At 46.6% G+C, this 859,883-nt stretch overlaps 316 protein-coding genes and 1 non-coding gene across 331 annotated transcripts; 156 read left to right on the top strand and 161 right to left on the bottom strand.

Moving 5' to 3' along the window:
• Positions 1-14,058: 14,058 nt before the first annotated feature.
• Positions 14,059-15,054, top strand: ONS95_007373 (uncharacterized protein; the record flags this gene model as incomplete). The annotated part of the gene is made up of 5 exons (XM_058500878.1): positions 14,059-14,240; positions 14,304-14,425; positions 14,548-14,710; positions 14,761-14,838; positions 14,904-15,054. 5 exons carry the CDS (start codon positions 14,059-14,061, stop codon positions 15,052-15,054), a joined length of 696 nt encoding a protein of 231 aa, XP_058349695.1.
• A 1,528-nt stretch (positions 15,055-16,582) lies between these two features.
• On the bottom strand, positions 16,583-18,283 carry SET5_3 (SET domain-containing protein 5; the record flags this gene model as incomplete). Its single annotated transcript, XM_058500877.1, has 5 exons — positions 16,583-16,696; positions 16,765-16,773; positions 16,877-17,305; positions 17,398-17,837; positions 17,953-18,283. 5 exons carry the CDS (start codon positions 18,281-18,283, stop codon positions 16,583-16,585), a joined length of 1,323 nt encoding a protein of 440 aa, XP_058349694.1.
• A 623-nt stretch (positions 18,284-18,906) lies between these two features.
• On the bottom strand, positions 18,907-21,705 carry ONS95_007371 (uncharacterized protein; the record flags this gene model as incomplete). The annotated part of the gene is made up of 3 exons (XM_058500876.1): positions 21,657-21,705; positions 20,897-21,575; positions 18,907-20,846 (listed from the first exon to the last, which is right to left on the bottom strand). Exons 2-3 carry the CDS (start codon positions 21,426-21,428, stop codon positions 18,907-18,909), a joined length of 2,472 nt encoding a protein of 823 aa, XP_058349693.1. The 5' UTR covers positions 21,429-21,575; positions 21,657-21,705.
• A 387-nt stretch (positions 21,706-22,092) lies between these two features.
• Positions 22,093-23,734, top strand: MOB1 (Mitotic exit network component). Its single transcript, XM_058500875.1, has 6 exons — positions 22,093-22,141; positions 22,198-22,261; positions 22,477-22,640; positions 22,691-22,784; positions 22,834-22,967; positions 23,014-23,734. The coding sequence occupies exons 2-6, from the start codon at positions 22,239-22,241 to the stop codon at positions 23,253-23,255; spliced, it is 657 nt and encodes a 218-aa protein (XP_058349692.1). The 5' UTR covers positions 22,093-22,141; positions 22,198-22,238; the 3' UTR covers positions 23,256-23,734.
• A 3,177-nt stretch (positions 23,735-26,911) lies between these two features.
• On the top strand, positions 26,912-28,103 carry ATP5 (ATP synthase F0 subcomplex subunit OSCP atp5). Its single transcript, XM_058500874.1, has 4 exons — positions 26,912-27,225; positions 27,312-27,632; positions 27,689-27,781; positions 27,829-28,103. The coding sequence occupies exons 1-4, from the start codon at positions 27,046-27,048 to the stop codon at positions 27,940-27,942; spliced, it is 708 nt and encodes a 235-aa protein (XP_058349691.1). The 5' UTR covers positions 26,912-27,045; the 3' UTR covers positions 27,943-28,103.
• Positions 28,104-28,272: 169 nt separating this feature from the next.
• ONS95_007368 (uncharacterized protein) lies at positions 28,273-32,236 on the bottom strand (the record flags this gene model as incomplete). The annotated part of the gene is made up of 6 exons (XM_058500873.1): positions 31,490-32,236; positions 31,398-31,436; positions 31,222-31,339; positions 31,068-31,167; positions 28,681-31,010; positions 28,273-28,630 (listed from the first exon to the last, which is right to left on the bottom strand). The coding sequence occupies exons 1-6, from the start codon at positions 31,611-31,613 to the stop codon at positions 28,273-28,275; spliced, it is 3,069 nt and encodes a 1,022-aa protein (XP_058349690.1). The 5' UTR covers positions 31,614-32,236.
• Positions 32,237-33,040: 804 nt separating this feature from the next.
• Positions 33,041-35,184, bottom strand: ONS95_007367 (uncharacterized protein). Its single transcript, XM_058500872.1, has 4 exons — positions 34,632-35,184; positions 33,948-34,580; positions 33,861-33,899; positions 33,041-33,812 (listed from the first exon to the last, which is right to left on the bottom strand). Exons 2-4 carry the CDS (start codon positions 34,146-34,148, stop codon positions 33,168-33,170), a joined length of 885 nt encoding a protein of 294 aa, XP_058349689.1. The 5' UTR covers positions 34,149-34,580; positions 34,632-35,184; the 3' UTR covers positions 33,041-33,167.
• Positions 35,185-37,776: 2,592 nt separating this feature from the next.
• Positions 37,777-39,463, top strand: ONS95_007366 (uncharacterized protein; the record flags this gene model as incomplete). Its single annotated transcript, XM_058500871.1, has 4 exons — positions 37,777-38,220; positions 38,337-38,424; positions 38,473-38,704; positions 38,752-39,463. The coding sequence occupies 4 exons, from the start codon at positions 37,777-37,779 to the stop codon at positions 39,461-39,463; spliced, it is 1,476 nt and encodes a 491-aa protein (XP_058349688.1).
• A 289-nt stretch (positions 39,464-39,752) lies between these two features.
• ONS95_007365 (uncharacterized protein) lies at positions 39,753-41,010 on the bottom strand (the record flags this gene model as incomplete). Its single annotated transcript, XM_058500870.1, has 3 exons — positions 39,753-40,291; positions 40,385-40,724; positions 40,864-41,010. The coding sequence occupies 3 exons, from the start codon at positions 41,008-41,010 to the stop codon at positions 39,753-39,755; spliced, it is 1,026 nt and encodes a 341-aa protein (XP_058349687.1).
• A 1,284-nt stretch (positions 41,011-42,294) lies between these two features.
• Positions 42,295-43,326, top strand: ONS95_007364 (uncharacterized protein; the record flags this gene model as incomplete). The annotated part of the gene is made up of 2 exons (XM_058500869.1): positions 42,295-42,746; positions 42,795-43,326. The coding sequence occupies 2 exons, from the start codon at positions 42,295-42,297 to the stop codon at positions 43,324-43,326; spliced, it is 984 nt and encodes a 327-aa protein (XP_058349686.1).
• A 2,516-nt stretch (positions 43,327-45,842) lies between these two features.
• ONS95_007363 (uncharacterized protein) lies at positions 45,843-47,463 on the bottom strand (the record flags this gene model as incomplete). Its single annotated transcript, XM_058500868.1, has 6 exons — positions 45,843-45,967; positions 46,025-46,101; positions 46,153-46,321; positions 46,375-46,756; positions 46,806-47,263; positions 47,310-47,463. 6 exons carry the CDS (start codon positions 47,461-47,463, stop codon positions 45,843-45,845), a joined length of 1,365 nt encoding a protein of 454 aa, XP_058349685.1.
• A 176-nt stretch (positions 47,464-47,639) lies between these two features.
• On the bottom strand, positions 47,640-50,652 carry ONS95_007362 (uncharacterized protein; the record flags this gene model as incomplete). Its single annotated transcript, XM_058500867.1, has 4 exons — positions 47,640-47,962; positions 48,013-49,951; positions 50,005-50,460; positions 50,506-50,652. The coding sequence occupies 4 exons, from the start codon at positions 50,650-50,652 to the stop codon at positions 47,640-47,642; spliced, it is 2,865 nt and encodes a 954-aa protein (XP_058349684.1).
• An 822-nt stretch (positions 50,653-51,474) lies between these two features.
• On the top strand, positions 51,475-53,122 carry ONS95_007361 (uncharacterized protein). The gene is made up of 2 exons (XM_058500866.1): positions 51,475-52,417; positions 52,469-53,122. Exons 1-2 carry the CDS (start codon positions 52,051-52,053, stop codon positions 52,987-52,989), a joined length of 888 nt encoding a protein of 295 aa, XP_058349683.1. The 5' UTR covers positions 51,475-52,050; the 3' UTR covers positions 52,990-53,122.
• Positions 53,123-53,153: 31 nt separating this feature from the next.
• On the bottom strand, positions 53,154-57,494 carry ONS95_007360 (uncharacterized protein; the record flags this gene model as incomplete). The annotated part of the gene is made up of 9 exons (XM_058500865.1): positions 53,154-53,807; positions 53,862-54,275; positions 54,324-54,662; positions 54,715-55,209; positions 55,256-55,506; positions 55,616-56,415; positions 56,478-57,003; positions 57,075-57,318; positions 57,368-57,494. The coding sequence occupies 9 exons, from the start codon at positions 57,492-57,494 to the stop codon at positions 53,170-53,172; spliced, it is 3,834 nt and encodes a 1,277-aa protein (XP_058349682.1). The 3' UTR covers positions 53,154-53,169.
• A 446-nt stretch (positions 57,495-57,940) lies between these two features.
• Positions 57,941-65,078, top strand: ONS95_007359 (uncharacterized protein; the record flags this gene model as incomplete). The annotated part of the gene is made up of 19 exons (XM_058500864.1): positions 57,941-58,706; positions 58,762-59,088; positions 59,194-59,440; positions 59,500-59,645; positions 59,749-59,992; positions 60,057-60,220; positions 60,310-60,481; positions 60,573-61,366; positions 61,445-61,953; positions 62,007-62,514; positions 62,561-62,732; positions 62,793-62,855; positions 62,905-63,140; positions 63,197-63,294; positions 63,348-63,436; positions 63,490-63,506; positions 63,561-63,635; positions 63,691-63,896; positions 63,955-65,078. Exons 3-19 carry the CDS (start codon positions 59,252-59,254, stop codon positions 65,076-65,078), a joined length of 4,806 nt encoding a protein of 1,601 aa, XP_058349681.1. The 5' UTR covers positions 57,941-58,706; positions 58,762-59,088; positions 59,194-59,251.
• Positions 65,079-65,406: 328 nt separating this feature from the next.
• On the bottom strand, positions 65,407-65,957 carry ONS95_007358 (uncharacterized protein; the record flags this gene model as incomplete). Its single annotated transcript, XM_058500863.1, has 2 exons — positions 65,407-65,733; positions 65,793-65,957. The coding sequence occupies 2 exons, from the start codon at positions 65,955-65,957 to the stop codon at positions 65,407-65,409; spliced, it is 492 nt and encodes a 163-aa protein (XP_058349680.1).
• A 1,390-nt stretch (positions 65,958-67,347) lies between these two features.
• ONS95_007357 (uncharacterized protein) lies at positions 67,348-69,156 on the top strand (the record flags this gene model as incomplete). Its single annotated transcript, XM_058500862.1, has 5 exons — positions 67,348-67,466; positions 67,527-67,552; positions 67,605-67,890; positions 67,943-68,534; positions 68,584-69,156. 5 exons carry the CDS (start codon positions 67,348-67,350, stop codon positions 69,154-69,156), a joined length of 1,596 nt encoding a protein of 531 aa, XP_058349679.1.
• Positions 69,157-70,101: 945 nt separating this feature from the next.
• MAF1 (RNA polymerase III-inhibiting protein maf1) lies at positions 70,102-71,130 on the bottom strand (the record flags this gene model as incomplete). The annotated part of the gene is made up of 1 exon (XM_058500861.1): positions 70,102-71,130. The coding sequence occupies one exon, from the start codon at positions 71,128-71,130 to the stop codon at positions 70,102-70,104; it is 1,029 nt and encodes a 342-aa protein (XP_058349678.1).
• A 1,697-nt stretch (positions 71,131-72,827) lies between these two features.
• VAS2 (AP-1 adaptor complex sigma subunit Aps1) lies at positions 72,828-73,644 on the bottom strand (the record flags this gene model as incomplete). Its single annotated transcript, XM_058500860.1, has 7 exons — positions 72,828-72,857; positions 72,959-73,084; positions 73,133-73,141; positions 73,190-73,329; positions 73,384-73,501; positions 73,553-73,586; positions 73,634-73,644. 7 exons carry the CDS (start codon positions 73,642-73,644, stop codon positions 72,828-72,830), a joined length of 468 nt encoding a protein of 155 aa, XP_058349677.1.
• A 523-nt stretch (positions 73,645-74,167) lies between these two features.
• Positions 74,168-75,182, top strand: ONS95_007354 (uncharacterized protein; the record flags this gene model as incomplete). The annotated part of the gene is made up of 2 exons (XM_058500859.1): positions 74,168-74,193; positions 74,258-75,182. The coding sequence occupies 2 exons, from the start codon at positions 74,168-74,170 to the stop codon at positions 75,180-75,182; spliced, it is 951 nt and encodes a 316-aa protein (XP_058349676.1).
• Positions 75,183-75,361: 179 nt separating this feature from the next.
• BUD32 (serine/threonine-protein kinase bud32) lies at positions 75,362-76,186 on the bottom strand (the record flags this gene model as incomplete). Its single annotated transcript, XM_058500858.1, has 1 exon — positions 75,362-76,186. The coding sequence occupies one exon, from the start codon at positions 76,184-76,186 to the stop codon at positions 75,362-75,364; it is 825 nt and encodes a 274-aa protein (XP_058349675.1).
• A 672-nt stretch (positions 76,187-76,858) lies between these two features.
• On the top strand, positions 76,859-77,569 carry ONS95_007352 (uncharacterized protein; the record flags this gene model as incomplete). The annotated part of the gene is made up of 1 exon (XM_058500857.1): positions 76,859-77,569. The coding sequence occupies one exon, from the start codon at positions 76,859-76,861 to the stop codon at positions 77,567-77,569; it is 711 nt and encodes a 236-aa protein (XP_058349674.1).
• A 1,098-nt stretch (positions 77,570-78,667) lies between these two features.
• Positions 78,668-81,722, bottom strand: ONS95_007351 (uncharacterized protein; the record flags this gene model as incomplete). Its single annotated transcript, XM_058500856.1, has 11 exons — positions 78,668-78,994; positions 79,068-79,438; positions 79,500-79,548; positions 79,607-79,717; positions 79,772-80,689; positions 80,750-81,008; positions 81,061-81,146; positions 81,221-81,257; positions 81,321-81,384; positions 81,471-81,505; positions 81,637-81,722. The coding sequence occupies 11 exons, from the start codon at positions 81,720-81,722 to the stop codon at positions 78,668-78,670; spliced, it is 2,343 nt and encodes a 780-aa protein (XP_058349673.1).
• A 412-nt stretch (positions 81,723-82,134) lies between these two features.
• ONS95_007350 (uncharacterized protein) lies at positions 82,135-88,332 on the bottom strand. Of its 3 annotated transcripts, XM_058500855.1 has the most exons (3): positions 84,143-88,332; positions 83,813-84,095; positions 82,135-83,759 (listed from the first exon to the last, which is right to left on the bottom strand). In XM_058500855.1, the coding sequence occupies exons 1-3, from the start codon at positions 86,744-86,746 to the stop codon at positions 82,630-82,632; spliced, it is 4,017 nt and encodes a 1,338-aa protein (XP_058349672.1). In that variant the 5' UTR covers positions 86,747-88,332; the 3' UTR covers positions 82,135-82,629. The 3 variants fall into 3 exon arrangements, with proteins under 3 accessions (XP_058349672.1, XP_058349671.1, XP_058349670.1); XM_058500854.1 differs by having other exon boundaries at positions 83,813-87,870; XM_058500853.1 differs by having other exon boundaries at positions 82,135-84,095; positions 84,143-87,870.
• Positions 88,333-93,455: 5,123 nt separating this feature from the next.
• On the bottom strand, positions 93,456-94,516 carry ONS95_007349 (uncharacterized protein). The gene has a single exon (XM_058500852.1). It carries the CDS (start codon positions 94,357-94,359, stop codon positions 93,568-93,570), a length of 792 nt encoding a protein of 263 aa, XP_058349669.1. The 5' UTR covers positions 94,360-94,516; the 3' UTR covers positions 93,456-93,567.
• A 1,628-nt stretch (positions 94,517-96,144) lies between these two features.
• Positions 96,145-97,057, bottom strand: ONS95_007348 (uncharacterized protein). The gene is made up of 2 exons (XM_058500851.1): positions 96,547-97,057; positions 96,145-96,492 (listed from the first exon to the last, which is right to left on the bottom strand). The coding sequence occupies exons 1-2, from the start codon at positions 96,784-96,786 to the stop codon at positions 96,277-96,279; spliced, it is 456 nt and encodes a 151-aa protein (XP_058349668.1). The 5' UTR covers positions 96,787-97,057; the 3' UTR covers positions 96,145-96,276.
• Positions 97,058-98,030: 973 nt separating this feature from the next.
• On the bottom strand, positions 98,031-98,757 carry ONS95_007347 (uncharacterized protein; the record flags this gene model as incomplete). The annotated part of the gene is made up of 4 exons (XM_058500850.1): positions 98,031-98,151; positions 98,203-98,274; positions 98,327-98,559; positions 98,632-98,757. 4 exons carry the CDS (start codon positions 98,755-98,757, stop codon positions 98,031-98,033), a joined length of 552 nt encoding a protein of 183 aa, XP_058349667.1.
• A 558-nt stretch (positions 98,758-99,315) lies between these two features.
• ONS95_007346 (uncharacterized protein) lies at positions 99,316-100,018 on the bottom strand (the record flags this gene model as incomplete). Its single annotated transcript, XM_058500849.1, has 3 exons — positions 99,316-99,366; positions 99,417-99,775; positions 99,886-100,018. 3 exons carry the CDS (start codon positions 100,016-100,018, stop codon positions 99,316-99,318), a joined length of 543 nt encoding a protein of 180 aa, XP_058349666.1.
• A 1,053-nt stretch (positions 100,019-101,071) lies between these two features.
• On the top strand, positions 101,072-104,206 carry ONS95_007345 (uncharacterized protein; the record flags this gene model as incomplete). Its single annotated transcript, XM_058500848.1, has 2 exons — positions 101,072-101,927; positions 102,066-104,206. 2 exons carry the CDS (start codon positions 101,072-101,074, stop codon positions 104,204-104,206), a joined length of 2,997 nt encoding a protein of 998 aa, XP_058349665.1.
• A 689-nt stretch (positions 104,207-104,895) lies between these two features.
• ONS95_007344 (uncharacterized protein) lies at positions 104,896-106,090 on the top strand (the record flags this gene model as incomplete). The annotated part of the gene is made up of 6 exons (XM_058500847.1): positions 104,896-104,903; positions 105,004-105,143; positions 105,212-105,397; positions 105,485-105,740; positions 105,822-105,879; positions 105,995-106,090. 6 exons carry the CDS (start codon positions 104,896-104,898, stop codon positions 106,088-106,090), a joined length of 744 nt encoding a protein of 247 aa, XP_058349664.1.
• Positions 106,091-106,961: 871 nt separating this feature from the next.
• RFC5 (Replication factor C (RF-C) subunit) lies at positions 106,962-108,122 on the top strand (the record flags this gene model as incomplete). Its single annotated transcript, XM_058500846.1, has 3 exons — positions 106,962-107,048; positions 107,093-107,715; positions 107,771-108,122. 3 exons carry the CDS (start codon positions 106,962-106,964, stop codon positions 108,120-108,122), a joined length of 1,062 nt encoding a protein of 353 aa, XP_058349663.1.
• A 373-nt stretch (positions 108,123-108,495) lies between these two features.
• Positions 108,496-110,484, bottom strand: REX3 (RNA exonuclease 3; the record flags this gene model as incomplete). The annotated part of the gene is made up of 1 exon (XM_058500845.1): positions 108,496-110,484. One exon carries the CDS (start codon positions 110,482-110,484, stop codon positions 108,496-108,498), a length of 1,989 nt encoding a protein of 662 aa, XP_058349662.1.
• Positions 110,485-111,921: 1,437 nt separating this feature from the next.
• On the top strand, positions 111,922-114,013 carry ONS95_007341 (uncharacterized protein). The gene is made up of 3 exons (XM_058500844.1): positions 111,922-112,357; positions 112,469-112,524; positions 112,574-114,013. Exons 1-3 carry the CDS (start codon positions 112,088-112,090, stop codon positions 113,517-113,519), a joined length of 1,272 nt encoding a protein of 423 aa, XP_058349661.1. The 5' UTR covers positions 111,922-112,087; the 3' UTR covers positions 113,520-114,013.
• On the bottom strand, positions 114,014-116,613 carry ONS95_007340 (uncharacterized protein). Its single transcript, XM_058500843.1, has one exon. The coding sequence runs from the start codon at positions 115,735-115,737 to the stop codon at positions 114,064-114,066; it is 1,674 nt and encodes a 557-aa protein (XP_058349660.1). The 5' UTR covers positions 115,738-116,613; the 3' UTR covers positions 114,014-114,063.
• A 444-nt stretch (positions 116,614-117,057) lies between these two features.
• On the bottom strand, positions 117,058-119,493 carry ONS95_007339 (uncharacterized protein; the record flags this gene model as incomplete). The annotated part of the gene is made up of 1 exon (XM_058500842.1): positions 117,058-119,493. One exon carries the CDS (start codon positions 119,491-119,493, stop codon positions 117,058-117,060), a length of 2,436 nt encoding a protein of 811 aa, XP_058349659.1.
• Positions 119,494-120,807: 1,314 nt separating this feature from the next.
• On the bottom strand, positions 120,808-122,469 carry RRG9 (Required for respiratory growth protein 9 mitochondrial). The gene has a single exon (XM_058500841.1). It carries the CDS (start codon positions 122,447-122,449, stop codon positions 121,334-121,336), a length of 1,116 nt encoding a protein of 371 aa, XP_058349658.1. The 5' UTR covers positions 122,450-122,469; the 3' UTR covers positions 120,808-121,333.
• A 568-nt stretch (positions 122,470-123,037) lies between these two features.
• Positions 123,038-124,599, top strand: ONS95_007337 (uncharacterized protein; the record flags this gene model as incomplete). Its single annotated transcript, XM_058500840.1, has 4 exons — positions 123,038-123,089; positions 123,227-123,474; positions 123,524-124,279; positions 124,324-124,599. 4 exons carry the CDS (start codon positions 123,038-123,040, stop codon positions 124,597-124,599), a joined length of 1,332 nt encoding a protein of 443 aa, XP_058349657.1.
• Positions 124,600-124,796: 197 nt separating this feature from the next.
• Positions 124,797-125,585, bottom strand: ONS95_007336 (uncharacterized protein; the record flags this gene model as incomplete). The annotated part of the gene is made up of 1 exon (XM_058500839.1): positions 124,797-125,585. One exon carries the CDS (start codon positions 125,583-125,585, stop codon positions 124,797-124,799), a length of 789 nt encoding a protein of 262 aa, XP_058349656.1.
• Positions 125,586-126,933: 1,348 nt separating this feature from the next.
• Positions 126,934-128,067, top strand: RPB3 (45 kDa subunit of RNA polymerase II; the record flags this gene model as incomplete). The annotated part of the gene is made up of 3 exons (XM_058500838.1): positions 126,934-126,996; positions 127,044-127,609; positions 127,659-128,067. The coding sequence occupies 3 exons, from the start codon at positions 126,934-126,936 to the stop codon at positions 128,065-128,067; spliced, it is 1,038 nt and encodes a 345-aa protein (XP_058349655.1).
• A 306-nt stretch (positions 128,068-128,373) lies between these two features.
• Positions 128,374-129,400, bottom strand: DIC1 (Mitochondrial dicarboxylate transporter; the record flags this gene model as incomplete). The annotated part of the gene is made up of 3 exons (XM_058500837.1): positions 128,374-129,156; positions 129,204-129,208; positions 129,259-129,400. The coding sequence occupies 3 exons, from the start codon at positions 129,398-129,400 to the stop codon at positions 128,374-128,376; spliced, it is 930 nt and encodes a 309-aa protein (XP_058349654.1).
• Positions 129,401-129,892: 492 nt separating this feature from the next.
• On the top strand, positions 129,893-131,383 carry ONS95_007333 (uncharacterized protein; the record flags this gene model as incomplete). The annotated part of the gene is made up of 2 exons (XM_058500836.1): positions 129,893-130,019; positions 130,062-131,383. 2 exons carry the CDS (start codon positions 129,893-129,895, stop codon positions 131,381-131,383), a joined length of 1,449 nt encoding a protein of 482 aa, XP_058349653.1.
• A 129-nt stretch (positions 131,384-131,512) lies between these two features.
• Positions 131,513-132,695, top strand: ONS95_007332 (uncharacterized protein). Its single transcript, XM_058500835.1, has 3 exons — positions 131,513-131,773; positions 131,838-131,896; positions 131,992-132,695. Exons 1-3 carry the CDS (start codon positions 131,715-131,717, stop codon positions 132,306-132,308), a joined length of 435 nt encoding a protein of 144 aa, XP_058349652.1. The 5' UTR covers positions 131,513-131,714; the 3' UTR covers positions 132,309-132,695.
• ONS95_007331 (uncharacterized protein) lies at positions 132,696-133,866 on the bottom strand. The gene is made up of 4 exons (XM_058500834.1): positions 133,757-133,866; positions 133,591-133,616; positions 133,010-133,187; positions 132,696-132,962 (listed from the first exon to the last, which is right to left on the bottom strand). Exons 1-4 carry the CDS (start codon positions 133,813-133,815, stop codon positions 132,908-132,910), a joined length of 318 nt encoding a protein of 105 aa, XP_058349651.1. The 5' UTR covers positions 133,816-133,866; the 3' UTR covers positions 132,696-132,907.
• A 193-nt stretch (positions 133,867-134,059) lies between these two features.
• PHB1 (Prohibitin-1, subunit of the prohibitin complex (Phb1p-Phb2p)) lies at positions 134,060-134,943 on the top strand (the record flags this gene model as incomplete). The annotated part of the gene is made up of 2 exons (XM_058500833.1): positions 134,060-134,380; positions 134,428-134,943. 2 exons carry the CDS (start codon positions 134,060-134,062, stop codon positions 134,941-134,943), a joined length of 837 nt encoding a protein of 278 aa, XP_058349650.1.
• Positions 134,944-135,813: 870 nt separating this feature from the next.
• On the top strand, positions 135,814-137,838 carry ONS95_007329 (uncharacterized protein; the record flags this gene model as incomplete). Its single annotated transcript, XM_058500832.1, has 2 exons — positions 135,814-137,373; positions 137,419-137,838. 2 exons carry the CDS (start codon positions 135,814-135,816, stop codon positions 137,836-137,838), a joined length of 1,980 nt encoding a protein of 659 aa, XP_058349649.1.
• An 872-nt stretch (positions 137,839-138,710) lies between these two features.
• ONS95_007328 (uncharacterized protein) lies at positions 138,711-140,807 on the top strand. Its single transcript, XM_058500831.1, has 3 exons — positions 138,711-139,836; positions 139,915-140,373; positions 140,423-140,807. The coding sequence occupies exons 1-3, from the start codon at positions 138,801-138,803 to the stop codon at positions 140,554-140,556; spliced, it is 1,629 nt and encodes a 542-aa protein (XP_058349648.1). The 5' UTR covers positions 138,711-138,800; the 3' UTR covers positions 140,557-140,807.
• Positions 140,808-140,863: 56 nt separating this feature from the next.
• Positions 140,864-141,594, bottom strand: NHP2 (snoRNA-binding protein; the record flags this gene model as incomplete). Its single annotated transcript, XM_058500830.1, has 2 exons — positions 140,864-141,234; positions 141,285-141,594. The coding sequence occupies 2 exons, from the start codon at positions 141,592-141,594 to the stop codon at positions 140,864-140,866; spliced, it is 681 nt and encodes a 226-aa protein (XP_058349647.1).
• A 182-nt stretch (positions 141,595-141,776) lies between these two features.
• ONS95_007326 (uncharacterized protein) lies at positions 141,777-143,697 on the bottom strand. Of its 2 annotated transcripts, XM_058500829.1 has the most exons (4): positions 143,160-143,697; positions 142,672-143,054; positions 142,403-142,614; positions 141,777-142,354 (listed from the first exon to the last, which is right to left on the bottom strand). In XM_058500829.1, the coding sequence occupies exons 1-4, from the start codon at positions 143,534-143,536 to the stop codon at positions 142,316-142,318; spliced, it is 1,011 nt and encodes a 336-aa protein (XP_058349646.1). In that variant the 5' UTR covers positions 143,537-143,697; the 3' UTR covers positions 141,777-142,315. The 2 variants fall into 2 exon arrangements, with proteins under 2 accessions (XP_058349646.1, XP_058349645.1); XM_058500828.1 differs by having other exon boundaries at positions 141,777-142,614.
• Positions 143,698-143,889: 192 nt separating this feature from the next.
• On the bottom strand, positions 143,890-146,131 carry ONS95_007325 (uncharacterized protein). Its single transcript, XM_058500827.1, has 4 exons — positions 145,830-146,131; positions 144,967-145,784; positions 144,398-144,921; positions 143,890-144,351 (listed from the first exon to the last, which is right to left on the bottom strand). The coding sequence occupies exons 1-4, from the start codon at positions 145,954-145,956 to the stop codon at positions 144,162-144,164; spliced, it is 1,659 nt and encodes a 552-aa protein (XP_058349644.1). The 5' UTR covers positions 145,957-146,131; the 3' UTR covers positions 143,890-144,161.
• Positions 146,132-146,743: 612 nt separating this feature from the next.
• On the bottom strand, positions 146,744-148,635 carry ONS95_007324 (uncharacterized protein; the record flags this gene model as incomplete). Its single annotated transcript, XM_058500826.1, has 2 exons — positions 146,744-148,250; positions 148,296-148,635. 2 exons carry the CDS (start codon positions 148,633-148,635, stop codon positions 147,007-147,009), a joined length of 1,584 nt encoding a protein of 527 aa, XP_058349643.1. The 3' UTR covers positions 146,744-147,006.
• A 6,017-nt stretch (positions 148,636-154,652) lies between these two features.
• On the top strand, positions 154,653-154,972 carry ONS95_007323 (uncharacterized protein; the record flags this gene model as incomplete). The annotated part of the gene is made up of 2 exons (XM_058500825.1): positions 154,653-154,741; positions 154,807-154,972. The coding sequence occupies 2 exons, from the start codon at positions 154,653-154,655 to the stop codon at positions 154,970-154,972; spliced, it is 255 nt and encodes an 84-aa protein (XP_058349642.1).
• Positions 154,973-156,263: 1,291 nt separating this feature from the next.
• On the top strand, positions 156,264-157,993 carry ONS95_007322 (uncharacterized protein). Its single transcript, XM_058500824.1, has 4 exons — positions 156,264-156,533; positions 156,578-157,111; positions 157,156-157,731; positions 157,777-157,993. Exons 1-4 carry the CDS (start codon positions 156,346-156,348, stop codon positions 157,985-157,987), a joined length of 1,509 nt encoding a protein of 502 aa, XP_058349641.1. The 5' UTR covers positions 156,264-156,345; the 3' UTR covers positions 157,988-157,993.
• Positions 157,994-158,564: 571 nt separating this feature from the next.
• On the bottom strand, positions 158,565-162,776 carry ONS95_007321 (uncharacterized protein). Its single transcript, XM_058500823.1, has 3 exons — positions 162,445-162,776; positions 161,561-162,072; positions 158,565-161,512 (listed from the first exon to the last, which is right to left on the bottom strand). Exons 2-3 carry the CDS (start codon positions 161,952-161,954, stop codon positions 159,867-159,869), a joined length of 2,040 nt encoding a protein of 679 aa, XP_058349640.1. The 5' UTR covers positions 161,955-162,072; positions 162,445-162,776; the 3' UTR covers positions 158,565-159,866.
• Positions 162,777-162,792: 16 nt separating this feature from the next.
• Positions 162,793-165,541, bottom strand: ACS1 (acetyl-CoA synthetase). Of its 2 annotated transcripts, none has more exons than XM_058500821.1 (6): positions 165,272-165,541; positions 165,201-165,224; positions 165,128-165,154; positions 163,922-165,084; positions 163,168-163,877; positions 162,793-163,119 (listed from the first exon to the last, which is right to left on the bottom strand). In XM_058500821.1, exons 1-5 carry the CDS (start codon positions 165,339-165,341, stop codon positions 163,581-163,583), a joined length of 1,581 nt encoding a protein of 526 aa, XP_058349638.1. In that variant the 5' UTR covers positions 165,342-165,541; the 3' UTR covers positions 162,793-163,119; positions 163,168-163,580. The 2 variants fall into 2 exon arrangements, with proteins under 2 accessions (XP_058349638.1, XP_058349639.1); XM_058500822.1 differs by having other exon boundaries at positions 162,793-163,572; positions 163,617-163,877.
• Positions 165,542-168,762: 3,221 nt separating this feature from the next.
• On the bottom strand, positions 168,763-171,275 carry ONS95_007319 (uncharacterized protein; the record flags this gene model as incomplete). Its single annotated transcript, XM_058500820.1, has 3 exons — positions 168,763-169,355; positions 169,400-171,163; positions 171,212-171,275. 3 exons carry the CDS (start codon positions 171,273-171,275, stop codon positions 168,763-168,765), a joined length of 2,421 nt encoding a protein of 806 aa, XP_058349637.1.
• Positions 171,276-173,509: 2,234 nt separating this feature from the next.
• ONS95_007318 (uncharacterized protein) lies at positions 173,510-174,339 on the bottom strand (the record flags this gene model as incomplete). Its single annotated transcript, XM_058500819.1, has 3 exons — positions 173,510-173,683; positions 173,769-173,871; positions 174,044-174,339. The coding sequence occupies 3 exons, from the start codon at positions 174,337-174,339 to the stop codon at positions 173,510-173,512; spliced, it is 573 nt and encodes a 190-aa protein (XP_058349636.1).
• Positions 174,340-175,400: 1,061 nt separating this feature from the next.
• Positions 175,401-177,276, top strand: ONS95_007317 (uncharacterized protein). Of its 2 annotated transcripts, XM_058500817.1 has the most exons (4): positions 175,401-176,442; positions 176,489-176,636; positions 176,680-176,822; positions 176,866-177,276. In XM_058500817.1, the coding sequence occupies exons 1-4, from the start codon at positions 175,996-175,998 to the stop codon at positions 177,211-177,213; spliced, it is 1,086 nt and encodes a 361-aa protein (XP_058349634.1). In that variant the 5' UTR covers positions 175,401-175,995; the 3' UTR covers positions 177,214-177,276. The 2 variants fall into 2 exon arrangements, with proteins under 2 accessions (XP_058349634.1, XP_058349635.1); XM_058500818.1 differs by having other exon boundaries at positions 176,489-177,276.
• A 485-nt stretch (positions 177,277-177,761) lies between these two features.
• On the bottom strand, positions 177,762-178,985 carry MGE1 (Mitochondrial matrix cochaperone). Its single transcript, XM_058500816.1, has 2 exons — positions 178,663-178,985; positions 177,762-178,554 (listed from the first exon to the last, which is right to left on the bottom strand). The coding sequence occupies exons 1-2, from the start codon at positions 178,924-178,926 to the stop codon at positions 178,105-178,107; spliced, it is 714 nt and encodes a 237-aa protein (XP_058349633.1). The 5' UTR covers positions 178,927-178,985; the 3' UTR covers positions 177,762-178,104.
• Positions 178,986-180,168: 1,183 nt separating this feature from the next.
• On the top strand, positions 180,169-180,835 carry ONS95_007315 (uncharacterized protein; the record flags this gene model as incomplete). The annotated part of the gene is made up of 3 exons (XM_058500815.1): positions 180,169-180,262; positions 180,340-180,446; positions 180,524-180,835. 3 exons carry the CDS (start codon positions 180,169-180,171, stop codon positions 180,833-180,835), a joined length of 513 nt encoding a protein of 170 aa, XP_058349632.1.
• Positions 180,836-181,309: 474 nt separating this feature from the next.
• ONS95_007314 (uncharacterized protein) lies at positions 181,310-187,758 on the bottom strand. The gene is made up of 7 exons (XM_058500814.1): positions 187,511-187,758; positions 186,976-187,346; positions 186,414-186,912; positions 186,214-186,367; positions 184,754-186,168; positions 182,189-184,702; positions 181,310-182,143 (listed from the first exon to the last, which is right to left on the bottom strand). Exons 1-7 carry the CDS (start codon positions 187,511-187,513, stop codon positions 181,760-181,762), a joined length of 5,340 nt encoding a protein of 1,779 aa, XP_058349631.1. The 5' UTR covers positions 187,514-187,758; the 3' UTR covers positions 181,310-181,759.
• A 1,214-nt stretch (positions 187,759-188,972) lies between these two features.
• ONS95_007313 (uncharacterized protein) lies at positions 188,973-191,898 on the top strand. The gene is made up of 4 exons (XM_058500813.1): positions 188,973-189,167; positions 189,217-190,577; positions 190,625-190,787; positions 190,838-191,898. Exons 1-4 carry the CDS (start codon positions 189,122-189,124, stop codon positions 190,936-190,938), a joined length of 1,671 nt encoding a protein of 556 aa, XP_058349630.1. The 5' UTR covers positions 188,973-189,121; the 3' UTR covers positions 190,939-191,898.
• A 13,256-nt stretch (positions 191,899-205,154) lies between these two features.
• RVB1 (RuvB ATP-dependent DNA helicase pontin) lies at positions 205,155-206,619 on the top strand (the record flags this gene model as incomplete). The annotated part of the gene is made up of 3 exons (XM_058500812.1): positions 205,155-205,298; positions 205,342-206,109; positions 206,155-206,619. 3 exons carry the CDS (start codon positions 205,155-205,157, stop codon positions 206,617-206,619), a joined length of 1,377 nt encoding a protein of 458 aa, XP_058349629.1.
• Positions 206,620-207,239: 620 nt separating this feature from the next.
• ONS95_007311 (uncharacterized protein) lies at positions 207,240-209,380 on the top strand (the record flags this gene model as incomplete). Its single annotated transcript, XM_058500811.1, has 3 exons — positions 207,240-207,546; positions 207,677-207,822; positions 207,869-209,380. 3 exons carry the CDS (start codon positions 207,240-207,242, stop codon positions 209,378-209,380), a joined length of 1,965 nt encoding a protein of 654 aa, XP_058349628.1.
• Positions 209,381-210,271: 891 nt separating this feature from the next.
• On the top strand, positions 210,272-210,764 carry ONS95_007310 (uncharacterized protein; the record flags this gene model as incomplete). Its single annotated transcript, XM_058500810.1, has 2 exons — positions 210,272-210,337; positions 210,399-210,764. The coding sequence occupies 2 exons, from the start codon at positions 210,272-210,274 to the stop codon at positions 210,762-210,764; spliced, it is 432 nt and encodes a 143-aa protein (XP_058349627.1).
• Positions 210,765-212,047: 1,283 nt separating this feature from the next.
• On the top strand, positions 212,048-214,474 carry ONS95_007309 (uncharacterized protein; the record flags this gene model as incomplete). The annotated part of the gene is made up of 4 exons (XM_058500809.1): positions 212,048-212,427; positions 212,472-212,984; positions 213,031-213,631; positions 213,677-214,474. The coding sequence occupies 4 exons, from the start codon at positions 212,048-212,050 to the stop codon at positions 214,472-214,474; spliced, it is 2,292 nt and encodes a 763-aa protein (XP_058349626.1).
• A 359-nt stretch (positions 214,475-214,833) lies between these two features.
• Positions 214,834-217,767, top strand: ONS95_007308 (uncharacterized protein; the record flags this gene model as incomplete). The annotated part of the gene is made up of 1 exon (XM_058500808.1): positions 214,834-217,767. The coding sequence occupies one exon, from the start codon at positions 214,834-214,836 to the stop codon at positions 217,765-217,767; it is 2,934 nt and encodes a 977-aa protein (XP_058349625.1).
• Positions 217,768-218,039: 272 nt separating this feature from the next.
• Positions 218,040-218,761, top strand: ONS95_007307 (uncharacterized protein; the record flags this gene model as incomplete). Its single annotated transcript, XM_058500807.1, has 2 exons — positions 218,040-218,108; positions 218,162-218,761. The coding sequence occupies 2 exons, from the start codon at positions 218,040-218,042 to the stop codon at positions 218,759-218,761; spliced, it is 669 nt and encodes a 222-aa protein (XP_058349624.1).
• A 748-nt stretch (positions 218,762-219,509) lies between these two features.
• On the bottom strand, positions 219,510-220,463 carry ONS95_007306 (uncharacterized protein; the record flags this gene model as incomplete). The annotated part of the gene is made up of 1 exon (XM_058500806.1): positions 219,510-220,463. The coding sequence occupies one exon, from the start codon at positions 220,461-220,463 to the stop codon at positions 219,510-219,512; it is 954 nt and encodes a 317-aa protein (XP_058349623.1).
• A 593-nt stretch (positions 220,464-221,056) lies between these two features.
• ONS95_007305 (uncharacterized protein) lies at positions 221,057-222,031 on the bottom strand (the record flags this gene model as incomplete). Its single annotated transcript, XM_058500805.1, has 4 exons — positions 221,057-221,169; positions 221,216-221,359; positions 221,444-221,750; positions 221,813-222,031. 4 exons carry the CDS (start codon positions 222,029-222,031, stop codon positions 221,057-221,059), a joined length of 783 nt encoding a protein of 260 aa, XP_058349622.1.
• Positions 222,032-222,126: 95 nt separating this feature from the next.
• ONS95_007304 (uncharacterized protein) lies at positions 222,127-222,678 on the bottom strand (the record flags this gene model as incomplete). The annotated part of the gene is made up of 2 exons (XM_058500804.1): positions 222,127-222,540; positions 222,592-222,678. 2 exons carry the CDS (start codon positions 222,676-222,678, stop codon positions 222,127-222,129), a joined length of 501 nt encoding a protein of 166 aa, XP_058349621.1.
• A 1,544-nt stretch (positions 222,679-224,222) lies between these two features.
• ONS95_007303 (uncharacterized protein) lies at positions 224,223-224,825 on the bottom strand (the record flags this gene model as incomplete). Its single annotated transcript, XM_058500803.1, has 1 exon — positions 224,223-224,825. The coding sequence occupies one exon, from the start codon at positions 224,823-224,825 to the stop codon at positions 224,223-224,225; it is 603 nt and encodes a 200-aa protein (XP_058349620.1).
• Positions 224,826-225,143: 318 nt separating this feature from the next.
• Positions 225,144-226,580, top strand: SEC17_1 (vesicular-fusion protein S17). Its single transcript, XM_058500802.1, has 4 exons — positions 225,144-225,289; positions 225,351-225,474; positions 225,640-225,946; positions 226,003-226,580. The coding sequence occupies exons 1-4, from the start codon at positions 225,257-225,259 to the stop codon at positions 226,415-226,417; spliced, it is 879 nt and encodes a 292-aa protein (XP_058349619.1). The 5' UTR covers positions 225,144-225,256; the 3' UTR covers positions 226,418-226,580.
• Positions 226,581-226,667: 87 nt separating this feature from the next.
• Positions 226,668-228,772, bottom strand: ONS95_007301 (uncharacterized protein; the record flags this gene model as incomplete). The annotated part of the gene is made up of 2 exons (XM_058500801.1): positions 226,668-228,247; positions 228,295-228,772. 2 exons carry the CDS (start codon positions 228,770-228,772, stop codon positions 226,668-226,670), a joined length of 2,058 nt encoding a protein of 685 aa, XP_058349618.1.
• Positions 228,773-229,662: 890 nt separating this feature from the next.
• On the bottom strand, positions 229,663-230,122 carry ONS95_007300 (uncharacterized protein; the record flags this gene model as incomplete). Its single annotated transcript, XM_058500800.1, has 3 exons — positions 229,663-229,897; positions 229,950-230,010; positions 230,062-230,122. The coding sequence occupies 3 exons, from the start codon at positions 230,120-230,122 to the stop codon at positions 229,663-229,665; spliced, it is 357 nt and encodes a 118-aa protein (XP_058349617.1).
• A 56-nt stretch (positions 230,123-230,178) lies between these two features.
• ONS95_007299 (uncharacterized protein) lies at positions 230,179-237,273 on the top strand. The gene is made up of 6 exons (XM_058500799.1): positions 230,179-235,066; positions 235,117-235,334; positions 235,381-235,527; positions 235,581-235,715; positions 235,765-235,927; positions 235,976-237,273. The coding sequence occupies exons 1-6, from the start codon at positions 230,335-230,337 to the stop codon at positions 237,142-237,144; spliced, it is 6,564 nt and encodes a 2,187-aa protein (XP_058349616.1). The 5' UTR covers positions 230,179-230,334; the 3' UTR covers positions 237,145-237,273.
• Positions 237,274-237,674: 401 nt separating this feature from the next.
• On the top strand, positions 237,675-239,337 carry ONS95_007298 (uncharacterized protein). Its single transcript, XM_058500798.1, has 3 exons — positions 237,675-238,217; positions 238,292-238,489; positions 238,542-239,337. The coding sequence occupies exons 1-3, from the start codon at positions 237,932-237,934 to the stop codon at positions 239,237-239,239; spliced, it is 1,182 nt and encodes a 393-aa protein (XP_058349615.1). The 5' UTR covers positions 237,675-237,931; the 3' UTR covers positions 239,240-239,337.
• Positions 239,338-240,184: 847 nt separating this feature from the next.
• On the bottom strand, positions 240,185-241,828 carry ONS95_007297 (uncharacterized protein). The gene is made up of 2 exons (XM_058500797.1): positions 241,302-241,828; positions 240,185-241,250 (listed from the first exon to the last, which is right to left on the bottom strand). Exons 1-2 carry the CDS (start codon positions 241,337-241,339, stop codon positions 240,353-240,355), a joined length of 936 nt encoding a protein of 311 aa, XP_058349614.1. The 5' UTR covers positions 241,340-241,828; the 3' UTR covers positions 240,185-240,352.
• Positions 241,829-242,213: 385 nt separating this feature from the next.
• Positions 242,214-243,780, top strand: ONS95_007296 (uncharacterized protein). Its single transcript, XM_058500796.1, has 2 exons — positions 242,214-242,453; positions 242,582-243,780. The coding sequence occupies exons 1-2, from the start codon at positions 242,337-242,339 to the stop codon at positions 243,665-243,667; spliced, it is 1,203 nt and encodes a 400-aa protein (XP_058349613.1). The 5' UTR covers positions 242,214-242,336; the 3' UTR covers positions 243,668-243,780.
• A 172-nt stretch (positions 243,781-243,952) lies between these two features.
• Positions 243,953-244,435, bottom strand: ONS95_007295 (uncharacterized protein; the record flags this gene model as incomplete). The annotated part of the gene is made up of 1 exon (XM_058500795.1): positions 243,953-244,435. One exon carries the CDS (start codon positions 244,433-244,435, stop codon positions 243,953-243,955), a length of 483 nt encoding a protein of 160 aa, XP_058349612.1.
• A 522-nt stretch (positions 244,436-244,957) lies between these two features.
• On the bottom strand, positions 244,958-248,393 carry ONS95_007294 (uncharacterized protein). The gene is made up of 4 exons (XM_058500794.1): positions 247,690-248,393; positions 247,246-247,574; positions 246,750-247,011; positions 244,958-246,691 (listed from the first exon to the last, which is right to left on the bottom strand). The coding sequence occupies exons 1-4, from the start codon at positions 248,239-248,241 to the stop codon at positions 245,375-245,377; spliced, it is 2,460 nt and encodes an 819-aa protein (XP_058349611.1). The 5' UTR covers positions 248,242-248,393; the 3' UTR covers positions 244,958-245,374.
• Positions 248,394-248,659: 266 nt separating this feature from the next.
• On the bottom strand, positions 248,660-250,237 carry SET5_2 (SET domain-containing protein 5; the record flags this gene model as incomplete). The annotated part of the gene is made up of 4 exons (XM_058500793.1): positions 248,660-249,090; positions 249,140-249,228; positions 249,279-249,304; positions 249,359-250,237. 4 exons carry the CDS (start codon positions 250,235-250,237, stop codon positions 248,660-248,662), a joined length of 1,425 nt encoding a protein of 474 aa, XP_058349610.1.
• A 506-nt stretch (positions 250,238-250,743) lies between these two features.
• ONS95_007292 (uncharacterized protein) lies at positions 250,744-251,190 on the bottom strand (the record flags this gene model as incomplete). The annotated part of the gene is made up of 2 exons (XM_058500792.1): positions 250,744-251,098; positions 251,156-251,190. 2 exons carry the CDS (start codon positions 251,188-251,190, stop codon positions 250,744-250,746), a joined length of 390 nt encoding a protein of 129 aa, XP_058349609.1.
• Positions 251,191-252,916: 1,726 nt separating this feature from the next.
• On the top strand, positions 252,917-255,365 carry ONS95_007291 (uncharacterized protein; the record flags this gene model as incomplete). The annotated part of the gene is made up of 4 exons (XM_058500791.1): positions 252,917-253,050; positions 253,106-254,473; positions 254,530-255,116; positions 255,166-255,365. The coding sequence occupies 4 exons, from the start codon at positions 252,917-252,919 to the stop codon at positions 255,363-255,365; spliced, it is 2,289 nt and encodes a 762-aa protein (XP_058349608.1).
• A 729-nt stretch (positions 255,366-256,094) lies between these two features.
• On the top strand, positions 256,095-256,856 carry ONS95_007290 (uncharacterized protein; the record flags this gene model as incomplete). Its single annotated transcript, XM_058500790.1, has 1 exon — positions 256,095-256,856. One exon carries the CDS (start codon positions 256,095-256,097, stop codon positions 256,854-256,856), a length of 762 nt encoding a protein of 253 aa, XP_058349607.1.
• A 10,539-nt stretch (positions 256,857-267,395) lies between these two features.
• ONS95_007289 (uncharacterized protein) lies at positions 267,396-268,704 on the top strand. Its single transcript, XM_058500789.1, has 2 exons — positions 267,396-268,442; positions 268,513-268,704. Exons 1-2 carry the CDS (start codon positions 267,741-267,743, stop codon positions 268,672-268,674), a joined length of 864 nt encoding a protein of 287 aa, XP_058349606.1. The 5' UTR covers positions 267,396-267,740; the 3' UTR covers positions 268,675-268,704.
• ONS95_007288 (uncharacterized protein) lies at positions 267,718-272,344 on the bottom strand. The gene is made up of 11 exons (XM_058500788.1): positions 271,843-272,344; positions 271,547-271,795; positions 271,366-271,488; positions 271,073-271,268; positions 270,998-271,021; positions 270,396-270,943; positions 270,094-270,335; positions 269,939-269,996; positions 269,187-269,866; positions 269,102-269,129; positions 267,718-268,987 (listed from the first exon to the last, which is right to left on the bottom strand). Exons 1-11 carry the CDS (start codon positions 271,989-271,991, stop codon positions 268,903-268,905), a joined length of 2,382 nt encoding a protein of 793 aa, XP_058349605.1. The 5' UTR covers positions 271,992-272,344; the 3' UTR covers positions 267,718-268,902.
• ONS95_007287 (uncharacterized protein) lies at positions 272,323-277,188 on the top strand. Its single transcript, XM_058500787.1, has 13 exons — positions 272,323-272,492; positions 272,722-273,301; positions 273,374-273,530; positions 273,586-273,903; positions 273,960-274,135; positions 274,185-274,350; positions 274,403-274,654; positions 274,700-274,944; positions 275,010-275,131; positions 275,184-275,453; positions 275,507-275,873; positions 275,997-276,116; positions 276,175-277,188. The coding sequence occupies exons 2-13, from the start codon at positions 272,988-272,990 to the stop codon at positions 277,040-277,042; spliced, it is 3,375 nt and encodes a 1,124-aa protein (XP_058349604.1). The 5' UTR covers positions 272,323-272,492; positions 272,722-272,987; the 3' UTR covers positions 277,043-277,188.
• A 379-nt stretch (positions 277,189-277,567) lies between these two features.
• On the top strand, positions 277,568-278,964 carry ONS95_007286 (uncharacterized protein; the record flags this gene model as incomplete). Its single annotated transcript, XM_058500786.1, has 1 exon — positions 277,568-278,964. The coding sequence occupies exon 1, from the start codon at positions 277,684-277,686 to the stop codon at positions 278,962-278,964; it is 1,281 nt and encodes a 426-aa protein (XP_058349603.1). The 5' UTR covers positions 277,568-277,683.
• ONS95_007285 (uncharacterized protein) lies at positions 277,568-281,689 on the bottom strand. The gene is made up of 3 exons (XM_058500785.1): positions 280,903-281,689; positions 280,139-280,852; positions 277,568-280,086 (listed from the first exon to the last, which is right to left on the bottom strand). The coding sequence occupies exons 1-3, from the start codon at positions 281,583-281,585 to the stop codon at positions 279,213-279,215; spliced, it is 2,271 nt and encodes a 756-aa protein (XP_058349602.1). The 5' UTR covers positions 281,586-281,689; the 3' UTR covers positions 277,568-279,212.
• An 854-nt stretch (positions 281,690-282,543) lies between these two features.
• ONS95_007284 (uncharacterized protein) lies at positions 282,544-283,026 on the bottom strand (the record flags this gene model as incomplete). The annotated part of the gene is made up of 1 exon (XM_058500784.1): positions 282,544-283,026. One exon carries the CDS (start codon positions 283,024-283,026, stop codon positions 282,544-282,546), a length of 483 nt encoding a protein of 160 aa, XP_058349601.1.
• ONS95_007283 (uncharacterized protein) lies at positions 282,921-283,981 on the top strand. The gene is made up of 2 exons (XM_058500783.1): positions 282,921-282,963; positions 283,057-283,981. The coding sequence occupies exon 2, from the start codon at positions 283,160-283,162 to the stop codon at positions 283,928-283,930; it is 771 nt and encodes a 256-aa protein (XP_058349600.1). The 5' UTR covers positions 282,921-282,963; positions 283,057-283,159; the 3' UTR covers positions 283,931-283,981.
• A 692-nt stretch (positions 283,982-284,673) lies between these two features.
• Positions 284,674-285,480, bottom strand: ONS95_007282 (uncharacterized protein; the record flags this gene model as incomplete). The annotated part of the gene is made up of 1 exon (XM_058500782.1): positions 284,674-285,480. The coding sequence occupies one exon, from the start codon at positions 285,478-285,480 to the stop codon at positions 284,674-284,676; it is 807 nt and encodes a 268-aa protein (XP_058349599.1).
• A 170-nt stretch (positions 285,481-285,650) lies between these two features.
• On the bottom strand, positions 285,651-286,549 carry ONS95_007281 (uncharacterized protein; the record flags this gene model as incomplete). The annotated part of the gene is made up of 2 exons (XM_058500781.1): positions 285,651-286,396; positions 286,456-286,549. The coding sequence occupies 2 exons, from the start codon at positions 286,547-286,549 to the stop codon at positions 285,651-285,653; spliced, it is 840 nt and encodes a 279-aa protein (XP_058349598.1).
• Positions 286,550-287,174: 625 nt separating this feature from the next.
• On the bottom strand, positions 287,175-287,858 carry MRPL24 (39S ribosomal protein L24, mitochondrial; the record flags this gene model as incomplete). Its single annotated transcript, XM_058500780.1, has 1 exon — positions 287,175-287,858. The coding sequence occupies one exon, from the start codon at positions 287,856-287,858 to the stop codon at positions 287,175-287,177; it is 684 nt and encodes a 227-aa protein (XP_058349597.1).
• An 837-nt stretch (positions 287,859-288,695) lies between these two features.
• ONS95_007279 (uncharacterized protein) lies at positions 288,696-289,475 on the bottom strand (the record flags this gene model as incomplete). The annotated part of the gene is made up of 1 exon (XM_058500779.1): positions 288,696-289,475. The coding sequence occupies one exon, from the start codon at positions 289,473-289,475 to the stop codon at positions 288,696-288,698; it is 780 nt and encodes a 259-aa protein (XP_058349596.1).
• A 1,063-nt stretch (positions 289,476-290,538) lies between these two features.
• Positions 290,539-291,393, top strand: ONS95_007278 (uncharacterized protein; the record flags this gene model as incomplete). Its single annotated transcript, XM_058500778.1, has 1 exon — positions 290,539-291,393. One exon carries the CDS (start codon positions 290,539-290,541, stop codon positions 291,391-291,393), a length of 855 nt encoding a protein of 284 aa, XP_058349595.1.
• Positions 291,394-292,302: 909 nt separating this feature from the next.
• On the top strand, positions 292,303-294,373 carry ONS95_007277 (uncharacterized protein). Of its 2 annotated transcripts, XM_058500777.1 has the most exons (4): positions 292,303-292,799; positions 292,867-293,685; positions 293,733-293,805; positions 293,873-294,373. In XM_058500777.1, the coding sequence occupies exons 1-4, from the start codon at positions 292,657-292,659 to the stop codon at positions 294,113-294,115; spliced, it is 1,278 nt and encodes a 425-aa protein (XP_058349594.1). In that variant the 5' UTR covers positions 292,303-292,656; the 3' UTR covers positions 294,116-294,373. The 2 variants fall into 2 exon arrangements, with proteins under 2 accessions (XP_058349594.1, XP_058349593.1); XM_058500776.1 differs by having other exon boundaries at positions 293,733-294,373.
• Positions 294,374-294,619: 246 nt separating this feature from the next.
• ONS95_007276 (uncharacterized protein) lies at positions 294,620-295,278 on the top strand (the record flags this gene model as incomplete). The annotated part of the gene is made up of 1 exon (XM_058500775.1): positions 294,620-295,278. The coding sequence occupies exon 1, from the start codon at positions 294,757-294,759 to the stop codon at positions 295,276-295,278; it is 522 nt and encodes a 173-aa protein (XP_058349592.1). The 5' UTR covers positions 294,620-294,756.
• A 285-nt stretch (positions 295,279-295,563) lies between these two features.
• On the top strand, positions 295,564-296,518 carry ONS95_007275 (uncharacterized protein; the record flags this gene model as incomplete). The annotated part of the gene is made up of 2 exons (XM_058500774.1): positions 295,564-296,003; positions 296,056-296,518. 2 exons carry the CDS (start codon positions 295,564-295,566, stop codon positions 296,516-296,518), a joined length of 903 nt encoding a protein of 300 aa, XP_058349591.1.
• A 676-nt stretch (positions 296,519-297,194) lies between these two features.
• On the top strand, positions 297,195-298,785 carry ONS95_007274 (uncharacterized protein). Its single transcript, XM_058500773.1, has 3 exons — positions 297,195-297,663; positions 297,716-297,894; positions 297,952-298,785. The coding sequence occupies exons 1-3, from the start codon at positions 297,583-297,585 to the stop codon at positions 298,649-298,651; spliced, it is 960 nt and encodes a 319-aa protein (XP_058349590.1). The 5' UTR covers positions 297,195-297,582; the 3' UTR covers positions 298,652-298,785.
• A 1,081-nt stretch (positions 298,786-299,866) lies between these two features.
• On the top strand, positions 299,867-300,981 carry ONS95_007273 (uncharacterized protein; the record flags this gene model as incomplete). The annotated part of the gene is made up of 3 exons (XM_058500772.1): positions 299,867-300,010; positions 300,062-300,231; positions 300,285-300,981. 3 exons carry the CDS (start codon positions 299,867-299,869, stop codon positions 300,979-300,981), a joined length of 1,011 nt encoding a protein of 336 aa, XP_058349589.1.
• A 276-nt stretch (positions 300,982-301,257) lies between these two features.
• Positions 301,258-302,240, bottom strand: ONS95_007272 (uncharacterized protein). The gene has a single exon (XM_058500771.1). It carries the CDS (start codon positions 301,858-301,860, stop codon positions 301,381-301,383), a length of 480 nt encoding a protein of 159 aa, XP_058349588.1. The 5' UTR covers positions 301,861-302,240; the 3' UTR covers positions 301,258-301,380.
• A 395-nt stretch (positions 302,241-302,635) lies between these two features.
• Positions 302,636-304,658, bottom strand: ONS95_007271 (uncharacterized protein; the record flags this gene model as incomplete). The annotated part of the gene is made up of 8 exons (XM_058500770.1): positions 302,636-302,863; positions 302,918-302,940; positions 302,997-303,349; positions 303,396-303,956; positions 304,011-304,170; positions 304,231-304,364; positions 304,416-304,497; positions 304,550-304,658. 8 exons carry the CDS (start codon positions 304,656-304,658, stop codon positions 302,636-302,638), a joined length of 1,650 nt encoding a protein of 549 aa, XP_058349587.1.
• A 662-nt stretch (positions 304,659-305,320) lies between these two features.
• ONS95_007270 (uncharacterized protein) lies at positions 305,321-305,932 on the bottom strand (the record flags this gene model as incomplete). The annotated part of the gene is made up of 1 exon (XM_058500769.1): positions 305,321-305,932. One exon carries the CDS (start codon positions 305,930-305,932, stop codon positions 305,321-305,323), a length of 612 nt encoding a protein of 203 aa, XP_058349586.1.
• A 330-nt stretch (positions 305,933-306,262) lies between these two features.
• Positions 306,263-307,511, bottom strand: ONS95_007269 (uncharacterized protein). Its single transcript, XM_058500768.1, has 3 exons — positions 307,295-307,511; positions 306,989-307,238; positions 306,263-306,933 (listed from the first exon to the last, which is right to left on the bottom strand). The coding sequence occupies exons 1-3, from the start codon at positions 307,376-307,378 to the stop codon at positions 306,470-306,472; spliced, it is 798 nt and encodes a 265-aa protein (XP_058349585.1). The 5' UTR covers positions 307,379-307,511; the 3' UTR covers positions 306,263-306,469.
• A 368-nt stretch (positions 307,512-307,879) lies between these two features.
• Positions 307,880-310,118, bottom strand: ONS95_007268 (uncharacterized protein). The gene has a single exon (XM_058500767.1). The coding sequence runs from the start codon at positions 309,241-309,243 to the stop codon at positions 307,951-307,953; it is 1,293 nt and encodes a 430-aa protein (XP_058349584.1). The 5' UTR covers positions 309,244-310,118; the 3' UTR covers positions 307,880-307,950.
• A 473-nt stretch (positions 310,119-310,591) lies between these two features.
• ONS95_007267 (uncharacterized protein) lies at positions 310,592-312,495 on the bottom strand (the record flags this gene model as incomplete). Its single annotated transcript, XM_058500766.1, has 3 exons — positions 310,592-311,400; positions 311,448-312,307; positions 312,365-312,495. The coding sequence occupies 3 exons, from the start codon at positions 312,493-312,495 to the stop codon at positions 310,592-310,594; spliced, it is 1,800 nt and encodes a 599-aa protein (XP_058349583.1).
• Positions 312,496-313,926: 1,431 nt separating this feature from the next.
• On the bottom strand, positions 313,927-314,438 carry ONS95_007266 (uncharacterized protein; the record flags this gene model as incomplete). The annotated part of the gene is made up of 3 exons (XM_058500765.1): positions 313,927-314,189; positions 314,273-314,380; positions 314,435-314,438. 3 exons carry the CDS (start codon positions 314,436-314,438, stop codon positions 313,927-313,929), a joined length of 375 nt encoding a protein of 124 aa, XP_058349582.1.
• Positions 314,439-315,186: 748 nt separating this feature from the next.
• On the top strand, positions 315,187-318,563 carry ONS95_007265 (uncharacterized protein; the record flags this gene model as incomplete). Its single annotated transcript, XM_058500764.1, has 3 exons — positions 315,187-315,675; positions 315,735-315,970; positions 316,033-318,563. Exons 1-3 carry the CDS (start codon positions 315,410-315,412, stop codon positions 318,561-318,563), a joined length of 3,033 nt encoding a protein of 1,010 aa, XP_058349581.1. The 5' UTR covers positions 315,187-315,409.
• Positions 318,564-318,642: 79 nt separating this feature from the next.
• ONS95_007264 (uncharacterized protein) lies at positions 318,643-319,067 on the bottom strand (the record flags this gene model as incomplete). Its single annotated transcript, XM_058500763.1, has 2 exons — positions 318,643-318,723; positions 318,777-319,067. The coding sequence occupies 2 exons, from the start codon at positions 319,065-319,067 to the stop codon at positions 318,643-318,645; spliced, it is 372 nt and encodes a 123-aa protein (XP_058349580.1).
• Positions 319,068-319,404: 337 nt separating this feature from the next.
• Positions 319,405-320,192, bottom strand: ONS95_007263 (uncharacterized protein; the record flags this gene model as incomplete). Its single annotated transcript, XM_058500762.1, has 2 exons — positions 319,405-319,712; positions 319,766-320,192. 2 exons carry the CDS (start codon positions 320,190-320,192, stop codon positions 319,405-319,407), a joined length of 735 nt encoding a protein of 244 aa, XP_058349579.1.
• A 1,158-nt stretch (positions 320,193-321,350) lies between these two features.
• ONS95_007262 (uncharacterized protein) lies at positions 321,351-321,934 on the top strand (the record flags this gene model as incomplete). The annotated part of the gene is made up of 3 exons (XM_058500761.1): positions 321,351-321,485; positions 321,548-321,759; positions 321,826-321,934. The coding sequence occupies 3 exons, from the start codon at positions 321,351-321,353 to the stop codon at positions 321,932-321,934; spliced, it is 456 nt and encodes a 151-aa protein (XP_058349578.1).
• Positions 321,935-323,284: 1,350 nt separating this feature from the next.
• ONS95_007261 (uncharacterized protein) lies at positions 323,285-324,384 on the top strand (the record flags this gene model as incomplete). The annotated part of the gene is made up of 2 exons (XM_058500760.1): positions 323,285-323,321; positions 323,375-324,384. The coding sequence occupies 2 exons, from the start codon at positions 323,285-323,287 to the stop codon at positions 324,382-324,384; spliced, it is 1,047 nt and encodes a 348-aa protein (XP_058349577.1).
• Positions 324,385-325,209: 825 nt separating this feature from the next.
• On the bottom strand, positions 325,210-326,977 carry UTP7 (Small subunit (SSU) processome component; the record flags this gene model as incomplete). The annotated part of the gene is made up of 3 exons (XM_058500759.1): positions 325,210-326,187; positions 326,235-326,758; positions 326,809-326,977. The coding sequence occupies 3 exons, from the start codon at positions 326,975-326,977 to the stop codon at positions 325,210-325,212; spliced, it is 1,671 nt and encodes a 556-aa protein (XP_058349576.1).
• A 221-nt stretch (positions 326,978-327,198) lies between these two features.
• ONS95_007259 (uncharacterized protein) lies at positions 327,199-330,383 on the top strand. The gene is made up of 2 exons (XM_058500758.1): positions 327,199-327,386; positions 327,438-330,383. The coding sequence occupies exons 1-2, from the start codon at positions 327,278-327,280 to the stop codon at positions 329,762-329,764; spliced, it is 2,436 nt and encodes an 811-aa protein (XP_058349575.1). The 5' UTR covers positions 327,199-327,277; the 3' UTR covers positions 329,765-330,383.
• A 426-nt stretch (positions 330,384-330,809) lies between these two features.
• Positions 330,810-332,599, bottom strand: ONS95_007257 (uncharacterized protein). The gene is made up of 3 exons (XM_058500757.1): positions 331,685-332,599; positions 331,400-331,635; positions 330,810-331,352 (listed from the first exon to the last, which is right to left on the bottom strand). Exons 1-3 carry the CDS (start codon positions 332,266-332,268, stop codon positions 331,255-331,257), a joined length of 918 nt encoding a protein of 305 aa, XP_058349574.1. The 5' UTR covers positions 332,269-332,599; the 3' UTR covers positions 330,810-331,254.
• A 1,010-nt stretch (positions 332,600-333,609) lies between these two features.
• ONS95_007256 (uncharacterized protein) lies at positions 333,610-337,659 on the top strand (the record flags this gene model as incomplete). Its single annotated transcript, XM_058500756.1, has 15 exons — positions 333,610-333,806; positions 333,854-333,927; positions 333,973-334,196; positions 334,243-334,441; positions 334,490-334,577; positions 334,637-335,088; positions 335,140-335,172; positions 335,222-335,710; positions 335,762-336,182; positions 336,291-336,436; positions 336,584-336,700; positions 336,749-336,777; positions 336,861-337,090; positions 337,139-337,318; positions 337,371-337,659. 15 exons carry the CDS (start codon positions 333,610-333,612, stop codon positions 337,657-337,659), a joined length of 3,168 nt encoding a protein of 1,055 aa, XP_058349573.1.
• Positions 337,660-338,966: 1,307 nt separating this feature from the next.
• Positions 338,967-340,285, top strand: ONS95_007255 (uncharacterized protein; the record flags this gene model as incomplete). The annotated part of the gene is made up of 2 exons (XM_058500755.1): positions 338,967-339,578; positions 339,626-340,285. 2 exons carry the CDS (start codon positions 338,967-338,969, stop codon positions 340,283-340,285), a joined length of 1,272 nt encoding a protein of 423 aa, XP_058349572.1.
• A 261-nt stretch (positions 340,286-340,546) lies between these two features.
• ONS95_007254 (uncharacterized protein) lies at positions 340,547-343,023 on the bottom strand. The gene is made up of 6 exons (XM_058500754.1): positions 342,706-343,023; positions 342,562-342,656; positions 342,426-342,507; positions 341,980-342,366; positions 341,503-341,929; positions 340,547-341,452 (listed from the first exon to the last, which is right to left on the bottom strand). The coding sequence occupies exons 2-6, from the start codon at positions 342,625-342,627 to the stop codon at positions 340,981-340,983; spliced, it is 1,434 nt and encodes a 477-aa protein (XP_058349571.1). The 5' UTR covers positions 342,628-342,656; positions 342,706-343,023; the 3' UTR covers positions 340,547-340,980.
• A 390-nt stretch (positions 343,024-343,413) lies between these two features.
• ONS95_007253 (uncharacterized protein) lies at positions 343,414-345,551 on the bottom strand (the record flags this gene model as incomplete). Its single annotated transcript, XM_058500753.1, has 4 exons — positions 344,253-345,551; positions 343,941-344,082; positions 343,617-343,887; positions 343,414-343,439 (listed from the first exon to the last, which is right to left on the bottom strand). The coding sequence occupies exons 2-4, from the start codon at positions 344,034-344,036 to the stop codon at positions 343,414-343,416; spliced, it is 393 nt and encodes a 130-aa protein (XP_058349570.1). The 5' UTR covers positions 344,037-344,082; positions 344,253-345,551.
• Positions 345,552-345,695: 144 nt separating this feature from the next.
• On the top strand, positions 345,696-347,918 carry ONS95_007252 (uncharacterized protein; the record flags this gene model as incomplete). Its single annotated transcript, XM_058500752.1, has 3 exons — positions 345,696-346,680; positions 346,734-347,146; positions 347,200-347,918. Exons 1-3 carry the CDS (start codon positions 346,484-346,486, stop codon positions 347,916-347,918), a joined length of 1,329 nt encoding a protein of 442 aa, XP_058349569.1. The 5' UTR covers positions 345,696-346,483.
• Positions 347,919-348,139: 221 nt separating this feature from the next.
• On the bottom strand, positions 348,140-352,961 carry ONS95_007251 (uncharacterized protein). The gene is made up of 7 exons (XM_058500751.1): positions 352,101-352,961; positions 351,988-352,055; positions 351,763-351,933; positions 351,685-351,709; positions 351,065-351,631; positions 349,027-350,990; positions 348,140-348,950 (listed from the first exon to the last, which is right to left on the bottom strand). Exons 1-7 carry the CDS (start codon positions 352,508-352,510, stop codon positions 348,571-348,573), a joined length of 3,585 nt encoding a protein of 1,194 aa, XP_058349568.1. The 5' UTR covers positions 352,511-352,961; the 3' UTR covers positions 348,140-348,570.
• Positions 352,962-364,102: 11,141 nt separating this feature from the next.
• ONS95_007250 (uncharacterized protein) lies at positions 364,103-368,952 on the bottom strand. Its single transcript, XM_058500750.1, has 4 exons — positions 366,555-368,952; positions 366,141-366,507; positions 365,781-366,089; positions 364,103-365,731 (listed from the first exon to the last, which is right to left on the bottom strand). The coding sequence occupies exons 1-4, from the start codon at positions 366,889-366,891 to the stop codon at positions 364,708-364,710; spliced, it is 2,037 nt and encodes a 678-aa protein (XP_058349567.1). The 5' UTR covers positions 366,892-368,952; the 3' UTR covers positions 364,103-364,707.
• A 65-nt stretch (positions 368,953-369,017) lies between these two features.
• On the top strand, positions 369,018-372,069 carry ONS95_007249 (uncharacterized protein). The gene is made up of 2 exons (XM_058500749.1): positions 369,018-369,960; positions 370,013-372,069. The coding sequence occupies exons 1-2, from the start codon at positions 369,171-369,173 to the stop codon at positions 371,185-371,187; spliced, it is 1,965 nt and encodes a 654-aa protein (XP_058349566.1). The 5' UTR covers positions 369,018-369,170; the 3' UTR covers positions 371,188-372,069.
• Positions 372,070-372,366: 297 nt separating this feature from the next.
• Positions 372,367-374,351, top strand: GNT1_2 (N-acetylglucosaminyltransferase). Of its 2 annotated transcripts, none has more exons than XM_058500748.1 (3): positions 372,367-372,542; positions 372,593-373,283; positions 373,381-374,351. In XM_058500748.1, the coding sequence occupies exons 2-3, from the start codon at positions 372,728-372,730 to the stop codon at positions 374,040-374,042; spliced, it is 1,218 nt and encodes a 405-aa protein (XP_058349565.1). In that variant the 5' UTR covers positions 372,367-372,542; positions 372,593-372,727; the 3' UTR covers positions 374,043-374,351. The 2 variants fall into 2 exon arrangements, with proteins under 2 accessions (XP_058349565.1, XP_058349564.1); XM_058500747.1 differs by having other exon boundaries at positions 372,367-373,283; positions 373,381-374,003; positions 374,054-374,351.
• Positions 374,352-374,571: 220 nt separating this feature from the next.
• Positions 374,572-375,336, top strand: ONS95_007247 (uncharacterized protein; the record flags this gene model as incomplete). Its single annotated transcript, XM_058500746.1, has 2 exons — positions 374,572-374,988; positions 375,043-375,336. 2 exons carry the CDS (start codon positions 374,572-374,574, stop codon positions 375,334-375,336), a joined length of 711 nt encoding a protein of 236 aa, XP_058349563.1.
• An 819-nt stretch (positions 375,337-376,155) lies between these two features.
• Positions 376,156-379,418, top strand: ONS95_007246 (uncharacterized protein; the record flags this gene model as incomplete). The annotated part of the gene is made up of 2 exons (XM_058500745.1): positions 376,156-376,238; positions 376,289-379,418. 2 exons carry the CDS (start codon positions 376,156-376,158, stop codon positions 379,416-379,418), a joined length of 3,213 nt encoding a protein of 1,070 aa, XP_058349562.1.
• Positions 379,419-379,538: 120 nt separating this feature from the next.
• Positions 379,539-379,715, top strand: ONS95_007245 (uncharacterized protein; the record flags this gene model as incomplete). The annotated part of the gene is made up of 1 exon (XM_058500744.1): positions 379,539-379,715. The coding sequence occupies one exon, from the start codon at positions 379,539-379,541 to the stop codon at positions 379,713-379,715; it is 177 nt and encodes a 58-aa protein (XP_058349561.1).
• A 447-nt stretch (positions 379,716-380,162) lies between these two features.
• On the top strand, positions 380,163-382,945 carry ONS95_007244 (uncharacterized protein). The gene is made up of 3 exons (XM_058500743.1): positions 380,163-380,433; positions 380,484-380,667; positions 380,715-382,945. The coding sequence occupies exons 1-3, from the start codon at positions 380,230-380,232 to the stop codon at positions 382,853-382,855; spliced, it is 2,529 nt and encodes an 842-aa protein (XP_058349560.1). The 5' UTR covers positions 380,163-380,229; the 3' UTR covers positions 382,856-382,945.
• Positions 382,946-383,000: 55 nt separating this feature from the next.
• On the top strand, positions 383,001-385,509 carry ONS95_007243 (uncharacterized protein). Its single transcript, XM_058500742.1, has 4 exons — positions 383,001-383,772; positions 383,832-384,713; positions 384,764-385,007; positions 385,055-385,509. The coding sequence occupies exons 2-4, from the start codon at positions 383,909-383,911 to the stop codon at positions 385,308-385,310; spliced, it is 1,305 nt and encodes a 434-aa protein (XP_058349559.1). The 5' UTR covers positions 383,001-383,772; positions 383,832-383,908; the 3' UTR covers positions 385,311-385,509.
• Positions 385,510-386,164: 655 nt separating this feature from the next.
• On the top strand, positions 386,165-386,971 carry ONS95_007242 (uncharacterized protein; the record flags this gene model as incomplete). The annotated part of the gene is made up of 2 exons (XM_058500741.1): positions 386,165-386,450; positions 386,526-386,971. 2 exons carry the CDS (start codon positions 386,165-386,167, stop codon positions 386,969-386,971), a joined length of 732 nt encoding a protein of 243 aa, XP_058349558.1.
• An 18-nt stretch (positions 386,972-386,989) lies between these two features.
• On the top strand, positions 386,990-388,213 carry ONS95_007241 (uncharacterized protein; the record flags this gene model as incomplete). Its single annotated transcript, XM_058500740.1, has 1 exon — positions 386,990-388,213. One exon carries the CDS (start codon positions 386,990-386,992, stop codon positions 388,211-388,213), a length of 1,224 nt encoding a protein of 407 aa, XP_058349557.1.
• A 260-nt stretch (positions 388,214-388,473) lies between these two features.
• Positions 388,474-388,785, top strand: ONS95_007240 (uncharacterized protein; the record flags this gene model as incomplete). Its single annotated transcript, XM_058500739.1, has 1 exon — positions 388,474-388,785. The coding sequence occupies one exon, from the start codon at positions 388,474-388,476 to the stop codon at positions 388,783-388,785; it is 312 nt and encodes a 103-aa protein (XP_058349556.1).
• Positions 388,786-388,871: 86 nt separating this feature from the next.
• On the top strand, positions 388,872-389,203 carry ONS95_007239 (uncharacterized protein; the record flags this gene model as incomplete). Its single annotated transcript, XM_058500738.1, has 2 exons — positions 388,872-388,913; positions 388,985-389,203. The coding sequence occupies 2 exons, from the start codon at positions 388,872-388,874 to the stop codon at positions 389,201-389,203; spliced, it is 261 nt and encodes an 86-aa protein (XP_058349555.1).
• Positions 389,204-389,315: 112 nt separating this feature from the next.
• ONS95_007238 (uncharacterized protein) lies at positions 389,316-390,740 on the top strand (the record flags this gene model as incomplete). Its single annotated transcript, XM_058500737.1, has 5 exons — positions 389,316-389,507; positions 389,596-389,658; positions 389,709-389,812; positions 389,873-390,336; positions 390,436-390,740. 5 exons carry the CDS (start codon positions 389,316-389,318, stop codon positions 390,738-390,740), a joined length of 1,128 nt encoding a protein of 375 aa, XP_058349554.1.
• Positions 390,741-390,778: 38 nt separating this feature from the next.
• Positions 390,779-391,483, top strand: ONS95_007237 (uncharacterized protein; the record flags this gene model as incomplete). Its single annotated transcript, XM_058500736.1, has 4 exons — positions 390,779-390,854; positions 390,910-391,065; positions 391,134-391,402; positions 391,466-391,483. The coding sequence occupies 4 exons, from the start codon at positions 390,779-390,781 to the stop codon at positions 391,481-391,483; spliced, it is 519 nt and encodes a 172-aa protein (XP_058349553.1).
• Positions 391,484-392,508: 1,025 nt separating this feature from the next.
• Positions 392,509-394,648, top strand: ONS95_007236 (uncharacterized protein). Its single transcript, XM_058500735.1, has 2 exons — positions 392,509-393,880; positions 393,936-394,648. The coding sequence occupies exons 1-2, from the start codon at positions 393,389-393,391 to the stop codon at positions 394,572-394,574; spliced, it is 1,131 nt and encodes a 376-aa protein (XP_058349552.1). The 5' UTR covers positions 392,509-393,388; the 3' UTR covers positions 394,575-394,648.
• A 932-nt stretch (positions 394,649-395,580) lies between these two features.
• ONS95_007235 (uncharacterized protein) lies at positions 395,581-396,114 on the top strand (the record flags this gene model as incomplete). Its single annotated transcript, XM_058500734.1, has 2 exons — positions 395,581-396,043; positions 396,110-396,114. The coding sequence occupies 2 exons, from the start codon at positions 395,581-395,583 to the stop codon at positions 396,112-396,114; spliced, it is 468 nt and encodes a 155-aa protein (XP_058349551.1).
• Positions 396,115-396,246: 132 nt separating this feature from the next.
• On the top strand, positions 396,247-397,970 carry ONS95_007234 (uncharacterized protein; the record flags this gene model as incomplete). Its single annotated transcript, XM_058500733.1, has 2 exons — positions 396,247-396,830; positions 396,878-397,970. The coding sequence occupies 2 exons, from the start codon at positions 396,247-396,249 to the stop codon at positions 397,968-397,970; spliced, it is 1,677 nt and encodes a 558-aa protein (XP_058349550.1).
• A 388-nt stretch (positions 397,971-398,358) lies between these two features.
• On the top strand, positions 398,359-400,100 carry NRK1 (ribosylnicotinamide kinase). The gene is made up of 3 exons (XM_058500732.1): positions 398,359-398,568; positions 398,772-399,827; positions 399,989-400,100. The coding sequence occupies exons 1-2, from the start codon at positions 398,426-398,428 to the stop codon at positions 399,514-399,516; spliced, it is 888 nt and encodes a 295-aa protein (XP_058349549.1). The 5' UTR covers positions 398,359-398,425; the 3' UTR covers positions 399,517-399,827; positions 399,989-400,100.
• Positions 400,101-400,947: 847 nt separating this feature from the next.
• ONS95_007232 (uncharacterized protein) lies at positions 400,948-402,114 on the top strand (the record flags this gene model as incomplete). The annotated part of the gene is made up of 4 exons (XM_058500731.1): positions 400,948-401,373; positions 401,435-401,595; positions 401,644-402,032; positions 402,083-402,114. The coding sequence occupies 4 exons, from the start codon at positions 400,948-400,950 to the stop codon at positions 402,112-402,114; spliced, it is 1,008 nt and encodes a 335-aa protein (XP_058349548.1).
• Positions 402,115-403,093: 979 nt separating this feature from the next.
• ONS95_007231 (uncharacterized protein) lies at positions 403,094-404,867 on the bottom strand. 2 transcript variants are annotated; one of them, XM_058500729.1, is made up of 3 exons: positions 403,604-404,867; positions 403,492-403,542; positions 403,094-403,425 (listed from the first exon to the last, which is right to left on the bottom strand). In XM_058500729.1, exons 1-3 carry the CDS (start codon positions 404,328-404,330, stop codon positions 403,253-403,255), a joined length of 951 nt encoding a protein of 316 aa, XP_058349546.1. In that variant the 5' UTR covers positions 404,331-404,867; the 3' UTR covers positions 403,094-403,252. The 2 variants fall into 2 exon arrangements, with proteins under 2 accessions (XP_058349546.1, XP_058349547.1); XM_058500730.1 differs by having other exon boundaries at positions 403,094-404,366; positions 404,447-404,867.
• Positions 404,868-405,069: 202 nt separating this feature from the next.
• Positions 405,070-406,444, bottom strand: ONS95_007230 (uncharacterized protein; the record flags this gene model as incomplete). Its single annotated transcript, XM_058500728.1, has 5 exons — positions 405,070-405,268; positions 405,367-405,530; positions 405,583-405,624; positions 405,677-405,785; positions 405,921-406,444. The coding sequence occupies 5 exons, from the start codon at positions 406,442-406,444 to the stop codon at positions 405,070-405,072; spliced, it is 1,038 nt and encodes a 345-aa protein (XP_058349545.1).
• Positions 406,445-406,913: 469 nt separating this feature from the next.
• ONS95_007229 (uncharacterized protein) lies at positions 406,914-408,032 on the bottom strand (the record flags this gene model as incomplete). Its single annotated transcript, XM_058500727.1, has 4 exons — positions 406,914-407,498; positions 407,557-407,655; positions 407,704-407,853; positions 407,904-408,032. 4 exons carry the CDS (start codon positions 408,030-408,032, stop codon positions 406,914-406,916), a joined length of 963 nt encoding a protein of 320 aa, XP_058349544.1.
• A 423-nt stretch (positions 408,033-408,455) lies between these two features.
• ONS95_007228 (uncharacterized protein) lies at positions 408,456-410,635 on the bottom strand (the record flags this gene model as incomplete). Its single annotated transcript, XM_058500726.1, has 1 exon — positions 408,456-410,635. One exon carries the CDS (start codon positions 410,633-410,635, stop codon positions 409,373-409,375), a length of 1,263 nt encoding a protein of 420 aa, XP_058349543.1. The 3' UTR covers positions 408,456-409,372.
• Positions 410,636-410,806: 171 nt separating this feature from the next.
• MCM2_2 (MCM DNA helicase complex subunit) lies at positions 410,807-411,315 on the bottom strand (the record flags this gene model as incomplete). Its single annotated transcript, XM_058500725.1, has 2 exons — positions 410,807-411,161; positions 411,224-411,315. 2 exons carry the CDS (start codon positions 411,313-411,315, stop codon positions 410,807-410,809), a joined length of 447 nt encoding a protein of 148 aa, XP_058349542.1.
• A 278-nt stretch (positions 411,316-411,593) lies between these two features.
• On the bottom strand, positions 411,594-412,020 carry ONS95_007226 (uncharacterized protein; the record flags this gene model as incomplete). The annotated part of the gene is made up of 2 exons (XM_058500724.1): positions 411,594-411,835; positions 411,906-412,020. The coding sequence occupies 2 exons, from the start codon at positions 412,018-412,020 to the stop codon at positions 411,594-411,596; spliced, it is 357 nt and encodes a 118-aa protein (XP_058349541.1).
• A 648-nt stretch (positions 412,021-412,668) lies between these two features.
• On the bottom strand, positions 412,669-415,809 carry ONS95_007225 (uncharacterized protein). Its single transcript, XM_058500723.1, has one exon. It carries the CDS (start codon positions 415,549-415,551, stop codon positions 413,209-413,211), a length of 2,343 nt encoding a protein of 780 aa, XP_058349540.1. The 5' UTR covers positions 415,552-415,809; the 3' UTR covers positions 412,669-413,208.
• On the top strand, positions 415,810-418,301 carry ONS95_007224 (uncharacterized protein). Its single transcript, XM_058500722.1, has 2 exons — positions 415,810-416,209; positions 416,273-418,301. Exon 2 carries the CDS (start codon positions 416,557-416,559, stop codon positions 417,976-417,978), a length of 1,422 nt encoding a protein of 473 aa, XP_058349539.1. The 5' UTR covers positions 415,810-416,209; positions 416,273-416,556; the 3' UTR covers positions 417,979-418,301.
• A 1,423-nt stretch (positions 418,302-419,724) lies between these two features.
• Positions 419,725-420,732, top strand: ONS95_007223 (uncharacterized protein; the record flags this gene model as incomplete). Its single annotated transcript, XM_058500721.1, has 3 exons — positions 419,725-419,988; positions 420,148-420,347; positions 420,498-420,732. The coding sequence occupies 3 exons, from the start codon at positions 419,725-419,727 to the stop codon at positions 420,730-420,732; spliced, it is 699 nt and encodes a 232-aa protein (XP_058349538.1).
• A 587-nt stretch (positions 420,733-421,319) lies between these two features.
• Positions 421,320-423,757, bottom strand: ONS95_007222 (uncharacterized protein). The gene has a single exon (XM_058500720.1). The coding sequence runs from the start codon at positions 423,422-423,424 to the stop codon at positions 421,568-421,570; it is 1,857 nt and encodes a 618-aa protein (XP_058349537.1). The 5' UTR covers positions 423,425-423,757; the 3' UTR covers positions 421,320-421,567.
• A 125-nt stretch (positions 423,758-423,882) lies between these two features.
• LYS2 (large subunit of alpha-aminoadipate reductase) lies at positions 423,883-428,372 on the top strand. The gene is made up of 3 exons (XM_058500719.1): positions 423,883-427,367; positions 427,439-427,751; positions 427,805-428,372. The coding sequence occupies exons 1-2, from the start codon at positions 424,162-424,164 to the stop codon at positions 427,734-427,736; spliced, it is 3,504 nt and encodes a 1,167-aa protein (XP_058349536.1). The 5' UTR covers positions 423,883-424,161; the 3' UTR covers positions 427,737-427,751; positions 427,805-428,372.
• Positions 428,373-428,617: 245 nt separating this feature from the next.
• ONS95_007220 (uncharacterized protein) lies at positions 428,618-429,364 on the top strand (the record flags this gene model as incomplete). The annotated part of the gene is made up of 1 exon (XM_058500718.1): positions 428,618-429,364. One exon carries the CDS (start codon positions 428,618-428,620, stop codon positions 429,362-429,364), a length of 747 nt encoding a protein of 248 aa, XP_058349535.1.
• A 963-nt stretch (positions 429,365-430,327) lies between these two features.
• On the top strand, positions 430,328-430,912 carry ONS95_007219 (uncharacterized protein; the record flags this gene model as incomplete). Its single annotated transcript, XM_058500717.1, has 1 exon — positions 430,328-430,912. The coding sequence occupies one exon, from the start codon at positions 430,328-430,330 to the stop codon at positions 430,910-430,912; it is 585 nt and encodes a 194-aa protein (XP_058349534.1).
• Positions 430,913-431,489: 577 nt separating this feature from the next.
• Positions 431,490-432,707, top strand: ONS95_007218 (uncharacterized protein; the record flags this gene model as incomplete). Its single annotated transcript, XM_058500716.1, has 1 exon — positions 431,490-432,707. One exon carries the CDS (start codon positions 431,490-431,492, stop codon positions 432,705-432,707), a length of 1,218 nt encoding a protein of 405 aa, XP_058349533.1.
• A 940-nt stretch (positions 432,708-433,647) lies between these two features.
• On the bottom strand, positions 433,648-438,170 carry ONS95_007217 (uncharacterized protein). The gene is made up of 6 exons (XM_058500715.1): positions 436,720-438,170; positions 436,345-436,631; positions 435,852-436,277; positions 435,501-435,791; positions 435,138-435,452; positions 433,648-435,092 (listed from the first exon to the last, which is right to left on the bottom strand). The coding sequence occupies exons 1-6, from the start codon at positions 437,018-437,020 to the stop codon at positions 434,625-434,627; spliced, it is 2,088 nt and encodes a 695-aa protein (XP_058349532.1). The 5' UTR covers positions 437,021-438,170; the 3' UTR covers positions 433,648-434,624.
• A 933-nt stretch (positions 438,171-439,103) lies between these two features.
• Positions 439,104-443,546, bottom strand: ONS95_007216 (uncharacterized protein). The gene is made up of 2 exons (XM_058500714.1): positions 441,724-443,546; positions 439,104-441,677 (listed from the first exon to the last, which is right to left on the bottom strand). Exons 1-2 carry the CDS (start codon positions 443,310-443,312, stop codon positions 440,654-440,656), a joined length of 2,613 nt encoding a protein of 870 aa, XP_058349531.1. The 5' UTR covers positions 443,313-443,546; the 3' UTR covers positions 439,104-440,653.
• Positions 443,547-444,306: 760 nt separating this feature from the next.
• ONS95_007215 (uncharacterized protein) lies at positions 444,307-445,158 on the top strand (the record flags this gene model as incomplete). The annotated part of the gene is made up of 1 exon (XM_058500713.1): positions 444,307-445,158. The coding sequence occupies one exon, from the start codon at positions 444,307-444,309 to the stop codon at positions 445,156-445,158; it is 852 nt and encodes a 283-aa protein (XP_058349530.1).
• Positions 445,159-447,403: 2,245 nt separating this feature from the next.
• On the top strand, positions 447,404-447,904 carry ONS95_007214 (uncharacterized protein; the record flags this gene model as incomplete). The annotated part of the gene is made up of 1 exon (XM_058500712.1): positions 447,404-447,904. The coding sequence occupies one exon, from the start codon at positions 447,404-447,406 to the stop codon at positions 447,902-447,904; it is 501 nt and encodes a 166-aa protein (XP_058349529.1).
• A 650-nt stretch (positions 447,905-448,554) lies between these two features.
• Positions 448,555-451,761, bottom strand: ONS95_007213 (uncharacterized protein). Its single transcript, XM_058500711.1, has 2 exons — positions 450,774-451,761; positions 448,555-450,694 (listed from the first exon to the last, which is right to left on the bottom strand). Exons 1-2 carry the CDS (start codon positions 451,156-451,158, stop codon positions 449,412-449,414), a joined length of 1,668 nt encoding a protein of 555 aa, XP_058349528.1. The 5' UTR covers positions 451,159-451,761; the 3' UTR covers positions 448,555-449,411.
• A 1,853-nt stretch (positions 451,762-453,614) lies between these two features.
• On the top strand, positions 453,615-458,238 carry VAM6 (Vacuolar morphogenesis protein 6). The gene is made up of 4 exons (XM_058500710.1): positions 453,615-453,856; positions 453,905-456,319; positions 456,368-456,476; positions 456,528-458,238. The coding sequence occupies exons 1-4, from the start codon at positions 453,775-453,777 to the stop codon at positions 457,123-457,125; spliced, it is 3,204 nt and encodes a 1,067-aa protein (XP_058349526.1). The 5' UTR covers positions 453,615-453,774; the 3' UTR covers positions 457,126-458,238.
• Positions 457,509-457,871, bottom strand: ONS95_007211 (uncharacterized protein; the record flags this gene model as incomplete). Its single annotated transcript, XM_058500709.1, has 1 exon — positions 457,509-457,871. One exon carries the CDS (start codon positions 457,869-457,871, stop codon positions 457,509-457,511), a length of 363 nt encoding a protein of 120 aa, XP_058349527.1.
• Positions 458,239-458,306: 68 nt separating the features above from the next.
• On the bottom strand, positions 458,307-460,075 carry ONS95_007210 (uncharacterized protein). Of its 2 annotated transcripts, XM_058500707.1 has the most exons (4): positions 459,820-460,075; positions 459,369-459,769; positions 459,202-459,315; positions 458,307-459,146 (listed from the first exon to the last, which is right to left on the bottom strand). In XM_058500707.1, exons 2-4 carry the CDS (start codon positions 459,757-459,759, stop codon positions 458,452-458,454), a joined length of 1,200 nt encoding a protein of 399 aa, XP_058349524.1. In that variant the 5' UTR covers positions 459,760-459,769; positions 459,820-460,075; the 3' UTR covers positions 458,307-458,451. The 2 variants fall into 2 exon arrangements, with proteins under 2 accessions (XP_058349524.1, XP_058349525.1); XM_058500708.1 differs by having other exon boundaries at positions 459,369-460,075.
• A 111-nt stretch (positions 460,076-460,186) lies between these two features.
• ONS95_007209 (uncharacterized protein) lies at positions 460,187-463,488 on the bottom strand. Its single transcript, XM_058500706.1, has 3 exons — positions 463,178-463,488; positions 460,640-463,125; positions 460,187-460,588 (listed from the first exon to the last, which is right to left on the bottom strand). Exons 1-3 carry the CDS (start codon positions 463,378-463,380, stop codon positions 460,455-460,457), a joined length of 2,823 nt encoding a protein of 940 aa, XP_058349523.1. The 5' UTR covers positions 463,381-463,488; the 3' UTR covers positions 460,187-460,454.
• A 739-nt stretch (positions 463,489-464,227) lies between these two features.
• On the top strand, positions 464,228-465,531 carry ONS95_007208 (uncharacterized protein; the record flags this gene model as incomplete). The annotated part of the gene is made up of 2 exons (XM_058500705.1): positions 464,228-464,301; positions 464,352-465,531. The coding sequence occupies 2 exons, from the start codon at positions 464,228-464,230 to the stop codon at positions 465,529-465,531; spliced, it is 1,254 nt and encodes a 417-aa protein (XP_058349522.1).
• A 619-nt stretch (positions 465,532-466,150) lies between these two features.
• Positions 466,151-467,510, top strand: ONS95_007207 (uncharacterized protein; the record flags this gene model as incomplete). Its single annotated transcript, XM_058500704.1, has 2 exons — positions 466,151-466,865; positions 466,918-467,510. 2 exons carry the CDS (start codon positions 466,151-466,153, stop codon positions 467,508-467,510), a joined length of 1,308 nt encoding a protein of 435 aa, XP_058349521.1.
• A 612-nt stretch (positions 467,511-468,122) lies between these two features.
• On the top strand, positions 468,123-469,652 carry ONS95_007206 (uncharacterized protein; the record flags this gene model as incomplete). The annotated part of the gene is made up of 3 exons (XM_058500703.1): positions 468,123-468,886; positions 469,025-469,359; positions 469,438-469,652. 3 exons carry the CDS (start codon positions 468,123-468,125, stop codon positions 469,650-469,652), a joined length of 1,314 nt encoding a protein of 437 aa, XP_058349520.1.
• Positions 469,653-470,406: 754 nt separating this feature from the next.
• On the bottom strand, positions 470,407-471,502 carry ONS95_007205 (uncharacterized protein; the record flags this gene model as incomplete). The annotated part of the gene is made up of 4 exons (XM_058500702.1): positions 471,117-471,502; positions 470,994-471,065; positions 470,694-470,864; positions 470,407-470,547 (listed from the first exon to the last, which is right to left on the bottom strand). Exons 1-4 carry the CDS (start codon positions 471,294-471,296, stop codon positions 470,407-470,409), a joined length of 564 nt encoding a protein of 187 aa, XP_058349519.1. The 5' UTR covers positions 471,297-471,502.
• A 129-nt stretch (positions 471,503-471,631) lies between these two features.
• ONS95_007204 (uncharacterized protein) lies at positions 471,632-472,208 on the bottom strand (the record flags this gene model as incomplete). The annotated part of the gene is made up of 1 exon (XM_058500701.1): positions 471,632-472,208. The coding sequence occupies one exon, from the start codon at positions 472,206-472,208 to the stop codon at positions 471,846-471,848; it is 363 nt and encodes a 120-aa protein (XP_058349518.1). The 3' UTR covers positions 471,632-471,845.
• Positions 472,209-473,802: 1,594 nt separating this feature from the next.
• ONS95_007203 (uncharacterized protein) lies at positions 473,803-475,103 on the bottom strand. Its single transcript, XM_058500700.1, has one exon. The coding sequence runs from the start codon at positions 474,822-474,824 to the stop codon at positions 473,958-473,960; it is 867 nt and encodes a 288-aa protein (XP_058349517.1). The 5' UTR covers positions 474,825-475,103; the 3' UTR covers positions 473,803-473,957.
• Positions 475,104-475,585: 482 nt separating this feature from the next.
• Positions 475,586-477,622, bottom strand: ONS95_007202 (uncharacterized protein; the record flags this gene model as incomplete). The annotated part of the gene is made up of 4 exons (XM_058500699.1): positions 475,586-476,483; positions 476,558-477,149; positions 477,202-477,318; positions 477,376-477,622. 4 exons carry the CDS (start codon positions 477,620-477,622, stop codon positions 475,586-475,588), a joined length of 1,854 nt encoding a protein of 617 aa, XP_058349516.1.
• A 1,681-nt stretch (positions 477,623-479,303) lies between these two features.
• Positions 479,304-481,310, bottom strand: ONS95_007201 (uncharacterized protein). The gene is made up of 10 exons (XM_058500698.1): positions 481,229-481,310; positions 480,986-481,179; positions 480,911-480,930; positions 480,822-480,858; positions 480,744-480,773; positions 480,604-480,641; positions 480,547-480,553; positions 480,224-480,415; positions 479,836-480,106; positions 479,304-479,772 (listed from the first exon to the last, which is right to left on the bottom strand). The coding sequence occupies exons 1-10, from the start codon at positions 481,306-481,308 to the stop codon at positions 479,376-479,378; spliced, it is 1,266 nt and encodes a 421-aa protein (XP_058349515.1). The 5' UTR covers positions 481,309-481,310; the 3' UTR covers positions 479,304-479,375.
• A 2,432-nt stretch (positions 481,311-483,742) lies between these two features.
• PHO91 (low-affinity phosphate transporter) lies at positions 483,743-487,500 on the top strand. Its single transcript, XM_058500697.1, has 5 exons — positions 483,743-484,440; positions 484,509-485,724; positions 485,774-486,118; positions 486,166-486,943; positions 486,998-487,500. Exons 1-5 carry the CDS (start codon positions 484,358-484,360, stop codon positions 487,141-487,143), a joined length of 2,568 nt encoding a protein of 855 aa, XP_058349514.1. The 5' UTR covers positions 483,743-484,357; the 3' UTR covers positions 487,144-487,500.
• Positions 487,501-487,771: 271 nt separating this feature from the next.
• Positions 487,772-490,044, bottom strand: ONS95_007199 (uncharacterized protein; the record flags this gene model as incomplete). The annotated part of the gene is made up of 3 exons (XM_058500696.1): positions 487,772-488,945; positions 489,058-489,736; positions 489,807-490,044. The coding sequence occupies 3 exons, from the start codon at positions 490,042-490,044 to the stop codon at positions 487,772-487,774; spliced, it is 2,091 nt and encodes a 696-aa protein (XP_058349513.1).
• Positions 490,045-490,719: 675 nt separating this feature from the next.
• ONS95_007198 (uncharacterized protein) lies at positions 490,720-493,113 on the top strand. The gene is made up of 5 exons (XM_058500695.1): positions 490,720-491,097; positions 491,175-491,459; positions 491,509-491,666; positions 491,727-491,932; positions 491,987-493,113. Exons 1-5 carry the CDS (start codon positions 490,781-490,783, stop codon positions 492,965-492,967), a joined length of 1,947 nt encoding a protein of 648 aa, XP_058349512.1. The 5' UTR covers positions 490,720-490,780; the 3' UTR covers positions 492,968-493,113.
• A 33-nt stretch (positions 493,114-493,146) lies between these two features.
• Positions 493,147-494,923, bottom strand: ONS95_007197 (uncharacterized protein). Its single transcript, XM_058500694.1, has 2 exons — positions 493,580-494,923; positions 493,147-493,519 (listed from the first exon to the last, which is right to left on the bottom strand). Exon 1 carries the CDS (start codon positions 494,765-494,767, stop codon positions 493,835-493,837), a length of 933 nt encoding a protein of 310 aa, XP_058349511.1. The 5' UTR covers positions 494,768-494,923; the 3' UTR covers positions 493,147-493,519; positions 493,580-493,834.
• Positions 494,924-495,262: 339 nt separating this feature from the next.
• Positions 495,263-498,960, bottom strand: ONS95_007196 (uncharacterized protein). The gene is made up of 7 exons (XM_058500693.1): positions 497,735-498,960; positions 497,563-497,685; positions 497,401-497,514; positions 496,594-497,355; positions 496,046-496,524; positions 495,541-495,950; positions 495,263-495,477 (listed from the first exon to the last, which is right to left on the bottom strand). The coding sequence occupies exons 1-7, from the start codon at positions 498,463-498,465 to the stop codon at positions 495,424-495,426; spliced, it is 2,673 nt and encodes an 890-aa protein (XP_058349510.1). The 5' UTR covers positions 498,466-498,960; the 3' UTR covers positions 495,263-495,423.
• Positions 498,961-499,453: 493 nt separating this feature from the next.
• ONS95_007195 (uncharacterized protein) lies at positions 499,454-499,840 on the top strand (the record flags this gene model as incomplete). The annotated part of the gene is made up of 1 exon (XM_058500692.1): positions 499,454-499,840. The coding sequence occupies one exon, from the start codon at positions 499,454-499,456 to the stop codon at positions 499,838-499,840; it is 387 nt and encodes a 128-aa protein (XP_058349509.1).
• Positions 499,841-500,413: 573 nt separating this feature from the next.
• DPH1 (Diphthamide biosynthesis protein 1) lies at positions 500,414-503,349 on the bottom strand. Its single transcript, XM_058500691.1, has 2 exons — positions 503,150-503,349; positions 500,414-503,102 (listed from the first exon to the last, which is right to left on the bottom strand). Exons 1-2 carry the CDS (start codon positions 503,328-503,330, stop codon positions 501,937-501,939), a joined length of 1,347 nt encoding a protein of 448 aa, XP_058349508.1. The 5' UTR covers positions 503,331-503,349; the 3' UTR covers positions 500,414-501,936.
• Positions 503,350-504,364: 1,015 nt separating this feature from the next.
• Positions 504,365-504,562, top strand: ONS95_007193 (uncharacterized protein; the record flags this gene model as incomplete). The annotated part of the gene is made up of 1 exon (XM_058500690.1): positions 504,365-504,562. The coding sequence occupies one exon, from the start codon at positions 504,365-504,367 to the stop codon at positions 504,560-504,562; it is 198 nt and encodes a 65-aa protein (XP_058349507.1).
• Positions 504,563-504,590: 28 nt separating this feature from the next.
• Positions 504,591-504,986, top strand: ONS95_007192 (uncharacterized protein; the record flags this gene model as incomplete). The annotated part of the gene is made up of 1 exon (XM_058500689.1): positions 504,591-504,986. The coding sequence occupies one exon, from the start codon at positions 504,591-504,593 to the stop codon at positions 504,984-504,986; it is 396 nt and encodes a 131-aa protein (XP_058349506.1).
• A 686-nt stretch (positions 504,987-505,672) lies between these two features.
• ONS95_007191 (uncharacterized protein) lies at positions 505,673-506,185 on the top strand (the record flags this gene model as incomplete). The annotated part of the gene is made up of 1 exon (XM_058500688.1): positions 505,673-506,185. One exon carries the CDS (start codon positions 505,673-505,675, stop codon positions 506,183-506,185), a length of 513 nt encoding a protein of 170 aa, XP_058349505.1.
• A 1,241-nt stretch (positions 506,186-507,426) lies between these two features.
• On the top strand, positions 507,427-509,570 carry VMA2 (Vacuolar ATP synthase subunit B). The gene is made up of 5 exons (XM_058500687.1): positions 507,427-507,639; positions 507,699-507,783; positions 507,842-508,160; positions 508,208-508,533; positions 508,582-509,570. Exons 3-5 carry the CDS (start codon positions 508,050-508,052, stop codon positions 509,405-509,407), a joined length of 1,263 nt encoding a protein of 420 aa, XP_058349504.1. The 5' UTR covers positions 507,427-507,639; positions 507,699-507,783; positions 507,842-508,049; the 3' UTR covers positions 509,408-509,570.
• A 1,233-nt stretch (positions 509,571-510,803) lies between these two features.
• On the top strand, positions 510,804-511,867 carry ONS95_007189 (uncharacterized protein; the record flags this gene model as incomplete). Its single annotated transcript, XM_058500686.1, has 2 exons — positions 510,804-511,406; positions 511,529-511,867. The coding sequence occupies 2 exons, from the start codon at positions 510,804-510,806 to the stop codon at positions 511,865-511,867; spliced, it is 942 nt and encodes a 313-aa protein (XP_058349503.1).
• A 136-nt stretch (positions 511,868-512,003) lies between these two features.
• ONS95_007188 (uncharacterized protein) lies at positions 512,004-512,240 on the top strand (the record flags this gene model as incomplete). The annotated part of the gene is made up of 1 exon (XM_058500685.1): positions 512,004-512,240. One exon carries the CDS (start codon positions 512,004-512,006, stop codon positions 512,238-512,240), a length of 237 nt encoding a protein of 78 aa, XP_058349502.1.
• Positions 512,241-513,094: 854 nt separating this feature from the next.
• ONS95_007187 (uncharacterized protein) lies at positions 513,095-513,759 on the bottom strand (the record flags this gene model as incomplete). The annotated part of the gene is made up of 2 exons (XM_058500684.1): positions 513,095-513,502; positions 513,624-513,759. The coding sequence occupies 2 exons, from the start codon at positions 513,757-513,759 to the stop codon at positions 513,378-513,380; spliced, it is 261 nt and encodes an 86-aa protein (XP_058349501.1). The 3' UTR covers positions 513,095-513,377.
• A 1,191-nt stretch (positions 513,760-514,950) lies between these two features.
• ONS95_007186 (uncharacterized protein) lies at positions 514,951-515,454 on the top strand (the record flags this gene model as incomplete). The annotated part of the gene is made up of 1 exon (XM_058500683.1): positions 514,951-515,454. One exon carries the CDS (start codon positions 514,951-514,953, stop codon positions 515,452-515,454), a length of 504 nt encoding a protein of 167 aa, XP_058349500.1.
• Positions 515,455-516,962: 1,508 nt separating this feature from the next.
• On the bottom strand, positions 516,963-519,205 carry ONS95_007185 (uncharacterized protein). Its single transcript, XM_058500682.1, has one exon. It carries the CDS (start codon positions 518,676-518,678, stop codon positions 517,236-517,238), a length of 1,443 nt encoding a protein of 480 aa, XP_058349499.1. The 5' UTR covers positions 518,679-519,205; the 3' UTR covers positions 516,963-517,235.
• A 199-nt stretch (positions 519,206-519,404) lies between these two features.
• Positions 519,405-521,209, top strand: ONS95_007184 (uncharacterized protein). Its single transcript, XM_058500681.1, has 3 exons — positions 519,405-519,871; positions 519,920-520,837; positions 520,884-521,209. The coding sequence occupies exons 1-3, from the start codon at positions 519,763-519,765 to the stop codon at positions 521,195-521,197; spliced, it is 1,341 nt and encodes a 446-aa protein (XP_058349498.1). The 5' UTR covers positions 519,405-519,762; the 3' UTR covers positions 521,198-521,209.
• An 11,706-nt stretch (positions 521,210-532,915) lies between these two features.
• ONS95_007183 (uncharacterized protein) lies at positions 532,916-535,472 on the bottom strand. Its single transcript, XM_058500680.1, has 2 exons — positions 535,175-535,472; positions 532,916-535,121 (listed from the first exon to the last, which is right to left on the bottom strand). The coding sequence occupies exons 1-2, from the start codon at positions 535,275-535,277 to the stop codon at positions 533,533-533,535; spliced, it is 1,692 nt and encodes a 563-aa protein (XP_058349497.1). The 5' UTR covers positions 535,278-535,472; the 3' UTR covers positions 532,916-533,532.
• A 2,929-nt stretch (positions 535,473-538,401) lies between these two features.
• On the top strand, positions 538,402-540,000 carry ONS95_007182 (uncharacterized protein; the record flags this gene model as incomplete). The annotated part of the gene is made up of 1 exon (XM_058500679.1): positions 538,402-540,000. One exon carries the CDS (start codon positions 538,402-538,404, stop codon positions 539,998-540,000), a length of 1,599 nt encoding a protein of 532 aa, XP_058349496.1.
• Positions 540,001-540,535: 535 nt separating this feature from the next.
• On the top strand, positions 540,536-542,826 carry ARG8 (acetylornithine aminotransferase). 2 transcript variants are annotated; one of them, XM_058500677.1, is made up of 3 exons: positions 540,536-540,945; positions 540,997-541,236; positions 541,300-542,826. In XM_058500677.1, exons 1-3 carry the CDS (start codon positions 540,796-540,798, stop codon positions 542,377-542,379), a joined length of 1,470 nt encoding a protein of 489 aa, XP_058349494.1. In that variant the 5' UTR covers positions 540,536-540,795; the 3' UTR covers positions 542,380-542,826. The 2 variants fall into 2 exon arrangements, with proteins under 2 accessions (XP_058349494.1, XP_058349495.1); XM_058500678.1 differs by having other exon boundaries at positions 540,536-541,236.
• ONS95_007180 (uncharacterized protein) lies at positions 542,827-544,767 on the bottom strand. The gene is made up of 2 exons (XM_058500676.1): positions 543,646-544,767; positions 542,827-543,597 (listed from the first exon to the last, which is right to left on the bottom strand). Exons 1-2 carry the CDS (start codon positions 544,115-544,117, stop codon positions 542,900-542,902), a joined length of 1,170 nt encoding a protein of 389 aa, XP_058349493.1. The 5' UTR covers positions 544,118-544,767; the 3' UTR covers positions 542,827-542,899.
• A 1,779-nt stretch (positions 544,768-546,546) lies between these two features.
• Positions 546,547-547,779, top strand: ONS95_007179 (uncharacterized protein; the record flags this gene model as incomplete). The annotated part of the gene is made up of 1 exon (XM_058500675.1): positions 546,547-547,779. The coding sequence occupies one exon, from the start codon at positions 546,547-546,549 to the stop codon at positions 547,777-547,779; it is 1,233 nt and encodes a 410-aa protein (XP_058349492.1).
• A 348-nt stretch (positions 547,780-548,127) lies between these two features.
• On the bottom strand, positions 548,128-549,354 carry ONS95_007178 (uncharacterized protein; the record flags this gene model as incomplete). The annotated part of the gene is made up of 1 exon (XM_058500674.1): positions 548,128-549,354. The coding sequence occupies one exon, from the start codon at positions 549,352-549,354 to the stop codon at positions 548,128-548,130; it is 1,227 nt and encodes a 408-aa protein (XP_058349491.1).
• Positions 549,355-549,810: 456 nt separating this feature from the next.
• On the bottom strand, positions 549,811-551,346 carry ONS95_007177 (uncharacterized protein; the record flags this gene model as incomplete). The annotated part of the gene is made up of 2 exons (XM_058500673.1): positions 549,811-550,125; positions 550,276-551,346. 2 exons carry the CDS (start codon positions 551,344-551,346, stop codon positions 549,811-549,813), a joined length of 1,386 nt encoding a protein of 461 aa, XP_058349490.1.
• Positions 551,347-552,176: 830 nt separating this feature from the next.
• Positions 552,177-554,350, bottom strand: ONS95_007176 (uncharacterized protein; the record flags this gene model as incomplete). The annotated part of the gene is made up of 2 exons (XM_058500672.1): positions 553,599-554,350; positions 552,177-553,501 (listed from the first exon to the last, which is right to left on the bottom strand). The coding sequence occupies exon 2, from the start codon at positions 552,846-552,848 to the stop codon at positions 552,177-552,179; it is 672 nt and encodes a 223-aa protein (XP_058349489.1). The 5' UTR covers positions 552,849-553,501; positions 553,599-554,350.
• Positions 554,351-554,386: 36 nt separating this feature from the next.
• ONS95_007175 (uncharacterized protein) lies at positions 554,387-558,982 on the bottom strand. Its single transcript, XM_058500671.1, has 3 exons — positions 557,709-558,982; positions 557,570-557,654; positions 554,387-557,522 (listed from the first exon to the last, which is right to left on the bottom strand). Exons 1-3 carry the CDS (start codon positions 557,713-557,715, stop codon positions 555,407-555,409), a joined length of 2,208 nt encoding a protein of 735 aa, XP_058349488.1. The 5' UTR covers positions 557,716-558,982; the 3' UTR covers positions 554,387-555,406.
• Positions 558,983-560,366: 1,384 nt separating this feature from the next.
• ONS95_007174 (uncharacterized protein) lies at positions 560,367-562,532 on the top strand. Its single transcript, XM_058500670.1, has 3 exons — positions 560,367-560,711; positions 560,762-560,909; positions 560,962-562,532. The coding sequence occupies exons 1-3, from the start codon at positions 560,484-560,486 to the stop codon at positions 562,026-562,028; spliced, it is 1,443 nt and encodes a 480-aa protein (XP_058349487.1). The 5' UTR covers positions 560,367-560,483; the 3' UTR covers positions 562,029-562,532.
• On the bottom strand, positions 562,509-564,697 carry ONS95_007173 (uncharacterized protein). The gene is made up of 2 exons (XM_058500669.1): positions 564,197-564,697; positions 562,509-564,058 (listed from the first exon to the last, which is right to left on the bottom strand). The coding sequence occupies exon 2, from the start codon at positions 563,985-563,987 to the stop codon at positions 562,677-562,679; it is 1,311 nt and encodes a 436-aa protein (XP_058349486.1). The 5' UTR covers positions 563,988-564,058; positions 564,197-564,697; the 3' UTR covers positions 562,509-562,676.
• Positions 564,698-565,651: 954 nt separating this feature from the next.
• Positions 565,652-568,539, top strand: ONS95_007172 (uncharacterized protein; the record flags this gene model as incomplete). Its single annotated transcript, XM_058500668.1, has 3 exons — positions 565,652-567,068; positions 567,134-568,349; positions 568,533-568,539. The coding sequence occupies 3 exons, from the start codon at positions 565,652-565,654 to the stop codon at positions 568,537-568,539; spliced, it is 2,640 nt and encodes an 879-aa protein (XP_058349485.1).
• Positions 568,540-568,800: 261 nt separating this feature from the next.
• Positions 568,801-569,484, top strand: ONS95_007171 (uncharacterized protein; the record flags this gene model as incomplete). Its single annotated transcript, XM_058500667.1, has 1 exon — positions 568,801-569,484. The coding sequence occupies one exon, from the start codon at positions 568,801-568,803 to the stop codon at positions 569,482-569,484; it is 684 nt and encodes a 227-aa protein (XP_058349484.1).
• A 339-nt stretch (positions 569,485-569,823) lies between these two features.
• ONS95_007170 (uncharacterized protein) lies at positions 569,824-570,560 on the top strand. Its single transcript, XM_058500666.1, has one exon. The coding sequence runs from the start codon at positions 569,837-569,839 to the stop codon at positions 570,407-570,409; it is 573 nt and encodes a 190-aa protein (XP_058349483.1). The 5' UTR covers positions 569,824-569,836; the 3' UTR covers positions 570,410-570,560.
• A 198-nt stretch (positions 570,561-570,758) lies between these two features.
• Positions 570,759-571,366, top strand: ONS95_007169 (uncharacterized protein; the record flags this gene model as incomplete). The annotated part of the gene is made up of 2 exons (XM_058500665.1): positions 570,759-571,231; positions 571,297-571,366. The coding sequence occupies 2 exons, from the start codon at positions 570,759-570,761 to the stop codon at positions 571,364-571,366; spliced, it is 543 nt and encodes a 180-aa protein (XP_058349482.1).
• A 381-nt stretch (positions 571,367-571,747) lies between these two features.
• Positions 571,748-572,317, top strand: ONS95_007168 (uncharacterized protein; the record flags this gene model as incomplete). The annotated part of the gene is made up of 1 exon (XM_058500664.1): positions 571,748-572,317. One exon carries the CDS (start codon positions 571,748-571,750, stop codon positions 572,315-572,317), a length of 570 nt encoding a protein of 189 aa, XP_058349481.1.
• Positions 572,318-573,305: 988 nt separating this feature from the next.
• On the top strand, positions 573,306-573,831 carry ONS95_007167 (uncharacterized protein; the record flags this gene model as incomplete). Its single annotated transcript, XM_058500663.1, has 1 exon — positions 573,306-573,831. One exon carries the CDS (start codon positions 573,306-573,308, stop codon positions 573,786-573,788), a length of 483 nt encoding a protein of 160 aa, XP_058349480.1. The 3' UTR covers positions 573,789-573,831.
• A 323-nt stretch (positions 573,832-574,154) lies between these two features.
• ONS95_007166 (uncharacterized protein) lies at positions 574,155-575,043 on the top strand (the record flags this gene model as incomplete). The annotated part of the gene is made up of 2 exons (XM_058500662.1): positions 574,155-574,587; positions 574,673-575,043. Exons 1-2 carry the CDS (start codon positions 574,314-574,316, stop codon positions 575,041-575,043), a joined length of 645 nt encoding a protein of 214 aa, XP_058349479.1. The 5' UTR covers positions 574,155-574,313.
• Positions 575,044-575,308: 265 nt separating this feature from the next.
• ONS95_007165 (uncharacterized protein) lies at positions 575,309-578,586 on the bottom strand. The gene is made up of 3 exons (XM_058500661.1): positions 578,512-578,586; positions 577,730-578,462; positions 575,309-577,572 (listed from the first exon to the last, which is right to left on the bottom strand). Exons 2-3 carry the CDS (start codon positions 578,300-578,302, stop codon positions 576,754-576,756), a joined length of 1,392 nt encoding a protein of 463 aa, XP_058349478.1. The 5' UTR covers positions 578,303-578,462; positions 578,512-578,586; the 3' UTR covers positions 575,309-576,753.
• An 823-nt stretch (positions 578,587-579,409) lies between these two features.
• On the bottom strand, positions 579,410-580,939 carry ONS95_007164 (uncharacterized protein; the record flags this gene model as incomplete). The annotated part of the gene is made up of 5 exons (XM_058500660.1): positions 579,410-579,601; positions 579,690-579,840; positions 579,891-580,568; positions 580,623-580,862; positions 580,916-580,939. 4 exons carry the CDS (start codon positions 580,937-580,939, stop codon positions 579,814-579,816), a joined length of 969 nt encoding a protein of 322 aa, XP_058349477.1. The 3' UTR covers positions 579,410-579,601; positions 579,690-579,813.
• A 1,136-nt stretch (positions 580,940-582,075) lies between these two features.
• On the bottom strand, positions 582,076-582,833 carry ONS95_007163 (uncharacterized protein). The gene is made up of 3 exons (XM_058500659.1): positions 582,656-582,833; positions 582,497-582,596; positions 582,076-582,430 (listed from the first exon to the last, which is right to left on the bottom strand). The coding sequence occupies exons 1-3, from the start codon at positions 582,747-582,749 to the stop codon at positions 582,205-582,207; spliced, it is 420 nt and encodes a 139-aa protein (XP_058349476.1). The 5' UTR covers positions 582,750-582,833; the 3' UTR covers positions 582,076-582,204.
• A 536-nt stretch (positions 582,834-583,369) lies between these two features.
• Positions 583,370-585,075, bottom strand: ONS95_007162 (uncharacterized protein). The gene is made up of 2 exons (XM_058500658.1): positions 583,820-585,075; positions 583,370-583,768 (listed from the first exon to the last, which is right to left on the bottom strand). Exons 1-2 carry the CDS (start codon positions 584,489-584,491, stop codon positions 583,664-583,666), a joined length of 777 nt encoding a protein of 258 aa, XP_058349475.1. The 5' UTR covers positions 584,492-585,075; the 3' UTR covers positions 583,370-583,663.
• Positions 585,076-585,527: 452 nt separating this feature from the next.
• ONS95_007161 (uncharacterized protein) lies at positions 585,528-586,257 on the bottom strand (the record flags this gene model as incomplete). The annotated part of the gene is made up of 2 exons (XM_058500657.1): positions 585,528-585,576; positions 585,623-586,257. The coding sequence occupies 2 exons, from the start codon at positions 586,255-586,257 to the stop codon at positions 585,528-585,530; spliced, it is 684 nt and encodes a 227-aa protein (XP_058349474.1).
• A 935-nt stretch (positions 586,258-587,192) lies between these two features.
• ONS95_007160 (uncharacterized protein) lies at positions 587,193-587,955 on the top strand (the record flags this gene model as incomplete). Its single annotated transcript, XM_058500656.1, has 3 exons — positions 587,193-587,636; positions 587,690-587,779; positions 587,869-587,955. 3 exons carry the CDS (start codon positions 587,193-587,195, stop codon positions 587,953-587,955), a joined length of 621 nt encoding a protein of 206 aa, XP_058349473.1.
• Positions 587,956-588,845: 890 nt separating this feature from the next.
• On the top strand, positions 588,846-589,928 carry ONS95_007159 (uncharacterized protein; the record flags this gene model as incomplete). Its single annotated transcript, XM_058500655.1, has 2 exons — positions 588,846-589,712; positions 589,767-589,928. 2 exons carry the CDS (start codon positions 588,846-588,848, stop codon positions 589,926-589,928), a joined length of 1,029 nt encoding a protein of 342 aa, XP_058349472.1.
• A 1,535-nt stretch (positions 589,929-591,463) lies between these two features.
• Positions 591,464-592,296, top strand: ONS95_007158 (uncharacterized protein; the record flags this gene model as incomplete). The annotated part of the gene is made up of 2 exons (XM_058500654.1): positions 591,464-591,770; positions 591,881-592,296. 2 exons carry the CDS (start codon positions 591,464-591,466, stop codon positions 592,294-592,296), a joined length of 723 nt encoding a protein of 240 aa, XP_058349471.1.
• Positions 592,297-593,158: 862 nt separating this feature from the next.
• Positions 593,159-594,498, top strand: ONS95_007157 (uncharacterized protein). The gene is made up of 3 exons (XM_058500653.1): positions 593,159-593,256; positions 593,320-594,084; positions 594,132-594,498. Exons 1-3 carry the CDS (start codon positions 593,227-593,229, stop codon positions 594,186-594,188), a joined length of 852 nt encoding a protein of 283 aa, XP_058349470.1. The 5' UTR covers positions 593,159-593,226; the 3' UTR covers positions 594,189-594,498.
• Positions 594,499-595,012: 514 nt separating this feature from the next.
• ONS95_007156 (uncharacterized protein) lies at positions 595,013-595,177 on the top strand (the record flags this gene model as incomplete). Its single annotated transcript, XM_058500652.1, has 1 exon — positions 595,013-595,177. The coding sequence occupies one exon, from the start codon at positions 595,013-595,015 to the stop codon at positions 595,175-595,177; it is 165 nt and encodes a 54-aa protein (XP_058349469.1).
• Positions 595,178-595,186: 9 nt separating this feature from the next.
• ONS95_007155 (uncharacterized protein) lies at positions 595,187-595,816 on the top strand (the record flags this gene model as incomplete). Its single annotated transcript, XM_058500651.1, has 1 exon — positions 595,187-595,816. One exon carries the CDS (start codon positions 595,187-595,189, stop codon positions 595,814-595,816), a length of 630 nt encoding a protein of 209 aa, XP_058349468.1.
• Positions 595,817-595,973: 157 nt separating this feature from the next.
• ONS95_007154 (uncharacterized protein) lies at positions 595,974-597,378 on the bottom strand. Of its 2 annotated transcripts, XM_058500649.1 has the most exons (4): positions 597,326-597,378; positions 596,982-597,279; positions 596,548-596,899; positions 595,974-596,458 (listed from the first exon to the last, which is right to left on the bottom strand). In XM_058500649.1, exons 2-4 carry the CDS (start codon positions 597,275-597,277, stop codon positions 596,168-596,170), a joined length of 939 nt encoding a protein of 312 aa, XP_058349466.1. In that variant the 5' UTR covers positions 597,278-597,279; positions 597,326-597,378; the 3' UTR covers positions 595,974-596,167. The 2 variants fall into 2 exon arrangements, with proteins under 2 accessions (XP_058349466.1, XP_058349467.1); XM_058500650.1 differs by having other exon boundaries at positions 595,974-596,899.
• Positions 597,379-598,071: 693 nt separating this feature from the next.
• Positions 598,072-598,867, bottom strand: ONS95_007153 (uncharacterized protein; the record flags this gene model as incomplete). Its single annotated transcript, XM_058500648.1, has 2 exons — positions 598,072-598,083; positions 598,142-598,867. The coding sequence occupies 2 exons, from the start codon at positions 598,865-598,867 to the stop codon at positions 598,072-598,074; spliced, it is 738 nt and encodes a 245-aa protein (XP_058349465.1).
• A 2,381-nt stretch (positions 598,868-601,248) lies between these two features.
• Positions 601,249-601,725, top strand: ONS95_007152 (uncharacterized protein; the record flags this gene model as incomplete). Its single annotated transcript, XM_058500647.1, has 2 exons — positions 601,249-601,373; positions 601,450-601,725. The coding sequence occupies exons 1-2, from the start codon at positions 601,302-601,304 to the stop codon at positions 601,723-601,725; spliced, it is 348 nt and encodes a 115-aa protein (XP_058349464.1). The 5' UTR covers positions 601,249-601,301.
• Positions 601,726-603,301: 1,576 nt separating this feature from the next.
• Positions 603,302-604,280, top strand: ONS95_007151 (uncharacterized protein; the record flags this gene model as incomplete). Its single annotated transcript, XM_058500646.1, has 2 exons — positions 603,302-604,171; positions 604,227-604,280. 2 exons carry the CDS (start codon positions 603,302-603,304, stop codon positions 604,278-604,280), a joined length of 924 nt encoding a protein of 307 aa, XP_058349463.1.
• A 1,185-nt stretch (positions 604,281-605,465) lies between these two features.
• On the top strand, positions 605,466-606,563 carry ONS95_007150 (uncharacterized protein; the record flags this gene model as incomplete). The annotated part of the gene is made up of 2 exons (XM_058500645.1): positions 605,466-605,569; positions 605,648-606,563. The coding sequence occupies 2 exons, from the start codon at positions 605,466-605,468 to the stop codon at positions 606,561-606,563; spliced, it is 1,020 nt and encodes a 339-aa protein (XP_058349462.1).
• A 1,605-nt stretch (positions 606,564-608,168) lies between these two features.
• ONS95_007149 (uncharacterized protein) lies at positions 608,169-609,378 on the top strand. The gene is made up of 3 exons (XM_058500644.1): positions 608,169-608,539; positions 608,590-608,732; positions 608,783-609,378. Exons 1-3 carry the CDS (start codon positions 608,270-608,272, stop codon positions 609,327-609,329), a joined length of 960 nt encoding a protein of 319 aa, XP_058349461.1. The 5' UTR covers positions 608,169-608,269; the 3' UTR covers positions 609,330-609,378.
• A 394-nt stretch (positions 609,379-609,772) lies between these two features.
• ONS95_007148 (uncharacterized protein) lies at positions 609,773-611,683 on the bottom strand (the record flags this gene model as incomplete). The annotated part of the gene is made up of 5 exons (XM_058500643.1): positions 609,773-610,548; positions 610,613-611,019; positions 611,115-611,267; positions 611,319-611,389; positions 611,438-611,683. The coding sequence occupies 5 exons, from the start codon at positions 611,681-611,683 to the stop codon at positions 609,773-609,775; spliced, it is 1,653 nt and encodes a 550-aa protein (XP_058349460.1).
• Positions 611,684-612,812: 1,129 nt separating this feature from the next.
• On the bottom strand, positions 612,813-614,671 carry ONS95_007147 (uncharacterized protein). The gene is made up of 5 exons (XM_058500642.1): positions 614,249-614,671; positions 614,129-614,185; positions 614,001-614,068; positions 613,449-613,927; positions 612,813-613,381 (listed from the first exon to the last, which is right to left on the bottom strand). Exons 1-5 carry the CDS (start codon positions 614,433-614,435, stop codon positions 613,228-613,230), a joined length of 945 nt encoding a protein of 314 aa, XP_058349459.1. The 5' UTR covers positions 614,436-614,671; the 3' UTR covers positions 612,813-613,227.
• A 73-nt stretch (positions 614,672-614,744) lies between these two features.
• On the bottom strand, positions 614,745-616,719 carry ONS95_007146 (uncharacterized protein). Its single transcript, XM_058500641.1, has 2 exons — positions 616,301-616,719; positions 614,745-616,230 (listed from the first exon to the last, which is right to left on the bottom strand). Exons 1-2 carry the CDS (start codon positions 616,637-616,639, stop codon positions 615,283-615,285), a joined length of 1,287 nt encoding a protein of 428 aa, XP_058349458.1. The 5' UTR covers positions 616,640-616,719; the 3' UTR covers positions 614,745-615,282.
• A 1,029-nt stretch (positions 616,720-617,748) lies between these two features.
• ONS95_007145 (uncharacterized protein) lies at positions 617,749-618,416 on the top strand (the record flags this gene model as incomplete). The annotated part of the gene is made up of 2 exons (XM_058500640.1): positions 617,749-618,278; positions 618,362-618,416. 2 exons carry the CDS (start codon positions 617,749-617,751, stop codon positions 618,414-618,416), a joined length of 585 nt encoding a protein of 194 aa, XP_058349457.1.
• Positions 618,417-619,235: 819 nt separating this feature from the next.
• Positions 619,236-620,252, top strand: ONS95_007144 (uncharacterized protein; the record flags this gene model as incomplete). The annotated part of the gene is made up of 1 exon (XM_058500639.1): positions 619,236-620,252. The coding sequence occupies one exon, from the start codon at positions 619,236-619,238 to the stop codon at positions 620,250-620,252; it is 1,017 nt and encodes a 338-aa protein (XP_058349456.1).
• Positions 619,506-621,007, bottom strand: FMP21 (putative mitochondrial protein, conserved). Its single transcript, XM_058500638.1, has 2 exons — positions 619,877-621,007; positions 619,506-619,793 (listed from the first exon to the last, which is right to left on the bottom strand). The coding sequence occupies exon 1, from the start codon at positions 620,989-620,991 to the stop codon at positions 620,503-620,505; it is 489 nt and encodes a 162-aa protein (XP_058349455.1). The 5' UTR covers positions 620,992-621,007; the 3' UTR covers positions 619,506-619,793; positions 619,877-620,502.
• A 200-nt stretch (positions 621,008-621,207) lies between these two features.
• On the top strand, positions 621,208-624,023 carry TRP5 (tryptophan synthetase). Its single transcript, XM_058500637.1, has 6 exons — positions 621,208-621,330; positions 621,398-621,485; positions 621,532-621,602; positions 621,653-621,885; positions 621,953-622,877; positions 622,927-624,023. The coding sequence occupies exons 1-6, from the start codon at positions 621,283-621,285 to the stop codon at positions 623,728-623,730; spliced, it is 2,169 nt and encodes a 722-aa protein (XP_058349454.1). The 5' UTR covers positions 621,208-621,282; the 3' UTR covers positions 623,731-624,023.
• Positions 624,024-624,280: 257 nt separating this feature from the next.
• ONS95_007141 (uncharacterized protein) lies at positions 624,281-625,045 on the top strand (the record flags this gene model as incomplete). The annotated part of the gene is made up of 1 exon (XM_058500636.1): positions 624,281-625,045. One exon carries the CDS (start codon positions 624,281-624,283, stop codon positions 625,043-625,045), a length of 765 nt encoding a protein of 254 aa, XP_058349453.1.
• A 600-nt stretch (positions 625,046-625,645) lies between these two features.
• ONS95_007140 (uncharacterized protein) lies at positions 625,646-626,512 on the bottom strand (the record flags this gene model as incomplete). The annotated part of the gene is made up of 1 exon (XM_058500635.1): positions 625,646-626,512. One exon carries the CDS (start codon positions 626,510-626,512, stop codon positions 625,646-625,648), a length of 867 nt encoding a protein of 288 aa, XP_058349452.1.
• Positions 626,513-627,631: 1,119 nt separating this feature from the next.
• On the bottom strand, positions 627,632-628,906 carry ONS95_007139 (uncharacterized protein; the record flags this gene model as incomplete). The annotated part of the gene is made up of 4 exons (XM_058500634.1): positions 627,632-628,074; positions 628,139-628,246; positions 628,278-628,518; positions 628,601-628,906. 4 exons carry the CDS (start codon positions 628,904-628,906, stop codon positions 627,632-627,634), a joined length of 1,098 nt encoding a protein of 365 aa, XP_058349451.1.
• A 997-nt stretch (positions 628,907-629,903) lies between these two features.
• ONS95_007138 (uncharacterized protein) lies at positions 629,904-633,508 on the bottom strand (the record flags this gene model as incomplete). The annotated part of the gene is made up of 2 exons (XM_058500633.1): positions 629,904-631,401; positions 631,455-633,508. 2 exons carry the CDS (start codon positions 633,506-633,508, stop codon positions 629,904-629,906), a joined length of 3,552 nt encoding a protein of 1,183 aa, XP_058349450.1.
• A 1,088-nt stretch (positions 633,509-634,596) lies between these two features.
• Positions 634,597-636,273, top strand: BTN1 (battenin CLN3 protein; the record flags this gene model as incomplete). Its single annotated transcript, XM_058500632.1, has 2 exons — positions 634,597-634,951; positions 634,997-636,273. The coding sequence occupies exons 1-2, from the start codon at positions 634,795-634,797 to the stop codon at positions 636,271-636,273; spliced, it is 1,434 nt and encodes a 477-aa protein (XP_058349449.1). The 5' UTR covers positions 634,597-634,794.
• Positions 636,274-637,428: 1,155 nt separating this feature from the next.
• ONS95_007136 (uncharacterized protein) lies at positions 637,429-639,304 on the bottom strand. Its single transcript, XM_058500631.1, has 4 exons — positions 638,987-639,304; positions 638,851-638,934; positions 638,419-638,728; positions 637,429-638,349 (listed from the first exon to the last, which is right to left on the bottom strand). The coding sequence occupies exons 3-4, from the start codon at positions 638,561-638,563 to the stop codon at positions 637,667-637,669; spliced, it is 828 nt and encodes a 275-aa protein (XP_058349448.1). The 5' UTR covers positions 638,564-638,728; positions 638,851-638,934; positions 638,987-639,304; the 3' UTR covers positions 637,429-637,666.
• A 13-nt stretch (positions 639,305-639,317) lies between these two features.
• ONS95_007135 lies at positions 639,318-639,436 on the top strand. The gene has a single exon. It is a non-coding gene; the product is annotated as a tRNA-Val (tRNA).
• A 4,230-nt stretch (positions 639,437-643,666) lies between these two features.
• ONS95_007134 (uncharacterized protein) lies at positions 643,667-647,177 on the bottom strand. The gene is made up of 3 exons (XM_058500630.1): positions 646,872-647,177; positions 643,881-646,805; positions 643,667-643,825 (listed from the first exon to the last, which is right to left on the bottom strand). Exon 2 carries the CDS (start codon positions 646,670-646,672, stop codon positions 644,048-644,050), a length of 2,625 nt encoding a protein of 874 aa, XP_058349447.1. The 5' UTR covers positions 646,673-646,805; positions 646,872-647,177; the 3' UTR covers positions 643,667-643,825; positions 643,881-644,047.
• Positions 647,178-648,181: 1,004 nt separating this feature from the next.
• Positions 648,182-649,906, top strand: ONS95_007133 (uncharacterized protein; the record flags this gene model as incomplete). The annotated part of the gene is made up of 2 exons (XM_058500629.1): positions 648,182-648,354; positions 648,436-649,906. The coding sequence occupies 2 exons, from the start codon at positions 648,182-648,184 to the stop codon at positions 649,904-649,906; spliced, it is 1,644 nt and encodes a 547-aa protein (XP_058349446.1).
• A 908-nt stretch (positions 649,907-650,814) lies between these two features.
• ONS95_007132 (uncharacterized protein) lies at positions 650,815-653,685 on the bottom strand. The gene has a single exon (XM_058500628.1). It carries the CDS (start codon positions 652,702-652,704, stop codon positions 650,935-650,937), a length of 1,770 nt encoding a protein of 589 aa, XP_058349445.1. The 5' UTR covers positions 652,705-653,685; the 3' UTR covers positions 650,815-650,934.
• A 124-nt stretch (positions 653,686-653,809) lies between these two features.
• BET4 (Rab geranylgeranyltransferase) lies at positions 653,810-655,462 on the top strand. Its single transcript, XM_058500627.1, has 4 exons — positions 653,810-653,875; positions 653,926-654,036; positions 654,084-654,798; positions 654,845-655,462. The coding sequence occupies exons 1-4, from the start codon at positions 653,867-653,869 to the stop codon at positions 655,228-655,230; spliced, it is 1,221 nt and encodes a 406-aa protein (XP_058349444.1). The 5' UTR covers positions 653,810-653,866; the 3' UTR covers positions 655,231-655,462.
• Positions 655,463-655,931: 469 nt separating this feature from the next.
• ONS95_015042 (uncharacterized protein) lies at positions 655,932-656,887 on the bottom strand. The gene is made up of 3 exons (XM_058508727.1): positions 656,483-656,887; positions 656,179-656,414; positions 655,932-656,107 (listed from the first exon to the last, which is right to left on the bottom strand). Exons 1-3 carry the CDS (start codon positions 656,627-656,629, stop codon positions 656,002-656,004), a joined length of 489 nt encoding a protein of 162 aa, XP_058349443.1. The 5' UTR covers positions 656,630-656,887; the 3' UTR covers positions 655,932-656,001.
• A 428-nt stretch (positions 656,888-657,315) lies between these two features.
• On the top strand, positions 657,316-658,811 carry ONS95_007130 (uncharacterized protein; the record flags this gene model as incomplete). The annotated part of the gene is made up of 4 exons (XM_058500626.1): positions 657,316-657,626; positions 657,756-657,772; positions 657,967-658,410; positions 658,534-658,811. 4 exons carry the CDS (start codon positions 657,316-657,318, stop codon positions 658,809-658,811), a joined length of 1,050 nt encoding a protein of 349 aa, XP_058349442.1.
• Positions 658,812-658,951: 140 nt separating this feature from the next.
• ONS95_007129 (uncharacterized protein) lies at positions 658,952-659,425 on the top strand (the record flags this gene model as incomplete). Its single annotated transcript, XM_058500625.1, has 1 exon — positions 658,952-659,425. One exon carries the CDS (start codon positions 658,952-658,954, stop codon positions 659,423-659,425), a length of 474 nt encoding a protein of 157 aa, XP_058349441.1.
• A 623-nt stretch (positions 659,426-660,048) lies between these two features.
• Positions 660,049-661,354, top strand: ONS95_007128 (uncharacterized protein; the record flags this gene model as incomplete). The annotated part of the gene is made up of 4 exons (XM_058500624.1): positions 660,049-660,079; positions 660,215-660,594; positions 660,658-660,995; positions 661,141-661,354. 4 exons carry the CDS (start codon positions 660,049-660,051, stop codon positions 661,352-661,354), a joined length of 963 nt encoding a protein of 320 aa, XP_058349440.1.
• Positions 661,355-661,984: 630 nt separating this feature from the next.
• On the bottom strand, positions 661,985-662,920 carry ONS95_007127 (uncharacterized protein; the record flags this gene model as incomplete). The annotated part of the gene is made up of 1 exon (XM_058500623.1): positions 661,985-662,920. The coding sequence occupies one exon, from the start codon at positions 662,918-662,920 to the stop codon at positions 661,985-661,987; it is 936 nt and encodes a 311-aa protein (XP_058349439.1).
• Positions 662,921-664,953: 2,033 nt separating this feature from the next.
• Positions 664,954-665,839, top strand: DHG2_2 (L-rhamnose-1-dehydrogenase; the record flags this gene model as incomplete). The annotated part of the gene is made up of 2 exons (XM_058500622.1): positions 664,954-665,318; positions 665,377-665,839. 2 exons carry the CDS (start codon positions 664,954-664,956, stop codon positions 665,837-665,839), a joined length of 828 nt encoding a protein of 275 aa, XP_058349438.1.
• Positions 665,840-666,052: 213 nt separating this feature from the next.
• ONS95_007125 (uncharacterized protein) lies at positions 666,053-668,610 on the top strand (the record flags this gene model as incomplete). The annotated part of the gene is made up of 7 exons (XM_058500621.1): positions 666,053-666,132; positions 666,251-666,409; positions 666,480-667,338; positions 667,398-667,451; positions 667,514-668,171; positions 668,223-668,411; positions 668,462-668,610. The coding sequence occupies 7 exons, from the start codon at positions 666,053-666,055 to the stop codon at positions 668,608-668,610; spliced, it is 2,148 nt and encodes a 715-aa protein (XP_058349437.1).
• A 450-nt stretch (positions 668,611-669,060) lies between these two features.
• On the bottom strand, positions 669,061-669,998 carry ONS95_007124 (uncharacterized protein; the record flags this gene model as incomplete). Its single annotated transcript, XM_058500620.1, has 2 exons — positions 669,061-669,331; positions 669,391-669,998. 2 exons carry the CDS (start codon positions 669,996-669,998, stop codon positions 669,061-669,063), a joined length of 879 nt encoding a protein of 292 aa, XP_058349436.1.
• Positions 669,999-670,849: 851 nt separating this feature from the next.
• ONS95_007123 (uncharacterized protein) lies at positions 670,850-672,953 on the top strand (the record flags this gene model as incomplete). Its single annotated transcript, XM_058500619.1, has 5 exons — positions 670,850-670,968; positions 671,095-671,418; positions 671,484-672,019; positions 672,070-672,330; positions 672,380-672,953. 5 exons carry the CDS (start codon positions 670,850-670,852, stop codon positions 672,835-672,837), a joined length of 1,698 nt encoding a protein of 565 aa, XP_058349435.1. The 3' UTR covers positions 672,838-672,953.
• A 281-nt stretch (positions 672,954-673,234) lies between these two features.
• On the top strand, positions 673,235-674,400 carry ONS95_007122 (uncharacterized protein). The gene is made up of 2 exons (XM_058500618.1): positions 673,235-674,003; positions 674,087-674,400. Exons 1-2 carry the CDS (start codon positions 673,306-673,308, stop codon positions 674,391-674,393), a joined length of 1,005 nt encoding a protein of 334 aa, XP_058349434.1. The 5' UTR covers positions 673,235-673,305; the 3' UTR covers positions 674,394-674,400.
• A 473-nt stretch (positions 674,401-674,873) lies between these two features.
• On the top strand, positions 674,874-677,111 carry ONS95_007121 (uncharacterized protein). Its single transcript, XM_058500617.1, has 6 exons — positions 674,874-675,079; positions 675,157-675,686; positions 675,753-676,063; positions 676,118-676,228; positions 676,292-676,592; positions 676,662-677,111. The coding sequence occupies exons 2-6, from the start codon at positions 675,401-675,403 to the stop codon at positions 676,667-676,669; spliced, it is 1,017 nt and encodes a 338-aa protein (XP_058349433.1). The 5' UTR covers positions 674,874-675,079; positions 675,157-675,400; the 3' UTR covers positions 676,670-677,111.
• ONS95_007120 (uncharacterized protein) lies at positions 676,890-677,819 on the bottom strand (the record flags this gene model as incomplete). Its single annotated transcript, XM_058500616.1, has 1 exon — positions 676,890-677,819. One exon carries the CDS (start codon positions 677,817-677,819, stop codon positions 676,890-676,892), a length of 930 nt encoding a protein of 309 aa, XP_058349432.1.
• A 597-nt stretch (positions 677,820-678,416) lies between these two features.
• On the bottom strand, positions 678,417-679,106 carry ONS95_007119 (uncharacterized protein; the record flags this gene model as incomplete). Its single annotated transcript, XM_058500615.1, has 2 exons — positions 678,417-678,909; positions 678,964-679,106. The coding sequence occupies 2 exons, from the start codon at positions 679,104-679,106 to the stop codon at positions 678,417-678,419; spliced, it is 636 nt and encodes a 211-aa protein (XP_058349431.1).
• A 1,178-nt stretch (positions 679,107-680,284) lies between these two features.
• Positions 680,285-682,160, bottom strand: ONS95_007118 (uncharacterized protein; the record flags this gene model as incomplete). The annotated part of the gene is made up of 2 exons (XM_058500614.1): positions 680,285-681,703; positions 681,759-682,160. 2 exons carry the CDS (start codon positions 682,158-682,160, stop codon positions 680,285-680,287), a joined length of 1,821 nt encoding a protein of 606 aa, XP_058349430.1.
• Positions 682,161-682,820: 660 nt separating this feature from the next.
• ONS95_007117 (uncharacterized protein) lies at positions 682,821-683,790 on the bottom strand (the record flags this gene model as incomplete). Its single annotated transcript, XM_058500613.1, has 2 exons — positions 682,821-683,063; positions 683,116-683,790. 2 exons carry the CDS (start codon positions 683,788-683,790, stop codon positions 682,821-682,823), a joined length of 918 nt encoding a protein of 305 aa, XP_058349429.1.
• A 1,540-nt stretch (positions 683,791-685,330) lies between these two features.
• On the top strand, positions 685,331-686,050 carry ONS95_007116 (uncharacterized protein; the record flags this gene model as incomplete). The annotated part of the gene is made up of 2 exons (XM_058500612.1): positions 685,331-685,474; positions 685,577-686,050. 2 exons carry the CDS (start codon positions 685,331-685,333, stop codon positions 686,048-686,050), a joined length of 618 nt encoding a protein of 205 aa, XP_058349428.1.
• Positions 686,051-686,896: 846 nt separating this feature from the next.
• On the bottom strand, positions 686,897-688,289 carry ONS95_007115 (uncharacterized protein; the record flags this gene model as incomplete). Its single annotated transcript, XM_058500611.1, has 4 exons — positions 686,897-687,125; positions 687,196-687,569; positions 687,640-688,040; positions 688,178-688,289. The coding sequence occupies 4 exons, from the start codon at positions 688,287-688,289 to the stop codon at positions 686,897-686,899; spliced, it is 1,116 nt and encodes a 371-aa protein (XP_058349427.1).
• Positions 688,290-690,361: 2,072 nt separating this feature from the next.
• Positions 690,362-693,316, bottom strand: GYP5 (GTPase-activating protein; the record flags this gene model as incomplete). The annotated part of the gene is made up of 6 exons (XM_058500610.1): positions 690,362-690,427; positions 690,479-691,420; positions 691,467-692,221; positions 692,276-692,728; positions 692,790-693,114; positions 693,221-693,316. The coding sequence occupies 6 exons, from the start codon at positions 693,314-693,316 to the stop codon at positions 690,362-690,364; spliced, it is 2,637 nt and encodes an 878-aa protein (XP_058349426.1).
• Positions 693,317-695,389: 2,073 nt separating this feature from the next.
• Positions 695,390-709,205, top strand: ONS95_007113 (uncharacterized protein). The gene is made up of 9 exons (XM_058500609.1): positions 695,390-695,964; positions 696,021-700,020; positions 700,075-703,902; positions 703,952-704,008; positions 704,057-704,191; positions 704,309-704,521; positions 704,585-708,115; positions 708,163-708,507; positions 708,576-709,205. Exons 1-9 carry the CDS (start codon positions 695,917-695,919, stop codon positions 708,668-708,670), a joined length of 12,252 nt encoding a protein of 4,083 aa, XP_058349425.1. The 5' UTR covers positions 695,390-695,916; the 3' UTR covers positions 708,671-709,205.
• A 345-nt stretch (positions 709,206-709,550) lies between these two features.
• Positions 709,551-711,892, top strand: ONS95_007112 (uncharacterized protein). Its single transcript, XM_058500608.1, has 4 exons — positions 709,551-710,072; positions 710,252-710,343; positions 710,469-710,841; positions 710,932-711,892. The coding sequence occupies exons 1-4, from the start codon at positions 710,002-710,004 to the stop codon at positions 711,359-711,361; spliced, it is 966 nt and encodes a 321-aa protein (XP_058349424.1). The 5' UTR covers positions 709,551-710,001; the 3' UTR covers positions 711,362-711,892.
• A 122-nt stretch (positions 711,893-712,014) lies between these two features.
• On the bottom strand, positions 712,015-713,570 carry RPS6 (40S ribosomal protein S6). Of its 2 annotated transcripts, none has more exons than XM_058500606.1 (6): positions 713,563-713,570; positions 713,381-713,448; positions 713,304-713,315; positions 713,143-713,213; positions 712,407-713,071; positions 712,015-712,355 (listed from the first exon to the last, which is right to left on the bottom strand). In XM_058500606.1, the coding sequence occupies exons 2-5, from the start codon at positions 713,387-713,389 to the stop codon at positions 712,549-712,551; spliced, it is 615 nt and encodes a 204-aa protein (XP_058349422.1). In that variant the 5' UTR covers positions 713,390-713,448; positions 713,563-713,570; the 3' UTR covers positions 712,015-712,355; positions 712,407-712,548. The 2 variants fall into 2 exon arrangements, with proteins under 2 accessions (XP_058349422.1, XP_058349423.1); XM_058500607.1 differs by having other exon boundaries at positions 712,015-712,574; positions 712,708-713,071.
• Positions 713,571-715,664: 2,094 nt separating this feature from the next.
• ONS95_007110 (uncharacterized protein) lies at positions 715,665-716,049 on the top strand (the record flags this gene model as incomplete). Its single annotated transcript, XM_058500605.1, has 2 exons — positions 715,665-715,797; positions 715,895-716,049. The coding sequence occupies 2 exons, from the start codon at positions 715,665-715,667 to the stop codon at positions 716,047-716,049; spliced, it is 288 nt and encodes a 95-aa protein (XP_058349421.1).
• Positions 716,050-717,080: 1,031 nt separating this feature from the next.
• On the bottom strand, positions 717,081-717,738 carry ONS95_007109 (uncharacterized protein; the record flags this gene model as incomplete). Its single annotated transcript, XM_058500604.1, has 2 exons — positions 717,081-717,292; positions 717,387-717,738. 2 exons carry the CDS (start codon positions 717,736-717,738, stop codon positions 717,081-717,083), a joined length of 564 nt encoding a protein of 187 aa, XP_058349420.1.
• A 154-nt stretch (positions 717,739-717,892) lies between these two features.
• ONS95_007108 (uncharacterized protein) lies at positions 717,893-718,399 on the bottom strand (the record flags this gene model as incomplete). Its single annotated transcript, XM_058500603.1, has 1 exon — positions 717,893-718,399. One exon carries the CDS (start codon positions 718,397-718,399, stop codon positions 717,893-717,895), a length of 507 nt encoding a protein of 168 aa, XP_058349419.1.
• Positions 718,400-719,233: 834 nt separating this feature from the next.
• ONS95_007107 (uncharacterized protein) lies at positions 719,234-722,607 on the bottom strand (the record flags this gene model as incomplete). The annotated part of the gene is made up of 6 exons (XM_058500602.1): positions 719,234-720,018; positions 720,149-720,269; positions 720,410-720,573; positions 720,743-721,404; positions 721,478-721,927; positions 722,072-722,607. The coding sequence occupies 6 exons, from the start codon at positions 722,605-722,607 to the stop codon at positions 719,234-719,236; spliced, it is 2,718 nt and encodes a 905-aa protein (XP_058349418.1).
• A 3,195-nt stretch (positions 722,608-725,802) lies between these two features.
• ONS95_007106 (uncharacterized protein) lies at positions 725,803-727,484 on the bottom strand (the record flags this gene model as incomplete). Its single annotated transcript, XM_058500601.1, has 3 exons — positions 725,803-726,135; positions 726,184-727,305; positions 727,365-727,484. 3 exons carry the CDS (start codon positions 727,482-727,484, stop codon positions 725,803-725,805), a joined length of 1,575 nt encoding a protein of 524 aa, XP_058349417.1.
• A 325-nt stretch (positions 727,485-727,809) lies between these two features.
• On the top strand, positions 727,810-731,938 carry ONS95_007105 (uncharacterized protein; the record flags this gene model as incomplete). The annotated part of the gene is made up of 3 exons (XM_058500600.1): positions 727,810-727,825; positions 727,915-728,312; positions 728,360-731,938. 3 exons carry the CDS (start codon positions 727,810-727,812, stop codon positions 731,936-731,938), a joined length of 3,993 nt encoding a protein of 1,330 aa, XP_058349416.1.
• A 432-nt stretch (positions 731,939-732,370) lies between these two features.
• Positions 732,371-733,770, top strand: ONS95_007104 (uncharacterized protein; the record flags this gene model as incomplete). Its single annotated transcript, XM_058500599.1, has 3 exons — positions 732,371-732,472; positions 732,530-732,840; positions 732,912-733,770. The coding sequence occupies 3 exons, from the start codon at positions 732,371-732,373 to the stop codon at positions 733,768-733,770; spliced, it is 1,272 nt and encodes a 423-aa protein (XP_058349415.1).
• A 417-nt stretch (positions 733,771-734,187) lies between these two features.
• ONS95_007103 (uncharacterized protein) lies at positions 734,188-734,992 on the bottom strand (the record flags this gene model as incomplete). Its single annotated transcript, XM_058500598.1, has 2 exons — positions 734,188-734,701; positions 734,760-734,992. The coding sequence occupies 2 exons, from the start codon at positions 734,990-734,992 to the stop codon at positions 734,188-734,190; spliced, it is 747 nt and encodes a 248-aa protein (XP_058349414.1).
• A 44-nt stretch (positions 734,993-735,036) lies between these two features.
• Positions 735,037-737,704, bottom strand: ONS95_007102 (uncharacterized protein). Its single transcript, XM_058500597.1, has 11 exons — positions 737,488-737,704; positions 737,411-737,431; positions 737,313-737,361; positions 737,027-737,259; positions 736,904-736,937; positions 736,816-736,850; positions 736,642-736,762; positions 736,250-736,593; positions 736,075-736,197; positions 735,622-736,027; positions 735,037-735,567 (listed from the first exon to the last, which is right to left on the bottom strand). Exons 1-11 carry the CDS (start codon positions 737,617-737,619, stop codon positions 735,401-735,403), a joined length of 1,665 nt encoding a protein of 554 aa, XP_058349413.1. The 5' UTR covers positions 737,620-737,704; the 3' UTR covers positions 735,037-735,400.
• Positions 737,705-738,533: 829 nt separating this feature from the next.
• On the bottom strand, positions 738,534-743,474 carry ONS95_007101 (uncharacterized protein; the record flags this gene model as incomplete). Its single annotated transcript, XM_058500596.1, has 12 exons — positions 738,534-738,854; positions 738,906-739,037; positions 739,088-739,228; positions 739,289-739,456; positions 739,513-739,930; positions 740,042-740,197; positions 740,268-740,299; positions 740,348-740,767; positions 740,820-741,112; positions 741,167-742,233; positions 742,284-743,367; positions 743,426-743,474. The coding sequence occupies 12 exons, from the start codon at positions 743,472-743,474 to the stop codon at positions 738,534-738,536; spliced, it is 4,281 nt and encodes a 1,426-aa protein (XP_058349412.1).
• Positions 743,475-744,010: 536 nt separating this feature from the next.
• Positions 744,011-745,393, bottom strand: ONS95_007100 (uncharacterized protein; the record flags this gene model as incomplete). The annotated part of the gene is made up of 4 exons (XM_058500595.1): positions 744,011-744,064; positions 744,124-744,798; positions 744,878-744,885; positions 744,967-745,393. The coding sequence occupies 4 exons, from the start codon at positions 745,391-745,393 to the stop codon at positions 744,011-744,013; spliced, it is 1,164 nt and encodes a 387-aa protein (XP_058349411.1).
• A 1,443-nt stretch (positions 745,394-746,836) lies between these two features.
• Positions 746,837-747,721, bottom strand: ONS95_007099 (uncharacterized protein; the record flags this gene model as incomplete). The annotated part of the gene is made up of 1 exon (XM_058500594.1): positions 746,837-747,721. The coding sequence occupies one exon, from the start codon at positions 747,719-747,721 to the stop codon at positions 746,837-746,839; it is 885 nt and encodes a 294-aa protein (XP_058349410.1).
• Positions 747,722-748,097: 376 nt separating this feature from the next.
• Positions 748,098-748,783, bottom strand: RPS8A (ribosomal protein S8A; the record flags this gene model as incomplete). The annotated part of the gene is made up of 2 exons (XM_058500593.1): positions 748,098-748,648; positions 748,720-748,783. 2 exons carry the CDS (start codon positions 748,781-748,783, stop codon positions 748,098-748,100), a joined length of 615 nt encoding a protein of 204 aa, XP_058349409.1.
• A 1,374-nt stretch (positions 748,784-750,157) lies between these two features.
• ONS95_007097 (uncharacterized protein) lies at positions 750,158-750,850 on the bottom strand (the record flags this gene model as incomplete). The annotated part of the gene is made up of 2 exons (XM_058500592.1): positions 750,158-750,166; positions 750,224-750,850. The coding sequence occupies 2 exons, from the start codon at positions 750,848-750,850 to the stop codon at positions 750,158-750,160; spliced, it is 636 nt and encodes a 211-aa protein (XP_058349408.1).
• Positions 750,851-751,483: 633 nt separating this feature from the next.
• ONS95_007096 (uncharacterized protein) lies at positions 751,484-752,032 on the bottom strand (the record flags this gene model as incomplete). Its single annotated transcript, XM_058500591.1, has 1 exon — positions 751,484-752,032. The coding sequence occupies one exon, from the start codon at positions 752,030-752,032 to the stop codon at positions 751,484-751,486; it is 549 nt and encodes a 182-aa protein (XP_058349407.1).
• Positions 752,033-753,710: 1,678 nt separating this feature from the next.
• On the bottom strand, positions 753,711-755,104 carry ONS95_007095 (uncharacterized protein). Its single transcript, XM_058500590.1, has one exon. The coding sequence runs from the start codon at positions 754,860-754,862 to the stop codon at positions 753,852-753,854; it is 1,011 nt and encodes a 336-aa protein (XP_058349406.1). The 5' UTR covers positions 754,863-755,104; the 3' UTR covers positions 753,711-753,851.
• Positions 755,105-756,153: 1,049 nt separating this feature from the next.
• On the bottom strand, positions 756,154-757,242 carry ONS95_007094 (uncharacterized protein). Its single transcript, XM_058500589.1, has one exon. The coding sequence runs from the start codon at positions 757,210-757,212 to the stop codon at positions 756,334-756,336; it is 879 nt and encodes a 292-aa protein (XP_058349405.1). The 5' UTR covers positions 757,213-757,242; the 3' UTR covers positions 756,154-756,333.
• Positions 757,243-758,031: 789 nt separating this feature from the next.
• Positions 758,032-761,020, top strand: ONS95_007093 (uncharacterized protein). 2 transcript variants are annotated; one of them, XM_058500587.1, is made up of 6 exons: positions 758,032-759,166; positions 759,223-759,272; positions 759,328-759,992; positions 760,046-760,242; positions 760,294-760,506; positions 760,559-761,020. In XM_058500587.1, the coding sequence occupies exons 1-6, from the start codon at positions 759,045-759,047 to the stop codon at positions 760,872-760,874; spliced, it is 1,563 nt and encodes a 520-aa protein (XP_058349403.1). In that variant the 5' UTR covers positions 758,032-759,044; the 3' UTR covers positions 760,875-761,020. The 2 variants fall into 2 exon arrangements, with proteins under 2 accessions (XP_058349403.1, XP_058349404.1); XM_058500588.1 differs by having other exon boundaries at positions 760,294-761,020.
• Positions 761,021-762,981, bottom strand: ONS95_007092 (uncharacterized protein). Its single transcript, XM_058500586.1, has 3 exons — positions 762,343-762,981; positions 762,030-762,290; positions 761,021-761,979 (listed from the first exon to the last, which is right to left on the bottom strand). Exons 1-3 carry the CDS (start codon positions 762,810-762,812, stop codon positions 761,163-761,165), a joined length of 1,548 nt encoding a protein of 515 aa, XP_058349402.1. The 5' UTR covers positions 762,813-762,981; the 3' UTR covers positions 761,021-761,162.
• A 1,282-nt stretch (positions 762,982-764,263) lies between these two features.
• On the top strand, positions 764,264-767,799 carry ONS95_007091 (uncharacterized protein). 2 transcript variants are annotated; one of them, XM_058500585.1, is made up of 4 exons: positions 764,264-764,719; positions 764,772-764,988; positions 765,059-767,231; positions 767,284-767,799. In XM_058500585.1, exon 3 carries the CDS (start codon positions 765,274-765,276, stop codon positions 766,999-767,001), a length of 1,728 nt encoding a protein of 575 aa, XP_058349401.1. In that variant the 5' UTR covers positions 764,264-764,719; positions 764,772-764,988; positions 765,059-765,273; the 3' UTR covers positions 767,002-767,231; positions 767,284-767,799. The 2 variants fall into 2 exon arrangements, with proteins under 2 accessions (XP_058349401.1, XP_058349400.1); XM_058500584.1 differs by having other exon boundaries at positions 764,264-764,988; positions 765,059-765,342; positions 765,416-767,231.
• Positions 767,800-768,350: 551 nt separating this feature from the next.
• On the top strand, positions 768,351-769,331 carry ONS95_007090 (uncharacterized protein; the record flags this gene model as incomplete). Its single annotated transcript, XM_058500583.1, has 3 exons — positions 768,351-768,360; positions 768,410-768,470; positions 768,518-769,331. The coding sequence occupies 3 exons, from the start codon at positions 768,351-768,353 to the stop codon at positions 769,329-769,331; spliced, it is 885 nt and encodes a 294-aa protein (XP_058349399.1).
• A 43-nt stretch (positions 769,332-769,374) lies between these two features.
• On the top strand, positions 769,375-770,222 carry ONS95_007089 (uncharacterized protein; the record flags this gene model as incomplete). The annotated part of the gene is made up of 3 exons (XM_058500582.1): positions 769,375-769,399; positions 769,457-769,777; positions 769,837-770,222. The coding sequence occupies 3 exons, from the start codon at positions 769,375-769,377 to the stop codon at positions 770,220-770,222; spliced, it is 732 nt and encodes a 243-aa protein (XP_058349398.1).
• A 965-nt stretch (positions 770,223-771,187) lies between these two features.
• Positions 771,188-771,853, bottom strand: ONS95_007088 (uncharacterized protein; the record flags this gene model as incomplete). The annotated part of the gene is made up of 2 exons (XM_058500581.1): positions 771,188-771,489; positions 771,847-771,853. The coding sequence occupies 2 exons, from the start codon at positions 771,851-771,853 to the stop codon at positions 771,188-771,190; spliced, it is 309 nt and encodes a 102-aa protein (XP_058349397.1).
• A 374-nt stretch (positions 771,854-772,227) lies between these two features.
• On the top strand, positions 772,228-772,536 carry ONS95_007087 (uncharacterized protein; the record flags this gene model as incomplete). The annotated part of the gene is made up of 1 exon (XM_058500580.1): positions 772,228-772,536. One exon carries the CDS (start codon positions 772,228-772,230, stop codon positions 772,534-772,536), a length of 309 nt encoding a protein of 102 aa, XP_058349396.1.
• A 1,001-nt stretch (positions 772,537-773,537) lies between these two features.
• On the top strand, positions 773,538-775,844 carry ONS95_007086 (uncharacterized protein; the record flags this gene model as incomplete). The annotated part of the gene is made up of 5 exons (XM_058500579.1): positions 773,538-774,044; positions 774,092-774,350; positions 774,397-774,624; positions 774,670-775,072; positions 775,118-775,844. 5 exons carry the CDS (start codon positions 773,538-773,540, stop codon positions 775,842-775,844), a joined length of 2,124 nt encoding a protein of 707 aa, XP_058349395.1.
• A 260-nt stretch (positions 775,845-776,104) lies between these two features.
• ONS95_007085 (uncharacterized protein) lies at positions 776,105-776,926 on the bottom strand (the record flags this gene model as incomplete). Its single annotated transcript, XM_058500578.1, has 1 exon — positions 776,105-776,926. One exon carries the CDS (start codon positions 776,924-776,926, stop codon positions 776,105-776,107), a length of 822 nt encoding a protein of 273 aa, XP_058349394.1.
• A 606-nt stretch (positions 776,927-777,532) lies between these two features.
• ONS95_007084 (uncharacterized protein) lies at positions 777,533-778,686 on the bottom strand. The gene is made up of 2 exons (XM_058500577.1): positions 778,146-778,686; positions 777,533-778,029 (listed from the first exon to the last, which is right to left on the bottom strand). Exons 1-2 carry the CDS (start codon positions 778,352-778,354, stop codon positions 777,789-777,791), a joined length of 450 nt encoding a protein of 149 aa, XP_058349393.1. The 5' UTR covers positions 778,355-778,686; the 3' UTR covers positions 777,533-777,788.
• A 1,770-nt stretch (positions 778,687-780,456) lies between these two features.
• ONS95_007083 (uncharacterized protein) lies at positions 780,457-781,740 on the bottom strand (the record flags this gene model as incomplete). Its single annotated transcript, XM_058500576.1, has 1 exon — positions 780,457-781,740. The coding sequence occupies one exon, from the start codon at positions 781,738-781,740 to the stop codon at positions 780,457-780,459; it is 1,284 nt and encodes a 427-aa protein (XP_058349392.1).
• A 379-nt stretch (positions 781,741-782,119) lies between these two features.
• Positions 782,120-782,436, bottom strand: ONS95_007082 (uncharacterized protein; the record flags this gene model as incomplete). The annotated part of the gene is made up of 3 exons (XM_058500575.1): positions 782,120-782,128; positions 782,178-782,210; positions 782,308-782,436. The coding sequence occupies 3 exons, from the start codon at positions 782,434-782,436 to the stop codon at positions 782,120-782,122; spliced, it is 171 nt and encodes a 56-aa protein (XP_058349391.1).
• A 2,989-nt stretch (positions 782,437-785,425) lies between these two features.
• ONS95_007081 (uncharacterized protein) lies at positions 785,426-787,893 on the bottom strand (the record flags this gene model as incomplete). The annotated part of the gene is made up of 3 exons (XM_058500574.1): positions 785,426-785,709; positions 785,779-786,375; positions 786,444-787,893. 3 exons carry the CDS (start codon positions 787,891-787,893, stop codon positions 785,426-785,428), a joined length of 2,331 nt encoding a protein of 776 aa, XP_058349390.1.
• Positions 787,894-790,501: 2,608 nt separating this feature from the next.
• On the bottom strand, positions 790,502-792,360 carry ONS95_007080 (uncharacterized protein; the record flags this gene model as incomplete). Its single annotated transcript, XM_058500573.1, has 3 exons — positions 790,502-790,854; positions 791,034-792,220; positions 792,275-792,360. 3 exons carry the CDS (start codon positions 792,358-792,360, stop codon positions 790,502-790,504), a joined length of 1,626 nt encoding a protein of 541 aa, XP_058349389.1.
• A 965-nt stretch (positions 792,361-793,325) lies between these two features.
• DPH3 (Diphthamide biosynthesis protein 3) lies at positions 793,326-797,091 on the top strand. Its single transcript, XM_058500572.1, has 2 exons — positions 793,326-793,612; positions 793,815-797,091. Exons 1-2 carry the CDS (start codon positions 793,427-793,429, stop codon positions 793,884-793,886), a joined length of 258 nt encoding a protein of 85 aa, XP_058349388.1. The 5' UTR covers positions 793,326-793,426; the 3' UTR covers positions 793,887-797,091.
• ONS95_007078 (uncharacterized protein) lies at positions 797,092-798,286 on the top strand (the record flags this gene model as incomplete). The annotated part of the gene is made up of 1 exon (XM_058500571.1): positions 797,092-798,286. Exon 1 carries the CDS (start codon positions 797,984-797,986, stop codon positions 798,284-798,286), a length of 303 nt encoding a protein of 100 aa, XP_058349387.1. The 5' UTR covers positions 797,092-797,983.
• Positions 798,287-798,485: 199 nt separating this feature from the next.
• On the bottom strand, positions 798,486-799,287 carry FRR4 (Mitochondrial chaperone Frataxin; the record flags this gene model as incomplete). Its single annotated transcript, XM_058500570.1, has 2 exons — positions 798,486-798,752; positions 798,898-799,287. 2 exons carry the CDS (start codon positions 799,285-799,287, stop codon positions 798,486-798,488), a joined length of 657 nt encoding a protein of 218 aa, XP_058349386.1.
• Positions 799,288-800,559: 1,272 nt separating this feature from the next.
• Positions 800,560-801,644, bottom strand: ONS95_007076 (uncharacterized protein). Its single transcript, XM_058500569.1, has 3 exons — positions 801,270-801,644; positions 801,070-801,143; positions 800,560-801,013 (listed from the first exon to the last, which is right to left on the bottom strand). Exons 1-3 carry the CDS (start codon positions 801,544-801,546, stop codon positions 800,903-800,905), a joined length of 462 nt encoding a protein of 153 aa, XP_058349385.1. The 5' UTR covers positions 801,547-801,644; the 3' UTR covers positions 800,560-800,902.
• A 137-nt stretch (positions 801,645-801,781) lies between these two features.
• CDC60 (cytosolic leucyl tRNA synthetase) lies at positions 801,782-805,232 on the top strand (the record flags this gene model as incomplete). The annotated part of the gene is made up of 2 exons (XM_058500568.1): positions 801,782-801,856; positions 801,933-805,232. 2 exons carry the CDS (start codon positions 801,782-801,784, stop codon positions 805,230-805,232), a joined length of 3,375 nt encoding a protein of 1,124 aa, XP_058349384.1.
• A 1,888-nt stretch (positions 805,233-807,120) lies between these two features.
• On the top strand, positions 807,121-807,867 carry ONS95_007074 (uncharacterized protein; the record flags this gene model as incomplete). Its single annotated transcript, XM_058500567.1, has 1 exon — positions 807,121-807,867. One exon carries the CDS (start codon positions 807,121-807,123, stop codon positions 807,865-807,867), a length of 747 nt encoding a protein of 248 aa, XP_058349383.1.
• Positions 807,868-808,181: 314 nt separating this feature from the next.
• On the bottom strand, positions 808,182-809,707 carry ONS95_007073 (uncharacterized protein). The gene is made up of 3 exons (XM_058500566.1): positions 809,585-809,707; positions 808,612-809,539; positions 808,182-808,526 (listed from the first exon to the last, which is right to left on the bottom strand). The coding sequence occupies exons 1-2, from the start codon at positions 809,638-809,640 to the stop codon at positions 808,663-808,665; spliced, it is 933 nt and encodes a 310-aa protein (XP_058349382.1). The 5' UTR covers positions 809,641-809,707; the 3' UTR covers positions 808,182-808,526; positions 808,612-808,662.
• Positions 809,708-809,824: 117 nt separating this feature from the next.
• Positions 809,825-815,692, top strand: ONS95_007072 (uncharacterized protein). Its single transcript, XM_058500565.1, has 4 exons — positions 809,825-810,482; positions 812,313-813,078; positions 813,123-813,850; positions 813,977-815,692. The coding sequence occupies exons 1-4, from the start codon at positions 810,464-810,466 to the stop codon at positions 815,407-815,409; spliced, it is 2,946 nt and encodes a 981-aa protein (XP_058349381.1). The 5' UTR covers positions 809,825-810,463; the 3' UTR covers positions 815,410-815,692.
• A 607-nt stretch (positions 815,693-816,299) lies between these two features.
• Positions 816,300-816,762, bottom strand: ONS95_007071 (uncharacterized protein). The gene is made up of 2 exons (XM_058500564.1): positions 816,596-816,762; positions 816,300-816,541 (listed from the first exon to the last, which is right to left on the bottom strand). Exons 1-2 carry the CDS (start codon positions 816,676-816,678, stop codon positions 816,304-816,306), a joined length of 321 nt encoding a protein of 106 aa, XP_058349380.1. The 5' UTR covers positions 816,679-816,762; the 3' UTR covers positions 816,300-816,303.
• ONS95_007070 (uncharacterized protein) lies at positions 816,703-816,949 on the bottom strand (the record flags this gene model as incomplete). Its single annotated transcript, XM_058500563.1, has 2 exons — positions 816,703-816,781; positions 816,828-816,949. 2 exons carry the CDS (start codon positions 816,947-816,949, stop codon positions 816,703-816,705), a joined length of 201 nt encoding a protein of 66 aa, XP_058349379.1.
• A 1,563-nt stretch (positions 816,950-818,512) lies between these two features.
• Positions 818,513-819,339, bottom strand: ONS95_007069 (uncharacterized protein; the record flags this gene model as incomplete). The annotated part of the gene is made up of 3 exons (XM_058500562.1): positions 818,513-818,907; positions 818,965-819,175; positions 819,226-819,339. 3 exons carry the CDS (start codon positions 819,337-819,339, stop codon positions 818,513-818,515), a joined length of 720 nt encoding a protein of 239 aa, XP_058349378.1.
• Positions 819,340-821,267: 1,928 nt separating this feature from the next.
• Positions 821,268-823,351, top strand: ONS95_007068 (uncharacterized protein; the record flags this gene model as incomplete). The annotated part of the gene is made up of 5 exons (XM_058500561.1): positions 821,268-821,283; positions 821,531-821,722; positions 822,230-822,277; positions 822,384-822,425; positions 822,510-823,351. 5 exons carry the CDS (start codon positions 821,268-821,270, stop codon positions 823,349-823,351), a joined length of 1,140 nt encoding a protein of 379 aa, XP_058349377.1.
• Positions 823,352-823,378: 27 nt separating this feature from the next.
• On the top strand, positions 823,379-824,161 carry ONS95_007067 (uncharacterized protein; the record flags this gene model as incomplete). The annotated part of the gene is made up of 1 exon (XM_058500560.1): positions 823,379-824,161. The coding sequence occupies one exon, from the start codon at positions 823,379-823,381 to the stop codon at positions 824,159-824,161; it is 783 nt and encodes a 260-aa protein (XP_058349376.1).
• A 3,340-nt stretch (positions 824,162-827,501) lies between these two features.
• On the top strand, positions 827,502-830,226 carry FBP26 (Fructose-2,6-bisphosphatase). The gene is made up of 4 exons (XM_058500559.1): positions 827,502-827,958; positions 828,159-828,742; positions 828,788-828,901; positions 828,946-830,226. Exons 1-4 carry the CDS (start codon positions 827,838-827,840, stop codon positions 829,258-829,260), a joined length of 1,134 nt encoding a protein of 377 aa, XP_058349375.1. The 5' UTR covers positions 827,502-827,837; the 3' UTR covers positions 829,261-830,226.
• A 557-nt stretch (positions 830,227-830,783) lies between these two features.
• ONS95_007065 (uncharacterized protein) lies at positions 830,784-831,819 on the bottom strand. The gene is made up of 2 exons (XM_058500558.1): positions 831,498-831,819; positions 830,784-831,433 (listed from the first exon to the last, which is right to left on the bottom strand). Coding segments are annotated over exons 1-2 (282 nt in total). The 5' UTR covers positions 831,778-831,819; the 3' UTR covers positions 830,784-831,431.
• A 2,432-nt stretch (positions 831,820-834,251) lies between these two features.
• ONS95_007064 (uncharacterized protein) lies at positions 834,252-836,420 on the top strand. The gene is made up of 4 exons (XM_058500557.1): positions 834,252-834,488; positions 834,562-835,109; positions 835,164-836,032; positions 836,084-836,420. The coding sequence occupies exons 1-4, from the start codon at positions 834,281-834,283 to the stop codon at positions 836,244-836,246; spliced, it is 1,788 nt and encodes a 595-aa protein (XP_058349373.1). The 5' UTR covers positions 834,252-834,280; the 3' UTR covers positions 836,247-836,420.
• A 425-nt stretch (positions 836,421-836,845) lies between these two features.
• ONS95_007063 (uncharacterized protein) lies at positions 836,846-844,330 on the bottom strand. The gene has a single exon (XM_058500556.1). It carries the CDS (start codon positions 843,899-843,901, stop codon positions 838,370-838,372), a length of 5,532 nt encoding a protein of 1,843 aa, XP_058349372.1. The 5' UTR covers positions 843,902-844,330; the 3' UTR covers positions 836,846-838,369.
• Positions 844,331-845,447: 1,117 nt separating this feature from the next.
• Positions 845,448-847,070, bottom strand: ONS95_007062 (uncharacterized protein; the record flags this gene model as incomplete). Its single annotated transcript, XM_058500555.1, has 4 exons — positions 845,448-845,698; positions 845,865-845,955; positions 846,043-846,310; positions 846,436-847,070. The coding sequence occupies 4 exons, from the start codon at positions 847,068-847,070 to the stop codon at positions 845,448-845,450; spliced, it is 1,245 nt and encodes a 414-aa protein (XP_058349371.1).
• Positions 847,071-848,391: 1,321 nt separating this feature from the next.
• Positions 848,392-849,442, bottom strand: TSC13 (3-oxo-5a-steroid 4- dehydrogenase; the record flags this gene model as incomplete). Its single annotated transcript, XM_058500554.1, has 2 exons — positions 848,392-849,359; positions 849,406-849,442. The coding sequence occupies 2 exons, from the start codon at positions 849,440-849,442 to the stop codon at positions 848,392-848,394; spliced, it is 1,005 nt and encodes a 334-aa protein (XP_058349370.1).
• A 462-nt stretch (positions 849,443-849,904) lies between these two features.
• On the bottom strand, positions 849,905-852,878 carry ONS95_007060 (uncharacterized protein). The gene is made up of 3 exons (XM_058500553.1): positions 852,784-852,878; positions 850,969-852,733; positions 849,905-850,921 (listed from the first exon to the last, which is right to left on the bottom strand). The coding sequence occupies exons 1-3, from the start codon at positions 852,792-852,794 to the stop codon at positions 850,055-850,057; spliced, it is 2,643 nt and encodes an 880-aa protein (XP_058349369.1). The 5' UTR covers positions 852,795-852,878; the 3' UTR covers positions 849,905-850,054.
• Positions 852,879-854,006: 1,128 nt separating this feature from the next.
• On the top strand, positions 854,007-854,791 carry ONS95_007059 (uncharacterized protein; the record flags this gene model as incomplete). The annotated part of the gene is made up of 2 exons (XM_058500552.1): positions 854,007-854,123; positions 854,171-854,791. 2 exons carry the CDS (start codon positions 854,007-854,009, stop codon positions 854,789-854,791), a joined length of 738 nt encoding a protein of 245 aa, XP_058349368.1.
• A 153-nt stretch (positions 854,792-854,944) lies between these two features.
• On the top strand, positions 854,945-856,551 carry ONS95_007058 (uncharacterized protein; the record flags this gene model as incomplete). The annotated part of the gene is made up of 3 exons (XM_058500551.1): positions 854,945-855,479; positions 855,535-856,012; positions 856,065-856,551. The coding sequence occupies 3 exons, from the start codon at positions 854,945-854,947 to the stop codon at positions 856,549-856,551; spliced, it is 1,500 nt and encodes a 499-aa protein (XP_058349367.1).
• Positions 856,552-857,261: 710 nt separating this feature from the next.
• Positions 857,262-858,117, bottom strand: ONS95_007057 (uncharacterized protein). The gene has a single exon (XM_058500550.1). It carries the CDS (start codon positions 858,025-858,027, stop codon positions 857,467-857,469), a length of 561 nt encoding a protein of 186 aa, XP_058349366.1. The 5' UTR covers positions 858,028-858,117; the 3' UTR covers positions 857,262-857,466.
• Positions 858,118-859,883: the final 1,766 nt, after the last annotated feature.

Raw genomic sequence — 859,883 nt, 5'->3', positions numbered from 1 at the left:
ATATTAAGGATTTATATTTAGAATATATAAACCTCTGTTTCTTATACTTATAAAGGCTAGTTTACTATTCTAATATCTATTTACTAATATATTAGTTAGTTTTTTATATTAATTCCTTTATCTAAGAGTTAATATATTAATACTAGCTTTATAGCGCTGAAGTTAAGTATATATTATACGTCTTTAAGAGTTAGTCTATTAATAGTAATATCTTTATAACTTTTAGCTATCGAATATAAATTAGTTATTATTTTAATATATTTAGTATTACGCTAGCGCTTAAGTTACTTAAACTTAGCTAGAACTTTATTAAAGTAGTAAGTAGCGCTAAAGTTGATTTTTTAGATAGATTCTATAATAGAGATTATTAATAAAGTATATTCTATATTTTTAATATAATAAATCTCTTCCGAAAGAAATACAAGATAAGTATTATTATCTTTAATTTCTTCTACTTTATTAGTATTATCTCTTATATAAGTATTCTTAGCTTTCGTATAGTTTATATACTAGTAGCTATAGCTTTTATATTAAGTATACTAATTTCGGCTTAGTTTAGTATAATTTTCTCTCTTTTCTACGCGCTTTTTATATTTCTATTAGCTACTACCTCTATTATTATTATTCTATTATTCTTATTCTTTTTTATTCTTATATATATTACCTCTCTTATATAAGTAGCTTTTACTCTTCTAGCTTCTATTATCTTTACTACTTCTTTTTCTATTATAGCTTTTATTCGTATAGTTTATAGTATTATTAGCAATTATAAGTCGAAGCTATTTCTTTTATTAAATCTGATATTTATTAAGCTTTTATATAATATCTCTAAGATTTAAGTCTTACGATTCTAAAGTAAGTGTTATAATAATCTAAGCTTCGAATATTAATAGAGACTATAATAGCTTAAGATATATATCTTTATTAGTAAGAGGCTTATTATTACTACTAAGCTTTACTTTAAAGAGTAAGAGTCTTATAATATAGTTCTAAAGTATTTTTTCCCTTAAGATAAACCTTATCTTAAAGAAATCGTTTCTTATATTAGTAAAAGTAAAGCTCCCTTAAACTACTTTACTTTTATTAGTATAAATAGCTTCTTAGAGAGACTTAGTATTATTTAATTTAATAATATCTCTATACTTAAGAAAGAGAAGCTTTAAGATTAAGTTAATAACTATTTTAAAAGCTTTCTTCTTTTCTTTAGTATAAGTATTCTATTAATTAATATTATTTAGTACGTTAACTATAGTAAGAAAATAAATAAAGAACTCTAGCTCTAGTTAGCTCTTATTTAATCTTAAGCGCTTATTTAAAGAAGTTATTAAACTCTAGTAGAGTTTTACCTTTAGAGGCTTTAGTAATAATAAGAATTAGTACTTTTAATTAAAATAATATTATAGTATAATAGTAGATATACTAAGAGTTAATAAAGTAAAGATCTTAATAAAAATAAAGTTTTAAAGTCTTATATAATCGATTTAAATTATTATTATATTAAAATTATAGTTATATAAGGAGCTACTATAGAGAGAGAAAATCTCTTATATAAAAAGGTAGTATACTTAGTAGTATGGCCTATAGTACTAAATCTACGCCTATAATCCCTATATTTCTAATAAAACTAACTCTTTAGTACAACTAGTACAGAAAACCTAACGAAGTAGTCGTATATTAGCTTAAGTAAGAACAAGTATTAGAAAAAGTTCTAGAGAGAAAGTTTAAGAAGCCTATAGCTAGTCTATCGGAATAGTTCTCACTAGAGAAATACCGTAGCATTCTACTTACAAAGTCTATAGATTACTTAATAAGTACCTATAAAGCACCTATAAAGTACTTATAATTATATTTATTTAAATAGAGCAGTAGGACTACGTACCTAAAGTGGGCTCGCTCTTTCACGATATTACTATTCTTGGAGCTAGTGCTTTTATAAGATTTTTATACTTCGTATAGCTATGTTTCCTAAGTAAAATAATCTGCCTTTTATAGTTACGAGGTCTTTTTTATAGCGGCCCTCTATAAGCTCCGGGGCCAAGGGACCTCGCTTCGCTATAGTCTAGTAATTAAGTCGAATTATTACTCGCAGGCTTATACTAATCTGATATATCTAATTAGAACCTTACACGTGATAGTATTTTTTAAAATCAGATCTATAAAACATATAATATAAGATAGATTAAATATTAGTTCTACTAAATTCTCGCGCTTATATATAAGACAGATTAAATTTCGGATTTAAAGTAGCAGAGAAGATTAAATTTTTAACTTTTACTAAGCGTTTTCCCTAGCTCTCTAATTAGCTAATAATATTTTCTAGACTATATAAGCTAAAAGATCGTATATTCTTATTAACTAACTCTTCTACCTTATAGCCTAAGGTAGTACTAAGGCTAGATCTACTTTACGTCCGATATAAATATTATAATAGCTGCCTTATATTAAGTATAATAATAATAATAATAATAATAATAATAATAATAATAATAATAATAATAATAATAATAATAATAATAATAATAATAATAATAATAATAATAATAATAATAATAATAATAATAATAATAATAATAATAATAATAATAATAATAATAATAATAATAATAATAATAATAATAATAATAATAATAATAATAATAATAATAATAATAATAATAATAATAATAATAATAATAATAATAATAATAATAATAATAATAATAATAATAATAATAATAATAATAATAATAATAATAATAATAATAATAATAATAATAAATTTAGAATCAATACTATTTATCTTAGAGATTCTTATTAACTATAAGATTTCTTTAAAAGATATTAAATAAATTAAGTAATTTAAAAGTAAATATATCTTATTTTAAGATATAATATAGTAGTAAAGCTTTTTACTAATATAAATTAGTACTAATTCTCTACTCTCTTAGTACTCTCTTAGTTATATTTTATATATAGTATTATAAATATATTAATTATTAAAAAAAGTTAGTAAGAGACTATATAAATTTAAGAGTTTTAATAGCTCGAAGTATTAATATTATATTAAGAATAAGAATAAATATAAACTTATAAGTATCTCTTATTTAAATCTTATTTATAACCCCTTTAATTATAACTCTTAGTTACTAATAGAAGTAAATCTTAATATATATAGCTAACAAATATTATACTTTTATTAATATTTTTATTAATAAAGACTAAGTTATCCTTAAGGAAGCTATTATTACTCTTTAAAACGTTATAATTATTATTAAAGCTCTTATACTAAAGGACGTACTATTAGTTATATTAATTATATTAGTAAAGATATAAATCTTTATAAAGCTTAAGTTTATAAGAATATACTATAAGCCTCTTCTTTAGTTCTTTATTTACTACTTAAGATATAAGTTTAAGGCTTTAATATTATTAAAAGTTAAGTTTTAATATTATACTATTACTAATAAGTTAAATATAACTTCCGGTTAATAAATTATTATAAAGTAAACTGCATAAGCTTATTATTCTATATAAGCTTTCTTATAATCTCCTTTAGTAATACTAACTTACTTAAGCTTTATATTTTAACTCTTTTAAGATATATAAAAGTTACTCTCTTTTATACTAATAATATACTTATTAAATATTAATAATCTAGATTAATTTAAAACTTATATTAGTTAAGTTATAAAGCTAGTTTAATTAATTATTTTTTATTCTTTTATTAAGAATATCTTATCTCTTAAAATAAAAGTATTATTTATTTATATTCTTATAATTCTAAACTCGTTAGTTCCTTTAGTACTTATTAAAAGGTATAAGTTATAAGTTAATATCTTTATTTAAAAGCTCTTTATATAGTACTTATAATATATATTAAACTAATAGTTTTTAGACTTAAGTATATTATATAATAAAAGTATTACTATAAATATTATATTAAGTGAAAACTTATTAATAATCTCTTCTAAGAATTATATAAATATCTTATAAAGAAGCTTTATTACTACTTAAGTATAAGCCTAAGTAATATCTTATATTATTAGCTTTAATTTAAAGCTATTCTAAATATACTTTAAATAGCTAAGTATTATAACTAAGTATATAATAAGCCTCTAATTAATCTATTAAATTATTAATAATTAAGTTAAGATCTTTTATTAACTCTTATTATTAAAGTATTAAATAATAAGCTTAGATTTCTTATATAAGCTTACTATCTCTTTACTCTTAACTTTATTTACTATTCTAGACTTAAAGATATATTAATCTTTTACTCTAAGGTTATCTTTATAAATAAGGATAAAAATACCTCTTTTAATAAGAGCTTTATATTCTACTTAATAGGATCTTTAAAATAATAATCCTAAGGTTATTATAATCTTACTCTCTAATTATAACTTAATAAAAAGCTCTTAATCTCTTATTTTTTTCTTTATTAAGAATACTTTAATATTATATATTATATATATCTTAGTATTATAATTATTATTAATTATTAATAGTCTACTAATCTATTTTATAAATAAGATCTTAATATAAATAAGTTTTAGTACTAATTTAAATATCTTCTAAGTTAGCTATTCTTAATATTAAGTATTATCTAGTAACATTTCTTTATATAGCTTAATACTAAAGCTATCTATAGTAAATAATTAAATAAAAGTAGAATGAAATATATATATCTTATTATTTATTATATTAATCTTATAATCCTTATTATTTATTCCTAAGAAATTATAAAGTCTCTCTTACTTCTTAGATTTCTCCTTTTAAATAAAAACCTTATTATTAATCTAAAGATTATAAATATAAGTAATTCTAAAGCTATTTTAAGTAACTAATATATTATTAACTTTATATATAATATAAAGCTTATATATAACCTCTATAGCTTTCTTAATAATAGCTACTTATTATTTAACTAATAGATTAAAAAGATCTAATTCTATTATCTTAAAGTATATATTAAAAACTAGTAATATAAGGATTAAGCTATTAAGTCTAATTATATTATTTATAGCTTTAATAGCTATTTATAAGTATTCCTTAGTATTAAGATCTTTATACTTTTTTATAATAATTTTATAAATATAATAGAGTAAATAATAATATCTCTTTATTTTACTAATAGAATAATATATCTCTATTAGAATAAGTTTAAAGATAGTTCTAACTAACTTAAGTAAGCTCTAAAACTCTTTAGAGTTAAAGTTTATTCTATAATTATAAACTATAAAGTTAAGTAGTCTTAAATATATATTAATTTATATAGCTTTAAATATATTAAATATAGATTAAGTAAATACTAAACTAAACTCTTTTTAGAGTTATCTTACTACTCTAAATCCTATTACTTTATTAATTATATAAAAAGTATACTAATTACTAAAGATTATAATATTAATATAAACTATATAATTAAAGTTAATATTATTATAGAGTTTAAATTAAAACTAATATAAAGTATTTATATATTTCTAGTAATACTTATATATCTCTTTTACTTATTATATAATATTAGAATCTAATATATAACTTATTTAGTCTAAAAGATAATATAAATATTATACTAATAAGTACTTAAATCGCTTATAGAGTCTATAAATCTTTATTTCTATAAAGTAATAAGCTAATATATCTTTATCTAAATACTCTAATAATTAGTAATATTAATCTAAAAGAAGCTATATATATCTACTTTTCTAAATAATTAAGTACTTAATATTCCTTTAAACTAAGGTATTAGTAAGATTATTATAGTAAATCCCTAGCTAGTCGAGCTATTAAAGGTATATTAAGAATAGTATATTAGTATCTATAATTATAAATTCTATCTATCTAATAGATATATTAATTATAATAATTCCTAATATAACTCTTATACTAGCTCTGAATTAGATCTAATAATATTTTATCTCTCTTTTATTAAATATAACTTTCTGAATTTATTATAAAGCTTATAATTAATTAAAACTACTTATATTTCTCTTTAATACTTTAGTATTAATTAAAAGACTTTAAAAAACTATCTTAGACTATTAAGTAATAAAAGCTTCTATTATTATCTTAAGCTTAAGTTACTTAATTATACTCTAAAGAATATAAATAATCTTATACTTCTTAAAGTACTAGAGAACTTACTTTATATTATACTTTATTTCTAATATATAGAATATAATAATAAAGTATATTACTTTATTTCTATTCTTTATATTAGCTGTAATATTATTAGAATAGTTATTATTACTTTCTATTAAAGTATTAGAATTATCTTTTTTATTATTTTTACTAAGTCCTCTAAACTAGTCTTAATTAAGCTCCGAATCTAATTTCTCTCTTTTAAAGTATATTATATATACTTTATAAGATATTTCTATAAGCTTAATACTTTTAGCTTTTTATTTTATAAAATACTTTACTTTTAAAACTACTTATTCTTAGTTAAAGTAATAATTACTATAGTAGTTTATCTTTTTATAAATAATATAACTTATATATCCTAAGAAAGCTTTAAATCTATCTTTTTATTTATTTCTTAAAAAGAACTTTATCTTTTAGTTTAAATAGTAAGTATTATTATTTATAATATATACTTAAGACTAATTTAAATTATTCTTAGAGTATCTCTTAGATCTAGATCCGGAATCTTATATAATCTTTATACTTATAGCTATATAAAAGCTATCTATTAATATAAGGAATATTAGAGATAATTTAAATAAAGCTATTTTAAATAAAAGATTCCTTAAAACTTCTTATACTAGCTTATTATATAATATCTTATTATTCCGTATACTATTATTCTTAAGACTTAATTAGATACTTTATAGCTCTATTATAAAGCTTTCTAATTATATTAGAGCTAATTTACTTTTCTAAAGTAGCTTATTCTAAAATATAGAAAAAATTATACTAAACTATTAACTTAAGTATTAATTAGCTCTTTTCTTTATCTTATAGTTATTATAAGTAGCTTATACTAGCTTATTAAATAAGTACCTCTTATTCTAAAGGTATTAGTAGTAATATAATAAAGCTTTATCTTAGAGTATAAATAGAAATACTTTATATTATAATATAAACTCTACTAATACTTATTAATAAAGATTAGTAAAGATATAAAACTTCTTATTAAGATAATCTCTAGCTTTATTATATTAAAGCTTCTTAGTATATATCTTACTAAGACTTATAAGTAATTTTACTTATTCCGAAGAGATTAGCTTTATAATATACTAACTTAGCTAAATAAGCTCTAAATATTATTTCAGCTAAGTACTTTAAAAAGAAGATAATATCTTATCCCTTAAGTATATTATAAGAGCTAGAGTAAAGTCTAGTAAACTATTATCTCTTAATCTCTATACTAGAAGCTAATTAGTATATTATCTCTCTAGTCTTATTAGAAATAATTTATCTCTTTTAATATTAATAAGAAAAGAGACTTTATAAAGAGTTTAATATATAAAAATCCTTAAAGGCTCGGATACTAAAATAAAACTTAGCTCTTTAAAGAATTACTTATTTATATTCTCTTTTAGCTATTTTAATACTTTATTTCTATATTATTAGAAGTTATAATCTCTATAGATAAAAATAATATATTAAGTAAGTTCTAATAAAGTATTTATTATATTTAGTTTCTTTCTTAATTACAATTCTAAATCTTATTTAAAAAAGAGCTAAATAATAAGTCTAGTAATAGCTTAATTTCTTATTTATCTAGCTAAGTATTCTCTTATACTTAAACTACTATCACTAAAGTATTAGTAATATATAATCTTTTCTAATATTAAATATAGACTTAGTTCTTTAAGAAGTAGTTCTATAGTTCTTATTATTAATTAATTATTAACTTCTTAAAATTTTCTATTATTTAATCTAGAAAGTACTTCTAAAAGTCTTAGAATAATATCTCTCTTTAAATACTTTTTCTTATAGAATAATCTATAAATCCTTAAACTAGATTATTAATATTAGCTTTTATAAAACTTACTAAAGATACTTTAAGAGCTAGTATTTTATTTCATATTCAAGTTCTACTATTTCTAACTTCTACTCTAGATTATTTTATAACTTAATCTATTAGAATCGTTATTATATTAAAAGCGATTTATAAGTATTCTAGAAGTATTTTTTATATTTCGGAAATATCTAATTAAATAGCTTTAAAGATATCTTAATAACTATTATAAAATAACTATTATTCTTTAGTAATATAGAACTTACTCTACTTATTAATAAGAGTTTACTAGTTATTTTATAAGGCTTACTCTACTTATTAATAAGAGCTTACTAATATAGATTTAGTGTTTTATTCTAAGAGTTAACTCTATTATATTTAACTTATCTATTTTATAATATAAAGTAACTACTAATTAATATTAATATTATACTAGTAAATAAATAATAAGTATATATTAATATATATTAAAATTTAAAGTTTAATTTAAAAGTATTTAAAAAGTATATATTATAAAGAGTATCTAAGAGTTAAAATATATACTACCTCCTAAATAACCCCCGGTTCGTATCCGAAAGAGGTCTACCTCTTAACTAAGATTACTTATACCCTCTAATTACTTCTTATATTTCTATAGTATAAGTCTATAGACTAATAAAAAGCTTATACTTTTATATTAATTATTAGAAGCTATATAAAATCACTTAAAAAGATAAGTATCTTTTACTCTTAATTTATAAAGTATTCGCTTAGTTAAATTAAGTTAAAATCTTTATAAAAATAAATATCTAAAGTATATTTTACTAGATTTATATAAATCTTAGTTTTAAAGAATATATTACTTTTTATACTTAGTATAAAAGCTATAAGTATAAAGCAATATTATTTAAGTTAATAAATAGCCTAGTTATATTCTAGTGATATATAAATAATAACTACTTAGATAAATTTCTATACTACTTACTTAAATAATATTATTATTTATTTAAATAACTCTACTAGTATATGTCAGAATTCTTTATACACTTCTAAATTAACTAAGGAACGCTCGAACTGAATAAAGAGGATAATAATTTATTATTATTATAATATAATAATACTACTATTTTATAGTCTTCTTTCTCTTACTACTATTTTTTATAAGCTATCTGTATTAATAAAGTATATTAGTAATATATAAACGAATCTTCTTTAATATAAGCTTATCTTATTTCTCTTATAACGCTTTTTTAATATCCTTATCAGAAAAGAAGTGTTTTTAATAAATCCTCTACTTAATTATATTTTAAATACCTTTAATTAGGTTCAGATCTAGAGACTACGTAAGGTATTTAAGGTTTACTACCTAATTAAGCGTTTTAAACTATATGGTAAGACCTTCTTTCCTTATTCTATAAGAAGAGTTACTATTCTCTTATAAATACATTTGATTTTACGTATAAAAGCGTTTAGTTTAGACTAGATTAATATAGATAAGAAAGAGCCTTTTAATATAGTATTTTTAGGTTATATAATTACTTTTTACTCTCTTTTTAATCTTATATAGCTTTTCAGCTTCCTAAACACGTAATTATTCTTCGTACTTCTCTTAAGTCTTAGTCTTTAGTTAATAATAAGGTTTCAAAGGTATAAGAGGTTATTCTTTAGAATCTTCCTTATTATTATAGAACTTCAGTTTAAGTGCCTTCCCTTACTAATTTATTTATATAATAATATAAAACGTAGTTTCTTTTATCTCTAGCTTTTTCTAAATATTCTTATTAGCGTATCTTCGATTCCCTTTTTCTTATTGAAATATATAGCTTATAAGCTACGCTTTTAAGTCGTAGTAAGCTTTATTTGTAAAAGTAATATAGCTTTAGAAGTTTTTAATTATCTTTCTTATATGTTCTTCCTTATAAGTAATATATTCCTTCTTATTTTTTCTAAAGACCTGCTTTTTAATAAAGGCTATTTTAAATTAATAAGTATTAATAAGTTCTTTAAGCTTTCACTAGAGCTATTATTACTTTATAAGTAAGTTATAATACTTGATTTAAGCTTCGTAGTATTAATCTTATATAGGGTTCTAGGTAAGATCTATAAGTATTTAATATATAGCTTTTATAACCTTAGACTTTCTTCCTAACTTCTTTAAGACCTTCTAAGTACTTTGAAAAGGTTTAACTTTAAATATATCACGCTACTGCTTTTAGTATTAACTCTTACTCTCTCTGATATTCTATTATTAGTATAACTCTCTAAATAAAAGCTTTAGAAAGTCTTAGTTATACGCGTCGAAGAATCGCTAGCGCTTTCAAGTAATAGCTTCCCTATTTAGTCTAAGTGAAAAAAGAGGCGTATACCTCGGATTTATACGTGTTCTTAGTACTATAAGTACTATATTCGTTAAGTTATAATTAAGTAAAGGTAAAAGAAGTTAAAATCGTATTTTAGAGTTAACGCGCCAAGAGGCACGTGCGCCAAGAATTCTAATACATACTAGTGCCCTTTAAAACATAAGAAATATATTAAAAAAGTACTTTAGCGCTTATAATAATATAGACTTTTTATAAATATCTAAAAGAGTAAGTTTTATATTAAGAATATTATATTTTTTTTAGCTTTTATATTATTATTAAAAGTATTAAGATTAACTTTAAACTAATAATATATATAAATAACTAAGAACTTCTTAAGATAATTTAAAGTATTTAGTTATTTTTAGGATTTTATAACTTTTACTAGAAATTTATCTTTAATTATAATAAAATTATTAAACTACTAATAAGACTTATTAAAGCCTTAGTTCTATTTAAGATAATACTAACTTAGCTAGTTATATTTTAAGCTTTAAAAAAAGCTATTTTATCTCTTATCTATTTTAAATACTATATTATATTATAAGAAATATAAATTAAGATTAATACTTTTAATAAAGTAATCTTAGAAGTATTATTATAGAAGTATAATAATAATTAATACTTAATTATATTCTTATCTAAGATTATAAACTTTATTAAACTTAATTATAATATCGATAATTAAGAAATATTAGTAATTATATATCCCTTTACTTATTAAAGAGTAGAGCTAGTATTAGAAATAGGATATTAATAGTTCTAAGTATTCTTAGATTATAAAGTACTTAAATACTTTATAACTTCTAAAAAGCTTATAAAATAATAAGCTTATTAGTTAAAGATTCTAGTAGATTTCTATTTTATTATTATATATTACCTTAGAAACTAAAATATAATAATAAATATATTATTATAAAGAGTATAAGATATTAATAGATAAATTAAGATAAAAGATAAATTATATAATTAAACTTTAATCCACTTAAGCTAATTAGACTTATATATCTTAAAAGAACTAAAGAAGTATTAAACACCGACGTTATATAAGCTTATTCTAGGTTTAGTATATACTTAGTAAGTATATTATATATATAGTATACTCTTATCTCTTAATTCTAAGAGGTAATATTCTTTTAAATATATATTTTAATACTATAACTTCTACTTAATTAAGTAAGCCCTTTATTATATAAAAGCCTACTCTACTATTATATAATAAGAAGCTTCTAGATATATACTACTTAGCCTTAGTTAAGTTTAAGCTAAATAATAAAACTAATCTAGTTATAGAGCTTATTTATATTAACTAAACTTATAAAGTTTTAATAGTTTAATAAGAAGAATTAAAGGAACTTACTTATAGTATACTCTTTAAGAAGATAGCCTACTCTTATTTAAAAGTCGATTATAAGTCTTAAATATAAATAGCTTATATACGTAACTTATCTAGTATATTTATAACTAAATCTTTATTACTTACCTTAGAAAGTCTAAGATATTTAGCTTATTTTATATTAAGTACTATTAATAACTTACTTTTTAAATAAGTACTTTAAGAATAAGAATCTATTTAAATAAATATAAAGTAAGAGTAAAAAGTCTAAGGTATCTTAAAAGTATATCTTAAGTAAGATAAGACTTTATAATATTAAATTAAATAAAAAAAGCTTACTTTTAACTCTAAATTCTATCTTACTAAAGACTTTATAACTTATTTATATAAGCTTTAGGATTTTTATTAAGCTAACCTTATAGAACTAGTACTACTTAAACTACTTCTTAAGTAGCTAACTATATAAGAAGCAGAGAATAATAATATATATAATAAACTAGTACATAATACTATAATATTTAAGATAAATCATAAAAAGTTTTTCTATAGCTTAGAGATAAGCCTTCCTTAAAGAGAGAAGTAATATAATAAACTGATTATAATAGGCTAGTTATATAAGTAAAGCTAATATTATAAGGCTAACGTTATAAGGCTATGAAGCTAAAGTTATATAATAAACTTAGAACTAACTTAGTTTACTAGTAGTTATATCTCTCTTATTTATTTTTAAAGCTCCTTAAGAATCTCTTTCTCTTATTATCTTTTTTATTTTATATTATAGCTACTAATAAATATTTATTATATTATTATACTAGTATTTAATAAATTATTTATCTTTTTAGTTATTTAATCTATAATTTCTAAAGTGAAATATATAGTAAAAAATAATATAAGATTATTAATATTAATATCTTTAGGTATCCGGATCTTAGTAAAGTAATCTAGTAAATTTATTAAGTAATAGGTATTATTATAGGTTTTAAAGGTATAATATCTGATCTTTAAGTACTTATATTTATAAGATTAGCCTTTATATCCTCTAATATTATAATAATAATAAAAACAATGATTTTAAGTAAGAAATAGAGCTTTATTTATATATTAATAATACGCTAGGTTTTAGTGTTTCTTTAGAATAACTATTATTTCGCTTCGGGACCTATATTAATTCTAATGGCAGCGTAACAAATAAAACAGAATATATATTATATAATAATAAAACATCGTTAATTAAGAAGTCTTTAAACATATTATTATTATAATATAAGTTCTTATAAAAGTATAATAATAATATATCTATTTATAATATATATATTAGTAAAATAGAGGCTTTAAGTTACTCTTTATTTTATAACTACTTATAAACGATTACTTAAACTCTAAAAGCTAACTACTTATAATATTAATCTCTAGTTTTATTATTACTCCTAGACTTATTTATATAGATGATTTAATTAACTATAGTTTATTAATATTAATACGCTTATTTGAGCTAAAGCTTTTAATTTGTCTAATCAGCTATTACTCTTAATATCTTTCGTATAAACATAATTTTTTATAAGATATTATAAACTATAGTTCTAATAATATCTATATTAAATATATTCTTTAAAAACTCTATAATCTTATCTTAATATATTTAAAGCCTCTTATCTTAAAGTAGCTTAATTAACTTTTTTTATTTCTCTTATAATAACTTTTATTAGCTTCTTAGAACAAGGTAAAGTATAGAGATCTTATTTAACTCTCTTTTTATAGTAATATATTATTTATTCTATAGTTTTATAAGTGTTAATAACTGATTACAAGTAAAGTCAGTTAAAAACTACTCTTATATTATAAGGTACCTAGAACGCGGGGAGTAAAGAGATAATATTATATTAACTAAAACTTAGAGAGAGTTTTAGAGCTTAAGAGACGTATAGCCTTTAAGAGCTGTAGCCCGAAATAGCAAGAGCCTCTAACACCTTAGAATATAAAGTGTATCTTTAATTCGTACTATAATATTAATATATAAATAAGAAACTATTTATATAACTTAAATATTATATTATTAAAAAGATTAATAGTTAAGCTTTAATTTAAGTTACTTATAGTATATTTTAAAGGTAATTTAATAGTATAGTATTAAAAGGCGCAAATATAATAAATAATAGAGATAACGCGATTTCGCGATTTTATTAAGGCTCGGTAAAGTCACGTTTAAAGCTAGTTACTAACATTACTATATAGGTCACGTGTGCTGGCTTTAGCGACTGACCCGCGGATTCTAACTAGTTAGTGGAACAGCTGTAACTAAGACTTAGTTAGCCCGCCCGACACTTGCTAAAAACTTCACCGAGAAGTGTCCTTACAGAACTATACCAAATCTACCAATTGACACCTGGAATAACGAATAATAGATGGCTTCGTCAAGGCTGCACGAAACAGATGCAGATATGTTTCTTGATACTGTTGTGACTTTTCCAGACGGCTCACGCTATGAGCGGCTCGAGCCGATCACAAACTTCAGGAAAGACGATGACACCGCGAGGATTTTGTATCGTTGTCGAAGAAGAGCAGACGGGTTACTACAAAGCGAAGGATGCGATGATATATATGTTATGAAAGTCAAGTTTCAGTATGCCAATTGTCATCACGCATATATAAAACTAGACATTCATAGCAACTTACTATTGAATAGGGTTCCTAGTGTAGAGTTCAAAGAAGCCGTAGAAGGTCCAAATCCAGAGACATTGGCAGAGTTACACGCATTAGAAGCTTTTGCTACAAGAAAACAGGGTTCGGTACCGCATCTGGTAGCATGTAAGTGTGCCTAAAACATGAAATGTTCCAACTTGGGATGTGTCGGGATCTTGGAGAGACGCACGTCCATTCGCCTCCTAAAACCCCACATCTGGCTGCTGGCTAATGTACTTGTCATTCAGGGAAGGAAACGACCCAGGGAACTGGCGGTCTCTTTCCGGGGGGCTATTTGGTGATTACTGTCATGACTCTTATGCCCGGAAAGACACTTCTCGAGCTCGGTTTCTGGAGCCTGAAATCAGATGAACAAGACACGATCCGGAATGCGTTTTTAACAACGCTAAAGTAAGATCTATACTGTTCCATACGACCAAACGGCTGATCGACACTTAAAGTGACATCTGGCGTTGTGGCTTTGTGCCCTATGATCGCGCGCTCCGGAATATATTGTGGGAAAAGGAGACGAAGCAGTGGTAAGCTACGAGAGCAATAAGACAGCCGCGCAGTATTTTGTCTAACTCAGTACTATTTGGTATAGCTCGATCGTGGATTTCGAGCATTACCATGTGAGAATTGATCCGATATGCATGGACGAGAAGGATGAGATGGCGCAGTGGGGTATTTTACAGCGACCCGCGCTGAATTGGTACCAAGAATGGGCTCGCTCGGCTCCCAAGAAGCCTCGCTGATACCCGTCCTTGAACGCTGTGTGCGAGTGGCACCTATTGTGGCAGGACTACGTACCTGTAAGTTCTGCTGCTATGTGTTCAAGTATGGCGAAGACTGTAGTACCCACCCGTAAAGGGAGGCGAACGAAAATAACACAGAGGGTACCGTTTACTATTGGGCCATACTGTTAAAGTCTTAGGAACCCGCAGATACGAGTTTGACATTCTCCTCTGGGTCAGACCTTGTTCATTCATTTCATGTGCCACCACTGGCAACGGTAGAACGAAAGCTATACGAATCGTAGAGCAATAGCTCAACGACACAATCTTCTGCGCTAGTGTGTAGAACCCCGTCTGTATGCTTCACTTTGAACAACCCGCCATGACAACGTCATTTGATCGAGTGGTGCCTTCCCTTCCCTATCCGTCACAATTGATATCGAGGATCGACTTCCGGAAATTTGGGTCCTAGAAAAGGTCGCTAACATACCCAAGGTTGGAAAAAGTCCGTAGTCACTGCTCAATCTGCAATATTGTTGCTGAAAAAATGTAAGAACTGTCTGAGTCCCCTCCTTCTTACTACTTTGCTTGCACCTATTGTCGTGTTTACAGCAACTCGACACAACATACTTTCAAGTAGAGGAACCAGAGTATATGATTCGACCCAGGGATGAACACCGACAGCATTCAGGAATTCAAAAGTAAACCACATGATGTCCAAAACATCACAGCTCTATACGCAGTCAGACAAGGGTCCAAGGGGTATTTTGGATTTCTGTGTCCGTCCATCCAGGGCTGATGCCAAAGCAAGTATAGAGAAACCAGCTTTGGATACGCCACAGTGTCGTTGCCCCCAGAAAGGGGCAGTCTATGTCTTGTCTTCCATACTGATCCCCAGTAGTATGCGTGCCAGGATACTAACGCATCAAATATAAATACGACTATTGAGGGGTCAGTGCTGCGCGTCCGGTTTTCGTATGTTTGCGGTGCTTGGGATTGTGTTTGAATAAAACAATCTGCAGTGAATATAGTTGAAAATTGGGAAAAACTATACTGTATTTCGGAATGCTGGTCAGTGGCAACACGATTAGACGTAGTCTTGTCGCATGACAGTGCCGCGATGTTTTATTCAATGTAGAATAATACAAAGGTAAAAACAACATCCAGAACACAAAGAACGCTACTCATATTGCGACATTCAGACAAGCCACTCTCCTTGACCCCAAAGCACCTAACGATAGAAGAAGCTGAATTGCAATGAGCATTGGCAGCTCTATGATACGGTACTAGAAGAGTGACTTGTCTCCTCTAGCTTAGACTGGCTGTCCATTCAGGAACGTAGAGCATCAACGGGGTATTTTCTATTCAAGAGAGTGTTTGCTCCGAGCGAGAGGCTGCTCGTCAAGTGAGGACGAAGCTACATGCTGTTATAGGTATCGCTGTACTGTGACATTGACATTCGTTTGGTCCAACACCAATGATCTGTCATACTATATCAGCATTGTAGGAGTCAATTGGTCGTTGTTAACCAGTCAGGTCATCTCTTGGATTATGTGACGTGGGCCCACAAAGGTGGTCGTTGAGATGATGGAATAAACCAACCTTCGACTTGCTGGGTCAGATTTCTCATCCCTTCCAGATTTGTCTCGCCTCCTGCTTCCCACTAGACAGATAATCAAGCATTCAGTACCAATTACCAAGCTCGCTCAATACATGCCGGGATCTGCTTACCACTAACCACTAATTGGATGAACAGTTAGTACATGTCTTTACCCAAGCGTGACATCAAGGAAACAAACATTGTAACAAGATACAAACCTATAAGACCTCAGTTATCACTTACGTTTCCAACTGCCAAAGCAGCGTACTTCTTCGTCCTGTGAACGTTTCCCCAAATACAGTACCACAAAGCCGTTACCATGTATGCCTCTGCCAGAGCTCCGTTCAGACCTTCTTCCTCGTACAGTGAAATGAGCTCAAGAGCCATATCTGGGGTAACATTTCGATAGTTTTCAGCAGTAAACAGAAACAAATATTTTCGTAACACTGCAATACGCTGAAGGCGAGTATCAGATATGTTCCTAAGCTGCTCAGGGGAGGAACACAGTCTGCACTGGCAGTCAAATCCCCAGTGCTCTTTAATGTGATGCTGTCGTGCTGCATATATCTGCTTCTCGTCGATATACGAGAATGTGAGTTCTTCACCCGGCTCAATGGTGCGGGTCGCGTGGACTTTGTGCACGAAAGTACGTGAATCGAACGCAAAGCGTGCCTAGGGAATGCGGCATGCCGAAGTCAGTTATCGAAATAAGCGGTGTTGAAGTACTCCTTATCCCAAGGTAAAGAAAGCAGTCTCCTACATACGTTTGGTCGGCAGTCATGATTTAATCGGGCTGCTTCTGGAACTACGATACCAAAGCTCTCTTGTGAAACACCGAACGTGGCACTGAATCCGTTCGTTAGAAGAATATCCTCGGTTTGGTCTCCACCGAAGTGACCAGCAAGATCGTAAAAACGCCCTCTCGATCGTATTGGTAGGGCTGAGATGGACAAACGTTGCAACAGCAGCCTATCCGCCCTGTTCATATCAATCATTGCTCGTTCTTGGATCATGAAAACAGGTGTTGACGACAAGATCAAATCACCCTTCTTGAATGTATAGTTGCTAATGAGCCCCTTCCCTCTTCCTGGTAAAGCCTTCTCAAAGAAGTGGTCTCGCCTTTCAAGCTCATGAAGGGGATCTAAAGCCGATAGTGCACTGCGAACATTGGAAGCAACCGAAGGAGATGCAATAATGGCCAGACCTATAGAATGATGATCAGCGGACGTTCGTATCAGGTTTTACTGCAATGCAAAGTCTGCAATGGGAGACTGGCGGGCAAGGTGAAATTTGTTCCGAAGGAGCAGAACAGTTCTTACCACGACCACGTGCAAACCCGGAAAACACGTAGAGACAGTAGACCGAGGAAGAGCCTCCGGATTTTATGCAGTCTCGCTGGTAGCTGGGCATACCAATGGAGAAATCTCCGTCCACCTTTAATTCTTTTGGGCATATTTTGCTCTCTTTAGATTCGGATATCCAGAGTAGATCGAGATGGAAAACAGTCTGTAGCGGTGCTGGGCACCATGTGTCAAAGGATGGTCTCGGTGCTGACTCTGAGCTTTGAGGCAGAAGAGGTACTTCATGCCTATCGGCAAACACTTGCGCTAATAAAAGAGATGCTCCAACAAGAAAACGTAGGGCACTCATTTTGATTGTCTTAAATGTTGTCGGCGACTAATTGCCGGTTATGTGGGCGGCAAGGCGAATGCTTATAAACACAGCGGATGGGGATCTGTGCATGCCTAGCCCGTGTTTCACGACGGCACACGGAAACAAAACTGCAACAGAAAGGGAGCGCTGCTCGCTGGAGAAACAAAGTACTCAGACAGCCAGAGTCCGTTGATGCCCCCAATCTCGAGATATGCAGACAGCTATTGCCGCCGCTGCTCGGGCTTACTAAATGTGGAATTTCCGTCGAGGAGTGCTGATATTGGCAGTTGATTGAAGAATACATTTGTCCACCGAGAACCACGACTGCGACTGTTAATGGTTTCCACCTAACAGTCAACTAAATTTGCAGAGCGGTGGTCGTGCTACTCGTCATGAATCTTGGACAGGTTGCACACAGCAAGCGACAACGGGAAAACCCAAGACTCACATACAGGAGGGAAGATAGCAGTCCCAGGAATCCTTTCAGATTCCTCCGTAAGCCCACAAACCCATAAAGCGTTTGAGTCGGTGGAGATGATCAAGCATCGATTTGAAAATAATTCAAAGCTAATGTGATTGATTGTAAACCCAAACGAAACCGACAGACTACCTCCCAACTGCTATACAACAAGCCCTATCTTTGGACTCTCACCAAGTTCTGTACTCGCCGCCAAAGCGCCATATATCCTGAGAGGAACTGCTATTTCAAAACTTTCGCATTCCAGGGCCTCCACAGCAGCGAGAACAAGGCCTCTGTCATCTCTTGTCACCTCCTCTACAAGGTCCACATATCCTAGCTCTGCGTTATGCTCTCGGAGCACCCTTGGAGTCACAAATTCGATACGCAGTCGCCACTCCAAACTCACGCTACTAGTGATGAATTCAGGAGTAGCCGAGGAGGGAATAGTAGGCGAGAAAACAACTCTGCGAGCAAACAAGGCGGATTCGGAATGAGCAGCGTGGACTTTGCGTGTGACCCGAAGAATGCTCGCCTCAGATCGTAGGGAGATTGTACTATCTACCTTCTCGGATGTCTCCAATGATGCATGTATCGCATAGCAGGGTATTTCGGCATCCGAGAAATCAATCGCAGCCGAAATAGTCTCTCCAAGTCGATATGCGGGTCGTGCGAGCATGACAACCGCGACACGCCTGCCACTTCGAGCGATCTCGAACCTATTGGCGCTTTGTCTAGTGTCAGTCACGATATTACTCCGTAGAATGGCCATGTCTATAGCCTCCTTCGCTGTTGCACCCCCTGGAATGGAAGATTGGCGACCCGGTATTCGTACTTCAGTCGGAGAAAGCAAACCAGCGCTAGAATTTTGTCGTGGCGCCATCAGCAATTCATCAACATAGCCGAGAAACTCATCCAATGATGACTCTGGCGCTTTCAAAATAGCTTTCAACTCTGAACCCTTAAAAGATTCCGGATTCGTCTCCACTGGAATTTCGACAGTATCAACGCGTGCCTGGTCACGAAGTATGATATACGGAGACATAAGGTCGTGACCGAGAAGTTCTCCGTGACTATTGACACTCCCCAATATGCGAAACGGAACCTCGACAGATTTCACTTGTTGTTCCTTGGCCCCACCAGGGCGCTGAGTTCCTATCACCAACTTGTAGGATATCTTGATCGCTTTACCCCGATGGCTTGGTGGCAAACCACGAGGAAGCTTGAAAGAGTACTTATAGCTTCTGCTCTCCCCAGGAGCAAGTCGAAGGTCGACAAAGAGGATAGACTGTGGGGTAGAGAGAAGAGGAATTGATCGAGAGCTCGCAAGTCCTCTCATGTCCTTGATACTGCTGAGCTCACCGCCTCCGAGAAGTCCGCCAAGTGACTCGCCAAAATTACTCCACCCAAAGCCCCTAAGGAGGCCGCTGTCTCGCTTATTATTTTCAACTCCAATGACCCCTCCACCCTGACCACCGACTGCTCCCTTTCTTTTCACTTCCTCAAAAGGTGCCTGACTTACCAGAGAGGCATCCAGGGTAAATGATCCGTGTATCTGTGCATAGCCCATCATTAAAGTTTCTGGAGGCCGATGGCTGTTCACTAGCATTAAATTCGATGGCCGCCTTGCGTGCCCGGTAGATGGGGGAACACGGCCAGACTGCTGTGGCAGGTACTCAGAAGCAAGAGTTTCTGTCGAGTTGTTACTGAGAGAATAGAATTCTCCACTGCTGCGAGGCGTTCCAGCCATACTGGCTGGTGATAGTACCCGGGGCATTGATGGTATTTTCTCTGCATTTGCTGATATATTTTCTCGAGAGCGAGGAGATAAGAGGCGTGCGCTCTCTTGATACACAGGCAGCGTAGGTTGATCACTTGACTTTCCTTCAGAAGATGGTGACGAAACAGCAGGGAACCTGAAGGCCTGTGGTAAGGAGCCTGACCCCTTTCGTCTCGCGAATGAAGAGGCTGGTATTTTTGGCGTGCTCGGAGCAGTAGCAACACCAGGTTGGCGTCTCAAAGGCCTGTCTGGATCGGCAATGGTGGGAGAAAACAAAGAGTTGAGAGGAGATGGCTGCGTTGCCGAACGCTGGTTCGTTGGAGCTGGAAACGTTAGAGAAGGTCTCGGAAACTATTCAATTTGCCGCCATTACCTGATGGAAGGCCCCCATTGACCATATGCCTACGAGGAATTATCTGCAGACTCGCAGACCGGCCATGGCCTTTCCCTCCTCCTCGAGGTCTTTCAGAGACGCTACCATGACTGTTGAAATCATCCCCACCGCCTTCACTGGCTCCTATAGATATGATCGAAACAGAGCGCTTATGTGAATTGCCATCTTTGGAGACTCGAGACGAGGCGCCGGTGAGAAGTCCAGACGCAGCTTGAGTTCCAACGGGGACAGTCGGAACACTGAGGGACAATGTTGTACGGTGACCCTTGCTTGACGATGAAGGGCGAGGAGAGAGGCTTCCGTTGTCCTTGATCTGGGACACTGCCGTCTTCCGCTGTCTATCTGCCAGTGCAGTGCTATTTGTGCTGGAAGTATTCAGGGAGGTTATCGGTGGTGTTGGCGCGTTGGCTATATTCTTGAATGTAATTTGGCATTCGACGTCCTCGCCGGCAAAGACCGTTTGTTGAGTCCATCGGACGAAAACTCGTATGTTTGTCGATGGAGCTGACATCTCGTGGCTGACTGTGGGATGCCGAGTGGAGGGATATGATTACTCGTGAATGAATATACGGAGGAGCTTAGAGCTCCATCTGCTCGAGAGAGAACAATGCTGCCAGTCATGGATGCAGTAAGTCGATGGCAAGTTTGGGAACGGCGACTGGCATGGTAAGTGTATGGAATGCAGATGAAGATCGGGTTGCAGGCGGTATTTGGAAGGATAGAATCCCCTGCTACATACTTTTAAGCCCGCCTAGGCATCGGGTCGAGCTGCAGTGGATGAATAGGCCAGGAACCGAGTGGTGAAGATGGAGATTTGGATGAACGTGGAAGTGTAGGTACCTCTGTATGGCTTACGGTGTCTCGGTTCAGCGTGGCTGGAACATGGCGAGGTAATTAGTTTTGCCGGTCCGATCAGGTATGCTCGCTGGCTCGGTATGGTAGCTTATCGGTGATGCTGACGGAACTTATCCCCGCAATTGGCTTGGCTCTGGCTCTGCTCTGCCAACCAAAGTCAACAAATAACACTCAAAGCAGCCACGATACAGGTACCTGGGTACGTTTGATCTGTGTTCCTTTCGCGAACACCCAACGACGACGTCACGCAAATTCTGCGATACTACCTACGAAGCCAGCCAGTCGCCTCGTACCGCGCTTTCGTCGCTCTCTTTCCGAATCCTTGTCTAAAGCTTTGTTGAGCTTTTGACTGTGGTTGCGATCGTTTTGGTACAGCCTCTCTTCTTACTAAAGTCCTATCACCCTGCTAACATGTGGCATTCCAGACCTATACTTACCTGCTCGATCACCTCTCAGTTCAAGTCCGATGGCTTCTTTCATCACCACCGTGTTAGTCTCCCACACCCTTTCTTCATGGCTACCATATCTGTCGCTGCTGCTATCCTTCGATATCTAAGCCCTCCAGATATCTTGCCTCTCATTCGCACACATCCTCACTCTGTATCCTCAACGACAATATCCATGACACCCAAACATGAAGGATCGGTTGAAGGAGATTTTGACTGTACGCAAGGGACTACATGCTTACCTATGGACTTGTATAGCAACCAACGAACGAGAAACCAGTTTAGACCCCGCAATGCAACCAAAGGCACCACGAGTTACCAGTTGAGACAGTATGCGGAGGCTACACTTGGAGGAGGCAGTCTGCGGAAGATTGTGAAGCTTCCAGAGGGTGAAGATGAGAATGAATGGTTGGCTGTCAACAGTATGCCGTCTCCAATGATTGCTTGATGCACTAGTACTGAGGCAAAATAGTGGTCGACTTTTACAATCACATTAACCTTCTATACGGTTCGATTACCGAATTCTGCTCCCCACAATCATGTCCCGAAATGAAGGCAACAGATGAGTCCGTATCAACATCAATTTGTTGGAGACACCCTTACGTTGTGTATTAGATTTGAGTATCTCTGGCAGGATTCCGAAACCTATAAGCGGCCCACCAAGATGCCAGCTCCAACTTATATCGAACATTTGATGGGATGGGTCCAGAGTAACATTGACAACGAAGCAGTTTTCCCAAGCAGAATCGGTATGCCAGTACCCGGTTTTGGGAAGTTTTGGCTAACTATTATGAGGTGTTCCATTTCCAAAGTCCTTTCCCAGCATGATTCGTCAAGTCTTCAAGAGAATGTATCGTGTCTACGCCCACATCTATTGTCACCATTACCCAGTCATCCGGGAACTTGGTCTTGAAGCCCATCTTAACACCAGCTTCAAGCATTATGTTCTGTTCATTGATGAACACGCTTTGGCTAGTGGGAAGGATTTCTGGGGACCACTGGGAGATTTAGTTGAGAGCATGCTTCGAAGTGACTAGGCGGGAGAGGAGACTATAAATTGGCGATAGCCGACGCATAGCATGTTCAAGGCGTTAACTGGGGTATGGGATGGAGTCTTTGGGCAGTCATCGGACTTAGTTGGTTGTATCTCGTTTTGGGCTGCGGATCGTTAGCGTGGAGCAGACTGTATTGTAGTCAAGGCACCTTACCTATTGGTAGCAATTACAATTCCCCGTGTGACGCGAAAACGAACCTATCATTACCTTGCAGACGACGGAGACGTGTGGCTCGTTTATGCCATGAAGAATATTCACCTAGCAGGACAGCAGTGGTTGAGATGATTGATGGCCGTAGAAACATATTTTTGAGAGCCGAATCGCTGCCAGCAAGAAATGTAAACGTAGCTAGACTACTTCATGACTTATAGCGTGTGGATGGGGGCAAGGCTTACAGTTATTCTTCAGTTTAGCGTGATTCTTCGGTAAATAACGCCGACTCACCGACTTTTACTGTAGACCCTACTAAAAGATAGTAACCTAGAATTATAACTTCTATAACTCTATTAAATCTCTATAGATTTTCTTTAAATTAGGTTATTTTAAAGCTCTTAAACTCCTCTCTCTATTTTTACTTAATATTCTCGAATATACTTCTAAAGAAAGCTTAAAATAGTTAAAAGAAAGCTTCTAAAAAGAAAGCTCTATATACTTTACTTCCCTTACTACTAGTAGCACCTAAAATAACCCTTAAACTTAGTACGAGTTAAGCTAGTAGTTCTTCTATTAGTTCTATTATTAATACTTCGGCTTTTATACTTAATTTAAGTATAAGAGTAGTTATACTAGTCGTAAGATTAGTAGAGCCTTTATCGCTACCTCTCCCTTTACTTTCCAAGCCTTTATCGATTCTATAAGCTCTCCCTTTACTAGAACCTCTTATTATATAGTCTCTTATACCTTTATAGATTAAAATATAAGCTATAAACTTTAAGATTTAGTAGTACTTTAATAATAAGTAAATAATTAATATAATAAAGAAGGTAATAAATGAACTAAGAGTTAAAGTTACTTATAAATCTATTAAGGAAGCTATAAAGATATTAGTAGATACTATAATTAAGTTAAGAGGTATTTCTTTACTACAGAGAGATTATACTTACTAGTATAATACTTATAGAACCGTTTAAAACCCTATAGAATATAATATTATTAATAAGGCTAATTTTAACTATTTTATTAAATAAGCTTAAATTATAAGGAAGTTAAAGTAAGAGAAGCTTTAAATATACTTTAGTATTATATAAATACCTTAGAATATAGTTTAATTACTTTAAAAAGACTCTCCTACTCTAAAAGCTCTAGTTATTACTATTCCGAAGCGTATATATTAAGAGAAGAAAAGCTCGATAGTAAAGAAGCTATATACTATAATAACTCGTCTTTTAAAGGAAGTTAGAAAGAATTAAGAAGCTAAAAAAGGAACTATACACAAGATTATAACTATTATTTAAGTATAATAGGCCTATAATATCAGTTCCTATTATTATACCTCTTGATTTTACTTTATTAATAATAGTAAATACTACTACTTTTCCTTAGATAATTTAAGGTATTAGAAATATAATATTAAAGATAAATTAACTACAATCGATAAACCTTATATTCTCTATCGAGTTAATCTCTCTAAAGAGCTTATAGCTTATTTAGAGCTTTTATTATTAAAAGTATAAGGAAAAAAGAAGTAACAGAAGATATACTATAATAAATCGTTATCTCTAGAATAATATTAATTAGCTTAATACCTCTTATAGACGCTATATTAGCTTCTAAATACCTTCCTATATTAATATCCGTTAATACTACTTCTTCTAACGTAGTCTCTATACACTAGTAACCCTCTAAGTAGCTATTTATTAGCCTCTTACTCTTAGCTTAATATAACTCCTCTAGTATATAAATATACGACTTTAGAGCCTTAATTACTATATATTTAATTATAAGAATAAGTTAAAAGTAAGTTTATATTAATAGTAGATCTACGGGAGTTAAGTCTATTCTGTAATAGTAGTTTAAAGGTAGAAAAGGTATTATTTACTTTAAAATCGTTCTTTTGTTAAGTTATACCTCTAATTATAGCTTTAGTAGCCTTTTACTTCGATTTTACTATTAGAACCTTTATAAAATAAGAATATAATATTAATATAGTTAAAGATATATTAATTTCGGAGGTAATAAAGCTTAGAATAAAAAGTAGTATTTTAAAGACGATTTAAGAGTAATTAAAGCTATTTAAGAAGTAGTATAATTAATAAGCTTTTATTCAGGAAAATAACGAACTTAATAAAAGCGAAGATAAGAGTAATAATAGAGAATATAAGGAGTAAGTTTTAGTAGCATTTATAACTATAGTTTCTATATAGTTTCTGTTTAATTAACTCTTATTCTATATTAACTTTATTACCTTCTTTAATTAGTACGCCTTAATAGCTTAAATAGCGAAAGTAGCCTCTAGCTCTATATTTAGCTTTAGCTCCTACTCCTAACTAACTTTATAGCTATTATTAAAAAGCCTTTAAATTCCTCCTAAGTATACTTACTTTAACACTAGTATCTCTTAATCTATAATTTTAAGTCTACGAAGCTCTCTTCAATAGAGTTAAAAAAGAAGTAATATAAAGGGAGATATTTAAGTTAAAAATCGAAAGTTATATAAAGAGCTAATACTTAAGGGTTACTATAGATTAACGCGTTATCTATTATTACTACTTTAATTCTAAGCTCTATATATTTAGGTAAGATACTCTTTTCTAGCTATTTAGTGAAGATTTCAGCTATAATCGAGCCTTAGTATATTAATAGCTAATAATAACTATAAAGTGAGTATATAAGGAGAATCGACTACCTTATTAATTATTTAAATACTCTCTAAACCTCTATAAGAGCTTTCCTAGGAGCTTATTCTTTACGCTTATCTATTATACGCTTATTATAAGCTGATTTATTAATAAAGTATAAGTCCTAGGCCTCTTAAAATACTATCTTTCGCCTTTAAGCCGCGATTAATTCGTTATTCTTTTAACTTATAGAGACCTTAAGTACTTTCTTAGTATAATTAAGCCTTTAAAGAGTCTTAGAGACTTAGTTAACTAATATATTAACTTCGTAGGCCTCTTATAAATATACTATGATTTTATCCTAATATAAATCCGACTTCCTCTTAAGTAACGCCTTAATATATTCACTTATATTATTAGTAATAATAAGTAGAGGGCTATAGTAATAATATTCTAAAGGTAGTATTTAACGCTTAAGAGTCTATTTCCGCTTATATATTATCTTATATATCGTTCTATACTCTCTAGTAAGAGCTTATAAGTTAATATTAACTTTATAAGATAATATTCGATTGATATTCGCTACTTTCTAAGCTAATAGGTTTAGAGCTATAACGTTAGATAGCTCGTAAGCTCAGGTTCGAATATTTAAAGCGAGAGCTTTAAAATAACCTAATTTAGAAGAAAATCGATAGAGATTTAATAGAGTTATAAAGGTTATAATTCTAGGTTATTATATTTTAGTAAAGTCTATAGTAAAAGTCGGTAAGTCGGCGTTATTTACCGAAGAATCACGCTAAACTGAAGAATAGCTTATATTTCTATTCTTTCAAAGTCTGTTCTCCCAAGAATTCCAGTTTCCAGACACTAAAATCGACATCACGTGAGCTGCAAGTGTGGAGAATGGACACCCGGTTTTTGACGACGATGCTCTCAAACTAAGCTCAAGCTCAAGGTCTCATCTCCTACTCCAACGTCAATTGAACACCTCCATCATGCTTTCGAGTCGAGCAATCCTCCGCGTCGCGCGGACCTCAGCTCCCCAACGGGTCGCCACCCCAAGAGTTCTCGCCGCCAGCCAAATCCGATCGTACGCTGCTCCTGCGGCTGCAAGCCCCGACTCGAAACCTCCCATCGCCCTCTACGGCCTTGATGGCACCTATGCCACTGCGTTGGTATGTCATTCAGTACCATTTCAATGAGAAGGAGGCTGGAGAATCGACCGGGCGCTGGTAGGAGGGAGGCTAATCCGAATCAATAGTACACGGCTGCCGTGAAGAACTCGACTCTGGAAAGCACCGCCAAAGCCATTGCTGCTCTCAACGACGTCTACCACAAAGATGATAAGCTTGCCACGATCATGCAAGCACCAACGCTTAGCGCTGAGGACAAGTCAGCCATCGTTGCTGAGCTGCAGAAACACACTGGAGCAGCGGGAGACAAGGGGGATACTGTGAAGAACTTTCTCAATACCTTGGCCTTTTACAACCGATTGGGTCTCTTGAAGGGTGTCTGTGAGAAATTTGGAGAGTTGATGAGCGCGGCAAAGGGCGAGGTTGAGTTGACAGTCACAAGCGCCTCAGTATGTCCCAACATGATGGAAGGCGAGTAGAGCATGCGATGCTGATGTTATTCTAGCAATTGGATGGCAAGATTTTGTCTCGACTTGAGACTGCCGTCTCAAAGTCGCAGTACGTGGGTTCGGGAAAGAAGCTCAAGGTCACGAACAAGGTATGTGGCCCAGGACTCCATTTGCAATCTAGACTCATTGGTTCCAGGTCAACCCAGATATCCTTGGGGGACTTGTGGTGGAGATCGGAGACCGAACTATCGATCTCAGCGTCTCAGCACGCATTGCGAAGATGAACAAACTTCTTACTGACACCTTGTAAAATACTATCAGCTCCTGTTTTTGTCGGTGAAGGATGGCAGTTTGGGTGAAGACGGCGGAACACGATGTGTATGTATCAGAGTTGAGAATGAGAGAATTCCCATTCTAGTCTACCAACCGCGATTCGACATTTGCAAGCTGTTAAATTCATAAAGAAATAATACTGGATACTTTCGACATGAATCTGCTGATCTATTTTCTAACTCTATCTATAACATAGCAGGTTCTGTTTTTGTCTTGTACCGTTAAAGCCTGATGAATGCTTTCTTGTTCGATTGATGGCAAAGCACGTCTAATGGTAATCGAGGTGACGCTCCGTCACATAGGCAAATCACTGACCATCAAGCTGAGCCTCGTACTCATCACCATTCTCTTCAAAGTCTGCTGATTGGTGGCTACGGACTCTCTCAAGCTGCTCAGAAACATAGTTGGCCGTGTGGATGTCGGCCTCTCTGCGTTCTCTCTCCCTTTCGGGGTTGTCAGTTTCAACTGAGTTGCCGATCGAACGAACATCGTCCAAGTCGAAGTCGCTTCGTGCGGCAATCGATCGGGCAGTCGAAGACCGTCGCATGTTCGGACGGCCGGACTTTTCGGTTTTGTGCATGACATGGCGGGTGAAAACATCATCGAAGTAGTGGTTCATACCTGTGGATGGTGTTCGGGGGGTTTGAGGGAGACGGCAACTCAGACTACCGGATTGTTAGTATTAAAAGCAGCCAATTTAGCGTTCTTGACTTACCCAGTGTCATGAATCATTCTTGCCAGCAGTCCAGTCCATCCACATTGATGTGTAGCACCTAAGCCACGGCCAGTATCGCCGTCGAAGAACTCGTAGAACCACAGATTGTCCTTCCAATTTGGATCGAAATCAAGCATATCATTGCCATCATTGATGGCACGACGCCCATCATCTCCACGGGCCATGAGATGTTGAAGTCGATGTTGAATCTCCTCGGATACACGGCCAAGATGCATCATGTCACCTGATCCAGTTGGGCACTCGACCTCGAAAGATGGACCGTAAAACATATAGAATCGCTGAAGAGACTCGACAAGCAAGAAATTGACACAGATCCAGATGGGGCCTCTCCAGTTACTATTGCCTCCAAACAGGCCACTGTCCGAGTCTCCCGGAACATAGCTGACCTTGAATTCTTGGCCGTTGACATCCATGGCGTAGGGGTGCTCCTTGTGAAACTTTGAAAGCGATCGAATTCCATGATCGCTAAAGAACTCATCCTCGTCCAGCATTCGCTTTAAGATTTTCTCAAGGCGGTCCTTGCTAACAAGGGACAGCAGGATCCGGTTGTCTTTGCCCCTCTTTCGTATGCTAGCCATGTTACGCTCAGCAACATCATGTCTATTCTCAATGAACCAATCAACGCGCTTCTTGAAGGCTGGCAGCTTATTGACGAGCTCCGGCTCCAATGTTAAAGTTGCGTAAAGTGGAATTAAACCAACAAGCGATCTGACTGGAAGTTGCTGGGTCCAAGGGCCACCATATGATATCGCATCGTAGTAGAAGCCGTCCTCTTCGTTCCACAGAGACTTTTCGTTCTCTCCAGCTTTGTAGGTCATTGCATCGCTGATCAACATGAAGTGCTCGAAAAACTTCGATGCAATATCTTCGTAGATTCGTCGATGTTTGGCCAGCTCTAGCGAGATGTTCAACATGCATAGACAGTAAAATGCCATCCATCCAGTGCTGTCGGCTTGTTCGAGAACTCCTCCGGTAGGTAAAGGCTCGGAGCGGTTGAAGAGACCGATGTTGTCGAGACCGAGGAAACCTCCTTCAAATACGTTCTTTCCGTCAAAATCCTTGCGATTTACCCACCAAGTGAAATTCAGCAAAAGCTTCTGGAATACCCGTTCTAGGAAATCAAGATCTTGACGGCCGTATAACTTCCTCTCGATCTTGAAGGTTCTGAAAGTGGCCCACGCATGCACTGGAGGGTTGACATCTCCGAAATTCCACTCGTAGGCTGGCAGCTGTCCATTTGGGTGCATATACCATTCTCTGGTGAATAAATCCAACTGCTTCTTAGCGAAATCCGGATCGATCATAGCCAATGGGATACAGTGGAATGCGGAGTCCCATGCAGCGAAGAAGGGATATTCCCACGAATCTGGCATGGACAGAATATCATCGAGATGCATATGTTTCCAGTTTGTATTTCTGACGGCTTTGCGCTCAGGAGGAGGTGGAGGCTGGCTCGGATCACCATTTGCCCACTGGTCCCATATGAAGTGATAGAACTGCTTGGTCCACATCATTCCCGCGAATGCCTGTCGTTGGATGTTACGCAAGTCTTCGGACATGGGGAGAGGACTGATGCGGTGGTAGAACTCATCGGCCTCCTCCTTCCGCTTCTCCATTATGTCGTCAAACAACTCCTCATCGACGTAGTCTTCATATTTCTTCGAGATTCGGAATCTCACCACGGCACACTCGCCAGGAGCGACTCCCCCCGCCTCGTCGAAACTGAACCAAGCTGCAGATTTCGTGCCGGTCCGCTTAGGGTTGACTGCCTTCTTCTCACCATCCACAATGTATCTGTGAAAGGCATCCTTGACAAACGGTTGTTCGTTCTTGCCGTCGTACAATTTCTCATAGTTGGTATCATTCTCTGTAAAAATGAGTTTTGGAAGAACATCTTGTCCACTGGGTCCAACTCCTGGAGACGGAGAGAGTGAGAAATACCGGTCTCCCAATTTGTGGTGCTTGCTCTGCGCAGTTGTCTCGCTAACCTGGTGGATATTAGGCTTCTTATCTGCAGACTCGTAACCCCAGGCCCATGTGTTTCTGAACCAAACATGTGGTATAATGTGCAATGGTGCTGGCTCGGGACCTCGATTCCATGCTGTGACTCGGAACAGCAACTCATCTGGGTCGTCGGTCTCCTTTGCAGTTTCAATAACGATATCCCAGTATCTGTCGTCATCAAAGATACCCGTGTCAACAATTTGATACTCTCGTTCTTCCTTGCCTCGCTTTCCATTTTCCTTGATCAGATCTTCGTAGGGAAACTTCTTTTGTGGATATTTGTAAAGGAGCTTCATATACGAGTGCTGGAGATGAGTTAGTCAATGAAACACAGCCATCTGATGCGGGAGGGCACGACGTACAGTAGGAGTGTTATCAACATGAAAATGTGCTTCTTTGATGCTTTCGCCATGGTTGCCCTGCGGATTGGAGAGGCCGAAAAGACGTTCCTTCAAGAAATCACTGTTATATAATCAGCAACAAAGCTCCGGCCAAGTACCCCGCGATGGCACCCACTCTTCCTCATTCCAAAAGGCAAAGGCAATATTCTGCAAGCCATGGGTATCCGACACACCAGCAATGCCATCCTCACCCCACCGAAATGTTCTTGATCGAGCATGATCGTGCGGGAAATCTAGAAGTGATCAGGTAGGCAAGCTCGAAGGTGGCAGGAATCTGCAGGGAGAACTCACGACTCCAGGCATCACCATCGGCGCTGTAATCTTCACGGACTTCATTATTGTTAGAAAGCAAATATGCAGGCATAATAAAGTCAAGCCAGTACCTGTTGCCCATTGTCTCTCGGCCACATAGGGACCCCACTTTTTCCAATACTTCGTGCGCTCTCGGTCTTCTTTCAGACGCTTCTCCTCCTCACTCAAATATTCATGATGGTTAATCTGGACCATGTTGTTGACGGATCGAAGTGACGCTTTGCACTGGGACTTGGGCGGCAATGGTTCAGGATCGGTTGGGAGCAGAGGGCTGTCAACAAATCCAACGGACTAGGAAAGCTCAGCACAAGCTTGATGCCGGAAGAAGGCCGCAGTGGATGTTGGCAGCGCCAAGGAGAGTGTTCCTGTCCACGAACGTGTAGGTAGGGAATGGAAGAGGAGAGGAGAGGAGAGGAGAGGAGAGGAGAGGAGAAATGGTTTGAAGGCAAGGCCTACCTCAGGATGGAGCTCTCCAAAAAGGAAATAGAAGGAGAAGGTGTGTGTGCTGCAGCTTAGCTTGCAACTTGCAGGCAGGCAGGCAGGTAGCACGGGGCAAGACAAGACAGGACAAGGCACGAGAAAAGCATGCAGGCAGGGCAGGGCATGCATGCATGGGCAAAATAATGGGCATTACTTATACCTTAGAAAGCGCACGTCAGAGGCGGGAGTGGGAGGCTAATCAGGTACCAACCCAGCTGAGCTCGCTGAGGTAAATTTACTTCACTTCCGTAGGTACAGTAAGGTACTGTAGGTGGCTGGTGGTACCTTACTGTAGTGTATTGTAGTGTAGTGTAGTGTAGTGTAGTGTAGTGTACCTAGGTCCAAGTACAGTACGGAGGTAGAGGTAGAGGTAGGCGGGAAACAGCTGAGCAGCCAGCCGTCAGCAGCCATACCTAGCCGTGAATGCCCCGCCCCGCAGGATATTGATTCAAGGCGAGGTACGAGTAAGGTATGTACGTCTTGTGCCCTGAAGCCGAAAGTCTCCTGCGTAGGTAGGTACTCTACCTCCTGCCCTAAGGTTACCTAAGGTAAGGTATTTCATGAGTTCCGGCCTGCAGACACAGGTGTGAGTACCTGCTACTTACCTTACTGTACTGTGCGGTACCTCTACAGTACCTTCCATTCCATTCGTAGGCAGGAAGCTCATGGTTCAAGATCGATGCACTGCACTGCCATACCTTACACCGACTTTAGTGTACGAACGATAGAGTACGGAGTACCGTGTCTCTATCTCTACCGTATCTCTATCTCTATCTCTATCTCTATCTCTACGGCATCTCCTACTGTACAGTAGGTAGGCATCTTTTTCGTTATCTCTATGGCGAGATGGGCAAATTCCACAATGACATCATTGCTTTTGCTCTGTCCCTGCACGACAAGGTAAATTTACTGTACGGAGAGCTGGGAGGTACAGGTACAGGTACAGGTAGGTGGCTGGGAGAGTCGGAGCCGGAGCCGGAGCCGGAGTCGGACTTGGACCTTGGGCTTGGTCTTGGTCTTGGGCCAGTCACTGGGCTGGGTCTGGCTGGCACGGGCACGGGCATGGGCTCGGGCAGGGGCAGGGGCAGGGGCAGGGGCAGGGCAGGTGAAACGAAACACTCCCAGGACTACCTTAAGTACCACCAGTAGTAGCGAGGTAAACACCGCAAACAAACCTCGCAAGACAGAAACAGATTGTATGTAGACTCAGCCCAACGCAGCTTCAATAATGTCATGAGCGAAATACAAATCAGGTCGTTCCATCTAACATCAGGAGACTCTCTCAACCTCGAAAACCAACCTCCTTGTCTCCGGGCTATCCCACACTCGCTTCCCATCCCCAACACCAAGTCCTTCATCCAACTTCGCCCGAACAAGCCACTCCGTACCAGTCGCCTTCCCGACCTCGTCCCACAACCTATCAAAGCTCACCAAATCATGCCGAGTAACCTTCCTTTCTCCCTCAAACTTCACATCACAAGCCATCAGACATCCAACCTGCTGCCCCAGGATCAGAACTCCCTTCTCCGGCTTCAGCAACCCCACGATCCGCTCACATGCCTTTCGCTGGCCCTCCCATCCAAACAAATGTAAGAACAGGCCGACATGAACTACATCCAGCTGACCATCGAGTTCCTTCAATGAGGAGTCGGGGTCAAAGACATCGGCTCTGAGGAAGTTGACTCCAATTTTGTCTTTGTCAAGGAAGAGCTCATAGCCCAATTCAATAAACTCCTCTCGCAGCTCAGCGCCGAAGAGAGATGAAGCTGGTGCACCGTCGTGGACAAGTTTCCTGAGGTCTTGCCCGAAACAGCAACCAAGATCGAGCAACCTGCCGCCTGCTTTCAGCAAATTGACAACATGGGAGTACGATGGTAACCGGGATAGGCTGAGGTCGATGAATCGGAACTGGCCCTATGCATTGTTCAGTATCCGCACGTCCAAGTGGTCATTGCGACTTACGATACATGGCAGTGAATGGATGTCCCAAGCTCTATCTCGCTGGAGCATCGTTAGCATTGCTTTTCTTGTGAGCTTTTGAAATCTTACGATAGCTACTATATGGGGAGCGATGACTTCGGGCTTGTGGTAGCTGTAATTCGCGAGGAGATCTTCCTGGTCTTTAGTGAGACCTGGGAATGTAGGATTGTACCAAGGAACATCTTTGTCTCCACTTCCCATCAGCAGACGTGGATCCACAACCCCAAGATATGGAGCATCCCCAAATTGAGAAGAAGGAGAAGACGTCATGATTGCTCGAGTGAGATTTGGTTTAGGTTGAACTTTGAACAGATACTGAACGACTAGTACTGCTGAAGCAGAAACCTTTCCATTTAAACAGGTCGATGGCAGCTCTTAGGGTACACACTGTTGATGAGTAGCACTGCTGCCGAGGTAGAGTGAATTGTGGTATATTGGAGACATTTTGAGTTGCCTGCTTCACTTTTCATTTGCAAACACGAACATTTCTTGGATATCCCACTGCTAATACCGTCAGATCAAGGTCACCACTGGGTTTCCTTAAGAGTAGCTGCACAGCTTCGTCTCAATACGTGAACCGAGGTGGCATATTCTCCGAGAAGAATGCTTGCATACAGCGAATATGAATAATGAAGGATCTCTTTTTCGAGGAATTTATCTGAAGTGTTCAGAAAAAACAGTGCTTGCTCTACATTAGACTTCCTGTTACGGACTTAGTATGGCTCAACTCAGCAGTCACGGGACTATGCTCGCCGCTGTCGCAAGTTGTAGGGTCTGACATTCTCCCAGTCTCTTTCCGGTTTGGTCATCTGATGTTAGAAGATTCTCATCGTGGGAGCGCGAATAGTCAGACTGGAGCCCCAGCCGAATACAACCCTCTCAGTGGTTACGTTGGCGATACCTTCTTTAGTTGGAAAGCTGGAGAAAGAGACGGATACGTGAATAGCGTACCCCTGGTAACCTATTTGTGGGATCAAAGTCGACTGAGTCCCTTACAGGTGCACTGTGGATAAATTTTTTCCATGAAGCAACTTTGCAAAACTTGTAGGTAATACCTCTATGCAGGCTGGTGGATTGTACAGAATTCGGGAGGTAGTTCGTATGTTCCCATTGCTAGGAACTTGGTTGGCGCCGTTCACGATCTGAATACCTGCCATTCTCAGGCCCTACCGAGTTGCAACATCGCAAGTGAGGCGACAAGGGGCGACTTAAGATGAAACCTAAGTCATGCACAGAAATAGAAAAGGATAGCAAATGCCTCACCGGTCTGGTCTGATCGAGGCGATCGGGATTGAGTCATCTTGGCAGGTTATCTCCCAAGTGAATATTACCCCGTCCTTGACCTCTATCAAACCTCGCAGAAAACCGAACAGCGAGTCAGAAAGCAACAACCTAGTTATTCCTGTGTCTCTCACGAACAATGCCAAAGGCTGAATGTGGCACCATTATTGATGTCTTCCTATTCTCACCGCATGGCCACATGTTCTAAAGCTCATGTGAAGGCGATGCATAATTGCGTCATATCAGGCATTCGGCGAGATGTGCGGCTATTCTAAAGCACTTGCGGTAAGACCCATAAATTGAACGGTTGTGGCGTTCTGACTATTCCAATTAAGGTACAGCTTAGGAAGCCAAGGCTTTCAATTGTTTGTCTACCTACCTTAAGGTCGGTAGGTAGGTACCAACGCTGGCACGGCGGAGGGCTCTTGATGGTTGGGAGAGACTTAACAGACGTCCAGCACTCACTCACTCGGTGCTGAAGTATCCTACCGTCAAGGGAAGGTGCGAGGCCCCCTGTCAATCAGATGTCAAAAGGAGATATCTTCAAGCCGCAAGCTGAAACCCAGCTTCGACGTGGATGCTTGTCTAACGACATAGGCACGATTCCGATATTCCGGCGCAGATATCCGCCCAGACGCCAGACAGGTGGTCATGCCTAGCTAAGCTAGCTATCTTACAGCATCGACTGACCTCCGTAACTTAATATTGAGAACGTATAATTTCATTAAATTAGTCCCGGTGAAGCCCTAAATACATTAGGCATTAGCTGGACAACCCCGTTTGAGACGCCAAGGGCCAAGAACAAATAAGTCGGGAAACCGGAGTGCGTTTTAAGAAAAGTCTGGCAAACTGGCTAGACTGGTAGACTGACTACAAGGAGGCTTCTTAGGCAGAAGCCGACAGGAAGCTTTGTTGCACCGAAGGTATGTGGGAATGCTCATTGACGACCCTCCTTATCCGAGACGACTTCAAAATCAGCTAGTAATGTTGCACGGTGTTGGGTCCAGTGTGACAGATACCAGAGACTTCATGTTACTGACGCATGCACTTCGGATTCAGTAGTGATGAGCAAGGGTTAGTAGTCGCGGGAAGGTGCGTTTGCAACTCACGGTGACGGAGACGTGACGATATTTAGCCTCATTGACTAACCTCATGTTTGGCGCGACATCAGTTCGGATACCCGTGTCTGTAGTTTACTTACAGTACCTAAGTGTCTCCTGCGAAGCACTCGTACCGATTGAGTACGTATAAACTGCAAGGCCACGGAGACTTACGACGTGCATTAACGAGTGAGAGAACGGGATGTTGTTGGATTTTGAACGCTGCCGATGGTAGGTAGACAGAGCAGCCACTTAAATATTCCAACGTGCAACTGAGCAGCGTGATGCATGCCGTATGTTACGTGCGCTGCGTCTACGTCATCGATGGGGGAAATAAGGGTCTGTAAGAGAAATAGACATATACACAAGATTGGTTTCAGAGCACTGTAGCAGCGACGAAAGCCGTCAAGGCCGACGTCAAAAATTCGAAAAATTCCAGAACGAATGAGGTGCTGACAAGGGCAAGCTCTAATCCTTATCGATACCAGGTACCTATCGATACCTTACATTAATCTAGGACTGTCGGGTCGCAGCAAGCGAAGTAAACAGTGGGGCCGAGAAAAAAAGCCGGGCATATCTCGACGTCAATCCTTTTTTTTTTTTCATGACTCTCGTTTTTATTCGCTCCGCGCTCCCAACACTCGATGGCACTGGTCAGTCCGATCCGACGCTATGGAAAAACACTGCATCTTAGTGAAAGCCAATGACTCTCAAGGGACTCGATTTGTCGTTCCAATGTTGGGATCAATGCGTTGGATATTTCTAAACGCTGGTAAAGTGCGGCAGGCCATGAGAAAGCTCAAAAGTCCTTTCGCCATGACCAAGCGCCTCCACAAACCCCCGGCGTCCTGCAAACGCGCGTCATCCCTTAGATAGAATAGTTCCCTTAGGTTCCTATCAGCAATTATCCTGGGGAGATATACCCACTCCCTCCACTCGGTTGCAGTACGAGACCACATGTGACGCCCGATTCTGTGCCCGATTGCACTTGGGCAGGGCCTTTTCTCATGCGGGACGATCATCGGGGCGGAAAGCTGAGAAGGTCTCTCTCATTCTGATACCACTAAGACGGCCTGCACAACCGTATCCTACAAGAGATCTTCATCACCGACCGCTACTTATCGCAAGAATGCCTGTTGTTAGAGCCCTGTCCAGGAACCGGACTTCTCTGTGGAAGCACGTTCAGAGGGCTGGCTGAGGTAACTAGCCCCACTCCCTCATAGCAAGGCACTACCCATTATAGACTAAGACAAACGGCCGTTTGCACTCTTGCCATCATTTTTTAAGACCGCTCTATATATGATCCGTCTCCGCCCAGAACATCTTTTCTGTTTCATCTTCCTTCCTCTACCTCTAGTCTTACCATACATCAGGTCTTCCTTTGTGACGAATAACTCATCTACACTTTGTTACTTCTGGAAGCCCCACTGCTACTCCACCACTCTCCAGAACCTCCGCGTCTCTAACCCATAGCCAAGTCAATTCAAGAAGTGGGTTATACCGAGTATATATCCATCATGGCGCCGTCAGCTACTCCCGCACTTTTGAGTCCGCCCAAAAGCAGGCCAGGACTTCGACGACTTTCCTCTATGACAGTCACCGAACGAGAGATCAAAGAGGGTAGCGGACCTGTTGTCGTCGTACCCGATAGGATGATGAAGCAAAGATCCATGTCTCACAGCGGCGGCTTTGCTGCGTCATTAGAGACGGCTCGAAATGAGCTTTCTACCATAAACTTGGAGGAGGAGGCCTTAGCTTCTCCGACCTCTAGCACACCAGACACACCAGGCTCACCTGTAACTCCAGCAGACATTCCTACGGCCGACTCGTTTGCGTTCGCATTCGACATCGACGGTGTATTGATTCGAGGTGGTCGCCCAATTCCGGAAGCCATTGAAGCTATGAAGATGCTAAATGGCGAGAATGATTATGGTATCAAGGTGCCGTACATCTTTCTGACAGTAAGTCGCTACTTAAACGTCATTAACTTGATGAGTCAAATAGGTCCAGAACCTGTCTCACCTATCGTCCTGTCCCGTTTATTCTTTTTGTCTGTTGATACTGATTGATCTCCTAGAATGGTGGCGGAAAGACTGAAGCAGAACGCTGCATCGATCTGTCGCGACAACTCGACATCGAAGTTTCTCCTGCTCAATTCATTTGTGGTAAGTTCTGGGATCTAATTGCATGAAACAATACTCACATTCTCACAGGACATACTCCTATGAGAGAGATGGTCGCCAAGTACAATACTGTTCTTGTAATCGGTGGAGAGGGAGAGAAGTGTCGACAAGTCGCTGAGGGCTACGGTTTCCGTGATGTCGTCACTCCCGGGGACATTATCAGAGACAACGCAGCCACCACGCCATTTCGCAAATTGACTCCTGAAGAGCACAAAAACTCCAGACCACGAAACCACGGTGAGACGAAAATAGAAGCCATCTTGTAAGTAATCGTTGTTGTCTTATTCGACGATCATCTAACATCTGCAGTGTTTTTGCCGACAGCCGAGAATGGGCAGGCGATATTCAGATCATGCTCGATCTTGCCATGTCCAAAGGTGGATACATTGGCACTCTCTCGGAAACGTTTGACGAAGGACCGCCAATCTACTTCTCCCACAACGATATTGTTTGGTCCGCGGCTCACGACAATGTTCGCCTTGGCATGGGTGCCCTCCGAAAGATGGTCGAAATGCTATTCAAGGACCTGACGAAGGGCAAAGAGCTTGAGACCATTGCCTTTGGAAAGCCACAGATTGGCACATTTGAGTTTGCCACCCGCTTGTTGCAGCAATGGCGAAAGGATGAGCACCGTATCAACAGACCACCCGAGACAGTCTACTTTGTCGGCGACACTCCTGAGAGCGATATCCGAGGAACAAACATGTTTAATAAAAATGCCAAGAATGACTGGTATTCCATCCTTGTCAAGACTGGCGTCTATCAAGATGGCACCGAGCCCGCCTATAAGCCAAGGGCAACTGTTGAGAACGTCTTGGATGCTGTCAAGCATGGAATTGAGCGTGAAATGGCCAAGAAAGGAAAGCCCCTGGGGGGTACACTACCCTTGAGCCCCATGGCCTTCAAGAATTTGTCGCTTAATGGCGAGAAATTTGGCAACAAGACACCAATCATGGAGGTTACTGAGCCAAATACACCAAAAACACACACACCAGAGGCAGTTACCCCGGCTGCAACATGAATGAATGCATAGCAAAATGGAGTTGGATTGATTGATTCACTGGGAACGGTTTGGATTACTGGCGTTGACTATTATACCCTGAAACATACAAGAGATATGTGTTTCGGGACATTGCAAGCCTAGACGATAGATCTTAGGTCATACACCATATCGCAGCACTCCTTGACACGCGTTGCAGCAATACATATTTATTTTGCCACATACAATTCGTTCGATAGCTTTGTGACTGCTCATATTGATTTGTGATTCCAAGATTCACAAGTTTCCAACCTTCTTTATGTCAGCAATATCACGTATCCATCAAGAAGGTCCCAATAGTCTCGTTCATCCACTTATAATCCTCCTCATTTACTCCGCCCCCAGCAATGTGTCCCCAAATCGTCGGAATTGGTGCAAAAATGCCTTGTTTCAGATACTTCACCTCATTCTCCCCATCCTCCGGAGGAAAATACTGGTCGGTCTGACTCGGCATAACCAAGACCCTTACATGTATACCCTCTAGAGCTTTCTTATAATCGCCACTGCCTCCAACCATGGCAATATCGCCCGCTTGCCACATACGTGCCAAGACGAGCATATCTTCCGCATCCCAGCTCTCGTACGCAGCTTCTCCTATGGGAGGGTGGAGATATGCCTGGAGGGACGGATATCCCGATTTCCTCCACAGCTCTTGTCTGAACCATTCTGCACTGGTCAGCCATGCTGCGTAGGCTCTCCCGAAAGCTCGCAACCCTTGTGTTGGTTTGATGTTGTTCTTCTTATAGTTACCGTTGTCATAGTCGTAAGAGGTGGTCAAGGCTGCGATTGGGCCTTCAAGGAAAGCGTAGTCTGGTAGGACTGTAAGCGAAAACGCCGACAGTAATTTTGGGAAAGCTGGTAAGTGCTGGCTGTTAGAGCTTGCCTGACAAAGACCGTACTTACTATGACCAGATGTTTTGGCGCTTCCACATATAACAACCACATTTTTCACAAACGGATTATCCACAGATCCATGCATCACTGCCCAGTGGTAGGCTTGTTGTCCACCCATACTAAAGCCTATCACAACATCTAGATGCTTTATCCCAAGGTGCTCAGTAAGCAGCTTGTACTGTGCATTAACACAATCCGAATATCTCAGCGAATAATCCTTTGGAAAGTCCTCGTCATTAGAAGGACTGGAGGACTCGCCATTCCCTAATGTTGCAACAACTATTACATGGTAGTCTTTCAAGGCCCCGGTCGTGAAATTTTGGGTGGTGTTTATACGTCCGCCATAACACTTCAACAGTGTCAGCGCCGGTCGTAGGAGTCAAAATCGATCAATCAGGCTCTCGGGACATATAAGACACAAATGCCAAGAAGAGACGCCGATTCGAGAACTCGGATTTTGGAGAGAAAAGGCGAGGAGATTTACATACTGTTGGTATGAGAGCTGTTTTGGTAGCAGTGGGATTGAAAGATCTATAGGCGACTTTGATGTCTTTCGTCACCCCGCTGATGAACTCGAATGATGGGATTGAAAATGCCTGGACTCCTGTTGGATCATACGGAGGCTTTGGAGGCATGGTGAGGTCTGATTAATACAGGTCGGGAATCAAAGAGGTGGAGTGGAGTGGTTTGGGGCGACGGGAGCTCCAGACTCTAGGTACCTACGAGCCTACCTAGGTAAACCTCAAACCTCAAACCTCAAACCTCAAACCTCAAACCTCACCTGGGCAAGCTCGATTCGTCCCGTCTCGCCTTGTCTCTTTGCCTAAGGTAAATTTACCCCACCGAGCGCACGTGGAGCTTGACGGGGCTTATCTAATCTTATCGATAAGAAGCGTGGCTTGATCCACTAATAGTAATTTACTTGTAGTAGCCACGAGCAGGAACAAGAAGGCATCGGCATCGGCATCGGCATCGGCATCGGCATCGGCATAAAAGTTCACCGAAAGTTCGTTTCGACCCGACCTGACCTTCATCTCATCACCACCTCAGTCTCATACCACTCCACTCCACTTTGCTCGTAAGCCTGTCGTGTCCCTTCTGGTGCTTGTCTTGAACAAATGGAAATGAGCTTGACACTGCCTAGGGGGACCACAGCAATACTCTTCTCGGCCGTGGATTCTGGGCCATCTCTTGCCATAGCCATTGCCATTGCCATTTGCATGGGTTCATAGTCCGTCGTCCTCAGAAGGCTGAAACCCGCCGAGAAGGAGTCCTTTGATTGGCCCCCTCGTGAAGGATTTCCACTCCATTTGATCTGATTCCCTGTAAATTTACCTCAGCGATCGAGGGTATTGAAGCCGTGAAGAAGAGGATCAGAGTCACGGTAATAAAACGAGGCTACGAGTATTCATAAACTTGAATTGTGATTTACCTATTAGTAAGGAAAACCGAGGGAAGAACAGGATTCGCGTCACGGCCGAGTGAATAATCACCGACCCTGTAATTTACCTAGGTATTGCTCTGCGGAGTGAGTATAATATGAGATCACTCAACCATTGCCATTTTCTTTTGCATCTTCAATTTTCACGATCGATAATCTTTCGAAACACCCGACTGGTCAGTACCACCAGTACTCCGTTCGTATTGTAGAGTACCTATACCTATACCTATACTGACTGCCCAACCCTCCAGCTATCCACTTGTCTGGTCGCCACTAACCATAACACCACTCAGTGGAGTTTCCTCGCGATATATTGCCCCGAACCATGCCGTCGCGGCCACGATTCCAACTTGGTGCCGCTGGCTATCGAGTCGCAACATCCAGCAGTTAGATTCTTATATATTCCGTCAAATCTTCGAATCTCTCAGTTCACCCCCTACAGCCCCAACCTTTCCAACATCATCCACGGTAGTACAGCATGGCAACCCCTCCACCAGCAGGAGTATACGTCCCGGTTCCAACCTTCTTTGTGTCCAAGAAAGCCGCGAACTACAACGCAACTGCTGCACCTTTGGATCTCGAAACACAAGCTGCACATTCCCTACATCTCGCAAAGTCGGGGATCACAGGCCTCGTGGTACTAGGTAGCACAGGTGAAGCCGTCCATCTTACAAACAAGGAGCGTTTCGAGGTGCTCTCTTCGGTTCGGAATGCATACGACAATGCGGGGTATAAAAACTACCCCATTATTGCCGGAACGGCAGCCCAAAATATTGAAGAGGTCGTTGATCAACTGAAGAGTGCAAAAGAAGCTGGCTGCCAGTGGGGATTGTGCCTTGTGCCGGGCTACTTTGCTGGGGCGAGCACTCAAGATGGAATTATCCAGTGGTTTACAGCTGTTGCCGACCAGAGTCCTATTCCAGTTATGATGTATGAATAACCCCCCATTTGCCAAATCCACGCTGACAAGTCCTATAGCTATCACTACCCAGGAGTGTCCAACAATGTCAGAGTTGTCCCTTCTACCTACGCCACACTCTCGCAGCACCCAAATATCGTCGGATGCAAGCTATCTCACGGTGACGTTTCATACCACGCCCAAATCGGAGCAAGTCCCAAGATCGACCACGAAAAATTCCACACATTTACTGGCCTAGGTCAGCAACTTCTACCGGTCATTGCATTGGGTTGTGCGGGTACTATTGATGGAGCTGCTGGTTTCTTCCCCAAATCGGTCGTCCATCTGTACGAGCTTTCGGTGAAGAACCAACCCACAGATGAAGAGGTTAAGGAGAGGAGACTTCTGCAGTATAAGGTTAGCTGTGTTGAAGAGCTCGTGGTAAAATTCGGTACAGTTGGCATCAAGGAAGCTGTCAGCAGGATACTTGGGATGGGCGATCGGGATGGGACAAGACTCCCTCTCGCAGGAGGGATTCGAGGAGGTGATAAAGAATGGGAGAGCTGGAAAGAGGTTATTGGAGATCTACATGCGGTCGAGAAGAGCTTGTAGTATGGCCTGAGAACTGCACGTGCAATGCACAAGTTCTCTGCAGCGAGGCTGAAAGCTTGCAACCTTCACTCTGTGTCACTTCTTAGTCCCTTCTCGGCAGTTTCCTCTCAATTGCTTCATTTCTTCGTTTGTGTCTCACTGTGTCAGATTAGACGTATGACCTACCGTTTACGACGACTGGGCTAGACAGGTGGGCCATTTGCTGGATTCGCCTTAGTTCCCCTGCTTCGTTTTTCATCTCTCAACTGTCAGATGCTACTTGGGCGTTGTTATCGGGCCAGCGAAAGTAGTGATTGCTGGCGTTGATAAATAACATTGCCAGCCAGTGCTCCGTCATTCAGTCATTTTGTTCGTTGGATAGCACAGCTGCACAGCACATTCTTGGTATCAAGTATTAAGACGACCAAGCGATAAATTTTGGACTATTTTGTTCCTCCAATTCGTCTCTCTGTGTCTCTTTTCCCAGCTATGAGGAGGACATCTCCGACGCCAACACCCGCTTGGTCCTGCTCAAGGACCCTGACGGCGCATTTGACTTCATCTCACCACCAACCACTCCTGCTGTCGAAGTCAAGGGCAAGGTGGATTCTCTGTCAGTGCCCAAGGACTCGGCATTCCGGCTCTTGTTGTAAATGGCCTGTCGTTGTGAGTCGCTTTCACGAAGCCATTTACGTTGCCAGCCTCACAGGGCTATACGAACAGAGTGACTTAGATTGATTCTACTAGTCGCTCCAATACTGCGCATACGCATTTCTCTGTCACGAAGCTTGGCTTGGTGGTGAAGGGACGAACAACCACGAAATTCGTTCTTGGCACACTTTCACCACCAACGCCATCCTCACCCCTGGCTCTCTAGGTTAAAATTGCCTAGAGGTCCGTAGAATCCACCACTAGAAGGGTTAATGTGGATGGTTCATGGCTCAGTTCCAAAAGCAGTTCATACCTCCAACTTCGACTTTCAATTGAGATCCCTTAGCCGTGGTCCGTAGCTCTACGTCATTTTCATGTTGAGAATTATGATTGTGAGATATTCGCGGGTGAAAAGTCTTCTTCTCGTCCAGTCGGCCCGGGAAAGTAATCGAGCTGACTGTTCGAGATGGCCGTGAGCAACGTGGTTTTTTGATTGTGATGTGAAGCCTAGAAAGGATGGCATCTTTCAGTGACCGTATTTTGATCTCGCAGCTTGGTTCGTTGTTTGTATCAGAGGCGGCCAACACTCGCTTGTGGCGGCTGAGTTGTTGTGATTCGTACTGTAGCGGCATGGTTTGAAAGCCTTCTGACACTCACAGATATGTTCTGTCGATACATATACCACTCAAATATCTTGTAGGGGAGTGCCGAAGTACTGGTCGTAGCAAGCCAACGTGCTTTCTATTGCTTTCTGTTATGCGGAGTCATTACTGGACACATGGCGAGTATGATCTCTAGGGTAAAGGTCTATGCTCAGTTTGTTAAGCGTAGCGTAAGTCATTGGAAGCGTCGCGACCACAATGGACATCATGGAGGTGTTCACCAATTAGCACGTCGTGCTAGTCAATTCTGCTATTTGGTAAGCAAGGACGCAGCCACATGGTAGGGAAGAATGGATCTGGTCAGGCGAATTTCCGGCGAACCCTGTAGTATTTTGGTCGCCCAGCTGTTAGTCGTAGTCGTAGTCAAAGCCGGGCTGGCAGACTGTACCTGTTCCGGGTCCTATGTCGTCCCGAGACTGCAATTGTAGCTGCAGCAATCAGGAAATGGGAAGTACTGTCGCTAGAAATGGAGAAGTATAAGTCAAGATTTTTCTCTCGCTAGTTTCTGTCTGCTGGTGACAATAGTCTTGATCGGAGAGTAGGATGCCTTTACTTCTCTTTACTCGGTCGCTCTTCTGTTGTACTTAGGTTCCTATAATTATTTTACCATCGGTTCACACAACGCTTTATCTGACGGATGGGCATTCATTTAGTCAACCTAAGGTCCCAAAAGCTCTGCATGTCTGCCGTTCTCAAAATGTCTGTCTTTACCATCCCAAGATGTCCAAAATACCCTGCCGAATGCTAATTATCACGTCAATATCGGTTGTTCCCGATGGGGGCGGTTTGGAACGACTGAGTGGTTTCTCTCAAACTTATTCTCTTGGATGTAGAACAAACACAACCATAGATACGAGGATGAGTACAAGCAAATCGCTCTGACTTTCTGGGAAATGGCTTCCCCTCCGTAGTTGCTTCTCGTTGGCTAGGACTGCTGTTTCCTTTGCCGACACTTTTTTTAAACCTCTTGCACGGACGAAGCCTTCCGGGATAAAAGTTCATACTCTTTGACCACATACTGTTATAGTTCCCTCATCTTTTGACAGGTCACCAGAAGAAATAGTTGTGTACAAGGGGTGGGGTATTGTAAGCCGTGGCAATTTTTGATATTCCTCGCTGAGTCCACAGTGCATAATTACGAAGGATGCATGCTCGTGTGAAGATTGGTGGTGTACTTTGATTGAAGAGCGAGCTTGTTAGATGAGAGTTGTAAGCATACATACTTCAACCTGACATGTTTACCTGATTTCGATCTATCAGTGGCCGAGCGAGTTGCAAAAAACCTTCAATAAACGTATACGGCGCGGGGTCATCTCGCAAAGTCCCACTCTCCTGGCCCACCTCAAGTGCTGCAATGACTAGTCAGCCATACACGATTATATGTTAGATTCCGGGAACGCTTTTACCATTGTATCGCGGTCTGATGGGATCTCCATTACCTGGTTGACTCGAATCAACATATGGCTGGAGCCAGTTCCACATACTGAAACATGATGTTAGCAACTGGTAGAAAAGATAACCCGAAGAAGCGTACCCTTTTCCTCCAGCAATAGGTAGCTTGATAGGAAATGCTTCTTCTGTGGCCATTGGGTCAAACGCTTCCTGCATTGTGAGCCACGAGTCTGCTCTGAGAGGTCTCGATGTATCATAAAATTTTGGGACATCTTTCGTGACGAGAAGTGGACCGAGGACGAAAAAGGTAGCTGCAATTGATTGTCAATGATGCTACATCTGGGTTCTAGCATGTCGGACTTACTCATATTTTTCATCGCAGCCTCTAAAGACCAGCCAGGGAGTTTGATAGTCTTGATTGGCAACACGGCACTGTAGAGGTGCAGTGAAGTGTATGGATCTATCAATAAGGTTTTCACCATAAGTCTCTCTGCCTTTGCTTTGAGAAGACCTTTCTTCTCGTCCACGGAGGTGGGATCAATGAAGTATGGGGTAAGTGTTGGGAAAGTTGATGGTTCAATCATCACCCGAGGATCCGTAGCTGAGGATTCTGCTCTTGGTTCGGTAATAGAGGAGGGGAATGGATAGGTAAACACCTTGGTAAAGTCTGTTCTCCCAGCACTCTTAACGCTGTTGTCCAATGGATTGTCCCAGTAGCATATCACACCATCAAATGGGCGTTCCATCTGCAGAAACGTTAACAAGTCGATTTCTTGTTTTGCTATCGGAACATACGTCTCCAATCTTGACGGGAAACTTATATGAATCCATCATTCTCTGCTCATATCCAGTATCGGGAATTTGTCCCAGAGTATGCTGAGCTGTTTTCACGGGCTCAGCAAGTTCAAGTGACCAACCTGCGTTGACTAGAGCTAGAGGCTTCCCCACAATGGCATTCGCATAGGCGGAGTACTGTGACGGAGGAAAGGGCATGTTTCCGATTGCACCATTGATCATGCCCCAGATCGCTCGAAGATATTCTTGTGCCTTCGCAATGTCGTCTCCCTGCATCTGGTTTATCAAATCTACCAGCTGCTGCGAGACAAGTTTATCTGGCTCAGCTGGCTGTGCGAAAGGTGCCCATTGAAGGCCAGTCACCGTACCGGTAGGGCCACCAAAACGAAGCGAGGTATAGAAAATACCGTCTCCCGTAAAGAATTGTAAGGAGGAGTCCGGGTAGTTTACGACAATCCCTGAGTGGTGTAAGCGATAACCAGATGAGGAAACAGTCACACCTACAGCCGAAGATTGGATTGTCCCAATCGTTGCACACTCGCCAGGGTGGCGCCATCGCCTTGCCTGTTCGATCAAAATCTTTGATTAGGAAGCTGGCATTGATCCTAGCACTCTGGTTTATTGCTGGTGTGATTTGAACGAACGGGCTAAGAACCATATTAGAAGCTGTTCGAGCATCCGTGGTCTTGAATACCCTAGACAGCAAAGAAGAGCTCTAATTAGCGACCATTTGTAAAGCCATGAGTATGGCTGTGGAGCTAGGACTGAAAGCACCAGAGAAAAGCTGCAGCGAACTCCCATACAGCACGGGAGTATGAAGTACTCTTGACTGACTCACGTATTCAATGTCCCATCCTCAAGGACAGTTGCGCAGAGTTGATCAGCGACGCAGGGGTTGATGGGGAAGTCGGGAATATTAGGTTTGATCTTCTGAGCCTTGCGTGGGAGGGGACAACTGATAGCTTGACCAAATTTATCCACAATGGTCAGCTTCGTGATAGCTAGCTGTCCATGTTGAACGCCTTTGAAAGGCTGGAATTTACTGCCTTCAAAGTTGTGCATTGTGCCAAATGGGGTCTTCGAGGTCTGGCTATCCATCATACTGACCATCTCCTCCATGAGTTTGGGTCGATTCGCTGGAAGGCCAATTTTCGGCCCTTCACGAAATTAGCAATGGAGATGTCAATGGAATACATTCTTAGCTTACTTAAGTCGATGGCCTCTTGTAGGGCTACCACACCCTTCCCCTGCTCTCGGACATTGGGTTTGACATGAGAGCCTGTGCCCAAAGTCAATAAAGAGTCTGTAAATCCAGTCAAGTCGCCGCTGATGAATTTCAGCTGCTCGATCTTCCGAATAAATGCCTGAAATCTCGCCTGATCTAGTCTCCCACTAAGAACCTTTTCGCCTTCTTGGTCCAAGACAGGTTTCCCGTCCTTGCCAAGAACCTCCTCTTGTAGGGTCGTCGGAACATCGACGCCGGCAATATCCAGGACCTGTTTGACGACAGCGGCAAGGGCAAATGATGGCTGAGGGAGAACCAAAATTCGACCAGACACGGCTCTTGTATCCTGGTCGCTGAGGTTGAAAGGTTGGTGTAAAGGTTTCGGATTGATATATCGGACCTGGCTTTGGTTATTTGGACTCATGGGTGAACTGCTGAGCCCTACGGCCCATTGAGAGGCATCAACATTGTAGAACATTGCCTCCCACTCGATGAAAATAGGACAAAATGGCTGGCCTGACCAACTCTTATGACCTGTCTGAGATCTTTTCGTGCCGTCGCTTGCTTCACATAGTAGTTTAAAGATTGTTGGTACAATGTCTCCAGAGAGTACGGGTAAATTGAGATTGGAGAGGAGCGTGGTTATTTCCGGATTTGATGGAGGCTGGAAGGTATTGGTATCGAAACGAATCTGAACAGCATCTAGAAACTCAGCGGGCCAACCAGAGTCAATCCCGGCAACACAAATAGTGGGATCTGTCCTCATTTTGAAGGTGTCACAACCTATCTTCTTCACAGGAATTTGCGGTGTTCCAGAGTCAGGCACGATGTTCTTAATTGCAGATGTTAGTCGGGCCTTTGTGTCCAATAGCGACTTTAAGACGCTCTTTGGGATTTTCGGGTCGCTGGTCGTCTGCTCTCTGCCATAGAGGTCCAGCATTCTGTTAAGATATTGGCTTCTTCGGGCTTCAATCCCATTGTTCACATCGGTGCAGTACTTGAACCATTCTGCAAACAGAGCCCATCTACTGACTGCTAGTTTTCGCTCAGTGATGTCTAACTGTTGTTGAAGCTCGTTCAATCGGTTGAGGATGTCAAGCTCGGACAGCCCAGTGACCGGGTCTTCCTCTCTGGACGGAGACTGAGGCGGTCCGTTCTTTGCCTTCCTCTTGTCGTAATGCCATGCATACCCCCCGAGTGTTGTTTTGAAGCTTTGTCCAGATATCAAATCAGCAGCCTTGACACGCGAATCGTAGTCAGTCCCGGCCTCGTACAGCAATTCTGCCATTTCAAGAATCGTCGTTGCTGTTGCATTGATCCCTTCACCAAGCAATTGCTCTTGCGATGCATCGTCCCTATGGGCATGCAGGAACGTGATCACGGAGTCCAGGGGTGTAACACCAATCGAGACAGGTTCCATGGCAACATCCTTCGTAAAGTTTTCAGCGTACTTGTCAGCCGAAGTCTTTGGCCTCTGCTTTGAGTCGTAAAGGACATCAGATATCATGCCATGTGAGATGACTGCTGTTTTTTCTCGATTATTTTCGAGCTCTGCCGTAGCATCAACAGTGAGTTTACAAAAGAACTCTTCGAGTCTGGCCTTGAGATTGCCTCTATTTCCGTTCTTTCCCAATGGACCATCATCCATGGAGCTGTGCCAACCGACCACAACGTAATCACATAGCGCATGCTGAAGGTATTTGCCTTTCTCATACTCGAAGTTGTCTTTCATAGAGAAGACATTGGGGTTGTGGATGGTGTAATCCGCGAAAACCGGGTTAGATGAATTCATGATACTTAAAGAGACTCGTGGTACATCGGACTCCGTATACTTTGTTGTCAGCAAACTTGGGGATCTGTATCCGATATATTTTTCGGCCTGACTGTAAAGAAGATTTCCTTTCGGAGCTTTGTTATCATACTGATCAGGCTGTCAGTGCTGGTAAGATACGTGTACGAGCATTTGTCACTCACCATCACGAAAGGCGTAACTTCTGTCTCCAGATCAACATCGCCGGCAAGATCTTCGATCGTTTGCAAACGGTCTGACTCCACTACCCACGCATCTACCTTGGGAATTCTAGCATCTGCTGGGAGGAACTCCTTGAGAATTCGAACAACAAGCCATCTGTTTGGAACGAGACGAAATGTTGGATTTGGCGAGGTAGATGCTTCCGTACCATTATCTGGATTATGTCTCTCGGTCTCTGGAGCAGCACTCGCTCCAGTCCTGTAGCCCCGAGACAGGCTCCAGTGAAGATAGACACCAAGACGAGATTCAATGACTGAACCCTCTGGGTTGACTTCAAAGTTCGGAGCAGGATCTTGGATCACGACAGGTTTGGGCTCGCTAGAATATGCCTTTGAAATCCTAGGGTTCAATATAGCGGGCCGAGAAGCATGAAGATCAATAGGTGGGAGGACGTCATGCTGTCAAAGATCAGTTCTGATCAGCCGACGGTTTATGAGCTTTACCTTAATGACTGAACTATCAAGTCGTAGCCCGACATAATCTGGCTGCGTAATAGGAGCCACGAGCACTGTAGATCCTTGGGTATCGCAAGACGGCTTGTTTAGCACGAAGGCATCAAGATTGATCGGTATGCAGACATTGTCCAACATCTTTCCTGATAACCAAGAGACCAGCACATGCACGACAGCCAGAATATCTTTGGAAGCTATATCGGGGGTTCGAGGACGCTGGAGCTACCGTGGTTCTAGTCTCTTGACCACACACGGTACAGGTGCGACCTCTCCCAGTAAAGAGAGCTGCACAGCTCTGGACAATCAGTGTCATTCCAGCAGAAGCAACGGCGAGGTCGTCTGCTTTCGAGCGGTGCCAAGGGTTTCGTCTTCGGTGTTACAAGCAAGGAAGCAAGCAAGCAAGTGGCCATTGCAAAAGAGCAAGCTGACGATGGAGCTCTGCAAGGTGCCGTTGCAAGCACGTCCATTCGTGTTGGTCTGCCTGCAAGTGATCTGTCTGGAGGGCTGCATCGTGGAGAAATCTGGGGCTGGCTGAGCTCGTTGCATTGCATTGCATTGCATTCATAATTCATACGGAGGTAGGGTACAGACAGCCACAAAGCCTTACATGAGCTGAGCTGAGCTGATTTTGTTCTGGCTCGGAGCCGGAGCTGCAGCTCAACGACGAGACCAAGCTCAAGCTCAAGCTTCGAGAATCCGGCGTCGATGTCGATGTCGATGTCGATGTCGTGGAGCTGGAGCTGGAGCTGGAGCTGGAGCTGGAGCTGTTAACTCTGCTCCGGCAATTTACATCTGCGTCTGGGTGATATCGAGCCACAGTTTGGTCTGGGGCAGCAGGGGCAGGGGCAGGGGCAGGGGCAGGGGCAGGGCAATTTCCGTGGCAGTGGAAGTCTGGAAGGGGCACTGCGGGGCACTGCGGGGTGCGGGTGCGGGTGGGGTGGGGTGGACCGTGACCGTGGACATCAGCTCCCTTGTCAGTGGAAGTGTGCAGAATCTAGAGCACATAGGGAAAATTACCTACTCGTAGGTACACATATCTATCCCGCAGCTGGCATGCTAGAGCATCGCATCCAGTCGCAACGATAGATTTTTATATTTTGCTTTCGTTACAACATGCACGAGATTGATAGACTAACACCCTTCTTAGAGCAGCGAGCCAAATGCCAATCTACCTCACTGCATTTCAGCTCAGCCTTCCACTTGTACTTGTGGCTTGCAGTGAGACGAGATAAGATTCATCCAGATGAGTTACGGTTTACCTCAAAACTTTCCTTTGGCGATGCGATGCTCTGGATGCAAAGAGCGTTTTTTAGAGGAAACCCTGTGCCTCCAATTGGCATCTATTTGAGCGGTGAAACCAGCCAGCAAGCCACTGACTGCTCAGACACGTCGTCGCCCTGCTCTAGATCTTAGAGAGTCTGCAGCCCTTGGGGACTTAGTCTGAGACGTTCTGGCTCCATTTACCTACCTACCTTCTTGGTACCCGTCAACCACCGTCAACCAAATCCCTTCTTTTCAAAAACAACAACGTCAAACATGCGGCGAAGCGCAGCTGCGACGTCTCTCCTAATATTCGCCCTCTCAATCATCTCGACGACCTACGTTCTCCTTTCTCTGACATCCAAACGATGGTCTATCCAGAAGTACTACCTCAACAAAGAAGGAGACTTGGGATTTGGAGCAGGATGGGTGGATCCCATATGCAATGCTAGCAAATCTCCATTCTATCGTTGCGAACCACCAGTTCTCACCATCAAGAACAATATTGCTAGCTGCAACGTCCCGAATTGCCATTTCTATCGGCCGTATGGCAGGAATAAAACAAGTTGTAGGGTGGCTGTAGAGACAAAAGATGCGGAGCCGAACAGTGTGACAAACGCCGGCGAGCAAGAGTGTCAGGATGGTACGTGACCTCTCCACAAACTCTTTGTACACCTTCAACTAAGCAATGCAGTCCATTATACAGGAAACCTTCAAATCGCAGCATCAGTTTTCATTACTCTCAGCCTAATACTTCTTATCCCTCTCACTATCGCCAACTTCCTCCTCGGGGTCAAAGGTCCCAGATATGCAACACACACCCCAGCAGCTGCCACAATCTCGACCGAAGAAGCGGGCACTGAGCCAAAAGCCGCCACTCATACAATGGGACCACTAAATGGTCACAAAACCCCCATTAGGAAGAAACCGGCAACCTGGACTCCGTATTTGGTCTTTGTGCTCCTCGTATCTCTTTACATTGGTGCAATCCTCCAGATCCTGGCACAGTTTTTTGGAGTGATATCAATGACGATCATCGCAACCCCGACACAGGACCAAGCCATTCAGAGTAATGTTGACAACCTGGGAGCCACACCATGGATCATTGACAAGGCTTTGAGCGCGTATGCTACTGTTGCTTGGACAAGTGCGCTTGCTTGTGCCGGCTTGGTCAGCTTAGTGTATCGAACACCGAAGTTCACGAAACTTATATAGAGGAAGATCGTAGTTCTGAAAGAGCATTGACGTTGGATATGTTTGATTCAGAACGGACGCTGTGTATGTTTGTAGCTCATGCGTGATTAATGGCTTCGCATATGGACTGCTTTAATGATATGGTCATCTACTTCAACCTTGATAAATGTGCGACAAGTCATAGATATATTTCGAGTACAGTCAAACCTCCTGATTATAGAAATCCGTATCACCTTCCGCCTTCTTCAGAACCAAAAGCGGAACCGGAGCGCCTTTCTCACCGGGCCTTGCCTTCCTCGGCTCACCGTCTGTCACCCATGTGACTTTACTCCCATCTGCCATCACATATGTTTCTCGTAATACCAACTTCACAACTCCTCGAGGCTGTAATATGACCTTGTTCAGCCCGTTGCCTTTGTCATCAATCTGAGCGATGTTCTTCAGTTGCGGCTTAGCAATTCTTGCAATAGGTAGCTCCGCAAGCCTGATACTGGCATCGGTTGTCTTTTGGTCATTCCGAAGCTCGATAGTGGCGTCTGGTCTGCCAGACCTTGGAATCAGCTTGACACCGAGGATGGGCTTGCCAGCTGCATCTGTAGAGTTATACAACGTCGGAACAAAGCGCTGGTTCCTTACCATGCGAGCCCCTGGGCCGGTATACCCTCCCATCGGAATTAGGGGTTCGCGGGTGATGTTTTTGTTGTCGGGCAAGTCCTTGTCATCTGGGGAAATGGGCATCTCGATTCGAAGTTCTAGCAATCTGTAGCCAGGATTCTCTTGGGGACGTCTGCGTCTAATCGCGAAAATGACATCGTAAAGATACTTGGTGTCGGTTGGCACTGGTGAGATTGGCACGTTAGGCGGTTATCAATAGGGTTAAGCGAGCTGCTTACAAAAGTCGAGTGGCGCATAGCAGAACTGGCCATTGCCCGTTATCAACGGGGCTGGGGGGGGAGTGCGATAATCAACATGCACGAGTAACGTGAATTGAGGTTCTGGGATAGTTCCTGGCCCAGGCGTGCCAGTGGTTGTGAACGGAATAACCACAATAGAAGACAAATTTGGACGTGGCTGGCCTGGCAGTTTTGGTACACTGCTGCTTGGTGGTGAAGTTGGCGGCAGCTTGATGTCTTTCGGATCAGTACTTGTAGACCGTATCAAAGGCTCCGAAGGAAGATTTTGAGTGGAAAGGCGGCCCCTGGGCTCATGCGCAGGTGCAGCACGATTGAGCCCAGTCCAAAGCTGACGCCGAAAATTTGGGAAGGGAGACTCTCGAGTTGGTATTGGCTGCCTTATAATGAGTGAATCTAAAATTGTCAGCGGAGAGCGCCGTGATTGATGGTGTTTTAGCTCACAAGATGGATCGCTGAGTTCCAACCCGAGAACACATGCGTTGGCAACCTTATCCGTGTACATTCCCTTGTACTTTTGGGACCTCAAGAGAATCGAGTTCACAGAATCGGCAATAGTGATCGGCTTTATCAACCTGGTATTCTCATCGTAGTAATTCTTTTGGACTTCATCGAGAGGTTGTTCATTGGCGGCAGTCCCAGGACCTGGAAGTAAAGGCCACACTGCTTTCTCTCCAGTTCCTTCAGGAGCATTGTTGGTGTAAAGCATCCTAACCTGAAGTTCGGAAATGATCGGCTTCCCATCTTCAGCTTTCAATGAATAGCCCATCGCATAGCGTTGCTCTGTGTAATTACCAAGTCAGTGAGGGCGTCAGAACATAGGAAGGATACTCACGATGCGGTGGTTGGGCGATCTTAATCTGGTGTATCTCCTCAGGTAGGCAGTCCATCAGACACATAATTGTGAAATCATCCATCTTGGTTAATCTTACGACCGGGTTCCTTGGAGGTTGGTCAAGATCCTCGCCGAAACTTTTGGTGACAGGATCAAAGTTCCAACAGAGTACAGTGATCTTGAGATCTGGTATAGCTTTTACGACAGACGAACGGAAAATAAATCCAAACCTAGGTACCGGAGGTGAAACGTTTTTCAAATGCTGGATGTGACTGTCTAGATAGAAGTTGTAAACATCTTTAATTCGCAGGCGAGTGGAATCGTAGTCTGGTTCCAAATGGTTTGCGCAACTCAGGGCACCATCGATGAAACAATCGAGCCATGAATGATCAACAAAGAAAAAGCGAAGAGCCTCAGGTGGAAGATTTGGAGCAATTGGTTTTCCAGTTTCTGGCCTCGCACGAATATGAGAAGGTTCGGGGAAGAGATAATGCGCTAAATATGTTATTAGATCATCCAAGAGCATTTCAAGAGCTCTCACCTGGGATATGGGCCAAGTAGAGGCAATCACTGATCCATGAATGAATCAGCTCCCAGTCAGAATTTGCAGCCTCGTCCAAATTGAAGTCGTTGTAGAGAGAATTGCCACCGACCGTGCCAGCATATCGATCAATTGTGAGCTGAACGGCCTTTGCGAATATTGGAGCGACAGCAGGATCGGACAGTGGTGGAGCGACGGAATTGGTGGAGGGTGGACTGATACGTGAAACATCCCCAGAGAATGTTTCTGGCCTGTCTCGTGAGATTAGTATGCTTTCTCAATCCGCGGTTCTTGTCGTGCAGTGTCCAAATGCCTGGACTTTTTGAAAGTATTTAAATCGTGAAAAGTAGAGGTGCTCACCTGAAGCCACGGACAGTGCTTACCATCGCTGTTGATCTTTCCATCACCTCTCTCGGCTTTGGGATATTATTGGTCAGTAGGCGTGTGTTTGATGCAGCTTTTGTCCAAACCATAGATCGGAATCGAAGGAGGGCGGCATTGAAGGGCGAGTCTGAGATAGCAGTAACCTTACCCAGTGACCATGCTGATGAATAGGTCAAATCCATGATGCCGATGTCTCGATCGAAAACTTGGTAATCCTTCCCCGTCATGGAAATTTTGGGCCAGTTGTGTGTAACAGCGGCAGGCACAGTTGGGGTGGAGGCACCAACAAGAGGGCCTCTATTGAACGCCACAGTTTCTTCACCTGTGGCGGTTCTCCATCTCGAAAGAGTGTAAGACTTCTCAAGTCGGTCATGAAGAACTTTTGCTGCATGCTGCAACGCAGCCGTTGGATATTTCACGTCAAGCATAGCCTTTAGGGAGAGCGTTGGTGGCTTCAGCGGCTGCATGTCAGTGGCTATGGCTGCCATAGTGTCGACAAAGTCAACCGCTTGCGGGATACAGGTGTAGACCCAAGAATGCAGTGATATAAGTCCAATTCTTTTCTCGTCATCCTTGAGTTTTGGAAAGGGGGACTTTTCGTCCATGAGTGTTGAGTCGTAATGTTCTATAGAGATCAGGTGAACAACCTGGGCGCGAGGATTGTCACACCTGACTCTTCCAGTTCGTGAAGATATGACGACCGAAAAAAAGCCTTCTTCTTCGATACCAGCGTCAGGAAAGCCCATGGTATTCACCTGCCTCACATGAGACAATAACTGGGATCTTCATTAGCAAGTTCACCTGATCTCAACCCGGAGAATAGGGGCCAGGTAGGTACCTTCTGACCTTCGAATATTCGGTCTTCGTCCTGGCCATTCGGGATATTTGCAGTCACCCTGGACCCGAGGATTTTCTTTACCAATGACATCTTTGGGAATATTACAGATGTCATCTCGGCGGACACCTTCAGGTCATCAAAGTCTTGCTTTCCACTTCCTTCATACCCTGCTTCAAAATAGACCCTGTGCTTGGGAATTTTCGTGAAGTATTCCCCTACAGTCATTTGATAGGCGCCATTGGCTGGAAGTTTCTCTGGATCATAAGATGCTATCACTGTGACAGGCATAGGTGGGTCTATTGTTTCTGGAGTACGCGATCCAGCAAGAGATGTGGCTTCGGGGGAAGGAAGGACATGGAAACCAATGTCAATGGCATCAACTGGAGTCACCAAAAGTTCCTCCGGATCAAAGGTCACTAATGCCATCCAAGGAACGAGATTTCGCCCTTTGCCGTCAGAGCCCAAGTCAATCGGATCCGACAAGAATTTGTATGCCACACCAGCTTCACGGAGCCATGGCACATGACTACAGTAACGAAAGACAAAGATCAGCAAGCAAATCACTTGAATAGCTGATGTCCACCTCCAGCCACTTACGGATCATTGAAAACAATGTGGGGAAGGATTCGACCTTCATCATGATGCCCATCCGGGGGGTAAAAAGTATTAACGAGCTTTGGGTCAAGACTGAACTGCGGAGCTTGCACTTGGAATTTCTGTCTCAAGACTGGCTTGGGGTTGATTTTCAAATTCACTTCAGCTCCCTCGTAATTCCAGATAGGTAAGGAATCCGAGCCAACGGTGACTGCTTGCTGTGCTTCAATTCCGTACAGTCCAGCCTCTGAGATTCCAAGTTAGCTACATGCGGGAATCAGGAAACAGAAGATTACTTAGAGATGGCTTGTAGTAGCTAAAGAGACGCATGTGTCCAGGCGCAAGCTGGTCTTGAGGAGGTTCCTCGCCAATGGCCAGTTTGACAGCGGTCGCGACATTCTTCTTCACAAGGACCCGAGCCATGATCGAAGGCCGCCTGTACTCGAACACGGTGAAAATACGAAAGCGTAGAAAACATCCGAAACGACAATGATAGCATTTTGGTATCTTCACACACACAGCATCTGTGGAGCATTTCAACAGGAGATTTTCTTCGCCGTCTAGAGCAAGCCACAACTTGCTGCTCTAGGGCGCCTGCAGGAAGAAATCCCAAGCCAAGTTTTACGAACAAGTTGCTCAGCTCACTTAATAATTTATCAGAAGGATGTCGCACAAGAAGGCTACACGCACGCTCGAGAGAATAGGGCAGGCAGGCAGGGAGTCGGGACCTGTCGTTCCAATTGCAGCGGCTGGGCACGCTGTAGCCAAAGTAGGTAAGTTTACCTAGTTTACGATGTTTCCTCCAGTAAGGTTAGGTAAATTTACCAACCTGATGTACCTAGGTAAAATAACCTTTACATACTCAGCTCCTGCACCACAAGCCACCAACCTCCAACTCTTCCCTACCTACCTACATTACGTCCGCAAGTTGCTTCCACTCTCATGCAGTCATGCAGGCATGCAGGCATGCAGTGATATCGTGCAGTAAAGTTGCATTCAGCGCGGGCGGGTTGAATTAATGCTGCATCAGGTGCTCCAACCCGCATTTGGTTGATCGGGAGATGCAACCTCCCAGCCTGTGCCAGGACGCCTCATTCTTGAGCTTGGTGCGCATCCTATCTCACCATCAAACGATGGTTCCCCTGATCATCTGTGAAGCGGCGAGACACCGTGACGGTGTATTGCCAGCCACCGTTGCCCAAACGATGCAAGCTCTGGGGGTGCCATCGTCCAATCAGTGATTTGTTCCTCCAGCGAGGACTTTACTGCTTTGATTGTCCGCCTGAAGAGTGAGAGAACAAGGCGTGCCAAGCATCACGAAGGTGACAGAGAGACTTATATGCAGATCGTGCCCCAAGACTGCGGGTGTCTGGAGAGACTTGGAACCTCCCAAGATGGCCTCGAGTACCTTCCTCAAAGATGGCAAGCTTGCTTCAGATGGTGATTGGCCCGAGATATTGAGAAGAGCGAACCTGGAAGACCTCAACCCCCAATCGACAGGCAGCCCCGATGATGTAACAGTGACTGGTGAGCAGGTCTGGGAGCTTGAATTTTCATCAAAGGCGAATGCTACATACTTCAAAACTCCACTTGTAGCCGAGAAAGGTTCGGCATGGGTAGGAGACGAATTCGATTGTTCGTACTCTTTCAGTACATACGTTGGCTTCGAATATCGCTAATAGTCGAACAGCTGGGGTGATGCTACTCGCCTCAAATCAGGTTGAGAAATTTCACTCTGGTGGGCTCGGTGGGGTTGGAGATTCCAAAGATTCCCACCCAATCTCGTTGTTAGACGACGATGTGTTCTCTCGCCCAATTCCATTGCGAGGGGATATCGAGAATGGCGATGCTAGCATTTGGAAGACCTTCGAGATCTCAGATTCAAACAAGCAGCTCAATAGCTTCATAGCAGTTCTGGACCCCGTCAGGAACACCACCGTCAAGCTTCTCAAACCGGCAGAACCAGATTCCTCTCGAAGTCCCAGTGCTCTTTGGTGTATGACCACCCCCGAGGGCTGTAGGTAAAATCCATTATTTCTGCTTTTTGATGTCGTTCAAAGGTCTAGATGCATGGCTGATTCCCCTTTCCAAATATCTATGACTGACCCAACCGTTACTCCAGACGCTACCATTGTGAAATTGACCTTTGGGCTCACCATCTCGGACATTCCAATTCTCGCATGGGTCAACGAGAAGCTAGGCTTGAATATAGAGAGTCTGGATATCCCCGATATCTTCCTCTCTGCCACGAAAACAGTTCTTTACTCTCTGGAAGACCAAACTCCTTCAGACCCCATGTGGACGTGAGTATTCACTCCTACAGTTCTACAACTATTAACACTAGGCCCGAAACCAGATTTTCCGTTCAGGTGAGCATATTAGACTAAGTTTTGATCACCCTCGTAAGGATCATGCTCATTCAAAACAGTTCTCTATTCTGAACTTCGATGTTGCCATTGATTTCTCTGAGATCGACACCACATTCTATATCATGCCTACGAGGTCGATCAATAAGATAGTGACAGATCTGGGATCTGCTTTCGGGAACACAGACGGACTAGATGCCGACCAAGTGTGAGAACCTTCTTTTGTTCCTAGTATGCCGCTCAAGCCGCGAAATTATCCTGCACTGAAATGTCTTCGAGCTTGTCGTTTGTCATTATCTAACATATCGTAGTCCTTCAGACGATCCTAGTGATCCTTTTTCTCGGATCGCAAATCAGTTCAATCTTTGGTACGTCCATCTAGATAAGGATCTAGAGCTGGAGGAAGCAACAGAAGGGCCAGAGCCTGAGCTTGAGCCAGAAAAAGATGCAAGCGGAGTGGTAGATCATGGATTGATTGCAGCAAATGCAGTCAACGCAATGGAAGTGGCGACGTCATCTGAAGAGCCAAAAGGGAAAGGCTCTGCTCCTTTGCAAGTACGTAGACTTTACCAATATTCCATTCCGTACGATGCATCAATCAAGTCTGACTTTCGTGGAGTGGGGCATCAAGCTACTTATGAGCTGGAAAACAGGAGAAAATAATGATATCCCAGTTATCATCGGACTTGGCTACGAGTCGCGAATGAAGATATTTCACGGTGAGCTCATTCTCGCCAATAACCCGATTGTCCTGAATTCTCGCCTTCCCGACTATGATCACAGGTGAGTAGCCCAACTTGCTATCGTTGTGATTGTCACCAAAATTACGAAGTTCTTGATATCATTGCACATATTGACCCGACCTAAACTAGGCTCGCGCTACCCTACAAAATACTGGAATCCCAAGGTACCAAAATCGATACCTTTCATCCAATACCTGCATCAATCAGTCTGTGGGATCTCTTCTACAGTGATTGTGGACATCCTCCCAAGGAGCTTCATAGCATTCCCTTCAATATAAGCCTGGCCGAATTGTCCTACCAGGTTGGTTGATCCAGCTACGCACGAATCTCGTGTGATTCAGTGATGCAAGATCCAGCATTATCACGCGGAGCATCGCTGACATGTAGGGTAGACCATCCCTGGGGCCACGCCCGCAGACAAGACTTCATCAATAACTTTCGCCATGACTATCCAGAGAGATGGAGAGCAAGCGCCATTATCCGGAGAAGAGGCCCCTACCGGAGGACTTGTCTGGGAGGAGATCTCCGTCTTTGCTTCTAGAATGGCAGGAAAGGATCCCAAAACCAAATCTGCTTTGAAGTTGACCTCCATCCAGATTGCGTCTCAAGTAAAATTGACACCAAAGACCTTAACGGAACCCCCCATCAAGGAGGCCATCCTAGATGTAGCTCTGTCATACGACAATCTCGCAGGCGCGACCGATTGGACGCTAGAGGGATCAGTCCAAAACCTCTCGGTCGCACTACTGGCTGATTGTTATTTCGATGAGACTTGCAAGTCCGGAGCAATAGAAGTCCTTGGCAAGCTAAACCTGAGCTCGCTTAAGGTTCTGTATGTTTATTCCGCAGGTCAAGCCTCGTCTCTCCTGATCACCGGGACACTCACCCTTGGGGGCCTGGAGCTCGATTTGAGTTACCAATATGTTAGTACCAAGATCAAGCCAACCGCCAGATCTGCAGCTCAGGTTAGATGGGGAGGTAACCCCCCGAATGCCGAATTAAAACCAGTTTCGGCGACATCGGAGACAAATTGGTCATTCGAAGCTTATCTGAGAGTTACAGACCAAGAATCAACGATTGCTAGCATTGCAGACAGTATAATTCCTGGGAGTGGGCAGGATCTACCTGATTTCGTCGGTGGCATCAGAATTTCAGCTAGGGGCGACCCTCTGAACGCTCCAATTAAGTGAGTTGGCTCTCGAGACTGTTGCCCAATCCGCTTTGGAATCTAGCGAGCGCTGAAATACACTGACACACATCAAAGGCTGATCTACACTGGCAATAACACTGATGGTTCTCTTTTGGCTGTCTGGGTGAACTTAGGGCCCTTTAATATGACTTTCATACAGTACAGGTCAATGGCCACTGCTACGAAGATTGCGACAACGAAATCTATTTTGAGGGTTTCAGCAGACCAAATCCCTCTGCTTGATAAGGTTCCTCTGGTAAATGAGATGCCGCAGCCATTCGACAATCTAGTATACCTGTGGGTCGGGGATCCGGGGCAAACAACCCCTAATCCCAAGGGCTTCACCAGAGAAATGATTGAGATTGAGGCAGGAGGCAAGAGACCGATCAACAAAGCCCTGGAGCAAGCAGGTAACCCTCCAATATTGCTCAAAAAGAGCAAGAGTCAATTGACCGCAGCACATTCCGCCTCAACGAGTCCGGCTTTGGAGGCTGGGCATCATTTTATTGTTGTCACAAATGGTAAAGTGGTACTCGATCATGTCTTCGAGCCCGGAGAGAAAGATAAGCAGCCACCTATGGCCGGTAAGATCCAGAAATAAGTGTTCATGAATTGGCTGTGTTGACAAGCACCCTAGGAGCTTCCCCTACCCCACCAGTCCCTCCACGTCCTCCGAACCCACCATCCGTAACGACAGTCTCGGAAAAGCCACCAGCGAAGGGGGATACCAATACCAGAGCAGGTCCCTTAAGTATCTCCGGACTCACACTACAGTACAAGAATGGATCGCTCTTCATCGGCGTAGATGCTACCCTTGTCCTGGGACCTCTGACTTTCAGTGTTATTGATTTCACAATAGAGATCGAATTGAGTAAAGTGAAACTTGACAGTCTTGCTGACATCATCAAAGAAAAGCTAGTCAGAGTTAGCATCCACGGACTGGCAGTAGGTGTAGACAAGCCCCCACTTACCTTGAATGGCGTCTTCATCCATGATACGGCGGTAGCCGGCACAGCTGGAGGTTCTATCGAGAGTTATCGTGGAGGTATCGCTGTGGGCTTCAAGGCTTGGAAAATCCTTGCAGTGGGTGAGTATGCTATAGTCACAATGGTCAAAGACGGGCCCCAGTTCAAATCAGTATTTGTGTAAGTCAACCTCTGCGACAAGTGAACTTTCACTGATGCTTTATAGGTATGGTAAACTCGATGGACCTCTCGTCACACTTGAATTTGCTACGATATCTGGCGTTCGTCTTGGTTTTGGTTTCAACTCTCTTGTGCGTCTACCCAAGGCGGAGCAATTATACCAGTTCCCATTCATATGTGATACTGTGACTGGAGATGATCCTTTGAAGATTCTCAATGTAAGGGGGCCCAACTCCACTCTCTTGCGACTCGACCCCTGGTGACTAAATTATTTCTAGGCTCTGAAAGAAGGACCGAATCCCTTTGTCTACACCAAAGAAGGGGGTTGTTGGTTCTTGGCCGTAAGTAGTCACTCTTGAGACACAAGGAAGTGCTAATACCAATCTGAAGGGAATGACCATTACTTGCTTTGACTGCATCACTTTGACGGCTGTGCTGATGTTCGAGGTTGAGACAAAGTCAACTCATAACGGAGTTATCATTGCTCTTCTTGCCGATGGAGTATTCCAAATGCCCCCTCTCGCACAACCGGAAGTCTCGTTATTCTATATCGAGCTTTTGATCAAGGTCGAGCTCAATTTCATCGAAGGGTATATTGCTGCTGACGCAGCATTGGCTCCTGCTTCGTGAGTCCAAATTCCCTTTTTCAACATGGATTCGCTAACTCTTCTCTCTCTGAAAGGCACGTGTACGTCCCACAGGCAAAGTTGACAGGAACTGGTTCATTCTACTCGTGGTTTCCACCGAACGCGCATGCGGGAGACTGGGTAGTGACAATTGGTGCGTCACTATAGCCTTCATAATTACTTGGCAGAATGCCTGACAATGTCTAGGTGGTTATCATCGAGCTTATAAAGAGCCAGACCATTATCCCCATAATCTTACCCGTCTAGGGCTAAACTTTGTGGTAGGGAATGGAATCGTAAGTTATTCCCGTACCAATATGAACTGTACACTCGCTCACATGAAGTGTAGCATGTCATTGGGGGAGCGTAAGTAATCTACCTTGTGAATTGATGGGTGAATGTAAACTCAGAATAAATTAGCTACGTCGCTGTTACACCGAAGTGTGCTATGGCAGGTGGAGCTCTACATATCTCATTAGACGTGGGACCCGTGAGGTGAGCAGGAGATTCCTCACTTCTTACATTGTTGTGGTCCTAACATGTGCATCAGCGCTCATGCAGATATTGCATTGGATGTCTTCGTCAACTTCAAACCCTTCTACTTCATTGCTGAAATGCGCTTGTCGGTCGGCATTGAATGTGAAGTGGATCTTTTGTTTGTTTCATTCCATGTTTCAATGTCGTTGGGGGCAGATTTGGTTCTGTGGGGACCGGACCAATTTGGAGGAGTTGCTCACGTACATTTTTGGTTCTTCGGTAGGCATTTCCTCTTATCCTAGACTTTGTATGGACAGTGTACTGATCTTGATTCTAGGCTTTAGTATTGACTTCGGGAGTGGACTTAAAGATGTCCCAGGTGTGTCGTTGCTCGAATTCTTTGAAATAGTGAAGACGGCAGGCCCAGATAGCGAACCTCCACCAGGAGACCATACCTCGAATGTAAATCCCTGCCAAGCACTCCATAAATACACCATCGAGGAGGGACTCTTCCCACACAAGCCAATATCCGAAGATGAAACAACTTTTCCCAACACCGGTGCAAACACCGAATGGAAAGTGTTGGCTGGCCCTCTCCGGATCCGAATAGATGCCGATTTTGCTCTGAAATCCGCTTCTCTAGTCAATGCGGCAAAGGATCCCAGGAACTTCAATCACATTACCACCGCGCCACCGCAAGATCTGGATGATTTCTATGCATTTCCAATGCATCTGACCAGCCCTGTGGAAGCTTCGCACATGAACATAACGATCTACTTCCTAGGTGGTAAAGAAGAGGACAAAGAGCTCATGACAGACTTCCGAGCCGAGCTTGTGCTCAAGAATGCACCCAGAGCTGTCTGGGACAAGTACACAGCGGACAAGAACCCCCTATCCAGAATTAGTGGCCAGAAATCTAAAGCACTGGAAAATGGAAGCGACCCAACGATGGAACTTTGCCAAGGAGTGAGGATTCTACCGCCTCTTCCATACCTGGATCAATGTCCTGTTCTTGACTTCGATGCTACTGCTGCAATGATGGTGTATAACGACAACGAACCATTTCCTAGCTTTGACCCTGAGCAGAGCACTTATCTTGCAGAGCCATTCGAACCCGATTCCTCCCCAATCGTGCAGTGGGCCAACTTCGAGAAGCTGTGGAAGGGTGAAAACGAGCCTCTTGTAACTGGTCCATCTGGAGAGCAAGTTCTGAAGTCCGATATCCGAGGAGACAATGCCATTGGAGCCGGTATACTTGGCTTGATTGTGAACACCCTTGGTTGGAATGAGCGACGACCAGCTGAGAAAGAGCAGGGCACGGCTCCTGATGTGCTAAGCTCAGACGGCAAGGTTCAAAGGAAAGAGTGGCAGCTGGTCAGCATACCACCAACTGTTCTCGCGGAGGAATTGAAGTACTACTATCCATACTTGCCAATGGCTACAGGTCTGGTCGCAGCGTAGGCAAGTATCTACCTTGCCTAAGTTTTGATTGGTATCTCAATTTAGGGAGCAGATGATCCTGCGAGGGGTTGTGTCAATGGTGTTCACTCATTTCATTATCTTATTCCTGAGTTCTACAACGACAATTGCTGGATGGCCAGCTAAGTTTTAGTCATGATCGATGCTGTCGTTAATTCTCAACCGAACCCCAACAGTATTATAACCTAAAAGACCTTCATCCAAGGATTTCTTGAGAAAAAGTACAACACTGAGGATATCTCCAAATAATGGCTGAGAAGATCATAAGTTTCAACAGTCTTTCCCGAGGACAGGATTTTGGGGGCCACTCCTACTCCCCCCAGATGACTGGTAGAATCCCGGGTGACTTGCCATCCCAGTAGAAGAACCAACACAACCTCCCCTTTGCGCCAACTGCCCAGCATGGCCTGTCTGCACCGATCTTTGCATTGACAAACCACGTATTGACTTGGGCTGCGATATCGTTCAGACCATCTCGTGAGGTAGCACCTTTCCCTTCGAATTGAAGCACAGGGTAGAGCTCACCGGTGGACTTCCCCTTGATGTCGTGCACAAGCCTGGTGATTAATATGTCTGCTCGTAGCTTCTTGCTGCCATCTGGGGCTTGCCCTTCCGGCCCGAGAAGGTATGCGTTGCCCTAGTCAACGGAAACAGATAAGTCATACGGAATTTGAAATTCAGATGTGAATGACGTACAAAGGTGCCAAAATCTTGAACGTGGAAATACTCGTTGAAAAGACCATTCCACACTCTGTTCGCATTTGCTTCTGAATCTAGGAAGGAGTCGTCATGAGCCATTATGAGCTTGAGGCTGACCGGATGAATGGCGTTGACAGCAGGGGGCCATTTTGGCATCGCCATATTCGAAACAGTAACTTTCCAAGAGCTATTTATGTCAACCTTCTCAATCTGATAGAGCTGAAATGATACAACCCCTCGAACTAAGCAGTTCTTCGAGGGAAATATGAGGTTGACGAAGATCCGCTGGTTCTCCGGGAGCCACTACCATGGAGGCACACTCTTTAAATCCCCCTTGCAGTTGTAGGAAGAGTAATGTAACCTACCTACGTAGTCAATCGTTCTCACCGTGCTTCTCCTCTCCTGGCCACTAGGCCAAGATATACCCGATAGAGCAGCGACGCGCTAATGTACATGGACAATTTGATGTTGACTTCAGCCGTGTGGCTTCAGCTGAAACCTTGTACGCACATGCAAAAGACAAGGGTCTTTCCAAGTTGTACTTGAATGGGTACTGCCCTGCCTCCATCGCTTAAGAGCAATTGACCTTTTTCGAAGCTTCCAAAATCCAGGCAGGAAGATAATCGGGAGGACGACAAATGTTAGACAAACGAAGAATTTTGGCAAGATAAATAGATTACCTAGGTGGAATAAGTAACATTTGAGGAGCTAAGGGCAAAATTAAGCTAGCAGGCAGCCTCGGGCCTTCGCTATCGATGTCGATATTAAGTGGCCGAGTAAGGCACGGCAGAACACCAAAGTCAAGGCACCAGAGGATGATTTTCACGACGCATAATTATAGAAATCGTATTCTGTCTTCGGAATCATTCTGAAGATAGCTGGTCACTCTTCCCTACCTTGGCTTTTTTATTCATATTTCATTAAAGTGCCGTGGTTTAAAACACGATAATGCCAAATCTACGTCTCGCTAAAATCGGCCTCTTAACATCGATATCGATACCTTAGCCTCGATACCTTACCTAAGGTACTTTGGTTGAGGTACTTTGGTTGAGGTACTTTGGGTGAGGTACACAAATGTCCTAAGTAGAAGGGCTGCATCTCTCTGCTCTGCTCTGCTCTGCTCTGCTCTTAAATGCTCTTGACTTCAGTCTTGCAGATATGGGACGTGTAGTGCATCCTGGTACACTACAGTAACTACCTACCGACCTAGCGTATCTACCCTCGCTACCCTACTTATACCCGAGCCACCTACCAGGTCGAGGTCGAGGTCGAGCCGGTCCAGTCTTTGGCGTACAGTATTGCAGGGATCTAAGCGATTTCGGCCTCAACCGTAAAATCCCAATTCCAATCCCAATCCCTATCCCAACTTCTTCTCTCCTCATCTCCTCTCCTCCTCCCCTCCTCCCCTCCTCCCTCATCTTCACCATCGTGGCTCCTGCGATCCACATACTTGATATCCGACCATAAGCCCCCCCTCAAGATATACATAGGTTCTGTGAGGCTGGTAGCACGCACTTCCATTGCTCCTCAGTCTCACTCACACCTGAATGCCATGGCAGAGCTTGAAGGGGACGACAAAATAGGGGGGTTGCGTCAGGGCCCCGACGACGCTCAGGCTATAGGTGCTGTCCAGGATGAGGTTGATATCGCCAGGATTGAAAAGGTCTACAGGTACTTGGAATGAAGCAAACACAAACAGGCCGGGGGACTCTTGCTAACCGAAGCCGCCAGGAAAATTGATCGCCGCATTATTCCAGGTACAATCTACTAATCCCATGGCACTTAGTACTCTCATTTTAACTGATCCAGCTTTCTGGACGCTCTACTTCCTTTGCTCGGCAATCCGTTCCAACATCGGCCTTGCTCAGACTATGAACACGGCTTCAGGCCACAATCTCATGCAACGCTTGAACCTGACTGCAAAGCAGACTTCCACAGCTCTAGCACTCTTCTACGTTGCCTATGTTGTTTTCAATCTCCCATCAAGCTTGGTTATGACCAGACTAAGTCCACGAGTTTGGATGGCTAGAATTGTTTTTGCTGTAGGGTTGATTGGAGCTTGTTTCGCTGCAGTAGGAGCTGCTTGGAGTCTTCTGTCAGCGTTCCCGAAATCCAATGCACTGAAACTTTCGCTAATAACCACCCAGTCTCCTCCGCTTCCTCTTGGGAGTCGTGATTGCAGGTCTTTGGCCAGGCATGTCATACTACCTTACTCTCTTCTATCCGCCATCTCGCACAGGTCAGCGAATCGGGTACTACTTCACGGCATCTCAAGTATCCGCTGCAGTAGTAGGTCTTGTCTCAGCTGGTTTCCAGAAGATGGACGGCTCAGGCGGTCTTGTTGGATTCCAATGGATGTTCCTCCTTTGGGGCCTTTGTGCCGTCATCTTAGGCGTCGTTCTTCTCTGGTGGTTGCCAGATAGGCCTCTTCCTCCAGGAGAGACTAGAGTTCGAAGCGGGTTCTTGAAATGGCTCCCAGCTGTACCTCCCATCCTCAAAGGCGAGGATGCAGAGATCCACTACAGGGACCTGACAAGGGTCTACCACCCAAGACCATGGAACCTTAAGGATCTCCTCCACGTCCTGATTGACTGGCGTCTCTGGCCTCTCGTGATCATGTATTTCGGTGTCGTGGGCGTAGGTTTTGGAGTCCAATTGTATGGAACAGTTATCATCTCAGGTATCAATCCTTCATTCTCCGGTATTACACTGAGTTTGCTCTTTGCTCCAATCTGGATTGTGAGTTGTCCTTACCTCAACCAAAGAGTTCTCCATTGACGTCCTACAGATGGATCTCATAGCCATTCTCTTGGTAACCCCCATCTCCGACCGCTTCCACCATCACCGTGCCCTGTTCTTCTCCCTCGCAGTGTGCGTCCAAATCACTGGCCTCTTAACCACCACCTTCGCACCTCGCTCTCAACCCTGGGCACGCTACGGCGGTCTCCTCATGGTCGGCTTCGGACTCGGCCCAACTGTTCCCATCTGCATGACCTGGAGCAACGAGATCTTTCAGCGCCGCCACGGCGAAGTTGGCGTCGCCGCTGCTGCAGCCCTCATTTCCGGGCTGGGAAATCTTGGGACGGTAGTCACTACGTACGCCCTGTACACGGGCTGGCCAGAGGATGCGAAACCAGGACCGCATCGGTACCGCAAGAGTAACTTGGTTATGATCGGGATTCTCTGCTTGAGTATTCTGAGCAGTGTGGTCATGACTGTAGGACTGAAAATTGCAGGAAATAAACCTAGCAAAAAGATTACTGGCTGCTCAGATACTGATGATGAGTTCCTGGATGGTGCCGCGAGAAGGGAGCACCACCAAAGGGGCTTTGGAAAGATGAGGTGGAATAAGAGCCACTAGGCTCTTACTGTCACCACTCGAGCTGGGGATCTTCAACAGATGAACTTAGCGCTGGAAGTCTGGGGACATTACGGTGATTGAGCTGTGCTGGGGTTAGTACATTAAAAGGGGCGAGAAGCTCAACCTTCGGATGTGGTTGTTGCGTTGTTGTATTGTTTCCTGGGTTGATTTGGTCCAGATTTTGTTTTCCTACCAGCGAAGATACCCATTTGCGTTTGAATATGCTATCATTCGGGTTTGGCCACGGCCACCTGACAGTGAAAATGCTTTGAACGCTATCACTGGGACGGCGTATAGGACAGAGACGGTACCGGCGACAATGTTTTGCGCTATCGCTTAGGACCATCTCGTGGGATTTGTTTTTTTGATTATTTTGTAGTTTGCAATTTGTTTGAGATGTAGGCATTGCCTTTGCCAACCACTCGCTAAGTAGGAATGAATCGCCTTCCGACAGGCCTTTGATCAAAGACTATCAGACAGCTGCTGCATTGTAGAGGTGTGAGATTGCAAACATGAGATTATACACGGTTCAGCTTTCTGCCTTGACGAAATCCTCGCAGCATGGCCTGCTTTCTTTGACTTAACCTCAGAAGCCATGTCGCCGATCAGTCCATCTCAGTACATAGAACATGCGAGCTGGAACCAGACCCATTCGATTCTCGACACCCTTCTTCATTTGTGTGATGTTTGGAAACTAGAAATGTTTTACCCAAAGACGAATGTCCTCGGGTGACGCATAGCCTAAATTCCATGCCCCGAACGCCATCCCAAATCGCTCTCACCGAAAGGGGTTGAACGCCTGACATAAGAGTACTCCCCATAATCCTACAAAACAATCTCAGAAGCTCGTACAGATAGAAGTGCGGTATTATATGCAAATAAGCCGCGCTGTGAAACCGATGCCAGCGACCTAAACGCCTGACGCCTGAAAGGAAAATATGCAACTCAATATTCAATGTCCATAGAAGCACCAATCTCCTCGCTCACTCCTCGTACTGGACCTTTGAAGTCCTGCTCATCTGATTCGTCGTCAGCATCGGCCTCGTCGTCATAGTCGTCGCAGAAATCGTCTCCATCAAAGAGGACGTCGTTATCATCCGCATCGACTTCATCCTCGTTAGCCCACATTGTTACATCTCCATCCTCTTCTAAGTCTTCCTCGTTAGTGACGTTAGCAGCTTGGTCCCCAAGCCAATACTTCGCTCGCTTGTTCGCTCCCGAATCATATCCGCTGGCACTTCTTTTGGGTATGCTGCTACGTTGTCGAGGGCTGTGGGTCATTACTGGCACACCGCGAACATAAAGGTACGCTACTCGCTTCTTCTCTTTATTGAAGAAGAAATAGTTCAGACTCCAGATGGAAGCTTCCTCACCATCAAATGGCTCATCAGGTGGGGCCCAGCAGTAGACTGTACACTCTTTGAGGTTCATCTCCTTGTCGACCAATGACCACATCTGCGGGCCCCATGCCTGGCTTGTTGGCGATGGCGATGAGGCTGTTGTGTAGCTAATCTGTGACGGGACTTGGAGTGTCATCATACCTGAACTTGGCCTCAAGTTGTAGAGGGTAGAGTCGATCGTGTTGATGACAGCTTTCAGGCTTCGTTCCCTTCGAAAGTCCGCAGGTCTGAGGATGTGTGAGAAATCATAATCCGGGTGGCTCGCATTGAGCGTTGCAATGAGGTATGCAAAAGTACGGCGGCTAGAAACCTGGCTCAACGGGCCAAAAGGGCTAGAACGAGAGAGGTTGAGGGGCGATGGACCAGAGCCCTCGGGTGAGACCGAAGCCGACAATCGGAGGAGGGATTCGTATTGCGATTCCAACGACTTATCAATGTTGCGGTAGAGCTTCTTGTCTGAGCCGGCAGCTTTCGTAGTGTACAGATCGCAACCGCCAATGACGTGGCAATCGGGCGTGTCGAAATTCAACGCGCTTGTCACATCGTCGAAGTCGCGAAGGGGAAGGAACTTCATCTTTGCGTTTGACGGGGCCAGAAACTAGATTTGTTCTTATCAACGCGGATCTGGATGATGTGGGTGTTTGGGGATTGATGTGCGGAATTGAAGGAGGTAGAAGCGTGTGGCAACGGAGCCCGAGTGTTCTGTAGGAGAAGACGACCTTGCGGAGGACTCTGCAGACTCGGAGAACTGACAACCAGGAACTTGATCCCTCAGGTATCGCGATATGGACAGAACCTATCTGGCAGAGAGGTTTACTGCAGAGGCAGCAACGGAATTGTAGAGTTGATGATTTGGTTGACCTGCTGAGGCTGAGAAGCAGTGATGGACCCTTCCTCGCGCTGGCTGCGGAGGGCGAATCTATGTGATCTCGAGCTAGACTTGCGTCTAGCAGGTAGAAGGCATTGCGAGAGTTGGGAAATGTTTGGTTTGTGTTGCGGTGCTGGATGGCGTTGAGTTGAGGACGAGTTGTATTGTGTAGTTGTGTTGTGTTGTGCGGAAGGGAGTGAGGTGAGATCAGGTCATGGATGGACGTGGACGTGAGTCGGAGAAGTGGAGATGGGTGGGCCGTGGAGGCGATTGCGACTTCCCAGGTTGGCTTGGCCCGGGGAGCAACTGGAGCAGCAGCAGGCAGGTTTCCGCTAGTCCAGGAAAGGTTAGAAGGGCTTCCCCCACTATCGCTCCCTAACCAATTATGGGGCTGGAACTATCACGATGGAAAGAGCTCAGCAGTTGTTGGATGTTTTTGTTTTGGTTTGCTTTGTTTCGGACTGGAAACAGGACGGGCAGGGCAGGGCAGGGCAGGGCAGATTGATCGATTGCAGAAGGATGGAGGAGGTGTCTATAGGACGAAGTCAGCAGCAGCAGTTGCTTGCCTTGCCTTGCCTTGCCACATGTCCAAATCTGAAATGCCGAATGGTGCAGCTGCTGCTTTGTCTGAAACCTGGTTTTCGAAGTCTTTGTTCGTCAGCAACTGCGTGAGAAATGGCATGTGATGGAAGGGGGAATGTCTAGCGTTCAGCCAGACACACTTCTACTATTGCGTATAAATCCAGTGGGATATTGACAGGCCAGGGTCCCTTTGAAGTGAACCGGGTCTCCCTGTAGGTAGCACAAACATGAAATGGCGATACTTCCTGAACGTGAATGTACTAGATGGGAATCGGTCCTGGGGAAATGAGAACACGTCGAGTTGCCCGGGTCCGAGCAACCTAGGAGAGAGCTTGGGGAATAGTGAAAAGACGGCAGTAACAATTCCAGGCACGTAGGGCGAGCTGAGGGCAAAGCAGGCCATTAGCGAGTCGCAGTAAACTAAAGCGTTATCCATAGAAGTGCCCCCAAGGCCGTACTTATCACAAATCCACTCAGTCATTCTTGTAGTGGAACGAGAACCCAACGCCAAATACCTCCATGCATTCAGCAGCCTCAGTCTATCCTGACACCAAGTACAAAGCATCGCTATGCCAAAGGGGATACTGTTCTTCTCTCCTAGTTCGGAGAAGCAATCAACAGTCCGAAGACCAGGAAAATATCGAATCAAATGATGCCAAGCTCTTTCAGATTGTCCGCAACTCCTTCTTCATCCTAAGTCAAGCGGATTCTTGTTAGCATGAAGAATATATTGCAGAAGATGTATTCGTGTTGTTCATTCTCAAGCGCCAGACTCCAGCCACCAGTAGCATAGTTTTGTATACATGCATAAAGACCGCACTTCACATGATCTTCGTGACCTCTTCGTCGACCTGATACAGAGGAGAGATGTGTCAGTGTTTGAGAGAATGTGGGATAATTGGAACGCGTCCAGGGCAAGTGTAAATCATAATCCAAGCAATGCTCGACTCACCTCCGTGTCCTCTATTGAGTCTTGAGCTGAGATAACTCGCAAAACATTCTTCTTGCTGCTCTCCTGCATTTCCCCTGCTAATAACAGCTCGTCTAGAATGAAGTATGCTTTTTGGAAGTTGAAGATCTGGCTAACATTAGGACCCGCTTGTGCTTTCCGGGGATTGATACATACGATATCCAACTAGGTAGATGTCAGTATGCAGACGCCGATGATAGTAATAAGACTTACCTCGCAGACATTGCCATAGTATTTGTCCATCTGCTCGACGTACCTATGTACGATTTCGAGAGTGATCAGTTCGTTATCGGTTGAATTGCACCCGGCAATGAAAAATAGAGAGGCGTAACGGCGGTAGACTATCTTCGAATCTGCAGAACAGTTCAGCCCGCACTCTTAATGGCCGCCGCTGGAAGATGGCTGACCCTTGTATTCCAGAAAATTGCACATCCTCGTCCGCCGTGCCAGCACGAGCTGGGAAACATCTTTAATGATCTTGGCCTTCTCCTTGGGTGAGAGTGTCGTGAACCACTTCGCAAGCCTCTATTGACCGCTTAGCTTGGAGGGGTTGGATGTCTTGTGGAGGGTACGTACGACTTTGCCCTGCCGCGAAAGCAGAATCAGGTAGCTGTAGCATGTTAGCAGAGGTTGAACATAGCGGCAGCGCAGACTTACTTGATAGGCATCTTTGCAGATGGAAATGGGCCTCTGCAGAAGTTTTGTTTGACAGAAGGGTTCTGCGTGAGGATGGCAGGATAGTCATGGTAATCCATGCAAGGATGGCAATGCTTTGCATATGGCTTGGCAAGCGTGCAGGGGTGTATTTTGGAGCGAGGAGTTGATTCCGCGTCCAGTCCCCGATAGCCCTCGCCGAAGAAAAAGCGCCTTAGTAATGATGAGTTCTAATTATTTTCGACTGGATGGATGGATACACATTGAGCACCCACTTCTTTGCCTGTATATTATCCTCCTTGTCCTGTCTATACTCTCTTTCGCGACTTGTACTAGACTGGTTTGGTCCTCACTGTGCCTCTTATCCCGTAGATAAGACGTCAATTGCATCCCGCTTTGCAAATATACCCCCACCACTCAATCCCCGATTACAATATTCCTCCCGACCGACCACTACTCCTCGACGGCTTTCGGAATTTCCACTTTGTTGCCCATCTGCTCCTGGCTGTCAGCCTTGCTTCGAAAAGAAATCCCACCATGACGCGACTGATACTTTCCACCTCGTACGTTGATCCAATTCGCTCCTGAAAAAGTATGCGCCTCCTGCTAACTAGTGTGACGAATCAGCAATATCATGACCGGAGGCCCTTCGATCATAAGGAAGCCTGGCGCAGATCGGTCAAACCTTGAGCTGACAAATTCCCTCCGAAGCAACTTTCTTGCTGCCCAGCAAGACTATTCTCCTCCCTTATCCGCGACGAATGGCAGCGGCAGTCCTAGAAGCAGTTCTGATGAAGACCTCCCTTCTCGCCGACCGCAGTCCTCAATATGGACTACACGAGATGGCTCTGACTACTATGTTCCAACAATAGACTGGTCTCTTTCAGGCCTCTGTGAAGAGAGGAGTCAGTATGATATCACAGTCAAACTGTTCTACTTGCACGGCGCACATGTCAAGGATCGGGCAAGGCACACCAAGGATGCCATAAGTCTGGTATTGAAGGAACTGGGAGTGGAGTCTATCGATTTGCTCATTGTATCTTTTCCTGGAATGTCGTTTGACGGAGACTGTGAATGGGAAGCCGACAAAAAGAACTCGGCGCAAGGCAACGATGAAGAAGAAATAGCATCTTGGCCAGCAATCGAGGAACTTTACAACCAAGGAATTGTCAAGAGGTTAGGCCTATCGGAATTTGGTAGTGAGAAGCTAGCTAGATTCCTTGCGCGCGTACAGGTACGCCCACAGGTGGATCAGGTCAACATCAAAGATTGCTGCAACGTCCCTCCACCTCTCCTGAAGTTGGCCAAGATGGAGCAGATCGAACTTCTTACGCACAATGACTGCACGGATATATTGCCCAGTGGAACGTTGAGAGAACTGCTGGGCCAAGGAATTAGAGGAGCTGGCGTGCTGTCTGAATCCAAGAGAGGCATGGACGGGATGAGAGGAGACCTTAACCCAGAGTGGGTTGTCAAATACACAGCTGTTGTTCGCGACAGAGGCGTTATCGAGAACAAGGGGTACTTTGCAGTTGCAGAGTTGAACGAATGATTTGTGATTGCTAATTCATGGAGACGCTTGCATATGGGATTTGGTAGCGCTGGGGGTTTGGCGTTCAGGATTTTGTTTGTTATGGTGTCATATTTGTCTGGATCATACAGACCTGTGGTCCCTGCCCTGGTATCTCCTTGCTAAACTAGATGATTGGTTTAGCATTCCCAATTGAGCAATCAGCCGATCATGCTCCTCTTCCTTCCTCTCATCCTGACCTCCTCCAGTTTCTTAAGGACGACATTACCACCTTTGAAGCTCTTCCCATACGCACTTAGAAACTCCTTGAACAAGCTCTCTGCCTTTGGATGTGTACTCCCAAAAGCTCTTTCCAGCACGTACAAATCTACAGCTCGGTCCTCGTCCTGAGTGCTTTGACTTGCCAGGCCAAAATCTATCAGCACAATCTCACCGTCCAGCACCTTATTCTCGACCGTGTCTCCATTTACAGCCTCCTTGGCTCTCGGCCTGAGCATCAAATTACTTGTCGTCAAATCCCCATGCACAACTCCCACTGCATGCATTCTGCCCACAGCATCTCCCACCCTTCCCATCAACCCTACCAACTCCTCATCATCAACACCCTCTTGCACGCCAGCATCCTTCCTCCGCTTCAGCCATTCATTCAGTCGTATTCTAACCACCTCTCCCTCAATCCACTCTATCATCAGCCATCCCTTCAATTCATCCAGCGCATATACCGCAGGAACCGGCACACCCTCTTTCCTACATTTGACCAGCACTCTGGCCTCGGACAGGATACGATGTTTCGTTAAGCGTTGATCGAGAATGGGATGCCGGTAGGGTTTTGAAGGTCGGTATTTGAGCGCGCAGGGCAGATCGGTGACGAGGTAGGTGCTGCGGAAGAGGAGAGCTTCTGCGCCTTGTGTGATGAGTTGGGGAGGGGTCGAGGAGGGGTAGAGAAAGGTCGCAGGCAGTGAGGGTCGGTCGGAGATAGGAAGATCTAAAGATGGCGTGCCTTGGACTTGGACTTGGACTGCCATCTTGCTGAGTATTGGCCTGCACGTAGGCTGTACTGCGTTGAGTCTGCAAGTTCGTGTTGTGGAGGTGGTCTGCGCGATGTTGGACCCTTGACAAGGCCGCAGAAATTTGGAGGGGTTCCTGTGTTTGGCCTGTCAGCCTTGGAGGGGTGCGGGTGCGCGGTGCGGGTGTGCCTTGACAAGTCAGAGCGACAGTCTTCATTTCAGACTTCACATATAGTATCCTATCGTACCAACAAGCCATGGACCGCTCAACAGCCACTTCACCTCTTGCTGATTTGTTGTTTGCTCGAGAATATATACCGCGAATATCCTCAGGATACGCCCAGAATGCCTCCCGCCACGCGCTTTTATTGGCCGCATGTGACTCTCCTGCAAGTGCAAGGATCGAGACAAGCTCAATTGGCCACGAAATACGGATACTCATACTGTTCGCCCACACCGACATCGACTCCAACCACAGAAGGTTGCACCCGTCTATCTGTCTGCCCGTCTCGCCCGTACCGGACAATACTCGTACAGCCTACAGGAAACACGTCCAGTCCGGTGCAGTACATACATGAAGTCATCTTGCCTTCCCTTCCCTCTCCCTCGTCCGACTCTCCGAACCACCGTCTTGACAGCATGCCCCGATAGCGTCAACTCTCCACTTCCCACTCTACTTCCTCTTCTCCAATGGCAGACACAGCTGATCTGCCCTTATTGACTATCCTCCTCCTCCTGACCGCTTGTCTAGTGAGCGTTTTCGTGCTGGCGACTTTCGGAACTACATACATCACTGCGTACCTCGCCGCCCCCAATGAAATCACCACCTTCGTAGACGCCGTCGACTTCTCCATCCAGGAGAACGAGTCATACGATCGCGATGTCGCCAAGGTGCAGCGGTTAGAGGACAAGCTGAGGATGGGGAAGTTGTTGAGGGAGATACAGAAATGTGGTGATGATTTGAGGGAGGATCTGAATGGGCTGCTGATCGATGAAGGGGGAACGAGGTTACGATCGAGTACGCGATTGCTATGGGCGACCAAGAGGAAGAGGTTGGAGGAGCAAGTCAGGAGATTGGACCTCTTGCGGATGCGCTTCCTGGTGGTGTACATGGGCTTGGTAGCTGCAAAAGGAACATCGGAGCAGACCCATACAAGAGATCCAGAGAAGCATTTCACACCCAAGATGACAGTACGGCCTGCATTGCCACATGCATTAACCGAAGGAATCACCAGGAAACCCCCGCTCCGAAGACTCACAACGCAGGCTATGGGTCATAATGATCATGTCGGGAGTCCTCAAAAGCAAGGATGGATGGGAGTTGTCGCGGAATTGCAGAACTCACCTCTCATGCATAAGCGGCATGCTTCCATTGAAAGGAATATGGCCAGTCCTGGATGAAGGCGCACTGTTGGACCACGTCTCTTCTGATTTCTTTGGATGACATGCCTAATCTCTACCCAGCAAAATTGGAGCCAGACAGGAGGGATCATATATGGCTTTGTAAAGCTGATACCGGTCATTCAACATCACGCCACGGGTCTTGCTTCTCAATTCATCCTCCTATTATCCTCCACCAAATATTCTACCCTAATCACCACACAACCTTCTTATCCTCACCCAGTTCACGATTATCAACGACGACCATGTTTTGACGCCACTCTACGAGACCACATTCGAGACCCCTTCACGAGTCCATATTTACCGCTCACGCCCATCTACGAATAACGTCTCATTATGACCTTCATCTCACGACCGCACTTTACAATATTACAGCATAGCATTCGAGGGAGCACGGTTGGCAGCCACTATAGAGGTCCCATATTGTCAACCCATCAACATCAGACGAGCTCTAGACGTTGTATGCGACTAGGAAGTATTTGTATGCTGGATTTGGCGTGGCGTGGCGTTCGCATTTGCAGGAAGTCACTATTTGCTTGCTTGATTGCTTACTTCTTCGCTTCAAGATACCCCCTGTTTTAGATTAGCTACCATTTTCTGCTATATGCATGCATTTTCAAAAAACACATCGATCCTCAATAAACCTTTAAATTTAACCTTTAAATTGATATTGGGAACGGAGCTGGGAAGTGGGGTGCTTTGATGCTAGCTCGATAGCGAAATCCGCTTTTGATTTACTGTCGCCGCCACGCCAACAGGATCATCTAAACCAGTTCTGTGAAGACGTCCTAAAGCCTCAAGTTCATCACATGCCATTGTGATAAATGCCTAGGTCCCATCTGATCAGTCTCATATTCGCGCTCGCTGAATTAAGCAGCCCCTCCGTTCAACCAAATAAATAAGCGTGAGGTGTTGAATTTTTGTTGGTGTTATTTGTTATTGTTTTAGTATCCCGTGTGCTAAGCGAGGAACGCCTGACGCATCACTATCCTTTCGAAGCTCCCGAATGACATTTTCATACCTTCGGAATGTTCGATCTACTTAGTCATCCTCGAAATCTCCTTTAGACCCACCTGAACATCCGCAACAACCTGTCACTCACCACCACCGTCCCGCAAACTCTATATAATCCTCCTCCCCCGCCACTGCAAGCGCCTCACTCCGCTGCGCCAATGACCTCGCATTCTCGAAGCCCGGTGGACTCCACGCATGATCATCTTGTACACCTTGAACCTCCTGCCCTACGTCTCCATCATTCCTACCCGACAAAATCGAAATAGTGGTGCATTCCTTGCGATCGACGCTATATCCCCAGCTGGCATAGAGACCGGCAACGAAGTGGGTGCTAGGTGGCGGTTCGAAGATGGTGTGAGCGTTCTTTTGGTTAGTGCCGAAGAAACAAATGCGGTTTCTGGAGGTGGTGAGCTGTTCATGTGTGAGTATCGTCATGCCTTTTCCCTCCGCTTCATACTAGAGAAGGGAAAGAGCTGCTACATACCTTAACAGCCATTGGCAGGTGATTCATGCCAACTTCCACCTTCTTCACCACCTCTCCTCCCCTTCCATCAATACTAAAAACTTTCCTTTCTCTCTCAATCCCATCTCTTGGCCCAATTGATCTTTCACTCCCATCCGCAAATTGCACAGCAAACGATCTCAATTTCGCATCGGATGAAATGCCCGTTATGCTTGCGAGTTCAGATGGTGTGGTACCGAAGAGGAGGAAAGACATGGGTATTGTGTCAAAAGATCTTTCGGGTGTCCAGTACCCAGTCTTGTAGGTTGATACTTGGAGGTTTGGGGGTGGAATATCCCTTTTCCAGAGGTGGCGTTGGAGGGTTGCAGGGTTCAGCACAGCCGGTGACAAAGCTGTGGTAAATTAGTAGATATACACTCGAGGCGTAAATATGAGCTGTTCAGGCAAACTCACTGATTTCTCTTGGACATTCAAGGAGGCCGAAACGTTGGATAACGCCGTTCTGGGTAAATATTTAGTTACTTGATTACAAAACTTTGGTGCATGAGAAGTTGACTTACGACGAGCTCACCAACCAGCCCAGTAAGAACCCTACCTTCGCTCACCTTAACAAGGCGTTTGTCCCCTTCATGGGATCCAACTTGAATCTCACTCCCGTCATGGAATAGGACCTATCATACCATCAAAAAATTACACGTGTAATCACAATGGAGCCATGCACTTACCTTGACACCAGTAACACCCACCCTAGCACCCTTTCCCAGCTCCCCCGCCCCACTCACATTCAAGACAAAGCCATCAACCATCACCGTCTCTCGCACAATAATACTCACTTCCTCACCCCTTCTCACCCCAAATATCCTCCCCCCAATCCTCTCCACTCCACATAATCTCCCCTGTCTCTCTTGCTCACCATTTTCGACCCCCTCAAAATAGAACTTCAGCTCCCACTCTTTCTGCAAATCAAGCCACTTCTCCAGCAAATACACGCTCAAAGGTTTCGCATCCAAACTCACAGGCGCTGACACAATCGGCATGGCCACACTCATACTCCCATTAACAATCTCCTCATCTACCTCTGCAGCATCCTGCTCCCCTTTATTCCCCCTAATGTCTTTCTCATACAACTCAGCAAGCTGCAGACAAGCCTTCCAAACCCTCCTCCTGTTCGCCAGTCCCAAAACGAGAGTTGCGTCTCGCTCACCAAGCAGTTGATGAACATTACCTTGCTCATCTACCTGGGAATCTCCTAATTCGGGCGTCGTAGCGAAACACTGCCGTCTCATCTCCCGATACCACGCGAATCCATTGCCAGGGGGGCTTGACATGACAGGTAGGTCCCAGAGGAACGGCATATCTAGCAGGAGTTTGCGTTTCCAGAATGATGATATGGAGGGGAGGTGGAAGGGGAGGAGGCCTGACAGTGTAAAGTCCTGGAGGGAATTGTATGGGAGATGGAGGAGGATCTCGCAGATTATTTCTTTGGCAAGAGTGGTAAACCGGTTGCATGCTTGTAAAGCTGCCCGGGCTGGGGATACGAGCTCTTCTGTAGTGGGTGCGGAATTATTGCTTTTGTTTTGATCCTGAATGGCTGAGAGGAATGATGTAATCTGGGGACGTGTGAGAGGATTCGAAACCCATGCCTATTCCTCAGCATCAATATCCATCTGACCTCAAACAACAAGGTGTGGGGATAGACACACCTCATTCCCAGGCTGACAAGCCCAGTACTGCTCAGTTGCCGAGTCTGCCAACTCACCATAATCCAAGCTAAGAGCATTGTGATACTCCTCGGTCAACTTGCTCATCGTAGCATAAAGCACATCTTTATTCAGTACAGACAGGTCTGGCTCGACTCCACACTTGCCGTGCATTTGAAATGTCACTACTTGAGAGAAGAGCTTGAGGCAGTCTGTGTGAAACGGGAAACACATTGGCTCATCAGGGTCATAGGTTGAGTATCTTTTGAAGCTCAGTCCGAGTCCATACCTAGCTAGAGATGGATATTACTTACGCAGTGAGTGTTATCTTTGGTGGAGATCCTTGATCAGTTGATGGTGGTATATTCGCATCATCGCCAATTTCGCAGTCGAAGGATCCCTTCCCACTAAGTCAGCTTGATGACATGGATAAAGAAATTTACTGAAAGACATTAATCTCCCGGGATCACCTACATAGTTCGAACTCGACGCAGGTCCCGTAATGTAGCACCTGAGCATGGCTTAGTACTAACAACACTCCGACCTCGTGGCCCTGATCGAAAGAAATACCCACTTGCTAACACCAGGAGCATTTGGATTGAACCCCAGAAGCATCAACTTCTCCAACCAAGCCATATCTGTTCCAATTAGCACTGCCCATAGATCGGAGTGTATAATAGAAGACAATACAAGGCAGAGTGAAAAGCGGAAAGCATGAACGTACCTTCTACACTTATAATCTCCGGATCAAATGCATCCCTAGGCCATTTTCCCTCATCAGCTAATGCTCTCTCCCCCTAACAGTAAATGTGTGCTTCTGGAACTCGGAATATCAAAGAAGAAGAAAGACACCTCAGAGGAGACAGCCGCAGAGACGAGAAGACACATACCCTCGTTGCCCAAACTCCTCATTGAATGGATCAAAACAATGAAACGGCGCAGCGCAGAGCGCACAGTAGCAATCCCAATCTCCCATCTTACGTTCTCGTTACTCCACCGCCAGCTCCCTATTAAATGCCGTGGAATATGGTGCTTTCTGAATCTATCACGAGGCCGCAGGGCTTCGACGGGAATTTCCAATTGACAATAAATGAACAACAAGATGGAGGGAGGATATTCTTTTTGCTCGAGCGAGGGATTGGGTGTCACACGAAGATGTGCTTAGCTTGAGCTTGGATGTATGTATGTAGTCACGAGAAATGCAGGCAGAGCAGGCTACAGCGTCAGATAGTGGGACCTCTGGAAGGGTTCAGTGGCGATGAATACCTGGACATCCGGCTAACACTACCCTTCGTACTTAGGCGAGACTTGGCCTTGTCATCTCCTCACGTACCCTCTAGTGGTCGTAAACATCACCCATTGCTTCTCTTTCGCGCAGGCAGCAAAGACGAGTCATCATAAGTTTGAAATTGACATGACCATACAGTATAAAGTTATCGATTTTGGCTATATTATCTCATCTCTCCGCACCGAAGAGAAGAATAAAGTAGGCCCTATCTTATCGTAATCCCCTTTCGTCCCATCCTAGTGGCCCATCCAGTCATCGAACGAAAAAAACCTAGGAGATGTAATCCATGAAAAAGTCTCGAGAGGCTAGGTATCCTCAACCCTATACAAACACAAACATACAAACAGAGGATGGGTTGTCCTACGAAGTCATCAAGAAATGAAATGCGTAAAGCATTATCATCTGGTATCTAAATATCAAAGATGCAATAAAAACGGATACATAATCAAACATCTGACAGCGGCCGGTTGCATGAAGAGGATAATTTTTGCAGCAGCGTCAAGAAGTGTAGGTGGTATAAACAAGATAATATCCTCCCAATTTTGGAAAATGAAGTGAAAGCATTGAGAAAAGGTCGTGAAGAGGTGAGAGTGCTTTAATGCGCCTTCTTGCGACCAAACATCCGCTGGAAAGCATTTGCTTCGTCTTTTGGAAGGGCTGGTGCGAAGGTTTGAGGCTGGGTTTGCATGCTGCTGGGAGGTTCGCTGCTGAGGAGGAAGTCGGCAAGATCGCTGGTTCGAGTTGAAGCATAGACTGCCTCTCGTGGTTGGTAGCTCTTTTGAACAACTCTTCTTCGGCCGGCATCATTATTTCGGGCAGTATCGAGTTGTGAGACGTAGTTGGCATTTCGAGGCTGCTCATATGACGGAGTGGTCGTACTGTATTTTGCCGCGATCGGAGTGTAGAGAGGAGTCTTACGAGGTCCCGGAACGGAAGAATCAATGCCGTTAGATTGTGTTTTTGGGGGAAGGGATGGGCCGGAAGTGGAGCCATTACGACCAAATCGTGACATGAGGCTACCTGAGCTGGGCTTCTTCTTCATCTTCTTGCTTCCGGGTCTAGGTACATCATCAAGCGCGGAATTTGTACGGACTGGATCAGGAGGTGGCGGCGGGGCGTTTCTCAAGAACTCTGCCAAACTCTCCTCCTTGATCGGTGGTGGTCTGGACGGAAACAGGTCGTCGTCTTCCTCGTCAGAAAAGTCGATGGCGTAAGGATCACGAACTCGGCGAGTCTTGCGCTTGGGCATCATATCCTCTTCTTCAAAATCATTCCGAGTCTGAGTTGGCAGTGGTTTGTTCCTGGATCCGTTAAGTAAGGCGCTCTGCGATGTCACAGAGCTGGTGACCGAAGCAGTATTGCTGAATCGGACGTCTGGGATGTTAGCATCGACAGCTTTGCCCCCTACAGCACCAGTCATTTGATCCGAATCCATTGTACTGCGAAATGGCGCGACGGTACGCGGAATTCGGTGATCTTGCTTTTCCAATTGGGGACCAGATCTGACAAAGTCGATTAGATCACTGACGCTGTCACCACGTGGTACAACAGCATCACGAGCTTGGAGCCTGCTGCGACCTGCCGAGGATTGGGAACGCTTTGGCACTGAAGTTGCAGTACCAACTCGTGGAGGTCCTCCTGAGCTGAAGTTTCGCGGAGCGCCATTTGTACTGCGATTCGTAGAAGCGCTTCTGATTGGTACAGGCTCGTAAGAGTTGGCAGGGCCTGAAAGCAGTTAGCAATACACTCTGAATGGATATGGAAAGGGCCAAACTTGCCTGTGCTTCTGATAAATTCGGCGAAATCACCAATTGAATCTCGGTCAATCCGAGCGTCACGAGCCTGTGGAGCATTCGGCCGCAGTCTTGCTCCCGTATTGTTTGTTTGAGGTCTTGCGACAGGTTTGAATGACTTCGCCGATTTGACAGATCTTGCCACCTCCATGGGTGGATTGGAGTTCAGTCCATTTTGCTTACTGACAGAGGATGAATGGGATCGGCCCGTCATAGGTCTTGCGTCAGGAATCGTGGGTGGAGTAATGTAGCGTGGTGAATCGGGAGACTGGGGAAAGTTAGCAAGCCCGGGCATATAATACGGGAGTTGCATACCTCAATATCACGCATGTTCTGTGGAGTCAGGGTATACTGAATGGTTTGATCACTTCGAATGAGCTGCTCAAAACTCTGTCCTTTACGTTCCACAGTTCTTGTGCCACTATCTTCGGAAGTACGAACTGGCTTCAATTTGTAAGAGCCTGAGGATGACCCAGATCCTGAGGTATGGATTGATCGCTGGCCCTTCGCGATATGTTCCGCTGCGATTGAACGAGGTGGGGACGACCGTGTAGCTTGAGCACGAGTTTGAGATTGTGGTTCCACAGCTGGCTGGGAGTAAGTGTCGGCGGCACTGTAGGCACTAGGTGCAATCGAGCTGTACTCATCGGAAGTACCCCGAGCTCCATCCATCATTTCCCGCAATGGGGTCAGTGGAGGGGCTCCATTCTCAACATCGACAGCCGAGTTGAAAGCCGGATTCTCCTTCGGCGAATCAACGCGTGGATAGCTGGTAACTTCTCGTGCTGTTCGAGAGATAGGTGCAGCATCGAGGATGAACGGTGCTGGCTGTGATGGCTCATAAGTGGTCACAAATGGAGCCGAATGAGATTCTATGAGCGACTCGACTGGAATCGGCATTGAAGGGTTGAGTTCGATATCTCTCTCCTCGACTTCTGAGATTGAATCTCCAGCACTGTTCCTGGCACGTCTTACACTGTGAGATGATCCATGACGGTCGATTGGACTGGCAGTATGACCTCGTGAGACTGGGCTGGTCATTCGAGGAGTTTGAATTGCAGAGTAAACACTGTTTGGTCGAGAAACAACAGTGGGTCGACCCATATCTGCTGCACCGAGAGAACCTTCTCGTGATCTAGTAGGACTTCTTGGCGAAGTGACATCGATCAGGCGGAGAGAATGCACGCTGGGAGATCGGACGCTCGAGTGTTTCGAGGAATACTCCTTGCTCTCATCTGGAGAAGCACGGCCACCAATGGAAACACGAGAAGATGTCAAGATCTGAGGTTCTTCAGTGAAGTCTTCCTCGAACTCGGGTTCGTCAGTAACGAGGAAGGTCTGTGGTGCTTCGCCCTTCGCAGCAGCCACGATTCCTGCGACAGCTGTAGCCCCTGCAGCAGCAGCACCTGCAACTAGTCCGACAATCTTCCCAGTTCCCGAGTTTGATTCGGCCTTGACAGGCTCTTCCAAGTTCTCCTTTTCGACTGTGGAGTTGTTTGGTTCTGTAGAATCTACTGCAGCGGTTTCTGCGTCAACTGAGGGCTGTTCTACTTCAACTTCTTCGACGGACGGCTTCTGGCGCTTCGAATACCTGAACGGCAATGGAGTAGACGAAGGTAAAGAGTTCGAACGTTTCCTTGACCCGGAAATCGAGGATAGTGGTCGCTCGGTTTTCGGAGAAGTGGGCGAAGTGGGCGAAGGCAAGGAGCCAACAAAGATCATCATGCTCCTAGGCCGTGGTGGAAGCTGAAGCTCTTCCTCGTCATTAGACGATTCTTCGTCCTCGTCGTCACTCTGGCGAGCAAGTCCAGGAATCTCAATTTCTCTAATATCATTGGCGTTGATAGGAAGGGGAATTGAAGCAGCATGTTCATGTTCAGCCAATACTGCAGCTAGTGATGGACGTCGTAGGTCCTCGGGGATCGGATCCTCAGGCCCAACGCTTGCAGCCCTGCTACTTTGGAGTTGAGACTTCAATGACTCTCGTGAAAACGAGTGAGACATCGAAACTGAGGTCGTAGGGGATCGTATTCGCTTCTTCCAGCCTCGCCATAATCGGCCCAAAGTTCTGTCCAGTGCAACGCGCTCCATGTCATTTTCTTCGACCACAACGCGCTCAGCGATGTCTGCCGGCGTTTGCGTGCCGTCTCTCTCTTCTTTCTCAAGCTTGACTTTCAGTCTGTAGTATGCAGCTTGTCCAGCGACAACCAAGACTTGCTCTCCCATGAACTCCAAGATGGAAGTGAGGAAGATGGCAACTGCAGGCGAAACAACGCCAGGATTGTTTGAGAATCGGTTGTTGGATCCTGGAGGACCATCCAACTGGTCTTGCTCGGTATAGAAATCCTCGTCCTCTTCCTCCATGTCTCCAAGAGACGAGTATACCATACATCGTAGTCGAGTGCGCTTCCAGACCAACTCCAAATCCCAGTCTCCGCTCGGTTCGAGTCCATTGTGAAACGCAAGAAGTTCTTCTTCTTCGCCACCACCGAGATATTCGTGCAACTCCTGGTCGGCACCAGCAATCGCCTCTTTGGCGAGTTTTGGCTTCAGCACCTCTGCAACAGCCGGTCGAAGTGATGCGAGAGACGTTGATCGAGAAATAGATAGGAAATTGAATAGAAGCTGGTCCAAAAATCTGTTCACAAGTCTCAAGGCAGGTGGTGCAACCAGTGCCGTCTCTCCAGAAGGCTCAATGCCATGTTGGTCGAACCAAGTATCGGCATGGCTGTCGTGGTCGTTCGTGACAATTTGGGACGCTGCGGATGCCGCAATAAAAGCTGGATCTGGCGAAACGGTTGATGGAGGTGAGAGCAAGCCGCCGAAGCCACCAAGAGATGGGCGGTCACTCGAAATACTTTGTGACCGTCTCGACCTGGTGGAAGCGTCGGTAAGAATTGAGAGTTCGGCAGGGGCCATCGTGACGATTTCACAGCACAAAGAGCCTTCGTTCCTCTGCTATCATCCAATTTCCGTTGATTCGTATCAGCGACAGGTCGAAATCATTTGTCCTGACGATAGAAATCTTCCCGAATTAATGCGATGGTTGTGGGAGGCTGGTTTAGATGGGAAAATAATTGGAGATCAGATTGAACTCCGGTCGAGTCTGTGCAATTGGATATGATTAGCCTCTAAGGAGATCGGGAAAGGCAGAGCGACGAAACAGGGCGAGGGAGAAGGGGGAGTCCGTGTTGCAGGATCGCCGCTGTCGTCAATGCATGTACAATGGGGGATGGAGAGGACTCGGCTTGTGTGGGCTCGTTGCGACGGGTCGCACTGCACGCTGTGTTCACGACAGATTGTGCGACGGAATGCGCATGGTGAACTCGTGGTCGTGAAGTATTCGAGTTCAGCGAGTCCGACTGCTTCTTGTCTGCTCCTCCAGTGTCCGTCCCCATTTACCGCTGTTGTGAGGGCAGTGCTTGATGTGGTAGGTAAGAAAGATGAAACATACCCAGAATGCCGGTCCACTCAGAAGCAGCTATGTCCCAGCCAGAAGGTCCGGAGAAAAGGCGAGCGAGCGAGCAATGGCAGAAGATGAAAGCAATGGAAGGTAAAGTTGCCGCTGATGTGAGAGGATATGAAAACCCCCGGCGCAGCTCGTGTCAGACTCCAGTCGAGTGAAAGAAAATTTTGTATGTAGTGGTTTACAAAGAGCACAGGAGGTGAGGTGCAGGTGGGTGAACAAACGACGGGAGTAACCAGACCAGACCAGACCAGACCAGACCAAACCAGACGAGGCGAATTGAGCGAGGGGGGGAGGAGGAGGAGGTGGGCCAGTAGTACTGTAGTAGTGACCGGGGGAAAACAGTAGACCAGAGTCAGGCGTTCTCGAAGCGAGCTGCCATCCGGATTCAGGGGATAGATACCAGGACCAGGACCGGGACCAGGACCTCCACTACCTTACCAACCGGACCTTGCCTGGGTGGGGTGGGGTTGGAGACTTGGAGTGCGAGTGGAGTGGGACTTTTGCTTGCTTAGGTTGTCTTCCAGCTCAATTTCAGGGACCACCCCAATAATACTGTACTGTACTGTACTGTACTGTACTGTACGGTGCACTGTGGATTCTGTGGCGTTGGATGCGGAGAATATCAGCGAAACAGCGCTCTCTCCGTCCTTGCGTGCTGGGTCGGAGGAGAGGTTGGATTAAGGGCGAGGTCCGCAATCGTAAGTCTTATTTCCTGCTTGACATGGGAGGAGGGGGAGGAAGAGGGAGAAGGAGAGGGGCTGGGAGGCTGGGAGACTGAGGAAGAGGAGAGGAGAGGAGAGGAGAGGAGAGGAAATAAGTGAAAGAGGTGAAACTCGGATGCAGGAGCTGGTGGTTATCAACAAAACTGAAGTGGGTATCTAAGTTAGCTACAGTAGGGGATCTGGAGCAGGGGTTAAAGTTAAAGGAACAGTCCGCAGAGATGATATGATATGCAGCAGATAATGTAGATTTAGATTTACTTACCTACGGAGTACAGGTGCGCTTGCGACTAGACACTCCGTTTCTGGTACTCGAGTAGGTAAATTTACATTGCATTCCATTATTCTTGCCTGTGGAGGCAGAACGCTTTAGCTTTCAAGGGACTAATTCACATTACTCCAGTACTCACTACAGAGTGATAGGCTCGATAGGGTAGGTAAGAGGTAAGGTACTAGGTAGTAGTAGGAGGCACTTCCAACCTGCTACTGTAGATGTCTGCTGTACTGTACTGTGCTACTGCTACTGCTACTGCACCTGCACCTGCACCTGCACCTGCACCTGCACCTGCAGGAGCCAGGCCGGGTTTGTTCAGTTCTCGAACCTTGTTGTTGCTTTGACATGTTCATCATGTTCATGTCCATGTACTTCCAGCTTCAACTTCAGCTAATAGATTAACTTTGACCAAGCAACTCCAGCCTTTTCTTCGTCCACTACTGCTTTCCGTGCTTCTCCTCTCCTCGTATCGCATCGCATCGCACAAACCACAGAACCTTCCTGCCTCCTCATTACTTAGAATGATCAGATGCCACGGCCACGGCCACGGCCTTCCAAGCCCAGGGCCGTGCGACTGGTAAACTCTACCTCCGTGGCACCAAAACTAACATCGACACTAGAATGTTTGAGGAAGCCGATGGCAGACCAGAGTCACCAGACGGGAAAAGACTCTGCATCAGCTCTGTCGGCCCCATTATTATTGTTATTTGACATCCCACCGCTTGAAATAAATCCTCAGCTCCCACTCTGCCACTTCACGCCCTCGCCCTCGCCCTCGTCGTCCATGGTGTTCTCGCTTGACTCGCCCAGCTTCCGTTTATTGAATTATTGGTGGCTGCGAACGCAACAACGATGACCCCTACGCAAGCTTTCCACAATGATCTTCGGATTGTCACCTTTCGCGTTTGCTTCTTTGGAAAGGGGTGCGGCATGGCGCGGTATGGCGCGGGAGGGCATGGCCTGCTACTGCTTTTCATTTGCAGACCTTTGCGCTTCATGGCTTGACTGCAGGTGCTTTGCCGAGAGAGCGACGAGGAGACGGTGCTGCTCCCGGCAAAGTGACCGAAACCAATAGGGTGGCTGCGGCTCCCTTGAAGAAAGCCCGGCGTCTTTACTGAGTTTACTCTCATCCTACCCATACAGAGGCCAGCATTCCAAGGTTAGGTAATTTACCTACTGATGAATTATATCAACATCAACACCCTCCGAAGCTGGAGTCGCAGTCATGTTTAATGTTTAATCTCGATTCAGGTACAGTACTGGACGGAAACGGCTGATACGGGGTTTAGCTTCCATGGAGCCAACAAGACACGCGAAGACGGGAATCTTGGGATATCGGAATGTTGCTTTTTGAAGTTCCAGCCATGACCCCTCCACATATTTCTCTTTGCACCCCACGCACATACCTATGGTTCATGGGATCGGTATTTGTTTCTTTGGTAAGGATTGATCGATCATCGATAATCGATCGAGGGGGATGCTTTAAATTACAGCCTCAGCTACGGCCTCCAAATCCCCAGGTTTTTGCACTCTTGTGGATGTAATGTAGACTATCTCGTGTACTCCTCGTAGACTAACACTTGGCTCTTCACGGCCAATACATGACAAGTCAAATCCCAAATTTGCGAAGCTAAACATGTCTCGGCTCTCGATAAAAATTCTCCTCCCGGGGTGAGACAGCCCTTCGTCATGGGAACGGATAAAAATCGATCGTCTGAAATTTGATGGCGTCGGCGAACAACTTTTGCGTTTGACGGCGGCAACCCCTAGTTCTTTGGATCAGTGAAGGCTGTGAATTCGTCCTGTGTTTTGACTTCAGACTCGCAACCATGTCATAACGCAGTGAAGGGACGTACTGTATAGGTAATTTCTACCCTCTCCCGCTTGTGCAGGTGCAATGGCAGGCCACAGCCAACATTTACAGTGCACAGGGTGGTTCTCTTTGGATAACTCGAGGCTGCAATTGGACCCGGTGGCCGTCTTTGCCTTTCAGGCACATTATTCTTATTGAGTTGCTGCAATTTGCTGCAGGATGCTGCCCATGCTGCAGGATGCGTCGCACCCCTCACTCCTCCACACCAACGCCTGGAGCACCTTGTCCTTTGTCCTCCCAGAACCCAGGACTATCTCGACAGCATCACATCACGTCCAACTAGTCCTTTCATCGTTCACCCCAGCCTCGATGAAGGAAATGCAAGCGGCCCCGATCCCATAACATGGAAACTATGTAATTTAGGATATGGCACAACCTGCACCTCACACATCATGCCTGGTGCCTGGTGCCTCATGCCTCATGCCTCACAGTCGATTTGTGCCTTCCCCATCATGCTTTCGTCCAGCACCCGTTTTCTGGATTCCCTCGATACTTTGCGTGGCCTTTCATGATTTCATCCCAACAATTACGCTTCTGGTCCCAATTGTCTGTTTGACTTCGCCCAGCCCTCTCCGCACCTCTCCCGGCTACCGAAAATCTGGGGCTAATCCGTTCTACTGTCGGCCTTTAGCACGCTACTGCGTTCGAGCCGTGTTACCAACAGAACTACCAACATGTACAAAGCGGAGGCGTTCTTGGCTGGTCCCGTTTGATGTCTTCGTGGCATTGGCTGGACCATTTTCAGAGCAGTTTCAGAGTTAATTTACATTACCAACGACTCTTAACTTCCTAGCCAAACTCCAGTCCCTCAGGCCAAAGCTGAGGACTTTGACGCCGACAGTAAGCAGTGCATTGCGGTGCGGTGAAGTGCGTGCAGAATACCTTCGCACGCCGCACGTCTGTGCCACACCTGCTGATGATTGCTCGGGACGGGAGGGATCAACAAGGGTGCACCCACGGCCCGGATAATCACCACACTCTCTTTGTTAGTTAGGACATCGACTTGACTGCTTCTGTGTCCAACAGTGCTAAAACAACAATGCGAGTCAAAACGGCGGAGACCGTCTACAAACGTGCTGCGCCGCTGTCCTTCCATGGAAAGTATCTGCTCTCACGGTCTCACCACGTAAATTTACCAAACACTGTTGATACCCTTGGACTGTAACCGAGAGTGGGGTACGTACCTGTCAACAACCAGCACCCCTGGCCACCTCATCTGACTTCCTCACGGTGCCTCGCATATCATTGCCAACCTTTTCAAGATCTCGTCCAACGCTCGGCTTCCTGCACGAGAAGGATGCAGGAGCAACGTCTTCGTCCCGAATTGGACACACACATACCTCCCGTCTACCAATCATCTCGCAGGCAAGAAAGCACTCATCCGAATCCGATCTGGACAACTGACGAGATGGATCCGAGGCCAACCAAGCAAGGGCTGTAGCAAGCCGTTCTGCAGGTGTCCAATCACCTGGCACGTACCCAGCAATCTCAAGTGTCCGACTCGCGTTTGTTATTTGTTATAATTTTACCTTCCTGCTCCCATGTTCTATTTGCGTCCCGTGATTAAGTTCAGTCCTGGCGTTGACTTTTGCTGCCAATGCAAGTACTTTTGTTCCCTTTCCCGGGACTAATACCCGGTAATTCTATCCGTAACCTACATTCTGTTACTCTACCTACCTCTGCGTCAAAGCCAATTTCATACCCCTTGCCATATCCTCGTCATTCCCTAAGTGCGTACAATTATTCTCCATCCTCCGCTGGGATTGCAGCCCTTACGTTCTCCCCTCCACATACTTCCAATGAATCTTTCTTGATACAGCAAATTGCGGATTATCGATATTACTTCTCGAGAGCGTGTTGGTGAGTTCGTCCACGGTGTTGAACTGCCCACTTAAGTCTTGCATAAGCGAGTTGGCGAGGGCGTTCATCAGAGGATCTTGGCGGTCGTTGGTGATGGCGCCTATATGTTCCTTGCGTCAGTCATATCTCCGTACTTCAATTTCGTTCGTTTTAACCTAGAAGGTAGCCATGCCTCAAAATTACGCTGTCAGCAATTATGACGGGAAGAAGGACAACTAACCCCCGACCCCATCCTACGGATTCGGATCGCTCAAAAGTGTCTCCAGAATCCCAGTCCGATCCTACTTGAAATCCATCATCAGATCAATCTCCGCCAGAACCCTGCCATCCCTACAACCTTTCGCATATGCCAGCTCCTCACTCTGAGTATAACCTCCCTGTTGGCATACTTCTGTCAATCGCCGCAGCCGGTTCGGTCGATATGTGAGGCAGTTGAAGCAGAAGCGCGAGTGTAGGACTTGGACGTTGGGTGCGTACGGGTCAGGTGAGGGGTCTTGCACGCGGAGGCATGCTGCAAAGAAGGTGCAAATCGGAGTAGGTTTGGATTTTGAAACAGTGTATATTGGGAACGGGGGGGGGGAGGGGGGGGGGTATGAGACCAGGGCAGATGCCTGGGATGTAAGCATGTTTGCAGACGCTGTGGATCCGCTATAAGGTAGCCAATTAGCTTGGTACTTGTAGAAACCTTCATGAGAAATGGGATAAACATACGGGTTTATCCTGTACAGCAGCACCGCCAAAGGTGCAAGCTGAGCAAAGGAGAGCTATTGTTTAAGTATTTTTGTCAACTAATCACATCTCTCCTACTGCTCTTGTCGTCTCAAAGCACGTCAAGAAAACGAACGGAATGCATAATCCAAACGACTTACGGTCCAAAATCTATCTCGTATCAGGACTGTTCCCCGGCATCGTCTGCCACGGCGCAGGCCGATCTCTGAAATGTCCTAACCACTCGTGCTCACAGTTCTGATATAGGTACATGCTATCTTCTTGGTCTGGTCGGTCGCGTTAGTCGGCCATCTTATGTACGCTTGAATAAGATTGGACGAAAAGAATCCTTGTATAAATATTCAATTTCGTTTGAATTCGGCTAAGGTGGATTATAATACGGAATTATTTAGTGGTTTGTGACGAGGCGTTGTGCCGGGCTCGAGGGATAAAGAAGGTTTCCAAAAAACGGGTCCGGACTTTGTGGGTTTCAGAAGACAGGGAGACACATCTTTATCTTTGCTCTGCTTCTTGGACAAAAATTTGCTGTCAAATCACTTTGATAGAGGCTTGTAATTTGACTTGGTCGTCCTTGACAGGGGTGAGATTCTGTTGTTTAGATCGACATAGGTTAAGCGAGGGCGCTGATTCATGAGATGTTGCCCCACATTGTTCGACAAAGTTCGGTGTTAAAAATCCAAGTGGAATCTCTTTATCAAGAAACTATCTTACACGCATTTATCTTCCATCGCATCGCATCGTCAGATCAAAACTATGGTAGAGTCCCAGCCTCTGAACAATATAATAATCTTACAAAAGTTTCACTCAAGTTCCCCACTAAAACTTCCTCTTCGCCAACCTTCTCCCCTCCTTCCGCCCCTGCACACCTACGCCATCCGCAATCCCGTTCTCTCTCAATTCTCCCAACTCGATCTCTCTCATCAGATCATACTCCAAAACATCATACTCGACCTCCATCCCCTGAATCCCCGCCACCAACTCCTCCTCAATCGCCTCATCCGACTTCACATTGAGCCTCTCCATCAAATTCGCCATTTCCCTCGTTACTTTCCCACCTTTCCGGCTCCCATAAATCTCACTCCAATCGAGCGATAAATCCAACGCCATAATTCTCCCATCGCGAACTCCTTCCTCATAGGCTATCATTCGATTCTTGATTTCTTCGGAGATCGGCTTGGCGGAAATCGCTTCGCAACGCGCTTTCGCCGTGTAGTAGATGCGTTGCGATTCAGCCCAGCTACACATTTTGCAGTGCAAAGAATGAATGATCCAGAGCTTTGCTGGTATCGTCTGGTCTTGTGAGCATGCTTGAGATAGAAAGGATCTGCTGCTTTCTGGTGGCTCCCAGAGTTGCATGGGGCTGTTTGGAAACGTTTCTGGTTTGACTTTGCAGAGACATCCGACGTGGCGGTATTCGTAAAAGGCGGCGAGTGGAAAGTCCTGTGTAGGTGGTGCGAAATGGGAAGCGTTGCTCAGGGAGCTGGACGCTAGTGACTGGGGTTGAGACTGAGCGAGCAGGACTGGATCGATGCTAGCATTGCTGGAAGAATTCAGGAAGGTGTCCTCGTCAATGACCATCTCGTCTTCACGGTGAGGCATGAAATCCATGCTTGCTGTTGTTCGATGCCTCGTTCTGAGACGTGATTGGATGATGAGTGGTATCTACGGTGCAGATCGAACTGCTCCCGCATGCAAGGTTGTTGCAATTTTATTTTATTTTATTTTTTGTGGAAGATTAGAGGAGGTGAGAAGTGTTATTTCGTGGAAAATATAAACAAAACAGTGTGACTCGTTGTTCCAAAAGCGCTAGCTTACTGAAAATGAGGCAGAAAGCGGAAAAGACGCTACGTGTGCTGAGGTTTCAGCGTAGAGTAGTGACTTGACGCCTGGACTTAAAGCTATAGAATGCCTGACATCAACATCATCAACATCGGCTGAATTAAGCGACTGTTGCATTCACCTTCCCCCTAACTCATTCACTGTTGAGCAGATCAAAAATTGATCCGCTGGCTAAGAAGGCTTGTCTGGTAGGAACATGGACTCTGTGGCTATGAAGTCCCGGAGATAATTTGCTTTTCTGAGAAGAATTGGTATGTACCGCTCCTATCTGAAGCTTGACTTACTTCCTTCTACTGTAAAAACATAGTTCATCTACCCACACTCTCCAGAACTCTAGGGAGGGCCTAGTCATTGACGATATATCTCCCCCTTTAAGGGATTTGCTAATGAAACAATTTCAAGAGTAACAAATGGTCTTACGTACAGTCGAGAGTCTTAGATGGAGACTCATAGAAACTGTTCAGCCACTTCAGTGAAACAATTACTCTTGAAAGCGAGCAGATTGGGATGTCGTTCATTGCTCTTAGGTTACCTGTTCCTGACACCACCTAGACAGGCCTGACAAATGAACCCCTCCTTAGTGAATATACCACTGGGCCGGATTGATAGCCATCGTCAAACATTGTCCCTGCATGGTAAGTAACCGTCGTGGGTGCCAAGAACCCCTAATAGCTTCCTCGCTTAAAATCCAACCAAAACAACATACCTCGGTATGTTCGAATTATAAAAACGAAAACACGCACTGATCACATTAGGCTCAAAACAGTCCAACAGATAAAATTGAACAGGACTCGAAAGTAAAAGAAGGGCTCCACTTTGCCATCAGAAAGGCGCTGGGCCCGAAGCTCGTTAGCTGGCAACCTAAGTCGCACAGAAAAACCCTCACCTTGATACGCGCGGGGCTGCGACGTCATTGGCTGGTAAAGAGTATGTGCAAATATACGCGGTGAGCTTTAAAGTCATTGACTGGCAAAGTAGTGGTACAGTGGGAGAAAACTGCATACTTGGTTCTCGTTGATAAGTCTTTATAGCGGGTGGCGAGAATGATCGAATTGAGTGGGGGAGGTCACTTCTTGGAGCTGGAGGCCTCGTCAACCAGCTAAGAGAGCGCAGATTACTGAGTGATCGGCTCATGTCGTGCGTAAAGAACACAAGTTCACGTTAGAGCAGTCTGTATAGCGATATCTAGACTGCATTGCATCTGGTCCGAATAGCTGTAAGAGTTTTCTGACGCTGTTGGAGGAAAGCAAATCGATATTGTAGTCTCAATCTCTATCGCTCTTGTCATAGGAGTTATGGCAACAATACTGTGCGAGTCCTAGTGAGAATATCACTTGCGAATGCCAGCATTATTGCCTCAAGTCATGTCAGTTCGCTGTTAGAGTTGTGACATATCCTGTATTGTTAGAATCAAACCTGATAGAGGCTACGTCTTGTAATCCCGAGGAGTTTGACAATGATTGGATTATACCAGCTGTGGTAATGGATCTCTTAGGGTCAGGGAAAGCGGAAAATGAACAAGTAACATCCATCCGAGAAGCCTCACATGAGCCTGGCTAAGTGAATCGTGTTTCTAAGCTTCTGGAGAGCTTCCACCACAACTTGAAAAATGTCTGTGCAAGGGTATCTATTGCTCCCGCCCAAAAAGTCTCGCTTGATCACCATCCTCTCGAACGAACTATCATCTCAACTCCTCAACAATTCAGCAGTACTCTTATGATACCTCCAAGCACACCATTTCCCGTGTCTCGAATTCTTTGTCTTATGCTTATGCTTCGCCTCCTCTTCCGTCCTCACTGCTTCCTTTGTCTCAATCCAATTAGCCTCCCACCTTACCTCCAAATCCTCCACCCACTCTGTCTCGCTTCCCTCTGAACTTCTCCTCTCTTTATTGGCAGCAGGCTTGTCCAGTGTTAGTGGCTTGATCTTCAAACTCTCGCGGGACAGTTCTCTTACCTCAAATTCACCTTCTGATGAACTGCTATCATGAAGCACATGGGAGACTTGGAAAGTTATCTCCATTTCAGCACGATATATACAGCTCGGACAAGCCAATGGTTGTTTGGCGACGCCGAGGATGATATTATCCCAGCAACCGGTCACCGATTTGGAGGATTCGCCTCGCGCGCAAGCTGTGTGTACTTTGCGAGGTCCCCAGTGAGAACAGATGTGGTAGCTTTCCGTTAGCCAGCACATATTGTGGTTTCACTCATCGCCACCAGTGGCTATGAGTTGAGATATGGTCGAGGAGGTGCTTGAGTTGCAGTCGAAGATGATGAAGCTGGAGTAATTAAGAACTGCTTTGGATACCAGCGGAACAGATATAGTTTCCCATATCCTAGATCATTTTTCAATTCTCGTCTGAATGAACCCACTCACAATGAACCGACTGTGCTGTAACCTGTGAGTGGCCGAGTTCTTCACTATGATCAAAGAAAGTCATTGTAGTGAGAGTCGCGAAACAAAGGCATTATCAGTGGATTCCCGTTCTTTTGATAGACAGAAAATAGAGCTGTTCTTTGACACCGGGAAGGAAGAGACAAGAGAGAAGCCAAGCCATTGTTTGACGTTTCGTTATATATGTTTCTTTGTCTGTTGTTAGATGATAGGAACTGTGCTGGCGGGTCGTGCACGTGTTCTGAGTGTTTGGCTTCGTGCATTGTGCTGAGAGAGGCATGATCTGTCTAGTTCAATGTGCGGGTACCGTTTGTAGAGGAAGTAGCCTGGACTGCCTGGTGTGACTTTGTGGACCTGCGAAACAAATAGTGCTGGGAACATGCGTTCACTTGAATAAAAGGAGTAAAAGGCACGTGATGGATACACTACCTCCTGGGCAAACTTGGTACACTACTTTATCTGAACAAATCAAAGTGCTCAATCGATGGTCCATTCCTTAAACTAAAGAAAAACCTTTTGTTAGAGGATTTCCGATGACATAACGTTGTTAAGCTACCTCGGAAACCCGATTATAATCTGGTAGCAGGTGACTGATGGCGCAACTCTCACGAGAACGTATTGTATATCGAATGCTACACATCGATGAAAATTGGCCATAGACACTTGTCTTGCAAGAAACTTAGAGAAGAAGATCGTAGCGAAGATATACGCAATAAACAAAAGGAGCACTCCTCATATTCAGCAACAAATCCCTAATTAGTACCAAATATTACATGAGCCCTATCAAAAACACTAACGCCTAGCTTCCACACACTAAACAACCACCAAAAGAATGGAAGGATCTTTCATTGTTGAGGACGAGGAAAGGGTAAGAGCCAGCTATCAAAAAAAACTTCGAGTACATATCGAAGCAAAAAAGACAACCGCCTATCACCCCCACATGTCTATACATCGTCGCTCCTGTGGCGTGGAGAGCTTTTTATTGAGAGGAGCGAGAGTCCATGCAATTATACCTCCTAGGGATGTAGCTACTGTGAGGTTGTTTACAACATGTAAACGGCGACAGCAGCGAGGCCAAGGAGAGCTCCAGACGAGATAGTGCTGGCAGTGCTAGCTGAAACAAGGGTGTTGTCATCATTGCTACCGCCGTTGGAGCCTGGGGTGCTAAGGTATTGTAAGTATGGTGAAGTTTTAATGGGGACAGGCGAGACCTACTTTTCAGAGGGATTGTTGCCAGAAGTGCCTGGAGTACCTGGGCTACCTGGGGTACCATTACCACCTGGAGTACTACATATTGTTAATCACTGTCAAGTCAGAAAGCTTGGGTGAGCAAACTTACGTGCCGTTGGTCCCTGGGCTGGCACATGGGCAATCCTTCTTACCCTTGGGGCAAGGGCAAGCAGGGATAGTGCCGTTATTGTACTTTGGCTTCTCACCAACGGGGACAACGGTTGGATTGGATGGGTTGTAGGTGATGGTGCACTTCATGGGGCAGTGCTTGACGGTAACCCACTCATCCTTGGTGGCAGTGTAGGTCTTGGTGCCCTCAGTGAAGGTGGTTGGCTTAGGGCACTGTCTCAAAGTCAGAAATATTCAGATGTAGTGACTTGTTGTATCTTATTTTCAAGTCACTCAGGCACATACGTAGGTCTCGTAGGCGGTAACAGTACGAGTGATGACGGAAGTTGTGTTGTCGTAAGGGCCAGCAGTATTACCGAGGACAGGTGCAGCCGCAGCAATGGCAAAGATGAGAGTGGAGGTGAGTTGCATTTTGAAAGAGTTAGCGACTGACTTGGGCAAGTTGAAGATGCAAGAGTATTCAAATGAGAACCGAGAAATGCGAGAAAAGTTGGAAGGAAAGTGCTTCGACGGAAGGGGAGAGATTCTCTTTAAACACTCTGCCTGAGGAGCCAGCTAACCTAGTGGGAAGATGGCTGCAGATGCAGAGTGTGATACTAAGGGTACGCGAAACAGATAGATGATGAAATGCCACTGAATTTTCAGCCTGGACCTTGTCCGGCGAAGATATTGCAAAGCTGTCGAGAACTAAAGTAGTGCCCGAACCAGAATTCCCCCAATGCTTGCCCACACGTTACCTTGGATAAAGCCAACCTTGAGGTCCTTTCCCCACAAAAGTTGGCCATGACCCTGCAAAAAGTGCTTCCAAAAACCGCTGTAATTCAAGTAGCCAAGACCGACTCCTCTTACGTCTCTCTAGATACACCTCTGGCTGCCCAATCACCCCCCAAGTGGGTTTCTCGTAGTCATTCGGAATAGTCGAAGCCTCAAAATATCGTACAAACGCTATGCAATGATCCACCCACCATGCTACCTATCTTCCGGTGCGCCAGAGAACAACCCCACTCTAGTTCGGTGACTCTAGAAGAGGAATCAGTATTTGATCAACAAGGACAAATTTCGTAACATACGTATGGTAATTTTGGTATCACAACCCCCAGCACCGCCAGAAAGTTGATCGTGAAATATGTGAGGTCGTAATGGGTATAATGTGTGCTCAAAAGGAACAGCACTATCGGAACACTCAGAAGGAACTTTTTCGCTGGTGTGTATTGAGCCCCGTTGTCGATTTGCTCCCACATGTTCAGATTATCGTATGCTCCTGCGTTGAATTCGAAAGGAACTCCCCGAACCCAATGAAACATGAGAAAGGAGCCAAACATGTATGAAATGTTGGTCAAGGTCCAAGATGTCTCCTGTGACACGCCAGGAATTATATCGAACAGGACCTTGAGGCAAGCAATGAGAACCAAGTGTATTGTCCAGGCACCTGCCTGAAGTCAGCAAAGCTGGTCTGTGGAATTCGCCGAATATTGCAGAACAACAGGTAGCTGTAAGATCCTTGGCATATTCACAACGGTGTTTGGGGGATTAACTGACCCTTCGCATTTACCCAATTGGCATTCAGATTTGGCAAGGCAGCTTGATCACTCATATGCTCTATCGTCTCCGGGGGTTCTTGATATAACAGACTACTGGATCGCCGCCTCCTGCCCTGCTTTTGTTCGCTCATGGTTCTGTACGGGCCACTCGGACGTGGGGGCTTCGAGGTCGCGTCGTAGGAGACGGTACGAGGGAGGAGTATTGGGGAAGACACTTTGGCGGTAGTCGAAGGAGGAATGGTGAAGGCTGGGGCGCTCAAAGGAGCGTATTTTTGAGAGTATGTTTCTTGTTGTCTCCTGTAGTCAGCACCGCAGGAGAAGAGTCGGATGGGAGGAAGCTTCGTGTCCTAGATGTACAAATATCGTTAGACTCTTATTCCAAGCAGGACACCGTAAAAGAGACAAAGCACGTGTGTCTCGGAATGTGCGGCCGGTGGATAAGGCTCGTGTCCCTGGAAGAGGGAGCTCACCTCTTTGACCAGTACTGGCTGGGGTGCGGCGTAATATTGAGGTGGAAAAGAGCACAGGAATGGGCCTGCCGCGCTGTGATCTGCAGAGGAGGTTCAAGTTGGACGGCGTTGAGAAGCTGCAAGATACGCACGAGGAGGGACGTCAAAGGAAGAAGCAGATGAGATCGAACGGGGAATGGGAATGGGAATGGGAATGGAAACGGAAATGGGATGGAATTGGGATCTGATTCTGGGATGCGGTCGTTCCTTGGAGTTCTGGCCTTGACTGGAAGGTGTGGTTAGTGGTCAGTGGTCAGTGGTCAGTGGTCACTGGCAGGGCACCACAGCGCAGCTTGCAGGGATTGCTAGCGTCTTGGTCGAGGAGGGTGGTGGGAGTGACGAGGTATCGGGCAAAATAATTCAACGCCGACAAGAAGAGAAGAGAAGAGATGAGACGAGACGAGACCAAAGTTACCACTGACCTCACGCATTCCTCCACATCTACGGCCTCAACTTGACGGCAAACCCATCATAGAAGCTGTGTGGACGTGCCGCACTGAATTGCGCACAATATCATACATCCTCTCCAGCAAGGAAAAGATCTGATTCGATCACTTGAAGCTGTCAATTGAAGGTTTTCAAGCAGTTCAAGGCTAATGTCTAGGCCGTCCTGATTTTAGTCCTTACACTCTCACCCTCGCCTGTCGATATTCACCTATGGAAAGATAAGGAAGCATGGCTGATCCGCAAGAACCTGCGGAGCTTGCAGGAGAAGGTGATCTTCGGGAGGACAAAGGCATGCGTCAAGAAGACTCCACCCGTGCCCCCATGGCAGAAGCAGAGCAAGCTACGGCAATTGTCAACGAAGACATGGACTCGAGAACCTCCCTCGCTGGTCGCAAGAGAAACCTGCAGGGGTTGGGCCACGGTGACAAGGAAAACGGCGAGGAGGTGGATGATGAGAGACTGCGAAAGCGTGTCAAGGACCATCAAGATCCTCCACTCGAAGGAGGATTGGTGGCCGGTATCACTTCACCACCTCTGGAGGTCTTATCAGTTGCACAGGCTGAAGCTGATACTGGACACCAATCTTCTGCTAGTGAGCCGTCCGTGTTCAAACTTCTGCAGGAGGAATCGCAGAAGAGCCAAGGCCCTGGGGCAGAGTCACACTCGATCTTTAATCTTATGGGTAAGGGTCCTAGAGACTCCGCGCCAAACGGAAGCACAAAGTCGGCAGCTGTGCCTTCTGCCTCATGGAATGGAGGTATTTCGACCGGACTACGGACTTCTTTTGCAGGCAAAGCACGATCATCATTTGGCCTCAAAAGTACTACAACACCTGCGCTTGTATTTCAAGATACTGTCACGTCAGCAGATCCTGTTGGTGGAGTTTCTGGTACTTCTTCAGTGCTCTCTACATATGCCGAATCTCCTATTGTTCCTTCGTCTAGCGAGCTCAACAAAGAAGAACAGGACAATCTCGATAGTGAGGAGAAGAAACTCCATCTGAAGGCTATCTTTGCTCAGTTCAGAGAACCGGCAGCCAGCAAGGTTGTAATGCCGCCTGTCAATAATGACAAAAATGCTACAGGTAAGTACATCTCGCAGAACCCTGCCACCATCTCGTCAGAACGTGGAGGAAACAGTTCTCTGTAACAACTTCAGTATTGTGTTTCTCAAGTTGCACAACGTTCTAGATTACAAACTAACTTTACATTCCCATTCTTAGGTGCAACTTCCAGATACACTGCGAAAGTAGATGACGACCGAGCCCAGTCATCTACTGCTGGCCAGGATCAACACGTACCGTTTCGGAAGCTGAAAAAGGCCGCGAGAGATAATCTGAGTCCTGTAGACCGGTTGCAATACAACGCTGCCCTAAAGGCACATAATGTCGCGAAGCGGGAGAAACGGGAGCGAAAACGAGGTCTAAAATCTAAAGAACAACCAGCCTCGTCCCTCGAGGAATCCGAAGTGTCAACAGGTTCCCAGAGTCTTGAGGGCAAGTCGCCTAATCCAATCCTTATCACCTCTGATAGCGAAGGACACCAGGACGAGGAGAATGCCACCAAATTGGATATCAGTCAGACTGGACTGAAACAGCCAGCGCCATTTGTGAAGCTAACCAAAAATCAAATCAAATTGCTGAATGAGGAGCAGCTTGAGGAGTATAATCGTTCTGTCAATACTCAGCTGGCCCAAAAGAGGCTTGAGAAAAAAGCCATGAAAGCCCAATCAAGAATTGAGGAGCTTCAACAAGCTAGCGAGAAGGTATCGGTTGCATTCACAAAAACATCTTCTCCATCCTACACCTTTCCAACCAGCCTTACGAAGATGATTGAATCGGGAAAGACATTTTACGCTCGCAAACTGCCTGCAGTGCCCGAATATGGGAACAAGAATGGTAGCTGGAAGCTGTACGAAATACTAAGCACAGATGCCAAACCTCTGCAAATCCATGACGTATCGTTCAACAGGTTTGCTCCGTACTTCTTGAGCTGTTGGAAGGCTGATTGGAGCTCCATGACCCAGAAGGTTCTTACTGCAGCATTTAGTATATATGTCACAAATTACTATGGCCATCTGATCGGTGTCGGCTCTGCACTTGAGAGTTGTCGCACAACAGCCTCAGCTTCCGATGCCATCACTCTCAAAGATGCTAAAGTGTTGGCAAATCAGCTCCTGCAACATTCAGGTCCTCCGCAAACATTACAGACAGTTCCCCTAACCATCCAGCCGGAGTCTGTCAACATATCTGATCCTGGCATCTCTAAGCCATATGTCAACAACGACACTGACACGATGATGGAAGATGCGGCAGATACTGTTGCCTCGAACGCTGGTCATGAGGTGGCTTTCGCGAACCCCCCAGATGCCGACGAAGAGCCAATCGATTTTGACCTGCGTCAAGCAGAATTGTATCTCCAACAGAGATATTACCCATCATCGGATCTGAACATCATGCATTGTCTTGCATGCTCAAAGACTGGCCACAAGACTCTGGAGTGCCCTTTGATGAAGTGTAGTATCTGTCAAACCAGGGGTATCCATTCGGAAGCCATGTGCCCTCAGAAGAAGCGCTGCAACAGGTGCAGAGAACGAGGCCATCAAACCGAGGCTTGCAAAGAAAAGTTGTCGCTGCCCAAGTCTGAGATGTCTTGTGATATATGTCACTCCCCAGATCACTTGGAAATGGCATGCCATTATGTCTGGCGCAGTTTTGATCCAAGACCAGAAGAAATCTTCACCGTTCAGAACATTCCCGTCGAATGCTACATTTGTGGTAACTCCGATCACTTTGGACCCGAATGTGGACTGCATAGAGGTGTCGCCCTTTCTGGGGGTCTCACATGGTCAAAGCATAATTTGAGTATGTATGTCGACCCTTCAAGCAATAACCGTGCAATATCTGCTGGAAAGGACTATTCAATACCACCTAAAGGACCAAAGAGGGGTAACGCGAACGATCCCATCACTATTGATGAGGAGAGTGATGCTGAACCCTTCATTCGTCCCAAGGTCTTGCCTTCGCACCCGAAAGGCGGAAAGATTCAGGTGCAACCAGTGCAGCAGAATCAACAGGCAGCAACGAAAAATGGAAAGCAGAACAAAAGCTGGCAGCCAGCTCCACCATCCCCTCCCTACCAGCGTCATCCGAACCCACCGAGAGCCTCGCGGCCAGACTTCGGATTTGACTACCCCTTCAATAATGCTTCTCAGAATCCTCCTTTAGGACCACGAGGTGGAGGGCCTAACAACTTTGGAGATGCCAATCGAGGTGGGAGGGGAGGAAGAGGAATAGGCAGAAGGGGTGGTGGCGTACCAACCAGAGCAGAACGACGCCGCATGGCAAATCAAGCCGGTGCCTAGGCTCCTCCTGGAGAGATATGAGTCACTCTGCCTGGATATCTTAGAGAGCAGGAAAAGACTAAGACTGCGCTATATGCTGTGGAAGAGCTCGTCGGGTATCATAATTTGTGACGAAGAGTTACTGGGCTCCTTCAATACATCAGGCCTCGAGAGGACACTGATAAGCGCCTCATCTGCACGTTCGTGGACATTACCGTTTCATGAAGATTCATTGTACTGTACGATATGTGGTTACATTTCCTCTATGAGCGTAAGCAGCGACACGATTCTCATTTTCATAAGAAACGCATCACAAGTGGCGTATGGCTGTAATGGGATTGACCATAAAAGAGTCCGAAGGCTCAGGATTTGCATGATAGATGGATAAACGGATGCATGGTAGCTCAGCTCAGCTAATTCATGATCATTTTCTCGCACCATTTGCATACTCTTAGATATTGACTTGTAACATGTCCTGTCTTCGTCCCGGAAGTGTCTGGTCAAAGAGTTGAGTAAACAGGAGTCGATGATTTCCTGGGGGGACGTATTCTTGTGCACTAGTGGGTGGTTACATAAAGCAACCCCGCAAAGTGAGAATTGCCCATCCAACAAGTCCGTCGACTCCAACCCCTCATTACTTTCCATTGTTAAAGCAAGTTGGCATCATAAGCAATTTCCAGAAAGTTATGACCATCGTATCCAGTCACAAGATGTTAGAGTATGAATATCTTCCTCCCATTCCTTAAAGTGCTAAGACAGGCAGGCCATGCCTTACTCCTAACGCCTGTTTGGAACATCACATTGACTTGACCACGCAGTCTCATCTCACTCGGCGAGAAACTCGCTTCAGAAGGCCCTCACAAAACCGAAGACACTCCCCGTCGAGTTCGCGGTCTCTTGGGTGGAAAATACATCTTCGACACCCTTGAAGCTAAATATGTGTGGGAGCATCCCTACTGTTCGTCAACGTCTCTTATTCAACATTACATCTCTACAGTCCAGATCCCCGAACTAATTCGCGTTCAGATCCATACTTCTATATTCCTTACAACACATTCTCGAGTGATGTTAAATTCGAGAAAGTCGTTTCCAAGAAAGGTTTCTACATCGCCAAGCTCACTTCGGGAAGTAAAAGTACAGATCGGGTAATCGTTTTCGAGACTTCCAAAGGGGAACTGAGTGACCTCGTCCGCATCGAAGTATCTGCTCTCGGTATGTACCACTGCCCTACCTTTGCCTCCCCCCACCCCCCATATTACATCTGCGCCAAAAAAAACATCTCCACTAAAGCTCCTTCAGACGCCTGGTTCGTAGAAGACGAGAAACTCCTTGGGCCACACCCGAAAGACCCCTACAAACGTGTAGAAACTATCCCTTCGTCCCGCGAGATCCGCATCGAAGTCGATGGCGTGGTCGTGGCGAAGAGCTCGCAGAATGTATTTCTGTTCGAGACGATGTTGAGGCCGAGATTTTACTTGGACCCGACTAAGGTCAACTGGAGTGTTTTGAGGGAGAGTGAGACGATTAGTTATTGTCCATACAAGGGGATGGCAAAGTAAGTTATCTTTTGATCTTTGGGGTGTATGAGTGGGTCTGGGAGAAGACGGAGAGACTATGATGCTAACGATGAATTTAGTTACTATCATGTTGATATTGGGAGCAAAACAATTGAGGATGCGGTATGGTATTATAAGGTAAGTCTGCTCCTCGAACAATATTTCTGTCATATTGCACATAGTACAACCTTTCCCTCATCAGCTAAGCAAGTCGAGGGCTTGAAGAGGAGCTTTGTACTAACTGTGTGTGAAGTACCCGACTGCTGAATCGGCACTGGTTGCTGGAAGACTGTGCTTTTACAATGAGAAGGTGGATGTGTTCATTGATGGTGTACAGGAGAAGAAGTGACCACATGGGTCATCTCCAAGACATCATTTATCATTAAAAGTCATTTACCGAGGGCAGCACAACTCACCCGTAGAATATGTTATTGACATGTGCTTTGTGAGTAAGGCAGTCCAACTCTGCTCCTTTCTTCTAATCACTCTATGGGTTCTTCTCAATCCCATCTAGCTTTTGTCCAGTCTATGGGCCAACATAGTAGAATATTCCACACCTCTACTATGACTGCAGTTTTGGAACTACCAAGCGTTTTGGGCGTCTCTTCCGGTATTCCAATATCACGAAACACTGCTGTCTTTGCATTAATCTTGTATATATTACAAAACCCTTGCTACTTGAAGAATAGATCAGGAATTGTACTTCGGGTCCGACTTCTCTGGGTTAGGAGTTATGAGATTAATGGATTGGTTGGGGGCAAGGATGTCAACAATGTCTCGCTTATAGAAAACCACCCTTTTTGCAAGGCATAAAGTCAGACTTACATATGAAGCAATCCTGAACGTATCTAGAACTTAATAGTCTTCTAAAGAGAGTATTGAATACATCCAAAAATGCATCAGGAAGTAAAATGGTACCAGAAGCCCGAAAGGCGGCAGATAAAGGTACTGAGTGCACTCGACGACATAGATACCTTCAATTCGGATCTGAGTCAAAGTTATAGCATCTATGAAAGAGATACGATTACATAGAGCATTAAATTTTCACTTTTAAGAAGAGAAAATCAAGCCACAAAATACTTACCCAGGTAAGTTAGCAGTTGAAGCTGTGGATTGTATCACGTGCAGAGCTCTTTACGCGGTCGCGTCGCGTCTTCTCCAGAATTTCAAACTTCAGCATCATCACCACCCAACGTCCAATCCACACAACCACTCCCAAAATGGCTCTCCTCGTCGATAAACACCGCCCCCGATCCCTCGATCAACTAACCTATCACCCTGAGCTCTCAGACCGTCTCCGTTCACTCGTACGTCCCTTCTTCTTCTCTCGAATCAATCTAACCACTTCCAGGCGCAAAGCGGCGACTTTCCTCACCTCCTAGTCTACGGTCCCTCTGGCGCAGGCAAGAAAACCCGCATTGTTGCAACACTCAAAGAACTCTACGGGCCCGGCGTGGAAAAGATCAAAATCGACTCCCGTGTCTTCCAAACAACCTCCAATCGCAAACTCGAATTCAACATCGTCTCCTCCGTTTACCATCTCGAAATTACACCCTCAGATGTCGGCAACTATGACCGCGTTGTGGTACAGGACCTCTTGAAAGAAGTTGCACAAACGCAGCAAGTAGATACGTTCGCCAAGCAGCGTTTTAAAGTAGTCGTTATCAATGAAGCCGACCATTTGACGCGAGATGCCCAGGCGGCGTTGAGGCGGACGATGGAGAAGTACAGTCCGAATTTGAGGTTGATATTGTTAGCGAACAGCACGGCCAATATAATTGCGCCGATTCGGAGTCGAACGTTGCTGGTTAGGGTGGCGGCGCCGACAGAAGGGGAGATATGTGACGTGCTAGAGAGGAGTGGCAGAAGGGAGGGTTGGGCAGCGAGTAAAGGGTTGAATGAGAGGATTGCGAGGGAGAGTGGGCGGAATCTGAGGAGAGCGTTGTTGATGTATGAGGCGGTACATGCGCAAAAGTGAGTTCCTCTCTACAAAGGGCGTACACAATCACAGATAACTAATGATTCCCAGCGAGAAAATAACCGACACAACACCCATCCCACCTCCCGACTGGGAAGCCCTCATCTCTCAAGTCGCCTCCGAAATCATGCAAGAACACTCCCCAGCCCGTATCCTCGAAGTCCGCGCCAAACTCTACGATCTCCTGACACATTGTATCCCTCCTACGACTATATTGAAGACCCTGACGTTTAAGCTGGTCACGCAAGTGGATGATGGGTTGAAAGCAGATGTGATCAAATGGAGTGCGTTCTATGAGCATCGGATTCGGATGGGTACGAAGGTTATCTTCCATTTGGAGGCGTTCGTGGCGAAGTTCATGAGGATTTTGGAGGAGTATACTATGGAGATGGATTTCAACTAGGGACGGGTGGAAAAGAGCCCAATGTTGTCAGATATTCTGGGATAGCGGCGTTGGTAGACAGGTATGGCATCTGTGGAGTAATGGGTACGAGTATATTAAGAGTTTTAGACATGTCTGCTCGTGAAGTAAACATGTTTCGCTTCCAGACCTCATCTTATGGATGATCTGGGCTACGTGTAAGGTCTTCAACCCGCCTTTATGTCGCCAGTAATCGGCTAATGATACATGTTTGATAATAATATACTGTAAGCCCCTCGATGACTTGCGGATACGGATTTACTAGATGTGATTCCTCTCAGGAGATCTCATCCTGTCAATAAGCCCCTCCAACATCCCCTATCTAAATCTGCCCCGTCCATATAATATCCAACCGCTAAGATTTCACTTCCCCATCTTCCATCTCACTCCTATCCCTCTTCCGTCCAGCTGAATCAAGAGGCAAAATCTTAATTGGCTCCTCCCTCTCCAACATCTCAACACTCAGTCCTCCTCCACTCGGTCCCTCCTTGAGCGTCGGCGGTCTAAACTCCCCATCCTCAACCCGCCACCCTTCCCTCTTCATCCTCTCCCACTCATTCTTCAACGCCAACTTGACCAAATCCCCCGCTGCATTCGCATCCTCTTTACTATCATGGCCTTCCATTTTACCATCAACAACAACCTGGATATGCCGGTTCAGATGAGTGGCCATGAGAGCTTTTAGACCATTGCGGTAGGGCAATCCTGCTTTATGAGGGTACAGGAGCGCGGTGTCAATTATGGTTGGGTGAATCATGCGGATGGCGTTGAGGTCGTTTTCGAGGCCGTGGCCGATGAGAGGGGTGGCAGGTGAGAGGTACGAGAAGAGGAGGGAACGAGCTGCAGCCGGGGAGTCGACTATGCGGAGTTTGGGCTTGGAATCCTTAGGTGTGGTTTCGTCTGGCATGGAGGCTGACCAGGGTAGAGCAGTAGCTATATCTTTTGGCCAGACTCCCGAGTAGCGAGAATTGAGATCAAGTATAGGACCCATAGGACGAACGAGGACGTCGAAGAGAGGATCTCCTGTGGGCCAGGACGTAGCAGTCAGACGAATGAGTTCGAGTCCGTAGACTGTATATCCCATCTCGCCATCGATACAAACCGGTCTATCGGATACTTTCTCCAGATTCTCCGGCGTTGTCTCGAAATTCAGAATAGCAGCTAATCGCTTAACCTCCGTGATCTTGAAAACATGATTCTCGGAATGTGTACACCCAGCTGAATCACCCATAGATTCTCCACAACATCTGTATTTCTTCTCTCGCTTTGCTTTGGGCTCAGCTGGGTTCTTGTCTGGCCAGTACGGCTTACCGAAATGGTAGGTACATTTCCCACCCGATGTTAGAGCGCCGTCTTCTTCTCTGCGGCCGGGGAAGACTTCGAAGCGGGTTTTGCATCGATCGCAGACTTCCCAGCCTTTGGCTGCTTCAATGCCTTCTTTCGCGGTTTGAATCTCGGCGTCTGTTGGAATGCTCGGGACATAGCCGTGTTTGACTAGCCCTGAAATGGGGGTATAAAGGCGGCGAAGGAGGGCGAGTTCTTCGTGGATGTTGAGACCGGTTTCGATTACTACTGGGGTAGTTGTAGGCTTGATGGTCGGGGCGGTGGCTTGGAGTGCCGCTTGTTTTGCTTCTTCTTGAGCGACTTCTTTTGTTCTTTCGTCGACCCATTGTTTGACGCTCATGCGTTTGTAGGTCATAATCTTGTTCTTTACAAGATTTGAATAGACAGATTGAGAAGCGGCAGCAATTTCTTCGAGATCCAAAGCTCGTATGATGAGTTCTTGATCGGAGAGGACGAGTTTCTGCTCATTATCGCTTGCATCCTTGCCTAATTCCGAGTTGAGTCGAACAAACTCCGTATGAAGAGCCTTTAGTAGCTTGAATCGTAGATCGTGAGATGCCGGGGATGGGTGCTTTAGGACACGTGGGTTCAAGCCTTCTTTTTTCAGTGGTGCCTTGACTGGAGCTTTTGGCGTAGGCTTCGACGGATGAGAAGCAGTAGATGAAGCTCCATTTTCAACCTTTCGCTTCAAAGGAGGTGGTGAGATTTCTCGAGTTGCTGCAAAACTCTTCTTGGCTAGCTTTTGGATCGGCTTTGAGATCTCTTTGTCCACCACGGCGGCATTTCTCTCAGACAATGGCCTGTCATTCTCATCATTGAGCTTTCGTCGTTTGCGTTCCCCACCGTAATCACTTTTAGAGCTCAGATGATCCTGAATTATGTTTGCTGGGTCTGAATCCCTCAGCTTGGGATCAACGTGCTTGAAGATACATCTCGGTAGGTTGCATGCTCCCTGATGTGGACAAAGAACCTCTGAAAAGAGGCCTTTGGCAGTGAACATGACGACCTGTGTTGGTGGTGACGATGAGAGGGATAACCAAAAGTTCGAGTTGCCTTTGCTGGTCGAAGATACTGTAGAGCTCTCAAGATTCGAGGAGCAAAGATGTTCTTGCTATGTCATGTGGTCTGAGGAGCTACGCAAAGCTGAAATTTTTGAATCATTGATCCGATAAGTAGATCAGACTGATTTCAATCGACCGAGAGCCGGTGGGAGTATGGATCCAAATTCAGAGAACTGGTCTTGAGATTGGACCTGATCATGTGGCTCGTGAAAGCCCTGGATGGTTGAAAGAGAGTTAGGATCTCGGATCTTGGGAAGCGCCTTGCTCCGAGTCCAACTAGTTTGAACCCATGTAACTGCCTGAACCTCAAGTCCGTCTGTTAGTTTCCTTCCTGGACGATGTATCTGAGGCAGTCGGGATAGCTTTGCGGTGTCGATGGGATGGATAAGGGCGAGGATCGATTGTCTTGTTTGCTGAAAACAGAAGCTTTGAGGTCCAGGATGTTACCAACGCCACAAGTTTAGCGAGAGAGCTTCAGCCTCTGTGGCTTGACCTTATTTACAATTCTAACCATGGACTTGTAGGGGTCCCAGTGATGTCCATTACAGGCATCTGTTCCCCTGCAACATTCCAATGCCCGATATCCGGATCTTGTCACACAACACATTCCCATCTTGGAAATGTGTCTCATGTCTTGCCAGCAGGCCTTGTCTTTCAACGACGACTTAAAGAACTCGCTTGCGCAACAAAGAATCATTTGGCCTAGGTAAGGTACGTAATTGGGATGGACATAATACCTACCTAAGGTAAGGTGCCTAGGTATCTACAGATATTAGAATCATTCATGCTGAATTACAGAATAAATAATATATCTTCGGACTTTCCCTCCGAGTACACATCGACATTCACCACCTGGACCCTTGCTATCAAGTGAATGCTGGGCAGTTTGAGCGGTGAGTGTCCTCAACCTTAACTTAATCCTTATCTTTGCTGCCTTATCGACGTGAGCTCTGATTCACTTGCGCAAGATAACAACCAAAACATCCCACCCATCTCTTCACATATTCTGTCCTCTTCCTCGCAAGATTCGGATTTTACACAGGTACACCTGCATTTGTCCTGCATCATTGATTGTCCTGCACTGCACTGCACTGCACTGCAGAGTGATCCCAGGGTCTCTCTGCACACCCAGACACCCTCCCTACAGCGCCCTATCGTCATTGTGCAGGCACCTGAACCCGTCCTACCCACTCACTACACTACACCACGCTACAGGCCACTGGAGCCCAGCGCATCGGCACGCGGCGCAGCCCAGCCAAGCTCGTTACTGGTCAGCTGTTTGTCTCGACCTCGTTCGAGGCAGACGCTGTCCACCTACAACTATCGCCGCATTGCTCCCCTTCACTGTCTGTTGGGACCGGGCCTTCCTATCGACTACAACAGTCATGGATTATACCGGAGGAGGTCGTGAGGCCCAGCATCTTTGTGTGCTGGTTCATGGGTATGCTATGACGTCCTGGATCTCCAGTGTACCTTCACCGTGGACAGCATGCTGACAAGACAATCAATAGCCTATGGGGAAACCCAAACCATCTCAAGGTGATGGCCCAGAGCCTTCGAGCAAAATATCCCGAGGAAAATCTGCACATTCTCGTCGCTAAGCGCAACTCTGGCAGCTTTACATACGATGGGATTGAACGTGGTGGCGAACGTGTCTGTTTTGAGATCGAGGAAGAGATAGAGAAGTTGGCACGCGCGGGGCAAGAAATCACACGGATATCTCTAGTTGGGTATTCCCTGGGAGGACTTGTGGCCCGTTTCTGTGTTGGCTTACTCGATAGCAAAGGATTCTTCGAAAAGATCAAGCCGGTAGTATGTCAATCCTGAAACGTGGAGAGGAAGACCCAAGTCGGAGTCAAGGGCAGTGTCCAGACCCAGTGTGGTCGTAGATTACGAAGAGTTGAATGTCGCTGACTTTGGCAGAACTTTACCACCTTTGCTACTCCTCATCTCGGCGTTCGAACTCCTCTCCGCGGATGGTTAGTACGCTTGGGTAATATAGGCGGAATGTATACTGATTGGATATAGGCACAACCATGTTTGGAATGTCTTGGGTGCACGAACACTGTCAGCCTCTGGGCGACAGTTGTTCACTATTGACAAGTTTCGAGAGACTGGCATGCCTTTGTTGGAAGTTCTGGCAGACCCCGAGTCGATCTTCATCAAGGGACTGGCCAAATTCGAACGCCGAACCCTCTATTCCAACATTGTCAATGATAGAAGTGCGGTCCACTACACTACCGGTATCACCAAGACTGATCCCTTCACAAACCTTGAAAAGGTCAAGATCAATTATTTAAAAGGTTACGAAGATGTTATTATTGATCCCGAGAACCCAGTTGCGCCAGTCGATCCGGAAGACAACGATACTAGTTTCTACAGTAGTCTCATCAGAGGTAGCCAGACCACTGTTGGGAGAGTTCCGTTTCTGATTGCCATGATATTCTTCATCCCACTTGGTGTCGTCGCATTCCTGATCAATTCTGGTGTCCAATCTTTCCGAAGCAACAGAAGGATCAGACTACATGAGAGAGGTCTTGCTGGTATTCAACCTGGAAACTACCGTGTCCCACTTCTGATCACCGGAATGCGAGAAGCAGTCGAAGACGTGTACGAGAACCTCAACAGTGCCCAGAGTCATGAGTATCTCGTTGCAGGAACCGAAGAGGAAGCGGCTCAAGAGGAACCAGGCTCTCCTATCATCGAGCGAACTCAATCCCATCTGCGATCCAAGTCTGATGTCTCGGTTGGAAAAGAAAAGACTGATCGACATGACCCTCCAACTCTTGCCCTTGCGCCCTACCAATTCCGTATGATTCAAGCTCTGGACAGTGTTGGCTGGCGTAAGTACCCCGTGTACATTCACAAAGTGAGACACAGCCACGCTGCCATCATTGTTCGAATGGAGAAGGCCAGTTTTGACGAAGGTCATGTCGTTTTGCGACACTGGCTTGATGAGGAGTTTATACTGTGATCCATTTCACTCGAGTTGGATTCCATCCAGAATCTCCATGAGATAGGCATATGATGATTGGTACGAAGATGATGGGTATTTCATTGGCACTTGAGTGAGCGTTTTTCTAGATGGTCATATTTGCTTCCAGCGACGGGCGTTACTCTAGAAGCGGCTTTGAAGCTTTTCTTTCCATTTACAGTCATTCCGAGCGTGAATATGTAAACTAGCAACGAAAAGCTACGTGCCTTGCAAGCTTCCTGGTCTTTGATGTGCTATTGTGCGGCAAATGACATGCCTTAGTTGAGTATGTCGAGAATGTTTCGACTCCTAGGACTTTAGTCCAAAGCGATCCTGTTGTGGATACCGCTCTCGGGAAAGCCATTTAAGTACCGTACCAGCTGCGATTCATGTCCTTTGCCTCGGAGTTAGCACGATCTTACGTTGCAAGCAGACTTTCCAAAGGCCACCTGATTCTTTCTGTTGTTCCAGTGGAGGGTGTAAGACATGGCAGAAGCTTATCTTTGCAGAATATTGTACATTTATTTGCTATACTATCCCAGGATCACGCATAGACAGTGAAACTAACAATATTAGTCACTCTTCCCCTTCCTCTCCCTCTACCCGTCCTCTTTCCAGATCTGCGCTCACTCCTAGATCCAAAGGATCCATCAAACTCACTGTCGAAGTCGTCTCCCCAGCTCTCTCCGAACAGCCTACCTCTCTTCCCTCTTACTCTAGGGAACTCATATTCATCACCAGACCACTTTATTATCCTGCGATCTCGACTCATTTGACTCGAGTCCCATTCCGGTTCAGACCAGACCGAGGAGTCGAAGGCCGTACTCGTCCCATCATCGAAGGATATAGACGAAGCTGGTGATCTGCCTCTCGTACTCGAGCGTGTAAAGCTGGGACTTTGCTTTCTCACATATCGAGTCACTCGCCCACTGTACTGGTCGCCTCTCAAAGTCTCATCACTCTTCTCGCTGATCTCATCAAATGCGGTCTCACTCATGAATCCATTTCTCGAACGTCCCCGTCCTGCAGAGCGAGCATACGAATTCAGCAAATCCACAATCGCAAAATCGAACCTCCCACCCGCATCCTTGACAGCTTCGTCCAGCGCCGCCTCAACACCTTCATCTCTCCTCGCCCCAGCTCTGAGCAAAACCTCAATCGCTTCCACAGGTCTACTCTTCCTAACCGCAATCTCCAACGGCGTCTGCGCCATCTCATTCCTGCAATTCACATCTGCCCCAGCTTCCACCAAGCACTCCAGCACTTCCTTCCTCGCCCACGCAGCCGCAACACTAATCGCAGTCTCTCCCGCCGTGTCCCTACACTCAATCGTACTGCCCGCCCCATGGCCCGTCAAACACCTCACCAAACCCACATCATCCAAACAACACGCGGCCATCAGCGGCGTCCCTCCCGATCCATCTACTGCGGCGTGAATACCGATCCCTGAGCTGAGAAGTAAGTCAACCATAGCAATACTACGATTGGCAATCGCTTCCGCGAGAGCAAGTTCTCCAGACGACGTGTGCAATTCCACAGCAGCGCCGTGAGCGATGAGGACTTTAGCTGAGGCGAGAGAGTCGTAGTAGGATGCAATATGCAAAGCCGTCACGCCTTCTCTCCCATTCCTACGATTCCTCATCTCAGAAGAAGCTGCAGAACCCGCTCCAGACCTCGAAACTCTGTCCACCTCCACACCCCAAACACACAACATATCGACCACACCACTCCAATCCCTCCTCGTAGCCCAATGTAGCGGCTCTCCAACAGTCAAGTCAGCACCCCGCGAAATCAACATCTTCGCAATACTCTCTCTGCTGTCCTTCTCGCGTATCGCAGCTTGGAGCGGAGATATTCCTTGAGCATTGAGACCGTTGATATCGGCTCCGTGGTCGAGGAGGATTCGGATGCATTCTTTGGAACCGTGGGCGATGGCTTGGTGTAGGGAATGTGTTTTCTGAAGGAGGGAGATGGAGTTGTGAGTCAAGATGGAGAGAAGAGCTGAGTGGGAGGAGGTGCTGATTGCGTGGGAGAGGGCGAGGGTTGGATCTGGGCGTTTGGCAGAGGTGCACGAGGACGTATATCTCCTGCTGCTGGTGCTGCTTCTGACACTTCCGTGATCTGAGAGTGAAGAGATGGAGGGGTAGACGTGTCGTGCTTGTCCTGGGACGTGGAATGGGTCTTGCCTTCGGAAAGACGGTCTCTTAACGGGCTCCATTGTTGGCTTTTTCGGTAGGTCGGGAATCTGGTCAGGCTGGGAAAAAGAGAGCAGGTCCGGCCTATTCGACGTGATATCGTGCGCCAGAGTTAATGATTCCAAATTGAGGAAGAATATACCGTCCAGATCATCCAGTAAAGCTGTCAGGACAATCGGCTTGACATAACAAACTCAACCAAGATACTTCGTAGAACAATCAACATATATTCATATTCTCTAACTCCCATTCTCGGGAGGCAAGACAGATAAGTCTCATCACCATCAGGCTGGGCTCTCAGAGCGGGCGCGTTCACGATCGGTCCACGCCCGAGAGAAGTGCCAGTCTCTCTCTCCTCAACTTGTACCAGCCCAGGGCACACTTTGTGACGAGGCTGCAACATCCACCCATTCAGCTGCGATGCGGTGCGGGGTGAGAGACCTGCATGCCTGCTCTGCCTGCATATGCATGTTCCTCATGCAGGGCCAGGGCACGAAACGAAACACCTGTGTTCCTCCTGAGCAAGACGCAGCCAATCGCTTAAGGAGAGCAGGGCGGCATAATGAGGCTTAGATGTGCTTCTTAGATACAGTACAGGAACCGGGCGATTAAATTGCCTGGTATTGTTCCGGGCGAGCGATGGGGATGGACGCATGAGATGAGTCCACTTCCAGTCGTTGGGTCCGCGTGAAAGATATGGGAAATGTATCAGAATTCTGTAGGCTGAGAGACTGTCACCCAGTTTTGACTTCAGCGCCGTGCTTCGCCTTTTTCCAGGCTAAGCGAAGGCGGCCCTCCATTCGCTTCGAATAGGGGCTCGACTGCTCTATGGTTAATGAAGTAGAGCTTTCAGATAGGCGAAGGCGTATGAAATGATCACCGGATAGGGGAACGAGTAGTCTTGACGTTTATTTCATTGTTGTTGGTATTGAGAAATTAACCTTGCTCTCTCAAGGAGCACATTATGAATTCATGTAGTATCCCTCCTATCCATGGCAGCCTTGCCATCCGTCCATCCGTCCATCCTCCCACTCATCCCATCCCCATATTGCCTGAAATGTAAGAGGCGAATCAACACCCGGCCCTCCTTCCTAGGACTAATAAAAGCAAAGAACTCCTTCCTAGCCTAGCGTCGCTCAGCTAGGCTGTTTAAAATGACTCCGAGAACGTACATACACCAAGCTTGACTTCAAAGCCCAAGAAAATCAGATACCCCATCGAACGCCCCGCCCTAGCCCTAGAGATCATAGCCAACCTGAACGCCAAATGCTCTTCCCTAGTAAAGCAAATTTTCGAACGAACGAAGCACCCGTCTAGAATGTAAAGCGAAAGTGAACTGCAAATTAAGTTATTGCTGCTGGCGAAGCAAGTGGTATAGTGCCAGCTGTCTTTGGTCGTTCTTCAAGTTCTGGAATCGGTAACTCGTTCGAATCTTGTCGTGATAACCTGAGTTTCTCGTCGAATAATGAAACCAGTCTGTCAGAGTACGAATCTAGCAATCCTGTCAGGACTGTCTCGCTGATGGCTTTTGCCTTCAGATTCTTCTCCCCTAATGCCATTGCCGTGAGGCGCAGCTCTTGGTCCAATTCCTGCAAAGCTTCCTCCCTTACTGTTTCGGATGAGAGCAGTTTCTTCCGATATGCTCGAAGTGTTCGACAGGCTTGCTCTGTCGCCATATTTAATGTGCCGAACTCACTAAAGTTTCCTGTACTCTTTGTTCTTCCTCGGGAGTCAAGCGAGGCAAGTGACGGACGTCTCATATCCTTTCCTTTCGGACTTGGTGGGCTCCGTGATCGATTTCGAACCGTACGGCGGATACCTGAATCGTCAGACGCAGAGACGAAATGCTTCGAGTTTACGGTAGGCACAGGTGGGGCCAGTGTAGGAGATTGCGTTGAGAGTCCATATCTCGATGTTTTCCTTCGAACTGCTCTCGGTGGTGAACGATTACCTGTTGGTGTCGAAAGAGGTGAGGCTCGCTGAAATTCGGCTAATTCTGCCTTTGAAAGTACTCGTCTGAGCGGCGGCCGACTCGACGCTGTGTCCTTGGGAGGAGATGGATCACGATTTATATTCGCGTCAATTGGTTCCGGAAATTCAGGTGTCCTGGGAGAAAGATCCCAGATCATGATCGTCCCATCAGCTCCTGTACTGATAAGAGTTTTCTGGTCAGAATCAGGGATTTCGAGCAACGCCACATCAGTGACACTAGCTGTGTGTCCCCATTCTCTGTCCAGGAAAGAGCCTGTGTTTCCGTCATATATTCTGACCGACTTGTCTGTACTCGAAACTCCGGCAAGTATGGTTGGCCGTCCAGGGGAAACGCTCGGCATGCCCATAACCAGAGAATCCAACACCACAGCATCTTGTGCCTCGTTATCGCTAACCTTGAAGGAACTGATAAGTCGCCCACTAGATATCTCATAGGTTGCCACAGTCCTGTCCAGTAAAGAGACCACAAAGTTGCCCATCTGATCCGCAAAACAGGCAGCCATCGATACTGGAGTTGCCTTGAGTGTGATGATGCGGACCGGTACCGCTCCCATCACCTCCTGACCACCCACATCTTTCTTCACTATCTGTCTGATGTGAATTGTTCTGTCTGTAGAGCAAGAGATCAACTTCTCACCATTCTCTGCAAAGAACAGGCCGCAAACGCTGGCGGAGTGGTCGTCCAGTGTCTGCATCAGAACCCATTGATCTGACATCAACCGGAACAGCTGGACTGTACGATCTCTACCACAGGTTGCTATTAATGTGCAATCTTCGGTTTCGTAGATTGCAATATCTTGAATGTTCGACATATGAGCCCTCGTTTCGAAGACACAGCTCTGGGTAACTGGGTTTATCACTCTCAATACCCCATACCTATCTCCAGTAACCAGAAATGCGACTCCTTTCGAAGCGCGCACAATTTGACACTGGTTCGGAAGTTCTTCCTCGTTTGCTGGGAGCTGTTCTACTTCCACTGCTAAGGAAGCTTTACTGCTACCATCTAGATCCCAGAAGACGACAGTACCATTTGCAGACCAGGTTAGAAATGCAGCTTTCATCTCGTTGTCGGGTGAGAGCAGCCTGACACCAAGTACCGAGTCACCATGCGCTGGAAATGGTGTGTTCTGCATTTGGGGATCCGCATCATCTGATCCTGGCATTGATATCTCTATCGAATGTTTTGAATCGACAGTTATCAAGCTTCTAGCGGCGTATCCCATTGCACAGAGACGTCCGGCGTCATTTGACGGGTTAGACTCCACGACCGAAGGAGTTGGAGATTCGGGAGGTGTCGCAGGATTCAATAAATGGTCTAGGCTCATCGACCTCACGTTCCCATTCCGTCCTCCGATTCGTACTCTTCTCGCTTCCGTATCCACGGCGATACATGTGATATTGAAACCGGTGGTCGCGAGCTTCATCAGTCTTGAACCTTCTGTATCGTCAAGTAAGCATACGTCCCCCTTCTCAGAGCAGACGATTGCTTTATGTTCCGAGATTGCTGCCAAAGTCGTGAATGTCGCCTCTACCAAAGGACCAAGTAGGACATTTCTTCCTGTCAAGGTCTTCAGGGTAGGTATTGCTGGTAGTGGTATTGGTGTTCCATCAAGAGCAAAACGCTGTTTTGATGGTGATACTGGCCGACTGTCTTCCACTCTCCATATCTTAATATGTCGAGTCCCGATGCTATTAACATTAGATGTGCATTCCCAGAGCTCCTGAAGTAGGCTTACGTGACTATACTGCTTCCCAGCCACACCATCTGCTTGATAAAGCTGGTGCATTTGTTACTAGAATGTAGTTTCGCAGCACCCGTTCTCTGATTGATCGACCAAACATAAAGAAATCCATCGTTTGGAGACCCCAAGCTCGCCAGGTATTTCTGGTCCGGACTGAACGCAACAGCGCGAACACCAAATGTATGCTCGTTCAAGATCGCCAAGGGCCTGTCGGAAGAAGTATCCTGGAGAGAAAATATGAGAACTCGAGGCGAATATCCTGTCTGCGCAATGTCAACAAGCGGTAAACACAGCACCCACACCAGCAACTCCTACCTCGCCAACGGCTAGAAACCTCCCATCCTGGCTTATGGATAGACATGTAGCCGCCTTTATCCTCTCCCTGCTAGTCCACGTCTTGGAAGCCGAGGAGTCACCCCATTCCAAGCTCGTATGTGGTGTAGAAGGAGAATAAGGGACCACCGAATCGCGTAGAGCTATTACCGCTCTATTGCGGCTATCGTTGGCAGTATTCGTGGGCGTAGAAGGTGAAAAGGATGTCGCAATTGCCGTATTTAAAGCAACGGCAGTCGGACGGGCTCTGAAGAACCGCTGGGAGTATTTCGAGGTATCGTCAACATTGACCACGACAGCTGCCGCACCAGCTGTGTACGCAAATAGTCGGGAAGATGAAAGGCTGTCGAAAGCGGTAGGCGAAGAGACTGTGGTTCCAATTATCCTCTTGAGAGATAATCCGGACTCGTATAACCCGCGAGGCTTGAATGGTGAGCGTGGTGTACGTGGGAAGGGAGAGTTCGAGGGAGTGAGTTTGAGGCCGAGTCCTGTATTTGCTGCGAATGTTCGCTGGTTCGACGGAGTTGACGCCATAATCAAGCCATGAAGAGGTGATCAATTGGACTCGGAAGCTGGCTATCGGAATCGATTCGTGATCTCGAGTATTGCCTCTCTGTTCCTGAAAGAAAAGTGCGAGGTATTGTCGTTGTCGCTTTCGCTGGGGTGAGCTCGAACATGGGAAACAAATGCTATTGTTTATTTTGTCTTAGACTTGCACGACAAACAATCCGTTAATGGTTTAGCATTGTACTTACAGTGGCAGATCGTCACGATCAAGAGCTGTAAAACACGACGGCGACAGAAGTGAGTTGAATTGAATTGAACGACAGTGACAGTGAGAAAAGTGCAGTGACTAAACTCTGTTTTCGAGGATGGAGACTCGTCTGTATCTAAAGTGCATCCGTGCCCCAGCTTGCAGAGGAGCCGACGCTTGTCAGCCCGGAGAAAGGCCTGTGCGAGCGCGCCGCTTGCAGCGTGTTCAGGGGGCCACAGAGGAAAGGTTCCCTGTAGCAATAACGGGCAAGCCCTCAATGTCACCACAATGCCGCTGTTGAAGCTCCTTATTGGCCACCACAGAACATCTCAGTCCTTAATTCAGTGGCTATCACATGGACATGGGATGTAGTCCTGACGTGCAAGTTTTGTTACCTATCCGAGATCTCTCCTTATCGGTACCAACTTTTCTTCTTGCAATATGCCTCTCGAAATAGCAAAAAAATAGTCAATGCGATGTGTTTCCCCATAATCAATGGCCAACATTTGACAAATAGAACGGCTTCCGTGAAGAAACTTCAATGTCATACATCTGCTATGGATATAGCATGAACCAATCAAATTATGTACAGGGTGCTACTCCTAGGACTGCCATTTTCAACCAAGATCCAGCTGAACCATGGTTTACAGATCTCTGCAAGGCTACCTTTTAGCATGAGAAGATGCTTGCGCAGTCTTCCAGCTGCAAGGCTAGCTTCCATCTGTACCGCCAATCACTTTGCGGAATCCAGTACCTCTCCAATACCGTGTAACACCAGCATAACTTTCCCAAATGATCCTACAACATCTTATCAGAAAGGCTTCCAGCCTCATCACCAGACTCAGGCTTCTGTACAATCCGTCTGGCTGTAGTAACGAGAGCTGGAGGTCCTGGTCTATCCTGCTCAAGTTGCTTTCTCAACATCCATTCTGGCTTTCCATTTCCAATACCTAGTTCCCTCCACTTTTTAGGCGGTTTGACTCCCAGGTCCGCATATCTGGCCCAAATAGCTTCTCCCCTCTTTTTCCATCGTCGCTGTCGATCCGTCTCCTCTTCTGGATCAGGTGTCCATTTGGACTTGAGAATTCGGCGGATGGACTCCGGCGATACTTCGAATTCCTGAGATAGTGCCCAAGTCGTGTAATATTCCGGCATTTGGGCGTGTAGAGCTCGGATACCTGCCATTGCGTCCGGAGATAGCTTCTTCATTGGTTTGTATCCGTCTGGGTATTTCGCTTTGATTCTCTCCTTCTCTATCATCCAGGGTGCTCGTGGAGGAGGAACCCAACCGTCCTTAGGTCGTTGCCTGTCATCTTCTCTGCCTCTGGGGCTCCTGGATTGGGACCTTGCATCCTTTAATAAAGAGTCCTGCCGTGGAGGAGCCCGAGGGTTATCGAAATGTATTGTCAGACCCGTGTTACCGGTTCCTCCAGTCCTCCTTACTAATTTCTTTGACCCATCCTCAGCCGGATGTGTATCCGTTTTCGTGAAGGTTCTGGCATTTTCGCTTTTCCTTACAGCCCAATCTTCACTCTTGGATTTTTTCTGCGGCATATCCTTGAGCAGAGACTCCAAGGGCGTTTCATGTTCTGGTTCTCTCTTCGGTTCCGTTTTTTTGGCTGGCGAGTTCAACGGTGATTCAGCTAAAATGGAATCTATCGCATCGAGTGAAAACTCCACAACTGGATTCTGAGAAGTTGCCTCTGATTGAGGCTCCGTTGTGCCAGCTTCGAGAGATGTTGCAGAAGAGTAAGTTCGTCTGGATGAAAGAGGTGTGTTGAGAGCTCGAGAAGTTCCAGTTCGAATTGGAAATCTTCGCACTTGGTGCGCTGCTTGCCTGGGCAAGGAGACATCTACATGTGCTACATTTCGAATAAAGAAGCTGAGGGTATTAACAGTGCAGCGGCAAGTCATCGTCGATTTTGTTGTGGACTGGTAAAGGAGAGTGAAAAAGTCCAAGCTGCTTGCTGTACCGAATATAGGTGGAATAAATTTATTCCGTACCCGGTTATCGTTGTCTTATCGACACAAGCGAGGCAATTCAGGGGCTGTCGATGGAGTACAAAGTCTGACAAAATAAAAACATCTCGGTAACGGAGTCTGGTGTTATTATTTGAAGTTATCCATTTTAGCCTCAGTTTCGGAACTATCAGGGGTTTTATGTATCCGAATGCTGCCATATGTTTTGAACAGTTTATTGCCACCAAGGCCTTCGCTTCCGAACGTGGAATCAATGATGCTTCCATGTGATCCCTTCATGATGGCGGGGAAGTTTACCAACCCTCTACATACTTTCCTAGAACGAGAACATTCACTTAGTGGCATACAGTTCCATTATACTTTTCTCGTTGGATATTTTCGCTTCCTAAATATTGATCTTTCATTTCCTCTATTCTTGCACATATGTCGTGGACAAACCCGTTCAGGAGGAATGATGAAAATACTCGCCATGCTTGGGGATATACTTTTCAATGGACGCCTCAGCATATGGTGCCAGAAGATATGCATCATATGAAATTCTCTTATGACACACTGGGAGAAGAATGTTTGAATCGTAAGCAAATTATCTTTGGCATTTGCTCCTAGGGACATTGAATTGTCAAGCTTTACATTTGCCACCTGGATGTGTACGAACATCCACCTGGACAACATTCTGGGCCAATATGCTCTACCACGACTAACAATTTACAGGCCTTGACAAGATTTCACCACCTACTACAGGTGAAATCCCTCGAAATCAAAGCAGATTTCCCTCCAAAGAGACAAGCGAAATTCCGAGAAGAGACTTGTACGCTCTGTTACGAGATAATGCTTCCTCAGATGAGAAACTAGGCCAACTATGGAAAGAAGTGAACACTATTCCGGACTGGGTGGACTGGGACCAAATTGCTCGAGGTCAAGATGTATTCTACAGATACGGAGGAGTAGCTTTCACAGCTGTAAGTGGTCTCATCTCTGCCGTCGAGCCATATATTGACAACATCAAAGCTCGCATATCAATCTCTACTAGGAGGCATGGGAGCAGCAAGAGTATCCGAAGTCCTCGCTCGAACAGGTGGCTTCTCAACCAAAGTCGCCAAAGCCCGAATGTACGAAACGACACAACATATCCTGCAAGTAACACGCTCGATTGAAGCAATTCAACCTGGCGGCGAAGGCCATGCTTCGACCATCCGAGTCCGCCTCCTTCACGCCGCCGTTCGACGACGTATCATGACCCTTGCAAAGGAGAAACCGTCTTACTACTCTGTCTCAGACTTTGGTGTTCCCATCAACGACCTCGATAGTATTGGAACTATCAGTACTTTCTCTTCCACTTTGATCTGGGTCGGTTTCCCGCGGCAAGGGATCTGGCTCCGTAAACAAGAAATTCTGGATTATCTTGCGCTGTGGAGATTAGTGGCGTACTATGTCGGGACGCCAGATGACTATTTCGCCACGCCGGAAAGTTCAAAAGCTATTATGGAATCTTTGTTGATTTCGGAGATCCAGCCGAGTGATATGTCGAGGGTGCTAGCGAACAACATCATCCTTTCGTTGCAGGGACAGCCGCCCGCTTATGTTTCTCGGGACTTTCTAAATGCGAGCGCGAGGTGGCTGAACGGGGATGATTTGGCGGATGAGTTGGGCTTAGGGAAGCCGAACTTGTACTACAAGGCGTTAGTTGCTGGGCAGTGCTTGTTCTTCATGTTTTTGTGTTACACGAATCGTTCGGTGGCATCGTGGGATAGGAAGCATGTCAAAGTATGTAGGACTGCGAGATTTGAGTGATTTACTGACAATTACAGGCTTTGAGACGCATTTTCTACCACGTTATTGTTGAGAACAAGGCACATGGTTTAGGGGAAGAAACGAATTTCGAGTTCAAGTATATTCCCAGTCTAGATACTACTACCTCCATGGGAGATTATATATCTGAAGGGAAGGAATCAGTCGTTGAACGACGGAACTTGCAGGCGTTTGTCATAGGCAGTACGATCGTGGGTTTAGTTTCATTGATTGGGCTTCGGATGACATGGGGAGTTTTCGGTGGCCTAAGGGCGCTGTGGATATCACGGAATTAAAGAGTAAATGGAAATGGTTGTTATTACAGCGATGAGATCTACTCTCATCCAATGAGTTCCTATTGTACAATTTCCATATTCCTCATCATGCAAACGCCAAAGACACATGCTCGATGCAAACGCAGAGCTTCCCTGGTACGCCACCAATGAACTCCAGATGCCATCTCAAATAACCATGCTCGGTTCCGTTCCCATTCTCATGACTTCTGCTCCATCAACTCTACGGGTGGCCGTGACGTATGCGCAAAAATAGGCTTCTCTTGTTCGATCGGGCTGATCTCATTCTCGCCTGTCAGATCCTCCACCGAAATAGCCGGCAAGTTCGGACTGTGGCCATGCTCGCTTGGGTTGTAGATGGTGGTACTGGAGCCGCTTCTCGTCCTGATGACTCTGCCCTCCTCTCCATCACTGATCGGACTGGCCGGCAAGTCAGTTCTAGGCTTAGCATGCAGCTTGGCCAAGGCCTCCGCCAGATCCTCTGCATGTACCAGCTTATTCGGCGCATCCTCGAGCTTCATTTCCCAGCCGTGAGGTGGAGATGGTGGTGGCGAGATGAAGAATAGCTTGCCTGCGTCTGGCAAGTTCAGGTGCTCATCCTTGACTTCGATGGAGGTTGGTTGGCCGAAGTAGACTTTTACGCGCTCACCCATGATGGCTTCACCGTCGAGAATCTGGCGGATTCGGATGGCAGATGCTTCATCGAAGAAAGAGACAATAATGCGTCGGAATGATTTGAGAGGTGCCCATGAGTGGATTGGGGCGGAGGTGTTGATAAGCTCTCGGATGGTTTGGAGGTTGTCGGCGCGGAATACCGAGGAATCCTGCAGGTTCGTAATAATGAGAGTGTTTGATGGAGGTGTGGGCATTTGCAAAGGAGGAATTGCAGAAAGATCGATAGACATCTTCACTCTTGATGCGCGCGAAGATGGTCGAGATGTTGGTGGCGAGTTGGGAGAGGTGGGGGAGGATAATGTATCGGTCGACATCTTTGAAGGTTGGTGTTGAGAAGCTTGTGCTATCGCATAAAGAGTTGGTTTAGTCTGTTGTATTTGAGTGTAGTGCAATGCAAGTGACTGTTGTGAGTGTCAAGCTGTTGTCTTTACCAGAAAGATCTCAGAGGCATCTGGGTGGTTTATCTATCTTGTCGGTCAAGTGTCAAGCGTGGATGCGGCAATGCGCTGGAAGCCGAGATGTGCTTGGCCTTTCGAGGCTATGCTCTTGAACGGAAATTTCTGACCACTCAGCCCCAGCCAACAGCACTTCAAGACGCAAACAGAGACTTCTGGAACCCCACAGACTGACGGAGCGAGTCCGTTGATTCCAACCTCTTACTCGTGCCGTATCCTAAGCCTCTGTGGAGCTGCTGTTCCGTCATCAGTAATTTTCCCTGCCGAGCATAGTCTCTCGCTTGTTGTCAACACTGCCCGTCAGAGGATTGGCTCGATCGCCCTCACGACACTAGGTATGCGCTCTATCACGTTCGAGAGAGGCTTGGCCATGGAGAGAAAGAATGCGGAGGAGGAGTTATCCGATCCATTCTGGCATACGTTGCGGCAGTTGTGGATCTGTCGGATTGTTGAGAGGGGCTGGGTAAGGGTTTATGCCGTTAGTTCCAATTATCAAGGAAGTTCTTCATTGCTGGCTCTTGGATCAATAGTCAACTCAGCTTGCGTTGTAGGGCTGGTACGGTCAAGATCTTTGACGCCCTCCTGATCTCACATGCTCAACAGCGGCAAATCCGCTTGAGAATTGTTTGGTATCTCCAAGCGGTCAAGAGGTGGCCATGAAACACCTTCGACTGCTGCGGCAAGAAATAAGGCGTTCTGTGAATTACAATCGTGTTTGGTCATTCATTGACATGGGTATCCTGATCACCAGGGCAGTATCAAAAGTGTCATATGCTTTTTGTGTTTGTTTGACTTTTGGCGGAGTAACTGGAGGGGCTTTGGCAAGACAAGACGGCCGATCTCTGGACATCGACATCGAGGTCACCTAAGAAGCCTGAGGTGACAAAGCATGTTCACTGCCTCTATGGACCACAAATTATACTTTCAGGACAATTCAAGTGGAAGAAGTCCAAGGCAGTGTCAAATGAGTACGTTCACGTGACCGATCAGTAGCGTGCCAGATGCGGCTTTCAGATTCAGCCTCGAAGACTCGTAACTCCAATCTCCCTACACAGCACCGCAGCGCAGTAAATTGGATACAGCAAAAGGCTGAGCTGTCAACTATACGCCAGCCTTGCAGACCGCCTACGTCTCCTCTGTAGAGCTTTCGCCATCGCTCATCCCTTTTACGATCCCTCTGCTGCGCGCATACCTGGTCTTGCCCAAGATGGATTTCGACCCCATGGTGATGGACACGGAGGCTTCTGGGCCATCTGTGAAAATTACTGAGGTAACAGCTTCTGAAGAGGCGATCAAGATGAAGCTCACGCGCGATAGGTTGGTTCCGATCATGTTGACTTTGAACTTGAGAATGTCGACCTCGCCTTCGCGAATTCCTTGCGCCGAGTCATCATGGCCGAGGTCCCAACAATGGCAATCGATTTGGTAGAGATCGAGGCCAATACATCAGTTCTGGCAGATGAGTTTATCGCTCACCGACTGGGTCTGATTCCTCTGGTGTCAAAGAATATTGAGGATGTGGCATACACCCGCGACTGCGAATGCGAACAGTACTGCGAACTCTGCAGCGTCACCCTGAACCTCCAGGCAAAATGCACCAGCACAGATATCATGAAAGTTTATGCGCGGGATCTAGTGGTTGACCCAAGACGAGCAAACCAATGGGTGGGAAATCCAGTCATTACGGATCCAGAAGGTCAGGGAACCGTGATTTGCAAGTTGCGCCAGAACCAAGAGCTTCGAATCAAGTGTATCGCAAAGAAGGGTATTGCTAAGGAACATGCGAAATGGGCACCCACATCCGCTGTTGCTTTCGAATACGATCCAAACAACAAGCTGAGACATACAGATCTATGGTACGAGGCGGATGCTGCGTCCGAATGGTAAGGTTGAAAGGACTTTTTATTGGAGAATCGATGTTGACAATCCCAGGCCAAAGAGCAAGTACGCCGATTGGGAGGAGCCAGAGCAAGAAGGCGTGCCCTTTGACTACGATGCCGTCCCAAGCAAATTCTACTTCGAGGTTGAGAGTGTGGGAAACTTGGACCCGGATGCCATCATTCAACAGGGTATCAAAGTTATGCAGACGAAGTTGGCTTCTGTGATTCAAGAATTGACTGAAGGCGACGAGGGAGCGAACGGCATTAATGGATACGAGGACGGACCAAGAAGTCCAGATGTCAACATGAACGGAGGCCAGAACTGGGGAGACGATGCAGGTGGCTATTCTACACCTTATGGCAATGGAGCTGCCGCTGGTCAATGGGGAACTGGCGCGGGTGCTGCTACACCTTACGGAGCAACACCATACGGTCAAAACGGAGCAAACGGATGGAATTAGAGGCAGTTGGCTTCGTTCTACATTTCAAATAATAAGTTCTGGGCCAACTAGAAAGACTGTACCACCAATTGCATAACTGGCAGGCGTTGGGAGGAAAATATTGGGCATTGAGGGGATATGGCCAAAATAGACCAGAGAATGATATTATGATGATACCCTATAATACAGAACAGAACGCCGGTGTTATGCCTCTAATCTATGTGTTCCCAACACCGCAGATTTGCAAAAACTCCAGCGCCTCATTAAGTCACCCAGTGGTGTTCCCAGCATATCTAATTACCAAACCTTCATCAACCATGACACTGCTCAAATCGGCTGTTCTCCCTCCTCGATCCCCTTCAACTTCCTATAGATCTTTTTATGCTGCTCCAAGAATAGGAACGTAGCAATGGTATGTGGACCCAGGCGAATGAATGACGGTACCCAACCCCTAAACATCCATCCTACACCCTCCATCTTATACACATCTGCCAGAAGTGTTGCCAAACCCTTACTCTCCTGCGACGACATGACTCTCGTCTTAATCACATCCACCGGCGAGCATACCGTCGTAGCCACAAAACCAGCCAGGAAAGAAGCAGAGAAGTGCGTCTTGAGGTTGTCCTCCATGGGCGTAAACTCAATCAGCACATTCTTAAACCCATCATACGAAGCCAACTGACTAGCAGTCATGAGAACAGCACGCATGGAATTAGGCCACACGCCTCGGAATAAACTCTTCCAGCCTTCTTCCCTTGTCATACGTATCAGTCCATCCACGGCATTCTTGTAATTTCTCCTCTCTGCCACAGGGAGCGCCGCATCGTGCTGCATCCGCACGTTCAATACATCTGCCGGATTTCCTGCTACACCTCCTATGAATCCGGATGCCGATGCCATGGCGATCAGGGTCGGAAATGTGGGCTTGGATTTCTGGCCGGATTTGAGCTCCTCGTATATGCCGAAGCGGGTGGTGGAGTAGGTGATTTGACGGAGGAGGGAGGCGCTGAGTCCGCGGTAGAGACCTAGGATTCCATCTGTTTTCAAGACGTGCCCGAAGGTTCCTATCATTGTTTTGGGCGCATCGCCGCGGCGGGTTTGTAGGCGGACCTAGATGGATAAGCTTGGGTCTTGCTCTCTAAAGTTGCACTGTTTACCTTGACTTTAAATGCGTTAGTAGATCATGATTGCTTGTAGGGTGGAAGGACATACCTAAATCCAAAGGATGTGTCACACAAGCTGCAAAACAACTCGCGCTTCCCCCGAACCAAAACGGATACCGCACCGGATCTCTCTTCGCAGGAGTCCTCTTGCGGACCTGCTTGGATGGCTTCAACGCTGTCTCGGACGACATGATGGTATTTGTTCTTGTCTGAGCATTCCGTGTCGTTTCTTCAGAACGACGCGACGGACTCGTGGGAAGGACGAAAGATGGGGGTGAGGACTTGAGGAGCTCCTCGTTCGCTCGTTTGTCTTGGGATCAAAATAAAAAAAATGTCCGAGAGCTGCAGACCCACTGAAAATGACTGGAGTGCTAAGGTTACAATTGCGAATTGAGTTCACGGCACTGGGTGAAGATCGATGATAGAACCATGAAGAGTTCACTGAATGTATTGAGCAAACACTGAGACTGCCTATGTAGGATGTCAACCCTTCTCTTCCGACAACCTCGGAAACTTGCCTCAACACCTGCATCGTCATCGGTGAGCTTTCGCTTTCGTTTCCTGTATCGGAGCTGGCCACGGATCGGAATAACCAATGAGCCTAAATTGTTCTTGGGATTCTGAAGCTTGGGGAAGCTTGAACGAATCTTTCCTGGAAAGGTAACTAGCTTTCCTTATTGAAAATGCGAACTTTTATGAGGAGACAACGGGTCTCGACTGGAAGTGAAGCGCTGTCTCTTTTCATTGGCCTTGGAAATGCAACTTCGAGACGGATTGGGAGATGTACACAATGCCTGCATAATTCTTCCAGTAAGTGATTCAACATGCGGCGAACTTTACTAATATCTATAGCTTCACAACCCACTATTCAACTCGAAGGGAAATCCTACACCAAGGATTCATGGCACAATCTTGCCCCAAATATAACCTCCTCCATCTCCCGGCGTCTCCACATTCAACCCGACCACCCCATCTCCCTCACCCGTTCAATAATCGAATCCAAATTCCCCACCCCAACCTACAAATACCACAACACCTTTTCCCCTATCGTAACCACCTTTCAGAACTTCGACTCTCTAGGCTTCCCACCAGATCATCCCGGGCGCAGTAAAACAGACACATACTACATCAACGGGCAGACCGTCCTTCGAACACACACCAGCGCCCACCAAGCAGATGTCTTCCGCGCGAACGAGAGCGAGGGATACCTCATCTCCGCAGATGTATACAGAAGAGATGCAATTGATAGAAGCCATTACCCTATCTTCCACCAAATGGAAGGAGCGCGTATGTGGGATCGTAGGAAAGTCCCGAACAGGGACATTGCTGCTGCGGTGTGGAAAGACATCGCTGCGTTACCTACCCATGAGATGAAAGTCGAGGATCCGAATCCACCTACACATCCTGAGCGAAACCCACTGCAGAAAGACCACTCGTTGGAAGAAGCGGAGGCTATCGCTGCGCATTTGAAGAAATCACTAGAGTTGATGGTTGTGGAGATCTTTTCGAGAGCGAAGAAAGCTGCTGTGGCTGCGGATCCCGGGTTTGTGGATGAGCCGCTGAAGGTTAGATGGATAGAAGCTTATTTCCCATTCACGAGTCCATCCTGGGAACTGGAGATCTTCTGGCAAGGCGACTGGTTGGAAGTTTTGGGCTGTGGAGTAGTAAAGCAGGAGATTCTCACAAATGCAGATGTGCCTGATCAATTGGGTTGGGCATTTGGAATCGGTCTTGAGAGGATCGCTATGCTTCTCTTTGAGATTCCTGACATCCGGCTTTTCTGGTCACAAGACGAGCGATTCCTCGGACAATTTAAAGGCCTGTCCCAGAACCTGGACAACCTGAAGCGATTCGTCCCATTCTCAAAGTATCCAGCGTGTTACAAAGATGTTGCATTCTGGCTTCGATCTTCATCATCTGCAGCTGGTGGCAACACCACGAAGAACTTTCATGAGAATGATGTGATGGAGATTGTAAGAGGAATTGGAGGGGATGTTGTGGAAGATGTACAGTTGACGGATGAGTTTGTGCATCCGAAGACCGGGAGGCGCAGCATGTGCTATAGAATTAACTATAGGAGTTTAGAGAGGACATTGACAAATGCGGAGGTCAATGAATTGCACGAGCAAGTAAGGCATGAGCTGGTGAAGGAGTTGGGAGTTGAATTGAGGTAGAGGTGGTTGTACGATGGTCGCTGTGCATTGATGTATCATAGAATACCCAGACATGTACTCTGCTCATGCTACATTTCTTGGGGTAAATTAAAGCTTGTAATAGCCAATTGGATAATGCAACTGATTGGAATGATCTTGTACTCTTCTGGCTGTAAAGAAACTGTTGAGCTCACCCCACATACGTCATGAAGCATTGAGAGCTTCAACCCCGCAAGAGTGATGAAGAAGCTGGAAACAAAAACACCTTTCTTGAGAGTCAATTGTGTCTCTTTTACTTGAATGATTTAAACCCTCATAGTCAGCTTAGCAAATAAAACAATCATATCCCACAATGTCAAAAGCAACGAACACGAAGCTCATGGATACTGAACCAGGTGGCGAGAACACACAGCAAGTGTCCTAGCTCCCCAATATAAAGGAAAAGAACTTCCCATCTGATTGAGTTGCTACTTAGATATGAATCCCAAGATACATTTACCAAGTCCCCCAAGAAATCAACTGGTCAATTCGGTGGTTCGTTCAAATCCTCAACTCCTTATCATCCCCATCCACATCAACTCCGTCAACTATAAACGCGAATCCACATACCACCACTTACCCCTTCCCAGCTACCGCAGAAACCGAAGACAACGAAGCCGACGTCCACCGCGCCTCCCAGAAGGCCGCTCGTGGCGAGAAGACAGCCGAGAATGTAAGGTTCGGAGAAGCTATCAGTGAGCATGGATTTGGAGGGGAGACGGTGGGGAATACAGGGAGAGCGAATAATAGTTCTGGAATGAGTACGGGAGGGAAGGAGGGTGCGAGTGGGAGGACAAGGAGGAGCCAGGGGAGTTTTGGGGAGGGGATGGATTCTGAAGAGAGGGTTAGGTTGGAGAGGGCGAGGAGGGAGATGGGATATGAGGAGGGGAGTGGAGTTGGTGGATGAGTGAGTTGGATGGAAAGCGAACCAAGGTAGAGGGTGAGGGAATGAGGAGTTCGTCTGATGAGCTGATGATTGATGAATGACTGTATGAGAGATGGATAGTGGAAAGTGACTGCTTTGAAACTGAAATGACAAAATGAAGATCGAAATTGAACGCTATGGACTACCATCCATACTTTGAAGTAAAGAATGTGATAGTCCCGTAGCGATATGAAAATGCCGTTACTACCCTATTCATGTTCTCTGACTAGTCATTTGATCAGTACTTGCCTATCGCTTTATGTCTACTAGGACATTGCAAGAGCGAATACACTTGAAAGCTCCTCCACTTGTAGGAGACGATCTATCCGCTTGGAAGAAACAGCGTTGCATCTTCAGCACGGTTGAACGGGGGAAAACAATCCAGTCCTTGGTACCTAACACAGTGAGTCGAGTTCCATGTGAAAATGTCCATAAGTCCATCCATTCAACGCAATCTAATACTGTACAGCCCCAAGTCTCCCTGCCACCACATGTTGCTAGCCATCAGATATTCTTCATGTTGGAACATCGTCGGCTAAAATGCAACACAGACCTGATTACAACTGAACCATGCTAGGAATCTATTCCTCATCACCGAACTCCGCACGACCTGGCTTGGAGTTCAAGTATTCATTTCTGTCAATGTCAGCGGTAATCCCTGTTGCATATGAATGCAAACAAACCTCTCAATAGCCCATTGCATAGTAAGGTAACCGATAATCATAGGAGGAGCAAAGTAGAGGACTTGGTGGCTGAATCGTCTCCAGGTGTTGAAAATGGCTGCGTTAAGAGTACCAGCGAGAGGGCGTTGACGGTTGGCACTGAGTGCGAAGGAGTTGATACCCTTCTGTGTTTGGGAACCTGAAGGAATTGACGTTAGTAACTCTGGTCATATTACCTCCTGAAGTCCTTGGCTCCGCAAAAATCCACGGCTCTAAAAGTTCGGTTTCGGCTTGATATATCGTGGGCCAGACTCTGTGCAGTAGATCCACGACCGAGCAACTGCCTCAAAGGTGCGAATCTGTGATGCAAAGTCGAGATCCAGAACCTGCGTCCGTTCGCGATCCAGTCATCCAACCATCGTGGATGCCCCTTAGCACCGCAACTTTCGTTCTTTCAGAATCGCCTATATGCGTCCTCGAAGGCCTTCGTATATCAGATGCCGTGCCCGTAATCCAGTCCAGTTTGCCGCCTCGTCCATTAAAATATTTGCAGCGAATCCGACCGGGCCGAAAATCAACACCCAAGAGCTTTCAACACTCACCAAGGTTACCCCATCCTCCCAGAAACCTATGAAAAAAAACCAATTAGTATCTGCCTACGTGCAACACCATCATCTATAGCTTCAATGCCTCTCCAAAGCCCTCTTGCCAACCCATCGGAACAAACAGGAAGAGCTTTTGCTGCATCGTAACTCTGGAGCTACTCACTTTCCGTACTTTCCAACCTCTCCATCGCCACCGGATCGCAGAATTTGAGATGGTCTCATCGTGACTGTTGTGTAGAGAAGCGACTGGTCGTTCAATTGTGAGTGCAGACGTGGAAATGGAGGTTCGTCGTCTTGAAAGATCATGTCGGCCGTTCCCTTGTCGCCAAGGCCGACTACCCCGGGCTTACTAGCGTATTTCGAAAAGTAAAGAGATGTTCATCACTGAGCTTCAAGACAGCCGCAAGCTACAGCTCGATTTCGAATACCATCACGAAAGTTCGCAATCCACAGTCCATCCGTCAAGATGGCTCAAGCACTCCAGTCCCTGTACAAATACGCCATCCCTCTCGCTGTCGGAGCTTCATTCGCCCAGGCCTCCATCTACGATGTTAAGGGTGGCACTCGAGCGGTCATCTTCGATCGATTGTCTGGTGTGCAGGAGAAGGTTGTGAACGAGGGAACACATTTCTTGATTCCGTGGTTACAGAAGAGCATTATCTACGATGTACGGACCAAGCCAAGAAACATTTCCACGACTACCGGAAGTAAGGACTTGCAGATGGTGAGCTTGACTCTCAGAGTCTTGCACAGGCCAGAGGTTCAGAACCTGCCCAAGATCTACCAGGTATGTTGTACGGTATTCAAGTGAAGAGTTGTGCTAATAAAGAGTAGAATCTCGGCCAAGACTACGATGAGAGAGTCCTTCCCTCCATTGGAAACGAAGTCCTTAAATCGATTGTCGCCCAATTCGACGCCGCAGAACTCATCACCCAGCGTGAAGCTGTCAGCAACAGAATACGTACCGACCTCCTGAAGCGCGCTCAAGAATTCAACATCGCTCTCGAGGACGTTTCCATTACACACATGACCTTCGGCAAGGAGTTTACACGAGCTGTTGAGCAGAAGCAGATTGCGCAACAAGATGCTGAGAGAGCAAGATTCATTGTCGAGAAGGCAGAGCAGGAGAGACAGGCCAACGTTATTCGTGCAGAGGGTGAAGCCGAGTCCGCCGATACCATTAGCAAGGCAGTTGCTAAGGCAGGTGATGGTTTGATCATGATCAGAAGAATTGAGGCTAGTAGGGAGATTGCTCAGACTTTGGCTGGTAACCCGAATGTTACGTATCTGCCAGGTGGAGGAGAGGGAGGCAAGGAAGGTGGTGGAAAGTTCTTGTTGGGTCTGAGATAAATGGTACGATTGACGAGTATGAAAAGTGTAACAACAGCCATAGCAAAATTTAATCTCTCCCCTAGCCCGAGTTGAAGTTATCAACTCATTGACTTGTTGGCAGAATTGATATTTTGGACCAGTAGGCGTCGAATGCAGCGGCTTACGATATTTCCTTTGTGTTTCTCGTGTGGTCAGCCTCCAGTGAGGAGGACTGGTGGCTTTTATTTTAACAGCTCAGAGACTGTCAATTGCGTTACATGAATCTGTCTATTCATGACATATTTTTAGTCGTGTTTTAGTACGTTCCATATGCTCTTTGGGAGCAGACTTGTTAAGCCGGTTTACAAGGAGCTGCACTATCAAATCCTCTTCACATTTAAACGTCACATATTTCTAGCATTTGGCGCCTATGCCACTTAGGCTGGTCGTACGATCCAAAAAGTCTGGAGACGAAATAGGTCGGATAAAACGGTCTTGATCCGGCGCCAAGCGGTTGTCCATTTGCTTGTCCTAGGTCAGAGCCCAGACTGCCCAGGAAATATGACGGACAGTGCCAACATCGTTCACTACAATTTACAAAATCCAAGCAACAATGGCTGATTTTTTCACCTTTATACAAACTAGCTTTATTGGCATCCCAAATGTACCGGATCCTGTCTTGGACGTGTTTAGGTCCATACTAAATATTGGATCCGACTGTCGGTCCCAAGGAACGATGACGGAGAGCTACACAGAAGCCTCCACCATCAAATAAAAGCAAACTTTCTTCTTCCACCAGTCTGTCATTACAGAATCCTTCTTCATTCGGTACTTTTACGTCTCAGCTAGGAGCACTTCGAAACCAGCCCCATGACGATAAGTAGTTGTTTCGAATCTCATTAATATACAATGAATGCCCTCAAGAAGGCTGGAAAATGGCTGGCTCCGGCTCCAGAAACCTCTGAAGATGGACGGGATCAGTGGCCATCAAGAACATCGTTCATCCTGGCTTCCATGGGCGGCTGTGCGGGAATGGGAAACCTCCTTCGATTTCCCTCCCAAGTTTACAACAACAATGGCCTGCAATGGTTCATACCATATCTTATGGCGATTTCCATCATTGCCATTCCTGTTCTCGTCCTCGAAATTGCCATTGGTCAGGCCTATCGTGGGGGCTCCGTCATTGCATACAATAATATAAATCGTCGTCTCAAGGGTGTTGGACTTAGTCTTCTCTACACAGCATTTGTAGTCGGGCCATACTTCGTCGCAAATCTCGCTTGGATCATGATATATTTCCGAAACTCTTTCAAAAGCCCTCTGCCTTGGACTGGCCGCGGGCAGGAATTCTACATGGGTGATGTCGTTGCCAACGTCGCGAGGGTCGAAGTCGCTCCAGGATCGGGTTACGTTCAGTATCCTGGGACTGCTCTGATCGGAGAGACTGTTGCGTGGTCAGCCTTCACCTGGTTTCTTGTCTGGCTATGCATCTTCAGAGGAGTGGGCTTGACAGGTCGAGTTGTCTACTTCACAATGGGATTGCCAATCATTATGACGATTGTCCTGATCGGTCGCTCTGCATCACTTTCAAATGCAGGTAGAGGTATCAAACTCTACGTTGGAGAATTCAACGCCGACCAACTTGCTAGAGGTCAGATCTGGCAGACTGCATGTGGACAAGTCTTCTTTTCCACTGGAGTCGGATTCGGTTACTTTACCTCTTACGCATCCTACAACCAGAAATTCTCGAACGCTGTCATGGACTCGATCATGATTGTATGTAGCAATGCTTTGTTCGAAATTATCGCAGCTTTTGCCGTCTTTGGTGTCATCGGTTTCCTCGGCATGACTCCAACACCCGGCGAGAGAGTTGGTTCCTTCACAATCGGCTTCATCACATTACCACTCGCTGTAACAGAGATGCCAGGTGCAAATTTATGGGCTGTGCTTCTGTTCTTTACACTCATGGTCCTTGGCTTCAGTTCCGCATTCGCTATGCTCGATGCAGCTGTCACTCTCACTATGGACGCACAGAAGAAGATACCTCGCTGGGGTATCGTCACGATTCTAGTCATCGTGTCATTTCTCCTGACATTGATGTACTGTACTCAGTTCGGCTTTTATCTACTTGAAGGAGTTGATCGGTGGCTCAACGACGTAGCATTAGTATTTGTTGTGTTGTCCGAATGCATTTCAGCTACTACTGTCTACCGCATGAAAGATGTCATTGGACAGGTTGGGAGGCCAGCATTCGCAATCTATAACATGGCCTTCCTTGGTGCTATGATATTTGGCGTAGCAGTAGCCCATGCTGTAAGCCCTGCAGCAGGCGCCGGTCTTGGATTTGGTCTATTCATCGCTGGGACCATCCTGTCGGTCTTCATAGGCAAGACTCCAGATTCAAAGGTCCCAAAATTCTGGGGCAGGAATCCTCCATTGTGTCGATTCTATTATCTAGCTTTCTACTCCGTAAGAGCACTCGAATCTCTTCAGAAACTATACTAATCTCGATAGGGAAACATGTTGAGACATGATCTTAATTTGATTGTTGGAACCGGCAAGAACTGGAAGATCCCCATGCTCTGGGCTCCTACACTTCGCTACCTGGGAGCACCAATTCTCGCCATCGTATACGGCTTCTCCTATCCCGGATTCTACGCCGTACGCAACGACCCAATGCATATCTTCGGATTCGTAGTTGGACATCTCGCATTAGTGATCATCGCACTTGGTTTCATTGTTCCTAGCTGGTTTGATGTCTTTGTACCTGTTCCGCGACGAGGGGAGGGAAAGATACCATATGCGCCCGGTGTAATTGGAGGATCTATCGACGTGGATTCTGATGATCGGGAAAGGATGGAGGCTGCTACACCCAGGAGCGATTCGAGCTCTGCAGAACAAACGAGTGTTGGTGTTGAGAAGAAGCCTGAATAGTGTTGGGCTGTATCCGTTGATATATAAGCGCAAGCACCTCAAACTTTTCGTGACTTGACTGATCAAAGATATGGTCATTTCGATACTAACACCTAACTTGAATAACTTCCCAGTTCAACATTACAGATAGTCAGGTTTAGAATGTTTGTTCAGACAGATGGCTAACTAAACAGCATGGGTAAAGAATTCATCAGGTAAATTTGCGTGACCCCTCGGCCTTAGTTAACAGCTCGAATATCATAATATACTTTTATCTCTTTGAAAACTACACCTAAACGTGAAACATGGATAGAAAAGATGCAGAGTCTACCACCACTTTATTGTGAATGCTTGCTGGATCGAATATTGTGTGCCAATGGTTAAACAACTCCCTGGACAAATGAACAGCTCTAGTTCTCTGATCTATTCTGAAGTCAAGAATATTGACCTTCCTTTTGAAAATGTAAAATACTGCCTGCCAAGTTGGATATGGCAGAGCAGTGGCATGTTTGTGGTATTGTACTGGATATTCGGCACATTCTGGAACTACGGCACGAGCTCCACCTCCACATGTTCAGCCCTACTGTGCCTTTCGCTAGTGTGTGACTTGAAAGACCCAGAAAGACCTTCAATTTACTAGATCTGAAGCGCTACATTGTAGACTCTCAACGATCTCAAGATAAAACGGCATTCTTTCCCGGCGGCCACTATACTAACTCTGTTGGTTTGAGAATAGCGTGTCCACTTGGTCGGCGTAATCCGTTTGACTCTTGAGATGGGTTTTATTTCTTAAGACTAGGTTTAGATCAGGGCCACGATGACGTTCAACCACAATTACACTTATACGATAATGTGAGACCTGACAATCGAGTTTCTTTTTAAAAGACATCTCAGCTCGTAGATCCCTGATAATCTGCTTTTCATTAATATTCCAATGGATTAAATGTAAGACATATCTGGACCTGTTCTGAACGGATCTTACGATGATAAACTCTCATAAGCAAGATGGATCTTTGCCAAAGACATCCAAGAAGCACGTCGAATACCAGAATAGACAGATATACTCGATCCGGAACAGCTGGTCTATTTTCACCACCACCGAGAAAAGAAATATCATAATTTATATCCTCGGAATCATGCTTTATAAATTCGGAATCGAAGCCTTCAATGGAAGCATCATCGCCCTCGCTACAAGTCGCTACGACCGCGAAGCAAGACTTGCAGGAAACCCAGCCAGAACATTCGAGAGAGTTGGGTTACTCACGGGACTGAACCAGGCCTGTCAATGTCTTGGTTCAATGCTCGTCACGCCGTTGATTAAGAAGAATCCGACGAAGACTGTCATTTCAGGAGCGGTCTTGGCATTTGGAGTTCTGACTGCGGTGCTGTTGATCGTGGATGCTGCGACTGGAGGGAGAGTGAAACCTAGGAGATGGGATGACAAGCATGGATGTGATGATTTTGGATATTATGGGACATATAATACGGATGTGATGATACCATTTTACTGCTTCACCGGCCTAGCGTACGGCATGGTGGAAACGATTCGAAGAGTGATACCAAAAGACCTTGTTGGAGGCGACGTTCAGAAGCTACTTCGTATGGACTCGATCGTTCATATTCTCTACGAAGTATCTGGGACCGGCGGAGCACTCACGACCTCCTTGGCACTGATCCCGTATTTGGGGAACAACATGTCGTTCATCATCACACCCGTACTCCTTGCAACAGCGTCAGTTATCTGGAGACTCATCTCTGTACCTCCTATTGCTGAGAATGATAAAGCACTAGAAGTAGCCAGTCTCGAGAATGTCGACAGGAGAAGAGGACTTTTCACCGTCATAATCGACGGCTTGTCTGAAGGATTCGTGGTATTCTTCAAATCGCTTGTCCTCGGGATCAAGATCCTGTTCAGTTCTCGGAGGTACATCTGGCTTATTCCTGGCTACAGTCTCGCATTGTACGGACACCGTTTTCTAGAGAACAATATTGCAACTGTTGTCGCTCAAAGGTATCTTGGTAAGTGTGAACACCTAACGTTCCGCCTCACACAATGCAGGGAATACTCTTGAATGGAAGGCTGATGTTGTCATCAAGGGAATGCCGCTTGGTCGCAGATTATCGTAGCTGGATCGAACTTTGGCGAACTTCTCGGGGCTTTATTCGTATTTTTGTTCACAAGTCTAGTCCACACACCCCTCCCTTGGATCCGAGTTGACTCTACGATGCTCTCGATTGTCTGGTTCCTGGTCTCCTGGTACCCTCCACCTCGAAAATTAAGTCAAGCATGGGTAGTAGCCGGGGTATTCACCCCTCTCTCATTCGGATGGGCCGCTGGTGATGTGAGTCTGGTTGCCTATGTCCAGAGCCAACTACAGAATGAGGAGACACCGGGAGGGAAATATGAAAGGATCAGCCCGCTAAGTGCAGTTATGAGTTGCTTGTACTCAACGTATATTGTACTTTATGCAGTTATGAGTCCAGTGATGGGAAACTATATCGACAATGCGTATATCAGAGAGAATGACGTTCATGGGACTATGAAATATGTCGCAGGCAGGTTTTCACACTTTTACAAGAGTGGAGGTATTGACGTTGGAGACAGGCGTACAATATAGCGTTATGGCGGGAGTCATTCTGGCGTCGACGTTTGTTCCAAGGGGCGCGCTTTCATGGAATCCGAAAGAGCTAAAAGGTGATCGAACGCCAGATGAGGAGGAGCAGAAAGTGGCCAGATAGCCCGGGGACTTTAGGCCCTAAGACGAAGACAATGTGATTGTCAAGAGTCGCACCATGACTATACATGAGGTCCTGTCGCTCTCTCAAATAAGTGAAGTCGGATTTGTGATTCATATGCCATACCAGAAATAGACACAGTGATTCCAAGCGGGAGTATTGGTAGAGGCATTTGACTTTTTCAATTCCTATCCATCCTATAACGCCGATTGACAGTTCCATAAGCAAAATCTGCCCATGCAGATTGTATGATACACCAAACCCCAGATTGCAACCAACAATGCAGAGGTAATCCAGCATGAATCAAACCTTATACTCTGACGGTCCTCGACTCCTTCTCAACAACCTTCACCAAATCCTTGTAGACCTCTCCAAACTCCTCATCACCCTCAATCTTCTCTGCCTTCTTTGCACCAACTCTTGACTCTGAGACCATCACCACACTTGTTGGCCGTTTCGTGTTTCCAGCTGCGCCCAACTCCGCCCGACTCGATACAAAGATGTATGGTACGTTGTGATCTTCGCATAGAACTGGGATGTGAGAGATGACGTCCATGGGAGAGATATCTGCGGCGAGGATGACGATTCCTGGGACGACGACATTGCCTGCGCCTTGAGGAGATTTTCGCAGGGCTTTGACAACTTCTTTGACTCCGCGTTTCAGTGTCTTATTCTTCGCAGCTGCAGAAAATTAGTCCTTACTCAAGGCGTAGATAAGTGCGCAGAATTACCTTTTTTCACACCCTTCAGAACCTTCTTCGTGACCTTCTCATCTGCCAATGGATTCGCAAATGGCACCAAAGCACCGACAGGCTTGATCGCAACCTCCCCGACCGTATCCACAACCATCAGCGCACTCTCCTCTGGTGCAGGCGAGTTCGACTTCGCATCGGCCTTGGTAACTTCCTCGATCGCAGCAGCTATGTTGTCGCCATTGAGCTTTGACTTCTTGTCCTTTTTGGATTTTTTGACGCCATCTGTCTCACTGCGCTTCTCCTTCTTCTCCTTCTTGTCGCGCTTCTCGGATTTATCTTTGCCCATTTTGTCGGTGGAAATAAAGCTGCTGGATGTGGAGGCTGGATTGCGGGATCGTGAAAAGTTCGTGGTGAAGCCAAAATTAATTGGGCGCTAGTCTCCATCGGACCTTATCAAGGCGGTCAAGCCGGCAGACGGCAGATAAAGACCAAGTCCAATGGAGTCGACGTCGACGACATCAGGACTCGAATGCATCAAGTATGGAATTTTATGCCTAGGATCTGGACCAGACTGGGGTTTATTACAATCCCTATTGCACAATACCTGGGGCAAACTTTGGCAGACCTTACGGGGGAGATGACAGGACCCTATTCTCGATCGTAACGAGGCGTGGAGTGGAAGACAACATTATTTGTTAGACAAGAAGATGAAGCCATTATTGTGTCATTGCCAGATACAATATTTGACATTCCATGTACGATATTAGAATAGTCGAGGATAATCATTTTCAAGTCCTCTTTGTCCCAAGCGAGCCTTGGCAAAACAGTAAACACTAGAGTAATATTAACGACTAAAGAGTTGAGCAAGAACGAATCGAAGCCTAGACAGTCTTAAACCCCCAAATATTCTATTTTGCCTACAGCAGAGAGTAATTTTCATCCACAACAATTGAATAAGTTCCTTTGCTCTCTGATCATCCTCACGGCAGACTGATTCAAGCGTGATTCGTACCATTGACTGAATTGAAGCGCAGTAAAGTTCACTAAAATTGACCCATAAACTATCACTATGCGTCATATTGAAAGTCCTCCGAATCCTTCGTCGACTGACGGCTGTGAGCTTAGTGACTTGATTGACTCCCCGAAATACTTGCCTTTGCAAGAGCATCCGCATCGCGGTTCTCCTCTCTTCCAACGTGATAATAAGCTACCTGGATCCCGACCCTGCTAAGAGCATCCACTTCTTTCTGTAAACGCAAGAATGCCTGGGAATTTTCTACGGCTTTGCCGGCTTTGTTCATCAATACTCCCTGCTTGTTCTCTTTCCAGTCCTGAATGTGTTTACACATACTTTCCACGATGTAGCCTATTTATTATCCAGTTAGAAAACCATGTAAGCTAACTGAAGGCGTAGAAAACATACTTGAGTCTGTGACAATGATAAGCCTCATACGCATGACAGCAGACACAGCCCGAGGATCATGACCCCCTTTGGAACTTGTGACAATGCTTCGACGATTAGGTAGAACCTTTCTGCGAACATCCTCCATGGCTCGGGCTACAGCTTCAAGTTCTGCCTTCTGGTTGGTTGGAGTGCCGGAAACGGCGAGAAACTCTGCAAAGTTGAACTTAGAGTGAGGGCCGAAAAATACACCTAGTCCTCCTCGAGCACCAGAAGATCCATTCTCAGAACAGGCACCATCCGTGAACACGAGTAGTGAGCGACTTGTACCGCAGTACTCATGCGAGTAGGTATGATGAGACGGGTGGTCTTTGGCAGCAGCCTCTCCTTTCTCTCCGACCAGCCTGTTCGATCAATTAGTAGGTGCGGTCAAAGTTGGAAGTCAGAAATGGGACATGGAAGGATCTAGGATCTCTAGAGAATCTAGATCACGCTGAGCTAGGTCGTACCATGTAAGATGACAGGAAGAGCAGTAATGTGTCTGAAGGCTTGAGAGGGGTAAAGCCTTCGGAGGGTTATCGTAATTCATCTGGATCTTGTAGGTATTTCCAGGTCCGAGGACTTGCTCATCCCACTGAGGAGTGAAACGTGCCGTAGATCCTGTTAAAATGAAGACACGTTCATTGTCTTCATCATCTCCAGAGCCATACTCATCAACAAGGTCATCGGTGCCATCAGAGTAATAGCCAGGTTCATCCTCGTCAGATTCGCCGAATGAAAAGTCTACAGTGCAGAAATCGCAACGCCTGAGATGGTGGTCGAAGCAGACAGTCTTGCCATTTGGGAGGGTATGGACAAGCTGTTTGGGAGGTTGTGGAAGAGACATTGTGTGCGTGGCGGGTGCTGAGTCGTCACCGCACTGAAGATGGCCGTTTGCAACGGTTGAGCAAGGCTGGGAGTATAGACAGCGGAGTCTTCGGAATATTTGATAGTTAGAGACGTTTCAAGGAAATGGGGGAGAAGCGTCAGAATGTTTTCTCAAGAAAGAGCTGTCGTGGTTGAAAGGAAGAAGGGGAAGGAAAGTCTGAGAGCAAGAAGGCTCGCTTTTCGCGCCAGGGGGTCCCTGTAACTCCGAGGCGAGCAAGGTTAGCGTCCGGACCCTGGAATTTCGCGAGGAAGGGATGGAGGCTCCCAATTCTGTAAGCGACGCTTTACGTTGCAAGCTTCGCCTCAGAATTTGGAAGTTATAGTCTAAGTATTGCAACCTCTCTTTGAAACTTCTTCATTTTCTGAAATCGTCTATACCCAGCTCATAGAAAGTGAAAAACAAGTAGTAATACTGAAAGGGAATAGGTTGCAAGTAGTTTTGAGAGGTTTTCTACGCATTAGCAAGGCAGCGAATACTTGAGGAACAGAAGTGTGAATTCTGTACGAGGACATCCATATTGATTAAATATATATCTCACATCCAAATCGTCTCCCCATATTCGAGCTAGTTCGGCACAGATTATTCATCTCGGTGCTCGCCCATTGTAGTCGATACCAGCACTCGCCGTGTAGTTACCGAAGCAGTCATAGTCGTAGTCAATTTCCGCAATTCTGTCTTGTAGTATTGAGATTACCGTGTCAAGCGAGCAGAGACCATTTGGATCCTCTGAGCACCCTGAGTACGATTCTGCAATGGGAATGACAGCGTCGTTTCTACATGTGTCAGCGGTCGTTTGTTCAAGGACAGAAATACACTTACAAGATGAAGCGTATTTGTCTGGTAGGCGTATAAGCTGGACACTCAAGTACCTGAGTGGTGAAATGCGTTGCGAATGGGACTTGCTTCGAAGCCACAAAAACATTGTTGTGCTGGTTACCTTTGGGATCCAGTGGCAGCCCCTTGAACAGAGCGGTAAGGTTGAATGCAGTCAATGTGTCTAGCACCACAACTTCGTGAGTTGCATCTGCGTAGATGGAATTTTTGAGGGAAAAGAACGTGGTAGTATTGTCGAAGGTTTCATTAAGGGCTGAAGATGGGCTTGGGAAGGTGTGCGTGAGGCGTGCAACCCATTCTTGGAGGTAGCCTTTCCCTTGAGCTGCCGAAACTGGAGAGCCTGGACCATTGTTGTAGTAGAAAATCAGGTCAAAATAGTACTCGTATGCCAGAAAATCCTCTTCACTGAATAGAGTACAGAACTTTGAGTATCCAAGAGCATTGGTCTCATATGAACACAGTTGAAGCATCGCAACAGCATCAGCAGCAGTGAAGTTCACCCCAGAGATCTTGAAATATCAGTATAAATCTCCATAATTCTCTTCGGGGCATACCTGTGTTTGTAGACGGGCGATGGTCGAATTGAAGGCATTCTTGGCAAATTCCGTAGCCACCGAAGACCCGATACTGCCTCGACTTGCGACATTGGAATTCGGGCAAACTTCATATGGGGCTCCAGAGTTGTTTACGCCTGGACTCTCGACCAAAATTTCAATATTGACCTGTTGTTGATACTCAGGAACACCAAAGAAGCCCGCAGCAAAGTTCTCGGCCGTTTTGACCATACGGTCTTGTGACTCCGTTCGAAAGACGGGAAGGGTTCCAGCTTCTGTGAAGTTATTGAGAAGCTCACCATATAATTGGCGATAGGCAATGCCAAGATTAAAGAGCTGACTGCGTCCAAAAGGAGTGAGAAGTTCTGCACCAAGTTTATACGACCAATCAGACAGGAAACCAAGATCTCCAGTGACATTGAAACCTCCATCGCGAGTCGCATTGTGCAACATCTCGGCAAAAGTGGAAGGTGCAGCGCCAGTAGTTGGATATCTAGCTCCATGACGATAAAGGAGATGCATCTGGACGATATTACAGCCTTCTGGAACTAATGGGCTAGCATCCGGCAAACCATAATCTGCCGAAGATACTGAATACCATGGTGAGAGATTTCCCCAATATTTCGCAATGTCGAACTTGTCTGCAAATTCTCCTTTCCCATAGGGTTGGGGCGCAACTAGTGGAAATTGGTTTGCAGGCCCATTGTTGTAAGGGTAAATTGCGGCAGTCTGGATAACAGCAGGTTCTACACCAGTTGGAGTTGGGCCTGGAAAACCAACAACGGGTTCCGATGGAAATATTGAAGGGTTTACAGTTGCTATAAATTAATCAGAATGATCCTTTTGAGATAATGAGGACTCACTGCCTGACGGTGGGTAGGAATTAGCTGTTGTGGCACCAACGAAACTGGACGCTGCAACTGTGCTGTTGAGCTGGGCAGTCACGCCCTGAATCAAAAAAATCAGATACAATCTGGTAGTATTACGCATCTTAGTCTCTGAAGAATTGGAGAGATATGTTCCCTTCTATTCTGGGAACATGTGCCAATTTATATAGCCAAGTACTTTCCCGGCTACCCCGCTTCGAGTAACAGACAAGCCATGGTGTAAACCTGGGAGTGTGCTTGAGATCTCCAATCATTTCAATAGTATAGATCTCGTGAAGTAATAGACTGGATAGGATAAACAGAATAAGAGTCGAAAGTGGGGTTGTACGTACCACTACCAGGTTCTGCGCCAAAATGAGCTTGGACGGATCAAGCTTTAGTGAACATCACGGAAGCTTGCCGGCAGCCCCTCGACGTCATTTCACTTATCGCCAGCTTCCCTCCTTTCCTTAGACAATCTAGAGGGAAGTCTATCACGACTTCATGACCTGAGAAGCTTTACGTCCTGTCGGGTTACAGCTCACATGCTATTGTCCAACCCCTTTTAAGCGAAGGAAAGTGCCATTGAAGAGAGCGCTTGGTCTGCACGTTCTGCACTTTGGCAGGAACACAGAATAGAAATCGACTCAACTTTGCAGGTATATTACACATAACTAATAGTTCTGAGTGCTGATGTTCGTTTTTGACCAGTGCGGAGCTAGACGTAAACACACGAGGTCCTGCTGCCAAAGAAATGTTAAATCATCGGGGTGACCGGCAATCGCAGCTGACCTCAGTGAGGCAGGCAAAGTGCCCAATCTTTACAACGCTTTCCAATACAAAATCCGTTCTCTGTGTACCTGCAACCAATGACTTGGATGACTAGCTGCATCCGCAGCTTCTATGGGCCATTTTGTCTTAGCTAAACTGGTCTCCATAATTCCAGAAACCGACAAACTTACAATTTTGTATAGGAAGACTTCCACGATACTGTTGGTCAAGAACATATGCTCGAATCTGTCACCTGGACCCTAAAAACGCAGGCTTCCAATGTCCTGAGTATTGCTGACAATGGTCAGAGGGTCCGAGTAGCTTGAGGGTCCAGTGCTGCGTCCAGTTTCGATCGAATCTGTGCCAGCAACACGATTTCATTTGATGACGCCCATCAGGCTAATTATGCTGCTCGTATCTCATACTCTGAAGTACAACCGTTGACAAAGATATCATCCACACACTTCGCAAACCTCACACTTGGCTCATCCACCAAAATCGTACTCCAATTCGCTAAAGCTAAAGCCATTGGAAGCATGCAAGCCCATGCAAAAACATAGGCAAAAATATTCCAAAAGAATCCCCTTATTTCTAGCAGAAAAACATCCGGCTTTTCTGGAGTGGAGTATGGCGTGCCGAGGACTCCGAGAATCTGCTTGCGTATCCAGTAGCCCATAATGGTCCCAATCATACGATGAGTGAGGTACAGCATGAAGCTGATTTTACCCAGATATCGACAAGAAGGTTTTTCGAAGACGCGTCTCAGAGTCGCAAAGTGTGAGAACCCCCAAATAGTCATGATTCCTGACCAACACCAGAGATATCGACCCCCTCCATCAATGTCTTGCCAGTTCTTGGGAACCAGGCTGTCGGTCCATTCATAGCCAGGACGTTCATACCAATCTCTCTTCTGCGGAATTCCACCAAGCCAGCCGCCAATGAGAAGGACAACAATCCAGAACATGCGTGACCGGCCTGTCATTCGTTCGGAAAGCTGATCGAATCCTCCAGCTTGCTTGACATAGTCCGCGAGAAGTATTCCTGTAGTGAATAGCCAGTAGTTCCACTGTGCTGAAAGACAACAATAAGCAGGTATTAATACCAAGATGACCGTTCGTTTTGTGTAGCTGCGTATCCGGCTGACCATAAGAAGGACGAGAAAGACAGCAAGGGACCCTGCCCATTCAGCTGGCATTGTCCACATGGTGTGATTGTATTTGTGAAAGACATCAAAGCCTGTTCGCTCCAGTTGAAATGGGTTTGAAAACCGTATAGATTCCCAAATATAATCCATGACCTGTGCCACGAAAGTATTCTCCCTGGTCACAGGTAGTTCTATCAGGCCAAAATAGAATTGCAACAGAGAGAGTATTCCGATGAGAAAGCATGGCACGAACAAACGCATCCAGCGTCGGAAAACCGATGAACTTAGAGAGAGCGAGAACTTTTCATGACGTCCTTCTCGAATTGAAGAAAGGCTCGACCAAGACAAGACGAAGCCAGATAGGACGAAGAAGATGCCAACTTGCGTATGGCCAGAGCACCAGATGATTCTGAGATATGGCAATCTCCATATTTCCCATGGCTTAGTGTTAGGGGACCCATATGGCGCTTCGGTACTGAAGGCAAACATATCCAGGTGGTAGTCTAGAAGGTCAGCACGTACGAGTTTTGGGAGAGCTCTCAACTCACGATAAACCATGACCAAAAATGCCGCTACACCTCGTAACCCATCAAGCCAGGCTGTTTCTCGTAATGAGTCGTTTTTAGAAGCCGTGAACCCAAATATATGTACCATTAATCCCCCATTGCGAATATTTGGCTCCCCGGACTTTAGTGATCGATTGGTCACCCGTAAAATATCGCGGAAAGCCAAGAGGATCCGACGGGAGATCATCAACATGAACCTGCGGGGCTCCGACCTTGGAGTTCGCGGGGTTGAACTGCCACATTCAACGTCTGCACAATGGACCAAGGGTTCCATTTCCACTTCATCAATAGCATCGCGCTGCATTTCCGATTTCTCGTCCATGATGAGAGTTTGGCTGAGTTGGGAGAAGATGGGAATGCACTTCTATGGGGTTGACGCTCACAACCGCGGCTGCACGTGCATTCTCAGAATTGTTTCAGCACAACACCTCCTCAATCACGATGTTTCAGGTGTTTGAAGCATATCGATTCGCTTATCCCAAGTCAAGATTGGATATTTTAGGTTCTCTGACGGTCGAGGAGCTTGCGAGAACGGGCAGCAGTGTGATTCAATTGTTTCTGTCGAGTTTAGACAAGGATGCTAAGCGAAAAGAAAGGGGGCGTAAACATAAACAAATTCTCTAGCGAATATTCAGAGAGTGTCCCGGGTGCGAGATCGAAACCTGGTCAAAGTTCCGCACATACAGGCATTTATCGAGCCATCAGAGCTCCAGCCAAAGATCATCAAGGTCAGAGATCCTATGAAGCGTCTTGTTAACAGTAAAAGGCTTTTGGATGGCTGCAATGCTAAGACTGCCTGTAGTCTTGACGAGACGGCAGCTAGGGAAGGAAATAAGGCATACCATGTTGAGCATCAAGTTGATAATATCAGAATTTGCATTAATGATGGCAAGGAACATTCTTGCTACAATGCTGAGTGCAGGAAGTGCAATTGCAATCTTGCCGATGTCGGTCAGCCGATACCCAGCATAGGATGCATCGATGAGCTTCAAAGTCTGAAGTTTAAGAGTTACAAAGGTGGCTACCGGCATCTGAGAATATTGATCAGATGCATAAAGCCTTTTTTGTTAGTTTCGCAGGAAAATAGAGCATAGGCCAAGAATAAACTCAAGCCCATCGTCCACAAGAACACTTGGAACTTTGTACTGTCGAACCGCTGTAGATTTGACCTTGGTGAATCGATAGTAGAACTTGCCTGGATATTGCCTACCAACTGATTTATAATTGAATTGCTTTGATCTATTCACCAACGAGTTTCACTTTCTTCTTTGTTGTTGCTGAAGGTCGTCACCTTCACCTCCTTCTCGCGGTCTATAAAAACCTCGCCGCCGCCAAACTTTTTCCGACTGAAAACATCAACCAACAAACAAATCAAAATGCCACCCAAAGGCCAAAACAAACCCAAAAACAACTCAGAATACAAGCCGAATCGTAGACCTCCGGGGAAGAAGCCTCAGGTGGTCTACGAGGAGGCCGAAGAAGAAATCCCTCCACCTGACCTGGTCAACGGCCCTCAAGGCAACGCACCTGGTTTTGGAATGATGCATCGCGTTCAGAATACCAAAACGATCACCTTCCACCCATCACAAATGGGCCAAGTTTTGCAAGACACAATGTGCAATCCTGTATCAACCGGCACTGTCCAGCAAGCACTTCCAGCACTCCTTGCAAGATCTATCACACCCACAACTGGCGCTCGGAGGAACAACAACAACAACAACAACAACAACAACAACAACAACAACAACAACAACAACAACAACAACAACAACAACAACAACAACAACAACAACAACAACGGCAACGGTGGCAACAGCGGCGCGACACGGGATACACAACCTGCTTCAACGCCAGTCAACGAATCCAGTCCTCAGCGCGCTTCGGGAATTGTAACAACCACCAAGGATGTCGCACCTTCTCGTGCAGAGGTTGGTGAGACTGCAACGCGTCCCAAATCCTCCACAATCTCCTCCAGTACGTCATCGCAGCAAATTCACGTTGCCGTCCGGGAACCCTCCGAAAATTTCCCTTCTCTCACCGTCAAGGAAGAAAATTCTGACTTCAAGGTCTTGACACAACCCAAAATCTTGACCGTCGAGGAGCAAAAGCTCCAAGAGCATCTAGATAGTGTTAAGGAGCGAATTCGCTGGGCCACTGCCACACGCGGAGGCCCTCAGCAACTTGCAAAAACCTCCAGCCATCAACCCGATCCGAACGCGCTGACCCTTGTACAAAAAGCCAAGGTGTTGAGGGCAATCGCGAAGATGCAACCTCTCAAAGATGGAGAGTGCGTCTACAGCGTCTCGTTTATTGCTGATAGGGAAACCCGCGATGCTTGGCTCACCCAAGGGCACGAACAAGGTGGACACGAAATCATACAAAATGCTGAACTGTTGTTGGGTATTCAATTCCGATCCAAGTACTTTCCCAACGAACACCACAGAATTTGGCCTTGGCCGGTTGAATCGCATGTATTACAGGATCCTGAAGCTGCCGCCAAAAAAGTAAGATTCGCCCACGACACCCTGCTTTTCTGGCAGTGGGAATTGCTTCATGCCAAAAGCCCCGCAGACATTCTTCAGGCTGCTGAGTTTATGCTGGGAAAATTACGGGTCGATAAATGGCTCACATCCAGAAACATCTCAGATCCTCGCATCGCAGACGAAGTTCTGCCAAAAGAGAACGTGACTGTGGCCAACACTATTCGAGAGGGAAATCCGGACGGTGCGGAGGAGATCCATGCATACGTCCGCCGTCGTGAAGTTGTGGAAGATGCGAATAAAGCAGTGTCTACGGCTGCGCAGGCTGGTATCCAACAAAGGTAGATACAAATAAGGTTATTTTAACCCTCCAAATCATTCGTCTGATGTGATGTGACAAAGTGATGAAACTTCTGCCTTCTATAAAAGTTTAGTTCCATGCGATTGTGGCTGTGCAGACTATGTCAGTACAATAGTAACCTTCCCCTACTTTCTGCTTCTGGGTTTGGAGGAATGAATTGAACAGTCTAACACGTAAGAATCACCGAGGTCTTGTGCCTACTTACGACGTATGCGAAGAAGTTGAAGTTGGTGCTGATCAGCTTCCGATCTTGACTTGGGATAAGCGAATTAGTAAGCTTCAAACATTTGAAACAGCCTGATTGAAGGTGCGCCAATACCTCTGAATAAATAGCTGCCTCACTACAGTATCGTGTACCCTTCTTCTCAACGTCACTGTCGCGACCGCAATTCATGAACCAAGCAGCAACAACTTTTAGGAATATGTAACTGGTGTCTTTCAATATAACCTTGCGGATGTCTTCAGTGGTGCAGTCCTCGATGTCAAGAAGATTTACTTTTGTCTCACCCTGAAACATGACAGTGAGCCTGTTCGGGGCAAGAACAGCTTTTCCTTTACTTGTTCTCAATACTACTAAACTGCAAATATGGCCCATGCTATCAATACCGAGCCTGAAGTTCGTTCATTCGGAAAGATAGTGCTGTTTTTGAATGATTGATATATTTTTTTCTCTCTCTTCATGTTTTTTTTTGTTGGTGTGCATCATTTCTTGTTCATCGTTACAGGTTTGTACTTCCCCTCTTATTTATGACATCAGCTCAGTATGCTATTTCAGCTTTAATCTCGAAATACTTGCTACAAGGTAGTCAATTTCCCGAACATAGCATCGTCCATATCTTCCACATTGCGCCGCCAAGATGACCATTTATCAGTCAAAACTTGATAAGTGAAGTCGACATAGCTAGAGCCGCCGAGTACGTATTGAACGATCTACCAGAAGTTCTTTTGAAGCATAGAGTATGTCACGTTATGCTCGAAGACTCTCTGCTCGTTTGATCAAGCATCTCCCCATAACTTGGGTTTGTAGGGTGAAGTTGTTAGGAGCCCGCAAGGCTCTTTGGTGGTTGAGGGTCGCTTGGTTTTCTGTCTTTTGCGATGTGGTGTAGAGGTGTGAATGGTTGTGTTTGTATGTGATATCCGTGGCCAGCTAGCACATCGATGCCCAACTGTATTTATGTGGTATCATGGCAAATCTGTTTTGCTTTACGTCGTGATGTGGTATGAATCAGGTTTGGCGTAGGCTGAGAAGAAGTATTCAATTTGTTGGTCAAATGGTGGTGCGCGTTTCGACGCAAGGCCGTGCTTGGCTCTGATGTTGGAAGAGGGATGTCAATCATAGATGCTCTTGATCGCTAGGTCTTCCTCTTCGCCGTTGTGAGACTTGGTGGGTTTCTTGGGCCAACGCGTACTTGGGTATGCCGTGTAATCAACAGCGACCCTGCAAGTTGATGAATATTTGCTTTTGATTGTTGATTGTCGGCTCGATGACTGTGATACGGGTGGATTTGGATTCCGAAGCTGAGCGTGACAGTACCCTTCCGATCCTGCCCTTTCGATCCTGATCTGCCATCATCCTTCTCTGCCATGATCCTGCTCTGCCATTGTCATTCCCTGAACACACATCCTTGCCTTCCACTACATGGTCATCCAGCATCCCACAACATCACCGCGACACACCAACTCCACACCAGACAACCCAACCGAAAGCCTGAATACACCGGAAAATTTCTGGCGGCCCCAGAGACTTTTCCTCCAAGGCCGCCGTTTTTTTTTGGTTTTTTTTGGGGGGGAAATGAAAAATAAAGACAGAAACGACAGACAAAAAGGAAAAAACCAAACACAAAATCAAAAAACAATGCTACGCTGTGGGGATCTTTGAAGAAACCCCGGCTGCCAACGACATGACTTTTAGGATTTTGGAGAGCTTCGCCTGTAAACTACAGGTCCGCCACTTGACTTCGGCTTTGAAGAAGGCTTCTTCGAGGGTACTCGAGTCGAAACCCGAGCCCTTCTCAATTCCGCCTCCTTCGCGGCTTTGGCCTCATGGCGGTCACTTGCCTGCATCTCCATCATCTTCCAAGTGACCCAACATGTCGTGGCCGCAGAAAGAGCGCTAACGATAGAGCAAGCAGAACTTATGTTTCGATGAGCCATTAGATTGCAATATATCGCGAGGGTGAAGGAAAAAGAAGAGAAGAGGACCCAGGCAATGGTGAAGACATCTTGACTATCTCCATTGGACTGAAGGCAAGTGCGATCAGTTGCTATTACTATGAGATGGCACCGCGAGTAGTCCAGCACGCGCCTTCCTTATGCTACGTCCTTGTCACTCTCCCCCGGATGGAACTGATGCCAAGAAACAGCCTCGAAAAGTCTCTCTTCGGAATCTTACCGTCTGTCAAGACTCAAGATCATGTCATCAGTTCAGATCTGAATCTGTTCCTATAACAGTCTATGACCTAAGCGCATGGTAGATATTCTGTATTATCTGCTAGGAGAGCTGAATGTTGAAACTGCCACCATATAGCCTCAATCGATCCGATTTTACTCGTCTTGTCGAGTGAGATGTTTCTGCCGGTCCCGTAAATCAGCATAGTGCAAGCCACAGGAGCTGGCATATAGAGCAAGATGTAGACTAGTCACTAGTGTCACAGGCTGTGTACAAATCTCGATCGGCCTCATGCAATTACCGAAAAGGGATAAGAAGACATCAATCGCCAAGCTTTCTCATAAAACTCATTTTTTCCGTACTAAATAATGGAATTTCATAGTGTACATAGCAAAACTTAACAGAGGCTATGGAGTAATTTTGATCATGATGTTGTCCTAGTTTCCATTGGTTAACAGGTGTCTCTAAGTAGTAGGAGGCTCAATTTCCTACTAACGATATACGTCAGAGTACCCGCCTAGAAAGTTCGGCGGTAATAAGTACCGATAAATGTTATAAATCTCACAAGACTAGTTTACCGCTACTGAAACCTAACAGCCGTCCATTGAAATTTCGACCAACTCGTAGCTCTCCACACAGAAGTATAAGAAATGTGCAGCAATCCCAAGACATACTTAGGTTTTTGAGCAAGAAATCAGCAACGAAATCCTTTGCAGCCCATGAAGTCATTACGCTTCATCGAAAAAGCGTCCATTGGCATTCTCTGCTTCATTCAAATCCAGTGTTGTATGACAATTTTCAAAAGGTAAGCACAGCGGTGGCCCCAATCTTTCCAAATCCGCATATCATCATGCCAAGAAGTACGTATTGCGATGGAAATGGAATTGATAAAGTTTGCTGCACATTTCTCAAACATCGACGAGTTAAACGTCCATTACTGAAACCACACAGCTACCGCCGAATCCCATATATTAGAGACGAGCTGAAGCAAAAGAGGGCGATCTTGCTTGAGCTACAATATGAAGCCAAACGACACCAGATTCGGAAGGATAATCACCTCAGGAAAAACTAGCTGGGCGATGTTCCAGAGACGCAGCCGATTATCCAATATGAATAGGCCGAAAGTATTTTCTAGACCAGGGGTCGCCATCTTCTCCGGATTCGCAGCTCTAGGAGCAGTGATCGCGTATGGAACCATGTGAGTTTTGCGCACAATTACTTTCTTCATTTTACAATTATACTCAAGGCTAACGATTTCGCCAGTGGAGCAGAGTACAAAAGGCTGCTTGCTGAAAGAGAGGACGTCGTAGCAGAAATCAAGAGACTGCGGAAAGATCTGAACATCCAGGTTACTGACGAAGAGTACTGGCGTGAAAATTTGCCTACAAGAATGCGCTTCATTGATATTGTGAGGTGGTTTACGGGATAGGCGAACACTAATGGGATCCGACTTGAAATACGTCTCACCTGCTCTCTGTGTTTTCCGTATACTGTAAGAGCCTGTGTAGTTTACATGCAATTTATCTTATAAGTCCAATGTTCGTCGCTATCCGTATAATTGAAAGTGTTGGAAGGGAATGAAATGGTGTCTTGACTTCACGTGATTTCTGTCGACCAGTTTCTTTTGCAGAAAACATACCTCATCAAGAGATCTTCTAGCCACTCTTAATCTCAGCCTCTTACGAATTCTTGGTATCGAAGCGTTCAAGCCCGCCTTGGGCGGAACTATGTTGATGGGGAAAGCCAAGCCAACACGGACCGGATGCCGTGCCCACTCTTGTCTCCTCTTTCTGTTTCTGTAATCCAGAGTGACTTTTGGGCTCTCACAATTATGGCAAAGCTTAGGTAGATGTTGGATTGAGGCGTTCAGGGCAAGTTCAAAAAGGCAATGTGAGATCAGAATGCCAATTTACCAACGATATGTTAAGGAACATTCATAAGATCACAGATCATTCATACGATCATATTGCTCCAGGTTACCAACGACGGCAGATCGCCATCTTTCCAGACATCTGTTGGCATCACTAGCGAAGGACAAGTTTCTAGTGTTCAATTCTTGGAACTAAGGCCGACTTCCTTTGTTGTAGTGCCAATGAATGCGTCTTCCGTTTAACCTAGTCGGGATCGTCACGAAGGAGCAATTCCGAATAAATTCTTGGCTTGATCAAGTATGTTCTTAATTGTGAGCTTTCCAAGTAATGAATAGTCGAGGCTTTATCTTTCTGTCAGTGACATTCGTTTTGGACTCAACGATATTTTCAGTCCCACCTCTAATTTTATGTAAACTACAAGGACCTGCATAATGAAGGAGCTATTCCGCTATCAATATTTTATACAAACAAAACTCGAGCATTGCCTTCGAAATAACATGGCGCAATATCATCTACAACACAGTTGATGCGGAATGAACCCCGGCGCTAAGGCAGTACCAAGTTACCAAGACATCTTGGACCTACACAAAATATCTCTTTACTCCTCTGATACTGAACCGTTGGGGGCGCGGACCGGCTGTCAAGACATGGCTTATCTTGGCAGTGTCATTATGCTGCGCCCAGATTTACGAGTGTGAGACTGCAGTAAACTGCAAGACACGATTCAAGTATGCTTCCTCTTGTATTTGTAACTTGTTGAAAATGGTGGGGAATGCTGAGAGGCTCTATTCTCCACAGATAAGCCACCCCAGATTCCAAGAATTACCCCGCTATCCAAGAGATCAAGTCTGGGGATTTTGATTTAAGAGCAAGTTTTCCCCAGGATGTCTTTTATATCTATTTCTCTATTCTGATATCAAACTCAGCCAAGATGAATTCGGCAATTCAACCAGGAGGAACTCCAGACAGCGACTCTCTCAAGCCAGAATACAATGAGGTGGAAACTCCAAACACCTCCAATGAAGAGTTGGGCCCTCCCATATTCGATGCAGCTGCAACAAAGAGACTTCTGAGAAAGCTGGATATCCGCCTCTTACCTTTCCTCGCTCTTCTCTATTTGTTAGTCCCCGCCCCCTGTTTCTCAAACCATGCTAACCATTCAGACTGAGTTTTCTGGATCGAACAAATATCGGAAATGCCCGTCTCTTTGGCCTTGAAGATGATCTCGGCATGTCAGGGATTGACTACAACATTGCCCTTGCCATCTTCTTCCCGACATATGTAATCGCAGAGGTCCCTTCCAACATGATGATCAAGCGGCTGTCGCCAAGTTTTTGGCTGACTTTCATCATGGTTGCTTGGTCCGCTGTTGTTATTGGCATGGGATTCGTGACCAACTTTGCAGGTCTACTTGCAACACGAGCTATTCTTGGTCTTGCCGAAGGTGGATTATTTCCTGGTGTCTCATACTACATTACTTTATGGTATCCTCGGCACGAGTGTGGCTTCCGTCTCGCCCTTTTCTTCTCAGCAGCCACAGCAGCAGGTGCGTTTGGAGGATTACTCGCTGCTGCTATTGGAAACATGGCAGACGTGGCTGGTAGATCTGGTTGGTCTTGGATTTTCATCATTGAAGGTCTTCTTACCATTTTTGTCGCTGCATTCGCGTATTGGATTATAGTTGATACACCCGATTCGTAAGTCTACCACTATGGAGGTCTGAATTTAGCTGATGATTTAGCGCAAAATTTCTAAACAAGGAAGAAAAGCTCGAGATCAATAGAAGACTGGTTCACGATAGAAGCGACCTGGCAGACGAATTCGACATGCAATACTTCTGGGATGCTATGAAAGATTGGAAAATATACGCCCATATGCTCATCACAATCGGGATCTACACGGCTGTCTATTCCCTTTCCCTGTTCCTCCCCACCATTATACGGAATATGGGATACACAAATGTGCAGGCCCAACTGCTATCGGTTCCCCCGTATGTTCTTGGCTGCATAGTTACCATTGGCACAGGCTACTACGCGGATAAGTTGAAAAAGCGTGCAATTTTTATGCTCGCCTGCTCTGGAACGGCTATCATTGGATGGGTAATGCTCATCTCGACAACTATCCCAGGAGTTCAGTACACTGGAACCTTCTTGGCATGTCTTGGAATATTCCCATGCGTACCACTTGGTGTTGCTTGGAATGGTAACAATATTGGTGGCAGTCTGAAGCGAGGTGTTGGAATTGCTATGCATGTTGGAGCAGGAAACCTTGGAGGTGTTCTTGCCGCCTTTATTTACCTGCCAAAGGATAGACCAGAGTAAGTCACCCGGAAATTGTACTGAATGACGCTGACTAGGTGTAGGTTTCATCAAGGGCACGGCATACTAATTGGTGTTATCACAATGTCTTTCTGCCTTTGTACATTCATGAGATGGTGGCTGAAGCAAGAAAATGCTCGAAGGGATCAGTGGGCCGTTGAGAATAATCTATTTCCAGGCAACTACACAGTGGAACAGAAGCGACTGGAGAGAGCCAAAGGAGATTATGCTACCTTTTTCAGATACACTCTCTGAGTTGGGTAGAGAGATTTAACCTATAGATTTTAAATCTTTGCAAAATTGCTCGGTTCTAACAGCTATCTCTAGACGAAGATGTTTCTATTCTGCTCTGTGACCTGCGCGACCAGCTCAAAACTTACCTCGGAAATGGGAAGCAAAAGTTGGTCAATCCGGCATCAAGGCAGATTGAAGATCGCGTTCTGGATCGTTTGTTTGAGGGTTTACAGTGGCAGCTCTTTGAAGTGGAGCATAGCCTGCCTGGAGGCCATATTTCCTCATACTCTTATATCGACAATTCCCCGAACGATTCCACCACTGTCAGCTTTGAGAATGTCAAAAATGTCAAGATGTTGGTCCTGTACCTACACATAGTGCAGGGGAAGCATGATTACCATGCTAGTCATCTTCTCATTGTCCCCGAGGCGAATTACGAAAGACTGCGTCTCACTATGAATGGAAAGATGGCTACCGCAGGAAAGCATGCGGAATGGCTGCGCAAGGGAACAGATCCAATCACCTTTGCAAGACAAAATTTATTAGAGTAGTCATGGAAATAATTCTACTGGTTAATTGAAACTTTATTCTTGATTCTCTGCTTTCTTTCTAGTTGTGCAGCTGTGGTCCGCGTAAATCCTGAGTGCCAAACCGTGTCGAGCTATCGCGTGCCGCCCTGTTGGGTTGGGCCCGATGGTGGACTCTAATCCTCCAGCCACGCTGTAATGAAGTCATGGTAGGTCGCCTATCGTCGCATCCGAGCGACGGATTCATTGAGTTCTTGCAAGTTGGATGCCACCATGTCTCTTCTTGACTTCTCTTCCTCGGCAGCAACTTTGAGATTACTGTCCAGCTTCTCTCTGTACTCTATCAAGTGAGACACCTCCACGCCAATATTCCTAATCCTCGGTTCGATAAGATTCGAATCAAACTGTAAAGCTGTTTGTAAGCATTCGATCCTGTCCTTGATCTCTTTGCTGGCTGCTATCAAATTCTCGTTCATCCATTCATTGTCTCTGAACACCTCTTCTTCTTCTTCGTCGCATGAATCGAAAGTTCCGCTGATGTCGGTCCCTGTTAGGGAAGCATAGCCGTCATCTTAGACCGAGGATCCGGAGAGCATTGATATAAGAGCCTCTCCTTTGAGAATAGTATCATTTCCCCATATCTTGAGTATAAGTATGGCCAGAGGGCTGAATGGGAAATCCAAAGACTTCATGCAACTCAAGATGAGGCCCCGTGCTTTGGATGTATTGTGAAGCCCAGAGTCTGGATTATGATCCCGCATCCGCTGAGCAAGATTGTGACCAAGTCCTACATATAGTGGGGGCTGGATTTGGGGAAGCTGTCCTCCTGGATCAAGTGCGACCAGCTCGTCCTTCACTCTGTCCTTGAGACGGTTATGTAGGATTCTAGTCTTGCCAAATGCATTGAGCCAGTATCTCCGCCCTTGCAAGACGTCAAAAAGGCCAACATCTCTGCGCGGACCGAAAGCTCTCTCGAGATCTACCGCGACATTTTTGAAGTATTTGAAGTTGTCATTGGATTCAGCTGTCACAACTAGGGAATGAAAAGTACAAGGATAAGCCAATTCACTGCAGTCAACTCATTTCGGAGATTTCTACAGGCTATCAGAATCAATCCTTCCATATGGAAAGGGAGAATACCAAGTTGGCAGCAGAGTTTGTTGTTATTAGATACGCTAACCCAATGCAGGTATTTAACCGAACCAGAACCCTGTCATGAAAAGAGCGGGAGTACGACCACCATTCCTGAGATGCCCGTCATAAGAACCTCAAGCTATTATATCTTAGTTCTTATTGTGAAATACTCGGATCCAAAACTCTCACGAGTCCAGCCTCTCTCCCACTCTCTCCGCATTTAGCAAGCACAACAACCATCACACCATCTCTCGGTACCCTCGCTTTCGTCTTGAATTCTCTTCTATCTCAGGAGGTTCCGGTATTTCCTTCTCCAAGGACCAGGTGCCGTGTGAGTCGATGGGTATGTTGGGGTATATCTGGCCGTCGACGTGGATTTCGAGTTGGATAGCTGATTGTGGAGGAGATGAGATGGCTGAGGAGGCAGCTGGTAAGGTGGCTGTACCGGTAAGCTTGACTAAGAGCTTGGGAGATTGAGAGCTAGAATTCGAAGTCCGGACAGATGCGTGTGGGATCTCTAACACGGGTACCTCTCCACCTCCTCCAGTTCCAGCACCTTCTCCAGTCTGTAGGATAATCTCATCACTTCCAAGCGATGGCGTCCTCCCCGGCACCACCCTCCCTTCTCCCCTCCTTCCCGCCTCCATCTCAAACGCCCCCGCCACACTCAAGATCTCTGCATCACTATAAGCCTTCCCCAAAAACGTCAACCCCACCGGCATCCCACTGCCCTCCATCTTACCCATCGGCACAGTCACACTCGGCACACCCAGATGTCTCAGCGCCCGATTACCATTCGAATACTTCACACCATTAAGCCAAGAGTATTTAGCTGATTCGTCATTGGTGTCGGAATTTGCTTTACAGACATCGCCATTGGCAGGGAAGACGACAAGGTCGAGCCCGAGATTGAGCATCCAGTCTTCTAGGTCGCGCTTCCGTGTTGCTTCGAGAGCGAGTAGCGCCTGCTCACACCCAGGAATATCGTGCACAGCTTCTCCTGCCTTTCGAGAGTCGAGTGAGGAGAAAATGCCGTCATAGCCGACGAGATTGGCGATTTCGCTGTACTTCCACTGGACTTCTTCGATATTTCTAGGGAATATCTTACTCGTATCGACTTGCTTCGCTGAAGGAATAGTAGCATCGCCATTCGAAGCGAGGAAATCCGCCCAGGCATAAGCGAGAAGTGTACTGCGTTCATGCAATGCCCAGTCTTCAGGAACGCCAGGAACATTCATCGTTGTCTCCAGTCCATGATCTTCATAGTTTGTTACGAGGGGGAAGTCCACCGGGATGACAGTCGCACCAAGGGATTCGAGTGTGGCATTTGCAGTTTCCCAGAGCTTGAGGACGTCCGGGTGAGTGTGCACTAGACGGGCGGTGGGAGAAGTGTCTTGTAACCTAATGTACATTTTTGGCACGCCGATTTTCATGCCTTTTAGCGTCCTTGGTTCCTGCAAAGTGAGAAATGTCCCCGAAGCTGGTCGAATACTCTTTGGTGTCGGAATCTTCACAAATTGTTGAGTACGCCAGAAATCGCCTTCTAAAACCTCATCCTCCACAACAAGTACATCCAGCAATGTCAATAAATCCTCGACAGTCCTTGTGTGCGGTACAATGACATCACATGTTGGATATAAAGGCCAGTTTCCTCGGATGGAGATGATGCCACGAGATGGCGTGTAGGCGACTAAGCTATTATTTGAAGCAGGTGATCGTCCAGAGGAGACCGTCTCTTCAGCCATGCCAAAGGCGCAAAACGAGGCGGCGGTTGATACTGCCGAACCATTTGAAGAGCCGGATGCGTAGGCTGCTGGAAGGTAGTTTGCATTGTATGGAGATTCCGACCGTCCGTAGACGCCGCGTTGCATGCCTCCTGCTGCCACTGCTCGAATTAGACTGGCAACAGGCAAAAGACGAGAGAAACACTCACTAGGTGGCATATTCGTCTTCCCAATCAACACCGCCCCTGCTTCCCTCAACTTGGCCACCGTGAACGCATCTTCACCCGCTACTAAATCTTTGAACGCTTCACTCCCACTCGCTACAGTCAAACCCTTGACTTTATAGCTATCTTTCACCGTATACGGGATCCCGTCAAGGGGGCCAAGAGTCTTTCCTGCCACGCGGCGAGTGTCTGAGGCTGCTGCTTCGGTGAAGACGTCTGGGTTGAGCAGGATAATTGAGTTGAGTGTTGGGCCCCTAGTGTCGTATGCGGCGATTCGGAGGAGATAGAGAGAAACAAGAGAGACAGCTGTGATAGATCGAGATGTGAGAGCAGTTTGAAGGGAAGCGATTGACGCTTCGACGATGTTGAGGGTTGCCATGTTGAGTAGATGAGTGTATTCTTGGTGTACGGCGTGTGGAAGGGAACCAAAAGACTGTTTTGGACTGAAATCTCAGGTCGAATACTAGCTATTTTGAATGAGAGCAGATTGTCCCTCACTTTCCAATACATTAGAATTTGTGTCTTTCGAAATAGAAGTCCAGACAGCCCGCTCCACAATTGCAAACACAACAGTTCAGCCAAGGAGCTTCTCACGGGTACAGACGCAGCTGTGCTAAAGCTCTTCTTCGTAGGCAGCCACTTGAAATATTGTTCTTTGATCGTAACTCTTAGATTTTACCGCACTCGCTCAGTATGTAGCATCGGCATTCAACACCGACACTCCCTTTTACTTCTCTGGCTACTCTCCCTCTTCGCTCCAGAGCAATTACGACCAGATACTACAAAAACAATACAAGAAGGGAGAATATTACGCGAGACCGACGAGACTAATGCAGGTACAAGATTAAACAAACTCGCGATGCTCTTACTTTAGACAATTCGAACTCCGCTAGATTCCCTATTCGCTCATGAAGCAAGCAGTTCCAATTACGAACAGCGCTGCTGATAGGTAGAGTAAAGCGATGCCAAGGTATAGCAGCGAAAGAGAGAACGAAACAAACAATTGGGAAATGTAAGAGAGTAGTAATGATAACTGCAAGAGTGGGAGATGGATGATGGCTTGGGGCTGGAGAGGCTTCACGACTAGTGAAAAACCCGATCTTAGATCCCGAACTCCGTGTGCGATTTCGGCGCTGTGTTATACTCAATGTTAGCTTGAGCTTGGTACAGGTCTTGATACCGTGAACTAGATGGTTTACGTGTGGATGAATATGGGGATGAGAAAGGAGATGAGAAGGGATGGGAGTTGATGATTGCCAAGATACTAACACATTCACGTGGATGGAGCGTGACCTGGCTGCTCTTCCAGACATTGATTTCTTTCTGGACAATGGATCATATTGTTGATCAAACTCATAATGCATTTTTGCTTGCCGGTACCTAGGATACAAAGGAACAATGAACCAGCAGCTAAACTCCCAGTGATTCTCATTCATAATCCCAAACAAATCAATTCGGTATCAATTCCATAGACCTGCCACTTATTTCTTCTTCGACTCGTGTACCGTCTCGATGATCTTGTCAACCACACTTGGATCCGAAAGCTGCAATTCGTCAGTTTAACAATCAAAAAGTCGGAAAGTGGACCCTACCGTCGAAGTGTCACCCAACTGATCCTCCTCACCCGCCAAGATCTTTCTCAGAATTCTCCTCATAATCTTACCACTTCTCGTCTTTGGCAGATCAGGAACGACAAAGATAGCCTTTGGTGCAGCGAATGGACCGATACTCTTGCGGACCTGCAAGATGAGATCCTTGCGGAGTTGATCATTGATTTCGTTTCCGTCCTTGATAGCCACAAAGGCGTTGACTGCTTGTCCAGTAAGCTCATCGTTGATTCCTACAACGGCAGCTTCGGCTACGGCGTGGTGTTCGATGAGTGCGGCTTCGATTTCGGCGGTTGAGAGACGGTGACCAGAGACGTTGACTACATCATCGACACGGCCGCGGATCCAGTAGTATCCTTCATGGTCACGACCTGCTCCATCACCAGTGAACTATTTTGTTAGCATGCGGATTTCATTGAAAGGGGAAGACATACATAGTATCCCTTGTAGACATTCAGATATGTATCCGTATATCTCTTGTGTGCACCCCAAACTGTACGAGCCATGCTAGGCCATGGTTGCTTGAAAGCCAAAACACCCTCGACATCATTTCCGTGAATCTCCTCACCGGAAACGGGGTCGATGATCGCAGGTTCGATACCGAAGAATGGGAGGGATGCACTACCTGGCTTGGTAGGTGTGATACCAGCAAGAGGAGTGATGACATTAGATCCTGTCTCGGTTTGCCAGTATGTCTGGACAAGTTAGCAGATTCCACAAATCGAGGTCTCTGACTTACGTCTACAACGTGAGCTTCCTCCTTTCCAACAATCTCGAAATACCACTTCCAGACCTCGGCAGCAATTGGCTCTCCTACAGATCCCAAGACACGAAGATGCTTCATCTGAGCCTTGACATGTTGATCACCAGCTCTCTTGAGCAATCTCAACGCAGTAGGAGCAACGTAGAACTGAGTAACCTCGTGCTTCGCAATAACATCCCAATATCTTGAGAAGTTAGGATAAGCTGGAGTTCCCTCGAAAACGACCGTCGCAACACCGAGTAGAAGAGGAGCGTAGACCACGTATGTATGACCAGTAATCCATCCTACATCACCACCGCAGAAGAACTTGTCGGTATCATGGATATCAAAGACGTATTTTCCAGTCGCAGCAGCTCCTAGGAGGTATCCAGCAGTCGAGTGCATGACACCCTTTGGCTTGCCAGTCGATCCAGAGGTATAGAGAAGGAAAAGCGGATCTTCAGAGTTCATTGGCTCAGGAGCAATGTATGAAGGCCACTTCTCAACCTCCTCATGCCACCACCAATCACGACCCTTGGTGAAGGGAACGTCTGCACCTGTGCGCTTGTAGACCAGGCAGTGTGTAACATCTGGACATTGCTTGAGAGCATCATCCACAATCTTCTTTGTACCAATCAACTTTCCTCCTCTCTTTCCCTCGTCGGTTGTAATGACGACCTTGGATTGCGCATCAATGACACGGTCGCGGAGGGAGTCGGACGAGAAACCTGCAAAGACGACGGAGTGGACTGCGCCAATGCGGGAGCATGCGAGGAATGCAATGAGTGCTTCGGGGATCATGGGGAGGTAGATGGCTACTGTGTCGCCTTTCTTAACGCCCATCTGCTTGAGGACGTATGCTGTTCTGCATACTTCTCGGAGAAGCTCGCCATATGTGAGGGTTCGTCCATCGCCTTCTTCGTCGGCCTCGTAGATAATTGCTGGCTTGTCTGGGTTCTTGATCGCATGACGGTCGACGCAGTTGAATGAAGCATTGAGTTGACCTTCCAGGAACCACGCATTGTCTCCATTGGTGAAGGTGCCACAGTGAACTGTCTGGAAATCCCTCTGCCAAGTGAGCAGCTCGCGGGCTAGCTTTCCCCAAAACTTGTCCGGCTCGGTGATCGACTCCTTGTACATGGTTTGGTACTCCTCAAGGCCTAAACTGTCAGCATAGAATGGGAGGAGAGAGGAGGAGCTTACCACTCAAATGAGGTTTGCTTGGGTGTTCTGTACTGTCAGTTCTCTGCAATTTAATGGGCAATTGGGAGCTTACTGTCCAACATCTTCTTGGGAGGATCTGGAGCGCGTTAGAATTGTCGCAATGCGTTTCTGAGCTGCACTTACGGAAGGTATCGACCTGATGGGCCTCAGCCACTACAGGGCCGTTATTGGGCTTCACGTCGCCTTCAGACATGATTGCGGTGGTGTTGTTGTTTTTCGATCAGGCTGCGAGTTTGGAGAACTGCGGGGTTATTTGTATGGGCGCCGAAATATGGGGCAACAGCACAAATCACAGGCTATTGATCGCTAAGCCAAAGGTGATCGACTACAGAGTAAGGCAAATGGTTGTGAATTGCGGCGAGTAGTACAATTGGGACTGAGTAGGAGGGGGATGAAAGAATAGGAAGAGAAGGAGGGAGACCGAGGGAGACAGCACTCTTTTATTAATTCCTCTCCACCATGCCACCACCTACCTCGCTGCCTCACTACCTCGTCAGCAGCTCATCTCGTCTTTCTCGGGGCAAGGGACGTTTCTTCTTCTGTCTTTCGAGCAACGGAGCTACATTCCCAGCCAGAAGTGCCCCGGTTATTGCATTGGAGCTCTGTGAATGGCCAGCCATCAACCCCTCCTTCTAGCCGGACGAGTATCAGCCTCGAGTTCGGCATAGGCGGGGCTGCCGGTTCGCTGGGAGGATGCTGCCAAGAGGATGAAGACCTATGAGCATGAGGGAGTGGTCATCGAGGCTGGGCTGGTATAGAGTTGGATCGGATTGCATCTCAAATGTCCATGATATGATCACCTCATGTTTGTGCATCATCATATTGGCATTGCCAGTTTGCAATACCTACCTTACAGGATGAGGCAGCGGACACAGTCGTCCAGCAGCAAAACACACTAACCGAGAATCCGGGTATTTGTATTTCTACGAGCTGCTTTCCAACAGACATATGTAATTTGTTCCGGACATCGGAGCCGAATTGCGAGATACAGAAATTGAAATAGATGGATACCGTTCAAGCACGACAGTGGAGTCCTTCTCAACCATTTCTGCACCCTGACACCTTCAACTATCCATCTCACTAACCCCTCCTCCCTCCTCCCTCCTCCGTCCTCCCCTCATCCCCAAAACACCCCAGGAAAACTGGGCTGATGTCAGAACACCCAGCTTGTGACCACTGCTGTACCCCGACATTCTCCATCGTCGGATCTGGTATCGATGTGCACGCAGCCGGGGAAGTCAGGACATTTCGTTCGCGTAACACATGGCGAGGGTTAGTGGCATAATACTACCCTATCGTGTCTCGCCCAGTCCTGTTTGTGGCTTTCTGGCGGGGTCGACGAGGCTGATGCTTGGCTTTTGCCTTTGCTTGCAGCCCCTGCATCATCGTTTTGCCCCTCGTCCATCAATGTCCAGGTCGATGCAGTGAGATGGATGAGATGCCGAATGCTCGGCTGCTGTATTAATAGGATGGCTGGGGACGATGAAAGTGAGAACAGCGACAACATTTCAATATCAAAACCATTCTGAAACTCTCCATGCGAGACTCTGAGCCCTCATATGGTCGCCGATGTTCGCCCTGTGATGCCGAATCATTAAGCTCGGTACACCATTCAACGGCCGGATGAGATCATGCCGAGACTGAAATCTGCATCGGCTTGAAGGAAGAGATGGGACAAAGTCAATTCTTACCAGGGCTTCTTAATAGCCAAGCCGGTGGGCTGCAGGACGCAATTAATTATCCTGTCCCTGGTGAGTACAGGCTCGCGTGGCTGTAGGGAGTGATTATTGCATTCTAGCTGCCAAGATATCCAACTCCGTTCTGCGGTGGGAAATGGGAAGAAACGTGATATAATTCTGGAGGCAAGCAAGGACAATTTCTGCTGGAATAGTAACCGTCACTGTATTCAACCTTGTGAGATCAATCGATCATACCAGATTCCTCCTAGTTTCCGTTCAAATTCTGGCAAAGAGATTTATGTCACGTGTACTACAGCGAACAGAAAGGAAACAAACGATTCTCTGACGACTACCTGCCTCTACAGGCTAGTGATTGTCTAGAATCGACTAACAAATTGATCTTCCTACTGCTAATCCTGAAATTAGAATATCCGGAGCTCTTAATAATGTTGGTGAAGACGATCTAGTTGCCGTCATTGAAAGACAAAGAAAAGCAGAATCCTCTCGAGACCCTGTAGCAGAGAGTAATCCGGTTCGTCACAAATGAGATCCAAGTCCTGAAGTACCAGTTCCAGAAAGCTTTAAGCCTGTTGAGGATTTTCCCCACAGTAAGCCATTTAGCTAACCAGAGCGACCAGAACCAATACTGCGGATTACTGCCGAGATGCACTCTATGAAGCGATAAAAGATTCGGGAGCAGATCAAGCAGATTGATAAGGTTCACGAGGCGTATACTTGTCACCCCGAGCTTTCTGATGATCTTAAGAATCTACAGGAAAAGCTCAAGGATATTCGGCATTATATTACGCACAACGTTGGGTTGATAACGCATCAAGACTTCAAAAGGTTCCTTTTGAGACGCTCCATGAAATTTCGAATGAGAATTAAGGTTGGAGGCTATGAGTACTGCTTTTGTGGAATTCAAGGAAACATTTGACGTCTATGAACCCAGTCGTTCAGATGCAAGAAAGTTTGCGTTCTACTTATCTCCGACCCTCTCATCCCCCCAAGATCTCCCCTGACTTTGAAATGTAACCAGCTCGGAATATATCCATCGTTCAAGTATCAGTCTGGAGAACAAGAGGACAAGACTGAAACATTCCTAGCTTAGCACCTTAACAAGATAGTGTGGACTGGAGACAACTTGGCTAGATTCAGTCCTCAGACTGCTTTCCATATGATTGTAAGACAGTTGCCCCTTCACTTGTGTTCTCCTGTTAGAAGCCAACTTTAGAGTCCCCTTAAAACAAAAGAAATTGTCCTGAGCTTGGGAACATTTGCTTGAACGTGCCTGTCCTTCGAGAAGGCTGAACCCTTCGCCCTCGTCTGACGCCCGCCTTGAACCCTACGATGCTCTGGACTGACGAGCGCTTTGGTCGATATTCAGGCTTTAATATTCAAAAGTACCTTACTTAGTGTTTCTTAGCACCCCAACTCGGCCAAGATGAATAGAAAGCTTCGAACTTGAGCTTTGTGTATGAAGCAAGGCAGATGCGGTAAGGAACACGCCAACGTGAACAGGACTGGAAAATAGGATCAAAGCAAAAGATATAAGGAAAGGATGTGACTGGAAAGCCATGTTAATTATGTAACTATCTAGCTATCTACAAGCAGTAAGATTTCATTTGAAGTCTCCCGCTGTGCCATCATATTGAGCTATACACCCGGTATGCCTTCCTCCCCTCTCTCCTATCCTATACACTTCCTACGCAATCATGATCCAATATTTCTATCCAAGCAATCATCCAACCAACCACACAAATGCAAAAGTAGTAGCAGCAGCCGTAATATATCAAATATTCTTTCTCAATGCCACAATACAATCCCAACCACGCAATGCAACCATAACACCGATACAGTATACCCAAGAAAGGCAACGGGAAAGCCAACAAAGAAAAAAGAACGCCTGTCCTGTATCCAACTGTCGTAACGCACTTAAGCATACCTTACACTAGGCTGCCACGCCATAGGCGGCTGAGTCGGCGGTTTCCACCTCCCATTTTCCCAACTACCCTGCGCACCATGGTGCCCTCTATTCGACATTGGCGGCCCATGTGTCGGCGCAGGTGCCATATTCCACCCTGGAGCTCCTGCCCATCCAGGCGGTGGAGGTGCGTTCTTCATCGCGCGGATCCGCTGTCTCCTCTTGTACCGCGAAACACAACATGAGAGGATGATCAGAAGGAGCAGACCGCCGATTGCTGATGCAAGACCTATAACTAGAGTCTTGTTCCGTGAGATCCAACTTGTGATTTCCTTGCCCACGCTTGATCCTTTGCATGATCCTAGTGCACATTTGCCACCACCGCCACAGGGTGTGCCTTCCAAGAAGTTCTGTTGCATTTTGTAGCAGACATTGGAACCAAATTCGGGAGAGGCGCACGAGATTTGACAACCAGAAGATGAGCAGGCGTAGGTGTCGTTTCCTTGAGTGTACGAACCCATCAGAGTCTTACATTGCAGATCCCGAGATGTACATTGACCTGAGGCGCAAGACAAACCATCACCACTGTTACCACATGATGTACCTAATCTTGTTAGCAAAATCCGGCTTCAGGAACGAACGGCTTACCGTCTGGTGCTGTGGCATCCTCTGGACATGTAGCTGCTGAACCACTACATGTCTCTTGAGGATCACAGGTTCCAGTACTTGCTCTACAGATAGTTCCATTCGAGGCAAACTGACAGCTTCCTGTACAACAATCCTCGTTGCTGGGATCACAGACCGCGTTGGTCTTGAACTTGCACGTCGCTGCATCACAGCAATTGTTGTTTCCACATCCAGCAGTTCCACCACAATCACAATCCTCTCCAGCCTCGACAATGCCATTTCCACACTGACTTCCTGAGATGGTGGTGATATCCTTGTTGGCAGTCAAACAGCTCGTCTTGACACTGTTCCTCCCGATAGCATTGCAGATGTTGCCAATCGTACATGGCGAGAATTTCTGGATATTCGGTCCAGTCGAAGGATTCATGATGAATTGTCCACCTGCATCACAAGTCGAAGAACTCAATGGACAGCATTGCTGCGAAGCAACAGTAGCACCATCATTGCAAGTCGCAGAGTTACAATCATGGACTGCACCAAATGTATGACCAGTCTCATGGGCAATAACTTGCCACTCAGTACTCGTCCTGACCACAACATTGGCTCCACTAACAGTCTCGTTCCCTGATGACGAAGAGGCAACCTGAGAAGTCGCAACACAAGCCTGTCCCAACCATGCAAGTCCAACAGCAGATCCAGTAGCACATTTGCTAAGAAGTGTCCAATAAGCATTATTATCGGCACGATCGCCTCTCCAAGCAGAGAACAGGTTCAATCGATCCTGAATCGTGACCGAATCGCTACATCCAACATTCCAAGGAGCTGTCGATGGGGGTGTCCCAGGGCAGACGGCATCGCTGATGGTGAGATTCTGAAGACCTAGAGTAATGTTGAAACTGTCCTCATATTGAACGGAAGCCATATTCATGACACTGATAATATTGGATCGAGCAGAAGAAGTCGAGTTGAAGTCTGCGGTGTAGGTACAATCCGTAGCGACTCCAACCAGAGCAACCTTTCGAGTTGAAGGACATCCAGCAGAATTTCCAATCGTGCTAACCAAGTTGACACCTGCAGAATTTCCAGTAGTCTGTCCATCGATTTGTCGACCAAAGAGGCTCTTGGTGTATGAAGATCCGAAATCTTCTCGTTTGGCCATTCCAGTATAGACAGGGTGATCCAGTTGAGTATTGAAGGACAATACATCGGCAGAACACAAACTATCCCCTCCAAGTGCTCTCTTCAGCTCTCCGTGAGCATGTCCATCGAAGTCCATAAAAGAATCGGCGGCAACGTCAGAATCCCTCCAGAGAACCATATACTCCTTCCCCTTGTCTTCCGGCTTCGGATCCATGGCATGTCTCGTTTGCATATAATGCGTCCTGGTCTGGATATGATGATGATCTCCATCAACTCTGAAAGCACCTTCGAACAACGGTTCCACTCCATCCAATTGTACCATTATCCTAGCCCAGCCAACATTCGTCCATTCAGCACCTGGGTGATGCTGTAACCAAGCCTGCCCCTTGAACACCCTGTATTCCGAACGATCAATCAACTCCTCCGTCTTTATCGATCCATCCGGCGCCAGATGAACTATCGTCGCTCCATCCTGAATGACATCGTGATTCGGAGCCAGCGTCAGCTTGATTCTTTGTTCAGCATTATGTAAATCGAAGGTAAGGTCGAATTTCGAAAGAGCATGTATTCGATGTGAAGGAGTATTAAATTGTGCGTTTTCCACCTGCGATAAGTACGTTAAGGGATTCCTCTCGTTGGAGTGTGCTATCGACAGTCAGCAGGAGGAGTGGATTCACGATCATCACGCCGTACCGTGAGAAATTGAGTATAGACACGAGCTGACCAAAGCCGCCGTTAAGCTCCGCAGAATGTACATTGTCTGGTATGTACTGATGGGGAGAAAGAGGCCGGCGGGCGCTCGTAGATATGCGCCTTGCTCACGAGTGAGGGCTGCGATTCACGAATCCGTCGTCCAGACGATCACCATTCAGCCACCTCCTAAGCCTGCTTGGGATCCTGATTATGTGAGGTGAGGCGTGCAGGTCGACGGATAGAATTAATCCCGGCGGATGCGATACAATATGGTGGAATCAATCGACCAGCGAAAACGAGCGACTGTCGTAATATATTATTGTGCGTATGAGCACTCTGGAGGAGGAGGTGGAGGGAGAGGGGGATAGGGAGTGAAGGTTGTTTGTTTCTTGCGATGGTTGTGAAGTTCGAGGACTGGACTCAGCACCGGCGGCCGGGGGAGTGGTGGGAGAAGGTTATGCTGGTTTGGGTCAAGCGCTGCTGCCAGTGTCCTCCTCCTGAGCTACTGGGGCTGGACTGGGCAGAACCAGATGGTTTCAGAACCTTGCGAGAGCGTTTACAGTGCAAAAGCCCTGAACAATGCAAAGAAAAGAGGCTCTTAGGTCGGAGATATTTTCAAGAGATTGATTCAGATGAGGCCGAATTGATGGACACGTACCGAGGGTTTGTTTATAGTTACCCGGCGGATTGGATGCGAGGGATATTTAGATTTCTATTTCCACTGCGGCTACCTTTGTCAGACCTATACGAGGCAACGTAAGTCCGAGGAACAAGCATGTTCTTCTGTATCCACAAGTCAGGCTGTATCCTTAATTGACGGCATAAGATCCAGTGAGCCCATCTTCAAGCGTAGTCTACATGTCTTCCGGTGTCAGACCCCGTTGTCAATCAACACTTTAAGCTTATCATCAACTCTCCTTGAGCACAGAAGTCGTTCGGCTCATCAGCTGTGGCGAAGTCCCAGTCCTGCTCCTCTGATCTGCCCTCGTGCGACCAACAGCAAAACCCCGACCCACCAGCCAACCAGAAAGCCAAGTCCCCCATCGTCTGATATCCCTCACGCACAGTCTGAAATCCTCCCCTCCGTGACCGCTCAAAATCGCTCTTCCCGTCCCATCTGGCAGCTGTGGTTTCAGATGGCGGCGCTTGGGCGCTTGGTTACCATTGGAACATGCTCAGCCTTAGCGAGCTAAATATACCCCAGCTGAGGCACAAAAGAAACAGAAAACCATACACAAGTGACAGCTGAAGTCAAATACTTCGATGATTCCACCTCACTTGTTTTCTCAGAAGTTGACTTCATGCACGGTGAGCCTTGCAGCATTCCAGCCCGTCCCCGTCTCCCAAAACCAACAGGAGAAGCAACGAAAGTAAGCGGGGTCTAGTCCACGCCATCCACTCCCAGTACACCATTACATGGACATGGAATGATCGATCCGTCTTGCATACATCCAATCGCTCTCTCTCCTCTCCATCTGTCAAAAAGTTGCGATAGAGGTAGAGATTGTGTAACTAGACTTGAAAGGATGAATATCGGGGACCGTATGCAGCCACACGCAGACTAACGGGCTTGATTGCGTACGCGTGGGCTGAGTCGCCATATGGCTTTTGTCACACGAGGGGGTTTTCAGCAGAAAGCTCCTCACTAACAGGCCAATGAGATACTGCATTCTATCAAGAAGGAAATATTGCTTCCGTTCGAGATGGTGCAAGAGAATTGGGAAGCAAGCATGACAATCACTCCGATTACTCGGGTACAGTGGAACCTCAGGAAGAGTTCTTCGTTCGAAGATACCTGGCCTTTGGGATTTGAAGGATCACTTGGCTTTCTTTTAGCCTTGGGATCCTTTCACATCAAACTCTAAGACTCTTGGGGAAAGGCAATAGCGAGCTAGCTTTCTTGGCTACGCGCGGCAATAGCACTACGTACAGAGCCTCGTGTACTAGAGTTTGCTGTCGACGAATAGATTCATGGAATGCAAACTAGAAAATGTACCTGGCTAGGAAAGGTATGGTATGGATTGACAGGAGAAATAAAGTGCTGATGTGTCATGAGAGCTTAATTGCTCAGATGATTAGGTAACTGACTAGCTGGCTGGATGAGTAGCTGACTGAGCTCAGAGCCTGTAGCTCTGACGGATACTCACACTCGTGAGAATTGAATTTTTGATCCTTATTACATTCTTGGCAATAATCAAAGAGACGCTCCCAAACTCAATACCTAATCGTAAATCATAGCCTCATAGTCTGCCGTACCTGCCAAGCAGGAAACTCCATGCCAAATCTCATCAACGCACATCATCTCCTCGAACTTTGTCCAGAGACCTGTCTCCTAGCCTTCTCCCTTTCTCTATCTCTCTCTCTCTTCTCTTTTTCTTTATCTGCAACCTGCCCGTCAACAGGATAGGTGTCATTCTCATCGTGAAAGCCACAAAGCATTTTGGTGAAGTAGTACCGGGTTGCCGCGATACTCTGTCCGTACTGGTTAGTATATATGTTTCTGAAAGTGGCGACAACTTTGAAGATCAATGGCCAAGAGGGAGAGGATGGTACGCACATCGCTGCGAGCTTGTGCATGCATCATCAATAGCTCAGGAGAATCCAAAATCACGGCCGCCATCCTACGTTTCTGAACATTCTCATAGGAATCATTTCCATATCTGTACACTGTCGTCAGCCATATTCTCTCCCACTATGCTCTCCCCTCCAATCCACCAGAACTGCCCATTTCAGTACCCGCACGTGACATTGAGACAGTCTCTCCTTCATCTATCTCCTCCCTCTTCCTATGAAACTCCCAGAGCTCAAATTCCGGAACAAAAAAGCACTTACGCATCCCACCGTCCCCCATCGTCACTACTATCCTCACTACTCTCATACGGATCCTTATTCCTCGCCTGCGCATCCTGCATACTAGCCGTAAAAGGAGGTGGCTCATTGCGCGATCCCGTCCCTTTCCCCGCTTTCATACTCCTCGGTGTACCAGCTCGAGGACGGGAAGAGGAAGAGCTTGTGCTCGAGTGGTTCATTCCTGGTTGATTGGTTGGGTTTTGCGGGTGCTGAGGATGTTGGTAAGGAGAGGGGGATGAGTTTGAAGAGGTGTTTGGTGTACTGTGAGAGGATGCCATGGTGTGCGGAATATGTTGTTGTTGTAATGTTCTGGATACCTAGTGGTGAAGGGGAAAGGAAGGAGCTTGAGGAGGGGGGAGGTTTGATATCACGTGTAGGATGATATATCGACTCTTGGCATAATTCGCTTAGCGAGCCAGTAATATGCTTCGTGACAACAGGCAAGAGAAGAAATGAGCCTGGATTATTGTCTTCAGACTCTCCTCGTCATGGCTGAGAGATCCTGGCGTGGAACTGCGACTTCTGCTCTACTCCTTGACACATCAACATTTAACTTCGAACCAGGGCCTATTTTGACATCGCTACCTAGAACTACTGACGTCTTTGAAGAAGCTTTGAGATGGGGACACTCAAATGGTCGAATGAGATGGTCCTGTATAACCATCCTTCCTACTTCCCAATATTCATGAGACTCTATTGTGTAGCCTCTGCTGTAATGACTTTTGACTATTTTTGCAATCCCTGTCACTACTTGGTTATACGATACTCAAAAAGTCGTTTAAAATCTTGCCGCAAACCTCCATGCCCTAGTTTAATGCGTAGCATAATAGTTCTTTAATTCTATTGTTCAACGATGAGTGTCTTTAACTTCAGATTGTTGGTTGAAGTAACTATCTGCTCTTCTTCTTCTTTCTTTGTCTCCATTTTTTTGAGGCAATCCAAGTTCATCAAATGAGTATTATGGCTTGCACTGCACCAAACTTATTGTCTTCCTCTCCTCATTGAACCCATACCGCCCAGGGCGTTTAATACTCTTCCTTTCTTGGCCGTTCTGTCCCTTCACTCAATTTAGGCAGACATTGCTCGCACTAGTCCTCATCTGCTCCCCGGACTTATGATGTCGCTAGTGCCCTCGGTTGTTGGCCTGAAACAGGTTCAAAATGTCAACAAACTCATCTCTGCCTGATACTGTGTCCGACGCTCACTATCCCCGAGCAGGAGAATCTCGAACTAACATAAATTATTGAGATTGGTCTTAACTGGAGTCAAACTAACTTGCTGCCAGTGCGAACTCTTTTTGCCTTTCGATCATTCCACAAGCCAAGTCGAAAGATTATCGCGCAAGGTCACTGGTCATGCTCGCCTGCAAACCTTTCAATCTCCTTTTCAACCTTACATTTGCCTGACAAAAAAATGGAAATGACGAGACTGTCAGTCGGGCAAATGTCAGATCCATTCACTGATCGTGTCTCGAATGGTTGTTCTGCATCACCTCAAGGTCAACTCGCTCTACAGCCTCGTCTCAAGCAATTCGAGCAACCCGCTGACAAAAGTTGTAAGACGCCATCAATCTCTGAAATTATGCATCCTGACTTCTTAGACTTCGAAATGCCCCAAAGTTATGCCCCAAACCCATTCGTTGAAGATCTGGACAGGAGATTCCCTCGAATCGCCGTCAGCCCCAGCATGTTGTATGCATACTCTCTCACACAAGCCAAGGACACTGTACAAAATGATCCCTTACACTCTGCACTCTATGCTCACCCAAGTCGGAGTTTTGACGACCAACGCCGATTGCAATTAGAGCTGGTCTCAAGACGCCATTCCATCCAATCGTAAGGCTCTTCACCTTATCTTGCTTCGCTAACTAGACAAGGCTACCAAAATGCACTACCTTCTTCTGGGATCCTATCGACGAACAGCCACGAGTTGAGATGCCATCCGTACCATTCGACCCCTTTAAGTTACTACCTTCGAACATCACATTGAAGGAGCATCTTCGTCAATTCCCTCCGTGTGTTGGAACCAATCACTTCAAAGGCAATATGGTTTGGTCAAACTTTGGATATATCAAGATTCGTGGTCGATGGGTTGATCCAGACTGTGAAGGTGCTGTTGCAGATGCGTACAATGCTTATGAGAGTGGCGACGATGAAGCTCCTTACCTTGCTGACCTGCAGAAGCGTCCTGACACAGGCCCACGAATAATGAGTCTTGAGGAACAAGATGAGTTCTACAGTCAATACACCGAAGAAGTGTCTGATGAAGGGGATGGAGAAGGTGATCCTCGGCTCTACCGCATCACTCCGGCTACATTCGCTCGATGGGCTGTTGGTAGTGGGACTGGAGAGAGATATGAAGAGAAGGCATTCATGCCAGCTGTAAGATTCCTTCTTGCTCGGTTGTTTCAACGCTAACAAGTTCCAGCCAAAGCTTCCTTCACCAGACCCTCGGTATGAGGCAGAGATCATAATCAAGCCTCGCCCTCAGTTGCAGTACGATATGGAAACAGGAAGTGTTCTCTCTGGCTTCTATGAGACTGACCCACATCCTCGAGTCCTACATACTCCTCAAGGTCAGTTGTTTGCAATGTTCAAAGCTGCTTCTGACAAGTCCAGGTGTCAACGTTGTCAGACCGCCCGCTGTATTTTCCTACAGTTATCCCCAAACAGCAATCGATCTCGACCTTCGAGCCTTCAACAACGGCCAAATTGTCAGCCCCCAGCCCAGCATTGCCTCAACTCCCGAAGTCTTTAATTCTGTAAGTCTTCACTTGCAATTTCCCTTCACTGCTAACCTCCCAGGAAAACGGCATCCTCAACATCGCACCCAAACTCGGCGATTACCATACCGGAGAGCAAATTTATGAAGGCACCCGCTCCAAAATCGAAACCCTCCGCTATGATCTCGAGCACTCCACCGTCGAACTCTTCTTCAAAGCCGACGCCGCAAAAGTCACAGCAGAACAACGCATCCAACTCGGCCGCGAAGTCTTCTTCCTTAAAGACCGCCTCTCATCCCGACCTCCTCCGCGGGACATCTCCACCCACCGACGACTTCCCAAACAGCCAATTCGACGGCTCGTACTCTCCGCGCTCGCCTCCTCAGCCAAAACAGAGAAGACGTACTCAGTATCAGCGGTACCTGCGTGAAGAGATTGAGAGGGAGGAGACGGCTGTTAACAAGACGAAGCAGTTTCAGAAGAGAATCGATGAGGAGCACCAAGAGATTCTAGATGAGATGAGAGAGTTGAAGATTGCGAAGGAGCAGTTGCTTGGTGCGTTGGGAGTGCGTTCTGTTACTGATCTTCCAGGTCTGATTCCTAAGCGAGAGATTTCTGGACGGGACTTGAGAGAACAGTTTGGTCTGCAGTGAGCTCGATGAGGGTGTATACATGTGGAGTTTGGTTCGACGGCTGACGAGAATGATATGGTTTCTGGATTGCTGTTGTCTCATCATTGTGTTTGGGTTTCCTGCTTGTTTTCTCTTCTGTTTGTTTTCTTTTGGCTCGCACCACGCCAATATTTCTTCTCATTCCTGTCATTTGCTCTGTCTCTCAGGAGAGATACCAAGCAACAGATTTTTGCCCTGTCTAGCAGATCTTGTTTCGAGGCTCAGGTACTCGTCAGGCTCTCAGCAGACAGAGGCAAATCTGAGGACACGACGGGAAAGATGGACCACAATTCATATGAGAGGAAAGACAGTGGCATAATAAATGACTTGCAGCATGGCGAAAGAACGCACATGCAGATTTTGTACATTAGATAATAAGATCGTCATAAACCCATCCCTGAGTCTACAATTCCCGCATGCTATGAAGGAAGCCTTGCAAACCCTATACAATGCAAGCCAGCCTTTTCTACCGCCATGGAGAGGAGCAGTGAGTTGTGTCATACACCAATATCGAACATTGAATCCAACGCCTTCTTTTCCTCCTACTCATACATATACAGAAGATCCCACCCCATGAATGACGCCCAAGATGCCAGACAAATTTGTTTCGTACAAGTTCTCTCCCCATTCTTACAAGCAGATGGAGAAGTCTATGAATTCTTCACCACGCCAACCTTGGCAGCTCGCAGTATCCTCCCATTAAGCTTAAATCCCTTCTGCTGCGTCAAGAACACTGTATTGTCCTCCTTCCCTTGCATAGGCGTCATGAATGTCGCCTCATGCTCATTCGGGTTGAACTTTTCGGCCTCAACACTTGGATCGAATCGTTCCAGTCCATGCTTCTTCAAGGTATTCATCAAGATGTTCTCAGTCATCTTCAACCCATCGTACAGCGCAAGCAGATCCTTGAGGTGCTCATTCTTCTGATCTGCATTGAGCTTCTCTTCAGGAACCATGGCAAGTGCGCGGTCGAGATTGTCGACGCTTTCGACGAGGTCTTTGGCAAACTTTTGAATCGCAAAGTCTTTCGCGGATTGCATGTCCCGTTTAGTTCGTTCTTGGAGATTGCGGAATTCAGCGACGGAGCGGAGGTATCTATCCTACAAAGCAGCGTATTAGCATTGATCCTTCGCTCCAAACCAATTCCAAGTCCACATCAATGCCCATTCGGCAGAACTGGTTGACAAGTGAACAGTGGCGCAGCTAACCTTCAACTCCAAAATCTCCTTATTCTTCGCCTCCAATTCCTTCTTCGCCGGATCCTCACCCTCACTCTTCTCATCCTTCTTTACGTCCTCATCTTTCTTCGCTTCCGGCTCGGAGCTATACCATCTTATTGCCGCCTGCCGCGATACTCCCAGCGCAGTGGGCGCGGGTCTGAATTGGGGACGGGCGAGGGATGTTCGTGGTGCTGCTGAGCGGACGCTGGAGCTCAGGACTCTGGATTGGCGAAGGAGGGTTCTTTGGATCATGGTTGGATTGTGAGGTTTGTGATTTGAAGGGATCGTGTGATGGTGTTGTGTTGAGGCTGGTGATGATGTCCGAGGAAGCTTCTGGGAAATAATTTTTTGAGAAGGGCTTAGCGTGCAGGGGGCGGCTACTTCCGGGTCGGGATGAGACGACGACATTCCTTTGAGGTCGGTCTTCATCAGCAAGACGCAGTAGTGCAAAACAATTTACATGAATCTAGAGGATATATTTCTTATTGAATCTACACTTGGTAATACTGTCTATCTGCTGAGTTGCTGAAATACGTATAGGTACCTGGCTGCCTAGACTTGTTTGCCTCCCATGGCCAAGTCCAAAGTAAAGCGTGTAGCTTCTATGCGAAAAATTTGGGACAGACATTTGCTAACTTGATTTACTATTTGGTTTCCGAGTCTTCCTGTGCAGTTAGAGATCCGAGTTGTTTTCATACATAGATTGCTGTCTTTGGAGTGTCTTTTCTCTTGTTGGTTTTGCATCAAGAAGCAAAGTCTTATACATATAAAACCGAACCATTTTTGGAGGATATTTTAAATTAGCACCTGCTTCTATCTCATTCGACCGATTGAATCAATTTATTTTTTCAAATTGTGTTATCATGCAAGGGCAAACGATATCTGTCTTATAGTGCCAAGTCTGATAGCACTTCCTGGAAGCCAGGACTCTACGCATCTTTTCTTTTGATTTGACTGTCGAACCTTTTCACTTGGAAATATCAAATCTACACCCAAAATTCCAAACCATGATTTTGTGCCTGTCAAAGATACAAGAGAAGCTGCGTCGCAAGTTGACAGACATTCCAGAGTCGGCTGCTGCTTGTGACTTCATATCAGAACATATCTGACAGGACTCAAACTTCAACAAGTCAGGTATAACCTATGACAATATCCCTTAAAGTTGTTCGGAATTGAGAATTCCAACTCAAACAGAACTGTCGCTTCTGGCTCACTGATCCAATCTCCGCTCGCGGACACTTCCCAGTTACCGAGTCCACAATGAGTACACTTGGCCTGAAAGACTCAAACTGAACCAATTTCGATTCACGCAATGAGATGAATTCAGATTGCGTGGGTCTTGGCAGAATCGTGTCGCTCTGTAATTATATCTCTCGCTACAGCCCACATCCATGCGACCTATCACAACAAACAACGCCAAGTTCAGACGCAACACGCACTTGAAGCAAATCACAGACCATCCAATCCCAACACACCACCTACAAGCTTTCAATCATGATTCCCACGGTACCAGATACTCCTCCTGATAGCCCAAACTTCCCCCCAACAGTGCAACTGGCCGCGATGTCGGTCTCGGGAAACAATGAAAGTGAGTTCTTCGACTATTCTACCTCAGTGCAGCAGCCTCATGCCTTGCTACAAAAATTCTAAAGCCTTCTTATTTAGACGATAAGCCAGCTGGTGCTCCTAGCATAGAGGTCTCTGGTGACTCTGCAGGTACCCCACGCAAGCATCGACCTTCTCCCCTTCACGTCCAATCCGAAGCTGAGAAGGTGAGTTACATTCACACTACCCACTTACCCCTTCCTCCCAATCTCAACCAACCTAACCACTCATCTCACTATCACAGTTTCCCTGTTTTCTCCCAGCCCCAAAACCAGTCCCCAAATCCAAGAGTCTCACGGAAGCCGAGATCAAATCCGAAGTCCTCAACGACACTCAAGTCGCCGCGATCGCCACACAACTCCAATACGATGCACCACCCTTGTCCCTCGAGGAAGCTCGTCAACGCCGAGAATCGATCAAAGATGAGCGGAAGAAGTCAATAGATTTCATTCGTCGTCGTACAATGTCCCGTGCAAGTACCCTTGGCCGGCCGAACCTAGAGGCGTTGAATGAGCCGAAGTTTGACCAGGTTGCTGAGGGTGAGAAGAAGGAGTAGCGGGTGTGATAACCTGGGTGAGAGGAAGGGTTGGTATGAAAATGGACCGAGATTGTGATGGCGTTTAGGAATCATGAACGAACTGGGAAGGAATGGTTTGGTCTGATTTGGTAAATACCCTAGCGTTCATGAAAATAAAGCAATATTTGACTCTTGAACTTGAACGCTGTGCCCAAGTTGTTTTTAGTCTGACATGACCTAAATAACGCATCCCTATTATATTTGCTTCCAGAAAGAGTGGCATGAGTCCTTCGAGTCAACGTTTGTCCGAGGCTCAAACAGCATTTTTGAAGCTCAAGCATTTATTTTACCCCGAGATCCGAATCAATCGTGATTCAAGGCGCTTCTTCACCACATGAACAGCTTCAGAACTGTTTAAAGACCGGAATTCTCCGTTGTGTCGACTCCTTGGTCAGTGGCTTCCTAAATGTCACGTCGGAAAACTCACTCATCCCACACAGCATTTGATTGAGAGCTTTTATTGTCTAAAATTTTTGTATCATAAGCTACGAGATAGGAAACTCTCCCTCAGAATATCATACACGCCCCAGCTATCCATTCGCATGATCATCAAAACCGCTGAAAGAGAAACCGTCACTCTTCCATCCATTATCATTGAAAGCCACCAACAGCGAACGAAAGCAAATCTTCAACTACGAGTCTGAACCCGAAATTTTTTAATCTACCCTGAAGCAACCCCAATGTCCAATTGAACGCCAACCAACGTATGTACGCAAGAAGCGAAAGAAAATAAGACCAAAGGCAAGTTTGGGTATCTTTCGCTGTAAACTTCGTGGAAGGGCCCAATAGCGCCAAAGAAAGGAGAGGCATATCGTCGTTTCGTAGGAAATTTGAGAACCAGGTTACCCAATTGGAGAATCCAGAAGGGACACCAAACAAAGCAAAGCCTTGCGAAGTTCAAGATTAAGGTGTCAATCCAACAGTGAGTAGGCGTCCTTCTGTGTAAACAGCACTGTGCCAGTACTGGAGAACACCAAGACGACTCTCGTAGCTCCAGATGGTAGGTTCAATCTGCTTAAAGGAGAGCTGGACGTCCATTGGGTGCTCATCATCTTTGAATATAACACCAAACTCCTTGAAAAATTGCGACTTGAACTCCTTCATGACGACTTCGAGCGGCTCGATGGCTCCGAAGCTGTTGAAGTGAAGCGGATCCATGAGGACGAAGCGCAAGATACTGTAGAGGAAGTGACTGATATTGAAGTCATGAGTAACCAGGGCGACATTCAGAGCACGGGTGATCATAACCTTGTACCCAGTTCCGTCGTTGAGAGGGAATTTGACAGTCTAAATACGTTAGCTACGTACAGAATAATGTCGAGGTAAACCTACACAGATGACATGAGACCGGGACAGATTTTGACCAGTATAAGAAGCTTGAGACTTAAAGACGTGGTACTCTCCAACTCTCGCGCGGTCTTTTGATGGCAAGATTTGAGTCCAATCAACGCCCGGCCACTTCTTCAAATGAGCAGCGCGGATATCAGGAACGTCACCGTACTTGTAGAACATGGCAAAAATCTTCTGGCGGTACTTCTCTGCAGAGTCCGGCAAGTAGTAAAGGTTGTTGAGCGGGAAGGTTTCCATGTGGTATGTGGGGCCGAAGTCGGTGGCCACGTTGCTGGTATATGGTGGAGTATGACGACAAACCTGGCTGTGATCCCAAGAATCCGCCAGAAGGCAAGCCTTGGAGCAATAGAATGGATGGCCAGAAATGACACCGCACAGTGGACAGAAGTGAAATGGATTTGCCGCGGTGGGGACCGTGAACTTCTCACAGAAGGTGCACTTGGTTGGAGGATTATGATCACCTTCTTCCTCTGAATCAACCTCAGAGCCGACAGAAGCCTCAGGGATTGGTGAAAGACCTTGATTAACCATGCCACCTTGTGTACCCAGGTCCGTTCCCTTACCCTTCAATTCAACTCCAAGGGATGGAGTGCTTGACGATCCTTGTTGACCTCCCTGGTGAACAACGTATCCAGTTGTCTGCTGAGGGGCATAGGCAGCTGGTGGTGGGTGGCTGTGAGAGCCTTGGCCAGTGTTGAAGTTGGCTTGACTAGAACGACCAGAGCTGTGGCCAGAGCGACCTTGGATAGTATTGGATGCGGGAACAGCAGCTGAGTTACCATATAAAGATCCAGAGTGAGTACATTGGTGATGACTTTGACCCGGGAGATTGGAGGTCTCGGCTTTGTGTCTGAACATTGTAACCACATTACCGTCTTTATTGAGGTAAGGTTCACCATTGTAGCTCTCTGGAGAAGCAGGAGTGAGCATCAAATCGGTTCGGGGAGTGACGTCTACCTCGGGAGATGCACGAGAATCTCGCTGCTCAGCTTCATCAGTGCTCGAGGAAATGACAGAAACGTCAGGATCCTTCTGTTGAGCATCGGGTTCCTTTTCAGTGCCTTCGGTAACAAAGGGATCGTCGCTAACAGTAGATGAGCTTGCAGCAAGGATCGGAAGCTGTCCAAAGGGTATGACTCTCTGTTCACTGGCATGACCGGTTGAGATGCTACTGCGACGAAAAGGTGACTGAACGCCATTAAGGTTATCATCATCTCTAGCATTGTCCACAGAGCAACGACGTTTCTTGAGATATCCAGGCTTGGTGGGAGACACCAAATCGGCCCAGGCAAGATCGGTAGGGACTGGAGCCAACTTTGAGCTCGTGTCCTTGAAGTCTGGCTTCTCAGCAATTTTAGTAGCTGGCTGTTCTTGGGCAAGAGCTGGGTTGACCTCGCTGACGGCCTCAGCGGCTGGTGCGACGTTCTCAATAGATGCCTTTTTGACTGGGATACCTTGCGAAGTAGTACCACGGCTTGGTACATACATGGACGACGCAGCTTCGTCACTGACCGGCGGGTTCTTAAACTCGGTCGTTAGTGCCTTCGCAGAAGCTCGACCAGAGCTCGATCCCTTGCCCTTGAGGTGTTTGAGCTTATGAGTTGTCTTCTTGTTGGTATCCCCAGTCGCAGCTTCGACGCCCACAGGTGGCGTTGATGAATTTTCAGTACGAGAAATCTGAGTCTTGGTACTACCAAGCTTTGCATCGGCCTTGCCCTTTCCCTCGGACTGCTTGGAGGGTCCTGTAGCTGCTGAGTTCACCTCGGACTTGGTGTCAGACGAGGCGGCAGTCTTGGACTTGCCTTTACACTCCTTTGACGCGGTAGCACAATTGGACGTAGTATTCGTAGAAGACGGCGTTCCTTGACCTTTTGAGTTGTTTACAGAACACTTGGAGTCGGCCTTTGGAATTGCATTGTCGACCTGAGAATCAAGAGCAATCTTTTCAGTAGCAGCTGGAGCAGTTGGCTTTGAATCTACGGGCTCGTCAATTTGAAAGCCGGTGACAGTATTATTGGTGCCAAAAACGGATGCCTCCTCAGTTGGCGCACTGAGCTCTGAGGTGACGACACGGCAGGTATCTTTAGTAATGGTAGGCGTGCCCTTGCCCTTGCCAGCTTGTACGACAGACTCTGGAACTGCTGGCTTAATTGCACCTTGGACGATCGTGGAAGACTTGTCTTTGCCCTTTGTTGACTCTGCTGCGTCGTTGGCAACATCCAAACCCGCAGCAGTACGAGTCTTTCTGGGTGGAGAAGCTCCATACAGATCCTCAGGGTCTGTATCGATCTCCTCAGCAAAAGGCGTAGGTGTCACAGTGCCATGAGCCACATTAGGGACAGCAGGGGTAACGAGAGCAACTTGCTTTGCAGAAATCGCCAATTCAGGTACGGAGATAGACTTCGAATCATGAGTATCCTTGCCTTGAGCCTTACTATTGTCTGATACAGGCGTGGGCATGGCAGGATATTCATCAGGGTCGAAGATTCGGATATCCTTTGGTGGATTGAGAACAAGCCTCGCAGTAGGAGCAGTAGGAGCGCTTACAAATTTCGGTCCTTGCTGGGGACGTGGATGACTGACTTCGGCAAGAGAAGTTACGGCCTTTGAACCACCCTTAGTGGTAGTTGACTCGTTCACCTTGGGCTTTTGAGCAGTACGAGGCTTGACTGTCTCCCAAGCACCAGCTTCACCATCCGTGGGTAGGCTGATACCGAGAGCATCAGGACTCAGTACAGGGCATGGGGTAACAGAAACTTGGGCAGGGTTCTTGTTTGACTTCTTTTCAGACTCTTCCGAATCAGAAGCGCTGTTTTTGGTAGATTGACCTTGAGAGACCGCTGAAGTGGACTTGGAGGTCTGGACATCGTTTACTTTGCGAGATGAAGCAGGAAGAGTGTCATCAGAGACGTCAGTACTTTGATCTTTCTTCTTCTTTCTATTCTTCTTGCCCTTTCCATCCGGTGGGACAAGAGACGAAACAGAAGTCGTAGGCTGAGTAGTCGATGGAGCCGAGCTTGAGGGCACTTCAACAACAAACTCGGTAGATGGTTGTTGTGTAGCCGCGTTCGTAGCTACTTCGGGGACGTTCTCGGCCTCAATGGAGTTGGTAGCCGTGGCATCAGACGTTGATGGTTGTAAGATTGTCGACGATTCTCCAGCAGAAGTATTGACACCTCCAGAACCAGCAGCAGTCTTGCGCTTCTTGCTCTGTCCTTTGCCCTTGGATTTCTTTGACTTGGTAGCGCTGCTGATTTTCTCAGGGGCTGCCTGAGACTTCGCGGGTTGCGTATTGGAGCCCAAGTCTTCTCCGACTTTTTCGGGAGCATGACTGAAATCCTGAACGGGCTCATTCGTTTCGCCTTCGCCGACCTCTGTGGTGCTGTCGCCATCGTTATCATCCCGACACATGCTGTAACTGCCATCCAGTCTGAAGCCTGTTACTTCACGGATGGTGATGTCTGCATCTTCGATGGCCTTTTCTGCTTTGGCGAAATCTTGTTCAGCCTTTGCAATGATCGCATGATAAGTGTTCCACCAAGCCTTGCGTCTCACTGCCTGGCGCTTCTCGCGGTCTCTGGGGGCTTGTTGAGTACCTCTCTTGCCAGTACTTCGCTCGTGAGCTCTCAGCTTCTCCTTGGTGTCCGCATAACTTGAGTGACGACACACGCGCAGATTACCACTCATTGTTGATCTCTTCTCGTTGTAGACTTGCTCTAGGTGGTCCGAGATCAACACATCCTGCAGGAACAGCTGGAATGCCTCGTCGTGTAGGGGCTTACTAGCAATGACCTTGGCTCTGTCACTGCGACCATTTTCGTAAATACGGAATTCCTTGGGAATGGCATCTGGAGAGTTAGGAAGAGATTCGACGTTCTCAGGAACCTCTTCACCCCTATAGAAAGCGTAGGCAATCTTGGCAAGGTCGGCACTGGTCGAAACAGGAGGGAGTTCAAAGATAGCTACCAATATTAGAGGTGATATCAGATGAGGGCAAAGCAACTCACAGCATAGCTCAAGAAAAGCGAGTTTTCTCATCAGTGTTTCAGCCAAGATGAAGCTTCTAGCTGCGATGGAGGTTCCTTGCAGGTTGAATGGGACAATAGGCGTATTTTGTAAGCCGAGACGTTCAGAACGAGAGTAGATGGTGAAATCACAACCCTAGTCTTTGTCAGAACAATCAAAGTCTATATGATGGTGAACTTACGATTGCCCAGTATTTAGGCTGATCACGGATCTTCTCAAAGCTTCTATTGACCACTGCAGCTTGCTGACTCTTTTCAATAGCCAGCTGGGTCTGCAAAATTTGCTCTGTAACGAGCTTGTAGCTGTAGACTGAGAAGAGTCCTAGGTCGCGAGTTTTGGGCTTGTCACCTGTAGGCTCATCTCCAAATGCCTCCTCAAGGTTCTTCTCGATCATCTTTGGCTCCCTTGGAACCGCTAAGGCAGGCTTGTTCTCCATGAAGTGCGGATTGGTCTCAGCATTGCTGATTTGACGAATCGCCCGAGACTCATCCGTCCAGGGATGATACATCTCATCAGGTATGACGAACAACTGAAATCTGCGGTTTGCTATTGCAAAGTTAGTCGCAAGCTGGAAAATTCGCATCGGCATCTTGTTGCAGGTGTGGGTGGATATTTCGCTGGAAGATGATGTCGTACCGTCAAGATCAAGCACCCAGAAGAGCTTCTGAAAGTCGAGGAAGCTACATGGCGTCAGCATTTGGGTCTTGGTGGGCAGAGATAGGTAAGGGGTTTGGGTTACTTACTCGCAGTCTCGTTGTATGAGCTGATTTCGATTTCTTGGGGGCGAAGGAGAACGAGCGAGTGCCACAAGAGGACGCTTGGAGATCACCTTGTTGCGGGAACGTGTAGGTCGAGCAGGTAGATCGTCGTCTTCAGATGAAGAGTACAGACGTGCACGACGAGGAGGTTGGTCGTCGTCTTCATATGAAGAATGCACGCGCGAGTTGACGTATGGATGGGAGTAGAATCGACTTTTGGGGATTGAAGGTGATAGATCGACAGGAATTGGAGGTATCGAAGGGATATCAAGACGCGGAGAATCACGCAGCGAGTCTACCAGCGCCTTGGGATGGCCTCTAGGCTGTTGCCGGTGCAACTGACCGTTGAAGCCCTTCTAGTTATGGTCAATAAGAGATCAGCGGCAAGTGGGAGGAGTTCTTGTGGTGTTTGAGAAGAGTTTGTGGGAGGGGAGAGTTGAGCGGAAGGAAAATAGGCGGGGGTTGCCAGTTTTGCGCAACTGGTAAGCTTGGGTCACAAGACACAAGCATTCGAACATACCATCTTGTCCTAATTGGAACAAAATCCTTTCGAATAAGTGGAAATTGTACAATAGAGGTGGTGATTTCGAGGTAGTGTGATAGATGGAGAGGGAGGATATTGAAGTTCAAGGACGGATTTGGTGCATAACACCTCGCTTCGAAAGGCGCTAATGTAGCTTTGATGTTTTCTTTTACAAGGCGTGACCTTATCGATAGGCAGCCAGACTGGTATTTTAAGAAGTACGATCTATTGTATTTCACAATTGGAAGTGGTTGCCATGAGCTTGAGTTTCAGTGGACATGAAATGCACCTTGCTGGTTCTGTCCGCTCGACAACACAACACAGAACAGTCTACATCTTTCTGCTGCTACCTTTGCATGTAGTAGAGCATCGCAGATTGTTCTGAGAGGACCATAGCTAGGGTACTGGGCTCGAATTGACCATTTGACGTGTTCTCGCCCAGCAGAAGCAGACAAATTGGTTAATCGTAGACAGCTCTACAAGGAATATTCTTCACTGAAAGTGCATTTTGAGGCCTTAATGAAAACATAGACGATATCCAAGTCACAGAGCAGAAAATGCGTTGTTCATTGAGTCCCAATCATCCGCGGTTTCATCTGAAAAGCACCCTGAGCCGCACAAACTATTGTGAGTTTGGTGCCTTTATGATGCTGGAGATGACTAGAAGTCTCCACGTAAAGTATCCCTGCCTAGCTGACGCAGAAAAACACTGTAAGCTGTTGAAATTATAGACATAGAAAGCATATCCAACACCAAAGAGCTCAAAAAGAAATCTAGCCATGCCTCAATCCTCACACGAGGCATCTTGTACGACTCAGATGTAGTGTATTGCTCTTTATTTTTCCGCTGGATTCCGTGGCTTTGGAATTCAGGGCCAAACAAATTTCCCAAGTAGAGTCAGGATCTGTTTCACGAAATCAGCAGGTTCAGTTCACATAATAAATGCTTTTAAGAGTACTCCTGTCCTTCTGTGAAGCTTTGGGTATGAATAAGAGGCAAAGAAGCAAAGAAGCAGAACGCAAGCAGAGAAGCAAGAACAGACAAATGACGGGGAAACAACAAGTCAAGACAGCAATGTAGAGACTAAAGTTGCAGTCAACCGCCCAAAACTAACAGATCTTTATAGCTTAACTGTAAGGCATTGATCATGTAGTAAATCTTTAGCCCATACATCTGCACCACTTATTCCATTAAATAGACGTGGAACCGTCTCCTCCGAGCCTTCCACAAAGTGCCTGCTTGACAAAACATGTCAAGGGCTAATCCATCGTTATTCAGCTCTGGGGGATACCGTAAATCTGTTTACCAGCAACATTTCAATAGAGGCTGTGATACTCTGGATGAGATGCCGTTCAAGGTCTGTCGTTAAATTGTGGAGGCTTCCGGATTGGGCTTAGTCGAGCGCAAGGCTTGTCATTCCATTCCTTTAAACTTGAAAACTGAGATCTGCAGTCTCGAAGCGCGTAAAACCTCGGACCCTCAATTCCTACCTACAACCTCGAGGTCTTGTATGTACTCTTCTCAGTCTTGCTTTCACACATTTGACGAGAACCTGCGATACTTCTCTGTTTGCGAGCGCTCTCTATTCAACTCCTCAAGCTTGTTACCATGGGGGACCAGCAACCAAATATCGCTGCTATTCTGGCTGCTCTGGGTATGCGCCGTGTGCTCAAACAATGAAAGAACCTGCTAACATCTTCAAGCTGCACAGAACAACAATGCGCCTCCAGCACAACAGCCTGCCTACCAACAGCCCCCTCCCCAGCAACAGCAGAATCCTTATGCGCCGCAGAGTAGCTATTCTCTGCCCCAACCCTCCAACTCTGGCAGTGTAGACCTGAGCAATATCAAACCTGTCAATTCTGGAACGGTTAGCATTGCTGAGGCAATAGCAAAGGCCAAGGCGATCGCTGCAGCGAAGGGCGCTCCAATCGGATCCTACGAGAGACCTCCTTCCTACGACCCAAACCCCCACCAAGGTGCTGGAAGACCATATCGAACATCAAGATCTCGATCCCGCTCCCCTCCTGCGCGCCGTGAAGCCTTCCGCGACAACTTCAACCCATACAGAGATGAAAGACGAAATGATAGAGCACCTGCCGCTCGTGACTACCGTGAGCGATCATTCTCCCCAGGTCCGAGAGGCAGAGGTCCTGCTGGCTTCTCTCCACAAGCCGGTGGCTATCGCTCTCCCCCAAGAGGAGGTGGTGATGACAGCGCTGTGGAGTCAATTCAAATCGAGTCGAACTTGGTGGGCTTGATCATTGGCAGACAGGGAGAGAATCTGCGACGTGTAGAGGCGGATACTGGGTGCAGAGTCCAATTCATTACTGGGCAGGACGAGACTGGACCTTACCGAGAATGCAAGATCACAGGATCCCGAGCAAACCGTGCAAAGGCCAAGGCAGAAATCAACCGCATCATAGACGACAGTGGCATGGCTGCAAATGCTCGTGCTGCTGCGGAGAGAGCTCGAGATGCCCCTCCAGTTCGTGGTGCTTCTCATCAACCTGCGTTGAGAGATGGAGAGGACAGCATGCAGATTATGGTACCCGACCGGACCGTGGGACTAATTATTGGGCGGGGTGGTGAAACTATTCGAGATCTTCAAGAACGGAGTGGGTGCCATGTCAATATTGTCGGCGAGCAGAAGAGCGTCAATGGCCTTCGACCAGTCAATTTAATTGGCTCGAGAGAAGCTGCAGCTCGGGCCAAGGACTTGATCATGGAAATTGTTGAGAGTGATAGCAAGACCAATAACGAAAAGCAAGGCCCACCCGCTAGGGCTACTGGTCGGGATGCTGGTCATGGTGGTGGGTACGGAAATGCAGCTCCTGGTGGAGGCGACACTAGCAATGACTCGATCTACGTTCCATCAGAAGCAGTCGGTATGATCATTGGCAAAGGCGGAGAGACAATCAAGGACATCCAGGCAACTACCGGTTGCAAGATCAACGTTTCACCAAAGCAGGCTGGAGAAACTGATCGTGAGATCGGCTTGGTTGGATCTCGAGATGCCATTGCAGCTGCAAAACGTGCTATTGAAGACAAGGTTGAAGCAGTCGTAAGTTTACTACTAGAAGATTACAGAGTCGCAATTAACTTGAACAGGCAGCAAAGACTGGTCGCGGAGGAGGTGGAGGTGGTGGAAATCGTAATGATTATGGCGATCGATCCTATTCCCAACCATCATATTCGCAACCCCAAGGTCAAAATCCGCAGCAAGCACCTCAAGCAGCACCGGCTGCAGGAGGAGAAGATCCCTATGCCGCATGTAAGACCATCACACATATTCTCAAAGGACGGCAACTAACCAAGATCCAGATGGCGGCTATCAAAACTATGTTGCTCTGTGGTACCAAGCAATCGCAGCCCAACAAGCTCAAGGAGGAGGTGATCCCTCGAAGCCACCTGGAACCTCGTAACTGACGACATGAAATGACCCGAATGCCGGACACGACGCCTGCTTGACTACATGACCCGCATGATTTTGCATATATTCCTGCCTAAGATTGCATTGAGACCATGATGTTGATATGGATCCATCTGACATGCCTACATGCACATCCTGACACTGGTACCATTTTCGTATTGGCGATGGCCGTCTGACTTGGCGATGATCGAGACTGACCCGACCTCATGCATTGAACTCTTGCTTGACATGATCTCAATACCGACGACTTGATACCATGACTTGCAAAGGGTGTTCAACTTTGCCACATGCTTGCTTGGATCAGACCAGATGAGTTGACACAGACACTTCAGAGACCTCAATTCTTCCGCTTTTCTTAATATTGCTGCTACGATAACCACTCGGATGAATCACAAGGCGCCTAAGCATACTATTGACTTTTGACAAACAATGCCTTGTCTTTGACGTTGCACTTACCGGACAGGAGGCTGATTGATAGCATTCTATGAGGAGTTCTTGGATTATGGATGGAAAATTGTAAGATAGTGAGTAGTTAGTTGACGAAAAAGCAGTGTCCTGAGAATTGTCTAGCCTGCTGCCAAAGAGCCTGGAGTCAGAATGTTGCCAGGCTTGAGATGACCCTAAAGGCTTTCACTTGCCCAATGCCGCTACAGCGGTGAAAAGATCATTGACTTGAACTTCTACTTGGGATTAAGTAGCTGAGTTTTAGATGTAAAATGAGCCTTTCAATAGTAATGCTTCATCCCAACACAAGATCCATTCCGCTTGAGCTTATCTCATAAATCAGACCCTCCTTTGGTAGTAATTCGTGCCACGCCCTACATATCCAGCCTTTAGCGTCTCGGTAAGCAAGTTAGTGTAAATTAAAGTAAATTAAAGTAAATAGGCTAATCAGATACTAGGGATAGGGCGAGCCTACGAATTCCCACCGGAGGGTCTAAGGGAAAATAGTAGTATTTTAGTAGTTTGCGCCATACTTTTAGTAAGGAACAGCTAATATCAAACCACTTACTGCGACATAGTACTTCTACCTCTTAACCACAACTAATTACAATTATTAAAAGTGCATTTAAAAGCTCTTTTCAACCTCTATCGATTATACTAAGCTTTATTTGTTATATTCAGCCCAAATCGCGCAATATTCCGACTTAAACACGATACCCGCTCATAGCGCTTCCGGTATAAGTAGCCCCTCCTCACTACTATCTTTACCCCTATTACATGAAGAACAACCGCCACTTGTGAGGCCTTATATCTCTAGCGAGCTTTCGAACCTCTTATCAAGTCTATTTAATATCTCCAGTGAGCTTTCGAACCTTCTATCAATTCCTCTACCTTATATCTCTAGTGAGCTTTCGAACCTCCTATCGAGTCTATTCAATATCTCTAGCGAGCTTTCTTTCCTACTGTCGACCCTACCCCGCCTATTCTACTATAATTCTAATAACAGCTCCAGTAGAGACTCTACCGATAGCTCCGATAGAGGTTCTAGTAGCGAATCTAATAGCAACTCTTAGAGAGACTCTAACAGTAACTCTAATTCTGCTGATACTATACGAGGAGGATTAGAGAATATATAATATTAGTAAGCTCCAGGTAGGATAAAGCTCTTAAAAGGATCCGTAGTAGAGCAGGTTTTTAAGGTTCTCGGGCACTACAAATAATCTCTTAGGAAGTTCCTTACCGCTTTTATTACAGAAGACGATCATACTTATAAGATACACTTACGATATATCCGTACAACTAAGCAGCGTCAGAAGATACTTCAACATACCTTAAACAATATCAGGCTAGCGTTTAGTTCTGTTCCTCTTAATTTACTACACTCGGAATTTAAGGCCTTATGTTAGACTCAGTACTTTAGGCCTTTTAATATCCAAGGGACAGACGAAAGGATAGATATAAAGCAGGGTTTCTTAAGTATAAACAAAGCAGCGCCTATCTAGTCTACCTTACTTTAGTCGTTACTTCAAAATAAGCGTACTTCGTAGAACACGTATAATTAAGGCTAAACCGCTTTATTAAGGTCTTTTCAAGGCACTACTATTATAATAACTAGTATACTCTCCTTTACACAGTCTAAGAAGCAGTCCAACTATATACAGTCCTACTTAGACTTATACCTTCTTAGATCTAGTATGAAACATTAAGTAGTTAAGGTCTTATTAGGTCTAAGTATATACTATTCGTACCAGACTAGAAATACTATAATAAAAGAACTCGCGGCCCTTACTAAAGTATATAATCAAACTCTCTTAACTTTTACATTCTCTTATAATTATGAGTACCTATCTACTATTAGCCTATTTACTTTAATTTACTTTCTAGGCGATAGTACGGGCTTGCTACGCTCTTTATTCTCAGTTATCCAGTTCTCGCGTCCTACTACGTCCTATCCTCTCATTAGCCTACTTACTTCAATTTACTTTTTAAGCGAGGGTATAAGCTCGCTATCCTTATTCTCAGTTACCCAGTTCTCAGTTCCTACTACGTCCTATCCTTCTATTAGCTTATTTACTTCAATCTACTTCTTAAGTAAAGGTACAGATATACCTCTACTATTTAGCTAATCGATTAGCTATTATATCTTACCTTCTTACTAGCTCACTTACTTCCATTTACTTCAACTTGCTTTTCGTTTATTAATTCTCTTCACCTAGACTATAAGACTAATATATACTATAGACTCGTCTCCCTCCGCTTAGTCGTAACCCCTAAAGTATTATTATCTATAATAACATCAACTTTCAAGATAATAAGCGGGATAAAGTCCTTAGTCACGTTAAGACTTAAGAGGCTATAACTACAGCTGCGATTATTATTTGCCTAGAGATACCAATTACGGGTCTAATATAATCAATATATAACCCTACGGTTCCTCTCGCCTGGAAAGATATTATATTTTCCCTTGGGATTAGTAGTCTTAATTATCCTTTACTCCTTAATATAGTCCTACCTTTACCGCCTAACTCGATATATCATTAATCTCTATCATAGTTTATTAGGAAGCGTATTACCCGGTTCTTAATCGTAGATACTATCCGAGATCTCTATCCTACCGTAGTACAAATAATATTCCAAGATAAGACGAGCTTATTTCCTTCCATACTAGAGCTCGATCTCCTTCCAGTCCGTAAGACAGAATACTACTAGTTTAGAGCTATATTCGAAAATAAGGGGACTCTTACTAGTACTATAGGAGTCTATAATAATATCTTCCAGCGACAGTTACACTTAGATCCAGATAAGGATTTTAAGTCTTAGCTATAGCTACTCTATAGAGATCAGCTCACTATATATCATATTCGCTTAGTTAAGGACGAATAACAGTACGCAGAGAAGACATATGATCGCCGTAATTAGCATCTCAATATCAGTACATAGTTCCATATCCAATATAACCTTGGGTTATCGTTAATACGTACACACTAGATAACAGCGCCTAGAACCAATAGAGGGGAGTATACTATTCTCAGAGATATGATATCTTAGGGCTGTACTATAATAGCTAGAGATAGTCCGAAGCACTACGTTCTAGACGCACTTCTCTCTTATAGCTTCAAAGCTCATATACTAGCTATTCTTTATATATTATTATCAAAAGATTATCATAGCAAATACACTAAGACCGACTTCAGCCGTCGCGAGGCTTATAACAATATCCTTTCTAGCCTTACGCCTAATACATTTCTAGCGCATATCAAGTCCATTCAGCTCCAGGCTTTCACTAGATTAGCATAGGATAGCAAACAGCTTAATAGTACTAAGCACAGAGACCCAGGGTTTACAACTATATATCGATACCTTCAGGAAATTAAACTGTTCCTTATAGTTAAGTGAGGAGTTAAGTATAGTGATATTAGCATGCTTCGTTATTATATAGACCCCTTAATTATCAATTTTCTTAGTACCTATTAAACTAACTACACATACAAGATATTCCACTACCGATAGCTACTTAAAGATAGTGTTTACACACCAGAGCTTCAGCGTGCTATACTTACATCTAGCCTAGTCAATTAGGAAAGCCGCAGAACTAGCTTTAAGCCTACCGACCTCTGCCTTAAGTATCTAAATAAAGTAATTAAGATTAAGATAAAGTATTACTAGAATTCTACTTATAATACTAATATTACTTTCAATCGTGTTTATACTACTAACACTACTATTCGTCATATACGAGTAATATTAGAGCGTTAATTTAGAGAGAACATACCAGGGGATCACACGTCTACTGATACTTCTAATAATATTTTTAATAAAGCAACAAGACTTATAATAGATAGTCTCTCTTAACCAAAGGCAGGGACCTTGCTAAATAGCTTATTTAAGTCAGAGGATATCCGCACAGTTAGCACAGGTCTATTAGTTAACTGAGTCGAGTATTTCAATTGCGTTTATACTTCTTAGGTGCAGAATAAAATAGTAACATACCTCGATAGCACTACTCGCGAGGAAGTAACAGGTACCGATTTAAGTAGAGAATTTGATACTAGCGATCAGGAGGATATTACTAATAATAAATCACTCGCGCATTATTTAACTATAGATAATAAAGTACCTAGGATAGAATAATATATTTATTATAGTATATCTAGTAGTAAGTACTTAATTCTAGAGGTTCGAAGTATCGGATATCAGCTAGTTAAAGTAAATAGAAGTAAGTAAGCCAATTAGATCGTATAGTAGCCGCGCCTAGCCTATAACTCTAATACTAATAAAGCAATAAGACATGGAATATAGGGCATCCTTAAGTAAGTTAAAGTAAATAAGCCAACCAGATAGCTTCGTTTCATATAGCTTAATCGACCCTTAATCGAAACCTCGCTCTATTTATAATACTCCCTTATAACAAACAATATAATTCTTACTTATATAGCTAGTTATAATATTCTAGTATTTAAAATCAGGTTTAGTAGTAACCAGGTAGGTAAATTAAAGTAAATTAAAGTAAATAAGTCAATTAACAACACTCACTTAGAGATTCTAGCTACAGATAGCCAGCGGTCTCTCACTGCTATTATAGTATACTAGTAGCAAACAATACAATACTCGTCTATAATAGTAAACAATCTCTATCCAAGGCAGCTCAAGTAAGTTAGAGTTAGTTAGAGTAAGTATATCTTTATTCCCTTCTCCTTTCTCTTCCTTCTTTTTTTCTCTAAGTCAAATCCCACATCAAATCACATCACATCACATCACAGCACCAGCACCAGCACTAGCACCAGCACCAGCACTAGCAACAGCAACAGCAACAACAGCAGCAACAACAATAACAATAATAGCAACAATACCTTCCCAAGCCTAAGTACTTTCGCACCAAGTCAATTTCCCGGTCTCGGAAGAGACTATTCTACGCCTCGCCCGCCCCCTCCCCAGAGGGACTACCAGACTTAGTAGTTTTTTATAAGTCAAAGAGCTCTCTTACACTTGAAGTCCATTACTTATATAATATAGTAGTGCCCCCGCTGCTACCCCCGCCCCAGCTCCAGCTCCTGCCCCCGCCCCAGCTCCAGCTCCTACCCCCGCCGCTGCTACCCCCGCTCCTACTCCTACTCCTGCTCCAGCTCCTACTACTACCCCCGCCCCCGCCCCCGCCCCCGCCCCAGCTCCAGCTCTAGCTCCAGCTCCAGCTCCTGCTCCTACTCCTACTCCGGCTCCTGCCCTAGCTCCGACTAAAGAGGAAGATAATAATAACTTTAGTAGTAGTAGTAGTAGTTAGGATAAGTAAGTTTACCTATATACCCTCTGACACTTTAGCAAGCGTTATTTAAGCGAGTATATTATTAATACTTAAAGTAGTAGCTTTAGTCTAAGTAGTAGGGAGGATAGGGATAGGGATAGGGATATAGAGATAGAGGATACTCCAGTTACGTAAGTATTATTAGAACTCCTTTTCCTATAATAAGTTCTGACCTATCTAAACACTTACTAACTTCTATAGCATAGCTATAGTTACAGCTATACTAGCAGCTATTAGTGCTATTCTATCCGCCGCTAGGTACGCCCAGCAGCAGGCTCCTGTATTCGCAAGAATACTATAGAGAGGTTAGGGACTTCCTAGCCGCGTAACTGTGGCTTAGGACCCCTCTCCTCCAACCGTAGTTAGAGCCTAGTAGTACAGAACGCAGCAATAGCTACAGGTTATAGCGGGCCCTGCCCAGAACCAGCTAGCCTATATAGTCAGAATCATAGAGACAGATTATAATGAGAGGGAGGTAGAGCCTTATAACTAGTACGCTAGTCACAGCTATAAGTATTAAAGGTATTCGTCCTTAGCTAAGAGCAAGATCTCTAATGCAAGAGACGCCTATACTCAGTGCCGAATCAAGCCGCATAAAAGGGGCTATTCGCTCTCGAATTATAGTAAGAGAAAGCCTAAGTCGAAGGGCTCTTTTGATCCGCTAGATAGACCAAAGTCCATCCTACTAAAGCCTCCGGGCCCAGGTAAAGGACCTAGATCCTCTAGTATACTAATCATAGTTTAAAGGTCCAGGGAATACTTAGGAATATACCCCGGGGATAGTAACCCTCGTAAACAACGCCTTACACTTATATATTTCTTTTATTGTTTTCTACACGCGTTACTTCATACGGGTTTCGGATCCCCGTCCCCCCAAAATAGCCCCTCAGGCTAGAGGCTTAGGAATATACCCCGGGGAGCGCAAACCTCGTGAACAACGCATTATATAAGGAGTTTATATTATCGTGCTCGTTCCCTCTACTAGCAGAGGTAGAAATACAATCGCTTCTCCTACCCTCACCATTAGACTCTCTTCTAGCTAACGTGAATATATCACACGTTTATAAGAAGCACTAAGAAGTATATACTTAACTATTACAATAACTAAAGATACAGATAAACAGGCATAGGATAATCTATCGGAAAAGCCAGAGCTAGAAGAATATCAGAACAAGCGAATTATATAGCTATATAATATAAGATATATATTATTCCAAGGAGATTAGTATAGAGAACAAGAGTAGATCGATATTATTATAGTCTAAAAGCGCCTAAGAACTCAGGCTTCCGCTTAACTACTTAGGCCCCCAACTTCTAAAAGAAGCCTACTGATAGAACTAATCCATAAAGGAAGGAAGCCTATCTTTAGAACCGATCTATCTATTAAGGAGTAGTAGACAACAGGGGAGGCTATAGTACTAAGGCCAGTATCAGGATTTAAGGCTACAGCTATCTGACTTAAATACAGCCTTACGCTTAGCACTAAACTAGAACACCCGTCCTATAGCTGCTGAAGTCTAGGCTCCGGTACACTATGCTATATCCCTTTACGATCTCTATCTATTCAAGAATAGACAGATATCAGGATATAGACCTAAGTCTCTCGGTCCTACTGCTTCCTTATCTAATCGACACTTATCCGTTTAAGGGAATATAAGTAAGTAAGCTCACAAGTATACCCTAAGGAAGAGGAGATCGACTAGACTATCTGTTAGGAAGCAGAGGTAGTTTAAGATAAAGTAATTAGCGTATACACACCAAGCATATCTAGAGACAGTTAGTTACTTAGTCCCACCCTATGTTCAGACGTCTTAGGCGAGGTAGGCCAGCCTATTAATAGCCATATCAAAACAAATAGAGTAGGTAGATCTGATCAAGGCCTTCTGCTATAAGCCTGTCGCGATTAGTCCTTAGATAGGACCAGTCTCCTTAATAGCAATCGGACGATTCAATCAAGGTTACGAGGGACTAGTCCATATTATCCTAGTCCAGGAGGAATAAGGGCCTATTCCTTTGCTAGGCAACCAGGGCCCTTAGCTGCCCCCTATACTTAAATATCAGTATTAATAGTTAGCTCACGATAGTATAGCAGTATAATAATATAGGACAATAGATAATAGGTCAAACAAGTCATAACAATCAAGTCACAGCGATACGTCTTACAGTGCGGCTAGTATAGAAGCTAGCCCCCGGCGCAGCATATGTAGATAACCTATATCGCGCTTATTAGCTATTACTAGAAACACAAGAGTAACAAATAGGAAAAAGAGATAATAATTATCTAGTGTAGAAAAAAATAACAGTCGTATAGTATAAATAAGGCGGCTTTGAACAATACCTAAAGTAAGCAAGTAGCTATACCGGAGGTCTATCAACACTCCTCTACAATATTAGGCAACCCCTCCACAGTAGTAGGAGGTTAAAGTCACCCGTGGTACATTACAAAAGGATAGTAAGAGATAGCACCTCAAGTACTATTACAAACCAACCCTAGGCAGTATCAAAGTCTAACCTTAAAGTTCTATAAAAGTAGATTAGTTTTATAAAACAATAAGGAATATCGGAGTATAATATACTTACTAATATTTATAGGGCTACTTTCAAGAGGGAGGGGAGCTACTAGAGTAGCCTTGAGATCAACAGATAGAGCTAGTATAAAGGCCTTAGGACAATAGATAAGAGCTGTCGAAATAGCCTTAATTCAGTAAAAGTAGAAAGTAAGATAAGCTGTTAAAGTAGCCTTAAGATAAAAGTAACAAAAACCTAAGAATATGATTAGCTTAGTCAACTACAGTCAGAGAGAGTACTTCCTAAGTTAGCTAAGGCTATTATATCAGTAGCTTACAGCTTAACAGAGCTAAACAGGATTATTCCCGAGATACTTTAACTCTTTCACCTGCTATTCAGTAACTTAGAAAAACCGCGAGAGAGACAGAGCAGCTCGACGTTAACACATAAAGCATAGCATCTTACTATATTACCTTCAGGACACACTAGTACAAGGCTTCTAATAGCAGAGTTAACTAGTTACTAGGAGGTAGTAGAAGAAGCAAGTACTAGAGAGGATCTATCAGCGTATCTATCCGGCACCAGAGCCTAAGCAGGTAAGAAGGAGAACTACTAAGACAGTTAGTCAAAGAAATAAGTAATAATATACTTTTAAGGATTAAAGACATATAAAGTTAACACGAATAAGGAAGAATAAAAGCAAGAGAGCATCCAAGAGAGGTATCAAGGAAGAAGTGGAGTTATTAAAGTTATTAAAGGAAGAGGAAAAAGTAGAAAGAAAGAGAGGGGGGAGAGGACAAGATTATATAGACACAAGAGGCAGAAAGGTTACTACCTAATCAACTAGCAAAGATCTCACCTCTCACTCGTTATAACTATACTTCACTTTACTAAAGTGAAGATATTCACTAGTCTCCAGAATTCTCTAAGAGAGGTCAGAGACTCAGAAAAGAGTCAACTTCAGGAGGTATTAATTTCCAGATCAAAGGATATATTCGCCCTCCGCTTAGTATAGCCTAGCAATATCTTAATTTACTTCAACGTACTTTAATATAGCTCTATAATAGGTCAATTTACTTTAACTTACTTCTAGGAACTCTCAGATATCAGTCGCAGATATATCGTAAGCTAGATAGAACTCTAGAATAAGTCTATATACTTTAATACTCATAGGTATAACTCGCTAATATCTTATTACCTTATTATACTTATAACATAGGAATATCACTAGTTCTAATATATTACTATTGTTTCTATATTACATAAGAGGATATAACAAAGTCGGTTTTATATAGTAGTAGTATATATAAAGTTACCTAGGTAGATAGATACTAAAGTACTTTATATAGTAGTCTCGCCTAGCATAGCTCTATAATAGGTTAATTTACTTTAACTTACTTAGAAATACTGATCGCTGATATCTTATCAGCTTATCGCAACGTACAACTAAGGAACCTCGCTAGCCTTAATATTTTAATATCTTTACCCTAACGTATATTCTTACCACTGCAGTTTTATTATACTCCTTTCCCATAGTTAATCAGATAGTTGTTCTAATACTTAGAAATAATAAGATTAAACAGATAAGCGCAGCTAATACTTTTAAAGCCTTCACGAAAGAACCGAGACCAGCGCAGTCGTAAAAGCCGTCTCTAGCGCACCGATCTAACCCTTATAGAAAGGATTGAGACTATATACAACATGCCACTCTCAAAGCTATATAGTATTATAGATACTACTTGTGACGAGCCTTCACTACATAATAAAGTCATGTCTTTATATTTAAAACAAATATTAAAACACCTTTCCCTAGACCAGGACTGTACCCCTTAGGAAAAGCAAGTATCTACTCTAAGAAGGCTGATATTTAATAAAGGAGACACTATCTTAATTACTCGTATAAGCTTTAGCAAGAGTATTATATTTTAATCATATTACGTTCTTACTTAGCTTATCTGCCTCCAGATAACTCCACTGAATCGACTCAGTAAAGAACACCTTTTTAATATCAAACTACTCGGAGTAACTAAACCATATCTCTTAATAAACGAGACCAAGTATAACGACGATTTACTATTACAGTACATTACAGATAGTATATATAATCATATTCTATTATCTCCTAAGCAAGCTATCTCCAAGGACTTCCGCAAAATCCTGAAATTACCTAGCTTTAATAGCAGAGTTGGGCTTATAGCTATCGACGAGCTACATTTCGTCGAGCAATAGAAGGACTTCCGAGTACAATTTGCTATATTAGGAGAGCTCCAATCAATACTACCTAAAAATACCATATAATTTAGATATATAGCAACACTGCCTTTAGATACATTATATTAAACACTTCATATAGCAGGCTTTAAGAAAGTCACTACGGAGCTATCGCCATACACGACTACTATTATTCGTACTTCAATCGATAAGCAGGATATATCCCTAGCAGTTATACCTATCCCGCGAAAGAAACTTACTGTTTTCAACCGACTATACTACCTACTAGACTAGGCCATTAAAGTCGATACGTAAGAAATCATACCTAAGAAGATTCCCAAGATAATTATCTTTATTAACAGTATTAAGTAATACAAGTAACTTACACGTTAGCTACAGCACTACCTTATATTAAAGACAGCTACTTAGTCAGGAAGACGTTATACGAATAATACCTTAAATAGTATTATTAAGATTATATAGACCTTCTACTCTCGGGTTTCTTAATCAGATAGAGATTTAAGATATAACGCTTTTTATATCTTAGGTTCTACTTATAGACTTATAATTGCTACAACCTCGATAGGAACTAGAATAAATATTCCAGATATTAGACAAGTAGTAATATAAAAGTTACTAATCGATCCAATACTAAACGAGCTCTAGTAACGAGCAGGATATAGCGGTCAAGGAGAAGGATAAACCTGCGAGGTATATATATTCGTACTATATTAAGTAATAGATAATAAAGGGAAATATCCAGAACTAAAAGCTACAAGTTCTAATACAGCTCCAAGTCCTAAGGTTTTATTATAAAAGCCGGTACACCGAAACCTTCGTCATCTGTTACCCGGGAATCGTATTACAATACAGACTCAGTCCAGACTCAGAGAGACTACTTCTATTAGCGAGGTGCTAGATAATATATATCCGAGTGATATTAAATCAGTTAACAGTAACAAGAGTACTACAAGTGATACTAATAAAGCTGAACCGACTAATACTATAGATAACAGCAAGAGGCTCAAAGTATAGACTCAGTCTAAAATAAGATCTAGAGACAACCTACCTACTATATACAAAGAAGTATATAACATAGCGTATCAGCGGAACGTGTTACTAAAGCTCTTAGGTAAATATCTACTCCTAATTAAGAAGAGAAACCGTCCTTTAAAGCGTAACTATTATACAGGGTATAACCCCGACTTAACCCCCCCTTCAACAGAGTTACTACCTAGGTCCTATATAAGACTAGACGTGCTAAGGAAGAGCAGCTATAGAGCTTTCGCCCTCTAGATATTAAAAGAATAGTATACCGAGTATACTCTTCTCTTCGACTCCTTATTCCCGAACAGTTGTTTTTATCTAGGGCCTGAGATATTTATACTGAGCTTTACTATTCTTATATTAGCCGCGGTATATACTAATCAGAAGTCTAATTATAAGAAGCTCAGCTAATTAATATAAGATAAGTTAATTGTAAAAGTTCCCTAGCTTAATAAGTAGGAATACAAAGAGAGCTAGAGAGTAAGCCTATTAAATAAGCTATTAATACTCCATGAAGTAGTTAAGAAAGAAGTATAAAAGGAAAGAATATTAAGAGCTATAAAGAAAAGAGCTAGTAAAGAGTATACTACTGAAAGCAATCGAACTAGCGATTCTCTTATACCTACTCCTAATATAATATAGTCTTCACAAGGTCCAGCGCTTACTACGTTAAATAATAAAATACTACCGCCCTCTCCTTATACTCCACGAACTCTATCCCGTTACTAATTAATATTACTAATCCCTTTACAACCGTCCCCATCAGTAAAAGATATAAACACAACACTAATCCCAAGTCCGAGTAGGATTAATTAGTCACTAAGAGTATATTGATCGCGCTATTCGACTCCCTTACTAGAGCGCCCTTCAGTATTGCTTATAGATAGCCTAATAATAAGACAGGCTGTCAAATAGCAAATATAAGCATCCCTGAGTAAAAGGTATATATAAGAAATACTAGAAAATAAACATCCAGCTAATACTAAGAGGGGGCTTAAGAGGACCAGCGAATAGCTCAGTCCATTACACCGACATAATAAGAGACGCTAAGAAGGAAGTACTAGTTAGTAAGTAGATATAGTACCTAGGAAGTAAGTTAAAGTAAGTAGGCTAATTAGAGACTTAGATATAAGGAAAAGAAGTAAGGTAAGCCAACTGTAATACTAATACTTGATATAAGTACTGAATATTAATACCCGGATAGTAATCCGAAGTAAATTGAAGTAAGTAGGCTAATAGGAGATAAGATAACATATAATATGATTTAATTAATACTAAAAAACTAGAGTACAGATAAGAAACCGAAGTAAGTTGAAGTAAGTGAAATAAACGTAAAGCGGTAGCTAGTATCTACCTCGACACTTAAACTTATACGACTCTTATAAGCAACAACTTATCAAACAAAGAGTAATATAATATTACTCGCTATAATTATCTTACCTTATCAAGAGGTCAGCAGTAATATCTAAGCGTGTAATTAAGAAATAACAGAGGCGTTTCTAGCTGAAAAGGCGCGAACATATAAGCGCAGGAACGCCCACTCAGCTGTAACTTCATCAATTAACAAGCTATAATTAAAAGGATAACATAGGGCGACTCTATATACCTTTCTTATCCTCAGATATTAATTCGTATCATATAAGAATATATAGTTAAGAAATCGCAGAGGTATTTCCGGCTGAAAAAAAGCAAGCGCAAAAGCACAGGAACACCTACCTAGCTATAACTTTATCAACTAACAAGCTATAATTAAAAGAACAACGTAGGGCGACTCTATATACTTTTCTTATCCTCAGATATCAATTCGTATTATATAAGAATACGTAGTTAAGAAATCATAGAGGTGTTTCTAGCTAAAAAAAAGCAAGGGTCTACATTAAGTAACGCCTACTTAGACGTAACTTTATCAATTAATAAGATATCACAAAAAGAACAACAGGAGGTAATCAGGTATATCTTTCTAATCCTCAGAAAATATTCAGGTCTATATATAGAGGTATTATTAGAAAATACTAGGGAGGTTTCCAGTTAGACTATTCTGCTAAGTGCGAGTAAGAAATTAACACCTTAGTCTTAGCACGTATACTTCACCCTTAAGGAAATCAATACAAGCAAAAATAAATATTTTATTAAATAGATAAATAGATTACCTACTGTCTATAGTATACCCGAAGTTATTTGAATAGTTATATGTTAAGTTATAGTAAAGTGACTAAAGAATTAAAGTCGGCTTAAAATTAATCTCTATACAAATCAGCACTATTTTCCCTCAGACGCTTCGTAGCGAGAAAACCTACCCGGACCCACGCGTTACCTAATCAAGCAGTAGCACGGCGCTAAAGAGTAAGTTGAAGTAAATAAACCAATGAATAGTCTATGCGCAGTAAGTGGAGGTAAATAGACCAATGGCGACAATAGGTCTATACGCACCTAGGCGGGCGGTTTTCAAGCAAGAAGTGGCTGTCTGAGATAAGCTTGAGCCAAAGGTCAGCCTCGCGTCAGTCACGTGCTCAGCCTGATTTTCATTTTCATCGCTTGAATTCTTAAGCCTTCACGCGTTGATAGTTTGCGACGAAGCTCATCCTGCTATGATTAATGACTTTTTGACGTGTTTTTCCATCTAAATCTTCTCAAGAATCATCATCTAAGTTTCCTTCGCAATCTATCCCCTCCGATCGACTTCATACCTGCCTTTCAACATGGTTCAGATCAGCGAAGTCAAGGGCAACGCCCGCGACAGTCGTACTGCAGCGCATACCCATATCAAAGGCTTGGGTTTACGGCCTGATGGTACTGCTGAAAGACAAGCAAATGGATTTGTAGGCCAAGTTGCGGCTCGAGAGGTAAGAGCTTTCAATTCGATATAAAACCTAGCTAACTTCAAAGGCCTGCGGAGTTGTCGTCGACCTCATTCGAGCACAGAAAATGGCTGGCAGAGCGATATTACTTGCAGGGGGACCTGGTACAGGAAAGACAGCTCTCGCCCTCGCAATCAGCCAAGAACTCGGTACAAAGGTTCCATTCTGTCCCATCACCGGCAGCGAAATCTACTCGTCCGAGGTCAAGAAGACCGAAGCTTTGATGGAGAACTTTAGAAGAGCTATTGGATTGAAGGTCCGGGAAACTAAGGAGGTCTATGAGGGAGAGGTCACCGAGCTGACACCCGAGGAAGCTGAAAATCCCCTTGGTAGCTACGGCAAGACCATCAGCACCCTGTTGATCGGCTTGAAGAGCGCAAAGGGCCAGAAAAAGCTACGACTCGACCCGAGCATCTACGAGGCCATTCAAAAAGAGAGAGTTACGGTTGGAGATGTGATCTATATCGAGGCAAATACGGGAGCTTGTAAGCGTGTTGGCAGATCTGATGCATATGCGACGGAATTCGACCTGGAAGCTGAAGAATACGTCCCAATACCCAAGGGAGAAGTGCACAAGAAGAAGGAAATTGTTCAAGACGTCACACTACACGACCTAGATATTGCCAATGCGAGACCACAAGGAGGACAAGATATCATGAGTATGATGGGACAGTTGATGAAGCCAAAGATGACTGAAATCACCGAGAAGCTTCGTGCTGAAATCAACAAGGTTGTCAACAAGTATATCGACCAAGGTGTTGCTGAGCTCGTCCCTGGTGTCTTATTCATCGATGAGGTATGCATTGTCCAGATCCCAACTAGACTCCACTAACATAGAAAGTGCCACATGCTTGATATCGAATGCTTCACATACCTCAACAAGGCACTGGAGTCGAGCATCTCACCGATTGTCATTCTTGCCTCAAACAGAGGTATGTGCACGATCCGTGGTACCGAGGACCTCGTCTCCGCACACGGAATCCCACCGGATCTTTTGGCTCGTCTCCTGATCATCCCTACCAATGCATACGAGCCTGAGGAGATCAAGAGAATCGTCCGAATCCGAGTTACTGTTGAGGGCCTTGCAATCACAGAAGCTGCGCTGGACAAGATCGCAGAACATGGTTCGCGGATCAGCTTGAGGTACGCACTACAGCTCCTCACGCCTTCCAGTATACTTGCGCGAGTAAGCGGACGCAATCAGATCGATGTCATGGATGTGGGAGAGTGCGAGGATCTTTTCATCGATGCTCGGCGCAGTGCAGCAATCGTTAATAGTGAGACTGGTACCGGTTTTATCAACTAGAGGAACGACAGGATGAGAGCCAGCTTTGTGTGGCCGTCCTCGGATCTGGCTGGGGTTTGGCGTTGAGGAATGTCTTGGAGCGTTTGTCATGGAGCTGGCACAGGCGGAGCGAAACCAGCCCATCCCAAGCCAACTCCCTCTAGAAGTGTACGAATATCAAAATTTGGGGTACTTTAATCAATCTCAAGATCAATTTCTAATTTGTTTGCACTGTTCAGCATCCTCTTCCCCATTTCCACGATGCTGGTGCTGTTGGGTGGGTGTAATAAAAGTGCCGCTGCTCCTGCGAACGGAACCTGTGTGGACAAAGAAAACTCGCCTACGAATCTGCGTCTCCAGACGGCTCTCCCGAGACAACAAAGGCACTACGCCTGCAATAATGGCACCGCTAGGTTTGGGATGCTTGGGTGGTTGACTGGACGAGATCATTGTTTTTCTATCCCCAATGGGCATTGCATACAAAGAATCTGGTCAACAAGAAGGCCATTCATGATATTTTCGTGCCTCGTTCCTCTATTTCTTTGCTCCAGATCCTATATCTCGACGACATCCCACAACGGAGATCGTCAGATACGTTGAGAGATATGATGCCCGTTTCCGCAGCGGTGCGCCATTCAAATATGGACACTCCACGGTCGCCAGTGAGCATCTCGACCGATTCCAGTCGACGTGGTTCTTTGAAGCAGGTTCTTCCAGAGATGCACGCCGATTTACAGACTCCAAATTCTCCACGAACCCGTTTGTCACGAAAGCGAGCTGCCTCGCTGATTACTGACAATGCAAAAGAACCAAGAATAGGGGATATGCCCCGAATAGGGGATATGCCTCTCAACAGCGCCAACACCAGCGGACCTCCAACTTCGGACCTAACAAGAGAGCAAGTGTGTCTTTGTCAACCAGACCCCAAGATACCTAGACCTCGAAACGGTACGTGACCAGTATATTCTTTGAGGAGTCGATGCTGTGGCAGATGTTTTCCGCACCTGCACAATCTATTTCTTTATGATTTTCTCCAAAGGGCCTTTGATGAAAACTCGAGAGCTAATATTCTTTGTAGCTTTCATCCTTTACCGCCAGCATCACCAGGCCCAGGTTGTCTCCCAGAATCCTCGACTTGCAAACCCCGAGATATCCAAAATCATTGGCGAACAGTGGAGAGATCAAGCACCTGAAGTAAAGAGTGACTGGAAGAGACTTGCAGAAGTACACACAATCCGGGGGCTGTTAAGGGAGTGCTAACGACCGCCAGGAAGAAAAGCAACGCCACCAGAGAAAGTATCCAGGCTATAGGTACCAGCCTCGTCGAGCGGGTAAGTTGAACGGTTTGCGCTCGACTTCTATATCGGGTGACGATCCAACACGCTGCCCAAAGTGCAACGGCAGGTACATATCAACTCCAAGTACCCCTTTAACACCATTCACACCAGCCTTTTCCGCAGCTTCAATGACCGAGCGCGTATTACCTCCTTTTACTTCCTCCCACACCCGAATCGAAAGACAACCCTACGCAAGCCCAATGCAAAACAGGATGGATACACCTCGCGTCATGTCCCATCAACAGACTTTCCACGGACCACAGTACTTGCCTTCACCTGAACTTCTTCGAAAACGTAAGGAACGAGACGAGGACATGTATATACATAGTTCACCTCCAGGTCAGAAAAAGTACAGGGGAGTAGGATACGTAGCGAGCTCTGCTATACCTGCTTGGTCCCCCTATCATGATGGCTTTCCAGCAAATCCAGCAATTTACGGACAACCTGTTCCCGGGCCTGGCATGCCTCCTCGTCGTGAATCAATACATCGACCCATGGGACCTCCCTCCTGCTCCCCCTCAGTTAAGCATCCACGCCATCAAGACTTAATTCGCTCAAACAACTCCGACGAATCACTCCATCTGCCTCCCCTCCTGACCCAAACGGGCTTTATTGCTAAATCTCAGCAGACGGACTCTAGGACGGAAGCTCGGTTGATCCATGCTAAGAGCGTTGAAGCTATGGTCATGACAATGCCGTACGTCGGCAAGATCCAAGTCCTCACGAGGGTATCTCCTCCTCTTGCACCTCCAGGTCCTACAAGTCCAGCTCAAGAGATTCGTGGCGCTGTCGTCGCAGTTGAGGGTACTGATAAGGCTTTGCTGACTGAGATTGGCACTTTCATCCATGAGTATCTCAGCAAAGACTTATCCTGTGCCATCGCAACCTGGGCTACATCAGATCAAAAGCAAAAGGAAACCAACCCAGAGATGACTGGCGCTCCAAACTCTGCCGACGGGCAAGAAAGAGATCCGTTCATCGACTACCTGTCTATCATTTCAGAATGGCACAAGAAATCCCAAGAAATAATCAAATACATCACCACCACCCCTACTCCGCCATCGAAAGAGCTGATACCTCCATCCGAACTCAAGACTAAAATCCTCCCTGTCGCTCTCGTACCAGGCGGTTTCTCCTTGAGCACATCCGACACCTTTGCCCTCCGCATACCCATCAATGATTCTTACTCTCCAGTCGACCACTGGCAATGGACGGCGACACTGTGGCGTGGTATTGTGGGTCCAGATCTCACCATCTATGTTAGCCGAGTAGGTCGCGATGAGTTGAGCAAATACGGAGAGGTTCAAATCCTTCGAGAATGCCCTTGTATCATCGTACGAATACCCGACGGAAATACCAAGATGGATGACAAGACCGCTAGGAGGTTGGGCTTTGAAGTTGTGGAGTTTGTAAGGAATATGGAGACAGGGTTCGGACGGACATGACTTTGCTTTAATTTGGATACTGGATAGGGGACTGGTGGAAGAATTTTGCATTGAGTGCATTGAGTGCATTGCTTTCACTGTTTTATTATGGCATCGCAATTTGTAGTTTACAGATCAATAGATTTGGTAGACCTATTGCAATTGAATGCTCCTATCTATAGATGCTAAGCATGTCTTTCAAGCAACTCTACAATCACATGCTCTTTATGCTCTCATCGTTGCAAACTCAATTGAATGTCATCCAGGTAAGCTGCCAATAAGAACAAAGCTGCACGTGTGTCGGTAGAGTTTGACCACCCCGCATTTTCTCAGATCCAACAACACATGATATGAAAGGCCCTCTCGCACACCTGCAGCCATCACTCCAGTTTCGGAATCAGCCCAACTTCCAAGCAAGAAGTGGACTGAATGACTCTTTCTCACAATCGAATCCAATCACAGAAGCCAGCCTCGGCATGCATCCCTAAATGCTGACATTCTCACCACATCGAGAAAGAGAAAAAGAATAAGCCCCATTACGCGAGGACATTCTACTGGCTCAGGACTACGACGAACTAAAGCTATACGGTCGAGAATCTTAACGAGTCTGGCCCTTTCTCACGGAGATCGTAATTGGCTGTTGCTACCTTCATCTTCCCGTGCTGGGGGCTGAGAGTCAAGTGATCAATACCCCGACCCGTCTCAACTTTACCAGAGAGACAGATCGAGATTTACTTTCGGAACTGACAGTTCATTAATAATATTCCGATGGTTTGCTTTGAAACCTAACTGAAGGATTGGAGCCTATCATAAGTATATAAGACGCCCTTGGGTCACCCTAACCTTAAAATCTACATCCTATGATCCCTATCTATCATACTGGTCCCAAACAATCGCAACAAAATCCACATCATGGCAAAAGGTTCATGTCTCTGCGGCGAACTGAAGTACAGCTTCAGCGGTGCACCAGTGATGCAGGTAACACATCCTCTCTCCCTTTCTCCTAGCCTTCTACTTATTTCTTATTGACACCGCCCAGGCAATCTGTCACTGCGTAACCTGCCACAAGTTAAGCGGCAGTGCATTCACTACCAACGTCCTCGTCCCCAACACATCTCTTAAAATTGTGTCCGGCTCCTCTAACATGCGATCCTGCTCGTTACGCCACAAGAGCGGCATGACTATCACGACTCACTTCTGCGAGAAGTGCGGTACGACAATTTATAAAGAGGGTACGGCAGATGAGTTCAAGGGCTTGTGCATTGTGCAAGCTGGAACCTTGGATGGTGGAGAGGGTGACATGGGTTTGGATGATGTGGAAGTCAAGGCGGAGTTGTGGGTCAAGGAGAGGGCGAAGTGGTTAAATGCTCAGGAGGGATTGGGACAGATGCAGGAGTTTTCTTGAGGTGCCAGCGAAGTGGGGTACTTTGGGAGCGAATGCGAAACATGACGATGTAGTCAAATTTCCAGATTGTCAGGTGTGAGTAGAGCAGTAGCCTTTGCTCCGATTTTGGTGAATTCTTTACTGCATGTGTCACATTCGCTTATTGTAGCGATAGTCTCCTTGCGTTGAACTAAATAAAAACACAAATTGAGATCACCTTGCAGCTTCTTTCAACGCCACAGCATAGCAGCCATCGCTCTGTATGGATGACTTGGAAGGACAGCTAGGGCAGTCTGGGAATGAATTCTAATGCTCCTCACCTGAAATGATCTCTTGTCAGGATCAAGATCATCCAGCACAGTCCGAGTTATCTCTCAGACCATTGAACGAGATTTGATATTGAGGATGCAATTTGTATCCTGCCCTCTTCCAACAGGCGAACCGGCAGAGGACTCTGCGCGGTGGCAGGCTGTCACGTCGCATCGGATGTGGTCTCGTTTTGGGTGGGGATCATACTTGCCAATGGCTTCTTCGCCTCGTTACTAGACTTCGCGACCTTGATCAGCCCATCGATCGTCGCTTAATTTTGAAGATTTTCTTCATTTTGTTCTTCGTATCTATCCGGCATTAAAACTAAACATACCATTGACTCAGCATATGGTATCCGCGTCGGAAGGTCTTGTGATTGGAATATAGGATATATGGTGAGGCATGAATGTAGAATTCGTTGGGATCAGAGACAGATATTATTCCTGGTGTACACTTTTTCGGTGAGGCAGGTACACGTCGTTCGTAGCTGAGAATCGAGATGAATTTTAGTCATTTGCCCAAGCTACCTCTTACCGAGTTCATCTCACAATATTGATGTTGAACATCGCAAGTTCCTCAATCACATGATAAATCTCGGGTAGCGAGGCTTCGATCGACAAAAACATTGCTACTGTAGGCTTCTGTGAAATCCACATGGTCAACTTTGAAAAGAGGATTAACAAAAAAAGAGTCCAAAAATTCGTCAAGGGTTTAAGCTTCCTCGGTGTGGCGTTCCCCCTTTCTTCCCCAGGATCTATTTAGCGGGGTAAAAACGGACCGGCCGAGGTCAACCACCGACACACTTGAGACAACACCAGATCCACGCTATGTGTTGCCCTTGTAAGCTGATAACATTCTTACATTTTCAATCCTTCATATAAATTGTAATCCTGCCTTCGATATTGTTTCATTCTTATTTTACATCTTGACGTCACGAATCCACGACAACCGAGTAATACGGAGTATTGTGGACCGTGCTTCAGACCACAGGCAAGATGACGACGACTGCTTTGAAAGTTGTTGGACCTCTCACTGCTCCTCTTCCGGATGGTCCAGTTGGGAATTATTATACCGAAGCACAATGGAAAACTTTAATGGCTTTGATGGATACGGTCATTCCGTCCATCAAGCGGGAATCAGCCGGATCGACATCCACCCTCGATGAAGAGCTCATCCCGGACACGTTATACTCCACAGCGGTCCATCAAGTCCAACGAGTGGTAAAAAATTCCCCAACAGAGGTCCAGATTGATGAATATCTAGCCGAGAAGCCAAGTGACAATCCGGAATTCCATGAATTGGTGAAGAGGACTTTGATGCAATACAGTCGAGAAGATGCTAGGAAGGGATTTTCGTTCTTACTAAGCGGGCTGAAGTAAGTTGCCATCAACGATCGTTGCCTGGTATTGACCCTGCTAGTACGAGACTTGGATCTCTCTTATTCACTTCTTCCATCACTTCTTTCCACGAGCAACCTATCCCTGCTCGAACTCAGATCCTTAACTCATGGAGGACATCTCGCATTCCTGCTCTGCAAGCTGCATATAAGCAAGTCACGTTCGTGGCCAAGAATCTCTGGATCAAGACCTCTCCAAGTTTCTATTCTGCTACAGGATTCCCTAAGGTTCCGGACCACTATCAGCCAGGACAGCACTTCGAGTATAAATTCGAGCAATTCGGCCAAGATGGATTTCAATCCGGACGAGGTGGCAAGGAAGACGGATCTGAGGTGTTTGAAACCGATGTCCTGATCGTTGGATCAGGATGTGGAGGAGCTGTTTGCGCCAAGAACCTTGCCGAGGCAGGTCATCAAGTCCTCGTAGTCGACAAGTCATACTACTTTACCCCTAGCCAGTTACCAATGTCCGAGAAGGATGGAGGGATTCATCTTTTTGTTGACGGTGGAGTTGTTTCGTCTGATGACGCTTCAATGTTTGTTCTCCTCCCTTCCTTCCAAACGTATGCTCACACAGTGCAGAACAGTGATTGCAGGCAGTAATTGGGGAGGTGGTGGAACCATCAATTGGTCTGCTTCACTTCAGCCTCAGTCATTTGTGCGAAAGGAATGGTCCAAAGATCGTGGCCTACCCCTGTTCACCTCGGCCGAGTTCCAAGCATCTCTGGACCGAGTTTGTGATCGAATGGGCGTCAGTGATAAACACATCCGCCACAACCATGGCAACGAGGTACTGATGGAAGGAGCACGACGTCTTGGTATGAGTTATAAAGCTGTGCCACAAAACACAGGAGGCAATGAACATTTCTGTGGTTATTGTACGCTTGGATGCGGAGCAGCAGAGAAACAGGGACCAGTTGTATCCTGGCTTCCAGACGCACAGCGAGCTGGTGCCAAATTCGCTGAAGGGTTCGACGTTGAGAAGGTTCTTTTCGAAACAATTGGTGGCAAGAAAACTGCCGTTGGAGTCAAGGGCAGGTGGACATCTCGTAACAAGAATGGTGGAGTGGATGGCCCTGACACTGCTCGAGTAACCGCTTCAGTCATCGTACGAGCGAAGCGAGTCATTATTTCGGCGGGGACACTAGCCTCTCCCATCATCCTCCAGAACAGCGGCCTGACTGTAAGTATCTTCCTCTCTGTGAGATTTGCACCTGACATCGCGTAGAACAAACACATTGGCCGCAACCTTTACCTTCACCCGGTGAACATTGTAGCTGCTGTATACCCAGAAGAGACTCGTCCCTGGGAAGGTGGTATTCTGACATCGGTCGTCGGATCACTTGAGAACCTCGATAATCATGGCCATGGGGCAAAGCTCGAAACGACGGTCATGATGCCCTCATGGTGTTTGACCTTCCTCAACTGGAACAACGGTCTGGACTGGAAGCTGCAAGCACTAAAATATCGACACATGAACTCTTTCATATCCATTGTACGAGACCGTGACACAGGACGAGTATACAAAGACCCTGATTCTGGATCAGCTAGAATCGAATATTCTCCAAGTGCTTTTGACCGAGCCCACGCGATGGAAGGTGTCCAGGCGTTGGCCAAGATCCAATTCGTGATGGGTGCAAGTGAAATTCATATCTGCATAGCTGGGACACCATCCTTCATCCGAGAAAGTCCCGGACAGAGCGAGAGCTCCGAGGAAATAACAGCTCGTTTCGATACATGGCTCGAGGATATCACGAAGATCGGGAATAAGCCACCAGCAGGAATCTTCGCTTCTGCTCATCAGATGGGTACTTGCCGCATGAGTAGACGAGCAAATATGGGGGTTGTCGATATGAAAGGCAAAGTCTGGGATACGGAGGGGCTGTATGTCTCCGATGCTTCTGTCTTTCCCTCTGCGAGTGGTGTGAATCCAATGATTACCAATATGGCAATCAGCGATTGGATCAGTAGGGAATTGAGTAAGGATATTGTGAAGGAGAAAATGCCTCCAATGGCTCGACTGTAGAAATTCTGAAACAATATGAATAGAAATGAAGGAACTGGCTGGGAGATGCCTGGATATATGTCATGGATATACAATGATTACTCAACCAAACTTTAGCCACCGAATAAGAATACCGAAAGTTAGAGCGTACGAGGCTAACACCAATCAGTAAAGAAGTGGTTTTCTGCAGGCATGTATTCTGGCGCGATTCATGGTCTATTGTCGAGGAACTTCACTACCTAGGCATGATAACAGTTTCTTGAAGTGCATATTATATCACGTGACATGCATTTCAACTTAATTTTGTTCTCAACATCCCGCTGTACGCGTTGTCCTAACACTTCACTTACAGCGCTCTTCTAGGCGCCAAACTCTCCCGAATGCATGCTGTAGCTTTAAACGTTATTCGCACGGCTCACAGACCAATATCGAGACGCGCCTGTCGAATTGTCGCCGGTTGCAGACATCCTCTTCCACATCGAGGCTTTCATCGATCACCGACCTCCTACCAAATCCCCGAAGACCCAGCAGCTCCTGGTACTGGGGGAAAAGCAGACCAGCCACCGAATAACGTAGAGCCAGAGTCGGAAGAGATAAAAGAGCAGGATGGAGAGGAGATAAAGCCAGAGATCGTCGATCTTGTAGCGCCGAAGGTGAAGAATCGAAGAACAACCTCTGGACGGCAAAGAGGCTTACTTCGCCAGAAACAGCCAGAGGGTCTGCCTCCCCTTGTACTACCAGAATGGTTTTGGACGAATAATGTCAAGTTGGCTGGCGACTCCAAGAAATTGAGCGGATCCCTTGCAGTTTATGGAGCTCTTGCATCAGGAGATCATGAGGGTGAAGATGGGGCCAAATTGAACGCCGAAATAGCCCGTCAAATTGTCGACATCTCCGATTGTGGCCTGGAAACTACCGAGTCAGCAAAGTACACAATACACGTGGATGTTTACAGAGAGATTCTAGCAACGTTACGCGCGGGTTTGTCTTTGCGCCCCCCAAAGAATTCTGGAAATCTTCCAGTGCCACGACCGGTAACTCTGTTGCAATGTCCCAAAGACGGGGGAACCTTCTATCTGGACTCAGTTATCGAAACAATAGCCTCGAAATTACATGCAGATCTCATTCGTTTGGATGCTCAGGACCTTGCCCAGATAGCTGGACCGTACGTAGAGGGAAATCTAGCGTGGCATTGGTCGGCAACGTCGATATTGGCATACAAAGCACACAAAGTGGCAGGGAAGTTAGAGGAGTATGACAAGGAACTGGAGGACGAGAATGACGATGTTGACGGAGCCGAAGAAGAAGAGGATGCTTCACCAACACCGAAAGCGAATGGGCGCATGAGTCTTTCTGATCTGCTCAAGGGAAACTTAAATGCTCGCTCCTTCATACCCACTGCGCCGAGAGGATTTCCCAAGCACTCAAATGGAAGTGGCAGCAATACCATTGGGGGCCATAAGTTCGACTTCGTCACAGCAATAGGAATGCCGGGTCCTGCACAGCAGCCAAGCTCTCAGCCAACAGATCAATGGAGTGAGCTGAAAATGACCAATTTAATGGACACGCTGGTTGATGCACCCAATGCTAGACCTGTGCCTTCAGGCTTTGATGCTTCTGTGAGCACATCGAGACCTTTGATTGTTCAGGTCAGAGATTACAAGGAACTGCTTGGAGTTACAGAAGGCGCAGATTTGCTTTACAAGTTGAGGACAGCTATCAACAAGAAATGGCAGGAAGGAAGGGATATAATCCTAGTTGGAACCACATCATCTGAGGAGGGAGAACCAGCTCTATCCCGGCCCGATATCCAGCACCTCCAATCTGATATTGTCGATGGTGAGAAACGGACAATCTTTGTCCCTCCGGATCGTAGGGAGCATCAAGATATTGCGTTTGAGACGGACGAGAAGGCTCGCATTCGAAGCATCAACGTCCGAAATGTTGAGGAAATGATCTTGAAATTAGTCGATGGAACTGACCACATGACACCGGAGCTTAACATCGAGAAGGATATCGACAGTGCCACTGTTTTCTCTGCCGGATTGGAGGACGCTGTTTGGACATATGCTCGTGTTCACAGGACAGCAATGACGATCCTAGGATTGGAGAACAACATCACAAGCATTGACGGAGCTGTCTTCAGCAAGGCACTGAAGGTACTTTCCGCAAGTGACCAAGCTAAATTCGCATGGGGAGCCGCCGAGTTGAAGTCGGAAGATGACGAGGTGGAGTTGATGCTTAGTGAAAGCGATTTAGCGGCTGCTGAAAAGAAGAAGTCCAAGGAGAAATTAAAGGAGATCCGAAAGAAGTGCAATCAGCAAGAGGCGAAACTCCTCAATGGTGTTGTCCTCGCTTCTGACATCCGCACCACGTTTGGAGATATTCGAGCTCCCAAGGAAACAGTCGAAGCTCTAAAGACACTGACAAGTCTGTCTTTGATTCGTCCAGAAGCGTTCTCTTATGGAGTCCTTGCAACAGACAAAATCCCAGGATTACTTCTTTACGGCCCCCCTGGAACTGGAAAGACACTCCTGGCAAAAGCCGTTGCAAAGGAAAGCGGAGCAACTGTCCTAGAGGTTACCGCTGCCGATCTAAACGACATGTTCGTTGGCCAAGGCGAGAAGAACATCCGCGCAGTCTTTACTTTGGCCAAGAAATTATCTCCCTGCGTCGTGTTCATCGATGAAGCAGATGCCATCTTCTCTGCTCGTGGTGAACACAACCGAAACGCGCACCGCGAAATGATCAACCAATTTCTCCGAGAATGGGATGGAATGAACGACTTTTCAGCTTTCATAATGGTCGCCACAAATCGGCCATTTGATCTTGACGAAGCCGTACTTCGACGTCTCCCTCGTCGCCTACTTGTCGATCTACCAGTCGAGAAAGACCGCGAGGCTATCCTCAAGATTCACCTCAAAGACGAGATCTTGGACGATTCCGTCTCACTCGCGACACTCGCCAAGGACACACCCTTCTACTCCGGCTCCGATCTCAAGAATCTCTCCGTCGCGGCAGCTCTAGCATGTATTCGCGAAGAGAACGCCATTGCAGCACAGCACTCTGGAGATGAGCCATACGTCTACCCCGAGAAGCGTATCCTCACCAAGACGCACTTTGACAAAGCCATGGAGGAGATTAGTGCCTCGATCAGCGAGGATATGAGTACGTTGACGGCTATCAGGAAGTTCGATGAGAAGTATGGCGATCGTAAGGGTAGGAAGAAGAAGGGTCCTGGTATGGGCTTTGGCGGAACCACAATAGCCGAGAAGGATTCAGAGGCAGCAAGAGTGAGGAAGATGGGGCTTTAAACTTAGCTGGCAGCATTATAGGCGTATGGATTAGAATTAGCTAGCATATTCTGGCAGGGTGCATTCTTGTATATCTTTGTAATAGTAGATAGAACATCGAGAAGGTTACAGGGTTGATTCATAATATGATACTTTACCCGGCTTTGTTAAGTAAGCAGGCCTCATGCTAAGCGAGACTATTCGACCAAGAACATCAACCTCAGATTAATCCGACCATCAGTAATAGTTTTGTCCCAGCATATGGCAGGCCGTACCAGCCTCCGGACTACAGAATGACGACCGACTCTCGTATTCTTCTCATCGGCAAAGAGGGATCGGGAAGGGATGCACTTTGCACTCGAGTAGGGATGAGTCTTCTCCGTTTCCCAAGACCTCACCAACTGATCATACACAGCTCAGGACAGGACGATACATAACCCCTCCTCCTATGACAGAATATGACCCTACTCTCATGGAACCAATGACCAAATGGGAAAGCATTATCGATGGCAACAAATGTACCATCGAAGCCATCATTGCTGGCACAGGAGATCTCGACGACCATTTCGTAAAAGGCACTCTGCTCGGGCGGGGTATTCACGGCGCGGTTGTGACATGGGATGTCACGTTACGAGAACAGTTCGCCTCTATCGAGGACCAGGTCTTGGAAGTCAAGAAACTAGGCACGGAACACTTGCCAGGGGGAGTGGTTTATCCAGTTGTAGTGGCGTTCACGAAGATGGATCTTATTGATGGGAATGACAGTATTGGAATGGGGGACGACTTCGTGGCAAAACTGGGCTTGACAGGATATTTCAACACAAGTGCTGTGAGTGGCGATGGCGTTGACGAGCCATTTTCAAGTGTGGTAAGGGAGGTATGGAGGAGAGACGGGTATCCGGCCAGAGAGGAAGTGCCTATCCCAGTATCTCGTAAGGGGAGGGAAGATGTACCGCCAACCAAAGGCGATTGGTCTGTCAACTTGAAGGCAAAGCTTCGCAAAATACTATCTTGATTAAGGAAAATCCATTTGATACACAAGATCAATCATGACTCTCCATTCTACGTACACCCATTCCTTCGAAGCCCTTTTCATTCGACTAGAATATCGTTCTTATACCCCGCCATCAACAGACCGGAATATCACATACATACTGTTTGATCAACGAACAAGCCAAACTCTGGATTGGGGCCGCCTGTCCGTTGCAACCTGAGTGAACATCCAAGGGCCTGGTGGAGAAAGTCCAACCAGTTGCAGTGCACTTGCCGGTCTTTCCTCCACCCGAAACACTCAGACCTGACCCGAAGGTCTGTTGTACATTACATACTTTGAATGTTGCACCAGACGAGGGTCCACCAGTGCCAGGTCCGCTAAGGAAACTGTTTTGACTGGAACAGAAGTCTGGGTTGTTTACTTTGAGAGCCGCATAAAGGTAAATAAAAGTCTCTCCTGTACACATCCACTGATATATATCATAGGTGTTTGTTGCGGGCTGTGGCTCGGGGGCTTGTGTTGAAATTGTGACTGGTGGCTTCGTTGTGGCTGGGGGTTTAATTGTCGACGAGGCTTTAGACGTTATGGGATTGCTTGGATTGAGAGGATCGAGCTGCTAAAGTCAGGATTCGGTTCTCTTCTGCACAATACGAACTTGACAGCTTACAAAGTCAGGATTTGAATTGCCACATGTACCCGAGCAGGGCGCACTGCAGCATGGCCCACTGGAACAAAACGTCCCACAGGAGCTTCCAGCGGCGCGAATCTTTCATCTGGGTGGAAGTCGGTACAGGATAAGTGCGTCCGCCGTAGATGAACCAGAAATCAGTAGACTTGGATTGTCCCACTGTAATACTCTTACCACCGGGGATTGATGTTGTGTATGTTTGAGACAAGACTGTAATGCGCCCTCCATTAACACTGAAATAGCCCAAATATCCGCCGCTTTGACCAGGAGACGGAGCTGACCCGGCAGACCATGGGTACGGGGGTGGATGGATAGTCCTTGTAACTGGAGGTGCGGTGATACCTGGTGGATAGACATTTGTGATGATGATTGGAGGTGGCGAATACTTGTCGTTGGGTACAAGACCGAGCCGGGTCTAGATTCAGTCACGACAACATTCCAGAACGAAATGACGCTGACAACCACGTCCGGAATCGAGAGCGTTGTCGTGGTCGTTGTCCCTGTAAATTTGCCATTTGATACCCATCCTACCTCAAGGCTTGTGACAAAAAGTGGAAATTTGATCGTGGTAGGTGAAGGCAAGGTGGAAGGGGGAAGCACCAAGACGGCTGGGACAGGGCCATAGACCGGGCTGCCAAACGAGGGGTTCCAGACAATAGGATCCACGTAGACCACGGTAGCGTTTGTCTGGGTACACGCTCCTGGAGGGCAGTATCCCCGACTGCATGTGAAATCGCAAAGTTCCGCGTACAAGTTGGTGTCCAGTCCTGGGAGAGCGTACCCAGGTCCTGAAGTCTTCGGTGTAGCAGCCACCTGAGGTCCTCTAACCAAACATTTGCATGCCAAAGGGGGACAAACACCGTACCCACAAGAATAAGAACAGATACCACCGAGATTGCCTTCACCAACGCCCTCGACGCAAGCTTGTACTGCCGGAACAGTACTCTGGCAGGGAGGACTTGGCAATGGAGAATATCCCCAAGTGTTAGCGAACTTGTATAAATCTCCATAGACTGCCATGCTCTTGCCTTCCATTGGTATGCCTTTGTCTCCTTTATAGGCTGTAAGTTTGCCAAGTGCGCCTTGGGATGTGCAAGTACAAGCAATAATGGGACAGTACCCTAAGCTCAAGTCAGCATAGGACTACCGGAGGCATCAACATCGCTTACCGTATCCACAACCGAAACCACAAAGGCCTGCAAGATCTCCCGTTCCAGAACCTCCCGTGCAAGCCTTGGGAAGAAAAGGGGAAATGATCGGAGTAGAGAGAGGCTGTTTAGTATACCCACAGATATCTAATGGACAGTAGCCTGTACCATGGCAGTAATTAATCTTGCATACAATTGATCTTTTGAAATCTTACCATAGTTGCAAACAAAGTCACAGAGACCTTCATAACTAGCACTCTTCCCAGCGACTGGATATGCAAGAACGTTTCGGGACGATGGCCTTGGGACTGGCTTTCCCATTTGAGTGCAATAACATGCTCCTACAGGGCAATAGCCATAGGAGCAAGCAAATTCGCAAAGTCCTTTGAAGTCATTGGCACCAGTACCTGCGACACAAACCTGGTTGTTTGATTTGAGAGTTGGGGTGGCTGAGATTGCATTGCCAACCGCACCGCCAACTCAAGCATTCCAGTTCTGAATCTTGTTCATACAAGCGGTGGTGATAGTTCCGCCACTTACTGTATACGTTACTTTGGGTGTCTTGAGAGTGACAATCACGGCACCAGTGGCTCCTGCTTGGTATTAGCGGGGTACGATATGCAATGACATGCATCCTACCGGCCATAGAAACATTTCCATGATAAATGCCAACACCATCCCATGGCTTCTTCGCCCAAGTCCCAACAGCCTGCTTACCACCAATGCTGACCGTCACTGTGACACCTGTGGCAGAGCCGAGCATTGCAGAATAGAAGACCTTGTCTGGAGTCGATCAAGTAAAGTTAGCAAAGGACATCGTTTATGAGTACTCCGTACCATGAGCTGGTTCTCATGATATACACTGACCTTGTGCTATCTGTCCTGGTGGAAACTCGACTTGAAATTGTGTATGAGTGTTTCCAGAAGTACCACCACTGGAACACGGACTTCCCGCAACTGGATTCCGCCGAAACCAGGCTGTGATTCCTTCTTGTGTGACAGTCGAGATGTTGTTCTTGTATGTATCAATCACGTATGGAAGGAACTGCCTCCAGGCATCGTGCGGCATGCCACTGACATAATTGTATGGCGAATTTCCGGCCTTTGGCCCGAAAACATCCATTTCATTCATATGTAATGGACCGATATAATGCGATTCTCCCCAATCATTCCACTAGATTTTCAGGTTCAGTATCTGTCATAATATCAAGGAGGTACAAGTCAATTAATACTCACGGTGATGATTTGGACAAATTCGGGTTGAAGATACTTGACCTGCTCCCACCGGTCGTACCACAAGGAATCACCTCTCCACATCCAATTCTTCTCAAAGCCAGGCATGTTGGTGAAGAACCATGGTGAAACAGGCATCATGTAATGCGAGAAATCGCTCCCATCTCCACCAAAGACATTATCAAGGAATTCACCATACGAGGCATCGACATAGGTATCCATATCTCTTGGACCCCATGGCCATCCAGCCCAACCTTGTCATCGATTAGCTGCAGTCAATAGCTGAAAGAGTCTTCCACAATTACTGAAAAGACCATCTACAATGCCAGCTCCGATAGAAAGAGCGTCTTTGCACCCTTGGACGACCAATCAGGCACAAAGTGGCAACCAGTAGAAGCTTTGATCGTCTTCCAATCGGCTGCAGAATCCGGACCTTCAAAAGTCGAAACGAACGGCTTCCCATTGTACCGATAATAGGATGGCCTTCCTGCGTAATCATTGATGTACTTGATCACGGATTCTTTGGGGAACGTGCAATTGGCAGCGTAATCAAAAGAGAAGAAGAGGCCGAATTTGAGTTTATCAGCTGCTGCGAACGCGGCTGGTAGGGCAATATCAGTGGTAGCCTCGTTTCGAGCAAAGTTCATAGCAAATGCATCAATATGTGCAGCTTTGGCGGCATTGATATCGCTTTCCCAGTCCGCGGCTGTGTACTTTCCGCTGTTCGACACCTTTTAAACGTGGTCAATGTAGGCTCGATTACAGACTTCCAAGTAGCTTACCATAAAGTGGGCAAACACCGCTTTTGCACTCACTTGAGTCGAGCACAGTTGTGACACAAGTGTCGCTGCAATGAAGAAGAACCTCATGTTGAAGCTCAACATCAATATTCTGGAGCAACGTCGAGATGTTCATCTCCGGCCTGGATATCAGTGCAGATATCTGCACTTTTAAGGATATATCGATTGGAAACCGGTGGCACAAGAACTGCTCCCAAACTTCAACAGCAGGAGAGACTATTTTGAGCGATGCTAGACGAAGCCACGATGCATCTCTTCCAAGGGTAAATGCACGAACAATCAATTAAGCGAGTGCGGTAGGAGATACAAAGATTCAGGCCCCTGGGCACCCATTCACCTCTTTGGTGGGATCTGATAGATGACCGAGGACGATGAGAGCTTTGGGAGTTGGCTGATGCATGGGCTGCCTTGGGTGAAATTGCAGTTCTTGATATGAATGGTTCCCTCGCCATATCATCTTAGCGTTTCCCCTAGAGATTCGAATGTGAATGAAGCAATACGGAACGTAATTCTGAAAATGTAGACGCAATCTTTGTCGGCAGATCAGCCATCCGGGCGAGCTAGAGAGACGAGGTGCATGTATTTTGTAGCAAAAAGCTAACCGCCATCAACAATTTAAGTATCGCCTTCACCTATCGTAGAGCCTGCCAGTGGTAACTGGGATTCGCCGCTACTCATGCACATCGTGTCTCGCAAAAAGTTCCAAAGACAGCTCGTGAAATACCTAATGAGGACCTTTGACGGACCCGAAGCTCGGGCCCGAAACGGAAGACTCTGATTCCTGATGCTGCAGGCGAGTTAGGGGTTGCTGCAAAGTCTGCATCCACTATCACACCATGTCCTACCATGAATGGTCAGCAAGATCTGGATCAATTATGGTTAAAAGTAGCCCGTTGATAGAACCCGGCTGGACGAGATTGCCAAGCATATAGGGCACAGATACGCCTCTCTCCCGCTTGGTGCTACTCTCTTTTCGGGGCTTACCCCGTGAAGAGCTCTGAGTCTGGAGACAAGAAAAGCACACTGAATCTTCAAAGAGATAAAGACCGAGGTCATGGGGTATTAAAGATATACCGGAGTGCTACACTCGACTTACAGTGCAGCTGTTGCACTTGGACCCTCGTGCCTTGGAGCTTGGCATTCTCCGAATTTTGAATCGAGTATTGTCAGGATCAAAATAGACGCAGAAAGCCACTAAGCTGTCGCACAGCACTTTGAACGCCTCCTTTCATTCAAAGGGAGAAACAACCAATGATGAGTTCCAGTTCGGTTAAGGAACTCGCAGTACATTCTTGCGGTAACTGCTTGCTGTGGACGGAATTCGAGTATGCTCATACACAACGAATGCACCTCGTCTCACGACTGGAACAGCTGGGCCAGAGTAAGGTAAATGCGTGCACTAGCATCACGGCCATGATTGCTGAGCACGTCTGCCCTAGCAAAATAGGCCCTCCACCCAATCTGTCAGGTCGAGTCTGAGTGTCATCGACAGCGTGTCCGTCTTCCCTCTGATAATCAGTTGCATGACATCGTGACTGTAAGGTGGCGAAGCATGGGGCTGCATTCGCCGTCGAGCATTTATTATTTGTACGCAGCTGGTATCGACGGGCTCTTCAAGGCTCCTCGGTATCCCCCTTTCCACTCCTCACAATGAAGAATTTCCCTCCGGGCGTCTTGACCTTCTCTGATGCTGTCTTCGTTACATTCCAGTCTTCCACACCCTTCGTGTCAACCTCTTCACCCCTCCGTCTTTTCGGCCTCCTATTCCTCCCCTTAATATCTTCCTTCCCCAGCGCCTCCCTCAATGTCTCCAAGCCAATCGTAATGTCCTCGATGCCCTCCTCAGTTTCGTCCCTGAGACTCTGCAGTGGCTCTACGCCCTCTGTATCCACATTCTGAATATCCCGTACGAAATGTAATTGGGAATGTAGTGTTGCTAGCATAGATGCCTCTTCTTCTGGGCTCTTCGGAAGGGGTAACGCGGAGAGCCGGAGTAGATGGTGTAACTTCTGTGGTGTGATTTCTGCAGAGGGAGGTGTTGAATCGGAGGGAACGAGTGATCGGACGGACCAAGTTGGTTTAGAAAGGAGTGCAGCGATATCAAGTGGTGCTTTTGGAGCTGCTTCTGAGCTATATTTTCGCGCGGAAAGAGGGCGACTGCTTCGCAGACCTCGTCTGATCGCTGTTTGACAGCCTTTACATATATAATTGGACATTTCGAACGATCAATTGGCCTGCTTAAATTAGTACTGGATTGAACTGTGGATGCGTTAAAAGACTGACTACTTCTGAGAGATGTGTCCAGTCCATTTGCTTTGATGCAGTGATGCTATGTTTTCAAGGGTTTGCGGTGATAAATCGATGCAGGTATGGTCAATTAATCACTGGGATATCGGTAGATATCAAGATCAATGAAGAGTAAAGAAAGCTGTGTTGATGAATGAGGCAAGGTAAATATGGCGAGGCTGAAATCTTGGCACCTTCAAACTGTTGACGAATGGCGCTAGTCCATTGTGAAGGCAACGGACTCGTCAGAGCTCCCCAGGTCCAACTCCTGCCACATGTGACTCTCGAAACACCAAGGAGAATCGCATAACTCGTTACAACTCTATCGCAACTATCCGATATAATCAAACAATCCGCGAACATGGCACAAGATCCCAGAGCACTGCTGCAAAAGGTAAGGCTTCCCCATTACTACCCCGCCATTCCTATCTCGATAAGCTCTAACATCTTTGCAGGCAGACAAAGCAGCTTCCGGTGCTGGAGGAGGATTTAGTTTGTTTGGAGGGAGACAGGAGAAGTGGGAGAATGCCGCGGATCTGTATACACAAGCTGCGAATGCATTCCGCATGCAGAAACTCAGTACGTTTCAGTATTCATGTTGGTTCCGGAGAATGGTCTTGGGTCTTTGCATCATGAAAGATAGCTGTTACTCTTGGACGACGAAATGGCCACTGTTCGAGTCCACACTTTTCATTGGGAGGGAAATCCAGATCTGAACCGTACCTAACCTACATCCGCCCACAGATAAAGAAGCTGGTCAAGCCTTCGAGAAAGCAGCGAACATCCAAACGAACAACCTCAAGGAGCCAGATGATGCAGCAAATACACTCACAGAAGCCTTTAAGGTATACCGAAAGTCTGACCCACTAGACGCCGCTAGATGTCTAGATGTTGCGATCAATCACTACACAATGAAAGGTAACTTCCGACGGGCAGCTACACACAAGCAGAATCTGGCGGAGGTGTACGAGACGGAGATTGGAGATCAGAAGAAGGCCATTGAGAGCTACGAGTTGGCTGCTAGTTGGTTTGAGAATGATAATGCGGAGGCGTAAGTTCTTGCCCAAAACCTTTCTCATAAACATGAATACTGACTGTGATTCTTAGTCTGGCAAACAAACTCTACCTCAAGGTCGCAGACCTCGCAGCCCTAGAAAGCGACTACTACAAAGCTATCGAGCAGTACGAGAAGGTCGCTGCCTCATCCGTATCCAACAATCTCATGAAATGGTCCGTAAAAGACTACTTCCTCAAGGCCGGCCTTTGCCACCTTGCATCCGGCGACCAAGTAGCCACCAAGCGAGCCCTCGACAAGTACAGCGATATGGATCCTACGTTCCCCAGTCAGCGCGAGAGTCAATTGTTAGTGGATCTGTATGAGGCGGTGGAAGCCGGTGACCAAGAAGCATTTGCGGATAAGCTGTTTCAGTATGATCAGATGAGCAAGCTGGATAAGTGGAAGACGGTTATTTTGTTGAGGATCAAGAATGCCATCGAGGAGAAGGGAGAGGACTTCTCGTGATTGTATGCTACTTTAGAGGGGTAGTAGGCGTTTTTCTTTTGAGTTATGGGTGGAACGACATATTTTGCGAGATCTTCATGCAGTGCATATGACAGACTGGCAAGATTTCTATTAAGCACAATGTGGGAGTCTGGATGCCGTTGCCGAAAGGCACATATAATGTCCTCTGTCAACAGACGTATCATCGTTCTATGTCGCTATGCGTAAATATCGCTACATCATTACCCGTGTTCATAATCAGAGAGTCATCTCAAAACTTCAACATGCCCCCAGCCTTTTGCATGAAAGTCTGCTCCTCTTTCTTCCCAGCCTTCTCACCATCCTTACCCACCTGCCCCTTCTTAACTTCCTCTTCTAACCTCTTCACTTCCTCCTCAGGACCCATGTCATCTTTTCCTTTCTTCTCCTCTTCTTTCTTCTCTTCCTCCTCCAATAATGCCAACGTTTCCTCCTCCCTAGCAACCTCTTCCGTATCCACATCCTCAAACCCAATCTTCTCAAGTATCGAGCCCACAAGGTACTGATACCTCAAATGTCCACTGACCATCTCCGAAACATTGACATTCTCAATCCCCTTCACATCTTGCGCTTCCTGTAGACCAGCAACGCCGTATTGGATACTGCTCGTGCGGTACAGAAACGCGAGGATGTAGTCGTTCTCGGAGTAGACATTTACGAGGCGACCAGAGACAACACTACGCATCGAGCGCCAGACTGCTGCGTCTGATGGGGCAGGCGCACCGATCAAGACAGCTGATTCAACGAGGCTGAATGCTCGTCGTTCAGCGAGACTCATCAGGCAAGAGTATATCAGTCTCGCGCCCAGACTGTATCCAATAAGTGTGACGGGCCGCTCCCCCTGCGCTTTATTAATCAAGGCATCAGCTAGTACAAGGCCAGCTTTATCCGCGCGATTCTTCGCTACGGAAAAGGGATTGTCGACAATCTTCGAGATTTTGAGAAGACCAATAGGCCATAGTGCTGTCATGAGACTTGCGAAGATAGTCCGTGAGATGATCTCTTTCTTGGCGACGGACCATGCTGCGCTTTTGACGACAGATTCCAGAGAACTGCCGAGCTTGGTGAGTGCATCGAGTTCCCACCGGAGGGCGAAGACTTCGCTTTGCCGGCCGAGGGCACGCCACGGGATGATGATGTCTTCGCGCTGGGTGAGCCACCCACTGATACCTATTGTGACGCGGAGACGGCGGTCTTCTGGTTTTGGATCGTGGTGTTTGCTGCCTTTGAGGGGGAGAAAGGCGAAATCTTCAACTTCTTTGGCGTAAGCGTCCATCATTTTACCGGTCATTCGACCACCGTAGGCCCCAAACAGACTGCCCACAATGACGCCACTTTCAGCTAGGGCTCCCAGGAGACCTGCTGCTGTAGTGGCTCCTAGACCTAGACCGCCGAATATGGTTCCTAGGGCACCTGCAACGAGAGGAGCAGCGAGACCGCCAGTAATACCAATGACTGCTGCGCCAGCGACGCCTGCAAGACCAACTTTCCATCTTCGTGCTGATTTGTTTTCATCGCTTCGCTTCTGCGTCTCGTCGCTACCAGACATATGTTTGGCTGCTTCGAGGAGGCCTTGAGCTACTTTTACTTCATGCTCAGCTAGGATGTGTAGAGGAAGGTGGAGGGATGAGGAGATATGAAGGAGGAGGATGCGTGAGGGTGCTACGTAGTGCTCCAGTGAGAGGAGAAGTAAGAGCATTGCGTTGAGGAGGAGGATTCGCTTGTCTTTTGCCAGGGAGTAAAGTGATGTTGAGGTGGGTGGGTATAATTCGACTAACGCAGCATCTGCTTCTTCGATGTTTGTGTTTGAGCCTGTACCCTCAGATCTCAATACAAAGCAGGAGGAGGTAACGACTTACTGATAACCTTGGTCTCAGTAGGCGGTTCATCTTTCGTTGCCTCGACAGAAGCCTTATCCTTCTGCTCTTCAACAACCTCCTTCGAGTTATTAACGGCTATTCCAACCCTCGAAATTACAGATTCTCGCCAATGATCAAAAAACTTCAGGGAATCCTCCTTCAGTTCCAACATCTTGGGAGCAGAAAGTTCCTTCTCTCTTTGCACACGCAATTTTCTAGCATTGACCTCTTCCTCGGTCTCCTTTTCTGGCTTCGTGTCATCGACATTGGGATTCTTATCGGTGAGGTTCAACGCCTGCTGTGGTGGTTGTGCACTTGTAATTGACGCGTCAAAGGTATCTGTGATTTGCTTTCTCATAAGCTCTGTGATATTCGCCAGTAGTAAGGTCAACTCGACTCTTTCTTCTGAGGATAGGATTGAACTAAGATCTTCTCCCTGCTTTTGAGGAGAGTCTGCCTTCTCTTCTGAAGAAGCCATTTTATTTGTAGTGGGATGTTGTTTTTATAAAATCCAACTTCACCAACACCAGTGGTTGAAGGAGATGGAGGGGCAGTCGAAGCCACCACAAGCTATGACGAAATGTGTCGCAGGTCTCAAATCTATGATCGTCTTCCGGCCCGTGCTCAACTGCGGGAGCATGATATCACGTGATACCGTGTATCCCAATCCTCTACGAGCTTCCAAAGTCGATATCAAGAGAGAATTATCAGGTATTTTCGTATGCGCAGCGCCTAAAAGGGATGTTTGCAACCAGGTATCATTCATACCTACAAGAAACGGGATTGAGGCATCGGCTACGATCAGCGTTCAGCCAAACCCACTTGTCATCGCACTTTTCCTTCTGAAGAGTGTACACAGAGTAAACATAGTCGAATATAAACCAATACTGGATTGATGATCTCATGATTGATTGGTAGCCCTGTTGGCTTTTATATATGTATAGTTACCAGCGCCGAACTACGGTGACTGATACACAAAAGAGAAGCACAACATGAACAGAGATGACCGGAACTCAAGTGATGTCAGAAAACGTGAAGCTAAAAGGAGACAATATCGCAATGGATCTTGAAGAATAACATGATCGAGCAGCCAGGTGCCAGCCCAAGGATTCTTGAACTAAGTCCATGGTCGATTGTTAACGTGCCTTCGATTTTGACGGAGCCTATCCATTGCCATGCTTTTTGGACGTCCCAATTCTATGCCTCCATGTGAAACTTGGCAGAAGTTGTTGAAGAACTGTGTCCATCATTCTGCTTCACAACAGTGCAGGCTGGTAGCCACAATTGGCTTGTGACTGGCGTATTCACAGCAATACGACGTCGCCTCCGGGCTAGGAGCTCCTGGACTCGTGGTATGGCCATTGCTCTTCAAGGCTTGTCCTTTGGTGTCTCCTGGCCCGTCTTCGCAGAATCGTTCGGGGTCGGCTTGTTCACTTCCTTCGTCCAAAGGCTCATGTTTGGCCACCAAGAGCTCGCCTTCTCCACAGGCTTCAGAGCAGACTCCGTTGCAATTGTTCGACTCGCTGCTGCTTCCGCATCCCGTAAATCTTCTGGGGTCTTGTGGTTACCATCCTGAGATAGCCTTGCGACTTCTACCGCTTTCCTATAGACAGCATTGGCAACTGGACCACTGTCCTGGAGGATGGGGGCTGTACCTTGCCTGCTCCTCTTTCTCCTGTCGCTGTTCCTTGAAAGCTGGACCAAATATATATAACCCTGGTTGCATGAGCCCTTGAGTCACCAAATGGGTGCTTTGCTACTGTGTACCATTACCAATACCAATGGCCGTGGCCAGAAGGACTGGGACGGCCCCGCGGAATCTGCTCATGTCTCTGCGTTGAATTGTGTGCTATTCAATTGACCCCAAGGTTGTCTTCGGAGTATCGATCCACCAAGTCAGTGGTTGCTGACAAATCAGTCGCGTCTCCGTTCACAAACGAACGCGTCAAGGAACAACCAAAAAGTTCACGCCGCCTCTCAAATCCAGAACGGCTTGTTCAGACGCATTTCAGCATGCTCTGATTATGCAATACCATTCCTATGGCATCTTGGAAGGAGAAAGGGGTGGTTCCAGACTCAGACGACGAAGATGGGCTAGATAGCCAAAGCACATCAAATATCGGACGTGATCTGGAGGGGTCTTCAGGTGGAAATGACGGCTTGGGAGACATTGAAAATAAGGCAGATGGCGATGATGACGAGAATGTTCAGGAGAATGAGGATCGAGGTTCTTCCCAAGTTGCACTTATCGACCCCGAACCTACGGTTCAACATAGTTCTATGCCGCTCTTCACAGAAGCCTCCACCAACCGATCCAAGACACCCAGCTTGCCACTCTCGATATCGCACTCCCCGAAAAGATTCAAGGATCCACGAGTATACTGGGCTTCAGACGAAGAGGATACACCACTAGTCAAACAGAATGCTTCATCACGGCCAAGAAACGGGGTTCGAGAGGAGGAGGAAATATCCAAGAGCTATGTTCAAATCACGTCTACAACTTCAACTCAACTCTCTTCTCCACCAAACAGCGAGCCAAAACTACCACAGCACGCCGCTTTAAATAAACAGAGGAGGATTTCAAAGTCCCCAGAACCAGACATAGCTTCCCGAAGTCCCATTGTGGGTGACAGACTTGAACCTGAGACAGAACCGCCTACCAGCACAGCAAGACGCTCACTCCGACAAAGGAATCCAATCCAGTTGCATCCGTATGCAATGGAACACGAGAGATACCGGAGAACTCTACAGTCTAGAGGTATTGCACCGATGCGAATAGTCTCGTCGTCCCACGAACACTCACGGCGACGCTCTCGAAGCTCCTCACCAGTCTCTGAATCTCAAGATATGGATTATGATGTCGGAGAGAGTCAGCAGAACGACATGGACTGGGATCCACCATCTTCTCCACCTCGACCTGCAGCGAACTTCGAGGACGTCGCCATGAACGAAAATGTACAGCAAAAAGACATTGACGAGGAGGAAGAATTTCCCGATATTGATCAATTAATACAGCATCCACCACAACTACCTAGAAAGCCTGAACGAAAACCACAACTACCCCCACAGCCAAAAGCTAAGCATCGACTCAATACGTACTCGTTGAAGTTCAAACGTCCTGGATTGTCGAGAATTCGGACCCAACCAGCCCCTCAAACCAAACAGAGAGACATCACGAACAGTATCTTTGATGTTCCTGCATCACCACCCACAACTAGTTCACCATTCGCAGCCCCTTCTCGCCATGTTCGAGCCTCCATTTCCCGTGCTGGATCAACTTCAAAGGAACAATCACCAAGCACTTCTCCAGCTGAATCTCTCTTGCTTCCTGGGGACCTTCCAACTCCAGCTACCAGTGCCGTCAAGCCTGTGCCAGCTATGCTTGATTCGGACGTAGAGCTTGATGACCCTTTTGCATCAGAAGTCGAAAAATCTGCTTCCGAGTCCGCGTCAGATGAGTCCATTACGATTCGCAAGATTAGCAAAAAGATTCGAGGTGTTCTCCCTGCTTCACATCTACGGTTGGACCAGAGGAAGCTCCTGAAACCAGTCGTCCATGCGTTACGGGACAGCGAGAGTTTATCTCCTGTCAAGGAGCCCTCCCGGCGTGGAGTTGCACTTCCTCGAATGCGTCAAGGCTCGCAGAGCCCACCAGCATCAACAAATGCTAGGCTGGCGTTTCTCTCTGATTCAGGAGAAGACGACGAGGAGGATGAGCCGGGATTCGTCATGGCAGATGACCCTTTTGAGCTTGAGAGTGTTTTCGATCAATCGCGCTTAGGTTTTGCCGATGAGGACGACAAGATCGATGCCATGTTACCTTCGAAAAAGCGAGTATCTACTGGTTCGTCTCGTCCACGTAAGAAGAGAAAGAGTGGATCTGGATTGAGTGTTCGTACCGGAAGCGGCTCATATAAACAACAACCTAAAATCACCGATCATTTACATAAGCCCAAGAGTCGTTCGTCCATTGGAAAGTCTGCAAGCCGAGACAGAAAAACATCTCGTAGATATGGACGCAGTGTATCTCGTCCCAGAAAGCCTGCTCCGCCACGCCTCGGTATTCTCGATGTGATGACTCCAGTGGGCCGTAAAGAACGAGATCTACCGCAATTCATAAGAGTTGCAGCTCGTACTGCGAGGTCTCGCGTAGGGCAGGGACGCCAAAGTCCTTCGAGGAAGTTCATTCGTCTGGCGAATCGTGAGGACACCCAGGATGTTCAATCGGTATTGCAGGATTGGAGGGAAGGAAAGATTGCTCCGAGGAATCGCCCTTCTCAGCCAAGACGCTCCATGGGAGTACCTATCTCGGCACTTCATGAAATAACAGACAATCAACAGACCAGACTCCCAGCGCCAATCATCACGAGTATGCTGCAGCAAAGCAGGGAGCCGGCCAGGACAGGACGTAAACTGGCAATCTCCAGGCGTCAACAGACGATAAACAGCTTCGTCACAAGGGAAACACCCTCCATTCAAGGAACTACAACCTCTGTAAGGCAAAACACGGACGCCAACCTTGGGCCAATAGGCCGAGCAAAAGCATCCCGTGGCGCTCAACGGCCAGTACGACCTGCGCAGCTCGAATCAACCAAGATTCCATACTCAGACCGGTATTCTGCCTCAGAGTTTAGAAGTACTAAGCGACTCCTTGATTCTCTTTACAGAAGCACCCGACGACGAACTGCTCCGGAGACAAATCTGCAATTGAGCCGATTTCTTGCTGACGATGACATTGTCCGCCCATCTACAGAGATAAATCAGGACCCAGTACACAGCGAAGAAGACGGAATCGAGCTTGTTCATTACTCAGCGAAACAGACCCGACGAAAGCAGAGTGTGCCTCGGCGAGTCGACGCAGGTGCTGCGAATTACCGCCAACCCAGTAATCCCTTGATATTAGACTATTTTGCTCCGACAGAAGCGAATGCCAACGAGAATAGCAAGTTGCTGGGTTTGGGCAAGTTCGGCACGAACTATCCAGTCCACTTCGATATTTCTCCCTTGCAATCGGGAATATTCTTCCATGAACACACGATCATCGGAAGTGGTAGGCTTGCCGACCTTCTCAGCAATTCCAGTTCCCAGAGCCTTCCACCGCCGACTCCCACAAGTCTCAGGTTTGCAGAGAAAGTTTTCAAGTGGAGGACGTGGGATGAGAATGTGTCGTCGGAAATCGGTGTTTGTTTCGACTGGCTCTTGGATCAGTTACAATCCCAGCGCTCCTTAACCCCGCCAGCAGCAGATGTCAACGAGGTCATCATGTTTGTTTTGGATTATGTTCAATACAATGTGAGATTTGATGGAAGCCTCAATCGGGATAGTTACATGGCAAGAATGATCGAGGTACTCCAAGACTTCACTTCTCGCCTCAGCCTGACGGGTAACACCGATCAGGCTCAAACCAAGCTCGTTGTCGAAATCCTTTCTCGATGCACTTTGGTGATCTTCCATCTGCTCAAATCCATTCGGGCTCAACCTGCAGTCAAGTCATCCGCATACGATGTGGAGGATTTATTGAAGTCGGTCGCCAGCTACTGTTCAGCAGCGCTCATCTCCGACGGCTTAGATAAGCTTCGAATGCTGTATGATGATCTTCAGTATCTTTCTGTCAGAGAAAGAGGCATCACGTGCGATCAATACGCGGCAAATGGTTGGCTTATTCTAATCAATACCTTAGGGGCTGCTCACATTCCAAGAGCCTCATTTTGGGACGTCACCAACCCATTCTTGATAGCAACTCCTATGAAAGAAGTCATACACGCCCCTGAAATGGAGAAATTGTGGTACTCAATGTATACCCTACTTCCACTCTGCGAAATTAATCCATTGGGTGTTGTTGATCCTGGATTGCGACAGAAAACAAGTTTTGATGATTGGTCATTACCTCAGCAAATACTCAAGCAAGTCTTTGCGCTGTATGAGTCGAATGACAGACAAGCACCAGGATTCAATGATTATTGCCGATCTCTTCTGCACCGCTGTCATTACCTCATGACTGAATGGGGATGGTGGAAGTGTTCCGCTATCATTGGTACTCTCTTTGATTTCTTTGCTTCTCATAGCCTCGCTCATTTGCGGAACGAAGAAGCTCGGTCCTCGCCGCTATTCTTGGAGCAACTCGACACAGAACCAAGCCTCGCAATTGAGCCTGAAGATCGATGTTTTCATATATTCCTCAAGATCGTAGCTCTGGGGATTAAACAGCTTTCCGCAGTCAACGATATCAAAACCATCCGGAACCTTGTAGCTCGTTTATTACCGAATCACGACAGACAATATCCCAAGGACGAGGTCATCCATACACGAGATCTTGCGGCACTGCGCAATCATCACGACCTTCTTTGCACGCTCTTCTGGGCATCACCACCATCCCAACGTCCCTCTGTGGCTCTGATACAGGAACTTGTCATTGCTGATCGCTCTCATAATGAAGCCTGCTTCATCAATATCAAGGCATGGGAGAATTTGGCTTGTTTCATGGTAACAAAGGGTGCAAATGTTGAACTATACAAGCCTTTCAGTCATTGGCAGACCGAGTTTTTTTCCAGCCTTTGCCAGCAATACCTCGATGCCGAGATGGAGGCACGTCAACAAGCGGAAGCGTTGGAAAAGAGCACTGGTCAAGTGATGTCGGAATCAACAGTGGCAGTCACAGTCTTGGCAAACAGGAGAAGTATGATCCTCCCTATGTGCAGGTCAATCACTGCCATGGGTGATATCATTAAAGCTGCAAGGTCTTCAGATATGGTCAGGGAAGCTCTAAATAGTGGTAAAGCTTTTCTACCTCACCCGTGGTATTAACAACTAACTCTCATTTAGACATGCTCTCCAAGGCCTTGGATCCAGCGATTCATATTAATATCGCACTCTCAAAACGATTAGTGGCTGATTGTGTCATCGCGCTTTGCAATTACTTGGATCAACTCAAGCAACTTCATCCACCAGCATTGCAAGATACAGCGATCCCAAGCAACGAAGAGGAAAGTCAGGACAGCATGGATATGGGTATAGACTGGGATCGCATGGAACTGATTATTGTGGGTGTCTTCAAGTGGCACAAGGTCTAACGCTGACATTCTGCAGCCACTCCGTCAAAGTATTATGGGCAACCTCTGTCCATTACTCAGACAGTATCTCGAAGCGGGAACGGAACAAGAGTCAAAAACCCTGGACAACCTGGTTGTTTGCTGGGCTCGCCTTGTCTCGATCGTTACCGAAGAGGGCGCTCTGGTAAGGCTGATGACTTTGCTGATAAGACATGGATGGTGCTAATCTGTATGTAGCCACTTGAGTCTTTCCTCACCCGCGGTGAATATTCAGTCTTTGAAAATCGACGAACGTCCAAGATTGCGGACACGTATTGGCCCTTGTTCCTTGTCAGTCTGCTCCGCAATGGCAAGACCCTTAAAGACTTCCAGGTACGGTTTCGAATGCAGTCTCAGAGCGCGCTCTAACCTACTATTTCAGGTTCCTGGCTTCAATGTCGGGTTGGAATGGTTACTAAGCTTGACGACTTGCCAATCAATTCCAGCACATGTACAGGCTTTGACAACTGAATTGAGACAGAAAGGTCATTATCTCTGTACTGCCATAGATCATGAGTCGTTTGATCAGATCCAGATGATTCGAGGTAATGCAACATTCTCAGACCGTTGGACTCATGGCTGACTCTCTATAGCTGCAATTCGAAGAATGTCCTCGACTCTGATCGAGAAGGCAACTGAGACAAAAGTCGATCTCCCTCAAAAACAAGCACAACGCCTTTTCTCTGATATGCTAGGCGAAGTGATGAGATCAATGCAAAACCTCCTCGAAACATTGGAGCCCGGCTCTGATCTCCACAATTACCATTTGCAGGTCGCTCGACTTGTCATTGCAGACATAAAAAGCTATGCGAGCGACTTCAGACCGCTTACAGATTTTTTCATCCATCCATCAAAGTATTATTGGCCACATGACGCAGACCCGTCCTTATACCGTCCAGGGTTGATAGCGTACTGCCTCCGACTTGAGCAACAACCAGATAAAGCTGCATTCGAGCTGTATCACTACCTACACAGTGGATGGACGAAAGCCCTTGTACAAAATCGCTTGGGCAGTTTCCGCAGCTGCATTCGAACAGGAATGAAATGGTGGAACTTTACGAAGTTCATGCTCTCCGATTATATACCTGCGATCCTTGCAACTGGTTTCAATTCCTCGGCATGGCTACTTTGCTCTATATTCCTCCCAGCCATTGGCAGCAGTCTCTTTGGGTTACTGGAAGATATAGACCATAAGTCAGCTTGGATTTTCGAGAGCCTACTCAACATTCTCAAGATGATCATGAACGGAACCATTATGCAAGCCCATCTATATGAGCGAAACATCCTCGGCGTCCATCCCAACCACCGTGGGATTCTCGCCGTAACTTTCAAGTTCTGGTTTGCCATCGCTCTGCCCATGCGCCAGTATGCCATGCAGCATTCACAAGAAGCGGCTTTGGAAGAAGTCACCGATCCTCTCAGCAGCTTCATCTACCATACCGTACATGCTTTTCAAACAGGCGATCCCTTCATTCAAGTCCCCGAAGGCCAGTTCGACGTCCACAAGGGCAAACACACTGACGGCTTCGTGAAGCACATTTTAGAAGATATCAAGGATAATTGGCAATTCTCGGATGAGGAATGTTTTAGTGTAGCGGTCAAGACGAGGTCAAATGAGTGTAGCACATTGACAGTGTTTCGAGACACATTGAAGGAGGTACTGGAGGTGGATTTGGAGTTGTACCAGTGTGCGTATCCTAACAAGCAGGATGTACTTATTGAGAAGATGAGTAACGTCTACATAGACGAGCTGTACATGTAGAGAAATGAAATGATGGATCGTTCGTACATAGGTTTAGGATATCAGATATCTTCTAAGAAGGGGCCGCATGTTCAGCTTTGTATTGATGTGTTATACTCGGCGCTACTGTTTGTCCTTGTCCCGCTTCAGTCTCTCTGCCAGGTCTGTCATGCAATTGCTCCTTGCTGTACAGTACATCGCTTCGCTACCACCAAATATCGAAAGTTTGCAGCCTTCGAAGCTACCCCTCACTCAAGGGGTATCGTCGTGGCGCAAGAGCCAACATACATCATCAGCCTAAAAGCCATGTGCTTTGGTAGTTCCAACTGAAATGTCCAAGGCGATCTTATGGACGGAAAATCTTAGGTACTTGGATCCTTGCTCCTTGACACAGGTGAACTGCAATGAAGATCCCAGGAAGTCGGTCCCAAGCTCCGGAGACCCCAGAGATTGTTCTACCACTGTTCCATTTTCGGATTCGGAACAACACCCTCCGCAACTACCAGCATAAGCTTCCCGGTGCGGCGATATCTCTATTGCACTTCTCAAGGAAATTATTCATGCTATTTGGTGGTCTCCATGCGGGGTCAGAGACCCTCCAAGGGTCTTTCCAAGATCTTTGAATCGTGGTACGATGTTTTCGGCCCGGGAGACCTGCATAGGTAATGTCATATGTTGGAAATATGGAGCTCTGTAGGGGGACCTGGAAATTACGTGTGAAGGTACTTTATAAAACACTTCCTTCCAAGAAGATTCTTGAGTCTTCTGTGTATTGGGCAATTGGTTCAGTCCAACAGCTGCAACCAAAATGAAATACTCACTAGCATCCCTCCTATCTTTCACGCTTGCTGCATCGGCGGCAGTGATCTCCTCTACCTCCCAACAACCACAATGTAAGTATCCAATTGGCAAATCTGGCAGCTTCGCCAAACCAGCAGGACGCCTCTTCAACATTGATGGAAAGGTGCAATATTTTGCTGGGAGCAATGCTTGGTGGCTTGGTCACCTGTCGAAGAACTCGGATGTTGACATTGCTTTGAAGCAAGTTGCTGCGACTGGATACAAAATCTTGAGGGTTTGGGGCTTTGGAGATGGTATGTCCTTTTTTGGAATCAATTGAGTGGTCTTCGAAATTCATGGGAACTATTTACTAATGTGGACCTTGAAGTCAACACCCCTCCACCAGCGACGAACACAGACCCGAATAAAGTCTACTTTCAGATCTTGAACTCGACAGGGAGTTATATCAACTATGGTGCCGATGGCTTGGAGAGACTAGATTATGTTGTCAGTGCAGCTGAAAAATTTGGTGTGGGACTGGTCTTGAACTTTGTGAACAATTGGGGTGACTATGGTGGGATCCAAGGTACGCAAACTATAGAGAGTACTAGTACACGCCTACTGACTCCCTACGGCAGCCTACTCCACCGCTTTCGGAAGCAATGCCACAACTTTTTACACCAACGCCAAAGCGCAGAAGGCTTACAGGAACTACGTCCGCACTATCGTAACGAGGTACAAGAAGAGTCCCGCGATCTTCTCCTGGGAACTAGGTAACGAGCCGCGCTGCAAAGGATGCCCAAGCTCGGTCATCACAAATTGGGCAACAGATGTCAGCAAGTACATTAAATCATTGGACTCGAAGCACATGGTCACGCTCGGTGATGAAGGCTGGCTAGTACCTGGCGACAGAATTGGCGATGGGTCATACGCATATTCCGGCGTCGAAGGCATCGACTTCGCTGCCAACCTCAAGATCAAAACACTCGACTATGGAACTTTCCACCTTTACCCGGACTCTTGGGGATACAATTACACTTGGGGAGCTGACTGGATCAAACAACATGACGCTATTGGCAAGAAGAGCGGAAAACCAGTCGTGCTGGAGGAATACGGTGCGCCGTTCCCAGGAAACCATACGGGTGTTGAGAAACCTTGGCAGGATGCCGTGTTGAAAACTGGCGTCGCAGCCGACCAGATCTGGCAGTTTGGCAGCCATGATCAGAGTGTGCCTGGGGAGACCTTGGGTGATGTCAATACGATTTTCTATGGAGATGCGGAGTATGAGGTTTTGGGAAAGGCTCATGCTAAAGCCATGTTGAGGAAGAGAGTGTAACTAACCTCTTTGAGATTTTATTCAGTAAAATCGACATGCAAGAAGATAAAGACATACATTAGGATAGTTAAAATGAACTCGCGAGGTCAGCAAGAGGCACGAGTCATACAAACATTAATATCCTATATCCTGTGAAAGTTCGTGATGGCCAGTCGTCCCCGCTCCATTTAGCTGCTAGAGGTGCGAGTCTGTTCATTGGACTAGCGAGGTTGAGACCACAAGATGGTTTGAACAGAATACGGTGACTGCACTAAAAGTGCATCCACTGGCATGACTTCGCTCGCGCAAAGAATAAGATATCGTTTCGCAGGGTGCCAAGTAAACAAAGACAAAAGCGGCCTTGTTAAGCGACGACGCCATCGGATCAACCTCATCCCGACCCAGATGTGCCATATACTATCATTTACTCCTCACGACTTTGAGCCTCAATTGATAAGTAAGTAGAGACAGATACAACAAAGAACAACGACATATTCCCTCAATGTAGAAGCTTAAAGTCGCAGCCCAACTTCAGAACTTCCAGCAAGCGCCATTTCACGTCCAGCCTGACTGTCACGTCCAAGAAATCTGACTTGCCACCTAACACTCCCCCGCTAAACACCATCTAGGAGAACCCTCCTCAATAATGCACTTAGCTGGGTTCAGCTCCAGGCCGCTTCAGGAGGGAGCAATTTTTTTATCTTTAAAATTAAACCAAAGAAATTCAGGTTCAGAAATTAAAGGAGATCCCGATTTTGCTCATACTGTACTGTACAGAGAAATCCCGACTTGTTTTTGGCTGATTGGCCAGGGCTGAGCTGGTTGCGAGTCAGTTGGGAAGCCAATAGACTCCTAAGAGCTTGTCACTTGTCACTGATGACTGCACGGTGTCATGCTTGCAAGTGCAGATTATCCTGGACATGATGCAACCGTACCATTTATGTCAAATTCCGAGTTTCTCTTCATGCATCGTGCATACGAGCTAGTATTACTGATTGGACTGGGAAAAGTGGTTACTGCTAAGCGGGATCCACTGGACGAAACTCAAATACTTGAAAGAGCAAGCGTCAGCGACTCAAATTTGATTGCTGAAGACAGAACCGTCTCCCAGTAATGAATTCGTCGTTCATTTGCCTACATCGGTGATGTGGGGAAAGGCAACAGTCGATGCGTTCTCGCAACTATCTCCGCATAGTCCTTCTCGTTGCCCGGGTTCAAAATCCCATGACGGATCAAGAAGTCAATAATGACCATCCCAGACATGGGTTTATACCTTCCCTCTAGAACGCTTTTCTTCACCTCCTCAACAGTCATCAACTGAAACCCTTGAACCTCAGTATCTCCAGGTCTGGGGTCCATGCCCTTCACAAGTTCCATGTCATAGACATATTTAATAGATGGTTCTAGCTGACCATCATCTTTCACACAAAATTCCGAGACGCAACCAACTGCCTTAGCTGACTGTCTAGTAAGATCCTCAGAAAGACTGGCTTCTTCGCCGGCTTCTTTGACAAGACATTCAAAAGGCTCGACTCCAATCGGTACACCTCCTGCAACAGAACTATCAAACATCCCAGGGTATGCTTTCGTGGTCATAGAACGAGTAGGAACCCAGATCTTCATCTCGCCTGATCCTTTCAATCGTGTGAAGAGCGTCATATGAACGCCAGTCGTGATGATACCAAGTAATCCTGCTCCCGCCCGCTCCACTTTGATATCAGAACGAGCTCCTAAGATGCGGTATTCTTCGTCTCTCCAGCCTTTGAGACATTTGAAGTGGTTTAGTTGCCGAGCATTTTGGAGTAAGCTTGCGATGGCATCATTTGCTGTAGTGGTATCATTGGCAATCAGTTGGACGCGCTTCGGTGTACTGTTTTCGTCGAGATGAAAATCCGGAGTCCATGGCAGGGCTTCCACTGTGGACTGTTGAATGTAGCCATGTGGACGAGGATCATTGGGAAGATAGAAGCGCCAGAGATCATTCGTTGTCAGAACAGATTCTCCACGATCGTCAATTTCTTGATATGGAAAGCTAAATGGAAATATCGTTAGGTCCAGTTTTAGAGGCGAAGATAATACGTACTTATCTCGCTCTTTTACAGTCTCCAAAATGGTCTTCATAGCTGTACACCCTTAAGTTGCACAATAGTGTCCTGACTTCTAAGGTATCTTAATACTTCGGCAGCTTCTCAGAAAAGTGCTTGTAAGTGGTTGATTTGTTTTCTTCAATGCTCTGTAGTCAGGGCGGATGTGGGAGAGAGTTCAAGCTGGAAAACCCGATGTAGGCGCTGACTAGCAAGCTGATGACCCCAACCGGGCTGACGCGGCTAACCTGAAAATCTGTCCTGCCAGCTTGCTCATATGCAGTACATATGCAGTACAGAGGCGGAGGACACTCGGGAGACTCACAACCCGTACGGCACGGCTCGTCCCTTGCTCATTAATGGAGCAAACGTGTCACGGCAGAGGCCAGCTACCTCTACTTATCCGCTTCTCCGTCTCTAGGTCCTCAGCTGGTTCGCCACGGTCATGTGCCCTGTTTTCCAATCCGCATGATCCCATACGGTTTGGATTCAATCTCCGGTCATTCTGAGATTTCTTGTAACGTTGTCGTAATAATAGCCTAATCTGAATTTATGCAGGTACCTTGTATTCAGCTTGAGCGGTGGTTTTTCGTTACGATGCGAGAGCAGGTACTCGTTGATGAGAATGAAACTTTCATAGCCAAAATTGCATCTGTAGAAGCAATGCATCTTCCACTTTGTAATGAATGGGGGTATCCCCCCCGCTTAATGCAGCGTCAAGAACTCATGAGCGGGGTTGCACATTATGTTCGTGCTTGTTCACCAAGGGTACCGATCCCTCAGCATCCTCAGTGTACCCTCCAGTCTTTGTGACTTGTCAGCTCGTAAAGTCTATATCCGCCGACTCCGATAAAATAATAAGCTATCACCTGTTTCGTTGAGTATAAAAGTTTACATATTGCCTGTTCCACCTCACCTTTTCCTCCAAGGGCGAGGATACTCATGTTGTGTTCACTGTCTCGGTGGCACAAGTATTAATCGGCCTAACGGTTTCGACCTCCATCTTCGGAAGTCCAAGCCAAACAATTACAATCATGGCCACTACTTCTGCCACCTTGCTAGTTTCAGCCGCTTGTCTTCCAAAAGCAGATGCCAAGACCATTCATCTGGAAGCTTACGGATCTCCACGAGAGCATTATGATGACAACACCGTGAGTGGCTACCCTCAGAATCCTTACATTTCTTGAATGCACCTCAGAATTCTTCGCCCAAGTAGAAAAAGAGTTTGGAACATCTGAGCTTCCCCATCCATCCTTCGTATGCAGACTGACACTTACAGCATTGCTTCCCCATTACCGCCCATTCCTCTACACATACCATGGGAGCCATTCTTCCGCACTACGTCCTGCCCAAAGTTCACACCGCCATTCCATTGAATGAATTCCTCTCTATCCTGGTCATAGGATCCCACAACCGTTCCGCATCTGCTCTAATTACCGAGAATGAGAAGGCAAACAAACCATTCAATTGGCAACGTCCCACAGCAACAGTCCTTCAGACCCCTGAAGGAAATGTACTCCAACTAAATGTTCTCCCAGGGCAAGCATATGTTGAGCACTATGCAGCGCTCCTATCTACATATTTCGCAACTGTGGAGTTTACTGGACGCCGAGTCCCGCCCGTTCACTACATTCCACCAGCAGCTGACGCTTGTGCGTCCATATTTGCCGATTCAAACCTTCCGTATCTTGGAAAGATTGATATCGCAATCCTAGGATATGTAGACAAATTGCCCCGCTGTGCCGGACCCGACATCTGGGAAACAGGTGTGGATCGGGAAACCGATGGTGGTGAACTCTTCGCTTGGAAGAAGCAAACTCTTCCTGATGGCAGACTTGTCGCATTTATTGGATGCACCGCATGTTATTGGGGAGATATCGGTGGCCAACTGATCCGAGCACTGAAAGTCCATAACGCAGTGCAAGAAGCAGTGTACATCGGAAAGCTAGGGACATTGAACGAAAATTATATTCCGAATTCGATTCTCGCTACTGGATCTTGCAGTACGTTTCCTGATGGCAGCACCGTTGAATGGAAGAGCATTCTTGAGGAAGCAGTGAAGAGTAGCAGTGGTGTTGTGCATGGGGTTCACTTCACTGGAGCAACATCTTTAAGCGAAACAAAGGAATGGACTCAGCAATGGAAGAGAAAGGTCGACTGGGTCGATCCCGAGATCGGTCATATGGCAAAGGTGTCTTTGGAACTTGGAATAGGGTATGGTTTTCTTCATGTTGTTTCGGATAATCTGTCCAGGGAAGGTTTAGAGGGGCTAGTCGATGAGCGGAAAGCGACGATCGTGGCGGATAGGATGAAGCTTTTAAAGCAAGCCGATATGATCTTGGACGAATATTTTGGTCTGAAATGATGATAGATGGGCTCAGTACAGTACACGAAATGATTTAAGAGCAAATATTGCAGCGTTGTTTGAGGACTAAATAAAGCGAACATAAGTTCACAAAACATGAGTCGAATTCTGGCCCCTTTCTCTTTCACTTATTTGTCCCCGTCACGCTATTTTATTTCCTTCACTCTTTGATAATAAAGCAAAATTCAAGCTCTTTTCCTCAATTTACACTTTCTCTTGCTTCTCACGCATCCCAACCCCAGAATCTGTCTGTGTGTCTTGAGCTAGATCCTTTGCGTACGAAAACTATGAGAAGGTCCTCTTTGATAATCCAGTTGCCTGTGTTGCAGCTTTTGATTGGGTCATCGTCGAGCGAGGATCCTTTGGTTTCGACGCGAGCGCTTCCTTTACAGAACTGGTCGCCATTTTGATAGATGATTTGCCATTCTTGGTCTTGGAAATTGAGGCATCCTCTCCAGGACCTTTGTCAGAGCATAAGAACTTGCGAAGAATTGGCTGGTTGTCAAGAAGCTGGCCGTTTCGTGATGATCCTTTTAGATGTCCTGGGGTTCGTCTTGCGTATTCGACGTACAGGTAAGGATTGTTCGGCCATCGTTGTCTCGCTATTGCCAATTCCCAGTCAGTCATGGACTGGTAATAGAAATCGACGACAACTCCAGGAAGAACTTCTTCGGGGTATGAGGAATCTTCCCAACATAATAATCGTCCAGAACGACCTTGGGGGGTGTGGAGCTTTGGTGGAGGCTTATTGCAGCAGTGGCAAGGCATGGTTGTAGAAGTGTGTATACAGATTAGAGAATAATGACTGGGGGAACAGGATACGGTACGGTAGAGAATTTAAAAGTTATGACATGTGCTTAGTAGTTTGGAAAGCCCAAAAAAGTCAGTGGGAAGTTTTAAAATATGTCCCAGCCTTCACTGGAGAGTTGTGACGAATGGTTCAAACATATTGAACTAGTGTCATGTAATTTTCAGAACCGCTGGCCACCAATTAAGCGAATACCGCAACAAAACACAACAAGCAGGGCGCTAACACTAGTGAACCATCATCGAAAGTTGTAAGCACCAAATTCCAGGCTCATAAAAGAATACGAAATATTTTTTTTTTTGGATAAAGCCCACAACCGTGTTCACAAGCATGCTGGAACGGCAGATCCGGTGGACGACAGGGCTGGTGTGTCACCAGATCAGCATGTAATCTCGAATGGCCAGCACGAGCAACGCCACCAAGTCCGTGGAGTTCTTGCCATTGCCTGTATTTTCACCTAAACACAGATGCTGACGAAACACGTGATAGTTATCTGCTTTTACATTATCCCAGTCGGACAGAATATTTTCAGGATAGCAGGAAGCCGTCCGAGGTATTATTGAATAGCTTGGACGCCATAAACAAGTTCATGGTTTCTCAAGTATGATTTTAAGCTTACTAGTTTCGCAATTCTGAATAATGAAACCAATTCATTTTCTGTTTGCTTATCTGTAGTGTTTTGTAAGTACCAAGTGTCGTTATTGATGTTATGCTCGCTAAGGAATTGGCGGGGTATTCCACTGGCTTGCCAAGGGCACCGGCTGTCGTCGCAAATATAAATTTAGTGTAAGAAGGACATGAGAACTCGATCGACAGAGTAGAGAGGCCCTGTTGTAATTCACATTCATCCGAAGACAAAATTCGTCACCATTTCTACCAGCATAACGCAAGACCCCATATCATTCCAGCATGATGCGCTTCCACTCCCTGTCCGCATTGATCCAATCTTTCTCCACAATTATCGCACTCCCAATCCTTCGAGCGACCTCAGGCTCTGTCTCACTGAAGGCCACAATGAGGCAGTTCAGCGACTCTTCTTTGTCGTATTGCGGCATGCCGACGGGCCAATATCTTGATATCACGACGAAATCCATTAAGACTGGTACCTTCTCAGAAGATGTAACTCTTTCGTAGTCGTTCGAGTCGTTGCCAACAACAGATTCCCCCGCATCAGCAGACGAAACGTTAATGCCGTCCAGTGAGTGGTTTGAATCGCTGTCTTCACTTTTCTCCCATGTGAGATCAGGAACGGTAGCCTCGTCGACCCTTTCCTTCACGAGGTGAGTTGATATGATTTTCTGTGCAACGCCCTCATTCTCCTCTATGTCCTTGGCCTGTCCGATTTCAGCCCGTACTCTTCGATTGAACTCTCTTTCTGCAATGCCATTGGTTATACTGATTTTGATCTGGCTACCTGCGATTTTGACCCTCATTTCGTCGTGTTCAGCGGCATGGACCTGTAGCTGAGCATGGCTTGTCCAGAATACAAGTCTGCCAGTATCGACACGCGCAAGATCAACATGGCCAGGCAGCTTGATTATTGGTTCAGGAACTCTTATGCTGAATTTAATCTCCGCTGGTACTGGTTTCTTCCATTGATGGCTTTGACTGGAGTCTGCGCCTTGACGAAGAGATTTGGGCTTCGGGGAGTCTTCAGCATCCGGTGATATGTCGTGAGAGGCTCGCAGCGACCTTTGGGTAGTATCAATAATCGGCTCCACATGGCCATCGGCATACAGTCTGTAAAAGTCAATCTCACTTCTACCCCTGCCCGCGATCCTCTCGTTGTCCAGTTCATAATTGAAGATGACCCCACCAATGAACCCAGTCCATCCCAGCCAGGACCAACTGGGAAACCCGATTTGGTAGGACTCGTCTTCCACAATCAATCGACAAAGTTCTTCACGACGTCTCTTGCCATACCTCCAGGTAAGCGCCTGATCGAACAAATCGTATGGCAATGCCCAGTGGAATTTCTGGTTATTCCGATACTCCATACGGCGAAGAATTCCCGAAAAGGCGGCAAGTACATCATTTTGGTATGTGAATTGTCGTGTTGAGTAGCGTGTGACATAACCTGATAGTGCGTCTCTGGAGAACTTTGTTGGCCGGTCATCCCACTCGTCGTTGCAATCCATCGCTTGAGGTAGGACCCAAAGAGACGTGCCAGTTTCTAGATGAGTCTCCTCATTTAAGACTTGATGTTCACACTCCCACTAGGTAGCAGAGTCAGTACATAATATGTCGTTTCAGAGCCGGGGTGCTTGTCCATACATAAACTTGCTCAGGGGTGACTATCAAGGCTCGACGAGAAAGAAGTCTTTCTTGGAAAGTCCATCCTCGGGAGTTCCAAACCGAGTGTTGTAGGTGACTGGAATTACCTTGGGCAACTGTCTCCATGAGATGATACCCATTGCCGATGTTTATTTTCGTTTGCGATATTGGTCTTGGGATTTTGACACCTGGCATGCCTGCTTCTGCACTTGCACCTGTGGCCATGATGATTGTTGCCAGAGCACAAGCATAGATAAGATCCCTTATATTATCAGCAACCCTTAATCGGACTTAGAGAACAAACACTGCTACAAGTAGGATCTAGGAATGCTCGGAATTTGGGGAGGCTGCGAGGGCTCGACGCCCTCTCCACAAGGGCAATTCTCGCTAGAGAAGCCTGTGATCATCAACCATCGCCTAATTTAGTGATCTCCTTCAGTGTTCCGCAGAAGATATTAACAGTAAGATTGCGTGCAAATAGAACGTTTAGACTCACATCTGCGACGTTTGTTCTGCAAGCTCTTTGAAATCGTCTTGCACGATGCAAAGGGCATCCACCCAGAGATACCTCTCCCCGATCTGCGAGACGAGTGCCATCGCGTCCGTGATCGTCCTAGGTAATAAGTCGAGGTCCAAACCATTATTCAATCGACTCTCGTCGACATTTGCCGTTTTCATGAGCCACCGTTGAGAACCCATCTCCTTCAGATCTCCCCAAACATAACTCAGAGCTACATACCGACAATCCGGGGGTGCTGCAACCACGCAGTGCTTTTCCACATCAATGACTTTGAGAAACGTAGGCTGTGAAGGTTCACCGAACCACTAGTAGAAGGGCATCAGCAATGTATCAAACATAATGGCAAGTGCTAGATGTCTATCATGCTTATATGAGGAGTTGAGTAGGTGTTATCAATCGATAGAAAGCAATCTGAACTACCTCGGGAGCATGGCAGTCAGCACCATGGTGTTCCTGGCAAGTATGCAGCCAGCTTTTCAGCTGCTCTGAATCAATGCTTGAGCTCATCAATCGCCCAAATCCAGGAATATCGTTGTCTTCCTTGTGAATTTGAAATCGGATCTTGGAGAAGAATCCAAAGATTGCGGGCTCAAAATTGACAATCAGACGGGAAACATCGAGCTTCTGCACCTGCTGTCCCTCCCAATCCAGCGGACCAACAGTACACAAGAACTGCTGATCCAGTTCCACTTCAACTCGATTGCGTCCTTGCGAAGTCGGTGGATCTTTGCCATCATTAAGACGTCTTGCACAAGAGATCAAGAGGCTGCAAAATTCGCATTTCGATGACCGGCTGATTATATCTTCCAAATAGCCCAGTTTCGCGATCTCTTTGGCTTGTTCCTCTGGCTCTTGGGAGACATGCGCATCTTTGGTCTTAATGAAAAACGATTTGAAGTCAATAACTCGACAAGTCTCGCACAAATGGGGCAGTGGAGGTCCCTCTTCGCTCCCGCGTATGGGTTCCGGCATAGTAGTTTGAGGTAATTAATAGTGTGAAGCACGCAAAGTGGGGTGACGTAGTGTCCCTCTGTAGGTGACTTCCTACGTAAAAATATTGCCGACCAGAGTATCTACTTAGGAAGAGCTATAAATATCTGTGACAGAAAGCTGGCAACTGGATAAGCTCGAGTTGAGGAGATTAGCAAAATTCGAGGAGCTGAAGCTGAGCTGTACAGTAAGCGACATTAGCCTGAGGCTAAGCTATTTTTGAACAGCGACCATCTGCTTTGCAGGTAGAATTTACTTTGTCGTAAAACAGTCAGAAAATGTGGGGCAGGTCAGAAGTGCGTGTGTGAGAGGCATCGCTTAACATGATCTGTCCAACTTGTCACCAATCTTGAAATCAGAGTTGAGAAATCGAGTACTTCGTTATACACTTCTTGGCATTTCACCTGACATTATAACTCCAATGATGCCTTGGGTCATTCAACAAGCTTTCCATCTCTTCCCTATCTCCATCCTTGACTCCAGTATTTACCATCCCCGCTTCAATGGCCAATTTCGCATGCTTCTTCGCCCCCTTCATATCCCCGTCAGCATTATAGGCCAGCGCGGCAAACATATGTCCTGTGCCGAGCGCGGCATGAACACCCTCTTCCTCATAAAGCTGGAGCAGCTCTCGCGCCATATTTGGCGTCCCGATAGAGTCAGGAGACCAATCCGCAAGAAATCCCTGGAGTTCTTGGATCCGTCGAATACGATTGTCGGATTTCCGAACTTCGGCTGGCTCGGCCGTGCAGAGCGAACACTTGCATTCGAAACCCCAGGTTTGTGTGAGCGCTTCTTGACGCTGAGCGCGGGTTTCGAGAATGTTTGCATCTAGGCAAAGTTAGGATCGACAGGCTTGATACAGCAGGATATGCCCTACAGGTGATGGTAATCTCTTCTCCAGGATGAATCGTTCTCGAAGCGTAAGTAGCATGTATCAAAGTTGACGGATCATGATAATACATCGCACTACCTATAATCAGCATGAGACTTGAAATTTGTAGCTCACAAGGACTTACTTTGGACGGCAATCGTGGTTCATAAGCTACAGGATTTTCATCAGTACCTTACCACGTGACCCTAAATGGAACGGACATACCGCTGTCTCAGGATACAACAAGAAGTGAGGTGAACCCTCAAATTCCCCTGCAAATGCATTCGTATTTACTCTCTCCATGATTGGATCTCCTGGATTATGCGCTGCCATCTTGACAAAAATCTCTCTCGTGGCCTTCGGTAGCTGCTGAAACGCCTTGTGCAGGTACTTGTACCCCTGAGGCCAATCAGGAAAGAAAGCATCGCTTTGATACACCCCTACTGGTGTATCAGATACTATCTCATCACCGCGGTGAAGAGTGCGTGTGGCGAATAATCCATTTCCACGACCTGCTACATTGCGAACTTCCCATGGTGGATCGGTGAAGTTGTTCACATGTGTATGAACCTCCGGCTGTATGAATGCTGGAAGAGAGACAACCTTTGCAGCGATTTTAGGTGATGTGAAGAATGAAATTCCACGTCCAAAGGCAAAGTTTGCGTTGGTGTAGACACAGAACTCTTCATTCGTTTCCTTGTCTGTAATACATTGAGGTTCTTCAGTCCAAGGGTGGTATTTGGATTCTGGTTTGGCTTCTTCTTGCTTTGGAGGCTCTTCTTGAATAACATGCTGCTGATTCGTTTCTGGCAATGGCTCTGTAGTGGTAAAATTAGGATACATGCATTTTTCTGAGATACTGCAGAAGTCTCCTTGGAATAGGTAGTTGAGGGGTTGTCCAGCGTATGAGGAGGACAGTAGAGATAGCGACGCGGCGAGGATTGAAGAACGCATGATTGATTGTTTGGGAGAGATGATTACGAGTTTGAGTATATTTGATGAGTAGAAATACTTTCCATCTGATGCTGTCACGGACTTCCGTGAGCACTGATGTTGGACCGCCATCCGTTCTTGGGATGTTTCATCATTGTCTGAAGTTCGCATCAAGGGGGTAGTGCAAGCCAAGGCGCCAATCGGTCAACCTTAACCAAAGTCCCGATCCTACCTAGATAAACAGTTCTTGAACTTGAAGATATGAATGCATCATGATCTCCGGCTGCGAGATTTGTAGTGAAGCCAGCGCGATGTGATGATGCAAACAGGAAGATGCCTGTGATTTTAGAGAACGGGCGCTAGGAACGAGCCTAGATTTAGCGAGGACAGGCTAGTCCACCTCAAAACAAGCCTATTCGTCACGGAGTTCATTCTCTTTCCCCGAATTCCTTTCCCTTTTCAAGATCTTCGTATTAGATCATAATGATATTCCATTCAAAACACAGTCAAGTCTCCATAGCGACCTCACTAGCGCCGCCAGAAAGCCAATCTCTGCTTCCAGAACTCTCTCACACGCCAGTAAAGTTACAGGTACAATTAGATACAAGAAGTTTATCCAAATGCCGGCCCATCGAGGGGATGACCAGCACCCCGTGCAGATTTCTCCGTCATGTCTATCAGTCATACTCCATACGTCTGTCATGCTCGTCAATCCGTGCAAGTGCCCGCGCCGTCGATTCCGTCATCATCGCCCCCTCCACGTCTCTCCTTGCTTCCCGCTCATCGGGAAAGCCATATGCGTATGTGAGCGCGTTGGTGTAGGCGGAGCTATAGCCCATGTTGGAGTGCTCCGTATCACCCAAGTAGTATAGGAGCCGTTCGGAAGGGGTGTAATGTCTGGAAGAATTGGCTGATTTCGCGGAATCTTCTGTGGCGTGTAAAATGGAGACATGTGCTGGTTTCGGGGCCGTTTTCGACGATGTTGACTTGGAATTTGTTGAGTGTTTTGCGCCTGAAGACTTTTTGGACCGACTGTTTTACTTTGTCAGTTCCTGTCAGGTACAGAACTCTCCTTCTCTTTCAGCTCACCTTGAACTTGATCCATTAGCAGCCATCGTAGACATTGTAGCACTGGGCTTCGTCTGTGTTCAGTCCTCGTCACGTGTGTTCGTGAAGTTCACGTGGGTTTGCAGTGTATTTCGTCGTGCACTTGTCGTGCACTTGGAGTTTTTGGGTGTGTTGACTGACAGCCCTCCATCTTGAACAAGATATGGGCAGCTCAAGATTTTATGTTGTCCTTTGAGCCTCCAATGTCCTGTGTGTAATGAGTCCATTGCAAGAATTTTGCAATTGTATGCCAAACTGCAAAGTTCGGTTATCGAGGCAGGAAACTCGACTGCGCTTTGACTTCCCAGAGCATCTGAAGATATCCAGCAGTCTGGTCTTGTGGAAATTGGCTCCCGCAATTCGCAATTGGGGCGTACTGTCCAGTCGATCACTTGGCAGGGAAGGCAAAGGGGGTGACAATCAACCTGGCAAATCTGACATGAACGCCATCTTTGCAGTGCGAGATCAAGCGGGAAATAATTTCAAGAGCGTTTCTGAATCCCCCGTCAAGCCCGGCTCCCCACAGCTGTCAAAGGCGCGGTGTTTCCAGTGGCGAAAACGGAGACGAGTCTTGGCGTAGTCTAAGTTACCCCTGCGTGCGGCGTTTTCCAGGCTGCTTGAAACCGCCCGGAAAACAAGTCTCATCCAACCGACACGCTGTAACACCTTCAGCCAAGCATCCGGCGGAAGCCCATCATGAGATGGAGATGGGCCGCAAAGCGATCCGCAGGGACTCTCTCTAGTCTGGACTCTGGAGTCAGAGTGATCTTGCCGTGATGATGCAAGAACCTGTGGGGAAGCTGGTCTGTTCTCGTCTACGCTTTTGTTTTGCAATATTTTGCATGCAATATTTTGCCATTCACTTCACTTCTCATTCAAGATTCCATCTCTCTTGAGCATCATGGAAACTCTGTACTCGGTGAGAACATTTGGCGTCAAACGCGCAAACCATCAATGGGCTCGACAACGAGGCAGACGAGGCGGACAACACCCTTGTTCTCTGAGATTACGACTGCACACTTGTCCGCTTAGGGACTCATTGGCGAATGGCCCTTCCCTTTTGAGGGGACTTTCTTGCAGTTTGCAGGGAGGCGGCAGCAGTGTGTGTTTATCGAAGATCAAACAGATCTCTGGCTACGAACCAACAGATGTAGTTGCCAACTCATTTTCATTCGCTCCTTTCTCTCCTTTTTCTCCTCGAGTCTTTGAAATGTCAATTCCATTATCTCTCTAGTCCGCGATCGTCAGTTGTATGCAGCAGACCATTCATGCATTGTTTGCAGTGACACTGCCTCGCGCCGTGTTCGCCTCGCCCCCACCATCGGTGTGGCTTTTCTGACTCTCTGATGACAGCCTGCCTGATCTCTCTCCCAGATCCTCCATTCTCCAAACCTTTCTCACTTCTCGAAAACCGATCCTGTTGGGACTTGGTTTCAAACCATCATTACCACAGTCACTTGCTGGGCTCATATCAGCATGCCATTCTCTCCCTGACACCACGATCTCAACGAAACCTCAAGACCTACAAAACTCCCAGCCTTGTTGCTGGTTGGCTTTCAGAGCACTTTTTACTGGCTTTGTGTCCCGAATCAACGCCTCGCAAAGTTTGTACGATACGGCAACGCATCGCTCTGATGTACACGGTGCGCAATTAATTGTTCAGTTCAAAATCAATCGAGTAACCAGTCTTTACCTGTCACAAGCGAAGGCCTGGTGCCATCGCTGTCCTATCATTACCAGAACATGATGTCCAAACCCAATGCCCAATATGACTGGAATACATACATGCCCAAGATGGTGGAGTTGTATGAGACCGGAATGTCAATACCGAATATTCGCGCCCAGATATTAGATCCTGCAAATGGATTCAAGCCATCGTAAGCTTCGTGCTTGTTTGACTTCGCGAGTTGCAAAACTGATCGCTGTGTGCAGCCTGAGCAGCCTGTATTCGAAGTTCAGGGACGAAGGGTTCCCTACAAAGTATACGCGAGCTTCCCGTCTTCAGCCAGCCAAAACCTCCATGGGGACTGCCACAGTTGCAGGCAACGAATACAGCAGAACTCTTCAGGTCCCTACACTATGTTCAACAACGAACGTCCAGGGCGCCCTGGACTTCCAGAACACCTATACTCATAAAGGGATAGACATCACGTCGCGTTATCATCCTGGCTTTGGAGATGTCCAAAATCAGGTCCCGCTAAATGAATCGAGTGTGAGCCACGGAATGGACGGAATGGGAGTAAACACTTGGGATAATGGTGTTCGAGACTCTGGGCCGGTTGCAACAAACTATTTTCACGTGCCTTGGTCGGATACGACGCTGGAGGATGTGTTTGGGGCACCAGAAGTAAACCCCGATCCCTGGGTAGCACAGGCACCGTACTCGACGTTGAATGTCCCTCGTTCAAACCCTGGATCGGTAGCTCTGTCAGAGGCGGATACAAGCCGATGGTCGATGGATAGTGATTTGGATATTGGAGACAAACTTGGTCCTTCTTCCAAGAACAACGACTACCTGTCCCAAATGCCAACGACGAACCAGAAACGGCAGCACCCACTCGACAATACCTCCCTACCAGATCGATCCTCCAAGCGAAACTCAAGTCCCGTCACTGAATCCTCCACCTCTCGTCCTGTGTCATGGACCAAGCGAGGCTTCAACCGCTCTGTGTCTCCTGACAATCGACTCTCGGGTTCTCCAAGAGATTCGGGCTATGCGAGTGGCAGGAGCTCGCTCTTGGTTCCCATCGCTGAAGACACACCCCCACACCCAGACTCTTTGAAGGAATTTGATGGTATGCATCGCGTGCCATGTCACGATCTTCATGAGCCTCAACCGCCATCGAGTACTAGTTCCAAGAACTTTGCTACATGTGGTCACTGTTTGTTCTCTGGCATTCACAGTCTCAGTTGGGCTTCCCGGAACATGACCGCACATGAGTTCAGAGAGGAAATCAGAAGTGATCATGTTGATTCCTCTGCCGTGGACGCTGCTGGAAACACAGCGCTTCACTATGCTGCTGCTGGAGGTGCAAGTTACGAGCATTTGTCAGCACTCATTGATATTGGTGTCGACCCATATCGTATCAACACTCTCGGGCAACTTTTTCTTCACTATATTGTGCCCAGCCAAGAGTTACACGTCTCACTCTTTAGCCTCGAAATGGTCAATTTCTTGAACTCGTTAGGGTCAAAGGGAGCGGTTACTGCTCTTCGATGGCGAGATAACGAGGGGAAGACGGTTCTGGATGCTATTGCAGCCCAGATGAAAGACCGTGAAGGAACTACGCAGATCTTTCAGTGAGTCGTGCGGCATTGTATCCTTTTCATCTTCACAATTAGCTAATGAATTTCAGACCCGTGAAGGACGCATTCTTTCCGTTAGAGAAGCCGCTGCAGATCGGAACGCACCTTCAAAGCCAGAGACCACACTGGCAACAGTCGAAGTCTGGACGTGATCAGGACATTGCTACCTTGAATGATTTTACCATGCACCAGACTCGACAAGATCAAGCGTACAAGATTCTTGGAAGGGCTTCCATTGAGCCGTCTTATGTTGACCCAGACACCGGTGATAACATCCTTCACGCACTTTCTCGCCTTCGCCTCCCCGAGAGTGGGTCCCTTCTGGAGAAGATTCGTGATTTCGTATCGAAAGATATTGACCTGAATGTGCATAACAAGGAGAGAGACTCTCCTCTAACAGCATTCATTCGGGAACGACCGTTCCTCGGGGTAGAGAGTGACGAGACTGGAGCAACCATGTCGAAATATCTCGATGCGCTACTCTGGAAAGATACACGACGTCGTGTTCCTAACAAGATCAACGTGAACATGAAGAACCGAGAAGGTGCAACTGCGCTCTACTACGCAGCAGTTAGAGCTCGCCCAGATTCTGTTCGAAGTCTGATTGAGGCTGGTGCAAATGTTAATGCGAGAATCAGTGAGTTCAAACGCAAGGCCGATTCCACAAGCAAGCTGACAAATTCAAGCTGTGGATGGGCAGTTAATTAGTGTTCTCCAGGCAACGCTGAACGTCAAAACGAAAGCCGTATATGCCAAGAACGAACTCAAGATTCACCTGTTTGACAACGTGATTTCTTACCTTGAGCATGACGGAGCTGTGACCGATCCAACGGTTATGCTTGAGCGAGGACTTTGTGAAAACTCTATTACGATAATGCCAAAGTAAACAGCAACGTTATGAGGGTGGTTATGCTTAATGATTCCAGTGTTGTTTATGAAGGAGGGACTTTCTCTATATACTTTGTAATATTATGGGCATACAGGGCGGCGATTCAGCGAGCTTTTGGGACCACTGGCGCAAGCTTGATTTATAGTTGTAATATTTAGTCTTTTTCTGTAATATATCCTGTTATGGCATACGTACAATTGGCTTCAGTTGTAGCCACTCAACACTACCCGTGAGCCGTGTTCCATCAACCTCACTTGCAATAGAACCTTCTGCATCTTGCTTCTCAGGTCATGGTCTGGTGGACCTGGAGGACGCCAGACTCCACTTTCCCTTCGCTTAGAATAAGGTTATTCTGGACGACGACCTCGGTTGCGAACTCTCCCAGACCCAACCTCTTCTGTTTCCTGTCTTCTGACTACTGAGACACATTTCAACCTCTGCACATGCACCGCCAGCTTTGCTCTCACATGGCACCTTTACCTATGTTTACGTTACAGTCACTGATGCCGAGCATCGGCAATGCCAAGATGACGTTAGGGAAGGCTCGGCGGCAGTTCAGTGCCGTCCAGAACGGTGCCATGCAGGGTGACGTGAAGTCAGACCAAGCCCATGCTAGGCGGCGACGAGTGTCGTTCTGGTTCTTGCCACATATATCTTCATCAAACAAGAGAAGTTTGATTTCCTTTTGTCAATTTCCATTCAGTTACAACCGGAAACACTGCCAAAATGACAGCCAGAGAATACTACGACAGCTTCAACCCGGCGGCACAACACCCGAACTACCCTCCTCCTCAGTATCAGCCTCTCCCCACCGAGCAGCAGAACATTGTTCAAACAGTACCGCAACAGCAGCTACCATTCCCAGATTATAAAGCGGGATATCCAGGATATCCACATCCTTCCGAAGTAGTCCATCAAAGCCAGCTACAGCCACAACAATACCACTCCCCTCAACAGCAATACCAACAAACCCAATCTCCACAACCTCAACATAACCAACCCTACGTCCAAACTCCACAATCAGATGCTCGCCATCCACGCCCTCCCTACCCCACAGACCGGCTCCACCACCTTCGCCCCGAACGCTCGTATTCCGAACCCCCCACTTCACATCTCCACCCTCAAGACGCACACTCTCACCACCACCATCATCATAGACGACACTCACGCTCTTCCTCTCACTCCCACTCAGGATCGCGCTCTCGATCCCGATCAGGCCAACGCTCCCGTCGACGGTCCACCTCACGCTCTAGACCGCGAAGCAGCCAGACCGAGACCCGGCACAAAGGCAGGAATACATTCTTCGGTGCTTTTGGAGGCGGATTGCTAGGCGATGCTATCTTCCCTGGGTTGGGAACGGTAGGAGGTGCGATTTTGGGAGGTGTGATGGGGAAGGAGAGTGCGAAGGGCAAGAGGCCGAGGAGTCATAGGAGGAGTTATGAGGAGGAGTGGGAGGAGGGGAGGAGGAGGCGGGGAGAGGACTATTAGGCAAGGTGCGGGTCAATGAGAAGAGGTACGAGGCCGAAGAGAGGGAAGAAACGGTGCGAGATTATATCTGGATTATCTGCTTTGAATTTTGAATAATGATGCTGGGGTGGGCTGTATTGATTTGTTTTCTAGAGTGGCGCATAAGCCAGGCTCCATGAATTATACCCAATTTGCGATGTTTGGAAGGACTGAGAAGTGTATGACGCTGGTTTCTCATCACCGAATACGGCAATGGAGTGGGAAGCGACATGTGTTTTCATTTTGAGCAGCGTGGTCGATAGTTTTCTCGTTCTTGGCAAAACGGGAACGGACAGCCGTTCGTTTACACTAACCCTAAACGGACTGGCGTTCGTTTTAGCGACCTAGAATAGCCGTTAGTTAGTTAGATCTCTAACGGAACGGGGTCGTTTAACCCTGTTTTAGTATAGTTCCCGCTAAGCCTTATATAAGTAGACTATGCTACCCTTTCTAATAACTTTTAGGGGAAAGTCAGATATCTAAGTATTAAACTCTACTAATCTTTAGTATAAATATATAAAAATAATATTAAATTTAAGCTATAACGTAGATCTTTTATTTAATGTATTATTTATTGTTTTCTACTAAGTAGTTATTAAGAAAAAAGGGGTTAAAGTTGAGTTGCTCTTAACGCGATTTTTATAAGGAAACTATCGTGTACTGTAGGGAGGAGCTTCATATAGTATAAAAGTCTTGATTTATTAAGGTATTCTAGAGCTCCCCTATAAGAGGAAGCTCTAGGAGTTCTAGTTATATAAGCAGCCTCTAGTTAGCTAGAGCGCCTTATAGAGTGCCTCAGGTGCGTTAAGTATATAATATACCCCCTCGCTTAGCTTTATAATAGTAAGCGAAGCGACGTAAATAGTATAGATAATACTACCTGAACTATAATAGGAGTTAATACTAACTAATAGCGTTAGGTTTTAAGCGCCTAGTAGCTCTAAATATATAAACTAAGTAGGTCCCTTAGAATACTCTTTCCTTAAATAATAACTTCGATATAATATTAGTAAATATAGCTAAAAGCTCCCGCGTTACCCGCGCCTTACGCGCCTCTAACCTCGCCGCTACTTATATAGTAAAGAAGAAGACCGTAAGTTATTAATTTAAAGATTCCGATATAATTAGTATTATAAGGAATCGTTAGAACTATACTAATACTTATAAAATAGGCCCGTAGCTACTATAGCTCCCCCGCTACTACTACTCTACTACTACTACTATTACTATTACTACTACTAGTACTAGTACTAACTCCTGCCCGCCGCCCTACTATAGTAGAGGCTATTTATACTATACCTTATAGCTACTATATTCGCAGTAGTTTATAAGGTGCGCTAGGCGACCCCTATTATAATAAAGAGATAGCTTCACGCTATTTTTATTATTATAAAAATAATAAATTAAGTTATATCACTACCCTTACTTATATTACTAAACTCTTCGCTAGCTACTTAGTAGCCCGGGCCTTCCTAGAGGGTACACGTGTAAGTATTTCCTTATATTATAGTATTAGAATAATAAAGTATTAAGGTATTAATATTAAAGTACTAAGTAAGGCTAACTCTATAATATATATAAGCTCTTATAGTCCGCTAGGCTACTATTCGGAAAGCCTTAGAGACTAAGGAGAATAAGGATAAGGATAAGGATAAGATCTATACTACTATCTATAAGTTATAATAGTAATCTTATAGATTTCAGATATTATCTAACTATTAATATTAGCTATTACTCTTACTCTTACCTCTACTCTCTATAAAGAGACTATTATTCCTCCCCCTTGCCTTATTTTTAGCGCTATAGGAATAAGCTCCGGCTCTATAAGAGCTACTATTATTACTTCTATAGTGTATTTAACTTTATATACCTCTACTTTAGTAGAGGTTAATATTATAGCTAGCGCTACCTAGCGGTTAATTAACCTTCTTCTCCTTTCTTAGTAAGTAGTATAAGCTTTATAACCTTTAAGTAGTAGCTTAGGAATATTACCCTTTTATTATTATAGTTCGGGCTAGCGTATTAATATAGCTTTATAACTTAGAAGTTATAGCTTAGGATCAGGTCCCTTATTCTTTGTATTATTTTAGCGCGGCTTTATAACCCTAAAGTAGTAGCTTAGGATTAGGTCTTATAATTCTACCTCTTCTCTCCTCTCTAATAGTATTTAAGAACTATAAATATAAAGTAAAGGAAATATAATAAAAGAAAGTATCTATATAGATTATATAGCTTAAGCGAGCTTTTTAATATTAGCTTAAGAGTCTTAAAAGTTTAAAAAAGTAATAAACACTTTAAACTTCTATTTTAGTAGGTTTTTAGTTAAGCTATTAGCTAGTATATTATTTATTAAGAGATACGTTACTTAAAAACTCCTCTTTTTATATTCCTATTATAGCTATATATTCTATATATTAATATACTAAAGCTTTATTAAGATTCACTAGTTCTCTTTAACTATTAGCTGAATTATCTATTTATTATCGTAGAATATATTCTACAGAGCTCTTATATTAAGCCTTAGCTCTTTAAAGAACCTTTAAAGCGCTATTACTTCCTTAGTAGTCTATTCTATACTAAGAAGCTCTACCTTAGTTATTAAAGTAGTAATAATATCTTATTAGGAGGCTTTTTAAATAATAGCTCCTTTAAATAGTATAATTAGGAATCCTTAGGAGGAATAACATAATTTAGTATTATTTATAAAAGACGTGTCTAAAGTAATAAGAAAGTATATCTCTCTATCCTTCTGATTATAGATAATAGCTAGGAATCTTAAGTTAAATAGATATTATATAATTTAATTAACTGCCTCTAAGTATAACGCGCTTAGGTTAGTAAGGAAGTATAATAATTAAGAGGCTATAAAAGCGATATCTAGCTAGAGTATAATAGCTATATATAGTACTAACTTAACCTTCTCTTAATATTCCTTAATTTACTTAAAAGTTACTATATTAAGGTTCTTAACTAGCTTATAGTATAAGAGAAGTGTACTAAGGTACTTCCTATCTACTATATTAAACTTCTAAGCTATCTTCTTAATATAGATATCGTGTAAGAGAGATACTATCTTTTTTTCCTTATTCTATATTACTCGTACTTCTAAGAACTATTTTATATCTCCTAGGACTATTAGCTTATACGCCTTATATAATCTATCTATAATTATCTAGCTTTCTTTAGTATATCTAATATAATATAAGACCTGAATATTATTAATATAGAATACTATAAAGATAGTCTTATACTAGTTTATAAAGATATATAGCTCCTCCGTGAGTAAAGATAAGTCTAGCTTACTAAGTATCTTTATAAAGTCGCTATACTAGAGTATAAGTAAGTCCCTTAAGCTATAAAGCGCTTAGTTAATTTCTACTATTATTCCTAGTCTTTTCTAGCTTTCCGGAGGGAAATATAAGATTAAGGCGCTTCTCTTATCTCTTTTTATATTAATAAAGGCGTTAATTATATTAAACTGCTTCACTTCTAAGTCGAATTAAGCTACTAGTACTATTATAACTCAGAATAACCTCGCTATAAGTATAGCTATATAAGTTAAGAATATTATAGAGTTATCTTATATATTACCTTATATTATAATCCGAGACTTATAACACTTAAGCTATCTTATAGAATCTACCTTATAAGTAAATACCTACTTCAAGGGAATTAGTAAAATAGCTATATCTTCCCTAGGAATTAGTCTCTAATAGTCTTAAGCTTCTAAGTTTAATATCTCCCTTTCTATATTAGCTTTAAACTACTTGCTATATAAGTGACTCTCTAGCTCCCTCTAGTTCTTAAGTAGCTTCGAGAGCTTCCCTTAATATTAGTTTTATAAGTTAGAAGCTCCTACTTTTACTCAGATATCTAATATAGCACTTGAAACTACTACGTAAAGTATAATAATATTATAGCTATTAGCTCGTATCAGAGTCTTACTATAGAAGGTCGTAGTAAACTCTTAAAAGCGCGAGTAGCTATCTTATCTTAGAGCTATTACTATAGAGTAATAGCTATATATAATAAGCTTTTTATATTCTCTCTAAGCTTCCTAAGTTACCTAGATTTAATTACACTCTATTACTTACTACTATTAGCGGCTATTTCTAGCTACTTATAGAAACTTAGTCCCTATTACTTTAGGAGAAGCTTCTAGAAGCTTAATGACCTATTACTTAAGGTCTTATAGCTATTAGCTAGGTAATATAACTTAAGGGTATATTTATTAGCACGCCTCCTTAATACCTAGACTAGTATTATTACTACTTATAGTATCCCTCCGGTACTAAGGTAAGAGATAATTAGTCTCTATAGCTTTAGTATCTCTTAGGGCGTCTTAAGTTAACCTCTTATAAGGAGTTAAATCTCTACTACTATTAGTGAAGTTATTATTATAAAGGACTATATTATTACTCTCTACTCTTAAGGTCTAACTCTTGTAAGGGGGTAATTTAGAGATCTAAGGGAGCTCTAGCGAGTCAACTTCTATTAGCTCTTATACCTTTAGTACTACTCCTGAGCTTTATAGAAGCTCTATCAGAGTAATATCTATTAGTTCTAGTACCTCCTTAGTAACTAGTATAGTAGTCTTAATACTAACGTTAGTCTTAAATATAGCTTCGTTTAGTTTAGCTATATATTCCGCTATAACTGTATTAGTAATATTACTAATATTATACTTTATATCTAGAGCGATAATATTCTCTTCTAGGTCCTTAATAAGCTCCCTTAGAGTAGAGGTAAGTTAGCTAACTTTCCTCTTTTTCTTAGGGAAATAGAACGTTATCTTATTAAACCGAATATTATATATAATTATTATATAGCGTAGCTAGGGCACTTAGATCCTATATAAGTTAGAAGTAATATAACTAACTAAGTATCTAACATGCGCTCTAGGGCTAACTTTAAAGCCTCTATAATTCCTTCTAGCTTCTTTATTAGTTATAACTAGATATATACGCGCCTTATATATATATACTTTACTTTAGTTAAGTCTTAAGTTAGTTAAGAGCTTCTTTACTATTAGTAGATTATACTACTAAAAATAGTTCTAAAACTATTCCTAAAGTACTTAATTTAGACTCCTTATCCCTTAGTATATAAGAGGACTTATATTATAAAAGTAGATTATTATATAATATACCTCTAAGTAAAGCTTCTCCGGTAAGTTCACCTGAATATATATCTTAATAGATTTAGTAATAATCTCTTATCTTACGCGCTTTATACTACTTATAAGTTCTTTAGTGTATAGCAGGGGATTCTCTACCTCTATCCCTTCTCTTATAGTCTATTCCTTATACTTTAATATACCTTAAATAGCTATAACTAAGGTGTTATTATTATACTAAATAATATAGATTAATAGTCTATATTAATACTTAGTCTAACGCTTAAAGTTCTCTAAGACTAGTATAATATAATTAGCTAACTTACTTAGTAATATATAGCTAAAGAGCTTCCTACTATACTTATTCTTAATAATAAGTAGTTAGCGAGTACTATTATAACTTATATTAAAGTTGAATAAGTCCTAGAGGATTTAGTAGAATAGCCTAGCTATCTTATTCTCTAACTCCTATCTTAATATAATATTTCCGGTATATATAATAGTATAGTCTTTACACTAGATTCTTAATACTCTATTAAATTATATATCTCTCCCTGCTTTAAGTAACACCCGTAGAGTACTCTCTCCTAAATAGCTAGTACGTAAGTACTATAGTTATAGAGTTATAGAACACTTCTTAAGTAATTAACTTAACGATTAGAAACCTTACTTATTTAAGCTACAACTTAGAGTCGGGTATATTATAATAAGTATACGTATTAAGGTCACTAGGTTATAGGAGTAACAAGAGTATCTAAAAGGCTTATATTTAAAGAAAGTTAAGTTAAACTTTCGAACTAGCTATCTAATAACTACACTCGTCTAAACCTCCCTATATTATAAAGTAGTATCTTTCCTTAAGTATTATAGCCCGGCGTCTTTTAGTAATACCTTTAAGATAATATTAATATAAAAATTATAGACTATAGCGATATTATTAAGTAATAGGTCTTAAGTATTTAGATTATTTAGCTTAGCTAAGGAGTTCTTAAATACTTATTTCCCTCTGCTGACTACTAGAATTTATTATATTCTAGCTTTTATATAGTTATTATCAGTTAATCTCTTAAAGGAACCTAGAACTAGCTTATTCTCGTGATTAACTAAGTGCTAAGCGCTATAGTTATTAACTAAGGTACTCTCTAAAAGTACATAAGGAATATTAATAAAGTCCGCGGTATAGATTCTAAGTATCTCTTTAAGGTCTAAGAGCTTTAAATTAATAGTAGTTATATTAACGTTTCTAAGGTACTTCCCTTTAGCTTACTAAGATAATAGTTCTTAGTTCTTACTAAGCTTCTTCCTAGTAATCTAAGCTATAGAGATAGTAGTCTAACTTTCCTTAGAGATCTCTTAGCGTAGTTCTATATACTTAAGTACTTAGATAGTCTTATAAATCCTCTTAATTTACTTATTATTTAGATAGATCTTATACTATTAGCTTAAAAGCTATTATAAGCGAAATAGAGTTTCTAGTACTTAATTAGAGGGTACTAGTATCTGATTCCATAGGGGCAATTAGTCTTCCTATCTTCTTAATTTAAATAAGAGCGATTCTAAGAGCTTCCGGAATAGTCTTACAAGCCTCTTATATTAGAATAACTACTTAGTATTAGTATAGCATAGAAACTATTAGCTCCCTTACCTCTATTCTAGTAGTACTCCTCTATATTCGCTATAAACACTAGATCATACTCCTCTAGTGTTATACTATACTAATATCCTAAAGTATTATCTCTTATAATATTAGTAAGTACTTAAGCAGCCTAAGTCTCTAATTAAACTAATACTACATTTAAGAAAGCTTATATACTATATACTCCTTATATATCGGGAATATTATATACTCTTGTAAGACAGAAGTTCTTTTACTATAGCTTATACTATATACGAGGTTTAATTCGCGACTTCTTATCTTAATATATTAGTAAGCTAAGTATATTAGTATAGTCTAAAATAACAGAGGTTAGTACTACCGCGTCTAAAGGTGCTATATCACGCTTAATAGACCTAACTAGTGCTTATAGTCTTATAGCGCCCTCGGCTATATTATTATTAATTACGTTAGTTAGAATAGACTAGCTAATAGTACTATTTACTTAGTTAAAGAGGTTCTAAATATAGTTATTAAGCGCTATCTATTTAGCTAGCTTATTTAAGTACTCCCTTATTCGAGCTTCCTAGAGTACCTTAATATCTTTAAACTTAGCTTCTAAGAGCTTACTTATAGATACTAGTAGTTCTATTATACTCTCTTTTTCCTTAGTAGTAGTAGCGTTCTATTTCGCTAATAAATCTAGGTTAGCTTATATTAATAATACTATCTACTTACTAAAGCGATTATTTATTTCCTCTTATATAAAATTATTAATACTCAGGAGATTCAGTTATTACTTAACGATATTTCTAATATTATTAGCGTTAGAGTTAATAAATCTCTAGATTCCTTTAAGTTTAGTATAGTACCGGAAGGTTATTTACTACTAGGGCTATTATTTTCTCTAATTAAAAGTATCGCCCTCGTGTTTAATTAACTTATTTTAAAAGTATATTAATATATTAGAGAGGCTTTCTATAGAACTAATAGCGTTAAGAGTATTTTAGGAAGTTCAGGGAGGTATTTAAAGGAGTTCTTTAAGTAGTAGTATAAGTGTCTCTTAATACTACCTATAACTCTACTTATACTATATAATATACTTATATAGTAGCTTAAACGAGCGAATATAGCTCTTAACTATTATATACTATAGGGAGGAGCTTTATATAGTATAAAAGTCTTGATTTATTAAGGTATTCTAGAGCTCCCTTATAAGAGGAAGCTCTAGGAGTTCTAGTTATATAAGTAGCCTCTGGTTAGCTGGAGCGCCTTAGGGAGTGCCTTAGGTGCGTTAGGTGCACGATATATACCTACTAATATAAAACACCCCGGAATCGTCCTTTGCTTTATTTTACCTTAATATAGCCCTAGTAGATATAAAGGGTACGCTATAGAGCTAAATACTCTTATTTTAGAGAGGTTTATAAGCCGTCCTCTGTATGCTTCAATTAGAGTAAGTCTAGTAGCTGTTTTATATAATAAAGTAGTAGTTAGGCGTCTGTTCTTTAGCTTTACTACTTACTTAATAGCGTAGTACTATATATTCTCGGGTATCTTCGTGTTATAAAGGATTAAGTATGTAATCTTAGCTAATTTATATATCTATCGCTCTATAACTCTATTTAGAGAGTATTTATATAGAAGAGAAGGTTCAGGAATAATTCCACTCTCTTATAGCTAGTTAATAAACTTAGGACTGAACTCTCCCTTACTATTATTAGTCCTCTAGTAGATAATTATACAGAATTTGCTTTACTCTTGAGTTTTAAGCTGTAGCTTTAATTTCTGAATAACTAGTTAAATAGTTAATACAGACTTATTAACTAAGAGATCTACCTAATATATCCTCGTGGTATTATTTACTACTAAAAGGAAGTATTTATAGCTGCGAATTAAGCGTAGTAAGATACTAGAGATATTAGCGTGTAATTAATAAATAGATATATTAGTTCTACTATCTAACTTCTTATTAAAGTGCTCTTTTATATAGCTTATAAGGTAAGCCTTGTAATACCTCTCTCCCTTTAGCTTCGGAACAGAAATTAGTCTTATTCTATAACCGCTATAAGTAACTAGTTTCTTTAAATAGGTGTAATTTATATAGCTTAAACGCCTATAGAGTAGATCTGCTTTTATTTCCTTTGTACTAAGCTAACTCTCTATTTGTTCCTTTAGTAGCTTTAAGTCTGACGGAATTATATTATATATAACTTAATATCAAGGATTTATATCCAGAATATATAAACCTCTGTTTCTTATACTTATAAAGGCTAGTTTATTATTCCGGTATCTATTTACTAATATCTTAGTTAGTTCTGTATTAATTCCTTTATCTAAGAGTTAATATATTAATACTAGCTTTATAGCTCCGAAATCAGGTATATATTATACGTCTTTAAGGGTTAACTTATTAATAGTAATATCTCTATAACCTTTAGCTATTAACTATGAATTAGTCGCTATTTTAATATATTTAGTATTACGCTAGCGCTTAAGTTACTTGAACTTAGCTAGAACTCTACTAAAGTAGCGAGTAGTGCTAGAGTTAATTTTCCAGATAGATTTTATAATAGAGATTATTAATAAAGTATATTCTATATCTTTAGCGTAGTAAATCTCTTCCGAAGGGAATATAGGATAAGTATTATCGTCTTTAATTTCCTTTACTTTATTAGCGCTATCTCTCGCGTAAGTATTCTCAGCTTCTATATAGTTTATATATTAGTAGCTATAGCCTTTACACCGGGTATACTGATTTCGGCCTAATTTAGAGCGATTTCCTCTCTTTTCTACGCGCTTTCTACGTCTCTATTAGCTACTACCTTTACTATTATTATTTTATCTTTCCTATCCTCTCTTATTCTTATATATATTACCTCTCCTACGTGAGTAGCCTCTACTCCTTTAGCCTCTACTATCTCTGCTACCTCTCCCTTTATTATAGCTTCTATTCGCATAGTTTATAGTATTACTAGTAGCTATAAGTCGAAGCTATTCCCTCTATTAAATTTAATATTTATTAAGCTTTTATATAGTATCTCTAAGATCTAGGTCTTATAATTCTAGGGTAAGCGCTATAATAATCTAAGCTCCGGACGCTAATAATAACTATAATAGCTTAAGATATATATCCTTATTAGTAAGAGGTTTACTATCGCTACTAAGCTTTACTTTAAAGAGTAAGAGCCTTATAATATAATTCTAAAGTGTTTCCTCCCTTAGGATAAACTTTATCTTAAAGAAATCGTCTCTTATATTAGTAAAAGTAAAACTCCCTTAAACTACTTTACCTTCGTTTATATAAATAGCTTCCTAGAGAGGCTTAGTGTTGTTTAGTTTAATAATATCTCTATACTTAGGAAAGAGAAGCTTAGAGATTAAGTTAATAACTATTTTAAAAGCTTCCTTCTTTTCCTTAGTGTAAGTATTCTACTAATTAACACTATTTAGTATACTAACTTTAGTAAGAATATAATAAAGAATACTAGCCTTAGCTAGCTCTTATTTAGTCTTAAGCTCTTATTTAAAGAAGTTATTAAACTCTAGTAGAGTTTTGCCTTTTAAGGCTCTAGTGATATAGGGAATTAGTACTTTTAATTAGGATAATATTATAGTATAGTAGCAGATATACTAAGAGTTGATAAAGTAGAGATCTTAATAAAAATGAAGTTTTAAGGTCTTTTTCGATCGATTAGAATTACTACTATGTTATAATTGCAGTTACATAAGGAGCTACTATAGAGAGAGAGAATCTCTTATATAAAGGGGTAGCGTACTCAGTAGTACGGCCTACAGTACTGAGTCTACGCCTACAATCCCCATATTTCTAACAGAATCAGCTCAGAATTTAAGCGAGAGGGTTCTGCGTGGCATGTTGGCAACTGATTGGAGGTGGGAGGAGGCTTGGGTTGCTCAAATGAGACCATACATTGATAACATTGAAAAACAGATGATCGATCATGATGGCTATTCCTCGCTGGTACTCAAAAGCTTTGATCCGTAAACAAAGTGAGACGTTCTGGCATGGATGTAGGCACGATGATGTAGGTGGGGTGACAGGCTGTTTGGCTGACTAAGCCCTGCCAAGTATATATGTAAACAACACTTTCCCTCTTCCCCTCGATTTCCATCACAACACCCCACCACCATCAAAATGTACTCACAAGACGAAACCATCTCCGCAATCCTCAAACTCTACCAACAAATCATCCTGCACCCTTACCTGCCCTCAACCACCCTCATCACCCCACCCCCTACCGGCTGGCCCACCATCTCAGAACCCACCCCCTCCAAAAACGCAACTGTCATCTCTCTACTCCGCCACCTCCCGTACCTGCAATCGGAGAGCATCTCGGAAAGAATTCTCATCAATTATGAAACCCTAGCCATCAACTACTCCTCCTCATCCCAAGGTCAACGCACCGGCGGCTCCTTCGCAGAAGACATCTACCCCCTCCCAGACCACTGCGTCTACCTCAGCCGGTCCATTGACCGCGAAGGCATCGCCTTGATCCTCGATACCAACGAGGGGATCATCACTCACATGAGTTCAGGATCGCAACTCCAAGTGCCGTATGAAGAGTATGACGCTGTTCCGTTTGAGGAGCAGTGGAAGATGTATGAGAAGGTTCCTGTGAAGGAGTTCTTTGACGCCTGGACGGAGAGATTTAAGAAGCTCGTGTGGATGTTGGTGCCTAATCCGAGTGGGGAGCCGACTGGGGGGAGGTTTGTCAGTCGTGCGGTTTTTGCGGCGGAGGAGGAGGAGCTTTTGAGGAGTGAAGGTTTCAGCACGTGGGAGTATCGGCCGCGAGAGGGAGAAGATGAGGTGGATGTTGAGCAGAGGAAGCATGCAGCGGTACGTCTCAATTTTGGAGTTTTGAATTCCGGGTCTCAAAAGTCATGGAAGTGCTGACGGGATATTTTAGCATGTTTACAACACGTATCTGAACTACGGTTGGCCAGATCGTTTCGACAAGGAGGCATGCCGAGCGGCATTGTTGGATCAAGAGAGCAAGAAAAATGCAGAAGATAGGCAGAAAATGGACGAAATGTTTCCTGACCCTCCGGGAATGTTTGATTCGGATTGAGATCGAACGGGATTGCGGCAGAGTCGATCTTTCATTTCAAACAGCCGCACGGTCAAATAATGAAGTTGTATTTGGAGTGGTGCGGTTCAATGGCGATGAGTCAATGCAGTAGACAGCATAGTCAATCAAAAGTCCTTTGGCCCAGATACGCTCTAAACTAAGCATTCTCAAGGCCCTGTGATACATAATATATATTGAAGCTTACTACCGTACCCAGAATTATACCTCCTATGAAGACACAGAAACGCAATAGCCCTCGCCAAGCTGAAACTGCGTCGAACAATTCTCTCCGTTGGGGCCCAATACCGGGTTCCTACAGACAAACATTAGCATTCAAGGATATATGAGTAAACACATGGAATTCAACAAGTCAAAGTGCAGAAGAATTCTGGAAGTAGAAGAAGGGACAAGGAAGAAGAAGTATTACCAAGCATATAACTGCGCAGTCGTAATAGCTATACATATTCGTCAGTGGAGGGACACTCAGAGACGAAAAGTAAAGGGAAACATACCATTGTTCTGCGCAAACGCGAAACAAAAATCACCACTCTTCGCCACCACAATCTTATTACAATTCTTCGCGATCCCACTCTGCGTCGGAATCACCGAGCTTGTCTTCGTCGTACTAGTTGCTGCAGACGAACTCACACCCACGCAATAATCGACATTGGCTTGGAACTGCGTTGCGCAGTTCTCTCCATTGGGACCTAGGACCGGGTTCCAGGCGTAGAGTTGAGCGGTGGTGATGCCGTTGTTGGTCGCGAATTGGGAGCAGAAGTCGCCAGTGACTGCGTTTTTGAATTTATTACAGGTTGCGATTATGCCGCTCTGGGTGGGGTACGGGAGCGATGTTTTCGTCGAGGTGGTGGTGGCAGGTGGGCGAGATGTGGTTGTGGTGGGTGATGAGGATGATACACCGACGCAGTAGTCTACGTTGGCTTGGAACTTTGTTGCGCAATTTTCACCGTTGGGTCCGAGGACGGGGTTCCAGAGGTAGAGCTGTGCGGTGGTGATTTTGTTTGATGTGGCGAAGGCGCTGCAGGTGTCGCCAGTTACGGCGTTGTTGAATTTGTTGCATGTGGAGATGATGCCGCTTTGGGTTGGGTAGGGGAGAGTGCTGGTTGAGGTAGGTGGCTTTGAGGTTGTGCTGCTGGAACTGCTGCCTCCGGAGACTTGGACGCAGTAATCGTACCTGTTTTGTTTTTCAGATTAGATTACATGTTCTATTGTGTTTGTAAAAGAAGAAGGAGAGGAGTATACGAACTGGGCCCAGAATTGGGTGGTGCAATTATGGCCATCTGGATAGCCTAATGCGGGATTCCCTACCGTTATGTTAGCATTGGAGGGTTGCTCTCTTAGATCGAACTCTTATATAGATAATCAATGTGATAAAGAGAGTAAAAAATATAGGGAACGTACATTTGGTGAAATCAGCAAGGGTGATACCGAACGATTGCGTAAATCCAAAGCAAGTGTCGCCCGTGCTTGCATACGCGAACTTTGTGCAGTTGGGCGATATACCTGCTTGAGTTGGTGCTGCGGCAGTGGAATTCGTGGTCGGGACAACTCCGACAGGCCCTTGACCACCCCGAACTTGGCCAGCTGAGTCTGCGTTGGTGCCATTGATCGGCGGCAGCAGGGTGTAGGCGCCTCCTGGTGGGCTGAGATGGTCAGGAAAGTTCTTTTTTTTTTTTGGATTTAAGGCACAAGATTGGACTTACGAGGAGCAGATATACTGCCCGGCTGTTAGGCTGTCGCATAGCCCTATAATATTCGGATTCCAGGAGAGGAATAAAGATGTTGACACGTTAAGGGCGCTGGTGGTATAGGCGGTTGACAGGCTCTTGCAACTATCGCCAGCGACGACTTGCTTGAGAGTACATGGCCTGGGCACGCATGTAGCATTTGATACTACGCAAGTATCCGACCCGGTAGCTGCCTGTAGATCTCCAGTTGTAACACCGTATGTCTGTGACAAGCTGGTACAACCAGCGCTACTAGCTGCCAAAGTCTGGCCAGAACATGTTCCCGAGTTTGAGTTGGGAGCGCTTGAATTGTTGGCTGGGTCTGTTCCTGGTGGGAGATAGGTTGTGTTCGGGGCTAAGGGGTAGTTCGGTAGTGCGCGGATTATGGTTTCTGGCATCTTTACCTGGCAGATATCTTGGATGTCTTGATATTGCGCGATCAAATAGTCCGAGTAGTCCGTGTCTGGGAGGAAAAGCGAATTGAGGCGATACCACATGACTGTCAGGAAACAGGGGCTACAAAGCTATTGAAGAGATTAGAACTCGGCAAATCAAATGCAGTGAATAGAATGACCTACGGTTGTATCGTAGTACAAGTTGGCCTAGATGTGACTATTAGCATGTGTCACACTGGATGGCAAGAACTGATATACCATTCTGGTCATGGCAGAAGGATCTGTGCAGAATACGTTTGATGGATTGGCGGTACAATCTGGCTCATCGACATCTACTCCGATCCAATTTTGCGATTCGAGGTAGCACCATGCGGGTCCTTGATCATAATAGGCCGGATCGGTAATATTGAGGACCGGTAAAGTGTCGTTACTAGATGGTGCAACATCGTGTGGACTGTTAAACGTATCAGCGAAACTTCTCAGGTCAATGCCACTTGATGAGACGAAGGGAAGGGCAAATTCAAGAAGTGCTCCCTTTGCATATGACATACTCATAAAGTGGGTTGCCTGTCGTGGCGTTTGTTTGGACTCCTGTGTTTGGATCTCCGAGAAAGTCTCCAGTCAAACTTTGATCGTTGCTGGTTGAATTGCTGGTATAATTGAAGGGTAAATTACTGATCTGCGTGTCAGACAACTCAAACATCGATTACCGAGTAGGTTGAGGGTACATACTTAGCCTTCAAGCATGCCATTGTGATCCCTTCTACATAACGAAGGGCGACTGTGTCCACCGGTGCAAGCTTGCCTCCCACGTTGTACGTTTGGCCTCCACAAGCATCTCCTACATTTCCAACCCAAATGCTACTGTCTGAGACACAACTATCTGTGCACAAAGCTGTCAAGTTGTCTTGAGACCAATAGTACATGTCGATTTGACCTGCCATACGATAGAGGGTCGGGTCACAATTCAAGGTCGCGTTCCTAGATACCATGAGCGTTCGTGCAATTACTCCTAAGGCAAAACTTACATAGCAACAACACAATCTCTCGTCCATCCTATATTCGCAGCAAGACCTGCAGCACCAATCACTGGAAACATGTTAAACGAGGTTTGAGCCATGGCGACTGATACCAAAGTCGCAAGCCAAAGCATGGTGGGAAGCTGTACTGCAATCATATTTCATCAATAATGAAGCAGAAGAATGGCAGAATGGCAAAGTACAGAATAATGTCGTGGGCATACGTGAAGACATGTAAAAGGGATATGATAGCCCTTGTTGAGTTTGTCATTACTGACCCCCCCTATCCAGCTTTGAGTCTACACCCGAAGACGCCTAAGTTTTGAGAAAGCTAATATGGAGTGATACATGGTGTATCAACCGGATCACTCGGAACATATCTGTGTACCTGTGGCGTCAGTCTCGTGCCAATCTCGTTCGATTATCATATACGTTTCTGGTAGCTGTGCCGCTCTGTTTTCTTATGGTGTGGAGCGAAACAATATAAGCTCACCCAAATGCTTGTCTAAACAAGGTTGCGGGCCGGAGCGTGACCTCCCACCTTCCCCTTTGATAATGCAGCGTACCTAGGTAAGCTTACCGGTGACAAGCATTGTCAAGCAACGTCAAGCAATGCCACCCCTGATTTCTGCAGCGGACGGATCTGACATGACCTGCAGGTAAGCATCCGGATCAGCCCAATCGACTCTCCTTTTATGCGAGGGTGGACTACACTAATCACACGGTGGTCAGGAGGGTGCGGCTCAGGACGCCCCTGACAGGGTAAGATAGCCAGATTAAGAAGGTCATCAAATACTTCAGACGGATGAGTCTGATTATCAAAAGCAATATCCTGCAGTGAGAACATCGTTCTGTTTTCTGAGGCTAATCATATCATCTGATTCGCAGCCTACACGACGATGGACGCATCCATTTCAGGGTCTGCCCACCCCCAAGTCGTTCTCTCTTTACGATGTGATAGCCTTTTCGAAAGAGCCCGAGATTACTTACCAGGAATACACATCATGGTTCTTAAAGCCGAGACGAAAGACGGAATGGTATCCGGAAATATCGACATGGAAGCTTAGAATAACATCCTACTTGACCCCATCGTTCGAAGTGATCATTCATTCAAAGCGGCATCCTCTCATTGTGCCGGTCTTTTGTATGACAAAATGGTCGTCCTATCTACCAAACACTTCCTGCTGGGAGCAGTACTCTGTTTTGTGGCCAGAGCATCTCCCATCGAGTCTCTCTCTACCAATCCGAATTTCTCTTTACTCCCTCGTGCTCTTCCCATCGGGACATGCAATCCAACAACACCATGTCCGAATGGAGCTTGTTGTGGGAGTAATGGGCTGTGCGGGTACTCCCCAGCCGAGTGCGGCACAGGATGTCTATTCAACTGTGATGCGAAAGCTGCGTGCGGGCAATTCGGTACTCCCGGAAAGCAAAACTGTCCTCTGAACGTCTGCTGTTCTAAATTTGGGTAAGCATGGGTTATAAACCAGCAAGAGGTGTCACTTTGAAATCAGAACGCAAGTGCTAATACTCGTTGCAGATTCTGTGGAAGCACCTCTGATTTTTGCAACACCGGTTGTCAAGCGGGCTTTGGATCTTGTGGCAACGCTCCACAGCCCTCTTGTTCAAGCTCAGGTGTGTCTAAGCGTACTGTAGGGTACTATGAGTCCTGGTCCTCTACTAGAAAGTGTCAAAGTGTAGGTCCCTTGCTCAAGAAGTCAACTTTACTGTACTCGTTCTAATGTCAACGAGGTGCCTCCGGAGGACCTTAATCTTGCTGGCTTCACGCACGTGAATTTTGCTTTCGCCTTTTTCGATCCAGCAACGTTTCAAGTTGCGCCTATGGATTCCAACTCGGCTACACTTTATCATCGCTTCACTGCATTGAAGGATAAGTACAGCGGTTTGCAGACGTGGATTTCCATTGGTGGCTGGTCGTTTACGGATCCTGGACCGACAAGACAGTCTTTCTCTGTTATGGCTAGTACAGCTGGGAACCGTAAGAAGTTCATCGACGGCGCCTTGTCCTTCATGAATACTTATGGGTTCGATGGCGTGGATCTTGATTGGGTGATTATATCTTAAGACGTGTTTGCAGCATTAACCATAACTGATACACTTTCCAGGAATATCCCGGTGCAGATGATCGTGGTGGTGTACCAGCAGATACTGCGAACTTCGTGCTACTTGTGAAGGAGATGAAGCAAAGTTTTGGCTCCAAAGGATTGACTGTCACTTTGCCAACCAGCTTTTGGTACTTGCAGCATTTCGACGTCAATGCAATGCAAGAATATGTGGACTGGTTTGCTTGCTCCACCCGCTCCAGACATGCTTTCGCTGACAACTTCGAGGTACAATCTCATGTCTTATGACCTTCACGGAACGTGGGACGCTGATTCGCAGTTCCTCGGACCATATATTGCGCCTCATACCAACTTGTCAGAAATCGATTTGGGACTCGGACTCCTGTGGCGAGCAGGTGTGGCTGCTTCCAAAGTCGTGCTTGGGCAAGGATGGGTAAGAATTAAATGCCTGCATGCTTATGACCTAAGTACTAAGGTAAGAGTAGTACGGACGCTCTTTCACATTGAAGGATTCGTCCTGTAACACACCAAATGGAGTCTGCCAATTCTCCGGTGGAGCCAATGCTGGGCCTTGTTCTGGAACTGCTGGTATTCTCGATCTCCAAGAGATATCAGATATCATTACCAAAAACAATCTCAAGCCCGTCTGGGATAAGACTGCGGGGGTTAAATGGATAACTTGGGCCAGCAACCAGTGGGTGTCATACGATGACGATGATACTTTTGCACAAAAGAAGGCAAGTGTACCGGAACAGAACAGGATCTTCGCTTACAAGCTGTAGGATTTTGCCAACAAACGGTGTCTTGGCGGGATGATGGTATGGGCCATCGATCAGAAAGAACAATCTTCATCCGGGAACAACTTAGCCGCTGGTGTTACTTCGAGTCAACAAGATAGTGCCAAGCAGGCGTCCGCGGACCAGGCAGCTAAGTTGTCGTGCTACACTACCGACTGCAATAAATCATGCAAGAAAGGCACAAATAAGGTTACCCAGATGAATGGACAGCCTGGACAGTTGTCTACAGAGTGAGTGGCACCAACTTATCACCTATATTCCTTCCCAATAAAGTGTTACGCTAAAGATCTCATAGAGGCCGCTGTTCTAAGGGACAGTACCGAACTCTGTGTTGTAACGACGGGACCACGACTGGCACATGTCAATGGCGCGGATATCGTGGTGTTGGGCTATCATGTATCTCAGGGTGTGCGGACGGTACGTTGCTATTTTTCGTCATCTTGAACTGGGGCTGACATAGCTGTGCCAGGCGAATCTGAGCTCGTCACTGATACGAACAATCATGGCAAGAGTGACCAAACATGTAACGGTGGCTTACAATCGTACTGTTGTAGCGGTTTCAAAGCACCTCCGACTAAATCGGATCTTTTGCAAAAAGCTGCCGATGCTGCAAAAGACGCGGCTGAGTCAGCGGCGGAGCAGTTGGCACTGGATATTGCCGCCAAAGCCTTTTGTCGAATTGCAGTTCCCGCACTTCTTGCGCCCCTGGAACTCATTGAAGATCTTATCCCCTTCGTTGGTAAGTTTTGTGACTCCATTCTTCCATGAAATAAGCGACTTATATTTTCCCAGGCTGGATAGCAAGTGCTGCGGAGATTGCTGCAACTCCAGCACTGATCACTCTTTGCACCAAGGAAATCGAAAAAGCAGGAAAAGCAGAGTTCAAGGTTTTCGGCAAGAAGCAGACCCTCACCCTGGACAAGAAGAAAGAACCGGTTTCGACAAGGCCGCCATCATCCAACCATAGTCCGATGCCAACGAGCTCTGCCCAGTGCAAACGAGCTGATGGGGATAATTGTGGTAGACCGCAACGTAATGGCCCTGACTTATATGAGAGTATCGACTCAACGACGCTTTATCCAGCTGCGATTACATCGACCTGCCATGGCAATGGTGTCCAACCCGGAGGTGTCAAACCTTGGATACAAGCATGCCTGCAGTAAGTTCCCGTATTATCAAAGTCTACTTCTTTCCTTACTACAATCGAAACCTAACATCTGTCGCTTCTAAAGCCTCCGTGGTTAGTTTGGGAGAAGAAGCTGACCAATATTGTGATATCTAGTTACAGTTCGGTGATCAACTACCAGCCTGGTTTGAAAACCTTAACTTGTCCTATTGCGAGTAGAGCAAAGCCGGGTCGCCCGTGGAGAGATCGATGGTATGAAGACCATAATGAAGAATGGTAAGAACTTCGAAACTGTACTCTCGGGGAAGGAAAATACTAATATCAGTCCTCCCAGGAGAAAGGGCTGGATGCGATCAAAAGATGCCGATTGCGAAGCAGACGAGTTTCCACCAGCTGCCTTTAACCAAGGTAGTCTCGTTCCACAGCAGTACATTCGCTTCAATCCTGGGTCACAAAACGCAGGTGCAGGCTCCATATTTGGATTGCGATTCTGTCAATTTGACGCCAGTGGCAAGCTGCCTGAAGATAGATTGAATGCAAGATACGTCAGCGATCGGGTCGTTGGTGGGTTGAAGCGTAAAGTCTACCACTATACTGCACGAACAACTCGCAGTAAAGTGGTCATTGAATTCGACGCGGCTGTAAGAGATCCGGACGGCGTTGCCGGACTACATGACAACCCTTGCTGGCCGGAAAATCTTGTAGAAGATCCGGGCTTTGCGCTACTTACGAACGATCCATATTACCTAGGTCACCCAGCTGAAGCAAGATACGGCAAGAAGAACTATGGCGGATTGATTCCGCAAGATGTTCTAGATTCAGCTGCTGCGGCGGGGCATGCCTCGCGAGCTGGATATGAGAAGCGGGACGATGCTTCGCATAATCTGAATCCTGATGCGTGGGTTTATAACGACGGCAACCGTACTCGACGTCTCACGGATACGGAGCTGCAGGAGAAGTTGGGGATCCTACGATGTCGTGCTGCTGATTGTAAAGACGAGATGCGGGCTTTGGGAATAGAGACAGCGATTGTTGTACAAGCTACGGTGACGGCGCCTTCGCAGCAGATAGTGGCATCCACGACGACACAGCTGGCAGCAAGTGTTACTCCCGCTTGGGCTCCTGCTTTGGCTTCTGTTGGGAGTGATATTCGTGGGCTGATGGTTCAACCGAGGGCAACAGGTCATGTAGAGTCACAGTAATGGGCAGTGCGAGCGTCTGAGGTTCAATTGAATCCTTGAAAGTAGAAAGAAATTCGATTGGTCATTCATTATGTTAGTTTCTTACATAAAGTACTTTCATACATAGCAGTCCAAAACCACTTTGAAATTTCCCTAGAGTCTGTCGGGCGGACCACATGGCACTCCCAATCCAAATTCACACCACGCATCTTTCTTGCTGCATCAATGTGCAACAACACACCTCGCATTAGTGCAATAATACTCAAATTTAATTTGCACGAATATCAATCAACCATTTTGAAAAATCCTATAGTCCTCGTCAACCGGGCGTTCGCCGACCCATCTACATGTGGGGTATAGGCTCGCTAATCTTCATTGGATCGCTTGGTCTGCATGCAGAGGCATGTTGTGAGAAGTGAGGCGAACGGCTGGCCATCATTCGTCTGAGGATAGAAGAGGAAGCCTCAAGTATTCATCAGCCTTGAAGTCAATTTCTCTCGTAATTCGTGTGTAAAATTGGACTTACCGCTATTGTAGATGTGTTCCCCTACGAATTCGCTTTTCACCTCATTCTCGTATCTCAAGGCCGTCTCGAGCCAACTTTCTACTCAAACATACAGCCCTCAATCTAAATACAGTTGATCGGTATTCTATGGCCCAAAATGTCGTGTGGAGTAAAAATTTCGAATATTAATATGGTGATAAAGCTAGCCCGGTCAACACTCAAAGCGGCAAAAAAGGCATATGGAGAGGATGATGAGTTCACGGAGGAAATTTTGAGCTTGCATCTAACGTTGGAGCTCCTGCGGTCAGAAGTTACCGATCCAGAGTCTATGATCAACAAACACAAAGGGGGACGTCGAAAGGACTTTGAAACCTACATTGCCAGTTGCCGAGCTCATCTCAGGCGCATCAAATCAGTGCTTAGAGGATACAACAGGCTGAAAATTGGAAGTGGAAGTGTTTCGCAGCGTATCCAGTTTGGGACAGCCGGGGTCAAGGAAATCTCGGATAGTCAATTGAAGCTGTCAACTTACACCACAGTGATCACGTTGACACTCAATCTGCTCTCGTTAGGTTCACAAGGGAGGGTTGAGAAAGAGTTGAGTCGTCTGCGTGGAGAAGCAAAAAGGTTGAGACCATCGATAAATTTGCTGTTAGCCAAGCAGAATGCACTCTCTCGAGAAGAGACGAAAGACGAATCGTTTCGAGCGATTTCTCAGGACGACTGGAAATTATCGCACAGCTTTATCAAACACCTAGAAGCTGACGGATTCAAGCGCAGTTTAGTTCGTGCCCATAAGAACCTCATCATAGCTTATATCAAAGAGCTTAGTGAGAGGGGATTGCTAGACGAAAAGACCCTTCGGGTTCAAAATGTAATCAAGGAGTCTCTGATGCCGAAGGAGTGTCTGATGGATGGTTTGGATTCGGAAGCATGCAAATGTCACGAGTGCATACCTCCATCACACAGGTCGCCCGCCTCACCTTTAACTTCTGATCGCAGGCAAGACGGCTATTTGAACAGGGATCACCAAACCCCTCGTTCGAAGAAGAGAACCTCTTCTAAGATCTACCAAGGGGAGAAAAGAGACATCTTGGACATAAGCCACTCGCCTGCCGCCCCCAAACAGAAATCCTTCTTGTCAATTCTACTCTTCTCACCCAAGAGAAAGTCCAAGAGACCTGCCCCATCATACGTCCACCCACCACAAGAAGCACTCCAACCTCGGAAACGACAGAAGCGAACACCACCACCACCACGCCCAGTCTCTCCAACTCCTCCGCCTCCAGACTGGTGGCTGGAAGAACGACTGCGACGAAGACCTGTTGGATATGAGAGGGGTCGCTCGCCAACACCACGCTATAATGAAGAGCCAGTATATAGTAGAACAATGGCTGTGTATCCCGACGTGAGTTACGGGAGGTGGGGAGGCTATTGAAATGCGGGACTGATAGTCTTTCCATTCCTTTTACGCAAGTCTCTCGAATACTTGAATCGCTGTTCATTCCCTTCAGCCGGCAGTCCATCTAGTATGTACAGTAATGACGATCAGACAGCTACAGGACACGCAAATAACATCTATGGGAAGTGTGAAAGTTCTTACTCTTGTAAATTTTATCTCGGCGTAGTGCAAGCAGGTCATTACTTATTGACCTGTACTGAGCTTTGAGCCGTACGTCTAGCATTTCACGTGCTCTTAAGTTTCATTGCCCGAAGTCCGTCGATCAACTTATCACTCGCACTCTCCTCCGACTTTTCCAATGAATAGAAAGAGTCAAAGGTTTCGCTCTCACCAGCTCGTACCATCATATACGCAAGTTTCCAATAAGCCTTGGCCTTCTCGGCTAAATCGGGCGAAGTGACTCGCCAAACAGACCAGAGTATTTCCCAACACGATGTGAGTTCTTCGGCTGCATAACCCCATTGCTTTACAACTAGTCCAGTTTTTGATCTCAGTGACTTTGATGTTTTCATGTCGACTCCGACAGTGACGAAACCAAGAGCTTCGAGTGCTTTGAGAGCATAGATACTAGCATTGAGCTGATTACCACTGCCGTTGTTTTTGATGAAATGCTGTGCCATGGCTGAGTATAGTTGGAATAGCTCAAATCTTGGTATGTCCTTTACGGGAGATATATAGGTGTTCTCAAGCTTTACTGCAGCATCACGAGGATCGCTCGTTGCAAGTGATGCCAGAATCTCCTTTCTCTTGGCCTTCACCTTCGTTGGCGTCTTGGCATCGTCTCGACAGAGAGCACAATTACACTTGAATCCCCAGCTGTCTGATAAAGATTTCTGCATTTTTTCCCGGTTCATGGGATCCGCGTAGCACCAGCCGAGCTCCGTATCTGCTGGCATATCTTTGGTTGCACGTACAATCATCATATCGCCGATAAAAGTGCGTGCGCAATTTTTCATGCAGGTGTGATTGATATAGGCTGCTTTGATCCAAAGCCCTGAAGCTCCAAAGATACTGTCTTGGGAGGATGTTTGCAATGTATCCTTGGAGGTGACAGTGCTTCCAAAGACATTTAATGAGACAATTCGCTCGATGAGAAAACTACGCTTGTCAGCAATCTGGTCTCAACCAAAATTGTAGAAAAGCGCCATACCTGTCAACAACTGGAGCTCCATCGACTTTTACTTCGGTAGCACGCTTATACGAATCACTATATAGATCCAAGAATTCCGAGGCCATAGATGAATTGTTGGCGAGCTTCTGGTAAATCTCGGTAAGTTGAGACACGTGAGTACCCATCGTCAAACGATTTGTTCCCAGATTGACCAAGATTCCAATATCTGCTGTAGGCACATCCGAATTGCTTGAATTCTCTGCATGAGCATAGGAGAAGGCTTTCTCGCACATCAAGAGATCTCCAGCATTGATGCCTTGAGTCGTGAACAAACCACGACCTTTACCTGGAGTTTCCCGGACCTCAACAGCACCGATGTATGTTGCGCAATCGATGAGAGGTGGTCGTAATTTGGCAGCTTTATACATCTTCTTGAAATTGTACAGCCCTGTATTCTGCTCCCTAAGTCGAGCTTTGATCCGAGCAAGCTCAAATGCACCCGACTGGCTAGCGGGGTATTTGTTCAGCAATATTTGGAGGAGTTCGAGAGCTTCTTGGTAGCGAGAGAGGTTATAAAGTGCAAGAGCGCCACGATAGAGCGCCTTTTCAGACCTAGCAGCGTGATCAACGATAAAGTTTGCGTCTTGAAGTGCTGCATCGAATTGCTTGAGTCTCAAGTATGCAAGCGCTCGGTTGTTGTGAATTATTTCGGCCTCGGTAGACGTTGTTGACGCGTCCAGTGCCGCTGTATAGCTGTCGAGTTGATTAGAAAGAGGCCCAATCTGAGAACAATTAAGACGCACCTGTTGACTGCCTCTCTAAATTTTCCTTCCTTTACTTCATCATTGCCCTTTTGCTTCCATTCGGCTCCGTTCTTGGCACTTTCAATTTTGGTTGTTTTCCACGCCGATGGAACGAGTGGATCATCATTGGAGAGCCATACGATATCTGTAGGATGATCAACTCGAAGTCCATATCCACCGTCGCCAACACATTTGAAATAAGGCTCTTTCAACAACAAGACACTATCTTTCTCTAGGATATCTGCGGCTGGTCGTACATCTTCGTTCTCCTGTTGGTACAGCGAGAAGGTGAGCGCATCGCCAGCCTCATCTTCGGCCAGTGATATAATTCCCGTCAACCTGACAGGGGTAACAAACAATCGTAGGAGCAAGTAATAGCCACGATGATGATTTTCCAGTGTCAGCTTGTCGATCATCGTCTTCTTCAAGTTTTTCACTGGCGCAGTGGAAGGCAGATACGGGTCACCCACTATAGATGCCCGCATTTGGACATCCTTCGATCCTGACTTCCTGAGTGCCATGAACTGCTGATATTGTATCATATGATCCCTTGCCAGCGCATTTCGGGAAGAGCGGTCAGTGGGTCTCTCTCCCTTCCTCGCTCTAGCTGCTTCCAGTCTTGCTTTCTGGCCGAGAAGAATGTGCGCATACTGCGCGTCGTGAGAGACATCTTGAATGTCCATTGCGATGAGAAATATATCGACGCAGTGTATCTCTTTTCTGCTATTGTCAGGGAGAAGATGCTAACCGCGATTGCTGATCCAATTTTTCTTTGTTTGACCCACCCCCACAATTCGCTAAGCGAGAAGTTATTTACTAGCGAACAAACAGTGTTCGAGTTTCACCTGAACCATATTGCTATAGCATCTAGACTTCCCCACTCAGTTATACTTATTCTGCTAAGTTGCATCATATTCAATGCAAGAGAGTGATTGTCTTCGCTCGAACTATTAAATAGTGTGAGTCAAACTGCCCTTGTGCTCCGAGGAATATTGAGTTGCCCCTTCTGATTATGTAAGCAGCGCTCGGTCATATAAAGTACCCAGGTACCAATCAGGTCAACACGTGCTACAAGACTTTAATCTGATCTTTTGTATTGCCACGAGACCTGATGTCTTCTACTCCGAGGCTTGGCTGTTGCAGATCATAGATACCGTAAAGTAGAAAGCAGGTTCTGCCCCACCATCAGAAGGGCATTTTCCTAGAATAACAATCATCCAACTGTTACAAAACCTCTGCAACTATCAATTGACAGTGATAAGAATTTCCTGAGAGTTGCGAGGACGTTATTTCAGGAAAGCGCCCCTCCCACGGTGAGGCGGAACCTGTTTCCTCCTTCAAGGTAAAACTAAGCAAAGCCTGTTCACGCGCTGCAATTCACCGATATGCTCCATTTCCGAAACTTGGCATTGTCTAATGCATTGACAGCCGAACATATTCTGCCTAAAGCTTCAGTTGGACCGCGTCGCTCTTGTTTGTTCGTCTTTCCAACTGATTCGTAAGTCAATACTAAGACGCTTAAGCGAAAGAGCCCCTGAACCCCTTTCCCCGATTTTCGCTTGAGTTTGGCTTCACTACCCCGCTCTTGGCCTAGCCTCGACATTCAGCACTTTTGATGCCGACTGATGTACTCCTTAGACCTTAAAATTGAGTCCACTGCCTCAAATCGAGACCGTACAGTGAGCCAAGAACTGAACCAGCCTCCTTGGTCCAGAAATTGAAAATGCTGCTGCGCATGCCGAGAATGTTGCGAACACGGCAGTATTCAATCCAATTCTTCGGAAATTGGTTTTCAGCCGGATCGGAGAGATCAATGTGGTTTGCATACACGATGAATAAAGCACATCCATTCCATTCACTAACAGCCTGAGATGACTTGGATCTACCACGGGACACTTGAACAAAGAATACATTGACAGGGATGTGTTCGGTCTTCAATCGTCCGCCGAATGCGGCTTTTACATTCCGATGTCCCGGTCTGAATGTCAAGATTTTACTTCCTTCAGTTGCTGCTATAGACTTCAAGCCTTTGTGGTGGTGGCCATAGAATAACAATATCAGGTATTCATCCTGACTCCCACAACCCTCGATCATGAGATCCAACTCCTTAAACTTCCCAATCATCACCACAGTTGAGTAACCTGCTTTTCCTAGATTCGCACATATAATTGGTAAACTATGGGATACCTCTGACGTGCAGTATTTTCTCCCACAGCCTTCCAAAAGTTGAACTTCGCAATTTCTCCACCACTGCCAAATGAACAAGCATCAACGACACAGAAGAGTCCGCGACCACAATCTTCATGCCGGACTGGCCGATGTCTACACTCCAGGCCGCCACTATCCAACCTACCTTGCCGAGAAAGTAATTTTATTTTCAAAGCATCGAGGCGCAGAGCTCGCCCGCCTTCAAAAGCTAGCGTTCCATCGTTTCTACAGTGAGAAAATATTTGATCTGCGACCCGAACTCACGAACATATCAGACCAAGCAGTACTCGCGGCTTATTTCCAGTTTTTTGATGAGCTATTTTTCTTCGGTAGCCTCGGAGGCAGCAAACGGTGTCTCCTAAAATGCGACTCCAAGCTTGCGGAAGTAGGTGGACCTCGTGGCAGGTTCTCGAAACGAGGAGTGCTGAATGTCCAAAGTGGAACGCAAGGCCAGATTTACGAGATCAAGATATACAAGCAGAGAGGTGAGAATAGATATTACAGCCTCCGTGCTGCACTGGGGTTTATGTTACAAGCAATGTGCCATGCGTTCTTGAGACTTTGGCAGTGCTGGTCAGGTCACTGCAATGAGATGTGGGGTGAGCATGGAGCGGGTTGGGCGTGGCAAGATATGGCGCTGGCGATTGAGAATGCGGTTTCGGATGGCCATTTTGTCAATCTAGATATTCCACTTGGAAGGCTGGAGATGTTGGCGGATAATTTGAGGGCATATCCTGCATACTTGAAGGAAGAGCAATTGAGGAGGTGGAGAATAGATCCGAGAAAGCTTGAAAAATTGGCTGGGAGGTTGAGAAGATAATTCACAGAGTACGTGGCTTCCAGATGTCAAACAATTCATGGAATCATCCTTGAAATGCATATTACGGCATTGAATCTTTTGCTGGGATCGTACACTGCCAACGAGTGCGCGTGAATCATACCCACGCCTGAGTCACACAAATAGCACCTATGGGGCTACAAACTTTGCGAAGTTGGCGAAAGTTTTGAGTAGTCATGTGAGTAAAGCGGTGGAGAAACAGGATTGATGCCAGGAAAGCACAATACATTCGGGATTTAGAATTCGCCATATCTGAGCATGAGCGGAGAACAGAGTAAATAGTTGTTCAATCAATTTGAAGTCTCGCACGGGTGCCTGAAAGAGTCTTGCTCCTGAAAGCCCGAGTAACGGAGAGGAGATCGAAAATAGTTGAAACAATCCATAACGGCTAGATCTGTACATCTTCAGCACTGCTACAGTGCCGTCCCCACAGTATTTCATCATGCACGCCATACCTGGTTAGGACGAGTATTGCAAAAGACATATTGAGAAAAACACATCAGGAGAGCCGAGTTCAAAGTAATACAGATAATGTTCTCCAAAGTCTAACCAGACGACACATATCCCAAGGCCGCATTTATCAAGATAATCACAAGTCTAGGCTCTGTCCCATGAATGTGGCTACCATTTGACCACTGCTAAAGCCTATGCCCAAACTGCATCCAAGGTCAGCAATTACAGTGTGTTGTAACCGCCCCGACTACGCTCTCAGGGATTATCATCCCTCAGACAATGGTGACAGTCTTCATTTCCCAGCCGAGCTCCTCGCTTCCATCTATTGGCATCTCAACGATACCAATCCGGCGGTATGTAGTTCTTTCGTTCAAAGTTGGCTCCAGTACAAGTCCGAAGCTTACATCCCCACTATATGAAGATTTTCTCGGGTGCCAGTGGGGAATTCCGATGAGGTCACGTTGTATCTTGAAACGGGCAACTTGCAATACGAAGATTTCCTCTTCGAGGCAGAATATTCTATGCTCGAACTCTTCCGAATCCATCCAAAGCACGATAGCATCAGGGCCTGGCTTTTCAAAATTCTCAGGCTTAATCTTCGGCACAGGACGGCGCACATACATACCAGCACGAAACCAGAAGCCATACGTGGAGAGGAGATCCTTCATTTGCCTGCATATCCCTCGTAGTGACAACTTGGCTGGCAGAATGACTTGGCCAAAAGGGTTGCCTCCAACGTTCTTCACAGATTTATGGACGAGCTGGACTTCGTTTGAAGCAATATGGCTCCAAGGAGAAGGACCGAAAACGTACAAGTCGTGTCTGCTGCAAGCTGGAACATCTATTGCCGTTGCCCAGCTCCAAGATGGTGAGTACCTTGCGTCGGTTCTCCCTCCAATGCTTTTCCATAATAAACCACGACGGAAGTCTTCCAGCCAAATCCCCGCCGTATAATGGTAGCCTGTACGATCAGAGTATTCTTTCGCAAGGCCGGAAAGAGCAGGAAAGCGGTCCGTAAAATGCGTTAATTCGCGAGTTGCGTATTCATTGACCTGTCTGTACCACCAAGCGATAACCATGTCTCCATGTAGAGGTAGTGACCCGTAGGTCCACCTTGCTTCAAGGCGCTTAACAGGTATGGTATAAATTGACGTCATGTATCCTGGATCTCTTTCCACATCATGGATTAATGACGGTTCCACCTCGCAACACCTATCGTGCACCGTACAGCAACTCCACCGAATACCACTTAATGTGTAGCGTAGGCGTCGTCGGGATAAAGCTGCCTCCTGGAATGCCAGACCCTTCGCTGCAGGTAGCAGAGTCCCTCGCGAGAAAGTCTCCAGTTATGAGGGCTTGCGAAGATGCTCGAGCTAGCCGTAGTGGGAGGACTGAACACTGGCAATCTCACCAAATTCTCCTTGCGGCCATGGCCATATAGTCGAGGCGGGATTTTGTTGGCACTTTTGAAGATACCTTTGTGGGGATCAGTCGCAGCATCGGCACTTAAAGTGAGGACAGAATTTGCGTATATCTCTGCCATTTTGACCGACTCTCTCTGCCAATCTTCATCACAATCTTGGACGATGCAAAGGCAGTCGATCCAGATATATCGATAGCCGAGCTTTCGGGTAATAAAAATAGCATCTCGGAAAGACTTGGGAAGCCGTGAGTAGGCAAAGCTACCAGTTCGGGACATAAGGTTGGCTGTCGTTGTAAGCCGAATCCGGGCATTGCCCCAGCAATGGCTTAGGGTCAACCATTCTCCAAGCTCACCGGTCGAAACGTGAAGAGAGACGGTTGGTGAATTATTGTTTCCAACATCGACAACCCGTGCCGGTAATGTGGACTGTGTGCCGGCACATATTGACCCGTGGCTCTCTAGACACGTCTTCATCCAGTATTTTGCCAGCTCAAAGCATTGTTCGGATTTGGTGTCTTTTGCAAGCGGGCGACTTACAAATGTGCCTGGTAGCAGCTTGTTGATCGGATCATCTAGAGGCAAGTCAGCCTGATGCTCCAGCCGGAACTGGATACTTAAATAAGGCCAGAACCTTTTGTTGTATACAACTTTATCCCGTCTGCGTCATTAGACCAGCCTTGCAAGTCAGTCTCGTATCTGAATGACAGTAAATCGTCCCGCAGCATCGTGCAGTAAATCGGCACATCTTCGCCGCATGGAAAACGTCGGTATGATGGGCAACGACGCTTGAAAAGGCCTATTGCGAGCTGGCACAGAACGCAACCGTGTTTTGCCGACTTGGACAATGATGCAAGGCTGTCATGATGCTGGACAGGGTTCTCGCGCCTATCGTTGGACTTGTGGTTTGGATGCGTGCTCAAGAGAATGTTGACATTCAAAACAACTTGACATTTTTCACAAACCATGTTAACTGACATCGACAATTGGTAAAGCTGAGGGGAAGAAAGGGCATCGGATATAAACCAGCTTTATTTCAAGCAGAGTACGGTCATGCGATTACGGGCGAATGTTGGTTTGACAACTGGACAGCCGAGCCACTCATCGCATGAATGGCTACATGCAGCAACTTCTTCAGCCAACAGACATATTAACAGAATGAACAGATTGGCTGCAGCAAGGTGAGATCACTCGCTTGAAGGCAGCCCTGCAGGCCACACGATAAGACAACGACCTGTGCCGCTTGGCGATGGGATGTGCATGAACATGCAACGGCCTCAGGGTAAATCGAGTAAAAGCCAACCGCCCTGAATATACATGTTCATACAGTTTCTGATCGTACAAGCTCCATCCTTATAGCACGACCTTCTCTTGTTTCGGAGGCTGCTCATGCATAAACCCAGGCTCGGCTTCACCAGCCTCCATATTCTCTCCCACCTCAACTTCCTGACCCTTCTTCAGGTCCGCATCAAAAGCCTCCATCTCCTGCGCAACCTGTTGTGGTGTAGCTGCTTGTCCGTCCGAAGTAACCAGGTCGTCCTCCTTGGGCGGCAGACCAAGTAGTTCCCTCTGCCGTCTGAACCTCTCCTTGACCCTATCCGTCTGCATAATCCTCCACCTCAACTTCCACCCACCAATACCCAGTTCCTTCAGCCTTCCGGCCTTCTCCCCGAGCAAGTACTCATCCAGACCTCCAACCTTATCCACCGTCCTCAATACCCTCGTCGTGATCCTCAACCTGATATAGTCCTGCAGGGCATCACTCCACAGCCTCTTGAAGTGTACATTAGGTCTCCAATATCGTCGAGTCTTGATCTCGTTCTTTTCTGACACGATGTTCCCGAACCGGATCTTCTGCGTACCGTAGAGACCATTGTTGGATTGTTTGTAAAAAAGAGAGGGCCCGTATGGGTAGGGAGGCACGACGCTGTGCTCGCCTTCAAGTCGTTTATTGGAGCGATTTGCAAGTGTTCGCGCGGTGCAGGTGAAGCTCCGAAGGTGGGTGAGAGAGGGATGCGATGATTTGAAGAGAGGCATGGTTGCGCGGGTGACGCTGAGCGTCAATTGAGCCGCGGGATGTCCTCGATGAGCCGAAAGCTATGCCGTGTTCGACTATGGATTGAACTTCACCGGTGAGAACGGAGAAGACGGCGTGAACGTGTGTTGGGTATCTTGATGAAGCTTCAAATGTTGAAGCTCCTGAAGGTCCATAATTTATTTCTTAGCGTAAACGCTGACTTAAGCCTCGCTTCTCAGGCATCAAGCCATCTCCTTGGCTAGATATTTGAACCACTCTATCCGAGACTGTAGAAGACTTCTGAAGGAAATAACGAAAATAGAACTTCTTCAAATTTAATCTCTTTTGCATAGAACTACTAGTCATTGCAAAAATGTCCTCTTGAGTAGCATGAGTCCTTCAAGCCTCGCTTATATGCTCCCCAGTATTGACAAATTAATTCTTGGCCCGCGAACTTTTCGATAAGCTGGCGCAATTATTTTTGAACGTCTATCATTTGACATAGAACAAAGCTAAATCTCTTTTGGTTTATCCCATAACATGTTGGTACTAGTGACTGGCAGTAGAAGTTTGGGCTGACCTTTGTACGTCTCGAATTGATCAAGCAAGTCAAAGCAGAAAGTGAGAAACTGAAACAGACACAGCTTGAGTTGATAATACTTAGGAAGAAGAAGAAGAAGAAGAAGAAGAAGAAGAAGAAGAAGAAGAAGAAGAAGAAACAGTGTGCTATCAGTTCCAGGTGGTGTGCCTCCTCACACCTCTTAGTGGGTAAAGCGGGCAGCGAAATTCGGTTGCATTTTCTCTTTAAAATTAAGAATTACGAGTGACAACTCATGTCTATTGACTTTACCATACCATCAGGCAACTCTTTCTTCCTCCCACGAGAGCTTCAAGTCTTCATAACCTCCACTAACGAACTCTGAACCAACATCAGGGTCCATATCAACACAACACTGCATTGTATAGCTTGTGTACATCGTCACTTTAGGGGAACCGCCTCCCTGCGCTCGTCTGTCAAACTCTTCGGCTGTGTCCATTTCATCTGCTGACATTCCAAAAGAAAGTTTCGCATCGTCGTTTGGGTGGGCCATGTGCCATTTCATCTGAAAGTCCGAGATTGGCGTCGTAACAGTCTTCTGAGCCCAATCGTAGACGGTGCCCATCCTTACGCCATCCTCAACGGTGATATGTCCAACTTTCAAATAACTCCCCATCTGGTAATGCGAAGCCTGTCGAACCTCAAAGATGGTTGCTGGCGGTTGCACAGGAAGCATTCGGCGCCAACTAGCATCTTTCCGCACATAAGCTGCACATTTCTCCTTAGTAGACCCCCATTCAAGTTCTTCGAATTTCCATCCACGGCTTCCACGGTGACTGCCTTTGCGCTCTGTAGGCTTGAACCAGGCCGGGAACTTTTCTGCAAGCAGGGGGTTGAATTGTGGTTTGAGCCCACGATCTGAGGGCAGAGGCGCAAAGAAGAGAACTTGTTGTACAGGCAACGAGTCCACAGCAGCTTTCCATTTACTGCTCACTCGTTGTGCGTTGATCAGAATATCGTTTATAGGCAACTGAATGACAATGGCAGCGGTCAGCTCTGGAAGAGCCAGAACTTTGTCTCGTGCAGAAATTGAGGGCATCTTTTTGGCAGTACTCGTTGACAACACTTTCAAAATCGAACAAGTGTAGTACACGATATATTATTGTGGTATCGGATGGATCTGTGTAAGTTTTGATCGTTAAGGCAGCAGTGAAAGGGTCAATGTGGATGAGGTCAGCTGCAAAATAAAGTGGCGAAGTCTCTCCTGCTCCTCACATGTGAGGCTGAAATATTCGAGTTGTTACAGCAGTAAAAACTACTTATTAAGCTAAAACCAGAAGTATAAGAGAATGTTGTGTTTTGTAGCGGTGTTACAAGCCTAGAAGATGAGAGGACTACAAGATATCTTCATTCAGGCGATCGTCATGTGACCGTATGATATGCCATATCGAGAATTCCTGTTTTCGACATTCCACTCTTCCATTTCATAGAAAATCACGATTTGCAGTTTTTTGCTCCTCGCCATTGTACGTCCTGAGGGCACATCCAACCTAATATCGACAATTCCAAGTCACGAGCTTTGATTGCACGTGATGAGAGGCAAACCTTCCAAGGTTGCCTTACCTTACCTATGGAGGATTGTGTAACGGCCACAGCTGTACCAGGCATATGATAGCACCTCAAGAGCTCTTTATTTTCAAGCGTATCGAGGTATCACCCGTTTCTTCGCCCACCATTGTACCGTTTTTGAGATGAAACGTGAAATTGGCCGAGTTGTTGTATGATCCAGGACAGCTCTTATTCTGAGAAGAGAGCTTGAAGTTGTGTTTTCAAGAAGCTCTGCTGTGAAGCATCCAAAATTTGAAGTGGTGATCTTTGGTAGGAGGTGTAGAGCGCCATATCACCAGGTGGTCAATGGAAGAAAAGCACCAGTGACCATCGTTTAGAAGCTCTTATTTACATTTGAGGCATTACTGGGACCTTCAAATATTTCTAATTCCTCCTTCAACTCTATCTTCGAATGATATACAGCCACACAGCCTTCTCGCTTGTGTAACCTTACGTCAGCTTCCAGGTCCCACCACCATCAGGCAGCTCCGAATACTACATCGCAGAATAACAGTTCCTTCATCTATCGATCATAATGCGAACAGAAATTCGCCATGGTCGTCCACCTCTTAACTCTCCCACTGGAGATCCGTACCATGATCCTCCACTACCTACTTTGCTCCCCGACCGGCCACATCACGCTTTACGCATCAACTTCGAAGAAGTCCACCCAGGGCAACACGCTCAAAGTCCGCCCTCACAACCCGGACAAACCTAAATCATACAAAACCGCACGCACGATCGGCCTCGCAATCCTGAAGACCTGTAAACAGCTCAAAGCCGAGGCCAATGAAATGATCTGGAAAGAAAACATCGTCACTTTCCAGTTCAATCGCCCTGCTCTCAATGATGACTCGGACCGAGCTATTAAGCGGATGTGCAAGTTTGAATGTTGGGCACAAGGATTTTTTCTTCGTCATATAGAATTGTGTGCATTTTGGTTGTGCCGGGATAATGCCATGAAGAACCTCGGCGCGCTTTCTATTGTAGAAAATTGTGCACAGCGGCCCGATGGCGTGTTGAGGAGTGTCATTTTGAGAAATGTTTCTGTTGGTAGGGAAGATGGTTGGAATATGTGCGAGCAGCTCTACTTGCGACGTTCCCAGCTGACCGATGATGACATGGTGTCTTCTTACACGCTCGCAGCGTTGCGCAATCTTGGAGGTCCTGATGGGGTTCTGGCAAATGTACAGAGAAAGATGGTGTTTGATATTGATTTTGAGTGCACAAAGATGGATGTTCCTACGCTGGCATGGTGGAAGAGTGTTGGCATCGTGGAGGGGCCTAAGATGATGACGGAACTCCATGATGCGTTTGGTGGCGAGCTTTGGGTCAATGGTAGATTATGGATGAGAAATGGTGTAGAGGAAGAACAGATGTTACAGCAAGGAAAGGTAGCTATGGGCTGAAAGACATCATGCTTTAATAATTCAGAGTGTCGTCACCTCAAGTGTCGCAAAAACAGAGGTCGAAGCGCTGATTAGTCGAAGTTGTTGTTTGAGGTCTTGTCTCTTGTACCTTATCCCATAAATTATTCTTACTCATAGAAAACTAAAGAAGACAAGTCACGACTTCGTCGTCGTCTACGCTGGCGTGCATACCATTATCGTCCCATTGACAGGAACCAGGCTTCTCATACAAGAAAGATGACCATGAAATGTGCCCCTTGGCTTTCAGCTCTTCAGTTGCATATTGGAGATCTACACCTGTCTGAAATTCCAAATTACGAACTTTTGATCATTACACTAGATACTGATCCTGGGAGTCCCTTCTCAAGAACCCCACCATCTTTCACTAAACGAGTCCACCGTACATTCGATATGGGTTCGACGTACTTGAACATTGCCGCTTTTTTAAACTTGGTAACAGGTTTTTAATGTGCTATAGCGATGCAATCTAGCTAGAGGTCAAAGTAAATCAAGTTGTGCAAAAAAGATATGATTTCCTGATGCCTGTTCAATAGCAAATCTTGAGAGATGAAACTTGTCAGATTTTTGCTTTTCTTAGATAAGTGAACTTTGAGATTGGGAACAATCATGGTTCGTATCGTGTTAACTACTTTGACAAACTACTCTGTCAAACTACTCTGTCAAACTACTCTGACATATGCGATGCTTTAGTTCCACAAGATTCTAATGAAATTCATTGCTTTATTTTTTATTCCTTCAAGCTTTGACAACTAGCAGATGAAAGAGAGGGTCGTCAACGCCCACAGTTACTTGACACCCGACCTTTAGCCGTGACGGCCCAACGAGCCGAAGCTGGGGAGCTCAGCTGCCCTCCACTGTTTTCCAAGAGATTTGTCTAGGGCTGTTTCCCCGGCATTTCTCCGTAGGTGGGGGGACTTGACTACTTATCAATAAAAACTTATGACGACTCCATCATCGTTGGCATTAATTCTATTGATTTCAGAATGACATCTTGGTTGTAAGATTTTACATGATCTCTAGATCATCCCACCCATCCATTTTTTATCGACTGAAACATTAGATATCGATCTGTCATCCAGCGTTGCTTTCGACCTATTGTATCCTCGCCTCACCATGACCACAATGACGCAGCTTGAACCAGGTATTTCTGAGGCGTATCAGCTCGACGATCACCAAATCAATTGCCGAACGAAAAGTAAGGAGCCTTCGGGGCATTAATTGAAAGCAGCAGGCTCGAACGCAATGCAAAGTCAGGTGCCATACTTGAAGCTTATGAGCGCGGGTTTCTCATTCTTTGTCGCCGGCGTCAACGATGGCAGCACTGGGGCTTTAGTTCCCTACATAATTCGAGATTATGGAATCAATACGGCAATCGTTTCATCAGTGTACGTATTGATCCAGTGGCTCATGAATGCATTGAAAAGAAAGCCACTTAACGCTGCAATAAAACAGATACGGAGCCAATTTCATGGGCTGGTTCCTCACGGCTCTGACAAATACCCATCTCTCTCAGAAGTTTGACCTCGGTGCTATGCTCATGCTTGGCGCAGTCCTCCAACTAATTGCGCATGCTTTGCGTTTCTGGAGACCACCGTTCGAACTATATGCAGTCACGTTCTGGCTCGTCAGTCTGGGCCAAGCGTACCAAGACACCCATGGCAACACATTCGTGACTACCATGAAGGGAGGGGCGCACAGGTGGCTCGCGTTTATTCATTCTATGTATATGGCCGGATGCTTCTGTGGCCCTTTCGTAGCCACTGCCGTGTCCTCAGCTGGAAAACCTTCGCGCTGGTATCTATTTTATACTTTGCCTCTTATACTCGGTGTCATCAATGTGGTCCTTGTGTTTTACGCTTTTCGGGAAAGCGTTGGGTTTAAAGCAAAACAATCTTCTCAGACTGCCTCAGCTTCAATGGACGCAGAGGCTGCCACCAACCTCGACATTCATGCTCCAGCCGACCCCACAGCAAATGCTACCGCCTCCACTCTCATTTTGGAGACGCTAAAGACTCGGAGTGTCTGGCTTCTGAGCATCTTCTTCTTCTTCTCCATTGGTGCAACACTTACTGCCAGTAGCTGGGTCGTGGAATACCTGGTCGAAATTCGTAAGGGGGATATATCCACAATGGGTTATGTTTCGGTCGGCTTTAACGGAGGCTCGCTACTGGGAAGAATCTTCTTAGCTGAGCCTACCCACAGATTCGGGGTTCGGAGAATGATCTTCATCTACAGCGTGCTATCTATCGGCCTTCACGTGTTGTTTTGGCAGTAAGAATATCTCATCCGCTGCTCAGAAACTATCTGACAGCGAACAGAGTACCCAACATAATTGCAGCATCTATCTCGATCAGTCTTCTGGGTTTTCTCATGGGGCCTTACTTTGCTACTGTAGGTCTTCTCTTACATTTTATTGCCCCGATGAAGATAGTCTATGGAGGCACTGACACGCAATTAGGGAGTTTCGGTTGGCTCTAAGCTATTTGCTCCGCGAATTTACTCCACGGGGCTATCCTTTGTGTTTGTATTTGCTCAATTGGGAGCCTGCTTCTTCCCTATTATTACTGGTGCCATCGCCTCAAAGCTTGAGGTTTCAGTGATGCAGCCTATCTTGTGCGCGCTGCTGGTTGCAACTTCAATTAGCTGGTTGTTTGTTCCCAATCCAAAGGAGAGCGAGAACACTGCTCTTCATCACGAATAGGATACAGATTTCCGCATAATTTAGAAGTGGAAGTTGATGGTACGATGAGATAGAATGTTGGATTGGAGAGCAGAGTGTCTGATTGTGATACTCTTTACTACCTAGGTAGTGTGAAGCGACTGGATTAAATCATTGGAAACGATGTAATATAATCACACAATCCCTAACGTATATCCGATGCTAATTCAAAAGCCAGCATCTGGTAAGCAATACAGTACTATGATGACAGTCTTGGACAGGGTGCTAGTTCCTTCTGAAAATACAAGCTGTGTTGTGTCCTCTTGCTTATGACATTGTAATCGTGCCGTTTGCTGACTTTGTTGACAATCGCCTTTCTTTAAGCGACATTGCCAAGAAATACCAATCTATGGACGGAGTTCCTGCGACTTGCATCTGGAAGTTGCATGCGAAATATGGCCCAATGGTCTTTAATTGCCTTACGTAAAATAGGCACTGCAAAACATTTTGCTTTTATCTACCTACCTTACCTAGGTGATGAGCGGACTCTACCATCACTCCTGCCTAGTTCGACCCGATCTTGCCCGCGCCAACCAAAGCCAACGGAGCATCCATTTATCCCAATCTAATAGCTCTTCTTTGTAAAATTGCACGATATCACAAGAGACAACGATCCTCTTAAGATGTCTGTAGCACACCATTTACTCACCCTCCCCCGCGAAATTCGCGACGAGATCTACTCCTGGATCCTCATTTCCCCGACCGGCTACGTGCGACCCATCAATACAGGCCACTCACCAACAGATCCCATGCCCGCCAATCCGCAATTTACGTACAGTCACCACACACCCTTCCAACGAACATCTTCCGAGAGCATATCCTTCACCATTTTACGAACGTGTCGGCAGATTTACGTGGAAGCGAAGGACGTGTTCTGGAAGAACAATATAATCGTCGTCCGATGGACACAAAACAAAGATGCGTGGAGGGAAGATATGGGGATTTGCCGAAGTATTATGATGCGGGAGAATGATCGAATTGCTAAGGAGATGCTGGGGAAGTTCAGATCGCAGGGAGAGTTGGTTGCGTGGGGCGTTTTGGATGGTGATACGGGGAGGTGGAGAGAGGGTTGTGTGCGGGGTAGGTGGGATTTCGAAGGCATTATTCCTCGCTTCTTCACACTTCCGAATTTGACGAAGAGGTAATATGGGGTCTATAAATGAGAAGCATGATTATGAGACGGCCAGAGAGGAGAAATAAATTGTCTGTTAATCATGCATTTGTTGCGGGACGAGCTATGCAAAGATGGACCAAACTAGTCTCCTGCCGCAAGCTAAGTATCTCATTCCAAGCAATATCGAGACTCAGCTGGTTACTAATACACAAGTACACGATCCGCTGTAACGAAGCACAAATCAACAGAGCCTACCTTATCAGAACTGCACCTCTGATCTACTCGCAAGTTTCATCACCACCTATTCGATACAGCGATGAACATCTCAGCGAATATTTCAGATACCATACACTCCGGCCTCGCCGTCTCAAATAAGCTCTTTGCCCTTGCCGAGAAAATCAGGCCCGCTACCGCGGAAGTCAACAAAGTCGCGGTAGAAATCTCACTTCTGACCTCCACGCTGCACAGTCTGCGCTCAGTGCGTATTGATTCAGAGGGATGCAGATACTCAATTGGCGCCACGACCATAGCGCAGAAAGTACTCGATCGATGTCAAGATCTGTTTAGGGAGCTGGACCGTGTCTTGATCGGATTGAAGCACGATGGTGTGAGAATGGAAGATTTGGTTCCCAAGGTGAAAGCAGAGTTTGAGAAGACCGGGATGAAGATTCTGTGGGCGACACTTGAGGCCTGCAGTATTACATTCCAATTGCTGCTGCATAACCTCTCCGTGGCAAAGAAGCCAACGGTAAGGAGGTACCTCACTTTTCCTTTTCTACCTAAGATAATCTCGCTAATCAACAAGCAGAGCATCAATGTATAGTATAGACGTCGAAGTAGAACAGCAGGAGCTCATCATACAGTCTCTGCGGACATCACGGCAGGGTATCATCACAATTCTGGAACAACTCGAACACGGGGACCCTGATCAAAATAGCCTCACATCAACAAAACCAACCAATAAACTCCGCAAGCCGAAACCACCCACCAAGCAAAGCCAGCCGCAAGAGTCCAATATCAAGAAAGAAAGAGCTTCCGATTGGGTCAAGAGACTCATTCGTGATGAGAGGACCAATGCACTGATTGCACTTGAGTTCTCACCGTCACCAAGGGTAAACAGTGAGGCATTTGAAGACTTGGCAAGAAAGAATGCGTCTGGTGCGGAGGGTAAAGTGGGTGTTGGAGTTGGAGAGCTGCAGGGTGATGGGCCGGACGATTTGCCAAGTAGTAGTGAGAGGATGGAATATGCACGAGGATGGCCTCGTATTTAGCGATCGTCAGGGCATTCCTGAGGTCCATGAATTTTGGTCAACTTCCGTTGCACCAGCTTTTGTGGTCTGCGCCTTACAGGGTATCCGATTCCGAATTACCTGCCAGAAACACACTTTTACAAGGAACAGCTGCTGAAGCGAGGCGCTAAAATTCTCGTGGTTGCCTATGCTCGCTATGATACAGGGCACATGCACTAACGTTGGGCCCTGTACGAAAGTGTGTTCCGAGTGGTAGATACGGGAATACTACGCTGCGGCTACAAGGGTGGACCAAGTTTTTGGAAATATCTGCGGCCCCTTCTCACGACATGAAATAAAATGTTGGCTGCACTGCTTTACAGCAGTAGCCAGAAAGTCTCTGGGATAATTGAAAGCTAATTCCAGTTTTTCTGTCGTCAAAATGACCACAGGAGGTGCCGCATGTCTGATCCTGTCAACTTTGCGTTGTGATTTTAACGAGGCGGTAGCGGCTTGTGTCCCCTTTTTTGTGAACTTCTCAACTGAAATTCTTATTTGGTTAATCTTAATCAAAATGCCTCTCTTTCTATCTTCTCTTCTGTGCAGAAGAAGCCAAGTTTCGTTTTCTTGTCAAGTCTGGACACATCTGATAGGATAGGCTGCATCTTCGCTTCATTGTTGGTAGTGGGGTTTACCCAGCGGCAAAGCAATGCAACGCTGATGGTAAAAATACCTTCCCCTTTTCATTTGTTATGACATCAGTCCTGCCTTTTTAACCTCGTGAAGCTCAAATCAACGTCAGCCAAGGCGGCTTAAATCCCATGTTGTGCTTCGCTGGTCTGTTGCTTCAATCTCGGATACTCAGAAAGGGCTTCTTCAATTCAGGCAGATGAGGCTTATGGCGTCCTCAACGTTCATTGCCAAACCAACAAGCTTTCAATGTTCAAATTTCACTGATTAGCTCGGCCCGTGATGTTTCTGTGTAATATAGGCTCAGCAATTCCCCGAGACAAATATTTCCTAAAAACGTCCATGCCTGCTGACACAAGAAAGAGTCTATACATCACACATTCATCAAAGCGTGAACAGTCATACCAATCTCGAAAATGCTTTTCCGAATAGCTACTTTGAGTATTTTTTCCCTTTTGTGGGTCAAGTCTAGTGCCACAAGAAACGTATCTTGCAGTGTATGGTACAACCACTCTTCGCTCGTAGGTCTGTAACTTACATCATTTGTAGTTGATTCAGGAAAAGTTTGCGAACGGTTACAATGCTTCCGGATCAATATCATTCCCTGGATTCAGGGTCAATGATAGCTATCCGGAATCAAACTGGACTTTCTCCAGGTATATCGCAGCCGACTACAGCGAGCCGCGCAACGAAAGCGAGGTATGGCAGACGATTGGAATGAAGACATCGTAAGATCGCCCTGCTTTTCAGAGTAATAGGAAGTCACTGATACGATATATCTCCAGACCAACGGTCAATCTTACAGATCCAAAAGAGCTCCCCTATACAGGGTGTTATATGGTGCTCATGACATCGGAAAAAAAGAACTTTGGGGATGGCCAAAAAGAAGATGGGTCGTGCAACTCTGTTTTGTCAGCAGATTGTATTAAAGATCTTATCACCCACGTCAACGACACCGCAGCTTCATATTCTGGGACGTCCGGCGGTACCAATTCCACCAAGCTCAACTGCTTTGACCTCATGAGTGGTCTCGTCAAAAACGAAAAGTCGAAGTGTTGGCAGCAATATCCCGCATGGTTCGATGACCAGTTCCTCCCCGAATACCCTGGCATCAGTTCCACCACCAATGCCACAGACAATCCAATCGTCAGCTGCCCCCCAGTTGGTGCTGGAGATATGGATACCTTCCATCTAGGATATAATCAAGCAGCCGGGCCGAACCGCTTTACCGACTACGACAGAGTTCTGAAAACCCCTCTCGCCGTGGTTCTGACCGCTTGGCTCAAGGATGATCATTCGCCATACATGGATGTCCGACGATGGGCCGACACCAGATTGATGTGTATTCCAGGAAACATTGCTTCGCCGGGTAGTCGCAACCTCACCGAAGCGCTGAAATCTGGCGGTATGACCACAACTCAAGGATGGAGTGGATGGATGATGAGCATTATCTTGGTGGGCTTCGCGCTTAGCACTTTCCTGTGACATTAAGGATTTAAGTGTTTTCTTTGTCTTGATTGGAATGTTGGTATAGCTGATTCCGACTTTCCGGGTTGTTAGAGGTTCTTTGGACCTACATTTCTGTGACTTGAGATTCAATTTCATACATAAAAACAAACCAAATAATTTAGCATCTTAGCTGTTCCAAAAATCTCTCACATGGGTGACTCTAATCAAGGCATTCTGAGCGCTGCAATTTTGTTTTGGGGAAGCTAGTCTCACGTCTCCTAAGCGCCGGTATTGAGAAATCCACTGCCACTGCTCGTCTCGACATGGCTCAAAGCAGATCTTAGCGAGCAAAGCGACATGTTGAAGTATGGTGAGGGACGGGCTGACACGAGAGTGATTTGCCTTGCGGCTAATGTCCCGACATCTGGTAGTCGCAATCTCACCGAAGTTGACCAGGCTCCTGGTAGGAGTGGAAATTTAGTTGGAATTGCAGTTCTAGGCTTCGCACTATGTATCTTGTTATTTTAGGACTGAGCTTTTGTACCTTCCTTTGATCTTGTCGTAGTATTTGCCTGTCTGTTTCCAGTCTCCCTAGTCCTGCGTGTCAAGCGTACATGCCGTTCGATAAACATTACATACAATTATGTAAAGACGGACGAGAAAATGCTTGTCATCTTGTCTGAAATCGACGAACTCAACTGTCATTGATTATTTTGGTCAAATAATCTCTCCCAGACTTCTCTAACGGTAGATTCTACCTTTCATTCCATAAAATCCAAGTTCAGCTTGTGTCACGTTTTGGTAATTGTCACATGGTTCATCTGGACGCTGTGTTACCTTACCAGTGGCATTTACCCAGACGTAAAGCAGTTGTAATGCAACGTGAACAGGCGAGCACGCTCTCATAATCGTAGTTTATGACATCAGTTTTTCCTATTTAACAACGCGAAGCTCAGCTCAACGTCAGCCAAGGTAAACTGACCCAAATGCATTCGAGTGTTCATCAACCGGTTGGTCGACTCGGATATGTGCTGAAGTTACGCAGAGTTGCCTTAAGGCAATATGACGATTATTGGTGTAGGATCTTTCATTACTTGGAGAATCAAGACGAGTAATAATGCTGGTGATGGTACTCGGTCTCAAAGCGTACCTCGCGTGTCTACATAACATTCCGTTGCTTCGCCTTTTTCTTCCGAAGCTTCACTTTGGAAGCACTGATTCATATTCAACGTCCTTGGTAATCTCGAATTCATGAAAATCGTCTCAATCTCGTTGATTGCGTCTGCCGTTTTGCTCCTAAGGGCTTTCGCGCAGTCAAATTCATCCAATGTATCCAATTCATCTAGCTCAACAAGCCCAACAGACCCTCTCCTCATGCCATTCGACTACTGTTCTGTATGAGTTCAGCTCCCCAACGTTTGGGTCGTACTAATTCCAGATTTCTAGCCAGCGGATAGAGACACCACCGGGTTCAACTCATCCGCCTCCATTTCCTATCCAGGGTATGTGGTCAACGAGAAATATCCCGTATGGACATGGACCAGATACATCGCCGAGAGATACTATCAAACATTAAACACTAGTTCTGTTTGGGAGGCAGTTGAGGTGAAAACAACGTAAGACCGGCACCCCTTCCCACTCTGGAACACCGTTAACTTGGATTTACCAGGCCATCTTTGAACCTTACAAATACAACTACCCTTCCATATACCGGTTGCTACATACCACTCCACGGTATTATTGACGAAAAGAAACACGCCTTGGACGATGGCACCTGTAGAAATGTGCTAGAACAAGAGTGTTTTGAAGAGCTCATGGGGAGATTAGATACCACAAAACTGAATATCCAGGCGTCGTATATAAGCAATAGCTCCTCCCAATTCAACTGCGACAACGTCAAGAGAGGTCTTGTCAAGACAGGAAAAGAAGACTGTCGCCACCTCTGGACTGTTCTTCTGTCCACAAACCCGCTTCCGGTCAGCACTCCCACAGTCAACTCGACGACAGATGCGCAAAGCTGCGATGATATCGGAAACAGGGATCATATCTCTCGCACGCAGTACTTTTTACGCTGGGGCAATATGTCAGGACGAAACTTCAAAGTTTACGATCAAGCATTAAGGAACCCATTTCCACTTATCATTGTGACTTGGCCCAAGCAAGATTACAGTCAGACCCCCGAATGGAATGTGGCGAACAATGTCATTGATACAAAGGTCATATGTATTCCAGCCAATGTCACAACACCTGGCAGTCGGAATATCACCGAAGCTTTGAAAAGCGCTGGTACTACAAGGGCATCGGGCTTGAGTGGAGCAATGTTTGGGGTTATGATTTTGAGTCTTCTTTGGGAATTGATGGTTTGAGCGTAATTTTTATTTTCTGGCCATCCAGCTTTTATTTAGTTGGAGATCTATTTTGGCGAATCCACTTGGGAGGAGTTTTTTGAAGCTGAGAGTACATAGAGGCCAGCGAATCAGAGTCATTGCACATTTCACTAACAATATCTTCAGTGGAATGTCGCGAGGTTGTTGACGATTCCTGTTGCAAAGTGGGTCCTAAGCGAGAAATCCTTTCAAGTACTTGATACATCAATGACTTCACAAGTTCACCCTCTGTGGAGATACATACATATGGGAATCATGCAGCTTATTTTTCATTGAAATTGTAACACAGATTCGGGAATAGCAAAAAGGTGAGTAAAACACTCAGAGTACGCATTTTTGATTCCTCCCCGTCGTTGCGCCCTCTTTCGAAGAATCCGCCTACTCCTCAAGCTCAACAAGAAGCAAAATCGGATTATCCCTCACAACCCGTTTCTTATACATCCGACCCAACCCCTTATTCATCTCATCCTCCAACATCCTCGCAAAGTTCACCGCCCCATCATAATGCACAAACGCCATCTTCTCCCACTTTTCCGCAACCTCATTCTCATTTGCCCGTCCATCCCCATCCTCCGTCTTCACAATTTCACCCACCAATCTCGGCTCAGCGCCGTACTTTGGCCCCAGATCAGAGATAAACGCATCCATGTATTTCTGATACGTCGGGAACATCCCTCCGTGAAAAGAAAGGAAGTTGAACATCGTTACGGGCCCGGCGTACTTGGCTGAGAAGTCGGCGAAGAAGGTGCGGAGAGATGGCGTGAGTGAGAACTCGACTTCTTCTTCATTGGGGTCGGGTGGTGAGGATGGGGTGAGCGGGAAAGGTGGGACTGGTTCTTTCGTGCGGTGAAGGAGCATTGCGTTGCGTTCGGCGTAGTTTGTAGACCAGTGGTCTTCGATGTCGACCGTAAAAGATAAAGTTCTAGTTGAGATCTCGGTGATGGATGGCGGGACTGGGGTTGAGGAACCGGGAAGGATAGTCACGAGATTGAAGAGAGGGGTATTGCTGGTGGGATCGTTTTGGAGTGTAGATGAGAGATGAGAGGTGGAGACAAAGTAATGTGCTCTGGCGACTGTAAGGGGCTTGGGTGTGCCCTTTCAGAGAGATTGAATTATTAATGCTTCACTTGCATCTGGGATAGAAAACAGGTGGACTGTATGTGGTGCCATGTTGGATGAATGGAATTCCAATCGGAATCAATTTCTGTATTTAAGAGTCTGTGTAGCTGCAAGTGTTGATTTGGAAGCTTGTAAAATAATTGAGGTTACTTTCCACTGCTATATAGTCAGTAGGATGTATATATCCTGACGATGATGTTCGGAGTTAATGGATGCTGGCTGCTTAAGCGAGCGGAGTTCCACTTTTAGTGTAATCAAACAAGTTCGAAAATAACCCGTTCAACGCTCATCTCAATATATCTAATGAGTCACACCGAGTGTCCAAGAGTAAACCTGATGCTGTCAGACGGCATAGTAAGCCTTTCGTGTGGTGCTAAGCTCCGATTCCGAATAATCAACAAGGAACAGATCGACCAATCTCAACGCAACCATTTCCTTTCTGAAAACTTATCAACCACTGCCGTAGGCGTTCTCCAATGCCCCCATTCAATGATATAATTCAAATTTGAGGAATCTAGTGACTTTCCAGTCTCGTCACAGTCTGCGAGAAAATCTGCTCTTTCTTCCTCATGTCTTCAGAATTATCCCTGTCCTTCAAGACTTCGTCCATCTGCTCAAGCGTCTTGCCGTTGGTTTCTGGAACAAATAAGTATGTCCATACGAATGAGCCTAAACAGAAGATGGCGAAGAAAACATAGGCACCGAAGCCAGTGTTTTGAACAAGAGGAGGTGTCACAAGGCCCTGTTATCTTAGTATTTTCTCTGCCAAGCGTGACATAGGGCTGGTCTGACTTACAATGATGAAGTTGTTCAGCCAGTCTATATCATTATAAGTCAGCATAAATTAAATCGCTATTGCGGATTGTGTCACTCACTTGAACATGTGGAAATAGCAACACCCTTGGCTCTCAGCGATGAAGGAAATATCTCGGCAGGCATGGCCCACGGCACTGGACCCCATGACGCACCGAATGAAACCATATAAAATAGCAGAAAGGCTACACTGATCCATCCTTCCGGGCGATGAGATGGCCAATCTTTCGAGAAGAGGCCTACGAGTATCGATATAGTAAAGTGTGAGATGAACATCCCCAGACTTCCCCACAGGAGAATGGATTTGCGCCCGAAGCGGTCAAGTGTCCAGAGACTTGAAATGACGCCGATTAGTTGAGTGATGTTGAGAACTCCAGACATGATGAGTTGCATTGAGTAGTCGAGACCCATTGTTCTACAAAGTCGTTAGTATTAAACTGAGAGACATGAGCCATGAGTACTTGAAGAGAGTTGGAGAGTAGTAGATCAAAGCATTGATCCCAACAAACTGTTGGAAGAACATGAGTCCTGCTCCAATATGTGTCCGCCGCCAACATCCTGGTTTCAAGCAGTCAGTCCAAGATACAATCTCAAGTTTCAGCCGATTAATCTTCGTCTTCGTCACAAGCTCAGGATGTCGTTCTTCAAGGACTTGCTTCTGGAAAGTCGACTCGGCAATGATTTCCATCCACTCTCGTCGGACTCTTGGATCGGTATTCGGCAGCATTCTCAATGTTGACAGCACTGCTAAAGCTTCTTGTTCTCTTCCCTTTGACGCGAGCCATCTAGGCGAAAAGGGCAGGAAAAAGAAAGCGCCAAGTCCAAGCAGCAAGCCAGGAATTATTTGGATCGCAAACGGAAGTTGCCAGGATGGGTTTCCAGGGATTTCCCTTGTACCATATGTGATCCAGAACGATATGACGATGCCGAATACGATACTGAACTCTTCAAAGACGAGAAGGGACCCGCGGATTTCAGGAGGTGAGATCTCGGAGATATAGAGTGGAACGACCATACTGAGCCTGATCAACCCAATTAGTCGCAGGTAGCCCCACGTTCTGACAACAACGACCTACATTCCAATTCCAACACCGCCAATGAATCGCGCTGCTACGAGCATCGGATAGTTTACTGATGCTGTTTGAAGACTTGATCCAAGTGTGAAAAGGATGACTGCAACGATGATCGAGTACCGACGCGAGATTTTGTCCGCAATCCAGCCCTGGTTCAATGCGCCTGTATTTTTCATTAACCTTGAAATACAGCGATTGACGTCTATGAGAATTTGGCACCTACCAAGCAAAGCTCCAAGCTCAATCATCCCAGTCATCAAGCCCTTGTAGAATCCGCCGCCCGCCGCAGTCTCAGAAACCTCGGGGAATCTTGCTATGAACTGTGGCATAACTAGAGTGACTGATATGACGCCTTGGCTTGATGTTGTTGTCAGTGGTGGCTAGTAAACAAATGCTAGTTGAACTTACTCGTAGCCAAAGAGCATTCCGCCGATGGCTGAGAATGCGGCACACAGGACAACATATCTAGACGAAATAATTCCTTTGAAACCTATGGATATTGTCAGCACCGGGTTTGGACAGACGGGGACACATTTATGTACCTGATGGGCCATAAGGCTCTAGCACAGCTGGAACTGTGGTTGCCGTTTGTATCTGCTGGATATCTGCGCTCTTCTTATCTGAATGCTGGGCATCCATATTTGAAGCCATGATGACCCTGTATTGAAGTTAGACTGGTTGAGTCATCGAGAGTATCAAAGCTCAACGGAAATATGCGATTGTTTCGAAGATTGGAACCGAGTGAGATCTCCGGTCACACTCAGCACGCTGTTAACTTAGGACTGATCAACGTCAATGGACGGTCTGTGCAAGGACGGCGCGGGGTAGATAGAACGAATCAACTTACTCTGATAAGCGTGAAGGTAGGTAGATGTGAGGTTCCAGTGAGGTATGGAGAAATGACTTCAGTGTATCACTCAAATACCAGAGCCAGTTTGACGGTGTCACCTTGCGGATTACACTTGTTGCACTCGAACTTTGGAGCGTTTAAACGAGGCCGTTATATCATGTATTGAAGAAAGAAGCGTGATTGTAGTCTATGGCAAATGTGATAGGTTTAATAGACAGGTTTGAGATTTGTGAGTTGAGAAATATTGAGGTGTTGAGAGGAGCAAACCTGGAAGGGCACATAAGTCGTCTCTGGCGATGTGAAGCAGGCACGACTGATATCAGCGCACCTTCTGGAGATGTAACATTGAGCCAATGTGTTTCCCTGTACTAGTTTCGACTTCATCTTCTTGCCCGTGTTCTTGCTAAACCGATTCGAATTCTAGGTAGCGATCAGCTATGTCCCATATTACGTTCGCTTATTGTCATTCGATATCCAGCTCAAAGTCTTCGAAAGATACTGCCAAGCTCTCATCTTGCTGTTTCACATTGACACCCGGCCTCGCAGCAAACACTCCAACCCAACATTCCTGCTCCTCAGCTCCTCCAAAAGCCCACGTGACCTCACGAATCGGCACACTCTTCCCTCCATCCACAACATAAATCCACAGCGCACCATGCACCTTCCTGAACTCAAGCATGAGCTCATTCTTCTTCTCTCCTTTCAAGCCTGTCTGCAAGAGACTCATATCCGCACCTCTGTCGGCCGACACCGTGCTGATGAATGGCTCTCCCTGGAAAAACTCGATCTGACTTTTGATCCATTTTCTCGTCCCGTCTGGTTGTGGAAGGACCATGATGAGGCCGCCTTGATCGTATAGAGCTGTCCAGTTTGCTGTGACAGTGACGCGCATGCGTTGGAATGATGACAGTGTGACTTTCTTGTAGAGGATGGGAGCATTGAAGCGAGAGACTTCTGGGGGGCCAATTTTCTTCCAGATGTCGGTTTTGGGCTTGGTTGTGATTTGGAAGGAGGTTGTAGTTGATGCAGGAGGGCTTTCGCTGCTATTTGCGAAGTGGAAGGGAAGTTGAGACATGGCTGGCGGAAGTGGAATGTGTAGTCTAGCGATCTGGTGATGTTGTGAGTGAGGCGAAGACTTGTAGATAAAGTAAAAGGTTGAGAGACTAGATGAGTTTTAGATATTATGACGAGATGGAAAGAACAGAATGATCAGATTTATGGTTGTTTTTAACTCCCTTACATAAACACAAGCTTCGCTAGTGAAGCTAGTCAGGCCAATCAGATAGATCCTTCACTTGCTCGGCTTGAACCCGAGCTTGGCTGCTTTGCTTACAAATCCTGCAAGAGAGGACAACATAGTTGCTTTTTTATTGACCATTTGTGCTTTCTTCATGTAAGAAAAGTAATAATTCTCAATCGTCTGTTAAGTCTCTTCGAAAGTATATTTGTCAAGCTCGGCTAAATACCCCGCCCCCTTTTCGCCGTTGAAGCAACCGCCCTGGGATCAAACCCTACGGTCAGTACATGAAGCTAAACCAACTAAACCGAAATATTAACCTCAAAATCCCACCCAATTAATCACCAACTCGTTCGCTAGCGAGAGCCCATCTCACTATTCCGTCCCAGCCAATGCATACAACTCCCTCCTCCTCCTCCCCCCATCACAACTCGCAAACTTCCACCACCCCGGATGCAACAACCTCGCAACACCCATCACCACCCACCTCACCAGCCCCGGAATCGGCGGCCAATCCCTCCACAGCCCCTCCTCAAACTCTCCATCAAAATTAAACAGAAAGAAAGGCAGAACGTCCGTCATGCCCGCTTCTCGGATCTTGTCACCTTCTCGCTTGTCGAATTCTGCTTGCGTGGCTTTCTCTTTTGGACTCCCTGCTGCTGGGGTGTTGGGGTGAGTTGAGAGGTTGGCGATGGTGGTAATTTCGGAGCGCATGTGGGTTTCGAAGGGGGTTTGGAAGGAGGACATTAGTTCGAGGAGTTTGGGGCCGGAGAAGGCGGTGGGTGAGGGGAGGTTGGTGAGGTATTCTTGGAAGTTGGCAAGGCCGGGCATGAAGGCATCTGAGAGATGATTCAGCTTACTTCTCTCACATGGAGGTGAATGAATTTTGCGGACCATGCTCTTTATGTGATTCCAAAAAGATCGTCTTGTCATCCAGAAGCGCTTCTGTTCTCGGAAACAAGCTGACATCTTCATTGTCGGCATGAAACTTCACGAACTTATGCCATGCCAAACAGTAGCCGATAAAGTCAGCTTTTTCGGGCTCGGCGACATGTGGAGCTTGGTGGTAGATGGGGTTGTATCCTCTGAATATGGAGTTGTGGACCATACACATGTGACTTGCGCCAGCGGTAAAGAGGTCATGCTAGAAAAGATCGTGAATATCGAGGTTCAGTTCTTGATGAGAAGATGTGTGCACACCTTTTTAGTTAAAAAGATAGGAGTTGGGATTAACGCGAGCGGGGTATCTGCCCATGGTTTCATCGAAGTCGTGTTGGCTGCCATCGTCGAGGAGGAATAGAGTTATTGACTATGAGGTGCGGGAAACAGCCTGACTAGTACATTGATGTGAGCCTCGAGGAATCAGCGTTGAACTGACAAATTATTGAAAGCATTGCAGAATACCTGTGAAGTTGATCTGTACCGCTTTTAGTGCTTACAAGCTTTGTCAAGTCCTCCTTTTCTTATTTGCAGAGACTACACTTGGCGAAGCCAAGACCTCCATGGAAGTCGGTATTCGGGGAGAGAACGACGTCCGAATGATATCGCTTCAAGTCAATGATGACCCATTCCTATTTTATTGTTGATCAGATGATTCTGAGAGAGCAATTCAAGGATGATGTTAATGTTGGGCTACTGCTCTTTATAATCTTTTCGGCGTCTGTACTTGGTTGGACTTGAACCACTGATAGGCTTTGATGCGTTGTGGCTGCAGGGCTGAAATGGTAGACTTGGCGACCACAACCAATTGTCACACTGGTCCTCCGAACTGTAAACCTTGTGTCTTGAAGAATTATTTATTATTCTATAGGTAACGCCTTTAAACAATAAAATCATAGAGCAAATCAATGCAATCATCACTTGGCTTTTGGTACAGGATCTCCCTCCTCAAGCACAGTACTTAATTGATTCTTCTCTCCCTTCAACCACTTCTGTATCGCTGCATTATCATCGCCGGTTTTAGCCGTCAGGATTCTTGGAGGAAGAACATGCGTGCATTCAGTTAGAGAGTTGATGTTGTTTACTCCGAGCAGTGAGAGGCGGACGTATTCTCTCGCGTAATCCTGTACATCTATTAGCAGCCACTTCAAGGAAGAATAAACTTGAGAAGCACAACTAACAAGAAAGGTTTCAGATGACCAGTTAAATAAAATAGCACTCACAGTATTCCAATGTTCCTGATCATTAGTAAACTGCCCCCACTCATCAGAAGCCTTCGGATGCGCCGCAATCTTCACATCGCTCGGAAAGCGAAACACCCTCTTCGGCGCCGCGCCCGTCGTCTGTCCATAAAACGCCACATCCCAAATCCCAGGCGTCGAGTCCTGAGGATCTTTCGCTCTCTTCGGATCCACGAAATTCTGCTGACTTGTCGTGTGTGCGCCTAGCAGAGCAACCAACCCATGAGCCCTGATAGTTTTGTTCTCAAACAAGTTGATCAGATCTTCGGCCTCGCCATGTACATCTGGCAGGAGTCCGTTGATTGATGGCTTACTGCTGTCTGTCCTTCCGACGAAAGTTCTGATTCGAGGACCGAGTGGGCAGACGACTGTAGCGACGTTGGCGCCCATCTGGATCAGGTCCGCCATTCCGACTCCGAACTTGGAGTATTCGGCATACCATTTCTGCATCTTGACCGCAATATCCTGCAACCCATTATTTTCGCCGCGAGTGAGCTCTTCTCCCGATAAAATGATACTTCCATCCGCACCACCAAAGTCCTCCGTGTATTTACTCCACGTCCCCGCATCATGGAAACCCAGCCGCACAGCAAATCGTGCCCATTTATTACAGCGGCCACTCCTACCCTTGAATTTCTTCTCCATCTCCAAAGCAATATGTCGCCAGATACAACAAGTATCTGCTTTGCACTGTGGCGTTTTCTTCCCTGGTAATGGACCCTTCCATTCCGTAAGACCTTGTCCGTCAATACTTCCAGTGAGAATTCCCCATACGGCCCAGCCGACAGGAGTTGTTGGACCGCCTTTTTCGGGGACGAGATCGCCGATTAGCTCGATGGAATCTTCTGGGGAGTCTTGTCGCGTGTGTAGGCGGGTGTTGAGTTGTGAGAGGGTGGAACTCATGCCTGGCCAGGCGAGGACGTTGGAGATGAGGAGAGGTGTGAGGAGGGGGAGGAGTGAGAGTTTCATGTTGGAGGTCAAGAAGAAAATATCAATTTGGATATGTAACGGAACTTCAAGCAGAATTCCAAAAATACGGGGTTGAAGTCATAGATTTGTGAGAGCCAGTTCAGAAGTGCATACAGAGAAGGGAGGAGTTTCGATGACTTTGGTGTGAAAAATCCCGAATGCAAATTGTCTGACAAGCAGTGGATAACTCACGCTCATAAGGATAATACTCAACCATCAAGGGAGGCCCCGAATGACCTGACAGGCGACAACCACCGCCAATGTCCGAGGTCAAAAAAAACTTGTTAAGCTTGATCCATCCAAGACTGCTTGGAGACTTGGACATTCGCCCAGAAATCAATAAAGCCATGTGCAGCCCCTTGCAAAGCTTGCGAAAGACCCATGTCTCCTCTTCCAGAACCCCATCGGCCTGAAGCTGAACACAAACGGAAATCCCGAATTCCCCAAAAGGATTCGTATAGCACTCGCCAAGTACACATCCGAGGACCTAACGCACAGAACGGACAAAGATACATATTAAAGAAATCCCAGCCCCAGATCCTGACTTCGGGCATGATATCACGATCTGGACCCTTTTCGGATTGAAGAATGCTGGGCCGAGCGATTCAGAGCCGATACCGTGCATGTATTAACTGACCTGACCGCCTCTTGTGACGTGTTGTTCTATTCTGAAAGGATCGAGCGCGGCTGAAAAAGAAGGATGACATCCGATCCCTCGCTCGAGGGCTCGAACGACATGGCTGGTGCCAAGCATTTAGAGAGAGCACCACCAGCTTGAGGCTCACATGATCACGACTGATAGCTGCGGCAGGAACAGGGACTCTTGCTGGACTATGACAAGAACAATAACAAGGAATCTAGCCCTAAATGGATTCAGGGCGTGTTTGTTTGGAGGAGCGAGGAGAGGATGTCCCCTGTTGAAATCTCTTCAATCATGACCATGGCGGAGTAGCTTATTGGATATGTTCCTGATTAGGCCATATGGGCGCTGGAGCTGGACCCCGGGGCAGGGCGACCTAACCGCTTTTGCAACGAGGACGGGACGGGACAGGGCATGACATTCGCTTGGCTTGGATGGGACCTCTGGTGGTGAACAATTTACTTCTACTACTACTGAACAGGAGAAAATTTATCGGAGAAATCTGGAGAAATTGGTCAAGTGTACTGTTAATTGAGAATTTGAGAGTCTTGAAAGTCGTGATGCATAGGTAAATAAGAAGTTCGTAAATTCATATTGGTATCATTACAGAGTAAACATTACCCATTTTTCATGCGTTCGCCAGTGCTCCCCAAAAAATATTATCCAGATCCTCTATGGTGGTGCGTGCAACCAAAATAAACTCCCCAACTAGGCCGAATACGAAACGCCACGCCTAGCCTTACTCTTGCTCAACGGCGTCGATTCCACTTCTGGCTCTGGAGCAGCCTCCCTCACCTTCACCGGTGTGCGGTGCCAGTAATCCTCCAGCGCCTGATCAACCTTGTCCACTATCGAGTATGCGTCCATGTTCGAGAACCAATCGCCCTTCGCCCTGACGCTGGCCTCTGAGAACTCGCCCGTGCCCCAGGTCTGGACGCTGTTGAACTCGCCGGTCTGGATGGGTTTTGCCCGGTACTGCGCCTCCATGGGATCGATGAACTTGGTCGTCTCGGTGTAGTTGAAGTCGTTGAGCGAGGTCACGTTGAAGGCAGCCATCATCTCGTGGTCCTCGTGGATCAGGTTGTGGCAGTGGAACATGTAGACTCCATCCCACGGTGCGTATCTTGCCAGGACGGTGACCTTCTCGTTTGGTCCCAGCCAGACTACATCCTTCAGGCCGGCAGCTTCGTAAGGAAGGACGCCACGTTTCTTGCCGCCACTTCGGGACATGACTTGGAAGTCGACGAGGTGGATGTGAATGGGATGACTCCAGCCGCCGCTCTTGTTCTCGAGTTGCCAGATCTCGATGGCACCACGTTGAGGCTTGGCCATGATTCGGTTGTTGACTTGAGCCCAGGTCACTCCGTTGATGTTCCATTGGCCACCGCTTCGTTCAAAGGTGAAGCTGCGGTCAATACCAGATTTCGGAGGAGGGTAAGGAACGGTGCGGAGGCGTGAGGGGATAACGCCATTGCCTACGACAGGGCCAGGAGCCATTGACTTTGCTACCACGAATTCTGATATAGTCAGTACTTTGTAGATCTCAAAGAGAATGTAGACTTACGCATTACACGATCCGTGGCCGTGAAGTCAGAATCCGCTGAGAATCCCTTGTCGTTTCGAACAGTTATTTTCTTCCCAGCATAAGCGGCGAAGTCGATAACAATCTCCCATCTCTCTGCCATGGAAATGTACAGATCCTTTGCCACCACAGGCCGCTCAAGTAGTCCGGCATCCGAAGCGATAACAGTAAATGGGAGTTTCTTTCCAGCAGCAGTGGACTCCTCAAGGTACAGCAAGAAGCTGCGACTGATACCAGTATTGCACCATCGGAAGCGATACTTTCTTGGTTCGACGTTCAAGAATGGCCATGGCTGGCCATTGACGTGGATCACATCTCCGTATACGCTGGTCGTTTCTCCATTCTTCTCTGGGTCCCATAAGGAAAAGTCTTTGTTGTATCGTTTTGATGCAAGAGCTAGTGGGATATCGTATTTTCCTTCTGGAAGTCCGAGTGCTCGCTCCTCGGGGTCGTGCAGGATGTAAAAGCCAGCTTGGCCGAAGTAAGCATTCTCGGCAGTGTGGTCGATCGCGTGGTCGTGATACCACAGTGTTCTCGCATTCTGGGAGTTGGGATAGTAGTAGTCCTTGTACTGTCCGACACCAGTGGTGTCCTCAGCCCATCCATCGAAAGGAGCTCGTGAATAGGAGCCGTGAAGATGTACTGAGTTGGGGAGATCACCATGGTTGATGAATCGGACAATGGCCTCTACACCCTTCTCCATCATGAAGGTTGGTCCGGGAACCAGTCCATCGTAGCCGACAAGACGAGTCTTCTTCCCAGGATATACTTCCATTTGCAGTGGCTTGATATCAATCTCATAGTATTGGATTGGCTTCCCAGTGTGGTTGTTTGTCAGAATTCTACGAGATCAATATTAGCGAAATTCTTAATTTGTTCTGACAGATGAGGTGCCTTACGCTTTTGGTTGTTTGATGGGAGCGATAGGAACAGGCACGCTATAGAAGTTCTTGTATTCAGGGCTGTCCCATCCCGCAAGAACGGACCCTAAGCTGGCACCCAGCAGGGTCAAAATCGAGAGTTTGCCCATTGCGATGATCTGAGGTGATTTGAGATGATATCAGCCTAGGGTTTGTAGATTTAGGGCTGATTTTGAAAAAGATGAATTGAAGAATGAGTGACATGGCGAAGTGGAGGATTTCATGATAATATATCATCCGAGGCACTCATCAAGTGGGCCACTCCATGATCCGACACCAGAGATCTAGAGCAGCTGTCATGTTGTAGGGCTGACAATACCAGCTCGTTCGCTTAGCAGCCAAGCAGGATTCTTGCTGGCAGTCGCTCGTGTTCGAAAGGAATTCAATATCTTCAGGAACAATCATGAGCATCATGCCAATGCTCGGCTGTGCTACGGAGAGATCCAGAGTCAGACAGGTCTCACAGTCACGTTTTGCTGCAGCGGCAGATCGGCGACCCTTCAACTCCGACTTTGTGGGGCACAGTGGGGCGTCCCCCCAGCAGCCGAGCCAGACGAGCCAGCCTTATTTCTATTCTGGACGCTTCTGGGTTGACACGGGAGGAAGCGAGAGAAAATCGATGGGCTGGAATCAGTGGACGCGCCTATACTGGCCGCCAGCGGACGTGGAGACATCCTCAGCTTGGGGCCGGGATGAAAGGCTTTGCTGGCTGGACATCCTTCAACCTCGTTCCAGGCGTAAGAAATTCTCCAGCATGCTGGGTTTATGTTTCAAACCTTAAAACCTTCAACGGAGCTTCCTCACCAGTCCCAAGTTTCTGGATCCGAACCAGGGTATCATATCGGGCTTGGGCTATCTCGTATTTGACCTGTCCGATATCTAGCTAAGCAACTTTCATCCCCTTTGGGCCCCTTTGGGCTTTGGCTGCTCTTCTTCTGTCATTCTAGCCCCAGCCTATAACCCGTTCTCTCCGCAACGAGCCTCGGAGAACGCGGTGAAAGTGTCATTCACTGCATTATGCGATCCTATAGAGTTTTGGTTTTGAGAGGTCTCCTTCGCATCTGGGCAGCGAGACTTAATCTCTCTTAACACTTCATTTATATTCGTCGTGGATGACATCCTCCTACAACGAGACATCTCGCGGTAGACGCAAATGTGCTCTTCAGAGTGATGAGCTGCTTCCATTAAATCTCCACGTCCTGGTCATGTGCCTTCGTTCGTTTCATTCTCAGCTTAAGGTATCCAAAAATGGACGAACTCAAGCGGGGCTAACATAGCGCATTGGCTCCTCGCTTGCTTGAACCATGTTTGTAAACAACGTCTTTCTCCACTTTGCTTACCAGGCGAGCGATGTTCTCGAGAAAGTGAGAATGGCAAGGTGTAGACAATCTGATGACTGATAGATGCAAGGAACTTTAGCGCATTGCTGTGCAGCCATGACGGACTTGTCAATGTGTGTCGGTTCCTTCTCCTGATAATCGTACATTTACAAGCCAAGGCGAACATCCCTCGCTCCAACAATCCAAGCACCAATACAGTCCTCATGACATACCATCATCTTCATTTGAAGTATCTGATATCACCCTCCCTCCCCTCCGCACAGGCGTCAATTCCATGATTGCTCCATCGACACTCTCATCACTACCATCAACCTCCAAAATCCTCTGCCGTGACCTATACGCAGTCTGAACGACACGTCTTAGATATGGATCGTGGAGGTAATGGATATAACCAGTCGCATATGGATGGTATGGTCGTCGTGGTATTTGATGGACAGGGAGGATGGTGGAAGTATTGAGGATGTCTGAGGTGAGTGAGGGAGAGATTAGCCGAGGTATTGCCGAGAGGAGGCTGGGAAGCATATTGTGTGGATTGGATTGAACGAACTTGTTGATAGAGCTTTCAAGCTGTGGTAGGCAATGATGACTCCTGCTATGGATAGACCGAGACTGAGGAATGCAAGGATGATGGTGATGATGTCTGTTGTTTGGGAGGCTGGTGGGGTTAGCGGGGTACCATCCGGTAGAGAGAGGAAGCAGCAGGGCTTACCCATCTTTAAGTCAATGGCGGTGGTTCAGTGAGAAGTGTTATTCATGGTAGAAGACAGCCTGGTACTGGATATTTTCCAAACCGTATCTTGGCTTGCGGAGGCCCATGGCATATATATCTCTTGCAGTCGGCATAGGGGAAAGCAACAACGCCTCGAATTGCCATCGTACTTTCGTAGACCACAGTGTTGAGCAGGAATCACGACGATTCAATCACGTACCTGGGTGTTGATACTCTTCTCGCGCAGCCAATAAACTCGCTTCACGGTTACGGGAAACGCCTCACATGCCGCCATGTACCGAAACTACGAAAGTACGAGTGGGCACACTCAACAATCCCTGATGCTGGTTGGCTGTACCCAATCCTGTGAAACAATCTTCGGATCCGCACCTTGCATAAGTCAGAGTGCCTGTGGAATTCTTTTCGAGGAGTCTCACAGAAGGGTGGGACAGTACTTTCGTGGTTTGATTCAGCACTGGCTCATGAGGTCTGTGGCTGGACCGCAGCGCTCTCGCTTAGTTCAATCCCTCCTCCTGATTGATTGACACGCCTTGCCTTGCAGATATGTACTTTCGTAGTGCTATGTTGTCCCACAAACGAAGCCAATAAGCTTGACTTGAGTTCATGCAGGTCTCAAGCAGTTGTGCTGGCTCTTGGCTACGCCTGACCGTGGTGAAGCTGAAGCAGCCAGTTATATCGTAGAAGTACTTTCGTAGTGTCCATGGCTGGAGGTGCGCCTATGAGTTCATCGCAATTTCTGGCAGCCTTGCACCTGCCAACTTCGTTCTGTTACCTAAACTACTGCACCGACTTTGGCTAGGCCGGGCGAGACCAGTTTGGTTGTCGGTGTGTTGTGCAACTTGCTCCTTCTTCATAAATACAGAGCATTTCCGCCCTCTGTCCGAACTTCATTCTCGCTCATCACTGAAAGCACACTCACCGTTACTCTTCTTGACTGTCGACGAGCTTCAAACCATGGACCAAATGTTGAACTTGTCGGTACCTGCATCCCAAACCGCACCCACACCCTCAGCCTCGTCGCTTTTCCCTCCTCAACCTCTATCGATGGCCTTGCATGCTATCAATTCTTCTTCTGCTATTCACACGCGGTCGCTACCATCCCGCAATTTCACCCCCAAAGACTGGGATACCCACAAGACAGAAATATCTACCCTTTACCAGAAGACTACGTTGCGTCAGATCCGAGAACTCATCAGCAACAAGTACGGCCTTGAAGCATCGTAAGTCGTTAAGCCACCCACTGCTTCGCTACTCAAACATAGAACTAACAGGTATCTAGGGACAAACAATACAAAGACCGATTCAAGAAATGGAATTTGAGCAAAAATATCAAGGAAAAACAATGGCTTGCAATCCAAAGGAAGAAGACTGAACGCGACAGGGTTGGAAAGTCTTCATCGGTACGAGTCCAAGGTAAACACATATCGGAAGCTAGACTTGAGCGGTACTTCCATGACAACCCCGGACTTCTCAACAACGTCAGTGTGTCAGTTGAGGATAAGAATGGAATGGCGGGTTTGTCTACCTTCTTACCTGGAAATTTTAAGATCTAGACTGACCATATTATCAATGCAAAGCAACACCAAAAGACATACAAGTCTTCACACCCTCAGACAACCGAACTTGCACGTCTGTTGTAGCTTCAAGCCCACCAAGCAGAATCCAGGTCATCATCAAGACGCCTGATGACATACATCAAAGCCACTTCGCAGACATGATTGACATAGACGCCGCGGAAGACTTGTATTCTGCTAGTCCGCCTAGAGCGCGTTCCCCTGGAACCATTCCCTCAAGAATTCTCGGTAACGACATGCGAGAGTTGTCGTTCAATCCTCCAGAGGACACAGAACCCGCGGGAGATGTATACTCTGCCAGTCCTGCACGAATTTCGGCGTCTGGAGCAGCTACCTCTGAAGATCCTGATACACCTATGCCAGACTCGTCGTCAGATATCCGAATGTCTCCACCGCCATCACCTGCTTTGTCAATCTCCAGTCTCGTAGAACTCAGCAAGTACAGAGGAGAAGATCCAGCTCCTATTTTCGAAGACATCGAGGTCCCCGTTCTTCCTCAGCCGTTCTTTGACTCAACACACTGGCCCCAGAGCTTCTACACAGACTCAGTCGTTGACTTGATGGGCTCCAAAGAGGAGGCAAGCAAGTGGCAGTTGCAAAAAAATCCCATGGGCAAGCGATATCGACAGGAAGAAGAACGTACGCTCTGGGTAGAGATAGATCTAAAGACCTCCGAGTTCGAAGGTTACAATCCAGAGGTTGAGACTGCCTTGTTCGCACTATATAACTTACTTGTCCACCAAGGGAGGTACAAGATGGCGGAAAGTATCATTCGAAGGGTTGTGTCTGAATACACTGTGGAAGACAATGAGAATGTCACAAAACTTCGTGCACGAAGTCTTCTAGCTCAGATACTGAGCTACCAAGGTTTCCATCGCAATGCCATGAAGATTCACCAACAAGTCCTTCATTATCAAGAGAAACTCCTTGGATCTGCACATCCAGACACATTGAGCAACAAGCACCGGCTAGCATGGACACTTTACAACTTGGGACAATACAAGAAAGCCGAAAGGCTGGGGAAAGAAGTGATAGAAATCAGTACACGAGTCTTTGGCGCCGAGCATCCTAATACGCTAGCGTCAATCAGTAACCTGGCATTAGCATACAAGAGGCAAGGCCTTTGGGGCGAGGCTGAGAAGTTGGAGCTGCGGTTGCTTGAAACTGACAAGATGTTGTGGGGCAGTGGCCATCCTGAGACGCTCACGCACATGTCGAATTTGGCAGGCACGTACGCAGAGCAGGGCCGCTGGAAAGACGCTACAGAGCTCGGAGCAGAAGCATTGGAGATACGCAGGGGGGTGCTAGGCGAGGAACATCCGAATACCGTTGCCAGCATGCACGATTTGGCGAGGACATATTATGGTCTAGGTCACTGGGATAAAGCCGAGGAGCTGCAAGTGGAAACATTGCGACTGAGCAGGAAGGTGCGGGGGAAAGAGCATCCCGACACGCTAATTCACATGCACAATCTCGCAGTCATGCGGCAACGCCAAGACCGCCTGGAAGAGGCCGAGAACATGTTAGAACAAGCACTCGAGATGCAGAGGAGAGTGCTAGGGGAGGAGGACCCAGACAAACTGAGTACCATGCGCGTTTTGGCATCGGTGTTTTGCGATCAAGGTCGCTGGGACGATGCCGAGAAGCTTGGGAAGGAAGTTTTGCATTCGACGGAGAACTGGTTTGGCGAAGACCATCCTAGCACATTGGCTACGAAAAACAACTTAGCTCTAACATACGTCAGCCAAGGTCGCTTTAGCGAGGCCGCTGAGCTGGAAGTCGAAGTGTGGGAGATAAAGAAGAGGTTGTACGGCGAGCAGCATCCAGAAACCATCATTAGTATGAACAATCTTGCGTATACGTGGAAGGACCTGGGGCGAGGCGGGGAAGCTGTGCTGTTGATGGAAGACTGTGTACGGCTGTGTCAGGAAGTCATCGGTGCTGAGCATCCAGATACGATTGGCAGTATGTATGGTCTTGCTTGTTGGCGGAGGGATCAGGGTCGAGATAATGACGCTGTTGAGTTGATGACAAAGTGTGTGGAGTTAAATAGTAGGGTTCTCGGCGCTGATCATAAGGACACTCTATTAAGCATGCACGAGCTCGCGATCATGTGGAAGAACCAAGGTCAGGTGGATGAGGGTATTGACTTAATGACGAAGTGCGTGGACTTGCGAACCAGAGTACTTGGTGCTGAGCATCAGAATACCCTTCATAGCATGCACGTGCTTGCGATTATGTGGAAGGATCATGGTCGAGATGATGAGGCTGTTGAGTTGATGACGAAGTGTGTGGAGGTTTTGACCAAAGTCTTCGGTACCGAGCATAAGGGCACAAAAGCCTGTTTCGCATGGCTGAATTTCTGGGAACAAGAAAAGCTCTGTGGCGCGGATGATTGGCAGGAAGAAGATGAGGAGATGAGCGACGGAGAATATAATGACGATGAGGGGGATAGCATGGAAGAGAGCGCTGATGAGGAAATTGGACTGGAGGGAAGGGCAACTGATAGGATCCCTTGTGATGACCTTGGATAATGATGAGTATGTTTCGCTGTTGATTTTGTAGACATCTGATCCTAAAGAGCGCTCATTATATAAATGCCATACAATTCCATCACCACTCGCCTCCTATAGCGTATTTGAAAGTTTTTGTAATCATCTTCCCTCCTGTCGCTCCCCAAAGTTGAGCTACTCCCTATACTAAATATTAATATCGATTTCATTTAGTAAAATACTGGATTTACTTACAGCATTCAAAGATACTCCAGTAAACATCACATTAAGAAACAGCTTCTCCCCAGGATTTGATCCAAGCGGCCTTTCAGACATATCCAAATTTCTGTTCACCGGTCGGCGGCTAGGTATTCGATGATAATCTCGAGGCCAGTTCGGAGGATTTGCGACAACATCTGATTGTCTAGAATTAGGTGATGCTACCGCTCGTGTGTCTTGAGAGTCCCCTGTGACGTGGACTTCATAATCTCCGAGTGTTTGCTGGAGAGATAGAGTGATCGGGTTTGCGGTTGTAGTAACAGACATGATGATTTCTCTAAGGACACAAGGTTTAAGAAGACGACACAAGATAACAAGATCAAGTTTAGAGAAGGGTGTGAAATATGAACGGCTTTCGGACTTTTATTCTATTATTCTTGTTTTAGATTCCGGGGAAAATATAAGGGGCGAGATCCGAAGCGGCCGCCCCCACATCCCGCCGATGATTGTACGCCACATCCCGCTGATGATTTTACCCCACCACCCGCAAACAAACGGTATACTCGAGTAGAGTGGATTCCGCTCATGTATCCTTCGGGACTCGGAAGACCTTTAAAATGCCGGACCTAAAGCTCATGAATTCCTGACGTTCAGCTACATTCCGTCACAACAGCTTCAACGTCCCTGTAACCTGGTTGATCACACTTGCTGGTCCAGGACCAATGCCCAAGACAGTATGACTCCCACTGGCAATCTGCGTCCTCCCAGCATCGGCAATAACCTCTGCAACCAGACCCAAGCTTATAGCCGTCGCCTGTAATGTATCCAAGTCTTCCTCGCTCTTGACTTGGAGCGCGACCTTCATCTGTCCGCCTCTCTCCCACCTGCGCAGTATCTTCGACTTCGGATCGTGCTTGAGGAAGTGCTTGTAGCATGCTAGTGTCGCGTGTCCGCATTGTGCAGCGATTTTCCCTCCCATATCTTAGTATCTGCATCCTGCGTAGACAGAGGGGAGAGCAACATACCTTTCGTCATACCCAAGTCCGTCCGCACAACCAGAACCATCTTGCACTCCTCATTCGCATCCTCCATTCCCTGCTTCGCCTCCTCCCTCTTAATCTCCGGTATACTCTCCATACCCTCTTTCTTAATCCCCGGCTCCTGCTTGATTTTCGCCGCACTCGTCGCCCTCAATCCATCCCTCTTATCCGCTTCGAACCCATTCGACCAATTTGGCGCATGGTCCAATATCGACTCATCAATGTCTTCTTCCTCGCTCTCCTCTTCGTCATCGTAGTTCGATATTCCGCGTTTCCTGGCTTCTTTCGAGACAAAGGGATTGGGGAATAGACCGAGGCCGGATCCGATTCCGAAGAGGTATCCGCTGATACCTGCGATGAGGGCGGTGCCTACGATCATCGCGACCGGCGTTGGGGGTGCGCGGTCTGCCATTTCGCTTATCCGAAGACTGCTGCTTCGAAATTGATGTTATCGTCGCGGGTTATCGTCGAATGTACGCGATCCAAAGTCGCGAGAGGATATATTTTCGCTTACACAGACGTCATTTTCCATCCAGTGCAGTGCAGTTGCCTCAGTGCATCCAGGCCTCGAGAATACCCACAACACCACAAAAAATTCGGGGCTCTAACCACACAAGATCTGCAGGCCCAGCGCAGGGATTCCGCTACTGTGCCTGGTCTTCAGGGCTCATAATTCTGCGAAATGCAACAAAAGATGAGATGCATTTGGAGTGTCAGGGACAGGTGGAATGGCGCTAACAGCAACTGAGTGTGCTGAATCAGAGGGGTCCCCGAATGATGAGAGCAATTCCCAAATTCGACGAGAAGAAACCAAGAGGACACAACGAACTTTTATGCTATTGTGCAGCTTTAGGTACTTCGCAATTCTTCCTCACTAAGAAATCTAGAAATCATAAAGCGAGATCGCTCGTACCCCGTATGGAGGTTCGGATAAGCAATCACATCAACAAACATGGCATCACTGTCAAACCATGCCATGACAGCCATACGAACGAATAAGAAAGTCAGGATGGAAGCAGAGTCTTGATTAATTCTCACCCCAAGAATAACGACCCAGCAACCTTAAAATTCTGACCAGTTTCACATTCATCCACCGGATTTCTCTCGCTTAATAGAAAAGGGGGAGCTATCCGAGCATGTACGATGGCGAAATGGACACGAAGTCTTTCTCGGGAGCGCACTGGTACAACTTGGATCGAATGGGATTATTTGGGGCTGGAAAGAGAGCGTGCGAGTACGATCGTATAGGCTCGCATGTTTGAATCGTTGGTTGGAGTATCAGCAGCCCAGTAATGTTGCGTCAGCTTGAGGATCTCCAAACTCGGTAACCCAGCAACAATGCGGTTTATATTTAATAGCCCACTTGGCGACATTTTGTTCTGGAGATAGGGATTGTTAACTATAGCTTGAATCCCTTTGTCGTTGAAGATGTATCGACATCACACTGAGTCTCGTTCCAATCTGCTTCAACCCTTTCATTCCTACGCTTCTGGATCCATTCCGATTTTAAACCATTGGAGACATTTTATGTGTTTACTTTTTCAAATTTGGCCCTTTACCATATTTCAAAATGCCTTCTCTCATGGCCTCGGTTCACATTGCCCAAGTCATCTTGGTACTTAGCGTCCTCGGAGTCGCCGTCGTCAATAGATTTGTGATCGAAAACCCACCACCAGGCCGAGCAGGAATAATGGTTTTCGGTATTGTACGTTTCCTAGCCAGCCTGCCCTTCTCTTCCCCAGCAGAACGCAATTAACAGTCTCCCAGGCAGGGAAATCTCTCATCATCATCGCATACCAAGTGCTCTCGAAGAAATACCACAAATGGTTCAGTCTAAGGGCCAACATAATCCTGAACTGTCTTGAGGTCATCTTCTGGGCTGCAGTGGTTTTCATGAGCATCCAAGCGAACATGCAGTTTTGCAATGGTATCCACTGCACGCTGAACTGGATCATGAGTTTTCTTGGTGGCATTACAGCGTATATTCTACCCACACTTATTCATGGCTCTTTGGGTAGGGGTAGGTGCTAACTTGATATTTACAGTACTGTTACTGGATTCGCTACTATTATTTCCATTCGACTTTTCCGAGCTGCGAAGGCTGCGAAGAGAGGATACATCAATCACAAAGGGGGTTATGAGATGTCTGTTTAGATTTGGCGACTGGGAGAACATGCTTCCGCATATCTGCAACGATAAGGAGTTGACAAGTGGTTTGGTTGGCGGTGGCGTGGCTATTAATTTGAGATCCAGAATTTGAGCGAGGTATAGACAGGCTCTTGGACTTTTGGGGCAGCAATGGGAACAAATGAATAGGATGAGTATGATTGTGTACCCCATAGAAGCATTTCTCAGTTTTCAATCCATTCGACTGAGTGAAGAATTCTACGTGATCAACACTCTGCCTGGCCAGATGACTTGAGGAATCTTACGACACATCAGCTCCGGCGAACTTATTATCAATTTGGATAGCACACAGAGTCTGTGAGGAATTCCCCCTCCTGAGGAGTAGAACTTCTATGGAGTGCGGAAGTTTGTGTTGGCGAGGTGGTGGTGGCTTGGTTTGTTGACATCGCTTGATAAAATTAGCTATAAACTAACGAGCATACGTATATGAAAGATTGCCTAGCCTACGAAAGTTACACCTGTGCCTTATATTTGGGAGTGTAGGAGGCAACACTGGTTTATGTAGGCGCAGTGATGGCATAGACAGAGTTGCAAGAGAGTTTTCTGTGCAGCCGCCAATGGCTCGTTTCCATGGCAGAATTGGGAATATGTGAATCTTGGCTTGAGGCTTCGAACAGAGAAGGATACAGTATGATCCTAACAAAGAATTCTCGCATGCAGAAGATAAAAAGTGTTGGTGCGCGGGAGGAAGTACCTAGGTATCGACGGAAAGAGCCCGAGCGAGGGAGATCGATCTTCTGAGTAAGCCGAGGGGAGAAATGGTAGATTAGGAGTGTTTAAACACTTCCCGGGCGCTCACAGCTTGATTCGAACTTAGAGGCTATATGAGCCACGGACATTTTTCTGGACAGGCTCTGGCGAGGGTTGAAAGTCACTAGATATCGACCTTGTCACGTGACTCATTTCGCATTCCCAATCACCCAGTCTCAGACTTAGGGAGAGTGTTCAAGGGATTGAGAGACTCCTGGCGAGATATTATATGGTCTCTTGGGATATTTTAATCAAGTTGACTAGATCTGAGAAGACACCGAGCTGATCATACAAACACTTGTGCAAGCTCGGTTTCATATGGCTGCCTGGAGTTGCTCTTCCTCACCAAGAAGCTAAAATATGACGAAAGGTGACAACCTCCCCAGCCGGTGACCAACGACACGGCTCGCAATGATATAACAACAACACTACGTACCGAAAAAAGAGTGCCCCATTGAGACAGGCTCTGCTTTAGAAACTGTGGCCTGCAGCTCCCGTCCACATATATCTTGACGCGCAGCTATTCATTTTCCAGCAGACTGCAGCTTACTGCTGATATCTGCCACCATGGTCAAACGAAAGGCACCGGTCCAAGCATCGACCAGTAAGAGCATATCTAATACAACAAATCATGAGAAAGCATTAACACGTACGCAGAGACTGGTAAAAGGAACTGCAAAACTGCTACCAAATCAGCCAAGTCCACAAAACCCACTCAGCCATCCCGCCTCCTCGCTCTCCCACCAGAACTCCGAAACAGAATTTACAAGAACGTAGTAACCACCGACCTGATCTTCCTCTACACCAAGAGCTACACGGAAGGTGCCCCACAGTCCGTCGAGTCTTTCGGCTCAATCTCCCTGAATCCGTACGATATCCGCGGCACATGCACCACAAATCACCAAGAACGACAACCAGGCAAAGATGGCAAACCAGGAAAGCTAATCCTCCAAACGAAAGGCACCGGAGCACTCAGCTGGCTGCGGACCAATCGCCAGGTATACAAGGAAGCCAAGGCAATCGTGTATGCGAACCTCAAGTTCCACATCTGTCATCCCTTGGAGTTCTCGGGGCTCGTCACACCACCAAGGAAGTCCCTCACTCGGTATCCAAACAACCGGTCTTTCTCATTTTGTGTAAATGCTACTGTTGAGCATGATTCAAATGGATTTAGACTTGGTACAGGGCAGCGGCAACATGGTTGGGAGAACAGCCTCCATGGTCCTGGAGGTTGCTGCTGCTGCCCGTTTTGCTTTGCGCTGAATTCGCTACCGAGGGTTCTCGAGTCTCAATTGATGAATATTGCGCAGCTGGATCTGAGAGTGTTTTTCAGTTGCAAGTGGATGTTCAATGTGATTGGAACCGCTGAAGACTGGGCGAGGATGCCGAACCCGTTGACCTGTCTCGATGATGACAAGAGCGTGGATACTTTTGTGAATGCTTTCTGCGAGCAGAAACCGCTGGGACTGTTTTTGGAGAGGAATATTGGGCGTGTGAAAGTAACGCTGGCTTGTGAAAGAATTGAGCATTCTGTACCTGACAAAGAACCGTGCTGGTGTCGGGGAAAGAGCATCGACGAGGATAGTCTGAGAAGATTGGATATCGTCAATAAGATCAAGACGAGGCTAATGAGAGGCAACGACCATGGTAGCAGCACTGCCCGATGAAAGAGGCATGATCGCTCCAGCAAATACGCAAACTTTCTATCTAGTTATCCTTGAGAACGAGCACAAGCACGGGCACGAGCGTAAATTATCAATGCAACTATTTCTGAACATCCTACTACTAGACATCGAGCAAAGTTTTCTATCTTGCTGAAACCAGAGAGATTTGGTCAGTCATTTTCTCCAGTTTAACCTTCTGCAAATCCCTCATCGATGTGCATAGCTACATCCCCGGCTTCGCCGTCCTTAAGACGCTCAACGGCTTCGATTCAAGGAAAGTATTGACGCAATCCTCCACTTTTGTTCTCTCATTCAAGCAAGCCAAATTTGGTTACTTGATACACTTGACGAAGGCTGGGGATATTGGCCTGATTTGACCCCATTTAATCAACCACCTTGACTTTGAGCGACCAGATAAAAATCAGGAATTGCTTTCTAGAGTTTTGATAGCCAATGAGAAATTATTGTCAACGTGGAAAGTCGAAGTTGGTCGGACAGCTCTAACAGCGTATGTTCACATCGACTTCCTGAACCATACGCTAAGGACTGGGACTAGATAGGATCCGCTCTGCCCATCTTCTAGCTATTCTACCTGGGATCTGATTCATAGTCAGTCGAAAAGGATTTCACATGGCGAGTAGCATCTTCGAGATATCAAGTCTTTATGTACTGTTCCTCTTAGCCTAGAAGGTGCTTAATACGAAGTGCCCTGGTTCGCCTCCACAGGGCTCTATGCTTGAACAAGAACGACACTGCATCAGAAGAAAAGCATCACACGAAAACTGGGTATCAAGTACATTACTACAATGTCCCGCTACTTTCACATCATCAAGCTCCTCCTTTTCTCGCGAAACGACCCAGAGCAGGGCCAAGTTCTTGCTCGGCTTCCTGGAGTTTCTTCTGCTGCTTCTCGCCCTGGTTCTTCCTCATCTCCTCGATCTTCAATCTCCTCTCGTCGATGATGTTTCTTGATCCTTGCTTTCTCAAGTACTTCCTCAACGAGCTGTTCTTTCCCCTTCCACGATTCTTCACATCCGCAACAGGATCTACAGGCTTCTTGTCCAGATCCTTTTCGGCTTTGCGTTGCTCGGCAGTCAGCAAATCCAGATTGCCGATGTATTCTGGGTTGAGAGAAATCATCTCTGGTTGCAGCTTGTTAAGCAGCGAGCGGACTTCGGCTTCTTGACGTTGCTTGGTGTTCTCGTATGGGTTGATCTCTTGGGCATCAAAGTTGGGCTCTCCTGCTCCTGGAACAATGATGGACGAGAATCCAGCATCATGTGAGACACCCAAAATATCCTCAAACGGACACCATTTCACTCTCTCTATCCTCTTGCCTTCACCACCCCATGCCATGTACGGACTTTGAATCTTCTCCTGCTCTAATGAGTGCTTTGTGAATAATCCTCGCCACACCGAGGTCTGTGTTCCCCATCCTACTGCTGTCAGGCCGCGATCCGAGATGGCGACTGAAGATGCCGGTTGCCGTGTGAAGTAGCTGTTGACCTCCTTGAACATCCGAATATCCCAGACTGACATCTTCAGATCCTGACCTGTTGATACCATGTATCTACCTTCTCGATCCACTGACATAGCACGTACTGGACCTCGGTGTGCAAGAAGTTTGACTAGTGGCGTAGGGGAGTTGGGCGACCAGAGAGTTACTGTTCCATTTTGATGGCCCATGTGGAGAATAGCGTTTTGAGGGTTCTGGGTGAGTGCTGTAGGTGATCCAAGTTTTGTAGGCGTTTCGATGACCATTTGACCTGTTGAGATATCTTGGTATTTCAAGTACCCTGCGTTGCCCTATTATCTGTTAAAATCGTCCATCATAAGATGAATAAGGTACTTACGACTGTAGCCAGGAGGTAATGGTAGGGCAAGAATTCCATATTCGTAACTTCAATGTGCTTTTTCAAGCAATGTAACTCCACACCTGCCTGGTCGTATATGTAGACGTATTTCTTCTGCGCTACAGCAAACATCTGGTTGTTGTGTAGCCACTTCGCATCCCTCACTGTTTCCCCTAACTGCAATTCACAGCCCAGCTTTCCATCTCTCCAATCCATGGTAGCAATATGGCCTTTCCTACCCGCCAATAGTAAATTTCTTCCGTTTCTCGTATAGTCGCACACATAAGGCCCCAATGCGTCCAGCTTCAGCTCAAATCCTTTCTTTGCCGTCTCAATTGGAACGTCCTTTACAATGTCTCGTTGCTTGACCTTGTATGTCCTTTCCAGCTCGTTTTCCGGCTCGAGAAATCCCTTAGTATTTTCGTGCAGAATCTCCGCATCTTTTGCTCGTAATATCGCAGTCTGGTATTTCGATTCTTGTGCTTTTAGATTTGCTCGTAGCTTCTTGTCCTTGATTCCCCTTACTGCTTGACGTTAGTCTCTGGCGCAAACAGTTCGACAACTGCATTCGTACAAGGTATCTTTTTGCCTCTGCCATATTGTTTATTGGCCTCTCTCTGCCTCCGGATCAGTGCTGCATCGGGTCCTGGGGCTGTCAAATCCATCCGTGGGCGTTTAATTGGGACTGCGCCGTTGAAGTGTTGTTTCTCTCCGCTCTCGCCTTCGAGCCGATCAATCTCCATGGTCGACATCTCTTCCGAGAATTCACCTTTATTTCGAAGGCTTCGGCGGCGTTGAGGCTTTTGAGTCCTGCTGATGGTCGTGAACGTTCAAGCTCGAGATCCCGCCATCAAAATCCAGCAGGCTGAACTTTTTTAGTGCCAAGGCTTCGCTATCGCTTATCGCGAAATCTTGGCGGGAAAAAAGATTCGATAGAGAGAATCCCCCACATTTCAAAAACTCACGATAAACACAATCTCGACAATTATTCCAATCTGGCGTCCAATATTCCCTTCCGTTTCAAGGCCGGAGGCAACGGCACTATGGCTCCATCTGCGCAGTCCCACTCGCATAGGAGTACGACGAAAGGTACACAGAAAGGGTTTAAATCCAGGAAGGCCACTAAGGGCGCATTGAAGGAAATTTCTAAAGGTTTACCCCTCCACGACTTATTGGAATTATTACCATACTGACAGGCAATAGGAAAGCTTGCAGATCTCGGTCACCGCAAGACGCCTCATCAACAAATGATGTCGAAGTTTGACCGTCGCAATCAGAACAAACAGAAGCAGCTGAACAAGCACAAGGAACATTTGAGGGACACCAATGTCTTTGCGGGTCGTGACGGCGCACCACGGATTGTAGCTGTTATCCCATTGTGCGAAGATGGAGATGCTGCTGCAGCAGTGCGCCTGTTGAGTGGCAGTCTGGATATCGAAGCCGAGGTACCAGACGAGGGGCTACTGCGAACGGATATCGATCGATTCAAGCAGAAGATACAATACATTGTGCTGCAGCGAGACTTGGTGGCTTGTCTGGATGCTGGTAGAGTGGCAGATTTCGTCATATTCATTCTGTCTCCAGATCAAGAGGTCGATGCTCTTGGAGAACTCATAATTCGAAGCGTCGAAAGTCAGGGCTTGTCAACTCTTATGACGGTCGTCCAGGGACTTGACAAGGTGGAACCGGCAAAGAGGAGGCCCCAGGTATTGGCTTCGTTGAAGTCGTATGTTACACATTTCCATCCGGACCAGGAGAAAGTACACAGCCTGGACTCAAGGCAAGAATGTGCCAACCTCATACGATCGCTATGCACGACAACACCGAAAGGCGTCCGATGGAGGGAGGATAGAAGCTGGATGCTTGTGGATGATGTACAGTGGCCGGAAAATGAGCAAGATAATGTTGTTCTTACGGGAGTTGTCAGAGGCAAGGGTTTGAAAGCAGACAGACTTGTCCAGGTTGGAGACTGGGGTGATTTCCAGGTTGAGAAGATTACTGCGGCACCTTTGACTTCGAAAAAGAGGAGGCAGGACGAGATGACAGTAGACGAAGCCGATGCAGAGAATGTGCTTGATACCCCAACGATGGACCAGGACGATATTGCAGACTTGGCTCCAGAAGAGATCATGATGGATGATGATCTTGATGCCACAATGTCGGTAGCAACAAGCGACAAGCGTGGAGTGCTTTTAGACGACCATCACTATTTCTCAGACGATCAAACGCATATGCCGGCGAAGCCCAAACGATTGCCGAAGGGTACATCAGCATATCAAGCAGCATGGTATTTGGGGGACAACTTCTCTGATTCCGGATCTGACTATGAAGATGTCGATGAGCAGGGTGACTTTTCTATGGGTGCACCAGCTTTGCCACAAGATGGAGTTGAAGGATTTGCACCACGAGAGCCCACTGAATTTGCTCCTACAGAATACGCAAAGTCCGAGATGTTCCTTGACCCAACACCAGATGATGAGGCAGAAGCGGAGCAACTTGCAGCGTTCAGAAATCGGAATGTGGATGAGGCAGAGGACGATCGTGAATTTCCAGACGAGATCGAGTTACATCCTCATGTCCTTGCTCGGGAAAGGCTGCTTAAGTATCGTGGATTGAAAAGTTTGCGTGAGAGTCACTGGGAGGAAGCTGAAGACAGAGCTTATGAGCCGGAAGACTGGCGAAGACTACTTCAAGTGCCTGATTACAAGTCCACGAGAAGTCAAGTTACGAGAGAAGCCTTGATCGGCGGCGTACAAGCTGGCACTCGAGTTCATATCCATCTTCGCAACGTTCCCAGTTCTCTTCGATCATCTCACAATCCATCCCGCCCGCTAAACCTTTTCTCCTTACTTCGCCACGAACACAAGCGCTCAGTTCTCAACTTCAACTTTACGTTGAGCACCGACTACACGACTCCTATCAAAGCCAAGCAGGAGATGATCATGCAATGTGGTCCTCGACGCTTCGTCATAAACCCTCTCTTCTCACAAGGAGGCAACACATCCAATGATGTCCACAAGTTCGACCGCTTCTTGCATCCTGGTCAATCGACAATAGCGACGTTTGTCGCACCCATGACTTGGGGTTCTGTGCCAACACTCTTCTTTAAGCGTAACATCCCCAGCGAAGAGAACTCCTCCCCACTTCCCCTCACCCTTCTCGGAACCGGTACTTCGATGGCACCATCCTCCTCTCGCGTAATCGCTAAACGTATCATCCTTACGGGTCACCCGTACAAAATCCACAAGAAGCTCGTGACAATTCGCTACATGTTCTTCAACCGCGAAGACGTCGAGTGGTTCAAAGCATTACAGTTGTGGACGAAGCGAGGTCGCAGTGGGTTTATCAAGGAGAGTCTGGGTACACATGGTTATTTCAAGGCTACCTTTGATGGGAAGATCAATCCTCAGGATTCTGTTGGTGTCAGTTTGTATAAGCGTATGTGGCCAAGGACTGCCAGGGTTTGGAAGCCGGAGGAATTGGTTGCTGGGGAGGGCGATGTGGCTATGGAGGTTGATGATGTTGTTTAGATGGGTTCAAGGACTGGAGTTATATAGGGCTAGGATGTCCCTTAGACAAAAATGGCATCTGACGAATCGAAATGACGTGCTTTAGCTGGAGTCAAGAACCATCTGGACTGATTTTGGACATATGGATTTGATTTCCATGGAGCTGCTCGTAACAGATCCAAATTCCCTAAGTAGAAATAAGCATCAATTCCTCTGGACAACAAAATCTCGCCAAGCATGTTGTTACATCTCCTTATCTAAGCGAGGTATGGACCGCACAAGCTGAGCTGCCAGCAAAAATAAATCGTGTAAACCGAATCCCTCCCGCCCTTCGCTCTTTCACTATTTAGATGCTAAATACCATTCATACATCCGCTATACCAAGCCACAATTTCCCATATCTACAGCACAAAAGTGCGCTCGCCAAAAGGGTAAAAAATGAGGTGTCCGAGATATTCTCGGGGACATGAACTCGAAGAACTGGATATGCTCTCTGACGGGGAGTCGAACCCCGATCTCCCGCGCTTTGTCTGTTATGACAAGCGGAAATCATGACCGTTAGACCATCAAAGATGTTTGCTTTGAAGCTGTTCATGTCGGAGATGTTCTTATTTGAGCATATACGAGCATTACTAGCGACAAAAATTTGCTCCCGAGGGTTAGACGGGAAAGGGTGTTAGCGTGGATCACAAAGCCCCGGCTATGAATCGGTTGGGTTAAGCTTTGATGGTGTATACGAGATTGTTAACTCTTGATTGGCTTAGTGGGAAGCTTGCATTTGGGGTGGAGCTGTCTACTTCAACACCCAGAAATGGACGGGACGAAGAAATGTTTCCATATTGCCATGAAATTGGAACAGCCAATTCATGTCATTGGCTAATCAGGCAATGGACTGATTTTTGATATGTATGCTGCTTATTACGCTTATTGTAAGGCTTCTTCTGGATTATTATTCAGCGATTGACATTATATTGTCCCGTGACATGTCATAAATGAGTCCATCGAATCACTTGATATTATCTGGGCCCAGTACTTAGTAGGAACCTCGTAGAAAACTCATCGTTAACCACAAGCAGTCAAATATCGATTATTAACAAACCACAATTAATACGTTTCCCTTTTCAGATGAAAACAATGGTCACGTGTAAGTGGAGAGAAGCCCGAAAATTGGGCTCACCCCGCTATTAGTGCCCTATTTCTGTGCGGTCTACCAAAGAGATGAGAATATGCAACTGTAGAACTCATGTTTTCTCGAAATATGCATCGATGCCTTCTTACGCAACACAGCAGATGCTAATCCATTCCTACGACCTAAAGCCATGCTAGAATGCTTATTGTTTTCTCCTTACGATGGTGGCGAATGCTCTTGTACTATTCCCAGGTCTCCAAATTCTGGAATACCATATTACTCCGTTACATGCACTAGTAGGAAGACGCTCCCACGACAATTCCGATGCTGATGCAGATGCTCTTAGTGTTATGCAGTTTTACGAAGGACCTTTCCCTCACTCTCATTCTTTGGTGACAACTATCGACCTCGTCTCTATTGACTGCCGAGGAGCTGCACCCTCAGGCGCATTTGGATTCACGAACGAAACATGCGGACAGACTTGGATATCGTCAGCTCTCATCACAGGTTCGGATATTTAAACTCACATCGAGCATGATCCCCACCCTTCGTATCATACATAACAAAAGCATACGGCTCAGCAGGGGTTTGTTTTTCCAGCCAGAACCATTTATGGTTTGGGTTGTATGTCAGGTAGTATACCTCACCAACCCGATCTGGAATGATCCGATCAGCTGCAACGAGATCTTCTGGGTTAACAGACCGGCTGTCACAAAGAGCAAGTGGACGATCCTCCAGTTGGGGAATCAGTGTTCTCCAGGTGCTGAGATCATATTAGTACTTGGGTCCGTTTGTCTTCATGTTTTGCTTACTTGATGATTCTGAATCGGTAACCTGGTCTCATATATTTGGCTTTGATCTCATTTGAGAGGTAGCGGTTGATTACCTGCGGGCCAGATAGATAAGTGATATCTGACTCAAAGTCAGATATATGGCTGTCAAAGTCGGAATTCAAGAACCACATACCATTATGAACTCCGCGAGCCGGACCCTCAGTCAGAGTCAGATCGTTCAGATCCAACTGCCTCCGCTGAAACAAAATATTCTCCCTCAGCCTCGAATCATAACACTGTACAAATTCCGCACCAAGTTTCTCCTTCAGTAGCGCTTCCGTCTCTTCGCGGTACTGCATGACATCTTCAGCCCTAGGGAAAGCTGAGAATTGACTTTCATGATCAAGCACTTCGAAGCCACACTCTCCTATTCTCGGCTTCGTCTTTGATTTCCGGATGTCTTGAATGATGATGTCGGAGTGGTCCTCGAATTCGAGATTGTCAACTCTTTGATGATCTGGATCGTACCCCTCTTTTGGGGGCAAAAAACACCAGTACGGCTTCTCATGTTCGTAGAGTGGGAGCTTCTGCAAGTACTCGAGAGTCGCTCGCACAGGAGACATCTTTAGCAAAGACAATGGAAGTTTCGGTACTTCGAAACAGTGACTCCACCTCTTAGAGAAGGCGTTTGTATATCCTGAGGTCTACTCGAGGTGCACATAACGTTGTCACGAGCAAGGCTACAACTCTACGAGGCTATCCGAAAGTGCAGGGCCATGAGATAGGCTCGTTTATTCAGCGCGTCCTTGGACTGATGCTCCCAGCGAATCATACACCAGTTCTGACCGAGTAGCAACCCTTCCTGATGTCTCGGCTTTCATGTTTTCTTCTCGTGTCCGTCTTACGAAGTTGGTCACACGTTACCATCATTATTTCATAACTCAAGTTTTAGCAGAAGTACAGCGTGCGAAAGTACCTACTCCTGCCTGGACGGGTAGACGCTTTTGAAGGTGGACATGAGGCACCCCCTCCATATCACGTGACCAAACTTCCCGACCATCTCGACTTTGTGTCCTAGGCAGGAATGTTGGGCTATTCTGTGTCAAACTTCAAGGGGAGTCATATTAGCAACTGTGTACTCTCTCCAGCGCTACGAATACATCAACCAGAACGGTGACACACTGTAAACTGTTAAGTAATTGATATTTGTCCAGCTCGATCATTCGCTTGTTCACCGAGCCGAACCGTACTAGCCAAAGTATGTTGACTTGTCGTGGAAAGGCAGATTCGTAATGCTCGCAAGGCTGTGTGGGGTGAACATTATGATCGATCGCGTGCATATGCTTCTGCACTTGTTGAGCTGTTTAGCTTCATGCAGACACCCAGCCTTGGTGGAAATCCAGCCTCTTGCGTTTGGAGTTCTTATCGGTGGCTGTATGCAACTCATCGAAGTTGGAGGGGTACACTGTGAGCCTGCAAGTCAGCCCCATCCTTCCGAGCCAGTACCCCTCATCCAGGAATTTACCCACCGAAACCTTCACACTGGAGTCGGGCGTACCTGCAAGGCAGTGCTGGGGCGTGGAAGCACGCTTCTGCAGGATATTCGCTGCCCAATATGCAGAAGGGGCACGAGCTGTAAGCCACGGAATCGGTGTGCTATCATAGGTCGTGTCGTGAGCCTCATTTGAGACACTTCATCAGACTGGTCACCTAGAGTTCATGGGGCATTTGTGTGACCCCGCGTAAAGCTGCCATATTTATCTTGGTCAAAGTCAACGAGCCTCCACAGCCTCCTCATTACATTCTTGTGGTCGCATACCTGGCCCATCATAATTCCTGGATCCCGGGCTCAACACTGGCAATTCTAGAATCTCGAAATCCTTTCTCGATATGCGTTCACATTGAAGTAATATTGTAAACAGCGACTGATCCGTTGTTTCTTCTTGTAGCGAATTTTCGCAATCATGACGGCTGTTGAGATCTCGAATGGAGTACATAATTTGAATCTGAATGGCAAGCATGCCGTTCAAGAACCACTCGTTCGTAGGGGGACTAATGGAGACTTGATCGAGGGAAATGGGAGTGCAAATGGCGCTCAAAATGGTCACAAGGGATCCGTCGCAAACATTCCCCGTGGAGATGAATATGATGTAGACTTCTCGTGAGTAATAAAAGGTCGGATTATTGGCTTGAAACTGACTTCAGTAGTGACACGAGGAAATTCGTGGTTAAGCGATGGGAAGATATCGTGCATTCAGCGACGTCCAGACTTTCCGAACAAGGTAAGAATCAGGTGAACTGTGTAGGATTGTGCTAACTCTGATCAGATCTCAAGGTGGCTTCAGACTATTTGTACTGGCATGATATCAAAGACGAGATCCAGGCTAAGCTTAGGGACTCGTCCTCAACTCAGATCATGAAACGACAAATGAGCAGAATACAAGCCCTGCCGAGCGTCTTGGTCAAGCTAACAATGACTTTCGATGGTCTCATTGTCCCGTTTGATGTCAAATTTGAAATTCTCTGGGGCTTGATTTTTCTCAATCTCAAGGTACTGTCTCAATTATGAATTCGATAGCAGGTCTGACATCAATCAGTTGTCATACACTTCTCTGGATCGATTAAAACGAACTTGTGATCTTATGGACAGACTTCGAAAGGTCACCGTACTCTTCAATCGGTGTCTGGAAACTTGCGACGAAAAGAACGAAGCACGAATTGCGGTAATTGATTTCTTGGATCCCATTATCATGGTGCTTGTTGATTGCGTTGATTATTTCCATGAACATTTGTCCGGTCTGTAAACTCGAATCTTGAGAAGGTTATCACTGACGGATGGGACAGAAAAAGAAGCAGCAGACACATGGCCGGACATGAGAGCGAATATCGATCAGCAGTTGGCATCACTAGATTACACCGTCAAGCATGTCAGGTCAGCACAATGCTCCAAAATCCTGGGAACGACTAATATCGAATCTAACATATCAATAGCGAAATTAGCAACTTCTCTAAAGTGAATCGGGATCGTCAAGTGAAAAGTTTGTCCTCTCGACATGCGGCACTGCCAGATACAGAAGAACCAGGAGTGTTTCCCAATCGCATTTTGCCCTTCCAGCGAAACAGAACGTTTTACGGTAGGAAAGAAGAACTTGATAAGATTTTGAGGTATCTCAAGCCAAAGGATCAAGACGATGGTGTAGCAAGTTTTCGAACGTACACAATCTACGGACGTCGTGGAGTTGGCAAGACTGAAATCGCTTTGCAATTTGCTCACGTGAATCCTGGTGGCTACGATGCGATTTTCTGGATTCAGTGCGAGACTTCTGTGTCAATCAGACAGAGCTTTACCGACGTGGCACTATCCCTCAATCTTCCTGGAGCTGCTCGAGAGGGCAAGCACGAAGAGAATTTGCTTCAGGTTCTGAAGTGGTTGAAATTGACGAGTAAGCCCATGGAAGTCACTCTCTTAACTCCACTAGCTGACCGTATAACAGAGAAGAAGTGGTTGTTGATTTTTGATAACGCTGGTACTTATATCTCTTCCATTATTTAGTCTCAATCACTAAAATTGTATAGAACGAGATCAGATTCTACAGAAGTATTGGCCCGTGGGTGCAATGGGAGCCATTCTCATCACATCCAGGGAGTATTATAACTTCGCCAAAGATGAAAGTCGGAAAGGAGATACAGTCAAACCATTCACAGAAAATCAAAGTTGGGAGCTCTTACTGAAACTACTCGGAGAAGACTGGGAGAAAGCAGACCGAGAAGGCACCATCGCCCCGTCTGAAGTCATAGCCGCCAAGAAATTCTTGGGCCAGCTTGAGGGTCTAGCATTAGCTGTACGTCAAGCAGCAGTCATGATCAAAGATCCCAATATTGGTGGTCCTACGATTGCAAAGACGTATGAAAAGTTCAAGGAACGTATGCGAACTCTCCCGCCCCGTCACTCTTCTCGCCGTTCGGCATCCGAAATCGCCCTCGACTCCCTTTGGGATATGACTTTTAGCGCTCTTGGGACTCATGCAAGAACACTTCTCAGTGTCTTTTCGTGGCTGTCACCTGGTAAGATGTACGTCTGAGGCTCTTGATATTTCTGCTAACAAAGATGTCCAGATTCCATTCCTGTTGATCTCTTCTTACCCCGCAACCAAAGCGTGCTGGACGGCTCGCTGTCTTTCTGCAAACAAGTTCAAAACATTAACCCTCTCAAGCGTACTTCCATCATCAGTGCCCTTTCACCGTCTCCTGAATTTACCGCAGCCATCGATGAATTGTTGAAGAGGGAACTCATCAAGCGAGACAATCGTATCTATTCGATCCATCGAGTGGTCCAAGAAGCCGTCAATTACCACGACGAGGACGACCTCCAGAACAGTTTCAACATTGCAACTGCTCTGGTTCACGAAGCATTTCCAAAGGTCGTCATGAACCAGCCTCTGATCAAATACTGGACTACTTGTCAAGTGTATATCCCGCACGGGGTGTTCCTGAGCAGAAAATTCGCAGGACACGTGAAGTCGGGGTCGACTGGAAAGTAAGTATTGGATTAAACGCCAAATCCGGAATCGAATCTTGCGATTGTTTCGCGATTGTTTTTCTATTCAATCTATCAGTGATGTAGCAACAGCTGACATGTTTCTAGACTAAAATCCCTTCCGGAATTTGTTCAGTTACTTCACCATTGTGGCTGGTACTTGTACGAGATCGGCGATTACGATGTTTGCAATCGAGTGGTTGAAACTGCGACTGGGGCATGTGAAAACAAGAAGTCCCTGTTGTACGCTGACAGTAAGTCATATTTCGAAATGACAGTGTTCCAAATAATTTCACAAATTTGGCTCCTCTTCGTCCACATGGCGGAAATAATGCGAGACTTGTTATTCAAGAACTTGGATTTGTTGATAAATATCAAGCTAACTCAGACTCCTTCCACAGTCCGGAATACCGCTGGTGGTCGATTCTATGATCTGAACGAACTAGCTCGCTGTCGAAGAGCCTGGGAGGACACCCTCAAGATCAGAAAAGAGTTATTGGATCATGACCATCCACAAAGTAGGTTCAGATCTCTAATTTTCGAGGTGTAGCTAAAATATTATGCAGTGGCGGCCATCTACAACAATTTCGGTAATGTATGTATTATTTATTCGCTTACCCGACCTAAAATTGGGGGGACCTGTCTTTCATGAGAATTACTTGCTAACACTCTGATCAGCTGGAACTGTCCACGGGTAATCCCAAATGGGCAAAGGAAAATTTTGACCGTGCGATGCAAATCTGGGTTGCTGGTGGTGACAATACCGCCGTTCAGTTGGCACTTACGCATCTTTGTGTTGGAAGATTGCATACACTGAAATTGAATGTCGAAGACGCGTGGAGAGAAACGAATTTGGCTGAGACTCTTTTCCTAAGGACAATGGGTGCAGATAAGGGGTTCATGGCGAAGTATGGCCCTCAGACTCATTCAGATCAACATAACTGATATAATAACAGCGTCCATTACGTCTATGGAAATATCCATATGTTGCAGAAAGACTGGGATCTGGCTTGGAGATCGTTCGATGAGTGTCTGAAGATTGGTTTGGCTACCATGCCTCTGCATCCCATCACAGCAGCAGCGTACTACTCACTCGGCTGTGTGAAGTTTGAGCAAGGAGAACTGGAGCCCGCAAAGTATTTCTGCTTTTTATTACCTGTCAATCAAGTCAGAGCTAACATTTAACAGGGCCTGGCTGGAGAAAGCGCGATCAATTGCACAACTCAACAGTCCAGTTGCAGACGATGGTCCTACTGCTCGCATTTTATGGAAACTGGCACAGATCTTAGAAGCTGATCCTGAACAAAGGTTCAATGAGGAAGCTCTAGATCTGAGGAACAGAGCAGCTATCGCCAGAGCCAAATTGCTGGCTTCGGGGAAAGGTGGTGCCATGGCATTCTTGCGCGAGGAAGATGCGGAGGAAGCGGACGACGAGGAGGAGGACTACGATGTGTTGGTTCCTTTGTTTTATCGGTAATGCTGGAAAATGTCAAAAGAAGGTCAGAACGTCATGTCATCAGACGGTTGTGCTTTGCTTGGATGTTGCTCGTGGGCGTGTGTGTGTTTGTGAGATCAGCAAAATGCATCAGCTGCACTTCCACGATTTTCTACTTGGTTCATCTCTTACCATTCGTTGAGGAGCAAGTGCTCCGGATGAATTTGCATTATTTGTTTCTGCGTTCCTGGATTGATATCCCTTGTGACTTCACTTTAAGGCTACAATCCACCTACCTCCTGTAGGTGTGCCACATGGGCCTGGACACTGTAAATTAGCGAGCTGTGTGCCCTGGAGCTACAGGGCCCAACCCTTTATTTTTTATCCGAACAATACCCACCCTCATTACTTCAATCTCAAAACAACCATTCAGAGTTGCAATGGTCACACGAAGTGAGATTTTTAAATTAATCGTCCACTTAGCTTCCTGCATGTCTTTAGGCATTCGGGCCTCAATTGCAAAATTAAGATCCCCAGATCCCCGCACTTGGCTCGCGGAGGCAACACCTCCGGTCCACGGTTGAACAATTGTCCGGTGTAACAGGTCAGATATTCTTTATAATCATGCAGTAGAATTTCAGCATGTTAGGTTGAGCTTGTGTAGCTTCTCTGCGTGATGGTAAAATTTATATCTGAATGCACATATTTTAACAAAACGAGATGTGGTGTTGGCAGTGAAGTGCTACCTACGTTGTTTTCTTGATCTCGCTTGCTGTATTTATCCCATAAAAGCATTCAACTGGGAGAACACCGGGCCGCCTACGGGAGGTACGAGTTGAGCCAAGTCGCCTGATAAAATGTGAGTGTTCTTGTTCTCTGTGATCTATTGTTATTGAACGGCACATCGGTCTCCTCGACCGTACAAATTGGGCCAAGTTGAGGAACAGAGGGTCCCGAACGAGTCCTCCGTCCCCAGTCTCTTGGCGCCTCCCCGCGACCCTGAATCCCCAAGACCTAATCTTCTAGACCTCATCCTAAGTCCCTAGATTTGCCCCTTTATATATTCGAGTTCTTTATTCCTCCAATGGCATTTGGTTCCAAGCATGCATGGCGGGACGATGTGATGGTTCCTGGCTTGACATGAGATACCCGATTGGACTGACGGGTAGCAAACGTTGAAGTCGCAGCCATGTGATGAGAATATATCAGAAGAATGTAATTCTTGCTGATGTTAATCCGGCCCGTGGACCAGATCTCATGGCTGGAAATTTGTTTAAAAGTCCTTCTCCATCTCTCAAAATTATGGGAATGGCACCATCTCAAGCATCTCTTACCGATTGTCGCTCAAGATGACTCGCACCTTACCCCTTTTCGCTTCGCTGCTCCTTTGCCTGAACCATGTGGCTGCTCAGTCACTTGGTAAGGGCCGAGAAGTCCATCCAAAGCTCGATACCTACACCTGCACCAAGCGGAGTGGGTGCAAGAAGCAGACTTCCTACATCGTTCTGGACTCTGCTATGCACCCTATCTATCAGAAAGACAACCCGAGTCTAGGCTGCGGTGACTGGGGATCAGCACCCAACAAGACTGTCTGCCCGGATGCGAAGACCTGTAACAAGAACTGTGTCATTGATGCCATATCCGACTACTCGCAATACGGCGTAAAGACAAAGGGCAGCAGTCTCTACCTGGATATGTTGAGAGATGACCTATCCACGATCAGTCCAAGAGCATACCTCATGGACAGCGATCAACACAAGTACGACATGATCAAGCTGACTGGCAATGAGTTTTCATTCAATGTCGATGTTTCAAAGCTTCCTTGTGGCATGAACGGTGCTCTGTACATGTCCGAGATGAACAAGTACGGCGGCAAGAGCTCGCTTAACAAAGGGGGTGCTGAGCTCGGTAATGGATACTGCGATGCCCAATGTTACACATTCCCATTCGTCGATGGTGTCGTGAGTATTTCACTTCCAAATCATCAAGCCATGCTAACCGAACGAAGGGTAATATCGAGGGCAAGGGTGCCTGCTGCAACGAGCTTGATATTTGGGAAGCAAACAGACGCTCCACAGCTCTTGTTCCCCATCCTTGCAACATCTCATCCATCTACCAATGCACAGGTGATGAATGCGGCTTCGAAGGTGTCTGCGACAAATGGGGATGCGGCTTCAACCCTAACGCTGTCGGGCAGCCAGACTTCTACGGCGAACAGGCCGGGGCTGAAGTTGATACCAAACGCCCATTCACCGTTGTCACCTCTTTCCCCGCAGAGAACGGTGTCTTGAAGCAAATTCAGCGAAAGTACATCCAGGACGGAAAGATCATCTCGAACACCTTGGTCAACCTTCCTAACAGAGTGGCCAAAAACTACATCGATGATGCATTCTGCGAGGAGAACCCTGGCGGAACCAGACGGTTCACCGAGCTTGGTGGCATGGCGGAGATGGGAGAAGCTATGTCGAGGGGTATGGTCCTTGCTTTCGCTGTTTGGTGGGACGTTGGTGGATTTATGGATTGGTTAGACGGTAAAGCGAGTGGTGCTGGACCTTGCAACAGCACTGAGGGGAATCCCGAGTTTATCAAGACGATTCAACCTGATGTTGCGGTTGAATTTAGCGAGATCAAGTGGGGCGAGATTGGAAGCACTTACAAGACAAAGTAGATCTCATACGAGAAATTATCTAGCAACGCTGAATCTTTTTTTTTGTATATTATCTAAGTCTACCCTCCTTAGGCATGAATGACTTGATCTATCAGTCGGGTGTTGTTTCAAGGGACCATTGCCTTGTTCCAATAAAAACCCATGACAATTATCAGGGGTTCATTATTTGACTGTAATCTTTGGTCAGTCATGTATTTATCACGATTGCCATAGTGCCAACATCTACTAGAATCAGGTAGGAGATAGCGCTGAAGAAGACGTGATAAGATATGACTTTTATTAACCTCCCAATCATCATTTTATGCTAGTTTAGGTTCTGTACAAAGAACAATAGATTCGTCGCCCTTACATAACCCCAAAATCAAACCCGAAGTTATTGTCGGAGAATCATGTCATGGACCAGACATCAGAGTGGAAAATCCCAGCTCCACCTTACAGGATACCGGGCCCTGTCATTACAGGGATTTCACGCTAGGGACTCGCCAACCGAGCGCTGTGTTGAAGCGAGCATGCCCTGAAAGTGGACCCCCAAGATCGCTAAAGAGGCAGAGGAACAGCCTAATGACTTCCCTGGTCCAACTGCTGTTTCGCAAGCATGACTTGCCATATCTGGAATATAAGAGAGAGTACCATCAAGAAAATGGTGAAGGTTGCGAAGAAGACAAGAAGCTGTGAGCCAAGAGTTAGTGCTGGCTTCAAAGAGGTTCAAGGGAGAGTAAAAGGTGGCATACCTGATTACTCCACAGCGTGTACCACGCAGCAACATCCCGTTTATCGTTGAGAAGAGACCTGACATTCTGTGGCTGATGTTGTTTGACGAAGTCTTGTAGCGCAATGAGTCGCTTGCTGAAGAATGGAAATTCGGTGTAAGGATATGTCTTCGCTGGCTCGCTGGCTTCGATGTCATCATAGATGCGCTGCGCTTCTTCGGAGGTGGCACTCTTGCCGCAGAGAACCTGGAGCAGTGGATCCCAAACGAATGGAAGATCGCCAGGCACTTCTTGCTCTTCCATCGCAGTCATGATTCGTGAAAAGGATCGCCAGGATTTCTCGTCGAGGCCGAAGATCAGGCGGTATGAGAGCAGGATTTCTTCGAAGTACTCGGATGCTGGGACCTCTGGTGTCTGAACATCCTCACAATTTGCGGCGGCGTGGTCGTTGAAGATTCTGGTTGCCAAGTTAGAGATCGTCTTAGAGAGCTGTGAGCGGTTCCTTACTTCGATAACAATCCATTTTTCTCCGCTTCGCTCATCAGTCGAGCGAAGGAGGGGTATTGGAATAGCTTGAGGGTCTTTCTCCCACTGTCGAATTCCAAGTGCAATGCATGTGATGTGACCCATTCAATCTTGATTTCGACTACCGTGTTGAGATGATGGAAACACAGAGTTTGGACATTGATTGCCTCCGATGCCAATTCAGTCGCCTCACCCAGTTCCGCCAGACTGGATACTTTGGGTCCAGGGATGAGGTCCCCAAATTTGGAAAGTAAATACTCCAGAGACCGATCGACGTGATCAAACCCTTGAGAGTGACTTCGGATTTTTCTTGTTGTCAAGGGGTGTGTTCGGCCAGACGAGGCAGTGCTCGTCCTGGTTATTTCCAACTTGTCTGCTTCGGGCTTGTTTACAGCTTCATAAATCATGGCTAGGTAGATGTTAGCTATGGGTTTGGTATATTAGAAGAGGAGGCCCTACTTAGCCATCCTGTTACCGCAAATACTGCCTGGTTGTGTAGCGCACGCTCCGAGTCTAATTGCTGTTTCAACTGCTGCTCGTTTTCCAACCCATCAACAATTTCGGCAAGTGCCAGATTCGATTGTGTTTTCAGCAGTCGCGCGACTGTGATTGCGAAGTTAAAGGCTACAACGAGGTCCCCTTGTCTCGGTCCAGTCGAGTCATCATCCAGGCCGACAAGTGTTGGTGCCAGTAGATGCCAGTGACTTATGAGTTTGTGCCGCAGAAATCTCGAATACCATATGCATGCATCTGCCAGCGAACCTTTGATGAGATTGTCTCCTACGATCAGAGCTAAGAGGCAATCTTGTCGTTGTCTTTCGTCATCCGTGAGTGCTGAGAGGGACGCTACGTTCGTTAGATGAGCAGTCGCAACAACGCCAACGGAAATAAACTGATGAACTGACCTTCTACAGTCCGATCTCTTGCGCCGGCGATTGTAGCGAATGTGTTAGTCCGCGGAGATGTTTTTGAGCCTCTTGTTGGTGTCTAACAGAAAAATTAGTTGGTATTTTCTGGAAATCGGTGTTCTGTAGAACTCACCATCCGATCAATAAACGACACTCTCCTGTCCACCCTCCTCTCACCAAGTTCAATATCGGTCAGCATTCTGAACAGTTTACAATCTTGCGATTAATCTGCAAGACATCAACATCTGACTAAACTTCCGAGAATGAAGTCTTATACTCTTCTCGACTTTTTTGAAAGTCCGCCTCGTGGCAGGGCATGAAACTGTTGGGTAGGAACGTGAGCCTGGATACTTTCTCGGAAGCGAACAACGAAAACCCGCCGGCTTTTCAGAGACTTGCGGCAGTGCTGTGCATGCAGTAGGTCGAGCATTGATCAGGTTGTCAGAGCGGTGTATTCGTAAAGATAAGAGACCTGGTCTCAGCCCGGTTAGAATTGCCTTGTGGAAGTCAGCCTATCTTGCAGCCTTGGTCGAATAAGAAGGCTGTGCGGGGTCATGCAGGTGAGGGAGATGCTGTCGAACGAGACACTGCCGCCCCCCACCAAATTGTCCAGGTGATAGCCACAGCTACATACTTTGGGCATCATGCATTGCATCCTTGATCGTAATGCTATCAAGTAAGACCAAGTGACAACTCAGCCTTGATACCTAACCATCAGAGAACCACTCAGCCTCATGGTCACAGTGTCTCGACTTTCCCCCGAGGCGATGACAAGGCTCTCGCATACACGTGTACATTTTGAATCTTCTAGGAGACTGTGAAACCCAAAATGTGTTGATACCTAGTTAGCAGAGACCGATTTGCCAGGAGGCATCAAAGTGAATGTACAAAATCCATGCCTCATGTTGATAAACCCTTTCGTAAATGCAATCGTGCCCACCTGCCAGTTCTTCATCCAGCTTCCCACGACTCACTACGCCTCGTTTCAATATCCCCCTAGGTTATTGCTTCCTGTAGAGATTGTGTCAGCAGTTGTCACAGAATTGATTTGGGCGTTGAAGTATGCAAAATGACTCCTTCTTATTCATGGCCGAATACTCTTTCTAGGATAGAATTCGAGTTCGTCTTTTGGAAACCGAAGATTACTGAAACTGCTAAAGACATGATGAACTGGGCACGAGAACATACCATAGACAGACTTCTCGGGACATGCAACTAACAGCTTGCCATCAGGAGATGGCTCTACCGGTCCTTGCCATAACTCTCTCCAAGGTTGCACCTTTCGTTCAGTCGATGGTGGGAACGTGCCGAGTGTGACAGTAGAGAAGAACTCTGCTACTGGTTCAGGTAATTCGCCTAGAAGCGAAGCAGGTTTTGGTTCTGGGGACGATGCTCTTGATGTTGCAGACGACGAGGAGCTCTTGACAGAAGATTGATCGGAAATGTCCGATGAGTTTTCCTGGAGTTAATGTGAGCAGGGAGCTCACAAGTAGAGAAATCAAATGAACTCACACTGTCAAGCTCGTCCCTCCTGGTGATAGACTTCTCTCGTGTTGGAATCGACATCTGAACAGGTGACGAGCCCTTCAGTGGCGATTCAGAAGACATCGTGGAAGCTCAGAGTTTGATAATAAGGATGGATGGTAACTTAGAGCTGGAATAGGCCGCGTCAGTCTAGGGAACTTACGAGCCGAGGCTTGGGTTGCACGGGATACTGACACAAGAAAGCCTTGCTTGCAGTATTGTGTAGAGACGGCGAGGAATTCTGAAGTAGGAAGACGCCAGATGAGGTGCCCGTGAGATAAACCATCAAAGAGCACTTACTCGATCGCTTATATCGGCTTAAGGTGGGACAGCTGGACAGTGGGGGGAGTCACACCTCTTCCAGACAGACACCTCGTAGATGCGCGGCTGAGAATTTCCTCTATCATCTGCGGGGACTGTCCTCACTGGTTGATTATTCCTTGTACGGTTGTAAGGATGCTTCGCTGATCAACACCATAGATCTAGAGGACCTCGGAGTAGGAATGTCGAGAATGACGAGTTTCAAGAGATGCCCCTCATTCTCCGATAAAAGCCGCTTGCTCGTAAGTCTCTCGACCTGCCCAGAACAAACAGAGAAAATCCAGGGAAATATCCAAAGAAGCGAAAGTTGGATGTAACTTTGCAGCCGGCAAAAGTAAATCTGGTATGAAGGTAATTCTTCCAGGGTCCAGGGGCATCGCTCGGCGATGTGCGATGTCTAGAACGGTGATTTCCAACCTTCTTCAAGCTCCTCGTGAAGCCTTCCATTGGACCGGCCATTTAGTGTACACCGGGATAATAGCGCGCGAGAATTCTCCCCTCTATCACTTTTGCACATTGGGTCAGAAACCCCAAGGTACAAGCTTCGAGCAATGCAGGATGTCGCCATTTGACATGTGTCTCCCAGCCTCGTGGATGAAAACTCCTTCCTCTTCCAGTCAGGGCCCTTTACTCTTCTGAAACAACTGATGAAGATAATTGACCAAGACTTCTTCAATGATGAGCTGTCATCTCAGAAATTCCTTGTAACTGTGTCATCCAGTGATAGTGCCATAGAGAATTCTTCCTTCTGATTGTTATGTGCTCTCCTGTCCATACAGGCACTAGCCGCTGTAAATATGTACCGCACTTAACACGGAAGCCATCGATCATAAACACATCCAATGGATTCATTCCGCCACGCATCCTCTGCTCGGTGAGATGGCGCCACTAAACGCAAACCCTACAGACTCACAAAATTCCAAATCGCATTACACAGAAAAACAAGGCGTCCGATATCCGCAAAACTGAGTAAATGGAGGTGGCCGATGGGGCAGGTCTTTCAGGCAACAGGACGCTGAATTCATGTGGGGGCACAGGCTGAGTTGAGGGATAAAGAGAGGGCACTGCTTCTCGCTCTCACAATTTCATCCATGATCGAGGGTAAGGCCTTCTGAGAGTCGACTCTGCACTGGATCATGTTTTCGTGATTGAATGATTGATTAGCATTGTACCAGTCTGATATGGTCTTTCAGAGAGTGGATGTGGAGGGAAACTTGCTCCAGTTTTTGATCCACCAGCGGACAAACACGTGACTCAGAAGGGCCTCAGATTTTTTTTCTTCGTGGCGATTGATTCCCTAGGTAGTTCTCTATCAACTTTGCACCATGTATGACTATTTCAAGTTCAATCATTATCATTTCTTGCTTTCTTATGTCTTTCGCTGTCGTACTATTGTATTGGTGTTGAGTTTGCGCTCTCATGTACGTGGCACGCTGAGTCGTGTCATCCGACATCATGTAATTATACCCCACTCTGAAAGCACCTGATTTGTATTTTCTCTACATATAAGTGGGTGCATTCTGTCACGATTCATGATACGCAGCAAAGTTCGCAAGGCGGACTAGCTGTTGTTATATCCTCACCTGGTTCAAGTTCTGGAATGCTGGGGTCAGGGATGGCAAATTCGCCGAACCAGTCTGCCCATCAGATGGACAACACGTCGAGTATTACATGACAACACCCTCCACTAGTCAGCATACTGAATGAGCGTTCAATTCGTGGCAGTTTCTTATCTTCCGTTCCGCAAGAGAAATTCAATTCTGGATGTGCTGTTTCTGACACGGCAGGCACTGCTCATACTCCACTCCTACCCTTTCTGCTTCAATGAGAGGAAAGACACCACTCGTGGTCAATCCCGAGATGTTTTCCGTTATTCATTTCTCAAAAGCCGCTTCTCAGAAGCCCCATTGGTATGTGTCTTCTCCTGCTAAGAAACGAATTCACCGAAGGAGTTCTGATTCACTACACACCACCTGGAAGAAGTCTCAAGGTGGTTTTTCTCCACCACCTTCCCAACAGAAATTGTGTGAATACAGGGCTTTACATGTTCGACGAAGTCTGATATAACAGTCGCTGTTTGTGCTGCTCCATTCCGTTGCACACAAGATTAAACACGAGGGCCGTGCACTCGTCTATCGATATCGTGAGACACGCATATATCCCTTTCAACAATTTCCTCAACCACCCGATATCGACACAGGACAACGAGGATGGATAGGGAATTGGGATCGCGGCGTGATGATGAGGCCAACTTCTTTGAACATAGGGCTCTCCTGGCTGAGGAGATAGAGATCAAGGACGATGAGGATCTGGACAGATTTGAGGCGGTGAAGGGCGACACGAGGGTATTCTCGTTGTCGGAATACTTTGCGTTCTTCGTGATGGGCTTACCGATGATGTGGATTTGGTAAGATGGACACAAATATCCGAAAAGTATTTCTTGTTCTAACAATCTTCAAGGTCCATGATTATTCAGGCCGCCCCGTACTTTCAGCGCCGGTTTGCAGAAAACGCCACAATACTCCGATACTTCCAAGCCTCTTACCTGGTCTTCTTCGCCACAACGATGTTTCTCACAACAGTCTACTTGAATAGACAGCGAGAACAGCCCATATATACGCATCGACTCCGGAGAGCTCTATGTGGTTATGTAGCTGTGGCGACACTACTCATGATATCCGCATTCGAAGTATTCCACGTGAAGGCGGAGATCTACTATCCATTCACACTGGTCATGGTGGTGATGACTGGCATGGCGAATGGTCTTAGTCAAAATGCAGCATTTGCATTTGCCGCAGGATTCGGCCGTACTGAGTATGCTCCTGCTGTCATGACTGGAGAAGCCCTGGCAGGCTTCATTCCTTCGAGCATAGGTACGAATCTGCATCACAAACTCAAAAGCTTCTATTTTGCTAATGTCCTCCAGAGATCATCTCAGCCCTCGCATTTCCTACCGCATATTTCGAGGCAGATGTCTCAGGACATTCGCAAATGTCCTCCCTCACAATAGGATATTTCTTCTCTGCACTTCTGGTCGGCCTTGCATCTTTAGGAGCCCTAGCATTCTTGATTCCCCGCAGCGGAGCTCGACCACCATTCAAAGCATACGAGATGACCTCTGTCTGGACACGGTGGTCATTAACGCTCAAATGGCCAGCACTAGCTAACTTCTCCTGCCTTTGCATCTCCTCCGTATCCTCAGTATTCGTCACGAAAATTACGTCTGTGGTATCGAAAGATGTAGCACCGACCCTCCTACGACCAGAAGCCTTCATCCCACTCTCAATCGTCCTCTGGAACATCGGTGACTTTCTCGGGTCGCTCGTAGCCGTCTCTTCTCGCTTCTTGATTAGACGACCATTTCTGATTTTCGTATTGTCGCTCGCACGGATAGGGTTCATTCCGATGTACTTGATGTGCAACATCGATGAGCGAGGCTCGTTCGCAGGAGATTGGTTCTACCTGATATGTGTACAATTTCTCTTCGGTGTCACTCACGGATGGCTATCGGGTGCAAGCATGATGGGAGTGCCTGTCTGGGTGCCAGAAGAGGATAGGGAGGAAGCAGGTGCTTTCATGGGCATGACTTTGGTAACTGGTCTTGTCGCGGGAAGTATCCTTGGTCTAGCCGTTTCCCGAGTTTGAGATTGTGTTGAGGGGTTAGCATGGTGTGGCTTGCTTGAACATATGGAGTCGCGTTGGTCCCAAAAGTTTAGATGTTGGGGGCAGGGTACAAAAAGGACAAAAAGTGCACGCGAGCTTTTTCTTGCAGATTTCCTGCAATGGACTCAAATAGATTTGTGGCTCTTCGCTATCATGGACGGTGTTGGCGTCAGAAAATGAAAGAAATCTTTATGATCTGCAAGTTGTGTTAGTTCTGGCTTATTGCCTGCGATAATCATTGTCTCAAGTAATGGGCATGGGAAGTCATCTCGGGATCGCACTCAAGCTTCTCCTCGACATACATCTGCGTCTACATAACCCGAAGGAAACCAAAACTTGAAACATATCATATACAGCCAAAAATTTAAGGCACTGTTTGACATTTCAGTATTTCTTGAGGGAGGTTAGACGTCAACTCAAGGTTAGTGGGTCCCGCTTAGAGTACCCACTTCGGCGGGAAGGACGAGACGACACCAACCCAGCCCGCTTGGTATGAAGTCCAAGACAGCGATATCTCTTGTGTTAGATATATATCTTGGTGACTGAAAGCTATTCCTCGCCTTGCAAATGCCACATGCAACAAACCAGTCCGGGGGTAGTTGCCCTTTGATACTGAATGTAAACTCCACATACATCAAAAATCCAATCCCAATTGCCTGGCAAAACTCAGATGTGTTGATGGGAGAGTCGTGATGTTTCTGCCTCTATGCTCAGTTTCCTCGATGACAGATATCGACTGAGGATTTGGAGTGGTGAGTCCGGATGATGCTCTTGTCCTGAGCGATTTGATATGCTGTTCCTTCAACACAGTTCTGATGGGTATGTCTGTCCCGCACTCAGGTTTGATATGGAGACATGTCTCACTGAACTTGAAGGTCCGACTCTGAACATCAACTGCTTCGATATCGGCGCCGTTTTCGATCAATGATTTGATGATCTCCTGATTTTCCGCACTGTTCCAACTCGCTGCAATCTGGAGCGCTGTCTTTCCTTCTCTGTCCCTGGCCTCAATGTCTGCTACTATGTCAGTCAAGTACGCTATCATACCCATTGCGTGGGTACGATATGCCATGATAGGAGCATGCCTTACCAGGTACACCAACTTCCAAGAAGAACGCCACGCCATGTGGAAGGGATTGCCTCACTGTCTGAAGAAAGGCTTTCGTGAAGAGCTCTGTATCGTTGATCTGCACATCATTTTCTATCAAGGATTTGAAAATTGGATGCACCCAACCTGAAGCTCGGTCTACATATTGATGCAGAGAAGCCATTTCACTATGGTTTAGTATCCTTGGATTTCGATGCTGCAACAATGACTCGATAATTGATTGATGTCGACTTCCAAGAATTGCTTCGGAAAGCGGACTGTTGCCTGTGATATCCTGAGTATCAGTTGTTGCTCCAACTGAAATGAGCGATTGAATGCCTGGCCAGTCTTGCCGTGCAGCTATATACAGCGCTGTCCTTCCCATCCCATCCTTTGCTTCAAGATCTCCGTTGTATGCAACAAAAAGTTCCATCAATTCCAGATGATCAGACTTTGCCGCGCAGAACAGAATTGTGCCTCCCTCGATATCACGAGAGGCTATGTCCGCCCCATTATCAAGCAGTGCTTTTGCTCCCTCCAAATACCCAGATTTAGCAGCCATGTGAAGAGCAGTAGGGATATTCAAGGGAAAGTTCGATTCGGCAGTCAGTAGTAGCTTGATAACTCGCCACTGCCCTCCTTTGAGGGCAACATGAAGGGGTGATAGCCCGTCCTCTGCCTCGGCTGAAATATCTGCACCGTAGTCGCACAAGACTTGTGTGAGCGCTTCGTCTCCGTACAGAACAGCGTTTCGAAGAGGCGTTCTCTTCGCAGAATCCCTTGTATCGACCGCAGATCCCTTCTCCAGGAGCAACTTTACAATACCAAGACTTCCATTTTCGACGGCGAGAAAGAGTGGTGTCTCCCCTCTGATATTTCTACCATGTATATAAGCCCCATTATCCAGAAGCAATGAGGCAATTGGCTCGGACCCTTGGTGTACTGCTTTGTGTAAAGCTGTCTCATGGTCATGATCCACCACGTAAACATCCTTCCTTGGCGATGGCCAGCCAGAATAGGACTCAAGTTCTAGGTTCAAAAGCAGGTGAATAATGCTCCCATGGCCGCTACTGGCGGCTGTGATCAGTGGTGTGCTCCCATTGTCGTCCATTAGATGTAAGTTCGCCCCTTTCTCGAGCAGAAGTTGGACCATCTGCTCATGACCATTTGAGCTGGCTTCGTGAACAGCGGTTTGTCCACGTTTTCCTCGCGTATTGATGTTGATTCCAGATGTCAGCAGTGCATCGACTATCGCAACAAGGTCATAGCGAGCTGCAGTTAAAAGTCCTAATCCGGCAATATCATCTTTAGAATTGTAGATGGTATGATTCAGCGTTGACAACAGGGCGGCATCTTTCAGAAGAGCCAGAATTTCGTCTTTGATTTTGACCTCCACATAACCTGACGCATGTTTCCCCCAGTTTATCGACGCATATTTCAACAGTTTGTATTTTTCCCTTTGCCGCTTCATATCTTCATACCTCCGACATACTCCTTGAGAGAAGGTATCCATTGAGAGATAACGAACGCATGATCGCGCAATTTCCACGCGAGCGTCAGGGAACAATTCTTCGCGATACGTGTCGAAGTACTCTTCTGTTGTGTAGTGGACTAAACGCACGATTCGACTCCTTGGGTCAACTACGGCTAGCCCTCCACAGACGGTGATCATCATGGATTCCGTAGGGAGGTCCTCTTCGCTGATAGACTTGTCGTCGGGTTCGAAGTCCATCACAGCCATAGCTTGTTGAAGCTCTTCGATTTTCAGAGGTCTGTAAGAATGGGTGATCCAAGCTAGCAGTCTCATAGCAAGTTGTGCTTCCTCTTCATGCTGCCCTCTTATTCTCTGGATGGCGTCATGATAAACAGTGCTAAGCTTGGCAGGAAGTCTTTCAAGGGCCTTTCTGACCTGCCGTGAGCTCGTTTTTGTCTTCAGTGATTGGATATGGAGTTTCGCCAGCAAGAACCTTGTACTTATCAGTGATGATTCTGCATTGCGGATTTTCTGTGAGAAGCCAAGACTATCAGAAAGAATACATACATTCCTGTTGCATTGCTAACAATCTTTCCAAGGACTGTACGCTTCAGATCTGGGGATATTTCACAGAAAGAGCGTAACCTTCTGTTACCTGAAATCTGACCTGTTAAGAACAGTTCGATATCGCTATTGTTTCCCGTGATCTCTAGAGACGATGCTGAAGCGAACGACTCCGTAATATCTCCAAGTTTTCGTGAGGTACATAGAAGGTGTACGTTGGTGGGCAAGTCTAGAAGCAATTTTATGAATTTGCTCCTAGCTTCATTGGTTTCCTGGCATTCGTCTAGTGCATCAATAACTAAATAGGTGCGCGGAAATATGGTGATTAGATCACGAAGAAGGTTGGAATATTCGGACACTGCTGGTCTCGTATTTCGGGATTGATGTTGCTGATAGAGAGATCGCACAGATTCGGGTATAGAAGTACAACTCCGGGTAATTTGCTGGACTAGACTGGAAACTAGAGCGACCAGTGTCTGACTGGAACGGTCTTTGTAACTGCAGTATATGTACGCCAAAGCATCGGTGGAGGAAAGAAGTTGGCTTTCCAATCGGTTTATGATCGAGGATCTGTGTCTTCTCAGCAAACTTCTCAAGCATTAGATACGATCAGGCAAGCATACGCCAGGACTGTTTTGCCAGCACCAGCTTCAACCTTGTCAGCTCGAGACCATTGCAACAAAGCAGGTAATCAATCTCACGTTGTCCCCAACACCACAAAGTCTTCCTTGATCCAGATACCCATTTCTGGAATTCGGGCGATGCGAAGATCCATTCTCCAGTCCCATCTTCTTGCTGACTGAGTGTGTCCACCTGGCATTCATAGAACCTTAGAGGTGACAGCCAATTGATTATCTCTCGACTTTCGAGATCTGGAATATTACGGCGTTAGAGTTAATTTTGGAAGGGAAGTCACCGCAGCTCACCTCGATCACGATCTTTGATGAAAGCTGCCAAGTCACGGACCTGGCCGGAAATGTTCAGAGAAGTTTGGCTAAATCAAGGTTAGATCCACTGGGTGGAGCTTTGCTTTACTTACAGCTGGGTAGTATCGACAGCAAGAGCCAGGTTCGAGCGAATGTCCGTTACAATTTCCTTCAGCTTGGCCAGCGTACTTTCTCTAAAAGGATAGAGCAACCGTCGTCCTTGGTCATGGATTCTGCTTTTCATCTTTCCCGGGTCCGATACTGACTGGACTTTTGACAATTTCTTGTCTAATTTCTCGATGCTTGATCTGCACGCTTCAATACAACTAATGACCGTTGCACTGATTTCAGGAGTTCTGGCTAAAGTTTGCTCCAACTGGACTAAAGTTTCCGATAGACTCTCGACGAAAGAACACATAGTAGCCGCGTCTTTGGGGCCATCTTTCCAAGAGCCGTAATATTTTAGAAGACCTTGACACACCTGGATCCCAAGGGATACGATACCTATTGCAACCTCTGCCATGCTGGTTGCGAGGTAGCCGTTGGATTTTCAAATAGCTCATCAAGGCTGGACCAAGTGAGAAGAAGAGTGAGAAAGCGCGCTCCTGGGATCGGGCGAAGTGTCACATTGTGGCTGCGGCTGGGCCATGGCAGCTCGCGGAACTCAGCCAACAGCACCTTAAGTTCTCATCGACGAGGCTGCATGATGCATCCGCTTTCAGGGCTGATTTCGCAAAATATGTCGCCACTCATGTCAGCCTGACCGTTCCGTTGCAAGAACTGGGAAAGACTGGAACTGGTACAATGGACAGAGACAGCTTTTCAATCTTGTCGATAATTCAGTGGAGTGTTGGAGAGATGGGGCATGAAGGAGATAATAAGCTGAGTAGAAACGGTGGAAGACACAGCGGTCACGACTAGCTACCAAAACAGAGCTCCTATCTTCCCAGACAACAATGCTTGTTGCCTACGAGTAAAGGCTTGCTATGACACGGCACATACTTATGCCAGAAGGTTTCGCACTTGCGAATTTCATGTCAAAATCAGTGTAGTCGATAGTTAAACGGCCGTTCAACGACGTCGTTTTAAGGCTTTTAAACGAACTAACGTTTCTATACCTAATAACGAACCGCCGTTCGTTTTGTAAGTATATAAACTAACGGAACGAGGTCGTTACTAAGAACGAACGGATAAACTTACCTATAAATCTGCCTCTACTACGTCTCTAGTTACTTCCTCTACTCCTAGCCCTTTTAAAAGAGTATTCCGTCGAACCTCCGTATCTTTAGCTTCAATTTCCTACTTAATTAGACTAGTCTATAACTTTAAACACTCTAGATATTTAATTATATATATACTTATCTTATTCCGATGATCCGAAAGAGTGATTTTTACCGTAGAAAACGCGCGTTCTAGATCGCTAGATATCGCTAGAAGTGAGAGTATATTAAGAGCTATTCTAGAGAGGTTTGAAAAGGCTTTTTATTACATAGGCTTAAGCTACTACTTAATAGCGTTATTATAGCTGTAAATACACTCTATCTTATAATATTAGTTATATTCGTCTGTAATAAGGGTCGGCGTATCGATCTAACGTAGCTAGAGCTTGAACTTATTAATAAAAGAGGTATAAAGCGTCAGAGAAATCGGAATAGTTGATTTTAGCTTATATTCGTTATCCTAGAGCTTCTAAACAGCTGCCTTTACTTTCTCCTGCTAAGAGAGCCTTTAGAACTTCTCGATATACGACTATTTACGTGCGGGATTTAATAAGAGAGCTATAGCGTAAGCTAGAGATTCGTTACTTTTACTATAATATTTATCTATTTTCTACTATCCTAAATTAACTATCGCAGATATCTTAACGTCATCTTAATACCTCTCTTTAGCTTTCTTAAAGTAAGTAAGTATAAAATCTATTGAAAGGAGAACTGTTGTGCACCTAACGCACCTGAGGCACTCTATAAGGCGCTCCAGCTAACTAGAGGCTGCTTATATAACTAGAACTCCTAGAGCTTCCTCTTATAGGGGAGCTCTAGAATACCTTAATAAATCAAGACTTTCATACTATATAAAGCTCCTCCCTATAGTACACGATAGTTAAGAGCTATATTCGCTTGTTTAAGCTACTATACAAGTATACTACGTAGTACAGGTAGAGTTATAAGTAGTATTAAGAGATACTTACACCGCTACTTAAAGAACTCTTTTAAATACTTCCTTGAACTTCCTAAAATACTCTCAATACTATTAGTTCTATAGAAAGCCTCTCTAATATATTAACGTACTTTTAAGATAAGTTAATTAAACATAAGAGTGATACTCTCGATTAGAGAAAGTAGTAGCCCTAGTAGTAGACGACTTTCTAGTACTATACTAAACTTAAAGGAATCTAGAGATTTATTAACCCTAATACTAATAATATTAGAAATATTATCGAGTAATAACCGAATCTCCCGAGTATTAACGATTTTATACGAGAGGAGATAAATAGTTACTTTAGTAAGTAGATAGCGTTATTAATATAAGCTAACCTAGATTTACTAGTGAAATAGAACGTCGCTACTACTAAGGAAAGAGAGAGTATAATAGAACCGCCGGCGTCTATAAGTAAGCCCTTAGAAGCTAAGTTTAAAGATATTAAGGTACTCTAAGAAGCTTAAATAAGGGAGTACTTAAATAAGCTAGCTGAATAGATAGCGCTTAATAACTGTATTTAGAACCTCTTTAACTAGATAAATAGTACTATTAGCTAGTCTATTCTAACTAACGTAATTAATAATAATACAGCTGAGAGCGCCGTAGGACTATAAGTACTAGTTAGGTCTATTAAGCGTGATATAGTACCTTCAGATATAGTAGTACTAACCTCTGTTATTTCGGACTACACTAATATACTTAGCCTACTAATATATTAAGATAAGAAGTCGCGAATTAAACCTCGTATATAGTATAAGCTATAGTAAAAGAACTTCTGTCTTACAAGAGTATATAATATTCCTGATATATAAGGAGTATATAGTATATAAGCTTTCTTAAACGTAGTATTAGTTTAATTAGAGACTTAGGCTACTTAAGTACTCACTGATATTATAAGAGATAACACTTTAGGATATTAGTATAGTATAACACTAGAGGAGTATGATCTAGTGTTTATAGCGAATATAGAGGAGTACTACTAGAATAGAGGCAAGGGAGCTAATAGTTTCTATACTATACTAATACTAAGTAGTTATTCTAATATAAGAGGCTCGTAAGACTATTCCGGAAGCTCTTAGAATCGCTTTTATTTAAATTAAGAAGATAGGAAGACTAATTGCCCCTATGGAATCAGATACTAGTACCCTCTAATTAAGTACTAGAAACTCTATTTCGCTTATAATAGCTTTTAAGCTAATAGTATAAGATCTATCTAAATAATAAGTAAATTAAGAGGATTTATAAGACTATCTAAGTACCTAAGTATATAGAATTACACTAAGAGATCTCTAAGGAAAGTTAGACTACTATCTCTATAGCTTAGATTACTAGGAAGAAGCTTAGTAAGAACTGAGAACTATTATCTTAGTAAGCTAAAGGGAAGTACCTTAGAAACGTTAATATAACTACTATTAATTTAAAGCTCTTAGACCTTAAAGAGATACTTAGAATCTATACCGCGGACTTTATTAATATTCCTTATATACTTTTAGAGAGTACCTTAGTTAATAACTATAGCGCTTAGCACTTAGTTAATCACGAGAATAAGCTAGTTCTAGGTTCCTTTAAGAGATTAACTGATAATAACTATATAAAAGCTAGAATATAATGAATTCTAGTAGTCAGCAGAGGGAAATAAGTATTTAAGAACTCCTTAGCTAAGCTAAATAATCTAAATACTTAAGACCTATCACTTAATAATATCGCTATAGTCTATAATTTTTATATTAATATTATCTTAAAGGTATTACTAAAAGACACCGGGCTATAATACTTAAGGAAAGATACTACTTTATAATACAGGGAGGTTTAGACAAGTGTAGTTATTAGATAGCTAGTTCGAAAGTTTAACTTAACTTTCTTTAAATATAAGCCTTTTAGATACTCTCGTTACTCCTATAACCTAGTGACCTTAATACGTATACTTATTATAATATACCCGACTCTAAGTTGTAGCTTAAATAAGTAAGGTTTCTAATCGTTAAGTTAATTACTTAAGAAGCGTTCTATAACTCTATAACTATAGTACTTACGTACTAGCTATTTAGGAGAGAGTACTCTACGGGCGTTACTTAAAGCAGGGAGAGATATATAATTTAATAGAGTATTAAGAATCTAGTATAAAGATTATACTATTATATATACCGGAAATATTATATTAAGATAGGAGTTAGAGAATAAGATAGCTAGGCTATTCTACTAAATCCTCTAGGACTTATTCAACTTTAATATAAGTTATAATAGCACTCGCTAACTACTTATTATTAAGAATAAGTATAGTAGGAAGCTCTTTAGCTATATATTACTAAGTAAGTTAGCTAATTATATTATACTAGTCTTAGAGAACTTTAAGCGTTAGACTAAGTATTAATATAGACTATTAATCTATATTATTTAGTATAATAATAACACCTCAGTTATAGCTATTTAAGGTATATTAAAGTACAAGGAATAGACTATAAGAGAAGGGATAGAGGTAGAGAATCCCCTGCTATATACTAAAGAACTTATAAGTAGTATAAAGCGCGTAAGATAAGAGATTATTACTAAATCTATTAAGATATATATTCAGGTGAACTTACCGGAGAAGCTTTACTTAGAGGTATATTATATAATAATCTACTTTTATAATATAAGTCCTCTTATATACTAAGGGATAAGGAGTCTAAATTAAGTACTCTAGGAATAGTTTCAGAACTATTTTTAGTAGTATAATCTACTAATAGTAAAGAAGCTCTTAACTAACTTAAGACTTAACTAAAGTAAAGTATATATATATAAGGCGTGTATATATCTAGTTATAACTAATAAAGAAGCTAGAAGGAATTATAGAGGCTTTAAAGTTAGCCCTAGAGCGCACGTTAGATACTTAGTTAGTTATATTACTTCTAACTTATATAGGATCTAAGTGCCCTAGCTACGCTATATAATAATTATATATAATATTCGGTTTAATAAGATAACGTTCTATTCCCCTAAGAAAAAGAGGAAAGTTAGCTAACCTACCTCTACTCTAAGGGAGCTTATTAAGGACCTAGAAGAGAATATTATCGCTCTAGATATAAAGTATAGTATTAGTAATATTACTAATATAGTTATAGCGGAATATATAGCTAAACTAAACGAAGCTATATTTAAGACTAACGTTAGTATTAAGACTACTATACTAGTTACTAAGGAGGTACTAGAACTAATAGATATTACTCCGATAGAGCTTCTATAAAGCTCGGGAGTAGTACTAAAGGTATAAGAGCTAATAGAAGTTGACTCGCTAGAGCTCCCTTAGACCTCTAAATTACCCCCTTATAAGAGTTAGACCTTAAGAGTAGAGAGTAATAATATAGTCCTTTATAATAATAACTTCACTGATAGTAGTAGAGATTTAACTCCTTATAAGAGGTTAACTTAAGACGCCCTAAGAGATACTAAAGCTATAGAGACTAATTATCTCTTACCTTAGTACCGGAGGGATACTATAAGTAGTAATAATACTAGTCTAGGTATTAAGGAGGCGCGCTAATAAATATACCCTTAAGTTATATTACCTAGCTAATAGCTATAAGACCTTAAGTAATAGGTTACTAAGCTTCTAGAAGCTTCTCCTAAAGTAATAAGGACTAAGTTTCTATAAGTAGCTAGAAATAGCCGCTAATAGTAGTAAGTAATAGAGCGTAATTAAATCTAGGTAACTTAGGAAGCTTAGAGAGAATATAAAAAGCTTATTATATATAGCTATTACTCTATAGTAATAGCTTTAAGATAAGATAGCTACTCGCGCCTTTAAGAGTTTACTACGACCTTCTATAGTAAGACTCTGATATAAGCTAATAGCTATAATATTATTATACTTTACGTAGTAGTTTCAAGTGCTATATTAGATATCTAAGTAAAAGTAGGAGCTTCTAACTTATAAAACTAATATTAAGGGAAGCTCTCGAAGCTACTTAAGAACTAAAGGGAGCTAGAGAGTCACTTATATAGCAAGTAGTTTAAAGCTAATATAGAAAGGGAGATATTAAACTTAGAAGCTTAAGACTATTAGAGACTAATTCCTAGGGAAGATATAGCTATCTTACTAATTCCCTTAAAGTAGGTATTTACTTATAAGGTAGATTCTATAAGATAGCTTAAGTGTTATAAGTCTCGGATTATAATATAAGGTAATATATAAGATAACTCTATAATATTCTTAACTTATATAGCTATACTTATAGCGAGGTTATTCTAAGTTATAATAGCACTAGTAGCTTAATTCGACTTAGAAGTGAAGCAGTTTAATATAATTAACGCCTTTATTAATATAAAAAGAGATAAGAGAAGCGCCTTAATCTTATATTTCCCTCCGGAAAGCTAGAAAAGACTAGGAATAATAGTAGAAATTAACTAAGCGCTTTATAGCTTAAGGGACTTACCTATACTCTAGTATAGCGACTTTATAAAGACACTTAGTAAGCTAGACTTATCTTTACTTACGGAGGAGCTATATATCTTTATAAACTAGTATAAGACTATCTTTATAGTATTTTATATTAATAATATTCAGGTCTTATATTATATTAGATATACTAAAGAAAGCTAGATAATTATAGATAGATTATATAAGGCGTATAAGCTAATAGTCCTAGGAGATATAAAATAGTTCTTAGAAGTACGAGTAATATAGAATAAGGAAAAAAAGATAGTATCTCTCTTATACGATATCTATATTAAGAAGATAGCTTAGAAGTTTAATATAGTAGATAGGAAGTACCTTAGTACGCTTCTCTTATACTATAAGCTAGTTAAGAACCTTAATATAGTAACTTTTAAGTAAATTAAGGAATATTAAGAGAAGGTTAAGTTAGTACTATATATAGCTATTATACTCTAGCTAGATATCGCTTTTATAGCCTCTTAATTATTACACTTCCTTACTAACCTAAGCGCGCTATACTTAGAGGCAGTTAATTAGATTATATAATATCTATTTAGCTTAAGATTCCTAGCTATTATCTATAGTTAGAAGAATAGAGAGATATACTTTCTTATTACCTTAGATATATCTTTTATAAATAACACTAAATCGTATTATTCCTCCTAAGGATTCCTAATTATACTATTTAAAGGAGCTATTATTTAGAAAGCCTCCTGATAAGATACTATTACTACTTTAATAACTAAGGCAGAGCTTCTTAGTATAGAATAGACTACTAAGGAGGTAATAGTACTTTAAAGGTTCTTTAAAGAGCTAAGGCTTAATATAGGAGCTCCGTGGAATATATTCTATAATAATAAATAGATAATTCAGCTAATAGTTAAAAAGAACTAGTGAATCTCGATGAAACTTTAATATATTAATATATAGAATATATAACTATAATAGGAGTATAAAAAGAGGAGTTTTTAGGTAACGTATCTCCTGATAAATAATATACTAGCTAATAGCTTAACTAAAAACCTACTAAAGCAGAAGTTTAAAGTATTTATTGCTCTTTTAAACTTTTAAGACTCTTAAGCTAATATTAAGAAGCTTACTTAAGCTATATAATCTATATAGATACTTTCTTTTATTACGTTTCTTTTACTTTATATTTATAGTTCTTAAACGCTATTAGAGAGAAGAGAAGAAGTAGAATTATAAGACCTGATCTTAAGCTACTACTTTAGGGTTATAAAGCTACGCTAAAATAACACGAAGAGTAAGGGACCTAATCCTAAGCTACAATTTCTAAGTTATAAAGCTATACTAATATATTAGCTTAAACTATAATAAAAGGGTAACGTTCCTAAGCTACTACTTAAAGGTTATAAAGCTTATATCGCTTACTAAGAAGAGAGGAGAAAGTTAATTAACTGCTAGGTAGCGCTAGCTATAATATTAACCTCTGCTAAAGCAGAGGCATATAAGGCTAAACGCGCTATAAGAGCGATAATAGTAGCTCCTATAGAGCTAGAGCTTATTCCTATAGCGCTAAAAACAGGGCAGGGAGAAAGAATAGCGGTCTTTCTATAGAGAGTAGAGGCGGGGGTAGGGGTAGCAGCTAATATTAATAGTTAAATAATATCTGAAATCTGTAAGACTACTATTATAACTTATAGATAGCGGTATAGATCTTATCCTTATCTTTATCCTTATTCTCCTTAGCTTCTAAGGCTTTCCGAATAGCGGCCTAGCGAACTATAAGAGCTTATATATATTATAAAGTTAGCTTTACTTAGTACTTTAATATTAATACCTTAATACTTTATTATTCTAATACTATAATATAAGGAAACACTTATACGTATGCCCTCTAGGAGAGCCCGGGCTACTAAGTAGCCGGCGAAAAGTTCAGCGATATAAGTAAGGGCAGTGATATAACCCGATTTATTATTTTTATAATAATAAAAACAGCGCGAAGCTATCTTTTTATTATAACAGGGGTCGCCTAGCGTACCTTATAAATTACTATAAATATAGTAGCTATAAGGTATAGCACGGATAGCTCCTACTATAGCAGGGCGGCGAGTAGGAGTTAGTACTAGTACTAGTAGTAATAATAGTAATAGTAGTAGTAGTAGAGTAGCGGCGGCAGGGGAGCTATAGCAGCTACGGGCTTATTTTATAAGTATTAGTATAGTTCTAACGATTTCTTATAATACTAATTATATCGGAATCTTTAAATTAATAACTTATAGTCTTCTTTTTTACTATACGAGTAGTAGCGAGGTTAGAAGCGCGCGAGGCGCGGGTAGTATAGGAGCTTTTAGCTATATTTATTAATATTATATTAAAGTTATTATTTAAGGAAAGAGTGTTCCGGGGGACTTACTTAGTTTATATATTTAGAGCTACTAAGCGCTTAAGACTTAACGCTATTAGTTAGTATTAACTCCTATAATAGTTTAAGTAGTATTATCTATACTATTTATATCGCTTCGCTTACTATTATAAAGCTAAGCAAGGAGGTATGTTATACACCTAACGTACCTAAGGTACTCCCTAAGGCGCTTTAGCTAACTAGAGGCTACTTATATAACTAGAACTCTTAGAGCTTCCTCTTATAGGGGAGCTCTAGAATACTTTAATAAATCAAGACTTTTATACTATATGAAGCTCCTCCTTATAGTACACGATAGTATAGCTAATACCTTAACCTATAGGCTCCTAAACGTAGAAACTTTTAAGGAACTAGAAATAGCTAACTATAGCTTTAATAAGTATATAATATACTCTATATACACTAGTAGTAAGGAAACTATACTAAAAGGTAGTAATAAGGTAGTAGAAAGACCTCTACTACCGGCTACCGGTCTAGTACTTACTAAGAGGCTAGCTAAGGGTGCTAAAGGCTTAGAAAGACCTCTAAGAGAGAGGCTAGCTATAGAAGCTGAAAGACCTCTAGGAAAGAGGCTAGCTATAGAAGCTGAAAATCCTTTAAGGGGAAAGTTAGCTATAGAAAATATAGTAGGAGATACTAAGAGAGTATCTAATTAACGCCTCCCTAAATAGACTTAACTAGTAAACGCGTCTGATAATACTCTACTATTAAGATATAGTAGGAAATAGTATAGAAAATAATACTTTAAGTAAGCTGCTTAAGTGATAATTATGAAGCTATACTCTTAGTAAATCCTTAATAAGGTACTAACCTATTAAATAGCGCTAATTGCGCTAGAGGGTGAACTTATACGACCTCTTAAGGTTATAACTATTATAAAGGCTCTAAGGGAGAATCTAGTAAAATAGAAGGCCGCTATTCTCAAGGAATTATAAGCTATATAAAGCGCTAGAACCTATAGAGTATACTTTAGTAAGCCTCCCTCCGGCTTAAAACTAATATCTTTAAAACTAGTTCTATATAATAAAATTAACTCCGATAGCTCTATAGTATAGTAAAAGGCTAAGCTTATAGTAAGAGGCTTTAAGTAAAAACACGGCCTTAACTACTTTAATACCTTCGCGAGTATCGTACGCTATTTTACCTTATAAGTACTACTCGCTATTATAGCTAAAAGAGACCTAGAGATCGAGTATATTAATATTAATACTACTTTCCTAAATATATACTTAAAAGAAGATATATATATAACGATTCCGAATAATAAGATACCGGAGATATAGAATAAGCTTTACCTAGAGCTAAATAGAAGGAAAGATATATATCTGAAGCTCCTATGCTCTTTTTATAGCTTGAAATAAGTACTTAGGGAATAGTAGCTCCTTATTAAAAATAAGATAGAAAAGCTAGGTCTAGAAGTATTAGAGGCTAACCCTAATCTCTTTATCTTTAAGAATAGAGCGTATATATTAGTCTTTATCAACGATATACTAATTATAAGTAACCTTACTAACTATAAATATCTTAAGAAATAGCTCTTAAAGACCTAGAAAAGTAAAGACCTCGGAGCTATTAATATATTTATAGGCCTATAAGTTAAGAGGAATAGGAAGAATAAGACTCTACGGATTTATTAAATAGCTTATATATAAAAGCTACTAGAAAGGTTTAGAATAGCTATAGCTAAAGGTAATACCTTACCTGCAGCTACTAGAATAGTACTAAGGGAGTTAGCTAAAGATAAAAGTGTTATACTAGCCTCCCTTAAAGAGATCTTACTATTTCAGTAGATTATTAGCTCTTTAATATACCTCTTGAACCTTATATAACCTAATATTACCTATATAATAGGCTAGCTAGCGCGGTATATATTAAATCCCCTTAAATCTCACCTCTAAGACACGAAACCTCTCCTCTAATATCTATAATATATAGAAGGTAATAGAATAACGTTTAGAATCGGAATAGAATATAAGGGAAAGCTAGATAATAATATATTTAATATTTAGACTAACGCTACGTAAGAGACAGAATATAATAGGAAATCGTTCTAAGGATAGATAGTAAGGTTCTATAGGGGTCTAATCTCTTAGGCTACTAATAGGTAAAGGTCTATAGCTCTCTTTAGCTTAAATTCTAAGATAATAGCTACTAGTAATAGCTCTAAAGAAGTAGCTTAGTTACTTAAGCTATAGAAAGACCTTAATATAAAGCTATCCCGAATTCCTACGCTATATCTTAATAACGCTAGAGCTAAATCTCTTTTAAAAGAACAGAAATTCTATCTAAAGGTAAAGTATATTAATATCCGCTAGTTCTATATTTGAGATAATATAGTTTTATATAATAAGTCAGTAGTAAAACACGTTCTAGGTAATAATAATATAGTAGATACTCTTATAAAAGCTTTACCTTTAGAATCGTTTAAATAATATAAGATATATATAGGGTTACTTAGTAATAACTGATTCTCTGATAATAACTCTAAGATTAATAACAGTTAGCTAATTAATAGTAGACCTATATAAATCAAGGCTGTTTCTAGTAGTAGAACTTATAAAAAATAGAATATTTTTCGCGGAAAATTAGTCCTTTAATAAATATCTTCCTTAACGATAATATATAACTATAAATCAAGTAAAATATAATATATAACTACTATACTTAATAGTTAAAACGAATCTTATTCCGCGGTTAAAGAAAGAAAGAAAGGAAATAGAACTAGAAGAGAACGACTTTTATATACCCTAGAGGCTAGAGAGAAAGCTAGTAAGGAATATCTTAGTAGCTATAAAAGGAAGGTGTGAAGTAGCTATAAAGAAGGGTGAATAAGAGCAGTAAGAGCAGGAGATTATTAATAAAGAAGCGATTTAGGTATACTCTTATACTATTTTATATACCTTAATACTATAAAGTTACTGAACTCCTAGGAAAACAGGAGATATAGGTACTATATATATACTAGTATATTACGGGAGTTAATAAGGTATAATCGAGGCTCCTTATATAATATAAGTTATTAGTAATACTTTAGCGATACTCTAGCGTCGCTTCGGGAATATTCAGCGCTATACTACTTTAGAAAGCTCTATTTACTACAGATATAGAGAATAGGGGGGCTATTAGAAATATAGGGATTGTAGGCGTAGACTCAGTACTATAGGCCGTACTACTGAGTACGCTACCCCTTTATATAGGAGATTCTCTCTCTCTGTAGTAGCTCCTTATGCAACTGCAATTATGACAGATTCCACAGTCTTCAACGCCCGCCCACTCCTGACATGCCTAAGCTTATCAAGCTCCAAGCCTTACTGTACCCATCCGCTCTCTCCCCAGCACTCCACATAGACAGAATAGTCGTCAGACCTTCCAACTTGGAGTTCTGCAATGCGCATCTCCCCAGCTCTCGCAAAGCAACAACAAACTCTCCTAACGGAAGCGTGCCTCAGGGATGTTTTCGACTGGACCGAAGCATTATCATGGTATCCTGTGCCAAAGCCCGGTACGGGGGAAGAAACCGAATCAATCATGCCTCATCAGCAATATTCATTCAATTTATCTAGTTTTGATCAGAATCCTTAAGAATGAACTCCAGGAAAGCCTTCTTAGCTGCCTTATGTACCTCTGGGTCCTGTACTCATGTCACCAACCCACCCCACACCATCCAATTCATCTCAATACACACCATTTACCTTTCTCGTAGCTAAACCCCCATCCCCATCTACGACTGCCATGAGTTATTAACCGTAACAGCCGTGGCACAACTCGCCGGCACCGTATACGTATGATTCGGATCCTTCTCCCATGTAACCGCCCCATCACTCGCTACATTGATATACTTATACTCGATGACCGTTCCCGCCGCAAACGTGACAGTACCTTTCCATATCGGTGAGCTGGATGTATATTCGCTGGCCGAGAGCGCAACTGCATTCGCTGTGTTCCAGTTACCGAGCTCGGCGACGCTGCCTGCGATCTTGATGGTTTGGCCGTAGACTGTTGTGACGGTTTCACGGAATGTTACAGCGACGCTGGAGGCGGGTGTGCATGCCGCTGAGGTGCTGGTGCTGGATTCGGTTCTAGTTGTTGTTGGATTGCTGCCGGTTGCGGTTGTGGTTGTAGGGGATCCAGAGATGGGAGTCTGGTTTGGTGGCCAGGTGCCGGTGGATGCTGTGGAGTAAGTTCCGTAGGCGGAAGTGTAGGAGCAGACTGAGGGGACGCTGGAGGCGGTTATTTCGCCCCAGGGATAGGGAAAGATTGCTGCGCGGCGTTCGGCTGCTGTGAGGAAGGCTGCATATGACCAAGTCAGATCATAGGCTGATAGCGGGGTTCCGTTCGACCTTGAAAATTGTTCTGAGAGGGAGCCGTTGGACTGTGCGTAGGTTGCAACGACGTTGACGTAGCCATCAGCGTATGTTTTCACGGCATTATAGAGAGTGGTGTAGGTTGAGGTTGAGGATGCGTAGGTTCCGACAGCAGCTGACGAGACCAGGTCTTTGAAGAATGCGAGCGAGGTCGAAGTGATGGTGATGGAACCTTGTCTGTTCCAAGTATACAGCGCGTCATAGAGTTGCTCAGCGGCAGCGAGAGTGTTGAGATACCAGGGATTCCCGCCGAAATAGCTATCCTCAGGATATCGGCCAACAGAGACAGCTGTTCCCTGAGCAATTCCTGAGTTGATGGTGTAGATAGACCGGAAGGAGTCCGTCACAACTTTGTGATTTGCCAAGGCGCGATCGGAGCAGCTACGGATCTGTCAGAACACGAAAGTCAACTGGCAAGCATCAAACTTACGGTTGAAATGTTGTCGCATCACAAGCTGCGGTAGGATCAAAAAGATGAATCGACCCAAGAATGGTGTTGGCATCTTTGCCAGATCGACCACTATTCTGGTTGATGTTGGCAATCACATATCCTTGAGAAGGACCCCAGAATCTTTGCAAAAAGCAGAGAACTTGGGGTGCTTGAGAATCACAATATGTGCAAGTCTTGCCAAGGAGTTTCGCCAAAGCGCTACCCTCTACAAGTGCACGATGTTGTGCAGCGACAGTGAAAAAGCTAGATCCGCTGACTTCTTCCCAGAGATCAAAGCCTGTCTGATTCCTGTACTTAAGATGAGCAAAGTTTACTGCACGATTTAGATGCTTGACATACCAGTACTGCGTGACATAAGAGAGATCGTTCTGGATGACAGGCCACACCAATGAGCTTGCAGTAGAAGTGTAGCCATTATCGATGAGCCACTTGGCGTAAGTAACCAAAGCCGTGGCACGAAGTGCAGGACCATCCCTCTGCGGCCGACCCCAAGAGCCAGTGAAAGCAGATAGATCAGCGTTGTACTTGGGTTCACCTAGACCACCACTGGAAAGACCACCAGATGGGTTGGACACGGTTTGGAGATATGCTTGCGCAGTGATGTAGTTCTCAATTTCCGTTTGGAGAGATGCCGAATAACTGCTGACGAAAGTATCAACAATACACTTGAACGTCAATGCCGAGTCGCGGGTCCAGGTGTAAAAGTCTCGTCAGGTTAGCCGAGTGGTCTCTTGCATGATGCTGGGGACTTACAATCAGGATTCGCTTTTCCTGGTCCAGCAATGACCACACCAGATCTCGCTCCTGGCACACAAGCGCCATCAGATCCGATATTGCACAGCATGTTGCGAAGGGCAATCGGACTCTCAGTTGCAATGAATGAGTCCACCGATCGCTTCAGTATCTTGGCTTCTCGCTCCTGGACCCGACTTGGATCTGGGAGTGAGAAGACTGCTTGGATCGCAAGGCTGCCGAGAACCACAAGAGAAGATAGAGAATACATGATGGGCTGAGTGAAAGTTGAACTCAGGGATGTGATGTTGAGGGAGGGGATGAGTGAGGAAAAGAAAGTTGAAGGTACGGTATCCATGATGTCTTTATATCATGGATCTTCTTTTCAGGGATGAGTGGTAATCTCTGCACTCGCTGTGCTATTGATCATAGGGCCGATATCCCCATGCAAGTCAACAATCGCCGCTGGCCTGGCCTAAGCGCTGGAGGGTATTCTCGGCGAAATGAAGGTTTGAATCTGCAGGTGACGATGGCTTCCTCCAGAAGGCGTACCTTGCCCGTCAAACTCTATCATAGTCTATGAGAAGGGGAATTGGTGAAGCGGCAAGTATGACAGGGTTCCTCGGCGAGAAAAGAGAAGTTGTTCGGCAGGAAAGAGACTTGGGCAGAAAGTAGGGCTAAGTCTATGTCGCATTCGGTAGCTGGGCCGAAGAGTGTGGGGTTATATGCTTGTCGATATAAATGCCGGCACGGATGACTTTTTTGGTGTTGTAGGGTTGATTGGTGGTTCCGAGGGAACGTCGTTCAGGCTCGCTTGCAGCGTGCAGCAGTGACAGGAGATGAGCTGTGGGCTTGGCCAATGGAAGAAAATGAGGGGTCACGCAACCCCGCAATGGCATGGCAGCCACGCAGGAACAACACCGTGGGACGGTGGGGTCCCCATAAACTGTCATCCTGTACTGTACAGTAGCAAACTTCTATCGGTCCGTTCCATGATCCGGCACTTTATCCTTGAATTCTTCTGCCTTTACTGCTTGTGCTTGTCCACATTTGATCATCTGATGATGGTGGACGGCCAGCTACCGAGGCAGGAATTCCACCAATGGTTCAACATGAGACGAACCTTGCCCATTGAGGTACGTCAATACCTGAAGCCAGTCGATGTAAATGCAAAAGGTAGGAATAAAGACAGATGATACGGTTACCTCGGCTCCATAGCGGTGGGAGGCAAGACCTTGGATTAACTCATCAGGAACGGTGGGATTTTAAACTCGTTCCATGACTGGATCGATATGTGACTTTAGAGGATCGAGACTAAACAAATGTACTGTTAAGCTGTTTACCAGCTATCGATTGATAGAATGAGGGGATAATATCGACTAAATCTGACGTGGATGCTGCATTGCACAACGCCATCAACGGCCATGGCACGGAGACGAAGGTTTGGATGACCAAAGCACACGGGCCAGATTCTACATACCGGAGCGCCTTATGCGGCTTCGACACTCATACTGAGTGCGTACTAACAGAAGATTGCACCGAGAACTGTCCGTAAATATACATGTCGATCTTGGACCTTGGAACACTTTGTATGATCGTCCCGCTCAACGAAGCCCCAGGTTGGAAGCACTGTTTACTTGTCAGTCACCACGGAATGCAGGTATCGATCGAAGCCACCGGTGCATCAAGAACTCCGAGAGACCGAGGGAGGTTGACGGCTGGCAATCCTTGAAGACATTGAGAAGACTTTTCCACTTGGTTCGATATGATTTCAGCCTCCATGGGTACTTCGAACACCGCGGGAAAAGAGGACACGGCTGCGGTCAACATATGCAACGACAGTACAGCTAGTGTTCAGGCAGTAAGTGGTAGTTCGCAAGACTGTGGGCACTTTGATGTAGGAAGGAGCGAGAAAAATCTCTGCAGAGCAAAATAATCAAGACGGAAAAAGCTGGCGGGATCATTCAAACGAAGGCATCTGCTATATCAGAATAAACAAGCACAAGGTGGAGGCGACCACTACGGAACCTCCATATTATTTCCATGCCCCCTCCTTACACCTCCGCCTTTGTATGCCCAAGCTCCAAGCCCGTTATTCCCATACCAAGCATCCGCAGATCTAAAATCTTCCCCAGTATAAACCCCCAAAAGAATCGTGATGTAGTCGAAACGGTTAGCCCTTAACCTCACCAACCGACGGTCTCGGCGAAAGGATTTGGAATGTGACGTCTTCGGAACACCGTCCACTGAGCTCAAGCCTGTTACAGCGAATTCAAGCTTCATGGTGCCCAATTACTCTGAGATCTGTCGATCGGAAATTGACACCATGAATTTACCCACGAAAGGCTGGTGGCTCCATAGAACGAACGAACTGCCTCAGCAGTCAACCTTACAACCCGGAGGTTGAAGGGACCGCTGGGCACAAATCTGTGATTGTAGAAGGAAAAAGAGAAAGCGGAAGAGAGCTCTGCGAAGAAAATATATCGCGAGGCGGCCGCTTGCACGCTAGGATGGCGCTAGGCGATCCTGGTCGCTAGTGGATTTGGGCTCTTGCAGCCTCAACTTTATCAACCACATCACAGCCAGTGACTACCTCCACATCTCGAGCCTGTACCTTGGTTACCACCATCCGCAATAATGGCCGACATATCTATCGAAGAGACCAACCGCCTGCGGGTATCCTTGGGTATGAAGCCCCTGCCCGTTCCCGGCGCCGGCCCCGTCTTCAAAGAAGCATCTGGCCCCGTAGAGGAAGTAGGCAGCACGCTCGAATCACGACAAGCGGAAGGCTACGACAATTACCGCAAGCTGAAGGAAGCTGAAGAAGCAAAGAAGAAGCGCGACGAGAAGAACGAGGCTATCAAGAGAGCGCGAGATGCAGCGAAGCGGTTTTCGAAACTGGAAGGCAAAGGGCTGGGTGATGCGGACGAGGATGAAGATATGGGCGCGAAGGCGTGGTTGATGAAACAAAAGAAGAGACTGAAGGAGATTGAGAAGGCGAGGAAAAGAGAGCAGGAGTTGGCGGATGCTGAGGCGGCCGCGGAGTATACGGCTAAGGATCTTGCTGGTGTCAAAGTTGGTCATGAACTGGACACTTTCCAGGAAGGAGAGGATCAGGTCTTGACGCTGAAAGATACTACCATCGACGAGAACGAGGAGGAGGGTGATGAGTTGGAAAATCTGGATCTGCGCGAGAGGGAGAAGTTGAAGGACAAGCTAGACCTGAAGAAGAAAAAGCCAGTATATAACCCCCATGATGTCGACGAGAATGGTGAAACTGGTATCTTGGCACATTATGACGAGGAGATCGATGGAAAGAAGCGCAGCCGATTTACACTGGACGGTATGGGAAGTACGACAGAAGCTACAATCGAAGGTGCATCGGCGAAGAAATTGAAAGCTAAAGCTATCAGTCTTGATCTGTTCAGTAAGTTGCGAAGTGCGCACCCTCTTTACAATCATGCTAACCTCTTTTACAGAAGATGAGCCAAAGTCCGACTACCTCGATATCTCAGAAATCAAGATCAAGAAACCTAAGAAGAAGAAAGCCAAGTCCACCCGCCAGAAAGCAGCAGATGAGGATGATATTTTCCCTGTAGCGGATACCGGAGATGCATCTGCCACCAACGGAGAATCTATGGAGGTGGATCAGCCGCTACAGCCCAAGAAGCGAACTTTTGAAGACATGTCATTTGTTGATGACGAAGATTTGCAAGCTTCTCTTGCAGCACAACGAAGAAACGCTTTAAAGAAGCGTCAAAAACTTAGACCTGAAGAGATCGCACAACAATTCAGAGAAGAGGCGTCCGCTACACCTGCGGAGAATGAAGTGGAAGAGGAGGCTGGTCTGGTCATTGACGAGACTTCCGAATTTGTTGCCAATCTGCAGAAACCTACCGCGCCCGAACCAAAGAGAAGATCCACTTCCAGGCAAGCTGAAGCGGTGACAGCAATGGGTGACGACTCTGATGACGAGGGTGATGTCAACATGGATCGCTCCTATGCCGATATCGAGGATGAAGAGGATCGACTTGCTCGCTTGAAGAGAGAGGAATCGAATGGCGAAGACATGACGAATACAGGTCTGGAACAAGAAGCTACACTGGATCGAGGTTTAGGATCAACCCTGAAACTTCTGAAAGAAAGAGGTATCATCAAGACAGCAGAGTCGGGAGATCTCAACGCCATATTCCGACAGAAGCAATTGTTCTTGGCAGAGAAACAACGTCGGGAAGCCGATGCGGAGAAGAAAGCTCGAATGCAGAGAGAACGAGACCGTGCCAATGGCCGATTAGACAAGATGTCTGCTCGGGAGAAGGAAGAATACGCCAGATCACAAAACACTTTCCGAGACCAGGTCGAATCCCGTCAACTCGCCGAGCATTTCAACAAGGAATACAAGCCGAATGTAGAACTCAAGTACATCGACGACCACGGAAGGAGCATGAATGCAAAAGAAGCATTCAAACACATGTCACATCAGTTCCACGGCAAGGGAAGTGGAAAGCAGAAGACCGAAAAGCTGCTCAAGAAGATCGAGGACGAGAAGCGAAGAGAAGCACAGAGTTCGCTGGATGGCGGCAGTGGTGGTATGAGTGGCGCTACAGCGCAGCAGCGGAAGAAGAGAGGTCAAGCCGGTGTAAGACTGGCGTGATCTCAGTCGATGAATTTGTTTGGGTGCGCGATGCGATGAAAAGGTGCAACCTCCTACCTAATCTTGTAACTAGACTTACTCAATGCTGACAACATTTCAAAATACCGAGTCGCCTCGATGGTGTGCGATGTTGAGTTGATTCCAGGTGAGAGGCTAACACTTTCTCTTTAGCCTTTGATTAAGTAAGTTTGATCTTGATGAGCATACAGGTCTGTATGTTCTCTCTTTGGCATTATTCACGGTTTCAATCTGTCAAATTCATTCAGAAAGTTCTGGTTCTGCTTCCTCTCCAATTAGAACCCGCTAGCAGCAGTCACCGCTATGTCGCACCTCAGGGTATTCTTCTCCTGAATCACGATCTTTCCTGTTTGCATTCACTACGCCGTGTTCCTTCGTCCCCTTCTCAAATATCTCGTTTTCCTGAACTCGAAGTACAATTAAACCCACCACAAAATAAACCCAACAACGAGCAAACCAAAGAAACTTCAAGTTCACTATTCAGCCTTCCAAACAAATCCAAAATCAGATGTGTATGAACTACAACACAATCTACGCCTGCGGCTGTAAGTTTGCGACCAACTACACTCGCTGCAGGCTGTATGGTCGACCGAATCATCGTGCATTCGATTTCAACGACTATGTGAGTCAGAACTGCTATAGATGTATGAGGAGTCCTGGAAATGAGGATGGTAGGGACTGGCGCGGTTGAGAGAGGAAGCTAGATGGGGAGAGGGACGGATAAAGTAGGAGATAGTGCGGGGGAAGAGGACTTTTTATATGTATTTATCATGCAAAGTGGAAGACAGGCATTTCGTTACATGTTTGCATGATATCGAGGTAGATCCACACCATCTAAAAGTAAACAACACGAAAGCCCAAGAGTCAAAATCACGTGACCAATCTTCCAAAGTTCGGGTTTCTCTTCCTTCACGTTCAATGAAGGAAACGGCGGTAGAAGGACATGTTCCCTCTGACTCACACCTTCACGAGCTCCTCGTTGCTCTTCTTCTTACAACCCAGCTGTTTGATCCAGCTTGATGACCTAACCAGGGGTAAAACAGGGGCGGGTAAGATCCTGCCCCGTAATTTAAGCTAGGTAATCGTGAGCCGGTTGACCCGGCCATTGATAACAGCCAATTCAGCGACATCATGCATTCTTACATGAACCGTACTTCTGGTCGACAAAGAGACGTTCGTTACAAAGGAGATATGGATAGTGCAAGTCTGAGAAGCGACGTTTTCAGGTGAACTTCTAGGACGTTTTGAAGTTTTGTACGTGGGAAGTTGGAACCTGGAATTTTGTGGGAAGAGCTTTCAGGGGTACATTTTGGCATATTTTGGAGGCTCGAGAAGAGGTAAGTCCAACATATTAAGTGACTACATTCATTTACTGATTCATGGATAGGTGAGGTTTCAAAGAGACGTGTTAAAAACCTCTCATATTCTGAGGCGATCTCAAATTTACGGCTTGGCCAAATCACGGTCAATATCAATATCAAGTGGCGAAGAGCCCACTATCACAGCCACCAGAACCCAAACAATGAAACGAAGGAGTTCCCAGCCACCACTACTGGACCTCCCCGATTTTCTCCAGGACTCTCCTTTCCTACCAAGCTTTGATTCACGTGTCGACGATGACTACAAAAGACACCACCAACCCCGCCCAACGACCCGCCAAATCCTGACCTCAAAACCAGCCCGAACAGTTCTAGCAGTCCTGCTCACAATCCTCGCACTCATCTACCTCCGAAACTCCCTTCGCAGCCATCATATCTGGGCTCGCCTCACTGGCCCATCATGCTACTACACCGATCCCGTGACCGTTCCGTCCTCGCACTCAGGCGTGGATGTTGACTGGTCGAAATTCGCATATACGCAGTATGCCACTAATGTCGACTACCTGTGTAACGCGGTGATGATCTTCGAGACGTTGCATAGATTGGGGAGTAAAGCTGATAGATTGCTGTTGTATCCGAACAAGTATTCGCTTGATGTGACGCTCGGAACGGTCGAGAGTAGGCTGTTGGTTAAAGCGAGGGATGAGTTTAATGTTACACTAAAGGCGGTCAGGGTGCAGCATCAGAATCTGGCAGCTTGTAAGAACTTTGTCTTCCCACTTCTCACCTCCTTTTTTCTTTGTATCTCTTCCAATGGGTCAATTCGCGAACAGGCTGTGTTAACACTTGTTCATAGATTCCGGACCCAACTGGGCAGATAGCTACACCAAACTCCTCGCCTTCTCCCAAAAACAATACACCCGCCTCCTCGTCCTCGACTCCGACGCCACCATCCTCCAACCCCTCGACTCCCTCTTCCTGCTCCCCTCCGCCCCAGCAATCATGCCCCGTGCGTGGTGGCTCCCCTACCCATTCCTCTCCTCGCACTTCATGCTCATCGAGCCTTCTGACCGCGAGTTCTGGCGCGTGCAGAAAGCCATGGAGAACGCGAGGGTGGGCTATTACGATATGGAGATTATGAATAAGTTGTATGGAAGGACGTGTAGGGTCTTGCCGCACGAGAAGTATGCATTGTTGACGGGAGAGTTGAGAGCGAAGGATCATGCGGGGTGGCTTAGTGGTGGGATTGGAATTGGGAAGGGGAAGAAATTGGGGTTGGATTGGGATGTGGAGAGGATGAAGAGGGAGGCGAGGGTGGTACATTTTTCAGACAGTCCGTTGCCGAAGCCGTGGTTGGCGACGGAGGAGCAGATTGAGAAGTTTAAACCGGAGTGTGTTGAGGGTGTAGGGTGGGAGGAGGACTGCAGAGAGAGGGAGATTTGGGTAGGGTTTTATGAGGATTTCAGGAGGAGGAGGAAGGTATGTGATATTGCGTATTGCCGTGATATATGGTACTGACTTGCGTATAGGATATATGTGCTATGTGATGTAGGCCCTATTGATTTGGATAGTAAAAGTCAATCGCGCGGAATTGCAATAGCTGTGTACAGCGGAGTAGGTATCACAAGTCTTGGATAGGCTAAAAAGCCCCATATTCCATATAACAGAAGTATTAGTGAATCTCGACTCAATCTGTAGTCGGAAATAATCACCAGCAAGATTGTATTACAATTAGTGATGGACTTGTTCCCGTGACCCTGGAGTTTGTCAATAGCAATTTTCATTGAATCCGGCTCTGGGCTTTACCGGGAGAATGCCTAGCAGGAGGCGTTTTTGTGACGTCGGGAAGCGGCGTACATTGCATTGCATTACACGGACCAATTAGATGTCTGCACCAACTCTAACAGGCTGTGTCACCTACAATCTACAGCCCCTTCGATTCCAAGATATCCTCTTCCTTCATTTTCTATTGATTTGACGGATTGCTATCTTATCTCGAGCTTGATCACAGCGTGACGGGCATCATATTCTGGCCGCACTCATCAACATGGCGACGCCATTAACTAATGAGGCTACGACAGCGATATCCACGAGGCTCGACTCCGAGGCCGACCCATGGTTGATTGCTCGGGACAGGTATCTGTTGAGCCTTACACCCGAAGAAAGAGTGATCTTTCAGCAAGCAACTGTTGAGAATCTTTACTTTGAGACTTCAGTCATCAACTCCTCCGATCAGCAATCCTCCAAGGTCCGCAAAGCTATTGAGGCTGTGCAGCCTCTCATCGAAAAGATAGAAAGTTATGGCAAGGCTATGGACGTGTTTGCTAACATGTCGACAACAATCTTGTCGCCAATCTGGGGAAGTATCAGAGTGGTCCTCGTCCTTGCTGGGAATGTCGGACGACTTTTCGAGAGATTTAGTGAATGTTTAGGAAGAATTGGAGACATCCTCCCTCGGCTTCTCGTGAGTAATTCAGCTAGCTGTTCCTGTTGAAAAGAGAATAACTCGTATGTTAAGGACTACCAGCGAGTCTTCTCGCTCTTGAGGTATCCTCGACTCAAGGAGTCCTTAGCGACCATGTATCTGGACATTATCGAAGTTTGTATGGACTTCAAAATGATGATAAAGAACCAACAGCAAAACATCTTGAAGCGCCTCATGCCCTCATCAAGCATTGAACAACGTTTCAAGGAAGCCGAAAAGAGGTTTAGGGCTCATCGAAAAATTGTCGAGAAAGAGGCCGAGACATGCCACATGATTGAAGAGGGAGAAGCTCGAGACTTGGTCCTCAGGGACAGACAATTGCAATAAACTGCAAGGAGAAGTATGATTACCCCTACGCATCATTGAAACTCGAGCTTACTGGTATTTGTCTTTAGTGGACAGGAAGAGAGTGCTGTTGAACCATCTATCATCGCTGAAAAGGCAAGCCAAGCACATGAAAGTTCGAAGTACGAGGCACCTGACAACAGGCTCTTGGCTCTTCGCCACCTCAGAGTTTCAGTCCTGGGCCAGTCCCAGCCAATCTTCAGCTGCAGTTACCTTCTGCTGTCATGGGATTCGTACGTATACGTGCTGCTTAGGTGGCCTCCACTGACTTGTTCGTAGCTGGTTGTGGGAAAACAGTCCTAGTTTCCAGTGTCATTGATCACCTCATAGCTAGGTCTGACGCGCTCAAACATTCCGTTGCTTATCATTACTGCGATCATGCTGATAAGAGAACCCTTTCGACTACAGCGATTCTGGGGGCACTGGCACGAGCGATGCTAGAGGACATAGAGATTCCAGCCTTGCTTGAGAATAACATTACCAGTGTCTATGACGACGGAGAGCGAGTTCCTGACACAAAAGAGGTGCTACAGATTCTAATAATGGCTATAGAGCAATGGGACAGTGTCACAGTGGTCCTTGATGGTATAGATGAGGTCGCCGAGGACGATCGGACAGAACTTTGCGAGTGCTTGAAGGTATTGATAGGAGGCCGACTTCCTATGAAGCTCTTCATTACTTGTCGTGAAGACATCTTGCCGTTAATTCACGCTAATCAGACTTCTAATTTTCGAGTTCGAATCTCTGAAACAAAGATATCCACAGACATCGCGGATTACATCAGCCATTCTGTCTCGGTTGATGGAAGGGGGGGAGTTGGTTCTCCGAAATCCTGATCTACGGCAGACAATAGTGGATACTTTGATAGACGGTGCTAAAGGGATGTGAGTTTACGGCCTCTAGTCCTCTCAAAACCACTTATATATAAATATAGGTTTCTTTGGGTTCGATTCCAGCTGAACGAATTGTGCATAGCGGAAACGGACGAGGCCATCAAAGAAACTCTACGCGACTTACCGAAAGATCTCACCGAAACTTACGATCGGCTACTAAGCAGGATTGAAGGTAGCCAACGGCGAGAACTAGTGATCCGAATGTTCCGATGGATCACTTGCGCTCGCCGGCCCCTCATTGTGGATGAACTTTGCGAGGGAATCGCTTTCGGCATCGACGATACCAAATGGGACATTAATAAAATTCCGACAGACTTTGTCAGACTGATAAGAGCATGCAACCATCTAGTAATCATCAACGATGAAACTAAGACCGTTCAATTCGCCCATTACACTGTTCAACAGTACATTTTGGACAATCAAGCAGCCAAAGACATGTTTTTCCATTTCACAGATCCAGAAGGTCAGGAAGCGCTCGGCGAGACCTGTGTTGCTTACTTGAACTTCTCAGATTTCGAGACCCAACTTGGACCATACAAAAATGGACATATCACTCCTGGTATAGCTGCCATCGAGCGGGTCGTGGCAGGCTCCGATCTCGGTCTGCCCAAAAACCTATCAGTAGATGCTATGAGATTTTTCAGTCGTATCACGTATGGCAAAGCCAGTCGTCCTACGAATATTGACTATGCCCGACATATACCACGGGACCCAGATCCTGTCGAGCACCTGCTGGAACGTTATCGTCTTCTTAGCTATGTTCGAGAGCACTGGTTGTGGCACGCCATGAGCTTCACATACGAAGGCCATGCAGAGAACAAGCGAGACATCATGTATCGTGATCTTTTACTGGAGAAGCACTTGCCTTTCTCCTTCAGGCCTTGGCACACTAATGGGAAAACCCAGGGTACATATCCTTACTTGGAGCCCATTGGATGGGCTCTAGCAGCCAACCACTGCTCGTTGATCCGAGCGATATCGACGACAGAAAAGACCTTCGAAGCTAGCAGTTACTTTCAGCATGCAGCCGGATGGTTCTTCGAAAGCAGTGACGATAATTTCATATCGCAACATATGATGGATCGTCTACAGGACTGTACACAGAACACTGGGGATCCGAAATCTAATGTAAAACTGGGGTGGCTCTATTCCAGGATGCTGAATGCGTGTCATCGTGGCAACTTGGATGCCCTGGTTCTCTGTATGCCACAAATTTCTTCTACCTCAGGAGCACAGGAGAGTCCCTGGGTCAGAATTAGGGGACATCTGATTCTTGAAGCCGCAAGAAACAACCATACCACAATCATCACTGAGATCTTGGGATTCCATACTTCACCAGATGTGGGACTGTACGAAGACTTCACAACGACTTACAAGGAGAGTAATTGCAACGCTCTGGAGATCGCTGCACTGAGCGGACACATGGAGAGCACTCAACTTTTGCGCCACCATGGTTGGCATCCGAGTACACTTCTTGCATCTCGAGGCCAAAAGGGGATCCACCAACTCGATGAGGCAGTCAGAACTTGCAACTTGGACGTCATTGCCACTTTACTGGCAACTCTCAGAGTGGCTGGAGAATATCCTCACTTCAATTATTTGGAAGAATGGAAAATGGTCGCCTTTGTGAGCGCTGCTTCTGCTGGCCGACTTTCCGCTGTTCGACTTTTCCGCGAGTGGGGTCTGGATCCATTGTCCAATGGCCATGGCATGTGTCCGTTCATGCGAGCTATAAGAGAGGGCCAAGCCGAAGTGGTAGAGTACTTGCTCGATAAAGACTACGAGTTGGGGGTTCCGGGATGTGGAACGGAGACCAACATCGAGGGTCTACCTCTCGGTCTTGCTGCTTCGATGGGACACTTGAAAATTGCCGATATGCTGATCAAATGCGGAGCCGACACGTTCTCCAGCGCTGTCAGTGATTACGCTGGGGGTCGCTTTTTGAATCATGGTACCATTGAGGTGTCCCCCACTCCACTCTACGCTGCGTCTGCCAATGGCCATGTTGAAATGGTGCGGTATCTCCTGGAGCATAACGCATGTCCGAGCCTGTTGAGCCCCACAGGTATTTTGGAGCTAGATTCAGTTCATCCAGACACGGTAACAATACGCCGCCGAATCTTCTACTCAGATAGCCGTGCAGAGGCTAGAGACATTCTCTCCCGGATCGATGTGGCGTATTATCAGACACCGCTCTTGGGAGCTACGATTAAAGGACAGCTTGAGGTCGTCAAGATTTTATTGCAGCGTCAAATCGATGTCAACATCAAAGATTCGAATGGAGACTCGGCATTATTCCTAGCAGCCGCAATGGGGCATCGAGAAATCATGTCCGCGTTGTTGAGAGCAGGTGCAAATATAAAGGACCTTGCTCCTGAAGCCAGGGTGGCGGGACAGCTTTTGAAGTGTGCTGAAAATCCGGCGCGTGCCATGGGCATAAAATGCCTGTTAGAGCTAGGAGTTTATCCAGACTATGTCAACATGGAGGGGCAATCTTCACTTTTTAATGCAGCTAGGACCGGCTCGCCTGAAAGTGTTGTTGCGCTCCTCGAGGCGGGAGCTGATATCGAGAGAAGAGATTTCAAGAAGAACACTCCACTTCTAACGGCTTGTGCGAATGACAACGCAGAGGCTTTAGCTATCCTGATCAGGTCTGGGGCTAACTTGCACGTCAAAAGTGCCCACGGACAATGTCTCCTGCATTTGGCTTGTCGTCGCGGGAACGCTGATATGGTGAAGCACATTTTGGATGCTGGCATACCAGTCGACACTAAAGACAGTCAAGGGTATACTGCTCTGCTAGCCAATTGTGACACTGGTCTCGGTTACACTGCAGTAATTGAATTGCTTGTCTCTCGTGGCGCCGATGTAAACTTCTGCAAAACGTGGCTGCCGGGAGGAAGAACGCCATTAATGATGGCTGCTCAGAATGGCTCGGAGTCAATACTTTTAGCGCTGATCAAAGCCGGAGCTAGGTGGGACCATGCTGATGTAAATGGGAAAACAGCGCTTTTTGCTGCTGCAAGTCTCATTGGCAATGAATCCGCTGTTCAGAATATTTTTGACGACGGGGCGTCTGCGTCTCTGACAACGAAGAAAAACGCCGGACTAAGCATACTATCAATAGCCCTTGCTGCGAGACACGAGCAGTTGTTACAATTGCTTTGCTAAATACAACAGGATGCCTTGAGCGAAAATCCACCGAGACTGATTTTCAGCAGCCGGGACTGCCGTAAGGCAATCCTATATGCTGAGTCACTCTATCATAATTCATCTTATGCTTTGGACAACATGGCCTTAAAGCTCTACAATAATGCCTGGCATCATCAGCGGAAACATCAAGCGAAATACACGAATGTGGAGAGACAGAGAATCGACTTGCGGAGAAGACAACACTTGCCTGTTGATGCCGAAGACGAAGAGCCATATGATGTACCAGAGTATCACGGATTAGAGATAGTTGCATAGAGTACTCATATGGAATTGAACATCGCAAGCAGCAGAATTCGGGCTGATTGGTCCAGTGGCAATTAATTTAATATGAAAGCGGCTTGGACTGGATCATACGTCTTAAGAACTGGGAGCCAGTAATTTGATAACCAACATGGATTGAACTTCAGGATTGTGTATTAAAATATGCGTGTTAGACTTTAATCGTTATCAGAAATGCGCCGGTCCATTACATCTGCGTGGGGGTATATTCTTGCGGCAGAATGTGATGTGCTCTATCAGTTACGGACAGAATTGACGCGAAAGAGAACATGGCTGTTACATGGTGGTGGCGGAGCTTTTCAGCTGTATCAGCCCTTGTGCAAAGTCACTCCACAAAAGCACCAAGGTTTTCCGATATCAATGCCCAACGAGGCATATAACCCCTGGCTCATTTCCCCACATCAAATGCAAAAAACTCCAAATCATCGAAGAGCGGCGTCCTGAGCCTGACAGCGCACAATAATCTCATCATTAGCGAGACTGCCACAACATGTGCGCAGGCGACATAGTTGAGGATGCCCATGGATGTATAGATGCATGTCCCGTCTGCTACATCTTCACGCCGGACAATGTTTTACAGATTCTGTCAGGGGGTGAAATCGAACTTGGAGCAGTCGATTTATTTCTCGAGGTTGCACAGATAGGATGTCGCTTGTGCCAAGCTCTTTGTGAGATATGGAGCTTGAATGAGGAGGTCAAACAATAAATGCTCAAAGCTTTGCCATTTTCTAACGTGTTTGATAGATTTTTCAACCTGGTAACCAAATCAGCGCCAGAAAACAAGAAGATGCGCCGCCTGGCGTTCTTTTAGCTGTTCTCTTCGAGATCAGAGAACCTCTCAGTTTCAATTGGATGAATGAAGGGACTGGTACCATCAGGGACCGGAAGTTCAAGTCTTGGGCGATACCGTTTGGAATTTACACAAAACGTCAGTTGAGCCATACCGTGACCCAGCGGCATTCTAATACTTCTCAGGTTCTGAATTGCTTGATCACTTTATTATTACGGGGCCACCAAATCCTTCTGTTACCCGTGATGAAATATTCGACTCCTTCAAGCTCAACCTTATGGATTGTCTGTCAAATCACACGGAATGCCAGAAGCCGAATCCAAATCAATCTCCTACCAGGGTATTACGACTCGAAGATAGTGACCCAAAGAGAGTATTTGTGCATGAATGTGAACCTGACGAAGAAATCAAGTATATCGCACTGAGCTATTGCTGGGGAAAGACAAAACAAATCATGCTCACCAAAGCCAATATCAAAGATTTCACGGAGAAGGGCATAGATGCCAGGATTCTCCCAAAAACAATCGAGGATAGCATTACCGCGACACGGAAACTAGGCATCAAGTATTTGTGGATTGATTCACTGTGCATTATTCAAGATTCGACAGAAGACAAGGACAAAGAGATCGTTGCTATGTCTAATATCTACAAGAACGCTACCATGACTATCTCAGCTGCTTCTGCTGAGGACTGCGGACAAGGTTTCTTGGAAGACCGAGCGGATGTTCAACTTCGTCTCGATAAATCCTTGTGTTTGCCATTTCTCAGCCAAGCAGATGAAGAAACTCAAGAACGCAAGGTCATTGATTGGGTCTACTTATGTCCAGATCCCTACATGGGCCATAAAGTAAAGTTGTTCTCTGAAGAACACATTAACACCAGAGCATGGACGTATCAAGAATCGACTCTCGCGCCTAGGCTTGTTATTTTTGGTTCCGGACCACCGCAGTGGCATTGCAAAGAGAGATGGAGAATCTCTGGACTGGATATTCCCCCAGCCTTTCTGCCAAACCCACAGCCCACTTCGGGAGTCATGAAAATCACGATAGAAGATGGATCAATTTCAGCAGACCAGACACTGAGATATGTTGACCGACCGACGCCGCCTAACGATGACATTGGATTGCGGCTTGCTTGGTTCCCGGTCCTGGAAAACTACTCGCAAAGGTCATTGAGTTTCCAAACAGACAAGCTTGCGGCTTTGTCTGCACTAGCTGCGGAGCATCAGTCGCCTGAGGGAGGAACTTATGCTGCAGGTCTTTGGAGGCGTTCTTTACCCCGCGGCCTTCTATGGCGCCGATCCGGCAATAGCAAAGAAAGTGGAGTGGGTACAAGGGGACATCCGAAAGCAGACACAATCTCGTATCTCCGTGGTCGATTATTTGATATGTCATTAACAGAATCGCAAGACTCTTCCATATGGTTAAGAAAGTACGTCGCGCCATCTTGGTCGCCAATGTCAAGCAGAGTTCCTATTTGTTTCGAGAGCTCGGCAACTCGGGACAATGATGAATACCACACATCTCTTGTCGAGATCAATGACCTCCACGTTGAGCTTACAACCCGAATCAATCCCTTCGGAGGATTAAACTTCAGCTATCTGGATATAAAAGGGCCAATGTGTTCAATGGCCTGGCAAGAACTCACAGCCAACTTCGTCATCGTCGCTCATGGAGAACCATTTGAATACCAGGACTACATAATACCAGACAATCCGGTCTTCTTCGCGGAGATGAGTGAGAAATATGAGGCTTCATTCAATCCACAGTCGCTTGCTGACACCAGCGTACAACATCCTGTTGACGATGGAGGTGCTTCAATATTTATTGGTGATGGCATAATAAGGATACAAATGCCAGTCGTGCCGGAACCGGCTTCACTGGTATGTCCTGACTCGGAGATACCTTTTACTCCAGTGGCCGACGTGAAGGAAGCAGTATTCAACGCATTGCAACCCGAGACTCCAAGTTCTGGGCATCCTGCATCAGGCTCAAGTGATAGCCATCGCTCCATTCATGGTCTCGCGAGTCATTTACGTGATCACGGAAATAGCAATTCCCCCTCAAACGAGAAAGAAGAATGCGAGTTCTGGCTCCTTGAGGTAGAAAGATCTATGAGTCCTGCTGGGCTTGTTTTAAAACGTGTAGATGGCGATATATTTACACGTGTGGGATATTTCGGGATGAATCGTAGCTTGGATCCGGAGATTGTCTGTTTGCCTGGAGGGATACAGGTGAGGGGAAGTAAGACATGGAATTTTGCAGGGCCGGAGGGGGAAGATACTTGGAAAGAGGGGCTGAAGAGAAGGAGAATATATCTTGTTTGATCAGTGGAAGTGATGATGAAGTACGATGAGGAACAAAATCAGAGATAGCATGTTTCAGGCCATACACCACTCTAGCAAATATAAATGAGGTACTTATGCAACTCTTTTCACTGTAATAATAATTGATAGCTATTAAGCTCCTTCACCTCGCTAAGATTTCAATTTCGACGAGTGAAATACCCGACCTGTCGCCCCAAAGCCAAGCACCAAGCTAGCACGCAAAATCGCGATCGAAAAACAAAGATAATAAGCTTCCAATCTAACAACCAATAGTCCACTAACAAGTTCAAGCTCTCTGGCAAAAACCACGGAGAAACCTCTATCGTGAGCCTAACCCCCGCCTCCTTCGCGTTTTTGCAGGAGAATGACACAACCAAGATCCCTCGACCGAGTCTCAAGAAGTCTCCAGGCAATTCGCAGTCCATCTCTTCCAACAGCAGGTAAAATTCAGAGACGAGAGCCATCAAACAAGTTACTTTGAGTTTTTGCTACAAGTTGGCAGAGTTGCAATCAAAGAAGCCGAGTGCTCAGATTACTCATTGAAATCTACCCACCTGAAGGAGCAATCTCCCAGTTGAAAAGAAGTTTGTCCTCCTCTTCGTGAACATCCTGCTTCTGGATTCTTTGAAGAAGACAAATTGTAGGACTTTGGGAGTTGGCTACTCAAGACTAGAAAGATCCGAGCAAGTTTAAGTTACATTTAAGGTACATGTGCGCTCGGCTGGAATTCATTCACGAATCAACGAATCATTAACCAGGTTGAGCAAATGCAATATGCAGCTTTTTACGCTGATTCAGAAGAAGTTCCTACGTCAGACAGCAAGCGAAGGAGGGTCGAATCAAATAAGGGTCGTACAACTTTGAGAACCCCAACTGTGGAACCAAAACCAACCACTTTCTCCATGGTGTGTCCTGCAGTACTGTAACCCCGCATTCTTATCATGGCCCACCCCGCAGCCCAGCTCACTCCCTGCAGCTCCTCACAACTTGCAACTCTCTACCGTTCCAACGACAAGTATTATATCCAATACTCTCCACCAATAAACCTCAAATATGTCCCCTTCATCATATATCGTCGTCGGATCAGGTGTATTTGGCGCCTCAACTGCGCTTTCCCTCATCCGCAAGCATCCCGAAGCAAGTATCACACTGATCGACCGCGATAGGTTCGACGACTCCAAACGGGTTGCTGCATCTTGGGACTGGAACAAAGTCGTCCGTGCTGACTACAACGATATCGCATACACTAAGCTCGCCCTTGAAGCACAGCATCTATGGCGGACAGACCCAATCTGGAAACCGTTTTACCACGAGAGTGGTGTGATTTGGATCACGCCCACATCATTTGCCAAGCAGGTGCTGAAGAACTTCACAGATCTTGGAGTCGAGACCGACTTGCAGATATATTCTGTTGAGGAGGCTCGCATCTTGTATAATGGCCTGTTTGAAGAGGCTGATTACACCGGCGTCAAGGAGGTCCTCGTGAACAAGACTAGTGGCTGGGCAGAGGCAAAAGAGGCATTACAAAACACCATCAAGACTGCCGTTAATCTTGGAGTGAAATACATCACGTCTGAGGTCACAGCCATCGAGTTTGACAACAATCATGGTCAACGTCGGTGTTCTGGCATCAAGACAGCGAAGGGAGAGTCTCTCTCAGCAGAACGAGTCATTCTCTGCACCGGGGCATTTACTCCTAAGCTGCTAATTGACAGCGACCCTGAGTGGATTGATCTTCATGCAGGCCAGAGAATTATTGCAGCCGCTGTCACGGAAGCCGTCGCGCCTATGACGGCTCAGCAGAGTTCGGCTCTCGAGGTTATACCAGTTGGAATTAATGATAATCCTGTCGAACGAGGTATGTAGTGGCCATAAATCACCTACATCTTGAATAATAAACAAAGACAGGGTGCGATGTGGGCTGTCTCCCACTGCCAAATATCAACGCTGTCAAATATTGGGGCCAAGTCATTTTCAAAAACACAGTCAAGCATCCCATCACCAACACACGGCTGTCCGTCCCGCCGAGTCAGCCGGACTATGCTCAATGGGAGGTACCATTGGCTTTGAAAGATGATGTTCGTCAAGGACCCGAATCATTGTTTGGCAAGAAACAGCTGCACCAAGACCTCGAAGCCTTCAGAATCTGCTGGTGAGTGGAATCTGGCCTAAAATATTAAGCTAAATTAATGTTCGCAGGGAGGCTTTGACCCCAAGTTCGGACTTCATAATTTCTCCTCATTCGGCCTGTGAGGGCTTATCCATTGCAACTTGCGGATCTTTCCATGGGTATAAATTTCTGCCTATTCTAGGCAAATATGTTGTTGAGATGCTATGTGGCGAGCTAGATCCTAGTCTAGAGAAGAGGTGGGCTTGGGATCGACCTTTACCCTCAACGGAATTAAACAGCAAGTGGCCAACGAGGGAACTAGGAGATCTGAGGTCGGACGGCTGATCAAAACAATGAAACATGATGAAGCGGTATTTTCACCTGTGTAACTGGGCGATTATTCCTGAGCGAGCTGCCTGTTCAGTTCAATTCATACTAATGCTTGCACTGTCCCTATCTATCCTCCAACGCTGAAAGCTTTTTTGCAGCGTATGAACTTTGCATAGAAGTAATGTTAATCTACATGGAATATTCTCGTAACTCCTAACTCTGTAGCGCGTCCAGGAAGCTCGACTTCTCTAAATCGATTGCAATTTTGTGAATCGAAGAGATTGATAAATTTGTTTGACGGAGAGTATCATTCTGATGTTTTTGATCTAGGGCATTTGGACAATAACGTGATGGATGAGAAGGATTTGGAGGATCCTGTTTCTGTACAAGCTGTACCGATGGATCATTCAGAGAAGAAGTACTGTACTGTTTGCTGATCTTTACTAGGTCGCCAGAAGAGGGAAAGTCTCATTGATGTTGACTTTAGGCTAAGCGAGATTTGCTCAAGGCCCTTCAAAACGCCTGCACTGCCAATCAATTTCCAGCCATCTCTCATCGACCGTGGCTCTCAATTGACATATTCTCCCCAGCTCTTGCATGTCATCACATCTGCACGAATTGAATGCCTTTTTCGGAATCGACTTAGCGAGATGCCCCTGAAGTTTCTAGCAATCTCCACTGGTGCGCCACCACCTGCCCCTGTACCCCGCCAAGGTGGTGGGGGCTAAATCCTTCCCCAATACACACCTACAAAATAGGTGTCAATTCCTCTGTCGGGTTTCTGCACACCTCTTGAATCTTAGAACACACTCACACACAGAGACAGAACCTCCAAGACAAAAGATACTCTCTTAAGCCAAAAATCGACAATGGCAGTCTGCACCACCTGCTCCAACCTTCGGCCTCAAATCCTGTCAACCCTGCCAGTGGGAAAATGGACCGGTCTGTTCTTCACCGTCTCAGATCTCAAGTCTTCAATCGCGACAACCTCGTGCGCAGAGTGCAGGTTGATATGGGACGCTTTATCATATTACAAAAGTTCTTGGGATGAGAAAGACCTGACGCAATATATCGAATTGAAAGTCGCGGTGGGGAAGCAATGTCAGGTGTTTTGGAGGAAGGATGGGGTGTACGTGGAATTATTTTCTAGGAGAGGTGGGTGGTTTTTTTTTTAATTTCTCAACTTTTCGCATGTCAATTCTTGATGGGCGTGAATGATTTTTGGGTTAGTGGGAGAGAGTGTTCCAGATGTGCCCGATACGATTGGAGCTGTGAAGGAAGTAACTGAAGAGTCCTCCTCGGATTCATGTTTCCAGCTCGCGTCATCTTGGCTGAAGACATGCGTCGACTCCCACCCGGCTTGCAGTTCAGAGACACTAAAAGCTCTTCCGACTCGTGTGTTAGATGTCGGCGTAGCTGGGACAAGAGATCCTTTTCTAGTTGAATCGCGAGGGCAGAGTGGAGAATACGTCGCACTAAGCTATTGCTGGGGAGATCCACGCTTTCACAACGTTCTGAAGACGACAGCCGACACGTACGAGAAGCATCTTGAACGCATCGCTTTTAACGCTATGCCGAGGACTCTACAAGATGCAGTGACAATCACCCGTCGACTAGGACTGAAATTCCTCTGGATTGATGCCCTGTGTATCATTCAAGGCGACCTAGACGATTAGGCCAGGGAATCGAGTAAGATGTGCGATGTATACAGCAATGCTCACTTGACTATCGCAGGGGATAACTCACCTGGAAATTCGCATGGGATTCTCAATAAACAATCTTTCGGAGTAGCACCGAAAGAAGTCAAGTACAAGGAAAGAACTGTGTATGTCCGCAAGCAACTTGGTCGCGAACACGATAATTTCAGCATGATTGGGCGAGGGCCAGTACCTGAACCTATTAATTGCCGGGGATGGTGTTTACAGGAAGCTGTTCTCTCGAATCGATTGCTGAGGTATACGTCCAAGGAGTTGTTCTGGGAGTGTAATGAGTGGCGGAATTGCGAGTGCGGGCACAGCTCTGACCCTATCGAGGAAGATGACGAAGCTAGCAGTCGCTCGGTGCGGAAGCCGGAGATATTCGGGACGTTGTCCTGTTCAGAACTGCGGCAGAGTTGGAACGACATTATCATGAAATTTACTGAAAGGCAGCTAGGATATGATGAAGATAAATTGCCTGCCTTGTCGGGTCTTGCGAATCAGTTCGCGAAAGTGCAGAGATTGGCTACGGGGGAGAAAGATGAGTATCTGGCTGGACATTGGCGGTCGAATCTGGCCATTTCGCTCCTTTGGAACGTGGAGGATGATCGGTCAAGAGATATGAGGGACAAGGAGATTGTCTATCGACGGCCCAAGGTTTGGAGGGCGCCGAGTTGGACCTGGGCTGCCGTTGAAGGGCCTGTAACATACATTCCACTAAGGCACTTTCGCAGCTGTTTGGAAATCCTGCAGGTAAACACTGTTCCCAATACTTTGGATCCGTACGGAAAGATTGGAAAAGACAGTGGCAAGCTTGTTGTCAGGGGACGAGTCGTGCATGGTTTTTCTATCAAAGTTGAGGACATGCGAAAAGGCGATACTTATGAGGGGTACATAGAGGGGAAACGGTATGCTCTTTGGCGCGGAGAGCATACACGGACAATTCTACCAGATGTCGGTGTGAATGAGATGAACATGGCTGGGATCGAGAAACTTTCGGGCAAAGTTACCTGTCTGTTGGTGGGTGTGGTGGAACTGCCTGGAGCCGATCGCGAAGATTTCTTTCTGGTTTTGAAGAAGAGCACTGGGGACTTGAGTACGTATGTGAGAATCGGGGTTTCTCTACGTCGATATCTGCATCACAGAGCAAACGAGAGTAACGACGACTCGGTGGATGGTCTGTTCAGAAGTGCGGTCGAGGAGGAAATTACTATATGTTAGAGCTGCAGAAATTGAACTTCTCAGGTGTTCTCTTTGACTTGGTCAAACACAGTCGCAGGACAGGGCAAGTATGAAATGCGCTCAGGCTCATTTTCTTTGAGGTGCCGGAAATACCCATTATCCAGGATTGTCCGGCCATCTGGCATTCGCCCATACCATCTTTCGCATGGAATGGAAGCCTTTTGAATGGGCTCTATACAGCCTATCTCATGAAGGGTCCGGGCACTATCAGGATAGACTAGAAGATCCAGAAGTCAGCCATGCGTTATGTCCTCCTTAGAACTGTTACAGAGTCTCGAAGCTCAAAATTTATTCTTACGGAAAATGTAAGAGAGAGAAAAGCAACCAGAGCAGCTCCACAAAGCACGGAACATGAAATCAAAGAGATCATGCTTACTGGCGATACTGGCTCCCTCAGCTGGGGCGATATCGTCGCGTTTTTCAATGACAACATGATCGATGCTGGCAAGTTAAAAGCAGTGGGAAGCGGTACGACCAACCACTCCAGTGCCGGTCCTGCCGGACACAATCACGCGAAATGGAATGGTGATGCAACGACCAAGGCAAGGTAGAGTCAGATATACGCGCTGTTCACATCTGGATCTGAAACGGTGCTGTCACTTTAAGTGCCATCATTTCCGGTACCAAAACGAAACTCATGGAGGCAGCAGAGCGGGAGCGGGAGCGGGAGCGGGAGCGGGTAAGGTTACAGACTTCACACTGTCAGCGCAGTAGTATATTATTTCCCCCGTTCAGCTAATTCGTTGACAGGAAATGATCCCGAGGCTTTTTCCCGACGTGTGCAATCCCAAGGGAGAAATGGCCGTCTTCATACGTCGTCGAACCCGTCCCTTTTGGGCCAACATTGGCAATGGCATGCTTACTTTAATTGCACTGCTTCAGAACTCCAGGAGCTCACATAGCATTTCGGAAGATGATCAATCTGCAATTTCAGAAACGCTTACCAAGATCGCCCCGTTAACAAGTTAGAAATCAATTTTTCTGTAACGGGGGTCATCCCATATAAGTTATATTCCGTGATTCATTCTTCTCCCTTCCTCGACATCCAGACACCCAGCTCTCACCACGAATTCCAACCTCCATGCCTACTCATGCCCGAATCGACGTTTCTGGCGAGAAAGAAGACACCAGAGTCACCACACCCGAATCGTCCCAGCCCTTGGCTACCGACAAAGCAAATGCGGGCCATGACAGCTCGCCTGTGGCTAGATTGAATGCCGATGTGGAGGATGAAGTTGCCTCCGGCCCGGTGAGATCTGCCGTCGGCATTAAGGTTTGCATCCAAATCCTATCATTCCGGCCTCGTGGCTGCTGCTGCTTAGTAGTACCTCTCAAGTAACCACATTGCTGACACCGTCTAGTGGTTCCTTGCCTACGCCTCGATTCTCTCGACCGTCCTTCTCTTCGCCATTGATGGTACAATCGTAAGTGCCTTATTGTATTTGATGTTTTCAACCGCGCTGATGGCATCCAGGTTGCAGATATCCAGCCCGCAATCATCGATACTTTTGATGAGGTTGACAAATTATCATGGATCGCAGTTGCATTGAGTCTCGGCACCGTGGCCATTCTTCCACAGTGAGTGCCGCTTTTGAACATCTTTGTCGGAAATCCAGACTGACAATTCATAATCTCTAGTGGAAAAGCATTAGCCATGTTCAACGTGAAATGGTATTTTATCAGCATGGTCCTCGGCTTCGAAATAGGTAGTGCTATTTGTGGCGCTGCCCCGACGATGGATGTTTTGATATTCGGTCGATTCGTCCAAGGCTTTTTTGGTTGCGGGGTCTATGCCGGTGGGCTCACCTCTGTTGCCATGTCTACTAACAACCATGAGCGACCTCTATACTTCTCAGGGATCGTAATCGTGTATGGCATTGGCTCGGTAATTGGCCCCGTTATTGGTGGCGCTTTTGCCCAGAGTTCTGCTACGTGGAGATGGTCATTCTACATCAATCTAGTAGTTGCTGCCATCTTTGCTCCTGCGATAATTTTTTGCTTGCCTAGCATCAACCCGCTTGATATCCCGTTTTGGAAAAAAGTCCAGGCTCAAGACTGGTTGGGCATTGTTATATTCCTGGCTGGAACCGCATGCTATGCGAGTAAGTCGCGTTATGGAAGACCCTTCATATTTCCTTTTCCCCAGCCATCCGCTTCTCTCATGGTAATCTGCAGATCAAAGCTGACTTTGACTAAAACAGTGGCGCTCACATTCGGCGGTAGCTACTATAGCTTTGGTAGCGGAACTGAAATTGCGCTTTGGGTAATGACAGGAGTTTTCCTCATCGTCTTTGTTCTCGTCACCATCTACCATCCTGGCATTTCGAAGGATAGTCGATTGTACCCCGGCCACTTTGCGAAGAGATTGGAACTCGTCATCCTCCAGTTTCAAATTTTCGTTATTGCCGGCACTATGAACACCACCATATACTACACGCCACTAATCTTTCAGATACAAGGGGCGATCGCGCTCTGGAGGCTGGTGTTCGTCTTTTACCACTCATGAGCATGGTCGTGTTCTTTTCTTTTCTCAACGGAGCTCTTATGCCTAAACTCGGGTACTACACACCGTGGTATATTTTTGGCTCGGCTGCCACTCTTGCTGGTTCGTCTCTTATGTGTAAGCGCGGTCCTACTCCCCCAGTAAGATTCATTATTCGCTGATGTGCCAAAAGTCCTAATTGATTCCAAAACATCAAACGGTGCCATCTACAGCTTCACAGCACTCATTGGCATGGGCGTTGGATCGATATTGACAGCCAGTGTTGCGGTAGCACAAGCTCTCGTTGACACTTCGGATGCCGGCAACGCAGTTGGGGCGATGGTAGGAGGTAAGAACTTACCGCATCCAACAACTGATAAAAAAAAACGCAACGGCTGACATATTTTTCTCCTCTAGCACAAAACATTGGAGCGATCACCTTTCTTGGAATTTCAGGGACTCTCTACAACAACATCGGTGCGGAAAAACTTGGCCAAATCCTGCCTGATCGCTCGCGCCCGGAACTATTGCAGTTGATCACGGGCACGCACAGCGCTTCTTTCCAAAGTCTCAGTCAGACAGTTCAACAATCAGTCATTGATCAAGTAACATTGGCGATCAGCAACGTATTTGCGATAATACTTGCCGGTTCTGCTCTGGCGTTTATCAGTTCCCTTTTTCTTGGGGTAAGCTCCCTGGATTATGTTTGCTCTTATGATCTGTTCTTGTATCGCTAACTCATGTTCTAGCGTCACAAACTCTACTAAAGTAGTGATGGCTGGGAGGCTGCCTCGAAGACTAAGCTGATGAATTTAGAATGAGGAGGAACTCGTCAACAGAGACACACTGCTGTATCAACAGAGACACATTGCTGTACGAATTCTTGAATACATGCAACTTGCAGATATAATATTCGCCCGGCGAATGTATTTACCATCAAGTAAGATTTAGTCTGTTACAGATGTAGATTGACAATTACGGTGTACTTGCTTCTTAATTATATGGTCTATAAATCCTCCTGGAGTTGAAGATTGGATTTGGAATAATGAGTTCAACGTCCCTCATGTTATTATCAGCTCTTTATGAAATATGAAATTAAATCAATACTCCCCAACTCAATCTATAGGGCTTTAGGAATTATCTACGGAATGAATAGTCAAATATTGCTCTGGAAGTGTTGGAATACTGACAATGGCATTATGCTGGTGGCAGTGGGTGGCATATGATCACCTGACTACATGGCCACCTAGCCAACTAAATTCCGGAAACGTTGGCGCCTTTGTACCAACGCAGGTGCGCCTCTGTACCATGCTCGCCCTAAGTATAGCTCAGGAGATGGTAGAGTGGAGAGAAGAGGTTCGACGATATCGTAACCGTCGTAAGTGTAGTTTTTTGTGGTAATTGGGATTTGACCACAACTTCTCACGTAATATACGTCCAATCCCAATCATAACTAAACTGTTAGAGTGTAAAATTGATCTCATACTAGCTGAGCTTGCACGTGTATGTGCAAGTCTACTTACAGTATCCGGTTCATGAGCAACCTCAACGTCCTGAGCGATGTGCCGGATATCTGACAAGTACCATCCTGGGAGCTACTCGTATTCTGCTTCCATAGGACTTCAGTCTTTCCTTCATACCAAACACAGGTTATGACCGTCATGCCGGGAATGGGTTTGCTGCAACTGGGAGCGAGAGCGAGGGCTTGGAGAGTGGAACCGCGAGTCTTGGAATGAGCACAGTGGAGCGCTGTGGAGCTGCAGCTTCATTCAACAGCATCCAATTAAACAACTGTAGCCGAAACATTATTGTGGGTAGTCTTTCTTAAAGCTGCAATGAGACTGCTAGTAAGCGTGCCTACGAGGGAAATGCAGTCGAGTGGATGCACAAGCGGGCAGATGTTCAGCTTGTGGCGCATGTAGGTAATACTTGAGTAACTCGATCTGACATCGCCGACGTACAAGAGCGTCTTCCAAGTTTCAAATCAAGCTTATTCTAGCGCTAGGCCTTACATTGAAAGCCTGATGTGGCGTGAGCATGTAGGTTGTCGGATCAATGATTTGCTGGTGAACGCCGGGCCCGGGTCACGTGTGCATGTGTAAACCACCTGCATGACAGAGGGGAGATTCGAGGATTGGGAAAATACATATAAGGGACTGTTGCGCCGCTGTAAAGTGTGGTCAGTTGGCCTGAACATAAGTTTATTATATTCCTTACTTACTTGCCTTTCTGTCTCGTCTTGCTAGGTTGCTTGATTGTGAGACATATTGAGATTGGAATATTCGAAGGAACAACAAGATTGACCTAAACTGGGCTAATCGCAAATCATGGCTATCGATATCGCGGCAGTGCAGCAGTTCAAGGGGACGTTATCTGAAAAAGCGGATGTTGTGACAAAGGAGTCGGAGAACTACGAGCAGAGTCTCAAGCGATGGTCTGCTGCTGCGGAGAAGCCAGCCGTGAGTCCAACCGATTTCAAGACATTTTGCTGTGTAACTCTTGTTGATATTACATTGTAGGGCATCGTCGTTTTTCCCACCACGCCAGAAGAAGTCTCTAAGACAGTTCTATTCAGTATATCTCAAGGGCTTGAGCTAGCCGTTGTCGGTGGCGGGCATGGGACAAGCGGTGCTTCGTCCACAGATGGAGGTGTCTGCATTGATTTGTCGAAGATGCGGAATGTGACTATAGATAAGAAAGCTCAGACCGCGACTGTTGAAGGGGGTGCCCTGTGGGCTGATGTTGACAGGGAAGCTGCCAAGTTTGGGTTGGCTGCTGTAGGGGGAACTGTCAACCATACGGGAGTTGGAGGGTTGACGCTAGGCGGAGGGTACGGATATCTCACTCCGGCGCATGGAATGGTAATCGACAATATGTTGGAAGTCGAAGCTGTGCTTGCTGATGGAAGCATTGTTACTGCTACTGAAACCAAAAACCCGGATCTATTCTGGGCTGCGAGGGGAGCTGGGATTGGATTCGGTGTGTTTACCAAGTTTGTGTACCAGGCCCATGAACAGACAGCACCTGTCTGGGCCGGCATGTTTGTATTTCCCAGGGAACAGCTCGACTCATTGCTCAAGATCGGTAACGAGGTGCTTGTTGATCAAGGAGGGAAGTCTGCTCTTCTCCTCGGTTTTGGTGCGCCGCCTCCAGCTTTGCAACCGGTATGTGTTGAATAAATGAAATCTGGGGCTCAATGACTAACCATAATTCTACTAGATTATCATGGTCGTTGTTTTCTACAATGGTACTGAGCAAGAAGGCAAATCGTACTTCAAGGAAATATTGGCCTTAAATCCACTTGTCGACCAAACGAGCATAATGCCTTACAGCGAAGTGAACGAAATGCTAAACGCAGCCATGTTCCACGGATTACGTAGGACCGTGAAAGGCTCGGCTTTCCTCGCACCACTTGACACGAAGTTCGCCGAGAGCATCTTTGACGACTGGCTTGTGTTCATCACTCAGAACCCGGACGCCGGAGCGACAATGGTCCTATGGGAGTGCGTGCCATTCAAGAAAATCTTAGAAGTTTCGCAAACTGCCACGTCATTTGCAAACCGAGGAGCCTATGGAAATCTTGCGTTCCTCCCTGGATGGACCAAGCCTGAGAATGACTCTATTTGTCGACAATGGACGAGAACAATGTCAATAAAGACTAGAAATGAGTTGGAAAAGAAGATCGCCGAAGGGACAGACTCCACAACTAAGACTAGTGTTGGAGAGTATAGCAATTATGATAGTTTGGGAGATCCGGGCCAAACTGTCTTTGGTGTGAATTTCCCAAGGTTGGCGGAGTTGAAGAAGATATATGACCCAAATAATGTGTTCTCGAAGGGCACAAACTTGGTAGTATAGGAAATGATATAGACTGAATGATCTAAAACATCAAGAACGGAAACGGCTCTCGCTTTCATCTCTAGACGATGTTGTGTTGGAGCTTCCAAAGAAAGCCTGACTGACCAAAGACTGTATTGATCAGCTAGACCCAAACCTCGCTAGCGCCAGTCCCTCAACTTTTGAACCCCAAACACTCCCAGGTTACACCCATCATTACTGTACACGACAACTCGTTGCGTGATCCCGCCCCAGCCATGGGGATTCGGTAAGTCAGGTGCATCTCTCCTATCTTCTTCCAATCACTGCATATAGCTGCCCACCCTTCAGCCCATGCTTCCGCCGGCAACGTCCAATCCCTATCAGATATACCCCACCACGATGCAGCCAGGCGGGCAACTCGGTGAGATGCGCCTCTCCCAGAAGAGGTTGCAATATCGAGGACAACACTCGGAATGTCAATCTTTCTTCATTCTATCTTTTTCTCTGGAAGTGGAACGGCCACCATGGCTCTACAGTGGTCTAGTCGTTCGAGTTCGCACCTGCTCTAGCTACTTCAGTGGGTGTACAAAACCCGACGATCCACAATTTGGCTGTCTAACCCCGCAGCCTCGCGGATGATGCTCGAGGATGAGCTTCGGATCATCTGTTGGTGACTGTATTCTGCTGGCACAACTGGCATGGAACACCTACCAAGGCGCAAGGAAGGCTTGCGGCGAGCATGACGAACTCACTCGTGAAGTTTCGAGCCTCTACAAGGTGTTGAACCGTCTACGAAAGGAAATATCGAATCCCGAATCCCAAGTCAATAAAGCCAGCAATGACAAGCGACAAGAACTCGAAGAGCACGCGGCTGGGTGTGAAGGGATACTAAAGACTATGAACCATGTCTTGAACAAATACAATACTTTGACTGGGGAACAGAGGCGGGGTAAGAGGGCTTTGGCAGAAGATAAAATTTGGGAATGGACAAACGAAAGATTTGGCAGAGATTCGAATCAAGTTGTCCACGCACACATCTGCCATTATGATGAGTCTTAATCTTTGCTCATTGGACTCGATGGGACGAGTGGAGGCAACACTTGGACGAATCGAAGCTCGGTCAGCCAGCCACCGGGAACAATTACATGGGATCCGGAAGGCACTCCATTGGGTTACAGCTAACATGGCCGCTACATCTGGGGAAGGATCTGTATGGACCTCATACACCAATGATGACCAGATGTTCTGGCGGGAGCTTCGTCGTGAGTTGGCAAAAGAAGGTTATCGAAGTTCGACGCTGCAACGCCATAAGAGGTTGATCAAAAGTTACGTCGAAGAACTAGGCAATCGGGGCGTGTTTGACGATATGATTGATCTCGATGATGGTCCAATTGATGCCGAGGAAGATCGAGACCACGATAGCATAGATGCAGAGGAATTGCCACAGATTTTCGAAGCACATAGTATTGAGGTACCACCGCACAGCCACAGTACAGCCCATTTTGCAGGTAATTCTGCCTGTTTTGGCTCTAAAATTACTGGAGGGGACACTGAACTGAGCGCACCTGTGCCAGCATGATCTCTTAGCTATATCGCGGCTCCCGATGACTTTTCCGAAGACCACGATGGATATCACCCTACATCAGATTTGTCGCACATTGTTGGCCACACTACTGGCCAAGACGAAAATGCACATCCCGATATCCCACTAATGACAACAACGAGTGTCGGTCAAGTTATGGCGATGTCTGGAAAAGCTAGTCTCTCGTTTACCTGTATTGAGAACCCGAAGCCAGCAGCGACTTTGGGTGGATATTACCTCTCCTTGTCATGTTCTGAGGCTTCTGAAAACAGCGACTGTGGGGCAAAGATTCATAATTCAGATGCTTCGAATCTGAACGAACGCACTATCGTGAAAGAGAATCCGAGGTCACGGCCGCCTGAGACTTTGGAAGAGTGTGAAAATGTCGATGAAATAAGCCCGTCTGATCACTTGCCAGATGTACGAAACAACTATCAAACGAGTCCAACGTCGGAAAGAGATATTGACATGCAGCCAAATCTTGGTCCCAATAGCCAGAGTCCTGCACCACTTGTCACTTCATCACCTATGTCAGGAGAGACGATTTCTGTTTTGGAATGCCAAGCAAACATCGTGAAGGACAACATCTATGTTGATATCTCAAATGCTCCCTTCTGTGATGAATTGGGTCTCACTCCACCTGAGCCGAGCCGAAAAACTAAGTCGCCATATGCAGTACAAATCGAGGAAGTCCTCGACGAAGAGTTCGCTCGGTATCGTGGCTCTCAGGCACTCGAAGAATGGCATACTACGATCCAAGCCCAGAGGTTCCGCATCCATCCATGAATATCCGCGATGAGGTGCATACAACGGAGACGAGTGAACACGAAAGTATCAGTACATCCAAAGGAGTGTCTACTGATGAAGCTGCGAGTGATGTCCGGTCAGAACCTCAGCCCGTCTCCGTCGAAGAAGTCCTTGACGAAGACTTTTCTGTTGATGCGCACCCGAATGTTTCTACAACAGATGCTACTTTCGATTACATCTCAGATACAGGCGCAACTCTGGCGTGGCGTGACACTGAGGCCTCGTCCGCTGGAAGTTCAATTCCGGACAGAAAGTCTACCAAAAAGGTACGATTCGCACATGCAGAACCTGCCAACCAGACTTCTCAAATCCCAGTGACGAAGTGGGCACCAGAGGACATGAGATTCATTTTCTATAAAGAGACTCGGGACTTTAACCCATACCGAGAGCTTCAGGAGAGTTACCAAGCTCTGTTTGACGAGGCTGAAGGCGGATATAACAGCGTCGACTTCAACAAGCCAGAAAATACCACGACTTTCATCACCCATAGTCCCTATACTCCACCCGCAACGATGTTTGATCTTCAGTACTATCGAGTCCCAGCAAGCTACTTCCACACGTTTTGGCACCCACAGAGAGTCCCAATCTACCTGCACGGCAATGTATTTGATGGCATCTCGCTCACAAATTGGACCTATAACTGGACAGCATACACCTTTAAAGACGATTCATACCAGATGAACGCTGTCCGAAGATTCGGCAAAACTGTTGTGAAGCTCGGCTCCGCGCTGAGCGACATTGAGCATGCAAAACCAGCCATCAAAGCAAGCCTTCCGAAGGATCTGTACGACGAGAGTGGAGTACTTTGGGCAGATCTGGAAAACATCATCAATGACATCATGTCTGAGGCTGAGGATCGCTTGGATGCATCGAAGAAGGGGGGAAGGTTGGAGGTTGAGTTTGTGAGCCGATTCTGTCATGAGCTGATCGCTGGCAGAAAGTCTTACCACTCTATCGAGAAGTTCCGAAACAAGACGGAGTCGTGGTGTAAGAGGGCCAGGTTTCATCCTGACTTCATCATGTTATGGGAGCTGTGGGAGTCTTGACGTAAGCGTGTTACTATTTATTGCATGGTACTTAGCATAATAAACGCGTAGGCGTACGAGCATGTAGAGAACAGGAGTTTATATTGTCATGCAAGTAAAGTGAGAAGATGGGGATGTATCATAGATCTAGACCAATTAAAGGTAGTAGAGATCAAAACATTGATAAATGCCAACCTTCTGACGATGCGTATGTAGACAGAATGTTCTTGGACAAGCTCATTGTGATTCTATCCTCAGGCCATTGACGTTTAGAACATTTTGCTCGTAAACAAGTGTCCCAGTCATGGACCTATGTAGGTAATCAGATCACTTCACTCAGTGGGGCGCGCTACAGATAAGCGAGTCCTCAGATCTGACTCCTGCCCGTCCAAGTCTTCTCCACTCTCAACTCAACCTTTCTCTATCAACTTCCAGTCCCTGCCACCTATGCCCTCGGAGCATATCAACTGTCAGTAATGACGACTCCTCGTAAGGCTGTTGTGGTCGGCATAAGTGGATGCTCATCCAGCGGCAAGACGACTCTTGCTCGGCTTCTACGAGATATATTCCCCAACAGCTTCGTGCTTCATGAGGATGACTTTTATAAGGCTGAGACTGAGTAAATCATCCTAATTCTGAAGCTTTTGGTCCTTTTGTCTTAGAATACCTCGTTGGGTAGATTCCCTGGCAACATCACATCCATGTTCCCCTTTGAGAGCGAAGCAGATTTGTTCTTGGTCGAACACGTGATTATTGGCCATCATCAATGTTTTCCCCTCTTGTTATAGAAGCTGCAGCAAACTCACAGCTAATTACTGTCAGATTACCTACCAAACATGGCCTTCTAGATTGGGACTGCGTCGAAGCACTTTCCATACCAGACATGGTCAAATCCCTCGAGCACATCCATGCCGAAGGCACATTCCCAGTCAGTCCAAGCAGCCTCAACCATCGCAGTGAGCACGGCTGTCTCCCTAAACCAAGCCCCAAAAACGAAATCCACCAAAAGAAACACAGACTCACCATCTCACAGCCCACCCTTGATTCCAAAGAAGACCAGAACTCTGTTGGCGCATGCCCCGTCTCAGAAGACACAATCGCTGCTCTCAAAGCTCGCGTCAAAACTTGGGCCGAGCCTGGTCATCCCGGCCACAGTATATTATCTGATTCGGAGACTGCAATCCGCCTATGTGTCTTCGACGGTTTCCTGCTGTACTCTAAACCACTAGCTCCGATCCAGCCACAGATGGATATCAAGCTATTCTTGCGAGTGAGCTATGCAAAGGCTAAGGCGAGACGAGAAGCCAGGAGCGGATATGTCACACTTGAGGGATTCTGGGAAGATCCGCCGGGATATGTGGATAAGATTGTTTGGCCGAATTATGTGGAGGATCACGAGTGGATGTTTGAGGGTGGGAATGTGGAGGGGAAGTTGAAGGACGATGTGGTGAAGGAGACGGGTATTCTAAGTCAAGAAGGTGAAGTTGATAAAGATATGGAGACGACTTTGAAATGGGCGGTTGACATGTTGATGGAGAAGCTGCCTCTGTTTGCTAGAGGCACGTGAGGAAGGGTAGAGTGAGCCTCTCATCGGTTCGATTCTCGTCATGATTGAAAGATTCGATATTACTAAAGCAACTGAGGTCAGATTATGCCATATTTGATACTAGGGTACGCCACGGAAGCATGAATTTCGCTTTCTACCTGTCCTTCAGACTGTCGACGGGTCACATGCTGCAGCTCATTTTCAGACCCGATGGGCAGCTCCATGTTTTCTTTTGAACGAAAGAGGTAGAGTATTCAAACAGTCGCAGATTATACGGTCAGATCTTTCCAACCTATATCTCACGAGGTTGTGTTATCTAATCATGGTCATTAGTGAGTGCAAATCGCTGGCTTCTTAACAAGTTGATGTATTTCTTCCGTCAGTGATTTCCTATCTCATCATTTGCTTATTTCTGCATATCAGTCTCTTTTTATGGGAATTGATACTGGTTTTGTTGAGCGTTCATCATAACATCTGCTTATTCTAAAGCGAGATCTCCAAGGAAATGATTCTTTCCATCCAGAACAGGGTCAGAACTCAATACGGTCCGAAATTCAGTACAAGAACAAAGATTTTGTCAGGTGACGATACTGTAAATTATTATTGCAAGTATCTGTTTTTTTGTTTCAAACAGTTTTCCTTCTTCTGATCGCAGTTTACTCAGGTATAGCCAGGTGAAGGCCGCGACGGAACTGAACATCTGGAATTGAGGGCCGCGTTTCGAGTTACAGACTCATCAAAAGTGCGGAACTGACAGTGACTCTCGCTTTGTATGAGACTCTTGTCATGAATTTACCACCATTCTTGGCTCTTCTACGTCACATCGTCCTTCACCCCCTAGGCGGCAGGTTTATCTCTTTGCAAAAACGTGTGCCCAGCGGCCCGCAAACCCTTCTGATGCTACAAAGATATATTAAGCAAGTTTGAATCAAGTTACCCCGCAATTTATCTATCTCGGGCGCAAGGCTTCACTCTTTCATCATTGCTGGTGTAGCTTCCCTCAGTCGCTTCGGCAAATAACCAAAACATTCGCTTAAACTCGGCAGGGTCAATAATCTGGAAATATGACATTTACCCAGCAAAAGCTGGTCGACTCCTCACGGCAGTTGTCATATCCAATCGAAGAGCTAAAATACCATCTACCGGGTGATAGCAATAGTCATGAGCTTGGCATTTCATTCGCTTATCACAATATTCGTCTGTTCGATTCCTCATCGGCTTATTCATTACCGGGTCTTGCTTAATATGCAGACAGCACAAACAGCGATCAGCTTTATCTTGCCCAGATATGGAAGGTCGCATTGACAATACTAGTCTTTCAGTGCTGTGGAAAAGGTTATAAGAACTGAGTGCACGCCGGGTTTCCCCCAACCTCTCTCCTTGGCATCCATATTCTGAATATCTCACTACTTTCGCTGTAAAATCATATTTTGTAAATTGGACGCTTCCAAGATGAAGCAGCTCGCCACTTCCCTCGTACTGATTGCACCGGTCTATGCTGGTCTTCGATTCCCATGCTCAACATTGACGATTCAACGTCTCGATCCTGTCGTCCAGCCAGGCGAGTTGCCATCAACTCATCTTCACCACATTGTTGGTGGAAATGCCTTCAACGCTACCATGACGGGCGACATCGGTGCGAGCCCAAAAGCTACCTGCACGACATGTCAGATGTCAGAAGACTTCTCCAACTACTGGACTGCTCACCTCTTCTTCAAGAGCCCCACCAATGGCTCCTATCATCGCGTTCCAGTCGTGCCTGTGCAGCCACTCCTTGGGGGCTCTGATGGTGCCCAAGGTGGTTTGACTGTGTATTATACTCAGTTTGATTTGTCGAGGGATAATCTCAACCAACAGAAGATTACTGCTTTCAAGCCAGTAAGTTCTCCTGGTAGACCCCAGCCATAGCTGTGTGAGACTTGACTCTGACCAGGTATAGGGTTTTCGCATGACAGTTGGAAACCCAACTACTTCCGGCAAGCCTCAAGTTGGTCTTCGCTACCAGTGTCTCACCAAGAGCGGAGGTCGTGGAGCAGAGATGGCCGACTTCCCATCAAAGCCTTGCGACGGTGGCATCTTCACCACGCACCATTTCCCAGCGTTAGTATTCTCAATCCCAATGTCTCACCCCACTCTAACATCATGTAGCTGCTGGGATGGCAAGAACCTCGACAGTCCTGACCATCAATCGCACATGTTCAACACCATCAAATCGGACGGCTTCATCAGCGCCCCCAAATGCCCAGCCTCTCATCCAGTCCGCATGCCTCAAGTCACTTACGAGACTACATGGGACACTACCAAGTTCAACAGTCTTTGGAAAACAGGCGACCCGAACCCATTCATATGGAGCTTCGAGGGCACCGCTGGCGGAACCCATGCTGATTACATGTTTGGGTGGAAGGGAGACTCTTTGCAGAGGGCTATGGATAAGTCAGAATGTTTCTATGATGGATGTGGTTCCATTACGAAACAGCCTATGGCGACGGCAAATAAGTGCAAGATTCCGACGACAGTAAATGAGGATACCGAAGGATGTAAGTTTGCCGTTTCTATGGCTGCATGAGGAGATTCTAACTTGCGACAGGGCTCAAGGCACTACCGGGTATGGCACACTGAGATTGAGGAAGGCACGCACTGGTACGCGTCTGGCTGTTCAGGTGGAGGTTTTTCAGCACAAATATTATTTTAGCTCTTACGAAGTTCAGTTGACATATAATCTTGCTATCAATTATTCTTGCCTGTTTCTATCCTCTCCGACATAGACAAATCCTTGAAATAATGAGATGGACGACTTGATATCACACTTCGCGGAACCGGGTGATCAAATCTTCCAATAGGACAGATCAGCAGATAGCTGTAGCAACGAGAATTAAAAACAGGTAAGGCATTCATTTTCAGAATACACTGAGCAGTTTAGTGCAATATCAGCTATGGAGGAGTATTTTCCATGCGAAAAAGAGTTCATGTCGAGCTTAGTTTTATCACGTGATTCGATGTCCGAGAAGATGCAAGAAATTATACCCTGGTTTAGCTGCGATGAATTAATATCTTGCATAATGTTGTGATGAGATGGGGCTCGAGCCCTCCGTTGTGTGAGCCTGCCTCCGTCTGGATGGCTACATAGGCTGCCTGCTGGTGGTTTCATTCCCTTAATTGGCACGCAACCATGAGATCCTAAATAAGTGGAACGGCTGCAATAGATGCCGTGGGAAAACAGGGCTCAATTTTGAAAAATGGGATGTTCAGTTTTGTACAAGAGATTAATGCTTGCGTGTTAAAGAAGATGGCAGTTGGCTTGTCATGGGTCTTCTAGGGATGCCACCAAATACGGAGGCCACGAGCACCACAAAGTCCTCTATTTCTGTCAAAGATAGCCATGAGTTCTTTCATCAGCATATGTACTGATATTAGGGCCTGTTTGACGATTACTTTGATAGCAATGCTATTGAATAGGAGGAGCTCAAGCGTGTTCTGGTATCGTTGAAGGCGCAGGCTTGGAGGAATGAAATATCTTTGGATTAACGTGAGCCAATTAAAAGAAAGAACTTACTTTCACAAATGAGACACGGAGACATCATGATTTACTATACAATATCAACTTGAAGACTATTTGGTGAAATAGATTATGCTATCCTCTCCAGTAATGAAAGGCTGATGGAGCTTTGGTAAGCGTGGCCAAGACAGCTGGCATGGCAGAATTGCTAGGTAAACTAGTCGCAATTTATAAGGACGGCCTTGCAGATCGACGCTGCACTCAAACGTCCATCGTGAACCTCAACTTATCTCCCTTGACTATTTCATCCTTCATAGCTTCCAACTCATCTATATCCCATTCCGACGAAACGTACCTGCCGGAAAGCCATTCTCTCTTCTCCTTTGTCAACCAGACACAGTAACCTCCACAGATCTCAATATCGTCCACCAGAACTATGTAAACTTAGCTGAAAGTCATATTTCTTTCCATGGCAAGATGGAAGTAGAATGTTTACGTACTAGGATCCCAGAGCGGCGGAAAGTCTGCAGTAAGTGCAGTTCTGGCGGAGCCTTCAACCAAACAACTGATGAATACAAGTTCTCTCTGCATGGTGTACGGAGGAGCACTTACCAGGATGCAGAGCATAACACACAACTCCATGTCGTTCGCGATGAGAATCATCCACATACTGACTCATCCTCATCACCGCCATCTTGCTGATATTGTACGGAATCGGCGACAAGAACGCACTCGAGAGATGCGCCCCACCACTGACAATATTGATGATAGCCTTGGCTCCTCCCTCTGTAGCGATAATCAGAGGTAGCAAATGGCGAATGCCCAGATAAGTACCCATGAAATTCAGCTCGAAGCAATCCCGAAACTCGGAACTGGATCCCTCGATGAAATCGGAAGGGAAGCGCTTCCCGCCCTCGACTGAATCGTCAGGAAGAAAGCTCACACCTTTTCCAGCATTGTTGATCAAAACGTCCAGGCGACCAAATGCATCCTTGACTTTCTTCGCCAGTTCAATGACTTGCTCTTCCTTCGTCACATCGCAAGGGACGCAGAGAACTTTGATGGATGGTGAGATGTCTGTTATATTCTTGGAGGTGGCCTCCAGGTCGGAGAGAGTCCGTGCTACGATGATGATGGCCGATGCACCTGCTTGAGCGTAGGAGAGTGCTGTTGATGCACCGAATCCTTTCCCGGCTCCTGTTATTAGGACTGTGAAGGATGGTGGGAGTTTGACTTTAGCGGGGTCAATTGAAGGCACAAGACTTCTGTGGAGAGTTGGGGTGAAGTCAGCACCCCAGTGTTTGGGGAAGGATGCTGGTAGTTTCCCGTTTTGGACCATGTTTGCTGTAGGAGTCTTGAAATGTTGACTGAAAATCTATACAACCAAAGTGGTCAACGATATGTCCGGGAAGAGATTGCTCGAAGAAAGATAAAGTAAGGAAAAACAATCCATACGCCAACGACCTCTTATAGATGATAAATATCTGGCTCCTTGCAAAGCTACTGCACTAAATAGATGGCCATAACCGAGGCGACGAATTACAGCAACCAACTTGCGGGTTCCTGTCTGAATCGAGCAATGCCAAGGCAAATACATAAGCTGACGACACTTGTAACGCAAAAACCAAGGAAGTCAGCGAACATAACTGAATAAGAGAACACAGACAAGTCTTCCTGGACGCTGGACCCGAAGGCGAATATCGTGTGGGATCCACCCAGTCGACTTCAGACCATTGGGCGATATCTGGGCCTTTCGCTTAGCTACGAGCTCGCGTTGTTAGTGGTCGGAGTCGCGAGAAGCGAATTGTCTGATTCGACAAGCAGTTAGAGTGCATGTATAAGTGAGGTAAGTGAGAAAGGGCTTTGAAGAGAACTATCAATAGAACAAGCATCGTCTGGTTCTGGAGAATTCGGACTTTTGCCGGCTGCCGATAACGACTCATTGGTCGAAGCTCCCTCATAATCCAACATAACTTCCCCGCCGAGTGAGCCCAGAGCTTGGCTTTCTCTCGGATGGCAGCCATTAGATGGAAGAGAAGATTTCTCATTGCAAGGCTTCCAGATAGCAAGATTGATACTCATAGTTTGCCAGTCACAAGCTTCCCAACAGACACCTTGTTCCAGTTTTCACTGTTTCCCTCGGCATCTCTCCCTTGAACCAGCCACTCTTCATAACTCTTCATCTTAGCAGCTGACCTCGCCAGCTCTAATTCTTTCTCGCATTCTGGATACTCGCCAGATATTCGCGCATGATGACTGCGCTCGATGTCTTGTATCCTGCTGCAATGTCAGCATGATTCGACCAATATAACAAGTCGAAGGGGGAGAAATTCGAAGATAGATGCAAGAGAAATAAGGCCTTCATGGAGTCTTACAGTCCTTGCGTAGCTTTGTTGAGTTTCAACAGAAGCCACCCGAATACCCTGGGAATAGCAGACATCGATGTGCCCTTCGCTCGCCGATGCGATTCATCCATTTCAGAGATCGTGGCATACTCTGCTATCACAGCAAGTGTTTGAGATCTGAATTTCTCGGGGTCCTAGTCCTGAGTATCAGACACAATATCGCAAAGATTTTCGAGGGGCGGTTACTCTGAACACAGCTGCTGCGACATTACCGATGTCATCCGTCGCCTTCGAACGTTAGCCGAGTCAATCTAGAGCCATATCCACAGGACGAGCTTACAATCAAGCCATTCTTCGTATCAGCTTGCAGTCCAACCCTCAGCACCGAAGTCGTAATACTCCCGATGAAACCATTGAAGTTCTCCATGAAGAAGCCCGGTCTCAGAATCCTATCACAAATCATTTGATCAGCCACAACTTCCTCTTCACGAACCACCACACCACTTCACCACATCACCACATCACCACTCCAACACTTCATCACTACATCCCACCTCAAAGGGGACAAAAGACACAAAACTCACGTCCAAGCCAGCCCCTGCTCCCCAAGAACCCTACAATACTTCTCCACGTTCCCCTTCGCTTTGCTGGACAGTTTCATCTCATCCTCATACTTCGGTCCACTCCGCATGGCACTCGAATACACAAAACACTGCACACCATACTCCAGCGCGAGATCCGCAAGCAATTTGCCCTGCCGCTCTTCGCCGTCTGCTTCAGTTCCCAGACCGGGGAAAGCCAGGACGGCGAAAACGCCCCAGATACCTTGGCCTTGGCCTTGACCGTCCACATCATCCTGCTTGGCTTTCTGGAAGACCTTGCGAATCGAGTCGGGGACGTCTAAGTCACCTTCTATGACCGTTACATTCTGCTCTCGTTCTACTAGGCCCTTGGCGGCAGGAGAAGATATATTGCGGGTTAATGCATAGATGTGGTATGTATGCTCAGATGATGCTGTGTTCGCCTCTGGCGATGGGTGGAGGAGAGCTCTGATGAGAGCTTGGCCTTGCTTGCCTGTAGCTCCTGCGACGATGATATTGCGATGCATTGTGTCGTATCGTCATTGAATTGAGGATGAGATTGGATGCGATGGGAATGATTTTGACAGCAAATAAGCTTTTTCGATCTTGTGTGAGATGAGGAATGGCGGAAAGTTTCAGAGACCCCCCAGGAGATGAAGGAAAAACACGTGAGCGGGATGTTCCATTCGACTCAATTAAAAGAGGGTGACGTGAGGGGCTACGAATTTGTGATGGACTGCAGGCACTTAAAGGTTTGTGTAACGCGGGGAAAGAAGCGCCCTTTTGCGAACAAATCCGTAAGAGAGCATGGTGCGAAATGGTGTGACACTCTGCTATTGACGCACGTGCTCACATCAGGCCAACTGCGGATGTCAATGCTGGCTTAGCGAGGCGCATTTTCGATGCTGTTCAGAATGCCGTTGCTCTATCCATGCCTTATTCTACTACAAAAACGCTATACGAATGAACAAGTGCTGCGCGAGTAGCTCTGGTCTCTCACTTCAGCCCAGCGTGGGAGTTCCAGTTATCGATTGGTGCATCCTTCTCGATGCTCTTCCACAGATCGGAAGCTCTCTCAGCAATCTTCGCATCCAGTGGGCCCTGCTCAACATAAGAACAAGTATCTTCGACCTGAGAAGGTCTGCTTGCACCAATGATGATAGCATCGCCATTTTCCCCCTTTAACGCGGAATGGTACGCGATCCATCGGTATGCCAGTGATGCCTTGGGAATTCCAGCGTCCTTAGCAATCGCCTCCCATTCGTCCAGAGCATTGAGCATGCTGTCCTTGACATACAACTTGCTGTACATATCTCCAATCTGGGAATCTTTCCCCCAACGTCCCCCAACTGATTGTTCTCGGAACGACTTTGCGTCCTTGACCAAGAAACCACCTGCAATTGGGGAGTATGCGTAGAAGCTCATCTTAAGCTTTCTGAGGAGAGGAAATAGATCGCTTTCGATGTGCCGTGCTACAGCACTGTAGTTTCCTTGGAAAACAGTTGGGAGTACAGACTTGGCAGAGGCTTGGATGTCGTAGATCTTTTGGACGTCGTCGGGTCTGAAGTTGGAGAGTCCGAACTGTGTTATGTATAAGTCAGCACGGAGCTTCACCCTCAGGTTCGCAGATGCTCTATACCCTCTTGAACTTCCCAGCAGCATATGCCTCTCGGATTCCAGCGAGTGTCTCTTCAATTGGGTTTTTTGGATCAGGGGAGTGGAGGTAGAGGATGTCGACCTTTTGAACGTCAGCGGATGTCCATGTTGTAGACCCGTCTCAACCCACCTGCTCCACCTGCAACTCCTTGAAGCTTGTTTCTATCGATTCAATTACGCCCTTCTTGTCCATGGCTCCGGGCGTAAATCCAAGTGCTTTCGTAGAAATGGTAAACCGCTTTGGAGCTCCTGCCTTGCCCAGAATGCCCTCACTGGGGCCCTACAGCACATTAGTGGACGACATGACTTGCAGATCTGTAGTGGACTCACATAGAGTCTTGCGGTATCGATTTCCTTAGCATTGTGCTTCTCAAGGATGTCGAAGATCTCGTTGAGCTGTTCAGTGCTGAATGCTGCCACACCGGCAGCGCCGAATACAATCTTTGGAGCTTGTGCCATCTTGGATGGATATCAATTGAATTAAAGCTTGTGTGCTTGGTAGGAAGACGACTTGGATCTGGAACACGAAAGGGATGAGGTGGGGGGAGCCATGATACTTGTATTCGACGGAGGTTTCCCGACTTCAAACCCCACCATCGTACCTACCATCGTACCTACCCTTGTAGATCTGAAGTTCCCGCCCTCGATTAGTCTGCTTTCTGACTAAGACTGATGTCACAGGATGTATGCGAGCTACTGTAGAAAGCCTTGGTTGTAGAGCATCAACGGAAGAGGTCATTACTGCCACTCCCAGCTTGTTGTTGACACGGTATGCAAGGGAGAAATCCGTCGCGGCCGAATAAAGGCTTTAAGACAAGAGCTGACTGGAAGACGTCGAGACCTCTTCGGACTACACGGTCCAGTTAGGAATGCTATATGCAGTGCAGTCAAGCAAACATTGTGGCTTCAAGCTTGATCTTGAGATACGCTACCCCGCTATTCTCTGTTGGGCCGCATCGGCGTATTGCAGCCGATTGATCACTAATAATAATGATCCTCGGATTAGCTTGGTAAGCCACAGGATCAATGATGCACCAGTACCAGTGCCGACTTGACGATTCGTGGAGTTAGCCATGCGAGCCATTCAGTAAAGTTTGTACAGAATAAAGAGGGAGAAATAAGTATCCCAGCCACCTCAGAGACTTCTCAGGAGCGTCTTGTCTTGGCTTCATTGACGAAATAACCGAGGTCCAGCGATGCAGAGAATCGGTTGATCTTCGGCAAATTTTCACAACTGTACCCACTGCATGCCCATGTATTGGCACTTCTCGCTTAAAACCAACTTCAAAATGGATTTGATTGATAATATGGTACGAAGTTCAATGAGCGGAGTGAACATCTCGCCTTAAATCCGAAACTCCGTGATAGTATTGTGCACATCATACTAACTTCACTCTCAAAAGTGCCATACCGTATTCATGACGACCTGGGTCTCGTGGATATTGGAAGCCCCCATCTGACGATGGCATTCCCCTTTTCCGATCGGGATGTTTATAAATACTGAAGGTTATTCGATCCCAGCAACTCAATCTCACGAGGTAACCAATGAGAAGTCATCTTGGAAACCTGTTGTGCTTCAGACCATCGTATGATATTTGTCTTCACCACACCGGCAACGGCTCCATATTCATGGAAATAATCTCCATAGACACGGAGAGACTTCGAACATACAATACAAGCAATAAATTTTACATGTCGCCATTGTGCTGTATTTATAACCCACTCCACCACGTCGTCTCGTCAACCCCAAAACTTCCTCTCAGCACAATATCCAGGCTCGAAGTCCCCAATAAAACATATTATATGCCCTTCTCTTCAACCCACTGGTCCCTCTCCTCGTCCCAAAAGCTCGACGCATACTTTCTTTCAATTTGCATCTCTGCAGTCACCAGCTGTCCTTTGGCAACAGCTATTTTCTTGAAGCCTTTCAATTCCTTCGCAGGCCTCCTCACAGATGGGTCCCTTTGCGAAACATACACCTGAACAACTTCCGCCCCATCAAAAAGCCCCGTATTCCTCACTGTGAATCTTGTTTTCAAGGAATTTTGTTCGAGATTGACATGCAGATCCGACAGTTGGAAAGAAGTGTATGACAAACCCCACCCGAAAGGAAACTGCACCTTTCTCTTCACAGCCTCGTAGTATCGATATCCTATGAAGACATCTTCTCCATACAACACCCTTCCTCTATCAGATCTGTACTTCAAGAACGTGGGGTTGTCTTCCACGTTCACGGGAAACGACAACGGTAATTTCCCAGACGGGTTGACATCACCGAACAGCACATCCGCAATGGCATTTCCAGTCTCGTTTCCCCCATACCAAGCTTGCACGATCGCAGACACTGATGATGCCCATTGCATACTGACGGGAGTACCAGACTGCAACACAACCACCGTGCGAGAGTTTGCAGCAGCAACGGCAGATAGAAGACTATCGGACAGACCAGGGAGATCCATATGTGTGCGATCATGGCCTTCCTGCTCAAAATCTGAATTCAAACCCATAAACAGAACGACTTGATCAACTGACTTGGCTAGCTCAACAGCCTTATTGATTTCGTCTTGGGGGTCGATGACTCTGGCGCCACCGATGCGGATCCCGCCGCCGCCGAAGGAAACCACACCATCTGCGTCAGCGATTTTGGATGTCACGCCCGATGCGTATATGACTTTGAGATGGTAGGTGGTACCGGCTTCTACATGCTTGATACGTGTCTCTTCGACTGTGCCGACATTGAAAAAACTGCCTCCGCTCCGTTGAGTTGTCTCGTTGTCTATGAGAAGCTCGTTGTCGATATACAGCTTTCCGGTGCCGAAGACTGTCAAGCCAAATTCAAAATCACACGTCTCTTCAGGAGCGAATATGGCTTCAACTTCTGCCCACCAGAGATCCTCGGTAAGTTTAGGGTGGTAGTAGTCTGCGAGGTACATGTTCGTATCCATTAGATGGAGTGTGTTGACTGGTTGGCGCCCAATTGATGGTGGTGAGGCAAATGCTTTGAAAGTGACGCCGACATTCCCTTCTAAATTCTTCAAATGTGTTCCTAGCACGGGAAGCATTTTGTGTGCATGGCAGCCGAGGGAGAACCGAAGATTTGATGTCTTGGTTGCGATCCTTCGTATGGAGTCACAGCGTAGTATGGGCTGAGTGCTGCTGATCCTCCACCACAGTAGGCTGAGATCTTTGCGTTGGGGCCGATTACAGCTACCTGCACGAAAGCCTGTCAGAATCTATTGGTTGAGATGTATCAGACATATGAGAGTGCTTGCGGTCTTCTCTTTAGTGAAGGGGAGTACGTTTCCCTGGTTCTTCAGTAGCACAATAGAGTCGCCCGCAATCTTCCGAAGTAGAGCTGCAGTCGCAGGTGTATTATTTGTTGTCTCAGGCGCGTGTTCCGGAACCCCAGACTTGGTCGCCCGACAAGCGGCATTCAGTACTTCTCGCACCCTCTGATCTAAAGTATGCTGATTGATTTTCTTGGACATCAAAGCATGATTGAGAAGCTGCCCTCGCAAACGAGATGGGCCTGGCATTTCTAAAACTAGACCTGCGTTGAGTGACTCCACATTAGAGTATGTTCCGTACCTGTGAATTGAAAGTACATCAGCAAAAGAGATCTTGACACGACTGGATGCCTGACAACTTACCAGTCACTCATCACCAGCCCTTCCCAACCCCACTCCCCTCTGAGGATGTCTTGCACAAACTTTGGATCTTCATTGACGTGAACACCATTCATTCACCCTATTGTACGAAGTCATGAAACTTGCTGGTGTGGAATCTCTCACTGCAATCTGGAACGGCAACAAATAAATCTCTCGCAGGGCGCGTTCCGTAACAATCGCATTTACCGCCATCCTCTCATGCTCCTGATCATTCGCCACAAAGTGCTTGATAGCCGCCATCACACCTGTCTCCTGGATGCCATTAACAATCGAGGTAGCACAGTTGCCTGCCAATACAGGGTCCTCGGAAAACGACTCAAATCCTCGACCGCCGAGTGGACTTCTTTGCATATTAACTGTTGGGACCGTGAAGTATATGGGCGCCTTTGACTTTGCTTTCCTCGCCCATCAAGCCCCCCGCCTTGAGAAGAAGGTCAAGGTCCCATGTTGCTGCGAGCGCTGTTCCACATGGAAAACAAGCTGCAGGACTTCCGTTAAAGAATCGGTTACCGCGGACACCATTGGGTCCATCCGACATACAAATTGACGGAACATTGAGACGGGGGATATTTTGAGTATGCCAAAAATCAACACCTGGGGGAGTTAGCATTCTGAGGTGTCTGTACGACCGTAACATGGAAAAGCCGTTGTAGTGGCAATTTACCTGACAAAAGATCAATCTTCTCTTTAGTGGTCAGCTCTTGAAGAACATCATCTACCTCGAATGACGAGATTGGAGATGGTGGGGTTGGAAGATTTGTCTCGAAAACGTCGCGCATGGTAAAGATTTGTTTTGTTGTGGAGTTTTTTGATGACAAAATCCTCCAATTTGTTGTGGGGATATAGGACTCCAGATGTAGATAAGATTCATCGAATTGATAGCAGTCCAATTTGAAAGTAGGTTGCTCATGCCTCGCTGATAGCGAATTCCCGATATTCCGCGGCTTCAACTGAGAGACAGGTGGCTAAAGAGATGTAATTTCCCCTTTGCTTGTAATGTACACATTCCAAGCATAATGGTCGGTCTAGCTCGGGAAAGATCTATTCCGCAGTTCCTGGTACCCGCGCTTTCACCTGTGTTGGCTCTTATCAAACATCACGGTAAAGGGTCAGTCAGGGTAATCTAGACTCCGCCGTAGCGCAGACAGCCATCAACTCTAGATAATGCAGTGAGGCTTAGAATTATCGTACTGCTTCGTACGGTCGTAAAACTCGTATGTCACAACTTGAATGCCTAGATCATCTTGGCAAGTTGTTTACTTAGCTCGCTAAGCGGCTGGCAGCCCACCAATAGATTGTTACTGTACCAACTCGCCCCCCGCAATTCAAGTAGACGGGAATGACCCCGCACTTACAGTTGACGCTCTGCATAGTTCTAGAACATAAGAAGCTCCTTGTTCCCGGAACTCCGCAGACGCTTTTCACTCCTCCCATTCTGATTTCAAGGACCCCTTTTACAACCGCAAGGCCGCGAAGCCTGAATCAAGCGAAGCCAAACAAACTTGGGCGAGGGGGGAAATGTCTAGAGCACCCGATGCAGAGGCAGAGACTCGGAAACGTCCCCGGACGGTTTCGAATGATAGAAACCTGTACCCGCAAAAACGCGCCGTATAAGCTTGCCGAACCTGTCGACGCCGGCGAACAAAATGGGATAATGAGCAACCGTCCTGCACCTCTTGCGTAGATCTAGACATTCCATATATCTATGAGGAAAAGGACAAGTCTGCGTTTGTGGCCAGCTGATCCAATGTTACCATTTCTTTAGCTTCCTAGAACTTGCCAGCTGACAGCTGCATTCGTCTAGATTTGATGCAGCCAGTCTGGCAATATTGAAACGACTTGATGGCCTAGATGATCTCATTCGGTCTTTCGCAACCAGAAATAATGCTTGGCAAGTCCAGCCCGTTGACTTTCATGCTTCGCCATCTATGGTCCCGCCCGACCCTTCACTTCTACCTGACTTGGAATCACCAGCTTTGGAACGTCCAGAAACGTCTGCCCTCTGCCACATCAGCATCGAGACTGTACTGTCCTGCAACGTCGCCATTTACTTTAAACGGAATCTTCGCGTCCAGGTCAGGAAACAAATCTACACGCGGGCGAAACGAAATTGCTCTCCAACCCGGCCCTGCAGGTTTGACCCCCGCAACCTCAGCTGTAAATTCGTACAGCGGAGCACTTCCCCAAGCATGGCAGTCAGATCTCTGGCTCACATCGTCTTCGACCCAGGTGGTGACACCTTGAGCCAATTGCTTCCTCCAAGGATCCCAGAATCGGTGAAAGTTTCCATTATAAACATCTCCACCTGCAAGTGATAGAGCACGGAGCGTGTAGAAGGACATGGACAACGAAGCCGGTGTGAATCGGGAGTCCGACAGGCATTTGTTTAGGATTGTACGTGCGTGATCGCCCTGAGCAGTACCGCAGAGGACAGCCCATACTTGGCTGTTTTGGCTCAGATCCTGGTTTGGGTCAGCTGTGGAAGCTAAGCCGTCTGTGTAAAAGTTTCCGTTGGGGCAATGCTTCTTGATTGCCTGTACTGTGGCTGTAGCTCTCGATTTGTATTCTCCTGCGAGAGCAGGTCGCTCGACACCTTCTAACAGATCTGACATTCTGTCTAAGGTATAGGCATAAAGCATATTCGTGTAGCTCTGATAGCCCGTTCTCTCAGCAGCTGGAGGTATTCCCATCGGTTTCCATGCCTCAGTCCAATCAACGAAGTCCCATTTTGCAGGAGACTTTACACAACGGGTCAGACCGAGACTTGGATCAATAAGCCGCGCGAAGGTTTCTAGCACACCATCGCAAACAGCCAGAAATTGACGGGCAAAGCTGGCATCGTGAAAATACTCAAAATGGTCCGTCACCATGCAGATCCAAAACAGAGAGAAGTGAGGAATAATTTGGTACTGGTGTGCGGGTGCGCGGCTAGCCGTAAGTCCAATACTTGGCAGGTACGAGTTGTGAAGTTGGATGATTGCCTGGCGAGCCATTCGATCGTCTGCCGAGACTGCGTAAGTAAACAATGCAGAACTTCGGACATCCATAGCATATTGGAGTTGTTCGTAAAACGGGCAATCCTCGTAACAATCATGTATACAGTTCTGAAGCGTTCTGAGACTAGTATTCCAAAGCTCGTGCATCCTTGCTTTATCGTCCGTCTCGGGATGTGTGTTGATCTCAGCGAGGACTGTCAGTGGATATGATGTTGTTGTCAGATCGATACCTTTGAAGTCTAAGTATGATCCATGGCCGACTTCAATGTCTAAGGATATGAGGCGAAAGGTTCGGAAGTGGAATGGAGAGAAGACCTCCTCGTCTGCTTGTGCGTGGTACCTGAGATCGGCCACAGTGGCAGGTCCGGTAAAACGAAAAATATCTTCGGGTCCAATTAGCTGCTTGGAAGTGTCGAGTCGCTGGTCTTTGCATCGAAGATAAGGTACCGATATTGGAGAGTCCTCGTAACATTCTGAGTAGATTACTCTCCAACTACTTCCAGTGGACCGTGATCTCGCAAATTTGAAGTCAAGAAACGCCGTCATGTGGTGCTCAACCTCGAGCTCGACATGGTGAGATCCTGCCGGGGGACGCATGACAACGCCTGACCCTATTTCACTCGTGCCTAGCAGAGCTTTCTCCCAATCAACCTGAGATATACAAATTCGAATATTGTGTACCGCCTTGAACTTCGCTGATTGGTATCGCGGACCAGGTATCATGCGAGGGGATTGTTTCCACGGGCTGGACAGTCCATGTGAGGTTGGGAATTGCATTTCCTTTGCAGCTACCCACCGCAACCTATCAATACCAGCACCATTTACTTCCTCATAGATATGGAGAAAGTCGTCTTCTTTTAGATCAGTCCTAAGACGTGTTGACCAGTCGATTGCATTCTCCCAACTTTCATCACTTTCCACAGTCAATCCAAACTCTGTGCTTTCAAGCAAACTTCGAATATACAATCCTCCATATGGTGTTCGGGGAAAGCTCGTCGCATACGGTGTGGCGTAATAGAACCTCAAGACACGCACACTGATCGTGTTCACTCCTTCATGGAGAAATGGCTGGAGGTCGACTTCGTCATAGAACCACATGTGTAGGTCTCCCTTAACGGGTCCGACAGATGCCAATTTGGAGTTTACGTAGAGCTTGTACTTCGTATCTGCTGTGATTTGGATCAAAAAGGATGTTTTAGATGGCTGGTTGAGGACAATCGTTTTTCGAAAATGGACAAATCCTCCAGCAGAACTCCCATCCGACTCATCGGTCCAATCTGGGTGCCATATCCACTTGACTTCTGACGAACCCATTTTTGAACCCAGACCTAGATTTATTGGTTCAGAAAAGGCTAATAAAACTGCTCTGGCTTCAGTTTCACCCGCTCAAGGAAATGGAAATGGGGTCGATGTGAGGACGGATATGTTACTGGGTGGCCGAGGGCACGACATATCTGGACACAATTTTAATATTCAGAAGATCGGAAGTCTGGCCATCATGCTGCGAGAATTATCTAGATGGGCCGAGAAACCGAATCTCACTCAACGATTGTATTGGGATGAACAGAAACAAGAACGAGGCTGCGTGGGTTTGAGAACCCCCTCCTTACGCGGTATTCCGCGGATACCTGCCAAGAATCTAAAACCGAGATATCGCTCCCGGTATTCCGCTGAATAGTAATCGTTTTGCTCGCCACTTCGAGGAAGCTAGAAGACCCAGAACGTGGTAGCCCCGGATATGGTTTGAAGCTTGGGAAGCTTCTCTGTCTTCGTTTGCCAGGTCAGACTCTGTTCTCATACGGCCGTGGTTCGAGCTGACGCCACATATTCGACCTCCGCACCCCAGATCCCCAGATTCAACTAAGTTTTTGCGAACTTCCATTCAGACACCAAGCGAAGACATGAGATTCGGGTGAAAAGGTGCGAGGAAGGATGATTCTTCTTTCAATGATGCGCCGGTAGCAAGAATCAAGTATATATAACCTCCAACTTTTTCTTGTTCTTGAAGTCAGAGCCCTCCACTTAACCACATCAGCTCTGCTCGATACCATCAGAGAACCAACAAGATACACTTCCTGAAAGTCACTTTCACTTCTTGCGACAGAAGTAGCAATGCATGCCTCAACGGCGAAAACTGCTGCATCGGCTATGCCCGATAGCAGCGTCGATGTCACTCACTGGTGGCGACAGAAGAATCTGCGCACTCTCAACCTCCTTTTGATCTTTCCACTCCTGTCCATTTTCACTCAAAGGGTAAATTATCCAGCTGTACATCAATTGTAACACCGCTAATTTGTAACTTTCAGATATGATGAATCCATGATGAACGGTCTTCAGGCAGTTGAAAGCTGGAGATCGTACTTTGGAGAACCTAAGGGCTCGACTTTGGGCCTCTTCAACGCAGCTTACCCAATCCGCGGTCTTTGTGCTATTCCATTCCTCTCATTCGTATGTGATGGATTTGGCCGACGTGCAAGCCTCGCAACTGGTGCAGCAATCTGCTGTCTTGGTGCCACGCTTCAAGCTGGTGCTGCACACCTCCCGATGTTCGTTGTTGCTCGAGGTATTCTTGGTTGTGGAACGGTTTTCCTTGGATCTTCAGGAGCTCCTTTGATAACTGAGATTGCACATCCATCCCAGCGAACAACAGCAACTGCTCTCTTCAACACTTCATATGCTCTCGGCTCGATCGTTGCGGCCTGGACTACCTTTGGTACATTTCGGATTTCTGGAAGCGCTGCCTGGCGAATACCATCTGCAATTCAGGGTCTCCCTTCGATCATCCAGCTTTGTGGCCTCTACTTCGTACCAGAGAGCCCTCGATGGTTGATCTCCAAAGATCGCAGCGAAGAAGCTTTGGCGTTTCTCACGAGGTACCACGCTGAAGGTCGCGAAAATGACCCCATGGTTCAATTCGAGTACAACGAGATCCAGGATGCACTAGCATATGAGCGCAGCATCGACCGAGGAAGTTGGATCCAGAACTACGTCGAGTTCATCCGCACCGCTGGAAACAGAAAACGCCTGTTCATCCTTCTCTGGACGGCGTGCATCGCTCAACTTTCAGGAAATGCATTCATTTCTTACTACCTATCACCGGTCCTGACCTCAGTGGGCCTCACAACCAGTCTCGAACAGACATTGATTAACGCAACTCAGCAAATGCTATCCTGGGTATCGGCCCTGTACTTCGCAACTCTTCCCGGCAAAATCGGACGAAAGCCTCTTTTCCTCGGCTCTCTTTCCTGTATTCTCGTCTGTCTTGTAAGCATCACCACAGGAAGCGCTATTTTCGCCAAGGATTCCAGCAACAAAGCATCTGGTGGAGCAGTCGTTGCATTCCTCTACCTCTTCTCGCCAGCTTACAATCTCGGCCTGAACGGTAATCTTGGTCTCTACATTACCGAGATCCTGCCGTTCCATCTCCGTATGCGAGGCCAAGGCCTGCTACCAGCTGTTCGCAACCAGCTTTACGCTCCTCACGACCTATGCGTTCCCAGTTGGACTCCAGAATATGACTTGGAAGTTTATCTCATTTGGCTGCCGTGGGTTGTTGTTGAGATTGCTGTGGTCTGGTTGGTGTATCCCGAGACTAGAGGTCCCAGTTTGGAAGAGATTGCTGAAATCTTTGATGGCCCGGGTGGATCGGGAGTTCTCAATGAGAAGGTTGATGTTGAGCACGCCGAAGTGGTTGAGGTAAACAAATCCGAGAGAATTTCCACTATCGCCTACTTCAAGTAAGCACAAGACTGGTCGGGCTGGGAAAATATTTGGTGGTTTCGAATGTGGTCTGCAGGGGTGAATAAAGGTGTTGGACTGGTGCAAATATTGAACACTCGTGTATCGGTATTAGCAAGAATCCATCATTGACAATATTTGCTTCATGTCCATCAGAGTTCCTCGGCTTTCAAGAAGAGGGCTTGGCAGATGAAATTCTAAATTGCGCTGTAGAAATGGTAGTTGATATTGCTACCACAACTTGCTGATGTCTTTCGTAATATAATGTTTAAATATAGCGGAATCAAAGATCATGCCTGTGCCGTGTTCATTCATGTCACTGTTGCTGCCAGTGACATATCCCTACGGGGGAATTTTTTACAGACACAGTCTGCACTTTCTACAGTTACCGTCTGTGAACAGGCGCTTTTTACGTTCTTTTGTCTGTAATTTAATCAATCGTCTGCATTTTCCTAAGCTAGATTCTCTGATTTTTACTAGATTTTCCTGCTATTTAGGGTTTTCCCTGACTCGAGCTGATATCTAGACTTTGTCTACATTTCTTAGTATTTCCCTTTGAGAAAGCCTCCTTCTCTCGCTCTCTTTTTCTCTCTCTTCCTTCTTCTTTTTCTCCCTCCAACCCTCTAAAGTCTTCCCCTAACGCAAGGTCTCCCTCCGAGGAAAGGTCACCCTACCCCTAGGTAGGTCTCCCCCCTCCAGGTAGCTCTCTCTTCCCCTTCCCTTTTCCGAGTATTCCGAAGGTGTAGAGGGTCTGTGTTTAGCTTAGTTTTACTTGAAACATAAAAGGCCTAAGCTACTTGAACTCTCTTACCTGCTCCTGATACGCTAATCTATCTGCATTTTTTAAACATGTTTTTTATAGGGTTTATCTGAATTTTGTCTGCAATTTACTACAGTCCTCCAGAAAATTGAGATAAAATGCAGACAAGCTACAGTCGTTATCTGTATAAGGAACCCCGTAGGGTATCTCAAGATTTCATTAAGACCATGGCCTCGGCTACTCGCTTACGCTTGCCGACTTCGGTCATCACACTGCCGAGAAACGGCTGGCTTGAGTTGCATTCTGCCCCGCGAAATCACAAGCCGAAGGAAGCCCCCCCTGCCCCTGGTCCAGTTACATCGTTCCTGCATGAAAATAAAAATGCACATGACGAATCTGAGCTCATCATTCGTTCCATCTATCCGATCAGATTTCATGAATGAACGTGAATATTTCACGAAGTCAGACTCAACATCCTCGATCCAACTGCTCCTTGAACTGTGACCTTACCTACCAACTTACGAAAATTTCCTCGAAAAGGATCGAAAAACATAAGTACAGTTGGAATCGTTGAACCTCAAAGCGGACTTGGAAGTGGATCTTCGTGAATATTTACCAGTGCACGAACACCTCGGAATTGCCCCGCCAAAGACCCCTCATTCTGTCCTTAAATTATTCAAGAACCTGTACATTCACACTCAAAAAGTCAAAGAAGAATCTTATTCGATTCACAGAATCCAAGTACATTGAATTACAAGCCTCCCTACAGAACCTTTATTTAAAAAGACCTCATTCCAAGTCCTCCAACTTCCAACTCGCAGCTGCCCAGAGCAAATTACCTGTCCTCCCGAAGCAGCCTCATATTTGCATCTTCAGATACCTGGCATACGACACAAAAGACCTCGTTCAAATACGACTATCCATCAAAATCCATACCAAAGTCACCAAAACAAAGACCCTCGCCCAATCCAAAACAAACCCCTTCAAAAATGGCACCCCCCACTCCCTACTGGACACAACCCTCGCACCCTTCCATCCAAGAAGTCATTCTCCCCAGCAACCCTTCCGAATTCACCACCAAGTCTCTCTCGAAAATCACTGTCCCACCATTCGGATTGTACGCGAAACTGGAGTTCCCGCCTTGTACGAAAGCGGATAAACCGACGTATGCGACTGTGCAGATGGGGAAGGAAGAGCATCTGAATCTGAATAGTGATTTGGTTTATATCAACCATAGTTGTGATCCGAGTTTGGTATGTGTGTTTTTTTTTTGGTCTTTGTTTCTGTATGCATCGATTTCACTTCTCAATTGAGTCCTCACTTTCCGTTAACTTAGGAAGTCGATTCTACTCCTTCCTACTTGGATAACTCCCTAATAAAAAAGTACCAAAAACTAACACCTCTCACTATAGACATTCGACCTGTCCCCCACGTCCTTCGGCATCTTCGCTGGCCCAAAAGGTCTCAAGCCTGGTGACGAATTGACGTTTTTCTACCCATCCACAGAATGGGATATGGCGCAAGGCTTCGATTGTTTCTGTGGTGCTAAGACATGCCGTGGTTTCATTTCTGGAGCAAAGAATATGAGCAGTGAGCAGTTGGAGGGGTTATGGTATGTTTTGTCTTTCCCACTTTCTAACACTCGGAAAATTATTCTTTTGTCTTTAATCCCAATTTTTTGAGAAATAAGCTCTTGGTATTGGCCTGGGACAGGAAGGAGGGCTGTGGAGTTCGAGAAGTCCTTTTGCTGACCATTCCCCAGGCTCAACCCACATATCCGCGCCCTCCTCTCAGAGCGCGACTCATCCTCATCATCAACAGCCGGCACATCCCGCACCAACTCTTCCAACTCCCCCTCACCAGCCACTTCAACCAGCTCTTCTACCTCTAATCTGAAAGCCAATGGATCAGCTGAGAATGAGAAGAATGGAGAAGCTAGAAGAGGGGTCACGAGTCGAGAGTTGAGTGGTGAGATGGGTGGGGATACGACAGTTTAAATTGGGGGACGACGGAGAAGGGAGAAGGGGAGGGGGGTTTTCTTGGGGAGTGTTTGGATCTGATTGGCATCTTGTTTGTTTGCTTGTTACATTCTTTTGGTTTATTCCATCTTTTTCTTTCGCTGCTGGTGGCTGGTTGTCGGGTGGGAGTTGGAGCTGGTAAACTTTCGCCCGAACACTTAGTCGAGCGGGTGAAGTTGAATGCTAATCTATTACAGAACGTCGTTTCGCAATCAAAACGGGGAGGATCTCAACATCCTAGGTACATATATGCGTTTCATTCACGGGTCTGAAAACGGGAGGGACTTCAACGTCCAGCTCTTAAGTCACGGAGCTTTCTTGATGGATTGTTGTATATATTCGTTGCGTTTCTACTACTTCCCGCGTCAGAGTGAAAATATTGAAGGGGGAAAATGACAGATTTTCAACAAGTCAGTCTTTTGGCACATCGTTTCATCGTGGTGGGCTATTCGACTAAGCTGGGAAAAATATGTATGTAGATAGTCAGTCGGGTGTTCAACCTCCTGATACTGCACAAAAAGCAACGCAGTGCAATGGATTTATCAGAATAAAAAGATGATAATGAGAATGCGCTGACGGTATTTGAATGGTACTTTTACATCGTCATCAGCTTATAATACAGTAAGCGAAGCCCATCCAGCTCTCTTCTCGCTTCGAACGAAGTATCCCGAACTCCTGGTAATGTACTGCACTGTCCTGTTGGTATCCTCCTCTCTTCGCGTTCCTTTCCAGAGATAGCACAAAACAGCAGAGGTAGATCACAAGCCTCATCCTAATCACACAGATGCTCTAATAGCAACATACGAAAGCTCATCTACCTATCATCAAACCACCTCCCCCAGCCCTCACTCTTCCCCCTCTCAGCCCCTGCACCCCCCGCATATCTCTTCTCCTCCTCCTCCCACTTCAACCTCTCGACCCTGCTTCTCGCCAAAAACGCCCTCGCAAACCTCCAAGCCTCCGTATCCGCCAGATTCCACGCCTCAATGGCACCCCTCAACTTCTCCTCATCCGCACTCCTCTGCGCTCCAAACTCCTTCGCCCGTTTCAACAGCTCTTTCTCTTTCTCGACATCCTCTGGGCTTGGTACAGGCCCATCTTTAGGATCCACGACCGGTTTAGGTCGGCGTTCGGGTCCTGGGACGGGAGTCTCGGATTTGCCTGTGTCGGTTGCGTTTCGGGGAATGCTGAATCCGAAATACCAGTCTAGGTCGGTGGGCATGTCTTTTTCCGCGGTGATCCAGAGGGAGTGGGCGGTACCGAAGCGGGAGGTGACGGCTTCTTTGAACTTGATGACACGGGGAGCGCCTGAGACGCCAGAGCCGAGGAGGCGTTGTGTGAGTGTTGTGAGCCATGGGTCGCGGCTAGATGTGCGTCTGATCCAAGGGACGTCGATGTCGGATCGAAAGGCGGTTAGGATGGCGGTTGTGAAGGGGTGGGGGACGGTGCCGATTGTGTAGAGGTCGGTTGTGTTGACGTAGTGTTCGGGGGTAGTAATCTTCATGGGCGTTGACGCCACGCATGGCTTGCACCGTGGAAGGTTGGGAGGGCAGGATGCTGGCATGGGTGATTCCGGACATTGAGACAAGAATTTCGCAAGCTTCAAGGCGGGTTCGACAGCGTAGGTCATGTGGTCTGGATGGGGCTTTAGAACTGCGATTCCTTTGGAGAATACATTCTGCCATGTTCCGTGGAGATGGGAAACGGTGAGCTTGTTCAAGATCACCAATCCTGCAGCCCCTTTTCCAACTATGTTGTCTGCGATCTTGGGGTATTTGTCTTGAACCGTCCTTGCATCGTAATAAGCCAAAGACTCATGCTTTGGCTCGATCTCGAAAGTGTCTGGCTTCACAGCATCGATGAAGGTCTTCGCAGTCTTTAGATCCTTGTTCGCCAATGCTTCCTTTAGAGCTGCTGTAATTTCGGCCTTGGATCCTGCAAACATTCCGCTTCCTAAGTTGTCGAATCGAGTCAATTTTGGATAATCCCCTCTCCGTAGGTATGCCAACAGTGGATCCACGTGTGATCCCATGGGAAGCAGCAGATAGTTGCAGAGTAAACCAGTTCCCATATTCTCCCAAGCCAACCATCTCGATAACTCAGTCTTTAATTGCTCCTCCAGTTCTTTCATCTGCAATTCCGCATACATTGGGTTGTTCATGGCTTCAGCTGGGCTCAATATGATTGGCTTGAAGCCTTGTGCCCACCACGCCCGTCTCCATGTCAGCAAGATAGCATTCTCAGCTTTCTTGAGCTCCTCATCCTTCTTCGACGTGTGATCATAATATGTATAAATCGGGGGTCGTTCTTGCACGGGCGGGAGTAGCGACCGATTCTCATCCAGCGTCACTGAGGACGAGAAAGGACTCAGCCAGTTCCAATTCGTATACCACGACGCCTCCCCACTCGTGCTATTCTTCTGGACTGGTGGAGCATGTGCTGCTGGTCTGAAGGGGTTGAGGATGCTGGGCGACAGCTTCTTGGGGATCTTTGGCATCGATATCTTATGGTCTGTAAACCTGCCGAGTGATGGTCTTGCCGGTATCGAATTTGGCAGTGTAAAGACAAGAGTCATCACAGCAAATACGGCAATGGTACCAAGAAGAACTGCCATCCGCCGAGGAGGCAGAGAGCGTACTGGCCTGCCCATGAATGTGCGTTGGACTGGCATTGTATAGAATTGGAGTCGCTGTGAAAGGCAATGAAACCGCAGATTGATAATCGATCAAGAGCGCATCGAGAAAGGTCGATTCGCGGTCTGTAGCCGTCGAGAATCTAATAGTCTTGGATCCTTGACTTTGTCGTTTGGTGACGCGGTCCGAGAGTGTCCTGCGCTGTTTCCAGGAACCTTACGAGATAGCGAACAGAGGCTGAAACAAAATCAAGAACGCTGCAGATATAAGACTCCAAAGAAAAGAAGAAAACCCAGCAAGTTCGTGGGAGTCTGGACACAATGTCAGAATGCCATCAATGTTGATGCTATATTTGGACATTCCAATCCATTTCCAACTCGAGCCAAGCCAGCGTTGGCGCCAGCTGCGATAGAGAATCAGGGGTAGATGCACGTGACTCCGATAACGGCACACAATTTTCGCGAGGCTGAGAATTGTCCGGATGTGACTCCGCCTCGTGTATTTACTTCCATATTTTCTATTCTCCCGTCTTTCCTCCACTACATAACTCATATCTGTCTCTGGGTTAGACTTCTGTGAATGCCCTCAGTTTCAATTGATATCAGAACCGGGATCACTATCACAACTGAACATTTCGTGCATCAGGCCAGGTACTAAGTGTTAGTCACTCATTTACCCCACTTGGACCCTGATATATCTCCTCATATCTACTCCGAACAAATAACGATTGGCCTCATTTCTTCTATCAAATCTTCGGTGTCAACCTTTGATCACAATGTCCACCAAACCAGATCTCCCAGATCCCACAGCCGACCTTCATTGGTCTGCATACCGAGGAGCTATCCAAGATATCTTTTCTGCAAATGCTGAAGCACATCCAGACCGACTATGCGTCGTTGAAACTGCATCTGGGTCCTCACCAAGGAGAGAGTTCACTTACCGTCAGATCAATGAAGCTTCAAACATTTTGGCTCATCATCTGGTGCAGTCAGGTGTTCAGCGAGGGGAAGTGGTCATGTCCTACAGTCATCGAGGTGTTGACTTGGTAGTGACAGTTATGGGAATCTTGAAGGCTGGAGCTACATTTTCAGTGATCGATCCTTCTTATCCTCCGGATCGTCAGAACATCTATCTTGATGTTGCGAGACCTCGAGCCCTCGTTGTCATTGATAAAGCAACCAAAGAGGCTGGAGAATTGACGGACAAAGTTCGAAGCTTTATCAAGGAGAATCTGCAACTTCGGACTGAGGTTCCCGGATTGGAACTCAATGATGATGGAACTCTTGTTGGTGGAAACATCAACGGGAAGGACGTTCTAGCAGATCAAGTGTCTTTGAAAGCCAAGAGTCCCGGAGTTGTGGTGGGACCGGATTCCACACCTACTCTGTCTTTCACATCAGGATCCGAAGGTCGACCCAAGGGCGTCCGAGGCAGACACTATTCACTTGCCTACTACTTTGATTGGATGGCTGAGAATTTCAACCTTACCAAGAATGACAAGTTTACGATGTTGTCAGGTATTGCTCATGATCCCATCCAACGAGATATTTTCACTCCTCTATTTCTTGGAGCTCAGCTTCTGGTACCTTCCAAGGATGATATCCAGCATGAGAGACTGGCCGAATGGATGCGTGAACATGGTGCTACAGTCACTCACTTGACACCTGCGATGGGTCAGATTCTGGTCGGTGGAGCTAGTGCTGAATTCCCAGCTCTGCACCACTCATTCTTCGTTGGAGATATCTTAATTAAGCGAGATTGCAAGTCTCTGCAGAAGCTGGCTCCAAATGTGTTCATAGTGAACATGTATGGAACTACCGAGACGCAGCGAGCCGTCAGTTACTACGAGATTCCTAGCCGTGCCTCCGATCCAGAGTACCTGGAGAACATGGGCAATGTCATTCCAGCCGGTAAAGGCATGAAGGATGTCCAGCTTCTCATCGTGGACCGCGAAAACCGAAACCGTGTCTGCGGCGTTGGTGAGATCGGGGAAATATACGTTCGCGCTGCTGGTTTGGCTGAGGGATATCTCGGCAGTGACGAGCTTACCAAAACTAAGTTCGTGGACAGTTGGTTCGTCGATAATTCCAAGTGGATTGAGGAGGATAAGAAAGCAGCGAAGTCCCTCGCGGAAGAACCATGGAGAGAATTCTACCAGGGGCCGAGAGATCGTATGTACAGATCTGGTGATCTCGGTCGGTACATGCCAACTGGAGATGTGGAGTGTGTTGGCCGTGCGGATGACCAAGTCAAGATCCGAGGGTTTAGAATCGAACTTGGTGAAATCGATAAATATCTGTCTGATCATGTGATGGTACTAGACAATGTCACTCTGGTCCGAAGGAATAAGGATGAAGAACAGACTCTTGTCAGCTATATCGTGCCAGATATGCAGAAGTGGGCAAGATGGCTTGAACAGAAGGGTTTGGAAGACGACACATCTGGTGAAGGAATCCAAGGACGACTTCGACGATTCTGGCCGTTAGGAGACGACGTCAAGCAATTTCTCAAGGAGAAGCTCCCTTCGTACGCCATCCCAGAAGTCATCATTCCGCTCGACAAATTCCCTCTAAACCCCAATGGCAAGAAAGACAAGCCCGCTCTCCCATTCCCAGACGCAGCGCAACTCGCCGCCGCAAGACCACAAGGCAAGCATGTTGATCTCACAGAAACCGAAAAGGACGTTGCCAGTATCTGGGGCTCTCTCATCCCCACCGTCGACGAACGAACCATTAGCCCCGACGATTCATTCTTTGACATTGGTGGACACAGCATTCTCGCCCAACAGATGCTTTTCAAAGTCAATCGCAAATGGTCCGGTATCAAGATCAACATGAGCGTGATGTTCCAGAATCCCACACTCAAGACGTTTGCTGCTCAGATCGAGCGCCGCACATCTTCGACTACCAGTGAAGAAATACAAGTCGAAGCTGTAGTAGACTACGCCGCCGACGCCAAAGCTCTCCTCAAGACACTTCCATCCTCATTCCCATCATCAGACACACCCATCACACCCACCACTCCACTAACCGTCTTCCTCACGGGTGCAACCGGTTTCCTAGGCGCATATCTCCTGCGGGATCTCCTCACTCGCTCCTCTCCACCCATCAAAGTCATCGCACACGTCCGCGCCCTCGACCCAACCACCGCCCTCAATCGGGTCAAACAAACTTGCCAGGCTTATGGCGTCTGGGATTCCTCTTGGGAGTCACGAATAACATGCGTCGTGGGTGACCTCGGTTCACCTCGCTTGGGACTCTCAGAAGCAACATTCGCAAAAGTCGCTCAAGACGCGAACGTAATCGTTCATAATGGTGCGCTCGTCCACTGGGTGTACCCGTATTCCAATCTCCGCCCGGCCAACGTCCAAGGCACTTTGGATATCCTCGCTCTCTGCTCTACTGGTACTCCAAAGCAACTCGCCTTCGTATCATCCACCTCCGTCCTCGACACGGACTATTTCGTCAAGCAATCCGCATCTGGCGTTCCCGTCTCCGAGGATGACGACCTTTCCGGTAGTGCCACAGGTTTAGGGACCGGCTACGGTCAAAGCAAATGGGTATCCGAGTATCTCGTGCGCGCAGCGGGCTCGCGGGGTCTTCGCGGGACTGTCATTCGTCCTGGATACGTGACTGGTGATCCGACCAGCGGTGTTACTAACACCGATGATTTCCTGATCCGTATGGCGAAGGGCTGTATCCAACTCAGTTGCCGTCCCAGAATCGCAAACACAGTCAACCAAGTCCCCGTCAGCCATGTAGCGCGCGTAGTCGTTGCCTCGGCACTGAGTCCTCCAAAGAAGGGGAAGTTGGCTGTCGCCCAGATAACGAGTCATCCACGCTTGACGTTTAGTCAGTATCTCGCTATGCTTGAGAGCTATGGGTGGGAGGTTCCTGAGGTGGAATATGACGTTTGGAAGAGGAAGTTGGAGAACTATGCTGCAGGTCAGGGCGAGGGTGATGGAAGAGAACAGCATGCTTTGTAGGTCTTTTCTTTTCGCACAGCCTCTTTTCTCTCCTTTCCGAACAAATTGGCTGACAATGTGAAAACAGAATGCCACTGTACCACTTCGCTACAACCTCCCTACCAGACGACACCATCGCCCCTGAAATGGCCGACCCAAACGCCACCGCCTCCTTAAAGTCCGACATCCAATTTACCTCTCAGGACCTCTCAGCAGGTGGATATGTTGACGAGGAGATCATGGGACGATATCTCGCTTACCTGGTTGGAATCGGTTTCGTTGGTGGTCCTGCTGGAAAGGGAAAGAAGGTGTTACCGGATGTGAAGATTAGTGAGGAGCAGAAGGCCGCGCTGTTGAGAGTTGGAGGTCGTGGGGCGTTGGTTTGAAATCTAGAGGATTCGGTGAGCTAGATGATGTAGTGCGTGTTATGAACTTTGACCAACATCATCTCTAGTATGCATTAGGATACTCTGAAGAACACCTGAGAATCTCTGAGATCGCAGACTGATGCATATTTCGATCTAACTCTCCCATATCACGGATAAGAGCGTAAATCTAGCCTCTGAAACTGGACATGGGTACGTTTTGCCCGGGGCGAACCTTCCATTCCTAGGCCCTTTACAGAAGTATATTGTGAGGAAAAATTCGTCCTCCCTCAGTTTAACACATGGAGGAAGGAAAGCGCGGCAAAAAAAAAGGGTGGTTCTTCCCATTCATGTCTTGCTTTTCAAGTTTCGTTACTGCTGGTAGGAAGGAGCGAGGTCCCGCCTTCATGGCGATGTCTTCCATCCTTAATGAATGGTCTTCGTCTTCCTCTTTGTTCTTTTCCTCCTACACATGCTGTATTTGTCAAGTCAACACAAAACATCTATACATCTAGAATATTGCAACAACTCTTGCGTGAGGTACCGAGTGTATACATTTCGCCATGAAGACCGCTTTGTGTGCAGCGTCCGGTAGGGCTTTGCTTGTTACACTGCATGACACAGCTCTCCGGCACTGCCTACCGTCCTATCATCCAGATGTTATAAGCCTAACACTTGATCAGTCATGTGCCTATCACAGCATTCGCTTAAGCGCCAGCCTGATCGATGAATTTGGGACTTAGCCTCAGACCACTTTTGTACTCGCCGCAGGGGAAACTTCTGTTCATTCTCACAACATACGAAGCACTCGGCATCTTGTCTGCAGCAAAAGATTCTTTGCACATCCCTTTGATAGCGTACGGAACAAGAGACTGTTCGAAAGAGGTTTCAGGGCTGTCAATATGGCTCTGGTGGCCATAGGCCTTGCCAGCAATATCGTTGGATTCATTGATGTCGGATGCAAGTTGATCTCAGAGATCCAAGATATCTCCCATTCCGCTTCTGGCGCGACAGACGACATCTCCGACATGCAAATGCTCGTCGACAAATTATCTCTCAGCTTAGACGGGCTCAAGCTGTCTAGTGCGACCGGTTCATCTACCACCACACAGCCGACTGCAAGTGAGCAGAAGCTCGAAAACCTCGCCTCGCGATGTGCTGTTCTTGCGAGAGAAATGTCTACGAAGCTGAACAAGCTTACCTTGGACGAGAATGCCAAGTCCAGAGGGCTGAGCAAACTTAAAGTTGCTATGAAGAGCATATGGGGAAAGAAAGATCTCGAAGAGAAATTGAGCAGGCTAAACGATTTTCGTTCTGAGTTTCAATTCAGCATCCTACTCAAGCTTAAGTCTGCATCTAGTGTTCTTTGGCAATGTCTCTGGGAATGTTTGGCAATCTTAACGTTCCAAGTTGTTTTAAATGGTAGCTTACTTTGCGTCTGTAGGGAGGTCTACAATTTGGTTTCAATCCGGAACTCGGAGAAATTTGCTTCTCTGGAGGACCAAGGGAGACGCTTCGTTCAGTTGCTCATTGAAGGACAAGGTGTGTTTGCACAAGAACTCGGAAGACAGACGGCTGTTATCCAAACTCTTCATGAGACAACGGAGATTAAGGGCCTGTTTAGCTCGGAAGTGACACTTGGGAAGTGACACTAAAGCTCGAGATAACAAAATCGTCACTTCCGTCACTTTGAGAAATAACAAATAAGTGACAATTCTGTTTAGCTCGATATTGTCACTTCTAGAAATATCTGTTATTTCTGTTAACTTTAGTTTTTTGTTACAAATAACACTAAAAGTCGAAATCGTGTCAAAAGTGTCACTTTATCACCTTATGTCTGAGCTAGCTAGGTCCTAAAGCTTAACTAAAGGATATTTCTTTCTTAAATTAAATATAACTTATTAACTAAAGTATTTAAAAATAATCTATTTAATACAAACTTGAATGATTTAAAAGGTATTAATTAAAAAGTGTATCTAAGAAAGTTTTTTAATAACACGCAAATTATAAGATTTGCGATTATATTAAAAAGAAGTAAGCAAGTACCCTGAAAGTGAGTTTGTACTACTCTAATAAGGTACTCACTACAGGGCCCTTAAGAGCCCCTCCAGCGTACCCTCCAGCGTACAGTCCACTAGAACTAGCGCCCTTCAAAATCGGCATTAGTGCCTTTTCATGACACGACTTAATTTCTATTCTTAATCCCTACTAAATTTCAGTGGGACAAAGGAATCTTGGCGTTACTTCTGCATCTCGCTTAAGAATCCGACAAAGCTGGACCGTGCGTTGTCACTTCCGATCCAAACGGGCCCTAATATAAAGCGACATTTCGATCAAAGCTACGCAGAGTTCATCCAGGCCGTCACTAAGAAGCAGAAGCAAGAACTAAGCCAAGACAACAAGCGGAGAGAAGACGCCATCTTACAGCACTTGAGCTTCCCTACATGGACGTCTGATACGAGACTATCGATCCAGCTCACGCTAAAACATTCAATTGGATTTTTGGAAATTCGAAGCAGCCCACTTGGAATCAATTTTCGGATTGGCTGGAAGGAAGCAACAAGAAGCTGTATTGGATCAATGGGAAAGCCGGCTCTGGGAAGTCCACTTTAATGAAGTACATTGTGAAGGATTCCCGAACGAAGGAGAAGCTTAAGAAGTGGGCTGGAGAGCGGGAACTCACTATGGAATATTTTTTCTTCTGGAATAGTGGCAACCCAGATCAATGCTCTCAAACCGGGCTATTCAGATCCCTGCTCCACTATCTGCTCAGGAAGCATCGTAGCTCGATTAAGGACGTTTTTCCTGAATTGTGGAATAATCTAAGCAACCCAAATGTACCAGTCATTTTGCGAGCTTGGACTGTTCCTTATGCGTTTGAGGCATTGAAGGATCTGATTTCCCGAGATCTAGGAAAGGTGGCCCTCTTCATCGATGGACTCGATGAATATCAAGGAGCTTCCGACCATTACTCGAACTCTGAGCGCCATGAAATGACTACAGGGAGGTCATTTGCCGCATCAAGTCTCTCACTTCGCTGGATCGGGCCAATGTCAAGATCTGCTTCTCAAGTAGACCTTATCAGATCTTCCACAAGCACTTCGACCAACAATCAAAGCTCAGCCTTCAACATCTCACGTACAGTGATATCTACCGATACACAGAAGACAAGCTATTGGGCGGCACTGCGAGATTAGATTCGTCCCATCTATCTAGTGAAGAACTTTCGACCCTCGTTTCACTGGTTGTGCGCCAAGCCCAAGGTATCTTTATGTGGGTTCGCCTGGTTGTAAAATCGCTCCTTGATGGCATTGACAATTTGGATGACTTCGAGACCCTGCGAAGCCGGCTGAAGTTAGTTCCATCCAGTTTGTTGGGCTTGTATCGACATATGCTGGAGCACGTCGAACCACAATATCGAATTGAATGCGCGAGGATCTTTACCTTCGCTGGGGTCGGATTTTCCATGGCCGAGCGATTAGATTACTGGAGCGCCTTTCGTAAGAATGAAGGGGCAGTTTTAACACTGCTTGGCTTGCACTTCGCTCTGGACTATTCTAGCGTGACGTCTTCTGGAAAAAGGCAACCAAATTTGTTATCTGACTTCCATGATATTGGCAATGCCATCAAACAAACTTCATTGAAACTGAAAACGAGGTGCCTGGGACTTGTTGAAGTCGGGCGCCCCGAATGGGACTTGGGAAGCAGCAGAACCGCTACAACATCGAAAGATCAATCAGATGGAGATGAGAAGGAAAATCATGACCAAAGGACATGGACAAAGATGAGCACAAGAATAAAGACTTGAAGGAACGCACAGCGTTGAAACAGAAAAAGATGATGGACTTGCCGCTACAATACATTCATCATTCTGTCAAAGAATTCCTCGTGCTGGATGAGACGATAAGCTTCTTCCAGCGCGTAATAGACAATGACCTCGACCCAAAGCTGCCGCTTATCTGGTCAATGATACAGAGGATCAGGATTGCTAAGAAGGTAGCCCTCACCGGATTCAGAACCAGGCTTAACAGTCTTGTAGACTCCACACTTCTTCTAGCTTTATCTCGCCTGCAAGAAGGCAAGCCGAGCCCTGTTGGACTTCTGGATCTTCTTGACAGCACCATGCAGCTCATACAATCTGACCAGGAGGTGTCGTGGGTGACTTCTGCAATCCGACATATTGCCTTTTGCTGCCACTCGCGGTATATTCATGATCTCGAGAAGGCAATTATCCGAATTATCCCACGACAAACACTGCAACTAAATGAAAACATGTTTCACGATGATTTTCTATCTTTGGCGATTTGTTACAGTATTACGGATTACGTGCAACTCAAAATTGCTAAGCACTCTTTGGGCATCAAGAAACCGGGTAGGCCTTATCTGGACTACGCTCTAGCGAGACAACCCTATGGTTCTATAGCTGAATGTGCAATAACCCCGAGGATGGTTCAGATACTGTTGCAATCGGGGGCCGAAGTGAATGAGCATTGTCCCAGTCAAGCCCCAGCGCACATGTCCGGTCTCAGTGACCTAATACGAGCTTCCTATTGGGCTAGCTGGACACCATGGAAGAGTGCATTGTCCACTGTATCTGAGCCGCCATTTCATTACCATGATCTCACGATGTTTGGACATAATCAGGACGCGGAGCAACGCCGGAATTGGCTTGAAGTATTCCAGCTTCTGCTGGCCAACGAACCAGATGTAGGCGTGAAATGTTGGGTAATGGATCCCGATGATCGCAGCTTGAGGAGAACCTTCACCGTGAGCGAAATTATTGCGAATGCGTTCGGCAACCAACATCCCAAAGATACTGCCAATCTGATTGCGAGGGTAGAAACATTGGCACACGCTCAGAAATGCCCAGTCTACCAACAGAGATTGGCAGGCGAGGTCATGGAGACACTGAGAAGGACACTTGTTCCTCACTTGGAGATGACACCAGCACAAGAAGCGTATTGGGGGTCGGACGACAAGGAGCTTTTGTAACAGAGCATCGGTTTCTTTTCTTAGGTTTTCTGTTATGTGGATGCTGCTAGTATGACTAATTTTCTGTTTTCAAAGCCAATATCCTAACAATATGACAGTGCTACCACTTTTGCGGGTGCAACTTAGCGATATCTTTCCCCTGAGTTGCGAAAATTTATATCCACTGTAGCTGTTGAGTCAAATCTGAGGCTTCTGGCAGTGAGGTTCACATCCATAATCCACAGCCCATCGAAATAAGTAAACAAACCGCCATACAAACTAAAATTTGTCAGCTTAGGATGGCAAGCACTGTTAGACCTAAAAAGAAAAATAAGAAACGTGAAATAACGAGAAGAAATATGTTGGACATACCCCTCAACTTCACTCTTGTTTGTTCGAGAAACAAGTCATGTTTCCTCAGGTTCGCTTCATCGGAACTTCGTTCTTGCTTCGCTACCTCACTCTCCTATCACCCTCCGCGCCTCCACTCACTGGAGCTATCAAAACAGAGAGAGAGAGGCTATCGAATTCAACGTCTCATTTTCAAGAGTCTATGAAGATGTTTTTTTTCTCAACCTCTCTTCAACATGCCAGAATAGAGATATATTGCTGATTTTTTATTTATTTATTATCATCTGACTCTACCTAATCTTCAACCCTCTTCCCCTCGCACTTCTCTTCTTTTCACTTCTCCTATCCTATACCCCCATCCCCTCCAGCCTACCACACACACACACACACACACACACATCTATACGCTTCCTTACCCATCCATCCCAACCTCCCAACGTCCACAATACCATCTCAGATCCTCTAGGTAGTATACGATAGATAGCTTTAATAATCCAATATTATATATATCACCAGTACTCAGGGACCACACGTTTACACTATTTTTCCCTGTCACCCAGACATACAGGAGAAGTCATCACATCAGACAACATAAGTCAGCATGGGCATGGTTAATAACGGATTTTCTCAATTCTCAATTCTCAATTCTCAATTCTCAATTCCCGGTGCCCGATTTCACTAGCTTATAATCTCATAATATTCTCTTTCATTTTAACTTTCTCTTTCCCTTTCTCTCCTCTCGCAAAGTTAAGAGGTGCGTGATTTGACTTGATGTGATCCGTTCTTGACTCCAACCACGTACTATCTCCTCATGCCATGCACCTCATACCATATAAGTCGTGCACAACCTCTTCGCTATTTGATCGCCCCGCAAGATTTCTATTGATGCCTCCCCTCCAACATCGCGTCGCATCCCCAGCTCTCCCAAAATAGAGGACGATTCGTCTTGTATTTCCCACCTAGACCACAGAGTAGCGCTATAACTAGCCACGTAGGAGCAGGCTGTCCGAACGATCCAACTGCCCCCATAACACGGGTATACAGCAGCAAAATCAAGGGACAGAGCCATAACCGATTGCATGGAAAACCACTGACAAATTCACGACTCGATATTTCGCAAAACGCAGACGCCATGCCCAGCGATGAAATGAGGAAGCCAGCAAAAAGGAAAAGCACCCCGAGCGCCTGTCTTTAACTAGACAACTTCCAAAACCAAAAACAGTAATAATGATAATATAATACAAGATTACTCCGCCTCTTTCGCCCCGAGCAACCCACCCCCATACCGCCGAACATGATGCTGACAATGACAATGATGATGAGGAAATAAACAATGAACAGTAAACGCATTTGCAAAACTATGAGCCGGAATTCAGAATGTTCCTCAAGCGCCACGCTGGTTGTATGTAATTTGATTGATTTTGTATGTGGTCGAATCTTCACATGTCTTGAAGGGGTGATTGACCTTCGAGGATTCGACGTTGGCGAGCCGCGCAGTAGGGGATCAGGTCGGCTCGATTGGGCGTTGCATGCAGGTGATTTTGCAACGTGGAGGAGCTGGATAATAAGAAACTGGACAATCGGCGTTCATGCTGGGTTGCCTTTCTGTCTCTTTCCCCCTATTCTTGGACTTGGCTTGACTGCGGTTTTCGTTTGCGTGCCGTTTGCCTGCTGTTGCTGATTCTCTTCTTCTGCTTTTACGGTGCTTGGCCTCCTACGTTTATTACTTGCGTTAGGACTGGTATTTGCACTTGGGCCGCTGGAACTGGTTCCGTGTTGGCTTTGTTGGAGTTGCATACCAGGAGCTTGAGCCGGACTACCATGTGGTCGTGGTGAACCATCAGGAAGGACGAGATGAGATGCTGCAGGGGACGCGCCAAAGTTGCCCATGCTGGGTGTTCGCGGACCGTTCGGGTTGGGTTGCGCACCAGGATTGTTGGCTCCGTTGGCAGTCACATTAGTGACGTATTGGTCCAAAGCGCCGTAAGGGTTTAAATCTGAATGCTGATGCGAGTAGTTGAACAATGGATTCATCATACCCAGGACTTCGGCAAGCTTGAAAGGTTAGACAAAGACTTGCAGAATTGAGCCGAGACTTACTTCGAGATACCGAAATACCGCCGGCGTAATGCCCATACTTGGCTTCACTTTTGATTGAGGGAGATCTATTTCAGGCGGGGCTTGTGGCGGCGATTTCATTGCCTTTGCCTTCTTCTTGTTCATCTCGGGGGACTGTTTACCCTCTGGTGGTGCATTGACTTTGTGCCACTCTTTCTGCCATTCATGTAATGGTCGAGCTGCGTTAAGTATCTGTGTCCGGGGCAGGTACTCCTCGTGACTGCTTGTAACGAATTCGAGAAGCTCGATCTTCTGGTCAGCGTCGAAATGGGCTTTCAGCGTACCATTCGCAACCAGCTACCACGTATTAGCAAGGGTCAATATCACTGTCTGGGTCAATTTTACCTGAGATCCATTATCGAACCAATACACGAAACTCGACTTCTGGCTCTCAATGTAATGTCCGTTGTTTGGCAATTCCTTTTCTGATCCTCGTTCCATGATCATCTGCATGTTCTTGATGCCACTCTCAAAGTGAGTATGGAAGTATCTTGCTAGTGCCGGAAACGTGATCTCGTATTGCTTGTTGGAAGTCTCGTCAACGAGCCATACGGAATGACGAAGAACTCCTTTCGGAGAAAAGAACCGATCGACGAATGTTAACCAATAATTCAGGTCATCACGCTGTTTGGTTCCCTGCGCAGCCAGTCGTTGAGTACCATTGGCCATATACAATGATAGTGGTTTCGAGCTTACCCCAAAGTTACTTAAATGGTCGCCGAATTGCATCAACTTCATCAAACACTGGCCCTTGATCTTGTCCCCTTGTCTCTGTTGTTGCTGCTGCAACATAGCAGCGGCTGCTGCCTGCTGCTGTTGTAATCCGGCCTGTTGTGGTTGTGGAACCTGTTGGGGTTGTTGTGCTTGAGCTTGTGGATTTGGTTGCGGTTGCTGAGGTTGTCCCTGCCCTTGGGCTTGGGCTTGTCCTTGATTCTGCTGGGCGGCGGCTGCTGCCTGTGCTTGCTGTTGTTGATGAGCTTGTTGCTGCATCATTGCATTCTGAGCCTGTGCATTCTGTGCCTGTTGAGGATTCATTTGTCCAGGTTGACCTTGATTATTGTTCCCTGCTTGAGCTTGTGCTGCTTGCTGTTGCATTGCCATCTGCTGGGCCATGATGAGTTGCTGTTGATGCTGGACATGTTAGCCTGATCAACGGTAGTGGGGGGGGGGAGGATAGGCAGATTCTCACATGGTGTTGCTGAGCAGCTTGTTGCTGTTGTTGCTGCTGCTGCAAGCTATTTTCAGCTACCTGTTGCTGTTGAGCTTGGAGATGCTGTGGCAGATTGACAGGTCGAGCCATGGGATTCCCCCGCATCGCATGGAACTGGGCTTGTGTCATTTGATTCATCCCATTTGGGAGCCCTATCGGAACACCACTGTATTGTTGTGCCAGCATGGCTTGTCGCTGGGCTTGTTGTTGTCGTTGTTGGGCTATCATCTGTTGTTGTTGCATCTGTAATTGAGGATTGGTTGCGACTGGAGAGAGGTGTGGTCAGCATCGGCCCGTCAAAAATCCCAAGGCAGCTGCGATCTACGGGAACTGTCACAAATTGGAAACACTTACACATGGCTTGTTGCTGTTGTAAAAATTGCGCCTGCTGGGCTTGGCCCGGATTAAGATGGTGCAGAGCATGTTGACTTGGTCCACCAGCTCCTGGGGGCATGCCACCCATCATGGCGCCTCCTTGAGTGACTTGTGGTCCGGGGCCAGAAACTCCCATCTGCATCTGCTGCATGCCTGGACCTGGTTGTCCTTGTTGTCCCTGATTATGAGGCATAGCCATAGGATGGCCAGGGGCCATACCTGGATGTTGTTGCTGCATTCCACCTGGGTGTGGTGAGTATGCTTGCATACTGGTCATCATATTGCTGGAGGCGACTATCCACGATGTGGAACTCGCAGTATGCCAATTCTACACCTGACATGCGCCGCGACGCTCTGAATCCACCTCCGCCGGCTGCTAAGCCTGATATGCCCGTCCGCGCTGTCGAAGCCGGTAGTGATGTTATACTCCACGAAGACGGCGCCAATTGCGATTTCGTCGTCGTGGGAGGGTTGTAGGGGGCTGGCAGGTGCAGTTTTGTCGCGATCGGATACAGGCTAAATGGCGCAATACCAGAAGCTGCTTTTCTCGAGCGTCGAAGTGTTTGTCGTCCTATCTGGCCTCGCAGTATGGTGCGACCTGGCAGATATGTTCAGAAAGCGAAGAAAGAGAAGATCGTGGTAGGCAAGTAGCACAGAGATGCGTGCAACAGCGGCGGTCGTCTGAATGTGCCAATGTCGAGGGCCGTGTCGTGTTGTGTCGTGTCGCAAAGCCCGGTTCTGTAATGGGCACGAACGAGGGAGACAGCTCGGTGTGCGGTTGATGCCACGCGCGCAGCGGACAAGTCTCGTCGATCGAGGCGGTTGTGTGTCGTGGGAATAGAGTCGCGGTGGTTTTCCCGGGGGATACTTGCGAACCCTTGGTCGAGGTGGTCGGTACAGTGGTAGGAGCCCTGGTCTGGTCAGGATGTCGAAGTTGGGCGTGGGCGTAGGCGTGGGAGTGGGAGTGGGAGTGGGAGTGTGAGTGGGAGTGGGTGCTGATGTAACATCTAAGGGGAAACAGTGCAGTGCCTGGGAAGTCGGCAGATAGAGAGTGCAGTAGCGAGAGAATGTCTAAACGTGCCCAAGCAATTGAGTGATTGAATGAATGCAATGCAGAGAAGTAGAAGTACGATGATGAGGAGGGCATTCACAGTTGCGCAACGCAATGCAATGCGGATTATGATTCGGTGACAACGTGAGGACTGGAAGCAATGTATTGTGAGGTGTGAAAAATGATTGTTGTCAGAATAGACTTTTGGGGCTTTGGCTTTGGCTTTGGCTTTGGCTTTGGGTGGTGGTCTCTGGAAGCCGGCGCTGGCTTGGTGCAGTGCAGTGCAGGGCAGGGTGAAGGTCTCGGAGGGCAACAGCGAGTTCGTTCCCAGGCGTCGGGACGAGAACAATACAACAGAGGCCGAGCGGGAGGGAGGGGATCATGCCATGGAACGGCGAGGGCGAAAGCAAAAGCAAAAGCAAAAGCAAAAAAGAAGGGGCGAGAACAGAAGGTGCGCCAAAGACACCAGGTGTGGATGGGACTGATTGGAGTGGAGCGGGCTTCAACGTGCCCCGGTGGAGGGATTCCGATCTCACGTGTTGAATCCCGAGATATGAGAACCTTGGAATGTCTTGAAAATGAACAACATGAATTCTATTTTGACTGGACTAACAATAACTCTGAGCATATCCGTATAAGGGTATCTGGAGACGGAGGTTTATCCATTTAAACGATGCAGAGATGAAATGTGTTGAGCTGCATGCCACGTGATATACATCAACGTGACTTTCGGATTTAGTTACATCCACTGTTTGCAGATGCCTTGGGTTGAAGCTTCAGAAGGTACTTTAGAAGTTTAGACTAATCTACCTACCTGCTTAAAGGTACTATAGGTAGCACACAAAATGGTGACCTGCAAGACGCCACCTATCATAGGTACCTCAAAAAGCAGGTCCTGTATCTGGCCTTGGGTTTCTGTTGTCTCCCCGTCGATCGAAAATAATAATACCCAAGGTACCTAGGGAGGGGTAAGTAAGTTTCTTCCACACCTTGCGAGAACTGTTCTACCAAGGAAACATGCATTTCTGAAAAGTTACCGGCCATTGATTTTCACCCGGCAGTTGTTCTCATTTATTTGACTTTGAAACTTAGCCCGAAAGCTTGAAGTTGCGGCGGTACACCTACCTCCTACCTTGCCTTACCTGCCTAGGGAGAGCGAGGGAGAGGTTTGCCTTGTTTGCTTGGTACGATCCACGTGATCGACTGGATTTCTGCGGCTCGGTCTTCCGCTAGCGGCCGACGCTAAGGTTTCGCGCTAAAATTTTGAAGATATTTGAGAATCTTCTTCTGAACCTCAATCTTTCTTCACCACATCACACCTTCTCCCACCATCACCTCCTCCCGCGCACGCGCGCACCGCAATATTCAATACAACCAATGGTATGTTTGATAACTCCTCCTTCCTGTGCGCGCTCGATCTCCAATGATGACAATTGATACAATACCTTCTTTTCCCAACTTAATCGCCAATGATGAAGCTTACGCTGTTCGGGCTTTTCCATACGTGGGGAGCTTGTTACTTGCCAGTACACCTTGTCTGAGCTATGATCATCGTCACTGTTTCTTCTTGAGAATCGTTTGTCGAGCATTTACTGACCTGCAAAGATTTTCTAGATTAGGATCTACCTCAGCCTTGTGGCACATTACCGTCGGAGGGGTACTTCCCGGTACCAGCGCACGAGTTCAGGCTTCGGCCAGTGACTGAAAAACTTCTTCACCTTCTCTGCGACGCACACCGGACATTGCTACAACTATATCACAACTTACAAACAGGTCTCTCACACCCACCTCACCCACAAAAGGTCAGTCCCACAATCTCATACCGGTTCTCCCCTTCCAAAAAGCTTTCATGATGAAACACAACCACATTCGCAGTTTTCACTCGAGCCTCTACTTAGAACCTATTTTGAGGCAGATGAGGGTATAATCTTCCTTGGATGTCTGACTAAAGCTATTCATTCTTCACCGCGTTGTAACATGTTTTTTTGCGAGGACTTTGCTAATTCGCTGATTCTCAGGTCCAATTCTTCCTCCTATTACGTGCCAGTCTTGCATGTCAAGCCTCGCGCTTGATCTCCCAATAGCTGTCTACAAACAATGAATTATTCTGACCTAGTCATCTATATCGTTTCAAGTCTTTGCTCTCGTGCTTTCGCCCTTAAATCTGCCTTCGTATCTTCTCAAGCCTGATCATGTGAGACTCGTGCTGCCTGCAACGCCACTCGGATACTACCCAACACCAACCAATACCACACCGCCTACATTTCTGTCGAAACCTAAACCAACGTGGAGTGCGATGCATGTTACCTCACAAACAGACTTGGTAGAAAGTACCTCTTTCAAAGCCTCATGGAGCTCCAAAGTGAACTATCTTCGCTCCACCGTTTCAGACCCACCACGAAGCTAGGTGAAGATTCTAGTCTCGCACAAAACGCAGATATTGCCAGGTCCTTTACTGCTTATCCAAGATCTCTCCATCATCACATCGTCGAAATTTCTCCAAGACTCACTCACGGACTATCATGAAGGCTGGAAGAGTAGCCAGCCAGCCACTGCAATCAAGAGGCCTGTTGTCCAAGATTGTAATCTTACATTTGAGCTGTTCGTGATATGGTATCTATACATATACATATACAAGACCAATCATTACCATCATACATTTCGTCCCTCATATACTCTTTGCGCCGTTTCTCAAGATCTCGCTCTCGCTCCCAAAGGCAAGTCCAATGTTAACATACATCCCTTCACAACTCCAAATGAATCATTCATCCATCATAGGTCTTCTCTCCTCGCAGAATATGCAGCACAAGATACTCCTCCAAATGCATCAGCCAAGTCACGAACATCTCACCCAACTCCAAATCAAATCACACTAACGCCCTCGCCCCTCCCAAGCATCGGATTGGAATTCGGATTCGAACTCCCACCCACCCCCACACCCGGCACCCTCGCACCCACCAACCCCCTCCTATCCCTCCCCATCCTCCCCCTCCCCAGCCAATTCAGCTTCAGCCCCCTCGTCAACTCCTCCATCTTCTTCTGACTATCCTCATCGCCCCCTCCTCCCACCCCAACAGAAGCAAGAACACTCATACACTGCAGCATGCGGCCGACCATCTCAGTGAGCTGCTTACTGCTATCTTCGACCGTCTTGTCTCTCTGGCCGCGGTTGAGAGGATGGAGAGGGTGTGTCGAGGAGGGAGTGAAGGGTCGCTGTGGGGGCGGAGGGAGGTTGGCTATTCCGAGGCCGGAGGAGGGCTCGGAGCCGTAGGAGACGTTACTTATGGCTCTGCTGCGATTACCGCTTCCGTCGCCGGAGCTGCCGCCGCCTAGAAGAGTGGTAGTCTGGGAGCCATACGAGGCGTGTGACGGGTCGAGAGACATCGCTGTTGAGGGTCTACCGCCTGAGAATGAGTCTGGTGATGTGGAGAGGATGTCTGTAGCTGGGATGGATAGCGATATTGACTCGAGGGATAGTCGTGAGAAGATGGTCTTCAGGGTATCGAATCTTGGGAGGATAACAGTGTCACGGTATGCTGTCAATACTATCCGTCGCACTTCGAGGGCCTGTGAAGCAGGATTGTTGCCGCTGGGGCCTTGGGTGGAAGTTGGTAATGCTCCCCAAAATTCACGAGCTTGTTCTGGTGTCATGAGAGGTCCATGGCCGGAGAATTCCAGGTCGAGGGGTAGAAAGACTGCTTGCATATAAGGTAGGACGGATGTGAATGTGAACAGCCACATCTCGACCAAGTGCGGGATCAAGCGTTCATCTGGAGTCCGCCTCAGTGTTTGGTCTAGTGAACTGAACCCTGTGGCTAATAGATCTCGTAGGTCCTCAACAATCAAATTTGGAGTCCGCTTTTGTATGCATCTTTGAATATTGACACTGTCATTGTAAGCAAGGGCAATGTCAGAGATATGGCGGGACATACGTTACTAGTCGGTTGAAGTCCTCCACAGGTAATCGTAAATCCTCTCCCTCGAAGATGATCAGAAGCTTAGCCTTCAAGTACGGCCAAGCATCATCAGGCCCTAAATTTGTAAGTCCGTATTTGCCCAGCTCTGGATCAACCCCATAGAGACTGGGTGTATATCCATAACTTCCACCTGCTGAGGCTTGGTATGATGCCCCGCCCGCAGACCCCAGACTCGAAGGTCCTGGCCACTCGTTGGTATTTTGATATGACAATTCACTCTCCCTAAGGGCATCAGACTTCTCTTCTTTCTTCTTCTCTCTTAATGCCCGCCCACCATGCCGTAAATCGAGACCACTCATACTCTTAGCGAAACTTGTACTTGTGGGTCCTGGACTTGGTGGGAGGTTGAAATTGTATAAACTACTTGGGGCACTTGGATCGACGGGTCTCGAATTGCTAGCAGCTGACGATAGTGGTAGATGGTGATCATCCTTACTGGTCAACTTGTGCTTCTGTCTTGATAAGAAATGATGTTTATGCTTCTCCTTGTCTTTTTCCGGTTGTTGGTTTTCAACTGCCCGTATCGTTGCCGACGAGGAATTGGCCATGCTGTACATACTGGCGGCGCTCGACATGGAATCTGTCAAACTGTTGGTACTGAAATTTCCTCTCTGGAGGGAAGCCAGCGTGTAGGAGGCCATCTTACTTGGACTGGGGAGTGCACCGGCTCTTGATTCTTTATCTTTGCTTATGCCAATCTTTGTCGGCCTGGAGAAGAGCTTTACCTTGGACTTCTCGGTCTTCAGTGGTTTATCTGGTTGTATACGGTGTACCGATTCGTGATCCGTAGCTGGCAGCCCAGGTGAACTGTTGGGAGATTTCGGGAATACTATATTGGCAGCAGTTTGTGCAGCATTCCCGTGTGATCCTCCCAGTAATCCGTTCTGATATATCTGTCCGCCAAAGCTGGGCTCTCGTGGACCTGAAGCTTCAGTCAAGCTCAACATCGGGGGGCTGATCGGTCCTCCTCTTGATGGTCTGCGACTCTGTGGACCATTCGATCCATCATTTATCGGGGCAGGTACGGTCTGCGACCTTTGTCTGTTATGGGTTTGGTGCTGCATTGCTGCTTGCGCAGCGATTTGAGATGCACTCAACCCGCTGTTGACGCTTGCCATACTTCCAAGATTCGAGTTCGCCGCTGTGGGCAGATATGGTTCGAATGATCCCTGCGTCTGGGAATGCTTCCTACCGTGCCCGCGGTAAAATTCTGTCGCAGACTTCGGCGCAACGCTCAGCGGTGAAGCATTCCTGGCAGGTTGTGGACCTAGTGCCGTATTGAGTGTAGGGCGAGAAAAGTTCTGTAGACTGCTGGTGCTCGAGTTTGCTGTAGAAGAGGAGTAGAGAGGTCGTGGAGGGGTAGGCACATGCTGCGGAGTTCCTACTGCTCGAGATTTGTTGATGCTGAGAGATTCATCTTCGTCGTCCGAGGTATCAACGCGTCGTAGAGCGGGCCGTGAGTTCGCAGGCTGAATCATAGGTGAGAAACTCCCTGGTGCTCGATGTTGAGGAGTCCCTGTCCGAACAGGCTGTGAATGTGACATGGTTGTATGTATGGCGTGTGCAGCGTTGTGAAATGCATAAAATATGGGGTTTCACATCATTGATCGACCGCACTGTAACCTTAGGAGGGGTAGGCCTGCGAGTTTCGATGTGGTTGTGGCTTCGACACAAGTTCGTAGGTTGTAAAAGACTGGTGTGAGTCAAACTTCCAAAAATGGAGAAAACGAGGGTATTTACAGTGAGTGACGAGTGTTGTTGATGATTGGCGGTTGAGGTACGAATTGCAGTTCATGACCTCTCTGCCTGGAAGCTCCCTGGCATTTGGCCATCGCCCTCGGCCGCTTGCACTAGCGCGACTTTATTTGAACTTCAATCCAGACATCGGGCTCCCAGCAGTTATACACAATAATTCGTGTTTTGAGGATCAAGAATTCTCCACATCACTTTTAATCGAGAAACTTTCTCATGAATCCCTTAATTTCGTTGGGTGAGGCCTCTAATGTCCAGCAAATGTCCTCCAGGACTCAGTTCTTACTACTTAAAGTCACTTCTCCCTCTATCACCTTCTTGTTCCGTCGCAGATATTTCAGGCGTACACTTTAAGTATATCAAATTCAAACGTTGCGTATCTAGAACATCCCCAAATCCTACAGTCTAATATATGGGACTTGAATGGGTTTTGCTCAATTGACCATGTCGAGTCCTGTCTTGGATTGGGTGGTCGTCTCGGGACCAGCACCCATTCGCGATCGTTCTTGCCTCGGCCACCTAGGTACTGCCCTTGGAAAGTTATGCTCAGGAATGTGACTTCGTCTTCTGAAGTGTTCTCTCATATATCTCGCACACATTGCAACTATCAAACCACATCGTTCCAAATCAATTTACAGATTCCAAGGGTGGCGGACGATAACAAGATTAGTGCCGCCCACAGACGGAGCCTCAGCCTTCAGATTCGGAAGTACATTGATCAAGAGAACTCGATCTTGTCACACTGATTTCGTGCTGACCCAGATTCAGGACATGGACCCGTCTAATATGGCATACCAGTTCACAAATCCCTACTACGACTGGGAACCACATAGCGAAACACGGTTCGTTCCCCCAATTGCATCAACGCAATGGGGTGCCCAACCCTCTCAGCCTTCAATGTCGCCCGAGCATCATATAGCAGTCGCTGCTGAGGGACAATTCGAAGAGCATCGTATCTCGGAGAATTTCAACCCGATCAATTCGAGCAATGGGGAGCCTGGCATGCCTCACCCTCAACACTGTACTCCAGGAACTGGCATTGAACATCGCAGATCCAGCTCCACGCTATGCAATCTACCAGAATGCGAACCTAGCACCCCAAGTATCCAAGCCCAAGCAAACTATATGACACCCCAGGCAGACATGGCTCCGAACTTTGAATCTGGCTCAGATTCTCCTCAAGTCCCCGCCGACGGTGGTAACATCAATATTTGGTCTGGACTGGAGATATTTTATCCGTTTCTGATCGAATCCGTGCTGTCTTTGCAAGGCTATGTCAATCCACACAGGGTTGTTCGTCTCGGCAAAGACAGTTTCGGAAAGTATGGGACTGTTCGTAGACACTCCGCAAGCCCTGAAATGAAAATCATACAATTGAAGTTCACGTCGACTTGGGAAGATGTTAAGGAAGCCCTTTCCGGCCTTCACATTGAGAAAGACCGCGAAACCTTTTCACAAAGTGCTGAAATTTACGCTCTCCGTCCATTAGTACTCTGTGTGATGTGGCATGATATAGAGGGTAAAACCGGCCGCACTCATCTGACATGTGGGGATGATGTTGAGCTGCTCAAAACGCTGGATCTGATTAAAGCAAGAGGCTTCAAAGATCACTTTCAAATGATCTTCATACCAGGGTAATCGACCAATAGGGAAATACTTTGCAGCATTTGCGACAGTCGGGGTGGGCAAGGACAAGCATTCGATGGTTTCGAAACTGGCTCGATTGCCTCTTTACAAAAGTACCTTACTAGGCATTGGGCTTTGGGCTGAGGGTTTTGGTTGAAGAAGTCAATATCACCAAGACAATATTTTTCCCGGGCTTTGGCGGATGGTCATCATTATGCTACATATCATACGGAGTTGAGATTCTTCGAGGACTCCCATTATGTTATTCCTGCAGAAATTCAGTCAATATCTCCTCCGCATGATCCCAGATACTGAAGTGGCTCTTTCCAGGGAAAACCCTCAATATCGATCCCTCCATCCTCCCCGACATCCATCTCCCATGCTGAACAGGCGTATTAACATCCTCATCACCGTACCAAAACTTCACCCCTTTATACTCCACCTCCTCAACACCAAATCCCCAATCCCCCGTAACGAGCCTCATCTCTTCTCTAATCCCACTCGCATCACCACCCCTATACACCTCCCTCATAATCGTCACAATCGCCTGAACCGACTCCTCCGTCCCCAGTCCCAACCTATCCTTTTCCGGGAAATATTTCAACTGTTTCCGAAACATATTTTCTGCTTTCCTCGGATCGGGATCCTGTAAAACAGGAACCACACTCCTATTATGCACCCATTCCACCATGGCAGGGAAATACCTCCACATCCCAAGCCCTATCCTGTTCGCCCAACCCATTCCTCCCAACCCAGCACTCAGCGGCCCTACCCCCGCTAGAATCCCAACACCTCGAACTTGCTCCCTAGGTAACAATTTCGCGCATGCTAATGCGTGCGCTGTACCGCCGCTGATACTGAGGATCCGAAATCCGGATTTCTCTAGGTTGAGTGACTGGATGAGATGCTGCACGTCGGGAATCCAGTCGGATACAGTACGGCCTGGATTTGAAGACGAGAGACCAATTCCTGGTCTGTCGATTCCGATTAAGCGGATGTTGAGGCGTTGCATTAGGGCGAGATCTTTGGGAGTGCTGGTTAAGTCGAGGCGACAGTCTGGTGTACCACTGAGGGGGTGGTGGAGTCAGAAACTGCAGGGAAAATAGAAATATGAAGGGTAGAGACGAAAACTCACTGGACGAATATTATGGGAGTTCCTGTGAGGGACCCATACTCACAGTATCCCATGTGGCGGCCATCCGGGAGTGTTAGGATCTTGGCATCGTCCGGGAGGGGGATGTGTGGTGAGGGTATGCTGGGCGGGGTCGCTTTTGGTAGTTGCGAGTGAGCGGCCGATGTAAATTGTCTTGATATTGATGAAGTTATTAGATTATTTTGTGTACTTTGTGCTATGATCGATAATGGTGGTGGTGTCGGTACTGAAAACGTTGTTCTTGAGGTGTATCGTAAGCTGCGGAACAGCCTGGAACCGCTCATACTCCGTGGACTTTTCAGGGGAAACTGTTGTGAGGTTAAAGAGGATTTATTTCCTCTACATAAACATTAGTGATTATCGATGCCAAAAAGGAGATACTTGTAGTCCGGTAGTGCAGCTCGGCTGCACTTGTTTTAGAAATGACTCAGGGTATGACCGCCAAGGTAGCGCTGCATCAGTCTCCTTTCGGCCAGCAAGTGGCACAGCCAGATGTGATAAGGATCGAGCCCTGGAATCCCATCGACTTGGAAAGGAAGGGAATGGAGCAGGATATCACTGACATGCTCAGGTGTCAATACGTAGCTGGAGTGAATCGAGCTCATAATGCTTTTCGTTGTTGACATTCCCAGGACATGCCGTTGTGCAAGCGAGCACTCGAAAGTAGGTGTGAAAGCTTGGCATTTCTATCCGGGCTAGATAAATCGAGAATCAGCACCGAATTGCGTGGATATAGTTTTGATAAAGGTTTGCACTGATGAAATGTTTATCGACGTTTGTAAAGTGTCGGGTTCTTTTTCTAGATTCTTCCAGTGGCTGAAGGATAGAGGACGAAAAGTGCAAGAACTTCGCTTAACGCACAAACTGCTTTTAAGGAAGAAAGGAAATGCTCTATCATGAAACATAACCCAGTACAGTTCTGTGAATGAAAATTTATATGCGAGAAAGATCCATACACGCCTCATGACACAAAGCAAGATCTTTTCTTTGAACATGGTCGAACATAAATATGGCGTCCACAACCCAAATCTATTCGTCTCCACATTTCAGGGATCTCATATTAACACACCTCCCTAAAAACAAAAAATCAATCGCAAATCTCCGATGGAAGAACTAAATCACTTTCTCGATCAGGCTGAGGGAGCAGTCCTGGATGTCGAACTCCAACCAGCCGACACCGAGATCTCATTCCACATCGGTTTCGCCCTCGAAGCAGACCCACCCCTCCCGCATCTTACGCCCATCGCGCCAGTCTATCAAGACGCATACGGTCTCTATAACACAGATGCTGGTCCCCCTCTTGGTCCACAGTCACTACCAGAGTACAGACTCATCCACCTCAGGCTTACCTCTACCTACGCTGAGTTGCTTGACAAAGTGTCTGGTTTTCACACGGTACAAGATCGCCTTTGGTTGCAGCAGCCGGCATCAGCAAGACACGTTGCGCTGTCAAAGATCATCGTAAAGTGGGCGATAATGGGAGGATTCTCGAATAATTATGTCAACGATGATGAGGAACTGAGGGAATTGTTGAAGATGATCGTCAAGAGGGGTTTCGTCGACTCACTTGTTGTGATTTATAAGTGGAACCCTATTGTATCTTAACGGTGTCTCCCTGCTTCATTCATGTGATGTCGGAAAGACAGGTCAGGGGACAAGGAATCAAGGATGCACAAATCGGCGCTGCCAGAGAAAGTCAATATACCTTCCAGGTATCCCAACTTAACGCATATGTTGGCGACACCAATTCACCGTCGATCGTCGATTTTGAGATTGTGGATTGAGAGGGATGATCAAAGCTGCGAAGGAGTTCTGCAGAAGGTTGTGGGTAGGAAATTGAAGGATATCATTCGCATTCAATTGCTGCGCAGGTGAAATAGCAGAATCTCAGTTGGAATCGGAGGATTGATGAGATGGAGCTAATTAAATTCATTGAATGCGCATCCCCACTTGCGCATTGTTTACAGATCATGAGTGTTAAGCGAGGAAACCTGAACCTGCACCTCAGTATCCCTGATTCATGATCGGTCTGCTCATCCATTACGCTATAGGTTATGCAACGAGAGCTAGACACGGCAAAGAAGGGTTAATTCTTCTTTTCAACACGCGTCCAAAGTTTGTCTCTCATGGACACGATCATAGGTAGTTAACAAATTATCTGCCTCCACACCCTGTTGTCCGATTATGTTTACAAGAAAGACAAATCGCAGCTGTTGCTCTACTATCAATTAATCTTCTGCCAGCCGCTTCTAAATATTATATATACCAAGTCGCTTCGTAACCATCACGCAAAAGCAACCGTCACTCAACTTGTCAACTATCAACCGTCCCACATCTCTGAACCGTCCATCAACCGTCTCCAAACTACAACCATCCAGCAACGAGAAGTCGACACAACTTGCGACCTGCAACAAAACCTCGCTTCGCTGAGTTGAGAGCCAATAGGAATCCAGGAGAATCATGTGATAGTCCACCTCTCGTGGTCACTCGCATGCGACTCCTCATCACAAGTGGACACAGGTTCTGGAGGACTTGAAGAGGTTAGAAACAATTGATAAAGAGTGCTTAGTAGGAAGATAAAGTTTGAAGAATAATGCATTAAAGTAGGTAGGCAGGTATACACTGCTACCACACCATACCAATTCATACCACGATGCTCAAGCTCAATTCCCTTCCACAAACCAACCTGAACTATACCCCAGCCGCCCCTAGTCAGCCCAAAACACCGTCCACACCAGGTCCATCCGTACCTATGAATGCCAGAAAAGATAGAACGCCCTGCTCTTGCTCGCTATACAAAGTATGCATGAATCGATCATATCGAAAGTGTCATTCTCAACTCCCGCCTACCAGCCCAGCCTAATATCAAGGTCTGTACAAGCCTGTCATGTCATGGTCCTGACCACAATGATTTCCCCACCCAATGTGTTCTCATTCATATGCACAGTCCACGTCCACTCAATCTGTCATCACTCGTCCTTTACCATTAATCCCCACTCAATCGTCCCTCGCCCCTCAACGCGTGGATGTCAATTTCTCTTCGCCGGTTCTTTCTCATATGTAAGGGCTGGCTCCCACCAACTACCAAACACATTAGTAAGAACCAGGAAGATCATTCACCACCGTGACCCAACTTCAAGATCTTCTGAAGACTCCTTCTAATACCACTACCCTTCCTATCCCTCTCATGAGCGGCCCCGCTGTCTCTCGCTACGCCATTTCCATTCGCAATTCCATTGCCGTTATCATTCACGTTCTGAGCAGATCTATCAGATTCCTTGAAGCCCAGGAGACTGGCTACGCTCATCTTCCGACCTTTCTTCTTGAGGGTGTCGGGTGCGGATTTCGGCGGCCATTCTCCGTCTCGTTTCCAGCCCTGGACACAGCTGCGGGTTACGTCTTTAAGGTTCATGGGACAGCTGGGGGTTAGTGATTGAACCACCACCTTGTCATAAATGGTATTATATGCGCCTGGTAATATGGAAGCTCGCATGGCGTTTTCTGGGGGTAAGATGGGAGGAGCAATGGGGATCTCTGTATCGTCTTCCCACTGATCGTCGTCGTCTTGCTCAATGGCTGGAGAACTACCGCCATCTCCACTAGACAAGGAAGCTCGTGTAGTCGTCTTCACAACACCGTTTCCACGCCGAGGAATCTTCCGAGCGCAAGTCCAGGCATCTCGGCGTGCAGTAAAACATCTCAACCCCTCGTTCCACGCCATCTCTTCTGCCAATCGCTTCTTCCGCCTGCGTTTCCGATCGAATAATGCGTTCGTGATTGTGTCCCCGACACCCTCTGTACTATCCAATTGCACACCATTCTTGCTTGTAGGAGTAGGTGTGTCGTGACTCGAGGTGGTATTTGCTGGTCGCGGCATTTTCATATCATCTCCGTCGTCACTGGCGTTGCTCAACCACTCGTCTCTCTCCTTCCACGCCAAATCTGTATCCTCCTCGATCGTCTTTGTAGGCTCGAGTTTTGCCTCACTTCCAGGTTGTGGCCATTCCCAATTCCAATCATTCTTGACTTTCTCCGACAGGTACTTCTTTACAGCTTCTTTTTGCTTCGCGCGGTCTCTACTTGTGAGATCTGCTTCATAATCTGTGACAGCATTTGTAGTAGCATAATTCCGTCGCCGCTGCATGCTATTCGAAGTGGTATGTGCGAATATCATCTTGTCTTGCTTTTGCTCGCCCTTTACATCTGCAGCCCCGTCTGTCGATTTATGTACGTGTGGGAGTGACTCTGCAGATTTAGGATCGGTCGATATCGGCTGCTCAATTGTAGATTGCGAGGCTAGCGCGACATTGGCAGTTGTCGTCTGATTTAAGGGCGAGGCTACAGAATCGAGAACGTCACGAGGGCCTTGTGGGGTGATCTCTGTTGGTGGCGCAACTGTGGTATGGTCAGTCACCATGAAGACTTGGAAGCAACAACAACATATTGTCTCAAGAGAACAATTGGACCACCATACCTATGTTGTGACTCTTTGGGTTTTCTGCATCGGCGGCCAGGCTCGACACAGCACTGAAGAACAAGGAAGGTGTTTCGGGTGGAGATATGGTTACACCAGTCTGCCCAGCATTCCCAGATCTCCCAGTAACACCATGAGAATGTTGTTGAACTGAAGGAGAGATGCCGGGAGCTGAGGAGGGGGTTGGGCATGATGGTCGCACTTGTGCTGGCTCTGGATCCTGATCCATACTTATACTAGTCGTAGCTGGAATAGCTTCCCGCTGCCCAGCATCTGCATCCCCCTCTCCATGTAGGTCGTGTGCCCCCGCGGAGTTATGATCTGCTACGACTGGGGATGTTGATTCTGCTTCGCCCACGAGGACGGCAGATGTGTCGTGAGACATTTTCTCATGGTTCAGAGTGGGAGTGTGCCGACCGTCTGCATAGAAAGTGGAGGGTTGGAGATGCACCGGTGTAGCTCAACTCAACAGAGGAGCACAAGCACAAGGCTGCGGTGTGGAGGTTCAAGGCGTTTGCAGGCGTCGGGCTTTGACACGGGCCAGCAGGGAATCAGGGAATTTTCAGTGCAGGCGACATCGGATCGCCCTTCCCCCAGGCTTGGCGAGTTCGCTTGGGCGCTGATTGTGGGGAAGAGCAGGGGGCTTTCTGATGTGAGTAAACAAACCATTACTGCCTTGTTGAGGAGGACCATAAAATACTGACATGATAAGAAAAACTCAAATGTCATTCTCCAAGACTTCTGCTTCAGTTTCTGCTACATTTTTGTAAACGTAGAGATTACAACCATGTCCGGTTACGTCGGTTATGCGATGGTGGCATGCTTACTGTGCAAGAGCTCGCGGGAGAGGATTGCGTTGGAAGTCCAGGGCTAGGCTACTAACTTCTGGATTTGCGCCACAAATCCTACTCGTGGTTTATGTAGACATAAGAGTAAGTTGAAATTTATTCACAGAAGTACCCGTCAATACAGTCGTCTCACTATTCCCATCTCGTCGTACGCTGGTTCCACTTCTATAACTTGGTAATCTTTTTGTCAATGATTCCACAACGATCCATAAGTACGAAAAGAGATTCAATAAAACCACTACAACAAGAGCCAACACAGCTCTAGTCACAAGATATGATCGAGCATCCTCCTTACCTATGGATATATCCCCAATCAGATTAGCTGTTTACGAGCCCAGCTCAGACAGAGTATTCAGAAATCTATCTAGGATTGAAAGTCCCCACAAAGACTAGAAACCATCTTTTTATACGGTTACAAAGTTCTCCAGGTATGCGATATATACGCTGCCACATTCGAAAACTTCCTGGCTGAGAAAAATCTGGAAGCTGGGGACGAAGACAGCATTTTACTGAGGCAACACGATGAGACTGTCACAGCTTCCGATTGAGGCTTCAGCTCTGGCTAACATTCAGAGGCATGCTCAAAAGTCGTTCCTACTGGGAGCCTTTAAAGTATGGGAACGTCGCAAACCCTGTGAATGAGCCCTTTATCTTTCACTTTTCTCACCTCCCATTCACTTCCCACACTCTGCCCTCATTCATCCTTCTAACGACCACTGTTCTACGTCGTATATCTAACCAAATGAACAATTTTGTGCTATCTAAAAGCACCCACGTTGTACGTCACGGTGATGCCTCTCTAAAATCATGAAAAGCTCATGGTTTCTAACAGACCGGTCGCTTCTCGGTCGGATTCGTCCGCCTCATCGCGATCGGTTTGGGAGTTTTGCTTTTCTAAATAACACCTAGGAGACTTTATCTGTGTGATTCACTATTTTTGACCTTTTTGGGTGTTTTTTTGCGAAAAAAGTTTGGTTGGTAGGGGATGCTATCAACATTTACTTTTTTGCCTGAGGGTCTGTTTAGCGCGCTGGTTGGGTGTAATGGTTGTCAATATTCCTGTAAGCAAACTTCAGTGACTACAGTAAAACATGGTGTTCTCATGAATTTCGCCTTCTGCTGGGAGGTAGTGGATTATCATGACCCATACCTTCATTCTCCTTGCAATCCACACTTTCCAAGCCAGAAATGACGCACAGATCCAGATTTTCTTCGTTCTTCACTGGGTCTCGTCCGCTCCTTTTGCATTTACATCGGCCAGGGATTTGAACTAGGTAGTTATCTTTGATGGAGATGAAGTGAAGGCAGGGAAGCATATAATAGGCTCTTGTTTTTCGAGATGTCTCTCTGCAAGATATCTTGGGAGATATAAGATCTAGTGAACTCCAACTGTCGCAGAGAGAATGATTGCAAAGCTATAACTCCACCAGAGATTGTGCTTTTAATCTTTGTAATTGCTACTGCAACTGCGCTGCTTCAATAAACACGAAAGGACGTCATCCACCTATGACGATAGCAAAAATTCACGTACAACAATGCAAGACCTATGATCCAAAAACGAGGCGGCACTGCCTTCTTCAATGGTGTATTGTATCGCCGTCTGGGACACCTTAGCAATACTTAAGTTTCCATAAGGTGTTGTATTTGTTACTGAAAGTAAAGAGTTTGCTTGGGACCAGACAGTCTGAGAGATATTCCAGCCGTCGAACTCCCTTCAAGCTTTCCAGATAACAATTTGTTCCCAATAGCTGAGGCCGAAGCAGCAGAAGAGCTCTGCTTTGAATCAATTGATGAGCCGTGGAAGCAGTAGTGAAAGACGCAGGTAATTTAGGGAGACGTTTTCTCAGTGGATATCATTATGTTCGAAAATTTATTGATTGTTATCTGGGATTTTGTTTTGGTAGGAGTCTAATTGAGTGGAGGCGAAGCGACGTCAAAGATGGAGCTGGTGCGCCAAGGCATGGATCGTCATGCCGCGGAACAACGCCAAAACTGGAGCGGAGCTCTTGGACGACCAAGACAGCAACCTCAATATGCGCCGACAACAATACGAGCCCCAAGTCGCACACGATCGCATGATCTGATGGAACAACACTCTCGATGATACTTTTCTCCAGCTTTGGCATTCCTGTTAAAGCTGGCACCCCGCCATTATGCTGTCCGCCTTCACAGCTCGTCCCATTGTCGAGCTCAGGCAGCGGGACAAGTTCAAGATTGAATCTATCCTCGCATATGGTCCGCCTGCCAATTCCCTTGTATCTTGCGGCTGCTGATATCATCTAGGTGATCGACTACTAGTTGGACTAAGTACCGGAAGTTTACGAATATACCGGGTCAACGAGCTGCCAGAAGAGAGCGCGAAACAGAATGGCTCTGCGAAACCAGATGCGAAGTCCGACGATAAACCCCCATCACGGCCAACATCTTCCTCCGCGCCGAAACCAGTTGATCTCCTGAGAGAGGTAGAGAAGTTCTCGACTCGAGCTATTGACCAGCTGGCTATAATTAAGGAAGCCAATGTGCTGATATCGTTGTCGAACTCGTACATATCGATTCACGACCTCGGATCGTACACCCTGCAAGAACAGCTCGTCAAGACGAAGAGTGCATCTACATTTGCGGTTACTTCGAATATTGTGAAGGACTCTGCGACTGGAATACCAGAGATCATATCGAGGCTAGCAGTCGCGGTCAAGAGGAGGCTCCTGTTGTGGTCATGGCACGAATCAGAGTTGGAACATGATGTACTGGAAATCACTTTATCGGACACCATCAAGACCTTGACTTGGGCATCTGCCACGAAGATCATATGCGGCATGAATTCTGGATATGTCATTGTGGATGTGATCAGCCAACAGATTGAGGATATCGTTGGACCTGGAGCTATTGGAGGGGCAGCAGGTGCGCAAGCCGGTCGCTTTGGTGGTGTTGGATCAGCCAGTATGGGATATATGGGTCTTGGAAGCTACATCCCAAAACCTTTGGCAACGAAGCTTGCAGATGGGGAGATGCTGCTCGCCAAAGATATTAATTCGCTCTTTATCACTGCGGAAGGAAAGCCACTCGAGAAACGCCAGCTCCCATGGGCCCAGTCGCCGGATGCTATAGGATATTCGTATCCTTATATCCTTGCTCTACAATCACCGTCTCAAGGGACATTGGAAGTTCGAAATCCTGACACTCTGTCTCTACTACAGTCCATATCTCTCCCAAGTGCAAAACAGCTCCACTTTCCTCCACCAACAGTCAGCCTTGCCCATGCTGGGAAAGGATTTCATGTCGCTAGTGAGAGATGTATTTGGCGGATGGGCTCCACAGACTATGATTCTCAGATTGATGAACTGGTGGAGAAGGAGCGATATGATGAAGCTATCAGCGTGCTCAACATGTTAGAAGATGCACTTCTGCGAAACAAGGAAGAAAGGTTACGAGAGATCAAGATCTTGAAAGCACAGATGTTGTTCGACCAACGGAAGTATCAGGATGCAGTTGATATTTTCATGGCCAAGGATGTTCAGGCACCACCAGAACGAGTTATAAAATTGTTCCCACGAGTCATCGCAGGAGATTTGACTATTTTGGATGAGAAGGATCACGGCTCAGAATCCGAACATGAAGCAACGGAGGCATGCGCCAACGGGGACCATTCTGGAGAATCGAAAACCGAGGCAACTGGCTCTCCAAAAGTGGCCGCTGTCAACAAGTTGCTCAAGGCTCAGGTCAAGAATTCTGATACTTCGTCTATCCGATCCTTCATGCGATTAGATGGCGAAGAGCCTAGTGACCTATCCAGCACCAAGTCAAAAGCAACTGAGGATTTACCCTTGGAAGGCAAAGATCTGACAACAGCTGTGCTCGCGCTCTCTGGATTTCTTGTTCAAGCGCGCAACAGGATGAAGGCTTTCTTAGATGCAGAGACAGGGAAGCTGAAGCCCTTGGAGCAGAATGGTCAGAACGGCAGCTCACAGAATGCATTTGAATTGCTTCTCACAGCGCCAGCATCCGATGCCGAGAAAGATCGCGAACAGAAGCTTCGCGATACAGCCAAATTGATCGACACAACACTTTTCAGGGCATACATGCTAGCCCGCCCCCAACTAGCTGGATCTCTCTTCCGACTGCCCAACTTCTGCGACCCAGACGTTGTGAACGAGAAGCTTCTCGAGAACGGTCGTTTCAACGACCTGGTTGATTTCTTCCATGGCAAGAAGTTACATCGTCCTGCACTTGAACTTCTGAAACGGTTCGGTCAAGGCGAAGATAGTGAAGAGGGACCAGCCGCTCTGAAGGGTCCTCAACGGACGGTTGGATACCTCCAAAACCTGCCTCCCGAGATGATCGACCTGATTCTAGAGTATGCCGACTGGCCACTGCGAGTGGATCCGACTCTGGGCATGGAGATCTTCTTGGCAGATACCGAGAACGCTGAGACGCTCCCACGAGACAGAGTCGTCAACTTCTTACAAGGCATTGATGTCAACCTGGCAGTCAAATACCTCGAGCATGTGATCAACGAACTCAGTGATTTGACTCCAGAGTTCCATAATAGGCTAGTGGATGCTTATGTCCAAGAATTGAGGGGGAGACAGGATAAGGACTCAGAGGATTGGAAGGGCTTGATGGGACGACTGATAGAGTTCTTGAGGAGCAGTAAACAGTATTCTCTTTCGAAGGCTTTTGGATTGATACCCCGGGACGGTAAGTGCTTGATACTGGCATGGCAGGGTGAAGCTGACTTTGCCACAGATCCCAGTTTTTATGAGGCGCAAGCTGTGGTTTTGAGTAACATGGGACAGCATAAACAGGCATTAGAGATATACGTCTTTAAGATCCAGGATTTCGAGAAAGCTGAAGAGTATGTATTCCTTGTCCGCTTCGTCATTTCTGCTTTATCTAACGATGCCAGGTATTGCAACCACATACACCTTACAACCGACTCAGCAACTGCCTCTCCCGATCAAACCCGTCGTGGCTCAACCTCTACGCAAGACGACGATACATCAACTCCCTCCATCTACCACACTCTCCTATCTCTATACCTGACTCCACCCCCACCACACAAGCCCAACTGGCCACCAGCTCTCGACCTCCTCTCCAAGCACGGCTCTCGCCTCCCCGCCTCCTCAACCCTCAATCTAATCCCTACCACTCTACCTGTCGGAGAACTAGAATCCTATTTCCGCGGCCGCATCCGCGCCGCGAACTCCATCGTTAACGAGACTCGTGTTGTCTCTGGACTCCGTAAGAGCGAAGTGGTGTCCGCACAAGCGGGACTCTTGCTTGGTGATGGAGCACCAAATGGCAAGGGAGGCAGAAATCGACGAGTCGTGGTCAGTGATGAGCGCGTTTGTGGCGTGTGCCACAAGAGGATTGGGAGGAGTGTTATTGCTGTGCTTCCTGATAACGAGGTCGTACATTATGGATGTCTCAATCGAGTTGGAAATCGACCTGGGTCTGGAGGTGGGATGGCGGGGTTGAGAGCAGCGGGTTGGGGGAGGTCGTGAGATGAGCCACGAAGAGTGATATGGTGGACTAGTCGATTCGGATACATAGCGCGGCGTTCTTCCTTATCGTTTTGGAAGGCAGCTCGATGGCCGTTGGTGGGAGTTTGGAGGTCGTATATCCTGTATATATTCGCATGATAGTTCGTGAAGCAACAAATGCATGCATGCAGCCAGTAATCTTGGTCATCTTATGCCCTTCTGGCTTTCCAGACCTTGCCTTCAAATGTCTCCCCAACCATCAACAAGTGACTTCTGAACGCTCACTTCCAGTTCTATTCTCTCTCCCAAATCTGACTCATGCCGCCTAGCTCAAGTCCCTCCATCCCAAGCATTTGGATGCCATTCTTCCAACCAAACGTCCCTTGAGCTCGTCATCCACTCCCTCAATCCTCCTCAACAACCTCCTCCCCATAATTCTCCTCCTCCTTATTCTCATCCACACCCTTTAGTTTAGCCTTCCCATCCCCATTTTCCCCTACCGCTGTCGCGGCCCTTGCATTATCCTCTTCCATCCGCGCCGTAAGCTCTTTATTGATGACTTCTTGCATTTGCGATGTTGCTTGGCGGAGCGCTGCTAGGTATTGGGTCTTTTGAGCGGTTGCTGGGGAGGAGTTGGAGGACTCGCTGAGTTGGAGAGAGGGTAGAGAAGTCGAGTGCGTGAAGGGTTTGTTGGTGGGAGAGGAATAGGTTGCTGTGAGGGCGGGGGAGGGTGAGTTTGTGGATGTGGTTGGGGCTGGCGGTGTCATTGTGTTGTTTGCTGGGAGTCTTGGTTGATGATGGCGGATAATGGATAGGAGAAGTGTTTCTTGAGGCGAAATGAGATGAAGTGCGATGGATGGCGGGGTTGAAGTTGAAGCTCCAAAATTGTAGTGGGGAGTCCGCTTCGGCCGCTTGATCCGCATCCCTCGCTTGACTTCCACTCATCAAAACAAAATCACGTCAAGGAGGATCTGAGAAGTAATGTGAGATAAACTCATATTACCAAAATGGAATGCGCATAGGTTCATATCCTTGTGTGAATCTAAAGTACATGAGAAGAAAGTGAACTATTTTATACACATGTCCTTGGAGTGCTCAGGTCAACGCAGGACGAGCTTCTGGACATGCCTGGCGTTGTAGATCTCTGAATTTTGCATCTTGATGTACTTGATTGTGTTTGGATTAATGAACCCTAACTATTCATTGCCTTTTGACTATGTCATCCATGGATGAGTAATTCCTTTCAGTCCCGAATATCGTTTTTATTCGGTGTTTACACAAAATCGGACATAACATTCAACTTCGCAACCATCTGTTGATATCCATCTCATCGTACAGATCAATGAATCAGTCATCTCCAAATGCAGTGGCAACAAGCTCGGCAATTTCGATCTTCTTCTCCCACTTCTCCTTTTCTACCAAGACGCCAACGTACTTCTCAAAAGACTCCGTAGCAGCAGTCCAGAATCCAAATAGCTCCAGCATAGTTGTGTGAGTGGAATCCATGAATACACGCAATGTGGAAGTCTGTTCTTTGATAACGGACAAGTTCCAATGCTCGAATTCTTCCTCGAAATCCTCGATCAAAATCTTCAGCCGAGCAGTTGTGTCTTTATCAAGCACATTATTTTTCTCAATAGCAGTAATCAGTTTACCTAAAGAAACATTCGCTGATTCTGATGCCGACTCTTGCCGCTCTGTACAGTCTGCGAGATGTATTTGAAGTCTTCGGATATTTGCATTGACGGATTGTTCGAGATAACTTTCGGGTTGCGATGCAGAGATCTGCTGTAGCGGGGGTGTTCTCTCATCCCGAGGTGGAACGTCGCTGCTTGCACGAGCGGTGTTGCTGGCAGACTGAACGGACAATTCTGAGGAAGGGGCCATTGAAGTTCGCTGAAACGATGGTGGTGGGGAAGCGTCGTAGAAAATCTCGCTCAAGTCATTGCCTTCCTGCTTAATAAGAGGTTCTGTCTTTAGCCTCTCGTTCTCATTGGTGATGTTATCGGTGCTGAGTTTCCTGCGTTTTGAAGCACGTAAAACTACGAGCAGAAGTCAGCACAGCCCGAGATTTCTTACAAGAAACTTCCAGCTTACCCCGATCTGTTGGTGATTCTGTCTCCAAATGGTCATTCCGGGTCACAGAGATTGTCTCAGTGGTGATTTTGTCCATAGAATGATCGGCTGAAGATGGCTGTTGGTGGCGCTTCTCTATTTCCAGTCAGTATTCAAGTAGACATCGAAAAGAGGGGTGTGAGCTATACTATGGAGCACGATCTCGCGTTTTGTCCTTCGAAGGTCTTGGTCAAGCTGAAAGACTTTGAGACGAAAAGCGTTCATCAGTTCCTCGTCCCAGGATTCAAACTCGAGTTCAGCTTGGTAAGTTGAGAGATACCGGCGGAAGATAGATGCAGGCGACGCACCTCTCTCGCTCATCACCTCGATTTTTGCGTGTTTAGCAAAGATCACATCGAGACCGCCAGCAAGAACAAAATGAGACCAAGTTTGAATAGCCCATTGCAGCTCACATATTGTTGGTAGACCGATATCGACATCGCCGAAAAAGAATTTTGACGTTTTATCTATCATCCTGAATATCTCGATCTCTCGCCAAAGAAGCTCAGCATCTGGTTGACCCTGGATGATTGTTCGCATGGATTCATGTCTAGCATAATCATCTGCTGATATGCCGCAACTTGAGAGATAGTCGCTTGCCTGAACAATGGCTGAACGCGTTGAGAGCGAGCCAAGTTGCATTCGAAGGTGAGATATCTCCTCTTCTATCTGTCTCGTGTTTGGTGCAAGAGGTGTCATGTTTCGTGCTGGATGCCGCCGTACTTGTCTAATCGTATGCGGGAGATAGATTGAGGGGCGGTGGTTCGCAGACGACCGGTGGCTTGAAACTGGCTGTAGACTTTTACCTTTATTCTATTCGATCTGGACTACATTTACTAACTTGTTCTGACTTGGGAGGGACGAGTGTTAGCACAATAGACGGTGTCTTTTGCTAAGCGAAACGAGATTTTAGGTACCTACCTCACCTAGGCATGTTCTGTCATACTTAAGTTGCATTTGAAAACAGCTTTTTTTTCCTGACAGGAAGACACGGGGCCACTTGAAATGATACACGGTACCTAGATTGAATGCAATCTTTGCTACAGGGCAGAATGGAACATGACTCAATACAAAACAAATGACTGCAAGGCAATGGAAGCAGGGCAATTGAAGCAGGGCAATTCACCAAGGACAAGTAGTATTAAGTGGTAGAGAGCTTTCCAAGAGTGGAAGTTTATCCATGTATAATTGCCGCCAATACCTCTCCTGATTACTGACGCATCCGGGTCTTGGTTCTACCCCTGAATCAAGCGACAAGTCCACTTCGGAGATGCTCTGGTCCATTCTTTAGTTGGGAAGTAATGATCGTTTCGTTTCATTTTCATCACTTGCTCAATTCCTCCCAATGTCATGGTCGTCAAAGTGAAGTCTGCACAATGTCAGTACAAGGAACATGAACATGCAGTTCTGTGAAGCTTACTGGAGTTATCTGGAATAGCCATAGCGGCATCGAGGAACGAGTCCAAGTTCCCTGCCTCGGTGTCGTTGACATGGGTGATGAAGGTTGCAGGAATGAGTCCGTAATGACTTGAAGGCGACCCTCGTATCACACTCGATACAAATACTTCGCTAGGTGACTTTCCCACCCGAAGCCTGGCAGCATGATGGGGTGGCTGCAAAGTCGCGCCACAGAACAAGACCACTCTTTTGGTCTCGAAATCGTCTGCCAGAACTGTATCAAGCTCTAAGTCAACTTCCTCGCCATATCTTACCACTCGTGCTTTCAACACCTCAGCATCATCCTGAATTTCTGTTTCCGATAGACGAGTGATGATATTGTCGTTCAGCGTCAGAATGATATCTCCTTCCAAAAGCGCGCGGGAATCATCATCGCTTTGAATGGTGCGTTTCTTGACTTTGAAAAGTTGATGGCAATACGAGTTGGCGACCTCGACCTTGCTGATCCATTCTTCGGAAACCTTCATGTCCCTAGCTTGGCTCATGGTAATCGCCTCGAATTCAACACTGAGGATTCGTAGCTTCGGAATCTCACCATTCCGTATTCTGGAAATGACCGGGAGGATGGTGGAAGTCGAGATACCGTAATATCGATACATATCTTCGTCATCATCGTTCACATAGAGTGTGGTCAGCCAGAAAGCTTGGACAACACCGTCATCATCAATCATGAGTCCGCTTCCACATTCATCTGCCAATCCTGTGTTGACTTTGACTGCTTCACTATTCATCGCTCTAAGCTTAGGTCGATCTAAGTTTCCAGCCAGCTGCAGATTGTAGACGTCGGTGACAGTGGTCTGAGTGCAAACAGGACCTCCGATATTATTATCCTTGAAACCCACAAAGTGAAGCGACTTTCCTTGTTCCAAATTTATTGGACTCAATGTGACACTCTGTAGAGGAGCCATGACAAGCATGGGATCGTACTTGATAAGTGCATAGTTATGCAGCGGATGGCAGAACAGCACTTCTCCGTCGACAATGATTGAATCTGCGATTGTGAGCGCAATGTCGCAGAGAGCGTGTGGCACTGTTGCCCTCGAAACCAAAACTACCCCTATCTCCGCATCAATCACAATGCCAACGCTTGGTCGAGGAGTGTAGTCAGAACCATTGAGGTATTCTGGAACATAGCATTCCACCTTGACAATTGACTTGACGATGCCTGCAATTGCCGGAGGAACACTCCGTAGCTGCACGAAATTCGCTGCTCTGGGGATTGGCGGTCGTCTCGCAACCACATCAGCAAGATCAGTTGATTCCCAGAGACCATTCTCATCGTTGCGGATATACTGAATTATCTTCTTTGACCAGTACCGGTCGATGCGTAAAACTGAAATCCGCGGTGTGTTGGGGTCGTAGAGATTGGTGTAAGTTACTACAACTCGACTTTGGTCTGGAATCGCTTTCATGACTTCGATAAATGCATCCAGGTCTGGAGTGGCCTTATTGTCCACCTTTTGTATTGTACAGCCCGTGGACAATGGATCGAACGATCCTGCTGCATTACAAAGATATACCCCCTTGCAAGCTACTCCATAAGCTCTGGCCCTTTGGTACGACAGATCTTGGAAACTTCCACCAGCCACTGTTACCAGACGGTTTGGGGTGATTTTATACAGGTCTTGTACTTCAACCTCTACTTCCACATCTTTCCCACGTCGCTGCAACAGGAGTTTCGCGGTACTGCCTACGCTTGAGTCAAGAACCGCATCCAGATCCTTAAATTGTGCTAGAAGCTCCCCATTGACTTTGATCAGGATATCACCAACTTTGATCCTCAAATCAGATGGACCCTGTGGAATCACACGTTCTGCAACTAAAATCCCGACCTCCGAGGGGAAGGCTTTCCGGAAAGCACTTTCCCATTCCGCGGTCAATCCAAGACCCTGACATTCGTTGAAAGGTTTGAATTTCCATTGGCACTGGATATCACCTCGAGTGATCGGTTCTCCTCTTTGAAGACATTGGAGCGCGCGAAGCGGTCGGTCAAGCGGAAGAAAAAAGTCTGTTGCTGTCTTTGCCTTGCCACCCGCCTGCATTGCGACTGCTTGTCCGAAAACATTAATGACAGGGCTACCAGAGCTACCTCCAGTAGCCCCAGAAGCAGCCTGAATGTAGTTGGTATTGAAATCACAATACCCTTCTCCATCATATTCCGGTGCATTCCGATCAAGTCTACTGATAACAGCTGCCTGGATACTAAGCTTCTCTCCAGCATCGTTGCCAATGAGTCGAACGGCTTCAGCCACTTTGGTAAGATCGGGTCTCAAAGGTATAGCTATCAAAGTCATGTACTTGACTGCTTTTGGATCGAATCGAAGAATGCCGAAGTCATGGATCGGATCATAATATATGACATGAGCATCGACTTCTTCATGGTTTTCGAATATGCATCTGCCCCAAAAAGGATTTGGGCCGGATACATGTCTGTTGGTGAGGATGTATCTACAAGAATCAACTTCAAGCTTTTTGTTTGAAATAATAGTTGAGAACATACCCTCTCTGTGCATCGACCACAAACCCGGTGGCTTCAGAAGATATTGCTTTCTCGCCATCAAAGGAACGGGTATGGCAGAATTTCGCGGATACTACTCCTGCCGCAGCCTTGTCAACAGTCTCCTGCCATTTAACGTCCGCCGGATTAGCATGGCCATGCCCAACGCTGGGTCTAGAAGCAAGTGACTGCTGTAGTTCGTGCATATTGCTGGAAAGTGATAAAGATAAGAATAGAAGACAGAAGCGGAGAATTTTACTTTGATAAATGATCTCGAACGCGAGGCGAAGAAGGTGAGATACCGTTGCCTATTCCCACAGCCTCGTTGGCCGATACTCGGTGAACAGTGGCGCTGCGTCATGTGACCCGGGGCTGAATCCGGGCACCAAACGTGTGAAGCTGTCATTCGCTGAGACGAAAATAAACGGAAGTTCCACTGCATTAATTTCTTGGTGGTCCAGAAAATCAACATTCCTGGCACAGGAGTTCTCTTCGTATTCGTGGGCTTCACGTATGTTTATCAGGTCCATGATCTCGGGAAAGAGCTATTTAAGTTTCTTTGTTTACTGAACAAAGCTTGGTAAGCGAGCAGCGCTTTTTGGACAAGGTGCCGGTTAGGGTTTGCAACATTGACACTAGAATACCAGTATATAATTATCCAGCCTTTATTCTACATTACAGTGTGTACATGTTGATGCCGTCCTTTTCTCTACTTATTTGTGTTGTTATTTTCAGTCTGGCAGATTCGCTTCCGTCACGTGCCACTTGTTCCTAGGTATTGTCTTTCAACACCAGAAATAGTGTTATTGTTGAAAGGATGAGCTATTGTAAATGTATGACAGAGAGTTCACCACCTATGAGAAGAAGACTCGACGCCATCATGTATAGCTACAAAAATTTGTTTGTCGCTTGTTCTTTACCTCTCTTCAGTAACAACCTCCGCACTCCAAATTTTCCCATCCTGCCCCAATTCCAAAACACCGACACTCGACTCGACTTCAAACTACTCGAACACAGTAACTTGAACCGGATCTCACTATTGCTGGCATTTGAATGGCGCCGGTCAACCGCTCAGGACTCTTACCGGTACCCACAGTCTGTCCAATGTTGCATATCCACGAAACCTTGTGAGTATTCTTCACATCTTTCGAACATATATACTTATACCGTGTCGCAGGAAGGGCTTCCCGAGGCAAGCTGTGAACAAGATCCTGGGGTTGCAAGTGTCTACTCTCGAGCAGTGCTCGGAAGAAACGTCACGCCTGTGGACCCAGAGCACTACAATGGTGCCGAGGGTGTTCTTTGCTACCGAGTGCTGGGACGAAGAGTCTCTACCTTCAACTACCACGCTGATAATTTCCTCGCTCAATCTATTTGAAACAACTAAGAACGACAAATGCCGTCCTTACGAGGTTTACCGAAGATCCGAGCAGTCCCCCAACGTCGATCCAAGACTAGCCATTGCTCAGCTCATCGAACCCAGTGAAGCGAGTCCAGTCACTGTGATTGGTCTAGACTTTCTCCCACAAGGAAGCTTCCACGTTCCAATCTCTTTGTCGGAATTTGTGGAGGGCTTTGACGAGGCCAACCAGCAGCTGATACTTACACCAAAATTTGCTATCACGGACTTACACCTTGATACTTCCGATGGAATTTCAGCTTCTTTAGGCAACTGTCGCAAGCTCTGGCTAGTCTTCCCACCTACAGCAAGAAATCTCGGGCTCATGAAACAGGCCGATGGACAGAGAGCAAAACTGGACAGAATTGGGAAAGAATTGGAAGGAGGACTTGTCATCACCACAGATTCAGACGAAGCGATCTACCTCCCAGCCGGTTGCATTCACGCCGTCATTACTCTCCAAGGCGGCTTCTTGATTGCCATTGACTTTACAACACCTCTCTCCTCAAAAGCATATGGAGGAATGATCAATGCCGGACTCGACGACAGTGGAGCAGCTTCAAAGTTCCAGGAAGAAGTTTTTCGAAGACTTCTCTCCTCTGTTGATTATGGAATGACTCTCAGGCAGGAATCTTTGGCACTTGATAGCTGGATCAGAGCATTAGAAAAGATTCGAGGTTACGCGAATGATTGTCAAAAATGGAAAAAGAGCGCAGACAGGTTTTGGGAAGATTTTTTGAAGAAAAACGATGCGAAGGGGATAGTGTGCGTGTGTGGAAAGCAGGGGAAGGCGAAGTTTGGAGACCACTTCAAGAGGATACATATGTGGCAGACTGGAAAGGTCCAGAAGAGAAAGTTGGAGGTGTTGGAGGAAACTGTCAAAGTTGATCAGAAGAAGCGCCCTGTAAGAGCATCGAAGCGACTGAAGAGAAAGCAGATGAGAGAATCCAAGTCTTAAGAGGCACTACTAGATAACTTCACAAGGAATATTCTGTTATGGCAAGCGAGATGTTGTTTAGCCGCGACCTTTGTACAGATACTTATGAGTGGACATAATTTGGAGGTGTACCTACTTGATAAGTTCCCAGCATGCTGTGATACAATTTGTGATTGTAAATCTTAGTAAGTTGTTCTCGATCTACTAAAAAGATTCCAACACCAATGCTGACACCGAAAGCTAGCAATACAAAGCCACTCATCCCCCTACCGTGTGAAATCAAGCTGCTGTATGGGATGTACAAGTCCGAGAACTTTGCGCCAATCTAGCAGAACCATTTTCGCGTAATTCCAGCTTGAAACCCTCTCAACAAAAGCAGAGACGGGGCATTGAGTGTGACATAGAGTATTCAATTGGCGCTCTACATCACACCTTCCTAAAGAAATTCAAAAAACATAGCGTTCACGAAACAAATTTCCCATAACATTCACCAGGAACTTTACCTACATTATTTAAGGTGTGACCTTGGTTCAGCTTACCTTCACTTGAGTCTTGAATTCATAGTTGCCCATCACTTTATTGACCTTCTGTTCAGCTTCAGCTTTCTAAACCTCCAGTCAAGTCTCCCATGTCTTCAACCATGAAGATAAAGCCGCTACTGGCGGCACCAACATATTTCAAATCTCAAGAGAGAATCACGAAAACAATTGTTAGCACCAAAATTCGGAAGAGTACGAGTCGCAAGCGCAAAAACTGCTTGGGTGATGGTACCGAGGCCGTTGTTTCCGATCGTCCACAAGTCACCAAAATGGCATCCAAAATGCAACAGTCCTCTCTGGTCACAGCCACCTATAATGATACATCGCAGATGGCAGACATAGCCAAGAGTCTGCACAAAACAGAAGTTCCAGTTACTCAGTCCCTCGTGTCCACTACGATCGATTTCCTGACAGCGAGGAAATGGACCATGGATGATTTGAAAAACTCCGAGTCATTTAAAGATATTCCATCAAAGATCGGATTGGAGAGACTACGTCGAGAGATTTTTATTTTTGAGAACATCGGCGTGGTTTCATTCCACCTTTTGAAGCAAGTAATCTCAAAGAACGACCTAGATATCTTCCAGCAGGTGGTGACTTCTTGGATGCGCTCGATAGAGTCAGGCAGCATGGAAGATGTTGAAAAGACTACAGGAGCGGTATCTTCTACGGCAGAGCGATTGAAGACGTTCTTAGAAGTATACAAGATCCAGACAGGGTTCAAGAGTTGGACCAGCAACAGATTGAAACTCCTATTGCAGAGCATCACTATCAAGGTGAACGGGGATGTTGCGATTAAAGACCTGGATCAATCTGGTGAGTGAAAACACAATTTTATACTAGTAGCATTATGTTGATCAAGCGATAGATCTCAAAGGCGACGAATGGACTACCTTTGAAAATGTTACACTCCACGTGCAAGACTTTAATGCGCGTATCAATCCAGCCAGGCTCAGCATCCTTTGGGATAATTTCCATTCAGAGCATGAAAGATCCAAGACGGACAACATGGCCAAAAACGAAGCTATCGAGGGTGATTCTGCTCTCGTGGAATATGCTGTGAGTCTGATGAGTGAAAAGGCAAGGATCCTCAACAACATACTTCTCAGACAAAATGTCCTCAAAGAAGCTGGAAAGGATGCAAGTCAAGCCAGAGCTGCGTTTACCAAGGTGTCGTTGCTACCCGATATGAAATCGTATCTAGGCACATTGCTCACTTCGAGCCAGGAGTGGACGAAAGAAGCAGCTGAAGACTTAGGTGACAGTCTCGTCCAATTCGGAATACATATCAGAGACTTACTTCAAGAAGGTTTGATAGAACCACTTGCTGCAGAAATCCAAGCTGAGGAGGACTTGGCAAACTATCTGAGGAACTCCCCAGATTCGTTGATCCTGGCTGGGGTCAATGCTGTCCTCAATGAACTCACCTCATCTGGCGGTGACCACATATACATTAAATGAGAGATAAGAGGCTGATTAATTTATGTGGCACTAATTTACTTAATGACAGGATAGATCGCCATATCTAGAGCATCTGATATTTTCACACCTGACGTTCTCCTATTCCACGAAACCTGGCACAGAACTTGTTCAGTAGCCGATGTACATTTAACCAGAGTTGTAAGCACCTATGGAATTGGGATTACGTGCTGTACTGGGAGTTGAAGTTTCTAAAACTTGTGCGATATGTCATTTGCAGCGTTAGTACTCTCGCCTTCATATGTGAATCGACGTCGTGCGCTTCGAAATTGGCTCCATTCTAAGTTCCCCTTTTGTTTATTCGTCGGACTTTCTCGGAGCACATTCATTGTAGTCGCACTGCGGTATATATCCACAACAGCCACGCCAATCACAGTCAAAGAAAACTCATCAATGTTTGGGCCGATCTCATCCAACGCTAGCCTGTTTAGCGTTCTCGCTTAAAAATCACGATTGTTTACCTTTCGTGTCTCAACGCGCTCGGAAACTGTACTTCTGGTTTCCAAGACCAACAACTCTAGTCCTACGATCAACGTGTCGCGTCGAATAATACTACCTGATTGAAGTATTGAACAGGTCAAGAGTGGCAGCACCATGGCCGATTTCACTGAACTCCAATTGACGTCAACGAAGCCCACTCGACCTCCAATCGCGAATCTATCAAGACTTGGCTCAGATATGTCTTCTTCATCTCATATTGACAATGGCCTGACGAGAAGGAGAGCCAATTCACAACAGGGCGGCGAGGCTGGACATTTCGTACCAGTCCGAAAGCCGAAGAAGAAGAGAGTTCGTCTGCCAAATCATCGATCCGCTAGCGACTCATCCGCCGCCATCATAGAAGGAAGTTCTCTTGTCGCCTCGCACCCAGAGCCGATACCTGAGATATTAACCCAAGACACTACTGTACTGAAAGGCGCGTCGAAGTTCAGAATGGTCCCTCTAGAGTCGAGCCTCGAACACTCAACTATCATTCCAACCAGCCTAAAAGTCTTTGAAAAGACACTTGACGAGTCTGTACCCTCGGCCGCCCTTCAAAACAACTATCCTCTCACAGTTCTAGACACGTCGCTACTAGTCAATTCTATCTCAGCCATCCAGAACAAACCAAACAATATCCACGGCATTGGCGACTTCACTTCATGGGATACAATGCTGTTTACGAAGCGCGCAGCCATCGCCAACTTAGCTGCATTCAGTAGAAGCATCAACAGAGCAATGAATGGCAACACGCTAAAGTCTGAAATCGTCAACATCACCAGAGAGCTTGCCTACGCAGAGTGTACGAGTTTCGATATCAAGCAGTACATGGTGGCAAGTCCCGGTAACTCAGTCGCGATAAGAAAAATTTGGCCTGAGTAAGTCACCCAACTGGACCACGTTTTACTTTTTGTTCCGAGAAGGTCATGGGGAACATGTTTGGTACCTTTGATATAGAGATCATACGGCATTCTAAAAATTTGTTTTTCAGGACTTCTGCTGACTGTGTTTTGCAGACTTGTTATCTTTAATGCCACTGGATCAATTTCTTACGAGATTATTGGTCAGTCATTAGTTTCATGGGGACCTACTGGCATTAATGGACTTGAGGAGTTCGAACTCATTGTTCTTGGCTGGATGAAACTCGCAGAGCTACATCAATTGTCACGGTTGAATCGCCTGGTTGAGTACAAAAATGAGAAGCCAGACGATCTTAGCCTTTTCCTGCAATTCCGTGGTACAAAGTTGAACGCCACATTTTGGACCCCCAATGGCTTGAAGAAGCTCAGAGAGGATATCTGGGAGGCTATCGATGGAGGCGAATTCCAGCGAAAGTCTCAGGCTGTTTCCGGTACGTCTCTTTTTGATTCTTTTTTATTCTCTTTTTTTCTTTTTTTTGAGTATGGGTACAGGCTGACTCTGAACATAGATTCAATTGGACCTGTGTCTACCTCGAAGAACTCAACTAGGCATCTTTCGTTGTTGAGAGATGGTCTTGGCATCTATACATTTCGACTGCAGCCACACCACATGTCCGCTGCCGACCCCAAACATGACATGACAACTTCTGGCGCTGGAAATGTTGGTATGCTGCCTGTCCAGAAGCAACCGGCCATGAAATGGTCATTTGTAGTGTACACTTAGACCACGCATACGCCAGGCTCCACTTCGATTTTGCAGGGGATGATCAACATTACTTTGCGCTTTTTTCTATTCTTTCTGGCTTTCTTTGCTATCACTTCCGTCAGGTGTGGTACTTGCTCATGCTCTTAGGTCAGTGCAGGCAAATGCTGTAGGGAAGTTCTTTGGTTGGTCGAGAGTTTGATATCGACGACCAAAGATAGTCAGTCCACCAGTGGTAGGAGAACTTCCAATTTTCGTTTTGGTCTGTCTAGATAGTATCTGTAGGGATAAATTCAATTAAAGTGCGATGTGTTAGGGTTGAGTTTGTGAAAAATGACAGTTATGTCAAGAAGCAACCTGATGAGCTAATCCGTGACCTGCCTAAAATATTTCTATATGTTTCCAACTATTTGCAGATCTATAATCCTTTCAGCACATTCAGTGTGATAATTGTGCTCAAAACCGGTACCAAGGTGTTCCGCTTGATTGTCTTGATATCGATGCTAATGTTTTATAGTGGCTACAATGATTTGGTATGGCTGCACGAGGATACGCAGGATTGGCATCGCATCGATATAGAAAATCTGGGCTCCATTTGTTTAGTGCAAGTAAAGCAATGCTGCCGAGATTTTATCTACCATCATCATCCTCAAAGCTTGCTGCAAGAAGCTATGCCTAGGCACTCCCCAAAGCTAGGCCCCGAATACCCTTCCTCAATCAATGACGCATGATGAAAGAGCATTATGCAGTCAAGGATTTGGGGCGATGAAGCAAACTAGCAAGGACTGCTTGCAACGCAGACATTCCAGTTTGCATCATCGAATTGCTGACCCATACAGTCACGGCAGCAAGCCTTGGCAATATTCTGCGCGTAATCACCGATCTTGCTGGCTGTGACCCACCACTCCACGTAGTTCTGTGTGGGAGACAAATTGTTAGCTTACATTCACAAATTGACAGAGCTTCGGTCGATCCAGCTCTCATATGCTTTCTCCAATAATGCGAGAGAAATGAGTACAGAGATCATGTCGAGGGGGTGTGGTGGAAAGGGTGGTAGCTTACATCATTGCAAAGAAAGATACCCGCATTCCAAGAACAGCTCACGCGTCCACAGCTGCGAGCCGAGAAGCGGATGTCACCTTTGATGCGATGCAGGTAGTCTATTCCATCCAGCAGGGGAGCTTCTCCGACTGGCTTCCAGTTTTGGGGAGGGTGGCAATCGGGTGGACCACGCTGCAGAGGGACATGTTAGTGATGGTCTCGAAGATAGAGTTGTTTGAGATGAAGAGAACGACACGTAGATTATTTGAAGGGAGCACAATGGTGAACGAGAAGGAGAATTGGGAGGTGAGAGTAACTTACAGGGTTGCGGCTCTCAAGGCTGGTGGATGCGATGTTGACAGCGTCGTCGAACTTGAAGAGGTGAAGGTTCTCCTGTATCCAGTTAGATAATTACCCCGGGGAAGAATTCCATACAAGACTCACCTCAATAGTACCATTCATTGGAATCAACGCTCCATTATCTGGATCACGGTAGATGAAGTCGGAGCTCAGATCCAATGGGAGGGATGCCTCGACGATGTCGGAGGTTGGGATGGCGACGGCTTGGAGGGTGAGGAGAAGGATTAGCAAGAGGGAGAGGATGGAAGTTGTGAAAGACTTCATGTTTGTGTTGTTCTGCTATGATTTGTTGAAGATGTTGTGGGATGTCGGAGTGAGTGGGAGTTTTTTTTGAGGTGGAGAATTGAAAGGATGGACAAAGAGAGCAGAGGGTGTATTAATAAACCGAAAAAATGTCGAAAGGTCGGAGAGCAGAAAGCCATGACGCAGACAAATCAAAGTAATATGAACGGAATTCAGAGTATATAGAGTGAATGACAACATTTGTCGAGTAACTTTGAGAATTAATAAGGTGGTGGCGATGGAAGTGAGATACACCTGTGCGGGTTTGTGAATAGTTTTATTGATCAAGCGCGACACCAAGCATCCTGCTATCATATTCACGGCTTCAGTATCCAAGAGACACCCCCAGAAAAGAAAATATTGAACTCCGAATCCCAGAGTATTCACTAAATGTCTCCCGCGTCTTTCCATCCAATAGTTTCCCAGCAGAGCTCCCAGCTTCCATCACGTCACCAAGCAGAACATCCTTCCACTTCCTCACCTCCACAACCACAAGGGCATGCCATCCTCCCTCAAAATCCCCCTCACCTCTCAACGAATCTGAACATCCACAATAAACGAATCTCTCCATCTCCTCACAGCCATCATCTGCAGCGCCTTCGCCACATCCTCGTTCTTCTCCAACGCCATACGCAACTCATAAGTACATCCCGGTGACGGAAGATCCCAACACACGCTCCACTTTGTCTTTATCTGAGGCTTCTCCATCAGACCAAACGGCTTGGCGATGCCGAAGGCTCGCTGTTCGATGATGAAGATGAGGGATGCTTGAAGGCTGGCGATGTATGGAGGCGTGGGGAGGGGTATCAGTGCTGTGTTGGAGGGGCTGTTGGCTGGTTGGAGGTTGTCGAAACGAATTTGGATGAGGAGGTGGGTGGGAGATGGGGCGCTCATTTTGGTGGGCTGGGTGGTGAGATTTTGGGTTCTCAGCTGCGGTGTGGTGGTTGGTTGTTGGTGGTTGGCTCAGAGTCTTGGTGGTCTGGTGTATGAAGTTATCTTTCTGTGGGAGTTTTGAGAAAGCTTCGAATTGCGAGACTGTTTGAAAATGCTTCGAAACTACTTGGGGGCATCGTCTTTTATATTCATGACGACCTGTGAAGAGGCTTGAATCTGGCACAGGTGATGTGAAAGGTCTAAATGGTTGACCAAAGCAACACGTATATGATTGTAGGTGAACAAGGGGTAAGGAGAGGGACGTTGAATATAGTCCTTCACTGAATGGTAAGGAATGAATGATTCTTGGAAGTAGTGAAATGCATAATTCCTTGTTGAAGAAAGAGAATCTGAGAAGCTGGATGAATCTCTACTTGAAGCCAATGAGACTTGGTAAGGAGATTGAATGGGCGATAGAAGTATCCCCAATCTTCTCATGGACAGGTTGAAATCTCCAACAGGCGAAGACGAAGTTGATAGAAAAATTCAGCATAGAGAGTACTAGGAGGTGATGATGCTCACTGGGGGGAACCCTGACTATTGGTTGAATACAATGGTATCGTGGAATAACAAATCATCATTCTGCATGACCTTTATGCATCCTGATAAAAAGCGACGAGAAGTCACATGCCACGTTCACAACGGCATGTTGTGCGTTTATTGAGAAATTTAGCTGTCACTTGCGAGCATTAGTTCAGGAGATCTTTCTGACGATTTGCCAATTCCCTAAGGAAACTCCTTTGATGTATCAGAACACTCTTCAACCGAGATCTGTGCTCTTCAGTCAAAGTTCTCTAGATATCTTCGACTTCATATGCGTCGTCCAAAATGTGGGTACTTGATAAAACCAGCCAAAGGTTTATCTTAGGCCCCCCGTCTTTTCTTGCTTCAGCTTCTGATAGGGAACTGAGCGAAACTACATCGAAATTTTATCCGAGTCACTCGGTCAAAATGATGAAAATTAAAGTCAGCAATGACGCAAATGCTGAATCGGCCCCCTAGTCGTCAATATCCAAAATACTTTGACATCTCCTCACCACGACAGATGGGATTCCTCGAAGAACAGTGTATTTCGGGAGAGAGATACTTTTACTGAGTGGTTGAAAGCACTCGATACTTCGAGTAATTTGAAGTTTTGGTCCCTTCTTGAAAGACTATAACATCAGTATGGTAGAAACATATGTCTAATCGTGCGTTCGTCTCACTTCAAAAAGGTAAGCAAGATGTGTTTGGCAGGAACTAGTGCCTTCAGCTCTCGACAGTGAGGGGGCGAGCTCGAGAGCTGTAAAACCACCCTATCCCTATACTGTAAATAACCAAAGACACTAGAGTAGATTCTTTGATCACTTTTATATATATACAGAAACCTAGAAAGGGACGGTAGGTAGGGAAATCGAAGCTTTACTAAGGAGAGCGAACGCATATAAGAAGGAAGAGAGTAAAGGAGAGAGGTGCGAAGTTATCCTCTCTACGCTTAAACCCCCTCTGTTTCATCTCAAGGAGAGGAGCTCACCGAAAGATTAAGAAACTGCTTCAGAAACCCAGAGACTGCTTTACTCGAGTGCTTGGAATATGGGAGAGCAATCAAGACGACCTAACTACTATAGGAGACAGGGGGAACGGAGAAGGATAAATCAAAGAATTAATAAACAGCATATTGAACATCGAAGTGTGGCTACTCAACATAATTATACATGAATTGCCACCATATCAGTTTCCATCACTCCAAAGCTTCCCGCCCTGCAAAATGCGCGTAGCACCTTTCCTGAACCCATCTGTATCCGTCCTCAAAAGACTGGGACCAATACTGATCCTGCAAACCCCCAAATCAGCAAACTCCTTAACGGACAAATCATCCTTCTTAGATCCCAACTTGACAGCAAGTCTGCCCTGCAACCCATCAACAAGCGTCTTAATTTCCTGCGTCGTGATAGCCGGCCCAGCTCCTTCCCAAACAAACACCGAAGTCGCCCCCGCGGCCAAAAACGCCTTCCCCCTCTTCACAGCTTCCTCAACCATCATCTCCCTCGTCCAACCTTCCGGGTTAGGGTTCAAGCAGAGGATATCAGTCCTAGCATTGACAACAAAGTCTGGAATCCCTGCATCTCTTGCTACCTCAATGGTTTTCTTGATTCTCCCGGCAGCTTCCTCGATACTCCTCAAGCAGGCCAAACCACCACCGAATCCTTTCTCGGGATACGAGTCCTCGATGTTAGCTCCCACGACGCCTATTGATATAGCGCTCGTGACGGCTTCGACGAGCTGGTCTCCATAGCCATCTTGTAGGTCCATTGATAGGGGGAGGCCGGCATCGCGGATGAATGGAGCGAATTGTGACACGGAAGATAGGTTTTGAGAGAGATTGAGGTCTTCATCGGTAATTGAGAGTTTGGCTGCTACGGCATATGAGGCTGTCGCTGCGGCTTTGACCAGTCCGGGATGGGTTTCATTGAGGGAGATGAGAGTGCTTGCTGAGGCGGGGTCGAAGATATTGGCGAAGACTACGGGGTCGCCTGGTTTGTGGAGGGCTTTGAGGGTTTGTGCATAGCTGTTGTCAATAAGGGCTCTGGAAGACATTGTGATAGATAATCGAGTATTAGGAAGTTACAGACGAAGGATTGAGAGATTTTGTAGAGGATCTGAAGGCGTGAGAGGAGTCATATTGACCCCGCATGAGGGGCAATCGCGTAAAGGGCGCGAGATCATGTGGTTTGTACGTAAGATGGATTGAAGTCTTTCCGGTAGGGGATTTGTAATATCTGTAAGTTTCTTACGCCTTCCAGTCGCAGTAGAAAGGACGGATCTTTCTGGGAGGGGAGTCAAAGTGTACGTAATAATGTAGGAATGATGAAAATGCGAACGTGTGAGACGATGAGATCCATGCCAAGACACCTCCTGTGAACATCTACCACGTCACATGACCGTCACACCACTCCCATCTCGCCGTTTTGGTGTCCTCCTTTCTTCTTAGGCTCGCATCAAGTCCTCTATCAAAGTAAATTTTTGTCAGACACGATATCCGCCGTGTCTTGATCTGTGTAGCTGCACAAGTTGTGAAACGGCAGCAAACTCTTCAGAAGGGGGAATTGTGCTCAGTACTCATGAGAAAATCGTTGCATTTGCAGGCGAACACTGATGAGCTCCACATTCTTGCTTACCTCGAACATCACAAGAGAAACTTGTATAAAGGTTGGAGTTGCTGCCTTAAGACTGTATTTATCGATTTTATATCAGGATCAACTCATCAACTCGTGCGAAAGATGTATCGTCGATCATGATCTTTCGGGTATAATGAACGCACAACCCAGAAGAGGAAGAAGCATCATCTACACGCCCCCTTACAAAGCCGTCTTCTCCTCAGTCTTAACATTAACATTCTTAGCTCCTGTATCCGCACTGCTTTCCACATCACTGTCAGTTGTCGCCGCCTCCCAGTTACTCTCCTTCAAGTTATTCAACCTATCCTCATCTCTATCCGCGCGTCTGAAAGTCAACCAGAAACCAATGCCACCAAAGAGCGCCACGACAGCGACACTGCCGTAGTTCCAAACCAGAAGAGGATCTTCACTGAGACCAACAAGAGCTTGACTCAATGCACTGGAAACGGCGCTGGTGAACAGTGCGATGGCTTGGACGGTAGATCGCATGTTCTTTGGCGCTTTGGTGTATGCGTATTCGAGTTTGGTGATTGATGCCATGACTTCGGAGAGACCGATTAAGCCGTATGGGAAAACTTGGATCCACACTGTGAATGGGGCAGAGCAGTCTTCTCCTTCGTTTTGGCGTGCGTTGATGTTGCTTCCACATGGAGATAGCTTATAAATGTAGTATTGAGTGACAGTTGCAGAGACCATGGCCAAAGAGGACAGGAAGAAACCAAATGAGATCTTTTTGATTGGTGTGAAGTTGATTCCTGCTTTCCGTAGACCGGGGTAAATGATGAAATCCATGATTGGAATAACAATGATGATGAAGATAGGGTTCAAGTTGTTGATGACATCGTTCGGTACACCGTTCAGAGCCATGGTGTTCGCTTGCGAGACCAAGTTTCCAGTCATTTGGTTGTAGGCGAGCCAGTAGAGTGGGTACCAGAGGAAGACCTTGCAAGCAAGAAGACCTCTGCGAACCTCATCAACCCAGGCGTCATCAAATGTCATCCAGGCAGGGCGGTCTGCTGGAGCAATGTTGCTTGGCTTGACTCTCTCCCAGAAGTCGGGATGCTTGAAGTTCTTGAGCCTAGATGGAAGGTCAGTGACATCTTCTAGGGAAAACATTGCAGGAACAAGGCATGGACAATGATTAATACGTACGTCTTTGCAGGGTTGATTGACCACTTTCCCTTGAACGCCAAGCCGATGAGCTTCGCTGCTTTGCCCATGACAGAACCAGTAGGTGGAGCATGAGTGTAATACTTCTTGCAGACAAACAGAATTATAGGGCACATGGTGAAGACAATGGTGGGAAGAAGGTATGACAGCCAGAAACCGACATAGTGTTCAGCGTAGACCATGGCCAAAGATCCAGTGAGGGATCCAATATTGATCAAGAGGTAGAAGTAAATGTAGATCCGAGCGGTTGTGACTGCAGGATCGACGATTTCCTTCTTTCCGTGTTTGTTTGTCCTGACATAGGGTCTTTCATCCTTGTATTGTTCTGCAATAAGAGGCGAGATGTTGGACTTAAATCCACCCGTTCCGAGACCCATGATAACGAGACCAATTGCGAAGACTCCGATGGCAGCATTGGGCTTGACGATGATTGGAGGAATGGCGGAGATGATCAAGATGCAATGGCCGATGAGAGCGAAACCGATGGAGTACTGAATTGTCAGGTAGCGACCTAGATACTGATCGGCGACATATGCTCCTGCCAAAGGTGTAACGTATGACCAGAAACTGTTGACTGTGAAGTGTCAGTTCTGAGGGGCAAACAGTCCATGAGGAAGGAATCTTACACATAACGAGTCCAGTCGATGCACGCTGTCCCATTCCGAGAGCACCTGATTTTTGGACGATCTTGCCCGCACCTGTGGAGGACCCAATGGGTAGGGGACGCTGGATGAAGTTGACGACTATCCAAGCATTAGCAAAGGTTCGAAGATGGTAGAGTGATTGAATCATATACTCACAAACAGCAGTTGTACCATAGTACGAAAAACGCTCGGCAAATTCAACGACAGCAACAGTCCATGATGTCCAAGGGATGTGGCCGGGAACTTTGGGTAGAGTCGCGAACTCTTCCTCCGTTGGGTATGGCTTGTCACTGTCAACGACCGTTGTGGGATTCTCACCATCGGAGAGAGAATTATCAACTGCAAGTGTTGGTTCGTTCATGGTGGCGCCATGGGTCACCTCGAGACTCCGTTTGACGTCCATTTTGTTGACGACGTTTAGACGTCTCTCACGAAATTGAAAATGGATGGTCGTAGGAAATGGTCAAGACAAAGTCGAGTGGAGGCCGCATATATATATACATGGGAGCTTCGTCTCCCTGTTCACACCCTGTACCACGGTGTTGGTTCTGGGCCGATCATTTCTCAGATAGCAATCAAAATCCAACTCTCTCTTCACTATCTTTCTTGTGATACTACATCTTGGCCACCTAGTATTGCGAGGCACGGACAAATAGAAAGAGGATATCTTGGATGTTGGACCCTCCCAAGCTCACCAAGAGAATCTGGTACGACTAGAAAGCGACAGGTTGTCTTGTCATGCTTGTTAAGGCAGCTGCCAAGATATATCTTGGAGTTAAGTGTGTTATCGTCAACCACGCGACAGGCGATGAAGGAAGGTTTCAGTGGAACCAAGACGACCGTACAACGTAGCCAAGATCATCCTATCAACCAACAGTCGAGGGAGCCACTCAGCAGCTGTATTATTGCGGCCATCACTAATATCCCCGCACTTCAACACCCGCATGCGCCTCCTGGTAATTTTCAAGATAAGGTTGTTTCCAGGGGGCTGAAATAGGGCGAGTCTTGTCTTGCTTGTTGCCTTCCGGAAGTGTATGGCCAAGTCGCTTGGTAGCTGCTGCCAAGACCGCACTTCAACCGTACAGAGTCGATGGCCGCACCGAATTGCTTTGTTGGAAACGAGACGCTTCTCATTGGGCTCGCTACTATGAGCTAGATATATTTGATGGGGGAGCTCTCGTTTTGTAGAGAGTGGCATGTTAGATTTGTCGTGCGCTTCCGGTATTGGAGCCGAGATGATGGACCAACAATTGAGAGGTAACGAGACTGAAAAGGAAAGACGAGGCATGCTTTATTCTGGAGTGGACAACAGAATTCTTCCACCGTTTATGGTGTTATCTTCCCCTGAAGTTGTCCTCTCCTGGTTGTCGACTTTAGTTGAATAGCGAGAGATAGCAAGTCGAGGTTACAACGTGCCAAGGAGTACTTGACTCGATCTTATCGAATTGCTTGTATCGCTTAGCATCCACCCGATGATGGCCGAGAGTCTAGGATACGAAGCTGCTCATATTATGATTGCCACGAAAGAAAAAGGCTAGAGTGGGATGAACAAACTTGGAATCGCAGAGGAAGAATGGAATACTCAGCCTGCTTCAGCGCTCCTCATTCACCCAATGAAATCGTGGCCACCTTTCAAGTCGGCTGGATGTCCAACGTGATGGGACGGGTGGTCAACGACCAGAGGATTCTCGTGTCAGGATGTAGATGAATTGTACTCTTGGCTACTGAAATCCGTGTCAATCATTATCATTACTTCTCGCTCCTGTCTCGAACAAGACACCGAAGAGATAGCAAGGCCCACAATCAAACCTAAGAAATAGCCAAGTCGTTCTCCAAGATTTGGCTTAGCTGCATCCTCCGTTGAAGATAAGGATATGTGAAAAAGATAACAACTTCCATAAGAAGCTTGACGGTGTGGCAAAATTTGAGGGTGGACTGATGAAGGTGTGGCGAAGGAAGCTCGGCGCAAAACGTACAATAGCCGTGCATACCCAAAGCTGCTTTCAGAAAGAGTGATAGAAAATAGCCTGACCAGTTTGAGAAAGGCAATTCCACTACACCTGGAACCTATCAACGAGCAGTGCATCGGGGCCATCATGTGTGATTACCGTTCTGTGCTATATTATCTATTACGCATAGCATTACATCCGAGAATGCTAAACCATTTCCGTCGTCTTCGTAATCCGTATCGTCCTCTGATCATGCTCACACTGCTTGCAAGTCTCAGGAGGAGCCATCGCGTCTGCATTCGAAGACTCCGCTCCCATGTCTGAAAATACTTGCACCCTATACCCATATCCCTGCCCTGGATTTGCTGTATTGTGTAAGATATGCTCCAGTGATGATGGGCGGTCGATCCTTCCCTCCATGTATACCACGCCTGGTTTGGCTTTGATTCCTCTGGACCCTTTGCTAGAGGAGCCGAATGTGCTCATCTTGACGCTGGACGTGTAGCCACTTCGCTTCGCCTTGGACTTCTCGCTGAGTCTGGAGTAGAGAACGTGGAAAGATGGAACGCAGGCGCAGGCGAGTGCGATTGCAAGCTCAGAGACACTTGGTCACCAATCAGTACCGAGTTTTCTTTTTTTGATTACAAGAACAGAGGGAGAAACTCACGCCAACATCTTGAAATTAGTAGCCCCCAACGTCGCATCAGGAATATCTCGTACAAGTGTTAGGATCATCCTCGCGGCACTACAGATCGTTGCGAGACCGCCGGCTCCTAACAGCATTCCGATTCCGATTTTTTTCTTACGTGTCATCTGGACGGACCACAACAGTGGAATGGGTAGAATGAGAATGACGAGGTCGGTGATGACGCTGACGGCATTGTCTATACGAAATACTATGCGGGTGTTTATGCAAGATTTTCGAATCGCGGGGTTCCCTGTGGAGATACAGGATGGATTAGATTAGAACTCAAAAGCTGTTTTCGGTGGGGATAACCTGTTTGTAGGAGACTTTTGCTCAAATTGAGAAACATTGGCATCCATCATGGACTTACAGAAAGCTCCGATAGGCGAGCACACCCAGATTTTCGCGGCAGTTTGGGCGGTGTAGTACAGTAGTAGAATGATCATGAAGCCGTATATTGCCCTCACAGCCTTGGACATGGGGGAAAATACCCGTATGAATATGAGGAGTAATGTTGCCTTCACGAAGAATGTTGTGGGCGAATGAAGCATTATGTCGAAATCTACATGGCGCTTTGGGTCAGTGAATCTGTTGTAAGACATTGCCGGGTATGAAGGTACAGTCTTGGACAGCAAAGTCCCCTGTTTGGCTGGAATAGCGGCTCTGCTGCACATAAAGGTAAAATGGTCTTACACAATGTCTACACAAAGATTAGATTTGAAATGGACTGGCTGATTCATTAATGCGTACCTTCTTGAATTTTCTGAATGCTGGTTTTGTAAGCTCCCCTATGGAGACAAGTAAGTCAGCGAGTACTCGGCTCTGCTCTGTTTGGTCTACATGCATGCATAAAGCGAATCAGATAAATGGCAGTGGACTAGTGAACATACAATCGTGATAGCCGCCCCCCTCTTCGCCCACTGTACTTGATCAGCTACATAACACCACATCGAAATGATCTTACTCACGTACGATTCCCGACGCGAAGAAATAGGTCGCAAATACCTGCTCATCGTGAGAACTTATCGTAGCATCTTGAACCTATATCAAGATTTACCCAAGCTATCGCGCAGCACCCTAGAATGACATTCATCAGTAAAACCTGTAAAGAGGTTCTATACGTTCAACTCACAGTCCTCGATCCCAAATATCTTGACAACCTTAGCCCTGATGTATAATCTCAGGAGAACACATGGCGTCGTTAGTGCTATGCAAGCGATTTGAACAATCAGATTGATCGTGTAGAAAACATCTTGGGGGTGTTCAAAGTTGGGTGTCACGCCTGGCGGCGCTGGCTTTGAACCGACAACTGTATTTTCCCCGTCACTGGAGTACGTTAGAAATGCGATTACTGAATGATGTGTTGTTTACTTACCCCATTGCAAAGGTGCGAGTCGCTGAAGTGGAGCAGTATTGTGTAGGTGAAGTGGAGAAGCCCGGAGGTAAGCAGGACATCTATAAGTTATCCAGAAGGACATTAAGTTGGCTTCCAAAGCTTATTTGCCATCTGGTATCACATATCATCAGAGGGTAGGAAATTCTCTCGTCACACCACACATATCAAGGAGCATCCCGTTAGAGTTTGAGGAGTGATCGAATGACGATTGGCTTGTCTCGCCGGAGGTGAGCGGCTTGGGGGTATGGCATGAATCGTAAGACGACGCCCAACCCGGCAGGTTTAACTAAGGTCTGCCTTATTATCCTTCGATGCCATTTCATCTCGTGCAACAATATACGAATTGTGCGATGCAACCAAAGGTCAGGTGTGTTTGAATGATGCATATATCATTTTACGAGAGGAAATAGCAAGAACGGTAAAGATCTCACCAAACGACACAAAGTGGATAATCAGCGAGCGCTGAAGTCTGGAGTGGCAACTCTGACCATAGAATCCTCGGGAAAACAATGAACTAATCTATTTTTCCGCAAGGCGTAAGGAAACTGGAAAATTGACACGACAGCGATGAGATGCAGAAAGGTTCCATTTTACAACAGATGGCATAATTCCACCATTCGCGACGTCTGATGCAGGAACATATTCAGATCCGATTTCAATCGAGTACGATTCAAAGCATATACAAACTCTCACTTCATTGATATGTTGATTGGTACAATCCGAAACGTGGGGCCCCTCGGCAAAAGTTTGTTTGTTTGCTAGCCGAAAGCCATGTCTCGCGAAGGTCTGATCGCTCACCAATACCAGTTTCCAGAACAAGAAGCTTAGTTCGCCTCATCGTCTCGCAGAAAGTCAAAATGCATTCTGGACCCGAAGATTTCGCAAAGATCCGAACAGCTGCCAATGGCTGTAGACCATTCTCAACAGCGAGGACCGTTCTCCGGCAGACATGACAAATCAATGCAACTGATGATATGTTGTAGACTTCGACTAGCACGAAACTCAAAAGCTTACTTGCACGTAATCGAGTTTCAGCCTCAACTTGAGAGGTAGCTGGAAAGAATACATAGTTCTCGTCAAGCAGCAGACGACGGCCCTGGGCAACCTAACAGGCAGATGCTCCTGGGAAGGGACTTCCAACCACGCAGACACATCTCAGATTCGGCATCTCCGATCAGAGTCGGGTTTTGTGCGTCAACAATGGTATCCTTCGTAACGGCGAAGAATGATTGCTGCACATTCAAGCGCGTTGGAGCCTCCATTTGCAAGCCAGTGTCGGATGGAGGAGAGGGGAGCGGGATCCAGGGCGCGCGTGACGTGCTGGAGTCAAGTTCTACAGCTTATAGAAGATATAATTATGCAGGGATTTGGGTAAGGAGGGCGCCTTACACATTTCGATTACACCATCGGTCAATGCAAAGCCTGTCAGCAGTAAGTCAACTTAGCAACAATTCCTTGTGACGCAAGCTGTTCATAACACGTGACACTTCACTGCAAATAGTTTGGATAGGTAGCAGTCTAGTGGTCCCAAGCCCGATCAAACCAGGCCATATCAGTACGAAGAGAGCCAAGATGTGATCTTGTAGCTTATCTAGAGCTTCAGGCGGACAGTGACTAGGGGCGAAGCATTGGGGAAAATTCGGGGCTTTGATACACGTGACCGTGACAGCTGAATTTGTTACCTTAGGAGTACCTATCTACTTATAAGGATGCTCATGTCTTGCCATATTGCAACATAGAGTGTGTCTGCACTGAGAGCCAGGGAGAAGTTTGATGAGAAGACCAAGTCGTGGGTTCCCGTGCCAAACCTCGACTACTTGCCGGTGCTGTGACCAGAGGAGCTACTCAGGCCATGTGTTCTGTACCACGCAAATAAAGGGGCAACATACAACTAGTAAGACAAGGCAATCTTAGATAATGGATGTGTAGCGAAGAGAAACGAATGAACAAATTGGGGAATTATTCTTGTGAGAACGAAACAAGCAACAGGCGAGCTGCACTAAGGGTACACTATGCTGCAGAAAGAACAGGACGCATTGGGAAATCTAATCATTGGGTGTTGGACTACAAACCCAAGTCGAGACCAATGAATCTATGCTATGATACTGGATAAAAAAACAACATACATGAACGTTACACCTGGGACACAAGATGGGAAGGGGAAGAACTAAATGTCGAATACACCTCGCCCGGATATTAGCTCGGCTGACTTCTTGATTTCCAACCTTTCTGGACCCAACCCCACCGTCCTAGAAGTTGATAACGAGCTGTTTAAAGGTTTGAACGCTGACTTCACAACACGTCAAGCTTGATTCTTGACTCGTCGTCGGTTGAAGGTTGGATCGAGCGAAATATTTATGCACACGTGACACACCATCTTGACGCTGCGGCATCCTGGCTGTTCGGTCCCTCGCGAATCACAGGCGCCGGATGGAGGGCATGGTGAAATGATTGCCCAGCATTGCCCAAGTTTCTCCCTTCATCCCATGCTACTGTATTTTTCGCACCACAGCGTCATTCTCAGCCTTGCATCCATCTTTCGCACCCTTCTGGGAGACAACCAGTCACAAGCGCATGTCCCTCTGCCTTTTCCATCGAATCATCCTTACTCCAGGATATCGCGGTGCATCGACTTTCCCCATTGTTAGCCTTGCCCCGTCCGCGAGAGGCGCGGGAGGGAGGTCCACGCCGCGCTGCCTGCTGATTATTCCGATCAGCTAGTCAAGTCCACCTTGATCTGCCTACCTAGATAGAGCCCCTCAACACCACGGCTATGCTTTCAATTGACTCGTGCACTACGCTTTGCACGCCTTCACAATAGCCTCGTCATCGCGAGCTGTCCATCCCTCCTCTATTGCCAGCAGCAGCAGCAGCAGTCATCCCGCGAGGCCCGCCGCCAGCACCGACAAACAGCCCTCAAGCAAGCTGCCCGGAGGAGGGAGCGTCCTTGCGCCGCGCGCCGCCCACGAAGTCCACCTTGCAGATTTCGAGGAGTACGAACTTTCCGATTACACGGGAATACAAGAACGGAAGGAAAAGGAGGTTCAGTTTTCCCAACGACAACTCAAGAGGCAGGAGAAGCTCCGTCAGCTCGACGAGGCAGACGAAATGAAGTTTTCTCACAGTATCCAATTCAATGCGGTGCCCGACTGGAGTAGCCACTATATTGCATACAGTAATTTGAAGAAGCTGTAGGTTGTCTGTTCCGAATAGTCTGGTTCAGCCGCTTGAACAGAACGGTTTGCTAAACAAAGTCCAGAATCTACCAGCTCGAAAAGTCCATCCACCGCCCAGCTGCTGACGATGCCGAACGATCTCCTTTAATACAACCGTCGGACGATCCCGACCAATTATTCCAGCGAGCTTTGGATGTGGAGCTAGAGAAGATATCGTCATTCTACCAGCTGAAAGAGCTCGAGGTGTACGGGGATGTTTCCGAATTTCTGCGGGACGAGGAATCTTACGAGGCAGAAAATTTCGATCAAGAGGGACAGGAAATTCTGAGACCAGGGACCAGCGGTCGTGCGAGTGATAGACCAAGGCAGGGCAGCATATTCAGGAGCTTCGTATCGAAACCGAGAAGGGCGAGCACTGTCAGCAGGTCTATCGACGAAGGCGTAGAGGACAGTGACGATGACGACGATGAGAATACCGCCCTTCGCAAGAATAGACCAGCGGCAGGTCGTAGCAAGAGCACACCATACGATGTCAATATCGGGAGATCCATGACGGAGGACATGCGAGCTTCAACGGAATTCAGCAAGTCGGTTCGGAGGAACAGTCAAAATTACGATGATTTTGCCCATGATGCCTTCTCAACTTTGTACTCATCCGGCATTACATTGAAGAAGCGGGCTATCAGTCTTTACGTCCAACTGTGCGAGCTGAAGTCATTCGTTCAGCTCAACAAAACGGGTTTCACCAAGGTACTGAAGAAGTATGACAAAATCTGTGACCGAAGTCTCAAGTCCAAATATATTGAGAAATTCGTCACACCTGCATATCCCTTCCGGCCAGAGACAATGACACACATCGAGGAGAACATTACCAAAATGGAGCAGGCATATGCGGATGTTGTCACTGGAGGGGATGTAGTGTTGGCAAAGAAAGAGTTGCGGCTACACCTTCGGGAACACGTCGTTTGGGAGAGAAATACCGTGTGGCGAGAAATGATCGGAATTGAGAGAAAAGCCCAAGCAGCGAACATGGGCCTCAGAAGGACGCTTCTTGGAGCGGATAATGATCCTGGAAAGGCACGACTTCAAGGCGATGACGATATTCCAGATATGAAGGAGCTGGACACGCCAGTTGGTCGATTCAGGTGCCCTACATGGCTCTTCAGCTCAACGATGTTCACCCTCTTGGTCATTGTTGCTCTCTTTATCGTACTTCTGTACCTTCCGATCATGAAGAAGGTGGAACAGCAGAATTGCTTAGCCATGCTGGTTTTTGTCAGTTTGCTGTGGGCAACAGAGGTATGTCAAGACTGGCTATTTCTATGCAGAGTGAGTGCTGACTATCTAGGTTATTCCTTTATTCGTCACGTCCTTGATGATACCCTTCCTATGTGTAGTCTTGAGAGTAGTTCGTTCGGACGAAAAGCCTCACCATCGGCTCGAAGCCAATGCTGCTACTAAGTACATTTTCGCTGCCATGTGGACGCCTGTCATCATGCTTTTGCTCGGAGGCTTCACTGTTGCCGCTGCGCTATCGAAGTATGACATTGCGAAAAGGATTGCAACCTTCGTTCTAAGCAAAGCTGGTACACGACCACGGACTGTTCTTGTCACGAACATGTTCGTAGCTGCCTTTGCAAGCATGTGGATCAGTAATGTAGCTGCACCAGTCTTGTGCTTCTCTATCATTCAGGTAAGTCAACCTTTATCCACATTCGGACTTCTATCTAACAAGAATAGCCCATGCTCCGAAACCTTCCATCCGATTCTCAAATGTCCAAAGCTCTCATCCTTGGCATTGCTCTAGCCTCGAATATTGGTGGCATGTTGTCGCCAATTGCGTCTCCACAAAATATCGTGGCCCTTCAAATCATGGATCCTCAGCCATCATGGGGCATATGGTTCTTCATCGCTCTCCCAGTCGGCATCATCTCGATCCTTCTCATCTGGGTGATTCTGCTCCTGACATTCCAACCAGGACGAGGAACGACAATCGTACCAATTCGCCCAGTCAAGGATAAGTTCTCTGGTGTGCAATGGTTCATCTCCTTAGTCACACTCGGAACTATCATACTCTGGTGCGTGTCTCATCAACTTGAGTGGCTATTTGGCGACATGGGTGTCATTGCAATCATCCCTCTCGTCCTCTTCTTCGGCACTGGCATCCTCACGAAAGAAGACTTTAACAACTTCCTCTGGACAATCATCATCCTCGCAGCCGGTGGTCTCTCCCTGGGCAAAGCTGTCAACTCATCTGGGCTCCTCCATACCATCGCCGGAGCCATCACCGATAAAGTCGAAGGACTTTCTCTGTACGCCATCTTGGTCGTCTTTGCGAGTCTGATCCTCGTCGTGGCAACTTTCATCTCGCACACTGTTGCAGCTCTTATCATTCTTCCACTCGTCCACAGTGTAGGAATGGCTATGGAGGAGCCACATCCAAATCTGCTTGTCATGGGCGGTGCTTTGATGTGCAGCGCTGCTATGGGCCTGCCTACCTCTGGTTTCCCGAATATGAGTAGGTCTTTCCTTTCCCCTCCACTATCATCGGCACCTCGCTAATATTCCTCAGCTGCTATCATGATGGAAGATCCACAAACTGGACAGCGATACCTCCAAGTCAAGCACTTCATCAGTCGCGGTATCCCATCTAGTGTCATTACCCTCCTGGTCGTCATCTCCGTCGGCTATGGTTTGATGTACGTGTCGGGCTTGTAGCCGGCCGTTCGTTGGAGATTGCATGGATCGTTTGGGAACTAGGCATAGAATGGACGAGATCTCGAGGTGGTGTTGGAGGCGTTGAATAGGTAGGATAGGATAGGTGGATCATGTAAAGGAGTATATAACAGCATTAAGCATCAAATCACATTGGTGCCGAGTCTTGTCCGTGTAGGAACTGAAAAATGTTGAAATTGTAACTTCTGGAAAACAGACTGTCGGAGATAGGTGGTGTGCTTGCTACAACGTGAACACTGTATCCACACCACTTTGTCCCTTACGGGTGTTATTTGAATTTGGTGACTGGCCATGTGCCAAGACTTCCTCGACAAACTCGCTTACGAGGCAAGGTAAACATAACACAGAAAACGGCAACTTTTAAGGTTTTGAGACCTATGTTCAAGTCGTCAATCGAAGCCTTGAAAAAAGCGATGACTATCATGTCCCTACTCCATATTGATATGTTCAAAGCACAATAAGTGGCAAACAAGACCAAGCCAAACCAAAGGAAATTAAGATCATCCTAAGTCACCCTACAAAAAATAAGTAAGCCCCAAATAAGAGAGAGAGCCATGTCATCTGCCACTTGCGTTCCCACTTCGTTACTCCCGCCATCATTACCTTCTTCTCATATCCCATACAAAACCTTTGTGCTCATCTCAACAGGATGCACCCACCCACAAAACGGACACCTACAACAATCCCCCCTCATCATCCTCCACTCCCCACACCCCTCACACCTCCTAGCCAACACATCCCTCTCCCTCTTCCCCTCCCCCCTAAACACCAACCCATCATCACAATACCTCAACAACCCACCCCACCGTCCCTTATACTCCCCCGTCTCCACCGCCTCCCTCACACACCCCATAATCCACTCCCTCACCTCTTCGACCCTCTCCCTCGAAAGCGGTTCGCTCACCGGCCCAGAAAGAAGAGTGATGGTCTTGCTAGCGCAAACAATATACCTCTCATCTTTACACCGACAATCCCACCGCGTAAGCAACTTCTGCCCCGCCGTCTCAAGCGTATACTCCCTCGTATTCCTAAACAGCTGATTCCCCGTGCCAATAAGGTACTGCCACAGCGGACCAAGTGGGCCGAGTTCAGGAGATCGGAAAAGCATGTAATTGAAGACATTCATGCGCTGAAGATTCTCGATCCGATACTCGCAGAACTTCTCATACTTTTGACATAGCGCTTGTCTTTCTTCTGATTTCAGTTTGGGGGAGATGCTAGGAGAAAAGTACGACTCCAGCATCTCGGCGACGAAAATACTTGTTCCCATATTAGCGTTGATGCCAGGACTGTACAGCGGGTTCGTGAATCCCGTTGCGTCGCCGATGGCCATCCAACTCACACTCGAGTTAGAGTTCGAGTTTGGATTCGAGTTTGAATTCGCAATACATCCCGACACACGCGGTGCCCTAAACGCAATATTCTTCCTCGTAAACCACGTCGTCCCCTCACCATACAGATCCTCAATCAGCGTGAACCTCCCCATGAACTCCCTCACATGCGCATACTTGGAGACCACCCAGTTGAACTTCTGCTCCTCTTCGTAACATCCATGCGTGTTTAAGATGGTTTGGGAAGGGAAAATGGTGTCTGAGCGGAGGGCGAATCCGATACTTATGACCCAGCGGAAGGATAGGTTGAATCTTTTGATGAGCTCGCCTGTGGAGAGGTAGGCGTCTCCTGGGGTAAGGGACGCGTTGAGGTCGAGGAGGTGGTTTATCATGGCGGTGAGGTTGGTGAGGGGGGTGCCTTCCCAGGTGGGGAGGCGAATTACCCATGCCCAGCTGGAGGAGGTCGTTGAGTTAGTGATATTCAAAAGACAATGACTGCCTCTTGGTTTTTGGAGTTGGAAAGGATGTGCAAGAGAATGAATGAATGAATGGATGGATGACTTACCCTTCTGGAATACAAATGTGGTTCGTATTCACACTCTCGTAGTCCCGCAGCGGGATATCCTCCTCGTCAACATTACACTCCCAGTATGCCCAGAAGGCATGTGTGTTGAACCCTTCTGGACGTTCAATCCTATGTTTTGCCTTTGAAGCGAATCGGTGGAATCGACCTGTGGCGTCGATGATGAGTCGTGCGTTGATGGATTCCTGCTTCTTCGTCTCGACATCTAGAAATTTAACATTCACACAATCTTCCATATCTTCTTTGTTTCCCAGACTTGGACTTGATACTGGACTTGAACCCGGACTAACACCCACCACAGTCTCCCCATCAACGACAACCTGCTTCCCATGCAAAACCGTAATTCCCAGCCTCTGCGCAAACAACGTAAGCATCAACTCGCTGACCTTCCGCTCAATCTGCAGTGTAGCGACGACATCTCCCGGTGGACCGTTAGCGACAAAGCTGGTGTAGTAATTATTGCCATTGACATTTTCTGTATTATCCGACTCGCTAAAGTAGTACAACGCAAGACCGTCTTTAGGACCGAATAATCGCCAGAGCATGGGCGAGGAGATCCCGATGAGTTTGAGCCAGAGCCCGAAGACGGTTAGTGTTGATTCGCCGATCTTGTAGCTTGGAGATGGGCATTTCTCGAGGATGGTAATGCTTCTTATTGGGTCTGGATGGAGAGTTAGCTCCATTTATTTGGTTGGGGGGCGGGGGGGGGGGGGGGGGGGGATGCTTCCGACTTGCGGAGCTGGGATTCTTCTTCAGCTCGATGGTTCGTGCGTGGATGGCGAAGATGAGGGAATGGATACCACCGCCGACGACGACGACATCAGAGCTCTTTGGGAGACCGAGAACCTTGTTCATGGAATTGAGGAGGTCTGAGTCTCTTCCATTTTGTGTCTTTTGCGGTTCTGGGTCTCCTGTCGTGACAATGGATTTCTGCCCGAGAGATAACAATCGCTGGAGGTATGAAGCCATTATTGCTATCTTGTTTCGATAATTTGGATTTTGGTATTACCGTGAGTAGGATTGTCTTGTGTGGACTCTTTTGTTGTTACAGGCTCCGATCTTGAAATACGAATTTCTTCGAGTAGGAAACAACTCAACTGCCATGACGTTTGCCAGGATGCAAAAGGAATGCCTGGACGACATCCAGAATCGGTGATTATCACCTATTCTCTTGATCTCAATGATCGTCAAGCAGTAAAAATACGTTAGTAATGTTGGAATCAAGCTCATACTGTCGACATATCACAAATGCTCTCGGGCTAGAAGCGGCAAACTACATCATGGTGATGGTTCAGTCCAATACGTATCCTGCCCAGCGATCTGTGTAACCAAAAACTGATTCTCCTTCTTATAAGATCTGTTTATCGAGCTGGGAGGTGGTGTTCTGGACCCGAGAGCCGACATTCCCGAGATGTTGGTGGAGGCAAGTGGCTTCTCATAACCAACAGCTCCAATGCCACCGCGTGATGTGAGCATAAACTCAGGACGGTGATCCGACTTCCACTTTAAAACATGGGATAACGTCGATGTGTCGGACTATTCTCGATCTTCAACCTTCCACTACGAGGGTGAGGATCTTTCATAGAATGAGCTGCTCTTATATATTCCTCCCTCTGGGACGAGAGTTCTTAATTTCAGGAAATACACCAAACATCAAAGCCTTTCTCAGAGTCCAAAGTTTCGAAAAATCCACCAGATCCTCAATATGTTGTTGTCTCTCGCTCCGATGGTAGCATTGCCATTGGATCTCAAGCAGCAAGACCAGATTCAGTTTGAAGCACTCCGTGCTCACGATGCTTTCCAGCTAGCAGACAAGCTTACAGCTGTCCCAATCAATACACCGAAGTACAAAGTCAAAGAACAGCCATTTGGAACCTTGCGTCCATTGAAAGTTGTCATCATCGGAGCTGGTGTCAATGGCTTGAATATGCTGCACACATTGAGAAATCAAGCTGAACAGGTTGAGTGTGTCATCTATGAGAAGAATCCAGAATGTGGGGGAACGTGGTATGAGAACAGAAAGTAAGTCTCTCTGTCCTCATTAGAGCATTTATGTAAATCGATATTCCGAACTTCGCAACTAACAACGTGTCCCACAGTCCAGGATGTGCGTCAGATGACCCATCTCATCACTACCAGTTTCCACATACTCCTAACCTATCATGGAGCTCCGTCTTCGCACAAGGTGCAGAGATCAAAGAATACCTGGAGAACTTGATAGATGAGAATGACTTGAGGCAGAGCATCCATTGCAACTCGACAGTATCAAATGCTCAATGGAATAGAGGGACAAACAAATGGCTCCTCGATATCAAGAACACAGCAACTGGTCATAGCAGTGAAGTAGAAGCAGACATCTTCGTCGACGCTACCGGAATTTTCAAGTGTGTTTTGGTATCATGAATTCGAGTCCTCGGCTAAAACAACACACAGTGATTACAAGTGGCCTCAGATCGAAGGGTTACAATCCTTCAAAGGCAACCTGATACACACAGCAAATTGGCCATCTGATTTCGAGTTTGAGGGTAAGACAGTCGCCGTTCTTGGCAATGGTGCTTCTGGGGTTCAGATAGTACCCGCAATCCAACCACGTACGTCATTTAACATGTTCAGACGATAACGAGTACTGACTACAAAATTTCGTATTATAGATGTAAAGAAGTTAGTGCACTGCATTAGATCAAAGACTTGGATTGCTCCACCAAGCAAGGCCGTTCGGTACTGTCATCAATACACCACAGGATCCAGCAACTTGTTCTCCGATGAGTGGATTCGGACTCTTGCTGAGGACCCTCAGAAGTATAAATTATTCTTGGATGAAATCGACAGTATGGCTAGAGAAGACACATTCAAGACAGTGAGTACTGCATATATCCGCCAAATTCGCTATTAGCTGACAGTTCTGCTCAAGATTCTCAATGGCTCGGATAAAGCTCGAGAATCCATGGATGTCATCCGAGCGTACATGACCAACCAACTCAATGGTAATCAACACCTCATCGACTCCCTGATCCCAAACATGCCAGTGGGATGCCGTCGAATCACCAGCTCTACGAACTACCTTGAAGCTCTCTGCCAGCCTAATGTGGAAGTCGAAACCTCCCCAATTACACAAGTGACTGAGAACAGAATCATCCTTGGTTCTGGCAAATTTCATATAGTAGACGCAATCATCTGCGCTACTGGCTTTAACACTTCATTTTTGCCTCGCTTCCCCATTATCGGTGACAGTGGCTTGAATCTACAAGACACGTGGTCGGAACATATGGGAGGCCCAAAAGCTTATATGAGCATGATGGTTGAGGGAATGCCAAATTACTTCCGTGAGTTTGCAGTTACTTTCTTTCTCTTCCACGTACTTCTTCCATTAATGTTGTCTTCCGTTTCGACATGTTCATGTCATCCCTTCAACATGATAGCAGTATCCAAGACCACGACTAACCACGCTTCCATCACAGGTATTCTAGGCCCCAACGGACCCCTCGCTCATGGCGCAGTGCCCCGTCTCAGCACTCACATGTGCAACTACATCCTCTCACATATCCGCAAGATGCAACTAGAAGCTTACTCCTCCATTCGACCTCTGTCTTCAGCAGTCTCGGATTTCAACGAGCACATCCAAGCGTTCATGCCACGCACAGCATGGGCTGGTACGTCTTGCGGTGGCTGGTATAGGACAGCACGGAATGATATGGGGTCTGAGTCATCGGGACCGGAGGAGAGAGTCACGGCGTTGCATCCTGGGAGTCAGTTGCATTGGGAGGAGATGCTGAGGAATGTCCGCTGGGAGGATTTTCAGTATGGAAGAGGTGGAGATAGTGGGAAACAGGAGAACAGGTTTGCGTATTTGGGTAATGGTTTTGTGGTTAGTGATCTTGGTGGTAATTCTTAGGAGTGAAGGTCTCCGAGGTTAATTTTGTTATTATTTTTGTTTGATGGGTAACTGGTTAATGGCGTTGTTCTGATCACAGGCTGGGATGCTATTCGTGTCATAAGTATATTTAATAGGACAAATAATATTACTAGTGGATCTTCCTGGGTGAAATCTATTATAGATCGACAATCTTTGCCACTCAGTGAAGTTCTGCTATTTTACATGCGGTGTTTGTATTAATGTTACTGTTGCAGCCTCTACTGGTCTTGCCTCAACATTAGCCTCAGAAAGGTTCAAACCCTTCACCAACACTTGTCTCAAAACCATTTTGTGACTGGCTTCCTTCACCATAACTTTCCAGTCTCCTCACTCTCGCAGTAACCACATTATTTCTTGGCTCAAAGAAAGTATCCGAAGATCTCTGAACCTGTACTTCGACAAGTCCTAACCGACTCTCCACATTCGCATTAAGTTACAGGAAGCTTCCATGGTGTCCGTAGCCATCTTCAAGACCCCACCATGGTCGATGGGGCCCACTTGCAAGTTGGTGTGTGGTAATCGGATCCGGACCTGTAGATTCCCGTTATTGGGATAGCCAGAGAGATTCGAAAAAGGGTTGGTGGACCCAACCTTCAGCCTAAAATATACCTGGTACAGGTGAGTTCGCTTGTGTACTTGATAATGCTTTCTCCATTGCGCATGCAGATAAGACTCAGTCCTGAGTTGAGGCGCACGAGCTTCAACCACAGATACTAGGTACCAGTGAAGGGTGCTTCAAGTGACTCGAGTTGAAAATCAATCAAAATTTTGAATCTTATCCGGGACCTATTTATCAATTCCAAGCTTTAAATACCTGATCCCATAGTCCCCATTACGCACAACCGCTTACTCCACAACAGCCAACAAAAACCCATCCACCATCTCCTCAGGATCCTTCTTCCACCCACTAACAGTACTAATCAAAGTAGCACTCACCCCTTCCATCCTCCCCACCCTACTAACCAGCGTCTCCCTCCCCCCTTCCCCATCCCCATCACCATCCACACCCCCCTCCTCAAACATCTCTCTCACAACATTATCCACATACACCACCCCACCCCTCCTACACAACCCCACCGCCTCCACAAAACACTCCCCCTGCTCCCCCCAATCCCCATCCAAAAACACAAAATCGAACCCTCCCCTCCCCTCCTCCCTCAACCTCGGCATAACATCCAACGCCGCACCAAGAATAATCTCAGCTCTACCCGCCACCTCTTCCCCCGCAGCAGCTATATTCTTCATCGCGATGTCGCGGTGTCGAGGGTTGATCTCTATACTTGTTACGTGTGCCCCCGTGGAGAGGAACCATAGTGTGGAGTACCCGCCTAGGGTGCCGATTTCGAGGATGCGGGTCGCGCCTATGAGTTTGCATTGTAGCGCGAGGAATTGCCCTTGAAGTGGGGAGATGGTGATTGGTGGGATGCCGGAGGAGAGGGAGGTGGTAAGGGCGGAGGAGAGGAGCGGGGAGGGGGTGAGGAGGTGGGTTTCGGCGTGGGTGGTGAGGGAGGAGACTTGGGCGAGCTTTCCGGTTGTGGGGTTTGGAGATCGGGTGGGCATTCTGTTGTGGGTGTGGAGAGATTGGTGGTGGTGAGATGAGAAGTGAGAAGTGTTCCGAACTGGATATTTGGTAGTGGTTCTGATGAAGTTAGATAAGAGACGTTTGAGCATCAACCAGAGTTTGAAAGAAGGGTGTGAGAATGAAGATGATGGATGAGAACAATCTGGGGATCTGTTAAGATATTTATACTCCCTCTCTACTCTTCTGTATACCATCATTCCATATCAAAACACCCAGCCTCGCTTAACCCCGACCATCTCCGTGCTGCCTTCCTCATCTTATCTCTCGAATTCGAACTAAAATCTCACACTTCGACTCTCTGCCCATCGAATTGTGACTCACTGTACCTGGAAATGTGCCATCCGCGCGTTCTCATGTGAGTTGGCTGAACGAAACTCGCTGAATGAGAACTATCTTACATGTTGTGATGCGGATACGGAGTTCAAGCGAGACGTTGAACTCCGCCCTGTATTTCGCGCAACATATGTTGTCAGAGCCGCTCATTGGTTGTAGAAACGAGACTTGGTACTGGGAATGTATGGATTGCTGTAGCGATGGCTACTAGGTGAAGTACACAATTGACAGAAGGCGCTGGTGATGATTGAGCTTTTGTGAAGAGGGTGTGAACAGAGTTACCTGGACGAAATGGGAATATGTCGGTTAAGCGAACTTGAGATACGGGGTGCCGGACCAATGAATTTCTTAAAATTAATGTTGGTTTACAGTAGTAATTTGCATTCTCCAAAATTGGTATTAAGGAATTTATAATTATTAGTAAGAACTTTAACAGATGGAATGCTACAGGTGGTATCATACGCCATGCGATCAGAACCCCCCATTTACTCTGCCCACCCAGTGCAGCTCCCTGCAGAACTCACATAGAATCACAACCCAACTCCACCCACCTTTTTCGAATCTCTTCTCGCTCCTATATAGAACATTAGCTTTTAAACACAACACAGTGCAGTGCCCAAAAACAAAAACAACATACCTCCTCACTCGCCCTCTCAAACGCCAAAATCCCCTGCTTAATCCTCACAACCAACAAATTCGCCTTCAACCCCCTGCTATACCTCTTCTCCAACTGCTTCTCCAACCCCTTCAACGTATAGCCCGGGATACCAAACGCCGCAGCCGTAGTTTTGAACGCCAAACCTCCAATGCCTCTTCCCACACCTTTGACAAAACCGACTGGACCGTCGCGTTGAGCGCCAGAGTAGGGCTGTGTGACGAGGCCAGTGATGCCGTCATAGAGGCCGTAGTAGACTTCCTTGGAGGCGACTTTGACGCCGGATCCGAATCCGGTGATGTTATCCCGGCGGCGGACGGTGTCGTCGGAGAGGAGGAAGGAGGGGGCGTTGTGGAAACCGTTGGCGAGGTTGTAGAAGAATGCTACGGGGACTGATTTAATGAGCATTAGTAATTTATCTACTCCATGCGTCCATCTTGTGGCTTGGAAGCCAAGACAGATGGGCAAGAAATCTGGAAAGACCTACTTCTCAAAACAGTCGCGGCCATCGAGTAAGCAAAATGCCCAGTCTCAACACTAGCATCATGTAATCTCCCATGATAATGCACCGTCTTATTGTGACTTCCATGCAGAATATTTGGCAGTCTCTGCGGTGGACTCCACGAGTGCGTACGCTCAGCTTTCTTCCTATCCTTCGCATTCGGTAATGTTTTGCTCGCTAACCTGTAGGCTAGTGCATCGAGATGTGCCGGTGAGTAATGCGCAGCGTGCTGTACGGGGTTGCGAGATGGGTAGTAGTCGAGACTGGTTGATGGTTCGAGGTATGGCGCTTCGTCTGCGGATTCAGATTCGCTTGGGGGCTTCTTGTGTATTACTTTCGACATGCCCTTGGAGTATTGAACGGTCTTGGAGATAGTTGCTGTGGCCGCCCCGGAGGCTACTGAGATGAAACCAATGAGGGGGTCGCTTGCACCTTCGTCGACATACCAATCTCTATGACGAACTCTTGGATGGTGTTAGCATGGGTAGGTTGGGATATAAAGAAAAACGTAAGGGGAATTAAATGAGACTCACAGCTTATGACTCCCGAACTTCAACATTCCAGCATCAAGCAAAGTAGCGGCAGCCAAGCTACTCAACCGAATATTCGTGTTCTTGACTCTCCAATGCGCCACCAGATCTGGGCGCATCAAACAACGCATCGTATCCATATTGACAGATTGGTGAAATGAAGCAGCAGCATCAACTGCTCCATCTTCGCCTGCAATCTTCTCAGCCATCATCTTGACATCTCGCTGCACATCCGGACCAAGAGCAGTCGTTATGCTATGCGCCAGTGACTCTTCTGTCATCTTCTTAAATGGGACGGGCTCTGGTCCTGCACCGGCCCGATGTATCATTGCTCCCCAGAATGGCTGATCTCCGAAGAAGGGTACCACAACGGTCGGCTTACCCATCGCAATACCAATAGCTGTCGTTCCGGCACCACCGTGATGAACAACGGCCGAGACGTAATTGAAGAGCCAGTCGTGGGGAACGTTTCCTAGGAGGAACACACCTTCGGGTACATCAGCTGCTCCTAGACCTCCCCAGCCTTTTGAGACGAGAGCTCGAACTCCAGCACGCTTCACAGCACCGAAGATCATACTCGTCAGTTCATTGGGTTTGTCGACAACAATGGACCCGAAACCGATGTATACTGGTGGCGGACCGGCTTTGAGGAATGCCATGAGATCGTCTGGTGGCGTGTAGGAAGAAGACTGGTCCAGGAAAGCGAAGCCGCTGATATTGATATGCGATCCCCAGTCAGGCGGTTTGGCTATTAGTGCTGAAGACCTAGATTGTGTTAGCTGTGTAAACTAATTCGCGGGCGTGACAGACCAGATGTATGTAAATGGAACTTTCATCCTGGAAAGTAGCATGTGGCCCCATAGAGGAGATATTGGATCAAGTTGTAAAGTCTTCACGCGGAACCCGTTGATTACATCGCTCAGACTAGACTCATGTCAGTGCTTTTCACTGAAATAATTACTGCTCACATACCCCTGCCAAGCCAACAGCTCCATCATGGTGTAGGATATGTAATTCGCAAATCCAGGGTCTGATTCATTCCTGTCCAGTGAAGCAAGAGGATGTGGGAAGTTTTGTGTAGGTGACCAAGGCATTCTACTCAATGATCAGCACACACACAGACAGACAAAGCACCTTGACCCACGTGAACATCATGTGCAAAGGGATACCCAATTTCTCTGCGCAGTGGATATGTCCGTAGCTCGGAGGATTGGCAATAATCGCATCTGCAATGAACAAACGATCGATCTCCTCTTCTCTCGTATATTTCTTGTCGGACTTCTCTCCCATCCCATCACCCGCCTCAATGCAGCCCCTCCAACAACCTTCAATGATCTCCGCAATTGAGGCCCTCTGTGCACCCACATCACCCGCTCTCAAACTCTCCATACCAGGCATCAGACCTGGATTCTTCACCATATATGCCATCAAGCTCGCAGGATCGCCTCCAATGGAGAAGAACTCCAGTCCATTCTCCTCGACAAATCCCTTGAACACGGGATGCGTACATAATCTCACCCGATGATTATACGGCTCTTTCATCAACACCTTACCGATCGCAATAAAAGGCTGGACATCTCCTCTCGATCCAACGATATGGATCGCGATATTCAATCGCGGACAGTTTGCATATTTGCCTAGCACGGACTGGAAGTTGTTTTCGTATTCTCGGTTGTTCGGCGTGAGATCCTCGCCTATCTGTGGATGGCCTCGGGGATGTCGTGACCGCTTCTCAAGGTATTTTGTGAGTGCTGACGCTTTATCTCGAAGATGTATGTTCACGCGGCCGTCGTCTCGGATTGATGCTTTGGCGTGGAAGTACTCGTTCTTGTGGTCTACTTCGCCGACGAGTGTTTGCTCCGAGGCGACTGACATATTCGTCAAGTCTGGAGTGAGTTCTGTCTACGGAATCGTCTCCCAAGAGCTGTGGAGAGATGAAAACGTGTGAAACAGTATTGAGAGGAAGAGGAGCTTAATATCGCAGCATTGGAAAAGGCTGAGAACTGGCAGACGTCGTTGTAAAGTATAAATGGTGGAGAACAGCTAGGAATTAGCTACGAAGCCAGGGACAAGCCGTACACTAATCGGGCTTAATGTATGGCAATCTCACTCGACCAGGTATGGACGCCACGGCATCCAACCATGAGTGAGCCATGAAGCGGCTTGAGCTTCGAAGACAAGGAGCCATCAGGAGACGAGGCCGAGGATGTTGACGCGACTAGACCCAGAAATTGAAGACCACTACTGAGCTACTGCTTACGCTGCACGGCCGCTGACTGTAGTGTCAAATAAGCTTCCCCCAGGGTCCTAATACAGGCAGTCTGACTCGACCAATAGGGCAAACAACAGCGTGCAGCCCGCTGACTAAAGCCCCGGACGGACAGCCATAGGGCGTTCCCTAGGCCTGAAGCGGACAGTGCCAGGGTCTTGCTGCAGGTCTGCTGGTAACGCCGCATGTGAAGGTATCTTGCATCTTGCGTCCGTTACGGACGAAAACTACTGTAATTCAACTACTTAATCCTTACTCCCGCACAAGAGTCAATACACAAATCAGTGGCGTCGCTCATGCCCTCGGTTGAAGTTCTCTGTGCCGAACTGGCCGAGTGTTTGCGCACGCGACAAGAAGATATCCCGGAGTGTGCTCTCCTCGGCTTCTCGGTATGTATATTTTGTCGCCTCATCCGTCTTGGAAGATGCACCGGAATGGAAGAATACCGACCCCGAGAATTGGTTGAAATATCGACGCCAGCCGCCGGCATTTGACAGACAAACTGTTTTTCAGACCTGGTCGTGTCTCACTAAGTGGTGATTGGCGACAGGGTTGCTCTGTAAGTAGAGAACCTGTGGAAACGATGGCCATGGAATGCATCTAAAGAACATCTTCAATTCTGGGGTTCTAATAGTTCCTCTCCTCTTTTTACATGCTTTGCCACATAAGTTTCTGGTATTTGTACCTAAGATAAACAATATCAAAGGCTGTGCAAATCCGCCGATATCCGAAAGACCAGAGACTCTTCAGTTATATCGCCTCGCCCCAACTCTCCATTGTCTAATCACGATCTCAGACACCTCTCATAAGATGAAAAATGCCAAGACAAATCAGCAACATGCAACCGAAAAGTATCATTGGAAAAACCGCAAAGCCTTATATCCAACTATCAACACTCTTGTCGATTGCGATCCCCCAACAGGATTTGATGCCGACCATCTGAGACCTAAGACAGCCAGTAGGAGGGGAGCAGAACGTTGACTTCAACGCCCACTAACACAGTGTACGAACAGTTCCGATTTTTTTTGATTTTTTTTTTGCATCTGGTGCTCCAGTCCTGGCACTCGCGTGGATGAGAATGGAGATAGGGTTGATAGGACGTGGAACAATTGAGTAGAGCAAAAGACAATATTGATAGAACAGCAAATCCAAGAACTAAATCAAGTCCCGACACAAATAAAGTGCAAGTGCCAAAAGAAAAACAAAAGGCCACTCCCACCTCCAACTCCACCCCCCAACTGAACCTTTCCAGCGTCGACACAGGCTCAACATCGTCGCCTGAGCTTCTATCCGAGCGCAGTGCCAGCTTTGATGGGGAGGTGGACAGAGCATATCGGGAGATGGCTCAGGCCATCGGTGTGGTATATTGAGGGTGGAATGTGAAGGTATGTTCATCGATTTCAGATAATGGTCGAGGGTGAGAAGCGTGTGAAAATCGCAGTCTCGCGGGAATGATATGGTGAAAAAGTCATGTTGATCACCCGCACGTGCTTGGTATGACTCAAAGGGGACTGCCATTATTTTGGCATGTGGTGTTCGTTTGTTGTCCGGGGGTGTCATGTGGCGGGGAGCGAAATTCAAGGGATAGAGAGGGTGGCTGTGATGGTTCTTGATGCTGTAGATGAGAAGATTAGGGAGGACAGTTGATGTTGATACTGGTTTGGGGTTGTGCTGGTGCGGGAAGCGAGTTTCTCTTTTGCCAGTGAAGCTACAGCCTTGGTAATGACTCGCTCTTCGTGGTCAATATTTCACTACCAAGCTAACAGAAGGAAGAATTTGAAAAGTCCAATGGTCTATTCTACTATCAAAAGAGCGTATACAATATGCAAAGCCATGCCCATCCGCTCGATCACTCATCCTCTTCCCACCCATCAATCCCTAATCCTCTCCCTCCACATCACCAGCTCCCCCTTCCATCTAAAAAGGATCATCTCCATCAAAGTATCCTCCACCGCCTCCATATCCACCAGCCCCATTCCCATCCGGTCCATTGGCCGGTCCAAAATTATTCGGTTTATGGAAAATTGGCGGACGACGAGGGGGCTCTCTTCCGACAGGCGCAGGAGTATAGGCCTGTCCGTTGGAAAGAAGGCCAGCGCCGTTACCGCCAGAAAAGGCGTTGTATCCTGCGCCGCCATATCCAGCGGCAGCTTGTTGAACAGGTGGTCGAGGATTTTTTTGGGACCATGCGCCGCTGCCGGTGGGCATGTAGCCTTGAGCGGCGCCCCAGGTGCCGTTGTGCGAGTTTTAGGACATTTGATTAGGGGTTTGTTTGTGTTGTGTTGGTTGGTTTTTGTTGTGTTTGTTTGAGGAGGTTGGTTGGTGTTTGGAGTGTTGAGATGTTTGGTTTTGTGATATAGAAGGAAGAGGAAACTGCAAACTGGGAGAAATTGCTTGGTATTTATACTTCTTGAGACCTAGCGACGTCATGGGTTGTGATTCTAAATATGTTGATCGGAACCCTTTGGAAGATTGCATGGGAAGACAAAGCATGTTATTAGGTCCCAGTTGGTGAGTCCGCCTGCTTTGGAATGAGACGGATCGCGGCTTGAAGAGAATATGGTACAAAGAAATGCATCAGGCTCCATAAAACAAGTAGAGGGGCTCCATAGCTTGATTCAACATACTAAGATATTCCATTTTTAGTGATTGGTAAAGGTGGAAAATGGCGGCGGAACATGAAAGAGCATTGAGGAGAAATGCAGGAGATACTTTAATGCTCGATTCATCCGAGCCTCTTGACTATATTTAGTCCACCGTTGAGAAACCAAGACAGGTTGTCGCCCCGAAAATTGTCCAAACATAGCCCTCATACTGTCATCTCTCGAGAGCTGGTCAGTGGACCATCACTGAGTCTCATACCTGAATCAGGAATTGGGAGAATAGCAGTCGTACACCCAGCATTGGATGTCATGTTTCTGCACCTGGGACCTCATTTCAAGGCTAACATCCCAGCCCTGCACTCAGCAGAAGCATACACTTCCGTGCCCAGCCAATCTTTCCTTCTTCTCGAGGACTTTTGGGGATGGCTCATATTGATATCGTGTTTGATGCTACAGCTTTCTTGGGCTGTTGATTCATCCGGTCGCAGAAATAGCCTTTGCTTCCCTGGTCCTTCCAAGACCTTCCTTTCCATAATAATCCATGGGATACACTCCGCCATTCCCTTTGTCCCAATCCTCCTTTGCTCCCAATACAATCAACGCCTCATACGGTGTCAAAAGCGGCCTCGGGAAAGCATAGCCCCAGTCGATACTCAATCTTGGGCATGCAACCTGCACCCAGCACTCCACATCATTCATCATGGCCAGCTTTCCAGGGAAGATCTCACTGAGGAGAAGGTTGATATATGGAACTCCTAGCGCCTCAAGCTTCTTCTCGATCAAATCCATTGTGTGAGGATTGCCTTGACGACCTAAAGAACCCAGAATCAGACCCCATTTCTTGGCCGACTTTGCGGTCGAAATGGCTTCTCTGCGCAGAGTGTGCATTTCCTTGTGATCGTAGCTCTCTCGTGTCAGCTTTCTCGAGTACGGATCGTATCGGTAAGCCGGAATGGTGGGGTTGTGTATCATGGCACTCTCAAGATGGAATCTCCCGTCTCCAAGGTACAGAATTATATCCACTCCATCCGTAGATGTCAGCCTTGGTGATGTACATCCCAAAATCTCTCCCTTGCTGAGCGGAGCAATTTGTGGAATTAACAGTTTGTATCCCGCCTTCTCCAATGGTGCTCTGACTCCATGCAAGGTCGCATTGAACTGAATTGTCCCTACCATAGCTATTGTCTTTCCAGATGGAAAGTTCTTCTCCAAAGTCGCCAGCAGATGAGTTGTATCGATACTGATATCCACGAAGACATACAGCGTTTTGATGGTCGTGACATCTACCGGAATAAGACAAGAGTGTGCATAATGAACCAGCAGGTCACATCCAAGAGCCCTTGCAGTGTAGTCATCGATACAGCATGCACCATATGTCACATCTCCCATTATCAGCGTCTCGATTCCTGGGCAGAACTGTGTGAAAATGTCCGATATGGTCGTTGCAAAAAGCAGTAATCCTTCCGGCATCTGCAAAGCAACCTTTTTCGACCCATTTGTTCTGATTCGGTGTATAGTCTTGTGAATTTCGAAGGAATAATTCGGAGGGAGGAGTGCGATCGCAGCGTTGATGTCCGGGTCGTTCAGGATCTCGGAGGGGACTTGGTTCAGGGTTCGAGGGGCTCTTCTGGGCTTTGATACTGTGGTTGATCAGTATTATCCCACTAGTATATCTTCCAGATCGTACTTTGTATTGCGCCGCTTTCCTCCACCGAACCATTTGGGTCGTTCTTCAACCCTGCTTCTGCGGCTTGCCTCCTTCCCACGAATCGCTTCTTGGGTAATCTTTGCGCTGCAGCAGCTTCTTCTATTTGCTCCTCCACATCCACAGCGATTCCTAGGTCGACCTGTGCTCGATCTTCTTCCATTCTGCTGGTTTGTTTTGTTGTGGTTGCTGGAACGAAAACAGGTACATCAAGGTCCAAAAAGTTACCCCTCCAACCCGCGCTAAGGTTGGGTTTAGCCGATGTTTGCCCGTCACTTTCTCACACTACCTTGGCGAGCTTGGTGAACTATCAGATGTCTCAGAGGAACAAACATTCGCAGATTTACTTTTCAGATTACAATCAAGGTTAGTATTTTTTCCACTCAAATTCTTCTTGGAGTCTTGCAATTCCACAACCACTCAAGCACCTAACTCAAATTTAGCTAGACGTCCATTGAATAAACAGCATTGGTAAGGAGCTGTTGAAACAACCGGTATGATCACTGAGGTAAAGCTAGATGATCGGAGAAAATATGTACATAAACGCAATTATCTTTCAAGCTTCCTCCTGCGCTCAACAATCTTCTGCATCTGATTATCTCGATCCATTCCATACATAGCTGTACTAAAATAAAGCTGAGAGACTAGTTCCACTGCATTTTTTCCGATTCTGATTATGAGTGAGCTTGAGAACAAATGACTTTCAGAAGTCCATCGCTTACAAGATCCCCGTTCCATAAAATACAAAGGACATTGCCAATGTAATGATTGAACATGCTCACATAGGAAACTATCCAGCAAAATCGAAGCATGAATTCAAAGGATTCAAAAACACTCAAACATGAAAGGAGGGATTTGGTGATTTGGGAACGTATCAAATGTTTCATAAACGTTGTGAATTACAACCGAAACTTCCTGAATTGGAGCGGCGTACTGAATCTTGGAAGTAAACAAAGACTAAGCGAGTATGAAACAAAGCCAATATTGTCTGCACAACTGCAAAGTTCCGAGAAACGGCACGAAGCCGTCCCTGAAGGAACCTACAAAAAGTAACGTCGTCACTCTCTTTCACAAATAAGTTTGTAAGCTTGATGGCCAATCTGTTTAAATACCTGAAGATATCCTGTCCATTTCACGATATCATACCTCAAACCATCACTGTGGCTCAACATCTACACACGGCAGAATCCCATCAAGATGTCTGAGAATCAAGATCTCCCCGGACACCAAGATGCTCCTGTGGAAGAAGAAGAAATCAATGACCGCTTCACCACCTACTGGAGTGGCCCCTACCACCCCGATGCCATGCACTACGCCTACGACCACAACCTCAGCTACGAAACCTCCGGCAGCCAACGTATCCTCGATCTCGGCAGTAATCAACCCATGACCTAGGTCACCTTCGGCGGCACTGGAGAGATCGATGAAGCTCGTTTCCGAGCCGCCAACCGCGCCTCCGACGCAGAGAACCGAGAGCGGTAGTCGTCGTGATACCGACCTCAATACGGGCAATACACTTGTGAACAGAAAATGGCGCACGGCAACGAGAGGCGAGAAGTTGAGGACTTGTGCGCATCATAGGCAGATGTATGAGAAGGAGAAGATGCGTTGCGAGAGAGACATCGGTATGGGACTTCCCGTGATGGAGGACGGTAGGGTCAGTGATGTAAACAAGGAGAAAATACGGAAGTACATCGATGTGAGGAAGAGAAGGGTCGGATACCTTGAGCAACATTTCGAATTGCTTGATGCGATGGAGAAATTGGTTCTGCAGGAAACGGAAGAAGGATGGGACTGGGAGAAGGGCATCGAGGAGTAGTATGGAGTCAGAGAGAAGCAGAATGAGGCTACTGAGGAAATGGTAGCGAAGGCTTGGGGAGATACATGAAGGGTGGGAATTGGAAATGGGATGGCGGAATTTCTGGCTTGACCTCTTTGCCGGCTGGTGTATCAACATTTCGAACATGTCCAGATGTTCTAGATTAGATTGTTTGAGGACTCGCATTACATTCCTTTACAAGAGCGTCGAAGTCTGACTATTTCTCGTATCATGTCGCCTTTGTGGCTGTGATGAGTATCGGCGAATCAAAAAGATATTTGTACCTTAGACTGCTCTTGACGATAGATGAGACAGCCTGGTAATGGCTCCTAAAGTTGCGTTCCAATGATTGTTCATAAGCTGATGGTGGTAATGTGTTAGAAAAAGTCGTGCACAAAGAGTGTTTGCTTGACGTAAGTCTCTGGCTAAGCGGCGGATTTTGGCTAGTGCGAGCGTGGAGACTAAGAAGTGGTTCCGGACCAATAAATAAGTTGACATCTCGTTCCTTTTAATATTCTCAATCTCCATTTCACCTGCGCTTACATAGAGATCTTCCACAGAGCACTCAGCACCTGGTTGCCCGCCGCGATTATATTGTCCTTGTCCTCCCTGACTCCCAAAAGTGGACTTACACATACACACGAGGAGACTCCATCTCAGCCTAGGCGCCAAATGCATCATATAGGATGACTGCTTTCCCAGCTTGGATGGGCGGACTTCCCTACCGGTCCGCTTCTGGAGCATCACCATCATCAGGATCTAAGTCAACTATAATAGTCCACATCAATGAATCGGCAGCTGCATCTTCATGTTCCATCCTTCGCCGCCGCTCACCGCACTCTTCATTTGGATATTTCGAAAAAATAAATGCGCAAAACATAACGCACTTCAATCTCGATTATGGAAGACCAACGCCATGTTCAATCCACAGCCATAACCGTATCCATGATGGTCCAAAATCACAACCGAACCCTGCGACTCCAATGGCTAGAGTCGCCAAGTTCTTCCACATGGAATGGCAATACATTGCTCGAGGACGGCTAACGCAGTCCAGGATTGCGGCATTTTGTTCAGGTCCAGTATTAGTTATTGGGGCGGTTATATTGCTGGATTTCTTCTTGGAGTTTAGAGCCAGAAGGAGACGAGACACGCAAGTGGCAACAGAAAAGGATGAAGAAGATTGGGGAACAGGACTTTAGTAGAGAAGGCAGCAACATAAGTGGGTTTTCCGTCACTGCTTATTAGTCTGCCATCCTTGGATTTTGACAATTCGAACGCCAGGGTGGGTCCTGGATATTGTGCTTTTAATGGTGTTTGGACTGGGAGACAAGTATTGAAAGCAAGCCGAGGAACCAAATTGATCTCCTCTACCCGAGCCGAATGGCTGAGTGATTGGAAGTGCTCAGAACATTAGTTCGTAACACGACGAAGTCTGTTACTGCGTAGTTGTAGGATGAAATTTGCAGACTTAGGCATCACTGACATTGCCAATGTACCAGAAACATTCAAGCACTTTCACGGTACTCGTCACCGGCAGCCGTGGGGGCCAAGCGCCAATGCGAGGATCCTATCGTGGTAACATTTCTACTGGCAGTATGGAACTTCCTGTGACTACAGTCATATCCTGGATGCCCATGACCCCCGACTTCGGTCAAATCCAGGAACAGTACCTTGGCTGGGTTCGGTAGGAATGACCCGAATATATCGATGCGATGCAGAGTTGGAGCTTTAGTACGACGTACTCTGGAACGCAACAACCAGCAACGAATGTAGAAATCCAAGTTCGGAGAGGCACAGAATCTTCATAATGGCTGGCGTGGCTGTCTACCTGTGAGTGTCTGCTTGAGAAACATGCAAGCCTTGACTGATCACGAGATAGATAGGATTAGAGACAGGATCCGGAATGTGAAAGAAAAGCTGGGTACACGGACGAAGAGCTCCTGGTCGAAGAAGTTCTTTTGAATTGCAGGTCTCCTTGCCTTGTTTTCTGAGGGGGATGAGTGGTTATTCTAAGCTATTTGGTGTCCTTGAAGTGGGCAGAGAAATGAGAAGGGGAAGGAAGGGAGAAGGTCGGAAAATTAAAGATTAGTATATGATTAAATTGTTTGATGGCATTCTTCCTGGGAATAGATGGAAAAAGCAAAGTCATGAGGATGTACGTAGCTCGGACAGAAGTAGTATCTGCGAGCGATGGCAGCTTCCGCGACCACATTCGCTCTAAACACAAGCGCAGATATGATCAAGCCAAAGAAAAGCCATGGAGATCATGACAATTGTTTTGTTTCAATTTGGCTGTTTCCAAAGAATCGGTATTAATACATACATCGGTGTGTTGAAGTCGAAGTGACGAAACAGCTTGGCTGCCAGAATCTTGATGCTTACGTAACTTATCTCCATGTCCAAGCTAAGCTTGAGCTTCTCCAAAGCAAGTCCAACCTCCCCCACGACCACCAGTTCGCACTCCATCGACACCACCCTACGACCGCAGGCAAGCTTCATCCAAGCTTCAGCTGCTGCTCACGCTCTGCCTTTGATTCACGCAAGAATCGCCGTCATGGGAGACCCACGGGAACCCTCCTCATACAGCGTTACGCCAAGGATCCGATACAACACCATTGGAGGTGTCAACGGCCCTTTGGTTATCCTGGAGAATGTGAGTGCTGTTGAGAGGGGCAGTTGGAGTAGGATTCGACAATGCTGATGTCTACGAAGGTCAAATTCCCTAGATACAATGAAATTGTTACGTTGACGCTGCCTGATGGCACACAACGCTCTGGACAGGTCCTGGAAGCTCGAGGTAGGCAGTTCGTGTCAATCGCATCAATTGGATATGTGCTGATTTTGCTACCGGATAGGTGACAGAGCTGTGGTTCAGGTACAAATTCCGAAATTGGGGATGGCGAATGTAGAGGGCTCACAAGCGACTAGGTATTCGAAGGCACATCTGGCATCGATGTCAAGAGGGTATGGTCATTCGACAATTGAGTACGGTAATATACTGACTGCCCGCAGTCAAAAGTGGAGTTCACAGGAACAAGTTTAAAGCTTGGTGTTTCTGAAGACATGTTGGGTCGTATCTTTGATGGATCTGGAAGAGCTATCGACAAGGGACCAAAGGTTCTTGCAGAGGATTACTTGGATATCAACGGAAGTCCCATTAATCCATACTCTCGAGTGGGTTCTTTCCCTACTGCATAGCCATGCAAAGCTAATACATACAGGTGTACCCCGAAGAGATGATCTCGACCGGTATCTCTGCCATTGATACGATGAATTCGATTGCTCGTGGACAGAAGATCCCCATCTTCTCTGCCTCCGGTCTCCCGCATAACGAAATCGCTGCCCAGATTTGTCGACAGGCTGGCTTGGTTCAGAAGCAGGGTGTCACAAACAAGGGAACACATGATGGACACGAGGACAACTTCTCCATCGTTTTCGCAGCTATGGGTGTTAACTTGGAAACTGCCCGATTCTTCACCAGAGATTTCGAGGAGAACGGCAGTTTGGAGCGTGTTACATTGTTCTTGAACTTGGCCAATGACCCTACGTAAGTAAAGGCGGACTGTGTTTGCGCGAAACATCTAACGATTTCTAGAATTGAACGTATCATTACCCCTCGTCTTGCCCTTACCACCGCCGAATACTATGCCTACCAGCTCGAGAAGCACGTCTTGGTTATTCTTACTGATTTGACCGCATACTGTGATGCTCTTCGTGAGGTCTCCGCTGCCCGTGAGGAAGTGCCAGGTCGTCGTGGATATCCTGGTTACATGTACACGGATTTGTCGACCATCTACGAACGTGCTGGTCGTGTTCAAGGACGAAATGGATCCATTACCCAGATTCCTATCTTGACCATGCCTAACGAAGATATCACTCATCCCATTCCCGATTTGACGGGTTATATTACGGAAGGACAAATCTTTATCGATCGTCAATTGTCCAATCGTGGTATTTACCCACCAATCAACGTCCTCCCATCGCTGTCCCGTCTTATGAAGTCTGCCATTGGAGAGGGCTTGACCAGAAAGGATCACGGAGATGTTTCCAACCAGCTGTATGCCAAGTACGCCATTGGTCGTGATGCAGCTTCCATGAAAGCAGTCGTTGGCGAAGAAGCTTTGTCATCTGAAGACAAGCTTTCTCTCGAGTTTTTGGAGAAGTTTGAGCGAACCTTTATTTCACAATCACCTTACGAATCAAGAACCATCTACGAGTCCCTCGACCAGGCATGGAGCTTGTTGAGAATCTATCCAAAGGAACTCCTCAATCGTATCCCAGGAAAGGTCCTTGCAGAGTTCTATCAACGATCTGCTGCAGACCGCAAGGGTAAGGGCAAGGGAAGCAAAGATACCAAGGACAACAGTGAAGAGGCAAAGCCCAATGGAGCTGGCCAGGAAGAGAATTTGATTGATGCATGAGAATCGAGAAGTAGAGGGGTGGCTTTTGGAAGGATCAGGGAAGAACACAGAGGAGCGAAACAGTGTTGATATCTGGCGGAAGCTGTTTCTTTGCCACTGGGGATTGTAAGTATCGAGAGGAGTTCAGAAGGCTAGAATGTACGACTTTACAACCCAGCCAGGATCGACAGGGTCCTGCGTGCCAGTAGTGTGCAATTTTCCTCGTGGATTTTAGTTTCGTTTCCCAAGACCTTTCCTTGGGTCCAAATTTCCCTGGCAAATGAAGTTGTTTGCTCAAATAAACGTCCAAGGTTCCCAGCAGCGGGAACAGAACCCGACAGAGTATTTGCCTTCCACTAGCTCCCGACATATGAAAAGCTCCCCTCAGTAGTCACCTTACCTCGCTTACCTAGTAGATGCTGTCTAGTTCCTCGTATCCGCTCGAGTCAACTGACCTTCTCCCATGCACCGAATCTCCTCCCCTTCCTCCAAACTTCCCTGCTATTCTCCTTCCAGAAGTAATCTCCCTTGTCAGTGCCATCACACAGATGCGCACCAGTAATAGTGCCACAAAACAATCGATGCACGCCTCCACATGCGGGCGGAATAGCCAAAAGCTTGAACGTAAATTACTGGGGATAGCAGGGAAGCGCAGTGACTGTTGTCAACCCCGCACGCCATGGGACTAGGGTTGTGATGGGAAAGGCTGGGGTAGCGAGCTGTTTTGGCCGATCCTGATAAACGCACCAATCAGCCGAGACGGCTTCAACGTCATCTCATCTCTGGACCATACTCGATACTCCACCGAACTCCCCGGGCTGGGGAGCTTTTCATGGACTTGGTGCGAGCTATCGAATTTTCATTCTAGCCAACACCCGGCGCAGGTCGCCGCGCCTAGATGTAGCATTAGGAAAGGCATAGGTAGTGTAGTGTAGTCCACGGACGGTTGCTTGTCATTCGGAGAGCCAGGTCCGTCCTATGGGGTACAAGCTTTCCCCGCATTTTTAGAGTGGTGCAGAAGTCACTTTTCTGTCTACTAACGTCTCGAGCTTTCTCATAGGTGCTCTTAGACACAAGCGTTATGGGAGACCATCTGGTTGCGCCGCCTGCAATCCTTTCACGTCAAATGAACCAACAGAAGGGGTCCCTAGCAGGAAAATAGTCTAGTTTGCGCCGTTCCTGGCGAACTTTGGACGAGATGATGCATGGTAGGGGAGGGATGTGAGCTCCCAGGATGCAGGGAGCTTGAGAGCTTGGAAGCTGTTGTCAGGGTATAAAGCTGGAGCTACCTACCCCTCACGATTCTCTTTTCTCTCCTTCACCGAGTCTTCTGTGTTACTTCCATTTACTCAGAGCTTCTCTCACCTCAATTGATCAATTGAACCTCGGAATTGAAAGACGCTGCAAATCTGTCAACATGCGCTCTACAATTCTCTCCTCTGCCCTCCTGGCCTCTGCCGTAGCTGCCACCCAACAGTGCAATTCCAGCACAGGCTCAGGCGCAGATGCGAACGGCAAGTACCTCATCACGGGAACAGACATCCGCGCGTTGTTCGTTCCCTACGGTGCCTCCATCTCCAATCTCTTCCTGAACGACACCTCCGGCGTCGAGCGCGACGTTGTGACCGGCTGGGACAATGCTACCTACTACGGCATTGACAAGCAACACCCGCATTTTGGTGGCGTCCCCGGCCGCTACGCCAACCGCATCAAGAACGCAACATTCTCCATTGACGGCACCACCTACAATGTTCTCCCCAACGAGCATCCCACTCCCGATCACCCAGACGGAGTAAACCAATTGCACGGTGGACCTGATGGTTGGGATTGGAGGAACTGGACGGTCGTTGCGCATACGGAGAATAGCATCACTTTCAGCCTTGTCGACCCGGCTGGTGATCAGGGATTCCCTGGGGAGGTGATCAGTTATGTCACGTATACTCTGGGCAACAAGACATGGGATATCAGTATGACAGCGTTCAGTTTGGAGAAGAAGACGCCAATTATGTTGAGCAGTCATGTGAGTTTTCCCCTCTCCTTTCCCCTCCTAAAAACGCCCAGTCAAGCGACCGATTACCAGCATCGCTCGCCTATTGGAAAGGAAAACCTTGAAGTGAAAAATGCTGATTTCGATCCAAACAGGTCTACTGGAACCTTGACGGCTTCGCCAACAACGAAACCGGCCTTGCTCTCAACCACACCCTTCACATGCCTTATGCTGGACAGCGTATCGCCACTGATTCTATTCTTATCCCCACCGGCGACATCCTCGGTAACGAGAAGGATGGCTTGAATGATTTCTGGAGCAAGCCAAAGCAGATTGGTGCTAACTTCACCAACCCTGATCTTCTTGGAAACTGTGGTGGCAATTGCACTGGTTATGGTGAGTTCCTATCTCTTCCCCCTCTGCTTATTCCTACCTATCACCTGGGTGGACATGGAAAAGGGTGCTTGATTATTTACGAGAAAACCCTAAGCTAACCACCCTCCCACGGACACCTGCTACATAACCGCTCGCCCCACCCCATACTCCTGGGAAGACGCTCCCGTCGCAAAACTCTCCTCCGCCTGGTCAGGTATCTCCGTCTCCGTCTTCACCGAGCAAGACGCCTTCCAGATGTACTCCTGCGGCGGACAGAACGGCTCCGTAGTACTCAAGTCCACCCAGGGACTCTTCGATGTCGCGGATAGACCAAGAGTTATCGAGCAGTATGGCTGTGTGGTTATGGAGGTTGAGGATTACATTGATGGCATCAACCATCCTGAATGGGGCAGAGAGAAGAAACAGATCTTTGGCCCAGAGGATGGTCCGTATGTGTTGAAGGCGAAATATGTTTTTGGACTTGATGGTTAGATAATTATGAGATTGGGAATGTTGGAGTGTATAGGCATGTATGCAAGTAATGGATGAAGAATGTTTTCAGAATCTACAGTGCCACCAGGTGCCATGGTGTCGGCTGTGAGCAATCTTCTCCTCAAAGTCTCGTCTCATATGACAAGGGAGGTAGGTCATCTAGTATACTGAAGTGTTTTGCTCAGCCAGCTTCTTACTCGCCCACCTGCCTTGAATACTCTTGCCATCTGCCTCATCTTGGACCTGCCCTGCACAAGTACCCAAGACCAGCATCCACGGGGTCAAGATCACGTGACGACTCTATATCTTCTCCACGTTTCCTCTGAGGCAATCAACTGGCACCTACTGTATTCGTTCCCATCTGTGTATCTATGTACCTAGACTTCCCCATATCTCAAACTCCATTCTCTAGTTTAATTTTTTTCCAATCCACAACAACCTCAACACCTCACGTCCCACCTCCCTCTCTCTCGTCTCGTCTTCCACCTTTTCCTTTCCGAACTTTTCATTCGCTTCCTCTCCCACCTTCTCTACCAAGCATGTCCCACAAAATCTGTCTACGACCCTCCCATATCTCCCCGCAGCTTCTTCCTCATAGCGCGGACAGAGCGCAGTACATATTCTCTGTTTCCAGATCTTGAGCATTAAAAGGTTGGGATTGCGGCGGGATGCGAGGAGGCAGGTGTCGGAAGAGTCGTTGATGGTATTGGTGGAGAGAGGGAGAGGGTGATGGATAGCCTCATAAGTTCAATTCTGTTGTCAGACTTCTCCAGAGATCTGCAATTCCAACATCAAAAGTGTGCTGATACAAGGACCTCGAAAGTGAGCAGGTGGCCTTCCTTCATCCATGAAACGAATAAACGCCATTCCTTGACAACAACCACAAAAGACCTTGCGTGCTCTAGGGGTAGAGAAAACCCGCTCTGTCTCTTACTCTTGCTTATCGCTCATGACCGCTAGAGACAATGACTCAACTAACAAATGCAAACAACGGAGAGCTCCAGCAACACGAAAAATCAACACCAAATCCTCGTCTTGTACCATCCTACCTTAACATAACCTGTAGAGGTCAAGGATGTACCATCCTCGATTAACATAACCTGTAGAGCTCATTCCATGATCTTCCATGCTCTCTATCTAAGCAGAAGCGCCAAGGACTTGCTTCTCACGCCCCTTAAGAATACACTCATAGCAGAGAGTATCTTCCTCCCTAGAAACGTGCGTGGATTTCTCGCCCCAGTACTCAGTACAGACGCGGACCCCTGTCAATGAAGCAAGTAAATTAACCCCTGTCTTGCTCAAATTTCCAAGAAATTTCATCAATATAGGAGTTAAAGCTCAAAGCAAATGGGCATAGGGAAGATCGAGAGTAAAGAAACTCACAAGTCGCCATCTTGACGAACGGCATAGTCCTGAAGTAAACCTTGGGCTTGACAACCTTTGCCATATGACGGCAGATGACGGCGCTGGTGGGACCTTTGTGACCGCAGCCGTGGAGGACGTACTCGAAATGACACATTTCGAAGTGAGTTGGATGAGGTGCTGGAGTCTGGTTCGTTTATTGTGAATGGGAACTTGGTAGATATTCAAATGTGAGTTGGTGTAAAGGCGAGTTGGTGTAAAGGTGCGAAAGCATAAAGACAAAACGTCAGCGTAAGATAAGGATGCTGGATTGCTTGTTTGGTGATCTTGTTGTAAAGTGTTTGGCGAGCACAAAGATCTCGATATGTGAAAGGAAAGAAGCAGGCAGAGGGTGATGGACAGGGGTAGGCTAGCGTAGAATTCGAGGGATGCAGTTCTCGCCTAACCTTCACGTATTGATAACGATAAAAACGGAAGCTGTGACCGAACCTAAATATTCTATCAAAGGTTTTATGGTACTAAAACACTCTTTTCCATAGCAGGGCTTCATTGTTCACATATCAGTGTCACCGCACCTCGCATAACCATAAAGCAGGCAGAAACTCCTCTATTTAGTTACGGTGCCGACTACGCACTTCTGATCGCCGTGCTAGTTCTACCAACTTCCACTACTATCTTCCTTTCTTATTTTTCAGAACCTACCTACCTAGGTAGCCACTGGTTAGGTACACGTGATCCGTGAATTCAGCCATCCTTGGGGGCGTCATTTCAGTCGGAGCTTCAGTACTACCAGCGAATTTAAGCAATCACCCATGCTTTGTGACATTACTCAAGGATAAGAACGATCTTATCAACCTTGACTCTGGATTCGCGGTCTCGATCGATCTGCAAAAAATGAATCCTGCGAGGCTTGGCCCCACAGCTCGCTTAGCTATGATATCAACAAACAATTGCATCTATCATCGTGTGCGCTTGTTGAACAAGCAATTACATGCAAAAGCGAATTGATTAGATCTCTAGTCAATCAGTTACTGGATATTCCTAAGACTTCAGATATTTATTTACGCTCTTAGGAGAAACGTGTGCAGAAGGATTAGCTTCCCGGGAATCTGGTAGGCCAAAATTCGGTTGTTGCGGAAGCCAAACTTAGGGCGATCGGTCGCACTTTCATTTTGAGGGTGAATGGCACATTCTTTCCTAACTTCCAATCTCATGACTGTGAGGGCCACAATTATTATCATGAAACCTGATTCTTTACAGAAGCTCTTATAGTGCGTTTGCGACGTTGATTCCGAAGCTCTCCAACTCTCCAAAGAAGAGGGTCATATCATCTCTGTTAGCAGTCGCCATGGATTCCAAGCTTCAGCAACAAGCCCAACAATCGCAACTATACCAACCCTACATCATGGCGCCAACTCCTCAACAGTTACTGCATATGCAACATTCAAATTCTCAAAGCTCCATTGCTAGCCCGGCAAGCAATTATCACACTTCGCATGCACCGCAACAGCAGCAACAACAATCAAACCTCTCCTACACTGTCCCACACCAGCCAATGCCTCAACCCCCTCCACACCACCAATTCACCGCCACTGAACACTCGTTTCTCGATCTGCTAATGAACGAGCGCGAACAAGCCATTAAAAAGAAAGCTCCATATCATACCTGGGATGGCTACGTCGACCAATTTCAGTTCGAGTTTCACTGGGGTCCAGATGTGAAGATGATTGAAGCTTGGAATGCAGAGTGGGAGGCCAATTTGGGGTTTTGGTGGGGACTACATCCGGAAAAGCAGCTTGATATAATACTTCCGAGACGAAGATGTGAAACTGGGCAGAGGCAGTGGAGATGAGTTGGGAATGTATGGTATTAGGTCCAGAGTGGATAATGACAAATGGCACATGGATTACTTTTCTCTTTGTCTCTTTACGCGCCATGAGTTTATGGCGCAAGTCGCAGAGGATGTACCTCTGCAGAGATAGTAGTGGGGAATGTGACAAACTGGTCACGTAAAGCGTATCAGTGCTTTGTTAGATAATCTTCATCCCTTGTGTATGTTAGCATTCCCGCTGATCAGATGAAACAGACAAAAGTCGGGGAGGCGAGACTTTCAGATTTTGAAGACATTGAGGACATTCTGATGGAGGCAATTGAGACGAGTTCTGTGATTTCAAAAACCAGGCACACTTTTGCTTTGACTCTAATTATCTGAATAACTCTCATGAAACCCCTCTCAAGAACCAGAGACCTACTCGTCTCGCTATCCTCACTGCACAAGTCCTTATTCTTGCACAAGGGTTCCGAACATAGTTAAGATAGGCATATTTTCATCAAGATACCCAGGCCTTTGAGACCTCATCCGGCAGGACAGTTCCAGCATCTCCGATGACCTCTCGCGGGACAGAGCCAGTCAGTACATCGTTGACCTGTTTGAGGGAGCAAGGTGCGACCTTCATTATTGCATTCCCAGCATCTACAGCATCACCACTGGCATCCGTGAGCCCTGGCACCATGCTGAGGCATCAAGAGGCCAAGGCCATGGCTATTTTGGTATTTCCCGGGGTACATCTTGGTAGGGAGTATGGTTATTTCAGTATGTGCGTTCTCCGGTGGTCTTCCGTAAGAGTGGCTATTTAGTTTAGCACTGAGTATAGGTTGCTTTCCAAAGGGAAATGTCGTCCATATTTAAATGTCACTGTCAAAAGATTGTGCCCTCCTGTCACTAAATCTTGGTCCCAACCATTCACACAGGAGACGACCTAGCCTGTCCTTTTCATGTGATAGGAGTGGAAAGCCACTTAAAAGAATTATTGTAAACAGAGGAAGTGAATTTTAAAGCTAAAAAACAGTGCTTCCTTGAATTCAACACGGTGTTTGTTGACTTAGAAGTAAGATTACTTGTCCCTGTCGATATTTGAGTTTTGGTCTGTAGACTTGAACAAATACTGCTCTACCCACCACTTAACGCAAGTCCAAACTTCAGCATCACAACTTACTTTGGGGAATGATGTACGAATAGTCAGCCCATTGTAGATGAGTAACCCTGTTTGATTTGGATTAGTGAGTTTGCGAAGCTGAACGGCATGAGTTTGTGCTTACGTCAATTCCTGACCATTTTCTACCCAGTTATTGACCCACTTTCAGCATTACCACTCGATCCAGACGAAGTCGTGTACAAGTTTGATCCACTTATTTCTATTTAACAGACTGTAAATGACATACTAGTGGACTAAACCTGCTTGGCAGGGCAGTAATCTCTACCAAGACCTGGGGAGATGACACTATTCGATGACCGCTGGATGTGATTGTCCTTGCTGGGGTGAGTTTTCTTTGTGTCGGCTCTTATTTTTACACATGAGATTGATTTATGAGTCTTCGAGAATTCATTTTTGAGTCATGAAAGTGTTTTCATTGATTTACAAAAGCAAGGTCGAGAAAGAGAATTCAGGTTATCATAACGTAAACTCCATGTATGGCCTTGAATCCCTTTTCAATAGAGGCCACCAACTCCCGCAAAAGCTATTTCTAAAGATCGAACGCCGGTCATGCAAAACAGTAAAATATAAGAAAGCATGGAGATATCGTGCAGGAAAACCCAAACCCCAGACCCTACCCGCTCCTGTCCTTTTTCTCTCATTTCCACTCACTGATAATCTCAAACTTCTTTCTGAGATCAACTTGATCGTCCTTTTGGTGTCCAATAGCATTGTGCCGCACTTCCTTCTTCTCCAAGTCAAAACATTCGGACGTAGTACTGACTGAGCACAACTGCCAAAGTTCCCGTTCACACATGTCGCAGTAGAGACCTTCCACAAGAGACACGAAGTCTGGTCCCCACGAGTTTGACATCTGGCAAACTTCCGTAGCACTATGATCTCCAAAGTGAGAAATTACCAGCCTGTCGACGCATTGATCTTTCTCCTTTCCGAGAGCCTCGCGACGGTGAAGGACTTGTCGTCGACTTTCCTCGGAAGAAACGTCCTGTGCTTTCCTCACGCTTGCTCTCTTGGATCTTCTTGTAGGCTGGACCGTGGGCTGGACAGTAGGCTGAGCCAAATCAGGATTAGGAATAAACCCAAGCACTCCACCAAAATTTCCAACTCCCACGGCAGGCGTCGTCTCCGCTCCATCGTCAACGCTTCCAGCTGGGATCGAGCCCAACGTTCCTCCAAACCCGCCGGCTCCAGGTGGAGGGGCATTGGTATTGGTACCAGCCTCGTTCGCGACTGCTTGAGCCGCATCCGCAGCAGCCTTTTCGTCGGCGAGTTGCTTAGCATTGAGAGTCTTGGGACCCTGGCCGGGCTGAATATTTTGGTTCAGAGTCTTAGCGTCTTTCATGTCGCACACGAGAGCATGCCCGTCCACAATCTTTTGGAAATCCAAGTCGAATCCATTTGCATCTCTCTGTTCATCTTCGAGATAGACTGGGACGCAATCAGCTGGAGGCGTTGTCCACAATGCCATTCGTGCTGGTGCCTGACAGAGTGTGTTAGGGAACTGGGTATACTGAGCTTGCGCACGTTGGGCTGTCTCGCTATCAGGGAAGCCAAAGTCGGTAAGTTTGAATGAAATGGCTCTCAAGAATCGATCATCGTCACTGAGCCAGACACACCCCGGACGAAAGTCTGTTCCCGGAATAATCTCAGGGCTTGGATACCATAGCTGGTTCTGATTGCCCACAGCAGCACACTGCTTCACATATCCGGCATGCCATGTTCTTTGATCATTGGCAGCACTAGTTAAGCTGATGTAACTGATGCATGTTGCGTCAGTCGTGGAAGCCTGAAGCATCACATACTCTGGCGTGGTCGACGTTCCTGTCATGAACCCCACAATCTCATTGGAAGCCTGTTCTGCAGATCCACCCCCAGCAGTAAAGTCGATGAGTTCACCTCGAGTGTCGTACAGAAATATGTGTGGGTAATCTCCACCTGACAAATCAAGGCCTGCTGTAGTGCGTGTTTTACTGCCGATGCCGACTCTACATTGTGTTTCGGGGCTGGGGGCAACGAAGGCGGAAACCAGTGACACAGCGGTCAGCGCAATGTCCAATCCAAACCCTGCCGCGAAAGCCATTGCAAGAAGACTGAGGTTTCGTCGAATAGCGTCCGTAGATGTTTGTACGATGGCTTTCGGCAAAGGGGTTTAGGTGCAGGTGATTTTGGTTCAATGAAAATAGCTGAGAGGCTAGAGAATGAAGTTATAAGAGTAGAAGAAGAATGAAGTTACTGAGTGCGCTGAAGATGGTGAGTGATAAGTAACCCAGCAGAGAAAATTGAAAGTCTTATATACTTGATCCAGGTGCTCCACATCTGACGTGCAAAAACAAAGTGAAGCTTATCCCCAAATGCCTTCACCCTGCTAACGGACAGTCGAGAAGGCTGACTGTATCTCTTGAGCGGAAGGAAGAGTATCCGCAAAGTCAGTGGTACAGAGAATATTGGAATAGCGTCAAAATGCCATCTTCTCGTAGCCGTGGTCATGACTACATGTTTCATCTTCCATCGCCGTTCCTACGAACAAAGATGGCGAAAGCGACCCCATTTGCAAATAGGTCTGACTTCCAGGGATGCCTGGCCAGTAATCTCTCAAGATATAGATTCTCAGCTATTTTAAAGTAATATATGTCATCCGACATGCACTGCGCTTCAGTATCCAATTAAGCTAGGGCCTGTCTTGGTGTGGCGGGGCACGACTTCGACTTTAACCGCCACAACCATCGTATCTCTATTTTGGACCAAGACGAAGATAACTGAGCCATAATCAGAATGGAATCACGATGACAGTTCAACATGGAATACCAAAACGACTGTCTTCATTAGAATCCTACCGATACCTTTGATGCTCGAAATATACCACAAACAACATGGCCTAGGGCTTTCGAAGCAACCTCTGTGGCCATGGCTATGATTTGGGGGTTCAAAATCTGAAGAAAGTAATACTTAAGAAAGACAAAACTAACCCTTTGATTTCATTTTCGACATCATCAACGCTTCTCTCTCTTTCTCTCTCTCTTTCCTTCCCGTTACATTCATTCTTCTGGTATCAAAATACTCTATTTCACAGACTTCCAATACAACTTACGTGCTAGCTTGTTTAGACTGTTGAAGTTCCATTCAGTCTTTGCTTCTCGCTATCATTTCATATTCATATATATGCAATGCATTTCACCAAAGTCATCGCAGCGCTCGTTCTTCTTGTTACCTTATCCCCCGTCGCTCATGGAAGAGCGGTAACTCGGAAGGACTTGGAAGACCATTCATTTTTCGGTTTGTGATACGTTTCCCCATTTTCTTCAGTTTCACTTATTTCAAAAGAAGAACGATCAGTCTCCGGAAAGCCCAGCTATGAAGATCGCCTTACTATCAGAGCGGCACCTAGAGTGAGGCCTGGGAACAACTCTCCTGGGTCTCAAGGAGGTAATGGAGCTCCTAGCCAAGGGCCAAACCAAGCCGGTGCAGGTCAAGGAGTTGGTCAAGGGTCTGATCAAAACTTCCAAGAGCCAGCTCCAGAATCCCAACCTCCTCCCGTTGTGGAGACAACTCCAACAAAAAGCCCCTCCGATACCGACACCACCACACCACCCCCGGCAGAGAAAGCATCCGACTCAACAAATCCACTTGATGAAGATTCCGATCTTTGTGTAAGGAAGCGATGCTTAAGCAGAATTGATCGCCCGCTCGATTACGGCGTCGCTCAAAGCAACGGAAACAGGGTGCTTAGTGAGGCTCGCAACTTTATTGATGCAGATCTTCCGAAGCGACCAGTCCCCGATACTGTCAACGGCTACGTGTTTCAACGAGATGGCGAGGATACTTCAGCTATTCCCGGCTCACCAGCTGTGGTCAGACTTGACCATGAAAATATCTTTGCAGACCCAACGTCTCCAGATCTCAACTTGGATACCAACAGCCAAGTCGCTGATATCGGTTGGCGATCCGTTATAGTACCCCTTCAAAAGAATGAGGCACCAAACACGGACGTCAATCGGGCAAAGATAGACACCAGACAAGGCGTGATGATTGCCACGACAAGAGATAAGTCAGCTGATGGAAATATTCCTGGAGCAGAGGGAAGCGGCAATCTCGACAACGTTGTACCGAGCCATGAGCTCAGTTGGCAGTTGTGGCAAAAACAGGTATCAGCAGATGGAGGGGATGTAAGCAGCCTCAGAGTCCTTGTCGCGGAGAGTGTGCAAGGCAGAGGAACGAAAGACACCATTACAATGGCTATCGGTAAGTCTCCGTCGATCGAAATACTTCAGCAGCTAACGTTACGAAGCATCGACCGGCCAAACTGTAGATATGGGCATTCAAGGTACGAAAGCCGTTTTCACACCAGATGCAAGCAACCCAGCAATGATGCAGGCATTCACTGCACTGTGTGGTACCGATAACATTAGACCATTTGGCCAGATGCTTGCCCAAAATCATCGAGATTTGGGGAATAAAGTTATCCAGAAAATATCTGTCTATGGAAATAGTACGGGCAGAGATGGAATCTGTAAACCTCACACTCAGCTGCCAGAGGGGTCTCAGGGGCTGAATTATATGGTATTAGTACGTCTAAGGAGAGAAAGGAGAAAGAGAGCGTAGGGCTCTCCTAATATAGGTAACTAAGCTAGTGCACGTGACCTATAATATCCCTCCTCCTTATAAGCGTTCTCTCTAAGAACGAAAGTACTTTTTTTAAAAAGAAAGGAAAGAAAGAAATAATATAATAACACCCTGTTTACTAAGTTAACTATCTTAATACTCCTTAATCCTAACTACCTTACTATCTAGCACTAACCTTAGCTTACTATCTAGTACTATTTCCGCCTTACTATCTAGTGTTCGTATTAACCTGTTCCTATCCTCCTTATCCTCTGTTCTATCCTCTATTCTATCCTTTATTCTAGTCTACCTTAGGTACTTAGGCTTCAGGGTTTATAGCCTCTCGCTAGAAAGCGACTAAATCCTAGAACTTCTTAAGTATCTAGCTCTATATAATAATATTCTTAGAAGAGTAAATAAATTAGTAGTTTAACCTAATAAGAGAGAGTAGCGTGAACTTAAGGCTAAAGATTTACTTATTATCCTTAGTAATAATATTAAAACTAAGGGCTAAGACACTACTTGAGATATTAAAGATTCTAGTAGTAACTAAGCCTTCTAAGAGAACTATAACTATAGGGTAGAGGTAGTAGATATAATTAAGTTCTAAGTAGATAATAGTATAAGCTATATTATTAAAAGGAAGGAGAAGAGAGGCCTTTAGAACCGAGTAAGTATTAGAGAAAATAATAAGGTTATCTTTATCCTTAGAAAGTAAAGTAGCGTAAGTAGTAAGCTAGTTCTAGCGGAGCGAAGTAACTAAAGACTAGGCGTTAAAGGAAGAGTATTACTTAGTGATTTCCTAGAGTCTAAGAAGGAACTAATCCTTAGGAGAAGCGCTGTTAAAAGAGAAATCAGCGTACTTACGGAAAACTAATATACTTATACTATAAATATCGGAGATTATATAAGCTATTATATCCTTTTCGGTCTTAATCTTAAGTGCCTCGTAGAGCTTAGGGTAACACTTTATATATAGCTCGCGTTTAGCAGCTAAATTAGTATCGGAGATAATATTAGTACTAAATATATTAGTAATAGTCGGCGTAGCGGAACAGGTCTTAGGATTATACTTAGTACTATATTTGTAATATACTAAGTACTTAAGATATTACTTAGTCTAATAGATACTAGAATTACGATAAAGAGAGTACTTCGACTTAGGGTAGTTCTTGTACTTATATTTAGTACTTATATAGTAACTGCACTAAGGGAGGAGGCAGGCGTTAGTTATATAACTAGTATTCTTATAATACTTATAAACCTTATATCTCTTTATAATATAACTTTCTAGTTCGTACTTTTAGTATATAAGAATAGCTTGACCCTTCTTATAGAAGGTCTTTAGCTAAGGGTATTTAGCGTTAAGGTATCTAAGAGCGTAATAATTAAAGCAGATAGATCCTGTCTAGGTATAGTTATCCTTTATATAACTTAGATAATAGCACTTAGAGCAGACTTTACTCTCCTTTATAGGAATAGAAGTAATCTACTTATATCCTTAGAAGAAAAGGAAATACTAGGTATTTATCTTAGTGTAGTTAACTCTTAATATAGAAGCTATATCCTTTACTCTATTAGCTTAAGGACTAACGGATTCTTCTATAATAAGATAAAGATAGCTATATTTCTAATATATAGATATAATAAGATTATCCTAAGGGGTACTAGTAAAGTTAGTAATTATATCCGAAAGCTAGACTATAATAGAGAAGGAAGTACTAGTTCCTTAATAAATATTATAAGTTAAGATAGAGATCTTACGAGTTAGATCTAGAAGAAAGACTCTATTCTTAAGCTAGTTTATAACACTAAAGTAAGGAGATAGAATCTGAACTATAAAGTTTTTCTTATCTAGATATTAATCTTAATAGTTAGTAAAGAAGGCGTAGAAATAGTTAAGGAAACCTAAGAGCTATTATTATTAGCTAATATTAACTATAGATAGAGATCTATCTAGCTTTAAAAGCTTACTCTTTTCGTATAGAGCTATAACTATATTAAAATTAATATTAAACTCGTGCTAAAAAAAGGCATATATAAGCTTAGTCTTAGGTATAGTCTTTCCCTTATTACTATCTACTATAGTAGAGTTATAGTAGTAGTTAGAGAGTATCTTTACTAAGTCTATATTAAATATATAGAACTAGATATTAAGAAATATTCTATTAATACTAAGATTACGAAGTTAAGTAAAGAAGGAGTATCTCGGAAAGTTTACTTAAAGAGTAAAGATATCTTTTATAATAAGAGACTAAAAGTAAGGTAACTTCTACTCTTAGTCTCTAGATAAGATATTTAGTAAAAGAGACTTAGTATAAGTACCTATTAAAGTAAGGAAAAACTAATATAGAGATTAGTAATCCTTATCCTTAATAAGGAAGACTAGACTATAAGCTTATATTATAAATAGATAGAGAGATATACTATAAGTAATAAATAGAATATTAGCGCTTACTAAAGTTTTATTATGAAGGAGATTTAAGAGTTTAGTAATCTTAGTATTCTTAATACTATTATTAAGAGGATTCTTAGCACGCTTCTTTAAGAGATTAATTAGAGTATTCTAAGTATCTTGTAGATTAATCTTAATAAAGTCGACTATAGCCTGGAATAAGAATAAGAAACGGAGCTTAGGATTAAATCTTAAGTCGCCGCGCTTCTTTCGATTATGATTAGCGCGTCTAAGATTATTAATAAGCTCTTAGACTACGAACTTAAAAGTGATTTCTATACTTATAAAATTATAATATAACTTAAGATCGTACTTAGTTAAGAAGAGGTTAGACTCTATAGTTTAAGTACTAACGTGAATAATCTTAATTAGCTTAGTAATTAGATTAGAGGCGGATCTATAGTAAGAATAGAAATAGTCTATAGCTTTATTAATAAAGGAATTACTATCTATAATAAAGAGGATCTAAGCTAGTTTCTCTCTAGGGGCTTAAGTAAAAGCTACTATAAGATATTTAACGATCGTAGTTTTTCTTGTAGTAAGTATACTAGAGATAAGATAGATACTGTAAGCGAAAGACTTAGGGTCTATTATAATCTTATAGTAATAGTCCTTTTAATAAGATCTAAGGCTAGAACTAAACTTCTCCTAGTTAAGAGAGCAGAAGTTATAGAGGATAACTTCTTAGTAAAGCAGGCTCTAGTCGCCTTTAGTAGAGAATTCTGCTATATAAGCTAATAAGCTAGTCGTAATAGCTCTTAAGGAATAATCTAATTTAATAAAATTATTTAAGCTGTGAACTAGGTTATTAAAAGTCGAGTTACTAACCTTTATTAAAATAGAAACGTTATAAAGGTTAAGATCCTTATCTTTTAAAATATCTCTTATATACTTAAAATCATTAATATAAGTCTTAATAAAAGAGATAACTGTATTAACTATAAGGGCGTTATCTCTATTAATACTAGTATATAGATTATCGATTAGATAGTAAAGAGTAAAAGTAAGATATATAGCAAGGTTTAACTTAGAAGAAGGTAGGGTAATAGTATACTAATAAGAATAGGAGGTAATAGTATTCTTTATCTAAGTCTCTAAGATATAATTATTCTTATTCTTATTTATTTTATAAAATATAATAAAGTCTCTATAATTATTAAGACTATTATTATTATTTACAGGGAGAGGGCCTTTATAAATAGTGATAATACTATCTACAGGTAGAAGGTAGTCTAGAATAGTAAAGGGGAAGGTAAAGGTATATAAGTTACTTTCCTTAGGATAAGCTATAAGGTACTTATCCTACTTAATACAAGTAATAATAATCTTAGGAAGCTTGTTATCTAAAGAATAAATCTTCGCGTAAGAGGAGAGTACTAGAAGGAAGGCAGCTTTAAAAGTATAAGAACTAATACTATTAGCCTTTATATAAGATAGAATATACTTATTATTTAAGGTATAGATTAAGGGAATAAGAAAGTTCTCCTAAGAGCCTGGAATCCGAACGTTCTTAATTCTATATTATAAAAGAGGAGGTCTAGTGTTAGGAAGATAGATATTTCCTTAATAGAGCTTATAAAAGTAAGGGGACTCCTTTATCTAAGTATATATAAAAGTACCGGACTTCTCTCTCTTAATCTTAGATATAAATTTAGCTACTATTAACTTTAGATCCTTATTAATAATAAGGTTAAACTAGAAAGGTTTACTATTAACTCTGTATTTAGTAATATCTCTAATTAGAGTTTCTAAAGATACTTAATTCTCTTTGTTAGTTAAAAGAGAAATAGTTATATCTCTCTGAAAAATAATTAACTTAGTAGAGAGAGAAATATAGATCTTATTAGCTATATTAGTGCTTTTAGGAATAATAAAGTACTTAGGAATAAGCTTATCGAACTTATACTTAGTGATCTCCTAGGCGTAGATAATAAGGTTAATATAGAAGAACTTATAGTTATACGGATTATTAATAGGATTATTCTAAATATATCTAACCTTAATAATAAAAGTAAGGGAGCTAGCGAGATTAGGCTAAGTAGTAAAGATCTTAACGTTAAAGGCTATCTTATAGATAGGATTATTATTTATAAGGGAGATTTAATCGTAAGTACTATAGACTTTATTATTAAAGGCTTAATAAACTAAAAGATCAGGGGTAATTTATTTAAGAAGTGAGATATTTATTATAAGAAGAGTATCTAAGACCGGAGCTAGTAGATTATAAGAGATAAGAGTATTAGCTTTAATAAGGACGTTACCTTAAGTAATAAGAGTAAGATTATTATCTTCTAGAAAAGGAACCTAAGAGGTAACTTAAATAATATTATTACCTTTAGGAAGAGGACCTTTAGTATTAGTAGTAGCTATATTAAGATCACTATCTTCAGGAAGAGGAACCTAAGAGGTAATTTTAATAATACTATTACTTTTAGAAAGTAAACCTTTAGCATTAGGAGTAGTTATAATAATATTCTCTATAGTAAGCGAGACATATAGCGCGAGAAAGAAAGAAGTTTTTAAAAAGAAAGGTAATATAAGGGAAATTAGTACTTTAAATTTAAGGAAGCTAGTAGCTTATAGCTTATTATGAAGTTAAATATAATAAGGCAGAAGAGGAAGATATTATTAGTATTAAGGAGAGAGATAAAAGTAGCGATAAGGTTATAGAAATAATAAAGTTATATACTAACTAAAAGTAATATAAAAACAATAGAACGCACTAGTAAGAAAAAGAGCAGATAATATCTAACTTAAGCTAAAGCCGAACTAGAGTAAATAATAGAAGTTAACTAAGATAAAAAATCAAAGTAAAGTTCAAATTAATAAAAGTAGAAGATCCTTTTAAAAAGGTAATAAAATATATTACTATAGTAGGCTATTTAAGTTATTAACCTAGCTAAAGATATTTATAAGTATTGTTAAGCTAATAAATCGATAGGGTTGATTATAGAGATAAATATTAATAGGCGTAGAGGGTAGCGCTAAGCTTTGTATTTTCTAATAAGAGCTAGGACTTACTACTTAATTTCAGATACTAGTTCCTAAGTCTCTTTAAAGTAATTAAGCTATTAGATATAGTAGTAAAACTATCTTCTTAACCTAGGAATTTTTAAAACCTTCTTATCTAGAATCTCTATTATAATATAACGATCTTTACTATCTACTATAATTAGACTTAGTTTTAGCTAAGGTCGATTATAGGGATTAAGCGGAGCTAGATCTAGGAACTCGACTAAGATAATTAGATATATACCTTTAAGGTAATCTAGTAGCTAAACCTTATAAGTAAGATCTCTAATATATCTAATAACTTTTAGTAGTCCTACTCTCTATATAGATAGCTTAATCTGATTCTAAAGTTAGTAGCTTTTCTCCTTTAGCTTTATAATCTTAAGGTAAATGTAGTTACTAAAATTAGGCGGAGAGTAGTAGCTGGAATTATAGTATAACTTTATTCTTACCTAAGCTAAAGTGACTATATTAACTACTTCTTAGCGTAGAATATCGCGATCTTTAAGGAAAGTGAAATCTCTAGCTATACTAAACTCTGTTTTCGTATCTCTATTATATAATAAGGAATAAGAAGAGGACCTAATAAAGGCGTTTAAAGTAGTATTTAGATAGAGTTAGATATAAAGTAAGAGAGTTTCCTAGTTAGACTAGTTATATCTATATTCTAGAGTATATTATAATACGTAGGCGAAAGTCTAGTTTATTCTTTCTACTTAACTATTCCTAGCGCTATAATAAGAAGAGATAAAGATAAGAGATATATAAGAGAGTTAGAAAAGCTTTATCTAAAACTCTAAAGTAAATCTAGAGTTTTTATCTAAAATAATAGTATCTAGTAAACCTTAGTCTAGAAAGATAAAGGAAAAATACTTAGCTACTTACTTAGATACTATAGTAGTTATCTAGTTAGTAAGGTACTTCACGAATTTTATAGCCTTATCTATAATAAAGAGAATTTTATTATTACTCTACTTTAATAAGGGAAGACCTTTAAAGAAGTTAAAAGAGAGAATAGAGAGCGGTAGATTTAGATAAGGTATTAGTTATAAAGATCCTTATAGGTATTATCTACTAAGTTTAGCTTTATAATAGATAAGGCAATTAGTAGTATATTCTCGAATTCGCTAGTATAATTAAGGAATATAAAGTAGTAGATAAATTAAGGAATAAACGCGATCTACTCTAATATAAGCTTAATTATTATAAGCTATCTTAAAGATTTATTATAAATAAGATCGAGGTATATAAATATGTTTTATATTATTATTAAGGAAGAATAAGAGCTTAGAATTAGGATCCAGATAGTAGTATTAAAAGGTGTTCTATAGTCTATTTTAATTACCTTAAGTTTATTTATTCTATTTAACTAAGAGACTATAAATCTTTCTGAAGACCTGATTAGTAGGGAAGGCTTTTATAATATCCTTAAGAAGAGTAAGCTTAATATTAAAGGTCGTAGTAACTTTGCCTTATACTTCCTTTGTAAATATAGCCATATCTACTTAGTCCTTTACAAGCAGTACTACGTCTACCTAGTCCTCTATAGTCAGTACCACGCTTACCTAGTCTTTCACAGGCGGTACCACGCTTACCTTATCTATAGTAATCTCTTAAGTATTATCTGTAAATCTGACCTTCTTTTTACTATAAGATCTAATCTAAACTAGAAGATATAATATATAGTAAAGAATAAGGGCTAAAGCTATTTATATGATAGAATAAAGAGCCTTTTAGATTAGTATCCGGGATAAGGTATTAATATTAGTATAGGACTTTCCTAGTTAATAAATAATAGTTATAGAGAAAGCGAACTTTTAAAGGAATAGACACTAATTTACTAGATAGTTAGACTATTTACCCTGAACCGCGCCCTTATCTTAGAAGGCTTAGATTATTAAGCTATAATCTATATAAACTATAAGCTTCCTGCTATTAACGAACTATAGTAATTTCTATAAAGCCTAAACTAAACCGCCGGTCTCTAATTCTATAAGCTAGTAATATTATTCAGCTAGTATTAGATCTCTAGATAAATATAAGACTAGCCTTTTAACGCTATTATTACTAACTTAGTAAATAGTAATACTGTATCCTATTTCTTTATTTCTATTAATATATAAGATAAAGAGCTTAGAGAAGTCTAGAAAAGCTAAGGTAGGAGCTAAATATAGATAGTCTTAGAGAGTCTTAAACGCGTCTTTATATTTTTAGAGAAGCTCCTTATCCCTGTTAATAGACTCTAGTAGGGTCTTTTTTATAGTATAAGTCCTACGGGGTACCTTCTTAATAAGACTACCCTTAAAGCTTATAATCTTCGCTATTTAAAGCGGCCTATTAATAGTAGTGTAGTAAGAGACGAATTTATAGTAGTACTTAAAGAACCCTAAGATTATATCTAACTCTTATAAGGTACTAAGGAATTAAATAGCTTTAATAGCTTCTACTTTTTCCTTTATTATACTTATACCTAGCTGATCTACCTAGTAGCCTAAGGCCTTAATACTTAATTAGGTAAAATAATATTTAGATAGCGATAGTATAACCCTTAATTAGTATAAGAGAGTTAATATAGTATAGAGGTCCTTGATATAAGTATTAATATCCTTTAAGAAGATAATAATATTATTAATATAAACTAGAATAAATTACTAAAGGTATTTACTAAAGAGTTTCTTTATATAATATTAGAAGAACGTGAGAGAATTAGTGAGGCTTATAGTACTAACTATAAATTATTTATAACTGTGATATTAGGTAATAAAAGCTATCTTCTATCGATTTTCTTCGAGTATAAGCTACTAAAAAAAGCTTTTTATAATATCTAGAGCTAAAAAGACTAAAGTACTATTTATAGCTAATAGAATATTATCCTACCTTAGTAGAGGATAAGTATCTAGAAACAGCTTAGTATTCACGCGGCGAAGATTAATAATAACTCTAAGCTTATTATCGTAGTAAACTATAAACACTAGTGACGCTACTAAGTAAGGCTTCCCTAGTAGAATATCCTTAATAACACTTATAGCTTTAAGAGGGTCTAGAATTAAATCTATATTCTATTTATTCTTTACTAATATATTAAAGGGTACTTACTTAAGATTATTTAGAGGTACACTTTCTTTAAAAGGAATAGGTATCTTAATACTATTATTAAACTATCTTAATTCTCTGCGGAATAAAGAGCTATTATCGCGGATTACCTTAAGAATCTTCTAGTAAGCTTCTTCTTCTTATATTTTAGATATATAAGCCTCGGAAATATCGATATACTTCTCTATTAGTAATACTAGGAATAAGTAGTTATCTGGAGTCTTCCTTTCTTTATCTGAGCTAAGAGGTTCTAAACCTTAGAAGACTTCTATAAGACTTAGATAGACTCCGGTAGGTTCTAAGTTATTATTAACGCGGTCTAGTAGTCTTAGGATTTATCTGCGTACTATATTAATAGGAGTAAGGCTGAAGTTAAAGTAAGGGATAGGCGCGGTATAGCTATTAGTAATATTTTTAATAAGGGATCTGAATATACTAAGAGTAAGGTTACCTTAAGATTTAGGTATTATTAAGTACCTGTTTTAATATATTAGAAGGAGTTAGTATTAAATCTTTAGGTTAACCCTAGTGCTAAGATAAACTACTACGGATTCTGTAGTATATATAATAGCTTAAGAAAGTTCTAAGGTCTTCTTTATCGTGTAAGAGAATCGAAACTTTTTAGAGTTCTACTAAAAGTAATCTATATCCCCGGACTTCTTCCTATATATAATATCTATACTATTTTTCTTAAGAAAAGAATTTAAGAGTAGAATACTATACGCTAATTAATCTACTAAGTAGACTTCCGCTTAGAACTAGAAAATATTCCTTTTAACTAAGTATAGAAAAAAAGGAAGAAGTATATATTCTAATACTATAAGGCCTTAACTAATACCTGAGAGACTGATTTTATAAGGTCCTATATAGATAGGTACCTTAGGAAACTTCTATTATAGTATCTCGCGTGATATTAGAGAAATTCCTACTCTAGAGTTAGAGTAGAAGTCTTAAGCTATACTTAGTAAAGAGAATAGGACGCTTTAGGCCTTTTAGAAGAAAGTATACGCTTATCTATCGATATAGTAAATATATTAAGGAATAAGCGTAAGTAGAGATAATAGTACTAGTAATAATAGTAAAGGAGTTAAAGTACTTATAAGAATAGAATTAATAATAGACGAATTAAGCGTGTATTAATTTATTAAAGCGATATTATAAGTAGTAATATAGTTATCTTCTAAAAAAGTTAGATCCTTAAGTAGGGAGGTTACTCTGATCTTAAGTAACCGCCTAGATTATTTTCCGGTTTAGTAAACTTAGGGGATAATACCTTATCTATTATCTATATAGGCTCTATAGTGTATACTTCCGATTAGTATATCTCTTATAGCGTGTTATTAACTACTACTATATCCTTATATTTAGTTATATAAGCTAAGACTTACGTAGTAAGCTTTATGTTATTCTTTCTCTTATACGGATTAAGCGGGCACTAAGAATTAATATAAGTAAAAGATTTATAATAAGTATAAAGGTAATAAGGTCGGAAAGTGTTTAGAGTAGAATAAGCCGAGATTACTAGAACTACTAGGACTACTAGCGTTAATAAGGTAGTTTAAGAGTCGCCGGGCGTAGTTAGTCTTTAATCTAAAGGTAGAATAGCTAGTTGTTCTATAGTAGCCTCTAGAATATATTATATTACTTCCCGAGGGATAAACTTAGGTTATAGAGCGCTATAAACTTAGGTTTAGTCCCTCGAGTTAGTAGCTCTATAATTCTAACTATTAAAGTTCTTTCGTTTATACTCTACTATTATAGTAATTATTTATTATACCTCTTAGAACTAGTCCTTCGCAGACTATTTAGCGTTTATTACTTTAGTTATAAACTTATCTATTAAAGTATAGTTTAATAAGTATATATTTAACTTTAAGATAGGATCTAACTTAAAGTAGATTTAGTAAACCTTTAATCCTTTATCCGCTTCTCTAGCTTTGTTATATAACTTAAGCTTCTTTATAATATAGTCGCGGGCGTCCTTTATAGCTCTATCCTTACTATTAAATCTATATTAGAGGTCGTTAGTAGCTTAGAGAGTCTAAGAAACGTCTCTATAAAATCGTAAGCTAAGCTTCTTAACTTATAGGCTTAGGTTAGTATTTATCTTAATTCGAACAGAAGCTAGAAGGCTATCAAACTAGTCTTAAGCTAAGTTCTTTATTATAAGAGGAAGTAATCTAAGGATTTATTAATTTTTATAAGTAGTAGCTAAGTAGTTAAGATAATTCAAGTATAAAGTAATAAGTATAGTACTATTAAAAGTTATATCTACGGCCTTAATATATATAGCTCGTGTTTCTAGCTTAATAGTACTTCTAGGTATAAACTTACTATAAAGAGGAGTATCTACCTCTAGTTAATAGTATAGGGTAATAACAGGGACTATAAGGTTGTCTTCTTCTAGTATCACTAAAGGGCCCTTTTAAAAGCGGACTATAAAAATCTGCTAAGTATTATATGATCTACTAAAGTAAGTGAGATATATAATATCTATAATAGCCTTAGTCTCTAAGTTAACGCGTCAATTAATACTAACTATCCTAAGAGCTACTATAGCTATTTGAAAGTCCGTTAGATATAGAATCTCCTTAGCCTCTACGAAAGTTTTATTTCCTTTGATATTAGCGAGGTTATAAACTATTTTAACTTAAGTAGCGTCTATAAGCTATTATTCGAAGATATATGTAGCGATATTATCTAAGTCTTAAATTCCTTCTTTTTCTATATTCTCTTACTCCTTCCTTTTTTAGTAACTCTAAGGGCTACGAGCTAGGACTAGAGATATATCCCTCTTAATATAATAAGCGGTTCTTAGAGCTATTAGAGGAGTAGAGGGTTCACGTTTAAAGAGATCCTTAGATAGTAGTTAAAGAGGTATAGAAAGGGTCGATATTAAGCTTAGGCTACTAAGTCTACTAGAGCTAGAGATAAATCTACTGTTTTTATCTCTACTTCTATATTTCTTCTTCTTATTATTTAGTATTTAGCCTTACTATAAAGAGATAGTTAGGAAAAAGGATACGCTAATTCTATTCCCTATACTTATATAAGATCTATAGAGTCGGATATCAGATACTAGATAAATAGCAGTATAGTTATTCGTGCGGGGTCGTTCAGGTGTAAAACAAGGTTAAATTCAAGGATTTTAGAATCGATCGAGTTTTAAGAGTTATTAGAATTACTACTATATAAACCTTATACTTAGCTGCTAGAGGGGTCTCAGGGGCTGAATTATATAGTATTAGTACATCTAAGGAGAGAAAGGAGAAAGAGAGCGTAGGGCTCTCCTAATGTAGGTAACTAAGCTAGTGCACGTGACCCACAACAGAATCAATGGACCCGACATAGCAATCCAGATTGGATGAGGCTCTTTGAGTTCGGCTTCCTTGTTTGTATTCGGATGGTTTGGGATTATTTGAAATTCGACCTTTTAGGAGGTAAGTTTTGAGAATTTAGAAATGATTTCTCTTGCGGCTTTTGGTATTGTTCTGTTGTTTCTGAGGTATGTCGGATGGAGTTTTCTGGATGATATTTTTTAAAAATGCTTTTGTCGGTTATTTTAGCCGTACCAAATATATTGAGCTTCTGCGGTGACATACCTGTAATCATTAATCAGCTAGTCTCACTTGGCCGTCGAGGTTGTTTTAATGTGGCCTGAAACAGGACTGAGAAAGTGAAATTGAGACTTAGTCCTGAATTTCAAAGAATGCTTGTAGCTTAGCTACCCCTTTGAACTGGCCATGATCACGGTATTTCTCTATCTCCAACACAGCTAAAAATCTCTTCCACGCCATCCACTGGGGTCCCCATCCCCACAGCCCCCTCCTCCCTTTGGTCGCGGGAAGGGCACTTTGCCACTTTCAACTTCAGTAGCATAGATACTGTCAGACAGATCTTTATCAACACCGCCAAACTCCAATAGTGTTCTCAGAACATCACGACTACCGTAAAGCTTTGCACGCAGGACTGGATTGTTGTGCTGATCATCGCTATTCGGTGGGACCCCCAACTCCAACAGTACCCTTGCAACTGGCTCACGATTCTTCTCCGCCGCATCCAACAGAGCTTCCATAGCGACTGAGATTGATTTTCCATAGGCAAGCTTATTAAAATCCACTCCAAGATCAATAAGAGGTCGAATAAGACGAGTGTGTGGCATGGCACCCCCCATCAGCCAGGACTTCAATGTGTATTTTGAGAAGTCTCCAACTTTGTATAGAATACGAACGCATTCGAGATGTCCTCGTTGTACAGCAAGATCCATGGCAGGTTTGATCTCGAAGAGCCTCATTTCCGGCCGGTTGTATAGACTAGGCGTATTATCAATCAGAAATTGGACGATCTCTGTAAAGCCTCGCATCGCTGCCATCTGAAGGCCAGAACGTGGACATCCTAACGCGAACTGCGTAAGTTCAGTGTCTGCCGGAACACCCATGCTAATCATCTTCTTCACAACTTCTAGACGACCTTGTCTGCATGCTGTAAGAAACATCAGGGTTTTCTCATGTAGTGGAATATCTGGGAGTGTCGCGAGCAATGCTTCGATCACTTCGATGCTCCCTCCACGACATGCGGAGATTAGACCGTAGCAACAATCGGAGAATCTTTCATCCAATGGTAAATCCTTCTGGGTTTCGAGTAAGGTGTGCACTATCCCGATGTGTCCAGCAAGTGCTGCTACGCCGAGAGCATTACCGTGAGTACTGTAAAAATCACCCCACAGTTTGCCTTGTATCTCATCTGGAGCGGCCAGAAGACGTGCATCCACTTGAACGGCCCTTGGATCTGCACCTCGAGACAGCAGGATCTTCACAAGGTCGGCGCGACCCCATCGTGCAGCTAATTGTAAAGTCCTGCCGAAGATTGGGCTTTCAAAATTGATATCGATTTTGTCATCTTCGAGTAGAAGTTGGACTGTTGGCATATGATTAATGATAATGAAGGCGCATAATAGAGTTTGTCTCTCTTCATCCACCTGTTCGGATTCCATGCGAGTCTTGCATCCGGGCCAGCTCTGTGCAAACTTATGATCCATGTCCCAGTCGAGATAGTCGGCCGCAGCTTCATACACCTGCAGAGCAAGTTGTGTTCTCTCCAAATCTGGCACAGGAGATATGTCATGGATTGCATTAAGTACATGCCTCAAACATTGAAGAGCTGGTTCGACATCGGCCGATTGCATTCGGGCTTCGATGAAACGACTCATCATGGGTGGCGAAACTCGTCGGTAGTGGCCCCAACGATGGCTGACCCTATTCTCGGGAGGTATGATCCATTTATCAAGCCAGCAGTGAAAGGATCCATTTCGAGATCCGATATAACTGTCTGTCAGAGCATGAATGATAGAATCGGCGAAGAATTCTAGAACGTCTCAGTGAAAGATTTCCGCACTTGGCTTTCGATGGTTTACTCACGGTTGACAACACGCAGGCGTATGATCTTTGGTGGCCCTATAAGATCCAATAGAGTAGCAAAGATATGGTCGATGAGTTCCGCGGTTAGGTCTGGTAGCTTCATGATACTATGTGTTTGTTGAACAAGGCGTGAGGTGAGTGGTTGTAGAACGGCGATGTGATCTCATCGGTCTGTCATACAATTTCAGAGTTGAAAGGGAACAGGCTGACAGTTAGATTAGTTTCAAACAGAATTGAATTCAGGATTCGAGGGCAGTCTATTTGTAGGGCAGAGTTGAGTTGGAAACTTATAAATAGCCTCCTGAGGACGTTGGTAAGATGTGATGTGAAGGGAGCGGGGCAGTGCTGGCATCACGTGCATGCAATGTCAACACAGTGTGACCTCTTTACCATTGGGACAACATAGGGAAGGAAAGCGCAAGAGAAAAATAGGCAGAAAACAAAAGGAAGTTATAAATCACTTCTGTGAAGACTAAGCTAAATCAATGGTAGACATTTGATACCCCTTTGTAGAGGTGTTCAAGATTTTGGCACAGCCATGACGGCCTGCATGAACTGTTGGGTGTTCAGTGGTAGTTTTCTTTACCTCCAGAACAGCGCAACAAGCTTTTGTTGGCTACTACATGAGATCGAATTGCTTCATTTATTCGCCATTCTGATTCAACATTTGAGGGACCTTCATGTCCTCAGAAGAAGTCACATGAATCCCCCTGGCAGGAAATCCTCGATATACGAATTCCAACATAAACCTCTTCGTATATATAGGCGAGATATTTTCATTAGTAGTAAGCAATAAGCCTTCACCGTGCTTCGACGCATCTTTCCCATCTAACAACAAATTATTGATTGCTGCCGTCGATAGCCAGAAGACAGACTATTCCATCCACAAAGACAACCTCCTTCAACGTCTTTAACATGCGCGTGACTCTTTAAGCTTAACTATTAGCGTTGGTTCGCCACTTGAGTGAATTAAAAGACTGAGAAAGTCGGCTTTCTGTGAAAAGAATTCCCAATACCCAATAAAAATGTATTACCTAATTCGACAGAATACCAAAATGCTGTAAACCAAAAGCCCCAACGCCCAAGGAAAAGATCACCCAAGGCCCACTGAACATTTCAAAAGCAACGAAAACTCCCCGTAAATAAGATGACAAAATTGATAGCTAACATCTCGTCGCTGAAAACAAAAAGAATGAATGTATGTTCATGAGCCTAGGGCTTGCTTTCTCTCGCCTCCAATGATGCTGTTCTCCGAGCTGTGTGAGAGAATTTATTCGCCTGCAAGTGGTTCGTCCGTGCAGCTGTCGCATTTCTCATGATTACACGGTACCAACTGACAATATAGTTTACCTTCCCTTGGATCACCGTATTGGAGCTCGGCGTATCCTCGAGCGGCCGCACATACACAGCAACGCCATCGTCTTCGCGTCACAACTGGGACTGGTGCCTTGTCTTTCTGACGCTTGCCTTTGTGGCCTTGCTTTGCTTTAGAGCTACTCATTATACTTATAGTGATATGGATAAGTTGATCTTGATTCTCTGAGGGACAGCTTTATGGAACGCCAGTATAATAACTAAGGTCAGTTTTGTGAGGTTGTTGATAAGTTTGCGGTGAGTGTGTGACTCTTTGTAATTTGTATGTTTTCAGTGGAACATGAAAATTTGGTCAAATTAACAGGAAAGGTCAAGAATTTATAGATCTACTGGTTTGTCTACCACTCTTTATGAACTAAATTGAGAAGTACCCGGAGTAGAAATCTTCCGGTCATAAAGAAGGTACTGTAGGTGTCTATTTCAGGAACAAAGACAAGGAGAAGGGTCGTTGTGAAGTTCTATTCTAGACCTTACTTTACAAATTAAGCATCCATATCATTCACGGTAAAAACAGCTAATCTAATTGGAGTGGCGTGAAAACTGCGAGAACCTACCAAATCATAGTCCTGCAATGCTTACAATTACGTTGCTCTGTGGTACGTTTTCTATAATAAGTCGGCTTTCTTCTGTGTAATTCTAATTTCAGACATAGAAAGCAAATACTGGACTTCTTTGTAACGTCTTCAAGTTGCCACTTTATCCATTGATTGCCATCGCAGCGTGCCAGGGAGTAATGAAAGCTAATCGCCATTCCCTCAAGTCACCTGATTGTCAAACCCACCTTCATCGTCTCTTTCTCTTTCACGTTCACAGCCTGGTTTCTCATCACCGACTAGCGTACAAGGAATAAACATCAGACAACCCTCCTCACTGGCGAATGGCCCATACACCATTCCCGGGTCCCTATACGCATAACAACCTTTCAAATACGTCTCACCTTTCGGAACATCCTTCAGGTCTCCTTCCACGATTATAAATCTCTTCGATGTGATCATGCAGCGACTCCCTAGCATTGAGTGATCCAGGATCGTGCTTTTGCAAGAGAGTACGACGACCTGTGGATGGGTCGGTGTTCAGAACCATTTCGTAGATTTTTTCTCGATTTGGACACAGGTTCGGTCGGGGTGTGAGGTTGCGTGGTGGAATTCTAGTTGTTCCATTTTGGAGATGGTGGAGTATATCGACGAATGTTCGCATCGAACGAGTCGATTGGAGCGGACTTTGAATTGATGAGAGTTGGATGTTTCCGTAATATGAGAGTCACCTAGGTAGCGAGTCACTTAGGTAGAGATGATTGGAAAGGGAATGAGCGTATAATGTGAAAAGGCAGTCGCTGGGATGTGACTAATAAGATCAAGATTCACTAGGCATATATTTATCGGCGAGCTCTTATACATCAAATTGCTGACACTCCCTCAGTGGTCAATCGCGAAAATCCCCACAACACGATTCCCGAAGCGAACCCCACCAACCCCCGGCTAAGCGACAAATGGTGCCAGTAAACAACAAAATGCAAAGTAGAAAATTTTCCACTGCGATGGCTTTCACTTTTGTCACCGTGACTAAATATAGATGAAATATACAAAGCTATGAAATTTGGGACATGACCGCGACAAATAGAAGAGGATATCGGTACCAGAAAAGGCAAGATCGCCGACTTCGGCAGCAACCCGGGAATAGCCTTTTTTCGGCACATAAATCCGCTCCCGCCACTATCCGGACCCCCACCTTACATAAGAATCAACATCCTCTTTTAACGTGCCCGCTCCTTTCCTTCAATTCCAAGACGAAGCGAATCGAATGAAAACAAAGCCAACTTGGAATAAACGTCCATTTCACATTCACTCACCAAAATGACCGACCCAGAGAAGGGACCTGATCCGCCCCCGGCAAATGGCGTTCTTGAAGAAGAGGAGAATGAGGAGTCTTCGCCAAACTTAGTTCAAGCCACAACCACAGCATCTGAAATTCCCTACAGCATATTCACCACCCCTCAAAAAGCCTTAATCATAACTCTCGTCTCAATAGCAGCCACCTTCTCCGGCTTCGCCTCCAATATCTACTTCCCCGCCATCCCGCTACTCTCACGCTCCCTGAACGTCTCACCCGAACTTATAAATCTAACTGTGACATCCTACATGATCCTTCAAGGCTTATCCCCCTCTATCTGGGGAGCCGTCGCAGACGTCCATGGTCGACGTGTCACGTATATTATCACTTTCACGATTTTCATCGGCGCTTGTATTGGGCTTGCTGAAACGAGGCATTATTATCAGTTGGTCATCCTGAGGTGTTTGCAGAGTGCGGGGAGCGCGAGTACGATTGCTATTGGAGCGGGAGTTGTAGGTGATGTGACGAAGAGGGAGGAGAGGGGTGGGTGGATGGGTGTTTACCAGGCGGGACTTTTGGCACCAGTTGCGGTTGCGCCTGTGCTTGGAGGAATCTTTGCTCAGACTCTGGGGTGGACGGCAATCTTTTGGTTCTTGACGATTTATGCGGGGGCATTTCTTGTCGTTCTCATCGTTGTCCTACCGGAAACTTTGCGAGCCATGGTTGGGAACGGGTCGAGACCCGTGACGGGGTTGTCGAATTCATTGCTATCGTATATCCAACGACGACGCCATCCCCTTTCTCCAGAAGAAGAAGCAGATTTACAGCGCACGATGACTTCCGCTTCGGGATCTAATGGATCGATGAAGAAACTCCCAGTCGATATCCTTGGCCCGATCAAGATAATCTTCAGCATCGAAGTCTCCTTCGCCATCCTCTTCCTCTCCATTTACTACACTGTCTGGCAAATGACCGTGGCGGTAATGTCTACTCTCTTTGCGCGGACATACCACCTCTCCTCGCTGCACATCGGATTGACGTTCATTGGGAATGGAGTCGGCTGTATCATTGGGACGCTTACGACTGGGAAGTTTCTGGATATGGATTATGCGAGGTTCAAGAAGGGGTTTAATGGTGCCGCGGAAGATTTTCCACTAGAGAAAGCGAGACTGAGAACATTGTATCTTTGGAGTGTGCTACAAATGGGGGCGTGCTTGGTGTTTGGTTGGACCCTAGAGAAAGGAGTACATATTGCGGTTCCGATTATTTGTACATTTGTGCTGGGGTGGGCGGCGACAAGTATCATTAGTGTGGTATCGACATTCATGGTCGATGTTTATCCAAAGAAGGGTGCCAGTGCTACAGCAGCGTTGAATCTGCTGCGGTGTTTGATGGGTGCGGGAGGTACAGCGGCAGTATTGCCAATTGTTAATGCAATTGGAGCTGGATGGACGTTTACCCTATTGGTGGGTATCATGGTTGTAGCCTTGGGCCTGGTGGAGGTACAAATTAGGAGGGGATTGGGGTGGAGAAAGAGACGGGTGAGGAAAGACTCCGAGAAGGAGAGGCTAAGGGAGATACACAACACAGGAACAATGAAAAGACGTAACGAAACGACGTGACGATCTAATGGATATCGAAATATGCGAGGATGTAATGTTCATAGAGCAAAAGAGTGGACTATCTATAGACAATTTGTCGACCGCTCACCGTGGAGATGCCTCTACAAAGCGGTCAAATCAGACACTCCTATATATCTTAATGCTACACATTGTCCCACACGAAGGAAAAGCCAAGCAGCCAGCCACGAGACGCTGCAAGAGATAGCCCCGCCACGAGTCAAATGATCAATGCCAACAGACTTAAAACTGGGCGATCGAGGTGACTAAAAGAGCAAATACTTTGGTGGAGCATACCGGAGTTCAAAACTAGATCAGAAGATATTTCTAGTACGAGTACTCAGCTCAAGAATCAAGTTCAGCAGAATCCGGGTTCGCTTCGTGATGTTGTTATTCAGAAGTCCTCCAGCTCGATAAAGGTTTGGAGTTTAAGTGGAGACGCCTGCAGGTGCGGGAACTACTCCGCAAACAGCCTAGCGCATCAATAAGAAATATTTTGGCCTGCAAGATGGAAGAGTGTTTGTGTTAAAATGCCGAAAATCAACTTTCCATGATACACAGTGATCGAGTAAAAGAGTGCTGCCGTTGAAGCGGGATTCGTTTCCTCTCTTCATAGCATTCCATTCATCCTTGGTCAGCCTGTTGACCGAAAAGAAAAAATCGGCTGCAGCAGCGTCGCTCCGATAACGCTAAGATTAGCCACGCCCTGCGGACATCACTCGCTCATTGAGTCACTTCTCCATTAAAACCCTCACCCTCTCTCTCCATGATACCCATTGTACAATATACTTCCTCATAATGGCTCTCCGAATATCTGCAAAGCGATTGGCAGCTACTCTTCAAGCTAGCAATGCATCAACATCCGTCAATGGCATCCTGAAGAGGAATGCATCGCAAGCAGCTGCTGCGGCTTCAAATCTGCCAGAGGCTACCAGAAATGAAATCTACGTATATCACATGGTTGCTTTGGAAATACAGTACTGACGATATCTTGTATAGCGCGAAGCCAGCCTCTCAAACCCCGATCCTGCCGCAGACTCCCCCACAGCAGCTCTGGTCAACGAACAAGCCCCATTCATGGTCAAGACCTATGTCCGCCCCCGACCAATCTTCGTGAAAGGAGAGGGGTGTTATCTTTGGGACGTTGAGAACAGGAAATATCTCGATTTTACAGCGGGAATAGCAGTCAATGCATTGGGACACTGCGATCCAGAAATCAGCCGTATCATTGCTGATCAGGTACGCGATCCAAAATAAATATGCCTCAATCAACCCCGCCCTTCCTAACATTGCTTCCTGCAGGCAAAAACACTCATCCATACCTCGAATCTATACCACAACCCTTGGACCGGTACCCTTTCCGAACTCCTAGTCCAGAAGACCCTCGAGTCGGGATCTATGCACGATGCGCGTGCCGTATTTATCTGCAACTCTGGCACCGAAGCCAACGAAGCAGCCATAAAGTTCGCTCGCAAGTCAGGCAAAGTCTTGGATCCCTCCGGCGCCAAACACGAAGTCGTATCATTCAATGGCGCATTCCATGGCCGGACCATGGGTGCCCTATCCGCGACACCAAACCCGAAATACCAGAAACCATTCTCGCCTATGCTTCCCGGATTCAAATATGGTACATACAATGATGTAGCTGCTATCAATGAGCTAGTCACAGACAAGACATGCGGTGTGATCGTGGAGCCCATACAGGGCGAAGGTGGAGTCATTGTCGGATCAGAGGAGTTCCTAGTAGCTCTCGCAAAGCGCTGTAGGGAAGTCGGCGCGGTCTTGATATACGACGAGATCCAATGTGGTCTGGGACGTACAGGCAAATTCTGGGCTCACGCCTCCCTCCCAAAGGTCGCCCATCCAGATATAATCACCACTGCCAAAGCCCTCGGCAATGGCTTCCCCATCGGCGCAACTATCGTCAACGGTTCAGTAAGCGAGAAGATCGTAGTAGGCGACCACGGAACCACATTCGGCGGCAACCCCCTCGGTGCTCGTCTAGCTCACTACATCGTCAGCCGACTTTCTGACCCTAAACTTCTCGCCAATGTAGGAACCAAGAGTGCGCTCTTCAAGAAGCATTTCGCTGCTCTGCAGACCAAATATCCTGAACTTGTCAAGGAGATCAGAGGTAGGGGTCTACATTTGGGGTTGCAGCTTACTCAGGATCCGACGCCTATTGTGACAGCTGCTAGGGAGAGGGGGTTGTTGATCATCACGGCAGGGACGAACACTTTGAGATTCGTGCCAAGTTTGACGATTACGGAGGGGGAGATCGAGGAGGGAATGAAGGTCCTGGATGAGGCTATGAATGTTGCGATTAACGGGGAGGGACCGGCTTGGGAGCAGGTTCATGGGGAGGTTGACTCGCCGAACTAATTGCTGTTATCGAAGAGTGGTAGATGATGAGGTTGATTTGGTGCATATATGGAGTTTGGAGTTGGGGTATAAATAAAAGTTCTGTTCTGCAATTTGTGCAGGATAGGACGCTGCAATCTATTTCGAGCATCGGATCTGTTCACGACATCTTACTTCCTTTGTTTCTTCTCTGCACTCTCGTCAACCTGCTATTCTTGGTCCCCAGACTTCCTTGCTCATGCTATTTTGTTCCATGGCGCTTTCATGTTTGGCATCTGAATGCTGACAGGGAAAGGTATGACGTGTTATAAGGGAGATTTGGGAGAGAGGAAGACCTCGCGGGATGGTCAAGTCGAAGCTTTGAGGTCATGCGAATGATTGGAATCTAAGGACACAATCAAGGTAAAATATATGGGTTCCAATTCCAGTTTGTATACATTTATGTACATCTCGTCGAATCATGACTTTCTGCTAAAGTACAGTACAGCAAGAGGGTATGAGAAGAAGGTTGGCACAACAGTTAATCCGTACCTCTGTTCACCTAAGCGGCGAAGATCAAGGCACGTCGGTTGTTGTTATTGTTGTTGCGGCCATTGCCATTCCCGTTCCCATTCCCGTTACGTCCGTTGCCATTGGTAGCACCATTGCCATTGGTAGCACCGTTACCGTTTCCGCCAGCGTTGCCATCGGTAGCAGCATCGTCGTTGGTAGCGGCGTCATCATTCGCAGCATTTCCGTTGCCATTCCTTCCGGCAGCACCATTTCCGTTCTTGGTGGCCGCATTGCCGTTGCCATTGCCATTTCCATTTGCATTCGCGTTTCCATTTGCTTTTCCATTTGCGTTTCCATTTGCGTTTCCATTTGCGTTGCCATTTCCATTTGCATTTCCATTGCCGTTGCCCTTCTTTCCACCACCAGCAGCAGTGTTCTTCGCCGCTGGAGCAGCAGCTGGAGCTGTAGCTAGAGCCGCAGAATCGATATCGAGGAGTGCGTCTACAATTTCGACGCCTTGGTCATCGACGGTTGCGGCGTTGGCGAGGCCTCTGTTGGCATCAGCGAGGTCGAGTTGGTCCTGTTGGACTTGTGCGAGAACACCTTCGAGTGTCTGCGCTGTGTCGATGGTGTTGGCGGAGTTTTCGCTGGCGACGGTGTCTTCCTGCTGGACTGCGAAGCAGCTTCCAAAAGGTCCTGCGGCGGCGGTGTTGAAGCAGCGGATAGTACAGACATTTCCGGTGGAAGCTATTGGGTGTCAGTGTTTGGTTACTTTCTTTGCATAGTGAAACTTACCTCCAATACAAGCCATATCAGCAGGCATCTCAACAGAGAGGTTGATGATGCCATTCTCTGGGGCAGATTCGGTGACAGTCAGGTTCGTCTGGCCATTGAAACCGTTGGCATTTCCCTTGAGATCCATATCACAAGTATATGGGCCATCGCCATTCGCGTCGACCCGGTTGATAGCAACATCGACTGTGCTTCCTTTACTAACGGAGGTGACAGTCTTGGCGATCAACTGACCCTCAGTCTGCTCGCCAATATCGATGTTACCTCCCAACAGGGTCCGTCCACATTCGTTGACGACGTTAGTGGTGATCTCGTCGATATTGATAATATTCGCATCATTTGCTGTGAGGTCGACTTGGAGTGGTAAACTAGCAGGCGATCCTTTGTTTCCTTGCGCGGACTGAATGACTCCCTGAGCAGAAGCCACCGAGACAATGGCTGGAGCCCAGCAAAGCATCTGAATTAAAGAGGGCATTTTGGTTGAGATGTTGATTGGTTGAGTGGTATAAAAGTATACTGAACTTTGTGTTGAAATCTTCAAAGCTATAAAAAGGTGCACAGCACAGGTAGAAGGAAGCGAAAAGTGTAATTAAAGGTTGAACGAAAGGAATTCAGTCAGGCCAGCCGGCAAAAGTTTCAAAGAAGCAGATGAGTTGAGAAAAAACAGAAAACGAACTGAAAGCAAGAGTCAGCGAACACGGGACGACACCCAATTATACATGCGAGGATCTTGAGATGGCAGGCACATCATGCAGCTCTTGGCAAGTGGCTCTCAAACATCGTCGCTCTCAACGCAGACATCAGGTGGCGTGTGTTTTGTGGATCGACAGGCTGGAAGCAGAGCATTTGAAGAGCAGAATTGGTAGAAATGCCCATAAAGGAGGGAGATCATACTGCAGCGTGGAACGGATGTCGTCGCGAGCAGGTGGAGCCGAGTGGATTCGCGCTGGGTGAGTTCTAGGTGAGAAGGTGGAACCGGTGGATCGACCGCGAGACGGGACCTTGTTTGGACGTTTGACAGATCCCGATGCATGTCCGTACCAGTCGGCTTTGTCTACTGTGCTAATCAATGAGTGTGAAAAGTAATAAGTATATACAGCTTAGTATAAGCCACTCTACACTGACTGTTGACTCTTCGGCAACACATCTGGTCAGGCAATTGTCCTAAAATACCTAGAGGGGGATGTGGATAACACGTGACACGCTACTGGGATCTCCTTTCTTAACCGAGATGTTTGAAACAACAAAACTCGGCTGCTTTCCCACTCTTCGACACATTTGATCCACAGTGGCCTGGGCAGTGAACATCCTCAAACATCACATCACATCACTTCTTGATATAGGCGCCGCGCAAAGCTTATGCGGCTGTGCAAAACTTCCTCTCCATATTATAATGTCCAGCGACAGCGGTACTCCTTTCATGTTCTCTCTCACCCCGTACAAAGATGCAAAGTAGGATCTTAGCATTTCTTCTAGGCAGTTGGCCTTGAGAGTTGAGTCTTCAACAGTAGTCTATTTAAAGATATGTCATCCATAAGGCCTTCAGAAGTTTTCATCGGATGAAACCCATATGGGCCGATTCCTCCTTCTCGATCGCAACACCAGTTTAGGAATTCTGAGACCAGAAAAAGACTGACGGCTGAAGGGAAACGTAAGCCGGAAAGCAGGATTGACGTGACGGTTGGCGTTGTCAATCTTGTCATGATCCACAGAATTGAACTTTAAAACGAGGTCTGACCATTGATATCGCGTCGACCTGCATGATGTGTGGGCTTATGGTTGATGCTAATCTGGGCAGGTCTGGTAGAAGTTTGGGTGAAGAAAGAGTTTCTGGTTGAGCCAAGAGTAGATACCATCTAATGACTACTCTAGCTACTTTCTCATCTCTGAGGATGTTATCATACATGTCCTTTTCATGACATTTATGGCGCCTCCAATACCGCAATCAGGAATACATTGACATCGCTTTGACTCGAAAACTGGCCGCCAAATGCTATAAAAACATCATTCCATGCAACAATGACGCCGTTTTCCCCTGAATTCCCTAACCCGAATCTCCAACGAACGTCCGCACAAGCAGAAATTTGGATCAAGCTGTTTCAGTACCTCAAGTGCGTCCTTTGACCCAAGCTCATAAGTCTCTTACTTGATTCTCGATAATTTCGCTCGTAAAAGCACCAAAGATCCCAGGCCATCGATCTCGATATCCAGGGATATATAAGACATCATGTCTCTTCATAGGTAGCTGATATTGGGATACTGGGTTAGGGCTGAGCTCAGGCGGTTGGCAATTGCATCTCGATGTCCTCACATCACGTGACTATTGGGCCCCGTTTTTCACCATCACATAAGTCCTCCTTTTTCTCCTCTGGATTTGACAGAAGAAGTGATACTTTCAGTTTCTGTCTTTGGCTCATTCCAAATGGCTAAAGCTATCTTTATTTCTGTACCTTCACCACAAGAACCTGATCCTTAATTTGCACACTTTCTCACCGCTGCCCAAAGCTCGCTTGCAATCCAAAGTCAACAGCACTGTTTGTATGTGCCTAGATCATCAGAGTGTCAAAATGTCATACTGTCCAGATGAAACGAACGCAGGTAGGTGACGAGATCACCAGAAAATTCCGTTCATACACTATTTGAGCTAAATAGAAAGTCCAAAGAAAGCGCCAGGTAGTGGAAGCACTAAACTTTTAGTGATTCAGTTTTAGAAGCCTTAAGAAAGTTCAAAAAGTGTGCAGCAGGTTGTTTTGTTTACATTGCTCCTGGCCTCCCGGTTGTGGTCTCTTGGATGCCAGACTTTAGTGTCGCCAATTGCTGACTCAGCACTGCGAAACAAGGTCGTCGTCATCGTCTATCAACTCACTTCACCATCATATCAGAGTCATCACTTGCCATATCAAAATGCGGAGCTTCATAAAGAACATTCGTGGTAAAGCCGAAGACTACGTCTCTCAGCAGCATCTCAGACAACCCAGCAACTCCTATGATTCAACCCACACTGCCTCGGAACTCACCGCAAACACATATTCCTATTTCCACTCCACCAAAAATAATCAATTTCAAGCAAAAGTCAAGTCCGAAAGCACATTAGGGGAGAATGATCATTTTGGATATGTGGTATGGCCAGTGATAATTATGGTCCACGCCACAGCCGAAACACTACCACCTCGCAAAACCCATGAAGCGATATCATGCTTGCAGGCGTATTGGAACCCTCAACGCCGAGGCTTTTGTGCATGGAAGATGTTTCCTGGAAACGAAGACATCTATTACGACGACAACGCTCATGCAGCTCAAGCACTGATCAGCGCCTACAAAGCAACTCATGAGCGGAAGTACCTTCAGCAAGCCAAGACCATTCTAACTGATCTGATCATGCCTTCTGCGCAAAAGGACGGAGGTGTGCCATGGCATACGAACAATAAGAATTGCAGAAATGCTTGTTCTACTGGTCCGGCGGCTGTTGCTGCTTTGAGAATTTGTGCTATCGAGAAAGATGATCAATTAGCGGCTTTCGCGGAAAGAGCCCTGAAGTGGTTGATTACTTCACTCAGAGATCCTGAGGATGGACTTATTTGGGATAGTCTGGTGTTCAATGCAGACGGGTCTCCCAATATCAACAAGATGAAATGGACCTACAATACCGGGTTTGCGATCCACGGATTCACATTACTCTACCAGCGCACGGAAAATCCAGAAGATTTGAAAATGGCTGTCAGTCTTGCAGAAGCAGCTTTGAATCCTCAAAATTCCATGTTTGACCACACGCTTCAAGATCCACAGAAACGAATGTATTCAGACAGCTCATTCTTCCTGCACCACCTCGTGGATGGGTATAGGGTGCTTTCAAAATATGCTTTAAGAGACAGACTCAGAAACGAAATCTGTCGGATTGCTTCATGGGGCCGAGAATTCATGTTCGATCCTAACGATGGCTTGTATTTCCGTGGCAGCTGTCCGTACTCCATCTCGGAAGAGCTGAGAGCGAAGTTTAATCGGAAGTTCGGCGTGAATAAGGAGCTGTCTGTCAATGGTCAGGAGAGGGACGAGCATGGGAATTTGTGTAAGACATTGATTGGCTGTGCGGCTTGGGCAAGGATTCTTCATGCCGCAGGGGAAATCAATTCATCTTGAATGTATGTAATGTTTACATCCGAGAATTTGCACTGCAAATTTGTTTCGAGCTTCAATTCTGCGATTTATCCTGCTAAGAGCACTTCCAGAAGAAGATGTTGTTCCACATAGCCATTTGAATTTGTCGTATCTTTGGTACCCCGCACTCAGAAAGAGTCACATACTCCTCTGCTATGATCTTACTCGAGCTTCTAAATCCCACGGAAGTCGTTCACCTGGACTTAGAGCGACCTGAAAGGTAGATCTATTCGATATGTGCTGCTATCTATATTCTGGAAGAATAAATATTTCCAAGTACTGATATTTGAATCCTAAAGAATTGACACAGAACAAGAATCATCCCTCTCTTCACAACAACAAAATTCCGTCATCTTTAGCCAACCTCAACTCCAACCCAACATGGGCCTCCCTACCACCCTCAAGCGGTCCGGATCCCAACACATCCCCTCCAACACCATCGACACATAACTCGAAGTCTTCATCAATACCACTCAACAAAGCACCAACTAGCACTCCAATCATCATCGGGCCAAACGAGTTCTTCGCAGGACACTCAAATTTCCCCATCCCAAAAGGCTTGAAAGCCATCTTGTCAAAGTTCTTCTCCTCCCAGCGAGCCGGTCGAAACTCCAGGGCGTCGTCACCCCACTTGATAGGATCGCGGTGGATGTGTTCGATGTCGATGGCGACTAGCTCATCCGAGAGTTGGCGATTGATGCGTCTGGTCGGTGGGTAGAGACGGAGTGTTTCGTCGACAATGTGGCGTACTGTGACGGCGGATGATGGGAGTGGTATTTCGAAGATTTGCTGGCTTGGTTGATTGAGAAATTGGTCAATGACTGATTTGTAGACCAAAGCATCTGATGGTTTAGCTCGAAACCGGACTTCAAGAAAGCAGTGCAGCACCACTCGCCAAAGGGTCTCATATGCCGGTAGGATCCAGTTGAGCGGATTGTCCTTGTCTGTAGTCTGCTCAAGTTGTTGGAAGCCAGCTCGAGGGCGGGTGAAGGAGTTGAGCTTGCTGATGAGTTGTTCCTTGTCGTTGAACAACTTCACTGTATCGTCGCCGCTGCATGCTTTGGATGCAAGCCACAGAGAGTTGATCTTGGCTGTGATAAATCCGACGTCTTCATCGGATGGCATGTCGCTTCCAGGGAAGAAATTCATGACCACGATCCGAAAAACCAGACTTTGCACGAGCCTGATCAGCGGAAGCGTGAGGATTCCGCTGTCTTCTCGAAGAGGGTTGAGAGTACTGTCGGCTATATTTTGTGCAGTATTTGAAAGTTCCACCCACCCGTGGTCTTTCGTCCTAATCAGCTCCTTGGCTTTGCTAACAAAAGCTCGATGGTAATCGACGTCTGTCGTGGTGAAGGCATTGTTAATACCAAATGCCGCGACAAGTCGTTTGTTGGGGATAGCACGAGATTCGAGAGTCGAGATGCGGAGAATGCGACGGACATGCAGGATATTGTGGATACGTCGAGGACAAGTATGCCGTCCAGAGGATGGCCGAATATACATGGCGACCAAGCAGCAAACCAGGAAGATGACTGGGATGACTAGTGAGAACATGTTGAGATATTCTTCGATTGGGATTCTCTTCCGAGCTGTTGTCATGGACTAGACAGGGCTATATGTAGCTTATCCTGTAGCACTTCGATTGCTGTAGCATATGATATGTAGATAGATACTTAAAGACCATATAGCGCTCGGCATTAGTTCATTCATGTGATTCGTTCTGTATCCTTTGACTTCCATATGAAAGGGAGAGTCTCTGTCTCATACATTCTGGCTTCTTGTTGAGATGTGATATCGTGGGTCTGTGCATATGCAAGCCGCCGAAGTTATGTTGCGTTTGTTCTTCGTTCGCGAGGCGATGAAGAGCTCACAGTACGAGGACCAAACAACTAAATGTCCGGACTGGAAACAAGTGATTGGGAGTTGACAGACGGGGTGCTTTTCAACGTAAAATGGGATATGAGACCTATCACACAGCAAGGGGTTGCTCTCTCTAACGTACGTAAGTCTCTAAGATACGTCTGATGACCAGTCCTCGCGACTCCAAGGGAACAATTCCAGTTCCAAGATCTTGACAAGCTCAAAGTCAGCATCTATAGAAACTTCAACAAGTTCGGCGGTAAGTCCGTTGACTAGTGCTGGTCTGATAGCAACACGTAACTCATCCCCACTTTCAAGGAATCCCTTCCAACGATCAAACCAGGGAGGTCGCTGCCGATTTCCGATTTTCCAATAACCCTCCTCTCCCTCGATCATGTGACTGAGGTCTTCAGGTCCTAGATCAACAAGGACATCGTAGAAAACCTCTTCCTGAATACTATGGACCTAGATCCCAAACGTTTTACCAAGTTGATTCTGGAATAACAAGGCTTTCCCAGGTGCAGTGTTTGTGTTCATAGTGAAGCGAGCAGGTTGACCATCGATGGTCCAGTCTTTTAAAGAAACAGCCATTTTACCCACATGCCCTGAAATTACCTGTGATTGAATTCTTCTCTGGAAGACAAACATAATTTCACTGGACAGGGGCCATCTTCTGCCGTGGTAGAGATGGAGGCGTTCTGGCTGTTGAATGTATACTACCTCGGGCTCTCCGGTAACCAACTCCATGTTGACAGGTTCAATCATATTCGGCCGGACACGTACATACGTTCGAGTGTTTGGCAACCGTCTGAGATAGATCCCGACCGGACTCCAGCGACGTGATACTTTCATTCGACAGTTCAGCACCGCCAAGAAAGTGCCGTTTGAGGGAATCAGATGAAGTTTCATTTTCAAACCAATGTTAGTCATCGAAGACTCTGACTGGTCAGCCGAGGAACCCCGGAGTATATTGTGGGCAGATGAAAACATTCCAGGAGTATTAGCCAATGCCTGACTCTCGTGCCAGATATCGGTGGCATTTAGAGTCCAATGTTTCCACGCCAGAATCGAATGGTCGCCAGAGGTCTTCAGTATTTCCAGCTGTAGTCTCTTGAAAGCCATACATCCTTCACCATAGATCATTGGCATATTGACCCCAAAAAGACCCATCAGGCAATACGCCATGTCTTCCGTTCGCTCAGTTCTACGGCTTGAAGCCCACGCCATCTTTTGTGCGATGCTGAAATCCGCCCTCAGGTCTCGATTCCCCTGAAGAGCCGTCTGAGGGATAGACGTCGCACGAAAGATTGCTGTCTTTAAACTCGACTTCGTTCCAATCTCTTTCCAATCGTTTCCATAGAAGACGACAATCTCCGGAGCAATAAGTTCCTGCAACGTCCAACCACGCTTGAACCACTCGCTCGCGCAAAACTTCGACCGTTGAGCCGCCGGATCCTCATCACTTGGAACATCTACAAGATACGCATAGCACACCTGCGCATCTAGATAATAATTGAACATCGAATTGATAGCCTCTGTTAGCTCGACATGGTTCTTCTTATCGATGCAGCAAGTGTCGATCCAGACATACTCGAAGCCGAACGATGCCGCAACTTCGCAGCATTTCAAAATTTTCTGGTAGCCGACTTTGGGGATGAGTGATGGTTTCAAAGATGGGTTTTGCATCTCTTCGAACGAGACCTCGTCTGCTCCCCATCGGTGAGACAGAATCGCATAGGGGGGGATTTTAGGGTGGGAGAATCGAGGAAAGGATTCTACTTCGTGGGTGCTCGTGTTGATTAAACGCATCGCATTTTACTTTGGCGGTAACAAGCTGGAGTCTTCAGCAACAGCTATGATTGTGGCAGGAATGGGATGCTGACGAGGTTCGGAATTTGGAGATGCTCGGCTGCAGCCTGATGATGGATTGGCTGAGCTGATGATTGGCTGACCTGCATAGAGGGATAAGTCACATGTTATATGGCTTTCGCGCCTCTCTGAAGGAAAATTGTCTTATGAATTTAAGTCTTATAATCAGGTATCTTCTTCATTGCTTTACTTCTGCGACTTTCGTAGTGATACCAGCACGCAGAGTCAGATTCAGTTGCACGTGATGTTTACTTCGGTCTCCCAGCTTCGCGTAGGTAGAAGGACAGCCTTTCTATCACGGCGATATTCCTGGGCAAAAGGACTTGTCGAGAGATATCAAATATATACTCATGTACTGATAGAATTATCGAGTGATGCTCAAAGATCGCTACTAACCATAGATTAACACCAAACAGGGAACTCGAATCGATCCTTTCCTCTGCGAGTATCAGCTAAGCGAGCCCCTCGTCAAGTCTACATGTATCTTACATCTTTCGAAGTCTCGATCACTTCATCTCGCCTCCTCACAAGCGAGACACCCGCAAGCTACCTTTAATTCCTCCTCCAGTTCCATATTCAATATTCCTCGCCCTACCCACCCCCCAGCCAATCCTTCATTCCCCCTTTACCCCCTCTATCTGTACCCCCTACCAACTCCACGCACAATATACACCTCCAGCAAAGACGCTACACCCCATAACCATCGTCGCATTTCCCTCATGTCCCCTCCCACCAAGTAATCCACACCTCCCCTCCACCCTCCCCACCATATCTTGTACCCCCTCGACCAACTCTTCGGCAAGCAGAACCCCAAGTCCAGATACCCAGTCACCTTTTCGGCCGTTGTCATCTTTAGCTGGTGGAGGTGGACAGCATTTATGGCAGGGTTGGTGAGGTGTTGAAGAGGGAGATGGAGATGGAGATAGGGAGGGAGATGCAGGGAGGATGACGAGGGGTGTGGTAAGTGTTAGGGTTTGTGTTTGTGTTTGGGAAGAGGCGGGTGGTGTTGTGGTTTGGTCGGTGCAGTCTGATGACCATGATGTTGATGTCGTTGTTGGCGAAGGCAGTAAATATGAAGGATTTGTAGTGTAGACCACCGGATTGGTGTATGATTGAGCTGGCGTGCTAGCTGGTGGGTAGTAGAGTGGTGGTGAGGGGGAGTTGACGGCGGTGTTGATCGGCTGGTAGTAAGTTGGTGTTGGAGGCTCTGGGTCGGCGTCCAAAGTTTCTGTGGCATCTGCTGGGATATAGGATGCTGGATATGCGACAGTCCGGCTTGTGAGAAAGAGGAGGATGGAGAATGCGATGGGAATGTGCATCTCGCACGTGGATCTGGAATAATACTTGAAGCTTGTGATCTAGAAAGTAGAGTTCATCCAATTCTGTATGCGTAGGAAGCAATAATCGGAATAACAAATAAAAGTTTCAAGACAAACAAGAACGAGCAGTGGGTAGCAAAAAGCGTGCTCAAAGTATGAGAACAATTCAAGATATAATCTTTCCCAGAAACTTGAAAGTATCAACATAGCTTGATGGCAACATATTAACCATTAACACCACACACCCAGCCAACAACCGAAGCTTTCAAGCATGTCAATAATGACTCTAACCTCAAAAAAGAGAATACGCTTTGTATTGCATGGAACACACGAGGACCAAACTAAAAATAGAGCACAGCGACATTGACAGCAACACGTTCATGCAGCTTGCCTATATCCCGCTCTTGACATTCCCAGCCGAGCCGAAAAACAAACATGTTCGGAAATGTATGAAAAGGCTAAAAGAGGTAACATGGTCGGCACTCATTGTTTGCTTCAGTTTCTTCCACAGCCTTATCTCCGTTCGTCTTCTTGCAAGCTTCCCAAACACACCCACTCTCCTAGTCATAACCCCAAAGCCCAGATAATCCACCAAGCTTCCAGGCTGTGTTCTACCCCACAACCGGCTGGCATTTATACATATTCCCCTTCTTCTACTCCCCAAAAATCAAATTAGCATTTTTTCCCTCCAAAACACACCCCCCATATATCAATTCTCAAAGACACAAAAAAAAAACGGTTCAAACCTACATCCTTACAACACCCCGGAAACCCAAACCTCGTCCCCTGAAACACACACGTATACTCATTCTTCACCGTCACATTCCTCGCAATCATCGGGAACGGCTGATAGCCTATTGTGTCCCTCCCCGTCAGCAAGCATCTCAACTACCATCGAATAATCCATTTTTTCCCTTTATTTGACATTTAAAAAATATAGGAAGAGCGTAAGAGAAAACGGGTAGGGGGAATAGGGATGAAAGAAAGGACGTACAATCCGTGCCATCAAACTTCCCTCTCTTGACTTGCGTGACGGAATCACAGCATGAGGCGCGGTAGAGCGTGTGTTCGTTTTTGGGACAGTGCCATGCTGTTGCTGGGGTTGATAGTAGGCTGGTTGTGATTGTTATTAGGAGCGGGAGGGGGAGGGGGAGGGGGAGGTGCATCGTTCTTGGAGTGTTTGTTCTTGGTGTTGCTAGGACTGGAACAAGGACGGCAGGGAGTGTTTGTCGTTTGTGATTGTGGGTGATGTGCGTGGGGATGAGGTGGTGGATAAGTGTTAGCGTGTTTGCTACGATAGCGAAAAAAAAAGAATGAAAAAAATAGTGGAAACTAAGGAGCGAGAAGAATGAATATGATTATTAGGTTCAGACTTAAGAACTGGCAGGGGGAAAATGGTTCGATCCAGAGAGTGACAGAGGCAGCGAGAAAGAGAAATAAGAAGCGTAACCTACAGCTCTACTTATACTTATACCTATCTACCCCCATACCAACACCCCCCCCCCCCCCCCCCCCCCCCCCCCCCCCCACCCTCATCTCGCACTCTCATCCTAGCTCTCCCTTCTTCCCCTCTTCCCTTCTCCTCCAAAAAGACAAAAGCACCCCCTCACACTCCTCTACAAGAAACGATCTGCAGCAGCCTATCACATTCAATCCCAAACATAAGTTAAATCTCCACACCATCACACAGCCCCGCACAAGATACAAATGAGATAAACATACAACTGCAGGCGACCTCGCAGAGCCGGGCGGTAGCATGAACACATGATTTCCGATAGAAAGCCCAAGCGATAAAGGACTTCACTCATCTCATCTCATCTCATCCCATCTCGTAAGACCTGCTAAATACACATTACACAGCATGCTAGGTAGGGAGTGAGAGCTAGCTGCCATATTGCATAATCTACATTTGTGTACCACCGGCTGTCAAGTTGGCTAGCAAGCTGCAAGCTGAATAGCATAGCGAATGGAGACTGCAGGCGGCGAGAACCCCGCCTATAGGTACTGCTCCTCACTATTTAGGTAGGTAACTTACCAGTCCCGATTCTCGATACCGACTGTTCGCTCTACATGACAACTGAAGAGAAGGAAAGAAAGGGAGGGGAAGGGAAACCGCACAGCACAAGCTGACCTGAAGAAAATTCATGAACAACCACAACGAACAAAGTCCATTATGCACCCACCCGGAACTCGATAGATAACAGCAAGGTTATTGGGTGGAACATAGAGGAGACGTGAATTTCGGGTACCTGCTTTGTATGACATGATCGCCATTTCGATATTCATAACTTCCGAGCCGTCCGTATAGTAATTCATCTCATTGCACTGTAGCCCGAACCAATCGATATCCGCACGGGAGGATGGGGGAAAGGACGGAAAGAAGGGCGAAGAGGGTCTGGTTCCCAAAACCACGCTTGCTTGCTTGCAATTGAATGTATCTGCCGATCGTATTCCAAATTCCCGATTTCCAATTCTCCGATTCTCCAAATTCCAGACTCCGTCGCCTACCTGCTTGCCTTCCATGCATGCATGCATCCATCAATCAATCAATCAATCAATCAATCATCCTGCACATCCCCACGTCCCGTCAACGGGCCCGCAAGACCCAACATCCTCCTCCCTAGTAAATCATCCTCACTCGCCAAACTAACCATACTCTTCCTCCTCTCCATCCCTCCACTCCCACCCGCACCTTCACTCTTCTCTCTCTGTCTCCTCTCCCCCCTCTCCCTCAACTGCTCCCTCAACAACACTTCCTTCCTCCTCCTCTCCTCTTCCTTCAACTTCTGCTTCGTCCCCTCACCCGCACCCGCACCCGCCTTCCCCTTCCCCTTAGACGAACTCATACTCATCTCCAGCCCCATATCCTCATCACCTGAGCTCTCGACCGTTTTCCTGCGTTGATGGTGCAAGTTTGCGGAACTGCGGTACCCACCCGCGGGAGTGAGTGCCCCGCCGCGGAGGTCACGTTCCTCTGCTGCGGCGAAGATATGTTCGATCCAGCGGGAGCAGCGGTGGATGTATTTCCATCCTTCTGGGAAGACGCCTACGAACTGGAGGAAGCCGTGAGAGATACCTGGGATTAAAGCTACTTCGACGACGTCGCGGTCGTCAAATTCTTTGTGGAGGCGAATGTCGGCAGCTTGGTCTGCTAGGTATTTGGCTGCTTTCGCGCGGCGGATGCGGCCTGCAAAGATGACGGTGTCGTCGACCAAGGGGTCGCGCTCGCCCGTGAGGAAGTAAGTTTTGGGGAATTGAGAGAGTATTGAGTCGGGTGCGAGGATGGGTGAGAGGAGGTAGTCTTGAGAGAAGTCGGGGCGGTTGTGAGGGCCGATGTAGAGGATAATCATTGCTCGCATCATTTCTGGTGAGAGGATTCGATCGTTGAAGTAAGAGATCATACTTGCCATGGCAAGTCGTGTCTTGAGCGGTTCGGGATGATGAGAGGGCGATTGCTGAGATACAGACTGTTTTCGAGCAACTGGTGGTGAGAGGACGCTGGGAGCTGCGGTGGAGTATTGTGGAGATGGTAGAGTAATAGATAGCGGAGCAGGACTATCTGCCAATGGAGGCGTGGTAAGTTTAGGTGGTGTGTGCTCTTCATCTTCTGAATGATGAGGGGTTCCTGCCGCCATAGTATATTGCATACTCTTCTGACGAATGAATGTTCGATTCGTCTTCCTCATCCTCCTATCCTTGATCAAGGACATTTGCTCGTCTGACATCCAATTGCCGATATTCATATCCAGCCCGGGGTATATCAAAACCAGGCCATCTGGGATTTGAGGTGCTTGCTGACCATGAAATTGGCGTGTGTTGAAAAATCCAGCCTCAATGATCATGATTGTAAGGCCAGTAGCAAGGTTTCCGCCAGCACTATCGCCTGTAATCACGATTTTCGGAGCCACTTCTCCCGAAAGCCCTAAACATCTTCCTCTACTCGCCATGATTGTGCTGTAAACATCAAAACACTCGTTGAGTGCATATGGGTATGGGAACTCGGGTGCTTTCTTGTAATCCAGACTCAGTACTGGCAAACCAGTTCTCCCTGCCCACGCAAAGAGCTTGTCGTCGTTGGTTCGAGGGTCCATCGCAACAAAACCTCCTCCTGGTATATCCAACACAACCTTGGTATGCTTCTTCAGAGTCGAAAGAGGTCCGTCAAAATACAACCATCCATGCACAGGTTCCTTGTAATCCGAGCTCGCCGGTCGTGGTATCCTGATCTGCCGAGGAGGGTACCTCATGAATCTAGGTCGCAACAAGTTCGTGAGGAAGCTCAGGTATGGTGTCGTCCCCTTATTCCAGCTGACCCGTAGATGTTCCACGGTCAGCATCCCTCTGACCTTGCGCACTTTCTCATCTGCCTGCTCTGCCGCAATGAGATAGTATCCCGTAAAGACAATACTAGCAAGATCTCTCAACCACTTCCGCCGTATCCGCATCGCAGACCAGAACCCCGCATCCAGCGCTGTTGTGACCCATGTTGCGCGAAAGTAGGATCGAGTGTATAGGTTTGCGAGTGGTTCGGGGCATTCGAGTCCAAGTAACTTCCCAAGATTCCGCGCAATGTAGAGGTAGAGGAGGGTCAACACGAGCGTCTGCCATGGTGTGAGGATTGTGGAGAGTCGTCGCGATATCTTCCTCAGAGTTGGTGGGCCATGTTTGTGCCCTCTGCGATACAATTAGTACCCTTTGTGTACAGTGGCGGATTGACATACCGGAAGAGGTAGAACGACCAGAACGAAACCACGGCCAGGACTTGTATCTTTCTAAATTGCACAGAGGGTCGACCCAGAACATGATCTGTAGGCTTCGAATTAGCAAGACGGTACTACCCGTGGTCTGCAACTGTCTTACCTATCATCTTGACATAGGATATGTTTTGTACAGAGCAGAACCCGAGGAGAGTTCCGTGAAGAGCAAAACAAAGAGATTCACATGTGAACCCAAGAAAAAGAAACAAGCTTCACTGGTGGGGAACCATGCTAAACCAAAACCAAAACGAGTCTATCCGATGTCTAGTCCGGTAGAAGTATCCCAATGCACATGCAGATTGAGTGATAGAAAGGGTTCGAGTCAGAAAGTAAGCTGGTGTCACGACTCTCGGATCATGGCAGAGTCGTGTGTTTTGGGAGCGCAGACGACTCGTCGACAACACGAAGAGCTTGTGGTGCGTATGACCAGAAATATGCAAGCTACTTTGACCTCGGCCTATGTTCCTGCGGCGGAAATCGAAGGCTCATCGAATGAGAAGCGCGGGAGAGCGGCTTACAGAGTGCACTGGACCATGGGGAAGATGGAGAGGACGACGATTGGACGTGGCGGGGTGCTTGAAGTGAGGAATGTACTCGTAAGCATGTGAAGACAACCATGACTAAGCACTAAAACGTGATATTCAGTGGACTGATTGGCAATGTGGTTGGAAACGTATATAGATACTAAGGACTTCAGATATCTTAAATGTATATTTTCATTGGACAGTGTTGGTAAGAATACCTAGGTGATTTGAATCTTTGACAGGTTGTAACAGGCGACGGGTAAATATATACTTACCAGGTAGGCGTAGGTAAAGTAGACCAGCCGCAGCGGAAGAAAAGACAGTTTGACACAATTAAATACCGTCACTATCTTTCTGCCAATGAGAAGAATGGAATTCTCGCAGAGCCCTCTGTGCTTGGCCAGGAGTACGGAAGTGGCACATTGTCACTTTCCGGAGAGTCTTTGCTCAGAACATGGAAATGGAAGGATAATAAATAAGATCAGGTGACCATCTTCATCGGCCATTCCCGAGTCAGCCTCGTCTTTCTTTGGTATCCAATCGCATAGGTAAGGTAGCACGGCACGGCAGGCGTTCCTCTCAGCCTTGTCAACGTCCAGTTGTCAACTCTAGGTACTTTAGGTTTTGTCCGTCCAACTATCCATCAAAGGCAATCCTTTGTCCCTGTCTCTTCGCTTCATTCTTTGCCATCTTCAGATCTCATCATCTGACTATGAAATGAATTTTCATGGTGCAATAATAGGGGCCAGACAGAACCTTCTTATTGCCTTTGCCCAAATCGCAAATGACTCGCTGACGGTTCGTCTCGTATTGCGTACCTCGACTCGTAATGAATGGAATGTCCTTTCCCGCCTTCCCTTGGCGATTTTATGAAGCGGGATTTATCCAATGATCTTGGCCCTGCAGGAGGCGGGTACCTCCTCTTCCTTTCCTCTCCTCTCTCCTGCCCATATCTTCCTCGGTTCGGGAGATGCATTCTCGACTGCACCGTATTGCATCGCATTGCATTGCATTGCATTGCATTGCACAGGTTTCTCACTCACCGGCGACGTGATGATTCCATTCCGATCTTCTCCCAGAGTCCCAGCGATGCATCGCATCCCTTCCTATTATTCGTAAGTCCATTTCAGATATGATACACCTGTCTCTAAGATCTTCCCTCACCCACGATGATCGCTTCAGGGCATGATGCTTCTCGTTCATTTTGGCCATGTGGATCAGCACTCTCTTTTGTGTTTTGATTTGACGATTGTTTCACGCCGGCACCCGGGAACACCGTACAGTATGGTATGGACACAAATTGCCCGCTTGAAGCCCGAGCCCACTACTCTACTGCAGGGGAACGCCGACCAGTGGGTTGAAACAAGTTCGAGACTCGTCCGCGTTGTTCCCCTGAACTGAACTGAACTGAACTGTGCATCCAGAGCGAGCGGCGGTCCAGTGACTCTAGTCAGGCTAGTCAGGCTAGTCAGGCTAATCCAGACTTCCCGGGCGCCACTGCACGCCTCCCGCAGGGGGCGCTGACAGGCACGCAAGCCAGGAGCCAGGAGCCAGGAGCCAGGAGCCAGGCCTGCCCGCCGGCACCCGAAAGTCAAAATTCTTAAACATGAGAAGGGAAATCTGTGGTCTCAACGCAAAAACTCCTACAGCCATGAACTCAATATTGGCCCTTGGTATTCGATTTTTTTTTTTTTTCTTTTTTTTTCAATCCATACTCAGCCTCCCGTCTCCCCGTCTCCCATCATATCACATCACAACAATATCTCACTGCATCCAGATCCACTGCTCCAATTTGACGTGGAATCCTCCAAGTGGCCCGAGCCGTCCCAAACTTCAGCCTCGCCTAGGGGGCCTGCACATTTTATCCACCCCCATGTATTTTTAACCTCATTGCGCCAACATCCCAGAGGTTCTCACACCTAACATCCAATTAACTTTTAAACCTCGGGTTGAGTCTCCATCAAACATGCAGGGCAGCCGATGAGATGGCCAGAAGTAGCATTAGTACACGTCCAATATACCCATCAGACGTTTCTAAAACGGCCAAGACCAACCGGGAACCCGTAAGCTGATGGCTCGAAAACTGGGGGCGGAAGGATTCCCCTGGATTAGAGACGTCCTTGCATTACTAGGGTACGTCGTCTAGATTTTTTCTTTCTTCTCTTGAGCTCTCATCTTTATAACCAGAGCTTCCTCGTCTGCGCATTTTCCTGCTTTCTTTCCTGCTAATCGTTTCTCAACCTTTTGTTTACTCAAGGCAGCTCGACGTGGGAAGTTTCCTTCGCTGTAAATCGAGTTTAATTGCTACTACCGCTTTCGTTTTTTCCCTTTTTTGTTTTCTTTAACGCATCACTATGTCGGACGATGCTGCTCCATCTGGCGGAGCAGGTGGTGGTAATGCACCGGCACACGCACACGCAGACGCAATCCATCACTATGATGTCCCACAAGTACCAGTCAATGCATCCAGGAGATCGACATGGACGAAAGACATGACGGATGTGCATGTCAGTGGCACACAAACACCTATGAGTGGCATGAACAGAATGAGTCGTCTTGAGCCGGGTCTCGACCACTACTTCGTGAGTTAAAAATCATTCAATTGGCATTTCTGGAGCTAATTGATCTCAAGGTCGGCCCTCGAAACATGGACGGCCATTCCAAACTTCCTTACTTCATGCGAATGCACGGCAGTGTGACGCCTCGAATGCTTCTCCCTTTAGCAATCATCGGAGCATGGGCAACATGTATAACCTGCATATCTCAATTCGTGTATCCACGTACGTTCTACCCTCAAAACTTGCAGGTGATACCTCCTAACAAGCACCTTAGTCGCCGTCAACACCCTCCTCCTTACAGTTCTCGGTTTCGTGGTCGGTCTCGCCCTCTCCTTCCGCAGCACAACCGCATACGAGCGATACTCCGATGGCCGCAAAGCATGGGCAACCCTTTCCGTACAAGCTCGCAACCTCGCCCGTAACATTTGGGTTCACGTCGACGAACGACCTGAGTTTGAAAAGGAAGACCTCCTCTCCAAAGTGACAGCCATCAACATGATCCTCGCCTTCGCTGTCTCCCTCAAGCACAAGCTCCGCTTCGAGCCATACGCCCACTACCCCGACATCCACTCTCTGATTTCCCACCTGGACACCTTCGCCCTCGCCGCACACAAAGCCGAAAACACCGTCGAAAAGAAACACTCCCCCTGGAAAGCCATCGGAATCTACCTCGGCATCCCCTTCGCGGAATCCAACCCCCGCAAAGTCCTCAAGCGGGCCGACCGACCATTGGGAAACCTCCCCCTCGAAATCCTCACTTACATCGCCGCCTACATCGAAGAGGTTTCCGTAAACGGCACGCTCAAGAACCCCGTTATCACAGGCCAAATCATGACCGCCGTCGCCGCACTCACAGACACGCAATCCTCCGCTGAGCGCGTCCTGACAACTCCCCTTCCAGTCGGATACAACATCCTGATCTCCCAAATCGTCCTCCTCTACGTCTACCTCCTCCCCTTCCAACTCTACGACGCCCTAAAATGGATCACCATCCCCGGCACCATCGCCGCCGCCTACATCATCCTCGGTCTTGCCGCCATCGGCAACGAGCTCGAGAACCCCTTCGGAAACGACGTCAACGATCTCCCTCTCGATGACTACTGCAGGGAATTAGCAGCCGAGTTAAACACCCTGACAAGCGTGCCTGCGCCGAGGTTCAGCGATGTGGTGAGAGGGTGTGGTGGGACCACGGAGAATAAGGTGCTTTGGCCGTTGAGCGAGGGCGGGTTTGATCAGTGGCATGGGAGGAGTATGAGGGATATTAGGAGTGCGTTGAAGAGTAAGGTTATTGCGGGGGATAAGCTGGCGGCTTCGGATGGGGGGAGTTTGGTGACGGTTTGAAGCGGATAGAAATTCGAATTCTGAGCTTGGGGAGATCAGTGTCAGTCTTGAGATCCTGGAGCCCGAGGCGGCTGATCGGATCGGACTCGACTGGTCTTCGCTATTCTTGGATTCTTGTTCTATTTGTCTCGTCTCATTTCGTGTTGAATTTGTGAATACCGGGCTTGCTGTGCTTGTGTACAAGCGATGGAGCATGGGAAAATTGCGGATTGTGCATATTTATTTCTTTAACGTTGGCATTCCTAAGCTGACAATTGCATTTGGTGGCGTTTTTAATTTAATATGATATGATATCATCGCATCGAATCATTTGTTTACATTCTCTATTTGCTACGCACAAGACCTTTAGTGATTGTTGTACTGCTGTGATTATGCTTTGAACTTTCGAACTTAAAGTTCGCTTGTTCGTTTTGCTATGTTCGCCTGGCGATATTGGTTGTCTTCCAGTGCTGAAGGGATTGAAGCATCTGCCGGTACATCAATTCAGGCGGGATACTAATCACGTAACAAACATTGATACAAAGCAGTGTATATGAAAATCATATTGAATCACGAATAAGAGCACTTTACCACCATTTATGGAACCTACGTCTACTCTCCCCATCCCCACCTTCGCTCACTCACCTCCTCCAACAAATCCATCTCCACTCACTCCCCATCCCACGGCCTAACCACAACCTTAACCCCACTCACACCACTCTTATTCAACTCCAAGGCCTCATCCACCATCCCCAACCCCCCCTCCACAACCCTCACCCTATTCGGCACAAACCTCCCCTTCGCAATCCACCCCTCCTCCCCACCCAACGCCCTCATCAACGGCTCACTCAAATACCTCAAATCCTCCTGACTCCCCAACCCCAGAACCTGCCTAATCTCCACCTTCCTCTCCCCCTTCTCCCCCAACCTCGCAGCCTCCTCATCCGGACGATCCGGATGCACAGTATGCAGCGTCACCAAACAACTCCCCTCCCCCCTCCTCCTCACAGCCTGCAGGATCTCCACACCAAGCCTCTGCGTACCAGGCGCAGAAATAGCATCAAACACAAACGCCACTTCCAGATCTCCAATCACCGAGGCGAAATCTTGAACTCCGCAAACCTTCCTATCAAGCACGATATCCGCGCCTAGCTTTTCAACCAAGGCGATGTTATCTCCTCCGGAATTCGTAACGATCTTCTCGAAGCCAGAGAGTTTAGCGAGTTGCACCGCATACTGCCCCACGGAACTCGCTCCCCCCAGAATCACCACCGCCTTCCCTTTCCCAACTTGATCCCCGCCAGTGGACCAAGGTGGAGACATGCCGTATCCGATGGTGTGGTAGAATGCTGTTACTACAGCCATGGTAGCGAGGGAGATTCCCGCTGCGGCTTCGAAGGAGATGAATGTGGATGTGGATGCGGATGGGTTGGATGGGTTTTTGGAGGAGGGGATAAGAGAGATCAGCGAGGAGGGCATGCTGCAGTATTGTTGGAAGGTGCTGGATTGAGGGGTGCCGATTATGCCTTGGAAGAAGACTCGGTCGCCGGGTGAGAAGTCCGTTACTGCGCTTCCTAGGGAGATGATCGTGCCCGAGGCGTCGGAGCCGAGGATTGCGGGCTGGAAGGGATGGATGAGTGTCAGTTCAGTTTGGTAGACGTTCTGAGGTTTATTCTGTGACGTGGAGAGTTGTGGAAAGGAGGAAAGGAAAGGAAAGGAAAAGAAAGGAAAGGAAAGGAAAGGAAAAGAAAAGGAAAGTGAGGGGAGGGGAGGGAGAGGATGAAGTGGAGGGAGATGTACATAGCCTGGCAAGAAGAGGTCGTAATCTCGCATTTTCCAGTCGACGGGGTTTATAGCCGTGGCTTCGATCTTAATCGCTACTTCATCTGGTTTTAGGGGTGGGAGGGAGCGTGTTTCGATCGTATGTTGCGCTTTGGGAGACAGTAGGACGGCGGCCTTGTAGTTCGAGGGAGACGACATTTTTGATTTGTTGAATGAATTGGGATGAGTGGTTATGAGCGTGAACCGATTGATGCTGGGCTCCAATCTGACTTTGATGGCGATGATAAGTATTGGCTCCGAATTGTTTTGGTCGAGAATGAGACTCCATATTCTCCGGGACCCTACTTCTTATATCCCTTTAGAGGATCTGATGTTAAGATCAACGACGTAGGAAATTCTAAGCTTACCAATTATCCTCCCGCTCGAAAACACCGAACTTGGCAGCTACATCAGAATTGGAGCCGTTCTTGCCAAAATCATCTCAGCGCAGCCTCTGCAAAACCACAAACGCTAAACGAGAAGTATCATGACGTGATGTGGTAATATTCAAATGCAAGGTTTCTGCTTAACTCCACGCAGTTTTATCCTCGCCAAGTCTTTGAGCTCCGACGAATATCTCGGCCTTGACCTTTCTCGCGATAAAAGGAAGACAATTGCATCTATGATACGCAATTGAGCAGGTTTTGAGAGCGCTTCATGTGCAATGTTTCTGGAATGGTAACGGGAATGTTTACAAATCAAGCTGCTGCAGTGCTGATCGATACCTATGCATTCTCGCCTGCCTTGGCTCTTTTCTTGGGGCGAGCCGAGCGAGGCGAGCTAAGCGAGGGATACGCAGGCAGGTTAAACGTCAACGTCGATGTGCAAGAACGATAAGAGAGAGATATGGCGCAATCTCTGTCATTCAAAACTTGGTGCTAGAGTAAAAATAAAGTTCTCAATGTCTGGACTAGAATGAGGTTTAGATGCCGAGCTGTACTACAAGCTCCTGATTGGACTCTTGCGAGTTCGCCAAGCGCAACAAAGTGTGCCGAGGAGAAGAGGTATAAGGAAGTTGTTGATTATGGTGGTTTTGTAATTAATCTTGGAAAATATTGGGAGGTCAGTGGGAAGATAACGGCTGTGCAGGAGGGTGTGATGTGTGTGAAGAGCTTTAAGAATGTGATGCCGACGAGAGATGGCTATGACAAAATCTTTGTTATCATTCCTTAAGCGAGTATCTACGTCCTCATTCTAACGAACAGCGACACGAAAATCTTATTTTTTTCCGTATCATTCCAATACGGAGACTTTTGCGTGTTAAATCTATTCTGAACTCTGAGTAAATTCTCATGTATTCCGAGATCCGACCTGAGGCGTTATTTGACCTGGTTGATTGGTTCTTGAGAGCAGGGGTATTGCATCCCTGTTCGGGCTGGGATACGATCAAGCTCGTTGCAAGAGAAGAAAATAGTTCTCAAATTAGATCCAAATTTATAAATAAGATGAGAGAAGTGAAATTGTGAAGTGTGAATTAATCAGTAGATGAAGGCTGATGATGATGAAGTAGTTGAGTTCTGGGACCCTGGAAATGGTTGGAAGCATTTGACCTCGTGACTGTCTTACCCGACGTGCATTGCCAAGCACTTGCAGCGGACGTCGTTTTGGTAAAGCGTCCCGACGATTTTGAAACACCTGAAAGACATGATCAAAGTCAGAAAACAAATCATTGATTTACCATCCACAGATTAGCTACTCACTTGTGCTTGCGATTAGCTGCAAAAAAGTGCAGTCGAGCTGGGGATCTCCTGCTTCTGCTTCTGCTCGGCAACCCCGCACTTGCATGTTTCATTAAGTCTTCCTCATACCTCTTACGAAGAAAAATGTCTCTCGAGGATTTATACAAAGACCTAGCTATAAGCAAAGAGGAAGGTGCACTAAACACCACCCCTCTCCCTGCTTTCAACTTTCCCGAACTTCCGGAGGCTATCACTACGGCTCATGACAAGGCAAACTGGAAAACCTTGGGCGAGATCCTCAACAAATGCAACGGACATGTCGCGACTTTGGATGGGATCGTCAATGATCTGGTGTCCGCCAGTGAAAATTTTCGCTATATTGGTGACTCTGTCAGGTGGATGAAGACTGAGCTGGAACGCATGTGCGAGATGCCACCATTGGCTGCTGAGGAGAGCGAGACCTCTTCGGAGTCAGAAGAAGAATCCGAGGAAGAGATCAAGCCTGTAAATGATGACAATTCTAGTACCCTAAGTAACGATAACGCCGCCTCGGACGCCAGTTCAGTTGAATCAAGAGCATCAGAGACAGAACGCATGTTCTGCCCTTCAGAAATGTACGATTGGTCGGAAATTGAGGAAGATGTCCATATGCTACAAGATATCATCATCATGAACCCCCTGATGGCCATTTATGAGATTCTTGATATGAAGACTACATCTGAGTCTGACTTTGACGACTTATTCGCTCAGCCGATTATAGCAAACTGGGACGGAGAGATGGTGGAGACTCTGCTCGAAGCCCTAGGATTTCTAGCTCAGCTATTGTTGAAAACATTTGAGCCCAACATAGCCAGACCGCCGGTGAGCGTTGAGAGGGTCGGAGGGACGAGACAGGAAAGCACTGGTACCGAATCAGCACGACCATACCCAAGCCCAAAGATGACCGATGCGCATGAAATTCGAATTCTTGAGCTGCTACCTGGTTTGAAGGATGAACCAATACAAGGCTTACTCACCATCGAGCATCTGTGGGACGACCCTCGATATGAAGCTTTATCATATGCGTGGGGAACCTCCACTACAACAAGGCCAATTAAGTTGAACAAGACAGAGTTTGATATCACCCCCAACCTCGAGACAGCACTTCTTCATCTAAGAGACGAGAAAGAATCACGACGTCTATGGATCGATGCCTTGTGTATCAATCAAAGCGATCCAATTGAGAAGCAAGCCCAAGTCAAACTGATGAGCGACATTTACCCTGCGGCGGAGAATGTGCTGTGCTGGCTTGGCCCTGAAGCAGACGACAGTGACTTGGTCTTTCAACGACTACAAGAATTAGCCGAGTTCAAGAAGGCTTCTGGGTCAGATTCTGACGACGAAAATGACTCTGATTCGGATGAGCAATCTGATGCTGAAGTCTGGTTCGAAAAGCAAAGCTTCCTAAGCGCTTTATTCAAGCTTCTATCTAGAGCCTGGTGGTCTCGCCTGTGGACTTGCCAAGAGTTCGCCCTCACGCTGCGTGATCCACAAATTATTTGTGGGGAAAAAACCATGCCCTGTAAGTTGAAAAACATGGTAGAAAGAAGATGTAATGCCAAAGAGTATGTGCTGATTGTTGTTCAGGGTCTCTGTTCCGTCTTGCAGCAAGACAACAAGCGCTGCGGATGGCTAATCCGATGATGCTCCAGGGTAAAACTGGAATGACCGAACTTGATCCGACTACTTTCTGGGAGACGTATGAGATATTGTATGGATTCTTAGCAGCCTGCATCCTCCGTAATAGTAGTGGATTTGCCGGCTTGCCCAGAACATCGCTATTCCATCCCCTCTATGCAATGACCATTCTCACGCGACGATATCGATGTCTAGACAGTCGGGATAATCTCTTCGGACTATTGAGTTTCCTACTGGAGCCTCATCGAGCGCTGCTCCCTCCAAATTATCTACAACCGGCAGAAACCGTCAATACCAAATTCAGTGCGGCAGCACTAGCAGTCTCGAGATCCGGTCGTCTGTATAGCTACCTATCGGTGGGGAGCCACTCTTGCGGGAAACTTCCTTCTTGGGTATTTGACCTGTCTTCTCGCATTGTAGATGGAGAATTCAATCCATCTACTATGCTTATGCCTCGTGGCAAAGATCATTTCTTCAGCGCTTCCAAAAGACGCAAGGCACAATGTATCCCACTCGGACCAAGATTGATGATACGCGGTGTGCTGGTAGATCTGATCGAGTCAGTGTCAAATGTCAATGATGGACAGGCCGTCAATCCAGCCAGCATGTACTCCAATCTTATCAAATTTCGGGCTTTGGCTGCGAGGAAAAGTGTTATGGATATCCCTCCTGGCCATCCAGTCTTCAAGTTCAAGAACCTGCGAGCAGCAGATCCTATCACCGACGTCACAACCTGCGGAATGTGTAGCGAAGAAGACTTTCATAGTGCTTTTAGAAGATGGATTCCTTCTGGCAAAGCTGATGGCGTTCCTCCAAATGCTGCAGAGTCGCAAAAAAACCCGCCTTCATCCTCATCTTCATCGGCTCCATCGTCTTCGTCTGTAGAGAGTAAAGAGACTGAAGAGAACATTCAATTAATCCTCTATTCTATCGTGGGTCGGAAACTGCTCATCACGCGCTCTGGCTTTTTCGGCATCGGTGTGAAGGAGATCCGGGCTGGAGACATACTGGTTGTCCTCTTTGGCTTCGATGTTCCAATGGTATTGAGAGATTGCGGTGGCTACTTCTCGATGGTGGGAGCGGCTCGAGTGGGTGGAATCATGGAGGGAAAACTCATGGAGTTTGTGGAAGATGGAACTTTGCAAGAAAGGACTTTCCTTATCAGGTGAGTATTGAAGTCTAGAAAGGTGCCGAAAATCGGAAACGAATGGAATGACAGGCGAGAGCGTGTTTGCTCAATATACCATCACCAGGTGTCTACCAGGGAGATTTTTTATCATTCTGAAGACCATGTCCGAAAAATCGCAATGAGAATTACAAGGGACGAATTGAGTTAATGTTTCCGTAGGCCATAAGGGATTAGTCAAAATTGCTTTGATTTTTTGTGGCAAGACAGATACCGAAACATCTGAAAATTCTTGTGGGTGAATTGACTACTATGGAAAGACAAATGAAGGTGAATATCGATTGAACCAAAGAACGTTCTCGTAAGCGATACCACTACCATTACTCCACAAATCAAATTTTCTACAACCCCTTCTGTGCAGCATTACTAGAGCTCACCTCGCGATCACGAAGAGCACCAAACAAATCGCAATGCTCTGCCCGTACTCGCGATGCCATTTCATTTCGACATCTCATGGGCTGGTCACCTGACAGATACTGTCACAAGTGCTCTTCTCCTTCCGCTGGTCTACCTCCTCGAATTTCTCACCGAAGACCTCCCTCGAGTAGGCATCTACGTCGTCAAGATCTACTTTCAATGTGCTAGCATCATCTTCTCTACGACCATTTACTGCTCTCGCCTTCTTCTTGCTAGCTTCGTACAATACATCGCAATCACCCTTGTCTGGATCCAAATGAGTCTCCGGCTCAGCCTCATCGCCTCCACGATCTACATCCTGGGTCGCTTCCTCCAGATACTGTGCGAGTTCTTTATCAAAAACCCTGTCTACACGGTATTGGCAGCTATGGGAATCCTAATACTGCGGGAATTGTTCAGATACTTGGTCCCGATCTTGACGTGGGCACAGTTGGTTGATCGAGGTATCCAGGCGATGATATTCAAGATGAAGTCAATGGCAGCGAAGAAGAAGATGAACAGGAAGTTTGTGGTTGTTCGAAGGTCACAAATGATTGATGAGGGCACACAGACTGTTAAGGCTTGGGATAGGGTCAAGGAGAAGGTCAAGCTCAAGGAGATACAAAGGCCCGATGGTCACCCAAATAAATCCGACGAGGACTGGGAGACGGATTCAGAAGATGAACATGAGGAGATACCTGGAAGAAGAATGGTATGATTGCTATAGCATGTAATCCTTACCCTAGCATGGGATATGATGGGAATGCTATCGGACAGCTTCCCAGTTAGTGCATAGGTACTGGGCAGCGTGGTGGATGTACGTGAACCGAGCGAAACTGCAAATCCAATGAAAAAATCCTACTAAATCACAGCATTAAACCCCAAGACTGTTCAAATGTTTGATAAGTTCGTGCATTTAATGTTGTTGCTTGAGCAGGTTGTGTACCTATGCACCTGTGGCCGACATCATTCATTGTTTTCTTCTCGCTTAGCTTTCTTCCGCGATAGACTGGAGATATGTCGCGCGTTCATAACACGTCTAGGGTCGCGCCACCAACAAAAAAACATCTATGAAGTGTGACAACCTTATTCTACATATCAGCTGTCAATCGCCCGACATGGACTTCTCTGCCTCAAGCAATACAGTCGAGCTCCAGATCCCATCTCTCCTCACGAGCATCTATAACGCTACGATCTATATCGTCTCGCTCCTGTTCCTTCTAGGCTACGAATATCCAAAAACATCATTTGGCATTGGAATGCTACTTGTATTTATCCTCCTCTACACAATGCTCAACTCCATCATTCACGCCTTCTTCACCACTGCCGTCCATCGCCTTCCGCTGGCTATCGCACTTGTCTTGGTTGTTGTCGCGTGGTATCTACATCGGTTGATCCAAGAATACGACATGAGTGTACTGACGGATGCTGTTACTGCTGCGGAACTGGCCGCTGTGGAACAAGCCAAGTTCCTGGAATACGATGACGAGGGTAGCTGTGAGGGTGGTGGCAGCAGCAATGGGAAGGAACTTGGATATTTTGGAAAGATAAGAGAAAGGGCGAGATCTGGGGGACTGGATACAGATGTCTGGCAGGGAGGTCAGAGGGTGAAGAGGACAGGTTGGACGCCGGAGAGTGCGTAGAGGGATGGTAAACAAGGGCTGTGTGGAGGAGGCACGTGAGGAGGAACCACTATTGGGGACGACTAAAGGCTCCTATCGGAACAAACAATCGTCAGACTTGTGGGTATACTCATACGCTGTTGCTATTTCGCGGGATTTTAAATCGTTGCACCCAAGTGCTTCTCTGCAACCACTGTCACGTGCAGTGATCAAAAATCTACGCTTACATAAACTAGTTCAGGGGCTGACAGTGCCGTAAGCAAATTTAAGCATTCCTCGGCAGGCACCAACTCAACTTCCAAGACATCAACCAGACACATATTTCATTGTCGTATATCATTACTTTCTTCTTGATCTCAGAGCACCAACAATGTCGCGAGAATTGGATACATATGTCGCCCCTAAGCCGGAACCGCCTCAGCCAGGCCACCCGGCCTTGTCAACACAACTACTCTACCAGGGTCTGCGCTTCGATGTCTTGCGGCTCCTTCTCCCATTCGTCTCCCACCTCTTCTTCCGCTTCATGCTCTTCGTGATGCTCTACGTCTTTTCTGTGCCGCATCTACTCAAAGATGCCGACTGTATTCGCCTCGTTAAACTCATCCCTGTCTATTGGGTTCTCAACATTCTGGTCAGACAGTCGATGCGGATGGTTGTGCTGGTCAGTTACAGCTCGCGTGTATTGGGGATTACACTTTTGCTCGGACTGGTTATTGGTGGTCTGGGGTTCGGGTGGAATTTCATCCTCAGGAAGAGGCTGCATTTGAGATTTACTTGGCCCCAGTGGATCGCTATGTTTGGGATGGCTTGGCTGCTTGTTGGTGTTGATCTGGGCGGTGGAGCGTAAGTGACTGCCCCTGTGGCTGAGAGCTCCTTCTATATGGATTTCGACTTACTTTTCCTTACAGCGGCGGTGGAGGTGATCCTGGGTTTGGGTTTATGATGCTAGGTGCCATTCTGAGACCGTATGGAGGATGATGGCTCAGTGCTGCCTAGCCTGCCTTATTGGGCAAATGACTCACCCCGATTCACGCATATTTTTTGAGGGGAATTTATTATGGCTACGACTATGTTATGATTCTGCTAGATTCAATAGACCGAGGTGCTGTCTCGAAATATTCTGCCCGTTTTAGGAAATTCTTCTGTCACCGACTAGGTGAATGGCTCAAATTAGAAGTCATGGCCAAATCCCCGCTCATAAGCGAAAGACTCCGCTGTTAGATTGCATACAATCAAACATGACAATTTAGTCAACTAAAACTCAATCATCGAGAACTTTAAAGCTCGGGACACGTTCCACATTCGAAGCACAGACACAGACCTCGTTTGTTTCAACATCAGTACCAGAATTCAACTACAATGGCCGGCTCTGCAAAACTCTTGTGGCTTCAACACCTTCCCGGCGATACGAATTCCACTCTCGCGATCATCGATGATCTTTTCCCTGGTGATCTACTGAAGCTGTTCTCCGCCTGTGCGTTGTTCTCAGTTATCATGATCCAATTCCGTATCGCACGGGGCTTCTTCCAGGATTCTTTGCTCGCATTTGATGTGTACTATGCAATCTACATGGAGTCTATCCGGATTGTCACTCTGATCAAGACTATCGTTTCCTGGAACTCGATGATAAGCTGGGTGGGCCTCCCCGATATCCTTACATCGATGATCATCCTTTCCATCGAGTTCTTGGTCCTCTGGAAACGGAGTGAGGATCTTAATAGATGGCGGATTTTCACGATGGTAATGGTACTTGAGTACCCTCAGATATTTAACAGACTTTGGATCTATTGCAGCAGCACTGATACATGCGATGTGCTTATCGCTATAGCTGATATAATATACTTTTGTAGTAGTATATTGCTTCTTGCTGTCTTTTCCTCCTGGTACTACGAACTGGCTCTCCGGCGCATTGGTGGAAGAGTGGCTTGAGAAGTTTCGTCTGTTGAACCAGGATTGAAATAGTTGGAGAGAGATAGCGGCATAGGTACTGAGGATTTGCAGAGAAAAGAACAAATACCTTTATGGAGATATACTATCTTACGTGGCAATCCTCCCATTGATGACATGTCTGTACAACAGAGAGTACCACACGAAAAGCTCTTTTATTGCATCTGATTGATGTGTCTCGTCTAAGTCGTACCTTTTTGTCATGTTCTGTGTTGTTTTTGGGACTATCAGACCCATAGTCATGGCTTTCGTCCAAAGTGGCCCACCCTACATAATCATATGATCATCTCTTGAAACAAACCGTCCCAACTTCTCTCCAAGGCCACAAGCATACCACCAAATTCTTTTACACAATGTTTTCCCCTTTCTCGCCCTCATGCAGGATGTGGTTCCAGCCCTCTGGCATATCCACGCTCCCTCCATGGACATCAGAAACGTTATCATGGCCGTCTTGCTTACTTGACACCTCGCAGTCATCTTTTCTCGCATTCTTCTCATCACGTACATTGTATATATATATCTCGATCATATTCGTCTGCTTTGATTCTGTATGCCTCTCGTAGCTTTGGGAGTCTGATTACAGCAACAATCACTCGTTCCACTGTAACTATGCTCCGATTCATTCTCCAAAATAAAGATGCCCAATCTTATCTTATGCTCTTCTTAGCCAAACCGATGTTACTAGACACTCTGGGAGAAGTCAATCGAACCCAAACGCCATCGATAGAGACAACCGGAACTACGAAATAGTCACTGAATGCAGGAAAGAAGATGATCGCTTGTTCTCTCGCGTCTTTGAAATCACCTTCTTTCGAGTCGCTTTTTTCAACCAGGTCTGTCACCTTCTCAAAGGCTCAAAGCACAACACCCCACACAACAAGCCTCCATTTCTCGATCTCTCGTCGCGACACCACAAACTCCTGCACACAATCTCAGTCACGAGCAGAAACAGGTCTGCAAGAACATCAATATGGGTTCCCCAGTTATTCTTCCAACCCTCATCGCTTTTCTCCTTGGCATTGTTGTCTCGATCTTGTACCGTCTATACCGCCTTCACTCTCACACCGAAGTCATCGTCAAGCAATCAGTCGAGCCTCTTCAAAACAACTCCTCCGTTGCCACGTCTGCTTCTGTTCCAGCTACTGTTGCTTTCACCAAGTCCGAACCAAGTCCGAAATCAAAATCAAAGTCTCAGTCTAAAACCAAAAACGTGTCTACAAATACCACGGCTACAAATATTGCCGCTCGATCTGCTACTCAGGCAGAAGACTCGCTTTCGTTCAAGGAGAAGGTTGATATGATTGGAAAATGGGCCGAGGAGATTGAAGATGCTGGCGAGTTTACGATTTCCTTGGATATGGGAAAGAAGCGAAAGTATATGGGCGGACTGTTCGCTGAGAGGATTGTAGTTGAGGGATTTAGGGCTCATGAAAAGAAGTTTCGGGTCCTGTGAGAAACATCGAAAGGATTAGGAACTCATTCTCACTGGAGGGAACTGCACTCTATGGAATTCCTTTCTGTTAGAGCGGAGATAGATTGATTCAGGGGACACTTGTGGAGTGACTTCTGGGTGTGTGTGCTCTTCAGGCTTTCTGACCAGATGGCTTATTGCAATTGTAGCTACCGGCAGGCTGCAAATGATGGAGCGAAGTATTGGACGAAGAAAAACATAAAACAGGAAAACAATTACATCACATAGTAGTGATTGGCCTCCTGTGAACAAGTCAAATCAAAATAAACGGGCGAAATACACCTCCCTTCGCTCCTACTAGTTCCGCACTAGTCCCAGTTGAGAGAGCTAACCGGGCGACGCGCTAGTTAAAACAATGGCCGGACATACGAAAACCTATTCTTCTCCTTCTCGAATCACAAAAGTTCCATCTCAAAATCATAAAAGAGCTGTACTGACTTGTATGATCCTAATTACCATATCACCTCCAGCCTTGCAACTCACTCAGTCGCTTCCAACCTCTGAAAAATGGCAGACCCACCTTGGCAATATGCGCTCTTCCTCCTCCTCAGCATCATCTTGACTTTCATTCTTACTGGTACCAGCCTCAGAACATACTTAGACGACATCAGTTTGGCAGATGGAGCTTTCAAGAACAGAAATATCTTTGAACAGTTCAGAGAAGATGATATAGATGCTGCCGTGTTCAAGGCTTCCTCCCAGCGTCATGTTCCAACTGCCGAAGTACCGGAGCTGCTACCTATGACAAGATCCATCATTCTAAAGCGTGATGTGACTCCAGGTAAGAAACTGTTCCCTTCAATCTCCCAATTCTCTTTTCTTCTACGTCCCGAGCACAGAATACCTCAACTAACATTGTTAAGTAGACTTCCCCTTCTACGACCATGAAGTAGCAAATCTCGCCGACGCGACTTCAGCTAAGTTGAAGAACTTCCACACCTGTCTTCACAAGCAAATGGGCTACCAAGAAACCAGCCGCCGCAAGCTTCATGCCGCCAATCAACTGTGCCTCTTTGAGGCCTTCACCGACTTGGAGGTATTGTTGGATGCCAGAGGTGTAAATGAGGTTGGATATGGAGGACTCGGTCTTGGTGATGATATCTGGGAGGAAGAAGGAGCTCACTACGTTAGGGCTGGACGTGCCCAAGGTGGTGGATGGTTCCTCGTGCGGAATGGGGAGAAGCAAGATGTTGTTAACCAGGAATCCTGGGCACATTACGTTCCCAATCAGCCCTAGGTGTCCGCATTCTGATTATGAGAATGAATAGAACGCAGGATATAGAGAGCCTGGGTGCTGATAATTGAGAGGATTTGGAATGGTCTGACAACTGTTCCTGTACTACTAGCGGTGTTTTGACTCTTCCGATGTTTGTGCTGGAGCGGGAATTGCGGTGGCTCTTCTAGATCTCGATTGAATGAATTTAGTCAAGAACTCACGACCTGAAGTGAAGCGAATGCGCATTGCTCGATCTTAAGTGCTCTCTTTGTCAATAACACATCCTACAACAATTTAGCCGCGAATCGATTACCAACACCGACACCAACACACGCACGCACCTCACCAAATCTCTGTGCCCCCATCAACCATCTCCCACCCAAACACCATTAAACCACACTCAAATTTCAAAAATGACAATGGTCCAAACGATCAATACTCTCCTCCTTCTCAACCTCCTCATCTTCTCGCTCGGTCTCATCCACCCAAGACCGACCAAGGACATTACCATCACAGTTGTTGCAGGCCACTACCACAACGTCACCTCGATCTCAGCGAAACACAGCACCGCTACCACTACCTCAGCCCTCTTCACCACCTCTCATCGCCCAACGCCAACCGTCATTCTCGCCCCAGCTCCTGTCGACTCTGCCAATTCAATGAGAAACCAGTTCCGATTCTGGATCGCACAAAAGCTTCGAAATGATTGAAAAAGTTGGAGGACGATGGCCACAACGGACAGATCTGAATGCGGCGGAGTGGACGGAAGGTCTGCTGTCTTAGGCTGGCTTTGGAAAGTTATGCGTGGTGCTGTGAAATCTGGGGTGCATTTTCGGGGTCTTGGTGGATCAATGTCATACATGATCGCGATAAACTGTCACCCGTGCAAGGATTGTGCAACGCTGTGACTGGAAGCCATGCCAAGAATAGAAGATCTGCCTCCCAAATGGCGTAGGTCGGCGTGATATATATGCCCTCCAATACCCTCTGATCGTTTCCTGCTGACTTTCATTACTGTTTTTGTTGAACGTTTAACTTGGGTCTTCCAATCTTGCTTTTCTTACCATGAAACTTGTTCTTCTACTCGCATTCTCTCTCGTCTTAGTTCCAAGTCTGGCGAAAGTCCATTGTCCCAACATCATTGAGCAAGTCAAAGCTTGCTGTCCCATGGGCCTGATAGGCATTTTGAGCGAAACCCAAGCTGGCTTTCTCTGTACGACCTTTGCTGTCCCTTCTCCTTTAGGCTCCCAGGTATTTCTAGAGTCAGCTTAACAGAAGGGCTGACTTGGCTTTTTAACTTCAGGTAACCTGATAGGCGGTGCTCCATGTTTAGGGAAATATTTGGCTTGCTGTACAGTGCGTATCGTCATATTTATTCTTTAGAGCGGAAATTGAGTCTGTGAACTGACATCGAAAATGCAGGGGATGAAATCTGCCGACTGTGAAGGCTTGGCTGGTGTCACAATGGTGGGAGACCCGAAACCATCAGCGGCATCCTAATCCATGTTCTTGTGCTGGGATTCTGAGAAACAGAGTCGATCTTCTGGCAAGCTGTGAGAGACTTTGGTGATATGGGTGATTGGCTTTTGGTGTTGTGAAAGTTCTATATCACGACCTAGCTGACTGATCCAAAGATACATATCGATCCATTGAGCTTGGTGTATTCTCCTAAGAAGTTCAGGTCGGTGGTTGTAATTCTGCGAAAGTTGAGCGAAAGGTAATAGCAATCCTTCAGATGTCCTCTGAGTTCAGATCGTCAAGAACCTGCCTCGCACCTTCTTTCCCACTCCTCAACGCCCCTTCCATGTACCCCCGCCACTCGGTAGCGAATTCCGTGCCAATGAAGTGCAGCCCTTCAGCTTGCTCATTAGCAGCATCAACGGTAAGCTGCAATCCAGGTGGCCGAGTAGCAAATGGACAGCCCCATCCAGCCCACGGATCTTCAGTCCAATCCGACGTGATCGAGTCAAGGAACTCTTCCTTCAGAGCCTCATATCCCACAGCAAACAAGGAACCCAGTTGTTGCAGAACGACTTCAATTCTGTCTTTTTGGTCAAGGCCGAGCCACTTTCTCCCTGGACCAGCACAGAGAAAGCAGGTTAGTGCAAAGTTGTTTTGCTCTGAAACAGAAGTGTCTCTACAGTGGTTGATCGGTCCTCGGAAGCTCTGTGCTAGGCCACAGGCGCCTTGGTGTTTCCAGAAAGGAGTTTTGAAAAGACAGATAAGCTTCACGAATGTGCCGTAGTGAACTGATCGTGTGTACAGTGCCTTTAAAAATGGAAGGGGAGGATTGAAAGTGATATTTTTATAGGCCGGTGAAGGAATGCTGATGACGACTGTCTGGCATTTGAGGGTTGTGCCTTTGCTAGTGGTAATGGTATATGAGCCTACGGATCTCTGAACGACGCCGGTAACTGCTGTGTCGAGTTTAATTACTTCTGCGGGGAGGAGTTTTGACATCTCGTTGGCGATCGACTGCGTTCCTTCTTTCAAGCGAAGATACTGGGCTCCGTGTTTGCCATCATACCGTAAATTTACGAGTCCAAGCCCCTGATATTAGAAAACCAGTTGAGGTTAGCGCATGAAATCGAAGTTGGTGGCTGAAGTCTTCACACTTTGAAGTGGGAACTCGGAGACAACCTCCATGCAATGATGGACATGGAGTTCCGGGTACTGATCAAGACATTTCGATAAAGAAACTACTTACACCACGGCAGACCTCCAAGTATGCAAGAGCAGAAACATCACCAGGATCCTGGCCCAGTGTCCCTCTGGACCATACCCTCGCAGTGAAGAGTGCTTCAGCACAGGCACCCAAGTCTTTGCAGTACTGCTCAAAGGACATACCATCCAGATAATCGCATAACGGCTTCTCGAAAGTCTCTGGATCCAGCGAAGCCTTTTCGACTCCATCTCTCAACATCGCAATATTGCGTTGTGTCTCCTCACTAAACTTCGGCGACTCACCAAAGGGGAACATATGACAATTTCCATCCACATCTTCAGCAGCCACCAAACCGTCAATATTTTGAACGACGGGTGTCAATCCAAACTTCTTTATATATTCCCAGACATGAGACTGATTGGTGTTGTTGAGCCACGCTGCACCGAATTCTTGGATGCCTTTCCCGTCTGATCGTTCTACTGAGTTGGTCTTGCCTCCTACTCGGGACCGAGCTTCGAGTATGACAAAGGACCGATTCGCCGAATGGAGATCCAGCGCCGCTTGAAGACCGCTGAGACCTGCACCGATAATTACTGTGTCGAGAAATTTGGACATTGCTGCTAGAGGGCGATTATTGCGATTCTTGTGCGAGGCTCGTCCGGGGGCGCTACATCGGTATTCGAAAGCTTCAAGACATATGTATTCATGATGTGTTACATATAGTAAATGCTCATGAAGTTTGGACTCCTTCTTATTTACATCCTGGCAAGAAGGGCTGACAAGCGTGAGCGATGATTACGAGCGGGATGAGGGGTAGACGCTACTTGGCTCGCTGACTAAGCTACTTAGATCAGAAATTCAAGCTTCTGCCGTGATTCAAGGGAAGCTTTTTATTCGAGTTTTAAGTACAGAAGCTGAATGGGAAAGACCAAAGCAATAGTCGGAATAATAATACATTACCCCACGTGCGCCACTATCCAGGCAAGCTGTACAGTAAGAGATTTAGGCTAAATTCAGCGAGGACAAGGCCAAAGCCCTACGGGGGTTTTTTTACAGACACTGTCTGCACTTCCTACAGACATTGTCTGTAAATAGGTATTTTAGACGGATTTTCTGTCTGCATTTTGGTTAATTGTCTGTATTTTTCTTAGCTAGAAACTCTAATTTTAATTAATTTTTGAAAATTTAGAGTGAAAATGCAGACATTATCTGTAATTTAAGGGAAATACAGCTATTGTCTGTATTTTAAGAGTTTTCTGACTAATAAAGTTAACTTCCCCCCTCTTGTTTCCCCCTATCTTTTTCTTCCCTTCCCTTTTCCTACTCTCTCTCCCTCTTTTAAGGTCTCCCTTTAAAGGTAAGTCTCTCTCCCCTCCTAAGGTAGGTCTCCCTCCCTCCTAAGGTAAGTCTCCCTCCCTCCTAAGGTAGGTCTCTCTCTCACCCCTCCCAAGGTAGGTCTCCCTCTCACCCCTCTAAAGGTAGGTCTCCCTCTCACCCCTCTAAAGGTAGGTCTCCCTCTCACCCCTTTAAAGGTAGGTCTCCCTCTCACCTCTCTAAGGTAAGTCTCCCTCCCTCCTAAGGTAGGTAGGTCTCCCTCCCTCTTAAGGTAGGTCTCCCTCCCTCCCCTCCTAAGGTAAGTCTCCCTTCCGAGTGTTCCGGAGGTAGGTAGTAAAAGGTCTGTGTTTAACTTTATATTGAAACATAAAAAGTCCGAGGTACCTAAACTCTTATACCCTGACACACGCTAATTTGTCTGCATTTTTTTAATGAAATTGTAGCAGATATTGTCTGAATTTTGTCTGCATTTTACTGTGTTTTGCTACTACTAGGAATACAGACAAAATGCAGACAATTTACAGACGTTGTCTGCATGAAAAACCCCGTAGGGAAGCTACTGCCGGGTATTCAATTCTCCTACCAGTCGTTGGAGTTAGCCATCAAAAGAAGGAAACTATAGACCATCTACGTCCAGCTCAAGTCAGCGATATCGATCGGAACATACCACAGAGGCTGGCTGCCTGGCCTTATTCTATTGCCGCTTCCAAGAAGCTGAATTGTGGTCCAAAGTAGATATTCTTGAATATTATCATCGTTGGCAGTGAGGGAACTTCCATTAGTAGTCGCAACTAACCCTTAAGATCATTGAGTTCCTCCTACAGAGATTTAGTAATCGCTCGTTCATCATGGCTGGGAAAGCTCTCACAATTCTATGTCTCAATTCCTTGAATGTCATACGACACACCAGCTTCGGCGGTATGACATGCTGGCCTGATGCAGTCTTTGCTCTTGGACCTAATGCCCGTACGATATCCCGAACGGCATAACCATCCATATTCCCTGGAGGTCCGCTCTTCCGAGCTAAGATGATATTCCGTGGTTGTCCAAGGAGCTTGAAAGTATCTGGAGTAAGACATAGTTCCCAAGCATGATTGATTGCAAGGAAGAGAGGTGCTTTAATGGCCTTGGACTGGTCCACAAGCTGATGTCGAAGAGGGCTCGAATATGAACTGAAGTTGGCACCAAAGAATTTCTCGAATAGTGGCAGGCTGTGGAATAGAAGCGAATCACGCGCTGGGTCAAAGTAGATCGCACGTCCCCTCAGGTTCTTGCGAAAAGATCTCTTGTAATTGAAGAATATCTTGGCCCATTGGCGTGCTTCGGACGAGATGTACATAATGGCAGGGAAATCGTAAGATAGCATGAAATCGCGTCGATTTCCACCTGGGCGGCCACTACTCGGCTCTTTGACCTCAATTACTCGGCGATCTGGGATCATGAGTGAGTATATCATGCAACGCAGCTCATATGGAAGTTTTTCGAAGAGATGGAACGTTAGGGCCTTTTCGGCATTCAATGTGCGGAGCTTAGCTTTGCTCAGTCTCTACAGTCTCTCGATCAGCGTGAGACAATAGGAAGGGTGATTGAAAAAACCTACATTAACTTGACCGTAAGTGAGCTTCAATCGCTGATGAGATGACTTGATCATTGGTCCTTTAGAGGACGTAGGGAAAGGTCTACGGCCAACCACAAGGGGGAATTTTAATGACATGCTGCTCAAAGTATCAACATCTGGATTTGGAACCCCAAAAGAACGCTGATGGTTGCCAGGGCATTCTGAAAAACTCTTGTGTGTTCCCCTCGGTAAGGAGGACCGCGACCTGCCATCGACAGTCACCTAACTTTAATCAGCGCTGAAGTATTGTCTGCTAAGGTGCACATGATACTCACGATTTGATGTCCTGAAAGAGCCATGGTGATGAGAACTTGTGGGTTTTGGTCTTGGTGCACGCTCTCGACGTACAAGGGCAATTCTGGAATTTGATCGAGGAAACCATTCAAGCTGAAGCGGAAGCATCGAGAACTTATACATGACCTACAACGTGAGTCAAGTCAGTACTACAATCACATATTATGGATTCAGCACTTTCAGTCAACGGAAGTTGGTGATAAAGACAATGAATGTCCATCTTCTGCTGTGAGAATAACTGATCAAGAATTTGGTCCTTGGATATTCAAACGTTGAACCACTTTCTGACATTGAGAGTTTATCACAAGTAGAGTAGCAATCTTTCATTGCGTTCTCAGTTGCTTGTACTGAACCCCAAGGAGGTATTCACTGGTCACGTGAGAGAACCTGTGACTTTCCTCCTCTCCCATTGTCCTGCGGGGTATTGAATGGCCTTGTTGCCTCTTCTCCAAATAAAGAGCTTTTACGCAGCAAAAGAAGCTACTTCACCTCCAGCTTTCTCGATAGACAGCAGCGTCAATACTAATGAAGATTCTCACCAAGGCTTGTCGGCTCCAGTGAGGGAAATCTCCACGACAATCAACCCGTACAGGACGATTCGAGTTCAACTTCGAAGAAGCCGTCCGAAACCTCCCTGTCACATACGTAGATTTCTTCGAAACCTTCTACGACGATGGTCTTTTCCTGCAAAACTAGGAGCGGCGCCTGGAACAGCCAGTTGAGCCTTGGACATTGGCAAGTGGGATATCCGAATCATATCTGGGCCTGCAAGCATAATGGGGAGCATCAGGGGGGGGATTGTCTGCTAGGAGTGGTCTGTTTTCTGCTATCTGGATAAACTGGTGGAATGGCGTTGCGTGATCCATGGTGGAACACATCAGGCTCCTCAGAAGGATGACTTCCCAATTGTCACAGCGAGAACTGCACAAGCAAAAGCGCTGTACTTGAACTTTTTACATGTTATTTGTATTTCCAAGTGAAGAAATGTTTGCGTGACCATAATCAAAACGGAGTGCGGAGCTGCGCATGTACAGCTGCTTTGCGGTCTACCTTTGATTACCCGACCTGGTGCTCTTACTCACATGGTGTAAGCACCCAGAAATAGCCTAGGTCAATCCAATTTCAATGCATCAGAGGCTGAGTCCAATGTAATTCCAGCATCTTTGATCATGAACTGATATTCGAATGTGGTAATCTTGATATGCTGCCAACACTTTGCTCAACTCACCGCCACCTAGTTACTTAATCTTCCTACCGAGGACCCCAACACTCAAATTTGTCTACAGACAGGCCGACTAGCACCAGTACATCTGATCGTTGTCAAGTCATCGATCTTAATCCACTCACCCCTGGTAACAAGATTATTGTCCCAGAGGAAGTCCACTGAGGGAAATGTAAATCCATCAACATCCGTCCCCCTGTTTTGACCACATCCTCCACATCCAGCGGCGCCGTTGGACAGCAGAGTCTGCTGCTTGCATTTGATTGGGTTGGGACTTGAGAATTTGTCAGTTGACACTCTTCGTCATTACACGCAGACGCGTTCGACTGTAGACACTTACTACTTCGGCCAGTTATAGAATTTGCACAAGTTGGGCGCATTTTTATCGTTAGGATTTGTCGTGAACCTTGCTGTCTGACCAGAGTCGTTGATTACTCGACCTGTTTGAGATTGATTAGCAAGTCTACTTTTGTAGGATTCATCGGAATGAGACGCTTACCACAACGGTATTGTCCCCCAAAATACGTGCGTTGGCCAGCTTCCGCTGTGGCTGACCAAAATGCAGCCGCAGGAGCAACTTTCAGAAGCTTCATTTTGAACTGGAATTTTCCGATTGTGGATGCTTGCAAAATGAAAGACGGTATGTTTTGTAAAGGCTTCGTTCGGGTCAAAACTCCCCGGGACAGGCTGTCTTTATATCGTTGTCAACACATCCCAACGACGGTCTATTTATGTCACTACTTAAAGCGAAAACTAAAATGATGACCCGTCTCTTCACATTTCCTCCGATTTTACCTCTGATTACTTTTTACGGAGATACAGTCCCAAATATGGAAGGCAACACAGAATCGTTGGCCACTTGGCATAGAGCTGAACATCAAGCGAGCAATCAAAGAACGAAGACAAGGATCGTTCCGTTTTCTCAGGCTGCTTCCGCCATGCCTCCTGGAAAATCAAGAGATGAACCCCAGGATTCTTATGGTCGGGATTCTGGAAACCGCATCTAGAAGCTCCACGAAGCGCCCAGCTGAAACACATGGACATTCCTTCAGCATCTCCTAGCCTGCCAAACGCTGTACATCAATTTAAGAGTGCCTAAAAATAGCTAAGCGAAGCTGGATGGAACGCCATCTTTTTCCTGCCGGACCTGCCCAACCACGCCTGTCATCCGCCAGGCAGAGAAACAAACCCATTGTTAGAGGAGGTTTTGATCCTGGAATGTTATTGACCGTTGACTAATTTACAAAGCCTGCATATCCAGTCTCTGATTCCCCGTCCAAAACAAGGATGAGCATCACACTTTTGTAGTTCCACCCTTCTCCATGGCCTCAACCCAGTACTGGCGTAAAGTACAGACTACCACTGCCTTCGTTTGTGCTCTCCACGATTCCGATGTTGGACCAGCTAAATTGAATTTTCAAGACTCATTCTGGCCCTCAGAAAACATTGTGTCCTCCATAAAAGTATGCCCAGTACCTCCATGCTGTGCTTACTTGCTCCGATGTCTTCACGTGGAGGAGGCCCTTCCTTGGAGACGTGCAGATCGACGTTTTGGCGCGACAACAGGCTTAGGTTTGGGTTTGGGGCCAAGCTTTGGATTATGGAGGATGTTCTGCTGAAGTTAGAATCTCGATGAACGTTCAGTTGGGATTTATCCACTTACGAGCTTGGTTTGGAACTGCTTGATGGTGGAACACTTTACGGTTGGACCGAAGTAACCATTTAAACCGTTCGAATACTGTCGCTCCCAACGGTCTCGCCATTTTTGCTCCTCCATTGCCTTCGAGTTAGCTGGCGCGACCTTCGATGTAATCATCTGCAAGTAATCAGGGTTGCCAAGAGCTTCAAGGTCTTGGCCGCGACAAGGGAGACCGCAAAAGCTGCGTTGACACACGGCAATAGCCAAAACTTTCTTGTGTACGGGCAACAAAGCTGGTAGAAAGTATCTACCCTCAACATGGCAGGTTCCTATGAACTGAAGTAAAGTCGGATACTTATCAAAGACGAGAGCATCGATGTCAAAGTTGAAGTGGATCTGTCTTCCGTTCATTTGAGGGCCAAAGGCGTAATCGTAATATCTTTGTGCACACTGGCGACTCTCCTGGTTGATTCGAAGTTGGCTTGGAATCACGTAACGGGCAACGAGCCTACTCCAATTGTTTAATAACCATACTTTAGAGATGTTGATTAGTCGTGGCAGGTTGAGGGCACAGCTTGACCACCAGATCATTCTTCGAAGCTCAATCGGCAGCTTGGGGAAGAGCGAGAAGGCTCCTCTCTCAACTGGGACTGAGAGTGTAGTCTCCATAGTGGCGATGGAAAGATTGTCAGACATGTTGCTGGGAAGTTTTCGACTGGTGATAGACTGTTTTTGGGGTGGCGGCTTGATTTGGCAGATGGAATGAGTTGTTCCGTGGCAACAGGATGGGCTGCTTGCTTTTGTGGCTTTGGATGGGAGTTATCGATGTTGAAGATATCAAGCTGACTTAATCTGGTCTCCAGAGGGAGAGACGCCGCGAGGTACCACAGCTGGGACAGAATTGAAAGACGTGAGGATAAGTATTTGGGGTCAGAAAGGTCGGAAACTTGGACAATCTGCGGAGTGTTACGGGTGAAGAAGTCCGTTTGGTAAAGAAAAACAGCGGGGAATTACGGCAAGGATATTTATGGAGATCGATCAAATCATTTCGTGAGGTGCGGCTGCCTGCAGGAGGTGGAAATATCTTTGAAAGGAGGCGGTGCGGGGTACACTGTGTTTGCTAGACCAGTTGAGACAGATGAACCATACCGATAGCTATTGCGTAGAAATAACATTGATACTTGGCACAAGGGAGCTTCAATACCCCTTGTCCCAGAAATCAGGACCTGATGGTATGCTCAACTGTCTCGGGCGTGTGCAGATACACCATGCAGGCAGGCCTACCTAGGCACATGACCAACGGGCGCTGAGATTCAAAGCTAAGAAAAAGGAAGCATTCCAATTACCCGGCCCTCCTTACTCAGTTTGAGGGTGAGTTTATCACAAGTCTAGGTCGGTCGATATACCTAAGCTATGTTGAATCGTACCAGAGTAAACATAGAGAACGGGCTAGGTTTAGAAGTAGAGGAAATTTCGCATTTACTCTTATAGACTTGTTTTTACAATTTGTCTTTCCTTTCTATTGGGCGTAGATCTACACGTGGATTCTAGTGCATCCTATTCGTGTGTCTAATTAACAACACTTCGAGAAAAACGATCCACGGCTCAAAAAGCCACCACCCGAAGTACTACCACTAGAAACGTAATATGGTCAGTAAATCACTACGCCCATAGTCTTCGCCAAGATTGACCCCTCCATACACATCCAGACCTTTTCCCGTGTATTTGACGACTAGAACGGAGCAGTTGTTGGTTTCTCATTGTAAACCAAGTTTCTCCTGCTATATTTAATCAGAGTCTTTGCGATAAGACAGAATAGAGGCCTACCAGTCTTGTCTCCATCTCCCATACGTCAGGGCTGAAACTTCAGAACATGGGTAAACCTCTCCATTCCTGACGTGACCATTGGTGCGAGTCCAGAACTCTTTGATCCATCCTGCATTTGTTTCATCCAATCCAAGATCTGACCCTTGTTCACGGACGAGAATAACGTGCGATGGCTGTCCTAATATCCTCAGACTTCGAGCACCCAATCGCTTCGCGGTGGTCAGTTCTTCAAATGACAGAGCGAAAAGCCTCCGGCCAGGTTGGTAGAAGAGACGGACTTGAGGGTAGAGGTGTCCATCGAAAAAGAAGTCGTTAATTGCGTCAAAGCCTTTGAATGACAGAGCATCTCTAGAGAAGTTGAAGTACATCCCGTCTCCCTCATGAGCATTCTTAGTGAAGGCGATCTCGAACTCGGGCAGAGCAGCAAGCCGAGACTCTGAGCAGGCATGAAGGATAGCTGGTGGCTTAGTAAAGAAAGTTACAGCTTTCAGCCAGGGAGCAACTTCAATCATTCCAATCATCACAAATTGAGGAACTATAGCAGCCTCCTTCCATATCATGTTCCTCAACTCCAACGGAAGCTTTGGGAATCTCTTAAATTCCCCTCTCTCGCCCACGAGCGAAGTATCTCCCATTGTATCGGCTGGTGTCTCTGTTGTCTTTGGCATGTATCTCGTTTTAACTTTCAAGTTTATTGACTGTTTGGAATAATTGGCAGGTGTAGGTCCAACTGCAGTAGAATTCTTCGCATGCATAGATTCGCTCTTCTTTGACGGCCGTGATCTTATATTGTTGGTGTGTCGAGGTGGGACCTCGAGATTTTTGGTGACGTTCGAAGTTCAAACTCGGTCGCGTTAGGAGAAGTGGCATTTGAAGCTCGGCTGGAATTTTGAAGAGGCGATTCGTGGCTGAAAATCGCTTGAATTTTCCCTTCAAGCGGAATATGTCAACACTAGTTCTCCGCCACACTGCAGAACAGGTAAGAAGGAATAAACTGATTGATCAGAAGTTAAAGTACAGCCTGGTGACTAAATGACTATCGTACAATTATAGTATCGAAGGGAAGGCTATCTGGACGTCGTCGTAACTATAAATTTAGCCTATTTTACCGTTGATGGGTGTATGCTTTATGGCCAGCATGACGAACGGAATATCTTTGATCTGCTCACTACGACACTTAAGACATTCGATAGTGAATGAAACTAGTCTTGAGATAGTTGAGCAGTTATTAAGGAGGTTTCGCGCCACCTTTCTGGTCCTATCGACGCTCAACATCAACACAAAACCACAACGCAGATTCAAAGTCTGAATTGACAGTCGATTCTGAGCCACATTACCTCTTCTGAAGCAAACAATAGACTTGAAGGATACGAGACGACAAGTAAGTTATTGAATTATAATGTCGAACTCCAATACATCTCGCATGGGCGCGAGCTAACATAAGTGAGTAGTGAAATCCTCCACCATCAAGATAGCTGCATTCCAGCCACTTGTCAATTCTCGCAAGAAAGCCGTAGCCAAACTCGCTGAATTCAAAATATACCCAAAGCTGCCCCTTGAGCTCAAAGACATGATCGTCACCTTTGCGACACCAACTGCTCCAAAGGCTGTTATTATCAGTGTTGAAGAGATCAAACTGCAAGATGGCCGACGTGCCGACCGAGCCAAAGCAAGCTATGCTAAACCTGCCCTTCTGGACGTGGATAAGAACTCGCGCAGAGTTGTTCTCAAGATGTTTACAGCGGCTTTCACCATCAATCTACAAGGGGGCCCGGTCTACTTCAACTTCAAAACCGATGCCTTGGTCTATGACTGCCGCAGATCCATGCAGATATTCAACGGATTTGACCTGTGGGACTGGTATGGACTCGAACCTCCATGCGATGTGTCTCCCAACCAGCATCCAATCCTCATGATTGGATTTATACACCCAGGTTATTACTGGCTCTCGCCACAACTCTTGAACATGATGGGCAGGCCAGCATATGTCACGTTTCTTCACAAATCTGGGGTCGTCCACGCCAGGGTCACAAGGACATGGCATTTAGCATGACTAATTCTTTTCAGGACTTCAGGAACAGTGAGCACAAACTGTCTGAGACCTATAAACTTCCCAAGATTTCTTTCAAGACACCTTTGCAGATGCTCAAGTGGTTGGTACGTTTGACCCAATTATCTCCTTCCCGACTCTCCTCCTCCCAAATACAATGCAGACTATTGGCAGGCAAAGACTAACATAATCTTAGGACGAGATCAAGAATACTACCACTGAGGAAGAGACCCGTCGTATCAAGGAGATCGAGGCAATTCGGGACATTCGGGTCGTTGACTGAGCTGTTGTGCGAAGCTGGGGTGCCTATTACAACCTAATCAAGCCATACAATGTCTACGTGCTCTCATACGTGGATGAACTGGTTGTGGTTGGACTGGTGCATACCGTGGGATTCCTGCGAATTCCTTATCTTCGCACTGGAGGAGGAATGCTAGCTTGATCGACGCACGAATCTCGTTTGGAGCTAATTGAGGCGTTACTTCCTGAATTCTTGCAGCACATTACCGGCGCTGTTATGCTTGAACTTAGCACAAGACAGTCTACTCGAGCTTGAGGACAGAGTAAATATATTTGAGGGCCTTGGTCGATGCTACCCTCTAGCACCTACCTAGTCCTTCTAAGCTTAGTACAAAGTCTGGCAAATAGAACGATGATCGGTGGCAAATATCCATATATCAGTGTGACTTCACAGCCAAAATTAATCACTTTTAGCTTCCCTGCCGTCTACGGATGTGTGACTTACCAGCCATGATTCACCACTGATGTTCTGCACGTGACCTTTCGGATCCTTTTTCGCCAAATCAGGATTTCGGTAAACAAACCGTTGACCCGCCGAATTCACCTTTTGATCCATTGACAATAGGAAGGTCACGGCCCGATTTCGCTGTCAAAGACAATAGGAAGGATTCTTGACTGAGCAAATCATCCCTAACTCCTGCTTCCTCCACGTTCCTCTTGCAATTTCACCCCAGTTCGCACCCTTGTCTCGCAAAGGCATGCACGTAGCCACAAAGCATCCCAAACTCAGATTCGACGACGACTTTGACGTATGTAGACTTTCTCCGGTAGTCTGAACAGTGTTCTAACAAACTACAAGATTATTTTGAGTCAATCAACCACCAAATCCGTCCACCTACTGCTTCCAATTCAGTTCCAAAACCCTTTCGCGCGATGTCCAAACGCTCAAAGAGAAGACAACGACAACGTCAGCGCCGCTTCGCAGCGTCTGCTGAGTATGAGACCATGGGTACGACCGAACAAGGCGTCGTAGAAGAACAAGCTGCAGAACCCGTTGGACTCCAATACGGCAAGGAAGATCCCATCGGCTTCCGCACCATCGCAGATGGCTACATCCCCATGGAGAAATTCATGTTCTTCCCAAAGCTGCCTCTTGAACTCCGCCGTTTTGTTTGGAATCGTCTCCTTCCCGAGCCTCAGAGCATCTACATGATCAGCAACGGCCACACGCAGAAGCTCACCGTCGGCAGCATTACCAGAAACACCTACATCTACCGCGCCGCAGCCTCGTATAAAGTCCCACTTCTTCTCAGCGTCTGCAAGGAGACTCGCCAGGAAGTCATGTTCCACCATCCTCCATGCTTTGCAACCAACTTCGGTGGAGTCCCTATCTATTACAACCGTAAGATCGACCTGCTGCACTTCGACAACCCTGACGCGCTTCTTCACTTCCATGGCGGTTCCGCTCCCAACTACCTGCCTCGTAGCATCACCAGAGGCTTCCGGCTGAACATGTACGAGTTCTACAACACTGTCTCGCAGATCGCTGTTGGCAACGTTCGCGCACAAGAGGGTATGCTGGGTGCTATATTCAACCAGATGAAGGCCCTCAAGGTCGTCTTATTAGCCGATAAACTCTGCCGTCCTCAGGGCAAGAGCATCATCAACGATTACTGCCATGGTATCAAAGATCTGGAGATGGGATGGGAGGAATACACCATTGATCGCAAGACTGAGAATAAGGTAGAGATCAAGCTTGTTAATTTTGATGAGTTCAAGGAGACCATCTTGGGCTGGAAGGTATGTTCTACTTGGTGTCAACTAGAAGATAGATAATGACTAACTTATACCCAGGGGCGTATCATCTCCGAGGAAGAAGAGGGTGCGAGGAAAGCCGAGGAAGCGGAAGCCGCTGTTCTGCAAAGTGCTACTGCAACCCAACAACCACAAGTCTCTGCAGCAAGCAACCAATCCAACGCAGGCAACACCAACCCGACCAACACTCCACAGTCTTGAGTTTGTATGGTGCTGAAGCTCAGCCATGGTTAGTTGCGGCGAAGAGTTACTTACGGATGGTCGAAAGCTGGGGGATAGGTGGTAACTGATAATTCTGTTCTTGTTATTTGGTATTGCGAAAACATCTCAGGATCATGGTGGCTACCCTAGTGGTTCTTTTCGGGTTTGAATGAGCAAGCTGGCAAACTTTGAGCAGATGTGGGTGCCTTCGATCGTTTTGAATCTGCCACCCAGTAGGTAGTCAAATAATAGAAAGCCATTGATATTACCTTCTTTTTTGTCCATCGCCACAGCTTTGTTCTTTGTTTGAAAGACTCATCTATGCTCTTGTGTTTGGTAGGTTGCATGCCTGCAGACATGCGCTGATTTTCTATGCTGCAAGCAAGTCTAGCGGAAGATTGCCCCCAGCGAAATATCGGCCTCAGTTCAACCAGAAGGTCTCTTTTATAATGAGTCTTGTAGCTCGACGCCAAGTCATGGTTTACGCGTCCCCTTCGCCCAAATGGTCTCCTCGGCGGAGCAGCACCTTCTTTCTCTGAAGCTATGCTGGACTGCTTACATGCTCTTATGCCAAGATCATTGCCTCTTATGGAACGTGTTCCTCGCGCACACACACATAGATATTCCGTGGACGTCTAACGCTACGATCTTGCTTTGGACCTTTTCTTGCCCTCGACTAATTTTGGATTCTTCAAGGCCCTCGCTAAGTATTTGCGATGTACTATCGTTCCTTCCTCCATCAGCGCGAACATGCACACGAATGATCCGCAATGATCGCTTAGTCTGCGATATCGGGAGTATGGGTGCCACGTTTATGCGGATGCTTGCTTCTTCACTCTATATCCTTTAGTCAACTTCTTTCTTATCTATTATTTCTAGGTTCAGTATTACTAGTATTGATTACTCTCATCATCCTTATCGTTCATGTTATGGCTTCTTCGTCTCACCGAAAGTTCAATCAATATATCATCTATACTTTTAATACCCGTAAGTACTAGTTGCGGAGCCATAACTGATTTATTACGACTTTCTCAGTCCCGAAACATCGCATTGGGACGATTTCTTCTTGCAAACATTTGAGGCTGACCAGACTATACCCCCAGATTTACCTTGCTGCTATCATTACTGCCCAGTCTTCCGACATAGGAAGACACACAGAAGACATTATCGTTCAATAAAACATGAAAGCCATGTATTTCGACTGTCTAGAGAGCATGGAGCAGCTCCGATTTCATCAGGAAAACCCAAACCCAGAACGAGAACGCAACTCACCAATACCGAAACCTGTATTTCCTATACAAATGAAGTATCCCACTCTTCAGCAAATAGCTGTAATGGCAATTTCGAGAATCACCGTTTCGCAAGTCGATGATAATTTAAGCGAATGCCTGGAGTCCTGAATCGGAAGACCAGACGAATATCAAGATGGAAGCTGAAGTCATCGAGAGGGTGCTCTCGGGTATCTAGACCATTTTCAAAATCTCTCCAGATCTCCAGAATCCTTCCAAGCTTCCTAAAAACAGCAAACAGCATCAATGGCAGTATCAGAGTCAATCTCCGAGACGGAAGTCCAAACGAACTTCGCCAGATTCCCAAAGCTACCATTGGAGCTTCGAGAGGAAATCTTTAGCTACCAGCTTCCTGGCCCGAGAGTGGTGGAGATCGTCGAGAGAAATATCCCAGCTAGCACGACCCAGCCCGTAGAAAATCACTTGGATCTTCTCCGATCGTCCATTGGGAGTTTCAATACACCACCAATTCTCTTGTCGATCAGTAAAGAGTCCCGAGCTCTATTTAAGAGAAAGTATCGACTAGCATTTGAGCATATTCTTGTTCATCCAGGTCAGTCATTCGATCTTGAAATCTCTTTAGCGAAGTCAGCGGTACAACCGAAGTTTGAACATATGATCTCAGTGGTGGCGGTCATTACGCTGGAGCTGATCATTGAATAGTATATATCAACTTTAAGATCGATGTTGTAGCTTGTACCAGCACCACGGTCTGGACGACATTCATGACTATGGCTCTGTCGACCGGACAGTCACAGATCGAGTTCGATCCAATTACAACTCTCGCACTACCTGCCCCAACTACGACTTATGACTCTCGGGCCCTGGTTGGCTTGGCTCTACAAGCAGCAATGGACTTCCCCGGACTGAAGAAGCTGATGATGATTGAGCCACGTATGTATTGGGCCCAACTTACCCAATCACCGGTCGTCGCCCTCCACCAGGAGGAGTTGAGCGACCTCATTACTCTTCATCTGCAGATTTCATTCCGTGGAGTAGACCGTGGAGAGCATTGGAAAGCGTGTGAGGTAGAGATCTTAACGGAATGTGCATTGAGATCGAGATACCCGGATGTTTGAGTAAGTTGTTGCCATCGACCTCGTATCAAACACAGATTCGCTGACAATCGGCGAAGAACACCAGGAATCCAAGCTGATTATGTACTGGTTTGAAAGGAACGAACATCAGAGTCTACGAGGAACCAATAGGAAAAAGCAGACCCCATGCAGACAAGACGATACCGAGGATAGTAAGAGCACCAAGAATACCAGCAGCAGGATTGACATAGCGAATCGACACGTGTGAATTTCATCTCAACGCAGTGTTTTGCTTACAAGTGATTGTTGTTGTTTATTTTCTCATTCCGACGATTGTAGATACTATCTCATGGCAGCATGAACCACCATTTTTGTCTTTCTTTCATTAGCTTTTCGCCTTCCAGAATCTTCTGTCGATTCGGACTTGAGGTCTTGTAGCCAGAGATGATCGGCAGGGGGTTCTTCAACTACCCTCATTTGAGAGAAAGTCCAAATCAAAGCAGGAAACGCAAAGATTATCATTTCATTGGCAACAGTGCTTTGTGATAAACTCAGACATCCTTCTGGCGATCTAGAGATGATTCATCTTTACGGGAAGAACATATTATCCAGCTCATTATCCTCTGGCTCTCATATGTCAGGGAATACGCAGAAAAGACAAGAATTCACTATACGTTCGAAGTGAATATATTTAACGCCGTCAGAAAAGAGTAAAAATAGGTAACTAAACACGAGCAATGCACTGATCAATAGCTTGACTCTGATACTGACTCGTGGGTAGCTGAGAACGAGAGATCCAACAGGTGACATGAGTTACGTCACGTGATGACCGAACCGAACACGCTTGTTGAGTTTGCTTACCTCATCTTGAGTTCCTCCTTCCCTTACTTGGCCCTCGCTGACCCAAAAACATCTACGCGGACTGTGAGCTCGTACTTTCTATATTACTCGCAACTCGAAAATTCCGTGACGATGGACAAAACCGTGAGTTCAAAGTCCAAAGTACATAAGTCCATTGACATGCTGCCGCCTGTATCATCGGATCGAATTGACAATCAATCCAAGGTCAGAGACACACTGGCGAGCTCAATGCTCTCAACGGCTGTGCGAGAGAAGTCTGTCTCCGCAGACATCCAAGTCCCCCTGAGTTCCAATAGCACAGCCGATAGTCAACAAGCTTCTACCTCAACCTCTGCCGGTCCAATCGAGGCATTCCCTCTCTTTCCAAAACTTCCGCTCGACATTCGATTCATGATTTACGACCTACTCATCTCAAATCCTCGAGTCATCAAAATTCGTAGCGGTTCCCTCTTTCGCGGCCGTCGTGGAACTTATATGTTAGCAGTGAAAGGTTCAGCCCCTCCCATTATACAAGTCAACACAGAGGCTCGAACTCTGGGCCGAAAGAAGCTGGACCAGCCTTTCATCCAAACCCTAGGTTGCTGTGTCTATGTCAACTTTGAAACTGACCTCCTCTACTTCGATGAGCCAATGGACACTCTGTTCTGGAATATGGCGGATAAACTGACAACAGAAGATGACGAGCAAGCACTTTTGCAAATTCTCTCTTCCAAGTTGCGATATTGCGTGTTCCGAATGCCTACGACATGGCCTCCTCAACACTTGGATAAGTTCAAGAGCCTCCAAATTATGATACTTGATACGCCGTCTCGTGTCGTCCATAAAGATTACATCCATTCTCTGAGGAATGCCAAGGCTCGCATCAACAAGTTGATGTGCGATCAGAAGGAGGCTAGTGGGGGCAAAAACACCCTGGCTGTACGTCTTACATCTGCAAGGTTTATCAAAAATACACTTTCACCAAATTGGGTCAGTGTTTACCCCCTTCACTTATGATGCCTTGCTGACAATTCTAGTCAACCATTGTCGACCTTGAGATTCTTGAGCAGCACTGTGCGAATTTGCGTCGTTAACGCTCTAGTTCAGACGTGAACTCTTACGGTATTCATTCTCTGTTGACTGACGAAATAGCGAGAATCTCAAGAGCTTGATTGGGAGGAGATTCTTTCTGTGTTTGTTGGAAAGTGGCAGGCTCTCAGAATGGTAATATAACCGAGGTATCGTGAGAATTGAGATAGACGTGGACACTGGCCGGGAAAGATTCTCAGATTTGCAGTGTGGGCTTTACTTAAACAGAACTCATCAACCAAAGCCTCACCAACCCATGCTTATGGTAGTTCTCCTGTATTGATTATTCTCTCGGCTTTCTCTTCCATATTAGCGTTAATGTATCTCGTCTTAGCCATCCTTGCTGACGATAACATCCTCACCGACAGTATCATTTAATCGCAAGTTTTCAGGAGGACTTGCTGACGTTGGAATTTAACATTCAGGACCCGACTCTTGGTCGCGCCGGGAGTGAATATTATGCCCTCGATATCATTAATCATGACAAACTATATCCCATTTCAGAATTCGCCGTCGACCATATAGTCAGTCGCAAAACGTTTTGAATGGAATGAATCAATCAACTTCACATTCAGCGGTACTTTCAAAGGCTTACCGGCATCTTGAGCTACCTTGTGATTCCTACTCTCAACCATAACTACAACTACCAGTCTCGAACTTTTTGCGAAGCAAAGAAGTGTCACTTCAAACTGCCGTCACTACAACCCATTGAGCACGTATGTCAGAATTCACAGCGAAGCACATTTGTTGATTTCATTTCATGCTGACCAGCCTATCAGACGATATACCAGATTTGACCTCCTATATCAAACACTATATTGTTCATATCATGTCCGCCCCGATTAAAGGCTCCACTGACATCGTCATGGCCAATATCAACGGCAACGCCCAACTTGAGGTATTCGACAAGTTCATATTGTACCCAGAGCTACCCAAGGAGCTCCGCCTCCAGATTATCGAGATCGCTATCGATGGTGCCGAAGCACGTACCTGAGTAGCTGCAATGACCGGAAAGCATCTTGCCTGCAAGAACGGGTCACAGGTGCTTTGTATTTTTGGAGGCCAGCTCAAAATCACCTCCTTCATCGTCCCCGCTCTCCTCCACGTCAACAAGGAATTTCGCCTCGCAACTCTCAAGTCCTATCAACTCGCCTTTAGCAGCCCTCGCAAGAAGAACCCCATTTACTTCAATTTTTCGAAGGAGAGGCTAGCAGTTGAAGGCCTCGAGACGCTGCTCAAGATCAAAGACTGCTCGAGTGCCTCGGCTTGGAAGAAGGTCGAGAACCAGTTACGCTTTCTTATCATCCGCCGAGGATTGTACCACGAGGGATCCAAGAGCCTTCTACCTATTATTGCTTCATTTAATAAGCTAGAGAGTTTTGTGCACCAGGATCTGAATGCCTATCCGATTCAATGTTTCAATAGCCGGCAGGCTAATAGGAGATTGAGGATGACTCTGGAGAATAACTGGAGCAAGAGTCATGAGTATGAGGAGTTGGTCGCTTCGTCTGAGAGAGAGGCTAGTTTGGTTCAGGAGCCGCTGGAGAAGAAGGTTTATGTCTTGCCAAAGGTTGAGGTCTCGAGCCTCGAGGATATGACGCGCATGTTCAAGCGAAACATAGAATTGATGTAGTCTTGGGGCAATATATTGGATATGGTTGTACTTGTTAAGCCCCGGGCTAGGAGGACGGTTGCTCATTATGGTTTTACTTACCTGCGACTACTTTCATTCATAGTGCGTAACTATTCTACGATGGAATGAGAAGAATGGAAATGAACACAACCAGATCCTCTTACCTGTTTGCGACCCTGTGACATTTTTGCACTTATCATACGCTGTATCTGCTCTCTCTCCTTTGTACCAGCGTTGCATTACTCGTTTACTTTATCAAAAACAAAACACTCCGTTGTAGTCCTCATCAGTATGTCCAACTTCAAGCTCCTTCCTGCGCCATATTCCAGAAAAGACTTTCCGATGCTCATCTCAATACCGGCTAACACTCTCAACGAAAGAGGCTGCAGCTCCCATCAACTGGATGTTCTGACGTGGAAGGAATCTGACCAGTGGCAAAATTGCGTTAGAGCCACGGCGATCCATCCAATGATCCTCCAGGTGAGTCCGAATCTCTCTTTCTCGGCTGTAAACTGTTTTCAGTGGAGTTCCTGCCAGTCGCGCAAGCTCCTCCATGACCAAAGTGTCAACCCAAGCGAAGTGTTTGAGGATGTGGTACAAGTCTTCATAACTTTGAGAAGATCCTGCCACGACGACATTCCTCTAAAGTAGTACGATATTCAGCTCGGAATGTCACATGTGGCCTTCGTGGATTTTGCGAGGCAGGAGAAGAGAAATTTGGGAAGACCTACAGGACCGTCCTTTCCAAATGCACGAGCCAAATATTCCTCTTCCTCAGCATCTCGCTGTTCATAGTCACCAAGCGGGCCTAGAAGCGATTCCAAAGCCTTCGCATTTTCAAAGAAGAGGGTATCGTCAACGAAGTTGAAGTACAGGCGAATATATCTTAGGCGGAAGCCAGTGAGATAACGTTCACCCAATGTCATCTTACGTGATTCTTTACAAACACTAGCAAGTGGAGATATGAACATGGTGGCCTTGGCGCGGAGGATTGTTTCGATACTTTTTTCGCCCGTGATTTCGTTGTGGACTTGAGCGAGAAAGTTGTCGGGTGAGATTTTGATTATGCGTCGTTGAGGGAAACTGCGAGGTATCAGCACTGTAATAATACAAAAAAACCGCTACTGAATTTTCGTCTTGTGGAGGAAGGAATAATGATGCTTACCCATACTCGCAATAGATCTTTTGCTGAAGCTCCAAAGGCAGCCATATGAAGTTGGGAAAGGCTTGAGGATGACCTGAGTCATCACTGGTTGGATCTGGGCAAGAGCCGCCTTGATGAGGAGTTGCGGAGCTGATATTGGTAACCGACTGAAGCTGAACCGCTCTAGTGTCAGAGGCACGAGAGATCTCTTGGGCCGCTTCTTGTGCACCTTGTTGTGCAAGCTCAAGATCGCTCAGCGTGTCAGCGGTGATAACCATGTCTGCGAAAGTTCCAGGAAAGCCACGTTCTGAGCTCATCGCTACTTCATGTCAGTCAATGCACTCTTTTAGAGAAGACTTTCATACCTCGGGTCGCCGCGCTGGTATTTGGACTATTGTTGTTTCGAAGAGCTTCAAACTTCGAAGAGCTTTAAACTTCTAGACTTGAGGCGGCACCCGAGGTAACTAGCGCGGACAGTCCCGTCACTAGCGTGCTCGCTTCAAGAACAAATGAAATATTTTGCCACTTGACGCGGTCTGCGTGGAGAAATCAAACCAGTCATTAATTTAGTTGATTGAACAAAAAAGTTGAATAAAGGTGGCGCTTGTTGTGGCGCCTAATTTGCAGGTGTGAAGTCCACAAATTAATTTTAAGGTTACAAAACCGTCAGTAAATTCAAGAAGGGCAATGAGGAAATCCCCAAAGTAGGTAATCAATAATACGAGAAGGTTATTTTAAAGGGAATCGTGACAGTTACAAAAATCGTTTATTTAAAGTCCAGCAGAACAATATCTTCATTGCTTGCTTGTGGTCAACCCAAAGATGAAGCACTTTAAAGACGCCAGAATAAAGACAGAGCAGATTCTAGGACATATTTTCTGGCAGCTTGAAGGATTCCAGTGAAAACAGGTCCTGTGGTGCTCTTTGGGGGTTGGAAAGCCAACAGTAGAATTAATTAAGAGGGAGATAACGAAGGAAAAGGACTAAAGGCCATGATTTGGAAGCAATACTCTCAGCTTGCTTTCACATTCTCGATCATTCCCAAAACCTTAACAAAACAGCAACGGAGCCAAAATCACTAATGCACTTCTTGAATGCCAAGTGTTTCCAATTACCAAAAGTCCTAAGTACACCATTGGTTAGCGTTAAAATCACCAAACTGTAGTACTCGGGCCACTTACCCAATCTTCCATAACTTTATTTACATCCTTGAATGTGAGATTAATTACTGTTGGCACGCCTTGCATAGTTTGCTTGTGTCGCTCATAACATTCTTCACCGGTAGCCGTAGCCTCCTGGTTGAGCTTCCGATCGTACAAATCGATGAAGCCAGTAGGAACTTGATTTGGGAAGATGTAGATGCAAACTGGGCCGAGCCACAGCTTACGCAGCTTTTCTAAGTATCGGAAAATCTCAGCGAAGGTATTGGGATCTGTGGCCACAACGACATGCTGCAGATTGTCAAACGCCTCCTTATGATCAGCAACCAGCATCGTGGGATCTTTCGGACCAGAATCCATAGAGAGGAAAAAATACATGGTTTTGAAGTCTGAGAAGGCGATTCTGTCCTTTTCGAAGTTGAAATAGATTGCTCCATTCTTGAGACGTTTTTCAAAGCACAATTTGTATGTCTTTATCGCTTCCTCTCGAGACTCTTTGCACGCGTGCAGCAGTGCCGGAATAGTGTATGAAGCCACAGTGATGCTCTCGTGAGGCGAATGGTTACATGTGCGGATCACTTCGATATTCCTGGGGGGTAGATCACTGACGGCAATGGCGAATACCGATTGGCGCAATTCAAGTGGAAGGTTTGGGAATAGCTTGAAATCGTTAAGGACAGGAGTGGTTCCCAAGACTTTCCATGATTCCATTTCGACACCCTTTTGATTGATCTCAAGGTCTTGCATATGTTGTCGAATGTGAGGACGATTCCTGAACCTAATTGCGAGGCGTGCAGATCTGCATGTGCTATTAGCTTTCTGCTAGATTTGAAAATGAGGAATTCTTAGACCCGGCTAAGCTGAAAACCAACGGAATAGACTTATTCTGCAATGACCTTTAGTATCTCGCAACACTACTATTACCGGATTTCTTACAACTAAATGAAGGAATGAGATGTTGTGACGAACAAAGTACAGATCCTGATGGATGTTGTGAGACTATGTCCTCTGTGCAGCCTGATCGAGACCAGAGTTGATGAAACCTTTGTTTGTTTCGCGCTTATTAACTAAAATCTCATATGGGAAATTCCGCCTAGCAATGAAATCAGACGCTAAAATAATCGGAGGCTCTGGCCGTCTAGTGGATTCTGCACCGGGAACTACGTCACGGCGACTCGATTGGGCCTGATTAGTTCATGTAACGAGCTATTCACAAGAACGCATCTTACTTGGATAATACAAAGATGTATGAGATTGGCATAGCACTAGTAAGCATCGTAGAAAATCAATCTGCTGAACTCTACAGGTGAATAGTATTATCTATCAACATTACCTCACCAACCACGGCACATCAGCTAGACTTTTCCAGCCTGGGATAAAGTCCGTTCGTGGTTAGACAGCTCATGGTACTGAATCTCAGCTTCCCGACACTACATGAGGATTGGTGCGTGACATTGAACTCTCACAGCATCTCAGTGAACCACACCGTGTACAGTGTTTATAACCGCGAGTCACAGGTAGTTTAATTGGCCAATCCAAGAATGAATCAGGGCAGAGTCATACTTGATCTACACAAAGTTTGTTAGAGCATTTATAAGAGTTACAGCAATAATATCAGTCAATAGACTCTTCACTTCTTGAATATTCTTTCCATTTATTGACATGAATTTTTCGGCGCCAAATTAAGCGAGACTTGGCGCGCTAGGCAGTTTCGATCTCTTTAAAGTCGACCTACCATCCGCACCGCACCATCTTCGCCTTCAAATTAACATCGGAAACATCCACAGTACTCTGATCCGACCTTAAAATGAGTGGTGGTGATCAACCACTTGTTATAAATTCCATATCGTGCCTGTGAGTCTTCTCAATAGACGCAGCACAATCCTTGCACAGTTAAAGTAAGTTTCTTCGACTTTCATCACAGATCACAGCCAAGACGTTCGCGGCAGAGTGCTAAGAATTACTCCAGGAGACAGTCTCTCTAAAGCGCAGTTTCGATAATGATCAATAACTCGCCACGCCCGGTTATGCCGAAAATTGCCGACAGTGTCGACTCGTCGATTCGAGCGTTATCTACTCATACCTTACCTGCCGCCATTGAATGTCCTGCTTCTGATGCCTTTACCTTGTTTCCAAATCTTCCATTAGAGCTTCGCTTAATCGTCTGGAAGATGTTGGTTGTACAACCCAGGGTCATTACTGTCAACCATCCGGCTAAAGGTATCGCGGAAGGCAGATCTTCGAGGTTTTCCTTCTCCAGCACACTTCCAGTCATCTTACAGATCTGCAATGAGGCAAGAGCTGTTGGTCTAAAATATTATGACCTACTTCTTAGGAAAGAACTTGGAGGTCGAACCATATATATCAAGTGGGAGGCTGACACCTTGATGTTTCCATCCCCTTGCTCGTTAATCTCGTTCTTCCTGGATATCGATAAGTTGCAACTGGAGTCCACAAACTCAAACAAAGAATGGTGTGAAGTAATAACTTGCTTGAAATCCGTCATAGTTAGGGCTGAAGGACTCAGCGACCTATATCTATACAAATTCACACTGATCCACTGTCCGACTCTGGAGCGAATCAAGATCTGGGCTTCGCCATCGATTATGTCGTTTTTCATAAACGATTTTCGAAAGAAAATCCCTGCTTGGGTCAAAGAGAAAAGTCCCGAGGCACGAATACCATCGGTTGAATTTATCTTCGGCGATGGGTTGGAGCAGATGTTGGCAAGTCTGTGAGCATACCCACCAGTGTCCAATCACAAGGCTTATTTATTGCTTTGCTGTCATTTTTTATCTATAGTCGCTATTGGAGTGCAGATCGGAGTATGAAGGGCCTGTGGTAGCTTATAGAGACCTAGGAGCAGTTCAGCAATGCGGAAAGTTGGAAACACTTTAGCTCAGCTGCTGTGGCCTTTGGCTTTCAGAAGTGAGAGTTAAATCGTAATGGTGGGACTTCATCTTGATCCATCTGAAAAAACATTTGAAATTTTGCATGTTAGTGTCCTGCTAAATTCAAAAGTGAACTGATCCTTATAATTCACCCACCATAAGCGAGGATTTCCCTCCCACAGCCCACGGCAATCCCAAATCCCAATCCCCGTTCTTCCGTCTCTAAGCAACCAACATCAATTATCCAATCACTTCATCACAATTAAATATTCGTCTAAAAATCAATCACAATGTCTTCTCCGTCTCTTCTCGACCTCCTCAAAAACGATGCCGCTTTCATCGGCTCTCCTATACTCTCCTCCGTAAGTCCCATCCTATCCTCTAACCTCCCACTATCAACCATCTTCAGTCCCATATACTAACAGAATAAATCACCAGTCTCCCGTTTCGGAGATTCTCTCTCCTCGTCCGGTCCGCCGAGTGAGCTTCGACGCTCTCGTCCGTCTTGCTGCTGCCTTCGAGCCGGCACCTATCACCACCCCCACCACCACCACTACCACAGTTACCAGCGCCCTCGCCGCCAACAAGCGAGCCATTGGCCGGAACAGGAAGTTGCTCTCTGGTTCAACACCAGAGTATAAAGGTCTGGGTGGGAAGTTTGGGGTTATTGGGGGTGTGAGGGGAGTGGGCGTTGTTGGGGGTGAGAGGGGGTGAGCAGATGAGGGAGAAGAGGAAGCGTCTTCAAGCACAGAGCTCTGTTCTCTAAGTTCACAATTTCATCTTCCACAGGAAGTAGGAAAAAGTGAGGGAGGGGGCTGATGCCTGGATGGGTGGATGGGTGGATGGATAGATGAATGAGATGGTTCTCTGCCCGTCGTATTCTTGCCTTTGCTTACTTGTGTGATGGCTGTCGTGCTTGGCTTTTCTCGCTGTGACAAGCTCTTCGTCCGGACCTTTCCAAGTTGATATGCCTTAGCCCAGTCATTGTGTCGTAATCCGCCCCCAACATTCGAGTTGATCCAAGGTATTTTAAGCACTGAATTGAGCCTCATCATCGCGCGTTCTTCTCCTTCGACGTGTTGGTTCTGGAGGCTCAAAGCTTGTGTTAACGGTTTGGCCGGCCACATTCCGACGCCAATAGGCAGTCCATTTCCAAGAAGACAGAACAGTCCTTTTAACCACTATAGGTTCATCTCGCAAACTCTAAATCGGTCCAATATATAATAACATGTACCCAGAAGTTTTTTCGTGACTCCATTGGAGCCTTGGTGGGAAGGAAGATCTCTGCTGTCGCAATTCAAAGTCGAAGGTGAATTCCTGATTTCAGGATAGAGACACCTCGACTCTCGATATCAAGGAAGCTCTTGGAACCGAAGAGATCTAGCACGCCTTTTCTTGATATGTGCCGCAGTTGCTTACAGAATGAAGTTCAGACTCAAATATTGGTGATGTCTGGTAGAGGCGAGGGTGATGGGCAACCACCCGCGAGCAATGTGGCAATGGTCAAAGGCTATACCTAGATGTCTGCCACAGTTAAAATAAGAAAAAACTCTCTGCATACTCTAGAGTACTCAATAAGATGATCGCAAGGCTGGCCTCTGCTCTTCTCTACTTCGGAGTGGCCTGCATCCAGCACACACTTGCCCAGGATCGGGTACTCGACTCTATCCCGATTTACCTAATAATCGTAGTTAGGGAGCGAAATGATCGCTTTTCTACCAACATTCAGTACAGTCGAATTAAGGCAACATATGTTTTAAGGGTCATACAACCGAGCCTGAAAAGAGACTAACAGCTCTCACCTGAGGGCTGGCTGAGGATAAACAAAGGTTAGCCCTTTGTACCAAGCATCTGCATACTGGCGATCCGGGTATGTGAATGTGAAAGTTTTGTATATTTTTGAGATTCTCTATGTCTGAAAATGAAAGGTCTCATAATATTTTTGGTTTTCAAGGAGGATGATATGGGTCTGTAGGTAAGCGAGGACTGGTCAACATAAGGCACAGTTATTGAACTTAAAAGCATCTTAGGCAGGGACTTTGAAAGAAAAGGGCATATTTAAAAATCATAACTATAAGTAGAAGTATGTGCTAGATGTCTTAGCATTTAATTTTCACCTTTTCTCATGAGTCGTTGCTGTCTACATGCTTTTGTTGCTGTTTTGACTGCGATGTCGTGAGAAAGCTGGCCTTGCGGGAGTCGAGATTGACCCCCCACTATGTCGCCACGTGCTCTTCCCCAAGCATAAACAACCTCGATTGTCAATCTCGTCAACTCTAATCCACAAACAATGAGCTTCCAAACAAGCAGCATGGACTACACATTCGAGTCCCTCACCTTACTCGACAAGTTCACCCTCTTCCGCAAACTCCCGCTTGAGATTCGGCGCAAGGTCTGGCGTGACTCAACAGAGGGTCGTATTGTCACCATCAAGGATGCCAGTACTTGGGTCACCATCCATAGTGTTCAAGAGTGGGTTTATCGTGTTCGTGCCGTCTACACGCTTCCAGTAATCCTGTCAATCTGCCGCGAGTCCCGCGATGAAGCCAGGAAGATGTACCATTGGACCTTCGGCCATCGTCTCCCCCACCCCATCCCATTCAGCTTCTGTATCGATACTCTTCTGATCGACGGCCCCGATGGTGCTTGTACCTTTAATACCTTCGTTGATCCACCAGAGGTTAAAGATCAGTTTCTCGCTCACCAAGAACTCCTGCTCATGCACGCCAACTTGCAGACCCTGATCGTAGCAGGTGATGACATGTACCTCTACACCTCCGAAGACGTTGCTGGTTTCTACAATCTGCGACTCCTCGTTCTCCCTTGGAAGACTGCCGGCAACGACAATCAGCTCCGTGCCTGGATGCAGGGAATCTGGCAGCGCAAGCTGATGGAGGCTAAGGTTGAACTGACAGCTAAATTGGAGCTCAAGCAGGCTGCTATCTTAGCTGCTGCTGAAGAGGCAAAAGCTAGGTTGGCTGCTGAGATGGAAGATATGAGCGACGAGGAGAGAGAGGAAGCCTTCCGGAAGGCGGACACGGATAAGCATATCATGGCTATTGAAGAGGGTAGAGAGCTGCAGCGGTTGAGGAAGACCAAGACTGAAGTTATGTTTACGAACGGGCTGGGTGTTGAGGCCTGGCTTGGTGAGGGCATTGAGGTAAGTCACTCGAAGAATGTTTGATTATAAATTGGATTTACTGATATCTGCACAGATTACGAAGCCTATAGTCAAGACAATCGGCAACTTGAAATCTTGCACCCAATGATGATGTATCAGCTACTCGCGAAGTGGTTGCACAACGGAGGATGACAAGAAACACTTCAGGCATGGGCTGAGGATTATTTGAAGCTGGAAAGTCCATGAGAGTTATTACATCTGGGCTCGAGTTCACTTACGAGTGACCAACAACGTTCACTGAGGCCTCTGGAAGGTTCAGTGTGAAACCATTGGGAGCTAGCAATGAAGCTTCTTTTAATCAAGTGTGGGAATGACCCAAAATACAACAATGATCTCCACTCTAAACCTTCAACTGAGATCCGTGATATCATTCAGCAATATAGGGAATGGCTTGCGGAATCGTTCGCAAGGTTGTTCAAAGCATTTTCTCAGCAGTGTTTGTTTTGTTTATGCCAAAGGAGCTTGGCGACCTTGAGGAAGCACGGTATCGCTCCAGAGCGAATTGTAAAAGTTTAATCATGCTTAGATGTGTAACAAGCGGGAACTTTACTTTGTCGCCTATATATTAGCTTGGCAAGGTAACGGGAAGCTCCTGCTGAGTGATTTGAATACTCGAGATGTGACTGCTGGCCATGGATGTCAATGTAAGTAGATGATGCTGGGGCATAAGGACTAAGCCAAGTATAGACTTTTCAAACAGCGTATCCGAAACTACCGTCGTTATGTTAGCAGCCCAGATTCTTCTCCGGCACGACTGAGTGCGATGGATGTGGTTTGGTGAGTATCACGTGACCATGTTTCGATGCTGCTTCGTACGTGGGCAAGCTGTCTGAAGCCTATGACGTATATTCACTGAGTATTTTAGATGAATTTGAAAACTAAATTCAATGTCAATATATGGTGCCAACGATGGCGTTAAACTATGAGTAACTGCTTCGTTGTTGCTGCCCTAGCGATTGGCATCATATCTACGTTAGTCTCGCATAAGGCTACATTTTTCCATGCACAGCCTCAATTTTGTCTACAATCGTCTCTTCGTGATCTGAGCTGTAAACCATTACGCTCAGACTAGGCTTCAGCCCAGATACGAGCTGCTCTATCGTGCACGTGGAGGGCTATCTCACGAACAGCTGCAGAACGAGCCGAAAGTAAACAAATAACAATCGCGTCATGACAAAACGGCTCTTCTGAGCACCCGATATTCATTTTCCAAATCAATCTCCAGAATCACGAGGAGGGTTTTCAACTACCTACAAGACCGTCACTTTCAATCATGCACCGTCCACACAGATTTGATCCGCCATGGATCGATTTCTTCACCCGACCCTGTCCTTGGTTCACGAAACAGCTCAAGACTTTTCCTCAATTTTCTCGACTGTAAGTTTGGTGTCCTCTTGCTGGTTTGTTTTGACTCTCATAACTGGGAGATTATTTGCTGACAAGCTGATATCGCAGGCCTAGAGAACTCCAGCTCACGATCTGGGAGTTCGCTGTACCTTGTCGACAAATAGTTTGCCTTTCATACCCAGCATCACTATCAGACAACGACGACGACTTTTCTGAGGAGCCTTTTGAGATTCGTCTGCGGTATTCAAGGCCAGGAATGCTCCGAGCCTGCTACGACGCCAGAGTCGCTGGTCTCAGGCATTTCACCCCGGCGTTCAAATCCTACCTCCCTTCTCCAGTTCGTTTTAACTTTGACCGTGATTACATGGAGTTGAATATCGAGATGGTAGAATGGATTGCGCATACACATCGAGAGAAACAATCACCTCTCATCGAGACTCCACTGGTCAAGAATCTAGCAGTTTCTGTGCCTCGCCAGTTGACTGCCGAAGATGTCGTATTGATCTGCAGGTACTTCACAGGTCTGGAGTCCTTACTCATCAATGAGGCCGAGCTGGATAGGTCTCGTCCCGCTGCTGGATATCCTTGTACATTCAGTCCAAAGGCCGCCAACTTCATTGCTCGTCATCGATGGGGAGAACTTCGAAGGATAATCATGCGACCCAAACTTGAGAAATGGGTCCCTCCCGTCCTTATCATTGGAACGGATACGCAATGGGCTTGGCACGCACTGAACTTTTCGTGGGTCGTCTGTCGTCCTGTGGACCATGTTGACTCCATGGATTGGCAACCAACTATCACCACTCCAAGTCTGGAGTATGTTCCAAGGCTCGCGGCAGTCAGTGGCCCATCTTCAGCATTAACTGTCCCGAACGATACCACCACTGACAGATTACTCGAAGAATATGTCCAGGAACATTATAACATCAGGTCATGGGTCTTTGAGGATATTTCTATTCGGTTTCGTGTCCTTGATGCGAAGAGTGGACTAGATTTTGAGAAGGATTGGCCTGGACGCCGCTAATGACTACCTTCGCGAATGGGGTTTGTCGCTGCGCATGGATCAATTTTTTATCTTGATGAATTGTCGAAACAATGAGGCTGTTTAGTAGTGGAGCAGAAAGTCGAGAGCATATGTGGTGAATGTCGGTTGCAATGTATAGGATACGCTAAAATAAAAACTCCCAGGCTGTCCCAAATTCTGGGAAGATACAGTGATGGCGATACCCGTTCAAAATCAAAGACCGAAGACCGTATATCTTGGTACAGTCTCAGGCCATTTCAAACGAAGTCTTTTACGATTGCGTATCGTTGGCAGTATTTTTCTGTTGTCTTTCCTCTCAACATTCTTTTGCAGATGTTCGGTGTGGGCTGGTAGTGATCCTTTGAAAAATGGCAGACCGAGGTGTACTGCAGGAGAATACAGACCTGTCATGTTGCTCCTGGCTCTCGTACGCTGGTTCTTTTGCTTGGAGCTGTGCAGTCCTCGTTACATCGTACAACATCGCTCCCTTGCTTCCTAGGTGTAACTGCATATTTGGCAGGTACCAGTAATAAGACAATAAGTCACAAGTCACTGCTACTTCAAGTATAGAAGATCAAGAATCATTCGGTTCTTACTAGCCTCAAGTGTTGTTTAACCATGCAGGGATGGTATGAAGTTAGGCGGGTATGGTGGGGGATTGCTGGCAGCAGAGTCGGAAGAGACGGCGAACCGCAAGGATTGTCCTGTCGGCGCCGGCCATCACATCCTTGACTCTGTGAACCTTTGTACACACCAGCCCATACAACGCAAGCGTGGAGACAAGCTCCATGGAGGTCCCAGGATTTGGAAGGATTCCTCTCCGATTTTCAATTGTTGTGCTTGGGGTGAGATATCACGAGTTGCACAGGTTCTGGCAATCCAGCGTCACATCGACTTTGCTCCGAGGCTTTCTACTTCCGCACTTACTTACAGTTGGGAAAGATTGTTCTTTTAACTGAATTCCTTCCCTCGTGCTCTGTACTTGACAAGGAACCACGTTCCTTTGGTTACAATGAAAGTAAGATTTCTGTCCCTGGCCCCTGTGAGTTCTTCTCTGATACTACTATGTCTGGGCACCTCAAGGAACATGTGCCACAACGTTCGTAGTACTTGTCCATAAATAAATGATGCAAGTCATGAATCGCAGCATACGCCGCACCTAAAGCCCCTAAGCCAGACTACCCAGACATACTTCAGATCGGATAACCTGCTTTGCAAGCCTGTTCTTCCTCGAAAATTGACATGAAGTGAACTCACCCGTCTTTTGTCGTCTTGGGCATCAAGTTTTCATCAAAAGTCTGCTGGCTTGACTTCTCAACGACGTCAGCGCCGCTCCTTGGTGCTTGAGCTTGGTCCCTGCAGCCAAGGGTCTACGAAGATGGCTTCCCCAACCCCATCCACAATTAAGATATATCCTTCTGGCATATCACCACCTCTCGAAGTCGTAAGCGCCACAAACAGAGGTGGGATAATTGGGGTCACAACGACTGTCGCATTGGCGACTGCGCTCCTGATCGCTCTTCCCACTGCCATGTACATCCGCATACGATCGAGTGCATACCGAGCCGACTATTATGTATTTCTTGCTGCAACAGTATGTGTCTTATGACAACGACACGTAGATCTCTGACTGACAAATCCAGTTGGTATTTTGTTCTCAAAGCGCTGCAGTGTACATTGAACTCAATGGCGGACTGGGAAAAACAATGAGCCTGGTACCAGTCAACAATTGGGACCGCATCCACCGAGCAGGCTATGCAGCCGACCTCCTATATCTACTCACGATATTTCTCTCCAAATGCTCTGTTGCGTCGATTTATCTGCGCCTGACACCTGGTCGTGGCCATTTTATAGCCGTCAAGACCATCTTGATTGGCATGACGGCGTGGATCCTGATGGGTATCTTTGTTGTCGGTCTGAGATGCCACCCTGCTGAGCCATGGCTCGATGTCACTAATGCCATTTGTCCTCACCTTGTATGTCACATTTTCTGGTAGCCATAGTCCGGTAAGCTAATTAGGTGCAGTACACAAGGTGGGCGGTAATCGGAGCTCTCGATATGATCAGTGAACTTGCATTGTTCTGCATGTCCATCTACCTCATCTGGAGAGTTCGGATGTCACTCAGGTCTAAGTTAACAGTTGTGGGCGCATTTAGCTGCCGTCTACCGCGAGTCATGGTTCATCCATTTGTAGTAGCCATAGCTGACGGCTCCACAGGATCATTGGCCTCGCTGCTCTCCGTCTTTACTATCTCCAAATCCAACTCAGCTCCGACAATCCATCCTTCGATGCAGCCAACAGCGTCGCGCTCACACAACTCGAAATGGGATACGGCATTTTCGCATGCATCATGCCAGTCATGAAGCCCTTCCTCGCCTCTCATGAAGGTCCTCTTCCGAACAGGGCCTACACTGGCGAGACCTACAACTTATCTACTTTCGGAGGTGGAAAGAGCAAATTGAAGAACAGCCAACGAGATGCCTCACGAGAAGGTACGCTACAGGACGGGAATTATAACACACTTGGAAGTCAGCCATATCTGGGAATGCCGACGAAAAGGCTAAGACTGAGGCCGGAGCAAATCAGCTACCAGGTTGGGGCAGCTAGGCATGAGGGTCAGCATGATAGGCCAAGCCTAGATAGTGGTGATAGTCAGTTAATGATCATAAAGAAACATGTGGACTTCACAGTGCAGTATGATACGAATCCAAGCAGGAGTACAGATAGGAGTGGTGATATTGAAGGAGAAGCGTCACACTCTTGACCTGTCAATTTACACATGGAAGCGCATAGATAGACAAATTAATACAAACCAACCTCATAATTTCTCCATAAACATAGCGTATTAGGTGTTGGGAATCGAATCGTTCCCCTAGCTTCAATGTAGTGGTCTTCTTTGAACAGCCATGCGCAAAGTCCGATTGCATCCAAATGTCATTTCCAGAGCTGGTAACTAGTCCAATAAGTTTGAACTTTCACGGAAATTGGCAAATCTACGCGAGGCACAAATAATAGCGGCCAAGAACTTGAAAATTTCTTTGTTATGTTCTGTCTGTCTCTAGCATTGTATCTCAGACCAAAATCTAGATCGAGCAAGCCGAGCCTGAAGCTCACTGGAGGACCCTCTTCTTCTTCTCTCTCCCACTCTCTCCCACTATTGATTTTACCTGAAGTAAGCGAACAAAGTATCTTTGTTGCTTCCCAAGTCTAGTTTGCAGCAAGTCTCTCAAACCTCACTGTCTTCACAGGTCCGAAGTACTCCTTGCGTCCAGTGATAAGGTACATACATCCAGCGAGTGCAATCACTGCAAACCAAAGTACAACAGCCCAATTGAAATTCTCCAGATTGATTGGTACAGAATTTGGCCAGAAAGACCAGAAGAACGAGTATGCGCACCACGGGACACCCATGATATTCACAGGTACTCCCCACTTGCCCAGGGACCATCTGGCGTGCGGAAGCAACTCGGGGTGATAGACCCTGCGGTATAGAACACAGCCAATGGACGTTGCGTAGGTCATCATGAGAGCCACGACTTGAAGAGAGATGACTGCGTTAAAGGCAGCGCTGGATCCGATGTTGATGAGACTGAGAAGACATGTGATTGCACAGGTGAGTGTTATAGCGTTAACGGGAACCTGCTTTTTAGGATCGACATGCGAGATCCAGTTCGAGGATGGAAGGCCCCTGTCGCGAGCAAAGGCAAATGTTTGACGTGCGGTTGATGCATTGAAAGAGACGTTGGCTGCGACTACGAGAATGAAGATGATTATGATGAGACCGTTGACAACTGGCACGCCACCAGCTTCTCTGAAAACATAGATGATTGGGTAGAAAGAGGGGTCGTTGAGTGCATCTTCCACACTTGGGATGGCGAAGAGATAGCTGACGAGTGCGATGATTGCAATTATCCCGTTGCCAGTGTATGACCAAAATATTGCAATAGGGACATATATTTCGGCATCTTTGACTTCCTCGGCCACTATCCAGTTTATTAGTCATGTACCGATGAAGAGAAGTAGGACTGCCTAAAACAGTTGACTTACTATGGGCACTGGCATCGGAGCCAATCAGGGAATAAACCCCGGTGATCTGACCAACCATGAGACTAAGTCCCATCGAGCTCCATCCCCCATCATTTGAAAATTCAGTGAATACCGATTTAGCTGTACGGTGCGGAGCCATCACCCAGATTACGATGATAACCACCAGGAACCCAAGGACGTGAATGACCATGAGCGCATTTTGGACTCTGGGCCAGACAGACGCTCCGTATACGTTGGCACAGTATACAACAACCACCATCGCGAAAATAAACAAGGTCCCTTGCCATTGAAATTCGAAGTCGGTTGGGTCGTAGCTTGTGTTCTCTGATAGCAGAGCTTGAATGACTCCTCCTGTGAGGTAAGCTCCAGAGGCATTGCCAGCTTGCCAAGATAATGTGGACATATAACTTGGACAGTATGAATTAGTATATTCATGTTTTTGATCAGACGAGACACACCAATCAGATAACTGAGCTCCCTTTGAATTGAGGGTGGTGCAAACTCAGAGACCCAATGATACTGGCCTCCCGAAATCGGTGCCATTGATGCCATCTCTGCAAGTGATAGAATCACGAAACCGAAAGCAATAAATGTCCAGATGTAGGTCCAAAAGAGACCTGCCAATCCTCCGTCCGTTAATCCTTGAGTATTTGCTCTAGGCCTGAATCAGATTCACGAAGTGTCAACTCAGCTGAAATGGACGTACAATAGCAAGAACTCCCATACACAACACAGGACAGTAGCGAAGCTGAGAGCGGATAGAGGACGGTAGTTTCTCTGTGGTTTATTAGAGTAAAACAAAAATTTGGGTTTAGCTCGGCGAACCTTGAACTCCTGGATCTTGCCCATACGATACATATCCCGCTGATCGTGTCTGGTGAAGCCTCCGTCTGGCTTGGCCGGCTTGCCATTGGCATAAATAGCTCCAATAACAGCGACATCGTCAACTTCATCTTCCCCAGCATTCATGCCGTCAACACTGTATTGATTTCTGGAGATCTCGCGAGCAGTACCTTGCGATTCTCCTTTTCCAATCTCGCCGCCATGGTGAATGTCTGATGGTGAAGACATGACGAACAAATGAGTGGAGTTCTGATGACGTTGCCGCAGGATAAAGGAAAAGACCGAAATCAGAAGGCGAAGAGATGTGGTGGTTCACGTTCGTGGGACAAAGGTAGGACAAGGTTATTTGATCCTGAATGACTTATGATGACCATCCCGGGCTAGGAGCCGAGTGATGTTACCACGCCACTGCCATCCACGACTCGTCAGACCAAATGGACAAACCTTGGGTTCTTGCGTCAAATAGGCCCTCTTTTTGTAATCCTTGTCACACCAATGTAACGGTGGTACTGGTAACACACCACGATCTGGCAGCTCCAGATGGAATCAACGACGCCACGGGGTGCTGTCAGCCGGCAGAACTTATGTTGGACGAGCGACTCGATACAGTCTTTCAGGGGATCTTTCGAATGTCAAGATAATGCCACCGAGGCTCACGGGATTATTTCCAAAGAAGGATTTCGAAGAAACACCTCCCGTACGCTGGGCCCCGTCCTGTCATAGCACACATTTGACGAAAGGTGACTGACCACCCTATTCGTGCCCAAATTGACAGAAAATAAGCAATTGTTGTTCTAAGAGAAGGGTTGAACCATGTTTAACCTATGGAGCTATTTACTCGATAGACTTTGGTTGGCAGATCGAGGTCTTGTCTCTTCATCTTGTTTTCAGGCTAGCAGTAGTCCGTGACTTGGAGTGCGGAGTTGAAAGAACTATCAAGCATCATAGCAGCTAGCATGTGCTCCACAATCGAAGCTTACCCTCTTCAAAGGATAGCAAGCTTTTTCTTGACTTCCCCAGCTTGGAAGAATAAATACTCCTTTGGGATTGTCATCTCCGTTTTTATTGTGGGGCAACCGCCGCACATCTGCATCGGCATAATCCTTGAATCCTGGTATCGCTGGCCGGAAACACCTGGAGATATGAAACGGCTTGACTGTTCACCAAAAGGTAATGGAAGCTTCCCCGCTTATTGCATCGTGTGCTGAGATGCTCGTATGAGTCGGCATGATCAGCCTAGCCAAAGCTCTAGCGCGGCAAAGGTAGCACTTGCTCTCGCTGGGACGATGACAGTATCTACAAGGACTAAAATCATCCATAACCTAGAAACAATTGGAAAGGTCGAGTTTAGTATCCTGGTGAATTCAAAGTGGTTCAACCATGGGTGACCTTAATGTAACCCATGAATGAGTTCTTCTGGTATCTAATAAATTTCCGGGAGTTTGTAAGAGTTTCCAAGCGAACTCGGCTAGGTACAACCGTACAAGTTATGTAAACAACCAGAAAGATCATATGATCAGATCAATCAAGATTAGAGCTGGAAGTGACTTGTTCCAAGTTCTTCTTTAATGTCGAGTAGGGGGACAAGAATATATCATTACATTGCGTGCTGGTTTCCTAGTACGCGATAATCAAAGTCCACAATTGCTCGTCCACTCAATAGACAGAGACACCTTATCAAAGTTCCCTGCATCATCCATATGAATTAGTTAGAGAAATGCGTTGATCTTTTGTCGTGTAAGATTTTTATTTGACCCTCTTGCACCCCAGATTTAAGTTTTGAACGGCATCGATTCAGCGACTCCTAACTCAACAACGGGCGTTGATGAACTCGCAGCTTCCGAGCCCCCACGCCTATGATGGGCTAGAAATAAGCTCATGGAGGGTAGACAAGCGCAAATTAAGCCAACGGAAGTCTCTGCAGCCCTGAAATATTATTAGCCGGTCGCAAACATTATTCGCCCAACTAAAATTCTTGCAGGTTGTGACGTACCCGAACATGTTGAATGCAGCATTATACAGCGTTCCATTGTGAGTCTCCCATATATGTCTCACAAATACCAATCTCGTGATACTTGCGACAACCGCAAGACCTCCCGCCGCGAGCATTCCGATGGCCCTGAATTTCTTTCTCAGCGGTATCTTCATGCCCCAAACCAGCGGTACGGGTACTAGCAGGACGGCAAGGTCGGTTACAGTGCTCATAACTGTGTCCGATATGGTTATAGCCCTCATGTCTAGACAAGTTGAATTAGGATATGGTACGCGGTTCCAGTAGGCGGGTATTGGAGTGCAGATGAAGGTCTTGGCGAATTGCATTGGAATATAGAAGCCCAGTATTACGAAGATGAAGAAGTTGATCACTCTCGTGGACTTGTGAGCAGTCTTGGATAGACGAGCGGTGAAGAGAAGAAGTGTAAGCTTTATCAGACATGCTGTTAGTCCGTAAAGAAGAAGCCCTCCATAATTGACCTGACTATATATTAGAATCAAAGTTCGGTACAATACAAGATTGATGTAAAGAACAGCGTCAGTGGAAGCTTACCTTCAGGAAGTCCTCTAACTCGCTTCGAGATACTTCCCATACGTTATTTCCGCCACCAAAAAAGCCAACTGCGCGATTGTAGATTGATTAGCAACTCTCCTCTTGGCCGAAACGGCAAGATTACTTACGAACTATGTTGTCCGCCAGATACCCCGAGAACATCATCCAAGCTGCGAGGCACACCCCTAGGAATATAAGCGGACCGAAAAGACAGTCATGCATCATGTAGCTGGGAATGAAATACTCACAGTCTTCTTTAAAGATTGACTTCTGAATAACTAGTCCTGTATACATTCTCAAAGCAACAAAGCCTGTAGCGAATGCCAGACAGAGTCCTTGTACTACAAAGTTCACTGTTTTTAGAACATCGCGAGGATGACGCAGATCTGCGACGATACCGGGAGGTGGAGGTAAAGCTCCTTGGCTTGTAGCCATGTTTCTGTGCTGAATGATCAATATGCTGGTGCTGTCATCTTCCGCCGGAATTCGTCAAGATAGAGCCCTAGAAGACATGGTGTTGTCGAAAGGTCGGAGCGCCAAGGCGTAGTAGAACCTCGAGCTTGTCTATACCCCAGAGTTGGTAGACCACAATTATCTCGTCTCAAGTCTGGCAGCGCACGATTCTTGATGATCTCCTCACGGGTGAGACGGATAAAGAGAATGGAGACAGAGTTTTTATTCCGCACAGACCCATCGGGCTTTGATTCCAAGATATACTTTCTGGCACAATGAAACCAACAGCCCATCCAATAGCAGCGTTCAATTCTTAAGTAGCGAAGTTTATGACTTAATCAAAACCTACCTGACTCGCCTGAGTAATGTAACCTCATGAAGCTGTCGACTTCTGCGATAAATGAGATTCCGGATTTCCGGATCTGCCTCCGTAATATACACTCGTACTAAAAACAGGCAGTGATTTTATCGGGGCATCGTCTATGACTTGTCATATCTGCGCTGTGATTTCGATATCACCCTGGACACATACATGCTCGTGAACTTCCAAAATTTGATATCTCGAGCCTCACATCAGAAATATTTCTCTAGACCAAACTTTGTTATCGTCTCCAAATTGTACTCTGTTTCGAGATTGTGATGGCATGCCTGCTTCAGACAACCACGTCGGATGACAACATGAGTGGCCTGATGCTTTCAAGCCAACATTGGGTTGTCCTCAGGCGATACAGTCAAGTTAAACTTTCGTTTAGTAATGGCCAATTGACGTTTAGAGGCATACACGTGATTCAAAATACAAATAATTGACATTGTTATGGCCAGCATAATATTAGTCAATTCTCTCCACCTCCAGATCTGGGTATTGAGGTGTTGACCAGGTTGCCATCCGATCCGAGCCGGTACCTCCAGATTGCCCATAGCCCAACTTGGCGGCCCACCCTGCAATTGCATGTAGAATCTTAATCCCAAATTGCGAATCTGGGAGGAACGTTCCTAAAGCAAAACTGCTTCCGTGTGTCTGAGATACCATGGGTCTGAATGTCTCCTCGTAGTTTCTTGCCCCCTGACTGACTGCAGCAGACAGCGTTGTCCCCTCCTTTCTCGCCAGTGCTGCGATCTCTCCAGCGAGGACGTACGATCCTACTATTCCAAGAGTGACCCCTTGGCCGTTGACCGCTTGAGAATGTGCAGCATCACCGATCAAGACTATACGACCCCTTGACCAATGTCCTTTCGGGAGCCGCACTTCTTCTAGTCGAGTCGAATAGAGGTCGTCAGCCAAAGGTGAGTGCATGAGATCATGCATGAAACGATCAGTCTTCCATCCCTTGCCTCTAAACAATGCATCCCATTCTTCCTTCAAATTTTCCAAATTGTCGGACCTTTGCGCTGCCTCGAGTGCGAGCTGTTTCCCGTATATGATCATGTATATCCGCAAGAGGTCCGGTCGGTCTCGTCTTGTCCCAATAACTCTGCGGCCCGGGAGGTTACAGAATGTCCACTTATCAGAGTCTCCTGGAAGAGATGGAATGGTGAAGAAGCCCATGTGTGCATTGAGTGAGTATCGTGGATCGGGTCCATCTGGACCAAGCATGATTTTGCGTATTTGGGAACCACTCCCGTCTGCCCCGACAACGAGATCAAAATTATCCTTGCGACCGTCCGAAAACTCAACGTGAACGTTTCCCTCGGGTCCCTTGGTATCATCTTCTTTGAGATTCTTCACAGAGATGTTGAAGATATGCTGCACATTTCTTTTACTTTGAGTGAGATCGTACTGCAGATAAGTCAATTTGGTCCTCCACGCTTACAAAATGGGATACTCAGAGGTAGGGAACCACACTTACCAGTATTTTAATCAAATCTCCACGCATTATTTCAAACTCTGAACTGAAGCTCTGCTGTGTGGTATCCGTCGCCATGGTTGGGAAGTACGCTGTCTGCTTCCCATCTTGGTCAACAAGCTGCATACCTGGTTCATGCACGGCAGCTGCACGAACTGCAGCTTCGATACCCATCTTCTTCATCATGGGCACTCCTTGGCCCCGAAGGTCAACTTGCTGGCCATATGCCCGTATTCTGGGAAATCGCTCGATGAGTGTTACTTCAGTGTTGAGGCGGGACAGCCAATAAGCGAGAGATGGCCCAGCAATGCCCCCACCCACGATCAGGACTTTCAGAACCATATTTTTCGAGTGTATTAAGTATGGGTGGCATAGAAAACTAAGAACATCATCAATCGATGAATCTATGGGGCTCTTTTAACATGAAGGCGAAGTGACGGTTTGCTAAGTTACATGTCCGGTCCGGTACAGCCCTTCGGCCGAGCCGGATATATCGGGGTAAGCAGATCGTCAGATCATCCGGACTGCATCAAAACACAACAGCAAGCAAGGTTCTTTATTCGAGACTGAGCGTACGTCTGTAATTCTTATAGCTTTGTGAAATGGATTAATATCTTGAACACTGCAACTGAGGGTCTGCCAGGGGATGAAAGCTGAAGTTATTTCACGGAGAATTCTTTGATCAAACGATGTAATCTCTCAGCACCAACCCAGCAGTATTCTACAAAATCTAAGTTTTCAAAAGCAATTTTCTGTACATGAGATCCAGATATCGTGTAAGGTGCTTTGGATGCCCTGGTTGGAACCAATGGATGTCAATCTAGAGTATGCCAGCGGGTCTCCAAGGTGGCTTTTGTGATGAATAACTCACAATTCACGCCACAACTTTAGGGACATGACAAAATGACTATGATAAAAGAGAAATAGTAATATACCTGCAACTTGGGTCTTTCCAAGATGACAAGAATGAATAACTATGATGCTCTATGATAAAGAGAAGCTGAGATACACACTGTTTAAGAAGTAGGTAAAGATGACTTCTTTTACTAGTCTTATCCTGGTAGTCCTCGGTTGATGTCAGTATGAAGGAGCATGCCAAGGCGATCTTTCAGGTTGACAGTATCTGAGTTTGAACCGATATTGGGGAAACTCCACTGGTTATTGATCACCTGGGATTGATAACCTTACCTTTGTGCCTCCAAAGCTCCGAAACTGGCGCTGAATTACATGGCGAATTCATTATATCAAGCATGTATCAGTAGTATGAGTACATTTGTTCTGAAGCTACGTAGCATACGAAGAGCGACTATTTCCAAGGTCAATGCTGATTCACAGCCAGTGCCATATAAGCGAGCGGGGGAAAATTGCACCACCCCACCTTTCCCAGTAAACTCCAACCTAGATATCCAGAAATTGATCCATTTCCTCTTTCATACGATTATCTGTGCGCCATGGCTCCAGATCTCATAATAAAGCCAGCCGAGCCCAAGCACCTCACACCCATTACCGCCATCCAAACCCACTACGCACTCAACACCGTCCTAACATTCGCCACAATCGGTCTCACTGAGGCTGAGTTCGAAGCCAGATATCACAACATAGTATCAGAGAACCAACTTCCTTTCCTAGTAGCCATCCTCCCAGCTAAATCCCAGACCCAAGAAGACCCAGCATCAGGAGAAGAGACAGTAGTCGGCTACACCTACATCTCACCCTACCGGCCCAGCCTCCAAGCTTATACTCATACGGGAGAGCTCTGTCTCTTCGTCTACCCTCAATATCTATACCAGGGAATTGGATCTGTGCTATTGAAGGCATTATTCGAGTCATGTAAGGAGACGAGAATCAAAGAGCTTTTGGCGGTCATGGCTGTTGATGTAGAGACGAGGGGTGGAGGTTTAGGGTTAAGGGATTGGTATGTTAGCTGGGGCTTCAGGGAGATTGGAACAATGGAGATGGTGGGACGCAAATTTGAGAGGTGGTGAGTTTCCGTTTGTTTTGATTTTGCCCGAGATTTGAGCTCCATTCGCAGGTACGAAACGAGGGAAAGCTGACGGTCACCAGGGTTGATGTGATTTTCTTACAAAAGTACATCGATGGAAAGTTAGATGTTGCCTAGGCTTTTCACGGTGCCTCTCGTTATCCTAATTAAGTAATGTATGTGAAATATTGGTTTGTTAGCTGCTTTTCAAGAAGCTAGAAACTTTCGACGAGACTTCTCAGCACGTCCCTTCTTTGCTACGCTCCGTCGCTGTATGACTTTTTGCCCTAGTTAAGATAGGAGCTATCGCGGAAAAGCAATATTGAACACACATCAGCTCTAGCTCTCGAGCTATTCTCCATGCTACTGAGATAGCCTAAACTTACCGCCTGGCTGGAATTTAGGCACAGTGTCTTCTATCTGGGAAGAAACACAAGAATGGCCCCTCACAACAGTGATTGATCCCCGCGATCTGTCTCATAACAAAAGTAAGATTCAAGATACAAATCAATCAAGACAACTCAGAACATGCGACTATTTCATACAACGAACGAGACAAAATATGAAGCTCGGCTAATCTAAACGACATATCGTAACATTGATCAATACTGGCCATGCGACATGCTTGGCCTAGCGGTGTTCACTCGCCGAAAATGGGCTAGAGAAAATGCGATCAAGTTCTGAGGTCTATCATTGCTCCCAGCTTTAATAAAGCAAGCAGCTTCGACACATTATCTCATTCGGCACTTCCAAGACTCTGGGAACAATTTCGACTGACTCAACTATCACCTTGAGCTATCCCGACACTTGCTAAAACGTACTGTACGCAATGGCTCCTGAGAATCAGAAGCGCCCCTATTCCGTGATGGGGTGCAATGTTGCTTTCAAAACATCAGCGTCGATCTTCGGTAATATTCTGCAGTAAGTCGTATTGCATTCGTACTGCAACAAAAGTAAATGCTAACAAAACTAAGCTCCAGAGGAAAGACAGCATACCACTCCATGACACTACCTCCACTACCTCTTTCTGAAACCGAGGCAACCGAGGCAACCGAATCTGAAGGAGATTTCATTCTGTTCACCAAATTTCCCAAGGAGATCCAGATCATCATTTGGGAAATCGTGATCGCCGATTCCCGTCTCATCATCCAAATCATGGAACGCGCAGGGCAGCACTGGCTTACTGGAAAATGCATTTTCCGCAAGCATTCCTGGCGGAAGAAATTTTTCACCATTCACAATCATCCTCCTGTCCTTCAAGTCTGCTCGTTATCACGCGAACTTGCTAAAACCACATGGGAAACCGGTAACGTCAGTAGACAGACACTACTAGACACCTTAGAATATCGCGCAATTCGCCAAGAGATCCTCGAAGTCTGCTTTGTAGATGGCGCTTTAAATCCAGATCGAAGTCCTGTTTATGCCATATATGGAGCAAGTTCTCCAGATTCTACTCTCCTAGCCAATGCCTTCACTTTCGTCAAACAGTGCGGTATTAAATCCATTGCGCTGGATCTGGACAAGTGGTCGACAGTCGAGTCAGAACATGACTGGGGCAGTCGGATATGTGAGTTCTTTTACTTTCGGGAGATGCTCACCCTTGAAAAAGTCATCCTCTACTATTCAGACTCAGACATGTGTCCCGAAAGACTTGCATTGTGCAAATTCATGACCGACGCTTTCGTCTCTCGGTCCAAAAGTCATTTATCCATTATTCGAGACGATGCAATCAGAGAGTCGATACAGACGGAGGAGAAATTTGCGGACTGCACTGTTGAGGAGTGGAAGCTACCGAAATTCGAATTTGTACTCAAGAGTGAGTGGAGACAGTGGTCTGGAGTCTGGGCTGATATGCGTGGCAATTGTCTTCACAAAGTTCCGTACGCAAGGCGGGTGAGGTACCAGATTCCCAGCTATCGATGCGAATGGGATTATGCGAAATGGCTGTTGGAAGAATTTCTGCATTGGTCATGAACGTGAGATGACGAGTCCTGCGTCATCATGTCTGAGGAAGGATGACGTTTGGGAGCATCTGGTGTCGGCCGGTCTTACCTAATACATAGCTTGCACACTATTCCTAGATCCAGCATAGAAATAGAATCAGGACTTGATGCCAGCAATGCTTTCATACCAGTACCCACCCACAATATCCTACAATCACTCTCAATAACTGTACAAATCCCTCGCACGAATACCATAACGATTCCACCCATCCCCTCTCTCTTCAAAAGTCCGTAACCCTCCCGTTATAACTCCAATCCCCTCTGTCCCCAGTACTCCCCCACCTCAGCGGTTCATTCTTCGGACCCCCAACCTCCCCCGTCTTTGGATTCCTCTCTCCCTCAAACTCCGGCTTCGCACCTCTCCTTATATCAGGATGCAACTCCTCACCTTTCCCCGTCGAAGCTATCCTCGCGTCCACAGCTTCCACCTCTACATCTACCCCCGCGGTCTTTGCCTTCGAGTCTGTAGCAGATGCAGGCGATTGATTGATTTGTGGGCGTGAGCGAGGAGTGGTTGAGATTGTGGGATTTATGGCTCGAGGCGTGCTGAAGGCACCGGTGGATGATTTCTGGAGACGCTCAAACTCTTCTTGTTCTTTTGGAGGAAGACGGGGTGGTGCTGGGCCAGTGGAGAAAGCTGGTCTGAGGCGGGAGGTGGTGAAGAAGCGACGGGATGGAAGGGAAATCTTTCGATGTAGGAGACGTGACATGATGAATTGATATGCTGGATCTCTGCTGTTAGGGGATTCGGCCAGTTTGGGCGGTTCAGTGCTGTATTTACAGATGTCGTTGATTTCGTGGCGACCTCGGAACGACAAAGTCAACAATTCCCACATTACATAATCCTGCCCAAGGCGGTGACCTCTTTCGGCCGCGGGGGCGTCTTTGCCCTGCCGTATCGGACGGCTATTGATCTTGACTCATTCAGATATTTCTATGTCTACCATCCTGCTCTTCTCTTGCCATTGATTCTTCATACACACTTCTCAACAATCGTTATCATGGAAGGCCTCAAGAACAAGTTCGCAGAATGTAAGGGAGAGGGAAGAGTATGTTTATTTTTCTCGAATGGCAACCCCTCCATAGCGCCACTCGATAACTAACTGTTACATTCAGCCCGCGCTGGTGACTTATGTTACGGCGGGATATCCTACGCCCGAGGAGACGGTGGATGTTATGCTGGGAATGGAGGCAGGTGGCTCAGGTAAGCATTTCAATTGTCTCTGAGAATTTAGTACTAACTTTCCCAGATGTAATTGAACTTGGTATCCCCTTCACAGACCCAATCGCAGATGGTGTCACAATCCAAAAAGCCAACACAGTACGAACACGAAGTCCAATTGAGAGACTGCATGCTTACAATTACAACAGCAAGCCCTGAAAAATGGAGTATCGGTCACTTCAGTCCTACAAATGGTCCGCGACGCACGAAAGAAAGGGTTGACAGTACCGGTTCTGTTCATGGGATATTACAACCCGATGTTGAGCTACGGAGAAGAAAGGCTACTGAAGGACTGCAGAGAAGCAGGTGTCAACGGCTTCATCATCGTTGATCTGCCGCCCGAGGAGGCTGTTACATTCAGGAATTACTGCACGAGAGGAGGGTGAGTCAGAGCCCATTCAGAACCGTGGCATTCAACTGGGCATAATCACTGACACATGCCTCCACAGACTTTCATACGTCCCTCTGATCGCCCCCGCTACCTCTGAATCACGAATGAAGCTTCTATGCAAGCTTGCCGACTCCTTCATATATGTTGTCTCGCGGATGGGTGTCACTGGCGCAACTGGTTCACTGAGTACAGGCCTTCCTGACCTTCTGAAACGAGTCAAGGATTATTCTGGAAATGTACCAGCTGCTGTCGGATTCGGTGTCAGCACAAGAGAACATTTCCTCAGTGTTGCCGAAATCGCAGATGGTGTCGTCATCGGTAGTCAGATCATTATTACTTTGGCAGAGTCGAAACCTGGAGAGGGAGCGAAGAATGTTGAAGAATATTGTGCTAAGGTCGGTGGACGGAGAAAGGCTCCGAACGGAAGCCTCACAAGAGAAGTTGGGATTGTCGAGGCTGTCAATGGAGCGAAGGAGCCAAGTGGAGATAATGTCCACGTTGATGCTATCATCAAGGAGTCAAGTGGACCGAACCTGGTTGATCAGATTGAAGCTCTGAATGCAGATGGACCAGTTGATCCTGCATCCATTCAACAAAGATTTGGAGAGTTCGGTGGGCAGTATGTCCCAGAGTCGCTGATGGACTGCCTGTCTGAGCTAGAAGAGGGTTTCAACAAGATCAAGGATGATCCATCATTCTGGGAGGAGTACAGGTCATATTATCCTTGGATGGGACGGCCAGGTCATCTACATATGGCCGAAAGACTTACCGAGCATGCTGGTGGTGCCAATATCTGGTTGAAGAGAGAAGATCTCAACCACACTGGAAGTCACAAGATTAACAATGCGCTTGGACAAATTCTTTTGGCAAGACGGCTGGGTAAGACTGAGATTATTTGTGAGACGGGTGCTGGACAACACGGTGTAGCAACCGCAACAGTCTGTGCCAAGTTCAACATGAAGTGTACAGTCTATATGGGAGCCGTAAGCTTCTTCATGCACTCCACTTGGAAAATGCTAACAATCACTTTAGGAAGATGTAAGACGTCAAGCTTTGAACGTTTTCCGAATCAAGCTTCTCGGCGCCCAAGTCGTCGCTGTCGAGGCTGGATCCCGCACCCTGCGTGATGCAGTCAACGAAGCTATGCGTGCATGGGTTGTCAAGCTTGACACCACCCACTACATTCTTGGTTCAGCCATCGGTCCCCATCCCTTCCCAACCATTGTCCGCACTTTCCAATCAGTTATTGGCAACGAGACCAAAGCCCAAATGCAAGAAAAGCGTGGCAAACTCCCAGACGCAGTCATCGCCTGTGTAGGAGGTGGCTCCAACGCCGTGGGAATGTTCTACCCCTTCTCTAATGACCCATCTGTAAAGCTGCTTGGTGTTGAAGCTGGTGGAGACGGTATCGATACCGACCGTCATAGCGCCACTCTCAGCGGAGGTTCCATCGGCGTTCTGCACGGTGTTCGCACGTACGTCCTACAAGACAAGAATGGCCAGATCTCAGACACTCACTCCGTGTCTGCTGGTCTCGATTACCCCGGCGTAGGACCCGAACTTGCATCTTGGAAAGATAACGAGCGCGCCAAGTTCATTGCTGCAACTGACGCCGAGGCCTTCATTGGCTTCCGTCTCATTTCCCAACTTGAGGGTATCATCCCTGCTTTGGAGACCGCACATGCAATCTATGCTGCTATTGAGCTAGCGAAGACAATGGAGAAGGGTCAGGATATTGTTATTTGTTTGAGTGGACGTGGTGATAAAGATGTGCAGAGTGTGGCTGATGAGTTGCCAACTCTTGGGCCGAAGATTGGGTGGGATTTGAGATTTTAGTCTTGTTTGATGCTGGATGGAATGGGATTACTGGGTTTGGTAGGATTGATATGCTGTATATGACTTGCGTAGAGGAATCATAAAAGCGTCTGCTTCGATCATCCACTGTCTATCTCTTCTCTGGTATTTTTGACACAGCCTTTATGAGTAGGAAACTGTGAATGTCGTTTTTGACCTCGGCTTTACGTCAAAATCTGCTGTACCTCAGTAGTAAGTTACCTGTGCATCATCGTCACGCTTGGTCATTTGAATATCAAAATACATTATCATTGCCACCAGTACTCTGCTCTCTGCTTGTCCCTCCCTACATTTGTCTCATAGCAACGATTATTGTATACAAGCCGAACCAAAATGCTGAAATGATTACTTCAGTTCGAGCCTACAGCAATGTACAGCAAGTCTGCGTCCCTCTCCAGAGCATATGAGTGCTTCTATAAGAAGTCAAGAACCAACTGATGCTCCCAAGAGTCCTCAAGAGTTCTCAACAACCTCCCTTCTCTTCGTTCAGTCTTTCAATCCCTGCTCCCAAACTAAATCGTTGAGCAACAACATGCCACTCACAAATATTAACGACGAACTATCCCCTCCCCAAGACGAGAATATGCCTATCGAACTCGTCAACTCGCCTCTTCAATGGCACCTAGCTCATTACCTCCCAGTAGAGCTCAGGTACCAAATCCTAGACTATGTCGAACCCTTCCAACGGATCATCCACGTCGACTTGCCCCGAAACATCATTCCAAGCACACCATCCACGCTCATAGTCACACCCGTACGTCGACCTCGAATCTTTTACGAAGATTGGATCTGGCAAGGCTACAACAAGAAATACACCGAAACAACACTTCCTGGTTTCCGCACCCCTTTTTTCTTCTGTCCCAGGTTCGATACTCTGTATTTCACTTCTTCTGCAGCAGTGAAGATTTTTCTGGATGAAAACTCGCCCCCTGCTTCTAATCCAGCTACAACCCCCGCACCTACACACTCTGAACATCTCAAGAACATGAGGGTCAGTAGACTAGCTGTCCGTTTCACTCGAGATCTGAGCACTACAGACGGTATCCAACCACTGATAACCATGCTCAAACTTTTCGCCACGGTGGAAGTCCTAGTCGTGACGGTACGAGAGAGGCAGATTCCCAAAGCAGCTAAACTTAGAAACAAAATCGTGGAGAGAATAAGAGAGGTGTATGCGAGGGATAGAAATGCTGCTAAGGAGGCTAAGAAGAGTGGTGACAGTCTAGAGGAGATGTGGAAGATGCCGGTGGTTAGGTTTGTGACTTGTGCTGAGTTTGGGGCCAAGAGAGGGGGTTAGGGATCGCTGGATGAGGTTCTTTCTCGAATTGTGGTTCTTGAATTGTTGTAGAGAGTTATGTGCATCGTTCAGAGGGGTCTCAAGTGGAACTCGTCGCTTCTGTATTCCAGGAGTGTTGTTTATTTATGCTTTCGCTTAACTTAGATTTCCGAATTCGCCCCAGTTCTCGGGATTTGTTCCAGTGTATCATTGCTGTGTCGTTTAATGTTTCTATGGGTACCTAGAGCCAGTGCATCTTTGAGTCCGCAATGAGGAAGAACTTGCAATGGCAAGCAGATGTGCCAGTCTCAAATTGCTGCATTGCAAATTCGCTTCTTCACCAAAAATCCACAAGAAAAGTAAAGCGAAGAAAGAAAAGATAATAAGAATCATTTCGTATGCATATGACCTGTTGGCAAAAGTTTTATTATAAGAATTGAAGTTTCGTAATGCCCAAGAGTGTATTTTTCATTGATGGTGTCTCTAGTTGGCAAAGTGGCTGATTACTGAATTAGCCTATGACCAAGTTCCAAAACACCAGGCAAGGACTAGAGCACCAGGCAAGGACTAGAGCATTGATTAAGACCATTAGTATTATAAGATCATAAACATGAAATACAATCAGATCTCAATCTCTCCAGCCCTAAATTGCCGCACAAATTCCCCCTCCGCGATGACCACGACCTCTGGAAGTCTCCAGCGGTAGCTTTGTCCGATTGGTAAATTGTTCATGCGCTCCACATCATACCACATTTTATCCCACTCCAATTTCTCAGAAGCGAGATATGTCCGCGTGTAAGATGTCAAGTTACTCATGTTCAACTGAGCCTTGCCTTCTCCCTCAGCTGGATACCCCTCTTGCAAGAGGTACAGCTTCCGCAACGACCCAAAACTCCTGATTGCGCTCATGAGAGCATCGCACAGTAGCCCATCGCGCTGGTAATTGTTGACAAGGCTATAATGCGAATCCTTGTAGGCATTGTAGTAGACTGCAATCGAGGCGAAATTCTCGTCTCTCAGCACCTTGCATGAATTGCGGGTGTTTACAAATTTCAAGAGTGCTTCTGGGTTTTCGAAACAGAGGATATCAGTCTCTTTGTTGATGAGGATTGGGCAGCCTTTTATCATGAAGTTGTGGAACTTGAATGAGTGCGTCTCTAGGAGAGTCTCGCGAGTGAGTTGGTCGGCTCTGCACAGTCCTTGAAAAGTGGCTGGGGGGCAGACCAGGTACTTAATCCTGTCCTCAAGTGTTCGCTCCTTCAGAATGTTAATAATCCGCGGCTCGATCGTTGCTCTCATGACAGAGACCTTCAACTCTGAAGCCATTTTTTGATACTGTGAAAAGCACGGTCGCTCATAGGAACGCTGAACCAGTGGTTCAATGTCAGGTAGTTCGAGGTAGGAAAGTTCGTCAACCTGATCTGGAGCCCAGATGTCGACATGATCCTCCCAAGTTTGCAGAGAGTCCCGCATAGCAACGAATTCCATAGTTTACGTCCCAAGTAGAAGATTGGAAAAGCTGAGGCAAGTATTGAAGTGTCGGTATGGCGGCAAGGATCTGTGGTTACTAAATGAATGTTTCTGTAGTTTGTGGAAGCTACAAGAATAAATAGCTTATGTACTAAGTATACAGATCAAAGGAACAATAGAATGAGTATGTATATCACCCAATCAATTATTGTTCCTTGGTCTGAAGCTTCTTATATTACTGTTCGTCCTTACAAGCTTGTTGTACAATGAACCTCTATTCTGTTTCGTTATTGGTTAGCCCTCCCTATAACACAGGAAAGACGCAGAGGATGATTCAGAGGAGGTTTACCGCAACAATGATTCTTTGTGAGACGTACCTTCCATCATATTCATAGTTGAGTACAAAGGGCCGCCTGCCAAACAATGGCAACAAAGGATCCTGTGTTCATGTGTTGATATTTTCTTTGCACTTTCGAGGAGCATCTAGTCTCATGCCATTTACCACCTGCATCGAATCTCTTTGATTTCTTAACTCCGCTCGAGAAGTATCCTGCATCTCACTGACGAGATTTTACTCATTCTGGAATGGCCCCCACGCTTGATCAGCGGGAATATCGTGACATTATCATTCTTCTGATACCCGGACAAACAAAAGTGACTAAACGTTTCTTAAAGCACTGTTATTCATAAATATCAATGGAATCAAGGAATCACCATTCCAGTCTTAGAAATTCCTGCTGTAACACATGCATTAAGTCCCTCAACTATCCAATAACTACTCAAAGCAGAGGTATTTTGAAGTCGGCGCCTCTATACTAATTCCACTATCAATCATGCAAGCACTAATTCTTGAGGTTATCCAATACTAAGCATAGCATTATAGAATCTCAAAGAGAGTAAGCTCTCGATTCTCGATCTCCAACAGTCACAGAGCTTCTGAACACGGCACTCTTGCTCCTGTTCAGCGGACTCAATTTGTCCATACCCTCGGGCATTTCACATTGTTTATCTTTATCCTCACTCGGTGGTCCGGTCACATCCTTTACATTTTCTTCAGTGGTAGTAGATGCACCAGCCAACCCAATCAAGAAGTAGTCTTGATTCTCCACCATGAAAACCATCACCGAGGCCGCAAGTTCATGATCCTCTGCTGTCATTGTCTGTGGCTCTTTCGACAGCAAGCTCGGTTGGAACACTGCGACCAAGCGTGAGGATGTCATGAGGTTTGTTTTCCGATTTCTCTGCAAACACTGCGAGCAAGTCGAGTAGATACAAGAGGAGATGTCGGTTGGATGGTGGCAGGCTTATGACACATTGTTGAAACTCAACAATGCTTGTTTTTTTTTCAGTGCCGAGATCGCTTTTGAGACATGAGATGAATGGCTCGTAATGATCATATGGTATGACCGGTTCCTTGGAAGTCTTCAGGAATCTCAGCACCAAGCTTGCAGCATCATGCACGGTGTAGCCTGCCCAAACGAACTTCATCCCATAGCGATCTGAACGGCCGAAAACCGCTTGGAGTTCCTGTACCCTCTTGGCCGAGCCGCTTGTGTAGATAATGTTCTCGACCTCTCGTCCTAAATCAATCAGTATTAGCACATTGGTGTGTTCGGTCATAGAAGTAAGTTTCCTTGCTCTGACCTCTCTCTTTTAGAAAGACTCCACACTTTGCGACGACGATGGGCACGTAGCCATAGATATAGTTTCTTCCTTCGGCATCAAACAGACTAATTGCGACATTGGCATAAGCTATACTTTGGCTGAAGTGAACGCCAAACACGCGAGGGAGTAGCTGTTCCGTAGGTTCTGGGTCTGGCGTCTTTGAGTCCTTGGACAAAAATGTTGCCACTATCCTGACCAGACGAGTTCTGAATGTTTCTTTTCTTGGATGTGTCATCCATCGCTGTGGTGAGTATCGTTCGATCTGGAGCTAGACGATCCTCGTGACTCTCATCGAACTGTCCAAACTGATAGAGCTGGCTGTTACCAACATCGAAAGCATACAAGGGTAGAGCTTTGCACTGTAATGATTGAAATGTTGTCAGATAAGCTTAACCCAGAGAGCATTGACCATGAAGCAGTTCTCCCAGCTGAACTTATCACGGAAAATGCTCCGCCGCCAGGATCCCGCACGATAGACCGCTTGTAAACCCAGGGTTGTTCCAGCTCTTCTTCAGAAGCAAATCCTGCCGCATTGCGAATGACATTCTCAGGCTCGGCCTTTAGAGCAAGATCAGGTAGGTGGATGATGGAAGGATCGATGCCTATTCCTGTTTCGATCGATGCCAAACGTTCAGCGATGAGTCTGTTGCTTTCCAGAAGGATCTGAATGGTCGTCGAGAGCTCGTCCACAGCATCTTCAGCCTTGTACGTAGATTCGCAAGTCAAGATGGTCACCATCAACGTCATCGATGCCTTCCATGTGGGCTTCCAATCTCTTCATGTGCTCTTGAATAGTTGGGACTTTTCGTCGCCCACCTCACTCAATCCATCAGGCCTAGCTGCTCATCTGATCCAAGAGTTTCAACAAAGACATCGAGTTCCGAGAAGGTTGACACGCAGGCTGATAAGGTTACAGTACCACTATCTGATCAACGAGGATCAGCGAGGTCCGCCCCCTTGTGACTTTCATTCGGCCCAGCAACATCAGCTGGAGTTGGAAGAGTACTGATCGTATCGTGTCAACGGTTGTTTTCATGTCGAGAAGCTCAACAGGAGCATTCTTCCCCTTTGAAATCAGGGGGCTGAGAACCTCAGATATCTTCCAGGACGCCGAGAGAAGACCAACAATCGCCATCGAGACGCTGAGAGGATCCATCGCAACCCCCAAAAAAAGCTAGAAGATGATGATTAGTTGCTAGGAATGTACACAGATAGAGTTATGGAAGAAACCAGAATTGAGGAATTTGAGATGGATGGGTATGATGCAAATCAGCTCTGTGGCTTCGTGGCGCAGCACATCCTAGGTGCATGTCGAAACCCTGACTCTCCGTTTGAATAAAAGTAGGTGATGCAGCTTTCCACACTGTTTTCTGCATTTTGATATTGGGAAGCTCATAAGTGCAAATGCAATGCGAAGGAGTTTTTTCGTGATGTGGATATAAAAAATAATACAGTCGATGTCAAAAACCGCTAAAATGCATGTATGGAACAGAACACGGCACAATACAACGTTTCAATCCAATCCGGTCCACTCCGTTCCATCTCGCCATTTCACTTCCTCATCCGTGCCTGTCGGCACGTTCGGACGTAGGTATCCAAGATGTGTGATGCAAGTCAACCAAAACCTACAGTCAGTCCCAGAGACTAAAAGTACTACCCCTCACCCGTCGAACCCTGTGACGCACTCCAAGACGCACCACACCTTCCATCTCTCCCTCCTCGCATCCCACCTAGGCCACGGAAATCAAATAGGAATACTGCCCACACTCCCACCCTTCCCATCAAGTCCAAATGCCAGAATAGCCTTCGCCGCACTACCCATCCCGCTTGGCCTCCTGACTGTCTCAGCCTCGGTGCCATCTCCGTCCTTATCCTTATCCTTATCCTTCTCAGCACCCGCTTGCACACTCTCAGGGAATGCCGAGGCGTCAGGTGTAGCTGGCGCGGAAGCCGTGTTGGCATTGGCTACCATGCGTTCGGTGATGCGGTCGATCTGTTGCTGTTGATCTGTGTCCGCTGGCTGGGAGACGGATTCGGGCTGTGGTTCAGGATTCTGCCCACGTTCTATACTTTCAACTTCATTCGGCTCGGAAGCTGGTGGTTCCTTCGAAGCAGGTTCTTTGCTGCCTTCTTTCTCCTTCTCCTTATCTTTCCCCTGCTTACTCCCCGTAGTCCCATTCGAGCCCTTCCACCAACTCTTCGTCCCAATACCCGTGAACCCACTCCTCATATCACTCTCTTCAAATCTCCCCTGTCCCATCGGCGCGTTCAGCAAGTATTCAGCTTCCGCCTCCTCATCGTCAAGTTCTTGGGCATTGAGTTGTTGAGCAAATATTCTAGACCTGGCATTCCCGCTACGAGCTTCCTGTCCATCGACACCTTTGACCCATTTCACGCTAGCGATCATAAAGCTCAGCCCATCGTGCACACCTTGATAGTCATCTCGTTTCAAACCCCATTCGCGACTTCTGATGCCGAAGCGAGTGAGGCTGGCGTAGCTCTCAAGGGCTGGGAGGACGAGGATGGTGACATGGCAATCGCGGTTCTCGGGAACTTCCATAGGGCCAGTCGGTGGAGGGGCGGTGATAGTTTCGTCGATGTTGATGTCTTTCTGAACGTTGCCATTCTTGGTTGGGATGTCAATTACCAGGTCGAGCAACGATACATCAATATCATCCGACCACGCTCCGCGAAACCAGCCTTGGTGTATACATGCTGCGATGATGTCGGAATCATCAGTGTAGATATCCGTGCCCCATACGGCTCTCCTCCTTGTTATTTCTTCTCGAGCGATCTGGCCAAGGTGAATCCGGGGAATCCTGATGGTATAGATACTATTCTCGCTGCCTTCAAAGTTTGGAAGAGCTTCAGGAGTGCTGGCAAATCCTCTACCTGGCGTCAAGTCACGTTTCACGGATGTCCGTCCTGGTTTTATGGTGGACTTGTAGTAACCGTGTCCGAGATTGTTTCGAGGAAGATGGGCAACAGAGTCAAGTACATCTTTGTTATGAATTGTAGTCTTCGGTTTAGGGATTACGGTGTTTACTTGGGGAGGTGGCTTGGCCGGAGTCACGTGGTGGTGATGGTGTCGTGGGACGTGATGATGATGTACATTGGGATTTGCTTTCTCAAGGCCTGGAGGTGATGGGATAGTAGAGCCCTTGGCGCTCTTGAATGGAGTGAGGTTGGATTGAGATGGCGAGGATGCATTGTCAGCTGGATCTGTGCGATGGTGATGGTGACTCAATCAAAGCTCTGTTAGCTGATATATATGTAGAGGGTGCAGATGACTTACTGGTGATGGTGATGATGATGTGTCTTAGCACGTTTACCACGTCCACTAGGTGTACGTCTTCCGGTGCTGCTCTCATCATCGCCTTTACTGTCTTCCTCTTTGAGCTTCCGCCTTCGGCCACCTCGAGATGCAGAACGAGCAATCTTGTGACCACCTGCTTCAACTGGCGACTCTTGCAAACTCTCCAGATCCTCGCGACGTAATTGTCCAGCATTTGAGAACGGCATTCCCTGAGGACCAGCAGACACTGGGCTTGGGACACCCATCGCAGCACCGACTCCACTCCCAATACCCGAGAACATCTTGCCAAACTCATTTTTGATACTTGGCTCGCTACCTGGTCCATTCAGCTGGCCTTGAACGCCTTGGACTGCCTGCGGAAGAGGAGAAGCACGGCCTCGGCGATTCAATTCCTGCACATTGAGGAAATTTCGCTGCTGCTGTAATTGCTGAGGATCTTCCACGGGCCGCCTTTGAGGAGACTCGTGCGGTTGATATTGAGCTGGAGGCGGTCCGCCATACTGTAAGCGATGTTGCTGTTCTTGTTGCTGCTGCTGTTGTTGTTGCTGAGCAATTCGAAGTCTTTCCTGGAGTGAGGCGGTTGCCTCATAATGGGTTGTAGGTGGATTCTGGTGAGGTGCCGATGTTGGTTGTGGAGCGGGTCCATACCTTGGCTCGTTCGATGCATATGCAGGAGGTGGACCCGAATATTGAGGGCCAGTGCTTCCTGGGTATTCATATCTTCTCTCTGCTGGTGGGGGTTGGTCATATTCGGGCCTCTGTGGTTCGTGATGGCCGCGGTTCCAAACATGCTGTTCCCTCGCTGGTTCTGGGGGTCGGTTGTATGCCTGCTGCGCATTTCTGCGCGCCATTTCGTGGGCGTACTCCTGTTCCGCTCTGTCTCGTTGCTCTCGTTCTCGTTGAATAGCAATGTCTCGTTCCCTTTCTCGCCCCCTTTCCCTTTCCCTCTCCCTATCTCGTTCCAATCTATCTCTCTCTCGTTGCATCGCCGCTTCTCTTTCTTGTCTCTCTCTCTCCGCATACCCATATGCACCATGTCTTTCCTCGAAACCGGGCCGACCATATGCGGGTTCCTGTCGCTGGGGTTCAGGCGCCCGCGGTACATTCTCAACCCTCCTCCCAAACATACCTTCTTGATGTACTGGTCGAGGATTTTCTGGCACTCGATGCGGTCCATGGCTAAATGCGCTTGGTTGACTGCTTGGTCGTGGCGGAGGTACATTCGGATTCTGAATACGGGTTGGTTCTCTCCGCTCTTCCACTCTTTGGCCATATCCCTGCTGCGGTGTGCCAAATTTCCTGCCTTCTGGCGTGTAGTGGTGATTCATATTCGTAGGGGAACCGGCTGAAGCCGAGTTTGCTCTGTTATCCCGAGGATCATATGGTCGCTGGTGCTCGGGGGTTTGAGGTCTACGAAACGGAGCATAGTCTGGACCAGTCGAGGCCATTCGAGGTGATGCATGCGCAGGTCCATACATTGGATTTGGTGGCGCAGATGTAGCAACTGGAGACGCATATTGTGGTGGAGCTGGTTCTCGAGATGGCCCTCCAAGCATCGACGAAATTGACATGCTGCTCCCTCCAGTACTCTGCGGCCGATTCAACGGAGGCAAAGTCGGAAGATCTCGATTCGAAGGAAAAGATGAAGGTGGTCCAACAGAAACAGGAGGCGCCCTAGGCGGTGGTGGGCCATATCCATGATGTGCAGGAGCTTGAGGTGCCTGCTGTTGTGGTGAAGAGGGAGGCGGCATACTTCGGTTCACAGGTGTTCCTTGTCCTATCGACGATGTGCTCTGATGTCTTGTATGTCCTGGTCCTCCCATCGGCGCTCCATCCTGACCATAATTTCGTGGCGGGTTGTAATATGGTGGATCAGAAGGTCGTCGTTGACGCTCCGAGTAAGCTGGCGCAGCAGGAGGAGGATGCGATGAGGGAGGAAAGGGGGCTTGATTCGAGGAGGGAGGAAAGGGGGTTCGTCCGTATGGCGAGGCGGTATTCCGCGAGAAAGGGTGCTGCGGTTGTCTTGGATCCATGGTGTCTTTGTATTTTTTCCCAGCGGTGTGTGTCGATGGTTTGTGTTTTGAAAGCTTCTCGCGCGCCCGACCAGCAAACAAAATATGTCCTCTACCCTGCAATACCGCTCCTCCGCATGTCGGTGTATATATCCTCTATCAAATTTGCGTGCGATCGGATGGAATGAGACTTCGATGACGAGAGCGGCGAAGGAAAAGGCTGATGTCTCGCGAGAGCCACGATGCCCTGTCGATCAGAATCGGAATCAACAGCAAACGGGGCTCGTGTTTAGCCGCGGATGAAGGTGCAGATGCAGCGGCAGCATGAAGGTAACCAAGAAGTTGATATTATACTGTAGGAAAATAGTCGAGTATGCGGTAGGAGTCAAGGGTGGGATAGAGATGGATGCAGACTGGAGCTGACGATGCGTAAAGAGGGTGCTGTGCTGTGCTGTGGAGTGGAGGCGTGCTGGTGTTGTGCTTTTGCTTGGGTTTGCTTTCCTGTGCTCTGGTCTGGTCTGGTCTGGTCTGGTCTGGTCTGTTTGCTTCTCCCATGGCGTGGCATGGCATGGCTAGCATGCCTGCTTTGCCCTGCAGCGTCAAAGTTCTGCTGTGGCCATCCATGCCCTACCCATGCCCTACCCATGCGCTTGCCCTGTCGGGCCGTGGAGTGGAGTGGCTGCGACTCTTTTCCCATCTTGCGCCGTCACACCCCTGCTCATTTCTACTTGGTACACATCCAGACATACTTGTATCCCTGCACAACCTTATGCATTCATTCCCTGCTCGTGGACCAGTGCTTGCAGCAGCTAAATCTAAAGAGAGCCACTATGTGATGCATCAACTGGGATTGTGGACCACTAGATCCTGCTAAGATCCACCCCCCAGCTCAGATCCCTGCTATCCACCAGCCATTGATCAGTCTGGGGTCGTGCTCAGGGAACAGGGATAGACGGCTACAGTAGTGCTGCTCGAGAAACGTCACTTGCCGAGCTGCAGGGAGAAACAAGAATGCGATGCGATGTGATAAGCCGGGTGCATGCGAACAAACGACCACATTACTTCCAGTCAGCCCGTGCAGTGTTTGCGACAGTAAGGTACCGACGACGACGACGAGGACAGGAGATCTGAATAGCTTATATCTAATTCTAGCTTGAAGGGCTGGGAGCGGAGGAGACAGGATAAATCTGCGGTGTTCTCAACTGTGTGCAACGGTCAGATCTTCGCCTATCATGCTCGTGTGATAGAGTTCGGGCCAGACGTCTCTTATCGAACCTCACTCTCCATCACCTCGACTCCAACACTTGATGGCATACGGAACAACAATGTCGAGGTCGCCTTCTTCCTCGGGTCTGCTCCCTATACCTGGATCTCCTGGTTCATCGTGGGCAGTATACAAAGCTAGGCTGGGAGCGCTGTTTCAAGGCGCGGATACATCAGTGGTCGTTGCATTCTGGCTATTTGGTACTTCCCCCTCTGTCTCCCGAAATATAGTACTAACCTCTCCAGGTCTTATTAATAATGTCTCCTACGTTATCATCCTATCCGCTGCCCTCGACCTCGTTGGTCCCTCCGTCCCCAAAGGAGTGGTCCTCCTCGCCGATGTCCTCCCATCCTTCCTCACCAAACTCATCGCACCATACTTCATCCACGCAGTGCCATACTCCCTCCGAATAATCATTATGTGCGGTCTATCCGCGGCAGGAATGTTTCTTATCGCCCTCACACCATCCGTTCTCACAGGTGGATCCATAGGCATAAAGTTGTTTGGTGTAGGAATGGCATCTCTATCCAGCGGCGTAGGTGAACTGAGTATGCTGGGCTTAACACATTATTACGGCCCATTTTCTCTCGCAGCTTGGGGTTCAGGAACCGGAGGAGCAGGGTTGATAGGAGCAGGTCTCTATGTGCTGCTCACCAACACCATCGGATTGAGCGTACGGAACAGCTTATTAGCATGTGCTTTCCTCCCCTTCATAATGCCTCTGGCATTCTTTCTCATCCTGCCCCAAACGCCCCTACGCAGGGCCTCCTTCAACAAAGACTACACCGCCATCCCTCGAGTTTCAATCGACGACTCCGACATAACCTCCCTCCCGACCTCCTCCGCGGCCGAAGCCCTCCTCGCACCCGGCCCATCCACCGTCTCGGAAGCCTACACATCCCACTCCCGCCCCGGCAGCCCACCATCCGGAGCCCAGCACCCCTCTCCAAACACCAAACCAACATTCAAACAGAACCTCGCCCGCACACGCGCCCTCTTCTTCCCGTACATGCTCCCCCTCCTCCTGGTCTACATCGCCGAATACAGCATCAACCAAGGTGTCTCACCGACGCTCCTCTTCCCGCTAAAAACCACCCCCTTCACCGCCTACCGCTCCTTCTACCCCCTCTACGCCTTCCTCTACCAACTCGGCGTATTCATCTCCCGCTCCTCCACGCCCTTCTTCCGCCTCCACAACCTCTACACGCCGTCATTCCTACAAATCGGCAACCTCGCCCTCCTCATCCTGCACTCCATTTACTTCTTCATCCCTACCGTATGGATTATCTTTCTAGTGGTGTTCTGGGAGGGCTTGCTGGGTGGGGCGGTGTATGTTAATACGTTTGCGGAGATTATGGAGAGTGTGCCTGTGGGGGATAGGGAGTTTAGTCTGGGGGCCACGAGTGTGAGTGATAGTGCGGGGATTTGTATTGCGAGTTTGATCGGGATGGCTATTGAGGGGAGGTTGTGCGAGGCGAATGTTAAGAGGGGGAGGCCGTGGTGTAGGGATTTGGATTTGTGATCTTCGGCGAGATGAGGTGGGAATAGCAAGATAAGGAGGAAGTGACGTTCCTGCTCAAGGGAGCTGGCACAAGATCTATGAACAACGAATCATTTGCAGCATCTGGCGTGAGGAGTTCCAAGCGGCATTAAGCAATTAGATACATATACGTACAGAAAGGGGACAGCGAGTCCAATTCACAAGATGCAAAAAGGCCCCTGGTCCATTCCATGTACCCCATACAGATATTTTCATTTTCATTTTCATCGTCCAGCAAACTCTCCCATAACCCCTCACGGTAGCCAACGACTCCCAAATTCTTATTCTTATTCTTATTCTTATCTGGAAGTCAATCAGGGCGCCACACTTTTCTTTCCCTTTTTGGATCCATAAGTTAGCTGTTATCTTTGATTCTCTAACACAAGTAAGACTCACGTACGTATATATACATATGCACACTCTAGTTACTCCAAAAAAAAAAAAAAAAAAAATCCAGAAACGCTGTGGATTCCAATCAAGAACATCTCCATCTCCATCTCCATCTAAATCAAAGCTCAAGCTACAGCTAGCCACCACAGTCTCTATTTTCCTTTTTCTTTTCCATTTCCATTTCCACATCCAGGGATTGATTTCATGCCACCTCCGGGATAGTGAAAGTCGTGTACACAAAGAACGCGCACACAAAGCTCTTAGATCAGATCCTAATTTGAATCGATATTAGCCCTTTGAATATTTAAGCTATCCCACAAAGATAGATAGATAGATGGATAAAACATACCGATACCGCAACACTTCGACACTAGGTATATCTCGTATCTTTCAAATCCTACTTTTTACTTGCGGATTGGAGTTCACAGAAGAGAAGGTTGATATGATAGTATCTTGCTTTACAGTCAGTAGCCGTGGTGGGTGAGGCCGGCAACTTTGGTGATAAGGCGAGATCGGAATGACTTCGATCATGTTATCTTAAATCGGACCTCCTTTCTTGTTGTAAAGGCACTCACTCAATGAATGGTTTCGTGATTAAACCTCTCCGAGTCGGTGGTATACAGGGAAACGAGCTGCGTCTCCAGCGCCTTCTCGCCTGAGTGATTTTTCTTCTGTCTTTTTCATTTTTCATGAGATCCCTCCTCCTCCACCCAGCCATAAGTTGATAGCTCACTCGTGAATCTTGTAGTTGAAGGCAGGCTCGACTCACTTGGGCTTTGCCCCTTGCCGCATCTCCATAGGTATATGAAAAGCTTTCCAGCTCTGCATGCTGCATGAGCGTCTCAGCCAAAGACACACTTCCACCGACAAGATGCAACTTTCCCACTCCTGGCCTTAGAGTCTCAACATACACCAACTCCTTTTCCCCGCCACTCCTCAAAGTCGCCTGTACTCCTATTCCGTCCATCCATCCACCCAAAGCCCCCTAAGCCAGAGCAAGCGTTCTCAAAACGCCGACTCGTTCCGTACCCGTCCTTCCCTTCCCTGAGCACGAAAACCGCTCAGCAACCAACAGCAATAGCGCTCGCAAAGCATAATTAGCATCATTCCCCGAAGTATGAAACCCCTCGACATGACATCCCAGTCGCGCCAGCACATTCTTCAATTTGAAATCTCCTCTTTTCGGCTGCTGCTCTTCCATAACCATGACACGCTCAGCCAGCCTCGCTGTGTCGATGATGCCCACGATGGAGGTCTCCATATCAAAGCCAATTTCTCGCAGCACCGTCAGGTCTGGTCCGAATCCATGACCGACGAGTACGATATTGCGGGAACGATCTATGATGCTTTCAATCTTCGGATGAAGTCCTGCTAGAGATGAGAGCCATGTTGTTTCGCCGAACAGGAATCGCTTTTCCTCGAGTCTTCGTTGAGATGGACAGCCGCCGACGCCGATATTGTATGTTTTGAAAGAAGCTGTTCTTGGTTCTGGGAGTTCTGAAAAATCTCTTGTGTCGAATATTGATACTCCGACTGATACTCCTCTTGGTTTACTGTCTAGCCTCACTGCTCTGATGTTATCCACAATGGCATTTGTGCCTCCGAAGTCGATGGCGACAAAGACGACATCTTGATGGTTTCCAGGTCTGGGTGGACCGAACAGACCCACTATTTGTCGTTATTAGTTACATATTGAAATCCCAGATAGTGCACATTAAATGACAAATGACAACTTACAAGTGTCCCATGCAATATATTCGGTCGTTGAAGCGCAGTTGTGAGGTTTTGAAAGAGGGATGTGCTGTTTTTGGGAATAAATTGTGCGCCAAAGGAGTGGCATAGATTCGAGTCGCGACTCTTCTTGGAGGAAATGTGGATACATAGCGTTCTTGGTGGATCCGTGAATTGTTCAGCGCTGGATAGATTTCCTTGGTTGATTCGAATTAATATGATTGTAGATATCCTCGATGCTTGCCCGATGTGCGTGCTGACCGAAGCGAGTGTGATGCAAACTATAGGAAGAATGGTGAACGGCTTCTTGCTAAGTCTATTCAATTGTTAGCTGGAATCAAAATAGCTAGTACGGAAAGGTGTAGCTGAAGCTAGCTTTGTTGAGCCGCCTGCCTGCTATAAGTGTGTACTAGGGCAGGATAAATGGTGGTGATTCACCCAGCAGTGAACGGTCCCAAAGTTATTTTTTCGTGTATACCTATGCGACATCGCACCTAGGCAGATAGGGATAGGACGGGAGATCTGTGAACAATGAGTCATGCCGCTAGAGTACATCGACTGGCTACCTACTTACATATACACATGTCTGGTCCATGTTCAGGCGGTTCTCTGATTCCAATATCGATCGCACCCACGGTCAAGTGATGAGTGCGAGAAACTGTTCCAGTGACGCTGGCTCTGCTAATTTATTCAGGTAGACAGATATAGATGCTCCTCAGAAGTTCCAGCAGCATCTTACTACTTGGGTAGGCGGCTACTGTAAGCTAGCGCCACCACGCTAGCGTGGCAGGTGCCTTCTCAATCTGTCAATGCAACAGTACCTACCACCCAACCTTCCTCCCCCCAGAGTCTTATTAGGTTTATCAGAGAAAAAAGAGAGATTTCCGCCACCACAACACATTCAAGAGGAGTTGGTGCAGTGGTAGCATACCCGGTTAACCCTTGGCCACCAGCGAGCGATCTATTATTAACGCCGTATGGGGGTGAGGTCGGGAGACGGAGCGTTCGATTCCTCCACTCCTCACGCAATAGTTTTTTTTTTTTTTTTTTGAATAAATTCACCTAAATCCGAAGTCTCAATCCTGGTGGTTGTGATGCTCACCGGATTATCTCTTTACTTCTCTGTGTTGTGTCCCGAATGCTAGAGTGGGTTTTGTCTTGGCGTTGGATATTCTGAGGAAGGAGCGACGGTCGTCGAAAAGGACAAGGAAACCTGCATGGATATCATGATTATGCAGCCAGTAGGTAACCCATCACAATCAGAATCTTGGTGGACGGGCGGATATTTTCCCAGACAGCAGTGGCAGACATTGGATTGCATTTTGGGAACACTCTTGGGCCGGAAGTGACTCGGCTGATGGTCAGCTCGGGAGAGGAATGAATGGGCATCATAGCGACGGTTCTAATGTTAGGAAAGGGATGTTGTAAGACTCGTGCATTTTTCTACGTATGCAAGAGTGGGCAGAGAGAGTAGAGCACAGTTCTAGTTCCTCAAGCTTTTGTGCGGTTTGGATGGTTTATGGTATCTTTGAGGTCAAAAGAACTTCTGTGTTCACTATGAAAGAGTCTTTCTCGCTGCACATTTCTGTAATTTGGATGTACAGTACGTTTCGATGACGAGCGGGGGGAATGTAAACAAACATTTCGCTTATGAGAAGTTTCCTCCTAAATGAGCCGAAATGTTTCATTTGTACCATTCACTTTCTCAAATGCTAGATTCTGCCTTACTGGATTCACATCGGAGTCTCCGCTGGTCAAGATACTGCCAGTTGGCTCGATTCAAACGGAGTGCACTGTCCGGGAAGTAGAAGATCGTCACGTGATCGCACTTAATCGCTGCACTGATATCATGCTTGAGATGAAACTCACCAGCAAGTAGGCGAGAACTACATGAACAGAAGCAGTGATAGATCCGCATTTTCGAGTGCTATTCTTTGATCTTGCTTCGTTTCTTGGGTTTATGCTCTGCCACTCTGCTACCTGTAATCTGGAAGCGTATTTCGCCGAGTGACTTGCCAGCTCGCGTGGAGGTAACTGCCTCTAAATTTTGGCTCTATATCTCTACCTCGCTCGAAAATGGAACCCATTCAATCCCTTCATGATATGTTGACTACTCTTTCTCTTTCTGCTCTACACAAACCCCCTGATCCTCGTATTGCCACCAGACGCGCACCTACGTGCAAGTAAGCAAGCATCGAAGGTCAGGCGGGAAGGGAAACAGCGCAAGACTTAGTGTGGTGAGGAAGGCACACTTTGACTCTACAAAAGCGTTATAGTAAGCTCTGACTGCTTGATTTGATCTTTCATGCATCGGAATTCCGGGTATTTATAGCTCCGTCCGGTACCCCACGTGTATGTACGCAATTATGAGAATGGAGAAGAGTGGGTTTGATTTCAATGAATCGAAAGCAACCTTTGGCAATCCGCAATAGTCCTACGCCACCTTCACACTCACTTCATGTCTATTAGGACCCCTTTTAATGTATTACAGACACTCTATACCTTGTTCGACGCTCCATTGCCCTCGTTGCGAAGGATTTCCTGGATTTGAGAACATGGATAATAAGGAGCGGCTTCATAGATCGAGGTGGTCTTGGTCAGAACACACCTACTCAAACATTAGGTAGTCCGTAATAAATGGACGACTAAGAACATCCTTGTCGGCTGCAAAACTGTGCAGGTCATGATCACAATCCGTCTCAAACGAGGCTTGCGCATAGCTCGGCCTTGGAACGAGGTGTCTCTTTGGAGAGTGTCTACTACTTAGGACAACAATCAAGGAGCCTAGATCTGGCAAGGAAGGGTAGATGTGGCGAAGTGCGGATAAACTACTTAAACACCACCGGAGAATAATTATCCTGTTTCTTAAGAAGAACGACGGGGAAGAATGTTGTGAGATGGTTTTGGGGGCGGGGACCGTGGGGGCGCGGGGAGGGCAAAGAAGAAATTGAGAGGAAACAGGTTTGTGCTAAGATGTTGAATTCACTACAATTTCAGACTCTCTGTTTCCTTCAGATAGAGCTTCTCCTAATCACCTATCTCTTTCTGGGACGAACTCCCCCTTTGATTGCTGGCAATGTACCAGGCGCTGTGGCCGTGGATGTTAGTCGGCTAGACTTCATTCGCAGTGCCTCCGACGAGTGATTGGTGCATTCCATGGGTGAGGTTAGGTACCTATCTTACCTAGGTATCCGCTCAGCCCTAGGCCCCACAAATCCTATGCGCTCGATCCTTCAAGTCTCGTTTCCAGTGTCCGCGGAAGGTAGCCGGGAGCTAGAGATGCAGCATACTTGGTGTTGTTTTATTAAGAGCCCTCCTAACAGAATTTGGGTGAGTATTCCGTTAATGTAGACATGTCTCTTGCGGTAGCAACGGAATCAAAGCTTTCACATCCTACTCAATTATTGCTTTACTTTGAAGTTTCAGTGCATCTCAAATTGAATCGAGAGCTTTGATACTAGAAACGTGGGAGAGGGATTAAAGCATAAATATCTAGTCACTTGTCGTAAGTGACTTCCCCTATTCTGTAATCAATTCTCTCTGGGTGCGCTTCTCCACGAGAATACCACCGAGTACCCAGGTATCAACCACCTATTAGCACTACGACTTTTAAGGAAGGCGCTGATTGACAAGCCTGTGGTGCTGACTGCGTGATGACACGCATATGCATGCCCACCAATTAACGAGCGGTCCGAAAGCGAAATATACGTGTCCCCCACTGCAGTAGCTATGAACTCTCCCCCACGGAGGCGCAGGGTAATTTAACACTTTTGGAAAGACTCCCATATCAACCTCGACGGAAGAATTCTGCCTATATGAAGCTGCGTGGCGTGGCGTGGTTCTTGTAATGGTTCCCAAGAAGGCATCAGCCTCCAGCCTTGGCAAGTGATGATAGAAGTTTGTTTGGCTCGCTTGCCAGCATCTGCCAAGCGACGTCCATGTGTACATCCAGGGGTACCTAAGTACATTACCCCTAAGCGCCAGAATCTCATCCAGATGTTTGAGGCTCTTTGAGAGTGTCACTCAGACAAGACTTCAACCAGTCTAAAAAAGGCTTCCTCAGCTATTTGGAAAGCTACTTTTTACTTTGCGCAGTATTCTAGGAATAGCCAGTTTACGTTTTCTGAATGTAACTGGAGAACCATCGCGTTTTATCGTGCGTTATTAACATGATTCAGATTGTAACTAGCTATTGCTACTAGATATTCTGTTCCTTGGAAGTATCTTGGCCACATAATGAAGAAAGAAAGAGCTTCCTCATCGGGAATATACCGAGGCGGCGCTCGAATCAGCAAATATTCCGGGAATTGCTGCCGTCCATGGAAATGTTTCCTGTTTGCATGTCGCTTACTTGTTGATTTACTTCCTCTGCTTATCAGCAAGTCTTATTCGAGATATTGTTCCTTGGCTTGCGCTGCTACCTGTTACTAGAGGGGTAGATTTTAAGGAGAGACGATCTAGGAGATATACGTCTACAGAACCACAGGAACGTCTTGGAAGGTGGAGGCATAAAATTTCTATATAATGGCCTCTTCCCTTCAGTTAAGACTCACTTCTTTACCATCATCAGACACTTTCATCTCTCTCTCCCCTCACTCACATACACACAATACAATACACAAACCTCAAACATCTACCCAAATCGTCCCCAACTACCTCCACCATGCGCATCAACGTACTTTCCACCCTCTCTCTCCTCGCCACCGCAACCGTTACTTACGCAGCTCCTGCTCCTGCTCCTACTCCAGCTGCAGACACCACCACCAGTCTACCAATCCCCACCATCAAACAAACCCTTCAAGACTTCGAGCAGTAGCAGCGCGTCAGTAAGTCAGCCTACTTGACTTCATCTTCACTTCCCTCAATTTCAAGTTCAAATCAAGTCCACAACCCCAAACTCACACAACTGGTTGTACTAGAGTGCAAAGAACCCTGGGTAGAATGCAAGACCAATTGCTATACCAGCGGAGATGTGTTTGAGAGTCTGGCGTGTCTTATTGGTTGTGATATCCTTTGGTGTACGTAAGATGCTTGAGGAATTTATAGAAGGGGAGGGGTAGGTGGGTACGCGGTGGTTTTTGGAGCATACGGTAGGTGATGGAGGGGAGGGGGGGGGGGGGGGGGTCAATGGTAGGGAGGAGAGCTAATCACTTCGCTTACCCCTTAGGGGAACTTGTTTGTAGGTAAACAGACTTGGGTGGATTTTGATGTACTGTTTGAATGCTTAGAGAGGCGATCCCGACTTACATGCTGGCTTTGGACTTTTGTTTGGTTGACTAATCGAACAAATTTTCTCGGCTCTACTACTGCACTACTGCATGCTACGGCATGCTACGCTCCAAGTCTGTGATGAGGTCAGTCATGTGACTCTTCAAGTCGCTCTTGTGTCAATGCTGGAAAGCTGCATTTCCGGCTTGGGTAGGTAAGCACTGTTTTTATTGAAAAGAGTGATAGTCTTTTATTCTCACTTTTCTTTCTGGCATTTACCTGTTTCGTGGTCTTCTGCGCTCTACCAACGTCCATGTCGCGCAAAGCATGTTTGCAGCGTGGCTGACCTGCTGTGTTGGCTAAACTCTTCTCTCTGCACCTTCAACCCCCATACTAATTCCCAATCCCATCTTCATCTCTCATCCCATCACAGAAACTCCCTAATCTTCGGCAAATTCACCAACGCACTAACCCCATACCTGGCCGCCTCATTCGTCGTAATCCACTTCGCCTCCTCCCCACCACCATCCCCAGTCTTCTCAATCGTCCAGTCATGATCCCTCCCATACCCATCACTCCCGAACTCCTCCCATGCCTTCCTCGCAATCTCCTCGCTCTTCTCTTCAACAGCCACGAAAGCAGTAAGAGTCGAATGACTCTGCCTCCAAGAATCGTCAAGTCCCACATCAAAAACAAACCCGAACTCCTTGAGTTGTGTTTCCGGACCGGCATTATACGCTCTACAATAAGGCAGCCAAGTATTCTCCTTAAAATCTTGAACCACGTCTCTACAATCCGCATCCTGAGCCGCATAATCCAACACCTCCCCCACAATCTCCGGAAAGCCAAACAACATACTCAAATGCGAGATCGCATGATCCGGCGTCGGCGGCGGAGCAGGTCTCACCTCCCCCGTAGAAGGATTCAACAACATGGCATTACTCCCAATCCCATGCGGCAGGGCCGTAATCCCGGCAAGGAGTTTGACGAGCAAGGATTTACATTTCTCCCAGCCTTCTGAACGACGTTCCCAAGCCGTAAGCCAAGCTGACATTAGTGGGCCGCAGTCGAGTCCTATATTCGCCATCGCGAAGCCCGGGGGTAGGGCGTGCGTGTCTTTGGCTTGGACTTTGCGGTGGGCGTCGAGGGTTAGGAGGGCGGCTTCGGAGGTGGAGAGGGAGGAGATGATGGAGCCGATTCGCTCGTCGCCGGTGAGGTAGTAGTAGATTCGGCGGAATAGGACGGAGGATATGCGAAGTTGTTTGCTTGAGTCGCTCCAGTGCTGGACGCCGTGCCGTGTTCCGAACCCTTTGAATCGTCCGGAGTGATAGATGTCGACTTCGAATGTATGTTGTGTCATTGCCTCAGCGATCTTGAATACGTCTGCACGACTGGTATGTAGGAAGTACAGCCAGAGCCAGAGGTCAGTAGAGAGTTCACTGTTGTCCCAGGCGAAACCGCCGACATCGTACCGCCACGCGTGCCGGTGCGGATCGTACGTGTGTTGGATGTCGCCGTGGTCGAAGAACCCATACCAGCGCTGTTGGGAGATTTGGTTTGCATAGAAGGAGAAGAGGGTTGACAGGTTAGATCCGATATCCTTTTCGCCTTCATTAGGCGAGGAATTTGATATCTCATGTGAGGGCGACCAGCTGCCGTGGAACACGCCGGTGCTATGCATGTGCCCTGCTTCTGGGACGAGACGCGGTGGATCTCTTACTAGGGAGGAGAAAGCTGCGAGGTCCTGGTTGGAAGGTGTTGCTGTGTACGGTTTTAGAAACAGCGAATTCGTCCTTGCGATTCCATTCGCAGTGCTGAATCCAGGCTCGTGGTCTTCATACGTCACATCCAATCCTGCCAATTGCTTGGGATACGTATCCATTCCCAGTCCATCATGAAACGGTCTCGTATCCAGTGGCTCAGCAAGTGGCGAGTACAACCAGACCGTCATTTCACCCACGTCTTTTGTCAGTCCGCTCAGGTCAAGCTGCGTCGGATACCGTTCCCAGAAGTTCGACATCCCAACTGCAAGCCCGCCTTCGCTGGCTGTTCCTACATAAGCAGTTCCATCTGCTCTTCCTCCACCTGTCACTTTCACCCATGCGCATTCCTCTTTCGTTCTTTTCTTGACGGTAAATCCATCGCTTGATAATTGAGAGAGTGTGTATGCGTCCCACGTTGGGACGAAACCTAGAGCACTGTGCTTATCCGCTCCTGTTTTGAACTTCACCCATTCCTCTGCTTTCAAAGTCACGGGTTTGCCGTCTGTCTGATCGATGCGATTCTGTGTCGTTGGTCCGTATCGTAGGCCGGAGAGGCCGAGCATTTCTTCGGAAATGAGAGAGCTGTTTGACGTTCCGAGTCGGATATGGCGGTTATACATCTCTGAGCCTTTCAACGGGACGCTGAATTTGAGTCCGAGACTAGTTAATGGTTGAGAGGCTTCAAGATCGTGGATGAATGAGTGGATAATTTTGAGGGTGGAGGAATGCTGATGGATGTAGAGGCGGACGTCGAATGGGAGATGTTCTTCTCCTGATTTGGAAATCGTGGCACCTGAAACTTTGATCACGATGCGAGAAAATGTTGCATTCTCTACTATCACAGACTTGGTTTTGGTTGTGTAGTGCTGGTTGTCGATTGAGGCAATGATGGTTGCGCCTGTGGAGACAATCCCCCCTTCAAATGCAAGTTTTTCAAACAAAAAAGCACTTCCAGGTTGTGAGAGCTCCAGCTCGAGGCCTGAGGTAGTTGTGATTTTGTTGTTGTTGACAGACATCACATCTCCTTGTGGTTCAGAAGACGCTTCGACAGTGTACGAATCCGAATATCCAACATCTCCAGCAACAGAATGAGCAGTCCATTTCAGCGATCCATCCGGCCAAAATGCCGTTTCTCGACTGTCAAGCGAGTATGAATGGCCAGCATCGCCCGTGATTGCGAAGTGTTGTCCGGACCGGTGGACACCTCGAGCCCATGGCATGCCGAATGAGATCCCGTGAGACAGGCCATCCTTACTCGGTTGAAGCCATTTGAGATTGTTGGGTGCCATTGTTTTACAATATCATAAGGTCGTCCTTGGTGCGATATTGAGGTGGAGATAATCAGGTGGACTTAGTGAAGTTCCAACGTGAAGTCCGGCTTTGTTGGAGTCCTGACGTTTCCGTTCGCTTCGGCTTTCCACGCTGAACCACGACAATGCCTTAACAACAATTCAGACTTTTTGGTCTGCCCATCCACTTGATACTCACATATTCAATATGTATCATTTCAGATCTGTCATGACACCAACATAACGAAAGCCGCCAAGAATGGGAATTCTTTCCCACGTGACATCGCTTTTCATCACTCCGACTCGGTGCATTTGACCCCGGCTTATTCAGTCTTTTTCCCCATCCCCCACATCATTTCCTTGACTGGAGTCATGGAGAATGGAGGAAAGGGGCTTGATCTCGGTAAGGCGGAAGAAAGAAAAGTATTATTTGAAACTTAGTCTGCGGCGTGGGGGGACATGACGAGCTTACCAATAAGATCTGATATCAGGAATGGGGAAAGAGACGAGATAAAGAAATTTCGTCCATTTCATTTTGAACCCTCGAGAACTTGATAGATCTATTTCAGCAACATATAATTGGGCGAACAGACGAATCGCAAAGGCTACCGAGCCTAATAGAAAAATGCTTGAATACCTTACTCGCCGTCTCCCTGGATTCCTTGGAGAGCTTGTCATGTCACTCGATATCCCATGGAATTAAAGTCCTATTCACAGCATGCATCTCGTCCCTTTTCCTAATTGGCAGCATCTTGGCCTTGTCATTCCCGCGTCAGATCTCCACGCCTCTTTCCGCCTCATTCTCACAAAACTCCGGGTTTAGTATAATCAAGCCAGCAGCCAAGGCAAGTTTGAAGCCCGCCAAGCAAACGCCAAAAGGTTGACTCCACGACATTTCGGCAGACTTTTACCCAGGAAAACAAGGAGTTCCCGCACATCCCGGCTCTAACCCCCCATCAAGAACTTTGAACGAGTGCAACCCCCCACCACAATCCAAACAAAGCACCTTTAGCGAGCAACTACGGTGTATCATTCCCCCAGGAAAACGAAAACCTGTTTGATACCCCACATTTGTACATTGGGGGTTTGACGACAGGAGGAGGGCCCCGGATTGCGTTTTCAGGGCAAAGAGTATTCGGCCCGGGGTAATGCGGGGTCTGGAGTGTTGTGAGAGGTTGAGAGAACCTTCCGCAGAACGGGAGGAGGGTTTTGGTGATGCACGCCATGGCTTACACGAGGGGATGCAATTTATCCTCCAATATAAATTGTTCTTGGCGAGATAGCTAGGATGGCATTTGGGTCCCGACGGACTGGTGCAGAGGGGATATATCAGAGCTCCGGCTCCTTCTTCCGAATTAAATTTTTTTGAAGAGGGACAGAAGGGAGTTTTCTGCCGGAAGGACCCTGATCGACATCTTACGACAATTGAGAAATTCTTTAGTGGCACTTGGGCAACACTCCTTCCTTCTTCTATACAGACGACGAACGGCGATAAGCTGATAAGTCAAAATGGCTGATATGAGGGAGAAGACCGAGACGGACGTGGACCGTCAGTCTGTGACGAAGATCCAGACGAAAGAAGAGGACAGACATATTGAGGAGGCATCGGATGTATTGAAAGGAGCACAGCAGGCGACCGATGGAGAGCATACTATGGGTATCATGGAGGGGTTGAGGAAATAGTAAGTCAAGCCCCCCAGTTCCATACCAGTTCTTGTTATCATCCCACTGTCAAAACCTCCATACTGACTCAACCCTTTCAGCCCCGCAGCATGCGGCTGGTCCCTCCTCTTCTCCGCCGCCCTCATAATGGAAGGTTTCGACAAAGCTTTCCTCACAGCCTTCTTCGCCTTCCCGGAATTCCAAAAACGATACGGCTCCCTCACCGCCGACGGCACATATCAGATCCCCGCCTCCATACAAGCAGGCGTAACCAACGGCGTCAACGCAGGCCAAATCATCGGTCTCATCATCAACGGCTGGCTAGCCGATCGCTTCGGCTACCGCTATGTCATGCTCGGATGCCTGTTCTTGATGTGCTGCTTCATCTTCATGCAATTCTTCGCTTCCAGCATTTACATGTACATGGGCGCAGGAGTCCTCTTGGGCGTGCCCTGGGGTGTGTTCCAGACGATTACTACTACCTACGCCTCGGAAGTGACCCCGAATGTCTTGCGTGTATACCTCACTTCCTTGGTATCCATGTGCTGGTCCATTGGGTACTTGACAGGCACATGCTGTCTCCGCGGCTTCCTCCAAATGAAAGGACAATGGGCATACCGCATCCCATTTGCTCTCCAATGGGCACTTCCCATCCCCCTCGCAATAGGAATCTTCCTCGCGCCAGAATCGCCCTGGTGGCTATACCGCAAAGGGCAGATCGCCGACGCCGAGAAATCACTGCGCAGACTACAGACCAAGGTCCCGGAAGAAGAACTCGCTAATACCCTGAAGATGATGGAGTATACTATCAGCATCGAACGAGAAATGGACACCACATCCTCCTACTGGCATCTCTTCAAGGGCACCAACCTCCGCCGCACGGAAATCACAATCCTGACTTACGTCGTACAAGAGCTCTGCGTCCCGCTCGTATCCTACATCGTCTACTTCCTGCAACAAGCCGGCCTACCCACCGACATGGCCTTCAACTTCGCCATCATCCAATACAGCCTGGCCATCATCGGCGTCTTCGTCGCCTGGTTCCTAGTCGTCAAGTGGGGACGGCGCACACTCATCCTCTGCGGCACATTCTTCATGATGTCCACTTCCTTCCTCATCGGCTTCATCGGCATCGGAAACACAAACAAACACACCAACCTCGCCTACGGCATCGGCGTCATCCTCCTCGTCGAATATTTCGTCTTCTTCTGTACCTGTGGCCCGATCATCTATACCGTAGTCACTGAAATCCCGTCCAACTCGCTCAGACAGAAGAGCGTGGCGCTGGCAAGAGCAGCGTATAATGTCAATGTTCTGATCTACGGACAGCTTGTGCCGAGGATGGTGCAGAGGGCGGCGTGGGATTGGGGCGCGAAGTCGGGATTCTTTTATGGGGGGTGTATGATGTTTGGGTTGGTGTGGGCGTTTTTTAGGTTGCCGGAGACGAAGGGGAGGACGTTTGCGGAGATTGATATTTTGTTTAAGAATGGGGTTAGTGCGAGGAAGTTTAGTAGGACGAAGGTTGATTTGGCGGGGCAGAGTACGAGTGAGGAGGGGGAGGTTAAGGTTTGAGTGGGGGGGGGGGGGGGGGGGGGGGGGGGGGGGGTTGGTGTTTGATGATGAGAGGGAATCAAAGTATTTTATTTTAAATAGAGAAGGATCAAATCAAATGAATGAGAAATGATAATAATATCTATATATCTGACCTCCCATCTTGACATTTGTCTTCTTTCTCCTGAGCGTCTACATGTCTCAAGAACAGCGGCCAAGAAGGCAAAACATCGTATCCAAGCCCCCTCGATAATCCTCTCCGATCATTTATTGTCAGAAAATGAGAAGTACAGTAACTTTCCTAAACAAAAGAACAGAGAAGGTGCAGATCATAAGCAAAGAAAGAGCTGTAAAGAGAATTTCGTTCATCATAGACAACTATCAAACTTTAACTTATCAGTAATAATACATTTTAGCCTTTAACACAGCAAGACCATTCCGACTGCGAGTTGGTTGGAAGTCGAGTATAGGGGTTTGTCCGACGCAGCATTGGTGTTTGGGTTTGGCTGCTGAGCCGAAGAATGGAGCGGTTCATACCTAGGTGGGGAGGAAGGTCTTGCTGGAGACGCTTAGAGTCTTAGAAAGTTGTACGGGTGGCATTTGATATCTTAAGAGACTGTCGAAACCTTGTCTGATCAAGGTTTGTGTGGAGAAGTGTTGCTGGAGAGTAAGTGCTTCGTGCTGGCTGGGTCAGGGATATTGAAGGCATGGCATGTGCTGATACAAGAGTGAAAAGAGTCAGGTTGAGAAGCGACCATGTGATGAGAAAGGGCTCTCGTCTAGTAATCTGAGGATTGTAAGAATACTATTAGAAGCCAGAAGTAGACAGGGGGTGGTCCATCGTCTTGGAAGCCATTAGCTAGCAACTTTCTGCTGTAGAGAGCCATCGATTATCAAGCATTAGTTGTCACTTAACGGCAAACTAGTGTAGCAAATATTGATATGTTTGTGGGTATCACTCATTCTAATCCCGAAGCAACATCACTGCCAAGAGCCACACTACCCTTGAGTGCTTCAAGCTCCAACCCACCGAAGTGGAGGCTCAAGACCTACCTGATGACATCCCCTTCCTTGTCTATACCTTCCAATCCCTCAAGAATGTCGCTGCCACCCAACAACCCCTCTCCGCCCACGGTTGCCTTCTGCCCAGCAGCCCAGACTTCGTGAAACTTTACGCTCTCATCACTCGAGGCTACAACAATGCAGCCTTCAGTAGCAGTCCGGCTCAAGCTACGAACTCCCTCCCTACTTGTCTGGCTCTGGCTTTCATTGGGGCCTCCTGGATATGAAATCGCATACAATGCACGATGCTCTCCCTCCCAAGGAATTGCTGCAACTTGTTTGCATTCTGGCCACGAAAAGACTGCAATGCGGTATGGATGTTCTGGTTGAGCATAACCAAACGTGGCGACGATTTCTCGGCGAGTGGTTGACCAGATCAGCGAAGTTACTTGAGCAGCAACGCTGATTGTCGCAAGGCATGTCCCAGATGTGGTGTGGAAGAAATGTATACACTTGTCGTTACTTCCTCCTCCTGTTGCAACCAGGCCGTCACGCCATGGACAGAACGCAATTGCTTTGACAGCGGCACCATGAATCCAGCGATGCTTCTCGGCACCAGGCTTGATCTCTTTCACTCCACCTCGCCCAGCAAGAGTGTGGACACGTCGGGTTCCATCAGCGCCTATGAACACCTCTTCGAGAGCTTGAGCCTCCTCTCGAGTTCTGTGGAGTATTTCGCTTGTTCGGAACAAACAACAGAGGTTGTCATTACCACCAGTAGCGAGGAGACTACCATCACACGAGAATGAGAGGCCACATATTTGCTGGGAGTGGACTGAGATACGTGCGAGAAGAGTCATAGATCCGGACCAGCCATTGCGAGAGACCTCCCAGCTCTGCGGCCACTCCACTGAATAGTAGTAGACATTTCCAATTTCGTCGCCAACAAGAAGATCTTCTGCTTGAACGGATATGTTGGGGGTTAGTGGACATCGTGACGGACGTGTCGTAATCTGCGGTCTCCACGTGAGGCAGGCGATGGGAGACGGTTGCTGAACTTCAAACCGCGGTAGCATGCTGTCGTAAAGAGATACAAGATTCAAAGATCCATCAGACTTCCCAAAAGCAAGGATACTCTTCTTGCCTTGTGTTGAAGAGAATGCTAGAGATGTAAGCCATGACCCGTTAGTTGTCCCGCCATTGAGAAGATGAACGCCTTGCATTTCGGACCAAGCATACAACATAGATCCAAGCCCAACAGCAAGGGTATGGCATGTCTTTGAATATGCCAACACTGAGCAATAGAAATCATCTCGAAGATTGGGTGCATCTAACACCTTGAAAGGGGCTGATGGCAAGTTTCGAGAAACATCTGCTGCGGGTGTCTTGCGATCTTGACCGCCTAACACCCACTCAGTCCCCAGCCAAGATGTTTTGTGGTCTCTTGCAGCTGGGGATCCTTTCTCGTCCATAAATGCTTTCAGCGGTGAAGTCGAAGGATCTCGAAACTCGAACACTCTCCCAACTCTATCGAGTTCTAACGCTTCGGCAAGTCGATTCTCGTGTCTTTCTTTGTCTTCCTGAGCCCGAGGTTTTGCGGTGAAAGAAGTGGTATAGAGAGGTGCATTTGTCCCGCTTCCGATCAGTCCCCCTCGGCCATTTGAAACGCCGCTGACGGGAGCAAGGCCACCAACCCGCCAGATTGTACCTACACTGACTTGTCGTTCCCCATTAACGGCGGTAGGGTCTCGTTGAAAGGTCAAAACACTACCGCCACCACTTCCACTGCGATTGCCAGAGAAATTTCGCCGAGGCATGGGACGATTTGCGCTAGGTATTGGAGATGTCGCTCGCCGTCGGGGGTTGAAAGCATCCGGGCTTGCATCCTTGTGTCTCAGCAATTTCTCATCAGTAGTCAATGTTCGAGGATCCTTGCTGGTTCGGAAGCTTTCAACAGCCGAATCAAGAGTCGGTCGTCTTGGCAAGAATCTATCTGGACATCTAAGGGACCCTGTAGAGCTTGAACTTGCAAAAGCCTTCAACGACGGGCGACGACGATATCTGTTCGTTCGAGGACTTATCCGAGGTAGCGTCGATATTGACAGGGCTCTCTTCTCAGTATCGGAAGCGCCATCGTACTGGGCTTTGAGAGATCTTGGTTTTCGCAGCAGGAAGTCCGTCGCATCTACAAATCTCCGCCTAGGTACCTCTAACTCAACGGAGGAGGAGTTGCAATAGGGTATGTCGAAGAACTCGAGCACTGAATTGTAGTAGATGAGTATCTGCTACAACGCGAATGCTGCGAGCTCCTTACCCGCATCGTGCAAAGGTCTCTTCCCCAAATCATCTGGCCTTGACGATACGGAAGTATGCCAGACGTCATTGACTGATAAATCCGTCGTGTAATATCGTTTCCTGCAAGAGATTTTGCCACTTTTGGTCTCCATGCTGACTCGCAGAAAGACAGGATCGAGGAGGCTGACGATACACCACGACGGAAATTGTGGAATATCGACTCTTCTCTCTCGAAAGAAAAAAATAAGGAACGTCAAAGGAGGAGTAAAGATTGAATGAATACTGTTGAACAATAAAAAGAAGGGGTTCCGGACGGGTAGTTCTGTACAATCCTTGGTTCCAATGAGTGTTGACGCCAGCAAGGGCAGGCGGTAAGGCTCGAAAGTGATATTACTTCGGGATAATATAGCAGTACCGTGCTATCAAACGTTAGCAATACTGGAAGAGTTAGCATCTCATATCGTGTGGTTCGCTGGATACGAAGGAAGATAGGAGTAGGAGAGAAGATGAGAAACATCAAGGCCAAAGTAGAAAGGACGTCGCGCTTGCCAAGATCCGAGTCAGCGGATGCTCGGTTATCCGATTGCTGACTCGCCATATCTGAACTCCAACTCGAAGGAAGCAGGCATCACAACGAGCCCCTCCAGCTTCAATCCTTGGCAACCATAACTCCCAGTTGCGAACATGGCAAGCGTATGATACTTGCGACTCCGAAGATGAAGCTGGGCTGATCTCTGCGGCAGCATGGTGTCTCGCGAACAGCGACGACTGGTCAAAGAACGGACGAGCAGCGCATAGCGGAGCAGAAGGAGATCCTCAAGTACCAAGAGCTGGAGGAGCTGATCAGAGTGAAGGTAGGCTTGCTTGTGCATAGTCCATCCATCTGCTAACATCAGCCAAGGTCGCAGAACGGCAATACACACTCGAAGTTCTCGAACTTACCTCGAAGCTCCTCAAGAAGAACCCGGAATACTACACAATATGGAACGTCCGCAGACGTTTGCTAATTTATGGATTATTCTCCAAACCGTCGGATTCATCATCGCCCTCGACGGAGTCGCAGAATACTTCACCGAGCGACACTACCAAGGCCTCATCCGAAACTTCGTCGTCCTCTATATCCGCGCCACCCATGGCATCGACCACGACCCCGCAGAGCCTAAGCTCCCAGAATCATGGGAAGAATGGTACAACTCTTGACCTGATAAAGGCCGATCTGGAGTTTTTGTTTCCGATAATGGTGGAATACCCGAAATGCTACTGGCTGTGGAATTATCGGTTGTGGCTATTAAAGCAGGCGAACGAGCGACTGGATACGGACATTGCGAAGGAGCTCTGGAAACGAGAACTCGTCCTGGTGGGAAAGATGCTGGTTAGAGATAGTCGGAACTTCCACGGATGGGGCTATCGACGAATGGTCGTAGCTGAGTTGGAAAGCAAGAAGCTCGATGGGAAAAGCATGGTGGAATCAGAGTTCGAATATACAACCAAGATGATTCATGCACCGAAGGGGCTATCGAATTTCTCGGCTTGGCATAGACGAAGTAAATTGATTCCCCGGCTTCTCGATGAGCGAAATGCCGATGCTACTGCTCGAAAACAATTCTTAGACGATGGTATGTATGACTGGGAGGGAGTCGTTTAAAGCTAATACCGTATTAGAGTTTGATCTTATCATTTCAGCAATGTACACGGACTCATATCCATACGCTCAATCGGCGTGGTTCTATTACCAATTTTTGATGACTACTCTTACTGATCATGTCGGTCATTCCACGATCACGCCTAACTTCACCAATGATGACCGAGTGGACTATGTTGAGCGGCAATTGGCGATTCTCCGAGATATGCTAGATGGCGCTGAGGATTGCAAATGGATTTATGATGCCCTCGTTGAGTATACAATGGCACTGTGCCTGATGGAAGAACGAGATCCTCAATCGGACGAAAAAGAAGATTTCAAGGCCTGGATCGAAGAGTTGGGAAAGCTAGATCCATTCCGGAAGGGAAGGTGGGATGATCTAGAGAATTCTCTTCTGAGGAAGTAGCTGAACCTGAAGAAGAGTCTAAATAATCACTAATCGTACCTGTTTTGGGGTATCTGCCGCATGGCACGCATATATACCAAGCGAGTCCCATGTGAGCAGTCAATCTCAACGACTATGGCGATTCGTCACAAGTTTGCAGAAGGATCATTGCCTTTTTCAGCCCATCAGTACCAATGAATCACATCTGATCAAGCGTACTAGCCATGTGGCTCAAGACTTCACAATTAAGACACAAATGTTCTCCTGTTCTATGCGTCTGCCCCCCTCCTCGCACCGCCCAGTCACGCAAGGCCACATTTCAGCAGTCTTGCTCCACCAAAGCAAAGGCGAGTTTCATGTGTAATGTTCCAGACCTTTCTTCGTTTTACTCAAAATCTCCCATTGTACCGCGCACAGAATTGGTTGATGATCCAAACTCAACCGATGGTCGATTTCGCACTTCTTGATCTCGCATCTATGCGAAACTAATATCCCCTTCCAAAGAAGCGCTCCCTTACTTGGACACTACCTAGTCTGGACTCGAAGAACTCAGAAGGTTCACGGCGCCGCCCCACTGAAGACTTTTCAGTCATTGAGCCGGACTACCTCCAGTGGCCTTGCTAGGTCGTTTCGGCTCCCTTTCTTGGCTCGTATGGGACTCAGGTAAAGGCGTATACAAGCGTTGCGATTCTGCCCTAAGAGTCGCAGTATCGATTTTGTCCTCTGAAGTTGAAACATTATTCCTTGAAGAAATGATTCTTCGTACCCAACCTGGTCCAAGTGGTAGCCAGATCACAGCTCCATACTATTCCTCCTTCTCGTCTCCGTTCGTCTACAGGACTTACAGCATGAACAACATTCCACCGAAGCCAGTATCAAAAACAAGAAACGAGCCGATCTGGTTGCAGTCAGTCCTGCTTGGTCCAAACTGTTCACCACGTGATCAAACAGAAAGAAAAGTTCACGAACCCAACCCCAATTTGGCAGTACCAAATGTACCACCTCCATGGATCAGCTTTATTGACATAGGTCAAACGATCCTTTCCCCAATCATCAAGCAATATAGCAAATATTGACCAGGTGAGAAATCCCATGCTTACAATCTCAAGAGCAAGACTGGCTCCGGATTGTAGACGACCAATAGTGTGTTTGTAATCTGCGAGAGCGACGATCTCGCATGTGTCGATAATTATGGGCAACACTATCTGAGAAATGTTAAGTCATAGGGTACAGACAGTTGTGAAGCTTACAATGGCTGGGGAGAGGTGCTTACAGCGATGTATGACCAGACATAGCTTTTGCCGATGGCGACACTAAGGAAAATAAGAAGTATCAAAGTGATGAGCGATGTGATTAGGCAGCAAGCATGTAGCAGCAGCTGAATGGTGGCATACGGCTTTGGAACTCGTGAGCGTGCCATGGGCACCGAAACTATTCAGAAAATAAAGAAATGTTGTGTTCAAGCCCACTTGCGCGGGAATGTCTCTCCTGTCTTGTGACTCGTGCTGCCCATGGCGTTGTGGGAAAAGCCTCGCTTTAAGCTTCAAACCGCTGATGGCACTGCACACGGCAGCATCCCAAAATGAGAGACCAAGCCTATCCACCAATGTAGTTTAACACGAGTAAGATCTGGGCTGAAAGTTCAGCCGGACAGGATGATTGGACAATTGAGGGCGAGTTGCATGCCAGTTGCGGCACGGTCGAATTTAACCGCACTGACCTCGGCAGCACAGAAGCGATTCAAGCGAATAATAGAGAGCTCCCCTTGAGCGTGACCAAGAGAAGTGCAGCTAGAAAGAAATGAATAAATCATGCCAAGCACCTTGAACTTCTCCAAATGATATTAGCTTCCTATTTTTAGGTTGTGAAAGACTGTGACAATGTGTTTCACCGACAGCTGCATGTTTGTCTTTGTTTACGTACCGGCTTTGTCCTCGCTAAGCCCTGTGTCCGGTTTCGGTTAGGTGATGGGTGATTGCTGAAAACAGTCATGGTAAACAAATAATGCCACAATTATTTCACACCATGAGCAGGCTCCAATTCACACACAGGTTTAGAAAGTTTCATCGCAATCGACATTCTCATCATCAAGACCACCCTTTCGAAATGGGTAACATCTATCTTCGGGACAGTTTTTGGCCGAAGGATTTGCGGAATCTGGAAAGGCAACAATTCAATGATCTCGATAGCGAAGATGGGGATACATACGACAAAGCGTACCAGAGGATCGAGAAACTGAATGAGAAGAATGATAAGAGAGCCAAGAAGAAATTTAAAATCGGCACTATGTCCTTCGATGATGCTGAAGGTCTTATCGCTAGCTACGTTGAAGGATCACCTCCCAAAAAGGGTCGGACGCCGTACCGGAGTGAAGTCAAGTTCCCGCCGCTGACTCACGACACAATTAATCAGTATATGTGAGTAACTACCTGAGTGAGAACTATTTCTTTCGTTCTTAAGTAGCTCTAGAGTTACCTATGCGCTGAACTTACGTCGTACCTTCTGAATTCTCACCAAGTCGGTAGCTAACATGATATGTAAAATAGAGGGAAAGCATCTGTCAGTATATGAATATCAAACGGTGCGAGTTTAAAGTTCGCAAATTGAGGTCCGGCAAAGTCCTCGGCATCACACGACCTAAGACCAGAATTCCACCGCGGGGTTTTCGACGACCTAGACGAAAACCTGCTCCTTTGCCCAAAATAACTGAATATCCGAGCTGTATGTTCATCAATACCGCTGACTTCGAGAAAATAGACCCGGACAATAAAACAAAAGTTGGTGCGATCGACCTCCTAGCAGATATGGATTGCACGAAAGACAGATTCTGGAATCTTGACTATCTTTTCGTTCCAATTCACAACGAAAATATCGGAGAACATGGAAATTACTCCCTCTTGGGTATACCACCAAAACAAAAGTACATTTTTGCAATTGATAGCATGACGCAGATTGATTACGATATCGGGACTTGGCCAATGTCTGGGATCTGGGATATCCTAGTCTCACAGCAGCGTAGGGCAGAACGAGCTGTAACGTTCCCGCTATTTGGCCAATGGGCAAGGAAAGAAAATGAGAAGACGGATGGGAGTCAGAACTGTGCTCGACAAGGTGATTTGTACAACTACGGGGTGTTTACAGTTACAAATGCTCTGTGTCTGGGATTTGGTTTCGATCTGATGTGCTACAGCAATAGTGATTGTATGTATATCTACCTTCTGTGTTGCGAGGCCCGGAGGGTGCAACTGACGATTCTGTTCGTTTTTTCCATTGTCTCGGCTCTAGCGCTGGATACACGTTTCGATAGCACTAATTTTTTCAAAGTAAATCCTAACAAGAGACCAAGGATGTTCGCAGAGCTCGCAAATGGAATGAGATCTGGCGACAATATTGAAACTGGATTTGTGGGCAAGTACGCCTACGATATGTTAGACACACCAGTGAAACCGCTGCGCAATACGCGAAATGGGGAGACAAAGGAGGATGGGGAAGAACCAGAAGAGGACATATTATCAGAAAATGACAAATCGTCAGAAAATGACACATCGTCAGAAAATGACACACATCGTCAGAACGGGACATATCTTCAGAAGACGACCTAGGCGAACAACGAGGCTTGGACAATATTAAGAGAGAATCAAGCGAGGATACAGATATTAACGATGATGAAAGTACAAAACGAGTCAGAGGCTTCAGCAGTAAATTACGGCTGGCTGTAGAAGCTGCAATTGTTGCCGATATTATGCATTCTGTCCCGGAAAGGTATGCAGCATGGAAAGCAGGAAGACAGTATGTGCGACCAAGCGAGCTCAACAGGAGAGCTTTCCCTCCTCAAAATAATGCAAAGTATTTTCGAAAAGTTGGATTCTTCTACCCGAGTACCACAACTTCTAGATACAATCTAAGGCCAGAGATTGGAGCATCCGGGAGCGAGAGATCAACCGCTTCCACCTATAAAAAGGAACAAAATCAGATCGCCGCCTGCGTAGAGACGTTTTGGGCGGGTGACGTGCAGCCATTCGACGGTATCATTGAAGAATTCGAAGAGTGGCTTGCGGACAACCCACGGATGGGCGTTAGAAAGCTCCAGCTTGAGCTAGGCCGATGGGAAATTGGTCTCGGAGAGTCTAAACCTGTCACCGATATCTCATTCCGCAGTTTATTCATCCAGCACCTCAGACGAAAGATGAGGAATAGCTTGGCGAACTTGAGGTAGAATGCGACAGAATTCTGTATCTTGCAGTTTGTCAAATGTGGATTGCTTATCTGCAAGCTGCTTTTCCGACCTCGATGTATAGCATCGCGACTGGAATAACTTATCCCAGTGCTGGTCTACTTATGTTTCGTGGTATCTTAGAATTGCGACTCCAACGCGTCTGATCAATGACGGGAGGATGTTTTCGTAAATTTTGTTGAGTATTTCTGGGGAGAAGACATTGTTAAGGCTGCGACTGGTGGCTGAGGATCTTGCAGGATGATTTCTGCACTATGAGGTACTGAACTCGGTATTCGTATGCATGCCTGACCTTAGAATCCGGAGAGCTCTTGGCCACGGTCGAGAGCAGAGGAATGGGAGTGGAAGAAGCTTTGAGATAATAGAATTCTGTGGCGTTGAATTTTCCAGTCACCATGATCTGTCCAAGCTGGGAGTTGTGCAAGTCTGACCATGACGTGGTAGTGTCTGATGAGTTCCGCTTGTTCAGCCTCGCGTGTTTACGCGATGTTGACTTCACTTTTTAAAGGCTCCCACAAACAATTGGTGCGCCTTTGAACACAGTTCGAAAGCTACCAGCAACCTCCCATCCTCTTTCAAACAACAGCCATCTCGGTGCGTGCAAGATGGCAGACAGTGCTGTCATGACAAATAACAGTATGTGATCTTACAAGCCATTTGAAGACTCTCCATCCTGTATTATGTGTCTCCCCAGATTTCGAAGTCACCTATCCCTGATGGAGTCGATCAATTACGACCCAAAAAAAAACCACAAGCTGACCTTCCATCTAGTCAGTCCAACCCTCATGGGAGTCCCCGGCGAGATCTTCGAAGCAATAATCGTCCAATGTATAGCCGTCCAGAAAGCAGATGGTCCCTATGCCAACACACCAGACGATACCACCGTCCCACAAAAGTTTGACTTCACCATCGACGCCAATGGTCTCCGCTGCAATTCAATGGAGTCTTTCGAGCTCCTGTTCACCAATAAGAAGCTTCTCAATGAAGCTCTTCCCGTGGTATTTCGCAACTGCTCGGTTTTGATCCACGCTGAAGTAGGCCATGATGCTCAGCGCCCTGGATACATTCCTTTCGTGCTCGCCAATATCCCAGACATGGTTAAGGTCAATGCCCGAGAAGTCGGCGTGAAGTTCTCTAATGTCGCTAATCCTGTAAGTGTTCTCATCTTGACTTGAAGGTCCTCCAATCATCCACTTGCCCTGATACCATTAAAGCTTCGTTGCTCCATGTGGCCATCCAAAGACATCCCACGTGAGATCGCCGCCAGAAAGCCACTCGTCAACATCGTCAATACAGTCATGATTGAGTTTGTTCAACGTAAGACTCTTCACATCATTGCCGGTATCAAGGGTGCCCAAGTCGATGACCTGAAGGTTCTTTTCAAGCTGCTGGGTGTGCCAGATCAGAATGTTAGCCTAGAGGAGATCTACCAGACTGATGGATTCGTCTACTTCCCCACTCGATACCGTGTCGACAACAGTAGCACCAAGACCAAGCAGGAGCATTATGAGGCCCTTGCGAGGAAAGTCGCTGCTGAGATCGGTCAGGATTGGTAAGTTGAGAGTGTCACATATCTTCTCTTCCCTGATTTATCCTAGAGATGAGATCTCAGTCATATACTCCAAGATTCATGACTCGTCCCAAAAATGTTCTTTCATGCCCAAGAGCATAAGCTGACCCAGGATTCTCTCCTCTAGGTTCCAGAAGGCAAAGTCTCCAACCCTTGTCGAGGACATCTATGCCGACTCGGACGAAGACATGCCAATCTGGGCCACAATCGGCAACTCAGATCCCGACAAGAGATGGCGTGGAGAGTCTGTTGGCTGGGCTAGACGTCGTGTCTGGAAGCGTGGTCCTGTTCGCACTCCACCAACTCCAGAGATGGCTAAGTGGCTCAAGGAGAGAGTTTAAAATCCTTCCATACGGTTACACACTTGCATGCTGCAAAACAGTCTTTCGATTGTGTAAGCGGACAGTGGGAGGGAAGTTGCTCTTGCTAGGGTTATATGGCGTTGGTGATGCAGAACTTATGAGTGATTTGAGGGGATGGAATGATACCCAGGCGTTAAAGGAAAGCCATTCCATAATGAATTCAGAATGGACTTTATGAGATCTATGTCCCATGCGTATTCGTGTTTGCAGTGAAATGTATGCTAGAACAGAGGCGAAAACTTGTCGCAGAGGCAAGCGGTATTGTAATGTTGGAGCCAACCGACATCAAAGCCCTTGAGCCAGTGTCCTTCTTCCACTTGAAAGTATGCCTGATACCACCTTTGATCATGCTGCGCGCTCCGTTTTGCAGCAGATAGAGATCGACCTCTTAACTGCCAACCTCCGGACTGGAGCTGACAAGGTATGTTTTCCACAAGACACCGAAGGGACATAGCTGACAGACAAAATTGCACAGTTGAGAAAAGACATAACCCCTTGGGTTCTTTGGCAATCATGCCCGAACGTAAGGGATTATTACTACTGAGAGTATGAAGTACAAGCACAAGAGAGTCTATTGCTCCGAATAAATCTGGTTAAGATGTCCCTCACCTACTCGTAGAACACCAAGCACCGCACCTCGATACTCTGCCGTCCCGGCGCACTTTCTGGCGTCGCCGGATCTTCAAAAGCAGTGTGCGGCGTGCATCTGGCCAAACCCTGTACACCGTCCGGCAAGCCCTGGCCCCTCGAATCAAAGCACTTAATGAACATGGCTTCCTGAGGCGTCATATCCTTCATATAGAAGAACTGATGGCTATCATTCGGCCGAACCGCGAACGTCTCTCCTTTAACCTCATAATTCTCTATCGACTCGATGGAGTTCGGATCCGGGACAACCTCCTTGCCACGGTCATCATTGTCCTCTTTCCGTCCTACGTTGCCGCTTCCGTCACCCAGAGGTGCCCGCTTGGGATACATTAAATCTACTGCAATGAAGTCGTCTGGGGTGGTAGTGCGCCAATCGATGACTGCGAGAGGGAAATCCGTCGCGGGGTGTGCAATCGGTCGCCAGACATTGATGATCTGAAACCGGCCCTTCAACAACTCCTCTACCTCCTCCTCAGGTAAATGTCTCCGTACACGCGCCTCCGCCGCTCCCACGGTTTGGTCGACATGTACTTGCTGAACGGGCTGTCGAGGCGCATTCTTGTCTCGCTTTCTGATCGTGTGGTCGAAGATGACCACTTTCTTGATCCCGGGCAATTTCTCCTTCAACAGGTTCTCCACCTCGGTATAGTAACCTCCTCTCACTTCCGCGTCATTGTCGAAATCGAAGCCTGCAGATGGCGACTGGTAGACCGCGAAGCCTGAAATATCTGTTGAGAACTCGGACTCGCGTCCTCGGATGTTCTGCACGGAGCGCGTGTGAGGGGTCAGTCGGTACGAGGTTCCTGGGCCGTCAACTTTGCCCCACGGCTTGATGTGCGCGCCGCTGCTGGACGTGTAGGAGGCTGGGTCGATGTATCTGAATGCGGCGGTTGTCATTTTGGTGATTTGCTGGGATTTTGGGGGAATGAATGCAGAGTTAGAGCGTGAGAGGAGGGGTTTATAGAGGGGATGTTGTCGGCTTTAACTCGCCACGCTGACTCGAGTATGTCCGAAAATCAATGACTGACCCGGGCGGCCGGTGGGATGTGGGATGTGGGAGTCGGCTTGTGGGATGGTGCAATTGCACGGGTGTGACAAATGAGGAGAGGCATGTCTATGATTCCATCACGAAGAAAGTAATTAGTCAATAATGAAAATTCCGGTGTTATTGAGGCTTCTCGCCAAATTTAGACTTCATGATGTTTAAGGTAGGATGCAATTAAGGCCAGGCTCTCGCCAGGACACTGCTCGGCTAACCAAGGGAAACTCATCCCTGCATCACAACAATAGCATCAAATCAAACAAAATACCCATACACACATCAAGTATGGGGTTTAGGAAAGACTCGTGTTCCCCGACCATACACCGTCTTCCATCAGCGACCAATTGAGCCCTAGAAGCAATGAAGGGTTATTTCTTACTCGGATCATGGAAATCCCTGTCAAGGACATGAGTTTTTCCAAGCTGAACGGCTAGAATACCTCGGTCATCGAAGAGGCCCAAGTGTATCAGTCATCACATTATCCGAGTCATCATCACCATCGTCGGCAACCTCACAACACAGCCGACTCATCGTTATCATCTTCGTGAGCCTCCATATCCCAAGATCCATCCTCGTCGATGCAATCAGAACGAAGAGCGAGCAGCTGGCGTTCTGCGATTTTAACGACCACGATCATTAGTTTAGTTTAGTATTGTATCGAATGCGACTTAAACAGGGGTTTCGAAGCACTACGATTGTAGATCCAGAGTAAAGTGTGGTGGTACGCAGAAGGAAATGGTAATATTCGCGAGGCTCTGGAAGGGCTTCTCTGCCTTTGTGTTCAGTGGTTGGATCGAGAGTCTGTACTCAAGTCCGGGTGTGAAAATGGCAAGACATGAAGATGGAGTCGCACCGGACGTGTACGTGCCGATTGCCATGTCGAGGGAACGGAACTCAAGAAGTGATGGGTTGGGAGAGCTGACGTCCTGGAAGACTTAGAAAAGGCAATGTCAAGAGGGATCGGCGTCGGAGCCGATTCTGTTATCGACGTAGGGGCGTTCCATCGCATTACGTTCGAATGCCCTCGTAGAGAAACTCCTTGTCTCTTTCGGCTAACTTTGAGTTGCTCCTATAGAATGTCAACCAAGAACTATTCCAGCTTGATTCTGAGTTTTAGGCAATGAGCATGATGTTACCCTTAGGCAACATCGACGCATTTCTGATTTTTGAAATCAAAACAAGAACCATCGGCAATCCAGTGTGGCATGGAGATCCTCCTCTGGACGCAAATAATGGGATTTTCTCAGGTATATCTGAGCCACTGTAGACAAACTACAATGAGGAATTTGATAGCAATCATTGTGGCTTGAATCGGGGCCATGAACTCTGAACGGAAAGGAGATAACTTTGCATATCTCTCCCCGTGCAGGTGGACGATTGCTTGTACCCATTGCGATTGGATAGACGTTACCAGATACTGATAAAATTAGCCAGACATCGAGTATTCTTACTTGGCACTGACGGATGGTGGGTGTGAGAAGTTATTGATTCTGTTGACTGAAGGAGCCCAAGAAGCGAAACTGCGCCTTGCCGCCTTCGAACTAGTGCGCTTAAGGATGTCTGTGAACAACTTCTCCCCGCCTTTCTCCAAAGCCTCGCCCTTCTGCCCTCGAGACGAGGTTGCATGTTTCCACCTTCGAAATCTGCTGCATCTGCAGAATGCTCGTGGCCCTAAGCTTAATCATGGTGGGTTAGCACGAATGGCGGGGTCAGACAATGCTCAGCATTGCGAAAGTCAAAATTACCCTCGACCAGTCCACAGTTGAAAGGATGGAAACCTTTGCTCTGCCCTCACTTACTCTAAATAATACTTACATCTAGCATTCAAACACAAATTTTCCAAGCCACCTCTCCTCTCGCACTGCCAGCAGCGTAAAGCTTGCCCACGATGGCCCCTTCGCGCTGGAGGATTCTCGAAGGAAAGGTAGCAGCAATCACTGGTGGTACAACAGGTATCGGACGAGCTATTGCTCTGGAATACCTTCGTCAAGGCTGCAATGTTGCTATCAACCACCTCGGACTGGAACGCGACGAAATTCACAAGATCAGTCTGTTCGAGGAGGCGGCCGCTATCAAAGCAGAGAAAGTCGAGGGCGAGACGCTATCGAAGGCTGGAGACCTCTTTGAGATTGCTGGAGATGTAACGAAGCCAGAAACCGGAACAATGCTGGTGGAGAAGGCAGTAGAGAAGTGGGGGAAACTTGACATATTTGTTGCCAACGCTGGAGTATTCGAGCCAGCTGAGTTCCTCACGTAGGTCCACATTTCTCTCATTTTAGCCCGAGATGAAAGCATCGCTGACCAGATTCAGATTAGATCCCGAGCTTTTTGATCGAACCGTCCGAATTAATCTGAATGGCGCATTCTACACATGTCAGGCCGCTGCAAGACAAATGGTCAAACAAGGACACGGCGGATCAATAATCGGCATATCCTCGATCAGTGCACTTGTCGGCGGAGGGCTACAGACACATTACACGCCTACGAAAGCAGGAGTATTATCACTAATACAGTCGATGGCTATTTCGCTAGGTAAGGAAAACATCAGGTGCAATGCGATACTTCCTGGCACGATCCAGACACAACTGAGTGAGGAAGATATGAAAAACGACGTGAAGAGGAACTATCTGGAAGCTAGAATTCCTATGGGTCGGGTCGGGGACACGAAAGATATTGCAGGGCCAGCCTTGTTTCTCGCCAGTGAGGAACTGAGTCCGTATTGTAACGGGACTCAACTCCTGTCTGACGGAGGAATGTTCGTGCATCTCCAGTAGGGATACATGACCCGGGCTATCGTTGCTTCCTTGGGCCTGTTCAACCTATTGCAACCGCCTTGAAACTGCTGCTGGGACGGGCTCAACCTGCACGTCATCCTTTCAGGAAGGTACTAGCAAAGTCAAAATCTAAATCTCTTGCGAACTCGACTAGAAAAATCTAGAAATATATTTCTAGCTTCCAAGAAATATTAATATCTTCAAACACCTAGTATGGCATATTATCCCACTCCGTTCAGCTCCAAAGACAGCTTTTCCCCGTCTCCCACTATATCAATAATCCCACAGTACTCGTATGTTCACTCCCATCCCCCGCCATTACCGCCACTAGTCCCAAAAGGGAAAAGGGCAAACCTTCTTTCGACTCCTCCATCTCCCCAAGTTCGTCAAAACCGTAACTCACAATGTCAGGCTCGAACACCCAAAGCAATCCGATGATTTTGATGGGAAGAGCCGGTCTGCATCCCCGTTCTTTTCGACTATCAGGATGGCCGACGAGGATCGGCCGGCACCGAAAAGGCCAAGGAACAGACAGTCACGTGGGAAAGGCTTGAGGAAGACAACAGGATGGTGCGTTGTGTGCTCCTTATATCAATTATAAGAAGGCCTGTTCACAGAACAATTTTCTAAACAAAACCAGCATCACATGTCGAAGACGACATGTCAAATGTGACGAGAATCGACCACATTGTGATCGATGTCGGAAGGGAAACCAGACTTGTATATATGCAGATCCACATGCTGCGCAGTCTCAAGTTCCCCGAGCAGCGAACCGGCAGTCTTCAGCCTCATCTTCAGAGGCACAGCAACGTCCAATATCGGAGATACAGCAGAAAACTCCTTCTGTTCCACCATGGCCCAATTCCATGGAGCAGGCAATGATGTACCAAGCAAGCCAGCCAGCTTCATCTGGTACTGGGCAAGCAAGCGTCACATCTGCCCCTTCTGACCGCTCCAACAGTCACACTTCTCTAGGACAGCGAGCACCGTCTCAAATTGACTACCTGTTGAATGCCCCTGTGCCCACATGCGACACTCCTAATCAACAGGTCTTGTCACCAGCGATCTCCAACCACAACGGGACTTCCTTCTCGCTCAATAGTGGCGAGCAAGGTAGAATTTCAAGATCTGTTTCCTCCCAACCAACATTCAATGTTGCCATTTCCAAATGGTTTGACATGCTAGTTGGTGACACGGTCTTTGAAAATGGTGTTCCAGACATGGATGCGGGGATTGAAGACTCATACAGTATGGGTACTCCACGTAAGAATAGAGCCACTAGCTTTTCCTACATGGGTTCATTTCAGGGCTCTCCTGCTGAAGGAGGTTCTGTTCAGGGTGCTTCCCCGTGCTCATCTTCCAGCCCACAGCTCCTCGAGCGGAATTTTTCCATGAACTCTCTTACAGAAAAATTGAGATGGCAATCTCCAGGACCAGTAGAACTTTCGCCGTACGAGCTTTTTCTTTTTCGAAACTTTGTCCAGCGAATAAGCCTTTGGGTCAGTATACAGAGCTACAGACTTGACTGGATCTTTGTTGATGTATTGACACCTTGCAGATCGATTTGTTTGATCCTACACAGAGTTTCTCAACCTTTGTTCCTCATCTTGCCGTAAGTCTTCGATATGTATCCTTCTTGATGAAATATCTTCAAGGCTGATCAATTTGGGGTAGCTACGAAATGTTGGTCTCATGAAGGCCATTTTGGCCCTCTCTGCGCGGCATATCTCCTTGAATCCCGGTATTGCAGCAGAACAACCAAAAGATCGCAATGATGCTCTTCAATATTACAACGAGACCCTTCATTACCTCTCCAAAGCGATGCAGTATGAAACTTACAAGACAAGTCTAGAGTTGTTGGCTACTGCTCATATAGTTTCAACGTACGAAATGCTCGACGGCTCCGGCAAAGACTGGGAACGTCATCTTCAAGGAGTATTCTGGATCCAGCGCTCTCAAGTCATCCACGGCGACTCCAAAGGTCTGAAACAAGCTGTATGGTGGGCATGGCTCTGTCAAGATGTGTGGGCTGCATTCCAAGAAAAGCGAAAGACGTTCACATTTTGGAAGCCTGCCCGAACATTTGCGGATATGAACCCATATGAACTTGCATCCAGGGCTGTCTATATAATCGCAAAGGTCGTTAATTACTGCTCCCGGGAAGAGAGCGAAGCAGGAGACCTGGCGCTTCGGATCGAGAATGCCAGCCGGTTGCAGGATATGTTAGACGAATGGGAGAGGTACCTGACAACAGAATTTACACCACTTCCTTACGAGAGTGATAGTGAGCACGATGTATTTCAACCTATATGGATTCACACTCCTGCTTTTGGTGAGTTTCCTGATTTAGATCTGTCGCGAGTGAACACTGACGTGTCCCAAGGTGTTGCCATGCAGTTGCATTACTCTGCTCGCCTACTTTTACTTCTCAACAAGCCTTCAAAGGGTGGGTTTGGAGGATTCCTCGAGCAAAGCCGCATGATATCAAGATATGTGAACAATATTTGTGGCATAGCTATGACACTGAACGATAATGCCTCCAGTATTATGTGCTCGCAGTGTCTATACATAGGTATCTCCCTAATTTTCCACTTTATTCTTTCCTTACTGACAGTTTTTTAGCTGGAATGTGTGTCCAAGATTCAAGAAAGAGACATGCTGTCCTTCAAATGATAGATGCATGTCGACGACGGTCAGGATGGCCTGTTTCATCACTCGGAGATGAGCTACAGGCCTTCTGGGATTCTTCCGCAGCTACTCCCGGAGGCTGATTGGTGACTTGGGTCTCAGAAACTTGCCGACCTGAACACTTGCACATCGTATGACAACCATAAAGGTCATTTCACAGGATCGCTGTGAAGTATAAGTTCCGATTAAAGAGAGGCCAGAAAAGAGGGCGCCGAGTACGCTGAGTGCTATGGTACGGCATGAGAACAAAGCCCGACTGCTACCCTCCATGTAATTATGGAAAGCAGCGCCAACTAAACCAGTTGGGCATTGCAAATTTGCAAAGAATGCTTCTAAATGCAGCCTAGCCCCAGAAGTCAATAGCGAGTGGCGCTCACGTCTCACACAACTTTGGCAAAACCTCGGAAGCGAGGTGTTTTCAGCAAGCGATCCAGGTGTTCCTCATGATGATAGTCGCCATTATATCCATTGTAGATGACAGTCGAATCTATATCATTACCTCCTTATCTTTACGCTGACTTATCTCCTGTAGTTCATGCCTTGCCTGCAGAACCGCAGATTTCCATCCATTCCACCGACTGTTTAACCACCATTTCAACACCCTGCTCCATCAGTTTCGTGAGAGGGACCTTTCCTGCCTGGGCTCTCAAGTGATACGAATAGTCATCAAGCACAAGTCTGTTCACATTTACTTTCGAGACACCCTCAGCAATACATTTCTTCATCAGCTCCGGCTTGAAGCCATTGGTCCCATGCAGCGCAATGCGGACCTTGCCTCCAAGCTGGGCTCGGACTTGTGTCAATCTTGAGAGTCATCACATCAGCCGGGCTCCTCAATATATAGCAAAACGTTGGCAACTTACCGCTCAAAATCCAAGTCCGGATTTCTATCTCCGTAAGGATTCTCACCATGCATATTACCAATTGCGGGCGCAAGAATCTCTACTCCTGTGGCCATGAAATCTCTAACCTCATCCATCGTCGTCATACTACCTTCAAGTCCCTCCGTATCCATCACTCCATCCTCCCCACCCTCGATTCTCCCTGGCTCAGCTTCTGTAGCAATCCCCCTCTCATGACAGAATCTCACCAACTCCTTCGTTTTCCTCCAGTTTTCCTCTTTCTCAAAATGGCTCATATCCAACATAATGCTATCAAACGGCAGCGTCTCAGCCGCCATTCTGATCATTTCCTCGTTTTGCGCATGGTCGAGATGGATTGCAATAGGTACTGTTGAGCGTTTTGCACAATCAGCTGCAGCGCGGATGAGAAGTCCGGATGAGAATGTAATTGCCCACGGGAAGAATTGTATTATGAGAGGGGAGTGAGCAAGTTCGGCTGCTCGCACCATCCCGATGATGTGCTCGATGTTGTAGGCGACTGTGGCCAGGACGCCATATCTTCCTTCTTCTGCAGCTGCGAGGATTTGGACAGTTTTGTTGGTCAACCGCCAGTCAGGGTTTGCTGCCATTTTTGACGACGTTTGAGATAAGGGAAGCCAAAGTATGTTTCTTGTTTCCTTCAAAAACTTGAAGGTATCAAGACCGAGTTCGTATATCAAGGTTTAAAGGATGTACTAGACCACTTGAGTCAGTCCTCCAAGGGAGATTTTGAGTTTCAGTGCTATTCAGCCGGAAGGTGACGGGTTCTGTACCAAAGGGAAACTTCGTTTGGCTGCAAGGACTGTCCCTTCAGACAATTAACTGGGCCCGCTCGAAAATACTAATCGTCGAGATCCGGAGCCAAATTCCTCAGCCCAACACGAGACGAGCACGCCAGGAAATCCCCCAAGCTCCCCGGAAAACGAGCACGTCCCTCGTCTCGAGCCTACACGGCTTGTGGGGTAAGCCGAGAAATCTGGGGAAAATGCGACTCTGGATGTCATCTCTTATTTCAAGCGTGATTCCATCGTTCAAACGATTCCGTTTTGCGAAATTCCGTGAGGATTGCGTACGAGTCATTGGTTGGCTTGCTCGAATATCGTTTGCGGGCTCCGGAGAAAGCTAATTGTCCCGCAGACATACCTTCCCCGCACCACGATGTTGAAGACTAAGGGGAGTTTGGAAGGAGAGTAAAAGCTGGTGTTTTTTGGGTAGGAATGAGTTTTTTTCTCATGGATATAAGGTCTCCGAATGCCTCATCATTTGTTCTTCAGTCTGAAGGTTTCCTTCCAGAACAACTCTAAACACCGTCGAAAGTGCCCACCCAAATTACTACTTCCTTGATTCTACCACTTCATAACACTTTCATACATCACCTGCGTATCTCGGAAATCTTTCCCCATCATCTCTCCTCCCACAAAATTCAGCTCAAACCTTCACCATGGCAAGCACAGAAAACCTCCAAGGCGTCACAGCAGCTATGCGCGCCGAAATGGGCCACACGGGTGTGAAAGGGCTCATGAAAAACAAAAAGGTCTTCTTCATATCCATGTTCGCCTCGTAAGTTCAGCCCATCCCTTATCTCTAACGTTTCTTCACATCTCGGAACAGACCTGCGCCATCCCCCGCTCGCTTCAAGCTTTTCACAAATCCAAACTCAAAATTATGAATCTGACGCGCGTCTAGCTTCGGCGGTCTGCTCTACGGCTATCAGCAAGGTGTTCTAGGCCAGGCCGTTGTTATGAACTCTTTCATTAGAGATTTCCCCCGGGTGCATAATAGTCCGTCGAAACTGGGATGGCTGACTTCGGTGCTGCAATTGGGCGGCTGGGTTGGCTCGCTCTCGGCGGGTGTGTTTGGTGAGGTGTTTTCAAGGAAGCATACTATGTTTGCTGGGTCGCTCTGGGTGGTCCTGGGAAGCTTTGTGGCGGCCGGTGCGCAGAACACGAACTATCTTTATGCAGGACGATTGTGCACTGGACTCGGTGTTGGGACGTTATCTGCTATTGGGTAAGTATACTTTGTTCCAAGAGATCTCATCTGGAGATTGGATACAGATGCTGATCATATGGCAGGCCTCTGTACAATGCCGAACTGTCTCCCCCTGAGATGCGAGGTTTCCTCATCGCTCTCCAACAGCTGACCACCACTATCGGGATCATGCTCGCTTACTGGGCAGCTTTCGGCAGCAACTATATCGGAGGCACAGGAGACGGCCAAAATGATATGGCTTGGCGTTTACCCATGATTATCCAAGGTCTTCCCGCTGTGATACTCTGTATAGGCCTCTTTTTCATGCCCTTCTCACCTCGCCTCCTTGTCAACAAAGGCAAAGACGCTGAAGCCGTCAAAACACTCGCTTACCTCCGCAACTTGCCCGAAGACCACTACCTCGTACAGGTCGAATATCTCGAGATCAAATCGGACTTCGAATTCGAGAAAGCTATTTTCGATAAAAGATTCCCGAAGTTGAGCAAGGATATGGGAAATAGCGTGTGGAGGAGAGAGTTTGCCCAGTATAGCAACGTCTTTCGGAGTAAGGATAACTTCAAGAGAGTTGCACTGGCGAGCTTGGTTATGTTCTTTCAGCAGTGGACGGGTATTGATTCGAGTATGACTCCTTCTTCTAAATCCTTGGGTTTTATACTGACATGAAGCCAGTCATTTACTATGCTCCGATTATATTCCAGTCCCTCGGTCTCACAGGTAGCACAATTTCTCTTTTGGCTTCTGGGGTTGTCGGAATTATCAACGTCGCAACGACTATCCCGGCTATCTACTACATTGATCACATCGGTCGTAAACCATTGATGATGACCGGTTCAGCTGGAATGTGTATCTGCGAGACGGTCATTGGCGTCATCGTAGCAACATGCGGCAGCGACTGGACGAAACATGTAGCTGCAGGATGGGTTGCTGTTGGTAAGTCGTCCTCACAGCCCTCTCTTCGACATATTTCTGACACCCACAGTCTTCGTCTGGCTCTATATCATCAACTTCGCTTACTCCTGGGGCCCCGGTTCCTGGATTCTCATAGCAGAGATTTTCCCAATCTCCATCCGCGCCAAGGGAACATCCATCGGCGCATCCGCAAACTGGATGAACAACTTCATCATCGCTTTCGTCACACCTCCCATGCTCTCTGGTATTGGATATGGTACCTATCTTTTCTTTGCATTCTGGAGTGCGGCGGGTGGTGTGTTCATCTGGTTGTGTATGCCGGAGACCAAGGGTAAGACGCTCGAAGAGATGGACCAGGTGTTTGGGAGTCATACTGCGGCCGAGGAGCTGGAAGAGTTTGCCAAAGTGCAGGAGAGAACTGGCTTGACGGCGCTGATTAGAGGAGGTCCGGCGGCGTTGGTGGAGAGTAGTGATCAGGGGTCGGTCAAGGAGAAGGGTGTTGGGGTGACCTATGTTGATAAGGTCTGAGAGAAAGAGTTCTAGCTTCTGGAACCTCTTACTGAAAACATCACCAGCCCTACAATTGCTTTTTGTCTTAAAACGACAGATGAAAGCCAATGAAATTTCCAAAGTTTTTCTCCTCATCGCCTTCAATGGAAGCGTTCTCGTGATTGGGATTCTTGCATATTCCTCGCTTAGCCTTGCAGATGTCAACACTTGAAAGACAAAGGCATGAGGAATTTGACCTGCATTATCTCGAATTATAAAGCTTCTCATCTCGTCCCTAGCCGAGAGAGAAGTAGTTTATCAAATACGAAAATCGATGTCATCCCCAAGGTAGGTAGGCATACAGCCCCACCTAACAATACTCGCTTAGAGCTACCCCGCCCTACTAGAAAGCCTTTCCTCAGCGCAACTACAAGCACTCTGCAACGCTTCATTTCTACATTATCTCAGCTGGCGAGTATAAAAACAAAAGACAAGATCTTGGTCAGAATGACCTCAGCATTCACAACCCACGACCCACGGTTCTCAGCCCTCCTCGGTAGCAATCCCACTCTCACGCTCCTGCTCTCTCGCAAACCGCACCCCTTCGCCCATGAAGCAGGCGTATTTTTCCCAGACAACAACACCCTCTTCATCACAAGCAATATTTACCACGAGCCTCTACAGAACAACAAACGCTGCGTGCAAATCAATAAGATCACTTTCGAGTCCGACGGCACAAATCCAACATGGGAGGAGGTCCCCTCACATGACATACCCATGGCGAACGGCGGTGTCAACTACAAAGACGGCATCCTCTTCTGTTCACAGGGCTCATTTATAGTTCCAAGTGGGCTGTACCATATGTCTCGTCACGAACCATACTCCGTGACACCTATCGTGACTTCCTTTTATGGCCGACCTTTCAATTCTGTGAATGATGTTGTGGTACATCCTACAGATGGCAGTATCTGGTTTACGGATCCCACATATGGATATATGCAGGGTTTTAAAGCGAAACCAGAGTTGCCAAATCAGGTATATAGATTTGATCCTGAAACAAAAGCGATCAGAGCGATGGCGGATGGGTTTGGGATGCCGAATGGGATTTGTTTTGGGCCTGGCGAGAAACCAGATGTGGTATATGTGACGGATACGGAGAAGGTGAAGGGGAATGGAGAGATTGATACTGCCGGGAGAGCAAGCATGTGAGTACTGATTTTTGTGCTTAAACTTGTGTGATGACTTCACATCACGAACGATTCTAGATATTCATGCTAACGATAAAAAGCTACGCGTTCGACATCACATACTACTCAGGTCAACCCTTCTTGACTAACAGACGGCTCTTCGCCCATGCAGTTGAGGGAATTCCGGATGGGATCAAGTGTGATATGGAAGGAAATGTTTATAGTGGATGTGGAGATGGCGTCGAAGTATGGTGTCCAGGAGGCGTGCTCTTGGGCATTATCAAAGTCGCTGGTGGAGCGGCAAACTTCTGTTTTGGCAAAGAAGGTGCCATGTATATTTTAAATGAGACGAGACTTTGGAAGGCGCAACTATCGAAGGACGTCAGGGGAGCTTTACTAGGACTCTAAATTACAACGATTCAATCTCAATTAGCAAGTCACAAAGCCAAATGTGGTTACCTTTCTGAGAGGATGTTTCTGGGTACCAGAATCAGAATTATGACATGAAAGTCAAGGGAGCATACTCCTATGTTAGAAGTGTCATTGATACTCATGAGTATACCTCACATGTCGCTGCGGTACATAATCTTCAGTCCTTTGACATGCTTGCAGTTCTTTCGACAAAAAAACTCTCTGCCAGAATTACCCCTCGGCTGTTTGGTGCCCATGTAGATTTCAGCCTCGACTCTCGCAAGTCGTCAATCTGTAGGCATGCTACCCGATGACCCACAATCTCCATATCTCCGCATCTCCACCCGTCAAATGCAGATCGAATGCAAAGCCAAGCAGTTGCATACCCCTTACAGTTCCATTCCACTGTTGTGGCTCGAGACGAGGTGCCACTAAGCGAGCCCCTTTTGGCCTCGTGGGACTTGCTCGGGCACAACTTCCCTTCACACAGTCGAATTGGCATCCTTGCATCCTGCATCCAAGGATGGTTTCACCATCGGTCAAGCCTCTCTAGATCGTACGCCGGTTCCGTCACTCACCGATTCAAACAAGCTCTCGAAGCATGTCCTCTAGCCAATTTCAACATCTGGCTTTCCTCGAGACGACTTCGCCTCCAAGCCACGAAAGGCCCATCAGCAACTGCCGTACGAAATTGTTCGAGCGCTGAATTGAGAACACGCCACTTCCACTCGCAAGGAGCAACTACTGATCGTTTAATTAGACAGGATAGAGTGTCACCCCGCTATCGAGAGTCTAAATGGCATGATGACGTTGATGGAGGGGTTGTTTTAAGGTTTGCGGGAGCTTGTTGGATCTCGCTTTGACCAGTCTGGACTCCGTGCTGAGGCTTGTCGTGTTGGTGCTGAGAGGGATCTACTCCATCGTTAAGAGTAAATTGTCCGGTTAGAGGGGTTCGTCTCGAGAGGGAGTGGGAGAAAGCAAGGGAGAGGGAGGGCCAAGCTACTATGTCACTTAAAAAGAGAGATCTCCGCTCACATGAGAGTTGGGTTCATGCTTCTCAACGTTCTTCTCGTCTTCATTACTATCTTGATTTTCTGAAATTGTCCAGTCGTGCCAGTGGATATCCAAACAGTCCTGTGATTTTCAGAAATAGACGTGGCAAGTATCGAGTGTTTACAATGGCCCCATCAGCAGTTGAATCTACAACACCACCAATTGCCACAATGCCACCTCCCACCGATACACCGCCTATCCAAACACAAGTCTCCCTGGCCGGGAAGGTTATAGCCAGTATGAATCTCCTCTTCTCATACTATTCCCCCCAGTATCAATCAAGACCATCTAACAACAGAATAGTCACTGGCGCCAACCGTGGCATCGGTCTCGGCGTCGCCGAGTGCTGTCTCAGTAACGGAGCGGCAAAGATCTACTCCATCGACATCACCGCACCAGGCGACGAGTTCACCGTGCTGGCTAAACGCTTCCCAGGTCGAATCGCAGCCGTGCAAGCGGACGTCACCAAGGAAGACAGCGTGACTGCTGCCGTAGACAAGATCGTCGAGGAGGCTGGCGCTCTACATGGTATGGTTGTGAATGCTGGAAGGACGAACCATAAGTCTGCATTGGACTTTACCCAGGCAGATATTGAGGCATTATTCAATGTTAATGTAAGTTGTTGTTCGGACGGAACGGGGCTTGGAGCAGTTGCTGATGAAATGTAGCTTTTTGGTGCTTTTTACTGCGCGCGAGTTGCCGCTAGGGCGTTCATCAAGCTCAATATCAAGGGTGCAATTGTCTTCACAGCTTCCATGGCATCGTACCGACCAAACAAGGTACTGATATCTCTCTAGATTCTATCATCTCCCCTCCATCTCAAGCTCATCTGACTTTCAAAGCGCGTCCCCTCAACACCTTACGGCGCCTCAAAAGCCGGAGTCCGAAACATGACGCACACGCTCGCCATGGAATGGGCACAATACGGCATCAGAGTCAACAGCGTATCGCCTGGCCTAGTCAACACAGCTATGACGTACTGGGTTCCGCAACAGCCAGACTGGGAGCAGCAGCTGAAGTATTATGGTGGGTTTCCGAGGCTGGCAGAGGTGCAGGAGCTCGGTGGTGCGTACGTGTATCTATTGAGTGATGCTGCGAGTTATACGACGTCGATTGATATCCCGGTTAATGGCGTTATTGGAAGTAAGTCATTGCTTCCTTCTCTTCTAAGTTACCACCCTGTGGAACTAATCCGCGTACTGACTATACCAGTTTGTTGAGTGGAATTGGTGCTTTCGTCTAGGATACAAGGGACAAGGTTAGAAAATGCGTCAATAGGACGTATTATCGAATAACTAGCTAGCTCTTTGAAGCACTTTTCGTGTTTCCTATTTTACGGTCGCATCCGTGTGGGCTGGTCTGCTGATGCTGACATTGATCGAAACCACACGTGCAGTGTTCATTGCCCCTGCCCCAAAAATATTGAAGCCGATTGAATACTCAGATGAACCCGGAATCGTGCGCTACTTTGGTGATATTAATTGATTCGAGTAAGCTTGCTTGTGTCGTACTTTGGACCGTCCATTGATGGATTTTTTCTGGAAATTGTGGTACATTATGGTCCACGAGTAAAGCAACGCAGCTCAATATCTTGGCATACTCTCCATCTCTGTCCTCTTGCTGGGCCAGATATAACCTGGAAGTAGTCTCCTGTAGTACTCCCCTCCCATTGTAGCCAACACTGTACACTGAAGCTCCCATGCTCAGAAGTTTCTGAGCAGCTGGTCGAAGTCCTCTTGTGACTGCTACAACCAGGGCAGTATCACCAATCCCGTCGCGCGCATGGATGTCTGCTCCGTGACAAGATATACCTTGAATGATACCCGGAAGACTCAAATCGTCATCATCGGGACATCTCCATAACTTAAGCATCGCAAGAAGTGCAGTCTCGCCATGAATGTCAACCCAATTCAGGAGCCGGGTTTTTGACAGCCAGACGAGCCATGATTGCCAATCGTAGTCATGTTCTGATATGGATCCTTGAAAGCTGAGTCCATACAAAGCGGACTTTGCGTACGTCAAGAGGAAGGCGCCAGCTTGAAGTGAGGATACATGGATATTGCGGAGCTTGAAAAGATGATAGCCGATGGTATGGCCTTGATTGTCCATGACATCGATTTGTGGTGGTACGATGGAGAACAATTCCTTGATAAAGACCGGGGATGTGTGCGACAGCTTCGACGCTTGTTCAAAAAGCTGAAGCGTAGGAGTCCGACCGTGGTAATCACGAACGTCGAAGGCAAAGTCCATAGATTTCAGGTAACGGGGCAGATTAATGTACTTTGGTAGGTCTTCGAATTCCGAAACCAAGAATAGCGTATGAAGAAATGTCTGGCCTTGAGTGTTTCTGGAGCTGATGTCTGCTCCCATGTCGATTAACTGGTTCAGATAGAATATCCCCCCCGACTTCTGGTGCCATGCAGCGTAATGAAGCGAATTCAACCCGAGAGCATCGAAAGAATCTATTGAATGCAAGCGTGACAGCACTTCTTGCCGGGACTTTGGCGGCAGAGTAAATGTGCGACGAAAAGAAGGTAGCAAGCAATAGCGGTAGGGGTCAAAGCCAAAGTGGCGGTGATGATGTGGGAAGCACGAAGGCCAACAGTTGCACTCATTCGCTCGAGAAAAGTGGAGTTTCTCGCACTTCGTGGACCCCCAATTGCCTTGAGTATTGTTGACCAACTGCTCCCACATATTGACCTCCTCTTCACAGCGATGATTCAAGCGCTGCAAACTCTGGCTCGGTGTGGAAATCTCCCCAGAATCGAAGACATCTGCAGCTTGCCTAGATTCGGCTGTAGCTCGTTTTGTATTGTGTGCACTTGAGCTGTCATACGAGGGTACTCTGACCAGTGAATTCCAGCTCGTACGCCATGACATACTCGATCGTATAGAGCTGCTCAAGGAACATCTTATGACATTCCTAACCAGAAATATGGAATTCAATGAGCGGTTTCTCAGTCGAAGTTAAAGACTCCGAACACCGTTATGGCAGAATGTTCGTGAAATGATTCCGTTCTGTTCCTTCTGCATTTCCACTGCGGAGTTTGGCTGGGAATATTTTGCAGAGGCTCCGGGTACAGCCTTCGGTGGTGAGGTTTCTCCGGCGCTGTTTTGCAGTTGCGAGATGCTGGATCCATCAAGCAGCAGAAGTTGCGGATTAACCTTTTCAGCGCCTCGAATATCAAGATGACCTGTAGAGACGATTGGCAATGTGTCCGGCTGAGACAAGGAATTATTGCGAAATGCGGTCTCAGGTCCTTTAAAGTCTGAAACCCGAACGATAGAGCGTTGCAGAGAAATGGCGTTGTTTTTCCCAGTAGAACTCCCCCTGGAAACAGGTTTGATGGCACTCAAGCGACTGGCCATCTGGGAATCACCAGACGGGCGATATCTTCGGTACTCTTTGCTGTAGTCCCGAGGGAAGAGTTCTCTAAGCTTTTTCTGAATGTCGCTCGAACTGTGCTTAGGTTAGTCCTCGTAGGAGAGGTTACAGCACCAATTGACTGCCTACCATGGATCGAAATCATGATCTTTTAGGACCTGCCGAATCTCGTCCTTGTCAAGCGTCGTCAGACTGTACAGCCGCACCAATTTTCTCTTCCTTGAAGATGTCCAGGCATTTTTGGGACGCCCTCCTATCTTTGCGCCCACCATGGTCTAGATAGGTGTTTTGAAGAAGTTGGATGATATGGAACGACAGGTGGCTGGAGTAGAATGACGAGAAATAAATGTGGAAGTGCAGATGTCAAGAGAAGACTCGAGAAGTTGAGAAACTCGTCAGCCTGATAATGAGCGTCCCCTATCGCCATACCCATGTTTTTGCGAGCGGTGTTCCCGTCATCAGGCTTGGAATTTTGCTGGGGTTGCACCTGTACAGCGGGAAGTCGAGCCGCAACCAACCAGTGGGCGGACCACCCTGTCGGCAGCCTCAGCAATCCAATTTGGGCTGAGTAAAAACCCCAGTCAACTCCTATTTCAACAATTGCGTTCGGAAGACGCCCGATTGTGCAGAGTGATGTTGTAAAGACAGTGTTTGACAAATATCAGAGTCCTCAACTGGAGAGGCGAAGTAACTTCTCGCCAATACTGAGACATGCTTCTAGAGAATCGCCCGCAGGTATGCGACCACTTAGAGATCGAGTAAAAACCCCTGCCCTCGTAAACTTGGTGCGTAGAAATGGCAGAGCGGTGCAAAGAAATGGCAGAGTGGTACAACCGAAAATGCAACGCCATGTTTATATAATGTCTTCACATTTCTTTACTCCAAATGCACAAACAGAATAAGCAACGGACTGCAACAGTTTTTAGAACACGGATATGACAACGACGCCTATCACATCACGAGGTATGCTGACTTTTTTTATCCCGTCTATCAGCAACCATGTCTAATTGATAGAGTTGAAGCCGTCCCGACTATGCACACATCATCATCCGAACCGGAACGTGGCAACCCCTCACTCGCACTCAGCAACAAATCTACATTTGGAGCTGAAAGTATCATAGCAGTGGTATTTGGAGTAACGACACTTTGCACCGCTCTATACGCGATCTGGCAAAATCGCAAGCGGGTTTATGACATGGCATGGCAGTGGCGAGCTGGAGGTACGAGAAATCCATACGCAGGCAATTCTCTAAAAGTGCTCTAACAGAGATACATTTTGGAAATAAATTACCTGTATTTGGGATAATCATGTTTGGTGGTGGAGTTCGGAAGAAGATTCAAAGATTCAGGCCAGATGCATGTGATGTAGCAGGGGAACGACAAACAAGTAGCAATTGACAACTGATTATTATTACTGATTACCGATTCACTTGAATCTCACTCCTCTTGTCTAAACTGGGATCGTCCCATTGCACTTGCCCTTCACCAGACTGGCACCAACACCCACCAACCCATCAAAATAACCCAGCACGGTCTCAAGCGGAACCATGTCCATCAAACCCAGACTCGGGTTGGAACTCCTCAACGGCTGGCCCTTCCACAGCACACGGACATAGTACCCACTTCCACTAGCCGGGGCTGATGGTGTAGCAGCTGGCACGGAGGTTGAAGAAGTTGGTGTCACGATACATGAACAGGCAGATGAGACTCGTGATGCCAGGCCGCCGCAATTGGAGACGAATGTTGGTAGTGCGGCGGTTGCTGAAGATGCAGTGAAAGTAGGGCAGAAAGCAGAGACTTTGGAGGATTCCTTAATGAATTGTCGAAGGCAATTATCGTGGTTGCAGTTTGGTGCTGCAGTTGGTGTAGCTGTAGCGGATGTTGGGGTTACTGACGCATCCTTCTTGTAGAGCTCAAAGACGACCTCGGATCCCATGCCGGGCCAGACCATAACATCGAGTTGCAAGAGGGAGAGAACTCTCGACATCGATCCATCGTGTGCGACATTGTGTCGATAGATAACATTGCTAGCACCACTTATGAAATCCCGAATGTGAGCCGTGAGCTCTCCAACCCAGACGCCTTGGCTGGTGTAGCTTGCTGCCAGACTTCGAGGGTCACCACGATAGATGTATGAGTACTCATAATGGCCCAGACGGTAGACATCATCAGCAAGATCTTGGTCCACGCAAATGGTCGAGTTGACTCCATTGACGAGCTTGCATGGCAAAGGCTTCGCGTGACACTGGCGTGCGGACAAATTGTCATAGTAATGGTCGAAACTCGCATGAAATCCTGAGTCTGTGGTGGGTACTCCAGAAATATTGTCCAAGGTAGAGTAGATTCCAGCAGCAGCTGTCAGATGATTGGTCCAATTCGCACCTGACTTGATTGCATTGAAAAGGCTCGAAGCTGTGGGGCAGGAGTAAGTCGGTTCAAGAGAGTCGTATCCGCTAGGGTTTATAAGTAATGGATAGTCGTCCTCAATACCAAACATCCCATTCACGACCATGCCAGCAACCTCACTGGTAATCACGTTCTGGGTAACCCTGAAAGTGACCTTCTCGTTTGCAGTGGCTGGCAGAAAGCCCAGCAGGTCATGATACACTTCATATAGGTCCTTCCCATGCTGCCATGAATCATCAAGTCCTTCTTTGGTGATCTGAGGGAATTGGCAGCTTCCGAGAAAACCAGTTGGAATGAACGGATTCTGTGGTGAAAGGAAGCCCTGCCAGTATGCATGTGCGGCTTTCTTCCCATTCTTTGGTTCGCCATAGTAGAACAGCCCTTCATCGTCACAATTCCAACCATATGATTCAACTGGGAAGGAGTTCGAGGCATAGACCGTTCGCTTGTGGTGTCTTTGGATCTGTAGTTGGTTGTTAGCCACTGGTCTTTCTTCTGATAGCGTGATTAATGCATACCACTTCGACGTATTGTAGTTTGTATTCCGAGGATGGTTTCTTGTACTCCGTCGCCCGCACATGCGGCATGTTACACCAATTGTACGTCCCATACTCGCTGGCAGGAGTGGTAGAGCTGTTGTATATGAATCCATACACGCCATCCCCTCCAATGACTTTCGTCAAGTCATTGATTTCCGTAGCATTCGGCGGATACCAGCCAAGATCCACATTCCCAGCTGCATTTCCATGCCGTGCAAGAGAAGCAGCAATGGCCGCGATGAAGCTTGTCCGAGGGTTGGTACGCATGGTAAAGTATTCCTGGCTGACAACACGACAAAGAATAATAACTCCCAGAACAGGCACAAGTCTAGTAAACCAGATGGCGCCAGGAACCAGTGTCTGAGATCGAGGGGTTTCCATCCATATTTATGTTCTGCGAAGCTCTGTCGAGCTTCCCACGTGGGATTGGCGTCAGTGGAAGAACGCGCGGAGTAGAGATGCGCGAAGAGGGAGAGTGGGATAATGGAACGCTGCGGGCAGAGTGCCAGGATAGGGTAATCCTAGCTTTCACATAGCTGTGCCGTTCGATAAGAGGGGAGATTCCATGTTCACCTCCTTGCCACGGTCACGGAATCGAGGAAAATGGAGCTTGATATGCGAGGATGTGGATGTGGTGAGAGGAGCTCTCACAACATTTGAGGTTCTAAAATGCACGTGCGGCAACATCAATTCCCAGTGGCTGATTTTGGCGGACAGTGCCGCTTTAGACGGCTTAGCAGCTGAACGACTTCAGGGGTGATACAAATCGGAGAATTTATTAAAATTGTCCTACCCAGAAGTGAAAAGATGTGTCGATTCTCTTGATATAGTCGCTTTGTTACCAATATTGGTTTTCTTTGCATTCATACCAACTGCTTTCTAATTTAAACATCGTCAACAAGCGAATCCTTTGTTTACCTCCCATTTTTGCGTCCAGTGAAAACAAAACTAAAATACACGAACAAAGAGACGGTGTTATCGCCACTTCTAGGCCATACCTCTGTTCATGTCAACACCGTCCCTGGAGTCCATCTAGCTCTCCTACCATTCTTCGAAATGTCTCCAAGAATTTGTTCCTGGAACGAGTTGACGTTGACGGATCACTTCCGTATACTCAAAGTTTAGCAATGAAGTCCCTCTCTTATGCTCCATCATATGACGATAAAGATCCTTCTCATCCGCAGTTGGTATCTTCCAATGTGAGACACACTCGACTTCCAAGTAGGCCACTTTCTCGAAGCCGCACAAGACATCAAGCAAGGGCTCGAGATCGGCCATTTTGGGCTACATTATGTCAGCGGATTATCTCTTATATTGTGGGCACAAAAGAACTAACGCCAGCTTCAGCGGGATCACAATGAATTTCAAGTACCTCAAGGTCGGGACAGTTCTGTTGGAGGCGCAACAGGTCAGCAGTTCGAAGAAACCGATTCGTCGACTCCTGCCCAACCTTCAGTCGTAGTTTCTTGAGGCCTGCTCCGACCCTGGATATGTATGATACCAGTGTTCCTGGACAATATCGAGAAGTGGTCAGGTCTTCTAGGCGCCGTAGTTTTGATATGAACATTCCTAACTCATGCTCCGCGCTCGATTCTTCTTCATGCCTACGACTTATCGGGTACGTCATCTCAGAGAGACAGTCGAGCTTACGCAGGTGAGGAAACTGTTGTGTAGCTCCTGCCGTGAGGAAGTTTTCATAAGAGTGTCTTTTGGCATGAAAGAAGAGACATTCAAGTTTTGAGAAGTCCCATAGTAGTGCTGTCTCCGCAGAAGTATGTCTCCATGGGTAACTGTAAAGCTTGAGCTCTTTGAAAGGAGGTAATCTTCCTTTGGTTGAGTCGAAGCGAAAATCCCTATCAACTATCTTGAGCGAGAGGATTCGAACGTTCGGTGAGGTAACCAAGAATTCCTGGAGAGTCGAATACTCCATGTCGAGCTCGACAACGACCGACACGAGATTTCGAAATCCAGGAGGGAACACCGGGTTGGATACTTGAAGCCCGTCAGCCATATTTGTGGTTCAAGAGTCAAGTTCCTACCCCCGATACATTCAACCCAGATGGGGACATCAGTCCTCTGCAAGAATTGACTGTAAAGGATTTGAGAAATATGTATGACATCCCCCGACCTTGTTCTCATATTATGCTTTATGTCTAGCTCGCTAAACGATAATAGATTTACGTAGCGGCATCTGTTCTCACACTTATCAGCATTAGGACATCATTCATGCCAACGATCAACTCACGTAATCGATTGAAGTCCTTTACACAGAGACAAAATTTTCAATGTGTCTTTGTCATCGAGCTCCGCCCCATAATCGCGTTCACGCACGAAACCCACCTTTAAAGTAACATGCCTGGCATGATTTCGGATATTGGTCAAGACGGCCTTGTAAGTCTTACCCTCAGGGTCAAGCTTGCGACGAAATGCATTGTCGCCAGAATCGACTTTAGCATACACGATGGGAGTCAAAAAATTGTGCCATCTTTGACATACAAGTCGCCAAGCGTGAAGCTGGTATATCTTTTTGGCAAATCGATCATCCCATGGGATGAGCGGTGAGGCAGATCTTTGAAGTTCACGTAACTGCAATATTGTCAGATCTGGATTGCTTGCAGAGAACTTCTGACCTCACCACATTAAATACCATGAATAATATATTTTCATCCAGAAGTGCATGGACAGTTTGCGCCTGATCCAACATTTTCGGCGTCAAAAGTATGAAAAGATCCTATCTCGTGTATTTTTCACAAGCATTGATGTCGAAAAATGGGCAGAATTAGATATATATATATATTTATCCATACATATAAATAATCAGTCAAAGAAGCTATATGTCAAAGAAAAGAAAAGTTAAAGATAGCAGTGAGTTTCTATACATAGGCATTACGTATGTAGAATCGTCTTTGATGTGTTCACTCGACATCATTCGTCTCAGTCTATTTGCAATGAAACCGTAATCCCAGCCTGACCTGATAATTGCTCAAGGTCTCGGCAAACTTGACTATATAAGCTCTTGTTCCCATACACTTTTCAACGCCTCAACAGCACGCTTATACGTTCTTCCATCTTCTGGTCGCCTCTGAAATACGTCGACTTTTCATCCCACCCGTGTCCTTCACGCTACACAATATATCCCTTAACCTCCTTCCACAACCCCTCAAGCCGCTTTCTGAATTATTCGCTTTCGGTTAACAGCTGATCACCATTGCAATCAACTATCACCAGCGTCTTTGGCAGGGAATCTTGAAACAGTTCTTCAGGTGCAACTCCTGGACTTATTCATGGTGATCCCAAATCAGCCTTGGTAGAAATATATCCATCATCGAAGACCTTGAGCAAGAAACGGGGACTTGCGACAAATAAATTTGGGTTCGAAGCGCCTTGCTCAACTCACGACTGAGTCCAATCCAGATCTCCGCAGACCGCCACCAAATTCACAATTCACTTTTTTGACCTTTCATACCCTACTTCTCGGCCGGTCGCTTAGAATTGGCTCACCTTCAGCGCTTTACAAATCTCTACATCAACCACTATCATTGAACGTCACCATGAGTGATCAACACAGTCGTAAGATGCGCGAGGACCCCGGCTCCAACAGTCTCCAGCAATCGCTCCCCTCTTTCTCGTCCTTGGCTCCTCCTGAACATGATCCAGAGCACGTCAATTTCATCCCTGCAATCATCGAAGGCAAGGTATGTTTACTTCTAGATGGTGTATCTCGTTGCTGCTCATGTTCAACTTTGAAACCAAGCATTATCCTCACATATTTAGAAGGACTAACATTACCCACACAGGACATTGTCAACAGCGACCCCTACGACCCAGAGGAATTTCGCATCTGGATCAAAGCCGGCATCACCAAATCTCGCCAGTCCTTCCAGGAGACTTCTGAAGCCGATCGTACCGATGCAATGAAGATCGAACGACGCATTTTCGAGTGCCTCGACGCTGCGACCGAGAAGAACTTAGGACGTATCTCGAACAAGGAAGCTGCTTTGATACTACTGGGCGAGGTCGACTGGACAGATCTCATGGGAGGAGGTACACCGAGTCGTAGAAATAAGGCTCATGCCAAGACCAAGTCAGGTTGTAGTGAGGTCAAGGCGATGAATAGTGCTCGGCATGTTGGAGACAAGGAGAGAAAGGAGAGAGAAGAAAGGGAGGCTAGAGAAGAGGCTAGGGAGGATATTAAAATGAGAGATGAGGCTTGGCGAAATCGGCGAGACCAGGATCTGGGTGCTGAGTTGGATGAAGATGGCTTGCCGTAAATGGATTATCAGCTATGTCTCAAGATTGCATGGAGAAGGCGGAACGCCCCTGTACTTTGAACTTTCACTTCACTCATTCAAAGAGTGGCTATTGTATTAAATCTTGAAGCTGCCATTCACTTCAAGGCATGAAGTTGGGTTCGACGCAATCGCGGAAGCGAAGCCTTATGAGATGGGTTTTTATTTCCGTTATAGTTAGCCGTATCAAGATGGAAAAGTGGAGGCTCACTCCCATACAGACCCTCGAATCCTTGGTCTAGGCAACCCCCAATTCAAAGTGTCCCTTTGGCCTTCGGGCCATGGGGAGTTTGCAAAGCACTATGCTTCCTCCGGTGTCTTGAGTTTTGCTTCTCGGCTCGCTTAATCCACCTGCAATGTCAATATTTTGTACGCAGACCCACCTGCTAAGCGATGGCGATCCAAAGTTCACGAAATATTCATACTTTATTTCTGAGATATTTCAGCATGTATTATGGCATCGCTGAAGGAGTCATCATATTAGCCCTCTTATAGGCAGGTTGTCTTGGCCGCCCCGTTGTAGTGAGCGAAGGTAACGCCAAGACCATCAACAAGGAGATGAAAGGACTAGATGCTCGGTATCAACACGGGGACTGAGCTACTGGGAGTAAATGATGGAAGATATGGTTTTTTTTTAAAAAAAATTTTTTTTTGATAAAATCTTACTAAGAAATCGCTACAAACGAAGAAAGGAAAGCCTCAGACAAGAGAACATAGTACATCCAAACAACATCGCCACACACGCCTTTCCCAACACGCCTCCAACTCCAAGCTGAATATTATATATCGTACATTCCATTCCTTTCTTTTTGTAATTGTCAATCTCATTTACAAAACTCCACCAACAGCAACAGCACCAAACAACGCCGCCAAACCCATCGCTCCCTCAACGCGTCCTGCAGCAGCAGTCTTCGTGCTAGCGCTCGGTGCCGTCGTGGTAGGCGTGATGCCACTCGTGAACGGAATAACACTGGCGGATGACACACCCGAGAAAGCAACTGGCTGGACTGTAGCAGTAGGGATTGGCGTTGCGGTTGCGTTTGCTGGGTTGAGGACACTAGATAAATCGTTAGCGAGGATATTCTCAAAACCAATGAAGAAGGGAAACAAGTCAAGGAAAGACTCACTTATCAATAACGTGCACCACCCCATTCGCCACAATAACATCACTAATAATCACCTGCGCACTATTCACAAACACCTTCTTATCCACGACCTCAATATTGACCATCCCTCCCTGCGCAGTCATCAAGCTCATATTGCCAAGCATACCTGCATATCCTACCGTGCCACTGACGACGTGATACGCTAGTATGTTGCGGAACATGGTTGGATCTGCTTGTAGGGCTGGGAGCGCGGACCCGATGTTTTGGAATGCGGCGTTAGAGGGCGCGAAGATTGTTACGTCGCGGGCGCTGTCGATGGTGGGAACGAGACCGGTGGATGTTAGGGCGCCGGCGAGACCAGTTAGGCCGGAGTCGACGGCGGACATGGAGGGCATCTGGGGGTGGGTGTGAGTTATTTGATTTTCTTGGGTGAAGAGGATGAGAAGGTGGGGAATGAATACGTACCATCGGCACGGTAAGCACTTTGTCAATAACATGCACCACACCTCCTGTGAACATGACATCCATAGTCGTACTCATACTCATCTCCTTCAATCCACTCATTGCCATGACCTTGTTCCCCATCTTAGAGAGCTGCACCACCTGGCCATTCGTAACGTTGGTATACGTTGAGTTTGTCAATATGCTATGTGGGTATATCGACATATTGAGAGCGCTAGAGGGATGGGCTCCGACCAGGACGTGGTATTGGAGGAGCGCGGTCAGCTTGCCTGGGTCGTTCGAGGTCGCTTGTCCGCCCGGTGTGGAGAGGAATCTGGAGAAGGCATCGTTGGAAGGCGCGAGGATTGTGATGTTACGAGCGTTGAGGAGATTTGTGGCTAGTTCTGGCTGGTTCTGAAGGAGAGCTGGAAAGAATGTGAGTAAATCATTTTGCTGAAGATACAGCAGAGACATCTTTCATCATTTATGAGAGAAACACGGGACTGAAGACCTGAGGAGAGAATCACAAGGTCGTGGGATCTGAAGAAATAGAGCTACATACCAGTCAACGTCCCCAACGTCTTATTGTTCGCTGCCAAAATCTCCATAAGAGACATCTGCGCGGCAGCAGAAGCCGCAAATGCAGCTGCAATCACAAGACTTGACAAATGCATCTTGATGTTTTCAAAGTACCTCGATAATAGGGTTTCAACTCGAGTAGCAATTAACCACCTAGCAGGAGAGTGGACTGTTCAGGTGGAGACCAAAGAGAAAGCCCGAATCAACAGGCTCGAACTTGCTGATAGTAAAGCAAAGAACAGAAAAGGCCAGCCCAAGAAGCAGAGAGGAAAGGAGAAAGCGGGAGAAGGAACTAAATGTCAGATACAACAGAGATAAACAAAGTTCAGACCAGCCAGCATACAACAAAATGCAGAACCCAAAACCTCGGGAGAAGGAGGAGGGGCGTAGCAAAGTTTATACTTCCTTGCTCGCTCCATCGGTCCATCCACATCCTGCCCCTCCACCCAAGCTCTCTATCAAACTCTACCCTGTGTCTCGCATGGAAGCTTGTTCACCTCACAGCAAACCCTCGCCAAAGCCTCAAGCTCGCCCAAGACTACTGCCAGCAGCCCAAACCGACACCAAGGGTCTCATCAGTGTCGCTTGCGGTAACAGCCAGACGTCCAAAGCGCTCGCGCCATCTTTCTTTCCTCATCCTTGCACTCTACCTTGTCTCTAATCTGACAGGCCTAGTTACAACCGGTCTTCTAGCTCCCTTATTCTCACGACAACTCCAGGGGACCAAAACCCGCTCTGCCGCTACTTTACGGTACAGCAAGCAAGCACGCAACTCGGCGATCTGCGCACGCACGCACAGACTCCGCACTAAGCACTCAGTCGATCACCCGCCAGCACTCATACAGTACAGTGACAAAACCTTATTTCCTGACTGGCATCTGAAACAGTATTTGGGAACGTCTATTGTGTGGGCATTTGGATGTGAAATGTGTACCGAGCTGTTTCAAGCCGGATGGCTCGCTTAGGGTGACATTGGCTATTGGATTCGAGAATGTCTGGGCGGAAAATATCTCAAACGGTGTGGAAACAAAACGGAACTTAAAACCAAACCAAACAAATGGAATCCACCCTCCCACCCAAGCCAGAGGTTGGTTATCACAAGATAGGTGGTTTAGCGAGCTTGGAGCTTGGGGTCTTGGGGTCTTGTGGTCTTGGAGCTTGGGACTTTAACCTCCTGTACTGTAGAGGCATGGAAGCAACGGGGTGGAATTGGCTGCGGCGGTGAGTTGATGGTATGTACAGTAGCTCTGACCTGACATGAGAGATACCTAGGTGAGCGTGGTGATATATGAGGGTACGGGGATGAGCTTGAATTCCTAGGTAGGTGTGGATAAGTTGGTGAAAATTTGGAAGAGAGAGGAGAAGTAGGGAGGGAGGGAAAGAGGGGAGGGGCGTGTGAATTGCACTTGCAATTCTGTTTGTCGATGTATGGCTCTCGTGTATGCGCTGTTTGGAGCGCAAGAGAGAAAGAGAGAGGGAGAGCGCAATTTTGATTTCCATCGTCTTCCATTCACTCACCCACTCATCCTCCCATCCTTCCATTCCATTCCATTCCAACTGTCACTCACAACCCTTAGTATATACAATCTCCACTCCACTGCATTCATCCATTGCTTTCATTCACCGACAAGCCGCCATTTTGTACTTCTCCATGATGTGATCCTCTCATACCCATCAAACGACAACCCAAAACCATGCCATACCATGCAATGTAATTCAATTCCAATTCCATGCAATACCATGCAATACCATGCACCACCCGTCATGCGATCGCTCGCTCTCGCCCTCACACAGTCAACACATTCATAACATACATTAAGCAGACCCGCAGCCGCCCCGGTGCCGTCTATCTCGTGGCCTCAGACCGCAGCCCACAAGAGAACATAGACGGGCAGAGACAGGAGGAAAAGTAAAGAGAAGAAAAGAAAAGGGGGATATCAAAGGATTTATTGTGTTATCGTTCGTAAGACTCATGCTCGTCGGAAATGGAACCGTGACGAGGTGGACAGACTAGAGGAGAGTCGCTAAGCCAAATCGTGATGCAGTGGAGCTAAGCCGAGCATGGTTCGCTTATTTTTTCCAAAGGAGGAATTCGAAAGATAGTGGATGAGGAGATTTACAGGTCGTGAGGTTCAGGTCGGGTTTCCGAATGTTGAGAACGGAGAGGCTAGTCGCCAAGTGCTTTGCGGAGATCGGTCCATTTCCTCGTGAGTGTCTCGTGAGCGGCGTTGATCTGGAGGTGGTTAGTTGTATTCAAATCCCATTCTGGGGCTAGGGAACAAACCTCTGCGTATTGCATCTTGGTAGCCACAAGCGTCTGTTCCATCTCACCCATCTCCTCTTCCAACCTCGTGTTCTCCTCGTGAACTTCCTGATTTCTCTTCATCAAACGATCCATCTCGCTCTGTAACCTGGCTTCAACCTCCTCGGGCTGCTTCTCGATCACCAGTCTCAGTTCTCGGACTTGACCTTTCAGAGATTCATTCTCATCATTCAGCTCTTCATTCTCAACCTTCGTCCTGACCAAGTCCGTTGCAAGAGCTGCATGTTCAGAATCGTGTTCTTCGACGCGCTCCTCCAGTCGTCGGACCTTCTGTTGGAGGGATTGATTAGTTGACTTCAGATTTTCCAACTCGGCTTCACGCTCCTTTTCCAGACGGGTCTTCTCCTCCCATTCTAGCTTATAAGTCTTGAGGTGCTCGGGTGTGATCTTGACGGCGCAAGCGTCCTGAATGAGTTGATCTGCTCGGTAAACCTCCTTGTCAATACTTGCGCCGGAACTGCCAAAGAAGCCAGACTCAAGAATGGAGCCCGCGGAAGGTGATTGGTCGATATAAACATCGAAAAGTCGGTCCTTGAGGAAATTTGTCAAGGCGACCATATCAGTCATGCCAAGTAGGGTTGCAGCATTCTTTTGCATAAGGACGATTCCGAACTTGATGATAGCTTCTAGACCTTCGCTCAGGATGAGATCGTAAATTCTGAGAACGAGTTGCAGCGGGAACCGGTATGCGAAAAGTGTGAGGAACCATTGAGTGGCATAGAGATGTGGCGTGACTTGACGACGATGAAGATGGCAGTAAAGAGCTGGCTCAAAGTCTTCCAGTAATCTCTCAAACTGGTAGAGGTGCATATGTAATCCTGGCATATCCTGTTTGAACAAGTCTCGAAGGTGGTATTGGTTCATCAATCGTACAAGTAAACAGAACGCTTCTTCTTCGGGCATCTAGAAATGGTTAGGAAAACATCTCACGCTGCGGCTTATGACTTACGTTGAAAAGCAAAGGCATGGCAAGGAAATTCATGCCTTGAGCATATCCTACACCCTCATCGAAGAGAGCATATGCCCTACATACCCCAAACAAACCTTCCTGGAGTCCAGAGCTTGCAGCGAACTTGGAAAAGCTGGTTCGAGCACCAAGATCCCGCTTGATAGCCTTGTCCAGCTTTAACAAGGCTGCCGCATCGTCCTTGGCTTTCTTCTTCTTCACTGCTAAAGTGACAGCTTGGGCTTTGGCCAGGACATCAGGATCCTTTGGTGGGGATGGCGACCGCATCCCATTCGTAATGGTTGTGGCTGGGGTGGAATTGTCTGAATGTATCGAGGAAGCTGATGACACTACTGTCTCATCCTTTTCTTTCCCATTCACGCTCGTAGCTCCGCTTGATCCACTCATGCGATCCTTATCCTTCTCAGTCCCTCGATTGACGAGATCTCGATATACACTCTCAAGCTCCTCATTTTTACTCTGGGCCAGAATTTGCCATACTACTCCACGAATGGCGTTCGGAATACCGGTTGTAATCGCTCGATTCAACTCTTCGGGGCTCGTTCTCGCAACTGCTGTTGGACCTTCGTCTACAACTGCCTGCCACAGATCCCAATCAACAGGTTCAGCTATTGCTGATGGACCTGCCGAAACACCTGCAGCTGTGCCGGGAGCCAATGCAGGATTGACTATCGCTGGATTTGGACTCATCGGAGGATGTGGGGAGGACGGGGATTGGGCATGAAGTGTATCTTCTACTGAAGGGCTGGTAAGACCACCCATGCTGAAAGTCGCACTTCGCGATAGCATACCTGTAAATCCACCACCAGATTTATCGTCATCAGGCAAAGCAGTAATGCCAGCCTCTTCTCTCATCCGTAGCAGCTTGAACCTGTCCCTCAGACTATTCCTTGCTGGCCGCCCATTTGCGCTTGTAGTATGTCCCTCGTCGCCTTCTTCCAATTTGCTCAACATCATCTCGGGATTACTGCTGATCGTTGTAATCGAGGATGCGGTGTTTCTTCGTGCTTCTCTGTCTGGGGACGGTAAAGCAGCGGCAGTCTCTTTCTGTTGTGAAGTATTCCGTGAGAGCCAGGAAAAGGGACTTGTCAACTTTCTTGTCGGCGGCGCGGGAGCTGGGAGGGTATTTGACGGAGGGGCCGCAGGTGGAGGTGACCAAGGTACTGATGGTAGAGCACCGGAGAGTCCTTGAAGAGCAGATTTGGCATTCTTCGGTGGTAGAGGAGGAGGGGGCTTGGAGGCTTCTGTTGGGGAACCTAATCAGTACACTGCATGTGGAGAGCCTGCAGTTGCACAACTACATACCTTGTGAGGCGACAGGTTTTATTGGACTCATATCCTCGTCTAGACTAACATTATCCAAGTTGACATTGTCAAGGGATGAATTGGACACACGATGTGAAGTCAACAGGGGGGAGTTTGGCTGCTTCACATCTTCTGTATCTTGCTGTGTTTCCTCCTTTGACTCCATTGCTGGGACTGACGGTACAGGTGACTGGTCGTTGTCCTTTATTGATTCTGAGTTGCTCTTCGAGGAGGATGGTCGCTTTGTTAGAGACCGAGTCCTCTCCATGGACGGCCTTTTAGGGGGTTCGACCGGAGCGGTATCATTTGCATCTTCAAATGTATCCTGCAGACATATCGCTATTAGCAAAAGTCCTCAAGATTTTGGGTACAGAAGCTGCGATCTATTCCAGTTGCCAGGTATTAGGAGGGGGGTCGCGTATCCAACGTACAGTTTCACGATCAGAGTTGTCCGCATTTGAATCCCTCCTCGTCTGCCCATTTACTGAGACAGAGTCCTCTTTCTCTTTATTCTCGTGTTCCGACATTGTCAGTGGGCCCTTGTGTAAGGTTGAACGGGTTGCTGCAGAGGTAATGTGCTTCCAAGGGCGGCCGATAGGATCAGGAGGTGGTTGAGGCCATCAAAGGATGCTAGCAGCTGTTGCTGGGACAGAAAGGCCTCAATGGTGGTGAATGTGCAGCAATCAGGAGCAGGATGAGTGAAAGGATCCTGCACAACTGAAAAGAGCGTAAGGAGTTGGAGAGTGGTTGGAAGTGGATTCGAGGTTGAGGGTGATCGTGCCTCGATTATTTGGATTGCTGGCCAGGCCAGGGTTGCTCGTCGGAGCTTAAGGTTATCTACGCCGATAGGGGCATCCAATGCAAGCTGTTCAGAACTCGCGAACTCAATGAACGAACGCCGACTGTAGCACTGCGAGGAATGAAGAGACCTCAATATGATGAGAGAAGTTCTTTGTGACGTTTGCAACCAGTCTAAGTTATATTTTACATAAAACGCATAGCTGGCTCATCTCAAGTCATCAGCTGGCACAAGGGTCTCTCGAATGCCCGTCCCCGTCCCTATCCCATCTCGCATCCTCCTCTCGCTCAATCTATTTTGATGTGCCAGGACCGGCTCCAGCCACGGACGCAGGGATAGAGTATGAGCCGTCGACGCCACTGCGAACAGCAAACATTCCTGGCCTATCAAAGTGCCGGAAGGAGGCTGGACGGAATCCTGAAACAAGCGATCTGGAAATCCGTTTGTCGAAGTCAAGGAGGAGTTCAACTCGTTTGCTCCAAGTTCTGAAGAGGTTGCAAGAGACGTTGAGAAGTTGGGTATACAGGCCATAGGTAGATATTGCACACACGTAGGCAAGAGTTCTGAGTGATTCTTGAGATACGATTGCCACGCAATGCCTGTTGCTAGTCGAAGTATGTTGAAATTATCAGAGGGGCAGCTTGGCATTAAGATATACCTACTCAGCCTTAAGGGATTCCAACAGGCTGGGCCATGAGGACACGCTTCGCAGAAGCATTTCTCAGAGAATGATCATGCAATTGCAGTCGTCGTTCTGGAAGGGGAATATCATCGCCTCTCCTAGTAGAATTCCCTTCTAGACAAATAGCCTGGAAGAAAGGGTTTTGAGAGACATACCTATGATTGGATGTGAGCTGCGATATCACATGATCGCTATCAGCCTTGTCACAAGGCTAGCAACCTCGAAGCATCAGGCTGAGAGGAAGGTACTCTGATTTGACTGGAACTGTATAATTGGGGCTGCTATGAATCAACAACTGCTTTCAAAAGAAACTTGAAATTTCACTATCGTGAGTCCAACAATGATTATATCCATCGAGCCCCTCCTCTTTGGAATAAGGGAGAACCTTCTCAAATCTTGCCTTGGGAGCTTTGACCCTCGATGCCAACAAATCAACATGGGTACAAGCTAGCCCATGCAAAAAGCTCTTTTTGTTACCAGAGCTTATTTTCCTTCATGATTGTTTGTGTATCGTGTTGGTGTGATCTATTGTGCTATAACACTGGGTAGCAATAAATAGAATGGTAGATTATGCAGTGAAGTGAACGGCTCTTTGATATTTCAGAGAGCTTAACAAAGCTTCGGTTCATTGTGCCATTTGTATTGGTCTCTGAGTCTTGAGGTGCTCTGGAAAGAGAGATAAATATGTACCCAAATAGTCTGGTATATTGAAGTCAAACAAACGGTAATTTTTCGTCCTGATCATTCCGAGTTGCCTCTTTGATAACCTCTGAAAGTCGCAAGTCAACCGCCTGGAAATGACAAGGGGTTGCCTCTTCGCCGCCTGGCGGATCTGCTTTGGGGAAAGCTCTGACATTTTCTCACGCGGCTCAAAACCCTCCTTTGGGTCGTTGTACATAATGGGCTGTAATGTCTAAAAAGTGAATTCTCTATTGGATATCTTGAAGATGAATATTTCTGTAGATAACAATGCTTTTAAGTTGCCTCATTTGTGCAAAGAAGCGTAAAAAAACCCATCTGTGCCGGCAAGGCTCGCTGCACTGACGTCGCTAAGGGCAAGCGGCCGCAACGCGACATCTTCTCCAGCTACCTTTACCTTGCCTCTACCAAAATCCATCCTCTTCCACTCCACAACCTCCCCCCACCACATCACACAACACCGGCACCAACAAACATCACGAAATTCCCAGATCGAGAGTGCTGGTCCCTCATACCAGCTACTCCATTTCATCTCCATCGATAGAGAATCCGAAGGGCGCCTGCACCGTTCCCTCCGTCACGCTCTTTTCGATCTCTCCAATCCGCGACCCGACATCGCCTTACCTTCTCTCTCAACCTCACCCCAACAGTGTCTGTACATCAGGACATTCCTACTGGAGCTCCAGCCTCGAAAGTTCATCCTTGGAGCAGGTAATATTTTTCTTCGTGATAGCTAATTTACAGATCTCGCGCGGCTACCGCAGAGCACCTAATTCATTCTGCCTATCCCCCACAACTGAACATCAAGCATTCGTCCACATACGGGGTTATCCACCGCGGATGCTCCTTTGACTGTCTGCCAAGCTGTCGGCAGCTAGGATAGGCACGGAGGCAGTGGAGGGGGTCGATAACGAAATCTTAGCGGTCTTTCCGCTCCCGCCATCATCATGGTCCGAGTAACGAAGACTATGCAAGCGAGGCATGCCGAATCCTTGGTGAGCTTTAGATAAAGGTAATCTAATTAGCTATACATTGCTGAGGGAGTCTATAGTCACCATTCGTCAAGGAGTTCCGCAACGCGGCGTGTACAGTTTCCTTGCCCCTCCTCCCACAACATCTTGCAACGTTCCCGTCAAGATGGCCGTTTCCTCGGGGCGACCTCTACCACTGGATCTCCCTCTTAAACCGGTTCGACGATATTCTCGACAGATTCTGCAGTACATACAAGCTTGAGGATCCTCAGATCAGCAATTTTGGTTGCGAGATTCTCAAGTCGGGGATCGACGAAAAGGAAGTGGCTTCTCCCACAGGACATGATCTCGAAGCACTGGGATACTCTGCGGAGGGAGATAGAGAGTTGGTGGAGTCAATATTGAACTTCTCGAAGATGCTGCTACAGAATTGCGGAAATCGAAGCGTTTACGCAAGCAGTTCACATCTGAACAAGCTGTTGAACAGTACTTCTCTTTCGCTCCTGGAAGTCACACTGGAGCTGGGTTCGGAATTGGCTCAGAGATACCAAGCAGCTATGAAGCGCATGAATATTCCACTTCGTCATGTTAGTCAGGCCCTTCTTGCCAACCACTACAACATCAATCTGGACCGAGTATTGCAGCTGGCCTTACCATTCTCGAAGAATGTAACGACTGCGGCGGAGTCTGTTCACCCTACAACTCCTGCTACTCCGACTGTCAAGGGTAAAGAAAAGGCACTCTTCAGCACTCCAACAACAAAAGGTGCCACAACTACAGTGTACGCCACTGATCTGGTTACTATCGTCAAGGGCGGGTCTGTGGTAGGCAGCAGCCCCAAGAGTGTCCGGAATGGCGCAACTACTCTATCAAATTCAGAAACTGATTGGGAAGAGTGGGGAGATGTAAAGCTCACATTTTATCCAAAGACGAATGTCGAGCCAGATACTAATGGAACTACCAACACCTCTGCTCCGGCACCTTACACTCCTCCTCAAGGAATGCCCACAACTCCAACACCTTCACGGAGATCTAATCTTGGGCCCGGTTCATCACGCGCTGACAGACATACTGCCAGCGACGAGTCCCCGTCTACCCTACCTCGTGCTTCTACATTTCCTACCATTAATACCGAAGATACCCCGCGTCCTAATTTCAAGGTCATTGAAATTTCTTGCTCCAAAATCAAGGCTACTGGTCTACATGCGCTCCTGGCCGAGCATATGTCGGATCTGCCGGTTGATCAGAAATATGAGTTGTTGACAAAGCTTCGTGTCGCAGATGCATTGACAACCTCCGTAGAGACAAGACGCCAAATGCTAGCTGTCAGATTATTGGCTATCACAAATTTGGCATACATCCATCCTGAAGCCACCTTCCTGGAGAATGTCCTAAAGCAAGACAGCGAAGAGCCACGCCGATTACAGCTCATATATCAACTTGCGGAGCTGATTCACCCACCTGCTGATGGCGATGTTGCTGTACCTCGGTCTATTCAGACATTGGCATTTGCTGTGTTGGATGCCATGGCAAATCTTCAGACCCCGTTCGCAGATGTCTGTGCTGCGCTAAACACCAATGTCAATCACGGAGTTCTTCTCTACGTTGTCCGCAAGGCTGTTGCTGAGATGGGCAATACGGAGGAGGAACCGCAGCGCTCAGAGGACGATGTTTGGCGTGATACACTCTTCTCGCTCCTTGCTAACTTGTCGGTCAATCCTCGCACTGGGACCGATCTCATCACAGCTGGACTCATGCCTATCTTGGTTGAAGTCTTGACCCTCCGGACTGACATCGCCGAGCGTTACCATCCTCTGGTTCTTAGCTTTCTCGACACCATCATGTACAGCGCACGAGAGGCTTTTACCGCGCTTGTCGGAGCCGATGGGCTTGATTCGGTGTCTAGCTTGATCGTCTACGAAGTAGGCTCTGCTGCAGACAATGCCGCTGCTGGGAATGGAATGCCAATCCAGTACCGATCTTCGATGGTGGATTACGATATTCCTTTCTTCCAACAGCAGACTTTGAAATGGCTTTTCAAGTTCATCCACCATATGATGTCAACTGCTGGTGGCTACGGTGGAAATTTCGACCGTCTGTTGAGAAACTTGATTGACTCATCCCAACTGCTCGCCAGCCTTCGTCAAATCATTGGAAATGCGCGCCTCTATGGCTCGACCGTCTGGACCAATGCTGTCAGCATTCTCAACGACTTCATCAACAATGAGCCAACCAGTTTTGCAGTCATCGCGGAAGCTGGACTCAGCCGAGGTCTCCTCGAGGCTGTCACCGGTACAACCATCAGCATGCCGGTTGAGCCAAAGACTTCACAGGCTGAGGTGAGCGCCTCAACTGACGACGCAGCTGACTCCACTGTTACCGACAGCTCTCCATCTCCTAACTCGGACGACGAAGATGCCGATAGCACTAGTGAGGAGGCGTATAAGGTGACTCCGATCACACCAGCCATGTTGCAAGTTCCACGCGAAGGACAGCTTGCTCGCGGCATCCTTCCAAACTCAGAAACTATCAACATTGTGCCACAAGCATTCAGTGCTATCTGCCTGAACAATGCCGGAATGAAGATGTTTCAGGCGTCCAAGGCCCTTGAAATTTTCTTTGAGATCTTCGAGAGCCCTGAGCATGTCAAGTGTATGGAGTCGAATAAGGAGCTACCCAGTAGCCTTGGGGGTAGTTTTGATGAGCTAGTTCGCCATCATCCACCTCTAAAGGACGCAATTATGACATCGATTGTCAATATGGTTGCTCGTGTTGACTACCTGTGCAAAAGCAAGGCTGAGTCTGACAACATCGGTGCGAAGCTATGGACAACAGACAGTACAGGAAATCCGGTGGTTGCAAACGACCAGATCAGTCTTTCTCTTGTCGATCGTTCCATCAAAGGCAAGGGCAAGGCTGTCGATGATAGTGGAGATGTGGAAATGCGGGATGCTGACACAGCCTCTCTTTCTGCCCCGACTGCTTCGTCTACACCAGCGGACATCAATTCGACTGTATCGATGACTCCCTACATCACTGCTGTTGCAACATTCCTCTCTTCCATGTTCGGCAATACCTCAGCTCGGGCTGAGTTCTGTCACAAGGGCGGCCTTGAATACATCCTCAATCTTGCGCATTCCCCATGTCTTGCGTACGACTTTGGAGATTCTTCGGCGTGTCGCACATTTCACCATGTGATTGCCCAGCTTGCAGACGCGAAGCCGTATCTTGTTATGCCCTCCTTGTTGAAAAGAGCTCTGAGTGCTGCTGATGACCTGCAACCATTCATCGCTCACGATGGGGAAAGTTACTTCTTTGCGCCATTCGTCAGTACAGAGGCTTGTCAATCCGCAGATGTCGCCACCCTTTCAAAGGGCACAAAGTTTGCTAAGGCACTAGTCAACCTACATTCATTGATTCCCACGATCAACATGTGCTTCCAAGCATCGGCTTTCAACCACAGAGGCGGCACTACCGTCTTCAATCAAGTCAATGTTGCGGATTACTATGTTCAGCTTGTTAAGACTCTCGGTCCACTACTAGGGGCATCTCTGCAGGAAGATATGCGATTGCGAAAATCTGTTCCAGAATCATGGCAGAACTCGAGCCGTGTGAAAGAGTCTGGATTTGGAGAGTCATGTCCTGAGCCTCTTGTGGCAACCGACTCACCTGCTCCTGCTGAGCCTGCCGCCGAGCTGCCACCCCCAGCCACTACTGCTAACGCTGCTAATGGTGACGTGCCAGATGCTCCGGAAAGCAAGCCAGCTATCCCGGAAAAGTCGCCAAAGACGGTATCGAAAGCTGAGCAGTCAAGTCCATCCTTCAAGAACTATCAAACCCTCAGATATCTTCTTGGAAAGATGTCCAGAGTTATTACTCCGTTCTTCCAGACTCTTGGGAAGGCACTGGTGAGCAAAAGGGTTCCAGATAATTTTCAGAAGCAAGGAGTGTTAGCTATTGCGGATGCTCTGGTGGAGTCAATCTTGAGCCAGCTCACTCCATCTGAGGATGACTACTCGCCAGAAACTTTCTCGTACTGGATCGGAATATTGCACTGCCTCAAAGACATGTTGATTGAGAGTAAGTACCTGCCCAGCCTATCGAAAGAAGAAATTCTCACTAACTCTGGTCCAGATTCGCGTCACAATGAGCGTCCCATCCAGACCATTACAATTGTTTTGCTAGCTTTCAAGGAGCACGATGGAATGAAGACACTCAACCGTATATTGGAGATCTTCACATCAGAGATCCGAAAGGCTACGATTCCTGTTCCAGAAATCCATGAGAAGAAACCCGAAGAGTTCATGTTGTATGAGCTTGCAACTGCAGGAACCTCGAGTATTCTTTCTCTGTATAGCCAGATGGTCAATGGGCGAAACTTGATCGAAGCTACTCAGACCATTTCGTTGTCAGGACGAGCCGACCGAGAAAGACGATTGGAACTTGGCGACGTGTTCTCCCCAGCTCAATTGCTTGTTGAGTTACGAATGGCCATTCTTCCCCTTATTCGCAATCTATGGGGATCTGATCTCATCGAAAAGGGCACAAGCCAAATATCTGAGAAACTTATTGAGGTAATCCGCACCATTGCGACGGCTGATCACGAAGGAGGTGCGCACAAGAGAGGCGATGCTCCAATGAATCCAGCCAAGCAAGTTCGCAAAACCTTCAAGCCGAACGCCGAATACCAATCTGCCCTAGCTGCATCGGATGTTACCGATGCTGGTAATGCTGATATTGCAGATGAGGCTCTCTACCGTTGCAACAATAATCTCACATCTTCCATGGAGTACTACAGACTGGCTGCTGCAGACCCCTCACACCGCCACCCAGTTCCAGCTGGTGACATTGCTTATGGAACACCTGAAGCAAATCCAGTCTCTCGGCCTCAAACCAGCATCTCAACTGGTACTGCGACTCCTGAAGATCATGCAATGGCAGGAAGTGTCAGGGATATTGTCGGTGCTCTCAATGATATCGTGCCGCCCCCTGGCAGCGCTATAGCTGGTGATGGCGCAAGTCTTGACCAAGCTCTGGCCCAGGTGGTCAACAACTATGCGAATAGAGGTGCAGATGGTCTTGCTGCATCCTCAGAGTCGACTCCAACAGGCTCAACAGCTCCGAAGGCAACTACCGCTGTGGAGGCCGTCCCGAATCGAGTCACAGTCGATGACCTCAACAATGAACGCGCTCTGATTCGGGACAATCTGATCGATAAGTGCTTGGATGTCATCAATGCTCACGGCGAAGTGACCTTTGAAGTTTCGGATCTGATCACGACAGTGGTCAACAAGTCTGATGACCCACCATCACAACGAAAGGTTGTTAGTGAAACCCTAGTTGTTGCTCTCATGTCTTTCGCTGGTGAAGAGGATCTAAGCGCAACTGGTAAGAAAGTTGCTGCCTACGCACATCTACTTGGTCTCATGCTCCGAGACAAGCTGTTCTACACGGCCGCCGTCGACGAATTGAAGGAAAATCTTGGCACGTTGCTCACATTCATCAAGCTGTCTCCTAAGCACTCTGGAGAGGAGTCTTCACCATGGGTACCCCAAATTCTACTCATCGTCGAGATGCTATTGAGCGATGATGCTCGACCACAAAAAACCAAATGGACAGTGCCAAAGGACGAGAACGATGTCCCAGAGCCTCCTGTACTGGAAGTCGTCGAGCCTGCGGTTGGGCCAGAAGAGCGTGCTCAGCTTTTGGACGCTATCCTAGACATTCTCATTCGCATCGGCAAGGATGAACGCCTTGCACTTGCAGTTTTGCGAATTTTGGTCATCTTGACTCGAACCCGATCAATTGCCCAAAGCATTGGTGAGAAGAAGAATATTCAAAGACTCTTTGTAATGGCCAAGCAACTCGCTGGGGCAAGCTCTGCTAAGATCCAGGGTCCATTGATGATCATTCTTCGTCACATCATCGAAGACGATGAGACCATCAAGCAAGTCATGCGATCAGAAATTAAGGCATATCTGGACACCAATCGTCAAGCACGCAATATTGATGAGAAGACTTATCTTCGTGGACTCTCACACACAGCTTTGCGAAATCCGGAACTGTTTGTTGAAGTTACCAACGAAATGGTAAAGATTAATCGTTGGACTTATCAGGCTCATGATGGTCGCCCTCATTCCCTGGTCTTGAAAGAGCGAGCTCCAGAGCCTGCTGCCAAGTACGACAGCGTACAACCTACTGTTCAGGCGACTGAAGATTTAACCATCCAGGACGTAAAGACAACCACCGAGGTCGTGGACACAGATATGCCAGATGTCTCCAAGCCCATCGGACACGAGCAGAAGTTACCAGTGGTGGAGAACCCTGATGGAGTGATTCACTTCTTACTCTGTGAGCTGCTCAACTACAGAGATGTTGAAGACAAAGATCCTGCAGTGGCTCCAGCCACTTCCGAGAGCAATTCAGCCAGCAATGGAGACGTGTTGAGTAGGGTCTCGTCCTCGGACTCGGATTCCACTACGGCCAAGGACCCTAAGGGCAAGCCACCTTCCAAGCAAGAGTTTAAGGCCGAGGAGCACCCCATCTACATCTATAGATGTTTCATTCTCCAGTGTCTCACGGAGTTATTGTCATCATACAACCGTACCAAGATCGAGTTCATCAACTTCAAGCGCAGTGCTCCGCCTCAGTCCATGACCCCGTCCAAACCCCGATCGAGTGTAGTCAACTACCTTCTCTTCGATATCATTCCTCTTGGCACATTGGACCATGCCGAAAATACAACCTTGCGCAAGAAGCTTGTAACTTCGAGCTGGGCGGACTCTGTACTAACAGCCCTTCTGTGCAAGACCGGGGAAGTACCTGTCGACAAGACTCACGAGCCATACGATAGCGACAGCGAGCCAGATCTTCTATTCGTCCGCCGTTTTGTCCTGGAAAACATTCTCAAGGCCTACACTCAGGCAAGCACATCGACTGAGCCACTTGATGTCAAGTACGCACGAATGCTGTCCCTTGCGGATCTCATGAATCACATTATGAACGGAAAGGAGAACGTTGGTCCCACAGACACCTCCGTTGCCAGCGCGTCCCAAAAGCAGCTTCGCCGTATTATGTTCGAAAAGGGCTTCGTCGCAGCTCTGACTGCTTCCATTGCAGATGTTGATCTCAATTTCCCCGGTGCCAAGCGCGCTGTGAAGTACATCTTGCGACCCCTCAAGACACTTACCACAACTGCTGTCAGTCTGAGTGACCTGTCCTTAATATCTGCAACTGCCGGCCAAGGTGATGAGGATGAGATTGAGTCCGCGACCTCCATGTCTGAACCAGAAGACGATCGTGAGGAAACTCCAGACTTGTTTAGAAACTCGACCCTTGGCATGCTCGAATACGGCAGAGAAGAGGACTCGTCGTCAGAATCCGATGATGGAGACGAGGAGATGTATGAGGGCGAGTACGAAGATGAGATGGACTACGATGAGGATGGTCCAGGAGATGATGAAGATAACATCAGCGATGAGGACGAAGAAATCGAAGGCATGGAAGGCATGGGGCCTATCGAAGGAGTCGATGGAGACCATGGCCTAGACGTCGAAGTCATAATGGCAGACGATGACGAAGACGACGAAGACGACTCGAGTAGCGGCGATGACGACGATGACTCCGAAGATGATGATGGCCGTGTTGAAATCATCGATGAGGCTGGAAACATCCAACAGCTCGCTGACGATGATATGGGCGATTGGGAAAGTGATAACGATGAGGACGATGATGCAGAGGAAGAAGATTACGAAGGTCAAGCCGCTGACGCTGAAGAAGAGCAAATGCATGCTATGGAAATGGGCGGGCCAATCGGCCACCTTGTCCGTGCTCTTGGTGGGGACGTTGAGGCTGCCGACATGATTGAACGCATGGAAGCTGCTGAAGGCATGGACCATGATGAAGACGACGAAGATGAGGAGCGTATTCCTGGAGAGTATGCGGAGGATGATGAAGAAGAGGGTATGTTTCTCTCTACAACATTTCAGATATTAGAACTAACATGTACCAGGTGATGAGGAGGATGAAGATGAGATGGACGAAGAGATGTTGTTTGACCAATATCCACGTACGTTCTACTCTATCTTGATGGTATGTAATCGCTAACATCGTACAGTTGATGGTCCTGGAGGAATCAACTTTGGTTGGCAAGATGAGGCTGAGCCACCGATGGTTGTCCACCGTCGTGCTCGCGGTGGCTTCTCCCCATTCCCTATGGGATTTGCTGGCGGTCCTCGTGATCCGCTGGGTGGTACGTACCAGGAAATTATTATCTCTTTGCAAGGAGGGTTTCAAGATTTTTTGTGGGGGCGCCGCGACAATGGACCTCTAAGAACCCCACCCACGAACAGAACTAATGCAAATACAGTGCCAGAGTATCGACCGTCGTACAGATCGCATCGACCAGGTGCGTCCGCATCACGTGGAGCAGGAGATGATGGGACCAATCCATTGCTCCAGAGAAGTCATCTTGGCGGACCAAGCCGAAATGGCACCAGCCGTGTACCTTCTATGGGAAGCTGGATCCAAGCTATGGGTGGCCCTGGTGGAGAGATATTAGATATCGGCGGCCGACCCTTTGGTGAGAGCCCTGCAGCTGCTGCTCTGTTGGATGAAGTCATTAGATCCTTACCGCCTATGCCAGGTCACATTGCACGTCACGGACAAGCTCTCCAATTCCACATCACTGCTGCCCCGGGTCAGCCATTCCCACCTGATCTTCAAGCTATGTTCAGTATGCGTCCATCTCGATTCGAGAGACAACGAGAAGCAACTGAGCCTGGAAACGTCGCCTTCTTTACCCCTCTGTCCACAACTGCTCGATGGCTCGAGGAAGCTAAGATTGTCTTTGGTCCCACGGGCGTGGAGAGATCTAACGATCTTGCTGGTGCGATTTTATCACTCCTCGTGCCCCCTGCTATTGAGCTCGACAAGGCAAACAAAGCAGCCGAGGCCGAAAAGACTCGTAAGCTCGAGGAGGAAATCAAGAAGAAGCTTAAGGAGGAGCAGATTGCAAGGGAGAAGAGGGAAGAGGAAGAGAGAATTGCAAAGGAAAAGAAGGAAGCTGAAGAGCGAGAGGAGGCTGAGCGAGTCGCTGCAGAGGCACTTGCTGCTCGAAGCCCCGAGGAGGAGACAAGTGATGCCCAAGCTGGTGTCGAGCCCCAAGAACGGGATGCCATGGATGGTGTCGAATCCGAAGTCCCAGCACAAGCAGCGTCGGCCGACCAAGCTGACGAAACTCCGGCAGCAGACCGTCCGAGAATCACAACTATGATTCGCGGAGCTCCATTTGATATCACGGACCTTGGTGTTGATGCCGATTTCCTGGCCGAATTGCCAGATGATATTCGAGAAGAAGTCATCATGTCAGCAGTTGCTGAGCGAAGATCCACTGCTGCCGCAACCGGTGCTCAACCTACGGATATTGATCAAGAATTCCTAGATGCTCTGCCGGAAGACATTCGTGACGAGATCATTCAGCAAGAGAGACAAGACAGACGTCGTCGTGAACGTGAGGAGCGTAACCGCGCAGCTGCTGCAGCCAGTGGCGGAGCTGTTGCCGGTGATATGGATGCGGCAACAATCTTAGCTACTCTTCCGCCAGCTCTGAGAAACCAAGTGCTCATGGAACAGGACGACGAGACTCTAGCCCAACTTCCACCTGAGCTCGCCGCACAGGCGCGAGCTATTCTAAGAGAGCAAGTTGGTCACGGTAGAGTGCCGGCTCAATTTGCACGCAGAGTTCCACCCCCCGGTGAGCCTCGTGCGCCCAATGCCGAAAGACCTCAACGTCGTGCCATTGTCCAGATGCTCGACAAGTCTGGCATTGCAACTCTTTTACGTCTGATGTTCATATTTCAGCATGGAAGTCTTCGAAGCACACTCAATTCTGTTCTCCAGAATATCTCGTTGAATCGACACAACAGAAATGAGGTCATTAGCACTCTTTTGCACATTCTCCAAGACGGTAGCGTTGATATGACTGCTGTTGAGAGAAGCTTCGCCCATCTCTCGCTACGAGCCAAGCAACCAAAAGATGCTCAGCCCAAGACTCCTCAACCACAGTCTTTGAAGAGAGCTCTCACAACCTTGGGACCTGTTACACAGACAACCTTTGAAGCTTCTCCTCTCATGGTTGTTCAACAATGTTTGGCTGCCTTGGTCTCCCTGAATCAGGTCAATCCTCACATCCCAGCATATTTCTTGACCGAGCACAATACTGTCGAAGGTCTCAAGCGTAGTGTCAGCCGTAAGGGCAAGGGCAAGGAGAACAAGGCCGCAAAGTACGCCCTCAATTCTCTGCTTAGCCTTCTGGGCCGTGACCTCATCATGGAGAGCTCAAGTGTTATGGAGTCTCTGTCCACGTTATTGAACATGATTACCTCCCCGCTCCAAGGTCTTCAACGTAAACAAAAGGAGGCTGAAGAGGCCAAGAAGAAGGCCGCGGAAGCCGCAGCAGCAGCCGAAGCTGCTCCTTCTATCACATCGCCAGAGACCACGACAACTACGACTGACCAGCCTAGCGAGGCTCAAGGAGATGCACCTATCTCCGAGGCATCCCCTGCCGTCGAAGTTACACAAGTTCAACCTGAAGCGGGCGAGGCATCAACATCTCCTGCTGCTCAGGAGCCAAAGCCGGACGCTGCCAAGGATGAAGAGAAGTCAAAGGAAAAGAAGGTCACCGTTTTCACACCACCCGTCATTCCAGAGCACAACTTGAAGCTTGTCATCAACATCTTCGTTGCACGTGAGTGCTCCTCAAAGACCTTCCGAGAGACACTGTCTACTATCAAGAATCTTTCTACTATTCCCAACGCCAAGGCTGTTTTTGGGCGCGAACTCATCTCCAAGGCCCAAGGACTCGGTGAGATCATTCTCGTCGATCTCGAGGAACTTCTTCCGCAAATCCAGAAGGCCACCACTGGCACTGAGATTCAAGGTGTGGCACTGGCCAAGTTCTCGCCTGGTGGTTCGGATCAAAACAAGTTGCTCCGAGTCTTGACTGCTCTTGATCATCTATTCGACCCTAAGCGTGAGAAGAAGGACAAGCCAAATGAGGTGGAGCCTGAGGGCGAGTCGTCTCAATTAGTAGAGAAGCAAGATCTCTTGTCTTCGCTGTACGAAAATCCTACATTCGGTCGTATGTGGGAACGACTCAGCTCTTGTCTCAGTGCCATCAGACAACGAGAGCACATGCTCAATGTCGCTACCATTCTTCTGCCTCTCATTGAGGCATTGATGGTCGTATGCAAGAACACCACTTTGAAGGATACTCCAATTTCTCGAACTCAACACGGGAAGGAGATGCTCTTGACAAGCCCTCCACCCGAGAGCCAAATGGAGAGTTTGTTCTACACCTTTACTGAGGAGCATCGCAAGATTCTTAACGACCTCGTTCGACACACTCCCAAGTTGATGTCTGGCACATTTTCCCTCTTGGTCAAGAATCCTAAGGTATTGGAGTTCGACAACAAGCGCAACTACTTCTCTCGAAGCATTCATGCCAAGGCTCCAAACACCCGTCAGTCATTCGCCCCTCTTCAATTATCAGTTCGCCGAGACCAGGTCTTCCATGATTCCTTCAAGTCTCTCTACTTCCAAACTGGCGACCAGATGAAGTATGGCAAGCTCAGTATCCGATTTCATGGTGAAGAGGGTGTCGATGCTGGCGGTGTTACTCGTGAATGGTTCCAAGTACTTTCGCGCCAGATGTTTGACCCAGGATACGCTCTCTTTGTTCCTGTTTCTTCTGACAGAACTACCTTCCACCCCAATCATTCCAGTGGTATCAACGAGGAGCATCTCATGTTCTTCAAGTTCATCGGACGCATCATTGGCAAGGCTCTTTACGAGGGTCGTGTATTGGACTGTCATTTCAGTCGGGCTGTGTACAAGCGTATTCTTGGCAAGGCTGTCTCCGTTAAGGATATGGAGTCTCTTGATCTAGACTACTACAAGTCACTTATCTGGATGCTTGAGAATGATATTACCGACATCATTACGGAGACCTTCTCTACGGAGCAAGAACGCTTTGGTGTCACCGAGACAGTGGACTTTATTCCAAATGGTCGCAATATCGCAGTGACTGAAGAGAACAAGCATGAATATGTCCGCTTGATGACTGAGTTTAGACTCACTGGGTCGGTCAAGGAGCAGTTGGATGAGTTCTTGAGAGGTAATTTTACTGTGTTCATTTTGGTGATTGGTGCTAACGATGAAAAGGTTTCCATGATATTATTCCCGCTGAACTGGTTGTCATTTTCAACGAGCAAGAGTTGGAGTTGTTGATTTCCGGTCTTCCTGAGATCGACGTTGACGACTGGAAGAGCAACACTGAGTATCACAATTACACGGCCTCCTCTCCACAGATCCAGTGGTTCTGGAGAGCTGTTCGCTCATACGATAAGGAAGAGCGCGCTAAGCTTCTGCAATTCGTTACAGGAACCAGTAAGGTGCCTCTGAACGGCTTCAAGGAACTGGAGGGCATGAATGGCTTCAGCCGATTCAACATTCATCGTGATTATGGAAACAAAGATAGACTGCCAAGTTCGCATACTTGCTTTAACCGTAAGTCACTCTCTTCAATTTTCCCCATGCTCTTTGCAAGGACAACTTCGCTAACATCTAAATCACAGAACTTGACCTCCCAGAGTACGAAAGCTACGAGGCTCTTCGCAAGCAAGTCCTCACTGCCATCACAGCTGGAAGCGAGTATTTTGGATTCGCATAAGCAACACACCCCCCATTCTTCTTTCAGATTGACGACTTTCTTTCTCTCTCGATTCTGCGTTTACGACATCATGCATTGCAGGCCTTGATCAGCATTTTCGACGGCGTCTGAACTGAAACTCGAACTTGAACTTGAACTTGAACTTCAACTATCACCTATTTTTTCCCACTGGGTTGTCTTATGTTGTTTGCGAAATTTTTTGCGGATGGTTTGGCATGGGGAAGATATTACACTCACATTGACTTTATCCGGCCTTATCAACGATACATCATCTCAACTTCCTCTGGGCGCCCGCAACGAAGTGCAGGTCGTTTGTGGATTGTCCCGGGTTTTATGAGTTGGTCCTCTGATTTGGTGGGTCGATGAGGGTGGATTTGACATATGAATGGGTGGAGGATGGATGGATGGACGGTGCGTACATGGAGTGGAGTGCGCGCGGGTATGTAAAATAGATAGCTGGCTGGTTGGGCTGGACTGGGCTGGGGTTACATCTTTTGATGTGGTGGGCAGATAGCAATAGAGCGTGTTTATTACGAATTGGTGAACTTTATGCAATTGTGATGCGGATTGTTATTTGTGAAGCTGGGAGGTTAATGAATGTGGGCACTGCCTAATCTTTCATGTCCGGACTGGACGTTGATTTCGCTTGACCAAGGTAGCAAGGAGGTGCGTGCGTAGATATTTTTGGCCTTCATGAGCCCAAATTTCACATCCACCTATTCGAAAAATGACATTTATATATGTATGTATATATCTCGGCTACGGCAACGAAAATAACTTCCCTAGCTCTTATCAGACATGAAATCCATCAAAGAATTCTAAATCCATCCCAACTTCCATTCCAAAACCTTCACCCTATCACATGATCACCCCACCAGTGCCAAGCCTCACGTCTTTCTGCGCGGGATTGGTGCCCCGCAAAAATATTTTTGAGCTTCCCGTCCTTCTATTCTATTCCCGGAGGAAGGCTAGTTCAAACCTCACTTTGAGTATTCTTCACTTGGGCATTCTGGAAGTTCGGAAAAACAGCGATCTGTGACTACGAGTACGACTACGATCACGGTACGAGCTTTGTATTCGCATACTGCAAGGGAGAGCTCTGAGGGAAGAAGGATAGGATAGGGTTGGATTGGATTGGATTGGACTGGACAAGGAAGGCTAGGCAAGGCTTGTGAAGGAAAACACAGACAGCAGAGGATATCAGGAGACTGGGAAACGCAGTGGCAGGGCAGTGGTATTGGATGAGGACTGAATTGAGTGGAGAAGAAAGTGTTTCGAGGGAACGAGCTTGAAAGGACAGGACAGGACAGGACAGGACAGAATAAGGCGCAATGGCGACAAATTCGATTAAGTTGCTTACGGGCAATAGCCATCCGCAGTTGGCGAAGTTGGTTGCTGAGAGGTATGTTTGTGGATTTAAATTATGTTTCTGGATGATGGAGGGAGGAGAACAGGAAGAGGGTTATGGGAACTGGGAACTGGGGCGTGTAGATGAGACGGGGGTCTTCAAGGACGAGAGAGCGGAAGATGGGGAGGATGTAAAGAGAGGAAAGAGACAAAGGCTGATCATTTCTCCTGCAGGTTGGGCATTGAGCTTGCGAAGACTATGAGTCTGAACTACTCGAATCAGGAGACTAGTGTTACGGTTGGAGAGAGTGTTAGAGACGAGGATGGTTTGTCTCCCACTTTTTTTGCCCACGGGAGTTACGGCGCATTGGGATTTGGAAGCTGTTTGGTTTTGAGAGCAGGAATTGGAGGCTGGGAATAATATGAAGCATACTTTGCTAACCACCTCCAGTATTCATCCTCCAATCCACCGCCCCAGGCGACATCAACGACGGCCTCATGGAACTCCTCATTATGATCAACGCCTGCAAGACTGCATCAGCACGCCGCATCACAGCAGTAATTCCCAATTTCCCCTACGCACGTCAAGACAAGAAAGACAAGTCCCGCGCTCCTATCTCCGCAAAGCTCATTGCAAATATGCTCCAAACCGCTGGCTGCAACCATGTCATCACTATGGACTTGCATGCTAGTCAGATTCAGGGCTTCTTCAATGTGCCGGTTGATAATCTGTATGCGGAGCCGAGTACATTGAGGTGGATTAGGGAGAATCTGAACATTACCGAGTGTGTTGTTGTTAGTCCTGATGCGGGTGGTGCGAAAAGGTACCTTTGCCTCTCTTGACGGGGAATGAACATGTCCACAAGACAAAGCAGAAACTTTCATAAAAGTAGCCCATGCTAACTACCTTCAAGAGCAACATCCATAGCCGACCGTCTCGATCTTGGCTTCGCCCTCATCCACAAAGAGCGCGCCCGACCCAACGAAGTCTCCCGCATGGTCCTCGTCGGCGACGTCGAGAACAAGACCTGCATTCTCGTAGACGACATGGCCGACACATGCGGCACTCTCGCCAAAGCGGCCGAAACGCTCATCACGCACAAAGCCCGTGAAGTCGTCGCCATCGTCACGCACGGTATCCTCTCTGGCAACGCTATCGAGATCCTCAATAAGAGTCAGCTGAGCCGCATTGTTGTCACTAATACGGTGCCGCTCCAGGATAAGGAGAGTAGGTGTGAGAAGTTGAGGGTTATGGATATTAGTCCCACGCTTGCCGAGGCGATTAGACGGACGCATAATGGGGAGAGTGTTAGTTTCTTGTTCACGCATGCGCCTACTGATTAGACCAGCGGCAAGACCGAGATGTTACTTTTTCCTTTTCTTACATGGATAGGTGGGAGAGAGGGAGGGTACGTGATTAGAAGGGAGGTCTTTTGTGCAAGATTGCAATCAAGTTGATAGCTCATCGAGGAAACTGGCATGGCGTGGAGGCGTAATAGGGACTTTCTAATCCCGTTTTTGGTCTTTGATGGGTGGCTTGGTTATGCAACCAAATAAATCAAGGTCATGATAGCAGAGGAGTAGCGTTACAACAAGCATTCATTTGTGTTGTATAGATCCAATAAATTGCATTGGAAAGGAATTGAAGTTCTGAGTAATGTACTTATTTGAATAAGCCTGTAGGTGTGGCGTGAGAGCGATAATACTGTATCTCACAAACTCTTTTAGCGTCTTCTCCCCGGACATGGTAAGAAACCTGGGCATTGGTGGATGTATGGCGCGGGAGTAGATACACCATAGGACGATGTGGTGGAATGGCTGCATGTATAGGTTGCTGGATTTGAGTGGAGGAGGTCGACCAGAGGGTGGCTAGGGTGAAAGAAGGGGAGGGTAGTAGTTCTGGGGGCCAGGGAGATTGAGACTGTTGTGAACAGCATGCACGGTATCTGAACACAATCTTGAATCACTTTGATACAAATCGAAAATACAATCATAACGTCGTAGTCAAATGAGCTTTTGAAGAACGCCTAGCTACATGCCATATGCACTGCAGAGTATCTTTGCCCATAAAAACCTGTAGGAAGACGAAGAGAGAGAAGAAAAAGGATATCATCAACCCCGGGTCGTTCTTTTTGGGAAGACTTCCAAGGTATCCATCCCATTATCTATCTTCATCTTATGCTACCGAAATACAATCCCATGCCCAATTATGCTCCGACCGAAGAACAAGAAAAGGAATGCTTTACTTGTGCATCGACGAGGCTCTGCGCTTGCGGAGATCAGCTCGGGATGCCTTGGCTTCGGTGACACGCTTAGCGAGGATTTGAGCGTACTCGTTCTGTGAACATGTTAGTGTTGATATCGGAAAAGAGTGGTTGGATAAGCATACGGCAGCATCCTTGGTGCGCTCAGAGTTGCGGCGCTTGAGTGCGATGCGGTGGCGCTTGTGTTGCAGACGCTGGGGAGTAACCAGACGTTGGATCTTTGGTGCCTTGGTGTATGGCTTCTTGCCCTCACCCTTTGGTTGAACCTCACGACGGATAACGAACTTGCGGACCTAAATTCAACAGCACTTCGTTAGCAAAAGGATTCATCTCACACTCTGGAACACTGCTGGCTCTGCCTGCCACGATTGAACGTGGACAAGCAGAAGCAGCAGGCCAGGCGAAGTAGATATACGGGGTACGTACATCATCTTCCTTGGTGAGGCCGAAGAACTTGCGGATCTTGGTGGCACGCTTGGGACCAAGGCGCTTGGGGTGGACGGTGTCGGTGATACCTGGGATATCGTTGTCGCCCTGCTTGACAATGGAGAGGGCGAGGACAGAGAGGTCCATGGCGACGATGCATCCACGGACGGACTTGCGCTTGCGCTCACCGGTTCGGCGTGGGCGGTAGCAAGAGTGTCCATCAGAGAGCAAGAGACGGACACGGGTTGGGTGCATGACTCCCTGCTTCATTGGGAAACCTTGCTTGTCGTTACCGCCGGTGATCTTGAAGATGTAGCCCTTGAACTCGTCTCCAACGCTGTCTCCTGGAACCTCTTGTCCCATTCTGTGAACCATGTTAGGATATTTTCCTTCTCGATTCTTTCGCGCATTGCGATTTTGTATTGGATCCCGTACCTCTTGTCCATGAAGACACGGAGCTTGCGGTCATCTTCGATCTCGATGAGCTTCTGGCTGCCATTGGCAGGCTGTTGAAGTTGTCAGTTTGTGCCCATATTCTCTATCCGCATATTCGGCCTCGAAAACATTGCGCGCGTCGATGGAAAGGTGGAACGTACGAAGGAGATGTTCTGTGAACGATTAACGTTAGCAGATGATCGCAATTGAGAAAATACTGGGTGCGCGGAAGACTCACAAGCTTCATCGTGGCTGTTGTCGTTGGTTGTCGTGGTTTCTGTCGATGAACGCTTGCTCCTAGAAATTCTGTAATGGTGGGAATCGTTAGCGTGTGGGTGTGGAAGTGCGCTAGTTCTAAGCGAACACCTGACTTTCAATGATGTCGATCATGTGACCTTAGACGGAGAAGATGGAACTGACATCAAAGTCCTCCGCGTCCAGGACTATTGGGTATATCCGGTGTCGGTATGCTCACGACGTCTGCTTTGGTTACCTAAGTCGGATTTGAATTAGACTAGATACTGTGGTGGCTTGAAGGGGGACTTGCGTCGAAGTGGGATAACGTTGAAGTAAGCAAGGATTGCTAGGAAAGCAAGTACTTCCACCACCAGGTACCACAAGAACAAGGAAACAGGATCCTCGTATCCTTGGTCGTATCTGAGCTCTTCTGGCCAAATGCTTCGAAAGGGTTTTTTCTGTTCAATCTGTAATGTTAGCTCGGGTCGGGAAAACCTATTACCGTTGTTGAAAACCAGGCCGAAGATAGGCCGTTACTCGAAGTAAACAAACCGCCTCTCTTTGACCTGCCAGGTTGTTTGTTGCGGTGGTGGGAGGTACTCACAAGGTGTAGGTTTTATTCTGCGTGGCTTGTTCGTATGTCCGATAGCGGTGACCTCAAACGCGACACGCATTTCGTTGTTATTGTTGTTGGTGATGGACTGATCTCCTGCAGTGAGGAGAACCATTTTGTGTGCTGAGAGGATGACTAGCGCGCCTAGTGGTGAGAGATTTTTAAACATGCAAACTGTTTTTGTGGCCATTATCGCTCTTTGGTCTTTGTGATCCACCTTCAATTCGATACTCGGCGAGGAACGTTAGAGTGGAGAATTGGAAATGTCTATGTAGCTTTTGTCACTGCACTGAAAACTTGAGGTCTTCACTTGTGCAGGAAAGAAATCACACATTTTGGTCCGCTATATACTTTTAGTAATGTTTTAAAGTTGATTCTTGACTCAGAGTCGATTCTTGACTTCATACTCTCGAAAGACGGCTTGGTACATCCAAAGGTCACCCAAGGATCCCAATGAGTCTTGTGTCTTCATGATTCCTACGACTCCTTGTTCAGCTCGTTGAACGCTTTTCTCTATCACTATTATCGCTCTTCGTACCTATCATCATCTCCGTCGCCATTAAATGCATTGACCGGAGCCATTCTCTTTTATAAGGCTTCAGCACCTCTTCCTCGCTGCCCTCCCAATCCTACGCCATACTTCCCGCGGATCGACCTCCCTAAATCCATCCTGTTCCACCTCTACATTGCCAAACCGCACCTTCACAGCTCTGATCTCGGTCTTGCGATCTGCATTTTCTGCCTTGGTAATTTCGTAGAGGCGCCGACTCCGATTGTGGTCATGGCCAAGGTCATTCCAGGTTACTATTATGCGGACTTTGAGATGAGAGATGCAGGAGCGGATGGCATGGGTATCCCAGATTCGAATGGCTCTACTGATTTCCTCAGATAGTGTTAGTGAGTCGATATGGTGGGTAGAAAGCTGGGATACAACTTACGGACAGGATGAGGTCTTGAGAGAAATCGTTTGCGTGAGGTCAATGATTACACGTGAAGACATGTCCCAGGTTCTTATTAGCACATTAAAACTTCAACAATCTAGGTACTGCAAGTGTCTGATAGTCCTAGAGGTTGGTCTTGCCGGAAATTGGCGGCTGTATTTTGTAGATGAACAGAAAGTGGAATGGAAACCATGTTGAAATGTGTTTTGCATGCACGGAACACCAGCGAAGTCTGGGGACACCCTCCACAGGATTACGTCAAGATAGAAGCACTAAACTCATCTAGGATAATTGCGTTTCCTGACCATGTACTGTAGACATTAGCTCATCAGAGAAACATAGTTAGGCATATGAAATGGGACTCATGCTTCTCCATACCGAACTTTGGTGCTCTGGTTTTGTCCTTCAAATTAAGTTTTGTGATTGTACATGAATGGAACTTGATAGCAGTCACAGTTTATACCAATTCACACAAGCCACGAACTGCTAGTAGAAATCCTACTTACTATAAAAGAACAGAAACTTTCCCATCCTTTTCCAGAACATAATCCTTAGCGTATCTGCAACGTTTTCTTCTCTGGTCTCAACAAGACCCCATAAATAGGCCAAAGCACATCTATACTGTCACAATCCAGAGCTCAAGCGTCTCCTCACGGGTTTGCTCTCGTCATACCGTCACACTACAAAATCTTCAGTATCACTGTTCCTTAAGGCTCTTCACTTAATTCAAAATGCCAACTCATTCCATCTACATCCCACTCATCAGAGGCCTCCTTCTCATGAGCTTCATTCTTGCCTCCATAGTGGTCCTCTTGGCCAATCTCATAAATCTTTTTGCTATCGGGAATGTGATACATGTTTTTTGTATGTCCTTCCCTGAATTCTATCTACTCCTTGTCTAATTATATTCACTTAATGATAGACGTCAATAGGATGTTATAATGCTGACATAGTATCGCAGTTGTGGGAACATCTGTGATAGCTGCTTGCTTGACCTGGAGAGTTGTATATCTCTTGAGGGAGATTCGTTTGGTGGAGGAAGAGAGGGGGAGGAGGAGGGAAGGGAGGTTCGTAGATCGGGATGGAGAGGATAGTGGGGATGAGGAGAGTGGTTAGTGATCGAAGGGGAATGATGCTGAAGTCTGGCCGGAAATAGAACCTTGGGGCATGAATAAGTCATAGCGTAATTCTCAAATAAAAAAACAGTGGAATAATGAGCATACACTAAAATTCTAACAGCCGTTGCAGAACAAGGTATCGTCCGAGGGCTCGAAGTATCGGAGGTTTTGCTTTCTGATTTACAACTAAACAATACTGTATTCTATCACTCTACTTTAAAGCGTAAAAGAGAGTGACCTATTCTATTATTCCCGAGCCTCTCCCTCGAGACTTCACTTGAACCTCTATCCTCAAAACAAGCCCCTCTTTTCATCGCCTCATCAATCAGATTCTTCCCTCAGCAGTAAGTGACACGCCTCTCAGCTGCAGAATTTCGTATGATACAGCTCGAGTCCCTAACGTCACTCCATGGTATGTTTCTTCTTCCTAAAACCCATATGGTGACTAGAGGAGTGACGGAAGACCGTGTTATTCTGCAGAGGCTCTCTTTATTTTGCAAGTGATCGTACTAGGTACTAGATCATTAGTGTAGAAATTGGGAAATGGAGACTTGAACAGTGTCGTTGGGACAGCTTTGGCACTCTGATATCATTTTTTATCGAGCGAGACTGAAAGTGCGGAACAATTACCGGAATGATGGAGTGGTTGCTTGATATCTGTGATTGGGAGGCTTCATTTGTGAGTGTTGGAGTCACCAAACCCTAGAATTTGGAATCCTGCTGAAGAGAAGCATCAAAATGATATCATGGCTCATGGTTTGTGGATTGTGTGGATGTCAGCGCTGCTTGCTTGGACATGATTTTAAATTTTGCGATCGGAAACGTGTTTGTGCGTGATAGGGGCACGAGTAGGCTAGAACAGAGAGTATGATGGTGCTTTTAGAGCAAGTAATTAGATATCTATAATTTTCAATACTAAACGTGACAAGACTCAAGATTACATATACTTCTGCATTGCCTGTTGGGCGTTTATTCGCCTGCGGAAACTGTACCTCAGGTACATCATCTTAAAAGTTCGCATTATGTCATTTAGCTACTCTGCTGTGATTCTTGCCTCCATATATCAACCAGTGGTCCTCCAATACCAAAAATAGGATCTGATTCTGGCAGAGGAACAGCTCTAGCGTTCGAAGCCTTCTGCTTTGTTTCTTCCTCACCGGCTTCACAGAAGTTATTATCCCAATGGGGACTATCTTCTGGGTAAAGTCCGACATATTCATAGTCTTCACTGCTTTCTAGACCTACGGATATCATGCATCAGCATTGCACTCCATGGCCACGGGTCTCGCAAACGGTAGCAAGGCAAAACCATGGACGGAGAGCATGATCACGTACTGCAATGTGCCACACCAGCAGGAAGAACAATCGCATCTCCAACATCCAAATCCAGCAACAAATCATCGTCTGTCTCCGGATCTAAAGGTCCTCGTCCTAGCAGCAATCGACTATGTCCCTTGAACACTGCATAACATTCATGCGTCACACTGTGATAGTGATGTGCTCCAACATGTTTGAATACTCCACCCTTCAGCCACTTATTCGGTTCGATGCGAGCGCATGTTGATTCGGGAGTGGGGTTGACTGGCAGTGCGGATCGATAGACCAGTACTGGGAGAGGAGAGTTGGGGACGTGAGGCGTGGAGTTCTTGATGAAGTATTGCTCTGGGGAGGAAGTTTCCGACGGCATCTTGGTGTGCTACTGGGTATGTATGTTGTCGTGAGATTGATGTGATAGCTGCATCAGAAGATGCATATTTAGGTAGCTTTGGCGGGGTAAGTGGCTTGGCTGATCAGCTCTTGAGGCTCGAAGACGGAATTCCTCCAGCATTCACTTGCTGTATTCATATCACATCTCCGGCATCCCAAGTTCCAACCGGTTCCGGCCTGATAGAGAATATAATCTTGTACTTGACAATCTCCACCACCTCCAACTGCTCCGTCCTCTCCTCCGCATCGTCTCCATCATCAACATCCATCCGTCCCTCTCCCCCACACTCGATATTTCTCCTCCTGATGACAGCCAGCGCCTTCGGCAACTTCTTTACTTCCCCAGTAAGTCTCTGATGCTTGCCCACGTACAGATATACGCGCTTCATCCACCCCGTCTTGCTGTTGTCTGTGGGATCAAAGTCCGGGAAGATCAACCGTCCTATCGGTGTCTCTTGTGATGCAACGCCGCTCTGCGATTCAGTTGATATCGATTCCTCGTCGTCGTGGGAGGGTAGATTGATTGTGCCTTGCATTTCAAGAAGTGCGAGTCCTGAGGGTGTTTGTAGAAGTTGAGGGAGTGGGTTTGGGACTTTGGAGTGGGGTATGAGGGGTTTTGGGTGCACTTCGACTTTGGCCATATTGGCTGTTTTATAGTTGAGAGGATCTGAGAAGCGCAGAGCAGTCAATCTGCTCGATAGTGAGGACGTGGAGTATGTAGTGAGGCTGAAATGGAACTGGCCTTCGTCCCAAAGTTTCTCACGTTCTGACGACGCGACTTGAACTCCCAGCCGGTTCATCCTCGGCTTTTGAACCAGGTGCTGACTAAGGCACTTGGGATTCTTTAACAGGTCGTCGTGGTTCTTCCATCACCATCATTAAACCATATCTGAACCTGATAGACCGATCGAATTATGAATTTGTTTGTTCTCCTCTCACGCGCAGAATTTGGTTGTGTCTGCACTCAGGTTATTACAGGGTTAAGCGAGCTGGTGTCAACACACTGGGCTTAGGACTTGCTGCAAAAGAAGTGGGATATATCAGCACCAGAGGAGAGTCAAAGAGAAACGTATGTTCAGAACTATAATTATATTACTTTGGCTGTCTGCCTTTTGACCCTCGGCCGTGATATATATGTATGCGATTCCTCCCCATCCCGTTAACGCCGCTCGGTATGTCCCTCTTCTCGCTGAGCTCATCATCCTTCTGGCTGTCCTCCACAGCTCTGTCACTCCTTCCTCAGATCATATGAATCAAGCCTCTTGCAAAGCCGTGCTTCTCAAGTGCACCATCCATGACTCTTCATAGCATACTTCATCGACTCGGCCATCCTCGAGTCACCTCGCCATGAGCTCTGAGGGAACTCCGGCCTTGTTGATTTGGTATGTTGCAGCGGGAGAATTATCTCCAATCTTGCTATAGAAAGTGATTCCTGTCGACTTGCCAAGCATGCCAAATGTCTCTCTCCCCCCCGGCTAATACCCTCCTGCCGTAACCCACACAGTCTTCGCCACACTCGGCACACCCTGTACATTCAACGCAAAAAGCATCCACACTCCGGGCAACGCAATCCCTGGATCCCCAGGAACTGTAATGATATTGGTCGTGCCACTAAATCCAGTATCAAACGCCAGCCGTCGCTGATCAGTATTCACCGTATGCGTCGCACTTCCATACCTAATCAACGAGAACCTCACTACCGGCGAATCCGTTACAACGTTGATCGTGCCTCCGACTCTAACACTAGCAGAACAAGATGTGATGACTGGTCTCGTGGCGGCTGTTCCGTCACTGTTGAACAGGTATCCGGGGCTGTAGATCTCTGCATCGAGATGATTGACAGAACAGCTCCCGCAAAGACCACCCCCTGCTGTAAAGACCGTGCCGTCAAGCAAGAGCAGTGCAACGCTATGGTAACACCGCGGTATCTGATGCGGCGGCATGAGCTCGAAAGTCTGGGTCACGGGATCCCACATCTCGGGCTGCATGATGGCGTTTGTGTCTGTGAATGTCACCGGGTAGGGCTGTCCACCTATGACGAAGATTTTGCCGTCTGGGAGGACTACGCCGTTGGAGAAGGAGCGTGCGTAACGCAGCGAAGGGAGAGTCACTACACTGGGTGTGCTACCTGGGGCGCCGATGGTTATTAGGTGTGCAGCAGCGGAGGCGGCTGCATTTTCATAGCTGGGGGCTCCGGCCACGGTGAAGATTTTACCAGCTGCGGCGTCGTATAAGACCGCGTTACCGCACATGGCGTCATCTGAAGTGAAGGTGTGAGTAATGTCCTTAAAAGCATGCTGCGGATGTTTGGAGAAGAAGTGATACAGCTGTCAAGGTTCGGTGCATATGGCTGTGGACAGGAAGGCATGCTGGGAGATGACCTAACTTACCATCTGAAGCGCGGGTTCCAACTGATGTTACGGACCCAGTACCTTTTGCGTCATACCAGTGCATATTCTTGCTGGGTCCAGCTTGGAAAATTGTGGCGTTCGACCAGGCAAATAGCCATCCCTGTTGGGTTACATTCGGTTAGCCAAGGTTCCTTAGGCGAATGTTTACTTCCATTTCAAGGAAATATTGTACACGAGTAGGGGGCATCGACCCGAAAACACATGGAGCGTCGAGTGCTCAGGAGAAGGAGGATCACTCACATGATTGTCTGATCGATAAATTCCGTTGTTGTCATTGGTCAACATGGGACCAACTGGACATCCGGGGAGCATAGTCCATTTGTTTGTTGCTGGATCATAAATTTCGGCGTTTTTGCCCCCGCGGTCGTTAGGATTTGCAAGCCATGAACCACCAATGAGGAAGGCTGTATTCTAATTAGTATGTCCCTTAAATAAGCATAGAAAGAGGAAGGTAGCATCCGCTCCAAGTAGAGTGCCAAGTGATGAGCCTGCACTGAAAGCTGGAATGCTGGAGACGGATTCCATGCCACTACCAACCGCAATTAGGGAAGAAGAAGAGAGTCAAATGCCTACTTCGACCATCGGACAGCGTAGTCTGGGCTTGATATCCTCTCAGAAGATTCATTTGCGGCATGATGGACCAACTATCACTCCCAGGCGTATAAAGACTAACAACCGCTGCATCTTGTCCACCCGACAGAATCGAATTGCCATTGAAATCATGCGACATACCCGGACAAAACATGTCATGTTTCGTCTCGGCCACATTCCGCTGCGTCACAGCCCCAGTAGCGAAATTATATATCGACGTCCACGTATTCCCTGTCCCTGCACCACCATCTTTCTTCCCACTCCGCGAGAAGCTGATTACATTCCCGCTTCCGGGAACAACAAACGCGCCTGCTGCGACAATGCCGAGTTGGAATACGGGACCCCATTTTCCGCGGCTAGGAGGCGATGGGGTTGAGGCGTTGAAGATGATTGAGATGCCGAATTCGGCGGCGCTGGTCCAGGGTCCGCGATTGCCTGCTTCGGTGAGGGCAGTAATGCGAACGTAGCGGGCGGATGTGAGGGGAAAGTTGGAGGTTTTGAGGGTGGCGTCATCCTTGTAGGTGCCATTAGTGGCGAAGGTCCAGGTATTGCTATCCGTACTGGTTTCGATTTTGTATTGACCAATGTTGCCATTGAGAGGTTTGCCGGCTGCTACGTCTTGACGTGGAAGATATGTGAGGCCACTACATGAGCAGATGTCAGAACAGGGCCAGTGTTGGAATGATGGGGTACTGAATGTGACAGAGGATTGCTTACGTGACTTGCTGAGTGACACCTAGGTCGAGCACTGCGTTGTGAGGTAGTGGAACAATATCTGGCTTATATCTGCTGTGCCATAATGTACTTCGAACGCCATCAATGGCTTTTGGTCCTTCATTTCCAGTTTGGAAACTATCCACGCTAATGGTAACGATCGTAGCGGCAGTCGTTGGCGCTGTGTTCGTAGCTGAATATGTGCTTGATGCCGCTGGTATACTAGAACTGGTCGAAGTACTGGAGCTACTTGACGCAGCAGTGATCGACGGGCTCATCACCACATTAAATTCGGCCGCACTCGTCCATGGTCCACGGTTGCCAGCCTCTGTGTACGCGATGATTCTCACATATCTGGCTTGGGCGTCAGGGAAGGACTCGCTCTTGAAATCCCTGGTATCAGGATAAACTGATCTGGAAACCACTGTTGTCCACGTTACATTATCGGAGCTTCTGAAGTGAGAGACGAGGGTTAGCTCAGGAGATTTTTGAAATCCAAGAAAAGTCAAAACAATTTCTCAGATGTACACTTCAGCATTGAGTCTAACGTGAACAAGCGGAATAGATACTTCATAAAGGAAGGTTTGCTTAACATACATCAGAATGTCATGTTGTCCAATATTGCCATTCAGCGGAAGTCCAGGCTTGACATCTTGACGAGGCAAATATGTGAATCCTCGGACTGATGTTATTGCTCCCAAATCCAACGTTGCAGTATGCGGAAGGGGTGCTGCTGTAGGTTTATACAGACTATGCCAGAATGTTGCGTTGTTCCCATCTATTGCATTCGTGCCTACTGCACCCACACTGGTCTGTTGGTCACTGACTGTGATGGAAAGCGCAGCAGCAAGGCATGACCAGGTCAAAACGAAAGTTAGCTGAACGCAAGACACAAACATATCGATGCATTCAAAACAAAGAAGAATGAGAAGACAGATTTTAACAGCGAACGAAGAAAACGAACGGAAGATCCGAAATGCGAGAACGTGAGAAAGAGTGAAGCTCTTGGCATGTGAGACATCGCCATGTATATATGTGAGCTGTAGGCTTTTCAAAATGCCGAATCCCGTACTGAAAATCCCCCTGCCTATCACCCGCACCGCCAAGTACGTACGAAGGATCTCATACGACATCAAATCAAAATACTGCAGAATGTGTGCTTTGGTTACGGACCGGCGCCGAGACTAAAACTCACCCTAGAACATCCTGGCTCAGATCAGCCGTTTTAACAGCGACACCAATTCTGTCAACACCAGAACACCCCACAAATGGGTTAATGCTGAGCCACTTGGCCTCGTCAATCCACTTCCTGTGGCTGGTGGGATTGTAGATCTTGCTTTCTTGCGGTACTCACTAGGCTTTTTTGGAGTCCTGCTGCGGTTTTAGTGTTTTGTTTAGTGCCGCTCACTGCCCTCGCTACTGGGCTGGGATGCAACTAAGCGGCTCGGATGTCACAAGCTTGACCTCATTGAACGGGAAATCGCCAGAACCAGTCTCGTGGACTCGAGATCCATAGAATGATGGGTACGTGGGGCAGCCATTATGCAAAAAATTGCCAACACCCGGCCACAGCTCGTGAGTCGAGGACACTATGAACCGATGTAGCCGTGAGTAGTGCATTCCACATTCCAGGTTATTGACTTTTAAAACTTCTAGGGTCGAGACTAGAAGGGTTTGCATCCGACCTGGAGGATCACAATACGAGGCAGAACCTAAATATATCCTTGTTATTATCCAGCCAGGCTATGCTACAATCGGACAATCTTTGGAATTTGGGAAGATGTACCAGGCTACTTTGACGTACCTCGGTATTTTCCTCAGCTGGTATCTCAAAGCCTCTTCATTGCACGCAATCTACACCACTTCGTAAATTTTGAGTCCGAAGGTAGGAATCACTCTATTGAAAAAATGCAGAGCTGATGCTGTCTTGTCAAAGCCCGTCAGGCTTGGATTTTTCTTGCTTACCTGCGGCCAAGACACCAACTCATGAGCCAGCACAGGGAGACGGGACAACGGCTGTCAAAGTCGCGCAAGTATCCTCTGGTGGCTTGGACTTGCGATTTTCAAGAAACTAAAGTGCTCTGACAGATTAGTGCACCCTGACGTGGCCGTCCGCAGTTTTGTGGCTGCTGGATTATGCTTTGCGGCAACGTAGTCTGGACTGCTTGGGATCCTCTGGGTTCATATGCAGACGTCTGAGCTGAACAACCATCACTGCGGTTCGTAGATGATGACTCGTTGGAGTGAGTGATGAAGGCTGGAAGACATGCGGGGTAGTGATCTAGGATTTGAGACATTCATAGATCAGGTCTTGCGGGGTTTTTGTCAAAAGAAGGAATTCCCCACGAGGCGGAACTCAAATTCCAGCTCGGCTGGCGGCACGAGGCGGGACTGTCCCGATCATGTTTTCTCTTCTCCCATCACATGACCCTTGGACATGTTCTACCTACTCAACTGTAGGTACCTTATGTTCTGGAGGAGCCTGGCTAGGAGTGGAGAGTGTTGTGATATCCTAAAGATTACTCCAAAGGAAAGTAATTAGCCTTTACGCATTACTGAAGGGATGCTTCCAGGAGCGACTAAATAGTAAACCGGTGAAAGTCGCGCAAAGGCTAACGGGCTTGCGGATCTGTCAGTTCATGAAAGTAAGCTACCTCTCCGAGGCTTTCCGCAAACCTCGGTTCTCCTCCAAAACATAGGTCAGATCCGGAGGTAGGAATCTTTATTGACTTATCTTAAAATGGACGTAACTGCATATATCTGAGTTCTAGAAGGGTGCAATGAGAACGATAATTGAAGCAAAATCAAAGACCCAGGAGAGGGAAAAGACCTGAAAGAGAAAACAGAGCAGAGAGAGAGGACAAGAGCGAGACAATACCTAGCCAGAAACTCATCAAAGCCACTGATTAAATACCCCAAATTTTCCATCACCTTATCCTCCCAGATCATCCATCCTTTCCGATTACCCGGAATCCCCCTAACACTAAACCCCTGTCTCTCAACACGAGTAATCAGCATAACCAAGTTCTCAAAATCCTCATTCATTACGAGATTACTTGACTGAGCAAGGGCTGCGCCAATCAGCAGTCTTTCTTCCCATCTTTTGGAATCATTTTTGATTCAAGTCCAGCGCGGATCGCATACCACCCGCCAGAATACATCCTTACCACTCCCAATTCTTGCCTCACTCCGCTTTCCCAGTCTCAACTTCTTGAGAAAATCGATACAGTATCTGTCCATCCTCGTAATCTTATGTCGCACTCTCCAGAGGACGAAAGTTGGTGCTGAAAGGAGAACGCTGGTGGATTTTGGCGGAATTGCTGAGCTTAGTGTCGTTGATGGGGAGGAGCAAGTGGACGACTTTGAGAGACATGGGATCGCCTTTAAGACGTCGGGGAGTTAGTCGATGCTGGCTCATGAGATGTGAGTTTGTGACTTAGGAAAAAAAAAGAGTCTGTAAGAATATTCATCTTGAGGAATTCATTGCAGGAGTCATCCTTGTTGTGACCACTTGACTAATGTATCTGAATGACGCTGTAAATAGAAGCCTAGGGTCTGAGTATCAGGCTTTGAACGAAAATGAACAGCCCTTGATCTTGCTCCGTTCACAAAACGAGAAAATCCCAAAGTTGTAACAATGTCTGAATGATTGACAGTCTGAACGAAAAAAAAACCATCATTCCTCAAGGTATCAGCTCTTTTTACATATCTCAATTTCGCAACGTTCTCAGTCGCAGTCGAGAACAACAATTTTCCATGCTCGACATGAAGATGCTTTTGTATGAAGCGGGATGGATTCCTCCCGTGTCAGCACTGGTGGCGTTTTGACTCTCCTCTGACTGGTGGCCGTCTCAAAGCTTGGCTCGCAGGTGTGGTTCCGCCTCCATCTGTGCGCCAGAGGAGGGCTGATGGCGTTTTTGGAGTAAAGTAGTTGGTGCACGGAGATGTGCTTGTGTATTCAGCTGATGTCTGTACCATATGTCTGAGCTTCGAAAATCTGAGAGGTCTTCAGGCTTGAGAGACAGGTGATGTGTTGCAAAATGGTTGTTCCTGGGGTCTCCAAGAAACATGGACTGCGTGCAAAACCACGGTCGACTATTCATCTTCATCAGATTGACGACACAGATATTTCAAGCTTTCAACTACACCCTTTGACATGCTTCAGAATAATAGACCGCCGCAACTGTTGGTTGTTATTAGACAAATGTAGCTGTCGACTTCCAATTTTCGAAGAGAGCATTGCTCAAAAAAGAGACAAAGCCGGCAAGAGTGAGGGTTAGCTATCGGCGGACATCTATGAATGTATATGAAGAATCTCCAAGTCTCACTCATACCTCATCGTCGTATTCCATATGATATTGATCGACTTTGACAAGCTCTCGGCTTCTCTTGCATGTCTGTTCTCCAAGGACATCCCAAGTATATTCTACCAGACGAGATTCGTACTTGGCATGAAACTTCTTGCAATGGGGAAACAAAAGCGAGAGCTGTGACAATGGAGCTCCGATTTTATCATCTCGGAGAATCTCAATGATTGCCTTCTGCATCTGAGGGCTTTGATCCACAGAATATGAAGGAGATTGGGCAACAAGTTTCAGTCGCTGGAGACTTCTGATTTTGGAAAGCTCGCATATGATAGTCCAGGTAGGATGTCCAGGATCCTGCAGCTTAGATTAAAGACGGAAGACCACTGTTGTACAGAGACTTACATAGTGGGCAACTTCCACCCTATCAGGAAACGTGATTGAAATTTCAAGGTCTATCAACACAACACACGAACTGCGGAGAGCAATCACATCCTCGAGAGACGTGTCCGGGTCCAAAAACTCGGGACTACGCAACCTCAAAGCTCTCAAAGTCTGTCCAAGCGTGATTGTGATTGCGGGTATTATTTCTGAGACAAAATAGCATGTTACAAAAAGCTCCTCAATGTCCCCGTTATCTCTGATTAATTGCAATATGTCTTGATTCGCCCTTTTGTGATGTTTCACCTCCACCTCGGTTGGTGAAAGCGGCCCAAGTCGTGGACTAGGAGAGTATTCGAAAGACTTCAGACCCGCGACGAAGAAAGAAGAGAATGATCCCATGAATGTCGGTACAGTAGAAAATACTATCTCGCTCCTTGACGACAACTTACTCAATTTGGAGAGATCCCAGAAACTATGCTGGGAGATGGGATGTCCAAGACCCCGAGGAGCTGTTGTCGACCACCTGGCCAAGAAAAGATCCCTGAGGGGAGGCATGCGGCCATGAATAGGGTGCCAGGACTCAAATACCCTGCTGCCCATTATGCGCAGAGTTCTCAACTTGACAGAGCGGACAAGCAAATCTCGAAGCTGATCCATATCGCTGTCACGTATTCTCTCCATTACATGGCTCATCAGATCGAGGGAGACCAAGTTGGAATGTGTGATGGTGGGGAAGTTGATATAGAGGCCATATGGTGGTCCAAGGGGGTTACTTTTCCGTACGTTGATATGAAGCCGTAGGTGTGACATTTGGTCCGCAAGAGCAACTTCCGCGGGAAAATTGGCGGATCGGTTTAGGGTCAAGTACAGACGATACTCCAAAGATTTCAGATGTGGACATTCCGCCATAAATTCAACAAGTCTAGCTGGGAACGTTGGTGTGCTCTGATTTACGACGATGTTCTGAGAAAATTTCCGAACATTGGATAGAACATCTTTGCCAAGAGTACTGGGTCGTCGTACAAGATGATGTGGCAGGACTATAAATGTCCGATAATAGTATGGGGTTGAGACATGGTAGAGTTTCCAAGAGACCAGGCGCAGACTGCGAAGGTCATGAGAATCTGGGCTTTGCAAATGCAGCTACAGCCGATCGTTAACACACAATGTCACAGCCTTCTTTAGCACTGGCACCAAATTACCAGATGACCAGATATCATGATCCACAGCTCAATACTGAGCATATCTCCAAAGCGAGGTCGAACCAAAGGTACATGCGTTCCAGGCTGCAGCTTGCTCATCGCTGTGGATATTCCGGCCATCTTGGACAAAGGCTTTGAGAGCACATCAGGTATGATTGTTTGATGCTGAAGTTCTCCTTCGAGATACCTTCGATATGAAGTAATAGGTTGTCGCTATTCTTGCTGGACGTTCGTTGCTGTGAGCTGGAAATGGGAGAGTGGAGCAGTTTGACTCGGGAAGGCAGCTCGTTGCCAAGAACATGAGTCAGCAGCGCGTTCTCCTTTCGAAGCTCAAACGCGACAGATCAACATTAAGCCAGGGTTGCGATAGCAATTGCTACGCCAAAAAGATATCAAGCTGGCGCAGATTCAAAGAAGAACACTGGAATCCCGATGATTCTGCAGCATGTCTGAGCTTGCAGGTCCGTACACGCCATCCCTTTGCTGGTTGATTTGACTCCGTGGAGAAAGCTCCAGTAGCAACAAAGACGCATGCTAACATACTCAATAGTCGGCCAGACAGTCCAGCTCGCCGATGGTCGCATTGGAGTAGTCCGCTATGTTGGGCAGACCGAGTTCGCAGACGGGGATTGGGTTGGAGTGGAACTGGACAGCTTCGATGGTAAAAACGATGGCAGTGTCCAAGGACAGAGATACTTCGAGTGCGAACCTTCTAGAGGCATGTTCCTCCGACCATCAGCAGCTGTAGTCATCCAGCAAGCACCAGCACCTGTGCCGAAGGCAAATGGAGCTGCGGCAAAGAAACCTCCGAGACCGAGCAGTGTAGGAGGACCTGCTGTTGGAAGGAGGTTGAGCACTGTTCCCGATGCGGGTGCAGGGAAACGGATGAGTATGAATGCTGCAAGTCCAAGTCCAGCGACGAGGTCACGACCATCCAGCATGCTACGGGTAGGTCATATTTCCTATATTATAGATGCTTTCTAAGATCATAATAGTCTCCCACCAAGTCTCCTACCAAACAACTTTCGGCGGCGACCTCGACTGCATCTACCCCTCGAACTGGAACCCCTTCTAATGCAAGAAACCCTTCCATCACGATGTCGAAACCACGACCCAGCATAGGAGGTACCCGAACATCTATGGGCCCGCCAGCTAGGCCTGCTTCCCAGACACGACCTTCGATCACAGGTGCTGGGACTCGATCGACTGCACCACCCTCACGGACAACAAGCGGGCGGACATCTCTAGCACCAAAGCCAAGGATACAGACTGGTGAGAGGGTGAAATCAATCGGGAGTCAATTAAGCAGTGCCCAAGCTAGTGAGGGCAGTGGACAAGATACTGGTGATGAAGACCGAGGAGCATCGCCCGTCAAGAGCGACGAGCCGACGTCACCAAAGCCGATGAGTCCAGTCCTTTCAAGAACAGCAGCAGGAGACCGATCGCACGCGTCACCCGCTTCCAGTCGGAGTACCGCATCGCCTGTGGTCCAGCGAGGCACTGGAGGGAGCACAGCTGCGAGCCGGGAGATCGAGGATTTAAAGACCAAGCTGCGCCTCATGGACAAGAAACGGATGGAGGACAGAGACAAGCTCAAGGCATTGGAGAAGATACAAGCCGAAAGGGACAAGTTCGAAGGCATCATCCAAAAGCTTCAAACGAAATACCAGCCACAGCAACAGGAAATTACAGATCTACGAAAGCAATTGAAGGAAGCTCAAACACGATTCGAAGAAATTGAGAATATCCAGGCCGAACATGATATCGTGGTTGAGATGGCAACCTTGGACAGAGAAATGGCCGAGGAGACTGCAGAGGTCTTGAAGACTGAGCTAGAAGCTCTAAAGCAGAAGACCGAGGAGCTGGAGTTAGAGGTAGAAGTGCTACGAGAAGAAAATGCTGAACTCGGGGGAGAGATGAGCCCAGAAGAAAAGACTAGTGCTGGGTGGTTGCAACTAGAAAGGAACAACGAGCGATTGAGAGACGCTTTGATGCGTTTGCGTGACATGACCCAGCAGACCGAATCGGAGCTTCGAGATGAGATTAAGAGTCTGGAAGAAGATGCTCGCGAGCTGGGATCAGTGAAGGAGCACTACGACGTGGCGAAAGAAAAGCTAGCATCTTCGGAGGCCGCCATTGAGGATCTCCGCCAGCAACTCGACAATGCCCTCGGAGCTGAAGACATGATCGAGGAACTGACCGAGAGGAATATGAGCATGAATGAGCAAATTGAGGAACTCAAAGCGACGATTGAGGACCTTGAAAGCCTCAAGGAGCTAAATGATGAACTGGAAATCAACCATGTCGAGACTGAGAAGGAGATGCAAGAAGACATTGACTTCAAGGACAGCATTATAACCGAACAAGCAAGACGAGCTGCCCAGCAAGAAGAGACGATGGAGGACATGGAATACACCCTGTCTCGATTCAGGGAGCTAGTCACCAATCTTCAAAGCGACTTGGAAGATATGAGGGCATCACATGCCATGACGGAGACAGAGTCGGAGCAGTTGAACAGTCGTTCCCGTGCCATGATGGATTTGAACATGAAGCTTCAGGTTTCGGCTGCCAAGACACAAGTCAAGACCATTGACCTGGAACTTCGTCGCTTGGACGCGCAGGAAGCATCAGAGCATCTCGCCATTGTTCAATTGTTTTTGCCCGAAGCTTTCCATGGGGACCGAGATTCTGTTCTAGCTCTTCTGCGATTCAAACGGGTTGGCTTCAAAGCCAACTTGCTCCACGGTTTCGTCAAAGAGCGAGTGAACGGACATCCTCCTACTGGGCATGAGGACGATTTGTTTGCAGGATGCGACGTTCTCGACAAGCTGTCATGGGTCTCTGCTATGTGTGATCGCTTCGTCAATGCCATCAGCCACTGCACGGCTGAACAATTCGCCAAGTACGAAGGTGCTCTGTACGAACTTGAGCCGGTTGAGAGAGCCCTTAATGGATGGATCGATGGCCTCCGACGAGACGAGCTCAGCGAGAAAAGATGCGCAGACGAGCTTCAGCGTACGATTGCCCTCATGTCACATCTGGCTGAGGTGCATATCTCGCCAGGCTTGGCAAGCTATGCTGATGAGGTGCACATGCGGACTTTGGTCATGCAAAGCCACCTTGAGAATGCAGCTGCCGCCATGGTAGCTGCAAGAATGATGGTGCAAACTATTGTTCCCAGTCAAGGTGATGAGGATGAATTGGCCCAACACTTCTCTCGCAAGACAGAAGCGGTGATCAGCCATACAAGAAGTGCAAAGGTTGTCATCGGTAAGGCCGTCAGAGCCCTCGAAGATCTCAAGACTCGATCGCTTTCTCTCACCCCGGACACCCTTCAGACATTTGAGCAGTGTGAGACAGCTACGGAAGAGCTTGCCAACTTTTCTCGTCATATCGGTGACGATCTTTACACTCTTCTCCACGAAGAAGGTAGAACTGAGCCATTTACCTACCTCGAAGTTCAAAGCACTGTTCATCGAACTACGTCTAATTTGTTCTCCTCAAGCGAGTCTGATCTTTTCTCTACTTATTCAAACAAGCTACGCACTTTGACGGCCTCATTAATGGATCTGGCTGCTCTTGCATCTGATCTTGAAATGACTCAGGAATTCGAACGCGCAGCAGCTCCATGGGTCACCAGATCGGGAGAACTTAAATCGTCGAAGATCGTGCCCGTTGACGCAGAAGAAGAAATGCGCCGTCTCAAGGATGATAACCATGAACGCGCCAGGCTCATTGCAATGAAGGATCAGACGCTTGAGGAGGCCTCGGTCAAGATTGAACTTTTGGAGAGTCGTATGAGGGATGCGACAAAGAAGAATGAGAAGATCTCTGAGCTCGAGAGGAAGATTGAAGATGCTAAGAAGCGTGAGGCTGAATTGACAGAATCAATCGAGTCGCAGAACAAGGAACTTACTTCTATTGAAGCTGACCGAGAGAACTGGAAGAAGGTAGCCGAGGATGCAAAGGCTCTTGGTGTCGTCGCGCCCGGTACAAAGGCTGGCCAAGAACAGGCTGTGGCAACAGCTCGCGAAATGGAGGCTCTCAAGACAGAGATCGCCAGTCTCCAAGCGGCTGTCCGATACTTGCGAGAAGATAGCCGACGAGCCCGTCTCACCCAGTCGCAACACTTGGACTGGTTAGATGCACCTTTGATCAAGCCCAAGAGTAAGGAGGAGCAGCGGAAGGGTCTCGTTTTAGCAGAAGGGCAAGATGTTCTCAACGAACTTCTTAATCTTACCTCGACTGCCAAAGTCTACGATCTCAGCGCTATGCCCAAGAATCGACTTGCATGGCGTCCAGCAAAGGCCACACCACAGTACCACGTTGCCAAGCAGAGAGAGAACTACGAAGCCTGGAGTAGCTGGAAAGACGGCGTTGTCAAAAAGGCTCGCGTTCTGGAAGAGCGGGATGCGAATCGTGCAATGGAGAAGAGGCTCAGAGGAGGATTAGCTGCACGAGTTCTACTTAATTTGCCAGATCTGGAAGGTAAAGGCGTTCGTCCAGGGGGCGAGGTCGAAATTGTTAATCCGGATGATTTCGAAGGGGTCAGGGGCAGGCTTGGATTCGTGTGAAAGAAGCATTACATTATACCCAGGAGAGCTCTTTTTAGCTATGGCTTTGTACAACAACAATGTCATAATGTTCTGTTATTATGTATTGCAGGATTGAATGTCTAGTACTATTGTGAAGTGCCATGCATTTCCAACACTCGAGCTGACAATGAAACAGCTTACTTGTCATTTTCAGAATAGTCAACAAACCTGGAGATCTGCCAAGCGAGATGAGGGGGTGGGGGTGAAACAGAAGCGGCTGAATCAGCAAGGCCGGCCGAGGCTGGATGGCTGATTGGAATGTCACCACAAGAGTCGGACGAGGCTCTGAAACAATCCCAGGGGCCCCTTGCGGCTGGACACAAACACCTTGGCCTCATCACCATGAAGATGAAAATACCATAGGTGTTCGTAACACCTTCTACTTCTTGTAGGCATTCTGCCATTGCCACTATGCGCATCCTTCTCTGCGTTGTTTACGCAATTGTTGCAACGGCGGCATATGTTCCTGGGAAGGTATTCGATAGGTTCATTACGATATGGCTCGAGAACCAGGTATGCAGCATATACAGTAATTATTTCAACACAGGCGTGTTCTAACATATCCGCAAGGACTTCTCCAAAGTAAGTGCGAATGGAGAGATTGCAGATCTCCGTAAGCAAGGCATCCTACTCACGGAATACTACGGCCTCACTCATCCCTCGCAACCGAACTACATTGCCTCTATATGCGGAGATTACTTTGGTTTAAATCATGATGGAATCGTCAAGATCCCGTCGAATGTGTCTACGGTGGTGGATCTTTTCGATGCGAAGAATATTGAGTGGAAGGGTTATTTCGAGGGCATTCCTGGTCCGGGATATATGAATGAAGGGAGTACTAGTAGCGATGGGAAAGGGTGGGATTACGTGCGGAAACATAAGTGAGAATTATTCTACGAATAGTATTTTTGCAGTTGTACGAGGAAAACTGCTCACATTGTACTCCTTACAGCCCTTTCGTCTCCTTCGAGCGCATTGCCGGAAACGGAACCAGACTTGCCCAAATCCAAGACTTTTTCTCTTTCCAGCGCGATGTAGAGAGGAATGCTCTCCCCCAGTACGCCCACCTTTCACCAGATATGCTCAACGACGGTCATAACACCTCTCTTGCATTCGCAACATCATGGATCAAATCATTCCTCACCCCGCTCCTCTCCAATCCTTCCTTCATGGACAAAACACTCATCCTCTTAACCTACGACGAAAGCGAAACATACCCTCTCCCAAACCGTATCGTCTCCCTCCTTCTTGGCGGCGCCATCCCAAAATCCCTAAAAGGCACCAACGACAGCACAATTTACAGCCACTACTCCATCCTCTCCACCATGGAAAACAACTTCGGCCTCCCCACACTCGGTCGCTACGACGCCGGCGCCAACGTCTTCGACTTAGTAGCCTCGCAAACAGGCTATATCAACCACCCTCCACAATCCTCTCACCCAATAAACAACTCCTTATCTTATTCGGGGTTCCTGAATAATGACCCTTCGAAATACAAACCTATCCCGTCCCCGAATTTGCAATTAGCGGGAGCGGGAGATCGCGGTCCGGAAAGAATGGTTAAACTGCTTTGGGTGACGAGGGAGGCAGAAAAGACGCCGTATGATGGAAGTGGGAACTTCTTTGATGGAGGAAATGGGACGCCTGGGTCGGAATGGGAGCCTGTTTATAAGGTTCAGGCGCCGGAACCCGTCTTTACTGCAGTGCCGAAGGCAAGTCCGACGAAACACAGTGCTGGTGTGAAGTTAGGTGTTTTGGGTATAGAATTTTGGATTGCAGCGATTCTGGGTACGTTTCTGGGAATTTGCTGATCTGGTTGGCGCTTGGGTTTGAATCTTGGACGGGACATTGGATATAGACGGCAAGATTTGGAGACATGGAGTTGGATAGGGCAGGGAGTTGGGTGTATGCTTTTGTTTCATTGCGGTACAATCTGGTGGAAAGCACTTTCATGTTTACTCGCCTTTCCAGCTGCTTCTCACCCGAGCAGTTATCGTCGAGAATTTTCGCTCCAATCTCTAACCATGGACTGAGGAACGAGATGGTAGCGAATGAATTGCATCTCATGCTCCCTCGAAAAGAGAGGCTTGTCTTTTCTCGTTGACTTGCATTTTTTCATCCTATGCAAATGTATCAGGGTGAATACATCTAGCTTGCTTCGTTCGTTCGTACACATTAGCTGTACATCACAAACTCCTGCCACGTCGAAAGTAGCCCAAGCACAAGCATCAAGCAAAGAATGGAAAAACATCGCCAATTGTTGTCGCATTAACCCCGTTTCCCCCAAAACTCTCCATAATCACATCTTGTTGCCTACCACTAGTCCACAGCACCAACAGCGCATCCCGTTGCGCACAAAGTCTCGCGGAAACGATATTCCTGCTATCTACACAACGCGCTGGTCTATCCGCTGCCGGTCTCGTACTCGTACTCGTCACCCCACTCAGGAAATTCTGGTCGTTCATCCAGGGATTTGCTGTAAGCCCAGCGATGTTGTTGCTGTGGAGTGTGGTTTCTAGATTACGGATTTGATCGAAGCAGGAGCTGTGGGCGCGGATACTGGCTGTGTCGTGCTTGCACCAGAGGTGGAAGGAGTAGAGGGTTAATGCGTCCATGAAAACTGTGTCTCGGGCGAAGTTGAGGAATAGTTTTCTGGCTCCGAAGCGGAGTTGGTGGGGATTGAGGCGGTGATATTCGTGGTAGGATTCTGAGTATGCGTCTGCGAAAGCGGGCTTGCCGCCGCTACGGCATGTTTCAATAGCTTGTCTCTGTCGTATATTTCAAATGAAACAGAACTTACAATGCACCTTGTTGAAGATTGAAACTAAGCAAAACATGGGCCTCTCGAGGAGGAGGACGGGGACCGTGTGGCCTTCGAGCTGCCCACGGTCTTATGTACTGGGCAAATTGTAGGCGGAATTTGACTTCAATTGTTGGTGTATCGTCGTTGTACCCAAAAGTTTCATGAACAATCATAAGACGGATTTCGGCGGGTAGGCGGCGATAATATTTGAACTCGATTGCCATGACCATGAATCATTGAACGCGCAACGATATCAAGGTAGAACTTCAATTTACGCGATGCATGACTTCTAACTCATCAATATACAATCGTGGGAAGCTGGACGAAATCTGGAGTGACAAAGAGAGTGAGAATTGTGTTGTACAAAGACAAAGACACAGAAGCTGAGTCCGGGAAGTGCTCTGGGAATTACTATTTCACCGGATAAAAATGATAGATCTTTGTTCTCGGTCGTCCACAAGTTGAGGATAGAAATTACACAATGCGGGATTGGAAAAGAACTGCTTAAACCATGGAAAGCCCCTGTCGTTGACCACTCAACAATTCATGAATTCCATACCGGCGAGCTTTAAATCTGCCTGAATTATGTGAATAAAGTTTCTGCTATCGCACTACCCTTGCTGGAACTTTGTGGAGATCTATTGTTTTAAAGTTTCTTGGACAGTTTTTCTGCCTTCAATTTGACCTTCTCCTGGAATCTCAAGAATTTGTTTGATATGCTGTTTCGACAGCCATTTTTCTTCTGGCGTGAACCACCAAGACAAAACAGCGAAGACCGTTACGGCACTCATGATTACAGGAGCGTCTATCACAGTGATTAGTACCAAGATTGAAGTTTGGCTATGACTTCATGACTTACAGTTCAAGTTCTGCCCTGAAACTGGGAAGACATAGGGCGAAAACAAGACCGCTACCACCCACAGATTCCAGAAAATCCCAATAAGCTGGAATGGCTTGCTCAAACGGCCTAGACTCCATCGCGATTTCGGGAAATCATTTGGTGTGATGAAGAATCGGCCAAAGCATATTAATCCATATGCAGCCGCTGACGGCACACCCGCTGCGGAGATGAGAGACGTGAAAGCTACCGAGGACGGCAGGATGGTGCATGTGACAAGTGAAGCAACTATCCAGATTACTAGCACAGCATTTCGAGGTTGTCCTTCTCTGGAGACTTGGGAGACCCAGCCAGAGAACGGGAGGACGCCATCTCGTGCTACGGCAAATACGAGACGTGAAGCTGCAACGACTGCGATGGCTGTATTCTGATTTTTGTTAGCAAGAGAGATCGAAATAGGATGGACATACGAACAAACCATAGAGCAGTAATGCAGATGATATTCATAAATATATGACCGCCCTTTCCGAGGATTACTGCGTAGAGGGGAACAAATGGCTGAGGTGAGCCAAAGGAGAAGAGAACATCTGGTCCAGGCTGGGTATGTTAGTTTCATTGGTTCTACATTTAGATGGAGAAGGGTACGTACCACGCAGAACAAAAGTAAGATTATTGTAAAGAATCCCCCAATTCCGCTGACAACCGTACTCCAGAAAATTCCCTTGGCAGCATTTACGGAAGCATTTTTCGTCTCTTCAGCCACATGACCAGACGCATCGAAGCCGATCAGAATTCCAGCAGTCGCAAGATACGACAGACACCAGTTCCAGGCTGGAGGAGCACCTGTCCCATTGTAGGTTGTCATGAAAGCTTCATGAGCTGTGCGGAATCCGTAGGTGTTTGCGGTGCCGATTGGTAGCCAGACGAGGTTCAGGATGAAGTCTAGAACTACGAAAGAGCCTGAGAGGTAGAAAATGAATCGGAAGAGCCGAGCTAGTATCGGAGTTAGACTGTCTTGAGACTGATGGAAGGTAGACTTACGAGGTAGGAAGTTCACCAGAACTGCAAGTGCGAGCATCACTTCCGTGCATATCCATTGCACTGCTCTGAATTTGATGCTGCTTGCATCTGACGGGAAATTTACTTTGAAAACAGTTATTTCCTGATTCACCTGTGTAAGTAAACTTTAGTAAGGCTTTTGCTATCAAGACTTACGGAAAGCATGTAATTGACAGCCGCCTGCGTGTTACCTATCATTGTGTCAGCAGCCAGAGCAGAGTTGAACCAAGATGGAATGCCTTACTGGCACAGAACGTTGTCCAAGCAGTGGTTGACCACTTTGTGAGTCAGCCTAGTTCTTCAAGTACAGTCTTTAATTCAAGATGACGAAGGAAGGAAGTCCATCATTCTGGTATCCTGAACATACCCAAGCAACAATGAATCCCAACAAACGCCCATACTTTGGCCCACCTGCCTCTGCCGCCCAAAGATAAATTGATCCGGCCGACGGTAGCGAAGAGCAAATTTCGGCGATGACAGCAGCAGTGATGAACGTGAAGACACAGGTGATGACATAACTTGTCCAGTACGCCAAATTTCCACCAGCGGCGATTCCAGTACTGAAAGTCACTCGCACTCCACCAACAAAATAAAGCGCAGCTGCAGACTTGTCAGAAAATTCCCACTAAATCGAGATCAAATAGTGAGTCTACCGAATGTCGTGGAGAAGTTTTCCAGTAATCCATATGTCCTGTGGAGGACCTGGCAAAATTTAGTAATTAACTGAGGTTGGCAGTGGTGGGGGTAGTACAGGTTTATACCCGATATTTCTCTATTAACACCCGATCAGAAAATGAAGTCTAAATGTCTTGCATATCATTATCTTACCAGTAATGCATCGTCTGCTTTATCTTGGAGCTGTTCTCGGGTTTCTTCTTCGGATGAATCGGCGTCATCGGATGGTCTTGTCGCACCTTGTATAACTGTATTTACAGATCTCGAATTGTTTTCTGAAGACATATCTTTGGTTATGAATGTTGTCTCAACACGAACATGTCATAGTAGCAAGATATTGAATTAGTATGAATTGGAGTTGCGTTGGACATGTCAAGTGATTGAGAGAAGAAAATTCAGTCGGAATGTCGGGTGATTATTCATGGCGCGATCTAGTGCTCGCTTAGTTGGGCTCCATAAATTAAAGCCATAGACCAGGAGGGGATCAGATACAGTAGAGTACGGAAGGTTACGCTGATATACGAATTTTACAATTGGGTGGCACTGTCTCCTAATGTAGCTAGCAGTGCCAGAAGGTAAGAAACAATATGTTCCCGGCCTCAATTTTATGACACATCTAGAAAATTAAGCAGGGCCAACGTGAGACTAGGAGTGGCCCAGTGGAGAAGGCCACAATCTAGAGTGGTTGTGAAATTTTGAGTTTTTGCACATACGGAACTGGTCAAATATTTAAAGGTGTTCTAAGCGTACAATGCTGGATACGAATGCTCCACTAGTGCTGCAACGTACCGTAGCAATATGAAGTCGGATTTAGCACGGATTAAGATTCCAGTACCTTGAGACGCAAGAGAACCTTAAAATGAGCACCTTTATGGTGCTTATTTAAAACATAAGATTCGAATAGTGAGCGAAGGAATGCGGGGTGCCGAGCGTTTTGGCGAAAAGCCATCATAACGAATACGACTCCGTGAAACTGACATCTACCCAAATAATCATAGTGATGGATGTTTGATGAAAGCATGTGGAGGATTATTAGGATCAGTTCTACTTCTCAGACCCAGTATAAGTTAGGTATCGTTTAAGATTGGCATCAGAGCCTGGCTAGGTATGCTCCCTTCGCCGAATGGCACATCACGTGTTGTTGTTTACCCCGCCCCACACATTCGCTTGTGCGAGACCGGAGGTCAAAAAGGTTACTATCAAGCCGCCTTCGATGTTCTCTCCTCACTCTCCAAGTTTTCCTCCACATGTTCCCTCCTTCTTCTCAGCCCGAAAAAAGTCCCCATAACTTTAGCTGACATCTTTGAATCAGTATCATGTCCCCCTGTTCCATCACTAGCATTCTTCACTTTCCCAGGTCTACCCCATTTCTCCCGCCTGAAACGCTCCCATTGCTCGATGATGTTTTCCAAACTCAATGCCAATGTGTATGTACCCAAGATGAAAATGACGGTCAAAATAGCAAAGCCATTATTTCCAGCTTTGTTCATGAAATCAGCATGTTCAATTGCGAAGAGGCCCTGCGAGAAGTTAGTGCTGAAACTCTCATATGAAGGAGAAGAGAGACGTGCGGTAATAAATCCAAGTGGTAAATATGCAATGGTAATATATGTCAGTATTCTGATATTGTTTCCCTGCTTGATCGTCGTTTTGCTATCGCGAAGTGCGGTTTGACTGTCCTCAACATTGGCCACTGTAGAAATCTGGAGACTGTCAGAATCCGCCTATAAATTCATGAACGTAGATCACGTACTCCATCGCGGAACCCAGTGACTTGAATGATTTTCAGCTGTGTGCTGACTTGGACGTCTGACAACATGCCATATCGTTTCTCGAACTCTTCGATGACGTTGTTGAATTCTTGGAGTAGATCAACGTGCTGCTGTCCAGCTTCCTATATTCCGGATTAGAAGTATAAAAATGAGAGCTGCCGAGTTTTTAGACTTTTCCTTACGTGCTTCACTGTTCGTGCCATCGCCTCTTGAGCCTTTTTTATCTGAGATAATGATGCTGATAGCCTGTCATTGAAGACACGTAAGGCTTCGAGACCCCACAGCATTTTCTTCAACCTATCTACTGCCTCGTTTGTACCCCATACCAAGCCTTCGAGCAAGACTATCTCCTATAGTCTTATTAGCGAGCCCTTTATAGAAGAGCTTTCTGCGTTACGATGCATACCCCTAAGCCAACGATGACATCCAATCTAGAAAGAATCATCTCATACTCCCCCGCCAACTTCTCACAAAGATGCCCAAGCAGTAACAAGAACGCCAAGCATCTCCCACAAGCTTGTTGATGTATGAACCTCTGGAGCACATCCGAAAGCGCGTGTATGGGTTGCGTAATAGATTCCGAGTCCGTGAGAGAGGACCAGATAGAACATATCCACAAATGGCCAGCTGGATCCCCGGTGATGACGATCGATGAGCACCGCTCTTCCACAACATCTGTGGGTTCAGCAGATCCCGTTCTCTTGGGGGCTGTAGTTCTAGAGCCAAGTCTGGCAATGCTGGTAGGTGGGAAATCGCCATTGTTTCTGTTCTCTTTGAACATATGCGCATGAGCTTGTGAAATGCTAACGGGTCGGATGCTCCAGCTATTTGAAATGATATTAGCCAGATGTCCAGGAATAGCGCCATAAAACAGAGGAAGTGCTTTGGATTCAGAGCGGAAGGGGTAGCAGTGACCAATAAAACAATTAACTTACTACGATATTGTAATGCTTGTTGCCCACATTGTCACTTCACGACTCTCCGTAAATCTCGAAACGGAACCGAAATAATTATCAAATGTATCAAGTCCGTCTGGATGGAACATGTATATAAAAGCTCCAACGAGAACTGGGGTACACTTTTCTGCAAATCTACAGGTTGCTCGTCAGACAGCCATCCGTACAAATCTGGCATTGAGAAGAGAATGCAGAGAATGCTCACAGTATACGATGCTTGGCTCCAATATCGACCAACTTGTAAGAGTTAGCAAACGTTAAAAGAACCCTGGAGACAAAACGTACACTGTCATTGAGTTTATCAAGGAGAACTTTACGATATGAGTCCAGCTGATCGTAGTTGTACGAGTCAGTAGCCTTTTTGATACCCACAACACGAGAATTACGCTGCCCCTCACCATGGCTTAAGCGACCAGTCTCAGACACAAGAGGTCGATCTGCATTGACCAAGTTTTGCAATGTGATATCCTTGGACTTAAATGTAAAGTTCTTCGAAAGGTGCAGATCAAAGACACCCAAGAACTGTAGCTCGGCAGCAGGGAGCTTGCTGTTGATATTTTCCGGCGTGTAACTTGGTTCGGCGATAATATCTATGCCCTCGCGCCTGGCTAAATACTGGCGGACATCTTTTCGCAGAGGGACGTCTTTTGTTTGTTTGGCTTGATACAAGTCGGGTGTGTCTTGAATAGATTGTACCCATCGATCCTGGTCTGCATCAGTTATTGATCAACATTAATGGAGAGTGCCAGTCGCTTACTGGATGATAGAGCTTTCCTGGCTTGCAAGAGACCCAGTCAAATGCTTTCACCTGAAAGCTCCCTGCGATATCTTCTTGCACAAGTAGCTGTCTCATCTGCATCAGATGTTCTTTGCTTAATTCTTCTTGCAGCTTCTTCATTTGCAGAAGAATGTCACGTATCGTATCCTCCTCTGATGGCTCTGGTAAGGTGTCGGAGTTCCTTCTCTGAACAGATGGCAATTCTTCAATGTCATGAACGGAGTGACCTAGTAGATCGGCTTCTGCTTCAGAAATTGGAGACTTCAATTTTCCTTCAAGTTTGTCAGCGAGAGGGTACGATGGATTAGGAGAGAGTCGACAATTACCTTCAAACTTGAGGTCCAATAAGGTAGCACAGATGACACTGACAGGTTCGATATCCCACCACTTTCCAACCATGTTGCCATCAGCACGGTCCCAGGATGTCATGAATGAGTAGTCGGACATGAGAAATTCGAACAATCTATCTCTCGCAGCTTTGATATTGGCATCGTCTGTTACCCTCAAAGATCCCTGATGATTGGTGCATTGCAGTTCCCAAGGGCCATTTGAGATCGCCTGTGAGCCTTTCCACGTCTTTGGACCTGGATTGAATCTCGTCGTGCGCTGCCTCTGCAAGATTATTTTGCGACTTTGCCTCGCTCGTGACAAAGCTAGGCTCGCCGTTGACGATGCAGGAATTGCATCCAATTCAAGCTCCTCACTCACGAGAAGTACACGGTCCAGCTCCTCGTTCTCGATAGAATAAGAATCAGCCTGGGCTGTCTTTAAGCGAGAAACATACTTCTCGAACTTCTGTTGTGTTCTGATCACCTCTTGCCGGTCAAGCCCTGACAGAGAAAACCCGTCCGCTGCTGTTTTATTGGTGTCTGTTATAAATTCCCCGTTGCAGATCAGGAACAAACAGCTCATGTGAAGCCATTGCAACACATCGTTCTTGGGAGTTGGCTCCTTGTCTCTTGATGCACGTTTCTGCACCGCTTCGTAGGCCCGTGTCAACTTAGGTAACAAAATCGCAGATTTGAATGTGTCTGATGCGGCTTGTGGACAATGATTCATTACGTACCAGACTGCAAGGGTTGCATAGCAGGCTTGATTGTATGACTGATCGGTATGCATCTGCACTCGATTCTGTTCGCACCTCCGTAGTCGCTTGGATGGCTGTGTCTCCATATCTGGTGCGGCTTTATCACTTCTGAGTGCAAGTAGCAGACGCCTGGGTTTCATGTCGGTGTTGATCAACCATGTGAGAATTGATGTTATGGATCCAAGAAGTGTCGATAGATATGCAGCACGTATTTTAACCAGAGGCTGAAAACGCTCAAATAGATCTGGCTCCAAATGGCGACTGCGTATGAAATTATATGCTTTGACGAGGAGGCGAATTTGGAAACTATGAATGAATTTAGCAATTTCCTCAACAGAATTCTTAACATATCTTACAAGCTACTCTGCACGTTGACGTATTGAGGGGTCATTATATTGCAAATCAGCGCGGTTTCGTCACTTGAATTGGAGCCATTAGCTCCTTCAAGAGGTACTGAAGAGACCCCTAGAATTTGCTCCACCCCTCTACCAATGACACAAACATCAACTGCCTCACTGGCTTCATAATTGGCTGAGCACAACGCGGTCCATAGTCGATCAGTCATCCTTATTGAAGTATTGGATATCCCAAGATAGTCCTCCAGCTTGGTGAATATGGACACTTCGAGTCCAGACGAGCTCGTGCCAATGTCTCGAAGTGAACACGTCGATACGTTTATAACAGGCTCTCCGAATCGAAGCTCAATCTCATGTACTGACGAAGCATCAACTTCTGATCCACTGATGTCATCATGATCGGGCCCATGAAGAGGGGTACTTATGTCTTGTCGGATACCGTCGATGAAAAGATGCATCTCTAGTGTCTTCTTGTATCTCTCACTGACACAAGCGAGTCCAATTCCTGAGCTCAAGTGGAAAGAGTCTGGGTCAGGCGGACCTCTGTTGGAGCAAGGACAGCCAAATTGCACCACACCCCCGATCTTCACTCTAACTTTCTTCTTCTCCAAACCATCCGTAGTGTCATAATCGCTCAACGAGCTCTCATGACCCCACTTGAGCCGAATGACTTGTATGAGAACACCGTCCCTAATGAAAGATATCTGCTCATAACTACCGCTGCTCAAATCCAGCACGTTGTCGTGCTTATTTCTCAGCTCATACTTTGTATATGGCCACCTAAGATTTATCCAACCTTGTGCCAGGCGCTCTCCAAGTTCCAAATCCGATTCATCACCGGTGGTGTTCAACCGAGTTCCAAAAGTGCCTTTATTACCAGAGTCATCTCGACGTTGAGATCTGGATAAAATAGCATCTGGAGTATTCGGAAAGTGCCCTCTTACAAACACGATCCCGCATGTTTCGTCAGGAGCTGTGAGCTGCAAAAGTTCATGCCAGTCGGTGACTGAAGCAGTGTATCCTCCGGATCCAAAATCACTTGACTTCGCGGGCTTAGAAACTTCATAGGTTGTAAAACATTGAGCTAGATGAAGTGTCAGATGCTACCTCAAAGGACTGCAAGGCTGGCAAAGGACACGCACATTTTTCAAGGTCAGCTAGCCATTCGAAATCAAATGAGTGGGTGTTCATGTTGAGAGCTTAGACAAGGACAATATAGTAAACCAAAATTCAAGAAGAAATGAATTCGGCAGACATGGTAACAATCAACCCCTGAATGAAAGCACCAGCAAGTGGAGCGGTGGTGGAAAATGAGTTTAGAACCATGGAGCCGCAAATAAGAGCTGTGAGGATGATGACGTGAGATAATGATCTTGTACGACCACAATCGTTCCGCCCAGCATATTGCGGTGTGCCTAGGTTCCAGGGATCTTTCAGCTTATCATCTCGTGTACCATCACTGATAGGCTGCCTTATTCGCAACACGGGCTCAGCCGCCCGCCCGTGCCGCAGTCTAAATATTCCTTCCAGCCTCGAGCCACTTCCAATACAAAAGCTTCTCGAGCTTTGTATGAGCATCTCAAAAGGAATCCAAAGAATACTAGAACAACTAGAACGAGGAGCCTGAACTTTGGATTTCCTGAAATAGTGGGGCGTCTAATTGCATGTATTACAGCTTTTCGTCCTTTCGATTGTAGTTTAGAAAATAATTAAAGCCACCCCTGCACCTACAGACACTGGTAATAGTATGGAGGTGAGACTCCTTTGCATGTGTATGGCGACTAATAGACAAGCAATCATTAGCACGTACATTAAAGGACGACACCTGAAAGCAACTAACCTCGCAAACCGTACAACCCTTCCAATCATTCCCACCACATTGATCCCAATGCTTAGATTTACAACCACTTGAACCGCCAGGTACAGCCGACGCCGTTGTTCTAACTGAACTCACTGTCTTAACTGATGTCGTTGTTCTTAGCGAACTCGTTCTTACCGAGCTCGTGGTTCTCGTCGAGATCCTACTCGTACTCGGCGGGCCGGTGGTCGTCGGTCTAGCACTTATCCTCACTGTAGTGGTGCTCGGTTTCGGGTTCCCCGGCGCCCACGGATTCGTCCCTCCACCCGGCTTCGTTACCGTCGTCGCAGAACTGCCATCACAATATCCCACCCATCCGCTCAAGCTCATATTCTTGAATACTGTACTCATACCACTCATCCCATTATTCTGGCACCCTTGCGCCCGATCTGCGGGCTGTATGTTTGGGATTGAGGGCGGGTATTCGATGTGGAAGACTGGTTTGCCAGCTGCGAGAAAGGCGCTGTAGGAATCGCATTCGCCAAATGCGGCGCATTGCTCGTTGACTGCGAATTGCATGATGGGTGTCAGGTCGGGGAGGATGTCCATGCTATTTTTTAGGCCAATGGCGAGGTTTAGGGAGGAGGCTTGGGCGGCCATCCATCGTATGTATTCGATTAGGACACCGCGTGTCAAGTTGATATTGTTTGGATTTTGCTGACAATGTGTTAGCGAGGTTAATTTGTGAGTGATTTGCCGAACAGTGCTGGGTTTTTCGATAGAATGGGAGTCATACATAGCCATCTGTTCAGCTTAGCTACATGCTCAAAACTTCAGCGTTATAATGTAGCGAATTGCCACAGGAAAGCAGCAAGTGATGCATACCTGTATTGTCCGGATCCACCCCATCACATCCCTTTGCCGCTGCCAGCCGTATCCTATTCATCATGATCCTTCTAACATTCGCATTATCCACTTTCAGCCAATACTCATTTGGCCATTCCGGCGCCAAAGACTGACCCAAATCTGCACTGGTAAAGTTCCCTGCGTCAGGTCTCCAAGGCTCATACGTCCCGGCGCTGAAGTAACATATCACGATCTTCCCCTGACTCTGAAGACCAGAAATCGTAGCTGCATCAGTGTCGAAGAGGTCAATATCGAATACTGCTGCGTCACTCGGTACGACTTTTGGTGATGCCGCGAGATTCGGTATGCTGTCTAGGATGATCTGAAATTTCTGCCCAACTTTGAATACTGCTGCGATTGAAGCGCCGCTGTAGATGCACGCCCGGAGAAGTTTTGACGGGAGCATCTTGGCGGAAAACCTTCAGAGCTGGAACCCAATACTCCACAGGCGGGAAGGAGGGAGAGGAAGGGCTCCACTGCAGGTGTATTTAGATGGAGTAAGTGGGAGGCAATACATTCCAGGCAATTCAAGACAAAGCACCCTTGCAGGTCCAACAAGTCTTAGCAGCTGTCCAATTATACATGAAAACGGTTCTGATGGCCAGGCCACGTAAAGAGAATGCCATTCAATTATGGAAAAACAGTCAGAATCTGCATTGAGGAGATATCAGCCGCTACGTAGTCCACTAGGAAGGCTTCATGATATTGTACAGCAGGGTCAAACTCGATCATGCAAATGATAGATGTGGAATGCTTTTCCACAGGGAACTTCTCCGCTTCGGTAAGCTTTCCAGATCAGCCCTCTGGCTTGGCTAGTAATGTCGTGGAAAACATCTGCAAATGCCGGACAAAATGTCTTTCTTCCGGTAACCAGGTAAGAGGGAGGTTTTGCGGGGTGCAGTGCGCTGTCGGTAAAACTCCAGGTTTCATATGCATGGCACCTGAAGATTTCGACGCATTCCTGGACTCGAGCGCGTAGATCCTATTTTACATACGGAGAATAATTGAAACCTATGGCGGGAGACATCTTGCGTAAAACTTGCGGCTCAGAGTGCTGATCTGTGCCGAGTGAGGTTCTCAAGGAATTATATGTAACCAGGATCGCGGAAATCAATAATGATCCTCGTAAATTAAAAACGCGGGGAAAATAAACAGCCTTGATGAGTTCTCCTAGGAATTCATCACGCCATTCCAGGCCTTCGGCTAAACAGAGTTTGGCACCCTCAAAGTCTCTAGACTTACATAGCTCATAACAGAGGAATGTGTTGGAATGTGCAGCTTTGGAGGTTTGAGCAAATCTTCCTTGCGTTGCAAGTGTCAGCACCAAGCCAGGTCTAGTATGCATGCGCATTCATCCTCGGCGGTGTGAATGGTCTCGAAGCTGGTGTACGCCTATGGCGACTTGATGGAGTGCCAGAGGCTTGCCCAACGAAAGGCCATCGATTGTGTCGAGATCAGGCTCTGCAGCCAGAATCCCGAGAGCAGCACAGAAGCAGCTTCCAGAGATGTAGCAGTTTCGTAAGAAGTCACTAAATCATGGTGACCTCAACTAAGTACTCCTGCAGGGAGGTTTTGCCCATCGTCGGTCACTCCTTGCTATGTGAGCTGTGTTTTCCCCCAATGTTTCTTCACAATCTGGCGTGATGCCTTTCAAATGAACCCAGGCAGAGTCCGCCTTTTCTCGCCCGCTCCTATCCTGGAAATGCATCAAAGGCGGAGTGTAAGAGAAACTGGTGAAGCCTTTGACGGACCAAACCCCAAAATCCGCATTCTCTGGCCATTCCTGCTTGACATGCTCTCACGATGGCAACTTGTGGATCTGTCAAACACTCTGCCAGGAAACGTCTACTTAGCTAGCCGCCGAAGCAGCCGTATGAATGGAACTCGACGAAGGGTCTGAAGTAGAACCATTCGTAGCAGTAGCTGTCGATGAACCTCCAGCCATAGGAGCAACTTGATCCTCAGTCAGAGTATCGCTCACAACCTCAACGGCCTTTCCTTTCCCCTTATCTCGAACCTCACTCTCTGTGCCATCCATCTGGGTATCTCCATCTGCATCAACATTCGTCTGATTTGGCGTTTCCAGGGGTGGCGCATCGCCCATAGACCCGGCATCCCTCTCCATGCTCTTTCCCTCTCCTCCCCCTTCCAACCCAATAGCAGGCTCTCTACCACACTCCTCATCTCTACTCCCTTCACTACTAGTCTCCCACTCGCTCCCAGTATAACTACTTCCCTCACTCTCACTCCCCCTTTCCACCAATCTCAACGTCTCTCCCAACACCAAAAAATCCCGCTCCAACATCTCTGCCCAATTCTGCACGTTCCCCAACTCCTTGACCCTCTTCATCCCCTCATCCGCGACCTTCTTCAGCTTATCGCTCTCCTTCCTCAACGCCTCTGTCGCCTTCACTACATCTTTCTGCTGCTTCTCAAGCTGTTTGGAGTTGGAGTGCAGGTCCTGCGCGCGCGAGCGAAGGGTGGTGTCCAGCGAGGAGCCGATGTTGGTCATGGAGGCTTCGAGGGCAGCGCGCGCTTCGGCGATCTGGCGTGCGGTTTCTGGGGAGTGGATGGAGGGAGAGGTCATGCTGATGCTTGGGGAGTGCGTGGAGGAGGATGAGGAGGGGAGGGTTGGAGAGATGGAGGTTGGTGGGTTGCCATGAGGGTTGGTCAATGGGTGTGTTGGTGGGGGAAGAGGGGGGGGCGCTCCTGAGCTTGAGGCGTGGGCGGACATGTTGTATGCTCTTGTTGATGACTCCGTAGACTTCACAACCTGTGAATTATGTTGCTGGAAGATGGCGCTTTCATGGCAGGTAGGAGAGCTGAGTTGTGGATACCTAAATAAGAGGAATATTGAAGCTTGTGATGCGGGGTGATTGAAAACAGGCAGGGGTCATTTCTGGGCGCAAAATTCACACAATATCGACATGGAAATATCACGAGTGTAAATAACAATATACAAGAACATGGAGGTATTGCAAGATTTTAGTATTCCCATTCCCCTTGAATTGCTGATGACCCTTTGTCGTAAAAGTTCTCAATGAACGGTCCGCAGATGCAACTCCAAGCATGTCTCCAGAGAAATACAATCCCAAGGCAGCAAAAACCCTCTACTTTCTCAGTTGGCGCTGGTAGAAAGCAAGCTCCTCACCCTCCAAGATGTATCCATCACAACGTCCACTCTGTCCTGGGCGGGAAGAGATAACGGCGAAAAGACGACCAGCCTCGAATTGCTTCTCCAAAGCAGGCTCGACCTTTCCTACGGCAGCGAAACGCTCAGCGTGCTTTTTCTCGACGGACTTGCTCTTCTTGGTGTCTGGCTCGACGACCTCAGCACCGGCTTGCTTTTGGCGTCTGCGACCGAGGTTCTGTCCGTAGTGGGCCTCGTACCATTGACGGAAAGGAGCGGCATCGATCTGGACGACGGCGGAACGGGTGAGGGTGTTGGTTCGGACCAACTCGTTGTTGGAAGGATGGAAAGCGACGACGATCACACGGACCTTACGGGCGATACCCTCAGAAGCCCAGGAGAAGTTGCCGGATTCGAGACGAAGAGCACGGAACTTGCGGTTACCACCACGGGTACGGACAAGATGGATTCTCTTTGCTCCGATACGGGTGTTGGACTCCTGTCGGCCGGCTTCGAAAGCGCGCTTCTTCCCTGTAAAAAGTCTTAGCTTTCAGATCAGGTTGGAACATATGCCAAAGGCACATGGGCTTTCTACTACGCACGGTAATATGCTCTCTTCGCACCAGAAGCAGAGCGCTTGTGTCGGGAGTCTCGAGAAATACCCATGATTGCGGATTCTGGATCATGAGAGAAATTAGCAGATGTCTCTCAGATGTTGAAGGTTAGAATGAAGGATTGGGACAAGCCAGAGCAGACACGCAGAACCAAGCCAACAACCAGAGCAGTCCAGAGAAGATGTGTAGAAGATGTGCCAGACGGTTCGATGTGCGAAATTGTGATTCTTTCCGAATCAAATTGTGCGCTCGACTTTGCGATTGAGGACACCGCTTCGTATTCCAACATCCAACATTCTTCTCCGCAGACCCTGGATGCGATTGATTCCGAAGATATTCGACATTGCCCGCTATAGAAATTGATGCGCAAGTACTGACCTGTAGATTCCGAGTGTCAAGGGTGGTTGTCGTTGGGTTGTCGTGAAGAGTTCAAAAGTTTGGGTTCGCGAAAATCAAAATCCACACTGTGGGATTTCCATTAGCGCTGCTCGCTTAGCTAGTGGCGGTGGTAGTGGAGACCTGGGTACCGCTCACGTGATATGATCTCTCATGGTAAATCCAACCACTTTGCTCGTTCTCTATACCTAGATTGTAGGGCTTTGCGAAACCTTTGGTATGTATATCTATGGTCTATATCTAGCGTCTGTTAACATTAAAGATTCATCACTGGCGCTATGTTTATTTGACCATTGATTATCAGTTCTTGTAGAAGCAAGAAAAGCTGTAAGTAGCATCCTGGCATGGCACAATGAAGTTGATCAGGAAATGGTGACTGGCAACCATGCAGTGGGGAAAAAAAATCATCCTTGCGACAACAATTCGATAATGCAGGCTGGAAACTGTGTTCTAGCGAAATCTTGACGGGAGGTTGTGTTTTGAGAAGCCTCGCTTAACACTAGCGCGAGTGTCCCAACAAAGTATTATAACATGAATCTTTCACTTATTGTTTGCGCCAGAGTACCGACCAGTAGTAGCCTAGAGTCTAACATCTGGGCAAGTCAAAATCCATCGACACCACCTATTCTCGAGATTCGGACTGCTTCCCTTGTACAAAAACTATCATCGTCGATTACAGTAGCATGAGGCAGAACAGTTCAATTCCCATATTCCCTTACGACGATGGAAAGTCACTAGCATCACCGAATTACACGAGTATCAATCATTCACTGTAGAATTGCCAACATACAGCGGTTGGCCCAAATTCATGACTGCATAATAATGGTTATTTGAGAAAATAAGATATCCCGCTCGAGTTGCGAGTCCTGTGAAATCAACGACCGATAGTCTGGTGATGCTAAAATATTCCCCTGACTGAATGCGTGATACATTTTGGTCGGAGATGATCAGCTTGTGCTTTTGTATGATATGTGCATACCCCCTCCCCTATTTCGCAGAAGAGCAGAAAGTATCAGGATCGATACTGGCTCTATTCAAGCTGCTTTAATGTTAGTAACTACTCCTCCACTGTTAACCAAGTGGGAGGAACACTTACAGTCTCGACTCTGATCTTCGCTGCCATTTCCGGACCTGACAAGAAAGTCACATTGACGGATTGAAGGTGAGAGACACTCGACTGCCCCTTTCTCATTGCACTCACTGCCCACTTGATATCAGCCTCTACCCATGCTTTCCGCTCTGTAGAGGCTCCTCGTCCGCGAGTCTGAGTTGTTGAGGATTTTTGAATGAAGACATTGGTCAAGCTATACATGCCACGGTAAATCAGCAATGGAATGGTGTTCCAGGGCGATTTTGCGTTGTAATATGAGAACTTCAAGTATCTGAGTCTTCCCAATGATACCCTTTGGCCAAGAGCTTGAGGCACACTTCCTAGCGCTGTCATCTCCTTCCAGGCACGAAAATATGACATGGATGCCAAGGTAGGAAAGTTAAGTGAATCTGACTCGAAGTCGAAGTAAAACGGCTCGTGGTGATCAGATTCGAAGGCAGCTGTGTATCTCTTGAGAGCCAACTCGCGCAACTCGTGGCAGACGTGAAGAAGTGGAGTTGAGATGGCAGCCGAGTTGATCCGGTAGGTTTTCTTGCTCTTCTCTAAGATGGTGATGGTGCGCGGTCCTGGCAAGCTCAGTTTCCACACCATCAGACGGAGCTCGAAAGGCATCTTTTTGAAGTAGATGAAAATAATGAGAGGTCTTGCTGTGGGAAGATTGCTGTTTGCATTGAGAGGTTGAGCAAACTTGAGCGAGTGGTAGGTCGATTTGAGTGACTTGTGCGGGCGACGGTTCGACAACTATAACTGAAATCATCCAAGAGACACGAAAGAAGAAGAGGTTCCCCTACCTGAGTGCGTAGCACTTTTGGAATTGAACGCCATCGTTGCGTCTGTTGTTTGGAAGTAGAATGTTGGGAGGAAGGTCACCCTGCTTTTGTTGAAGCTTTTGTGGAGAATGGACAACAAAAAAGTTGGGAGCCACACTGTCAAAGAAGGTGTAGGTGGGTTGGAGCGTTTCAATACGTGGTGTAGGATGAGCTATGACCTTCCATATTCGCCTGAGCAGGATAAACTAGAGCTACAGGAAGGGTCCTTGAACCGGTAGCACAAAAGCACGAGTCCGGTCTCGTAGTTGCATACAACTTGAATTTTCGTTTGGCCCTACGGGTAGTTGAAAGTAGAGATGCTCATGAAAACTTGGAGTCTTGGAGGGCCTTTAAAACAGCCCAGACTCGAGAGTAAATTCCCATCTCTTGTACCCACCACTTCGGATTTCCAATGTCCTGAAAATAATAAGGGACATTAAAAAGTGCCCTTGGTCATACCCGTCTGCTGAACTGCAGGAACGCGGCCCTCTTCAATATCCCACACGATGCCCAATGCCTCTTTGGCAGCATCCGCCTCAGAGCTATCAGTGATATATCCAGCTGAACTCAGAGATTCCACAACGGAGTAGAGCCAAAATCTACATCCCTGCCCTCCAGCGCTGAAAGTGTACTTGTCATACTTGCAATTGGTGATGTGATCCAAGACGTTTCCAATTTTGAGGTCTGCCGTAGTGGTGAGGTACATGCTCTTGACGGCACTGTTAATGTGGGAAATGTTCTTGCTGGTAATGATGAGATCAAGGGAGTTTCCTGGGCCTGTGGGACTGGGATCGAAACAGATGGAACGAGTAGAGGATGCCGCTAGGTACATGACCCAATGGTTGGTCATTTTTCCACTGATAGAGGCTCCAGGTTCTAGAGGAGCGGCGACTTCGGTGGGTGCACTGGCACAGAGATAGATGGCAGTGACAGGCTCAGAGCGTACGGTATTGGCGAGAGACCTGGGAATATAAGCTAGAGGCATTTTTGGCTGCGAATATGGTACAAATGGTAGCGGGACTGCGAGCCTTAATGTCATCAAACAAATGCAGGACATGTGGGAGGGAGGAACTGGTACTGTGGGAGTGTTTTTTGATGATTAAATGGCTCTTGCCGTGGAAGGCCGGTTGTGCGTCAAATAGCCCTAGCCGCGCGCTTCCAATGGCCGCCCAGGCTGGCGAATCGATGTTTTCATTGATGGCAGACAAAGTGCGGCTTGTGAAGCCCCGGATGTACTTTCAAGTGTCTTGCATTACCAATATGCACGGAACCTAATCACACACGACACAAGTCCAGAGACTAACATGTCCCCACAAATCGCAGCGCATACATATCCCCTTGAGGGACGGAATCTAGCACTGGTCACACGTAACGAGATCATTCAAAGCATTCCTGTTGCACCAAAAATTGGATGGGGCGAAGGTCCTGCCTCACTGGCTCGAGTGACAAGCTCTGTGATAGTGAAATAGGGCCGGCACATCCAGCTTTCAGAGGCACGAAACATGCAATATGTTGGGGCCCATACCAAAATCCGCCTACCGGCTGTCATTGATGCATAGGAGGCCGAAGATACTATTGAAGACGACGAATCCAACACGTTTTACATTTTGATGGAGTATATCAACGGAAAAGTACGAATTGATGTTTGGGACGGACTTGATGAGACAGCTCGGGGTGGAATTCAATCTCGGATTCGCGACTACATATGTTAACTTCAGAACCTGGAATGTGAAACTCCAGGGCCAATTGGTGGAGGTATTTCTGAAGGTGCTCTTTTCACTGGATATGGAGCAGGCCCGTTCGAATCGCTAAGCGACCTGGAAGAGTGGTACAACGGCCGCCTTCTTGTATGCCACGACTATGGCCATGCTACGTATTTACCACCTGGAGCGTTTTCCGGGAAATTCAATAAGCTAGCAATGTGTCATTTGGACTTCAACGAGCGCAATATTCTCCTTGACGACGAGGGAGAGGTATGGCTCATCGATTGGGAATTGGCCGGAGCTTATCCGCCATGGGCCCATGATTTAAGAAGGCACAGCTTGTATGGAGTACAAATGCGAATAGGAGTTGGAGAACCGGATTGTTGAGGCTGATTGGAGAGGCGGCATATCAAGACGAGATTAAAAAGCTCGTGGCTATTACGTTTGCGTTGACAACCGGGGGTTACGCTCAACCGCGCCCGAGGCCAGTCGAAAATAGTGGCGAATAGCATTACAATGGCGCATGGGTCGGACTCAAGCATGATCAAGAATTATTCCCCTCGGCTCAGTTAGTGTGGCAGCTGCTCACGGCCAAACACCAAACAAAGCTAGCGTGAACAAGAGGGTTCATCCTGAGTAACGTGTGTGTGATAGGATAACAAAGCGCTTCTGTTCAGCAGTAGAACCCTTCACTTCGAAACTGTTTTCACATCGGACCTTCACGAAGTTACGTAGAGAGCAGGGCGATGAGATGCCAGCAGGGTTATCGCGATTTGCCCAACAACGGTTGGTCTTTGGTAACGACAGTCTTGTCCTCCGTTAGACCAGTTCATTCTACTTTCCTTTCTTCCATGCATGTTCTACTGAACAAAGCCGCTTGCTCACCAGAATCTTTCTACTCGGTCTAGTGTCACGATCATCCTGCTGGGAATAGTGCCTGCAGGCAAAAGAGATCGGCACAGCAAAAGACTTGAAACCACATAATTTAGATTAGAAAGCATTTATACAGGATGGTAACAGTGATACTCCTTTGGAGAGCAACAGTTGCCAGTAATAATGGATTACATCAGGCTTTACTAGGAAATGGTGCGCGAAAAGAACTTAAAATGCGAGTGTCACAGCAGGAACCTGAATCTCTCCACTTGCAACCTCCACCCCACTACCAGAAAAGTCCACATTCAAATCATTATCGCCACTCTGCTCGTTCTTTGTCAGGGTGACCTTGATGAGACATTCCCTACCGACTCTTACGCCCTGACGCACAGTGATATTCCCTATATCATCCACTAACTCCAGCTGCCCTTTTGTATGCAAATATGCCGACAACGGCCCAGCCGCAGTCCCAGTAGCAGGATCTTCGCCCGCCATGCCAGGGCTGAAGAAACGAGCTTGGTAAGAATTATTCATTCCTGGTTCTGGCGAGAAGAGATAGAGTCCATATGCCTTTTCATCCACAAGTGCAAGCTGTTGAAGGAGTTTGTCCCGGGTGACAACTGCTCGATTCAGTGCTGAGATGGAAGAGATTGGTACCTGTAGATGGCGAGTCGTAGACGTGGAAAAGACTTGAGGTCGGCCGTTCTCTGCAGACCTAGGGATACCAATGTTTGATAATTCAAGCCCGATACTCTTAGCTAGAGCTGCGGGGTCTGGATGTACATTCCCAGCTTTTGGTGGTGCCTGTCGAATCGATACGGAAAACCCGTCCTTCTCCCTTGCGGAACCAACGTTCCTCACAATCTTCACAGGCAAGACTTCTCCACCCAGCTCTTGCCAAAGTTCGAACTCCTCATCACCAGTCTCGGTGTCTTTCTTCGCAAGTTTCGACAAGTCCAAGAATCCACCTTTCGCCAAGAACCACCACACCCCAAGGATATTATGTCCAGCTCCAAACACTTCTTTTCCATCGGGAAGGAAAGAGCTGAGTTTGAAATTGGCCTTTTCGAGGGAAGAGTGTGAGAAGAAGGTGGTTTCGGAAAGGTTGAATTGCCTGGAGATGAGTTGCATCTGAGTCGTGGTGAGGTCGGCAGTTCGGTTGTCCACGATGGCGAGTGGATTCCCTTTGTAGGCTGTGGTGGAGAAGACGTCCACTATTGCAAATGGGACGGATGACATTGTGAAATTGCTGTAGTACGAAAGCTGGCTACTTTTCGTTCAATATCTTGGATACATAAGTTAAGGTCAGAACGTGGCAGTCAAGGCAAGGCCGTCACAGAGAAGAAAAAGATGAGTCGTAATGACTTTCTGTTCGGAGTCTGGGATCTCGTTTTATATGAGGCCTCTAGGTATTCTCTCAATGCTTATAAAGACTTTTTATTGGCAATGTTATGATGCTATTGCACCAATGCGGGGAGCGGCCAAGTGTGGGGAAATCTTTCAGCTGGCATGGCTGACAAACCGACCCAAGAAGAAGCGCCCTTTGTTTTACAACACAGCAGGGGTATACAAAGCTTCCTCAATTTTGAGGAGCTGAAGTAGACCCTCAAAATTAGCCAATCACATAAATCTAGGTCTAGCCTAGTGATCATGCTCTGCTATGCTCTCAGGTGTTGTACGGCTCTGCCTACCTAGTTTCGGCTAACTTCGTAACGAAGTAAGGTATGCTCGCTAGAACTTCAGGGGATCGGCTCGCTAGAGACAGGGTCTTTGACTTCGTTTTCAGCAGAAGACCTCCGGTGGAGTAGATTATCGCCTCGCAGGCCAAAGACAGCCCTTAGTTGACGTTAAAGCAGTCTTTGTCTGTTAATCGTGCCAACAGGGCTATCAACTAAAGCATGAAAGGAATGCTTGTCACTGCACTCGAGTTGAAAGACTCGCTCATCCTCATCAGACAATAGCAACCATTGTTTCTTTCACATGATTTATATTGTATTGACCGCTCAATAGAAATCTCCCATATTCATTTACTTCATCGATTTTAGACGAACTTCTGATATCACGAGTCATCATGTGCTTCCGAATTTCAACTACTTACTCCTGCGGAGATGTGATGCAGACCACCACTATTTGCCATAGACATCAAGACGATCATGCAAGGGGATTCGACGCAAAGTATTGTGATGACTTTATTGATAATCCAATGAAGGAAGCCTTCGTTTGTGACGAGTGTCGTAGAGAATTGGAAATGGTTCTCGGGAACGGTAGAGAGTTACCTCGGATGACGAGAGATGAGGATGATGAGGAAGGAATCGTGAAAGAGGAGGAGGAGAGGAAGACGATGATGTTCAGGACTGCAAAGAGTTGGAAGAGTAAGAGTCGAGCTCAAATGTAGAGGAACTGGTGGACGTTCGAGATACCCCAGTACTTCATGTGACTGTTCAAGCCCCAAGTCTAGGTAGGATAATACTCGTCTATCAAACATAAAAGAATTCTCACCTAGAGATAATTAAGACTTAGGTGATAGATACGGAAATTTGTCCCAGAATGAGATATGTGAAGCTTCAAAACATGATAGTGAAAATGCGACATTCAACGGACTAAGCTTGAAGTAGACACTCCGAGCTGATACACAATCAAGTGTTATTTTCCATTCCATTCACTGCCCAAAATACATCTCTGTTCGTCCAGGGATGACATGAAGGGGCCCTCAGAGCTTGACAGTGAACGAAAATATACCACTCCCACCACCAACATAAATGACATCCTTATCTTTCTCCGTCCGTCCAAATCCACAAGAAGTCGAACCCGAAACCGTAGTTATAGCTGTCGGCTTACCCACAGCTGGATCGACCTCCACAATCGAGTTCTTCCCGTTCGTCGCAATGTAGATCTTGCCATTCGGCCCAAAGCACAGGTCATCACCCATCAAATTCGTCCAAAGCGTAGTAACAGCACCCGTCCCCTTGCCAGTCGCATCAACAGGAACCTTGTGGAAACTATTTTTGAAAATATTGGTGTACCAAACGACACCATCTTTGTACCGGATGCCGTCGATGCCGAATGGAATGCTGCCAGAGGGTGCCATGGTGGGGTCTGTTATGGCTGTCGAGTATGCTCCTGTCAAGATGTTGAAGCGGAAGACTGAGCCTTTTCCTGCATCGGCAACTAGGACGGTGTCGTTGGAGAATGCAGTCAACCCATTCAAGTTATTGGCTTCGGTGATGGTCTTGATCAGACTTGCGACGGGTGAGGCTCCTGTGAAGTCGACTTTGTAGATCCCCTTCCCACCGATCACGGCAAATACATCTGGAGTGACTTCTGCAATTCCGCTCAAGCCTGAAGCTCCAGTGACTACAACAGCTGTCTTGGAAGTTTTTGCGACTGGATCAACGAGATACAGATTTGCGCTGTTCATGTTTGTTGCTAGGATTTGGCCATTTGGTCGGACTGCAAGATTTTCAGTCGAGGCGAGCTTGACGACTTGTGCTGCAGCTGCTTGTCGACTTTGTAAAACTGAAGCTATCGAGCGACTCGAAAGACTAATAATGAGTGCAGAAGCACCCCAGAGTGATGAGATTTGAACCATAGTGAAGTCCTGAAACTGTGTTCGATTGTGAGAGTCTACTTCAGGAACATCCAGGTCCAAACAAAAGCGTTTATAAAGAGAGCGTTATGCTTAAATGGATTACTTAGCCTTTTCGGGCCAACCTGGGGAAGTGAGGAGGCTGAATGGAAAAACAAGTCTGGTGGACATGGTTCCCCGTACCAATCTGGGTAAACAGTTAAGCGAGTGTTTCGAAGTGCCGGCCGAGGAAACAATTGGATACACTGACAAAATACTGATACCAAGACCATCGGTATTGAATGATGTATAGGATATACTTAACAGCTATGTAGAGTCATATTATCCATCCGTTGTTGATAGTTTCCCCACCTGCGCGTTCACCGGCTCAGGTGTGGTGTTTGCAAAACACGGAAGCTTTCGCTGTGGATCCGTGGTGCTGGACTAGGCTTCGAAGAATAATCGGTGTTGGTACAACCAAATTTAAAGATGGTCTCTTCATAGTGATCGGCACCTTCTGGCTTGAAGGAACAATACTATACTGGATGAACATGGCAATGGAGCAAGACGCGGTACACAACCATGCCATGAGGCACGTCAGCACAGTTGGTGCCGAAGAATAGCTGTATCTTTGGACAGCGCAATACTATTGTTCTGCCGGTCAATATGATACTGTGTAATTTAGAGACAGTTCTCGAGCGCGCATGTTCTTCTGAGACGCCCAGTGAAAATCCCGAAGTAGTAACAGGAAATGGGGCAATCTGACTGCGAGCTCTGATCAGCATCATAACATCCTTGGAAATAAAAGGTGATGCGTCGATCTGAAAGTCCAAAGTCAATGAGAGCACGTTTCCACCAGACAAGATTTGCATTCCATCAAGCCCACAATAGTCAGGTGCTTAAAATGGCTTTCAACTCATATCTGTCAAGCGTTCTGGCCACAGCAAAACAAAATATGTCTCGAAAATCTTCTCAATTTCTTGAAGCTCTGAATTCCAGCCGCATCACGTCTTATAAGCCAAAGTATCGTCTTCCACCATTGTGACAAATTCTCATCGTCCCACGTACATGTACTCGTTATCTTATACCACGAGATGCACGGAACCAGCCGTAGCCAAGCAGCACAGTTGCATGGCATTTCTCGGTTCCACGCCCGGACTGGTCTACCGGCTGCGCCAAGGGATCAGATCCCCAAAATGACCGCTACAAGTCCAGAACCATGTGGGCGGTAGTGGAGGTCTGCAGCTGAAGATGCAAAAGAAAAATCTATTGGCTGTCTTGAAATTCTCCCAGGCTGACGATTAATATACCGTGGATGCCGGGTTAGTGTTGACGATGCTGTGCCCGGCACGCACTAACGGCAACGATCGGGAAATACCCAGCTGCCTTAGAACTACAATTCCCCACTTCATACAAAATTCTCCCTTTGTCCAAGTAAATTCATCAGGAGAACACGCCATAAATCCCGCGTGCCAAGGTAGCAGCAAGCCTGTCATGGTCAAGTGCCTAGACCTGCCCAGCGTCCACGACTGAACTAGACGCTAAGCGCCTCGCGAAAATTCGCTTTCCAAGATACACCCAAGATCTTGGGCATGCAAGCCGCCGCTGGATAGTGCAAAGCTATCTTTCTACCAAGATACCTATCGACGCACCCTTTAATATGTACTCAGATTGCGTGCTAAAGCCAAGACATGTCATCATCCTGCCCAGATACCACAAAGAAGACTTCATGAGAAAAAACAAGAGGAGCTCGGGGAGATGCGAGGAGTTTATAAGAACGGATCGCTGTCCACGCTCTTAGCTCGATAAGATTCAATACATCTGAGAACCAAAAGTCGAAGAAAAGTATTGCAATCATGTCAGGCTTGGATTTGAAGTCGTCGAATCCGGACGAGTATCCTCGTCCCCGGGAGGATGAGGAGGTCCTCAATTTGGAGACTGATTGGACTAAGGAGGAGGAGGCTAAGGCCAAGCGAAAGTACGTGCAAGTCAACACGACACCAAAGAAACGAGCATTGACGATGAATTTCATAGGCTGGATTTAATCATCATGCCTCTTCTCACTCTTGGCTTTTTCTGCTTGCGTAAGTCAACACCATTTATCCGCCTCGCGATCTGCCCACTCACCACAAACCACAGAACTCGATCGCGGCAATATCGCCAACGCACTCACAGACAACTTCTTTAAGGACGTCAACATTACCCAAGATCAATTCAATGTCGGCCAACAAATGCTCTCCCTCGGAATCGTCCTCTTCGAGATTCCTTCCAACATGATCCTCTACCGAGTCGGTCCCGGAAAATGGCTTACCCTCCAACTCTTTCTATTTGGAACCGTCAGCACATTCCAAGCTTTCCAAAACAACTATGGATCTTTCGTCGCAAGTCGATTCTTATTGGGTGTGACTGAGTCTGGTTTCATCCCTGGTGGTCTTTGGACTCTTTCGACTTGGTACACACGGAAAGAGACTGCGAAGCGAGTCATGTTCTTCTACTTCGGTAACCAGTTTGGTCAAGCTTCCTCGAAGTTGCTCGCATATGGTATCTTACACATGCGCGGTGTTGGAGGTCGTGCAGGATGGTTCTGGCTGTTCGTCCTTATGGGAGCCTTCACCTGCTTCAGTGGATGCATCCTTGGTCTTTTCCTTCCCGACTCTTTCAAGCGACCTCACAGTACCTTCCTACCAAAGGTGTCACTCTTCACACCGAGGGAGTTGCATATTCTCCGAAGTCGAGTTCTGCTTGATGACCCCATGAAGGGCAAGAAGAAGAAGCGGATTGGTAGAGCTGCATTCAAGAAGGCTGTAAGACTTACTGAGACCCGACGTCGATGAATACAGATGCTGACTCCATTTAGTTCTCGAACTGGCGACTCTGGATTCATTTCCTCATCACACTGTCCAACAACGGTCCTCAGCGTGCTTTCGACACTTACTCACCATCCATCGTCAGAGACTTTGGCTTCGCTGCTCTGACCAGTAACGCATTGGCATCCGTTGGTCTCTTCCTTCAGATTCCGGTGTCGTTCGGCTTCAGTTGGGTGTCGGATCACTAGTAAGTCAAATCAAACTTCACCGTCCAGAACAAGGGATTTACGGATTGTAGTAACAAGCGTGGTGAAACCGTCATTGGTGGTTTGAGCTGCCATCTTCTTGGATATGTTTTCAATCGTATCTTCACCGAGATCAACCAACGAGGCGTCCGATACTTCGGTGTGGTCTGGACGCAGACATTCGGCACGTTCTCGCATCCACTTAACATCGCATGGATGTCACTTGCCTGTACCGACTCCGAAGAACGAGCACTTGCTATGGCCATGTAAGTACTCTTTCTCTCACTTGCCTCTAGTACTCGCCTAATCTTCGCACAGGGTCATCATGGGCGCCAACATCGCAGGTATCTACGGCGCACAGATCTTCCGCGAAGACGACAAGCCCCGCTACCGCCGCGGATTCAGCATCGATATTGCCATCATTGCATTCGGCTTGGCTTTGGCAGTACTCAGATTTATTGATGACTTGCGCCGTCGTCGTAGAAATGGTGGACGGTTGTTTGTCGAGACTGCAAGTGAGGAAAACAATTCGCACGATGATGATATCAAGCCGGCTCGACCAAGCGATGTTCAACCACCTCCAGTTTACATTGGTGGGGACTTGAAACCAACTGCTTCAAACACTGTCAGATAGGTGCTTGGTTAGAAATGTTGCATTGGCGTTGGGAGCTCGCGTTGGAGACTGTTGACGTGATGGCTGGATCAAGAATATCTTTCTCTTCATGGCCGTCATAATCAAGATGTTTATGTTCAGTATGATTGATGAACAGATGTTTGGTACGGTAGTAATGAAAATTAAATCATTATTTGACTGAGAAAACTGACTTGTTCACAACCAATAAACAACGTAAGCGAGCCTGTGTAGGAAATGTGAGGCAAACGTGAGGCAACATATGAAAGTCATCATCCCAGCCCCCAGCATCTAGTCATCGACCAGAGACCTAGTACTTCCCGAGCTCGACGACCCATCGCTGTCAGAGTCCGAATCATCTGCAGTAGGCAAGACAATGGCTTTCAAAGCCGCGCCACGCTGCTCAACCGGCACTCCATCATACAACGTCGAGAATGACGCCAGGTAGTCATTGATAACATTCTCAGTCTCTTGCTGCGAAAGCTCAAACTTCGCAGCTACGCTCGAGCGCTTGCGAGAAACGATCGAGGATGATCTTGAGCTTGCCGGTCGTCGGTTAACATTGGGTGGGCCACGGCCCCATCCTGGAGGTGGTCCAGGACGTGGGAATGGACCTCCGGGAAATCGGGCTTCGCATTTGAGAACAATGATGTGATTGGTAGAGACCTTCTCCTTCTTTCTCACGAATGGAAACGATTTGACCTTGTCCGTTGGAGAAGTGACTACGCAATCCACACTCCAGGTGTGTGATTGATATGTGCGCCTGTCGGCCTTGGTGGCGAGGTAAGCGTAGACAGCTGCGCTGGTGGCTGTTGGTACACTCATGAGAGTCTCGATCGCTGACTGCTTCGCCGTTGCGTCTTTGTTCTTCTCAAGAAAGGCTTTGATGTCATCTTGAGACATTGGTACTTTACTGAGAGAACCAAAGACTTCATTCTCTGTGCGGTTGATTCTGAGCGGGATGCCGATGAAGCGGAAGACTGTTTGGTTGGATTTTCTCTCACGATTTTCGATATTGGCATGATGCATCTCATAGATATCTGGTGCTTTGCAGGGAACAATCGTTTCAACGATGGGGGCAGGTGGTGGTGGAGGTCCAGGTCCTGGTCTACGAAATTGTAAGCATTCGGTAAGCTCTGAGAAGTGCATGCGGCTCACCCTTTCTTCAGAGGCACACTGATTTCTGTTGGATTACGAATGGTGATCGAAGTGCTACTTGCTGTGTCGTCATCCTTCTTGGCACCCTTCTTCTCCTCAATGGCCTGCACCACCTGAGTAATGTTGGCTGGCATTGTCGGCTCGTTCAGACTGAACACCATAAGGTTGGCGACACCTGTGTCATGAAGGAGCTCGAGAAACTCCCCCATAGCTTTCTTTACTCGGCGAAGAAGAAGAAGTTCATAATCGGAGAGCTCTCGTCTGCATCCCAGATTAGAATAGATATGTCAGACGAGTTACAAGATTATCTTACTTCTGTGCATTTACCTGGAGAATCACAAGCTGAACAACGACTTGTGACATCATCGCAATCTTGTATGATTCATCCAACTCATCTTCAAAGTCGCTGAACTCATCATCTGTCATACCCAGACCCCAAGCCAACTTCTTCCAGGGCTTCTTTGGTGGTCCCTCCTTAGTCTCATCGGTCTCATCTTTCTTCCAGGATTGGACTTTCTCGATAGCCGCAACGACTTGCTCGTACTCTTTCTTACATTTAGCTAACGCAACATGGAACTTGGCCTCGAAGTTGTCCTTGAAGTAGCCCTCGTTCTTGTTGACATCGCGACCAACATCAATCAGCAGAGTCGCGGAGAGGGAGATGCTATTGGCGACGTTCTTGACTCTATAACCGGAGCCAAAGCGAGAGAGTGAAGCTGTGACCCCTATTCCAGTATTTGCGATGTCAAGGATGAAATTCCCTGGGCACCGTTTTGAAGCCATGATGCTGGTCTTGACGATCTGATTTCAAAGGACAAAGCAACTGTTCGGTCAGTAAGTTTAGACAATATCGTACTCAGTATCATTTGATAATTATATAAAATTGAACTTACTCTATGTTTTGACCGCCTGAATAGTTCTCAAAGTCAGCCTGATCAACTTCTGCTGAGGTCGTCGGTGATCGAAAACAGTCCACTCAAGCTGAGGCGGGGAACCATCAATATACGCTCAATCAAAAGCAGGGCTGACGGCAAGACCATTTTATCCTTGGTTTCGCATATGCATTTGAGACGTGGGAAGGCTCGATAGGTCGCTTGTCTGTTACCTGCATGATGGCTGGGTACACGGCGTGTGTGTGGGCTTTCGACCCCAAACCTGGCTGCACTCTATTCGGTGAGCAAAATCGTGTGATCGCGCGATAACGGGTCAATCCGATTGCGATACTGCATACATTACAGGCCATGGTTGGTTCTGAGGGCGATTGGCCTCAGAATCTGATTGAACATGTGCTGACACTCAAGGATGAGAGTCGCACGTTAGCTAATCTCCGAGGAGGGGTATATAGTCACGTGAACTCTCCCTTCACTGTCATGTAATTCATGTTTTCATCAGCTCAATAATTCACCTGGCATTGCTGAATTTGCGTGAATTGATCTTATTACACAGAGAGAGGGAAGCCACATCATATATTGCGTTCCTAGGTAGTCAGCACAGTGTGAGAGCTTTAGCGGTCACTCGCTTACTGTCGGCTAGCTCTTTCACAAGCAAGAGGATCCAAAACAAATCATGAAAGTTAACCAGAACTTTTTTTGGAGCCACTATCAAGTCTCACAAAGGAAATTAACGTGAAGATTGAAAGCAGGTTGTGGAAACTGGCCATTTTTCCTCTCCAGCCGCGAAGCGAAAGGACAGTCTTTGTTGGCTTGCCGAGAGCATCTGTCAGACAGAGTGGCCGAAAAGTCAGCTAGCTTTTAAGTCAACCGGTTAGTTAATAAAAAACTATCAGCTAATCAGCTTAAAGATATCTATAAGCTAATCAGCTCTGATATTACCAGCTGATAAGCTAGCTTATAAGCTAGCCCTTAATTTTTTACTGATTTTAAAGTAAGATTCCTAGTACCTAATATGTCGATTTAATGCCCCGCTTACTAAAAGTGGAGGTCCTGGAGCGGAAAAACCCTCTCCCGTTGGCTAGAATTAGGCGGTGTGACGCGGTAGGATAATTAAACCTCGTCTTGAAGCTACTTACCTTACATTTTAACTCTTTAATACTATATAAAACACTACAAATATATCTTATTCTACTATACCTTTTAATAACTAACAGTATAGCCTAAGAAGCTTCTAGAGTTTTATAAATAATTACTATAAGTGCTATAATTAACCCTTTTACTTGAATAATAGTAGTATTTCATACAGTTGACTTTAGCAGGGATTTTTTGTATATATCTATTCTTAGAATCAGCTTTTAAGCAGCTTTTAAGCTCTTCAGCTTAAGCTATTAAGCTGTGATTTCCTTATAAGCCGGTCAGTTCAGCAAGTTGCTCAGCTGATAGCTGACTGATTGACTTTTTGGCCACTCTGCTGTCAGAGTATCTTTGTTGATTTTAAACGCGAATAGCTTCTTCAGCATCTGATTCTAAAGCATATCACCGATAATCCAGTGTTCGGGAAGAAGCAGCGAACTCCCGAGCTAGGAGCAACACACAGCTGTGCCTCGGTGCTGGTCGGCATGTATGTCCAGAGAGATTGCTGGCGAGCTATGTGATTAAATTGAGGATTGCTTCGATAATATGTAAAAAGAGAGAAAATTTGAAAGATAGGCGAAAACGGCCAGACAATATAAGGTGTCATCATGGCAATGGACAAGAGCCTGGAGCACTTGTTTCGTTCCATAAGAGGAGAGTCTGGTAAAGTTGACCCCGCATTGGGGGCCAAAATGAGGGGTACTGATGCTGACAGGTCTTGAGGTCTGAGCATGAATCTGGAAAACCATCGACCATTTTGCTCCAAATTCAACACAGGAAATAGGACTTCGAATGAAACACATTGTACCTCTACTGTTCCAAATCTTCGTGTGACGGATCTGGCGGGTTTCCATGAAATGACGAGTCCACCAACAAAATACGGTGTCTACTATGTGAAGCAATCCAATCAATACTGTGGCGTGCATCCATATGTGAGGCTTCGGGATATACCACTTCCGTCTGTCAGAAAAGTCAAATAAAGTTTAACCAGATCGATGGCAGGTTCTGATATCTATTTTCCATAGCCGCTGCAGGCTCCGTTTCTGTCTCGCTGAGAAACAACGTCAACATGGATAATACACACACTTACAAAGTTTTGGACTCCAGACTGTCCATTCGAGTCCTCATTCTTGAGCCCGGCTCACGTGAAGATCAGATCCGCTGCCGTCTCCGCCATGTAAAGCTCGCTGACAATCCCCAATACGAGGCTTTGTCCTATGTCTGGGGAGACGCCAATCAGACGAAAGAGCTATATCTCGAGGCAAGGCCCATACAGGTTACGAAAAGTAGGCATTGTCTCCCAGCATTACCTACTGTCATATTTCATTTCAAGCAAACATGAGCTTACCCACTTCCAAGGCCTTCATGGCGCACTTCGACACCTTCGACAAGAATCCACAGAGCGGGTTATCTGGGCAGACGCTATTTGCATCAACCAACAAGACAATGATGAAAAATCTCACCAAGTAGCCCTCATGGGAGAAATCTACTCCAGCTGCAGTCAAGTCCTTGTCTGGATTGGCGAGGACATTGATGGGCTAAGCGATAGCTTCAAAACTGTTCAACAACTGCACGAAATCTTCCTGAAAACAGAAGACGGCTACCCGTACGAGGAACTGTCCTTCGAAGGAACCTTCTCACCAGGATCATTGACGTTCTCAAACTTGCTGCGTACCCAGGATTTATGGAAAGAGAAATTCCTCCGCTTGATCCGCCAGCCGTGGTTTCTTCGCCGCTGGGTCATCCAAGAGATCGCTAAAGCGCCGTCTGCGAATGTGATCTGTGGATTTGAAACAATCTCATGGAGCGTGTTGGCAGATGTTTACTGGTGCATCTATAAGAGCGGTGTTTTCAGCTACGTTTTAGATCCGATTGAAGCGAGGACTGGTTTCCATACCGGTATGGTGATCATGGGTCTTGTACGAAGAGACTCTAGGCGGAAAGAACATGCACCGCTTCTTGAATCTGTGGTTTCTACTAGGTACTTCAAATGTACGGATTCCCGTGATGTGGTGTACTCGCTGCTTGGGCTGGGGGGTGATGTTGATCAATATGGTAATTCGCTGATCCCAGACTATTCACTTTCTGTCGAAGAGGTCTTCAGAAAATTCGTCACTGGGTGTATATTGGAGAAAGGGAGTCTCTATCCACTCAGCGTGCCGTCCACTCCTCCACGATCTGGAGCGATGGTTCTCCCGAGCTGGGTACCGGATTTTACTTGTCTTGAGGCAACAAATCCTTTGATACGAATGAGAATGGGTAATGGATTACCTTTTCATGCAGGAGGCGACTCGAACCCCAAAGTTTGTGTATCCGACGATGGAAATCTCCTGTTTGCACGAGGCAAAATCATCGATCTTGTGAGAGACACGACACCACCGCTTGATAACGTGTATTGTACGGATACCGAAGCCGAAGGGCTTTCTGAAGCTGAAGTTGCAGTTTACAGTGTCAAGAAATGGCTCTCTTTCCGCAGAGACTTGATATCATACGACAAGCTTGATCAAGACGAGCACGACGGGCGATTCGACGCATTTTGGCGAACCATGATCTTCAACCTCACAGCTAGCGCGGATCGACCACCTCCTGAATATGCGGAGTACTTCAAAGCCTATATGGATCACTTTTTCCGATCCGAGACTATTGTGCCTGAGACACAAGAGCCGCTTCGAAGTCAATTGCTGCAGATTGAGACGGCTGTTAATTCTCGTGCTGAAGGTTGGAGAATGTTTACTACAGAAAATTCTCGCATGGGTCAGGGATTGAGATCAACACAAAATGGGGATACCATATGTGTTCTGGATGGTGGAGAGCTACCATACATAATTAGGGAAGTGGGGAGTGGACAGTACCGTTTTATTGGGTCATGCTATGTTCATGGGTTGATGGAGGGTGAAGCTTACAGAAATGATGCCTTGGAATCGCAGGAGCTTTGCTTTTGTTGAAGTGTGGCATGCGAGACTTGTCGCTCATACTTGGCCCAATTTAGGCACTTGATTGGGACAAGTTTCTTTGTTATATATTTATGCCTGTTTCTATTCTGGTGGCGTTAAACAAGGACTTTCACAGGAGGTCAACAAGGATTTGCACAACTGTTGTGACGTTGTCTCTCAAAGACAGCCTGCAAAAATATCTAACATATGGTCAGCCGCTTGCGTGAGAATCTGTCGATTAGGTAAGTACAATTATGGTACACTGTTTTTGATCGCTGACAGTCCTAATTCTAGTATTATGTATCAAATGCTCTATCTCCGCCTGGAATTCCCGAAATTTCCACTGCAAACCTGGATTCAGGATGTGCAAGCTACGAAGATTCAAACACGACATCTGCAATCACACTGACGCTCCATTCATCTATGAGCGATGTGCCACAAAGGAACCTCCAGGACATGAGAAAGGTGTCCATTGTCCTCACAGGACCGACCTCTTTCCTTTGTTGTTCCACGACCGCTGTGATGCATGTGCAGAACATTATGGCAAGAACTCCGCAGCGGAGCAGTCTCTCCGGGTTATCTTGGGGGAGGGGGGGGGGGGAATGCTACAAAGCACTACGAGTCACGTAAACGGAGAAACCGTCTTTTTATATCATAGGGGCTGCTTTTGCTTGGATTAGTGTCGGTTCTAGAAAAACTACCTCTTCGCCCTTCGGACGAGACCAGGCTCCCTTTACTCTAGCGCAATTACCATATTATTCATGGCCCAGTCCAAAAAATATATAGAACATGCGAGAAATTTTGATGCCAATTTAGCTTTTGTGGAGAAAATCAAGTGACAGAGAAAAGGTTTCCGCACAGCTCCCACACTAAACCCCCAAACGCCCCTTTTCCATTTATGTATTTAGACCCCCAGCTTGAATTGAATGCATATGCATTCGCAGTTAAAGTCAGATAAGGTAATTGAAGTCAGTACCTATCACTGGAGAAAGAAACATTGTTAGTGTGCGTGTGAGGTGCTTATTTTAGCTTCGTGACAAAGGGTTGCTCGGCAGTGTTACCAGATAATCGAATCCATATTACATCAGGTGCGCTAAGAATTTCACTTATACCAATAAAGTAACTTCAACATCTAAAGATAAATCAAATTTATTCTTAGCTCAATTCATTCCAATCTGCTGATTCAGTCGTGCCATAGTTACCCAAAGGGAGAGAGGAGGATCCCCTGGCCGCCTATTTCGAGATCTCGCTTAACTTCCTGGTCCAGGCAACAACATCACTCGGTGGTTGCACTTTCACCCTCGAAGCTTCAAGAACTTGCACTCAAGTCGCCAAAACCTGCGACACGGATTCACCAGATCATGTTCACTTGTGGTCCTGCTTTTGTTGGAGCATATATTCTCTCGGGCTGCTGACGAAGTTTCCTTTCTTACCACCGCCAAGCTGGCCTTGAGTGAGCGAGGTCAGCTCAACAATACCAGGCAAGTACGTCCCATCTATTGTTTGAAGTCTGATCTAATAATTGCAGAAACATCAAACACAGACAGTCGCTTCCAGTTAAGATGCTCAGCGCTGACGGTACTTCAACCGCTTTTGGCCTCACTTTTCGAGAGCACGATAATCGCCAAATGCAGTACATCCTGCGCGCACACTCCCGACTACCTGATGGTCCTGCAGCCAGACCTGTACTTTACTTAGCCCTTACGAACCTCGAGACTTCGCTCCCTCCTGAAGAGGCGCAGAAGATTCGCGAATGGCTTCGAGATGGTGGCGTTCGGAGCGATTTCCCTGGCCCGTCAGCGGCGCAAGACCCGCCTATTGATGGAAGCACCTTGTGGGCGCCTACACCTATGGCTACTCCTCTTACTTTCCTGCCTCATAACCTCCCAGTTGCCCCTCCTGGTCAGCTCTCACGTGCAGCGTCTGATGTTTCGTTTGAGACTGATCACGATGATCATCTGGACAACGATGTTGCTAGCCAAGTGAGCGACGAGACTGATCCCAAAGAGGTGGACGGTAAATATGACAAGGAGGATATCGATATGGATAGTGAGAGCAAAGAGGACTTAGAAGGCACATATGACATTGCCAATCAAGCTGCCCCGATGTCTGCGCCAATGGGATCTAAACACAAGCAGAAATTCGTGTCAAATTCACACGTTCCCGAGGGTTGGAAGCACTGCTCCATTTGTATTAATGACTATGCCCCCGATGACTTCCCGGAATCCGGAAATATCACCTCTACTTGCGATCATTATTACGAACAACTAGTCTGCATCAACTGCATTCGACGCACCATTGGAATAGCTCTCAGCCGGGGCGAATTTAATAGGATCCCCTGACCCATGTGTGGAGAGTTTTTCAAGCCCGAGGAGGTGAGAGAGTATGGAACTCCCGAAATTGTTGCTCGGTGAGCATCCTTAATGCCAAAATATCTCAGTGGAGCTATGGCTGATTTAGAAAATAGTTTTTGAATACCTCCTCTTGTCATCCACGCCAGGTGTTGTCATGTGTCTTGCTCCCGGCTGCGGATCGGGTCAAATCCATCCCGATAATCACAAGGAGAACCCAGTCATGAATTGCAACTTGTGCGGCTTCAAGACCTGTGCTCTTCACAAGCTTCCATGGCACGAAGGATTCTCTTGCGAGGAGTTCGACTGTGATGAATCCCAGATTGAGCGTCTCGAGGCTGACGAAGCTACTGCTAAGCTACTCTCGAAAAATTCCAAGGTCTGTCCAGCTTGCAACCAGGGTGTTACGAAGACAGATGGTTGTGATCACTTACAATGTAAGTCTTCTGTACTCCTTCTTAAGTTATTCTAAGCATACATACTAATTCGTAACCAGGCCGCTGCGGTCAAGAATGGTGTTTCGTGTGCCTCGCATCCTGGGAAAACATCATGCGCATCGGCGAAACAGCCCATGCCCGTCACTGCACCTACCACCCAGACAAAGTCAGTCTTCGCTCTGACCAGATAGAAGCAAGCATCCGCAATATGGCCGAACGCGTCCACGGGGGACCTGTCAGCGAGGCTCTGGCCAATGCTCGAGTCGCACATAATGCGAAGCGTCGAGAGGGTATGAGACCTTTGACTGCGGGGGCAGCAGAAAAAAGAGCTAGAGAAATGAAGGAGGAAGCTGATGCTAAGGCTAAGACGAAAGGAAGTTCTGGTGAAATGCCTACGCCTCGTGCGGAGAAGCCGAAGTTGATTGCACCTTGGAAGGAGAAGTGAGGTTTCTTTTTCTTTTGGTGGCGTTCATGATGAAGAGAGGATTTTGAGATGAGCGACCTTTGGCACTTTCGTGTTTTGCATCAACGTTACAGAGGATTTTGCACTGATTGCATGCTGTAACGACGTCCTTATCATGCATGGGTGGAGTCCTTTGACTCAAGTTCTTCTTCTACATTGCCCATAGGTCAATTCTCATCAGTAAGTAGCATAGGAGCGGATGGATGATACGATGGTAAGCGAGGGGTTAAGAATCATCAGTCTCGCAATATGTCGCAAGAAAGCTCACGAAAAGAGAAATCCGAGTCCTGAATGCTCTTAGTAAAGGGGTTTCACATAATACACATAACAATATTATTTAAACATCTCTGAATCGTGTAATTGTGGCGGATTCTCAACATGAACAGCTCGGATAGCTGACGTCCCCTGAAATACGGGGCTCATAGCCTGGAGACGTGCCCATTTCCCTGCACCACTGGATCTGGCTACCCCGCCATTCGCTTACGGAGAAACATGTCAAAAATTATTTAACAGACGACAATCGCTTGACAATTTGCAAGCAAGCGACTAGTAGGATTTCAAGTATGATAGACTAGTTGCATCGTAGAATTATATGGCAGCTTATCTACGCTACTTCTTCATACTCTTCCATGCCTACTTTTGGTATATGTTGACTCGTCCTATCGCGACCCAACTCTCGAGACAGGCGGCGATCTCTTTGGCATGGTCTTTCCTTTCACCCCTTGATAATCGCTTTCTTCGTATGTGTCGAACATGTAAATGTAATGCATGTAAGTCTATAGTATGGTCCAGGGGCACCATTCATTTACGGTCGTCACTTTAAACCCTATCCCACGAAATAGTCCATCAAAGACGAGTTAAACTAACAGGAAACTAAACTTTCGGGAATTCAACTGAACTAGATCCAACATTCAGCTCCCTAACTCATCCATACCTTCCAGTCAAATCTACGTTTTACCCCGAACCTGCTCAACAAGCCTCTCAGGTATGGAAATCCTCATAATCGGCGCCGGCATAGGCGGTCTCTCCACTGCCCTCTCCCTCTCCCTCTCTAATTCTTTCCCATAACACACCATCACCCTCCTCCAATCGTCCCTCACCCTCGCCGCCCTCGGGGCTGGCGTCCAATTAACACCCAACTCTACGCGCTCATTTTGGAGATGGGGACTTGGGCCCTCCATCTTGGCCTCCTCTGTCTCACCATCAACTTTCAATATCCGTAGAGATACCGACGATTCGGTGCTTGCGTCTGTGGATTTTAGCGATTTTGAAAAGAGGTATGGAGCTCCGTATGTGGTTGTGCATAGGGCGGATATCCATCGGATTTTGCATGAGGCATGTGTGAAGAATGGTGTAAGAGTTAGGCTTGGATGTAGAGTTGTGGGGTATGATGTTGAGGGGGGTGGGGTGACGTTGGAAGGCGGGGAGGAAAGCATGGCTGATTTGGTGGTTGCGTGTGATGGGATCGTTTGCGCGGAAAACGTTGTTTGGTGAAGGGAATGGAGATGGAGAGGTAGATGGGGGGGGGGGGGGGGGGGGCGAAAACGGGGTGGGCGGCATATCGATGTATGGCTCCTGTGGAGAAGCTGAGAGCGAATCCACGGACCGAGCATCTTGGAAGGGACTATAATTGTAATTGTTGGGCGGGTGATGGGAGGGTAGTTATGACTTATCTTGTTAAGGAAGCGAAGATGCTCAATGTTGTGCTTTCGCATCGCGATGATGTGGACACGTCGGGTTGGACTTCGGACCAGTTCACGGCTGAGATAGGGAAGACGTTTAAAGGTGTCTCGCCATCTTTAGAAGCGCTACTGTCAGTAACAAATCCGGAAGTGCAGAATTGGCCGATTTACCAGGTTAAGAGTCTACAGAAATGGACCTCAGACTCTGGGAAGTTCGTGTTGATGGGTGATGCAGCGCATGCTATGGCATTTTATTTGTCCATGGGTGTTTCGATGGCGGTGGAAGACGCAGAAACTCTGACGGAATGTATTTCGTTGTTGCAAACCAGAGGAGGGAGCTTGGCGTATGCGATGAATGTTTTGGAAAGAGTGAGGAAGAAAAGGGCGGTGGCTGTCAGGGACGCGAGCTTGCTTGCCGGAATATGTTACATTTGCCAGAAGGACAGAAACGGGATGCTAGGGATCGTGCGCTGGCAGTGGATGGCTTGACTACAGAAGGTATTGAAAGGGAGAATTTTCATCTTGAAAAGACCTCATACGGTATTGGGGATCGGAATATCAGAGACTGGTGTTATGGGTACGACATCCGAAAAGAGATTGCCGCAGCATGGTAGATTCGCATTTCGAGCACTCACTGGACTCGAAATCCCTGGGTACCGAGACGTCTGGAAAGAATATTTCAAATAGAATCCCTACTAATGATTGATACAAGAGTAAGAGATGCAATGGAGCGCTGAGGAAGGCGAAGCTTCCATGGGCAGGTACAAAACATGGAGCAGGGAGTCTGGCGTTGGTGGCGGGCCTGGTGACGACGAGTACACTCGCACTCTTATCTATGTAAAAATGAATATCCCTCCCAAGAGATGACATATGTCAGGCCAGCTTGGTGGATAAGATCAAACAAACAAATGCAAGGACTTTGAGCACAACAAAAACACCAGATCAACTGCCGGTCGCAGCTTTCAGGTCTCTTTACAAACAACATCGACATAGGAACAACACACAAGTGAGTATATCTTAAGTAAAAGAAAATTGGCGTTCATGCAATGGACAACGTTTGAATGAGGTTCGATGTTACTGAGAGCTTCCTTCTACCTAGGAAATGACACCAGCCCTGAAATCGAAGATTATGCACGTGAGCGTTCCGGACAACCTTGAATACCACTGGGGTTGTTCCATCCCTCCTCAAGACATCTAAATGTGGGATAAAACGCAGAATGTTTCAATATTTGTCATGGAAAGTAGTCGTTCGTATTATTTTAAATGTTTTCCAAAATTTCGGGTCATGACGGCGGAATGAAAACTTCGAATGCTGGTTGGCATGTGAAATTCCATTGTCAGGCACCAGATCCCTGTACAGCCGAGGGAGAGATACTTGAGACTTGGCCTGGACATCAACAATCCACGACTTTCAACCTTCATCACAACCTCGACTACACCGCTCGCCCTCTAACCTCACATCATTCAATACCGAACAAGCAAAATATCTGCGATATGATTCAGACTGCAGTTACCCTCTCATGAACCCGAATCGAAGAGCTGCGCATCGCAGCATCGAATAGCTTCCCCAGGTTTTCCCCACAATCCTTGAGGTCCCTCGCTCCAGCCATCCACCATGGCAGCCCAGTCCAAACTCCTCCCTCCCGATCGCACAATCAAGAGCATAATCTCGAAGTTCACCGACCTGTACCTCAAGCACCGCACGAAGATCTCGAGAACCGTCTACCTAACCCTCTTCTTCGCCCTCCTCAATCGCATACGATCCGCCATCTCGGAACAGAAAGCTGCGGCAATCAGACAAGCAGAGAAGAGAGCGCGAGGTTCTACCGTGCTGGGACAGGGCGAGGCGACAAAGAGGCAGAAGGTGGAGCTGAATAGGGAATTCTTCAAGAACTTGTTCAGGTTGCTGAGGATTTGCATACCAGGATGGAGGAGCAAGGAGTTCCGGCTGCTGATCAGCCATAGCATATTCTTGGTTGTCAGAACTCTGATATCTTTGAAAGTTGCGGCTATGGATGGTGCCCTGGTTTCGAGTTTGGTTAGAGGGAAAGGGAAGGACTTTTTGATTGGCATCGTATGGTGGATGGTGATAGCTGTGCCAGCGACATTCACAAATTCCATGGTTTGTATTCCCTATACTTTTCAGAAACACTGCTAATCATGCTATAGCTTTCATACCATCAGTGCAAATTGTCACTGCAGTACCGAACGCGACTGACGAATTATATCCACGACAAATACCTTTCGAACATGACTTTCTACTCCCTCTCCGCCCTTGACGATCGGATAAAAAATGCAGATCAGTTGATTACTGTGGATGTTTCGAAGTTTTCAAATAGTCTGGCAGAATTATACGGAAACTTGGCGAAGCCGACGCTGGATATGATGATATACAATTATTCTCTTTCGAAAAGTGTTGGTGGAGAGGGTAAGGTTGCTCGGAAGAGATTGTACGGCACAGCTGACATTACCAGGCCTCTTTTTCATGTCACTACTCGTCCAATTGTCGGCGAATGTTATGCGAGCATTGACTCCTCCATTCGGCAAATACGTGGCAGACGAAGCAAGATTAGAAGGTGAATTTCGGTTCGAGCATTCAAGAGTAATAGATTACAGTGAAGAAATCGCGCTGTATAATGGCCACGAGGCAGAAAAAGATATGTTAGACAAGGGCTACTTTACCCTGATCAAGCATGTCAATTGTAAGTCAGAAGCTACAGTTTTAACGTACCTAGCTAATCTATTAGATATTTTACGGCGGCGCTTCACCCATGGCATCATGGAGGACTTCATCATCAAATACGTATGGGGAGCTCTGGGACTCGTCCTTTGCAGTGTCCCAGTATTCTTCAAAATCCCTGGGGCTACTGCTCAAACGATGGGAGACAGAACAGAGAGTTTTGTTACCAACAGGCGACTCCTGCTATCCAGTTCCGATGCATTCGGTCGAGTGATGTTTTCCTATAAGGAGGTTACTGAGCTCGCAGGATATACGTCTCGTGTGGCGACTCTGTTGGAAGTAATGGACGACATCAAAGCGGGTCGTTTCGAGAAGACGTTGGTTTCGGATGACAATGGTGGGGAACAGCTGGAATTGATGCGTGGCCGAGGAACAGTAATCGAAAGTGAGGATATTCAATTTACTGACGTGTAAGTCTGATTCCTCCCTGATATTGACTTTCACTAACCTGTCAGACCTATTATTACCCCAGGCGGAAGTGTTCTGGTGAAAGCTTTGTCTTTTTCTATGAAACGCGGCGATCACGTTCTAGTCGTTGGTCCAAATGGATGTGGAAAGTCCTCACTCTTCCGTATCCTCGGTGGTCTCTGGCCAGTTTATGGCGGCACAGTCCGCAAACCTCCTCTCTCGCAAGTATTTTACGTCCCTCAGCGGCCATACCTTAGCTCCGGCTCTCTCCGTCAACAAATAATTTATCCTGATTCACTGCGTATTATGCGCAGCAAAGGAATCACCGACGCAGATCTCCTTTCTATCCTCCGTATCCTGGACCTTGACCATCTAGTCGAGTCCTTCCCCAATGGTTGGGACGCCGAAGCCGAATGGCGCGACGTTCTCTCAGGCGGTCTCCAACAACGCGTCGCCATGGCACGCCTCTTTTACAACCGTCCTAAATACGCGATCCTCGACGAATGCACATCCTCCGTGACTCTCGAGATGGAGAAAGTCATGTATGAACACGCAAAATCCCTCGGCATCACGCTCATGACTGTCAGCCATCGCAGGAGTCTATGGAAGTATCATAGTAAGATTTTGCAATTTGATGGGCAGGGGAAGTATATTTTTACCCGGTTGGATGCCGAGAAGAGATTGAAGCTGGAGGATGAGAAGGAGGATTTGGAGATGCATCTTAGACAGGTTCCGGAGATTGAGAGGAGGATTGCAGAGTTGAGCGCTGCTTGATGGGGCTTGCCGGAATTGCTTGGACTAGGTGTATAATACGAGAGATATGAATCGAACATATATTCCGTTATCTCAACGCCGACTCTGTCGGTTGACTACCATTATTCCTATCTATCCATAACGCCTCAGTACCAGCTAAATGTCCAGCATTACTTTACGCCTTGCCCAGCACTCCTCCAGGTCATGGAGTCTATCTACGACATCATTAACCCCAACTGCAACCCCTCGAAAGTACGCTGCTTCAACCTCAGTTCCCCTAACTAAGCCAAACACCCACCTCCCAAGACCGGACTAACAACCAACCTCGCCACAAACCCAACATCTCCACTAACACCCTCCAACACACCTCTCCTCCCATCCTTCTCCCCTTCTCCCTCATCCCAAACCACCAAGCCATCCCTCTCCCTCTTTCCTTGGCCACCCTCGCCCTCTGTCTCCAGCTTCGAGTCCTCTCCACCACCAACAAACTCAAATCCCAACCCCGCCCCGGCAACCCTCTTCAACAAACTAGCGAAATGCGCCCTCTTCATCCCGTAATTATCACTCCCCATAGGCGTGAGCAAGATTTTTAATTTCGCATTAAACTGGAACTCTCCTTTCCCACTTCCTCCCTCATCTCCATTGCTAATCCCATCTCCGCTTGCCCTCTCCACTTTCCGTACGACCGGACTCCTCGCCGTAAGCTCCACGCTCCCCGAACAATGCGTATCAGTCGAATACGGGAATCCGATGCCGTGGCTGTGTTTGGATAGCATTTCGGCGGTGAGGGATGAGACGAGGGTGGTGATTTCGGAGGGGTCGAGGTGGGGTGGTGGGCAGGACTTTTTCGGTGGTGGGTTTTTGGTTGAGGAAGAGGAGAGGGAGGGTGTGAGCGGTGCTTGGGAGTTGGAGTTGAGGTTGAGATTGCGTTTGGTGAGGGCGGAATGAGGGATCAGTTCGGCGTTGGCGGGGATTGCATTGAAGTCCAGGTAGGACTCTAGGATGCTGGGGGTGGCGGGTGCTGGTATTGGTGCGGGCAGTGCGAGGGCTGTTGTGAGGAAGAGGATGACGGGGAGAGGGAGGGTGAAGAGTGTGGTATGCATTTTTATGATTATTATATCGTATTGTTGGGTTCTGAAAGAAATCCTAGAGAAGTTTGGACTAGCAGCTCAACTGCTTTGATGTTCCAGAACAAACAATTAATCCCGACCACCAGGAAAGAAACATATCACTTCAAGACTCCAGCTCGGGAATCGCAAGAATATATACTTCCTCACCCTCATCCCATCTCATCACAGACTTCCCTCATTGTCCTCTCATTACGAACACCCAGCGTCTCAGTGTTGTTGGAGATGCTCAGGCTGGGGCCGCTTAGCGAGTGTAGCTGCGTTGTTCGAAACCGGACCAGGGGCTCGCTTCGCTTAGTTGATTGTTTGGTTTGTTTGGTGTTTAGGGCTTGGATGGGGTCAGATTGTTTCGGGTTATGAATTTTGAAGAACGGGAGATCGGCATTTACCAAGATCGGGCTGGATCAGCGAAGTTAAGCTTTGATGTGGTGCGAGCATACGGAGGTAACGAAGAAGTGTCTGATCGCTCTCTGTCCTGTGCGAGACAATTGTTCGGTCGCTTAGTGGAACATGTGGTTTGGATGATAGCTGATGCGCTGGACGGTCTTGTTCTCTTGTGCAGGAAGCATGGTTTCAAGGAAGAAAAACATTTAATAAGAAGAAAAATTGATAATTTTCAAAAATAATCGGCTATTGAAGCGAACAATATATTTCCCCCTCCGCCCTCCTCAGTGATGAGACAGTTTTAACGAACGGCACTAATAAGCAGGATGAATGCACACCAACGAACCACATCCCGACATACTCCAGTTCATGCACCATCGACCCCTAGACAGATCAGCCTCGCGAGTTCATAGACACACGATCTTTTGTACCTCGTCCAAGGCTCTTCTCGTCTTTAGTTGAGATGCCTACACGTAACACTCTCCTTCTTCCAACTGGGACTCGCCAACCGAATCGCATCCTGCACACACTTGCTACCACCGGATGGAACCGTCCAAGTGTTGAATTGGAACGTCATCCGCGTATCATGCGGGTTTTCATAGACATGGTAACATTTCCAGCTATTGATGGCTGTGCCCCCGCCACATTGGCCGCGGAGATTGTCAAGCACGCCGGAGCCGCAGCCTTTCGGGGAGCTATGCGTAGGGTCGTGTTTAGCTGTTATGGTCTCTTGATGACGGTTGGGTATATGAGGCGGAGTGAGATGGCAATGGAAGGTGAAGAATAGAATGGAAGGGAAGGGGACTCTTACGTGTCGTCGCTGTTACCCCATCCGGCTGTCCAGATCGTGTACTGGAAGATTCCACTTGGGCTTCTAAACCGCTCACAGAAGGTGTTGGCGATACGTTTGTCGAGCGCCGATTCAGTACTGTTGAATTCTTCTGCCTCGAGAGGAGCTGGTACAGCTGCGGCAAGGGTGAAGCCCAGGAAGGGGAGGACGACAAGGGCTGAGAGCTGCATTTTGAACTTGTAGGAATGGATGAGCGATTCAAAGAAGTATTGAGTGGCCGGTGGATTGAAGTGATTCCGAATGGATGAAGAAGAATCTTCTGAAGAAAATGACGGTGATTTATATAGTTTTTGCAGGCTCGGCCGTCCCAGTTAATGCCTACCACGACCTGGCGATCATTGCTGACACCAAGTTCAGTGACACCTCAATGACACATCGTCAGAATTTAGATGTGATACCAAGGAAAATTCTTATGCTAAGTCAACTAAGAGAAACTGGTCTCTTGTTTTCACCTTGCTCACATCCTCTTCAGGTATGCACCTCGAGATGCAGAAAGTAGACAGTTCACAATTGGCTTTCGGAATCCACTTCGTTTATTATCTATGCACTTTATTTGTGCTTCTAACTGTGGAAATTCTTCCTGGGAGTGTCAGCGCTAATCCTGTGTCAAGATTAGCGCTACCATGTTGCGCTTGTATTGGTTGTGGTATATCTGACTGGAAAGGCCAAGTGCGATATTGCTTGCATTATCTAGTCTTTCCACATTTTTCTGTGGGTCTGAAAAGCATCGACCTCTTCCAATTTGCGGTTTCATTTGCCAGCTCCACCTCGAGCACGAAGTCCATACTCAAAGGCATAGCTTCGGTATAACTCTGAAAGACGTCGTCTTATCCCGAAAATATCTTGTTTCCGGACAATTGTAAAATCCACTGTATTAAATAACCGTGCCATCTAAAAGGCAGCTTTCTTTTCACAACTGTGGATTCCAGACCGATTTCCCCTTGGCATTATGTGCTAGCTCTTACTCCACTTTCTTCCGATCGACCGCTGACAGAGGAACTCTGTTTAGTTGCATAAGTTCACACTTTACTTCCAGTGGAACTCAATATCAGACGATACTCTAGAGCGTTGCGAGTTTTGACGAATTTGTCAGGCCCTTTTTAGTGTCTCAAGAATCTTTCTTTGTTTTGTGAATGATTTCACCTCATGGTCCTCCCTCACAGTCCTCCCTCGTACTTTTCTCTCGTGTCCTCTCTCGTAATCCTCCATTATATTCTCTTGATCTTTTGTCTCTTAAAAAATCAATCTCCAGTTGTATCTTGAAGAATCACGCTTCTATCTGTCGCCCATCTTGGAAATGATCAAGTCTTTCAACGTACACTAGGCTATTAAGATCAGTTCACTCTCACACACGGCGGACCAAATGGGTAGGAGGTTAAGTCGCGCCTGACTTTCGCCTTGACCTGCTCTGCCACATGGGTATTTCGCGAACTGGCCGCACTACTTTGCTGGAGGGGAAAAAAGCGTGGAGATAGGTTCAGTCAGATAATGCCGTAAAGTTTAGGCGGTAGTATAAGGCCTGAGAAATCGAGGTGTGTATTTCGGAATTGGTCAAAGAAAGATGGTATAAGACAAGAGTACAAAGATAACTGGCTGTATGGATCAAAACCTCGTATTGAGAAACCAATGGGAGTCATTCTGTCAAGGCCGTGGAGTCAGAGTTGTAATGCGCCAAGGAGTGAATAGAAGAGATGACGAGCTCTTTGTCAACTTCCTCCAGAATAAGCGTTATGTCCATGGAGAGAACCCATATTGACATGATGAAGGATGAGGATGGGGCTTGAAATATGTTCAAAGTAGTCAGCAAACGCTAGTTCCACGCTAAAATGTGTCTAAAAATAATTGCTTCCTCCTTCCCTCAACTCAATTCCAACATCATTCCTACATATTTCGATTCTCTGAATATTTAATTCCAACGATAACCCCCCTCGCCAATATCACGCTTCAGTCAAGTCAAGTCAGGAAAATGAAATAATCGCGAAAGGCTTGTACAACCCAGATGAACTGTGGACGAAATCCCCCCTTGCAATGAAGTGGCACATGCATCACGTGCTGTGTCTGTTGCCTGCGTCTTTACAAGGTCCCTCAACGTCCACCACAAGCTCCTGATGCTATAGTCTGTTATCCATGTTAGCTAGGTTGACTGGAAAAGAAAGCTGTAACCTACGAAGCTCTTGTTATTTGACAAGGAATGCGCCCAATGTCATGATCGCGTCTCCCAGCTCCCTTCTCCTTCCGGCGCTGACACATTTTGGTATGCGATGTCCAATGCCTACAGGTCTTCTCTCAACGTCTCTCTCATGACTTCATCTCCTATAGGGAGAGCAATGGTTTCATTCCTCTTGGTTAATTGAGCACAATTCAATGTCCTGCCAACAAAAAGGCTACCCGACGTCCCTTCGCTCCTTGGCCATCTGAACAGGATCTCAATAGCCTCCAATCGACCACTTCGACTTGACAGCTTTAAAGTTTCCGATAATCTTATGGGATCTATCATGCCCTGAACGACCATGAAATGGGCATTTGACCTGGTTCGGAGACCATCAACCACGATATTCGATTCATGAATGATCTCCGCTATATTTTGTGTATCTTCTTCCAATGATACATTTTCCTGCCCTATGATTGTGTTCAGCAGCAGTAAGCAAGACCTGTATCCCAGACGGAGCAGCGTTACAACCAACTCGTGGTGTAAGAAAGGTTGTTGTTCGAGGAGAGAGTGGAATGAATAGATCCATCTGTCCAACTGCGACCGGTAGTGAATGTACTCGAATTGGAAAGTGGATGGATTTATAGAACTGTCGGAAACGAGATCGTACAGAAACTGTTCTTCCACATATCCTTGCTGGGACTGACTGCTGGTACGTCCCTCTACTGCATTTTCGGTGTTGTGGGATAGGATAACACTATGCATGCAGTGCAAAAGGCGCTTGATGATTAGCTGAAGATATGCACGCGCAGTCTCAAGATCGTTGAAGCAAGCCGGCATGTTTTGGACCGTATCCTCACCTCCGTACATCATTGTTCGATGCTGGTCTGCTGTGTGCTTTGTACCAAACATGCTGCTCTGAATGTCGAGACCGAAAAACATCTGGATCAGCAGGTCCTCGACCACATCCGGTGCAGGAGAGGAAAGTTCGGAAGCTCGACTCGGATATGACTTTCGCCAACTATTTATCAAGCCTATACCACTCTCAACCTGCGCATCCGCCAAAGCATAGTTCCCGTGGCAGCACTCAAAGCAGGCGATCAGCAAGGAGGTGATCAAGGTGGTCCTCAGATCTTGCCGCCCCTCACTGCTTGCCTCTCTCATCAGTCCAAGGGCTTTGGAATACTCCGTGATCGCGGCTCCATGATGCTTTCTAGCGTCAACTGCACATATGCTTGGCTGCTTGTCCTTCTGTTTGTGAAAGGTCATGCATGCTTTTGTCAGAGCTCCAATCGCAATGACTACTTGTCGAATAGCCGGCACATTGCACGACTGAAGGACCAGTATGCGGAACGAGTCCGAGTCAAAGAATGGGCTTAATTGAAAAGATGTTTGATCCCGGAACATGTCGAAGTACTGCCTGTAAGTCTCGAAGATAGATGTCGATTGTCCACCTGTGGTTATAGGTAGTGAAGGTGTTCTCGCCCGTGTGATGATTTGAGAACTGGATCTTGGACTCGGCGTTCTGGATTGACGGTTATATCCATCGCAAGCGATACCAAATTTTATACAACGGTTGCAAATCTGCTTGTCAGTAAAAGGCATCAGGATGGATCAGGAGTTCTTACCGGCTTTTTCTCATCGCACTTCACTCGGCCTAATCAACCAGATTAACTTTGACCAAACCGTTTCTTTTCAGTCACTTGATGATGTGATGCATTGCGACATCGCTCCTCTGCATAGCAAAAGGGGATATCTGCGGAACAAGGGAAGCAAGTTGAATTACTCACGTATCCTAGACAAAAGTCAGCATATGGTAAAGCGCGAGCACAGTCAGTACGTACTTGCAAGTCCCACATCCTGTCTTCGAGTGCTTCCTGATCGTATTGTTAGCAAATGTATCGGCCCCTTCGTCAGTATCAGAGAAAAGGGATGAGATTCAAGGTCTTCGAACAAGCACAGGCAAGAGCATACGAACCCTGATGACCGGTTCCTCTTAGCCAGCGGTCTCGTGGGTTGGTCCATCCCCAATATTTTTCGGGAATCTCCTGGATGTATGATTTGCGATCCACCCCAGGTGCTAACACCCTTCTTTAGAGGCATAAGTATAGATTTGAGATGAGCCATCAGTCTTCGGACTTGCCGAAGTATTCCATGAGCTGGTCAAGGCATGTCGTCAATGTGCGTTGACCGCACCCTCGCCAGATTTCCCTTCGCGTCAGGTAGCTTGCTTGACAAGCTATCACCATATAGGCCACTCATTTAGCACACAGACGTACAGCAAGATAGCTGCCCCTGAAATCTGCAGCGAAGCTCTTGTCCAGCGAATAGGCTGTGCCTAGGAGTGTCTGAAATGTCGAGCAAGATGGACACCGATGATGCAGTCAGCACTAGGTGTCCACCCTTTTCCAAGAAACCTCTGCCCTATAACCCCTGAACTACCGCACCTCGGCTGGCTGAACTGGCTAGTCAGCACCCTAACCATTGGGTCACTTTACTCGTCCAAAAACACGAGAAGCGAAGTCATCGTCTCTGGAACTAACAGACATCCGGGACCGCTCACATATTGGCCGGAAAAATATCTACACTTGGACTCTCTGTCGCTGGGGACGGCCACTTGGATCGAGAAGTCCTTCTGCGATTGACGCATCATCAGGAATGATCATTGACCTCCGATTCTTATTAGGGATCTTTGAGCCGATTGGAGTAGGGCTGCACAAGATCGAGATGCAGTTGGCATAAGTCTACGCATCCTTCAGGGATCATTCCGCCTCGGCGCTGTCGGCGCCTGTGCCTTAGCCAATGACTGTGTTGATCAAGAGCAACGCGGCGGCTATCTCGATTAAGTAGGGCTGAAGCTTCATTTCATTTGTTGTCTCGTTCCCACGGCGGTAAAGTCACTGAACAGGTCAGGTGACGACATCATCATCCTTACGACAGTGAGGACGACTGATGCTAGGGGATCTCAACTCTGCCCGCTTCAATTTTCTTCAACACTGTCCCCTATTATACTCATGCATAGGGTTAAATGACCTCAGCTACGAGCCAGCGAATCATATTCAGGCATCTCATTGCGCTCACCCGCTAGTGCACCGAGATTTGGGGGCCACGGTAATGGCTGCGATCTTTGGCTGGTGGCTTGACTTTCTGATGCGATGTCGAATGCGAAAGCGGTTAAAAGCCTGGTCTCGGGGTTACAAAGAGTACCGTATTTGATGTCCAAATATCGCTCGACGGCACCAAGCTCCACTTCAGCTCTCTTGTGCGATGTTGTACATGATTATGTATGAAGCTGCAGAGGGATATTTACGCGAGAGAGCATATCTTAACGTACTCAAAACACCAGGTCAGCAGCCATTGCCCCACAACCATTCTGTGGTGGACTGCGGATACCCCGCTTATAGCGGTCGTAGCGGATACAGGAACCAGCTACCAGGCCAAGGTTGTCACCGAGTACGGCAAATGAGCTTGGTCGAGCCCACGAGAAAGATATCTTCAGGCTGACTCGTACGACGTCCCAATCGTCATCATGCACGACAAAACATTTGGCCACAGATAATATTTTGGCACTGGTCTGCCATCAATTGAATCTTCGATGAGGCTTTGATGCGCATTATGGAAACGGTGTGGGGCTGTAACCTCGCTTACACCGAATGCGATTTCAAAACGAGTGAGCCAGATGAGAGAGGCCACATGGGGGTGCACTCACCAGGTTCTCTTACTTCGTCGTTGATGAAAGCAGATGAAGCTCAAGTGGGTTCAATGAGGAATCGAAAGGTCACGAAGCAAGCAACATCCCAGTCTGTCAACAGCTCGTTTTGGAGACTCTTAGACTTTCTATCCAAGTGGTGAGATCAGGCACGATGAGCTTCAAATCACATACTCCTGTGGTATGTCTGTCCAGCAGAAGATTATCGAGCTCCCATGCCCTCCATGTATCTCCTAAGATCGCCATTCCATATTTTGCGGGTACATTTGCGAGCAGTGATTTCAATATGGCAATTTACGATCTCGTGCGTCAGACACAGGAAACACCTCACGATAATGACTTGGCAACCATTCTTGAGTACCGAAATGTGTCCCAGCTCTTCATGTGGGGCCCAATCCATATTCCCATGGGCTGGGGAATATGGGACGTACCCAGGTGAATGCTCTGTCAACTTTCTCATGATAAAACAACCCAGCTCGGATGGTAGGTCAAGGATATCCAACGGGAGAGTCGGACGCAGGTGACAAGTAATGCAGGGCTGCTAATCTAAGCTTGTTGGATATTCCCCGGCTTTGCCCATGCATGAATGTGCATCCTCAATGCGAGCTTCGAAATCGGGTAGTCTATAAATATCGCTAAGGTTGCACAATTAATCACCGTTGGACAGCTAGATCAAGTATTCCGAACACCTAATGCAGGTGCGGCCGCATGGGTAACACACGAACTGCTTGCTTGCGGCCCGATGGTCACGTATACTACCACATCTATCACTTTCAGCCATACACAGGCCTTGCTTTCTGCATCAACAGCTGTTCATGACGCGCAGATCAGCAGGTGACACCGTCTGGCAGCTTCACGAGCACAGGCTTGGATATCTCACCGACGGCTCGTAGTGGAAGCCTGTCGATGTTACTCAACGTGCCGAGCTGACATGCTCTGGTAAGTCGTGATACCGGCTGCTGTGCTCCTCGGAAGAGCATTCAAACCCGGCTGACTTACCGATCATTCGGGAGCGTTACAGACGCTTCGGCAATAATACCATCATCCTCGGAACAGAAACATCCCTCAAGGCTTGAAGTGGACTGAACTAGCTTTGTGTATATCAAAAGTTTATTTTATGCAGCAGTGGGTATGAAACTCTGCATACAAAGAAAATATTGGGTATCGGCAAATAAAGATTGAAGAAACCTATCAACAACAATCTTGGTGTCTTATATTCCACTTTGTTAAATACCAACAGCATGAAAACCTGCCACCGAGAAATAGGCGGCAACTCCCTTCAAATTGCATCGATGTCTATCTCTATCTTGACATCGACGACGACTCTGAGCTCGCACCTCATCCATTCCACCAAAACGCGAGATTTACTTCCACTTCTCCAAATCAAATCCGCAAAAACTTCTCCGCAGGCTCTCTCGGTCCACAGTTGGTCAATAACTGAATTATTGTCTTATTCCCTCGTTTCGTGGCGTACTCGAGCATTGTGTCGCCATTGTGCATCCTCGAAGCTGGGTCTGCGCCTCGGCTCAGGAGAAGAGATACAATGGATGTGCTGTTCACGTAGATGGCGCGACTCATCGGTAGCTCGCCGTTCGGGCTTCGAGCTTCAGGATTGGCACCGTGTGCGAGCAGTATGGAAACACTCGAGGTGCTATTTCGTGACACCGCTGGAAAGAATCAGTGAAATTTCTTCGTGCGAGTATTCACTATCAGGTGGGGTTGAGATGAGAACCTACCCATATACAACGGTGTCTCGCCACTGACAACTTTCAAGTCTGGATTTGCACCTTTCCCCAAAAGCAGAGATACAGCAGAGGTATCGGAGCGGTAAACAGCTCTCTGCAAGGCCGTCTCTCCTGCCGGATTGCGAGTATCTGGACTAGCACCCTTTCCGAGCAGCAGGGACAATACAGCCGTGTCTCCGCGACAAACAGCCTGAAATACCGGTGTCTCATTCGATCGACTCTGCTCCTCTGGATCTGCGCCTTTCTCCAATAGTAAGTGTGTAAGAGAAGCACTACCTCTGACTACAGCTAGATTCAACAGCGTCTCTTCTCCCGCTGGACTCTTCCCCGCATTTGCTCCTTTTCGGAGCAGCATCTCAGCGATGGTGGTATGTCCTCGATAAATAGCTGTCCAGAGTGGTGTTCTCTGTTTTTCGTCTTCGGCTTCGACGTCAATTTTCTCTTGCTCGAGAAGAACGGATACGATTCCCATGTCACCGCGGCTGACGGCCATGGAGAGTGGTGTTTCGCCTTTCTCGGTGCGGTGTGAGGTCGAGGCGCCGTATTCGAGAAGTTGTTTGACCATTGTTGTTTGACCTCGGTATATGGCTGAGAAATGGTCAGTATCTTAGGTAGATAACATAGGGATGCGCAAATTAAGGAAGGGCAGTCTTTACCTCTATACAGTGGGGATTCTCCTGCCTTAAGCTCCTCTACATTCGCACCATGCTGCAGAAGCATCTTTGCAATGCTTTTTAGATCGTGCGAGATACACAGATGAATCATGGTGTCCTTCCCGATTGGCGTTACATTCGGATTAGCCCCGGCTTCAAGAAGAGTTTCCGTGCAGTCTTTTCGGTTCTGCCTTACAGCAACATACAATGGAGTCTCGCCTTTCCCGTTCAGTTCGTCAATCCTTACTCTCCCAGATCTGACGATAGCTTTGACAGTGCTTTTCGCATCGGTATTCACAGCGATACTCAGCATACTGTCCTGACCCAGAGGTCGTGAATTTGGATCCGCGCCAGCGTCGAGCAAGACTTCAATGCAGTCTTTCTGTCCTCGCAGCACAGATGTATATAATGGAGTCTCTCCTTTTGCGTTCGGTTCTCTCAAATCGACCCTACCACTCTCAACCAGTGCTTTCACAATGTACTTTCTGCCGTTTAAACAAGCGATATGCAATGGGGATTCTGAGCCGGGCGGTCTTGCATTTGGATCAGCACCATATTCCAACAGCAATTGCACAATATCCCGATCTCCCTTGACCGCGGCTCTGAATAGTGGAGTTTCAATCTTCTTGTTCAGCGCTTCGATGTCCTCTCCTCCTTTTTCAAGTAATTGCTTGACCGGTGATTTCTTCCATTTCCCAACAAGTTGGTGGAGAAGAGTTTCCTCAGCCTCAGGAGGCGGTCGTTTCTGCAAGACATTATTGAAACTGCGTATTGGAGCGACAGGATCAGTTGGACCCGTCGTCGGTAGGGCATTGACATGGATGATAATCTGCAAACCACGCGGTCCAAAAAACCCCTCATTCCACTGCGAACTCACCGCTTCAACACGTACTCTCCTCAGCCGTTCCTGCTCCCTACCCTGAGACTGATTTGCTTGCCCTGGACCAGCAGGACTCTCTCCCAGCAACGGCCTACTCTGATCTCTCGACCTCGAACTCCTCAAATTCAGCCCTGACGTGTCAAGACTAACATCCGCCTCCAGCTCCACCAACCCCTCCACATCACGCCTCGCATCCTCCCAGTACGGCGTTAACAGGAAACTCAAGAACGTCTCCCAATCATGCGCATCCACGCCACGACTCGTCCACGTATCAACCGGCTGCGGAAACGGTAAGTTCTTCGCGCGCGTCTCGGCCGCTAGCGTCATGTGATGATAGAATACATTGCGCGGTCTTGACGGCGGTGCGGTGCGCAGTGCGAAGTAAGATGTTGCTGAGATGAAGCCAGCGCGCTGGAGTTCGTCGGGTGGGATGTTTGTTGTGCCTGGGTAGTTTGGGGGGAGGGCGCTGGGATTGGGGAGGTTGGTGAGGTATTGTTGGCGGTGGGGGAGCTGGTGCGTTGGTCCTGAGGTGTGTGGATCGTGGGGGGAGTATGGAGGTGGAGCTTCTGTCATGTTGGGGGCGGAAATATATCGACCTGATATTGAGAGCGGATGATTTAATTCTTGCTATCAAAAATCAGAGTCTATCACTCCATAGTAGAGAATATCATGGCAATTTGAGGAGGTTGGCGTAGAATTTGTTGTTCTCTGATCCAGGTTTTCCAACTGGTGTGGCTGTGTTGGTTCTGACGACGCTCGTTTAGGCACCAGCTTTTTGGACCTCAGCTCGTCCTGTCAACTTAACACTTGAAGCTGAAATGGGGGGGACTGATAATTACGGATCTTAAATATTGATATCTAAACTGAAGTATTCGCCAGTCTGAGTATGGCCGTTATCGTGGTTGTTTATACTGCCGCTAAATTGGAGCGAACGTCTTAGACTTTGGATGATCCGGTCCAGATCATCTGCCAGCATCCCTGTCCTAGCTTCGAGATCTTGTTCCCAGCTAGAGAACCAAGCGGATATCACAAAGCTTGATTTTGAGAATCCAGAGAGACCCAAGTTTGGATGTTGCTGGCAGGTCAGGCATGGCCAGGGCAGTCTAGGTGGAAGTGGGGGCGGTGGACTGCGGGTTCACGGTTCTGCACGCGACTGTCCTTGGCGTCGCTTAATGAGAATTAATACAAACAATAAAGCTCTGAAAGTTTAAGGTTCTGGTGAACTGAAACATTCGTTTCTGAAATCACGAAAGACGAACTATAAATTCATCGGCAGCGACGTGGCTGTTGCTGGCATGAGTGTTTATACCGATAACTGCACAGCTATCTCATCTATGCTTTCCATGCAGTGCGGTAGACGTCGAAGTTGGCTTAAGCTTGTTGGAGAAGGAATCCCGGGACCAAGACGATGGATGAAGCAGAGAAATATGTGGTTGGGCTTTACAGGCGTCTCTCTAAGTATTGCAACGATGCGTATATGATGAAGAATGAATTGGAGTTTTTGGAAGGTAGAAGTGTGTTTTACGTAAGTTCTTGCTCTAGTACCGGCTTTGCCTCCGACGATGCAGCACAACGAACTTTATTATATACCTTTTCATGTCGGCGTTGATGATAACTCGTACATATAACTCTTATTTCAGACAAAAAGAGGCTCTGGCATTCTATAAATTGATTGATCTCTCCCTCTTCGCTACAGTCCCATTGCATCTTGAGACTTGTGAAAGTCAAACCTCGAATATAAACACGCACTCTCTCATAAGTAGACACTCCTACGTTTTTCTGTATTCTCAAGCGAATCCAATCAAACTAACACAATCGTGGCAACGGTCACGGGAGTACGAACGCTTGATACCTACGTACTCATGCACAATCCAGCTCAACCCCAATGAACGTCTCTCACACGGCTTGGTGAATGAAACCCTTCACTTCTACACAACTGTCGTGAAACCTCAAAACTGTACGCGGGAAACTGCACATAACTTCAACTGGCTTCTTCCATTAGCTTTCTAATACTTGTGCTCCTGCTGCTTTTTCCGGTTAGCTCCAGGCTCCGACAATACAGGCACAGGGGGGGTTCTGTGCCGCGCGAGAGAAGGTGCGGGTGCGGGTGCGGACGGCCGCATCCGCACTTATGTAAATAAGCAACAATGTGATATCTCTCTCAGTCCTGCTTAGCAATGGGTATAATCTTATTTTCGAGTGCAGACAGGGTACCGAGATGGTGTATCGATTCGTAGCCTCAGTGTTGAAAGGGGCAGAGTGAGATATTGACGGCAATGGCGCGGTTTGACGACCATACAAGCATTCTCCATGTCAACAATGAAGGTTCGCAAGATATAATAATGCCGGGGACATTCTAAATCCTAGTCAATAAAGGCATTGGTAAGCTAAAATTGGCACTCCTGAGATGGAGCTAGGATTTCAGATATACAAGTCATTGGGCGTTAACTTATGCACCCAAGCTGTCATGCTACTCTAGCCTGGTCATCGTAGTCCGCAAGCATTACTACTCACTATCGAAGTTTACTTCCAGATTAGTTTACCTTCTAGGTTTCAGGGTCTTGAAGATCCGTGGCTTTCGAAAATGCATTTGAATTTCTCCAGATGTTGACAACTAAGCGAGCATTGGCAAACAATGTGGGGGGAAAATTCTAGGGTTGATGATTTTGAAATGTCAAGGGATGACGGGATACGGTCTATTGACAGTAAAATTCTTGTTGACAGCTTGGAAATGTTAAGGACAGGCGATTTATCCAGGAGGTTTGAACATAGCCAGAGTCTGCCTTACTATGCGTGCTGACACAAAATATATGGAAATGCTAGGCAACGGAATTTTTCTCTGTAATGATTGGGGAGAATTCTCACTTCCAAACGCATGGTATACTTGAGCGTTGCGGGTTGGGCAGGGGCCATCATTATGATCGTTTACGTACAGCCGAATACACTACGAACAGCTAGTAGCAAGTAACATGACATAGAAAAGAGTAATCAATCTGCGATCAGATCATTCAGATGAGTGTCCGAATCGTCTTTTGTTTCTATGTGCAGCTCTCGAATTATTATATAACCTCCCACAAGCAGCTCGCTCACATTCTCCTTGTCACATCCCTCCGTTTGCGCACAGATAACCCCCTATCGCTACCTCGGTGGAGCAACATGCATGCCACTCCCTAACGCCGCATCACCAACCGACATCCCTCTCCCTCCACCTCCATCCTATCCTCCCATCAGCCTCCATATAATTCTGCCTACACCTGACCAGGGCTCTCCTCCTCTGCAAATCCAGCGTTACGCACTCTCCCCATGCACGTGCACTCTCAGGAATGCAGCCATACTCGTCCATGCCCTCTTCCTCAATCCCCATCATCCACTCGCCAATCTTACCGGCGAGTAAAGAATCGTACATCCATTCGCGGCGATGGGTCGATAGGAGGAGGAAGATGGCTTCGCGCCGGAGAGTGGGCGACCGGCATTTTGTTGCGACAAGGAAGAGGGGGGCGATGGCGCGGACTTCGTGTGTAAATGTTTCGGATTCTAGATGGTGTTAGTAGGATTTTTTTTTTCTTTTTTCACTTTGGTTTCCCTCAAAGGGTATTTAATTCCGAGAAAAAGAGGTGAGGTATTTTGGAAGGATTTGAGTTTCGGTGGATTTGGATAAGGGAGGGGTACTGCCAAGATGCAGGACAGGATGCACAACAAGGAAATGTACGTACCAAATACGCTAGGATCACCTGCGGCTTCGTACTCCAAAGTTTCTCTCGAAATATCCAGAAGATACTCGAAATAGGGTAGAAGATCATCGCAAGCTGATTCGGGAGCGCCGAGACTTGACGTCAATCTGATAAGGAGCACTGTGGTGTATAGTTTGATGGATTCTGGTCTGGAAAGTGGGTGGCAAATGAGATCTGGCTCCATGTCCAGCATTAGGGAGTCCAAGAGCGAATGGAGAAGATGTATTTGCTCAATCAGTTGATCTCGCAGTCGTAGAATGGAGGCGGGTATCTGCTCTGGGGACAAATATTCGTGTTTAGCTGCTCGGTAGTAAAAGTTGTATCCTTCCCATACAACCATATTTCTCGTGCTGCGTGCTTCTTCGACGCTGCTGAATCTTGCTGGGAGGCTGAAACTTGGGGTGTGAGCTTGAAGTGCTATGAAAGTCCGGCTCTCTTCAATGCCCATGGCGCATAGGGCTTGCATATCGAGACGGAGGAACATGCTGGCTAGTTGATCTTCTTCTGAGCTCTTGGATGTAATAATGGCAGGCGCGACAATTTTAGATGTAATGAGGAGTCCCCTCGCGTGGCGTATGTGCTGTAGAGCGAATCCCCCATTTCCGATGAAATTGTCGAAGAAAGCAAGGACCAAGCACGAGATGACGGATGCTCGTATGCATTCATTGTGTTCGATACTGTTCATAGATTCTCGCAGTCCCTGGATGGCTTTTTCGTACTGCTGGAGGGCAAACTCTCGATGCGAACTATGAGAAGTGTCCATCCGATGGCTGCCGCAGAGAGATCGATCCGTACTCTTAGCTAGAGCTCCAATGGCTACAATTGCGTGACGGACAGAGAAGTTGGTTTGAGATTCTTGCAAGGCAACACCACGCCAGAAAAAGGTATCATGACCTTGTAGGTGGATGGAAACATCATCGATAAAGCTTCGAAAGTATCTTTGCTCATCATCGTATAGATCGAGAGAGAGAGAAGGTGCATACAGAGATGCAGTGGGCGACGAAGATGGAGATGATGAAGAGGAAATAGATCTTGGTCGTATTGGAGCAAGTGTCAAGGGAGCTGCGGATGGGAGAGTGACAACATGATCATAGCCATCACAATGCCAGCCCGACTTCAAGCAACGATGGCAGCTAGGTTTCTCTTCGCCACATTTAAGTCGTCTGATCCTGTTTTAAAAGCATCAGCACAAAAATATGCCTCGCGGGAACGAGATAACGTACTTGCAAGTAACACAACCGGTTTTGCTTCGGGGCGTCGATGCTCGTTTCCTAGCCTTATGAGGAGGTTTGAGATTTGGACTATCCATCGTGCTTGGGGAAAAAGAAATGAGTTGCTACTATAAACTTGTCATTACAATGATGGACAGTTTTCTAGCGGAGAGTAGGCGGGGAAAGATTTATACAATGACACTCGGCCCAGGAGGATGTTATCAACTTGCGGTAGTCGTCACCCATGTGCCGTCCAGCGGCGTCCGGGTAGACCGTCCCCCGTAGGTACAGAGGAGCCCTGCAACACATGCAGGGCACCGCCTGATCTGCTACCTCCACATGGAGTCACTTGTGCTCGCCACGACCGAGAATGAAACACACTTGACGGCGAGGAGCTTGGCAAATCGATTGGGGGCTACAGGCTGTGCAGACAATATACGTTAAGACGTGGGTGGGTGTTCATCTTGCAGCGTCCTTTTGCTCCCTACTAGAACCCATGGCCCTTTTCCTGAAGAGGACTCTACTCCGATGCACTTGAGAGCGGAGAGGATGGACCTGGAGGTCGCAAAGTGACGAATCAAAGAACGACGGCAGCAGCGCAAGCAAAGACAAGTACAGGGGTGAGATGAAGAGTCGGGATGCTATAGGGCTGAGCCAAAAATGGAGAGATTGACTAATAGGCTCCAACAACTCTCCCACCCTGACCAAGCATGCAGGCTTGAATAGCGACTCTAACCACATCGAGAAATCATCGACAACTTTGTCCGGCGTTTGTTAGAGCATCTTAGGCCCTCTAAAGAAGGAAAAAGGCCTGGGAGAACTCCATTGCTCGCTTCATATGAGGATATACGTTGAAATAAAGCTGAGAAACATTGTTGCGGGGGGTTAAAGGGGTGATTAACATCGCGATCTGAAAATAGACGAGGAAATAGAACGGCGCTATATTTAGCGACAGGATATTTGTAAGTCACCATACCAAATTTGACTAAGCGAAGCGGTGAGCCCAGGCAGGAAATTTATTTCTACCCCGCCAAATTGTTCAGAGCATCGATGCATCCATCCATCCATCTCACGCAACAACACCGCATCCTCCCTGCACGACAGCCATCCATCTGCACCTCTCCGCACCTCTCAGTACGCAGCCGCTCTACTTGGCACCTCAATATGGCCGAGAACATCTACGACGAGATTGAAATCGAGGACATGACGTACGATCCAGCCTTGGAGATCTACCATTACCCTTGTCCGTGTGGTGACAGGTTCGAAATTGCCATCGCGGATTTAAGGGACAACGAGGATATCGCAGTATGCCCGAGCTGTAGTTTGATGATCAAGGTTATCTTTGAAGTGGTGAGTTCTCTGTATTCCTGCACACATGGGGCGACCCGGCGAGAGAGTACAACCGAACTGGCTTTCCGAGAAATATATGGGCTTGGGATACCGGAGTTAGCACAGAAACAAAAAAGACTCTGTATTCTTGAAAGGCATCACTGCGCTATGGAATATAACTCATGCTTGACTACATACAGCTAACCAGTTTACGATTTGTTAGGATGATCTTCCAAAGCCAGAAGAAGATACAACTACGGCCGAAGAGACAACGCAAGTTCCTGTTACGGCCTGATTCAGCACCGAGCACCGGCGGAAGCAATCGTCTACCGCCCTGGCACACCGACCCATTCCACCAGAAGACGAGTCGTATTTCCGGGAATATGAAGGGGCACATTTCCGCCTTGCAGATAATCTACAAGGACCCTTGAATGAAGTTGCAGCCCTGCAGACGTGAAGAAATCAAGCACCGGCAGGCTGGCGCCTAAAGACCGCCATCGATAAGCTCCCGAGACAAATAGAAAAGTAGTGTCGAGCAAGTGGCGCAATCTTCCGCGAATAGGAGGCGAGGCGCTTCTGGCGTAAAGGTCATAAATCCTGATTATGTAGAAGCTGCAGCAAACCGGAAATGTAGCCGCGACGGCTGAAAAACCAACACCAACTCGCGCGAAACGGCAACGGCAACGGCAAACTATACCTGTCTCGAGATGTTCTTGGGCAATGTTTTCCGAAGTACCTCGCGGAATACAGTCAATCTACACGGATTCGTTGTCAGTTTTCTCAGCAACAATTTGCATGAGCTTCTGTGAGATTCCGATGTACTACCACACATACTTTCTTCAAGTGTTTGTGTGATATGTCAGCTACATTGTTGCGTGCCAATTTTTAACACAAGATCGTCACTTCCAGAGTTACATTTCCTTGCTCGACTCTGCATATTCGTTCTCACATAAGCCGCGCTTCATCCTGCATGCCGCGCTTTTATCTGAACGCCTTGATAGCGCATAGCGCATAGCTCGTGTCTCTTGTCAAATTGTGATCACAAGGAATGGTGTGCACCATAGAGATCCTGAATTGCACGCCCCTCATCCAAACTTCTCGCGCAAGAACCGCCAAAGGCAGTCTGTGGTACCCGACAAAGCTGGGGTACGATGCACGCATCGTATTGAGATCCTATCACATCTCATATATTGGCGCGGGCCAACAAACCCCACCACTTCATATGCAAGCCAGAGGCAGGGTTGTGTAACCGGTTTACATCCAAACTATCGGGGCTCGCTTGTCGTACATAGTAACCAATCATTGAATCGCCAAATCTACATTAGGCAATTAAGAAGAGCCGACATTGAGTTTCGACTGGGCTGCAACCGAGTGCGGTTCCACCTGCATGCTTAGTTCTTTCACAACTTCCATATTCTCTCTCGATAGCTTCGGAGACTTTTTGGAAGAGAAAGGCGTTCATGCGCATGCAAACCAGACTTGGCAGCGCGGCAAGGGGGAAGACTTTACTGGATAGTGAACAGGACGGCGGATTTACACGGTCAAATTTGATTCCGGAATTTGCACTTCCCAAAGACTGAGCATTAGAGGAACAGAACAAAAGGACCCTACTTTCGACTGCAGACGCATCATTCCAAGGCATGCTTTAAGACTGGCAAACAGACCGCCATCTGGGGTAACACAAGCATTGTGGAAACAAGTCCTCATACCGAGGTCGAGCGATCTCTGATACCATCTTCATAGGCGGAACAAGGATGAAGATCCAGACCGAGAACATTTCTGGAAGCCGAAGCGAATTAAACGAGACTCATCAGCCTTACAGTCTCATGTCTGAAATATAGCCAAGTGGTCAGACCGGTAGATGTTAAGCCGAAATGAGCTGACTGCAGTCCAATCACTGCTGATGTTTCGGTACCCCTACCATCATCAGCTTATTCAGACAAGCAAGGAGAAGTGCAGTCTTGGCATCTCGTCTCGAAGGCTGAAAGGAAACGAGGCTGTCTTCGATCATGCGGGGAGACACGACAAATGAAAGTTTTCCATGGACACATTTGCGGTTGTTGTACCGAGTGCGAAGCATCTGCTTACCTAACTTTCCTATTCTTGAAAACGAGCTGAATTTGGGGATGCTTGGGCCATGAGGAATCCCAAAACAGTTCAAGTACAGGCAAGCTGTACGATGGAGCCAGTAGATTGCGTGCCAGCCATAAGACTTGGTCAGCAAGCGGGAGCCGAGATGTAAAGGTTGCATTAGGCACATCAAAAAGTTGGAACCAGGATACGTCAGATCTACAGAAGTTTGGGTCGAGATTCGACTTCTATTCAGCAGGCTTGGTAGTCTGGACATATTCTTACCAGACCGCTCCATGGAACTCAGAGGAAGTGGAAGTGGGATGATCAAGGACTTGGACAAGGTACGAGCAAATCTCGCACTTTCCGTCTGTATGGAAATAAACAACGCTCGCTAGATGCAACTTGGGATGTAAGCCCGAGGCCGAACCCTAAAGACCGGGCCCGAAAACCGTCAACCTGCATCCGCTCGTGCAGCGGGAGGCTGCCGGATGTGGGCCACAATGGTCTCGCCGATCGGGAACCTTGTTCACCTCCTGACCTTGCGCTAGGGAACGAGAAGCGAAGCCGAGATGCACGTGGAGTCAAACTGGAGGAGACGCGAATTGAGAGCAACCTAGCCATCCTAGGTAATGGTGGAAACGAGAAGCCTATTTGGATCTCAGGATTTGGAAAATACCAAGGCTTGTCCAAGGTCTTCATTCAAGTGGAATCTTACCCTTTGAACTCGTGCAAAAAGGAAGAAATATGGCGACAGATTCAGCAGCAACTGGCCCAGACCTGAGGTTTAAGCACAAGTGGAATGAGAGACAACAGCTGAAAGCCTTCGTCAGTTCAAGATATCCAGACACCGGACCACAAAAGAGTCTTCACATACTTTTGTTTTCAGCTCATAGGTAAGTTTTCAGGAAATGGACTATTCTCAAGAGTCAGATATACAGTCGTCTTCGGCCCAGTTCGTCTGTGACCTCAACTTCAGATGGGCCATGAAATTCGGGTCGTGTACTTTTCACCTCCGAACGTCATCTTCATTTCGTGATACACTCGCAAGTCGCATATCATCCTGGGCTTCGAGGTAAATATCTTGAACTTACAGTCATCTGGACCGTATTCAGACTCCATTCATCAAGCTTTTAAATACCACCTTTGATTGACCCGATCTCCATGGCCAATCAACTTTGGATTCTTGGGGAAAGCAGATGTACCAGAAAGCAAAACATGTGAGCTTCCTCTTTTTAGAGACATCATCCGACTTCAGATGACCAGCCAAGATTAATGTAGAGGTAAGTTAAAGTCCTCAAAACTGCATGATGAACGTACACACGGATTCTTACATCTTCATGACCTGGGAGCATACAGCAGCATGATTCACAGTCAGGTCACGTACAGCAGCAGCATATCATAATGCACATGCGGAAGAAATGTAAAGTAGGAATTTTCCCAGTTGGTCTCAACCACTGTCGTCTATGAGCTATTTCCCAAGCTCTTTCTGTCTCGTTCTTCTCCTCTCAGACTCGGATCTTTCGGTCCTCTCCTCAGCGGATGAGAACACGAGAGTCGTTGAAATCATGGACATCTTCCCCCAATGGCGGGGGGTTCTGAAGTAAAACATCCAGAATGAAGAGCGAAATCAGAGAAGTAGTGCATGGTCTTTCCATGAGGCAAGGAGATTAGGATGAAGTGTCCCCAAACTCCGGGGCATATCTGAGAGATCTAAGAGAGATATTGAATTCCTATTTCTTTCCTCACTGCACTCGAAATGAACTACCGATTTTGCATGATTTCTCGGTACAAATGCTTCTGCAATCCACAAGACAATTCGGCAGTGTTGCGAAATCTGGTTGCCTCTTCACATTCTTCCACCTCCATTATGCTGCTTCATATCCAGCATCCAGTTTTACGCTTTTCGCAGATTCGTGAGTCGGATATAAAGATACATCGGAATCAAAAATATATTATAAAAATGATGCATGTATTTTACTTGTTTCTCGGATTCGGGTTCTATTGCTCTTGATCAACAATTTCGAGCCCGTCATTCAAGAGGTATCTATCTACCTTTCAAGATCCATTCCCATGTATTGATCAAGATCATTGAAGGCGTTTAACATGCAGGCGAGGGAATGGATATCTGCCTGTGATATGTGCTTGATAGCACTAGACGTTCAACTTCATTAACAGAAGTCTGGCCTTGCGTGAGGTGCTATTGTCTTCCATTATTGTTCGTGGACTGATCTGGCCAGGAAAAGTCTAAGATTGGTGAGAATCGAGGTCTCTGGTGATGGGAGGTAGGACGGTGGCTTGTACAGTACGAGTCATAGCTACATGAGAGACATGCAGTGTATTGGGAAAGATTTGAGAGGTGGAGGTAGAGGCGGAGTGTCGCTGGGTAACATCGCCGGAACGACATCTGTCAATGTCTTCCTCAGTACAGTGGTATTATCTTTTTCTGTCCTTACACCCAGGAAGATGCCAGTTATCCCGCTAGGAGTAATAATCACTATGATTGTAGTACATCCGCCAACGGATTGGCTATCATTCGGCAAACGATGGGACAATGAAGAGGCAGACGATGGAACGATGAACGCTACCCAGGATGATGCGACTTGCAAGGATGGGAAGAAGTAGCTAGATTGGCTAACGATCTTGTGGTATTCAAGACAAGAAAAGATCATGACACTCAGAAACTCCATCCAAACCATCCACCCCTTACGACAAATCCGACCACTTCCAGATCCTACAATTCTCCCTCTTCTAGAAGTACCTCTCACTTCCTTCTCCTCCTTATCCACTCCCCACTTCCTACACACTATATCCCATCTCACCTTTACTCCTCAACAGTCCCATCATAATTCTCCTCGACCGTAACTCCAATCTCCTTCTCTATCAGCTCCGTCAATGAGCTCCCATCCCTCAAATACACCCACTCCCCACGACCAGTGCCTTCTTTCGCATCCTGGCCCTCGCTTAATAGTACGTAGTCGTAGCGTTTAGGACCTGTGAGGGGGGATGAGAGCCAGATCTGCTTGTTGGGCGGTTGCTTGTTGACGACATAGGTTCCGTTTGGTGGGAAAGCAAGGGTGAGAACACCAGCCTGGAAGGAACGTGTATTAGTATTGTTCTCTCTAAAATTACGGAATAGATGAACAGTAGTGAGACTGGCTTGTCCACTGTATAGCTATCCTGTACCTGGGCTGTCCCGTGGATAGGCCGAACGAAATGAGTAAGGAAGTACTTACACTGTACTCCACATCAACTTCTTCCCTCTCCTCTTGCAGCTGCTCCAACTTCTCGATAAGACCATTCAGATACGCGTCCGATAGCACATGGTACTCTTCGATCGATATATCAGCCGGTGCGGAAGACGAAGTCGGCTCGTAAGCTTCTGGTTCAGACTCCTTTGGTGGTGGATCGGCGGATTCTGGAGATAGGCCCTTGAATGTGCATGGCGTTGTGGAGAATGCTCTGCTGAATGAAGGAGCTGTAGTGGGGGTGGAGTAGCTGCTCTGGAGGAAAGAGGAGGTTGTGATGGCAGATGCGCGGAAGGGGTTGGCCGCTGCTGTTCGTAGAGCTGTGGGGGAGGGACGGACGAGCTTGGAGAGCTTGAGAATGGTGTTTGGGCGGACCATTGTGTATGTTATCGCGAGCAAGTGAGGCTGATGGCTTGGATATGGGGAGATTGAAGGTCGATTGATTGTTTGGGATGGCTGTACGATGAATGATGCAGCGGATGAAGTGGACGAAGCTTGGGGATAAAGTAACCTGGGAGTTGGAAGTTGGAGCTACCCCACAATTCGCTTGTTCCATCGAGATGAGATCCACATGTGGCTCCAGCTTCAACGTCTCAGCCTTCTCTTCTGTGCCAGCCTCATCCAATATCAACATCCGTCGTCAACGGCACTACTAACAAGCTCCGCCCCTTCTGCAACGAATATACACCTCAGACAAGGAATAATACGAAGCTTGAGAATCTCTACAACCATGATAAACGCCGTGCTAGTCTTCAATAACGCAGGACAACCCCGCCTCACGAAATTCTATACACAATTGGCAACTCCATCTCTTCCTCCAAGTAAATCCTCAAATATCTAACACAGCCAGGAAACATCCGTCCAACAACGTCTGATCTCCGAGATCTTTACCCTCGTCTCCCACCGCCCCTCAGGATCCTGCAACTTCCTTCCCCTACCGCCCCTCCTCGCCAGCTCCGGCACCTCCCACACCCCGTCCCATTCCAGCACACCTCACAACGACGTCCCTTCTCTCGTAACCTACCGGCATTACGCAACCTTATACTTCATAATCATCTCGACGTCGACGGAATCGCCTCTTGCGCTGATCGATCTGATACAGGTGTATGTTGAGGCGCTGGATAGACTGTTTGAGAATGTGTGCGAGCTGGATTTGATCTTTAACTTTGAGACGTTGCATGCTACATTGAGTGAGATGGTAGTGGGTGGTGTGGTGGTGGAGACGCAGCTCGAGAAGGTTGTGGAGGGTGTTAAATTGCAGGGGAGGGTTGCGAAGAGGCCGGTTAATGAAAGGGGTGGTGGGATGGGACTTGGGGGGAGTGGGTTTGGTTGGGCGGGGAGGTGAAGTTGAAGAGAGGAGAGGGGTTATTATATCTTGGACGGAGAGCTCTGTCGATCTTGGAATGGGGCAAAGATCAAGTTGAGGTACTGCTATGTGTAGCAGTGGAGTGGGGGAGGAATTGAGAGTGCCTGAAAAAGCACTGTTCCCAGAATGACAGCACTTCGTCGAAGTTTAGAGCGTTTAAAGCATCTGGGGAGGAAGAGCATGATGATGTTAATTTTGGAGGGTTCGGAAAATAAAAGGGGCTACTACTTGCAGATAGTACCCGTCACAGGACAAGGGGTTGGGTAGAGCTCAAGTGCCAGTAGAGTGGTCGGCTTGGAGGTCCGAATATTATACTCAGAAACAATAGTCTAGCGAGCCCTACTATGTCGGAGCGGCGATTCCATTTCTGGTTGCAAACCAGTGACCAGCCTTCCGCTGCCTGTGCATGTACAAGCCCTCTCTTGGACGTTTATGATCCCGTGTTCTGGGAAGGCTATATGCCTTCAATCTTTCGTCTGATTGTGGACAGCCTTGAAACTGTCAAGTATCTTCCTCCACAACAAATGCTCGAACCTTCAAAAGGTATGTTGATACCAACACCAAACGCCTATGCTTCTATGTTGATGCAGATGTCCATCGTAGTCATACACGAACTCCATGATTTTCTCACCTCGCAGTACTCGTAGGCGTAGATATCGTCTCTTCCGAATTCGGTTTCCTCCTCACCTGATCTTTCGTCCATATCGAGTCCGTTAACCCAAAGAACCAAGACCGGATCTACAAACATTAGCACATTCCCCTTGAACACCAATACAGCAGCGCAGTCGACTCACCCCTTCAAAAGGCTTGTGCTCAGGATTCCCCTGTGAATTCCAGTCCAAAAACAATACACCATAAACCGCGATAACTGTTATATAAAATCCATTAGCCCACCATATATCTTTCTTTCTTTCCACTCTTCCTTCTGTCCTTTCCCCATTCAACTTCCGCTTCGAACTCCAAAATCCAAAGTACTCGGAACTGCTTCACATACAAACAATACTCCCCATCTGCGCAACCTTCACGAACTTTGTCCACCTCGGCCTCGCCCACTTTAGTTTCGCCCGCCTCTTGTATTTCCTTTCGAGTCTGAATTGGTGTTTGCGGTCTATCTTTGAGAAGTCCAGGGGCCAGAGACGGGTCGCTTTATAAGGGTTGGTGTAGATATTGAATGGCGGGGTAATTGGGGATTGGGCTGCGCGGAGAATGGAAGTTGGACGAAACATGGTGGTTGTTGTGTGATCTTGGGAGGTGATGGACTCCAAGTTCATGCTTGAGGTCTTAAGTGTAGCTCTGGCTTGCAGCTGGAGCTGTTGAGGCCTTGAATCTAGGGCATAGGTGGCTCATGCAGGTCCGCCCGGCTCTGACCCCACCAAGTCTAAATTTGATGTTTTGGCTGTGAGACGAGCCGAGAGAGGAAGAGTCAACAGGACGGCGAAGGGTGACTCAACAGCAACACAAAACTCGAGACTCCACGCCTGTGAGATCTTCAATACATCTGACATTATGGCGGCCACGGTCGAGAGTACGGCGAAAGCCTTGGAGACTGCGACAATCTCCAAGACCAAAGAATTGAAAGGTGTAAGTACCCCGCCATTTACTCAAGAAGTCATTATTTTTGTCACGAGAGCTTTACTGATGCAGGGAAACTCCACAGACCGAGAAACGAGATACCCTCATTGCCATCGAGAAGAAATACCAGAAGAAGTGGGAGGAAGATGGCGTCTTTCAACCCAATGCTCCCTCCACCGACGAAATACCCCTCCATTCGATTTCCGCCGCCGAAGTACGAGCCCAGCACCCCAAATTCTTCGGCACAATGGCATATCCATATATGAATGGAACTCTCCACGCAGGCCACAGTTTCACAGTCAGTAAAATTGAGTTCACAGCCGGATTTGCGCGCATGCAAGGAAAGCGGGCCTTGTTTCCTCTCGGATTCCATTGCACAGGTATGCCAATCAAGGCGTGTGCCGACAAACTCATCAACGAGGTCAAGCTATTCGGAAAGAACTTTGAGGGATACACAGAGGAGGATGCGGCGGAGGATAAGGCGACTGCGACGGCCACGCCTGCTCCAACTACACACCACGAGGATGTCACCAAGTTCACTGCGAAGAAGGGAAAGGCTGCATCGAAGGTTGTCAAGATGAAGTACCAATTCCAGATTATGCGCGCCTTGGGAATCCCGATGGAGGAAATCCACTTGTTTGCTGACACCAACCACTGGTTGGACTTTTTCCCTCCGTTGTGCAGACGGGATCTTACGAATTTCGGATGCAGAATTGACTGGAGACGCTCATTTGTTACGACTGACGCAAACCCATATTACGATTCCTTCGTCCGGTGGCAGATGAACCGTCTTAGAGAGTTGGAGAAAATCAAATTCGGAAAGAGATACACAATTTACTCCCCCAAGGATGGACAGCCATGTATGGATCACGACCGTAGCGAGGGAGAGGGCGTTGGACCACAAGAATACACGGCATTGATGTTGAAGGTCAAGGAGTGGGCACCTGATGCCGAGAAAGCTCTCAAAGGCAAGATTCCCGACGATTCTAGTGTCTTTTTCGTTCCTGCGACCCTTAGACCCGAAACGATGTACGGCCAGACATGTTGTTTTGTTGGACCAAAGATTACATATGGCGTTTTCAAACTTTCTGAGAAGGAGTACTATATCATCACTGATAGAGCTGCGCGAAATATGGCATATCAAGGAGTGTTCCCTCAGAATGGAGTCTTCGAAAAAGTTGCAGAGGTGGTTGGTTCGGCTTTTGTTGGCACACTCGTCAATGCTCCACTCTCTGTTTACAAGGAGGTCAGAATTCTTCCTATGGACAATGTTCTTCCTACCAAGGGTACAGGAGTGGTTACTTGCGTTCCATCCGACAGCCCTGATGATTTCGCGACCGTCACCGAGCTTGCTAAGAAGGCAGACTACTATGGAATCAAGAAGGAATGGGTCGATTTGGAGATCCTCCCTATCATTGAGACGCCGTCATACGGTAACTTGACTGCTCCATTCTTGGTGAAGAAGCTCAAGATTTCGTCACCAAAGGATACCAAGCAACTTGAGGAGGCCAAGGAACTTGCATACAAGGAAGGCTTTTACCAAGGTATCATGTGCTATGGAGAGTTCAAGGGTGATAAGGTCGAGGTAGCCAAGCCAAAAGTCAGACAACAGCTTTTGGATGCTGGTGATGGATTTGCCTACTCAGAACCAGAGAAGAAGGTTGTCAGCAGATCTGGAGATGATTGCTGCGTTGCCCTTATGGACCAGTGGTACCTTGACTACGGAGAGGCGTCGTGGAGAGCTACTGCCTTGGATTATGTGGACAACAAAGATGGAAAGGGTCTCAACACATACACACAAGAAACCAAGAACGGTTTTGAGGGTGTTCTGAACTGGCTCAACCAATGGGCTTGTGCTAGGACTTACGGTCTTGGTTCAAAGTTGCCCTGGGATCCTCAATTCTTGGTGGAGAGTTTGAGTGACAGTACCATTTATATGGCATACTACACCATCGCTCATTATCTCCATGCCGATATTTTCGGGAAGACTCCTGGATTGGGCGGTGTCAAGCCAGAACAGATGACCGACGAAGTGTGGGATTACGTTTTCGCTCGAAGAGATCTCGGAGATGAAATCCTCAACAGCAAAATCTCGAAGGATGTTCTTGCATCAATGCGCAGAGAATTTGAGTACTGGTACCCCTTGGATCTCCGAGTATCAGGAAAGGATCTCATTCCTAACCATCTTACCTTCTTCCTCTATATCCACATTGCTGTCTTCCCACCTGAATACTGGCCATCAAGCATCCGTGCCAACGGCCACTTGCTCCTCAATGGAGAAAAGATGAGCAAGTCCACAGGAAACTTTATGACACTCGAGGACTTGACCAAAAAGTACGGTGCTGATGCAAGTCGAATTGCCTTGGCCGATGCAGGCGATGGAGTTGCTGATGCAAACTTCGAGGAAGATGTCGCTGACACCACAGTTCTTCGCCTTTTCAACTTGCGCGAATGGTGTGAAGAGCAGGTCAAGGATCAAGACAAGCTCCGAACAGGACCTAAGAATGATTTCTTGGATGCTCTCTTCGATAACGAGATGAACGCCCTTGTTCACGATGCAAAGAAGCACTACGAGGATACCGACTATAAGCTTGCGCTCAAGTCCGCATTCTACGACTTCACCACTGCCCGTGATTTCTATCGTGAAGCCAGTGTTGCAGCAGGAATCAAGATGCACAAAGACCTTGTCTTCAAATTCATCGAGTTACAAGCTCTTCTTCTTGCAGTTATCGCACCCCATTGGTCAGAATACATCTGGCTTGAACTTCTCCACAAACCCACAACCATCCAAAACGCTCTCTACCCAGAGGTCCCCGCTCCCATCGCCTCCCTCACCGCAGCACGCGAATACGTCCGCGCCACATCCTCAAATATCACATCCGCAGAAGCTGCACAGCAAAAGAAGAAGGCAAAGGGCAAGGATATCGGCTATGATCTCAAGAAGCCTAAGAAACTTACCATCTTTGCCGCAGCCAAGTTCCCAGCCTGGCAAGAAAAGTATATTGATCTCGTGCGCGAGGCCTGGAACGCTGAGACCAAGTCCACGAATGACAAGGAGCTCAATGGCAAGATTGCCAAGATGGGTGAAATGAAGAAGGCGATGCCGTTCGTTCAAGCACTCAAGAAGAGACTCATCGCAGGCGAGAAGCCAGATGTCGTTTTCTCCCGTAAGTTGGCCTTCGACGAGGTGGCTATCCTCTTGAACATGGTACCTGGCCTCAAGAAGGCGGCTGGTTTGTCAGTCGTGGATGTTATCCGGGTTCATGAGGGTGGCAAGACTGGTGTTCTTGCTGGGGAGGAGACGAAGCTCGATACACTTCCTCAGAGTGCTGAGAGTGCTGTTCCGGGGGTTCCGACGTTCAATTTTGTGAATGTGGAGCTTTGAGTGAGAGAGTAGTCAGTCCTATGTGCGATTGACTGGCTTGTAAAAATGGCTGGCAATTTCGCAGTTATGAATTGAAAGTCATGAATGATAGAGGATATGTTTTTGACGTGAAATCTAAAAGCGTGCATGAGGGTTTTGTTGATGTTTATTGAGTTCTGTGCGCTCATTCGTCCAGCCCTGCCATTCATTGCACACGGCGACCACGAACCGGGCCGTCCTCAGGGCCGCATGAGGCACAATTCACACCTCTGCTGTCTTGATGGTGCGCATTCGTCCAACCTCCACATTGAAGACCCAATCATTTATTCTCGCAGTAATCGCGAGCCTCAACCTCTTTGCACCATGCACCTGCCCTCTACCCACGCATACAGCGCAGTGCATCTCTGGTAAGGTACCACCTACCCTTCACGATCACGATCGATCTCACACCCTTCCCACCCCAATGCCCCATACCATCCATTCATCATCCCCTCATCCAAGCACATCATACATACCTAGTACCTACACAGTAAAATCCAGTCCATAGGTGGGAATCTCTCATATTTTTCCTGCTTTGCTTACATCTTTTTGCCCCATCCTGTCCCGTCATTCGTCTCGCCTTATTTTTTTTTAAAAAAAAGATACGTCCCGGTTGCGTTGCGATGTTTATCAGTTTGCAAAAACAAGGCACAGCCCCTGTCCGCTTCTCTTCCCTCGCCTCGCTTAACATCCACACCTCGAACTTCCCGGTTCCTTATGCGCCGTGACGCAGTGACCCCTCACCAGCCACCTCATTCTGTTTTTTGCTCCTTTGTCGTTTTGTTCAACTCATCCAGTGGTATGGTGGGATATATATTGGGGCTGGTGAGGAGCGGGAGGGGGACCAATCGGTGGGTGTGAGGTGATGTGGCTGGTGACAGGGATGTGGTGAAGAACTTGGTGGTGACCAAGTTTAACGTCTTGCCTTGGCTTTGCTCTTGCGGGTTGACGAACTTGAGCGATGAGTATTGGGGCAGCTTGGAGCTTGGAGTTTGGAGAGGAGTTCCCGCCGCTGTTTCCGTCAATTTGTCTTGCTATCAGAGGAGTTTGCTCTGCTTTGCCACCTAGTATCAATGGCTACAGCCGTGCTTGCCGACTTGATATCTAGGCTCCTAAGCTGGGCTGATGGCCTCTGGAGCAACATCGAGCTTGTCTCTTCATCCGTTACTGCTGTCAAGCCAGAAACCAGTTAAAGAGACCCCGACTAAAAGGTAGCGGCGGGGTGGCTGAACAGAGCAGGGTTCGTGGAAGCCGGCCAGCATTCAAGCTTTCGCGGTGAGTGAGTGCTCCTCGCTACAGCAGAGCTTGGAAGCTGGCCTGCCCAGTGCCCACCTGTTCTTCAACCCTCGTCAACGGTCAACCACCTCTGCCCTGCTGCCCTGCATATTGCCCTGGTGGGGTAGGTAGGTAGCTATGATGGCATTTGCACGTTTGCCCGCTCTGCATATCCTGTCTTTCTGCCCAGGTTTCTTGGACTGGACTGGATGTCGGGCTCCTAACCAGGGAATGGGGACTGTTTCTCTTTCTGTTTGGTTGGTTTTGGTGTTGGCGTACCTCACGATATTTCTGAGGTGGTGATGGTGGTGATGCCATGTTTTTTTGAACTCCCCTGTCGAGACGAGAGCTGTTTCTTGGTTGGTTGAGGGGTGCTGCGAGAGGATAAGTAGGTGTGTCCCAGCCCTCTTGTTTTGTCTTCTTTTTGTTTTTGTTCTGTATCCAAAGCATTCATACATAAGTATCACCGTCGATATCATCCATCCCTCTTCTTACACTCTCGCTTCTATCGACGTCTCTCATCATCATCATCATCCTCCTCCTCCTCAATCCTCATACTCTCCACCTCAAGAGCCTCCCTCCATACACCGCAAACATGTCACGCTTCACAACCACCAGCATCCTCCTCCTCCTCCTCGCCGCCTCGGGCCTCAACGCCCAAGACAGCACCACCATCTCCCTCACCGACCTCTCAACCACCCTCGTCCTCCCCGCCTGGCCCTACCCCACCACAACAGTCGAAAGCACCACCACCCTCTACAGCGGCATGACCACCACAACCACCACCATCATCCCCTCCTCCTCAGCCTCAGCAAGCGAGAACGCCACCTCAGCCGCCTCCACCACCACAGCAACCGTACAAAGCACATCGACCATCACCGCCCTCCCCACAGGTCCATCCGACGCAACAAGTACAAGCACCAGCCCCGCGCAATCCTCATACATCTCCTCTCTGCAGAACCAGCAATCCAGTATCAACTCTGCTATCTCGGCGAGTTTGAGCGCTACTGCGTCCTCGCTGTCGTCTGTTGTGTCGTCGGTGATTTCGAGTGCTACTTCTGAACTTGCAAGTGCGACGTCTGAGATTGGGGCCGGCGTGACGTCGGATATTGGAAGTGCTGCTACTTCTACCGCTACTGCTACTGCTACAGCTACTGCTACGACGCTGGTTGTTGTGGGAGGTGGAGCGACGCCTTCGACTGGGTTTGGTGGGAATGCGACGAGTACGGCTGAGGGGCCGGCGTTCACTGGGGCGGCGAGTGCGTTGGGGAGGGGGAAGGAGGGGTTGGAGATGAGTGTTTTGGGGTTGTTTGTTTTTGTTGTGGGGGGGTTGGTTATGTAGATGAGTTGAGTGAGTGAGTGAGTGGGAGAAGAGGATGATGATGATTTTGAGGAGAGGTATGCATGAGTGATGAGTTTATGGTTTCATGGTATGAATGAGCTTGGAGTTTTTTTTCCCTTTGGCGGGTTTGGGAGTTTGGTTGCATGTTTGTGTCGAAGCATGGAGTGGATGGGTGGTTCGTTTCTATTAATTACTTAATCTTATAATTGAAAATGATGATATAATATACTCAATGCTCTGATACTTTTTGGTACGTGGAATTGTGACTATTATGTCTTGTCTCTATCATGCTTATGCACTATGCCTCATGGCAACGAAGACAAGAGTCAATAGTCAATGACTTTCTTTTTTATATTTGGGGATTGATGGTGGGTTCCTAAGACGATAATTCTGAGTGGTTGAGAGAGTCCACAAACACAAGAACAGAAAATATGCTTGATATGATCGCATAAAGTGCATTATTATATTGTCTAAGGAATATCTAGCTAAAGCTTACGAATGTATTCAAGACACACTTCAACCATCGTTGGAGTTTTCGGCTGGTTAACGCCGCGAGGGCATCTAAATCTTGAAGAATGTTAGCGATCAGTTCAAAGTGATGCATGCAAATATGATAGAAATTGAACAGTAATCAGACAGCAGTTGGTACTTTTTGAGTCCTCATGGAAATCAGAACAGGTCTGTGAATAAGTGGTATCATCATGTTACTGGGAGAAACGAAGGAAACTAAGTATGCGAACGTACCATTGCATGTGCCCTGATGGATAGTTGGTGAGATGAAGGTCAGGGCGGCCTTCACTCTGTTCTTTTCTTCTTGAAGAACGAGTCAACAGTCTTCTGATTCGAATCATGTTCTAGGCTTCCGATTCCGCCTCTAGTCTTCTTCAAACCAACCAGGTGTTCCTTGCTGTTCACTGCTTTTACCAACAGTGACATGCGGAGGATATGGGATGCAGGATTGGGGCTTTCAGGTATAGCAGGCGGCGGGGTAGATGGATTCTGTGGGAGCTCGGACGTATCCTCCGAGGACTTGGGTTCTGTACCTGGCCCTGTCTTTTCGACAGTCGCAGATACGCCCTTTGCCTCTGGCTTGACTTCCAGGTCCAAGTATCCAGTATTCGACCATCCACCAAGGTGTTCCAGGCCGAAACCATTGCCAGCAGGTTGGATACCCTGAGCAACGGACACCTTGAAAGGATGGAAGCGCCTCAAAATAGCCCGCCACAAATGTGACAAGATGATGCCATGAGCCACAATGGCGACAGTCTTATCATCAGAGACTGTGTGCAGTAACGAGATCAAGTGTATATCGATGAAGGTGTCCGACCGAGCCTTCATCGAGTCCTTACTCTCCACATCCTTGAAGCCAGGATCATGACGATGCGCTTCCTGGTGTGCTGCCTTGCCCGAGCTGTTTCCCTCTTTCGGTCGCTCAATGAACGATTTCCCTTCGTAGAAACCGAAGTCTTGCTCTCTGAGGACTTCCAACTTGGTTGTTTCGGTTGGGGCTGGGGATTGAGCGACGCGAATGGCTTCTGCGGTCTTGAAAGCGCGTTGCAGATCCGACGAAAAGATATGGGAGATCTTCACATCGGTGTTAGCAAGATACGTAGCCAGTCGATTGGCCTGCAGAACGCCGTGGTTCGTGAGCGCAGAATCGGTGACGCCAGCACTACAATTGTTAGCTAGGTCCATCTTCAGGAATTGCGAAGCTTACTAGACTGATGCCACATTGTGAACAGTCTCACCGTGTCGGATTAGAAGAAGCCTCATCCTGCCACCGGGGAAGGATGGGTTGTCGTCGTGTTCAACTGCGAATCATGCTTGATGTGGAAGAATCAGTCGAACGATGGAGAAGAAGATCGCGAAGGAAAGAAAAGTACTTGAGATTTTTAGCGGGGCGCTAAGTATTTAGCGCCATCGCCTTCATGACTTCCAACCTCAGGCTGACGTTGAGACCACATCAAGAGACCACATCAACATCGCATTAACATCGTATCAACATTACATCGACATCACCAATTCTTCGATCGTCTCGAGTAACATCGAGATTTTCCATTGAAAATTGGGAATCACTTAGAAATATCTCTTTATTACTCAAGGACCATTCCTATTATACAATTTCTCAACACACCCCCGACTTTCCTCCCACCAGCTATGACAGCGCGAGTTAAAGTGCTGTCCACGGCATTTGGCAATAAGACGCACTGGTGGTAGCTTGGGAGGGCCACTCACGAAGTCATTGCGCCCGAGATCAAAATGTATACCACTCTTCAAACTATACAAATTGCAGTTGCGCTTCCATGGGCCGACATCGCTTTCATTGCTGGGCTCATGATGCTCTACTCCCGCATCTTGTACTGGATGGAACGCGACGACACGTACCTTTACGTCGAAGAAATTCTCGCTCACTTCTATCTGGTAATCTTGGTGGTATTCTGCGGTATTACCTGGCTTTGGCGTGATATCTTGGCAGATATGCAGCTGGCTTTTGCCCCTTGGATCAAGTATGGTAGTCTTGTGATGCCGGCGATGGCGCATGAGGTTGTGACGAAGTGGGCTATCCTGGATCGTATGGCTCGCTCTGAGCAAATGAATGATCCTATCAAGGTGCAGTATGCCGTTTCAATTATCTTCGTTGCGTTTTGCTGGACGTACCTCACAAATATGGAGTGAAGCGCCTTGTTGATCATTCAACATTGGTCCTAGACCCGCGGAATTCCTCTAGGAGCCTAAACAGAGCCTTTGCAGAGGTCTCCATGGGTAATGTTTGCCAAACATGTTGGACCGAATCTCTCCTGCTGTGGGATTTCTCCACGGCTCTGGTTGTTACTGGAAGAAGTCACGCTCTGACATCTCGCGACACTGAAGAAAAGTTGTTGACAATACCCAAACAGTCTCTCGTTCAAGTCCTTTGGGTATGTAAAAACTTACTGGGTCACCACTGGGCCTGGTACACTCGTGCTCGTTGCTGGTGAAAAGCGTTTTAGGCGAATCTGGAGCAAGTCAGTCTGAATCTTCCAACCAGGCATTCAATCCCCGTTGTGCGCATGGCTGTCTCAGCGTTTCCGTTTTCTTGTTGCATGTGGTTTCTCAAGGGTAGAGACCAAGTAGGGGTTAATTTACTTCTCTCGGGAGGGAATGGCTCAGATCGATGTCCTGGACTTCGACTTCCAACTCTGACCGTCACAGAGTTCTGGCCAACAGTTGGGCGCAAGGAATCCAGAATCATCGTCCGATCCTACTTCGTTTGGCGTGTCGTTATGGAACATATTGCTTCTGCGTCGCTCATCCTCTTGTTTGATTCTATGAAATCCTTGTGTTTGTCTGCTCGTATGTGTTGTGTTGTGTTGTAGTTCGATTCATCTTCATACAGCTGAATTCTGAGTCGTGGCTTGCTGCAGCATGCTTATCGTGCTCGCTAGGAACGCCAAGTTGTAGTCTCTTGTCTTCCTTAGCATGCAATCGTGCTCCTACCATGGCTTTCATCCATTGATGTAAGCTACGAGGGCACAGGCCTTGATTCTGGGTACATGTACTGTCTTTGAACTTCAACGCAGCCGCAACACTTCTTTTCTTCAAAGAGGCACACTTCAATATCATTGCAACTGAATCCTTTTGGCATGATGGCTCTGTTTTATCTGTTCGCGCCAAAATTACATTTCCATAGGCATGTGGTTTGATGCTATTTTCGCTGATGAATCTGCTGTCACTCGTTGTCATATTGCCTTGCCTGCCCTTGCGCTTGGCAAAGCATCCTGTGTTTCCAGACATTCAGCTTATCTCTGTGTTTTGTATGTGAAGTCGTTTCGATATCCACCTACATTGTGATCTGGCATTGGATTCAAAGTTCCCTAGAGGTTGTGGGCGGCGCTTGGACTAGCCTACTTCACCAACATCGCCAGCCTCACCCACTTTCAACGACAACACCACGCAACCCAGTTTCCGCAACACAACAACCACGCCCTACTGCGATTAGCACTCTATTGCATACTTGTCAAGAAGGTACCTAGTATCACTTTCCCAACTTTCTGTGTTTAATTTCCTAAGTAAGTTGCTTTGCCCACTCACTTTCTTGTCATGAGAATTGTCTCGGGCTCAGAGTGACAAGAAGTTCGCCTCGCTTGAGCAACCCATTCAGAGCCACTCAAATCCATACATCAGTTCCAATTCAGCTTCAGACCCGATTCATTTCCGCCCTCTCACTTTCCTTCGAGTTCCTACATCCACTCCCTCACTTCGAAGTGCAAGGACTCATCAAACAATGCCACTGCACTTCACCCTACATGAACTATAGATGAAGGGTTGCAGTCATCATCGTGTACAGTGCTTGCATACATTTACCATCCATTCCCATATCCTAACTGGTCATCACTCGCAACATTCATAGCGCTAACCACGCTTCAAGGTCTTTATTGTTTACTAATTTTAATATCGGCACACAGGTTCATCCATTGCCATCATGGACGGAAATATCGAAACACCGCAGACACCTCCGACTACTGATACAACTATTGACAGCGATGATGAGGACGACAATCAAGAGCCCATGACTTTCAATTTCAATGGCCCACAATCAACAGAAGAAGTCCGTGACCAAGCAGTGCAAGAGTCGGCATCCTTCAATAGAAGATCCCAGTCAGCAGATTCCTCGCAGGATGAAGCTCCTACACAACCAATTTCTTTTAACTTTGGACCCCAACCAGTCGAACGCCCAGCAGCGGATATCATTAATGCCTTCACAGCAGGTTCCAGACGGCCCCAAATGCCTGCTGGAGTTCGCGAACTTGCCGCTGCCATTAACAATAGAAGACGTGCAGCTACTAACAGAGAATATCGTGGAGTCGCCACTGCATATATCGATGAGGATGAACGTGGTACTTATGATCCGATAAAATCACGTAGGACTCCACCATCTCCATTGAGATCAGCAAAGCGGGTCAGGGTTTCCAATGCGGTTAATAAAGATGGAACTCTCAAGCCCAAGAGACCTACCAAGCAGATTGGCTTCCGATATGAAATGCTGGTCAAGTTTAAGTTTCAAAGCAACAAAGCTTTGGACTATCTTCGCACTCTTCCACCTGGTCCATACGAATCTCAGTCCAGCAATGCAGATGAAGAAGATGACTGTTACGATTCTGGATATGGGGGCTCATTCAAACGAAAGAGAGAAGTCAAACGGCCAAGAAGACTTGGTGCCACAGCTACCAGGTTAGTGACTGTATTGATCCGCTCGGTACTTTCTAACTTCGTAGATCCGATGGTCTTACGATTGATGGCCTTATTGAGGGTCACCCTCAACGCCGTGGCTGCAGATGCTGTTTTAGTCAAGGCAACGATGAGTGTACTCTGATTGAGCATCCAGATGAGTATCCATGCGAAGCTTGCGACGACGCTGAAACCGACTGTGTTCTTATCATCTCTCCCGAGTTCAAAAAGTCCTGTCTCCGGTGCAAGGGAAAACGACGAAACTGCTCATACTCCCTTGATGGTGGAAAAGGTGCTGATGCTTGCGATGCTTGCGAAGAAGAAGGCGTTACTTGCTGTGCTGAACCTCTGAGAGAACCCAGCATTACCAGAAGATTCGCCAAACTTCCAGCTCGCGTCAAGGGCAAGCCAACTCCAGCAGCAAAAGTCCCAGTGCGAGAGCGCATGTATGTTGCTTGTAACCAATGTCGGGGTACAGGAAAACAATGCACAAATCGAGGCAAAGCCAATCCGGGACCCTGCTCTAATTGTCGCAAAGCAGGCCACTCTTGCAAGTTCGTTTATCCACCAACACGAATCCCCCAACTTCCAACATCCTCATCCAAGCCCAAGGCCAAGACTCTGTCCTCGTCAAAAGCCTACGTCAAGTCGGACTCGTCAACATCACCTCGCGACCGTATAGGCACACCCCACTCTCCCAACACACTAACAGCGACGATTTACTCGGAGCTTGAAAAGAAGAACACACGCAAGGCGGAGAAGCTCATCGCCAAAGGTCAGCTTCAGTCACCTTCCCATCCACTCTACCAATCTCTCCACGGGCCTAAGAACTCGAAACTCTCCTCCCGATCCTCCAAGAACTTCCTCAAGACCTCCCCCAAGCTAACCGGCCGCACCCTAGGCATCGCACACATCAACATCATCACCTCTTTCTGCCACCCCATAACATTCAACTACGTTCCCGATCCCCTCCTGAAGAATCCCTGCTCCTGGTGCGACAACCCATTCTTCGGACTCTGGGGGCTCGCAAGCACATCCGGCCCACGCAGAGTTGAAGGATTCTATCTACCCAATGGTGGCGGATTTGAAGAATTCTTCAATGGCTTCTCAGAGCTGGGATATAGCAGGAGTGTGATGTGTATTGCGTGCACGTACGCAAGAGTAAGAATCACGCAATGCCCAACTCATCGCCTTCTTGCTCTTGATGTCAAGACCGGTGAATTCGACCTCGACATACTGAATGAGAAGAAGTGGGGACTGGCTCTCCAGGCGTATGAAGATGGTGATATGAAAGGCGCGGAACTCGTTCGGAATGCGAAGTGGTGTAGTGTCTGTCCCGCCACGGCGACGTTCAAGTGCTGTTCCCCGCAGTTCTTCGATGAGAATGGAGAGCCGGTTACGCCTCAGCAGCATGCACAAGGCCATGGACTTGAAGGATGTGGCTTGCTTGTCTGCGAAGACTGTGCTGATTTGATGGGGAAACTCGTTCGTGGAGGCGCGAGGACGGGAGCTAGACAGCTTGATACGATGGTCGCGGAAATTAGAAGGAATAGATGGCGGTATACGGAGGGTGTCAGGGCTGATGCGGAGTTCCTTACTTCGGGCGGGGAGTTGTTGAGGAGGCTTGGGGAGGGGATGGGCGCTAGTGAGGGGAAGGTGGATGATGAGGGGGACTTTAAATTCTCAAAAATGAAGGGAGAAGGTGGGTGGATTGCTAGTGGTGGTAATGGTGGAGGTATGAAGGAAAGGAAGAGAGATGGCTGGATGAATGGAAATGGCAAAGGCAAGCAGGCTGCTCGCATATCAATGGGTGGGATGATCAAAGGAAAGACAACGATGGGTACGGACGAAGGGCTTGATGGAAGCAAGTCGATGAATGGAAGTACAGGACCTCGCAGTGTCTCAACGAGACCATCTTCCTCGACGACCTCATCAACTGGCAGTATTTTCAACATTACCAACGTCAAAAGCGAGCGTAAATTCTGCACCACAGCAAAGTCAAGCCAGAGCACCACCGCATCCAATCGAAACCAGTCATCACAATACGGCAACAACGGCTCCATGCCTCCACCCAGCTCTCGGAGCTCCCACAGCTCCTCATTCACCAACCCTTGGTCATCTACCTCACATTTCGCTTCAAGCTCTTCGAGGGACATGAATGGTGCTGGCTATACCTATGGATACGGAACTAGGAATGAGAATAGAGGCATCAAGCGCGAAAAGGACACGAGGGGCGAGATCATGTTTGGTGGGTTGCTGAAGGAGAGGAAGGAGGATGTTGAGAGGGCTTTTAGAGGTCAGATGGGGTTTATTGATTTGACTGAGGACGACTGAGCTATTAACCTAGGCATGGCCGAAGGCAATGAAAGAAAGGAAGGGAAGGGAATATGTCGGAGTATCTGGACTCAACGAATCGATGCCAAGCATCTCTTCCTCTTAACAGATCGTTCAAAAATTGAGGTACATAGGGTGAGAATGAGGAGCCAAGCGATAGCAGTGGGTGACCTGGCAGCATTTATTTTAGCTAGGAACGAGACGCAGGGAATTAGTCTTTTGCAGCAGGTTCCAAGATGTGTAAGTAGCTACGACAGACAATTCACATCTTTTTATATATACCTTCATCAAAGCGAATTTCAGCCATGAAATACGAAGCATTATATGAGCTCCTTCTTGTGACACAGGAGAACCTCACCCACCATAGCTCAAACATGCAGATAAAGAGTTGAATAACCTTTAACAGCCGGTTTCCCTCCGCTACCTTCGAGGACTCAGATAGAGTCAGTGAACGCAAGTGTCAGGGGGTAAGGTTAAGGGTCGAGTGAAATTGTCAAAGCTTTCCTCACCAAATAATTGTACAAGTGACAGGTATAGGAAAAAATGCTATAAGTGATATTATAATTTTCAAGAACCAGATGTATAAGAGAACTCAATTAGTTTATTCAAACTTAAGTATGTTTAATTATCCCCATGTGTCAAACAAGCTGCAAAAATCACTTATTTTTGCTTCCACGGACTGTAAGCGAGTGCCCGCAGCTTCACAGAGGGCAACGACTATTATTCCGAAGACTAGCGCATAACAGGTGGTCTCAGAAAAATTCATAGATCTATTTGCATATGCGGTATGATGTTGGCCTCAACAGATTAACAAGGCGGAAGAAAACCAGCAAAAAGAAACCCTCAGATACCAGGTACCGTTGATCATTCTTTAAGAGAGAGATCCTTAGCCCATCAGCGCCATTCAATGAGTATCAAGCTATCATAAGTGCCCTCGGAACCTGGGTTCCCTGCGTTCGGGTTGCGTAGACGCAGCAGGCGTTCCGCTTCCTCTAGCAGTGCTTGAGCTTCTTCTTCGTGTCGAAGTTCTTGTTCCAACGCTTCGGAAAGTTTGAAGAGGACTCTTGCATGCTCAGCCATCATAAGATGGGTGCGCATCTGGGTGATAGCAAGTGCATCACGCAGGTATCGTCTATTTTAATCAGTTACGAAAGCACTGCCTACATGCGACTTTGTTGGTACTCACACTGCCGATTCCACCTTTCCACAATCCAGTGCAACGCAGCCTAAGCGGTACAAACAACCTGCATTAAAGGGATGTGTTCGCATCTGGTCTCCTTTCAACCATAAGTTCTAGGCTTCCAGGAAATGGGCCTCTGAAGATTCAAAATCAACATTGTGACGATCAACCAGACCAAGGCCGAAATGTGCACTGAAATGTTAGCATCCTCAGGTGGTACGAGGAATGGAGTGCTTACCCCGCCGCTCTGGCCCAATTGGAAGGGTTTGTAGATTCGATCTGATTAAGTGCGTTGCTGAACAGCTCTCGTGCCGTTTGCTGCTGGCCAGACCAGACCAAACACGTTCCCATTTCTATCATGATCGTTGGACTTAATTCACCCCTATTCTCTTCCTGTTGATTCGACCATTCAAGGTAGTGACTACGCGAACGCTCGTACCATTCGAGGGCTTCGGTAAAGTTGTTGAGAGTAGCTATCCCTATTACAGCATTATTCGCGGCCCAAGCTGATTCTCGAGAGCTGAATAGTACGTCGTGGCTGCGAATTTCGTACGACTTCTGCAGCCACTATACTCCTTCTTCTAGTTTACCCAAACAAAGGAGCAATTGGCCACGGTGAGAAGTAAGGGAACCTTACACACTAATTGCTTGATCTTCCGGAGGCAGGGTATTCAAAGCTATGGTGTTAACCTCGATTAACTCTGTAAGATCATCCAAGGAATTTATTTCTAATAGATATCTGCATAAGTCAGTGATGAAACCTTGAATGTAGTTTGTTGTTGTGGCTTACCGCTGGCAAGAGTTGTTGAGACTATAATATAGTGGTAGTGCTGTGAGTTTAGGGTTCAATTTCTTCTCTCCATAGAAATAATCTTTGAGACTGATGATATGTAGAAGATACTTGGCACACAAGTCCTACACCTGATACAAATTTGCTCTGTTTGCGTTTCTCTGGGGATAATTGTGGTACGTCAAGCTTGTAGCACTGTTGAAAGCCTCTTGTCGCTGCTCAGACGTCATAGAATGTTTAAATTTTGCCTGTATAAGTCGGTGTATCGAAAAGGTCTTTGATGTGCGATCTCTATTGACGAGAGTAAGAGTGAGAAGAGGCTCGATCGCACTCGAGAAACTAGATGTTTTCGTTACCTAGGATCCGAACCCAATATATATGTTATCTTACCTCAATGGATCCGAGCAGAAGCTGAGTGACTCGGGCATATCCTTGGAAAATTCAAGTTTGAAGAGTACTTGAGGGATACTGTCCGGCTCAAGAAAAGCTATGAATCCTAAGATTGTATGACTCTGGGATTTGAGAGACTTGAACGAGATAGACCACAAAGCGTTGATGGAGCGATTACCTGACATTTGATGCAAATGGCTCGGTGCCTGATCGTAGAACTCTATGCACTCAGGGGTGGATAAGGCACGGCTATGTATTAACCTAGCTATCGCCGAGATCGTGAGAGCGTGTCCATCCAGCTTTTGCGAGAGTTGTTGTGCAGATGTAAGTTCGTCTTCTTTGAGATCAGACGTAATATCTGTGGAAAGAAGGTGGAGAAGAAAGCTCAATCCAGTGTGATTGTTCCAACTGGTGAGTTCTATTATACTATCTGCGAGCTCAAAGGCAAGTGATGGATTGCGTGTCGTAATAAGAGCCTGGCCACGGGTTGCAAGCGGCCAGAAATCACGGAGGGAGTCGATAAATTTAGCATTGTCATAGACAATAAGCTAGCGACAATCTAATTCCATGTCAATAAAATAGGTTGTGAGGTGAGAAAAGCGTGACATATGAGTCTGTTGAAGCCAGTTCAGTATAAAAGCAAGGTTCTTGTCGTGATCACCTTGTCGCGCGTCTGGCAATTTAAGACGAAGGGCAATGTCTGTGAAACTCTGCTTAATGGAGACAAGCTTCTCACTATGCACCTAGAACAGTGTATTAAGCTCACCCTTTCGCAGCTTGTTCTTAGCATAGCTCTGGGCTACTATGCTTTTGCTAACACCTCCAGGACCGTGTATTGCCAAAGATCGAAATGACTGTTCCGTGCTGACCTCGTTGAAATGCTCCTCTATCTTCTGCTCGATATCAACACGCTTAAAATATCGTGACGTTCTAACTGCTGGGAGGACTACATAAGGCGGTTTTGCCAAGCTAGGAGATAGTAAGGGCTGTGCCTGGACCGAGGGAGTTCGGCTTGCCTGGCTCGATCGCTCTGCGAATTTGGAGAGCATCTCAATTCGAGACAATACCTCGTCAATGCGATGAGAAGTTAACGAGAACTGCTGCTCTAAAGGCTTCCACTGGATCTCAAGTACAGTTCCTAGGTTCTCGAGCGTTAACGGTGTCTTATTGCTCCTTTGCCCAGCTCATCACCTACCATTTGTTGTGTATGTAATGTCATTTCGCATGAACTTTACAACAGAAAACAGGAAGGAGAGAAAGGTAACACCAATCTCCACACAGCACTCCTTCAGTTCTGCTGTAAAAGTCCTTGCCTCAGTGAAATGATTGTTGAGCATATCGATCTGGCGGCAATTCTCGCGCAGTATGCGAATAACATTTGCGGCGGCGCCAGTCTCCGGCACAACCTGAAACCATTAGTCCATGTCGCCAACTAGCAGCTTCAAAAATGGCAGACCTTGAGGATAACTCTGAGAAGTCCCCAGAGTACGGATGTGTCTATTCTTGAAGAAGCCTGCCGCATCCAATTGTCGGTGAAGGTTCGCAGTTTCAAGAGACCTTGGGCAAGCATCGCGAAGTCTTGGTGAATCGAAGGCTCGCCTCGACTTGATTGAATTTGGGTCTGTACATCTTCTCAAGTGCCGAATTCGAGGATTTGTAGTAAATCATCGTGTTCGAGCTGGCCGCGACCGGCGCTCCCTGTAGACCTCCACTGATCGAACAGTAGCTGTCCCCTATGATGATGAACTTAGCTTCATATATGTTCCAGTAGGTTCGTTTGCCCTCACATTTGAGATATCTCCATCTTGAAGTTGTTCTGACCGTAATTGAAGGAAACGGAAGGAGGAGAAGTGCGTTGTAATGAAAGGGTTTGTAGATGTTGTTGCAGAAGAAGGGACGAAGAAGGCGGCCTGGGCAGTATTTATTCACCTTTCCAGGCTAGGTAGTCAAGCCTCCCAGGCTCGTCATGGATCCTTCCAATAGGTCCAATATTCACGCGATGTTCTAGATCATGGACTGTAAATGCTTAGATTTTAATATACAGGATGTCAGGAAATATTTGGGGTTGGGGCGTGAAATGAATAGTTGAACTTTTCTAAAGCAGTAGTTTTCAAGTTGAGAGTTCGAATCTGCACTAGGATGCTTTTCTTGGTCTCACTTTTTTCTTTCCTTCTAATTCCTCCCCGTTCCTATGATCATCTCTATTTTTTATTCCTTGAAACGACTTTCGCTTCTATATTCAGTCTTGGAACAAAATGCAGATAAACACTCGCTCCTAGTCACAATACTCAGCATGAGCTAATCTCTTGTGCTGAGTCGTAAGAGATTGACTGTAGGAGTGAAGTCTATCAGACCGTGTGTTGATGGCATGATGAGACGACTCGCGACCAGCGCGACATAGATAAATACATCTTTAAGGGTATCTTTTTCTTCTATGTTAAGCATTCACTTTCTCTTCGCGATGAGGCTATGTGTCTGTCGCTTGTGGGTAAGTGACCATATCTTCTTTGGGCGATTCGAATTTGCGATAGAATAGAAGTGACTTGGCCACGGGCATGGTATATGAATCAAAGGGCTCAGGATATCTATTACAAGTCGAAACGCTCCGCGAGAGAGTTTAGAAAATGGCAATGACGAGGATATTGATAATGATAGCAATGTTCGGACCTTAAATGATACCCCATTCTGATGTAAATATTGATGTGATATCAGCTGGTAACCATGATTGAATTTTCCACTAATTCAAGCTCTAAATTTAAATGTGCTCCTCCAAAGAGAATTTTACCATGCTGTGTATTTGTCGATTTGAAAAATGAGGCTTTACCAGGGCGTCTGAAATCTAGGAGCTTCTGTCTAAAACTCGGGAGCGTGAATCTGCTTTCGCACCACCTACGGTGCTTTAGAAAGTATATTCTGGCTGGCTAAATCTGAAACCATGCTATTCAGACAGTACCACGCGTTTGATATCACGCTTTGCGTTCTCAAGACCCGAGCGTGTGCTTTACCATAATATTGACGGACTGTTGACACAGACGCTTGAGGAGCTTATGTCGTAAACTCGTTCTGATAGGTTCCTCTATCATACTTTTCGTCCATAGATCAGAGGGCAGTATAGTAGGGTATTTTTAGCGTGTCTTCATCCTTTCGAAGCATAGAAAGTGGTAGTTGTCCAGTCTACTTTGCCTTCCATCCACCTTTTCACGCTACCTTGAATAAGCGAGCCTTCCCTTTGAGAAGCGAGGTCTAGTTCTGAGTCATTTCGAGGTTCACTTCCCAACAACTCAACAAGCACCATCCTTGAGCCCAAAAGATATATCAGATTTCTTTAAGAAATGTTCTTGGATTTGTTTAGAACATATCCTCTCGAGGTTGGAAGCTGTTTTAGGGCTAGAAAAATTGTCCACGTGAGAGCGGCGCTTGGACCAGCGCACGGTGGGGAAGTAAACAAAAGCTTTGAACTTCTTCGAGCTTGCGATATGATTCAAGAACAACAGTAACATGGATTGCTTGGAGCGTGAGTACCGTTTGTGTTCTCCCTTTAGGATCCCCAAGCTTTGAGGCTCCATAACATTCTGCGAGCCTTTGAGGATATCAATTTACCTCCTGTTTCCTCTACTTCCTCCTCCATCGCCTCATTCTCCTCCTTTTCATTCTCCTCTCGACCTGGCTTTCCTTCTTCTTCTTCTTCTTCTTCCTCTTTCTCCTACCTCTTTTCCTCCCCTAAGTTTAAAAGGACACAGCTAACTCCTCCTTTCGCACAGCAATTACCAACTTCTTCCGCGGTCTCCTCCGCCGCTGCCGCCGCCAGCAGGAAGCTCCCTCGTCTGGGCTGGCCATCCAGGTTCCAGAATTCGACATCCCTCCAGTGCACAAGCTGAGGGAGATGTCTGCGGCCTGGATACCCCATTCTAGGGCGTCGAGTGCTGGTGGTGGTTGTGGAGCTGCTGGTGCTGGTACGTACCTCACTGTTGCGTTTCTGTTTAGGAAGATATCTGGTTTGGTTGGGTCCGGAGGTCATATATTGTGCTGGAAAACATGATCTGGGACGATTATGGGAACTCAAAGTGCAGTATGGAAAGATAGTTGAAGGATTGAGGGGAGATCTTGTGTGGCATGGAGTCTCATCTATGGGAACACCATGGTTGTATTGAGATGTTTGGTGCTTGGTGAAGGGTCTCCTCTGGGACGATCAAGTCTTTCATTCTAGGGCATCTTAAGGGAGATTGTTGACTTCTTCCTTTTCTCACAGAACCGTCGCGTGTGGGCACTTCTGCTCCTAGTACGTTCAATCTCTCTTGCTTTCCCTTTTCAGACAGCACATTCCATTTCCATATCTTTACCTCACGACACATCATATATTTCCTCGGAGAAAGATCCCCTCTGGAGTCTGGATACAGTGTAACTCTAGTTGATACGTCAAAATTACGAGAAATCCTGTTATACTAACTTTTGGTATCCAGTTATTGCCGTTCCTGCTCCTGCCGTAGCACCTACTCCTGCTCCTGCCAGTAAGTCCAAACCTCTTCAACTTCCATTATTGAAAGTCCCATATCCCTTTCAGAACATTCCAATCCAAACTCAAAACCTTTTTCCTATGCTGACCTTGATATCCAGCTGCCGCCACACCACCACCCTCTGCTCCCTTCTCCGACGTCGGTAAGTTCACTCAAACCTCCAAATCAATGTCCTGAATTCACCACAGAACATTGAAAATCACCTTCAATACTGACATTCACTCAGCCGCACCACCACCACCAACCCCTTCCCTCTCACCCCTCTCCGGCCAGCTCGCCACCATCCCCCCTCTCCTCCTCCCATCCATAACTTCCCCTCCTCCTTCCTCATCCTCCAATAACACCACCACCACCAACCTCCGCATCCTTTCAGTCTTCGATCTCACCTACAACGTCTCCCCTCAAGATCGAGCCACCATCTTCACAACCCCCATCATCTCTTCCCTCGCCATGGCATCCTCCTCCTCAGCACCTCATAACGCCGGACTCTCCCAATCCTGGATCTCCCCCGCCGCCTCCAACGCCGCGCGCTTCACGCGCGTGCAGACCGTCGCTTCACACCTCCATCTCCTCAAAAGTCCTTTCTTCCCAAAAACAGCAACAAAATACAACGCGCACAATGCTGCGTATGCAGGAGATTTAGCTCGTCGCCAGAGACGAGTCCTTGAAGGCAGGATTAGAGAGTTGGAGGGTCGGAGGAGGGAGAGAGAAAGGGTTGAGAGTTTGAGTTTGAGTTCGGGTTTGGAAGGGGGTTTGTACGGAAAGGTGAACTTCAGGAGAGATGAAGAGGTGAAGATTGCGAAGTGTGAACTTACCTGGGCATTTAAGGGTGAGAAGGTGGTTACTGAGGAGGAGAAGTGTGCTGAGGTTGGGTGGTATGTGGGGTATAGTGGGGTGTTAGGGGAGAAGACTTGTTTTTGGGGTGGGAGTGAGGGAGGTTTGAGGGAGGGGAGGGTGGATGAGCGGAGGGGGATGAGAGCGTTTTGGCCGGAGATGGGAGAGTTGAAGATGGAGGGTGAGATGAGGGTTAGGAAGACGCGTGAGTTTCCCCTTCTATTTTGCTTATGACTTTTCGAGTTGGAGAAGAGAGACGCGATGCTGATGTGTTATCCAATAGGCCAACGACGATTCCCGCTTCCTCGAGTCGATCTCTACAGTACCGGCATGATGAGACACTTCATCCCACCACACATATCTCTCACGCCCACAGAAAAGCTCAAACTCATCGAGCAGATCGTTGCCAAGAAATCAACAGAAGATATCGCATGGCATGAACGTCAAGTCGTACCATTCAAGCACAAGCTCGATCGGCTGCCTACCCTCACCAAAATATGGCGCCAGAATGAGAAGACCGACAACGGTAGACCGTACCATACTCCTCCTGCATCCGAGTATGGCGATGACGATGTTGATGAGGAAGATTTTGCGGTTCAAGAGGGTGCAGCTATAATTGAGGAGGGATATGGAGCTGGTGATGGATTCTCCTCGGATGGAGAGGTGATTGAAGATGAATATGGATACAATACCGGCACCACCGATCAGGATCAAGCTGAGACCGACATTGGCGGTCGTGTTCGGTACAGTAGCAATATTCCCGAAGCCGTCTATGCAGTAGATGAGAACGGCGTCGTTCATCGCCAAGTCTATAACGAGCAAGACAGTCCCGTTGAAGATTACGGCTTTGAACCATACACTGGAGGAAACATCTACGATGGGCTCGGCCTACCGATGGGCTATTCGAACGGTGTTGATGGTCCTGGAGATGGCGTGCGTCCTCCACCTGGTGGATGGTTGTTTGATCAAGTTGCGCTGAGGGAGCGTGGAGCATGGGCTGAGATTCTTGATGAGATCGACTTTGTGGTTGATGCTGAGGCCTAGGCATGATTCGATTGTTCTGCATTTGCTGGATGCGCATTTTGCATCGGTCTCGACGGCGTTGGATTCTTCAATCGCGGATATTGGAGCTTTCACAATCTCCTTTCGGGTTATGCCTGCTTTTCTGGAAGCTTTGTGGTTGTTCTACTCCATTCTCAGGCTTGAAAGAGCTTTCTTCCTGCTTTTTGCAACTCGATGGATATGCATAGCGTAAAGAAGCATCAGTGGATATTGAATAAGCGTTGTGTCTTTGAAGCATGGCGTTGGTGGATAGTTGGTCATACCGTCATCCTCAAAATGGCATCGTCTTTCATGAGGGTTGGACAATCAGGAGTTTTCCTTGGCTTGTTGTTAGATCAGACTTCAATGCGAGAAGGAAAAAAACAGCAATGCGATGAGACGATGACTTGCATAGAAATGCCTTTGATGTGACATGTGACCGTAATTCCTGCTCTTGTTCTCATTGGCATTTTCGTGAGGGCCTTGGGATTCGGAGAACAGAAGCCCATAAGAATGGCTCGATGCTTTGGTTTCAATGTCGCCGAGCCCAGATGTGATATTCGTAATTCATCAATTGCATCTTTCCAAGACAGGACAGAGCTTGAAATCAAAACGACCCTAAGCAATAGCAGGTAAGAAGGGTATCACAGGAGAAGAAACACGGGCCAGCTCAACCGAGCGTAGAGATATTCAAACCCAACCAGAGTCATGAAATTCCAAAAGCAGCAGCACATCACTCACCAACACAATCGCAATAAAATTCAATCATAATCACAATAGCAAGCAAAACCCACATCTTCAAAACCTCACACTTCAAGCCAAGCAATCCTCAGATCTTATCCAAACAAACAAACCCAAGCCAAGCGAAACGGCCCGCTCTCTCTTTCCGGGGACGATACGATTCAGCCTCATGCTCAGCTAAACCTTGAGGCTCTGCTTGGCTTGACGCTCAGCTGAGAACAGTGGAGTTTGGAGATAAAAAGTGCACGCGGATTGGGACGGGGGGATAGAAATCGAAAGGATCAAAATGCAAGGGCAGATGTAGATAATACCACTTCCAATCCCTCCCGCATCCCGTGTGTCTGTGACCGAGAATCCATCGAGAATCCATCAAGTTTGATGGTATAGTCATCAAGACTTTTCCACTGGATTGATGGTGAGGGAATTCTGGGCGAGGAGTTGCAATTGTAAGTTAAAGATCAAGGGCTTGAAGTTTGAAGTCTGATCTAAGAATAGCTGGAGGTACCTTCAACCCTCGCTTGCAGGCTGGGCACGGAAGAAGCGGCCGCGAATCCCGACAGGGCATGCTCATCCCAGCCAGGCATTTCCATTGGAAAAAGCATCCATCTTGCAGGACGGACAGGAGAGCGTGGGATGTGCTGTTAGGCGTGGATTGACAGGTGGGTATCATTTCGATTAATATCTCGATGTCATAATCCAGAATATTACACTGGCCGCTCTCCAACCTCTTCCTTTTCTTGAGAGAACTCGAAATTCAATGGAATCGTCGTCCTAATCTGGGTAATCGCCGGACTTCTTCTCACCCAGCCCAAGCCCAAGCCCAAAGCCAACCCCTCATTTCCAAAGCCGCTTTAAAGTAATCCAGTCAACACATCGCGATAAGGATTTGTATCTCTGGGCAGCAGCCAGCGAGAGCGAGGGGGGCAAAAGTCAGACAGATAGTCAGACGGGCCAAGTCAGAGCAGATCGAACCAACAGACAGACAGGACACGCAGTGACAAAGAGAGACAGAGAGACAGATCTCACAACCGTCTTTTTGTGTCAAGGGCGGGCTCAGCACTTTCTCCCTCTCTGGTCTGGATTTTCATATCTTTAAGAATTGCGGTTCTAATCGTCTGATTATCTATCTGTGGCTACTGGATTCCATTTGTGAAGAGAAGCGGTGTGACGAGACACGACATCCTGCTTATCGCTTTTTGTATCGCTATTTCAACCTGTCTGTTCGGGTTTGCGCACCAATTAATCGAAATCGGTATTTTGTCTGATCTTATCGACCTGGTTACTGGATCCTGGATCTCGGACGGATTGCTTTTGATAGGAAGTTCGGGTTGCTGGTAGAGAGTACCTAAGAAATGGCGGGAATCCCAGCAGGTGGGAATGGCAATGGCGAGGTTCGGAGAAGGAGGGGGATGACTTATAGTATGGGAAATGTGCGTATACTTCTCCATTTCCCTTTTTGCAATTGACGTGTTACCTTGATTAGCGACTCGTTTATCTGTTGGTACTTGCTGCATTGCTTTATTATTCAATCACCAAATCCGCGCTGGTATCGTGAACTTCATCCAAGCCAGCCGAACACGTGCATGAGTTCATGCATAGTGTGAAGCGGTGTGAAGAGAGAAAATGTCCATGCTGCTTATGAAGAAGAGAGAGATCTAGACCCCGATATGCAAGGGGAGTTCTCTGCTTTCTGAGTGGGATGATGGATCTGATCTGATTTATCTCTTTGTCCTTGTTGCCGTCCAGCCGTCGACCCGATCCAGTCTCGGCGAAATGGACCTTCGGGTTGTCCTGCAGCTGGTTGGAACATTATACCACGAACCCGATATTGGGGATTGAGGATTGAGGAAGAAGAAATTATTCCTCGGAATCGAAAAATGCTAAGATTCATATCCTGTGTCTGGAATTAGCTTTCAGTTTTTCCTAATGGAGGAACTGAGGTTAAAAAGCAAATATCAGGAGAGTTGAGGGCATTTCTGCCATGCACAGTTGTCCATCCATCCCTTGGCCCAGGCTCTCTCTCCGTCAAGTCTTCTGATCTCGGCGCATGATATTCTTCATCAAGCCTCTTTTCCTCTCCATACCAGGCAGGACACCACGATGCATGTGTCGTTATTGTATTTTGCCTGCAGGAGAAGCGCAGTGTCACGATATGCTCGCAAGGCGGGCTGCATCCTCATGTCTCGGAGTAAAAGACTGGGTGGGTCCCTTTGGATGGGAAACTGCATGCATTCCATTGGTGACAGCAAATGTAGATGCATGTTTCATTGGGTCTGGGCTGGACTTTGAGGTGCAAGAATTGCAAGTTCCCAAGATCTTTGTTGAAGTTGATGACTGAGTTGATGTCTGGAAACACAAGTTACTCTTTAAAGCATTATTCCAGAACATTATCCCACCTTCCATCTTCCATCCCTCCTCTCCTCTCCTCTCCTCTCCTCCCCTCCTCTTCCCGTCCCCTCGGTCCACTTCAGCGAGTGCGGGGTTAGCTCGGCAGAGATTGTGCGGATTTACAGGGGTCCCAGGGGATCTATCCAATCCCTGTCAGGCTCTAAAAAGTTCCCTAGATCACCTCACTTGACATCCCGATCACTTCCCTTCAACTCCAACACCACTTCACCTCTCCCCCTCCACACAATACAACTCACCTCAATCCTCCTCTTCAATCATCACCACATGAAGATATACTCCCTCCCCAAATCAACCTAGTTTGCGATCAACCAATTGTTTCCCTCCCGTTTTCGTTTGGTTTGCTCTCAACAGCGGCCGCGTCCGGTGCAAGCCGTGAATTCCCGTTCCCTGATCAAAACCTCACGCGATCACCTCAACAAGCACATCTTCGAGCCTTTCCCCTCTTCAATTCTCCTGCAAATTCGTTAATTCGTTCGATTCTTCAATTTCCAACTTCTTCAATCTCGAAAATTAGGAGAGAATAGCAAAAATGGAGCTCGCACGTCCAAGCAGAAAGACTAATGGGAAGGGTGTCCAGGTCGAGGATACGCAGATTTGTGTGGTAATGGTGGGATTGCCCGCGAGGGGAAAGAGTTTGATTGCGCAGAAGGGTAGGTGACTTTCTACTCCCAAGATTAAATGGTACTTGGAGTGGCAGATGTAGAGCTGGCAGTAACCTGCAAATTGATCACTGCTGGTGAACCGCGAAAGTAGCAGGCGCTCTGTTCGCAGATGCCTCAGTGGCAATGGCGCATCCACTGCCTTCATACACTATATTTACTCTCTTTCGAATTTCTGCTAACTATCCCAGCTCAACGTTACCTCAGATGGCTCTCGATCGACGCTCGTGTCTTCAACGTAGGCAACTACCGCCGTAAAGATGCCGCCCAACCCTCCGCAGACTTCTTCGATGTCAATAACATCGAAGGTGAACGTATGCGCCGAGCAGCTGCCGAAGCAGCCGTCGCAGATATGCTGAAATGGTTCAAGGATGGAGGAATTATCGCCATTCTAGATGCTACAAACAGTACGAAGAAACGCCGCCGTTGGATCAAGGAACGATGTGATAGCGCAGGTGTTGAGACATTATTCGTCGAGAGCAAGTGCGATGACGAGGAGCTGATCATGAGCAATATTCTCGAAGTCAAGACTACATCACCCGACTACGTTGGCCAGGATCCAGAGGAGGCGGCGCAGGATTTCCGGAATAGAATTCGAAATTACGAAAAGGTGTACCAGACGATTGATGAAGAGGAGAGTGATTTGACATATTTGAAGATCATGAACGTGGGAAAGAGAGTTATTATCAATGCTATTCAGGATTATCTCCAGAGTAGGGTGGTATATTACTTGATGAACCTGCACATTAAGCAGAGATCTATCTGGCTATCACGGGTAAGTCACACGCTGGGTTTCGAAGTACTTTGCTGATCTTTCTAGCATGGAGAATCTATGTGGAATGTCTATGGCAAAATTGGTGGTGATGCAAAGCTTTCAGAACGTGGTGAAGCATATGCATTGAAGCTTCCAGAGCTGGTCAAGGAATCATTCGATGTAGGCTTAATCTTCCCAGTCAAACTCGAAGCTAACAATTCCAGGGAAATGACCACCCCCTCACAGTCTGGACATCAACCCTTCAACGAACAATTGCAACAGCACAGCACCTTCCCCAGGAATGGAACCAATTACAATGGAAAGCCCTCGATGAGTTGGACTCTGGCGTCTGCGACAATATGACCTACGCGGAGATCAAGGAGGAGTACCCAGAAGATTTCGAAGCCAGAGATCAGGATAAATACAACTACCGCTACCGTGGCGGCGAATCGTACGTTTTGCTTCCCCACACCCCCACATTGCCCTCCCTTGTTCTCGACCCCTTTGGCCCAAAATCCCCACTTCGAATACACCACTAACGCTTCCTAGCTACCGCGACGTAGTCATCCGCCTTGAGCCCATCATCATGGAACTCGAGCGCAGCGAAAATATCCTCATCGTCACTCACCAAGCCATCCTCCGCTGTATCTACGCCTACTTCATGAATGAAGACCAGGAGAAATCACCTTGGCTGAACGTTCCTCTTCATACGCTCATCAAGCTCACGCCGAGGGCTTATGGCACTGATAGACAGGTTTACAAGGCTGCTATTCCGGCAGTCAGTACTTGGCGTGGAAAGGGTAGTGTCGCAAAGCATGAGGATCCGTTGGAGGATACGACGAGTTTAGATAAGTGAGCTGGCTATTGGCCAACGTATTTGTCTTTGCTTTCATTTGGCTTTCATTTCCCCCTAACTCTGGACCGAGATCTGGATCTGGAATCGATATGAGTTACGATATTTCTCGAGGATTGTGACTGTCTCGAAACTATGTACATCTACCTGGAAATGTGGCTCCCGTGGGATCCAATCGTGTTCCTTTTTTGCATCAGATCACACCAACACTGGAAATTCAACATCTCCTCGACGCCCATGCTGGCATTCTATAAACAGACAAATGAGTGGCCGGTCTACTCTAGATGAAAATGGATGGAGAAATTGAATTTCGGCTGGATCTGGATGTCTTGAGAAACGACTCTCTGAAAAGTTATACATACATGGTTGGCTGGCTGGCAGGCAGGCAGGAACGCATTGCGCTGAGTTGAGTTAAGTTGAGTTGCATAGCGAGAGGCTGTTTGGTTTGGTTTGTTTTGGCGTTTGGGTCTGGTTGAGCTTATGACACGATGTGCTTGCAATGCAATGCATGGCTTTATCATTGATCCGCTCAATGTAGGCGGGTAGGAAAGGCAAGGAAAGCATGGATGGAAATGTGTATATTAGACTGGATGGCTCCCTTATGGAGGTAAGCGGAACATGAATCGTTGAAGACGACACCTACCTTTTGAAACTGCACCTGCGTGTACTTGAACTTATTGCTATTACTTGAATTGACTTGACTTTACTGCTGTTATTACGCCTATTTGTGATATCACCCAGATTTAGGCCTCCGTGTCTGCAGTACCGATGAGAGCTAGGGGCTTTTGATCAGGAATTGTGTCACTTCAAGAGTTCTGGACAAGTCATGGAGCAAGCACGACAGATGATACACAGAATGTATAGTTCCGTCAACGAAGATAAGAGAGAGCTGCGTAACACTTTCGAGTATTGGAAGGTAGAAGAAGCCAGGCGGGAAGCGGCTGAAGCTGAGCTCCGGGCAATGAAAGGACATTATGCAAAGTCAATGGATACCTTAAAAGATGCTCTTCGGCGGCTTGAGGACGATAACTCACGGTTGAACGACGAGAATGCTGTTCTCGAATCTACGAAGATAGATCTCGGTCTTGAGCTCGCCCTTACAACGGAAAAATCATCAAACCTGTCACAGAACAAGTGCAGGTACGTGGACAATTGCAACTTGATTGAATTGATTGATCACAAGGAGAGAAGATATCCTTAAGGAAATCTGTCTTGTTATGTTCGTTTACAAGTTAGCTTGTGCGGCTGATACAAAAGTTGTAAATAGCTTCATAAAAGTACGAAAGTCACCTGATTCGAGCCTTTGACAGGTTGTGGGGGACCTGTGAACTTGAGTGTTTGCAGGTGGGTGGCTTGCCCGTATATATTGTGTAACATGACTTAGGTCTTACAAACAAGTTCTATCTGAGGCTATGTTTTTTTTTTTTTTTTTTTTTTTTTTTTGCAGCGGGTTTGCTCTCTCTCACTACCAGCGAGAGCGCTCGTAGAGTGACGGAGCTGAAGCGAACCCGACGATTACTCGTCTGGATCAATGACAGAGGCCGTGAGTGTTTCCATAAGTCCTACAATGCTCATCCCAATCATCGCCATCAAGACTCTTGTTTGCGGAGTAGCACTCGAAAGGCGTTTGACCATCATACGCTACATTTTCCCGGAACTCTCCTAAATATTACAAGGGTTAGCCAGTTCACAATTGTATCATTAATTTGAAGGCCCCTTAACAAATAATCTTTGATGATTATTGGGTCATGAGATTATTCCACGAATAATCCGAGATACATACTTTGATGTGCTACGCTTTGGGTAAGTTCACAAGCTATTTTAGTACGCTCGAGGTTGCCGACACCAGTGTAAATATCCTGTAGGTTTATTAGCTACTTCTATTTCTAGGAGCGTAAGCTTTCTTTCTCAAGTTCAACTTACAGCGCAGATACATTCTGTGTTTACGCGCGCTAGCGTAGCCAATCTGGCTAAGGAGAATGACTGCTAGGGAGAAGAATGTGGTCTTCATGATTGTGTAGAACTGATGCGGCGATTGAACTGAAAGCGTAAATGGGTGATATGTTCGTGAGAAGAGGTGAGTTTTGTGAAAATAGGATGTCTTTGGTAAAGAGAAAGAGTCAGGTGATCGATCAAAGGAATCAATTGATTGCTTTAGAATAGTTATCGAGAGTAAAGCTCTCTTAATATATCTCATTGTCATTTCTAAAGCTTTCCGAGCTCTCCGAAATAATCAGCTGTACGCATTTCGGAAAGCTTCAGTCGGAAAGCTTCAGCCGGAAAGCTCGGAGAGGTCTTCATGTCCTAGCCTACCTTACAGCGCTCACCGTATCGAGTTTATCAAGGATTTCCCAAGAAACCTGAACCTACAGTACAGCCTGAAAAGTCTAAAAGAAAACAATTGACTGGATGAGCCTACAGGCGAGACGGAAAAGTTTAGTTAATTAATCACAACTTTAAACTTCAAGGCTCCTTTATTCCCGTACTACTAAGTTGGTCATTGGAGTAGACTAAGAATATCATAAAACAAGTGCAAGTACGTAGATAATTGTAACTTAGTTGAATTGATTAATTATAATTATTGACAGGGTTGGAGAAAACGAGTTACTTTATCCAAGCAAACTGTATCAGTGGCACTATATTCAAGGACAACAACCAGATGATCTCCTGATTTTTCGTAATATAATTCTGCTGGGATACGACCGAGTAAGTCATCATAACTGATGGAAGCGAGATGATCCATCATTGACTTTGGCAGGGGCATTCCACTGTCCTTTCTTCAATTCACTCTCTCAAGGACCCCCTCGCCAAAGCTGCGAAGCTCGATTTGTTGCATTTCGATGAATGCTGGATAACACATTTTCTCAGAGATCATCACTGTAGAGCATCATCAAAAGACATTAGCCCAACAAAATTTCGTTGTTACCGTGAGATTGGTGAAACGCCCGGCAAATGGTACCAGTGGTAGCCAATAGAACATCTGATCTTCATTGAATCCAAGCAGTAGTATTTGAAAGGGTATCTATCGTCTTCCGCGTCTTTCACTCTTCTTTGACATCTTTGCGAGTACCTCTGATAGCCACAAAGTTTGAATCTGCTTATCAAAACCCATGTCTGCTGCTGCAACTGCCGCTTTACAATCCGACAAGAATCCCCACGCTCTACAACAATTCGACTCGGCGCTTTGTTGTGCGAAACTTGGGTTGCTCGTAGCACAGGCGTCTCTCAGCAAAATGGTGTCGAAGCCTCGGGAATAAGCATCTTGTAAGGTACCCAATGCCCATGACACATTGGTCTGTGTTCATGCCTGCGAATAAAAGTGACGAAATGCCCATTTTATTAAGATACCTGTTAAGATCGCCATGAAGAGTCGTATAGGCCTGAGTTCCTGTTCTTGTAGATGATGACGTCTGGTCGTCGAGCCTCCTGCCCTTCTTGAAAAGCGGACAACAGCGGACCATGAAGATCCACGTTCCAAGTTTCTCGCATGAGAGCCCGACCAGCGTTAACCTTTGTACTATCAGGCAAGACGATTTCTCCAAGGATACTCCCAGGGCGTCTCCCAGAAGGCTTTCCCCCACATCGATTTATTTGCTTAGTTCTAATGGGAGCAAGTGCAGGAGCAAAAATCCTGTAATCCAAAGCGAAATTGCTCTCTAGCCAAAGACTCTTATCGCGGCAGGAGGAAGAGCTTCGAGGTCTCTCTCAGCAAGGCCCAAGTTTAGGAATATGACCTGAATGTTTGCCTTCCGAGCGGCGGGAATCCCGCATTGTAGAAGCGTATCTTGCGCCAGGAAGGCAGTATCAGGCACATCAGTATTTAGAGCGCTACTCAATGAGAAACTCTGCATGTCGATGATCAACAAAGCAGTCTTGTGAGGGTCGAGAATAACGTCACTCACTGATCTCGCAGTTCAGACGAATCGGTTGCGTTGTTGGTCGAGCATTTGGACAGAGCGGATGTGTGAGATCCCATCCCAACTCAAAAGACCATATCCAAAAGTTGCTAGCTGGTCCAACGACGACTTTCGGCGGCGGGTGCGCCATTGATATTTATAGTCTTGTAGGGGAGAGTGAGAATGTGGTGTTGACGAAGCAAACCAAGACCCTCACACTAGGTAGTGGCAGATATGTCAAAACGACGCTACCTAGGTTTGTCCTTTGATAGTAAGGTAAGAATCTGCCAACCAGGTCTGCCTGCCACATTAACACTGCAGGAATGATATATTGACATGTGTGGGCTGCCTTCGCGCTACGATAGCGGGCCGCTGTGCTCTCTCTCAGTCTGTGTGTCTGGCTATGTTGTGTTTGTTTCGAAGCTAGCTATACCGCGTAAATAAAAGTGGCCGATTGAGGCAAGGTCACCAGTAGCACAAATTCGTGGATTGCGCAACAACAACTTTATAAGAAAATAAACCCTCTGGCTGAAGTACGTATATGCTATTTCTGAAGATATTCTCAAAATTTTAGAGGTTTTGATTGTTTGGGCGTGGAGAAAAACATTATTTAGTGCGCTAGTTTTGGTGTTCTTGAAGTGCCTCGATCGGCCACTTTTATTTACGCGGTATAGGCTAGTATCTAGAGGTACCGCGAAGCGAAGCGAAGCGCCAAGGTTCTGGGGTTCTCTGTACTACAGTACCGGCACGTGCGCTAACCTTGGGTCCTGCAGGTAGAAAGAAGGAGTGTTCTGCACGGCAGCTTAGGGGATGGGGATAGGTAGGTATTGTTGCGTGCTAGAACTCCATCTTGTGACCTATGCTTTCCACGCATGCATGCATCTTCCAGCTTTTCAGAACGCACTGCTACTCTTTCTGGGAGGGATATTGTGTATGACTTTCACCTCTTTCCTGCTCTCTTCGTTCCCATCAAGATACACCAAGTTTACATGCACAGCCGCGACGATGACACAGTCAAGTACGTAGGAAGGATTCATTCTGTTCTGTCTGAAAAACCAGCCCTCCAGCATACTGACACGATTTGTTCGTAGGTTCCTATGACCCTTCTTCCCTCCTACATCTCACCCTTGAAAATGCCTCGAAAGGGCTACAGTCAGGACGGTTCACCTCAGTGGATCTCGTCGAGGCATATCTAGCCAGAATCGAGGAGGCTTCTGAGTTCAATGCCGTTCTGCAAGTAAATCCTGAGGCCGTGAGCGTGGCGCAACATTTGGACGAGGAGCGTTCACGTTCAGGACCGAAGAGCCCACTCCACGGCATTCCCATTCTGGTCAAGGACAACATCGCTACCAAAGACAAGCTGGATGTCTCCGCGGGTTCTTATGCTCTTTTTGGAGCAAAGCCCGCCCTCGAGTCTTCTCTGATCAGCAAACTCCGAGCTGCCGGCGTCGTGATTCTGGGAAAGACGAACCTTTCAGAGTGGGCAAACTTCAGAGGCTTGAATATCAGCAACGGTTGGAGCCCAAGAGGTGGCCAAACATTGGGCACGTATTATCCGAACTCTACACCTGCGGGAAGCAGCTCCGGTTCGGCGGTAGCTACTGCACTTGGACTGTGTACTGCCGCGATTGGCACCGAGGTGAGATATAGGTAGTCTTAGCTTATCATTGCAGAAAGCTAATCCGACGAGCAGACCTGGGGCAGTATTTTAGGCCCAGCCGAGCTCAACAATGTCGTAGGCTTCAAACCAACCCGCGGCCTCATCAGTACCGAGGGCGTTATCCCTGTTTCGAGCCGGCAAGATGTGATTGGTACTCTCACAAGAACAGTCAAAGATGCAGCATACCTGCTCAGTGAGATGGCAGGGAGAAGTGAGCGGGATGACAGAACTTGGCACATCCCATTCGACCCCATCCCCAGCTTCACGACTTTTTGCAAGGGAACAGATCTAACGGGTATCACTATCGGGGTTCCTCGGAACACGTGGGAAGGCGAATCACCAGCACCGATCCAGGCTTCTTTCGAAGCTGCGCTGCAGACATTGAGCTCTGCCGGAGCAATTGTGGTAGAAAATGCTGATTTCCCACACGTTGATGAATTCAAGAAACTCAATGAGCAGGTCAAAGGCGTTGTGCGGTCGTCCGAATTCAAGCGAGATATTGTCCGCTATATCCAAACTCTGGAAACCAATCCAAATAACATCCAGTCGGCAGAAGACATAATCGGGTTCACAAAAAGCTTCCCGGCTGAGGAATACCCAGACAGAGACATCGGCAAATTCTTATGGACGCAGGCAGAGGGAGTCGATGTTGACGGAGATAAGTACCAGGAGATGGTGAAGCAGGAGCTCTTCTTTGGTGGTGAGGGGGGAATTCTTGGGGCAATGGAGAAGTACCATCTTGACGTGCTAGTCGTTCCCGCCGATCAGGATATAGGGAACGACCTTGCTGCAAAGATGGGCTTTCCAGTCATTTCTGTTCCGCTCGGATTCTGGCCCGAAGACACACCTGTCCAACTTGACAAGAAGAAGCCGAATTTGGTCAAGGTTGCGCCTGGAATGCCGTAAGTCAACTTCTATCCTTCTCACAATACAAGAAACTGACTGCGCCAAAGTTATTCCCTGATATTCATTACGAAGGCGTTTTCTGATGGAATCTTGCTAAAGGTAGCTCATGCGTTCGAGCAGCTCACGGCTGTAAGAGAGACCGGACCACTGCCCTTTAAGGTTCCAGAGACGGAGATGCGGGTGATCCAGCGCAAGGAGGAGAGAATCTGAGGGCGTGCTTGGAATTGTTGATTCAACATTTGTGTAAATTACTATTGAGTCTGCGGTCCCAAACTGCCCACTTCCTTTATAAGTACATTGCGAACGATGGTAGAAACCGTTTCTCTTACATAATCCCACCCCGCTTAAGAATCCTAGCTAATTCGTGAGCCTGCACTTTCATACTCTACTTAATTATAGCCAAAGCGAACAAATCAGTAATAAGTTCTATAGCTATTATTATAATATAAAATAGAGAAGTAGTACATTATTATCTAATGTAGAAGATACCCTAGGGTAAAAGTTACTACTAGTGTAAAAGTTCATACCCCGTAACGTATTATATTGTAGTGTATTGTATTGTACAGAAAATCGAAGTGAACAAACCATGCAAGCGCCGAGTGGCAGGTGAAATATCACCCAACACCACCAAGGCAGACATCAAGCGACGTTCACAGTGCCTGGACTGGATAGCGTAACAGGAGGAAATTCAGTAGTGAGACTTTGAACGATATCGTGAAGGAATGCGGCGCGTTATGAAGGGATTTCATGGAAAGAAGATTTGCATGATACCTTATGATGTAAATGATTCAGGTAGGTAAGTCAGATTACGACGATTTGGCTGTTTTGTAGTTTGTGGTTTCATCAACTTCCATTTCTACACACCCATCTCCTCTGTTTCCCACCCTGGCTCTCTCAATCATCACACACTATTTACTCAACCATCTATCCCACCCCTCTCAGCAAGGTATAATACAATTCTCCCCCTATTCTCCCTTCATTCTCTCCCATATCTCCACCCCACAAATTCTCGAAGAAGAAATAATCCCCAATTACAAAAAAATGGTGCTAGTAGTGGTGGTGAAGCCAAGTCAACTCAACAAACAACAACAACAACAACAACAACATACAATACAATACAGTGCAAAGAAAAGCAGACGGGGGGGTATTGTTTCTCTCCATTCAATTACGCACGCAAAAATCCTTCCTTCCATCCAGCAATCCTTCCCTTCCACTCCAAAGAAAATATGGTACGCGCAGCCCAGGCCCAGCTCCACGCTCGCTTGTTTTGTTGAAAAGAAGTAAACCCAAACACAAAAAAGGAGATCGAAAGGCTCGATTACACATCGTATGTACTGCACCGGTTTGAGCGCAATCAAGATATATCCAGGCTTTTCCTTCCCTCGCCTCGCTTCTGCTTCGGGAAAGGCATATCCCAAGCTTTCAAATGCCGAAATGTTCAAGAAAGTCGAAAAATTCCACCATTCATCGTTGCGTCCGAGGTAACACTTCATCACCAGGAAGACGAGCGCTCAATCCTCCTCAGCCACACTCCCCACCAACACACTCGCCTTACTACTCTTCTTCCCCAGGGTCAGACGACTCAACCTCTTCCTCACACTCCCCACCTTACTCCCCACGCTCCCATCCCTGGACAAACTCACACTCATCCCACCAGCACTACTCTTTGCCGTAGCCGGGCGGTTACTACTCGAGCTTCTTTTGCCCGTATACGCTCCATGATTTCCATTCCCATATCCATTCCCATTCCCCATCTCATTAAACTGGCTCGCAAGATCGCTCTGAGTAATCCACTCACTCTCATCATCTTTCTCCAGGCGGCCGCGCCCTCGACCTATGGAGCTCAGCGCAGAGGTAGTGCCGCCGAAGAAGGAGGAGCGCCGATTGTCTTTACTCTCACTTTTGGAGCGGGACTGGGATTTCGAGCGGGAGCGGGTGGATGTTGAGATGTTGTCCTCGTGGTCGGCTGTCGTGCCACGGGGTGCGGCCGGGAAATCTTTATGTGATACTCCGTTTAGTGAGAGGCCGTTGAGCATTGGTTCGGGGGTTTGGGATTGCGTTTGTGGTTGTTGGCGTTTGAGGAAGGAGAGGCGGTTGCGACCTGCTCGGGCACCTGGAGTGTCGAGAATTCCAGTATCTGTTGTGGCGAGAGAGCCGTTTGTAGCGCTGTTTGGTAGACGAATACCCAGCATCTGGGACTCGCGGCGAGAGCCGTCACTGAGAACTGGACTTGCGATGGCCCAGCTTGGCGTAGGGGTTGGAGATTTTGCTTGCTGGGGGAAGGCGAATGATGCGAGTTCAGGGGCGAAGGTTGCTTCGAAGTCTGCGTTGCATTAGTAGAAGAACATATGGATGCGAGAAAAATACTTACTCTGCAAGACAGCTTCCCGCTCTACCGAGCCGATAGCGGGAGTCTTCGAAAGCATAGCCAGACAGCGTCTGATCATCACGGCATGATCGATAAGTGCAGTCTTGAGTGCATTCTGCAGAGGACTCAATTCTACTTCTTGGACTTCATCTTCTTCAGCTGCAACTGGAAGCAATTCTCGATATCGCGCAACTGTGGTTTCTGAGCCTGGATTGACCGAGATCTGAAGAGCGTCGATGAGGAGAGGAGCCATATCATCTTCACCATCAATAACTCGTTTTTCAACCACAGTCATTTCGGCAGTCTTGCGAATAATGCGCTCGACTGCCGTTTGTAGAGGATTGAGTCTCAGGCGATCTATAGCAACAATCTCACTTCGTCGTAGGATTGTCGGGAATGCCTCGGAAGTCCTGTACAATATTTTCTCTGCTGAATGCTCCTGCACAGGACCTGCCGTATTCCTCTTGCTTGTAATTGAGAATACCTGAGGGTGAGCTGATAGGAAGTAGTCACGGACAACTTGTGGCACACGAGCACGTTGGAAGACATGATGCCCAAGATCCCGATGTGGCGTGAGGGCAGATATCTGCAAGAATTGACCCTCAACATCATCCACATCACCAGAAGTGACAATCTGTGCTGAAGGATGTTGCTCTTGCATACGATCTGTGAAAGCGCTCGTCCGCTCAGTCGGTGAACCTTCAAACACAAACTCCTTGTCTCGTAAGCTTGGCGGGAAGCCCATGCCCCTATACGTAACGCGGAAGTACTTAGGAACCAATTTATCAGCCTTGGCAATGGTCTCGTAAATCGTAGCAATGGCGCGTTGTGCTCGAGCCAGCTTAGGTAAATCGTACACATTGTCCTGGTATTGCGCTTGGAGTTCCTGATAAGCAGACAATGCACTACTCCAAGCCTCACCCTCTTCGAAATGCTTGATGATCTCAAAGTAGATGCGCTCCTTGCGGTCAAACTGAGTCTGCGCTGGAAACTCGGGATCCGTAAGCGGCGGTACAATCTTCGTTGGGTCCCACTCGTAAAGATCAGCATGAAGCCGAAGTGCAAGACCTGCTTCTGTTGGGTTTCGTGCATCCGCTTGTAGCTGGGCAAGTTGATGGACATATCGGATGAAGATCTCCTCTTTCTGCATATCTCGCAAGAACTCCATCAACCTGAGCCTGTGGATCATATGTGACGCTTCATCAGTAACATCAGTGCTATGAACAGCAACTAGAAGATCCAAGAACTCGTCAATCGTAGCAATAAGATCTCTGATAGCGGCATATAGCGAATCATCCTTGACTTGGGCAAGTGGATCGAAAAGACCGAGAAGCTCGTTGATGAAGAGCTTCTGGAGGATACTTTCCGTCAAAGGTTTCGACTTGAACAAGCGGTCCAGGCAGTCAATCATCTCCGTCTGGATAACAGAGAGATCCTCGCTCAAAGTCCACTCACTGACGATCATTGTCTGGAGGACTTCGACAGCCACTCGTCTGAGTCCTTCATGGACACTCAGGCAGAGCTCTACAATAGGTCCGACAAGAACTGGGACGTATTGCACTTGGTATCCACCCATCTTGGCCAATGAGTATCGCTGTCGCTCATCTGAACTTGTCTCCCACCCGATCGCCTCCCAAGTTCGTCGAAGTAGGTCAGCACCGTGTTCTCGTACATCTCCTGCAATCTTCCATACAGCACGACGTTTCTGCTCAGGGAATGTCTCGAGCGCAAGTGCATCGCTTCCAACAAGTTTCAATAGCACTGTGAAGAAAGCTTTCCATACTTCCGTGTTATAGTTCTCGGCGTCATCCGGATGAGGCAGGAAAGATTCATGCAGAATCCCAGCCACATATTCCAAGGTCTTCATCGTCGATTTGTGGTGGAAGATATGCACACTCAACCAATTCGCAGGGAAAGCCTCGCAATCCAGTATACTCAGATGTACATGCATTATATCTTCCAAAAGCACAGCCATTTCCTCGTCCGCGAGATCCAATTGCATTCCTGCAGGTAGTGTTGATATCGAAGAGAGGATAGCAGACAACTCGATGAGCACTTCATCGAATTGCACTTTTCCAGATATTGGCTTCGTAGGGAATGGATATGTCATTGGGAAGAGCAGGGATAATCGTGTCTTATCTGATTTTGGAACTGCACGGACAGCCAGGTACGAGTCGACGATCTTTGCGATGTAATCTGGAATCTCAGGCCCAAGATTGTCGATTTGTGTGGAGAGAATAGAGCAACAGAGTCGAATCTGCTCTCTCCATTGATCGGTCACCTCTGCTGTCTTTCCCCAGTGAGGTGCGATCCATCGAACAGTATTCGTGCAGAGGGCTTCTCTTTGTTCGGGGTTCGCGAAAAGTTCAAGTCGAGAGTAGTTGATGATTAAAACAAGCTTGTAAAGTACCAGCTTTCCCTTGACCAGAGCACACGAATCCATGAAATCAATCGCAATATGTAGAATCTCCTCGGTGCTTAGTAGACCGGTGAGTTCAGGAAGCCAAGTATGGAAATGCTGCACGGCAAGCGTTTGACTTCCCACGAGTATTGGAGCATTGCTTCTCATGAGTCCGTCTAAAGCCTTGAAGATGCTTCTCAGGTGGCGGGTAAATCCAGGGGAGGTGCTCGTGATACCAATGCCTGCTTCTTTAGCTTTTTGCTGGCCTCTTGCGTGTGTGATGAACTTTAGGATATGCCTCACGACTTTGAATGTTGCCCGCAATTTCCTCGAGGTCTCAGGATCTGAAGGATTGGAGAGAAGCCTGGTGAAAGATCTCACCAAGCATGGCGTTACGAATGGATAATTGAACTTGTTTTCCGCATAGTGATCAACCAGAGGACCAAGGTTAAATCTTCGATCGTGTACAATGCCCAGGACTGTGACCAGCGCGCTGAAAATAAGATCCTCGTAATCGTCATTTCCACTATGTTCGACCAGGATGCTGAATATGGCATCAAAGACATCGTTCAACAACTTGACAATCTCGATTTCCGGCACGAAAACCAGTCGTTTCAGCAGCTCCTGTACGTCTCCTGGCGGCTGCTCTTTCCACTTTAGTAATCCAAGCAGAACCTTGTCTTGCGAGAATCGCGTACTGCAAAGGAAGGTTTGTAGCCTCAATGTCGCGATGGGTCCGGTCACAGCCTCATCTTTGCTCACATCATCTTTGCCCCTTGCATTCCAAGGTACGTTCAGGTATCCGACCCTGCCTTCCCTTCCTTTCGCAGCACTAGTCTGGTCGTCATACCGGTAGAGCAATAACGAGTGATGTCCATCTCTCATGAAAGCCGATTGATCCCAAAGCGGTATGTGAGAGATCGCGAATGGTGAATTAGGAGCATCGGCAAGTGTCATAGCCAGATGACATCCCGGCACATCCGCTGGAGGAATAGCAAGCCGTAGTGTTTGGTTCCAAGCATCGCCTTTCTCCGCTGCAGTAGACTCCCAGGAAGATACCGCCAGCTCTGAATTCGAAGATGGGTATATACAATTCTCCAGCCTTTCACCACTTGCTCGACATACTTCAAGAGTGATTTGGAGGTTATTTCCAGCAATGCTAGAAGATAGGGGTGATGCGCTGCCGATTGCGCGCGAGATAAGTGCATGTCGTGGGAGAAACGCTTCGTCAATCGTAACATAAATATCGGATCTCGCTTTGGTTGGAGCCCCAGAAAAGCCCATTTTACTTGTCTTGGCAACTCCAGCGAGTAATGTTGGGGTAGCTTTGATCAGCACGTCCGCGTCAGGGCTCTGAAACGCTTTGAGGTGGATTTGTAGGCGTTCTGCTCGTCTCGACTTCGCGTAATTACCAGATTTGCTCGACATTAGGTCTTTGATGACTTCTTCCCAGCCTTCACCTTCCTCCTTCTCTTGACCAAATCCCGTTGCTGGAGCCCAAATTGGAAGGACCTGTTCGATTTCCTCGTCCTGTTTCATAAGAGAGTTGATTCTTAGTGTCCCAATACCGACTGTTTTGTTGACGATCCGGCTTACGGAACTCGACTTTCGTTCTGAGGCTTTCGATTCCGCTGTATTTGGTGGCCCATCCCGACTTTCCTGTCCTTCTGCAAGGGAATTGAGTTTTGAGGATATGGGAGCATTTCGCGAGAAAGCAGTCCTTTGGGCTTTTTGGCCCCACATTAAGCTCCTCCTTCCAGACTTGCTTCCCACAGTAGATGGCGGCTTGTCACTCCTATGTGTTTGCGAACCATCTCGTGAGCTGAGTCCACCTCTCGAAGCTGGCTTTCCTCCAATGACCTGCTGTGTTGACTGGATCTTTACCACTAAGTACAGCTCACTATCGGCAGCAGTCGAATCCCCAATATCAGACGCAGCCAGATCCGTAAACAAAGTCCGCATCTGCCCTGCCTGAGCCAAACTAGTCATAGCTCCACTAGGGGGAACCTCCACGATATAACTCTCACTCAGCGCAACCGCACTTTGTCCAGGAGCTTTCGATGCCAGAAAGAAGACTAGTGTTGTGGATTCGGTGCTTGCGCCGACGAAGGTGCGTACGTCGATCAGTAAGTGGTGTAACGTCAGGCTCTCGTTCGCAACCGGCTGCGGTCGTTCCTCCAGCAGACTCATCATAGACTGTAACTTTGTAATTTCCACCGCGGAATCGTCGCCCGTAAGAACTCTCCCTCTTTCAGCAGGATCCCGTACTATGACCTCCCCATTAAATACTTTGTTTCCCTTCACTAAATCCCATACTGTTTTCTCCCTGAGTGCCACCATCTCGTGCGTTGTCAGCACATTATGCAAGAACTGCCTCCTCGACAAATCCAATGTCTGTACCAAGCTTGTCATCTTATCCAGCAGGGGGTATTGCCTCGAAAGCAGCAGCTCGTGTAAATTCGTAGAATGCCATTCTCGCAGACAGGACGCAATTTCGTCGACCAGCGGTTCCGAAGTAGAAGTCGGTGTCTCATCTCCAATCTTCAGCATCGGCACAGGAGCAGGCGGTTTCGGTGCATTGGGATCTCGAGGTACGGCCAGAGACAGCGCCGATCCATTCGTAAGGCGTTTCTTCCTACTCGAGCTCTTAGTTCTGCTGGGAGATACCCCATTGCTCTTCACAGGTGGCTTCTTCCCCAGCTGTATACTTTTTGGACTAGCCAGAGGGCTTCCGTCCGCATCAACGCTGACATGTGAACTCCCCTTGCCATTGACAACCGTCGGCGCCTCACTGTGCTCCTCACTTTGGGAATCCTCCTCATCCTCGCCCAGCACCTCTCTAACTTCTACACAGCTGCGCGGGAATATACCAGAGAAGACGCGCGCCTCGAGGGTCTGGCCCTTGACGCTCGTGAGGCCGGCGAGCAGACTCGGCGGCGCAACGAGATACCCGCGAAACCAGTCTCCATTCTTGCCGCCCTGCTCGATGATGTACAGCTCGTCGCCGAGTTCGAGAGGTAGGTCTGCGGCATCTTGGGCTGTGAAGGGGTAGGTTGCGACGGCGAAGGCGATGCGTGGGAGGGGTTGCCAGGGCATAGCTTCGGGGGAGATAGGCAAATCGGTCAGTCGGTCGGTCGGGTCGCGAGCGTGGCTATTGGAATGGAGAGTGATTCATGGGGAGGAATGCCCGTCGCGGTGAGGTCGTGGGAGGGACTGAGACAGCAATTGAAGGAATTCTGAGACTGGGATGTTGGTTCTGCCGCCCTTTGGTGTATTTTTGGTGTCGGTAAGGAGGATCCGACGACTGGTGCGGATCAAGACTTTGAACAGACGGGAGAGGAATTGCAACTGCCAATACAATAGCCAGATTAAGTCGTAGATGGCCCAGGTATTTTCGATCTGTGATGGGAGATGGGGTGCAGTGTATGTGGTGGTTGTGAGTCTCTGTTCTGCGCACAGATTATTGCAATTATTTGGAGCCCCTGAAGATTGCTTGCTGTGCCCGCGAGGCTGGCTCTGGTTGGCAGGCTGGCAGGGATAGGATGGTATCCCGCTCTCGTTCCGCCCAGCGAGTAGTGGTTGGATATTGATACACTATCGACTATCCCAGAATCCTATTGAATAACGATACAGATCTTCAATGCACGCTTGATACGTGTAACGAGAGTCTCATGGAATTCTGTACACTATACCGTATTGATTTCCTTGGATCGAGTGTCGTTGAAATTAAAAAACGGAGTCCTTCTCAGCCCTCTCGTTTGCACAGAACCAGTCCGACCCTAACCTGGTCACTCAACCCCCAGGGCCAGTCCCTATCGGTGTGTTATCAGAACCGTTCTATTGTAACAAGGCCCCAATATCAGTGGCCAGCCTCACTAGTCCAGGGGTACAGCATCAGGTGCTTCAGGTACCGACACGTGGTTTAGACGACACTGCATTTTAGCATTTGTGAATTTATATTGACTTAAACTCCATTCCATTGAGTTTTTAGCAAAATTTACAAAATGGCACAAGCCGCAATAGAGTTGTTTGACTTGCAAGCCACCTCAAAACTGACAGGGCCGATCTATCCACTCACAAGCGAGAATGGTTTCGAGATTTGGCTCGGACCTCTCTTTGGTGGAGGTGCGCAGATCGGTATATTGGGCGTATTATAGCCACTTTCGATGGAGTCCTTTTATCAACTGTGTCAAAACATGATCCGAGCTGCAAGCTTGAACTTCTCTAGTCCGAACCGCTGAGAGACGCAGAGAGTAGCAGTCCTTCGAGGTCTCATAGACATTGAAAGTCCCTCCTGTAGTACGATGGTCTCGAGCTAACTCTGCACAGATATCAAAGCGCTGTCAACAGCTGTCAAACAAACGGGCTCTAGAGAGAGTTCAGCTGATGATCCGAAGAGCATAGCGAAGGACCGGCCCGCTGCTGGTCATTCAATACGTGAAAAGTCTTGTCTACCGGTAGTCTGGTATGCAATACATCAGATGATGTCAACCCAACTATCTTCCCAACTCATCAACTCCAAAACACAAAAAAAGTCTTGTCATCTCACCATCACACGAGGTGAACAACCCAAAAACTTCTCACAAAAAGAACCCCATCCCATCCCATCCTCTCCAATGATCATGAGCCCCCTTCCACCATCTCAAACCACCCCAATTCTCCCACCCTTCTCATCAATCGCCCTCACAATCCCATAACTCGTCCCCGCCGCCAAAACACCAATAACCAGCGTCTGCGCCGCGCCATAGAATCCCGCCCTCGTAGTCCTCATCATGATATAATTCTTTGCGAAGCCAAATAGGATGAGCACAACGATCGTAACGGCGATGGAGACGAAGAGCGCATGGGTGACGTTTGACATGATGAAGTAGGGGATCATGGGGATGAGACCGCCTGGATTTGTGGTATTAGTTGAGACCCCAGAGGATGAAGTTACAGGAATGAAGATGAGGGTGGGATTGAGGAGTGAGGATGAGAAGTGAGGATTGGGTGGATAGATGTGATTTGAATGAGGCGAGAGTGGCGAGAGAGGCAGAAGTACCGATGGAAAAGAACATACCAACGAAATACGACAGGCCCATCGTAGCACCCGAGATCCATGCCCTCGAAACATTCGGCTTCTCCAGTCTCAACTCAAAATCCATCATGAACTAACTTCAATAGTCAGCCATCGCTCTCCCCTCCTCACCCACTCTTTCTCCCCCTCCAAAAACCCCAAGAATCTCAATCTAACGTACCTGCACCCACCTCTCCTCACTCCTCGCCAACGCATCCACAACCGGACCCAGCGTCTCCCTCGCCACTCCATACCTCTCCAAAACCACATAACACTCCTCCTTCTCCTGCTCCGGCATATTCCGCACCTCGTCTCTCTCGCGCTGCTCTTCACAAAGGTAGTGATCGCGTTCCGTCACGGCAGCGAGGTAGGCGCCCAGACCCATGCTGATAGCGCCGCTGAAGAGTTCGGCAAGGCCGCCGATGATGACGAGCTTGGTTGAGCCGAGACTGTTGGAGGATCGTCATGTCAGCTTGGTTCTAGCTTTCTCGCATATTACCTGAAAGGGGGACAGGAATTGGAAGCGAGCAGAGGAAATAGTCCGAACAAAAAACTGTAAGGGGAGGATACTCACGAACTCAACCCTGCCGTCAACGCAAACGGAACCGTAAGTCCATCCGCGCCTCCAATGATAATATCCCTCACAATTGGTCCATGATCCGTATGATACTCCTCATGAACCTGCTCACTCCCATTCCCATCACCTCCCTGTCCAGCTTCGCCACCCTCCTCTTCGTCCCCGTGACTTCCCTTCCGCCTTCTTCCCATCCTTACACCCTTCAAACGTGGAGTTGACGTTGATGAATTCGTCGAGTTAGCAGCAGTTGAGGTAAAAGTAGATTCCAGACCGGAAGTACCGGTACTCACGGTCTCGCTCGTATGGCGCGGTGAGAGTGTTGAAGTTGACGATACTCGAGGCACAGCTTCCAGCCTGAAATTCGTCCCCTGGTTTCCCTGATCTTGTTCTCGTTGGAGAGGAAGAGGAGGAGGAGGAAGTTCCCCTCTCAAAGACGGTCCATACCACTTCCCCATCTTCCGATTCTCCAACGGGATATCCTTCGAACCAATCCCGTAGCCGTAACCGTAACCCTCGTCTTCGTGCCCAGTATCGAATTTCCCCGATGCCAGTGGTGGTGCAGGCACTGGTACTGGCAGCGGCCTAGCCGGGGTACAGTCGTACTTGTACTCATGTTCCTGTGTTTGAGACATAGCCGTTGAGTGATTCTCGAACTAGCGAGATGAAAATCTCCTTCTTTGTAGTTCCGGTTTGTGCAAGATGAAGTGCTTGTCGTGCAGGTAGAGTGCCGTTACCTGGACGGTTTTCTGTTATAACAACGGGCCTTTGAATGAGATGAAAGAGAGCAGGCGAGAAGGGAGGTGCATCTTAAAGGTCTTCCAATCCGCTCAAAGTGTGAAACCGACGCGGCAGGATGTCTGCATATTTCCAGTGACATCTTGCCCCTCACAACCGCATCAATCTCGCTCCAATACAAGCCAAAGAGCCAATGTCTAGACAAGACTGACATCCCACTTCGCAAGTCCTTTGTGACGGCGTGAAGGGCACAGGTGGTTTGTTGTTGTGCATTGACCAATCAAAGAATCGGTAATTGTCAGCTGTCACCCTGCTGCTTGTACGACAGGACACTAGGAACCACTTTGTGTAGCTGAGTAAGAACAATCAGTCGAGCTATCGTTCGAAAGGAGAGAAGGGCCGAGGGGTGTGTTGCGAGGAAGGAGGACGAAGGGGTGGATAAAGGGGGAGATTGATTAGATTAGATGAGATGCAGAATAAGCGAAGAGAATGGAACACAAACGGTATTAGACAAGTTAAAGTATTGAGAAGATAATGACTACGAAAGAAAACCCAATCGTGTCTGAGTGGCAAGCAAATCAAGTATTTGTGAAGACCCAGTGCATTCATCCTGCTTCAAGCCTTGCCAGAAGAGACGACTTTTCAGCGTAGGCACCAAACCAGAAGATGCTAGAGAAATTTGCCAATGCAACAAACAGGAGAATGCATGTGCGCAAGAAAAGTAGCATTAACGATTAGATGAACGGAAGCAGTAATATCGTCTGAAAGAAACCTTCGGCATTGAAAGAAAGGCTCTCCCACCAGACCCTTCATTGTTCAGATTGTATGTTCATGAGCTGTAGCTGCTAAGCACAGTCCTGCCTTGGACGAGGACGAGAGACCTTGAGAGATGTTAAAGGAACAGAAATGCGGCTCTGGTTGTCCCTTCATTCTGTTGTTGACGTATTTGGATATTGTAACGGACCTAGAATTGTAACCGAGAGTTAAAAGTAACAGATATTGATTATGATGGGTCACAGAACCAGGCTTTGCATGGGCCGTTCGTCAATCCGATATGTTGGACACGCACATGGATTCGAGTGATAAGCAATACCCGGACTCCGCAAGGCGCCTCAGTCTCGAAGTAGAGCCTCTATTTTCCCTTCTTCCCTTCACCATTTTGAGCCTTCCCCACGCCTTACCTTCCCCACAGTCCCAGTCTATCTCCCACACATCTCTTCAACCCAACAAATACTTGACAACCGCACCCGGACTCGGCAACAAAACGTATTTCTTCTTCTTATACTTATCCGGGAACTCCGCTCTCAACGCCTTCTCCTTCTTGATAGCCCATTGATGCATCTGCGCCCACGCAATAGCATTGAAAATAACCGTCGCAGCACTCTTGCTCACAATCGCAATTCCAGTCCATGCAATCAACTCAAATAGATAGTTAGGGCAAGTAACCAGTCCGAATCCATAGCCCTTCGGTATGCCCCTCTCTGTTCCTCCTCTTGAGCGCAGATTCGACAATGTCTGGTGTGCGATGAAATTCGAGACTTCTCCGTAGACATACAGCGCCAATCCAGCGTAATTGATATAATCGATGGTTGGAGAGGATTTTGCGGTGTAGGAGTTTGGTGCGTAGATCCAGTACGCGATGTTGAGGCCAGACAAGAGCCAGTAGTGGGCAGAGTTCTTGAAGATGTTGAGAAGTGGCATTGTTGCCAGGGAGAACTTGTGGACGAAGATAGTTTCGTACTCGCGCTTGATGAAATGTAGGACGATCATAGCCATCGAGAGGTATTGCGAGGAGGAGAGCGGAGGGGCGGAGGAGTACAGATATGGTCGAAGAAGGAGGGGAAAGGCGAGGTGGATGAGGATTGGGCCGAGGTATTCGATGATGAACACGGTTGTCCAGGATAATTGAGGACCTGCGGATATGTTAGGATAGTACTGGGAGCTGCAACTTCGGTACATACCCAAGTCCTTCACCAAGATCTCCTTTCCTACCATCACATCCTCACTGCTGCTTACCAGCGCCTTTCGGTCTTTGAGAAGCTTCTTCTTCTCTGCATCGTAAATTCCCAGGCGCTCTGGGTCCATGCCACCCGCTTTCTTGGCCAATTGTTCCTTGACATCTTGAACAGTGGTCTTCTCCGTGATTTCGATGCTGGTAGGAAGCTTCTTGATTGGCTTCTTTGGGACTGGAAACGTTAGGTTCTGGATTGACGGTTTGCTGGATGTACGTACTGCGATTGCTCACTTTGATCGTGGTAGGAGCGGCCATTTCGTCGGTAAGTCACAGTTGTACTGCGAATATCGACGGGAAACGTTTGACGTTAAGTGTTGAGTGTTGGAAAGTATTAAATAAACATGTCCCGCGCTATCTTTGTTGATGGACCAGTCAAGCATCTCATCCACGTGATTCTACTTCGGTGCCTCGGCTCCTTGAACGCCGACCTCGCGAGCCTATTGTTTATCCTGCACCGTTTCGCTCGCTTATGCCAAAATTTGTTGAATCACTCTCTATCTTGAGGGCTATTATTTAGCCAGCAATAACTTTGAGTAAGTGGGCTGCAAGTGGGCTGCAAGTGGGCTGCAAGTGGGCTGCCCTATCCGTCAGATATCGGACTCAAGTAGCTGGATGAGGTACTTGGATTGGGAACTCTGGATGATCGGCGTGTGCATTTTTGAGAAACACGAGAGAAAGCACAAGCTGGAATATTTTGGTATTCAAATAATTTATTGTCTACATAATAAGGGTTCTCTATCGGCGTGGTATAACGAACGCTGAGCAACGAAACCTGACCACACCCTACCACAAACACCAATCTAAACACCCAAAAATAGTGACCCGTCCGTCCCATCACAAAATTGACACATCAACGAAATCCACCATCTAATTCTTCATCCCCTTCAACCACCTCGCAGTCTTCTTTCCTGGCCCAGCCCTCCCATAATCATCAACATAATCCTGCTGCTGCGGAATACTATTCGTGCTCGGCGCTCTGACCGGAACCTCGGGATACGAAGGAGTCGAGCGATGTCCATTCACATTCCCATTTCCATTAGTCGTTTCCTCCGCAAAATTCCTTCTGCTCCCCGAATCAGGTGGCGAGACAGGATAGAATGGATCATCGATTCGCTGCTTGTCTGGACGACGTGGTGGGGGTGGAGGATATTGTGGCTCACTTTGTGTGGGATTGTGGTATTCGGCGTCGTTCCATCCGCCAGGTGTACGCGAGTAATCATTGCCAGTGTGCGTTGGTGTGGCTGTGGATGAGTACTCGCGGGGTTCGCGGGCGGGAATGTAGTTTGTAACCGGGGTGCTGACATCAACGACTGTTGGCGTTGCGCGGATAGGAGCTGCTTGCTGAGCCTGCTGAGCCTGCTGAGCCTGCTGAGACGGCTCTGGGACCGGTTTATGGGATCTTCGCTGAGTTCGACTTTGCTCCGCGGAGGAGGGCGTGGGGATGTCTTCATCGTCGGAACTGGCGTTATCCAGATCATCTTCTTCATATGACCTAAGCTCCTTGCGCATGGAGAGTTTGGCGCAGATATCTCCAGCTTCCTCGATGGCAACCTTCTTCGCCTTCAAAGCGAGTCGCTTGTCGCGTGTAGCTTTGTTCTCAGCTGCAATTCGCTCGATCTGTGTATCTTTGAGGTTATAGATCTTGACTGATCCGAAGATCCCATATAGTCCTTGCAGCAGATGGCGCTCGATGACTTGGGTAATTACATTCGTGATAAAAATTCTGGATGAAAGCTGAGGAATGTTAGCGATGATTATGTAAAATGGATTTCTAAACTTACCTCATAATGGATGAGCATCTTCTCCAAAACTTCTTCAGCCTCAGTGTATGGGCTCTCGGGTGGAGCGGCAGAACGCCACTGCTTAATTCGTTCAGTATATTCCAAGTCGTATGGCTGAACCTCGAGATGCTGGTCATTCTCCAGATTGACGACTTCAGCCCGAGCTTTGTCCAGCATCTCTTTCATCTGCTGATCCAAGAACTCGGTCCGAAGTGGTTCACGCATCCGCTGTGGCCAAACATCATCAATGACTTCAGCCAGAAACTCGCTACAGATAACACCAAGATTGTCCTTGTGCTGTTGAGCAAGTCTTGGCCAATTCTCAGAATATTCTTGGAAAAGCGAGTAAACAAGGCGGGGGTTGTAATCGAGAGGAAATTCTGTTCCGGTATTCTGCTGGATCAGAGGTTCAACCTCCTTCTTGGCGAACTGTGCTTTGGTCATCGTTCCCTTTATAACCCTCTGCACAGGATTCTGCGTTTCAGGTCCAGGTGTGAAGTTGTGTTTGTGGCCGATCAATCTCACACGAGCTGCAAACCGACGATTCTCATCCACGACCCGAGCACGAAGCTTTTGAGCTGGCGTACCGCGAGCATCAACTCCTCTAGGGAAGAAAGATTTTCCAGGAGGATTCTTGAATGTACCGTCGACCGCGGGCTTGACGAGATCACTCGAATCGGAGCAAAGTGCAATAAGTTCACCACGCATCTCCTCGATCGTATCCTTCCCAGTACCCATACTCTTCAGCTCTGCCTCGCATTCCTGAAGTGCCTTTGAAATCTCATCTCGGAGGGTCCTGACATGCTTGCCGATATGTCTTTGAAGTTGCTGGCTGAGCTTCTGCTTCAAGGCTGCCACGCCGCACATGTTCGGTGAAAGTGATGCCCATTTGCCGTTATTGAAAAACTGGTCCTCCTTTGCCTTCCTCTCCTCAGCCGTTGGCCATTCCTGTCCTACATCTCGAGGTCCAGGATTAAGAAGGACGTACCATCCGAGTTTGAAGTCGTTGTGTTTGTCTTGATTATTGACCAAAGCGATGAACTTGTCTTCAAGACCAATTGATTCCGTCAAATCCGGCTTGGTGAGGACACCGATCGTGCGAGAACCTGAAGGGTCAAATTTCCGAGCTTTGTTCAGGACAGGTGCTTGGACGTAATCTCCATTTCCACCGACAACTGCGAGAATGATTGTCCGAGAACTCTTCATATATCTGTCCGTCAGATCGTTGATGGCTTTGATGTCCTCCTCGGATTGATCATTGTTTGCATTTCGGACGAGACCAGGCAAATCCACAAGAGTCAAAAGAGGCTCTGTTGGACCAGACTTCTCGACTACCAAGATATCTCTCGTGGCGAATCGGCCGGGGATCCGTTTGGGTGCGATCTGTTCCACTGCATGGCTCATGAGAACATCAAATGGTACCGTCTTATCCACATGATTCCCGAAATCCAAAAGTCGTTTTTGCTCAGCCATCGGACGAGTTCTGTCAGGTATGATTTTTATCACGAACTTCAATTCGTCTGATCTTCTCAACCTGATTTCTGTCGCGAATCTCGTGCAAGCGCCAGCTTCCCTTGGGAATGGTGTTGAGGATATCGCTTCTAGTACGGAACTCTTCCCAGCTGATTGATCTCCAACCACCACGATCTGAGGAAGTTTCACATTGTCGAGTTGGGCGAACTGAAGCTTGTCAATAAGATCTAGCAGACCTTGTTGCTCGCCTGCGAAATCTTGCGCATCTACGGCAGCGCCGACGGATATTGGGCTAGGTCACGTGTTAGCTTCAAATATCAAAGATTCTGGTAGCATACTCACTGTTTCGTCATTCTGACGACTCTGAATTGTCCGTCCGTCAAACTTCAAATGGCAGATATGTTGGGTCAGATCGAAAGAGAGAGGGAGAGAACTAGACCAAGATTCTGCGAAGTTTGCGAGGCCTTCTTTATTAAATACCAGCAAACAACCCCCAGCCTCTCCACCCATCATCTACGCCCGGGAGCCGCACATGCACATGCTGAAAGCCACATGGTTTGCTAGGCTTCCCTGTATCGTACCTAGGTATCGTCCAAATGGCTGGGTTCAGACATGACGAGGCGGTAAATTGTCCATACGATTCAGACCTGTGGCGTATAGAGACGTAATCAGGCTGCGTTTCCCCACTGCCAAACAAGCTGGTGATCTACCTTAACCCTCACAAATGAGGCTTTCCGAGTCCCGGTGGCGATACTTGCAAGGCTATCATGCAGGGCAGTGCTGAGAAGGAAACATGGTCTGGAGCCTGCCAAGTGTTTTTGATAGGCAGTGCAGAATTCGTGACGAGGAACATCCATACTGAGGCGATATAAAACAACGCATCCCTCCATAGCTTACTCGAATGAAGCCTCGCGATATTTGGCGGTGTGCCAAACTCAAATCTGTGAAGAACGATGCACTCGCAATCAGCTCAGGCTCCCAAATTCCCGGTGTCACCCTCGAAATTTCTTCGATTGAAAGATGTGAGAAGGCTGCCTGTCATGTCCAATGGAACGCGTCTTACTGTGCCAGTGACGTGGACTTTGGCGATCGAAGAATCTCGCTACGGCGGCGCACAGCCACAATTGTGAAGGAAAATATATTCACGTGATAGTTGAAGAAAACTTGGCGTTTTCGATCATCCACGAACCCAGCAATATGTGTCCGCGGAGTTGAGAGCCAATTGGAATGAGATCGCATTCGTCAAAGAACCTGTGGCTCAACCGGCCGCTTCCCTTGCTACTATCCTTAACCGAGGAAGTAAACAAACTGCCTATTATTCTCTTCGTGTGGAAACACCTGTCATCGTGGTCAGAGTACACGTAAGACCAGTGTATGATCTCAAAATCTTATTGTTTTAATAGCTTGAGCACAATTAAGTGACCTTCCTACTTTACCAGCAACCAAGAAACTCAACTCGCCTCTCAAAATTCAAGTAAAGAAAGGCTCGCTTATTCAGGAGCATGCCCCTGAGGTTTAGCGAGATATATCGCTGTGCGCTTCATCTCTGCACCTGACACTTCACAATGACTCCTCGCCGACATATTTCAAGACACATATTACTGGATCCAAATTTCAATGAAATAATTCTTTCAGCAATTAAAGATGCCCACGAGCCCAAAATCCTGGTAACCGGCTTTGGCGTACCTACCCCGTCCCCCACTATCCAACTCGAACTAATATTCTCCAGCAATTCCTCAACATCAAAACCAACCCCTCTTGGGAAATTGCCTCACTCCTACCATCAACTGTTGATGGCGTCCGGATCATCGTCCCTCCCGAGCCTCTTAAAGCAGAATATCATTCACTTCTCGAAATCACGAAACTCCTCGACGAGCATCAGCCTGATGTAGTCATCCACATAGGCCTCGCTGCCGATCGTGACTATTTCGCCATTGAGAGAGGCGCGGATAGAGACGGATATCATCAGATTCCGGATGAGAAAAGGAAGGTTTTCACGAGAGCTGAGACGAAGAAAGTTTGGGGGAAAAGTCCGGCGAGGCTGGATACTACACTGGATGTTGAGGAGATTTTGGGCAGGTGGAAAGAGAATTTAGCCTCGGGTGCTGCAAAGTCGAAGGGTAAAGAGAAGCCCAAGCCAGTTGATGTTAGAACCAGTGATGATGTTGGAAATTATGTTTGTGGTTTTGTTTACTATACGAGCATGGAATGGTTCTGGAGGAAGTATGGGGCACAAGGCGAGAGAAGGGTCTTGTTTTTCCACGTCCCGAAGCAGGAGGGTGGATTTGAGCAAGGGAAAGATGTTACTATTGCGTTGATCAAAGGTGTGATTGGAAGTTGTGGGTTGTAGTGTTCAGCACAGGCAGCCTCGCTCAGCTGGAAAGCCTGAAGGGCATTTTGTGGTGGCGCAGCCGCCTGGCTCACACGCCAACATATAATCATCAACGATGCTGTCAATTCATTCAACTCCAGTCAGCTTTAAAGTATTACAGCCTTGTGTACGATGGAGCCTAATCCGACCGCTGTGGACCCCATTCCTGATTATGCTACGACGTTCTCGCGCCAAGAGCACGAGTGGCTGTATCAGTTCTTACACCTACCCGCCGACGACAACCCGGTCACGAATCCCAGTCGTAGATCCGATGCAGTTGAAATTTCCATCATCGATATAATCGCCAGTTCTTCAGCACGAATCCTGTCATTCCCGCCGTCTAACGATGCTGAACTCACGCCCAATTTTCTTCAGGCTTTATCGGAAGTACCGTCAGATTCCATGGCGAGGATCCTGCTCGTTAGCCATCAAGCCTCAGATCACATCCATAAATCATATCTCAACGCGATAGGCTGGACATACAAGATAGACCCGAGTTTCTTCGAATACCATTACAGTCTGAGTTGCCATCGCGACTTCCAACAAAAATGGAGGAAGGGTAATATTCCCACTCCACTCCCTTCTCGAGTGCCTTATCTTCAGATCATATATGATTCGTTTAGTCATATGACAATGTGGAAGGGAGGCTTGGAACACAACCCAGTTAGTACGTCGTTTTGTCCAGATCGTTTCTCAAATATGGAGACTAAATTGGAGTTCAGTCGTAATTTTAGAGCACAGATCCTGGTTAATGGAGTTTGAGCTCAAGAAGAGTGTTTCTTCCATTTTACCCCCAAATGCTCAAACCCGTAAATTTGTGCCGGAAATGGAGTGCGTGTATCCTTACATACAATCATCCCTCAGCAAATTCGCAGGATTTTGCAATTTCCATACCTGGAGTAGCGACGGCCCAAGGTCTGGGAACAGCCATCTGTTCCAGAACGTGTTGGGAACATGTCTAACTCATCAGAAGGAACTAACGTATTCCATGGATAACTTGGCACGATTCTTATCACGTCAAGGCTTACTAGAAACTTCTATGCCTGCGACATGGCGGGATGTGATAAACGACTACAAGGCATTGATTGTGCAAACTGAGAGGACGAACCACGAAATTCAAGCATACTTGCAGGCAGTCCAGGGGATGGATGCTCTCAACGAGACAAAAGCTGCAATCAAACAAGCAGATTCAGTCAGGAAGTATGACCATTCATTCATACATGCCTTGGAACTTACTAATTATGTTTATTAGACTCACATTCGTAGCATTCGTTTTCATTCCCCTCAGCTTTTCTTGCTCCTTCTTCGGCATGAACATCAAACAACTAGACTCTGGCACCGTCAACATTGGATATTTCTTCCTCCTTGCATTCCTCTCCGCTCTGCTAGCCTACATCATTTCAGCGTCCATCAAGCCTTCCGAACAAGGCCTAGCGAGAGCGAGAGATAGGTTTGCTGATAGAGAAATGTGCGATGATTCTGAATCGTTGATAACAGCTCGGCGAATACTGTGGAAATGGATGACGCGAAAATTGACTGTTTTACGGAAGCTGGACGACAAATGGGATCTTGCTGAGAGGAAAGCGCTGGAGACGCATGATTGGGATGATACTGCTTTTACTTGGGTTCAGGTTCTGTGGCCTTTCTGTTTGGAGATTGCTCGTGGAGTAGGGGAGCGTCTGAAGGCTCTTGGCTCTAGAGAAACCAATAGTAACCAAGGTGCGCCAGAAGAAGGATAGTTCTTCTCGCACTCGCTGAAGTCAAAATGGCCCCATCTTTGAGATGGTTACACTCGTAATGCAAGCCGAAGACTTTGGGCAAGAATATAAACTTTGATGTCGCAGTGCCTCATATTCAAAATTAAACATATCGTTTCCTCTGTGGACATCATGATACGTAAATAAAAGGTTTAGAGCTAGGATAAAAGAATAGAAATCTTAGAATATGCACAAGATTGAGTGAACGGAGGCAATCCGCGAATTCGCAATAGTGTGTCTAGAATGCGGACCGAAGATATCCTTGTCTCTGGGTGTGATGTTGGCCTAGAAAGGAGCTTTGGTGTCTCGGGTGTGTTGACTCGTAACCAGGTCTTGGCTCCAAGCTATGTGGGTACGCTCAGCCACGGGCTCGTACTTCGCATTCAAATTTGCCTTTTTGGGACTCTATCAGTGATCTCGTATCCTTGACATGGCACTCATTTCCACAGCAAGCATTTTGGTGGTCCGAGCCTCGTCAGCGCTGCGGGCGTTTCACAATTCTGATTGAGTCTTATCTGACGTCTACTGTGGAGGACGTTCAAGTTTTTCAGGACCGGGAAACTTGAACTTATGACCGAAAATCACAGCGCTTCCCCAAGTGGATCAGCACACAGTTGTCTAGCGTTTGTCGAGATTTTAAGGGATTTTAAGGGATTTTAATGGATTTTAAATGGACAGGTTAGGAGATTCTCCCGACAATCAAGGGAGGGGTAGTCTGGAATTGCCTGAAATACTCTATCAAATCTACAGAAAAGAGAGCTTCCGAACATGAACACCAATATCCAGCTGCCAAGAATACAACGTCACACAACTCCAGGGACTGACATCTAATAGCGACCTATACTTCGTTTTTACTTTCCTCACCTCCGTATTCAGATTTCCAAATGTTGCTCGGCCTTATCGCTCAGCACTTCTAAGCAAGAAATTGCCTTCCTGCCCTTCCTTAAGACTGCGGGCATCTCGAACAAGCTTTCCTGGGTAAACCACAAGAAATATCCCAATTACAATGGCCATTGGCGCAGCATCAAATGTATAGAGAAATGCTTCGTGCGTGATGATGTAACCTCCTTCGCCTTGAAGATACTCAATCGTCCGGACCAAACCTCGCACTATCATTAAGCTAGTAACTATTTCAATAGCGATGAAAGAATTTCGCCATTTCAAGATAGCACCTTTCAGGAGTATTTCTGGAGGGTTCTGTCTGAGACGAACATACGCGTGCCAGCATGTAAATAAGAAAAGTATCAGAGCAACCAGCTGAGTGATCAAACCAGCTAGTAATATAATTCTGGATTGCTTTTGAGCAGTTGGATCTCCGGAAGCTGGGATAATGGCGCCGACAAATTGACTGACAATGCAGGCGAAGTCAACGAGAACATAGATCTTTGTCATCCAGCGGATATTCAGGATGGAGTGGCGTTGAGCATTGAGGGCCCTGATTATTCTTCCAAAACTCATGTAGACGCTTGCTGCAAGGAATGGTGTGGACGTGAGGATGAGGAGGTTTTGCAAGATGAATGGTGTGACGTCTTCAGGCCTCTCTGAGGCTATTAGAAATATAGGGATTATAGGCGTAGACTCAGTACTGTAGGCCGTACTACTGAGTACGCTACCCCTTTATATAGGAGATTCTCTCTCTCTGTAGTAGCTCCTTATGCAACTGTAATTATGACATAGTAGCAATTCCAATCGATCGAAAAAGACCTTAAAACTTCATTTTTATTAAGATCTCCACTTTATTAACTCTTAGTGTATCTGCTACTACGCTACGATATTATCCTAATTAAAAGTACTAATTCCCTACGTCGCCGGAGCCTTAAAAGGTAAAACTCTACTAGAGTTCGATAACTTCTTTAAATAGGAGCTTAAGACTAAATAAGAGCTAGCTAGGGCTAGTGTTTTTTATTACGTTCTTACTAAAGTTAGTATGCCGAATAGTATTAATTAGCAGAATACTTACGCTAAGGAAAAGAAGGAAGCTTTTAAAATAGTTATTAACTTAATCTCTAAGCTTCTCTTTCCTAAGTATAGAGATATTATTAAACTGAATAACGCTAAGCCTCTCTAAGAAGCTATTCACGTAGATGAAAGTAAAGTAGTTTAAGGGAGTCTTGCCTTTACTAATATAAGAGACGATTTCTTTAAGATAAAGTTTATCCCGGGGGAGGAAACACTTTAGAACTATATTATAAGGCTCTTACTCTTTAAAGTAAAGCTCAGCGGCAATAGTAAACCTCTTACTAATAAGGATATATATCTTAAGCTATTATAGTTGTTACTAGCGTTCGGAGCTTAGATTACTATAGTACTTACCCTAGAATCGTAAGACCTAGATCTTAGAGATACTATACGAAAGCTTAACGAATATTAAATTTAATAGAGGGAACAACTTCAACCTATAGCTACTAGTAACGCCGCGAACTACACGAATAGAGGCTATAATAGAGGGAGAGGTAGTAGAGATAATAAAGGCTAGAGGGGTAGAGGCTACTCACGTGGGAGAAGTAATATATATAAGAACAGGAGAGGATAGGAAAGACGGAATAATAACAGCAGGGGTAGTAGCTAATAAAGATATAGAGGGCGCGTAGAAAAAAGAGGAAATCGCCTTAAATTAGGCCGAAATCAGTATACCCGGTGTAAAAGCTATAGCTACTAGTACGTAGACTACACGGAAGCTAAGAATACTTACGCGAGAGATAGCGCTAATAAAGTAGAGGAAATTAAAGACGATAATACTTATCCTATATTCCCTTCGGAAGAGATTTACTACGCTAAAGATATAGAATATACTTTATTAATAATCTCTATTATAGAATCTATCTAGAAAATTAACTTTAGCGCTACTCGCTACTTTAGTAGAGTTCTAGCTAAGTTCAAGTAACTTAAGCGCTAGCGTAACGCCAAATATATTAAAATAGCGACTAATTTGTACTCGATAGCTAAAGGTTATAGAGATATTACCGTTAATAGGTTAACCCTTAAAGACGTGTAGTATATACCTAACTTTAGAGCTATAAAGCTAGTATTAATATATTAACTCTCAGACGAAGGAATTAATATAGAACTAACTAAGATATCAGTAAATAGATACCGGAATAGTGAACTAGCCTTTATAGGCATAAGAAACAGAGGTTTATATATTCTAGATACGAATCCTTGATATTAAGTTGCGTATAATATAATTCCGTTAGACTTAAAGCTACTGAAGGAACGAATAGAGAGTTAGCCTAGCACAGAGGAAATAAAGGCAGATCTGCTCTATAGGCGTTTAGGCCATATAAATTACGCTTATTTAAAGAAACTAGTTACTT

Source organism: Cadophora gregata (assembly GCF_030347475.1).
Source record: "Cadophora gregata isolate MNR1 chromosome Unknown scaffold_19, whole genome shotgun sequence".
NCBI classification, from domain to species: Eukaryota; Fungi; Ascomycota; class Leotiomycetes; order Helotiales; family Ploettnerulaceae; genus Cadophora; species Cadophora gregata.
The sequence above is the reverse complement of the archived record's forward strand: the minus strand, read 5'-3'. Positions and strand labels throughout refer to the sequence as shown.

What these genes read in the sequence shown, in the direction of transcription:
- MOB1 (XM_058500875.1), top strand. Translation starts at nt 22,239, where the DNA reads ATGGCTTCTTTCATCACCACCGT. An exon ending in GCTTCTTTCATCACCACCGT is followed by an intron (nt 22,262 to 22,476) that starts GTTAGTCTCCCA and finishes GGACTTGTATAG; the next exon opens with CAACCAACGAACGAGAAACC. An exon ending in TGAATGGTTGGCTGTCAACA is followed by an intron (nt 22,641 to 22,690) that starts GTATGCCGTCTC and finishes GAGGCAAAATAG; the next exon opens with TGGTCGACTTTTACAATCAC.
- ATP5 (XM_058500874.1), top strand. Translation starts at nt 27,046, where the DNA reads ATGCTTTCGAGTCGAGCAATCCTCCGCGTCGCGCGGACCTCAGCTCCC. An exon ending in GCACCTATGCCACTGCGTTG is followed by an intron (nt 27,226 to 27,311) that starts GTATGTCATTCA and finishes CCGAATCAATAG; the next exon opens with TACACGGCTGCCGTGAAGAA. An exon ending in TGACAGTCACAAGCGCCTCA is followed by an intron (nt 27,633 to 27,688) that starts GTATGTCCCAAC and finishes ATGTTATTCTAG; the next exon opens with CAATTGGATGGCAAGATTTT.
- ONS95_007367 (XM_058500872.1), bottom strand. Translation starts at nt 34,148, where the DNA reads ATGACGTCTTCTCCTTCTTCTCAATTTGGGGATGCTCCATATCTTGGG. An exon ending in CTCCCCATATAGTAGCTATC is followed by an intron (nt 33,900 to 33,947) that starts GTAAGATTTCAA and finishes ACGATGCTCCAG; the next exon opens with CGAGATAGAGCTTGGGACAT. An exon ending in TCCATTCACTGCCATGTATC is followed by an intron (nt 33,813 to 33,860) that starts GTAAGTCGCAAT and finishes AACAATGCATAG; the next exon opens with GGCCAGTTCCGATTCATCGA.
- ONS95_007361 (XM_058500866.1), top strand. Translation starts at nt 52,051, where the DNA reads ATGCGGCGAAGCGCAGCTGCGACGTCTCTCCTAATATTCGCCCTCTCA. An exon ending in CGAGCAAGAGTGTCAGGATG is followed by an intron (nt 52,418 to 52,468) that starts GTACGTGACCTC and finishes TAAGCAATGCAG; the next exon opens with TCCATTATACAGGAAACCTT.
- ONS95_007350 (XM_058500855.1), bottom strand. Translation starts at nt 86,746, where the DNA reads ATGGCCCCTGCCGAACTCTCAATTCTTACCGACGCTTCCACCAGGTCG. An exon ending in AGAACATGCGTGATATTGAG is followed by an intron (nt 84,096 to 84,142) that starts GTATGCAACTCC and finishes AACTTTCCCCAG; the next exon opens with TCTCCCGATTCACCACGCTA. An exon ending in CGAATTTATCAGAAGCACAG is followed by an intron (nt 83,760 to 83,812) that starts GCAAGTTTGGCC and finishes AACTGCTTTCAG; the next exon opens with GCCCTGCCAACTCTTACGAG.
- ONS95_007349 (XM_058500852.1), bottom strand. Translation starts at nt 94,359, where the DNA reads ATGGATTTCATGCCTCACCGTGAAGACGAGATGGTCATTGACGAGGAC.
- ONS95_007348 (XM_058500851.1), bottom strand. Translation starts at nt 96,786, where the DNA reads ATGTGCTGGCTAACGGAAAGCTACCACATCTGTTCTCACTGGGGACCT. An exon ending in CATCAGAAGGTGAATTTGAG is followed by an intron (nt 96,493 to 96,546) that starts GTAAGAGAACTG and finishes ACACTGGACAAG; the next exon opens with CCTGCTGCCAATAAAGAGAG.
- ONS95_007341 (XM_058500844.1), top strand. Translation starts at nt 112,088, where the DNA reads ATGGCCCAGAGCCTTCGAGCAAAATATCCCGAGGAAAATCTGCACATT. An exon ending in TCGAAAAGATCAAGCCGGTA is followed by an intron (nt 112,358 to 112,468) that starts GTATGTCAATCC and finishes TGACTTTGGCAG; the next exon opens with AACTTTACCACCTTTGCTAC. An exon ending in CGAACTCCTCTCCGCGGATG is followed by an intron (nt 112,525 to 112,573) that starts GTTAGTACGCTT and finishes GATTGGATATAG; the next exon opens with GCACAACCATGTTTGGAATG.
- ONS95_007340 (XM_058500843.1), bottom strand. Translation starts at nt 115,737, where the DNA reads ATGGAGCCCGTTAAGAGACCGTCTTTCCGAAGGCAAGACCCATTCCAC.
- RRG9 (XM_058500841.1), bottom strand. Translation starts at nt 122,449, where the DNA reads ATGACTTGCCGCTGCACTGTTAATACCCTCAGCTTCTTTATTCGAAAT.
- ONS95_007332 (XM_058500835.1), top strand. Translation starts at nt 131,715, where the DNA reads ATGTCAAAAGCAACGAACACGAAGCTCATGGATACTGAACCAGGTGGC. An exon ending in CCAGGTGGCGAGAACACACA is followed by an intron (nt 131,774 to 131,837) that starts GCAAGTGTCCTA and finishes GTTGCTACTTAG; the next exon opens with ATATGAATCCCAAGATACAT. An exon ending in ATCAACTGGTCAATTCGGTG is followed by an intron (nt 131,897 to 131,991) that starts GTTCGTTCAAAT and finishes ACCCCTTCCCAG; the next exon opens with CTACCGCAGAAACCGAAGAC.
- ONS95_007331 (XM_058500834.1), bottom strand. Translation starts at nt 133,815, where the DNA reads ATGAGACCATCTCAAATTCTGCGATCCGGTGGCGATGGAGAGGTTGGA. An exon ending in GGGAGGATGGGGTAACCTTG is followed by an intron (nt 133,188 to 133,590) that starts GTGAGTGTTGAA and finishes CAATTCCTTCAG; the next exon opens with GTTCCCAAACACAGAAGGGT. An exon ending in ATGCAATGGGCTATTGAGAG is followed by an intron (nt 132,963 to 133,009) that starts GTTTGTTTGCAT and finishes TGACATTGACAG; the next exon opens with AAATGAATACTTGAACTCCA.
- ONS95_007328 (XM_058500831.1), top strand. Translation starts at nt 138,801, where the DNA reads ATGATAAACTCTCATAAGCAAGATGGATCTTTGCCAAAGACATCCAAG. An exon ending in TGTCGCTCAAAGGTATCTTG is followed by an intron (nt 139,837 to 139,914) that starts GTAAGTGTGAAC and finishes GTTGTCATCAAG; the next exon opens with GGAATGCCGCTTGGTCGCAG. An exon ending in GACTATGAAATATGTCGCAG is followed by an intron (nt 140,374 to 140,422) that starts GCAGGTTTTCAC and finishes CGTTGGAGACAG; the next exon opens with GCGTACAATATAGCGTTATG.
- ONS95_007326 (XM_058500829.1), bottom strand. Translation starts at nt 143,536, where the DNA reads ATGTCTCTTCCACAACCTCCCAAACAGCTTGTCCATACCCTCCCAAAT. An exon ending in TCTTCCTGTCATCTTACATG is followed by an intron (nt 143,055 to 143,159) that starts GTACGACCTAGC and finishes TTGATCGAACAG; the next exon opens with GCTGGTCGGAGAGAAAGGAG. An exon ending in ATGCGGATGCTCTTGCAAAG is followed by an intron (nt 142,355 to 142,402) that starts GCAAGTATTTCG and finishes CACAGCCGTCAG; the next exon opens with TCGACGAAGGATTCGGAGGA.
- ONS95_007325 (XM_058500827.1), bottom strand. Translation starts at nt 145,956, where the DNA reads ATGCGTAATACTACCAGATTGTATCTGATTTTTTTGATTCAGGGCGTG. An exon ending in TTCCTACCCACCGTCAGGCA is followed by an intron (nt 145,785 to 145,829) that starts GTGAGTCCTCAT and finishes ATTAATTTATAG; the next exon opens with CAACTGTAAACCCTTCAATA. An exon ending in TCGCCCGTCTACAAACACAG is followed by an intron (nt 144,922 to 144,966) that starts GTATGCCCCGAA and finishes TGATATTTCAAG; the next exon opens with ATCTCTGGGGTGAACTTCAC.
- ONS95_007322 (XM_058500824.1), top strand. Translation starts at nt 156,346, where the DNA reads ATGAATTCGGCAATTCAACCAGGAGGAACTCCAGACAGCGACTCTCTC. An exon ending in ATAGTTGATACACCCGATTC is followed by an intron (nt 157,112 to 157,155) that starts GTAAGTCTACCA and finishes CTGATGATTTAG; the next exon opens with CGCAAAATTTCTAAACAAGG. An exon ending in CTGCCAAAGGATAGACCAGA is followed by an intron (nt 157,732 to 157,776) that starts GTAAGTCACCCG and finishes GACTAGGTGTAG; the next exon opens with GTTTCATCAAGGGCACGGCA.
- ONS95_007321 (XM_058500823.1), bottom strand. Translation starts at nt 161,954, where the DNA reads ATGGCAACCCTCAACATCGTCGAAGCGTCAATCGCTTCCCTTCAAACT. An exon ending in GAAGACGAATATGCCACCTA is followed by an intron (nt 161,513 to 161,560) that starts GTGAGTGTTTCT and finishes TAATTCGAGCAG; the next exon opens with TGGCAGCAGGAGGCATGCAA.
- ACS1 (XM_058500822.1), bottom strand. Translation starts at nt 165,341, where the DNA reads ATGTCTGAAGGCGACGTGAAGCCCAATAACGGCCCTGTAGTGGCTGAG. An exon ending in CCATCAGGTCGATACCTTCC is followed by an intron (nt 165,225 to 165,271) that starts GTAAGTGCAGCT and finishes AACGCGCTCCAG; the next exon opens with ATCCTCCCAAGAAGATGTTG. An exon ending in AAGCAAACCTCATTTGAGTG is followed by an intron (nt 165,085 to 165,127) that starts GTAAGCTCCTCC and finishes CTGACAGTTTAG; the next exon opens with GCCTTGAGGAGTACCAAACC.
- ONS95_007317 (XM_058500817.1), top strand. Translation starts at nt 175,996, where the DNA reads ATGCCATCCGTACCATTCGACCCCTTTAAGTTACTACCTTCGAACATC. An exon ending in AGTCCTACATACTCCTCAAG is followed by an intron (nt 176,637 to 176,679) that starts GTCAGTTGTTTG and finishes TGACAAGTCCAG; the next exon opens with GTGTCAACGTTGTCAGACCG. An exon ending in CTCCCGAAGTCTTTAATTCT is followed by an intron (nt 176,823 to 176,865) that starts GTAAGTCTTCAC and finishes CTAACCTCCCAG; the next exon opens with GAAAACGGCATCCTCAACAT.
- MGE1 (XM_058500816.1), bottom strand. Translation starts at nt 178,926, where the DNA reads ATGATCCAAAGAACCCTCCTTCGCCAATCCAGAGTCCTGAGCTCCAGC. An exon ending in AGGAGATTTTGGAGTTGAAG is followed by an intron (nt 178,555 to 178,662) that starts GTTAGCTGCGCC and finishes GCTGCTTTGTAG; the next exon opens with GATAGATACCTCCGCTCCGT.
- ONS95_007314 (XM_058500814.1), bottom strand. An exon ending in CTCATACAACGAGACTGCGA is followed by an intron (nt 186,913 to 186,975) that starts GTAAGTAACCCA and finishes GACGCCATGTAG; the next exon opens with CTTCCTCGACTTTCAGAAGC. An exon ending in CCCGGTCTCATGTCATCTGT is followed by an intron (nt 182,144 to 182,188) that starts GTAGGTTTACCT and finishes TAACGTATTTAG; the next exon opens with ACTGTCAAATTCCCTCTCAA.
- ONS95_007313 (XM_058500813.1), top strand. Translation starts at nt 189,122, where the DNA reads ATGGGGGACCAGCAACCAAATATCGCTGCTATTCTGGCTGCTCTGG. An exon ending in TGCTATTCTGGCTGCTCTGG is followed by an intron (nt 189,168 to 189,216) that starts GTATGCGCCGTG and finishes AACATCTTCAAG; the next exon opens with CTGCACAGAACAACAATGCG. An exon ending in AGAAGATCCCTATGCCGCAT is followed by an intron (nt 190,788 to 190,837) that starts GTAAGACCATCA and finishes ACCAAGATCCAG; the next exon opens with ATGGCGGCTATCAAAACTAT.
- SEC17_1 (XM_058500802.1), top strand. Translation starts at nt 225,257, where the DNA reads ATGGCACAAGATCCCAGAGCACTGCTGCAAAAG. An exon ending in CCAGAGCACTGCTGCAAAAG is followed by an intron (nt 225,290 to 225,350) that starts GTAAGGCTTCCC and finishes ACATCTTTGCAG; the next exon opens with GCAGACAAAGCAGCTTCCGG. An exon ending in ATTCCGCATGCAGAAACTCA is followed by an intron (nt 225,475 to 225,639) that starts GTACGTTTCAGT and finishes ATCCGCCCACAG; the next exon opens with ATAAAGAAGCTGGTCAAGCC.
- ONS95_007299 (XM_058500799.1), top strand. Translation starts at nt 230,335, where the DNA reads ATGGCATCTTGGAAGGAGAAAGGGGTGGTTCCAGACTCAGACGACGAA. An exon ending in ATCGCATGGAACTGATTATT is followed by an intron (nt 235,335 to 235,380) that starts GTGGGTGTCTTC and finishes GACATTCTGCAG; the next exon opens with CCACTCCGTCAAAGTATTAT. An exon ending in TCAGATCCAGATGATTCGAG is followed by an intron (nt 235,928 to 235,975) that starts GTAATGCAACAT and finishes GACTCTCTATAG; the next exon opens with CTGCAATTCGAAGAATGTCC.
- ONS95_007298 (XM_058500798.1), top strand. Translation starts at nt 237,932, where the DNA reads ATGAAATACTCACTAGCATCCCTCCTATCTTTCACGCTTGCTGCATCG. An exon ending in GGTTTGGGGCTTTGGAGATG is followed by an intron (nt 238,218 to 238,291) that starts GTATGTCCTTTT and finishes TGGACCTTGAAG; the next exon opens with TCAACACCCCTCCACCAGCG. An exon ending in TGACTATGGTGGGATCCAAG is followed by an intron (nt 238,490 to 238,541) that starts GTACGCAAACTA and finishes TCCCTACGGCAG; the next exon opens with CCTACTCCACCGCTTTCGGA.
- ONS95_007297 (XM_058500797.1), bottom strand. Translation starts at nt 241,339, where the DNA reads ATGAAGACCATTTTGGAGACTGTAAAAGAGCGAGATAA. An exon ending in ACTGTAAAAGAGCGAGATAA is followed by an intron (nt 241,251 to 241,301) that starts GTACGTATTATC and finishes ATTTCCATTTAG; the next exon opens with CTTTCCATATCAAGAAATTG.
- ONS95_007296 (XM_058500796.1), top strand. Translation starts at nt 242,337, where the DNA reads ATGGCCACTACTTCTGCCACCTTGCTAGTTTCAGCCGCTTGTCTTCCA. An exon ending in AGCATTATGATGACAACACC is followed by an intron (nt 242,454 to 242,581) that starts GTGAGTGGCTAC and finishes TGACACTTACAG; the next exon opens with CATTGCTTCCCCATTACCGC.
- ONS95_007294 (XM_058500794.1), bottom strand. Translation starts at nt 248,241, where the DNA reads ATGCCGGAACCCATACGCGGGAGCGAAGAGGGACCTCCACTGCCCCAT. An exon ending in CTGACTGCCATGCTCCCGAG is followed by an intron (nt 247,575 to 247,689) that starts GTAGTTCAGATT and finishes CCCTTCTACTAG; the next exon opens with TGGTTCGGTGAACCTTCACA. An exon ending in GCAGAACAAACGTCGCAGAT is followed by an intron (nt 247,012 to 247,245) that starts GTGAGTCTAAAC and finishes TGATAATATAAG; the next exon opens with GGATCTTATCTATGCTTGTG.
- ONS95_007289 (XM_058500789.1), top strand. Translation starts at nt 267,741, where the DNA reads ATGTACTCACAAGACGAAACCATCTCCGCAATCCTCAAACTCTACCAA. An exon ending in AGCAGAGGAAGCATGCAGCG is followed by an intron (nt 268,443 to 268,512) that starts GTACGTCTCAAT and finishes GGGATATTTTAG; the next exon opens with CATGTTTACAACACGTATCT.
- ONS95_007288 (XM_058500788.1), bottom strand. Translation starts at nt 271,991, where the DNA reads ATGATTGCAGTACAGCTTCCCACCATGCTTTGGCTTGCGACTTTGGTA. An exon ending in AGAGATTGTGTTGTTGCTAT is followed by an intron (nt 271,796 to 271,842) that starts GTAAGTTTTGCC and finishes CATGGTATCTAG; the next exon opens with GAACGCGACCTTGAATTGTG. An exon ending in ACTGCGCAGTTATATGCTTG is followed by an intron (nt 268,988 to 269,101) that starts GTAATACTTCTT and finishes GTTTGTCTGTAG; the next exon opens with GAACCCGGTATTGGGCCCCA.
- ONS95_007287 (XM_058500787.1), top strand. Translation starts at nt 272,988, where the DNA reads ATGGTCGTCCTATCTACCAAACACTTCCTGCTGGGAGCAGTACTCTGT. An exon ending in CTACTAGAAAGTGTCAAAGT is followed by an intron (nt 273,531 to 273,585) that starts GTAGGTCCCTTG and finishes AATGTCAACGAG; the next exon opens with GTGCCTCCGGAGGACCTTAA. An exon ending in GAAGACCATAATGAAGAATG is followed by an intron (nt 276,117 to 276,174) that starts GTAAGAACTTCG and finishes CAGTCCTCCCAG; the next exon opens with GAGAAAGGGCTGGATGCGAT.
- ONS95_007285 (XM_058500785.1), bottom strand. Translation starts at nt 281,585, where the DNA reads ATGGACATTCAAGATGTCTCTCACGACGCGCAGTATGCGCACATTCTT. An exon ending in TTTAGAGAGGCAGTCAACAG is followed by an intron (nt 280,853 to 280,902) that starts GTGCGTCTTAAT and finishes TCAACTCGACAG; the next exon opens with CTATACAGCGGCACTGGACG. An exon ending in GGAGCTCCAGTTGTTGACAG is followed by an intron (nt 280,087 to 280,138) that starts GTATGGCGCTTT and finishes TGACAAGCGTAG; the next exon opens with TTTTCTCATCGAGCGAATTG.
- ONS95_007283 (XM_058500783.1), top strand. Translation starts at nt 283,160, where the DNA reads ATGAACAAGCATCAACGACACAGAAGAGTCCGCGACCACAATCTTCAT.
- ONS95_007277 (XM_058500777.1), top strand. Translation starts at nt 292,657, where the DNA reads ATGCAAAGTCAGGTGCCATACTTGAAGCTTATGAGCGCGGGTTTCTCA. An exon ending in CTTCACGTGTTGTTTTGGCA is followed by an intron (nt 293,686 to 293,732) that starts GTAAGAATATCT and finishes GACAGCGAACAG; the next exon opens with AGTACCCAACATAATTGCAG. An exon ending in TGGGGCCTTACTTTGCTACT is followed by an intron (nt 293,806 to 293,872) that starts GTAGGTCTTCTC and finishes ACACGCAATTAG; the next exon opens with GGAGTTTCGGTTGGCTCTAA.
- ONS95_007274 (XM_058500773.1), top strand. Translation starts at nt 297,583, where the DNA reads ATGCTTTTCCGAATAGCTACTTTGAGTATTTTTTCCCTTTTGTGGGTC. An exon ending in CAAGAAACGTATCTTGCAGT is followed by an intron (nt 297,664 to 297,715) that starts GTATGGTACAAC and finishes CATCATTTGTAG; the next exon opens with TTGATTCAGGAAAAGTTTGC. An exon ending in ACGATTGGAATGAAGACATC is followed by an intron (nt 297,895 to 297,951) that starts GTAAGATCGCCC and finishes ATATATCTCCAG; the next exon opens with ACCAACGGTCAATCTTACAG.
- ONS95_007272 (XM_058500771.1), bottom strand. Translation starts at nt 301,860, where the DNA reads ATGCTCCTTCACCGCACGAAAGAACCAGTCCCACCTTTCCCGCTCACC.
- ONS95_007269 (XM_058500768.1), bottom strand. Translation starts at nt 307,378, where the DNA reads ATGGCAGCCAACACGACTTCGATGAAACCATGGGCAGATACCCCGCTC. An exon ending in CTATCTTTTTAACTAAAAAG is followed by an intron (nt 307,239 to 307,294) that starts GTGTGCACACAT and finishes GATCTTTTCTAG; the next exon opens with CATGACCTCTTTACCGCTGG. An exon ending in GGAATCACATAAAGAGCATG is followed by an intron (nt 306,934 to 306,988) that starts GTCCGCAAAATT and finishes ATCATCTCTCAG; the next exon opens with ATGCCTTCATGCCCGGCCTT.
- ONS95_007268 (XM_058500767.1), bottom strand. Translation starts at nt 309,243, where the DNA reads ATGAAACTCTCACTCCTCCCCCTCCTCACACCTCTCCTCATCTCCAAC.
- ONS95_007259 (XM_058500758.1), top strand. Translation starts at nt 327,278, where the DNA reads ATGGCTCCATCTGCGCAGTCCCACTCGCATAGGAGTACGACGAAAGGT. An exon ending in ATTGAAGGAAATTTCTAAAG is followed by an intron (nt 327,387 to 327,437) that starts GTTTACCCCTCC and finishes GACAGGCAATAG; the next exon opens with GAAAGCTTGCAGATCTCGGT.
- ONS95_007257 (XM_058500757.1), bottom strand. Translation starts at nt 332,268, where the DNA reads ATGTCTCCTGTGCGAGCGACTCTCGAGTACTTGCAGAAGCTCCCACTC. An exon ending in TACCGATTCAGAATCATCAA is followed by an intron (nt 331,636 to 331,684) that starts GTAAGCAAAACA and finishes ATATGATCTCAG; the next exon opens with CACCTGGAGAACACTGATTC. An exon ending in GGGTGGGGATCATGCTCGAT is followed by an intron (nt 331,353 to 331,399) that starts GTGAGTTTAAAT and finishes ACGATATCCAAG; the next exon opens with TCTGTCCGCATGTTTCGTTC.
- ONS95_007254 (XM_058500754.1), bottom strand. Translation starts at nt 342,627, where the DNA reads ATGCTGACCGATATTGAACTTGGTGAGAGGAGGGTGGACAGGAGAGTG. An exon ending in AAGAGATCGGACTGTAGAAG is followed by an intron (nt 342,367 to 342,425) that starts GTCAGTTCATCA and finishes TAACGAACGTAG; the next exon opens with CGTCCCTCTCAGCACTCACG. An exon ending in AAAAATGGATTGTTATCGAA is followed by an intron (nt 341,453 to 341,502) that starts GTAAGGAACCGC and finishes CTTGGCAACCAG; the next exon opens with AATCTTCAACGACCACGCCG.
- ONS95_007251 (XM_058500751.1), bottom strand. Translation starts at nt 352,510, where the DNA reads ATGGCAGAGGTTGCAATAGGTATCGTATCCCTTGGGATCCAGGTGTGT. An exon ending in TTTGTGGTGTTGGGGACAAC is followed by an intron (nt 351,710 to 351,762) that starts GTGAGATTGATT and finishes ACAAGGTTGAAG; the next exon opens with CTGGTGCTGGCAAAACAGTC. An exon ending in CTTGGAAGTTGGTGTACCTG is followed by an intron (nt 348,951 to 349,026) that starts GTAAGGCATGCT and finishes ACATAGTAGCAG; the next exon opens with ACATTGAGGCCAGGGACAGA.
- ONS95_007250 (XM_058500750.1), bottom strand. Translation starts at nt 366,891, where the DNA reads ATGGATACCGTACCTTCAACTTTCTTTTCCTCACTCATCCCCTCCCTC. An exon ending in AGGAAAAGCGAATCCTGATT is followed by an intron (nt 366,508 to 366,554) that starts GTAAGTCCCCAG and finishes TAACCTGACGAG; the next exon opens with ACTTTTACACCTGGACCCGC. An exon ending in TCTTATGTCACGCAGTACTG is followed by an intron (nt 366,090 to 366,140) that starts GTATGTCAAGCA and finishes TCTTAAGTACAG; the next exon opens with GAATCAGACAGGCTTTGATC.
- ONS95_007249 (XM_058500749.1), top strand. Translation starts at nt 369,171, where the DNA reads ATGGCCGACATATCTATCGAAGAGACCAACCGCCTGCGGGTATCCTTG. An exon ending in TATCAGTCTTGATCTGTTCA is followed by an intron (nt 369,961 to 370,012) that starts GTAAGTTGCGAA and finishes CCTCTTTTACAG; the next exon opens with AAGATGAGCCAAAGTCCGAC.
- GNT1_2 (XM_058500748.1), top strand. Translation starts at nt 372,728, where the DNA reads ATGAAACGAAGGAGTTCCCAGCCACCACTACTGGACCTCCCCGATTTT. An exon ending in GCATCAGAATCTGGCAGCTT is followed by an intron (nt 373,284 to 373,380) that starts GTAAGAACTTTG and finishes ACTTGTTCATAG; the next exon opens with ATTCCGGACCCAACTGGGCA.
- ONS95_007244 (XM_058500743.1), top strand. Translation starts at nt 380,230, where the DNA reads ATGTGCGCAGGCGACATAGTTGAGGATGCCCATGGATGTATAGATGCA. An exon ending in TATGGAGCTTGAATGAGGAG is followed by an intron (nt 380,434 to 380,483) that starts GTCAAACAATAA and finishes CGTGTTTGATAG; the next exon opens with ATTTTTCAACCTGGTAACCA. An exon ending in GTTTGGAATTTACACAAAAC is followed by an intron (nt 380,668 to 380,714) that starts GTCAGTTGAGCC and finishes AATACTTCTCAG; the next exon opens with GTTCTGAATTGCTTGATCAC.
- ONS95_007243 (XM_058500742.1), top strand. Translation starts at nt 383,909, where the DNA reads ATGTCCCCTTCATCATATATCGTCGTCGGATCAGGTGTATTTGGCGCC. An exon ending in TGATAATCCTGTCGAACGAG is followed by an intron (nt 384,714 to 384,763) that starts GTATGTAGTGGC and finishes AAACAAAGACAG; the next exon opens with GGTGCGATGTGGGCTGTCTC. An exon ending in GAAGCCTTCAGAATCTGCTG is followed by an intron (nt 385,008 to 385,054) that starts GTGAGTGGAATC and finishes TAATGTTCGCAG; the next exon opens with GGAGGCTTTGACCCCAAGTT.
- ONS95_007236 (XM_058500735.1), top strand. Translation starts at nt 393,389, where the DNA reads ATGCGGAATGTGACTATAGATAAGAAAGCTCAGACCGCGACTGTTGAA. An exon ending in CGCCTCCAGCTTTGCAACCG is followed by an intron (nt 393,881 to 393,935) that starts GTATGTGTTGAA and finishes TAATTCTACTAG; the next exon opens with ATTATCATGGTCGTTGTTTT.
- NRK1 (XM_058500732.1), top strand. Translation starts at nt 398,426, where the DNA reads ATGACGACTCCTCGTAAGGCTGTTGTGGTCGGCATAAGTGGATGCTCA. An exon ending in TTTTATAAGGCTGAGACTGA is followed by an intron (nt 398,569 to 398,771) that starts GTAAATCATCCT and finishes AATTACTGTCAG; the next exon opens with ATTACCTACCAAACATGGCC.
- ONS95_007231 (XM_058500729.1), bottom strand. Translation starts at nt 404,330, where the DNA reads ATGGTCCAAAACGGGAAACTACCAGCATCCTTCCCCAAACACTGGGGT. An exon ending in GTGTTATGCTCTGCATCCTG is followed by an intron (nt 403,543 to 403,603) that starts GTAAGTGCTCCT and finishes GTTTGGTTGAAG; the next exon opens with GCTCCGCCAGAACTGCACTT. An exon ending in TCCGCCGCTCTGGGATCCTA is followed by an intron (nt 403,426 to 403,491) that starts GTACGTAAACAT and finishes AAGTTTACATAG; the next exon opens with TTCTGGTGGACGATATTGAG.
- ONS95_007225 (XM_058500723.1), bottom strand. Translation starts at nt 415,551, where the DNA reads ATGGGTTCGTCAGAAGTCAAGTGGATATGGCACCCAGATTGGACCGAT.
- ONS95_007224 (XM_058500722.1), top strand. Translation starts at nt 416,557, where the DNA reads ATGATGAACGGTCTTCAGGCAGTTGAAAGCTGGAGATCGTACTTTGGA.
- ONS95_007222 (XM_058500720.1), bottom strand. Translation starts at nt 423,424, where the DNA reads ATGCCAGTCCAACGCACATTCATGGGCAGGCCAGTACGCTCTCTGCCT.
- LYS2 (XM_058500719.1), top strand. Translation starts at nt 424,162, where the DNA reads ATGTCCACCAAACCAGATCTCCCAGATCCCACAGCCGACCTTCATTGG. An exon ending in GGAAGAGAACAGCATGCTTT is followed by an intron (nt 427,368 to 427,438) that starts GTAGGTCTTTTC and finishes ATGTGAAAACAG; the next exon opens with AATGCCACTGTACCACTTCG.
- ONS95_007217 (XM_058500715.1), bottom strand. Translation starts at nt 437,020, where the DNA reads ATGATGACCAGTATGCAAGCATACTCACCACACCCAGGTGGAATGCAG. An exon ending in ACAACAGCAACAAGCCATGT is followed by an intron (nt 436,632 to 436,719) that starts GTAAGTGTTTCC and finishes ACCTCTCTCCAG; the next exon opens with TCGCAACCAATCCTCAATTA. An exon ending in GGTTCGATAATGGATCTCAG is followed by an intron (nt 435,453 to 435,500) that starts GTAAAATTGACC and finishes AATACGTGGTAG; the next exon opens with CTGGTTGCGAATGGTACGCT.
- ONS95_007216 (XM_058500714.1), bottom strand. Translation starts at nt 443,312, where the DNA reads ATGTCACATTCACAGCCTGTTCGGACAGGGACTCCTCAACATCGAGCA. An exon ending in GACTTCAACCGACTAGTAAC is followed by an intron (nt 441,678 to 441,723) that starts GTATGTCCCGCC and finishes TTACAATGACAG; the next exon opens with TGTCAATATTCAAAGATGCA.
- ONS95_007213 (XM_058500711.1), bottom strand. Translation starts at nt 451,158, where the DNA reads ATGTCTCACGACACATCTGCCGTCCTCGTGGGCGAAGCAGAATCAACA. An exon ending in CCCAAAGAGTCACAACATAG is followed by an intron (nt 450,695 to 450,773) that starts GTATGGTGGTCC and finishes ACCATACCACAG; the next exon opens with TTGCGCCACCAACAGAGATC.
- VAM6 (XM_058500710.1), top strand. Translation starts at nt 453,775, where the DNA reads ATGCTGTCCGCCTTCACAGCTCGTCCCATTGTCGAGCTCAGGCAGCGG. An exon ending in TGAATCTATCCTCGCATATG is followed by an intron (nt 453,857 to 453,904) that starts GTCCGCCTGCCA and finishes GATATCATCTAG; the next exon opens with GTGATCGACTACTAGTTGGA. An exon ending in TGGATTGATACCCCGGGACG is followed by an intron (nt 456,320 to 456,367) that starts GTAAGTGCTTGA and finishes ACTTTGCCACAG; the next exon opens with ATCCCAGTTTTTATGAGGCG.
- ONS95_007210 (XM_058500708.1), bottom strand. Translation starts at nt 459,918, where the DNA reads ATGACACCTCTTGCACCAAACACGAGACAGATAGAAGAGGAGATATCT. An exon ending in ACGCGAGATCGTGCTCCATA is followed by an intron (nt 459,316 to 459,368) that starts GTATAGCTCACA and finishes GACTGGAAATAG; the next exon opens with AGAAGCGCCACCAACAGCCA. An exon ending in AGAATCACCAACAGATCGGG is followed by an intron (nt 459,147 to 459,201) that starts GTAAGCTGGAAG and finishes TTCTGCTCGTAG; the next exon opens with TTTTACGTGCTTCAAAACGC.
- ONS95_007209 (XM_058500706.1), bottom strand. Translation starts at nt 463,380, where the DNA reads ATGCACGAACTACAGCAGTCACTTGCTTCTAGACCCAGCGTTGGGCAT. An exon ending in GTGGTCGATGCACAGAGAGG is followed by an intron (nt 463,126 to 463,177) that starts GTATGTTCTCAA and finishes TGATTCTTGTAG; the next exon opens with ATACATCCTCACCAACAGAC. An exon ending in GGCTATTCCAGATAACTCCA is followed by an intron (nt 460,589 to 460,639) that starts GTAAGCTTCACA and finishes GACATTGTGCAG; the next exon opens with ACTTCACTTTGACGACCATG.
- ONS95_007203 (XM_058500700.1), bottom strand. Translation starts at nt 474,824, where the DNA reads ATGTCTTCCAGAGCCCTTATTGACAACAGCTATGCACAAACCCTCAAA.
- ONS95_007201 (XM_058500698.1), bottom strand. Translation starts at nt 481,308, where the DNA reads ATGTCCTGCTTACCTCCGGGCTTCTCCACTTCACCTACACAATACTGC. An exon ending in CTCGCCTATCGGAGCTTTCT is followed by an intron (nt 480,107 to 480,223) that starts GTAAGTCCATGA and finishes GTATCTCCACAG; the next exon opens with GGAACCCCGCGATTCGAAAA. An exon ending in ACTAATTTCAAGATGTTGGC is followed by an intron (nt 479,773 to 479,835) that starts GTGAGTTTCTCC and finishes TTGGTGACCAAG; the next exon opens with TGTCTCTGAGCTTGCAATCG.
- PHO91 (XM_058500697.1), top strand. Translation starts at nt 484,358, where the DNA reads ATGAAGTTTTCTCACAGTATCCAATTCAATGCGGTGCCCGACTGGAGT. An exon ending in GTTTGCTGTGGGCAACAGAG is followed by an intron (nt 485,725 to 485,773) that starts GTATGTCAAGAC and finishes CTGACTATCTAG; the next exon opens with GTTATTCCTTTATTCGTCAC. An exon ending in TGTGCTTCTCTATCATTCAG is followed by an intron (nt 486,119 to 486,165) that starts GTAAGTCAACCT and finishes TAACAAGAATAG; the next exon opens with CCCATGCTCCGAAACCTTCC.
- ONS95_007198 (XM_058500695.1), top strand. Translation starts at nt 490,781, where the DNA reads ATGTTGTTGTCTCTCGCTCCGATGGTAGCATTGCCATTGGATCTCAAG. An exon ending in GACGCTACCGGAATTTTCAA is followed by an intron (nt 491,460 to 491,508) that starts GTGTGTTTTGGT and finishes AACAACACACAG; the next exon opens with TGATTACAAGTGGCCTCAGA. An exon ending in AGTACCCGCAATCCAACCAC is followed by an intron (nt 491,667 to 491,726) that starts GTACGTCATTTA and finishes TTCGTATTATAG; the next exon opens with ATGTAAAGAAGTTAGTGCAC.
- ONS95_007197 (XM_058500694.1), bottom strand. Translation starts at nt 494,767, where the DNA reads ATGATGGTATACAGAAGAGTAGAGAGGGAGTATAAATATCTTAACAGA.
- ONS95_007196 (XM_058500693.1), bottom strand. Translation starts at nt 498,465, where the DNA reads ATGTCAGTCGCCTCGGAGCAAACACTCGTCGGCGAAGTAGACCACAAG. An exon ending in GTTCCATTTACATACATCTG is followed by an intron (nt 497,356 to 497,400) that starts GTCTGTCACGCC and finishes AACACAATCTAG; the next exon opens with GTCTTCAGCACTAATAGCCA. An exon ending in AAGTTCGGGAGTCATAAGCT is followed by an intron (nt 496,525 to 496,593) that starts GTGAGTCTCATT and finishes ACACCATCCAAG; the next exon opens with AGTTCGTCATAGAGATTGGT.
- DPH1 (XM_058500691.1), bottom strand. Translation starts at nt 503,330, where the DNA reads ATGGAAGAAGATCGAGCACAGGTCGACCTAGGAATCGCTGTGGATGTG. An exon ending in GGAAAGCGGCGCAATACAAA is followed by an intron (nt 503,103 to 503,149) that starts GTACGATCTGGA and finishes GATCAACCACAG; the next exon opens with TATCAAAGCCCAGAAGAGCC.
- VMA2 (XM_058500687.1), top strand. Translation starts at nt 508,050, where the DNA reads ATGTTGGGTCGTATCTTTGATGGATCTGGAAGAGCTATCGACAAGGGA. An exon ending in CCATTAATCCATACTCTCGA is followed by an intron (nt 508,161 to 508,207) that starts GTGGGTTCTTTC and finishes TAATACATACAG; the next exon opens with GTGTACCCCGAAGAGATGAT. An exon ending in AACTTGGCCAATGACCCTAC is followed by an intron (nt 508,534 to 508,581) that starts GTAAGTAAAGGC and finishes AACGATTTCTAG; the next exon opens with AATTGAACGTATCATTACCC.
- ONS95_007185 (XM_058500682.1), bottom strand. Translation starts at nt 518,678, where the DNA reads ATGGCTTTCGCGGCAGGGTTTGGATTGGACATTGCGCTGACCGCTGTG.
- ONS95_007184 (XM_058500681.1), top strand. Translation starts at nt 519,763, where the DNA reads ATGCATTTCACCAAAGTCATCGCAGCGCTCGTTCTTCTTGTTACCTTA. An exon ending in GGAAGACCATTCATTTTTCG is followed by an intron (nt 519,872 to 519,919) that starts GTTTGTGATACG and finishes TTATTTCAAAAG; the next exon opens with AAGAACGATCAGTCTCCGGA. An exon ending in CACCATTACAATGGCTATCG is followed by an intron (nt 520,838 to 520,883) that starts GTAAGTCTCCGT and finishes AACGTTACGAAG; the next exon opens with CATCGACCGGCCAAACTGTA.
- ONS95_007183 (XM_058500680.1), bottom strand. Translation starts at nt 535,277, where the DNA reads ATGAAGCTACCAGACCTAACCGCGGAACTCATCGACCATATCTTTGCT. An exon ending in ACGCCTGCGTGTTGTCAACC is followed by an intron (nt 535,122 to 535,174) that starts GTGAGTAAACCA and finishes GAGACGTTCTAG; the next exon opens with AATTCTTCGCCGATTCTATC.
- ARG8 (XM_058500677.1), top strand. Translation starts at nt 540,796, where the DNA reads ATGGCTCTCCGAATATCTGCAAAGCGATTGGCAGCTACTCTTCAAGCT. An exon ending in CTACCAGAAATGAAATCTAC is followed by an intron (nt 540,946 to 540,996) that starts GTATATCACATG and finishes TATCTTGTATAG; the next exon opens with CGCGAAGCCAGCCTCTCAAA. An exon ending in GCCGTATCATTGCTGATCAG is followed by an intron (nt 541,237 to 541,299) that starts GTACGCGATCCA and finishes TGCTTCCTGCAG; the next exon opens with GCAAAAACACTCATCCATAC.
- ONS95_007180 (XM_058500676.1), bottom strand. Translation starts at nt 544,117, where the DNA reads ATGCCCTCTTTAATTCAGATGCTTTGCTGGGCTCCAGCCATTGTCTCG. An exon ending in TGATATGGCTTGTATTGGAG is followed by an intron (nt 543,598 to 543,645) that starts GTAAGTTTCACT and finishes GACACCCAATAG; the next exon opens with CTTCCACCGGAAATGTCTGT.
- ONS95_007175 (XM_058500671.1), bottom strand. An exon ending in TGGTCGTTCTACCTCTTCCG is followed by an intron (nt 557,523 to 557,569) that starts GTATGTCAATCC and finishes ATTGTATCGCAG; the next exon opens with AGGGCACAAACATGGCCCAC.
- ONS95_007174 (XM_058500670.1), top strand. Translation starts at nt 560,484, where the DNA reads ATGTCGGACGATGCTGCTCCATCTGGCGGAGCAGGTGGTGGTAATGCA. An exon ending in CGGGTCTCGACCACTACTTC is followed by an intron (nt 560,712 to 560,761) that starts GTGAGTTAAAAA and finishes ATTGATCTCAAG; the next exon opens with GTCGGCCCTCGAAACATGGA. An exon ending in ATCTCAATTCGTGTATCCAC is followed by an intron (nt 560,910 to 560,961) that starts GTACGTTCTACC and finishes CAAGCACCTTAG; the next exon opens with TCGCCGTCAACACCCTCCTC.
- ONS95_007173 (XM_058500669.1), bottom strand. Translation starts at nt 563,987, where the DNA reads ATGTCGTCTCCCTCGAACTACAAGGCCGCCGTCCTACTGTCTCCCAAA.
- ONS95_007170 (XM_058500666.1), top strand. Translation starts at nt 569,837, where the DNA reads ATGAAGTGTGACAACCTTATTCTACATATCAGCTGTCAATCGCCCGAC.
- ONS95_007165 (XM_058500661.1), bottom strand. Translation starts at nt 578,302, where the DNA reads ATGTCCAAATTTCTCGACACAGTAATTATCGGTGCAGGTCTCAGCGGT. An exon ending in ACTTGGAGGTCTGCCGTGGT is followed by an intron (nt 577,573 to 577,729) that starts GTAAGTAGTTTC and finishes TTCTAATATCAG; the next exon opens with GGGCTTGGACTCGTAAATTT.
- ONS95_007163 (XM_058500659.1), bottom strand. Translation starts at nt 582,749, where the DNA reads ATGAAGCTTCTGAAAGTTGCTCCTGCGGCTGCATTTTGGTCAGCCACA. An exon ending in TGGGGGACAATACCGTTGTG is followed by an intron (nt 582,597 to 582,655) that starts GTAAGCGTCTCA and finishes AATCTCAAACAG; the next exon opens with GTCGAGTAATCAACGACTCT. An exon ending in TTCTATAACTGGCCGAAGTA is followed by an intron (nt 582,431 to 582,496) that starts GTAAGTGTCTAC and finishes CAAATTCTCAAG; the next exon opens with TCCCAACCCAATCAAATGCA.
- ONS95_007162 (XM_058500658.1), bottom strand. Translation starts at nt 584,491, where the DNA reads ATGTCTGACAATCTTTCCATCGCCACTATGGAGACTACACTCTCAGTC. An exon ending in AGCAGTTCCAAACCAAGCTC is followed by an intron (nt 583,769 to 583,819) that starts GTAAGTGGATAA and finishes TAACTTCAGCAG; the next exon opens with AACATCCTCCATAATCCAAA.
- ONS95_007157 (XM_058500653.1), top strand. Translation starts at nt 593,227, where the DNA reads ATGGACAAAACCGTGAGTTCAAAGTCCAAA. An exon ending in CCGTGAGTTCAAAGTCCAAA is followed by an intron (nt 593,257 to 593,319) that starts GTACATAAGTCC and finishes AATCAATCCAAG; the next exon opens with GTCAGAGACACACTGGCGAG. An exon ending in ATACACTTTCACCAAATTGG is followed by an intron (nt 594,085 to 594,131) that starts GTCAGTGTTTAC and finishes TGACAATTCTAG; the next exon opens with TCAACCATTGTCGACCTTGA.
- ONS95_007154 (XM_058500649.1), bottom strand. Translation starts at nt 597,277, where the DNA reads ATGAGCTCAGAACGTGGCTTTCCTGGAACTTTCGCAGACATGGTTATC. An exon ending in AAGATCTATTGCGAGTATGG is followed by an intron (nt 596,900 to 596,981) that starts GTAAGCATCATT and finishes GATACCTCGCAG; the next exon opens with TTTCCCTCAACGACGCATAA. An exon ending in CATTTGGAAAGGACGGTCCT is followed by an intron (nt 596,459 to 596,547) that starts GTAGGTCTTCCC and finishes GTACTACTTTAG; the next exon opens with AGGAATGTCGTCGTGGCAGG.
- ONS95_007149 (XM_058500644.1), top strand. Translation starts at nt 608,270, where the DNA reads ATGAGCCTGGTACCAGTCAACAATTGGGACCGCATCCACCGAGCAGGC. An exon ending in ATGCCATTTGTCCTCACCTT is followed by an intron (nt 608,540 to 608,589) that starts GTATGTCACATT and finishes AATTAGGTGCAG; the next exon opens with TACACAAGGTGGGCGGTAAT. An exon ending in GCATTTAGCTGCCGTCTACC is followed by an intron (nt 608,733 to 608,782) that starts GCGAGTCATGGT and finishes ACGGCTCCACAG; the next exon opens with GATCATTGGCCTCGCTGCTC.
- ONS95_007147 (XM_058500642.1), bottom strand. Translation starts at nt 614,435, where the DNA reads ATGGCTACAAGCCAAGGAGCTTTACCTCCACCTCCCGGTATCGTCGCA. An exon ending in GTCAATCTTTAAAGAAGACT is followed by an intron (nt 614,186 to 614,248) that starts GTGAGTATTTCA and finishes TTATATTCCTAG; the next exon opens with GGGTGTGCCTCGCAGCTTGG. An exon ending in TCTGGCGGACAACATAGTTC is followed by an intron (nt 614,069 to 614,128) that starts GTAAGTAATCTT and finishes ACAATCGCGCAG; the next exon opens with TTGGCTTTTTTGGTGGCGGA.
- ONS95_007146 (XM_058500641.1), bottom strand. Translation starts at nt 616,639, where the DNA reads ATGGTTCTGAAAGTCCTGATCGTGGGTGGGGGCATTGCTGGGCCATCT. An exon ending in GAGATTTGATTAAAATACTG is followed by an intron (nt 616,231 to 616,300) that starts GTAAGTGTGGTT and finishes ACTTATCTGCAG; the next exon opens with TACGATCTCACTCAAAGTAA.
- FMP21 (XM_058500638.1), bottom strand. Translation starts at nt 620,991, where the DNA reads ATGTCACGTCTCCTACATCGAAAGATTTCCCTTCCATCCCGTCGCTTC.
- TRP5 (XM_058500637.1), top strand. Translation starts at nt 621,283, where the DNA reads ATGGAAGGCCTCAAGAACAAGTTCGCAGAATGTAAGGGAGAGGGAAGA. An exon ending in AATGTAAGGGAGAGGGAAGA is followed by an intron (nt 621,331 to 621,397) that starts GTATGTTTATTT and finishes TGTTACATTCAG; the next exon opens with CCCGCGCTGGTGACTTATGT. An exon ending in GTACAGTCTATATGGGAGCC is followed by an intron (nt 622,878 to 622,926) that starts GTAAGCTTCTTC and finishes CAATCACTTTAG; the next exon opens with GAAGATGTAAGACGTCAAGC.
- ONS95_007136 (XM_058500631.1), bottom strand. Translation starts at nt 638,563, where the DNA reads ATGTATCCACATTTCCTCCAAGAAGAGTCGCGACTCGAATCTATGCCA. An exon ending in ATATATTGCATGGGACACTT is followed by an intron (nt 638,350 to 638,418) that starts GTAAGTTGTCAT and finishes AACGACAAATAG; the next exon opens with TGGGTCTGTTCGGTCCACCC.
- ONS95_007134 (XM_058500630.1), bottom strand. Translation starts at nt 646,672, where the DNA reads ATGGCACCCAACAATCTCAAATGGCTTCAACCGAGTAAGGATGGCCTG.
- ONS95_007132 (XM_058500628.1), bottom strand. Translation starts at nt 652,704, where the DNA reads ATGCCTCGGCGAAATTTCTCTGGCAATCGCAGTGGAAGTGGTGGCGGT.
- BET4 (XM_058500627.1), top strand. An exon ending in AGGAGCTGATCAGAGTGAAG is followed by an intron (nt 654,037 to 654,083) that starts GTAGGCTTGCTT and finishes ACATCAGCCAAG; the next exon opens with GTCGCAGAACGGCAATACAC. An exon ending in AAAACAATTCTTAGACGATG is followed by an intron (nt 654,799 to 654,844) that starts GTATGTATGACT and finishes ATACCGTATTAG; the next exon opens with AGTTTGATCTTATCATTTCA.
- ONS95_015042 (XM_058508727.1), bottom strand. Translation starts at nt 656,629, where the DNA reads ATGGCACGCTCACGAGTTCCAAAGCCGTATGCCACCATTCAGCTGCTG. An exon ending in ATGTCTGGTCATACATCGCT is followed by an intron (nt 656,415 to 656,482) that starts GTAAGCACCTCT and finishes AACATTTCTCAG; the next exon opens with ATAGTGTTGCCCATAATTAT. An exon ending in TACTGCCAAATTGGGGTTGG is followed by an intron (nt 656,108 to 656,178) that starts GTTCGTGAACTT and finishes GACTGCAACCAG; the next exon opens with ATCGGCTCGTTTCTTGTTTT.
- ONS95_007122 (XM_058500618.1), top strand. Translation starts at nt 673,306, where the DNA reads ATGACCTCAGCATTCACAACCCACGACCCACGGTTCTCAGCCCTCCTC. An exon ending in ACTGCCGGGAGAGCAAGCAT is followed by an intron (nt 674,004 to 674,086) that starts GTGAGTACTGAT and finishes AACGATAAAAAG; the next exon opens with CTACGCGTTCGACATCACAT.
- ONS95_007121 (XM_058500617.1), top strand. Translation starts at nt 675,401, where the DNA reads ATGTCACTTAAAAAGAGAGATCTCCGCTCACATGAGAGTTGGGTTCAT. An exon ending in GGCCGGGAAGGTTATAGCCA is followed by an intron (nt 675,687 to 675,752) that starts GTATGAATCTCC and finishes ACAACAGAATAG; the next exon opens with TCACTGGCGCCAACCGTGGC. An exon ending in CATCGTACCGACCAAACAAG is followed by an intron (nt 676,229 to 676,291) that starts GTACTGATATCT and finishes TGACTTTCAAAG; the next exon opens with CGCGTCCCCTCAACACCTTA.
- ONS95_007113 (XM_058500609.1), top strand. Translation starts at nt 695,917, where the DNA reads ATGGTCCGAGTAACGAAGACTATGCAAGCGAGGCATGCCGAATCCTTG. An exon ending in CAAAGACATGTTGATTGAGA is followed by an intron (nt 700,021 to 700,074) that starts GTAAGTACCTGC and finishes ACTCTGGTCCAG; the next exon opens with ATTCGCGTCACAATGAGCGT. An exon ending in GGAGGATGATGAAGAAGAGG is followed by an intron (nt 703,903 to 703,951) that starts GTATGTTTCTCT and finishes AACATGTACCAG; the next exon opens with GTGATGAGGAGGATGAAGAT.
- ONS95_007112 (XM_058500608.1), top strand. Translation starts at nt 710,002, where the DNA reads ATGGCGACAAATTCGATTAAGTTGCTTACGGGCAATAGCCATCCGCAG. An exon ending in GCGAAGTTGGTTGCTGAGAG is followed by an intron (nt 710,073 to 710,251) that starts GTATGTTTGTGG and finishes TTTCTCCTGCAG; the next exon opens with GTTGGGCATTGAGCTTGCGA. An exon ending in GATGCGGGTGGTGCGAAAAG is followed by an intron (nt 710,842 to 710,931) that starts GTACCTTTGCCT and finishes ACTACCTTCAAG; the next exon opens with AGCAACATCCATAGCCGACC.
- RPS6 (XM_058500607.1), bottom strand. An exon ending in CGTGTCTTCATGGACAAGAG is followed by an intron (nt 713,072 to 713,142) that starts GTACGGGATCCA and finishes CATGGTTCACAG; the next exon opens with AATGGGACAAGAGGTTCCAG. An exon ending in GCCTCACCAAGGAAGATGAT is followed by an intron (nt 712,575 to 712,707) that starts GTACGTACCCCG and finishes TGTTGAATTTAG; the next exon opens with GTCCGCAAGTTCGTTATCCG.
- ONS95_007102 (XM_058500597.1), bottom strand. Translation starts at nt 737,619, where the DNA reads ATGTCTTCAGAAAACAATTCGAGATCTGTAAATACAGTTATACAAGGT. An exon ending in GAAATATCGGGTATAAACCT is followed by an intron (nt 737,362 to 737,410) that starts GTACTACCCCCA and finishes AAATTTTGCCAG; the next exon opens with GTCCTCCACAGGACATATGG. An exon ending in AAACTTCTCCACGACATTCG is followed by an intron (nt 737,260 to 737,312) that starts GTAGACTCACTA and finishes ACAAGTCTGCAG; the next exon opens with CTGCGCTTTATTTTGTTGGT.
- ONS95_007095 (XM_058500590.1), bottom strand. Translation starts at nt 754,862, where the DNA reads ATGTCATCCGTCCCATTTGCAATAGTGGACGTCTTCTCCACCACAGCC.
- ONS95_007094 (XM_058500589.1), bottom strand. Translation starts at nt 757,212, where the DNA reads ATGGTTCAAATCTCATCACTCTGGGGTGCTTCTGCACTCATTATTAGT.
- ONS95_007093 (XM_058500587.1), top strand. Translation starts at nt 759,045, where the DNA reads ATGTCAGGCTTGGATTTGAAGTCGTCGAATCCGGACGAGTATCCTCGT. An exon ending in AGTTGGGTGTCGGATCACTA is followed by an intron (nt 760,243 to 760,293) that starts GTAAGTCAAATC and finishes TACGGATTGTAG; the next exon opens with TAACAAGCGTGGTGAAACCG. An exon ending in CGAGCACTTGCTATGGCCAT is followed by an intron (nt 760,507 to 760,558) that starts GTAAGTACTCTT and finishes ATCTTCGCACAG; the next exon opens with GGTCATCATGGGCGCCAACA.
- ONS95_007092 (XM_058500586.1), bottom strand. Translation starts at nt 762,812, where the DNA reads ATGGCTTCAAAACGGTGCCCAGGGAATTTCATCCTTGACATCGCAAAT. An exon ending in CTCCAGGTAAATGCACAGAA is followed by an intron (nt 762,291 to 762,342) that starts GTAAGATAATCT and finishes TCTGGGATGCAG; the next exon opens with ACGAGAGCTCTCCGATTATG. An exon ending in AGTGTGCCTCTGAAGAAAGG is followed by an intron (nt 761,980 to 762,029) that starts GTGAGCCGCATG and finishes ACAATTTCGTAG; the next exon opens with ACCAGGACCTGGACCTCCAC.
- ONS95_007091 (XM_058500584.1), top strand. Translation starts at nt 765,126, where the DNA reads ATGGATAATACACACACTTACAAAGTTTTGGACTCCAGACTGTCCATT. An exon ending in GCCCATACAGGTTACGAAAA is followed by an intron (nt 765,343 to 765,415) that starts GTAGGCATTGTC and finishes CCCACTTCCAAG; the next exon opens with GCCTTCATGGCGCACTTCGA.
- ONS95_007084 (XM_058500577.1), bottom strand. Translation starts at nt 778,354, where the DNA reads ATGCAGCTCTCAGCCCTTGTCGTCCTCCCCTTCCTGGGCTTCACCCTT. An exon ending in TGGGGTAACAGCGACGACAC is followed by an intron (nt 778,030 to 778,145) that starts GTAAGAGTCCCC and finishes CCCTACGCATAG; the next exon opens with CTCCCCGAAAGGCTGCGGCT.
- DPH3 (XM_058500572.1), top strand. Translation starts at nt 793,427, where the DNA reads ATGGCCGAGAACATCTACGACGAGATTGAAATCGAGGACATGACGTAC. An exon ending in TCAAGGTTATCTTTGAAGTG is followed by an intron (nt 793,613 to 793,814) that starts GTGAGTTCTCTG and finishes ACGATTTGTTAG; the next exon opens with GATGATCTTCCAAAGCCAGA.
- ONS95_007076 (XM_058500569.1), bottom strand. Translation starts at nt 801,546, where the DNA reads ATGAACTTGGAGTCCATCACCTCCCAAGATCACACAACAACCACCATG. An exon ending in GCAGATGGGGAGTATTGTTT is followed by an intron (nt 801,144 to 801,269) that starts GTATGTGAAGCA and finishes TTTATATAACAG; the next exon opens with TTATCGCGGTTTATGGTGTA. An exon ending in AGCACAAGCCTTTTGAAGGG is followed by an intron (nt 801,014 to 801,069) that starts GTGAGTCGACTG and finishes TAATGTTTGTAG; the next exon opens with ATCCGGTCTTGGTTCTTTGG.
- ONS95_007073 (XM_058500566.1), bottom strand. Translation starts at nt 809,640, where the DNA reads ATGAGGCTTCTTCTAATCCGACACGGTGAGACTGTTCACAATGTGGCA. An exon ending in CACAATGTGGCATCAGTCTA is followed by an intron (nt 809,540 to 809,584) that starts GTAAGCTTCGCA and finishes TAACAATTGTAG; the next exon opens with TGCTGGCGTCACCGATTCTG.
- ONS95_007072 (XM_058500565.1), top strand. An exon ending in CTTGGTGCCACAGCTACCAG is followed by an intron (nt 813,079 to 813,122) that starts GTTAGTGACTGT and finishes CTAACTTCGTAG; the next exon opens with ATCCGATGGTCTTACGATTG. An exon ending in GGAGAAGCTCATCGCCAAAG is followed by an intron (nt 813,851 to 813,976) that starts GTCAGCTTCAGT and finishes GCCGCACCCTAG; the next exon opens with GCATCGCACACATCAACATC.
- ONS95_007071 (XM_058500564.1), bottom strand. Translation starts at nt 816,678, where the DNA reads ATGCGAACACATCCCTTTAATGCAGGTTGTTTGTACCGCTTAGGCTGC. An exon ending in GGAAAGGTGGAATCGGCAGT is followed by an intron (nt 816,542 to 816,595) that starts GTGAGTACCAAC and finishes TGATTAAAATAG; the next exon opens with ACGATACCTGCGTGATGCAC.
- FBP26 (XM_058500559.1), top strand. Translation starts at nt 827,838, where the DNA reads ATGGAGCTCGCACGTCCAAGCAGAAAGACTAATGGGAAGGGTGTCCAG. An exon ending in GAGTTTGATTGCGCAGAAGG is followed by an intron (nt 827,959 to 828,158) that starts GTAGGTGACTTT and finishes TAACTATCCCAG; the next exon opens with CTCAACGTTACCTCAGATGG. An exon ending in TGGTCAAGGAATCATTCGAT is followed by an intron (nt 828,902 to 828,945) that starts GTAGGCTTAATC and finishes TAACAATTCCAG; the next exon opens with GGAAATGACCACCCCCTCAC.
- ONS95_007065 (XM_058500558.1), bottom strand. Translation starts at nt 831,777, where the DNA reads ATGACAATGAGATATATTAAGAGAGCTTTACTCTCGATAACTATTCTA.
- ONS95_007064 (XM_058500557.1), top strand. Translation starts at nt 834,281, where the DNA reads ATGGGGATAGGTAGGTATTGTTGCGTGCTAGAACTCCATCTTGTGACC. An exon ending in CTGCCGCGATTGGCACCGAG is followed by an intron (nt 835,110 to 835,163) that starts GTGAGATATAGG and finishes TCCGACGAGCAG; the next exon opens with ACCTGGGGCAGTATTTTAGG. An exon ending in AAGGTTGCGCCTGGAATGCC is followed by an intron (nt 836,033 to 836,083) that starts GTAAGTCAACTT and finishes ACTGCGCCAAAG; the next exon opens with TTATTCCCTGATATTCATTA.
- ONS95_007063 (XM_058500556.1), bottom strand. Translation starts at nt 843,901, where the DNA reads ATGCCCTGGCAACCCCTCCCACGCATCGCCTTCGCCGTCGCAACCTAC.
- ONS95_007060 (XM_058500553.1), bottom strand. An exon ending in AGATGCTCATCCATTATGAG is followed by an intron (nt 850,922 to 850,968) that starts GTAAGTTTAGAA and finishes AACATTCCTCAG; the next exon opens with CTTTCATCCAGAATTTTTAT.
- ONS95_007057 (XM_058500550.1), bottom strand. Translation starts at nt 858,027, where the DNA reads ATGAGTTTTGGAAGAATAATCAGGGCCCTCAATGCTCAACGCCACTCC.